Source organism: Marmota monax, unplaced genomic scaffold (genome assembly GCF_021218885.2).
Source record: "Marmota monax isolate L192 unplaced genomic scaffold, Marmota_monax_Labrador192_F-V1.1 WCK01_AAM20220418_F8-fsc00023, whole genome shotgun sequence".
NCBI classification, from domain to species: Eukaryota; Metazoa; Chordata; class Mammalia; order Rodentia; family Sciuridae; genus Marmota; species Marmota monax.
In genome coordinates, this window is record NW_026692907.1 from 17,479,947 (window position 1) to 18,633,379 (window position 1,153,433).

At 35.5% G+C, this 1,153,433-nt stretch overlaps 7 protein-coding genes and 2 pseudogenes across 20 annotated transcripts; 6 read left to right on the forward strand and 3 right to left on the reverse strand.

The window, feature by feature from the left end:
• The first annotated feature begins 77,384 nt into the window (after positions 1 to 77,384).
• Positions 77,385 to 629,661, forward strand: Lrrc7 (leucine rich repeat containing 7). Of its 7 annotated transcripts, XM_058581585.1 has the most exons (29): positions 77,385 to 78,531; positions 191,720 to 191,817; positions 235,690 to 235,765; positions 291,044 to 291,246; positions 321,473 to 321,590; positions 367,142 to 367,220; positions 379,770 to 379,859; positions 383,111 to 383,167; positions 444,769 to 444,832; positions 481,575 to 481,649; positions 487,321 to 487,465; positions 493,734 to 493,806; positions 515,451 to 515,580; positions 516,580 to 516,695; positions 528,108 to 528,177; positions 530,107 to 530,206; positions 532,047 to 532,171; positions 534,356 to 534,604; positions 539,515 to 539,715; positions 547,202 to 547,313; positions 547,530 to 547,710; positions 549,463 to 551,143; positions 554,978 to 555,118; positions 564,010 to 564,129; positions 585,291 to 585,512; positions 593,282 to 593,374; positions 610,969 to 611,043; positions 626,811 to 626,901; positions 628,983 to 629,661. In XM_058581585.1, coding segments are annotated over exons 3-29 (4,665 nt in total). In that variant the 5' UTR covers positions 77,385 to 78,531; positions 191,720 to 191,817; positions 235,690 to 235,764; the 3' UTR covers positions 629,036 to 629,661. The 7 variants fall into 7 exon arrangements, with proteins under 7 accessions (XP_058437568.1, XP_046307128.2, XP_058437570.1 ...); XM_046451172.2 differs by lacking the exon at positions 235,690 to 235,765; XM_058581587.1 differs by lacking the exons at positions 235,690 to 235,765; positions 534,356 to 534,604.
• On the reverse strand, positions 619,262 to 619,915 carry LOC124097037 (transcription factor BTF3-like; annotated as a pseudogene).
• Positions 629,662 to 646,900: 17,239 nt separating the features above from the next.
• On the reverse strand, positions 646,901 to 718,208 carry Lrrc40 (leucine rich repeat containing 40). Its single transcript, XM_046450954.2, has 15 exons — positions 718,000 to 718,208; positions 708,280 to 708,461; positions 707,141 to 707,214; positions 703,987 to 704,116; positions 692,700 to 692,823; positions 690,452 to 690,594; positions 688,644 to 688,816; positions 684,902 to 684,989; positions 684,736 to 684,781; positions 663,021 to 663,126; positions 657,901 to 658,008; positions 655,384 to 655,494; positions 653,281 to 653,358; positions 651,047 to 651,232; positions 646,901 to 649,003 (listed from the first exon to the last, which is right to left on the reverse strand). Exons 1-15 carry the CDS (start codon positions 718,148 to 718,150, stop codon positions 648,898 to 648,900), a joined length of 1,806 nt encoding a protein of 601 aa, XP_046306910.1. The 5' UTR covers positions 718,151 to 718,208; the 3' UTR covers positions 646,901 to 648,897.
• A 37-nt stretch (positions 718,209 to 718,245) lies between these two features.
• On the forward strand, positions 718,246 to 753,929 carry Srsf11 (serine and arginine rich splicing factor 11). 6 transcript variants are annotated; one of them, XM_046450960.2, is made up of 13 exons: positions 718,246 to 718,391; positions 727,903 to 728,121; positions 733,135 to 733,268; positions 737,006 to 737,115; positions 738,717 to 738,809; positions 739,614 to 739,663; positions 741,408 to 741,535; positions 743,093 to 743,174; positions 747,322 to 747,453; positions 749,090 to 749,179; positions 751,799 to 751,915; positions 752,308 to 752,446; positions 752,552 to 753,929. In XM_046450960.2, exons 2-13 carry the CDS (start codon positions 727,925 to 727,927, stop codon positions 752,747 to 752,749), a joined length of 1,470 nt encoding a protein of 489 aa, XP_046306916.1. In that variant the 5' UTR covers positions 718,246 to 718,391; positions 727,903 to 727,924; the 3' UTR covers positions 752,750 to 753,929. The 6 variants fall into 6 exon arrangements, with proteins under 6 accessions (XP_046306916.1, XP_046306918.1, XP_046306919.1 ...); XM_046450962.2 differs by having other exon boundaries at positions 718,301 to 718,391; positions 727,900 to 728,121; XM_046450963.2 differs by lacking the exon at positions 718,246 to 718,391 and having other exon boundaries at positions 727,776 to 728,121; positions 752,555 to 753,929.
• Positions 753,930 to 757,104: 3,175 nt separating this feature from the next.
• Positions 757,105 to 827,643, reverse strand: Ankrd13c (ankyrin repeat domain 13C). 3 transcript variants are annotated; one of them, XM_046450958.2, is made up of 14 exons: positions 826,659 to 827,643; positions 802,425 to 802,466; positions 793,668 to 793,772; positions 793,009 to 793,094; positions 790,795 to 790,840; positions 788,133 to 788,199; positions 786,776 to 786,920; positions 782,686 to 782,817; positions 779,482 to 779,643; positions 774,776 to 774,855; positions 772,292 to 772,390; positions 769,225 to 769,325; positions 767,774 to 767,807; positions 759,831 to 759,967 (listed from the first exon to the last, which is right to left on the reverse strand). In XM_046450958.2, the coding sequence occupies exons 1-13, from the start codon at positions 827,098 to 827,100 to the stop codon at positions 767,797 to 767,799; spliced, it is 1,518 nt and encodes a 505-aa protein (XP_046306914.1). In that variant the 5' UTR covers positions 827,101 to 827,643; the 3' UTR covers positions 759,831 to 759,967; positions 767,774 to 767,796. The 3 variants fall into 3 exon arrangements, with proteins under 3 accessions (XP_046306911.1, XP_046306913.1, XP_046306914.1); XM_046450955.2 differs by lacking the exon at positions 767,774 to 767,807 and having other exon boundaries at positions 757,105 to 759,967; positions 826,659 to 827,637; XM_046450957.2 differs by lacking the exons at positions 767,774 to 767,807; positions 802,425 to 802,466 and having other exon boundaries at positions 757,105 to 759,967; positions 826,659 to 827,640.
• A 20,691-nt stretch (positions 827,644 to 848,334) lies between these two features.
• Positions 848,335 to 849,478, forward strand: LOC124097004 (septin-7-like; annotated as a pseudogene).
• A 65,954-nt stretch (positions 849,479 to 915,432) lies between these two features.
• On the forward strand, positions 915,433 to 939,693 carry Cth (cystathionine gamma-lyase). The gene is made up of 12 exons (XM_046450998.1): positions 915,433 to 915,747; positions 919,150 to 919,231; positions 921,148 to 921,243; positions 924,065 to 924,174; positions 926,783 to 926,914; positions 930,074 to 930,131; positions 930,504 to 930,581; positions 931,874 to 932,026; positions 933,256 to 933,377; positions 935,231 to 935,283; positions 938,691 to 938,829; positions 939,117 to 939,693. Exons 1-12 carry the CDS (start codon positions 915,580 to 915,582, stop codon positions 939,141 to 939,143), a joined length of 1,218 nt encoding a protein of 405 aa, XP_046306954.1. The 5' UTR covers positions 915,433 to 915,579; the 3' UTR covers positions 939,144 to 939,693.
• A 5,536-nt stretch (positions 939,694 to 945,229) lies between these two features.
• On the forward strand, positions 945,230 to 948,574 carry LOC124097010 (ATP-binding cassette sub-family D member 3-like). Its single transcript, XM_046451143.2, is given in 2 exon segments — positions 945,230 to 946,417; positions 946,420 to 948,574. Coding segments are annotated over 2 exon segments (1,929 nt in total). The 5' UTR covers positions 945,230 to 945,297; the 3' UTR covers positions 947,229 to 948,574.
• Positions 948,575 to 1,138,878: 190,304 nt separating this feature from the next.
• Positions 1,138,879 to 1,139,729, forward strand: LOC124096832 (SS18-like protein 2). The gene has a single exon (XM_046450844.2). The coding sequence runs from the start codon at positions 1,138,941 to 1,138,943 to the stop codon at positions 1,139,163 to 1,139,165; it is 225 nt and encodes a 74-aa protein (XP_046306800.1). The 5' UTR covers positions 1,138,879 to 1,138,940; the 3' UTR covers positions 1,139,166 to 1,139,729.
• Positions 1,139,730 to 1,153,433: the final 13,704 nt, after the last annotated feature.

The window sequence follows — 1,153,433 nt, forward strand, 5'->3', positions numbered from 1 at the left end:
GTTTGTGACTCACTTTCTTTACCAGGAGACCAACTGTTTCTGTCGCCGCTGGTATCGATGAAGTTCTCTCCTCCGCCGCTTTCTGATGACATCATTTCTCTGCCATGTTGGTATCCCATGCGAATGGCAGCATTTCGTTTCCTTTGCCGGGTGACCAAAGCAACGGGTGAGTCCTGACCAGCCCTCACAAGCTCCGTCTCAGTCCTGTTGCCACTGCCTATGAAGGCTCGCTTGGTATTTACCTCCACAGTATTCAGCAAGACCCGGACCGAGAAGCAGTTTCCGCGGGTTCTTTAGCCCTGGGCCAGAGCAGTTCCCAGAGCCGGAATTCGGCCGCTCCGTGCTCGGTGTATGTTCTGATAGGAGGAGGCTCCAAGAAGCAGTTTCTGCGGGTTAATTAGCACTGAGCCTGAGTAATTTGTCTGCGAGCCGCAGGCGAATGGCAGCCTGAAATTACCTGTTCTATGGCTGAATGAGCTGCGATCAGTCGAAAACAGAGATGGTGACGTCAGCTCTCCAAGATGGTGGCTGCTGGCTTCCTCTGTGGTCTGACCAGTGTGGAGAACCGAATTGGACCGCTTCCTTCCCCCGTCTCAAACCCAGAATTCAGCACTTAGTACGGGTGATTGCACAGCTGGAAGAAGCCCGCGGAAACTGCAGCGCTGTATCTTTGCGTTGCTATCTCCTCATTTCCCAGCGCACGCCGCAGACTCTAGCCGTGAGGCGATTTGCTGAATAAGCAGCATGACCCTCCATGCAGACAAATCTCTCGCGTTTGAACCCCCGTAGCTGATCCTCGTGCGATGGAAATCGTTTCTCTAGGTTTTGGAGCACCCCAATTTTGCTGGAAATTCCTAACAAGATAGCTTTTAGCCTTTCTAACTCGTCATTCTCCCGCACAGTGACGAGGTACACGGGGGCAATGCACTCCCTTCGCCGCCATCTTCTGTTTAGATGATACTTTTTTAAACCATTTCTGTTGACCCTACATTCCAGAAATGGTATGTTCAGGTATGCCAGAATAACACAAATAAATATATCTAAAAACTAACCAATGAAGAATATGAGAGGAAAACTTTTCTTCAAAAAAAGAAATTGACAGCAACAGTAAGGCTAAAAGCAATGAAAAATTTAAAACATGTAGATCCCTTCAGAGAAGGTTTAAGACTTTGAATTTGTCATTATTTTTTTACCTCTCATAGCATCACATAAAGATCAAACTGAGATTCAAGCACTAGTTCTAGCAAGTCCACTTGTCTCTGCCCCATACTGATTGATATCAAAGGAATTTACCAAGATTCTACCTTTAAGAAAGGTATGTGAAAACAGTTCAGTATTTTCTCCTAGGAGAAACGCTGGTCATCATTTTTTACCACATGTGCTTATGTAATGATATTCGATGGGAAGACAAAATGCCAGTTTTAGGAGATCATATCAGACAAAACTTCTTTAGGTAAACTGAAAATAATGCCTCAGAAATAAAGACCCTTGAAATGTGTGTTTTTAACTTAAACAGCTCATTTATTCAATCTACATGTTATATGAATGAAATGAAGATTTATTAGTAGAAAGTGCATTTAAATCTATATTAGTCAGTGTTCTCCAGAGAAGCATAATCAATAGGCTTTATGTAAATTTTAAAAGCAATTTATTTTAAGGACTATCCATGTGATTCTAGAGGCTGGCAAGTCCAGGGTGGATGTGAAGGACAGGGATCCAGAAAGAGCAGATGATGCATTTAAGTCCAAAGACTTTCAAGCTGAAAAACAACAACAAAATGTCCACTGATTTAAACATTGATTTTATCCAAAAACACTCTCACAAATAATGTAACCAGCTACGTTGACACACAAAATTTACCATTGAAGTATCAATAAGATATTTATTTTAAAAGTTTTTACCCTTTTCCCCCAAATCATCAACAGGATTGTCATAGAAAAATTCCTACCTATGAAGCATTTCATTGACTGCTTATAATTATGTAATGAACAAGAAAACTTTCATGTCTCCTATTAATACTTCAGACATAGACATCACTAGCATTTTCCCAGTGGTCAGTACATTAGATCAAAATTTACGACAGAAATATGTCTCTGCTTAACAATCATAAGAAGGAAATAGAGAGGCCAAGTTTCCCAGAAATGTGCTTCTCCTCCTCTAGTCAACTTTACGTTCAGTTCAAAGCACTTATGACGTTTACTTCACACACATATAAGAACAGTATATACTTAGCACACACTAGCCATTCAATAAATATGCATGCATTATGTGAACAGAGGTTGTCTATGAATAGTATGCACTGCTCCTTGCTTCTTGAGATAATAGGAACCAAATATATTGGAAATTCGATATCACTCATTATGAAGATTCCTTCACTGCACAATTTTATAATTCTTTTAATCTGGTTGTTTTAATCTGGACTTTGCCTCTGACAGCAGTGAAATACTCAAGCTAATTTTTGAATGTTTTTTGAAATGTACCTTTCTACACATCTGTATCCAGTTATCAACACAAATAGAAATTTCCCTTATATATTTCTAATTCATCCCTTTCTTTTACTATATATCATTTTCTTTTATGTCTGTCATTTTTGTTTTCTTCTTCACCACATTTTAGCCTTAGTAATGCCCTCCCTACTCCCTGTGGTGTTACTTTTCCTTCTGCAGGCACTTGACTCTAAGTAATTATTCAGCTTTCAGTGGTCTTAAGCTCATTCATTCTGCTATTTGCCTTGGTGTATTTAAATGTCTATCTCTTGACATACCCTCTACAAAGTTTAAAGTTAATGACAGATGTGATAAGGATGATCATAATAGATGATGATAATGGTGATCATGATAATGTTGTTGACAAATGACTTCTAAAGAAAACTACTGGCATTTCTTTTAACCTGCCCTCCCCCTCCCCCTCATGTTGATAGAACAATTGCCCTTTCACAAGAGTGGCCTTTAGATCTTCCCTTTTTTCTTTTTTTTTTCCTTAGTGAGGCAAACAAACAAACAAAATGACATCTGGCAATGATGACTAACTCCTAAGTAAATATCTGACTCAGAGAAAACCCATGTGGGTTGGCCAGTGACATTGGAATTATTGGAAAAGAGAAGTTGGAGTTGGATCAGTATAATTTTCCAACGCAAGGAATTTGGAATCCTGAAAAACTTTGTAATGAAATGTGGTACATCTGGGAAGTCATGATAAAAGTTGAAGTTGTTGACCAATATCTGAATATATATATCTATATCTATATCTATATCTATATCTATATCTATATCTATATCTATATATATATATATCTATATCTATATCTATATATATATATATATATATATATATATATATATCTGTATAAATCAATCAAGTCTAAGGTTACTGGAGGTTGATGTTAGAAATAAATATAGTCAATTTAGTAGAATCCCAGAGGACCAACAAACTAGTGCCTGACAGACTCAAAGTAATCTCATTTTCCATCTGAAATTTGCATTTCTCCTTCTTTCTTCTCCAAGTGGAGAAGATTCATAAGATTCATAAGATTCCCAAGTGGATTTTTGTTCCTTGATAGCTGAAGAGTCTTAAGAGGACTTCAGAATTCTCTATCTCAGAAGGAAGAACAACTGTTTTTTTGTTGTTGTTGTTAGCCTATTCTTAAACATATATTCTACATAACTTTTCAACAATATTTATTCACCATCTACTATATACAAAACTTCACCAGAAGTCATAATTAGAATATTGAAATATTTTATACTTTGTCATGACAGATTTAGGTGACTTCCACTGCTTTTTAATGTTTTCCTTCCTTTCTGAATACTAATAAAACTGCCAAGATTTTTACAAGCCATGTGTTCCAGCCAAGGTGTGTTCCTCTGAGTCTCCTTTGCAGCTTGGTAAGGTCATGTGATTTAGCTGTACCTGTAAAAGAAAGTAATACATGCAATTTTGGCTGGGTCTTTGCATTCACTCTTCTGTTCCTTTCCCTTTTCCCATTGGCTGAAATGCAGGCATTGTTGCCATCATTTCCGTCAGTGATATGGTAGTGAGACCATGACAATAGCCATCTGTATATTATGGACCTTCCATTTAAGATCTGAAGTCTTTATACTAGTATTATTGCACAAAATTTATGTTATTTAAGCCATTACTTTGTTAGAGCAGCCAAAGAGCTATCCTCACCAACAGCATAATGAGGAGATTCTGTTAATAGAAGGAAGGAAAAGCATTAAAGCTAATTATGCATAATAGGTTGGAGTAGTTTAGAAATTTGGTAGCAACTGCATATTTTACGAAAGTATTGAATAAGAAAGACAAACAGGGGCTGAGAATTGTGATTCAGCAGTTGAAATGCTCACCTAGTACGTGTGAGGCCCTGGGTTTGATCCTCAACACCACATAAAAATAAATAAATAAATAAAGGTCTAAATTTTTTTTTTAAAAAAAAAGAAAGATAAACAAATAAGGGGGAAACTTCACAGAGTTATAAGCTCTCAAAACCACAAAAATTACGTGAGTAAACAACACAGCAGATGTTTCACTCAATATAGTTAGAACAGAAGTTAAAGTTGAACTTCACATGTCCCCCTCCCAATTGTCCTGAAAGAAGGCCTCCTTCTCTATGGTAATGCCATTAGAGAGAACAACAGTACATGCAAATAAAGAAAATAGAAGATAAAACCAGCTTCACTTGGACTAACAGCACATCTAGAGTAGATCCAGGTGTTTGCCATCAACAAACAAGTCATGAGTGAAAAAAACTTCAGTTGCATGAGAAGTACTTAAAATCTTCCATGAATGACAAGTTTTTTTTTCTATAACTTTGCTAAAAGTATTGTATAATAAATTGATATCCACATGAGCTCGCCAATTCTAGTTACTGGCATCACTTTCTTCAAGAGCTCTCTATCTGAGAAAAGGGTAGAGCTTTTTCTCTTGGTGACATAAGTAAGCTGCTTTGGGATCAAATTGTGGTAGAAACTTGCTGCTTACACTGTTTTCCTTGCATTTATCACTGTCAACCAGGGAGATTGGAATAGCCCAGTGGAGGCAGTAGAAGAAATACAAGCATCTTTGGAAACTTTAGGAGTTTAAGAAATATTCCAAAAACAAATGTTCTGAATCCAGATCTGCGATCAACATAAAATATCATTATTGTGATGACGGTAGGATCTAATATCTTCTCCACAGCTATGGTGGTGTTTAATTTGAGACAGAATATGAGTCTCAATTTAATCAGAGATATTATGTCTCTATTCCTGTCAAATATTGGCTTCATTTGTTTTGTATGCAATAATAATGACCAATATTACAGAATTGTATTTGTGTAAACAGTTATTAGTGAATGCTTGCAGAAAGCTATACATTTGAATTTCCAAGGACAATACAGACTAAAAAGTAAATAATACTTACTTATATTAATATGCCATGTTTCCAAATGTCAGAATCAAAGTTTTTACTCTTAAATTTGTCTCCAATGGTTTTTAGTCTGGGAAGCCTTCTCAAAACTTCTACTCATGTCTAACCTGGGTGATCGTTCTCCATGTTCCAGTCACACAATTTATCACATTATCACACTTTGGTAACTTTATTTTTTGCTTTGCATACAAACTCTCTGCAAGTAGGAACATATATTACTTGATGTGTCCCATATGTCCTCATTACCACCCTTATATACCAAATTACTCCAAAACTTTTTGGTTTAAATAAACAGCAATCATTTATTTTATTCACAAGTCTACTATCTGGACAGGACTCAGCAAGGAGATATTGTCTTGCCTTTGTTCTACACAGTGACAGTGGTTAAGTCTCATCAGTGACAGTGGGATGTCTCATAAGGTGCTTTCTTCAAGTGGCTGGTATATTCATTATCTATTACTGTTTAACAACTTAATTCAAATTTATCTATTTAAAAGATGGTGTTTATTTTTCTCATGGTTTCTATGGGTCAAGTAGTTAAGAGAAAATTAATTTGATGATTCTGCTTGGGTTCTGTCTTGGTATTGTAACCAAAACATTGATTAGAGCTGCAGGTACCTGAAAGTTGGACTAAGATGGGAGAATCTGTTTCCAAGACCGGTCATTCACATTTACAGTGAGCTGGTAGTGGCTTTGGAAGAAGACCTCAGTTCCTCATCACGTGCATCTTTCACAGGAATGTTATGTTGTGACAAGGCAGTTGACTTTCCTCAGAGTGTTCTAAGAGGAAACAAAGCAAGCTGCCATGGTTTTAAATACTTAGCCTAAGAAGTCACACACTGTTACTTCTGCAATATCCTATTGATCGTACTGTTGATTCCTATTCAGTTTGTCCTTTAATACCAGAAGTCAGAAATTATTGTGGGCTGGCTAACTACCACAGCAAGCCTATTGGTATTGACTGTTATAGATCCTTCCCCATAAGGCTGCTTGGGCTTCCTCGCAGCTTGATGATTGAGTCTCAAGAGAAAAGAAGCAAGGGAGCCAAATGGCAGGAAATCAAACAGTGACTGGGCCAGTTTTTAAGATCAGAAATTATACAATACCACATTCACCTTATTCTATCAATGAAAACAGCTATTTGTCCCACACAAAATAGCTAATAGTAGGAAGGTCATTGTTAAACTTTGAAATGACTTGTTTGTTTTTGGTATGAACATATCCCACACACATTTTAGAATTTTGTGTATATATATATATATATATATATATATATATATATATATATATATTAGTATATTCACAAATCAGAGGAGTAACAGCTGCTGTTCTATTGCAGCTTAAGGGCATATTATGTTACTTAAGATTGGCCATTTAGCTGTGCTCTTCCAAAAAGAGAAAAATCAAATCATGAAAGCCGCTTTCTCAAAATGGTTTTGTAAAATTCTAATCTTGAACGCAACCTGAAAATATTTAAGGCTGTGATGGCATAATACTGTTATTATTTTGTGTTGAAAAAGGAGGCCATATATAACATAGAAAATAAAGAATGAATTCATAGAATTTTTGTCAATGAGATGAGAACCTGATGAGACAGAAATATCAGAGGAAAGTGGATAAATGCTGCACAAAATTTCTACATAAATTATAAAATATCGCTTGCTCATAATTCTGAACTATTTTTTCACTGTTTTACAAAGATCTACTGTTTTACAAAGTGGTTTGGGCAACACTCCTTTAGTTAAAAACAGCACTTGAAGTATTAATGTCCATGTTGTTTATACTCATTAACAAAGAGATAACTTTATTTTTTGAAAAGGTAGTAAAATAAAATTGCAGTCTGGCTGAGTCCAGTTTCACCTTTAGACAGTTCTTTTCAATGAAATTATAAAGCTTTTATAAAAGCAAGGCAGACGTTTAATTACTATTACCAGAGCAGCACCATTCCAATACAACCTTCGGTAACACATATTATCAATCAAATTGAATTTTTAATGCTGCTTTGTGCAGAATACACACTCGATTATGTACTCTGTGTCATGAATAGTTTTCTAAGGACTTTAATCCATATTGGCTTTAACTCTGTCCCCCAGGGTTCTTAACAGCATTCAATCTGAAGTGAGAAATTGTAATGAATAGATAAACAGCACAGTACAGTATCTAATAGTAGTATGCAAACCGTAGCACAGACTGGATTTTGTTGCTATTTCACAGCTAAGCACAAGCTGAAACTTGACTCTGACCTGAATAATCAGAAAAAGAAAACTGGCATTAATTTTCACCTTCAATAAATATGCTGAAGTTTTATCAGAGAAATTGTCCATGAAGTTTCTATTTATTAGTTCTTCTCCTGGTAAATTACTTTGAAATTAGAATGAAGTCTATAATATTTCCTTATATTAAATACTATATACCATGAAGGTAACTTGTACACCGTGAAGGCTAATAGAGATTAACAAGAAAAAAATCCTGCTAAATTTGCTAACAGCAATCAATAAACATAAAAAAAATTCCTTTTTAGAAATGACATTTAAACTTAAACCTGGAATATGAAAAACAGTCATATTTCAAGGAGGCCCAGTAAGATGACTGCAGTTACCAGGAAAGAGAAGTGCAGAGCCTAGCATAGCAGACAGCTTAATGTATACAAAGAACTATGAGAAAGAAAATGTGTAGCCAATATGTAGAGATGAAGAAAGAGAGAGTGTGATACAATATGAACTTGGTCAGATGGGCAAGCAATACATTATACAGGCAGAATATGACAAGATAAAGAAAGTGGAGTTCTTTTTTAAGAACAACTAGAGGAGACAATTTTGAATGAGAAAATATTATAATCAGATAAGTGTGTGAGCAAAATAAAACTATGGAGGTAAATTAGAAGATGATTTCAACAAGTTTGGAGGTGATCATTACTTCTCTAGGGTAGAAACAATTATGATAGTGTGAATTATACATAGTGAAATACATTATAGAACCAGTGCAATAAGGGATTGACATGGGATCTACAAGAGATGGAAATATCAGAGAGGACTACCAGGTTTCTGAATTGAGTAACTGATACAATTTTAGTGTCATTAACTGGGATGGGTGAGACTATAGGAAAAAAATCCTTTTGTGATAAAACTTCATACTTTTATTTTAGAATATGTTAAGTATGAGGTGCTTATGAAACATGTAACTGTGTAACTCAATTATTCTTTTCTTTAAAAGAAGTCACAAAAAAAGAAGATCCATTCTACAGATATAAATATAGGAGTCGATAACATAGAGATGATTTTAAAATCATCATTTCATAGGAATTGATAAGTTTGCTTAGAAGGAAAATGTAAAGACAAGGACTCATGACTGAGCTTCACTCAGAAACATAGAAAGAGGGCCTAACGTTTTGGAAGAAAACCAGTAAAGAATAGGATTATAAAAATTGAGAAAAGGGTTATTCAAAAAGGACAGTTGGAAGATGCTTCAAGGTCCAATAAGCAGAGAAAATATTCCCCTGAAATTTAGTAATCACATAGATATTTTTTGACAATTAGAGAACATAATTCTCAATGGCTAGTGGGAATTGAAGACTGATTGGAAGGTTAGCAGAATAAACAGGGTATGAAGATAAGAGATAATATATGACCCTTTTAAAATATTTTACTGTGGAAGGGGGACTAAATTAACATGTAGAAACTGAGGCATACATGTAAGAACACTGTGAAGTGGAAAACATTCTAGCATATTTTTATACTGATGGGAATAATACACAGTAGAAGAGGAGAAAACAAAGATGCAGAGAAGGAAGTTCCACACAGACAGAGCCTCTTCTTGGCATGCCTTAGCAGAGCTTTTTTTTTTTTTTTTTTTTTTTTTTTAAGTTAAGACGTGACAACAGAATTGTTGTCTTAAAAGGAGTCATATTCTTATAAAGATGAGAAGTATAGAACCTAAAAAATGAAGAAAAAAGAGGATTGCATTATCTCCCATAACCAAAGGAAGCAGGAGTAGATGGGCAAAAGAAGGACAAGGCATGAAATAATTATTTCATAGAATGAGAAATAATTTCACAGAAGAACACAGCAGAACTAATGGGCAGAACCAGAAACCTGTCTGAAGTTTGTAATTATGAATTTAAAGTGAAGCAAGTGCTCTGTGATTTTCTCTGGCAGTATTCATTTCCTCAGGTGCAGATACAGAGAAGTAAATAATTTGTTTTCTCTGTGTTTGGATATATATCAGGTGATTTTTAAAAAAAGAAGAAGAAGAAAGAGCAAGTGATCTAGGAACATTGCTAAGGTGTAATTATAATTCAATTATAATTTAAGGAGAACATTACACATCCAAAGTGTAGCATTCTTCCCCTGACCCCCAAATGCCCTTATTAAATGCATTAGTCCCCAAGTTGTTACTATTGGGAAGTGGTAGAAACTTTTAAAACATAAGGCCAATAGGGTGGTCATAGGTCATTGGGGGTGTGCCTTGAAGGGGATAATGAGCAGCCCCTTGCTTTTTTTCTTGGCTTCCTCTCTGCCAAGAGATGAGCAACTTTTCTCCACCATGCACTCCCTGCCATGATTTGCTGCCTCACCACAAAACCCAAAGCATAGACAGGCTCAGTCATGCACTGGAATCTCCAAAATCATGAGCCAAAATAAACTTTTCCTCTTTTTAATTTTTTTTATCTTGGATATTTTGTTACAACAGCACATTGTTGACTAATAGAGAAAAAATGGGGTCATTGCTGTGACTATACCTGAAATGATATGGAGGAGCCATTGGAACTGGTTTGCATAAATAATTTTGAAAAATTTGAAGTATGTTAGAGAATGCCTAAGTTCTGTTAGTGTAACCTAGGGGAAAATTGTGATCAGATCTCAGAAGACCAGAATGCTGTTAGAAATGCAGAGAGCAATGGGGTATGCTCATGAGAATTCAAATGAAAGTCACGAATGTATTTGGAATTGGACTAAAGGGTACTCTTTTTACACCATGAAAACAGATCTGGCTACATTGTATCCATTCCCTCAGACTATGGGAGGCTGAGTTTAAAGGCAATAGATTAATTCATTTACTATAGGAATTTTCAAGGCTGCACAGCATTCAGACAGTGGTATGTGTTTTACTGATGGCTTTTAGCCAAATTTATGGTTAGAATAAGAAGGGAAAAATAGTGGAAAGATTTGAAAATTTCACAGCTTTTTGAGAAAATGATCAGGTTTAAAGAGGAGCCAAGGAGGATACAGTTGCTAAGGAGATTAGTGCCATTAAAAATAAGTCAGGCACTTATGGGACAATGGGAAAGATGCCTGGGGTCAATCTCAGGGATCAGCAAGAGGCCGCTCATTGCTGGTTCGAAGATGTAAAAGTGAAAATTTGTTTCAAGGACTTTCCAGAGAAGACTGTTTTGAGAGAATAGCCACAGCGAGGTACTCAGAGGCAACTATATAACTGTGGCCGAGGTAGGTACACCCGATATGGCTCATGTCAATCTCAGATCTTGGTGTCGTCCACATAATGCTGGTCTTGCAGGCATGCAAAATCTTAGAGTTAGGCAATCATGGAGGCTTCCCCCTAAGTTTCAAAGGAAAGTCTGGGAGGCAAAGCAGTATGTTGTGAGGCTGGAGTCCCTGCTAGCAGACCCTGATAAGGCAATGTGTGGAGCTTCGAGGATAAAACTGGACTAGGGTGGATACCCTGCAGAAAACAGAAGCCAGAAATAGGACAACTGCCAAGAGAAGCTGCCTCCATGAGGCAGTGTACCCTGGGTTCAGTGTGCCCTGGGTTCTGGACACAGAGACAGAATTTAATGTTTGACCTACTAAGTTACTATATTGCTTTGATCCAATCCTTCCTTGCTATTTTCCTGTTCCTCCCTTTTGGAATGGGAATGTTTGCCTATGCCTAACCACCAATATGTCCCAGAAGTATGTCACTTGTAACTTTGTTGGTTTTAGGGCTTACAGATGAGTTTGCTGTGAGTCTCAGAGGAGACCTTGGACTTGGACTTTTGAGCAATGTTAGGATGGTTAACAACTTTGCAGAATCTTGGGGATGGATTGAATACTTTTTGCATTATAAAAAGGACATAAGCACCACTTGGGAACTAGGGGCAGAATAGTGTGGTTTATATGTAGAATGTTTCCCAAAGGCTGCTGTGTTAAAGGCTTAGTTTTTAGTTTGGTGCTATTGGAAGGAAGTAGAAAGCTTTAACAAGTGGGGCCTGGCGAGAAGTCTGGAAGTTATTGAAGGCATAACTTTGGAGGGGATTGTAGACTGTGAGTCTCTTGTTTTCTTTTGTTCCTAGCCATGAGGTGAGCAGGTCTCCTCTGTCACATACTCCCACGATGATATACCATGGCACCACAGGACCAAAACAACATGGCCATTCAGTCCTGGACAGAAACCTCCCAAAGTGTGAGCCAAAAGAAAACTTCCCTTCTTATAAGTTGATTATTTCAGGGTTTTGTTATAATAACAGAAAACTGATAGCATAGTGAGAGATGGTAGAGTCCTTCTTTTATGTCTTAATGAAATAGAAGAATTAAAGGAACTGTGGTTTAGAGCAAGTATCTTAGAAGTTTTAAAAGCCATGTTTAGACATTGGGATGTTTAAAACCTAGATCTAAGAGAAAACTCAATTTCTGATGACAACATCCAATGCGCATCCAAAAAGCAGATGGCTGAGGTAGTATGGAAAAATAGAAATTGGAGGTGGAGAGAGAAAGCACTCAGAACTCCAGTTTCTGTAGAGATCATTGATATGGTAATTATTAAGGATGTGTGAAGGAGAGGAAGACTTAGCCAGGAACAAAAGTCTTCAATGTGTACAGTATACCAGATTCCAATCAACTAAAAATGGATGACATTTAGCTCATTAAATTGGTCATTTTTGGTGCAATCAGCTTTATTTCCTATGGAACTTTTTCATGCAATTTTTAAAAATCATGTATAGTTAAAATGTATGTATTACAAACTAGCACATGCTGCTGTTTAAGAGATGCTGAATCCAGAAATGATGGAGGAGAGCTGCTGAGTTAGCACAACCAAACCAGGTAAGTTAAAGAGGAACTAGACTCCTGAGAGCCAAGGACAGAAAATTCAAGAGCATATTATGAAAGGGAGAAATAAATTTAGGTGAAAAAAGCACACAATTCTTAAAAATACATGCATTATGTACTCAAATCTTTACTATATGTGAGCCGAACAATGATCAAAACATAGTCCCGCATCTTGAACCGTAAATCACATGAAGATAAGGCCCATGACATGTGATTGTCTTAAAGATTCATTGAGGGAGAATATGTAAAATCCATCTATTATTTAAGACACAGACTAAGATATGGTAACAAAGAAACCTAAAATTCCAGTTGACTGAAGAAGAGAGACCCTTCAAAAAATAAATTTTATTTATTTGCTGCTTAATAGATCAGGGTAGGTGATCCTGCTTTACAAAGATCATTCAAGGAATTATTTTTTTTCTACCCTGCAGTTTGCTGTGGCAGGATTGTCCTTGTGGTGAAGCAGACTGAACTTCATGTCTCCATTCCTTTATTGTTGGGGGTTAAGAACGGGCAAAAGTCAGGGGCAGACAGTCTGATTGGAAGTTGACATGTGTTGTACGTTACTTCAACTTTCTTCCCATTGGTCTGAACTTAGTCACATGGTTAGTGCAGCATGCCAGTCCTGATATCAGCTTTAATATTGAGATGTGTGTGTGTAGGGGAGGGTGTCTATCACCAAGAGAAATAGGAAGAAAATGAATCCTGGAGAAGAGTTTCATATCCATAATGGGTCTGTTTACAATAAGGGTCCATGTTATTTCTAAACCATAGCTCTATTAACAACTATTTTTACAAATTATTTTATGTATTCTTTATAGACTTTTTAGGCATTGAAGTGCAAACCCGTTAGATTTTTATTCATAAATACTCAGTGAAATCAGATTCTGTAATGATCACTCAGATAACCTGTCAACATTTCAGGAACACTGTACAGGTGGTCTCCAACTTATATTTCAGCTTACTTGTTTATTTATTTTTGACTTTCTGATGGTGTGGAAGTGATGTGTATTCAATAGAAAGTGTACTTTGAATATTGAACTTTCCTTGAGTGCTATGGTTTGAATATAGTTTGACCCTTCTAAATCACATATTGAAATACGGTCCCCATTGTAACAGCATTGAGAGGTGGTGGGATCTTTAAGAGGGGATTCCATCATTAAGAGGAATTATTACCTTTCTAATGAGAATGTGGTCATACCTGCCCAGAGCAGGTGGCACAAAGTGAGGCCATGCCTTGGGTTCGCCTCTCATGCCTGCTTCTTCTCTTCCAACGGACTGCTGTCATGAATGGAGACTGCAGGAGGGCCTCATCAGAAGCTGAGCAGATGCTGGTACCATGCTCTTGGACTCCCAGCCTCTGCAACTGTAAGACACAATAACCCTCTTTCCTTTATCAATTATCCTGTCTCAAGTATTCTTCTTGAAAAAATAGAAAATGGACTCATAAATCAGGTAAGCCATGTGTGGCATGAAGCTCTTGGGCAATGCTGAATAGTGGCAGTGAGTCACAGCTCCCAGTCTTCAGGGCAAGTGAGTGAGATGCTCAGAGCATTACTATGGTCCCCAGCAATAATGCTAAGTGGTTAGATGTATTAAATGCTCTTTTGATTTACAATATTTTCAACTTATGGAGGGTTTATCAGGACACAACCTCAACATAAGCCTAGAAGCATCTTCATAAGTATATACAGTATTTATCCTATTGATTTGCTGATTCTATTTCCATAAAAAAATTTGTGGCACAGGGCATGGTTTAGGTATCTGAAGAACTTTAATACAGAATCTATACTCTGTATTATATATATCTGGTCATAGGTGGAGATTAATCTGTCACTTGACCAACTGCAACATACATACGTATTTAGACCCAATTCAATTAAAACTGTTCATAAGTAGCAAGGTAATAAAAATGAACCAAAATCAAATTCCATTCTCTTAATTTTTTAAGTCATCTCTCCTGTTCATCAATATATGATTCTCCTTTGGTTATCTCACGTTTCACTTTTCCCAAAAAGTTTTCTGTGATTATTCCTTGGCTTCCTGTGTACCATTTTTAATACTTAAATTTTTAAAAAATTTGAATAGACTTGATGATATATTGAAAAACAATATCGTTATGATTTCATTGTTTAATTCATAATCTTATAAATAAAAGGTTGGGGCTGGGGTTGTAGCTCAGTGGAAGAGGGCTTACCTAGCATGTGTGAGGCACTGGGTTCGATTCTCAGCACCACATATAAATAAATAAATAAAAATAAAGGTCCATCAACAATTTAAAAAATATATTTAAAAATAATAAATAAATATGAACAAAGGGTTAAAGAAAGAAAATGGCAAACAGCACATGATATGTGTGAGATTCATTTGTATACATATTTTCATTTAATCAGTTCAGTATTGTGTGTTGGTTGAAACTCATGTTCCAGAACCAGATAATCCTAATTTTAACTGGCTGCTTGCCAACTTTTTCTTAAATAACCATACCTGAGGTAAGCACAGGTTTCTTCATTTCGATAACTACAAAACCTATCCAGCAAAGTTGCTAAATGATAAACTGGAACACTGTGTATAAAGAAAGTACTCAGGCTATACTGATAGGTAGTAAACTGTAAATAAATATTAGCTAGTTGTATAGTTATTACCAATTCCTTCTGAAGTCATAGTTGTTCTAAGCCTAATTATATGGGTGACAAAACCAAGCTCAAAGATTTTGCATAACTTGTAAACATGTAAAGAATGGAAGATTTAAAATTCAAAACCTGGTCTAAATCCAACTGTGTTTTATATTCCTATCACTTTTGTATAATTTTGTTCTTTGTATATTTCTTTCCACCAACACTTAAGCAAAATACTGTTGTTTTTCTAAATGACTATGAGAACAGCAGCCCATGTCTACACAGGGGGCTGGTTGATTATTCTGTATCTTGGGTGAGTTGAAACAGACAGATAATAATTGTTCTCTCATACATTGTGGCTCCTGTTGCTTTTCTCATGATATTGTTAGATAGACCATTGTTTTTATTATTAAGTAGCTTTTGTTCTGAAAATCCATATGCCTCCTTCTCTATCCCTTCTTTATAAGGGAAGGGACAGGAGGGACAAAGAATCAAAATGGGTCAGACTAAAAAGCTAAATGTGTACACTGTGGACAGTGCAGAAGCTCTACATTCGGTCTGAAAACTCAATTGCTTTCTGTCAGACTCCAGAGCTAACATTTTTACTAAACCACACTCTTTTGTTTCTGCTTGAGAGAAAAACGCATTATTGTCTTAGACACTGTGTAGGAATTTACAAGCTGTAAGTGTTGGACCAAACGAGGAGTTTAAAGAAAAATTCAGATTCCAGATATCACAAAGAACATACACATACCAAGTTTAAGGGTGAATATTTGAGACACTGAACTACATTGTATTATCCACTATGTCCTTTGGAGGTAAATTGCAGTCCAGATACACACACACACACACACACACGCAATCCTGTATATGTTTATGTATATAACGTGTGTGTGTGTGCATGTGAACTTAAATTTAGGGACTAAGGTCTGGGGATTTGCTTTTTAATTGACAGGATAAATTTATAACAAACATGTTCCACTTCTACACATATCATTTTGGGAAGCCAGGCTAAAAACAGCTCTATTTGGTTATAGTGTAACTAGTGCTTGTACCCACTTTTAGAAGCAATGCTATCCAAGTTGCTTTGGTAAGGGTGCAGGATAAATGGAGGGGAAATAGGAGATAATTGCAATGTTCTGGGTGAATTAAGTGAAGATGTGGTGATAAAGAAAAGATATGTTAAATAGTCTGCAAGCATCATGCTAAAGGAATGACTAAGAGTTAAGGAAATAAAAATGAAAGAAATGATGGGCTGGGGATGTGGCTCAAGCAGTAGCGCGCTTGCCTGGCATGCTTGCGGCCCGGGTTTGATCTTCAGCACCACATACAAACAAAAGATGTTGTGTCCACCGAAAACTAAAAAATAAATATTACAAGATTCTCTCTCTCTCTCTCTCTCTCTCTCTCTCTCTCTAAAAAAAATGAAATGAGGCTCAGAAATGGGCTTTGATGACAGGTAGACAAGCTCTTAATAGAAATGTAGAAACAACTGGGAACAAACTAAGTTTCAAGACAGGAGATCATCAAGGTCACTGATGTGCTAGCAAGCCTAAAACAGGTAACTAAAAGTTTTGAGGAATTTTTTCCAAAAATTATTCAATCACTTAAAAATTTGTATCAGTAACCAACCATGTGCTTCATCATAGCTTCTCTCCAGCATCATTTCCAGATATCATTATTATTATTTGTAGACTTAACTCAGAAGAAAATGTAGTTATTTTTTAAGAAATTAATTGAAAATGCTAAAACTAGTATTTTGAATCTGTCTGATGTTTTTATCTTTATTCAAAGATTTGTTTTGCTTTAATGTAGGGTTATTTCTGAAACAGAAACTTTTGCAGACCAAAAGTTTCGTGTATTATATAACGGGTTATATTTGTTTTAGCTAAATGTTGTACAAAAAAGGACTTTTAAAAAGTTAGTTCATTGCTTTGATATCATAATCAAGCAGAATTCATTCCATTTAGACTGTGTCAGACATCCAGATTGAGGTCAAACATGTAGTTAATTTGCATGAGCCAGGGACATTATAAACACCACCTCGAGTCTGCAATTCAATTTTAGCATTTTTAAAATCAAAACAAGTGAGTCTTACCCTGATTTTTTATATTCTAGGATGCTAACTGTTCAGATATTCTAGTTCAACCAGCTGTTAATCAAAATTCAGATGGAAGATTTCAATTATGATTACAGTTTTTTGTTTGTTTTTTTACCATTGTTCCCACTTTCCATATAGAAGTCTGCAACTATAGTGTCAAGGAAGCATTCTAATAATGTAGTTTTTTTCAATGATATAATTCTATTTTTTTCTTCATGTAGAAAGTTTAAAATTGTGACACAACTGTCTACCTTCCTAGTTTACAAAGTAAATGTGAACACAAAAGTAAATAGCCTCTAATCCGGGTACCAGGACATTATTGCAAGTTCTATTTTAACAAGGCATTAAAATTCTTGTCTTCACTTCCCTCCCTTAAAAATATCAGAATAAAACAATCTAATTTCCAGAATAAGCTCAGGAAGGAGGTAATAATTGGGATATCAAGTGAAACAGTAAGTATAAAGCATGTTTGTAAAGTTGTAAAGCCCTATTAATTGCAAGGAGTAACTCAAGTATTCAGCAGACATGGGACACAAAATATGTGCCAGCCATTAGGGATATGAAGACAAATAAGGCAAAACTCCTTATAAGAATTCTCTGAGGCTAGATAGAGAACATGAACAAATACAATATGACAGGAAACACAGCAAGGTGTGCACAGGGCTTTGTCAGTACATAGAGGAGAACACATCCACATCTGCAAGGAGACTTGAAGGATGAGTAGGTGTTCTTCACTAATTTAAGTAGCTGAGCAAGGTCATCTTACCTTAGAGATGTTCAAAGGGAAAGAGGCTTAAAATGCTGACATTTCAGGTCCCATCAAGAAGTAGTAGCCTCACTTATCCCAGGTTCTCCTTCTTTCAATCAAAAATGCTTGGACTAACACAATAAATAAACAGGAAACTTTTTAAAGGAGGACAGAAGTCAGACAACCTGGGGAACTCAGAACTTCAGACTTGGTGATGAGTTCTTCCCATCTCCTTATTGCCTCTCACATACCCAGGACAAGATGCTTCAGATCCCTCTAATCTGGGAACAATAGGCATCAACAAAAAGGGTTGCAAAAAAGTCCCTTCCCTCTAGCCAAAGGACCTGGAAAGGGGCAGCCTAAAAACAGAGAAACTTTAGGGCAATTCTTGCCCTATACCAGCCAGCCACCAACTAGTAAAATCGCACCTTCTCCAATCCATGTGATTTGACTGAGAGTTCAGAGCCCACCATGAAAGGTGATGTTATCAGTCCTGCAGCACGAGGAGGTGGTCTTTTTACAAAGTGAAGCTGAATCACCCAGTGCTGCACTTTTCCAACCAGGACAGTTTCAGCAGAGTCCAAGGGTCAGATGAACCTCTACTACCATCCAGTCATCAGACTCAGCCAGGTGGAGTGAGGCAGAGCTGGTCTAGCAGGCTGGTGGGGCACAGTGCAGAGCAACAAAGTGATGTGAACAGCTCCCATTTCCCTCCTCCCTTTTATCAGCAGGGGTCAGCAGCGACTTGTTCTCACACTCCTATTGGATTCAAGGAGGCAGAGCAGGTCTGTGCCCCTCTGGCAATGGAAAGCTTCAGCAAGGGCAATGGAGGAGCTGCATCCACCTCCCTCATCTGCAGTCAAGCAGTGTTAGTCTTGAGTGTTGTCAAATCAATAATTTAAGTTCTTACCTTCAGTAAAAAGAAGAGGGAAACAAACTCAAACTTAACAGAAGAAATGAAGTAATAAAGAACAGAAAGCAGTGAAATTGGAAATGTGATAACAATAGACAAAAATCAATGAAAACTAGATCAGATAATTTAAGAATTTCAGTAATTTTATAACTGAGATAATGGGAAAAACTAAAAATATAAATAAAGCTTTCCTTAAATAAAAATGACATAAATAAAACGTGTATCTCCAAAGAACTCACAGAATCTGTCAGAAAAAAAAATTGACAATTGCAAATTCTATTGTCATGAATGACATATTTATAATTAACATTTTAATTTTGGTATTTTAATTTTTCTTAAAAATATATTTAAAAATTATATTTCAACATTTTCTTATCTAATAATCATTTAGCTAGAAGAGCTGGGTCTCTTATTAAGGGACAATAACTAACCTGACTTCAGGTTTCTTTTCAGTAACTTTAGATGCAAATAATGGAAGCGTGTCCAAAACAGAGTGACAAGAGTGCAAATCAAGAACCTTTGCCAACCCAGACTATCATTTGCAAGTGTTGGCAATAGAGACATTCTTGCATGCATCAGGTCTATGAGATCACCATGTATCAACTTCTTTAAAAATGTGTTTAAAGTCAGTCAGTCAAATGCAAGATGCATCAAAATAATGAGCTTATAAATAGCTAAATCATCATCCCAATATTGGAAGCTCCAATGTCTGTTCTGAAACTTGCAACTCATCAATTGCTTCTTTCTTATTAGAAGTATCTGCCTCCTCGCTGATCTGATGAATGGCTTGATGGGTGAAAGGCTATAGAACAAGAGAAGATATTGGAAAGCAAAGAAAGTGCTATTTACAATCTCCAAACATCTCACCTCAAATGATTTTGGGAGAAGTTTCTTGGCTCAATCTTCTAGCTTCTAATTCTCATTCTTCTAACAGCTCATTACTTGATCCCATTCTTTGGATAACTTACCTACTGATATTTGTTCAGATAGTGAACATTTTGATTTCTAACACTTTAACTTTTAAATTACATAGAGAATTCTCAGAACCACTCTGTTAGATCTTCTTAAATATTATTTATTTTTCTTTTTAAAATATTGATATTAAATTTGGTGTTTCTCTTTCATGGCACTGGTTTTTTTCTAAGTACTTCATTCTCTTCTCATATTTTACTGGGATTCTCTTTGTCTGCCTTCGCTGAGTACTTGTAAGGGACTACTGAGAGGTAAGGTAGTAGCTTGTCTTTGGAATTTGAATACCAACCATATTTGATACAATTCTTTGGTAATGTGGGCACCATCTGGTTTCCCAGATTTCTCTCTCTTTTTTTATGTGTTCAATTTAGTTATACATGACAGTAGAAGGCATTTTGACACATCATACGTAAATGAAGTATAACTTCTCAATCTTCTGGTTGTACATGATGTAGAGTTATACATGTGTGTAATAATTATGCACATAGGGTAATAATGTCTAATTCATTTTACTATCCTTTCTATTCTCATACCCCCTACCCTCCCTTAACTCCCCTCTGTCTAATCCAAAATACCTCTATTCTTCCCTAGACCTCTTCCTTATTGTGAATTAGCATCCACATAGCAGAGAAAATATTTGGCCTTTGGTTCTTTGGGATTGGATTATTTGCTTAGCATAATATTCTCCAGCTCCATCCATTTACCAGCAAGTGCCACAATTTCATTCTTCTTTAAGGCTGAGTAATATTCCATTGTGTCTATATGCCACAATTTCTTTATCCATTGATCTGTTGAAGGGCATCTAGATTGGTTCCATAGTTTAGCTATTATAAATTGAGCTGCTATAAACATTGACGTGGATGCATCACTGTAGGATGCTGATTTTAAGTCCTTTGGGTATAAACTAGGGAGTGGGACAACTGGGTCAAATGGTGGTTCCATTCAAAGTTTTCTGAGGAATCTCCGTACTGTTTTCCAGAGTGATTACACCAATTTGCATTTTTCACCAGCAATGTATGAGTGTACATTTTTCCCCACATTCTCACTAATATTTATTGTTACTTGTATTCTTGATAATTGCCATTCTTACTGGAGTGAGATGTAATCTCAATATAGTTTTGATCTACATTTCTCTAATTGCTTGAGATTTTGAACATTTCTTTATATATTTGTTGATTGATTGTATTTCTTCTTCTGTGATGTATCTGTTCCATTTCTTAGCCCATTTATTGACTGGGTTTGTTTTTGTTTTTGTTTTACTTTTAAGTGTTTTGAGTTCTTCATATACCCTAAAGATTAATGCTCTGAGTTGGAGGTCGTAAAGTGTATCTCCATCTTCATGATCTTGATTATTTCCTTTGCTGGAAAAAGGTTTTTAAGTTTATTCTATTCCATTTCTTGCTTCTTGATTTTACTTCTTACACTTTAGGAGCCTTGTTAAGCCAGATCTAGACCTACATTTTCTTCTATTTTGTGCAGGATCTCTGTTCTAGTACCTAAGTCTTTGATCTACTTTGAGCTGAGTTTTGTGAAGGGTAAGAGATAGAGGTTTGATTTCACTTTGTTGCATATGGATTTCCAGTTTTCCCAGCAACATTTGTTGAAAGGGTTATCTTTTCTCCAATGTATGTTTCAGGGGCCTTTGTCTAGTCTGACACTACTGCATTTATGTGGGGTTTTCTCTGTTTCTTCTGTTTGGTACCATAGGTGTATATGTCTATTTTGGTGCCAATACCATGCTGTTTTGTTATATCTCTGTAGGATAATTTAAGGGCTGGTATTGTGATACCTCTTGCTTCACTCTTCTTGCTGAGCATTGCTTTGGCTATTCTAGGTCTCTTATTTTTCCAAATAAGTTTTCTGATTGCTTTTCCTAGTTCTATAAAGAATGTCACTGGAATTTTAATAGGAATTGCATTAAACTTCCATCTCAGAGCATTAATCTTTAGGATATATGAAGAACTCAAGACACTTAACAGCAAAAAGAAAAATAATTCAATTCCTATTGCAAATAACACTTTTTGTAGTATGCCATTTTGACAATATTAATTCTGTCTATCCAAGAGCATGGGGATCTTTCCATCTTACAAGGTCTTCTTCAATTTCTTTCTTTAGTGTTCTGTAGTTTTCATTGTAGAGGTCTTTTGCCTCTTTTATTATATTGATTCCCAAATATATTTTTTGAGTACATTGTGAATGGCGTAGTTTTCCTAATTTCTCTTATACTGGATTCATCACTGATGCATAGGAACAACTTTATTTATGGGTGTTTATTTTATATCCTGCTACTTTGCTGAATTCATTTATTAGTTCTAAAAGTCTTCTGGTGGAATTTTATAGAATCATATTATCAGCAAATAGGGATAGTTTGAGTTATTCTTTTTCTATTTGTATTCCTTTAATTTCTTTCTTCTAATTGCTCTAGCTAGTGGTGAAAGAGAGTACCTTGTCTTGTTCCATTTCTTAGAGGGAATGCTTTCAATTTCTCTCCATTTAGAATGATGTTGGCCTTGGGTTTAGCAAATAAAGCTTTTACAATGTTGAGGTATACTATCCCTAGTTCTTTCTAGTGTTCTGAACACGAAGGGTTGCTGCATTTTGTCAAACACTTTTTTTTTAATTTTTAATCTTTTTTTTTGAAAGAGAGAGAGAATTTTTAATATTTATTTTTTAGTTTTCGGTGGACACAACATCTTTTCTTTTATTTTTATGTGGTTCTGAGGATCAAACCCAGAGCCCCGCGCATGCTAGGTGAGCTCGATACCTCTTGAGCCACATCCCCAGCCCTGTCAAACACTTTTACTGTGTCTATTGAGATAATCACGTGATTCTTATCTTCATTAGTGTGATGAATTACATTTATTGATTTCCATATGTTGAACTAAACTTGCGTCCTTGAGATGAAGGAACCCCACTTGATTGTGGTGCATTATCTTTTTAAATTTTTTTCACAATACTTTGATTCTATTTATTTTTATGTGGTGCTGATGAGCCTCACCTGTGCTAGGCAAGTACTCCACCACTGAGCCACAGCCCTTTATCATGATTCTATTTATTTATTTTTATGTGGTGCTGATGATTGAACCCAGGGCCTCACCTGTGCTAGACAAGTACTCCACCACTAAGCCACAGCCGCAGCCCTTTATCATGATTTTGTATGTGATTTTCCAGTAATTTATTGAGAATTTTTGCATCTACATTCATTAGGGATATTGGTCTGAAGTTTCCTTTCCTTGGTGTATCTTTGTTTGGTTTTGGTATCAGGGTGATACTAGCTTCATAGAATGAATTTGAAAAGGTTCTCTCCTTTATTATTTCATGGAATAATTTGAGGAATGTTGATGTTAATTCTTCTTTGAATGTCTTATAGAACTTGGCTGGGAAGCAGTCTGGTCCTGGTCTTTTCTTAATTGGTTGGCTTTTGATGGCATCTTCTATTTCATTGCTCAAAATTGCTTTGTTTAAATTGTGGACATCCTCCTGATTCAATTTGGGTAGATCATGGTTCTATACATTTGTTGATGTCTTCAAGATTTTCTATTTTATTGTAGTGTTAATTTTTAAAAAATTGTTTCAGATTATCTTCTGTATTTCAGTAGTGTCCCTTGTGATATTTCCTTTCTCATCATGAGTATTAGTAATTTGAGCTTTATCTTTATCTTCATTAGTGTGGCTAAAGTTTTATCAATTTGATTTATTTTTTCAAATAACCAACTTTCTGTTTTGTCGATTTTTAAAATAATTTCTTTTGTTTCAATTTTATTGATTTCAGCTCTGATTTTAATTATTTCCTGTCTTCTACTGTTTTTGGTGTTCATTTGTTCTTGTTTTTCTAGGGCATTGAGATGTAACTTTATTTTCAATATTGTACATTTTGTCTTCATTGCTTGAGTTTCTGTTTTCCAAGTGGTCTAGTCTGTTGGTGATGCTTTCATTTGATTTTTAATTTGGTTTATGTCTTCCTTCATTTTGAGAATTTCCACTTGATTTCTTCTCAAAATCTCTATCTCTTTGTTGAAGTGATCTGTCATCTCCTGAATTTTATCTCTGATTTTACTCTTTACATTGTCCTTTATGTCACTGATTAGTTTAACTCTGTACATTCTAACCTCCTTCTCTGGCATTTCTTCTACTATAGTATCAATGGATTCTATTATTGGAGCATCTTGGTTTGTTTGGGGTGGTTTTTTCACCTTGTTTTTTCATGTTGCTTGTGTTTCTACCCATCTAGCAGTATGAATCTGAGGCTGTATAGTTTTACCCTGTAGTGTCCCTGAAGTTTTCTAGTATCTTTTAGGGAGATAACAGCACCCAATGCAAACAATATACAACCTTAAATCAAATAGCTTTTATTAAGATGTATACAGTTTTGTCTCAATAAACAAAAATTCTGTGTTCAATTATGTTCAGTTATTATCTATAATATTGACAGTAAGTTTCCAAAAGGGTTTTAAAATTTCAAATGGTAGACAAAGCAAGAACAGAAGTAGTGTAGGATGTGATGGTTATGAGGAAGGAGGAGAGACTATAGCAGTAAAAATTATAGAAAGAGTGAAAGAGGAATTAATAGAGGTTGGTTGGTAGCAAGAAAAAAGGAGAGAAAGAGAATCCATAGAAACAGGTGAGGGAAAATATATATATATATATATATATATATATATATATATATATATATATTAAAATTTAAAAAGAAAACAAAAATAAATAAAATAGAAGAAAAAAGTAAAAAGAATACACAATAAAACTGTAATACACTATTTGGAGGTCCCAGTCCTCAATTAACTGATGCATGAAATGTACTTGGTTTCAAAAATGGTAGGAATGTGAGATAGGAAAGAAAAAATAAAATAAAAGGATCTTGATGAAATATTGAACAATTGTTTCTGCTGAAGTTTAAATGTTTCTCAGCTTCCCTTCTCAGCAGTTAGATGGGGTTGTCTGGAGTTTGATATTAGCTCCACCCTCAGGATGTTTGTGATTGATAGGATCAGAGGGTTAGGCTTACAGGCAGTACTCTTGGAATTGGAGTCTATGCAGGTTTAGGTATTTTTTGCTGGGTGACAATTAGTCTGTAGATTTTAAGGCAGCACACCTCCAAGGTCCAGAAATTGCCAGTCCACATTGAAAGACTGCACCCCAGGAATCTCCTTTGAGTTTCACTTCTGTGGTTGTGAGAGCCTGTTCTTAGCCCATTACTTTTCCTGTGAACCATTTTCAAATTCCTGGTCATGTGTTTCTCTCCCAGATGGTCCTAAAAGCAATCAGATTGGAGGGTTAGGGATAAGCCAGGTGGGTTTTCATGACCAGCGTTCTCCTGTGTAAACCTCTCTACACACTTTATTTTCTTATGGTCAGTTAGGCACTCTCTGTCATGCGGAGTGTGTTTGCCTGGCTATGGTTTTTGGGCCAGACTCAAGTCTGCCAGTAATCATCTCCCCCAGCTACTGACCCCTGCACCAAGATTGCACAATGTCTTCAGTGCATGCCCCCAAGAGCTGTTTTCCATGTGGGCTTTTCCTCCTATAAACCTGTTGGTATATACCCTAACTACTTCACTATTCTTCTAAGGAACAATAAGGAATGAAAAGAATAGCACCCCACTTGCTCCAAATGCAGCTTACCACCAGATCACCCTAATATTTTCCTCCCCTCCACTTCTTTTTTTTTAAAGAGAGAGAGATAGAGGAGAGAGAGAGAGAGAGAGAGAGAGAGAGAGAGAGAGAGAAATTTTAATATTTATGCTTTAGTTTTCAGCGGACACAACATCTTTGTTTGTATGTGGTGCTGAGGGTCGAACCCGGCCGCACGCATGCCAGGCGAGCGTGCTACCACTTGAGCCACATCCCCAGCCCTCCCCTCCACTTCTATCCATATGTTTTGATAGGATCTCAGCAATTCCTTAAAATTTTTGGTCTAGTGTCTTGCTGATTATATATAAGCAAGTAAAGAGTTAAAATGAATAAGGTAAGAACAGATTGAAGGCAGAGATGAGATTTAAACATAAACTTGAATGAAATATGTTATATCACCTCATATAATTTTATATATTATAACATATCTGGATAGCATTCCAGGTAGTGGGAGTATCAAGTACAAATGTCCTGACATAAGAATATGCTCATTTTTTTGGAGTGAAAGACTTTTATTAAGATGTATACAGTTTTGTCTCAATAAACAAAAATTCTGTGTTCAATTATGTTCAGTTATTATCTATAATATTGACAGTAAGTTTCCAAAAGGGTTTTAAAATTTCAAATGGTAGACAAAGCAAGAACAGAAGTAGTGTAGGATGTGATGGTTATGAGGAAGGAGGAGAGACTATAGCAGTAAAAATTATAGAAAGAGTGAAAGAGGAATTAATAGAGGTTGGTTGCAAATGAGGGTGAGAAATGTGTACAATATAAAATAAATCCAAAAAAAGTAAGATAAAAAAATAAGAAATGTTTTAATTATATGCCATGTAAATATATGAATGGGAGAGACTAATTCTGAGAAGTTTAATCAAGCAATATTTTGTGAAAGTCTTGGTAAATGAGCTGACTTTAATGAAAGGAATTTGTTTCTTTTTTTAAAAATTAGTTACACATGACAGTACAATGATCTTGACAATTCATATATTTGAATCAGATGGGGTATAATTTCTCATTTTTCTGAGTGTACAGGTTGCAGAATCACATTGGTCATGCAGTCACATATATACATATAGCAGTAATTAAGTCTATTTTATTCTGCTGTCCTTCCTTTACCTCTTCCCCTCCCCTCCCCTCCCATTATTTCTCTCAATCTAATTTGACACACTTCTTTTTTTTTCTTTTTCCTCACTTCGTCATACATGTATTCTGTATAATGATGAAGGTCTCCTTCCATCTTCCATGCAATTCCCCTTCTCTCTCCCTTTCCCTCCCATCTCTCTTCCCTATCTAGAGGTAATCTTCTCCTGCTCTTCCTCCCTACCTCATTTTGAGTCACCCCCTTATATCAGTGAAGACATTCGGAATTTGTTTTTTAGGGATTGGCTAATTTCAAGGAATTTGTTTCTTATTTATGTAAAAAGTATGTGTTCAATGACCTTGAAGCATGACATCATCAGGGTTCCATCATTTGCTCTTGCTTGAGTGGAATAAGATAGCATCAAAGCTATCAGAAAAGGCAAAGGGGAAGTGGTAGGTAGTGCCCCTTCCCAATGGGGACAGGACTTGAAAATTACTGTCATTTGTGTTTATATTCCATTTGTCAAAAACGTAGTCATGTGACCAGCTTTGCTGCAGGTGGAGATTTGGAAGAATAATGTTTACTAAAATTGTTCTCCACCTAGCTAATATCTTTATCACTTTGGAAGAAGGGAGAGAAATATTCAGGAAGATTGGCAGTCTATAACCACACCTCCTAAAAAGAAAATATTTGTAATTCCAATAAACCAAATATGTCAACCTTAACCCATAAAAGCTCCACTGATACATAAACTTCAATTCCATTAGCCTTTAAAGAACCACATTAACCTTGGGCTAGTGGTGAGCCCACTTGTCATTATATCTCGCTTTTGATATTGTATGGGGCACTATCTGACTTGTTGGATTACTGGACTAATAGATGATAGCATAAATTCTTTGAATTAAGTAGGTATTCTACATCCAAACAACAAACACTTCATAGGTTACCTGTCAAATTTCAAATTATATTGAATGAAATTTTTATTACTATATTCCCCATCACCTTCCTGGATTTTTATATTACCATTTATAAGGGTCATTTCTATTTCAAATTTGATGGATATGCATAGTATATGAAGCAATCTATATTTATGTTCCCAGGGAAGGCCAGAATTTGACTCAACACATCTAGAAACCGCTGCTGTCAACATGCAGTTGTACACATCATGAATACGTTATTGCTGCTGCAGCATCTGCAATGCATTTGGCACAAACTACTGCAGACCTTCAGCAGACTGCAGCAAATGGCAAATATATGCTGCTCTCTGCTCCAAAGGGAGAAGGCATATATTTTGTGAAAGTACAGACTGAATGTGTGTCCACAGCAGCAACACAAAACCGTGTTTTTTTCAACAATTGTTATTTCCTATAAAAGGAAAGTTGATTTTAATAATTCTCCATATATACTGTTTTGTAAAAATGCATTATCTTTTATTATCAATGATCTCAAATTGTAGATTCTGAATGACCTTAAATGTTTATCTGGATTTATTATAATAGTATGTTAGTGATCAAAATCCAAAAGTTGTTATCTAAAATATTACAAATGCAAATCTAAAATAATTTCCAGATTATTAAATGATGTAAATAATTGGAATTTTCTATTACATTTTCTATGTAATGACACATAGTCTAATAGTTCAAAAAAGTAATAGAATGAGTGAAGTCAGAACATGAATAATTGGATAAGTTTTATTATTTTTTAGAAACAAAAGTTTTAAAATTAAAGTTGAACATCATAAAAATTATCACAGTAGAAACACTCCCAATTTAGAGAGTTCCCTAGCCAACTTATTTTGAAAAAATAATTTAAAACTATAATTAAAGTAATCAGAGAGATAAAGCATTGCAATGATAAAAGATAATCCTATAAAAATAGATCTGAGAGGAATGAGTGCTTAAAATAAAAATGTAACAAACAAAATTAAAATATTTCAAAAAATAAGTGGAAAATACACCATCTAGGAAAAGATTAAAAAGACAAAGATTAAATAGGAAGTAAAAGGTAGAAAATTAAATAGTCAATGTAGAAGGTCATATATTTGACTAATAGAAGTTTCCTGGGGAAATTAGGGAAAAAGAAGAAATGTATTATCAAATACTGAATATTAACTCTAGAAAACATTGAGTTCCTTAATAAGAAAAAAATTGAAGAAGACCTTAGAAGATGGGAAGAGCTCCCATGCTCTTGGATAGGCAAAATTAATGTTATCAAAATAGTCATACTACCAAAATGCTGTACAGATTCAATGTGATTCCAATTAAAATCCCAATGTCATTCTTTATAGAAATAGAAAAAGCAATCATGAAATTCATTTGGAAAAATAAGAGACCTAGAATAGCCAAAGCAATCCTTAGCAAGAAGAGTGAAGCAGGAGGCTTCACAATACCAGACCACAATACCAGGAAAATTTAAACTATACTACAAAACTATAGTAACAAAAAATAGCATGGTATTGGCACCAAAATAGACATGTAGATAGATAGTACAGAATAGAAGACACAAAGACAAACCCACATAAATATAGCTATCTCATACTAAAAAAAGGCGCCAAAAACAGTGGAGAAAAGATTCCCTCTTCAACAAATGGTTCTGGTAGAATTGGCAATCCATATGCAGCAAAATGAAAATAAATCTCTCTCTCTCACCATGCACAAAACTCAAAGAGGATCAAGGACCTAGGAATTAGACCACAGACCTTTGCCTAATAGAGGAAAAGGTAGGTCCAAATCTTCATCAAGTCAGATTAGGCCCTCACTTCCTTAACAAGACTCCTAAAGTGCAAGAAATAAAATCAAGAATTAATAAATGGGATGGACTCAAATTAAAAAGCTTCTTCTCAACAAAAGAAGCAATCAATGAAGTAAACAGAGAGCCTACATTTCAGGAGCAAATTTTTGCTATATGCACGTCAGATAGAGCACTAATCTCCAGGATATATAAAGAACTCAAATAACTTAACAGCAAAAAAACCAAACAACCCAATCAATAAATGGGCTAAGGAGCTGAACAGACTCTTCTCAGAAGAAGATACACACTCAATCAACAAATGTTTGAAAAAATGTTCAACAGCTCTAGTAATTCGAGAAAAGCAAATCAAAACTAAGATTTCATCTCATGTCAGTCAAAATGGCAGCTATCAAGAATACAGACAACAATATATATTGGCAAGGATATGGGGGAGAAGGCACACTCATATATTACTAGTGGGACTGCAAATTGGTGCAACAATTCTGGAAAGCAGTATGGAGATTCCTTAGAAAATTTGAAATGAAACTACCATTTGACCTAGCTATTCCACTGCTCAATCTATACCCAAAGGACTTAAAATCAGCATACTATAGTAATGCAGCCACATCAATGTTCATAGCAGCTCAATTCACAATATCCAAACTGTGGAAGCAACTTAGATGCCCTTCAATAGATGATGGATAAAGAAACTGTGGTACATATACATAATGGAGTATTACACAGCATTAAGAGAATAAAATTTTGGCATTTGCAGGTAAATGGATAGAGTTGGAGAATATCATGCTAAGTGAAGTAAGCCAATCCCCCCAAAAAACAAAGGCCGAATGTTCTCTCTGATAAGTGGATGTTGATCCATAATAGGGAGGGGAGAGGCATGGGAAAAATGGAGGAACTTCGGGAAAAGGGGTGGGAAGGAAGGGAGGGGGCATGGGGGCAGAAAAGATGGTGGAATGAAATGGATATCATTACCCTAGGTAAATGTATGACTGCACATATGGTGTGACACTAAATTGTGTATAGCCGTAAAAATGTAAAGTTGTGCTGCAATTGTGTATAATGAATCAAAATGCATTCTGCTGTCATATACACCTAATTAAAATAAATAAATATTTTTTAAAAAGATTTTACCCAATTTTTCCAAGATGTATGTCTCCATATTGATAAAACTCACCAAAGATTGAGCATAGCAAATAAAAATGATATATACCAAGGCAGTATTATAAAATTTCAGAACATTGTGGATACCAAGAAGATTAAATAGTCTGAGAGGAAGAAAACAAAGAAATACGAGAAATTTTAAACCTTTCAAGAATAATTCCAGGGCTCGCTAACAATCATCAATGTCTTACACATACTAAGAGAGAAGGCATTCCAACTTAAAATGCTCTCAATCCACTGGGTGGTTTACACTTGCATCAGGTAAACACTGATGCATGTTATGTACCATCAACTTTCTTTGGTGAAGAATAAATGTGCTTCAGCATAAAATAATGAAGAAGAAAGAAAGAATGAAGGAAGGAAGGAACGAAGGGAGGGAGGGAGGGAGAGAAGGAGGGGAAGGAGAGAGAGAAAGAGAATCTCTCTAGACAACAATGAAAAGCAAAGTGGATTTCCAAAATGAAGATGAAAGAAGTCCTTGATGACTGCTGTTTACCATATTCTTCAAGTCATTCAAATTGGAGGGGGGAAAGTTGCATGAAGAGATAATGGGGCAGGGGATTGATAAATATAAACATGGAAATGACAGGTCATCTACTGTTTGGCAATATTTGAAAATATAAGGACAAGGTATTGGGAAGGCTTGTTTGAATGTTTAGAAAAAATAGCAACCAGTACATGTCACATTGAACAAATAAATTGAGATAATTATTAGCTCTATGTAAAATTAAGAGTTCTTTAAGAAAGGAAATATTCAGAGTACATTACTTGCATAATCCTGCTAATGTAAGTACTACTGATTTTCCCAAAATTATGATACAATTAAATGGGGAAGATGAAAAAATAGTTGTTAGTTCATTAAAACTCTTAGCTATTATAACAAAAAAGTTTAATATATTCTGTCAGAATTAATCAATCAATATTGAGCAAAATATACATACTATTGAGAAGTATGGATATGAATAACAGAAGCAGAAGAAAAAAATTGGAAAGTAGCTGCATCAGCGGCCTCGGCCTCAAAGAAACATGACTGAAACATGAAAAGCAGGTGCTGAACAGTTATCTTTCAATATTAGGGTAACTATTTTATTATATTGGCAGGATCAATCATGGGCAAGTAGGAAACAAACTAAGGCCTCTACTGGTCTGACAGATATTAACTTCAGTTGTTGAGGGCCACAGACAAGTCAAGATGGCACCTGGCACTTTGCCAGCAAGCCATTAGGATGATGGAGATTCCTTAATGACTGACTGCTGTGTCTAGATGGTGTTGATTGAGTTAAGCTGTGTGTGTAATTATTAAGATAATGAGGATTCCTTGGTGACTGATTGATGTATCTAGATGATGTTAATTGAAACAAGCTGTGTATTCAGTTATGTATATATACCCCTGCTGTCCTTCAATAAAATGGCTCCCGCTGTATCAATCTTCACAAGTTGCTTGTCACCCCCCTGCCCCCCGCCCCCGTTATTTTTCCCAGTCAGACTGCGGCATTCAGTGTTGTTGTTGATGGTGGTGCTGTTGTTGTTGTAGTTTCTTTGTCTCTTGTGGATGAGGGTGCTTTTGTAGGGTTTTCAGAAATCTTATTTGAAGACTCCCCTCATTCGATTCAGTGTACTTTGGGCAGTAATGGCTCTATACTGGCTGCCTGTCCTCTTAGAGTGATATCCTTAGTTTCAGAATCCAATGGTAACACTTTCAGTCTTTCAAACATAGTATTTGAACTTGGCTTCTGGCCATGTTGACACCTTATGGATCCACAGAAGTTATGGGAAAGTCCCACTTTGCTGACCACCAAATGGAAATGCAGCTTCCTTTCACCCTTAATTCTCCCAGACATGTCCCTTGAAAATCTAAGATATGTGCAAGTTACCAGAGTGAGCCTGGCAAGACTCATCTCCAATGTTGAGATGAGAGGGGGGCATCCTTCCTGCACTCTATGGAGATCTCATATAACAAACAACAATAATTCTCTTCCTTCTCTGCAGATTCCTGTCTTATTGCCGGATGTGGGTGATCCATAGAGTTTCATAATTGATGTGTAGTCCCTAGATAACTTCAGGATGAGGCTGGTCATCAGAAAGACCAGGTGATTAGAATGTTGATGCTTTTGAAACAGATTTTTGTCAACAAAAAACACCCAAGCCATTTTTAAAATAAACACACAGCCAGATCTATCATGGAGGCAACCTCTGAGCGTTCCTTGCACAATGGTTGTTGTGTATCAATGCTGTTAAATATAAAGGTGAATTATTTCCCATGGTGCTGTGCAACTTCTCTATGACAATTAGCCCTAGATTACAGAACCACTAAAACCAACATCAATAACCCAACATTTAATCATTTAACAGATATTTACTGAATGCTCTTGAATTTATTAAATACAAGATGCTCTACAATACAAAGAAATAAAACAATGCATGAATTTATGACTATAAATCCTTCCTTCCTTTGTATCAATATTAAGTTCAGAATCCTGAATTAAATAGCTAATGTATCAGAGATCAAACGTATCAAAAATTAAAACTTGCAGAAAATAAAATGTCTTTACAGAAATGTTACAAATAAAAATCATAGTATAATCTTGACCTAACTTTTAAAAGAAATACAACAGATTCTCATATAAAAATAATCAGTCATCTTTTTTTAAATGTCTCAGAATATTATTTTATTAGCAAGGATAAAGAATGAATTAGCAAGTAAAGGTTAGGTACGCAGATCCTCTGACAGGGAGAAAGAGGGTGGCCTAGTGCAGCCAGCTCATTGACTAGACCACCCAGGATGAGCTTCCTGGGTCACCATTGTACAATCTAGCTCCTTGCATCCCAGAACCATTGCAAAATACTGTTTTAGCAATGTCTTGGTGGAAAATGTCAGCAAGCAGTTATAATTTTACTACTAGGAATGCCCTCCTACCAATATACCTTCCCTTATCCTTCTCACATTTTCCTTGCTCCACACTTAACAATGTCTAAATGAGGTACACACAGAAATACAGTCTTCATATAATTTACTTTCTCATTTGTTCTCTTTTTTTCTTCTGTGTTGCTTGAATAAAAAGATTAATTTTAACATCAGAAAGTCATTTGTAGATATTCAACACACATCTTCTGTCTTTTCCTAGTTTATTACTTCAAATAATGTAAATAAATATAAGCATCAGCATCTCCCTACACAGAAAAGTGAGGGACAGTATGTCAGGTTGACCGCCCCCTTTCTTCCAGCTTCTCCCTTAACTGCCTCTTAACCTATGAGGCAGATGCTCAGTGCTCTGCCTGTGTTCCTTTGCACCTGTTACCTGTTTTCTATGTTCTGCTTCTGGTGTACCCACAGGTCTTTGCTCACAGGTTGGCCTCTGACTGCTGGAAATGCCATAGTCAAAGAAGGCCAGCAATGCCTCCTCCATCCACAAGTCCTAGTTCTACGGTTCAGCCCCTTGCTGTGGTGAACAGGAGGTCAAACTCCTGCTCTCCTGTCCCTGCTAGAATGGTCAACCATGATTCCTACACTTAGAGTTTTCCAGTGAGTTGAACCAAAGTTTCTTTTTGTGGTACTTTGTCCTCTTACTTAGTTTTCTTCCTTTACTGGTCCCACTTCCTAAATCCCCTAGCAGTCTCTATTAGTTTCTTAGGATTGCCATAACAAAGAACTACAAACTGGGTGGCTTAAACAACAGAAATGTCTTATAGTTCTGGAGGCCAGAAGACCAAGATGTCTACAAGGTTACTTATTTCTGTTTGCTGTGTGGGAGAGACTCTCTTCCATAATTTCTGCTAGTTTCTTGTACTTTGGTAACAGTCTTTGATATTCCTTGACTCTCACTAATATCACTTTGCTCTTGGCCTTTGTATTCTCATGGCATGTTTGCTGTGCTCATGTCTGTGTCCAAATTTTTCCTTTATTCATAAAGATACCAGACATTTTGGATCAGAATCGGATAATAAAAGGGATGTATTAGTTCATGTAAGTAAAAAAATTTAAGATTCTAATCCAATATGGCTTCATTTTCATTAATTACATCCACAATAACCTTATTTCCAAATAAGGTACTGGGATTATTTCAAAATTGAGGGGTAAGGGTGAGCACAATTCAATCCATACCAGTTTTTCCTAATAATCCTTGTCCAAAATGACATAAATCCTTGTCTGAAAGTCAGCTTCACCGAGCCCATCTGTCCACTAAATATTTAATTACTATCTCAGCTACAATGCATGCAGCTATAAAGAAATGATAGTTTAACTTAAACTGGTTTAAATAATAAGAGGAATATATTAGTTTATGTAAATAAAAATTCAAGCCAGTTGTGGTGGTACACACTTGGAATCCCAGCTGCTTGGGAAGATTAGACAGATGGAAAGTTTTAGGCCAGGTTGGGCACCTTAGCAAGACCCGGTCCCAAAATAAAATTAAAAGAGGCTAGGAGTAGCTCAGTGGTAGAACACTCATCTGGCAAGTACAAGGCCCTGGGTTCAGTTCCAAGTATTGAAAAAAAAAATTAAAAAGAGATCATATCTCCAAACATGAGTTCATTCATGGATTTATGAGTCATTCAACAAGTTTTATGGAGTGCTACGTGCAAAGAAATGTACTCTGCTTTCAAGATATAGCAGCAAGGCAAATATAAACATTCCCAAAACACTCAATTAAGACAAAAAAAAGTAAACACAATAAGTTAAATAAGTATGAATTACATGACGAAAAGGGTCATGCTATGAAGGAATCAGTATAATTTGTATGTGTATGTTTGAGGATGGGAGTAGTTGCTTATAATAATAGTTTGGTCTTCATAGACCTCACTGTAACATTTGAATAAAGACAGGGACACAATGAGGGAATGATTCATGAGAATATCTGGGGGAAGAGCATTCCAAGAAGAGGCAGTACATAGAGAGAAGAACCAGGATGTGAGTTTGTGTGGAATGCTAAAGAAGAGTAAGGGAGACAGAAGGTGAAGATAAATGGTAAAAAGAGGAAATGGTGTTCAGAACACAGAAACTCGTAGGCTATAGTAAGAGCTTTGGATTTTACTATGGGGATGGGGAGCTATTAGGTGATCAGAAAGCTCTTAGTGGAAAGATCTTACTCTTCAACAAGTTAGTCTGCTGCTGTGCTGAGAATAGACTGGATGGGAACAAAGATGTTCCCATCTTATACAGATCTTATATTTTTATATTCTTATATTTTTGCTTTGCAAGAAGCCAGGCATGAGATGATGGTGACTTGGACTAGGACACAGTAATATATGTGCACATTGGTCAGATTCTGAAAGTCTTTCAAAGACAGAGGCAGAGGACTTGCTGGGAGATCGTTATTATTATTATTTTAAGACTGGATGTCTTCAGAAGAATGCAGCTACATTTTACTTTGACTTCCTCAAGTCTAATTATTGATGCAGTATCTGCTTCATCAGACTTATTTTTTATAGTAGAAAAGCAACTATTTAATCTTACTTGATAACATCCAAGAGGCAAAGAGGGCTTTGCAACAGGAAACAGGGTTTCCCCAATTTCCCCAACACAAATGTTGCTGATGGGAACAGCCCAAATCACTGAACTTTAGCATGGTGAGTACAAAATGTGGGAAGAAGTAAAATAAATACCACTAGCAAGTCAAACATAATATCTACTGCAAATATGAGAATATAGCCTAAGAATTGTTTTCAATATATAGACCCATGGCTTCCTTAGTAAATATAATCAAGTAAGAGGAAACCATCACAATATAATCTGTTAAAATCCTTTAAAATAGAAAAAAACTATAAATATCGCAGTGAATAAGCAAGGTCTATTTACCTAGGTTCATCAATGAGATCTGTGAGTCTCTCTCCAAAGAATTTCCAAAACTCCAATTATAAATATATTTTTGCTTTGCTGGACACAGACTCACATTCTTTCATTGGAAGAATGAAAAAAGAAGACAAAAGTCTTAAGTGATCTAATAATTTGATAACAATTTTATTATTCATACTTAGATGACTAGGCAATATGTCAGAGAATGCTGATTTGGTAAGTCTTCTTTCCTAATTATGCTTTTATTGTAGTAGTAATCTTTGGTCTTACTAAACATTCAAGTTTGAGTGACCTGAAGTACTGATAGTATCTTTGCTTATGTTGTCCTCCTTTAAGATGTTGACAACCATGATTGACAAACCTAGAAAACGATAAGAGCCTTATATCATTCAGAACCACAATATCACACTTTCAATTTTGCCTATAAGAGATGTAAGGTATGATACTCTTTGTCACTGATCATGGGGTCAAGGATAACACTTTTACAAACAAAATAGGTCAATAAGAGACAAGCATAATAAAAGTTCCAATCAAAGTTTTATGTGACATGTGAGTTTTCCGAAATAAACAACCAAATACCTAGGGAAACTCTATTTTTATGCATAGGGCAGATGAAGAATAGAGATCTGTATAAGAATGCGACTGGACAGAGGGTGTGATCTATTGCAAGATTAGAGTGAGGAGTTCAGGGTTTGTTCAGATTCTTCTCTTTGTACGGCATTTCATCCTCTGGGGTATGGAGTATGACCCCTCTTCAATGAAGGTTTTGAACAGAGAACAGAGAGGACAGACAGTGATCTTTCCAGGTTGAATGGCTTGCTTTGGAGGAGAGTAGTTTTACTTTCTATGACTGTCTTCAAGGGAGAAGGGGCTAGAGACAGGCAGGCAGGGGAAAGACATTTTGCTTCTGAGGCCTCCCAGTCTCCTTTGGTTAAACATACTCAGTGTTCCGAAGTACCATATTTTGGGGCATCATTTTCTGAGCCTGAACAAGACCAAGATTTAATATCCCTCTGTGAACAGCATCATTTGGTTTGACTAAGTTCTACCTTAGTTTAATTATCTTGTACCTCTTAGAAACCTAAATAATTCAATATACATTTTTCTACTCCAATTTATCAGGTGTTTTAAGCTATCTTGAAGATTCTGTTGCCTAAGAGACTACAGTGGTAAGAAATAATAATACCCACCAGCCACAAGAATCACATTCGATGACTCATTTGCTCTCTAACTATGTATCAGGCCTGTTTTTGAGATGTTTAGGTATGCAATTCATTTTATTCTCACCATTATATTATGATCCCCATCCGATAGCTGGACCTGAGGTACAAAAAGGTTAAGAAATTACCCCAAAATTGAAGCTAAATAGTCTTAGAAAGAGTCCATAATTCTAACTGCTTTGCCAGTACGAAACTTTCTATTTTACTATTTATTTATTCAACTTGTTTATTCCAGAAGAGTTGTTATTCAAAGAAGTCAATATTGTGTTGTCTCTGATTCCAAATCAGTGTTAAAAAAAAAATTACCTAAGCAGGAATGCCAGATCTCCTTTCTAAAACATTTTAATGCCAGGGTTTTTTTTTTGTTGTTGTTGTTTTCGTTTTTGTTTTTTTGTTTAATGTTTTGTTTTTTTTCTGGGGATTGACTCCAGGGAGGCTTAATCACTGAGTCACATCCGCAGCCCTTTTTGTATTTTATCTAGAGACAGAGTTCTCTGACTGCTGGTATTACAGGAGTTTGCCACTATGCCCAGCCTTATTGTGAGCTTTGTATTGTTGACTTGATCAATTTTCCCACATAATGCAGCCACATTACAAAAATTTTTAAATAAATCAAATTTGTTGTATAAATAGATACAACTTAATATAGTCAAGTACAGAATGATTAAATCCCAGTGGTAATTAATCTTCTAAACTTCCTGGTTTAACAATAAATAAAATAAATATTTTCTTGTATTAAATTTCATTACCACTTACTTATATTTCGATATGTCGGGAAGAATCTTAGCATATTTGAAAAAGTAGCATTTTATTCTTGGCTTTGAATTTAGTGTTTATATTCATAGATAGAAGACTGATAAAATGTCTGAAAAGGTATTCCTACAGTTTAATTATGCATTTAGTTAAAACATGGTTATATTTAAAAATATAAAGGCATCTGAATTTGTACATTAAAACATTTAATATAGGACTGGGGTTCTAGCTCAGGTGTGGAGCACTTGCTTAGCACATATGAGGCACTGGGTTTGATCCTCAGCACCATATTAAAAATAAAATAAAGGTGTTCATCTACTATAAAATATTTTTAAAACAATATATATATATATATATATATATATATATATATATTCTCATTTACATATACATAAACATCTATTATATATGGTTTATGTATATATACACACATAAATACATATCCTATATACACATATAATACAATGCATTATATACACACATATGTGCATCTATACATAGATAGTATATATGTATATGTGCACGTGCACACATGCACACATACACACACTATTTCAGATAATGTGTTAATATATTATCACAACGAATAGTCTTCCCTATGTCAAATAAATTTCCACAGGCAAAGTTTGCAGTATTGGCTAAAAATATAAATTGGCTAAAAATATAAATAAAGTAGCTTCATTTATATTCTAAAAATAAATAATATAAAACAAATATATGGTTCTGCATCCCAATTATGGTTCCCTGCTTTTAGTCAAGTCAATTTAAAGCAAAAAGTAAGTTTGGCTTCTTGACACAGAGCACAAAAGCACCAGCAGTTGCTTTTCTTGTTCTCCCATGTAGCTCTTGTGAATGCAGTTGCTTGTTGCCTGTCATGTGTTCAATTTGACCCAAAGTTTCTGGTCACATTTTAGGTCTCAGAACAGGTAAAAGAGACACAGCACACAAGATGCTGACTGAAACTCTTGCTTTTATTTGACAATGGCTTTGATATTTTATAATATTCATTGAGGGTACTAAGTCAGAATTTCAATACTCAGAATAACACCCAAGTTATCTAGTAAGTCTCACTTAAGTTTAGATGCAGTGTTTTGAAGGAAAGAATCCTGCATTTGGAATTAATATCTTGAATAATCATCCTGCTAGTATCTGTGGATGGTGGGTATTTCATTTAATCTCAACTTTGGTTTTCTTTTTCTATAAAAAGAGGATAATGTTTATCAAATGGTGTTGTTATGAAGTCACCAGTAAGTTAAAAATGTATGATCTTTTTAGTAAATGAATATTGTAAATGAATATAGATTTCTCTTTTAAAAGCTAGATCTGTACCTCTTTAAACTGTCCATCAATGAAACCAAAAGTGGTGTTCATTGATCATTTATTATATCTTTAAAAAAAAGATTTCCTACATCATGGCAGACTGTATTATCAGAGAAAAGTTTCCTGCTTAAACATATAAAAATATTTGAAGATATATAGCAATTTAAAAATAGATCACCTCAAAGAGATGAAAAACCCCAATCTCATGTGACAGAAAAGAAGTAACTAAATGCCACTGCAGTAAGGATGTCAGTTGATGTTGAGGGAATTAGGGAGCATCTGTATTTCAGATCCTCAGTTCACTTAGATCCAATGCCTCATTTCCTGCTTCCTATTATTTTTTGAAATCACAAACTGTAACCCATAGGGATTATGTCTGCCCCAGTGCCTCAGAGTCCGTATTAGTGTAACTGTGGACCTCCAATCCATACCAAACCAGGTAAGACAGGAGCTTTCATTCTCATTTTAAAGCAGGAATAAGATCTTCCATGGGATCAAGCTTTGAGGTAGAAAATTTGGTCCTCAATCAATAAAATTCTTGGGGCTCCAAAATCAAAACCTTGCATTATGTAAAGTTTTACAACCTAGGAATCATGGGATATTCACAGGGAAGGAAAAAACAAACAAACAAAAAACTTTCTGGGGAGGTGGGATAGAAAAAAAAAAAACTAGAGGGGGGGAAGGAAGATGGCAGCGAGGGGAGTGCATTGCCCCCGTGTGCTGCTTCACTGTGTGGGAGTATGACGAGTCAGGACGGCTAAAGGATATCTTGTTAGGAATTTCCAGCAATAGTGGGGTGCTCCGGAACCTGGAGGAAGGATTTCCATCGCACGAGGATTGGCTACGGGGACTCAAACGCGAGAGGTTTGTCGCACGGAGGGTAACACTGCTTATTCAGCAAATCGCCCTGCGGCTAGAGTCTGCAGCGCGCGCTGGGAAACAAGGAGATAGCGACGCAGGGATACAGCGCTGCAGTTTCTGCCAGCCGTGCAAGCACCGTACTCAGGGCTGAATTCTGGGTTCGAGATGGGGGAAGGAAGCGGTCCATCTCGGTTCTCCACACTGGTCAGACCACAGAGGAGGCCAGCAGCCACCATGTTGGAAAGCTGACGTCACCATCCCTGTTTTCGACTGACCACAGCTCATTCAGCCATAGAACAGGTAATTTCAGGCTGCAATTCGCCTGCGGCTTGCAGACAGATTGCTAGGGTTCAGTGCCTGGGTGCTTCTTAGTGCCTGCTCTTATCGGAGCGAACACCGAGCGCGGGGCAGCCGAGTTCTGGCTCCCGGAACTTCCCTGGCCCGGGGCTAGGAGCCCACGGAAACTGCTTCTCGGTCCGGGTCCTGCTGAGGGCCGGTCAGGACTCACCCGCTGCTTTGGTTGCCCGGCAAGGGGAACGAAATGCTGCCATTCGCATAGGATACCAACATGGCAGAGATCTGATGTCATCAGAAAGCGGCAGAGGAGAGAACTTCATCAATACCAGCGGCGACATAAACAGTTGGTCTCCTGGTGGGGGGGTGAGGCACAGACACCCGAGTCTCCTCAATTTGTCGTCGAGCCAGAGGGGAGGAGCCGGGCCGCCGCCAGCGCCCGGAGCAGGCCCAGCGGCTCACCAGCGTGGTGACTGCGTGACCCCAATTGGAGAGGGGGCGGAGCGGAGCCACCACCCGCACCCGCAAGGTGGGCAGACCCGCGAACCAGTGGTACATGGGCGTGGCAGGAGGGGCAGGGCAGAGCCGCCGTTCGCGCTTACAAGGTAAACAGACCTGTGACAGCCTGGCAGGTCAGGCCCAGTGGCCTGCCAGTGTGGTACACACGTCACCCCAACTGGAGTAGGGGCAGAGCAGATCCTTCTCCCACGCCCGGATCAGGCCCTGCCGGTGTGGTGGCCACGTGACCACAATTGGAGTGGGGGCGGAGCGGAACCGCCACCCGTGCCCGCAGGGTGAGCAGACCTGTGACCAACCTGCAGATCAGGCCCAGGGGTCCGCAGGTATGGTAGGAGGGGCAGGGCAGATCCGCCGCCCGCGCCTCCAAGGTAGGCAGACCTGCAACAGACCGGCGGATCAGGCCCAGGAGCCTGCCGGCGTGGTACACACACCACCCTAATTGGAGTAGGAGCAGAGCAGAGTCGCCGCCCGTGCCAGGAACAGGCCCAGCGTCCTGCAGGCGGGGTAGTCACGACACCCTAATTGCAGTAGGGGCAGAGCAGAGCCTCCACCCGTGCCCGAAAGGTGGGCAGATCTGCGACCGACCAGCGGGACAGGCCCAGTGGCCTGCCGGTACGACAGACACGTCACCCCATTTGGAGTAGGGGCAGAGTAGAGCCGCCGCCCACGCCTGCAGGGTAGGCAAACCTGCAACCGACCGGCGGATCAGGCCCGGTGGCCTGCCGGCGTGGTACACTCGTCACCCCAATTGGAGTAGGGGCAGAACAGAGCCGCCGCCAGAGCCCAGAACAGGCCCAGTGACCTGCCCGCGTGGTAGCCACGACACCCCAATTGGAATAAGGAGAGAGCAGAGCCGCCGCCCGCGCCTGCAGGAAAGATACGCAAGCAGTATGAAAAGACAAGGAAAGAAAGGACCACAAGCAATGCAGGTCAACACAACTTTAGAAGAGGTAACAGCTGCAGCAGATGGAATGTCAGATAAAGAATTCAGGATATACATGCTTCAGAGGATCTGGAGTATCAAGGAAGACATTAAACAGCAAAATCAGACAATGAAAGATCACTTCGACAATGAATTACGCAAACAAATCCAGGAAGCAAAGGATCAACTATACAGGGAGATAGAGGTTATAAAAAACAAACAAACAGAAATCCTAGAAATGCAGGAAGCAATAAACCAACTTAAAAACTCAATTGAGAATACTACCAGCAGAGTAGAACACTTAGAAGATAGAACATCAGACAATGAAGACAAAGTATTTCAACTGGAAAAGAACATAGACAGCTCAGCAAGACTGTTAAGAAACCATGAGCAGAACATCCAAGAAATATGGGATAACATTAAGAGACCAAACTTAAGAGGCATTGGGATACAGGAAGGTACAGAGCTCCAAACCAAAGGAATGAGCAGTCTATTCAATGAAATAATACGAGAAAACTTCCCAGACTTGAAGAATGAGACAGAATCCCAAATCCTAGAAGCCTACAGGACGCCGAATGTGCAAAATCATAAGAGATCCACACCTAGACACATTATAATGAAGATGCCCAACATACAGATTAAGGAGAGAATTTTAAAAGCTACAAGAGAAAGGAAGCAGATTACATTTAGGGGTAAGCCAATCAGGATAACAGCTGATCTTTCAACACAGACTCTGAAAGCTAGAAGATCCTGGAATAACATATTTCAAACACTGAAAGAAAATGGGTTCCAACCAACAATTGTGTATCCAGCGAAATTAAGCTTCAGGATGGAAGATGAAATTAAAACCTTCCACGATAAACAAAAGTTTAAAGAATTCGCAGCTAGAAAACCATCTCTTCAAAATATCCTCGCCAAAGCATTACAGGAAGAGGAAATGGGAAATAACAATGAAAACCAACAGTGGGAGGTAGGACAGTAAAGGGGGGGAAAATAATCAAAGAGGAAAACAAACCATGTTTAGTAACATAAATAAACAAATATGGCTGGAAGAACAACCCATATCTCAATAATAACCCTAAATGTTAATGGCTTAAACTCACCAGTTAAGAGACACAGGCTAGTAGAATGGATCACAAAACAAGACCCAACAATATGCTGCCTACAGGAGACGCATTTGATAGGAAAAGACATACATAGGCTGAAGGTGAAAGGTTGGGAAAAATCATATCACTCATATGGACTTCGGAAACAAGCAGGAGTGTCCATACTCATATCAAATAAAATAGATTTCAAGCCAAAGTTAATCAAAAGGGATAAAGAGGGACACTACATACTGCTTAAGGGAACCATACACCAACAAGACATAACAATCATAAATATTTATGCCCCAAACAATGGTGCAGCTATGTTCCTCAAACAAACTCTTCTCAAGTTCAAGAGTCTAATAGACCACCATACCATAATCATGGGAGACTTCAACACACCTCTCTCGCCACTGGACAGATCTTCCAAACAAAAGTTGAATAAGGAAACTATAGAACTCAATAACACTATTAATAACCTAGACCTAATTGACATATATAGAGTATACCACCCAACATCAAGCAGTTACACTTTTTTCTCAGCAGCACATGGATCCTTCTCAAAAATAGATCATATATTATGTCACAGGGCAACTATTACACAATATAAAGGATTACAGATAATACCATGCATCTTATCTGATCATAATGGAATGAAACTGAAAATCAACGATAAAAGAAGGAAGGAAAAACATACATCACTTGGAGAATGAACAATAGGTTACTCAATGATCAATGGGTTATAGAAGACATCAAGGAGGAAATTAAAAAATTCTTAGAGATAAATGAAAACACAGACACAACATATCGGAATCTATGGGACACATTGAAAGCAGTTCTAAGAGGAAAATTCATTGCTTGGAGTTCACTCCTTAAAAAAAGAAAAAAACCAACAAATAAATTATCTCATACTTCATCTCAAAATCCTTGAAAAAGAACAGCAAAACAACAGCAAAAGAAGTAGAAGGCAAGAAATAATTAAAATCAGAGCTGAAATTAATGAAATCGAAACAAAAGAAACAATTGAAAAAATTGACAAAACTAAAAGTTGGTTCTTTGAAAAAATAAACAAAATCGACAGACCCTTAGCCATGCTAGCGAAGAGAAGAAGAGAGAGAACTCAAATTACTAGCATACGGGATGAAAAAGGCAATATCACAACAGACACTTCAGAAATACAGAAGATAATCAAAAACTATTTTGAATCCTTATACTCCAATAAATTAGAAGATAGTGAAGGCATAGATAAATTTCTTAAGTCATATGATCTGCCCAGATTGAGTCAGGAGGATATAGAAAACCTAAACAGACCAATATCAATTGAGGAAATAGAAGAAACCATAAAAAGACTACCAACTAAGAAAAGCCCAGGACCGGATGGGTATACAGCAGAATTTTACAAAACCTTTAAAGAGGAACTAATACCAATACTTTTCAAGCTACTTCAGGAAATAGAAAAGGAGGGAGAACTTCCAAATTCATTCTATGAGGACAACATCACCCTGATACCTAAACCAGACAAAGACACTTCAAAGAAAGAAAACTACAGACCAATATCTCTAATGAACCTAGATGCAAAAATCCTCAATAAAATTCTGGCGAATCGGATACAAAAACATATCAAAAAAATTGTACACCATGATCAAGTAGGATTCATCCCTGGGATGCGAGGCTGGTTCAATATACGGAAATCAATAAATGTTATTCACCACATCAATAGACTTAAAAATAAGAACCATATGATCATCTCGATAGATGCGGAAAAAGCATTCGACAAAGTACAGCATCCCTTTATGTTCAAAACTCTAGAAAAACTAGGGATAACAGGAACATACCTCAATATTGTAAAAGCAATCTATGCTAAGCCTCAGGCTAGCATCATTCTGAATGGAGAAAAACTGAAGGCATTCCCTCTAAAATCTGGAACAAGACAGGGATGCCTTCTCTCTCCACTTCTGTTCAACATAGTTCTCGAAACACTGGCCAGAGCAATTAGACAGACGAAAGAAATTAAAGGCATAAAAATAGGAAAAGAAGAACTTAAATTATCACTATTTGCAGATAGCATGATTCTATACCTAGCAGACCCAAAAGGGTCTACAAAGAAACTATTAGAGCTAATAAATGAATTCAGCAAAGTGGCAGGATATAAAATCAACACGCATAAATCAAAGGCATTCCTGTATATCAGCGACAAATCCTCTGAAATGGAAATGAGGACAACCACTCCATTCAAAATATCTTCAAAAAAAATAAAATACTTGGGAATCAACCTAACAAAAGAGGTGAAAGACTTATACAATGAAAACTACAGAACCCTAAAGAGAGAAATAGAAGAAGATCTTAGAAGATGGAAAAATATACCCTGTTCATGGATAGGCAGAACTAACATCATCAAAATGGCGATATTACCAAAAGTTCTCTATAGGTTTAATGCAATGCCAATCAAAATCCCAAGGCATTTCTTGTAGAAATAGAGAAAGCAATCATGAAATTCATATGGAAAAATAAAAGACCCAGAATAGCAAAAACAATGCTAAGCAGGAAGTGTGAATCAGGCGGTAAAGCGATACCAGACTTCAAACTATACTACAGAGCAATAGTAACAAAAACAGCATGGTACTGGTACCAAAACAGGCGGGTGGACCAATGGTACAGAATAGAGGACACAGAAACCAATCCACAAAACTACAACTATCTTATATTTGATAAAGGGGCTAAAAGCATGCAATGGAGGAAGGATAGCATCTTCAACAAATGGTGCTGGGAAAACTGGAAATCCATATGCAACAAAATGAAACTGAATCCCTTTCTCTCGCCATGCACAAAAGTGAATTCAAAATGGATCAAGGAGCTTGATATCAAATCAGAGACGCGCTGTCTGATAGAAGAAAAAGTTGGCTACGATCTACAGTCGGTGGGGCCGGGCTCCAAATTCCTCAATAGGACACCCATAGCACAAAAGTTAATAACTAGAATCAACAAATGGGACTTACTCAAACTAAAAAGTTTTTTCTCAGCAAAAGAAACAATAAGAGAGGTAAATAGGGAGCCTACACCCTGGGAACAAATCTTTACTCCTCACACTTCAGATAGAGCCCTAATATCCAGAGTATACAAAGAACTCAAAAAATTAGACAATAAGAGAACAAACAACCCAATCAACAAATGGGCCAAGGACCTGAACAGACACTTCTCAGAGGAGGACATACAGTCAATCAACAAGTACATGAAAAAAATGCTCACCATCTCTAGCTGTCAGAGAAATGCAAATCAAAACCACCCTAAGATACCATCTCACTCCAGTAAGATTGGCAGCCATTATGAAGTCAAACAACAACAAGTGCTGGCGAGGATGTGGGGAAAAGGGTACACTTGTACATTGCTGGTGGGACTGCAGATTGGTGCAGCCAATTTGGAAAGCAGTATGGAGATTTCTTGGAAAGCTGGGAATGGAGCCACCATTTGACCCAGCTATTCCCCTTCTTGGTCTATTCCCTAAAAACCTAAAAAGAGCATGCTACAGGGACACTGCTACATCGATGTTCATAGCAGCACAGTTCACAATAGCAAGACTGTGGAACCAACCTAGATGCCCTTCAATAGACGAATGGATAAAAAAAATGTGGCATTTATACACAATGGAGTATTACTCTGCATTAAAAAATGACAAAATCATAGAATTTACAGGGAAATGGATGGCATTAGAGCAGATTATGCTACGTGAAGCTAGCCAATCCCTAAAAAACAAATGCCAAATGTCTTCTTTGATATAAGGAGAGTAACTAAGATCAGAGTAGGGACGAAGAGCAGGAGAAGAAGATTAACATTTAACAGGGATGAGAGGTGGGAGGGAAAGGGAGAGAGAAGGGAAATTGCATGGTAATGGAAGGAGACCCTCAGGGTTATACAGTGGAGGGGGTAGAGAGAGAGGAGGGGAGGGGAGGGGAGAGGTGGGGAGGGGGGAGGGTGGAGGATGTGAAAGGCAGCGGAGCACAACAGACACTAGTATGGCAATATGTAAATCAATGGATGTGTAACTGATGTGATTCTGCAATCTGTGTATGGGGTGAAGGTGGGAGTTCATAACCCACTTGAATCAAAGTGTGGAATATGATATGTCAAGAAATTTGTAATGTTTTGAACAACCCACAATAAAAAATAAAAAAAAAGAAAAAAAACTAATAAATCACTACTAAGTAAGGAAATAACTCATCAGGAGAGAAGTTGGCAGAAAATATAAACAAAAGAATTTGCAACTCAAGAACCTGAGATAAGAAAAACCTGCCAGAGACAAAACATTCCTGTTTGTCACTAATTACAGTAACTAAGATTTATTTTGTGCATACTATATCTCCTTCTGTTCTATATGTGCATTACATTCTTTAATTTTCACAAGAAAATATACAATATAATTCAATTTAAAAGAGAAGACAGGTCTCCAATAGAGAATGATCTTTAAATGAACAGCAACAGTACCAACAGTCAGAAAAATACTGGAATATCTTTCTTAAAATGCTGCAGAACACTTGTCAATCAAAAATTCTAAATCCAAATAAATCATGGATAAGAGTAAACAAACACATTTAGACAAAACCCAAAAGAGTTTTCCATACAAAGATCCTTTTTGAAATAGCCACTGAAGTCTATGCTATGGATATATTTAAATTCAGAAGAAAAGAACTGTGATGTAAGAAATAATAATATGCCTAGTAATTGGTATTGGCGAATATAAATAAGCATTGATTGTATAAAACAATAATAATGATGATGAGTAATTTGAGGGTATAAAATCAAGTTGGAACTAAAATATTGGACATCAGTATGAAAGATATGGAGAGGAATTCAAATGTGTTAAGATCTTTGTAGTTTTTGGACTAGGCCAGAAATATGGATTAAGAATCAACTTCATTAAATCAGATATTCAACAAAGGCATAAATATGCAATACATAAACACCAGAGAGAAGAGAGGAAAATAAAATGGTTATGAACACAACTTGAGTAATTCAATAAAAAGTAAGAAAGGAGAGAGAAAAAGAAGTACAAGAATGGTAAAAAGAAAACAAAAGTCATGTATATCTAAAAAGAACAAATAAAAACAGGAAACTAAAGTAAGTGTTCAATGTAAGTCAAAACATATCAGTAATTTCAATAAATATAATTGTAACCAAGTTACTCATTAAAAGAGAATCTCAGACAGGTGCAGTGTAGCACACCTGTAATCCCAGCAGCTTGGGAGGCTGAGACAGGAGAATGGCAAGTTCAAAGCCATCCTCATCAGTACTCTTTAGGAGACTCTGTCTCAAATAAAATATAAAAAGGGCTGGACTCATAAGGCTCAGTGGCTAAGCACCCCTGGGTTCAATCCTTGGTATATCCCCTCCCAACCCAAAAAGAGCCTCAGACTGCATAAAAATATTAAAATCCAGTTCTATGCTATTTAAAATGAACATCCACTACTTTTTCAGATGTACACTAAACATGGAAAGATAGACAAAGTTTGGAAATAAAAGGAGAAAAAATTATATACCAGTAAAATACAAATAGAAAGATGTTGTGGGTTTGTTAATATCAGATCAAACTAACTTAATGGCAAAATATTATTTGGGACAAAGATGTCTAAATAATGATAACATTTCTGATGAAGATACTATAATTCTAAATGCATACACATTGAATGACACCCTCAAATACACCAAGTATAAGTTGATAAAAATTACAAAAGCTTATGATTAATTAATTAATATAGTAAATTATAAGATATGTCTCCATAATTGATGGATTGAGCAAACAAAAATTAGTGAGGAAATAGATTTATACTACATAATCATTAAATAAAATATTGAACTCATCAACTAGACAATCCATCTTTTCAAGCACATACAGAACATGCTCAAAATTTGATCACTTACTAAATTACAAAGAAAATTTTAATAAAGTTGAATAAAATTATAAATTTCACAACCTCTGGCCATTAAGTTCATAAGTCAATAAGAAAACACTTCCCAATTACTATGTGATTTAAAACAAACAAAAAATATTTCTAAAATATGTGACTGAAATATCTCAAAGCACAATGCAAATTGTATAATGTTGAGGGTATGCCAGAAAAACACTAAGAATCAAAACCTCCAAGATATCTTTGAGAAATCAATGGCATTAATTTAAAAAAAAATAAAAAATGAATGAGCTAAGAGGTTAATTCATAAAGATAGAAAAAGAACAAAGGAAATAGAAATAATGAGAGAAAGGTAATGAAGATATAAGCAAAAATAGACTTAAAAACAAGAATCGTATAATCATCTAAATAGGTGCAGAAAAAGCATTTGACAAAATGTAGCACCCCTTCAAGTTGAAAACACTGGAAAAACTAGGGATAGTAGGAACATACCTCAACATTGTAAAAGTTATATATGCTAAACCCAAAGCCAATATCATTCTAAATAGAAAAAAATTAAAGCATTCCCTCTAAGAACTGGAACAAGACAAGGATGCCCTCTTTCACCACTGTTGTTCAATATGGTCCTTGGAACTTTAGCCAGAGCACTTAGAAGAAAGAAATTAAAGGGATATGAGTAAGAAAAGAAGAACTCAAACTATCACTATTTGCCAATGACATGATTCTATATTTAGAAGATTCAAAACATTTCCATCAGAAAACTTTTAGAACTAATAAATGAATTTAGCAAAGTAGCAGGATATAAAATCAACACCCATAAATCAAATGTATACATCCATGATAAATCCACTGAAAGAGAAATTAGGAAAACTAACCCATTCACAATAGCCTCAAACAAAATAAAATACTTTGAATTCGATCTAACAAAAGAGGCCTAAAGTTGTGGCCCAGCAGTAGAGTCCTCGCCTAGCATGTGCAAGGGCCTGGGTTCAATCCTCAGCACCACATAAGAATAAATAAAATAGGGATATTGTATTCAAATACAACTAAAAAATAAATATTAAAAAAAATAGAGGTGAAAGACCTCTACAATGAAAACTACAGAACACTAAAGAAAGAAATTGAAGAAGACCTTAGAAGATGGAAAGACTTCCCATGCTCTTGGATAGGCAGAATTAATATTGTCAAACTGGCCATACTACCAAAAACATTATACAGATTAAATGCAATTCCTATTTAAATCCCAAGGCGGGGAAAGAAGGATTGAAATAGAACATAAAATAAAATTATCAATAGAAGCAAAAGCTGGATCTTTAGAAACACCACTGAAATAAGAATGTTTATTTAAAAATAAAACATGAGGGTGGTGGAGAGTAAGACAGAATTATTAATATTTGGAATCAACATGTATCTGTAAACTGAGGTCTGATACATGCTCTAATAATAATATTACTATAAAAAATAAACAATATTTTCTAGAATACACCTTCCCCAAACACATACATTGTTTGTTCCCTATCTACAATTGGCCTTTCCTCAAATATGCCTCTCAGGTGATTGATACAGTTAATTGGATGGAATTCCAATGCATGTTTCCAATATCAGCACTTGATCACCTTGTATACTTAACAAGTCCCTTGGTTACTTCCTGTATAAAACATTTCACACATTTTTTTTCAAACCCTCTGTCCTACCGTTTTAGTCAGCTTGTGAGCTACTATTACCAAAAGACCTAAGCGGAACAGTTTTAAGAAGGAAAAGTTTATTTGGGGCTTACAGTTTCAGAGGTCTCAGTCCATGGATGGTCGACTCCAATCCTCAGAGTCCAAGGTGAAGCAGAACATTATGGCAGAAGAGTGTGGTGGTGGAAAGCAGGTCTGGACATGGCCACCAAAAAAGCAGAGAGAAAGCCCTCACCACAGACAAAATATATACCTAAAGCCGACCCCCAAAGACCCACCTCCTCTAGCCGCACCCTACCTGCCTATAGTCACCACTCAGTTAATCTCCATAACTGCATTAATGCACTGATTAGGGTAAAACTCCCACAACCCAATCATTTTACCTCTAATCTTGCTTGCATTTTCTCACACATGAGATTTTGGGGAACACCACATATCTAAATCATAACACCTAGTTACTACTATATTAACAAAAATTTAAGCTAGTCTGGCATGATCCCCTCATCTCTTCTCTCCATCAGAAACATTTAGACGATTGGGCACATGCATATTTCCTTCCCACCTGCCTCAGTGGCAGAAGTGGTGATCATCCTAGGGTAGACCTTCTTTTGTAACCCTTATCTGACTCACCTTCATGGCCTTTGGGACCTGGCTCCATTCTCCTTTCTCCTATGTCTTCAACAGTTTCTCTATGTAACTCATTTCCCTCAGTGTGAACTTGTTCATGTCTCACCACTGCTATTATTTGAATGTGTCCCTCAAAGTTTATGCATTAGAACCATAATCCCCGATACAATAGTGTTGAGAGGTGTGGACTTGAAGAGGTGATTGGGTCATCAGTCCTCATGAAGGGACTGATGCTGTTATCCCATGGATGGGTTTCTGACAAAAGGATGGGAGGGTATTTTCAGCAATCTGCCCCAACTCTTGGCTCCCCTCAAGCATTTTTTCTCTCCCTCTCCCTTTCCCTCCCCCTCACCCCCCCTTCCTTTGCTTACCCTTTGACATAGGATGACACGGCAAGAAATCTCTTGTCTAATGTGGAATCTTCTACCTTAGACTTCCCAGTCTCCAGAGTTAGAAGAAATGAATGTGTCTTCTTTATAAATTACCCAGGCACTGAATTATTTCACTCATCTCTCAAAGAGCTGATCCTTAGAAATAAGTAGTGGTGCTTACGGCTTCTGTTTTCTTACCTCTCATTTATTTCTCAGACCTCTGCAATCTCCTAAAACAAAAACGTCCTAACATCTCCAGGAAATTTTCCTTTGACTATTTCGGGGTGCATCTCAAGTATTCTTCTTTTTGAACTTTTGTGTAGCTTCTTATGTATTTATTCCTTTTTGAAAGTCTCCAGTGTTTCTCCCCAATTATTTTGAAAGTCTCTTAAAATACTATTCTTGTTAAATTGTTCCTGTGAATATGTTTAAGAAGAAAATATGTATGGCAGAGCTCTTTCAGATTCTCACCTACATTATTACATTAAATGTGTAAGAGTGCATTTTTTTCATTTTTGTTTTTGTTTTTTTGGTACCAGGGATTGAACTCAGGGGCAGTCGACTACTGAGCCACATTCCCTGCCCTGTTTTATATTTTTTTATTTAAAGACAGGGTCTCACTGTATGGCTTAATGCCTCACTTTTGCTGAGTCTGGCTTTGAACTTGTGATCTTCCTGCCTCAGTCTCCACATTTTTTTTTTTTTTTTGTACCAAGGATTGAGCTCAGGGGCACTTAACCACTGACCTACATCCCCAGTCCTGCCCCACTTTTTATCAGTGAAATGTACTGAAAAGCCTATTTGTTTATGCTCTGCTCTACAAATTTGTTTTCTTGGTAGTTTATTTTCATAGCTTCTGAATTAACAAGGTTTATCCAGAAAACACAGTCAAAAGGAGATCAATAGGTACATATTGACAGATAAAGAAATGGAATTCTAGCTAGTCTAGATTTACAGTGTGAACCAGGAAACTTGACACCAAGGGGTGGCAACAATGTGGAAAAAAAAAAGTCTGAATGCAGTTTCTTCTGCTGAACTCCTTTTGCTTAAGGAGGCAGGTCTTCAAGTTCTATGCCGGATTTCAACTGATTGGATGAGCTCCACCTACAAAAATGGAGGGTAATCTATTCATGCAAAGTGGCTTGATTTAAATGTTAATAATGTCCCCAAACAGTTTCCCACCTATCTCTTTGTCTTTTCCTATTTAATGTCCTTCATAGGTTATTTTCCCCTGTCAAATCCCATTTCCCACAGGATCTGTTCTTGTTCTAGTGCTTTTTTCTCTCTGGTCTTTGAGCACTGTCCTCCAGTCTCACAAATTTTATTGTTATTTATACACTCGTGATATAAATCCATCCCACCTGTAATATCACCTTCAAGGTTCTGGTGCATACATTTAAATTCTAGCAGCACCAATTCACCTGATGTCTCATAGAGACGTTCAACAACATCTATGCTAAACTCTACAACCCTTCCTTTTCTCACATTCTCTTCCCCACAATAAATCCTATCTAAATACTCCTAAATCACCCTACTTAATTCCACCATACCACCTAGTTCACTCCTTGGTCTGGGTGGTCTAACCATTTTGAATTCTCTTTGTTGTTGTTGTGCTGGAGATTGAACCCAGGGCCTTATGCATGTGAGGCAAGCACTCTACCAATTGAGCTATATCCCCAGCTCTAGCATTTTAAATTCTTTATCACTTAGCTGAGCACTCAAAACCCTGAGTGATCCAAAATTACCCACATTTTCCTGTGCTTAACATCACCTTTTGAGACCTTGAGTTACCTACGGCTCATGTCTCCCTGTCTTATTGTCCCATCCCATGTTTATTCATTAGGCTAACCTTTTTTTTTTTTTTTCAGTTCTGGATGTTGTTGCTTAAACCTGCAGACAAAACTAGGTGCCATTCATGCTCCATATATTCCCTGTGCTACTCAATCAGAGCACTTATGACCCTGGAAGGCAGTTAATGGTTCAAAAGTCTATTCCCCAGCCTGGAATGATTCTAGAGTAATTATACAACTTTTTAGTCCTTGTACTTAATACAGAGCCAAGAAGAGAACAAGGATACAAAGTTAAAAAAAAAAGCCCTACACTTAATGTATAAATCAAAATTGGCTGACTTTACCATGTTTCTATAGAGGAATAATTCTCAGACTGGTCTGCAGATCTCTGAGAGTCCTTTATAAAAAAAAACCACAAGACAAAAGCCATTTTCATCATAATACCAAGCCATTATTTGCTTTATTTACTACTTTGAAATTTCCATTGATCATGCAAAAACAAGAATCAAGGAATTAGCACCACACTGTACTGTTATAATTCACCACATATTCTCATTCAAAAATAACAACAGAATTTCAATTTCACTGATATTAAGAATTGAAGTTTATTTTAAAAAATCTCAACCTTTTTTTTAATCACCCTGTGTGATGTCATTGGGAATGATTCCAAAACATTTCTACTGCATAGCAGCAACAACAAAAAAGTGTTTGTATCAACAAAAGCACTTGTGTTCTTGTTTGAGTCGCAATCTAAAATAACCACTTTGTTTTTTTTTCCCACAAAATATTATTTTAATGTGAAAGTCTGACAGATATGCAATGATCATTCATACTTGGATATCTGGCACACATTTCTCCAAAAATGAATAAAGTGAACCCAAAGACAATAACTGACAGTATTGTTGCCAATGATAAAATCTGAGCTTTCCAGTGAAAGATTAGAATTTTGGAAAACTTATGTCTGCTATTATTAGCTTGACAGCTTCCTAATACTTAAAGACCTCTCTAATGATAGCAGTGGCAATATTAATGAATATGATTTTATTACATAATAAAATATGCCAATATTTGGAGGATGTGCATAAATAAATAAACCAATGTATTTAGATAAACATGCAGGATGGTGCGGACTCATGATGGATAGAAGATCCTTTAAAAATACACAAGAGAGCAGTGGATTTGGTTGTAAGTAAATCTGAAAAATTCACTGTGTGGTTTGATTCTATATTGCATATGTCTTTTATAAATCTACTATTTGTCAAGATGTAGTATCAATAATATAGAAAATTATCTGAAAATATCCCTCCTTTTGATATATATATATGTTCTTCATCTATTTTAATCATAGAGAACATAGCACCAATATGGCAGATATGATAACCTAGCTATTTTCCATTACATCAAGAAATTTACAGAAATATAAAACAATGCTTCTCTTCTTACTGAATTTTTTAATTTTAAATAAATATTTTAATAAAAATATTCTATTTATTTTAACATGCAATGAGCTAATTAATGTTATTTGAAAATGAACTAATATACATTTTTAAAAAATTGTTGAGCTTTAATTCCTGGCATGGTTAATATAGGACTACATTATAGAAGCCCTTTATGGTCCTCAGCAATTTTTAAGATTGTAAAATAGCCCTGAAACCAAAATGTTTGCTAGTTACTGCTTTCATGATATTTACCTCAAGTCACAAATAATGATCATAGAATTATTTTAAAGAATACTTCTGTTTCCTGAGCTTGTGAACCAATTTAAATGTTTATTTACAAATACCCTTCAAGTAATTTATTCTGTATCCCTGCATGATCAATTAGACCAACAGTTAGAGAGGGGCATGGAATTATAAAGACCAACATCCAAATCCCAGCTCCATCTCTTAGACACATGGGGAACAAAGGAGGAGGCAGAATCTGAATGCATTTTAGGAATGACAGAGTAAATTAATGTTCCCAATTTTTAGTTGCCTACAAGAGGATGTAACTTCCCTGCATTGTTGATATCATTATTGACCATAAAATTTGCTTAATCCAGTGAAATGTAAGTAAAAGTGATACATGCCAATTCTGACAGTAGTTTTAGTTGACATCATGAAGCTTGGACATGTCCTTTTCCCTCTCCTACAAAGGAACACTCCAAACTCCCACATAGAGCTACTCCTTCAACTTGGACTCTAGACTGAAGAAGATATGGGACAAAGCTGTGTGGCAAGGTGACATGAGTAATACATAAAGCATTGTTTTGTAGGAGAAATGTAACCGAGCAATATCGGAGCAATATCCTGTCACCAACAGTGTCCACCAAAATATTCACTATTGATATAAAATGATAATCAAGTATTATAATGAATAAAAAATCTTACTATCCTATATCAATACAGTAGACTCTTGGTGAATAAGAAATGCAGTTGGCTTTTTGCTTTAGTATCTTCATTCATCTACTTCTTTGTTCCTATCAGAACTTCACTTCTATTTAGGTGTAATAGCCCTTTCCATGCAGCTCATGTGGTTTAGGAAAAAGGTCTCTTATGTCTATGACAGTCTTCATTGTTCTAAGAATCCAGTTCCTTCTTTAGAATTGGCCTGAGAATATACAATCATCTTAATTCAGGCTGCTATAAACAAGTATAATAGATTGGGTGACTTATAACCCCAAATTTATTTCTCACAGTTCAGAAGGCTGGAAGTCTGAGATTGTACCTGTACATGGTAGAAAGAAGGTGAGAGAGCTCCCTGGGGTTCCTTTTAGAGTGACCAATCTCAGTAATGAGGAGCTTACCCTCATGACCTAATTATCTTCCAAGTGCACCACCTCCTAATATCATCATTTTGAGGATTAAAATTTCAACATATGAGTGAGGGAATCAAAAACATTCAGTCTCTTTCAACAAGTCACCAGTTCTGACCCAATAAGAACCACAGAAAAGTTTGGTTGAAGCTCCTAGAAAATTGTTCCTAACATTTAAAACAGAATCAAAATGTCTTTCTGTCACATCATATGTCTATATGTGAACAAGAGAAAATATACTTGCTATTATAAACTGAGCATTAGAGGTATAGGGGTTATAGGAATGTGTAATCTAGATGAGTGGGAATATAGAAAGGACCGGGGTCTTTGACAACACTATAGACATATCGAGCTAATGAACCTTCTATCCATCTGGAGTTAATATCATTTGAGCCAATGACTTTTCTTAGTGTTAAACTAATTTGGGTCATGTTTTCTGACCTGTATAGGCAAAAATATTCTAAATACCACAAGACAGCTATTTTTAATCATCAAATTTCCCACTAAGTATAATTTTACAGATTTTTGACCCTTACCTATTGTTTTCTTGCTATAGGGAATAATTTACAGAGAAACTGATGTTAATGTTATTCCATTTGTCTAGAATGCCCTTCCCACACATTTGGCTGATTGATTCAAGCCTCAGGTAAGGACTTTTAAAACTTTGGCTTATATATTTCATGGCAATAAGAATTTATGGTGCTGCACTAACAGACAAGCTGTTTAACTACAGTTGCTAGTGCTTTAATAAATGCATCTTTATCTTTCCAACACCTATTTAGAACCATATTTGAGAGCAATATTATCCTTCACCAAGTATTACATTAATGGCTATCCAAGCCATTGGATGTTATTCTTTTATTCAAAATAAATACTGTTGATGATTTTATATCATATTCACTGTCTGATCAGAATAAAATATCAACAGGTGAAAATATAAACATAACACACAGTTCATTTATTTTGAACCAGACTCACACAAACTCTTCAGGAATCAGTGGAATGCTTCTGATATGAGATAAGAGAATGCATAACTAAAGGTGACTTAAAATAGGTTTTCTTTCCCCCCTATGGTAAGTCAATGAATAGAGATAGGTGGTCCTAGGATTGTTTAGATGGTCAGTCATTATCTTGGCTCCTTTCCATGGTCTGAGTAGTACTGTCACATTTCCAGTTTACATCCTCCATTTATAAGATTGTGTCCCTCATGTATTTCTCTTTCCTTTATATCAGAAAGCAATATATTGTACCATAAAAATCACAGCAAGGTATTGTCATCCTATGACAAAAACAAACCAAGCATTGGCCAAGTGATGTGGTATCATTCAGATAGGCTAACCATCCTTTCTTTATCATACTGACACTCAATAGCTGAACAAAATTGAAGTTTTGTCAATAAGAATTAGGTAATGCCTGAATATGGAAGCCAACATCTGCCCTTACCATCTCCTATATATTTAATCTGCTTCCTATATATTTAATCTCTTCCCTCTAAAATGCAATCTAACATTTACCACCATAGTCAGCCTTGTTTTCACCTACAGAAGACAATCATGTTGTCACAGCCAAGCAGACAGGAGGGACTGGTGTAGATATCAGTGTCTACACATCAGCCACCCATGTAGGACAGAAAAAGGTTACCTAATCCAGTATATTCAACACTTGCTGATTTAATAAATAGCACAAGTCTTAAAAGAATAAAATATTAGGGGCTAGGGATATAGCTCAGTTGGTAGAGTGCTTGCCTCAAATGCACAGGGCCCTGGGTTCAATCCCCAGCACCACACACACACAAAAGAAAGATTAATGTTTTAGCATAAAATATGGAATTCATAATTTCAAAATGAAAGGCAGTTTTAATGAAAAGTACTATAGCTATAAACACATAACATATTGACAGATAGTGGATAGACTTTTATATTTTAATACCCCACTGGACCAGCACTGGCTTCATCCCACCTGTGAGAGTTAAGTATACATTCTGAAAAAAACATTGAGTTACTAAGGAGTAAAATTTTAAAAGACATGACAAATTCACTTGAACAAGTCATCCTCCAATCATTTTAATTTTCACTTCTGGTTACCAATTAGAATCATCCAACTTTGGTCATCCTATATTTCTAACTATTATTTTTTTAGCTCCTTGTCTTATCTTGCTCTTATAAATCAATTTACTTGTACATTTGGTTTGTTGGCACTTGTGGAGTATGAATTCCATCTATCTCCCATTTCACATTACTATTACTCTGGGGTTTTTTTCTATAATTTTTAAGAATTTGTTCTAATTAGTTATTCCTCTGGTTTCCAAGCTATTAAAACATGTCCTCTTTAGAGAAAAGAGGAACTTTTATCTTAATTTTCCTATTTATTTGATTTACTTTGTGAATTTCTCTTGGTTCTAAAAATGGGAATCTTTGCCACATTTAGTAGAAGATACCTTTCTAAAAGTTTGTTGTTTTTTTTTAACTTGTAATGATAGTTTTATAATCAGGCACATCCTTTTTTATTCACTGTCATGGTGGTATCTCCTTTATAGAACACTTCATAGCACAAGAATGAATAAATCATGGCTTGATGTCTTATCTGTTTTTCCTACTTGCCTGGAACCTGCAGTGAGGCATGATCAGAACATCTCAGTTCATCATCATCTCCCTGTACAAAGAACAGTCTCTTAAAGATTATCAGAGCCCAGTCAGTTTATATTGAAGACATAAGTGAGTTAATTCATAACTCTATTAAGCTTAAATTTCATTCTCCACTAATCAGTTGTTGATTTATACTAAAGTAACAGATACCTATTCAGCAAAGATTGAATTGCGCACATGCCACATGCCAGTAGATGGAGAGAGGATAAAGCTTGTGATCCTGAGAACCTCATAAGATAGTGAAATTTATTTGATTACATTGGAAAATAAAATTCTAATTTTAAAACCTGGCAACGAGGGTACTTAGCATGGCTAATGATTCGATTGTGCCACTTCTGAAGGAGTTTTCTTTGAATATTTTAAACAAATTTAAATATAATGAAATTGCTTTAAGTCAGAGCTACATAATACTTTCCTGTGAGGATGTCAGACAGGAATAAGAAAGCTGGAGGGAAATGTTTGAAAGAAGAAAGAGTCATACAAAGGGTGATTAGGGCCATTCATGAAGTCAAGTGCTCATGGACTGGAAACTGGACCATCAAAATCACATACACATGAAAAATACATGTCAACCCTAACCCTAACCATTATAGTTACATAGGTAATATTTCTTTCTGCTCAAGTAGTGGGACCCATAAGAACTCTTAAGAGATATTTTTAACTTGGAATGTACAATTTTTTATGTTCTCCAATTATCCTACCCATGCTTCAAGTGCCATCTCTCCTAAGAAGTCTTCAGTTATTTCTCTAGCTAAAAGCAATCCTAACTCCACTGCAGAATTGTTCAGAAGAAAAAATAACAAATGAACATCAGCACACTTTCTGAACTGTAAATATTTAAACAACAATTAATTCATTTATCCCTTAATTCAAACAAATGTTTATTAATCTTCTACCATTTGCCACCTTTCATCCAGGAAGTGGACATACATTAGTTAAGCAAGAAGAGAAATCTCTTATGAGATTACTTAAAAATAGGAAAAACCTGCCTATACAGGTGGGGCACACCTGTAATCCCAGCAACTCAGGAGGCTGAGGCAGGAAAATCACAAGTTCGAGGCTTGCCTCAGCAACTTGTAGAGGGCTGAAGCAACTTGGCAAGACCCTGTCTCAAATTAAAAATTTAAAAAATCTAGAGATGTAGTTCAGTGGTAAATGTCCCTGTGCTCAATCCCCAGCAGCAAAAATAAATAAAAGAATAAATAAGGAATAAAGTAAGAATAAAACTACCACCACCACACACACACACACAAAGAAAAAGAAACATGAGATATGTGAACTATGTTCCCAGTTAAGTGCTTAGGAGAGTATATTAAACAGATGAGTACGATATGAAGTTTCTATATGTGGTTAAAATTTGGTGATATGTCAAGAGCTTTGTAATGTTTTGAACAACCAATAAAAAATAAATTAAAAAAATTGGTGACTGTAATAACTCTCATTGAAAAAGTTATCTTTCATTATCAATTTGTAAGTAAAAAGATGAGATCTGTGGAAACCTGGCAAATCACCAATTCAGTCAGCAGAAAAAGAAAATACACAATTCCCTGAAAAGAAATTGTGTTTGAACTGTTGGAGGAAGAATAAGGAGCAAGTGATTGCAGGGTCGAAAGTAGAGAATGAGGTCGAGAGACCATGGGAGAGCAGCTGTGTACATCATATACACTTGAGGACTTATTTATCAAACATATCAATCAGATATTAGCAATTAGTGGTTTTAGTAACAGTAAGTAAATATTTTCCTACTTGAACCATCAAAGCAACTTTAATGATATTTTCTTAATGGTCTTTATGCTCCTTTTCCTGTCATTAATTGCTTTGACTCTTGATAAGGATTAACTATCACTCATTATTTGTACCTTACAACAGTACACTGGATAATCTGCTGTCCCTTTCACGGAATTCATCTTTATTGGTGCTTGCTGTATTGAAAAATGGTCACCAACCTGGCTCTACGTTTACATCAGCAAAAGCAGAATTTGGTAGTTTTATGAGTTTTGCTTAGTCATAATCTGAACACCTGTTAATCAGGGTAGACGCATACTTCTTCACATTTTGTTTGGGCATATCAGTGTTCTATAGAACTTCCCCAGGTGATACACGCTCCTTCTGTAAATCAACAACAACAACAACAACAAAAATTCAATGATTACCATGTGCCATGCATTGTGGAAATGCCCTGGTTAATATGATAGACATTTTCGCTGTCCACATAATGCTCACGCTCTAGTGGGGAAGACAGACAGGATTTCCAGTTGAAATGCTTCCTATGTGAAAGTGATTCCTCTTGCTTCTAGACTAACATTTAAATATGAGGTCATGGGTTTTTTTTAAAAAACTACTATTTATATGGCAAGTCCATATGAGAATTTTTATAAGTACTACTTTATTTAATATTCATAAATCCAGAGTTGTAGGCATCATTTATATTTTAGAGATGAAGACACTAAAGCACTTAAAATTTTTAAAAAACCTAGATCTGCCTGCTGCCTTCAATACCATATTCTTTATCTCACAGACATTGTGTTCCCAACTCATTGCTTCTTTAGTTTATCACCCATAGTTTTATAGGCATTAATTAATTTCAGATAGCAAAATATGACAAGTGTGGGTAAATTTGGGGCTGGGTATACCCATTTCCTCATAATGCCTGAAGACCATAAATTCTGACTACATTCAAGGTACCAGGTGTTATTTGATGTGATACTGAAAATGAGCATGTAAGTGACCATAGTTAGGGTAATGGAGAGTATAAGCAGGACATAGGACCACGTGAAGATAAGGCATTGAGTTTTAAGGATAATACTTAATTATTCTAAGTAGCTATTATTTCCAGCTGTTTGTATATCCCTTCATAAACATTTGCTCAATTTTAGGAATGAACTAATTTTAAGAGTGCAGTCTAGGATATCATGTTATAAGTTAACAACATATCTTTTCTGAAAACTCCAACAGACTCAGTTTGCTCCTCTGTCCACTCCAGTAGAGAAACTGCCCCAAACTTCAAAGACATGAATCCATGTTGGTTTAAGAGAATATTAATGATTTCTCTAACAGGCATTTTTGTCCCCAGTACCACAATCATAATCTAGTCTCACTGATCAGTTTAAGTGTAGGGGTAGGCTATATACTTTGTTTTCTTTGGAACATATAGTCATTTTCTGATGTGAGTATTCTCCACAGGTTCATGTGTGCATATTCTTAGCAGTTTTAAGATATCTTCAGCCTTATGAGGTGCATAGGAAACTGCTGCTTGGCTTATTTGACAGAGGATGAATATAAACGTAAGTTGGCAAGAATTTAGAAATAGCCCCTTCTTTATGAAAAATTTTCTGACCACTCCTGAACATACCAAGTACTTTCTGCCTATCTATTCATTCAGGACTAGTCATATTCTGCCATAAATACCAATTTCTCATATGTATATCCCAAATGTAAATTGGTCACTCTCATAGGCTGATTTTTATCACTCAGAAGCTGGTATGCATTATTCTGAGCTTTCTTTGCTTGCAATACAAAGTCTAAACACAATCAGCGTTTTCTCAATTTAGTATCTTTTGCAGAAATTTGAGTCACAGGGAAAAATCACATTTTAAAATTTATGATTGCTGTATGTATATAGGTGACTGTATGACCAGTGTGATTCTGCAATCTGTACAATCAGAAAAATGAGAAATTACGCCCCAATTTATTCAAATGTATGAATTGCCAAGATCATTTTACTTTGATTATTTTTTTTCAAGTCAATTGTCAAGAGTACCATTGTATACGCTATTGTGCAGAATAATGTGTCCAGTATCACCCCCTACTCTCACTTCTCATACCCTTGCCCATTCCAGTGCTCTGGAAAAAAATAACAATAAATAATTCAGGTACCATAATAATCTCATTCTAGAAAATAATAAAAAAGAGTTAAAAGTACTTTTCAAGGTATATCTATTTCATTTGCCTTACTGATTTGAACATAGTTTGAGGTATTACACTATGCTCAACTATGTTATTCATAATTCTTTACACTTGATAAATACTGTAGCATGTGCTAATTGGTGGATTATGTTAGAATAGCTCATCTGTGAAAGCAAATTAGTAAAATGAAGATTACCTTTTCTCTGACACTTCAAGAAAGGATTGTATTTTATGTTTGATGGAATTTTTCAAAAACATCTATGTGAACTCACTAAACTTCAAGTTCTTGGAAGCCAGAGGCTTGGTTTAATCTCATCTGTGTTATGTTTTGGATGTGAGATTTCTCCCAGAAACTTCTTTTAATTCAGAAATAGTCACAGGTGAAATGATTAGATCATGATAGCTATATACTAATTAGATCATGATAGCTATATACTAGTTGGAATGGTCTGACTGGGTGGTGGAGCATGACTGATGGAGGTGGGTCACTTGGGGCTTGCTGTGGAAGGGTTGCTCTTCCTGAAACCCTTCCCACATTTCTCACTACCTCTCTCCGCTTCCTGATTCTACCAGGAGCTGAGGAGATTTCCTCTTCTGTATCATTCCCCTACCCCCTTGATAAGCCTCAGCTTCAGCCCAGAGCAATGGAGTTGGCCCTCTATGGACTGAGACCTCTGAAACCATAAGCCCCTAGTAAAGTTTTCCTCCTCTAAGTTGTTCTTGTCAGGTATGTTGGGCATAGTGCTGCAAAAGCTAACTAAAACAATCTGCATTGTGAAAGGTAATGGGACTTGAGAAATAAGAATTGAGGGGAAAGCCAGGCATGGTAACTCAAGCTTATAATCCCAGTGCCTCGAAAGGCTGAGACAGGAGGATTGCAAGTTCAAAGTCAGCTTCAGCAAGTAAGCAAGGCCCTAAGCAACTCAGTGAAACCCTGTCTCTAAATAAACTGAAAAAAAAGAATGAACAATAATGGATGAGGTTTATGAAAGATAAATTAAAAATAAGCAAACATATACATGTTATGTTATAAGAAAAGTAGGACAAGGATGGGAAAATGGAAATAGCAAGGGAACACACCCATGCTCTGCCCTTCTTGAAAAGTCATCTATGTTGCACTTTGATTTACTTTGCTTGAGAGAGAAGTTATTCAAGTTTGAGAGAAAAAAAAAAAAACCTTTGAGCTTTGGTGATAACATCATAGGGAGGAGGGATTGGAGGTAGAAATAATAGACACCTTCCTGGAAAAAAAGCAAATTCAAAATGAAGTCTTCCTTCTGGAGGCAAAGAATTTCCCAGCATCAGAGTGGGAGAAAGGCACCATTTATTTAAACCACTGAAATTACTGAATATTAATAGCATCATGTGGCAGGATATGTTTTACGTCCATGTTGTTCTCACATTCTCAAATGCCAAGCCAGTCACTGTCAGACAGGGTGTCATAATATTGTAATCTATATTCTTCAGTACACTTAAGTATTTTTACTTTAATAATTTTAGCATAGATAATGAATACAAAGACATATGGACATATATTGTATGTATACAAGCAGGCAATACAATCTAAAATTAAGGAGATTTTAATGTTATAACTCTGCTACTTTTATAAAGTTTTGATTCATTCCCAGGGAAGTGAAATAATCTCCTTAGATTTAATGTTAACATAAGCGTGGAAATCTTAAATTAACTAGGTGTGTACTTTCGAGAAACAGAATATATCTAGATATATTTGTATATATAATACATAAAAGGTTAAATACCAATGGTAAAATCTTCCTGATCTTTTTATACATGTACTTAATATTATAAAAATACCCTGCTACACTTTAGAAAATAATGTCTGCATCCTGATCCACTTAGAATCTATTTTATATAATGAAAATAAAATGACTTCCACTGGCTTAATACAGAAAACAAATTACATTCATAATGATTTTCATATTACCTATTCACTATCAAGACTACTAGATTCTTATTTATTTTAATATGCCTTGTTGTACACAGAGAAACTACTGTAGAGAAACAAACATTTTCATTTTTATTTGAAATCAAATATCAAGCTTAACACAGAATTACAGACAGTGAACTGTATTTAATTTTCTTATGCAGAAGCAAATACACTAATTCAAGTTCAGAGATACTGGTCTATGGCATTTTCAAGCAATGAAACTAAGGAAGAAGTGTTATTGAGTTAAAGATTACACAATGTGAACTGTCAGTGTCTGATGGGAAGAATAAGGTTATCAAAAACCCTTTGGCTATATCTATGTAATGCCAAATTTTTGTTTGAACACTGAAACATTCCTTTAACTCAACTGGGTGAAGGTTAGTTCATTGATGTGGTTTAAATCCTGGAGGATATCGGAGATTCTCAGATCTGTGACCTTTTCTTGGGAGAAATGAGGAGAAAGCTAGGTGTTGTGATAGTGGAGATATGTAATGAATTGAGAAAACTTCAACACCTTTTCCTTATACTCCTAAAGCCTCATGGGATTTAACAAAAAACTGATTTTCTATGGGGAAGATTTTGATATCTATATTGATACCTCACTTTCAGTTGTTTTTTTGCCACAGAAAACATGTTGGAACAATATAATTTTTTCATTTATAGATAAGAGGAATCCTCTGCATTTCAAACTTTCATTATGATAGACATGGAGATTAAATAAATAAATGTGTTTAGCTCTTCTATTGGGACAAGAATTCTGATAAGTAATCGGTGAGAATTTGAATTAGTTCAATATTTTGGGAAGGGAAATTACCATCTAACAAGTTTTTGTAAAAATATAGTATTCATATATATGCAAAAAATCTTAATATTTCTTTGTTTCTGCTTCTTCACTTCTTTGTCTTTGTTTTCATAATTTTGTTATGCTGGTGATTAGACAAGGGCCCCCACAAATGCTCAGCAAGTGCTCTACCACTGAGCAATATCCCAACCCCACAAATAATATTTCTAAAACATGTTATAAATGTTTTACATAAGACATTTACATGTACATATTCATGGACAAGAATATGCAAATTTGCTGAAATAATGAAAATTTTAGAATCCACTTACTAGCTGCTAGTAAGAAACAGATTACCTAAATTATGGTACATTCATCCAGTGGGATTCTCTGAAACCTATTAAAAATGGGATGTCACTATATTAGTATTAAAAGAAAAGGATATGAAAGTTATAAGGAAGTATATATAATAAGAATACATTTTGAGAAGATAAAATTAACAACATATATGTTTATTACTATATGCTGAGAAAAATTCACAAGACTACGCTGTATTAATAACTGTGGTTATTTGAAGAGAAGGAATTACATAGAGCTTTCATATTTTTACCTTATAAAATTTTGCACTGCTTTGGGTTTTAACAATAAACATCTCAAATTTCCTTTTAACCATCATCAGTCTAAAAAGAACTAAATTGTCTTGCTTTTCTACCTTTTGTTTCTCAAATTTAAACTCTTAATTGCTAGATGAATCTTGGAAACACCTTTCATGATTCAAATTGTTTGTGCATACTGCTAACACAGTCTGAAAGAAGATTTTATTTAAATAATATTATTAATAGTATTGATTAGTGTACCTCATAAGAAAAAACAACACCAATTGTGTTGATCATTTAACTGATGGAGATAATTGGTATTTTTAGAAGATTTTTGCTTTCACTGTTGGTGAAAATATATTAGGGTTGTAATGAATAATAATTAAAATATGTCTTTGTTTCACTTAGAAGCTATTAGTACAGTTACATACTTAACTTTGTAGCTACATCATGGTGACAAGGCTCATTTCTACTGCCTCCTCTTATAGTTTCATGCTCAACAGAAAGGAAATATATAAAATTTTATTAAGGGTAACATGAATATTTGAACATCAAAAAAAGAAATCATCTAAAAAATTACAATGTAAATAGATAAGTTAGTCCACTTTCAAAATATGGCAGGCTTAATATCATAAAAATACTTCTAGGATAAAACAACTAGAAATGCTGGTTAAAAATAGCAAACTACTCTTCCCATGCTCTTCCTCCCTACCCCACTATGAGTCACCCCCCCCCCCTTATATCAGAGAAAACATTCGGCATTTGTTTTTTTGCGGGGTGGGGGGGACTGGCTAACTTCACTTAGCATTAGATTAATTCTAGATAGGGAAGAGGGTTGGGAGGGAAAGGGAGAGGGAAGGGGATTAGCAAGGATGGTGGAATGTGATGGTCATCATTATACAAAGTACACGTATGAAGACTTGAATTGGGTGTCAACATACCTTATATACAACAGAGATATGAAAAATTGTGGTATATGTATGTGGTATGTGTATTAAGAATTGCAATGCAAAAAAGTACATGTATAATGGTATTAATTGGCATGAACATATTTTATATACAGAGATACAAAATATAGTGCTCTATATGTGTAATAAGAATTGTGAAGCATTTCACTGTTGTTGTGTATTAAAAAAATAACAATTTGTAAATCAATGGATGTGTAACTGATGTGAATCTGCAATCTGTGTATGGGGTGAAGGTGGGAGTTCATAACCCACTAGAATCAAAGTGTGGAATATGATATGTCAAGAAATTTGTAATGTTTTGAACAACCCACAATAAAAAATTAAAAAAAAAAATAATAATAATAATAAAATTAAAAAATAGCAAACTATGAGTGTGTCTTTTCCCCCACATTCTCACCAACACTTATTGTTGTTTGTGTGCTTAATAGCTGCCACTCTGACTGGAGTGAGATGAAATCTTAGAAAGTTTTGATTTTCATTTTTCTAATTGCTAAAGATGTTGAACATTTTTTCATATATTTGTTGATTGATTGTACATTCTTTTCTGAGAAGTGTCTCTTTAGTTCCTTGGCCCATTTATTGATTGGGTTACTTGATTTTGGGTGTTTAGCTTTTTGAGTTCTTTATATATCCTAGAGTATCTATCTGATACTATATACCTAGTGCTCTATCTGATGTGCAAGTGGTAAAGATTTGTTCCTAAGATGGAGGCTATCTATTCACCTCACTGATTGTTTCTTTTGCTGAGAAGAAGCTTTTTAGTTTGAATCCATCTTATTTATTAATTCTGGTGGGACTGAAAAATAGTGCAGTCAATATGGAAAGCAATGGAGATTCCTTAGAAATTGGGAATGGAACTACCTTTTGACCCAGCTATCCCACTCCTTGGTGTATACCCAAAGAACTTAAACAGCATACTACAGGGACACAACCACATCAATGTTTATTACAGTACAATTCACAATAGCCAAACTGTGGAATCAACCTAGATGCCCTTCAGTAGATGAATGGATAAAAACATGTGGCATATATACACAAAGGAATATTAATCAGCAATAAAAGGGAATAAAATCATGGCATTTGCAGATAAATATATGGAGTTGTAGAATATAATGCTGAGTGAAGTTAGCCAATCCCAAAAAACAAAATGCCAAATGTTTTCTCTGATATAAGGAGGCTGATTCATAGTGGGGTTGGCAGGGGGAGCATGGGAGGATCAGATAAACTCTAGATAGGGCAAAGGGGTGGGAGGAAAAGGGAAGTAGCATGGGGGTAGGAAAGACGGTTGAATGAGATGGACATTATTACCCTAAGTACATATATGAAGACATGAATGATGTGAATATACTTCAGATACAACCAGAAATATGAAAAATTGTGCTCTATATATGTAATATAACTATAATGCAGTCTGCTGTCATATATAACAAATTAGAATAAAAATAAAAATAAATAGCAAACTACCTCTGTTTTTATTGTTTCATGGACAGAAAATTGTTGAGGGAAGGACTCTTTGGAGGCCAAAATTAAGAGAAATTGGGAAACATAAGATAAAGAACATTAAACAACTCAAAGCATTTAAAATTCTCATAAAGGAATTGCCAGTTTCAGTCATCTGGAATGTATCTACTAACAGTCAGCTGAATAGTTCACTAGACCTTTAGCCTAAGAAAGGTGGGAGTTAAATAAAACCTCTACTTAAAGGTGACACCCCTGAAGGGTTTCATTTTCACAACATGGTTATTTCGAAAACACCTACCTACTGAAAAATAGGGGTTATAAGTCGCATTGTCTGCATCAACTTTGGCTCTGGGTGGGGAAGAAATTCTTTTCTATAAGGATTAATAATCATAGGCATGCCCTTTTCAGCATTTGGAGTTTATTTATGTGATCTGGGAAATAAACAGCTAAAAACTGAAATGATTTAAGTAATAGCTCCCTGGAGCTCCTGAAAGAAACAAATACAAATTATTTCTGGAGAGAAACAATCAAGGTTTCACATAATTCCCACAGGTAAAGGTCAATGGAGAATAAACTCACAATACACACACACAAAAAAGTACACCATCATGAACAAAATTCAGAAAAAAAATAAAATAGCCCCTCAAATTAGACAAGAATATCAGATATTGAAATTGTTACAGCATAGAATATGAAGTAGTGAATTAAAAATATGAACAAGAAACATGATGCTTGCAGAAACTATCAGAACATTTTAATATATAACTAAATAGAACTTCCTGAAATTATAAATGTAATTAGTGGTATTAAATACACAATGATGTGATAAATATATCATAGTTGGGAGAGAATTAGTAAACTGAATGATAAAGAACACAAATTTGCATAGATACAGAAATAGACAAAGAGAAAAAATATGGAAGAGATGGTAGTAGATATAGAAGATAAAATAAAGAGACAATATAGAGAATGAGGGGGATTGAAGACAATATATAAATAGGATGAATACATTTCAAATGAATTTTAAATTTCTAGTGCATTGGAAATAAATAAAATAAAATATTAGGAAATAAAATGAAAGGAAATACCATAACTAAACACGTATTATTCAAAGAAGGGGAAAGAAAATGGCTCATAAGTCACCAGAATGGTGGAATGATTGGCTACAAAGAAATGGCAATTATACTGAGTACAAATATTACAACTTCAACAATGGACAACAAAACTTGGGGGAAAATATCTTCAAAGCAACTATCCATGGTGAATCATACCCCACCTAACTATTAGTCACAAATAAGATTAAGAAAGATATATTCATCTAACCTAACATTTTGGACTTTGCATGTTTTTTGGGTGTATATGGTGGAGGGCAGTAACCAGGAATTGAACTTGGGGCAGTTGACCATGGAGCCATATCCCCAACACTATTTGTCATTTTATTTAGAGATAGGGTCTTATTGAGTTGCTTAGTTCCTCACCTTTGCTGAGGCTGGCTTTGAACTCCTGATCCTCCTGTCTTGGCCTCCTGAGCTGCTGGGATTCCAGATGAGTGCCACCATACCTGACTGGAATTTGTGGTTTTTATAGTTGTTTATTATATAAGTTGCAAACTATTGACACGAAAATGTAACAAAAGTAAAATATTGTCCTGAATCCAAGTAGTTTACTAGTATCATACAACCATACACTGCTTTTCTTGATGATAAAACTAAATGGTTTTCAAAAAATTGTATAATAATAAGTAGTATAACTTTATTGTTAATAATCAATAGTATCAAGTCTCCATCTTGAACCTTGAGTAGATTATATGCTAAATACTTCCATCAAAAATATACTGAGATATTCTGCTGGAATATGTATACCCAAAGGCATTTATTAGCCTCTTAATTAGGCATAATACTGAGACCTAACCAAACAATGTTGAGTCCTGACTATATATGATATTTAAATTATCCTATTCCATCCTGCTTTTATTAAAAATATATAGTTTAATGGATCATAAAATTTTTGAATTATTATATTTACCATCACTGCTGGACTATTTTCTCTCTGGCAGATAGATTGACAAGATATGTGCAGAGTGGGGGAAAAAAGAAAAAAAAATGTAAAATAGTATTATTAGAGTTATCACACCTTAGTATATTTTGTCAAAATCAAATTATGATTTAATTTACTCATATTTACCTCCATCATTTAGACTTACATAATAAGCAAAATAGGGTCTTTCTATATCTATTTCCCCATCACTAAATGGAAAGGCATTTTTCTCCTAGGAAGTCTCTTTCTGGAACAGAGAATATTCTTGCCATTGTAACTGAAGTCCCAGGAGTTGAGTTATGAGATAAAACAATTATAAGTGGGCTGATGTAACACCACAAACAAGGCACCACTCTAGCAGTGATTTCAAAAAGTAGAAATATTAGAATTTAATTGTTGCCAATGTTTTCAGTTATGCATTTGGAGGTATGGCAAGCACAAAGGAAAAAAAATAACTTAATGATCATAAAAGTAGAGATCTAACCACATTAACAGACTGACAAATTTCTACAGTAACTCTTTTGTAGACCTAAAGACAATTTTATAAATTGATCCCAATTGTAAAGATGTTTAGGTTTAAGGTCATTTACAAAATAATATTTATAATAATGTATTTGTTATTTTTCTACTATTTATGATGTTACCAATATTCAATTTTAGAAAGATCTTCCAAGAAATATCAGAAATAAAATATTTTAATGTTTTTATCATTTTGTGGGATAGATGACACTCCATTCATGAGTATTTTCTTGCCCCAACTTCTAAGGAAAAATAATTGGTACGTCCATAGTTTATTGGTTTATCACAGAAATGATTTAGTATCCATAATACACAGATTCTTGGATTAAGGGATTGTGTCATCTAAGGGAAGGTGAATGCTATATGTGCTCTGAATTGTGTGTACATGTAGTTTGAACTCTGGTTAGGTGTGCACTGTGATTCATGTATTTGTAGACCACTGGATGTTTTCAGTAATTTATAGCTATCATTTAAAAAAAGATTTCTAGAAAAAAAATCAACTATATTTCAATAATTCCTAATTCTTCAAGTTAATAATAATGAGCTGTATTGACATTTAAGAACATAAGATAATGCAATTGTGGGAGGGGGTGGGTACTGGGGATTGAACCACTAAGCCACATCCCCTCACTATTTTGTATTTGATTTAGAGACAGGGTCTCACTGAATTGCTTAGCACCTCACTTTTGCTGAGGCTGGCTTTGAACTAGTGATCCTCCTGCCTCAGCCTCTCAAGCTGCTGGGATTACAGGCTTGCCACTGTGCCCAGTGGATAATGCAATTTTAGAATTTGAAAAACTTTAGGTTAGTTTCAAAATGTTAATTTTAGAATGAAGAAATGTATTTAAAAATGTTATATGGTTATGAAAATGTCTAGAGATGGCAACAATATTCTCAGAAAATATTTACACTGAAATATGTTGATGAACTTATCTATATTGTTTTCCTTAAAAAATGTTTTATTGTTCTTGGCTGCCCTTTTGCTCAGATTTTATCTAAGATCAGATTTCTGTTAGACGACTAGCATGATAAATAAATGTCGTTTGAAGTTCTTGTGAGAGCAAAGTGCCAATTTGATATAGCACTACACAGCACACAGACTTGGGAGTTCACGATCTGTTTTAAAGAGATCTGTGGGGTGAGAAATATTAAGCAAGCAATCTGTACCACACTTAGGAATTAATAATACAAAAAGAAAGGATGGAGAAAAGGCAAAGACATTTTGAAGAACAAGATGAGAGCCCTTGCGCTCCCTACGTATCAATATTGATTATAAAGTTATAGTATTTCAGACAGTTTTCAATTTGGACAACACAGAGGAACAAATGAAAACAAATTAACAGCTCAAAAAATAGACCAACAAACTAATATATTATAGACTATTCTGTAGTACAGTAGCAGCCCTTGGGGATGGGGGGATTAAGCCATACCTCACACCATACAAAGAATCAAAGTCTGGAAGGAACAAAATATACTATTATAAAGTTTTTAGAACAAAAACACAAAAAAGGATATTTAAAACCTTCATGCAATAAAGCTTTCCTGAAAGTAGATGGCACATAATGGAAAGAATTAATAAATTTGACAATATTAAATTAAAGCTTCTTTTCATAAAAATGAGCACATATTGAGGGAAAAAAAAAAACAAAACAAAAGATGAGATGTAACTGACAAAAGAATTAGAATCCAGAATCCATGAACACATGCACACACATAGAGTGTTGGTCAATTTTGTTGTCACTGTGACCAGAACACCTGACAAGAATAACTTAAAGGAGGAAAAGTTTATCTTTGGTTCACCATTTCAAAGGCTCAATCCATTGTTAGTCAACTCTGTTGCTCTGGGCCTGTGGCAAGGCAGAACATCATGGCAGAGGAAAGATTCTTGGCAAAAGGCATCGGAGAAGGAGAAGGAGGGAGGGAAGGAGAAAAGAAGGGAGAAAAAGAGAGGAAAGAGCACTGATAAAAAGCCAGGGACAAATATAATACTCAAGTGCATGCCTCCAGTGATCTACTTCCTCCAGCCATGTGCCACCTGCCTATAGTTACCACTAGTAGCCCATTCAAAATATTAATCCAGCAAATGAATTAATCTACTGATTAGGATCCAGCTTTCTTAATGTAACCATTTCACCTTTGAACATTCCTGCATAGAATATCATGTTTCTAACACACAAGATCATATTATATAAACACACACAAACAGACACAGATCAAGAAAAAGCAATTGAAAATGAGTGAAATATACAAATAAACAATTCATATTGGAAATGTAGATGGCAAACCCCACCAAAAGGTGTTCAATCTCACAAGTAAGCAGTAAAATATGAATCTAAACTATGATAAAGCACTATTTTATATCCCATACGCTGGATAACATTAAAATGTCTGATAATACCAAGCACTGCCAGCATATGGATCAAAAAAACCCCCACACTTTTCAAGATTTAAATTTATTCTTAACTAGTATATACAAACATATGGTTATGAAAGTACATATGATGCTTCAATACATGTATTCATCATGTAATTTTCAAATCAAGGTAAATACATAATCTCCTCAAATATGTATCACTTTCTTTACAATGAAAAATTTCAAAATCTTTGCTTCTAGTTTTTTGGAACACACAGCATATTATCTTATCATTATCTAAAGCCACCTTACTGTTCAAGAGCACACCAGAACTCCTTCTGTGTATCTAACTATAACAATAACCTTTTGCCATCCACTTTCCAGCCTCTGATAATCACCATTCTACTCTCAACTTCCATGAGATCAAGCAAGAAACAAACAAACAAACAAATAAAAAACTCTCAGAGATGCTACTATGAATGCAAATTCTTGAAGAACAATTTAATATTGTAAATATTATACTTTACAACCCAGAAATCCACTCATAGGTGGTATGTAAACTCAAAAAACTCTTTTATAAATACATAGAGATATAAACAAACATGTTCATAACAACATTACTTATAATAGCAAAAATTATCATCAGAATAAAAATATCATAAATTCCCACAATCACCTATATGGCAGAGGAAAAAAAATTAGTGAACAAGAAAGTCACATCAAGATGAATCATTCTTAAACACATAATGCTGATTTTTTAAAAATTAAAAACAAGTTATAAAAGAATACATATTATATGATTTATGTGAGGGTTCAGTATGCAAAACAGTACAAAAATATTGTTAGTGGCAAAAATGCACAAAATTTATGAATGTACAATTAATAAAAAACTCAGGAATGAGGTTGTAAGGCAGAGGAGAGATAGTGGACCTAGACTGGAGGCTTCAATCATATCCATAATGCATAAAGTTCTCCTCCTTAAGGTAGATGGTGGGTACATCAGTGAACATTGTGTTTTTTGTATACCTTAATTATTCAAATTAATTTTTAAAAATAAAAAACAAAAACCTAAAGGAATTAAAATCTATAATAAAGAAGCACTCTCTTAAGCTAGAACAGATGGTTAATCAGAGATATCAGTTTTCACAGTAAAGGCCATCTAATAAATCTTAATGACCTACTACCATTTCCTATTCAAAACTTTGTCCTTGCTTTTCAAATGCTAACAACAGAACAGCACTCTGCTTGCCTTTATGGTACCCCACTGATATTGATATTATCATACTAGACTCTATCAGCTCTGAGTTCTTCAGAAATGTATCTCCATGCCTCGAAATTTACCAGTTTACTATTATCCCCATTACCAATATCTTCTGGAGCCAATCTCATTAAGACATTAATTCTTAAAGCTGAGTATTATACTCTCTGTATATAGTACTATTTTAATTAAACATTTGCCAAAGAGTACATCTTTTAAGACAAAGGACATTTCATGCATCCAAAGAAAAATATTGGGAAAATATTTGGTACCTTTTGTTTAATATCAATTACCATGTATTTTATTTTCAAATAAGCTTAGTCTTGTTTATCCTGGAAACAGATTATCATTTCAAAGATTTTAATAGCATGGGTCAAGAACTTGATTAACATATTATAAACTTTGATAGCCTTAATATCTAAACATTTATGGATACCATCTGATCAGCTAGTCTGTTAAAACTACCTTGATTTAATTTTTAAAGTTGTGGCTGTTGGACTTTTCTATGAACAACATCAGAGGACATTTAGATTCATCTTTCTCCAATACAGTCAGCTGCATTGATAATGGGCAACTTGGAATTTAAAGACAGTATCTACATTTGCATTTCAATAGTTTCATAATTCCATGAAACCACTGAAATCTCTTCAATATGCTTCATTGTTTAAATAGTGAAGGTGGCAAATTTTTCTTCAAGATCCATGAATCTTAGGGAAAACAATTGGGCCATGGCATTCAAAGCCTATTCTAAAGAGGATGTCTTCTTTTATTGTTTAATACAAAATTCATGTTTCATGTTAAAAAATCTTTTGTCCATTTGGATTTTTATGGCACAATATTGAAATCACTAAATAAGAGAGAAAGGAGGATGTGTGGCTTAAATATAGTATAGCAGCACCATCAACTTTCAATTTGGGGTTCCTCAAATACCACCTTTGTCCTCAATGGAAAGGAAAAAACTTGTTTTCACTCAGGGAAACAATTTCACTCAACACACAGAATGTCACTTCATCAGTAGGTAGGTGCCCTCTTTGCAAGGACCTGCAGTTACCCATAATTGGCTGTGATTTTATATAAAAGAACTTCTGTGAAATATTTTGGTATGAGAGAATCCTGGAGTTAAAATAAGAAATTCTGAGTTCAGGAACAGGGCAGCTGAGTACCTTTCTGAGATGAGCCTTTATGCCTTCTTTTAATTGTGGATCTACAGAAAGAAGGAATGAAATATCATGTGTGACAGTATTGTGTAAATTGCATTCAAGAGAATTGGAAGCCTATGAAGGATTGCTTTCATAGGATTCTTGTATCAAATTACTTTTCCAGTAGATTTTTCGATTGATATCTAAATTTTTTCATATAATCCCATTTGGCTGAGGCATTGAGATGTGGCAAGATGTTCACAAGGACAAAACTGTGTGAAAAATTAGAGCTCAACAAAGGTTAATTTAAAAACAGTTGTTCTTTTGACATGTTTATCCCCATTTATTTGCCATTTTCAGAAGCTGTTTCATGGTGTTTTGTAGCACTTTTTAAAAAAAATGATCAGGCTTTACAAAACATACCCTCACTACTTTTCCTTTCTACATGCAAATTATACCAAACACTGGGAAACCTTCTTTAAAAGTCAGCCCACCTTTCCAGTCAAGATAAAGTGGACAATAATCCTTCCCCTTGGTTCTCTGCAGATTAGGTTTCAGCCTCCCAAGGCTTTTCCTAGACAATCCCCAGCAGTCAGGAAAAATGATATTTAACCTTGAAGATTTTAGTATTCCAAATCTAATACAAGCAAGTGCTTTTTTCTTTTCGGTATACTGTAAGCTTACATACATCTCAACATGGCATTTAAATGCCACACACAGTCTGACTGTATTAGCGATTAGGGGAGGAAAGGGAAGAGTATTCCTCTTCTATAATGAAGAAACAACCAAACCAACCAACCCAGAGGCTATATCCCACAAAAGAATGATTCCAGGACAATAAATCTATGTTAAAAGATTACATCAGATGTGTCTAGAGAATACAAGTCTACATATAGCACTAGCTTCTATATTTTTTAACATATTGCTGCTTATGAGAGTTTAAAGGGAAGTGAGAACAAAGTGTGTGTGCCTTTATGTGAGTGTGTGTGTGTGTGTGTGTGTGTGTGTTCGTTCCTGTGTGTGTCAGGGCAGGAGGAGGGGCGGTGACTAGATGAAGGGAAAGTTGGGAAACCCTTCTGTTTTTGCGCACTCCCAGAGCAGCAATCCAGCCCCAGAATGAGAAGGGGACATGAGAGCTGGCACAAGGGTCTCTGCCATGACTGATATGAAGCGACTGGACACGGAAGCAAAGACTTTTCTCCTTGGCAGCCAACAACCTGCAGCAGGCAAGGCGGGCGGGGGAGGAAACCCCGAGGAGGCGCTCCTGGCCGCCTCTTTGCTGAGATAGCAGGAGCGGCAGCCTGCGGAGCCACGAGCGCAGCGTCACTGAGCTGGTGCGGGTGCAGGGGCGCGCAGGCAGGCGCACAGGCAGGGAGCCGCTTCTGCCACCCAGTTGCAGGCGCTGCAGGACAACCGTGCCGCCAGAGCGCCCGGGGCCGTTCCGCAAGCGCGAGAAGCCTGCGGCTGCGCTGCCCAGCGCGGTGCCTCGTGCCACCTGCCTCGCGCGCCGCGGGCGACTGGAGGAACCCAGAGAGCTCGGCCTGCTGTCCCGTTTTCGAAAAGCAGCCTGTGGCGGCGGAGCCGGGAGGAGAGCATTTCAGTTTTCTACGGGACTGAGATTTTTTTTTTCCTCCTTACAATTTGGGGGGGAGTCCTAGTAGAGGTCAGAGGGGCAAGAGAGGATCTAGAAAAGCTGCCGAGGACTGTGAACATGGGCACCCTCTCCTATCATTGGAAAATCTCCTTGACATTTTTCACACTTTGAAGCAGCTGCAGCTGGTGTCGTCGGAAAAGGGGGTGGGAAAAAAAGAGAGGGGGCGGGGAGAGCAGGGAGACACTGGCAAGAGCCAAGAGCAGCGCCTCCTCTCCTGCCAATCCTGGCACCTGTGCGCCGAGCCACTGCACCGAGGAGGACCCCACTCCCGGCGAACCCCAGGCTTGAAGCCACGGACTCCCAGCCCTTGCACGGGGGCTTCTCGTCGGCGGGACCTGCAGCCTCCCACTCTGGCCACCGCCGCCGCCTTCGTCCGCCGAAGCACATTGCACCTCTGAGTAGCCCACTGCGCCCCAGCCCCCGGGGATCCTCGCCCAGCGGAGGCGCCGCGGCGGGCAGCGGGTGTTACAGAGTTGGGTCCCTTTCCTGCTCTTCTCTTCTCCGCCCAGGATTTATTGTCTGTGGAGCTTTCTGGGGGCGGGGAGGGAGCTGCGCCTCCGCCACCACCGCCGCTGCTGCTGCTGCGGTCGCTAGCGCGGCGCGCAGGGCAGGCGGAGGCCGGGGAGTGGACGCGCTCGTGCCTCCCCCGCCGGCGCTCTGGGCTTCCCCTCAGCGGCTCCCCGCGGGAACCTCACCAGCGGTCCACCTGAAGGGCATCAGCATCATGGTCTAACGCGGCACCTGCCTGGAATCCCCTCTTTCTCCTCCTCTTCCTCCTCCTACTCCTTCTCCTCCTCCTCCGAGGACTCTCGCTCCTACTCTACTGCGGACCCTCGAACACTTTAAGGAATAACCCTTAGCAGCTGCACGGCTCACGCTCTCCAGAACCTCATGGGCAGTTTCTCCCGCCGGCGATGTGAGTAGAGCACTCTCGCATGGTAGCCGAGGGGGCTGCGGGTATGTGTGTGTGCCCGGGGTGGGGGTGGCGGATCGCTGCTTGTGGCCGCACCGACCCTGACCACGCGCGGTGTGGGACCCCAGTGACCGGCCGGGGGTGGGCACTTGAGGGCGGGAGTCTTGGGCGCTCGCTGGGAGCTGCTCCTGAGGTGGCTCCGCGGAGGCGGCAGTGCTGTGGTAGGTGCCTGGCATTTGGAAATGGGATGCTAGCTGAGCGAGTGCACGGGAACACTGTGTGGCTTGGGCTGGCGAGAGACCCTAAAGGGTTACATACTGCGAAAAGGAAAGGTAAAGAGCGAGTGTTGGGCTCTAGTGCTGGGACCGTTGGTCCAGCTGAGGTTAGGCTTTGCTCCTCTTTATTATCTTGGGTAGCTCCAGTCAGCCTTTCCCGGAGGTGTGTGAGGGATCAAGCGCGTGTTTGAAACACACACACACACACACACACACACACACACACTTGTGGCAGGTCGCACTGGTTCCTTTATCTTGGAGGGTGTTGTATTACTGACTTGATAGCTAATTGTTTGAAAAATGCTTTTAGGAGATCTTTATGTCATTGAGGATTGCAGGGGTGGGGCTTGGGGGGAGATAAAGGAGATGAAGGAGCATGAAAGACTGGAGGACTGAAAGAAGTGGGGGAGCAATGGGGTAAAAGCTTTCCTAAGGAGTCAGGGAAAATGATGCCTCCCTCTCCCTATTCCAGACAACTCCTACCCGCACATCTCCTTTGTGTTCCTGGTGAACCCGCACTATTCCTAATTCACTACTGGGCCCCTTCGCATCCTCCTCTCCCAGTCATTAAGGATGCAGGACGCGTTTCTGATCCTATGTGGAAAGAGGGAGGAAAGCCCATTAGTATTAGGGTAATCATGGCACCCTGGCTCACCGGACCGTGAGACTGGCTACCGGAGGTCTCTAGTCTGTTTTTAGAGTCAAGAACCAGGAGGTGGGTGGGGATGAGATTGTACATATTGCCTTTAAAAATAGTGTGACTTCATAATAACGGAGATGGCTGCAAAATTGCTTCATTACACTACTTCTCTACCATCAGGGCGGAATAAAAGAACCTCCTCAGTCCTCTTCCTCTTTTCCCTCGCTATCTCCTCCCCATCAAGTCACAAAGCAAGCGGGTTGGGCGAGAGGGCTCAGCACGAGGCGAGGCGGAGAAGGGAAGGGGTCACTTTCACAACTCCTGGGAATCAGCTACAGATAGGAACCATCTGCGACGACTCCCACGTTCCTTTCGAAGTTCTCCTTCAAAAGGAATTAGAAAAAGCGGGAGGGGGTGGGTGGGAATCAGTGAGACACGGGGGTCCGCCACCTGCTCTTTTCCATTACTTTCCCAATACACTTACATCGAATTTACCTGCAGTGGTAATTGGGTCAGCAGGTAAATATCTGTTACCTGTAAATGTTGAAATATGGCTTTCCTGATGGAAGACATGCAATTTGTATTTGAGCATATTTTAACCTGGGCAATATTTCTAAGCACAAAAGAGATTTTATAGCGTGGGCGAGCAGAGTGCATTCCACCGAAAGCAGGACACGTGATCCCTCCAACCGGAGAGATACAGTATTAGGAACTCGCTTTTCTTTGTTCCAGGCTGAGCCTATGAAATGCTCAGCATCTCAGTTGCTGAAGTCCTCATATAAAAGAAAAAAATAATAACAGCAACAATAATAATAAGTTGACCTTAGGCGAGAACAGAGCGGAAAGGAGTCCAAGTGGATGGTTGCCTGTGAAGGGCTTGGATCTTCTGAAATTTCATTTCTGCCCACCCTTCATCCCCACCCCTGGTCCCAGCCGGCCCCCTCTTTCAAAATGAGGCATTCCCTGTGGGAAACGCTGTGGAAAAGTTCTCCAGCCCCTGCACACGTGGGTTCTACAGCGCCTCAGAACCTGCTGCCATTCGCAACAGATTCTGCCACCTCCCCAGTCCAAGTGTCATGCCTCAATTCAGGCATCCTTAAGCTGACTTCCCGGAAGGGAACCACTGGGAGATCTTTTTGCAAAAGACTGTGGAGCAGTCATGTCCATGCTGCTTGGAAACCACTGATCAAACCAGGAAAGAATGAGAAAGTAGAGATGCTGAAAAGATTTTATTTTTTCCTTAAAAGTGAAAGAATTGAAGCACACATGCAATGGGGGGTGTGTTTAGCAACATCAGCGTTCGGGTTCCCGAGGTGTCTCTGGCTTGTGGGATGTCCTGAAAACTGAAAATTTATTAATTTAATGGAGGTAGAGCTTGTTCCCCCACCCAGCATTTAACAAGGGTTACGTGACTTAGAAATTTCTTATTTTGACTCCATGTATTATAAGCCATCTTAACGGGCTAAAGTTTTTTAAAACGTGGGATATTTCTGTCCTGTGCTGCATTGCATCATGCTAATATGTCATGGCTGAAAAAGCATAGTCAATTTCCATAACATAATGAAGTGAAAGTTCTTTATACTTTTTTTTTTTTTTTATATTTGACTGTCCAAGAAAAGATGTGTACTTACCATGGCAACGCTTGCATTCTACATCACTGGTGCCTGCACATATGCAGCTTCAGAATTAGAAACAACTTCATGAAGAAACAAACCTGGTCCAATTACAGTAGCCATGTTTTATTCAGAATTTTATCACAGCTTTGGACTGGAATTTAAATTTTTCTTAATTAAAATCTCATTCCACTTTATTTCTTAAGCCTTTAATTTTCTAATTCACTTATAAAGAACAGAACATACACTTTAAGTATCTTTGTGCATCTGTATTTTTCTTTGCTTTGGATTTTAAAATATTGTGAAGATTATTAATTAGTATTATGAAATTTTATTCCTTAAACTCTACATAGTGTTAATTCCCAGGGTATTTTTTACATTTCTCTTATTTTCTAATAAGTAATACAGGATAAAATTCTAGGTGAAAACCCACTCTTAATAATTATAACTTAAAATGTCTATTTTTAAGAATATGTCCATTTTTTAAATGTTAGATTTTAATTGATGTATCAAAATTATAACTTTTGATACTACAATTTTATTTTCTGAATGATTGTGGCCTCAGCATAACAATGAATCACACATTCTAAGAATTGTAACTTTTTTCCATGCCCATATTAACAAGTCAAAGAATAACCAACTATTCATAAATTACCATCTGGATTATTTCTGGATTCTTTTGTGTTTTCTTCTTCACATAAATTATTTCATAATTTTTTGGAAAATTATTCTTTTTGAAGATATATGGTGTTCATTGAACACAGCAATCGTAATAAGCAAGCCATCAATAAAAAACATTATATAGAGTATTTTCTTCTCTTCAGTAATGATGACAGCTTTGTAGAGTATCATCCATATTCTCTTTGGATGAGTCATATAAATTTGCAACATAACTTTGGGGAACTATTAATTTTAAACTTGTGACACAGAATAGATATTTAGTTTGTGACAAGCCTTTTGACCATTAAGTAATTCCTATCTCTTGAAAGATGTGTTGGAAATGATCTAGTGAGAGCATTGAGGTTTTTACTTTGAATATCTTCAATGTAGGGGACACATTAGTCTTCAATAGGAGATTCTAAAGTATCAATATTAAAAAGTGGTATTTTAATATTAAAATAGCAATATCAACCTATAGTGTAGTGATTGTATTCTATTTTGAGGAAGCACACAAGGAGAAGGAGATTCATGGATGGGATTCCTATATGGACTTTTATATAAATGTTTATTATAATAAATATCCATAATCAATGACCCCACATTGACACATTACCAACCAAAGTGCATTGTTTCTACTAGGGTTCACACTGTGTTGTAAATTCTGTGGATTTTGACAAATGCATGATAACATGTATCCTCCATTTTAATATCATATGTAATAGTTTTACTGCCCTAAAAATACCCATTCATTCTTTCCTCCCTGAAACTCAACAACTTTTTACTGTCTCCATAGGTTTTCCTTTTCCAAAATGTTGCATAGTTGGAATCACACAATATATCACATTTTTGGTTGGCAATATTTGCACACATCTTAAAATATTGAATTGTGAATTCTTTATGAAAACTCAAAAATGATACTACAAATCAACAAATTTGGTGACCACAAATCAATGATCTTTCTCCTTCATAAAGTTTTAACCACTTTCTGTAAATAGTTATGAATCATTGAGTATATAAACACACACACACACACACACACACACATATATGTATATTTTTTTTAAGAAACGACTGTAGGGAATTACCCTGAAACAGTCAAAGAAGGGTAAGAAAATCTTAGTTACTTCCAAAAGTAACACATAATCGCCATAACACAATCAACCTTTTAAATCTGCACAATAGAGGTTGTAATAATTGCTAGATAATTGTAGTACATATCAAATAATAAGACAGAGTGGGTTGGATACTTTAGAAGAGTACAGCATAAACTTTTAAATATAAATTAGTTTTTCTACAGTACTATTGTGTATGTGCGTGTATGTGTGCAGTTGTATGTAGTGATGGTATAGTATATATTTTTTAAAATGCCATTTATAATCAAATATATCTGTTTTCTCTCTTGAAAGTAAGTAAATATTCTCAGGAATCCCTAAACTCATTTCACATCATGCTTCTCTTAAAATAAATAGTGCCTGAACTGTACTCATAGTAACAGCTACTAGTTATTGAACATGTTCTATGCATCAAGTGCTTTCCTTCAAAATAATCCTGTACGTAATATTATTCATAACATTTCAATTATTAGAAAATATAGGCTTAATGATAGCATAGTTGGAAAGTGATGGGCCAAGACTTAAACCTGGATTTGGCTCTTCAATCTTAACCCCCATACCATGTTCTCTCCTTCATGGGCATAGATTGAAGTTTGTAAAATAACTGAAATTTCTTATAAAATAGAACATTTTACTGATGTATAAAGAACAAATAAGATTTTTATCTAGCTTTTCAAAATGATCTACGGATTTGGCAATGATTCACTGTATTACTTTTTAATATAAGAGATATTGTTACTTGTTTTCCTAGCATAATTATTTCATGACAGAAACATTTACTAGCCTATTAGAATTTGTCATAAAAGTACATTAAGAAAGTTTTTAATAAAGCACATTTTGAGTCAATAGCTGTCATCTACCCTCTGAAACTGTGATATAGTTGATAAATAAGTCTCTAGAGAAGTGTCAGATGTGATATTTAAATTATTAATCATAATAGAAAAATAATGTTTGTCACTCAAAGACACATGGAAAAATTAATAATTTTAAAAGCCCAAAGGATTTTCTATCCACATGTTCATGCATTGCTCCCTGCTTTGTTAAGCTATTTAAAGTCTCTATAAAAATTATAGTTCACTTTAATACATATGCAATATAGAGTAGTTATCAGACATGAAGTATTAAAATTTATGTTAGACATGACATGATCTCTTTAAGTATTTTAACAACGAAGTAGATGTTTACATTGCTTAAAGAATTAATTTACTGATTTCTTAAAGCTAGCATTTCTTCAGTTGTACTAGGGTGTTTCTCTACATCAAGTTCAGTAAGGTCAAAAGCATATTTAAAACTAGGAGGGTTACACTATTTCCAAGGTAGTATCATAACAATATTGTAAAATAAGGGAAACATAGAAGGCATGGGGTGTGTGTGTGTGTGTGTGTGTGTGTGCGCGCGCGCGCACATTCAGATGGAGAAAATTAGATTTTGTGGTGCTCAAGAAGTAAAGTAGTATGAGAACAAGCAAGAAGCTATAACTTATCATAGAAAACATACTGATAGTATAAGTACTCTCACTTCTTTATGAGATTTTCATAGTAAGAAAAAGAAGAACCTAGTACTGTGAAAAACAGTAAGTCCAACCTAACAAAAGAAATATGGGATAAACAGTTGGAAGACAGCTATTAGATTATTATTATTCCCTGAGAAAAAATATAGTATTTTATGCTATTATATTGGAAGAGATAGAGATACTTTTATGTAGTGGTGAAATATTTTATAGAAGTGTGGCATTACCAAGTTAGATCATGGAAGGAAAATCAAGAAATGAACCTTACTAAAATAATGCCTAAGTGTTATAAAGACATTTGTACTAAAAAGGTGAGCAATGTACATGTATATGTCAGCTGAATTTAAGAATTAATATGATATAAGTGGTGTAACAAATAATTAAAAAGTGCAAAGTAATTAGACTTTCTGAGTAGTCATGGCTTATATGTTCTGCATTCACCATTATACTTATCACCAGCAGTGGTCTCCTAAAAATCATGAAGAATGGATTACATGTTAACAAGAACCCTCATATCATTGTATATTTATTGTCTAGTGGTATTCGGAGTTAACGTAAATTAGGACATGAAAGTTTTCTTCTTTATTTCTAGTGTGATTAATTTCTTAATCACAATTGTAAAAGCTATTGTAATTAAATCAAATACCTAGTTAAACTTTGAGTGATTCTTAAATATTAGCAGTGTCCTTAGGGTAATACCATATTGTCGAACAGGTATAATGTGCATATACACATATAGCTGTAATTGTTTCTATTTCACAACACATACACACAAAGCTATAATATCATGGTTTTACGTGTTCACAACTTGGGAGCTTGAAAGTGTCTCATTTTCAATTTACCAATTGAAAATGCAGAGCTACTGGTGGGAGAAATCAGCAATGGAACCATATCTCTTAGCTCCCAAACTAGGCCAGTAAAATCACACCCTTGGAAATATTGGAGCCCTTTCTCTCTGAGCAAAGAGAAAGAGGGAAATGATCCTTAATCCAATAGATACAGTTAATGTAGCCAGCCAATATAATGACACCATCTAAAACACATTTCTTATTCACTTAATTTCAGCCTAAATTTTTCCCTGTGTTTTTGTTTGTCTTTAGTATTTTGGACAATTGCCTTATTGTTCTACTTTGATTTAACTCTTTAGGCAGACTGCAGTGTTATAAATTTAACATCCGTTAAGTATTCCATTATCAAAAAGATGCCTTTATTTAAGAAATATGGAATTCATTTTCACTGATATTGAAGTATTCTAAATTTGGATACTAAACCTTTTCTTAATGAGAATTAAAATGTTCTCTTAAATTATTAATTTCTATGCTAATTCCAGCTAAATGAATATTAGATGATGGAAAAATGTTTGATTCATTTTAAATAAATGAATTATCTTCTAAATCCACTAATTTCATTAAAGGCCAATCGATGAGTTAAATCAAAACCAGCAATGATTTAAAATGATGTTAGTCCTTTCTATGAAATATTTTATTAAATATGGATTAGGAAAATATTTTAATCAGGAAGATAAAATATGATATAGTCTCTTTTTAACAGTCCCATTTCTGTGAATTTTTTTCACTCTCTGTAAAAGGTGTTTTATGTTTGTTTTCTTGATAGCTTTGGTTCCCCTAAGCTTTGCTTTTCCAGACAAAAAAAAAAACATGTTACTGGAAGTCAAAAGTTACATTTCAAAGGGTCCTTCTAAACAAAAACTACTTCTTCCAGATATCTGTTTAATTTGTGCTATAGCTTACCTTTTCTCTGAGAAGTCAAATTTGATATAAACGTTTCTTAATGTTTTCTATAATGCTAAAATTATCACTCCACATTTTCTAGAAGCTTTGGTTACTCTGAAACTTAGGGAAAAAGTTTTTCAACCCACTGACAAAACATTAGCAACAGTTACAAAGAATTTTTGAAATTATGAAATTCAGTCTCTTAAAATAGATGCATTTTTATTATAAACAGTGAAATACAGACATATTTACAAAGGTGTTAATTAAACAAAATATACCTGTAGAGCCCCATTTAATAACCCTTTTAAGACAAATTAAAACTTCTTAGTACAAATAATGTTTAAAATTGAAGAAACGCCATGATGACTAAATTAGTGCATCACATATCAGCACATTATCCACGCTTTTCATTTGTAGAGTGGTTCTTACTCACGCTGCCTTTCACTGTTCTGTTCTAAGACTCGTGGGTGTGACGGAAAGGAACACACTTCTGCATCTGTGATATAATCCCACACACCATTTTACATGACAAAATCTGAATGTCCCAAGACCATGTGTTAACCAGTAAGACATCAACTTCTACCAGCTCAGATTTTGAATCACCCCAAAATGATACCTGTTTTATCTTTCAGAATATCTTAATTCATGCAGTAGGATGTTATTTAGATATACAACATTAGGAAAAAGGGAATTTTATGTTTGTTTGCTTGGTAGTTTTTCTGGCCCTGACATATCTGTTTGTTTCCTGCAGACAAAAAGCATTCCACAGAAACTCAAACAGTAGATTCCAAATTGGGTTGTAAGCCAAGGGGGTTGGTGCACAGGAGATAAACTTTTCTATTTCGATACAGGAAGAAACTACTAGAACTGATAGATTTTATTTTTCATATAAATCCATAAAACTGATAAGCTTTATTAAAAGTTACTATATGAATTAATAAAATTACATTCCGTATTTACATAGGGTACATGATCATTTGTGAAAATATATAAATTATTTATGAAAACATAGTATATAGGAAGAAAATAGATACTGAGAATACATTTACCTTAAAGTACAATGTGCTGATGAGTAAAAAGGTTAGAGCAAGTTTTATATATAAAGTCTTCAAAGGCTGCATTTTTTATTCAATTCCTTAGTTCCAAGAACTTTTTGCTTCTCACCTTAAACATATTCTCTGACATGGATCAAAGACCTTTGTCATCTGTAGCCATCAGCAAGGCATATATCTTCTCTATTGTTTATCGATTAGTGTAAATTTAGCCCCAAAGATATGGTGAAATAGTGACTGCTGACCTAATAATGTCAGTCTCTTCATCTGTTTCCTGTTGCTATCAAAGAATTCCAGAGATGAGATAATTTATAGAGTAAAGCTTTATTCACCTCCTGTTTCTGAAGGTTTGGAGGTCCCAGGTCCAGAGGCCATATCTGGAGAGGGCCCTCTTGCTGGTAGGGACCCTGTGGAGCCCTGAGGAGCTGCAAGTTATGACCATGAGGAGAGGGATGCATTCAAGAAATAGAGCCAAACTGGATTTTATACCAGTCCTACTCTTAAATTACCTGTGAATCTCTTAATGAATGAATAGGCTCTGTTCTCATGATCTATGACCCAGGGCCTCACACATATTTGGCCAGTACTTTACTACTGAGCTACATCCCCAGCCCTCTAATCATCTCGTAGAGGTCCCACCTGGTACCATCTCTCTACCACCTCTCAATGAGGATTAAATTTCAACTTTGAGTTTTCATTTTCATGGGGAAATGAAACCACAGCAGGCAGCATCTCTGCAATCAGTCTTAGGGATGCTCTTTTTATCTCTACTTAGAACCAAGATAGCCACAAACCTCAAGAGTACATCTCTTCTTTGCATGTGTAAGATTGTTCATAACTTGTAGAAAGCAATATGTTATTTATCCCGTTCCTCCTTTTCCTGGTAAAACTTCTTTGAATAATAATATGTGAAAAATAGATTTAAAAATACAGAAAAAAAGGAACATATATTTGGGTTCTGGGAAAATGAATGTTTTCTAATTCTAAATGTTACTTAATGGTTTTAATATAATTGTTTAATAGATTATAAAATGACATATTTTCAGTATAAAAATAGAACATTTTATTGGGAGTTAAGAATTATAGTTCCATGAGCCAGCATTATAAAAAGTCATGTAATGGCTGTTATAATTTACATTTAAAAAGGCAACAAAAAGCCCTAGATATGACTTAAAGAGTTTTGCATACTCCCCTCCTAGGTGAAAGTGAAGTGAGAAATTTATCTTTAAATTGAGTAATGATTATTGTTACCTCATGAAGTCTTTTTAGAGTGAATCATTGAATAAAAAACATATTGAGTGGGACATGGTGATGCACACTTACAATCCCAGAAACTCTGGAGGCTGAGGCAGGAGGATCCCAAGTTCAAGGTCAGCCTCAGCAATTTAGCAAGACCCTATCTCAAAATGAAAAATAAATAAATAGATGAAAGGGCTAGGGGTGTGGCTCAGTGGTTAAGAGTGCTTGGGTTCAATGTATAGTACAAAAAAAGTAATAAACAAATAAAATAAAATTTGAAACTTACGAATTGCCTGACAGCATTCTTTATCTCTTCTTAAAAATGATCACACCTTCAAATTGTGTGATTTGTGTGATCACCTAAAGATCACTTTAATTTTTTTTCCCAGGATGCTTCAATATATGGCCCATTTATTCTTAGAATTGTTATTTAAATAATTGCTTGTTTTAATGGCTGTATCCTAAGCCAACATGTACATAGGGACTCACTTGAGTTTTCATCCTTTTAAAATTAGCTCACATCCTACTGCAGAAAAAAATTATGTGTTGTGTGAATTAGTGATTGACTAAAAAAATTATGTGTTGTGTGAATTAGTGATTGACTAAATCAATGGTTTCACTTATACTTCTAAATGTCTGTGTGTGAATCTTGCACTCTTTAGTGCATTTCTCCTCAATTTCTTCTTCTTTCCCATTTTTGAGAATATTGTAGAATTTTACTTCCCAGCCCCTTGTTGAAGTTAACTAAAAATTGCCAGGTGACTCACTTTGGCTAATGCAATAGAACAAAAAATGAGGTGTGTCTCTTCTGTATGTATCCCTTGGGGGACTGTTCTCCGTTTTCCTGAGGTAGCAATTGTAGAAGCCTATCACCGTGGAGCCTCCATCCACCTGGTCTTGAATAGCTAGACGAAATCAAGTTTTCCCTGTGCCTATGCATTCAGCGCATAGTTTGAACCAGAAATGAGTGTTATCTTGTTGAGATATGGGAGTTGTTTCTTACTGGAGAATAATGTAGCCTTTCTTTCCTCTTAATTTGAGATACAAAGTGAAATCATAGTGAAGGTAGAATCCTGATGTATAGTTTATGGTGTCACGAGTACAGAAATGCTCTATGAGAATGCGTCTAATTTAGTCCTTAATGTAAATGTATTATATTTTCTGATTGATTAGAGTTATAGGAATTAACACAGTAATTATTTAAAATATATAAAGATCAGTTCCTTTGAGAAAATTTTGAGGTTCTCAGATTGTAATTTTGTGCACAAGTATATTTGATATACCAGAAGTCTAATTGTTCTACAACTGTTCTTGTACAGTTCAGTAATGGCTTCTCTGACTTGTTACAAATCAGAGAAACCAGGGTGACAAATACTTTCTTACTCTGTACACTTTAGGAAAATTTTTATAATAAATAATTGAGCTAGGATTTGGGTTGTGGAAATGGAAACAGAGATATGCTTTGTAGGCATATGGAAATGGAACTGAGATATGCTTTGTAGGATCTATTAGACTTCTTATTCGTGAATTGGTAGTAGAGAGGATTAGTGAGAAAAAGTGCGATGTCAAGGATTATTCCAAGATTTCTGGCATGAGAAACAGTATACATATAGGTACAATTTGTAAACTGAAGAATCGTGGAGAAGGAGCTAATTTATTCCAGTATATTCAGAACATTGATACTAACATGAAGAAAACGGGAAAAGCAAGAATCAGAGTATTAATCAATAAAAATACATACTTCACCTATATAAAATTACTGGAAATATAGTGAATACTTTTGTGGGGGAAATACTAAAGCCTCTTCTTAAGAAAAATGTTTTCAAATAAATTATTACTGGATTTTCAATAGAGTGACACACTTTATATTGCTATCTTGGTTTTCTTTTAATTATTTTTTGGCATGAAAGGAAAGCATGAATACATACCCATTCCCTCTGAATGATAATTCTCTCTCTCTCTCTCCCTTCCTTCCTTCCTTTCTCTGCCACCGCCCCCCACCCCAGCCTTTTCTTTTTGGTACAAGGAATTACACCAGGGGCGCCTTGCCACTAAGCTACATCCCCAGCCCTTTTTGTTTTGAGACAGAGTTTCACAAAATTGCTTAGGGCCTCCCTAAGTTGTTGAGGCTGGCTTTGAACTTAAAGATCCTCTCCCCTCAGCTTCTCATGCTGCTGGGATTACAGGCCTGGGCCACCACACCCAGCTTCCATCATTTTCTATTATACTTTATAGTTTGGAAAGAACAGTTTGCTCCTGATCTTTTTATACTTGTTTTCCTAAGATATGCACAAGACCTTCTGCTCACAGTATATTTTGTATCCATTCAAACAAAGTATATTGGCCAAAGCAAGTCACACCATCAAGTGTGGCTTAATAGTTAAATACCCATGCTTTTATAAAGGCTCAGTGATGTCATCAGGAACTGTGATTCATTTCAGATTTTCATCTATTTCTCGGGTAGTGGTTTCAGCGTTTATATGTTGATAGATAGTTTTTACGTCCTAACATAACTACCTCTGACTGGACTAGCACCAAAGGACATAGCAGTAGTGAACTATGTGTAGTAGTTGTAGAGTTCCCTAGGCCTCTTCCTTGGCTTTTTTTTTTTTTTTTTTCTTAATCCTGGCCAGTACACAGATTAGTTTAGTGCAGTTCTACTTGTGATTATGTAGGGTTTTTTTTTTTTTCCCCACAATTGAGTTGAAATGCATTTTACACATTTCTCAAATAAAATGACTTTTGCTATGTCCTACTATTTCCCTAGATTGTGGAGCATTTGGAAAATAAGACATTTGTCTTGAAATTATATTAATAGCAACTCATTTATAATTTGGGGAACAGAAATTTATATCTTTTTGAGCATAAAAGTTTAAGTATAAAATAAAATTTTATTATCAAAATCTGGAGGATTTTTAGAGTGATTTAGATTTTAAGAATGAATGTACCTTGGAATTTTTGAGATGCCTATCAATTAAAAAAAGCTTGAAATTCCTTTAAATGTTCAAAGCCTTATTTTTGTTTAGTTCTAGTCATCTAAAACTTTGGGGTTATAATTGTTATTTATTTTGTGAACTATACATTCAGAAATAAAAAAAAATTTGCTTTATTATTACATGGAATCTTTAAAGTCATCAGTATATTAATTAAATTCTTTAGAAGTACATAGATTAGACCATTCATACTTCTACTTCCTTGGAGTTCTTTTGAAACCAATAGGACTCCTACTTTGAAGGATGACACAATAACCTCTGAAATAATGGTTTTCAAATATTTTATGAATGTGTAATCAAGTGAGATACTACAAAGGACTCTAACATATAAAACAAAGATAAGTAAAACTGCTGTGTTTAAAATGACTGTGTTTTATGTTCAAGAATTATCATGGCAAAGTATAATTATTCCACAATTTCTTACTTTAACAGAAAAATAACCCCAGTTGGGGAAATTATATAAAATAAAGACATTATTGTTATTTTAACTATGGATTGCCAACAAACTCATGGTTGAGCAAAGTCATTCAAACTGTCTTGTGTGTACAAACAGGGTTACTTTGCGTTAGCGCTCTCTCTCTCTCTCTCTCTCTCTCTCTCTCTCTCTCTCTCTCTCTCTCTTTTTGATAAAGAGTGATATTATTCACATAGACACTCTCAGAAAGGGTCACTTTATCATATGAAGTATCAGTGCACATGCAAGACCTCTCCAATACAGAAAGTGTTTGTAACTGCCAACTGTCTTTTGATGAATATCTTTATTAACTAAATAAAAAATGAAGAAACCAAAACTTAATTGCTCTTTTACCCCATAAGACTAAAATATGTGAGGGTATTTTGAGGGTCTTCTGTTTTTATATGATACGAAATTATTACTTTTTGTTGTCTTATCTGTATTACCCTCTTGACATTGGCTATACTGGTTTTTGAATTTTCAAATACCTGTCAAAATTATACTTTACTGGTTCTATGGTTTAATTAAATGCAGAATTGAATTGTAGTTAGAAGTGCTAGAGAGGATGTGGGGAAAAGGGTACTCTTGTACATTGCCGGTGGGACTGCAAACTGGTGTGTCCAATTTGGAAAGCAGTATGGAGATTCCTGGGAAAGCTGGGAATGGAACCACCATTTGACCCAGCTATTGCCCTTCTCGGACTATTCCCTGAAGATCTTAAAAGAGCGTACTACAGGGATACTGCCACATCAATGTTCATAGCAGCACAATTCACAATTGCTAGACTGTGGAACCAACCCAGATGCCCTTCAATAGATGAATGGATTAAAAAAATGTGGCATTTATACACTATGGAGTATTACGCAGCACTAAAAAATGACAAAATCATGGAATTTGCAGGGAAATGGATGGCACTAGAGCAGATTATGCTTAGTGAAGCTAGCCAATCCCTAAAAAACAAATACCAAATGTCTTCTTTGATATAATGAGAGCAACTAAGAACAAAGCAGGGAGGAAGAGCAGGAAGAAAAGATTAACATTAAACAGATACATGAGGTGGGAGGGAAAGGGAGAGAAAAGGGAAATTGCATGGTAATGGAGGGAGACCCTCATTGTTATACAAAATTACATATAAGAGGTTGTGAGGGGAATGGGAAAATAAACAAGGAGAGAAATGAATTACAGTAGATGGGGTAGAGAGAGAAGATGGGAGGGGAGGGGAGGGGAGATAGTAGAGGATAGGAAAGGTTAGCAGAATACAACAGTTACTAATAGGGCATTATGTAAAAATGTGGATGTGTAACCGATGTGATGCTGCAATCTGTATTTGGGGTAAAATTGGGAGTTCATAACCAACTTGAATCTAATGTATGAAATATGATATGTCAAGAGCTTTGTAATGTTTTGAACAACCAATAAAAAATTAAAAAAAACAACAACAAAGATATGGGTTTTTAGAACAAAGACTATAGAGTAGAAGAAGGAAAACTGATGGAGGGAAGATGGGACGGAAAGAGGAAGTACTGTGGACTGAAGTGGGGCAAATTATATTCCATGCATGTATGTTTATGTCAAAAATGAACCCCACTGTTGCATTAACTGTAATGTATTAAAACAAACAAACTAAATAAATACATAAATAAATAAGTTTAATTTTTTTTCCATTTCTTTCTAGCTGGGGTTACCATAAGAAAGCTATTTTAACTTTCCACATCATAATTCACTCATATTTGAAGTGAACACAATAATGGCCATCCCACATACATGCTGTGATGATTAAATAATTTAATAAAGAAGAGCAACCTAATACCTTAGTGAATCTTTGGACATGCTGTTTGAATCACATTTCCCTTCCCATCCAAAACAATTTACTACTTTGCTATTTCTTTGGAGATAAAGATCAAAATTCGTCATTTTTCCCTGCATATCTTTACTATGAATGTAGATCAGGTTAGATGAAGTTTAAAACACTTCAAAAGATGATATATAGTAGATATCCAGCACATAGTGTAAAATATTTATAAAATGAGTCACTATTATGAAAATAGTTTCCATCACATATGAACGTAATCTATAATGCTGATAGGCATTTGTACCATAAACTCAAAAATAGAAGCTTTGAAAGAGCCGGTATGTCAAGAATAAGTTGTGGAGTATTGCAGTAAACATTTCTTGGAAGTACAATATGTGATAAAACACTTGCAGCCAGTTAAATGAGGGCCAGTGACCTTGTCAGAATGACACAGCCAGCCACCAGAGAGATCAGAAAGAACTACATAAACTATTATGAAAAAATATATCCTTCTAAGAATTTTAATTAGCAAATGTTCCATTGTTTATCTTAAACATTTTACAAGATAATGCCTTTGGTTCCTTTGTACCACAGATGAATATGAACTACTAAATATCTTTGCTTACAGAAATCATTCTTAAAATGGAAGGACTATAGATTCTCCCTCAAATCTGTAAATAATGGAGGTTTATGGTAGACTTAAATCTACTATTGTTAAATAGTGGAGGTACTAAGAACTGGTCTGACACTCAGCCAGCTCTTCTATTTCCAGTTACATTAGAGGATAAATCAAAATTCTGTAATAGAATTAATTTAAATTCCTGTCAGTTAAAAATTTTGACATGTTTAAAAGGTTTTTCTTTCTCCCTTCTCTATATGTAAGAACTTAAATATTACTATACTTGGTCTTTCTGATTTTAGTTCCCTCATCCATCTGTCAAATTAATGCTAGTGAAGTCCTAATTTTCAGAATTAATTTTTCTTTTCAGAAATCCCAAATAGTTCTCTTAATTTATTAAAAAAATATAAATTTCATATATGATGCTCACAAGCCTTCAAACTCCACTTGCGACTTCTCAAACTCTTCTCTGCTGCTTCCTTAAGCAAATGTTGCACTTCATTAAAACTGAGTTGAGTTCTCCAAGGAAACCATAGATATTCCCCCAAAGAGATGGTATGTGGTAGTGGCCAGGACCCTGAGTGTGAAGTCCCACAGATTTCTGTTCTATCTGGGAGCTGGAAGTTTTGAATCCAAAGCTTCCCCCATTCTCCTCTACTCTTTGACTTCCTCTCTCTACAAGAGGAGAGACTGCAATAATAACTACTGATTGCTTTGTTTGTTTTGGTACTGGGAAGTTAACTCAGGGGCTCTGGGTTACATCTACTCTTCTACATCCCTAATCCCTCCCCGATTGTTTGAGACAGGGTCTTGCTAAATTGCATAGGGCCTAACTGAGGTTAGTTAGCCTTAACCTTGCAATCCTCCTGCCTCAGCCTCCAGAGTTCCCTGGGATTACAGGCGTGCACTGTCACACCTGCTCTATAGGATTGTTTTGAAGTCTAAATGGGATAATAAATATATACAGAACAACAGGTAAAGAGTCTAATACTACTAGTTGACCAACTCAAACTGCTTTTTGAGTTTCTGCTACCCCTAAAAGTATCAGTAAATTCCCTAAGACCACAGTGAAATATGTGTCCTATTGATTACAAAGCCAAATGTGAAGGGAGACAGTGCGGGATTTGTGGTCAGGAGCAAGGCCCTCAGCTTTGGCTAGGACTGGAGCAGGCGCTTGCTCTGTCTGCCTCTCCCCAGCTGTGGACTGTGGACAAGTTGGTCTCTGTAAGCCTTGGGTTTGGGATCTGTAAAATACACAAAGTAATTCTGTTCTGATTGGGTATTCAGGAAGGAGGTTCACTGAGATAACGCAAACTGTTTATTTAAAATAATTCCAGTAACCCTTGATAAAAGTTATTTGTTTTTCTTGTAAGTGAAAAAAAATGATTAGTTCCATTGTTACTATATAGGCATTTTTTAATTGAACTATTAATATAAAAAGGGCATTTTTACCTAACTTTATTCTTGACATTTTGGATGTTGTTTAAGGCATAACACTTGTTCTTTATTTTACTAAAATGCAGTCTTTTGTCAATTACTAAACAACAAAATCTAAGCTTCTAAGAAATTTCCATTACTGGTAAGCCTTGGTTTTCTGTTTTCTCAAGTCTGAGGAATCAAATAGAATCCAAGTGACTCTAATAATTCCTAGTATGTTTAGACTCTTTAAATGGTGCCTTTTGTAGAAGGCATCATTTTCTTTGACATACTTACCTGAAGAAAATATACTATACATATTTGTATATCTAAATGTCTGTTGTCCCCTTGCAGTATTTTTAATTAGTGGTGATATATGGTATAAGATCATAGAGTGTTTTACTGATAGAAAAAATGTCTACATTTTAAATCTGTCCACTTTGATGATTTTTACATTACTTATTCATTCAAACTTAAATTCTCCTACTTTTTTTCCTATTTGCATGTTTTTTCTTAACCTTTTATGATTGCTAATTCTTAAATAGTTTTCAGATTCCTTTTCCTTTGTTGTATCTCTTTCGAATTCTGCAGCCATTTGTCAAAACCTATGTCCATTTCTACTAGTTTCCATACCTAATGTCCAGCTTTTAAAATTCCAAGAAAAACCTTTCTCCACAAGTGTTTGGTTTTCCAACCATTGTGTCAGATAAAGATGTTAAACACTCTATTTTGAAATTCAAGGCTGAGCAAGGACTTCTCTGTTCTCAGCTATGTGCCTCTTCTCCCTTTGCAGTGAAGGGTACTGTCTCCACAGTTGTAAGAGATACAGGGAGAATAGGAAGAAAATGTAATTAACTAGTCACAATGTGACTAATATGACCATTTGCAAGTTATGCATTCCATAGTTTCTTTAAATAATCTACTAATTATATTCCTCAAACCATAGATAACAAATTTGAATTGTTCAATGTGCTCTGTGTCCCTAACTATATTACAAATTCAAGACAAGTTTTGTGTTCAAGTTTCCTCATTTATAGACTGAAGCTAATAATATCTAACTCATGGAGTGATTGTGAATGTTAAAAAGTGCTTACATAAATAGAAAAACCAACAAATTCACAGCATTTGGTAGAGTGCTCAATAGATTCCTACTCTTTCTCTTATGTTATTATGGTATATTCCTCCAAGCACTTAAGAGAGTTATTTAGCAACCAGAAGTAGCAAAACCTAATATTATATTAACAATAAATATTCCTATTTATTGGCCAGCTGTGATAGACTTTTGTAATCTTTGCATAGCTCCGGGGTTAAGAATCTCTACTATATTCAAAAATTATCAGCAACCATGGGGATTGAAAAGCTTTTTAAGAAATCACCTTCATGACAAGAGGTATGGTAATATATAATAGACTGTAATGTCACATTGAAGATAGCTTTTCATGTCTTTGTGGCCTTTAAGAGATAGTTGTCTATGATAACTAGGAGGTATTGTCAATGCTAATTTGGTGTGTCCAACTAATCCTGACAATGCCATTCATGAACTACTTGCATGTTGATATTGAGTGGTTAAACTATTAGATTGTGAGCAGTATTGGCCTCTTCATTAGTCCAGGCTTAAAACCAAATATAAGCTCTGGACATAAAAAATACATACAGGATAAGATCTTTATAGAAATATAGGCTAAGTTATATTAATCTTACTGAGATAGAAGGCTTAAAAGAGAATAAATATGACAACATTTAAAAAATAGAAGATGCTACAACATATCAGAGAGAGCTATTACTAATGTTATTGTCATTGTCGCTATCACTGCATTGAGAAATGGAGGTTAGGAACTAAACTATTTTGCTTAAGTATAAGGAACTTAAGCCACACATAAATTGAAGTTTAATTTTCAGTAAATGATAAAATTTAAAATTTTTAAATTTTTTAAAAAAATTATCAAAGTAGTAGGATATTATGATTGTTGATTCTGGGTTACACACCAGAAGAAGATGATGTGCCCAGCCAGTGATGGTTCATTGGCTTTATCCTTCCAAACTTTCCAGGGATTTCCTCAAAATGAACAGGCATAAACAAAACCAGTGATAATCAGTGCTGAAGATGGGATGTGCAATTACTATGGTAGAGCGACCACTTTATATGCATTGTAGTTCCATTAGTTCACATCAACATCTAAGGTTATGAGAAAATCTTATATTGGCACCTCATAAAAGTGTAGAGGATAAGAAGCTATTTGGCACAAGAGTAGTTTCTTCATAGATGTCAAGAGGAAAAATCTCTCTGCCCAGCAAACGTAAATCATACATACTTTGAAGCGAGGCCATATGATCCTTAAATAATCTCCCTATGGAAAAGTGTAATGAAAACAATAGCTTCCATGATGGATTTACTCTAAGAGCATTTATAAATCTGATCTTTAGTATTTTGACAACTCCCTGTGATTTCATGGTTTTTCATAACCCATATCACCAAGATAAATATTTTTATTTTTCTATATTACTTGGAAATTCACCAGAAATCAAATTGGATTCAGGATTGATGATCAGGTGAGTAGTTACCTCCCCATTTCTTCATCCAGCTAGAATCAGATGAAGCAAGGACTGGACATTTTTCTCTCTTATTATAAAGGCATTAGCAAGTTTATCACATCCGTCTATGCAATATCTCTTTTAGGCTGTTCTACCATCTCACCTCAGTGGTACATAAACTTTCCCCCCTTCTCTCTAATCTCCTTTTTGCTTTTATTTCCTCTTTCATTTTCTTCTTGTCTTGTAAACACTTATTCAAAACTTCACTGACCTAATCATGCCCCCTATGGGAAAGTACTGTGTCTTGTGCTAGGGGTGGACTTAACTCCTCTCTTCATTTTATCATTTAGTGTCATCTGCAGGGGGAGAAAAGCAGAACTACAGGGTGTCTAGGTTAACTTCTCTACAGTATGGCTCATCTCTCCCCACCCCCACTTCACACCACAGTGTCAGCCAGGCCCCCCAGATCTCTTCAGTCTGTAAAAAGGAGCAGATGTTTCAATCTAGTGAAAGTTTTAAATGAAATTAAATCATTACATAAAATCTGCTTATTCAACGAACATAAGAATATCGCCTGAAAGGGAGCAAAAATGAAAAATTCAGAGAGATTGTATTATAATTCAAAGAGATTAGTTTATCTCAAACAAAAGAATGTAAAGAAGAGAGCAAATAATTTTTGTTTCTTTTTTTGTTCAAAAAAAGCTGACGTTTTGGAAACACTTGAGCATTTTCATAACTTGTGAGTTTCAAGTCATTACGTTATAAGTACCAAGCTAGCCAAAGACCATTGTAAATTTCCTGTCTAGATCTAGAGCAAACACTGCTTTAAGTACAAGACTAAATTTATGGCAGTTTTTTTCCTTACCAAGACTTTGGCTAAAGTGTAGTAGAGCATTTTAAGAGGCCATGAGGAAATTTAAGAATTTATCTTAGAAATAAAATTGCAAAGTATCTTACTTTTAGATTTAATAAAAGCAGCTAATATTTTCATGTATCAAGTGTACTTGGATAAATGTCTGACATGCACTGAGCTTCACAACATGGGAAGGAGAAAGGAAATTTTGTATTCCCTAATCACAAATAAGGTAAGTGTGGATGAGTGATTGGGGAAGATGAGTGATTTTCCCAAGGTCTTAAGAGGTAGTGCTAAAAACCAAGCCTGGAGGTTCTGTGATTTAAATACTATCTTTTAATGCTTCACAGTGGTTCCAGCTTTTTCTTTTTTACACAAACATTTTTTAAAAACATAAAATGCAAGTTTATTTCTCAGTAACTATAAGAGTTCAAATATAGCTGATCCTAGATATATATATATAAGTTAATTTGTTATTATTTCCATGCAGAAGTTTTTCAAAAAATCAATTTAAAAAAAACAAATTTGTTGTTTTATAGTGTGTATCATAAAAGGGTGAGTAATGAAGCATAAAAATGAGAATTTGGTAATTTGGATTATTTGGTGATTTGCGTTATTTAGGAATTTGATTATTCTTAGTATTTATTTAATGGATAAATAAAGAATCATTCTATTTTAAGAAAATTAATAAAAATGAACTAAATTCATGAAACATAATAGGATCTTAGTGGTTTTAATATATGATATTTGTAAAGCTAACACATGTTTTATATTATTTTACTTTTGGAATTGATTCACACCTGGTTAATGGAATATTTCAGATTTATCTTAAACAAATACTACATATTTAATAAAATTTTTTATTCTTCTTTTAAAATGCTCTGATAGTATGAGATGTCCACAAGAGGCTTGCGCATGTGAAATATACTCTAAAATATTTTTCTTCTGAACCATGATATTCACTTTTTAAAATGCTCTTTCTTCATACAACCAAATTGTGACAAAATCTAAGAAATATTTTAAAGCTTATAAAACAGCATTTTCACTTCTTTTGCCTCCTCCTTTTATTTATCTTTTAGGTGTACACATTCAAGGTTGAAGTCAGGGACTAGAATGACATTCATGCTTTCTGATTTAAACATTACTTGGTAAGCCCAGCATTCAGATCATAGGCTTTGTAGTCACAGGAACCTAACCTTTGAGTTTGAATCCATGTTCTGTTATTTCTCATCTGTGGAAATAGAAATTGGGAATCTCTTATAGCCAGGAACACACACAACTCACCCTAAGTCCCTTAATACAACCTATTCCCAGGCAATATATCCAGTTTCTTTGCCACTTAATAGCTTAGTGGCCTTAGCAAATTTTCTTAAGCTTTTGCAGCTTATTTTTTTCCTTCCAAATTAAGGATAACAATGCTTAATGTTGAGGATTATGATGACTAAATGAAATAAACTATAAAGCATCCAGTATAGTAAACTTAATTAGTAGGAGCTATAAAAATGTATAGTTCTTTTATCTGTATTATGTTCTGTGAAATTCCTATACTCTGTAACCATCCAGATTATAGAAACATTTCCTTAATATCATGATGATGATGATGATGATAGAAATAATAATATCTAAGCTACATAATTATGTGCATAGTTCTTTATCTCCTGGTTGAATAGCTTCCTTGAAATAATTTATTGTAAGTAAAATAAAGAAGAAGTTACATGGCTTTTTATATATACTATCAATTTATTTTCCAAAAGGATTATACTAATTGTGGGTGTTTATAGTTTTATTTGGCACATACTCCCAGAATGTAAACAATCACATGGTGTCTCATACTTTCTTCAAAGTGCCCCTCCCTGGAAGGCTCTGCTCTGATGCTAACAAGTCTGTTAAAACTCCTAACTATTCTGAAACATTTTTGGAATTACTTTTATATTGTGTTTCTTGGGGCTGCATATTGAGTTCCCCCTTCCTTCCCTACCTATATCCGCCATTGCTAAGTTCTGTCTAAACTCTATCCATACCGACCCAGGGGCTCACCCCTGCTTTTCTCATCATATCATTAGTGCCCTAGTTCAGATCCTCATCATATTTGACTTGAAATATTCCAATAGCATCTTAACTGGTCTTTCTGCCACCCATATTTTACCTCTCCAGGTTAACAATTTTCATGACAACAAGCATCTTTCTAAAACCTGGATCTGGTCAAATCCTGCATTTAATCCATGTATACGCCACTTCTCTTCTTAGTGAATACTCATTTGAATACTCATTTGCCTGGCTGAATTTTGCTCCTTGTGGACGAGGCATTAACTACCTACCTACCTTAAAGAATGGGATGGGGTATTTCATCAGTCCCTTTTATTACCAGCATACACAGAAGGTGATAATATCATACCTAAAGAGTGTTAAAAATGATCATAGTCACTTGTTTTGAATGTCCTGGAGCTACTTTAAATATTTCAGAAAGATTGACTCAATTAAACCTCACAGCTGCCCTTATAAGATAGACATGATCATCATGTCCACTTTTCAAATGAACAAAGTAAGACACAAGGTTAAGTAATTGGCCAAGGTCTATGGCTACTAACTAATAGGGCTGGGATTTTAAGCCTTGAACATCTGAACCATTACTGAGCCAACAGCTGCCTGGTGACTCGTATATTTTTCATTAGTAATCAGTCTGCTGACACCACTGACTTTCCAATGTTATTTTCCTTACCTTGACTTTCCTCTCTGACCGTGTGATGGAACACTACCAACCATGTAGAAAGTTCAACCTGTAACTTATTTCACAGCACATTAGATATGGTGCAAAGATGTATCACATCACTCATTTCAACAATCAACTCTGGCTAATGGCACTTCGATAATATTATTATGTAATATGGAATCTGAATAGATATCCCATTATTTGCCTCTTTTGAAAATATTTAACTACAATTAAAGCATATAAGTCTCCACTATATTTTTTTTAACTTAGCTTTTATACTAAAGGACATATTTTTAAAAATCTATATTAAATAAAATATGCATTAAGTAATTGCCTACTCTTAAGCTGTTAAATTGTCTCACATAGAGTAGACTGTGTGATTTGATGTGAAAATCTAATTACCTTTTACATGAATCCTTTATATAATTATCCTTAATCACACACAAATGGACAATGATACTTAAGAATCTACATCTATAGGAGAAGGACTATCTGGGTACTTTAAAGCACAAGACTTTTTTCATTTTCTGTTCTCAGGGAATCCCTCAATAGTAAGAGCACTTAATTTGTTCCAAGCATTATTCTAACGACTTTATTAAGAGTGCCTCCATTGCTCTTCACAGCAACACTAGTGTTAGTACCATTTATGGATTAAAAGTTAAAAAGGCAGAGAGGTTAGGTGGCATGTTCAAGGCCACACAGCATAGTAAGTGATGAAGCCACAATAAAAACCCTGGAAATTTGGCTCCAGAGTCCTTATTGTTAACCACCAGGCAACAGCTGTCTCATGTAATATCCTGAGCCCGAATACTTAATGTCAAATACTTAACTCTTCATAAATGATAATTGAAGCACAAACTGGTACATAACAAGATGCATTAAATTTTTCAGGGGAACAAACCAGCTGATGTAACCAATAGTATCCATTGAAGTGTCTTAGAAAGAGCAAGTGTTTTATAACTAAAAGGTAGTTATACATTTTCAGCTTTAATTGGAGCAAATGTTTTTCTTTCATCTTAAGTGAACAGGAAATCATTCATCTGGAAATGTGGTAAATTTGTCACTAGGTATAGCTAAAGACTGGACCATTTATGTACTCATTTGGAAATAAAATTTAACTCTTTAAAATTTTTATTGATGTATTATAATTATATATAATAGTGGTAGTCATTATGCCATATTCGTACATGTACATACCATAATTTGCTCAAATCTCTATTTTGAGAATAGGAGTGAATGGCAGATGATTTGAAATGAATTTCCACCAGTCTACCTGCAGATGTATTTTGCTTCATTATGGAGTGAGTGTACAGTGATAATGTGAGCAGTATTCCTTCTTTCCTCTTTTGCTGGTGTAAGGGTTGCACAGTCTGCACAGAGCTTGTTGCAGTATTCTAATGTCGGTAACTTGGTATGTTGGTGAGGCAGACAGAGAATGATTAGCTTCAGAAATTAATTTAAATTTCCATTGACTGTCTTATAAAACTGAAAGCCAATAAATATCTCTCTTCTAAATTTCCATTTTCTAATATCTTTTATTACAATAGTGTTTAGGTGAATGATAAAAATAAAAGACTGTGCTTTTAAGATAGTTCCTTCTGGATTTATTTTCCAATTTAAAAAATAGCTTCTGTGTCTATATTGATTGAGATGCAGTGCAGGGAAAAGAGTAGAAGACAGAAGTTAGGCAGGTCCAGGCATTAATCTTACCCTATCACTTATTAGGGAAGCTTGGATGGGTCATTTAATCTTGCCGAGTCTCAGGTTTTTTATCCATAGAACAGGAATATCTCCCAGAAAAAAACGTTGCCTGAATTAGAGGCAATATGTGTAAATAACATAATATATTGCCCCAAACAAAGTAAAAAAATCAATAAATCTACTGTTATTTACTATCTTTCCCACCTCTTCTAACCTTTCTTCCCTGCCACCAGATTCTATAAATAAAAATTTTTCCATTAAATGAGAGTGGTCTCACTAGCTATAATTTGAGTAATATATCTTCTAGATTTAATTTGAATTCAAGCACCAAACACAGTGTGTCCAGCATCTGGGAAAATGTTTGAGTCATAATAAATGTTCAATAAATTGCTGTTGACTGAAAATATTTATTGATTTGAAGTCTTAAAGTGGCTAGGTTTCAGAATGAGTGCAAGAGAAGGTGCGAAGTAGACATATCAAAAACAACCTAGACTGATTTACTTTTTTCTTTTAATGCCCTTTTTCCTTAATTCCAAAATAGACTACCAGGATATTAATTCAAAAAACCAACCTCATGCCATGCAATAGCAGCACTTTCTGGATATTTCTAACCTTTGCAAATACTTTTGTGACCCAATAAGCTCATTTAAATCATGGTCATAGTAAACAGGGAGAAAGAAAATAAAACAAGAAGGGTTCGACCTATCCCCTCTCCAAATTAATACATAATCAGTAGACAATTTCTAAAATAGACTGCTCCCCACTCCAAATGGAAATTTTATAAGAGACTAATTGATTCCTGAAATGTCATGACACAAGACTAAACCGGTCAGGGTCACTCCAAGTGAATTTTGGCGGACTAAATAAAGATACAGACACAGAAAGTACCTTTTCTTTGGGTTCAGTGACTACTCCTCAGTCACAGCTCCTACAAGGGGGCCAAAGCAGGTAAGAAAGAGAAGGAGCTTGCCTACAACCTGGGTTTTACTGGGGAGAAGCCATTCAAATAAGGCAAGAGGTCAAGTTTCAGGGGGTTGAGTCTAGCTTCCTGATGTCTTGCTGTCCACAGAGCAGATTGACTGACATCTTGGAAGGTCAAGCCCATCTCATGTGCTGATCAAAGGAAGAACCAGCAAAAGGGACACAAAAGGGGCACAGCCCAGACAGAGCAGCATATTCTGTCCAGTCCGCATTGTGGGCTCAAAATGCTTACAGCTCACACAGCCCATGTCTGGCTTGCCACACTGAAACAAAATTCTGTTAATGGCTAATCTGAATAAATGTAAAACTATTGTTTGGCTCAATGTGCCTGAAACTCTAGTCTCTAAAACAAAAAAGAATAAAGAAAAATAGCATAGGGTGCTCATTTTCTATATCCAACTTGTTTGCATGCATGCAAAGGTGTGTTTAGTTGGTTACATGAATTATATCTTTTCAATGAATCGTGAACTTTTTTTTTTTCTCTCCTGTAGAGTGATAGGCTACTAAGCTTCATTTCCCTGTGATCCTGAGACTAAATTTTCAGGAATATAGTCTAAGGTAAAATAACAAAGAATATGTGTTGATCTGATATAAACAAACTGAAATGTGATGGCATATTTATGGGCTGCTAATCTTTGCAAAGACCTTATGAATTGCAAGTTAGCATATGGTGAGGGCATGAAGGCAAAGTCATGATCATATTCAGCAGTTATGAGATGTTATATCCTCATATTAGAACATTTTTCCTAAGAATTTTTCAAAAGACAGGTTTACATCTTTGAGGACAGGCTATACTTCTCCAGGGAGAAGTCTTATCTCCATCAAAAAATTGATCTTTCTCCAGGAGACTCTGTGTATAATGATATTTAATGTGGTAGAAAAAATTACCAATAATATACTTCATAATTAGAAAATACCTTCCACCTATATGCATAGCTACCCTGTGAGGAGATGTGATTCCTCCTATATATTAAATGTAGAAAATAGAAGCCCAGAGGAGCAAACCAATGAATTAAGAGTCAATGAGGAAATGTACCAAGAATTAGGAAATGGCAGAGCTTGAGCTGAAATAAAGTATTTTGCCTTTATTATATGTACCTTTTAAGTATACCATGAAGTATGTATGGAAGGATTCTCAGAAAAACAGAACCAATATTATATTTTATATATATATATATATATATATATATATATATATATAGAGAGAGAGAGGAGAGAGAGAGAGAGAGAGAGATTCTCTCTCTCTATATATTTTTCCTCTGAGAAGAGAGTACATATATCTGTGTGTGTGTGTGTGTGTGTATAGGAGAGAGAGATTAATGATTTGCAGTTTTACATGATTGTGCAGCTTTGGCAAATTTTAAATCTGATGTGTTAGGATAGCAGGCTGGAGACTCAGGGAAGAGTTACAGGTTGAATCTTAAAGCATCCTGCTGGCTAAATTTCTCCTTGCTAGAAAGAAGTGAAACTTTTTCTTTTAAGGCATTCAACTGATTGGTTGAGACCCACCCACATAATGGAGGGTAATCTGCTTTACTCAAAATCTATTGATTTAAGTGTTAATCTTATCCCTCCCCCCAAAAATCCCACATTCTCATTTTAATGTTTGACTATATATATATAGTCAAATATATATATAGGCATCCTAATCCAGCCAGCTGACACATTTACCATACACATTCCACAGTGTTTCCATTCCAAAATGTACCAAGAGATATTGGATGCAATTAGTTAAATCAAGGATACCATTAGCAAAGTCTAGGATCTAACATTCTACAGATTTCATGTTCCAAGTGTTTCTGTTGAACATTATTAACTCTGTTCCCAATAGAGGTGGTTACTCAGTTTTATGTCCACATGGTTCAGACTATTTCAGGTCACCATGGAATTAATGTTCTTACCTGACCTAGCAAGGCAAATGAAGCATAATAATTAGCTCAATGTGCCTGAAACTCTAGTCTCTAAAACAAAAAAGAATAAAGAAAGATAGCACAGGGTGCTGATTTCCTACATCCAACTGTTGTATACCATATAGGGATGAAGTAGACTTATCTTAGTTTTACAAGTGAAGCATCAAAGGAGAGGTAAATAACAGGCCTAGGAACACGCAAATAGAGTTTAGTTGGGGCTTATTCCCATTTCTCTTAGATTACATGTTCTTTTCATTTTACTCATTTAATTGCATGTGGCAAAAATTCTTGGGCACTCACAAAGAAACAGACTGGCAGCTTTCATGGACATTTCTCAATTTGTAGTTCTTTTCTCTGCCCTCCCAGAAAAGTGCTGAAGAAGGATGAACCTGTTTTCAGCTCCAATGTAGGTTGTGATTGGCCTAACCCAATTCTGACCTTTCCAATCTCTTTGTCAATGATTGGTTTAGACCCAGTTTTGAGACATGATAAGGAGGTCTGTAAAAAGCAAAATTCAATGCAAAGAAAACAATCAAATGCTCCCTTTGATAGAATGGGAAGATGGAAACTCCCAAGTTTGATATAACATTTTGAGACAAACTAATTAGATTAAACCTAGAGCCACCCTGGCTTTAGACTTCATCTTAGATCAGGAAAAAAAAAAAACATTATTCTTTATTTCTTATTAAATTTTTTATTTTAAAATGTATTTAGATTCATGGAAAAATCACAAAGATAATATAGGGAATTCCAATCCCCACATCTACTTTATTATCTTGCATTGGTGTCATACCATTGTCTTAATTAAGAAACTGGTATTGCATATATTCTTCATTCAGACTTTCTTAGTTTTTACCTAAAATTGATTTCTAAGTCATTGATATCCGTTATTAATTTTATTTTATTTTATTTTTTTTATTGGTTGTTCAAAACATTATAAAGCTCTTGACATATCATATTTCATACATTAGATTCAAGTTGGTTGTGAACTCCCAATTTTACCCCAAATACAGATTGCAGAATCACATCGGTTACACATCCACATTTTTACATGATGCCCTATTAGTAACTGTTGTATTCTGCTACCTTTCCTATCCTCTACCATCCCCCCTCCCTCCCCTCCCATCTTCTCTCTCTACCCCATCCACTGTAATTCATATCTCTCCTTGTTTATTTTCCCATTCCCCTCACAACCTCTTATATGTAATTTTGTATAACAATGAGGGTCTCCCTCCATTACCATGCAATTTCCCTTTTCTCTCCCTTTCCATCCCACCTCATGTCTCTGTTTAATGTTAATCTTTTCTTCCTGCTCTTCCTCCCTGCCTGTTCTTAGTTGCTCTCATTATATCAAAGAAGACATTTGGTATTTTAGGGATTGGCTAGCTTCACTAAGCATAATCTGCTCTACTGCCATCCATTTCCCTGTAAATTCTATGATTTTGTCATTTTTTAGTGCTGCGTAATACTCCATGGTGTATAAATGCCACATTTTTTTTATCCATTCATCTATTGAAGGGCATCTGGGTTGGTTCCACAGTCTAGCAATTGTGAATTGTGCTGCTATGAACATCAATGTAGCAGTATCCCTGTAGTACGCTCTTTTAAGGTCTTCAGGGAAAAGTCCGAGAAGGGCAATAGCTGGGTCAAATGGTGGTTCCATTCCCAGCTTTCCCAGGAATCTCCATACTGCTTTCCAGATTGGCCGCACCAGTTTGCAGTCCCACCAGCAATGTACAAGAGTACCCTTTTCCCCACATCCTCTCCAGCACTTGTTGTTGTTTGACTTCATAATGGCTGCCAATCTTACTGGGGTGAGATGGTATCTTAGGGTGGTTTTGATTTGCATTTCTCTGACTGCTAGAGATGGTGAGCATTTTTTCATGTACTTGTTGATTGATTGTATGTCCTCCTCTGAGAAGTGTCTGTTCAGGTCTTTGGCCCATTTGTTGATTGGGTTATTTGTTTTCTTACTGTTTAATTTTTTGAGTTCTTTGTATACTCTGGATATTAGGGCTCTATCTGAAGTGTGAGGAGTAAAAATTTGTTCCCATGATGTAGGCTCCCTATTTACCTCTTTTATTGTTTCTCTTGCTGAGAGAAAACTTTTCAGTTTAAGTAAGTCCCATTTGTTGATTTTTGTTATCAACTTTTGTGCTATGGGTGTCCTATTAAGGAATTTGGAGCCCGACCCTACAATATGTAGATCGGAGCCAACTTTTTCTTCTATCAGACGCAGAGTCTCTGATTTGATATCTAGCTCCTTGATCCACTTTGAGTTAACTTTTGTGCATGGCGAGAGGCGGGGATTCAGTTTCATTTTGTTGCATATGGATTTCCAGTTTTCCCAGCACCATTTGTTGAAGATGCTATCCTCCCTCCATTGCATGCTTTTAGCTCCTTTATCAAATATAAGATAGTTGTAATTTTGTGGATTAGTCTCTGTGTCCTCTATTCTGTACCATTGGTCCACCCTCCTGTTTTGGTACCAGTACCATGCTGTTTTTGTTACTATTGCTCTGTAATATAGTTTTAAGTCTGGTATCGCTATACCGCCTGATTTGCACTTCCTGCTTAGAATTGCTTTTGCTATTCTGGGTCTTTTATTTTTCCATATGAATTTCATGATTGCTTTATCCATTTCTACAAGAAATGCCGTTGGGATTTTGATTGGCATTGCATTAAACCTATAGAGAACTTTTGGTAATATCGCCATTTTGATGATGTTAGTTCTGCCTATCCATGAACAGGGTATATTTTTCCATCTTCTAAGATCTTCTTCTACTTCTCTTTTTAGGGTTCTGTAGTTTTCATTATATAAATCTTTCACCTCTTTTGTTAGGTTGATTCCCAAGTATTTTATTTTTTTTGAGGATATTGTGAATGGAGTGTTTTTCCTCATTTCCGTTTCAGAAGTTTTGTCGCTGATATACAGAAATGCCTTTGATTTATGCGTGTTGATTTTATATCCTGCCACTTTGCTGAATTCATTTATTAGTTCTAGTAGTTTTTTTGTAGACCCTTTTGGGTTTTCTAGGTATAGAATCATGTCATCTGCAAATAGTGATAATTTAAGTTCTTCCTTTCCTATTTTTATGCCTTTAATTTCTTTCATCTGTCTAATTGCTCTGGCCAGTGTTTCAAGAACTATAGTGAATAGAAGTGGTGATAGAGGGCATCCCTGTCTTGTTCCAGATTTTAGGGGGAATGCCTTCAATTTTTCTCCATTGAGAATGATGCTAGCCTGAGGCTTAGCATAGATAGCTTTTACAATGTCGAGGTAAGTTCCTGTTATCCCTAGTTTTTCTAATGTTTTGAACATAAAGGGATGCTGTACTTTGTCGAATGCTTTTTCTGCGTCTATTGAGATGATCATATGGTTCTTATTTTTAAGTCTATTGATGTGGTGAATAACATTTATTGATTTCCGTATATTGAACCATCCTTGCATCCCAGGGATGAATCCTACTTGATCATGGTGCACAATTTTTTTGATATGCCTTTGTATCCGATTCGCCAGAATTTTATTGAGGATTTTTGCATCTAGGTTCATCAGAGATATTGGTCTGTAGTTTTCTTTCTTTGAGGTGTCTTTGTCTGGTTTCGGAATCAGGGTGATGTTGGCCTCATAGAATGAATTTGGCAGAGCTTCTTCTTTTTCTATTTCCTGAAATAACTTGAAAAGTATTGGTATTAATTCTTCCTTAAAGGTTTTGTAAAACTCCGCTGTATACCCATCCGGTCCTGGGCTTTTCTTGGTTGGAAGTCTTTTGATTGCTTCTTCTATTTCATCTATTGTTATTGGTCTGTTTAAGTTGTGAGTATCCTCCTGACTCAGTCTGGGCAAATCATATGACTTAAGGAATTTATCGATGTCTTCACTATCTTCTATTTTATTGGAATATAGGTTTTCAAAATAATTTCTAATTGTCTTCTGTATTTCTGTAGTGTCTGTTGTGATATTGCCTTTTTCATCCCGTATGTTAGTGATTTGAGTTCTCTCTCTTCTTCTCTTCGTTAGCATGGCAAAGGGTCTGTCGATCTTATTTATTTTTTCAAAGAACCAACTTTTAGTTTTGTTAATTTTTTCAATAGTTTCTTTTGTTTCAATTTCGTTGATTTCCGCTCTGATTTTAATTATTTCTTGCCTTCTGCTACATTTGCTGTTGTTTTGCTCTTCCTTTTCTAGGGCTTTGAGATGAAGTGTGAGTTCATTTATTTGTTGGTTTTTCCTTTTTTTTGAGGAATGACCTCCAAGCGATGAATTTCCCTCTTAAAACTGCTTTCATTGTGTCCCATAGATTCCGATATGTTGTGTCTGTATTTTCATTTATCTCTAAGAATTTTTTGATTTCCTCCTTTATGTCTTCTGTAACCCATTGATCATTCAGTAACATATTGTTCATTTTCCATGTGATGTAGGATTTTTCCTTCCTTCTTTTATCATTGATTTCCAGTTTCATTCCATTATGATCAGATAAAATGCATGGTATTATCTCCACCCCTGTATATTTACTGATGGTTGCTCTATGGCATAATATATGGTCTATTTTTGAGGAGGATCCATGTGCTGCTGAGAAAAAAGTATATCCACTTGATGATGGTTGATATATTCTATATATGTCAGTTAAGTCTAGGTTGTTGATTGTGATATTGAGTTCTATAGTTTCTTTAATCATTTTTTGTTTGGAGGATCTGTCCCATTGTGAGAGAGGTGTGTTGAAGTCACCCATAATTATTGTGCTGTGGTCTATTTGATTCTTGAACTTGAGGAGAATTTGTTTTATGAACGTCGCAGCACCATTATTTGGTGCATAAATATTGATAATTGATATGTCTTGTTGGTGAATGGTTCCTTTTAACAGTATATAATGTCCTTCCTTATCCCTTTTGATTAATTTAGTCTTGAAGTCAATTTTATTCGATATGAGGATGGCCACCCCTGCTTGCTTACGAGGACCGTGTGCATGGTATATTTTTTCCCAACCTTTCACCTTCAGCCTGTGTATGTCTTTTCCAATCAGATGTGTCTCCTGGAGGCAGCATATTGTTGGATTTGTTTTTTTAATCCATGTTACCAGCCTATGTCACTTTATTGGAGAGTTTAAGCCATTAATGTTTAGAGTGACTATTGATATATGGTTTGTACTTCCAGCCATGTTTGATTATTTATCTTCTTCTTTTTTTTTTTTTAATTTAGTTTGTTTCTCCATGGTTAGCTTTCCCCCCGCCCTCTGTCTTTATAGAGGCACTTCCCACTGATGGTTTTGGTTATTGTTTTTCATTTCTTCCTCGTGTAGTGTTTTGCTCAAGATGCTTTGCAATGCTGGTTTTCTGGCTGCAAATTCTTTTAGCTTTTGTTTATCATGAAAGATTTTTATTTCGTTATCGTACCTGAAGCTTAATTTTGCTGGATACAGAATTCTTGGTTGGCATCCATTGTCTTTCAGTGTTTGAAATACGTTGTTCCAGGATCTTCTCGCTTTCAGCGTCTGTGATGAAAAATCCGTTGTTAACCTTATTGGTTTACCCCTGAATGTAATCTGCCTCCTTTCTCTTGTAGCTTTTAATATTTTCTCTTTGTTCTGTATATTGGATATCTTCATAACAATGTGTCTTGGCGTTGGTCTACTGTGATTTTGTGTGCTCGGTGTCCTGTATGCATCTACAATTTGTATATCCGTTTCCTTTTTTATTTCTGGAAAGTTTTCTGTAATTATTTCTTTCAGCAGGTTACTCATTCCCTTGGTTTGAATCTCTGTACCTTCTTCTATCCCGATGACTCGTAGGTTTGGTTTCTTTATGTTATCCCATATCTCTTGGATGTTTTTCTCGTGGTTTTTAACCAGCCTTTCTGAGTTGGCTAGGCTCTTTTCAAGATGATATATTTTGTCTTCATTATCTGATGTTCTGGCTTCTACTTGCTCCACTCTGTTAGTGATACTCTCAATTGAGTTTTTAATTTGGTTTATAGTTTCCTTCATTTCTAGAATTATTGTTTGGTTTTTTTTTTATAATCTCAATCTCCTGATAAAGATGCTTAACTTCTTCTTTTATCTGTCTATGTAATTCATTTTCAAAGTGTTCTTTCACTGTTTGGATTTGCTGTCTCGTATCTTCTTTAAGGTTCCATTCCATCTGTCTAAGGTATTCCTTGAGTTCTTTATATGACCATTTTTCTGCTGACTCTAGGTCCTCCTGAATATTTAGGCTGTCCTTCATTGTTTGTACTCCTTTTCTTCCTTGCTTTTTTATGCTGCTCATGTTACTTCTTGTTCTGTTTGACTGCTGAGTTACTGTTTACTCTTATAGATTTATTTGATGCTTGAGAGGAAAGATATTAGAAGGGAAGGGAAGAAGTCACTAAAGAGAATGAGAGTAGGCAGGTAGAATTCAAGGAAGGGGGAATAAGAAGATTGAAAAGAAATGAAAAGACAAAAGAAACAAGAATAACAAAGATTAGATAATAAAGAAAGAAAGAAAAGACGAAAAAAAATTTTTAACAAAAATAATAGCGATAATAAAAAATGAAAATTAAAATTTAAAAAATAATAATAATAATAAAATTTAAAAAATTAAAAAAAATAGAAACATTGAAAAAAAGTTAAAGAACAGCAACAAATAAAAATTGAAAATGAAAGAAAAAGAAGAAGAAAAAAAAAGAAGAAAAAGAAAATAAAAAAATGATAATAATAATAATAATAAATGCAGTCCTAGAGTTCTATTAACTTCTCTTCCAGTAGGTGGAATTGTGCCCACTGGGCCAAGCTTCTCCTCTCAATAGGTGGGAACCATTCACTGTGCAGCAGCTCTTTCTCCTAGACTGGGCGGGTCTCCAATCCTGAGTGTCTAGGGCCTTGTCTTGTGTTTCCTCAAGCCAGGCCGTGCTCACCTGTGGCGCTCACCACAATACTGGCTACACGCCAGGTCTGCTGCTCCTGGGAGCCCTGTTTTCATGAACACCTGGGCTCACTCTCCCTGTTTGCCTCCCTCAGACCCTAAGTTTGTAGAGCTTGGGGCTGAGATCCCCCAGCGAATTTGCTTGCCCTCCTGTAGCCACGCCCCCGGTAGCTGGTGCAACGGACCTCAGTTGTCAGCACTGGTGGGAGCAGTAGCCGGGAGTTCCGCGCCGCGAGTCCCGCGCCACTCCTGATTCCCTCGGTCTGGTTATTGCGTTCACAGGAGAGCTGGGAGTGGCCCTTAAGTTTTCCCTGCTGTGTGGAGAGAGATGACTAGGGGATTACACACCTGTCGCGCTGGTTTCAATGCAGTTATCTCCTCTGCCCGTGATGCCATTTCTCTGCCATGGTGGTATCCCTTGCAAATGGTGACCATTTGTTCCCTTTGCCGGGTGACCAATGCAATGGGTGGGTCCTGACTGTCTCTCCCAATCCCCGTTTCAGTCCTGTGGCCACTGCCTATGAAGGCTCGGTTGGCTTTTACCTCTGTAAGTTCCTAAGGGCCGGCCAATTATTTCAGTGGGATCGTTAGTGCTGAGTCACACGAAGCAGGCGAACCGGAGCTTAATTGCCTCCGATTCGGGCTCTGTGTGTGTGTTCTGAGGGGCCCAGCCTGTACACCCCAGATCCACGTCAGCTCAGCATTGCCTAGTGATCCTGAGCAAACAGCATTTAGACAGTTTACGGCTCCCTATGCCCGCGCAGTTGAAGATGTCAGAGACTTGATCTCTCTGCGCCTGCCACCATGTTAGATCTCCTCAGTAATATTCATGTTGCCCTTACAGCTTCCTGGTATAAGCAAGTTCTTGGGATTATACAAACTGCTGCTTCTGTTTCCAGTCCAGATTTCTAGAAATGAAACCCTGCCGCCGTCGCCTCCATCTCTGGGCTGCACTCACGAGCGCCGCGCTTGTCTGCGACTGTAGCAGAGCCGCCCTGGCCTCCGCAGCTCTTCAGCCCGGTGCCCGGCCCCAGGGGCCCAAGCGGCTGCCGCCGCGGTTCTCCGTCCCCCTCCTCCAGAGCACGGGTCCCCTGGCAGGGGGGTGCAGAACGACCCCAGAGCAGGCTCTGCCCGAAGGTGCAGCGGCGAACAGGCCACCGAGACGCTCGAGGCTGCAGTCCAGCCTTCGGAGGACAGGGCTCGGCACGCAGCCCAGCTCCAACTTCTAGGTGCGGCTGCCGGACAGTGTATACAGAGCCATCAAGACAGCAAGCAGAAAGCAAATGGCGGCTCCCGCAGAGTGGATTTTCGGCACAGAAACCACAGCCCCGCCAACAATCCCAATCCACAAACTCTCCCTGTATAAAAAATATTCAAAAAAAAAAAAAAGGAAAAAGAAAAAAAAAGGCGGGGCGCACTGAGCTTTCTTTGCCTCGGGTACTTACAATCCACTGCTGATTACACATTCAGCTTCTCCGCCCAGAGCGAAGCGAAAGAGGAAGCAGATGGGAGCAAAGCGCCCGCGGCTCTGAGCAGCCAAGCGTCTTTTTTTCGATTTCTTTGTTCTTCCTGCTCCTTGGCAAAGTGGTCCACTACAGATTAACGGTGAAAGGAGCTTTAACAGACTGTGCGAAATCTCTATTAAAGCCGCTGCTTTGAGCACCACGCTCAGCACTTCAGCAACCCCCGTACGCAGCGGCCATCTTCTCCCGTTATTAATTTTAAAAATTTATTCTGTGATATTTTGTTAGTTTTCCAGGGCTGTCATAATTAGTTACCACAAATTGAGTTTCCTCAAATGACAGACATTTATTCTCTCAGTGTCTGGAGATTAGACATTTGGAGTCAATGTGTTAGCAGGTTGATTCATGTTGGTGGCTCTCCAACATGATAGTTCATTTGCTCCATGCCTCTCTCTTAGCTTTTGGTGGCTCAGGCAGTCCTTCACAATCTTTACCTTACTCATGCATCATTCCAGTCTGTGACTCTGTCTTCACATGCCTTTCCCCCTATATGTCTCTGTCTCTTCTCTCTTTTTCAGTTCTCTTATGTGGAAACCCATGATTAGATTCAGGACCCTTTCTAACTCCAGCATGATCTCATCTCAAGATCAAAAAATCCTATTTCCAAATAAGATCATATGCAGAGCTATTAGGTGAGGAGTTAGGCATCCTTGGTCACTGTTCAATGCAATACAGATCTATAGCTCAAGTCACAGAATTCAGAGACTGCATCAATAAAGTTTTTTGCAAAATTGGGCACATTAATAGTAGTCATACTTTATAGTGTTTTTATTGCATAAAAGATGATTTGTGCATTTGCTATAATTCATATTAATTATTTTTCATTACTAAAATAGCCTTCTGCTAGATGTTTTCCACATATTATAACTTCTGTTTGACTACATCTTAATTTTGAAGACTAATGGAAATATTAACTTTTTTTAAAAAAGTAGAAATTTCTGTTTTATTTCTTGTTTTTTAGATGCTAGGGGCTGAATGTTTGGAATTATATAGCTAAAAAATCAATTCTTTTTTTGCTAATAGCTCTTTAATAACTCTTCAAATGTCCTGCCTTCTTTTCATTTGAATTTACCATGTGTTTGTTGGAACACCGGTGTGCAGATGACAGGCAGGTGTCACAACCCATCCCCTGTAGCTGCCTTGTTTGTGCTGTTTTGTACTTCAGTTTTTAATACCTTTGTGTTACTAAAAATTAATGAAATTTTTCATTCCCAAACGTTTGGTTAGAAAATTTTCAAAGTGAGTCATATTTTAAATCCGTGAATAGTGTAAAACATTCAAATGTCAGTTTTATAAATTACTTTTTTGCCTTTTGAAGCTCTTGAATATTTTAAAAGGTTTCTCCCAGCCTATCCTCACCCCACTTTGGACTGGGGGAAATAAATTATATACTGAATTGTGTATTGGGGACTTTTTAAAAAGGCAAGTCATAACTTTCATGTTGCTGTTTCTGGGACTTTACATACATGGATATATTTTTTTAATTCAAAATCTGAACCCTCAAACTCTCAAAATTTTTTTAGTATACTCATTTAATTTTATTTGATTTTATTTGTTCTAGTCATTCTATCCCACAGAGGTAAATACCACCATTTTACATTTGGTCTTCAAAACAAAATAATTTCTCATTTTAAATAAGTGTCAATAAGAATAATATGACGTTCTGTGAAGGTCCTTTAAAATAATTTACAGTTTATAATATCCTCAACTAATACTCTCCATTGGCAAGAGACAGATGAGTTATAGAAGTCCTCTGTTAAGATTCAAAATGTGGAACTAGAAAAACATTAAGTCATTAATGCCTTAACTTGATTTAATGATTTGTTTTATTGGATTAACTCTAGCAGAGAGCAGGACCCCAAGAGAATAACATGAGTGATAGGGTTTGTTTTGAAGAAGGAGTACAATGTTTTGGCATCACTGTCTATTATTTTATGGGTTTTGCTTTCATTATTTATAAGTAGTTCTAAATATACCAACATATTTTATCAGTCCCCTGGGTTGGCTTATATTAGTTCATATCTCATAGTATGTGTCAGGGTGACTTGAAGGAACTTTCTGCCACTTTAGCACTTGTAAGATAAGAATACAAACTTAAAAGTAGAGTTTCTCTATTTACTGCTAATGATATTAGGCAAAATACAAAAAAAAATACTTCATGAACATGCAATAACATATTAAAATAAGCCATTCAGCAAATGTGTGATAACAAAACACTGAATGATATTCTCCATATGATACACCCCTGAGGACCTATGTCACTCATGCTAATTTGATTGTACTCTGTCTTTTGCCATTACTATGCAAGGTACAAATGAAAAAAAAAAAAAGAAAAGTATTTCAGTAGATCAAGATGAGGTAAAAATACGGTGTAAAATACACATGCACACACACATCAAGCTGTATTTAATTATTTAGAATGAAATCTATTTTGATGAAAATGTAGGGTTTTAATGAGAATTATGGCAGAGAAACAAATGTGCCGCATATAGGGAGTGATTCTAAAGGCCAAGAGTTAGGGAATATTCTCTAAAACATACTTTGTATACAACCAGAGATATGAAAAATTGTGCTGTATATGTGTTATAAGAATTGAAATGCATTCTGCTATCATTTTTTAAAAAAATCAATAAAAAAGAATAAAGCAATAAGATTTAAAAAGTATATATCATTCCAAAATAAAAAAAAACCTTTAAGTCAAACATAAAGTTATGTTATCTTGTTAAGAATTTTATTGCTTTTACAGTGTATAAAATATAATTTCTTTTAAAAAATTTAAAGGGTTCAAGAAGGAGGGGTGAAGGGAGAGCATGGGGAAGTACTGGGGAATGAAATCTACTAAATTATACTATGTCATATGTGAATATACCACAGTGAATTTATAAACACACACACACACACACACACGCACGCACACACATACAGAGAGAGTTATAATGAATTAATTAAAATGACAATCAGATCAGAAAGGGAAAGAGGAGAAGGAAAGGGAAGGTACTGGGGAATGAGATGGATCAAATTATATTAAGTGTATTATGAATATGGAACAACAAATGCCACTATTGTGTATAATTCTAAAGCACCAATAAAATACTACACACTCACACACACACACACACACACACACAGAGAGAGAGAGAGAGAGAGAGAGAGAGAGAGAGATATCTCAGTTTCTTATCTGAACCAATTCTCTCATTGATTGATGAAAAATTGTTTACAAAGCAAGTACTGACTTATGTAACTAATTAAACTAACAATAACTAATGTCCTTAGCATTCATATATTTAAAATCTAAGATCTTTTCTCCTGATTAAGGAGCTACCTGAAAGTCCGTGGTACTAAAATTTGTGGTTTCCTGAGGCATCACCTTGAACAATGCACTTGCACAGCTAGTTCGGAGCTAATTACTTAACTAGACCCTGAGCCTAAAAATAATCAGTTCTTTGATGATGATCTCATACACATTTTATCTCATAAACGCAACAGTGTTTTAAGAGATTCACAAGAAACTTAAGATATATCCTTCTCTAAATTTTAAGCATTTACTTTATGTAAATATGACAAATTTTTAAAATCTCCATCAATCTTCAAAAGATCATTCACTTTCCTTCTCCCAATTAAAAATAATAACAGAAGCTGATTAAAAATTAGTATTGAATTTCAATAAATTGGTATAATATACATTTTTACTGAAACAAAAGTTTTTAAACAGTGTAAGAAATTATATTATAGTGCTCAAGTCTAGCTATTTATATTCAGATCTCCTAAATTTACTAAAGGCTTTAGATAAAGCATCGTATTTTATGTGTATAAGTATAATGGAATATCCATGATCTATAGAGTCCATGGCACTTTGACCCACTGTGTACTGTCTTAAGGTTCTCTCTTGAAGCTATAATATGAGGAAGTGGAATAGGTGGAGGACTAATTTCAACAATACCTAACAAGAGTGTTACTAAGGAATAGGAAGCATTGGTTCTATTTGGAATGATTCTTTCTCCTGGAGAGCTAGCTTTCTGTAGAGGAACATATATTCACTCTTCACAAATAAGTCTTTGGGGTTGGATTTAATTTCACAGGGACATATTTCCTGGTTTTGAAGTTTCCCCTCTTTGAAATGAAATGTCAGCAAACAACTGACATGAGGGTAGTAATATTTTTTCTTAGGGGAGGAGATAGATAAGGATGAATTTCAACAACATCCAATAGAAGCATGGTATTTGATTAGTACTTTTTATGGTTTTCTTGCATTGTTTGAAAATAGGAGATTTCAAGAAACACACATTTTAAAGAAAACCCTCTTTTCAATTAAAGTGAGTTTGGTTTCCTCATTGCTCACCCTGGCTGTGCACCTACACTTAGGTTGTCAGGGTTGAGCTTTATTGAAAGATTTATCTTGGGCTTCTCCCCCTTGCAATTTTTCATTTTGCAAATCTATAACTGACATTATGTTGTTGTTCAGAAAATTTCTCAAAAGCATTCAAGTGTTGGTGATTATTTGGTACCACAAAGCTTCAAAGGACTTATTATTTACCAATTTTTACCAAGTGTTTAACTCCTTTTCCCTTCTATTCATTTCTTTTAAGTTTTCAAGACTTATCTGAAAGGATTTTGAAGACACCATCTCTTGGCCATCTTCTGCTTTTGACACCACTTCTACCATAGCCCTTTTCATATTACAAGCCTCCACAGGCTATACGCATGGCCCTGAGCCCCTAAGACTATGAAATCACCTCTGACTTTTGCAACCCCATTTGAAATTTTTCACCACACTAGCCTATTGGCTGGGGGAGACAGTCATAGTATATGATCATGCTGCCACCTTCTGCAGGCACAACCCAGCTCAGCTCATCATGGTCCCATAATAGCCTAAAATTACTTAATATCACAAGCCAGGCATCTTGGCATCCTCAATTCCTAACATCATTTTTGCAATAAATTCAGTAAATATTGGTTAAGTGCTTAAAATAAGATGAACATTCTACTGGGTGTTGGAGATAAAGAAGTGAATAAGACAACAAAGAGCTGTACCTTCAGAGATCATCTCTCTTACCAAATATTCTACCTAAGTGGTTTTAAAGTAAGAACAAATATCTCCTCTTAGTTGTCCTATATGTTTAACTTTGTGTAGCAAAATGTAATCAAATTCATGTAATATAATGTAATGTGATTTTATAAAATTGGTGTTTTTCCATAAGAAAACTGTCCACATATAATGAGAAATTTAAAGGTTGAGCAAGTGCAGACCAAAAGCACTAGACTTTGTAGTTTTGATTGGAAAGAATTAGTCCATAAAAGCAAAGAGGAAGAAGAATGGAGGGGGAACATTGACTTCACAATTTCACCTGATCTAAACTTGCCTTGTTTATTACAAAGTTTTTAGTAACATGTCATTCAACCAGATAGTATGATATTTTATCTTCTGATTATTTAAATTAACTCACTTTTATGTGTTCATAAAGGTGATTAATTAGATACAACAACAGTAGGAAATGACTAGTATGTTAATTTTTATGCTCTTCTAGTCTCCACTGGTTAAAGGTTTTGTTACATAAAATCCAAAGAATGAATAAATTTATTAGTCTGTTTTAATATTTTACATATTTACATAGAGGGAGAAAGTGAAAAAGGCTGAAACTGTAAAGAAGGGGAAAATTAACAGTGATCCTACTACCCAGAAATAAACACTGATAACACTGAAACCTAAAAAATCTTAATATTTGTGTATACTATTATAATTACCATTTTATAGATGAAGAAATTGATGCTTCAATGGATTAAATAACCTGTACAATGGAACTTAGCTTGTAAATGACAGATGTTTGAACCTGACTGCTTAACTTCATGGCCTTGATTTATCTCCTTCCTTTCCCCCTCTCTCTTTCTCCCTATTTCTGCCCCCCACCCCTGCAATGGGGACCCGTACAACAGGGGCACTTTAAACTGAGCTACAGCTCTAGTCCTTTTTATGTTTTATTGTGAGATAGCATCTCACTAGGTTGCTAAGGCTGGACTCCAATTTGTAATGCTCCTGCCTCCATCTTTCAAATTGCTGGGATTATAGGCATGTGCCATTATGCCTGGCTTGTTTTAATTGATTTAAATAATAATTTTTTATAATTACAATTTCTAATGGGAGATACAAATACACACATATATCTTCTTTTGGAAATTAAGGTGGTTATTACATATTATGCAATGAGCCAATAAACATTGGACATTCTTGTCTACTGTTTACATAGAATAGCGCCTAGAAATGAGATGACCAATGCAACTGGCAATTTATGAACTGCAATGCAGAATTATCTTTCAGTTTTTTCATGCATACAAGCAGAAAAAATTTTTAAATGGACCTAAAATATTCCCATTAGCCAGCTTCAGCAATGATCACTCTTCTACTACTCTTTTTAAATTTATGCTAATATTGTTTACTATAATACTGTTTTTAAAATTTCAATAATTTATCACTTCACCCATTAGTGTTTCAGATAAGACCTGAACTGTGTGATAATTTCTTTTTCCTTTCCTGTGATGTCTTTGTTGAAGAACTAGGATCATTTTTCCTCAAAAATTTTCCAGGGTCTAACTTTATTCCTTTGTAGTATTGTTTAACTGATTCCTTTACCCTCTTTTGGTTCTGTAAACTGACGGGCAGATCTAAAGGCATAATGAGATTCACATTCAGCTTTGTGCAGCAAGAGTATGTTATCAATGGTGCTGTGTGCTATATTAGGAGGTGTATAATTTTAGTTTGTCCCGCTTTCAGTGATAATAAGATTGGTCATTGGATTCAGGCACGTGTCCTTTAGCCTTTACCTCCCTCTACTCTCCCTTTCTCTCCCAGACTGGTTAAATTATTGCTCAAAAGTTTCAAAAATATTAATAAGAACGTTGAACTAAAAAAGGTATTAACATGTTTTGAGAATAAAGATACCATGCTATCTTATCTTTTATTTGGAAATTTAACAAATATTTATATATATTTACCATAATAAATATTTTGTTTATGCTTGTTCTTTATCTTTTCATCATAAAATTATATTCTTTTCATCATAAAATTAAATTCTTCCTAAGTGTTTTTGATAGGGACACAGTCTTTTTTCTATAAGTGACTTAATAACCAAATATAATTTTTAAATATTTTAAATTAATTTAATATTTTTTAAAAAATCAAAGACTGTTGACATTTTAGCCTGAGATACTTGACAGATAAAATTTTATTTCTTCAAGTATTTGGTGTAGAAAAGTATGTTTTTCTTTAGTTTTGTGAGATATTTTTCCTAGATTTTCTTTGCTTTTTGCCTCATTTACCTGATTTGGGATTTATGATAGTTTTTAATTATATGAGATAAAATGTGTCAGAACAGTCTATTCTTATAGTTTCGTTCTATAAAGTTGCTCCCTCAAACACTGAATTTGAGAATACTAAATCATTGCTCTAAAGGGAAATAGAAGGTTAGGTTCTTATAAGCCTCTGGTCACAAAATTCTCATTAACTGATCAATACGTAATCTTGTTTTATGTATTTTTTCTGTTTAAAGGCACTTTAGTCAATATATTTTGTTGGTTCGTTAACACCGAACACATGGCCAGCAGCCCTGTGACTCCTACCTGAACTAAGCTCACCTAACATATTTCCCCATTGGCAACTCGCAGCCTTCTTGAGCTCAGGAACACTAGACAATGCTTCAGCATTACGCATGGGGGCCACTTTACACAGCAAAATTACCAACAAAAGCACAAGTGAAAATACGGCACTGGAGACCACAGAAAGGACATTCGTTTACAGTGTGAGAGATGAAACTAGAAAACATCACCTTATCCAGCCTCAGCTGGAAGTGCACGCATGTGTCCACAATGGCCATGCAAGTGCTACAGATTTTGCTTAGGGATGCAAAAAATTTTAAGTAGGAAACTTCATAAATTTTTGATCTGTGAATAATGAGAATAGACTGTCTTTTCTTTTGTGATGTTTCCTTTATTTTTCTCTGTCAACCCCATTTGATGTCTTCAAATAATTCCTATACTGCTCTAATGTCATTAACTTATATTAATTAAAAATAAATAACTTTATTTTAGGGAACAGAATTAAATAAAATACAAAACTAGAATTTTCTGCAATCAAATAATATATTACCATTTTTTTCAGAATATAAGTGTTAAAGCTGCTCATCAAATTTAAAAAATATCACTCTTCTTCCAATCAATATAAATAGTTGTATTTCATATAATTCTATGTTTCATTTTGCTGGAATCAATAACCAAATACCTGTAAAATATTTGAATCTTGGTATATTAAGCTTTTGTGAAGTTTAGGAATTAGATGCTTGGACATTCTGCTATTATGGTTTAATTATTAGAATGTGGGCACAGCCTGGCTTGAACATAAAAACCAGTATAAAATACGCTTAACAGAAAGATGAGGTTTAATCTGCTACTCTTGTAACTGATGTAGAAACTTCATTTCTACTTAAAGCAATAACCATAATGGTGAAGAAAGCTGTCAGGAATATTTGAGTGTTGGTTTAAGGCAGCTTCCTTAAGTTAGTTTGCCTTGTATGCCATATAATGTATAATTTTCCTAAAACATTTCTCATATTTTAACTTAATTTTGTAAGTTAAACATACAAAACATAGTGTCTTTTGCAACTTTATATTGAAGATATTATTATCTCTGCCATGCAAATGAGGAGACTAAGGCTCAGATGCTTAAATAACTTACTAAATCAGGTAACTTGCCCAAGGTCATATAGCAGATAAGTACTAAAACCAAGGCTTGTCTTTCTACTCCTCACATGATAACTCTAGCTACATTAAACAATTTTTAGTTCTCCAACAGGGCATATTCTTTTTTACCTTTTCACCTTTCCATTTGCTAATTCAGTGAGCATGCTCAATCTTCACTTAATGAACTTTCACTCATGGTCTTAGCCAGCTCAGGCTGTATAGCAGATATACCATAGACTGGGTGGCTTAACCTGCAAGCATTTCTCACAGTTAAGAGAGGCTGGGAACTCTGATCAAGGTACCAGCTGATTTGGTGTCTGTTGAGGATCTATTTCCTGATTTGCAGATGGCCATCTTCTCTTTTTATCCTCATTTATCAGAGGTGAGAAGGAAAGAAAGCTCTCTCAGGGCTCATCTTATAGACACCAATTCCTTACACAAGGATTTCACACTCATGACCTAATTGCTTCCCCAAGGTCCCACATCTACCATCATATTGGTCCTTAGGATTTCTTTTTTTTTTTTTTTTTTTTTTTGTGGGTCACAATCATTAGCACTTACTAACTGTGATATCTTTTTTTTTTTTTTTTTTTTTTTAAATTTTTTTTTTATTGGTTGTTCAAAACATTATAAAGCTCTTCACATATCATATTTCATACATTAGATTCAAGTTGGTTATGAACTCCCAATTTTACCCCAAATACAGATTTCAGAATCACATCGGTTACACATCCACATTTTTACATAATGCCCTATTAGTAACTGTTGTATTCTGCTACCTTTCCTATCCTCTACCATCCCCCCTCCCTCCCCTCCCATCTTCTCTCTCTACCCCATCCACTGTAATTCATATCTCTCCTTGTTTATTTTCCCATTCCCCTCACAACCTCTTATATGTAATTTTGTATAACAATGAGGGTCTCCCTCCATTACCATGCAATTTCCCTTTTCTCTCCCTTTCCATCCCACCTCATGTATCTGTTTAATGTTAATCTTTTCTTCCTGCTCTTCCTCCCTGCTCTGTTCTTAGTTGCTCTCCTTACCCTTAGCCATGCTAACGAAGAGAAGAAGAGAGAGAACTCAAATCACTAACATACGGGATGAAAAAGGCAATATCACAACAGACACTACAGAAATACAGAAGACAATTAGAAATTATTTTGAAAACCTATATTCCAATAAAATAGAAGATAGTGAAGACATTGATAAATTCCTTAAGTCATATGATTTGCCCAGACTGAGTCAGGAGGATACTCACAACTTAAACAGACCAATAACAATAGATGAAATAGAAGAAGCAATCAAAAGACTTCCAACCAAGAAAAGCCCAGGACCGGATGGGTATACAGCGGAGTTTTACAAAACCTTTAAGGAAGAATTAATACCAATACTTTTCAAGTTATTTCAGGAAATAGAAAAAGAAGGAGCTCTGCCAAATTCATTCTATGAGGCCAACATCACCCTGATTCCGAAACCAGACAAAGACACCTCAAAGAAAGAAAACTACAGACCAATATCTCTGATGAACATAGATGCAAAAATCCTCAATAAAATTCTGGCGAACCGGATACAAAGGCACATCAAAAAAATTGTGCACCATGATCAAGTTGGATTCATCCCTGGGATGCAAGGATGGTTCAATATACGGAAATCAATAAATGTTATTCACCACATCAATAGACTTAAAAATAAGAACCATATGATCATCTCAATAGACGCAGAAAAAGCATTCGACAAAGTACAGCATCCCTTTATGTTCAAAACATTAGAAAAACTAGGGATAACAGGAACTTACCTCGACATTGTAAAAGCTATCTATGCTAAGCCTCAGGTCCTTAGGATTTCAATGAATGAATTTTAGGGGGACGCATGTTCACCATAGTACTCCACCTCCAGAGTTTACCTCATGTATCACCTTCTAGTCTGCATGAGGTAACTCTCAAATGCAATTGGTGAATACCCATTGTATCCTTCTGGTAATTTACCACAGTATGTCATTTTTTATTCTCTTTGTTGTATCTCCAATGGATAAAGTACAGGAGAGTATGCTTTATTCACTGCTGTTTTCTCAGCTCTTACTGCCTGGCATGCAGTGAAAATATTTTATTAGAAATAGTTGATGCTCAAGTGACCATGTATTTCTAAATTTTGGGCAAAACAACATGTTCGTGGATTTGTTAAATGGAAGAACTGTGACAACTTCTGTTAGATTGAATGAAACCACTATTACCAACCAATATTATTCTGAAAATATATCTTAATGTCATTTTGTTACACTTACAGCATAGATAGCAGAAAAAATATATTTACAAGAAGGAGGAATAATGAAAGGCACTTTTTATTAAAGACCTGGAAAATAGGAAGAACTAAATAAAAAAATGAGAATATTTATCTAACACATAATTGTGAGAACACAGTAATTGTCATTCATAAAATCTCCACAATTCGAAAACATTCATCTACTCATGTATCTAATAACTTTGTTCTTTACAAATATGTTCACTTTTTATTTTGTATCAATTAAAATATATACATAAATACATCATATACTTACAAAAAGTATGTATTGGAAAATTTCAACATGTGTACTTATTAATCACCTTTGTGCATGAGGTAGCACAAGACACCAATATAAAAATGAACCTGACAGACACAGATCCTCTTCTCAGACTTTATTGTAAAGACAAACACCAGGAAGCATAATAATAAACCACTCCTTATGACAATTTCCAAATCCTATGCCATTGTCAATTTATTTCAGTCAATGTTAAATACAAATGAATACAACCCTGAAATATGTGAAAACCCTGTATCTTTTCTAAGCCACCAAAATGGAATGCAAGTCAGCTGGGGAACGTGTTCATTTTTACCTATTAGCACTATAGGCAGATAAAACCCTCATTTGTCCTGGCCTCTGTGGCATGTTGATATCACTGACCAAACACCAATTTGGATTGTGTTCTTTTATGCAGGAAGGAACAGGAGCAATTTAAAAATCACCCTTAGGCGGCTTTTATTGTCTTCATTCATGTTCCCTTTCTTGGCACTGATTACTTATCTTGGCTCTCCTATTAACTTCTGTGTGACTTGAGGGAGACAGAAATTTAACAACTTGTGTGATCTTATTTGTAAAATTCAACTAATCTACCAATGCAGCAATGTGTGGAATTGCTAATAACACCAGGAAACTCTAATTACTTGACTGACTAGAAGCAATTTGCCATGAATTTGGAGGCTAGATATGGGTTATCTAAAGTCTCCCATTCTGACATGTACATATCTCTATAACCCATTCCTCTGGGCCTGGTGGAACTAGCTGAGGCATATTGAATTTTGTATTGCATTTACAAGAGCCTGGGATAATTTTCTTCTGTTTTTCCCAACTTTGAGCCAAATATGCTACATATAATAATCACAGTAAATATAAATATGCTCAATTAAACATCCGTATGATCACTCTTCCTGCCTTAAAATCATTGTTGAATTTTATGATCATCAACACCCTTATGCACACTTTGTAGCAAACCTCTTCTCCCTTGCTACTTGCCTCTGGAGGGCTGCAAATTCATTTCTAATTTTCCTTGCTTCCCTTGCAGCTGAGGTCAGCCTTGTGACAATAGTTCTAGTCTGTGACACTTTAGAGGAAGACTGCTGGGGAGTTCTTGGGTGTTTTTCACTTTCTAGTAAAATAAGTATAGACTACTGATAGGTTCCTTCCCTTTTCATATCAAGAGAAGGCTGCAGTAGCCATTATAAGCATAATAACAGGAAATATTGACATTACTGAGCTACCATCTCAGTGCCAATATCTTCCTACTTTCAGAATTCTAATAACATGAGAAATATAAATCTTCTAAAAATTAAACCTCTGCAAATAGTTTTATTTTAATCAAAACACATTATGGAAACAAGATGAAAGAGTATGTATATACATATTCATGCAATTTTATCTACAAATATATACACATATAATCATTAATGAAGTAAGAAAATTGAGGGAGGGAGGGCCCAATATTCAAGTGTATAAAAATTCAGTTTCTTTTTATTTTGAGGTTGATGAAAATCACTACTTAAACACAACTAGTATAATGGCAAAATACTTTTTTAAAGAATACCTTTATTCTGTTCATAACTAACCACACACTGATTTGAGAAAATCCCCAATGATCAGGAAGCAATCACTTCCTAACATCTTAACATGCCTTACTAAACTCCCCCCACCACAGAACAGACAAGAATCCTACCTCCCCAGGGGCTGGTCAGAGGATGACACTTAATCACCAATTATGTCTTACCTGGATTCCTATTAATGAAACTCTTAATTGACTTTAATGAAAAAAGACAAGGCAAATTTTAAATATGATTATCACAGGATTCAATAAATATTTTCAAGTTCTACAAAGACAGTGATGTGTTCACACTGACAGATATTACAAAAAATGTATAATTCTTAATGCCTGCCTTTAATAAGCTTACAATACATATTGCATTTATTTAAAAGAAACTTCTGAGTTGGATTTATACTGCAACAAATAAAATTTAACATCAATTTTAGATACATGGAAAAATTTTCATTAGTAAAATCCAGACCCTTTGGTTATTATAAACAAATATGCCCAACTTTTGTACTTACATTAAAAAATAATCAACAGGCATATTATTCTTGATTAAAATAAAAATCTGAAGTAGTATTAAACTGCATATAAACACCTAATGGTATTCTCATGATCAAACATACAATAAAACAAAAATACTCCATAAAGTGGAATATGTCTTTTTTTAAAAATTTTTTATTGTTGGCTGTTCAAAACATTACATAGTTCTTGATATATCATATTTCACACTTTGATTCAAGTGGGTTATGAGCTCCCATTTTACCCCATATACAGATTGCAGAATCACATCAGTTACACATCCATTGATTTACATATTGCCATACTAGTGTCTGTTGTGTTCTGCTGCCTTTCCTATCCTCTACTATCCCCCCTCCCCTCCCCTCCCCTCCCCTCTTCTCTCTCTGCCCCCTCTACTGACATTCATTTGTCCCTCTTGTATTATTTTTCCCTTTCCCCTCACTTCCTCTTGTATGTACTTTTGTATAACCATGAGGGTCTCCTTCCATTTCCATGCAATTTCCCTTCTCTCTCCCTTTCCCTCCCACCTCTCATCCCTGTTTAATGTTAATCTTCTTCTCATGCTCTTCGTCCCTACTCTGTTCTTAGTTACTCTCCTTATATCAAAGAAGACATTTGGCATTTGTTTTTTAGGGATTGGCTAGCTTCACTTAGCATAATCTGCTCTAATGCCATCCATTTCCCTGTAAATTCTATGATTTTGTCATTTTGTAATGCAGAGTAATACTCCATTGTGTATAAATGCCACATTTTTTTTATCCATTCATCTATTGAAGGGCATCTAGGTTGGTTCCACAGTCTTGCTATTGTGAATTGTGCTGCTATGAACATTGATGTAGCAGTGTCCCTGTAGCATGCTCTTTTTAGGTCTTTAGGGAATAGACCAAGAAGGGGAATAGCTGGGTCAAATGGTGGCTCCATTCCCAGCTTTCCAAGAAATCTCCATACTGCTTTCCAAATTGGCTGCACCAATCTGCAGTCCCACCAGCAATGTACAAGTGTACCCTTTACCCCACATCCTCGCCAGCACTTGTTGTTGTTTGACTTCATAATGGCTGCCAATCTAACTGGAGTGAGATGGTATCTTAGGGTGGTTTTGATTTGCATTTCTCTGACAGCTAGAGATGGTGAGCATTTTTTCATGTACTTGTTGATTGATTGTATGTCCTCCTCTGAGAAGTGTCTGTTCAGGTCCTTGGCCCATTTGTTGATTGGGTTGTTTGTTCTCTTATTGTCTAATTTTTGGAGTTCTTTGTATACTCTGGAAATTAGGGCTCTATCTGAAGTGTGAGGAGTAAAGATTTGTTCCCAGGATGTAGGCTCTCTATTTACCTCTCTTATTGTTTCTTTTGCTGAGAAAAAACTTTTTAGTTTGAGTAAGTCCCATTTGTTGATTCTAGTTATTAACTTTTGTGCTTTGGGTGTCCTATTGAGGAATTTGGAGCCCGACCCCACCGACTGTAGATCGTAGCCAACTTTTTCTTCTATCAGATGGCGTGTCTCTGATTTGATATCAAGCTCCTTGATCCATTTTGAATTAACTTTTGTGCATGGCGAGAGAAAGGGATTCAGTTTCATTTTGTTGCATATGGATTTCCAGTTTTCCCAGCACCATTTGTTGAAGATGCTATCCTTCCTCCATTGCATGCTTTTAGCCCCTTTATCAAATATAAGGTAGTTGTAGTTTTGTGGATTGGTTTCTGTGTCCTCTATTCTGTACCATTGGTCCACCCGCCTGTTTTGGTACCAGTACCATGCTGTTTTTGTTACTATTGCTCTGTAGTATAGTTTGAAGTCTGGTATCGCTATACTGCCTGATTCACACTTCCTGCTTAGCATTGTTTTTGCTATTCTGGGTCGTTTATTTTTCCATATGAATTTCATGATTGCTTTCTCTATTTCTACAAGAAATGCCGTTGGGATTTTGATTGGCATTGCATTAAACCTATAGAGAACTTTTGGTAATATCGCCATTTTGATGATGTTAGTTCTGCCTATCCATGAACAGGGTATATTTTTCCATCTTCTAAGATCTTCTTCTATTTCTCTCTTTAGGGTTCTGTAGTTTTCATTGTATAAGTCTTTCACCTCTTTTGTTAGGTTGATTCCCAAGTATTTTATTTTTTTTGAAGATATTGTGAATGGAGTGGTTGTCCTCATTTCCATTTCAGAGGATTTGTCGCTGATATACAGGAATGCCTTTGATATGCGTGTTGATTTTATATCCTGCCACTTTGCTGAATTCATTTATTAGCTCTAATAGTTTCTTTGTAGACCCTTTTGGGTCTGCTAGGTATAGAATCATGTCATCTGCAAATAGTGATAATTTAAGTTCTTCTTTTCCTATTTTGATGCCTTTAATTTCTTTCGTTTGTCTAATTGCTCTGGCCAGTGTTTCGAGAACTATGTTGAACAGAAGTGGTGATAGAGGGCATCCCTGTCTTGTTCCAGATTTTAGAGGGAATGCCTTCAATTTTTCTCCATGGAATATAAGTCTTATGTGAATTGGCTCCCTCAATCAGCTCAGCAATCTTTTATTTAAAGTGACCTTTATTATAATATATAAAGCTTAATGGAAAAAGTCTTTTCAAAGGCTTGATGACTTGGTAAATTATTAAACTCAATGATCAAGGAAAATAATAATCCATAACCCAGAAAGTCCAACTGAAAATAATTTTCCCTTAAAGTATACTTCATTGCTAATGAGTGACCAAGCTCATTTGGCTTCTACCTTAAAGATAACGTTGTCAAAAATGTCAGCTTTGTCAGAACTTCAGAGAAATGAGATGGCCTATATTTCAAACAAAAAAGGATACATCCAACATGGCAAGGGACAGGCCAGAGCAGTGGCGATGAGAGTAACTTAAGACTCATTCCATGATAAACTATTTCTGCACACCCAAACTTCCATGTTTAGAATATATTGTTGGAAAATAAGAGAAACATGTGTTCCTGAGGAAATTGTCCCTAATATTAAATGTCTAGACAATATTTAAATGTTGGAAGTCAAGGTTATTCATTGTCTTTTTTTTTTCCTTTTTTTTTAGTTCTGGGGATCAACCCCAGGCCCTAGACCATGAAAAGCATATGCTCTACTACTGAGCTATACCTGCAGACCTCATTGTCTTTCAAGAATAACTTAAGTTCTGTGTTGTATCGTGATTTTCATCTTAAATCTATTTTTTCCAAGAAACATGACTAAAAAAATTCAATTTCTACTCAGTAATATGACTAGAAATTAGTGGTCAGCTTATTTGTGAAAATCTCTCTTTTTAATATACATTTTACTCTCATCTATGATGACCAAATGAATGTGGTAGTTATGGTGAAATATAAATGGTAGCAGGTAAAGTTTGTTATTTTGAGGTTGATGAAAATCACTACTTAAACAAGTAGGGAATTCAGCCCAAATCAAGTCAAATGCAAATGAGTCAGCAGAAGCACTCAGATCAGTTATAGGAGGGGAGGGACCAAGTCTGATTTGCTTGCCAAGGTATCACTCTTACCTACTACTACGCCTGACACATGACAGTTTCTCAATTAATAGTTATGGAATCTCCAATTTAAAAACCAGTTCAAAATCACCTTAGGAATGTTATTTACAAGAATAACATTAATAACAAGAAGATGGAGCATGTTGCAAAAATATTTGTGAACTGAAGGTTGTTACATACTTAGCATAAAAATAATCAGAACTATTCTGAGACCTTGTGAGAGCTTAAGTCTAGTGGAAGAAATAATTTTGTCTGCAGGCCTTAGCATCATATGGTCATCAGTTAATGCAAGCATGAGCAGCATCTGTTACAGCCCAATGTAACATCATGCATCTGTTTCACTCTTCTTCCCCCATACTCCTTCTCCAGAAAGGTAATCCCAGACTTGAGTAATAACCAGTCCCCTTCATGGGTCCCGGATGTGGTTCTTCCTGCAATAGCAGCTGAGAACTAAAAGGAAATGTAATCCAGAACGTCATACATGATAATAATATTCAGTGGTGGAACATAATCCAGAAGACCCTAATGGGACTCTCTTTCAGATAAAGTATGCAAGATATTGCATGAACAATTATGAAATCTGACTAGGTACACTATGAAGATCCCTATTGTGTTGGTGGTGGTGGTTGGGAGAGTATTCCCTAACTAAACTCCACACATATCTCTGAGCTCTTCCTTTCCCATTACCTTCCATGGCCACATCTGATATGAGCAGTGTGGGGTGTCCCTTCCTTGGAGGCTGCTCTGTATTCACAGCCTGTGTCTAGCACATGCAGTTATTGGGACCAGAGGGTTGCTTGAGTACCAAACACGTTTAGGCTCCTAGTTTCTTCGGCCATACAATTTTCTTGAAAACTTAGTAAAATATTAGATTGTTTGGTTTCAGTCAGTTCTGTGTCAGTTTACTCAAAGTTCTTTCTTCCAAATGCTAGTTCTTCTCTACTTAATGGTTGCAGTATAGAGGCCATCAGACATGGTTGGAGAGGCTATGTGTGTCCTTAATCAGATCTTTTCTATAAGGGTTAAGTGTTAGTAGACTTTTGCCTCTCAGAGATATTTTGGGGGGTCTTATTGTTATTTGGAGCCTAGAAGTAGTTGTCTTTAATCTTTCTTCAAGGTTTCAAGTTTATAGACTCTCTTTTCCCTACTATTTCTGCCAGTAAACCTGCCAATTTCTGTTTGAACTTATCTCTTTCTTGTAATATTTGTCGAAAACAACAATAGAATTTGACATACATGGGCATGTTGCTTCTTTTTCATCAATTCCCCTAGAGTTATAGGCTACCTTCTATGTTATCGCTGGTGATAATTTCAAATAATTGAAAATGCAGAGTAGAGCATTCCAGCCTCTCAGCTCTGTCTTCCTATCATTTATTTGCCACACTCATTAGTAGTAACTTAGTGCCCCATATTTTAGTTTTAGTGCCCAATGTTTTTACTGTGTTGTAGTAGTTTTAAACTTCGGAGTATCCATTCACGTGTCCAGAGAGGTTTACTGCTATAATAAATAGTCTCAATAGTGAGTGGCTTAACAGTAAAAGTTTACTTTTGCTCATGTCACAATCCATTGTAGATCTGTGCTAGGTTGGAGGAGTTGGTTTGTGTGCAACTTCTGCTCTGGTTCTTCAAAGACCCATATCCCATCCATCTGTGACTCTACTTCTAGATTAGCTGTTTTCAAACTATGGTCCATGGACTTTTGGGGAGGAGGTAGCTTGCAAGGTCAAAAGTATCTTCATAATTACATTTGAACATCATGTATCTTCTTCTGTATGTGGGTATTTTTTACTAATGGTTTTACTAATGGTTTAAAAATAGTAAAACTACTGTTGTCTTTAGCAGAAATCAAAGCAGTGATATTGAAGCAAAATAGCATTCAGAACACCACCAGTTTCTCTTTAGTATATCCTTTGTGAAGGGCTAATAATTATTAATTTTAATAGATAAATTTTAATTGATAATTAAAGAGTTCAAACCTCTTTCGTGTTCTGCAAGAAAAGAAAAATGGGAGCTAGGGATAAAGTACTTCTGCTGCACACCACAGTACAATAGTCAACTCATGGACAAGCCTTTGTGCTGTTTATTTTCAAGATGAACTGTTCCTCTTACTCTCTCCCCTCCAGAACACTATTTTTGCTCAAAAGAACAGACTTTGAACTTAAGCATTTGGCATAAATGTTCCTGACAGCTAACTGAGTGAGAGCCAATTATAACAAGAACAACTTACCGTATCTGTGGCAAATCATAAAATTTGAGGTTTCAGGGAACAATTAAAATTTTGGAAAAGCTTATTTGCCACTATGAGCTTGAAAGAGTTTTCTGATGAGATTGTTATTGATATTGTATAATGAAATAGATCAATATTTGGAAAATATGTAAAACTTGGTAAACGAATAATTTCCAAATGACCACTATATCACATTACAAATAAGTACTGATAAATAGTCTACTCAAATGTAAGATGAAGGCATAGATTTTAATATATCAGAATATGAACAACTTATTGATATGGTTTCAGATTGGATATTGCAAGGAAACTTCAAGGAGAAACAATCAGCTTTTGTGTAATATGAAAAAAAAAATAGACAAAATGACCTTAAGATACTCATTCTCTTTTCTATTTATCTGTGTGAGGCTGGGTTTCCATATGCAGGACAGAAGCAAGAAACTGCATATCTTATATTAAGCCAACATCAAAGAAATTTGCAAAAATGTAGAATAGTGTTTTCACTTTTTTGAAATCATAACTAATTTGATTAAAATGTATCACTTAAGTTAACATAGAATGACTTTATTGTTATTTTTAAATGAATTAATGTTATAAATTTTCTCAGTTTTATATTTTAGTACTGTACATATCATTAGATATAATCACATTTTTAAAAAAAGCTCTTTGAACCCCTTGGATAATAAATCATTTTTAAGAGTATAAAGGGATGTTAAGACCCCAAAGTTTAACTGCTGCTCTAGAGGCCTCCTCTTTCAATTGTTAATGGGGAAGAATAAGAATTAAAGTACAGGTGATAGTAGTTTGTCCCTGAAGTAGCACATATCAGCCCCACTTTATACTCCAGTAGCTGAGTTTCACTCAGAAAAAGACGAGAATAGTATGGAGTGCTGATAGTCTTTGAAACATAACTGAATCTTAGCCATAATTCTTCTGTGACTGTAATTGGAAAGTTATAGATAGTATCCCTCCCTTATAGGAAGTTGCTCTAATCTTCTCATCTTCTCCTGTTCATTTATTTATGTTAGCCAATCTTGTAAATATGTGTCCTTCTTCTCTGAAATTATCATTTGTTGAAGTCATTTATTATCATTTGTTGAACTATGAATTGGCCTTGAAATGATGCTTTACCTGAATTATTTTAAGTAATACAAATATGAGGTAGTGTTCTTATTCCTGTTTTATAGAAGAGGAAACCTGCTAAAAAGGCAGTGAGGTAATTTACCCAACATCCTCTGGAACAAGAATTCAGATCTAAATTTATCTGATTCCAATGTTTCTGTTCTTCATATTTTGTTATACTTCTTTAAAGATAAATTATACTCAAGATCAAAATCTGATCTTTTTAAAATTATTTTTTAAATTTATATGTGACAGTGGAATGCATTACAATTCTTATTACACATACAGAGCACAATTTTTCATATCTTTGGTTGTATACAAAGTGTATTCACACCAATTCGTGTCTTCACACATGTTCTTTGGATAATAATGTTCATCACATTCCACCATCATTTCTAACCCCGTGCCCCCTCCCTTCCCTTTCCACCCCTCTGCCCTATCTAGAGTTTGTCTATTCCTCCCATGGTCCCCCTCCCTACCCCACTAAGAGTCAGCCTCCTTATATCAGGGAAAACATTCAGCATTTGTTTTTTGGGGATTGGCTGACTTCACTTAGAATTATCTTCTCCAACACCATCCATTTACCTGCAAATGCCATGATTTTATTCTCTTTTATTGCTGAGTAATAGTCCATTGTGTATAAATGCCACATTTTTTAATCCATTCATCTATTGAAGGTCATCTAGGTTGGTTCCATAGTTTAGCTATTGTGAATTGTGCTGCTATAAACATTGATTTTCTATTAGATTCTATTAGTATTCATAGATTCTTGGCTCTAACTCAAGTTTGGAAACTTTTGGAATTTAACAAATCTTTAGAATTGAATTCATGTTATGTTCTTGACTCACACATATAGAGGATTTTTTTTTTCTTGCTAGAAAATTTCCTGGTTGAAATATCTTAGCAGTTTAATAATCACACACAGTCTCTTTCCTAGAATAAGGTGTTTATTTTTCTACTCTCAAAGTGATAGCTTGTAAATTGCTTTGTTAGGTTCTAGCATCTTTATTTGTAAAGATAGGTAGCAAGGTTTCCAGCTAGTCTAGCAGCAACTATTATTTCAAATTCAGTCTCTGAAAGGGGGATATTTACTACCACCCTTCATTTAATTGCTGCCCTTCCAGGTGTTGAAGATCTTATTACTGTCCTCTGTTGAAGTTGAGATGCTGGTTAATCTGCCTGCTTTCATCTCTCAGTCCAACTCTTCTTGCACGTTGCTTACTGATGGAAACACTCCTGTAGTGCAGTCGTTCAATGCCACTCCAGTGTCCATGGAATTAAGTAACATTTCTGAGTTGGAATTGGCTTCAAGGCCACTTTGTATGCCTTTGCATTTCTTTCCTTTCTGCCAGGTGCTTCTCCTGACTCTCACTGGACTGCACCCCTCTTCTTCTATCTTGTATCACACTCCTTTGCTTGTTTTTTTTTTTCCATTAGTAACCTCCTCCTTACCACAGTCATGCCCTCCTAAATGCTTTTAGTTCTTCAGTGTCTCTGGATCAGGACCTATCCATGAAGGTTTTCCACATTATTATATATGATCTTTTCCTTCTCTGAATCTCTGGTTTTCTAATTTTGTATCTTTCTTAGAACCTCCAGTATATTTTATTTTATCTCATTTCCATTTGTGTACTTGTCTTACCCTGAAATTAGACTAGCAACATCCTTTTAACAAAAAAAATACTGCCTACTCATCTTCTGTCCCAATAACTCTATAACAGTTGTTTGTTACGTATGACCACAGGTCAATATTATTTCTTCCTTCTCCATTTACTATTTATCCTATAATAAGTAGAACATTCTATAATATTGAACACCATTTAGAAAGCAAATGGCTTTCTAAGTCATTATTCTTTTGGCATTAGTTTGGGGACAGAAACTTTCTTGTCAATGCATGGTTCACAGTTTCATTATAATTATTCTCCAGATGACCATCTCTACAGGTGGATTGTCAATTAATTCTGTACAATTTCCTACATGTTGGTCTAGTCAGAAAGTTCGTGAAAAGACAAATATTCACCTTTTTCTAAGAACCTGAAGATAATTTAATATTTCAGTCCTGGAATTTCTGATATGGATTGTAGGATGACTCAGAATTATTATTGGACTTTATACATCAGTATCTAAAACTCCTAGGAAGTACTGGTTCTTGTTGAAACCTATGACCTGAGGTAATGCTGAGAATAAAGAGATTCTAGAGAGCTGTATGGAAACTCACCTTGAAGTGCAAGTGGCAAAAAGAAAATTAATGAAATTTTAAAAGATTCAAGGTCTCAGGGGAAAGGAAACTGCTTTAATAATATGCTTTTCCAAGTTCAGGAGAGATCTTCACAATAATTCTCTATAGCACATCAGAGACTGTACTCCTATTGAATTTAGCAAGTGAAAACTAAAGAAGCTAAATATATCTAAGGATAAGAAATGTGCAGATCTATCCTAGGTAGCTTCTCACAGAGATGTCAGGCCAGTCCTGATCTCTGAGTAGCTCCTGATTCCTGCTCAGCCTCCTCTTGGCAGGAGCCAACTGTCTACTACTAAGAGTTCCTGGGGCATCTGTAAATCAGTTTCCAGGTCTGCTGCTACTTGGACCTTTGGGAAGGGAGGAAGAGTTTTTACCTTTACCTCAACTTTTGATTCTATTTGAGGATAAGTTACTTTTCTATACAATTGACGGTGGTCATAGACATTCCTTCCAGGAAACCCTAGCCCAACCACAAAGACATGTTTGTTGAAGTCCCCCAGGAGCACAGTTAAATTAAAACAAAATTCACTCAACTTAAATGAATGCCATTGGGATCATAGATTTTAAATGATACCACATGACAAAAGACATATTTTCTGCTGTCCATAATGATTTTGAGATGGAGTGATAATTGTCATATAATAATCAGAGCTGAGAAACAAACTAACATTTCTGTCTGGATTCTGAGTGTGTCAATTTGGTATAAGAAGTTACAACCAATAAAAAAAAAGAAAAAACATTAAACAGGGGTGAGAGGTGGGAGGGAAAAGGAAAGAGAAGGGAAATTGCATGGAAATGGAAGGAGACCCTCATGGTTATACAAAATTACATACAAGAGGAAGTGAGGGGAAAGGGGGAAAAAAAACAAGGGGGAGAAATGAATTACAGTAGATGGGGTAGAGAGAGAAGATGGGAGGGGAGGGGATGGGGGATAGTAGAGGATAGGAAAGGCAGCAGAATACAACAGACACTAGTATAGCAATATGTAAAACAGTGGATGTGTAACCGATGTGATGCTGCAATCTGTATACGGGGTAAAAATGGGAGTTCATAACCCACTTGAATCAAAGTGTGAAATATGATTTGTCAAGAACTATGTAATGTTTTGAACAACCAACAATAAAAATTTTAAAAAAAAGTAAAAAAAAAAAAAAGCATCAATGAACTGTGGAACAACTTCAAGAGGCAGCATAATATCAAAGTAGTTAACAAGAAATTCAACAAAACTCAGGGACAAGAAACATTAGAATATCGCCAAGGCATATCATAATTAAATTGTCCAAAACCATTGACAAAGAGCAAATCTTAAAAGCAACCAAAGACAAAAGACATATTATGTATAGAGGAAAATATAAAAGTCTTTATATATCTATTTTCAGAAATAATGCAAAGTAAAAAGCCAGTACAGCAACATTTTTAAAGTGTGAAACACACACACACACACACACACTCTCTCTCTCTCTCTCTCTCTCTCTCTCTCTCTCTCTCCTTGAATTCTATACCCAGAAAAAAAAAATCTTTCTAGATAAAGGAGGAATAAATTGGATTTACAGCAAAAGTAAAAAAAAAAAAAAAAAAAAGAAGTTACAGGTTTATATGGCTAGATAGGACATTTAATTTCTCAACTACTTGACAATATTGAAGTATGTTCCAAGAGCTAGGGCTTTATATTTGTGTAAATAAAAATCCTTAGAAGTGCTTTTTCCCCAAGAATGGGAAAATCATGTTTAAATTTAAACTTCTATTGTCCCTTAAGAATCAAGACTTAAACAATTTAAAACTTTGCATCATCATTTAAAACATACACAAAAACTACTGGTAATAATATAATGAATGTATGTTTTTTTAAAAAGTTAAAAATAAAATGAAACTTCTTGAGTTCCTCTCTCCAGTCTCATTTTCTTCTTTTTCTCTATAGAGGCTTAGAATCTACAATTACCTTATGGAAACACACACACACACAATATATATATATATATATATATATATATATATATATATATATATATAGTGTGTATATATATATATATATATATATATATATATGAAAAATTTTCATCTTCACTGGAGTAACAAAATTATCCTGTATGACTTTTTCAACTCTTGTTAATTAAATATTAGAAAGCAAGTTGTTTAAATTAATAATAGCCAAAATTTAAAAACACTTGTATATTTACCATAGAAAAACTAAATTTTAAAATAATATTTTATTCAAAATGGAATACTTTTCAAGGTAACTATTCCATGAATCTGGTGTTTCTTATCCCTATGTGTGATTTTAATTTTACTATGACTAATATATAATCATTTTTATTATTTCAAATGAGATATGTATAGTATAGTATATGTGTATAATATTTATCGTACATATCCTTCTACCACTTGCTGTTCCTGTCCAAGGTTTTACTTTTTTAGATTTATCTGTATCCATACATGGGGTTTCTGACTTTTTTTTAGCTATGAAAAGGTATTCCATTTTAAATAAAACATGATTTTAAAATCTATTTTTCTATGGTAGACATGCAAGTTGCTTTCATTTTTTGCTATCATTAATTATTCAAAATAACCTGCATTCTAATACTTAATCATTAAGCATCATCCAAAAAGTCTTAACATAAAATGTCCTATAGGCTAATTTTCTCACTCTAGTGAGGGTGAAATGTTTTTCATATATATTTTGATCTGTCTTTTCTAAAGTAGGTATTTTGATTCTTTTCCTATTTTTTTATTGAAGTTTTAGTCTTTTATTAATTTTTAAATCTCATGTAATAAAAAGAAAAAAATTCCTCAGTAGTCATAAATTTTATTTTTTTCTGTTTAACAATAGATATTTAGTTTTATTAAATATACTGTTATACAACATGCAAAAATTGTAGAGCTAAATGAATGATCAAAAAGACAATATCCATATAATTCACATGTTGGTTAAAACTAAGCACACTGTACACAGTCTGTTCACTTGTGATGTCACTTCCGCTTCTCTGTCTTTCTTCTCCCTGAAGACATTACCAATTTGAATTTTAATACCATTTTTGGGTTTTACCTGTTTTTAACATCATTGCAGAGGCTATACTTTTCTATGTCTTCCTTTTTACATTCAGTACTTTATTTATGATGTTCAGTTTATCCACAATCATTTTTCTATAGATTATATTTTACCTACCTCTATTTGTTTAGAAGACCTTGGGTTTGATAATGACTTTAAACAACACCTAAGGCATGATCTATAAAAGAGATAAATGATAATCTAATCTTCATTAAAATTAAAATATTTTTATTATATGAGAGAAACCCACTGTTAAGAGAATGAGAAGACATACCACAACAGTTTGGGAGAAAATATTTGAAAAAGACCTAATCTGATAAAGTACTGGTATCAAAAATATGCAAAGAACTTTTCAAGCTCAACAATAAGAAAATAAATGATCTAATTTAAAAATGGGCAAAAAATCCACAGATACCTCATCAAATAAGATATACATATGGTAAATAAACATCTGAAAAGATGGTTAACAGCATATGTCAATAGTGAGTTGCAAATTAAAACAACAATGAGATGCCACTACACACTTACTAGAATGGCAAAAATTGAAAACATTGACAACACCAGTGGGGACAAGGGTGTGGAGCAACAGGAATTCTTCATTCATTGTTGGTGTGACTGCAAATGATACTAGGACAGACTGTGTGGCAGGTGTTACAAAACTAACCATGCACCTATAGCATGATCCAGCAAGTACAATCCTTAGTACTTAATGTGTTGAAAACTTATGCCTGCAGAAAAACCTGCATCAGTGTTTACAGCAGCTTTATTTATAAATGCTAAAACTTGGAATGTCCTTCAGTAGGTGAATGCATAAATAAAGCATAGAACATTCAGTCAAAGGAACATTATTTCACAATGAAAGTAAATGAGATACCCAGTCATGAAAACACATGAAGAAAACTTAAATGAGTATTACTAAATGAAAGACGTCAGTGTAAAGAAGTCAGTAATTCCAACTGTCTGACATTTTGGAAAAGGTGAAACTTCAGATACAATGAAAAGATAAGTAGGTGTGAGGGGTTGGAGGGAGGTAGATAGGAAAAGAACGTTTAAAGCAGTGAAATTACTCTTCATGATGCTATAATGGCAGATCCATGTCGCTAGATATTTATTAAAACTCATATATTGTAAAACAACACAAAGAATAGACCCTAAAGTAAACTATGGAATTTTGAGTGATAATGATGTGTCAATGTATGTTCATCATTTTTAATAAATGTACAGTTCTGACAGGGGATGTGAATGGTTGAGGAAGCTGTAAGTAGGTAGAGATAGGGATAAAAGGTAATTCCATGTATTTTCCATTCTATTTTGTTCTAAACCTGTAACTAGTCTAAAAAAATGAAATTGCTTTAAAAAAATCTATTCATTCTTCTCTAAATATTGCAATAGCCAATAATTTTTTAGTTGAATAGAGATCCTGCTTGAAAGTGTAAATAAATAAATAACTGTAAATTATGGTTGATATGTTTATAGTATTTAGTAGTCAAAAAGCATATTATTCATACCTTGGATCTTGTTATCAAATGACATGATGACCTTTTGTACCTTACACCTGAGCATCTTCCTTTGCTACTTCCACATCTCTCAGCTCACTCACTCTGTTACTTCTTCTTTAAATACATGGAGACTCTAATCGTGTGGTCAGTCTATATGTTCTCCCTCTACATTCTTTGTGGCATCTGCATTTTGATTTAGTTATGACACCTTAGTATATCTCTCTGACCACTGTATCTCCAATATATCCTCAGTTCCTTTATCTTTACTCTTCTCAAACACTGACATGTGTGTTCATTCTCTCTCTCTCTCTCTCTCTCTCTCTCTCTCTCTCTCTCTGTCTCTCTTTGTCTCTCCCTCTCCCCCTCTCCCTCCCATTTCAACTGTAGATGAAATTAAAGAGCCTATAGATTGATACCATTAGTTAAGAGTTCTACATTTTACTATTAATCCCTTATTCCTATTTTATTCAGTAACAATTTCTTACCTTTTTTCTTTCAATTCCCCAATACCTTGCTTGACTCCAATGCCTCCAACTCTAAGCAGGCAAGATGGTTTTCTTCTTAAATTGTGGAGAATGTAGACATTATCAGATATGAAGTTTATCAATTTCTTGTCACCAAATTTGTACTCATTCTGGCATGTGTACGTGTCCTCCTCTCTTCCCTCCTATATCCCACTACTTATGAAGGTAACTCACATGCTTGGCACTATCCTGACTTCTGCCTCCACCCACCATTATCCATACTTGCTCCATCTCCAATATCTCTCCCTTTACTTTCTCCTTCCTTCCTCATTCTCACTTCCACAAATCGCTCCCATTAAAAAAACACCTTTCCTCCACCACTTTGGCTTCTGTGCCCTACATCTACCATCTATTTCTCTCCATCTATCCACTGAAAACCTTTAAAGAATCATCACCACTACTACTGTTGGTCTGTTTTCAGTATTTTGCCATTCCAGACATCAATGAAATTAGCACACATTTATGTAGGGTTAACCTAAAGGATTGCTATTGGTGGGTTGTGGGATTTGAGTGTTTATGAAGTTCACACAATGACAAAAGCCCCAGCTTCACACTTCTTGTTAAATGATACATGACTATACTTGCTACCCTACCGGAGATTGAACTCAGGGACATTCGATGACTGAGCCACATCCCTAGCTCTATTTTGTATTTTATTTATAGACAGGATCTCTCTCAATGGAGTTACTTAGCACCTCACTTTTGCTAAGACTGGCTTTGTAATCATGATCCTCCTGTCTCAGCCTCCCAAGCTGCTGGGATTATAGGCATGCATCACTGTGCCTAGCCTATTCTTATGTTCTTAATACCAACTAATTTTGATTAATCTAAAAGCTAAATACTGCACTGCATGGCTTCAGTATTCTTTAGTGATTACCAATATTGAATGACTTCTCAAATATTGTCTGTTCCTTCTTTTATTAGTTGATTAGTTTATGTTAGCTGATTTGTTTCTGCTGTTTGACCTGATGCCATATGCCATTCTTTTGCTCCTTGCTTTCTAATTACCTGTAAAATATTTATACTCCTTCAATATAAATTTCTTCACTGACAATGTTCCTTAGAGCTTTGCTATAGGACTTCACCTCTGGGTTTGATGTTATTGTGACGCTTTGGGGATCAGGGTGCTATTAGATATCACCATGGCCAGGGCCTCAGGATGCCGCCTTCCTGCCCTGCTAGTCATACTTCTCTCCCCAAACCTAAAACAGTTCTTCAGGAAAGATGGGGAAAGATGCCATTTTGTTATCAAAGCTGGGCTGGGTGTCAAGAAGCCCTCAATGCAGAGCCTCTTAAAATAGAAAATAGTGAGTTGTTTAGACCTCTGTTGCTACCTTCCCCTGAAGCCTCATCTCTATCTTTGGATCTTATTACGCTCTAGCTCTCTGCTTGATAGAGAAACTCAGGCTTGTAATCAGCCTGCTCAGTGTGTTCACAGTCTATTTGCGATTCAGTAGCCAGAGTGTTCATCTTAATCTTAAATCTGATCATGTCTGTCTTCTACTCAAATGACTCCAAAGACTCCTCCATTGACCCAAGGTTAAAATCCAAAACCCTTATCATGTCTTACAAGACTTTTTGATTGACCTGTTTCTAGTACAGTCTCTTTTTCTTTCTTAATATTCTTCTTCTCCCTGTACCAGCCAGTTGAACTTTTAGATTATCTAAAAAAGTGTGTTTCCTCTAACCTTAGAGACTTCGTGCATGGTTCCCTCTGGTGAGAACCCCATGTATTTTCTCCCAAGGCAAGTGGCCACTGTTAAGTGTGTCCATGACACTATTGCTCCTGTCCATCGCTCTGGCATCTATAATGTGCCTCCCTGGATACTTTTTTGTAGCTCTCATACTAGACTTGGAGTTACACAGTACTGGAACACAGTATTGCTCACGGTACCACAATATCTGCAATGAATTTTATAATCTATAAATTGTTGGATTTATAATTAACTGAGTACCAAGTATTCTTTTATACCATTTGAAATTTTTATATCACTCATTTTTTAATTTTCATACTATTGATTGTTTTGATATAGTTACATAAATCCTACCTTAATGATAGAAATATATATAAATATATAAATCCTACCTTCTTGCTTTTCAAGAAGATATTTTTACAATATTTTTTTTCCTTATATTTCAGTATTTTATGCTACTGTTTTACTTATCTTCATATTTCATTCTTTCCTCAGGGTGTTTCCCACCCCCCTTTGCTTGTTTAATAATATTACTAGCTTATTGAGTGAGTAAGTGCCTCTCTGCCTATCCCAAACACACCATAGATTTTATCCAAGCAATGACTATTTGTCTTGTTCAGCATCAGAATCTCAGTGACTAGAACAGTCACTCTGTACATGGGGGTTAATGAATAAATACATAACCCCAAAGGGTATAATTTTGCTAAACAATTCCTAATTGCTATTTTAATTTTCTAGATGCCATAAAAGTTAAATAGGGAATCTCTATAATTTCCAAATAATTCAAAGTGTTTTTCTCCTTTCTTTTTAAAAACTTTTATATAATTTTAATCCTAATTCAATAAAATCACAAATATGAAGCATTTACAATTTGTGCTTTTGAAAACTTGTTGGAGCTTTTTGTGGGACAGTCTCATATTGATGTTTTTTAATCTTTCATGATTACTTTATAAAATTTCCATAATAAAACAAGTTTGATAATTATTAAATCTATAATAATATAGTATTCAGATCTCATTTCTTATTTAATTTTTGCTTTCTAGAAAATTTTAAAAATAAATCCAATCTCCCATTACTATTATATTTGTTTTAATTTAATTGTATTACTAACATCTCTATTATATACATCATATATTAATACCCTGATATTTGTTGCATACAATTTACTTGTTATGGACTGATTATACCTTTGATCAAAATTAGACTACTGAGTCTCTCCATTTTAAATCTGTGTGCTTTAAAATATGCTAAGTCCACAATATTTTAATGTTTGACTTCCTTTTTGTTCATATTTGCTGGTATATTTTGTCTAAACTTTATTTTTAATCTTCCTTGTCATTGTTTTGAATGGTTCCCTTGTAAATAATTCATAGTTGGACTTTATTTTGTAACCCAGTCTGAGTTAGGATTTAAGTCATTTATATTAGTGATATAAAAGTGAAAATTAAGTAATAATTAACATTTTGGAGGCAATGACTGTGAGCCATGTACCATTCTAAATACTTTGAAATCTATTAAAATTAAATTCTTATAATAGTCCAATGAGGTAAATAGTATTCCTATACTCATTTTACAGATAAAGAAATCAACATATGTAAAGACTATAAGTGATTTTCTAAAGTCACAGGGTAAAAAAATGGGAGAGCCACAAAGTATATAAGTAGCCTGACTGCAGAATCTCCTTTAACCAAGTTATAGTGTCATCTAGTTTTATGTTGATTTATAAAACTTTAACTAGCAAATTACATACACATTGCATGGTCTGCAAGATCTTTGAGCTAGTAATTTAAAGACATTGCAAATATATATATATATATATATATGTATTGCAATTATATGTATGTATATAAATATATATCATTGCAAATGTATGTGTATGTATAAAATATAAACATGTATATATTTAAAAATCTGTGCTTCCATGTAGATCAATTGTTCTGTTATAGTTTCCATCTATGTTCTGAATCCTGAAAATACCTCTTAATTCTGGAAGAACCTTGCTATACATACCTAATTTGTATTTCTAGGGAAATTTGTACTTTTTTTTCTGAATGAGTAGTTAAGAGGAGGATTATTCTCATTAACAATTTTATTAGATGCTTGTTCCTTTATATCTGTAAAATCCCAATTACCCTTTCTCTGTCAGCTTTCAGCAGTACGCCCAAATTCTTGTGACTTCCCTTCTTAGGATATTTGGAAATGGTACAGTGTAGCCACTGGCATCTAAGCCCCTGAGAACAAGGCAAGTTGTGATATTTAAGTTTAAAGATGAGTAGAGGAGGCCAGTGTTTCTAACAGTATAGGCAAACTCAGATCCAGGTTGTAACAAGTATAAGAGAAAAATCTAACAAGAGGAAAATAGGAATGGAAAGCACAATGCCTGGCATTCAAGTGTTACTTTAGGGTTTGCTTTAAGCTTGGTGGATGAGATTAATCTTTAATACTAAAAGACTAAATGGAAAAGAATGATATTGAGATAATTTTAGCACTATCTATTATGGCACTAATTGTTCTGCTATCTTGAATCAAAGGGTAAAATGGTCATTCTAAGAATCTAAAATTGATAAATAAGAGATAAAATTTAAAAAGGAGAAATCAGAGTATAATAGCATAAATGTGATTGGTAAACAGGTAAGGCAAATTTGTAGTATTGATAAAAAGGTATTTTGACTTAATTTTTCATTACTTTTCTATCTAATATGCTTATTTAATGAAAACTAATTGGAATTTTTATACTAGAATTTATTTTCTGGTCATATTTTAATGTAATCTTTTTTTCATATCTCAGTCTAGATTTTTGAAAAATAATAACTAGAACAAAGAAGTAATGTTTGCTCATAGAAAATAACCAAAGGTTGATGGGTGGAGTTGTAGCTCAGTGGTAGAGTACTTGCCTAACACATGTGAGAAACTGGGTTTGATTCTCAGCACCACATAAAAATGAATAAAAAAGGCATTGTGTTTATTTTTATACATACAAAAGAAGACAACCAAGGTTGAGAGTATGTACATATAAAATAGTAATATGCATCTAGAACTGAAGAAACTAATGTAATTAAATGTAAATTGCAATAAGGTACCTATGATATGTTACCCATATTTATTTTAAAAACAATATGTCAATATTAACCAGATGAATTTTATAGTTAGAAAGCAGAAGGAAGTTGGGCTGGGATTGTGGCTCAGTGGTAGAGCACTCACCTAGCATACGCAGGGCCCTGGGTTCGATTCTCAGCACCACGTAACAATAAATGAATGAAATAAAGGTATTGTGTTCATCTATAACAATAACAACAACCTATATGTATGTATATATATATATATATATGGAAGAAAGACTGTGGTTATCTAAGGACCTTCTGCAATCTTTTATATTTGCTTTCTTCTTGTAATGTTTTGGAGTTCCAGTGGAAAGTTAAATACAAATATTGATAACAGATAGATTTATTTTGTTTTGGGCTATAAAAGGAATGCTTTTAATGTTCAACATTAAGCATGACTTTGCTGAAGACATTGGGTAAATAGATACTTTTCCTAGGTTAAATAAATTTTGGTATTCCTAGTTTGTTGACAAATGAAAACCTCAGAGTTGAAATTTATTGAAAATATTTCTGCACATATTGAAGTGGTTATATGGTTTTTCGCTTTTTATATATTCATCAAGGCAATTCCAATAATAGTCTAAAGTTAAACCAACCATGCATTCCTGGAATAAACTTATACTGCTTATAAAAGATATAAATATTTATATTTGGCTGGATTTAATTTGCTAATGTTTTATTCATGATTTGCAGCTTTGTCTGTGAATGAAATTAAACTCTCATTTTCTTCTTTCATATTGTCCTTGTCTTGCTCTTTGATGTAAAGGTTACAGAGATTTCACATTAACTGAGGAAACATTCTCCCTTCCCTTCACTCCCCTCCCCTCTCATTTTCCACTCCCCCCTCCTCTCTCACCTCCTTTCTTCCCAGTTTCTCTCCCTCTCTCACCTTTCTCTAGAATTTTTCATATCACATGGATGGTCTGAAAACTCTAGGCTTACTGAGGGGCTTTTAGTGGTGTGTATTTGATTGATTTTTTTTTTACTAGAAGTAGATTTTAAACAACTAAATATATGTCTTTATTGGTTCTAAATCATTTCAAGTTATCTAATTATTCCTGGGGTCAGATTCAATTGTTTTACATTTTCCATTAAAAAATGCCATTTTATTTACATTTTCAAACTTAAAACAATAATATTTTCCATGGTATTGGGACTATTTCTAATTAAAGAACTGAATATTATGGAGTCTGGCAGAAAAGTAGCAATATATGACTTATAAGGGATTTGATTTCTTATCACAGTTCTGTTATTAACTAAATATGGAGCCTTAAGCAACATGTTTTATCCTATTAATTTTGGAAGATTTTCTAAGTCTTTGTGAAAATTAAAAAAGACGATTTTTAAAATATCAAATATCTCTCAGTATAGTATACAATAAAGTACCTCTCAGACTGATGTTATTAAATACATGTTAGTTTTCTATTTCTTCTATTTATATGACCATTCATAGATATCTATTCTGTAAATTATCTTTAATGACTTATTTTCCTTGTAATCTATGTTCTTATAACTAACAAATATTCTGCCATATGTCTTTTTTCTCATGTGTTTTATAGTTGGGTACATAGAATAAATTTCATATTTTCCTAAATATAATTTTTTTTTAATTTTTAAATTTTTAGTATAAATGACAAACAAGGAATGTTTTTAATGATAAGCCAAAAGACTCATGGATGAAGCAAGCCTCAATTTCTTAAGTGAAGAAAAAGAAAATACCACCTTGTCAGCTGCAGGGGTACATGCCAGTAATCCCAGCTGCTTGGGAAGCAGAGGCAGGAAGGTAACAAGTTCAAGGACAGCCTCAGCAATTTAGCAGGACCCTGTCTCAAAATAAAATAAAAGGGGGTACAGATGTATCTTAGTGGTAAAACAACCCTGGGTCCAATCAGTATCATGAAAAACAAAGAAAGAAAACAAAATATCCCCTGGAGAGAATCTCAGTAGCATTTGAGTATAGGAAAGTCAAAGGAGGAGTTTTTAGAGTTTAAGAACATAATCTGAGATTTTTTTTGTTTAGGCAGATTTTGCAAGGAAAGAAATAATTGGGATTGGTAATCACAATGGAGTTAAGGCTTGAGATGCAATCTGTTAATCTCCAAACATAATTTTTATTGGTTTATAGAATTGTGTTTCTGTTTCAGAAGCAAATATTTTATAGAATGATGGCCAAAGTTTATTTTGCATGTTCTCAATATTAGCATAATGATGGGAAAGTGTGTACTATCTCCACATTGCTAAATTTAGGTACAAGAAAGTAATGTGGCTCCCATTAGTTTTTAACAAAGTATCAAGAAATTACATTCATTTTAGTTCTTAATTTCATTGATTTGAACATTTCTAATCCTAAAACTAAATATGGAGATTTATGGTTTGAGAATAATTGATCCAGATTTGAACTCCTATTTGATGTATTGTGATCATCAAATAGGATAATTTCAACGTTTATTTGATCCCAATAAGAGTTATAATCAGTTTATAATCTACTTCCAGAAACAAAAATCACTTATAGAGTTATTGGATACTGTTCTTTGTATATAGAACTCAAGCATATTTGTAAAAAGTGTATTATCTTAAACACTGATATTTTAATTTATAACTAATTAATTTAGGAGAACTAAGTATCTTTTGATTGTTCTCTCTTTTTTTAAAGAATTCTAAATTTCTTGAAAGACATAGATGTTGGGTGTGTTGTACACACCTGTAATCCCAGTGGCTCAGGAGGGTAAGGCAGGAGTATCATGAACTCAAAGCCAGCCTCAGCAACTTAATGAGGCCCTAAACAATTCAGGGAGACCCTGTCTCCAAATAAAATACAAAAAGGGGTGGTAGTGTAGCTCATTGTTTAAGTGTCCCTGAATTTAATCCCCAGTACCAAATAAACAAAGTAGCTATAATTTTTAGTTAATTAAAATTTGGGGAATGAATCACAAACCAGGTTCTACTATCCTTTCATTTCTAAATGAAGGAGCAAAGATCATGTAGGTTTAAATTAGATACTAATAGTTTTATCATTCTGTGTTGAGAATTAAATTTGGAAAAGAAAAAGCTAATAAAGATTATTAGTGAAGTAAAATACTAGCATAAGCCACAATATCTAAAAAGTAGTTGTAGGCAATATTTTGTGAGTACATAGCAATAAATAATCATTACTAGAAATTATTCTTTTTCAAAAATAAGAGGCTCATTTTGTAAATGATTCAGGATTTGAAAAAGTTTATAGAGTCAAAAATATTTTGGGTGCAAACAGAAGATTCTTTTACCTGGATAGAAAGCTTGAATTTTATTCCATTATATCTTCCCTATAATGAGTTGTGGTAAACTTTCTTTCACTAGGAATGAATCCACTGACATTGGGGTTATACTGTCAAAAGTTGTTAAAGATATCCATATATTTCTTCTAATTCATTATCCATAAAAACCAAAAACCTAGACAGGTTCTCTATCTGAAACCTATTTTGTGTAAAGTATATCTTCAAGGACATCTTTATTATCCTTTCATTAATTTTTAATTAACCTTAAAATACTTTTTTATATGTACATGTTGAAACATATGCAAGTATATATGTTGTTAATAATTTACATATTGCTCCATAAACATTTATATGCTGGAAACTTAACTCCCAAGTTCATATGTTGATAGCATTTGAAGGTAAGACCTTTGGGAGGTAATAGGATCAATGAGGTCGGGAGAGTGGGGCCTCCAATTAATGGAATTAATGGCTTTATAATTAAAGGAAAAGAGGAAAAGAGACCCAAGTTAGCATGCTGGTTACATCTCACCAGGGAATACCCTCTGGCCTATTTTGATGCAGCAAGAAGGCCCTCAGGAGATGCTGAGCAGATGTCAATACCATTCTCTCTAATGCCATAGTTGGTAGCATAATAACATTAAAAAATTTCATAACACTAAACAATTTTAAATGATTACTAATATTATTCTTCATGTAGCTGAATATAATTTTGTGGTTTTTGTAATTTTAAAGCCTCCAAATGGAAGCAATGCTAATTTATAGTGCCTGTTATGAGCAAAAGAATTTTGCAAAGTTTAAATATCAAATATTAAACCAAAATTTCATTTTAATAAAAATATTATGCTTAGACTATTTTTACATAGGAAATGAATCAAATACTAAATGTAGAGTTGCTTTACATCTTAAATTAAATCATCTTACTCATCCAAAATATACAGAATCTTATTTGAAATTGTTTTACTATGAATCAATTATTATATTTAAATACCAAAAAGTTATGATTAATTTACTTCTGAAAGTTCTCCTGGAAAAGCAAAAGATCAGGATAGGAAGGTGGGGAAAGGGAAATATAAAAGGATTTTACCTTCAGGGCTGGGGTTGGCTCAGTGGTGGAGCCCTGGCCTGGCACACGCAAGGCACTGGATTTGATCCTCAGCACCACATAAAAATAAATAAATAAAGTAAAGGTATTGTGTCCAACTACAACTAAAAAACAATGTTTTAAAAAAGAATGTTATCTTCAAACAAAATAAAGACATCTGCTACATTTTTTTTTTTAGGGAGACAAGACAGAATATCTATTCATGAAGATGTTTTCTCTTTTTATTCTTTTCATCTCTTATTTTTTTCTTCCAAAACAAGCACTTTTGTTAATGTCCAATTTCCTCAGAGTAGTCACAATAACTTCAGATTTTCACTGATGAAATTATCTAGTTTGAAGGCTATGTACATGGCTTACAACTTGTACAAAACATTTTCATGTTGAGGTTCAAGACTGAATACTCCATGAGAAATGAAAGTGGTCATTGTATTAATATGCTGGGGAGATTCAGAATCAAGTATATATAGAGAGAGTTGTAAAAGAAGATCTATTGTGGGAATTGGCTGATACTGTTATGGAGGCAAACAAGTCCTATTCAATGCCATTTGTAAACTTTAGAATCAGGAGTGTTCATGGTTGTAATCCATCCAATCTGAGTTTGAAAACCTGAGTATTGTGAGAGCTGATGTTATTCTTATTTCAAGGTCAACAACCTGAGAACCATAGAAGGAGCCACTTGGATAAGTCCCAGAGTTTAAAAGCCTGAGGCTCTGGTGTCCAAAGACAGGAGAAGATGAATGTTCACTTGAAGAAGAAAGAAAGAGAATTCTTCTCTTTGTGTTTTTTGTTCTTTCTATTCAGGTCCTCAATGGATTAGATGATGCCCACCAGCATTGGGGAGGATGGAGCTTCTTTACTTAGTCTATTGATTCAGTGCTTTTCTTTAGAAAACACATCCACAGATATAAATACTGCCTCACCAGCTATCTGGGCATCACACAGCCTATTCAAGTGAACACACAGAATTAACTATCACAATCAGTAATAAGTGTGCTTGCACATATGTATCTTTCCATAGGTTGGTCACAGACGAGCCAGCACCAACACCAGTTGGACCAATAAACTCCTAAAATCCTGGCATATAAAAACAATTAAAATAATTCTCAATAAAACAGAGTAAGAATAAGGGAAGTTTTTGTACATTTTATAAAGGTGAGCCAAATTAAAGTTTATGAAAATTGCAAGTCTGAAAAACACCTCTGAATTCATCAGATATTGGATTCTAGAAAGGATTTAGAAGGGACTCATTAAGCCTGTGCCCATTTTATCAATTGACCTTCTTTTGTAGAGTAACGTGGATATTGAAAAGGATGAATAAATAAATCAACATTTTTATTACTAGTTTTTCACTGAAGATAACTGTTTTTAAATCTGATCATATAATCAAAGGATTCCTAGACCAAATGAAACTAACCATTTAAAAGCTTATTGAAGATAAATCATAGCTCAAGCCCAGTGAAGAACCTATCTCACTATTGAAATTGGAGAGAACCCTGAATGGAAGCCCTAAGAAAATATAAGGAGGGCCACTTGTCAAAGGTCTTGAGTCTCAGCTGTGAGGATATCTTGACTAGATCTCAGACTTACAGAAAGTGTCTACTGTCAACTTCCCAAAGGAACAGCTAAGTGTATTTAGTGAAGTAACAGAGAAAACCATCTTGTCAAAGTCTTAGTAGTGTAGAATAAGGAGGGTGAGGGAATATTTTTTAGTTTTTGAGTCTGGGCTCAGTGATTATAAGGTGGGTTTTGTAAGATTAAAAAAACTAGTTGGATTAGTTCATAGTATACATTATTATAACTTTATAATTGTTGAAGACAGCAAGGCAAGTGTATTTTTCCCCCCTAAAAAGTATTTATTGAAATCTAGAAGTTATTCAGTGTATTTTACAATGTCACCAATGATACTGTATTACAAAAGCCTTCCTTCTCTTCCCCCTCTTGTCACTCTGATTTACATGTTGAAGATATATTCAAATGTCTGGTGTTCTCTGAACATTCTTTAATTTTCAAAAGTGGGACACAGAAGTTCTGTGTGCCAAGAAGCACCATCCTAAGAATGGGCTTTGTTAAAATTTATTGATCAGTGAAAGCAAGTGTCTTGAACTAGTTTTTTATAAGTAAGCAGACAAGTTTGCTCCATAAGTTATTTTCATTTACTATTAAGTTTGAGTGAAATGTTTAAATTTTATATAATTCACAGTCTCATCTTCTAAAACCAACTATTTCCTAGAGAAATAACATTGATTTTGGTATTAGTGCCCCTAGCATTGTTAATCACAGAGATAAGCACTTATATTGTTTTCCATTGTTAGTATTAGTTTTGCATAAATACCTTAGAAAACAAATCTGTAAAACAAGGATTTATTGTAGCCTTAATTTGAATCTAATGATTTTGAAATTATCTGTGCCATTTCTTCCTTCTATTAGCAAGAATTACTATCACATAAATTACATGCTTTTTAGAAGAAAAAATATGTTCTGTAAGTTCAGCATAGTGTGAAAAATTCATATTTTAAATGGTAAGTCTCAGCCTAGATCCAAGAACTGGTGTACTGGATGATGATATGGTGCCATTTGAGGTAGGTCACATTGGATTACTTTTGTTAATGGGTGTAATAAAAATGCACTGGCTATTTTTCATGCTTGGTGGTTTAGCAGTCTGCCATGAATAGTTATGCTGTACCAACCTCTTGAGTTAACCATTTATCTCTTACTCCACTTAAGAATGAGCCCTTTGAAGTTTTTAAAACTTACTTTTGGGTATTAATTCTTGAATAATTCTTAAATGGTGAGATTCCAATTCAGTTAAGGATTTGAGAATGATACTATATTAAATTAGACCTCTAGATAAAAAGGCTATATATTTTATTATAATTCCTATATGAGAAAAAGTAAATCTGATTTATAAGGAATACAATGTGTACTTTGGTTCATTATATGTATTAAAAATATCAACAAGCCAAATAACAAATAGCATTGGTAATGTATATTAACATAATTTGAGCATAACTTTCTCTGTTATGTTTAGAAATAACATATAATAACAAATGGCACAGGTTAAAATCTGCCATGGGAGGATTCAATGCCTTTTTGCCATTTCCAACTTGAGCACTAATTATTTTATTATTTCAGCTTTTGTACTTTAACTTGCTTATCCGTTAAATAATTAAAACAGGTTTGCTAAAAATTACATAGAATAGGATTATAAATTCATGTGAAATGCCTCATAAAACAATGATAATTCACCTATTTTTCCTTTCCTCAATAGATTACATAATTCTGTGTTTATAAACATATACACTATTTTCACTATTTTCTACTATATGAGAGTGAGAACTGAAATTGTCTACATATTTCTATATCAGCTTCTTACACCTTTTCATGGTTTTAATCCTAATCTTGCTTTAAAATGAATTCTATTTGTCATATCTCAATGGAATTCATACACTAATTTTATTTTTTCCATTAATTGAAGAATCACACTCTCTCTTTTCTGACCCTTAACAATATTTTAGGCAGCTTCCACAACTTTCTGGTCACTTTTTAATATTTAAAATTTCAGTCTAGTTTAATACTTCAGTCAATATCCCTCTTTCCCTTCTGCTAGGACCAGCCAGGCCAACTCAACAGGTAAGGGGAATGATCCACGTTTTGTTCCTCCTCCTATTCTTAAATGACTTCTCCTCCTATGAATTAGGTCATGGAAGAAAGATAAAAATGAGAAAGGGCCTTTTACTGATCTGGCTCCTATCAAAGTACTGAGTTGAGGGTTACTACATCTTATCTTCTTGCAGTGCCCTGTAGGGGGAGGGTGTTCATTTGCTGGCTTTCTTTGGAGGCATAGGTGTAATTACTACAGAGGAACCTGAAGGAAGGGTCTTTTACTCCTTTATTCTTTAATAACAGAAATTCCTTTTTAGCCCACTCTTCTCTAGCCTCCCTCAGTTGTTTCCCTAAAGGAATAGCCCACATCCATTTGCATTGCAGGTCCTATTTTCCCAGTGTTGAGTAATGTCTCCTATGATTGATTAGTCATAGGAAAATCTTGTTCCTTTCTAAGTCACATGGTGGATACAGCTAAACTACACCAATCCTTCTCTCTGTTTTACCATCACTCTCAAATTCTTTGCTATTGTTACTCAAGATGAGAAATTAATGTCAGATTGGTATAAGCAATTGATAGAAATCCTAAGATTGTGTAATTATTATGAGGTATCCCTTTACTTTTTTATTTGATTTGAGAGGGAGATAAAGTAACCCCTCTGCTAGACTATGGAGTGTCTTCTCTGATTATATCAAAATCAAATCAGAAATTTAAAAAATAACCCAGAAAACCCCTTAGTGTTTTAAATTAAACAACACATTTTGAAGAAAGCTCATGCAAAAATTATAGAATATTCCAAACTGAATAAAAATGAAGATATGTCAAAAATCTGTGGGATGCATCTAAAGCAATGCTTAGAATAAAATATCTTATTGTTTCATTGTTTCATATATGCCTCCCTTGGAATATATTTCATGTGTAGTTGTGCATGCATGCAGTTTGCATCATGGATAATGTTCTATCCTTTTGGTTTCAATTTTCTTGTAGTTTTAGATGAAAACTATGTCTCTTGTAAATAGAGAAAAATGGACCTTGTGTTCTTTAACCAAACAAGTTAAATACAGAAGTCTATTAAATATTAAAAGAAGAAATAATATCAATATTAAGCAGACTCTTTAAAAAATACCGAGGACAAAGTACCAACTAATCCTGATACCAAAACCTTATACTGTAAGAAAAGAAAATTAGAGACCAGTGTCTTTCTAGGGAATAGACAGATAAAAAAACTTAACAAAATATTAGCAAATTGAAGATAGCAATATAATTTATAAAGGAAAATATATTATGGATAAGTGAAGTTTATCTGAGGATCAATATTGAAAAATCAGCCAGTATAATTCACCATATCAGCAGAATAAAGGAGAAAAATCACATGATCATTATAATAGAGGCAGAAAAAGCATTTGACAAAATTTAATAAACTTTAAATAAACATCCTTAACAAATCCAGAATACAAAAGTACTTCCTTCATTTAACAAGGGTATCTGCAAACACCCACAGATAACATTATGCTTAATAAGTAATTAAATGCATTCTCCTAACATACGGAATAAGACCAGAATATCTACTTCTGTAATTTCTAAAAGTTTAATATACACAAGTTAATTGCATTTCTGTATAATAGCAACAAACATTTCCAGAGTGAATTTTTTAAAAGTTGCATTTAATATAAAATTAGATGTAAAAGGCGAACCTTGTAAAAGGTGAACCTTCACAACATAGAGTCTCAGTCTTCAGTTCTGGAAAATTGCCTTGTGTTTCCATGGTTCCTCCATTTTTTGTGTTCTTTTAGGAATTTCAGTTTGTGAAGACATTTGACCTAAATTGATAACACTAATTATTCATTTCTCTATTTTTTCAACTTTCTGAAAATTTTCTTTACATTTTTATCATTGTTCACATTTTGCATATCAGGCAAATGGGACACAGATAATATAAATAGTTGTCCAGAATCACTGAGCTAATCAGTGTTTGAACTGCTAACAGCAGGCAGTCTGATTCCAGAGCACATAATCTTAGACCCTTCACAATGCTGCCCCTTTTAGAAAACTCTTTTGTAATGAACAATTTAATGGTTAGTGAATACATGTCATAAAAAAAAGAGAAACCACTAGAAGATATTACTACACATTCAGAGTACTACAAGAAAAACAAAGATAATTTTATAGAAACGATACTATAAGAGTTCCTGATTTTGTTTTAGAACTATGATAAATCTTAATATCAAATTGATTTTTTCCAGTGAACGTTCTGAATAAAATTTAATGGAATTTTTTTCTTGTCCCAAGTTCCAAAATCTTCAAGGTCAGAAGCTATGTTAATATTAAATTTTAGCTCTCAGAGTGGACATTTTGTAATAGTTTGTTAGAAATGCCTCATCACTGACCTTCTAAAATGTTCAAAGTCATATTAGCTATATAGATGATTAAAAAGATGTACACAGTGACCAATTGGACAGCATGTATATAATTAGGCTTTTTTAAGCATAAAATATGGATAATACATATCATATGTTTTAAATTTCACTTTGGTAACTATAACAATAATGTAGAATGGCTATTAAAGTGCTAGAGCATCATATATTTATTTTACTTTATTTTTTCATCTGGTAAAAGGTGTTTGAGAAAAGATATGAAGATCTCATGAATATTTTTGCATAGATTTCCACTTATAAGCCATCACTTTACATTTTTATTCCATCTTTTAGGAGCAAAGCAATAAAAAATAAGTATAAATAAGCAAATCGGTTGATTTCAGAACATTACAATGTATGTGTTGCATACATCACACTTATAATAGCACTAATATAAAAAGGGTGCTAGGCAAAGTTAAATGTTGAGTTCCAGTTTGATTTTTTTTTGAGCATACCACAAATTAGCTATGAAGAGAAAAAGAAGATGGAAACATGAGACAGAAAACAAATGAACATATTCTGTAAACAGGTATTCTCATTGGCTGTTGATGTCATCTGTTACAAAGAGAAAAACTGCTATAGTTAAAGAAGGAAATATTGACCTTTGGGCCTTCCTATTCAATGAATCTATAATTTTGGTGCAGTCCTGGCTCCCCCTTTATCTATTCTCCAGCTCTGAAAATTCTGTATTAATTTCCCAACAGTGATGTTGAACCTCTCTACTATAGTGCTCATTAATCATGGCTGCACGAATACATTTGTGGGTGCACTTTTAAATGATTTGACACTGTCAGAGTCTTTCTTGGTAAGTCTGAACAGGATTTAGTAATCTCTAATTTTATTTTTGAGAAGAGTCTTGCTAAGTTGCCCATCCTGGCCTCAAATTTACAATCCTCCTGCCTCAGCCTCCTAAGTAGTGTGATGACAGGTATGCACCAACCCACCCAGCTAAGAATCTTTATTCAGTCATTGAAATTGAGAACTGTGGGTGTTACTTTTAGAGGAAGCCAGAATTAAAGTCCACATTTCAGAGCCTGTTTATACCAATCTAAAAATCTGAGGAAGAAGAAAGAAGGGTCATAGTAGATAACAGAATTTTAAAATATATGTACCTCCCAGTAGGCCATTATAAACATAGGTCAAAAGACACCTGTTAAAAATATCAGAAAATCTTACCTTACAAATTTTTCAGTCTTCTACCTATTCCAGGTATTAGAGGGACAGAGTCTAGGAATAAGAGAAAAATTCTACGTCACTGCAGCAGAAGTATTTTGTGGAAATGAGTCTGTACCCAGGTGAACAGCAATTGGGCCAGGAGTCAACCACACACTTTGTCTGAAATCCAGCACTAGGTAAGGGTGAAGGGGATACTTTAGAAAGTAAGAGAGAAATTGTTATCTTGAATAGTCAGTGAAGGAGAAGAACTCTAAAAATGACTTATATGAAAACTCGCAAATATTGGATGAAAAGTTATGGCTGTAAGAATAGAAGTAGAAAGCTCTCGGTTGGGATGGGGTTGAGATGAAAAGACAATAGACTGTTATTTCAGCATTTTATTTTTATTTTTTTTTAAATTTTTTATTTGTTTTAATTAGTTACACATGACAGTACAATGTCCTTGATATATCATACATTTGAATCAGATGGGATATAATTTCTCATTTTTCTGAGTGTATAGGTTGCAGAATCATATTAGTCATGCAGTCACATATATACACACAGTAATAATAATGTCGATTTCAGCATTTTAGTTCTATTACTGCCTTTACAGTCTACCCATTTAGTCTTTATTAGTTTTATATTCAGTACTTATCATCATGTTTAATCAATTTCTTTATTATCATTTTTGCATCTTATTTTCCCTTCCAGACTTAATTTTTTTCTTACAATACATTCTTTCAAGATTCTGTGAAGCAGAAGCTCAAAACTTCTTAATTAAAATCTTTTATATTTTTCTCTTGGTCTTGAGTCATGTAGATGTAAAATTTTAAGTTTTCACTTACTTTTTTCAACACTGAAGATATTTTCAATTCTGACTATCATGCCAGATGAGAAATCTACTACCATTTTGATTTTGGGTTCTCTGAAGACTTTCTGGTAGCTTTAAGTAACTTTTCTTTTGAATGTTTTACATTTTTACGACAATTTATTTATGTGAAGATTTTATTTTATTTATTTTTCCTAGAACCTATGAGATTTTTTTATTAGAAACTTACATTTTTATTTACTTCTGGAAAAATCTCTGTCAATTCTTCAAATGCTACTTCAAACCTATTATCTCCTTCTCACAATCCTATTATATGTATTCTAGGTGGTGTGATTTTTCAAGACAAATTTTCATGTTCTTTTCTCTTAAGCCATTTTTATTGAAACTTTCTACTTACGTTTTATTTCATTAACTATATACTCAACTTCTATTTGCTTCTTTTCCAAATTCACCTGACCTAGCTAGTCAGCTAGATGTAATTCAGATATGCACACATAAAATTTAGTGATTCTCTGAATAGGTTTCTATAAATACAAATGACAATTTCTTTAACTAATATGATTTAAAAAAAAAGGTTTACCACACCATCCTTGTTTCAGATTTATTTCAAGGAAATGTAATTATTCAATTAAAAAAATGTATGGGTTAGATATGTTTTCCAACATAGGGCTGGACCCCCTATGGAAGTGGCATGTCCCCAATACCAATCCTGACCTTGTCTTCATCCTGTTCAAAGGCTATCTGGAGGTGTCCCCGATGGGGCAGGAGTGCAGCAGCTGTCCACTGGGCAGGAAAGCATGATGATGTTCACTCTTTCCAGCTCCAGGTGTCTTTGATCATGAAAGAAAAACAACCTTTGTGTAAAAAGACAGTATTTAAACACACACACACACGACCTCTTATTCTGTTTCATCACTGATTATGTGATATTGTCCAAGCTACTTTACCTCTCTGTGCCTTAGTTTACTCATGTGTACAATGGAAATAATAATAGTAACTGCTGTATCTCATAAAATGCCTAAAATGGTACCTAGTATACAATGAGTCCTCCAAAATTGCTAGTGATAGTTTTTCTTTAATTTTGAAAGAAAAATTATAAGGTTTTCTCTTGGAAGTTAGGAAAAAGATGCATCTTTGCTGAACCAAGATTCTAAGCAGGACTTCAGAGTCATGGAAGAAAGGGAATGAGTGTTGGAATGGTTGATAGGTCTCAGATTTTAAAGATCTGTGTATGGCACATAAAATATGCTTAAGTAACTAGAATATGAGAGGCTATAAAGGTTCTTAAAGAGTTACTCTACATATATAGTCAGATGCATCTTTTATTATTTTTTAGAAAAAGAATGATGCTAGCTCTATATAAAGGGATTGGAAGGCATTTGTAAGGAAGAGTAGGAGGAATCTAGAAAGCTCTAATAGCCCTTCAGGATAGCTATTAACAAGGACACTACTGGTCCATTAACCATCATTGTGCTGATTGAAAAAGACCCCTTCCTTCACGCAGCTGTAGCTACCTGTAAAGGGATGTGGTTTGAAGAAGGGATTCCTAAGTCAAGCATTCTTATGCAGATAACAAACTGCCTCTGCCTTATGCAGGCAGCCTTAGACTTTGCTGAGAGCTTGACTAAGGCTAGGAAGCATGGCTTAAATAATAAGATGGCTTTCAACAGAAAATTCTTCACAGGATAATCCTTGGACTTAATGACAGTCACATGAGGATCAATCTCACTCCTCAAGGAGATTTAACAGATATGAGTAATGACATACAAGTATGAAATGAAAGATTTCAAGATGCACATTTTCTAAAATAAATATTAATTTAATATTTCTCCACCCTGTCTGCTAATGAAACTCAAGGACACAGCATAACAACATTATTTTTATTTTGTGATCTTTTTTTCTTTAAGTAAATTCATTCACTGGCACCTTAATATTAATTTTATTTCTTCCCCATGAAAAGAGCAAATTTATTTTTTAAAATGCTTTGGAGCATTCTTAAAAAGATTTCTCATATAAAAATAAGCATTTCACATTTGTTAGAAAGTGACACATTGTTTCATACATCTAGAGAATATTAGTGGATCTTCTGTGAAAGGTTTAATTTTTGATACATGTTCCATTAAGATTTTCTTATAGTCAGAAAATTTTAATTCTTTCTTTTTAAATGCACTCTGAGGGCTTCATGTTTTCAGATATTCTGGTAGAATTTGGGAGCACACTGCAGCATCATTAGTTTGGCACTGTTGATAGCTTACCTAATTTAATGGGTATATCCCAGCACATTTTTCACTTGATTATAGCTACTCTGATAGGAATGCTATCCTCATATATAAAGTTACAGCAGTAGTGACAAGCATAGATGTCAATTCCAAAATTATGGACTGAGGCCTCCAGCTAAATCATCCCCTGAGACAGCTTGGCATGCCTGGATTCATGAAAATAAGTGATGAATGTCAACTCTTTCTAATTAGGTGACAAACTAGAGGAACCATCTGAATATAACTAACTTTTGGCATAAACTTAGAGATAAAAATAATGGTAACTTTTAAATATTGTATTCATTTTATTCACATACTTTCATATGTGCATACCTATATAAAGAAGCAGAATATTTTAAAAAGTTGGCTTTTGAGGCAAGTTTAACCTAATTTTCAATTCAACTTATGATAGCTGATGGCGGGGGGGGGGGGGAGGGATCTCATTACATTTGAAAGAAAGGCTACCATAACCTAAGAGTTGAGACCAAAATTATGCATCCTTTTTGGACATTATGGAACTTTGAAAATCCAATTTCATCTTCCAATTCAAAAATATATTTTATTTGCCTTGCTTTATCTACCAATAAAGCAATTTATCTCCAAATTAGCTGAATAATTTATTTTAAAGTCAAAAGCACTGCTGGGGGAACTGATGTTAGGAAGATGGCAAAATAGGAAGCCCCAGTCCTTGTTCACCCACAGAAACACAAATTTAGTAATAATGTATGGAACAAAATACCATTATGAGAATTACAGAATTCAATTAAAAATTTAGGGCATCCCAGATGAGCACAAAGCAGAAAATACAGGCATTTAAACAGGAAAGAAGAGCCATTTCACTTCACTTGCATGAACTCATCTCCCAAGCCAACATATCTCAGCACCAGAAGATATACACTCTTGTGCATCACTTCTTTGTCAACAGAAAGAGAAAAGTAAAACTCTCATCCAAATTTGCAGTTCTTTGGAATACTGCCCAAGGGACTGCATTCTGTCTTGCTTCATTCAAAGCAGTGGTAGAGCTGGCATACTGTGGGTGCCTGGGACTCAAGGAACTGAGAACAAGGAGGTAGGGTGTGTGGCTTGCTATAGCCAGAATGTGTTGATGTGAACAGAAGAAGGTGTACAATTTGAAGCCTTTTCCTCAAGAGGGAGGGAGGGAGGGAGAGAAGTGGAGAGGAGATCCTATGTTCCAGTTCTTTGGAGGACTACTCAAGGAACTGGTATTTGGCTTTCCTGATATAAGGCACTGATTAGGAGTCAGTCTACTTTGTATGCCTACTGACCACTGATCTTTGAATCAAAGGAAAAAAGAGAAGTTTACTGGTATAGAACCAGAGAATTTTTTGTTCTGCAGGGTCACCACCTGAAGAAATTATGAGTTCCTAAAAAAATTGGCAAGCTTTTCACATTGAGAAAGCACACACCCTGGCCTAGAGAAAATGCATTCCCCCTAAAAAAAAAAAAAAAAAAAAAAAAAAAATCTCAGAAGCCCTTAGAATCTCTAGTGTATTTGTGAGGGTTAGCTTATTAGGAAGCAGTCTGTAAAGAATGATAGAGGTGACTAGTTTTTATTTATTTATTTATTTTTATTTTGGAATTTTAATTTTTTTATTTTTTTATTTTTTTTTTAATTTTTGTTATTGGTTGTTCAAAACATTATAAAGCTCTTGACATATCATATTTCATACATTAGATTCAAGTTGGTTATGAACTCCCAATTTTACCCCAAATACAGATTGCAGAATCACATCGGTTACACATCCACATTTTTACATAATGCCCTATTAGTAACTGTTGTATTCTGCTAACCTTTCCTATTCTCTACCATCCCCCCTCCCTCCCCTCCCATCTTCTCTCTCTACCCCATCCACTGTAGTTCATATCTCTCCTTGTTTATTTTCCCATTCCCCTCACAACCTCTTATATGTAATTTTGTATAACAATGAGGGTCTCCCTCCATTACCATGCAATTTCCCTTTTCTCTCCCTTTCCATCCCACCTCATGTATCTGTTTAATGTTAATCTTTTCTTCCTGCTCTTCCTCCCTGCTCTGTTCTTAGTTGCTCTCATTATATCAAAGAAGACATTTGGTATTTGTTTTTTAGGGATTGGCTAGCTTCACTAAGCATAATCTGCTCTAGTGCCATCCATTTCCCTGCAAATTCTATGATTTTGTCATTTTTTAGTGCTGCGTAATACTGCATGGTGTATAAATGCCACATTTTTTTTATCCATTCATCTATTGAAGGGTGACTAGTTTTTAAAATGCATAGATTCCAACACAAAGTTGTGAAGTACATGAAGAAATTTGTAAACAGCCCAAAGAAAATAACAAAATGGATCTCCAGATACTGATCTTTGATAAATGGAGGTATATGAATTACCTGGCAAAGACCCTAAAAGAAACATCATAAAAATGTCCTGTGCATCCAAGAAAATTTTGTATGTACAAGAACATATATAAGCCAAGAGATAGGAGATATAAAAATAACAGAGATTTGAACTGAAGAATAAAATAACTGAGAAATTCAGCAAGGAGGATCAGTAATAAACTTTATTAAACTAAAGAAGAAAATCAGAGAATTCCAAAAACAGGCCATTTCAAAATATACTATCAGTGAGACAAAAAGTAGGTGAAAATTTAGTGAAGACTAGAGGATTTATGGAACACCATCAACTGGACAATATATGCATCATGTTCTAGAAGAAAGAGAGAAAGGAGCAAAAAGTCAGTTTAAAAAAATAATGACCTAAAATCTCAGATCTGGGAAGAAAATGGAAATCAGGTTTACTAACTCAGATAATAAGCTCCATATAGGATGAATTCAAAGGGAAATCAGCATTGAGATGCATTATGATATACTTGTCAAAGTTGAAGACAAACTTTTGAAAGAAATAAGAGAATAGACACTTGTCATGTACCAGGAGGCCTCCACAAAATGATCAGTAGATTTCTTAGCAAATACTTTTTGGACCATAAGATGATGGAATGTTATATCCAAAGTGCTGCAAGGAAAAAAAAAAAAAAGCTGCTAACTAAGCATAATGTAACCAAGAAAAAAAATGCTTTAAAAATCAAGTAGAAATTGAAAAGCTACTGAACAGCATCATAAATAACATACAAGTAACTAATAAGTATAACTAAAGATATGGTAATGAACACAAAATATAGCAATCTGTAAATTGTGACATCAAAAGCAAAGTGTGGAGGAGGGATAAGTGTAAAATGTATTACTATACTGTTTAAGCTAAATTGCTATGAATTTTAAATGGATAGGTATAATTATAAAATATTGTATGTCAGCCCCATGATAACCATAAAACAATACCTATTGAAGTACACAAAAGAAAATGAGAAGGAATCAAAGCATATTCTTACAACATAAATATAAATAAAAATATAAAGAAATAAACCACAAAGAAGACAGGAAAGGAAGGAATAAAGGGACTAACATGTTATAAGACAAACATTAGACAATTTAATAAATGACAATATTAATTCCTTTCCTATCAATAATTACTTTAAATGTAAATGAATTTAAACCAAAACACCTAGTATCTGAATTGACTTTCTTCAAAAGATAGGACCCCATGACATGTATAAGAGAATCACTTTAAATTGTAGGACACACATAAGCTGAAAGTGAACGGATGGAAAAAGATATTTCATAAAATTGATGACCAAATAAGAGAGAGCATGGATGGCCATTTATAGTTTAGACAAAATAAATTTTATTTTAAATTTTTCAAAAGAGACAATAACATTATGTAATTATAAGACAGACACTTTCCTAAGAAGATATAACAATTATAAGTAAATATGCAACTAATATCAGAGGACCTAATTATGCAAACCAATCCTTAACAAAGCTCGAGAGAGAAACATACAGTAATACAATAAGTGAAGGAGATCTCAATGTCCCACTCTCAACAATCTATAAAGAAAATATATAAAGAAAAACAAAGGAGTTGAACAGTGATATAGATCCAATGGTTCTAACATATGTAGAGATCATTACACCCAATAGCAGAATACATATTCTTCTCAAGTGTACAGAGGTCATTCTTTAGGATAGATTGTATGTTTAGTCACAAAACAAGTCTTAAGAAATTTGAGAAGATTTATAAACTCTATTTATTTTCCAATCACAAGGGATTGAAATGCAATTAAGGTAGAATAAAAATTGTAAAGCTCATTGACATGTGGAAATGAACACATTCTTGAGCAACCACTAAGTCAAAAATATATTAAAAGCAGAGTTAGAAGATAGCACAAGAGAAATAAAAATGGAAACACAACAGACTAAAACTATGGAATACTGTAAAAATAGCAGAAAAAGGAAAGTGTGTAGTGATAGACACCTACAATGAAAAAGAAAGATCTATAGTCAGCAACCTAGTTTCACATTCCAAAGAACTAGAAAAATATGGTCAGTCTAAATCCAAAGTTAGCAGAAGGAAATAATTAAAATTAGAAATAAATAAAATAGAAAATAGAAATTAGGAGAAAAATCAATTAAATTAAGGGATGTACAAAGATCAACAAAAATAACAAAACTTGCTAGATTAAGAAAAAAGACAAAAGATTTCAGTACATAAATTCAGAAATATAAAAGGAAAGCATAGGGAACACTCTTCAAATCAATTATGAAAACAACATTATTCTGATACCAGAAAAATAAAAAGACTGAAGAAAACAAAAGTATAGGCCAATTCTCTGATAAATAGAGGTGGAAAATTTCCTTTTTAAATATTAGCAAACTTAACTCAACAGTATACTAAAAGAGTCACACACCAAGACTAAGTGGGATCTATCCCTGAGAATGAAGAATGTTTGAACATAAGAAAATCAATGAAGAAGATATATCACATGAGCAGAATCTTGATAGATGGAGAAAAATCATTTGGAAAAAATAACACATTTTCATCATAAAATCACTGAGCAACCTAGGAATAGAAAGAAATGAATTCAACATAATAAAGGCTCTGTATGGCAAGCCCACAGGTAACATCATATCAATGGTGACTAACTGAAAGCTTTTCCATTAAAATCAAGAGTCAAGGTAAGGATGCCCACTCTCCCTACTTCCTCAACCTAGGAGTTGAGGAACTAACTAGAGCAATTATGCAAGAAGAAGAAATAAAAAGCATCCAAATAAGAAAGAAGCAAAATTTTCTCTGTTCCAAGATGATATGATCTTGTATGTAGAAAACCCTTAGAGTTTCCACACATGCAAGAAAAACTGTTAGAATTAATAAATGAATTCAGCAAAGTTGCAAGATACAAAATCAACATATGAGTCAGTTGCAACTCTATACAATGAGCAATCAAAAAGTAAATTAAGAAAATAATCCATTTACAATAGCACCAAATAGAATAAAATACTTAGGTGTAATCTTAAGCAAAGATATGTACAATGAAAACTGCAAAACATTTCTGAAAGAATTAACAGAAAACACAAATAAATAGAAATACTCCTATGTTTATAGACTGGAAGACAATGCTGTTAAAATCTATACTAAAAATTCTGCAAATTCTGTGCAATCTCTACAAGAGTGCCAATGATATGACACTACAAAGATCCCAAAATAGCCAAAACAATCTCATGAAAAAACTGGACACCTCCTACTTTTTGATTACAAAACACAAGCTGTAGTAATAGAACATTATAGTACTGGAATAAAGATAGACATATAGATCAATGTAATAAAATATAGAACCCATAAATACAGCCTTGTACATTCATTCAAGTGATCTTTGAAGACTGAAGGTGTAGCACAGTGGTAGAGTGCTTGGCTAGCACGCATGAGACCCTAGGTTGGATCCCCAGCAATGCAACAAACAAGCACCAACAATAACAACAAAATTAATGATCTTTGACAAGGGTGCCAATACTACACAATGGAGAAAGGAGAGTAAACACATTCAAAAACACAACCTATTCAACAAATGGTATGAAAAATAGATATCCCCATACCAAAGAATGACATTGGCTTCTTATTCTACATAATACACAAAAATCAACTCAAAATTGTTTAAAGGCTTAAACATAAAAGCACATGCCACAAAAGCAAAAATAGACTACTTCAAACCTAAAGCTTCTAAACTAAAAGCAGCTATGCTACTTCAAACTAAAAGCGAGAGACTCAACAAAGTAAAAAGGCAACTATAAAATGTGTTAATATCCAAAATACCACAGAAATTCCTACATCTGAACAGCAAAAACAAATCATAAATTCAATTTTAAAATGGTGAAAGGATTTGAAAAAATATTTCTTCATAGAAGACATAAAATTGCCAACATATATATGAAAAGCCGCTCGATATTCTTAATGACCAAGGAAAAATGCAAATCAAACCTAAAAGGAGGAATCACCTCATATGTGTTAGAATGGCCATTATAGATTAAGAAAAAATATTGTTGACAGGTTATGGAGTAATGGAAAATTTTGTGTACTGTTGGTGGAAATGTAAAATGGTGCAGATACTAGTATAGAGGTTCCTCAAAAAAATAAAAATAGGATTGGGGATTATAGTTCAGTGTTAAGAGTACACACCTATGGTTCATGAAGCCCAGGATTCAATCCAAGCACTACAAAGAAACAAACATATGATTCAGCATCCTACTTTTGGGTATTTACTTAAAAGGATTGAAATTAGGATCTTAGACATCTATTCTACTGTGTGTGTGTTGCAGTATTAGTAACAAAATAGCCAGGTGGTAGAAAAATCTTGGATATCCATTAACAGATGAATGGATAAAGGAATACAATATATACATACAGTGGAATGTTATTACTCAGCTTTAAGAAGAAGGAAGTTCTGTCATATGACACAACGTGGAGAAAGTTTGAGAACATTACACTAAATGACATAAGCCAGTCACAGAAGGACAAATACTAAGTGGTTCAGTTTATATGAGGTATGTAAAGTAGTCAAGCACAAAGAAACAGAAAGTAGTGGGATTGCCAGGGCTAGGACAGGAAAAGATGGAGCATTTCTGTTCAGTAAATGTGGCATTTTAGTCATGCAAAATGAAAATGTTTTATAGAGCTGCTTGCAACAATGTGCATATAGTTCACAATACTGTATTGTATATACTTTTTAAAAAATTAGTTGCCATGATTGTGTTTTTTACACAATAAAAAAGTGTTGTGGAAAAATTATAGATATTATGCTAAGATCCTTATATTTGTGTTAGAAATGATCAAAAGATCAAAATGTAAAACAACTTCAAAAACAATAACGAAAATGTGAATATTTCAAATTCATATCATTGGTTTAATTCACTGTTTTTTTATCTTCTTTTTCATCTTCCAAAATTGGCATTGTAACAACTTATGATAGCTCTCATTGAAGTTGGCAGTCTTATCACACTGATCATGTGCCAAACAGACTTTAGAGGTATCTCCATATCAATTACCTTACGTGATAATGGTAAGGTGAAGAAGTTACCTTTCTCAATATAGACAATGTACTTTTTCAATATAAAAAAAATTATTTCTGAACGTTTGCTCAGTTTATGTATTTTGTGCATTACAGGTTCATTTTTACAAAGATGATAACTCCTCTTGGCCTATAAGGGAAGTCAAACATATTATCCTTCTACAACAAAAGTGAAGGAAAAGTTAAGACCAGTTAATAGTGAATGTGGCAACTTGCCTGACATGTATTCACCATTAATGAATGATAAATTGTTTTAATAACAAATTGGCTATCCTTCTCAGAAATAAAATGCTGAGTTACTGTTTACTCTTATAGATTTATTTGATGCTTGAGAGGAAAGATATTAGAAGGGAAGGGAAGAAGTCACTAAAGAGAATGAGAGTAGGCAGGTAGAATTCAAGGAAGGGGGAATAAGAAGATTGAAAAGAAATGAAAAGACAAAAGAAACAAGAATAACAAAGATTAGATAATAAAGAAAGAAAGAAAAGACGGAAAAAAAATTTTAACAAAAATAATAGTGATAATAAAAAATGAAAATTAAAATTAAAAAAAAAATAATAATAAAATTAAAAAAATTAAAAAAAATAGAAACATTGAAAAAAAATTAAAGAACAACAACAAATAAAAATTGAAAATGAAAGAAAAAGAAGAAAGAAAAAAAAAAGAAAAAGAAAAGAAAAAAAAATGATAATAATAATAATAATAAATGCAGTCCTAGAGTTCTATTAACTTCTCTTCCAGTAGGTGGAGCTGTGCCCACTGGGCCAAGCTTCTCCTGTCAATAGGTGGGAACCATTCACTGTGCAGCAGCTCTTTCTCCTAGACTGGGCGGGTCTCCAATCCTGAGTGTCTAGGGCCTTGTCTTGTGTTTCCTCAAGCCAGGCCGTGCTCACCTGTGGCGCTCACCACAATACTGTCTACACGCCAGGTCTGCTGCTCCTGGGAGCCCTGTTTTCATGAACACCTGGGCTCACTCTCCCTGTTTGCCTCCCTCAGACCCTAAGTTTGTAGAGCTTGGGGCTGAGATCCCCCAGCGAATTTGCTTGCCCTCCTGTAGCCACGCCCCCGGTAGCTGGTGCAAGAGACCTCAGTTGTCAGCACTGGTGGGAGCGGTAGCCGGGAGTTCCGCGCCGCGAGTCCTGCGCCACTCCTGGTTCCCTCGGTCTGGTTATTGCGTTCACAGGAGAGCTGGGAGTGGCCCTTAAGGTTTCCCCCGCTGTGTGGAGAGAGATGGCTAGGGGATTACACACCTGTCGCGCTGGTTTCACTGCAATTATCTCCTCCGCCCATGACGCCATTTCTCTGCCATGGTGATATCCCATGCAAATGGTGACCGTTTGTTCCCTTTGCCGGATGACCAATGCAACGGGTGGGTCCTGACTGTCTCTCCCAATCCCCGTTTCAGTCCTGTGGCCACTGCCTATGAAGGCTCGGTTGGCTTTTACCTCTGTAAGTTCCTAAGGGCCGGCCAATTATTTCAGCGGGATCGTTAGTGCTGAGTCACACGAAGCAGGCGAACCGGAGCTTAATTGCCTCCGATTCGGGCTCTGTGTGTGTGTTCTGAGGGGCCCAGCCTGTACACCCCAGATCCACGTCAGCTCAGCATTGCCTAGTGATCCTGAGCAAACAGCATTTAGACAGTTTACGGCTCCCTATGCCCTCACAGTTGAAGATGTCAGAGACTTGATCTCTCTGCGCCTGCCACCATGTTACATCTCCTCAGTAATATTCATGTTGCCCTTACAGCTTCCTGGTATAAGCAAGTTCTTGGGATTATACAAACTGCTGCTTCTGTTTCCAGTCCAGATTTCTAGAAATGAAACTCTGGGCCGCGCTGACAAGCGTCCGCGCTTGTCTGCGACCGTAGCAGAGCCGCCCTGGCAAGCGTCCGCGCTTGTCTGCGCCCGTAGCAGAGCCGCCCTGGCCTCCGCAGCTCTTCAGCCCGGTGCCAGGCCCCAGGGGCCCAAGCGGCTGCCGCCGCGGCTCTCCGTCCCCCTCCTCCGGAGCACGGGTCCCCTGGCAGGGGGGTGCAGAACGACCCCAGAGCAGGCTCTGCCCAAAGGTGCAGCGACGAACAGGCCACAGAGATGCTCGAGGCTGCAGTCCAGCCTTCGGAGGACAGGGCTCGGCACGCAGCCCAGCTGCAACCTCTAGGTGCGGCTGCCGGACAGTGTATACGGAGCCATCAAGACAGCAAGCAGAAAGCAAATGGCGGCTCCCGCGGAGTGGATTTTCGGCACAGAAACCACAGCCCCGCCAGCAATCCCAATCCACAAACTCTCCCTGTATAAAAAAAAAAAAAAAAAGGCGGGGCGCACTGAGCTTTCTTTGCCTCGGGTACTTACAATCCACTGCTGATTGCACATTCAGCTTCTCCGCCCGGAGCGAAGCGAAAGAGGAAGCAGATGGGAGCAAAGCGCCCGCGGCTCTGAGCAGCCAAGCGTCTCTTTTTCGATTTCTTTGTTCTTCCTGCTCCTTGGCAAAGTGGTCCACTACAGATTAACGGTGAAAGGAGCTTTAACAGACTGTGCGAAATCTCTATTAAAGCCGCTGCTTTGAGCACCACGCTCAGCACTTCAGCAACCCCCGTACGCAGCGGCCATCTTCAAAATATTTATTTATTTATCTTTTTTTTTAGTTATCGGTGGACACCACATCTTTGTTTGTATGTGGTGCTGAGGATCGAACCTGGGCCGCACGCATGCCAGGCGAGCGCGCTACCGCTTGAGCCACATCCCCAGCCCCTAAAATTAATTTTTAAAAATGCATTTTAATGATGAAATATCAAAATCACTCAAACCAGTTGTGTTAGCCAATATTTCAAATAGATTGGCTACGATTTGGGAACCCTGTTGCCATTCATCTTAATGGAGGTTTTCTTCTAAGATGGTACAGTATTCTATATCTCATAGCTAATTGGTGTCATCTAGCCAGTAAGCAAATTAATCCCTAGAGCAAGTCAGGCACTTCAAGAAAGCTGTGAATTGGTTCAGATTTCTCTGATAAATTACTACTTTACAAATATATAATGGAGTTAAATAAAGAAATTCATGGATCTTACATGTATGCTTGGATATAGTTACTATCAAGATATTTGTATAGGTAATGGATTAGATTCATGGACAAAGAGAAAATACAATAAATCACCCCAAACTGTCTCAAAAATTAGTCTGTTTTAGTTTTCTTTTCTTATCTCCACTACATTTAGTAACAGACTGTTGAGGCAACTCAGACTCCACTGCAGGCTCCAAATTCTCACAATGTTCTGCCCAGCCATTTGGCTTTTGTTGCACTATTGCTGGTCTGTTGAGTTCACCAACTTTACCACCATATCTATGTTAAATGTACACACAAAAGTAATATGCAAAATGAGGAGATACAGAGAAGCCAATAGAGACTGTCCCATGGCTTTTGCAGAAAACCCTGGTGATTTTCAGCTTACAGCCTTTTAGCATGGACTGGGTCACATTGCTACTCCTAGATTCACAAAAAGTTGTGAGATAGGTGTTTGCCATTTAAGCACGTTATTCCCTAGAACAAAGTTGAAACTTTTAGTAAAGAAAAGGAAAATGGACATAAGGCAGCTGGCATTGTCTTCAAAATCATTTTGGTGCTTGACTATACAGATTTAATGCAATTCTGATCAAAATTCCAATGACATTCCTCATAGAAATAGAAAAATCAATCATGAAATTCATCTGGAAAAATAAGAGACCCAGAATAGCTAAAGCAATCCTTATCAGGAGGAGTAAAGCAGGTGGCATCCCTTTACCAGACCTTAAACTATATTACAGAGCAATAGTAATAAAAACATCATGGTATTGACATCATAACAGTCTGGTAGACCAATGGTACAGAATAAAGGACACAGAGACTAACCCAGAAAAATACAATTATCTTGTATTTGACAAAGATGCCAAGAATATGAATTGGAGAAAAGATAGTGTCTTCAACAAATGGTGCTGGGAAAACTGGAAATCCATATGCAACAAAATGAGATTAAACCCTATCTCTCGCCATGCACAAAAATCAACTCAAAATGGATCAAGGACTTAGGAACAAAACCAGAGACCCTGCATCTAATAGAAGAAAAAGTAGGCCCTAATCTCCATCATGTGGGATTAGGCACCAACTTCCTTAATAAGACTCCTGTGGCACAAAAATTAAAATTAAGAATCAATAAATGGTATGGACTCAAAGTAAAAAGTTTCTTCTATCAAAATAAACAATCTATGCGGTGAATACAAAGCCTACATCTTGGGAGAAAATCTTTACCCCTCACAACATCAGATAGAGTACTAATATCTAGGATATATAAAGAACTCAAGAAGCTAAACACCAAAAAAAAAAAAAAAAACAAAACCAAATAACCCAATCAATAAATGGGCCAAGGACCTGAACAGACACTTCTCAGAAGATGTTATACAGTCAACAAATATATGAAAAGTTGTTTATCATCTCTAGCAATTAGAGAAATGCAAATCAAAACCACTCTAAGATTTCATCTCACTCCAGTCAGATTGGAAGCTATTATGCATACAAACAACAATAAGTGTTGGTGAGGATATCGAAAAAGAGGTACAGTCATACACTGATGGTGGGACTGCAAATTGGTGCAACCAATGTGGAAAGCAGTATGGAGATTTCTTGGAAAATTTGGAATGGAACCACCATTTGACCCAGCTATCCCTCTCTTCGATCTATATCCAAAGGACTTAAAAACAGCATACTGCAGGGACAGAGCCACATCAATGTTTATACCAGCACAATTCACAATAGCTATCTGGAACCAAACTAGATGCCCTTAAATAGATGAATGAATTTAAAAAATGTGGCATATATACACAATGGAATATTACTCAGCAATAAAAGAGAATACAATCATGGCATATACAGGTAAATGAATGGAGTTAGAGAAGATAATGCTAAGTGAAGTTAGCCAAACCAAAAAAATAAATGCCAATGTTTTCCCTGATATAAGGATGCTGATTCATAGTGGATAGGGAGAGGGATCATGGGAGGAATAGATGAACTCTAGATAGGGTAGAGGGGTTGGAGGGGAAGGGAGAGGGCATGGGATTATTAATTATGGTGGAATGTGAGGATCATTACTATCCAAAGTACAGGTATGAAGACACGAATTGGTGTGAATATACTTTGTATGCAACCAGAGATATGAAAAATTGTGTTCTATATGTGTAATAAGAATTGTAATACATTCTGCTGTCATATATAAATTAAAAAAATCATTTTGGTGCTTGAATAAAAATGTTTTGGCACTTATTTGTATATTACCGGTAATTGACAAATGAAGGATATTTTCATTCTTCATTTTATAAACTAAAGATACTTGCAATTGTAACCCACAGAGTGCAAATTATTGGAAATATAATTTGTATCTACTGTTAATGCTTTCTGTAAGTAAAATCATTAAATCATTAGTGTATGGACCAATATTATAAATAAGAATATCCTGATTTAATGTTAAAGACTTGAAAGCCCCACATGTGCTTAGATTAGAATAGATATTGAAATTCATGCTTGCAATTTACATTGTTTTCCAGATCAGGAGCCCTTTGAACAGCCTAAGTTCTCCATTATAGCTATAGATGTCTCACATGTGAATGAGAATACCTGTTAGTAAGAGAGCATGTAAACCACTATACTACCATGGAGCTTCCTACTTGTAAAAGTAATAATAAGTGATTATTTCATTTAGGTTAGATATATATAGAAAGAGGAGGCAAATGGGCCAGTGAGTGTATTTTTTTAAAGTAGAAAGAAAATCAAGAATTTGAAGCATTCAGTACAATAATAATACAAATGGAAATGTCTTTTTCTATTCTTATCAAGTTTTGAAATATAATCTATAGACATTACCCCAAGAATTGCTGAAAAATTGATTTCTTAAATTTACAAGATGTTATATTAACACTCAAGTTGACTTACTGGCTTATGTAATAACAATAAGCTAGGTAATAATATGAACAAAATTTTGATATTTCAAGAAGGGGAACAAGGTCTGATGAGTTATCCTGCAAATAGAAATTGTTATATGACATTTGCTATATGAGTTTACAGACCAAAGGCAGATGAAGGCTGTTTGAAACAACACAGTTTGTTCAGTTTGCATATGTGGGTGACAACTGTTTCTTCCTAACTAGCATTTATATTTCCAAGTAACTTTATTTCTGAAATACATACAAACTTACACTTAGAAGTTTAACAATCAAGTTTCATATTATCAAAGTTTATGTCAGCAATTGTTTATTTGACCTTCACTATTTTTTATTATTTAAATTAAATTTATTTTAACTGATACGTAAAAACTTAAGAACTGAACATATTAATGGGGTCATATGCTATTTTGATAAATTTATACATTGTATAATGCTTAAATGAGGTTAAACATATCTGTCTCCTCAAACGTTTGTCATTTCTCTATGGTGAAAGCATTCAAATTTCTTTTCTTCTTTTGAAATTTGTAGTGCATTTTTTGCTACAGTAATCCTACTGTGCAATAGCACACCAGAGTGTCTCACTACTATCTAGCTGTAACATAGTACCATTGATCAACCTTCCCCCATCTTCCCTCCCCACTCCTCTGCCCAGCCTCTGGCAACCACCATTCTGCTCTCAACTTCTATGAAATCAACTTTCTCAGATTCTACATATGAATGAGATCATGCAGTACTTGTCTTTCTTTGCCTGAATTAATTCATTTAAAGATCTCTTCTTCTATTCATGTTGCCATAAATAACAGGATTTCATCCATTTTTACAGCCAAATAGTATTCTGTTGTGTTAATGTATCACATTTGTCTTATCCATATGTTAGTTGATGGACAGGCACTCAGGTTGTTTTCATTTCTTAGCTATTGGGAAAAATACTGCAGTGAAAGTTGGGTTGCAGATTTCTCTTTGATGTATTGATTTCATTGGCTTTGCTTATATTCCCAGTAGTGGAATTGCTGGATCTTAATTTTGAGGGGAATCTTCATAGATTTTTAAATAATGGCTCTACTGTACTGATTTATATTCCCACCAACAGTATGTAAGTGCTCCCTTTTTGCCACATCCTTGCAGTACATGTTATCTTTAGTCTTTTTGATAATAGCTATTCTTACTAGGGTGAAGTATCTCATTATAGTTTTGATCTACATTTTTCTGAAGTTAGTGATGTTGAAATATTATTTATATTCCTTTTTGGCCATTTGTATGCTGAGACCTGTCTACTTAGGTCTATTGACTATTTTTTTAATCAGGTTATCATTTAAGTGACTTTGATTGACATTAAGGCTACACTGGTGATTGTGGCTCAGTTTCTACTCCCAAGGAGTTGGTAGTGGTCTGGTGAATATCAAAGATAATTCATAGTAACCAGGATCTCCAATTCCTGAGGCCAGCATTCACACTGCATTCTAAGTGAAAGATGCTTCCCGATGTTGTTATAAAGAGAAGTCTTGAGCTGGAGATGTAGCTCACTTGGCAAAGTGCTTGCCTCACATGCACAAGACCCTGGATTCAATTCTTAGCAACACACACACACACACACACACACACACACACAAAAGTCTCTGGGTTAACCAAGTTTACATTACAATATTTCCTTTTCAAACATGATTAGAAAATGAGATTTTTCTCAAGGAGAAAAATGTTACCTCATAATGTTTTTAGGACTAAAAAGATATAGGTGTTATGTAAGTAAATAAATTGTAGTTATTAAATAAGTGTTTTACAATTCAATTGATTAACAGTATGGATTTTGGAGCCAGATGGCCTGAATTCAAATTTAGTCTCTGTCACTTTCTTGGTGTGAGTGACTAGAAGGAAGGTACTTCTTCCTTTGTAAAATGCTGACCTCATTAACCTTCACAGGGTTATTGTGAGAAGTTAATGAAATATTTAATTCATGTAATCATACATTTTGAATAAATTTTGGGTAATAGCTGATTCACTAAGGCTGGATTATTGGGACTCATGCTCCATTTTATTGGGTAGTTTCTGATGGACATTTTCAAAACATTTTTATACATTTTCCTTGCTTCTTAAATAAAATAAATTAAGTATAATTTATTTTTTTTATTTTTAAGTATCCTCATTATAAACCGTGACATTATACTACAGTAAAATTAGCTCACAGTTAATTAGAGCTTACTGATCATTAACTATTCTTGTAAGCATTTTGCATGTATAAATTCATAATTCTCATAACAAAGTTTTATATTCTCAGATTTAGAGATTTTGGTTTTGTTTTCTTATTGGCTTCCTTGCATAGTCAGTGGTGATTCAGAATTAGTTTCTCAATAAATGAATAGAATATAAGCAACATTAATATATTTAGTATTTTGCAATTGACACGCCTAAGCTCACAGTACCATTTGACATTAGTATTTCTCAGTTTTTTCAAGACTTTGTTACTCTCAGTAGAAAGGGCAGTTATATTATGACCCAAAGAGTTACCTTTATCCCACCACAACTGTAGCTATTTGATTTACCTTCTAATTGAATCATTACATGTGATACTTGAAAAAAATGAGATCAGCTAATGCAATACTTTAAAAAACATCATGTCTGTCAAAAATCTTTTAAGATCAATCTAAAATTCCAATGTAATAAAGAAACTGAGAGTTAAGATATTATTTTAAAACAGGATTGTATTTAAAAAATCTTGCTATAAACCCACACCAGAGTCGGCCTGTCTCACACCTCAATCCAAAGTGACAGACGAAAGCCCAGAAAACAGTACTTCCTCTTGTCAGTAATCAGACCACAAAACCTCATTTAACAAAATAATTAACCTTTAGCACAAAAGCCTAATTGAGACACAATCTGTTTTATATTTTTGCTACAGCTGTCATTTTAAAAAGTACCATGAATTGGATAGCTTAAACAAAGAAATTTATTTTCTCCCAGTTCTGGTTGCTAGAAGTCCAAGATCAAGGTTCTGTTTGTTTGGTTTCTCCTGAAGCCTCCCTCCTTGGCTTGCATGTAGCTTCTCTTTATGGCCTCATGTGGTCTTTTCTCTGTGTATACATGCTCCCTTATCTGTGTCCAAATTTTCTCTTTATAAATATACTAATCAGATTGGATTACAGCACAGCAAAACAGCCTTTTTTATTATTTATTAAAAAATGACAGTGGAATGCATTATAATTCTTATGTAATAAGAATTGTAATGCATTCCGCTATCATTTTTCATATCTCTGTATATAAGCCTTGTTTTATCGTGTATGTAAAAGTCCTACCTCAAAATATTTCATTCCAAATTCACATTCTGAAGTGCTAGGGGTCAAGGCTCCCATATTGGAATGTAGGGAGGGCACAATTTACCTTATAGCCCAATCTAGATTGGATCACTTTTTTTTAAAACTCCTGATTACTAGATATGAGACTTTAGTTAAAATGAACCAAATAAGTAGTAAGAGGAACTATCATGTTTAGTAATAGGTAATGATTTTCTGATCAAGAACCTGCTTATTATTTTAACAAACGTAGAAAGCAACTTATTTAAGTACAAGATTTAAAAAGTCTTTGTTTAGTGATGAGAGATATTTTAGATTAGGCCACTAAACTGATATGTAATTTCTTATTTATTTGTCTATTTATGTAACTTTATACTTTACAAATGCCTATTTACATAATGATGGCAGTGTAGTAGCAGATGTGATTCTAGGCCAAAGGTTAATAAATCATACATTTCCCATTCAATGCTAGCAAAGTAAGTTCTGGTTGATTATATTTAGAGTCTTCTAAGTAAAATAATATTGCTAAAAGATGATAAAAGAAAGTATACACAAGAAATAAGGGTTGTTTTATTTGTGATCATTTTTGTCTTCTGACTTTTCTATTGGAATTGAGCAGGATTTTAAAGGGAAAATAATGTTTTCTGTTTCTCTTCTATATTTTCAGATAGACTCTTGTTGTAAGCATTCATGATATATATTGTTTTAGAAATTCGGTTATCAGTTTTCTTTGGTGCATATTGCAGTGTTCAATATTATAGTACCACTAGGCAAATATTCCTGAATTCATTTTGTGAAATATCTGATTGAGTCACAAATGTTCAATTATATGCACTTATATGTACAACTGGGCTTTTGTTCATTCAGTATCCACTCAGCTGCTATTTTCAGAAGGATTAATGTGCCAGAAATAGTGCTAAGCACCACCCCTTGTCATTTTATTATTTTTTACATAATTTCCCTAAGCAAACTCCAATTTATCTTGTCCACTTTGGACAGTAATTCCAGTTTTACAAGTAGTTTTTCCCCAAGATTATGTTAATTTCATGGTCCTCAAATATTGGAATTTCACAGACCAATGATATGGCTTTTCAACTAGGATATACTTTTATTAAAGCAGTAATGATAAATTTACTATCTATTATCAAAACCATTTTATGAGAAGGAACATCTTAATAGCAAAAAAGATGCCTCAATGAAACACATGGTAAGTTGCTTATTATTCTCATTTCCCAAGTGAAAATTTTGTAATCAAACTTTGGGAGTCACTGATCTATAAAACAGAAAAGGGAAAGAGAAACCATAAATAATGAGAATACTAATTTGAAATCCATATATAGAATAGCTCTTTTCTTCTTAACATGCCAATACTTTTGTAATTAAAACCTCAGAATAGATTGTTGTGAATATTTGAAAGAATGACATTTAGTTCATTTAATAAATATAGATAAGTAGAAAAAAATTCTTTTTAAAAATTGTCAGATCATCTACTCATGGCTTTAATATTCCAACAAGGCTCTTCAAGTCATTTAACAAAATTTATAACATAAACATTTCTCTAAACATTAAAAAGTAGACTCTCAAAAGGGTTTTTCCATTGCACAGAAACTTCAGATCCTAAAGGTTGATCAATGTTGATAAATGCCTATGATTTTCATGATAGTAGAGTTAAACAGTTATAGTGACAAGCCCCCCAAATTACTACGTGATCATTTTCTATGTCTTAATTATTTAAAAAAGTAGATGAAAGAGGGAAGGAAAAGAAGAGAGGGAAAAAGAAAGGAAAAGACAAGATGTCAATATTCAACTAGAAGCAAAATCACAATGATTCATTATGTGTAGAAACCCATAGTCAGTTATAAACCTCAAATTTGATCCTTAAGCATGTGTGTATGTGTGTGTGTGTGCATGCGCGCATGCAAACGTGCACAGGGGTGAACACACACCCATGTGTGCTTCTGGTTACTGACCTAAATTCACACTGACCTAATTTCCTCACGAGCATTTCTTTATTACTAATGGTGATAAATATTCTTGAGATATGATTACTCTATGATTAATCTGAAAGACTGAAAGCAGAATAATATTTAAAGTATAATGACTAATTCAGAATATTGTAATTATATGAGACAACAATTTACTGGAAGCTTAATAGAACTGTCTTATGAATAGATGATTTTATGTAAAGAACTACCAGTGCTTCTAGATATTTCTTATGCAAAGGGTCCTTTCAGAATGACATAAGTAATCATATAAAGACTATTAGAGGGTTATCTATGTTGTTCAATTTGAAAAGTACTATGAAGACCCCACCAAAGATCCTTTATCTAAGTGCTGTGGTTCTGACCACCACAAGTAAAATGTGTGCTATGTTTTCCCTCTGATGTATCTTGTATGTATAAAATATTGTAAGGGACAACATTGAATTAATTCACCAGGAACGTTATTATCTTACCTAAGTCTGCAGAGAATATTGACAGGATAAAGGATGTGATGAAAATTAACAGAAGGAGACTGGAGGGCTCATGTAGACAGATTTTCTTACTATTTAAAAAGTTTGTCTTGGAATAGTCATGCTGAAATAATCAGGTTTGCCATGTTATCTTTCAGACTGTTACTTTGTTTCAGGGCCTTCAACAGAGTCACAGGCTTATTTATCTCCTTGCTTGCTCATAGAACATTTGCTGCCAAGTGAAATAAATTATTTTGATATATTAATATTGGAGAATTACAGAAATCTCTTACCTTAAAATCTATATGCTTCTTTATTGATTCTTCCCAATGTGCCTCATGGCAGCTATTTTCAACTCATCACTATTATACTAATGGGATGGACACTTAATGGCTTTTACTGGAGCCTCAAGTACTAATATAAATGCTTATCAATATGATTCTAATATAATACAAAAAAGTCAGGGCTAATAGAGGTCTTATAGTGTAGATATTTTAGAATCAGTAAAATGTGAATCCTGTCTTCCCTGCTTCCTCTCTATGACATTCCAGGCAACTCATGTGTTTAGCATTTCTAAGGCTAGTTTATAATATTTTTTAAATAATGGCAGTATCTTAAATAATTTCTATTAGCTCCTGTTGCTTTCTTCCAAAATATATTATCATGAATTTGTTTAAAAATATGTGGTTTTCATTATTGTCAGCATGAAACACTAAATACTCTAAATATCCTAAATACCCTACTGTCCCATGAAAACAACTTAAAAAAATGGATAAAATATAAATTAAATTTCTTTAAATGTGTTACTGCACTGGCTAGAAAATGAAAAAGTAGCCAAAACTTAAATCAGCATAAACCCCCTAGAAGGTGGATAAGAATTGAAGATAGAATTTATCCTAAGGGTATCTGATAAATCCTTGAGACTGGTAACTCATATTTTAGTGACTGCAAGTCTTCCCTCAGTCAGGAAATGAAGATTAGATATTCTTTGGAGCAAAATACAACCCAATGAGGGCCTCAAAGAATCCTTAAAAAATAAATATCCAAGAAGATCTTATATTAAAACCACAAAATACACAAAGAAGCCAGAAATCATAAGAAACCTACTGCTGTATATCAGAGTCAGCAGAAACAAGAATCTGAAGAATCATATCACAAATTTTTCAGATACTGGAATTTTCTAAAATGCATATGTTTCAAGAAATATGGATGGAAATGTGAGAGAAAAGGACAGGATTCTATAAAACTAATGAGGTTGATTTGCCAAAAGAGGATAGACAGAATTAAAGAAGCCAACCAGGCATGATGTCACATCTGGAATTACAAGAGCAGGGCTAGGGAACTTTGACCCTGCATGTTCAAGGGAACCTAGAAAAGGAGAGTTCACAGGACACTGAGAGAGTTATCTCTGCAGCTGCAGCAAAGGAGCCATCAGTATTGGAAATAGCACATTCAACTAGCTATGGGGTAAAACCATTCACATTTAATTCTCCATCTACCAAAGGCATCTTTCAATAAGAGATGTGACATGTGGACATTTTTAGATGAACAATAATTGAGATGGTTTAAAAATTGCCTGAAATTTTAATTGCCTTTAAATTTAAAGAAAAAATTAAAGGATGATGTTCAAAATTAAGGTAAGTGATCAAAAATAGAAGATACAATAAAAAACGTTAAGCAAATATTAAATATATGGATATATCAAGACACAGAAATCATTATTTATGAAGTACAAACCATAAAAATTAGAATGAAAAAGGAAAAAATCATACTTCCAAAGAAAGAAAGAAAGGTAAAAGAGAAAAATGTATGAAAGTAGAAAGCATAAAATAAGATAGTAGACATAAATCCAAACTATTATTAATAAACCTGACAAAGGAAATTACATTCTGCTTAAATCTGAGTGTTTTATTTAAATGCTGGATTTAAAATATCCATCAATACTTTCTTTCCAAGAGACGTAGCTCAAATACGAGAAACATAGTAACCATGCCAAAGTATGGAAAATTGTATTGTAGGCAATTCTAGAGATACTGATATTGTATCATAGACATAATTTAAAGCAAACAGTAAGAAAACTTATATTTATTAAGACATTAGAACCTATATATGTTAAACTAATAAAGTATCAAATTATATAAAACAAAACATGACAGAACCATAGGAAAAATGGACAAATTCACCATTGTATTGGTGAAAGTATTCGCATTTCTTTCTCTACTTAATGGAAGCAAAACCAGCAATACTTGGACTAATATACATTGTTTTTAAAGCACATGTGGAATTTTACAGTCAATAAACAATGAATTCTACAAAAACGAAGATGAAACTAATGTGGGGATATAGCTCAGTTGATAGGGTGCTTGCCTCACATGCACAAGGCCCTGGGTTCATCCCCAGCACCACAAAAAGAAAAAAAAAAAGAAAGTTAATAATGACTGGGGTAAGAAAAACAGAGCTTGTTAAGGAAGACCAAGATGGAGTGGGATTGGGAGAGCTGCTGTTAGTGTCGGATCAATTGTAGTTGTCAGGAGAGGTGTGATTAAAAGAGAAACCCTGAATGAAGACCCCAACCTGGTGTAGGAATTCCAGAAAGAGTCCACTACCAGAGAAAAGGCCTGCATCAGGAGTACTTGTGTTTGTTCAAGTTCAGCCAATAGAACATTCACAGCGTGCGAACACATGTGACAGGTGACAGGACGATATGGGGAGAGGTTGCAGGCACACACTCAGGGCTCCATAGACCACCTTAAAGACTTTGGCCTTCTCTCTGAGTGACATGGGAAGTCCTAGGAGCAGTATATTGACACAATATGACTCACAGTGTGAAAGAACCCTCTGACTGCTGAATTGAAAATAGACATAGGGAGGACAACTGTATCAGACAGGCTGTCCATGTGCTGTAGCATTCCTTTAATGGATAATGTATTTACATACCCTCCAATTAAGCCAAAAGAAAGTAATCAAACGGAAAGGAAAGCAATCTCCTGTGGCCATGTTAGGGGAAGGAACTGGAATGAAATGCCAGGTGCAGATTTTTAAATTGGTGTGCATCTGGTGAAGTGTTATTTCCTAGTGGCCTGACAAATTTTTTAGGAAAAGCAAAAAAATGTTTTTAATGTTCCTGGAACTAGTGTACAATTATTTAATATCCTTCTGAGTAGTCCAGGTTGTTAGGATACTCATTCCATTTCAAATAGGAACTTGATTGAGTTTTTCCCAGAAACTGATCTTCTAAGTACCTGAGTCATTTTGATTCTTCTTTCTCTACTAAAAGTTTCACCTTCTCATCTTAGTATAAAATACTAAGAGTTGTGCTTTAAAAAAAATCATAGAAATTATTATTGTGATCATGGTGTCTTCTTTTTTCTCATCATTGAGTCACAGCCATCAGAGAGTATTCACTTGACTAATTCTAACAGTTCATTTATTTTTAAAAAATGCTATATATTGCTCTGAGCGGTCAGCATCATATGTAAACATTCTAGAGAATTTACGAGAACATTGTGCCAGCACTCAAAAATCTCTTAGTGTAGTCAGTGACTGAGAACCACTGCCTTGTGGGCCAAAAGACAGCTCAGAGATACTTCATGTATGGGATGTAAAAGGAGAGCAGGATGAAGGCAGAATTCCAGGGAAGCATTTGTTTGCATCTCAGAATTATGGACTATGAAGCCATCATATTCTACCTTATAATATAAATTTAGATATTTATGCATATTTTGAAAAGGTTGACATTTGTTCTTATTCACCAACTTTGCCTATTTCCCTTTGAGAAAGGAATTCATGCTTTTCTTACAAAATCATTACATTCTTTTCACATGCATTTTTTCCCTGTGTTAAATAGAGACTGTACATGATAGTAGTTCCTTCTCAGAGAAGTAAGCCCCAGGTGAAGTTGGAGTTATATGGACATGAGTATAACAGTTCCTTCATTTAGGCAGCTGTGCTTAGGTGGGAAGATCAGCAAGGATCAGAAAATCTGAGCTCAAGTCTGGCTTTGCTACTGACTTTCCAAGAGAAGAAGTGCACAGGTTTTTTTTTTTTTTTTTTGTAGTTGTAAATGGACAGAATGCCTTTATTTCATTTGTTTATTCGTTTTTCTTATATGGTGCTGAGGATCAAACCTAGTTCCTCACGTATGCTAGGCAAGCTCTCTACCACTGAGCCCCAGCCCCAGCCCCAGCATAGGGTCTTTATGAGAATAAATAATATATCTAAAGATGTTTTATAACTGTAGACACATTAGCATTCATAGGGCATACATGTATTTCTAACACCATTAATTCATTAATTTGCTCAATCATTTAAAATAAGCAAGTGATCTTCTTCAGTGTTCAAGGGACTATGTTAGGTTCTATACAATAATAGAACTTGGGCAATAATACCTCAGTCTAGTGTAAGATGTGTGTAGGTCCCTGTAATAGGATAAAGACTTACAGGGAAGTTGGGAAATTGGGATGAAATTGTAGAAGGCTTTCCAAAAGGAGCTAGGATTCATGATCTAAGGCCATAGTCTTCTCATTTCATAAGTATCAAACAATGAAAAGAATGATGACCAGATTATATTAATTTCTACATGGAAGGTGATCACATTGTGTTTCTATATCTTACCTTATTCCAATACCAATTTTTTAAATAAATGGCTTTAACGTGATTAAACTTTCAAAATGGTGAATAGTTTGTATACAGTCTTTAGAAATATTATTATAGAATAGCACTAATCTTCTTAACATAAAATACTTTATAATTTTATGAAAACATGTAATTTTCTATATTTTAATATCAGTTTTATTTTGTGTAACTAAGTTGATTCAGCACTGGGTCTTCTTCTATTTTTTAATTTTTTGGTACCAGGCATTGAATCCAGGGACATATGACTACAGAGCCACATCCCCAGCCTTATTTTGTATTTTATTTAGAGACAGAGTCTCACTAAGTTGCTTAATGCCCTGCTTTTGCTGAGGCTGGCTCTGAACTTTTGATTTTCCTGCCTCAGCCTCCTGAGCCTCTGGGATTACAGATATGCACCACTGTGCCCCGGAAGTTCTGACTACTTTTTATTTGTTTTTCCTCATTGTCAGCTCCATTCTTGTTCTTGGAAGTAAAATAAATACTTGAGTGTTTTGGATGTAATGAGTTATATCTTATTTTGCTTCATTACATTTTTGCCATTCTTTGAAAAGGTCATTCATTTTTATAGACAAATATTTCTATGAATCTATTCAGTTAATTTATATAGTTTCAAGAAATTTATTTTCCAAATATCTGAGTTTAGTGAACTAATTGGTTTGTTTTTGTTGTTGTTGTTGTTTTGTGATGTAGGTAGTGAACATATTATGGAATCTTGCAAGTAAACCAGTTATTTCTTAAGTATCTTCACTAAGGGAAGTACACTCCTCCTTTTTCTTACCAGGTCTGCTAATATGATTCCTTCATAAAGGTAGCAGATTTCTAGGGTGCTGTTACTGTGCAATAAGTAAAAACATCCCAAAATCTTTCTTTAAAAAAAATAAGAGTAAAGAAAATCAATGTAAGGTCAGATCTTGTGACTAGTGTACTCTCTGAGTTAGTGAGGAGCTTTACTTTTTCCACATTGCTATGCACATTAATTTCATAGGTTTTTCCTGAAACCATTGTTTACTACAATATCTAAAAAGGAAACTATATAGCTTTCACATTCCTGTTTTGATTTGTCATTTACAAATGGTAGAAGCAATATTTTTAAGAAGTTCATGTGATACCCATCTATTTTGAATTGTTTTTCTGAAAATAATAAAATGGACAAATGTAACATTGTGCTTGCTCTTTCCCAAAATTTGTGACATGGCAATGTAAAAACAAGTTTCTCCTCTCTAAACTACTGCTGACCCTTGTTCCATTGGTAAATGATTGTTACCTTACACCTCAGACATCCTGATTTGTTTCCAACTCTGACAGCACTTCACCTATCTCCCTGTTCTGTACGGCATTTCACTCTTTCTAAGCGGGTTAGTGTGGTGCAAGTGTGGTTTCTTTTCTCAATAATCTTGCTGTTTAACTTCAGTTTGTCCTTATTAAGGATCAACTCAACATATTTGGCTGAGATAATTGGGTATTGATTATTTTTGCTCTGTCATTTGCAGTTCAAATTGGATCCTTATGAACACTTGAGACTTTTCTCAGTGACTGTTTGTATGCTTAATATGCATGCTTTCAGCACAGCCCTGGTCTGAGGTTTGGCCCACTGTGTTTCAGGCTCAACTTTCCTTAAAGAATCCCAGCAGCTCACTGATACAATAAAGCATTTTCCGCTGCTTCTTCAACTCTTTCCTCCTTTTTCTTGAGTTCAAAGCCAAATGAGGGATTCTGGAACTCTGGGGATGTGACTTGATTTCAGCACTTTGTGAGAATGGATGGTCACAACATGCTGCCCTTTAATTTTTCTCCTTGTCTGGGCAAGACATAACAGATCACTATTATTGTTCAAACAATCATTAAGCAATCTTATGCTTCCTTTTTTTTTAATATGGATGCTTAGGTTCATTTTTAATGCCTTTTAAAATTTTATTCTAGTTTTTATTTCTGTTGAGTTTTAAGATCTACATAAGCAAAGGTTTTATATATATGTATATATATGTGTGTGTGTATATATATATATAGAAAAAAAAAAAAATATATATATATATATATATATTCTTTTTTTTCACCAGTTATGTGCTTGGTAGGGGCTTCCACACATGCTATGCTGTCTAATGCTGTAGTCATAGTGCTTGTTGAAAATTGAAATAAATTGAGATTCAGTAAAACTGTAAAATCTCTGAGGTTCAGTTTCTTAGTCATTCTAACCACATTTCACATGTCCAGTAGTTGCATATGGCTAGCACGGGTATTGAACAGCACAGATACTAAACATTTCATCATCACAGAAAACTCTGTTGCCTGTCCTACATAATAGTTAATAGCTCTAGAGTCAGATAGATTGGATTTAAATCCTGAGTTGTACACACTCCCTATATGATCCCAAGCAAATCACTTACCATCTCTGAGACTTGGATTAATTAGAGATAAAACAATGATGACATAGAAAATCATGGGCTGGGGTTGTGGCTCAGCGATAGAGTGCTTGCCTCGCATGTGTGAGGCCCTGGGTTCGATCCTTGGCACCACATAAAAATAAATAAATAAATAAAATAAAAGGCATTGTGTCCAAATACAACTAAAAAATAAATATTTGAAAAAAAAAGAAAATGTATTACATAAAGAACCTAACATGGAATGAAAGGTGTTTTGTAAAACTTCTTCCTAATAGTTTTATTCTCTTAACCCCACTCCCTCATCCTCCATTGAATTAGTCATTCCCTATTTTCCTCTTTCATCTAGTATAAATCCCTTTCAAACAGATCTTTATTCACCAGCCATGATCCCATCCCAATCCACCATTCCAGATCAATCCTAACTTGCTTTCTGATCTGTCTGAATCTGTTAATCATTTTATTATTGATATTATCAGCCTTGTAAATGAACAGTCTCCAGGTTTCTCTGGTTGACCACCAGGCAACCTGTCAAGGCTTTGATTGTATCTTTTTCATTCCTCCTTTCATTTTTTATATGCCTGTTCTAACTGCAGACCCTCTCCATGCTCTTACTCCAACTCTGTATCAGTGGAGAATTATCATCTCAGTGAATCTGTTGAACTTGCCTTCTCTACATATCTAAGTGTGTATTTTCTATTTTCAAGGTATCCTAAATGCCAGTGTCTGGACAAGTATAAGACCAGATATGTATTAAATATTAATGTGCTTAAGAATTTTATATAATGAAATATACATTACAAAGTAGAATCTAAAGAATTCAGTCTCCTAATGAAACTATAATATATACCCATGGATTCATGGAAATAATGGAATAAAAAGCAGTTAGAAAATAAAAATCAGAAAAGATAGGTTAAGTCTTAGTTGAGCTTCTCACAACCTGTGTGTGGCAATGAGTGTCACTGAGCATTTCTGAGCTTTATTTTCTCTATCTTTAAGAATACTGTTCAAAGTATTAAATGAAATAAATTGTAAATGTTAACATATTATAAATATTTTCATTTTTCTTATGAAGGTGAGATGTCACTATAAATTTTGAAATATTTTCTAAAATTTTTGAGAATGATAGGATATGTAGCACTTTAGTTAATCTATAGAAATAAAAGCCCACTTTTTGTCCAGCTAAATATTTTTATCAGTAATCCCTTAAGTCTTACAGATAAAAATGAAACACACTGTTTTAATTTTTTCATCTCTGAAAACTGGCAATTCATACACATGGATGTTTCATGTTTCTGTACAATACCTAGAACATTTGTTAGTTTTTTTTTTCTTAACACACTGGACATGTAAAATGTTACTACATGATTTCATAATTACTTTTGTTGATTCTGACTAATCACAGCTACATGAACTCTTGTATTGTGACTGCCACAATGCAAAGCATTTTACTTGTGCAAATACATCTACTCCTCACACCTACAAGGCTGATAAAGTTATCCTCAATTTACTGATGAGAAAATGAAAGCACAAAGTATGTAAGTTTTCTTAAAATCATCCTTTAAGAGGCAGAATGGGAGTTGAGCCTGGGGATTCCAGAGCTAAGCTCTTTACATTTCCTCCATGCTACATTGCTAACCTGGCATAATCTCCAGGATATCCACTCGTGGGTGTTCCCAGCAGGCCTCCTCTGGGCACTGATCCCTGGGAGTCTGAGTTGGGGATTTTGGATGTTAACAGGAACCATGTAGGTGAAAATCTCCCAGTCTTTGGGAATACTTTCTAATCTCAATCATAGCTACATGGAAATAAAATCAGTTTTGTTTTCACATATTCGATAGTCAGAGATATAAAATAAAAAATAATAGCCTTATCAAGAGAATGGTGTACATATATTTCCAAATAGATAAGTTGTCTCTCCCTATCAGAGTATAATCATGGCAAATAAATTCATATTTAAAATTACACCACAATTTTATGTAGACATTTTCATGTGCAGGTTACGTATGATATATTTTACAATCTTGAGGTTGGAAATACTAGTGAATAATTACAAGTTCGCTTAAATTGTTATTAGATCATCATGGAAATTCATGCATTTGCTGAAACATATAATCAGAATTGTTCACTGAATTAATTCAAGAGTCAGAAACTAGAAAATTTGAGATAATTTAATTGGCATAACTAATCTTCATGATGAAACTGCAGAGGAGATAAGTAGATATATCCATACTTACATACACACATATATACATATATGTGTACATATGTACATACATACATACATAAGGAATTTGTGTCTTTAAGTTCTCACTTGGTTTCCTATCATTGTATTATCCTAATCTCAAGAGAAATAACTCTTTTTCTCACTTGAAATGAGCTTCAAGGGAAACTAATATTCAAGGTATTATATATTACAGTTTCTTATACTTTACACAGTCATAGGCATATTAGCATGCACAAACACAGCAGCATCTACATATGAGTGGATTGATTTCATTTCTTTTATTTGGAAGAGTGTTTTTTAGTGCCAATTATAGCTTCCCCAAAATATAGTGTTATGCTATGATTCTAGTACAAAAGGCTATTTCATATTTCACACTATTTTAAATATCGCTTTTATATTATCATCATTTCCTAATTTCCACTCTGAACATCAGAAGCAAAGTCTTCTGTACAAGTAGCCCTAGGAGACCCTCTATCATAATATGCATAATAACCATACTGTTTGCAATGGCATACATTCTTTGAAACAGGATAGTTATCAAAAACACATGTTATCCCTGATTTAGAATAATTACATAGATATTAAGAAGCCATACTTATATTTTCACAATGTAAATAAATACCTTGAGAATTTTTTATGAATGTTCAAATCCTGAGTATAGAGGTATTTTATGTTTTAGAAATTAATAGAGGGCACATTAAAGGTGCAAAACTATAAACTTTATTGAAAACAGAAAGTGCTAACCACAAAGTGTGTGCTCTTAAAGATGCTCACCACAGTTGCATTCAATAAATTTGTCCTTTTTGATCCTAAGCACCATGCTAAGAACTGAGAAGTACAGTTTATCCATTTTTCATCTTTAAGAAGTCACAATTATTATAATTAGAAATATCTTCAGTTTCATTTATTAGCATGAAAAGAAAGCAACAATTCTTCTCTTGAAAATTGGTATTTGAAAAGTCAGTGAAATATATGTTCTTTCTAAAGGATAACTTATAAATATGTTTACTTCAACTATTTACTTGTTTGTTAATAGGTTATCTTAGGTTGGGTTGGGCTGCTATAACAAATTTTCATAGATTTTGTGGCATAAATAATAGACCTGTTTTTACTGGCAGTTTTGAGTCTGGGAATGTCATAATTAAAGAGTTTGTAGTCATAATTTCTTTGAAAGTTCTCATTTAGGCTGGCAGATGATGGCATCCTTCTTGCTGTGTCTTCCTGTGGTGGAGATAGCTTATGCCCTAGTTTTTCTCTCTTATCTTATGTGGACCTAATCCCATCATGAGCAGTCACCCTCATGACCTCCTCTAATCTGATTACCTTTCAAAAGGCACACCTCCAAATACCATCACACTGGGAGTTGGGGCTTCAATAAATCCACAAACATTCTGTCCATAACAGTCTCTAATTGGAGAACATGCATGAGTTTTGTCCACATGGTGTTTTAAATTTTTTTTTTAATTGAAATACCTGGAAAACTCAGGCACTCTCCATTAGTTCCTCTCATTTCGTACCATCATACTATTTGTCAGATACTCTTAGTGGTGTTATCAGGTTTCTGTAAGTACTTGAATTTGTGACTGTTTATACCATTTAAATTGCCAGGATTTATCTAGATTTTGCCATTAAAATACATCTTGAATTTTCTTTTACAGGATGGAGAATCTAATAAGGGGAAGAAATCCCCCACAATATCAGAGAAGTCCTTGTAAAGAGGTTCGTGCAGCACTTCGGAAGAGGCCTGAAGAGGAGTGTAAGTATGTTTAATAGGATTAACTGTGTTCTAGATAGATCTTGGTGAGTAGAACAGTGAAATTAAAGGTTTACCTTTAAATGTTTAGACAAGTAGGAGAGGTATTCAATAAATATTTGTTGAATGGAGCTGATTTTTAAAAACAAATGGCCACGTCCTACCTGAACACAAGCATTGAGATCTTTTTTTTTTTTTTTTTCCTGAATATGTCTCTGTACTTTAAGATGCTCTACTGATCTTTGGATTCCCTGTTCAGATGAAAGTGGAAAAGGCTGCACAATCTACCAAATCTTTCTTAGACACACATATCATGCATATTAATGGTTTTTAGGAACTTAGAAATAAGGAAACTCTTAGAATGTGCTTAAAATAAACATTTTCCAGTGTCCATTTGACCACAGTTTTTTAAAACTGAAAACTCTGAAAACCACTGTATTACTAAAGAATAAATATCCAAGGGTAAACATGAATCCCTCTGTCAAATGGAAACATTTGATTTAATCAAATTTAAGAAAAAATCTTTAAAAGACACTATAAAGTCATTTTTGTTCATCCTTAATTTATTAAATATTAGAATATGTAATTGTAAAGATTTTACTTAAATATGTATAGTCTGTATAGTAGATTGTTAGAGATTTTAAACATAATATTCACATTTTAAGTTTGTAAAAGATTTGCAACACTGACTTTCCTCATGATGTCTGTGTATAATTATTTTCAGGGAACTTAACCACATTCTTTTTATGACAAAAAAATTATCTGCACTTTGCCTTAATACAGGAACTTGAATTTCTTAAGGATAATGATGATTTAGTAGGTTCACTGAAGTATACAGTATAATAGACTTTTAAGATTACACTGGGATTTTAAATTAGTTTAAAGTACACTACTCTGGGCAAAGACCGAATATATTAAAGTTGAGCATACACTTCACAAGTATGTATTTTTTTGTTTGTTTTGTTTTATTAGAAAGTCAATAAATAACCTTATTGAGATTAAATCTATGTAATTCAATGTAGCATTGATCTTCTTTTAATTTGCAGATTTATATCTTTTACACTATACATGATATCCAATTAAAATTAAAATATGAAAGTGAGGTTAGAGTTTGTGGCATTTGTAACATGAAAATTCTTGCACAAAAGTATTACTTCTTTTTATTGGAGGTATTCAATAAGCAAATGCCATAATCATAGGGAAACTTTGGAGTATCTTCTTAGTCCCTGGTATAGTTCTACAAATTTCATTTTAAAAACTTAGAAGGAATTTTTGTGGATATCTCAAAAATTCTCATTGTGTTGATTCTCATAGTGTTGTTATTTAAAATGAACATAGTGATGTTTCAGGGATCTTATAGTAAGTTATGGAGGCAAATAGTTGGCCAACTGTGGGTTTTCATGAAGTCCAACATGATATCAATTTCTGTAAATAAAATTTTATTGAAACACTGCCATCATCTACTTACTTAGGCATATATAGAATATTTTCACACTAGAAAGTAAAATTTGAGTAGTTGTAACCCAGACCATTTGGTCCACAATCAAAAATGATTATCTGGTTCTTTATAAAAGATTGTTGAACCTTGGTTTTAAAAATAGTTTTTGAATTGTAGTATCCAGAATAGCAGCAGTTGCATCATCTGGGGACTCAATAGAAATGCATATTCTAGGGTTGCAACCCATAACTACTGAATGAAAAACTCTTAAGAGCAGGGCTTCATAATCTGTGGAAGAAGTCCTATGGCAGATCATGATGCAAACTCAAATTTAAAAACTACTAGCCTAAGCAAAGTGATTCTAATGTAAGGAACATACATGAAGTTACCTACTATGTAATGAAAAAGGTAAGTAGTCTGTTGCTTGTGTTATAAATTTTCAATGGAAATGAAAAATCTGTACAATTTTATTCTCTTCAGAGATATCATCATCCCTTGATAGTGTTGTTAGTATTATGAGTAGTATTTCTTGTCCTTTCATAGAGCATATTAATTCCTGAAGGAAAAAGCCACCATCTTTTTTGTAATAGAAGTAGCAAATCATGGTAGTTGAGACTATTACCTTTGCAGACACACAAAAGTATTTATTCACTAGTGTGACACTTAATATAACCATCTCTGGACCCTGAATATTATGTTTTTAAATCTAAGACTTTTAAATCAGTTCACTCATCTAAAAAAATGAGCATAAAGATGGAGACTACCTTATAGAATTGTTTTGAGAATTAATAAATTCTACCTTATAGGTTTGTTTTGAGATAGTTGTGTTAAGTACTGGATACAGAACCTGGGACATAACAAGTTTTATTTTTTTTCCTTCTCTGTCTCTCTTTGCTTGTTATTATTATCTTTCATCAAACTAATCTTTCCATTAAGGATCATAGGGCATGATTTTGATAGAGAAATATAAATCCACAAAAAATTATCACCCTATTTATTTTTTAAAAAGTATGACAAGGTACAGGCTGTAAACAAATGCCATAAATCCAGCTTTCTTGCAGCTGTGTTAGATTGTAATCAATATTTGGTGGTAATTTATCTAACACACGATGGAGTTATTGCCCTGTGATTCTACAGATTCAATGTAGGATTTTGCACAAGGCTTTTAGTTTAACTCCCAAGAAAAACCACTGCCTTGGAAAATCATAGAGTCAATCATAGAGTCAAATGGCAGTGACTTCCTTTTGCTAAGAATCTAAAGAGTTTGTGGAACTGTGATCAGTTTATAGGATTCCAGAGATTGAAGGGAGCCCTTTCTCATTTAGAGATGTTTCATGCAGGAAGGTTTTTCTAAAGAGCATAGTTCATCCTGTTTTCTTTTTATTTTGTACCCTTTCACAATATTTTTAATCTTAAAATAAATATTTTATTTCTTAAGATTAGCTATATCAACAGCAAATATAGCTCTTAGATGTTTATTTAATGTTAATTTCATCCAGTTATGGTGTATCTGGCATAGCCAAGTAAACTTCCAGTAAAAATAGATCAATTCTTGTGAAAAAAAAAAACAACCCTGAATTTTAAGCATGCTTGAGTTATTTCCTATTAAAAACAAAATAAAAAAAATTTTCCCTCAACCTTATTCAGCTAAAGTCATACATTATTGTTCTATTCCCAGGCAAATCTCCCAAAAGAGCTGTCTATACACGCTCCATTTACTTAGTTCCCACTCATTCCATCAAAAAGGTCCAATCTGGCTCCTATTCTGTCATTCTACTGAAACAGCTTTCATTCAGATCACCAATAATCTCTTTATGTTGCTGTAATTGTTTTCTATTATTATGTAACAAATTACATTAAGCTTTAGTGGATTAAAAAAAAACAACAATATTTATGATCCCACAGTTTCTGTGGGTTAGGAGTCCAAGCACAGATCTCTGCTTCAGGATCTTACTAGGTTGGAGTCTCATCAGAAGCTCAGTTGGGAAAGAATCCATTTCTAATTGCACTCAAGCTGTTAGCAGAATGTGTTTCTTGGTAGTTGGATGACTAACTCTCCCCTCCTTATGCTGTAAGGTTGCTGTAAGTTCTAGAGACCTTGCATAGTTCCTTGTTGATGGACATTTTAAATATGGCTGCTTTCTCTCTTTTCCCCTCCTCCCTCCTTTCTTCCTTCCTTCTCTCTCTCTCTCTCTCTCTCTCTCTCTCTCTCTCTCTCTGTTCTTGGGAAGAAAGTCTTGACCTTCTTTTAAGTGCTTTTACCTGATTCATCCAGAAACACTCAAGATAACCTCAATTCTGATGAATTAAAAATCAACTGATTTGGGACCACAGTTACACCATTGCCTTTACCATATCGCCATTTCTATTGGCTAGTAAAAAGTCACAGTTCCTGTCTACATACAAGGAGCAGGGATTCTACATGGCTAAACCAGGGTGGAATTATGATCATGAGGCCATCTTGGCATTCTGCTTACCATTTTCTGAATTCTTCAAGCAGGAATTATACTTTTGATATGTTCCTCCTTAAAACTGACATGGTGTGAATGTTTCTACCCCTCCAAAATACATATGTTGAGGCCTAATTACCAAAGTGATGTTATTTATTAGGAGTGGGACTTGGAGACATAAGTAGATAATTAGGGCAGCCCCTTCATGAGTAAAATTGGCATCCTTACAAAAGCAGCCCCAGAGAGCTTCCTCCTACGTTCCACCATTTGCATAAACACCTACAGGTCACCACCTATGAACCATAAATTGGCCTTTACCAAGACACCAAATCAGACACAACCTTGATCTTGGACTTTCCAGCTTTTAGAACTGTGAAAAATAAATTTTCATTGTCTGTAAGTTACTTGGTTCATAGTGTTTTGTCATAGCACCCTGAATAAACTGAGATAGAGCTCTAAGGCCTTGGCTACCATAACACAGTGCTCTCCTAGATTTCCTCTGATCTCTCTGGTGACTCTTTTCCATACTCAACCTATTCTTTTCAATTATTACATATTAGAATTTCTAAAGGCAAGCTGAAGTTTTCTTCTTTCCAAATATACTGCCTCCACGACAATCTCATAACACATGTCAGTTCTTCCTGTAATTAGAGGACTCACAGATTGATCTCTCCATCCTAGACCTCTCTCTATTCAGCCAGATGTGTACTTAACACATCCTCTTGGACATTCCAGAGTGACTCTAATTGAACAAATCCTAAAACAAATCCATAATATCATCCTTAAAACCCTAAGTTCTTCCAGTATTTTTTGTATAAATGTCAGGTGCTAGGTTTAGGTGCTAATCACCTAGGTTTAAAGTACATAAATCTAGGAATCATCTTTCATCCTCATCTTCTCATTTTTCCTCTTCACTCTAATTTCAAGGCCTCTCAGTTTTACCTTCTCAGTCCACTTTAAATCCTTTCACAAATGAACTCTGCAAAGATTCTAAGGTTCTACCAAGTATTCTCATAAGAAACATTCCTAAATACAGTTATGGTAGATTTTCATTTTAAAATGGCCCCCATGGCTTTCCATTTGTCACTCAACAAGACAAAAGCTTTTCTGCAATTCATAAGACCTCGAAGAGTCCTGCATCTACTGGCCCTGATTCAGCTTCATCTCACACTTTTTTCATTCTTCTTCTCTAATCCCACTGGCCAGATTATTTTAGACCTTGAACATAATCAGTGATTGAATAGAATTTTTCAAATGGTGTAGACTTAGAGAACAACAACAGAAAATTATCCTGGAAAAGAAGAGGATGCCTTTGGAAAAAATAAATGTAAAAAATTCAAATTCTCTAGAGAACTGAAAAATTTCAATGATCACAAAAAGATAAGTATTCTGTGAAGTAGCTTCAAAATAAACAATATGGGGAAAACAGAAACTTTTTTAAAGGAAAAGGAAAAAATAAAAGGAATGTCAATGAGGAAAGAAATTATATTTTAATTTAATTAAATTTTCATGTTTAGTGAAACATGAAAAGCAGAATTAAAATTTTCATGGGAGTCAAAAAATAAGAATTCACATTGCGATAATATCAGGAATTTGAAAAGGAAATACTGGAACTATTTCATGAATACAGAGGAAAGATGAACAACAATAATGAAAGGAATGACATGTATGGAAAAATAGAGATGGAAATCCAACCTAAGAATTTTAGGTTTTCCTAAGAAAAAGTTAAAAGAATTCAAAGAAAAATATTACTAAAGACTTTCTTAAATGTACTTTCTAAGTTATTAAAACATCTGCCTGCATCTAAAAATGTCTGAATATGTACCGTACTAAATCAGATCAATGAGATCCATACCCAGGTACAACCAAACATTTTAAAGTCACACTGCCAGCTCTTCAGGAAGTAAAAGCACTGTCATATTCACCTTAATGTAGCAGTTAATTAGTTAAGAAATTTATTTTTTTTTAATTTTTTTTATTTGTTGTTCAAAACATTACAAAGCTCTTGACATATCATATTTCATACATTAGACACAAGTGGGTTATGAACTCCCATTTTTACCCCAAATACAGATTGCAGAATCACATCGGTTACACATCCATGTTTTTACATATTGGTATACTAGTGTCTGTTGTATTCTGCTACCTTTCCTATCCTCTACTATCCCCCCTCCCTCCCCTCCCATCTTCTCTCTCTACCCCATCTACTGTAATTCATTTCTCTCCTTGTTTTTTTTTTTCCCATTCCCCTCACAACCTCTTATATGTAATTTTGTATAACAATGAGGGTCTCCTTCCATTTCCATGCAAATTCCCTTTTCTCTCCCTTTCCCTCCCACCTCATGTTTCTGTTTAATGTTAATCTTTTCCTCCTGCTCTTCCTCCCTGCTCTGTTCTTAGTTGCTCTCATTATATCAAAGAAGACATTTGGCATTTGTTTTTTAGGGATTGGCTAGCTTCACTTAGCATAATCTGCTCTAATGCCATCCATTTCCCTGCAAATTCCATGATTTTGTCGTTTTTTAGTGCAGAGTAATACTCCATTGTGTATAAATGCCACATTTTTTTATCCATTCATCTATTGAAGGACATCTAGGTTGGTTCCACAGTCTAGCTATTGTGAATTGTGCTGCTATGAACATCAATGTGGCAATATCTCTGTAGTAAGCTCTTTTAAGGTCTTCAGGGAATAGTCCGAGAAGGGCAATAGCTGGGTCAAATGGTGGTTCCATTCCCAGCTTTCCCAGGAATCTCCATACTGCTTTCCAAATTGGCCTCACCAATTTGCAGTCCCACCAGCAATGTACAAGTGTACCCTTTTCCCCACATCCTCACCAGCACTTATTGTTGCTTGACTTCATAATGGCTGCCAGTCTTACTGGAGTGAGATGGTATCTTAGGGTGGTTTTGATTTGCATTTCTCTGACTGCTAGAGATGGTGAGCATTTTTTCATGTACTTATTGATTGATTGTATGTCCTCCTCTGAGAAGTGTCTGTTCAGGTCCTTGGCCCATTTGTTGATAGGGTTGTTTGTTATCTTATTGTTTAATTTTTTGAGTTCTTTGTATATTCTGGATATTAGGGCTCTATCTGAAGTGTGAGGAGTAAAAATTTGTTCCCAGGATGTAGGTTCCCTATTTACCTCTCTTATTGTTTCTCTTGCTGAGAAAAAACTTTTTAGTTTAAGTAAGTCCCATTTGTTTATTCTTGTATTTAACTCTTGGGCTTTGGGCGTCCTATTAAGGAATTTGGAGCCCGACCCCACAATGTGTAGATCAGAGCCAACTTTTTCTTATATCAGGTGCAGAGTCTCTGATTTGATATCTAGCTCCTTGATCCATTTTGAATTAACTTTTGTGCATGGCGAGAGAAAGGGGTTCAGCTTCATTTTGTTGCATATGGATTTCCAGTTTTCCCAGCACCATTTGTTGAAGATGCTATCCTTTCTCCATTGCATGCTTTTAGCTCCTTTATCAAATATAAGATAGTTGTAACTTTGTGGATTAGTCTCTGTGTCGTCTATTCTGTACCATTGGTCCACCCTCCTGTTTTGGTACCAGTACCATGCTGTTTTTGTTACTATTGCTCTGTAGTACAGTTTGAAATCTGGTATCGCTATACCTCCCGATTCACACTTCCTGCTTAGAATTGCTTTTGCTATTCTGGGTCTTTTGTTTTTCCATATGAATTTCATGATAGCTTTATCTATTTCTACCAGAAATGCTGTTGGGATTTTGATTGGCATTGCGTTGAACCTGTAGAGAACTTTGGGTAATATCACCATTTTGATGATGTTGGTTCTGCCTATCCATGAACAGGGTACATTTTTCCATCTTCTAAGATCTTCTTCTCTCTCTCTCTTTAGGGTTCTGTAGTTTTCATTGTATAAATCTTTCACCTCTTTTGTTAGGTTGATTCCCAAGTATTTTATTTTTTTTTGAGGATATTGTGAATGGAGTGGTTTTCCTCATTTCCATTTCAGAAGTTTTGTTGCTGATATACAGGAATGCCTTTGATTTATGCGTGTTGATTTTATATCCTGCCACTTTGCTGAATTCATTTATTAGTTCTAGTAGTTTCTTTGTAGACCCTTTTGGGTCTTCTAAGTATAGGATCATATCGCCCACAAATAGTGATATTTTAAGCTCTTCTTTTCCTATTTTTATGCCTTTAATTTCTTTTGTCTGTCTAATTGCTCTGGCTAGTATTTCAAGGACTAAATTAAATAGAAGTGGTGAGAGAGGGCATCCCTGTCTTGTTCCAGATTTTAGCGGGAATGCCTTCAGTTTTTCTCCATTTAGAATGATGCTAGCCTGAGGCTTAGCATATATAGCTTTTACAATGTTGAGGTAAGTTCCTGTTATCCCCAGTTTTTCTAGTGTTTTGAACATAAAAGGATGCTGTACTTTGTCGAATGCTTTTTCTGCATCTATCGAGACGATCATATGGTTCTTATCTTTAAGTCTATTGATGTGGTGAATAACATTTATTGATTTCCGTATATTGAACCAACCTTGCATCCCAGGGAAGAATCCTACTTGATCATGGTGCACAATTTTTTTGATATGCTTTTGTATTCGATTTGCCAGGATTTTATTGAGGATTTTTGCATCTATGTTCATTAGAGATATTGGTCTGTAGTTTTCTTTCTTTGAAGTGTCTTTGTCTGGTTTCGGGATCAGGGTGATGTTGGCCTCATAGAATGAATTTGGAAGAGCTCCTTCTTTTTCTATTTCTTGAAATAGCTTGAAAAGTATTGGTATTAATTCTTCTTTAAAGGTTTTGTAAAACTCCGCTGTATACCCATCTGGTCCAGGGCTTTTCTTGGTTGGTAGTCTTTTGATGGCTTCTTCAATTTCTTCCTTTGTTATTGGTCTGTTTAAATTGTGTGTGTCTTCCTGACTCAATCTGGGCAGCTCATATGACTTAAGAAATTTATCGATGTCTTCACTGTCTTCTATTTTATTAGAATATAGGGTTTCAAAATACTTTCTAATTATCTTCTGTATTTCTGAAGTGTCTGTTGTGATATTGCCTTTTTCATCCCGTATGTTAGTGATTTGAGTTTTCTCTTGAAGTCGATTTTATTCGATATGAAGATGGCCACCCCTGCTTGCTTACGAGGACCGTGTGCGTGGTATATTTTTTCCCAACCCTTCACCTTCAGCCTGTGTATGTCTTTTCCAATCAGATTTGTCTCCTGGAGGCAGCATATTGTTGGATTTGTTTTTTTAATCCATGTTACCAGCCTGTCACTTTATTGGAGAGTTTAAGCCATTAACGTTTAGAGTTACTATTGATATATGGTTTGTACTTCCAGCCATGTTTGATTATTTATCTTTTTTTTTGTTTTGTTTTTAATTTAGTTTGTTTCTCCATGATTAGCTTTCCCCCCGCCCTCTGTCTTTACTGAGGTACTTCCTACTGTTGGTTTTGGTTATTGTTTTTCATTTCTGCCTCGTGTAGTGTTTTGCTCAAGATGCTTTGCAGTGCTGGTTTTCTGGCTGCAAATTCTTTTAACTTTTATTTATCATGAAAGATTTTTATTTCATTGTCGTACCTGAAGCTTAATTTTGCTGGATACAGAATTCTTGGTTGGCATCCATTGTCTTTCAGTGTTTGAAATACGTTGTTCCAGGATCTTCTCGCTTTCAGCGTCTGTGATGAAAAATCCGTTGTTAACCTTATTGGTTTACCCCTGAATGTAATCTGCCTCCTTTCTCTTGTAGCTTTTAATATTTTCTCTTTGTTCTGTATATTGGATATCTTCATAACAATGTGTCTTGGCGTTGGTCTACTGTGATTTTGTATGCTCGGTGTCCTGTATGCATCGACAATTTGTATATCCATTTCCTTTTTTATTTCTGGAAAGTTTTCTATAATTATTTCATTCAGCAGGATGCTCATTCCCTTGGTTTGAACCTCTGTACCTTCCTCTATCCCGATGACTCTTAAGTCTGGTTTTTTTTATGTTATCCCATATCTCTTGGATGTTTTTCTCGTGATTTTTTACCAGCCTTTCTGAGTTGGCTAGACTCTTTTCAAGATGATATATTTTGTCTTCATTATCTGACGTTCTGGCTTCTACTTGTTCCACTCTGTTAGTGATACTCTCATTTGAGTTTTTAATTTGGTTTATAGTTTCCTGCATTTCTAGTATTATTGTTTGATTTTTTTTATAATCTCTATCTCCTGATAAAGATGCTTATTTGCTTCTTTTATCTGTTTATGTAATTCATTTTCAATGTGTTCTTTCACTGTTTGAATTTGCTGTCTCATATCCTCTTTAAGATTTCATTCCATCTGTCTAAGGTATTCCTTGAGTTCTTTATTTGGCCATTTTTCTGATGCCTCTAGGTTCTCCTGAATATTTAGGCTCTCCTGCATTGTTTGTACTCCTTTTCTTCCTTGCATTTTCATGCTGCTCCTGTTACTTCTTGTTCTGTTTGACTGCTGAGTTACTGTTTACTCCTATAAATTTATTTGATGCTTGGGAGGAAAGGTATTAGAAGGGAAGGGAAGAAGTCACTAAAGAGAATGAGAGGAAGCAGGTAGAATTCAAGGAAGGGGGAATAAGGAAATTGAAAAGAAATGAAAAGACAAAAGAAAAAAATAGAAAAGAAAAAAAGAAAAAAAATTTTAAAAAAAATCAAAAAAATTAAAATTAAAAAAAATAATAAAAAATTTTAAAAAAATTAAAAAATGAAAATGAAAAAAAAAACAAAAAATTTAATAAATGCAGTCTTAGAGTTTGATTAACTTCTCTTCCAGTAGGTGAAGCTGTGCCCACCGGGCCAAGCTTCTCCTCTCAATATGCAGGAACCAATCACTGTGCAGCAGCTCCTCCTCCCAGACTGGGCGGGTCTCCAATCCTGAGTGCCTAGGGCCTTCTCTTGTGTCTAGTCACTTCCCCACTTTTCCTCAAGCCAGGCCCTGCTCACCAGTGACGCTCACCACAATACTGGCTACACGCCTGGTCTGCTGCTCCCAGGAGCCCTATTTTCTTGAATGACTGGGCACACTCTCCCCGTTTGCCATTCCCTCAGACCCTATGTTTGTGGAGCTTGGGGCTGAGAACCCTCAGCGAAATTTTGCTTGCCCTCCGGTAGCCACGCCCCCGGTAGCTGGTGCAAGAGACCTCAGTTGTCAGCACTGGTGGGAGCGGTAGCCGGGGGTTCCGCTCCCCGGGTCCCACACCACTCCTGATTCCCTCGGTCTGACTATCGCACTCATGGGAGAGCTGGGAGGGGCCCTTAAGGTTTCCCTGCTGTGTGGAGAGGAAGGGCTAGGGGGTTACGCACCTGTCGCCGCCGGTTTCAATGACGTTATCTCCTCCTCTGCATTCTGATAATGTCAGTTCTCTGCCATGGTGGTATTCCATGCAAATGGTGACAGTTCATTCCCTTTGCTCGGTGACCAATGCAACGGGTGGGTCCTGACTGGCTCTCCCAAGCCCCGTCTCAATCCTGTGGCCACTGCCTATGAAGGCTCGGTTGGTATTAACCTCTGCAGGTTCAGAATGGCAGACCAGTTGTTTCAGCGGGATCATTTAGTGCTGAGGCACAGCGGTTTGTCTGCGAGACGCAGGCGAACAGGAGCTTGAATTCAGCCGATCCGGGCTCGGTGTGTGTTCTGAGAGGTCCAGACTGTTCGCCCCAGATCCATGTCAGCTCAGCATTGCCTAGTGATCCTGAGAAAACAGCATTTAGACAGTTTACGACTCCCTATGCCCGCGCAGCTGAAGAGGTCAGAGACTTGATCTCTCCGTGCCCGCTGCCATGTTGGATCTCCCTAGTTAAGAAATTAATTACTTAATTTCAAAGATGAAAATATTCCACAAGAATCTGCTAGAAAAAGGAAGAAGGAAAGAGAAAAGGAAAGAAGAGAGGAGGAAGGGAGAAATGGAAGGTCAATCAAAGTGCAGATTCTGGAACAGATGGCAAAAACTCACCTTTCCCTGCTGCTCTACTCTAAATGGAACTAAATACCCTGGAAATTATTCAACAGATCATGGTGAAAAGGACTTTGAATGCTTGAAAGAGGAAGGCAGACTGGCCAAGACTTCTGGACTTGAAGAAAAGAATACAATGGTTTTCTTTTTTCTTTAAAATATATATTTATATATATTTCCATGGACTGGGTACCAGAGAGACCTGAAACCTGGCATTTGTTAATAGGCATAAAGAGGAGAATTTGTGTAAAGCAAGAGAAGTCTGCTGTCAAAGCCCAAAGGCATAGATCAGGAGAAGAACAGACCTCTAATGGAGAGGCCCAGCCTCTTCTCTATAATCCTGGTTGGCAGACAGTTGGATTCACCTATAGCAGCAGAGCAGCAAGTTCCAAGGACATGTCAGCCTTGTTGTCCCTGGAAGGCAGACCTAGCCAATGCTGCTGGTGGCAGCAGGGAAGCCCTGCATCTCCTGACCTACCACCCAATCAAATAAGAAGATCTAGGTCCTGTGGCTTCTGTGCCTTCCCTAAAGATTTCTCAGTAATTTCTGGGAACCAAGGAAAACACTTTCAGCCTTGGCTAATGACACCAGTAGGATTTGAGCAGAACTCACCACAGGGCTAGAAGAAAGAAGATTGGAAGGGGATTAAGAGTGTAAGGGATCACAAAACTGTCATTGGAACTAAAAGCCCCCAATGTAGTCTAGGACCAATAAGCTAAATCACAACAGGGTAAATGCCTGCTAAGATTTCAATAGAAGATTTCAGTAGGATAGATGAGCTTTCTAATATAATCACAAGAAAAACTATAATCTGAGAAAAGACAACCAACTGACCCCAGTGTGGAGATGAATTGAATGTTGGAACTATCTGACAAGGAAATTGAAGCAATCATCATAAAAATACTTCAACAGACAATTATATAATCTCTTAAATCAAGTGAAAAAAAATCTCCAAAAAAATGATACTGTAAAAAGAACTAAATGAAATCTTCAGTAGTTTTGATTTGCATTTCTCTAACTGCTAGAGATGTTGAACATTTATTCATATATTTTTTGACCATTCATATTTCTTCTATTGTGAAGCACCTATTCAGCTTCTTAGCCCATTTATTAATTGGGTTATTTGGGGGTTTTTGTTGCAATTTTTGAGTTCTTTATATATCCTGGGGATTAATGCTCTATCTGAGGAGCAGGTGGTAAAGATTTTCTCCTATTCTATGGGCTCTCTTTTCACATTATTAGTTGTTTCCTTTGTTGTGAAGAAGCTTCTTAGTTTGATTCCATCTTATTTATCGATTCTTGATTTTATTTTTTATACTCTAAGAGTCTTGTTAAGGAAGTTAATTCCTAAGTAGACATGGTGAAAATTTGGGCCTACTTTTTCTTCTTTTGGGTACAGGGTCTCTGTTCTAGTGCCTAAGTCTTTGATCCACTTTGAGTTGAATTTTCTGCAGGATGAGAGATAGTGGTTTAATTTCATTTTCCTACATATGGATTTCCAATTTTCCCATCACCATTTGTTGAAAAGGGTATCTTTTCTCAATGTATGTTTTTGGGGCCTTTGTCTAGTGTAAGATAACTGTATTTATGTGGGATTTTCTCTGTTTCTTCTATTCTGTACCATTTTTCTACATGTTTGTTTTGATGCCAATGCATGTTGTTTTTGTTATTATGGCTCTGTAATATAGTTTAAGTTCTGGTATTGTGATGCCTCCTGCTTCACTCTTCTAGCTAAGGATTGCTTTGGCTATTCTGGTTCTCTTATTTTTCCAAATGAATTTCATGATTGCTTTTTCTAGTTCCATGAAGAGTGTCATTGAAATTTTTCATAGGAATTGCATTTAATCTATACAATGTTTTTGGCAGTATGGCAATTTTAACAATATTAATACTGCATCTAATAGCATGGGAAAGCTTTCCATCTTTAAAGGTTCTCTTTAATTTCTTTATTTAGTGTTCTGTAGTTTTCATGGTAGAAATCTTTTATCTTTTGTTACATATTATCAAAAATGCAAGCAATGATAAAATGTTGGCAAGGATGTGGGGGAAAAGGTACACTCATAGATTGCCAGTGGGATTGTAAACTCTGCAACCACTACAAAAAGCAGTTTGGAGATTCCTTAGGAAACTTGGAATGGAGCCACCATTTGATCTGGCTATCTCACTCCTCAGTTTATACCCCAAGGATTTAAAATCAGCATGCTACAGTGATGCAGCCACATCAATGTTTACAGAAGTTCAACTCACAATGGCTAAACTATGGAACCAGCCTAGGTGTCCTTCAACAGATGAATGGATGTAGAAAATGTGGTATCTATACACAATGGAATATTACTCAACCTTAAAGAATAATGAAATAATGGCATTTGCCAGTAAATGAATGGAGCTGGAGAATATCATACTAAGCGAAATAGGCCAATCCCAAAAAACCAAAAGCAGAATGTTTTCTCTGATATATGAATGTTAATTCACAGTGGGGCGGGGTACTAGGGAAGCTAGGGAAGAATAGATGTACTTTGAATTTGGCAAAGGGGAATGAAGAGAGGAAAGTAGTTATGGGGATAGGAAATATAGTAGAATGAATAGGACATTATTACTCTATTACAGTGGCCCAGTGCCACTGTAATACATGACTACATGAGTGGTGTAATTCTATATCATGTACAACCAGAAGAATAAAAAGTTATACTCCATTTATGTATGATGTGTCAAAATGCTATCATGTATAACTGTCATGTATAGCTTATTAGAACAAAATTTTTAAAAAATAACCAAATGGAAATTATGTAACTGAAAAAAACAATTACAAAATAAATAGCTTGTTCAATGGACTCAATTGTAGAGTAAAAATGACAGGATGAAATATGCAAATATAAAAATAGAAATAACAGAACTCACTCCATCTGAAAAACAAAGCAAATATAGACTAAATAAAAATGAACAGAGCCTCAAGAATTTGTGGAAAAATAACAAAATATTATTATTTACATCATCAGAACTACAAGAGAAGAGAAAGAATGGGAGACTGAAAAAAACAGCATTTGAAAAAAATGGTTACAAATCTTCTCAAATTAGCAAAAGACATAAATATAGATATTCAATATGGCACATGATCTCCAAAGATGGTAACCTACCCCCCAAAAAAATTCCCACAAAGACATAATTAAACTTCTGAGAATGCTAATTTAAATAACAGCAGATTTTTTAAAAATCTGAAACACAGAGGATAAAAAAATTTAAATACCTTTAAAGTATTACAAGAAACATCAGCTCTTAATCCTATATTCAACTAACTCATCCTTCCACAATGAAAGAAAAATAAAGTCAGACTCAGAAGAAGGAAAGAAGAACAATAGAATGGATAAAAGTAGAAGATGGTAGAATGAGAGGGACATCATTACCCTAGGTACATGTAAGACTGCACATGTCGTGCAATGCTACATTGTGTAAAACCAGAGAAATGAAAAGTTGTGCTGAAATTGTGTACAATGAATCAAAATGCATTCTTCTGTCATATATAATTATAATTAATTAGTTAATTTTTAAAAAGAAATAAGTGTAACAGACTCAACCTAATTTTTCATGGTTGGAGCAAAAAATAGTATTACTATCTGATGTGGTACATGCTCTAAGTGGAGGAAATAGTTAAGACAATTATGATGAACAAGTAGGAAGGGTAATGGATCTAAAAATAAGTAAGGTTTCTCTACTTTATCTGAAGTGATAAAATACTGATACCAGGCTACTGTGATAAGTCACATATGAAAAATAGAACAATCAATAAGTAGACTAGTCAAGATAATCTACTCCAAAACATTATTCTACAACATGTATACTCAGAAAAATGAGCAATTATATTCCATCTATGTATGATATATCAAAGTGCATAAATGCATTCTACTGTCATATATAACTAATTAAAAAGTAATAATTTTTTTTAAAAAAACATTATAAATAAATCAAAATTGCACTAAAGAAATTCTAGTGACCTAAAGAGAGACAAGAAAAAAGACACAAAAGAATGAAAACTTGATGGAACAAATAGAAAATAAATAATAAAATGGCAGACTTAAGTCCTAACATATCAACAATTACATTAATGTAAATGGTTAAATATCAGTTAAAGGCTAGTCAGATTGGGTTAACAAATAAGATTCTGTTTATAAAGTTCTGTTTATAAAACATGCCCTTTTGATGCAAAGACACAGAAAGGTTTAACATAAAAGGACAGGGAAAGATATACTGTGCTAACACTATTTTAATGAAAGCTAGAGTGACTATATGAATATCAGGAAAAAGTAAGTTTAAAGACAAACAGATTATAAAGAATAAATAGTATAATTTCAGAATGACAAAGGAAATAGCTAATCGTGAGAATGTAACTATACAAAGAGTACATGCCCTCAATTTTGCAAATTTTTACTTGAGTATATTTTCTTTCATTGATTTTGCTACCATGTTTTTTTCACTTAATTATTTTTTACTCAGTTCAATTTACTTTTCAATAGACATTCTTAGTGACATAATTGTAGTTGTGGATGAATTAGAAAAAGTGTAAAACTATGCTCATATGGAAAAACTACTTGTGAAAATACAATTTTTCCTCAGAATTAATCAGTATTACAGAAACTAAAAATACACAAAGTCTGTCCATTATGTTTCTTAACATTTATTGAAGTTTTTATTTCTTATAAAATTTCAGTTCCTAATAGCATAATTCCAGCCTCATGCCAGGTTATTATACTTTTCCTTAATGTAATCTATTTAACATTGTTAAGAGATAGCAATTATTTTTTAGATAACTGAATATTGCCTTTTTAAATGTCAAAATATCCTAATATTAATCAGTTTGTTAAAGTTCATTATGATCAGTCATATGACCACCTTCAGATAAGAAGCCACTGAACATCATTTAAACTGTTCCTGATGGCTGGAGGATGGTTTTATAAGATATTATTAAGATATTTCAATATCTTAATGTGATAATAGAATTGTCTGTGTGCACTTCCCTCTAATTCTAGTTGCCTACTGCCATTGTGGCTGAGACCATTCTTGGTTTTTTTAAAATAACTTTTTCTTCTATTTATTTTTATGTGGTGCTGAGGATGGAACCCAGTGCTGCACGTGTGCCAGGCAAGCGCTCTGCCCCTGAGCCACAACTCCAGCCCCCATTCTTGCTTTTTAATAATCCCTTCTTTTGACTCTGTTTTCCATTTTAGTTTGTCCTTTGAACAGATGAGAACTTTGATACACAATCCTTATTAAGAATTACACATTAAATAAGTATCAGTGAATCAGTGATTGAAAATCAATCAATCCTCAGATGCTTTATGGAAACCAGAGTAAAATCAGGAGGAAATGTTAATGTATTGTAAGCAGGAGGTCCATTAGTCAAATGGATCCTGGAGCTACCCTTCTTCTGGTTGACTTCATCTCAGGTCTCTGCTGGATGCCCGGATTCCTGTATTACCAGGACCTTATTTTTAGTCTATGTCCCAAGGACACCTATGATGTGGATGACCTTGTGCTACTATGGTCCAAGGACTAGGCAGTGGTGGGTGGAAAAAGACCATATGCCTGCCTAGAAAATCTGATGGGTCACATAACTGGAAGTTCAGAAATAAGGTAGGCTTAGGAGTTCACTATTCTCTGTGAGCTTTATCCTCAGGCTGATAACATGGTACTCTGTAGTACCTCAAACATGAGCACCACAATGTGTAAAGGAAGAAATTCTGACTCCTCCTGGGCTTCTCTTTATGCTAAAATATCTCCCAGGAAGTGTCTGGAAAATATTCCCTTCCCCATTATTTTATTGGTTTAAATGGTTACATGCACATTCCTGTTCTAATGCTTTCACCAGTAAAATGCTATGTACTCATTAGCTTACCCAGTAGTACTGGACCACCTTCAAAAGATGGTCTTATATCAAAGGTAATATCACATTACTTATTTTCCATTTGGCTTAGCATGAATAATGGAACAGGTAAGTTTAACCAACACTGTATCCCATGCTATTGCTTGTATTATCTATTCATCTGTGCATACTCAATTATCCCCAAACATCTTAGGGTTATGCATGGGGATAAGGGAAGAAGAAGTGGTGCTGGGAGATCAGGAATCTGGGCAGTGGTATTAAGGTGACTTCTAAGCATCTATGTATCATTCCGTGCCCTCTTTTCCTCTCTAAGCCCTGCAGTTTACATTGCCATTATCTTCTGTTTTTACCTTAATTTCCTTAATCCATTCCCTTTTCCTTTTGGAATCTGACCCATTTCCCCTACATCTCTCTTCCTTGCCAGGGCCAGCTCTTCCTTCCTTCAGTCTTAAGCAGTTGCTAGTTACCTTTTACAGATGAGGCTATAGAAACTCAAACAAGTTAAGTAGTTTGTTCATGGTCACAAAGCTAGTAAGTACCAAAGCTGGGATACAATCAGAATTCAACTCCAAAAGCTACTTTATTCCTACTGTTCTGTGCTATTTGCCTATACTATTTGCTGTCCTCATTGTTACCTCTCCAGGGTTTGTCTTCTGCTGAATTATCATTTTTTAAAACATAAAATACCATACATACAAAGAAATGCATGTAACACGTATTTAGACCTAAGATTATAAATTTGTATTTATGTGCAATGATCTCAGAGATGTGAAACTGAAGATTTCTAGCCAATTTTGCTTATCTCTTTTGTCAAGTGTATCCTTTCCAGATAAGCCTATATATTATTCACAGCTTAGGTTCTTCTTTAAGATGGCATTTTCTTAAGTTCTACAGCAAAGTTAAAAGAAACTCATTAGAAACAAGCAGTCAATGATTTCTTATTTTCTCACAAAATCTTATTAAATATTATGGTTCCTATTAATATTTTAAATTATACAGTTTTATAACAACCAATTAAAAATAGAAGTTGTATTCATTTGAATTTTTATCTGCACACTCACAATTAATACATTTAATTGTCTACTTATTATATCCTAAAATAAAAATAAGATTCAAGGGAGATTAGATCAAATTAGATTCAGAGTCTGAATATTCTGGAACCTTAAGAAAATTGAAAGTAAGCTAATTGAAACTTTGCATCAAGTTGAAGTCTTTTAAGTATGTTTCAATGGTTATACCAAAGTATATCTTAAGATCTTAGCTTTGGTCCAAGTCCTTAGTTATTTTTGCTGCAAACTCCTCCTAAGATGCGACATGAGGTGCAATAGCATTTATTCTCTTGTCACTTCTGGCCCTCCTAGTCATTCATTTGTGTAGTAGGTTGAGCTCTCACGGGACTTTTAAAATCACTGGGGAGTAACTCCAGTCAAGTCATAAAACTCTTCAACATGAATATGTTTTCAGATCAGTGGCCTCAACAGCTAGAAGATATCAAAGAGCAAGAGATAGTTGGATGTCTGGAAAGAGTAGGGAAAAGCCAAAAAACTGATAGAGTTGTGAGAGATTTGAAAAGCAAATTTCATTGACTCTATATTTTTGCCAAAGGTGGAGTTTGCTATTCAATGAAAGACTTTTTCAAATAAAATTTCAGACTTTTTCACATCCTGCTTCTCATTTTAGTCTTGCCTTGTTCTTCTTTATGTCTGCTTTATGAAAGCATCCCTGATGTTCCTTCTTCTCCTTAATAGAGGATAGAATCTCCCTCCTGTCTGTTCCTGAATCACTTTGGACAGGACAGGTGGTTAATGTAGTACTTTCTGGAGTGCATTTCATCCTGTTATTTGCATGTCTATTTCCTCCTCCATCAGATTGTAAATTGCCCAAGAGGAGGCAAACACATTTTATTCATGTATCATTAGCAATAAGCATAATATTTGCTATATAATCATTATTCTTATAAAAGTTTACCCCCCCCCAAAAAAAGAAAATGAATTCTAAAAGATAAGACTTAATTCATGAAACTTTAATTATAGTTGAAAGGATAGTTGGAAATTAAAGTTACCCAAAAGATAATTTCCATATTCCAGAATAATTCTGGAACCAATTGAGATATTGGCTGAATGTCAGGCAGTTAGGGGGCAACCATTGTTTTATTATTTATAAAGATTAGATTGGAGCGCATAATTGAGATGTTTAGCAACAAAAGAGTTCTTCAAAGTATATTCCAAAAATAGTTATTTTTATCTACTAAATATAGCAGCGCAGTAAACCCATAGGTCTCTTATGAGGCATTCCCTTTGCAAAACCAACAACATTGAAGAACAAAATTATGTAGTGTGTCTTTTCTGAAGCAGCTCAATCCCCAAGAAGGATGGAGAAAAAGACTGAGATATACAGGCCTAATATTCATTCAAAAGTTATCCATCAAGAAAATCACTACACTTCCCAAACAAGAGGTATAAATGAGATAAAAAGGCTCTTATCAGAAATGTATTAGTCAACTTTCTATTATTCTAACAAATGCATGAGATAAATCAAATTATAAAGGGAAAAGAGTGGTTTGGGCTAACAGTTTTAGAAGTTTCAGTCCATGACCAATTGGCTCCATTTCTTTGGGCCTGTGGAGAAAAAAGCACAGCATAACAGAAGCATATGACAAATCAATGCTGTTCGCTTCATGGATAAGAAGAGAAAAATAGCAAGAGGAAGAGAATGAAGCCCTACAACTCTCTTTGAAGACATGTCACCAGTGACCTAGAGCCTCCCAGTGGGCCTCATCTCTTAAAATCCCCACCACCTCCCAAGGGTATCATTTTGGGAAATAAGTCTTTGATACATGGGCCTAGGGACACTTAACTTCTAAAGTCTATCCAAGTGTCAGGGAAATGAAACCCTGCACAAAAGAAATAGGTGAATGCATAAAAATATTCTATTTCCAATGTTCTCTATAAGTTTTGTGTCTTAAGCCATTGAGCGCTTAGGCAACTAGCGGGGCACTTATTAGTGTAGACCCTTCCCAAATATCAATTCCTACTTTTTGGTGGATCCTTCTGGGATCATTTGGGACAGAAAGGAACAGGGGTATAGACTTAACTTTAAGACCACTCTGAATCAAAGTCTTGACGCTTCATTTCATGTTCTGTTGTCTCAAATTAGGTCCTATGTGCCTCTCCCTGTTCTGGGTGCTTATGATATGGTGTGATGGTTAATTTTATGCATCAACGTGACTGGGCCACAGGATGTTCAGATAGCTAATTAAACATAATTTCTCTATGTGTCTATGAGGATGTTTCCAGAAGATATTAGCATTTGAATTGGTAGAAAAGCAAAGCAGATGGCCCACCCCTATGTGGGTGGGCACCATCCAATCCTTGAGGGCTTGAATAGAACAAAAATGTTCAATTCAGAAGCTTTCAGAGGAAAGCTAAATTTACTCTCTGCCACATAGCTTGAACTGGGTTATCAGTCTTCTCCTGCCCTTGGTGCTCTTGATTCTCAGACCTGAAATGTGGATGTGGATTGCAATCCTGACTCTCATGCCCTCAAACTACACCACTACCTTTCCAGAGTCTCTAGTTTGCATAGAGCAGGTCTTGGAACTTTTTAACCTCCATAATAGTGTGAAACAATTTATTTTATATATCTACTTATTTATTTATTTTTTAGTTGTAGTTGGACACAATACCTTTATTTTACTTATTTATTTTTATGTGGTGCTGGGGATTGAGCCCAGGGCCTCGCACGTGCTAAGCGAACACTCTACCACTGAGCCACAACCCCAACTCTTGTGAAATAATTTCATATAATCTCTCTCTCTCTCTCTCTCTCTCTCTCTCTCTCTCTCTCTCTCTCATTTTTGTGTGTGTATAGTATTAGTTGTTTTTTCCCAGGGAATGCTGATTGATACACTAAATGAGCAAATTAACACAAGGGTGCTGAGTCACTGAGCCACATCCCCAGCCCTTTTTCATTTTTCATTTTGAAACAGGGTCTCGCTAAGTTAGGTCTTGATAACTTGCTGAGGCTGGCTTTGAACTTGTGATCCGCCTGCCTTAGCCTCCCCAGCTACTGTGTTTACCGGACTGCACCACCACCCCAGTGAGATGAGCAAAAATTTTAAGTGCAAGAATTGTAGAAACTTCCTTGTAATGTAACTAGGTTCTAGTTGGGGAAAAGCAGACATTAAACAAAATAATTAAGTTATGATACATTCCATATTCCATTATGATCCGTGAGAAAATAATTCATGCTATAGAAAATTTGTAACAAAGTTTAAGAATTTAAAAGTTAGTGTAACAAAGCAGGGAGAAGAGGACAGGCTTGGTACGAAGAAGACACATGGACAAGGGGGTAAAGGAGCTAACTGCATCAGTCTATTAGTCATCTAGAATCCACGACATATGCATTTAAATTCAACTGAGAGAACTCTGCCATCCATCCAAAGGTTAATTCTGGCATAATGTATTTATGATGTTTGGAAGAATAGTCACTAGAAACACTGTTTCCTCTTTCACAGAAGTATTAAAACACTTTTTGTCTTTTCACAAAGTTAAGAAACTTGACATACTGCACAGGTTGTCCGAGGTTGTTTGAAGTACCATTCTTTCCCATATCGTATTTTCACATCTTTAAAATGTGAGTGTGAGTTTGCCCAGAAAGTCTGGTAAGCAGGTATCTGGCCCTGAGACCCTGCTGTGTTGCCATGGGCATGGCTGTGGAACTGCATAGGCCTCTGCAATGTCTGTCATCCTTGTCTGTTTCATCTGGAGAATTGACCTCAGCATGTCCCTGACCTAAAGCAGCTGTCCTTACTTCAGAAACATGGAGGGGCTTTATGAGAATGAGTGTCTGCTCTTGAAAGAGACCTCTCTCCTCAGTAAAGTGGAATTTCTTCCTGCTACATCTTTTGCACAGAAATGAAATAAGCATTTAGCACTTAATCTCCCTTTATTGTTCTGCTGCTTTTAGGGTAGGGTTGCCATTTAAAATACAAGACGCTTGGTTAAAATTACAATTTAGATAAGCCACAAATAATTTTAATATAATATACCCCATGAAATATTTAGTGTACATTTATGCTAAAAAAATTACTTATTGCTTATCTGAAAAACTCAAATTTTCCTGGGTGTTCATATTAGGGTTCTCAAGAGAAAAGAACCAATATGATCTGTGTATATATAAAGAAAGATTTATTTGAGGGACTTGGCTTGTGTGCAGGCTAGATTGTCAGACTGAAGATCTAGGAAGGAGCCAGTGTTGTAGTTCAAGTCCAAAGGGTGTCTGCTAGCAGAATTCCTTCTTTCTAGGGAGATCTCAGTCATTTTCTGTTAATTCCTTCTGCTGACTAAGCCCACCCACATTCATGGAGGACAATCTGTTTTATTCAAAGTTCACAAATTTAGAAGTTAATCTAATCTAAAAGCACCTCACAGAAATATCCAGAATAAAGGTTGACAAACTATCTGGGCACTGTGACCCAGCCCACATGCCACATAAAATTAATCATCACAGGTGACTTTTATTTTTATTTCCTAAATCTGACCACCCTATTTCAGGAATTAGGAACTGACTATAATTTAAATTGTTCCCAACAGTGGATCTCCTTCTTTCTTTAACAATGTTAAACTGGTATTACTTACTAGTATTTTATTTTTAGTTGTCCACTACATTTTTTAGCATCATTTTCCTAAATTTTGTCTGAGGAGGTCCAAAGTGAGAGATACAAAAATCAATATTCTTAGTCTTCTGAAAGCTCCCCCTGTTAGAACAAATCCAAACCATCACCCTTCATGGGTTGTATAATACCATTCAGAAGGAAGTTTCCCAGGCAGTCAGCATTAAGCCCAAACCTGGATTTGAGCTCTTATTGTTCTTCCTGCCTTCTCTTATTAGTTGCCTCCCCTACTATGTCTTGTCTTGGTGGATCTTCTCTAATTCCACAAATTTCTAGAATGTTCCCTTAGAGCAAGGCAATACCTGTACCCAAAAGAATAAATTTATTACTTTGAAATTCACCTAAGAATGCTTTCAATATTTTTGTTGGTATTTATTCTTCCTTTTATTATGTCCAAATTTTCTGGGAATGTAGTCTATTGTCCTTGTTTTTTAAGCCCAAGATCTGCAGTTGCTGGACTTTGTATTTTTAAAAGGCCATACTCTCATTAGGTTCCCTGATCCTAACCCTTTGGGTTCATTCCCAACACTCTGAAATTCTGTGTCTCAACCTCAGTTAGGTTTATTTTATCTCTGCATTTTCTGCTTTTCCATGTTCCTTTTAAAAACTGGTCTGATCTTCATCTATCCATTTATTTTTGTGTCTGTTTTTCCTATGTTTCAAGATACCATTCTCTATTTCATAGCTATCTAATATGCCATGAAATCTTGATGTTTCTCCCAAGGAAATCTCTTTCCCTCCAAAGTAAGCAGATAAGTTTTCTTTTCTTTTCTTTTTTTAATTTTGCACTGCTTCTGTTCCAAGAATAAAATCAAAGCATGCCTCATTTCACACCACTCCAGTTCCTTCTGGATATCCTGCAGTAGCTTCGTTCTTAAAAGTCAAGTGCTCCAAATACAGGCTTTAGTGTTCCTCTTCCTAACCCTTAGGTATGCAATTATTTTAATAAGTTATTTTTCCTTTTCAATTCAGTCTAGTAGATGGCAGATTCTTTTCTTAGTAAGGGCTCAGTATTACTTTTCATATGTTTATTAATCAAGTTCACCATTTTTCTGTGGGAAAATCCACAGCGAAAATTCTCTAAATCTTAGGCCATGAAGAATGCTGCATGATTATATAGTCCAGAGCTCAACACTGACCAGCATCTGCTAAGGCCAGCATGGGTAGTATACTGAGAATAAAACTGTAGTTTCTGCACAAAAATAATCATTTGCTGATTGAAATACTGTTATGAAACTGTTATGAAATACAAGAAACTCCAAAGTCAGAATCCTGCATGGCCTACTTTCTAAAGTTAAAAACCCACATGTCCTGGTCCCATCAAAAACTTTTCAGGTATCCACTGAGTCACCAAAATCTACTTTTTGCTACTTGTGTTTATTATTTTTTTAGAAAAATAATAAAAACCAGTGGAAAACCTGGCTTAAGTACATGGCTACAATGATCTTCCAAAGAATTAGAACATCTAGCCTTAGTCAGTGAGGTCTACTCCTGTAATATTGAGACCTTGGTGAATAAAATCAAATGTCACCAGGTAGGTTTCTCAAGGGAAGGGACAGAGCTTCATCTATGCTCACTTCTTCAGAACTTGCCACTCAGATAACTCCTCCCATATCTGTGGAAAAGAGTGAATTGGAGCAAAAGTAAATGCTTTCTCATGAAACCTTAGAAGTGAGTAGGAAAGATGTGTTCTCCAACAACATTCTCATGGCAATTATAACTACCTACAGGCTGTGGCAGAAGTTCCTGTGGACTGACTTCCATGAAGTGACTGCAGGTAATACTTGGGATACCTGTTCCACGATGAAAGGCCAACCCAGATATAAAACTCACATACACTTGATACATCATAACTCCATGAAGATTGTCCTATTCTAGCTTAATTTACTCTTTAACCCTGGGTACATTTTTATGCCAATATCAATCTTCCAGTACCTGAAAAAATGACATCTTGCCAAAATACTTGATCCAGGATGTCTTCCAAATCAAGATCCAGCAATAAAAGACTCATCCAAAGCTACAATTAACTAAATGAACAAGCCTCCTATAACTGGATAATCCCATGCAACTCTGCTTTTATTATTTCTACTTCCTACAAGCATCCAGAAAACTGAACAAAATTTCTACTACCCTTTTTTATCTCTACAACTAGACTCATTATATTTGACTTTTATTGTAAGCATCCCTTAATTGAGATGATGAACAACCATATTTCATGGCACAATAGAGATAAACCTATATTTTCATCTCCCTCTGTGGATTTAAAAGGGGGATAATTTTCCCCTGCTCTGATGTTATGGGCCCACCAGTAATAAACATCACAGTGATTGCTTTAATTCACAAAACATAGTCTTGATTTTATAATTAGACTATCTCATTTCAAATTATTCACCAATGATTCAGTTCTTTTTTTTTTTTTCAAATTTAAGACTTTCTATCCTTCACTCCCTATCCCACCTGCAACTGTCTCCTGGTCAGACTACACTAGGTGTGGTCAGCATCTTTACACTCCCACTCCCTGCACCTTCCCTCTGTCTTCCCAGCTACTGTTGCAGAGCCCCGCCTATTGAAGAAAGAGCTAAAGAAACCTAGAAGAGTCAGAGAAGCACTTAACTTGGCTGGATTTTGCCCTCTGAGAGATGATTCAAGGCAATTTTTGTTAGCTACTGTCATGGCTTTTCTTAGAACAATCCCTTCACTAGAGAAATTTTCTCTTGACCTCTGCAGATACATCTCTTTTCTGGATGCCCTTGTACCTTCTTTGGCAGTATCTAGGAATTCAGCATTTGCCTCCAGGTTCCTAAACATGAGGTTCACTTGCCCTTCAGCTGGCTTCACTGAGCAGGACCAAAGTTTACCTCCCATGAATTTTCTCTTTTGTGTGGGCTACTTCTGATAGACAAGAACACTCACACTTAGAAAAACCAGGCATGCAGACAGATTCAGATGCATGCAGGTAGCCTCCTCTAACTTGCTGAACATACTGCATTAGCCCTCTAAGCATTGAAAAGCACCAATTTTCTGTGATTTCAACAGCAGGTAATAGATTTCAAGGTCTATGAGGGATCCCATGAAGCCTCCTTCCCCAAGGATGAAGAGATAAGAGAGTGGCATCATTGATCATATCTGGATGGAAAGGGTACTCATGCTATGGTCAAGCTTCTACAAAGAAATCCCTCCATACTACTTGGCTCCCTTTGAAATTTCTCATCTTAGAAGATCCAACGGGTGCAGGATTTGAATTCAACTACATCATAAGACAGTCTGGAGTAGTTCAGAACATAGATCTTAGAGCCAAGTTGTCTGCAACTGCATGACAGCTTTACTACTTACTAGCTGTGAGACTCAAGCAAGTTGCTTAATCTCCCTGTGCCTCAGTCTCCTCATTGGATAGAATAATAGGATTAAATGAGTGAATACATGTAAATCATTCAAAACAATTCCTGGCATACAGGAAATTCTATGTTTGCAGTATTATTCCTTTGTAAATTCTTTATATATTGATCTCACTTTGGAAAATTAAATCTATGGTATCTTGCTGCCTTTTCTGAAATTTGTACTTGGATATCCTCTTATGTTGTGAGTTCATCCAGATCTTATGACCTAGCAGAACACACATATTCATGCCCATTCCCCACAGCACTGGACTGGAAGCAAGAGCAATCCAGTAAGACCATGAAACACATCCACAAGGTTGGCTTCACTACTTTACAACGTAGCAAGACAAGGATGTTAAAATTAGAACATAGGGACTTACCAACATGTCCAACTACCACACTCAAGTCAAGGGGAAGAAAGAAACAAAAGAGGAAAAGAGGGGCAGGAACCTGAGAAATTCCAGGGAACTCAGTCGAAATCCATGGTTATTCCTTCTCACATAACACCATTACTGTTACTCATCTTTAAAGATTTGAAATCAGGGTCTCTCCATTTTGAGTTTTATGTCTCAGCAAAGAGACAATTTGATCAACCTAAGAGTGGAGTCATGTTGCCCTGTGTATCAAGATGCATGTCAGACGACTCCCTAGGAGTTGTAGCTTAGGGCCCATGACTGTTGTGTCCTTTTGTGGCAGGCTCTCTGTTGTTAATCTCTGGCATCCTTGACTTGAATCTGCTGCATCCCTAGCTACAAAACCACAGTGATTTGCAGTAGGCTCAAAATGTTTTTTACTAGTTCTAGATAAAACTGTACTTTTGGTTTAAAACAATGGATAAAAAGTATGGTAAGTACCAAGCTTCAAGAAACTTCTCTAAATTGTCAAATCAGATTCTGCATACATGGAACTAAGAAGTGCATTTGAAGATTAATGTTTAGTTAGTAAATCAATGCATTTCAAATATTTCAGGTCTATCAAAGGGAGTAAATGTAACCTCACCCCTTCCCAGAGCAGAAATATTGCTAACCAAATGGTTATCTCACCAATACTAAGCCCAGAGCCTGGCACATGGAAATGCTTGGTAAATACTTGTTCATTGATTTAATTGATTAATTAACAAACAGAAGACATCTCTCTTTAAAAAAAATGCATACTTCCATTTTTTTGTTCTAGCTCCCATAGTAAATGGAAAGGAAAGCTATTAAATTGATAGCATTTTAAAGCTAATTATATATTTATGAATTCATGTCCCTTGGCATTTACTGATGGACCATTAACAATTAAAATTCTAATCCACATGAAGCTGTTTTTTAAATCTAGAATATGTAAGTGTCCTATGAATTAAAAGTCTTGAAAACAAGAAATGCATTCTGGCCTATTTAGCATTCTCTGGCTTTTATTAAATTAACTATTTAATCAGAGCATGGTGGTAGAAAGAGTGGATTTAGTTTCAAATTACTACACAGAAGATATTTGTACTTAGGGACTTCAAAATGGTATATCCAGTATTGTACAGGCCAAAACAAAGATTCCATTGTAATGTTTTACCTGTTTGAACTGATTTTTGTATCCATACAGTTTAAAGCTCAGAGAGTCTTTGCATTAATAATTTCTAAATTATATTTATAAATTCATTTACATATTTATTCCAGCTTTTCAAAAACTAGGCATTCTGTTTTGTTCTGTTGTGAGCATAAACATCTTGGAGTCAAGAACAGAGCCATATACTTCCCTTTAAATTTAAGAAGCAAAAGTGTATGTGATGTTTTGAGCCATTTGGCTTTATGCCCAAAGAGTAAATAATGTTACCTATCTGCTCAAGGGTCATGACTCTCCGTGTTTAATGAGGAACATATTTTCACCTGTTATACTTGATATGTCACATGCCTATCAGTTTACTGTCAAGCAAGAAAGAACTCATCAGAAAGTGCATCAGTTCTCACTGCTCTCTTTTGGAGCCAAGCACTGCAGATGACAGTAAACATGACAGGTTTTGTGATCAGCAACATTTTTCTGGTACCTTGTTATTAATAATATTTTGGCTAGAGAGTATTTCCAGGGATAATCCATGGTGGAACAATCATTCCTGCATCATTGGCCATAAAATAATTTTAAAGCTTTTTCTAAGGTTCTCTCTCTCTCTCTCTCTCTCTCTCTCTCTCTCTCTCTCTTTCCCTCCTTTCCTCCCTCCCTCTCTTTCTTTTTCTTTTGGCCACATTTTTAACTAAGCCTGTATAAAATTAATTGGGAAGGAGAAAGAAACATTAAAGCTGACTCTTTAATTCTTAACACAGAGGCTATTTACTAACATTTAGGAACCTCAATGTGATGAAGAATACAGTAAAGAATGAATATGCCAAAGATGTAAGCCTAAAAGAAAAATATGAAGGACAGAAAAGTGATTTTTGATTGAATATACAATAATGCTTGGGACTTTGTCACTGAGATGACATATGATATGTGAAATGCAGATGGCATCCTAGGCATAGTATAATATATACTTAATAGCCATGATCACTGTGTGTTTAAAAGAAATCAATAGCAGTCAGGACAGGGTGAGTGGTTTTATGACTAGTCATTATCCAGATGTGTTTTCCTCCCTTAGTATCAATGCAATGTTTATTACTTAGGCATAATTTATATTTTTAGTGTTACTTATCATCTGTGCCATCATTAAGCAAAGTTCATGAGGTGGCTTGTTCCCAGATTCCCTGACCCATCTGCCTAGAGTTCATTGGTTAATTAATTACTCAGTGTCTTTTAGTTCTCATAAGATCCTAAAACACTCAAGAAAAAGCAGTAAAAAAATTTATATTGATTTTACATCAAAACACATTTCACTTTTACCTTACCCTTATTTATCTTGAAAAACCTTACCAAAATAAATTTCTCCTGAAACTTTAAAAAAATTATAACTGTTTAAACACATATACTTTTCTCTAATTGTTTAATGCTTCAAGACAAAGACAAATCCTGTTTTACTTTCTTTCATAAAATATGTACTGTATTTTTATATTGAAATTAAAAAATCTTGGCATAACATATTAGATAATATGTTAGACTTTCTAGATATTATTTATTCTCTTATCAAAATTTTATTTCCTATATCTTTATTCCAAATTATAGGATTATGGAATTGAGGAAAGCTTTTTTTAAAAAAATATTTTATCCCCATACTATTATTGTTTAGTTTGTTCAAGAACAGCATAACTCTAGAGCCCTTTATGATTTACAGCTAGGTACTTGTCTACATATCTATTCTGAAACACAAATTTCTGATCTATAGGAATTCTTCAACAGATTATATAACTGTTGCTTCAAATACATAAAATTCTGCAATTATATGTTTGCGTGTGTGTATGTGTAGCGTATATATGATGTACACATTAATTTATTAACTTCATTTTGACTCTTGTTCTTTCATTAACATAAAATACCTATTAGTAAAAGACTCAAAGTAAAATTATGGGTAGATAGGAAGATGTAGATAATCACACATTAAACTTAATTTTTATTTTATGTAAGTTTGTAAGTTTTTTTACATCTTTTCAAAACTCAAGAAAAACCAGAAGGATTGGTCAATACCCTTGTTTATAGGTAGTCTAGGTTACAAGGAACAGAAACTACCAGGTTAAATACCTTTGAGAATGTTGTACTAGAATTGATGTTTCCTTATAACACATAGGAAACAAGTAATCTCTATTTTTCCCTCAAGGTTTCTCTTCAAGGAATCAAAAATATATGCTCATATATGTTAATTCATAAGAAGCATATTAATTTTATAATAAAGTCCTTTACTTTCTTTTCCTTTTTATGATTATATTTTTTATTTAAACCTAGTTTATAACTACCTTTTATTATGTTTCCTCAAAATCTTCTTTGAAGAGATAAAGAAAAGGAAATTTTATTATAAAATATAAATAAAGAAAAGGAAATGATATTCTACAATGATAATAAAATAAATTACCTATTTTTACATACATTTATATTCTTTTCATTATCTCAGTAAGCTGTTACTGAGCACTTACTATGTGCACGTTTTTTTTATTAGCATTCTATATAGACTAAATATCTATTGACCTTGAGGAAAAATTCATCCAGTTGGGGAGAAAACAAGTTTTTATTTTTTTTAAATCAAGTAGTGAATGCTTTTCTTCCAATATAGGAATATCTATAGTAGTTAAGGCTTTATTTATACTTGATTATTTTAAAAACTTTCATAAATTAAAAACTATTTACTTTTAATCGGCAAATGAGAGAGGATATGTTTTGGTAAGCCTTTGAAACCATTTTTTGATTTTTAGAATTACTAAATTAAATTACTAAATTACACCATTTGAGCCTCCATTTTCTCATTTACAAATGGGAATTATACTACTATTTACTGTAACTTCTTTTGAGAGTGGGTACTAGGGATTGATCCAAGGGATGCTTAAACACTGAGAAACATTTCCAGTCCTTTTTATTTTTTCGTTTTGAGACAAGATCTTGCAAAGTTGCTTAGAGTCTTCCTCAGTTGCTGAGGCTGACTTTGAACTTTCAATCCTCCTGCCTCAACCACCTGAGATACTGGGATGACAGGTATACACCACCATGCCCAGCTATTTACTGAAACTTTTGCCATGAGATTTTAATGTTTCAGAATAGCTGTTGTGCATAGAAAAGACCTTATGACTATTGTGAATTTTCAATTGATTTTCATTTTATGAAAATTGAAATTTTTGATCACGTACTTTTCCCTCAGTACATGAGAAATGCATGTATGGAAATACCTTATTAATTTTTGCAATTGATATGTGTTAATCATTGTAAGTAAAAAATTTAAAAAGTTAAGTCAAGTTAAGTCAAATGTGTAACATCATTCTAATTTTTAAAATATTTTTTCTTAAAATTGAACATAGAAAATTATTCAATTTATAAATCTGTTAAGTTTAATCACTTCAAACTTTATTATTTATAGTTTTGTTACATTTTAAAAATATCTTCATTTTCTTTTAAAATATAGTTTTTATTTTCTTAATTTAGTACATTAAATCCTGATGTAGCAAGAAAAAAACTCCCCAAATCTAATCAATTGTATATATGTATAAATGTAGTAAATGTCAAAATCTCTTAAACACTACACTATTATTGTTAACCAACTAAAATAAAAATTCTGCTGCACAATTTAACTAAAAATTACAATTCAATACTTTCTTTCTCATTTCATTCAGAAACTTTCCCTCATGCCCAACGTGTCGTATGTATAGATAGAGAATGATGCTGTTGTGTCCTCAGTTACTCCCAGTGTTCCATCATTCTGGCCTCAGAAACTCGCTGTCATTCACATCCAGCCCTCTGCTCCAGAAATTATATTTACATTCATGCAGGCTTTTACCTTGGGCTTTTTAGGAAAGAAATCATGCTGCTTTCTCACATAAAACTAATTGCTAACCGTAAGCAACCTGCAAGTCATTTTCCACATATGGCTTTAAGCAACATTTCATTTGTCCCTTAATGTACTTGTTCACTAATTTTTCTTAAAGATGCAAGACTAATCTCACTAGCCAGATTATAGAAGGATTTGAAAGTCAGGCAGAGGACTTTAGATTTAATGATGTAGGAAATAGGAAATAATTGAATTTTCTGAGGCAGGAAATAGGAAAACAGCATGGTGTCGTTATTGTACGAAAGAGTATAGGATTTTTTTGTCAGACCATCCTGGATTGGAATCCTGCCACCACCAGTGTGGCCTTATGATTCTCATCTGTTGATGAAGATCACACTGCCCACTTCATGGGAAATCTCATTCATTCATTGGTTCAACAAGTATCACGTTCCTGCTGTGTATTAGTTATTGCTGAACAAAACAAACTCAGTTCTGGATCTCATTGTTCTCATGGTCTAATGACAAATTCAGAAATTATGCAAGAAAAGAATCGAATTAATCAGGAACCATTGTGGTAAGGGCTCAGAAGGAAAGGAATAAGCAATAGAGAGTGATGGTGTGTAACTTAAACTGAGTGGTCAGGGAATTCACTATCTAAAATAGTGACAATTAACAAGGAATAAATGAGAGAAAGAATTTATAGTTGAGGATTCTCCCATGTTCCTTGGCCTTTAGTATTTCAATGGCCATGGCTTCCACCTATGGAATCCTAGACACTGTTTCAGCCTACATTCAGTGCAGCGTGGAAGGACTAAAGAGTCAATGCCCCCGGTACAGGCTTCAGTCATTGTCAGAGAAGAATAGGAGAATAAACAGCACACCTTCCTTGCCCCTCTGGTGGGTCAACCTGAGGCATAGTCCACACTGTTTTCTAGAGTCTCCTGAGTTCCCCAGAGTGATGTTTTTGTTTCATTATATTCCCATTGCTGGCTTCTTTTCCTTCTCTATTTCTTTACTCTTATATTGGTGTTTGTGAGTCCCTTTCACAGAAATTATATAATTTCTAAACGTGGTCTCAGAGTCTGCTTCTGGGGAAAACCAATCTGAGAAATATACCACCCTAATTACATAGGATAATGTCAAGAATAAAAATACACACTCAGAAAATGCTAGTTGTTCTTTTCCTCACACTTGTCCACCTCCCACGGCACCCGCACCTTGCTAGTCAAATATGTATGATAGAAATGTTTTAGAAAGTCCTACCTAGACTACATTATGGTCTTGGGGGGTAGATATGTTAGTCATAGAGACCTAGGGAAAAAAGAACTATTGCTGTACAACTGATGACATTCAATAAAGATCCAGACAGATCAAAGTAAGATGCTGGTGGAATTCAGTTATAATGGTCAGTTTGTGACTCTTTCGTATCCCTCACTACACATTTTAGACTCTTCTGGACCATACAGTTCTAGGAAGTGGTATAAGAGGGAACTGATGCAATAAAAAGATATCCCTGGTTAAGAGAGATTTTATACATGATTAGATCAATAAAGTAGGCAGAGATATCAACAAAATGTTCTCTGAATTTAGGAATTGTCCTCTTATCTGTCACGCCAAGTAGCAAGCAGTATGTACCAGCTGGCAATGCGGAACGGCCCCTGATCTTCACCAGCACCCTCAGAGCCACTATTTATACACATAATGCATTACATTAAATAAAAATGTGCTTTTGATGTAAGTGCAGTTTTAGGTCAAGCATTCCTGTCCTCTCTTAGAACTCATTACCCACCTCTAAGCTAGCATTTAACAGAAAATCTAGTCTCTCTTGGCTCTTGGAAATTTTAAAAATTGATCGTCTACCAGGGCCTACAAGGTCTTTCTCTCTGATCTCTTCTTGGGCCAGCCTCCTTCCTAATCATTAGGTTTAGGCATGTTGACTATCATTTAATTCCTCAAAATATGCTATACCATTTTTATTTCTTTTTTATTTGTTCTAATTAGTTATACATGACAATAGAATGCATTTTGACACATTGTACACAAATGGAGCATAAATTCTCATTCCTCTGGCTCTACATAGTGCCGAGTCACAACTAGAGCAGATTATGCTTAGTGAAGCTAGCCAATCCCTAAAAAACAAATACCAAATGTCTTCTTTGATATAAGGAGAGCAACTAAGAACAGAGCAGGGAGGAAGAGCAGGAAGAAAAGATTAACATTAAACAGATACATGAGGTGGGATGGAAAGGGAGAGAAAAGGGAAATTGCATGGTAATGGAGGGAGACCCTCATTGTTATACAAAATTACATATAAGAGGTTGTGAGGGGAATGGGAAAATAAACAAGGAGAGATATGAATTACAGTGGATGGGGTAGAGAGAGAAGATGGGAGGGGAGGGAGGGGGGATGGTAGAGGATAGGAAAGGTAGCAGAATACAACAGTTACTAATAGGGCATTATGTAAAAATGTGGATGTGTAACCGATGTGATTCTGCAATCTGTATTTGGGGTAAAATTGGGAGTTCATAACCAACTTGAATCTAATGTATGAAATATGATATGTCAAGAGCTTTATAATGTTTTGAACAACCAATAAAAAAAATTTAAAAAAAAAAAAAAAAGTAATGTAACCATACATGTATATAGGGTAATAATGTCTGTCTCATTCTACTGTCCTTCCCATCCCTACCACCCCATCCCTCTCCTCACTCCCCTCTGCACAATCCGAAGTTTCTTCATTCTTCTTACCCACCCACCCTGACTATGGATCAGCATACACTTCTCAGAGAAAACATTTGGCCCTTGGGTTTTGGAGATTGGCTTATTTCACTTAGCATTATATGCTCTAGTTCCATCTATCTACCTGATATGCCATAATTTCATACTTCTATAAGGCTGAGTAATATTCCATTGTATATATGTACTACATTTTCTTTATCCATACATCTGTTGACGGGCACCTAGGTTGATTTCATATTTTAGCTAATGTGAATTGAGCTGCTATAAACATTGATGTGGCTGCATCACTGTAGGATGATGATTTATGTTCTTTGGGTATAAAATGAGGAGTAGGATAGCTGGGTCAAATGGTGGTTCCATTCAAAGTTTTCTGAGGAATCTCCATACTACTTTCCAAAGTGGTTGCACCAATTTGCAGTCCCACCAGCAAAGTATGAGTGTACCCCCCCCGTATCCTTGCCAACACTTATTATTGCTTATATTCTTGATAATTGCCATTCTGACTAGAATGAAATGTTTTGAATGTTGCTTCTTCCTCACAAAAGAATTCTTATCAGATGGCTAGGTATCTGTTTAAATGTCACCTCCACAATGAGATTTTCCCTAATTACTGTCTCTGAAAAGATGTATGAGCTTTTGCTTCAGTAATGCTATGTAATAATAAAACAAATCCCAGTGGTATGCAATAATGCATATTTGTTTAGAACAAATTCTGTGGTTTGGTTAAGAGTCGCTGATCTAGATAGGGGACTAGACCTGGGGACTCTGGAGAATCATTTAGGCTTGTTCATGTCTGGATGTCACTTGGAAGCCAACTCACCTAAGGAGCCTCTACTGATAAGACTCTGCTTGTTCCACAGGTGAATTGCTTTCTTCTTGAGCTAGTGGGCTAACCTCGACATGTTCATTTTACACTCCTTAATATGGTAGAGGTGTAATACACACATAGGCCTTTTGAGACTCAAAATGGCCTACCATTACTTCCACCTATTTTATTTGCCAAAGTAGTAACAACATTAAGCCCAACATTGTACTATGTTCCTTGCATGGAAATATGGTGGGAGGGCAGAAATGAATATTTCTAAAAAATAATCCTATCTTACAATTTGCTTCCTCTGTAATTCCAGTGCAGAAAAAACTCAGTTTCTTTCCCTAAAAGCAATTTTGCTTCCTATAATCATTTGTTTAGAATCTGTTTGGCTCATGACAATTTTGTTAAACCAGAAGGAATAGACTATGCTACAGTAACACATTAAACCCTAAATTTAGGCCAGAAAACCTTATTTCTCCCTCATGTCACAGTTCAATTCAGATTAAAAGAACTTCTTCCACTGAAGCTATGTCATCTAGGTCTTTTCAGTCTACCAAAGAAAGAAAAGACAAAAAGATTTGAGATGAGTTTTCCAGGTTCAGCCTTAGAAAATGGTCTCTATTACATTCACCCACCATTGGCTAAACATTCAATCACTTGGCCCTAGTATAGCTGCAATGGGAGATGGGGGTGCAGAGAAATTCAGTCATATATATATATATATATATATATATATATATATATATATATATATATGTATATATATATATATATATATATACATACATACACACATACATATATATATGTATATATATATACATATATATGTATATATATATGTATATATGTATATACATATATATGTGTATATATATATGTATATATGTATATACATATGTATGTGTATATATATATATATGCAAGACTGCCAAGATTATAAGGTCTTTGTTGCAATCACCATAGTGCCCGACAAATGGAAATTCTTCATTTGTTAAAGAATGAATGAATGAATAAATGAATGACATCTGACTCCACAGCCAGTTTTCTCATCTATGAGAAGAGTCATGATGCTGATCTAACAGAATCATTATGAAGAATAGAGGAGTAATCTGTATGATAGGAAATCATTTTATAGAAAAGATATACTGTCTAGGGGCCTCTTAGTTTATTCATTTCTATTTCAAAAATGTATAAGAAATACTGTTATTGCATATGTGTTATAGTTTATAATAATGAGGAGAAATTGGTGATTTATGAAACTATGTGCATGGATTTATGAAACAAGACTTCTAAGTTTCATTTCTTAAGATAATAATAGGAACAAACTAGAAAAAGTCAAAACCAGAGACCTGAAATGGAGAAAAGCCAAGGGGTGGCCCCATCTAGCCCAGTCTTCCCTGTGGCTTCGGGGCTTCCTGCTCTTGCCCGCAGCACTCTGGCCAAGCAGCTCTGTACTGGTCTACTCCTTCCCCTTTCCTGTATAGTTTCAGGGACTTGGAAAGGGGAGTGTGTATGAAGGCAAAGATGAAAGGCTGACAGAGATCGACAGCTTTTGCCAGGTATTTTTCTCTTTTTTTTTACTGAGCTTAAGGCAAACCATATCCATGGGAGAAACTTATGAAATTTTAGTTTAATGACTAAAATTTAACTAAAACTTAATAACAAGTGTAAAATGATTGGGGCACCCATGGCATTGATGTCAGTGAATGAGAAGCTTCCCTGGACCTCCAGATTGTGCTAGATGCCCTTCTTTTGGGATCCCATAGTACAAAGTGCATACCTGCATCATGTCTTATCAGATTAATTTAAATCTGTTCTGGATCACTGCCCCTCAATGATAAACCCTTCTGTGGGGCATGTTTATATTGTATCCCAGAGCCCACATAGACTGGAACCCAGAAGGCCTTAGTCTAATATTGGGAATTCTGTTTCCCCTCTAGTTTCTGGGAAAACTTCATATCTGGCTTTAAAGATGTGCTGCTGCAAGAACCTCTGTTGCACCCAGATTTCATGAGTCCCAGGTGGAGTGCACGGGCTCCTGCTCGGAAAAGCCCTCCAACTCTGATTCTTATAGGTTGAACACCAGCAAGATATGACAAGTGCTAATGAATTTCTAAAGATACTGAAAACCTGCAAAATATAGTAGATTCTCAATTGTTGAGGATGGATGTAATATATTCTTCCTAAATTAACAAACTGACTATGGCTATTTAATTTTTTTCCAAGCCTCTAATTCAATCTAAACATTTTCTCCATCGTAATTCTTGCTTTTGATAATTCTTATCAAATTTATTTGATATGCCATGCCTGTACTTCATTAGCTCCTAGGATATCACTGGCTTCAATAGTCAGTGACTATTAGTAATCATGTCACAGAAGCACTAAGAGAATGTTAACCATGAGACTAAGTTCAAGTTCTTAGCCAATTTAGTATCTATTTCAAAGCATTCTTGACATTTTGAGTCCCCTGCATTTTTCATTTATGCAGCATTGGAAAACCTAAATCCAAAACTTCTATGTTATTAAGTATCGCCACTGTTACCCTCTCCACTTGAAAGGTTAATTTTGATGAATGTTTAAACATTTGCATTAAATAATTGTGTTTAAATATAATTGAAATGTGTAGCTAGAATCATAATGCTTGACATCCAAATCTGTCCTATTTACTGTGCAATCATAACCTTGAGTGTCGTAGTGACATGTGTTAAATATTGCAGTCTACAGAGCCACACATGGTGATTAGAAGCATAACTGAACAAGGTCCCTTGCCCCTGGGAAACCATGTTTTAAGTAGGAGCTTATACCCAACGGTCTTTTAACATATACTTTCTCAACTTCTGAGTAGCTTGTCGGGGAAGCAGGTCAAACAGGGGGCAAGTGCAGCTTGGGTTACAGAAAGATACAGAAAGTGCAGAGGGCAGAGGGCAACAATAAGGAAAGTGTGCTACTGAGATTTAGCATCTCACCAAGTGTGCAGGGGGTGGGTTTTTTCTGTCGTCATTTACATATGGCTGAGGCCAGGTTTTATTTGTAGAATATTGAGTAAAAAACTGGAAAGCAGAAATGACACAAAATGGGAGTTATAGCCTAAAGCAAGGAACCTTTTAAAAGGCTTTCAAACAATACTTCCCTAAATAAGCTCTCTCCCTAAGTCTTTTAAAATAGACTTCCACCTGGAGGCTCAGGCACTTAGCCAAGTGTGCCCTGGACCAACCTGGACAGAGAGAGAACTTTAAAAAACCACTAAAGAATCAACCAAATGAAAAACACCCCACTTTAATGTTTAACAGGCATTTTATTTGATTTAGAGGAAGGGAACCATTCAGGATGCTGTGCTGGCTTCTATCCTAACCAAAAATGTTTTCTGTTGTTGTTTTTTAACATTAACATTAATCACATTAGCATTGCCGAGCCCAATCCCAGTGATCTGCAGGACGCAAAGCAAACCTACTCATCCTTAACATAATATAATATCAGCATCTACTGTTCTAAGTTCAGACGTGTGTTCATTTCAATATATTAAATGGTGATTCTGCCTGAATGTACAGGGGCAATATTTATTTTCAACAAAATGGCAACAAGACTATAAGAAACAAGAATGTGAAAATTTATTTTAACCATATCACTTTCTTGGGTACTGGAATAATGTGTAGATTTAGTGGTACTTGTTATAATAAAACAAAGTAATAACAAATAATCTTTCTCCTAAAGAGGAAGTTTAGCTTGTAAGAACTTATTTCATGTAGCTGGTGTGGTGGTAAGTGCCTATAATCATAGCTCTTAAGGGCCTGAGACAAGAGGATGCCAATTTGAGGCTAGCCTATGCAATAGAGCAAGATCCTTTCTCTAAATGAAAAACAAAAAGCGCTTTGTATGTATTCAGTGGTACAGTGCTTTTCTAGCTTGCTTAAGGACCTAGGTTCAATCCCCTGTAATGCAAAAAAAAAAAAAAAAAAAAAACAAGCACTTAATGTTCATTATTTAAAAAAAAAAAAACTATGAAAGACTTAAATTCTACTATTAACTGGCATTTTACAGAAAAGGAAATTAAAATAGATGATTGCTATTTTTGAATTTGTAGAACTAAGCTCTATTAAATGGTATGTAATCAAACTGTAGAGTGACCGTTTCATTAATTTCAGCTATGTTCCTGATCATTATGGCTAACTCTTTGTTATTTAAATTGTACACAGTTAGACTCTGCATGGGATCTGACATGAAACTGATCAAAAGGCTTTTGAATTCTGGGGAATAAACCCAAAGAAGGATCACCAGCACAAGTAATAATAATAGCTGACTGCTTATTGTGTCTCAGATATTGTTATTAGAGTTTGCTTGTACAATCTCCCCAGTTGTGTTGCTAATTTCTGGAACTTTTCCTGGCTCTTATTATCAGCTCCAATGCTAAGCTCAGGCAACAAACATCCTCAAACCAAATATTTCTTTTTAGAATTTACAAAAAGAAGAATATGCAAAGTGATGTTACATGGAAGGGCCACAGCCTTCCACCAGTTCCCCTTGTTTCTTGACTCTATTAGACTCTGTCACTGTGACCAAATACCTCAGATAATCAATTGTTAGGGAGGAAAGGTTTATTTTGGCTCATAATTTCAGAAGTTTCAGTCCACAGTTGCTTTCTCTGTTGTCCTTGGGCTTATGGCAAGGCAGAGTAGGTCATGATGAGCTCATGTGTGTGGTGGAAAGCTACTCACCCTCATGGCTCCTAGAAAGCAAAGAGGGAGAGAGAGAGAGAGAAGGTGGGACTCCAATATCCCCTTCAGGTGCACACCCCCCAATAACCCAACTTCTTTCCTGCAGGCCCCCCTGCCTAACGGTTCCACTACCTCCCAATAGTGCCCTGGGCTGGACACCAAGCCTTTAACACACTTAACCTTTGGAGGACATTTCAGATCCAAACTGTAACACTGACCCACCTGTCCCCATGAGAAGATTTTCCTTCTGGCTGCTCTGGACACACTCAGCTGTGTTGAATCTCTGCTGCTACACCAACAGAACAGACACACTGAGGAACTGTCCCAGTAAAACTTCTCCCTCTAAAAGGAATTCTCTTAACAATAGAATTTTCTCTATCTTAATACACAAGTGAATTAATGCAAAAAAAACCAGTCTGCAATAGATTATGCTGAATTTTGTAGACATACAAAGATAAATCATGGAGAAAAGCAATCTGTAAGCTACAGTTTAGTTGTTTGATGTGAAGAAACACAAGTAACTATTATCTGTGATCAAGTGTTATGAGAGAGAAAGCGTAATGGAAATTCAAAAGAGAGAGCTTACATGCATTTGAGAAGAATCGAGAAAGGTTTCCTGGAAAAGGAAGTTTTTATCTGGACTTTGAAGGAGTGGTAAGGCAAGACTTGCGGATGTCAGTTGAAGGGCAGTCCCAGTGGACCGAGTGGTGTGAGCCACAAAGATTAAGTGGGTGGGGTGGAGAAGAACACAACCAGGGTGTTAGCCTGCTGGCCCACAGTGTATAGAAAAACTGCCCAGTGTAAAGACAGAGCCAGAGAATTAGTTTGTAATTTGAGTGACATGATAAATAATCTAGATTTTTTTTTTCTTTCTTGTGTAAACAGCATCAAGACTACAAGGACTTTAAGTCCCATTAAAACCTTAATTTCTCTCTCTTTTTTTGTGGTTGTTAGTTTCTTAAATTCATTTTTTAACTGATACGTTCTCTCTCCCTTTAATAATGTATTTGTAATAAGAAAATTACTTCAGACTAAGCACAGCATTTGCCAAGCTTTATTTATTCTAAGACTGTGCATTTCAAATAAATAAATAATTGCATCAATTAAATAACATAACCTTCTGCATTTTAACTGCAATTTATATGTTGCCACTATAGTTTTTATTTTCTAAAATGTCCTTTGGGATTTTCCTTTCAAGAAGGGCCTTTTATTATCACAGTTCTGCTGGATGCAAATGGCTTTATTAAAGCAGATCTTGAATATTTTGTCTTTTTACTCCCCTTTATAGTGTTTTTATTTCTTATATTTGAAGTGCTGAGGTTTGAACCCAGGAACTTGTACGTGCTAGGCAAGTACTCTACCAATGAACTGAACACCTAACCCAGTTTTAAATTTTTTCTGATTGAAACATTGCACTAAATAATGAGCATAATAAATCGTCCTTGATAACTCCTGAAGCGCCCTAGGCCCAGCCTGACTCTATACATGAACTAGGTACCTCTATGCTCTTCTATAGGTTCCCCACACTTCCAACTTACACATTTAATAATCATATAGTGTTTTGGGTTTATAGAGATGTAAAGACTTTACATTGAGTATTTAAATGCATATTTTTAAGGTGTATTTTTTTCTTTATTTCCCATATCAACCATGGGGTAGTAAATATGTAGAGTACAATTTCAATATAAAATTAATGTGTCTAGGGGCTGGGGTAGTGGCTCAGTGGTAGAGCACTCACCTAACCCGTGTGAGGCCCAGGGTTCTATCCTCAGCACCACATAAAAAATAAATAAATAGATAGATAGGTAGGTAAATAAATAAATAAATAAAGGTATTGTGTCCAAATACAACTAAAAACAAAAAAATGTGTCTATCTATATTAATCTCATGGAAATCACTTTTATAAAATAAATGTGATTATCACCAATGCCTATGGATATTTTGGGTTCAGGGTTTTGTTTGTTTGCTTAACATTTTTATTGAGACATAATTGTTATTGTCTTCTTAGGGTACATTATGGCAACTCAATACCATGTGTAGTAATAAAATTAGGGTAATAAGCATTTTCATCTCCAAACATTGTTTTTATGTTCTGGAGATGTCATATGCAAGTCGTTTTTAACTATATCAGAGATGATTTAATAGTTACCCTACTATGCTATGGAAAACAGAACCAATTCCTCCTGTGTTTTGGTGCCCTTTATTGAACTTCCCTTCATTCACCCACCCCCTTGCCCTTCCTAGTCTGTAGTGGCCTCTATCCCATTCCATTATTTTATGAGATTAACTTCTTAGTTTCCACAAATTGGTAAGAATGTGTGGTGTTTATCTTTCTGGGTCTGGCTTATTTTTCTTAACATAATGTCCTTCAGTTCCATCCATGTTGCTGCAAGTGACAGGACTTCATTCTTTATGGCTGATTAATATTCCATTGTGCATATATACCACATTTTCCTTATCATTCACCCACTGATGGGCATCTAGATCGATTCATTATTTTAGCTCACACTCTGAGTGGTGCTGCAATAAACATGGGAGGGCAAGTGTCTTTTTGGTATAAGGATTTCATCTCTTTGGGACAGATACTCTGTAATCACTGCATCGTACATTTATCCTATTTTTAGTTTTTGAGGACTCCCTATACTTTTTTCCCATAAAGGCTATGCTAGTTTGCATTCCCACTGACAGAGAAAGAGTTTGTCTTCTTCTGAATCCTTGCCAGCATTTATTTTTTTTCCTTTTAATGATATCCATACTAGCTGAGGTGACATATCTCATTGTGGTTATGATTTGCAGTTCCCTGCTGATTAGTGAGATTAGCACTATTTTCATATGCTTGTTGGTCACTTGTATGTCTTTTTTTGAGAAATGTCTATTCAGTTATTTCAATTAGAATACATCAAACACATTGAACTATGACTACGTGCTTAAGTAATAACTGACAGTGTCAGAGCAGTTTGCTTTAATAATCTTGGGGAATTACCAAATCGGCATGCAAGGTACTATAGTGAGAATACAAAACGATTCAAGTGGGATCATTAAAGGAGAAAGTAACGCTGACTTGTAAGAATCTAAACTATGAAATAATTTCGAAGAAATTATGTTACAATTTTCAAAATGAGGAAAGTTTGTTTCACATATAATATTTAGTTTTTGGGAATGAAACTGGCAAGAAGGCATATCACCAGCCTAAGCATTTTCCTTGTGAGTATTCAAGTGTTGCTTTAAGAAAGAAAGTTAGACAACAGTATCATTCTCTTCTTACACACTGGAGTTATACACCCACAACTCAAATGTTTAAAGTGGTAGTGTTTGTGGAATTACTCTGATAGGTTGTATAACCTGCTAAACTAGAAAAACACATCATTAAGCTTTTCACATTCCATTCTGCTTATTATGTTCATTTAGATGCATTTGCTAATAATTTATAAGTGCAGTTTATTAAAATTTTTAAAATTTTCTTTTTTTTTTAAAGGAGCCCGCTACATGAAAAAAATGCAAGTCAAAGTGGTCACAACCTAGAAGTCTGCAGAGACAGGAATAACTAGCAAGTAGATACTATGTTATTTTATTATGTTAAGTATATATAGAATTTAGTAGTATTCTGGGGATTTTACTCTATAATGACCAGTCTTATAATTTAAAATTTATACTTAGCAGTATTTGTGTTAATTTATATTACATCACAAAAATAATTAGGAAAAATGCTGGTAATTCTGGATTTTAGGAAACTCATTTTCTGTCAGTAATATTGAAATGATTTTTTGGTCAGAAATATAAGTTTAAATATTGTATCCTCTCTCAGGTTTTATTTTTAGAGTCCTGGTTCAACACTTTTTCTTTCTTAAAAAGAGTAAATGAATCTACCCATTTCTTATGACATATTTAACCACCATGTAAATGTGTTAATTCCTCTCACAAACCATTAATAAAAATTATTTTATAATCATTCTTTGAAGAAACAGAGTGAAACTACATTAGCTTCTGAAGGTTACGTTTCAATATTTTGAGGTGATATTAAATGAAATCCATTCACAAAGGAGATTTCCGTTTATCAACACACCCTGACATTTTCAAAAAATAAAATTGGAGTTTAATAATAAAACCATGCAAGATTCCAATGAATGGATTAAAAATGGACTTAAGAATGTGGGAATGGTGGATAAGATTGTTTGACTGGCAAGAAGAATCTTTGAAAACCTCATTGCTCCATATTAAAGGGATCTGAGTTGATTCTTTCTCCTCAACTGTATCAGGAAGATTGTAATCAAACAAGAAAATGTTCAAGATAAAAGTACTTTAGAAAGTATTTACATAAAACATTTCAAATATTTCACCAAAGAAACTAAGTTTGCAATTAGAAACTGATTTTGCATGCTAAAATTATATTCACATACCTATATTCAAACATACAAATATATTTGCACTTTCTTCAGAATAAAACTTAATGCAATTAGTTCTTAATTTAACAAGTCTCTTCCCAGTAGTAATCATGATTATATTTGCAAACAAAAGTGTATGAGTTCATATCAGTATTCACAACAAAAATAATTTGGAAATTGTTCATAAATATTTTTATATTTAAAATCTTTTGGTCATAGATATTTCTGCTATAGCAATCGGAAAATATTTAAAATTGTATTTCAGTTGCTTAAAAGTACTGCTTTCTAAACAATTATATCAGCCAACAGAACTTTCTTTCTTTTTAATGTTCTTTGAAGGCTTTATGAATGATAAGTCATGGTTGATAAATACATCATATATAAACTGTATCAAATATTTATACAACTGGAAGCACACATTTTATATACACAATAGTATGAAATAACTAACTCAGTAGATATGAAAAATACTTTTATAATGTAAAATATTAGTCTTAGTGCATTTGGCTTATAAATGTAGACTTTAACCTTGGATTATAGTAAGGCAATACCTGGTTACACTATGAGGGAGTGGAAAGAAAGTACATCCAAAATTCAAAGACTTTTCAGACAGTTTAGTTGGGCTATTTTTATATTGAAGGAGAGAAAATTGTGAAAACATGTTTAGAGATACCTTGGTTATCGTTGACGTCAGTTTTACCCAGGAGGAAATCAAGATGTCCATTATTTAAAGGGAATTTAGGAAGTTTCCAGCAGAATTGTAAAAAAGGAAAAATATATCTCCTAGCAGTATGAGATTAGACTGTTGGGAGGGAATATGGTAGTGAAAGAATAGGATTTTCATACTTGCTGTAATTCAGGTGGGAAATTTTAGAAGTTCAAATTAAAATGGTGGCAGTAGAGATAGAGAAGACCTTGATTTGAAAGAAATATCTTCTTTACCAGATTCCTTTGGGACTTAATTTGGATGGGTAAATAGTGATTCCAATATTTTAGATCTGAGACCTTAAAATAAGAGCACTTAGCTTCCAGTAGAGGTTGTTAAAATGGTAACTTAGGAAGGTTAAATGCACATGCCTTTAGCTTAGCAAAAGAAGGATGATTATGGGATGGTACAGAAAAAACAAAACTGGAGCTCTAGTAGTGGGAGACATAGGGCTAATGTATCTGGATGCAAATGATGATTGAAGCTACCAGGATTTAATCAAGGAAATCACCTAAATAAAGTGAATGGTGACTATTACCTCAGGTAGAATTCTGAGGTTCATCAATATTCAATCATCAAAGGTTGAAGGAAGAGGAATCAACCATAGAAACTGAGCAGTAGTCCAGAATAACAGGAAAATTGGCTTCCAGTCTTTCTCTAGTTGTTACAAGAAATCAAAGAAGCAGTAAGATTCTAGAGGTCGTGTTAGTGCTGAAAATTTCAGCAGGGGTTGGGAAGGAAGATATTTTCTGAGAAAGAAAATATCTTTTGAACATTGCAGTTGGTAACTGGGACCCCAATGGAGTCACCCAACTTTGAAGGCTAGATGATTTTATAAGTCCTTTTCAATATAGTGCCTTCATTCGTTATCTCCTTTCTACATCAATTCTAATGATAGAGTTGTATTTTTCAGATTTATCTATGGATAGTTTTATTTTTAATCATATTTACTTATCCTCAGAATATCCTTATTTTAAATACTATAAGATTTTCCATAATTTGGACAGCTAATTCAGTCTGATATTTGAATTAAGGAAATCTAATTGTTGGCTATTCTTTGCAAATATACATGACCTATTATTCCATTTATTAATCTCATAAGTGATTTCCCATATGAGATTGACAAATATACTAGTGCCTCACAAACAATAATTTCAAGCATTGCTTGGCACATAATAGGGATACTTGTAAGAAATGATTAGGTGAAAGAATGAGTCAGTATACTCTTCCACTTGGATTATCCCTACACTTTTTAAGCACTATTACATTGTCTTTGCTGGAAGTACAGAATTATTTGACTGTTTTTGAATCCTTACATAAATATCTCTAAGAGGAAAATGAGATTATTAAACACTTTTATGTGAGACATTGCATGTGATTCTCATTAGCCCTATTTTTGTCTTTCCCTAGCACTGTAGACTTAATTTTCATGGTTTTAATCAGGGCATAATTGACACCAAATCATTTTAGACTTTTACCAAGGGATTACTCTTAAATATTTGCATTGCTTTTTTTATTTTTTTCTCCACAATAAAAATAAATTCATTATTTTATTTTAGGTTACATAAACTGTGCTCACTGTAAAAATACCAAACATTACAGAGATATATGATAAATAACATAAAAATCAATTGAAAAACCACCCAAATGATAACCACAATTAATATTTACATTACTTAGGGACTGTCATTATGAAATGTCCCTTTGTATCTATAATAATGCTTTTTTGCATTAAAATCGCCTCTCTGGTTTTAGGACAAATATTACCTGCTTTCTTTCCACTGATATTTTCATAATTTTTCTTTCTTACATCCTCCTTTAACTTTTTTCTTCTTATAATTAGTCTCTTAAAATATCACATAGTAGACTTTAAAATAATTTAGCCTGATAATATTGTTCTTTACTTGAAATATATAGTCCATTTTCATTTATAGTTAATTGCTGATATAGTTGGGTTTATATCTACCATGTGACTAATTATTTTTTCTTTAACCCGTCTGCCTATATTCCTTTTTGAATCTTTTATGCTTCCTGATGGATTTGGATTAATTAGGTACTTCTTGTTTTCTTTTTTCCTCTGTTAACTTACTAGATACATACTCTTTTACTGTTCTTGGAGTGCCTTAGAAATTTTAACATTCATCCTTGACTTATTAGAATCTGACCTAAACAGTTACTTTTAGTAATTCTCCGATATTGCTAGAACCTTGGGAAACTTTAGATCTTTCTATTGCTATTATTATTGTGATATATTTTTTCTAGAGATATCTTAAGCCTTGCTCAATACATTTCTGTGATGATTTTTATAGTCTATATTCGTTTAAATTTACCTGCATATTTACCTTTTCCATTATCCTTTGTTTCTTCCTGCATATCTGTTAATTGTGTTTATTTCTGAGACTATTTTCTTTTCTAAAAATTTTTTATTTGTTCTTTTTAGTTATACGTATAAATGGCAGTAAAAATATTTTGACATAATATGCATATATGGAATATAACTTCCTATTCTTGTGATTGTGCATAATGTGGAGTTACATGAGTCGTGGATTCATATATGAGCATAGGAAAGTTATGTCCAGTTCATTCTGCTGTCTTTACTATTCCCATCCCCCACCCTTCCCTTCAGTTCCCTTTGCCTAATCCAATGAACTTCTATTCTTCCCTCACCTACCCCTTATTGTGTGTTAGCATCTGCATATTGGAGAAAACATTCATTCAGGCCTTGGGTTTTGAAATTGGCTTATTTCACTTAGTGTGATAGTCTCCAGTTCCATCCATTTACTAGCAAATGCCATAATTTCATTTTTCTTCAGGACTGAGTAATATTCTGTTGTGTATATATACCACATGTTCTTTATCCATTCATCTGTGAGAATATTTTTTTTTGGTCTAAAGAAAATGTCTTTAGTATTTCTTTTGGTGCCCGTGTGCCAAATGTAAATTTTCTGTTTTCTCTCCAAAAATGTTTTATCTTCTTTTGTAAACTTCATTTTTACTTTTTATAGAATTTCAGCACTTTTTTTTCTGTGCTAAGGATCAAACACAAAGCCTTGCTCAGCTAGCAAGCATCCTACCACTGAGCCACACTCCAGCCCCCAGAATGTCACTTTTTTGGGGGGAGGAATATACTCAGAAGTGGAAATGCTGACATTCAATAATCCTATTTTTAGTTTTTGGTAACCTCCATACTGTTTTTTTTCTTTCTTTTGTAACTATGTTTATTATCTTGATTATGGAAATTGTTTTTCAGGTGCATTTATTTATATGTCAGATGACTGCATTTGCACCATTTTACATTGCCACCAATGGTACACAGGACTTCCAGTTTTTCCAGTGTTCTCACCAACACTTGTAATTTTCTGGTTTGGGGATTATATTTTTGTTGTTATTATTGTTTTTTAGTAGTAGCCATCCCAATAAATACAATACACTATTATTGAATGACACACATTGTATAAAATTTTATTGCCCCCAGGTGATAATGTCTAGGCAAATGAAGTAGAAAAGGTATTCACTAAACCTTTCAAGTACTGAAATTTTATAGAACTTGGGCACCCAAGCTAGCCTCTGGCTGTTTGCTGCTGCTGAACTGTAGCATTCTAGGACTTTCAGTGAAAATTCAAAAAGAATCCCCTGTGATTCTCTGTTCATAAGGCAGAGCATTCTGCACTGCTTTCCAGATACTTTAGCAAAAATTCTAGTTTTCTGTGTCATGAAGCAGCAGAATACAGCCAATGGCTCAAAGTGAGACCAGCTATGGGTGGAGGTTCCTTGGTTCTCCAGTTTTCTCCCCAGGCTCATGAGACTACCTAAAGCTCCTCTTATTTATCTTTTTTCTCACTGTGGCCTTCCAGAAGACTGAACTAAATTCCTTCCGATTCTATTTTCTTATATAGAATTAGCAAATGTCTCCAGAAAAGGAAGGTATCTTTCTAGCTCACCTCTTTAGCTCTCCCCACTCCAGAAACTTGACGCAACTAGCCCTGTAACTTCCTTGATTCTCTGATGCATTAAAGTAGAACAATGTTTAAATTTATCCAGTTTTTCAGTGGCCCTGTGAAGAAGCATGAGTGCTACAGAAACTACTTTTTCATGCTTTGTTTTTGTAATTACATAATGGCAAAATTTCTGAGTATGTTTACAAGAATACATGTGTCTTATTACACATACTGTTTTTATTGAGACTATTTTTGCTTTTCTTTCTTTTATCCATTCTTCTACTCCTTCCCTGCCAATTGTCACTCTAATTTATATGTGTAAATTTATTTAAATTATTGTCTTTATTTTTCTACTTCATAAATCATAAAAATCAACTTTGGAAAATATTTGGGCAATAAGTTATGAAGTTAAACACATACTTAACTGTACAACTCTGCAATCCCATTCCTAGATAATTTACCCAAAGCAGATGAGAGCATAGGTCTACCACAAAGACCTGGATACAAATATTAGAGTAGCTTTATTCCTAATCACCAAAACCTGGAAATAACCAATATATATTAACAAGTGAATGGATAAACAAACTAAGTGCATCCATACTTAGAACACTGTTCAGTAATAAAAAGAACTAACTTCTGGCACATATAAAAAAAGGATAAATAGATAAATCTTGAAAGCGTTACATCAAGTAAAAGAATCCAGATTCAAAAAGCCATATACTGGACTGGGGATGTGGCTCAAGTGGTAACGTGCTCCCCTGGAATGCACGGGGAGCTGGGTTCGATCCTCAGCACCACATAAAAAATAAAAATAAATATTAAAAAATCCCTCTCTCTCTCTCTCTCTCTCTCTCTCTCTCTCTCTCTCTAAAAAAAAACAAACCCATATACTGTATTTACATGATATTCTGTAAAATACAAAACACAGGTACTAGCTGGGCATAATGGTACATGCTATAATCCCAGCAGCTCAGGAGGCTGAGGCAGGAGGATTACAAGTTCAAAGCCAACCTCAGCAACAGCAAGGTGCTAAGTAACTCAGTGAGACCCTGTCTTTAAAATAAAAATATGGAAAATAGGGCTGGGAATGTGGCTCATTGGTTGAGTGTGCCTGAGTTTAATCCCTGGTACCTGCTCCCCCTAAAAAACCTTAGTTACTGAAATCAGATTAGAAGTTAACACGGGCTGTCTTAGAGGAAAATGACCACAAAAAAGTATAAGGAGTCTTTTTAAAATAATCATAATATTCTGTATCTTGAATGAGGTAGTCAATATCCAATTATATAAGTTTCTAAAAAAATCATCTAACTATAAACCTAAAAAAACACTCATTAAAAATATTAAAAAAATACCAGTATAAAAACTGATCAAGAACTCAGGGAATCCTTTTTCTTTCAGCTAGTACAAACCGATGTGTTCTTTCTTTACTTGTTTTGTTTTTATCTAAGAATTTACATTCATGGCAAAAACTGGGCAGAAAATAGAGAATGACTACCTGATGACACATGTGAGCTTCCTAACTATGAACAACCCACACAACAGTATTACACTTGTGGCAATGATGAACCCTCCTTGACACATGATGAACCCCCCTTGACACATGATTATCACCCACAGTCCATAGTTTACATTGGAATTTGCTCTTGCTGTTGTATATTCCATGGGTCTTGATAGTATGTGATGATATGCAGTTATACGCAGTTATACTACTGCAGTTATACACAGAATAGTTTCACTGATGCTGCATAAGTAACCACTTATCTCTCCCTGTCTTCATAGTTTTGCCTTTTCCAAAATGTCATGTAGTTGATACTTCACAGTACATAGCCTCTTTGGATTGGCTTCTTTCATTTAGTAATAATTTCATGCTATGTATTTATTACTCGTTTGATTTTTAGAACTAAATAATATGCCATTGCATGAATGTGCCATAGTCTAATTAGTCATTTTTAATTTTTTTTCTAGTTGTAGATGGACACAATATCTTTGTTTATTTTTATGTGGTGCTGAGGATTGAACCCAGTGCCTCACACATGCAAGGCAGGCGCTCTACCACTAGCTGCAGCCCCAGCCCCAGCCCCTAATTAGTCATTCTTAATGTAATCTTTTTAATGGCTACATTAGACTCTATATCTGGATAACCTTTATTAAAGAATCCACTACTTAAGGACAATTTACTGTTACTATATTTTGCTATATAAAATAATGTTATATGAGCTAAGTTGAATATATGTCTTTATTTTCTGTTGTTTTCAAAAGGATATAAACCCAGATGGAGACAGGTGCATTTTTTTAAAAAAATGTTTTATTGTGCTAAAATATACACAAAATAAAATACAACATTTTAAACGTTTTTAAGTGTTTAGTTCGGTGACATTAAGTATATTTGCATTGTTGCTAAAAGATCATTTTAATGTTAATGTATAGTAGCTTGTGTAGTTTAAAAATCTAAATCTTCTAAATGATATCAACTGACAAGAGAGTGTTCCAGCCCTATCCTCAACAGTCTCCCTCTCTGGAGGAGATGTGTTATATTATGAGTTCCTGATAAAGCTTTATAGAAATAATTTTCACATGTGTAATAATATATACACATACATATACTTTTCTCCTTTTCCATAGAAATCATAGCATATTTAGACATTGTTTAACTCCTAACTTTTCTACTTAATAGAATACATTGAACCTTCCTTCATAACTATTCATAAAGTACTACTTATTTTATAAAATTCTGCAGCTCCTTGGTAATATATTGTGTGGATTTATATTGCTTCCAGCCTTTGGCTAACACAAATGGCACTGCTCTAAATGACCATATACAAGATTGTTTTGCATCTATGCATGTGTACCACAGGAGAAATGGAATTGCCATGTACAATGATAAACCATTTTGTAATTTGGGTAAATTTTACAAAATTGCCCTGTGTAGAGCTTTTTCTGTTTTTACCATTATCCATAATGTGGTAAAAGTGACTTTCTAAACTTAATGCATGCATGTTGCACTTAAAAGTGTTGTTTCATTTTTCCACAGTATTGTGTATTACTATCCTTTCCCCACACTGCAACCCTGAAGTAGTTTTTCTCATTTTTCTCACTTGCTGGACATAAAATAGTAGTACATGATTACTTCAAGTTACATTTTCCCAACTATGAGAGAAATGCAGCGTTGTTTCTTTCATTCAAATAAGCACGTGTGTGTGTGTGTGTATACACACACACATATATATATGATATGTTCTTTTGCAAGTTTTGTATTTGTATCTTTTGCCTGTTGTTTTGACTTTTCTTATTACTTTGTAACTACTCTTTGGATATGATATAGACCAGCTTATTTCTTTCAAAAGGATTACAAATGTTTTCTTCAACTAAAATTTGATATTGTTTATGTTAGTTTTTGCCAGTTTATATGAGGCAAAATAAATCTTTTATTTTCATAGCAGAATTAACTCTTTCATTTTTGCTCTAATCCTCCCATGTGTAATTTAAATACATATTTAATTACCTGAATGTACTTGGGTTAGTTTTATGAATTATAATGAAAACAGGTTCTATCATCCTAAATTACTTAATTATTTTCATCTTAATTCACCTATGATTGTAGAAAAGTAGCTTTTTAAATTAAGGAACATTTTATCTTTAATATGGAATGCAAAGATGACTTCATACTTTTATACAATTATTCTGAAAATGTTATTTCTTACGTGGGAGATGTCAATAAACACAGTACAACTTAATTTGCTATTTAGCAGATTAAATATGAAAGTAACTGTAAATGCCAAAAATAACAGAGGAATGCAGTTAATTTTTATCTTCCTGAAACTAATTAGTTGTTGGAAATCCTCTGAGTTATTTCTTACTTTCATCCATGTATTACTGAAAAGTTTCCACAAATTATTGGGAGGAATATTTAGAAATTAAACCTTCAGCTTTTATTATTATTAAACTCATTATTTTTATTATTTTTTTGCCTTTATACATGTACTTTGTTGTCCTTTTCTTGCATTACAATTCTTAATACACATATATACCACAATTTTTGTATCTCTGTTTGTATATAAAGTATGTTGACACCCAATTCAAGTCTTCATACATGTACTTTGAATAATGATGTCCATCACATTCCACCATCCTTGCTAATCCCCTACCCCCTCCCTTCCCCTCCCACCCCTCTTCCCTGTCTAGAATTCATCTATTCCTCCCATGCTCTCCCTCCTTACCCAACTATGAGTCAACCTCCTTAAAGAGAAAACATTCAGCATTTGTTTTGGGGGGATTGGCTGACTTCACTTAGCATTATCTTTGAACTCATATTATTTTTAGAGAACCTTATTCTTTACAAGCTACAGCATTAGAAAATACCTTCGGTTATTCAGGCTTCTATAACATAATGGCTTTAAGTAATAAAGGTGACTAAGTAATAGAGGTTTATTTCTTATAGCTCTGGAGGTTGAGAGGTCTAAGAGCATGATAAACCAGCAGATTTACCATCTACTGAGGACCCCCTTCTTGGTAGTGGATATTTTCTCACTGTAATTTCACATGATGTAGAGGTGAGGGCATCTCTGAGGTCCCTTTAATAAGGGCACAAATTCCATTTGTGAGGGCTCTGCCAAGATACCACCTCCTGATACCTCACCTTGAGATTAGGATTTTGACATGTAAATTTGGAGGGAAATTTGTCCTTTGCAGATAGACATTAAGAGTAGAAAGATATGTGACATGGAAGCCATAGGGCCTAGTGATTTGAAATGCCTGTTCTGAAGTTGAATTATCTAGTTTAAAATACAATGCCACTTATGACTATATCAAATTAAACATGTTACTCAACCTTTCATTGCTTCTGTTTCCTCATCTGTAAAGATGAGGATAACACAGGTTGAATATCACATCTGAAATGAGTACCCCACATCTAAAATGAATACCACACATGTGAAATTTTTGAAGCCAAATATGTTTCTTTGAAATGTTGGGGTTTTTTTCATATTTCGAAATATTTGCTTATACCAAGTGAGATACCTTGTGTGTGGGACATACATTTATATACAGAATATATAATATGAATATGACAATATTCATAATAATATAAATGAATATGAAATTAATCATATTAATTTATGATTCCTTTATGTCTTATACACATACCTTGAAGTTAATTTAAAACAATAATTTTAGTGTACCTTGTGTTTTGACTGCAACATAACCCATGAGGTCATTTGGAATTTTCCACTTTGGCGCCATGTCCATACTCAAAAACTCTTGAATTTTAGGGTGGTTTTTTTTTCAGATTATGGATGCTTACCCTGTAATTTTATTTATTTCATAAAACTGTCTAACTTGTGGCAATAATGCATCAAACAAAAATGACAAAACCAAAGTCTTCATAGATGAGGTATTTTGAGCAATATGAAATTTGAAAGTCATAGCAGTCTCTGAAATGGATTGAAATAAGCAGAAACACATATAGGACCAACTAGGACACAATAAACAATGTTTATAAAACTATAAATGCTCCTCAACTTATCATATAAACCAATAAACCCAAAGTAACTTGAAAATATATGTTGAAAAGCATTTAGTACACCTAATCTACCAAACATCAGAGTTTAGCAACAGAGCACATGGTTGGAGAATTGGTTGTTTATCCTGTGGTCCTATGACTAACTGGAAAGTACAGTTGGCTCCTGCTGCCTAGCATCACAAACTGTATCATACTGCATATCTCAAGTCCAGGGAATGATAAAAATTCAAAATTTAAAGAATGGTTTCCACTAATTGTGTATCACTTTTTACACCATCACAAAGTTGAAAAATGGTGAGTCAAACCACTGTAAGTTAGGGATCATCAATGTTTGGGAATCACGAAACATAAATTAAAATGGTCAAATATATTTTTAAAAAAGTATATTGAGAACATAAATTATAAACCTATTCTAAACATTTTTTGAAAAATGTTCTCATGCATAGTTTGTAAAGGAAAATAAGGAATTGTAAAATTATACAAAAGGCTAATTAATGCTTTTTAATTCTAGTATTTCTATTTTTCAACCCATGTTCATTGAGCATTTACCATATGCCAGACACCTTTCTGAGTTCTGGGGAGGTAACAGAAAATAAAAGAGATGAAATCCAAATCGTTATGAAAACTTGCTTGTTGTATAAGGGAATGACAGTTTAGGGCTGTAATTTTGAAAGACATTCTAAAAACCATGTAAGAAATAGTTTGAAATAGAGAAAAATGGGAAATAGAAAAATCATTCAGGTAGCTGGTCTTCTTTTAGGATGATAAGCCACAGGTACTTATACTTAAGGTGGCAGAGAAATCCACAAGAATTATAGAGTTTTGTGATTACTAAATTTTTGTGAAAAAAAATCATATCTCTGTATTATGGCAACTTTCTGCTTTAAAATAAATCCTCTTGAACTGTTAATACAAATCATTATCCATGTATTTCTTTAGTAAATGTGTTTAGTTTTCTTAAAAAGTAATAAACTTATACTGTATTAAAAACATAAGTACTTGTGTTTGACAGAGAAAAATTTAAAATAATATAATTCATTAGCAATGATTTAAAATTGAATACCAGTTCTGATAAGACTGGAGGTGTCATTATATGGGCATAAATTCAAAGTCCAAAGAATTAAACTGATGACAAGATTGTCAAGATTCTTCAGATTCTTTGGAGGTACCAAAATGCTAGTGTACAACTTAGGTGCTTAAATGTTACGAATGCTGTGAGAGAGGAAAGAAAGGTGTAGAAATCAGAAGTGAGCTACAAAGCAGCCAATGCAGAAAAGGAAAGCAGGGAGACTGACTCTCAAGGCCTCCGTGAGCAAAGAGTGTGACCACCAGCAGCTGTACACTATAGGATCCTGGCCAGACCTACTTTGCTGTAGGGAAGTCTTCAGGAGCCAGCAATCTGACTCCTGCTCCCTGAGATACTCCTATGCCAAGCAAACAAGTTCCTCATGCTACTATATCTTTATGACTGTACTTCTAAGTTATCTGTGCTGGACAAAGAACCTGACTCTATGCTATGATCCAGAGGGCACTTTTCTTAGCTGAAATTCAGAAACTGCATTTTGTTTAACTATAGCAGGAACCACAAAACTAGAGAGGGAAGGAAGGGCTGAGGACAGGAGAATTGACATTTACTTAATTAATTCTATGTTGTCCAAGTCCATTTATTTATATGCATGTTTTCTTACTACACTCTTATGATATCTCTATAAGAAAGACAAGAAACTAAGTTGCAGAGAGGTTACCTGGGGGCTTTTCCATAGTGACCACAGTTTCCAGGGGGGGAAATCAGTGTTACAATCCATTTCTATATGACTGGAGAAACCACTTTGTTTCTACTGTATTGCCAGGGGGAAAAAGTTTGCTTGAGAGAAATTGAATGGAGAGAACATCATCAAATTTTATCACTGTAATAAAATCCTACAGAGTCATAAGTTTATGAGATAGGAATAAAAAACTTAGTACACCAACAATGAAATGATGACAATAGCAGCATTGATGCCCTTGAACATGGCACATCTGGCTATTGTGTTAGGGATATGTTGGTGCGGACCACAGTGGCAAGTAGGAAGAATCACTAGCGGTGTATCCAGGGTGCAACTCCAGTGGGTTCTTGAATGTAGTACAGAGATCTATGGTGAAGATGTGGATTCATGAATTTTATTATGAAAATGGGAACTAAAGCCAAGGGTATAAGTGAAATTACCTAAGAAGAAGTACAAATACAAGGTAAGAAGAGAATTGATAGTAAAACTTAGGTTAAAATTTTAAAAAAGTGTTTAGAGAAGTAGTTAGAGGACAAGGCAAAACTGAGTCCACAGAAACAAAAAGCAAAACGAGTACTAATCATTTATGGAATCTAGTAATTATCATATTTGGGGAAACCATGGAAGAATGTCATTACCTTGTAGGTTAAGGAAGCAAGTGAGTTTTGTGCTAGGTTCTTTGGAAACAGTCTCTGAAGTGAAGATTTGTATGTAGGAGGATCATTGAGCAGCACTGGGTAGAGAGAAAAACTGAATAAGGCAGCAGAGAAGACTCAGTAGAGCTTGGGCATAACACTGGAGCTGGGGAAGCCCTTGAGAATGTGCCAAGACGAGGCAGGGCAACTGGGCCTCTTCATCAGCATGTCAGTCACTGTAGGGTATGTCCTGAGTCAGGTAAGTCCTTCCTTAGAGGGCAGTACCCAGAGAGGGGTGCAGCAGGGAGCCATTAGTGGGTAGCCTGCCAACAGCTGCAGGGAAAATGAATTATTCCATTCTGCAAGGGGATCCAGCCAGGCTGGTGAGTATCACACAGTATCCTGAGAGCATGGGAAAAATGAATGTGAAAGCCAGGCTACTATTTTATATACTTTGCTGGAAGGGAGTTTTATTTAGCATTGCAGTCACTCATCCACTCTTCCAATCTCTTCCCCACCACCATCTTGCCAGTCCAACTGCTTGACTGACATTTTCTTTTTAGATACTTCATTACTTATTTATCCTTCCGTTTAGTAGCTGTCTTTTCTTTCACTGCTCTCCCTAAATTGTCACTCTTAGTTTATGTGTACCTAAGGAACAGTGTAAAGTCGAGGTGGGTTCCTCAGTCCAGCTCTGTTAACAAGCGTTATCAGAAGGAAGCCTTCCTGTGAAAACTTGAAATTTAAGAGCCTAGAAATTACAAGCCAAGATTTGCTGCATCACTTCAAGGTTCTGAAAGCATTGAAGAATCTTTTTTTTTTTTTACATATTTTATGCAGGGTTTTATAATTCCTTAGAAGATGTTATTAAGTGAACAGGCTGTAATTAGAAATATGAAATCTTAACCATGATCTCACATTCAAGAATATAGAAAAAGGTTAAATAAAAGCTATTGATCATTTTGGCAATTATTAATTTATGGCAGCTGTGAGTGTGGGATGCTTTAAAAAAATAGTTCCCAGGAGAGGTTCCACTTACATCATCTTGTCAACCATTTCTGTCACCCTGCACTTTTATGTTCCCTATAGTTTCTTAATATAATACCACCTATCTCTGTCAGTCACCTGGGATGTATATTAACTGGCAGTTTTATTACCTTTTTCATAACATATAGGACCATGGCTTTATTTCTCTTTTAAAATTATCAATACAATAGTTTAATATTAAGGATATATTAGTGATAGGCTCTTTCAAAACCATGAAATTCTATAATAAATCCACATTTAATCAAAAACCAACCCTAGCCCCCCCAAAAAAAAATCCAAAAGCATGTAACAGCTTTATTGAAATCTAAGTAGAAATTGTTTGAAAAAGGCAGATTTGTTCTTGTGTTCTTGCTTTGAAAATACCATATAAACACCAAAAAAAAAAAAAAAAAAAGTCATTCCCATCTGTCAGATTGCCTGGAGAATGCATTTAACAAGGAATGAAGTTACATTAAAGGCCATAAAATATGCAACAAGGGAAGAAAGAATAAAGCCATCCTGCAGTTCATTGGCTTCACCTACTGTGCTGGAATTCCTTGTGAACAAGACAGATTGGGTAGTTATTGCTACATCAAAATATCTGCCACCATAGAGAGTAAGAATTGGGAACAAAATACTGGACTACATATTCCAGCTCCTTCCATGATCATTAACCAAGGAAATGTGAAAATTAATCACATTTCCTTTCATTTTAAAGGAGCATGTCAACTTTTCCCAACAGGAAAAAAAAAACAAAAACTTTTTTTAAGTCAAGGGACCTGCAAGTCCATTAATATTATTAACAATTTGGCAGTGAAAGAAGTGAACCTTGACTTAAAATTTTGCAGCATTGCTCAAAGGAAAAGGAACAAATTACTTAAGGGAGTGTTTATACACTGGATAATGGCAATTGTATAAACTCACTATTGTTTTATCAAAATGTCAAATCCACACAAAAAAATAAAGCTCATTTAAAGGACACTAACGGAAAATAAGCTGCTCTTAGCTCTTGGTAAAAAAAAAAAAAAAAAAAAAAAAAAAAAGACATATTTAGACACTCCTTTCAAAGGCAGCTGGCAGCTTTTTGCTTGAATTGTACTTTTGAAAGGTGTTCACTTTGCTATCAAATAACAAATTGGAAAAACATTATCTGGCACAAAATGTTCAATGTTAAACTTATTCAAAGTGGTCTCCATCTGTGAATGTTAGCAAATCTATCCAAGAATTCTCTCTTGATGCATTTTGAAGACAGGAGAATAACATCAGATGTTTTGAGCAGTTCATAAGCACTTAGGGACTAGGAACAACACTACTAAATGATCTTGCTTATTAGTGGTAAAAGGTAATTTGGTATTTCTAAGTATAACACGAAAATGTCCTCTCTACTAACCTTAAGTTTTCTGAGGTTAAAGGAGAAAAATAGCATATTTATTGCCAACTATTAGAAACACTAGACAAATTATTTGCTTGATTTCTTTTATCCCAACTGTGGAATGATTGTTTGAACCATTTAATGCCTAGAAAATATAATAAACTAGAAAAATAATCTTTCAATTAAAAATGTGTTATGAGTTGCAAAACTAATTTCAATTTAATGATAATAACAATCAGATAATTTTTAAAATACTTACATTCTTTTGAAAGGTCTAGAGCATAACTACCAAACAAACAAACAAACAAAACAATCAAGTACTTTTTTTAAAGAAACCAAACATTTAACACTATAGTAAATAAACAGATTTTTAATTATTTTTTTACATTTTTAAAAAGTTGGGCCAACAAATGTAGATAGCTAATTATCCTAAGGAAGATAGATGCATATAAGTATGTCTAAAATATGACTCACTGAGAAATCCTGAAAGGTTTGACAATTTAGTAAAAAGTACTTCTGAAAGCATAGAAATAAAGAATGTAGATATCTTGCCCAAATTTAGGAACAGCAACAATTTTAAGGTCTATATGTGAATATTTTGTTGGGAAGGAATTAAATGAACAGTTTCATATCAATAAACAGAGACCATAATCTAGAAAAAAAATTAGATTTAAGTGAATATATTAATGGAACTACTTCCTGAATAAAAAATAGAGAAATTTCAGTGCCAAATAACATTTAATATATATTTACAATATTTTAATATATATTTACAATATTTTACAATATATATTTATAATATTTTAGCTATAACTTCTGAAAAATGAAGAGTTGGCCCATCTCCTTTTTATAAACAAAAACATTTTAGTTTTCTTGATCTAAAATTTAGATGTGAGTGAAGACTGAATTGTAATCAGCATGCTCCTTTGAGATGTATGTTTGCTAAAATATACTTCTACAGAATAAACCACTTTAAGAGCTTAGATATAAAACATTTTTTATGGTTAATGGACATCCCACACATTCCTGAAAAAGTGGAAATTAGTGGCTGAGGAATGGATTCAGAGCTCTGCACCAGTCAAATGTGAAAGGGATAACTAACTCCTAGGAGATTCCTGGGTATGAAGAAATCCAGGTTTGTTTTATAGAAAAGATAATTTAAGGAATGAAACGTGGAACCTGTGTTTTCTTATCTATTTAAGATGGTATACTATTAGATAATCATAAAAGTGTGTACTGATGTGTTCTATTTTGGGGATGTTTTTTTAAAAAGTGATTTGACTTGGGTCATGTGGTTACTTAAAGGAAGATGGGGGCTAGAATTCAGGTCTTCTGACTCTTAATCCAAAACACTTTAATAGAATTCTGGCAGGATTCCTGATGATACTTGATGTTCCCTGTTAGACATGCAATTAAGCTTATAATTGGTCCTTGTTCCACTTCTCTGTGAACATAACTTTCTTCAGATTCTATGAAATGGCACATTATTCACTCAGGGACAGAGAGTGTAAAATTAAGTCAGCGAAGTAATTTTATTTAAGTTGTCCAGAAAACAAGAATAATAACATGACTTGATTATTTCTTATTTTCAGCTCACGTTTTCTTGTTTGCATTAATTGAGTACCTGATTCATCTTTGTTAGGTATAAGTGACTCCCAATTTATTTTTTATGTTATTCCTGAAGAATCAGAAAATTTGCTGTAAATTGGCACCTCCAATGACTGAAATGCCATCATACAGTGTGTGTCCATGGTCAAAGAAAATGTTAATGTATCTATAAGCCATTAAGAAAAACTCCTATTAAAATTTTAGGTACCTCTATCTAACTTATGCACATGTACACAAATGAGAAGAGATGATTCTAAATATACAATTTATTCAGCTTTTTAGATTTTAATAATGTATGGCAATAAATTTCTCTCATTAAATATAATCAGTTTTGAATTTAAAAATAGTAATGTGAGTTTGACTTAAATATTATCTCTGATGAATGAGAGCCAAATGAACCAGAGTAGAATTAATATAATCAATATAACCAATGTGAATATTTTTAAAGCTTTACTTTATAATTTACTTTTTAAATTTTAATTTTAAACATTTTTATTCTGTATATTTAAGGTACATAATATAATGCTATAATATATATTGTATATAATATGATATATATGTGTGTGTATATATACATTTATGTGTGTGTGTGTGTGTGTGTGTATATATATATATATATATATATATATATATATATATATAATGGAATTGTTACTAAGTAAAACAAATTAACATATTCATCATCTCACATAGCTACCCATTATTCTTCCCTGTGGAAAAAAAGCTGTAATATCTTCATCTAACAAAATTTCTAAAAACAATGTATTGTTATTAACTATAATACTCATAGGTTAGATTTTTAAATTTGTTTATTCTACGTATCTGCTTTCCAGTGTCCTTTGACCTACCGCCTTCCATTTCCCACCCTTTCACCCCTGGTTTTAACCAGTTTTCTTTACTATCTCCATGTATTTGAGTTCTTACATTCCATATATAAATGAGATTATGTGATACTCTTCCTTCTTTGTCTGGTTTATTTCAGTTATCATATGTCTTCCAGGTCCACCCATGTCGTGGCAAAGGGCAGAATCTCATTCTTTTATAGGGCTAGATAATATCTGTGTGAAAACTCAATATGTATAGATTAAAACAATATGTATGAATTGGAATATATGAATGAACACAATATGCATGAATTGAAAACACAATAACATATAGATTTTACTTACAGATAATCTCTGTAAATATAAAAGCCAAATGAACCAGAGTAGGATTAATATAACTAATATAAATATATTTTTTAAAAGTTTGCTTTATAATGAATTTATATATATATATATAAACATATATATATATATATGTGTGTGTGTGTATATATATATATATATATATAAAATCTATGTAAAATGCATCTTTATATACCCATAGATATACTATGCAATGCATATCTACATACATATGTCACAATTTATTTATCTGTCAGTGGACACTTGTGGTGTTTCCATATATTGACTAACATAGTGCTACAGTGAACATAGGGGTGTAGACATCTCTTCAACATACAGATTTCAATTTCTTTGGACATAGACCCAGAAGAGGGATTATTAGGACATATCATATTTTCAATTTCTTTCACAACCTTTGTACTGTTTTCCATTATGATTGTGCCAATCCACATTCTAACCAACATTGTATTAGGGCTCCCCTTTTCTCCATTCCCTTGCCAACATTTGTCATACTTTGTGGTTTTGAAGGTAGCCATCCAATAGACATTTGATATGATATCTCACAGTGGTTTTGATTGGCATTTACCAGATGATTACTGATGTCAAGCACCTTTTCATCTACCTGTTGGCCATTTTTAATCTTCTTTCAAGAAATGCTCATTCAGGTCCTTTGCCCATTTTTAGTGATATTATCTGTTTTTTCTGTTCTTTAGTTGTAAAAGTTTTTATAAATTTTTAGTTAGCTCATTATCACATACTCAGTTTGCAATTAGTTTGTTCCACATCATAGGCTGCCTTTTCATTCTGATGATTATTTCCTTATCTGTATGAAAGTTTTCCTTGTGATATAGAATTATTTATTTATTTTTGTTTTTATAACCAGAGTTTTTGATGTGATATCCAAAAAATCATTACCACAGCCAGTGTGAGGTAGGCTTTCCCCTACATTCTCTTCTAGGCAGTTCATGATTTTATGTCTTACATTTAGCTATTTTATCCATTTTGAACTGATCTTTGTTCATGGTATAAGAAAAGGGTCCAATTTCATTGTTTTGCATGTGGAAACCCAGTTTTTCAGATTTTATTTATTGAAGAGACCTGTAGGGTCTACTTGGTATCCTTGTTGAAGACTCTTTGACCATACATGATTTAATTTGCTTCTAGACTCTTCTTTTTTTTAATTTATTTTTTACATACATGACAATAGTGGAATGCATTACACTCATTATTACCCATTTACAGCACAAGTTTTCATAACTCTGTATTTAAGTATGTTCACGTCAAATTATGCCATTACACATGTATTCTTTTTGTATTACAATTCTTAATACACATATATACCTCAATTTTTCATATCTCTGTTTGTATGTAAGGGGTGTTGACACCAACTTCAAATCTTCATACATATATTTTGTATAGTGATGACCATCATGTTCCCCCATCCTTGCTATTCCCCTTTCCCTCCCACCCCTCTTCCCTATCTAGAAATAATCTTCCTCCCATGCTCTCCCTCCCTACCCCACTCTGAGTAACCCACCTTATATCAGAGAAAACATTCAGCATTTGTTTTTGGGGGGATTGTTAACTTCACTTAGAATAATCTTCTTCCATTGGTCTCTGTGTCTGTTTTCATTCAAGAACCACATTGTTTTAGCACTTTGTGATATGATTTAAAATTAGTAATTGTGATGTTTATAATTTTGTTTTAATTTTCAGTATTGTTTTGAGAATTTGGTTTTTATTTGGTTCCTTATTTGGTTTTTGGTTTTTTGCTTATTTTATATGAATTTTATTATTATTTTTTATTTCTGTAAAGAATGTCACTGGCATTTGATAGAGATTGTTTTAAATCTGTATGTTGCTTTGGATAGTATGGACATCTTAACAATATTCTTCCTGTCTATTAACATAGAATACCTTGTATATATCTTCAATTTCTTTCATCAGTGTTTTATTCAGTGTACAAATCTTCTACCGCTTTGAGTTTATTCATAGTTGTATTCTTTCTTTTGATGATATTGTGAGATTATTTCCTTGGTTTCTTTTTTAGCTAAGTTATTAATTTTGTATAGAAATGCTACTACTGATTTTTGTATGTTGCTTTTATATCCTGTGATGTAATTGAATTTTTAAATTATTTCTAAGAGTTCTTTTGTGGAATCATTGGGGTTTCTACATATAGAATCATATCATTTGTAAATTCAGTTAGTTTTAGTTATTCCTTTCTGATTTGCAAATATCATATTTCTTTTTCTTGTCTGATGACTCTATCTGGTACTTCCAATATGATGATACTAGAAGTAGCATCCTTGTACCAGATCTTTACAGGAAAGACTTTGATTATGGCATTTGTTGGGGTTACCTTTACTAGGTTGAGGAACTTTTCTTCTATACATAAATTGTGAAGAGTTTTTATAAGGAAACAATACTGAAATTGGTCAAATTCTTTTTTTTTAAATTAATTGGAGTGGGTTTTTGTATGATTTTCATTTTTCATTCTGTTAATGGGATGGATCACATTGATTGATTTGCATATGTTAAAACAGTCTTGCACATCAAAGATAATTTTCACTTGATCATTGTATAGGATCAGTTTCATGGGTTATTGAATTTGGTGTACTAATATTTTATAGAGGATTTTTTTGCATCAGTGTTCTTCAGAGACACTAGCCTGTAGTTTCCTTTTCTATAATCTTCAGCTTAGATATCAAGGTGATATACTTTGGAAGTATTCCTTCCAGCTTTGTTTTTTGGAAGAGTTTAAGAAGTACTGATAATAATTCTTCTTTGAGTATTTGGTTGAATTCATCTGTGAAGTTTTCTGATGAAGTTCTCTTTGCTAGGATCTATTCAAGCTTTCTTTTTCTTCCCAATTCAATCTTAATAGGTAATTTTTTCTAACAATGTATCCACTTCCCCTAGGTTATCTAATTTGTTGGCATGTAATAGTTCATAATAGCCCTTCATGATCATTTCTATTTCTGAGGTATCTGTTGTAATTTAGTCACTTTATCTTTGATTTTATATGAGTCTAGCTGGGGTCAATTTTGTTTATTTTTCCACAGAATCAACTCTTGGTTTTTTGATTTTTTTCCTAAGGTTTTTCTGTTCTCTATTTGATTTATTTCTGTTCTGATCTTTATTATTTCCTTAGTCCTGCTAACTTTGATTTTAGTCTGTTCTTTTTCTAACTCCTTGGCTCTTTGGGATCATTATTCTTTTTTTAGCATTGGCATTTATTGCTATAAATTTTCATCTTAGAACTTTTTGCCTATGTTTAGTAAGTTTTGATTTATTGCATTTACGTTGTCATTTATTTCAAGATCTTTTTAAATTTAGCTTTTGATTTCTTCTTTTATCCTTTGGTTGTTCAGGAACATTGTTTAGTTTCTACATATGTGTGAATTTTCCAACATTCCTCCTCTTTTAGATTTTTCGTTTTAAACTTCAGTAGTAAGAAACAGTGCTAGATATGATTTTATTATTCTTGAATTTGTTGAGACTTGTTCCATGACCCATGGAGAATGTTTGACATGCACTAATAAATGTGTATATTCTCTGCTATTGGATATAAAGTTCTGTATATGTCTGTTAGGTTCGTTTGGTCTAAAATGCTGTTCAAGTGAAGTATTTAATTACTGATATTCTGTCTTGTTGTATTGTCAATTGTTGCAAGTAGGGTAGGTACTGAAGTCTGCTGGTATTACTGGATGCTATCTATGCTTTCTTCATGTCAACTAATGTTTGCTTTATGCATTTAGGAACTATCATGTTGGTTATAAGTATATAACTGTTATATCTTCTTGATGGGGTGACCTCTTCATCACTGAATAATGACTATCTTTGTCTCATGCAACAGTTTATGACTTGACGTCTATTCCATCTGATATGAACATAGCCACCCCAGCCACCCTTTGGATTCTTTGCATGGAACAACTTCTTCCATTCCTTTACTTTCAGCCCATGTGCATCCATAAAGCTACAGTGAAGTTCTTATACTCAACATATAGTCAGATTTTGTTATTATCATTTCAATTTCTTTTTACTGTAAAGTCTAATCCATTCATATTGGGGCTATTATTGATGACAAGGAACTTACTGCTACCCTTTGTTAATTGTTTTCTCATTGATGGGTTGTTCATTTGTTCCTTTCTTCCTATTTTATTGTTTATCTCTGTGGCTTGATGGGTTTTCTATAGTACTAAGCTGCAATTTCTTTATTTTTCTCATTTGTGTATCTACTATAAAATTTTTAACTTTATGGTAACTGTGTAAAATAAGAATTATTAGAGTTATCATAGTTATTTTAATTATTATAGTTATTTTAGACTATAACAACTTAACTTTGGTCACATAAAAGTGCTTGTAGCACTTTTTCTGAGTCTATTGAGATGATCATATGATTCTTTAAGTCTGTCGATGTGATGAATTGATTTTCGTACATTGAACCAAACTTGCATCCCTGGGATGAATCCCACTTGATCGTGGTGATCTTTTTGATATGTTTTTACATTTGATTTGTCAGAATTTTATTGAGAAATTTTACATCTATGTTCATTAGAGATATTGGTCTGAGTTTTCTTTTCTTTCTTTCTTTTTTTTTTTTTTTTTTTTGATGTGTCTTTGCCTGGTTTTGGAATCAGGCTGATATTTGCCTTATAGAATGAGTTTGAAAGTGCTGCCTCTTTTTCTATTTCCTGAAATAAATTGAAGAGTATTGGTATTAGTTCTTCTTTAAAGGTCTTGTAGAACTCGGCTGAGTAACCATCCAGTCCTGAGCTTTTATTGTTGGAGGACTTCTGATGGAGTCTTCTAGTTTGTCGCTTGAAATTGATCTGTTTAAATTATGTATATCATCCTGATTCAATTTGGGCAAATTATGTGACTCTAGAAATTTGTTGATGCCTTTGATATTTTCTATTTTATTGGAGTACAAGTTTTCAAAATAATTTCTAATTATCTTCTATATTTTTGTAGTGTCTGTTGTGATATTTCCTTTTTAATCCCGTATGTTAGTAATTTGAGTTTTCTCTCTTTTTCTCTGTTAGCCTAGAAGCCCTTTAATATATAAATGGATAAAAAAATGGCATATATTCACAATGGAATATTACTCAGCAATAAAAGAGAATAAAATCATGGCATTTGCAGATAAATGGATAGAGTTAGAGAAGATAATGCTAAGTGAAGTTAGCCAATCCCCCAAAACCAAATTCCAATTGTTTTCCCTGATATAAGGAGGCTGATTCATAGTGGGGTATGGAGGTGGAGCATAGGAGGAATAGATGAACTCTAGATAGGGATGAGGGGTGGGAGGGGAAAGGAGGGGAGCATGGGATTAGAAATGATGGTGAAATGTGGTGGACATTATTATCCAAAGTACAAGTATGAAGTCACAAATTGGTATGAATATACTTTATATACAGTCAGAGATATGAAATTTTGTGCTCTGTATGTGTAATAAGAATTGTAATGCATTCTGCTATCATATATAAATTTAAAAATAATTTGAAAAACGTGCTTATAGCACTTAACCTCCTCTCTGAAATTTTCACTTTTGTTACCACACTTCACATCTTTTTTTATTATATTTTCCTTAAAAATTTGTAGCTATAATTATAATTACTTTTGAACATTTTATTTTAAATCTTTGTACTAGAAATTTGAAAGATTTACATACCACCTGTACAACAATGGAATATTTAAAATTCAACTGTGAATTTTCCTCTATGAGTGAATTTTGGATTTTTATATTTTCATGTTGTCATTATAGTAATAATAATTCTTTCATTCTCTATTGAAGTACCCCCTAAGAATTTCCTCTAAAGCTTATCTAGTGGTTATCAATCTCCTCAGTTTTACTTGTCTATAAAAGACCAGTTCTTCTAAATTTCTGAAGGATTGCTGGATATAGTATTCTTAACTTGAAGGGTTTTTTTCTTTCAGGATTTTGAACATGTTGTCCCATTTTTTTCCTATACTGAGAAATTTGCTAATAGTCTAGTGGAGATTCCCTCATATGTGACTTGACAGTTTTCTTTTGATACTTCTAGAATTCTTTCTTTGACTTTTGACAGTTTGATTATAATGTACCTCAGAGAAGACCTCTTTGGTTGAATCAATTTGATAGAATTTGATCTTCCCAGATCTGGATATCCCTCTCTCTCCCAGAACTTGGGACATTTCAGCAATGATTTTTGTTAAATAAGCTTTCTATAGCTTTTCTTTATCTCTTCTCCCTCTGAAACTTCCATAATGTGAAAAAGTTCACTTTTTGATGTATCACATCCTATAGACTTTCTTCACTCATTTTCATTCTCTTTTTCTCCCCCCTCCTCCATCATGTTATCTCAAAAGTTTTCAAGTTCAGAAATCCTTTCTTCTGGTTAAGAGTGGTGTTTTGTTTTTTTGGTGGTGTGGTGGTGGTGGTAGTGGTACCAGGGATTGAATCCAGGGGCACTCTACTGCCAAACTACATTTTCTTCATTTCTTTTTTAAATTTTTATTTATTTATTTATTTTGGTTTTTTTGAGACAGGCTCTCACTAAGTTGCCAAGGCAGGCATCAAACTTGTGATACTCCTGCCTCAGCCTAGCAAGTCACTGGAAATACAGAGACATGTGTCACCATTCTTGGTTCTTGCTGAATTTTCTTAAGATCATTATTTTGAATTGGTATTATTTGGGTAATTAATAGAGAATTTACTGTATTCCTTGTATGTGGTCATACTTTTTTTCTGTTCCTGTGTTGATATTTGCATATCTGGTACAATTGAGTTGCCTTTTTCAAGTTTATACAGTGGTTTTTATAGGGAAATATTTTAATCTTCAGATGAGTCTGAGGGCATCACTTGGATAGGGTACATTGGCTTAGGGACAAGTGGGTATGAAAATGTGGTCTCCATGCAACTTCCTTGGCTTGAATTCTTATCAGCAATGCCTATATTTGCTTTAATGGCTTAGACTATAGTAATTTTTGGAGGTGCAGGTGGCAAGGTAGATTGTTTGAGTTTTAATGAAAAGACTCCACCAGTTCTCATTTTTCCTACAGTGATGAGATTTAGCTGGGAGGATCTATACTGGTGTTAGATCTGACTCAAGTTATAGGCAGCTACAAAAGTATTGTATTCTAGTTGTTTAAGTCAGTCTTTTCACTGACCTGACCGAAAGACCTGACAAGAACAATTTTGGAGGAGGAGAAGTTTATTTGGTGGCTCACAGGAGTTTATTTGGTGGTTCACAGAAGGCTAACTCCTTTGCTCTAGGCTCAAGATGTAGCAAAACATCATGGTTGAAGAGTGTGGCAAAGGAAAACAGCTCAGGAAATAGTACCAGGAAGCAGAGAAAGAGCTCCACTCACCAAGAAAAATATATATATACCCCAAAGGCATGTCCCAATGACCCATCTTCTCCAGCCACAGCCCATCTGCCTGTAGTTACCACCCAGTTAATCCCTATCAGGGAATTAATGCACTGTTTAAGATTCTCAGAACTTAATCATTTCATCTTAAACTTTCCTTCCTTCCTTCCTTCCTTCCTTCCTTCCTTCCTTCCTTCCTTCCTTTCTTTCTGCTGAGGATTGAATCCAAGGCCTTGTGCATGCAAACCAAGCACTCTACCAACTGAGCTGTATCCCCAACCCACCTCCAACTTTTCTTGCATTGTCTCACACATGAGTTTTGAGGGGACACCTAATATCTAAACCATAGCAGTAGGGTACAGGTGCTTAGAGTGTCTTTGAATTACCCTGGGTCCTATGGTGTGAGTGTGGGTTTACCCACTTAGTTATGGGTAAATGCAACTCTCCCAGTAAGCTGAGAACTGTGACTCTGAAGTATGTCCTTATAGCTTTGGCCGAGGGAGTACATGTAATTTTGAACCTGGGACTCAGGATGCAGCACTGATGTGGTTCTAGGGGTGAAGGGATGTTTCAGAGCCTCAGGCTCTGAGAATCAGGACAAAACTACAATTTCAGTTTCAGAGCCAAGAAGACACAGTGGTAATTTGGGTACCAAATTACAATGTAGTAGTAGCTCTGAACCCTATAGCAATAGGAATCAACAATCAACAGGGTCTATGAGACTGGAAGCACTGACAACCAGGACCCAGCGAATGGGAGTACAGCTGTGGCTTGAGCTCTAGGGTGCAAGAAATAGTGCAACATTGGCTTCACTAACAGGGAGATAATACCTTGCAACCGCTCTGGCTCCATGGAGAGCTGATCCAGATACAGGGAGGGAAAGGCTGTTTCCCCAGTGTGCCAGGCACTATGTGTGCTTGAGCATCTGGATCACGGCAGAACCTAGGCACCAAAAATTTTTCCCTGGAGTTGTGTTACTGGATTGGTTGATGCCAAGAGGGTGTGGTTGTTTCACCTCAGGTTTGGATTTCCTACTGGGCAATACTTCTTGCTCCTTGGGGACAGTGTATCCACTTGGTCTTAGACACCAGAGTCATGGCCATTCCACTGATCTTTAGACTCCAAGTAGCTGGGAGTAGGGCACAGCAGCAGCCTTACCAGGGTGGGGAAGAGGAAGTGCATCCAAGGCAGTTTGTTCCAAGAGCATAGGAAACTGTAGTGGCTCAGTCAGGGAATGGTGCACTATTATGTGTGAGATATGACACAATCATGGTGGTACATCTTAGGGACAGAGAGATACAGTGGCTATTGACCCTTGGAGAAGGATCCACTTTAATTGTGGCTCCAACTTCAAGATGTCACAGTGTAGTAGCAGCTTGAATCCTTAGGGAGGGACACAATGTGGACTCTTTTTCTAGAATAATGCAATCACGTGAACTCTAGGCTACTTTCTAACTTAGGTTCAGGGCCTGTGGGATTGTCTAGTAGTAAAGACTACAGGTGTCCATGGTAAGAAGTACTGGTTCTGAGCTGGTCCCAACTGGGTATATGGGTGGTGCAGGCAGAGTACTCCTTCCCTTCTCAGGTAGCCAGCCTGAAAGTCTGTGTTACACAGTGTTTCCACAGCTCCCTTGCTTACTCCCAGGTTCTCCTTTAAATATTATAGTAGAAATTTTCTTAGTTTTGGTTCCTTTGGCTTTATATCTTGATGACAAAAGTGTTAGGCACATCTAGCAGGATATCTTTGCTGACATTCTGAACATTATACAATTGTTCATCTACAGCATAAATTTTTAATGCCAATCCTGCATAACTTTTTTTTTAAATTTTTTATTGTTGGCTGTTCAAAACATTACATAGTTATTGATATATCATATTTCACACTTTGATTCAAGTGGGTTATGAGCTCCCATTTTTACCCCATATACAGATTGCAGAATCACATCAGTTACACATCCATTGATTTACATATTGCCATACTAGTGTCTGTTGTGTTCTGCTGCCTTTCCTATCCTCTACTATCCCCCCTCCCCTCCCCTCTTCTCTCTCTGCCCCCTCTACTGACATTCATTTCTCCCCCTTGTATTATTTTTCCCTTTCCCCTCACTTCCTCTTGTATGTGCTTTTGTATAACTCTGAGGGTCTCCTTCCATTTCCATGCAATTTCCCTTCTCTCTCCCTTTCCCTCCCACCTCTCATCCCTGTTTAATGTTAATCTTCTTCTCATGCTCTTCGACTCTACTCTGTTCTTAGTTACTCTCCTTATATCAAAGAAGACATTTGGCATTTGTTTTTTAGGGATTGGCTAGCTTCACTTAGCATAATCTGCTCTAATGCCATCCATTTCCCTGTAAATTCTATGATTTTGTCATTTTTTAATGCAGAGTAATACTCCATTGTGTATAAATGCCACATTTTTTTTATCCATTCATCTATTGAAGGGCATCTAGGTTGGTTCCACAATCTTGCTATTGTGAATTGTGCTGCTATGAACATCGATGTAGCAGTGTCCCTGTAGCATGCTCTTTTTAGGTCTTTAGGGAATAGACAGAGAAGGGGAATAGCTAGGTCAAATGGTGGCTCCATTCCCAGCTTTCCAAGAAATCTCCAAACTGCTTTCCAAATTGGCTGCACCAATTTGCAGTCCCACCAGCAATGTACAAGTGTACCCTTTTCCCCACATCCTCGCCAGCACTTGTTGTTGTTTGACTTCATAATGGCTGCCAATCTAACTGAAGTGAGATGGTATGCATAACTTTTTTATACCCATTTAATTCTGGATAAATTTTCAACGTAGAAATAAATGTTCAAGTAATATTTATAAATAACAGTTTTGAACTCTTCCTCTTTCTTTGCATCTTATTCCTATTAGTAATTTGATATGCTTGAAAGTTTTATTCCAATATGAATATACTGTGGACAAAATTATAATTTTGTGGATAAACCGTCGCATTTATCTAATGGCAACATATAAAGAAACATCATGACAGCAATAAATTTTTTTCTAAATTTTCAGAAATTTCCATATCTATAAGAAATTTTAAAAATAGAGAAGGGAGTGGTCACGTATCTCTTCCCTAAGATTCATCTGTTGTGAACAGTTATCACGTTAGCTTTCTCTCACTAAACCGTAGGCAGTAAATCCTGAAATATTTAAAGTATTTCACTCTATACCCCCTAAAATAAGAACAGTACTGTTTGTCTGTAACCATACCACCAAATTAGCCCTAAGAAAGAAAATTTATATTACTTCCATATCATTCAATAGGTAGTCCATGATTAAGTTTCCCCAATGGCCACCAAATGCATTTTATTTCTTTCTTATTTTTTGAAAAGCTGATTTTCACAAATACTTCATCACTGTGAATTCCCCCTCAAAGGAACAAAACATGTGAGATATGGAAATTTTTATCTGGAGAGTTCCAGAAATTTTGGATTATTTTAATACAAATTTCTATTCTTGTGATAAGAAAGGAACGTGTGCAGTGCATAAAGACAAATTTTGTAGCGAAACTGACATCTGGATCTGGATTCATTTATAGCCTTGGTACCTAGTTTTCTCATCTCTATTTAAGGTACAAAGGTATTGCTCTTTTTCTTGTAAATTTCACAGTAGGCCCTCATCTTATTAATAAAGCCCTTGTAATTTTTATCGCTGTCATTGTTATCTTTACTTTGCCTTTGATAGTATCAGTCTTTGAATTTAAGGCAATAAAGAGATATATAAAGGTTCCTAAAAAAATATGCATTTTTGTTTGATAGGGAAGTTAAAGGTGACCTCTTGTATATTGGCCCCTACATTGTTCTTCACAGCAGACTGGGTCTTCTAGCTCGAAGCTTATGAGTGCCAGACTCAAATTCTTACACATCCAGTTGCTTTAAATTTAATACTTATACATATATTTTAGCCTCGTGCAGCCTTCTTACTTCACATGCTCCACAGAACTTTACCCAACATCTGATAGCCAGCCATAAGCCATAAGACTACAAACAAACAAAAACCCAAAGGGCTGTTACTCTTGGGAACTTTTTAATCCTGGAGACCCCACCACCACCACCACCACACACACACACACACACACACACACACACACACACCTTGCTGAGGGGTCTGAGTAACATCACCTGGACATATAAGCCTTCTCTCCAATTGCCCTCACCCAGATTTCCTTTCCCTAGTCCCTTCCAGGGTGAGTGATATAGTCCCATGCCTCTCTCCCTAGAAGGTTCCCAGAACTGTTGCAAACCTGTCCAAGTGCCACCTCATACACCATATCAGGCAACACTGCCACCTTGTGGTCATGGCTTTTCCTTAGTTAGCCCCCAAATTCTGAACTCACTATAGAATTATATGGAAATTTTGAGTTAAAGATTTAAGAAGTTGAAAATGTTTTAATAAATATTAAGCCTAGAATTTTACTCTTTTGCTTTTTTTAAAAGAAGAGAGAAGGGGAAGGGGGACTTTGGTCTATATTTACTTCACAACCTCACAGTAGGGGATTTGATTGTTAGCTTTAGTTTTTTACATGCCCAATAGAACGTCTCTTTGGTAAAAACTGCCTTATTTCATTTCAGAGGGTGACATATCATGTTTGGGATCACTGGGAACTATTTCAGAAACATATGAGAACCAAACTGTTTAAGGAGGGCCATCCATATCTCAATGAGACCACAGAAAAAAAGAAAAAAAATGTAATGAATTTGAATAAAGAATGATTCATGATTAAGTGCTGTTTAGAAGGAAAGATTACTATTTTATTAGCAGCTAACCAGGATGATAGTGCTAGTAAATGAACCCTGATTTTCTTTTTTTTTGTAATGGGGGTTAAATACCCCAGCAGCACTCCCCCCACCCTTTTTTTATTTGTTCTAATCAGTTATACATGACAGCAGAATTCTCTTCAATTCACTGTACATAAATGGAACACAATTTTCCACTTCTCTGGTTATACATGAAGTAGGATCACACCATTCATACAATCATACATGTACCTAGGGTAATGATATCTGTCTCATTCCACCATCTTTCCTACCCCATGTCCCCTCAGCTCCGCTCTCTGCCCTTTGCCCAATCTGAAGTTCCTCCACTGATCCCATGCCCCATCCACTGATTATGGATTAGCAACTACTTATCAGAGAAAACATTTGGGCTTTGGTTTTTTGGAATTGTTTTATTTGCTTAACATGATATTCTCCAACTCCATCCATTTACCTGAGCATGCCATCATTTTATTTTCTTTTAATGCTGAGTAATATTCCATTGTGTATATATACCACAGTGTCTTTATCCATTCATCTACTGAAGGGCATCTAGGTGGTTCCACAGTTTGGATATTGTGAATTGTGCTGCTATAAGTATTGATGTGGCTACATCACTGTACTCTGCTATTTTTAAGTCCTTTGGGTATAGACCCAGGAGTGGTATATCTGGGTCAAATGGTGGTTCCGTTCCAAGCTTTTTAAGGAATCTCCATACTTCTTCCCAGATTGGTTGCACCAATTTGTAGTCCCACCAGCAATGCATGAGTGTGCCTTCCCCCGCATCCTCACCAACACTTATTGTTGTTTGTATTCTTGATAACTGCCATTCTGACTGGAGTGAAATGAAATCTTAGAATAGTTTTGATTTGCATTTCTCTATTTACTAGAGATGTTGAACATTTTTTCATATATTTGTTGATGGCTTGTATATCTTCTTCTGAGAAGTGATTGTTTAGTTCCTTAGCCCATTTATTGATTGGGTTGTTTGATTTTTTTTTTTTTGTGTGTGTGTGTGTGTGTGAGTGTGTGTGTGTTTTGTTTTTGGAGTTCTTCATATATCCTGGAGATTAGTGCTCTATGTGATGTGGGTGTGGTAAAAATTTACTCCCCTTCTGTAGTCTCTCTCTTGACCTCACTGATTTCTTTGCTGAGAAGAAGCTTTTAGTTTGAATCCATACCATTTATTGATTCTTGATTTTATTTCTGTGCTTTAGGAAATTTGTTAAGGAATTCAGGGTCTAATCTGACATGATGAAGATTTTGGCCTATATTTTCTTCTATTAGGTGTAGGGAGCACTCCCCACCACTGTTTTTGAGATAAGGTTTCATTAAGTTGCCAAGGCTGGCCTTGAACTTGTAATCCTCCTGCCTTAGCTCCTAAAATTTATGAGATTACAAGCATAATCCACTACTAATCTAATTTCTTAAACTATGAGTTTGCCTCTCATTTTTTCTGCTTTACGTTCTAGACCTGGTACTAATCTGCATTTGAGTATTTTATAAGATCTCTGATAATGATAAAAAGCCATTTAATTTTTTTCTGTAAGTTTTTTCTTATATTGTTTTTAAGTGAATTGATTGTCTTATAAAATTGAAACCAGGAACTCGTTTTCAAAATTGTGTATATGTGTCCTTCTTATTACACAAAATGTTGCTTGGGATGATTAAATATTACTGCTCTGAGACAGAGATGGGGAAGCTACTTTTATTCAAAAAGCAAAACAAAACAGAAAACGCTGATGGGTTTGTTAGTTGTAAAGGCAAGTTCCCTAGGGGGTAATTTATGTGAGAGAAATAAGATACAGAAGGAGCTAAACTGCTTTATGTAATAAACTATCAGGAATTACAAATTTGAGTCTTGGCAGCTTGAGAAGACAAAGACATAAGTGGACCCTGGAGACTCAGAAAAATGTAGATAGGCAGGAAGAAGTTCTCAAAGGACCTTAATAGCTTGGAAACAAAGAGAGCCTAGAAAAAGATGGCCAGGTGAGAAATCCCTTAGAGAGGAAAATCAGACTGTAATTATGCCCAAAATAGCAGTTTTTAGGTTACTGGGTACAATACAAAATTCCTATATTGAACAATAAAAAGGGTTTTGGAGACTTGACTAAAAGCATGATAGCAGTAGCTGGTCACCATGGTAACCAGAGGTGAAATGATGCTGATGGGAAAGAACACAGTTAAGATTAGGTTGGGCTTATGTATAAAGGCCATACAGAAAGAAAATCAAGTTGCTCTTTCCGTATATTCTTTTCTGACTTGGAAAGATAGAGAGATAGACACTAGGGCTAGGGAATATTGCAATATAGCTTTTGCTGGTCTTGTTGAGGGCTGGCAGAAGGCAGACTAAGATAAGAGTAAACAAAATAAATAAGTCAGTATTAGTCATAGAAGGGGACAGCCATGGGGCTTTCAGCAGGTCTACTGTAAACCCAGGAATATAGAAGAAATGCTTTCCACCACCAAGGATTAGAATGGCTGGGGGCCATTTTTCTACTACCAAGCCTGTTTAGCAGCCATGGGATGATTTAAACTATACAGTTTCAGAATGGAGTACAAATCATAATGGAATTGGGGAGCACATTTTTAGAAAGTTAATTGATTTTGACTTTATGTTCACTTTTTTTGATTGTTCCAAATAGTATTTATATTTATATTATCAAAGAAGAAATGGGCTATCCACTGCTTAAGTAGGCGACTTACTGGTTAATTGTGCTATGTCGTTTACATCTCATTTAATGAAAAGCTAGCTACTGAAGGCACAAAATTATATTTTGCCAAAAACAAGTTTAAATCATGTCTAACAATAACTATAAATCTGAATTTTCAAGATGTCAACCCCTAGAGAAGACACTGGCTGCTGATTTCTGCTATTAAACAAAGAGTTATCATTAGGCAAACTGAATTTACATGACAAGTTTATAGAAAAAGAAATACCCTTAACATATGTGAGTCAGAATGTGGTTTTATAACTACCCAGTGTTTACAGATTTAAGCAGCATCAGAAAGAGACCTCTGATTCAAAGAACAACCAAATGAGGAAAATAAACAGGAGATGAGAGGTAAGAAGATCTTTGGTATGGCTAATCCATCTATGGTGCCTACACAGATCAAGGATCCTTACATCAGTCAGCTAAGGATCCTGCTATGGCTTGAGTATGGTTTGTGACAGTACTGAGTGATGGTGGGGTCATTAAGAGATGAATTAGATCCTTAAGAAGAATTAATGCCTTTCTCTCTTGGGAGGGAACATTGACCATAGCAGTACTAGATTAGTTACTTGAAAGAGTAGATTGTTTTCAAGAGAATTCATCTTTTTCAACTCACCCTCTTACTTCCTCTTTTACCATGTGACCTCTCTTTCACACATGGTTGCTTGCTGTTTGGCTTTTCCTCCACATATGGAGCAGCATGAGGTTCTCACCAGAAACCAAACAGATGCCAGGGTAGGCTCTTGGATTTCTAGAATCATGTGCTAAAATAAGCTTCTTTTTTATGAATTATTCAATCTCAGGTATTCTGTTATAGTAACAGAAAACAGACTAAAAGAGCTGTTGTTACAAAAGACCATAGACTGGGTGGCTTAATCAACAGAAATTTATTTTCTAATCATTCTGGAGGCTAATAGTTCAATATCAAAGTACCTTGGTTTCTCCTTAGGGCTCTTTCTATAACTTGTAGATAACTTCTTTCTCACCATGTTCTTTTCTGTATGTGTACACACCTGGTGTCCTTTCTCCTTCTTATAAGGACACCAATCCTCTCTAATTGGGGCCCCACACTTGTGGCCTCATTACTCTGAATCACCTCTATAAAGTCCCTATATTCAAACATGATCACATTGGGTGGACATGACTCAGTCCAAAACAGTGGCCAATACCCAAATCAGGGCAGATTAGTTGTATTCATTAATAAATTTACACAAGAAATATATATTAAATATCTACTATGTGCCAGACATTGCAGTAGGCACTGGAGAAGCTTCAGTGACAAAAGGCAGACCTAGATGTCCTTCTACAGGTTAATGAGGAAAGAAGTCACTTAAATAATACTACATTAGAAAGTGCTGAGTTCACTGAGCTATGGAGAAACACGTAGCAGAGGCTCTCAATCTAGTCTTTCCAGATAAAATACCAAATTCCCAGGGATGTTTGAATTTCAAATAATCAACAGATAATTATTTAATAGAGATTTATTCCCACTCTTGCATGAGGACCTATTTTGACTACTCATTGTCTATCTGAAATTTAAAATTTGCTGGGCATTCTGGGGTTTTGTGTGAGTTTTTGTGGTGTTTGGTTGGTTTCAGAATCTGGTTACTCTAAATCAAATCCACAAGAATGAGGAAAGCCTCACAGAGGAGTTAATGTGTAACCTAAGGCCTGAAGGAGTAAGGGCAGGAAACATATAGGAAATCAAAAGAAAATTTAAAAAGAATCATGAACAAAGAGAGGCTAGAGACTTCCATGAAGGTAGGGACCACCAAATGCAGGGTAGATGGGAACCAGTGGTGAGAAGCAGACATTTGACAATGGATGGCCATGGACATGCAGAGCCCCAACATGCATGAGGACGAGATGGAAGAAATCACCAGCTCCTATTCTTAAATCTCCTATACCTGCAAGGGATCAGTATGGGGGCAAGCTAACAGAGATTTATCAACCCTACCCACGTCTCACACACTGTAACCCTAATTTAGACATTTGTTTACTTGAGTTTTTATCAAGATCAACTTTCTCTACCTCCTTTCTGTTCAAACTTCTTTAGGAGCATCCTCATTGATTTCCCAAACTTCTTTAAACTGTTCTCCACAAAGCAGGAAGGTACAAATGCAAATCTGATCATATCCTCCCCCCGCCCCCACTTAAACTCCTCAGGAAATTTCATGATGAACTTTCATCTAGTTTAAGCCAATATAAATTATTCAGAAAACAGTACTAATAATAAAAAAGCCAATGGAGTTTTGAACATAATTTTCAAAGAGCAAGAAATTTAAAAGCTATACATGTTTATGCAAATTATACAACATAAAACTCAGAAAACTGCCTAAAATCCTTACAAATTTTAAATTGAATAAAGCAGAGCTATGTATATGAAACAATTTGAATCCTAAGTATTACTTTTGGTAAAGATCTGAACAATTACAGTAAAATAAAAATTATCTATAAAAAAACTAATCATCAAATAATTAAGGCATTGATTTGCATCAAAATTAGGATTAGAATGAAGGTTTCCTAATGTCTTAATATAGTATGCTTATAACCATATTGCTTTATAAAGTTATATATAGCTAACATAGAATATTTTCAGTGAAGATTTCCAAACCAGTTTAGTTTTAATTTTAGAGGCAGAATTTTTTGTATGAACCAAAATAATTTTATATAATCTTATATAATTTATTTTGAATTTGTTAAATGTCTTCATGGTCATCAGAAGATATTTATATATGTGTGTGCATGTGTATAAATATTGTGAGATATCTCAGCAACCAATTTTGAATAATTTGGGGAAATTAAACTAATTTATTTAATAATGTTTAACAAATTCTGTACTAGCATGGTCAACCATTGTCAGATTAAAGCAAGAAAAATAGAATGACTGTTATTTCACATAGATATAGCATAGGTTTTCATTCTTTTAAGACTTCCTGACTCAATAAATACTCTGTCAAGTATTTTGTTAATTATACTGTACAAATAACAAAGAATGTTTTAAATGTTTCTGTTCATTTTTCTGAAACAGGAAAGCATTTGAGAGCCATAGATTTACTAAGAATAAGAAGGCATTTTATTGCTAAAGAAAGTTAGTGACTGGTCATACTTTTTATAACTTGCCAAGATGTTGTTTAGAACATAAATGTTACCATGGAAGACATTTTCTGGAAAAGATGATTCATCATTTAGATGTCACCCATATGTAATGCCTAGTAGTGCATGAAATATTTGGACTTTTCTTTCTGATGAAACATTTCAAAAATAATAGAATCATTGACTTGCTGGAGAAGGGTACTGTCAAAGTAAGGAATTCTGGAACTTTCTGTTTTGGTAAGGCATGAACAGATTGGCTCCAATTAATCCTTAGAACTTTGACAATTTACCACCATGAATGCTAGAAAGTGCTCTGACAGTGAAAGAAGAGAGTAACTTACATCCTGAGGAAGTTGGAAAAGATTTGCAGAGGGAGTGACGTGTGAGCTGTCTTGAAGATGGATGATTAAGATGTCTCCAATTTCAGAAACAAGTGAAGATCATTCCTGGCAGAGAAGGACATTTGCAAAAGTGTGGAAGGATATGAAGACATTGTGGCCGTATGTTAGTGGGAAGAAGTTGACAGCATTTATGGGGTAGGCTATGAGGAAAACAATTAGAAAGTTATTTAAGAAACCAAGCAAGAGGCAACATTTCAGCACTGTTAAAAGGAGGAGGAGCCACTTTTAAAAACCTGAAATGCTTAATGTAAGAAGGTATAGAGATTAAATTAAATAGTGTATTTACTTATTTCAAAATATCCTTTCTTTCCCCTGCCTGCTTCGATATTACATGCTCTTAACTTGAACACACACATTACACACACGCTTGCACACAAACACATGCATGTATAATGCATATAAACTGATGTAATGATTTCTACTATTCTTAAACACTAAGCAGATGGTTCAGGAGAATGATAAAATTATTTTGCTTTTCTCCTTCAGATTAGAATTGGCTCTCGGTTCAGAGCCAGTCTAGGAAGATAGTTGTTGTCCCTAATGAGAAACCAGGTGCATTTTGTCTCCACTGATGTTCATTTTTGTACCTCATTTGTTTTCCATATATCTAGAAAATGAGAAATAGAAAGAAGATTTGTTCTGACAGCATTCATATGTTAATCTCACTGTAATTGCTAGAGGTGGTTTGAGTTTTAACCAGGTTCATGCTAGAAAGTAAAATGTTGAATTTATATTGCTAAAAGAATGATTTGTCTGTCACATCCTATGTCAATAAGAAACATAAATATTCTTGAGACAAGGCTTAGTACAAAATTTCAAGGTCACTCAAGGAAAATGCTACCAAAAGACATTTTCACTTGAAAAGAGTACTTTAGAGACAATGGAGAACAAAATCTTACAGATTTTTTTCTCCCCATTTATTCATGCTATGATAAATACACTTCCCTGAAAACATACAACCAAATGAGAAGTTACATAACAAATGTACATCCTCCTCATACAAAGATGTAACAGTTACTTAATTATTTCATGGTTCTCTTATAATAAATCCATTAACTACAAAACCATGGCCAATAGTGAACTTGCAAAAACATTGTCTGATTTTTCATATACTATACTGAAATAATACCCAGAAATAAGCTTAATTACCAACATGAGATTGTTATAACTGAGAAATGAAACACTATGAGACTGGCAGAGCTCATCTAGGAAGGGATAAGGGAATTCCCAGAAATATGTTTCATGGTAGTGACTGGTAAAAATTAAAGTGCTTATTATTTGTAATCCACTGAGCTTAAACAATTCAATAAACTGATATTATAAGTATAAATTGAAGAAGGAACTAATAAAGATTTAAAACAGTTTAATTACACTTTGCTTCATCAAACTGACAAAGATTAAAAACGATAATACCTGCTGACAATGTTATGGAGAAATGGGTTTTCATATATAACACCTTGGGGACTATCAGTTGGGAAAAATAATTGGGTAATTCTGCAATATTTATCCAGAGTAAAATGTTCAATTCCTTTTTACTTCATAAATGCACAAAGATTTTGTATTTGAGATTGTTTATCAAGGAATTAATTAAAGTTTGGAGGAAATTATAAATTATATAAACTCCCAGGATAGGATGATTGGTCAAAGACATGTCAAAGCAGAAATATGTTTCAAGGAGTGTTTAATGATATGAGAGAATGTTAATAGGATAATACTAAATGAAAAAGCATGACACAAAACAATTCTCAATAATACATGTGGGGTGTGTGTGTGTGTGTGTGTGTGTGTGTGTGTGTGTGGTGTTTAGACTGCAACCTCAAGTGAAAGATAAGAAATATTCTATGAAGTGCTTTATTTATGGATGTTTAGGAGTATAATGAATTTTATTTCTTATTTATGCTTTTCTGTATTTTCCAAATTCTTAATAGTAAGTATATATTACTTATCTATTCTGAACAAAATAGCAAATGGATTTTTAAATAGAAAAATTATGATTAAGCAGAATTATGTGTCCAAAATGTCTTAATAGTTCTTTTCCCATTACTTCTATTTCTTGTCTCTGTGAGAGTGACAATGTTCATTTGTAAATCTTACCAGATACAGTTCATATAATCTGGTGGTTAATAGTGCAGTTTCTAAGGTGATATAATTTCCTATTTTTATCCTTTCTCAAAAGTTCTTCATTCTGTTTATTTCTACTGTCAGTTTAGGATATCCATACTAACTCTCTTTTTCCTTCTTCTAAACCAGATATTCCCATTCATTTCCATATGATCAGGTTTATTATATCAGATTTCAAGACAATCGTGAAATTTTTATATAACATTTTAATTAAAATTTTTTACATTCAAGTAGTTTATTATAGTCACTACGTGGCTGCTTAAGGGCACTGGGATTTATTTCTTTTCCTGAATGTGTATTTCTAAGAATGAGTGGACAGTCTATCAGTTTTCTTCTTTGTTGTACATGTTATTCAAAGTATCTGGTTTACATTCTTGCTGGGCATTTTTATTTACATTAGAAATGTTTCTAAACCATCTTCAGCAGCTTGGTAAATTTAAGGCCAAACAACATTTCTGTTGTTCATATATTTATTTATTAATTAATCAGTACAAATAGTAATGTCACTGAGAACATCTCATATGGCTGCCATGCAATCTTGTTAGGAGCTCAAATAAATGACAGTGTCCATAGTCTAATGAGGAGCTCATGTTACCTTAAGAAATGGACAAGGAAATATCTGCAATAAGCTGGTGCCAGAACTGGGCTCTAGGTTCTATGATGTCAGAGACAAGCCTTCTCATCTTCCGTTGGAAGCTGAACAAGAGGGTTCTGTTGGTTTTCTAGGGCTGCCTTAATAAAATGTCACAATCGAGGTGCCTTAAGCAACAGAAATTCTTTATCTCAGTTCTGGAGCTCTGAGGTCTAAAATCTAAGTGTTATCTCTTGGTTCTTTTGAAGGCTGTGAGGGAAGGGTCTGCTTCAGACCTAAGTAGCTTGTAGACAGCTGCCTTCTCCCTGTATCTTCCCACACCATCCTCTCTGGGTGTGCATCTGTTTGTTTGTTTGTTTGTTTTTATACCTGGCCTTCTTTTTATAAGGATACTAGTGTTATTGGAGTAGCATCTTACCCTACGTCAGCATGATCTCCATCTTAACTAATTACATCTACAATAACCCTGTAACAGAGGTTGGAACTTCAACACATGAATTTTGGAAGCACTCTCCCATCCATGACATGGATAGGCAGGAGGACATTTTTGTCTAAGGCTAATCCTTGATAAGGAAGAGAAATCCAGGAGAAATGAGCAGTCAGGAAAGTTCAGGAGAAGAAACAGGAAATATAAAAATGCAAAGGCAAGAAAAGTGGAGTGCTTGAGTGTGCATGGTCCAGGAGAGACTGAAGGCTCAGCAGAGGCCTGTATTCCTTCTCAGAAGTGCTGGGTGGATAGAGAAGGCAGCAGAAGGCTAGCAAAGAATTTTATACAGATTCAGATTTGAATTCTAGAAATGCTTCCTCTGATGACAGGGTGATTTTCGTGAAGCACGTTTTCTTCTACCAGCAGGATCCTGTTACTTGAGCATGCTCTTTTCATTCTAAGAGCTCACCTACCTTTTTTTTTTTTTTGAGTCTTTTCCAATGCTTTTTGCAAAACTTGTGTCCCCAATTTTATTCTCCTAATTATCTTAAATTGTGTTGTTTTTATTGTCTTCCAAATAATTTAATTCAGTGACAAGTTCATTTCAGTAAAAAATGAACAAACTCCAATAGTGGCATTTGTTACTTACAAAATAAACTGGGATATGTATTTAAATATTCATAATATTGTAAATTACTGTTTGAAATTATATTTTTGATCCCATATCATAGCGTTAACAACGAAAAAAGAACTCTGAATCCTAACAAAATCATTTAGTTTTAAAATGCACCTGGGATTCTGGCATTTAAGCTTTTGTGAACCTAGCCTTTAACAATTGTTAAATCTGTACGTGTATTCTCACATGCCTTAACTTCTTTTGCAGAAAGCTTCTTAAATTAATTCTTACTTTAACTCTTCTTTCAGCCTGAGGGTGACTTCAAGCAGACTTGTATGTTTCATGACTCTTAAAATCTTTCCAATTATAAAGTAACTGCCTGGATTTATACCCAAAGCAACTTAGTTGATTAAAAGATTATCACTACAAACCCTGTTTATTTTGTTGAATCTCAAATTGGCACATTTGCTCTATCCTGAAGGCACAAGTGCAACTGTCATCAGCATTAATTAAAATATTAATAAACACAGACAATATCAGAAGTTTCCTGTAGTTATGATTGAAGAATGCGCGTATAACAGCACGAGATGATATTTAAAATGCTTTTTTAAAGTTGTTTACATCAGATTGAAAAAATTAGGCCTTTCATCTTGTCTAGTGAAGGATACCATATTGACATTGTGTCACAGCACTAAAGACAAGGAATTGCTGAGATGAGATGGCTCATCATGTGGAAAATGCTCTCTTACTCATGCCTAATAAAGCTCCTTCTCAAATCTTTCATAAAAATTACTATTAACCTTCCGTATACCCAAATTTTCATTAAAGTATTTAATTAAAATGTATTTAAATATAACTGTACACATTTCTGACTTCTCAATAGATCCTACTGAATTATTGGTCTTTTCTTGATAATGCACTCATATTAAGAACATAAGTCAACATTTGTACTACAGTATAAAAATTACTCAAGAGATATTAAGGCATAAGAGCATCCTCTGAGAAATTTATTCAAGGATCAAACAAGTGATTAGACTGAGGTTTCTCTCAAACATTTTATCAATTAAACAGCCTCTACCTGACCATTCTGCTTCATTCTTTTATTCTGTGTCTCTAGAAAAGTAAGTGTTCAAATATTATTCCAGAAATATTACTTTGGATTATCACCTTAGAAAATGAGATCTTTGAATCTATCCTTAATGCTTAGAAATTTGTTTCTTCATATTGCTTTTGGCTGAGGTTTACAACTTGCTTGGAAGCCAAATCTTCCAAGAATTGCAAACAAGCAATTTATTATTGAATTAAAACTTTTCTTTGAACATTGGCTAGTTTTAATCTCATATTGAAATTTGCTTTGTACTGTCCTTACAGCCCTATTTGCACATTTAAACAAATAAGTAGACAAACAGCTCCAAGATAGTAATTCCATGACTTTGTGGAGAGATGACAAAAGTACTCAAATTCAGGATAAGCATCCCTAATCCAAAAATCTGAAATCTGAAATGCTCTGAAATTCAAAACGTTTTGAATACAGTTATGATGTGACAAGTGGAGAATTCCACACCTGACCTCACATGATGGGTTGCAGTAAAAAGCAAAGATTGTAACTGTGCACTAGAAATAAGGTATGAAATTAGCTACAGGCTTTGTGTATAAGGTGTATATAAAATAAAAGAGTTTCATATTTAGACTTTGGTCCCATCCCCAAGATATCTCATGATACATATGGAAATACCTCCCCCCGAAAAAAAAATCCCAAATTCAAAACACTTTTTGTTTCAATCATTTGGGATATGGAACACATGACCTATAGTATTATTTACCTATATGGTGCAAGAAGAGATTTTCAGTAAACTTTTGTATACCACAACTTCATACAAATCTCCTCTCAAGGGATTGTTTTCAGATTGATAGGTTAAAGTTCTTTAGAATAGTTACTTTTAAGATGACAATAGCAATAGTGAAGCAGAAAAGAACAAGGAAAGCAATATTATTTATTTATAGTCTGGAACAATTAGAGAAGATTTTCTTTAAAAGAATTTAAATTACAATAAATGCTACAAACTCAATCTGTGGATTTTGTTTGAAAGCCCATTCTAAGAGTAGAAGGCAATGACCAAATAAATTAAAGAATAAACCAGAATATTCTGTTTATCATGTAGGAAGTTCTTATTTACAGATTTCTGTAACATCAGCTACTGTGTTGTTTTAGAACATATCATCAAATTATAGTACCCAGCAAATAAAATCATGCAGCATGGTTTAAAAGGACATAATGGTTTTTACTATACCCCAGTAGGACTGGTAGAGATGAGCAAAATGGCTAAAGGCTATTCAATGTTGGGAGTGCAGGGAAACCAGAGCATAGAATTGGAAAAGTACATCTGTGGAAGTACTGGGTAAAAAAAAACTGAAAAGTTAAATTGAAGGGAACCTGATTCTTAAAGAATCTTTAGGCTTCCCTAAAATGTGTGGTTTGGAATACCACTTCCTAAATTCAGTGATAAACTTCAAATTTTTTTAATTAATTTTTTTTTCTTTTGGTTGGTGGTAGTGGTGCTGGGGATGGAACCCAGGGCCTCATGTATGCCAGGCATATGCTTTAGCACTGAGCTACATCCCCCCAGCCCAAATATTCTTAATTTTTAAAAATGTGTTTAGGATATGCTAAAAGATAAGCATAGTATTTTTTTAACAAAAAGACCTCTGCCTTTGCTCATTTGTACAACTATAACAAAATGCCATAGACTGTGTAATTTATAAACAATAGAAGCAATAGAAAGCTTTTAGACCTGAAGAATAGACCTGTATTTTAGGAGGTTAATCAATATGTTAATTAATATATAAAACCAAATATATTAATCTTTAAATATATTTGATTTTTACTTTATTTAAGTATTGTAAATGTATGTGTCAATATATAAAATGTTAAAATACTAATATTTTATAAAAAATCATCATAATTTACATAACATTATATTCAGTATTTATTTTCCTTACCCTGCTATAAATTCACAAAAGTGAGGTACTTTTTTGCTCATTGGTAAGCTCTTTTTCTCTTTGGTGTCTCCAGCATATATGCCAGAATCTAGCACATAGTAAACATTTAATAAGTAATTGATGAATAGATAACTCTTAGATACAAAATTAACAGAATTAAAGCACAATTAACCAAAATAAGAAGGAAAGATTGTGCCTGGTACAGAGTAGAAACTAAGTAAATATTTCCAGCTTCTTCTTTAGATAAGTTGGAAATATTTAAATTTGTCAACATAAAAATGAAATCAGAAATAACAGTTTAGGGGTTGGGGTTGTGGCTCAGCGGTAGAGAGCTCACCTAGTGTGTGTGAGGCCCTGGGTTCTATCTTCAGCATCACATAAATAAATAAATAAATAAATAAATTAAAGGTTATTGTGTCCAACTACACCTAAAAAATAAAATTTTTAAAAATAATAGTTTATATTAGAAATTACTTATGGAAAAAGACTCTTTGAGAGCAAATAGATGAAAATTCCTGAGAAGACTATGTAAGAGAGTCCAGGATTGATGTTCTCAACATCAAGAAACTCCTTTAAAGGAGCACTTAAAAATAAATATTCAGTAGGCTCCCTCTGGATACCAAGCACACAGCTTTCCTTCTTGATTTCTTGTTTTGATTGCTGATATGATAATATCAGCATTACAGACCACAAGGAGGTTTGCCCCATAACAGTCCCTGGATTCTGAGGAAGACAAGCTGGTTTGCTTTTATTGATAGGCAAATCAGATCACATCCAGCAAGTATAGGCTCTCGGGTGTAATGATGATAAGATGAAAACAAACCCATGAAATCTGACTAGTTTTGAGATGGCATCATTTCAATAGTCAGACAAACAAAACAAAACTCAAAAAGCAAGCAAGCCTCCAATGTTCCACTGGGGGTCCAGAACCCATCATGTGTGTTGTCTTGATAAGGGGCTTTCAGAGATATACTTGAAGTTAGGTAATGTTTTTAATGAGGTGTCTTAAAGTAGGACATGTAGAGAGAGCTTGGCAGATTTCCATATCCCCGTGGCACACTTAGTGAGGCAAAAGGCTTCTCAATGAATAAATTAGAAACATTTGTCTTTTGAAAAATGCAAGGCTGCACCAGCTAATGAGGACAGCTAAAATATTTGTCACAAGGAATCTTGGAAAGACTGAACTTTCCCTTGCTCCTTTATCTTTCCAGGTATGGAATATTAGGCAAAGATAACAGACAGACTTTGGTTTCAAATTTTAGAGAATGAAAATGTATTGAAAGTCAGATGTTTTGATACGTACATTTTTATTGTTTTGAGTCAGCTCCCGACTCAAATTCTCAAGTGACTGAAATTCTCTTTGGTTTAAATTATCAACAGGGAAGGATTTGAAGAATATAGCAAGAGGAGTCTTCTTGCTACTTCGCTTAGATTAGCCCCCCCCCCCCGCAAGCCCTGCTATTCAAATGCATTTGACTCCATGAAGGAGTATTGAAAGGGAACTGTTTATTATAGACTGTGGTTGTGAATAAAGAAAATCCCCTTTAGGAATTCAATTGGGATTGAAAAACAATATGATTCAAGATAAAAGGGAATCCATACAGTGTCATGAGAATTCAGAAAAAGATGCTGTTACCTTTGATTTCAGGGAAGATACTAGAATGGCCTCAACAAAAAGAAATGAATACCAATTTTCCTCATTTTTTCTTATTTATTTATTTGTTTGTTTGTTTATCTATTTATATCCAGGGATTGAACCCAGGGGTGCATAACCACTGAGTCTTAACCCTAACCTTTTTTATATGTATATATTTTAGTTGTAGATGGGCACAATACCTTTATTTTATTTATTTATTTTTATGTGGTGCTGAGGATTGAACCCAGTGCCTCACACATGCCAGGCAAGCGCTCTACCACTGAGCCCCAGCCCCAGCCCACCCTAGCCCTTTTATTTATTTATTTATCTATCTATTTATTCATTTATTTTGAGACACTGTTTCACTAAATTGGTAAGGGCCTTACTAAATTGCTGAGACTTCCCTTGAACTTGCAATCCTCCTGCCTCAGCCTCCAAAGTCACTGGGTTCAGAGGCCTGTGCAACTGCAACCAGCTCACTGTTTTCAATCTCTTTAAACACTGAGAATCTAAGAATCTTCTTTTAGTTGTGTGCAGACACACAGTAACACTGGAAATCAGATTGCTCCTGAGACAAAGTCTGAACACTGTATGAAACTGTCTATGATGTACACCGGGCAATGGAGAAAACAAACCTGTGTTCCTGTGTGTCATATATAAGCATATCTGTGCTTTCCTCTGCATTGTACTAGAGTCAGTTCCTAAATCATTTTCTCCATTCTACCTCACTGTATTGTTACCTCTGTATACCCCCCAAAATTCTTTAACTGATTGCTGAATAAAAGAACAATTTATTTCCCTTCCTGCTACCTCCTCATTCTGCTTTGCACCTTTATTCTTTGTATAAGTCACCTGTCAAATGTGTGCTTGTGAGTGCACTTCTGGGTGAGATAGAACTGCTGATAAATTCACATCTTCTTAAGTGCTCAAATGCTGAGCTATACACACTGCTCTCAGGATAATGTAGAGTCTGCTAGTGAAAAAACACAGTGATTTGGGGGGTAAGAAGATGCGAGATTCAAGCCTGATTCTACTAATTTTTCTGTAGAGCCTTATGCACATCACAAAGTCACTAATTCTTGGTTATCATTAAAATGTGAAAAATAATACATGAACTGATTATTTCTCATGAAATAAAAACTAAGATAATAGATTATAAATTTGTTTGGAATTTTGCAACGACTGTATGAATAAAAGTAATTAGAATGTTCTTGAGTTCTCATATCCATTTACTTGTATAACTAATATTTTCAAGTGTCTTGAAATACTAGACAAGTCACCAAAAATGAACATGTTGAATAAGCTATATATGAAATATGCTCCCCATCTTCACAGAGTTCTTCACCTAGTGAATAATAGTGGTTTTAAGTAAACAATTAAAATCAAATGAACCACATATATAGTTGTATAACATGTTGACAAGAATTATAACCTACCTTGGGTAGGAGGTAGGGAGAAGCTGTTAATCCTACTTAATATAAATTAAAATATAAAAGCAAATGGAAATGTACCCTTATGTCCTCTGCAGAGGTAGGCATAATTCTGAAGGGCCTGTTAGAAGATAGATTATATAATTTAGGAATGCAAAAGAAGACAGAGATGCAAAGAATATGAAAATAGAAGTTCAGAGGATTAGATAAAAAGGGAATAAAGGGAAGGGAGGGTGGATAGGAAAGACAGTGGAAAGAATCTGACATAACTTTCCTGTGTGCATACATGAATACGCAACAGTGAAACCCACCATCATGTACATCCACAAGACTGGGGCCCTAATTAGAATAAGATATATTCCATGCATTTATAATTTTATCAAAATGGACTCTACTGTCCTGTATAACTAAAAAGAACCAATAATTTAAAAATTCAAACAAACAAATAAAAAGGGAGAAGAGTGGTACCTGACCAGGGGCAGGGCAAGGCGCTGGGTAAGAGTGTGGAAGGCAGGAGTCAGACAATAGAGCCATCACACCCTTGGTAGGCCATAATAAATAATTTGGACTTTGCCTTGAGATCAGAGAGGAGTTATTGAAGTGTTTGGAGCAAGAGGGTTACACAATTATATTTGTGTTTTTGAAAGATCTCTGCACCATAGAAAGAGGACAATAGAAAGGTAGTCACAGATATATTCACAAAATATGTTCAGTTTGAACTAGGTTCATGGGCATTTGAGATGAGGAAAAACAGACTTGATTCATGAAATGTTCAAGTTGGTTAATAATCAGGACTTTGTGATTGTTAAATGCCAGAAGTGAGGAAACTGGAAAAGTCAAATATAATGCCCCATTTTCTGTCTTGAGAAACTAGGTGAATATACAGCCATTTGCTGAGGTTGGAAGCACAGCAGGAGGAAGTTTGGGTAGAACAGTAATTGCTAACACTTAGTCAGTGCTTGAACCTTAAGCTATAATTCTGAATTCTTTGTATCTAATCTATTATTTTGCCAATGAAGAAGCTGATACAAGTAAAATGATGTGCCCAGGTTCCCTCTGCCAAGGAGTTTGCTGCAGAATCCAAGCTCTTGACACTAATGGTGTGCTAGCCACCCCGTAGGAGCATCACTTCAAATTTGAGCATGTTACGTTTGCAATGTTCTTAAAACATAAAGCTGAAATGATGAGGGAAATAAATCTTGAATGAGAGACAAAATTTTATAGCCGTCCACTTACCACTTGACTTATGTTATATTAAATGAAGGGAGAGTTGGGAAAGGTGAAGAAGATTGTAAAAGAAAAGAAGGTACAATTAGAAGGGCAATGGGCAGAAGGGAAGCCAACACTATAAATCTCTGACTTGAGAAAGTGACACCTCCTAAAGATTGGAACGGAGGATCCAAAGTGGGAATATTGACTCTGGAAGGGTATGATGTTGCAGGAGACCAAGGAATAGAGGAGTTTCCAAAAGAAAGTTGTAGGTCTCTGCCCAGAACAGAACACTTACTAATAGGTCAACCAAGATGGGGGTAAAAGAATGAAAGGAAAACTTGCCTTTAAACATGGAGGTTGCTCTCCTACTTTCCTGATTTATCTATTCTTACAATCAAGGCCCCACTTGCCACAGTCCAGCTGCAGCAAAATAACCGGGGGGTGACGAGCAACTGTGTACATTGATACAGCAGGAGTGGGAGCCGTTTATTGTAGGACAGGAGAGGTATATATACATTCCACACAGCTTATCTTAATTAACATAAACTAGATACAGCAGTCAACCCATAAGGAATCTCCACACTTAATGGCTCACTGGTGTTACTTCACAAACCACTCCCTCTGGCAAAATGCCAGGCGCCATCTTGACTTGTTTACAGACTCTAACATTGCACCCACTAAACTAAAAGGAATTTAAAATGCACATATATACACTCTCAAAGATAGAAATAGAAAGCACCAGCAGAAGATAGACTTCAACCTATTTTTGGAAGATGGGGAAAGATGTATTTTATGTACATCCACAATGCAAAGTACATGATTAACCACATTATGAAGTATCCACAAAGGGACAGGGATTGATTTGCCTCACCCACCTCCTTAGAATACTGGAGACACCAGATAGCAGGCAAGAAACTGAAGAGACTTTGTGTTGAAAATTGGAAATTCACTAAAAATCTCCATATAAAGTAACATGGCTCCACACAGAAAACCAAACTATTCTTCTCCAGAATATTCTTTGGCTTGCTGCCTTATCATCTTGCAGTGCAACCCATCAGGCATATAAAGCTTCCAATTAACTTTATAGAGCATCACAGTTTAATACTGGAGGAGAGCAGGGGGAATCATCAGATACTTGTGGAAGATCTCTGTGATGAGAGATGAGACCCAAAGAAACAACCAGAAACTGGAACTCAGAGCAATTCAGAGAGAAGAAGGGAAAGAAAAAAAAAGAAGAAGAAAGTCCATAGTTAGTGTCTTCTGGAAGAAATGAAGAAGATGTGGCCCCTAAAACACAAATAGACAACTAAGAAAAAAAGGAACATTCAAGAAAGGAGGGGGCATGGGGTTAGAAATGATGGTGGAATGTGGTGGACATTATTATTCAAAGTACATGAATGAAGACACAAACTGATGTGAATATATTTTATATACAACCAGAGATATGAAAAATTGTGCTCTACATGTATAATAAGAATTGTAATGCATTCCTCTGTCCTATATAACTAAAAGAATAATAAAAAAAGAAAAACAACAACATATGACTCTTGCCAAGTAAAATATGCTTTTGGATAAAACGTAAATCAGTGTATATGAATTTAGAAGATACACTTGAGAAAATTTCCCAGAAAGTACAATAAAAAGACAAAGACATGGAAATTATGAGAAAAACAAATTTTAGGCTGAGTCTAATAGTTCTCTCATTTAACTAATAGCAATTATAGAAGAGAATTTTTAATAAACAGTAAGAAATTATGAATTAAATAATAACAGAATAAATATGAATTAAATAATTATTAATTAAATAATGACACAATTGCAGTAAGTGCTTTGGGTGTGAAAGAGCCTTTTAAGTAATGAGAACAATAGATTTAAAAAACAAAAATAAGAAAACCACGCCAAACCCCATTGTCAGAAATTCTCAACACTGAGGATGGAATAAAATTCCAAAAATTCCTGGTAGAAGGGAAATTGGGTGTGAAACAGGATTTTGAATCAAAATGGAACTGGGTTTTCTTAGAAGCTAGAAAACATAATAAAAATTGCCTTCAAATTAGTGAAGAAGTATTTCTGACCTAAAAGTCTATATCCAGGCTAAACTTTCAATCATTCTCTGATAAAATAAAGATATTTCCAATGGAACAAGTCCTCAAAAATGTGCCTACTATAAATCCTTTCTCAGCAAGTAAATGAATGTTATAGTCTGCCAAACTGAAGGAATAAATCTGAGAAGAAAAAGATACGAATCCAGAAAATAGAAGGCATAACACAGGGAATAAGTGCAAGATTCAAGGAATGATAGTGAAGAGAACGTTTGGGTGACAGCTGTATATAAAGTCTGGAAAAGCAACCACTCCGGACTGGAGTAGGGAGACTCGGGGTTCCCAAGGGATTGGTAGGAGTTGGGGGTGGTTATTACATGTGTTTGGCTGTATCACGGGGAGAGAGTCAGGAAACTGAATTAGAAAAATATACATAGAATAACCAAGCAAGAAAACAATAAAGCACTTTTTTAAACTCTAAGGAATGAAAAAGATACCCAAGAAATATAATGTGGTCTATTACACTGGTATATAACCAAGTAGGTACTATTAATTTAAAACATAATTGTTATACATGTATTTTGCTTGGGTAGAAGTATGTCAGAATTTACTTGAAGAAAGGTAGAATCTCCCTACCTTGTGATATGAGAAACCTGTAATTTAAAAATCAAGAATTAGCATTTACAGTCAAGTTATTTAGAAATTTATAGGGAGTTGGAGCTCCCAAACATTGAAAGTTATTTTGTGTGGGTAGAGAACATAAATTGGGAATGAATGGAATTTTAATGGAGACATATTTTGTGCATGAGATGACAAAGTCATCAATGAATGAAAAGGAGTGTTCAAGAAATTGATAAATAAATGGTATATGAAAGAGTAGACTGATGTTACTCTAAGGAAGCTGTCAAAGGAACGGGTTTTATAGGATGAGAGAAGACCAATAGATTTTAGAGGGCAAGGTGGAGAGTAATCCATCCTTCTAACTCAGAAGTGGGTTAGTAGGTGGTGTGATAAAATCATCATGCTCTACTTTTAAAGGCTGTAAGATTGTATGTTGACCCTAGGAAAAATCCAGTTATAGTTAAGTCAACGAGGAGAGAGAGGGGAAGTATTCCTTGAGAGGGTTGAGGCTCAGTGAAGATATTGATGATGATGTAAAGGAAACTCTGAGTTCAGAGGAAAGAGACAGAGGAGTTGGGATAGGGGGAATAATTCAGCACATTGTGGGGAGAGAAGATGACTATAAGGGCTTACATTCTGGGACAAAAGTGAAAGTATGCTAAGTGAATTAAGTTTCAAAAGGTTTGATGGACCCTGGACATTGACCCAATGGTTCAGGGGCAGGTCTAGGTACTCTTTATTCCACTTGGTTTATGTTTTAAAAAATATGCAGTGACAGCAACAAATAAATCTCGAGAAAAGTTTGTTATTTTGCATGTACAAATATGCCAAAATGAAACCCATTATTCTGTATGATTAAAAGACATTAAAGAAAAAAATAGCCAATGGTCCCGAACAAAAGATGGAATGAGGCTTTGAACAACAAAAAGCATGAACGGTTGATTTGTCAGTCAGCTTTAAGTCCCATAAGTAGACAAGGTGTGCTTCCTGGGTCTCTTCTAGGGCATCACTGCTGGGGACAGAGAGAATGGCTAGCACTCACTCAAATTAAAAAAATTAAAAACCTGGGAATCTTCTAAAATAGATTTCTCTGCTCCACTTCCCCCCCTTCTACCACCCTTCTATTCCACCATAAGTCTGTGGATTTGACTTCTTAATTACCTTCCCAAAAATCACTTCTCCTCATTCTCATAACTAAAAGAATCTAAGCTATCATCACTTACCTTTACAATATAAAAACTCCAAAATACATCTACTAGGTATCTAACAGATGTCACATAATTATTAAGGCACCATTAGGATGTCTTTTTTTAATTGGTTGTTCAAAACATTACAAAGCTCTTGACATATCATATTTCATACATTAGATTCAAGTGGGTTATGAACTCCCATTTTTACCCCAAATACAGATTGCAGAATCACATCAGTTACACATCCACATTTTTACATATTGCCATATTAGTAACTGTTGTATTTGTTACCTTTCCTATCCTCTACTATCCCCCCTCCTCTCCCCTCCCATCTTCTCTCTCTACCCCATCTACTGTAATTCATTTCTCTCCTTGTTTTTTTCCCATTCCCCTCACAACCTCTTATATGTAATTTTGTATAACAATGAGGGTCTCCTTCCATTTCCATGCAATTTCCCTTTTCTCTCCCTTTCCCTCCCACCTCATGTCTCTGTTTAATGTTAATCTTTTCCTCCTGCTCTTCCTCCCTGCTCTGTTCTTAGTTGCTCTCATTATACATTAGGATGTCTTATATGTGCTAGACTCCAAGTAGGGACATGAAGGCATCAAACAAGGCCAGGTAAAATAATAATTACAAAATCTTGTGATTTAGACTCTTAAAAAATAGAAAGTATACATTAATATTACTGTATATATAAACGTGACTATATGACCAATATGATTCTGCAACCTGTACACTCAGAAAAATGAGCAGTTATACGCCATCTGATTCAAATGTATGATATGTCAAGATCATTGTACTGTCATGTGTAACTACTTAAAACAAATTAAAAAAATAGAAAGTATATTTTCATGGGATTCCCCCCAACTGCCCACTGCTTTTCTTTTTTTTTCTTTTTCCTTATTTTGGTCTAACTTTCATTGTATGAAAGAAAACATTTGACCCTTGACTTCTTGGGTCTGGCTTATTTCATTTAGCATGTCCTATATAAACTGCAAAGTATTATACAATTATAAGCTCCATCCATGTATCAATAAATGCCATAATTGTATTCTTCTTTGTGGATAAGTAAAACTCCATTGCGTGTATATATCACATTTTCATAATTCTTTCATCTGTTCACAGGTACTTGGGCTGGTCCTATAACTTGGCTATTGTGAATTTCCCCGATATAACCATCAATGTGGCTGTACCCCTATCATGTGTTGATTTTAGATCTTTTGAATATATACCAAGAAGTGGGACAACTGGGTAGAATGGTGGTTTCAATCCTAGTTTTTTGAGGAATCTCCATAATGCTTTCCAGAGTGGTGGTACAACTTTACAGTGCCATTAACACTGTATGAGTAGACCTTTTTCTCCCATGTCCTTGCCAACGTTTATTATTTGTATTCCTGATATTTGCAATTTTCACTGGTGTGAGATGAAAGTTCAATATAGTGTTGATTTGGATTTCCCTGATAGCTAGGGATGTGGAACATTTTTTAATATATTTACTTGGTCATTCATATGTCTTCTTTTGAAAACTGTTTGCTTAGTTGTTTTGTCCATTTATTAATTGGGTTATTTGGTTTTTGGTGCTATGTTTTTTGATATATTCTGGATAACTAGTCCCGTATCTGAGCAGTGGTTAGCAAAGATCTTCCAGTCTGTAGTCTCTCTCTTCATGCTCTTAATGGTTCTTTGCTGTGCAGAAACTTTTATATTTGCTACTGTCCCACTTATTGATTCCTATGCTTTAGGAGAAATCAGTGGAGCAGAGAAAGGGGATTGAGAAAGAGGGAGGAGGCATAGGGAAAGGGAGGAGTGATGGAATCAACCTGACCAAAGTTTTCTACGCACATATATGAATATACCATAGTAAATTTCACCTTTATGTATATCCATAATGAACTAATTTTTAAAAAAATATATAAATAAATAAAAGATCAGTAGAGCAGAGGAAAGGGAAGGGGTGAGGGGGAAAAGGAGGGAAAGAGGAAATACTGGGGAGTAAAACAGCAAATTATATTCCGTGTTTATATGATTATGTCAAAATGAACCCCAGTATTATATATAACTATTACAAACTAATTTAAAAAATAAAAATGTAAAGTACATATAAAATTAACAATAAAAATATAAAACATTAAAAGTGTAAAAACTGGGAAGTGTAGGAGTTTCAGGCAAATTAATGAAAAATTCATGTTTTATATGTTTTTAGTAAACTTTCTATAATCACCATGTGGAAACAGCCATCTATAAGTGCTCACCCATAAACCTGCCTCCAGATTATCTTTTCATTAATGTCAGAAGTTAAAGAGGAATAAGGATGACTTTGAACTGAATCTTCTATAGTTTTTAAGTATATTCTACCTGGTTGCCTCAAAATTTGACTTTAGCTAAGCAATTTCAAAAGCAAAATGCTATATAGTTTTTATTTCATTTTTATAAAATGTCACTAATTTCTATTTCAGCATTAAATTTATTTTCTAATTAAAAATAAATTTATATTCTAATTAAAAATAAATTTACAAATTGAATGCAAGTTTCAAATTAATGTTCATTCAATGCTGATTCTATAGTTGGCCAAGTGCTTATACTGTGAATTGAAAAATAAGTAAGACAAGATCTCCTTAAAGGCACCACCTACTCTATGGAGAAACGGCATGCACAGTCAGGAGTTATATACCTATTCTTCCTGGGGACATAATCACAGAGATCACGATCTTTGAGTTAGAATGAGAAGTCTCAAGAAAATTATCGGTAGCTGATGTGATCCTGAGAGTCCCAGATACATTAATTTATTCACCAGCACATTCATTTGTTTATTCTACAGTCGTTAGTGAATGTCAATTATATGTCAGGCACTGTGTCAAACACAAAGATGAACCAAACAGTCCCAGCCCTTAAGAGCTTAAAGTCTAGAAGAAAATGACCTGAAAAGCAATAGAGTAAATATTGAAGGATCCATGACACAAGTCTGTGCCAATTTCATGGCATTTGGCATTTCCTAGAGGAATAGGAAAAGGACATGCCCAAGATGTCACATGAATATGTACCACGATTGCAGTCTCTTTTCTCCCATCCAAATCACAGAATTCCTAAAGACAGACTAAAATTCTGAAGTAAATAAGGAGTTCCATGTCTAATCTGTAGTCCAATTGATCACACGCTGCACAAAAACAAACTGTTCAACTCATCATGTATTTCCGAAGTCTAGTTTATTCTGTAAAAACCTGTTCGCTGATGGAATAAATCTATGAATCAAAAAAGAAGACACTGGGTGAAACTTGAATGTTTTTGCAGAAATAAGAGAAGTGTCTTTTCCAATTCCAGAGGTTTCTTTCCTCCACTTTTTTTTTTTTTTGGAGTAAATTGCATGTGCATGTCCTATATAAACTGTAAAGTATGATAAAATTATAAAATACGTGCCAAAATTAGCTCTAAATAAGCTCTAAGAAAGCCCTTGAAAAGCAGTTGATTAAGCAGTTTGTTTATTTTTTCTGTTTCTTTCTAGTGCAGTGCCTGGAGATGACCACCAAACGGAAAATCATCGGCCGTCTGGTGCCGTGCCGATGTTTCCGAGGTGAAGAAGAAATCATCTCAGTTTTAGATTACTCCCACTGCAGCCTTCAGCAGGTGCCAAAGGAGGTCTTTAACTTTGAGCGGACATTAGAGGAGCTTTATCTAGATGCCAATCAAATTGAAGAGCTACCCAAGGTAATTTTTGACAACATAAAACATAGAGTGTAAATGAGAATTTCATAATTTTGAAGGACTTAGCATAATGACAATGTTAACTATAGCGTTATGTCTGGGTAATTAGCAAATGATGGGGACTGATTTAATTTACCCCCGTATTCTTGTTACATTTTAATACCGCTCTGTGTAATTTCAGGTGATGAATTAATAATAAACTGAACCACACAAAAGTCATCATTTTATGGGTCACACCTTCTTATTTCAAAGTGCTCTTTAAAACACAGATCAAAGGGTTGAGATCATCGGCTTGTTTAGAAAAGAAAAGAAAAAAAAACTACATATTCTATTCTAGAACTGAAAATTGGTATGTTTACGTTAAAGCAATGTTGTTTTAAAACCTTGAACTATATTTTTAAGTCTGAGGAAGCTTTCTCTTTCTCTTTCTCTCTCTTCCCCACCACCCCTCATACACACACAGAGAGCACTGTCATGAAAAAAATGTGTTTTTGTTTCTGGATTTTAAATATTTGATTTTTAAAAATAACACTGAATTTATGTAGCATATAGCTGGTAAAAATAGTTGCTAAAAATTTTGACTGTCAAACTTTGCCTACATACACACCTCCATTATGACACAGTGCTATGTAAAGAAAACCAGGCCTCCCATTACCCTGTTCTCTCCATAATGGAGAATAAGAAATTAACTAAGATCAACCAAAGTCACAGCAGAGAGGTAGAATGGGTGGATCCTAACAACTGCCTAAATAAATCACTTAGATTAAGTAGCCAACATGGCATTTACCTATGAAGGACTTATGCAGCAGACAGGGCAAAAAATGCCGTGTTAAATTTGCTTATGCTTTTTTTAAAAAAAAAACACATGAAGTAATTTAATAATCAGATTTTTTTTCACCTGAGAAACCCGAATTTCATTATCAAAATCTGAGAATTCGAAGCTGGGGCTGGGGCTGGGGCTGGGGCTCAGTAGTAGAGCGTTTGCCCAGCACGAATGAGGCACTGGATTCAATCCTCAGCACCACATTTGAAAAAAAAAAAAAAGTGAACTAATAAAATAAAGTTTAAAAAAAAACCTGAAAATTCAATGTGCTGATCAAGACAAATGATGAGTAATTGTTTTCAATTATAATTATGAATCATGCTGTTTACATAATGCTTAAAAATTAGGTATTATTTAATGTGTACTTCAAAAATAATCTCTCTCATTTTTGACAACCTAAGTTTATAGTGTTATCTTCGATCTTTTCTCAGGAGGGCTGTGTCAAGCCTAAAAGAGTTGTCAGCCACACAGATTAATAAACCAGGATTGCATGTCAAGTAGAGGTTGGTCTGAAATGGGCTGTCTCTTCCAGTAGAATAGGGAGTCCTCAGGGTGGGGAAAAGCAACTCACTAAACCTCATCTCCCTGTGCACACTCACACATGGTAACCTTCACACAATGGATACACAATCAGTGTATTTTCACTGAATGGTGGAACAATGCAGAGGGCTTTCTTTATAGAGAACTGTAGGGCTTGATTAGCAAAATCATATAAGGTTTAACAAATCACACATGTAGTATTTTGTTCTAATTTAGAAAAATAAGAACACATATCTTTTTTAGGTCAGACCAATCTAGGATTGCCCAATAAAGCAGATATTACCCAGTTATATTTGAATTTTGGATTAAAAATAGGTAATTTTATACCTTACTTATGTCTCATATATTGCATGGGATAAATTTATACAAAAAATAGTTTATTTATATGAAATTCAGATTTAAGGAGGTATCCTGTATTTTTATTTGCTAAATCTGTCAACCCTAGGGCAATCTTGATTTATCTTAAAATCTTTGGCTAGATCCATGAAACAGGATTTGTAAGGTAAATAATAAAGCATGGTTAATTAATCAAGCAATTATTCGCTTAATATCTACTCTGTTACATATACTTGAAGCATTGGGGAGTGGCGATTCTAAATTTCAATCCCTGCTCTTGAGGATTAAAAAACATAATTACAGAGAAGAACTGAAGCATTAAAGTCATGTGCTCAGTAATGTATAATCAAAGCAAAAGAGCTAAATACTGAGGTAGAGCTTATGTAGGGAAGAGTTCCATTTTTGGAGAGGTAAGGGAAGGACTTGACCAAAACCACAGATACAAAAATTAAGATGGTATACCTGGGGGAGAGGAGTAGAATTATGAGGAGTCTGGAGCTGCAGGTGTATGTTGATGAGTGATGAGCATTTGGAGAGAGAAGAGGGAGGACCCAGACAGCCAAAGGTCTTCAGAGGCACATAGCATTGTTTTTCTTAATGCATTAATAAAATAATGCCATTGGAGAGTCTTGTACATCATGTAGCTCACTAGGAATAAGTAGGCTTGGAAGATAAATCTTAAGATATTTTGTCTGTTTGGTTGGTTAAAACAATGAAATAGCAATAAATAAAAATAATGTAGCTACAAGAATAGTTATATATATTTCCCAAAATATTAGAATTAAGGAGAAATTATCAATTCTCCTATAATTGGTGTGCTTTTTATACTTCTCACATAATCTCTTAAGGTTTCGGTTAGATCTTAAATTCATCTTTGTTACTTTCATAAAAAGTCCTATAAATTAGATTCTTCTACAGCATATGATATATTGAGGTATAATCATAATTATACATGGATATATTTATGCATTATTAGAAATATATGAAATTAAGGAACAAAAATAAAAGAAGTGTTGCATCAGTTAAACCTCTTTAAATGTTCCAAGTAATAGAAAACCCAATCCAAACTGACTTTGGAAAGAAATAGTTTTGATTAGCTCACATAAGTAGAAGGTCCATCTTAGGACAGGATCCAGAATTGATTCATTTCTGTTCGCCCTCCTATGAGATTACCTTTCCTCTGAAGTTGGCTTCTCTCTTGGCAGAATAGTTGCACCAGTTCTTGAGTTCCCTCTTTCAGGGCCCAGAAAGAGAAATATCTGGTTCTGAAATTCTCTGAGAAGGACAAGAAAGTATCTCCCCCCAAATTCCTCAACTAACTTGCCCTTGGATTTCATTGGCCCCAGTGGTGTTACAAGTTTACTGATGGTCAGTTCCTTTGCCATTTGATGACAGAATGCACTGGGATGTCAAGAAAAGTGGCATTGCCCACATTGGATTGGATAAGGATGGCTACCTCTGTGGAGGAGTGTGACTCCAGGCAGCAACACAATAGGGAGGATTGCTGGGGAGAGTGCTGAAGTGCACACCACCAACAAACCAGTAGAATGATGGTTTTAGGAGGAAAAGGTACTCTTGCTCAGTGGCTATACAGAGAGCATTAAAGACTCTTGGCAGAGTGTTCAGCTCTTTGAGAATTTAAGTCCTCAAATTTGGATGAACTTTGTATTTCTGTGTGCCATCTTCTTTTATTGCATTCTTTTTATTCCTCTAATCTTTTTACCATTGTGATTTCATGTTTGTTGAGTAATAAAGTTGTGATAATATAGTATGGTAAAGGTTGCCTTTTATAAATGTTTTTATCCTTTACTTTCGGATACTTTATAGAGAAAATATTCTATCTAGTCACGTATCTGTAATATAGGCTGTTATACAACAGAGAGAGAGAACAAAAAGTCAAGGTTAAAGGCATTAGCAAAGATATATCAAGAGTATGTCAGAATAGATGCAAAAATAGATTTGAAAGAACAGGAAGTATTTTGATTAGGAATAGTTCTATCTGTTGCTTAATTTTATCTAATAAAAAGTAAAAACGCAAAATTGCATGCCTTTCCCTCAGAGGCAGACACCTACACACTTTATAATTTAATATTGCTTTGCTTGTTATTTTGAATCAGGAGCTTAAAATTATAGACAGTGCAAGAGACTGCAACTCATGTGTATTACATTGGAAGTGGTGTGGACAACAAATATGAGAAAAGAAATATGAAGAAATTTTTTGAAATTGACAAACTTTTTAAAAGAGAATATGAATAATATTGGAAAATATACACACATATAACCAAAATTATATTATGTGGGGAGAGAACTTGGTAGATGAAGTCAATTTCACCATATCTAAAATAAAATGGACCTAAATTTGAAGCACCATATTTCCTAAGTTTTCTCCACTTAAGCATTTACAATTGATCCCAGAAATATTTTAGAGATTGAGAGTTTTGAACCCAGATAAACCTGGGATTGGATCTTATTATTGATATTGGTTGGAAAGGTTTTTATTTTCTATAAGCCTCAGTTTCTTCCTTAGAAAAATTGGAAAAATAGGATAATCTCTTGTGGAATGACAGATGAAAGAAGGAAGGAGGAAAGGAGAGAAGGGATGGGATGAAAAGAAAGAAAAAGGTAAAAGACAGACAAAAAGAAAGGAATAAAGATTGGTGAACAGTAGATATGTGCATAGATGAAGAAATAAGGCAGGATGAGCAGAAAATAAAAAGGAAGGAAAGAAGGTGGGAAGGAAAGAAGGAGGGAAGGAAGGACTGGAATCTCTCTCCGGGGATGAGATAATACATGTGGAGTACCAGGAAATAGAAAGTTTTTCAATAACTGGTATTTATTATTCTCCTATCACAGAAAAAATAAGATCTCATGATAATTACCCTCAGTCAAGCAAAAGTTATATTTTGTAACATCTCAGGATAGTTCTAGGTATTGACTATCCAACAAAACATGTGGTGTGACCTCATCTCTCTACAAAAACTCCAAAGACACTTCTAGGGAAACAGTCCCCCAGGTGATGGTTTTGTCTTTGTTTTGTAACCCAAAATAACTATGTAGCACATCTGTGATAACACTACAGCTTCCTCATAGGATTTCCCTGACTCACAGTATCACGATATTGCATCATGATTGAGTAACTACAACCTCAGAGATTATCTAATTCAGTCCTCAATTATTACTAATAGGTAAATCAAGACTGTAAAAGTTAAATGACTCCCCTTGGCATATCAAAGAGCCATCAAAAATTCTCACCAAAAGTCTTTGGGTTAGGAGAGGAGAGGTTATGTCATAGTAACAACAAATCAAAATTTTGGTGGATAACTTAACAGTCGTGCTTTGTGTTGGCAGGGGCCACTGCTCTTTAGGATCCCATAGTTAAAAACTAGTCGAATTTTCCACCCAGTGCAAAAATGTTGACTTATTATTTGCAAGTCATGGAACCTCTTCAAAAATATTTATTTGAATGGAAGAAATCATTAATTTAAGGGTAGACAATTGTATCATTGGGAAGTTCTTGTGTTTAGAAAGTTCTGCAGTATATCTGTAATGTTTTCTTCTCTCCATCCATTTATCCATCCATCCAACACTTAGCTAGTAGCTCAGGTAGATGCAAAGATTATTTAAGGCATGCCTTCCCTGGACAAGGAAATATGTGTCCAGAAGCAGTGCCTTGATTCTTCAAGGGCATCAAAGGAATTCCTGACTTTGCCCTGGGTTTCTTGTTTCCAAGACAGATTTTCAAGTTTCTTGGACCATTTTTCAAGACCATGCTTTACAGACTCTTAATCATCTTGATTTTTTCCCCTCTGGACATAATTCTAGTTATGCCTGTTTTTAGATACTGATTTATTGAATAAAAACATTTATCCGCTGAAACAATGTACCCAAATCTCAATGAACAAAATGTGGTATAATTCAGAAGAAAGGTCAGAGTTAGACCCAGATGTTTAAGGTTCATTCTCCTAGACTTCACAGTTAAAACCAGAGGACAAAACACAATCAAGATAAAGGAAGAGACATTTTCAGAGAAACAAATATTAAACATTAAAAGCAAAGGGGTAGTACAAACAAACCACTGGCCCTTGCCTAAGAATTACTTGTAGTTCCCTTGAAGTCATAGCAACTCTGTAAAGTTTGGAAATGTTATTATGCTGATGCAGTCAAAAGAATCCATAGGTAAGAGGAATGTAGCATCTAAATTGATTTGGATCTATGTTTCTATGGCTTATAGAAACCTGTTTGCTCAATGAACATAAGAAAAGGAGATAGCAAATTACTATGTTGTGCTTTCAAAATTAATTCTGCATACTTCCTACCTTCCCAGATATTTGAGATTTAAGGTCTTGACCATTGCACATTTAAGCTTCAGATCAACTGTTTTCTATATCAGAGGGGGTAAGGTTTCACTTCTGTCAGAGTGCTATGAAAACCTTCACAGTGCACACATAACTAGTGAGACATAGGGAAGTCACACAGATATTTTAAAATAATTTGCAGGAGAATCAAACAAATATTAACTTGAATATTAAGCTCTGTATCTCTTAAAAACTGGTAATTTTCTCTCCAGGCACATTGATGGTATCTTTAAAATGCTTTGCCCAGCATTATCGAAATCAGTTAATCCCAAGTGTCTGAATTTCAAAATCCAGAAAAATGTGGAAGGTGTCACTTTCCTTCTTTTACTAAGCAAATATTTTTCAGTTCTCCTGTGATTTTTATTATTTTATTTTAAAAACAATGCTTCAACTGTCCAGTATGGAAGACACTCATAAAACAAGCACAAAATAAATTATATCCTTTCACAAGAAAAGAGGCAGTAAACTTACTGTTTTTTTTAAACAGGAGTTTTAATGAGATATAATTTACATACCATCAAATACATCTTTAAAAAGTTCAGTGGTTCTATTATATTCATTGAACTACACAATCATCATCACTGTCTAATTCTAGAATATTTTTATCATCCCCTCAAAAACCCCAATTACCTCTTAGCAGTCACTTCATGCTCTTACTTCTGTTAGCCTTTGCCAACTTCTTCCCCCAGGAATCTGCATATTTCTAGGCATTTCATATAAATAGAATCATAAAGTCTGGGGCTTTTTGTGAGTGTTTCTTCACTGATTATCTTTTCAAAGTTCTATATTGAATCAGGACTTTATTAATTTTGATTGTCAAATAATAATCATTTATGTGGACATAACATATATCCACTTTTTAAAATAAAATATATACTTTTTGAAATGCATAAAGATTACAAAATTTTACTTCTTTCATAACACACATGTGCAACTTTTTTCATAATACTGCCCATCATTTTAGGACTACGTAGCTATAATACACAAAGTTGAGCTCCAGAATCCAATTTACTGCAACTTTTTGCTTTAATTAAGGAATTGTTGAAATTCAATTTCATAAGTATATAGGAAAAATGAAAGTAAAATTTTAACACCATTAGCAATATTGAATTAACATTCAATATTGTCAGTAAGGTGAGATGCAAGAAAAAAAAATAAGCCTTCATATCTACACTTGCTTTTGTTAAGAAGAGACGAGACTCTGGGAAACCAGGTCCATGGATTCGCTTCCAACAAAGTTTCAGACTTGAGTGTCCCTAGGAGATGTCTAGTATAATTGGACTGTGTTAACCTGTATTAAGATACTGCCAAAACACTTTACATTACTATAAAACATTAGCATAAGAAGTTTCCTCTCATGTGCTATTATTTTACCAAGAATCAGATCTTTGACAGGGATGAGAAGTGAGGAAGTAAAGGAAAAGTTGGACTATATCTACATTCACATAAAACACAGAAAAGATAACTTTTATTGAAAACAATTTTTCTAAAAAAATTTGCTGCCTATCCTGAGTGATGGGAAAAGAAAGGATAGCTTTTGTGGCTCTTTCATAGTCCAGGACTTTATATCATACACTCTTCCCATTTTCTTCTTCCTCTCAGATTCCATGTACCGTACCTTATTCATATAAAAAGAAAGAACATTCTAGGCAAATGTGCCACATGATATTTTCTCAAATACAGAAATGTGCTCTCTGATACTAGAGGCAATCAAAGGAAGAGTGCCATGAAATGTATTGGAGTGGAGGGGGAAATAGTCTCCTAAAATTCTTCCACATTGAATGTTCTATGATTCCTTGGTTTTAGCTTCTTTTAAAATCCAAGAGAAAAAAAAAGATGAACAATAGAAGGAGATGCTGTGACAAGCACCACAGTGACAATAATTACTGGTTACAGAAGTACTATAGTACTATGTAAAGAATTCTGTAAGAAAGGACCTCAGCTTAACAAAACAGTCTGCCACTATTAGTCATGTGGCTCCGGACAGGTCTGCTCCTTGAAGCCTTAGCTCTATCATCAGCAGTAGATGTTAACAAATTTGTTCCTGCCTCTCCTTGGATTGTAGTGGGAGCTAAATGATATACTATAGATGGGAACGCTTTAAAAGTCCTAGACTGCTACTCAGAATTTGCAGCACGGTGGCAATTTGAACCCTACACTGTGGCTGTTGGGAGGATGGCAAGCTCCATAGTCCCCCACTTACCTGTGACATATGTTCAGATGCAAATTCCATCTGTAGCCACAAATAATACTCAATGAGAGAGGCCCTAAGAGGAAGATCAAGGTTTTCATGGGATTAGGGGAATAGTTTTTAGAGAAGCAAACAAAGAAACAAACAAAAGAAGAGGAGTCCACCAATATTCTACATATCACATATATTCCCTTTTTTTGTTTGTTTTGGTTCTTCTTTTCATTTAGTTAAGTTATTTGTCTAAGTCCATCTTTTTATTATATCTTTAAATAAGCTTATTTGAAATTAAAGACACTGGCTTATTTTGTGAGAGGCTAATGAGATCAAAGGATTCACGGAAGAAAGTTTGGGGATGACTAATTTTGAGATGCTAATTCATAGTTATGATTTTAGTTCATCAAAACTTGAATGATCATTGATCATTTTATTTTTTCCTACCACTGAAAGGAAATCTTGTTGAAGTGAAAAAAGCTATTCATATCCCTATAGTTGCTGATTAAACAATTGTCATGATTGAGACATACAAAATAGATTGCTCTATTAAATATGACCTAAATTTACAAATGTAGAGCATAAAAAACTGCTATTTGATCAATAAAGTTGCCTCATTGTATAATTTCATGTTGACAATCATTCTTTTAAGTGTCTGGCTTCCATTAACATGGAATGGTTCACAACTTTGGCATTTAGCTCCAATTTAGCTCCACATATGATCTCTGGAGGCCTCTTCTTAGATCCTGGGTTTAAATAAAAGTGAAAAATGACCTTTTTGAATTCTTTCAATCCCTCACAGATATCTAGGGGACATTATTCTGTCTTCCAGTGCTCAAAGTGTAGAATTCATCTGATTATGTGCAACCACATCCAGAGTAAAACTGTTTCAGATATATGTGTAAGTGATACATTAATAATCAAAAATTGACTTTGTTTTTAATTCCTTGCCTGGAGCATCATTTTCCAGTATGTTCTTTTAAGGTAATTATTTTGGCTTTTAAATGAACAGGAATTTTTTTCAATAAATATATATTGTTGAAGGACTCTCTTGAGTACTATGGAAGAATGACATGAAGGACAGATTTGCAAAAACATTGTTTTATGTGGAAAGTTTTGGGTTTTTAAAATTCATATTTCTGAATTTAAAAATCTCATTGAAATCTGATTAACACAACATACTTGCTGATCTTTATTACCTTTTTTTAATGGTAGAAAAGTCCCCAGACATTGGATACAATATATCAGTTGATTTGTTCATTCATTCAGCAAACATTTCTTGGATTCTGGTTATATGTAAACAGCACTCTAGGTGCCAGCAACACATTATTGAGCAAGACCAGCAAGTTCCTATTCTTACAGAATCTACTTTACTGCCAAAGAAGAATGCAAATAAATAATTTCAAAGGAAAATTTTAGGTAATATCAAATGGTATTTGATGAAAATAAAGTAGAGGAATTGCTGGGAGGCTTCTTTAGGCTGAAAGAACAGTAAATGTGTCTCTAGGGAGAGACTTTATGCTGTGTCCTGAATTATAGGATGGGGTAACCCATGAAAGAACTAAGAAAGACCATTCTAGGCAGAGAGGACTGTCTATATAGGAATGAGTGTGGCTCACACAAAGAAATGAAAGGAAGCAAGCATGTATAGAGTAAGGGGTGGGTGGTATTAGACAGCAGCAGAGGTCGATGGGAGAGGTGGTGGGCCATCATATAAGTTCAGCTGAGCTACAGAAAGTCTTAAAATGTTCTTCTAAGTGGCATTGAAGAACTTAGGCAAAACAATAATATGAAATTATTTTTTTAATTTATTTTTATTCTACTTTGTTATATATGACAGAAGAATGCATTACAATTCATATTACACATATAGAGTACACTTTTTCATATCTCTGGTTGTATACAAAGTATATTCACACCATTTGTGTCTTCCTACATATACTTAAGGTAATGATGTCCATCTCATTCCACTGTCTTTTCTACACCCCTACCCCCTCCTTTTCCCTCCAACCCCTCTGCCCTATTAGAGTTTATCTAATCCTCCCATGCTCCCCCTCCTAACCCCACTATGAATTAGCCTCATTATATCAGAGTAAACATTTGGCATTTGGTTTTTTGGGATTGCCTAACTTCACTTAGCATTATATTCTCCAACTCCATCCATTTACCTGCAAATGCCATGATCTTATTCTCTTTTATTTAATATTCCATTGTGTATATATGCCACATTTTCTTTATTCATTCCTCTATGGAAAGGCATCTATGTTGGTTCCACAGTTTAGCTATTGTGAATTGTGCTGCTATAAATATTGATGTGGCTCTGTCCCAACAGTATGCTATTTTAAAGTCCTTTGGGTATAAACCAAGGAGTAGGATAGCTGGGTCAAATGATGATGCCATCCCCAGTTTTCCAAGAACTCTTTCACAATGGCTGCACCAAGTTGCAGTCCCACCAGCAATGTGAGTATGACTTTTCCCCACATATTTGCCAAAACTTTTTGCTGTTTGTATTCTTAATAGCTGCCATTCTGACTGGAGTGACATGAAATCTTAGCGTAGTTTTGACTTGCATTTCTCTAAGTGCTAGAGATCAATAATTGTTTCACATATTTGTTGATTGATTGTATATTCTCTTCTGAGAAGTGTCTGTTCAGGTCTGTGGCCCATTTATTAATTGGGTTATTGGAGTTTTTTGGGTTTTTGTTTGTTTGTTTGTTTGGTGTTTAGCCTTTTGAGTACTTAGAAATAGAAAATGCAGTCATGAAATTCATCTGGAAAAATAAGAGGCCCAGAATAGCTAAAGTAATCCTTAGCAAGAGGAGTAAAACAGGTGGCATCCCTATACCAGACCTTAAACTATACTACAGAGCAATAGTAACAAAATCAGCATGTTGTTGGCACCAAAACAGACTGCTAGACCAATGGTACAGAATAGAGGACACAGAGGCTAACCCACAAAATTACAATTATCTTATATTAGACAAAGGTGCCAAAATGTACATTGGGGAAAAGGTAGCCTCTTCAGCAAATGGTGTTATGGAAACTGGAAATCTATATGCAACAAAATGAAATTAAACCCCTCTCTCACCATGCACAAAACTCAACTCAAAGTGGATCAAGTACCCAGGAATTAAACCAGAGACCCTGTGTGTAATAGAAGAAAAAGAAGACCCAAATCTTCATCATGTCAGATTAGCCCCGACTTCCTTAATAAGACTCCTATTGTGCAAGAAATAAAATCAAGAATCAATAAATGGCATAGATTCAAACTAAAAAGCTTCTTCTCAGCAAAAGAAACAGCGAGGTGAATAAAGAGCCTACATCTTGGGAGTCAATTTTTACCCCTCACACATCAGATAGAGCACAAATCTCTAGGGTATATGAGATTATGTTTTTAAATATATTCTCTGGCTGCAGTAGGAATGCTTTATAACAAGTGAGGAGCAGAGGCAACGAGATCAGAGACATCACAGATATTCAGCTGAGAGACTTTGGCCAAACTGAAAGTAGTGAAGAAAAAGAGAAGTGCTTCAGACTTTGCTACTGGAATGGATGTGGGAGTTGGGGAATTAGAATCTGAAAGCAATTTAGAAAAAATTGCTATTGATAGAGGAGGAAGACAAGGAGAAAGGGTAGTTGAGAAGGAGAAAAGCTTGTGTTGTCAAGGAAGCCAAAAAGCAACAGAAAATATTTGAGGAAGGAATTGGACCAAGATACTAAGATAACAGAGGAGGAAATATTGCACTTAATAGTGTAGAAGTGAGTGGTGATCTTGATATGAATAACAATGTGAGAACACTACTGAGGTGGATTGAAGGACAACAGAGAGTTTGGATGCCTCTATTACCAGGTTTTGCTATGAGGAAAGCAGAGAAATTAAACAAGCTGAAGAAGAGTTTGAGGTCAAGATACTTTTTGCTGTCATTATTTTAAGATCAGTGACATTTAAGCACATCTGTGTACATCCTTAAGAATAAATGAGAAGACAGCAGGAGAAACTAAATGCAAGCAATTGATGGAATAATTGTAGTAGCCATGATCTGAATACAAAAGGATGTGAAATTTACCAAATACATGAAGAGGATTTATCTGAGAAATATAGATGCAATCCATTCATTAATGAGAGAGAAAAGAGAAAATATGGGTACAGATAGCAATGGTTGGTAGGACTTGAGGGAAATGATAAAGATCTCAGATGGTTGGTAGGACTTGAGGGAAATGATAAAGATCTCAATATGTAAAAGAAATACTAAAATCAGTGAATGGAAAGGATGGTAAGTAGTAGTCTTTCTGTGAGCTGAAATGATGAGAGGAGGTGCATGAAATTTAGGGTTATAGTGGAAGATCATTTTTTAAAAGGCATTGAGGGTCTTAGATGTATATGATAGTTATATTTTGTATTTTCTCCTTTAAGTGTTGGGTAGTAGTGACTAATCTCCTAAAGTAACCTTGGCTTATGAGCCTGAACAGGTCCTACTGTCTTAGCACACTGGACAGTTTTCTACTGCTAAGACAGTAGCAACTGAAAAGAAGACTGGTAATAGGGCTTAGTAAAGAAGAGAAGGCATCAAACAAAACAAAACAACAACAACAACAACAACAAAAGGTAAGGCAGGGGATGAAATAATCCTGTAAAGATCATGTACTGTGTTAGACAATTCAACAGCTCTTTTGTTCTGTAAACAATCCTGTCACTTGGCTTTGTCATCCTCATTTTAAATTTAAGTACATTGGAACTCAACAAGTTAATGAATCACCAAAATTTATACAATTAGAAAATGGCACAGTTCTTCCAGTATGAATGTAAGTTTGCATTATACAAAATTCCATGTTTTTACTTTACCTTCTGGAAAGTAACATTTGACTAGACTTGTGGAAGAACATGAAAACAGAATCAAGGATAAGATTTTCATCCTTGAGAACTGGGAGAATTATACTATTAAATATTGAAAGGGGCTGTTGTGTAAAGAAATATAACAAATTCTATTTTAGATGCAAAATATGAGATAACCAGTCCAACATTTTCATGAAGTTTGCAAACCACAGTGAGAAATCTAGGTCTGAACATCACTGTGAGGAGAATAGCAATACGAATCTGATCCATTCAGAGATCAGAAACATGTAGCCAGTCCTTGGTTTGTTACAGGTCATGCACCTTCCGTGAAACAGGTAGTGCAGAGATCCTGCTCTTCCAGTTCTTGTGATCAGGCCAGAAAGGTTTCAGATATGTAACTCAGGGAAACAGGCATGACTTTGTTAAAAGGGATAGGAAAAGGGAAAGGGGGATACTCTCAAGGGAGAGAGTGGGTCCTCTGAGAGAGAAAGACATCACGTCCTTCCTGCCCTCCTGTTTTATTGGGAGTCCCAGGGAAGTTTCCAGAGAGTCCCATCCAGGGCTAACTCTTGACTTTGACTAACAGTAAAGGAACTGCATGAGCCACCTCTGAGAAAGGATGGTGCGCTGCTCACAGAATTGGAGATTTTAAAGAAATTGAGTCCCCTCTGCGTTTGCCTTAGTTTCTTGTCCCCTTAATTTATTATCCTTTGAATAGCCTCTGCCAAGTTTCCTTTGTGAGGATCTTGATGTTTGGGCTGTCAGGATGATGGGGGTTGTGACATGGTTTTCAGTGAAAAGGGAGGGTTCTGGAGACTTGGTTACAAGAGATAAAATTTTAAGGCTAGGGAAGATTTTGACACAGACGCCCACATCAGCCAGTGCTTGTCTGTCAGATAAGGCTCCCTGTGGTTTTAATAGCTCTTCATTGTCTTTTCTCTCACTCATTTATTAACAGTTTGACCATACAATATCTTTTGAAATGAGTTAGTACCCAATTTATAACGTTTTAGCTTTCGCAGATTTCATGATTTCTCTTATAAAAACTTAAAAGATCTAGTGAGAAACGTATTTCCAATTGTTAACAATGTTAGCTATAACAGCAATGCTGGGCTTTTAGATGGAGCAAATCCAGTTTGCCACTTGTCTGACCTAGGCCAGCTCCCATGTTGAAATTGCCTGCTTAGATCCTGTAGAAAATTGAATTTTACAATCTAATATGGATACATGTTAATTTTTCATTAAAAATTGAGCATCTTCTATGTGCAGGGTAGTTTGCTAGTCAATGGGGAAAATAGCAATTGAACAGATGGAAGTACTCTTTAGCATGAAGAAACAGATGGTTGCAATCAAGTATGTTGTCTGTTATGATGGATGGAGAAACAATGGTGTTTTGGAAACACTCAATGGAGCATCCTTCTTGAGGAATGTCATTGAAACTAAAACTTAACAAGGATTAAGAGTTCACCACAAGAGGAAGGAGCAGAATTTCTAGGGTATGAGTGAACCATATTTAAGGAACTGAAAAATCTTCATTATTACTTAAATATATAATGCAAGCAAGAGAATGGGAGAAATGAGGCTGGAGAAGTTATGAGGAGTTTGCTAAACTAGGGAGTTTGAACTTTATCCCCAATCTTTGCTAAAAGGGAGTTTGAATTTTATCCCCAAATCTGTAGAAATCCATTTAAAGCTTTATCTGAGTAACAGTAATATCAGATATGTATTTTAAAAAGATAGTTCTAGTTGCACTCAGAATAGATTGTGAACAGGGAAACCCAAAGGCAGAGAGACCAGGTACAGTGGGCTTGAGGGAATCTGTGAGAGCTAATGACAACCTGGCCCAGAGAAATGACCTTGAAGATGAAACAAGGATACAGATTGGAAAGGTGTTTGGGAGACAAAATTTATTGAATTTTGTTATCTGTTTGATGTCTTGATGTCAGGCTAAGGAACAAAATAGGGCCCAGATGACTCCCAAGTTTCTTCAAGAGGATGTGAAAGTAAGTTAAAAGGAGGAAGACATAAATCCAGGTGTGCATCACATTGAGGGAGCAATCTCCCCAGAAAGGAGTTGGCTATACAGGACACAAGAGTAAGTTTCTCTAGAATAAACTGTATTCTTAGCAATTTATTTGATATGCTTTTGATTTGGAAATCGAATTGACAGGCATTTGACAGAGCTATTTGAGCACTTGGAGGAAATTAAATATATAGAAAACTACATTAAAAATGAAAGTAGCTCAATGGCAGAGTGCTTGCCTGGCATGTGTGAGGCCTTGGGTTTGACCCCAGAATCACACACACACAAAAAAAGAGAAACCTCAGGGAGGAAAAAAAAACTTTCATGAATGAAAACAAGATCCACATTATACATTATTAGTGATTGACTGCAGTTTAACCAAAAAATTTGTAAGTATATGGGGAAGATGAGGATAAAGAGTGATGATGGTTAGATGGTGTTCCAATTTTTCAGCTTTCATGATATGAAATGGGAAATGGATGGCACTAGAGCAGATTATGCTAAGTGAAGCTAGCCAATCCCTAAAAAACAAATGCCAAATGTCATCTTTGATATAAGGAGGGCAACTAAGAACAGAGCAGGGAGGAAAAGCATGAGAAGAAGATCACCATTAAACAGGGACGAGAGGGGGGAGGGAAACGGAGAGAGAAGGGAAATTGCATGGTAATGGAAGGAGACCCTCATTGTTATACAAAATTACATATAAGAGGAAGTGAGGGGAAAGGGGAAAAAAAACAAGAGAGAGAAATGAATTACAGTAGATGGGGTAGAGAGAAGATGGGAGGGGAGGGGAAGGGAGGGGAGAGGGATAGTAGAGGATAGGAAGGGCAGCAGAATACAACATACACTAGTATGGCAGTATGTAAAATAGTGGATGTGTAACCGATGTGATTCTGCTATCTGTATACGGGGTAAAAATGGGAGTTCATAATCCGCTTGAATCAAATGTATGAAATATGATATGTCAAGAGCTTTGTAATGTTTTGAACCACTAGTAATAAAAAAATAAAATAAAATAAAATTGATTTAAAAAACTATAAATTCACATACATTCTTTGGAAATAAGGAAGAAATTATAAGAAGTGACAACTAAAATAGTTGAAAAAAAAGTATTGCTGGGAGAGGGATTATATGAGATAAATGTGAAGATAAAATATTGAGATAATGTTTTATAAAAATAAACAAAAATTAATATATAAATGAAAATAAAAAAGACAATTGGACTAGAAAAGAAAAATACCTATGATTAACCCTTTGGTAGATCTGAACAAATCTGACCATATTATGACACTTCCTTGGAAAATGACCCATGAGATACTGATCAAAGTAAATTTTCAATGCTCAAGAAAAACATAAACGATCATTTAAGCAAATTAAATGACATAAAAAGTCAAAATGTATCTTCATCAAGGTGTGTCAATTTCTGCTACATATTTTTTTTACTGTTTCTTAGACTAGTTTTCTGATACATGTTCTAATGTTGTTCATTTTGGGACTCAGTTCTTTGTATGTGACTTGTCAGCTTGTTAGACTCTAGTGAAATGATTCTGTATCAATTCCCTAAAGGCTGATTTCATTCTAGAAGTAATTCCAAATTGCTGCCTTAAGTAGGTCCCAATCTTGATCAAAGAGTCAGGCCATTCTCTGCTTTTTTACGGAAACATAACATCATTTCACAATACTTATGAGTCTGACCTTGCGTAGAACTCGTCATTTGTCCTAGGTAAAATTCATCATGTGAACATTTGCTTCCAAAATTTAGTAGAGCTGTAAGAGGCCATGAGTCAGGATCTACCAGGAGAAATATGTGCTATATGTTTTTAAAATGTCCATTAACTACAAAATTTCTCAAAAAGAAACATGAATATGTTGTGGAATCAAATGCAAAATTTATCTGAATTGTGAAGATGCAAAAAATGGTCAGTGTATTCCACTTTTAGAGGTACTGTGGTAGAAATTTTTACAAGAGCTTGGACTAGACTTCAGAGGTAATAGTTCCTCAGGTGTGAAGAAATTATGGAAAGAAGAGAAGCAAAAGATATGAATATATAAACTGACATTTCTTGCTTACAAGCTAGTATTATTTAATTCAAAAGGTCAGCTCCAAATTTCCAAAAAAAGCCTTTAATTATAGAGACAGAGAGCTGCTAGAAGCTAAATGTTTGGTGTCTAGAAAGTGCTGAGGCCTTGGATTCGGGCAGTCTTGAACTTAAAGTCCATCTTGGAAAAGGTTCCAGCATCAGGCTCTGCCCTGGGTAAAATGGAGAAGACAGCTTGTACCTTGCAGTGTTGTTTCACCCACCTATACTTTTTGTCTACTGACCTTGTGGCAGTTCTTACTGTTTGAAATTAAATAACATGATGTTTGTGAGGATGGGGCAAAATGTAAACCTTCAACAAATGGCAGTGATTATCATGAGCTGCCACATCACAAAGAACACCGAAAAGTTGTCCTTTTTTTCTATAAATTGAGAAGTGAGAGTCCCAAATTCCAGAAAGTTAGTTATCTTTATTTCTACATTAACAGTGCTACCTAATGAGAGAAAGTCTTTTGCAGGTACTTATTCTTCCAAAATTTATGTGCAAATTAAATTTTAATAAATTCCTAGAGATATTTATCCTTTCTATGCAAAGAGGCAATTTCATGTTTCCATAATGAAACTCAAAACAGCACTGAGTCAAGTCTTGACCAGTCAGATATTAGAGGAAACACCAATATTGTCCCTTTAGAATGATTGTTCTGCTTCTTGTGTTTCTGGTAACAAAGTGACTTTGTATTTGAGTTTTCATTTTGGGGTATGTGCATGATATTTGTGGCTCAGGGCATGAAGTTTTCTGTTTTCCTCAAATTTTTAAATAATTGAACTGAAGATTTTTTTCTCCCTTCTTTTGAGATGGCAGTACAGGTTAGTTACGTTGAATTTCATTCCCCTGCTTTCAATGGAGTCTTTTGTGTGTTTCAGTGGTCTCTAACAGGAACAAAGCTTCTTTTTTTGTTGTTGTAATTAAACTCATCAACATTAATAATGGCTGCTTCTGTCATCACCAGTGAAGCACTGCTTATAGAGAAATTCTGTCTCTGAGATATGGGGCAGGGCCAAGGCCAACAGGGCCCAAGCCTGGAGGACCGTGATAGACAGAAGTCAGAACTCTGTTTAGAAAAAATTATTCATAGAAATGGAGAGAGGGGAGGTCTTAGGAGGGAGTGATGGCATTGTCAAATGGAATAGGAAGGTCAAGTAAGACAAGAACTGGATAATCCATTAGGTCAGGCACTAAAGTTTCATGGGAAGACAGTAGAAAGCTCTTGATCTTCTAGTTTTTCTCTGGGTCAACCCATTCAGCCATTCTCATGCCCTCAGCAGTACACCGAAGACTCAAATCTCACGTGCCAGCTCCACTCTCTCTCTCAATCTTCAAACTTCTCCATGCTCTGAATATACTTGAATTTTCAGTCAAGTCTAATGTCCCCTTTGACTCCTGTCTCCAATTCTATTTTCCTGGACTCAGTTGGTAACTATCTATTCAATCCTACGACCAGGACCCTCATCTTTTACTCTTCCTGCTTGTTCACTTTTCACGGCAACTTCTTACTCTGACCTCTCCACTCTCCCTTGAGATTTCATCAGTTTTCCTCATTATCTCTTGGAAGATCAATGGAACAGTCTCATTGACAGTTTTTAAAGCAGACTTTCTCCTCGTTTTATTCTTCACATAGCCAACAATGATACATTGCCAGTGTAAATATGACCAGGCAACTGTCTAAGCCCGAAATGTTGCTGAAACATAGACCTCCTTCTTGCCTCTGGGCTCCTGCTGTTTCCTCTGCTGTATGCCATTCTGTAATTCATCTCAACTGTCCCTTCCTCCCTTAACCTTCATACTTCACTCCTCAGCACAGTTATTTAACTCTCCTTGTGCCTCTATATGACTATCTGTACAATGCGCAATTGTATTTACCAAACCTATGGTAATTTTTCACTTAATACATATTTATTGGGTGCTTCTTCTATTCCAGGGAAACAAAGATGAAGGAGAAAAACGTCTATACTATTCCTCCCCTAGTAGAACATGGGAGTGGGTCTATTTATACTTTGTTTCATCAGGAACTAACACAGACTTTAGTCCAAAGTTATGTTATCACTACATATTTGTTGCTTAAATATTAGAATATGATTTTGTCAAAGTGGATTATTAGACATATATACACTAGAATATATGAAAACACAGTGAGGTACAACTAACCCTGCTTTGCAGGGAAGTCTGTCTAGCAGAAGCGCATTGCCAGAGAGAAAACTAGAACACAAACTAATTGGGTTTTTAAGTAAGAAATCGACCCTTAGAAAAAAAAATGGAATTTTCTTGATAACATAGTTAAGGATGGAGTCAAATTTCAAATCTAAATTTGTGTGATTCCAAAGCTTACAATCTATCCCTTATTTCCATCAATGGAGAAGAGACTGGTTACAACACCAGCATCTTCTCCCTGCTTCATGAACATTCACAGGGCTAGTCAGCAAAGTTGGACCTTTAGTTACTAACAACTGATTAGGTCCCAGAAAGATATTTTTTAAAAGCAAAGTCAGCTTGCACTAAAATGAAAGTCGAGAGTAAATGCCATTCAGCCCAGTTGTTCACACACCAAGCACACTGATAGATTTTAAAGCCAATATTTTATTAAATGTCAAATAACCACAAATTTTGCCAATTAGTAGTTAGTAAAAAAGTAACCAAAAGAAAAATCCCTAAGTCATACCTGTACATGCACATGTACACATCTCTCTTAAACTTAATAGATATATCAGAAATCCACCCAAATTGCCTAGAAACAATGAAGGTGGATCAAAATTTAGAACAACTAAAGGTGTGCATTTTCATTTAGCTTTTCCTTTTTTCTGTTTCTTTCTGAATGTAATTATTAGCTTGCTACTATCAAATAATTAAAAATATGGAAAATAAACAATATTTTCATTTTAAATTTTTAAATGCAAATGATTTCTGAATAGCAAACGAATGACAATGTATTATATGCTATATTTTCAAATTAATGTCTTTTATTCCAATAAATCAGATATAATCCTTTTCTTCTAAGACAATGAGGAATGTTTAAAAAACAACTTGTTTTTCCAAAAGGGAAAAATGATTCAACTACATCTTTGTACTAATTGTTATTGAAAAGATCTATATTTTTAAAACAGTAACAGGGATATTTATTGTGTTCTATGATAAAATGCCCATGTATTTATCATACTTGCCATCTTTCTATAAGAAATCAAAGAATTCTTCTCTGCATCACATTCAGTATTGCTAAAAGGCACTAAGAAGAACCATAATTTTTCCCTTTTCCTATAGCTGAGCCTTATTTGATGCTACCAGCACTCGTCCAGCCCCACACCTGCCACACCAGCCTTACACCACCACTCTTACTAAGACTCTAAGGTCTTGTCTGACCACAAAATCCTAACTTCTCTGACTGTCCATATACTATTGGCACCCAGTCTTAATTTGTCCTAACTGTATCTCTCTCATCACACCTACTGTTAATGTCTTACCTAACACATTTATTATTTTTCATCTCTTTTTCTCCCCCAGTCTCCCACCTACCTATTTTGGTCACAGGTGCCAATTGTTTCTCAAAAACAAAAATATGAACAAGTTCCTTCCTTACATTTGAGTATTTAAGGGATGGATGTTAATGTGAAAGACTGGTGTAAAATAGCTTGGGAAGGCACACAAATCCATACATTGGAATTTTCTAGATTAAGGGCAAAGTCTAGGGATGTTCCTTTTGGTATAAAATGTACTTTTTAAATTCCTTTCTCTGTTATAGTATGTATTCTATTTACAATCTATATACAGCTGTTATTTTTTTTTCTGCATTTATAACCACTAGTTGACTATACACTCCAGGAATGGAATTTTTAAAATTTCATCTTTAAGTCCTGTCATTGTGCTTTCCCCTAAGGATATGTGTTCAAGAGTTGCTGAGCAGAAGCAGTTTAAGAGAAAGGGAAATGGGAAGGAAAGAATAGAGTAAGAAAGAAAAGAGAGAAGGAGGAAGGAGATAGGCTGAAAGAGAAGGAGAGAGGAAAGAAAGATGGCAATACATTATACACTATATTTTCAATCCAATAGCTGTTATTCCAATAAATCAGATATAGTCTTTTCCTTCTAAGACAATGAGAAATGCTTTAAAAAAAAGAAAGAAGAAAATAAAGAAATTAGAAGTTCACAATTTCAACAAGTACATGTATAAAACCATTTTTTACTTCAATATTTCTAAGAGTTGGCTCTTTTTTTAAAGAGAGCTATTAAGATTTGTTAACTAAAGAATTTTAAAGTATTTTATTGTAATGTGCACAAAAAAATCTTTTTCTTTGAGATAGCTTTCCATGAACTTGGAAATGCTATCGCCTGAACATTTTAAAAGAGAACTGCTCAGAAAACCAGCCATTCAGTGATGCCAACTCATTAGACAATTAGTCCTTTTCCCTGGTAAAATCCACATGAGCCAACATATGGCATCAACAATTATTGAATATTTATGATTTTATGTGAAACATTTCAGGAAAAGATTTTATCTTTTGAAAATTCACAGACAGGGCTGAGGATGTAGCTCAGGGGTACAGAGCTTGCCTAGCATGCTGGAGGCCCTAGATTTCATTCCCAGCACCACAGAATGATAATGATGATGATAATGATGATAAAAGTTTACAAATAAATTGTATGTTTGTACTTGAAATTGAAAAATAAACAGTTTATTCACCATCACCCCCCGGAACTGCACTTTACCATAGAGCCACTCATATTCATAACATTTATAGTGTCCTTAATTTCCCAAGCCTGAGTATAAAGATAATAATAAAATGCTAAACCAAACTATAGTAGTTTGCATTTGTATAGCCTTGTGGGTTTAGCAAAGTGCTCTAACATATACTCACGTTTACTCTCTTTTTAAGTCCTAGCTGTCAGTAGTCACTGACTTGGAATCTTCTTCCCTAACCCTCCTAAGATGCTATGATGGCTTGCTGCTTCTCCCTGTCTTGGCCACTGTCTCCTCCCAACTGTTATCACTTATCTCTTTTCTTTACCAAAAAACAGATCTGATACTGAAGAAATGTGAAAATATGGAAGTGGCTTTGTACCCAGACAGATTTGAATTTAAATGTTGGCTCTGGCCCTTGCTGGCTCTATGACCTTATAAATGCTGAGTTTTCAAAATAGGAATAATAATGCTTTCTTCGAAATGTTGTAAGAATTACAGATAGAATATTGTACAGTGTAGTTTAGTGACCTGCCCTATGTAATAGACACTCAAGAAATTGTTGCTACCTTGCTATTATGGCATTCTCCTGCACAGCAACATCCATGGAAGAGCATCTATTTACTAAGAAGGTACAAGATGTTGAAGGTCTAAGCTTGGAGAAGAGGAAGACAGAGTGTGGGATAAGATGGGGAGGAAAAGAGCCAGAGCTGGAGACCTGACACTGGCAAAGGCACAGCAGAGCAGAGCAGGTGTGGAAACCTTACAGATGTGGTCTTGCAGGATGGCGGGGGGTTGGGGAGGATGTTTGAGGAACAGTTGCAAGAAGAAATGCAATGAAGAAACTGGAAAGGTAAAGGGCCTTGAAAGCCAAACTAAGGATTTTTTTTCTGAAGAGAACAGAGAGCTGTTGAATAATTATGAGCAGAGAATGGACCTAATTACATTTTCTTTTCTAGAAGTTTATGTCGTGACCTCTGATCTCAAGAATTGTTAACCTAGTCCACAGATCCCCAAGTCTGAGTTGCATTGAGGTGATTTACAATCTCCCTAGAATTACATGCAAATGTGTATATTTGTGTGTGCTTTGTGTGTGTACACATGTGTGTGTGTGTCCTCATACACATTTTTCTGGAGAGAGTATTTGTAAGATTTACTAAAAAAATTATTTTAAATGACCACCAAATATTTCCTTCAGGATAAACCTGGTCGATTGTCACTTTTCACATTCTGAATAACATCTTTTCATTCTCATCACAAGTTTAGAATATAGCTACTTGCATGTTTTTGTCATTTCTAATAGAAAGGTCTCTGTGCTTTTCCTCCTCCAGCAACTTCCCCTCCTCCCCTTCCAGCTTTCTGCTCAGGGAACTACCCCTCTCTCAGAAGCTGGTTGAACTCTTCCTTCTTGAACATTTTCTCATATTTCTTCCCTATTCTTCTCCAGCACAAACACAGGCCACAGTCACAGCATTCTGGTGATCCAGCTAGAATAGGAGAGAATAGACGAACAGACCAGTGGACTAGAAATAGAAGATCCAGAAACTGACCCATATTTATGTGGAAATCAGATATACAAAAAAACTTGCTTTGCAAATCAGTGGGAAAATGATGGATTGTTTTAAAAGGATGCTGGAACAACTGGTCATCTATAAGGGGGGAAAGAATGGATTACTTCAAATCATTCACAAAAATGAATTCCAGATGGGTCAAATTAAAGCAATGAAGCTTTTAGAAGAAAAGAAGTTGGATATCTGAGCAAATTAAAACTGAAAGGTGAAATTGACTATCATAAAAGTCACCATCAAAAGATACCATTAAAAAAATTGAAAAACTAGCCATATATTGAAAGAACTGTCAAAGAATTAGTATCCAGAATATGTGATGAACTCTTTCAAATTAATGAAACAAGGAAGGGTGATCAACTTTATTAGTAATTAGGCAAAATGTGTTACATTTTAAACACCACAGAGAGATTAGAAAAAATTGAAATAATATTTAAATACCAAATTTTAAAAATGGTATGGAGAGATTGAATTCTCATCCTTACGGGTGAAAATTTAAACAATTATGGCCACTTGAGAAAACAATTTCCATTACTTGATGAATTTGAACATGTATCTAACTACTCAGGGAAGCTTTTGGATGTGTGCACTAGCAACTGTATGTAAAACTATTCCAGGCAGCAGGTCAGAGAAAAAACTGGAAACAACCCCCCAAAATACCTGTGAATACTACAGTGTGTAAAGAAGTTGTGTTATAAGATGAATAAAGTAGTAAAAAGTGAATGAATGTTATTTACATCAATGTGGAATAATGTTAATCACATACAATTGAATTAAAAAGAAAAGTTGTAGAAGACAGCATACATCATTATCCCATCCATACAAATGTAAATCTAAACAAATCTAGGAAGTCTATATTTTGGGGATTACCAGACCTCTGATAAAAGTATGGAGAAAAGTAAGGGGATATGTAAAATAAAATTCAAAATATTCAAAATTGGGTTGCCTCTCCATGGGATGACAAAAAGGAGACAGAGAAGTATTAATAGGAGAATCATATGAATGGATAAATAGGAGTCTTTATTACCAGGATTTTAAAAGAACATTCTTGTTATATGCACTCTTGTGTAAGCACATTTCACTAGAAAAATGTAAAAAGGACAAAACAATCATAAGATATAAACAATGACCCAAAAGGACTTCATTCCTGTCCTTGGACCAGGAATGTCCTTGGCTTTCTTCCGTATTTCTGCAGCTGTTTCAGTCCCCCTGCCCCTCCTCTTCACAAACTGTTATGATGGGCTCTTTTCTTTATGACCTCCTCCTTTCTAATTCTTTAGCTTTATTCTGTTGCCTATTTTCTGCCTTCTTCAGCTGAATGCTTACTTCATTCATTTTCAGCTTCTTATCTTTTCTAATATAAGTATTGAAGGCTGCAAATTTGTCATCAGTTGTTCTTCCTATATTCTGTCATTTTTAATATTAATATTCGCTATTTATTTGTACTTTGTAATTTTCTTTGTCATTTCTTCTTTGGTGTATGAATTGTTAAATTTTAGTTTTAAAATATTTGTCAATATCTTAAATGTTTAAAAGTTGTCTTCTGCATAAAAAATATATGATTCAGTTGCATTTTTACCAATATATGTTCTTTTTTTTAAAATAGTTTTATTCGTTTTTGAGGGACCTTTATTTATTTATATGTTTATATGTGGTACTGAGAATCGAAATCAGGGCCTCACACATGCTAGGCAAGCCCTTTACCACTGAGCCACAGCCTCAGCCCCCAATATGTGTTCTTTTTGATATTAAGCCTGTGAAGTTTATTGAGACTTCTTTACATCTAGTACACAGTCAACTGCAAATTTTCCATTTTTAAAAAAGTATTCTATAGCAGCTTAGTCACTGTTCTATATGAGTCTATTAGAATAATCTCATTAAGTTTTAATGTACCACTGAAAATAGCATATAGCTTGATTATTTTTAGTTTTAATCCACTTTGCTGAAATCCTATTAATTAACTGGAGAGATTAACCCATACTTATTGATGGCAATTATTGATATATTTGTATTAATTTATCTCACTATTATTTTTCATTTTTATCCATCTCATTCTAAGTCTTATATTTTTCTATTATATTTATTAAAGATCATTTTTTCTCCTTATCTCTTCTAATAAGGAAATCATAACTTTATTTCTATTTTTTTAGTTGTCATTCTACAAATTTTAAAATACTCTTTTTTTGTTGTTGTTGTTGTTGTTTTGTTTTGTTTTGGTACTAGGGATTGAACTCAGGGGCACTTGGCCAAGAGCCATGTCCCCAGCTCTATTTTTAGTATTTTATTTAAAGATAGGATCTCACTGAGTTGCTTAATGCTGAAGCGAGCTTTGAACTCTCAATCCTCCTGCTCACTTTCAGAGCCTTTGGGATTACAGGCATGCACTACTGTGCAGGCTTAAACACACTTCTTTAACTTGACTCACATATTTGAGTGAATACATACCCTCCTCTCCCAAAATGGGAAAAATCAGAGAAATGTTTTTAATCTAATTATCTTTCTCCTGATAAATGTACATTTGTTTTTCAGAATTTTAGTTCTACATTGATTTTTTTAATCCAATAATTAGCTATTTTATTGTTGTCTTATATAGCTAGCATTTGTTTAGATTTAACCACACATTTTCCTTTTTTCGTGTTTTTAAATTTTATTGACATTTCTTCTGTCAGACCTCTCATTTGGGATCATTTCCTTCTCAATAAAAGGCATCTTTTGACAGCTGTAGTACAAGTCGCATGGTGGTAAACTCAGTTTGTCTTTCTGAAATGTTGATTTTTGCTCTTTTTATTAAAAAAAAAGATACCTGTAAATATAAGATTCTTTACTCTCGGTAATTTAGGGATAGCATCTAATGAATTTCTGCTTTAATTGGTGTTGAAAAATCAGCTCTAAGTTTTTAAAATTTTTCTAAATTTATTTTTTTTAGTTGACACATAATATTTGTACATATGTATGGGGTATTGTAAGATTATTCAATTAGAATATATAATGATCAAATCAGGGTAATTAGCATTTTCATCTCCTTTAACATTTATCATTTTTATGTGTTGGGAAGCTTTGAATTCTTCTTTTCTACTTATTTTGAAATATGTCACTAATTGACTATAATTACCTATTGTGCTATAGAACACTGAATTTTTCATTTTATGCTCTGTAATTTTAATATCTGTTTTGTTTATAGGCCTGATTCTTTGTTTTCCTGTAACATCTCACTCAATGCAATTATTTCATTATACATTTAACAATTTTTTAATGATCCTATGTTTATTGGAACTTTGGGAAATAAAGGCTTAAATTGAAAATTCATACCTTCAGAGGAGATTTATGTTTGTTTCTATATGGCATGAGGAGGCATACTGATATATAACAGATATTCAGTAAATATATTTTAAATGCATGTAGATGTTGTAGGCTAGCGCGCATTCATCCCAAGATCTAAGTCTCCTCATGCTATTTAGTAAATATCTGAAACAAGTTTGTGTTACATATTCTTTGAATTGGGATTGTCTTCAGATACACCAAGTGTAAAATTGTCTCCTCTTTATCCTTCACCTGGCTAACTTAATATTGACTTGGGAGATCTCTGTTTTTTATTGCTTTTCGGGGAATACTTCCGAAAGTCAGCTCAAGCACCATCATTACACAAATTGTGCTGATATCCTACCTGTGTGATTCCATTTACTCCAATGTAGTTTTTCACAGTGTATTTAGATTTATGTCTAAATGTGAAAGCAGAAAGAACCTGGGCTCAGCTGCTTAGTCTTAATTACTTTTGTTCCTTGCACTTTGCCTAATTTCTAAATGTTTTTTTTATGAATCAATGAATGAATAAATAAATGAGTGAATTAATGAATGAAATAATACCTTTTAGAATATACATTTTTAGCCCCCAATATTTTTATTTTCAAGTTTGGGGATTTTCTCTTTTGTCTTGGTTATCACACACATAAACACACACACACACACACACACACACACACACAAATCTGTTTGTGCCTCAGGTCTAAATGTCTAACTCAGAATCAGCAATTTAAACTGATAGCTTCTCAAACTAATTTCTTCGATTAAATTGTTTCCTTTAGTCAAAGAGAAAGAGCACGTTAACATTTAAATGTTTTAAGACTCAAAATACTTTTATTTTGTGAGATATCACTAGCAAAGGAAAACCATAATCATTAGTTGCTCAATTAGCTATTAATTATATTTGTTATATTCTACTATACTGAAGAATTGCAGCTATTTCAGAATCATTCTTCATTTGCATTCAAAGCTTGAATATTGAAAAAGCCATTAAATTATCATCTTAATTTCTTTACCAGTTTGTTGACACCATGACTCATATTAAGAATTTCACTCATATTAAGAAGCTTTATGAAACGTGGACTCTGCTGAGATTGTTTACCTTTCTGAAGCTTCCCATCCAAGGAAACTGTGTCAGCTAGAATTTAGCACTTTTCTCATTTTCCCTTCAGTTATCTGTGCATGCTCTCAAAAACATTTATTCAGCACATACTTTGTATAAGAAACTGGGCTAGTCATCTTGGTATACAGAAGGGAAGTAGGTGTATACCAAGATGAATCAGGCATGACCCTCCTGCCTCAAAAACTTCCTTATCAAGTAAGAAGTAGAAGTAGATTACTATAAAGGTGTCCCACTGTATCTGTGGATATAAATGTCATTAATTTCTAACAATTATCAAGTTTTACTATGGGCCAACCACAGTATTACATTTTACATTTCATCATATCTAAGTCTATTGATTATAGGATGCATCATTTTTATAGTAATATAAAGAAAGAAAAAGGTACTCCTTAAGAATAACTTACTTTTAATCATAAAAAGCATTCCAAATATCAGAGATGTTAGGATGGGGAAATGCAGGACTTAGAATTTATTAAAATATATTAATTCATTTAATCTTCTCAATAACTCTTCATGTTAAGTAATTTATTATTCCCATTGTATAGGCAAGGAAAATGGTGGTTTCAGAAATGTTATGTAACTTGCACAGGATTGCCCAGGTAATAAACAGATAAGCAAAGACTGAAAACATACTGATTAGATGCCAGATGTGATCCTCTTTAACTTCTATACCAAATAGGTCTTGGATTCTTTCTGTTATAACATGTTCAGGAATTTCCACATCTTTTGTTCCTGATGTGACTCGTCATTTAAAATTGAAGATCCCTGGGACTTCTGCTAATCCTTAAGAGCATTTGAGAATTTAGTTGTGATAATGGAACAATTTTAAAAACAAGCTATGTTTTGGAAAGCATTAAACTAAAGAAAAGACTAAACATTGCTTAAAATGGTTAGCATACTCAAACTAAAGAATGATTAGTACATCTCACTAAATCAGTGATGAGGTAATTAATTTTTTAAGTGCATGAATATATAACTAACCATATTGCAGGTAGGTGAAGATGTAACAGTTCTAACAAAATGGTAAAGACTGTAAATAAATTTGAATTAACTTTTACTATGTATGTAGACGTCTCTTTTCCTGTTTCTTTAGAAGGAAAATTAGTATTTAGTGGAAACTGTCCATCAAAGTACCCATTAAAATTTTCTTTTTGAGATTTTATAAAAAGAATCAACAACATTTCTTTCTTTACAAGATATTGAAAATTAATCCTAACATTACATGAAATGTTGCAGATAATCTCTGTAAAGAGCCAAAAATGACTAACCCAAAGTAAGAAACTTCATATTTCATCTTATGTAACAAGTACAATCTACTTTTTAAAAACTAATGAGTTAAAAAATAGCAACCATGTGCTACATTATTTTTCCCCATAAATAATGAATTACTTGTAGGAGCAAGTGGTAGTTAAATATACTGTGGGCCAATTGTATAGTCATGGATACCAAAGACGTCATCTGTGAAAACGCAGCAAAACAGAAGTGTCGAACAAAAAAGATCTCCTTAAGATAATTCTTCCAGAAATGAATAAAAATTCTGTCCCAGCTGTTCATATCTTGTAGTCATCAAGATGAGTTGGACAAAGCTAAAAAACTGAATTTATTATTTTCAAAAATATAGTACCAGAAATACCTACATTAAAATACTCAGATCACCAGTATACTTGATAAAATTGCCAACATTTTTCTACCTCCTTCCCAGACCTGCTGTATTAGTACCTATTTGAGTAGAGCCTGAGAATCCACATTTTAAACAAGCACTTCCATCCACTAGTGATTATAGCATGCTGAATTTGAAAACCATTTCTTTAGCACCTGGCTCTTCCCCACCTACTACTTTGGTCTGATACAAAAAAATGAACTAACCACCAGTGATATTTTTTTCACCGAATATCAGAAGTTAAATGTTTCGTTCACTAGGTATTTATGAAGCAGTGTAGGGGGATACCAAAGACATATAAATAACTGTTCAACCTGATGAAATGGAAGTAATGCTTTATGAAATGTAACATGATTGCACAAAAAGAGAATTGAGGTAATCCTCGTAGCTGCAGGAATAGAAATAGATGCCAGAAGTTATTTCCAAAGAAAAGAAATAAGTAGGATTCAGCAGCAAATTGAATGTAAAGGGCAAACAGAAGGGAAAAGAATGGAATACTTGGGGTTTTGCATCTGGATAGCAGAAAATAATGAGGCATGAACACGGACACAGAACGTGAAACCACTGTGAAAACAAGAACACGGGTATGAGAGAAAGTCAAGTTTTTATAGCTGGCTTTTTTACTACTGCGTTGATAAAAATCGTGCCTTGAATTTTGTTACTAAGTTTATGTATGATGGACTTGACCAAATTGTGATCTAATAAATGATTATTTTCTATTTCAGCAATTGTTCAACTGTCAAGCTCTACGAAAACTAAGTATTCCTGATAATGACCTTTCAAGTCTGCCAACCTCAATTGCTAGTTTAGTTAATCTTAAAGAACTCGACATCAGTAAAAATGGTAAGATTCTCATCTACAAATATCTTGATTTTATTGAAAATGTGATTTTTTTGTTGTAAATGACATAAAATAACTTTTTCTTTGATTTTGTTAAAACTATAAGTTAATTTTTTTGAAAAATTAAATTTTAAATTATAATGCAAAGACAGAGAGCCTCTCTCTTGTTTTACCAATGTGTCTGAAATACTCAGGCCTTTTCTCTCTGAATTCAGACATGTGATGTCTCATTGAGAATATTCTTCTGCCACTTCATTACTTCTTCCCTTCATTCTCAGAATATTTCTAACAGTTTTCAAATATTACCTACTTAACAAAGCCTACTTTCTACCCTACATGAATTCATACTCTCAATTTCTCTTACTGGGCTCCACACTTTCCCCTATCTTTAATCTCCTCACAATATTGTATAATTGACTCATTTACTATGCTAATTGTCTATCACCTTCTGACCCCCACTGTAAACTTCATCATGTGGTGGGAGGGACTTTTCTCTTTTGTTTTACAAGATGTAGCACAAACAGAGATGTTCCCAGTAAATAACCAGGGCTTAATAGTATTTGTTGTATATTTGACCAAACTTGTATACCTGGTGTTTTTGATGATAATGATGCTCATGTTGATATTCATGTTAATGATATTTACTGTATTCATGGAAGGGAAGTTTCGTCTTCAGAAAGCCTTCTGCAACTTTATTAATTTATCATTTATCTCCAAATGATTTCAGCTCTCCTTTTTATGAGAATAAAGCAATGATCAGTCACAGGGGTTATATCTAGGCATTATGAAGATATGAAACATGACCTGTTCAGCGTTAACTTTGCCAGTTAAACTTTGTGCTTGTGTGCACTTGAGCAAGTAGTGCTGAGGGTATTTCAGTCAGTATGCTTGGTGCCAAGGGCTAGGCATGAACAAAACAGGTCGCTGCCCTCAGGAAGCTTATGTTCTAGTAAGTGACTTAGACATTGAACAAGTGATTATAGATTATTAAATAAGCAGGTGTGTGTAAAGATATTTTTAATGTAAGGACATGAATATAAAAAGGATGTAATATATTCCATGTGGTTAAGGATGGTTCCATATCACTATAACCAAGCTCAGACAGCATCAACAGAAGTTAGGAAAAACTGGCTTGATAGTCTAGGTAAATTAGAAACTGTTTTGTTAAAAAGACCACCAGAAAAAAAAAATTCCCTAGTCACATGAAATATGATATCCCTGAGGAATCTGATGCTACACAGAGCTCCATGATAGTATCCCAGTGGCCTTGTCCCTCTTTATTCTGCCAGGAGCACTCCTGCAAAGATATTGGCATTGCACATTCCTCTAACATTGTCAGGCCTTTGCTTAAAGGGTCAAGCCTTCCCTGACCATCCTGTTTAAAGTAAGATGCAGCTGTTATTATCCACTAAAAGCACACCCATCCCCCTTCCTTGGTTATATTTCTTTTTCCCACCTGAGAAATTGATGTCCCATGTATTTAAAATACTTACATATCATGTGGACTCACCTTAGTAAAATTAAAATTCAGTGATGATCCAAGTTTTTGTTATTTTTGCTATGTATTCCACTGTATTCCCAGTGCCTAAAAGAGTATGTAACACATTTAGGAGCTCAATAAATTTGTATTGAATGAATTAATGAATAAATGGTTGAGAATCATCAAGAAGTTTTCACTGTCATAGGTGAGGGGGAAGAGATCAGATTGACACACGTAAGTAATCAGTGATATCATACAATGCTATCCAATGAAGTACTTAATTACATAGCACAAATTGCAATTATACATTCTTAGGGAATGAAAGATTAATTAAAACTGCTAGAAAAGAATTCAAGTATAAGATATAGCCTGTAGATTTCCCGGAAACAGGGTTGCATCTAAATAGAAAATATCATTTTGTTTTAAAGTGGTAATAAGAGTATAAACAAAGGATACAAATATATTTCTACACCAACTTAACTCACCACTTAGAGATTTTTTTCAGGAAGATAATCATAGGACTATATGCATGTATATAGAGAGAACAGCAATTAGACTTTCACCAATTGAAAGATGACCTCACATCTACTATTATTCTTTGTGTGTGTGTGTGTGTGTGTGTGTGTGTGTGTTGCTGAGGATCAAACCCAGTGCCTCACATGTAAGAGGCAAGCACTCTGCTGCTGAGCTATAACCCTAGACCCTACTATTATTCTTTTAAGAATAGATATATTTGTCTCTTCTTTTAAGAATAGATTTACTTTTAGATTTAAGAGTAGTCCACATATGTGTATGGACTGGTATTTCTGCACTTTCATGACAATTGCTACTACCTATGTATTTATATATATTCATACATAAAGTCCACTTTAAGATTATGATTTCTAAAAAATGTCATATGGCCAAATATCACAGCCCTTGATCTTAATGCAGAATCAGCCAGATTATTCAAGCAAATAAAAAGTTATCTGATTTTTAAAAAGAATGAGAAAAACGTGTCACCAAAGATAATACTCTTGAGAAATTGGCATTTTTTTATTTTTAATTTTTTAAATTTGTTTTAATTAGTTATACATGGCAGTAGAATGCATTTTGACATATCATACATAAATGGAATATAACTTCTTATTTTGGGGTTGTACATGATGTAGTTACACATGTAATCATTATATGCACATAGGGTGATGATTTCCAATATATTCTACTATCATTCCTACATCCATACCTCCTCCCCTTCTTTTCCCTCCTCTGTATAACCAAAGGACTTCTATTTGTCCCTCTTATCTTAGTGTTAATTAGCGTCCACATATCAGAGAAAACATTTGGCCTTTGGTTCTTTGGAATTGGCTTATTTCACTCAGCACAATATTCTCCATTTCTATCCATTTACTAGCAAATGCCATAATTTCATTCTTCTTTAAGGCCAAGTCATATTCCATTATGTTTATATACCACATTTTCTTAAACCATTCATCTCTTGAAGGGTACCTAGGTTGGTTCCAAAACCTGACTATTGTGAATTGAGCTGCTATAAATATTGGTGTAGCTGTGTCACTATGCTGATTTCTAGTCCTTTGGGTATAAATCAAGGAATGGAATGACTGAGTCAAACAGAGGTTCAATTCCAAGTTTTCTGAGGAAATCTTCGTACTGCTTCACATAGTGGTTGCACCAATTTGTAGTCCCAAGAGCAATGTATGAGTGTACTTTTTCCCCCAAAGCCTTACCAACATTTATTTTTGCTTATATTTATGGTTGCCATTCTGACTGCAGTAAGATAAAATCTCAGTGCAGTTTTGATTTGCATTTCTTTAATTGTTAGAGATTGAATTTTTTTTCTTATATTTGTTGATTTTGATTACATTTTTCTTTTGTGAGGTGTTTGTTCAGTTACTTGGCCTATTTCTTGATTGTGTTATTTGTTGTTTTGGTATTAATTTTTTTCAGTCCTTATATATCCTGGGGATTAATCCTCTATCTGAGGTGTATGTGGTAAAGATATTTTTCATTCTGTAGACTCTCTCTTCTCATTATTGGTTGTTTCTATCCCATTGATTCTTTTTTTTTTTTTTTTTTCGTAGTGCTGGGGATTGAACCCAGTGGTTTGTGCATTTGAGGCAAGCACTCTACCAACTGAGCTATATCCCCAACCCCCATTTATTGATTCTTGATTTTTCATCTTGCACTTTAGAAGTCTTATTAAGGAGGGGCTGGGGATGTGGCTCAAGTGGTAGCGCACTCGCCTGGCGTGCATGTGGCCCGGGTTCGATCCTCAGCACCACATACAAACAAAGATGTTGTGTCCGCCAATAACTAAAAAATAAATATTAAAAAATTCTCTCTTTCTCTCTCTCTCTCCCCCCCCCCCATCTATCTCTCTCTTTAAAAAAAAAAAAGTCTTATTAAGGAAGTCAATTCCTAAGCTAGACATGGTGGAAATTTGGGCCTCCTTTTTTCTCTATTAGGAGTAGGTTCTCTGTTCTAGTGTCTAAGTCCTTGATTCACTTTGAGTTGATTTTTATGTAGTGTGAGAGAGAGGGGTTTAATTTCATTTTGCTACATATGAATTTTCAGTTTTCCTAGCACCATTTCTTAAAGAGGCTATGTTTTCTCCAATGGATGTTTTGGGGATCTTTGTCCAGTATGAGAAAACTTATTTATGTGGGTTTGTCTCTGTGTCTTCAATTCTGTACCACTGGTCTACATATCTGTTTTGGTACCAATACCATGCCATTTTTTGTTATTATTGCTGTTTACTATAGTTTAAGTTCTGGTATTGTGATGCCTCCCGCTTCAATTTTCTTGCTAAAAATTGGTTTGAATATTCTGGGTCTCTTATTTTTCCAAATGAATTTCATGATTGCTTCTATTTCTATGAAGAATGTCATTGGAATTTTAATAGGAATTGCATTAAATCTATATAATGCTTTTGGTAGTATGGCCATTTTGAGAATGTTAATCCTGCCTATCCAGGAGCATTGGAGATCTTTCCATCTTTAAAAGTCTTCTTTAATTTCTTTCTTTAGTGTTCTGTAGTTTTTATTGTAGAGGGTTTTTGTTAAATTTGATTCCCCCAATTTTTTTTTGAGGCTATTGTGAACGGGGTAGTTTTTCTAATTTCTCTTTCAGTAGAATCATCATTGATGTATAGGAACACATGTGATTTATGGGTGTTAATTTTATAGCCTGCTACTTTGCTGAATTCATTTATTAGTTCTAGAAGTTTTCTAATGGAATTTTTTTGATCTTCTAAATATAGAATCATGTCCTCTGCCAATAGTGATAGTTTGAGTTATTCTTTTCCTATTTGTATCTCTTTAATTTCTTTCTTCTGTCTAATTACGCTGGCTAGAGTTTCAAGGAAATTATTGAATAAAATTGGTGAAAGAAGGCAGCCTTTTGTTGTTCCAGGTTTTAGAGGAAATGATTTAAATTTTCCTCCATTTAGAATGATGTTGCCCTTGGGTTTAGCATAGATAGCCTTTACAATGTTGAGGGATGTTCCTACTATCCCTAGTTTTACTAGTTTCTGAACATAAAGGGGTACTGTGTTTTGTCAAATGCTTTCTCTGCATCTATTAAGATGATCATATGATTCTTGTCTTTGAACCTACTGATGTGATGCATTTTGTTTATTGATTTCTATAAATTCAACCCACCTTGCATCCTGGGAAGAACCCCACTTGATCATGGTACATAATCTTTTTCATATGTTTCTGCATGTGATTTTCCATAATTTTATCCAGAATTCTTACATCTGTGTTCATCAGGGATATTGGTCTGAAGTTGTATTTCCTTGATGTTTCTTTGTTTGGTTTTGGTATCAGGGTGATACTAGCTTCATAGAAGGAGTTTGGAAAGGTTCCCTCCTTTCCATTTCATGGTAAAATTTGAGAATTACTATTGTTAATTCTTCTTTGAAGTTCTTGTAGAACTTGGCTGAAAATTCATCTGGTCCTGGGCTTTTCTTTGTTGGTAGGTTTTTGATGGTATCCTCTATTTCATTGTTTGAGATTGATCTGTTTAAATTGATTATGTCCTCCTGATTTCGTTTAGATAGTTCATATGTCTCTAGAAATTTGTCAGTGTCTTCAATATTTTCTGTTTTATTGGAGTATAAATTTTCTAAATAATTTTCGATTATCTTCTTATTTCAGTAGTATCTATCTTGATATTTCTGTTTTTATCACAAATTTTAGTAATTTGAGTTTTTTATCTCCTTTTCTTTGTTAACATGGATAAGGGTTTATCAATTTTAATGTATTTTTTCAAAGAACCAACTTTTTGTTTGGTTATTTTTTTAAATTTCTTTGTTTCAATTTCATTGATTTTAGCTCTGATTTTAATTATTACCTCTCTTCTACTGCTTTTGGTTGTTGATTTTTTTCTAGGACTTTTGTTTGTCTTTTTCCAGGACTTTGAGGTATAATTTTAGGTCATTATTTGTTGACTTTCTATTCTTTTAATTAATGAGCTCAATGCAGTGAACTTTCCTCTTAGCACTACCTTCATAGTGTCCCAGAGATCTTGATATATTGTGTCCCTATTCTCATTTACCTCTAAGTATTTTTTTTATTTTATCCCTGATTTCTTGTACTATCCATTCATCATTCAATAGTGTATTACTTAGTCTCCAGGTGTTAGAGTAGCTTCTACTTTTTATTCTATCATTGATTTCTAATTTCATTCCTTTATGATCTGATAGAGTACAGCATATTATCTATAATTTTTTGTATTTGCTAAGAGTTGCTTTGTGGCATAATATATGGTCTATTTTAGAGAAGGATCCATGTGCTGTTGAGAAGAAAGACCATTCATTCATTGATGGATGAAATATTTTATATACGTCTGTTAAGTCTAAATTATTGATTGTATTATTTAGTTCTATAGTTTCTTTGTTTAGTTTTTGTTTACAGGATCTATACAGTAGTGAGAGAGGTGTGTTAAAATCACCCAGTATTATTGTGTTGTGGTCTATTTGAGTCTTGAAATTGAGAAGGGTTTGTTTGATGTATATAGGTGTTTCATTTTGGGGGCATAAATATTTATGATTGTTACATCTTGCTGATATATAATTCCCTTAAGCAGTATGAAATGTCCTTCGTTGACCCTTCTGATTAACTTAGGCTTGAAGGCCACTTTATCTGTTATGAGGATAGAATCCCCTTCTTGTTTACATGATCCATGTGAGTCATATGCTTTTTCCCATCCTTTTGTCTTAAGTCAGTGGATGTCTTTGCCTATGAGGTGAGTCTCTTGGAGACAGCATATTGCTGGGTATTGTTTTTTTAATCCAGTCTGCCAGTCTATGTCTTTGGATTGATGAGTTTAGGCCATTAACATACAAGGTTATTATTAAGATATGATTTGTATTCCCAGTCATTTTGGTTTATTTCTAGTTTTTAATTTGTATTACTTTCTCCTTTGATTGACTATTCCTTTAGTAGTTCCTCCCTTTTCTGGTTTCTACTTTTTTTTTTCATTTCATCTTCATGGAGTATTTTGTTCAGAATATTCTGTAATACAGGCTTTCTAGTTGCAAATTATTTTTATTTTTGTCTAGCATATAAGGTTTGTTTTTCATCTTCAAATCTGATGCTTCATTTTTCTGGATATAGAATTCTTGGTTGGCATCCACTTTCTTTAAAAGCTTGGTATATATCATACCAGAATCTCTTAGCTTTGAAGGTCTAGGTTGAGAAATCACCAAAGATCCATATTGGTTTCCCCCTATATGTAATCTGATATTTTTCTCTTGAATCCTTTAAAATTCTATCTTTATGCTAGGCATTTTCATTATAGTATGACTTGATATGAGTCTGTTGTAATTTTGTGCACTTGGGGTCCTATAAGCCTCTTGTATTTGATTTTCCATTTCATTTTTTTAGATTAGGGAAATTTTGATATTATTTCATTGAAAAGTTTATGCATTTGTTTGGTTTGTATCTCCATACCTTCATCTATCCTGATAAATATTAAATTTGATCTTTTCATGTTATCTCATAATTCCTGGAAGTTCTGTTCATGGTTTCTTAACGTCTTCTCTCTGTGGCCAACTGTATTTTCAAGATTATATATTTTGTCTTCGTTGCCTGAGGTTCTGTCTTCCAAGTGGTCTAGTTTGTTAGTGATGCTTTTCATTGAATTTTTAATTTGGTTTATTGTTTTCTTCATTTTGAGGATTTCTGTTTGATTTTTATTTTAGAATCTTTATCTCTTTATTGAATTCATCTTTTGCTACCTATATTTGCTCTCTTACATTATCCTTTTTTTTTAGTTGTAGAAGGATACAATACCTTTGTTTTATTTTTGTGTGGTGCTGAGCTGAGGATCTAATCCAGTGCCTTCCACCTGCGAGGCAAGCACTCCACCACTAAGCTACAACTCCAGCCCCATCATCCTTTACTTTGTAGATCAGTTTAACTATATACATTCTAAACTCCTTATCTGTCATTTCTTCCACTGTGATGTGCTTAGATTCTATTATTAGAGTATATTGATTTGCTTAGGGTTATTTGTTCCCTTGATTTTTCATGTTGTTTGTATGTCTACCCATCTAATAATATGGATCTGAGGCAGTAGAGTTTCTATACCCTTGGACTCATAGTGTTCCTGAAGGTTTCCAGTACCTCACTGTTTAGTGGGAGACAAATAATAACAACAATCAATGCAAACGATTTATAACATTAAACCAAATAGTTTCTACTGTGACACTTACAATGTTAATTATCACAATAAACAGAAATGGTATGATCAGTTACTCTAATAAAAACAGCAAGTTTGCCAAATGGCTTACAATTTCAAATGGTGGATAGGGTGAGAACAAAAGTGATATAGGAGAGAAGACTGAAGTAAAATATTAAAGGAAGAGTGAAAGAAAGAACCGTAGAGGTTGATTGTTAGCAGAAGAAAAGAGAGAATCAAGGGAAACAGGTAGGAGAAAAATATACACAAAGTAAAATTTTTTAAAAAAAATTAAAAATAAAATACAAAGCAAAACTAAAATATACCAATTAAACATCCTAGTTCACACAAAAAAACTAATCCACATAAAATAACTGGCTTCAAAAATGCTAGATGAGAAAGAAAAATATGAAACTGTATAAATGTCCATGTGCCATCAAAATCACAATTCAACAGAGAAAAAGAATTTTAAAAAGAAAAGAAAAAAATTCTTGATGAAAAGTTAAAGAATTCTTTCTGTTGGAGTTCAAAAGATTCAGCTTCTCTTCTCAGCAGTTGTAGTTGGAGTCTTCTGGAGTGTGATGTTCCACTCTCTGGCTTACTGGAGTGAGAAAGGTAATCTGATTAAAGATTTAGGCTTAGGTGAGCTCTAGGCTCTTCTCTGAATGCCAGTTGGTCTGGAGATTTTAAATCAGTGCATCTCCAGGGCCCAGTAATTGTTGGTCCACACTGGAAGGCTTTACCCCAGGGATCTCCCCTGGGTTCCACTTGTATAGTAGGGGAGCCAATTCTTAGTCTCCTATGTCACCTGTAGAACTCACATTTCCTGGTCTCTAGTTCAGTCTCCAAACAATCTCTCCCACCCCTGTCCTTCTGAGTTCCCAAGCAGATGTGTCTCTCCCAGCAGGTCCTTCAAGCAGTCAGATTAGAGGGGGAGAAGTCAAGCTAAGTGAGTTTCCTCAACCAGTTGTCCCCTATGTAAACCTCTCTCCACGTTTGATTTTCTTCTGGTCACTTAAGCACACTCTGTGTTGTACAGAGTGTGTTTCCTGGGCCTGTATTTCGAGCCATACTCAGGTCTGCCAGGAATCGGCTTTCTCAGCTGCAGACCCCTGCACTTCCGCTGCTAAATGTTTCCTTCCTTTGTCCTTGGAACACCACCTGGAGAGATGGTGGCTTCTTCCCTGCACACAGATATTGTGTAGCCTGTCTCAGGTTTGGGGGCAATGTCCTTGGACTCTAAATGCTCTGGACCCAGACACATCTCCCAAAAGTGCAGGTTTCTTTAATTCCCTTTTCCCTCCATTATGCTCATGGAGGGACCTCTCTGGCTGGAGATTCAGGCCCGGCTGTGGCAGTGGCTGTGCCACTGGTGATTTTTTCCTTATTTTATTGTATCCAACCTCCTGTGTCCCCAGGCTGCTTAGAACGTCCAGTTTTAAGCTCCAGTAAAGTCCCTTCCTTTTTTGTTTTGTTCACTCATCTTGAGGAGAAGCTGCCTGTCTACTCTCTTGGTTTTATGCGGTGGAGCAGCCTCTATTCCACCATCTTGGATCTCCTGAAATGTGGCATTTTTTGAGAGTATATAATATTTCCTGATGGCCCTTTTATAGCAAATTTTTTTTTATTTCCAGCAAGCGAACTGAACGTTATACTTCTCTACCTACAAAGTAGTCTATGAGCATCCTTAGAAGTCCTTGAAACTATCATTTAGTGGCTTTTAGCTTTGCTTATAGTTAACTATGTGCTGGGAATCAAAAACTCAGGCCAGAGATGGTGAACCACTCTGCAGCACTAATACCATACTGAAGGCTTGATGAGTATGATGATTCATCAAGCATTGCTAGAAATTACACATATGGCACAAAACTTTTCATATCAGCCCTTTCAGAAAATTATAACTAAAAAAGCTGTTGCTGAATTCTGTGGGAGACCCAGGCAGTTACTTAAGGAGCATTATATCTCCTTTGGAAGTCTGTCAAGTGAAGGAAGAACAGAGCAGGAAATAAAGGCAGCATCAGCATCACCACTGACAAGGTTGCAAAACCCCTGGTGGGAAAGAGGCAGTGCTAAGAGAAATCAGCAGTACTGGTATTTAATGGAAGAACATAGCATGTTTGAGAAGGAGGCTCATGCATGTACTATCAAACCAAGTACAAAATTTGCCTGAAATGTGCTTGAATTAGATGAGTGGCCCCTTAATAAATTAATTCACTTAGAGGCTGAGGTTAAATCTGATCTTGGTTTTCCACTTGGTTTCCAATCTTTACTTTTCACATCCAATTCTTCTGCCTGTCATCCTGATTCACCATTTTTCTCTCAAAAATACTGTTTTGTATTAAAACCTTTATATAAGTGGGCAATTGTGTGCAGAAAGCTATCTGCACAATTTTTATGAATAGCTCCTATTGACCTTTGTAACCATATCTCCAACTTGCCCTTTCCTTTCCATTTCAGCTTCAGGCAACCCAAATGGTCATTCCCAAAGACCTCAGTTCACTCCTGTGACACAGGATCTGTACTCTTTCCTCTGCCCAGAATACTCCTTCCTCCCCAGTGCTATATCCCATCATTCAGAGTCCTCTCTGCCTTTAAAAAAACACTTTAGATGTCAATTATTCTGAGAAACTTTCCTGACACCATACATAGAGTAATACATCATTCTTTCCCCCTGTGATATCTTTTTACTTTCTGTGTGCTTTTGTTTTAAACTTATTTCACTTCTTAATTTAGTTTCTATGCATCTTATGAATACACAACCAGTATAACTCCACATCATGCACAACCATAAAAATGGGAAGTTATACTGCATGTATGTATGATATGTCAAAATACATTCTACTGTCATGTATAACTAGAAATAAAAACCATAAAAAGTCAAAATCAGAAACACTCTTATTCATTTCTCCATTTAGAGCAGTATCACAATATACAGTGCACGAGATAGGTGCACAATAACTGTTTGGGAGGTAAGTAGCATTGTATGGAAGCATTCTTTTAAAAAATTATAGTTTTATGTTATATTACATTAGAGACCCCCACATAACATAGGGTCCCATCTAGAACACTGGGAATCTATACTGAGTTGTAGAAAAGACAGAAATAAAACTACAGTAAGTAATGAGTCATCACTAAAATCTGCTCTACCTGCCATGCTGTAATATGTTAAATATCCTTGTTCTTTGGCATAATGACTACTTCATGTCTAGCTTTGGCTTGATCCACTAAGCTTTGGACTATATGGCCTAGTACATGCTGGGAATAGCTATAATATATTCCACAAACACATTGAACATAGTGTATTTTAAACCAAACTTACCACCCACTCCAATTCTCTTTTTCTACATTTTCCAGTTCACTTTTAATGTGACTGTGGCCCACACAGGCATTCAATGCAAAAATCCATTCTCCTCTCCAACTTCTATATCCATTCTGTCACCAACTCCTGCCAAATTGGCCACCTAAATATATAGCACATGGCAAGTCCGCTCTCCTCTTACTATCCCTATTGCTACAGTCTTAATTTAGTTACCATTGGGTTTCCAAGACTAATTAAATTGACTCCTAATTGATTGCCCTATCTCCAGCATTGCCACCACCATCTTCAAACTGATCCTCCACAAGAAAGCTTTAGTACTCTTTGTAAGTTGCTAAGACATTACTTTCCAATTTAGATACTTCAGAAGATCTAGGGCAGAATATAGACTCCCTAACACATAATCGAGAATCCCCACACTACCAGGGCTTTCATTCCAAATGTCCACCCCACCAAGGATGAGCTGTTCTTTTGAAATTCATTGTCTGGACACAGAAAAGCTTCTTCAAATATTTCACTGTTTCAGTGCTTCTTTTACTATATTTGTATTATTTCCTCTGCCTAATTCACCTTTCACACCTCTTTTACTCTGTTTCAATCTTAGTCTATTCAATATTCAATTCAAGGGTCATTATTCCTATGAGGTCTCTGAACTCCTAAATTAAGCCAAGGGTCCAGCCTCTTTACTTTGTATATTCATTCTCACATATATTTTATTAAAAACACTTGATACTTAGATATATTAAAATATTTATATGGTTATAATTTTTAAACACTCAAATATTTTAACCATGAAGAAAACAAGAGAGACACCAATGTTAATGTGACTGTGGCCCACATGTGCCTAACATGGAGATTAAAAATGTAAACATTTATTATAGATATCATACCCCTTTCTAAAATAGAAAAAAAATTACAGAGACATATAAATGCTTATCCTCATCCCTTCCCACTTTCTTTCTCTCAGAATTAATGTACTTAAAGTTTGAGTGAAGTGCTAACATATTGTGTAGATTATCTACAAATTTTTTATTCCATATTGTGTTTCTGAAATTCATCTTTGGTAATTGATGTGATCTAATCTACTTGCACCCACAAAAGTACCACAGTTCCCATGCTCCATATGCTTGCTCACACTCAGGTATTAGATATGTTGCATGATGACCCATAAGATGGACCTACAAGGTAACTTGATAATTTAGATTTCCCTAGTTACTAAGTTGGCATTTTAAGCTTTTTTTTTTTAATTGGCCAGTCTAGTGATCTCTACAGGTTATCTTTTTTGTTTCATATTTTTATTTTGGATTGTTTGTTTTTTAGGTTCTTGGTGATTTGAAAGATTTATATACTGTTAAGTTCCTTGTTGGTTATATGGGCTACAAATATCATCTCCCAATTTTTTTGAGATGTCATTTGTCATAAAATAATTCCAAATTCAATGTAATAAAATGTATCATTCGAACCTTTATAGTCTATATAACACATTGAAGTAATTCTTCGTTGCTTTACTATCACAAGATACTTTTCTATAGTTTCTTCTCAAACTAATGGATTGTTTTTTACATTTAGACGTTTAATTCATTTGCACTTCATTTTGTGAATTACAGTAGAGGGGGTAGAGAGAGAAGATGGGAGGGGAGGGGAGGGGAGGGGGGATAGTAGAGGATAGGAAAGGCAACAGAATACAACAGACACTAGTATGGCAGTATGTATAAACGTGGATGTGTAACCAATGTGATCCTGCAATCTGTACACGTGGTAAAAATGGGAGTTCATAACCCACTTGAATCAAGTGTATGAAATATGATATTTCAAGAGCATTGTAATGTTTTGAGCAACCAATAAAAAAAGAAATTTCCCAATAATGTAGAATTAGAACAATATTATTGCTAGTAGCAGAAAAATGAAAACTTAAGGTTATGGGAGGAGCAATAATTATTCGAGAGCTGACAATATAGTAATTAAAGAGTAATGAATTTATTTCCAGAAAGTAAAATAATCAAGTAAACACATTTTCAGAAGAGTAAGAAGTACAAGATTAGAGATGTATATGTTTTACTTTGAAATAGTAAATGCTAAAATAAAAAGAATCCTGTTAAAATATTTTTAAAAATTCTTTTTTCTCTTCTCCTTTTGTATTAATAGATGATTACTTGTGCCAGCAACATTTACAGAGTCCCTTGTTTGCTTACTGATTTAGAGTTTGTTTCATTTTTATACCCAATTTAGGTATAAAAAGTCTTTCCCAGAATCTCTTTTGTTCCTTTAACATATTCGCCTATTCCCATGCTATTGCCACATTGTTCCAATCACTATAACTTAATATTAAGTTATAATATCTGAACTTACAAGTTCTCTTTTTACTCTTTTTTAAATTTTCAAATGTGTCTTTGTTATTCTTAGGTCTGAATTCTCCGCTAGGAATTTTAGTTTCAACTTTTTGAGCTATGCAAACAATCTAGTGGGAATTTTATAAAATTGTCTTAGATTTAAAGATTAATTGGAATGAGATTATAGCTTTCTGATGGTGAATATTATAATCCATGAACATGCTATTTCTCTTTATATAGGTCTTATTTTTGTTTCAATGGAGTATTGTGATTTTTTTCAAGAAGATATTACATGCATTTTGTTAATATTTATTTCCAAATATTTTAGGTTATTACTTTTATAAGTTGTATCCCTTTTTAAAAAAATACTTTTTTCTAATTTTGGTTGATACTCTGTAGAAACTACTAATTTTGACATCTTTATCTTACATTCAACTAGCTGTTGAATATAGTTTTAATATAGAACTAGCAGATTTTTACACTTTTTATATGTAAATCATGTCATCTATATGTAAAAATTGTATTTCACTATAAGTTGTTATTTCTTTATATCTTCTTGTGTCACTTTTTCATAAATTATAATTTAACTAGGAGATAATCCATTTTATCACCCAGATTTTCTCTTATACTTTTTATAAATCTACACCATATCTGTGACTGTTCTCCTTCTTTGCCTTCCTATTTTAGTCAGCTTCTTCATCACTGTGACCAAAAGACCTGACAAGAACACTGTAGAGGAGAAAAAAAAATTCTTTGGGGTTTCAATCAATAAATGTCCTGAAACTCCATTGCTATAGGTCCAAGGTGAGGCAGAACATCATGGTGGAAAGGTGTGGCAGAGACATGTGACATATGGCAGAGACAGCTCAGAACATGTGATCAGGGAGTAGAGAGAGCTTCCCTCATCAGAAGCAAAATATATACCTCAATGGCATGTCCTCAGTGACCTACCCCTCCGATCACACCCGATTTGCCTACAGTTATCACCCAGTTAATTCATATCAGTAGACGAATGCACTGATTAGTTTCATAACCCAATTATTCCAGCTGTAAATTTCTTGCATTTTCTCACACATGAGCTTTAGGGGGACACCTCATATCTAAACCATTACACTAACATTGTTTGTTTCATATTTTATTCTATTAACTTTGCCAGAATTTTTTTTAAATCTTTCAAATAATACTCTTTGGCTCATTAGTCTTTTATTTTCCGAGTTTATCAATTTTTACTTCCAACAGCAGTTATTTTTGCTATTCCCCTTCATCTACTGTCTTACTACTTGTTCAATTGCTTTTAGTTTTCTAACACAGTTGGGGATTCTTTAAAACAATAATCATATTTTTATTGAAATATACTGCCAACTATATGGCCCAGGAAATATTGATTTAGTATTTTTCTTCACCTTTCACATTATGACAAATTGTTGGTTTTTAAAAATTTTTTACTTATAATAAAAATACATGTTTTCTATCATTGGGTATAGATAGGATAGAGACCTACTAATATTATATCTTATTTTCCATTTTAAGTTTCTCAAGATAAATACCATATGCTCATAATTTTTACATACTTATAATTTGAAAGGATGGGGAGAAGGTGATCAGTGGATACTAATTACAGTTAGATTGGCACAAGAAGATCTAGTGTGCACAGTAGAATGACCATTGATGACAAAGTGCTGTATATTTAAAAAGTTAGAAAAAAAGATTTTAAATGTTTTTATCATGAAGAAATAATAAATGTTTAAGATTGGTATGTTGAACCTAATATAAACATTATACAATGTATAGGTATATTGAAGATTATGTTTATGTTACCCCAGAAATATGTACCATCTTTCTCTTAATTTAAAATTTTTAATTTTTTTCATCATTCTGGACACAAATTATAGCAAAATATGTCATATACCAGTATCTTTTTTAAATGAATAGAATCAATACAATTTAAATTTTCCATATTTATTTGGGTTCATTGTAAGTTGTGATATTAACCTTTTTTTTTGTATCTCTCATGTTTTTTTTAGTTTTTGGTAACCAGAACAACTAAAATCTATTTATTTTATGAAAATCCAAAATACCATAAATTTTTTTTTATTGTTGGTTGTTCAAAACATTACATAGTTCTTGATATATCATCTTTCACACTTTGCTTCAAGTGGGTTATGAACTCCCATTTTTAGCCCATATACAGATTGCAGAATCACATCAATTACACATCCATTGATTTACATATTGCCATACTAGTGACTGTCGTGTTCTGCTACCTTTCCTATCCTCTACTATCCCCCCTCCCCTCCCCTCCCCTCCCCTCTTCTCTCTCTACCCCCTCTACTGACCTTCATTTCTGCCCCTTGTATTATTTTTCCCTTTCCCCTCATTTCTTCTTGTATGTTCTTTTGTATAACCCTGAGGCTCTCCTTCCATTTCCATGCAATTTCCCTTTTCTCTCCCTTTCCCTCCCACCTCTCATCTCTGTTTAATGTTAATCTTCTTCTCCTGCTCTTCGTCCCTACTCTCTTCTTAGTTACTCTCCTTATATCAAAGAAGACATTTGGCATTTGTTTTTTAGGGATTGGCTAGCTTCACTTAGCATAATCTGCTCTAGTGCCATCCATTTCGCTGCAAATTCTATGATTTTGTCATTTTTTAATGCAGAGTAATACGCCATTGTGTATAAATGCCACATTTTTTTAATCCATTCGTCTATTGAAGGGCATCTGGGTTGGTTCCACAGTCTTGCTATTGTGAATTGAGCTGCTATGAACATGGATGTAGCAGTGTCCCTGTAGCATGCTCTTTTTAGGTCTTTAGGGAATAGACCAAGAAGGGGAATAGCTGGGTCAAATGGTGGCTCCATTCCCAGCTTTCCAAGAAATCTCCATACTGCTTTCCAAATTGGCTGCACCAATTTGCAGTCCCACCAGCAATGTACAAGTGTACCCTTTTCCCCACATCCTCGCCAGCACTTGTTGTTGTTTGACTTCATAATGGCTGCCAATCTTACTGGAGTGAGATGGTATCTTAGGGTGGTTTTGATTTGCATTTCTCTGACTGCTAGAGATGGTGAGCATTTTTTCATGTACTTGTTGATTGATTGTATGTCCTCCTCTGAGAAGTGTCTGTTCAGGTCCTTGGCCCATTCGTTGATAGGGTTGTTTGTTATCTTATTGTCTAATTTTTGGAGTTCTTTGTATACTCTGGATATTAGGGCTCTATCTGAAGTGTGAGGAGTAAAGATTTGTTCCCAGGATGTAGGCTCCCTATTTACCTCTCTTACTGTTTCTTTTGCTGAGAAAAAACTTTTTAGTTTGAGTAAGTCCCATTTGTTGATTCTAGTTATTAACTTTTGTGCTATGGGTGTCCTATTGAGGAATTTGGAGCCCGACCCCACAGTATGTAGATCGTAGCCAACTTTTTCTTCTATCAGATGGGGTGTCTCTGATTTGATAACAAGCTCCTTGATCCATTTTGAATTCACTTTTGTGCATGGCAAGAGAAAGGGATTCAGTTTCATTTTGTTGCATATGGATTTCCAGTTTTCCCAGCACCATTTGTTGAAGATGCTATCCTTCCTCCATTGCATGCTTTTAGCCCCTTTATCAAATATAAGATAGTTGTAGTTTTGTGGATTGGTTTCTGTGTCCTCTATTCTGTACCATTGGTCCACCCGCCTGTTTTGGTACCAGTACCATGCTGTTTTTGTTACTATTGCTCTGTAGTATAGTTTGAAGTCTGGTATCGCTATACCGCCTGATTCACACTTCCTGCTTAGCATTGTTTTTGCTATTCTGGGTCTTTTATTTTTCCATATGAATTTCATGATTGCTTTCTCTATTTCTACAAGAAATGCCTTTGGGATTTTGATTGGCATTGCATTAAACCTATAGAGAACTTTTGGTAATATCGCCATTTTGATGATGTTAGTTCTGCCTATCCATGAACAGGGTATATTTTTCCATCTTCTAAGATCTTCTTCTATTTCTCTCTTTTTTTTTTATTTTTAATTTTTTATTGTGGGTTGTTCAAAACATTACAAATTTCTTGACATATCATATTCCACACTTTGATTCAAGTGGGTTATGAACTCCCACCTTCACCCCATACACAGATTGCAGAATCACATCAGTTACACATCCATTGATTTACATATTGCCATACTAGTGTCTGTTGTGCTCCGCTGCCTTTCCCATCCTCCACCCTCCCCCCTCCCCACCTCTCCCCTCCCCTCCCCTCCTCTCTCTCTACCCCCTCCACTGTATAACCCTGAGGGTCTCCTTCCATTACCATGCAATTTCCCTTCTCTCTCCCTTTCCCTCCCACCTCTCATCCCTGTTAAATGTTAATCTTCTTCTCCTGCTCTTCATCCCTACTCTGATCTTAGTTACTCTCCTTATATCAAAGAAGACATTTGGCATTTGTTTTTTAGGGATTGGCTAGCTTCACTTAGCATAATCTGCTCTAATGCCATCCATTTCCCTGTAAATTCTATGATTTTGTCATTTTTTAATGCAGAGTAATACTCCATTGTGTATAAATGCCACATTTTTTTTATCCATTCGTCTATTGAAGGGCATCTAGGTTGGTTCCACAGTCTTGCTATTGTGAACTGTGCTGCTATGAACATGGATGTAGCAGTGTCCCTGTAGCATGCTCTTTTTAGGTCTTTAGGGAATAGACCAAGAAGGGGAATACCTGGGTCAAATGGTGGCTCCATTCCCAGCTTTCCAAGAAATCTCCATACTGCTTTCCAAATTGGCTGCACCAATCTGCAATCCCACCAGCAATGTACAAGTGTACCCTTTTCCCCACATCCTCGCCAGCACTTGTTGTTGTTTGACTTCCTAATGGCTGCCAATCTTACTGGAGTGAGATGGTATCTTAGGGTGGTTTTGATTTGCATTTCTCTGACAGCTAGAGATGTTGAGCATTTTTTCATGTACTTGTTGATTGACTGTATGTCCTCCTCTGAGAAGTGTCTGTTCAGGTCCTTGGCCCATTTGTTGATAGGGTTATTTGTTATCTTATTGTCTAATTTTTGGAGTTCTTTGTATACTCTGGATATTAGGGCTCTATCTGAAGTGTGAGGAGTAAAGATTTGTTCCCAGGGTGTAGGCTCCCTATTTACCTCTCTTATTGTTTCTTTTGCTGAGAAAAACTTTTTAGTTTGAGTAAGTCCCATTTGTTGATTCTAGTTATTAACTTTTGTGCTATGGGTGTCCTATTGAGGAATTTGGAGCCCGACCCCACAGTATGTAGATCGTAGCCAACTTTTTCTTCTATCAGACGGCGCGTCTCTGATTTGATATCAAGCTCCTTGATCCATTTTGAATTCACTTTTGTGCATGGCAAGAGAAAGGGATTCAGTTTCATTTTGTTGCATATGGATTTCCAGTTTTCCCAGCACCATTTGTTGAAGATGCTATCCTTCCTCCATTGCATGCTTTTAGCCCCTTTATCAAATATAAGATAGTTGTAGTTTTGTGGATTGGTTTCTGTGTCCTCTATTCTGTACCATTGGTCCACCCGCCTGTTTTGGTACCAGTACCATGCTGTTTTTGTTACTATTGCTCTGTAGTATAGTTTGAAGTCTGGTATCGCTATACCGCCTGATTCACACTTCCTGCTTAGCATTGTTTTTGCTATTCTGGGTCTTTTATTTTTCCATATGAATTTCATGATTGCTTTCTCTATTTCTACAAGAAATGCCTTTGGGATTTTGATTGGCATTGCATTAAACCTATAGAGAACTTTTGGTAATATCGCCATTTTGATGATGTTAGTTCTGCCTATCCATGAACAGGGTATTTTTCCATCTTCTAAGATCTTCTTCTATTTCTCTCTTTAGGGTTCTGTAGTTTTCATTGTATAAGTCTTTCACCTCTTTTGTTAGGTTGATTCCCAAGTATTTTTTTTTTTGAAGATATTTTGAATGGAGTGGTTGTCCTCATTTCCATTTCAGAGGATTTGTCGCTGATATACAGGAATGCCTTTGATTTATGCGTGTTGATTTTATATCCTGCCACTTTGCTGAATTCATTTATTAGCTCTAATAGTTTCTTTGTAGAGCCTTTTGGGTCTGCTAGGTATAGAATCATATCATCTGCAAATAGTGATAATTTAAGTTCTTCTTTTCCTATTTTGATGCCTCTAATTTCTTTCGTCTGTCTAATTGCTCTGGCCAGTGTTTCAAGAACTATGTTGAACAGAAGTGGAGAGAGAGGGCATCCCTGTCTTGTTCCAGATTTTAGAGGGAATGCCTTCAGTTTTTCTCCATTCAGAATGATGCTAGCCTGAGGCTTAGCATAGATTGCTTTTACAATATTGAGGTATGTTCCTGTTATCCCTAGTTTTTCTAGAGTTTTGAACATAAAGGGATGCTGTACTTTGTCGAATGCTTTTTCCGCATCTATCGAGATGATCATATGGTTCTTATTTTTAAGTCTATTGATGTGGTGAATAACATTTATTGATTTCCATATATTGAACCAGCCTTGCATCCCAGGGATGAATCCTACTTGATCATGGTGTACAATTTTTTTGATATGTTTTTGTATCCGATTTGCCAGAATTTTATTGAGGATTTTTGCATCTAGGTTCATTAGAGATATTGGTCTGTAGTTTTCTTTCTTTGAAGTGTCTTTGTCTGGTTTAGGTATCAGGGTGATGTTGGCCTCCTAGAATGAATTTGGAAGTTCTCCCACCTTTTCTATTTCCTGAAGTAGCTTGAAAAGTATTGGTATTAGTTCTTCTTTAAAAGTTTTGTAAAATTCTGCTGTATACCCATCCGGTCCTGGGCTTTTCTTAGTTGGTAGTCTTTTTATGGTTTCTTCTATTTCCTCAATTGATTTTGGTCTGTTTAGGTTGTGTATATCCTCCTGACTCAATCTGGGCAGATCATATGACTTAAGAAATTTATCTATGCCTTCACTATCTTCTAATTTATTGGAGTATGAGGATTCAAAATAGTTTTTGATTATCTTCTGTATTTCTGAAGTGTCTGTTGTGATATTGCCTTTTTCATCCTGTATGCTAGTAATTTGAGTTCTGTCTCTTCTTCTCTTCGCTAGCATGGCTAAGGGTCTGTCGATTTTGTTTATTTTTTCAAAGAACCAACTTTTAGTTTTGTCAATTTTTTCAATTGTTTCTTTTGTTTCGATTTCATTAATTTCAGCTCTGATTTTAATTATTTCTTGCCTTCTACTTCTTTTGCTGTTGTTTTGCTCTTCTTTTTCAAGGATTTTGAGATGAAGTATGAGATCCTTTATTTGTTGGTTTTTTCTTTTTTTAAGGAATGAACTCCAAGCAATGAATTTTCCTCTTAGAACTGCTTTCAATGTGTCCCATAGATTCCGATATATTGTGTCTGTGTTTTCATTTATCTCTAAGAATTTTTTAATTTCCTCCTTGATGTCTTCTATAACCCATTGATCATTGAGTAACCTATTGTTCATTCTCCAAGTGATGTATGCTTTTTCCTTCCTTCTTTTATCGTTGATTTTCAGTTTCATTCCATTATGATCAGATAAGATGCATGGTATTATCTCTACTCCTTTATATTGTCTAAGAGTTGCCCTGTGACATAATATATGATCTATTTTTGAGAAGGATCCATGTGCTGCTGAGAAAAAAGTGTAACTGCTTGATGTTGGGAGGTATACTGTATATATGTCAATTAGGTCTAGGTTATTAATAGTGTTATTGAGTTCTATAGTTTCCTTATTCAACTTTTGTGTGGAAGATCTGTCCAGTGGCGAGAGAGGTGTGTTGAAGTCTCCCATGATTATGGTATGGTGGTCTATTAGACTCTTGAACTTGAGAAGAGTTTGTTTGAGGAACATAGCTGCACCATTGTTTGGGGCATAAATATTTATGATTGTTATGTCTTGTTGGTGTATGGCTCCCTTAAGCAGTATGTAGTGTCCCTCTTTATCCCTTTTGATTAACTTTGGCTTGAAATCTATTTTATTTGATATGAGTATGGACACGCCTGCTTGTTTCCGAAGTCCATATGAGTGATATGATTTTTCCCAACCTTTCACCTTCAGCCTATGTATGTCTTTTCCTATCAAATGCGTCTCCTGTAGGCAGCATATTGTTGGGTCTTGTTTTGTGATCCATTCTACTAGCCTGTGTCTCTTAATTGGTGAGTTTAAGCCATTAACATTTAGGGTTATTATTGAGATATGGGTTGTTCTTCCAGCCATATTTGTTTATTTCTGTTACTAAACATGGTTTGTTTTCCTCTTTGATTATTCCCCCCCCCTTTACTGTCCTACCTCCCACTGTTGGTTTTCATTGTTATTTTCCATTTCCTCTTCCTGGAATGCTTTGGCGAGGATGTTTTGAAGAGATGGTTTTCTAGCTGCGAATTCTTTAAACTTTTGTTTATCGTGGAAGGTTTTAATTTCATCTTCCATCCTGAAGCTTAATTTCGCTGGATACACAATTCTTGGTTGGAACCCATTTTCTTTCAGTGTTTGAAATATGTTATTCCAGGATCTTCTAGCTTTCAGAGTCTGTGTTGAAAGATCAGCTGTTATCCTGATTGGCTTACCCCTAAATGTAATCTGCTTCCTTTCTCTTGTAGCTTTTAAAATTCTCTCCTTATTCTGTATGTTGGGCATCTTCATTATAATGTGTCTAGGTGTGGATCTCTTATGATTTTGCACATTCGGCGTCCTGTAGGCTTCTAGGATTTGGGATTCTGTCTCATTCTTCAAGTCTGGGAAGTTGTCTCGTATTATTTCATTGAATAGACTGCTCATTCCTTTGGATTGGAGCTCTGTACCTTCCTGTATCCCAATGACTCTTAAGTTTGGTCTCTTAATGTTATCCCATATTTCTTGGATGTTCTGCTCATGGTTTCTTAACAGTCTTGCTGAGCTGTCTATGTTCTTTTCCAGTTGAAATACTTTGTCTTCATTGTCTGATGTTCTATCTTCTAAGTGTTCTACTCTGCTGGTAGTATTCTCCATTGAGTTTTTAAGTTGGTTTATTGCTTCCTGCATTTCTAGGATTTCTGTTTGTTTGTTTTTTATAACCTCTATCTCCCTGTATAGTTGATCCTTTGCTTCCTGGATTTGTTTGGTAATTCATTGTCGAAGTGATCTTTCATTGTCTGATTTTGCTGTTTAATGTCTTCCTTGATACTCCAGATCATCTGAATTTTGTATATCCTGAATTCTTTATCTGACATTCCATCTGCTGCAGCTGTTACCTCTTCTAAAGTTGCGTTGACCTGCATTGCTTGTGGTCCTTTCTTTCCTTGTCTTTTCATACTGCTTGCGTATCTTTCCTGCAGGCGCGGTCGGCGGCTCTGCTCTCTCCTTATTCCAATTGGGGTGTCGTGGCTACCACGCGGGCAGGTCACTGGGCCTGTTCTGGGCGCTGGCGGCGGCTCTGTTCTGCCCCTACTCCAATTGGGGTGACGAGTGTACCACGCCGGCAGGCCACCGGGCCTGATCCGCCGGTCGGTTGCAGGTTTGCCTACCCTGCAGGCATGGGCGGCAGCTCTACTCTGCCCCTACTCCAAATGGGGTGACGTGTCTGTCGTATCGGCAGGCCACTGGGCCTGTCCCGCTGGCGGGTCGCAGATCTGCCCACCTTTCGGGCACGGGTGGAGGCTCTGCTCTGCCCCTACTCCAATTGGGGTGTCGTGACTACCCCGCCTGCAGGACGCTGGGCCTGTTCCTGGCACGGGCGGCGACTCTGCTCTGCCCCTACTCCAATTAGGGTGGTGTGTGTACCATGCCGGCAGGCTCCTGGGCCTGATCCGCCGGTCTGTTGCAGGTCTGCCTACCTTGGAGGCGCGGGCGGCGGATCTGCCCTGCCCCTCCTACCACGCCTGCGGACCCCTGGGCCTGATCTGCAGGTTGGTCACAGGTCTGCTCACCCTGCGGGCACGGGGTGGCGGTTCTGCTCCGCCCCCACTCCAATTGGGGTCACATGACCACCACACCGGCAGGGCCTGATCCGGGCGTGGGAGAAGGATCTGCTCTGCCCCTACTCCAGTTGGGGTGACGTGTGTACCACACTGGCAGGCCACTGGGACTGACCCGCCAGGCTGTCACAGGTCTGTTTACCTTGCAAGCGCGAACGGCGGCTCTGCCCTGCCCCTCCTACCACGCCCATGTACCACTGGGTCGCGGGTCTGCCCACCTTGCGGGTACGGGTGGCGGCTCCGCTCCGCGCCCTCTCCAATTGGGGTCACGCGGTCACCACGCTGGCAAGCCGCTGGGCCTGCTCCGGGCGCTGGCTGCGGCCCGGCTCCTCCCCTCTGACTCGATGACAAATTGAGGAGACTCGGGTGACTGTGCCTCACCCCCCCTACCAGGAGACCAACTGTTTATGTCACCGCTGGTGTTGATGAAGTTCTCTCCTCCGCCGCTTTCTACTGACATCAGATCTCTGCCATGTTGGTATCCTATGCGAATGGCAGCATTTCGTTCCCCTTGCCGGGCAACCAAAGCAACGGGTGAGTCCTGACCAACCCTCAGCAGGACCCGGACCAAGAAGCAGTTTCCGCAGGCTCCTAGCCCCGGGCCAGGGAAGTTCCGGGAGCCGGAACTCGGCCGCTCCGTGCTCGGTGTAAGCTCCTATAAGTGTAGGCTCCAAGAAGCAGTCCCCGCAGGCTCAGTTCCGGGAGCCGGAATTCGGCTGCTTAGTGCTTGGTGTATGCTCTGATAGGAGCAGGGTCCAAGAAGCAGCCTCCGCAGGGTCCGCAGCCCTAGGCCAGGGCGGTTCCGGGACGGTTCCGGGAGCCAGAACTCGGCCGCCCGCGCTCGGTGTTCGCTCCGATAAGATCAGGTTCTAAGAAGCACCCAGGCACTGAACCCTAGCAATCTGTCTGCAAGCCGCAGGCGAATTGCAGCCTGAAATTACCTGTTCTATGGCTGAATGAGCTGCGGTCAGTCAAAAACAGGGATGGTGACGTCACCTTTCCAACATGGTGGCTGCTGGCCTCCTCTGTGGTCTGACCGGTGTGGAGAACCGAGATGGACCGCTTCCTTCCCCCGTCTGGAACCCAGAATTCAGCCCTGAGTACGGTGCTTGCACGGCTGGCAGAAACTGCAGCGCTGTATCCCTGCGTCGCTATCTCCTCGTTTCCCAGCGCGCGCTGCAGACTCTAGCCGCGGGGCGATTTGCTGAATAAGCAGTGTTACCCTCCGTGCGACAAACCTCTCGCGTTTGAGTCCCCATAGCCGATCCTCGTGCGATGGAAATCCTTCCTCCAGGTTCCGGAGCACCCCACTATTGCTGGAAATTCCTAACAAGATAGCCTTTAGCCGTCCTGACTTGTCATACTCCCACACAGTGAAGCAGCACACAGGGGGAATGCACTCCCCTCACCGCCATCTTCCACGATCTTCTATTTCTCTCTTTAGGGTTCTGTAGTTTTCATTGTATAAGTCTTTCACCTCTTTTGTTAGGTTGATTCCCAAGTATTTTATTTTTTTTGAAGATATTGTGAATGGAGTGGTTGTCCTCATTTCCATTTCAGAGGATTTGTCTCTGATATACAGGAATGCCTTTGATTTATGCGTGTTGATTTTATATCCTGCCACTTTGCTGAATTCATTTATTAGCTCTAATAGTTTCTTTGTAGAGCCTTTTGGGTCTGCTAGGTATAGAATCATATCATCTGCAAATAGTGATAATTTAAGTTCTTCTTTTCCTATTTTTATGCCTTTAATTTCTTTCGTCTGTCTAATTGCTCTGGCCAGCGTTTCGAGAACTATGTTGAACAGAAGTGGTGAAAGAGGGCATCCCTGTCTTGTTTCAGATTTTAGAGGGAATGCCTTCAATTTTTCTCCATTCAGAATGATGCTAGCCTGAGGCTTAGCATAGATTGCTTTTACAATATTGAGGTATGTTCCTGTTATCCCTAGTTTTTCCAGAGTTTTGAACATAAAGGGATGCCGTACTTTGTCGAATGCTTTTTCCGCATCTATCGAGATGATCATATGGTTCTTATTTTTAAGTCTATTGATGTGGTGAATAACATTTATTGATTTCCATATATTGAACCAGCCTTGCATCCCAGGGATGAATCCTACTTGATCATGGTGCACAATTTTTTGATATGTTTTTGTATCCGATTTGCCAGAATTTTATTGAGGATTTTTGCATCTAGGTTCATTAGAGATATTGGTCTGTAGTTTTCTTTCTTTGAAGTGTCTTTGTCTGGTTTAGGTATCAGGGTGATGTTGGCCTCCTAGAATGAATTTGGAAGTTCTCCCTCTTTTTCTATTTCCTGAAGTAGCTTGAAAAGTATTGGTATTAGTTCCTCTTTAAAGGTTTTGTAAAATTCTGCTGTATACCCATCCGGTCCTGGGCTTTTCTTAGTTGGTAGTCTTTTGATGGTTTCTTCTATTTCCTCGATTGATATTGGTCTGTTTAGGTTGTCTATATCATCCTGACTCAATCTGGGCAGATCATATGACTTAAGAAATTTATCTATGCCTTCACTATCTTCTAATTTATTGGAGTATAAGGATTCAAAATAATTTTTGATTATCTTCTGTATTTCTGAAGTGTCTGTTGTGATATTGCCTTTTTCATCCCGTATGCTAGTAATTTGAGTTCTCTCTTTTCTTCTCTTCGCTAGCATGGCTAAGGGTCTGTCGATTTTGTTTATTTTTTCAAAGAACCAACTTTTAGTTTTGTCAATTTTTTCAATTGTTTCTTTTGTTTCGATTTCATTAATTTCAGCTCTGATTTTAATTATTTCTTGTCTTCTACTTCTTTTGCTGTTGTTTTGCTCTTCTTTTTCAAGGATTTTGAGATGAAGTATGAGATCATTTATTTGTTGGTTTTTTCTTTTTTTAAGGAATGAACTCCAAGCAATAAATTTTCCTCTTAGAACTGCTTTCAATGTGTCCCATAGATTCCAATATGTTGTGTCTGTGTTTTCATTAATCTCTAAGAATTTTTTAATTTCCTCCTTGATGTCTTCTATAACCCATTGATCATTCAGTAACCTATTGTTCATTCTCCAAGTGATGTATGCTTTTTCCTTCCTTCTTTTATCGTTGATTTTCAGTTCCATTCCATTATGATCAGATAGGATGCATGGTATTATCTCTACTCCTTTATATTTTCTAAGAGTTGCCCTGTGACATAATATATGATCTATTTTTGAGAAGGATCCATGTGCTGCTGAGAAAAAAGTGTAACTGCTTGATGTTGGGTGGTATATTCTATATATGTCAATTCAGTCTAGGTTATTAATTGTGTTATTGAGTTCTATAGTTTCCTTATTCAACTTTTGTGTGGAAGATCTGTCCAGTGGCGAGAGAGGTGTGTTGAAGTCTCCCATGATTATGGTATGGTGGTCTATTAGACTCTTGAACTTTAGTAGAGTTTGTTTGACGAACATAGCTGCACCATTGTTTGGGGCATATATATTTATGATTGTTACGTCTTGTTGGTGTATGGTTCCCTTAAGCAGTATGTAGTGTCCCTCTTTATCCCTTTTGATTAACTTTGGCTTGAAATCTATTTTATTTGATATGAGTATGGACACTCCTGCTTGTTTCCGAAGTCCATATGAGTGATATGATTTTTCCCAACCTTTCACCTTCAGCCTATGTATGTCTTTTCCTATCAAATGCGTCTCCTGTAGGCAGCATATTGTTAGGTCTTGTTTTGTGATCCATTCTACTAGCCTGTGTCTCTTAATTGGCGAGTTTAAGCCATTAACATTTAGGGTTATTATTGAGATATGGGTTGTTCTTCCAGCCATATTTGTTTATTTCTGTTACGAAACATGATTTGTTTTCCTCTTTGATTATTCCCCCCCCTTTACTGTCCTACCTCCCACTGTTGGTTTTCATTGTTATTTTCCATTTCCTCTTCCTGTAATGTTTTGGCGAGGATGTTTTGAAGAGATGGTTTTCTAGCTGCGAATTCTTTAAACTTTTGTTTATCGTGGAAGGTTTTAATTTCATCTTCCATCCTGAAGCTTAATTTCGCTGGATACACAATTCTTGGTTGGAACCCATTTTCTTTCAGTGTTTGAAATATGTTATTCCAGGATCTTCTAGCTTTCAGAGTCTGTGTTGAAAGATCAGCTGTTATCCTGATTGGCTTACCCCTAAATGTAATCTGCTTCCTTTCTCTTGTAGCTTTTAAAATTCTCTCCTTATTCTGTATGTTGGGCATCTTCATTATAATGTGTCTAGGTGTGGATCTCTTATAATTTTGCACATTCGGCATCCTGTAGGCTTCTAGAATTTGGGATTCTGTCTCATTCTTCAAGTCTGGGAAGTTTTCTCGTATTATTTCATTGAATAAATTGCTCATTCCTTTGGTATGGAGTTCTATACCTTCCTGTATCCCAATGACTCTTAAGTTTGGTCTCTTAATGTTATCCCATATTTCTTGGATGTTCTGCTCATGGTTTCTTAACAGTCTTGCTGAGCTGTCTATGTTCTTTTCCAGTTGAAATACTTTGTCTTCATTGTCTGATGTTCTATCTTCTAAGTGTTCTACTCTGCTGGTAGTATTCTCCATTGAGTTTTTAAGTTGGTTTATTGCTTCCTGCATTTCAAGGATTTCTGTTTGTTTGTTTTTTATAACCTCTATCTCCCTGTATAGTTGATCCTTTGCTTCCTGGATTTTTTTGTGTAATTCATTGTCGAAGTGATCTTTCATTGTCTGATTTTGCTGTTTAATGTCTTCCTTGATACTCCAGATCATCTGAAGCATATATATCCTGAATTCTTTATCTGACATTCCATCTGCTGCAGCTGTTACCTCTTCTAAAGTTGAGTTGACCTGCATTGCTTTTAGTCCTTTCTTTCCTTGTCTTTTCATACTGCTTGCGTTTCTTTCTTCTTGGTGAAACTGTTGTGTTTTTGAAAATTTTCCCCCCCTATATATTTATATTGCTCTTGTATAGTTGAAAAGTCTCCCTTGCAGGTGTGGGCGGGGGCTCTGCTCTGCCCCTCCTCCAATTGGTGTGAGGTGTCTACCACGCCCGCGGACCCCTGGGCCTGATCCGCCGTTCTTTCGCAGGTCTGCCTACCTTGCAGGTGGGGGCGAAGGCTCTGCCCTGCCCCTCCTACCACGCCCGGAGACCGCTGGGCCTGATCTGCAGGTTGGTCGCCGGTCTGCCCACCTTGCTGGCACGGGTGGCAGTTCTGCTCCGCCCCCACTCCAATTGGGGTCACTTGACCACCACACAGTCGGGCCGCTGGGCCTGATCTGGGTGCGGGCGAAGGCTCTGCTCTGCCCCTACTCCAGTTGGGGTGAAGTGTGTACCACGCTGGCAGGCCGCTGGGCCTGATCCGCCGGTCTGTCGCAGGTCTGCTTACCTTGCCGGCGCAGGCGGCGGCTCTGCCCTGCCCCTCCTACCACGCCCGCAGACCGCTGGGCCTGATCTGCAGGTTGGTCGCAGGTCTGCCTACCTTGCGGGCACGGGCGGCGGCCCGGCTCCTCCCCTCTGGCTCCACGACAAAGCGAGTGAGACTCGGGTATCTCTGACTCACCCTCCCTACCAGGACACCAACTGTTTCCGTTGCCGCTGGCACCGATGAAGTTTTCTCCTCGGCCGCTCTCCGATGACATCAGATCTCTGCCATGCTGGCATCCCCTGTTCTATGGCTGAATCCCATTTTCTTCTCTTCCAGTAGGCGGAGCTGTGCCCTCTGAGCCGAGCTTCTGCCCTCTATGTGCTGACAGAAATCCCTATAAGGTGGCTCCTGGGAGTCTCCCAATCCTGTTAGTCCAGAGCCCTTTCACTTATCCGGCCCCTCCCCCTGTTCCTCCTCCCAGCCAGCCAGCCAGGTCCTGTTCACCAGAGGCAGTTCCCCAAGTATCTGATTACACTTGCAGCCCCACCGCGTGTCCTATATCCCGAACGATGAACACCCTCTCTGTCATTCATCTAAGCCCCAGTGCTGTGGTGGGGTGATCTGGAACCAACAGTTTAATTTTTCCGGACCCCTTTGGTGGGCATGCCCCCAGAAACTGGCGGCTAAGATCTTGGGTGTCGCTGCTGGTGTTAAGGGGAGGTGGGGATCTGGAATCCCCTCTGCTTCCCTACAGACACACCCCTGGAGAGATTCCCGAGGTTTCCTGGCTGCTTGTATCTGGAGGGGGTGGGAGTCACACACCTGCTAATGTGGATTCCACTGGGAAGGAATTCTGTCGGCGGAACTCTGGTGATGTCACCTCTCTGCTATGGCGGGCCCCAGGCTCCTTGCTGGAGTGTCCGAAGGGAGGGGTGGGACTGGTCTGTCTCTGGTTGGTTTCAGCTCCCGGTTCGCTATTTCATGAAGGCTTGGCGAGAGACCTCTTCCTAGAGTCCCTGCACCGCTCCTGCTGCGCTGCGCCTCGGAGACTATCCGCCCTGACGCGGGGGCCGCGTGCAGGCAGCCGACAGTTGCCGAGTCGCGCAGGCAGCGACTGCCGGGTCTGGACCTCTGCGCTGCGTGGCGGAGATTCACTCGTCTAGGGCAAACTGTCACCTCCAAAAATCCTTCCAATTCCTGGCCGGTCTCTCTTTAGTGGAATTTTGCTAGGAGTTTCTCAGCAGGTCGAATCTAAGCGTATCCATGCGTCTCTCTGACCCCGTTGTTGAGGAGGTACTGAAAGCGCTGCCTCCCCACTCGCCACCATGTTGGATCCCCCTTAACCTTTTTTTTTTTTATGTGCAAGGGCTTGCCTCTACACAAAATAGAAGTGGTAAATTTACAGTTAAATTTTAAGTTTTATTTTTTTATTTTTTTTATTTGTTGTTCAAAACATTACAAAGCTCTTGACATATCATATTTCATACATTAGATTCAAGTTGGTTATGAACTCCCAATTTTACCGCAAATACAGATTGCAGAATCACATCGGTTACACATCCACATTTTTACATAATCCATATTAGTAACTGTTGTATTCTGCTACCTTTCCTATCCTCTACAATCCCCCCTCCCCTCCCCTCCCATCTTCTCTCTCTACCCCATCTACTGTAATTCATATCTCTCCTTGTTTATTTTCCCATTCCCCTCACAACCTCTTATATGTAATTTTGTATAACAATGAGGGTCTCCCTCCATTACCATGCAATTTCCCTTTTCTCTCCCTTTCCCTCCCACCTCATGTCTCTGTTTAATGTTAATCTTTTCTTCCTGCTCTTCCTCCCTGCTCTGTTCTTAGTTGCTCTCATTATATCAAAGAAGACATTTGGTATTTGTTTTTTAGGGATTGGCTAGCTTCACTAAGCATAATCTGCTCTAGTGCCATCCATTTCCCTGCAAATTCCATGATTTTGTCATTTTTTAGTGCTGCTTAATACTCCATGGTGTATAAATGCCACATTTTTTTAATCCATTCATCTATTGAAGGGCATCTGGGTTGGTTCCACAGTCTAGCAATTGTGAATTGTGCTGCTATGAACATCGATGTGGCAGTATCCCTGTAGTACGCACTTTTAAGGTCTTCAGGGGATAGTCCGAGAAGGGCAATAGCTGGGTCAAATGGTGGTTCCATTCCCAGCTTTCCCAGGAATCTCCATACTGCTTTCCAAATTGGCCGCACCAGTTTGCAGTCCCACCGGCAATGTACAAGAGTACCCTTTTCCCCACATCCTCTCCAGCACTTGTTGTTGTTTGACTTCATAATAGCTGCCAATCTTACTGGAGTGAGATGGTATCTTAGGGTGGTTTTGATTTGCATTTCTCTGACTGCTAGAGATGGTGAGCATTTTTTCATGTACTTGTTGTTGATTGTATGTCCTCCTCTGAGAAGTGTCTGTTCAGGTGATAAAGCAATCATGAAATTCATATGGAAAAATAAAAGACCCAGAATAGCAAAAGCAATTCTAAGCAGGAAGTGTGAATCAGGCGGTATAGTGATACCAGACTTCAATCTATACTACAGAGCAATAGTAACAAAAACAGCATGGTACTGGTACCAAAACAGGCGGGTGGACCAATGGTACAGAATAGAGGACAGAGAGACTAATCCACAAAGCTACAACTATCTTATATTTGATAAAGGAGCTAAAAGCATGCAATGGAGAAAGGATAGCATCTTCAACAAATGGTGTTGGGAAAACTGGAAATCCATATGCAACAAAATGAAACTGAATCCCCTCCTCTCGCCATGCACAAAAGTTAACTCAAAGTGGATCAAGGAGCTAGATATCAAATCAGAGACTCTGCGTCTGATAGAAGAAAAAATTGGCTCCGATCTACATATTGTGGGGTCGGGCTCCAAATTCCTTAATAGGACACCCATAGCACAAGAGTTAATAACAAGAATCAACAAATGGGACTTACTTAAACTGAAAAGTTTTTTCTCAGCAAGAGAAACAATAAGAGAGGTAAATAGGGAACCTACATCATGGGAACAAATTTTTACTCCTCACACTTCAGATAGAGCCCTAATATCCAGAGTATACAAAGAACTCCAAAAATTAGACAATAAGATAACAAATAACCCTATCAACAAATGGGTTAAGTTTTAAGTTTTAAAAAAATAACCCAATACTTGGAACATTTACCTTCTTGGAATATGTAAAATACTAAATTAGTGGAAAGAAAATGAATTAAAAAGTGAGGTTCAACTTTTTGTGCTCAATAATGATCCTATTCTTTTCTCTTAAAAATAAGTATACTAATCTGAACTTCCCTAAAGACGTTCAGTCAATTTTACTGAGATTTGGTTCTATGTTTATCTAACTAGAGATAAATAAATATCCATGCTGCATATAAATCACTCTTCCCTTCTTAATTCTTTTTGTTCCCTTATAATATGCAGTAATGCAAGGGTAATAGCATGACTTTCCATTCCAATGAATTTTTTATATCTGTTATGCAATAGAAAAATTGAAATCTTATGTGCATCAAAGATGAATACATTTCATGATATTGTGATCTCTGAATAAAAAGTTTATGCCTGTTTGTAGAGCTGATACATGGTCATAATGGAATAAATTGTTTTATATGGTAAAGCAAGATAATGAATGATAAGGCTTAATTAGGCAATGATTCCATTTCAAGTTTGATTGTTGATTTATCATAGCTTCATAGAGACTTTGACACTATAACTTAAGTACTTTAATGAAAATGAATCAATTTGAAAGCTCTTCCTAATTCTGCAGCAATTACTTGATTTTTCTCTCATCTTCTAAAACTTATTTCGATACATGAATGGATTTGAACAGCATCACAGTGGGCAAAAGCATTATTGTTAGTTTTAATGAAAAGCAATTAGAGTTGAAGACATTATTATGTTTTATTGCCTTGGTAATTATTCTATCCCTTTCCCCAAATGCTCACAAAAACTGAAGATAAGTCATATCCTCTATTTGCAAGGAAGAGGGGGGCTTTTTCTCTTTCAAATACATTTGAGAAATCAGAAATGTGCCACAAGTTAAATGATAAACATCTTTAAACATCTGAGTATATTAAGAGAAGAATAGAGATTCTGCTATTGTATATGTTTATATTGTTAGGGGAGTCTATTTTAGGATGCCTCGTATGGGTTGCTGGGGAAATGTTTACCATGCATTTGTTTTCATATGCCATGGATGTGCTCTTTGGTGTTTGACAAAACATTAGACCATTTACTTAGAGTAAAGCTTATTATTTTGCCCCACTAAATGCCTCACTTTCAACACACTGTCAGTGTGTTATTTATCCGGAAATCACTACCGTTTCCTTCACTTTAGGAATACGTTCCCTTTCAACAGAATCTACTTCTGCCCATGATTATAGTATTAAAATAAACTGGGGATTGACTCTCTGTTTCAATTAAAGAACTTCTTGACAACAAAAACCAGGTCTCTCTCCTGCTACCTTATCAGCCTGATGCCAGGACCTTTTAACTCCATCTAATAACCTTCATCAGGAAATGAAACCAAAGAATAATGTTTTACATGTGTTGCCAGCACTTACTCCATGGGAGACAAGTTGCAGTCTGATCCTGTGATTAAATAAAGGAAGAAAGGAACTGCCTTGTCCTCTCCCACCTCTGAAGTCTACCTCAGGCTCTTTGTCACAGCAGACTCCTTTCTGAACTAAGGGATTTCTGTGTTTTCTGTGTCCCAGTACAGTCTAAAACTATTATAAGAGAACAAAATTGAATTGGTAATGAGCCATTGGTCGTCCCTGTATCATTCCTTGCTTCTTCCCATCTTAAACACCTTACAAAGAAGAACTGAACCTTACCTTCTACATTCTCAGTAGCCTCTATCAGAATGCAGGTGTAGTGAATGCTCAATAAAGTAGTCAATTGGTAATGAAGGAAAGAATTCATTGGTCAAATGTGAAGCGATGTTAAATCGTCCATTTCACATAATAAAATTTTTGTTGTTGAAGCAGACAGAGAAGGAGAAAGAGGGAATAAAGTGTCACTTTAATTAACTCATGTAGACTAAGTCAAATTCACTCCTGTGTGAACTCACTGTTGGTCAAGATCATAAACACTTCTCAAATTTTTCCCCAGATATGTTCCTAAGGCAGAGTCAGTTATGTGGATGTCTCTAAAAAAATTATTGATGATTTGCCAGCAGTTGATTTTTTGATATATAATGCCACTAAAATAAGCAGAGTCTAGCAGGAAATCTTTCTCTTCTTGCTGAGACTGCTACTGAGTTCCTGGCTCCCTTCCCTTGAGTGGACAGAAGTAAATCAAACCACTTTTCTTGTTTTCTCTATTTTTTCTCCTTCAGAGCTGAATGACATAGTTTCTCTCCCAAATTCATGTACGTAATAATTATATGATTTTTTTCATTCCTACTATATAGTAAATTGCCTCTCTGAAGTCTCCTTCCTGTGAGTACATCTTAGCTAACTTACTATTGCATCATTTACAAAGTATCCCCTTTGGTAAAGGAGAGTTTGTAAACAAAGTAATTTAAAAATAAAATCACATTTTATCCTTTTATATTCAAATTTTTAATTTTGTTTTAATTTTGAACAGAAATTATAGCAAAATATTTTATATAGCATTATCTTTTTTAAATGAATGTAATCAGTACAAGTTAACATTTCCATATTTATTTGGGTTCATCATAGTTCATGATATTGACCTTTTTTGTTGTTCTTTTTGTATGTGCAAGAGCTTGCCTCTGCACAAAAAAGGAATGGTAGATGTGAAGAGTTCTGGTATCAACTTTGTTGTTTTTCCTATCATCTCCTCTATGAGACCATCTGTTTTAATTTCTTCATGTTGACATCTTATTTTTAGTAGACTCTTTATTTGCTCCTTCTAATAACTAACGGTTGAATTGTATATAAAGAACACAAAAACTATGTCTAAAACTTCAAGTGCTTCTTGTCATTATAGCAGATTCAGAAATAAATATGTTTATTTCCTGAACATAACACTCAAAGTTCCGGGAAGTTGATGCTATATTAAATTTGACCAAGAAAATTAGAGAACAAATGCAGCTTATAAGGTCTCTTTAAAGATGCTACATGGTCAGTCCTGAAATGCATTAAACTCTTGAGTTCCAGAAAATTGGGGTTATTTTAATTTGACCTAAGAGTAAGTATGGAACAAATGTAATATAGATTGTTCTGCTTTAGTGCTGCATTTCCAGCTTTGAGTAGCTAAAAAATTATATTCCACAGTGATTTATTTTAAATCTTAGATTTGATGGACATAGCTTAGCATAGGCAACAATATGAAAGTATTTCAAACGAATTTGTTCTGATTTCAAATCCTTTCTAGCCTCTGAGCCTCAGTTTATTTATTATTTCAATGAGGATAATAAACCACCCTACAAAATTCTTGTAAGAATGAAATACACTACTTACAACATTTTCTCAGTAAACTTCATTTTTTCTGGCTTCTCAATCTAATCCAATTCATTAGATATACAAATAACCTGCCTGCCTTCTCAAATTGAAAAACACCTTTACAAAAGTTGATATCACAATTAAAATATCAAATGAAAAATTTCCAATCCTATAAATGTTTTCCTTACTTCATTTTATATAAGATATATAACATTGGGGGGGGGGGGTTGTTTTGTTTTGTTTGTACCAGGGATTGAACCCAGGGGCCCTCAACCACTGACCCCCACATCCCCATTCCTTTTTATTCTTTATTTTGACAAAGGGTCTTGCAGGTTACTTACAGCCTCACTAAGTTCCTGAGGCTGGCTTCAAATCTAGGATACTCTTGCCTCAGTTTCCTGAGAGTTTTTGTGTCGTATCAACATATGTCTATATATCTCAGAGTAAATCAGTTGAACTGATGATATTTGTGAAATTCAGATCACATAAGCATTCAATATGCACTCTCTATAACTATTTTCATATATTTTGATTTGTATAAAACTTTATAAGACACAATTTTATATGCATTTGAAGGAATACTAAATCACTCATAATTTGTTAAATAAATCTGCTATATTATGTTTGGGCAGAAAAGGATAGTTACCCTTTTCTTCTTCAAATATAATTACAATCTATAGCCTCTATACTAAAATCATGTTTCTTCCTATGTTTATGAATTCTCTATTTCAAGCAATTAATGTGAAATATAACATAATTAGATGCAATTTAACAAGTACTTGCTGAGTTTCCATTGAGTTCCTAGGCTTTACTTAGGTAGTCTTGGAAACATCATGAAATTCATTGTCAACTAATAAGTCGCAGTCTCTGACCCTATCCTACTGTCCTTCCTTGGCTACAACTATCTTTGACTCCATCAAAACCTCAATCCATTTAATTCCACTCTTTTCTCATTTATTACCACCTCCAGTCCTTGTTATTTTCTCTGTCCTATTTACATGGTTCAAATTTGGTTGTTAATCATCAGATTAATTCCTTGTGGACCTCCTTGACATCTTTGCTGCTCTTTCATGTCAACAGATACTGCTCTAAGTAACATTGACTCTATACCTGTTGCCAAGTGGAGCTGAAGAGTCAACTACAGTAATTGGTATTTCACTTAATTCATGATTATAAATCTGAGGTGCAGCCTTAATGACACCCAATAATCATTTTGTATTCTTTCTCCCTCATGACTTCTCTGTCTCAGACTTCCATACCTCCTCTCTCATCTTTATGGCTACTTCCATAGCCTCTCACTATCGTATCTACTCAACTACCAGCATCTGTACCCATCTTCCTGATTTCTGCCTGTTGGTGCAGGTGAATTATTCCTGTTTCCCTTTAAAGCCAATCTCTACAAATAACAATGTTTTATGCCTGCCTAAGTATATAACTCCAGTGATTCTCCCCAACCTTGTTTTACATTATCTATATTTTTCTCCCTACTTGATTTTTCTGATCAGCATACATGTATGCTGCTATTTCTTTCACCTTAAGAAAGCAAAAACAGCAAACAAACAACCAAAAACACTCTTGGCTCTTCTTGCCCTTACAGTCTCCCATGCCCTTGTAGCAAAGGCAATAGGGTTTTCTGTATACTCTATTTGCAATTCTTCTCCTCCCATCCTCTCAAACTTAGAATTACTCCATATTTAAAGCCTAATTACTCCATCAAAAACCATCTCAGTCAAAGTCACAATGACCTGATTACTATGTCCAGTGGTAACTCTGGAGTATCCTCTCATGTGACTTGTCAGCATCATTTGAAATTGTTGATTAGTTCTCCCCACTTCAATCATTTTCTTTATTTGAATTCTATTACTCAATATTCTCTTATTTTACCTTGCATCTCATGGATTGCTCTTGTCCAGTCTTTTTTGTTTATCCCTCCTCTTGTTCGCATCCTCATTGTGCAACACCTCATGGTTCAATGCTTGGTTTTCCTCTCTTCACCTTGTACATTCACATCATGCTGCTGATAATTTGTCTCATGGTTTAAATACTAGGAATCTCCAAAGTCTTAATTTATAGCCTACACCTCTCTCTTAAATGCTAAGTTTATATCCAAATATCTACCTAAATTATCTTATTAGAAGTCTCATAGAAAAACTGAATTCTCTCTTCTCTCCAAAATCTAGTCCACATATCATTTTTCCCATTTAAGTTAAAGGCAAAACTCCATCATGTAAGTTGCTCAGGACAAAAAAATTTGGAGTCATCCTTGATTCCTGTTTTTCTTATATCTCATGTTCATTTCATCAGAAAAACCTATTGGTCTTGTACTCAAACTATATCCAGATTCCAGGCAGCAGTCCGTGGCTCAGCACAGAGCACTTGCCTAGCATGTGTGAGGCACTGGGTACTATCCTTAGCACCACATAAAAATAAATAAAGGCATTGTGTCGCTGTCCAACCAAAATAATATTCATTAAAAAACTATATCCATATTCCATTCCATTTTTACTCTCTTCTCTTCTGCAACTTAGATAAAAACCACCATCAACTCTAATGTCAAGTCTAACGATTTTAATAGGAGTAGAGTAATGGAGTAAAAGGAATTAAAGATATGGTGGTAAAATGGGTTAAATTCTACCTAAGCTCATTTTCATCTATAAACACCAATTTGATATTTAAATAATTACAGAATTTAAATAGAAATTTAAATGATTAATTGTTCTGAACATTTGGTTCAACTGTTGTAGAATTAAAATGTTATTTCCTAATATGTCTTCTTTACACAATTATTTGAAGAATTAGATGATTTTGTCCAGTGGCATAGGAAAGTATAAATAATCTTACCTATTATTTATTGAGCATTTACCAGATAGGATACTAAATGCTTTACATTCATATCATCAGATCCTCAGAGCAACTTTTTGAATTAAATGAGAAGTAAGTGAATGATACTAAGATACTGTAGTGTCTTCTCAAGAAAGTATGGATAGTAAGTAACAAGCCCGGGACTCAGTCATCCCTTTCCAACCTGTGTTTTTAACTAGTAGCTATAATACTTTTCCATGTTTGGGCTAAACGATAAGGTAAAGACATGCTCTAGATATTTCTTGAACTTCAGGAGCCATGTAGTACAAATGGTCAACTGCCCCTGGAAACTTGTTTTTCCAAATGTGTTTCCACTTTCATAAGCAAATTCAGACAGTGATGAAAACCTCAGCAAAAAATACTTCCAGGCATAAACTCCATCTGCTCCACAGATAAAGCTCATAGCCTACTCTTTCTCTCTTGCCGCATCATTTTATCTGAATTTAATAATTATCTTGTTTATTGCTTAGCTTTTTGTCTCTATTTCATCAGTTCACTGTAGGACTCTCCCCACACTGGGTACATTTCCTGCTGATATATCTAAATGCGTTGGTAGCTCTACACTTACATATTACTGGGGAAGTCTCCAGGAGTTTTCTGGCCTGACCCCATCTGGACTGCTAGCTCTCCAGGCCTGCTGCAGTCAGTTTCCTTAAGCTATTTCACTGTCATTCTGGGGATTCCCTTTATCTTACTTGTCAGTGGAACACTGGATTCCTAGTTACCATGTTTCTTGCTTTACAACATCATTTTGGTGTCAAAAAACTCTACGAAACTTCTTTAAAAATGGTGTATACAAAAAAAAAATATTGAGAATGTGGACATCTAACATTTGACAAAAGGTAAAGATACTGTATTTTTAAATCTAGAAATTTATTACTTTTCACCAGACAGCTTACTTTCAGCTTTATTAAGTTTAAAGATTTGTTGGCTTTTCTATCTAGTATATCTGAGTGGTTTAGTGGTGTGTGTGTGTGTGTGTGCGCGTGCGTGCGCGCGCTTTAAATACCCTCTAACCCACATGTTTAGGAAGAGCAACGCCACTTCTTGAAGTTTTACCATGTTCTCGGGGATTGTCATTCATTTGGCAGGGCTCCCAACTTGTAGCACTCCCTCAGAGACCCCAAAATAGCCAGGGTTGGCACCCAGAAGATTTTTCAATGGTAGCTATTCATTTATATGAACTTATTCTGAAAGTACAGAAAAAAATCGTTCATGTGTGTGCTTATTTTTAATGTACTCTGGAGATTCTATAACAAAATATTACAAACCATGTGACATGTAAACAAGATCAAGGCTCTGGCAGAATCTGTCGTCTGAGAGCTCATTCTTGTGGGCAACATGTGGTGTGAATCACCAGTGCCCTTAAAAAGAAGGCAGAAAGTTCCTTGTCCTTCTCACTGTGTTCTTACATGGTAGAAGGGTCAGAGCTCTCTGGAGCCTTTTCTCTGAGACACTAATCCCGTTCATCAGAGCTCAACCTCTGTGACTCAAAAACCCCACCTTTAGCACCATGGGTCACAATTTCAACACATGAATTTTGGGGGAGCAGAAGTATCCAGACCATAGTGGACACAATCTGATATCTTTCCAACCAGTGAATATATATTCTTTAAAATTTATTTTATGCCAAGAATGTGGTGGCACATGCCTGTAATCCCAGCAGCTCCAGAAGCTAACATAGGAGGATCATGAGTTCAAAGCCAGCCTCAGCAAAAATGAGGTGCTAAGCAATTCAGTGAGTCCTTGTCGCTAAATAAAATACAAAGTAGGCCTGGGGATGATGCTCAGTGGTCAAGTGCCACTGAGTTAAATCCCTGGTACACCCCCAAATTTGTTTTATGCGGTGCATGATTTTACAGGAATTTATTATCTTTATAATTTAGTAGGAAGCCTGATATGTCCCCCTAAAAAGAGTTTAAAACATTTTGGCAATGTCCTTCTTTTAAAGTTGGCATTTGACTTTGTTTAATCAGAGCTTAAAACTTACTCTTATTAGTTACTTTTTTAAACTAATTAATATTTTATTTTTATTCTAATTTGTTATATGTGACAACAGAATGCATTACAATTCATATTACACATATAGAGCACAATTTTTCATATCTCTGGTTGAATATAAAATATATTCACACTATGCATGTCTTCATACATGTACTTAGAGAAATGATATCCATCTCATTCCATCATCTTTTTTACCCCATGCCTCCTCCCTTCCCTTCCCACCCTTTTGCCCTATTAGTTACTTTTAAAAAAATTTTAAACTCTGATTTTTTTTTAGTTTACAATACAGTCTAAATAACTGTAGTCAGCACAGTACACATTAGATGTCTTGAAGTTACTCATAACTGAAAGCTTTTATCCTTTGACCAATATCTTTTCATCCCCCTCACCCAGAGCCTGATAACCACCATTCTACTTTTCTATTTCTATGAGTTCAATTTTTCAAGATTTCCCCTATATAAGATATGGTGTAATGATTGTCTTTCTCTGTCCAAGTTATTTCTCTTAGAATAATGTCCTCCACCTTGCTGCAAATGGCAAGATTTCTTTTTTTTTAAGATCAAATAGTGTTTTCTTGCATATGTATATATCAATATCACAATTTATTTATCCATTCATCCAATGAGCACCTATGTTATTTCCATACCTTGGGGTCTTGTGAATAATGCTGAAATGAATAGAAGAGTGCAGAAGTAGCCAAGAGTCCAGATGCCTCTTCAAGGTCATGGTTTTATTTCCTTTGGATACATACTGCAAATCCAGTAGCTTTACAGGTGTGGCACAAAGATGACACATGTTTTATAATGATATATTTTAATACACACACAAATAATTTTTTCCACATTTTTACATAATGGTGGGATTTATTGTTACATATTCATACATACATGCAATATTAACAATATAATTTGGTCAGTATTCCTCCTCAGTATTTTCCTTTTACTTCCCCTCCTTCCTCGCTCTGGTCCCTTTCTCCTGTTCTTCTTCTCGGTCTTCTATCTTCTATTTTCATGAAATCCCCCACACTTTTCGGTTTTCCTCTCTAGCTCTCAAATATAAGAGAAAACATACAACCTTTGACCTACTAAATTTGACTTATTTTGCTTAACATAATATTTGCAATTTCCATTCATTATCCTGAAAATGAAACAATTTTATTTTTCTTTATGCCTGGGTAAAACTCCATTGTATACACATGCACTTTTGATACATAACACACACATTTGTACACACTAGAAGTCTGCTTTTAAAGTAAAGCAGGAGGCATCACAATACCAGACCTTAAATTATACAACAGAGCCATAGTAACAAAAATGGCATAGTATTGGTACCAAAACAGATACATAGACCAATGGTACAGAATAGAAGACGCAGAGACAAACCCACATAAATACAGTTATCTCATACTAGACAAAGGCCCCAAAAACATACATTGGAGAAAAGATAGCCTCTTCAACAAATGGTGCTGAGAAAATTGGAAATCCCTATGTAGGGAAATGAAATTAAACCACTATCTCTCACCCTGCACAAAAATCAACTCAAAGTAGGTCAATGACTTAGGCACTAGAATCCTGAACCTAATAGAAGAAAAAGTAGGCCTGAATCTCTACCATGTTATCTTAGGAACTTTCTTAATAAGACTTCTAAAGCACAAGAAGTAAAATCAAGAATCAATAAGGGAGATGGAATTAAACTGAAAAGCTGCTTCACAGCAAAGGAAACAAACAGTAATATAAAGAGAGAGCCCACAGATGGGAGAAAATTTTTACCACATGCACCTCAGATAGACCATTACTCCCCAGGACATATAAAAAACTCAAAAGAAACTAAGACATTGAGATTTTAAATGACTTATCTATGGTTACCTGAGCAGTAGTGGTGAAACTGGGATTACATTTAACCCCCTCCCCCCAAAAATAAGCCTGTCAATAAATGGGATAAGGAACTGAACAGACATTTCACAGAAGAAGAAATCCAATCAATCAACAAATATATGAAAAAATGTTCAACATCTCTAGCAATTTAAGAAATGCAAATCAAAACTACACTGAGATTCCGTCTCCTTTTAGTCACAATGGCAATTATCATTAATACAAGCTACAATAAATGTTTGTGAGACTGGCGGGGAGGAGGTACACTCATTTATTGCTGGAAATTTGTGCAACCATTATAGAAAGCAGTATGGAGATTCCTCAGAAAACTTGGAATGGAAACAACCATGGTTTGACCCATTATCCCACTCCTAGGTTTATACATTACAGATTTAAAATTAGCATACTACAGTAACACAGCCACTCTGTTGATAGCAGCTCAATTCACAAACCGCTAACCTATGGAACCAACCTAGGTGCCCTTTAACAGATGAATGGATAAAGAAATCCATGGAATATTGCTCAGCCTTAAAGAAGAATGAAATTATGGCATTTTCCAGTAAATGAATGGAGCAGGAGAATATCATGCTAAGCTACATAAGCCAATCCCAAAGAACCAAAGGCCAAATGTTTTCTGTGATATGTAAACAATAATTCACAAATAAGGTCGATAGAGGAGAATAGAGGTACTTTGGACTAAACAGAGGGGAGTGAAGGGAGAGGAGGCGTTTGCAGGTAGGAGTGATAGTAGAATGAATTGGATATTATTACCCTTTGTGAATATATGATTCCAGAACTTTGTGCATATATGATTCCAGGTGTAGCTCTACATCATGTACAACCAGAAGAATGAGAAGTTATACTCCATCTATGTATGATGTGTCAAAATACATTGTACTGTCATGTAAAATTAATTAGAACAAATTTTTAAAAATTGCCAAAAACCGTCTGCTTTAAAAGAATGCGTATGTACATATGTATACACACACACACACACACACACACACACACCATACTTTAATTCTTCAGTCTTTTAGCACACTAATTTCTACCTCTTTCCTGTGTTCTTTAAGGTAGATAAATTTCATAAATTCATAATTCTTGTTATCCTATTTTGATATAATTGTTGATTCTTTTACTGACACCTTTACTTCTTTTTTAATTCTAATAATTATAACATTACTATGACACTTATCTCTTTCAGACCTCACTGCATTTCTATGATGAAATTGTTTCTCCAATCACCAGTTTTCAAAGTAGGAAACTAAAACGTTGAGATGTTAAATGACTTGCCTCTGGTTACCTGAGCAGTAGTGATAAACCCGCAGATTCTGCTCAGAATGATCTTACATTTAAACTGTAAATAATGTCAGAAAAGTTTGTATACAAATAATGTAATATCACTTCTGTCACAATCAGAAACTCTGTTTTCATTAGAAGATAAAGAGATACTTCTGTTTCTATGTCTTGGTTTACACATAATCTAAGGAAATACCATCTTTAGGCAGGACCTGTGTAGGTATGGCATGAAGAACAACAGCATGAAATGAGCCCATCTTGGAGGCTTAACAGAACCTGCTAAAGAGAGAAAGGAATCCTGCACCCCTGTTGATCACAGATGTGCAAAGCAAACATGAATGCTAAGGGGAAATCTTTCCTTACTGACTTGGATGTCATTTTTATATGAAATTCAAATATCTATAATTATTATTAGAACATTTGTTTACATATTTTCTGTGTCTATTTCTGCACTACATCAGAAGAGTTTACAACAGAGACCACAAAGCCCCAAATCCTTCTCTCTGAACTCTGAACCGAAAAAGTTTGCCAACCCATGACCTAGAGCTCCCAAAGGGCCATAATAATACTCGGTTGTCATTTTAATGTCCACTTCATGAAGGAAGCTTTAAGGGTTGTAGCATTCCGCAAAAAAAGAGAATCAAATTTTCTTATTAAATCATACATACTGGAGTTCCCAAATCTTCTTGAGTTCTTAATTGGAAGCCAATATATTTCAGCAATAATTTAAGGCCAGCATAATTTCTTATGAAATTTCACATAACAAGAAACGGGTCAAGAACATCCCATCTCCTTCTTTGAACCCTTTCTTTACAATGAATAAATTACCTGTCTTAGATTTGGCTTTCCTCCTGCTGCTTTGCTGGGCCTCACGGTTATGTGGACATGGTGATCTAGATTCACAAAATCTAGACTGGTGGAATCTTTTCTTTCTTGTGTATCCATTATCAAAATGTTCTACTATATACTGCCACATAATGTTCCTTATCCTTCTGCAAAACACGAAGTACTGAGCAAGGCCAATTCTTAATGGAAACTTTTACGTCCTTAAAGATAATTCCAAAAACTGAGAGAAAGTAAGTGATGCAGGCATATAGGAACAATTTCATAGAGTTGTTTTTCCTCCTAACTTTTGCAGGAACTGCTACATTTGATTCATTTGTATCAATGGATGGAAATGTCCCTGCATCTTTTTAGTCCTTTGATTCTCACACTGTGGAATACATTTGACTTACTGATTTTCAGTTTTGTAGGAGAAACTGTGTTTTTCTATCACATATCTAGTGGCCCAACTGTGACAGCAAATGAGCATTTCTCCAAGGGTAGCTACCTCAAATATTACAGGGAAGACCCAAGGAAGCACAGCTGTCTTTTCACACTTTGAGGCAGAGCCAGAGCAATGCTCTATGCAACAAACACACACACACACACAATTTTATGCAATTTATTAGAGCCCCATATTAGTTTGGGAATGTGTATTATTTTTGTGATGTGTCTTTAACTACTCTTCACATGTATGTGTCCATTCTTCCCAATTTATAAAATGATTCCTGGAAAGAAAGATTTTATCTTCAATTTTCTTTATATTTATTGATTTTTCTCTTTCCCTATTAAGGCATTGTACTAGCTAAATAATTTAAAGTATTTTTATTTTATTTCTTTAGGTTAATAAAGAGCCAAGATCTATCTCTTGTCAAAAATAATCATCCTCACTTTTATATACAATTACCAACTATTGCTATAACAAAGTATTATTTGAGATTCAACCTTTGTTACAAAAATATAAGTTTACATGTGCATGCCACATGACATTATCAGGCTATCATTTCTACTAAATGTTTATCCAAAATGGCATTTAGACTGTATGTTGACTTGTAGTTTTAATTAGTTAACATTAGGACTATACTTTGCTGGAACACTCTCATGTACTTTTGGGTTTGTTTGTTTGTTTTCACCTTTCAGGTGTACAAGAATTCCCAGAAAATATAAAGTGCTGTAAGTGTTTAACAATTATTGAAGCCAGTGTCAATCCCATTTCTAAGTGAGTATAAATTATTTCATTTCATTTGCATTTATGTTCCTCTTGGATGATAATATACTAAAATAATGAAATTTATAATAATAACTGAATAATTGAATCTTAAATGTAGCTTTGATATAGCCTTTAATAAAATGATGGGAAACACATAACCAAATCAGAATACTTCTACAAAAGATGATTTAAAACATTGCTGAATAGGAATGGTGCCAACTGGCACAGGATATCATTGTTTTGAAGCAAACTATGTCATCATTTTTCTGGAGTTCTCAGACTACATTCCATGGATGATCGTCAAAACTAAGAAAACACTTATTAGTTCTTTTCATAGTAGGAAATTAGTATCAAGGATCTTATGGAAATTCAAGAGAGTTCAAGACTTTAAGATATTGATAAATAGATTAAGAAATCTGTTTGTATAGATCAAAAAATTAAATATGGCTATCAATTGGAAGTATTTGTATATGAGGGATTACAGAAATGGCAGAGATCATCCTATGAAGATAGTACAATAGAAGGTACAAATGCTAAGGAGGTTAGGATCAGAGAAGAAGGGTTTTGTGACTTAAGATCTACTAAGGAATTCTATGGAAAAATAAGATTTTGAGATGACCATGACTTGAGGGTGTGATGTAGTGATAGAAGTCTATGGGATCCAGTAAAGAAATTGTGATGGGAATGGCTTGGATGAGTCATGATACTGAATGGAAAAGCATGAAGTGGAAATAGAACCTAGGAGGCTATTCGCAGTTGTAGTATTATTTGGGATAGATTAAAACAAATCTGTGGTATTGGGATGCAGGTAATAAACTTTCCAAGAAAGAAGGTGTTAATTATATCAAACTGACATTGGGATTTGAGCAAAATCTCTCAGCTCTTTGTCCTCATAAAGCTGGGGAGGTTGGGGAAAAGCCCACTGGGAAGGCATTTAATGAATGGAGTATTGTCTATAAGAAGGCAAAGAAGATAATCAAAGAGAAACTGAAGACAAATTTCATACGAGCGAAGTTGAGGAGAGGGACCTGTTGTTTCCTATGGATCATAGATAAGATTGCACATAAGACCAGGGATGAGGCAGAAGTTTAAAAGGAGGTCTTTATACAAGTTGTTTATGAAATAATTTGAGTCCCTTTATAGAAAGTGTGGAACATCAAACAATAAAATGTGTTTGAACGTTACAATGTTTCTGCCTCAAAAATAGAATATGGAGAGAGAAAACCAAAATAGAATACAGAGAGAGAAATCCCAAAATTCTTTGAGCAAATATGATTATTCCAACATTTCCACAAAATAGATGTTACTACAAACATCTCCTTAACCTTAGTCACATGATCCAGCAGAGATAATAAATTGTTTTGTTTTGGTTTTTCCTAATTCTTTAGTTCTGATAGTTTCTATAATTTAGGAACCATGGTAGTTCTTTGGTGGTAGAAGCCAGGTGATAAATTATATCTTTTTTAAAAAAAATACTCTTTTTTTTAAGATGTTGATGGACCTTTATTTTATTTTTTATTTATATGTGGTGCTGAGAATTGAACCCAGTGGCTCGCACATGCTAGGCAAGTGCTCTGTCACTGAGCCACAGCTCCAGACCCTAAATTATATCTTTACAAAGTTTAAAGTCAGTAGTTTTATGGAATGTTTCTGAATTGCATTCACATATTCGACTTTTAAAAGATGAAAGATACAAACTGTTTCATTTTTAAAAAGAAGTCTAACTCTGTAAACATTAAGCAATTTGGGAATTCATAAAATATGACTCAAGAGAAAAGTAAACTGAAGTAGTATATTAATTCTCAAAGTCAGGTTTTTAAAGATATAAGATGCATAAGTAGGTTCATCCGCTTTTGGAGTATGAGTCAATGAATTTTAATAAATGTACATAGTCATGTAACTGTCACCAGAACTAGATACAGATGATTTTCGACATCCCCAAAAGTTCCCTAAACCCAAACATACACTGTAACCTGATTAATATCCCCATGGTTTTACCCTTTCCAAAATGTCATATAAATGCTGTGTGTCATATAAATGATATATATCAGATACTTTTGTGTCTGATTTCTTTTATTTAATATATGATTGTGAGATTTAGCCATAGTGTTTCAATAGTCAATTCTTCATTCCTCTTTATTGGTAGGTAGTATTTCATTGTATGGCTAGAACATGATTTGTGTATCTATCTGTTGACAGCCATCTAGGTTGTTTCCACTTTTGGACTACTATGAATACTGCTTATATAAATTAAGTACAGGTGTATGTCTGAGTGTGTTTTCTTTTGTACATAAATACCTGGGTAATATAGTACCTGTATGTTTAACCTTATGAGAAACTTAAAAATTGCTTCCAAAAGAGCTATTAAATTGAGCATTCCCAACAGCAATGTATTAGAGTTTCAGTTATTGTTTGTCTGTGTCCCTATTTGGTGCTATAAGTTTTTATTTTTTTAATTTTATCCAAACTAGTAGATGTGTTATCTCATTATGTTTTTAATTTACATTTTAAGGCATAATTAGTACCTTGCCTTGTACTTATTTTAAAAATATATTGCTTCTTTTTTAATGATTCCAAATTTTTGTTGACACATTTTTATTATTGAATCAAAGAATTGATAGCATATTTTAGATACAAGTCCTTTAATTGATAAGATATCTGTTAGTGAATATTTGCTCCAATTCTTTGGCTTATCTCTTTGTGTTCTGAATAGTGTCCTTTAAAGAGAAGTTTTGATTTTGGTGAAATCCTACTTAATAATATTTTATAACCTGTGCTCTGTTTTCCTAAGAGCTCTTTGCTAAATTCATAGTTATAACAATTTTGCCTACCCTTTATTCTGGAACTTTTTATAGCTTAGGTTTTAGATTTTACATTTAAGTCTGTGTTCATTTAAAGTTGACTTTTGCAGATGTGTCAGGTTTAAGCTCTGTGGTTCACTTCTTTGCACATAGACACCTAGTTGTTCAATACCATTTGTTGGAAACATTATCTTTTCATTATAGAATTACCCTAAGTACCTTTATTGAAAATCAGTTGATACATGTTTGGATCCATAGCTGGATTTTCTACTATGTTACATTAGTCTATATGCTTGTTCTTATCCTATTTCCATGCTGTCTTAGCTTTATAGTAAATCCCGAAATCAGGGAGTAAGAATCCTTCTTTCACCTTTGTTCTTCTTCATCAAAATTGTTTGGACTATTTTATGACCACCATTCTATATAAATTTTATAATGAGCTTGCCAATTCTTCAGAGATATAAAATCCTGCTGGCATTTTTATAGTCATTGCCTTGAACCTATAGCTCAATTTGACTCACATTGGTGTCTTTAAAATATTTAGTATTGTCTCTGAGCATAGTATAACTACATACTTTTTTGGGGGTAATTCTTTTATCAAGGCTTTATGGGTTTCAATATATAAATATTGCACCTTTTATTTGTTTTCCTGAACATTTCATGTCATTTGTGCTATTGTAGATTTTTTATTTATAATTCCAATTTGTTTATTACTATTATGTATAAATAATTGATTTATATATATCCACCTCATATCCTTCAACTTTAGTCCTGGATTGTTTCTGCAGATTTGAGGGAGATTTTCTATGTAAGCAATAATGTCATCTGTGAATAAAATAGTTTTATTTTATTATTTTTCATCTGTATGCCATTTATTTTTCTTGCCTTATTATCTTGGCTAGGTCCTCCTTTACACATCGAATACAAGAAGTGAGAATAGAAATCACTGACTTGCTTTCAGTCTTAGTGAGGTAGACTTTCTCTGTTATGTATTGTTATTACTTTTTGGCATTTACCAGTCTGTGACTACTACTTGGTTTTAAAGCCACTCCACATTATTAGGAATTAGTTACAGCAGAACCCCATTCCGAGTAGCAAAATCGGTGTTCATTTCCTAATGCTATGTAAGAAATCACCACAAATTTAGCAGCTTAAAACAATACATACTCATTATCTCTCAATTTCAGTGGTTCAGAGTGGTTCAGGAATCTAGGCATGGGTTCCCTGCTTCATGGTTTCACCAGACTGTAATCAAGGTATGAGTTGAACTGTATTCTTATCAGGAGACTTACTGGAGAACAATACAAGTCAGAATCCAACTTACTTTGTTGACAAGTTCATTTCCTCATTGTTATAAAGCTGTATATCCTAGCTTTACCCTAGCTGTCAGCTAGAGGCTACTCTTGGGACCTAAAGGCTGTATATAGTTCCCTGCCACATAATCCTTTCCACAGGCAGCTCACAGCAGGAAGTTTGCTTCTTTAAGGACAACAACTGAGTAAGAGTGAGTGTTCTGGTAAGATGGAGTCTTCTAATATAACATAGTTATGGTAGTGTACAATTTGCCACATTCTGTTGATTAGTAGCAAATCATAGGTCCTACCAACAATCAAATGGGGATGCTTCAAAGGCATGAACATCAGGAGGTGAGGATCAAGGGGGCCACCAGAGAAAGTATTCATCACACCTTTTATATCTGTTTTGCTGACAGTTTTTTTTTTTAATCATCAATGGTTGTTGAATATTTTCAGTTACCTTTTCGACATCTATTGACATAATTATCTGTTTTTTCTCCACTTGTCTGATCATATGGTGACTGGCATTGATTTTTTTTTTACATCAACCCGACTTTACATTGCAGGGATACACTCCACTTGGTCAAGAAGTATTATTCATTTTTCTGTATCAATTGCTGTAATATTTGTTGATGGTTTTTCCGTCTATATTCATGAGGCATATTCTTCTGAAGTTCCTTTTCTTGTAATTTCTTTGCCTGGTTTTGCCTATCAGGGTAAAACTTCATAAAATGAATTGGAAAATGTTCTGTTCTATTTTCCATAAGAAATTGTATAGAATTTGGTATTATTTTCTTATTAAATATTGGCAGATTTTGTCAGTGCAGCCATTCAGGCCTGCAGTTTTCATTATAAGAATGTTTTTTACTGCAAATTGAATTTTCATAATAACTGTATGGTACTTCAAACTACCTGTTTCTTTTTAAGTGACCTTTACTACTTTGTGTTTTGAGAGAAATTGCATACTTCATGTAAGTTTTAAAAAATTATTGTCATATTATTTTTCTCCCTGAAGAAGAATTTTATTTATTTTTTATTTATATATGATAGTGGAATGCATTACAATTCTTATTACACATATAGAGCACAATTTTTCATATCTCTGATTATATACAAAGTATATTCACATCAATTTGTCTCTTCATACCTGTACTTTGGATAATAATGATCATCATGTTCCACTATCATTTCTAACCCCATGCCCTCTACCTTCCCCTCCAACCTCTTTGCCCTGTCTAGAGTTCTTCATTGTCATTATTTTTCATAAAATTTTTTTATTGGGCCTTTGATATCTGTGAATTATTTAGTGATTCCCTTTCATTCCTGGTAGTATGTCTTCTTTCAAGTTTTGTTTGATCACACTGACTAGAGATTTATCAATTGTACTGATCTATTTTAAAAAGTATATTTGGTTCCATTGATTTTTATGTATTGTTTTTCTGTTATTTCCTTTGCCCTAAAATATTTATGAAGTAGCAAGTCATGAAAATTATGGAATATAAAAACTATAGGTCTGAGTGTAACTATTTTAGTTTTAATTTTAGATGTAAACCTCTTAAGTCACTGGAGAATATCATCACAATTAAAATTTAAAGTAACTATTAAATAAGAAAAGCAAAGGCTGTTGTTAATGAGAACCTACAGTATCTCAGGTTCTTATACACAATAATTTCTTTTAATTTTTGCAATAGCTACATTATATAGATAAATATTATTACTAACTTTTTACTGAAAGGAATGCATGAAGCTAGTATTTAAATTCCTAGTTTCTCCTTAATATATTCTACCATATCTGAACATTTTTATTTGGTATAAATTTAAAGGTGTACTTAGAAATTTTGAAATATTCATGATGTTCAACAAGGAGGAAATTATTATAAATTTTGGTACATCTGCTGGGTGAATATCAAGGTTACATGTAGGAGAGCATTTTTCTCTGCTCACATCAACCCCCTTCACTCTTCATGAACAACTATAATACTAACTTCTTCTTAGCTTTCAACAACATCCTAGTTTGAGTTATGAATTATGTAGTCACTGTTTAGGCAATGAAATTAAAAGATGAATTATAAATTAAAATAATGATATAAGTTTGCATTAATGTTAAAACACTTATTAAGAAATTGGAAATACATGAAATGGTAATCATGGTCATGAGAAGGTGGTAGATACGAGAAATATTTGGTTTTCTGAATGTTCTATTCATTTTATAATTTTAAGCCTGGAATGAAAATATTTAGAGTAAAATGACTTTCTATTTAGAGTAGAAACTTTAACATTGGTTTCTTAATCCCAATATATTAAAAAAATTAATTTCATGTAGCTTAACTATTGTATTAGAGGTCAGACACCTGAAATGTTTTCATTTAACTTCTAAAGAAAATGCAACAGGAAGATATAAATGTTGAAACAAGGGTGTCTGCAGCCAATATTAATGTGCTTATTTCAGTAGTGAAAATAAGCACTTATAAACGTTTTTAAAATAGCTGGGTCAGGTGATGCTCACCTGTAATCCCAGCTACTCTACTCTGGAGGCTGAGGCAGGAGGATGGCAAGTTGGAGACAAGGCTGGACAACTTAATGAGAGCCTGACTCAAAATTGAAAGAACTGGGCATGTAGCGCACAGGTAGAGCACTTACCTAACATGAAAAAGGCTCTGGATTCCATTTCCAGTACCACTGAAAAGGAAAAAAAGGTGGGGGAATTAAAAGAGTATTCTAGTTAATATGAAAAGATTAGAATAAAAACAATGCTAAGGAAAAGTAGTGCAATTCTCTTATTTCCTGATTCTTACTGTGGGACAGGTAACCATTTAATTATTGGAGCAAATCTGAAGAATGGATATTATCATTTCATAAGTACAGAAACTGAGCTTTACAAAGTTAAGTAACATGCAAAAGTCACATATATAATAATTGAAAGAACTATAATTCAAACCAGGTCTTGGAGCATCAGTGCCCACTTGCTTAACTACTAAACTGTGTGGGTATCTATTTCTCCTTTCTTTTTTGTAGATTGAATATATTATTTTAAATTTAGGGAATTAATAACAAGAAAGTGTTTATTTAGTAGAGAAAATTATCAATTTATGAAATACATTCTTTGGAATTTTTAACAAATCAGTCAAATGTTGAAAACCATTAAGTCATTTGGGGGTAGTAAAATCATTTCATTTTTGAAAGCTCCTTACTTAGTACAAAATATTGTATTTCATTTATAGTCTGGAAGAGAATAAAGGGGATAAAGGGAACCATGACTGCCATCTTTATAAAGTGTACCTAGCTTGCTAAGAAATACCTTCTTCCTCATAATTCCCCAGACATTCCTCTGAAAAAGATGATACTGTTAAGTGGGGCCCCTGTCCCAATTAGACACTACAGAATTGTAGCATAAAGTTAATAAAGAAAGTTGAATATCTGCTTAAGCAAACTTATTAACTCTATTTATCAATAATATCTAATCTATTTTTTATTGCCAATTATTTTCCAAATACAACATTAGATGTTTAGAACATTCTTTATCTTTAAATAATTTATCCTTCCTAAAAATGGAAAATTCCCAATACTAGCATAAAGCATCATTGGTATAAGCCCTGTACTACATCTGTAAACAGAATTATCCTATAAGTAAAAAAGCATTAATTTTGAATCTCAGCACAGAGTAACCATCAAAATGAATTAAATCAAAAAATACAGATGCTACTAAATAAGGCAATATGTGTGTACGTATATCCTTAAGTTTACATTTTTAAAGAAGGAAAGTTCAATATAGAATATCAGCACATATGTATCATAACCAGGCTGAAAAAAAATTATTTTATTTTGTATTCTGGTATTTCATGTAATTTATTTTTGGTAGTCTAATTTTGCAGTTTTAACATGAAAAACTTGTGGTCAATTTTTAAGCTCTAAAAGAATGTTTTGTATAAAAATCCAGATTTTTCTGAGGCATTGTCAGAGTAACAGCATTAAAGAAATAGATTTTGGTCAAATAAATGATACAATACCATTTTGTGCATATATAGAAAGAATAGTGGACTGAGAAAAGCCAGGTGGTTCTGTCTCTATAACTATAAAATTAGTATTTTTAAATCATTTTTACTAATTAGTAGTGACATTTTTAAAGTCAATTTTCAGATTAATATTTTTCACTTTCTACTTTTATATATATTGCATTGAACTGTTTTTTAAAAGTTATAAGTAAGTCCTTTCTATGAATGATCCTAGGAAATAAGATAATAGGATAGTAAATGTCAATTAAAAACTGTGTTAGTTGTCTCAGCGACTCAGGAGACTGAAACAGGAGGATTAAGACTAACCTCAGCTAGTTGGCAGAGCTCTAAGCAATTTAATGAGACCCTGTCTCAAAATAAAAAATAAAAAGGGCTGGGGATGTGGTTTAGTGGTTAATCACCCATGGGTTCAATCCCCAGTACCAAAAAAAAAAAAAAGATCTGTGCCATTATCATGAAAACTATCATACTATCAGAGCTCTGATATTATTGCAACGAAGGAAAACACAGAGAAAAACAATTATTTCCACAGGTTTTTTTTTTCCGTGTCATGGGATCAAATTCAAAACTTTGAGTTGAGAATTCAAGGTCCTCTAAATCCTATCCCCTATCCATGATCTCAAATCTTAACCCCCACCCCCAATACTCATGAACAAAGTATTCAATTTATAACTCATCTTTCTGTCATCCATCTCAAATATCTTCTTACCTCTACATTATAATCCGCCCCACTTTTCCTCTGCTTCCTGTTTCTTTCTCTTATGCTTTCATGAATCCTTTCTCTCTCGAAGAGCAAATTTCTGGAAAAATTCTCTATGAAGCCATATTCAAATAAGACAACTTCAGTATACAAAACAGAATAAGATGTTTGCAGCAAAAATAACCAATATAACATTGGTGTCCTGAAAATGTATTAGTAATTGTTAAAAGAGAGGATAAGAATATTAGTTATGTTTAATGTGTATTCCCTGAAGCAGATGTATAGAAATGAATGCAGGCTATATAAACAGGAGGCAGTATATTCAGGAGGTGACCTTTGGAATTGCCTGTTGAGGGTGTCATTAGTCTGTTTGCTAGTATAGGTCTCTGGGCTTTGATCTCTTGGAACAGTGCAAACTCCCATGGAGTTGTCAAACATAGTGAGTGGGGGAGCCCAGTTATTATTGCTGTAATCAGTAGCTGCTATCTGCTTCTGAGGGGTTTTGATTCTCTGGGATTGTGAATGAGCATAGCAGATTCCAACAGCTGAAGACCAGCAGGGGATAAGGGGCTAGTACTCAGTGTGTGCTACAGTGAAAAGCCTGGGAGAGTGGGTGGGGCACCAGTAGAAAAAAAATGGACAAAACAAATAAACATGTTTTTCACAGAAAACATAAATTGCTCGTAAAATTATGAGATAAGATGTTGTGAATTAATCAGGGAAATAGTTATTATTATTGTTTTACATTTACAAAATTGACAAAGGCAAAGGTTAAGAAGGACATGGGGAGGAGAAGTTCTTGTTCAATAATGGTTGTGTTATAAATAGATGAAACTGCTTTGAATAAAATCTTGCTATATATAATGAGTTTAAATATTTTCTGTGACCCAGTGATGTCACTCTTAGGGATGTAACTTGGGTAAACCTCTTCTAAAGGTACACTAGAATATATGTTCAACAGTATTCACAGAAGTTAGTGTTTGTAATCACAAAGCAAAATTAGAAACAAGTGTAATGTTCATTAGAAGGAAAATAGTAAATAAATTGTGCCATCATAGCATAGTATGCTATGATGGCCATTTATATTAAAATGGATGAATTTGAAAAAAATCTAATGCTGATTTTAAATGTTTCTAGAAATGTACACAGTATGACTTGATTTATGTAATGTGAAGAAAAAAACATGCAAAACCACACAATGTTTCTTTTTTACATAATAAAATAGTTGTATAGTAAAGTTCTTAAAAAGCAAAATAATTAACATCATTTGGGAATTTGTGGAGCAAATCAGAAGATGTAATCAAGGAGTAGTACTCAGAGGGTATCTCCTCCCCTACACACTTCTTTTATTGGTGCATTATAATTGCACATACAGATGTGATTTGTTGTTACGTATTAATACATACACAAAATATAGCAATATAATTTGGACCATATCACCCCTAGAGCTGTCCCCATCCCTCTGCACCTCTCACCCTGGATTTCTTTTCTCTACTGATCTCTCTGATTTTCATGAGATTCACCTTTCTTTTCCTTTTCCTCTCTAGCTTTCACATGTGAGAGAAAACATACAACTCTTGACCTTCTGAGTTTGACATATTTCATTTAACATGATGATCTCTAGTTTCATCCATTTTCTTGCAAATGACATTTTTTTATGGCTGAATAAAATTTCATTCTGTATATATACCACATTTTCATTAACCATTCATCTGCTGATGGACACCGAGGCTAGTTCCGTAGTTTGGCTGTTGTGAAATATGCTGCTATAAACATGGGTGTGCATGTATCACTGTAGTATGATATCTTTACTTCTTCAGAATAAATGGCAGGGAGTGGTATAGCTGGGTCATATGGTGGTACCATGCCTAGCCTGTTGAGGAGCCTCTATACTGATTTCCATAGTGGTTGTACTAATTTACAGTCCCATCTACAGTGTAAAAGTATTCTTTTTCTCCACATCCTCTCCAGCATTTATGGTTATTTGTATTCTTGATGACTGACATTCTGACTTGAGATGAATCTCAGGGTAGTTTTGATTTGCATTTCCCTAATTGCTAATGATGTTGAACATTTTTTCATATATTTGTTGGCCATTTTTAGTTCTTCTTTAAGAAGTGCCTGTTTAATTCATTTGCCCACTCATTAATTTGGTTATTTGATTTTGGGGTGTTAAGTTTTTTGAGGGTTTTTTTTGTTTGTTTTGTTTTTTTTTTTTTGTATTTGGGATATTAATCCTCTGTCAGAAGAGTAGCTAGCAAAGATTTTCTCCCATTCTGTAGGTTCTCTCTTCACATTCCTAATTGTCACCTTTTCTTGCAGAAGCTTTTTAATTTGATGCCATCCCATTTACTCACTCTTTGTATTATTTTCTGAGCTTTCAGGGTCTTATTGAGGAAGTCATTGCCTGCTCCTTTTGTGCTGCAGTGTTGAAACCCAGAGTATCTCTATTTTTCATTCTAATATATACATGCATATGTTCAGTTATGTATAGAAAATGTTTCATAACAAAGATTGAGCAGAAGAAGGGAAATCATGAAATGAAACTCAGATACAATGTCCCAGGAGTAGGAGAATCAGGAAAACTGTTGTGCTAGGAAGCAAATAAGGCGAGAGCAGTCAACGATGGCAACTGTTGCTAGGCTGTGTGGGGTACAGAACAAAATGAAGCTAATGGAATTGGGACTTAAGAGGTCATCGGAGCCTTTGATGAGGGACAGGTTTAGTAATAGAGTTGGGGTACATGCCAATAAATAATGGTTTGAGGAGTAGTGAAAAGCAATGAACACCAGCAGCTCTTTAAACAATTTTGGCAGAAAATCTAAGGAAGGAGATAGGTAATAATTTGAGCAGAAGGCAAATTTGAATGCTATTTAGATGTATTTTATGAAAGAACATACTCTGGACTAAACTGCAGATATGTAATAAAATTGCTTAAATAGAAATTTACTTACAGGAAACAATTCAATATTGTTCCAAAAAAACAAATTCTCCTGGAAAATCTTTAATCTTTTCTAGTGAAGAAGATATAATGTTTTAAATAATTACCTCATTTTGTTTCTAAAATTTCCCCCAAAAAATATTTTATTAATTTTGAATGCCTCTTATACCCTCTGTGGTTCTTGTTTAATTGCCTTTCAATATTCTTTCTCATTTTTAACAAACATGAATTAGATTAAACTGAATCATAATATGTAAGCACGTTGGGCCTACATTAAAGAAATTGTTAGTGAAGCTGTCGGCATATTCCTTCTTTTTTCAGACTGGGTAACTTTCTTCATCTTGGTAACAAATTATAGACAAATTTTAATGATTAAATGAAATCATCAAATATATTCCATATTCTTGCCTGACTATATACATGAATGTTCTATTGAGAAAGTAATGCTAATCTTAAAATTGAAAAGAAAACATGACATACAATTTGAGAGTTCCATTAAAAAAAAATATGTCTTGACTGGTGTGCATGAAGTTAGGCCAGCTGTAGGAGATGCTGTCACTAACTTTAGCAGTGACATAAATCTCAGTATAGGAGAGCAGCATGGAAGTGGGTGAATGCCATTTATTTTAATAACAGACAAAATTTTCAAACTGTAACAACATGCTCAATAAATTCTTCCATTACTGTGATACCAAAGGAGAGTTGGAAAATGTATTACATATCTATTTTTTCTTTTCAGAGATATATATTTTTGTTCTGTTTCTATAGCAACACTGATGCAGTGACTAAAACTTTAACTCCCTTTTAGACTCCCTGATGGCTTCACTCAGCTTCTAAACCTGACCCAGCTCTACCTGAATGACGCCTTTCTTGAGTTTCTTCCAGCCAATTTTGGAAGGTAAGACTAAGAAATATGAATTATGCAATTTTATTTCATATTCACTAAGTGCTTTCTGAGCTCCAGCAGATGAGATTTCAAAAGTGACAGTTGTGATTAAAGATAGAGCTCATTATTATACAATAAATAAGACTTAATTAATGAAACTTTCTGAAAAAATAAAATTAGGTCTTCACATAGCATTAATAATCAAATAAATTCTAGATAAATTAGGGAGTTAAAAATAAAGTCAAAGAGAATCTAGAAAAACAATGCAGATGAATATTTATCACTCTTGGGTTATGAAATACCTTTACAGGTACAGAAGTAAAAGAAAATATCATAAGTGGGATAGATAGATTTGACCAATTACTTTTAAAATAAAATAAACCAGAAAGCCAAAATTTAAGGAAAATAATGAAGTAGGAAAGTATTTTCATATTTTTAAAATTATTTATTCCTTAATATATAAATAATTCTTACAAATGAATATGAAGAGAAAGTTCTTGAGGGAAAATGGGTAATTGCCAGGCACAAGCCATTCATAATAAACATACAAATGACAATTGAACATATGAAAAATGCATATTTTCACAATTAATAAATATAATACAAATTAAAATGTCCTAGTATATTGCAAAAACTTTCTTGAGTATGAGGAGAGAGATAACCTCACGCTTTGCTCATGGAACTGGGAGACTGTTATACTTCATGTGGGGCAGCAGGCTTTAAAAGCTTTGAAAATATTTACAACAATTGCCTTTGTAATTCATTTCTAGAAGTCTCTTATACCACCATCAGATATCACACTAGGATTTACGGACAAGTATATTTATCATTACTGACAAAATGAAAACAGGGGATCACACATCTGTCTGAGATTGGCTAGATATATTATGGTTTATCCCAATGATAATACTATGTAGCAATTAGTAATCTCACTTTAGGAAAACATTTTTCAAAAGTCCCTACAATAGATCTAGGAGTGTATTATAACAAAAATATATAAACTAATTTTCCACTGTGAATATGCATGAAATAAGGGGCTGGTTACTCTGAAGTGAAATTTTTGGTAACTTCAATTTTCATTTACATATTTTTAAAAATATTTTCCAGGTGCTCTGCAATGAATTTTTATGTAAAAGATATATCTTAAGAGTCAAAACATTTTCATTGTCAACTGCATTTTTCCAAATAATTACCTTTGAAATTGTTCAAACAATAGGTCAAGCATAATTGAATACCTATATGTTGACAGAAGCAGGTTGTTGACCTTAAGATCTCAGTGTAATGATGAAGTCACTCAACCTGCAGAATCCTCCATTCACATACAGAGAGCACAGAAGCGATTCCCAGACTCCTTCACTTTTGTGAATCACAATATTACAACAGCTGCAAGCACCATGTACTTGGGCAGGGTTTAAAACTCACAGATTTTTTAAAAATCGTTTGCTTGGCTTCTAAGTGTGAATTGGAACATCACCATCTATCCATATAAACTAGAATTGCCCTTCTGGTACTGATTACAACACTACAATATGCTTTTGAATTACCAAATCATAAAATATTTAATTATCACCCTAAGACAATTTTTCTCTCGAATATTTGTCAGTTCTCTTTTGTCCTAAAGTGAGGACAAGATACAGGCGAATAGAAAATACAATACTAATACCAAAACTAGAATTAGGATTTAAGTTTTGTGTAAATTCTGTGTCAAAATATACTATTTCATTATTATAATTTAAAGTTTTTAAAAATCATCTGAGTATGGGGCTGGAGTTATGGCTCAGTGGTAGAGCACTTGTCTAGCATATATAAGGCACTGGGTTCAAGCCTCAGCACCACAAGTAAATAAATGAATAAAATAAAGGTCCATCAACATTTAAAAAAATTAAAAATAAATAAAATTATCTGAGTAGTTTAACAAAAGGAAGCTTAAGTTCCCTTTTAAAACCTAATATTCTGCACTCCTAAAAGCCAAAATCAGTCCCATAATATCATCATACTAGTGGAATTGTCTAAAAGATTTGAAGTACATAAATGTGTAAGAAACATTTTTATTGGTGATATACCCATTATCTGACAAACTGCATTACTATATTCCATTTTGAGATTGATTTGTGCAACTAAAATTAAATTAGAAACTTAATAGGAGGCAAGACAAACAGGGAAAGGAAAAGAGACCTAAAAAAGAGTACCTAAAAGTATAATAAATACAGGTTGATATCTGTGAAATAGTTCAAATAGTGAAATATTCCTAGAGTAGAAAGAATTAAGAGAATTCAATTAATACCTGTTTCAAAGTAACCCCATCGAGTACCCTTTAAGCTCAGTATGAACATGAATAGTAATAGTGTGTTCCAGACTGCAGACCTTAACAAGCAAGATGCATTCCTAATCACAACCATCACCCCAGCAACAGGAGCTATGAACACCTCTCAGCCTCTTCACATGATTTCTCCAACCCCAGCATTGTCTTAGGGGTTGACAACACAGATTTTGAAATGAATGCCCCTCTGGAAATGTTAAAATGTGTACCTTAGCATCAGTAAAATATGGTATGCTATAGCATTTTCTCATCTTTCCATTGTGTAATTAATGAAATAAGCAATTATTAATATTTTTAAAACCTCTACTAGGAATTATGCTTCGCATGTATTATATCATTTAATGTTTTAAACCCCATGAATTTGATACTATTATCACACACTTGTAGATGAAGAAACTGAACTCAGAAGGCATTAATTAATTTGCAATGTCACAGAGGCGGAATATGAAAAACTGTAACTTTGCTCAGATCTGTTTTACTGCAAAACCCAAGTTGTTGGTTTGTTTATTTGTTTTGTTTTGTTTTGTTTTTGCTTATTATTTTTGATCTATGTCATTTTCTTTTCAAGTCCATTTATGGTCTCGTGGGGAAATGAATTGCTATATTCCAGTGAATACAGCACCTAGTATTTAGTATGTATTCAAATCTCTCTTCAATTCATGAGATTAAATATAACACTCAGTATGTTTTTATAAAACATTAGAAATTTAGAACACTGGGATTCAAAGATATCTTTGGAATATCTTTACTTTTAGAAAAGTGATTTGCCATTGATCAATGTTGATGTGATCTTATTCATCATCAATTTACATATCTCTTCAAAATCTGGAACCATAGTAAAAAATATTTCAACATAGCTATTTGCATAATAATAATAATAACTGATGTTCCATTATAGTAACTTTTTATTCTGAAAGAGTAAAAACAATTTTTTTTTCTATAGGCTTGTCAAATTGCGAATCTTGGAGCTAAGAGAAAATCACTTGAAAACTCTACCAAAGTAAGTTACTGTGTATTTTCTAAATTTTGAATTGTGATTTTGGGCTACAAGGGAAAATAGCTACTTGTTTTTATTTAGGTTGTTTTACCATTATTCTACAAATTCTTCCTTGTCTGCTTTTTTCTTCCTTTCCTTGGTAAGAAGGAGAAAGTATGAATATTTTTATTCTTCCTGTACAGTACTACTGTATGAGATTTATATTAAATAAGAATGTATAGTGTCTTATAAAATGTTATCATTACAAGTAAAGATGGGAAGAGTCCATTTAAGGTTCTCATGGCAAAAAAAAAAAAAAAAAAAAAACCACTAGCCAAAAAATTATTGCACTAAAACCTATGAAACTGTCATTTTTATATCTGAAAAATGACAGTTTCACAAGGTTTAATTTAAAAGAATGCTTACTTCTGCAAGTTAATTTATGAGTTGTGATATTTTTCAGTTTTTAAATCAAGACTATGCCAGAAATTTTTAGAAAAAAGTTGAAAATTTCTTAAGAAATCTAAAGTGTTTTAGCAAAAATGAAAAAGTTATATATTCTTGAAATTTTTTCCTTTTTACTAGTGTATTTAAAATTTGTTTTATGTAACTATACAGGATATTAAAGTGAGAACTAGTATCCAGTATCTAACACAGTGTTTAATTTAATAAAATGCATTGTTTCACCTTGCTTTCCTTTATTCATGTCTAACAATAGAATTTTGTGTTGTATAGTCATAATTATTTTTGAAAATCAAAAATTATTTATGATAAATAAATATGACATACGTTATGATTAGAATAGGTACTATATTGCTATTATTACCTTCTTTTAGAATTACAGAAAAATCTTAAGAATAGTGATTGATTTTCTTTTCAACGGGACTTAGACACATTCCTCTGCTGAACCAAAACCATCTTATTTTTTCCCCTAAGCAAACTATACTGAATTTCATTGTTTCTAAAAATCAATATTTCAATAACGCATCTTCAAGTTCAGAGCGTGATATGATTTATGAAAATTTAGTTCTTGCAAAATAGTCACTTAATTATGAAAACTTTTGAAAATGATATGGAATTCATTTAAATATATATGTAGAGGATGCATCTGTGCATTCCTCCATAAGAAGAAGGTACAGAGAGGAGGAAACTGCTCTGTATCTCAATACCTGGCACTTTTGAGTAATGCAATTTTCTAAGGCAGAGCATCATGCCTGGGTCTAATTCAAGACACTTTACCCGGGTTGGAAGATATGTTAGTTTTGCATTATTGTGAAAAATGCCAAAGATAAACAACCTAAAAGGAGGAAATTTAAAGTGGAAACATGGCTAAGTGGAAGCTAAACCAAAATGAAGGAACATTTGTTCTTTTCAACTAAATATATACATTTAGTTGAAGGATAAAATACTGAGTATGGAGGAGAGTCTACACTGCTCTCAAGAAAAGGCCTTGATTTCAAATATAAAATAAACCTGGCATAAGTTGTCAGATATTTTTAATAAATATTTTTTAAAATATCCTTCATTGGTCTTTGTGTAAGAATATCTCAGGGTCAAGGAATCTGGGAGAGGCTGGATGTAGATAATACTGTCTCACAATCTTACAGTCCAGCTGTGATTCTGTCATCTAATTTGCTTCGAATCTCACTCAAGCATTGTTTGGCACATGTGTTTTTCAGTTATCATAGGGTAGAGGCTTTAGTTCTGGGCTTTGCCCATGGACTTTTCTATAGGGCTATTCTCAGTTTGGGATCTTGTTTCTCCCAGAGCAGATGACAACAGAAAGAGAATCCAAGACAGAGCCTTGGTCCTTTTACAGTCTGATCTCAGAAGTGACACACCATGACTTCTGCCATATGTTGTTTGTCCAGAGATTAGATCTGGCATAGTGTGCAGAATTGCATGAATGTGAATTCCTGGAGGCGGGGTTGGTTGGGGCCATTGTAGAAGTTCCTACCATGTCTGGTGCTTATGTCTCTGGTCTGGAAATTCAATTTGGGCAGTACACCAGATATATCAGATATACAAAGAGGACTCATAAGTCAAGTTCATGATGAATTTTCATCTTAGCACAGTATTTCCTCTTTACCAGAACTCTTCAGTTGTGCTGATGTTCCTCCTGAAAAAAACAAACAAACAAAAAACGAATTTGTTCCCATTATAAAGCCTTTACAATGGTTGCTTCTCTATCTAGAGTTCTCTTCATGGTAGTTCTTCCTTAGGATTCATGTTTTTCTTTAGAGGTTGCCTCCTCAGAGGCCTTCCCCAATCATGTCATATAAAATTGTGTCCTCAGTCTTTATACCATTTCACTATTCCTTTTGATTTTCTTCACAATATTTATTATTCTCTGAATTATGCTGACTCTTTGTTTATTTGGAGATTACCTCCTCAGAAAAATATCAGCTCCATTAAAAAGAGACTTATTTTCTGTGTTGTCACTGCTGAATCTGCAGTGCTGGGAACATTGTAGGCACTCAGTAAACTGAGCAAAGTGCTGATGAATTGATTCACAGTGAAAGTGTTCCTGTGACCTGGATAGTTTGTGTCACTTAATTATTTTACTCCTTGGAAAAGTGTATGGGAAATGGAATATATCAAATGAGTCTTTGGTGAATATAATGAAATCAAATAAGGACAAGTAATTGGAGGGTCTCAATGGTCCATACTGACATTTGAATTTTAAACAACCTCCTCCTTCTCCTCCTCTCCCTCCCCCTCCTCCTCCTCCTCCCCCTCCTCCTCCTCTTCCTCCTCATCCTCTCTTCCTCCTTCTCCTCCTCTTTCTCCTCCTTCTTCCCCCCCCCCTCTCTCTCTCTCTCTCTTCCAATTTAGACAGTATTTAATTCATGATAAGGGAAGAAAATAACTTGAAATTAATAAAACAATATTTATAATGTTAAAGGAAATCCAAAAGCATTGTAACATATTTACTTGCTTATTTATTAGAATGAGACACATTAAGTTGAGACAAGAGTGAAGAACTAAGAATGATTTTTAAAAATAAAATCTAGGAACAATTTCCACAAAATTAACAAAAAATCATATAAATGGTTAGTAATGGTGGTAGATTTATCTTTCAATAAAACCATTCCACATTTGTGAGAAGAATTTTTCTATTATCTTGAAGTTAAAATAGGGCTATAACTATTTATTAAGGCTATAACTAACTTTGTTTCAACTCGAACTAACATGTATTATGTAAATGCACAAGTTAGAGTTGTGAAAATATGAAGTAATATGAAGAAAGAGATACAAAGATTAGGTTAATATTAATGTTCATATTTTCCCACCTGTAATGTACCAAGGAGTGAAGCATATTTCAGTCTGCTATTATAAAACACTAAGAGGAATGTTTAAAATATGCTCCAGCAAGGTTACTTGGCCCATATCAGTAAATGGAGTAAAGCCCGATGAACATATCTAAAATGGAAAAAAAAATCCAATGACTTTGATAGATAAGAAACATTTGGGGTTATAGAAAAGACAATACAAAGTGGAGCGAGAAGTCAGAGGCAGTGGCAACCTCTTTGGGGTCAAGGACCATTATGAGAATCTAAAATAAAGCTATAGACTCTGAAAAAATGTTAATTTTGAAATTCCATTCTCTTTCCAATATTTTCATGGTCCATTGTTAACTTTCATATTTATATTTTCACGTAGAAGTAAAATATTTGCCTTTTTTGTAAAAGGGATCATTTTAACATTCTGTTACTAATATAGTCACTCAAGAAGAGAAGATTTTGTTGAGCAAATTTTCCTTTGGGTTGTTAATAGGATTATATTTTATTATTGTCTAATGAAATCTTGAACTTTCCTTAGTAATAAATAATTTAAAGAAAATTTGAAGAAATTGTCTTTTGAGTTGTTAATAGGACTACATTTTATTATCAATGAAGTTCTGGAGTTTCCTTAGTAAAAAATCACTATGGAATAATTTAAGGGACATTTTCCCAAGTACAATCATAAATGATAATTTGAAACTACTAAACAATGTAGATACCTACTAAATGATGTGTTTATTATTTATACGATTTTATTTCTTAGGCATCATTTCTCTTATTAAGTGACATTCCCCCTGAAAATAGATTCAGAAACTTTCCAATTTGTGAACACCTAGGAATCCTTGGCCAGCTGACAGAACTTTGGTGGGTCTGAGGATTAGACGGAGGCAATGTCTTACTGTTAACTTCCTGATTTGGATGGTTGTATTTTGGATGCATAGGAGAATGTGTTTATTTTTAGGAAACACACATTGCAATATTGGAAAATGATGTGGTACCCTTAAAAATTTATTCTCAAAGTCATTCTTCAAAGAATAACTTCTATAATATTTTGAACTTTTGTGTAATTTTATAATTTCTAACAAAATTTTTTATCTATTTTATTATTAGTTATCATTATCAATATAATTAAGTAAAGTTCATAAATTAATATGGATTATTAACTGGACAGATATGACTCATTTTCTGCTCTCACTTCAGTGTCCTAGGAATGAATTTATCTTATTTGGCATTATAGTACTATTTCTAGTTATTTCAATGAAATATATCAATAGGTTCCTTACTGCTATTGTAACAAAAATTTCATTATCAGGCACAGCTCACTGAATGACTTTTCAATGTTGCTATTCACTCTGATTTTGTAATTCTGTATTGTAACTGTAATACATAATATGTGTTTTTACAATTATATTACCTTGTGCTTTGACCAATGTGTATCAAGTTACAAGTCATGGTATTTTTGCTGAACTAATAGCACTATCCCATTCTGGGTTGTGTTTATCAAACTGACAATACAACAACCTAACTAATCAAGGGTGACCATATTAGTGCTCTCTGGGTTTATAGAATTGTGCATGGAATTAGTTATTTTCACCATACCTTCTAACTTGATGCTTTATTTTTCACTTCAAGTAAATGAGCAATATTATGACATCTACATTTAAAAGTATAATGCTTTATAATGATGTAATTATTAGAATCTCTTCTAAACTATCAAATTATGCTTTCCATAGAGTCACAAAAGGAAAGATTATGAGCTGTCTGTCCTGTGAGCTAATTATACTTCTTTTTAACCTTCTACTTTCATCATAAAATTGAGAACATTATGGTTAGCTCAGATACAAGTCCAGTGAGGGGAGGAGGGGCGGAGGGCACAAAAGCCAAATAACACTGTGATAACAAATCGCTCTTTTCAGAGTCTTTAATCAATAGCTTCTTTGATCCCGGATGATTACATTTACCAAAAGATGAAAACTGCTGCCTGTTGTAATAGTGAGGTTGAAAGCTACGGCTTCCATTTCATGAGATATCAAGGCTTCGGCTCTCAAAGAACAATTAGCCTGTACTCTTGGTCCTTTCTCATCAGAGAAGAGCCATAATGTCCTTGAGCCGGTGTATGATTTCGTGCCAAACCTGGATTTGTACTCCGGCCCTTGTGACTGACTTTTTGAGCTATTTACTTTCTATGAACCTCCGTGATCTTATTTTAAGTGTACTTTGTGTCATTAACTGTTTGAAGTTGCAAAATATATTTTGGGTAATAGTTGATGAAAATATCTTGTTATCATTTAGAGCCAGGAAAAAAATTAAACAAAATAGCTATATACTGTCACTTTGAAAATTTGTGTGTGTTCAAAAACTGGCATGAATTGTATATTTTTATTTTACTTCTTAAAAGTCTCTTTATCAAAAGGGGGGTGGTATTTTTTAGGGTTTTTTCCTAATAAAAATCTTAATAGTATATGACACTAACTGTTTTCTTATTTTTCTAGCAGTATTTAATGAGAACTCACACAGATAATTGTCTCTAATCCTCAATAAAGTATATAAAAAGTTTAACTATATTTAATAATTAAGTCTTAAAGATTTATGTTTTCATTTTACAATTGGTAATTCCTTTGGGTAAGTTGAACCTAGATAGTACAGACATTGTAAAACTGAACAGCAACATTCAAGTAGTATCAGGAAGGGCCCATAACCAATATTTGTGTCTTCATGTACTTTTACAAACTTATTCATTACAGATTTACACATTCAAAAAACCTAAGGTGAATAATTGCCCCTTTATAACCTCTGTATAAACTCACCATCTTTACTAAAGGCTCATTTTGAACATCATACGAATACTGACTTTTGTCTCGTTGTCTCAGGCCAGAAAAATATACAAAATATACTAGTTCACAGATCTGCTCCTGAAGTCTCAGGTGCTGCCTCTGTGCTGATGAATTGCCAACACTTACATCCAGCCTGAGCTTTCAACCCCAATTCCATTTCCACATTCCAATAGCCAAGTCTCAATTGGAATATGCACCATATGTCAAAACCTAAATCCTCCTTGTCCCTGTCTTCTGCCCACCACTCCACTACAAAACAAAGCCAAACCTCTGGGACTCTTCCTACGTATATCCCAATGACAGCACCAATCAGCTTACCACAGAAATAAGAGATATCAATCCATTTTTTCTTTCCTACTACCAGCTAGTCTCTGACCCTTAAGTCACGTCTGAGCGCTCTTTCCTTCTCACTGGTATCACCCTACTTGAGTTTCCTATGAATACTTGCCTTTGCCTTGGACAATTCTTCCCCCCTCTGGCCTCTCATTAGAATCCATCCTCCTTTTTGCTGTCAGAGCTCACTTACTAAAACATACCATGAAACAGGTCGATTTAAAAATTCACAATGACTGCTCACAGTATTCAAAAAACTGACACATGAAGACCCATCTTTGGTTCACAGTCAACAATTCTTGCTTTCTTATCTCCCAATATTTTCACCATCCCACAGGATCTCTGCCACAACCAGTACACAATGCAGCTTTGTATCTCTCAGCATCTTTCTCGGGAACTTCCCTTTATTGTCTGAAAAACCCTAAAATCATCCTATGATTTTCCCATCACTTTTGTCATGAAATTAACCACAAGTTCTATATTTTGGTTGGTAGCTTGGAAATTATGCTAGAATTTGTTCAGGGAAAAGTTTCCACTGAAATTTTTATCTGATTATAGTCTTATTCAGAAATCTAATAAGCTTAATTCTGTGAATTTTTTTTGTCTTGAATATATTATCTAAGGCTCTAATTCCATCATCCAACTGCCAAATAAGCAATTGCTGCACAATGTACCCTCCCTTCCGAGTTACAGATTTTGAGTCTCCCATCTGAGTTACAGGCTCAGCAACAGTGGACACTCCCCAGGTATCAGTGCATTGATTTTCACTTGGGCTCTTCTGTAATTAGAAGGAAAAAAAACTGAATTTAACAAACATATGTTATTATAGCATTTTTTTTGAGATTTCCCTACCACCCAAGCTTTGATTTTCATTTTTAAAAAGAACTCTTCATGAATATACAACAAACAACTACCTATCATTGGTATTTGGTTCAATAAGAAATGCTGAAAGAGGTGAAATGTATCCAACTCTGCATAGATTTTCCACTTCTTTTCTCCGTTTTCCTCTCTACTCAAGTCAGGGTTATTTCAGGTCCTTCGGTATGCAAAACACATCTTTAAAAAGCTTGATTTTCTGCTGAACAGATGCAAGGGGAATATTTCTAAATTGCTATAGTTCTTCACAGTTTCTGTGACATTTAAGATCCAATGCCTGAGCAATATTTAAAATAAAAATTCACCTAAGATATTAATTTCATGATTTTAATTTCTTTGTATGCATATTTTATATTTCCTTTTGTTAACATGAGATTTTAACTTATTCTTTTATGGCTTTTCAACACTATGATTTCTTACCTGTCAAATCACTTCTCCACTATGTTTAGTTTTACATCATTTATACTCAAAAGGACCCAGAACCTTCACCTAACTACATTGTAATTCTATTACTTTCTCTTTAAATTTAAACTTTATTCATAAATTTAATAGGACTTCTCTTCATATTTACTACATAATAGTGATATTTCCTAGTTATAAAATGAATGCTCTATAATTTTATGAGCAAAATTAGAAATAAAATTAATCAGATTTAAAGGCTATGACAGTTATCAAGCATTAGCTGTTTAATGTTCAATCTGAAAAGATGGCATAGAATATATTATGCTATGTGGGTTGGTTAAAAAGTAAGAATTGCACTCTCAATTGAGGAAATGTTCATGGGGATTTTAGATAAATGAATTATTTTGTGTTTTACTTACATTAAAATGTTATTGAGGCTATTTATTGACTCCTCCAGCTATAATGAAACATTTCTAAGTTAAACATATCTCTAAAAGCAAAAATTGCATTTTGCTTAAATGTTTCATGCAATTTCCAAAAGAAAACCAAATAGCATTTCTCATATTACATATAATCATAAAAGGACATCTCTTACATTATTACATTCATTTAAGTGGATAAAGATTTTAAAATATATTTATACAAAATCATTTTTTAAAATGTCTGATACCTAAAAGGTCTATTTAAGAGAGAACATAAAATGAAAAATCTCTAATTTCCTATTGCTCATACAATAACATCTAAAACTGTAAACCCGGCATTCAAGACCCTTATAATTTGACTCTCTGCCTTCCCTCCTGCCGTTTTCCACTGAATTTTCTGAAAATGTTTTTTTTAATTTTTGTACCTCTTTACACACCCTAAAAATATCTTTCTTCATAAAATGAACAGTTCAATTAAAAATAGGCTTAATTGATCATGTGTGTTAGACACTATTTTAAGTGTTAGAGAATATAGCAGTGGACCATGTAGATATACTCTCTATTCTTCAATGACTTCCAAATGCAACGGAAGGAGACAGACAATATAACATAGACAGATAAGCAAGTGATTTAAGTAACTGCTATAAAGTGAACAGGATAATATACAGAGTTTTGGTTTTTGAGGGCTGAGAAGGAGATTGGTGGATGTTTTTGTTTCTGATATGACTAGGCTGGTCAGGAAAGACATTTGTGAAGAGATAGAGCTTGAATCTAGACTTAAAAATGGTAATGATGAAGTTCTAGAGAAAGAACAAAATCAACAACCAAAAAGAATTTCTAGAGTCAAGCACTTACGATGCTTTAGATGACACGAGCTTGATTTATCTACAGAAAAACTAAAGTAGTTGGAATATGGTGAGCATGGGATGAAAGAGTATAAGATGCAGTAGGAGAGGCAAGAGGAGCAATTATAAAGTACCTGGTGAGCCATATCTGGAAATGGGGATTACATTCTGACTGCAATGGGAAGCCACTGAGGCTTCAGCAAGGAAGAACTATGATTTGATCTAAACAGTACAAAAAATCAGGATAGCTGCTCTCAGGAAAAGGGATTTTTAGGTGAGCAAAATTGAAAGAGGGACACCAATTAGGAGATGATTGCAACTGAAGATTAAAACTATGGTCACTTTGTCTAGTGTTGGAGTTGTGGAGATGGTACGAGAGAAGATTTGAGAGTGAGCCATTTTGGAGTTGGAGCCTTGCCAATGGACATCATTCTGATGGAAGAAAAAAGAATAATAGGAATCTGGGAGCATTCCCAAATATTGAGTTTGACTAATTAGATGGATGATGACACAATTTCCTAATGTAGAGAAAATTTGAAGAGGAGCAGATGGAGGGGAATCAGAAATTTGAGATGAGATTGGCAATGGAAAGTTTGAGATGCCTATTAAACAATCAAGTGTAGGCAGTTGAACACATAAATTATCTGCTCAGTAAGATGGGAAAATGAATGTAAAACTCATCATGATATAGATGATATTTAAAATTATGATACACACACTGAAGTTACCGAGAGAGAGAATACAAATAGAAAAAAGATGAGGACCCAGAATTAAGCCTAGACCACTTTAATACTTACAGTTTAAGTATAGAAGATGATTCTATAAAGGATCTTGAGAGTGAGCAATCAGAGACTTAACAAAAAAAAAAGACAAATGGAAGTAGTGCCACACAGGTCTAGAAAAAAAAGCAAGATAAAGGAGTCAATTGTACCAAATTTACTGAAAAGTCAAGTAAGATGAGCAAAGAAAAGTGAGTTTTGATGCTAGCAAGATATAGATCATCGATCAGAGCTTGATAAGAGCTATTTCAGTAGTGCATTATGTGTAGACTCATTTCGCTGGCTGGGGAGAGAATATGGATTAGCAAAAGGAGACAAGCACAGACAATTTCCTCAAGTTTAGCTGCAGAATGCAATGGTGAAAAGGTGTCAGCAACTGGACAGAGACATAATGTTGTAGAAATAATTTTCAAAGATGGATTATAGTAAAGCATACTTTGCATACTAGTAGGTATGATCCAATAGAAAGAGGAATTAATGATTCAGGAGAGAAGGGAAATAATTACAAGAATAAATGCTTGATGAGGTGAGGGAATGGAATATAGAGCGCAAATGGAGGAAGAGGCCAAGGATCCTCAAACAGAAATATCGGCATCCTGGGACTGGAAAGATAAGGATATTCTCAACTAATTGCTCGGATTTTTCTATGAAGCCTGAAAAAGAGTCATTGCCTGCCAGTAAATAGAAATATTAGACATTTAAAGACTGTGAGAGAAAGTAAGAAGCAAGCCCTCTTCTAAGTGGGGAATGTGAAGCTACTAGGATGGTATCACAAAACCATCAGGCAGTGTTGACTATCCACTTGAGATTGAAGGTTACTGAAGGAAGTCCGGTCAGGAGAGTTTGGCAGTCTTCAAGAAAGTCAGATGGGGCTGGGGATGTGGCTCAAGTGGTAGCGCGCTCGCCTGGCATGCGTGCCACCCGGGTTCGATCCTCAGCACCACATACAAACAAAGATGTTGTGTCCGCCGAAAACTAAAAAAATAAATATTAAAAATTCTCTCTCTCTTAAAAAAAAAAGAAAGAAAGTCAGACGTTTTACAAATGTAGGAGCAGCCTGCTGTGTTTTGCCAGGTGAGCCAGAGATGGGAGCAAGGAATAATCAAACAGGTTGTTTGCAGGACAGTGACTGGGATTCAGGACTACAAAAAATAAGATGGGAGACAGAGGAACCTGAGGATATGGAAGCATCAAAAAGAAATGCTTTGTTTGCCCTTCTCTCCCTTTTGATCTACCCTGAATCTTTAAAGTGCAATTCAAATGTCACTCTCTATATAATATGAAGTGTTTTCCTGACACTTCAGGCACAGTTAATTATTATTTACTCTTTGTTCCATAACATCTTGCACATTTTTCTATGAAAGCATTTATCACCCTGTGAATTTGTGGTCTATGCGTGTATCCCCAAGAAGACAGTAAACTTTTAAAGGGAAAAACTCTTATTCATTTATCTTCATATTGGTAGCAAAGTGAGGCCCAAGGAGGGTGCTCTAAGAACACTTGCTAAATGAAGTTAGGCAGTGTACTGTGAAAGAAATACTTCAGTGCCTAGAACAATGCCACACACTTGATAGACACCTGGTAAATACTTGCTAGATTTTTAAGGACCTCAAATCAACAGGAAGTTAAGTTCTGTGATACTGTTTCACTAAATAATCTGTCCACTATGGCTGGCTATTGATTATTAACAAATTAACAACTCAAGCTTAGTGTACGTGGTTTATCTGTTTTCCCATTTCACTAGTAGACCTTCAGCCATCCACCAGCCTTGGAGAGACTACACTACACATTCAAATTGTTACTGGTATCTTTTGTTTATAAAAGATGTTGGCAATGCAATAGTGTGGCTTAAACTAGCCTTCTACGTGGGCTTTGCTTATTAAAATTAGTTAATTGAATATATAATCAATTTTAATTTAAAAAATGAATATCAACCCTGGATATGTTCTTAGATTATGTTTCCTTATAAAAAAATCTATTATAGTTTATTTTAGATAGAATGAATTTCCATAACATTACGTAAAATGAAAATGTGTTCTAAAGAAGGAAATGATAAAGAAGGCACACTGCATTGTGAAGCAATATGGCCTCTTCTAAATTGCCAAATGTTATTGCTTGGGAAGCAAACCATTTAAAGCACTCTGTATCAGAATATCCATAATGCAACTGCAACTTGCTATTGACATCTTTTGCCAAAGTTTCTAAAACAGTTTAAATGCATAGTTCTTGGAAATTTTTACAAAATCTTCAAGTTATCCCTAATACCCAAATGCAACTATCCCCCTGAAAAGACAGATATGGTGGAAAGGAACAAATAACTAATAATGATAAACACTTTACTCCACTGTTGTATATAAGAAGCCATTATTTGATTTATAATTGTAAAATAAGCCATAATTTAATGAAATTTCACTACGTTTCTAGTAAGAAATTAAACACCTTTAGTTTCTTTACTTTTTGGATATAATTCCTTCCAGAAAAAAAAATTGCATTTTAAAAAAGTTGGGGGCGGGGGGCTGGGGTAGTGGCTCAGTGGTAGAGTGCTTGCCTAGGATGTGTGAGGCACTAGGTTCAATTCTCAGCACTGCATATAAATAAATAAAATAAAGGTCCATTGACAACTAAAAATATCTATATATTTAAAAAATGTTTGGGGGCTGTCATAGAAGAAACATAGTTTTTATTAATTTTTGATTGGTACTTTTTAGTCATATCCCCCATTCTTTTCCCTCTGTTCTAGTGATTTGGGGCACTGATTGCTTATATATTTTGTAACTGGTGTCTTGTGCTTATACATAATGGTGAGATTCACTGAGGTACATTAATATGTGTCCACGGGGAAAATTAGGTCAGATTCATTCCACTCTTCTTCCCTTTTCCTGGGCCTAATCTCTCACCCTTAACCCCCTTCCTTTTATTCCACTGATATTGAAGAAACATGGTAAAAAAGGATAATCTAAGATAAAGGTGGAACTGAAATCATGCAAACTCTGGGAAAACATGAATGGAAAATATGAACTCAATTGTTTATAGTAGTGCATAGCTATTTACTTGTATAATAGCAATGAGAAACCCAAAATTCTTCCTAGTAGTAGTAAAAATTTAGTAATGTTATAGTATTTTTAATTTTTAATCAAACATGATGAGTAACATTCAAGATGCAAAATTTACCTCCTAAAATCTAGTAGACATTCCATTTATAAGATTTTGGATAGGTGATATAAAATTCCATTAAATTCAGAATATGGCCCAGTGCAGTGGCACACTCTTAAAATTCTAGCAGCTCAGGAGGCTGAGACAGGAGGATGGTGAGTTCAAAGCCAGCCTCAGCAAAAGCGAGGCACTAAGCAACTCAGTGAGACATTGTTTCTAAATAAAATACAAAATAGGGCTCGAGTTGTGGCTCAGTGGTTGAATGCCCCTGAGTTCAATCCCCAGTCTAAAAAAAAAATGCAGATTATGTTTATTATTCCCATTCTTACCCAAAAAACAAATACTAAATATTAAATCAGCGTAGTTCTGCCTTAAATTTGGTCTATTTTTAAGTTGAGATGCTTGTATATGATTGAAATAAGGATAACTAGCCTCCCTAAATTTTCTCCTATTGTTTTCTGTTACATTTTTCCTTTTGTAGCTTCAAACAGAAATGCACACTGATTTTTCCCTCTGGGATTACTGAACAGGATGATGAAACAGGAATATGAATTTTTTGGTGTACCACAAACTATTTTTAAACCAATTTTCTAGAAGTTACTTGATGCAATAGGAATCTAGATATCTTTATAATTTCATACAAAATGAAGTTATTACTTGAAAGCTATATAATAAAAAATAAGTGTTGCTTTGGGGAAAAAAAAAAACAGCTGTTAGATGCACTGCTCCAACAGCTTAATAGCAAAATAAAAAAAGTAGTCTACTAAGATCTAATAAAAATTTCCAAAATATACTAGCATTTTAGAAAATCACAAATTGTACCATTAACAAAATAAAATCTAGATTCTTTTTCCTCAGTTCAACATGCAGTTCCTTGCCGATAGCAGAAGCATCATGGCTCAGTGGAGGGGGTGTGGGTTTTCATTGGAGTGAACATGATTTTAAGTCTCCTTCATCTCTTATTACACTCATGCCTCAGAGCAAGTCATTAGTCTTGCTAAACTTCATTTAATGTAATATTTATATATTACACCCAATAGTGCCTTGTGCATGGTTGATGCGTGATAGATGGGATTGTTATGTTTGTCCCAAAAGGGGAAGAAAAGATGATAAGAGAAGCTTTTCAGAGAGAGTCAAATACTATAGTAGTTCTCATTCAATACAAACAAGTTCAAAGAGAAGTGCCACCCAGGTTTACCACTATAATCATGCTAGTTGTCTCTGTTGATGTTCTCTTCTCTCTTTTCTCTCTCATCCTTTCAGTTGGAAGTTTTGGTAGGGCCTCAGGGTTCAAAGTTTACCAATTCTGTCCTGCTTTGCCTGCCTTACTTCAAATGGCAATTACAAATTAGAATCCACATAACAACTGCCTCAGAGGCCAGAGCACTGCTGGTAGAATCACCCTTCTTGCCCACAACCACGAGTTATAGACATTTGCACTAAATGTCCATAGCACAAGTATCATTTTGAATTTATAAGTTATCTGACCTCTAGTTCTCAAGGAATTGTTTGTTAAGTCCTAATTATCTTAGTAACCTACTCAATGCCTAACATATCTCTAGAAACAGCAAAGTTCATTACATGATAGCATGAGTCAATTTAAAGGTAGATATAACTATCATAAACACACACATCCTATATGGGTAAGTATATAAAACAAATATTGACAGATTTGAAAAGAGAAATTGACAGCAATAGAATAAAGTATAATGTTTACTCAGTCCCAGGTAACTATTGAAAAAAATGAGTTCCACTCTTTAAAAACAGAAGTAAGCTCCATTGCTCACCCAACATCCAAAATATTTGCCTGGTGATCCAAAACCAAATCCACTACTTCATATACAACCCATATACTAAAAAAAAATGTATTTGAATGGAAGGTTTTAAATATTTCCAGCAGCTAAAATGAAAACACATGTAAAGACTTGTTAGTTTGTGACAACATATGCACTCTGTGATTTCTAATGTTTATTCAATAGTGCATCACCTACCTGTATAGTAGATTATCATATATGCAATGTCAAAACTGTAATTATATTCAGTTATGATCCTTAACTCCAATATGCTATTGATAAACAGCTAATTTGAATATTTTGTCTTCCCTTGTCAATTAGTAAAGGCCTTTATTACAAGTTGAGCCAATAATTTTTATTCTCTTTTATTTTGTTCTTGTGGCAATTAGGGTTAATAGGCTCTGATGTTTCTTAAGTTTCTTTCTTTGGACAAGTTTAAATTAATCACTTTTGGGGAAGTTTTCTTAGCTAAATGATAAAAATTTAAAAGCCAACCTTTCTCTAAATGCAATGCTTTCGTTAAGAGATAACAAAGTGATGCCAGGCGTGGTAGCACACATCTATAATCCCAGAGGCTCAGGAGGCTGAGCAGGAGGATGGCGAGTTCAAAGCCAGCCTCAGCAAAAATGAGGCACTAAGCAACTCAGCGATACCCTGTCTCTAATAAAAAATAGGGAAGGGCATGTGGCTCAGTGGCTAAATGCCCCTGAGGTTAATTCCCAGAACACCGCCATCAAAAAAAAAAAAAAAAAAAAGGACCTAAAAGAGCTAACAAAGTTGAGAATGGATTTAGGAATTCAAAATAGTAGAACAAAGTTTCTTTAAACTGACAAATAAAAATAGTTTATTTAGACCCATTTTAAAACCAACAAAACACTTTTCTGGAGAACCAACTCAATTTATATTTCAGCAATATCTGTAAATATTTTGAGAAATTATATTAATCTTCCTTTATTAATAAGTTAAATTGAACTAATTTATACTGATTATATTCATTTCTAGTACAGCCAACCAGTGAGCTCAATTCTGTATTTTCCAATAGTTCCCACAAGCAACAAAATTTAATTGACCATTCTATTTCTCTTTTATTTTTCTTTCTTTATGCATATAGAGATTTAAGGTTTTTCTTTTTTCTCCTTTTTTAATTGTTTTTTAAACTTTAGAAAATACACTAGGTGAAATACATTATTATTATTTGTTGTTGGATTTTAATTGGCAAAAGTCAGCTTTCATATTGTTGTGTGGGTTATTTTTATGTCATCATTTTATAGTTTTCTACTTGTCAGACATTGAAATAAAGTACTTTGTATTTTTTAAATCAACCTTTAATTCACATGTTATCACTATATTGTAGGTACCATTATCAGTTCCCATTTTATAAGGATGGAAATAGGACTTCAGCAGGTTGGGAAACTTCACCAGTATCTCTTTTTATTTGCAGTGCTGAGCATTGAACCCAAGCCTTCACACAACTAGGCAAGCACTGTACCCCTGAGCTGCATCCCCAGCCCCAATATTACACATTTCTTAAAGCTAGATTAGGGATTTAAAGACAGATCTGTCTGACTTATAATCTGAGTATTAATAACTGACAATAATATTTATATTCTTTGTTAACCATATAATCATACTATGCCCGCTTAGCAAATCTGAGCCCTGGTATACAACTAAAATTAATAAGGATTAATTTGTAAGACGGTTGAAGATAAAATAAATAGATGAATATCAATAGTTTTTTCCACTCTAGAAAAATAATCACTGATAAAAGAACCTAATATAAATATTTTATTCCACTAGAGTGACAAACACTAATATTTAGGAATATATTTAAGAAGGAGAACACGATGCTTATTAACAACTATTAATTCTTGATGAAGGATATAAAATAAAGTCTGGAAAAAATGAAAAGACATCATCTTATATAAAATTTAGTGTTCTAAAAGTGTTTTCTTTTTCCTTTTTACTCATTAAGGAAGTTCATTTAACTTATTCATTTAACTCAACTCCCCTTAGGATTCCAAAGGCTTTTCATTGGGTAAAATAATCTTAATTATAATATGGCAGAAAAAAATGAATGTTCAATAACAGACAAGAATTTGTAACTGAAACTATTAATGACAGAAGACTTGCCTTGTCAATTATCAGAACATATAAGTCTGTGTTCTTATTAAATAAATATTGCCATAAAATAAAAACTGAGTGAAACAAAATTAAAATTCAAATATGGATCTTAGCATTCAGAAGAATTTAAAATGAGATTGGCATTTTAAATCAGTGACAAAAGGTGAATTATTTAACAAATGAATTTGTACAATTGGTGATCCATTTAAATGAGATGGGCTGGGCGTATGCCATATACAAAAGCAATTATCAAGTGTATAACTTAACTTATAACAAGGTTTACTATAGTATTGTTTGGAGTGACTGGTGGGGAAAGACTTACAAAAATGCATTAATAGAATGAAGGCTGTATAAATAATGGTACAGAGATACAAGAAAACTATAAATATAATCATTTCTACAAGTTATTTTCAAAGGAGAGAAAACAGACTCAAAAGGGTGTGTATTATAATTTATTTTTGTAAAACAAATAATTCCACAACTTCCTGTATTTGTGTGTATTTGTATGTGATTATAAAGCCATCCAAAAATATGGTACGATATGTACTCGGTATGTATTGGAGTCACATGGGGCTGAGGTCAGGGAGAGAAACATGTTACTGATTAGAGAGAAAGGAGGAAGAGACACCCAAAAATACCTAAAATTTTTAAAAATTGTAAAAATACTATAAAGGTATATATGACAAGTCACATTTATAAATTTATAAAAGCTATATGTTAATGTTATATATACACAGAGCTTTTTTTGTGGGGGAGGGAGGGCTACCAGGGATTGGACTCAGGGGCACTTAACCAATGAACCACATCCCTAGCCCTATTTTGTATTTTATTAGAGACAGGGTCTCACTGAGTTGCTTATTGACTCGATAAATTGCTGAGGCTGGCCTTGAACTCAGGATCCTCTTGCCTCAGCCTCCTAAACCACTTGGATTACAGGCATGAGCCACCATGCCTGGACTCTACACAGAGCATTTTTAAATAGAAAAGTTAAAAAGAACTTCCATTTAATTATTTCAATTGCCATCAACATTTTATGAATTTTTGCATTATAATCCACTGTTGAATACTCATCTTCAAATAGTGTTGACATTTTTCTGGATAATATTCATAGATGATGCCTTTAGATAAATTCAGTAAATGGCATTCTTAATGTTCACTGGGCACAACTTACTATGACCTTGTGTCAACATGTCAATTTAGAAAATTGAGAGTGTCGGTTAGCATCTGTCTGTGGTAACTGGAGAACTGCAGAAACTTTTTAATGGACTTTGACTCCTAAAATGTAACAGGTTCAATCTACATTTTGAATTCTGCTGGACATGACAAGCAATTCAACAGGTTCAATTTGTGGAAATCACATGAAAAAGGAGGAACATCGCAAACAGTTCTGATAGAAGTTGACTAGATTATATCCAAAGAGAGCATTAAGAAAAAGATATCTGCTAGGGAATGAAATATTAAACTAGTGCCATAGAACTAAAAGCAGGCTGGATGCAGCTGTCAATAGAAACTTCTAGTAAGTACAGCTATGACAGAAGAGCTAATGCAGAGGCTAAATTCTAGGCCAGAGGCCCTTGGCTTTATTTGTGTGGTAGAACGAAAAAACACGGTGCTCTTGCAGCCAGAGACAAGTGCATATGTCATACCTAACCTTGATAAAATTGTTTGCTACAGTCTACCTTTCTGGTACTTTTTGAAAGTTTTCTGATAAGCATGGCAGTTTTATCAGGTCAAATTCCTTGTAGTTGAACCTTCTCTGGTGAAATAATATTTCACTGTGAAATAGGTGTGTATGTCCATGGCAGGGCAGTCTTCCGTATGTCTGTACACAAAGGACACTTTCTACTTTGGTTATTCATTATTCAGCATGATGCCTTTCAGAATTAACCACAAAAGTATACTTGGTAAAGAAGTGTGATTATAATCCTTCTCATCTATGACATAGGGAACCAAAGCAGTACTGGAAAAAAAATTGTGACAAACTACATCTCTCTTCACCAGACACTCAAGTCTAGATTGGACATGGAAAAATAATATTATGTTCTTATTTATCTGGAGAAAATCAATGGGTGAGATTCCAAAAGAATCAAACTTCTTTCACTAGAAGTGAAATTATTATCCAGGTATGGTGGCACACACCTGTAATCCCAGCCACTCAGGAGGCTGAAACAGGAGGACTGTAAGCTCAAAGCCAGCCTCGGGAATTTAGTGAAGCCATAAGCAGCTCAGAGAGACCTTGTCTCTAAATAAAATACAAAAAAAGAGCTGGTAATGTTGCTCAATGGTTCTCTGAGTTCAATCCCAGGTAATAAAAGTGAAATTTTTATACAAGAAAATTAGAAATTGATCAGTATTTTTTGAGAGGATTATATTTTGAGGGGTGTAGTAGTATTCAGATTTTCTGATTTCTGCCTGGAAATAATTAGAAGTGCTACAGCCTACTGATAGGTAACTAATTTGTCATGTCACCTTTAATGACTGATAAACAATAGAAATGTCCAAATTAGCAGAAAATCTGAATCATAAGAATTGAGTCTACCTGCCCTGAGTAGCAGCAGATGTTTAGAAGACCCAGAAAATGTCAACTGAAGATATTAGCAGTTGAAAAATTTCACATGGAGAATAGTGTTGTAACAATCCTTTAGAGTTGTGGTCCAGACCTTGTCTGTTCTTAGAAAGAGTCCATCTCAGAGGCGAAGTATCCTCTCTGTATTTCAATGCACCACAGGTACCTTAAAGTCAACAGTTCCAGCGCTGAACTCATCGTTTACGTCACTATCTGTACTTTTTCCAGTTTTCCCAAGCTCAGCTAATAGAAACAGCATTTTCTAGATCCTGTGAATCATCTTAGGCCTATTTCTTCCTCCCACATCCAATCAGTCAACAAGTTCTGTCAAATCTGTCTAATTTGCTTATTCATTTCCTTCTGTCTGGAACTCTCTGCCCCCGGAGGCTGGCTCCTTTTTTTTTAATCATCCAAATCTCAAATCAAATGTCACCACAAAAGGTCTCTGATGGCCCTCCAATCTAAGTAGCAACTCCTACCCCAGAAACATCCCAAAGACCCTATTTTAATGTCTGTGTAGCACTGATTACTATTACAAATTCTCTCATTTATTCTTGCCTCTCTCCCCTTTCTAAATGTCTCTTTGAGAAAAGGAATCTTGCCCAGCTTGTTCATCACTATATCCTCACTGCCTAATACACAGCCCAATGCATAGCATACATTAATATGAATGTACCTTTTAAATTCATTGTTATACCATTCACTCAACAAATGCTTATTAGCCACCTCAGTGCCATGAGTTGTAATGATGTGAAAAAAAAAAAATCCTCTCTTTGTCTTCATTAAGCTGATATTTAATCAGAGAGACAGCCATTCATCTAATAATTACATAAATAAATGTCAAATTACAACTATGAGTAATCTCTCTCACATCTGTTTTTTCTTCTATCTCCATTATAATTGCTTTAGTTCAGATTATCACTATCTCATGCCTCAGCTATTAAAATCACCGATTTCTCTGTCTCCACACTTGCCACCCTCATTTTGTTTTTCCAAAGGTAAAATATAAATCCTATGTCACTTTCTACCATATAGTCCTTAGTAATTTCAATAACACTCAAGAAAAAATCTCTACACCCCTTAACATAATGGCTATTCATGACCTGCCTCTTATCTGTCTCTCCTTGCTCTTGTTACCCTCTATGCTCCAGTCCTCTTAAATTATACTCACAGGTCTGGGCTTGTGTATGTATATTTCCTTCTGCCTGTTACATCTTTCCCTGATTCTTGATTAACTTATTTGCTTACCCCTTATTGACTCAGAGGAGATAAGCTCCTGAGAAGGCCTCCTGTGAGCCCAGACGGGATCTGCCATCCCTCTTCCATACTCTTAACAAACAAAAAAAGCTATCTCATTGTACTATAGAGTTAGTCACATGATCATTTCCCTTGCAGACCTATGAGTTCCTTCATGGAAGAATATCTTTCACATTTCCATCTACATTGACTAGAGTCGTAGGAAGTTTATGGAGAAAAAATGGAATAAGAGTTGGATAAATAAATGGCTGAATTTTCTTGACAAAATTAAAATAAAAGTTCACAATGATATTCATCAATACAGTTTCAAACATATACTACTGAAAATGTGTATAAAAAGCATACGATGGGGCTGCGGTTGTAGCTCAGTGGTAGAGTGCTTTCCTAGCATGTGTGAGGTCCTGGGTTCAATTCTTAGCACCGCATAAAAATAAATAAATAAAATAAAGGTATTGTGTCCATCTACAACCAAAAAAAAAAATTTTTTTAAAGAAAAAAAGCCTATTAGCCAGGTCATAATAAGGCTAGTGAAGCACATTTGGAATCTTCTAAACACTGCAGTAGTCAATGCTCAGAAATCGGATCACTAAATGTATTGTTTGTTGATGTTAAGAAAAGAACAAGAAATATCCATAGTCCTGTGTTTGGAGTGTCAAAAATGAAGCAAAATAGCAATTACATCATCAGACAACAAAACAATCTGAAATATTCCTACCACTGATAAAATGCTGCTTAACACAGAGGATGTATTCACATCCTCTGGACTTTAGTGAGCAACTTTGAAACTGAAGAAGAAAAATTGTGGTTATGATCTTTTTGTCACTGGATGTAAGAAATTACTGGTAGCTAGAGGCAATATCACATTGAAGATTAAAGAAACTTGAATATCTATACTAATAAATTAACCGATTGTACAGGCTAGGTCTTACTATGGTAACTAGGAATATATGGCAACCATTGCCATCCTAGCAAAGTTGACAGTTATTTCTAAGGAAGAGGAGTGTAAGGGCAGAAAAATAAGTTGGCTCTCAAAAAATCTCAACATCCCATTCCAATCAGAAAGTTTTTTCCTGCCATTAGCCATCAGGAACAGATTGAGTATATTCAAAAGTATGAAAATAAGGTGGCTGTAGTTACTTCACCTGAGCACCCCCTTATAGAAGGAAACTACTTCCACCCCACTCTCCACAAACTACAGGAAACCCCTTCCCTCTGAAAGGGGTAACTGAGCACCATTGCTGGTACTTACCAATCAGTTATGATCCCTATGGCACCTTCAGCTGAAAATTTGCATCCATGCATTCAATATTCAGCAAGTATTCATTAAATATCTACTAGTTTCAGACACTAGGCAATACAAGACACAATTGTTGGGGCAAATAACTGAGAGTATTCAATAGAAAGGAGCCAAAGGCAACTTTTAGGAGTCAATATCAATAGACATCAGATCCCTACAGTCACAGAACGGAAGCCCTTAAGAACACTAAAGTAAGTGAACCACTGAAGAAAATTCCTTATAGAGAGATGACAAAGCAGGACAGAGCGACTTAACAAAATACCAGTTGCCTCAGGAGTAAGTGGGCAGTCAGCCTGTGATCAGGATGACTTCAGATTCACCTATAGTAATGGGTGACTATAGAACTTCTAGATGTTACCACCAAATGGAAAAGAGCATTCTGTGGTAGAAGGAAAGTTTGAAATCCAAGAGCTGTGTCAGAAGGTACCCCATCTAATTTTCAATAGTGGATCGATTTGCATTTAGCAAGATGGCACATTGTCAGATGCCAAAAGAATGAAACTGAAGATACATTCAACAAGATGTTTTAGCGTTAGGTGCATTATTATTTTTAATTCCAAAATGTTGTAATGAAAGGTCCAAGATGAAAAGTTAGCTAATGACAAAGAGTGGTTGTGTTTGTTTAATTTTTAGTCACTAGGTCTGAAAAGAAGAAGAGAATAGATGGCAGGAGAAGAGAAAAAGTGGAATCATCTCCCTGCTTTCTGTGTTCCAAGGCTAATGGGTTCTTTGTGGGAGCTGTAGTTTTACAAGGAGACAAGGCTGCTATGACAGAGATGAGAAAGCTATAAGGTCTGCAAGTGGAACATAAAACTGGAGAGTAAGTGACAACCCCAAAATGGGCGACCTACAACAGCAGGTTTAAATATAGAAAACTATATCCTTCTATTTTGCCAGAATGAACATACAAAATTTTCAGAATTTAGGGTCTGATGGCACCTAGACTAAGACATGGACTTTATGATTCCAAGGGTTTGTATCTTTTTCTATTTGTAGAGCTTCTTACTATAATCATGCCCTAAGAAAATACATGTATAACCACATGCCCTAAGAGAATACATGTATAACCACATGCCCTAAGAGAATACATGTATAACCACATGTCCCAGAAAATGAAAACATCAGAAAATTCTATAAAATCATACCAGTAACTAGGGCTCATAATGGTGTTGTTCAAAACAAAGTTTCTTTTCAATTAGTTTCAAAATTAAGTTGTTAGCATGGAGCATCAATTCTATATTAGTGTTCCTTTGGTAATTATTGCTTACCATCAAGTTTCCATTAAGTTCCCCTGTTTGAAATAATGAATGTGTACCGCTATTGATTATGGCTTGTGATTTCATGAGTTATTCTTAGAGTAATATATTTAGCATTGTATTTTTTTGTTTTCCCAACATTTCTTAATCAACTAAACTTCAAAAAGTTTATATATATAAAGTTCATAATAGGAACAGTATGTTACATTTTTCAGACTCCTTGAAACACTGATATAAATAACCAAAGACTTGAGTACAGAGAACTTTACAACAAAATATTTCTTTTAGTTCTGGTTAGGTTTTTATTGCAAGTTCCTTACACTTTAGTCTCCTCTCTCTTTTATTATTCTTTCTACCTTGAACATACAGTGAAACTTCTACCAACATAGATGTTTAGGCACTTTATCATTTTTAGCTTTTATAGCTTGTTCTTCTAAGTTTTCACTCTGGGGATGGAATCAGAAACATAGACACATAAGTCACAATCACAATATAGTTTTCTGAGAAGAACGGATATAAAATCAGAAAATCAAACTGATTCCCTCAGAGGGTAACAAGAAAGACCAAATGACATAGTACACATGAAATACCTAGCACAGAGCCATGCCAAAGGAATTTGGCTTTGAAGGATCCAAAAACATTAAGCTACAGAATGAAAAAAAAATCAGATATAGGAATAATTATGAAGCACATCTGATGAAGATGGGATCTAGAAGTCTAAAGACAGAGTAATGGATTTATAACCATTTCAATCACCATGAAATCATGAGAATCACTTTAAACCAGTGGCAGTTGAATGAAGAAGACACAAGATATACTTACGAGATAGAGTCAAATACTTCAGTGAATGACTGAATTGGAACCGGAAAAGACTGCAGAAAAAGGAAAATCAAGGATGACTCATGGATTGCTGGGTTGCAAGACTTGGCACTTGGTGCTTGAGTGAATTACTATGCTATAAAGAGATACAGAGAAAGGTGTGAGAAAAGTGGGAAGGACAGGAAGATGCTTAGGAGAAATAATGTGGTTAGATGCCAACTAGTTAAGTCTGAGTGAAATACCTCAATGAAAAGGTCTAAGAGATATACAGGTCCAGAGACCAGAGAGAGGTCTAGAATTAGGTGCATTATTAAGCCCAGAGCAATCGATGACAAATTCAGAATTTCTAGTTCTAAAAGAATAATTAGATTTATTGAAGTTAGCCCAACGTGGTACAATTTATTATGAGTCCATTAAAATGATTTTTAGTAATAGAAAAATACTCAAAGAATCAAATCAAATCAAATAAACAGAATGCAAAATTGTTTGTACAATAAAATCTCAATTGCATAAACAAAATAGGTCTCAAAATCTGGAAAGAAAATTATTAAACTGTTAAACACTCGTGTTAGAGTTTAAAATTTATGGTGATTTCCCCCTCTTTTTATTTGTCTTTACTTTACAGGCTTTCTATGTGCATTACTCAAAAAGAAATCAGTTTAGTAAGGATGGTTTCCTGGAAATGAAATGATTTTAATTGAATGGAAGGAACTAGGTAGAAAGCAGTCAGGTGAGGACAGTGGTATTAGAGGCACACAGGTAAGGAATGTAGTGTGTGCAAGGAACTGTAACTAGTTAAGAATTGTTGTCATATATAGCATGAGGCAGAGAATGGTCAGAGAGGTAGCTGGTGCAGAAAACATGGTTGCACCATAGAAGCCTGTTGTATTAAGATTGTCCCTCATACTCTGGGAAGCTAGTGAAGAAATACACAATAGGTGTCCTCTAACAAATGAATGGATAAAGAAAGTGAAAAAAAATGTGGCGTATATATACAATGAAGTATTACTCAGTCATAAAGAAGAATGATTTGTGGTGTTTTCTGGTAAATGGATGGAACTGGAGACTATGATGCTAACTGAAATGAGCCAGTCTCAAAAAACCAAAAGTTGAATGTTTCCTCTGTCATGAAGAAGATAATCCAAAATAAGAGGGGTTGGAGAAAGAGAAAGAGGGAAAAGGGGAGAGGGAAATTCATCAAAATAGAGGAAATGTCAGTAGCATAGACAAAAAGGATTGAAGAGTGGGGACAGAAAAGGGGAAGAACAGTGGAATGAATCTGACTGAAGTTTCAAATGCACATATATGGATATAGCACAGTGAATCCCAACATAAAGTACATCCACAAGACACTAATTTCAAAAGAAAACTATGAATTGCAGAAATATCAGTAGAGTAGTTGAAGGGGAGTAGGAGAAGGGAGTAAGCTTGGGGACTGAATTAAAACAAATGATATTCCATCTCTTGTGATTATGTCAAAATGTATCCTAATAACTAAAAAGAATCAATAAAAAATAAAGAAACACACAAGCAATGTTTTCTTTTGTTGGGGTTGCTATAATGAAGTGCCATAGACTGGTTTCCTTAAACAATAGAATTTTGTTTTCTTATAATGCTGAAGTCTAAAAATCCAAGATCAAGGTACCAGCAGAGCGGGTTTCTTCTGAAGCCCTCTTCTGGGTGTGTAGGTGGCTGTCTTTTCCCTGTGTCTTTACATGACCTTCTCTTTGTGCATCTGTATTCTAATTTCCCCTTTTGATAAGTATACAAAGCGTATTGCATTAAGGTCTGCCCTGGTGACCTTATTTCAAGACAATAACTTCTTTGAAAATGAAATATTCAAATACAGTCACATTTTGAGCTACTGGAGATTAAGGCTTCAATGTATCAATTTTGAAGGGACACAACTCAGTTAACAATTGGGAATTATGTGGTTACATTTCCTTTGGTAATCCTATAGAGTATGGATTTGAGGAACAAGAGACAGATTAACAGGTTATTATAACAATACAGGTAAAAATCGGGTTATTGTATAAAACAATGTTACCAGAAATTGAAACAAAGGAACCAATTACTGACACATTTAGCAAATGAAATTGGCATAAGCATAAGGCTACTTAGATGTTAGAAAGGAAAGTGAGGTGTCTAAGTCTCCAGATTTCTAGTTTGGATGACACAGTGGATGGTGAGACCATAAATGAATATTTAAAAAATAATAACTTGAAATAAGGAACTGGTTTGGAGGCAAAATGATGAATTCAATTTGAGGAAATCCAATTAAAGTTACCTAGAATGCAGTTAGATACAGGAATCTAAACTTCAAAGAGAGATGATAGTCATGGAAGTTTAGGTTCAGCCTTTGTTAGTATGTATGCCTTTTGAAACTATAGGGTAGATGCTCCTGTACTGAGTGATGAGAGTAAAGGACTTGGAAGAAAACACCATTTGGAGGCTGGGCAAAGAAGAAACCTATGAAGGAGTCAATATTGTATGAAGCAAAGCAAGAGAGTAACTTGTCCCAGAATCTAAAGAGAGTAAAAGATGTAGGGAAAGATCAATAATGAAAGAGAACCAAGAGATCACAAAGATAATGATTGAGAATTGTTGGTTGGATTTGGAATTTGAAGAAATTTTTAGACATTAATACTCATCCTTAAGCTTTTATGTGCTTGGCAATGTGTGAAGTGTGTCATGTATTTATTTCATTGTGAGCATCAGTAAAATAGACTGAGGAAAGTATCATTGTTTCATTTTGCCCATTAGGAAGACTATTGTTCAAGATAGTCAAATACCTGGTCCAAGGTCAGATGGAGAACATCAGACGTGGAAATCAGTCCTAGAATTCTTTCTGTGTCACCAAAGAAACTGAGATATGAGAAGGGGGTTGTACATCAGAAAGTAGTGGGCTGATCAGTAAATGGTTAGTGAGTAAGTAAGAGTGCCCTTTTCAGAAGAAGAGAAAGGAAGACAGAGACCAGCTCATCTAGTTCCCTTTCATTTCCCCATTGTTTTGTACATATACATAGTAAATGCTAAAAAATTTTTAGTTCAATGAACAATATATAAATGTTAACCTGTGCTCACTATTAGGTATGTATGTAAGAAGTGGAAGAGGAGGTAGCAGAGGTGTAGATTCCCTTTAGCCACAGATAGAGAAGATGAGGCTGAAGGAAGAAGCTAGGTCCTTCCTAGAAGAGGTTGATAGAGCCTGGGATCAGGTGCACAAGTAGGAATGACCTTGAATGAAGGAAGAAACACTTCTTTTAGGTTGGAAAAAAAAAGAATGAGGTATAGAAATAAATGTGTATAGACGCTTAGTGAGTTATTGCATTACCCAACAATCCCTCCCATATTAAAGTCCTTCAGGAAGGAACATTTTACCATCCCCAGATAGTTATTTACTTTAAAGTTTTATTAAATTTATACATGAAATTCCCTATACTTAGATTACCCTCTTTTCATTATATAGTAATTTCTTATAAAAAAATATCTAAATGACGGGTTACCTTGGAATAATTTCTTGAATTCACCAGGTTCTATTATTCCCATCTCTTTACACCTCTTATTTGCACTCACTCCCTGTTTTGAAAAGAATTGGAGGTCATCAATAAACATACCCCCACTTATTTATTAGACTCCTTTGAAATTTCTTAACACATCAACAAAATATTTCTAAATGTTATAATATTTTAGAGAAAAAGGCATTTCCAACGTTTGTTAGCTTGCACACAATTGTATTTGCTTAGTTCAGCTTTTTATATCTAAAATATTTAAGTTTTCTTCCTGGTTAGCTAAGACTACTCTGGTGTTTGATTGCATTTTTAATAAAAGGATATTGTTAATTCATTGAGTGTCAATAATCTCATACTTCAAGTAATGCATAAATTGGAAATTTATTTTTATACAATATATTTAAAGAACAAAACGTTGCTTGCCTATGAAGATTTACCTAATGATCACCTTGATGTTTAAAGAAAATGATTTTTACTTGTGCCCTATCTTCAAAGTCAAATTATTCTGTAATACTTTAAAGCTTTCAGCTGGTGTTGAATTTTTGCTGGTTCAATAGTGGGATGAGAATATTGACTGCTATATTACTGTTCTGTCAGATAATTTTGTTCTTGAATAATCTATATGACCTATGAGAAGGGCAAATGATAAGGCAGAGAGATGTGAGACAAAACACTAAAATGTTATTGTTTTGAGTTTGGCAGCTATCTAATTGAATATTTCAAAATTATCCAAGGAAAATGCACAAAATACATAATTATGTGCAATTTGAGCTTGGGCTTGAGCTATGTAGTTTTAGTCTGTCTCACTTATAAAAAGTAGTCAGGTTATTTAAAATATAAAAAGTTAATATTCTTAGTAATATTTTGTACATATTATTATTTTTCATAAATCATCAAAATAAGAATGTTAACTTAATAAGCATACATTGGGAGATTTAAAATAATCATGTGAAATAGTTATGTCATTTAAAAGACTTTTAAGTGTTTATTTAATATTATGTCCAAAAATAAATAAATCAAACTTTGATCAAAGTCTAAGATACAGAGTATCTTTACAAAGATTCTGTTTATGTATTGCCTCAATTAAACAATCAGATAGGTAATTTTGTTCAGTCTATATGCAATCCCAGTGTATTTATTGTATATGTAGAGTTGTTCAACTTCTAAAGCATTGACCCAGTTTTTATAATGTAATTATTTACCGTGTGGTTTGGAAGACTATACTTCTTGCCTTTTAATGTGAAAATGATTTAAGATTAATGTACACTAATCTCAGCTGTATGAAAAAATACTGTAATGAAATATTATATTTTTACTTTTTAATCGAAAATATGAAAATCATCTTAAATGGAACAAAGAGAAATTTCTAAAGCAACCAAGGTATTCAATCATCATTTACTATTATATATAGCCATAATTGCATTTATCTGAGTAATCATAATTTGCTTTGTATTTTGGTATTTGAGCATATTCACTTTTTAAATTATTATTCATCAGTAAAACTGTGGCATTTAATTTGAATAAAATGTACATCAAAAATTGTGAACAAAATATGTATGTCATTCATTGAAACATATGATTGGTGGCTTTTCTGGGAGTAAAATGGAGAGAAAATTAGAGATTAGAGGAATAACATGATTAATTGATTCAGAGTGACTCCTGCTGAAAAAATTATGTTCAATAAGAATCTGTCATAATTTGTGATCGTTTGTCACAATACAGTACATCAAATATAATGGATTCAGGAGCACAAGCAGTAAAAGTGACTGTACAAAATGTGAGGCTTTTTAAATGAAAAAGATGGTTTCCAAACTGATTGGGTTCTAAATAGCCATGGTATATTAATCTGAAGTATCATGAGTATTTCCAGGGATGGTAAATGTTAGTAAAATATTTTTTCTAATATATATACTTATTATTTGCTCTCAAACCTTTTTTTTTTTTTGATACCTGGAATTGAACCCAGGGGTACTTAACCACTGAGCCACATCCCCAACCCTTTTTATTTTTATTTTTTGAGACAAGGTCTTACAAAGTGGCTTTATGCCTTACTAAGTTTCTGAGGCTGACTTTGAACTTACAATCCTACTACCTCAACCTCCTGAACCACTAGGATCACAGGTATATAGCACCACAGTGGGCCTAAAAATTTTTAAAGATCAAATCATAGTGGCTGGTGTTGTGGCTCAAGTGGTAGAGTGCTCATCTTGCACATGCGAGGCATGGGGTTCAATCCTCAGCACCACATAAAAATAAAATAAAGATATTGTATCCACCTAAAAATAAAAAGAAAAATCAGATTATACGCATTTTTATTAAAGCATGAAGAAACCCAGCAAAAGTTGCTGCTTAAATGTTCAATGGGAAATAAATGGGAAGCATGTTTCTTTTTACAACCCAAAACATTTTTCCAGTCAAAATTCATTTCAGGTGGTAAAATGTATCCTTCTATATTATTTTCACTTACATATATTTTCCTCACTGGTATCTTTCAGTGATGTTTTCTTACATAAGAGTTTTTTTTTTTTTTTTTAACACTGTAAGAGATTAAACTCTTGATAGGAATATCACAGAATTTTCCAAGAAAACTATAGGGGAAATTCATACATTTTGTCACTTCCAGAGAGCAAAAGTTTACCATTGAAATCCACGGTAAAATATCAGTGAATCAGGTCTATTCCAATTCTCCATTAAACATTATGCATCAATAATGCTTGTAATTATAGAATGGAGTTCATTTAAATGAGTAGAACTAATTTTGGAAGATTAAGCAAGTTATTTTCAGGAGAATGGCTGATAAATTTGATGAACATCAATGAAAGTTTTGCTTGCTCCTTTATGGAAGTACGCATGTTTTATTGTCATCTGGCCCAATTCTACTCTGAGTTTGATTTTCCATTTCTATTTTATCTCATATTTTTCCTAATCCTAGAACTGTACCACTTTACAAAAATCTTATTTAAAACCTATTTGTGTGGAATTACATTAAAGCCAAGTAAACTTTCTACCTCCCTATACTGTAAACCAATTGGTAATTATTTTTAGTCACCTACTGCGTTAGGAGTTCCATCTTTTGGGCATTGAAATTGATTTTTCTCATCTTAGCATCTGAAGATCCAGAGTGTGCCCCTTGCCCAATCGCCTGAGACTATACAGTGACACCTACAACAGAGGATGTGGAGGCAGCAGCTTTTCGGGCACCAGAAATGGCAGCATCAGGAGCATCAGCACGAATAGACTTTGTAGAGGTAGTTCTCCCAAACTACACGGTGAAACCAAACATTTTTGGTGCGCCACCTGCTGGTGGGGCTGCCATTTAACTGCCCGGTGTATACAAAATGTTTGGTCTTTGTTAAAAATTTAACAATGACATTCCTGACTAGGATAGAGAGATCTGATTTTTTTTTCCCACATGTGTTCAGTTGCCATAACTTTCAATGAACATGAACTTTTATTAGGCTCAGGAAAACATTAAGACCCATGTTTTATCAAACTTATTTTACTATTTGTTATGCAAAATTGCTATTGAATATAATTTTGTATAAATATTTTTAAACTTAGATTAAAATAAGCCATCCTTATTCAATAACAAAAGATAATTTCTCTAGTCCATGAAATTCTTTAGATACTGAATATGTTTGTCCAGTTTTTGTCCCTGAGGAAGTTCCACTGTGAACTTATTCTGCAAAATGAAAGATTATTCCCAGATGGCCCCAAGTCAAAATATGAAATGCTGGTGATTTATTTATTTTTATATAATCTTTTATATAATTTAATGTGAAATGGTTATTTTACCACTGTAAAAATATTTTTTGTTAATTAACCACATTGGCTTTATTTGTACAGTTCATTGACTTTCAATTGCATGCAAAATGAGTCTGAAAAGATGCTTTTGCAAAATGAATAACAATCAACATAATGGGTGCGTTTACTTTGAATATTTTAAACATATGACTAAGAAGCAGGATAATATTTCTTACAAACGTTAAGCAGTTCAATGCCTTGAACATCATCGTCTTGCCTAATGCAGTGCAGCATAACCCTCTTTCACCCTGTTCTATTCTGGAACCAAGCAAAATATTTTTTAAAATTATGATAATTTTATTGGAGATATTTCTTGATTCAATACAATTTGAGGGATCTTCTTATAAAACCAGTATGAACAGAATACCATTGAGAGTAATAGCTTGTCCTGTATTTTTAAAATATTTCAAAAAATATTTTACAGTTATTTCTTTCACTTTCTAGGAAAAAATAAAGTATGACATTTTATACAAAACCTATGCTATGGAACCAATGTGTATTGTGCTGATTATTTCTATTCCGCCTTATATATTTTAATTATGTGAAACATATAAAATATGAGGTAATTTCCTATAATGCAAATAGCACTTCGCATGAAACATGTATGCATATGAAAGTCCATGTTGATATTTTTGTTAAAATTATGTAAATGCTGATTTTTCCAGAATTACTTGTGAAGATCTGTGTAAAAATATATAAATCTACTTAATTGTGTTTGGATAACACTGTTTTAGCCATGTTTAGCACATGCTGACTTCTATCATCTTTATACATATTGCGTATCTCTCAAACAGTATTCTGAAAGATATATTGCTATTCTAAGAACACAAAATATAAGTCTCTGGTATTCCTTTAAAATAAGTTTTATTATCATAGTACAGTTAGTTTATTATCATAGTGCAGTTAAAAAAATAAAACAATATTTAAACAATGTGTTCTTAAGAAATCTCAGTGTCCTTCAAATACCACCAATACCTAACTTTCAAAAATTTAGTTTGGATAGTATTGAAACATTTGACCTGAATGTAGCTTTAAAGATGAAAGAAATATTGCTGTTCTGCCTCTAAGATGTTCCAAGTAAGAAACTGAACTTTTCATTGTTAAAGCTTAAAAAATCTTATAAAGTTGCAATTAAAGTTTGCAGTAATGTATAGACTGTTGGATAATTATTTTGTTGGCATAACCTCAGTGCAGTAAGCCACGTTGCCTTCTGGTCTTATGAGAATGTATGATAATCAAAAGTTTGAAAGCATGTAAGTGTAGGATAAAGGAAACTTTTCTTAATGAAAATAAATTAACAAGTAATTCGAATAACTGTTATCAAAGCTGAAATGGTTTAAAATTGCATCCACAGAAGTGATTATGCAAAGAAATTGTTAAACTAAATGTCACCAAACATAATACTTGATTCATATTTGCCTACTGTTCATACCATATGTCACTGTTAATGTTCCAAAAAGCATAAATGATTTTAAATTCATTTGTTTACATTAATCTAATCTTTCATTCACAGAGAAGTTTCATGTGCTAACAACAAATTATTAAATGTGTTTATTTTATAAAGTTACATTTTTAACTTCTAGATTAGTTTTTAATCAACTAGGTAAAACGGTAAGAGGATGAAAGATATTTATATGCATTTATTGTTATTGAACTAGTAATTTTTACTGAACTAGCTTTTAGAAATATATTCTATTAATTCATGAGTATTGGGATAGCCATATTAAACCAGAATTTGGCTAAATGTACTTAATAAGGAAAAATAACTACAAAAAAATACCCCTTAAGAGGAAGGCAATAAAATATGCGGTTATCTATTCTCTAGGATACCAAGTACAAAAAGCCCTTTCCCCTCTCATAAAATCAGACCAACTCCTGGGCACTTGGGACATGATGTGAACAACACACGGAATTGCCCTTCAACACCTTATTGACATATTGTGAACAGAAGTCCATTTTTATGTCTCTTAGGAGTGCCTCAAAGAATAGAATAGAAGACAGATTCCCTTGTTTCTCAACAACTACGGTTCCTAGAAGTTTGTTAAGAATTTCTTACTTATGAGGCTGGGGTTGGTAGAGCACTTGCCTAGCACATATGAGGCACTGAGTTCAATCCTTAGCACCACATAAAATATAAAATATATACATAGAGTTGTACATAGAGTTGCAGAAACATTTTTGGCAGTGAAATGCAAAGGGCTTTCATCAGAGCATAGTTCATCTTGGCATTTATAGGGCAAAGGTTGGTAAAATCAAACTTCTTCCAGGTTATTCCTTAAATCAGTGCGCATTCTGCACTTTTATGATTTGATTTGAAAAGGATTTCCTGGACAATAGACATAGCCATGTTCAAATGTAACTAATAACAAATTGTGAAGCCAAATCAAAGCATCTTGCATTAATATCTGTTTGTAATTGACCATAAATCTGCTTCCCTTTATTAGTTTGACTAAGGTCCAATCCAAATGTCAGTCTACCAAGGCTTCTCTGGTTCTCCAACCCTAGTCACTCTACTACATATGGATGTGGGACTTTGGATATAATCTTACTAAAAGGAAACCATGTCAAGGATCTGCTTCCTTGAGTTCTTTGAAGGCAGAACTGTCTTACTCATCATCCTACAATGGCTAGAAAAGTGCCTGGTCCAAAAGTTAAATTTGTTGGATGGATAGAGCAGATACAACAATCAGAGGAAATACTATACCTGCTGAGTATTCTAGTACTATTACATGTAATAAAAAAACAACAAAACTGAAATGTCTAAAGTTATTCTCTGTACCTATTCATAAAATTGCAAAACTGTCACAAGACTCATTTTCCTCAAAACTCACAGGGAGCATGGCATGGAGGTATGCATCTGTAATCTCAGCACTCTGGGAGGCTGAGGCAGGAGTAGCTTGAGCCCAGCAGTTCCAGACCAGCCTGTGTAACACATAAAGACCCCAGCTACAAAACAAAACAAAAAAACTGCCAATGAGACCAACACATTTATGTGCTAGTTTCAATTGTGCCACTACAGTTTAAGTAGCCTTTATTTGAAAAGCTTAGGAGAAGTGTTTAAGATTTTAAAGTTTTGTGGACTTTGGAGTATTTTTAAATTCATAATGAGATATCTTGGGGGATGGAACTGAAGATAATTTCAATCAGTATTTTTATTGGCCCTAAGTTTTGACCAAGACCTGCACATGAGGTCAGATGTGGAAATTTTCACTTGTATATAATATAAGTGTTCAAAAAATTTTGAATTTTAGAGCAATTTGGATTTGGAATTTGGGGTTTTGGGAATAGGAATCTTCAACCTGAAAAAGATTTCTGAATTTGAAACTGTTAGCATCATCATATAATACACACACACACACACACACACACATATATGTATATATATGCTTGCATGTGTGTGTGTATACATTTGAATTACTATGACACCAAAAACTTAGGCAAAAAAAAAGCAAAAATAAACAGATGGGACATATCTAAGTGAAAAGATTCCATATAGCAAAGAAAACGTTAACAAAATGAAAAGACAATTTTTATATTGTGAGAAAATATTTGCCATCTCTTAAGTCTGAGAAGGGTCAATATGCAAAACACATAAAGAAATTAAAAAACTCAATAGTGAATCAACCCAATGTGAAAGATAAGCAAAAGACTTTATAGGCATTTTTCCAAGGAGTACATATAATAGTCAATAGGTATATGAAAGTTTTCAATATCTCTAATCATTAAGCGAATACAGATCGAAACCACAATGAGATAGCATCTCATACCTGTTAGGACACAATTATCAGAACAAAAACAGATAAAAAGTATTGAGGATGGTATTTAGAAAATATAAATTTGTGACAATGTGAATGGATAAAGCCATTAGGGAAGATAATATGGAGATTTCCCAAAACATTAATAATAAAACTACTGGGGCTAGGGTTGTAGCTCAGTCGTAAAGTACTTGCCTTGCATGTGAGAGGCATTGGGTTCGATCCTTAGCACCATGTAAAAATAAATAAATAAAGATATTGTGTTCCTCTACAACTAAAAAACAATTTTAAAAAATAAATAAATAATGAAACTACTATTGATCCAGTAGTTCCTTTTCTGAGTATATACAGTAACCAAAATATAAAAGCAAACTTGTAGTCAACTGATAAATAAAGAAATTATGAGATATATATACATACACACACATGCATACACATATATATGCACATATACATGCATATATCTCACTTACATATAATGGAATAATATTTGAACTTAAAGAAGGAGTCCTGTCATTTGTGACAGCTTGAAATGCATGGATTATATTTTGTTAAGTGAATTAAGTCAGACACAAAAAGAAAAATGCTGCATGATCTCAAAGAAGGTCAATTATATAGAAACAGAGAGTAAGGTGGCATTAGCAGGGGGTAGGGGATGGTGCATAAGGAATAATGTAGGTCAGAGTGTACAAACTCATGTTTATAAGATGGATATTTTCTAAAAACCTAAAGCACAGGATGGTGACTATATTAATAATGTATGGTATTCTAAAATATTCTAAGAAAGTCAACCTGAATTATTATCACCATAAGAATAAAAGAACGTATCTGTATGAGGTGATGGATAAGTTAATTAGCTTCATTATGGTAACCTTTGCACAATGTGTGCATGTATCAAAACACCAAGTTGTACATATTGAGTATATACAACTTTTTCTTGTCAAATATACCTCAATAAAGTTGAAAATTTTTTAATGTAAAAGTAAAGTAAAAGAGGACATGAATAACAAGGACAGGGTGTTCAAGGCAAGAGTTAAAAACTCAAATGACAGAATTTAAATGTTGGTGCAACATCTCACAAATAAAGCAAACCATGCATTTAAGCTCTTCAAATCCCTCTTGTACTGTGGTAGGCCTGAAGGTGTACAAAGTTGTATGCATTGCAACTCGAACTTGGCTTTGACCTCTCACTAAACAATGACTGAAACAAAACTTACTTGGACTTTAAATAGTCTCTTATTCTTTAACAATGAAGGGAACTAATGTTTATTTGGTGGATGCCAGGCTCTGTACCCACATGCATCATTTCATAAAACCTTGTAGCTACTGTGTAAAGTACGTATTGTCACATTTGAGAAAAACTGAGTCTCGGAGAAATTAAATGATTTACCCAAGATCGCTCTGGTAGAAAGTAGCAGAAACTGTGCTCAACCCACTTTTCTCTCCAATACTGCATAATATATCAACTCAATTGCTTTTTCTATCAATTATAGTTTTGCCTAAGTTCCGATTAAGAAATTTCTAATTACTTCTAATCAGTCATTTGATTTACCTTGAAGTCACTTGATTAGAAATAAGACTGTATTAATGATCCTGAAAGATTATAGATATTTATCACTCATGACAAGATTTGCTTATTCTCTTAAGGTGTTTTTAATACTTAAAGTACTGGAGATTGAAGTGGAGCAAACTATGTTATGTGCATTTATAGATATATCAAAAATTAACCCCATTATATATAACTATAGTGCCCTACTAAATATTTATAAAATACATCATGGTACATATTGGGTTTTGGAATCACAGATTAACCAGTCAATCCTCATAATGAAAATTGAGAAGGTCAGTGAGTTTCATAATTATGAGCATCAATTATTTGCAATAATATAATGCTGCCTTGATTTACGATTCACTGTCTTTCCAGTTTTATTTTCCAACCTCTTAAAATCAAGGTGATTTCCTTGTATTTTTTAAGATTTGAACTTGAAAAAATAACAAGACTTCATTCAGCTAATATGCATTAAACACTTTGAAGCCCAACAAAGAATGCTTTCAACAGTGTTTTGGAGTTTTTTGATCTTCATATTAACCTGATAAGGAAGCTATAAACATATTTCCTATTAAGCAAATAAGAACTTTAATATTATTCATTAAAATATAAATCATATCCTTAGTGTATGGGCAGTGCATTTATTTTTACATAAGCTTATGCTATTATTTATGTATATTAATCCTATATTTTTTTCTTGAGGACATGTTTCAAATTGTAATTCTCAATATAAGTAGATGCTTTGCAGAAGGATTTCATACCAACTAGTAAAATTTTTAAATATAAATTATTTTACTTAGTAATTTACATAAATATTGTTAAGCAGATTAGGATACTTCTATACAGTAACTATTAAAGTACTTTCAGTATTCATTGAGATAAGTAGATAAGCTACATAGCTTCTAATATCAAGGCATTTGGTATTCTAAGAGATTTTTAAATTTAGTTTTTAATACAAAATTCTCATTCTTGAAGTACAAACATTCTTTTCAGTCCTTTCAATGAGCTCTTGCTTTCATAGAAGAGAGAGTCTAGGCCAAGGGAAGTCATGTGCAAAAGCAGGGAGATGAATGAGAAACTGATGAATTATGCAAAATACCAAGAGGATCATTTGTGTGGGATGTACTGGCTAGTGAATGTCAAGAAATGAAGTTTGGGAAGTATAATAGAACCTATTCAAGTATGATTTTATATGCCAGTAGAATAGGTCTATAAGCAGAAATAAAACCTTGTACAGTGGTGGGTGCACACCTGTAGTCCCAGCTACTCTGGAGGATCACTTGAGAACAGAAGTGTAAGTCCAGCTTGGGTAACATAATTTTTTTAAAAATTAAAAATAAACAGAAATAAGCTTCATTAAGTTGATTTTGCAAAAGTTATTCCCTGGTCAGTCTTACTTCTAATAGGTAATAGAGTTGCTGTTATTGAGTTCTGAATTCTTTATATACATTAACTCATGTAGTCCTCACAGTAACTCTTTAAAGTAGATATCTATACTATTATCCCTATTTTATAAATGAAGAAACTAAAACAAGAAATAACTTGGCCAAGGTCAGAAAGCTGTTAAGATTTGAACCCAAACAACCTCACTCTGAAACCTTATTCTTGATTGCAGTAGTGCAGCTAAAGAGAGCCCACCCCAGCTAAATTAAAGTTTTGAGAATACATGATGATATTGTTAGAGGTTTGCATGTAAAATTTAATAAATCAGCCACAGGACAAATATGCCATGGTTCCTCTTAGGTAAGGCACCTGGAATAGGCAGGTGGAAGTAAACAACATATGGAAGTAAACAACAGAACTCTGGTTACCAGGGAAAGATGCAGAGTTCTTGTTCAAAGGGTATAAAGTTAGTTATGTAAAGTAATTAAGTTCCAAAGTCTGCCGTACACCATTTTATATATATATATATTATATTTTTTGTAGTTGTATATGAACAGCATGCCTTTAATTAATTAATTTATTTTTTTATGTAGTGTTAAGGATTGAACCCAGTGCCTCACACATGCTAGGCAAACATTGCATTGAGCTACAGCCCCAACCCCATAATTTATATAATTTATAATAAGACATAGCATATTTAAGTTAATAGGATAGCTGTCATGTTGAGTATTCTTACAATAAATAAATACACAAAAACACCACCAAAGAAACACAAGAAAATTTTGGAGCTGATAGGTGTTTTCTTTTAACATGTTTTTTTAAATTTGTTCTTTTTAAATATACAGGAAAGTAGAGTATATTTTGACATACATACATGGAGTATAAGTTACTCTAATTAGGATCTCAGTCTTGTAGATGTACATGATGTGGAGTTTCACTACTGGTGTATTCATATATGAACATAGGAAATTTGTTTTCAATTCATTCTACCATTTTCCCTGTTCCCGTTCCCCCTCCCTTCCCTTCATTCTCCTTTGTCTAGTCCAATAAACTTCTATTCTTCCCTCCCACCAATGTTTATTGTATGTTAGCATCCACATATCAGAACGTTCTGCCTTTCGTTTGGGGGGATTAGCTTATTTCACTTAGCATAATAGTCAACAGTTCCGTCCATTTACTAGCAAATGCTACAATTTCATTCTTTTGTATGGCTAAGAAATATTCCACTGTATATATGTACCACATTTTCTTAATCCATTTATCTTCTAAGGGCATCTAGCTTCCATAAATTAGCTATTGTGAATTGAGCTGCTATAAACATTGATGTGGCTGCATCATTGTAGTATGCTGATTTCAAATTCTTGGGGTATATACCAAGGATTAGAATAACTGGGTCAAATGGTAGTTATACTCGTTTCTTGAGGAGTCTCCACACTGCTTTCCACAGTGGTTGCACCAATTTGCAGTCCCACCAGCAATGTGTGAGTGAACCTTTTCCCCCACATCCTCACCAACATTATTGTTACTTGTATTCTTGATAATTGCCATTCTGACTAGAGTGAGGTGAAATCTCGGTGTGGTTTTAATTTGTTTTTCCCTAATTGCTAGAGTTGTTGAACATTTATATATATATATATATATATATATATATATATATATATATATATATATATATATATATATATTGACCATTTATATTTCTTCTTCTGTGAAGTGCCTGTTCATTTCCTTTGCCCACTTATTGAATGGGTTATTTGTTTTTGTTTTGTTTTGTTTTGTTGAGTTCTTTGTATATCCTGGAGATTAATGCTCTGAGGTTTAGGTGGTAAAGATTTTCTCCCATTATGTGGGCTCTCTCTTCACCTTCTTGTTTCCTTTGCTGTGAAGAAGCTTTTAAGTTTGATACCATCCCACTTATTGATTCTTAATTTTACTTCTTACGCTTCAGGAGTCTTATTGAGGAAGTTGGTTCCTTAGCCACCATGATGGAAAGTTAGGCCTACACTTTAGGCACAGGGTTTCTGGTCTAATGCCTATGTCATTGATCCACTTTGCCTTGAGTTTTGTGCAGGGTGAGAAATAGGGGATCAATTTCATTCTGCTACATATGAATTTCCAGTTTTACCAGCACTCTTTATTGAAGAGGCTATCTTTTCTACAATGTATGTCTGTGGTGCTTTTGTCTAGTATAAGATAAGTGTATTGACGTGGGTTTGTCTCTGTGTCTTCTATTCTGTTCCACTAATCTTCATGTAGTAGATCATGCCATTTTTGTTACTATTGCTGTCTAGTATAATTTAAGGTCTGGTATTGTGATGCCTCCTGCTTCACATTTCTTACTAAGGATTGCCTTGGCTATTCTGGGTCTCTTGTTTTTCCAGATGAATTTCATGGCTACTTTTTTTTATTTCTATGAAGAACATTGTTGGAATTTTAATGGGAATTACATTAAATCTGTAGAGTGCTTTTGGTAGTATGGCCATTTTGACAATTAATTTTGCCTATCCAAAAACATGGGAGATATTTCTATCTTCTAATATTTTCTTCAAATTTTTCTCTAGTGTTCTGTAGTTTTCATTGTGGAGGTCTTTTGCCTCTTTTTTTAGATTGATTCCCAAGTATTTTTTGAGGCCATTGAGTATGGGATGGCAGATATGTTTACTACATAAGTGTATACATATGAGCAATCTCAGCAAATTATATGCAGTATTTTATACAGTTTTGGATACACTAATTAATCCTAAATAAATCTGGAAAAGTATATAATTTATTAAGTTTTGAAATATATGCACATAGTGAAAGCACCACAATCAAAATAATGAACTAATCCATCATCCCCAAAGTGTCCTCCTAACATTGGTCACCACATTACTCTCCAGACACATCCATTCTATTTTCTGTGACTATAGGTCAGTTTGAATTTGCTAGAATTTAATGTAAGTATAATCATACATTGTATATTCTTTTATGCTTGACTTCATTCATTAAGCAAAATTATTTTGAGCTTTATCCATTCTATAATGTTTACTGATTTTTATTGTTGAATATTATTCCATTGTATAAATATACCAGGGTTGTTTACTCTTTCACCTTTTGATGGATATTTGGGTTACATTCTTCCAGGGTTAAGCTTTTATAAATTGACTGCTATAAAAAATTGTACTTCTAGTTCTTTGTGTGAATGTTGAGGGAAAGATATCAGGCATAAGCAACATTTATGTTTTCATTTGTGTAGAGTCCAACATGAGGGAAAATTATCCTATGCTACCAGAATTTATAACAACTATCCTCTGGGATGTAGTGTAGTGACTAGAAAGTGCCTAAGGGGCTGCTTTGGAACTCTGACAATATTTTGTTTCTCTATCTTGATGTTGAGTACATAGATAACCATAGATAGATAATATATGAAAATTCAATAAGCATTATTTTTCTGATTTATATTCTCTTTTTGGTATCTTATACACTGATTAAAAATTAAAAGAGAGGCTAATGAACGGGTTGGGGTTCATCTAGATGGTTTCCTATACATGGTTTGCCTGGCATGTAGGCTTCCTGTTTTATGGCCCTACTACCTTTCAGTTACCTCTTTCCATAGTTGCCTCACTCTTTTTATACTGTTGCCTTTCTACTCTTTACTGCAATTGCCTGTTTTATGTAGTTCTTATTACCATGACAATATAAACATTCTGAAAAAAATATATATTATCTAACTTTTACATCTCTGTGCCCACTCTGTGACGGTACTTGGGACATAGTACATATTCAATTAATTCCTGTTTGATATGAAACCTTCTTGATGGTTGCTTACACATGGTTACCCACAGGATCTTTCATAATTTTATTTCAATTAAAGCCTTTTGTTCTTCGGTTGTCTATAAATTGTTGATTAGGTTGTGTGATATTTGAATTTTTTCTTCCTATAATTTTTTAGCTTTATTTTAGCATCCACTTTTCAAAAATAATAATAGTATATTATTGAGTATTTGCTATGTGCTCTATTTAAGATGCACAGCCCAAAAATACCCTCATTCTTTTTACAAACAGGGAAGTTTAAGTACAGAGATGTTGAGTATCTTGCCCAAGATCCTGTGGCTAGTAAGTGACAGAACTCAAGTGTGATCCCAGGCAGTGTGACTCCAGAACACATGCTTTTATCCAGTAGGCTTCTGTGTTTGTACATATTATATTTATTGTCCTGTTTTCTCCCTTCCTTTGGAACTGTGATAAACTGTTAGCTTTACAGAGTGGCTTTCTTTGAACATTTTATATAAAATAGCAGCCCTCTCCATAGTCTCTATCATTCTCATCCTTTATTTTCTAGTAGCTACCACCATTTTATATATTGAATTTACGGAGTTTTCTCCTTCTTATACATCCTTCCCCACTAGAATGGTGGCAGAAACTATCTATTTTACTTTTGTCTGTCTTCCTTTCTCTTATAAGAAGACCTGGTATGTAGTCAATGTTTAATAAATATTTGTTAAACAATGAATGAATGCTTCACAGAATCAACACATACACTGTGGCATGTGATACCACAACGATGGCAAAGGACATAAAATCTTTAAATCCCTTTTAGTGGAATCACTTTCTACATAAAATAGAGGCCAAAAAGAGCCAGGCCTGGTGGCTTATGCCTATAATCCCAGTTACTTGTGAGGCTAAGGTGGGAGGATCACAATTTTGGACAGCCTCAGCAAATTAGTGAGGCCCTCAGCAACTGAGTGAGCCCCTGTCTCAAAATAAAAATATAAAAAGTACTGGGGATGTAGCTCAGTGGTAAAACAACCCTAGGTTCAACCCCCTAGTACCAAAAATAAATAAATAAACAATAGAGACCAAAAAGAATGTCTATTAGGCAGAAGCATGAATACCAATGCACATTCCATGTACCACAATGAACATGCCCTGATCATTTTAACTCAAGAGCATTTCTGAACATTCCTTGAAGGTTCAGTATCATGTGGATTTTCATTCTGGAGGAAATTTCCTCTGACAAAGGGGAGCCTAAAGAGGATTTTTTATATTACTGGCATTCTATAACTTTCCTTTTAGAAACCTCTGAATGGCTGCTTCATGGAGAGTAGATATAAAGGGCACAATGGAATATAAGGTAACCCATTAGCAAAGCCATGGTAGTCATGCGTGGGAGCAATAACTGAAGTTCTGAAGTAGAGCTGTGAAGATGGCTATGGAGATAAGACATGAGTTTCAGGGAGAGAAGAATTCATAGGGCTTCATCATGGAGAAAGGAATAACTCACAGGTTTCTGTTTTAAGCAATATCAGCAACAGAGGAAGGAAATAGAGAAGGTCAGGGAAGATGACTAATTTTGTTTTCAACGTGATAAATTGGAAGTACATGTGGTGGATTTAAGGAGAGCTATTTTATAAATAATAAGAAATTTAGACCTGAAACTTGAAAGACCATCTGTGGCTGCAGAGTCATCCAATACATGAAGTTGCATAGGATGTTTATGTCAAAAACATTGTTCCAGTATCAGTGAGTTCAAGATAATCACCCAGTGTCTAATTCTGTATGATTTAAGCTGAGAAATACTAATGAGAGGACACTGATGAATAAAAGAATTGACTGCAAGACAACCAGTAACAGAAACCAAGCAAAAGCAGCTTAAAAAGCATAGTGTTGTGGAACACCGTTGTTGCCTCCACCAAACACCAATGCCACAGTTAGCACTGGAACCCTACCAGCACTGGTCATCTGTGAAAAAAGACCTGTTCTTGGACCAGACACCAGCAGTCTCTTGCTGTCACCACTGCTGCTACTACTGCTTGAGCCATGATCAATTCCACATGGACAATAGCTGCTGGGCAGGGCATCCTTAAAGAGTAAGGAGCATCTTTCTGCTGGTATAACGGGGTACCAATTCAAAGACTCCAGAGAGGCTTGAAAGTCAAGTATCTGCTTTTTAAAAGGTAGAAGTTAATACTCACCAGGGAAAGGCCACTAGATACACCTATTCACTCACATCAGGTATATTAATCACTGTTGCCAGAGGGATTGCGTGCCATGGAGAACTATGGAACATCTCAGTAAGAGGTGGTTAGGAAATATTTTCATAAATGATTTGGAAAAAGAGTTCAGAAAAGGAATTATCTATTTACGATTGGGATTCTCTGAAATTACTGCATTTTTTTCTATTGGATATATCCGTATTTTTTATCTATATGATAAAAGGAATAGAAAGGAACTGAAGCATCATTAGAGATGAAGCAGTATCTCTCATATTCCTAGAGGCATAAACTCTGTTTTTATGTCTGTTCAGGTATATTTTATGCAGTTGTCTTATTTTTTTGTTTATTTGTTTTGTTTTGTTTTTGTTTTCATTGTGGTCACAAAGAATCCTCAACCAGAGTTCTGTTTCATGGAATTGCTTGTGACCAGCAGAGAAACACCGTAGTCTAGGTAGTAGCACCTAGCTGTCAGCTATCAGGGCTGCTTTTACCTTTCATGGGAGGAAAGCTGTGCCTCCTACCAAGGTTCAAAAGTCACTGGGTCCTCATGGGGCTCTCCTGCCTTCACCAGAGAAAAGACCCTTACCAGATGCTGGAACTTTGATAAACTTCCTGGTTCCAGAAATGTGGGATATAAATTTCTTTTTTGTTTATGCTACCCAATCCCTGGTAGTCTGTTATAGAAGAACAGACTAAGACAGTTATGTTCCAATAAAATGTTATTTATGAACACTTAACTTAAATCTGATATCATTTTCATATATCATAAAATGGTACTCTTCTTTTGATATATCCCTCACTATTTAAAAATGTCAAAACCATTCCTAACTTGAAGGCTGAGTGAAAAAGGACAGTGGGCCAGATTCAGCCTATGAGCTATCAGATACAGACCCCTGCTTTAATAAGAAACATTATTGATATGAATCTGTCACCCACATGACTGGGATGGACAAAGAAGAACTGATGGTTTGGGTTGATGCAGAACATATCATGTGGCCTTAAAAATTATCATAATAGTGCTTCCCTTTAGTTTAGAGTCCTGTATTAAAACTCAGAGTCTATGTCTATTTTAACAGCTTTTAAATTAGGAAATAGTGACAGACTTCACCTACTACTTCATTTTTCTGCATTGATGTTCTAGGGCAAGATATATATATATTTTTTTCTTTTCTTTCTTTCTTTTTTTTTTTTTTCTGTTGTTGTTGGTGCTGGGGATTAAACCCAGGGCCTCACCCATAATAGGGAAGTGCTTTACCACTGAACTACATCCGCATTACATAGATTTTTTTTTTCAGGTGAAACTAAACTTTTATTTTTCTTTGCTAATACAAATTCTATTTTGCATTTAAATATAATAACTGATTACATATTATTTTGTTTATGACATGGATAAATACATATAAATGTGCACACATAGACATAAGCATGTTTTGCTTGTTGAATATATTCTTTTTGTCCACATATGCATATATATATGTATTGATTTTTGCCATATAACTTAGATTTTATATATATTAAAAAGTAAATCTTGCTGGGTACAATGACACATGCCTGTAATCCCAGCAGTTCAGGAGGCTGAGACAGGAGGATCATGAGTTCAAAGCCAGCCTCAGCAAAAAGTGAGGTGCTAAGCAACTCTGAGACCCTGACTCCAAATAAAATACAAAAAAAAATAGGACTGGGGATGTGGCTTCAGTGATCAAGTGCCCCTGAGTTCAATCCCCCAGTGTCAAAAAAAAAAAAAAGTAAATCTTTATGAGTATATATCCTTCCTAAGCTATATCTTTATTTTTTATTTTATTTTTGATGTTTTTATTAATGCATTATAGTTATGTATAATATTGGGGGTCATCCTGACATAATCACACATAAATGGAATATAATTTGCTGTACTTACATCCCCATTATTTCCTCTCTCCTTCTCCTCTCCTCTTTCCCTGTTCCCATTTCTCTACTGCTTTTCCTTTTATTTATTTGTACTTTTTAAAATTAGTGATATATATATCACTAATATATATATATATATATATATGAAGTCTCTGTGGTATACTCATATATGTACCTAGCATAATTTAATCAATTCGATCTCACTATTTCTTCCTTTTCCCTTTCCTCTTTCCTCCCTACTGTCCCCTTCCTGTATTCCACAGATCTCCCTTCTATTTTCATGGAATCATACCCCCCCTCATTTTTTCCCCTCATTTTGGTCTAGCTTCCATATATGAGAGAAAATATTTAACCCTGGATCTTCTGAGTCTGGCTTATTTCACATAGCATTATGTTCCCCAGTTCCATCTGTTTATCAGCATATCCCATAGTTTCATTCATCATGGTTGAAATAAATTCCATTGTATATATGTACCTCATTGTCTTAATCTGTTTATCTGTTGATAGGTACCTGTGCAGGTTCCAGAACTTGGTCATTGTGAATTGCACTGCTATAAACATTGATGTGCCTGTATCATTATATTATTCTTCTTTTAGTTCTTTGGGATAAAAACCAAAGAGTGGTATAGCCAGGTTATATGGTGGTTCCATTTCTAGCTTTTTGGGGAATCACCATACTGACTTCCAAAGTGTTTGTACTAACTTGCAGTCCCACGCATAATGTACAAGTGTACTTTTCCCCCCATGTCCTGGCCAGTATTTTTCATTATTTGTATTCTTGATGATTGTCATTCTAACTAGAATGAGATGAAATCTCATTGCTAGGATAGCTGAACTTTTTTGGGGAGTGGTGAGTGTCAGGGATTGAACTCAGTGGCACTCGACCACTGACCTATATCGCCAGCCCTTTTTGTACTTAGAGACAGAGTCTCACTGAATTGCTTAGCGCCTTACTTTTTGCTAAGGCTGGCTTTGAACTCCTGATTCTCCTGTATTAGCCTTCTGAGCCACTGGGATTACAGGCATGTGCCACCACGCCCAGCTGAACTTTCTTTTTTTATATATTTGTTGGTCATTTGTAAAGAACCATTTAGGTATTTTAATATTTCTTTCTTTTCTTTTTTTTTTCCCTCTTTGGTCCCTTTATTAATTGGGTTACTTGGATTTTTGCTGTTAAGTCTTTTGAGTTCATATATATATTCTGGATATTATTCCCCTTTCAAAAGGAGCAGCTGGCAAAGATATTCTCCCTATATGTAAGCTCTGTCTTCACAATTACTTCCTTTGCTTTGCAGAAGCTTTTTAATTTCATACCATCCCCGTTTTTGATTCTTGATTTTATTTCTTGCACTTTTCTTGTTAAGGAAGTTTGTGTCTGAGTACATATGATGGAGTATTGAGCCTATGTTATTTTTTCTAGAAGTTGCAAAGTTTCTGTCTAATTTCTAGGTGTTTGATCCACTTTGAGTTAACTTTTGTGCAGGGTGAGATATAGGGATATAGTTTCATTCCTCTATATATGGATAACCAGTTTTACTGGCAGAACCTGTTAAAAAGACTATCCTTTTTCCTGTCAAGTATCAGATAACCATATCTATGTGATTTTGTCTCTGTGTCTTCTATTCTATTGGTCTTCATATCTGTTTTGATGCCAAGACCATGCTATTTTTGTTTGTAAATGTCATTATCTATTGGTCAACTTCACATGAGAACCTTCATTGGTTGCATACAAACCAAGAGCCTTGGTTTTATTTTCTTTATTTTCTGGAGGGAGGGGGGTGCTCCAGGAATTGAACTTGGGGTCTTGACCACTGAGCCACATCCCAGCCCTATTTTATATTTTATTTAGAGACAGGGTCTGAATGAGTTGCTTAGTGACTTACCATTGCTGAGGCTGACATTGAACTTGTCTGTCTCAGCCTCCTGAGCTGCTGGGATTACAGGCGTGTGCCACTGTACCCAGCTTCTTTTGGTTTTGAAATATAAAAATTGACTTTTTTGATAATATATAATATTCTTCCAAGAAACCAACTCATAATCAATATTTTCTTCAACAAATCCTCATAAAAATGCAATTATTCTCCATTTTTATTTTTCAATCTAAGAAGATCTCTGAAATGTATTTAATAGAGCTATATTTAATTTCTGGACCTCCAAAACTAAATTTACCAGAGAATGGCCCCCATAGGAGAGAAGCTCATTTAGGATAGTGTAAGTGGCTCAATAAGGCTGTAGATCTTACTATGTATAGGGGTTTTATAGACAATAAAACCAGAAAAGTAAGTGTCCTCAAATTATAAGGTACTTTGGAGGCAGTGTTGAGAAACTTGGACCTTTTCCTGAAAAAACTTGATGTCTGAGCCCAGAAATGACATGATCAAATGATTTGGAGGATTACATGATAAAAATGATATACAGATTGCAAAGAGCTGAAAGCAGAGGCAGAAACATGAGTGATGAGACTACTAAAAATGCCTGGGTTATCACAGTCCAAGAGGTAAGAAAGGTTAAACAGATGGAATTTAAAGTGAGCACACATTCAAGAGATACAAGGAAGGTAGGATAAATAGCAGTTCATAACTGACTTATTGGGAGTATGATAGAGCAAACAAATGTTTAGAATTGCTTCTAGGTTTTCTATTATTTGAGGTGTTAGGAGAATTTTGTCAATGTTCATCAAAATAGAGACAGAGAAGAGGAAAGGTTTTTTCCTACCATTGCTGCAGTTTGATACTCAGCCCTTCTTTGCTGAGAAGGGAATTGGGCTTTGTCTTCTAATTTGGCCCCATAGGTGGTCTCCATCCCCCCAGAGCAAGACTCTGCTCACAGTGTGGAGGTTCAGTTTGGTTTGACCCTGGAAACATGACCTATTGTAGCCTGACAGGGGAATAATTTTCAAAACCATCTTTCTCCAAGAGTGAATTGCTCTTGAGAAAGAATGCTTTATCTCTTTCATGGCATTATTGTTAAGAAAACAGAATTTCTCTAATACTCTCCATGTTGCATAGAATTTTACTGAAAAAATATTCTGCTACTTCTAGAATGTACCAGATATTTTAACATTGAGGGGAGATGCTAATGTTAACATCATTTTCTTTGCTTGCAATTTCCTTTCTTCTTTCTGCATCTGATAAACTCTTTATGTCTTAAACCCTAATTCTAATATCTTCTACAAAGTCTTTTCTAGGTCAGGCCCTGAATTACAAATTCTCATAGATCTCTGGCTTCTAGAGGGTTGGATAAATCCCAATCCAACAAATTAATATATTAATTGCATAACTTTTTAATTTCTAAATTCCCTAACAGAATTCAAGCTCCATCAAGGCAAAGGCTATGCCCTTTTGTTAATCCTTGAGTTGCCATCCCACTCAAAATAAATCCTCATAGTAATCATTGTTTTTATTAATGGGAAGCTTTTATAAAGATTCTGCTAGATTGTGAGGTACCAGCAGACCATGACCATATCTTAGTACCGATCCTTAGCCTAGTTCCTAGCATCTAATGTATGCTCAAATGATGTTTGTTAGATAAATGAAAAACTAGTTATTTGGCCAATGAATTTAAAAGGCTTAATTTATGAGAATTTATGAAGTAAAATATCTGTGTAATGAAAAATAAAACAGTCCAGATGATCGACTTGTTTTGTCCATGGTGATAATGATTTCAGGACTCGGACCTTTCTTCCACCTTGGGCAATTAGCCAAGCGTTTTGTCATATTGAAAAAGTTAATTTTTCCTTAATTAAATTCTGTTTTGCAGGAATATAATTTTTCTTAAAAAGCCATGGCTGATCTTATGACTATCGTAAAGCAAGATTTACTTTTCATAAATATAATTACCTATAAGAAATAATGCAATTGACTTCATTGTCTTTTCCAGTTGTATGACTAAAATGAGTTTTCATTATAAGCACATTTCATAATGGTCTCATTTCAAGTGGCTTTCTAACCCATTGTTATTTTTATTGTACAGACCATTATTTCTAATGGCTACCCTATTACACTCTATTTCACAACTTCTAAGTTCTGATTGTTATAATCATTTTAGTGTGATAATCTTTATGCTACATTATATTCATAGGAAAAAATTAGTCCTGATTAAGGAAATTTGAAAGTTTTTCTAAGTAAAATTTGTATAAATTGTCTAAAATTTGTATAATTGTCTAAAATTTGTGTAATTGTCTAAAATTTGTGTCAGTTTGCATAAATTGCTATTATAAATGATCTTATGCTGCTTAAAGCACACATCATTACAATTATTAGATAAAATCTAATTCCAATGTATCAATAGATACTATAAAACAAGCATACCAGTAATAAAAGTTTTAACACTCAAAGGGCAAAGGAATAATCTAAGGAATACCTACCTTGACATACGACTAATGGTGTTGAGCCGAAAATACTAATTGCATCTGACACAAATTTCATTTTAAGGAAAAACAACTTACAGAAAAAGAATTGAAATAATTTTCTTTGAAGATATAACAAATAAAAAACAGTATGGATCAAAAATATTAACATCATTATTTCTGAAACTATGAAGTAATAAAAAGCAAAAGAAACCAGCCATGTGTACAAACATGACTTCTGAAAAGCAGAAAGATACAATATTAGAAAAAAAACACAAAAATCCACAGAATACTTTGTGAAAGTGAGATTATCAAAATAAGAAACTAGGAAAGTCAAATGTGGGAAAGAAAAGCAAACATCACTCTGAATCCTAAATTATTTGTAGAAAAGCTTCAATAAAATAGTTGATGTTTTAATTTGTCACATATCTTCTGGGAGGATACCAGAAGCTTGTATGACCTTTTTTTGTTTTTCTCAGGGGGAAGTTGAATTAATGACGAATATATAAAAATCATAATTGTGACATTTCTTCAAGATATAGTAATAATCAGGAGAAAAAATTTACATAAAACATTTGATTAAGAAAATTACATTTTATTCACTATCTAAAACTAAATTTAGGGGCTGGGGTTGTAGTTCAGTGGTAGAGTACTTACCTAGAACATTTGAGTCCCTGGGTTCAATCCTCAGCACCACATAAAGATAAATAAATAAGATAAAGGTATTGTGTCCATCTACAACTAAAAAAAATTTTTTTAAACTAAATTTATTTTTATTCCTGGTTTGTTATACTATATTACATGTCTTCATAATAAGGTATGCCAATAGTTGAAGTATGTCAATTCCTGAGCTTTCTACTCATTAGCACCTATGCTATTAAAAATAATACTTAAAATATGGGGTTTATTTAAAGAGACAAATTATTAACAAGGGGAGAAAATTATACTGTAAAATTGGCAGGCCTAAATTACAAAATACAGATGTCCACTACACATGGTACACAGACTAAGCAAAGTTAAAAAAAAAAACAAAAAATCTTTCTCTAGGTTTCACTAAAAGAGAAATTTAAAAAAAGAGTTTTCCTGTCCTTGTGCCATGAACATCCCTTAATTGGGGAAAGTGTCTGAGCATATTTGAAAGACAAGTTAAAAGCAGAAATGCATAAGCCCATGCCAAAAATTTACAGAATCCTGCAAGTCAGCAAACCCAAGTTACTGCACTGGGAATTTAATAGTCCTGCCGACTGTATGTGGCTTCAGAGGTAATTGTACATTTGAATAGATAAAACCTCTGAATCTGATAAAAAGAAAATCATAGATTGCACAATTTTATGAAAGTGACAGATGCATCAAGATATACTGCATTATTTTCCATCACTCAGAATGTTTGCAATTGGATAAATGCTATAAATAAATAACATGATAAATACTTAATTTTAATAAATACAACCAGAATGACTGCATTGAAAGCAAATATCTCTGGATGTTAGTAACATGTACTCTAAGAAATGGAAGACTTAACACAATAATAATAAATACTCTTAGTCCTTAATTTATTTGGCATATATTTGTTCATGGGTTTGAAAACTTCAATATTCTTAGTGGCTGGGCTTATAGCCTACACCTATATGTCATCCAGATATAAGATTTCAAGAACTGGTGTAGATTAGGGATTGGGAAACTATAGCTTCTCATCCAGATCTGGATGCCCATTTTTATAAATTAAGCTTTATTGGAATGCAGTCATGTCATTTATTAACATATCATCTTTTGCACTAGTATGGCACAATTGAGCAGCTTCAATGGACCGTAGAGTCTGAACCATTTCCTACCTGGCCTTTTACAGAAAATGTTTCCTAACCTCTAACATAGACAATAGTGTATCATAGAACACATACTTCTCATTAAAATATTTGTTTAAACAACAGCCAACATAATCAAAGCAGGTCAAATTCAGGTGCCTACTCATTGATGGAAAAGAGATAAAGATCCTGGGTTAGCCCTGTCACTGATTTTTTTATGTGACATTGAGCAAGTCACCAGTTCTCCAGTAAGAAGTGATTATTTCCCTTTACTAAGGTTGTAGTGCATAAACCAAATGACAAAACCACATGGCCTTACGGGGAACCAAAGCCCAAACCAATCATGAATGCAAGAACCTGAAGTGAACACTGGGAGCTCAGGTGCAGAGCTGAACAAGTCAGAATGTTGAGCAGACAAACCAGGATAACCTAATCAAAGTTGACTCTCCAAAATAGCACACTTACATATACTTGGGCCTGCATTTTCATGAAGCATATAGGTCTCTGATCTCCTGGACTGAGATGGACAAGAATGCAGTTTCATCATGTGACCCAAATACCTACAAAAACTTCTAGAAAAGCATGTTCCTACTCTAAGAAATATCCTGCAGGAAAGAAAACAAAATGTTCCTTCATCACAGAAACACCAAATAGCCTAAGCTCTGTTAGAGAATCACAATAAACATTTTGTAGATTTTATTTGAAAAGTCCTGCCAATAAGATATCTAACTTTATTTTTACAACAAGGTTTGCTGAAATGTACTAGCCATCTGAGATCTTTTAAAACTCATGCAACACCTATGAATCCTTGGGAAAACTTTAGGAAACAGTAACCTAGACAATTTCTGAATTAGATCTCTGACAGATTTCCCCAAATATTTTAACCACGAACTTTTATAGAGCACTTACCATGTGCTCACTTACCTCAAATTTTCATCATTGTAATAACTCTGTGACATAGGGATTCTTATTATCATACTCATTACAGCTGGGAAAACCAGGGCAAAGATATTATTTAGATTATTCAAAGTCAAATAGGTGGTAAATTGTGGAATTAGGATTTTGGACCCAGATTCTTGATTGGATTCAGGAATATCAGATTCTGGATAGTCTGAATCCAGAATACATGGTCTTAGCTACTTTTCACATACGATTTTGTTGCTATGTTTCAGATATCCAGAGAAGTGAAAAAATTTTGCTTAATGATTTCACTCAATATATCTGTTGAGCTGAAATTTTTCAAACCTATTATTGGAAATAAATACAAGTTTTATGTATCCAGGGACTGGTGAACTTTTTTTATCTGCCATTGCCTATCATTCATTTTCTACTATAAGTTCACTGATGTATGTTCATTACAGTACTTGTTAAAACAAGCTATCAGGACATCTCTTTGACAACTGTTGATTAATTTTAGATGCTCAATAGAAATTGAGTAGTTCATTTTTGTAAATATTTCTGGAATTTAAACTTCTCATTGGTAAAGCATCACTGATTTGTACCTGTTTGAATACCTTCATTTAGCAGACTTGATTTAGGAGGTATTTGTGCTGTGGGAAAAAAAATGGCAAGTTTCTTGCTCTTGTGGAGTTTAAATCTAGCAGGTGGAGGAAAACAATTAGTGAACAAGTAAATAAAAAAATTAAAAAAAAACAATTTCCAGTGGTAAGTGTTAAGAGAAAATAAAACCAGGTAACATATAAAGTGAATGAAGGAAGGATGCATCATTTAGAATGGTGGGGAAATGATTAATCTGAGGAGGAAACACATGAACTAAGATAAGGAAAGAAACTGGCTATGAGATTTACAGGAATAACATCTCAGGCCAGAGAAACAGTAATTATTAAAGCAACAATCAGTAATTTTACACATTTCCAAAATCTTTACATGTACAACTACATATTATTAAATATTATATATTATTACATATAGTCATATAATTACATATATTCATTCTACATCATTCAGTACTATCACATGGTTGGTAAATATCATTTAACACAATATGTGTCACTAGAACTTCTTAAGGCTTCTCAGAAGACTAGAAATGGAACCAGCATATGGTCCTGGAATACCACTTCTTGGTATTTGTCCTAAATAACTAAAATTAGCATACTTTAGTCACACATGCATACCATACCCGTGTTTATTCACAACAATCATCTTATGGGATGAGCCTACATATCAATGAATGAATGTCCAAAGAAAATATAGTGTATATGCATGATAGAGTTTTATTCAGCTGTAAAGAAGAATAAAATGATGTCATTTTTTGGGAAAATGGGTGGAACTTGAGGACCTTATGTTAAGTAAAATAAGCCAGACTTAGAGAGTCAAGGTTCATATGTTTTTTCTCAGAAATGGAAGCTAGAGAGGGAAAAGGAAAAGAAAGATTATCAGCTCATAGAAATTGAAGGGATGTCAGTAAAATAGAGAAAAGGGCCCAGGGGGGCCCTGATATTCCTGAATCCAATCAAGAAAAGGGTCAGTAAAATAGAGAAAGAGGAAATATGGGGAGATGATTCTATTATATCATGTGCATGAACAAATATGTAGCCAAAAAATCCTACCATTATATATTAATATAATACACCAATTAAAATTTCCTATGGAAATATATACATACTCTTATCCTAACACTTATCACCCCATGAAGTAATTGTTCATTTAAAGGTAATGCCCATTTAGAAAATAAGCCCTTTACAGTAGAGGCTGTGTATGATGTGATGAACATCCTACAGCATATGTGGTACCCCCTATAGCGAAGAATTAGCTAGCTCAAAATGTCAATAATGCCAATATTGAAAAACTCTGCATCTCAGAAATCTTTGTTACTCCAGTGCCCACACACTGCCTGCTGTAAAGAAACACAAACTAAGTAAATGAATGAATACTAACAAAGAACAGTACTAACATAAAATACCATGGATTCTATTTTATTCTTCCTGACAGTCTCACTTGTTTGTATTCTTATAAAATTATACACTTATTGCCTAAGTCCATCTAAAAGGAAAATTCAGGGGACAATTTGACAGGATGATTATAGTTAGTAACTAGCACATGAACAAGAGAACCAATAGGCTATGGACTATCTAAGATCTAAAAATCTTGTGTATAAGTGAAAACAGTTTTAAAAGTGCAAAATATAGAAATATTATTGAATGGAATACTTTTTAAAACAAATAATAATCTAATAATCTTAAAGATATAAGTAATGGTTTGGGAAAGACAACTTCAGAAATGAGAGAATATAGTATTGGAGATTTAGCTTAGTAAGAGGATGCTTGCCTAGCATGGGGCGAGGTCCTGGGTTTAATTCTCAGCACCAGGGGGGAAAAAAAAGAGTGGAGAATATAATGATAGAATTAAACTTGTAATAGTTATAAAAACTTGATGGAAATGAGGATCATACAAGCAAAATGAAATAAATATAAAATAGAATAAAAGACATTTTAACAAAATAATTTAAGCTTCAAGAAACAATTGAGAAAACTTCATGGGAAATCTGCCACTAACCTCTCCTACTGCCCTGGGGCCCCAGAACAAGCAAATTGTAAAGAATGGTAAGAATCTGTGTCATAGACTTAAAATATAGTTTCCATGGATGAAGTTATGAACCAAATTTTTCAAAGGCAGTAGCACAACACAAGGATAAGAAAATAAAAAGGCTTACAGATGGCATAGAGGCTACCTCTTCTCCATGTAGAAGGAATCAAATTTAAACTATACCAATAGAAGCCTAATAAATAATTATTTCGTTACACACTGTCTTCATCAGACCACATTTAGAGAGGAATTTTCAATTTGAGTGACACCTGGCCCTCAGAGATAGGAAATGTATCAGGCTTTTGGTTCACACGGTCTCTCTCAACCAATTCTCTTATTATAGAACAAAAGCAGCCATAGATTCTATGTTAACAAATAGAGATGGCTATGTTCCAATAAAGCTTTATTTATAAAAACAGAAGTGATGTCTTTGGATCTGGCCCTGTTTTGGAAAATAAATATTGACAAATTTTAGTTGGGGTCTGGAAATTTCTATCATACAAGAGATAATTTAAGACATCAATAATATTTATACTAGGAAAAAAACAAATTCTATAACTATAAAATTTGCTTCAAGACACTCAGGTACAAGATACCACTTTTTTTTTATTTGTTCTAATTAGTTGTACATGACAGTAGAGTGCATTTTGACACCTTGTACACAAATAGAGCACAATTTCTCATTCCTCTGGCTGCACATGGTACAGAGGCACTCCAGTAGTGTAATCATACATGTGTATAGGGTAATAATGTCTGCTTCATTCTACCATCCTTCCCATCCCCACAGCCCCACCCCTTCCCTCATTCCTCTCTAAACAATCGAAAGTTCCTTCATTCTTCCCTAACCCCCACCCCCCACTATGGATCAGCATCTACTTATCAGAGAAAACATTCAGCCTTTGGTTTTTTTGGATTGACTTATTTTACTTAGCATGATGTTCTCTAGTTCCATCCATTTACCTGCAAATGCCATAATTTCATTTTTATTTAAGGCTGACTAATATTCTATTGTGTATATATACCACATTTTCTTTAACCATTCATCTGTTGTAGGGCATCTAGATTGGTTCCATAGTTTAGCTATTGTAAATTGAGCTGCTCTAAACATTGATGTGGCTATGTCACTGTAGTATGCTGATTATACCTTTGGGTATAAACTGAGGAACCATTCCTCCTTAACTTAATGAGATTAATTTTGTCTTGGTCTTCAATCACAAAGGCTGGCAACAAAAATCTGTTCTCAACTTGATATTATGTTCTCTTTGGACAACAAGATTAAATTCAGAAAATTGTGGAAGGGCTTGTCTTTAGATCATTGGGGTTCTCAGTAGAATAGTTGTTGCCTAAGACTACTTGAGTAAGCCAAACACAGTGACTTTGCTGCTGCTATGACTATTCGACACTTACATGCCAATGTGACCCCTTGAACACCGTGGCTCCCAAGATTTTGGTGCCCATTGTTTTTGTTTGTTGCACATATATTTCCAGAGAAAAGTTTGAGAGAATCTGCCACTCCACAATATTCCCAGAATCAGAAAAAAATCTAAGGTCTCTTCATGAGACTCGGGTATCACATACTCCCATTAATCAGAAGTACCTGTTCACAACATTTGACCCAGTTATCACCCTTCTCAGATTATTCCCTGAGGACCTTAAAAGAGCGTATTATAGGGATACTGTCACATCAATGATCATAGCAGCACAATTCACAATAGCTAGACTGTGGAACCAACCTAGATGCCCTTCAATAGATGAATGGATTAAAAAAATGTGGCATTTATACACAATGGAGTATTACGCAGCACTAAAAAATGACAAAATCATGGAATTTGCAGGGAAATGGATGGCGTTAGAGCAGATTATGCTAAGTGAAGCTAGCCGATCCTTAAAAAAACAAATGCCAAATGTCTTCTTTGATATAAGGAGAGCAACTAAGAACAGAGCAGGGAGGAAGAGCATGAGGAAAAGATTAACGTTAAACAGAGACGAGTGGTGGGAGGGAAAGGGAGAGAGAAGGGAAATTGTATGGAAATGGAAGGAGACCCTCAATGTTACACAAAATTACATATAAGAGATTGTGAGGGGAAAGGGGGGGAAAAACAAGGGAGAGAATTGAACAACAGCAGATAAACTAGAGAGAGAAGACGGGAGGGGAGGGGAGGGGAGGGGGGATAGTAGAGGATAGGAAAGGCAGCAGAACACAACAGACACTAGTATGGCAATATGTAAATCAATGGATGTGTAACCGATGTGATTCTGCAATTTGTATGTGGGGTAAAAATGGGAGTTCATAACCTACTTGAATCAAATGTATGAAAGATGATATGTCATGAGCTTTGTAATGTTTTGAACAACCAATAAAAAAAAAGAAGTACCTGTTCATTGGTCTAGATTTGGTGAGAGGTGAAGCAGATGTTTAACTTACAAAGTAGGGCAAGATTTCACAACCTTCTTTGTATTGCTGGTGGTCCCACCAAGCCCTTCTAGGCATCCTGAAACATATTTTAAGGTCTGGATGGAGAAAAGAGGCATGTATTTATGAAAAACCAACATTTCAAGAAAATGTGTGGTGAATTCCAAGTAAATCATGGAAAAGAAAGAAAATTGTGAGTTAAAAAAGACCACAGATAAGAAGGGTCACCTTTTTACTTCTCAAAACTTTATTTTCATTCAAGAATTTTACCCTTCCCCCTTCACTGGTCCCTAATAAGTGTTTCATATGCTAATATAATATTTAAAATATAATTCATTGCATCCAACCAGTCTCCACATTAAATGTATTCCATTCCAATATTCCCATACTGCTACTCAATCTAGAAACTATCTTTAATTTCTTCCTCTTTTTTTGTACCAGAGATTGAATGCAAGGGTACTCAATCACTGAACCACATCCCCAGCCCATTTTTTAATTTTATTTATTTTAAGACAGGGTCTCGCTGAGTTGCTGAGGCTGACTGAACTTGCAATCCTCCTTCCTCAGCAACCCAAGTCTCTGGAATTACAGGCATGTGCCACTGCACCTGGCTCTTCCTCTTTTTAATGTCCCATATTTGGTCATCATAATGACTCAAGTCATGTCTTTCTCCAAAGTATCTCTCATATCTGTTAGCATGTTATCCATTTTTCCATTGTCTATTTCCTGTTCCAGTTTTCTCCCACATGCCTTCAGAACAGTCTCTTATATGGCCTCATTGCTCATACATACTCTGACATTTCCCACATCATTTCAGGATGCCAAAGTTAGCTTTCTGAAACACAAATATGATACCTCTTCCCTACTTGAATATTAAAGGCTTTTATTTCCTTCAAAGTAAAACTCAAACTCTTTGGCTTGACATATAAAATGACCTCATGATCTGGCCTTTGCTGACATCGCTTTTTTAATTTCTTATTATTTCTTACTACTTTACTGACTATTTCTTACTGATTTTTATTTCTTACTATACTTACCAGCCCATAGTTTTTTGGATGGGCCATCATCTCTTTCGACTCCCCTCCATCATATTTAACCCCGAAATGACCATGTCTCCTGACTCTCGCAGAACTTGATCAACTACTCCAAAATGAAGCCTCATTAAAGCCTACTATTTCCTTCTCCCACCCCCATAAAGCAGAAAATGTACCTCTCCTAGTGTTCTCTAGCAACCTATGAGCCTTATGAGCCTCTTTATAATAGGAACAATGCCTTAGACTTGGAAGATAATTTAAAAATCATCATATTTATACTATCAAATATGTAATAGAGAGATTAATAGGTAAAGGCATGTTTAATAGAAAAAAATTAGTAAAGGATTTACACTTGGAAAACTGATCTCAAAATCTATACTAATCTCCATGTTCAGTCAGGTGGTCAGTTCTCTCATCCATCAGCAACTTGTCGTTTTTTGTTACTTCATCCTCTTCAAAGTGCTTTCATTATTTGGCTTCAAGGACTTCACACTCTTCGATACTTATTCTATGACCCCAGTTCCTTCTCAATCTTCTTTGTTGACAAATCCCCGTGTCCTCTTAAACCTATCATCTTCCCTTCTACACTCATTACCTTGGTGATCTCATATTTTCAAGGCTTTATATTGCCATCCATCTGCTACCAAGATCAAATTACCTATCTCTTCTGGACTCCTCCCTGAACTGCAGACTTGTTTGACTGCACAACAGAAATTTCTAATTTAAATTTTTAAAACTGAACCTCCAACCTCAAGTAGCCACAACCTGAGTTCACCTGATCTTCTCCATCAGTCAATTGCATCTCCATCCTTCCAGTTGTTCAAACCATGACATGCTTTTAATCACCTTGACCCTTCTTTATGTCACTTCATATGGTCAATCATCAGCAACATGGCTCCAATCTTACTTACCTATATCCAGAATCCAACCACTTCTCAGCATTTCCACTGTGACCACCCTGGCTCAAGTCACCATCACCTTTCAGTTGGCTTACTACATTAACCTCCTATTTGATCCTGTTTCTACCTTGGTTCTCCTCAGTCTATTTACAAGCCTGCAATTACAAATATCCTTTTAAAACAAATCACTTCTTTCATCCAAACCTTTGAGTGACCCTCCATCTTACTCAGAATCAAAGTCAAATCTCAGGAATGAACTTTAAAACTGCATGATCTAATCAGAAGTGTTACATGCTAATGATTTTTCAAAAAGATTTCATGTTTAAAATGTGATTAATTTTCTCAATTATAAATATGTCTGCAGTAGCAAAAATAAAAACAAGTTATTTCAAGTTTTAAAAAATCTGCATAATCTAACTTCCCAGTACATCATCTCCTTATTCTCCCTTGCCCACTCTTGTTCAGTCAAACTGGTCTCCTAGGATGTCTTCTAGAAAGCAGCATGTCTCTGCTTTACAATCTTCCTATTAGCGTGCTTCTTCATTTCCTTTAAGCCTTGACTCAAATTTTATCCTCTTGATAAAGCCTTACCTGATCACCCTATTAAAAATAAAATCCCATATGAATTTTCCCTATTCATCTCCTCCACTTGTTTTTTTTTCATAGTACTTATGACCATCTAATGTATTATTCTAGTTTCCTTAATTATTTTGTTTACTGACATTCTTCTCCTACCAGATGTAAAGTGCTTGGGGCAGGAATTTTTACCCATTTGTTCAGTGCTATACCCCAAATTGGACATAATCTCCAAATAAGAGTTTCCAAGTGAAGAAACAATTCAACACATATTTATCACTTCTGAGTGCCTGACAGTGATTGGATTGCAGTAGTATTTCACTTAATGTTCATCCACTTTAAAGACTAAGAAATTAAAATTTCAAGTATTTGATTCTATGATGCTTCATGTGTTTCTGTATAGGTAGGACTTATGACAGCTTTCTGGGTGCTTGGGGAGATAAAACCTTTCAGGAAAATGCCCTCTTTTGTTATGTTGTATTTTTACTTGAAATTGGTTTGAGAAATGATGAATGAATATGGGGGAGTATGCCAAGGATCCCAACCTTTGACACAAACTCTTGCCCAATGTATTATAATTATTTAGAGCTGTTGCAGCATTAAGTCAGTATTTTTAGGAGCCAACACATACAATTTGTCTGCAATGGAAACTCACTTAAAAGAATTGAAAGTGACAAGACTGATAATAAAATTGTGTCACATTGTAGAGTTTGTTTTATAATGCTTTGCTAAGATTGAGATCATCCATTAGTTCTTCAAATTTTGGTGATTCTTAAAAAAGCATAGACATTGGGTCCCCACCATATACTTCCTACTGGCATAGATATTTAACAAACTTCCCAGGCTTTTATTAAGTGTCATCCCTGCACTTAAATCATACAGTGGCATTTGGGAACTAATGCTGTAGATCGTGATAAACTGCTGAAAGTTTTCAGCTGTAATTTTGCATACATTCTGTATATTTGCAACTTATGTCTGGTTGAAGAACACTACATTTTTATGTACTATACAACTGGGTAAATCTGACAAAGGAATAGCTGGAATGTTTTTCAGAATAATGTATCATATGCTGCCTCACAACAGTATTTTTCTCTATCTGTTATAGGTCAATGCACAAACTGGCCCAGTTGGAAAGACTTGACTTAGGCAATAATGAATTCAGTGAGCTGGTAAGCAAATGCATTTTCTAAACTTGATAAAAACACTCCAGGAGATTATTTCTTTTTCACTGTCTTTGTAACCCCAGGTATTAAAACATTGAGTGCACATTTGCATTTGCTAAATATATAAAATAAAATCTGAGAGTTAAAGTGATTGTATAGTAAGCCACAAGTAACTATATATTAGGTTACACCAAAAAATTATTGGGGTTGAAACAGAAGCATATTATTAATTTTGAGCAACAACTGGGTGGCAGGCACCAGGTTAAGTGTTTTACATATATTACCCCATTTAATCCTGATTTGACATGTCAAGATGGTCACTGATATATATATATATATATATATATATATATAGCTATTATATGGCTGAACAGAGATTAAATTGAGACTTGATCATCTCTGAAGTTCAAACCTGAAACATTTTTCCCTTAGAGGTTGCTTGGTAGCATGACATGAGGGATGGGAGTCACCAAGGACATGGTATTTCCAATAGCACTGAAATGTCTTAAAACTCACCGCCAGCAAGATTGCTTACTCCTTTCAAGCTTCATTTTCTTTAAAATATGTGTGGAGTTCAATATCTCAAGTACAAATTAGAAGAAAGCACAAATATTTCTTTGTAAGTCTTCCTCTTAAATATTTTCAAATATCAAAAATTAAAATTATCTAAAGTGTATTTTAACTATTCTTTTTTTTAAAACATTTTATTTTTTCTTTTTTTAAAGATAGAGTGAGAGGGGGGGAGAGAGAGAGAGAGAGAGAGAATTTTTTTAATATTTATTTTTTAGTTCTCGGCAGACACAACATCTTTGTTTGTATGTGGTGCTGAGGCTCGAACCCGGGCCGCACGCATGCCAGGCGAGCGCGCTACCGCTTGAGCCACATCCCCAGCCCTATTTTAACTATTCTTATTTGTTGTTTTTAGACATACATGATAATTGGGTGTATTTTGAATATTATACATACATGGGGTACAACCCATTAAAATTTTGATCTTAACGTTAAACATGATGTGGAGTTACACTGGTTGTGTATTCATATATGTGCATAGGAAAGTTATATCCAATTCATTCTACTGTCTTTCCTATACACATTGCCCCTCCCTTCCCTTCCATCTCCCTAATCCAATGAACTTCTATTCTTACCCTTCCTACCCTCCCTTGTTATGGGTTAGCATCTGCATATCAGAGAGAACATTTGACCCTTGATTTTGGGAGGACCGACTTATTTCACTTAGCATGATAGTCTCCGGTTCCATCCATTTACTGGCAAATGCCACAATTTCATCCTTCTTTATAGCTGAGTAATATACCAGTGTGTATATATACCACATTTGCTTTATCCATTCATCTGTTGGAGGCTACCTACATTGATTCCAAAGCTTGGCTACTGTGAATAGAGCTGCTATAAACATTTATGTGGCTGCATCACTGTGTTATGCTGATTTAAGTCCTTTGGGTATAAGCCGAGGAGTAGGATAACTGGATCAAATGGTGGTTCCATTCCAAGTTTTCTGAGGCATCTCCATACTGCTTTCCACAGTGGTTGAAAACAATTTGCAGTCTCACTAGCAGTGTATGAATGAACCTCTTTCCCCACATTCTCACCAACATTTATTATTAAATAATAATTGCCATTAATAATTATTAAGTAATAATTATTATTGATAATTGCCATTCTGACTCTAATTGCTAGTGATGTTGAACATTTTTTCACATATTTGTTGACCCATCATATTTTTTCTTCTGTGAAATGCCTGTTCAGTTCCTTTGCCCATTGGTTGATTGGGTTATTTGATGTGTTTTTGTTTTTTGGTTTTTTGGTGTTAAGCTTTTTGAGTGGAACTTCACATTTCTAATATAACTCACTCTATTAATTATCATATATGTGGAACTGGCCATTGTTTCTCTGATGATAACAACTTGTAATGAGAAAATAAGAGATTTTTTTCTGGCAAGAAACAGTGTCATGCAAAGAAGGGCTCAGATTCCATTCTAAAGCTAGATGTGAACAACTCAAGAGACTATCAACAGGTGATTCATTGAATATGACCTGGAAAAGAGACAATGTAGAGAAAAGATGACTACAACTTAAAAACTTTGAGAGCCATTGAGAATGGAAGTTAATTGAGAAAGAATATAAATATTCTAAGGAAGGTTTAAAGTAAAAATATCTACTTATGGATACCTTTGTTATAACAAAAACTTATAATAACAGGAATTATCTTATGTTTCTAACAACAATGATTACCACAAGATAGTAGATAAAGTTCTAGGAACATAAGAGCTACTTAGAGTTATTTTTTGATTAATTCTTTATTGGATTGTTTTACTCAATATGAAATTAATAAATGTCCATTTAAGAAAATTTAGAAAGTTAAAATCGTAAAAACAATAGTAAAAGTCAGCCATGATCCCATACCCATATATAACCATTATAAATATTTTTTTGGTATATTTTCTCCCTGCCCCTATTTCTTATCATGAAGTCAAATGAGTATTATTTGGAGTCAGGTCAAATGTAGGACTCTTTATTGGCTGTCAGGGGCCAAAAGCCTTGTGGTAGGTATAGTTTCCAATAGATGTATGCAATGAATTAAAAGTCCACTATTGGTCCTGAACTGGTAGAGGAAATAATGGAGACTTCACAAGCAAATCGCTATGAGTGAAAAACATACAAGAAAATGGAACAAATTGAGAGCAGAGCATGGGAGACAAAGGGATCAGTGTTACCCAGAGATGAAGCAAGGCCACTCTGACCATCCTTCTAATACAGCTCCAGCCCCCAGCTCCCATCTCCCAGTCTCCTAACCTGCTTCTCCCCTCCCTCCCTGCACTGTAAAGGCAAGGGTTAATATGTAAAAAAAAAAAATGTCATTTGGAGCCATCAACAACTCTGCTAAGGGAATCTTCATCAAGAGTCAGTCGTAAGAAGCAAAGTGAGCTTCTCTGCAAGCCAGAAAGACAGAAGAGGAGACTAATAGCAGATTGGGATATAACCTGCACATGTTTTAGAGTCATTCGAGCAGTCAAGTGGGCAAGAGCAGAGTGGGCAATGGGCCACAAAAAAGGGAGAGAGGGATTATAGTGATCACTAGAGAAGCATCTCCCCTTATTTGGGAATGTTCCTTGTCTCCACTCCTCTACCCCTTACAAAGGGACTCCTGAAACAGAATTGATTTGAGAAGGATCCTAGGAAAGTCCTGATCTCCTGATCCTGTGCTATTCAAGCAGGAAGAAGGTCAGACGAATATGATTTGAAATTTCACTATAAATATGGCATAACTTATACTGGTTATCTATAGATATTTCTGAATACCAAATTGCAATCATAGTGTGCATTGTTATTGAACTCAGATAGATTCCCTACAGGCACTATAATTCACAAGCTTTCTTTGTAGCTAAATTAGGAAGACTGTCAAACAATAGCTACAAAATAGTGAATTAAAAATCTGAATTTAAGAGAAAAAAATCAGAATCTTGATATTTTATTATATCACATTTTATGCATACAAAATAATATGCATAACAAATGTTTAAGTTACAGAGCATAATAAAATGAACCCTGTGAAGCCACCTCCCTGTTCATATGAATCAGCACTGCCTATCCTGTGCAGCCAACTCTATGCTTTTCCCCAGGCCCATCATTCTGTTTTATCCCAAGAGGTAATTACAATTTCGAATTTCTAAAAATATTCTCTTGCTTTATCTCCAGTGGTAACTATAGTCCTGAATTTTGTGTAACATTCTCTTGCTACATTTACCCCTTTGTTTGTATTCCTAAGTGTTATACTATTGTACTTTTGTTTTTCCTGTTTCTAGAAATGTGACCATACCACAACAATTTACCCTGCCTTGTCTTCCTGGAAAGTCCCTTTGTCCACTTGTTATTACAGTGTTGATATGTGTACTGTCATGAGAATTGATCTAAAGCACAGGTTTAGAAGTGGCATTTCTTCATTATTAGTTACCAATATATTCATCTTTAAAAATAATGCTTTTGTGGGTTTTTTTTCAAAATAGTTGTACTCATTTACCAGGAACATGGAAGAATTACCATACATCATCTCTTCATCAGCACTTGATATTGTTGGGCTCTTTATTTTTGTCAATATAACAGCTGCAAAATGGCATCTCCTTTTGGGCTTCATTTGCATATCCCCAATTTCTAATGAGACATGATTTTTCTGTCTATTATTGGCAGTTTGTGTAGCCTCTTCCATCAAATGCCTGTATATGTATTTTTGCCCACTTTTCTTTTTTTAATATTTTATTAGTTATTGATGGACTTTATTAATTTATTTGTTTGTATGTGGTGCTGAGAATCGAACCCAGGGCCTCACACATGCTAGGCAAGCGCTCTACCACTGAGCCCCAGCCCCAGCCCCTTTGCCCATTTTTCTATTGGTTATCTTTCTTTCTTTTTTTTTTTTTTGGCCGATAGAGACTTTATACTCTCATAAAAGAGTATGTATTCCACCCATATTATAGATACTAATCCTTTATTGGTTAAAAGTACCATAGATATCTCCTCTCAGCCTCTGGAGGGTCTTTTTGATTTCTACATCCTCTGTTTTCATGAACAGAAGTCATTAATTATAACACAATGAAGTGTACAATTTGTGTGTGTCTATCACATTTTGTGTCTTGCTTAAGAAATGATTTTTCCCTGAAATCAGAAATATTTTTGTGTTTTTTGTAATAAAAATTTTGAAGATTTCATTTTTTACAGTCAAGTATTTTTCCATGTGGGTTTAAATTTTACATTCTGCCTCCTATTTTTGCTAAACAAATTCTGTTTTCCAAGTGACATTTATTAAATAGTTCTTTCTTTCCACATAAATATAGCTGTCACCTCTTAATAAAATATGACTTCTTTTTGTCTTCATTAGTCAGTTTACTGTCTGAGTACCAAAACCATAAATTAGTACAAAAAAATCCATTTTGTTATCTGATAATACAAGTTTTAGAAGTAGCATTTCTAAATGAACCTTCATATGAGTTTTAGAATTAGTCTTAAGTCTCTCAAAAAGAAAGATAAAATGTTAGCATTTGACTATAAGTGCATCGACTTTGTAATGCAAATTTTTATTGGATTGACAATAGAAAACTGAAATTTTATGGTGCTGAATCTTTTCATGCATCAACATGATATATATCAATTTATTGGTCCATTGTTATATCTTTTTGCTAAGTTTTATGACTTTCTTCAAAAAGATGTCTTGTATATTTTTAGTTTATTGCTTACCTTTTGTTGTAGTTATAAATGTACTTTTTCAAAAACTAGCTTCCAACTATTTGTTGCAGTACACAGCAATCCATTTGATTTTTGGTTTTTGACATAAATCTAGGCTTTGGTAAAACTCACTTAATAATATGAATAATTTGCCTGCAGATTCTTAGGAATTTCTATGTAGCTAATCCAATAGTCTATGAAAAATCACCATTTGCTTTCTTGCTCCTCAATTTTTAAACACATTCTCTGTATTTTATTAAGGTAACACTTTCTCTTATTTTTATTTATTTTTTTAAGAACACTTTTTCTATTGTAATCAGTTAGCATAATTTTAACTCACTTTCAAGACAGTGTGACAGGCAGTCTTTAAAAACATTTTATAAATTCAGTCATCCATGGATATTTTAGAAGATATTCATAGAAAGGATTTCTGATATTAAACCACTTTTCCATTTCTAAAATAAATACAAAATGATCTTTATAGGACTATAATCATGACCTTCTATCTAAACTTTCATCTGAGCTGGTAATAAATTTTCTGAGACTTGATAATTTATAAGCCATGAAAATCTGTTTCTTCAACTCTGGGGTCTGGAAGCCCAAGGTGCAGATGTGGCATCTGAGAGGTTCATCTCCCTCCTTCTTTGTTTCTGTGTCCTGACTGATGGAAGGCAGAGGGGCAAGGGAGGAAACTCCCTCCCCAGCCTTTTTTATAAGGTTATTCATCTACCCAGAAGAGCAGAGTCCTCGTGGCTTAATCATTTCCCCAAGAGCACACTTTAATACCACCACAATGAAAATTAAATTTTAACATGAATTTTGGAGAAGACACTTAGTAAAACCTAAATTGTCTCATAAATTGTTCAGTTCAACCCTGCTTTGGATTTTTTTTAAAGATTTGTGCCCATGAATGAGATTCGTATACATTATTCTTGCACACTTTATCTCTAGCTTCTTCTTCGTCACCAATTTTGGGAAATTATCAGATTTTATCTGTTCAAATAATTGCCTTTTATGTTTGTTCTCACCACTGCTGGAATTCAAATTAACTATGAGTATGGTGTCATAAGCATTTAAGAAACATTAGCTACCTTTGTTCATTATTTTATACATTTTTCATGAAAGCATGATCAGCTAATGAGTGATTTTTAAATATTTATTTCATTTCCTTAAAGAGAGTCTTTCTGCCTCTCTGCATAAAATTATCCAGTAGTCATTATCCAGAACTTGAGAACACACAGGTAAGATCATTGTGAGAGTAATTTCAACATTTCTGAACTATTCATTATGCCACTTACTAATACATCTAAATTATAGGTCACTGAAGTTCAGATTAAAGAACAAAGCATGATTTTTAAAAACAAAGTGCCTAAGTGATAGCAGCAAAAATATGTCAAGAAAGTGAAAAATATTCTATGTGTAAAAAGGAAAACAGCATTCAATTTTTTAAAACACAATGCAGAGATCGACTAGATTTATAAATGCAGAGAATTCATCACTAAATGAATAGCATAATTTTAACTCACTTTCAAGACAGTGTGACAGGCAGTCTTTAAAAACATTTTATAAATTCAGTCATCCATGGATATTTTAGAAGATTTGTATTTTATACAACTTCTTTATAAAAAAACTTTAAAATATTCTAGAATCAATCACCATTTAAATATTTAATAAGGCTACAGATTACAATAGGAAGAATTTTTAATCTCAATATTCAGATAGGATTTGGTTTCTTTTTTTAATATTTATTCTTCAGTTGTAGTTGGAAACAATATCTTTACTTAATTATTTTAATGTGGTGTTGGGGATCGAACCCAGGGCCTCACCTGTACTAGGTGAGCGCTCTACAACTAAGCCACAACCCCAGCCCAGGGTTTGGTTTCCAAAATGTTTTTTCTCACTTGGTTTTATAAAGTCAAGTGAAAATTTCAAAGAAATAAATTAAACAGTAATTATTTTTTTTAATTTTTATTATTAGTTGTTCAAAATATTACATAGCTCTTGACATATCATATTTCATACATTTGATTCAAGTGGGTTATGAACTCCCATTTTTACCCTGTATACAGATTGCAGAATCACATCGGTTACACATCCACGTTTTTACATACTGTCGTACTAGTGTCTGTTGTATTCTATTGCCTTTCCTATCCTCTACTATCCCCCCTCCCCTCCCCTCCCATCTTCTCTCTCTACCCCATCTACTGTAATTCATTTCTCTCCCTTGTTTTTTTTCCCTTTCCCCTCACTTCCTCTTATATGTAATTTTGTATAACAATCTTGAAATGGAGATACTCCAAATGATCTAACTGAAAAGAAATGACAGTGGTTATATAGATAATCCGTTCAGGCTCCATAGGAAAAGAAATGTGTTTTCATAGAAATTTGACATACTTGACTACTTATGCTAGAGTTTTAGCTTGTAATTGAAATTGATTAGCATTAAATTAACCTAACTTTATTAAAAGCATAGCAGTGAATTATCTCACCTACCAAGTTTGCCCCAGGGGTGCTCATCTTAACTAAGATGCAAATATGGATGAGGCAAGCATTATTTGCATATCCAGTAGTTTCCTTTATTAGTAACTAGAACATAGTTTTGGAAAACCTGCTCCCCCAATTTTTTCAATTATTCTTCAAGTAAAGTTTATTTAAAAAAAAAAAAAACATAAAATTGAATTTGCTATTATATAACTGGTTACTCTGTTTTCAAGGAAAATATTTGAAACAACCTAATTACTAACTCCTTTATTTTCCTGAATTTGTAAAACAACTAAGGCCACAGATTATATATATGTCTCAGACATTTTCAGAAATTTTTACTTCAGTGAACTTTTCCATCACCACGATCAAAATGCACAACAAGAACAACTTAAAAGAGGAAAAGTTTATTTGGAACTCATAGTGTCAGAGGTCTCAGTCCATAGACAACTGACTCCATTGCTCTGGGCCCAAATGAGACAACATAACATAAGGAGAGGACCCAGGGAAGGAAAGCTGCTCCACTCTGCTCATTGAAGGGTCAGAAAGCAGAAAGAGAGGAAGGAGGAAAAGCCACAGGGGAGATTCACTCTTCCAGGGCATGCCCCCAGTGACCTACTTCCTTCAACCACATCCCACATGCCTGCAGTTACTCTCCAGATATTCCATTTGAACTCAGATGGACTGATTAGGTTACAACTCTCATAATCTAATCATTTTACTTCTTACTACTCCTGCATTAATGTGAGCTTTGAAGGGATACTTCATGTTCAAACCATACCAGTTATTAATATATCAAGAGAAACTTGAGAACTGAAACTTATTTCTAAAGCTATTGCAGATGCACCGATTTCTGGATCAGTCAGGGGTCTGTCAAAGGATAGAAACTATATGAATTGTTTCCCAAAGAAATTTTTATTTTAAAGAATGGTTAATGGTGTACTAGAGAACTGAAAGGGCAAAAAAAAAGAGATAACAAAATATCACACAGGTAATAGCTCTGTGAAGCAGCTAATGCCCCTAGGGTGGGAAGAAGGTGATTAAAGAATTATGAGAACATGAAACTGGGGCTGTCACGAGGAGCATCCACCAGCTGTGCTCGTATCCCAGAGAGGGCATGAGAAGGCTGATTCTAGCTGTGTAGAAAACTATGGACTGGAAACAACTGCTGTTGCTGATGTTCAGTGTCACTACAGGGTGAAGACGTGTGGCCTGTGAGATGCTAAGAGGATCAGAAAGTGAACAGAAAGAGAAAGTCCTTCCTCTCTCCAGTCTCCAGTCTCTGTCTAATATGTCCTATTGTCAGAGCCCAACATGGAGACACCTGTTAAAAAAGAAATGTGTTTCACCCCAGAATTACAACATACAGTGTTGAAGAGTGAACTGACATCTGAAAGGCAACAGTTTAATGACCAGAAAATGAGTATTGTATCCTAGAAATAATAGATAAATGTTTATTTTCCTGACTCAATTTTGGCATTATTTTCTCCATAAAAATTTCCATGCACCTCCTGATAGGCTCTTGGTAAATGTTTTTGAGAAAATAAATGAATGAATCATTTTATTTTAAAAGGGAACAGTTCAGTCAGTTTTAATCATCAGAATCATGTCATTATAAGTAGAATTTTTTAAATTCAAACTAAATGGTACTAGAGTAGAGGAAAATATTTTATCTGAAAAGCAATCATTCCACAATAAGTTGTCTTTTGAGGAATCAATCTCATTTCACTTTGAGATATACTTCCAAATTGGTTTCTTGATGAATCTTTGAAATGCAAAAATTGGAATTGTGACCAATACAATCATCATACATACATACATAAATTTATATCCCCATAACTCTGGAATTTGAAAAGAATCCTTGAGGAATCATTCAATTAAAACACATTTTCTGACTGAAAATAATTGCAGAGATATTTCTTTCAGAGGAGGACCAAATGGAGGTCACCACTTGCTCCAAAGCAGCACCTGTTGACCTAGGAATTTAACAAGTCCCTGCTGTCACACAAGGAAAAAACTGCATTTTCTTGTTTTCCAACTTTCCCTTTCCTACCAATAAAATAAATTATCTTTACATCTGTTTTCCAAAGAAGTCATTTTTCCCTCGTTGCAATACCATACCTTATTTCAATACCATGACTGATCACTATGAATGAAATTAATTAGCTCCATTTATGTTTCTGCAAATGAATTTTTCTGAGAATGATATATTATCTCTATATATTCGAGGTCTCTAGTGTGCCCATCAACAGTTTCTACTAGAGAAATTAAAGGAAAAAACATGTTTCCTAATGGAACAAATAAGAGTTCAAATTTATAATCAAATCTTACAAAGAAAACAGGAGTATTATGAAATCGTGAAATAAACCCAAAAGAACATTCTTCTACTATGAATAACAGCTGTGAATTACTAAAAAAAAAAACTAATAACAAAATTGTATTTAAAGTAAATCAGATTCAAACTTAAATCTCCCTCATTTATATGCTGAAATGTAGTATGGATGTGTTATCTAAAATTAAATTAATAGCAAAAGCTACTTGATTTCAGATTTCACGATAAACTAAAACTAAAAGAAAGCAAAACTGCTAAAGAGAAATAGCAAAACAAAAGGTAATGGGGAGTGGGTTTAATTAGTTAGGATGGGCAGGGACGCCTCCTTCAAAAGTGACATTTTAGTAAAAACCTAGAGTAAATGAGGGAGTGACATGTAGATGTGCAGGTAGAAGATTGTTCCTGCAGAAGGAAAAGCAAGCACATCTCCAGAGAGGGAGCAGCAGGAAGACTGGAAGGCACAGTAGACTAAGGGGACAGTAAATGAGTTCATTTGTGGACAAGGGAGTCTCTAAGATATTTTATGGATTTAGACTTTTTGAGTAAAAAAGGGAAGCGCTTTGGAAGGTTTTAAATAAGTAGATCCTTGATCTGACTTTCATTACGTATGTCATATTATGACATATAGGTGAGGTCATGTCACATTCAATAATTACATTATATTACCAGGATCACTTCAACTGCTGTGTTGAAAGTAAATAGAAAAAGGTTTCATGGAAGAAGGGTGTCCAGGTGGAGTCAGGGAAGCCAGTAGGAAGGTATTGCAATACTCTAGGCAAAAACAGTAGTGTCTTGGGTTGGGGTAGGAATCATAGAGAGAATAAGGAGTTGATTTCTTGGTAAATTTTAAAGATATAGCCAGAAGATCCAGTGAGATCTGAACTTTATAAATATAAAGTATACCCTCTTTCAGAAAGTAATCAGAATTATTATTTGGGAATACATAATTAGGAATAAAAGTGGGTGTTTATTCAGAATGAAAAAAGAAACTCAAAAAAAAAGAACAAAAACAAAATATAATTTCAAAAGATGACAAGTGACACAACCATCACAAAATCCAGGCGCTTAACATTATAGTACACGTATAATGCTTTCTCCTACATTTTGGTTTCATATTCTTTGACAACCTTTGCACATGACAAATATTTTGTAATATAATTTTCTGTAGAGATAAAAACAATCCAGTCTGTCCTCCAGCATCATCTTCATTATTCATAGTTTGGAAATTCAGCTGTATGATTTTTCACTGATACACCTTGTAAAAATTTAGGATTGCTGTCAGATTTGGGGTAACCTCCATATGTTTCATGCCTTGTTTCTCCTCCATCTATATACATCTGGTGTCAGGAACCAGACTTGAACATGTCCTCTGTCCCCACACTTTCATGCAATAGTCAGCTAGGCTCACTACTGTAGCTATAGGAGTCTTTCCTGAAACCACTTCTAAGTCAAATAACTAGCACCAAGTTAAATATGTGCAGAAATTATTTACAAACCACATAAATATATTCCACCAAATCTGTTTTAAAGGTCTTTCCATGCAACTTCCTTTCAGCCAGTACCCCAAAGTGCCTGTGGCCATTTTATCACATGCGACATTAGAGAAATTGCAACAAGTGGGAGTCAGGATGGAAATTATAATTAAACTTCTTACTTTTATGCAGCATTTCAGGCCTAAACATATTCCTGTTACTTTCCAATTACTGAATTGTAACAAATCACCATGAATTTAGTGAATTAAAAGCAATACAGAATTACTATCTTAGAGTTCTAGAAGTCCTAAAATCAAGGTGTCATTAGGGCTTTACTCCTTCCACAGGACGTGGGGGAAAACCCATTTCCTCTCTTTGCCCAGCTTCTGGGGCAACCTGTGTTCCTTAGCTCGTGGTCCCTCCTTGCATCACTTTTTCTCTGCCTCTGTCATCACATCTTTCCTACCTTTGCAGACCCTCCTGTCTCTAATAAGCACCCTTGTGATTAAATTGGGCCCCTTCGTATAATACAAGATAATTTCTCCATCTCGATATCCTTAAAATAATTGCAACCTGTCATACTTATTTTCTGTGTAAGATAATATATTCATATGTTCTGGGGATTAAAATATGGGCATCTTTGGTAAGCCATTATTCAGTCTTCAATAATGCCTGAGAGAATTGAAACCCTAAGTCCATACAAAACCTTTCCCACAACTGTATATAACAACATTATTGAAAACAGGCAAACAGTGGAAACAATCCAAATGTCCACAGATGGATAAGTGGATGAACATAATGTGATGTGACATCAGTAAAATGGGATAGTGTTCAGCAACAAAAATGAAGGACTGAACTGCAACATGCACAAACCCTGAAAGCATTATCCTAACTGAAAGAAGCCAGAAATAGAACGCCATGTATTATGTGATACAGAAGGCCATTTATCCAAAATCCAGAGGTGGACAAATCCACAGTGACAGGACAAAGATTGGTGCTTGCTGGGGGATGAAGAGAGAAGAGGATAGGGAGAAGGAGTATGGATTTTGTGGGAAATGAAAGTATATGGAATTAGATACTGGTGATGATTGATAACTATGTGAATAGCTAAAAACAGAGTTATGCTATGTAAGGATGAAGTTTATGGTATGTGAATTATATTTTAATTTTTTAAATCTTAAAATCTTACAGGAGTGTGCCAAGTAACATGTTGGTCAACAACAGACAATATCTACGTTAGTGTTCCCATAAGATTATAATAGAGCTAAAAAATTTCCACTACCTAGTATTTTTACTGTACCTTTTCTGTGTTTGGATACAGAGATACTTACTGTTGTGTCACAACTGCCTACTGTGTTCAATATAATGACACACTGCACAGATTCATATCTTAGGTGCGATGAATCATATCATATAACCTAGATGTGTACTCAGCATCCCATTTATGTTAGTGTAAGTACATGCTATGATATTCACACGATCACCAATAACTTGCCTCAAAACATACCTCTTTTGTTAAGAAATGCGTGATCACACTTACTTTTGTAAATTTTACAAAAACATATGGCCATTTGAATGCTTGGCCAGGCTACCTCACAGAGTTTGCAAAGCTGTTCATGTAAATAAGGAGCCTTAAATCTTAAGCTTCAGGAATTTCAAGGTAAACCTGCTTCTAGGTAGAAGCAACAGGATTTGTGGGCAGATGGGGTATCAGAAATGAAAAGGAGAGTAGTTAAGGATGACTTCAAGAATTGACACCCATGCAATCAAAAGATAAAATTTCTAGTTCTAATGAACTGTAACAGATTAATTTTGTTCCATTTTTATGTTTGTTATCATGATAAAAGAAAAACACACACATAGCATGAGATCTACCCTATTTCTATATGTACATTACAGTATTGTTACGAAGAAGCACAACATTTTTCAGTAGATCTCTAGAATTTTTCATCTTGAATTATTGAAACTTAATACCCATTGAACAGCAACTCCCCCACTTTCCTTTCCCCCAGACCCTGGGATCAACACTCCATTTTCTCCTACTATAGATTTCACTACTTTAGATACATCCTATAAATGGAAACGTGCAGTATTTACTTTTCCATGAATGATTTTCGTCACTTACTAAAATGTCCCTGGGGATCACTCATTTTTTTTGCATATGATAATATTTCCTTCCTTCTTAAGGACAATTAATATTCACTATAGGTATAAACCACTCATTTGTTGATCCATTCGTCTGTCAATGAACATGTAGGATGTTTATCCTTTCATCCAAAAATTCACATTTAGGTTGCTTCCACGTCTTAGCTATTGTGAATAATGCTACAGCCAACATGGAAGGACAAATATATTTTTGAGATCCTAATTTCAATTATTTTGGAAAAATACCCAAAGTACAATGCATGACTCATGTGACAGTTTTATTTTTAGTTTCTGTGAAATTTTCATACTGTTTTCTATAGAAGCTGTACTATTTTACACTCACCAACAATGCACAGTAGTTCTGATTTCTCCTCATCCTCATCAAAACTTGTTTTGTTTGATAATGGCTGTTCTACGAGTTGAGAGAATACAGCTCATTGTGATTTTGATTTGAATTTCCCTGATTATTAATGATGTTAAGCATCTTTTCATATATTTGTTGGCCACTTCTATGTTTTCTTTGGAAAATTGTTCAAGTCCTTTACCTAATTTTTTAAATAAGAAAAAAGTTTTGAATAATATTAATAGCTAAATAAAGTTTAACACAAAAGTTGAAAAAATGAAAGATGAATCATTCACCTTCACAGAAGAATTTTAAATGTATCTAAAGTTCTAAAAAAGATAATAACACATTAATATTTGTTACATCCAATTATGTTTGTAATAGTAGGTTTTTGTTTGAAACATTTTTATTTATTCATTTTAATAACAAATAATAATGGTATATATCTACAGGCTACAATGTGTTATTTTCCTATAGTATAAATTGTAGAGTGATTAAATCAAACCAATTTACATACCCATAACTTCACATGCTTATTCTTTGTTTTGGTGAGAACATTTAAAATTATACTCTTAGCAGTTTTCAAAAATACAATGCATTATTATTAACTTTGTTACCAGGCTACACAAGAAATCACCAGAACTTATTCCTCCCATCTAATTGAAATGTTGTACTCATGAGCCAGCCTCTCCCCATTCCTATGCCTTGCCACCTGCAGTGCCTAATAATTACCATTCTAATCTCTATGTCTGTGTTGGACTTTTTAAGATTCCTCATGTAAGTGTAAGTGCCTTTGAGATATTTTTTAGTGTCTTTTTTGTTTCAACTTAAAGCACTCCCTTCAGCATTTCTTGTAAAGCCCATCTAATAGGGTTAACTCCCCCAGCTGAGCCACTCAAGCAGTTCCATTTCCTTTAGTGGATTTTCCCCTACCCTGAACATACACACAGGGTGCTATCTATTGGCTGTGGTTAATGAGGAGGTGTCTATATAAAAAAGCACATGTCTGGGGCTGGGATCATGGCTCAGTGGTAGAGTGCTTGCCTGGCATGTGTGAAGCCCTGGGTTCGAATCTCAGCACCACGTATAAATAAAATAAAGGCCCATCAACAACTAAAATATATTTAAAAAAAAAAAAAGCACATGTCATTTGAAGTCTTCAGGAAAGTGAGTGACAATACAGGGCCCTTCTTTAAATAACAGATCTGTAATTCACAGTTGTCTATCCATGATTGGATAATCAATGCTGTGACTGATGTGCCGCACTGTATTATGAATCCCTCTGGTTGAGTTTCATAGTCTACACAGATCTCCTCAACCCACCATTCCCTTGATCCAATGGGCCTAAAGTTACACTGGCCAAAACAAGTTGTGGATGAAGAATTCCTGATGAAGTCAAGTATGTCTGTATTGATTGTGCTGACCTGAAGTTAACTGGAACACCACCTTCTTCCCTATCTGACCCTACCATTCATGTTAGAAGCTAGTGAGAGCAGATCTTTAATGAGCAGTCTCATTTAGTGAAAGATCTCTATGTACTTAGCCCTGGATATCTAGTAATCCTTCAGTTGCTCTTTCTGGACAAACCATAGTCTATTTGCTCCCAGTCTCTGCTGTTCCAAGTGTGGAAATTCTCTTTGTTTAAATTTTCAAATTGATTATATTGCTCTTTAGTTACAAAGTAGTTGTGACACAGAAAAATAAACAGGAAACAGATCATGTGCATGTACAAATACATAATATTTAATCCCACCATTATGTATAATGCTCCAATAAAAAATGTGGAAAAAATGTTACAAGAGAAAATTTCTCCTACTAGTCTCCCAGAACCAGTCCCCAGAGGTAAGCACAGTTTAATGTCTATCATGTCACTTATTTTTCTATGCATTACAAATGTGCACATGCATTGCATTTTTTGCACATAAGGATATATATAAACAATGTATATTTTTTATACTTTAAAAAATGTATGTATTGTTTCCTACTGTAGCCATTCCCTTGTTTATTTGGTCTATAACCTATTGGTGGACATTTATGTTGTTCCCAATATTTTGGTGTTTTAATAATGCAGTGATCAACCTATTTTTAACATATACGTGCAAATGTTTGCAGCTAATGGACTCAGAGTAGACTTAGTTGATTATTGGATATGACATATACATATTTTATTTTAGTAGATACTGTGAATTTTTCCTCCCCAAAATAGTACTAATCTACACAAACTTTTGGAGCTCATTAGAGAAACCAAGCAATTCTGATTTCCCAGAGGGACCCCTCTTGGTTTGCTCTAAGTCACAGGTGACTAACACTGAACTTTTTTAAAAATCTAATTAAATGTACTTTGTTTCTTCTGCAAAATTCTCAAAGTTTATGACTTCTTTTGATTTTATCCTTTCCTGTTCACTAGAAGCAACAATTTTCCCTTTCATTAATTTTGTTCTGGTTTTGTTTTGTCATTTCAGTAGAATTTTGGGAGAGATGGAAAATAAACTCCTTTGACATCTGAGTTAATTTGCTGTTTATTCATTCACTGTACATTCACCCTATGTTTATGCAGAATTGAGGATACAAAGATTAATTAAACACCAATTTGGCTTTTAGAAATTTCTAATAAGAGTAATTAATGCAAATGAGATTGCCACAATTACCAGACAGGTAGGTAGGCAGGTAGATAATAGAATAGGAGAACTGAAGTATGGTATTTGAGGGGAAACAGGTTCAGCCTAAAGAAAAATAAATAGGAGAGAGAGATAAGCTCATGCAGCTTACAAAAAACGAAATAGAAGAATAGGCGTGGAGAACCTGAGGTGACTAAATAGGCTACAGAACAGATCATTTTATAGAATAAAGGCAGGCAAAATTAGAAAAAGAAAGTTAGGGTACCAGAGCCTTTGAACACCATGCTAAGGATTTAGTATCCACCCCATGTATGACTGATAGTCTCAAAAGTCACAAATAATCTATTGAATTTTAAATTTTGAGGATAAATGAGTCACTTGATAATTTTTTTTTTGTTTTTTAAATTCAATATCTTTATTGATAATTTGTTAAGTGTCTGAAACTGTGATAGGAGACAAACTAAAAAGAGTGATAATTGAAAATTTTTTATACTAATTAAGGAAAATACAGCTAGAACTAAGGTAGAAATGGAGAAAAGGAAGTAGAAAAGTATAAATAAGGGGAATTAGATAAAAGGGAGAGAATTGGATATGTTGGGTTTTTTTGTTTCTAATTCAGGTTATTTGGTTTTGTTATAATTGAAATATTATATATTTATATATAGCAATACCAAAATGATTTTATATATAATTTTATGTGTGTATATGTATGTGTGTGTATGTGTGTGTATATATATATATATATATATATATATATATATATATATATACTGAATAATTGAACCAAAATACTGTTATTATGTAAGTTCCACAAGATCAGGGAATCTGTTCCCCTTGTTCTACAGTGTATCCCAGAACTCAGAACATTGCTAAACGTATGGTAGATTTTCAGGAAATATTTCTTTCTTCTCTGGATATATTTATTACATGTATTAAACCTATGAATTTATAATAAGAGTGGATTAGGTATCATGATTTTTCTTCATGTAAACTCTAGAAGCCCTCTTCAATAGCCACATTGTTGAATTTGTATAACCACTTCTTCAACTCTAAAAAATAAAAAACTTCTTCCTAAGATTTATAGCTCACAGAAGATTACAGCAATCAGTCATCGTATCTTAAATGTTCAGTTGATTTTGCAGGGTGGTTGCAATTTTTTTCCATTCCAGGTGCACATTTTTATATTATGTTAATAAGATAGAAACCCAAATTTAAGAAAATATTTACAGTTAATGTAGAGACAACAAAAAAGAAGCATGCATTTGCAGTAAGGTTCCCAAGGGACTAGAATAGCATTACTCATGTTCAGACACCTCCAACATCTTCACAGCATGGCTTCTGATTGTCAATAGTGACAATTTTCTCATATGATTAAATGATGTCAACAGAGCAGAGAAAACCCCAGTGGTGCATAGTCCTCCTGCATGTTACCGGAGGCCTCTTTTTGTGAACAAAAACAGTCTGGATCATTCAACAGAAAATTTTTGAAATCTTGCCATTTGCCAGGAATTGTCTGCAATATAAATGACTTATAAAGAAGTATGAAGTATGCCCCTGCCTTCAAGAAATGTATGTTTGTTAAAGAGACAAGCTATAAAATGTAGTATGAAGTGTCAAATGAGTTGTTTAAGGAATAAATGCTATGTTGAAGTGTAGTACCCATCTGCCCCATTTACCTACCTAAACGTTTCCCTGAACCCATGACCATAAGGAAAATCATCTTTCTCATTCTCTCCAATGAGCAGAATTAAATTGCCTGCTGTCCTCCACATGTGCAGAATATCTTCCTGCTTCTATAACCCCCTCTTATACTAATTCTTCCTTCCAGTAAGCTCCTGTTTTCACTCACCCTCAACTTTGTACCATAATTTGTACATCTTTCCCTTTCCTCAAGACCCAGCACAAATGCAGCACTTTCTCAAAAATTCTTGATTTTATTAACTAGAAACAATCTCTCCCCGTACTCTAAACTCCTCTATTTAGAGATCTTAGCATATGCATTACTTTTTTGCTTTATGTCATAGTTGTCCTAGTAGGGGCATGATCACAGCACACGCCCTTCCCTCTCCTTCCACTACTGATAAGGTGAATATTTTATCTACAGGGATCCTAAGCCCTAGGAACCCAGTGAGGCTAATTTGTGATTTTAGTTCATCTAGTAGTATTGACTCGTTCCTTCTAGTTCCATCCCTGAAACCATTTCACCAACCTATTCCATTTTTTAACATGAAATAATTATAACATATTTAATTTGTATTGTATCAACTAAGATGTGAGCTCCTTGAGGTCAGGAAATCTGTGCATTAAGTAATCCTATGACCAAGCAATGTCTGTTAAAGAGATATCCTCAGATTACCATCAATACTTGTATTTATTTTCTGGACTACCGTTTTTGAAATCCTGATTCAGTAGGTTATGTATGGAGCCTGGGAACCTGCATTTAGCCAAACTCCCCAGGTGATTTTTATCCATGGTAAATTGAAAAATGCTAGCCAGTTAATAAATATTTATCAAATAAATGCTTTATTTGTTCTCTTAAACTATAAGCACCATATGGGAAGGCATAGGACAACATACTCTTCGTGTTTTCTCCTTTGTGTATATGGCCTAGTCATATGAATATAGTAGTTTCTCAAACACTGTAGAATTGGTGCATGTTAATGGCATAATTTATGACCAAGGTAATAAGGAAAGCTTTTTCCAAGGCACAGAATTTTCTGGACCTTGAAAAATGAGCTGGAGTTGGATGGAAGTGGGGCATTATAGTCAGAGAGTGACATTATCAAAGAAAAAGAGTTGAGGAAATACAAGCATGCTCAGGGTTGATGGTTTGATTAGTTTAATAAGAGCCAAAAGTTCTGTGGCAGAGGAATGAGAGATGAGGCTTCCTCCCCATTGTATAAAATAAATGTTTGCTAGCAGAACTCTAATTTTAATTTTAATTTAATAAGAGGAAAAATAAGTGGTTTTGATATGACTAATGATCAACAAGGGATTCGTGGTACTACCTTGGCTAGCATCCACCTCCATGGCACATGTAGAAAGACAAGATTTAGTACAGAATTAACCTGCCCAAGCATCTGTTCAGAACTCCATATGAAAAAGAAAAAAATAGACCAAAGCATATGCTACAAATTGAAGTCTGGACAATTTTTTTTCATATCATGTTGGTAAGAATTCACATTTTTAGCCAAAACTCTTATTGGCTTGCTCATGTGAACTTGAATATGAAATAAGTACAATAATATTTTTTTTAAAGTTAATTTTTAAAAGCTTTCTGTTTACACTTAAATAAAAGATTAAATTCTTTCGAAAATAATAATAAGTTATATTCATAATAAAGTATATTCCTTTGGTCTCATGACAAAGCCAGCATCAGCTTATATATCTCTAATTAATTCATACATACACTTACTCATTCACCAGCCAGATAAATAGTTATTGGCAAAATGTTTATGGCAAATCTCCACATACATGATACAAACTAAAGAAACATTCTTACATGGAAAGGGGTTGATATGAAAATTAACATGAACAAGTTATCACTCATTCTGTCATTTCATAGCCCTTGGAATGAAAATAGTTACATGACCATGCTTGCTCTCTTGTGTCGCCCACACTAAGCATAGTGCTTCATATATAATGAGTGCTCAATAGGTATTTGTTGAATAAATATATTTGTTGATCACTATTTCAGGTTCTCAGGATGCAAAAGTAAAGTGGAAGCAGAAATAACTCTTCCTTCACTGACTCACCATCTTGTGAGGGAGACAAAAAATTAACCAGTGCACTCAGAAATGTAGAATTTCAGTCATGACAGGTGTTAAAAAGCTTCTGGTGGAGTCTGGCATAGCATCCAAGATTCTCCTGAAGAAGTGATGTTGCAATCTAAAGGATGAAGAGACATTAACCAGGCAGAGAGAAGGAGGAAGAGCTCAGCAGGCAGGAGAGGAGGCAGGAGGAGCGTCAGGAGTACACAGTGGCTGCAAATATGAATGGAGAACTATGTAGGCAGGGTGAGCGTCTGGGAAATCAGTTTTAGAGTTCCAGGGCTAAAATATTAGTCGATGTTGTTTAGTTAAGGAATATCTCATTTGTAATTGATGAAAAAGAAATTGGTTTGATATAACTGGTATGTTTGCAATTGACATTTTGGTTTCGGTTACAACTTTAAAACTCATTGCTCATCTGTAATATGAGAAAAATTTGCCTGATAAAATGTCAGATTTTTTTCAGTGACAAGCAAAACAATTGAGCATGTAATTTCAAATTATCTAACCTTGATCCCTGTGCCAATAAATATTATAATTTTACTAACTTACACAGCATCAATTAGCCCTCAAATGGAGGTTAATAAAAGAATCAACACAGTATCATACGAATAATTTGGGTGTGCTGATGTAGAACTATATTGACAAATTAATATACCCTGGCAAACAGTTCATTCAATTATTATGGAAAACTAATAAATATATAAATGTATATAATTGGTGTAGATCACATGATAAAATTCATACAGTGAAAAAGAAAGGTGAGGCTTTTAAAGAGCAATTATGAAATGTGGAAACAATAGCATGTTTAAAACATAACCAAAGAAACAATTGGCTTTTACAGAGTACTGGGTCAGGTACACTAATATTATTGTCCTTAATGCTTTTACTTTTTCCTTTGGCATGTGTACTATTCTAATTTTTACAATATTTAGCTCTGGCATATGTATATATACACACTAACTACTAATCTATATATACACATTGTCTGATATCATATTATAATGATCTTTAGTTTTTCTGTTCCCATGTGCATATATTACCCACAAGAAAGTGCTGGGAATGAGGTTGGTGCTTGCCATATATTTGTTAAATTTTCAGAAGTGACTAATTAGAATATTTCCAATAAACATTATAAATTTAAATACTAATAATGAGAAGTATCATAAGTTCTTAGGTTTAGTTTATTATTATTATTTGAATAATCAGGTTTAAGGATAGATGGTACAGAATGCTATAAATTTTCTCTTACCAGCTTATTTTGTTTATGTATGATATGAAAAGCAAAACAATAAATATTCAGCAATACTCACACTAGTTGTATTCTAATTTGCTCTTTGACAATAATTGTATATAATGACGGTAACAATTACAATACACAGTGAAAATAGAAGATGTTTTCAAAAGTAATAAAACTCACTGTAATATACTCAGGAATAACAGAATACAACAAATACAAAAACTTAATAACTTAAGTTCCACTTCACCCATAAAACTCTGCATTTAAAAATATTTACATTCCTCAAAATACAGTTTGGAGCCCATTATGTATAACGTGCCCCATCTTATTGATGTACCTTGCATTGCTAGGCAGGGAGGTTAAGGAGGGGAAGGAGAAATATTTCTCTTCCTCTAATGGGGAAAATAAAGCACAATTGATGACACTAATCTTTTTATTTTTCATTAAATAAATATATGAAGCATTCACTGTGTATCTACTAGGCTAAATAGAGAGCTAGTCTTGACTCAGTTTTAACGTTTCCTATCTACCAAAAATTGAAGACAGGATTTCTTTGGAACCCAAATATGAATAGGTTTTTATCATGACTTTGTTCTTGCCTGCCTCTGATGGTTATTTCTGCCATGAAACACATAGCCAAATGGCTTTTACCTGGAAAAATTAACAATTTTAACATAGGTTCATACTTTCATTCAATAAGTTTAAGATACTGACAGTAGATTTTTTTTGCCTTCTCAGTTACTGACTTTCAGGCAGAAAAGATAATGTATGCATACTGGACAGTCTGGTTTCTCATTGGATGAAATGCTTACTAATTAGCAGATTGACAACATAATTTCTCTGTTATTTTTCTGTTTAGGTAATTGGGCATTATACAGTTTAATAGAGAATAATTACCTTATATACCACATATTGACTACTGACTTTAAAATAATTCAAATTTTGAATACAGTTGAACTCACTCAGAGCAGCAGCAGTCTTTTATGATTCAGAAGGTATGCCAGTTTTGCAGTACATCTTTATGACCTTCAAGGACCATTGCCAATATTTTTTGCAGCAGGCACACTGCTAAATGCCAGGGATTCAGAGAAGCAGGCTTTTCTCCAGAAGCTCACAATAGTAAGTGTACAACTAACAGCTAAAAGAGATTCAAGGTTATTGGTTTGCCAATAAAAATAATAACTTTGATTTGTTTTTCTCTCCGTGAAATCTCTAAATTGGAAAAGATATTTATCTGCTCAAGAAGAAACAAAACAGTTTCAGATGTTTGCAGAGGTTAACTCATGGGAATGTGTAACAAAATGTGGTGCAATAAAAGTTTATATATTTTTAACATTGCAAATGTTAAGAGAGAGGAAATAGGTAACCCATAGAAACTATATCATTTACCTTAATTATAGTTTACATAAATGAACAAGCAGTATATCATTTAAGACTCTAGAATAAAAAGTTCCATTGGCAACTACAAATTTTCTATCTTGAAGATACTTTCAATCATAACATTTTTTAATCAATTGGGTTTTAGTGTGCATTTTGCATTTACACATTTAAAATTGGGGTTTTTTTCAACCTTATTGCTCTTGACTCTTTATTGTCTGACTTCGATAACTAAGTACTAAATATTTAGCTGTATTTTAGGAATCCCAGCTACAATATGGAGGTCATAAAGATTTAACAAGAGCAGTTGTCAGTGCCGCATCAGAGCCAGTTGAAAAGTGAATGGGAGATGAGCAAACAGAGGCAAATTATTTCTGCAGTGTTTCTGTGAAGAAGAACATTTAATACATGGGGAAATAGTTGTAAGGGGCTGTAGTGTAGAGTCAACGAAAATATTATTTCCTTTTACGATGGGACAAGCTGAGGCAATTTGTATGCTGCTGGAGATGAACAGTGGTGACAGAGATTGAAAGTGTGTGAAAAGGAAGTAACTCCAAGCCTTGAGACCCTCTAAACAGAGATCTAGAGCTCAAATGGACAGGAAAGGAACATAAAATTGAGGAGGGCCAGAGATTGTGAAAGATAAGCACAATAGTGTTTGGAAAACTCATAAATATCTCATACTAACTGGCACTGGGGAACATGCCTATAACACAGCAGTAGTCCCATGGCAGAGGCAGGAGGATTGCAAGTTCAAAGCCAGCCTCAGCAAAATAGAAAAGCCCCGAGCAATTTAGAGAAACCCTATCTCAAATTTTTTAAAAAATTAAAAATGGACTGGGAATTTGGATCAGAGATCAAGTGCCCCTGGGTTCAATCCCTGATACAACTATGTGTGTGTGTGTGTGTGTGTGTGTGTGATGTTATATATAAGTTGGGGACATATCACAATGCCCCCAACTTAACTTGAACTAAGCCACATTTCCAATGTGCCACATTATACCTGAGGAAGTATGATTAAGGGAAAGTCTATGGAGCAAAGGACAACAATCTTTAAAATAAATTCCTTTACAATTTTTTCTAACCATGTATGTGGGGAGTCTGGAGCTCAAGCTTCATTACCTTTGGAGTAAATCCACTTTTGACTGTCTATTTCAGCAAATGACAGGGTAGGTTATGGGCCAGAGTAAAAGGAGGATACTCTTGACAAGGCTGAAGAACTATGAAGTAATCTCTAGAGAGTAAAAAGGCAATTTCTTGAGGAAAAAAATAAAGTTGCATGCAGTATTCAGTTCTCACTTAAGGCATTTGTCATGAATTTGAAGTGAGACCAGTCAGCCAACTTGCAATTTTCTTCAACAAATCTTGGGGCACTTGCAGAAAAGACAGCAAGTTGCCTTCAACCAATGTTAAGTTCAGCTAACTGACAGTGATAAAAGAAAGAGTCTGTTAAATTGTGTGTGTGTGTGTGCGTGTCCGTGTGCGTGTGCGTGTGCAAGAAACTGTTCATAATGCTAGACTCTTTATAATGAATCTCAGTTTAGGAAGCAAGCAAAGATAGGTGAATAGAGACATGCTAGGTTCAGCATATCAGTGATGTGTCATCTCTTATAATTCTTGTAAGAGTCCTAGGATACTGGAATAAGTCAATCAAAAGTATAGGAGGTGGTGATCAGTCAGGGGCATATTTTTTTATTTTTTAATTTGTTCTAATTAGTTATACATGACAGTAAAATGAATTTCGACACATTGTACACAAATGGAGCACAACTTCTCCCTCCTTTGGCTGAATATGGTACAGAGTCACACAGGTAGTGAAATCATATACATATATAGGGTAATAAAGTCATCTCATTCCACCATCCTTCTCAACCCTCCACCCCCTCCACTCCCTTCACTCCCCTCTGCACAATCCAAAGTTCCTTTATTCTCTCCCCGACATTATGGATTAGTATCTGCTTATCAGAGAAAACATTTGGCCTTTGGTTTTTTGGGTTTGGCTTATTTTGCTTAGCATGATATTCTCCAGTTCCATCCATTTACCTGCAAATTCCATATTTTTATTCTTCTTTAAGGCTGAATAATATTCTACTGTGAATTGAGCTGCTATAAACATTGATATCATACAGGGGCATATTTGAAAATGAGGTTTCAAAAGTGATATTGATCATTTTGACTACAAAGTTCAAGTGATATCTTTGGAGTAAGTTGCTGAAAATATTGATTAGAAACATAGATTGTTTATTTTGTTCAATCTAGATGGAAGTTCTGGAACATTAGCAAGCATGAGTTACTGTGGAAGGAATTGGAGACACAGAGTTCCAGAAGTTTAGTCTAATGGGCAGTTTGCTACAGTAGGGACACCAACACAGAAAGAAGGTACCTAACTGGATCAGGGCTTAGATAAATGGGCTTAGAGAATAACATCTGGGAAAACTGGATTTTAAGATGTAGCACGTGAAGCCTTGAAGAACTACAAAGGGTTGAGTTTTCCTTGGGCTAATGAGTATAGTGAAGAAAGAGGCTAAAAAGTAAGCAAGAGTCACAGGAGAGTCATTTTATATAAGTAAAGGGAATTTGGATTTTGCATTCTCTGGGTAATTGAAAGACAACTTTTCAAGCAAGAGTGATGTTACTGGTCCTCTGGCTGCAGTGTAGATAGAGGATGGAGAAAGGAAATGGCTGCAATTCCCTCCCCCGCCCTCTATTTTTTTTTTTTTTTTTTTTTTTTTGAGAAAGAAAATAAGACCAGGGCTGGGGTTGTGGCTCAGTGGTAGAACACACACCTACCATGTGTGAGGCACTGGGTTCGATCCTCAGCACCACATAAATAAATAAATAAACAAAATAAAGGTATCATGTCCATCTACAACTAAAAAAAAAAAATTTTAAAGAAGAAAATAAGACCAGTTAGAATTACAAGATGGGAATGCATTTGTTACACAGTTATCATTCTTAAAATTTAGATTCAGACAAGTTCACCCAAAGTTTGAAATCTAAGTCAAGGGCAGTACATTCATTCAAGTGGCAATCACGAAACCAGAATTACTGCCTTTGTCCCATTATCAACATTTTATAGGACCCAGCCCAACAAACATGGATGACCAGACGTCACTCCCAGAGGATTTATCTATTTTGTTTACAACTGTTCCTCCAGTCTAGTGCCTGATAGGCACTCAATATAAACACTACTTGAACAAATGCTGAAGGAATTTAATTCAATCTTCAGAATCTGATCACTTGCTATGAAGGCCTGTCATTCTATGGCCCCTTGCCTAAGAAAAATCATACTATGTGTGGATCACTTACCATTTTTCTCCCAGAATATCCCTATTCTTTGTGCTTTACTCATCATGTCTGACAAAACTTTAATATCAGGCTCTTGCTTTTCTCATGTATTTAGCTGTATGACTATGGGCACATTTTTTTGAGCCTAAATCTCCTCTGTGACATGGGGATAAAGCAAACACTCATGGAGCACTGAGCAGTGTTATGGTTTAGATATGATTTGAATGTGTCCCCCAAAGGTTCATAGGTTGGAAGCTTGGTCCCCAGTGTGGCAGTGTTGAGAGATGGTGGAACCTGTGAGAGGTGGGGCCTCGTGGGAGATAATGATGTCATTAGAGATATCACCTTTGGAAGAGAATGAGGGAATTCTCAGGACCAAAGTAGTTTCTGCAAGAATGCATTGTTATAAGGGAAGAGACCCTGGTTCCTTCCTTCAATCCCCTTTTTTTCTGCAGCTGGTTTCCTTTCTGCTTCTCTGCCATACTGTGACACAGCCAGAGAGACCCTGCCAGGATGCCAGCAACATGCTGCTTAAACCCTCCAGCCACCAGAATCATGGGCCAAATAAACCTATTTACTTTACAAAGTACCTAGCCTCAGGTATTTTTTTTAAAACAGAAATGGACTAGTACAAGCAATAATACTTGGAACCAGGCACTGTTATAAGAACTTTAAATATTTTAACAGAGTTAATTCTCATCATCCCACCACGTGGGTAATACTCCTGTCATCCACCTATGACAGAGGATGAACCTGAGCCAAGATTTTACCACAAGTAAGTAACAAAGCCTGGATCTGAACCCAGTCTCTGAAACCATGTTCTTAAACATTAGGCCTACTGCCAGTCCAATGATGGCACCTCCCGCATTGGCTAGTTATAAAGAGTCAGTGACAATAATCTACATAAAACTAGATAGAAAAGTGCCTTACTTGTGGTAAGTGCTTGATAGAAGTTAGCTCTTGTCATTGCTATTATTTTATCATAGGAAATTAGATTATTTCATTTGGAACATATCTAATGGAGAAAAAGTCCTTGTTCATAGGGGTGCTTATTTGTATCTACCTTCCTGTGACTTCCATGATTATTTCCAGTTCTGAACTTGGGATGAAGACAGGAAAAAACCAATGCCTCTTTCTTACAACCGTAAGATGTCCAGAGACAAGTGTCTTTGGCATCTACTCTTCCATCCTCCAATCTAGACATTCTGGGTCACTTCAGCATTTCTCCAGTGACATGATGTCCAGGTCATCTGAGTAGATCTGCTTTGTTGAGGACACCTGTACACTTGGAAACAAGACACTATATACCATACATGGGCTGATGGCCACCTACCAGAACAGGACACTGAGATTAAAAAAAAAAAAAAAAAAAGTTTGGGATAGCTATCTCTCACTCTGAACGCTATTCCCAGAGACCATTATAGTGTCTACCTTGTATAGAGGAAGTGGTATTCCCGGAGCAAATGAATTCACTTAGGAACAAATGAATTAATTAATAGTGAGCTTACTCTTTACTTAAATTCCCAATTTTGTTCATGTGTACTTTATTTATGTATTTATTTATTTATTCCTTAATTTATTTATTTGGGGGTACTATGGATTGAACCCAGGGCCACTATACCACTGAACTATATCCCCAGCCCTTTCTATTTTTTATTTTGCAATTAGTTCTTACAAAGTTGCTGAGGCTGGCCTTGAACTTGCCATCCTCTTATCTTAGCCTCTCAAGTCACTGGGATAACAGGGATATGTCACCATGCCTGACTTACATACTTCTCTTTCTGATTTTGTTCTTCTGTGGTTCATTTGGGGATATATGGCAGGTCTAACATTAGCCTTTATTAAACTTCATTTTTTAAGAGCTAACCAGTCTTTTTGGATAATTTTGTGTATTAATTTTGTCATTGTATATATTGTCTCTCCTTTTCCGCATCATATCATCAAATCATGGATTTTTTTTTCCTTCTATTTCATCAATATACTCATCTGAGTATTTAAGTGGAATATATTATGCCCAAATTTATATTAAAATATTCATAAGAGCTTATGACTGAAAGTGTTTTAATTATAAGTCAATTGCATTTTCTCAGCAGTGAATTTCATTATTAATTGTCACTATGAATATCTATTTATCTGTTCAACAATGACTAAAATATAAAGCATCTTTTTCCAAAATATTGCCTAAAAGGGACAAATTTTTTTAAAAAAATTAAATTTTTATGAACATTTAGTAAGATCAACTTCTGAATAAAACTGAGAAACATAAAACTAATGTGAGCTGGAAATAGGCCCAGACCCTGAGGAACTAACCTTTTCATCTCCAAAGATATTAACTAAAGAAGTTAAACAATCTCAAGGTTTGTAATACATTACAATTGAGAGAATGATAAGTAGGCTTTTCATCAAGAGCTGAAATTTTTAGTCATCCTGTTTTGTGTATTAGAAAGAGAATCAACCATGGACTCTGAAATTCATGAATAAAAGATTTCCCAGTTGTGAGAGCTAAAGGGCTAGTAATAAACCCAGGGTATTATTAAATAAGAGACTTAAATAAGAAGGGAAGAAAGTTTCTTAAGTTTCACTGAGGTCATGCTTCCTCAGTAACTTGCAAACCCTAAATTTTATTCAACAAAATTGGAAAAAAGTAAAAAGAAATTTAAAATAATTCCTTTTGGGTATCAATGATATCAATACTTAGAAAAAATGAAATAACTGGACTATCTTAATGAAATATCATAATTAAGTCACTTCACTAAAAATATATTTGTTAAATTTGCTCTGGCTATTTCACATATGTTGATTTGAGAAAATGCTTTCAAATTCATTTATCTGAATTTCAAATCAGGTTTCTTTCTTCCAAAATTCTGTTTCCTTTGCATAGTCTCTGAAATAACAAGTTTTTGTTATTACAGTATCTACCACATAATCTCGTATAATTTTAAGATACCAAGAGTTCCCTTCTTATTTCACTGATTTTACTTTGAAAAACTTACATTAATAGCAGATGTTATGTTTTTCTTAGTTTCAATTTATTTTAACCTCATTAGGAGAAATGATATTATAGGATATAAACACTTGTGATCAAGCTATATTATCCAAATTAGTGGAATAAAAGTAATACATATAGTCAAATTAGCAGAAAATCCTAAAATTGCATATCTGTAGCCATGCTTATTGTAATTTGGTACAATCATGAAAAATATTTTATATTTGTGTTAATATTAATGAAACCATTTTATTAATTCATTTTGACTGATCATAGTAAAATCACTTTTCTCTTATACTATAGTTTAGATTGTGGCCAACTTTTTAATTATTATTCTTCAGTGAACATTTTTTCTATATTAAGATTTTTTCAATATTTCAGAACTTTCTGGTAGCAAAAAGTTGGTAGTTGCTTAGAAGCAGATATGAAAGTTTTCCAGGCATGAGATTCACATTTGAAAACATTCTCCAAGAAAACTACAGCAATTTATAACTCCCAAAACAGTTTATGATAATCTTTATCTGATCTCACCTTATCCAGCATTGAATATACCAAGTCACTCTTGGGTTAAATCACTCATTTTTAATGGAAATGATTGACTTTGTGATGAGATTAAGTAGCAAGAAAAAGGGTAATTTATGTGTTATGTTGGCCCTAAGCCATTTAGTTTAGTTCCAAGATCCACTTTAAAATTGTCTATTGATCATGAAATGCTATTATATCCTACTCATGTTGTAGTATTTGTTTTCTTTTTAGCAAGACTGTCTATTGATCTGCTAACTATGTTTTGTCTCTTATTATTAGGAAGTTTCTGTAATTTCCTCTGTAGTACATTTTATTATAATATCTGGTAATACAAATATCTTTTATTTAGAAATCCAGCCTATGCCTTACTCTCTTTATTGGGCATTTGTGATCACTGGCTCCCTTCATTAATTTGGAGTTTCAGTTTTAAGCTCCAGTGTGATGTCATCTGTAGAACCAGAAGACCTGAGTAACAATCCCAGCTGCGGTTATGCAACCATCATCAAGTCGTTCTCATTTTCCTCAGGAAATGATTATCAGATTCTTCATGTAAAAAGTAGAGCTATTGCTCCCTTATGGAATGAGATATTTTGAAATAAAGGAGAAATGTAGGTTAACGTCAATTATTCCTTTCCAGCTAGTCATAGATACTTTGGTTCTCCAGTAGAAGCCAGTGTTAAAATTTTCAGAAGTATGATTGGGCAGCTGTGTCTACCACTTTGCCCCACGCATGCGAAAGAGTAAGTTATGCAGTGTATAAAGGGTTGTTCAAATCCTTGGAGGCACCTCTCCTGCCCTCATACCAAGACTTCATACTTGGGACCTAGCCCACACTCCTCAGGGTTACAACTTGGATGTTGCAGTTTCCTGGAATTACCATAGAAATCCTAAACCCCTAAATTCTGACCATTTATTCTAATTTCTTTTCAATTTTCTTTTTCATTCCTCTCTGACCTAAAGGAAACCTGAAGTCTTTTGTTTATTTTCTCTAAACTCTAAGTCTCCTTATGCCCCATGAAGAAAGTCCTAATAACTATCATTGATAGAATTCTTTTGATTGCCCATGTTTCCCCTCAAACCATTCCAATATATACCTTTTTCCCCCACTATTCTATTACACAAACCTTTTCTCCCCTCTTGATCAACAGGTTACCTTGATCCCTACTGCAGCACTAAAATTTAAGAACGTCAGATATGCTTTCCCTCAACTTCTAACCCTCCCTCCGCCACACATGCCAACCTACAGCCATGTCACTTCTGTGTTCTGTGCTATTGCTTCTATTTAAAGTCGTCCCCTTCTTGAACTATCAAACCTTTTCCCCTCTTGGAATTTACTTCATTACTTTCATTCTCTTTTATCTGTCATTCATAGGTGCCCTCTCTCCCTATCTATCTCTATCTCTATCTCTCTCCTTTCTTTCTACCAGCCTTCTTTACCCTTGATCTCTCAGTTTCTTTGTAGCCCCTCAACTTTTCTTTTCTTTTCTCATCCAAACTTTAAAAAGGAGAAAAATTTAAAAGTCAATAAATGGGCTGGCATCTAACTAAAAAGCTTCTTCACAGCAAAGGAAATACTCAAGAGCGTGAAGAGAGATCCTACAGAATGGGTGAAAATTTTTGCCACCTGCACCTCAGATATGGCATTATTTTTCAGGATATACAAAGAAGTCAAATAACTTAACACCCATAAAACAAATAACCTAATCAATTAATGGGCAAAGGAAGTAAACAGACACTTTTCAAAAAAAGAAATACAAATGATCAACAAATGTATGGAAAAAAAAGTTTGACATATTTTGCAATTAGAGAAATGCAAATTAAAACTACACTAAGACTCCATTTCACTCCAGTCAGAATGGCAATTAACAAGAATACAAGTAACATAAATATTGATAAGGATGTGAAGAAAAGGAAATATTCATACATTGCTATTGGGACTATAAATTGGTGCAACTGTGGAAAACAATATTGAGATTTCTCAAAAATTCAGGAATGGAATCACCATTTGACCCAGTTACCCACTTTTTGGTATATATCCAAAGAAATCAGCACACTACAGTGATGCAGCCACATCAGTGTTTATACAGCACAATTCACAATAGCTAAACTATGGAGCCAACATAGGTGCCCTTAGATAAAGAAATAGATAAAGAAAGTGTGGTATATACATAGACAATGGAGCATTACTCTGGCATAAAGAATGATTTTATGAGATTTGTTGCTAAATGGATAGATCTGGAAACTATCATGCTAAATGAAATAAGCCAATCCCCAAAAACCAAAGGTTAAATATTCTCTCTAGTAAGTGGATGCACACAACAAACAGAGGGGAGGATAACAATAGATATTCATTGGATTAAACAGAGGGGAAGGAAGGGGGAATAGGAAAAGGAAAGATAGTAGAATGAACCAGACATAACTTTCTTATGCTCATATATGAATACACCACAGTGAATCTCACCATTGTGCACATCCAAAAAACTGGGGTCCTAATTAGAATAAGATGTACCCCCATACTTATATAATTATATCAAAATGGATCCTACTGCCATGTAAAACTAAAAAGAACTACAATTTTTTTTAAAAAAATCACACAGCTAGTAGTAAAAAAATAGAATATTCTACCTGTATTGTTCCTGTTTATTTTCATCTTATTTATCTTAAACACTCCTTAATATAGTTAGCACTTGAAATGACTATTACCAAGACTACCAATGGCCGCCTGCTGTTTCCAAAACTGAGTGAATATCTTCAATCTTTTATTTGACCTTACACCTATCCCACGTATGATACTTTTGTTCAATTTCTTATTCCTCATGTAGCTCTAGTCAGTGGACTCAAGTAACCCCATACTCTCCTGAACTCCATTTCTTCTTGGCTTCTCCAATAGGTCATTCCTTTTTTTAGCGTTCAGGGCTTAGTGTTACCCAAAGCACCTTCCTCTGTTAAGTGTACTTCTGCCTCCCTTCACATTCCCCATCTGCATGGCTTTAGACTTCCACAATATACCTAGTCTTATCTCCAACCAACCCAATTCCCTAAGCTTCAGATTTAATAACCAGCTGAGTCCTGGACATCTCCACCTATGTATCATGATCAAGGGCTGGGATTGTGGCTCAGTGATAGAACACTTGCCTAGCACATGTGAGGCTCTGGGTTCAATCCTCAGCACCACATAAAAATAAATAAATAAAATAAAGGTATTGTGTCCAACTACGACTAAAAAATAAATATTAAAAAAAGTTAATCTGATCAAAACTGAGTTCAGTCTCTGTCATGTATCTGCTTTTGCCTGGATGTTCTGAAGAGACATGCATGACTCCCTCACCTCACCCTGTATCCAGTCACCAAGTTCTACCATTTTTATATTCTAAATGATTCCTTAATCCAACTTCTCTCTATTCCTTATTATCTCTTTCATTACCAATCCTAATCTGTTTTCATGTCTTAATTTTTTTTCTTTTTTGTATCAATTTAGAGTTTTATTTATATTAGATATCTATAAATAAAAATACCACTCTATCAAAATCACTTCCTATTAAAATTTTTCTAGTGATTCTCCTTCCCCCATGCAATAAACTCCTATCTTCTTTAAAAAAAATGATATCTTTGTAAATCCTTGTTTCCCTTTGCTGCCTCACTTCATGCTACTCACTCTGACTCAAAGTTACGTAAATCAAACTGCCTATCCTTCTATTCACACATCATGTTATTTCTCACCACTGTGCTTCTGACTAAAATGTACTTCCTTTCCTCCCTTCTTTACTGGCCAACTCCTCATCTCAGCTCTGTGAATTCTCCCTCAGAGAATTCCTGAAGCCGATAGATTCCCTTCCTTTATGTTCCCATAATATGATATATTTACTCTTTGAGTGTTTGCTTCATAACTAGAGTGTGGGTTTCTTAAAGTCAGAGGCTACTCTATACATAAGATTCTAGTGTAATGCCTAGCACTTAGAAGATGTTTAATAAGTACCTAGTTAAGGGATGGATCAATTATAAAAATGCTACACATATCATTCCCTTTTTTGTATAGTATCATTGTGTGGCAGAGATAGTAGTGTTCTCCAAACATTCCATAAACTCTTCCTATACTCTTTAACCTTCCTTGCCCTTAGACTGGGACCATGTAAGTATTTCTAGACAATGGGCTATAAGCATACATGATCTATGGCAAACCCAGTCCAATATCTTTAAAAGCAGTGATGAGTTTTCTTCACTCTCTCTCTCCCTACTTTGGCTCTTTTGGAAGTCTTGAGATGGTGGTTGGTGGTATCACAAGTATGTGAGGAATAAACCCATGCTGGACATGTAGTAGAAGTGGAAAGTAAGCCTGTTGTATTAAGTCACTGAGATTTCAGGATGTATTTATTCAGGATTTATTCAGCATTATCTTGTCTACCCCAAATAATGCTTATTATTACAAATTTTTGCATTAACCTCTGTCCTATTGTTGAACCTTACCCAGTAAGAACTTTCTCTTCATCTTAAATCTGCATAATGCCTAGACTTAGGAAAAACTGAGACACATAACTCATGTTTTCTAAGTGGCCTATCTGTTGGTAGCCAGCCCTCTGCCTCAAAGCCTTTGCATGTCAAGAGCCCCTAAAGTGACTTAGGTGTTCCATCCTTGCCCAGCCTAACATATAGGTGGGGTAGTTCATTGGCTGCTCCTGGTAAGTGAAAGTAGGAATATCTTCTTACACAAAAAATGTTCACTATACTTACTGATGTAAATCTGATTCTACAGTAGAATACCATGTCTCTAAATTTATATTTTTATCCTTATTATAAAGGAAACTTTTCCCAGGAATCTACCATATTCCATTGTAATCCCAAACTAAAGGGATCACAGACTACCTCCAAAATGGATCTGAAGCCCTCCTAGTAGTCAAGGGTGTGTGTGTAACCTTCACTGAACTACAATTTCCAATTGATAAAATTCTATGCTTTTCCATGAATATTCCATAAAATGCACTGATTTCCTACTTAGGTTCCAAATTGTATTGAACCATATTTATATTATATCCTTTCAATAAGCAATAATTATTTCAGATAAAAGAAACAGAAAACCTAGTTTCAAGTTTGACTTATTTCAAAGATAATATGGTGTCATCAAGGATCCATCTTTTAGCTCTAATGTCTTTGAAAAGACTCCATCCTTAGATAGGTTCTCCCATTACCTCGTAGCTACCACTGCACCTTTCCAGTTAAAATCCAGCAGCGAAGAGAGTCTTTCCTTGAGAAGTCCCAAAGGTTCACTGCTTTCTGTAATTTTGAATGGGTCAAATTCCATCTCTGAATCAGTCCTTATGGTCAGGGAAATATAGTGCACTACTTAGTTCAGTCCTTCGTCATCCCATAGAGTAGTAAAAAATAATCTACTTCAAAGGAGCTGCATAGCCCAAGAGTGGAAAAGGTGATGATTTCTGAGAAAAAGTTAAGTAAAGGCCACCCCAGAGGGGAAGTGATGCTGGCAATAATAGCAGCCGCTATCCTTCTGTATAGTTTGCTGCCCAGGAGGCAGAATTTAGAGAGAGCTTCTCATTAGGGAATGTGTGTCTATGCACTGTGTGTTACAGCTTGATTGTATTCTCATTCCTTATCTGCACTTCTCTAAGCTGTTCTTTCACCTGCTACCTTGAATTTTAGTTATCTAGAATCATTTGTCTAAATATGCTCCATTTAGACAAAGAGATCTAGATGGAGTCAGAATGGCAGTTATCAAGAATACAGACAACAATATTGTGTTGGTGAGAATGTGGGGGGGAAGGCACACTCATACATTGCTGATGGGTCTGAAAATTGGTGCAGCCAATCTGGAAAGCAGTATAGAGATTCCTAAGAAAATGTGGAATGGAACCACCATTTGACCCAGCTATCCCACTCCTTGGTCTATACCCGAAGGACTTGATATCAGCATACCACAGCCATGCAGACACATCAATGTTTATAGGAGCTCAATTCACAATAGCTAAACTGTGGAAGCAACCTAGATGTGCTTCAATAGATGAATGGATAAAGAAACTGTGGTGTATATACACAATGGAATATTACTCAGCATTAAAAGAGAATAAAATTATGGTATCTACAGGTAAATGGATGGAGTTGGAGAATGTCATGCTAAGTGAAGTAAGCCAATCCCCAAAAACCAAAGACTGAATGTTCTCTCTGATAAGTGGCTGCTGATCCATAATGGGGGGGACATGGGAAAAATGGAGGAACTTTGATGGGGCAAAGTGGAGGGGGATGGGGAGGGGCATGGGGGCAGAAAGATGGTGGAATGAGATGGACATCATTACCCTAGGTACTTGTATGACAGCACATATGGTGCAACGCTACATCATGTACAACCATAGAAATGCAAAGTTGTGCTGCAATTATGTGCAATGAATCAAAATGCATTCTGCTGTCATATATACCTAATTAAAATAAAATTTAAAAAGAAACTTATCGATAGGAAAGGCAGCAGAACACAACAGACACTAGTATGGCAATATGTAAATCAATGGATGTGTAACTGATGTGATTCTGCAATCTGTATATGGGGTAAAAATGGGAGTTCATAACCCACTTGAATCGAAGTGTGAAATATGATATATCAAGAACTATGTAATGTTTTGAACAACCAACAATAAAAAATTTTAAAAAAAAAGAAACTTATCAAGTGATTAGAGTATAATTAATGACAAAGCAATAATGGGAAGATATTAAGGAAATAGACTAATGTGTCGGAATAATAGATCTTAATTTTCATTAGTGTTATTCTTACCTCAAGAACTGTCAGTTATGTTAGAGATCTATTAAACTTAGAGATTATGAGAGGATTAACACAGATTCCTAACTAAAAACTCAAGATCCAAGGAACAGTATTTAATATATATGATAAGAAAAGACTCATTTTGTTTTCTTCCTTTCTCTCTGCCTCTCTCCCAGCCTGAAGTTCTGGATCAAATACAAAATTTAAGGGAGTTGTGGATGGATAATAATGCATTACAAGTACTACCTGGGGTATGTAAGTTTTATTATGCCATGTTGTTTAACATTTATGTTACACATTGGTTGCATTTGATAGTAACCAATCCTAAATGTTAAGTCTCAGTGTTTGCATTTCAAAATAAAATAACACTTGCTAGAAGTATTCAGTCACCAAGTGTTTTCACTGATTTGTCCTCCAGTGTTTCAAATGTCTCTGTGAGTGTTACAGGTATGCAAAATGTATGAAAAATTTTTTCTTGTTCTCATAGGAGGATATTTTTCATCTCTTTTCATAGTCACTGTTTTTTAAAAGCTGAGCATTCATCGTTATTTTTGAAAAGAGAAATACTATATATAATACCACATTTTATTTTACAAAATTAGCCTATTCTTACAGGTAATTAGAGAATGGTTTCTGTTCGTATTGTTAGAGCTTTTCACAAGATGAAAATCTCTTTCTTAATTCAGGCAACGTCCAAGAGATCCCACTTAAACTTTTGAAAATGGCAACAATCATATGGCATTAAAAACAAAAGTTGAACAGTCATTTTTTTCCCTTGACTAAAGGGCAGTCCCATGGGACTTCCTAAGTATTAGGCTTACCTCTCAACTCGTGGAGTGTGACTCTTCTTGCTTTCTCAATTTAGTGAAAGAGTAGCTTCCCAAAGAACACTTCCCCTCACCACCCACGGCACGTGCGCTTGAATAAGTATATGCACACATGCACACACGAGCAGAGCAAGCACAAGTCCCCTGTGGTTGACCAACCTTGAACGCCTAGCATTGGACTGAGAACCAGAGCAGCTGGGTGTGTAATAATTCTTCAGTCAACACAAAATAGATGTGTGTTCCAAAAGCCAATTTTGCTCCTTTATTTGTGTGTAGATTGACAAAAATTTTTAAATTAATTTTACATGCAACAAGAACAAGAAGCTTATTCTCTGTTAAAATAAGCATGAGACCACAGAAAGAGAAACATTTGGAAAGAGGAGAGAAAATGTTTTCTTCCCTTAGCAAAAGGACATACTTCTATCAACATGGCCACAAAACAGAAAATCCACAGTTTTTTCTTTCCATAGTTTTAGTTACCCACAGTCAACTGCAGTTCAAAAAAATAAAACCAGAAATAAGCAATACATAAGTTTTAACTAACTTTTATTATAATATATTGTTTTAATTGTTCTATTTTATCATTAGTTGTCATCAATTACTTTACTGTTTATTATTTATTATTTATTCATCATCATTATCATTATTGTTTATCTGTTTATTCATTTGTTATATACTTGTTATTTATTTATTCATTGTTTAATCTCTTACTGTTCCCAATTGATAAACTAAATTTTACCATAGTATTTTACATGAATTTTACCATGTATTCATGGACAAAACAGTATATATAGGTTTCAATCACAGAATATCTTGGAATTTATCCCCCACAAATAAGAGGGTACTGCTATGTATGTGCAAATTCTGGAGAAATATGGGTAAGACGAACTAATTTCTTGTGCAGAGATTGAGGAAACAATGCATGTCTAGTTAGAAGTTCACACCCACTTCTCCAACATGTTTATTTAAAAACACATAGTATGTGCCATGAGCTAGGCACTTTCACAATATTTTACAAATATGGACTCATTGAATCCTCCTAACAACCTGGTAATGTAGATTGTTACCATCGTCATTTTATAAATAAGGAAACTGAAATACAGGAAGGGCAATAATAACTAGCCCAAGATCATGCGGCCAGTAAATGATGGACCTGTGACTCAACCCAGTTCAAGAGGTTTCTGCTCTATATGGAATCAATAGAAGTTACAAATGAGAATTAAACTCATCATACTTATCATGATGAATATGTTTCCAAAACCCAGCTGTGCAAATCAACTCGCACCCCAAATTCCCTAATGTATTATTTAAATGGAAAGGCAGTGATGAGATCTATAAAACATAGAATACTACCTAACATGTCTTTTTTCAATTTTTCATATGGTCTGCTAGCTTTAAGTAGATTCCTTATTTTATTTATTATGCTTGAATTTGACCTTTTGCTTTACCCTCTATGGGAATATCCCATACCTCCCTACCATAAATAGCCAGCGCTTTCCAAATGTTGGTACTAGAAAAAGACTGTTTCTCAATTACCTGGCAGCACTTGACTTTGAAAGGCAGGACGCAGCCTGCAACTTATATGTATATCACAGAATGATTAATTCTAAATATTTAGTATCATGGATGGGAAAAAGTAAATTCACTTTTTGCTTAATTCATAATGCCTTAAGTTAATACATATTTGGAAGTGTGGACTTATTTATTTATCATCATTGTTATTTATCTTACTGTTTATAATTGATTGATTGATTGATTGATTGTTTAATTATTCACTTTTAATCTATTACTGTTTATAATTGATAAACTAAATTTTACCATAGCTATGTATTTATGGACAAAACAGTATATGTAGGTTTCGATCATAATTCTGGTCTCAGGCATCCACAGTTTGGATTTTCTACTCAGTTTTTCATAAATCAAAGAGGCAACTAGATAATAGTCAATTTTTTTTCTTCTATGTGGCTCTATCTTAAGACCATCATTTTAAGGTTAATGAACTGAAATATGACTAAACAATGTATTGAATCTATATTTATTTTCAAACTCCAGTATCTTCTTCAACCTGTGATTTCCACTCTTTTCCTTTGCTGTCCAGTGCTTGCCTACAAACCCTTCTACACCCAAAGACGTACGATCAACACCCTCAAGGACTCTGAGACATTATTCTCAAAGCCCTTTTCACCAGGCTTTAAATGCCTTTGTAAGGTCTTTGAAAGTGCAGGTTGAGAAAGACTCAGAAGTAAACACCAAAGCATTCCTTTTCTTCCAAAAAGAATGTTCAGAAACTACACTGAAAAAAAAATATTGACTTGTGCTTGAGATAATGAGATGGCAATGAAAGAAACTTCAAGGATGAAAGAAATGTTCTTATGATAAAGGAACAAAAAAGGAAAAACACACGTACACATACAACATCCTTTTAATGCTCAATAAAAGGGAAGAGTGGGTTAAGGGAACATAATGATTTCTTGGGGTGCAAAATCATTTGTGACAGTTTTTTTCCAAGTGACATATTTCTAAGTCTGGAAAAAACTCAGCCCTGTTGTCTGACTCTCCAAGTACTCTCTTTCTATGGCCACTTAGGGAGATGAGGGAGGGGACTGGAGATATGTACTGCGTTAATTAGGGACATGGTAGTCAAGAACTGCTGGTGTAATCAAGTGGTCTTTGTAGTCTGTAAGCTGATAAAGTGACAAAAGTAGGCTGATTGTGATTCAGTAGGTATGGAGCGGGCACAAGATTCTACTTTTTTGACAAGATCCCAAGTGCGGTCAGTGCTGCTGGTCTGCAATACACAATCTGATTCACAAGAATATGAATTAGTAAGACAACAAAAAATGCATATAATATCTATATCTATATCTATATCTATATCTATATATATATGTAAAATACTTAGTACAGTGTCAAACGTGTGCTTTTGTGTACATATAGTCTGTCAAATAAGTAGAGACGACATAGTAAAGTATATGTGGGTAGATCACATAGATGAACTATTATGCTTCTGAAATGTATAGGACACTTATTTGCAAAACATACCCTAAAGTAAAGAAAAATAAAGACTTTCATCCTGCTCTCACTCCTATAGTCCATGTGTGAGCTAAGTGATTATGCTTTGTTCATTGTCCATGGTATGGGTGATTTCTTCCATCCCCAGCAATCAGTTAGCAACCCAGTCATTCCACTTCTAAATTTTACTTGAGCCCATCCTTCTTCATCCTCACTCCTATTTCCTTAAGTACTAAACTACTAAACAACTAAGCTGCTTCTATACAATAGTCTTTCCATATCTGCTGGAGATTGGTTCCAGGATAGCCCTTACTCTGGCATACCTAAATCCACAAATATTCAAATCCCTTATATAAAATAGTATAATATTTTCATATTACCTATGCACATCCTTTCATATAGTTTAAACCATCTAAATTATTTTTAATGCCTGATGCAATGCAAATGCTAGGTAAATAGTTGTTATACTGTATTGTTTAAAGAATAATGACAAGGAAAAACCCAGTACATCTGTAGTACAGATGCAATTTTTCTGAATATTTTGACTCATGGCTGCTTGTGGGTGCTGCAGGCCAACAGCATAGTACTTCCAATGGCCCCTGACTACAGTCACAAATGTGCCTTTGTGAAGGTTTCCTGAAGTTATTTTTTTCAAGCATTAATCCAATGATGTAGTTCCTCATCTCACAAGCTTTTGAATAGCTTTCCTGCCTGTAAGACAGAGTTCTCATCCCAACACATGACATGCAATGCCTTTTACCAGCTGGCTCGCTCTATAAGCCCAACTTTATCACAAATTCCAGTCACTTTGAATTTCTCACTCTTTCTCAAGCAGGCAATGCTTTCTCACACTTCTCTGTGCATGTACATGCTGTTCTCTCTCCTAGGATTCTTCTTTCTTGACAAGCAGTGTCTGCCAGGCAATTTGCAACCCTTCCCCTGTTCTTTTGTGGCATTCTCTACATGCTTTTTATTGTATCTATCACAGGGTATTATATTTATTAATTTATTCAAATGTTTCTTTCACTACTATGAACTCCTCAAGGATGGAGAATTTGTCTTCATCCTGACAAGTTTGTCCCCATACTTAACTGTCAGACTCATGATTTTCTCCAGTGTAAAGCATAGGTACATAGTAGATCCTCAAAAGCAACTGCCAAATCAACAAAATGTTGAATCTGATTAGTATAATAAAGTCAAAAAGCACAATTTTAAATCTTCCTCATGCATTTTTAAATTTTAAGGATCAGTATGTCAACATCATTTCAGTGACAACATTAGTTATATTGTTCAGAAATAAGTTTGAGATTATTGCTGTTTTAACCGTTGCATTGATGTATATTATGTGTTTTAACTGTTTCATTGAGATATAATTCCATATTATACACAATTGAGTTGTTTTTAGCATGCTCACATGATAAGCAAACATCAGCACATTGAATTTTAGAATATTTTCATCACTCCTGAAAGAAACTGATTCCATCAGAAGTCATTCCCATACCACCTCCACCCAATCCCTAGCAACCTTACTCTTCTTTCTGTCCCTTGTTTGTTCTAATTGTTTAATATAAATGGAATCGTTACAATATGTGTTCTCTGTGATAGGCATCTTTTGAGGTTCAACCACTCTGCAGCGTGTATCAATACTTCACTTATTGTTAGTGCCAAAATAATCCATTTTATGGATAAACCACATTTTGTTTACCCATTCATCATTTGATGTACAATTTGATTGTCACTCCTTTAGGCTATTATGTATAATGTATCCATGAGCATTTGTGTAAGGTTTTGTATGTACATACATGTTTTTATTCTCGGGTATATATGTAGAGATTGTGAGTTACATGAAAATTCAATGTTTAACATTTTGAGAAACTGTCAAACTGTTTTTCCAAGTGGATACAACATTTTCCATTCCTATTAAAAATGTATGGGGGTTGATTACAATTTCTGTATCTTTGCCAACACCTATTATTATTGTGGTTGATTTTAAAATTAGTTTTGCCAGAGTATGGTTTTGACAATTTTAAAATGTTTTGTGAAAGTTTCTCAACTAACCCTGAGTTTATGCAATGTCATCAAGTCTATAGGGAAGTTAAAGATGTTGGTATACCTGGATATGTCAAAAAACAGAATAGAAACCGTTGACATGGATATTTCTGGATGTGAAGCCCTTGAGGACCTCTTATTATCATCGAATATGTTGCAACAGTTACCTGACTCAATAGGTGAGAATATAATATTTTCTCATGAATATTGATGTCAAATGTACACTTTTCTTTTTTGACAGTACAGTTTGTTTATTGATGTAGGCAATATACTGTTAGCCTGATATTAATAAATAAACAAATTCACCATACAGGAGTATAAAATAGCATTTTACAAATATCTTAGAATGTGAATTTTAGTTGTCCAATTCTAGGAGTCTTTCCTATTTAAAAATGAACCTACAGAATTGGCATGCTTCAAAACTTGGAAAATCTCCTAAGCTGTAAAATGTTATTATAAGAAGTAAATATTTTAAATTTATAGTAATTTGATAATTATGGGTAATTATCCTTATATCACCATAGTTTTACAGTAGCTTCTATACACAAGATGTGGCTATGTTATACTTTTAATGCCTTTGGAATATTGTTGTAATATAGGAATAGCAAAAATATATAGATATAAAATGTTCTCTTGGTTCTATTGTTCTAAAAAGGGTACGGTGTCTTTAATATGTTGTTAAAGTTATTAGGGGCAGACGATTTGTCCATAAGAATATAGAAACACTCAATCCTTTTTTGTTTATAAATTTTTGTGTGGGTAGAGTTATGAAAGACTAATTTGGATAATGAGTAAACCTTTTGTATAGATATCTGGCAATTGTTATTTATGAGAATGAGGGAGGTAACCATCAAATTACTTAATTCTGGATCTAACTTCTTTGGAATAGATGTGTCCTATGTGCTGGAATTTAATAATGCTTCTAAAAGTAGTCCCAGCTTAAGTAGGGACTTGAAGGCATTTCCCCACATTTTTCTTCAGCATCTTATTACTAATTTCATTCGCACCTTTCTTTCAGGCTGATGGAAACATTTGTTACAGCACAATTCTCGTCTAGCTTTTCCTTTTATTCTTTCTATATTTGCTGACTTTTTGATTTACATATCACATATTTTAAAACAGTGTTTCTCCAACTTGTTTGATCATTAAAAAGTTAACTGAGGGGTTCATTAAACCCTTTCCCATTTCCAGTATCTCCAGCTTTGAAATTCTGGTTCAGAAAGTCTGTCATGGGCCCTGTGATCTATATTTTTATTAAAGATCCTAGATGAAACTTGTGATCAGATATGTCTAGGAAATACTGGTTTTGTTGTTACAGTTAGGAGGTATAATGGTTGAGAAGAGCAACCTTTGGTCAAGATGACAGAATGACATGGAGTATCACTTTAAACCCCTGCTAGATCACCATTCTGTCCCACTTCAAATGCATAGGAACTTATTTTTGCTCCTTACTGCCTCTTAAGTGCTAAGAATTGTGCTGCTATATGGTATGTCCTTCTTTACTTTTCTTAGTAAAGAAAAGAACTGATCCATGCTAAAGAAGAACAAATGCCTGCCCAAGCCTGAGATTAAAAAAAAAAAAAAAAAAAATAATGCAGGGCTGGGGATGTGGCTCAAGTGGTAGCGCGCTCGCCTGGCATGCATGCGGCCCCGGTTCGATCCCCAGCACCACGTACAAACAAAGATGTTGTTTCCACCGATAACTAAAAAATAAATATTAAAAAAAAATTCTCTCTCTCTCTCTCTCTCTCTCTCTCTCTCTCTCTCTCTCTCTCTCTCTCTCTCTCTCCTCTCTTAAAAAAAATGCAGTGATGACCCAAGGAAATAGATGGGTTAATCTCAATGTATCTACTTAAATAGAAATGGAATCTATAACTTCTTAACCAGCAGAGGAGGGACAAAGGGAGAAAAGAAACATTCACACAGAAAAAGAAAGAAGAATAACTTTTTTAAAAATCATGGAAAACATAAAATTGAAATCAGATTTTTTTATCTTAAACCCCAACAAATATAATGAATTAAGCTTGTTTTACAAATCAATATTTCATACAATATGTATTTCAGTTCAACTATATTCTGATTATGAGAACCATCTAAAACAAAACACACAAAATTTGATTTTAAGACAGTGGTAAAAAATGAAACATTATTAACATGATATAATTATTTGCTCCCTTTAAGAAAGCAGACTAGGAATCTGGCTTTCTGAGCTGAGAAAAGCAGCTTGTATGAGTAATGAAGAATATTTGGCTAGACACTGGGCTGGAATAAAGCAGATGAAGGCAGGCACGTGGTATGACAGTCGACGCCTTCAGTTCATATCTGAATGGGTCTTGTGATTCCATTACAGAAACTTGCCCCTCAAACTGTCTTTGGACCCTATTGAAACTGCAGGGGAAGTTGTACTTGAACATCTGCAGCATTGCCACAGTACCTGATTGTAGATGTAGAAAGGCTGATTTTCCTCAGAGAATTCCCTTCTTAGCCAAGAGAAATATCTGGACGGGACACTGAACGTTCTGTTCTGTGGCTCTAGAATAATTCACAAATGCAAATTGCATCTTGTCTTGCTTATTTGGGTAGAAATCATCTATTGAACTACCAACATTTAAAAGAATAAAAGATAAGAATTTTCATAATATAAAGAAATAACACAGAAAATAAAATCTTTCCTTCTAGCAGGCCTGTGTCCTTCTGCAGCTGTGGGATGTTTGAATAGAATGACAGACAACAAGCCCAGTATGCTTAATCCCCTTTCTTGTGCTGGTTCCAGGGAAAATGAAGAGTACTTTTTTCCCTCTTCTAGGTAGAGAGTTTCAATAATCAACTTCTTTGGATAACAGAGAAACTGAATAAAGAACATAATTTTTCACTTTTCAAAATGATTTATCTTAGTCACTTAGCAATTAAGGCTTTGTAAGTCAGATTACCTGGTTCAAATTCTAGTATTTCTTCCTCACTAGTTGTACGACCTTAGACAAGTTACATAATTTCTCTGTGTGTCAGTTTCATAATCTATTAAGTGAGAGTAGTGGTACAACTTGAATAATGAAATTATTTTGAGGAAAGAATTAATTAATATATGTAAGTTTGCTCAGAACAAACTTACTTTTCATAGTAAGTACTCTATCAATTTCAGCTATTATAATAACATAATAATTATTATCATCTTAGATATTAAGAGTACATAGATATTTGCTTTCAACTTTCTATAACGTGTATAAATGCCAAGTGAACATAAACTGTTTTAATAACAAATCATATAAAGGTTGAATACATCAATACTTATATTTTTACTTTTTTTACTTATATATTTTTTACTTATACTTTTTTTACTTATATATTTATATATAAGAGTAGCTAAAATTGCAGTGATAGTCCACCTTTTCATCCAGAAGTTCATAACTGGAATATAAGATAAAGAGATAATTGAGGGAGGTTTCAAGTAGAGAGAGGAATAGGATAAAATAACTTTAATTCGCATGGAGTAGAAGGAAGTACAAGAAGATATAATATGAAAGTGAAATACAATACACTGACAAGTTATATGGCACCTATGTATGATAAATCAAAGTGCATAAATGCATTGTACTGTCATGTATAATTAATTAAAACAAATTTTTAAAATTAAAAAAAAATGAAAAATGAAATACAGGAATAATCTGGCAGAAAAAAACATGAGCAATGAGTGAGACTGGTGCCCATGATCAGATTTCCAGGGAAGTTCTGGAATCAGTCCAACACTGTATCCCTGTGGATGGCCCAGGAGTGTTAAAGTCACATCACAAATAAGAGAGGTTCCTATTAAATCTAGAGAGGTGGAGCTAAGCAGGGAGGCCCAACTTGGTTCAAATTATAAATCTGCAGAAGCTTCTGGACAGAGCCCTTACTCCAATCTTCAGAAAAATCGGTTGTATCAACATTTGGCCTTAGTCCCTGACCTGCCTCAAAGTTTCTCACCATGACTCTAGATCGGTTGACCGCGGGATCTTCTTAAAGAGCTTAGTGACCTAGTTATGTGGCATTTGTTTGGCCTTATATAACCCATCCCATAGCCTCTGATGACCCAATCTAGTGATGTCAAGACTGTGGCTCCTCCTCTAGCATCACTCATAGGCAGGAGCAATAATCTGTCTGATCAGGGCTACCAACTCATAAAAATTTAACTGTAATTCATAGTCCCATGTTTACTTTCCACAACTGATAAAAAAGCTCAGGTGTTCTTTTATATTTACAAAGTTGGTATTTTATCATATGCACTAGGAGAAGCTGAATGATTCAATCACCTTTTGAACATAAATGAATACAGCAGTGGGTGTTCAAACTTCAGAGATAAATTACCACCATATGAATTGTCCTCTTTCCCAGGTGCAGTTGCTTTCGAGTTGACGTTATTAAGCTCCAAATTCTGTAGATATTTTCTCACAGTAGACTGATAGTGGTAACATTTCTCTCCCTCCAGGGAGAGAAAGTCTCTGCTTCTGAAGAAAATGTAATTTAGTATACTGAAATTTAAAGTGAAACACAGCTTTATTTCAGTTATATGACTTACTCTTGCCTTTAAAAAATCCTCAAAAAACTTGAGAGGGGATAGATATGACCTAAAAGCAAGTTCACAAACTATAGTTCTTCAAGATATTCTATATGTGGGCTGGAGAAATAGCTCAGTTGGTAGAGTACTTGCCTTGCATGTACAAAGGCTCTGGGTTCAATCCCCAGCAACACCAAATATATATATATATATTTTTTCTAACCACACACACACACACACACACTCTCTCTCTCTACAATAACTTTGAAAAGTCATGTTGTTGAATGAGCATATCAAGAGCTCTTTTCCTCCTTAAACAAAGCCATATGATTTTGTTTAATTTGGCATTTCTCAAAATATATTTGACCATGGAACTTAATGTAGTTCAGAACAAAGTGTCTTCCGGACACAGTAATCTATTGTATATAGGTGTAGCTCCAATTTAAAACAAAACCTGGGGCTGGGGATGTGGCTCAAGTGGTAGCGCGCTCGCCTGGCATGTATGCAACCCGGGTTCGATCCTCAGCACCACATACAAACAAAGATGTTGTGTCTGCCGAAAACTAAAAAAAAATAAATAAATATTTTTAAAATTCTCTCTCTCTCTCTCTCCCTCTCTCTCCCTCTCTCTCCCTCTCTCTCTCTCTCCCTCTCCCTCTCTCTCTCTCTCTCTCTTTAAAAAAATAAAACAGACTTGGAGAATAGAATATCATGCTAAGCAAAATAAGCCAATCCCAAAACCCAGGGCCGAATGTTTTCTCTGATAAGTGGATGCTAATCCATAATGCAGGGGAGGGGCATGGGATGAACAGAGGAACTTTTGATGGGGCAAAGGGGAAGGAGGGGGAGGAGGCATGAAGGTAGGAAAGATGGTGGAGACATGGACATCATTACCCTCGATACATGTATGATTACACAAATGGTGTGACTTTATTTCATGTATAACCAGAGAAGTGAAAAATTCTGCTGCATTTATGTACAATGAATCAAAGAGCTTTCTGCTGTCATGTATAACTGATTAGAACTAATTTTAAAAAGCACTTATAAAAGTATATTTAAAATTGTTGCTGAAATTGAGATGTGTGTAAAATTATAAATTAGGATATAATATTTTAAATATTAAACCAAAAATTAAAATGATATTAAATAGATTTCTAGTTGTTTTATTATTATTATGTAACTTAATTTAACAAAACAGGATTATAAATGTGGCATTATTATCTATGTTTATTCTTGTTTTGTGGATGATTATATGTAGACTAAGACATTATTAAACTCAGCAAGTCTGGAGACCTTAAATCAGAGAGTGAAAGATAAATAGTTGTAACTTCAGTTCCTGGCTGGTTCTATTGGCATATTAAAATAATGAGATTTGAGTTTAAAGATGCTCCAAGACCAGGATTTATGATATCAAGCAGAATATGAAGTCATATGGTATCATTTTCCAAGTCCTTCATTGTGAGCACTGCATTGCAGTGCCTTAGTATGCATTCATGGGTTATTAGGCTTTATTCAGATGTGTGTTCAATCTGCATCATAACATGGATGTTAGTTATTAGTATTTATTAGTAAATTAAATATTAAATAATAGCAGGCTTGAAACATTTCAACTTATCCATTTGATGAAGAATAGGATAGGGAAATGTAGTAGTGGTATCTGTATCAATACAATGTATATAGAGCTTTCGGTTTTGTTTACTGCATCAATGTTCTTGAACTCCTGTAAGTGAATTTTTCACAAGACATTCAAAAGTATACAACACACAAATACTGTATCAATTTATGGTTTTATAGAAGCAGAATGCAGCCAGTTAGCATGCCAATCATTTATCACAAGTGATTCCTTTGATTTCTTTTATGTGACATTTCCTGTCATAAATACGCTGATGTATTAAAAACCTTATTCTCTGTTTTAGGACTGTTGAAAAAACTGACTACTCTTAAAGTAGATGACAATCAACTTACAATGCTGCCTAATACAATCGGAAAGTAAGTGCCAATGTTTCATACCAGTCAGCCTGTCTAAAGCCAGAAATGAAAGGATATATTGACTTTTCTGCAACAAAACATTTTCTACTATAGATACCAATAATCTTGTTCCTAATTCAATTTCTTCTGGATTAATTTTATATATATATATATATATATATATATATATATATATATATATCTTAATTTAATTTTATATTTGAACTTTGCATTGGCATTCATCTATGTAATATCATGAGAAATGTTCAGCCATAAATCTTTCACAGCAAAACAATTAACCAGACCTTCAATTATACTCTTAATGGTATTTTCCAGCTAGAATTTATTTGATATTTTCAAATGACTAGCAGTTGTAAGCTCACTTGGGTATTTCTTGCAAAATTAAATCAATTTTTCTAAGGTGCTACAGTATGTATATGTTGCCATTATACTGTTTTTAATATTTGATATGTATCAAAGCATATAGTGTTTTTAGAAGCAAAAAGAGAAGCATCTGCTTAGCTAGCAATTTTTAAAACTTAAAGATGAAAACCCAACATTGTCTTTTAAGGATAAAATGTGCTCCATTTATTTCATAGAAATTCATTTCTAACTTTCTATTGCTGTTAACATTTGGTTCACAATTCTTTAAGAAATATTTATTCTCAATGCTTCACTGAAATGCTTTTGTTTAAAATATCTGTGAAATGAGGAATCTCAGGATAAGATGCTTTTATCCTGAGATTACTAAGGCAATGTTATCAGTATCTTGTCGCATATCTCATTGTGAAGAATTATATAAATTCTTTATTCAACAAATTTGAGTATACTAGGCAAGAGAAAGCCTCACTTTTTAAAAACAGCTTTTTTGTATATGATTGATAGACAGCCAACTGTAAATATTAAATTCTTTAATTTGACAAGTTTTGACATAGTTATAAAAATCTTAGATCCATCCCTACCACAATCAAAGATAGCAAGAATGTCCCTCACCGCTCCCCTCCCCTGTTCCTAGCAAGGGCACTGGAAACCATGGATCTGGAAAACTTAACTTTTAAAAAGTAGAATAGTTTAGCAAAATTCAAATTCAAATGTTCAGACTTTGGAAAGTAGAAAAAGTCTCAACCATTCCTGATATTGTAATACCACACCATACGATATGATTCTGTCTATAGTTTTCTTTCATTTTTTCTAGTGCAAAGAAAACATTATTTATGGGGGAGGGGAGGTACTCAAAGGTAATTATCCTTATAAGACTGATGTTTTTCAAAAATTCTTCCTAATTATACTCTCTTAGATACTACTCTTTCATCATTGAGTCAATGCTCAGTGGAAACTGAATTTAACCTCATCTATTCTTGCTAAGGTCATGATAGATATTTTGCCATTTGTGTTCACATTTCTTACAAAGACTAATTACCACGATGACGAGGTTTATAACCTAAAAATCAGCAAAGAAAAGTTGGGTTTTTTCGGTAGGAAGTGGAACCCTGACTTGGTCTTCCTAAGAACTAGCTTTTGTCAAGAGATGTTCAGCCAGACTCTGGCCCTCTTTACAACCTCCCAGAGACAAACAGCTTTTTCTGGAGTCCCGCAGGTCTTAGCCCATGACTGACATTGTAGATATGTGTTTTGAGCTCCTGTCACACATGAGTATGAATTCCTGCCTCTGCCCTTCACCAGCTACACCTCATGCCAGACTAGTTTTGGGAACAGGCAGTCTCCAGCTCTGTCTCCTTCCTGCAGCCACATAGGTTGCCATAGCCTGGCTCTGCACACACTCTAAGCCAGTCTTATGTCACCACTAATATCTTGTCTTGACCCTTGCAGTCCTCTTGGTAGTTGACTTACAAACCTGGAGAAAGCCGAATTGTTCAACTAGTCATTTGATATAAGCTTTAATACCACTAAGTTCAAAAGGAACAGATTCAGAGACCTCACTTGACTGTCAGCAGCTTTCAATTACTTGAACACAAGGCAATTCAGAAAATCAGGGTGAGTGGCTGGGAATTAGAGCATCTATCTGTGCTGAGAAGGCAGAACAGTGAGCCTTCATATTGAAAGCAACTCGTTTTAATTAAACTCTCAAATGTCACAAAGCCAAAAAAAAAAAAAGAAACATACTTATGTTGGATAAAAGAAGCAATATTTAAAAGAGCTGGAATTTGGCCAGCATTGAAAGACCAAAAGAACTTAATGGAGTTTCTTAGGGGTTGAGGGAGGCATAGTGCTTTGCTAGACCTAATCAATATTAGACAGCCTCTTAATGGAACTTTCCTGAAAGCCACTGAAACACTGGTTGCATAGACATAAGGATCCACTTGAAGTCCATGGATGCTAGTGGTTGAGTAATCCCTGCCCTTCTGACTGCCAGTTTCAGGCATCACCCATAACAGGATTGACAATAGGGAAACTAACATAATGAGAGATGTGGAAATCTAATTCACAGTAGAAAAGGGGGAGGATACCTATGGTGTACATCTTAAAGAAATAGTTTCTGAAAAGCACCCAAAGTGGGGATGTAACTAGAATATCGAGAAATCCAAGCCCATGGGCCCTGGCCTTATAAGATGCAGCCCAAAACCAGTTCTAGAACTTGCTGATACAGTATGCTCTCCTTACTGGAGGCCCCAGGAACCCAGAAAGTCACCACCATCTGCCACCACCCATTGAAGTGTTCTTATTCTTTACCCCTATGGTAGTTTCAGAATATGGTAATACTTCAGTTCCTATACTATTTGCCTTCACAGAACACAAACATATAGGTTCTGTTGCTTAGGTCTTTAACGATGATTACCGAAGAAACATAACTAGACTATAACCAAAAATAGTAATGTTTTGAAATTAAGAATTTTTATTATAAAATATATAAGCACCATTTGCATAGACCGGGTAATAGTAGTAGCATGACATCTACCATTCACTAATCCCATCCCTCCCATTCACTAGGGTTCAGCCACACTGGCCCTTCTGCACTTTCAAGAAGCCAGACTCCTTCCTGCCTCATGGCTTTCTTTTTGTCATTACCTCTATCTGAATATTTTTTCCCTGCTCTTCATAAAGCTGACCGCTTCACATCTTCTACTCTAAACTTCAGTGTACATTGGCTGTCTTCTTTGAAAGGCAGATTCTAGTCCAGTAGGTCTGAGACCAGAGAGCTTGAGGTTCTGTATATGTCGAAGATGTCTCAGTAATGTTGATGCTTCAGGTTCAGGGACAACACCGTGACTAGGAAGATTCTAGTTTCCCGTAATGTCCACTACCACATTTTCTCTGTCCCTGTGCCTGTTTTGTTTACTTTGGGCACTTTTCCCAATTTATAACTGCTTATTTTAAAGATCATGTTATTCTGCCTGACAAATGCAATTAAGATAGCTTATGTATCCCAGATCCAAAATTGTGTAGGTTTCTAAAAATATGAACATTAGACCCCAGTTCACTTTGGGTTTCAATTTCTATATTGTTCTGTGTTAATCAGTGTTGTTTGGTAATACTCTAAGAATATCAAGCAGTAAGGATGACTTTAATGGACAAGATTTTTATTTAGAACTCTTATGCTTCTACCTTTCACTAAATGCCTTGTTCAGAATGGAAATGGGAAAATTATGCAAATAAATATGGATGCTGTTATTCCCATATTTAGTTTTATTTTCCTAAAGATTGACAATTCTTTTTAAAGTATAGAAGTGAGTCCATTACAGTGACACAAGCCTGTAATTCTAGCTGCTTAGGAGGCTGAGGTAGGAAGATTGCAAGTTCAAGGCCAGCCTTGGCAACTTAGTGAGACCTGTTCAAAATAAAAGGGAACAGGAATGTAGCTCAGTGGTGAAGTGCCCTTGGGTTCAAGTCCTAATACCAATAAATAAATAACAAAATTAGGAAAAGACTTATCAAAGATAACTGGTACTATTTAATTCAAACATTGATTACTAGTTTAGAGGAATAAACAATCCCATCATAAAAGTTTATTTTTAAAGAGATTTTTGGTACCATTATATGGGGGAATTTGCAGAAGAATGGAGTAATAAAAAAACAGTATTAAATCAAAGCAGTGGTGGGTATAAGGAGAATAAAATAATGTCACTCTTCTCACTAAATTTTTTGTTTGTGAAAATACAGTCACTTTGCATTCTGTTATTTACATTAACATGTAATGGATTTATTATTTAAGAAGAAATTAATACATAACTATTTTTAATTCCTATTTGAATTTAGAATATAAGAAACTCAATAGATACAACCTATAAAAACAAAAATTCCTTGGGGTTATCTATGATTATTTTTAAGACTGTGAAAGGGTCATAAAACCAAAAGTTTGAGTATTTTCATTCTATACACGACACAGTTTGGATAGTAAAGTGGTAATGGTCACTGTCTAACTTATGTTCTCACTTGAGTAGTCTTCTACACACAAATGTTTTAGATTTGCATGTATGGGAAAAAATATACTATTTTTCTAAAGTTTTATGATGTGCCTTAATAAACAATCTGTACTTTCTTTAAAAGTGGTAATACAGTGACTTTGTTTACCTTAGGAAATTCAGACTTGCTAGATCAGAGGTTTAATTCAAAGGTTAGAGATGAAATTTGATTATTTACATAAATATTCTGTAAATGGTCAAGTAATCTATATTTTATTATGAAACATTTCACCTACAACTCTGGGCACTGAAACCCTAGAAACAATATGACCAGCTGCAGTGACCAAAAATATTCATCTTCTGTACATGGAGTAGTTCAATATTTTAGACTTATATTTAATCATTTTTAATAGTACAACTATAAGCTGCCAGATTTCATTTTTCAACATTTTTCATGGTTGAAATTGATCCTATGACTTTTGTGCCAAATGATTTATAAAAACCAGTTATTTTTGTTGTTGAACCTTAGTATATGCCTAGAAATTTCAACAGCCCTGAGAATTGAATGTCAAATAAGAATAATAATGAACAACGTTTTATGCTCACAATGCTCCAGATGCCATGTTTGGTGATTTACAGGTACTGTTTTTAATTCAGGACCCCCATTAACACAATTGGTATCAACAGATACAGACACTGAGGCTGATGGAAGTTACCAGATTTCAGTGTTGTGTCTCTCAAGTGTATGTGATAGCCAAGTCACACCTTCTGTAAATGACTCTCCATGTTTGGTAAATTTATGGGCTCTGGGGATGCTCCAGACAAAAAGGGTTTGTCACACTCAAAGAAACACACACAGAGTCTGTTCTTTCTTAGTTATATAGTCTTGGATAAAAGCAATAAAAACTCAGAACTCAAAATGAGTATTTTATAAAGTAACTCTTTCACAGAGTTTGGCCACAGAGGCTGCTAGACTAGGAATCAGGACATTAAGGACCTATGCAAAACAGAAAAAAGTTCTGTCTTCAGTTTGGGCTCTCAGGTGTGAAGCAATTTAGATCATTAATAGCCATTACATTAGAATAAGTTTCATAGACAAATAACCTTGGGATATTCTGTATCCAAGTTAGAGCAACTTGGGATTTTCTTTTCCAGTCGTTGTTTCACTCTCTGGTTTACCCTTGTATCATCATCTAACTTTTTGATTATTTTGCATGTCATGCCAACTACAGCACAGGCTCCCCGAGGGCTGGTAGCATTCCTTGAACAGTTCTCATCTCCTGCATGGCCCCTGGGCATCTTGGCACAGAGGAATGTTTATAAGCCCTGAAACTTGACTCAGGTTTCAGTCCTGGCTTATCCACCCATTAGACAATTCACTGTTGGCAAGTCACCCCACATCAAAGAGCCACAGTTTCCTTATTTATAAAATGGAAATAATAATGTTTCTCAGAGGTTACTGTGAGACTTAGTGCTAGAGAGCCTTCAATAAATTTTAACAATTGTTATTGATAGTAATAACCAAACAGATATGTATATATTCATTGTAGCTCACATTCATCATGGGAGGGTTGTTAATAAAGTGTGAGTGAAATGTCTAGTTCTTTAAAAGAAAAACATTCTGTACTTATTTGCAAATGTGATAATGATAGTGTCCTAGTCTGGGATATTATAACAAAATACAGTAGATTGGATAACTTGAACAACAGAAACGTATTTCTCAGTATAGGGGAGCCCAAGGTACCAGCAAAGTGAGTGGCAGTCTGAGCCCCTCTGGACTTGTATTAGCTGCTATGCTCCTGTATGCTCACATGACCTCTTTGTACATGGGGAAAAAGAAGGAGAACAAGCTCTCTGGTGTCTCTTCCCATCATGAGGCCCCTACTCTCATGATTTTAATACCAATTACTTCTCAAAGGGTCCATTTGCAAATACCATAAAATTGGGGATCAGAACTTCAATATATGAATTTTGGAAGGAAACATTCAGTCCATAACATTCATATTTTAAACCTATAAAATCTACTCTCAGGAAATTAGGTGTTTGAAATTGCTTCCTGCTTTTTGGCAGAATCCTCAAGAATAAACTGTTAGATGCATGAAACAGTCATGCATCATTTTTTGTTGGGGATACTTTCTGAGAAATGCATCATTAGGCAATTTTGTCATTGTGCAAACTTTATAGCATGTACTTATACAAACAGAAGATGTATGAGGCTGCTGCTGACATAATATGCCACACTATTTTATAGTAAACTTATTTTATATAAAGAGAAGTACTCTAAAACAATGAGAAAAATCATAATATAGTAAATACATAAATCAGTAACATAGTTTATTATCATTACTAAATATCATATACTTTGCATAATTGTATTGCTATACTTTCTTGTGTGTTTGGGGGATGGGGGGGCGGCGGCGGATACTAGAGATTGAACCCAGAGGTGCTTTACCACTGAAGTACATCCCCAGTTCTTTTTATTTTTATTTTTTTATTTTAAAGCAGGGTCTCACCAACTTACTCAGGGCCTCACTAAGTTGCTGAGGCTAGCTGGAACTTGCGATCCTCCTGTCTCAGCCTCGTGAGCCTCTGGGATTACAGGTGTGCACCACTGAACCTGGCTATGTGCTATATTTTTACACTACTGGCAGCCTGGTAGCGTTGTTTACACCAGCATCCCATAAACACTGGAGTTACGTATTGAGCTACCACATTACAATGTTGTTAGGCAACAGGAACTTTTTGGTTTCGTTATACTCTTATGGAAACACTGTCCTATATACCCTCCATTATTACCAAACTGTAGTTATGTGGTGTGCTTGACTTTGTGAAGTCAGAGGACTTAGTGAGAGAAATTTAAAACACAAGCAATAAATTTTAATGTATTTCCCAAACTGAATAGAAGTATCCTCACTTACAAAGTCACTGAGAAAAGCCCCCCCGCCTTCGACAAAATGAACAAATAGAACTTCATTGATAATTGTAAGATTTCAGCTGAAGTACAAAACCAGTAATGACAAAAGAAAATGTTCTCCACTGACCACTCCCTCACTCCTTGCCCCAACATTTTAGAGTTATGGCTATTTATGAGTGATGTCCAAACTACAATTATGGCTACTTATGAGAAACATATATGAATGTTTCTACAGTTTGGGTTGATTAAGAAATTTTTTAATGTACTAACTTGAAACAAAGAATTTTTTAAAAAATCATCTGGCAATGAGCAAAGCTATTTTCTACTCATAGGTAAAGTTTTATCCACTAAAAATCTGTTTTAAATAGTATTCTGATTTCACGGGCACTTTGCTCCTATAATCTAAAATACATTTTTGCAAATTTTCTTTTCAAACAATCCAGTTAACTTTCTAAGAATTGCAAATGAAAGCGGAGTTTTCTAGTAGTTCAGGATGGATGAGAAAATTGGGTCTAATGAAAAGTATATTGCTTATATATACTTTTTATGAGAATAACTGCTCAAAATCAGCCAACATATTTCAGAGGTTGAATGTCTACATTATTATATTTTTTTACATATTCTGATTTTACAGAATTCAACTTAGACTGGGAGTTTGTACTAAAACTGAGTGAGTTTTGCTGAATGGACAGTATGGAAAAGAATTAGTCTGATTAAAATCCATTAATTTCCTCTCATTGTTTAGAAGCAGCCCAAGCAACTCATCTAATGTTAATAAGAAAAATTAGGATGGACTCTAGCTCTTAATTCTGAGTCTAAACTAAATGAAATTGATTTATGACCCCTGAAAGTAAGAATACTGGCAAAAGTTAGCTAGCATTCACTCTGTGCTCATCCTAAGTGATTTACATATATTAATTCCTTCATATATTTTTAGGTCTTTTAACACAAGGTTAAGTGCTGTTTTCACTCTCTTTATCCAGGGATACAACTGAGGTGTAGAGTAATTAATTAACTTAACTAGAATCTTCCCAATAGGACGTTTTAGAATCTAAACTCTTAACCTAGCCTCCAGTGTATGTGGTGCCTTTGTCAAAGATAGATGACTGTATCTGCCTATCTTTATCTGTATCTCTCTTTGCCTTACATTCTATTTCACTGTTCTGGTTGTCATTGTCTGTTTTTACACCAGTACCATGATGTTTTTGTTACTTCATGATTTAAAATCAGGTATTGTGATGCCTCTAGAATTGCTCTGTTTGCTAAAATTGTTTTGGGTATTCTGGTTCCCTACAAATTTGGGGACTGTTTTTCTAGTTCAGGGACGAATGTCCTTGAAATCTTGATGGGGAATGCACTGAATCTGTAGAACACTGAAGAAAAAAACTGAAGATGATGCTAGAAGTATGGAAAGACCTCCCATGTTCCTGTAGAGGCAAAATATTAATCTTACTTCAATTTTCTACAATTTTGATTGTAAGAGGTCTTTCTTCTCCTTGGTTAGATTTATTCACTGGTGTTTGTTGTTGTTATTGTTGAGGCTATTGTAAATGGAACTGTTTTCCTGATTTTCTTCTTTAGAAGATTGGTGCATAGAAAAGTTATTGATTTTTCTATGTTAACACTTTTCTGAATTTGCTTATTAGCCATTGAAAACTTCTGGGTGGTTTTTTTGGATCTTCTAAGTATAAAATAATATCTACAAACAAAGATAATTTGACTTCTTCCTTTATTATTTGTATCTGTTTTATTTCCTTTTCTTGCCTGATTTTTCTGGTTAAAATTTCAAGTACTATATTGAATCATAGTGATGAGAGTGGACATCCTTGTCTTGTTCCTAATTTTACAGGGGATGCTTCCAGTTTCTCCCCTTTCACTATGGTGTTGGATTTATATTTGTCAATATGTAGCCTTTATGATGTTGAGATAATTTCCTTGTTTTCATTAATGGGTGCTGGATTTTTTAAAGTTTTTTTCTCTATGATAATATGATTTTTGTTTTAAATTCTAGTTACATGATGAATTACACTTGTTGAATTGCATATGTTGAATCATCTCTGACCCTAAAACTAACTTCATTATGATGTACAATCTTTTTTTTTTTATTTTTTATTGTTGGTTGTTCAAAACATTACAAATTTCTTGACATATCATATTCCACACTTTGATTCAAGTGGGTTATGAACTCCCACCTTCACCCCATACACAGATTGCAGAATCACATCAGTTATACATCCATTGATTTACATATTGCCATACTAGTGTCTGTTGTGCTCCGCTGCCTTTCCCATCCTCCACCATCCCCCCTCCCCACCTCTCCCGTCCCCTCCCCTCCTCTCTCTCTACCCCCTCCACTGTATAACCCTGAGGGTCTCCTTCCATTTCCATGCAATTTCCCTTCTCTCTCCCTTTCCCTCCCACCTCTCATCCCTGTTAAATGTTAATCTTCTTCTCCTGCTCTTCGTCCCTACTCTGATCTTAGTTACTCTCCTTATATCAAAGAAGACATTTGGCATTTGTTTTTTAGGGATTGGCTAGCTTCACTTAGCATAATCTGCTCTAATGCCATCCATTTCCCTGTAAATTCTATGATTTTGTCATTTTTTAATGCAGAGTAATACTCCATTGTGTATAAATGCCACATTTTTTTTATCCATTCGTCTATTGAAGGGTATCTAGGTTGGTTCCACAGTCTTGCTATTGTGAACTGTGCTGCTATGAACATCGATGTAGCAGTGTCCCTGTAGCATGCTCTTTTTAGGTCTTTAGGGAATAGACCAAGAAGGGGAATAGCTAGGTCAAATGGTGGCTCCATTCCCAGCTTTCCAAGAAATCTCCATACTGCTTTCCAAATTGGCTGCACCAATCTGCAGTCCCACCAGCAATGTACAAGAGTACCCTTTTCCCCACATCCTCGCCAGCACTTGTTGTTGTTTGACTTCCTAATGGCTGCCAATCTTACTGGAGTGAGATGGTATCTTAGGGTGGTTTGGATTTGCATTTCTCTGACAGCTAGAGATGTTGAGCATTTTTTCATGTACTTGTTGATTGACTGTATGTCCTCCTCTGAGAAGTGTCTGTTCAGGTCCTTGGCCCATTTGTTGATAGGGTTGTTTGCTCTCTTATTGTCTAATTTTTTGAGTTCTTTGTATACTCTGGATATTAGGGCTCTATCTGAAGTGTGAGGAGTAAAGATTTGTTCCCAGGGTGTAGGCTCCCTATTTACCTCTCTTATTGTTTCTTTTGCTGAGAAAAAACTTTTTAGTTTGAGTAAGTCCCATTTGTTGATTCTAGTTATTAACTTTTGTGCTATGGGTGTCCTATTGAGGAATTTGGAGCCCGACCCCACCGACTGTAGATCGTAGCCAACTTTTTCTTCTATCAGACGGCGTGTCTCTGATTTGATATCAAGCTCCTTGATCCATTTTGAATTCACTTTTGTGCATGGCGAGAGAAAGGGATTCAGTTTCATTTTGTTGCATATGGATTTCCAGTTTTCCCAGCACCATTTGTTGAAGATGCTATCCTTCCTCCATTGCATGCTTTTAGCCCCTTTATCAAATATAAGATAGTTGTAGTTTTCTGGATTGGTTTCTGTGTCCTCTATTCTGTACCATTGGTCCACCCGCCTGTTTTGGTACCAGTACCAAGCTGTTTTTGTTACTATTGCTCTGTAGTATAGTTTGAAGTCTGGTATCGCTATACCGCCTGATTCACACTTCCTGCTTAGCATTGTTTTTGCTATTCTGGGTCGTTTATTTTTCCATATGAATTTCATGATTGCTTTCTCTATTTGTACAAGAAATGCCGTTGGGATTTTGATTGGCATTGCATTAAACCTATAGAGAACTTTTGGTAATATCACCATTTTGATGATGTTAGTTCTGCCTATCCATGAACAGGGTATATTTTTCCATCTTCTAAGATCTTCTTCTATTTGTCTCTTTAGGGTTCTGTAGTTTTCATTGTATAAGTCTTTCACCTCTTTTGTTAGGTTGATTCCCAAGTATTTTATTTTTTTTGAAGATATTTTGAATGGAGTGGTTGTCCTCATTTCCATTTCAGAGGATTTGTTGCTGATATACAGGAATGCCTTTGATTTATGCGTGTTGATTTTATATCCTGCCACTTTGCTGAATTCATTTATTAGCTCTAATAGTTTCTTTGTAGAGCCTTTGGGGTCTGCTAGGTATAGAATCATATCATCTGCAAATAGTGATAATTTAAGTTCTTCTTTTCCTATTTTTATGCCTTTAATTTCTTTCGTCTCTCTAATTGCTCTGGCCAGTGTTTCGAGAACTATGTTGAAGAGAAGTGGAGAGAGAGGGCATCCCTGTCTTGTTCCAGATTTTAGAGGGAATGCCTTCAGTTTTTCTCCATTCAGAATGATGCTAGCCTGAGGCTTAGCATAGATTGCTTTTACAATATTGAGGTATGTTCCTGTTATCCCTAGTTTTTCTAGAGTTTTGAACATAAAGGGATGCTGTACTTTGTCGAATGCTTTTTCCGCATCTATCGAGATGATCATATGGTTCTTATTTTTAAGTCTATTGATGTGGTGAATAACATTTATTGATTTCCGTATATTGAACCAGCCTTGCATCCCAGGGATGAATCCTACTTGATCATGGTATACATTTTTTTTGAAATGTTTTTGTATCCGATTCGCCAGAATTTTATTGAGGATTTTTGCATCTAGGTTCATTAGAGATATTGGTCTGTAGTTTTCTTTCTTTGAAGTGTCTTTGTCTGGTTTAGGTATCAGGGTGATGTTGGCCTCATAGAATGAATTTGGAAGTTCTCCCTCTTTTTCTATTTCCCGAAGTAGCTTGAAAAGTATTGGTATTAGTTCTTCTTTAAAGGTTTTGTAAAATTCTGCTGTATACCCATCCGGTCCTGGGCTTTTCTTAGTTGGTAGTCTTTTTATGGTTTCTTCTATTTCCTCAATTGATATTGGTCTGTTTAGGTTGTCTGTATCCTCCTGACTCAATCTGGGCAGATCATATGACTTAAGAAATTTATCTATGCCTTCACTATCTTCTAATTTATTGGAGTATAAGGATTCAAAATAGTTTTTGATTATCTTCTGTATTTCTGAAGTGTCTGTTGTCATGTTGCCTTTTTCATCCCGTATGCTAGTAATTTGAGTTCTCTCTCTTCTTCTCTTCGCTAGCATCGCTAAGGGTCTGTGGATTTTGTTTATTTTTTCAAAGAACCAACTTTTAGTTTTGTCAATTTTTTCAATTGTTTCTTTTGTTTCAATTTCATTAATTTCAGCTCTGATTTTAATTATTTCTTGCCTTCTACTTCTTTTGCTGTTGTTTTGCTCTTCTTTTTCAAGGATTTTGAGATGAAGTATGAGATCATTTATTGGTTGGTTTTTTCTTTTTTTAAGGAATGAACTCCAAGCAATGAATTTTCCTCTTAGAACTGCTTTCAATGTGTCCCATAGATTCCGATATGTTGTGTCTGTGTTTTCATTTATCTCTAAGAATTTTTTAATTTCCTCCTTGATGTCTTCTATAACCCATTGATCATTCAGTAACCTATTGTTCATTCTCCAAGTGATGTATGCTTTTTCCTTCCTTCTTTTATCGTTGATTTTCAGTTTCATTCCATTATGATCAGATAAGATGCATGGTATTATCTCTACTCCTTTATATTGTCTAAGAGTTGCCCTGTGACATAATATATGATCTATTTTTGAGAAGGATCCATGTGCTGCTGAGAAAAAAAGTGTAACTGCTTGATGTTGGGTGGTATACTCTATATATGTCAATTAGGTCTAGGTTATTAATAGTGTTGTTGAGTTCTATAGTTTCCTTATTCAACTTTTGTTTGGAAGATCTGTCCAGTGGCGAGAGAGGTGTGTTGAAGTCTCCCATGATTATGGTATGGTGGTCTATTAGACTCTTGAACTTGAGAAGAGTTTGTTTGACGAACATAGCTGCACCATTGTTTGGGGCATAAATATTTATGATTGTTATATCTTGTTGGTGTATGGTTCCCTTAAGCAGTATGTAGTGTCCCTCTTTATCCCTTTTGATTAACTTTGGCTTGAAATCTATTTTATTTGATACGAGTATGGACACTCCTGCTTGTTTCCGAAGTCCATATGAGTGATATGATTTTTCCCAACCTTTCACCTTCAGCCTATGTATGTCTTTTCCTATCAAATGCGTCTCCTGTAGGCAGCATATTGTTGGGTCTTGTTTTGTGATCCATTCTACTAGCCTGTGTCTCTTAATTGGTGAGTTTAAGCCATTAACATTTAGGGTTATTATTGAGATATGGGTTGTTCTTCCAGCCATATTTGTTTATTTCTGTTACCAAACATGGTTTGTTTTCCTCTTTGATTATTTTCCCCCCCTTTACTGTCCTACCTCCCACTGTTGGTTTTCATTGTTATTTTCCATTTCCTCTTCCTGTAATGTTTTGGCGAGGATGTTTTGAAGAGATGGTTGTCTAGCTGCGAATTCTTTAAACTTTTGTTTATCGTGGAAGGTTTTAATTTCATCTTCCATCCTGAAGCTTAATTTCGCTGGATACACAATTCTTGGTTGGAACCCATTTTCTTTCAGTGTTTCAAATATGTTATTCCAGGATCTTCTAGCTTTCAGAGTCTGTGTTGAAAGATCAGCTGTTATCCTGATTGGCTTACCCCTAAATGTAATCTGCTTCCTTTCTCTTGTAGCTTTTAAAATTCTCTCCTTATTCTGTATGTTGGGCATCTTCATTATAATGTGTCTAGGTGTGGATCTCTTATGATTTTGCACATTCGGCGTCCTGTAGGCTTCTAGGATTTGGGATTCTGTCTCATTCTTCAAGTCTGGGAAGTTTTCTCGTATTATTTCATTGAATAGACTGCTCATTCCTTTGGTTTGGAGCTCTGTACCTTCCTGTATCCCAATGACTCTTAAGTTTGGTCTCTTAATGTTATCCCATATTTCTTGGATGTTCTGCTCATGGTTTGTTAACAGTCTTGCTGAGCTGTCTATGTTCTTTTCCAGTTGAAATACTTTGTCTTCATTGTCTGATGTTCTATCTTCTAAGTGTTCTACTCTGCTGGTAGTATTCTCCATTGAGTTTTTAAGTTGGTTTATTGCTTCCTGCATTTCTAGGATTTCTGTTTGTTTGTTTTTTATAACCTCTATCTCCCTGTATAGTTGATCCTTTGCTTCCTGGATTTGTTTGGTAATTCATTGTCTAAGTGATCTTTCATTGTCTGATTTTGCTGTTTAATGTCTTCCTTGATACTCCAGATCATCTGAAGCATGTATATCCTGAATTCTTTATCTGACATTCCATCTGCTGCAGCTGTTACCTCTTCTAAAGTTGCGTTGACCTGCATTGCTTGTGGTCCTTTCTTTCCTTGTCTTTTCATACTGCTTGCGTATCTTTCCTGCAGGCACGGGCGGCCTCTCTGCTCTCTCCTTATTCCAATTGGGTGTCGTGACTACCACCCAGCAGGTCACTGGGCCTGTTCTGGGCGCTGGCGGCGGCTCTGTTCTGCCCCTACTCCAATTGGGGTGACGAGTGTACCACGCCGGCAGGCCACTGGGCCTGATCCGCCGGTCGGTTGCAGGTTTGCCTACCCTGCAGGCACGGGCGGCGGCTCTACTCTGCCCCTACTCCAAATGGGGTGACGTGTCTGTCATACCGGCAGGCCACTGGGCCTGTCCCGCTGGCGGGTCGCAGATCTGCCCACCTTTCGGGCACGGGTGGTGGCTCTGCTCTGCTCCTACTCCAATTGGGGTGTCGTAACTACCCCGCCTGCAGGTCGCTGAGCCTGTTCCTGGCACGGGCGGCGACTCTGCTCTGCCCCTACTCCAATTAGGGTGGTGTGTGTACCACGCCGGCAGGCTCCTGGGCCTGATCCGCCGGTCTGTCGCAGGTCTGCCTACCTTGCAGGTGCGGGCGGCGGATCTGCCCTGCCCCTCCTACCACGCCTGCGGACCTCTGGGCCTGATCTGCAGGTTGGTCACAGGTCTGCTCACCCTGCGGGCACGGGTGGCGGTTCCGCTCTGCCCCCACTCCAATTGGGTTCACGTGACCACCACACCGGCAGGGCCTGATCCGGGCATGGGCGAAGGATCTGCTCTGCCCCTACTCCAGTTGGGGTGACATGTGTACCACGCTGGCAGGCCACTGGGCCTGACCCGCCAGTCTGTCACAGGTCTGTTTACCTTGCAAGCGCGGGCGGCGGCTCTGCCCTGCCCCTCCTACCACGCCCGTGTACCACTGGGTCGCGGGTCTGCCCACCTTGCGGGCGCGGGTGGCGGCTTCGCTCCGCCCCCTCTCCAATTGGGGTCACGCGGTCACCACGCTGGTGAGCCGCTGGGCCTGCTCCAGGCGCTGGCGGCAGCCCGGCTCCTCCCCTCTGGCTCGACGACAAATCGAGGAGACTCGGGTGTCTGTGCCTCACCCCCCTTACCAGGTTACCAACTCGATGTACAATCTTATTAATGTGTTCTTGAATACAGTTTGTTAATATTTTTAAGGATTTTTGCATCTATGTTCATTAAGGATATCCGTCTGTTAGGAAGCACCACTTTAAAGTGCTTTATACTTCCTTTGGACTTATTTTTATTTTCAATGTGTACTAGTCAAGATATAAAGCTTCTAAAATAATCTTTGGTTTCTTTTTTACTTTATTATTATAAATGACAGTATTAATCTGCATAAATGTGTTAGCTGTTTTCATACAAGATCCTGTATTAAAACACCTTTAATTATTTTTAGGAAGATAGCTATCAATGAAGTCAGCTGAAATCATAGGTCATGAGTATGAATCTTTGGTATTTGAGAGATCATTGATAAATGTGTATTTTGCACATACTAGTTCTTCTTTGTAACCCAATGTTTTAGGCTCTAAAGCTCATTGTATGATAAATGTGTTGTCTTTTTAATACAGAAAGTCCTTTCTTTGTATACTAGTATGAAACTATGTTGGAATAAAAACTTTTTCCTACAGTACTGTCAACACACATCACAGAACACTTCTGGTCACTGAACTATGTGGGGTTTTCCTTACATCAAGTAATTTCCCAGTTTCCTATGGACAACAACTGAATGTCTATAGTTTAACTCAATTCTGATACACATGTCTGAAGTTAGAATCAGAACCCACAGGGTAAAGTTTAGGTTCTTCAAGACTGCCTCCCACTTAGACATCAGTCACAAGTCCAGATCTGGGGGATTTCTGATTGATCATCTATAAATTGGGGGTTCCTATGACTCCCTCTTCAAGTCCAGTCTTTAGGTTGAATGGCTCACAGAAATCAGGGAAACAAGTTAACCAGTGTATGATAAAGGATAATGCAAAGAGTAGAGATAAGAAAACACATGAAAAGGTACATGGGGAAGGAACATGGAACTTCTGTGTGCTCTTCGAGAGCACCACCTTCCTGGAACCCCCTACCTCATGCAATCAGCAACTCACAAGTTCTCTGAACCTCCATCTTTTGGGGCCCTTATAGAAGCTTTATATGTGAGTGTGGTGATTATACATCACTGACCTTTCGTGATCAGCTCAACCTCAGCCTCTCTCCTCTTCCCAGTTGTCAGGGTGTGGGACTGACACTTCAAACTTCTAATGACATGGTTGGTTTCCTTGGCAAGCAGCTCCCATCCTGAAGCTCTGTAAGAGCCCCTAATCTCAAGTCTTCTCATTAGTACACAGTAAAGCACTTATTACTTTGAAGATTCCAAGGATTTTAAGAGGTCTGTACCAAGAACATATTGAATATCAAATACATATTCCTTATAAATAAATAAATCACAATAAATTGAAGTGATCATAAAAATTATTGTGTAATCTGCTGTGCAAAATGGTTTTAACCAATGTGAAAAATTATGATCATTTTCACAAAAAGTCTTTAAACCTTTTATCATACCCTTAAACGCTCATACTGTCCATTATAAATATAGGGGATTCGAGAAATAATAAAACTAATATTTGTTCAGTATACTGTATTTTTAAATACTAGGAACACTGAGATGTAATATTTGTTTTGTTTTATAAAACACCAAATTTAGCTTGAGCATTACCTGCCTTCTTTCCATAATATAAGTTATGATACAAGGTGAACATCAGTGGATTGTTATAGTCCTTTTCAAGTTTGGATAAGTTTTTGTTTGTTTGTTTTTGGTACTGGGGATTGAACCCAGTAACTTAACTACTGAGCCATATTGTCAGCTTTTTTTTTTGTATTTTATTTAGAGACACAGTCTCACTGAGTTGCTTAGGGCTTTGCTAAATTGTTGAGACTGGCTTTGAACTTATGATCCTCCTGCGTCAGCCTCTCTAGTCTTTGGGATTATAAGCCTGTGTCACCTCACCTGGCAGCTTCCAGATTTTTATCCTTTGTGCTTCCAGTGTTGTGAAATGTCTGTGAGAGTCCCTTCTGCATGATATGTACTGCTAGGTCACTTACTCTGAAACCTCTTCTTCTTTCAACCACTTTACTCACTCATGTGGGTAAGCGTGCCTTCACTAAGTTCCCCTGGCAGCGTATCTGGGATTCTCTAACAGGAGCAGTGTCAACAGCCCCACAGTCACCTGTGTCTTCTCTAACTCCGTTTATACTCTGTTGAAATCCTGCTAAGTTTATTTGCACAGTGTGCTGAAAATTTCTGCCGTGCCACACACATATTACTTGCTGTTACTTCCTACCACGAGGCTCAAATATTTTCATTTTTATGTTTCATATCATATTTCATCCAGAACTCAGGCAATGAAACTGTATAATCGCCAGTTGTGGCATGAATAGCCTATACCAAAGTCTGTGTAAGATAATGGGCTTTAAAAGTTAAAATAACTGCATGGTCCATTGGCTGGATTAGTGAAGTTGTCTTTTGTGATAAGTAGAAAATTTTCATATTTTCACATAAATCTCCAAGAGAATTAGGACAACCAAGAGCTGTATCCAACAGTAACAGTGTTTTAACAGTTAAATTATTTTGCCTATACTATCTGTCTACTGCTGGAAGACAGACAACACAATTTGCTGTTGATATGTGAGCATAATAGCAGATACATGATTTGCTGTCTGTGAACACAGTAACAGATATGCACGGCCCATCACAACTTTGAAGACAGTGATGTAACTGTTCATTGATCATGATGTTCATCTATTATTCACATTTACATTGTGATTTGTGGACCGAAGAAAGCTTGATACTTTATAGAGTCACTACAGTTAAAATACCAAGTAACTGAAATTTAAACCATGTCATTGGGGAACAAGTGTTTTTTAATGAACTATGACAACTGAAACTCCTGCATACTGTCACTGAGCAAAACTGAGGACTGCCTAACTGTGGCTTAAGACCAATTTCAAAATATGTTTGTATAAAAGAAAGAAAAAACAAGAATCCTCATTTTTTTTATTTTTAAAATATCTTGTTTGAATTCACCCTTTGAATGTACAATTGAAATTTTTATTATAAAAATGCCCCATCACTTTCATCACCACTTGCTGAATACAGGAGTCCAAGCTATTTGTAGAAACCCCTTCTATGCAATTTTACAAAAATTATTAATGCATTTGATGTATAAGACATGATGTTAGGGTTTTTAATAAATAGATATTTACTGAGTTTTCCACATATGTTGATTCTTGCCCCCACAAATACACATATGCACAGAGTCAAACAGCATGCCCACCTGGCACCTCAGGAGCATGACCGCCCCCTATGGGGTGGGGTGTCTGAGTGGATCTAAAAACAAGTTTGATTGGGTTCACTAATAATAAAAGAAAAAAATTACTTTGTTTTTTTGACTAATTCTATGCTATGTACTTTATTGATAATATTTCATGAACTATTCAAAGCAACTACATGAGGCAGGAATTATTGGTATCCACATTGCAAATATGAAGAGAAACTGAGACTTAAAAGTTATATGACTTGTCTATGTACGAGGAAAAAATTTCACTTGAGCTATTAGTCAAAGTTGAATGCCACCTTTTGCCATAGCTGGTTCTAACCAGTTGAATTTCAAATGATCATGAACTTTGGGTGACCCTGGACAGAGTCAGACTGAACCTAAATGTATTGGATGTTTTCTTGACCCACAGACAGTAGGTCTCTATTTGCCTAACATACACAGTCCTATGAGTCCATTTCATACTTGTCATAATGCAAGTTCTCCATCCTTGGTGAACATAATCATGGTGTTACCCAATCAGACTCTCGCAAACCCCTACTTTTTTACTGACTTTCCTCCTCAGAGCACCACTTACTGGATTTTCTTCCCTATGTGTACCTTTACCTGGCAGGTAAATAAAAGCAGCTTTGTTTTCTGAGCTATAGTGGTCTTTCTTTTATTTGTTGACACCCAAGATTATATATCCAGTAAGTGACAGGGCTAGGGCCTAAATCCACCAAACTGACTTCAGCTCCTATGCTTGATTTTCAAGTTCATTTCTTAAATAAATGATGAGAGCAAACTGTATTCAAGTTAGCTATTTCCAATATATAAAAAAGAAAGCTGATTCTATAACCTTACTCAAATTGACTTCATTTTTCCCTTTACTATGGCAGGCTCCTCCCCCTGGAAATTCCTTCCTGCTACAATAATGGCAAAAGTATGAATGCTAATACCAATGTAATAATATTAAAACACCAATGGCAATTTAAATATAGCTAGTGATTTTTCTCTTCCAAGATCTCTTTGTTTCCCACATGTTGCTAAAAGACAGTGAAGTTTTTTTTTGTTTCCTTGTAATAATATCACTCCTATGATTCCATTTATTTATTTATTTATTTATTCTAATCAGTTATTCATGACAGCAGAATGCTCTTTGATTCATTGTACACAAACAGAGCACAATTTTTCACTTCTCTGGTTGTACACAAAGTAGGGTCACATCATTCATGCAATCATATATGTACCTAGGGTAATGATGTCCATCTCATCTTTCCTATTCTCATGCCCCCTCTCCTCCTCTCCCTTCCCTTTGACCAATCAAAAGTTTCTCCACTCATCCCATGCCCCCACCCCAGTATGGATTAGCATCCACTTATCAGAGAGAACATTCAGCCTTTAGTTTTTTGGGATTGACTTACTTTGCTTAGCATGATATTCTCTAACTCCATCCATTTATCAGCAAATACCATAATTTTATTCTCTTTTATTGCTGAGTAATATTCCATTGTGTATATATATGCCACAGTTTCTTTCTTTGCCTAACATACACAGTCTTGTGAATCCATTCATCTATTGAAAGGCATCTAGGTTGCTTCCACAGTTTGGCTACTGTGAATTGTGCTGCTATAAACATTGATGTAGCTGCATCACTGTAGTATGCTATTTATAAGTCCTTTGGGTTATAGACCAAGGAGTTGGATAGCTGGGTCAGATGTTGGTTTTGTTCCAAGTTTTCCAAGGAATCTCCACATTGCTTTCCAGATTGGTTGCACCAGTTTGCAGTCCCACCAGCAATGTATGAGTGTGCCTTTTCCCCCACATCCTAATCAAAACTACTCTAAGATTTTATTTCACTCCTATGATTCCTTTCTGTGGCTCTAGGATACAGCATTTAAGTATAGAGTGGTAGGGATTGTGACAAACAGGAGACCCACAAAAGGACTGTGCCCATTTGAAGACAGTAGTTATAACTCTGTATCCATTGCTTCTCAGGGAAGAATATAGGCCTAGTATTACCAAATTTGCAAGGGGCACCAAAAATCTGGATCAATAGTGTATATTTACTACTTTTTAATAATTCTAGGTAAAGCAAACAAAGCATGTCTACAGGCAGGGTAATGTAGCAGAGCCATGTTATCTGATTTCAGTTCCAGATTTGCCAATTTGTATGGCTTTTGGAAAGTTTCTTAGCCTATTTAAGCCTCAATTTTCTTATTTATAAAATGAGTTTCAAAATAGAGGGTTTTTTTTTAAAAAAAAAAAAGAGAGAGAGAGATTAATAGGTCTTTCTATCTCTAAAATACTTAATAAAATACCATCACATTAGTGTTTTTGTTTTTACTGCTTTTCCCCATGCATCCTCTCTTTATTGAACCTTCCACCACCCTTCTACCTACTCAGTGCCATTTTAGGGACTCATCCCAAGATACACATTCTGAACTTCTGGGTAAAAATGACACCTGAGTTATAAACAAACACAAAAACAAAAATTCTTTCATAATTTCCAATGGCTCGGCTGAATGACAAATTCAGAAATGGAAAAAATTAACCTTATTTATTTTACCAAATCAAACCACTCATTTAATGATATAGGACCATTCAACTGAACTGATAAAATTAATGAATTGATGTAATATTTTTGTAAACCTTGATGAACCACTTTTGTTTGGTGATTGGATATGTGGTTTTGCAAAAAATTTTTGCCGGAATAACTAAACTACTGTGTTTAACTTTTCAGTTTATCTTTACTAGAAGAATTCGACTGTAGCTGTAATGAACTGGAATCACTACCATCTACTATTGGCTACCTTCACAGTCTCCGAACATTAGCAGTTGATGAAAATTTCCTTCCAGAATTACCCAGAGAAGTGGGTTTTCCATCAATTAACTTTTAATTAATGTGTTTTGAAATGAAATATTAACAGATGAAATAGCAGAGTAGGTTCATGAGTTGAGCAAATGTGTATAGGAATTATCTATATAATCATTCTGTTTTAAATGACAAATATTCTTACATTTAAACCAGAAAAAATGCAAATATTGCTTACAAAGAATAAAATAATTATAATAAACATTATATGATAATTATAATAAATATTAAAATAAGTATAATAAATATAAGTTAATGCTAAGGAATACAATTTTAAATAATTTATGTATTTTGCTTTTAAGAACAATAGAAGTAACGCTTTTGGATATGACATTTCCATTTCTGAAGTAAAAGGGTTTTTATTGCTATAAATATTTGTAAGGTTTCCAATTACATACTAATTTCATGTTAACTTTCAGATTCACAAAGAGATTCTGTTAATTATTAACCTCTAAACAGACTTTCATTTACTAATGTCAAAAAAGAATGTGAAGCATATTTTCAATTTAACATTTTATACTAAATAGTTCCATATGATGGAAAATAATCACTGCATCATTATTTTAAAGCCAAAAGTTATGAATAAAAGTGATAAATAACATTGTAATGTGAAATAAAATTAGCTTTGCCAAAGAACTGTCAATAATATTTCATTTTTTGAATATGTATGCTCTGCTATTAAAAACATAGAGATTATTACTTACTTAGAAAAAACAATCTGATTCAAAAAACAATAGTGTTGACAGATATTTTAATAGTAAGATTTTTAATAAAATACTTCCTTGTTAATATTTAAAATAATGAGGTATATATTGCCTTAATATCTAAATATGTATATAAATATTTTTAAAAGATTATAAAAAGGATAGTACACATATTAAAAGAAAGTTTAAAGTGAGAGAAATCAATGAGTTAATTGGTTTAGTAAATTAGAAAAATTAATATAACAACAGCTCTACATTGTTACTCTTCACCTATTTTCTTTTGTTACCAATAGATTGGAAGCTGTAAGAATGTCACAGTTATGTCTCTACGCTCCAATAAGCTGGAATTTCTTCCTGAAGAAATTGGACAGATGCAGAAACTGAGAGTTTTAAATTTGAGTGATAACAGGTATTTTTGCAACATTTCACCATTGCATGCTAGTTATTTACTAAAAGCAAATGATAGTTTTTTTGCCTATAATTTGGAAAGAATTTCTGTATCTTGTGAGGCATATGGAATGCAAATATGTGTGCTTTGTGTAGTCAATAGCAGAACTAAATTATTTTTAAACCAACTACTTCTAAGTTTTGTTATATGATTATATCAGAATCGTATATTATATGTTAAAATTATATAAAACCTATATACCAAATGTAACCAAAAGCAGAAAGCATAGTAATACAAAAAACATGGAAAAATAATTGTAATAAGTAACTGCAAATTCATTTTTTAAATATATGCATATAGCTGGCTGCAGTAGTGCAGGCCTGTAATCCCAGTGGCTTGAGAGAGTGAGGCAGGAGAATCATGAGTTCAAAGCCAGACTCAGCAAAAGCCACAGGTTAAGCAACTCAGTGAGACTCTGTCTCTAAATAAAATACAAAATAGGGCTGGGGATGTGGCTCAGTGTACAAGTGCCCCTGAGTTCAATCATCCCTGGTTCCAAAAATAAAAAATAAAATACATGCATATATTTGTTTTTATGCACATATATGTATCCAACACATTAGGCAATGTGTATATTTCACCTCCACCAAAGTGCTGGTAAAAACATTGCTAGTAAACTCATACTCCAAAGGCATAAGGTCTGTACATTATAGTTAGGAAAACCAAATGGCTACTCAGTCATGTTCAAAACAGAATGAACAACAACAAGAACAAAAAAGGGGTAAGCCTCTTCTTGTGACAAAAATGTTATATTGGTAGATGTGTAAAAGGAAAAACTGAAGCTACAGTTCCTCTTTTTTTTTTAATTTTTTATTGTTGGTTCTTCAAAACATTACATAGTTTGTTCCCACTTTCTCTGTGAAAACTATTACATTCCAATAGGAAAGGATAAAGGTTAACCAGAAACAACTATTAAATTGATAAAGTGATTAGTAATAGGATAAATACTCTATATTCTCAGTAAATTCAATCAGACAATGATGGTACAAGGAACTAAGAGAGTGAAACTGTCCAAGGTGAGCCTTTGTGAAATCATGAGGAAAATTTATGAAAGTTTCAGGATAAGCATTAAAGTTATTTTTTTTCTTCTTACTTTGCTTAAGAAAAAAGTAATGTGAATTTTCAAAATTTATTCTCTTAATAACTAAGTAATATTCCCAACTAAGAGAATAAAACATTTTACTAAAAGGTTTGGAATTTTATTCACAAATGAAGGTAAGAAGAGGCACCAAAGCTTTGTACATCAAAAGGAAGTAATGTCCTTACAATGCTATTTCCTCTCTGAGTTACCAGACTGGAAATGAAGAGAATGCTTTAAATGTTGTGTCTGAATTTCTTCAAGACACTTATTGAAATCTCTAATTGCATTCTAATGAATTAGATTAGGAAATGTGGTCATGAAAATATCATAGGAAGGTAGATTCCTATTAGATTCAATTATAGTCCTCACCAGAAGCATTAGTGTCAATCGGGAGACAGGGTTATTGTGCTGAGTTTTAGAAGTCTCTCCTAAATTTTTGCTCTGCTCAATTTTTTTCATTAATAGTCTGTATGATTATATAACAAATCTGCTTACCAAATATCACAAATGCCCCACAACCAGAAGGATTATTAATGGATATAGCAGACTCAAGTGCCTAGTATGAACCAGACATGCTACTAGTTACTAGGGCAAAACAGGAATAGACTGAGGAGCTTACAACATCAGGAATTAAAATACTTCATCAAGCCAAAAATAGTTGATTAATGTATCCCCTAGTACAAAAACTGGAACATAAAATGGAGCCAATTAATACTTTCAATTAATGAGTCAGAGGAAAAATCAATATTCAGTCAAAGCTGAAGCCAAAGTTCAACATCACCATCAGAGAATGAACTGCTTGGAAAGAAGCTTAAGTAAGAAATGTTATCCAAAAGTAATGATGACTGCAGTTCTGTATTTACAATATAACAGATTTTTTAAAGCTTGACATTTTAATTAGGAACAATGATTCTTCCACCCTGTCAGCTGCAAACTTGCTCCTTGGTCAAAGTACTGCATATTTGTTATAAATTAGAGGCTCACCTTCTACAGAAGCCTCTGAAATAGCAAGGAAAAATGAGGTTCCCTTGTTCATCTCTAACAGTTTTTTTTTTCATATTCTACATTTATCACTGGATTCAGGATGATTTATCATGTATATTGTTGTACAGGATGTACGTGTTGGACATGTTTTCCCCTCACGTAATTTGGATGCAGCAGAATTGACATCCACTTTAAATTTATCCCCATATTATGTGAAAAAACATTCTCTATAAAAGTTACTTCACAATTTCTGCTGTGAGTGAACTTAAATAACTACAAATTAGAAACAGCTTTCATGGGTAATTTGGTTGAAAGTTAAAGTTGTAATTCTATGAGAAAAAAAATGTGATACAATTTAATATCTACTATCTCTTCAAATTTATTAAATTATTTGAAAGTACTTAATTGCTTTTGCACTACAATTAACTCTTTAATTACTGTAAATTTTCCTCTTCCCTTATTAAAATACGTTTATCAATTAGTTGATAGAATTTCAATGTCAAAGACTTAAGGAAATTTTCTTTCCAAGTTAAGCATTTTCTAACATGTTCCTCTATGGTCCAAAGTGATAACACAGTAAATCTCATTGGCATGCTACTTAGTACCACTCACTTTGCTGACTAGCAATGACAGTAACCTTTGTAATCACATTGTGTTGACCATGTACATGCACAATTTCAAGGATTTAAGGTAGTATATTGAAGTAGGCATTTAGCCTTCCGAAGGCTGAAGCCAAAGTTAAATATGTAGCATTGACTGAATATCAAAGCTGAAACTGAACTTCACACAAAGTTAAATATATAATTTTGATTTAATATCAAGGCTGAGGCCAAACTTCACGAGTCTCAAAAAATGTGATTTTTAAAGATCCCTTCTTTGTTTTTATGAGTGCATTATAGTTATAGACAATATTGGGGTTCATTTTGACATAATCATATAAGCATGGAATACAATTTGCTCCACTTCAGATTCCTTTTTTGAATATCTTCTATACAATACACCAGGAGTAGAAGAACAACAGGACACTTTCCCTGGAGGTCAGCATAACTTTGGGAACTGTAAACTTATTTAGTAGTAAGACGGACAGGTCCCCTGGCCCTCACAGAATCTATGGTTTTGTGGGAAAACCATAAACAATAAATAAATAATTACAAAAATCAAATTTAAGTAAATACTTCAGTGTGTTCTATGAAAGAAAATGCCAAGTGCTGGGAAACTGGATTAAGAAAAGTAGTTTAAATGAGGAGTCAAGGAAAAAACTCTTTGAAAAAATGGCATTTAAACTGAGAACTAGAGTTCTTTTAAGTAAGGTGCAAAGGAGAGGGAAGATGGCGGCGAGGGGAGTGCATTGCCCCCGTGTGCTGCTTCACTGTGTGGGAGTATGACAAGTCAGGATGGCTAAAGGCTATCTTGTTAGGAATTTCCAGCAATAGTGGGGTGCTCCGGAACCTGGAGGAAGGATTTCCATCGCACGAGGATCGGCTACGGGGACTCAAACGCGAGAGGTTTGTCGCACGGAGGGTAACACTGCTTATTCAGCAAATCGCCCCGCGGCTAGAGTCTGCAGCGCGCGCTGGGAAACGAGGAGATAGCGATGCAGGGATACAGCGCTGCAGTTTCTGCCAGCCGTGCAAGCACCGTACTCAGGGCTGAATTCTGGGTTCGAGACGGGGGAAGGAAGCGGTCCACCTCGGTTCTCCACACTGGTCAGACCACAGAGGAGGCCAGCGGACACCATGTTGGAAAGCTGACTTCACCATCCCTGTTTTCGACTGACCGCAGCTCATTCAGCCATAGAAAAGGTAATTTCAGGCTGCCATTCGCCTGCGGCTTGCAGACAGATTGCTAGGGTTCAGTGCCTGGGGGCTTCTTAGAACCTGATCTTATCGGAGCGAACACCGAGCTCGGGGCGGCCGAGTTCCGGCTCCCGGAACCGCCCTGGCCCAGGGCTGCGGAGCCTGCGGAGGCTGCTTCTTGGACCCTGCTCCTATCACAGCATACACCAAGCACTAAGCGGCCGAATTCCGGCTCCCGGAACTGAGCCCGCGGGGACTGCTTCTTGGAGCCTACCCTTATAGGAGCTTACACCGAGCACGGAGCAGCCGAGTTCCGGCTCCCAGAACTTCCCTGGCCCGGGGCTAGGAGCCCGCGGAAACTGCTTCTCGGTCCGGGTCCTGCTGAGGGCCGGTCAGGACTCACCCGTTGCTTTGGTTGCCCGGCAAGGGGAACGAAATGCTGCCATTCGCATAGGATACCAACATGGCAGAGATCTGATGTCATCAGAAAGCAGCGGAGGAGAGAACTTCATCAATACCAGCGGCGACATAAACAGTTGGTCTCCTGGTAGGGGGGGTGAGGCACAGACACACGAGTCTCCTCAATTTCTCTTCAAGCCAGAGGGGAGGAGCCGGGCCGCCGCCAGCGCCTAGAGCAGGCCCAGCAGCTCGCCAGCGTGGTGACCGCGTGACCCCAATTGGAGAGGGGGCGGAGCGGAGCCGCCACCCGCACCCGCAAGGTGGGCAGACCCGCGACCCAGTGGTACATGGGCGTGGTAGGAGGGGCAGGGTAGAGCCGCCGTTCGCGCTTGCAAGGTAAACAGACCTGTGACAGACTGGCGGGTCAGGCCCAGTGGCCTGCAAGTGTGGTACACACGTCACCCCAACTGGAGTAGGGGCAGAGCAGATCCTTCTCCCACGCCCGGATCAGGCCCTGCCGGTGTGGTGGCCACGTGACCCCAATTGGAGTGGGGGCGGAGCCGAACCGCCACCCATGCCCGCAGGGTGAGCAGACCTGTGACCAACCTGCAGATCAGGCCCAGGGGTCCGCAGGAGTGGTAGGAGGGGCAGGGCAGATCCGCCGCCCGCGCCTCCAAGGTAGGCAGACCTGCAACAGACCGGCGGATCAGGCCCAGGAGCCTGCCGGCATGGTACACACACCACCCTAATTGGAGTAGGGGCAGAGCAGAGTCGCCGCCCGTGCCAGGAACAGGCCCAGCGTCCTGCAGGCAGGGTAGTCACGACACCCCAATTGGAGTAGGGGCAGAGCAGAGCCTCCACCCGTGCCCGAAAGGTGGGCAGATCTGCGACCCGCCAGCGGGACAGGCCCAGTGGCCTGCCGGTACGACAGACACGTCACCCCATATGGAGTAGGGGCAGAGTAGAGCCACCGCCCGTGCCTGCAGGGTAGGCAAACCTGCAACCGACCGGTGGATCAGGCCTGGTGGCCTGCCGGCGTGGTACACTCGTCACCCCAATTGGAGTAGGGGCAGAACAGAGCCGCCGCCAGCGCCCAGAACAGGCCCAGTGACCTGCCAGCGTGGTAGCCACGATACCCCAATTGGAATAAGGAGAGAGCAGAGCCGCCGCCCGCGCCTGCAGGAAAGATACGCAAGCAGTATGAAAAGACAAGGAAAGAAAGGACCACAAGCAATGCAGGTCAACACAACTTTAGAAGAGGTAACAGCTGCAGCAGATGGAATGTCAGATAAAGAATTCAGGATATACATGCTTCAGAAGATCTGGAGTATCAAGGAAGATATTAAACAGCAAAATCAGACAATGAAAGATCACTTCGACAATGAATTACGCAAACAAATCCAGGAAGCAAAGGATCAACTATACAGGGAGATAGAGGTTATAAAAAACAAACAAACAGAAATCCTAGAAATGCAGGAAGCAATAAACCAACTTAAAAACTCAATGGAGAATACAGAGTAGAACACTTAGAAGATAGAACATCAGACAATGAAGACAAAGTATTTCAACTGGAAAAGAACATAGACAGCTCAGCAAGACTGTTAACAAACCATGAGCAGAACATCCAAGAAATATGGGATAACATTAAGAGACCAAACTTAAGAGTCATTGGGATACAGGAAGGTACAGAGCTCCAAACCAAAGGAATGAGCAGTCTATTCAATGAAATAATACGAGAAAACTTCCCAGACTTGAAGAATGAGACAGAATCCCAAATCCTAGAAGCCTACAGGACGCCGAATGTGCAAAATCATAAGAGATCCACACCTAGACACATTATAATGAAGATGCCCAACATACAGAATAAGGAGAGAATTTTAAAAGCTACAAGAGAAAGGAAGCAGATTACATTTAGGGGTAAGCCAATCAGGATAACAGCTGATCTTTCAACACAGACTCTGAAAGCTAGAAGATCCTGGAATAACATATTTGAAACACTGAAAGAAAATGGGTTCCAACCAAGAATTGTGTATCCAGCGAAATTAAGCTTCAGGATGGAAGATGAAATTAAAACCTTCCACGATAAACAAAAGTTTAAAGAATTCGCAGCTAGAAAACCATCTCTTCAAAACATCCTTGGTAAAACATTACAGGAAGAGGAAATGGAAAATAACAATGAAAACCAACAGTGGGAGGTAGGACAGTAAAGGGGGGGAAAATAATCAAAGAGGAAAACAAACCATGTTTGGTAACAGAAATAAACAAATATGGCTGGAAGAACAACCCATATCTCAATAATAACCCTAAATGTTAATGGCTTAAACTCACCAATTAAGAGACACAGGCTAGTAGAATGGATCACAAAACAAGACCCAACAATATGCTGCCTACAGGAGACGCATTTGATAGGAAAAGACATACATAGGCTGAAGGTGAAAGGTTGGGAAAAATCATATCACTCATATGGACTTCGGAAACAAGCAGGAGTGTCCATACTCGTATCAAATAAAATAGATTTCAAGCCAAAGTTAATCAAAAGGGATAAAGAGGGACACTACATACTGCTTAAGGGAACCATACACCAACAAGACATAACAATCATAAATATTTATGCCCCAAACAATGGTGCAGCTATGTTCGTCAAACAAACTCTTCTCAAGTTCAAGAGTCTAATAGACCACCATACCATAATCATGGGAGACTTCAACACACCTCTCTCGCCACTGGACAGATCTTCCAAACAAAAGTTGAATAAGGAAACTATAGAACTCAACAACACTATTAATAACCTAGACCTAATTGACATATATAGAGTATACCACCCAACATCAAGCAGTTACACTTTTTTCTCAGCAGCACATGGATCCTTCTCAAAAATAGATCATATATTATGTCACAGGGCAACTCTTAGACAATATAAAGGAGTAGAGATAATACCATGCATCTTATCTGATCATAATGGAATGAAACTGAAAATCAACGATAAAAGAAGGAAGGAAAAAGCATACATCACTTGGAGAATGAACAATAGGTTACTGAATGATCAATGGGTTATAGAAGACATCAAGGAGGAAATTAAAAAATTCTTAGAGATAAATGAAAACACAGACACAACATATCGGAATCTATGGGACACATTGAAAGCAGTTCTAAGAGGAAAATTCATTGCTTGGAGTTCATTCCTTAAAAAAAGAAAAAACCAACCAATAAATGATCTCATACTTCATCTCAAAATCCTTGAAAACGAAGAGCAAAACAACAGCAAAAGAAGTAGAAGGCAAGAAATAATTAAAATCAGAGCTGAAATTAATGAAATTGAAACAAAAGAAACAATTGAAAAAATTGACAAAACTAAAAGTTGGTTCTTTGAAAAAATAAACAAAATCCACAGACCCTTAGCGATGCTAGCGAAGAGAAGAAGAGAAAGAACTCAAATTACTAGCATACGGGATGAAAAAGGCAACATGACAACAGACACTTCAGAAATACAGAAGATAATCAAAAACTATTTTGAATCCTTATACTCCAATAAATTAGAAGATAGTGAAGGCATAGATAAATTTCTTAAGTCATATGATCTGCCCAGATTGAGTCAGGAGGATACAGACAACCTAAACAGACCAATATCAATTGAGGAAATAGAAGAAACCATAAAAAGACTACCAACTAAGAAAAGCCCAGGACCGGATGGGTATACAGCAGAATTTTACAAAACCTTTAAAGAAGAACTAATACCAATACTTTTCAAGCTACTTCGGGAAATAGAAAAAGAGGGAGAACTTCCAAATTCATTCTATGAGGCCAACATCACCCTGATACCTAAACCAGACAAAGACACTTCAAAGAAAGAAAACTACAGACCAATATCTCTAATGAACCTAGATGCAAAAATCCTCAATAAAATTCTGGCGAATCGGATACAAAAACATTTCAAAAAAAATGTATACCATGATCAAGTAGGATTCATCCCTGGGATGCAAGGCTGGTTCAATATACGGAAATCAATAAATGTTATTCACCACATCAATAGACTTAAAAATAAGAACCATATGATCATCTCGATAGATGCGGAAAAAGCATTCGACAAAGTACAGCATCCCTTTATGTTCAAAACTCTAGAAAAACTAGGGATAACAGGAACATACCTCAATATTGTAAAAGCAATCTATGCTAAGCCTCAGGCTAGCATCATTCTGAATGGAGAAAAACTGAAGGCATTCCCTCTAAAATCTGGAACAAGACAGGGATGCCCTCTCTCTCCACTTCTCTTCAACATAGTTCTCGAAACACTGGCCAGAGCAATTAGAGAGACGAAAGAAATTAAAGGCATAAAAATAGGAAAAGAAGAACTTAAATTATCACTATTTGCAGATGATATGATTCTATACCTAGCAGACCCCAAAGGCTCTACAAAGAAACTATTAGAGCTAATAAATGAATTCAGCAAAGTGGCAGGATATAAAATCAACACGCATAAATCAAAGGCATTCCTGTATATCAGCAACAAATCCTCTGAAATGGAAATGAGGACAACCACTCCATTCAAAATATCTTCAAAAAAAATAAAATACTTGGGAATCAACCTAACAAAAGAGGTGAAAGACTTATACAATGAAAACTACAGAACCCTAAAGAGACAAATAGAAGAAGATCTTAGAAGATGGAAAAATATACCCTGTTCATGGATAGGCAGAACTAACATCATCAAAATGGTGATATTACCAAAAGTTCTCTATAGGTTTAATGCAATGCCAATCAAAATCCCAACGGCATTTCTTGTACAAATAGAGAAAGCAATCATGAAATTCATATGGAAAAATAAACGACCCAGAATAGCAAAAACAATGCTAAGCAGGAAGTGTGAATCAGGCGGTATAGCGATACCAGACTTCAAACTATACTACAGAGCAATAGTAACAAAAACAGCTTGGTACTGGTACCAAAACAGGCGGGTGGACCAATGGTACAGAATAGAGGACACAGAAACCAATCCAGAAAACTACAACTATCTTATATTTGATAAAGGGGCTAAAAGCATGCAATGGAGGAAGGATAGCATCTTCAACAAATGGTGCTGGGAAAACTGGAAATCCATATGCAACAAAATGAAACTGAATCCCTTTCTCTCGCCATGCACAAAAGTGAATTCAAAATGGATCAAGGAGCTTGATATCAAATCAGAGACACGCCGTCTGATAGAAGAAAAAGTTGGCTACGATCTACAGTCGGTGGGGTCGGGCTCCAAATTCCTCAATAGGACACCCATAGCACAAAAGTTAATAACTAGAATCAACAAATGGGACTTACTCAAACTAAAAAGTTTTTTCTCAGCAAAAGAAACAATAAGAGAGGTAAATAGGGAGCCTACACCCGGGAACAAATCTTTACTCCTCACACTTCAGATAGAGCCCTAATATCCAGAGTATACAAAGAACTCAAAAAATTAGACAATAAGAGAGCAAACAACCCAATCAACAAATGGGCCAAGGACCTGAACAGACACTTCTCAGAGGAGGACATACAGTCAATCAACAAGTACATGAAAAAATGCTCAACATCTCTAGCAGTCAGAGAAATTCAAATCAAAACCACCCTAAGATACCATCTCACTCCAGTAAGATTGGCAGCCATTAGGAAGTCAAACAACAACAAGTGCTGGCGAGGATGTGGGGAAAAGTGTACACTTGTACATTGCTGGTGGGACTGCAGATTGGTGCAGCCAATTTGGAAAGCAGTATGGAGATTTCTTGGAAAGCTGGGAATGGAGCCACCATTTGACCCAGGTATTCCCCTTCTTGGTCTATTCCCTAAAGACCTAAAAAGAGCATGCTACAGGGACACTGCTACATCGATGTTCATAGCAGCACAGTTCACAATAGCAAGACTGTGGAACCAACCTAGATGCCCTTCAATAGACGAATGGATAAAAAAATGTGGCATTTATACACAATGGAGTATTACTCTGCATTAAAAAATGACGAAATCATAGAATTTACAGGGAAATGGATGGCATTAGAGCAGATTATGCTAAGTGAAGCTAGCCAATCCCTAAAAAACAAATGCCAAATGTCTTCTTTGATATAAGGAGAGTAACTAAGATCAGAGTAGGGACGAAGAGCAGGAGAAGAAGATTAACATTTAACAGTGATGAGAGGTGGGAGGGAAAGGGAGAGAGAAGGGAAATTGCATGGTAATGGAAGGAGACCCTCAGGGTTATACAGTGGAGGGGGTAGAGAGAGAGGAGGGGAGGGGAGGGGAGAGGTGGGGAGGGGGGAGGGTGGAGGATGGGAAAGGCAGCGGAGAACAACAGACACTAGTATGGCAATATGTAAATCAATGGATGTGTAACTGATGTGATTCTGCAATCTGTGTATGGGGTGAAGGTGAGAGTTCATAACCCACTTGAATCAAAGTGTGGAATATGATATGTCAAGAAATTTGTAATGTTTTGAACAACCCACAATAAAAAATTTAAAAAAAAATAAATAAACTGAGAACTAGAAGACTTGTGGGATTTAATCATATGAAGTATGGTAGAATTGTATTGTAGATGAAGAATTGGTTGAATCTTATATTTCTTTTTTTGGTTGAACCTTATAATAGGCTGATAGAGGGCCAGTGTGCTGATGGAACTATCAGGAAATGAGCATCTGGAACAACTGCTGGAGGGATTATGGATCCCAGATTGTTTAAGTCTGACCGTGCATGTCAACATTTTTTTTATTTTATCTTGATACAATGGGAAGCTTTTGCAGGCTTATAAATAAATTTACTTTTAGAGGATTATTGAGGCTGCTCAGTGGAGTGGTGAAAGGATTGAAGGAAAAAAATGGAATCAACCACATTATAGTATTTTATTTATTTATTTGTTCATTCTTTTTAGACATACATGACAATGGAGTATGTTTTGACAGTAGAGTGTATTACACATACATGGAGTATAACTTATTCTATCTAGGATCCCATTCTTGTGTTTGAACATGATATGGAGTTACACATAGGAAAATTATGTCTAATTCATTCTACTGTCACAATATAGTATGTGAAAAAATTCTTCTTAGATATGACTCCTCCATCTTCACCTATGCTATTAGAATTTTCTTATTTTTACAGATTGAAGAATTTACCATTCTCATTTACCAAACTTAAAGAGCTTGCAGCTTTGTGGCTTTCTGACAATCAGGTAAAAACTTTTATTACATGATTTATTTTATTTGTGAACATGAATTACAATTGAAACTTTGAATTACTCTTTCCCACTGATATCTTTGACAGTTAATACAAAATAAAGATTCTTTATCCCCTGAAAAGATTTTTCTAAAGGTAGCAGTACAAATATGCCATAGACAGAACAGTACTATACTACCATCTCTATGTTTTAAATACTTATGTTTAATAATCTACTTCATTGTCAGAGATCTAAACATAAAAAAGATCATTTTTATAGCTTCTTAACTCCTGGTGGTACACATATGTCCTTAGAGAATGTATTTTAATTATATCTCTGAGCATAAATAATAAGAAATCATTACCACAATCCCCACAAGAGGGATTTCTTATCCTCTATGTTCCCTTTGCTTCTTATGCTCTGTGTTCCCTTTTCTTCTTATGCTTTTAATTATAATCAATTTAATTTTAAAACTTTATTCAAGAAACTTGCTAGTATCTTTCAGCAACTATTGTCAGTATTTTCTGTGAAAATGTTTTATTATTAATTTTTATGTTCATGAAATAGATTATAATTGAATCAGTAATTGAGTATTATGAATAATTTTATTAATTGGAAAACACCAAGAAACAATTGGAGACAACTGATTTGCCAACAAAAGAAATAATATTGACATAGTTTATCCCTCTTTATCTTTGTGTTTCTAAAATTTTGAAACAGTCATGCCCAATACAAATGATTAAATGAAAGCAAGCCATCTTGTATTTAATTTATCAATTTTTTCCTGAGCATAAAAGAATATCTACTGACAAATAGATTGTTCATATTCCTAGCTATTACATGAAAAATTTAAAATATCTTCTACAAAATGTAAAATGTAAATGTAAGAATAATGTTTGTATTTCTCCAGTCACTACAGCACTTGTTTTCATCGATTGAGTAAAAAATTAGATTGTCTTTCAAATTCAGGTCTTATCAATAAACTATAGATTTTTTACAGCATCAATATAACATAAATAAATCCTCTCTGGAGTCAATATGAACTATGCTAATGAAACAGTCTATTTTGCAGTCTCGTATTGCAAATAAACATCACTTAATATCATGATTTATTATTGTTGTGCGAGAAGGAACAGAACAGTGACTGCATCATTTAACTTTTATTTTGAACACTGATTTAATGTATTGCCGACTGTTTCATGAGAAAAGCTGGTATGTAGATCCCTTTTATGCTTTGCTCCTATTAATAATTATCACAGAATAAGCAGATTTTCAATACATTAATAATATGAACATTTTCAATATATTTCTGATACATAATATGTGAGATCTGAAAGCCATTCATAAATAGTTATTTTTAAAATAAAATTAATGGTAGAAAACAAACTGTGACCATAAATATATCTTGATACATCAGACACATGTATAGTTGCTTATTTATGTGTGGACCTTTTCTTTTTAGTTGCAAAAGTATTTCTTAATGCTTAATAAATGAATGTTTATGTTTTAATCTAACTAAATGAATAGATGATCTTGCATAGGATGAACTTTATAGCAAATTCCATTTCTTTCCAGGGCAACTGTCTATGAAAATGAATAGGCATGTAGGACTACACTAAAAACTTACTAAAGTTGAAACAGTTTAACACATTTTGGTCTCATCAGCATTAAAACTGACATTTCTTAGCTGAATAGGTTTTGGTAAGTTTTATAAAAATGTATACTAATGAAGAAGAAAACTTCATTACAAAAATGTTAGAATTTGAAAATATTTCTTGGCAATAGTCTTATTTATGGTATACTTTATTTCCATTTTTCACTCACTTTTCTTTCAATTTTCATTCATCTTAGTGAGGTCAGACTATTGACCATTATCTTATATAAAATAAATATTATTCAGATTTTCAACGTTTTTCATCTAATTTATGTGTTTTCTGCTTCCAGTCCAAAGCTCTTATCCCTTTACAAACGGAAGCCCATCCAGAAACAAAGCAAAGAGTATTGACTAACTATATGTTTCCCCAGCAACCTCGTGGTGATGAAGGTAAAAATTGTCCATAAAAATGTGTTCTGTATTTATAATGATGCATTAAAATGGCTATTTTCATTCTGCTCTCTGGCCAGGAGTATTGGCATATGAGCAAGCTAATAAAGATAATTATAAAAGACAAATATATCATCTGGAAGTTTAAGCATGAGTCTCTACACTATAGTATTTTAAGATTCCAAATACTAAACTCTTCCTCTTTATATCTTACATGAAAATAATGTTGTCATGTAGACACCACTTCTCTTGGCAACAAGACACAGGGCTAGTTAACCAAAGTGGTATCCAACAATTGCAATGAGCTGAGAGCTATCAGAACCTAAGGAAGGTTCAAAGGGCTAATTCATTTCCAGTGTTCACTTACTGCATGAACACAGTTTAAACATTTACTTCAGTGATCTTAGGCACCCAAAATGTCGTGTTATTAGTTAACCATGGAGGGAAAACTTAAAAATAATGATCATTATTTTTCTTTTTCCAGTTTAGTTTCCCCCCCAAAAAAAGTCAGCAACTATGAAAAAACATTTTTTAAAAACTTTAACCTTTCTCAATAATTAAATTTCACATTTTTCATAAAAATTTTTAAATTTTTACTATTTGAAATCTAGCACATGCTGGTATGAACATTTTCTATAGTCATAGAGTAACAGTGATTCCTGTAGGAGTAAACCCTCTTTACTTTAGCTATGGATTCAATCCACCCAATCCACCTGAATGAGAACAACATGTACAATAAACCATTTGCTCATGTATTTCTTATTTTGAGAGAAAAGTATCACAAATGGCTTTAGTGTTTTGACTTTCAAATCTAAGTGAATCATTTGCCTCCTTGGTTTCTTATTTTGGGTTCTATTATTTTGTTTCTTTTGAGGAAAGAAAGTTGCTAATTGTAAAGTTTTCTTGAAATTCAATCAAGTGTCCTTTTGGTTTGTCAGACAGCAGTATAATAAATGAATCTTTAGAATCTCTTACAACAAAGAAATACAAGATAAAAGCTATCCTTTGGTAAAGAATGTAGCCTAAGCTGAGTAATTTAATTGAATTTTCTTGTGAAGAAATATTACTATTAGCCAATATTCTGATGTGAATTAAAGATTTATAAACCATGTTTCCTGTAAATTTGAGACATATTTAAACTAACTGAAACCTTAGTGTTAAAGACTAAATTTTCTACTTGTTCTCTACCTCAAAAACATTGCCTCTTCCCAAACACACCAAAGAACAAAGTTGCAATCATGGGCACTGTATTGCAAAATCGTTCTTATGTTGAATCTTTCATTGAAAAATAACATCCTGATGAGCGTTTAGTGGTTGTGGATAGGACCACATTTATATGGAATAAAATCCTGAGTTCATCACAGAGAAGCTGCATGACTTAAAGCAAGCATCTTAAAACTCAACTGTAGTTTCATCATTAAGAAAATAAGAATGTATTAGTACTACTGTTATACTCCTGTGAGGATAAAAGAGATTGTGTAGAGTGTTTTATCCAGCTCTCTGTCTTATTACTGTTGTCCTCTGGGGAGCCCATTCCCTACATTAGACAACTTCCCAATGTCCTTGAGTAATTAATGTATACTTAAGTAATCAATATATACTTGAGTAAAATGTTAAAAGACCATGTGACAAATATCAAGGAAATTTTACTCCTTTTTTCTCTTTCTTTCCTCCTGTCTTTTCCCTTCCTCAAATTCCTTCTCTCTCTAGCTTTCTTCTTTCCTGTAATTATTTTTGCATTCATTTGTAGTAGTCACCCTTTTTTTTTGCATAGTAATTAAACTCTATTAATAACACTCTGTTTTGAAAAAAGCAATAATACTTTGGAATCTAACTGTAGATTTCCAGTCAGACAGTGACAGCTTTAACCCTACACTGTGGGAAGAGCAGAGACAACAACGCATGACCGTTGCCTTTGAATTTGAGGAAAAAAAAGAAGACGATGAAAACGCTGGGAAAGTTAAGGTGAACCTTTTAGCTTTTGTTTCTCTCTTCTCCATCTTTCAGTTTTTCCACTGTGATTATTCAGATAGACTGTAGGATAAATTGAGTGACCTCTGCTGGAAGGTCAGTTGCATCTTCAAGTCCCACGGCGGTACCTTTCATTACAGCAGCCTGATAGTTTGGAAGCACTAATGTGCTTCAGAAGAAGACTGATATCCCAGTTCTGACTGAGGAAGTTTGATATGCCACCCAAGCCATCTTACAGAACAGTAAGGCGGGAGAGATTCAAGCTGAAAGTTTTTTTAAAAAAGAAGTCCAAGTGATGGACTTCCACTAAGCACTCTTATTTCTTCTGACACATTGCAATGATTTTCTTTTCATCACTTCGCAAGGCATTGTGCAGACTGTATGAGCATAAAATACACATTTATGAAAGGACTAACTGATTAGCATGCTACAGGGACATTAAATCTGCTAAAGTTTCTGTCCCAGGTATGTTTGAGAAAAATTTGTCAATTTTATTAAAGTTTTAAATTAACATTTTAATTTAACATTTTAAATTAAATGTTAAATTAATTAAATTTAATATTTTAAAGGAGATGATGTTTCTATGGAAAATAACTTCAAAAATTTTTTCCTACTTCAAAGCATATTTTTAAAAAAATCCATATTGGGACTAATCTAAATCATGTAATGTGGTCGAATTTTAAAATCTGTGTTTTTCCATTATTTAGAATTTTAACCAGAGCTGTGAAGATATTGGTGTTATGCTTTTGGATCTCCAAAATGATGAGCTAAATAAATATCTTTTCTTTACCAAGTAAAATAAATAAATAAGACTTTAAATGTCATCAGAATTTATTTATATTTTATTAACACCTGATTTTCATGTTATTCTCATGGCAACATCTTGAATCTCTCATTAATTTTTAAATATTATTTGTGCACTTTTTCCATCATGAATACTAACAGCTCTCATTCTTAGTGTCTAATTACCTAAGTAATTGTATATGCATCCTATTAATAAATCCAGATTGTGTGACATGTTTTCTGTCCCCTCCTTCCCATATTTTCTAAGCATTATTTATTTAGCTATTATTTATAGAACCTTATAAGAATTACTAAGGTAACTAAGTGTTTACCAACAAGGCATACCTATAGTATTATGGAGAAACCAAGATGGATTTCCAATCCAAAATGATATTTTTTGTTAAAGATTTGTGTTTTAAAAAATGTTTCTTTCTGGGTGGTTGGTTAGTACCATCTAACAACCAATGAAACATTTTTTTTAACTTGTAAATTCCTAGAAAAAAATATGCTAACATAAAAAGAAAGAAACCAACCAAACTCTGGAACATTTAGTTCCTCTTTTAAGGATTTCATGTTAAATCTAGAACTAATGGATGATGCATTCTATATTGGACCCCTTATTCATGTTTGTATTTCATTGAATTGTCAAAAACTACATGCTTCTTCTTAAAACTCTATATCCAGAGGATTCAAAAAAAAAAGGAGTGCATTTAATATACTCTGGTATATGTGTCAATGAAAACATAAAATATAGTAAATGCAAGCAATTATTTAGAAGCCCTGTTTGTGTGTTACCTGATTAGATTTGTTTATAATCAGAGTAGGTTCATTATACTTTAGAATGGTTTGTCCTTATGTTTATTTACATATGATTGATTCATATTTTGGTAAAACAATGTTTTCCCAAAATCTCTAACTACTTGACTTTGACTAATTTGAATATTTCCAATGCCACTGGCTATTGGACAAATTAGAGCACAAACAAACTTCTAAATAAATCATCATGGAAATATGATGAATGGATATATTTAAATCTCACACTAAATTAATTACACTTCTCTGGTTCATTACATGTATACTAAATTTAGCACAATTTTACCTTTAATTTTCTTGAAATGTGAAAAGGAACCATTGACCTATGCCATCAACTTAAAAATGAGAGTGTATATAGTGTAGTATGAATGCTTTATTGTGTGAAGAAACGGTGACCATTTAGCTTCATATGAGACTGGTACTGTTTTATTTCATGAATTTAAAACTCATTTTAATGATAGTCATTTTAAATGCATTACCCAGAGTTAAATTAAAAAAAATCAAAAGTAGAAAATGATAAAGTAAAAGTATTGCTACAGTGCTCCTCTTTCTCCCAGAAAATGGAGATTCCTTCTCCCACAGGATCTCTCCTGCCAAGCCCCCTGGGAAAGGGGCCAGCGTGGGATTACTCTCCAACCTGCCAGACTGTCTGGCGATTGCTGCACACCATGGGCCAGGTGTGATCAGCAGATCCAAGATATGCCCGTCCCCCAGAATGACCCACAGCTGGCATGGGGTTGTATAAGTGGCCTCCAGCAGGAAAGGAGCATGTGTACTCCATTGCCAGTTGCAGCACAATCTACCACTCTTCCCTCTCTAAGTGGCAGACAGGTAGGCCTAGGTTTTTGGGATAGGAGAATTCCCCCATGTAGAGGCAACCTTGGAACAGTGGTTTATGGGGTATGTTCTGCATGATTTGGGAAAAGAAATGTTGATCACATAGGACTTTCAAATTGCCAGTGTTTGATCCCTATTTAAGTGTTTGCTTATTGACATTGGCATTGGGGTGGGAAGAGGACTGAGTCAGAGGGGAGGGAACACCAACATGAGGTGCCTATTGGTGGGGTATCTGGCATGGTTTTGAGTTGGGTGCTTCATTTTTATTTACATTTTTTTATTTTTAAAGACTCTTTAAAGTGTGGGAATACCAATAGTTGGGCAGAATGTTGATGACACTATCAATGCAATATAAATTGTCCTCCCTACATATGCGCATTTTTATAATGTCAATTCTAGGGAAAGTTAAATAGCCAAAACTTGATTCCTAAAATAGCAGGAGTGTAAAATGAGATTTGCTGAGAGTGGACTTTAAGCACAAAGATAGACATTTTTGAAAAGCATCAATTTTCTATAATTTTGAAGACTCAGATGATATGAATTCCTGTAAGAGAAGACTGGGTGATGGGATGTGGCATATATTAGTGGGATGGGTATATAAGAGATTAATGGGCAGAAAACATGTCTTAATGAGATATGAAAGAACATTGCATTTCCCATCCACATGTAATGGACTAGATTCTTATTCTGTGTCTTATATTCTTTCTACAATATAAGACAAGCTAAGAATGCATTTTCCTGACTAAAACGGTATGTTTCCTTTCTTTGTAAAATATTCTGATTAATTCCTAGAATAAGATGATATTTATATTAGTGATCAAAGCACTATTGTTTCTCTTACTGGAATTTACAATCTCAAATCAAATTATAATTTGATCATTATATGAAATATATTATATTATCTAAGTATAATATAATATATGAGAAACAGTTCTTTATAAATTCAGTGTCCAAGTTATTAATTATTTCTTCATTGCTAAATTTTTGAGGTCTCCAACATCTTGCAGCTGCTATTTGCATTTACTGCACTTTGTTTAGATTTGAGAAGCACAGAATGCTGTGAAACATTTCTATTTTCCAAAATGAAAATAAAATAGTATTTTAGTAAAAATATTGCATTTAATAAAATGTATATTTTACATGAGCAAATACTTTATAGTGAGTGATAAATTTAATATTTTATAAGATACAATTAATAGATTTTCCCACCTATCTGTATAAGAAATGAAAATATTTCTTTTTCATGCTATATTAGAATAAGGAAATATTTCTAGCCTATATATTTAGAAATATACAGAAACTGCTTTTTTGGTGGGGGAGGAGTACCAGGGATTGAACTCAAGGGCACTTGACCACTGAGCCACATCCCCAGCCCTATTTTGTATTTTACTTAAAGACAGTGTCTCACTGAGTTGCTTAGCGACTTGCTAAATTGCTGAGACTGGCTTTGAACTCACAATCCTCCTGCCTCTACCTCCCAAGCCTCTGGGATTACAGGTGTGCGCCACCACACTCAGCCCAGAAATTGCTTTTATATTTGAGAATTACTGAACTACTAATATGGCCATGTTCATTCATTTCTGAAGTACCGCATGCAGTTGGAAAGTGAAAAAGCAAAGCAGTCCATAACAAAGCATAAATAAGTTTGTAGAACTTGAAAATGGAATAGAATTATAAAATATAGATTCATTTTTTAAAAAATTAGGAAGTAGTTACTTAGCCTCCATTTAAAAAATTATCTTGTTATTTAATTCAGTAAAATTCACTGTTTAGACTTATAGTATTTCTTATACAAGGTTATACAATTATATGCTGCATCTATTCTCATGAATATCTCTACATAGCACTGGTCAGCATAAAGAGTGCATTAGAAAAACCTGAGTTTGACTATAACCTTTGACAGGTTATTTATATTGTCCAAGCCCCAGCTTTCTTCCTATATAGTGGGAACAGCTACACTAATGAATTTTAAAATTTAAATGAGATAAAATTATTAATAATTCATTCTATAACTAATAAATAAGAATTTATTATTTAGGATATAAATAATTCAGAATTATACCTATAGAATTAATTATAAATACTATTTTGTATTATATCAATAATTAATTAGAAATTAAATATCCCTCTAAAACATTTAGCCTAGTGACAGACACATGACAGATTCTGAATAAATGGTAACTGTTGCTACATGCAATATAAAAAAAGAGATTGAGACATTTACATTTATTATGGTTATATATGTAGTATCTAGATTACCAGAGGAATCATATTTTTAAAATACTTAGTAGTATCTGTTATTAGAAATAATGTTTAATCTCTGCAAAACTATACATTTCCAAGGAATTGCCATATTTATCTCATTTTAGCTCTAAGTTAATCCAAATATGTGGAAAAGCTATTATCATCCCCAATTCACATGATTTGAGAAACAAAATGATTAGCAGCTGATAGCTAGTTGGTATTAAATGTGTGGCTTAAGTTATGCCTCCTGACTCCAGGTCCAGTAAGTTCTGCTAGTAAACAGGCAAGAAATTTATTTTATAGGAAAAACAAATCCAAGTTTTATGAGACTTCATCCATAACTTGAGAACAGGCTTCTTTAAGGAAAAAAAAGTATTTAAAATGACCATGCAAATACATAAATAGGGCCACTTACAAAGTTTCAGAAGAGACATCTAAGAGTAATTGGCCCCAGAGCTTAGGCTTCATTAACTTCATGGTAAATCTGTTTTTATATTCAAATATTTTCATGGAAATAAAATGCCCATCCATATTCAGGTGATCTGACCAAACTATCACATTAACTTGCTTATAAATTAACCAAAAATTATTAGCAGCATGGCCCTTAGTACACAGTCATCTAATTGTGTCATGTGGGACATAGCATGTATAAAAACTAAATTACATTATTCAATGAAGTATTTAATTCAATTAAGGAAGAACATCCCACATTTCTTTTACCTTTGATTCAATTTATGTGTAATTTTAGTGTTGAGAATTTTTTAAGTTGCATAGAATTTTAATTTAATGCCCTACTTTAGAATATTTTTCATTCATATACCACTGGTTATTAAAAATAAAAAGATATTCTTAATTGGCATGATAGTCATACCATTCTACAATTTACTTTTCTTTTAGAAAATGTAGTTTTTTGACTTTTAGCCCTTTGATGTCTAGTACTTTTAAACAAGTTCAACAATATAATTTAAAAATTAGATTTAATTCATAATTCACATTCCTTATACTAATCCAAACAGCAGATCCATGAATGCATGCATCCCAATGCACTTTGTCTAGCATGAATATCATTGTTTTTGTGTTTTTTTAAGAATGCATTACAAATTAATTACCCCGGGGTGTATTAATATTATATTCTAACAACTTACAGTTTTTTTCTCTAAAGTTTAACTTTGTCTTGGGTTATTATGACTGTATTTCTATGTATTATTAATTTCATTCTTATTTATTTGGGAGTGTACAAGATTAAACTACACTTAAACACTCCAGCAAAATTAACTGGTTTTTCATCTGCTTTCCTAATATGTATTGGACAAGTAATTTCATATTTTTAACATTGAAAGGCATGTCAGCAATCATCTAATGAATTCCAATCCCAGCATTTGATTAGGAAAATGAGCCACAAGGAAGACAAAATACTATGAAGAATAACACAGTTGGTGGATTCGCTAAAACTGCAGATGAGCAAAAGCGTTTGAATTCCTATTCATAATCCTCAGATCTGTGCCACCATCATAGCTCCTACATTCCATGAGTGACTTGGGTGAGGGGGCTCTCCCTCCTTCTCCTTTTCCTTCTATGTCCCATTCTGTCCTCTGCCTTCAGCTTCTCTTCCACCTTCTCTCCTCCCACCCCAACCCTCACATAGGCACTTTGCACAGACACATAACTCACCACGCTCACATAAACCATTTCATTTTGCAAAGTTGATTCTACTCAGATTCTAAAGGCATGATTGTTGAACAAGCCAGGCCAAGTAAATCTCCCTGGTGTTTCTTCTCCACTCCCTCTTAATGAAAAATAGAAAACTTCCATTTATTCTATTTTTAAATACCTTATAATAAGTACTCTTATTGTAGGATATCTCTATGAAATAATTTATCATTAAGAATAGTCATTAATTTGTGTTCCTGAAGGTCAGATTGATACCCAAAATGTATTAAAATGGAAATAAATATACAGATAAACATAAGTCAGAATTCACATACTTACTTAAAATAATTTAGAAAATAGTCTTAAGTTTTTAATTTCTCTTCATTGTTAAGAAGCATGTTAAATTTTTTGTTGTTGTTAAAAACTAAACTGGAAAGCCAAAGCATGTTTTCCTTAAGGATTAACAAGAATTACTATCCTACCTTTTGATGTAACATGCTAATTATATATTTAGGCTAATGCATATTTGGGCAGAAGATATTGTCAGCTCCCCATTTTTGGACACACAACTCTACTTGTAAATCTTTTGGGGTCTCTTTCCACTGCCTGCATTGATACTCCAAAGATGTCACTTAATATAATTATTATTATTTATAGATAATTAATATAGAGAACAGTCTCTAAAGTATGATAGTAGCTGGTAATAACTTGATTAAATTTTTTTCAGAGATTACCAATCACTTAACTGCTATCCCAGTCATCTAGGTAGGTCTAAAGATAGGATATAATCCAAAAACTGTTTATCATCTAGAAGGGTAGGAAGGAGTGGGGAAGTCCCATGAGATTGAATGTGAGAAGAATGCTATATGTTCTATGCTGGAGCATTTTCTCAAGCAGCTCAACACTCACTGTATTGCATTTGGTTGTACTACTGCACATAAAATGGAGTAGCTTTGTGAGCATGCTTGCTGAAATTATTTTTTGTTAAATTTCTTTTTATAAACTTCTAGGTTGAAATAAACCTAAAACGATATCCAACTCCTTACCCAGAGGATTTAAAGAATATGGTAAAATCTGTTCAAAATCTGGTGGGTAAGCCAAGCCATGGAGTACGTGTTGAGAATTCAAATCCAACTGCTAACACGGAGCAAACTGTGAAAGAAAAATTTGAACACAAGTGGCCGGTAGCCCCAAAGGAGATTACAGTGGAGGTATTTGAAGGTTATTGGTAATTGCCAGTGTGGTTTGGAATTTTTTGAATTCTAAGTAATTTGGTTTCTTTTTTAAACTGAATAGATCTGCCTTGATAAGTGCAATAAGCGCATTTTTTTTCCAAAAATACAATGTTTATTCTTTTAAATTATGAGGGTTGCAATTAATAAATCACAGATAAATGATGCCCTCATGCCCTAAAATCATGACTACAACTCCAAAAGTTCCAATACACAGAACGAACAGTTTGCCACCCAGTATGGCCTAGCCAAGGAATGCATTATGTCATTGATGTTATTTTGGCTACCCCAAACTTATATAGTCATTAGGACAAACTAACTGAAGATTTTTCATTCAGTAAATCTTATAAAAATTCCTAATACATTTTAGAGCAAATATTTTAAAATATTTTTGGTTTGGGTTACAACCTTTTCAGAAAACATTACTATTAACAACATAAAGGAGAGATAAGTGAAACCTAGGCTTATGAAATCTGGCCATGTGAAGCTTAATTCCTGTATTTTAGAATGAGTTAGAAATTCATCCTTATTGATCTTTGTGGTCTGAAAAGAATTCAACTACATTTATACCACCTCTACTATCTCATCAGCTCTTCAGCTAATTTAGTTATCATCTTTTTATCTTCATTAGACACATAATTAGAATGATAAGTCTGGAAATTCATATTCTCAAAAATCTAGATTGATGAAACTCTTTTACAAATCTGCATTTCAAAGCATCAATTTATTGCATTTATTAAACACCAACTGCATATGTAGCACTGTGCTAATCACTGAGAGAAAAAAAAGAAATGTAAAATGTGCCCATAGTTCCCAAATAATTAAGTCCAGCTAGATAAACTTAACACACATAAATGATAAGAGAACATATTATATAAAGTATGATCACATGATTGGTTGTGTGGTGGAGAATATAATGCTCTAAGTTAGGGCTGAATGCATATTAAAGATTGGATTTTACAGTGAAAAAGAGAGGTAAAAAAAAGATATTGAACAAAAATAACCATAATATGCACACCTGACAGCAGAGGTAACAGTCTGCCTTCAAAGAGGGGAATATAGCTGGAAATCTAAAGAAGAAAATGTCTTAAGTATTTGTTTGCATTGCTTTTTTCTTATAAGTATCATTGTATTTTCTTTTTTCCAAAATATTACACGTTATAGCAAAGCAAGAGATTTTTCTTTCATCTCTAAGATATTACAACAATATACAAAGTGAAGAAGTCAATATTTAGCAAGTGCACACTAAATATGCACATATACGTTGTGTATTTAAATTTTATGTAGTCACAGCCTAATATCAAAGTAACTATGTAGTCATGAAACCTGTAAACTGAGTAAATTTACAACAACAATAAGAAGCTCCTAAAATTGCTTGATTTGGGATTAATGTGATACAGAGAAGAGATGGCTTTGGTCATGAACTTAATAATAATCCCACAGAGTAGTAGAGATAATAAATCTTAAAATTGTTCCACAGCACTAAAAGGTAAACAATTCTAAAAAATTAAATGTTTCCTTTCCAAACTCGCTTCCATTCCTGTATTCTCAATCTTTATCTCAGCTGGCACCATTTTCTATGAGTTCTTTGAAGTTAGAAATTTGAGAAGAGTCCTGATTTCTTTTTCCTTCTTTCTCTCCACTCCTTGTCCCAAATAATTTGCCAAAGCCTGTACATTTCACCTGAATAGATCGCTTTAAGTCCTCACCTCTGTTCTGCAGTCTGATAATTTATAACCTATTTACAAAACCGTCAGTTTCTTAGATTACCTTGTTCCCACCTCCTCGTTGCCTTGCCAGTGGTCTTTCAAAAGAAAAAAGAATAAAGAGTAGAGGTAGGCAGAACCAGAAGCAAACACAGAAAGAAATAGACAAGGTATATTGATAACAAATGCAGTTGAGTGGAGGGACAAATAAATCAATATTTTTTCCTCTTTTTTTATTTGGCAACTCTATGCCAAGAGTTTTAACATGTGTTATGCTAGACAAAGAGCCAAGAGAGCCTAAAGAATAAGGAGAGCAGGTAGACATATAGGTTCCCTGTCCTCCCATTTATTCTTTACAAAATGCCTCTGGAGATTGCATTTAGATTCTCCCCAGCTCTTTATATGGCTAGCCCTCCTCTACTTTCAAGTTTCAGCTTAAAGTTCCCCTGAACAGGAAGCCTTCCCTGATAACCCTGGTCAGTTAGACTCTCTGATTTTTCTCTATCACATTACCCTATTTATTTGCATTATACAGAATGAAATGTTTATGATTATTTTGCTTATTGAATTCAGACTGAATTTCATGAGGACAGGGACCATGTCTGTCTTGTGCATCACTATACAGAAGATCCTTGACTTGTGATGGTTCAAGTTAGGATCTTTCAACTGTATGATGGTACAAAAGCAATATGCATTCAGCAGAAACCACACTTTGAATTTTTACTTTTCATTTTTACCTGTGCTAGCATTGTGTGCTATGATATTCTCTTGTAACACTGAGAAGCAGCAACAAGACACAGCTTTCAGTCAGCCACAAGATTGTAAATGTAAAAACTTACACTCTACAGGGTACTGTGTTGTTAAGCTATGATGTTTGGCAGGTCAGTTTTAAATGCACTGTGACTTAATGATATTTTCAACTTATTGGGATACAAACCCAGCATTAGTTGAGGAGTATCTAAATTTCCAGTATCTAGCACAGTAGTGCCTAGTACAGTATAGGAGCACAATAAATTAATGATTGGTATAGTCATATACTATCACAAATTTGTTAACATGTCTGTCTGTCCAACCACTTTGAGTTAGTTACTAATGTCAAAGACAGTTTCTGATGGTTTTCCTGAATTATTTATTTGTTGATGGCTGCCTTACCTATTCATGCTTTATCACCTGTGTGTTAAGTACACTGTTGGTATATGGATGCCCATAGCATTTCAGTAATCTTGTTACAGAAACCCTAAACCAAAAAAAAAAAAAAAAAAACATAGTGGCTGGGGTTGTGGCTTAGTGGTGGAGTGCTTGCCTAGCATGTGGGAGGCACTGGGTTCAATCCTCAGCCAAAAATAAATAAATAAACACATAATGGTTCCACTTAAGTAGTTATACAAATTAATGGATACTTATGCCTTCCTTAGTAGTGGAAAATTGAAAAATAATGTACATAAACTGAGTAAAAAGATATTTTTATCTCACTCTTAGGTAGGCAAAACCAAAATATTATTGAAATGCATGCACCCTTTAGACATTACCTACTTTCTCAAACATGGGAAATATAGTGGACACCATGACTAATTTCTGTTTCACAATGATTTGCAAGCGGCTCTTACATTTTGATCACTGCACCCATCCAAAATCCATCTTCACAACGACTGTCATCAAAGAGACTGTGCAGTCTCATGTTGAAACTGAGAGCTGCTTAAGCTGGCAGTTTGCACTGTGTGACTGATGTCAAATATTGCTTTGTTTCCCTCAGACATCTAATATAATCCACGATATCCCAGTTAATTAGCAGTGGCACCCTTGGATGCCTCAGAACACAGTTTGGGTACCAAAGAGTAGGGACTTTTAAGTCTAGCAGACATCAATTGAAATCCTGGCTTGACCTTGCTACTGATTATATGACCTTGACAAGTCAAATCATTAAAACCTTCCTGAGCCTTGGTTTCTTCATCTTTAAAAATACAAATAATAAAATCACCCTTTTAGAGATTTTGCAGAGATGAAATCAGATGATACTATGCATTTATACACAACTCCAAGCATAGTTCTTGACACAGAGAAAGGCTACAGTAAATGATAATTCCCATTCCTCAAGAGAATAATGTGCCAATCCTTGCCCCATATGTTGTTAATCCTCTGCAGGTCCCTACCTGACACCTGTTCACCAAGTCTACCACAATCAAATATGTTCTGAAATTTTCCCTTTATTAGGACACACAGTCCAATTTCCTTCTATAGAGCAACCTTATCTTTCTCCCAAAAGTAGAAAATAGTCAGCTACCCTTGAAATTTTTCTTAAATTGCCTTTATTAATACTATGCCTGGACTCTCAAAAGCTCAGAAAGGAACTTTTTTCCCTTTGATATCTGCCTTCAACCATTTTCTGTATGGCAGTAATAGACAAAATTTGAACAGTGGATAGGCAGTGCAATAAAAAAATGAAATTTTACCTTTTCATTCCTCTCCATTTCTATCTCCTCACCAGAAGGAAATATGGTTCAATGTCCTTATAATGAAAATCCTGGTAAATCTGACTGCTTACCAATAACTTCCAAGTAGCCCCAAAACATCATTCAGCTTCTCCAAAAAGCACTTGATTTCCCTAGCCTCTATAAAAGAATTTCAAGAGGCAAATGCAAAGACTCATTCACTTTATTGGACAGTTAACTTTGGTCTCTAAAACCCATTTGATAAATGAGCTTTTCTTAGGATAGACAATATGGTGAACACAATATCTTATAGAACACCATGAAGTTGGACAGATCCAGCTCATATCCTGGCTCTATCACTTCTTAATGTTGCAACTTGGAATTATAACTCTACCTTTCTGTGCCTCCATTTGCTTTTCTGTAAAACAAAGATAATGATAAATATTTTTAAATAACACATAATTAAAAACAAGGTTGTCTTTTAAATAAATTGAGAGACAAATTTTATACTTATATAATTATATCTATAATACAAATATAAAAGCACAGTTGCAGATATATAATCTATGCTCCATCACTAATGGAACATCACTGTCATCATCATCATCATCATCATCATCACCCCCACCACCACCACACCCACTTTGCTCATACAAATAAGAACATTTTCCTGGATTAGCAACATTTATCAATCTTGCTTCAGCAGTGTCATCCTCTCACATGGAGAGTCAGAAAACTCTAAAGAAGAGATGCAAGTTCACCACTAGTTGATAATCATACTATTTTCCTGGCCACTAAGGCTCTTCTTGCTTCACAACAGACATTCTTGAGCAGGGTCAGAAAAGTATACCTGAGTCAGACCATACCTACCATGCAGAATTCTGGTCATGATTTTGGGATACAAGTTTGAAAGTTTATCTGTACAAACAAGATGAGTTGAGTATTGAATGTATAGGACATACGAATGAGAAAGTTAAACCCTTAGTTATGCTAATGTTCTGTGCTTGTACAACTATTTGGTATGCTTTTTGTGCCTTTATTTTATTTATTTACATATTTTTGATTGAAACAAAATTCCTATGCTTGTATTAGGTATTATAAAACTATTTACTTTTTAAGTTATTATTTCACTCAAATAAGTTATCTTTACATTCATAATCTTGTTATTTCTAGATAGAAATTAGCACCAGTTCCTAATATCTAGTACCTTCATATTACTGATGAATTGAATAAGGCCCAGAGAAGTACACTAAACTTGCCCTAGATAACCTGATTAATAAATGGTAAAATAGGAATAAGATGGAAATATGACACCTTGTACCTGAAATTTTTTGACAAATCAACATATTTTATGCCTTTCATGGTGCTGTTTCTCAGGCTTATACCTTCTTCTTATAAATTGTTCTGTAGGTATATAAAGGTGTTTATTCTTTATTGTGACACCTTTAAACTTTATCAAAAAGACTGGACTGACTCTAGGAAATGTTAGTTGTTTTGTTTACATGTCAGTAAAATCCCTGTAATAGGGTACTTCCCTCTGTGGTTTAATTAGTCTAATAAAAGCAGAGTATTAAAAAACAAAAAAAAGATTTTATGCTGATTTTATGAGATTATTTTCAAAATCCATAAAAATGTAGGTTTTTCTCTTAAGCCCCAGTATTTTCATCAACCCCACTTTATTTCCTGTCTCTCTTCTAATTTGACTCTTCTTTTTAAGTCCTTAATGTTCCCACCCGCGGGGAGGTAACACACTATAGGGGAAGATCTCTGGCCTGGAAGCCAGAGGAATCATGCTCCAATGCTGGATCTTTGTCTATTGTATATGTAGGCCTGAGTTTGTTCTCAGAATCTGCCGCAATACAATGAAAGGGTAACTAAATGGTCTTTCTGTCTTCTATTGCAATATTCCTTTTTAAAAATTAACACGTTAGATATACCCTGTTTTTTTACAGGCAAATATTCTCATACAAACAAACAAAATTTAAATGACAGAACTTAAGCATTAGTTAAAGAAATGGATTTGTATTGCTGCAAAACCCAAAGACCTAAGCCTGTCTCTGTGGAGTCCTTGGCAATAGATGAAAGTCATAATAAGAGTCTCTGGCTGTTCATTAAAACAACCAATTATTTATTGGACAGATTTTTTTTAAATTTCTAATATTTTTGTCCTCAAATATATTCTTTCTCTGATGAAATAAAATGTTTCTAAGTTGTCAATGTTCCAAAATAATAAGATATTAAGAATATGAAACAACTGAAAAATTTTGAACTTGAATTAACATTAATTTTAGGCAAAGGATACATAAAGATAGCTGCCATGCATAGATATTTATCGGTACTTACTTATGGTATTTTCACATCTAGAAGAAAGTAAGCATTTGTCATTTTGCCTTGCCTAATGCTTCCACTATCTGGTTAAGTGGGAATAAAAATTTCAATTACTGGCTGGGGTTGTGGCTCAGTGGTAGAGCGCTTGCCTCACATGTGTGAAGCACTCAGTTCAATCCACAGCACCACATAAAAATAAATAAATTAAATAAAGGTATTGTGTCCATCTTTCCATCTACAGCTAAAAAAAAAAAATTTTAAGTCTGAATTACTGAAGTTTAAGATTCGTGGGTTTTTTTACGTGTTCATTTGTCGTTACAAAATTATGTTCTTGTCCATTGAACTGCATTACACTCAATTAATGGATATAGAATGAAGAGTTAGCAGGCCACATTGGTCATCAGAAAACTAGAAAACTTAGAAAGAAGGCATAGCAGGACAAGAGCAGTGGAGGAGATACTCACCCAAGAAACAGCAGCAATTAAGAGGGAGAGTGGCAGAAAAAGCAGGTTAGGACCCTAGGGCACATTCATATGGCAAGGGATGACCAAAAAAAAAAAAAATCCTGTTGGTCAATGATATCCTTTTCCATTAGAACTCTTAGAGCATTCATCTGTTAGATGTCTTACATGTGTATATATCATATATATGTAGAGATCCTACTCATGTAGACCTTAAAATTCAGTACTGTGTTAAAATGAGTTGTATCTCATCTCCCCCGGTAGATTGCAAACTCTCAGAGGGCCACATTTTGTCTTTCTTTGGAAACTCTACAGTTCTTTGCACAGTGCCAGCCATAAAAACAGCAGTCAAACTTATGCCTGATGAATAAAAGAGTGCTCAACTCAAAGATACATAATGGTTCATTTTTTCCCAATGCCCCATACTCAATTAAATTCTAGAGTCACATTTTTTTATCTGAGCCAAATAAAGCTATTGCCATCTTGGTTAACCATTGTTTAAATGTTTACTTTCCTTGTCCTGTATTATTATATCTCTCAGGATTCTTTTGTTCATCCAGCTAATGAAATGAGGATTGGGGAACTTCACCCTTCATTAGCTGAGACCCCTCTGTACCCACCCAAACTTGTTCTGCTAGGGAAGGACAAAAAAGGTAACATCATGAAGCTGATGTGGAAAATATGCTACAAATGCATGTGCATGATGAATCACCAGTTGTACATTATGATATGTCATAGTCTATTAAAATTATTTTATAAATACATGTTCTAACATTAATCAGTATAGAATTTGTTTTTCCTACTTACTTTTCTGTGTTTGTATTTGTCAATGTTCGTAGCATTATAACATGTTTCCCTTTAAATTTCAGAATCAACTGATGAGTCTGAAGTTGACAAAACTCACTGTCTGAATAACAGTGTTTCCTCAGGCACTTACTCAGACTACTCGCCTTCCCAGGCTTCCTCAGGATCCTCTAACACCCGGGTTAAAGTGGGGTCCTTGCAGACAACAGCTAAAGATGCAGTTCACAATTCTTTGTGGGGTAACAGGTGTGTTTAGAATTCCCACTTTTCTGTTCCCAATCGCTTATTTCCAGCAACTTTTTTTTTAATGGAATCTTCATAATTTTGGGATTGTATTCAACACATGAGTGGTATAGAAGACAGAAGGGGCAGGTAAGCAAATGTAGTTCACCTGGGACTTCCAAGAGCAAATGAATCCATCTTACAGGGTGAGACGCTGATTAAGTGGGTCATGGTAGGAGATTAACATGATGACATGGTAGAACTAGAAAACTTAAAAGTCAAAAATTGTGTTTGGCCAACACATGTTTATGAAGCATGTGGACAATTCACCATCCAAAATGATGTTATGAGCTAAAATAAGATGCATGTGAAGCACTATGTGCCTGGCACAAAGTAAATATTTCATCAGTTTCCATCGTTGACATCATCATCACCTGAAGTTAGGATGTGTGTAAAAGTACTTATGGTCTGCAAAATGACTCCCACTCTTTATTACTCCCATTTTACAGATGAAAGAAACAAAAGCCACACTGCATAATAAAATGACTCAGTGAAGTAGCATTTGTCTTCTAATTGCTCAGTTTTATAATTTATGGCTACAGTTTTATACTAAAAGTAACAAAAGTTGTCATATGATCTAGGTAGTCAAAACCTTTACTCCTATTTTACTGCTAATGTGCTCCCTCTTGGCAATGCCTTCTTTAGTAATTCATCAATGATTATTTCTCTTCATCAATGACCATGATTAAAAAATCTTAACTCTAAGTTTTTATGTGAGCTTATATTAATCAAAGTAGTTTTAAAACATGCTTTCTAAATGCACATTTTTTTCCAGTTAAGAGAAACCCACAAAAGTTTTTCCTTTATGAATAAAATATGCATTATTTAGCCAAGCCCAGCAACAGCAAGGTGCTAAGCAACTCAGTGAGACTCTAAATAAAATACAAAATAGGGCAGGGGATGTGGCTCAGTGTTCAAGAAGTCAAGTGCCCCTGAGATCAATCCCCAGTAAAATATTGATTTTATATATATAATTTGATATTATTGGTGTGCAAATGGTTTTAAATAAAGTCAGAAAGAGGAACATATACTAAAGATATACTAGAGACACTCACTGTTATAAATTTGCCAGTGACACAAAGTCATTCTTCACATTCTAAAAAAAGATACCTGAATGTGCTTGATATTTCAACAATAGTATTAGCATCTTCAAGACCTGGTCTTATTTGAAGACATTTTGAATCCATCAGTTATATCAAGAATTGTTAAGAAAAGTATTCTCAACCAATATATTGGAAATGGACTGAATCAGAATCTCCAGGAATAAATACTAGGAATCAGATGATTGTATTTACCAATCAGGTTTGAGGGCCTTCACTGAAGACTTACATGTCATCCATTCATTCCTTCAACAAATACATGTTTAACACCTACTATGTGCCAAGCCCTTTTCTTAGCCTGAAGAGAAAAAGATCTCTGCCCTCATGAGTCTGCATTCTAGCAGAGGACACGAGATGCTATACAATAAATTTCAAAGGTAAGTAAATTTTAAAATGTAGTGGAAGGTGATTATTACTAGAAAGAAGTGAAAGAAGAGGGTAAAGGAGTGGATTTCGGAGACACAAAGGACATGAAATAATACTGTCTTAATCCTAAGTCAGGTAGGGATGAATGATCAGCTCAACAGACATGGTGGCCCACTTTCAGTGCTTGTTCATCTTAACAGAAACCAACTCTTCCTCATTTTCATATGTCTTCTTCCCTTTGTGTTTACAGGATTGCACAATCTTTCCCACAGCCTCTCGATGCAAAGCCATTGCTCAGCCAGCGAGAGGCTGTTCCCCCAGGGAACCTACCACAGAGACCCGACCGCCTGCCAATGAGCGATGCTTTCACTGACAACTGGACTGACGGATCCCATTACGACAACACAGGGTTTGTTTCTGAGGAAACCGCAGCTGAGAATGCCAACAATAATCCTCTCTTGAGTTCGAAGTCTAGAAGCACATCTTCTCACGGACGCAGGCCTTTAATCAGGCAGGATAGGATTGTTGGTGTTCCCCTGGAACTTGAGCAGTCTACACACAGACACACGCCAGAAACAGAAGTGCCTCCTACCAATCCTTGGCAGAATTGGACCAGAACCCCTAGTCCGTTTGAAGACAGGACCGCTTTTCCTTCCAAATTAGAGACAACCCCCACTACCAGCCCTTTGCCTGAAAGGAAAGACCATCTGAAAGAATCTACTGAAATACCCAGTCCTTTTTCTCCAGGAGTACCATGGGAGTATCATGATTCCAACCCCAACAGGAGTCTTGGTAATGTCTTTTCTCAAATCCACTGCCGCCCAGATTCTTCTAAAGGTGTTATTTCAATTAGCAAAAGCACAGAGAGGCTTTCCCCACTAATGAAAGATATAAAGTCCAATAAATTCAAAAAGTCACAGAGTATCGATGAGATTGACATTGGCACATACAAGGTTTATAACATACCATTAGAAAACTATGCTTCTGGAAGTGATCACTTAGGAAGCCACGAACGACCAGATAAACTGTTGGGACCAGAGCATGGCATGTCCAGTATGTCTCGAAGCCAGTCGGTCCCAATGCTGGATGACGAGATGCTCACTTATGGAAGCAGTAAAGGGCCACAACAGCAGAAAGCTTCTATGACAAAAAAAGTCTACCAGTTTGACCAAAGCTTCAATCCTCAAGGAGCAGTGGAAGTTAAAGCGGACAAGAGGATACCGCCCCCTTTTCAACACAATTCAGAGTATGTGCAACCGTCCAGCAAAAACATGGCCAAGGATTTGGTTAGTCCTAGAGCTTACAGAGGATACCCACCAACGGAGCAAATGTTCTCGTTTTCTCAGCCATCTGTTAATGAGGATGCTGTGGTGAATGCCCAGTTTGCAAGCCAAGGAGCCAGGGCAGGCTTCTTGAGGAGAGCTGACTCCCTGGCAAGCTCCACAGAAATGGCCATGTTTAGAAGGGTCAGTGAACCTCACGAGCTGCCACCAAGTGATAGGTACGGCAGACCTCCATACAGGGGAGGGCTAGATCGCCAAAGCAGCGTGACAGTGACTGAGTCCCAGTTCCTGAAGAGGAATGGCAGGTATGAAGACGAACATCCTTCATATCAAGAAGTGAAAGCCCAGGCGGGAAGTTTTCCAGTTAAAAACCTAACCCAGAGGAGGCCATTGTCTGCGAGAAGCTACAGTACAGAGAGTTACGGTGCCTCCCAAACCAGGCCAGTTTCAGCTAGGCCAACTATGGCAGCTCTTTTGGAAAAAATACCGTCTGACTATAACTTGGGTAACTATGGTGACAAGCCATCAGATAACAGTGATATAAAGCCGAGGCCCACCCCTGTGAAGGGAGAGGAGAGCTGTGGTAAAATGCCTGCAGACTGGAGACAACAGCTGCTTAGACATATAGAAGCTAGAAGGTTAGACAGGGTATGTTTGGCATTTCTCTGTAAGAATATCCCCCCTGCCTTTAGTTTTACTTTTTTTTTTTTTTTTTTGTAATTTCTAAGCACATGTAGTGAAGCATGAAGTACATGAATGGAGAGATGATCAGCATTTATTTGTCTTTCTATTGTGGGGGGAAATGATCCTAATAGTTTTTCATGGGTATTGCTTAATGCTTTCTGAGAGTCCATAACCTGCAAGTGAATTATTTATCAAATCTAGCGTAACTATTGTTAGTAAGAAAGAATTTGACTCTATCATATGGGATGGTGTTTCCAATTGTTTTCTAGCCATTAAGGCAAGGCAAAAAATGCCTCTCCTAGGACACAAAACTGCTCTCTGGTGACCTAAAGAGTATGGTTTTTATTGAATCTATAAAAAGTGAGTATTTCACCCTTTTCTTCATGGACTCACTTATGTTAATCTCGGGCAATCTGTTTATAAAATTTGCACATAGTTACTGCTATGGGACTACTAAACTTATTACTTCTAATGAGCAATAATCTTCCCAGCAAGAAAAAGAAAAAGAAAATAAGCAGAGATTAAATGCCCTCCTACACACTATTTTATTTAATAAAAATCCTGCCATTTAGAATATTGGTTTTTATACAGAAGAAAATATATAAATTCCAATTTTACTACAGACAACAAAAACAGATGATGTCTTTATATAAAGACTATAGACATACAAATTAGGATGTATATTGCAAAAAAAGAAAGAAAATCAATGCTAACTCAGTTAAAAATTGAGTCAGAATAGTATGGAATGCACAGCCCAGTGATTGGGAGAGTTAAAAAAAAATTATAAAGCCTTTAATTGCTTTTTTGTTGTTGTTGCCTGTTCAAATCTAAGAGAAATCTGGTACTTCACTTTCTAAAACTATTATCAACCTACTGTCATCATTCAGTAGACCTCGTGGCTTTGGTGTAGAAGGCTTTGTGTGCTCTGCAGTGACACTAGAACATTGAGGATTTGTGTATGTGTGAAATTGGGGCCTTTTGTTCTCATTTTCTAAGTTCAAATGTTCTATGTAAACTGGGGATCTGGGTAACAAGATGCTATTGGAATGTTTCACTTAGTAGTTTTATTATTTTATTTTGTGTCCTGCAAAAACCACAGGTCACTGCATTTATTATGTATTTCTTTAGTAATGAATTTTATGTTTTCAGGCTTATTCCTTTTAAATAATTATACTATTGTAGGTCGTGTCTACATGACAAGAAAACAATTTTTTTAGGGGAAAAGTGAACTAATAAATGTGGGCGTGGGTGTTAGTTTCTCAGTGTGGAAATTGGTTCTGCCTTACAAAGTATTTCATCAGAATGTCTGTTTCAAATAGGTTGCTCAGTCCCATTGAAGGGAGCCTCATCAAAGCCGCATGACTGGCTGTCAGTGGGAGACACCTGGTCGGTTGTCACCATGCCTTACCTCAAGTTATGCCCTCCATGTAGACAGATAACTTGGAGGGCGAAAATATTGGGGGCCAAATAATACAGTACAGTTTGGGAACTCTGGCCTCGTGTAGACACGACCATACGTAACAGGGTAAGATGAACTAGTCAAGAAAGGTTATTAGAAGATTTGTGGAGCATATGTACAATGACTAGTAATTTGAGGCAGCAGAAGAGTGAGTGGAAAGAAAGCATGAAAAGATAAATTTCTAAGCATTTGGTACCATCAGGGGTTTTTTACTGTTATCCCAGATACATGGTTTCTCTCCTTTGATTCAACAACCAAAAACTAGATGGCTCCTCTAGATGGAGCAAGAACATGGGGGGACCCTGGGTGTATAGGAATGGGGAGGGGGATCGAATCAGGTAACTAAAAGTGTATCCATGTGTATTTTCTCTATTTTCTCTTATCACAGTGACACCTCCCTTTTTAATTAGTCTCCATATACCCTCTGTTTGTTTGTAATTCCTTGGACCTATCTTTTCCAGAGCAACTTCAACATATATTCAATAGTTTCTCATTTAATTCCAAGAAGTTAAATTTCCTTAGAGTATTGCTTTAAGTCTTCAGATCCTAGAAGCTCTTCCTTTTGTTTTCTCCAAGTAGCGTTTCTTTCCCCCTTTCAATTGAACTTCTGAGCAGTTCAGGTTATGAATAACTTAAAACTCCCTAGCTACTCAACAAGATGAACTCAGGCACCAAAGCACGGACTTACTGCATAAAACTGGTTTTGACACAGCTGTGCTGCTTAATATTCTGCCCAGAGTCTGACTGCACCAGACATGATGTGCTTCTTTCCCAGTGAAACTTAGTTGAAACATTTGAATCCCTGAAACTAAATAGCTACACTAGAAACTATAAGATATTTGTGAGTCCGCATACATGACAACTGCCTAGAGGCTGGGTATGGAATAAGGTTAATAGTCCAAATAATGTTGGCAAAAGATCTCAGTGCTGACCTTAGAGAGGCAGCTCCAAGTGCTACCCTAGATAAAAGATGTTTACGTTCCCCTTCACTTTAACCACAAAGCTCGCACTTCTACTGCAGATCTCCACTGTGACAGAAAATTTAAAGCATGAACCCATATGTCCTACTCTTCTATAGGAGCTGAAAGAGCCCTAGACTGGAGTGATCTAAACCCTAAGGAATCATCCAAGTGCCAGATCAAAATGTTTAGTGTCTTTTTCACTTTGAGTGTGGTGACTGTGAAAAATCTCTGTATGAAATAATCATGAATTCATAACAAGTATGATGTGTAGACAACTACCTCATCAGGAGTATAAGAATCTTTCAGTATAGCTCAATGAAATGTTGATGCTAATAATCATTACTTTGCAAATAATGTTCTCGGAATAGAATAGCTACCTGCTCGTAATGCTCAATAATTTTAAGCTAAGAAAAATTGTACTCAGTTAACTTCTATGGATAATGTTTTTCAAAATAAGAAAGTTAAAGAAACCAAATGCTGTCAATTATTAGATTTCTGTTTTAGGCTATAGATTAGATAACAAGGCATCTAAAATGTTTTAATTTTCCGAGGAAGTTCTATAGAAAAAAATTATTAATTATTTAGAATAATTTTAGATGCATCTGTTGAAGAGTAGCTAAGATGTAAATAAGTATTTAAATTCATTTGACAAGTAACATTAATAGTTCACACATTATAATTACTTCAATATAATTATGCAATTATCTTGTTTAAAAGGTAATTATTTAGAAAAATACAATATATGGTTCTACATCCAACTTATTTGATTGGTATAAATGAATTAATAAGTGGATTCAATCAAATCAATAGTCAGAATTAATGATTTTTTTGGACCAGATGTTTTTTCTGAGTTGCTATATTTTGTCTATAGACTTGAACAATAATGAAGAAAGATCTTGGCTTCAACATTGCAATGCTTTAGTTTAAGGCAGATTTAGGAGATAATATTTGTCTTTCATATGTGATGATCTCACAATGTGAAAGAGACCATGAGATTTGTAGCCAATAAAATGTGGTTACTATCTGTTTGAATTTTCAAAATTAATGCACTACCACAGGATGGACAATATTTATCCAAAGTCACTACTATCATGGTATCTAAGAGACAGATTTTATGCCTTTGAGTTAGCAGCAAGTGCAAAGCAGAATGTATCTTCTTTGCTTTTTGTCCTTTCTGTAGTTTTGGATGGTACTCATTATGTGCATAACTAACACTGTTGACTGTATGCTTTTTGTCTGATCAAGTGCATGTTTTTAAAAGAAAGTTACTGTTTGCCCGCTTAAAGTTAAATGTTATAAATTTAAACATGTTCATGTAATAATCAGTTTGTTGAGCATGTGTTCACATCCTGTCACATGATTATTTCCTCTACTCAGAATGCTGCTTACAAACACAACACAGTTAACCTTGGCATGCTGCCCTATGGAGGTATTTCAGCAATGCATGCAGGCAGAAGCATGACTTTAAACTTGCAGACTAAGTCTAAATTTGATCATCAAGAACTACCTCTTCAGAAAGTAAGTATGGACTGCCCTACATGTGTCAGCATACCAAAGCCAATTAATATTGTTTGTTCACTTAATGTATTTAGGCTGTACATACAACCCTGTTTATTAGACTCTTGTGAGTCCAAAAAGCACAAGGGTAAATAATGTAGAGCCTAAATTCTCAACTGCTAAATGTATATTTGTAGCTAGACTGATTATTGGGTTCCTGCTTTTGGGATTGAGCTTTGCTTTTTGGATTGAGCAGGTACATGGCTTTTTGTGTTGCTTTAAGGCTCATTTTTTCCTTATTCCTCATTTTTTTCTATTCTTCTTTTTCTTTTTTTTTGTATTTATATATTTATTTTTAATTTTTTAAATATATCCTTACCTTCTCTTAGTGATGCATTCTGAGAACAGAACTGGAAATTATTATTGGATTTCAGGTGATTTCTTTGAAAAAGTTGTATACCCCTAAATTAGAATGGAAATTAAGTGCTTGGTGCTTCTAAATACTTTTTCAGCCCACATTTTGGGAAATACAACACAGAAGTAAAAGAAGAAAAGCAAGTTTGGGGCTAAGTTAGCAATCAGTGCCCTTCCTAGGTTAATGGAAAAGTAGCATGTTCACCCCTTTTTAAATGGAAAGGCAAGCACATTTGAAAGGGAATGTGCTATTAAGAGAAAACATTTTCATTGCCAAAGAAACATTTCTGCTTGTTTTATTTAGGCAAAATTGAGAATGCCCATTTCACCTATTTAAATTGATTAATGTTTTATCTCTTACATTTCAGTGCAACTGAGTCATTTTCATAAAATACATCATTATAGCTATATATTAATATAGTAATTAACCTAGTAAGTTTTTGTGGGAAAAAATAAGTACAAAATAGGGAAAACAGAGTGATAGCAGATTCCAAACATATTTCTTTCCTAATACAATTAATGAAAATGTGGAATAAATTTTCTTCTCAGAAAAATGAGGGTCATAAGTTCTCAAATTCATGTTTCAATGTCAAATTAGTCTTTAATAAAATTCCCTAACTCTCGACGGTTTGATTCCCACTGTGAATGGAGTAACAAAATCAAAAGGACACTTATATTCATAGCTTTTTCATCGCTCAACATCTTTTGGAGAAAAACACCCTAACTACATTGAGAGCTTTTGAATATTGTTTTTCCAGTCCTCAGTCTCCTGTAGCACCAGTGGTGTGCCAATAACTTTCTCTTGAGGGAGCAGTGTTCTGATTTGTGGTGTTTGCTAATGTCCACAATATAAATACTCCTAATATGACCAATTTCAAAGTACCATCTTAATGTCACTGAACCCAAAAATCGGGTACATATGGCTGGCTCTCACAAACCAGCACAAGTTGGCTCCAGCACACCATCAGCATGGCCATCTACAGTTGAGTTCCCACTTTAATGAACCCTGTTCCTCATATCCTCTCAGATATCCACGGCACCCATCATCTTTCTAACCAAATCAATTTCAAAAAGGCCTTCAAACTTTTCTGCACTAAGGAATAGATAAGATATCACAACTTACATGGCCAACTTTCCTACAGGGACTGGGGATTAAATAGAAAGCAAATCTTTAAACTAAAATAATGAAATTTCAAAATCCATTGAGCTTATTAAAGAGATCTCACTATGAAGAAAGCTATTATCTAAACCATCTGAAATTATGTTAAATGGAAGCTCCTTAATTTTGCCTAATTTGGAGCCCTATTTACTTTCCAGATATGAACTAGTTACATATATGTTGCTGTATTAATTTTATGATATGGCTTGGGGTACCCTAGAGAATGGGTTCATTATCACTATAGCTCTAAAATATTCTATAATAGAAATAATACAGAATGCATTTAGGGACTTTTTAAAATCATCCTCACATGGGTATAGAGATAACCTACAAGAATTCTCTATGTAAACCACATTAAATTGCAATTCAGAACAATTCAAATATTGAAACACTTTAGAATAAATTACCATTTAATACTTTATTTCCTGAACACACAAAAAAATTAATGAGAAAGAAGAAGAGGAAGAGGAAGTAGGGGATGAAAAAGGAAAGAAGGGAAAGTACTTCATTACCCCCAAAAGATTTTATGATTCAAAAATTATCAGTGAAAGGCCTATAAGCTTTAAGCACTTAGGCATCTTCTCACTCCATCACCAATGTAGGAACCTTATGAGGCCTGGGTGTTTATGAGTGTCTCGAATTGCTCCCAGACTCTGTTTCCTCCCATGAATTCCCATCTAAGTATCTGTCCGTTCACCTCTGCCCAGTTATTTCTTCTTTGCAGAGCTTTCATTTGAAATTTGTTTGGTTTGTTTTCGCAAACCTTTAGTGTTAACCTTCCTTAAAAATACATTCTCTCAGATTCTCCATCCCTGACTGTGCTGGCCATTGCTAACTGGTCCCATGATGGATGCACCATTTCCCTGAATCCTTCTTGGCAGGAGAGGAGGCTGACAAGAATAATTTTCCTTTGATTTATAAATGCATAAAAAGTTATTATAACAAAATTTTGTCTTGCTACATAATATAATAAAAATTAGTGTCTTGGGCATTTAAGATTGTTTTTCAGCCCCTATATGCTCATTAGCCATAAGAATTGCACTAACATGTAGTGCAACATCTATTTATAAATATGTCTGGTAAATAAAATTGACAAAACTGTTCATTCCTTGGTTGGGAAATTCTGGACCAGTCTCTATTATTCATAAAATTTCTGAATGATAACCCTGGCTGACTTCAGTTAGATATTGTAGCAAATTACTCCAGTATGTCCTAGAAAGAATGAATGAAGTTTCCTAACTAAGCTAAGTTCACATTTGCCCCTATTAAAAGTTAGTATAGGAAATGGAGGTGCAATGTACACTAATATGGGTGGTGCCCTGCTAAGGGAACACACAGGGCTGTCTCTTGCAACCAGGAGGAAAGAGCACCTGTCTGAATTTCTTCTACTGCACAGACATTGTCCTTAAATTATACTAAACTAATTAAGGATAGAACTATTTCCGAATGAAGATCAAATAATTCTGACACTTGATGAAGCACTTACATAGTAAATATTTATGTGATGGAAAGGAAAGACACTCCCAGATTTTGCTATGTATTTTGACTATTTCTAAATTTTTCATACTTATTACTTGCCAGGTCAAGTATTGTACATTTTTCGTGGATTGCAAACAAAATATAGGCCTCCTATACTATAAGCAGTAAATTATATCTTCTGTAACATTTTCATGGAATCATTTAAAATATTTTTAGAATGTCAACAAATATAGCAAAATCAATTTACTGGATTAATTTCCTTTAATATTTTCAGTTGTTGATATATATGACCATTCTCAAGAATATTTAATAGTACTTATGAACATTTGACAAATAAATCAGCTACTTTAAATTATAAAATAATCAATATTTTTTATTTGTTCATTCATTCATTCATTTCTTTCTTCATTTATCATTTATTTACTGCCTTTCCAAAAAGCACTTAAGGCAACTTTCTATGATGTGATTAATGTTTCCATGTGCTTCTTTGGATGTGTTCTATTGTAATTGAGCTCAGTTACTGTCTTGAAATTTTATGTCATCAGAGACAAAGACAACATTGTAACAAAAATGTCAGTTCAATCTACCATTTTTATTATCTAGATTCATGCTAGAATAAATAAATATTTCCATTGGGAGAAAACTAAAGATTATGAATTACTGGGCATCTGCTGCTTATCAAGTGGCATGAAGTATTTTAAATATGTTATTTTTTTCTCATGACTCATTAAAAACCCTCACAGGACATAAATATCTCCATACATGAGGAAACTGAGGATCTTATCACAAAATATCTCAGCTGCATTTTTATTGTTTCACTGTTGAAGTCTTTGTACCTAGCATCATAGTAGACAGAATTTAAATCTGGTCCTGACTGGTACCCAGATTCAAGCTCTTTCTACAATACGATGATTCTTTCTCAAATGTTTGTAAAACCTGACATTTTCATAGAACATGAGTCATAATAGTTGATAAGCCTCCTTTGTATGCATTATTATCTCACATCATCTTCAATAAAATCTAGAGAAGTAAATATTATAGAATGTAAAAAGAATATACAAGTAGAATATTTTAACTAGTGACCCTAGTCATTACCCATGTGCCATAAGTATATGCTGTCTTAGTTGACTGCGCCTAATGAATGCTAGTAAGTTACCTATGCTTTTCAGACCCGCTTGCATTTCCTGAGCATTCAGTGTCACCAAGAAATATTCTTGGTAGCAGTGAAAGGCTAAAGATTATGGACTCAAGAAAATCACACGTAAATCATGTAGGTTACTGTAGCCCCAGAGACAATCAGCTGGGGAAGAAATCATTGGCCTTTCCTAATTCCCTGTTTGCTAGGTATCTGGCCGCCAATGTAAACAGTATGATCTCTTCTCTATCAAAGAAATAGATAATTTTATCTTATTTTTAATTCCTATTATCAGAACAGACCATAGAATCTACTACTTCTTGACTTATAGAATGAGACACTAATATAAATGAATTATAATTTCAGGGAAGGGGAGGCTGAAGTCATGGAAATGTATGTATTAAATATTTCTTTTATGGAATTTTGCCTGGGAGAAAATGGCCCCATCTGTTTTATTAATTGATAAATTAATTGATACTTCTCTTGCCAGCTTTTGCGTTAGAGAAATCTAGAGAGCAATGTTTGCACCTAAACTATTTTTAAATTCTAGTGTCCTTTCTTACTGGATCTATGCAAATGACTTAGGATCAGATAGTACCAACTTTGGTATGCATTTATTCACCCTAATGCCAAGGGTTACTTACCTAATGCCATTTTTTTCCCAGTGCTGAAAGCAAAGCAAGATTTATGCTGCACCTGGGGCAACTCAGCCCTATATTCTCGATTGATTGTGTTGCATTTATTATTGGCTACCTATCCCTCAAGAAAGATTCGCTTAGCTTTCTAATTATGAAAAAAGCCTTCAGCCTGTAAATCCACATAAATCCTCATAGACAGCAGCTAAAATTAACAAAATAATGTTAGTACTTATACAGATGCTTCATTGCCATTATAATGAAGTGCTGGTTTAAAAATCACTTGGGCATTGCATTACCACCTTCAGATTAAACCCTATAAAATCATAATCATTTAGAAACTAGTTCAGCATATATTTGCCTTTGTAAGACCTATTTTGTCAAAAGGCATGCTGAAGAAAAAATATATGTGTGTGTGTATACACACACACACACACATACATAATTTCACTTGAAGTACTTTGGAGCAAATTGTTTTTAACACATTTTTTTTGAATCTGTGATAATGCCTTTATGAACCGTGTGCCAATTCCTAAACAAAATAGATCCTTGGGACATATCCTCTGGATATGTCCTTTGCAAAGTGCCAAATTCTAACATAACTCTCATAAAATTTTTAGCAAAATGCCAATAAGTATAATTTCACAAGAATATTGTGTACCCATCTATTAGCAGATAAGAGCAAAGGCGCTGGATCAGCTAAGCTGACCTACTCACAGATGTAAATGCTATTCATATATATCCTTATACACCTATACCTACAGACAGACATGCATTTGTCCGACATATACATGCTTTAAATATACTCAGATATGTACATATAAACACATATTCATGCATATTTGTTTTTCAGCAAAATTAGAAATCACTTCTTTCAATAGATACTTGTGGTCATTTATAATAATCAAAGTCATAAAAGTTAAATCTAGAAATGTCCACACTAAACTTGGGGCTAATATCTGTTCAGCAAGACTTCCATAGAACATTACTGCACTTCTTACTACAAACAAAATTTTTGCTTTTTCACTAAATCATACTAGCCTATTATTTATCGCTATTTTTTTAATTTCTTTTAGTTGAAGATGGATATAATATCCCTTTATTTTATTCATTTTTTATAAAGTGGTGCTGGGGATCGAACCCAGTGCCTCACACATGCTAGGCAAGCACTCTACCACTGAGCCACAACCACAGCCCCTTCTCTATTTTGAAATATTAAAAACATACAGAATTTAGAAACTAATGAAATTGTGCATTGTGATGAGTTTCCATGTCTTTTATCTCTAGTTGGTTATATATGATGAGAGAAATAAGAGTCATCTTCACTCTTTAAAGTATTTAAAGAAAATATCAAGAATGTCGTATGAGAAATGAATAGCTAAACCTCAGTCTGATTATTTTTCTTTGGAATAATAAATTTCAACAGTGATAGCATCTGTTTTTTTCTACATTTCAGTTGTTCCTTTTCATTTTTATAGAATTTTAACAGTTCAGTAACTAAATGTATATACAATAGGTGTTCCTTTAGAAAAGAATGTGAATGTGCTATATAATTCACTTTTCAGTCCCTACCGCCACCACCCAACATCAATAAATTATTTTTATGATCTTTGTATTTCACAACTAGGATATCTCATTTTGTAATCACAACTAGGATATCTCATTTAAGAAAACCAAAATGGCAGATAATTCTTGAAATTAATCATGGAAATTGCTTTCAGGAGATTCTTTTAATTTTGCTATCTAATCAAAGGATCATTTTATGTGTCTGCATGTTTATGTTCCTTCTGTCCCCTGTAATATAGGAGAATTGGTGTGATTGTTAATTGTCCTTTTTAAAAAGAGAGACTAATTTTTCCTCTAGTGAGAAGCCTAGACCATGATGATGTTAGGATTTTGGTAAAATGGATTTAGTCATTTTATTCAATGCCAAAAAGAATGTTGTGATTCTCAATTGCTCTCTGACAGTGACTAAGTGTCATGCCTGGGCCAGTGAATCAAATGTAGTAGAGGAAACAGATGAAGATGGGAATGATACAGAGAGCAAAAAAGGAAACCTGTATTGAATTCTGGCCTTTTCTCAAAAACCTGTACTGCAAAGATCTGGTCCAGAGGAACATGCTTATTATGCCCTGTCACTAGCAAAGAACGCAACCCAGAAAAGACATGGGACCTAAAGAATAATAAATAAAATACTAGTCAGTACTGCTTAACCTGCATAACCATGTTTGCCTAATTTAGTATTTTGATTTTCCATATTTAATATTCAGAAAATATGTGTATGGGCATATGTAAACAAATTTACCTAGAGAAGATCAATATTAGAAAACTCATGCTTGAAAAAGACAGGCAAGCACTGGATAGCTGTCTGGTTATTTTCAGGTAATGTATTCTTTGAATGTGTTATGTACATTTTATTCTTCAAACACAAATAAATTTATCCCTAACTAACAATTCAAGACCTTAAATTCAGAAACATTTTTCTTTCTTCATACTTTCTAATTAAGCTTGTGAAAAAAAAAAAGAGTTTACATGGCCAAAGCAAAAGAAGAAAATTGAGTTGTCTCCTTACTTTTCATTATATTCAATAGAGTCTCACAATAAAATCCCATTTAAAATATTTCCAAGCAATGCTTTCTAAAAAGTGCATGTGGTCAGAATACAGATAGGTTAGTTACATAATTGTGTTCTAAAGGAGGACAAATAAAGACCATTCTGTATAAACAAATGAAGCCTGGCAAGCAGTCCATGGTGGCATATTATAAAGAAAATGACCCAGTCTCCCTTCAGGGTGTTGGAGGACAAGTCCTCACACAAAATACACTGTACATACAATTATTATTTTTTTTTTGGACTAGGAATTGAACGCAGGGACACTTTACCACTGAGTTATATCTCTAGCCCTTTTTATTTATTTTTTTTATTTTGAGACAGGGTCTTACTAAGTTGCTCAGGTTCATCACGAAGTTGCTGAGGTTGGCCTTGAACTCGCAACCCTCCTGCCTCAGCTTGCCAAGTGACTGGGATTATATGTGTGCACCATAGCCCTGGTCCATACATACATTCTTTAACCAGGCTTTATTAGTAGGGATCCTTCAGCACATGTACAAAGAATGACATGCCATGTCAGTCTCATAAGTATTCCCCAGGCAACCAAACAGTTCTTTTGTATCCTAAAGGTTAGGGGAGGAAAAGACCTTGTCCCTCCCCCCAAAAATATTATACACATACACATACAAACTTTGTATATGTCACCATGTATCTTTCTAATAGAGGCTATCTTCCTTGTGGTATGTGATGACTGGCTATTACTCAGACTAGAATATTTAGTTCTCTCAAAATTTCTAGTATTAGTAACAATAAAGATAGATATATTATTATTTGTTAAAAATAATAAGCCAGAAATCAGTTTAAAAAGTAAAAATGTTATGAAGCTTAAATTATAACATGATTAATCTAAATAAATAAATTTGGTATCATAAACAATCAGGATATATTTATACTGTGATTCTAATAACATAATATTTTTGATGTTGTTTTAGTCTTTCCCTCAATCTACCTGCTGATAATGGCCTAGTACCATAAATCTTGTGCTATGCCAGTGTTAATACTATTTTGCATTAGTAAACGGCATATTCTCCCAGAATTATTATAGCTTTATAAAATTTATTTTAGATTATGGCTTGGAATATTGGAAGTTCCATACTACGGATTATATGGTTTCTATTTATATTCTAAATGGTAAGATCATATTAAAGAGACAAATTCAGCAAGCTTTAAAGGTTGTGGTTTTTAACAATGGATTAATTTTATTCTGATTATTTTTTATTTAGGTACTGTAAATAATCTAAACTTTTCTTTAAAATTCAGTAAATAGCTCTAAGATTGTTATTTTACTTGTATTTCCAAAAAGCTGTTGGTTTAGAATTCTTACTCAGTAAATAGTATATAATAATATTTCCAGTTAGGATATATGTTTTTCTACAATCAAACAAAATTAATTTTACCATAATTATTAGGGACTCTTTTCAGAAAACTATGGTAAACTTCTATTACATCACTAAAGAATGCCATACCATTTTCGCAATAGACCCCGTCCCAGCAAAGCAACATTTTAGACAATGGACAAGAGGATGTATCTCCTAGTGGCCAATGGAATCCTTATCCACTTGGGAGGCGGGATGTACCTCCGGACACCATTACTAAAAAGGTAACCAATTTCAAATTGATGACACAAACCATGAACCTTGCACATCCATTGTAATCTGTAATCCATATCTTGTGTCTTAACATCATTTCTAACTTCGTGATAACTTTAGGCTAAATATTATTCTACAACAGGGAGTCTGGTTAATCATAAGTGCATTGAAATAAAATAATGAACACTGCCAAGTGTTCAGAGTTGGTAATGAATGTTTATAAAAATCCTGTCACTACTCGGCAGATACTACCACTCCTAAGAGTAGGCTGACACTCTTTTAGTGCAAGTACAGAAAGATGTGTAACGTAGACTTCTATCTCTTAGCTTCAGCAGTGTGTTGTAGCCAATTTGCATAGAATGAAATTTGATCAGAAAAAAAATCGATTCATTTCTAAAGTCATAAAAATTCACTCAACAAACGTTTGTTGAGCAAGAATAGGACCACTAACATATGCTGAGCACTTGCTGGATGCTAGAGAAACAAAAATGAATAGGATATAGTTTCTTACCTCAAGAAACTTAATCTAATGAAGTACATCAAGTGATAAGTAGGTACTTATAATACCACATAATAGGTCATCATAACAGGAGTGGAGAAAAAGCTAAAACCCAGCGGGAGATATTTTCAATGTATGTGAGAGACAAGGGATTTGCATTCCATAATGTATTTTTTTCAAACTCTTATTGAGCAATAAAAAGACATATAACACATTTTATTTGGTAAAATACAAGGCAAACCAATAAACATTGAAACAAAACTGATCCCTTTTATCAATCCAGGAAATGCCCAAGAGATGCCATTTCGTATTAACTAGGCTTGCAATAACTAAGAAATCTGAAAAACACTTGTTGTTTGCAAACATATGAGTAAAGAAAACTCTTACATTTCTTGTGGAAATATAAAGTACAATCACTTTGGTAACAAATTACGTTGTGAAGCTGAACATGCACATACCCTGCATTTAAGCAATTCTCAAAATGTATTGAACTAGAAAAAACTCTCATACATGTCATTCAAGGGCAAACTCAAATGTGTATCAGCAGTAGAGTATGCAAATAAATTGTGTTATTCACACAAAGAAATATTTCACAGCAATAAAAAGTAGTAAACTATTATTACAATAATGTATATAAACTTTACAAGCTAATTCTAATGGAAAAAAATGTTTTTGAAGATGTCAGACACCAAGAATATCATATTTATAAGTCTCAGAAACAAATAAAACTAAAACGCACTGTTTAGTCATAAGTGCATGAGTCATCAAATTATTTTTATAAGAATGTGGTAAATATAAAATTTAGAATTATGCTTAACTCTAAAGGAAAGTAAGGGATAAGTTCAGGGAAGGTGCTGATACTGTTGTTGGTACTCTCCTGCTTCTTCAGTCCAATAGTGGTTCTAATTTTTAAGCTCAGGAGTGTTCATTTTATAAATGTATTTCATAACTGACATACCCATTACATAATTGAATATAAGATTTGTAACATAGGTGATTTTTTTTTCTGGAGGACTATTTCAATAACTTTTAAAGATATATTAAGTATCAAATTACTGTATCCAAAGTAGTTGGTAATGCCATTGATTAGAAGGCATTATGCATGTTATTCATTTGCCTTCTGGATAATAAGCAGCACTGCAGGTAAATACAGTAGGATGTGATAAGTGCTGTGAAGATAGGATACAGGAAAAGGCACCTGCTTAGGGAGGGCACAAAAGGAAAGTGAGAACAGAGGAGTGATGTTAAGTAAGTCTGGAAAAAGCAAAAGCCAGATTATACTGGGCTTTCTCCTGTAGATAATGGCAAGGGGAATATCAAAGTGTTCTTAACAGGAAAAGAATGTGATCAAATTTTCATTTAAAGAACATTTTGATAGCTCTTCAGAGACTGACGTGGAGAGGAAGAAAACTGGAAGGAATAGAATCAACAAAGAAGTTTCTCTAGAAATCCAGAGGAGAATAGATGGAAACAATGGGTCAATGGAGAAAATGAATGGATCCAGTACAGTCTTAAAGGATGGTGCCAAAAGCATCTGGTGATTGACTGGACACAGGGAACAGAGAGAGATAAAATCTCTGAAGCTGATATTCAGGTTTCTAATTTGGTCAAGTTAGTGATGATGTTCCATTCACTAAGGTGGGAGATACAGAAAGAGTATAGGTGGAAGTATGATCAAGGGAGGGGAACTTAGATTGAAATATGTTGATCTGAACTATCTTTAGGGCATTCAACTGGGAATGCAATGTGGATATGTGACTATATTTATCTAAATTTCAACAATCTTAGCTGAAGATTCACATTTAAGAATCATCAAAATATGTCATAATTCAGCCATGAGTGAGACAGAAGGATGATGTATAATTTCACAGGACACAAGCACTTAAGAGATGAATAATAGAGAGAAGGAAGAATCAACCATTTTATCAGTATAATGATTTCTACTACAAGTTATAGAACATTCAAGGAAAATGGCCTTGAACTTGAAGGAAATATTTAGTTACATACAAAGTGGTGAAGATCCAAGATAAGCCTCAAATTAAGTCTTCCATTCTGTATTATTAAAGACTTAGGGTGTTTTCCCTGGTTTCCACTTGGCCATTTACACTCTTTACTTTATTCTAAAACTGGTTCCTCTTTTCATGGTAAGGTGATTTCCAATGATAATTGGTCATAGAAGCTGCTTCTTTCAAATCCATCTAGAGAGAAACAAGCTTTCAGTTGCTCTCTCTTATAAACAAAACCGTTCTTCTTCAGATCTCTCCTCTTCACACTTCTCACTGATCCAAAATAGTCAAGGCCTTCCCATACAAGCAAGAGGAATGGAACTCTGTATTTGGCGTTGATTAACCAGTTGGAGTAGAATAGATGGGACTCTCAGCTCCAATGACCACTAAAAAAGTACACAAGGAAGAATAAGGAAAAGTGGAGCCTTGGAAGCCTAATGGGGGAAACATGTTTTAAGGAGAGGGTGGTCAATAGTGCCAAGAAACATGGAGCAAGATAAATATGCCTAAAGGCTCCTTGAATTTAGAAATGTAGAAAACTCAAGAAAGGAGTTTCCATTTGAAAGGAAGGAGTGTGTCGCAGTGGGATTTAGAAGGGCTAATAAGGAACTCAGAATGAATGTTTATGATGGCAGACATATGAACGTATTTAAAGACTGACAATAAGAAGCTAGTCTTGAAGGGGAAGTTGGAAAAATCAGACAGGAAAGGAAGGAAATCAGCTTTTTTATGAGGCAAGAAGGGAAAAGGTACATGGCCAGATAATGAGGGGGTATTCATCAGAGTCAACATTCTGTTGCCTGAACAAAGGAAGGAGTCATATTCACTTACATCTCTGCAGAGGATAGCTGTCCTTTTGCTGTACAAGGAAAAGTGTTATTCATTTGTCACTCTGAATGGAACTAACAGGTATTTGCCTTATCCATCCATCCATCCATTTTTATATGAAGTCTGCTTTCAAAGTCCATACTAATGTTTAATCATATCATCATTGCAAGTCATCATGATCATTTGTTTGCCTCAGTACTTGCTTTAAAAACCCTTTGTAATCCTGTGATTGATTAAACATCTGTGAGCTCATCAACCTTATTAATGGATGATATAATTGTTTATCTGGAAACTGTACTATACTTTATAATTCTTGCCAAATGTTAAATAATATAATATGTCTTTAAAATTTTTATCACATCTTTAATGCACAAAGTTATTTGTATCTTCCTGTTCATGATAAATGCTTCTGATTACCCCATATTATTGCAATTCTGCCAAAAATAGGAGGTCTTAGAATTCTTAAATAGATAGGTCTACCAATTACCTTACCTTATTTAAAATTCTTTAGGTATTCAATTTTACCTTTGGGATATGTATTAGTTAAATATGTTAATAGTCATGAGTCTTAACCTAAAGAAATGAAGATGGTAACATTAGCCTAGGTTGTCATATTTACTCAAATAAGTGTAATGTTGCATTAGTATTCATTGGGTTTATATTTTACTATAATATAATTAATATATATAGGAAATGTTTTTAAAAGTTAAATATTACTTTTGCAGTTGTCAAGAAGTGAGTAGTCATTGGACCAGACTACTCACTTGAGAATAAAAAGCTAGAAATTGAACTGTAAGTAAATGGGGAATCAAAGGAGAATACATGATGAAAGTTCTTAGGCATTCCAGTCTATTTCTCAAATCCTCTGCACAGATTTAAAACAAAAATCTCATCTTTGTGTGTAAGCCATCAGAAATTTGATAGAAAATCAATTTTATAAAAAGACCCTGATTGAACTATAGCTCTCTGCTGTGGCTATCATAACTCTTTGGTAACTAATGTTGATAGCACTCATGGCCATTCCTAGCGGTACTCCAAACACTCTAAAGGAAAAAATGAGGGCACCCTCCACAATGTAGATCCCAAGATTCAGACACATAAAATAACTAGGCAAAAACGCTCATCTCTCAGCAAAAATTTCACTCCTGTATTTATTCTCACTGACTTGTGTGCCTGAGAGTAACTGAGCAATGTACAAAAGGTTTTAAGTCATGTCTTGTGTTTTTAATGGTGTGATAGCAAGTGACCATTTGTAAATTCCCTCCTGTATGTCAATTGCCAAAAATCTCAACTTCTGATGTCCATCAACTTAAAAAGAAGAATATGTCAGCCTTATGTAACACTCCCCCCAACCCACCAAATTCCAGTAAGTACTACTACAGGAGCACTTTAAGAAATGCTATGAAAAACTTTTGCAATGGCTGCAAGTAACCACAGTTTCAGGAGAAGCACTTGAATTTTAGAATCCTGTCACTTCTGTCCTTCCTCCAGTATGTTGGATTATGCTGCAGTCACTATGGTAATATTAGGTACCACATATTAAATTTTTGTATCAAGCATTGTGCTAAACACTTTAATGTATTTCCTAATCTAATCCTCTCAACAACCCTATGAGGTAAGCATTACTGTTTTATATATTTTATAAATTAAGTCACATAAACTCTATGACTACATATTACTCTTGTATATTAACAGAAAATAATATGATGGCCACAGAGTAAAAGATCAATACAAAATATATGTTATTTTAAAATCAAATATTATACTCAAATTTGATTGAATTCTCCATAGGCATGACAAAACTTTTTGCCCTAATTCTAAATGACACATTATTTTAAAGTATTAGGAGTCTTAAACAGGTTGAATACCTCTGCAGAGATTTAAAGTTGAAGGATACTACCTATAATGATATAATAAAATGTTGAGGCAGGAAAACTCAGCAGTAAAAAGGTTAAAATGACATATTAAAACAAATGAAACTTCAAACACTTCCCTTCTGAAACAGGTAGCCATGACACTTTGAAGCCTAGTGATGTGGAATCTAAAAATTCTTCAATATGTAAGACAAGACTACTCAAAGGTCTCTTTTAGTGTTGGTGAGTCTTCTCTCCTTGATTGTCCTTTCCCAAGTGTTCTAGGTTAAGTGCATAACAGCTTGACAGTTGGAGAAGTACAAATGAATGCCAAGGGTATCAGAATGCACACAGAGGAAGAGAAAGACATAAAAATTTTGCTAGTTTAGTCTGAACTCACAAACTTACCCCTCATGATGAAGTTGCTGTGATTTTCTCATAACCACAATATCAGTTCAGCCTATTAAGGGCTTTGGGATATACCTAGGGTAGTCATCTTTGAGATATGCCCAGGAATTTAAAGAATTTATCAGGAGAAACTAGAAGAAATGATATGGGTTGTATGTGTGTATGTGTGTGTGTGTGTGTATGTTCATGTTTTTAATATACTTCCCTTCCACCACCCAACCTCCAAGCTATTAATTTTGTTCCTTTTTTGAAGCTATAAAAAGTGTTTTGAAAAGATTTTTCATTAAATTTTATTAATAATATTCATTCTCTATTTTAATTTTGGCATTTGTCAGAGTTTTAAATATAATACATTTAAATGTTTCTATATAAATGTAGAAAGGTAAGATCTAAAATATCTTTTGAAAATCATAAACTGCTTTGCTATTGTACATCTGGCCAAACTATCATTTGTGTTTTAAAACAATTGGATCAGCTAGGCACAGTGGCACACACCTGTAATTTCAGCAATTTGGGAGGCTGAGGCAGAAGAATCACAAGTTTGGGGCCAGCCTGGGCAACTTAGTAAAACCCTGTCTCAAAATAAAAATAAAAAGGGGATGAGGGTATAGTTCAGTGGTAGGACACCCTGGGTTGAAAGCTCAGTACCACAAAAAAATAAAAATAAATAAAGCAACTGGATCAAAACTCTACTGAGATTGGTTTTTCATTGATTTTTTTTTCAATGTAATAGAAGTCAGTCTACTGTAGAACTTTTCAGAGGATCAAAAAAAACTGATGTCATTTTTAAATAAGTAGATATTTAAAAGTATAACATAAGAAAAATTACATTAACCTATAAATTTAGGAATTTAACAACATTTTATTATTTCATAAATATCTAACATTATAATCATTAAATTAGAGTTATTAAAGAATAACTTTCTCAAAACTTTTTCCACCAAAAAGAAACACTATTATCAGTTAATTGTATATGTGGAACTGGAATAAAAATAACTATAATTCTTGGTTTTTACAATTTAACTGAGACTCAGCACAGAGCTCTGGAGATCACTTATGCTAAAGAGTGGGGAGGAGCTTAGCTCATTCACAGAGAAATAGAGGAAAATCTGGTATAGATAAAAAAACAGATGAGAACTTAAGTATTGGAGACAGTAGGAATAGTATAAAGTAGAGTAGATCTTAAGGTTCTCAGAGAGCAAGTAAAGATATGGAAGAAGCCAATATGAAAATCAACCAGGTCAACCTTGTATGTAAAAGACAAGAGAAATGGACATATTTCTTATTTCCATCAACATCAAAATAAAAAATATCTGTTCATAGATAGAGCAAAATTGAAATTGAAAAATGATTCTAAAACCTGACTGTCCATGCTATAACTAAACATTTCTTTTATAGAAGCAAATATGTCAGATAGAGTAGGTGTTTGCTCATGTTTTGTATTTTTCCCCTCCCCCCAAAAAATACATTGTTAACAGTGAAGAACTTCCCAGGAGTAAATCTTTATTCTTTTTCATCAGTCCACAAACAAATGAAAAGGATCTTCTCTGTCACTATGAATAATGCCAGCCTCAATCCTGGCTTTCTCGTTTTCTTTCTCAAATCTCATTTTTCTCCAGCAAATATTTCACTGATCATAATAAATTCTTGGTTACTATGCAGTACAGCAAAACAGATCCGAATTCCTTAAACCTTAAACCAAATTGGAATTCCTTACTTAGAGTCATTTTTAACTCTAAGCATTTTTCTAAGCTTTAGGAAAAGAGATCTTTGAGTTGGTAGGTTGGGATTATCCTTGCTTCCCCCATACTCTGCCCCTCATTCTACTTGCAAGGTGTCACCTAGAATTTGGTCCTGAGCACTATAAAGACTGAATTGATACCCGTGATTATAACATTCTATTGTAGGACTGTTGAGGAAAGGTGGCTTCAACAAGATACAGTGATCAGATGTTTTTGTTGTCAGTAAGCTCTACAAAACAAGAAATGAGTCAGTAAAAGGGAAAGTTGATGAAATCATACAATTGCAGATTTTTTTTTAATTAAGAATATTCAGCCCAATCATTGAGCCACCGAAAAAATATTCTTATACAAATATGTGCAGTTTTTCCTCTTGACCAAAACCTGCTTTTGTACGGGGACATAGAAGAAAAGTGGAACACTGTGAATGTGTCAAATGTATCCAAATACAAAGGAACTTTCTCATCCCTAAGAGACTCTGAATGTTTTTCTCTTACTTTCCTTGGAGTTTTGGTCTCTAGAAATAACCTAGAACTGACTGTACTACTAGTAAGTACTCCATTTCACCCTCTTATTGGAAAGAACCTTTTAAAGGATATTTCCAGTAATACCAGTTGCTTGGCAGACTTTCAGATCCACTCTCAACAAACCCTTCAGATTAGGAGAGTTAAGAGTAGCAGCGATTGGTAAGTGCAAATTATCTTATGTGACTTTTGTGATTAGAGATCAGTTATTGTTAGGTATATGAAACAATTAAAACATTGTTAGAGGAATCTCAAAGAGGAAATTCTTTGGGATTTCTTTTTTTTGTTTTTTTTATTTTTATGTGGTGCTGAGGATCCAACTCAGAGCTAGGCGAGTGCTCTACCACTGAGCCACAATCACAGCCCCTCTCAAAGATTTCTGATACTTTTATTAGCAATAAATTATTGACATATTAAGAGACCCACTAATTTCCCCACCTAATAAATCCGTGTCTCTATACCTACCAAACTTGCCTCAGCATGATTTTTATGGTAGTATTATTAATTACTCCTCTGGAACTGTATAAAAGACCTTGTTGAGGTTTTACAAATTTTAATATGCAAAACAACCCAAAGAACAATTACAAAAACATCCAAAGTCTCAAATCAAGTTACACTCATTTTACGTAATCAGTAAGGGAACTCTTAATCAGATAAACTAAATAGACTCTTTTAAACTATAACTTAATTGATTGGATAATCATGTTATCTTTTCAGAAAATCAGCACAGTCATGCATTTTGCTGTATTAGAGGAAGAAAAATGAATATATCCAATTAAATTCACTTTTCTCCATAACTGCAAATAATTAATAAAAGATAGAGGGAGCTTATATAGAGAGACTTGCTTGTTAAACAAGAATTATTTGCCAAAGCAAGATTAGATGGCTTTCCCAGAACCAGGAAGAAAAAAAAAAAAAAAAGATAGAGAGAACATGGCCTGGAGGAAGTCAAAAATTCTATGAATATAAGACCCTTGTGAGCAGCTCCATAACTTATTAATAGCTGAATCAGGAAGGAGGGTTTGAAGAAATCAATGAAATAATTTTCTCTATTTAATGATCCATTTCAAATATATATTTTGTTAATCTGAAAAGTTAAGCTGATGTATTTCTAATCAATTCATTTTAGTATTATCTAATTCATAGCTATATGAAGACTTTCTGTTATGTAATTAGATTTATTCTCAAAAGTAATATGGATAGGAGGTTGTGGAAATGTGAATGGAAAATTCTCTTAAAACAAAAGTGACAGCTAAGTAAAACATTGCTTAGTTTCACAGTCACTGCTGTATTCGATTTTTCTTACTTGATGCAGCTTTATTCTTTAACTCACAAAGTGCATCCCTTTATCTCCTAATACCAGAGAAACAATGCAGCTGTCTCTAGTGTTGAAGGACATCACTGTCACAAAATCAGGGACTGTTCTCACCCAGACTGACTCTAAATTATTCCTTTAATAAAAGTGAAAGCCAAAAAAATGTCTATCAAATAGCTATTAAGTCCAAGGTAGAAAATAAACTTGTCACAGATTAAAGCAGTAGAAAGAGTGGTAGTTACTTAGTCCATCAGTATTTGACATAGGTGTTCCTTAAAATAAATGACTATTCTTCTTCAGAAAATTGAGATAACTCAATAACATTTATATTGTCTTTGTTTTGAAAGAAATTTAAAAGAAAAAAACAAACTTAATCCAAAGCACTAAAAATATCCATGGCTGAATACGTAATTTGAAGACCTAGATAATATGGATGATCAAGAATTGTTGCCAAGCTAATATCCTCAAGTAGCTAAGATTACAATTCTTACCACTTAGTCTTTTTCTGGTTTGCTCCACTAAATGGAGATTTATAAGGTTTCTATGGTTCTTAGAAATCTTAAGAGTGAAAGAAATTACTTGCAAATATTTCTTTACTGTTAAAATCTTCCTCTTCCTCTTACTGTATTTTGGGAGTGTTTGCCACTGTCCTCAAAGCACTGCAGGTTGAAATGTGTAGGCTTAGATCTAAAGCCATTATCCTGCAGTCATGGATGCTTCATTGTTTCTTCATTTCAGTTAATATCTTCTACTTCCATAACTGCTTTGTAGATTGGGATTTAATCATAGAAGAGATTCAGTAAGTTAGAGAAGACTGCTGTTACGGCAGTCAGCTGCCATCCTAAGGCACACATCCTGATGAGAAAAGTATTTAGTATCTAACTCTAAGAGGTCAAGATCAGCAAATATTTCAAATGCACCAAAAGAGTGCAGTGCAGAGCTGCAGAGTTCCCTTCAGTGTATTTATTCAATTTTGCCTTCTAACACCTAAATGGAAGGACGTGGATTTTGGCATCAAACTGGCCTAGCTAAACACAAATTTAAAAAGAAGAAAAAAAATTCTCCTTAATACTACAATTGTCATAATAATAATTTATAAAACTCTACAGTACATTCTAGATGGTTCACTAAGGTGCTTAACATAGAAATTCTCATGTCATCTTCACAATCTCAAGGGGCATAGAATTGAGGAACACAGAATCAGAACCCAGCGTGTCTGAGTTAACAGCCTGCTCTTAAACACTATATTTTACTAATAGTATATTGTATCCACTCGCTCCACCCAACAAAAATAACAAAAAAAAAATAGAATTATTGTACATGATAGCATAGCTTTGTTGTGATATTAAATAACCTTCAATGACCCATGTAGGCACAACTTGCTATTGTTTCTTCTCTTCCAAGTTCAGAAGAGAGAAAAAAAAACCCTTGTACCAGTCATATATTTAGAAAGAATTTGAGTCTTCTTCCTCTTGCCTTACACAAATCAGAACATTTAGAGATTCTGAAATACATCAATTTCCCAAATGTGAATTTTTTTAATCTTTATAAGTTCTTTAACTACCTTTATGACTCTCAAAATGAATAGAATCAGATGCACTAAGCATGGTAAACAGTACCCAGAGATCTTTCCATCATATTGAATTTAGTTCAATTTGTTAGTTTGCACTCTGAATAAATTTGCACATCAAAGTTCTTCATTATATCATCTATGATTCCTTTCACTCCTCCTGTTTGAAAATCTCTTCAAAAATTACCTGAGGGCCTGGTGCTGGAACTCAGTGGTAGTGCGCTTGCCTGGCATGTGTAAGGCACTGGGTTCAGTTCTTACCACCACATATAAATAAATAAAGGTCTGTCAACAACTAAAAAAAAAAAAAATTTAATTACCTGAGAAATTTTGAGTCTTGTCACCCAAATCACTTGTGGAATTGATAAAACTGCACCGAGTATTAAGACAAATCCAGAAACATGATAATTAGACTAATATGTAAAAACTAAAGTATGCACTAAATTGCAATAAAAAATTATGTCACCTTTTTCTTACCAAGATCTTGCCCTTTTTTTGCCTTTTAAGCAAAGTTCAGGAGGAAATGTCAACTTTAACTTTTGTTTAACTAGCAAACATATTAAACTTTTTCCCATCTAGGAGGAAAGGATGATAATCCTTGCATACCTTGTAGGGTAGTTCTGCAAATTAACTAAGACCATGATGTAATAACACAGTGCCTATCATATACATGTTAAATTAATGGTAACTATTTACAATATTTATTATTTTGGATAAAATTTGTGTTAATTGGGAAAAAGCTAACTTTCTTTTTTAATTTAAATTAAATATATTTTAACTGATTAATGAAAACAAAAAATTTTACATATCAATAGAGTACCATGTGATGTTTCAATATATGTATACGTTGTGTAATGTTTAAATCTGGTTGAATATATCTGCCTCCTCAAACATATTTCACTTCTTTAAAATCCTTTCTTCTAGCTTTTGAAATGTGCAATTCATTATTATTATCTATAGTCATGCAATTGTGCACTAGTACACTGAAATGTTTATTCCTACCTCACTGTAACTTAGCACTTTTTGGTTAGCTGCCCCTCCCCTCTAATTTACATTTAGCTTTGTCCTTTGAAAAGGTTGTTAGTGAGACCAAAGTCATGATTTAGCATCTTTTGAATTAGTTATTCTGGATGCAGAATAGTTTCTTCATCTGGAGAGTTATCATGAAAACTTATAGGGAAAACCATGAAGATGAATCACAGCAACCTAGAATATCAGCCATAATCCTAGTGAAGAGTAAGTAAGTTCAAGGATTGGTGGATTTTCAGAAGTTAGAACGTGCAGAAGTTTGTTGACAAATCTTTAACTGCAGAAACATGGATACTTGCATGAGATTTGCTGATTGGCTGATTCTCAGGAGCAGTTTCTAAAGCAAATTGTAAGTGATTGATTATATTAGGTTTAAAACTGATTTTTTTTCTGCTAGTTGTTTGTTTCTATGCTCAAAGAAAAATCATACCTTTACTCAGCAGATAACTTTTTATTCTCATTGCATTATTATTTGCTACATGCCAAGCAATACACTAATAGGCTCAATATATCATAGTATCTGTAATCCTCACAATATTCTATTAGGCCTTTATTATTATTATCTACAGTTTTCATGTGATAAGCTTAATAACTTTGCGTAGGATTGCATAACTAAAAAATAACTGAGCAAGGAATGAATCACAGGTTCATCCAACTCCAAATATTGTGGCTATCTATACTGCCTGTATTATTCTTTTAAAACTAACTCCTGGCATTTCTATAACTACCTTCATTTCTATAATTTTGCTATTTCAAGAATGCTATTTAAATGAAATCGCATAATACATAACTTTTAGGTTATATTGAAAGTTTTTATGTGAATTTAAATTCCTAGAACTTCTTAAGTTCCTGGGGGGAAAAAATGCCCTGGAATACAGTTAGTGGATCATATGGTACTTGTATGTTCAGTTTGGGGGGAATTATTAAACACTTTTACAGAGTGACTCCACCATTCAACATTTCCACTAGCAAATGTGTAAGTGATCCAGTTTCTCCCCAACATCTCCAGCATTTGGTGTTATCACAGTTTTGCTTCAGTCTTTCTAATAAATGTGTAGTAACATCTCACCACTATTTTAAATTAAATTTCCATTATAGCTAATGATTTTGAGCATCTTTTAATATGCTAATTTGTCTCTGTCTATATATTCTCTTTAATGAAATAGCTCTTTATATGTTCTACCCGTGTTCTAAGTGTATTGTTTACCTTTTTATTGTTGGGTTTAAGAGTTTGTTATATATTCTAAATACTATTCTTTGTCATATGTGTTGTTTGCAAATATTTTCAGCACTTCCGTGGCTTGTCTTTTCAATTTCTTAACATTTAAGTCTGTGTTTTATTTGAGTTAATTTTTATATATGGTATGAGATATGGGCTCATTTATTTTGACTATGGATGTCCAACTGGGCCAGCATCCTTTGTTGTAAATAGTCTTTCCTCCTTTCCTCTGTTTGAATTGCTTTTGCAACTTTAAAATCATTTGGACACATTGTTTGGGTCTATTTGTGGATTTTCTATTTGATTCCATTGGTTTATTCTTATGCAAATACCACAGTTTTGATTATTATTGGAACTACAATAAACTTGAAATCACATTGATTCTTCCCACTTTACACTTCTTTTTCAAAATTGTTTGATCATTCTCCTTTCATGTCTTTCTAAATGTCAGAATAAAATGTGTTTCATAGGAATTCACTAAACCAGTATATCAATTTGGAGAAAAACTTTCCAAGTCTTTGAATCTGTAAATATGGTATACTCTCCATTTATTAAAAGCTTCTTGATTGTCTTCATCAGCATTGTATATTTTCAGCATGTAAGTCCTATACAAGTTTTGCTTAATATTTATTCCTAAGTACTTTACATTTTTGAGTGATTGTACATGGTATTACATTTTAAATTTCAGTCTCCATTTATTCATTGCTAACATGCATTAATCCACTTGACTTTTGAATGTTTATCTGTGTCCTGCAACCTTGCTAAACTCACTTGTAAAATTCTAGATTTTTTGTTAATTCTTTTAAATTTTTTTCCGTAAAAAAGCATGTCATCTACAAATAAGGATGGTTTATTTCTTCTTTTTCAAACTGTATTGCCTTTTTTTTTCTTTTGCCTTATTTCAGACAAACTTCTAGCATTAAATAGGAACTTGTGCATTGAATAAGAATGGTGAGAGTGGACATTTATACCTTCTTCCTGATCTCAGTTCTAAAGTGCTTAGTTTTTCACCATTAAGTATGTTAGCTGCAAGTTTTTGTAGATGTATTTGTTAAATACAGGAAGCTCCCCTTGACTTAGGAGTAGTTTCTAATCCAGTCTGCCAACATCTATCTTTTGCTTTATATATCTGACCCTTTAAATTTAAAGGAAGAATTGATACATTAAGATTTAGTTCCTCTTTCTCTGAGTGTTTTTAACCATAAATGAATGTTGAATCTTTCCAACATTTTTTTTTCTGTTTCCATTTATGTGATTTTTCTTTTATAACCCATTAGTATAGTGCATTACATTGATAATCTTCAAGCCCTCTATCACTGGAATAATCATTACTTGGTCATAATGTATAATTCTTTTTATATATTGCTGAATTCTGTTTACCAATATTTTGTTAACATTTTCTTGAATCTATATTTAAAAGTAATACTGGTCTCTGATTTTCTCTTTTTTTCCCTCCCTTCCTTCTGCTTTTCCTTCACCTCCTCCTTCTCCCTCTTTTGTTCTTCTGGGTTATATTACTTTCATAAAAATAAAATTGGAATAGATTCTCTCCTCTTCTGTTTTCTTGAAGAGAGTGTGTAGAATTGGTATTTTTAGTTAAATGTTTGATAGAATTCTCCAGTGAAATGATCTAGTCCCAGAGACTTCTTTCCTGGGAATTTTTAAATTACAAATTTCATTTCTTGGTAATTTTAGGATTATTTATTTTATATTGGGTGAGTTGTAGTAGTTTGTGTTTTTCAAGGAAGTAGCTCATTTCATATGAATTGTCAAGTGTATGTGCATACAGTTGTTTGTAGTAGTATCTTATTATAATGTCTTCATTGGCTACAGTAATGTTCCCTGCTCCATTTTTTATTTTGGTACTTGGTCTTTTTGTGTATGTGTGTATGTTGTACTTTCATATGTATAGCACTCAGTGTATTACTTTATTTCTCTAAAGATTTCCTCCTGGAACCATGGATTATTTACAAGTATGTTGTTTAGTTTCCAAGTGCTTGGAGAGTTTTCTTTTATCTTTCTGTTACTGATTTATAGCTTTATTTCATTGTGCTTGGAGAACACATTTTGTATGATTTCTGAATTATATTAAATTTGTTGTGATTCAGGATATGGTCTAACTTTAAAAACATGTATGGAAACTTGAGGAAAATATGTTCTATAAGTAAAATTGGATATGATTGGCTGATGGTATTGTTGAATTCTTATATGTTATTATATTCTTGATAAATTTTAGTTTAGCTTTCAATCACTTATTCAGAGAAGGGTGTTGAATTTTCAACTCTATTTGGATTCATTTTTCCACTTAGTAAATTTTGTTCCATGTATTTATAGCTTTATTGTTTGGTGGATACGATTTAGAATTACTCTGCCTTCTTGATGAACTGACCCTTTATTCATGACATAAAATTCTTCTCTGTCTCTGGTGATATATTTTTGTTCCGAAATCTACTTTATATGGTACCACTATAGTAACTTCTTTTTTCCATTTATTAATATTTGCATAACATAATCTCTTGGATCCTTTTTACTTTCTGCCTATCTCATTATATGTGAACTGACTCCTTGAAGTCCACAAATGGATGCAATGTTTAATCCAGTCTGCCCACATCTATCTTTTAGTTTGTATATCTGACCCTTTAAATTTAAAGGAAGAATTGATTCCTTAAGATTGAAGTCTCAATTTAATTTTTTGTTTCTGGTTCTGCTTGTTTGGGTTTTCTGTTTCTTTTTCCTACAACCTGTGGGTTATTTGAACATTTTTAAAATTCCATTTTTATTTATCTATAGTATCCTTAGTATATCTCTTTATATAGCTTTTGTAGTGGTTGCTTCTGGTGAAATATACATATATAAAAATTTCAAAAATCTACTGGTGTCATTCACCAGTTCAAGTGAAATACAGAAATCCAGGCTTCCTCTATGTCTTTTCATCCTGTTCACCGTATAATAGAATTATCTTAAATATTTCTTCTATATACATACAGAGCTACATCAGGCAGTGCCAGAATTAGTGCCATATTTTTTACTTCAATTATGAAGCATAATGTTGAACATTCAAGAAGGGAAGGAAAGCTCAATGTGTCTGCCCATATATTTGCTTACCATGTTCTTCCTTCCTAATGTCACTAAATTTCTCCTCTTACTATTTCCTCTCTAGAGAACTTCATTTGGACATTATATTAGGAGAGTTCTGGTAGCAATAAATTGTCCTTGTTTTCCTTCATCAGTGAAAGTCTTGATTTCTCTTCCACTGTTGAAGAATATTACCACAGTTACAGGATCTGGGGCTGACAGATCTTTCCTTCTAACACTTGAAAATCATTATGCCACTTTCTTCTGTCATCCATGTTTTTGATGAGATTATCCACTGTTGTTCATATCGCTTTTCCTCTCTAGCTAAGTTGTCATTTTTCCCTGGTTGCTTTAAGTATATTTTTACTTGTATTTAGTTTTTAGAATTTAATTATGATTCATGTATGCTTGGATTCTTTGGGTTTATCCTATGGGGTTGCTGCTTCTTGAAATTTCCATTTGTTTCTATTTTAAGTCTTCTATTTCTTTGCTGAGACTTACATTTCTTTCCTGATGAATTCTACTTTTCCATTTGTTTCATATGTAAGTGTATCTAGACATTGAAACCTTTTCTTGATGACTTCCTTAAAATCAGATACTTGCAACATCTTTATCCTCTCCATGTTGGCATCGACTCTGATTGTCTTTTTTTTTTTTTTTCCATTTGGTTTGAGATCTTCCTGACTCTTGGTGTGTTCAGTCATTTTCAACTGAAACCTGGACATTTTCACATTATGTTATTTCAGCCTCCTGTTTTAGCTGGTTTTCTCTGATACTATTTCAGCTGAGGAAGGGTAGGGCGCTGACTTGTTATTGAGTGGAGATGGAAGTCTGGTTTTCCCACTCACTCAGCCTTCATTGACACCTGAGGCAAAAGCTCCTCAGTATTGCTAAGTGGGGATGGGTTTCAATTGCCCACATAATTTCCACTGATACATTATCACTGGGTAATGTTGAATGTCCTGACTTATTATTAGGCCTTTTCTCACACTACTCATTGAGAATTCACGAGCTGCCTTATTGCTTTAGGGTGACCATGGAAGTCCAAGTACCTCTTGTGTCTCCACTGACACCATTGGAGGAGAGGCTTTTACTAGTCACTGGAGATGAATGCTGTGGCACCTTGTTCGGATTTCCCTAATACCACTTTGGTGGGGATTTTGGTTTGCTTTGTTGCACTCTAATGAGGGTTGAATTTCAGGCTACCTACTTGGCCTTTGCTGACATTGTTGAAGTTGGGCTGTAGTTTTTTCTATGGTGTTGAGCAACAATATAGAAGGCAGTATCTAAAGCATCTGTTAGGCTACATCTTTCCTAATCCTTTGGCTAGAGAGAGCAGGTTTGTGCTTGTTTGGTTGATTGATTGGTTACCCAATTCTTCTGTATATATAACCCAAGGAGACACCATCATATTGTACTTGGTCCCTAGGTCCCTTGCTGGCTTCCTTCTTCCATTTTTCAGTCTTTTTATATGTGTCCATATATAATGTTCAAGTATCTTTGTTAGATATAACATAGCAAACAGGGAGGAAATGCATCTATTCTATCCACATGAAAGCAGAAGTCCTACTGACTTAGCCTGCATTTTAAAAATAAAAGGGAAGGTATACTGTAGAATACTTGGTATAAATAAAGAGTGATGACTGGGTCTTTGTTTGTTTGTTTGTTTGTTTGGTTGGTTGGTTGGTTTGGTTTGTTTTTGTTTTTGCTTTACAAAATTACTTATACTGATTTGTTTAAATGAGTCTGATTCCTTGAAATTAGTTACTTAGTTATCCTTTGGAGATGATTCTAGTTTGTTGACCTTGCTTCTAAATATTCCTGGGACTCTTTTGGAGTTAATTTTGGAAACTGAATCATGTTCTTTTGAACATTCTCAGTGACATATATTGTCACCGTTGGAGGCTGTTTAATTTTCGGAAGCAAGCTCTCGTGGTTCAGGAGCCAAGATGGGTAGTAAAACAAATGACCAAATTGGGTAATATGATACACTTCTTCGTCTAACACTCTTCCAAAAGAACAGTGTGAACCAAGGCATTTTTATGGTGACAGAGCCAATGCTTTCATATCATGAAAAACCTCCCAAACACTTAACTTATTTTCCATAATAAGCCTTATTAACTTATATCGGATGAATTTCACATGAAGTTGATTGAATTTGATACCACTTGGTATCAAATCAACATTTCTTCAGTTTTGAAATAAATCTTTCCTTGGGTCTAATGGATATTGGAGTTTTTCCCTGTAAACTTTGATAGTTTGTTTTGAGGACAACTTGAAAATACCTTACTGTATCACTGTTCTCCTCAAATACATGTTGTCTTGTCCAACCTACCCTGGAAAATCCTAAACAAATGCAAAATCTTCTCTTTTCCCTGTTATAATTCAAAATGTATAGCACAGTCTTTACAGAAACCCTTGTGTTCCAATTCCTCTTTGGGGTGAGTCAGTATTCATATAACTCACCCTCTGCTTGAACAAATCCAGCCTCTGACATTTTCTGTGTTCGTTAGTTCCTTGTACTTCATTGTAAATGTCCATTTTACCTTTCTTAAGTCTTTATGCAAAAAAAAAAAAATCCTCTTCTTTGCAACCTCTCTGTTCCCTAATTGATCCCCCTAGATATCTTATGTCCTTTATGTTTGTTCGACTATACAAATTTTAGTACTAATTCTTTGCTTGGTAGAGCAATAATTCCTCATCCCCATTTTTATAGCCTATAGCCCAGAAGAGTGAAAGAAATTCTGTTGCAAAAAAAAAAAATCACTTAACAGTATGTTCCTTCCATACTTTTTGTTTTGCCAAGCCATCTGAGAACATTTGCTTTGTTACTTCATAGGACCAGAAAGATCACTAAATACAGAAGCACAATCCTATCTGCTGAACTGTACAGTTTGAAATCACATGCACAGCATCCAAAAAGAGCTAATAGACCTAATTCACCTCCTTTGGCAAATTCAAGAGCTGCTGAAAAAGTTGTATATATTCTCCCTCCACAACTAGAACTTGTTTCCTTTCATGGTTCCTTTTCAGTTCACAGTTCAACTATGAGGTGAGGGTGCCAACTTGGAGGGAAAGGGTTGCAGTATGATACAGTGTTTAAGAGTATAACCCTCATAGTCATACAGCCTTCACATGCTGGTCCTTCCAGTTTACCAGTTGTACAATTACTTGGATAAGTTTTTTAACCTCTCCTAACCTTGGTTTCCTTCTCAGTATAAATGAATAATAATAATTCCTTTGTAATGCTGTTGTGAAGATTACAAGAGGTAATATATTTAAGATATTTTAGCGCACTGTTTGGTACCAAGTGTTTGGATGGAAGCTATTATTTATTAAATGCAGTTACTGTGCCAGTGATTAAAAACACTAAATATGATATGATATTTTCCCTTCATTCAAAATTTGCATAGTCCTGAGTTCACATCAGAAGAAAAACAAACAGAATAATAGTGTGTATTGCAGTTGTATAATATAAAAAATTAGATTTTCATCCTTGAATAGACCATTACCAGATTAATCAGAAAAGTAGTAGTTAAGTAGTCCTTATTGATTTTCTTGTTTAGATTATTTGTCAAGGAACCAAAGCTATGTTCTTGTTTCCTGCTAAGTTTGTCATGGTGCAAAAATCTTTGCTTATCAATGTGATCACTTTCAGTCACATTTCTAGTCCTCCTTCCATCCAGTGATTCAAGTACTGACTGAGACCCATGAATTATACCAGTGGGGGTGAGAAGTAGATGTCAATCACAGACTGCTCAGTACCCAGTCAGCCTCAGTGAACAGCCTCCACTCCCAACTCCTCTAACTGCAGATTATTTTTTTAACTATATAACTGTGAGTTCATTCAGAACAAAGCAGATCAAAATCTGATACTGGGTTTGACATGGGTACTTGTCCTACCGAACAAGAGAACATTGTAATAAGGAGAAACTTGACCAGAAAACTATTTGCCCTGAAAAGTTTGCGACATATCCTTTCATGAAAGTTTCTGAGAATTGAGAAATAGACATTTGTCTTTTATGAGGTTATCTGAATTGTATTTATATGGTTATTGTGCTTTAATCACTGCATAAGTGTGTCAGACCATGTTGGACTGAAAATTGTTTTCACATTGTTCTCGCATAGACCAAAATTTTTTTTTGCAACTTTTCCTCCAGTTTCTCATGACTGAAATATCTTAATGTCTCTGCATGTAGAAATCATAATACAAAGACAGCTATTGTACATCTAAACTATAACCAACTATGTGTTTATTTTGCTCTATGTACTGCCAAATAATGATTTTGAATATTCTTTTGAAATGACTTCTTGAACTTCCTTCTTTAAACAATTTTCCATTCTCACTGTAATGTCTTCACTTTTTTATGTTACTCGTTAAGAACTTAAAAATAGTAAAAGAAATGTACAGAGTTCATTTTGAAGACTGTTCCAGATCTTGTGCCTCCACAGTCTACAAACACAGGAATTTAGCACATGATTAATTTTAATGTAGCATAGAGATTCCAAAAACTAAACTCTTCATTTAACAATGTAAAAAATTAATGCCATTGGTTATACTTACCTAAACAAGCTCATTATGCACCTGTGTCATAAAACTTAACAATTCAATTCTTTTGCATCGGATTCAGGAAACAGGAAAAGGATGAAATTTGTAAACATAATGATACAAATGGAATCGTTTGTATGATCAATCATTTGATACAAATGGAATTTGTATCATTTTCCTCCTGATGTCATGTGTTAGACATTTCTGTTATTTTTTAAGTCAAATAGCCAACTTAGAGCTCTGCTTTATGTTTAGTGACTTCTTTTACTACTTGAGATTTTCCAGACTGAATTTTGTTCCCTTACAAAAGGGGTTAAAATGATCTTTGGCAAACTACCAGATGACTACAAATACATTTAACTCGACCTTGCTCCAATATTAACATTTTCACAAACCACAGTAGACAGACCCTTGCTGTTTCTTCATTATCCTTTCCAGCTGTGGCTGAAAGCCCAAATGATTCCACTTTACCCGAGAGGTATTCTGAACGTGTTTCCTACTTTAATCACATCCTTTCAGCACCAGGAGGCTTCGCCTGACAGATTATCTTCTCCACAGGCAGGCAGCCACATCCAGACTTTGATGGGGTCCCAAAGCCTGCAGCATCGCAGCCGGGAGCAGCAGCCATATGAAGGAAATATAAACAAAGTGACCATCCAGCAATTTCAGTCACCATTGCCTATTCAGATCCCCTCTTCACAGGCCACGCGGGGACCTCAGCCTGGACGGTGCTTAATTCAAACTAAAGGGCAAAGGAGTATGGATGGCTATCCAGAGCAGGTGAGAAGAATTGTTTTTTTTTTTTCTTTCCTTTTTAAATTATTGTTGAATTTTCAGGGAAATATGAAAAGTCCATGGTTTGCTTGCCCTTATTAATGTGGTTCAGGACACATAATGTCATCATCTTGAATGGGATGGAATACTCTTTGTAGGCATTTTATTGATTTTCAGTGGTTAAGTACTGTAACACACAGGAATTTATGGTTAGTAAAATGCCCTTTCAACATCACATAGGAAAAAGGATGGGTCAAAATTGTTTTATCTTGTCTCACACCCAACTCCAGTTTAGCTCTACAGCTTTGGAATAATATAGAGAACCTTAGTGGGTGAGGTGTGTAGACCAAGGCCTCTGAGGTAATAGTGTAAAAAGTTAGCTATTGTTAGTTATTCGTTAGTTATTAATCCTCCTCCTTTGTAGGTAAACACTTTCTAGAAGTTCAGATTGTTGAACAGCATAGATATAAAGCTTTGCTATAAGAACATTATAAAGAATATCTAGAAGAGAAATACTGCTGAAATGCTCCAAAAACTACTGATCAATGCCATGGAGCAAAAACTTTGCGGCTCTTCTGACCTATCTAAACTTGGGATATGCTTTTCCATAGTAGAATCTGCTTTTCTTCCTTAGGACCAGAAAACATAATCTTATCTATTGAATTATATTAAGCTTAGGAAGAAAGATATTAAGACCTTAAGAATCTCATAAAATTAATTTCTCTTATTTCATTTTTCACATAATTAGGCAAAGCTCCCATTGACTGTACTAACTCCTTAATATGGTTTTAAAAGGTTTATTCCTCACTCAAACTTTACATTTCACTCCACCTTCTTTTCTAAACCTATCAGTCAAGATTACCTTCATTTCCAGTTTTTTCTTTATATTAAAGCGCTACTTATCATTTGGATCCCACTTTCTTTAAACATTGCCTGTATTTCTTAATACCGATCTTAAAACTGAAACATGTATTATCATTCTCAGAATCACAGATTTTTTTTTCCAAGATAATTCTCTTCCTCTCCTTCCTTGAGCTAAGTCAAGAGCTGGACTTCACGTATAATAACCAGATAGATGTTTATCATCAGCTAATGATGTGAGGTTTTTAATTCTCCAGAGATTCTAAAAATTTAATTTTTAGAATCTATGCTTTACCAAAGGCATCCTTTGGAACCATGCTTTACCAAAGGCATCCTAGGAAGTTTAAAAAAAATTCATATCTATTATCCCATAAATATTATAATCTCAACCCAGTTCTCTGATTTAGTTTTTATTTATTTATTTATTTTTGGTAGTTGTATATGGACACATGCCTTAATTTTGTTTATTTTTTTATACCTTTGTTTTATTTGTATGTGGTGCTGAGGATTGAACCCAGTGCCCTGCACGTGCTAGGCAAACACTCTACTGCTGAGCCCCAGCCCCAGCCCCTATTTTGTTTATTTTTATATGGTGCATTGCCTCACACATTGCCTCCTGCTCTGTGTGACCTGTAATTGTGTACATGCAACTGTGTACAACTTAGAAAGTCCATTTATAGAATTTATGGTGTTGAGGTGCAAATTCTTTGTGTCAAACTGAATTATGAATCCAGAGCTGCAATGTGTTTTGTTTTCTTTTGTGTGTGTCTGGTATTACTGTGATAACTGGAGAATAAAAATCTATGGGAAATCTTTACAAATAGCAATACTTTACAATGGGCAATATGAGGTATGAGATTCATTTGAAGTTATTTGAGTAAATAACATATATTGAAATCATTTAATACATATTTTCTAACAATCTTAATTAAGTTAATATATTTCATTTAAAATCTATATTTTATTAGTGTGTATTAATTGTGAATATTAATGGAGTTCCATGTAATGTTTCAAGGCATGCATAGAGTGCTGATCAAGCACAGCCTCTCTTTGTTTCCTCACCCCACTCCAGCTTCTCAACTCCTAGTAATCAATTTCTACATTCAAATCAGCTTTTTTTTTTTAACTTCCACATATTAGTGCATGCAGTACTTGTTTTTCTGTGGCTGGCTTATTTTACTTAACACAGTGTCCTCCATTTCCATTCATTTTGCTGCAAATGACAGGGTTTCATTTTTCTTTAGGACTGAATAATATTCCATGTGTATACAAACCACTTCTCTTTACCCATTTATCTGCTGATGGGCACCTAGGTTGATTCCTTAACTATTGTGAGTAGTTCTGCAATAAACATGGGAGGGCAGGTTTCTCTTCGATATGCTCATTTCATTTCCTTTGAATTTATACCCCAAAGTGGGACAGCTGTATTACATGGTAGATCTATTTTAGTTTTTTGAGGAACCTCCATACTGTTCTCCATATATTATACTAAAAGACATACCCACCCTACATTATAGGACAGTTCTTTTCCCTCCACATCCTAACATTTGTTATTATTTTTTTTAATAACAGTCATTCTAACCAGGGTGAAATGACAACTCACTGTAGTTTTGAAAAAAAAAACTGTAATTTAATAAAAGAAATCTTTCCAAGTTTTTCCTTTTACATCACTTAGCATGATGTGAACTATCAAATTCCTGTCCCTGCCCTTGTTCCTACCAGACCCACTTCTCTCCAGAGTTCTCCATAACATTAATGATTCTTCTATTGACCATTTTGCTATGACCAAAAATCCTTGATTCCCCTTTCTTATGGCCCACATCCAATTCAAAGCAATTCCATGCAAATATATCCTGAATCCACCCTTCTCATCACCTGTACCACCACCTTAGTTGGCCATAACCTAACCTCTAACTACTGCCAAAACCTCCTAATTGCTTTCTTTTCTTCCAGTTTACTCCTCTTTTATTTATTCTCCACTGTCAGTTATTTTTTCAAAATATGAGTCATATCATATCACTCTTCTGCTTAAAACCCTACACTGGATTCCCAAATTTCTGAATAAATTCCAAATCCTTATATTACAGTGTCCCTACAGATCTGATCTCTGCCTACCCCTTCCTTGGGTCTTTCCTTAGCTGTTCTCTGTCCTACTGATTTTATTTTTAACAGCTTTATTGATAGAATTTACATACCATAAAGTTCACCTGTTCAATATATACCAGTAATTTAATTTTTGTCTTATTTATGCAGTTGGGCAACCATCATTGCAAACTAATTTTATAATATTTTCAACATTCTAAAAAGGACCCTTGCACTCACTAGCACTTTCAATATTCCTTCCCTCTAGCCTAGCCATCCACTCATCTACTTTGTCTCTGAATAGAATTGTCCTATTCTGGACAATTAATATAAATGAGATCATGCAATATGTGTTCTTTGTGTGTGTGTGTGTGTGTGTGTGTGTGTGTGACTTGTTTGTTTCTCTCACTGCACATGATGTACTCAGTGTAGCTTGTATCAGTCCTTCATTGCTTACCATGGCCAAATAATATTCCATTGTATAGATATACCATATTTTGCTTATATATTTATCAGTTGATGGACATTTGGGTTGTTTCTATTTTTCACTTTTTATGAATAATGCTGCTATGATCATTCATGTACAGATTTGTATGTTCTCATGTTTCTTGGGTAGATAAATATGAGTGAAATTTCCAGGTCATATGGAAATTATATTTATCATTCTGAGGAACAGCTAAATTTCTAAAGTAGCTACAACATACATTGCCAGTAGCAATAAATGACTGTTCTAGTTTCTCTACATGCCTACCAATACTGAGACTTTCATTATAGTCATCCTATGAAATAGTATCTCATTGTGATTTTGATTTACATTTCCATGATGACTAGAATTTCACACAGTGTAAAATATTTAGGTTCAAGTTGTTTTACTTCCCAAGAGGATTTTAAAACAAGTGTATTGTTTCTTTAAAAAAAAAAAAAGTAATAGGAAAGAAAGTCTTCTTTGATATTTGCAACTAAGCAAGGCTCTCCTATAAATTTTTTAACCACCTGAGACATTTGATTGCAAGGACTCAACTCAATAAGACTTATGCCAAAAGAGAATGTTTTGACTCATGTAAACTGAAACTGCAAGGATAGGCAGGTCTCAGAGAAGATAATGCAGGCTCCCTGGAAGTCTGGACTTCTGTTTCCATGGGTTGGTTCCTGTGTCAAAAAGACTTTCTCCTCATACTTGAAAGATAGCTGTAAGAGTTTCAGATCTCTTACAAAAACTAGCAAGTTTCAAAACTAGCAAGAAATAGCAAGATTTCTTTCCTGGAAATCTTAATAGGCTTCTCATTCCTCCTTTGTGATTGGGTTACTTGCCCATCCTGTAAACAATCACATTTTTTACTTTGTTTTAGGTCTAGATAACGTGACTCATCCAAAGCATACAGGCTGAGAATATGGGAGTGAATGGTTCTTCAAACAGATTAAGGTAGACCAATGAATGGATCTTAGTTAGCAAAAACAAGTACACAGTAAAAGTTTATAATACATACAGCTGAGAAAGAGAATGGCCACTAGGAAATCAATTTATCATAGTATCACCAGATATTTTTTCTGTAATGATATTTCCCTAATCCTGAATTATACCTCCCAAAACATATGCATGTATTTGTGCGTGCGCGCATGCGCGCGCGCGCACACACACACACACACACACACACACACACACACACATTTCCTTTATTCTTGCTGTGAGGTTTTAGATCATTGTGGGACCAAGTCAGAGCACTGGCTTCTACATAGATTATGACCTCACCAGGCCTTACTATGACACAACAATCCATTTTATCATGAAGGCCTCCATAAAATAAGACCCAGTATTTTAATTAAAGTAAGATTAACACAGACCAGAAGTTTCAAGTCAAAGGAAGTAATAGAAAGAGATGCTGAAGGAAGAAAATGCACCCTTGATTGCTTAACCAAAAATTTCATTCTCTGTTGTCAGAAGAAAATTGAAATATTGATTGGCACTAAATAAGCTATTTATTAGACTCCTAGACTTGACCTTTTGCTAGAATGCTCCTGTCCTCTTTGCTAATCCTCTTTGATTTCAGACTGCTTCTTGGCTGGGAGTTATTCTCTCTCTTAACATTTTATGGCCTCTCTGGGCCTTGGCAGACAGGTGGAACTCCTTATATGTGAGATGAATACTCTTCCTGACATGCTTTATGAGACCCAGTAGTCACAGCACAACCTATTAGCCATACCTTAGCATGCCCAAGAGTAGTCTAGCTTCAGATAAGAATTTATGTTTGTTTGTCATATTTATAAAACCACAGTGTCATCTTTATTATTTCTATTATTAAAAAATATATTGAGACAGTTCTTCAAATACTTGGCACATATGAAATTTGTTTTCCTTAGATTTTTAGTGCCTTCAAGATTTACAATAATATAAAATAGATATAGTCACTACCTTGAAAAAAATGACTGGAAAAAACTCTCAGCAATTTCTGTGTAAATGAAATCTGTTGCATTTGTTTCTTTTCGGGTTTTAGAGCGGCCTGGGGAAAGCAAGGAGTACATATACCTTCCCGTGTTGTGCAACATGAGATTTTCACATGAGAAAGATATAACCCAAATTTTAAATAATTTAATTAGAAATACATAGGTGGGCAGACACAAAAGAAAAATGTTTTAAGCATATTGGTTGCTTTCTTCTCATTTTCCAATTAAAAAATAATAAGAAGAAAGGTAAACTAATATATTGAATAAAGCTAAAATATGTCAGCTAAATCAAGCTATTATATGTTCATAAGCATAGACTCTGAGCCATATAAACATAACCTATTATAAATTGTAGTTGCTACTATTCTATGATTACTAGTTTTAACAAATCTAGTGCAATTGAAAGAAAAGTTGTAATTAACTGTATCTTTACAAAGAAAAGATGAGCCATTGAGAGGCTGAGGCAGCATCATTGCAAGTTCAAGGACAGCCTGGGCAAATTAAGGAGACAATGTTTCAAAATTTAAAAAAAAAAAATGTACTCAGGATGTAGCTCAGTAGTACAGCACTTCTGGATTCAATCCTCAGTGCTGTAAAAAAAAAAAAAGATATGAAAGATTACTTTTAATAATCGCTTTTACCCATGCTTTAGAAATTTCATTAATGACTATGACTCTACCATAAAAAATCACACTGGTATAAATGACTTTTTGCTTTTGTGTTGCAAGTGAACTATGTAATAAACATTATATTTACTATTATGAACTATGACAATGAATTACAGATGGTCACATTAAGGAGACAAGCCAAATGAATCTAGTTTCCAGTGATTCACGATATGTGCTAATTAAGTCAGGAACAGGGTTTATGTTTACCTTGAACTGCCTAAGAGGTAGGGATTAAAAGATACCTTGAAAATAAAAACACAGAACGTTTTGGGCATTTGCATTAAACTAATTACTAGGCTAAGCAAGAATGTCAGGAGAAAACATTAAGCTTCTTAAGAAAGCAAATATTTCCAATCATCTTTAAGAATGTTTCCAGTATATGTTTATATAAATACAAAATATATGCTAATGTGTTTCTTTTTATTTTTTCTTAATTATTAATCTTTTGCCTGCAAACCTCTGGTAACACTTGATTCACCTTATTCCAGTACTTATTCTGTACTTAAAATGTATAAAAGTTTTTTTTTCTTTATGTAACCAAGCCTCTTGGTCCCAAGGCTTTCAATCATCTGGGGTCATTCTGTCCCACTTTATATGCAGAGCTAGCATTTTTACCAAGGCCCACATATGTTCCCAGTTCAGGATCACCAGGAATTCTCTAGGTTGTCCCTGGCGCTGATTGCCTTTCTACTGAATTCTTGATCTGGTCTGTATTGACTTTAATGATTGATAACATTTTTACTGTAGTGTTACTCCAAGGCAATTCTACTCCTAATGCCATTATTCCCCTTGGTACTATAAAACACAAGGCTCCAGTGTTTAACAGACTTGTACTGATGATTTGGGGTGTGGGGGCAGGGGAATAACATAACACAGAATGTTAGAATACTTGCCCTCAGAGTCCTAAACACCTATTTTGACATTCCCTGTCATAATCAATATCTCCATATTCTTTCTCAAAAAGATATTTATTTTTTAGTTTTAGGTGGACACAACATCTTTATTTTATTTTTTATGTGGTGCTAAGGATCAAACCCAGTGCCCCACGCATGCTAGACAAGCACTGTACCACTTCAGCCACAACCCCAGCCCAATATCTCCGTATTCTTGACCTCTTTCTTTGATTTCTTCACAATGTCTACTTTCTTCCAAGGCACCTAACTCCTCCTCCAGAAGCTGCTGCTGGTCTGAAACTATTCACTGAGCACCTCATTCCTCCCATTTCACCTTCACTCCAGCTATGGCCTGTTTCTCTAAAACCCTAATATTCCTGAATAATATAATAATCTATTAAGGAGAAGAACTATCCTACCTTACTAGAAAGCAGAGTACCTTATCCTCACTCTGCATTTGAGAGCTTTCTTCCAATTATCCCTGCCATTCATTCTAACTAAATACATGTGCATTTATGATAGGTTGCTAAAATAATGCATGATCTCTTAAATGTTTATAAGACTTTTGATTTTTAGAACCTACTAATCAAAATTCATTTCTTCATATGGTAATAAAGTGCATAAAAATGTCTACTTACCTAGGTAATTTCAAGCTATTTTAATCATAACTGTTATATAAACACCCAACATTTTGTCAGTTTACACAGGTCAATATAGATAATCCTAAGAACTTAGTGCAATATGAGTCTTTTCTACTTGGATGAAGTTATTTGAAAATGTTTAGCTTTGATAACTATTTGATTACTCTTTTTTAATCTTTTTTACATAGTTTTGTGTGAGAATAGAAAAGAATCCTGGCCTTGGATTTAGTATCAGTGGTGGAATTAGTGGACAAGGAAATCCATTCAAACCTTCTGACAAGGTAAGAATGAATTTTAAAAAAAAATACAAGTATATACTTATTAAGTTTAGAAAAATTATATAATTATAAGTTTATAAAATTATTGTACAAAATATGTTCTTCTGATTCTATGATAAATGAAACTGCTCTATAGATGAGAAGGCAAATTGCTTTTCATGTATAAAGAAAGAAGTTCATATTAAGAAAATTAAATTTCTTATTGACAATTTTAATTTAAGAATACTGTCCTCTACTGTGATAAAGAAGGTTAGAAAAAGATTTTAAGTGTTTTTACTGTGCTTTCATAAGCTAGCTGCGAAGTCAGAAAGTTTTTCAGTACATGGAAAAAAAGAATCCATTCTAATACTTGACAAATAAAAAGAATAAGAAAAAATACATACTTAAGCTTTCTATTTGAAAGGGAAAGGATTTTGGTGTTTGCTGGCTTTTCCTTCAAATTGTATTATTTATGGAAATAAAAGCTATGTAGGTAATTCCTAAACATTTGTTTCCAAATGTTTGCTTGTAAATCACTTTATTATTTAGGAAAATGCTTTCTCACAGTAACAGGATGATTACATAATGATTCAGTGCCAGGCCAAGCTGACTGACATCTCTTCAGCTCTTCAGGCTTGTAAAGAATTTCATTAGTAAAATTGTAGAACTGAAAAACACGGAAAATAACATTTTAAATGAGAAAACTAGAATTAGCATTCACAGAAGCGCTGGGTACTCCACTCATGCTTAACCCTGCTTGTCACCCATGGGAGAAAGGCACACTCCCATCCAGCTCTAACCTCAACCATTGCCTAGACATCCAACATGCTCCCCACACCCACTGTGGCCTGTGTAATCCCAGTGTAGACTTTCTGACTCCTAAATTGAAAGTGTTTACCCTGAGCTATATAACCTGCCATCAGTGTTTAGTACTATCAGCTCTGAATCGATTAGTGATTATAATTTGATGATAATTAAGATGATCTACTTTTGACCCCATCAAATTTAACCACATTAAGTGACATCATAAAACTTTAAGATGATAAAGAAAGATAGAAATTACATTTGAACAAATTTCCACAGGTTCTTAACTTACCAGTGAGTTACCTGGTCCAGACTCTTTCAACTCACCATTACTATAAAAGCAATTCACAGATCAATTTCTGATCATGAAACCTGATTCTAAAAACGAAAATAAAAACAAAGAAAACCTCTTAGATGCCTCAATTCCAGAGATATCTGAAGCCTGAAACAGGACCATATTTTCCCAGACATCTTATTTCTTATACTCTTCCTGTCTTTCTTCCTTCCCTTCCCGGAGAGGAAGGACAGAAGAACTTAGACCAAAAGGAGGATTTGATTCCACTATTATATGTATTAGGAGGAAGGGACTAGAAAAAAATTTCCAGTGACCTTTGGAGATGGACGTGCCTTTGGTCACCAATTGGAGCAACAATTCACATTTAAGGATGTGTATGAGGCAGCCCTATGTAATTAGGAGAACATCTACTGCATCTACTACACATTTATGTCCATTTTGAATTATGTGGAGGATAACCATTGGTTTAGTATAATTAAAATATTCAATGGTTTAGTTGTACAATTTAATTGTAGTAAGTTATTAGTAAATCTTAAGACAAAAAGCATAAGTTTGAAATTGTCAGAAACATATGATGATATGCTTAGAAACCCCAAATCATTATGTTTTATTCATCTTGATTTTTCTTTTCATCTCTGGTTTTACATCCCTTCCATAAATTCTTTCAATGAAAAGTTAACAAACTGATAATTCTTAAGATAGTTAAAATTAAAGGACATACTTTTCTCTTCTTTCTCACCAGCAATAACTCTTTTCACTGTATGTTTAGAAATACAGAATAATATTTTAAAGTTAAGAATGAACATATTACTTAATAATAAAATGTCAGAATACTGTTGCAATTCTTCTGTTTTCAACAGAGGGGGACTAGATCTGAGATGTTCAAATCATTGCCTATAATTCTTCCATTGTGAAGAATACAAACGCTTTATAACTATTCATTTGATTTCTCATTTCTAACTTTTTTTTTTTTTTTGTACTGGAGATTGAACGCAGGGGTGCTCAACCATTGAACTGCATAGCCAGTCCTTTTTCTTTTTTATGTCTTATTTTCTTTTTTATTTTGAGTCCTTTTTTTTGCTAAGTTTCTCAGGCTGGTCTGGAATTTGTAGTCCTTCTTCCTCAGTCTCCCTATTCCCTGAGATTACAGGCACTTGTCACTGGGCCTAGCTGTCATTGGTAACTTGTATGATTCTAGTGAGACTGAACTATGTCTGTGATCTTATAATTTGCTCTTCTGTTTAAATATAACAGAGAGCTTGAATTGTATGATGCTTCCATTGAAAGATTTCCACTCAAAAGCACTTTTATTTGGCTGGCTGATTACACTCTAAAACACTTTACAATCTGAAAAGTGAATCTCTATTGTTGCAAAATTGAGAGTCTAGAATTTCCAAAACTACACAAATCTCATTACTGCTCAATTCATTGGCCAAACATATGGTAGATAGCTGGTTAACAAAGTCCAGAGGCTCTAAAGACATTGGCTCTGAAAATGTATGCAAGAATTTAGTTTATTCATAACGAAATGGATTAATCTCTTGGAAAATCCAGTTGCATTTCTTTAGTTCCAGTGCCCCATTCTTATTGTGGTTACATAAAATTTAGAGTTAAATCCAGAGCCTATATCTACCCCAAAATACCAACCATTAAAAAATAAATAAATTAGCTAAAACATTCCTCTGTCCAATATTGAAAACAGATTTTTTTTCATGAGTTGTCCATTTTACAGCACAAGGTGAGAAGAAACAAATTATACAGATGTCTAACTTCAGTAGCTACTACCTGAGTCTGAGTAGAAGTTCTATAGGAGCCTAGTTACCCAAAAGTTTAAGCTGGAATATGGCACATACTCTTCCAATAAACAAATAGTGGATTAGCAATTCTCAGAAGCTCAGAAGTATTATTTTACTTACTGTTCATGAGTGTTTAAATGCTTTACCTCTCAAAATTTTAAATATCGAAGAACATCTGAATATCTTAGAGGCATTGAGGGCTTTCTATAATAAAGTTATCAATAAAAAATTTCTTTTGTTCTCTTCGTTATTCCTGATGGGAACCACTGTTTCATCCACATACCAAGGATCAGTGTGAAACAGCATCCAGACTGATCATATCCACACAGGAAAAACTTGAATGGTCATCCCACGAGGTTGAAAGGAGACTAGGTCAAAAGTGAGCTTTGTCTGGGCTAAGTGGTGCATGCCTATAATCCAAGTGGCTCAGGAGGCTGAGGCAGATTTCAAGTTCAAAGCCACCCTCAGCAACTTAGCAAAACCCTGTCTCAAATAAAACATAAAAAGGGCTGGGGATGCGGTTAAGCACCCCTAGGTTCAATCCCTAATACCAAAAAAACAAAAACAGTGAGCTCTTTTGTTCATTCTGGAAGAAGTTCTGATCTAAATTCTGGGTTACTATAAGATTAATGCAAAACAAAAACAAACAAACGAACCAAAAAATCCACTTGAGATAGCCAAAAAATTAACTGAGGCTTTAGGAAGGATTCAGGATTAAACCACATATGCCACACTATTTTTTACCAGACTTCAAGAATAGAGAACAGCATCTGGTAGCAAACTTAACTCCCTTCTAAGACCAAAGGCAGTCCTAACCAAATATGGTCTCCCTGGGTTCAAAGAATAGAGTACAATTAGCCCTCCCATTGATACAGTCAGAACAATATTTAGTAGTTGAAAAAAAACCACTTTACTCACCATGGAGTTCATTATTTTGGAGTCCATCTACCATTGTAAACTGCTTTTACATACTAGGAAGAGGAAGCAGTAGAAATGGCCATGGGTGATGCATCCCTTCCTCTCTCCATGACATGGGTGGAAGCCAAAGTCTGGTTTATTACAGTACAGAAACATTGCTATTAGGGTGGCAAGATGTGACTGAGAGATGAAAGAGTTTGATTCAACAAATCTGATAACAAAGCAATAAAAATAATAGCCTTTTATTACCTATAATGTGCTGGACACTGTATTAGGCTCCTTATATGCATAAACTTATGTAATCTTCATAACAACTTCTGTTAGTTGAGTAGTAGTATTATTCTGTATTTTACTCAGTTCCCAGAGGGGTTAATTAACTTGTCCAAGGTCATTTAGCTGCTCTGCGGCAGACAAGATTTGAAACCAAATTGATCTGACTCCAAATCCTTTTCTCTTAATAAGCACTATAAAACATGCCTCTATCTGCAAATGCCACTTAGCAGAGGAGCCACACGACAAATTTATACCCTGTAGAGTTGAAACTAATATGATATTCTAATATTGAAAGTATTACAGAGCCCTCTAATTAGTCATAGTCTACATATTTGCTTCAACAAGTCCTTGGAAGTCAGCATGTATTCTCTATTGAACCTAGATAATTAGGAGCATACTGTACAGGGTGGATTGCTAAGCAATTATATAACTTGTAGACTAAGGTATCCTTGCAGTGGTGATTCTGCCAGTAGAGAAAGCTGCAATATTCTTTATATTTAAACATTCATAACATAATAATTCATGGCTATAAAATTCAAGGGATTTACCAGTATAATTTCCACAGGATGTTATTAGAAAGAAGAAACTAGATTAATAGTTGACTGGTACCATGCTTTTGGTAGTATTTCATAAAGTAACCCAGGCCTCTATGAATGGAAGGACTTGTAATGATGTATCAAGATTCATTGTTCAGGGACTAATATCCTTCCTTGCTCCATTTGAGCAAAGAAGGAGTAAGTACCTGAATTTTAAAGTCATTAAAGAAGATTCACAGCCCCTTTTCCTTATGTACTATAACAGTATTTCACTAAATACCCCCATAAATAATTATCTAGACATAGGATCACAGTGAACATTGTATTATGAGTCTGGCCTGCCCTTAAAGGACTGGAAAACAGGACATAAACATGCCAGAGCTTTGGAGCAAAAGAATTACTTCTTCTCCTCAGCCTATCATAAACACCTAAGCTCAGGAGGTTCCAGAGAACTCACCCATGTTTCTACCAGCTTGGGCAATCTGAATGTAGTCATAGAGGTGATAGGAGAAATAAATTCATGTTCTTAAAATGCTTTAATTTGATACAGGCAAAATTTTAATCCATAGGAAGAATACTGGAAGCATGAAAATATAAAATGTAATGACCAATAGATTCCAAATAAATGGTCTAGAATTTTATAATTCTTATAACTTAATTACATCAATTTTAAATTATCACCTCCAGATCTCCAAGCATCTGCATCAAGATTTTAACTTCTTTAACTCCACCCTTGGGGGGGAAAAATGAACTTTCCTTTGGTATGGATATGAGTATTGCATCAAATAGAATTTTTTATATGATTAATATTAAGAAGAGAAGAATAATCTGACATGCAGAATAAAAGCATTTATTTGAAACCTTTACTCAAAGATCTCAATACTCAGAGGTATATATGGCATTGGCAAGTTCAGAAATGTACATGAATAGCTTTCCAGTTTTGCTCAGCCTCATGACATTGAGTGATTCATAAACAAAGGGCTACAAAAGCCCTTGACTTAGGAAAAAGGTACATGCTATATGTCTATCCGTCAGGTTTCCTTCACAGACATTAAAAAACAAAGAAAGCAACACATTTGTCCAGAACTCTTCATTGCCTGTGATTTTATTTACCAAATAGATATTAAACTATAAAAAGCACATTTCCTTCGTTTTATACAACTGGTAGGCAAATATGATTTGTTTTCTATATTTCTAAATTTGTGTTATAAGTAATATAATTTATAAATTTTCCATCCTTATTTCTGCTTTGAGTTATTATGCAATGCAATGTAATTTGTAAAACCTTTGAATTATGTGAAAATAACACTTAGGAATAAGAGCATATTGTTGATAGACTATATTTTGGACTAAGTTTGAGAAGCAGTTGAAATAGATCTGATGTAATAAATAAACCTGGACTTATTAAGAGTCAATTTTAAGTATAAATTATGTTCTGGTACAACAGATTACTTCAGCTGCCTCTTAGTCATACTGCAGTTTGAGGTTTAGAGTGCCACTTGGTTATTTAAGAACATTATAAGTGAGATAGCAAGGCTTTTTAAATAAAAATATTGGAAGAAAGATCCTAAATCTAATCATAAATGTAGTCTTTATGATGTTCTACTAGTATAAATGTAGTCTATAATCTTCTATTAATAGATTCCCTCAGCCATAACAATTATAGACTTTTTTGAAAAGCACGGTAGACCAGCTGCAATGGTACACACCTATAATCCCAGAAGCTCAGGAGGCTGAGGCAGGAAGATCACAAGCTCAAAGCCAGCCTCAGCAATTTAGCAAGGTCCTAAGTAACTTAGCCAAACCTTGTCTCCTAATCAAAATAAAAATGGCTTTGGATGTGGCTCAGTGGTTAATCTCCCCTGGGTTCAATCCCAAGTACCAAAAAAATTTTAAAAAATAAAGGCATAGTAAAATGCTTTAGCCAATTTGAAAATGTCAGTGACTAGATATTATAATATAAAAAAGACATGGATTTCAGCTTTAAAAATCAAATAATCAAATATCTTTCTACATAGACATAGCTCTTTAGGAAAATATCACCAAAGCATACATGTGAAAAAATAAGGTAATTAAAAAGTACCCATTTAAATAAGAACTTTGGTTGTGACTTTTAAATTCAACAATACACTTAGAAAATCATAAAAATTGAGAATTTCATCACTGTGTGATATAGCCTAACAACCAGTAAAATATCTCTTTTTGTTTTCAATAAAATTAAAGCCCAAATCACACAGTTAGCTATAGTAGTTGCTAGAGTTATGTATTATTTATGTTCTGTCTGCTGCTTCACATTAGCTATTTAGCATGGAACCTGATAAGCAAAGGCAAAAATGGAACAGGAAAGGATTTAGAGACTTTATTTTTAAATTTGTTTCTATTCTTTGGAAAATGTCAAGCATTTCCAATCAAAATATGAAAGCTCTTAACGTTAGTGCAAAAATAATATGTAATTACTGAAAAGAATTGACAAGTCCACCAATGGAAATTAATTACTGAGAGTCAATTAGGTTATTGAAACATGTGTGTCAAATCTTTCACATTCCTTTTACAAAGTTACTACACGTTTAAAAGTGGTATTCCAAGAACTTTTGTCTACTTTCTTATTTGAATAGGTTAGAACCAACTAGAATTCCTGGAAATATTATAAAGCCAAAATTGCTAGAAATAAAAGCAAATAAATAAAAAGCAGTATATGTCAGGTCTCTGTCTATAGTATCATCATTTAACATGTTTTTTTCAAAAAACATTTAGACACATATATATGTATATATATAAGCAAAGCAAATTATATATATAATATCATAAAATTTTCTGAAAATCTACCCCCATAATTGTTCTAGGCTGGAAGTGGAGGGCATTTCATCTCCTGATCCCAGCTTCCAAATAATCACTAACAAGCAAAATAAACAAACAAGAAGATATTAATGGAACTTTAATCGTGATAGTTTGTATTTATCTTAAGTCACTTTTCCTAGATGATGAGCCTGACATGGGGATTATGTGCAAGTTTTTTTTTTTTTAATTGAAGAATTATTTTCAGATGAAAGCTATAAGAGCAGGGTTAGAGACTAAGCAAATACATATATTAAAGGAAGCCTGATTCCACATCAATGGCACCCACAGGGTTGTCTTACCCTAAGAGGAGAAATCGTCTTTAATACTCTAGTATCAGCCAGTCCTTGACTGTAGGCCTCCCCAAAGAGGAGGCGGTAACTTGCCAAGTATTTCCCAGGAAAGGAGGCTGCAGGCTGAGGGGATTTCAAGGAAAATGTCCAATCCTGAGCAGCACCTGCAGCTTGTGGACACAGGTCTGATACAGGAAATCTGGCAGATCACCAAGAGTGTCCATTACTGCATTATGAAAATGGGTTTCTTTCATGTTTCAAACTAAAAGTGTTTTAGTACCAGAGATTCTGATGTACTCCCATCCATAAGCATTACTGTTCCAAAGTGCAGTGCTTTCAACCATGGCATCAGAAGAATTTCCAGCAGCTGAAACTTGAGTACAGATTCTGAAATTGGCTATGTCAGATTTTTTGCAGTGAGACTCATTTAAATATGTTTTAAAACCCTATGATTATTCTAATTCAATGTTTTCCTTAGGAAAAAAAAACTGCATTCTACAAATAAAGCACTAGTTCATTTAAGAGTAAGTAATTATAATTGAATCAAATCTGTATTTCTTTGTAGCTAAAGAAAGTGATTTGTAAAACTAGGTATTGATCAAAAAGATCAAGGAAATTTGGAGTGAATGTCTTAAGATGTAAAAATAGACAGAGTCAGACAACAAGAGACAGATATTAAGGAAAGGGAATCTATGACAAATAAAAAAAGAAACCCAGGTAACTACGCATCACTTTTATTGTGCCATTTTTCCTCTTTGGGTGTGTGAAGAAATTGTGAGAACTCAATGAATTTATTCTTATATCCTATAAATTCAAAATTACACTGTCCCTAAAGATCCTTTGGATGAGTTGGGGAAAGCCACAAACAGATGAGAATAGATATCCAGGAAAGGCTGACAATGAGTTAGCCTAAAGTCCCAGAACTATGCTAGAAAGTTAGATTAATAGGTCACAATTTAGAGTGAGTTATTTTTAAATTTCATATACATATAAAAATTTTATATTTATGTATATAATAAGATAAATTCAAAATTAAATAAAGCAGTTATAATGGTTTAGGATTACTACATAAGGTATCAAACTATATATGTGCATATATTTAGTTGCCTATTATATTTACAATGTAACTAATATAGTTATACATAGTCTTTTTTAAATTTATCTATTTATTCTAATTTGTTATACATTACATCAGAATGCATTTCAATTCATAGTGCACATACAGAGCACAATTTTTCATGTCTCTGGTTGTGAACAAAGTAGAGTCTCACTATTCGTGAACTAGTTCTATTTTCTTAAGCATAATAGACTATAAATTGCTTCCTATATTTGAAACCTTGTTGATTAAACCTCATCATCCTGCACAAATCATATTCCCATAATAAGAGATTATATTTTAACACCCAGGGACATTCTTTAGTAGGAAATAAGCAACCTTTTTTTAGTACTGAACTAAACATCAAAGTGATTAAAGAAAATTCATATCCTACTTTTTGTTTATTTGCCTCTTTGTTTACTGAAGTGTCTGTTTATGTATAGGGGGAAATCATATGTTCCCTCTGTTCCCTACTTCAAGAATGTTTCCACCTTGACTTAGAATGACTAATTTAGAGGAATACCTAGACTTGGGAAATTTTACTTGTTCCTTTATGTAAGAAAGACTGATATGTTTGGTTTTGTATGAATTGCACAACCAGCAGGGGTGGATTCAGTTCCCTGAAGGTGTCCACCTCTGAACCATAAAAAGTAGTCAAAGAACAAAGAGTGAATCAAGAACTAATCGTACTTAAGATCCTTCTGCTGGTCCTTCCTTCTGGTGTGAGCTGCTTCCCTTTCGTTCATCATCATAGGCAGCCTCAAGTCTTTTACCCTGCACAACACAATTATTCTCCATAAATATATTCTCAGTCCCAGATGCATAAACTACAATAACCTTTTTTATTTAACCTATACATTTCAAAAATTTATACAAGTAACAAGTGAAAATATTGTACTATAACATTTCAAATAATATAGAAATATAAAGACTAAAAGTGGAAAATGAACTTACTTTTTCACTCTACTCCACACTGCCAATGTATAGCCACTTTCAGTCAACATGTCAGGAATTCATGGCTCTACTGTCTTCTGGTCATTTGCTCCAGACGTTTTGGCCTTCTGATTTCACTGCCACATCTAAGAAATACCTCTAGCACGCACAGTCTGACTATACAACAAAGTGTTAGTTATTAAGAAAAACATTATTAAACCTTTAAGAATCATAGTTTGATTGAATATAGCTTACAACAAGACACTCTCTCACTTCAAAAACCTTATTTGAGCTTACGTGACAAAAAAAAAGTTTGACTGAATTCATCAATTTGCAATTAATGATTTTGAAATACAAAGACAGTGTCAAAAAAATTACACAATTGAAAGGACTTTGAGGGAGCCTGCAGGGATGATAATCAGAAACCTGAATACCAATACTATTTTAGGAATAGCTACGAAGGAGAATACAGAACCACCTAGAGTAACCTCCTCCTGTTTTTAATAGTTTCTACTATTTTATGCTTTTTGCAATGCTGAGAAAGAAAGCCATTAGGGGATCTGGAAGAATGGGTAAACTGTATGAAGCTCAGCAATCCAAATATCTACCACCAGTTGGGGTCTCATATTTAAAAACAAGCTTTAAAAGACTTATAAAATAAATGAAAAAAAAGTCTTTTCTTTTTCTTTATAAATTCAGAAATCTGGAATGATAATAAGTGGGGGAATATGATCATTGACTTTTAAAAGAAAATATGACAAGTAAAAGAAAATTATTTTTAAGCTCAAAATTTTCATCAAGAAATAAGCAGGATGAAAATGTCCTTTGAATCATAATAGATAGACATCCAGAGATGTTTAATTGCTAGAGAATCATGAGAATACTGGAGCAATTAATGAAATGTAAAATATAATTATAAAATAACCAAAACCAAACACAATTTTAGTTCTTACATTCCAGTTTCCAGAAGAGAACTGTCCATAATGACCAGTATCAAACTATAAAAAAATATTATAATGATCGATCTATCATTTCTAAAAGGAATCTCATAGAAAAGGCAATGAGTTGCTTATGTTTTAGATACTTTAAATAAGTCAAAAGAACTATATTTTATGTACATATAAAATACTAAACAAATTTTAGAATGATCTAAAAAATCAAACAATATGTGTTTCTTCTGCTAGGATATTATGTTTTATCATATTGCCACTAAAATATTTGTAATCTTATAGTCAATTTCTCTGGGTTTCACTAGTCTCCTGATTGCTCCAATGCATTATTAATAATTTTTAACAAGTACAAGCAAGTGGTTTCTATTTTATTGTTTACTCTATTAAAAAGTAGTGAAATTGATTTTGAAATTCCTTTAAACATCTGTACAAGATTTTTGCAAAACCTCTACATGGCTTTAATCAGTTATAGAGTTTTAATTTACATCTAACTCTAATTTCCTAGGTTTCTAAAGCAATTCTCCTTTTTGTCCTTCTCATGGGTTTTCCATTTCATTGTTTTGTGAGCTAAAGCTCAGTCATTCCTCGAAGCACCATGTTCAGCTGTTAGTGACTCTCTTTCTTTCTCTTTTCTTCCTTTCCTAACTTTCCCCAATGACCATGGGATAAATCTCATCTCTTGTTGCATAGAAATTTCTCAGTTACTAAGGTAGCAAATTGTTCAAAGCCTAAAATGTACACATAGCAATTAACTTTAAAATATTTCATCATCATACTTCTGATTCATAAAGAAAAACACTATTGATAATACCTTGTCTTTGATAATATTGATAATACCTTGTCATCTTCGAATAATTATAGAGACTAAGTAAACACAGTCTATTATGTATGTTTAATGTTGCTTCTTCAAGACACAATAGAGCTACATATTAATGTTGCCCACTTAAGGAAAAGAAAACTAATATTTGCTACTATGGGAGAAAAACAGTAGCCCCTTAAAAGCTGTTAAATCTATGGCTCTGTTTGCTATTTTCATGAGTTAGTTTTTCCTCTAGAAACTCTCGTTGAACTTTCCATAATTACAAGACATCATGAAATTCTATATTCTAATATATTTAATGTGTTCTGAATTATAATTGTAATAGTGTATAATTTTTACTTGAGGTATGGCCTTCCTAGAAGCCAATTTCTTAGCATCAGCTAGAGCTAAGATTTTTTTTTTCTAGAATTTTAAAGAAAATCATATTTCACAAATTGAAGTTGCAGTTCCCTTAAGACAAGTTCTATTTTGGAGTCTACACTTATAAGAGCTGAGACTGTCATAGTCACTCACCTTCATCATTAAAAAAAAAAAAAACACACACACACACAAAAAGCTCTTTTCTCCTCTAAAGTTAGAATGTTAAGTACCGGTCTTGTAGTCTAACTTTCTGAATCCTTGGTTTATGTCTGGAGGTGTAGAAGGTAGGTAACTAGTAAGAAAAGGTCAGATCTGAACACTGTGAGAAATCTCCTAAATTCATCCTTTCTCAAAAGTACTTGTGAAAAGCAAAACTTTCTATACAGCCATGAGGGGTACTTTTGGAAGACTCATCTATGACATACGTAAAGACTGGTTTTTAAGTGGGGCAGAATATGAGATGGCAACAGGTCATGCCCATATGGAGCATCAAGGTCTGTGTCTCACACACATCCAGATGTTGATGTCTGAGGAAAGCAAAGATGTCTCTTCTTTTGAAAGGACTTTAAAGCATCTATGATGTTGCTCTGTCATGAGATAATCTCCAGAGGTGGTACTTAGGGAAGCTACTGGGCTGAAGCCATTAAGAAACCTGAAAGTTATTAATGAGAGGAGAGAAAAACACTCAGAGATTAGCCATAAACTACGAACTAGGGTACATACTAGCACCCGCTACTATAAGGAGCTGATGCTTCTCTGTTGGAGTTAATGATTATTAAGAACTACTAGCAAATCCTGCAGATAGGACCCATAGACACTGCTGAGTGAATGATAATTGGAACCATTATCCCTGTGAGCCACCACAAGAAATACTACAAATGAGGAGAGAGAGGCTTTCCAGCCCTCTTCCTGTCTCTTTCCAAAATAAGAGATGTTAATCCCCTTACCTACTGGGAACTCTAGGGAAATATGACAAATGACAAGTGTTGGTCTTTCAATATATTCCAGAAGTGTAATTTTCTGGTTGCATAAAAGACCTGGGATTATAGTTCAGCTTTCATACTTTTAATAATTATAGTAACATTTGAACCCTATACTGAATACCATCTACTGTTCTAAGTAGACTGCATGTATTCACTCACTTAATGCAACTATTATGTACCATTATTTTATCCGTTTTACTAATGAAAAGTTATGTATACAAACTTTAACTTGCTCAAGCTCATCTATTTGTAAATGTTAAACTCAGTTAACTCTGGAGCTTAACTACTAATTACTTGCACAATATAGTAGACAGAAAAAAAAATGAACCTGTGTGTATGTTATATTACATAGAAGGAGTGATATGAGGAGACTATCCTGGATTATCCAGATGCCTCCAGTATAATCACATGGGTCCTTAAAAGGAGACTCTTTTCCAGATGCAGTTGGAAAGAGATGTGACAACGGAAAAATGGTCAGAGAGATACACAATTGCTGCCTTAGAAAATAGAAGAAGGGGACTATGAGCCAAGGAATGTGAACATTCCCAGAAGATAGGGAAGGCTGGGAAATGGATTTTTACCCTGGAGATTTCAGAAAAGAAGGCAGCCTTGCCAACATCTTTGTTGAGACCCAAAAGAACTCTAAAATGATAAATTTTTGATGTTTTAAGCCACTAAGTTCATGATAATTTGTTCCAGCAGCACTAGAAAACTAATACTTATTGCCTCATTGAAAAAATATACTTACTGAGGTTTTACTTTTACTGAGGTTTTTCTCTGCCTTGGGCAAGATGATTTTACTATAATTTTAGATAATAGATTATTTCAGTAGTTTTGAATATATTACTTGATAGTTTGACCTACATTTAGCACTCTACCAAAGTTTACAAGAAGCTGAACATATTCTAGATGTTGCTAACAGAAAGTTGATACGATGCAACTCTTTGGATCTTTGATGCATATAAGATGCTTCCTATTGTTTAGAAAATTAGGAGACTGATTTTCACCAAACAGTAGAAAGTTATTGTTCTAATTTTCAGAATACAGAGTCTGATGAGTCCCCACAAAATTCTGTCACTGATGCCAAAGTTTTCTTTGAAGTCTCAGAATGAAATGAGTTGTTGAAAGGGTGACACATTACCACAATGAGCTTTTTCAAAGCAATGTCAAAGTTTTCATATTTCTCATCAATATTCATCATACCAGAGACTGCAAAATGGGCCCAGATTAATTGGTCTCTTTCATTTATATACCTGAATACAATGAAACATTAGTGCACTGGCCTTTGGATGCAGTCTTTTGGGAAACATTCCACCTCCACAATAAGGAACGCCACAGACCATTATCAAATGTAGCACTCAGTGCTGTTTCCTCTAACACGGCAATATGCTGGCAGAAAGGATATATAGAGAGAAAAAGCTATACCAATGGGCAGAAGCAGTTTCCTAGTTGATGAAATTTATTGATCGAAAAGAAATAATAAAGCTTTAGAAAAAAGTACAGGCTTTTGGAAGACTCAGGCTATCATAAAAATAAACTTCAAGGCCAGTCATCAGAACAGCAGTTGAATATCACAAAACCATGTGATGGGTGAAATTAAACCTGCTGCAGACACCACATTCGTAACCTCTAAGCATTCAGCTTGTAGAGTGTTGTTAGTTGCTCTCAGCATTGCAAATGTGATGGCCATAATTCAGCTCCTATGGTCAGGATTCATACAAACCTTATTAAACTGTTCCTGTGCACTGAGCTGAAGAAAAGCCATCAGAATTAATCAAGTAGCAGAGACTTTGACTGCAAGCATCAAATAAGGTCAAAACAGCATCACTCCAAGTACCAAGAGATGTGGTGTCTCATTTTTGGCAATAGTATCATTCTGCTTATGGTACAGAGACCCCAACAGTAAAAAATGGAATCTCTGGGGAACTGATTATATCTACAGTCTCCTGGATTAATGGAGTGTGGCAGCTGTGTGCCCAATGTGGCAAAAGACCCAGTAGGGTTTTATTTGTTGTCACAACCAGTGCCATGCAGTGGTGGCTTAATCATTGTTCTTTATTAGCTATCCTTTTTCAAACAACTGGTTTTCTCTTTTCTTCTAAATTGACCATTTTACAACTAAATTGGCCAAAGATCACTCTTAATAATGCCACCATTAACCTAAAATTTCATCTGTTTTTACGGTGTCCTTAACATACTATAAGTAATACATAATCATTGTAGAAACATAAGAAAACACTGATTGAAAAAATAAAATTGATGTCCTATTACCAGTATAATCACTGTTAATGCTTAGGAATTATCTTTCCAGATATTTTCCTACACAAATATTAACAGATTTCATATTAACAGATTTCAGCAAAAATGGTGTCATAGCACACAGCCTTTTATAAGCTACCTGTTCACCAAGCATTCACCTATTTCTCTGTCAGCCTTGTGGACTTCATTCTGTTTTACAGATTTACCATAATTGCTTTAATCAATTCCCTGTTTTTAGACATTTAGCTATAGTTTATAATTTTGTTATTACAATGATACTATAGTGAACATATTAGTACAGGTATGTTGCATATTTTTTCAGTTATTTTCTTAAGATGAGTTCTAGAAATCTAATTACTTGATTAAAATTTATGAATTTTTTAGTGATTTGGGTGCCTGTAATTTCCTCCTTAAAGAAGAAGGAAAATTTTAAATTAGAAAGCAAAAAATCATTCAAAGACTTTAAGCTAATTAGTTTTTAAAGATCTGAAATGCTATATTAAAACATGAGTAATAGTGGTTTAATTTGGGTTTGTTAAATCATTTACACACACACGTGAATGCATACATAACATGCAAACACACATGCATACACACAGTTTTGTGTTTCAGTGAGGTCATTAAATTTATAAACCAGCAAATGACATGATTTTCTAAATAAAAGGCAACGATGTAGAAATTTTATCTTCTGTTTTTGTTAATAACTCTTAGGAATTTTTAAAAATTAATAATAATTGGATTGAGATCTTATTCACATACCATAAAATTCACCCTTTTAAAGTATGTGGTTAAGTAGTTTTGTATATTTGAAGAGTTGTACAACCTTCACCACTAATTTCAGATTATTTTTATGACCTTCAAAAAGAAACTCTGGGTTGGGGTTTAGTTTAGTTGTAGAACATTTGCCTAGCCTGCATGAGTAGGACCTGGGTAGGATCCCCAACACTGCAAAGGAAGGAAAAAAGAAAACTCTATGTATTAACAATTGCTCCCCACCAACTGCTCCCCAGCCCCGGGCAAACACTAATCTACTTTGTTTCTATGCATTTGCCTGTTATTTTTGTTGTTCTTCTTCTTCATTTTAAGCTACATATGACAGTAGAGTGCATTTTGATACACTATACATACATGAAGTGTAACTTACTCTAATTAGGATTATATTCTTGTGGTTGTACATATTGTGGAGTTTCTGGTGATGTATTCATATATGAACATAGGAATGCCCAATTCATTCTACTGTCTTTCATTAGCCTATTCTTGCCATTTTATTTAGCATAATTTTTTTTGCATGGATTAGTACTTCATTCCATTTTATCACCAAACAATATCCCCGTGTATGGATATACCACTTTATGTATTTATCAGTTTATTCTTTGATTGTCAGTTAAAATCTTGTCATCATCATGCTTATAACCCTTTGGTAACTCCTGTAACTGATAAAAATGACTATGTAAGGTCATTTTGATCTGGTCCTGACCTATCTTTGGGCCTGATTTTCTGCCACATTTCTAACCCCATCCACCCCACTCCTCCACCATGAATCTAGGCATCACTACTCACTTCTGTGTGTGCTATGGCCTCTATCTGCCATATCCTTCCCATCTTCATCTGTGTGGCTGCCTTCTACTTCTCCTTCATGATCTAGCTGTCAGATATCTATCTCCTTTTCTGGGAAGCCCCTACACACCATGTACAAGCTGGGTACAACATCTCTTATACCTCCATCCTAACAGTTGTCACACTATTTAGTAATTGTTTGTTTTCTTGACTTCTCTTCCACTAGATTGTGAGCGCATTGAAACACAGAAATTATATTCTATATATCTCCGTATCATTAGCAATCAAAGCTCATAAGTGTTTGCTTTATGTCCATGATAAATAAAATTAACTTGACTTTTTATAAACTGATCAATTTGAGGATTTTATAACTATGTAGACAAAAAATGTATTTAGAATGTATGTTGGATTCTTTTATGCTTAATTCTTGTGTATATTCTATGTGAAAATTCTCAGTAAAACACACAGTAATTAACTCATTAAAATAAACCAATATGTATCTACAGTTCTAGTAGGGCCTTTAAAGTAAATGTTGAATTTAAAACCTATCAAGTGGGTAACATTTTTAATATAGAATGACTTAACACAGATTCAGAATTTATTTAAAAACTGTTCAATACCATTTCAAATGATTTAAGAAAGAATTTTTATGAATATATCATGAGATAAATTTATATATTATAATTGTACTTTGAAAACAAGATGAGTTTTTTCTGGTTTTGTTTTTGCAAGTTGACATGTCACTTTTCTTAAAATTGGTTTGAAGAGTTACTTAAAGTAATATAATAATCTTTAAAGCTTGCGTGTGTAAACTGTTTTTTAAATCTGTTTTATCTGTTTTCTATGAAAATGTGTTTCAATGGGCCTAGTTGGTAATGGAATCCTAACCTATGTTACTTCTGACTTATAGGGTATCTTTGTTACTAGGGTTCAGCCTGATGGGCCAGCCTCCAACCTTCTACAGCCTGGTGATAAGATTCTTCAGGTAAGACAGATAAAAGCAATGCATGCAAATGCTGACACTGAAACAAACATGAACCATGTTATTAAGTTAAATGACTTGAATTAAATGATTGAAAATAAATCCTCACTTTTTTAAATTTTCCTTTATTATTTTGAATTTGAGAAACAAGTCAAAAACAATTTGATCTGATAGAATCCTATGTCCCTAGCATCTAACATATTACCTGGCACATAGTAGTGTTTTTTCCTATTTTAATTGAGTTGAATGGAATTACATGATAATATAAGAAGAATTTATATGTGTGTGCATGCAGGTACACACATATGAACCTATGCATAGTTATTAAGTATAAGTGAGAGTGATTGAGTGCCCATTTAGGGTATCCATGTGACTTTAGATAAGGGAGAAAGGCAGGTCCATATTTAATTTCTCAACAGGATGCTTATTACTCGTTGAATACTGTGGAACACATGATTGTGTTTGTCTATTCCCCTGCACAGATGAACATGAGATTAGCTAGAGATAAGGTGACTTTTTAAAATATACTGTCCAATGGAAGGACTTTGTTTAACTTAAATTGCTGCATTTTAGTTAAGGGTCACTCCAGTAATCAGTTAATAAATGCTCAACATAACACTATCCATTTTGCTTTCATTGTCCTCCTCTCTGAATTCATATACCATGTAAGAGGTGCTTAATCATTTCCTATGTTAAAGGGAAAGGCTGTTAAGTATTGTCAGTGTATTTATGATTCGTATTTTGAGTCCCAAAATTTCCCACTATATAAACGGATGCAACTACCTGAAATTGCTGTTTAGCAATTTTTTAAAAATTGAAATGATTCAACATAATATATTAGAAGGTTTAGATAAACTGAGAAGACAGGCCATGTAGGAAAGGAATTTTCATCAGTTCAAAACAACTCTAAAGAGATTTTCTTTCTCCTATTTAAGAAAATCTTAGAAAAGTAGAAATCATATGTAGCCCAATACATATATAACAAGATTTCTTTAAAATTTTATCCTCAAAAATATTTTTTCATTTATTTATTTAAATAATTTAAATATTTATTTAAATATTTAAACACAGTAAAATGTGTTTTGACATATTATACATACATTAAGTATAATTTATTCTCATTTGGATCCCATTCTTTTGGTTGTACATGATATGAAGTTTCACTGGTCATGTATGAACATAGGAAAGTTACATCGGATTCATTCTGCTGTCTTTCATATTCCCATCCCTCCTCCCTTCCCTTCATTCCTCTTTGTCTAATCCAATAAACTTCTATTCTCCCCACACACAACCCTGACTTAATGTGTATTAGCATCCACATATCAGAGACAACATCGGTCTTTAGTTTTTTGGGACTGCTTATTTCACTTAGCGTGATAGTCTCTAGTTCCATCCATTTACCAGCAAATATCATAAAGTCATTCTTCTTTATGGCTGAGTAATATTCCATTGTGTATACACGCCACATTTTCTTTATCCATTCATCTGTTGAAGGGCACCTAGTTTGATTCCATTGCTTTGCTATTGTGAATTGAGCTGCTCTAAACTTTGATGTTGTTGTGTCACTGTAGTATGCTGATTTGAACACTTTGGGGTATATACAGAAGAGTAGGATAACTGGTCTAATCGTGGTTCCATTCCAAGTTTTCTGAGGTGCTTTCCAGAGTAGTTGCACCAATTTGCAGTCTCACCAGCAATGCATGAGTGTACCTTTCATCCATATCCTCTCTAACATTTATTGTTACTTGTATTCTTCATAATTGCCATTCTGACTGGAGTGAGATGGAATCTCAGTGTAGTCTTAATTTGCATTTCTCTAATTGCTAGTGATGTTGAATATTTTTTCATACACACATATAAATTCTTCATATATTACCATATAATTCCATTTCATATTGACCAATGAACTAATAAGATCATGACCAGCTACTCAAACTTTCAAAACTGATAGTTCTCTGAAAAGACAAAGGGCTGTCCCAAGCTGAGGCAATATTGCTATGAAGCACTGATCAGCCTGGCTGGGTCCAATCCAGGCAGACAGAAGATGGCAGTTTATCTTTTGATAATTGAAACAAAGGGCTAGGGCTGTAGCTCAGTGGTAGAGCACTTGCCTTGCACATGGGAAGCCCTGGGTTTGATTCCCAGCACCACATAAAAACAAATAAAAGTAAAGATATTGTGTCCATCTACTTGAAACAAAAAAAAGACATAAAATAATCTAAAGCTTTTCTTCACCACTTTAACATAAAGATCTCTGGTTTTGATAGCCTAACTAGTCTTGCAATCCTAATTATTTTACATTCTATCTATGGGCCTCAGATTTGTTATGTGAAAAATAAACTATAGTTTGTAATATATCTGAGGTCCCTCTCAGTTCAGAAACTCACTCGTTTGATAATTTTATAAATTGTTGTGAAAGGCAGCCAAGAGTGACCTAACAACATGACTCCCTAACACTTCGTAAATGTTCATTAGCAAAGGAAATGGCAAGGGGTCTTCTCTACTGAATTTCAAAGCAACTCAGATCTCTGACCTGTCAGAATGAGGATGTTGGACTGAGAAGCATCCTACATACAACCTAAGACAGGTTATGGAGTTTTCTTCATCCATGACAGACACAGCAAAAGATTTTTCTCTTATACTTAGGTTCAGAAAAGAAATATAAACATAAGCATCATAACAAAATTATATTCTGCAAATGGGAAAATAAATGTCTACTTGGAGAGTATTAGAATACTCTTCTCTGGCCGTAAAATTCTAGAAGGCTTGCTTCTACATGGGGACAAGAGGGTTCAGTATTTCTAATCCCTCAGAGGCACAGAGAAACAGCAAAGTGCACCAAGGAATGGATTCCTAAAGCAAGAAGCAGAAAGGAATGATCAGCTCAATTAATTAAAAGCCAAGAACACCGTGAAACAGCTGCACCCGGATGCCTCCTTTCTCCAGAATGACAATCGATGATGTAACATTTAAATCTTGCTATAAAACTCATTTGTATCTGGTAGAATAAAATCAAAGTCTGTTTTCAAGAAAAGGAAAAAAAATCCACATAGACCTTAATCAAATAACTTACTGTATTTACAGTTTCATTCATACTATTTTAACACCAAAAGTAGCCAATTATGCTCTATGAAAGAAATAAGAACAACTAATTCTGAACTGGAATTGTTGCCTGTATCAGAGCCCAGGGGACAAGATAAATTTTTGACTCCATAATACTATTGGCTCTTAGTTTGAAGAATGATGGGGAGGGCTGAGGCTGGGACTCAGTGGTAGTACACTTGCCTGGCTCGTGTGAAGCACTGGGTTCGATTCTCAGCACCGCATAAAAATAAAGGTCTATCAACAACTAAAAAAATATCTTTAAAAAAAGAATAATGGGAGAAAATGGGTTATGAGTTAAAAAAGTTATCTGTTACTTACAAGATTAGTATTATGTGTTGTCACTACAGCCAATTTATTTACAAAGCTGAGTGACAATGAAAACCCTGGAAAAGCAAGATGAAAGGAAGCAAAACAAAGATGGAGAGCCCAAAGGGATGACAGTTACTGTGTTTGGTATAACCCAATAGCAAAGAACAAAAGAGACATAAGATAATAAAAGAGGTACCTTTCCCAAATCCCAAACCCCAAATTTATTAAATAATATTTTTTTCACTCTTTTTACTCACCCCTCTTACTCTGCTATGGTATTATTAGCATGTTATTTGAATTATATGATGTGTTCATTAAGTGATGATGTTAATTAAAACATATTCACATGATTTTCCTGTCGTTTTATGATTCATTTTCCCAGCAAAGACACCCTATAATTAATGAGCTTATTCAAGTGATTTACAGTGCTACTTGGCTTTAAGACAATGTGGCATGTGGGAAGAATACAGAGATAGGAGAACTGACCCTTCACAACCTCCCCTTCTGTAAAGCTGAGTTGTATGACTGAGAGAAAGAAAGGAAAAAGAAAAGCACATGGATCACAAAAGAATGTTATTCGATTGAACCATGTGAATTTGCCAATATGCAAACATTATTGAAATGGCCATTTTGTTACTTTAACATCATAGTCTCTTCTAATGTTTTTTTCCAGTTAAAAATTTCAGTCCGTTTCATTAAAATTAAAATTATATCTTAAAATACACCTCAATATAGGAGATTTATTAATTATAATTACTCTGTGGAAATAATTAATATATTATACTTGATTGTCAATAATGTGATTCATAGTGATAAACCTAAAGATCACTTGTAAGTATGTCATGTTCTATTATTAAAGGTAGCTGCCCCCTATCCCTTTTAATGACCAGCTCTCTTCCCCCAAACACATGCCTAACTTTGGTAGGAGAAGAGAAATGAAATAATTTATAGAGAATTAGTTAATGGCATCTATATTTTACCCATTACAAAAACAGATTTTTTCCAATATGAGACATAAAAATATGCTCCCAATTGAAAATAATTTTATAGTCTCTTCTACATTATCATTTTAAGGGTTTTGGAATCAGTAAGCAAAATATCTGCCTGATCTGTGACTATATTTCTAACATACCAAAAATGAAATAATCAATGTGTTAACAATTCAGACAAACCAGGTATCCCTCCCCCACCCCCACCTGCCCTGTCTTAAACACCTAGGCCTTACAATTCTTAAAGACAATTCATCTGGGCATGGTGGCACGTGCCTGTAATGCCAGCAGCTCAGGAGGCTGAGGCAGGAGGATCACAAGTTCAAAGCCAGCTTCTGAAATTTAGCAAGGTCCTAAGCAACTTGGCAAGACCATGTCTCAAAGTAAAAATAAACAAATAAATAAAAAGTGCTGGGGATGTGGCACAGTGGTTAAGCCCCTCTGGGTTCAATTTCTGGTACAAAAAATAATTAAAAAAAAAATCAACAAATAAACTTATGAACAAATACTTAGACTTTTGACTTTTAGAGTTATAATTATTGTGCTTTTTACTGGTTTTTAAAATTATTTGTTAGTGTTTTTTTTCAACTCAGAGCGCCATATCTTGATCAAAATCTTGGAGCTTGATGCCCAAGAGGCTGATTGTATCACTGCTCTCTTCCATAATCTCAGAGAATCCCACTGTATATCCTGATAAGTGTTTTATAAAGGAATACCATTAGAGGACTTATAATAGATAAGAGGGAAGTCATGTACCCTCAAAGGAGCTCCTCACTAGGGGCACAAGACATATGTATGCAGATCTGTTAGAAAACCAGTGAAGTATTTGATTTTGTGATATAACTAATAAATGTGAAGTATTAAGAAAATGAAATGATTAATATAGGAAGGTATTTCTTGGGATACAAAGGGTGGCCACTGAAAACCAAAATAAAAGCCAAGATGGTTGGCCTGCTCAACCCACCTCACCCATTGAGCCAGTTGGTGAGTGGGAGACGGAACACAAATCACAGAGCTCCCTGGTATGGAGGGAACAGAGGAAAACAAGTTTCTGCCTCTGGATTTAACAAAGGACAAAGGAATGAGCTGGAGGAAGCCTGAAGGCCAGACTGGCCCTGGGCACTCAGGAGAGGGTAAAAGGCTTACTCCAGAAAGAGTATGGAGCACAGAAGAGAGAATACCAGGCAGAAAGACCCTACGGTCACAGGTTAGAGGTTAGAGTCGTGAAGAAAGGAAGCCTTGGAACTTAAGAATGTTTCCCATGGAGTTGGAGAATTCAAACACGGAGGAGTTGGAGTGAGGGCAATGATGGGGTAGAGGAGATGGCAAGATACAGCTTCCAGCCTCAGAATATGAGAAGTAAGTTCAGACTGAAGTCTAAGTGAAATGTCTGTGGATGGCCATGTCTGTTGCACACAGTTACATCTGAATATAGCCACTGAATCAAACAAACTTTCCTTGTCTGAATGAAAGGTCTATGGATCTGTGTCTGTTAATAAGCAGAAGGTGTGATCAGGCACTGACAGCATTCTTTTAGGCAAAGTTCATTTATTCAATAGCCCCATCTGTCAAAAACAAACATGTAAACTGAACATCAAATTGCTTCTGAGGACCCCTAGTTATTGTAACTCAGCCCGTGGCTTTCTCCCATAGTGTCAGTGTTCATAGTTATCACCATGACTCTCTAAGAAAGGGTTAGAGTACATCCATTTTTCTGAATTTTAAAAAATTACTCCAAAAAAAACCCTGCAAGAATAGTAAGTGAGAAATATTTTTTATGGTTAAAATGTTGTGCCCTTAAAGAAATAAACTGAGAGTATTTAAGAATCCCCCTAAAGGTTTTCCAACAATACTAAATAAGTTAGGCATTTCTATAGTTTATTTGGTGGTTGAAAATCAAAATTCCAGTGTTCTTGGGGAAAAGGGATAATAGTCATGTAACTCGTAGTGTTCAGAAAAATTATTGTATATGATGATATAATACTTGGGAGAATAAGAGTTCTTTTTAAAAATTATAGTTTGAAGCCGGGTGCCGTGATACATACCTATAATCCCAGTGGCTGGGGAGGCTGAGGCACAAGTTCAAAGACAGCCTCAACAGACTCAAGGTGCTAAGCAACTTATGAGATCCTGTCTCTAAATAAAATACAAAATAGGGCTGGGGATGTGGCACAGTGGCCAAGTGTCCCTGAGTTCAATCCCCAGTACCCCTAAAAAGTTAAAATTAAAATTGAAAAATACAGGTTGGTTATAAGACAACTAAAAATAGGTGGCACATGCCAGTAATCCCAGTGGCTCCAGAGACTGAGTCAGGAGATCATGAGTTCAAAGCCAGCCTCAGCAAAAGCAAGGTGATAAGCAATTCAGTGAGATCCTATCTCTAAATAAAATACAAAATAGGGCTTGGGATGTGGCTTCGTGGTCAAGTGCCCCTGAGTTCAATCCCCTGTACTCAAAAAAGAAAAAAAAAAAACAGGTTTTAAAAAAAATATGTGATAAACTCTGTATATACATACCAAAGTTTCACTATATATTATTATTATTTGTTTAGTTTTGTTCATAATATTTAAAGTTGTACCACAGATATCTATTTCAAAAATTGAGAAAATACTTTTTGAAAATTAAAAAAAATAGTATTTTAAGTATTAAGTAAAATTTGAAAACAAATAAAGACAAGTCAAGCCCATTAGGCTGTTCTATCCTCCATAGCTGGCTAATGTGAAATATAATGATAATTAAGAATCTTTACTCTGTCATCTAACTCAAACAACCTTGCAAGGTGTCTGTTGTTGACAGATGTTAAATAACTTATTGAGCTCATTCCATTATACCATACTGATTCTCTAGAGCAAATTTTACTGATTGATTTGTTTATTTGCTTATTTAGAAAATATCCATCAAATGCCCACTCTGTAAAAAATATTGTGCCAAGTGGTATAAACAATACAACAGAGAAGGTAACTATATTGCTGCTTTTACACAGTCTAATCTAGGAAGCAGATGCACCCAAATTATACAGAGCAGAAAATGGAGGAAGACAAGAAAGAGTCAAATATCAAACATTTAATAAAATGAACCCAGTCCAATTGGTCCTGTTTTATTTTATTTTACTTTTTTGCACTGCTGGGGGTTAAACCCAGAGTCTCACATATGCTAGGCAGATGCTATAACATTGAGCTATATCACAGATTCCTAGTTGCCTTTTTTATTTTAATTTTTATTGTTGGTTGTTCAAAACATTACATAGTTCCTCGTTGCCTTTTAAGAGCAAGCTATCCAGCAAAACAGAAACTAGCCTGACTCCAAAGAGCACCCTGAAAGTGAGGGGTTGATTTTCAGGTTATTCTTTTCATGGTAAAAGGAATAGAGTGTAGCTGCTTGGAAATTGCCTTGTAAATCAAAGTAGGAAATTAATTTTCCAGAGACACATGTGACTTCTTTGACAAGAAAACAGGCATTCTCAGATCAGAGCAGATAAGTAAGTTTCTTCAGAAACACTATTAGCAGTTCTTCACCCAAGTTTCTACACAAATAATTCCTAGAGCCTTCTGTTAAGTCTACTCCACTTTTTTTTCCTGAACTTTATTAACCTTTGTTTCAAACTTTATTCCCAATCTTCTTCAGCTTAATTAGCTTCAAAAAATAAATTGTGTACAAGCAAAAATTGAAAAGAGCTTCAGTGTCCAAGGGGCTTGGTCTTAAAAACAGTAGAGATCTAGATTTTTATCAGATGCATAAACAAAACAATTTTAAAAAGCAGTCATAATATAAAATAGCAGTAACTTCTTCAAGTTTATTGTCTTCAGAAGTTGATCAGTTCAGTTTGCCTCATTCTTAGAAGGCTCATCACAATTCTCCATAAGATCTGGAACTTTGCCAGGCACCCTGGCACACGCCTATAATCCCAGCGGCTGGGGAGGGTGAGGCAGGAGGATCAAGAGTTCAAAGCCAGCCTCAGCACAAGTGAGGTGCTAAGCAATTCAGTGAGACCCTGTCCTCTAACTGAAATGCCAAATATGGCTTGGGATGTGGCCCAATGGCTGAATGCTCCTGAATGCAATCCCTGGTATATCCCCACCCCCCCCACACCCCCCAAAATTCCCAAGTCCCTAAAAAAACATTTCCAAAAAAAAAAAAAAATCTGGAACTTCATCATCATCATCTTCTCCAGTAACAAGTGGTGCTTTTCCATCCACAGATTCTTGGGCAGAGCTTCAGCCAATCTCCTTAAACTAGCCAGACTGTCTGTACCAAGCTGGTTTAAGATGCTGGTAGCATTTCTGTCAGTTGCTTTGTCTCAGCATGTCCTGTAATAGTGAAAGTTTTTGCTCCCAGAAATGCCTTGACTTGAAGATTGCTTAAGTGGATCACTGTTCCTTGGTTTGTAAACATATTCACCTCTTCAACACCAGAGATATTGTTTACCCCTAACTTCTTTAAGGAGAACTAAAGTTTTTTATCATCTGCTGTAGCTGTTCCATGACCCATCACATTCTTTCTGTGAGAAGTTTCTTTCCCACCAATATGCACTTGTGCCTGCAGTTTGGCAAGTTTTTCTTGGTTTATGATAGTTTCTTTCATCTTGTCAGAGCAGAAATGGACTGCGCCAGGGACTAGGATTGGTGCTCAAGGGGTCTCAAGCAGACCAGCTTGGTGTATACCAAGTCCATTCTCTCTTGCCCATGTCTCTTTTGAGCCTGAATTCAGATATTCAAGCTGTAGTACATGTGTCCACTTAAGATAGTAGAGAATTTATTGTTATGTTTTGTAAAAATTTGTTTTTCTACTAAAAAAAAATCAAGACTTCAAATTTTCTCATATTTACAAAGAGTAATGTAAATTTTTTATGAGAACTATCTGAGAAGTAAAGGTCTATACTTCAGATTTTTGATAGAAAGTTTTATAAATGACTTGGCACAGAGTCAATGTGTATTGATTATGCAGTATGTTCTATCTTAAATATATTCCAATATTTAATGAGAGTATTCATTCTATCACCTGAAAATTCTAAAATGGGAATTAACTCCAGGTTGTCATGAGAAGCACAGTTATAAATATCTAAGATTCCTACTGTGTCTCATAATAGCTGGCTGTCAAGATTGAATAGCATGAAGTCTTACCCTTATAGCTATAGTTCAATTGCTATATTTTTTAGTTTTCCCTCATCCCAAGAACTGCAGGCTTTCAAAGTATATATGTAATATACAAAATATATGTGTACTGGTCCTTTAAATGTCTGTCCCTTGAGGATGAGTTTAAATCAATCAAAAATCACGTGCCCCAGTCTCTAATCTGATTTTCCTTTTGTAGTCTAAAATGATTTGTCTTGTCCTTGCTCTTGGATAATCCCATCAGAACGGGGGCGAGCCTTTTCCAAGCCTAGTTTTTAAATTTAGATCTTTGGCTAAGAATACAACAGAATTCCTATGAGAATTACAGCCTCATCTGGAAAGTTTCTGCAGTATAACCATCCATAATGTATCCATTTAACAAAACATTTACCAGAAGGAAATTGGAGATAAATCCAGAAAGGAACAAGAGGAAGAAATCCAGAAACTAAGTGTGTTTTACAGTAAATTGACAAGCTATAATTGTGAAGCTGGAATTGCAAATAATGTTTTCCATTAATCCTCAGATTTTTTACATCTAAATCATGAAAAAGGGAGAGTAAAAATATTTTCTGGCACAAAAGATGTCAAATAGATGTGAAATAGGAGGGATATCTTTTGAAAGCAAAATAAAGATTACAATAAAATGTTCCTTCATACTTTCAAATCATCTAAGGCTAGAAAACCCATTAATTACACATTCTTGAAACATAACATTTTCAGAATATCTTTTCATTTCCTAGATTGTTTTCTCATTAACTTCATTGAAACTTAATAAGCCAGTCATTTGTTTCTCGTTTCTCACGAGAATGCAATTTCCTCAAGATTGCACACATTTTATTTGAATCTGATAGTGTGCTTATATAAAGCATATATGTATCCAAAAGAGGCAACATTTTAAATTTTCATTAAGCTAGAATTTATTCTTCATATTATCTTTTGCATTTATATTGTGCATATATTCAAAATGTTATATGTGTAAATGTATCATATGCATTTATTTTTCAAAGCATCATTGAATTTATACTCTACAATTGATATTGTACAGTACCAGCCTTTATTTCCTCAGCCTCTTCTATTCATACACACAAACCAGCCACAAAATTCCTCTAGTTAAAAGATTGAGATTCATGCCAGTTCCATGACATCTATCTAAAATTCCAGCTACTCAGGAGGCTAAAGCAAGAGGATTCATGCCAGTTCCATGACATATATCTAAAATTCCAGCTACTCAGGAGGCTAAAGCAAGAGGATCTCAAGTTCAAGATCAACCTGAGCAACTTAGTGAGACGTAGTGTCAAAATAAAATAATTTTAAAAACTGGGATGTACCTCAATGGTAGGTCATCCCGGGTTCAATCCACAGTAATGAAAAAAATATTTTTTTTCTTAATTTTATTTGGAAAAGCCCTACAAATACAGTGACATGATCCTTTGATTCCTGTCTGAACTATTCAAGACATAAACCAGATAGCCATTTTCATAGAAACAAATATAAGTTCTTTTTGCTTTTTTGTCCTACAGATGAAAGAAGTAGATTCTCTAGAGCTAAGGTTCTGTCATCTCTTCCACTCAAACCCTTTTTCCAGGCTCTTCTGTCATTGCTGTCCCTGGAAACAGGCATAACACAATGCTGCTTATCAAGAAATAGTTAAATTACTACTAAAAAGTGAATTTATTGGGCTGGGGTTGGTATTGGCTTAGTGGTAGAGCGTTTGCCTAGCATGTGCAGTGGGTTTGATCCTCAGCATCGCGTGTAAATAAATGAATAAAATAAAGGTCCATCAACAACTAAAAAAAAAAGCATTAAAAAACAGTGAATTTATTTAACAAACCTACAATAAGAATTGCAACCTTGCAACATCCAAAGAAACAAATTGTACCAAGATCCAGAGAGTTGACAACTGTGTCATAAATTCCCACCTAGCCACCTGCTGTTATCTTGGATGTTTCCTGTGATCATTCTGATCCTAACATTTGCATCTATCAAAAACTTAGGGTTTTTATCTAAGCAAAAAAAAAAAAAAAGAAAGAAAAATATAGTTCTTCTGATATTTTCAACTTCTGTTCTTATGGCTTAATAAAAGTCTTATTTTTTTAAACTCTAGGTAGTGGTAGTGTAGTAACTTTAATAGTATTAGCTTTTCTTGATTGTTTATATGTGCCAGGCCCCATCCTAAGCACTTGACATATATTAACTCATTTGATCTTTTGTAAACTTTCTAAACTAACTAGAGTCTTCTGGTATTTTGGAGCCATTCCCAGACAGTCCCTGGTTATATTCTTTTAAACAGGCCTCTTGAGGTTCACCAACCCTCTAATTTTAAATCAAAACATGTCTGGGGACTGGAATTACAGAGAGCACCCTAGTGTTCATTTGACTGGGGATCTAATTCACCAACGTGCTTCTTGCCTTCTGGGTGGTCGGCTCTATTTATGTGTTTTCGGGGCTCTGACTCTAGTTTGTATGTAGTAAGTGCAAAAGCCAAAAGCTGGTGCTTTCAAGCTGTTCTCAGAGCTAAGTTATGAAGGGGTCTGTTGTCCCCGAGTCAGCCTGGATTGTGGTTCTCAACATCATGAAGTTTGGTTTATCAGAACCAGAACGGAGTTGAGCCCAGAATTAATTCAGCTTTTCTCTGCTTATTTGTCTGTGCTGTGGAAAATTGTGCTAACTGGTGGCACTAGAAAATGTTTGGTTCTCTTGGATTTTCTATTCCTCTATGAGCATCCTACTTGGTCCCTCTTCAGGATGACCCTTCCCAGGTCTCCTCATGCTTGGGTCTCTTAGGAACTCAGGGTTTCCTGGCCTCTGGGCTCAGTGTGTGGATATCATGAGGGTTTTCTCTGCTCTTTAATTTGGTTCTCAGGCTAAAGCCAGCTTCTGCCACCCTCTGATAGAAAGTAACAGGCCCTGTCCCCTTTTCTACCTCACTTCAAGCAGATTTACATAGATATCCCCATTAGCAGCAAACACTGTCATCTATTTCTGTTCTACATTTCCAAAACTTGAACTCCATCCTGTTCCTGCAGTTGGATTTTTCTGGTAAATCTCAGTGTTTTACGTGGGATCATCCTGCTATAAAACCTCACCTCTGGTGTTACTGGGACCACTCTGACCTGCTTCCTGGACTCCACTCTCCTGTTTCCAAATGGATGATCAGTAGTTCCCTTGTCTCTATTGCCAGAAAACTCCACTTGTCCTCTTATCCTCGTTTCTCCAAGGTTTCTATTTTCAGTTACTAGCATCACAGTTTGATTCTTATTTGTTTCTTATACCCTTGTCTAATCAGGAGCAAAACTGTACATTCTTCTTATTAGAAGTTTTCTTCCTTCTAATCTGTTCTCTCACAAGTTTTTTGGCATTGCCCCAGCAGACATTCAGACTTGGTTCTTGACATTCAGAAAAGAAAGCTCCCATATGGCCACCACAACCCAATTAAGCCAGAGATGAAACTACAAGAAGGAGAGATTCAGCATTTCTGTAGCTTTCAATTCAGGACTAAAGGTTATCTCTATCAGTCTTTTTGGAATAAGTGAAATTACACCTGATAAGAATCAGAATGAGAATAGTAGCTTTGCAACCACAATAAAGCACAGAATTCCAGGAGAAGATGGAGCCACAATGCTGAAGGAGGAAATATTGAACATTTTATCATGGCAAGTGAATTGTCAGTTCAGATCATATGAAATGACCATGTTCTTATTATTTTGGTGAATTATTGGGAGAAATAATAAGAAGGAATAAAAATTAGAGCATAAAAATATGAATTCCTAAACCACTCTCTGAGCTATGTGGCTTCAGACAAGTGGCTTAGTGTCTAGGGTAGGCCTTTCATTTAAAAAGGCATCTTGTATAATATTTTCAGTTGTGCCTATGGCTTGCTTCCCCTGCTGGACAGCCTCCCTTTACCTAGGAACCTCCATGTTCATCTGTTCCTGAGTTTCTGCCCAGAGTCTACTGTAATATCTTGGACAGTCAGCACACAGCAGACACTTTTTGTTGAAAAAATAATCATACTCAAAGTGGACCAAATTTCTTTGAAGATCTTTCAATAAAGGAATAGTTCAAAGTTAGATGATGGCACACGCCTGTAATCCCAGGGGCTTGGGAGGTTGAGACAGGAGAATCACGAGTTCAAGGCCAGCCTAAGCAATGGTGAGGTGCTAAGCAACTCAGTGAGACCCTGTCTCTAAATTAAAAAAATAAAAATAAAAATAGGGCTGGGATATGACTCAGTGGTCAAGTGCCTGTGGGTTCACTCCCCGGTACTAAAAAAAGAATAGTTCACAATTAATAACTATGATTAATTGGCTAAGTTTTGCACCACTCATGCCCTTAATGCTAATACTATTGTCTATTTTTAGCATTGATATTATATCAGGTCTAAGGCTGAGGCAAATACCATGCTTCCAAATCCTAGCAAATTTCTCATCTCTGAAACTCTGAGATATTTAAATTTCAAGCAATTCTCTGAAAACTCTCAGTGGGTTTTTAATTCATTGTTGTTCTAGGTTTGGGGCTGCAGGTAGAGGAATCAGAGCCTTCACAAGTGTATTATTAAGTTTTAACATACAAGAACTTCATTAGTAAAGTTAAATTTTAATTTCACAATTAAGTATACATTTGGGGAAATTTAAAGACACTAAGTTAGTGTACCCGTTACAGCTATACTTTAGTCTGATTTTTTTTCAAAATGAACCAAACTATATTATATATAACTATAATGCTTTAATAAAAATTAGTTTAATATATATGTGTATATATTTCATGCAAGTTTGCTATTTTTCTGATGTCAGAAACAGGATAAGAGCAGAAAGAAGAATGTACCATTAGCTCTGTTTTCTATTCGCTGTTACCATCTAACCACAAATAATATGAAATGAAACTTCATTCTGATTTTTATATAATTTAAATCAAGAAATTTGAACTGTGTAACATACCCCAAATTCTACTCAGTTACTGTCTTGTGCCACTGGAAACAGCTAATGCCCACTTCATTAACATTTTCATTAAATTATTAAACAATGCCTAGGGTTTTGCTAATGCAAAACAAATTTATGCTATATGGATTTCCAAGGGTTTACATTTTGTTTCCTAGTATTTTCCTTACTGTTTAGACATAATGTAGTTTAAAACATGCAACATTTTAGAACTTTCTTTATCACATCATTGTCTAGTCAATTTTAAAAACTACTGAAAAAGTATTATGTATCAGATGACTTTCCTCTAAATTATGAAGACTATACAGTTTGCTGGAGATGTAATGCTGTTTGAAATTTTAAAAACTAAAGGCAGGGGCTGGGGATGTGGCTCAAGCAGTAGTGTGTTCGCCTGGCATTCGCGGGGCACTGGGTTCGATCCTCAGCACCATATAAAAATTTAAAAAAATAAAGATGTTGTGTCCACCGAAAACTAAAAAATAAATATTAAAAAACTCTCTCTCTCTCTCTCTCTCTCTCTCTCTCTCTCTCTCTCTCTCAAAAAAAAAAAAAAACTAAAGGCAGTGAAACATTTAAGTGATTGGTTATTTGTAATATTAATCATGTTTTTAAAAAGCATAAAAAGAGTAAGTAAAATAACAAAGGCACTGTATGCCAAAAATAAGTGTCAGTCCACTGAATATTGAAAAAGTCAACCAATAGGCAATGGCCATGTGCATACTCCCAATCCATCTCAACTAGGCTACTCTGTAAACAATTCTAGAACAACAGCCAGACTGAACTACTATACCACAAACCTGTTTTTCACTAATGTATCTTCCTTCCTTCCTTGCTTCCTTCCTTGCTTCCTTCCTTTCTTCCTTCCTTTCTTACCAGGGATTGAACTCAGGGGCATTTAACCACTGAGCCACATCCCATGCCCATTTTTTTGTATTTTACTTAGAGACAGGGTTTCACTGAGTTGCTTAGCACCTCACTTTTGCTGAGGCTAGCTTTGAACTCGTGATCCTACTATCTCAGCCTCCTGAACCACTGGGATTACAGATGGGCACCATCGCACTGGACAGCAGTGTATCTTTATGATCAACACAGTGGCAAAGACATACTAGAGATTGGATAAATACTAGTGGAATTAATAAATTGGATTAAGTCTGGATAAATTGGATAAAGTTACTTCCATAGATGCTATTTCACTGTGAATTTTAAAACTGGTATCTTTTTGTTGCTCAGTGTTCCCTTGGATCATATGATTAGAAACAATGATACAATGATAAGCAAATATTTTGCATTGATTGTCTTGTTTTATTTTGCATTTGCAGGCAAATGGACACAGTTTTGTACATATGGAACATGAAAAAGCTGTATTACTACTGAAGAGTTTCCAGAACACAGTAGACCTAGTTATTCAACGTGAGCTTACTGTCTAAATATTTTCTATAAATAGTGAAGATATGTCTAGCCAGACCTAATGTTCAAAAAGAAATTTATACATAGAAACAAATTTTGCCAATTGCTGGACCAATGGCAAACATTAGTGCCAAATGTATAATACTATATGTTAGCACTGATCATCCTTAAAAATGTTAACTCTACAAATATGATGTTCATGTGGTTATGTATTAGTTCTAACTGTCAGCCTCTGGCTGTGCATTGGTGCAGTTTTGTTTTTCTTTTTGTTTTTTTAATCAAATAAGTTTCTTCTCAAAGTGGATTTCATATAATTTCGGAGCACGGAAGCACACACAGCTCTTTATGAATTCTGCTCTCCATCAGAAACACTGCCTCAAAGTTGTATATGCCTTTATATAGAAAATACGAACATAAAGAATTATAATTCCCATAAAATATTTCTAGCACAAGGTATATGTTGGCATATATACAAAAAGAATATAGAGAAAAACAATATTTTCATAAACTAAACATCTCGGATTGAGAAAGAAATATATCTTAAAATAAGACTTTACTATATTGAATCTTTTTCAATAAAAATTCATGATAATGCCTTATGAAAGTAACTGTACATATGGTATAAAGTGTTTATATTTGGTTCCATATTCATTTACTAAATTCTCATAACACAGAGTGAAATATTTCATAAATTCTCCATTTATCACTGGGACCTGAATAAAAATAGGAAAAACTAATTTGTTCAATGCCTTTAGCTAACTACAATACGTGCAGAGTTAAAAAACAGACTAAAGGTCATTATAGATAAGTCTTTTTCACCACAAATTTAAGCAGTGAATGATGGGTGGCAGGAAATGTATTGATTTCTTTCTTTCCAGTTTATGTTGATTATAAACTGTAGCCCCTGTGATTTCTTTACTTGTAAATGTGGAATTTATTTGTGTGCTGCTTTATTTTAATTTGCTACTTTTAAATCATTTAAAATGAGTTTGGGGAATTGATAAAATTTATCATTAAGAAAGACTTGTTAGAAAGTTAATGTTGGGTGATTTTAAAACTTTGGCATTAAATATGAAACTTCAAATATAATTTCTCAGAGCTGTGGTCTACCTGTATTAATTTTAATGCTGTTTGTGGACAGAAATAGATAAAATACTTTTTTCCCCAAAGAATGTATCAAGGTATATTAAATTATGAATATGCTCTCTCTAGAGAGTAATATAAGAATAGTTAATGTAGAATTATTTACTTTTACATTGGAACTGTTTTCCTCTATAAGATCAAAAGTCATCTTATAATCCTTTATAATATTTATTTTTGTTAATTATTAATTTGATTAAAATATGAATTTTAAAATTTAGAATAATTTCCAAGAATTGGTTATATGTGTTCTCTCTCATATTTCTACATAGCTCTTTATAGATATATAATGAATTTACTTCACATGCTATGGATTCAAGTATATTCTATTGGGATTTTACAATAGAATTACATATTGATGTCATGAGAGCTCTGAGAATAATATTTGTAAGTTAACTGTTTTATGGGGACACTGAAAATATTGTATTTTTGTAGGGTCTATTAAAATGAGTGTCACTTATTAGAAGTGCAGTGGTATTTTTTGGCGTAGAACTTGTCACTTGATGGCAAATGACAGTTAATTTTATAGATGGTGCACTAATTTTGATGTTGCTTCATGTCAGGTGACATAATTCCAAAATTTTATAGGGTTTGACAATTAGCTGATTCAATGATTGACTTATTTGGTATATTTCCCAGAAGTAACTTTAAATGCATTTTAAAATATTGAGTTTTCAATGAGAAAATTCTTTCAGAGCCTAATTCTATTTGTTAAAACTCATGCCACACCACTGTATCCAAATACCGTAGGATGATCATCATTCGTCAAGATCAAGATCCCCCTCTGGCCACCCCAGGATCACTTACAGGAAAACAAACTCAGGAGTGTAGTTTTGTGTCAAGGAAACATCTCAAATTGTTCCAACAGTGTTGTTTAATCTTTAGTGGGAGAGGCAGGAGGAGAGCCCAGTGTGGGACTTCCCCAAGTCTTTTTCTTACATTAGGTTTCAACATCAATCCCAAGGCATCAGGATATGCTTCTGAGACACTCAGCTGAGAGGATCAAGATCCTAGTAAACATCTGTGCCACTCCTGATGTGACAACATTGTCTTGGGCCAATGCTTTAATACTTCCTGTTCCACAGTTCAGAAATGAGGAAAAGAGAAAAGGGACCCTCTGACCAACTGGAAAAGAAATCTGATACCAGAACACCTCATTGTCAGTTGTACTACCATGCTGCATGCAGAGAACAGGCAGGTAATAATTAAAAGGGGATATTTTTTTTTTAGTTGATTGAATAGAATAATCACATGAGGGAGAAAACATCCAATTCATCAATTGATAGGGAACCAAAACCAATAAGTCATTGATTTTAAAGTATCAACTTCTTTTTAATAACTGGCTTACTGCCTGAAACTTAGAATCTAATTTGGGTTAACAACAATAAAAGTCAAGGGTGTGCCTTTAAAAAAAGAAAAATCAACAACAAAAAGGAGTGGAATTCATAATGGCCCTTCTTGATTTTTTTTACTGATGTTTTTCTGCTGAGGAAGCTGTTTCTATGTGACAGATCAGTAAGATGTAATGGAGGGAACTGAAAAAGATTAGAGGTGGAAAGAACAAATGGTGAAAATTATTAGCAGAATTGTCACAGAGTTTGCAAGACAAAAGGCATTGGTAGATGATTTTTAAAATAGTACGTTATCATAAAAGCTTTCTTAGGATAATTCCAGCCCTCTAGATAACACAAGTTGCCTAAACACACAATAATTTCAAAATGGTTAGTATATTTTGACAAAGAATACCCAAAGTCAGTATGACACACAAGTATTTGCATTGTGCTAATTTGTTGCTATTTGAAGCCCATGGAAAATATATATCCCAGTGACTTGGAAATGTAATATATAGAGATCAAACTATCTGTATTGTTTCTGCACCTTACCTTGGATTACCACCATCAAGATGGAAAACAGCTTTGAAGAGGGGGTGACAAGCTAATATTAATCTGTTTTTAATCTTAAAGGTGATTGTACACATATTACTACTATAATTGTTTATTTTAAGATAGGACTAAAATACCTTTTACTGTGTGAGGTAAAGTAAGAAAAGATTCAGAGGCAAGAAAATGTTGAATTTAGGTTTATGTATTCAAATATTACATGAAAAATATCTGAATTTGCCATAATGATTGGATATAAAAAAACAGAAAAACTTTACTTTTAATCATAAACTTTATTTAATATCTCTACCACGATTTAAATCTTTGAAAAATGCAGTGTACTTACCAATTTGTCTTTCCAGTGACTTTTAATGATATCCTTGATCAATTTCTGCTCCTGGTTGGCACACAAATCAAGAATACCTATTCTGATAAATATACTCTTATCAAGAGACAAGGATACAATATTACCAGATAAAAATCCACATTGGTATAAAAAGTTGTCAGTTCAGTCAGACAACACATTTGACCAAATAGCAGGTTAATTGAAATGCTAAATGAGCAAAAAGTAAAAAGTTATGCAGATAATGAAATCCAATAAGTTAAAAGGGTGGGTCTTTATCTAGCATAGGAAAAGCAGGGCTGAGTTCCCAGTAGAGTGTCTCTCACAGAAATGCTGACTTTCTGAGCTTAATAAAATGTTCAAAAACTTGAGTTAGTGATGTGCCCTCTCTTATGATTGTAGCTACCTGATCAACTGGGAACTGGGGAGAAAGTTCCAGACTCAAGATCACATACATAAACTATTTTCCATTAGTAACACAAGTGCTTCCGATGAATAAAAGCATCTCGCTTTGGCTCAGAAGTTTTCCCCATCACCCAACAAGACTATAACCCAAAAATACATTATAGAAAGAAAATAGAATGTGGAACCAGGCATGGTAGCATAGGCCTATAATCCCAGTGATTCAGGAGGCTGAAGCAGGAGAATTGCAAATTCAAGTTCAGCCTAAGAAACTTAGCAAAACCCTGTCTCAAAATAAAAAATAAAAAGGTCTGGAGATGTAGCTCAGTGGTAGAATGCCCCTGGGTTCAATCCCTAGTACCATAAAGAAAAAGAAAAGTAGAATGTGGCTGTGGAAAAATGGATGTATACTATGGAAATCATGTGGGTTAATATTATAGGAGACCCAGCTCTCCCATGCATCCTTTTAACTCCATTTTGACCTGAACTACTCAGAGTGGGTATTTTCCAAGACACCCCACTGTACAAAACTAAGGCAGGTGCAATCGAGTTTTCCAGTTATATCCTGAAACATCTAGGGGCATTTCTGTTTTAGATGCAAAACTGACCTCTCTTCATTGCTGCTGTTGCCACTGTAGATCCATCCCTCCAACCCCATGCTGCTCAAAGGAAGTGGTGTGCTCTTCTCTTGCTGAAGCAAGCATAAGTGGCCCCTGTAGAGCTCCAGCTGTTCAGAGACCCTTGAGCATCAGCTGACAGCTTCAGCTCTCAATTTGGAAGGAATTGTCTTAGGTGATCATGGAACCTGGAGAAGTGACAGTAACCAAGGCCCAAAGGTGGGGCACTTACTGAGTCACTGACAACCACATGAAAAGCTTACAGGCAAGGGTGAGGGTGGGCACTGCCTTAATAGAACTGTTCCCATTTTTATTATTTAGTTTTTCATTTATCTTTTTTTTAATGTTGGAGTTTGCCATATTAAGAGACTTTCTCTGAGCTTTCTAAAATAAAATTCATAAACTTATTTTATGTTGAGTGCCCCAAAAGGTCTGTCCTGTGACCACTGCCTTCTGCAGGCACTCAGGGAGCAAGAGTCCAGACTGAATTACTCAGAAACAGTAAGTGAACAACATTCATTTAGCTGGCGGCCTGTCATTGCCCCAGGCCTCTCTCCTCATCTTTCACTCTATCTGCAGAGAATGGTTTGGAAAGTTTCCTGTAAGGGTGAGAGTACAAGAAATTCTACTCAGAAAATTCAGAAAGTTCTGATACAATGAGGGGCAGAGGTTCACTCCAAGTTTTTATTAAACATCCTGCAGTGAAAACAGAGGACTATTGAATTCCCTCCGCTTTTAACAGTGTGATTGTCTTAAACTGCCCTGGTAGAAGCAAAAATAAGGAGAAATAACCTGAGAGAAGGAAAATCACTTACTTGTTCCAACTTGAGAGGTGTTTCTTCAGTTGGCCAGGTTTCCTGGGTTACATTCTGTGCAGGACTCCAGCTTGCGGTCTGTGTAACAACATAGTGACAAGCAAGGTAAGAAATTGGCCTGGATAGCAGGCATGCACAGGGGTCAAGGGTGTCTGCAGCTGCATCGATTTCTCCCCAAGCTGTCTGCAAAATGTTCCCTTTTCTGGCCTAATTTTGTTCACAGCAGCAACCGAAAGTCTAGGAGGTTGTAAACCTGAACAGCATTTATATAGAAAGTATTAAAATCCCTTGATTCCTATTAGTATAGCATTAGAACCAGGCCTGACCCAAAGAAAAGTCATGAGTCAAGTTTTCAAAAGTGAATTTATTTTTTTAATTCAAAAGTGAGATTTTTTAAAGCAGGCACAATTTCCTTTTCTCCTGAAAAGAAGAAGAAGAAGGCTGCTGTTTTTATTCTTTAAGGTTAATCTTATTTTTGATGGGTGTTGGGATTGGTGCTAAGAAGAAAACTTAAGTGACTCTTCCAAAATTTCCCTAGCTTTAAAAGTATTTTTCATTAGTGTTGTACAAGAGTGTTGTTTGTGATGATTTTTTTTTCTTTCCTTAAAGTTAAAAGATGAGTTAGCCTAACAGATAGCCAGGCATCTCTACACCTAGAGTTAAGTATCTGGTACAGGGACTTTTATTTTCATCAGCAACTTGTGTATTTTCTCCACGGGAAAACATTTTATTGGAGACTTCATAGACGCAGATAACAAAAACATTAAATGCAATGATTATAAATATTATAAGTATCTGTTGAGCATCAACTGCCTATCAGGCACCACAAGGAAGATCATGTAGTCTCCTCATCCCAGGAACCTCACAAAATTCCAGACAGTATGTGACAATGCAGTGAGATCCTTTGTCCTTTGCCCTTAATTCATCTGTTGGCAAAGGAATTGGCATCTGTATCTAGCCAAATCTGAACGCAGTTGCTCCATGTGTAGCTGTCAGTAGGGCTCCCTACTGTGTCCTACTGCCTCTGGGAAGCAGGACTTAGGGAAACTGCATAAATGGGATGTGGCCAGTGTGAATACCTTGTTGGACAAGGTAAATAGAAACCAGAATCCCTTTAGCATCTTGAAGAGAGGCCATAATTTTGTCAGTTTGTAAGCCCTAAAGAGGAAAGGGAACATAATGAGGAATGGTGCTCCTCAACCTGGCCCAGCGCCAATTGGGTCTGTGTGCCCTTTACATGATGGGAGGAGATGCGAGTCAATGCTTGGATAGACTGAGGTGTTGACTGAAAACATTCTTATATGTGCAATGCCTCTTGTGACCACTGCTTCCTGTAGGCAGACTCTCAACACAGTGGTCTAATGTTAGCCTGAGCGGCTCAAGAATGCAGTGGGTTGAACCTTCATTCAGCTGGCTGCCTTTGAACTTAGGAGTTCACTTGAAGTTGTGAAAGAAAAATAAGGAGTAGTTTGGAAGAAGGAATCCCCATTCCCTTTTAGCTCTGAAATTTAACTGCTGCCTCATGCTGCCTGATATAGAAAAGAAAATTCTCATTGCAAGATTTCCACCCAATCCCATGAAAATGCTATTTGTATAAGATTGGATCACACCTATCCATGTATCATAGACACCTATTCTTCCAAGAAAAGTTTGATCCTAGAGTCTGAGTTATTTTCCCCTCATGCTATGTGTACTTAGTGTTTTAGACACAGAGATCCTTCCCTTTCCCTGTGCTTTTGCAGCTTCTGTCCCCACAAGTTTCTCTAAGGGAAAGCCTTCCTGTCCTTGTTCCCTTTCTAATTTATCAAAGTCATATGCAGACTTCAGATCCAGTTTCAACAGCACTCCAAACATTAAGCCTTCCCTAGTCTTACTGGAAAGAATTATGCATTATGATACTTTGTTTATTTTGCAGTATCTTCACATTCTGCCTGTAATGACAGCTATTTTGGTATTTGTTTTTTCTCTCCTATCAACTGTAACCTCCTTGAGAGAGGATCAGACAATGCTTAACAGAGGCCTTCTGGAGAGAACTTTAGGAGGACACCTTTGCTTCTGCTAACCCTACATCCTGATGCCTGTCTTAGTGTCAGAAGCATAGTAGATGCTCAATAGATATTTGTGCACTGTTTAAATGGATGACAGGCCTCACACATAAATGCATTTAATAAATATTGAATTAAACAGGAAATTGATGTTCAATTTTCATCACCTTAAACCATGAACCTTGTATCTTCTCAGTTCATTCACCATTCCTAGTTTTGAGAAAAAAAGAAAAAAAAAAAAACTCTTTTAACCTCATCTTCCTTCTCTCCTTGGCATTTCTTCTAAAAACTCTTAGGTCTTTTGTGATATTTCAGAAATTATTTTTAATTTCCCTCTTATGTGTTCTAAGCACCTAACCCTGTCTAAAACATTTAAGAAGTGGCTTGTGTTCACTTAATTGGAGCACATCATATCTATTCTTTGAATTTGTTTCATTTCTCTTCTGGGAAGAACTCATGCATATAGTTGTCAGAATTATCTTAGAGGAATGAATGCATGAGGCTGAACTCAGAAGGCCATGATTTTGGCATTTTAGAGATAATCAAACCCAGTTCCCTCATTTTACCAAGAGTCCCCAAGGCCCTGAAGACTATTAAACTAAGGAAGGGACAGTACATAGTTAAGTCTGGTTTTGCACCCTTTTTAATCATTCTTTGTACATTGCCACTTGGTATATTACTTTGCCTAAGCTATTTTCACAAGTTGGATGTGGGGAGAAGAGTATATGGAGTTGTGAAAGAAAAATAGGGGTAGGGTAGTTTGGAAGAAGGAATCCCCATTCCCTTTTAGCTCTGAAATTTAACTGTTTCCTCATGCTGCCTGTTACAGAGTAAAGAAGAGTAAAAAATTGTCTCTGCATAGGCCTTTGGCCACAGCTGAGCATGACAGTGTCTACACCCTGCATTTTAGCATCATTTCGTGGATGGATCCCACCTCCTGTATCCCTATAGTGAAAATGTGATAAGTTCCAGGCAAATTTCTCAGGCGACTGCAAAAACTACAGAATTGCTATGATTAGACCTGGGGATTGCAGACTGGGTGGATCCATCCTAGTGGTAGAGCATTGCTTAGCATGCCTGAGGCCCTGGGTTGAATCCCCAGCACCATCCCACCTTCCCCTCAAATTGGTATGATTGACTATTCAGATAGACCATACACACACACACACACACACCAAAAAAAAAAAAAACAAGATCATATTGATTAAACCATCCCCCCCCCAATTTTTATAAGGATCATAATTTGGCCTGTTGATCTCAAAGGAGAATGAGAACATGTTTAAGTTGTCATGAACAGTCGCTTTGTTAGATTTTTTCCTTGACAGGACAAAAAGTGGAATTCAGCCCTTTAAAAGAAAAATTGTGTCTTAGTACGATGAACCCCAAGTTGGTGAGTTCCTAACTCCTAACCATGGTCACTTTATTGCTCATGAAAACCTGATTTCCTTGCAAACAAAACATTGCTGTCTTAGCTTCTTTCAAAAATATGTCCCATGTTTTTCTCTTTGTGCTTCATAGTAATTGATTCCAGAACTGAGTATTCCCATACATCAAATCTTTGTTGTCTATTATTTTGCTTATAGAACTAATACTAATTACTGTCATCCTGCCTCTGCTTTTCAAGTGCCTTTTTATAAGGAGAACTTGATAGCTGTCTTTTGGCTAATTATCTTCTTTTCATGAAATTTTTGGGTTTAGAAAGATCTAGAGGTCATGAGTCTCTCTTAGAGGAAACTTCCATCATTGTCTTCTTTGACATTCTGCTGCCTCAGACTATCCAAGGTCTTACTGTTTGGTCTGATAGACCAGCGTCTGTATATTTGCATGAGAAAGGAATGCCAAGTCTGCTTGAACAAAAATGATATGAAAAATGAAATGGAAAAATGAAATATTAATTGAAAGAGTGATGCCATCTTAGGATAGTAAAGGGGAAAGAGTACTGGAGAAGAGTAAGAGTACTTTAGTATTTTAAGTAAAAGAATTTTTGAATAGTAACTAAGAATAATAACAGATGAGGACTGGGTAGGGGAAATTAAATTATTACAGGAGCAAGAATGAGCAAAAGAAAAGAGAGGTAGAAGATTGGTAAAGAGGAATGGAAAGAAACAGAATGAAAGAAATCAGATTCCAGCATCTCCTTTGGTCTCTTGACATTGGTACCCCTACTTCATACATCCCTGGATTCCCTTCCTCTCCCTCACCCTCTCCTTTCTTCTGGCTGAGTGATGCTTCAGCTCTTCTTGGTTTCTGGCTTGCCTCCAGCTCTTCCAGGTGTCAATTCAACACAAAAAAATAATGCATCTATTATAAATATATTTAGTTTAATTGCTATGCATTTCTAGGAGCTGTTTTTGCAATGTATTGGTAATTTTTCTAGTCATGCATCTTCTCAGAACAAGTAAAATCACTACAAGTTATCTCATAAAAAGTTGTCAGAGTTGAGCTAGGGATATAAGCTCAGTTGGTAGAGTTCCTGCCTCACATGCACAAGGCCCTGGGTTCAATCCCCAGCACCACAAAAAAAAAAAAAAAAAAAAAAAAAAAATCGGAAACAAAGTCTAACATCAGACAATATTGATATATGTAAAATTTCTTTGGCGAAATGAAATTTATTATTGTCTTGTCCTAAGACTGACTGAAAAGGATCTTGAGAGGATCTGACTCTTTTGTCTCCCTCCCTTCAGGAAAGAGTTAATGCTATTTATATAAATTCTTCCAGGGACTAACAAGTCTCTCTGATAAAACTGATAAAGCAACAAATCATGGGTTTCAATCCAATAAAACCTTCCGTTTAAATTACTGAGTTCAAATCTTCATATACTACACCCACATACATATAATCACACACATCCACATACTTTTTAAGGAACTTGTCTCTGCAGTAAAAAAGATGCACCACTAGATGGCGGCATTATATGTTGATTTTATTACCTGCGCCTTGGCATTTCTCTGGCTTAAGTATTCATAGGCTCAACACAACTCCCTTGTAGACGGTTGGACTAATGCAAACACCCCTTTCCATACTCTTTTGAGAGAATTAATTTGAAACTATATTCTAAACATGAGAAAAATAAAAGAGCTTTGAGTTTATTTTAAGTGATATTTGACTAAACCGCTATAGTGGCATCAAACACCCAGGACATCAACTCTGCTCTCTCTCTAAGCTTTAGATGAGTGTGTGTTTTAAGGTTTCATATTTCTTAATGGTTCAGTTTAATTATCACATTCGTCCATTTAATAGGTATACAACTTGCTTTTGCTTGTCCAAGTCTTTGCGTTGATTGCCCATTATTATTATTGCCCACACTTCCTACAGGTATGCTAAGTCCAAATATGTGGGAATATATTTGCTATAAATTGCTTAAAATTTAAATGATCCCTACAAAACCTAAATATCAAGAACTAAGCTTGCCTAAAATAACCTTTATATAATTCTAAAACTAATCCATCTGAATATATGTGTATCTGTATAGCTTTTTTTTTTCAGCAGGCATCTGGTGGTAACGAGGCATCTGCTATAAACTGATAATTTTTCATTGTATCTATCTGCACAAGGAATGAGAATAATATTATAATCAGATTTTAAAATTATGAACTGAATAAGCAATGTATTTCAAAAAGAATCTCAAGGCGAAAACCATATTCCAGGGGTAGCTTACAGTATCCCCAGGCCTCTCTTCTTTTGGCTAGATTGTCTGGATGTCAAAGGCACAGAGCCTTGGCAGCCTGGGTGACACATGTCCTCAGGCTATTTTGGTTCTTAGGTATTTGGAATTTCAGGGCCTCTGATGGCTGGATCATTGTTAAAGAAGCTAAATGCTTCTGTTTACTTCTTCTAAGCTAATTATATCTTCACTCTTCCAGTTCACTAGCACCGGTGGCTGGGCTTCTTCTCTGCTAATCCCATCAAAACCCTACTTATTTGTGCATATATAGTATTTTTCTGCCAACCACTTAATATTTTTTTTCTTCCAACTGAAAACAAAATCAGAAGGAATACAAGATGTTCCTCCCTGAAGTTTTATGTAAAATTCAATACCAGGACATTTTCCTCCAAAGGAAATTATTTCTTCTAGCCACATGATCACCAGCTCAGCTACTAGGCTCTTTCTTAGCAAATTGGACTCAACTTTCTCAGGTGAGTGGTGTTTATAACTTTGTTACCTTGAATCAACCACCTTGGGATATGCTTCCTCTCTTTTCAGAATCTCCTGAACAAACTTAACTTATACACAATATTGCTGCAGATCTTAAAGCAATTATAGCAGGTGTCTGTCATGGGTCTGTTCTTTTGAACACAGCATTTGGCATTTTTTATTTGTCTTGTTTTCTATTTCATTGTCAGGCTTCCATAAGCTTTTGATAGATTTAGTCAGAGAACTAAATATGAAAATGAAAATTAGGAAGAATTTTACTGAGAATGATGAGAAAACTCCTTATAAGTTTCTAGGTACTCCAATAGTTCTTTGTGCTTTTCTGCTTGTATTACACTACCTCTATATTTTTGGTATCAGATATTACCTACAGTATTTTTTCTCCTTGGTCATATATGGTTAATTTTTTGTGCCTGGGAGCAGTGCTTCCTACCCAATGGCTTGCATAGTTCCCTCTTGTGCTGATAATGATCCCCTTGGAGCCTGAGAGCTTATGACTTATTGCTTTCACTTTCCTACACATCTGTGCCCCATAATGCTGCACAAACATTGTCATTTTCTCTCTGTTCCATGATGTGAAGAGGTCGGAAGCTTTGCTTTTAGGCAGAACAAACAGGAACATCACTGAGGTTGGGTTAGGTAGGGCCTTCAGCAGCTGTGGTGAAGCTATCGAATGCATTAAACCCTTTAAAACCTTTCCTGCCCCAAGGTGCTGACTGTCCAGTTGTGTCACTTCCCTTAGGGATAAGTGAATGATCGCCATAAGCAAGACTTAACTTTATTGGTGTTCAGTAAGCCAGAATTCCCTAAAAGAAAGATTGTTAGGTTATGGGCAAGTCTCATTCTCCAAATTGGATTTCTCCTGTGTTATCATTATGTAAACTGTTTCTAACTTGTAACACATTTCTTTACTGGCTGATCTTTTGTTTGTTTCAAACCAGCTATCTTTGATAGCAAATTTGGAACATAATTCTTCAGCCAAACTTTTGGGATCATTTGCCTTGGCAATATTTTTGTACTTGATAGGATTTCAAGGTCTCCTTATGATCAAGGCATATTTAAGCACTCTGGTATGTTCTCTATAAACCCACAGACACAGCTAATGACATTGCAGATCTATGTGGTCATTTCCCAGAGGAGTTCAAACTTGAGAAAATCTCTCTCTCTCCTCCCCCTGCTTCTCTTTGTACACACACACACACACACACACACACACAAACACCTCTCTCTCTCTCTCTCTCTCTCTCTCTCTCTCTCTCTCAATATCAAATCTCTCCCCTTTTCTCATTTCTGCATATTTCCTAAAAATCATAGTTGCTATCTCTGTAACCTAGGGCTCTAGATCATAATAAACTACTCAAAGGTAAGGGACTATTTCTTTTTTCCCTTTTTTACTTTCCATGAATATTCCCAACATGCTCACCTACACCTTATATTATTTGTGTTTTGAAAATTCCCCAGACCTGCTGGTGTGAACAGATGTAGCTTAGGGAGGTGGCATTTCTGGGGATTGAACCCAGGGCCTTGGGCATGCTTAGCACGCAGGTGCTCTGCCACTGAGCACCCACAGGTCCTAGAGAGGTGTTTAAATGGTTCTCAGCTAAGTCAGACTCTGGACCATCTTAGGTTTGTCTTTAGTATTTATTCTCCTTAAAAAAAAAAATCAGTGATTTTAAAAGCATATATTTTTCTTGCTGTCCAGTTTAATCAACAAATGTTAATGAGAAAAGGATTATGTTCAAAGTCAACTATGAGAACAATGAACTATAAATACCAACAAACCATTATCTCTTCTTCAAGATACACAGTCTAGTAGTAAGACAGACATATGAAAAGTCTAATAAATATAAGAACAAAATAGGGGAGCACAGAACAATGTATTGCCACTTTCTCTCACAGTCTGGCAAATGCTTCTGTTTGGCTTTACTGTGGATAAGAAACATTTTTCTGTTCCCTTAGGAAGACAGGCTCTGTCTATGTGTACACACACACACACAATTTTTTTCCTCAAACAGGACAAGTCTCAGATGAAAGTGGAGACATAAAGAACTGCAGTCTCATCTGGAATAAATCCTATAGGGGAGGAGTAGTCACAGACCAGCAAAGCTTTAGCTTTCCACTTGCCTTTGACTTTGTCCTTCCAGTGGGATGCCCTGTAGGGGTCAAAGTCAGAGGACATGCAGGAATCACGGGCAGCTCCTCTTCCCTGGAGTAAGGACACTGAAGACTCAGCATGTAACTCAAGGTTTGATAACAAAGGCTAATGTTCAGATTGCAGGGATTAATTTGAGGAAAGGAAAGAAAAGAAGTTAACCTTTGGTGTCTCTTGATATCTTTGCTTTAAAAGAATCTTTTGTGTGTTAAACACCAAATTAAAATTGTATGGACTTTTGATAGACTTGCATATCATAAACACTTATCATGTACCTAAATATAAAAAAAAATGACACTTCTTACTGTTAGCAAACACCTCACTATGAGGTGGAGACTTTGTATTAAAATACAGAATGGGAACTATAGAAACCTGAACAACACCTATAAAATTTTCTAGTGAATAAAGTAGAGAGCACCTGGAACAAGGTAGACACAGATCACGTCTGATGCATGCCACTTAGGTGAATGGCTGAAATGGCCACATGGCCCGCCCCACCAGACCTTCTCTGTAACTCTGTGTATGTGATATAGCAGAGAATCACTTCAATGACCTCAGAGAAAAAGCATAATTCAAATTGTTTTAAAAAATTGAAGCAGCAGAATTTTAATTCTTAGTAACTTATGGGGTTTGTTATAAGTTTTTACTGAAGAATGAATAGATGTGGCAAAATCATTAAATACTTTCCCTGGAGAAGTTCAAGTTTGTCCAAGGTATTATCTGTCAGTGAGAGGATCAGTGGACAGCCACAACAAAAACTGCTCAGTCTTTAATTCAGTCCTGACCGGCTAGGCTTCCTCCAGGTATCAGCTGCCTGATTTTAGACCATAGGGAGTTGAGCAGTGGTGCATCCCAGCAACTAGGGAGGCTAAGGCAGGAGGATCACAAGTTTAAGGCCAGCCTGAGCAACGTAATAAGGCCCTAAGCAATGTAGCGAGACCCTGTCTTGAAGTAAAAAAGGATTGGGGGTCAGCTCAGTGGTAGAACACCCCTGGGTTCAATCCCCTGTAATACAAAAATAAAGAGACCATATAGAAATGAAAAGCAGACATCTCTCTATCCTATCACAAATTCAAAAGCATAGCCGCTTATGAAGACCCCCTTGTGTTTCACTATCCTATCTCAGGAAGAGATCTGTTTACCTGTCCCTGATAAAAAAAAACAAGGCTTCATGTAGCAATCAAGATTGGTCTTGCATCAGGTTATTTCTACCTGCAAAAAAAAAAAAAAAAAAGTTTGGAAGTCTCCAATCCTGAAAATTATTGGAATATTGATATAAGAAATTTGCTTAGCATAAGCAAGACCACTATACTATACCATCTGTTTAGAGTCCTACACATATTATCAAGTTTGCCTCCAAACTATAAGTGTTAGAAAATTCAGGCACTTTATTGGATTTCAGAATTCTGTTAAGTACTCTTGGAAGGAAAGAAACTAATGGGCTTTTGACATTTCAAGAAGTCACTGTTGAGATTATTAAAGGCTTCAGTAAGGAACTCTAACAAATAGATCAGGAAGTCATTAGTAAGAAAACATTTCTAGTGAAATCTGTGCCCAGTGTATTTCTTGCAGAAAAGCCTACTTTACTCAAACCATTTGCCATTAGATGTACCCTAAAGATAATTACCCAATACTGGTTTGTCTCCTGCTTCCTGGACTCCTGAGCACCGTAGTAAGGCCCTAAGCAATGTAGCCCTATCCATTGTCCAGGTGAGTGTTATAATCTAGTTTTTTTTTTTTTTTTTCCTCCATGTTTGAGGGAAGAGGAAGACTTCAGGTAAAGGGTGTCACTAATACTAGCTCTCCAGGAAGGGTCAAGTCATCGACAGTGTGACCTTTCCTTGTCTCCTCAGAAAAACTACATTTCAATGTAGGCTATGTCTAAAGCAATAGGAATAAGGCATTAAATAAAGAATTTTAGCAGATAGCCTTTTGGGAAGTTTGGTGGACAGGAAGGGTGCAGTCTCCTTGGAGCCTCAGCAAATACAACATGAAAGTAGTTCTCAGATAAGGCTAAAACTCTAAATCCCTGTAAAGATTTTCCTGGACAGTCTGGTTTGATCAGTTTACTATGAGGTCCAGAATGACAAAGAGGGAACATAGGGAGGACTCCTATCAAGTGAAATAATCATTCCTTAATAAGAAATTAAGTTCTCAGATACTTGTAACAGTTGCCTTGTTGGGGAGGGGAGCTATATATTTGTAAATTATATATTTTTGTTGTTGTTCTTTGTTTCTGAGTACTTGGAATTATGCTTCAGCAATAAAATATTAGGTGTGCAATAATCTTGTCAGCTAGTGTGTGCTAGGATTAGAGTTGTTACAGAAGGCTGCTTTTGTTTATCAAGTCTTCCCAAAGGACATATATGATCATACACTTAATTTAACATTTGGGCTTAAGAGCTTAACCTTATCAGGGATGGAACTGGATTTTACAAAGTTCCCTTTATAGGCAACATGAATATTCCTTTCTCCCGGCATTCTGTACATCTGCCTCCTAGGACCAGCAACCAGCCAAGTCATTTTGTCCATTTTTGTTGAACTGGATACATGAGGAACACCCTGTTTCTTTAAATCCCAAATGCTCAATTGTAGAAACCAACTCCCTATCATTTTTTTCCACATTTAATCCTTCGTGTCCCGTCATATATTCATTTTCCTGCATTGGTTCCCATGGCAACAAGTCTGTTGGCAAAGAAAGTGTGACTCTGCTTTTAGCCTTCTGCACAATGCAAAATCCTTCTCAGGCAACTGTCGTTAATCAGGCAGGAGACTACAGTTCCCTTGCTAATGCCAAAAATCTCCTCCCCTCCTGTGTGCATTTCACATCCTATCCCTAAACCAGGCTCACTGGCCCAGGAGAAAAGATAGCATACACAAGCACTGCCCAGAATTCCTTCAACTACTGATACAAGTATTCAGATCTCCCATTGAACCACAGATGTGAGGATTAAACCTTTTTATTCCGATGGCTTTCTTCTCCAAAAGTGTCAGTGATTAATGCATAAATAATGACAAACCACTGGGGTCAACATGGAAAAGCAAGTTTCACTCATTTTTCTATAAGAATATCCTCAATATGCATCTGACATATAGCACAGGGAATAAGTTATGTCCTGAATTGAGCCTTGAATCAGTATCAAATGACAGGACAGTGGGGACAACATTTAAGCATTTTCTCCTAGGATTAGTTAAATGGCACCAGATGGGAGATCAAGAAATTATTCCAGAGTCTTGAGGTACTGGAGAGAGAAATAAGAAAGAGGACACTGTAACTGGTGGCTTCATGTGAGCAAGGGAGCTTCAGTTGGGATAATTCAGTGTTCAAGTATGAAAAAGGTAAGAAACTTCAGGAAATGGAGGATGGAGATAGAGAAGAGAACGGGAGCCTGAAAAGAAGAATAACTTCATTCAGACTTTGGCTCAACTCCATCTATAAAATATTTTTGCTAGTAATGTTTCTCTTAATAGATTATGTTTTAAACTTTAGAATTTCATCATTGCTTGGCACTAGTAACCCCAAACTCCTATGTCCTCAACATTTAGAAAAAATCAGGAAGTTTGTCAGAAATTGAGTAAGATTTATTTAAATGTGTGTATAGATTTTTTTCCCTAAAGTTGTTGAATTCAGGGGAATGAAAATATATATTAGAAATAAAAAAATGTAGTTATCTCAGTTATAGTTATGAAAATTAGCAATGTAAATGATCCCCTTTTGCCGAGTCTTATAAAATGCGATACTTAAGCACAGTGAGTTTTAAAGTTAGCTGCATATATTGTACAAAGCTATTTTTGGCTCTTTATAGGTTATTTTCCTACATTAAGAAAAGTTTTCTTATAATAAAAACTTGTTGTGACTCAGGTTTTGTGTCTATGTATAGACACGTATACATAGGAGGGTTTTTCTTTGCTCATTTGTTTTGCACAGCTGAAGTAATGAGGTTAAATAATGCCTAAGTATGCAGGTCAGTTGACCTTTAAGAGAGCCGGATTAAGGAAAGCATTTGACAAATGGACAAAAAAAAAATCACACTGTATTTCCTGTATCTCTCTATCCCTCTTGCACTGTCCTAGCTCTCTACTGAAAGAATCTCTCATTTAGTCAGGAAATCCAAGATGAAACTCTCAGGCAGAAAGAATATAAAGCAGTTCCCATACTTGCTAGAAAAATTAATTTATAATTTATTTTCAGAATGTACTATTTATTGAAATAAGTTATTTTCAATACTGGTCTTTCCACCCAAGAGGACTCTTACTGGTCTTGAATGTGGGAAAGGCATCTGATTCAGGTCAGAAACAATATTTTATGTTGTTTAGCTCTTAAGAATTTAGTTTTAGCTTTGATGACACCTAGTGTCAATGGAATGCAATAAATCTTTAATACTTCTGCTCGATGATGATTAGGCATTTCTCTTTAACAGTTTTCCTCCTGTAAAATGCAAAGCCTTATTATTTTGTTTGGAATGAAGAGAAAGATAATTGAGAGATCAACCACATATATTTTGATTGAGGAACCAATCAAGTTTCTCTTTGTGCACATTGTATAGAAGGGACTAAAGGAAGCTTAGGGATGATAACATTGTCTACATGAGGAGGAGGAATTTTTTCCAAAGTTTAATATGGAAAATCAGAGGTAAATCTACAGAATTCTGCTCAAAGACTATCACAAATGACCTTGTAAAAGTTTACTGCAAGATTACTGTAGATTATTGCATATATAGAGTTATTTTTTCCATTTTACCACCACCCAAGGGCACCCCTCACCAAGCTGGATATATGTAAATCATAATATGAACCATGGTCTCATTCTATTCAGAGAAGAAATATTAAATTAACAGAAGTGATTCTAAAGGATAACAGTGGTAAGTTTTCAAATGATTTGTTAATAAGTAAAAAAGGTACTCTATATATTGTTTTGAGGTTAAGTATAAAATTTTCTTTATTTTTGAACTATAATTAATTACTTTTGACCTCTGTTATTTTGGGGCATAATGCTTTTATTATTCTATAAAGTTCTAATTTCACTTATATAAATTAATATTTTCATATGTGCCAAATACAAACACAAATTTTTCATCTGAGGTCATATTAATCAGTTAGTGAAATATTTCACTCTCTTGTTAGTTTAAGAAAAATTCCTAGGCAGTGATGCAACTTTGAGTCATTATTTTAGTAAAATGAAGACAGTCTCTAGAGTCATATTCTTTTATAATATCTGACTTCACTACCATATGTGCAGCACAACAGTGACATCTTAAGGCCAAGTAACCAGAGTTCCTTTAGTCAGAGAAAGAACTTGAATTGGGATCTGATTTCAAAGAAATTCCATTATGTTAACAAGTAGTTTTCAAGTTTACAATATGCAATTGGTAGATAAAGTGCTTCTTTATTTATGACTTCTTTTGCAGTCTCTGTGAACATTTTAATGTGCATTAGTAAATGCTGACATTTTACATAGACATACTGTATATTAATGCATGCATTTCACTGCATCATTTACTGATACTCCCCTTGTAAAGCTTTTATGGAAGAACCAACAGGCCACAGCAGTATAGCAAAAGAGGCTTAATCTTTATAAATTGGGGCCTTTTCTGTCTCTTTGCTAGCCTAGGTGGCTGTATACAAATTCGGGTGGGAGGGGCAGGAAACACCTCTTAACATTTAAGATTTTCTACTTGGGTATATGCTAGTCAACTCCAAACAAATTGCTTACTTTAATAAAGAAAGTTTTAACATTTTATAAAAAAAATCAAATCATGACATGTTTAATTGAAATGGCTGTATTGTAATTAATATTTTGAGATAATTGTGATTTTGAGCTTAAAATTATATATAAAAATTGTCATTTTTGTATGTGTTAAAAGGACTATTGTATCATGATTAACAGTACTTTTTAGTTGAACAACATTGATGTAAATAAAACTGAATGAGAACATATTTACTACTTTATTAACATAGATTGTGAATGTACTTAATGGTTTTTTTTTGCAGTATGAGACCATAACAACCTTGAAAACCGCTTCATTTTCCGTGCAAAGAAGTCCTATGAATCTATATTTTAAATTTACTGAATCAGTGAAATGACTTTGTAGGTTAATTTGCAAATGCAAGCTGTATTCTCCAGTTTTATTTTATGTATTGACACTAATTGGTAAAGGTGTACAATGTGATTAGAATGCATTTTGAAGATGCTTTCTGTACAGATATAAAATACAGGGACTAAAATAATGCTGTGCAGTGTATAGCAGAGCCATTTTTCGGCTTTGGTGTACTCAACTTTTTCAGTATTTAAAAAAAGTGTTTTGAATAACATAAAAGTCTCTTTATTGTATAAATAATAAAATGTCACCTTATTGTAAAGTGTCTTTTGTTTACTATCAAAGCAGACTTCTTAGCAACAGAGTTGTGACATGAAAAGGGCATGTTTTAAAAGAAACAAAAACAAACACTGTAATCAATATTTGAAAAATGTAATTTTTATTATGAACATGTATTTATCTTTATTAGCAATGATTTTTCATTATGTAAGCATGCCTCAATCATCTAAAAGTTACCTATCTACATATCTATAGATAAACATGCTATTGAATTGGATACTTAATAGAATTATATGGTGTCACAATGACTGATCAACTTAATTCTGATAATTTTGGTGTAAACAAAAATGTTTATATTTAATTTCTATTAAATTGAGTTTATCTATATAAAATTCCCTTTTAGAAAATGACTGTATGACTGTAAATTTAATCTTATCAAGACAAAGTAAATTTTAAAATTAAAGTGCTGAAAATAAAAAGATGCACAAGTCAGATTAAAACATACCCAAGTATATTAAGTATTCAAATACCTGCTGAATAAGTGTTTAAAACAAAGTTCATTTTAAGATTCATTCCTTTTTTCTTCCCTCCTGCCCTTCTTTTTTTTTGTGTGTGTATGTCTGGTACTGTGGCTTGATCCCAGGACCTCACACATGCTAGACAAGCACTGAGCTACATCCTCAGCGCCCTTTATTACATTTTGGAGACAGGGTCTCACTACGTTGCTGAGGCTGGCCTTGAACTGGTGATCCTCTTGTCTCAGACTCCTGCATAGCTGAGTGCCGCAGTCCGGCTGGCTGCAGCAAAATAACCGGGGGGTGACGAATAACTTGTGTACGTTGATACAGCAGGAGTGGGAGCCGTTTATTGTAGGACAGGAGCAGTATTTATACATTCCACACAGCTTATCTAATTAGCATAAACTAGATACATCAGTCAACCAATAAGGAATCTCCACACTTAATGGCTTGTTTTTGTTACTTCTCAAACCACTCCCTCTGGCATTTTGCCAGGCACCATCCAGACTTGTTTACGAACTCTAACATTCCCCTGGCAAAATGCCAGGTGTTATTTTTGACTTGTTTACAGACTCTAATAGCTGAGATTACAGGCATGTGCTACTATATCACATTAGCTTTAAGATTTCTATATGGTATATGTTGTTTTCTGTTGCTGCTACCAATAGAATTAATAAGGTCTTCATTTTTTCCCCCCTTAAGGGACAAAAGGTGATTAAATGTTTACACTCCCCAGGGGGAAAATATACAGATCCAATCTTTAATTCTCCTAAATCTAAAAGTACTAGATTATCATACGAAAACAATACTAAGGCATCACTTTTAAAAATGCCAAATTTTAAAGTCAAAATCGTGAAAGCAGTTATAATACGCTTTCATTATTTTCTCCAATAATCATGTCTTGAGTGTTATTTTTGAGAAATTAGCAAATCTGATAAAATGATTTCATAAAATAGGAGGAAAAGACTTATTCAATCATTAGAAAAGAAACATTCCAACTGGTTTAAAGCCAAAATAAGACAGTAAATGTTAATTTAAAACTTGACCAACCATATCACAAAAGTCCTATCACAGGTAATGAAGTCTTTTTTTTTAACCCACAAAAAAGTATTAAATAAATTTCATTTTGGTTTTACATCTAATAAAAAAGTAGAAATTAAATACTCATATTCAAGTCAACTGGTTATATTGTATGGATTACAAAAAGAAATGAGGAAAAAAGAAACCCAATTCTACAAAAATGCTTTGTTATTATAAAAATATTAAATCATCTTACATAAAAATTCACTTTCAAAGAAAGTGCTTACAAATTTTAAGGGAATGAATGTGGGATAAATGTAGGATAAATCCTGTGGAAAACATTCAGACAAAATGTATGAACACTCCATAAGTGTATGTAGTTAATATCGTTATAAATGTACACAACACTTTAGAAAAAATGTTGAATAGTTATCAATGGAAAATATTTATTGGCAGTGATAATAGCCCAGGCCAATTATACCAATGGCTGGGTGATAACTGAGAAACTAGAAGATCAGTTATAGCAATCACCTTTAGGATGATACTAAAACAAAATGTAATATTCTTCTAAGATTTAACATGATGACTGGGATCATTTAAGTAGGAATCCGGTCCCTCAAATACTCCAATATAGCAGCTGTTCCTTTCATTAATATAGTGGCTCGAGGAACACGGAATGGATTTCCATCTAGTAGTAAAGTTCTAAAAAAAAGAGAGAGATTGAGAATTTCAACATTTTCTATTATTGAGATGTTTTAATGGAAATAAATTTTTATTTGCAATTCTATAAATAAAATGTGTATTTTTCATATTTGTCCCTTTTCAAAACTGAACATTTAAATAGTTGGAATTACAACTAAAATAATAACCCAAACAATACAAGTTGAACAACTATTATATAAAAGATAATATACATTCCTTGTATATAAAATCAATATTTTTAGGATATGAACATTCATTTTACAGATGAGGAAACACAAATATACAGAGGCAAGAGAGACTTGAGACTGAATTAGAGTTAGACGAGTATTAGAATGAGCAAACTGTCAAGTACCCTTGCCAAGGACTATAATGTAATCAATGTATTAGGTCCTCCTCGCCCTGTAAAATATTAACATATATCTGACCTCTCCCACCCTTGAGCAGGCATACATTTATGTGTGGAAATAAGGCTCAATATAGATTTAAGGGCTTGTTCTTCCATTTCTTTACATAATTAATGAAATATCCTCAATTAGAAGAGATGTAATTTGTAATATCTTTAGAATTTATGTAAATAAAAGTCAAGACAGTTTATCTAAATTATATCTCCAAATATTTATGTTTTTTTAAAAGATATATTTGAATTTATAGAAAAAGGAGTTGATTATAGTTGAACCTCATTACTCACAGATTTCATATTTGCAAATCTGCCTACTCATTAAAATTTGTTTTTAACCCCCAAATCAATATGTGTGACACTTCCAAGATTATTCATGGAGCAGGAGAAAATTTGAGTCACCAGACTGGTATGACCCCATTAAAGTCATACAAGGTGAAGTTCTGCCTTCTTGTTTCAGCTCTTAAACTGTAAACAAATGTCATTTCTGTGGTCCATTTGGTGCCACATTTTTCAAATTTTTGTACTTTTTGTTGGTGATTCCACTGTTAAAAATGGCCCCCAAGTATAGTGCTGAAGTGCTATCTGATTTTCTTTAAGCACAAATGTGCCTTCGGAGAAAACACAATTGTGGAGTAAGCTGTAGTCAGGCATAATGTATAATGCTGTGGGCCATGAATTCAAAGCTAATGAATCAATAATGACATGTCTTTATACACTGAAACACACACAAACTAAGGTTATGTACTGATGGATGTATGAAAATATTATGACCAGACTTTTGCAAAAGTCTTACACTGTATTTCCCCTAGAAACAATAGTTCAATATTCACTAATTCAGTTCATAGTAACTTTATAGAACACGACTACAGCAAATAATGAGAATCAACAATACTCATCTTCTATAACTTACTATTATGAGGTACCAGAGCAGATGCCAGTGCTGCCCCAGTGAAGTGAAATATACCAATTACCATGCAGTTTTTACTAATTAAAATATTTCTAACATATTCTGCTTAACTAATTGGCTTTTTATTAACATCTCAAATTCTTTTTATATACATGTAACCAGCGATATGTTCTAAGTTTGGGAATATCTCTTTTCTAAAGAAAGATAAATCAGAATAGAGAGTAATTCTGCTTGGAGAATATGGATAGTTTTCAAAAGAAATAGATGAGAACTGGCATGGTAGTGCATGCCTGTAATCCCAGCATCTCAGAATTTTGAGGCTGGAGGATCCTGAGTTCAAAGTTAGCCTCTGCAACTTAGCAAGGCTCTAAGTAACTTAGCCAGACCCTGTCTCAAAATAAAATATACAAAGGGTTGGGGATGTGGCAGAGGTTAGGCACCCCAGGTTTAATTTCTGGTACCCTCCCCCCCCCCAAAAAACTCCCAAAGAAATAGATGAGAAAAATACTACTAGATACAAATAGCATGTTTATACATATATAAGAAAACATATATATAAAAACAAGAAAAATATTTGATAAATTTCAAAAACAGAATTGGAATTCTGAGTTTTGTTAATTATTATTTTTAACAGGATATTATTTGTTACTTCACTTCCTAAAACATTATCTGAACAACAACAAATCACTTCAACAAATAAATTGAATAAGTGGAAAACTTCAATAGAACAGTGTACCTTAAGTTCACACAATTACCAAGCTCTGGTGGAATTTGCAGGAGGTCATTATTCTGAAGGTCCAATGTGCTAAGATTTTCCATCATCTTCATTTTCAGAGCATCCAAAGATCCAACCTGATTGTTACTAATCAGAATTGTTTCAAGCGTTGAGATATGATAGAGAACTTCAGGTAGCATTTTGAATCTATTAATAAACATGAACAGAACACCTAAATATACTAGAATCAGAGGCCAAAATCCTTAAAATAGATGATCTTAAGTTTTATACCAGGAAATAACATTTCCATTAGTGTATTTTACAATATATTTGGTTGTGTCCTAAATTCAAACTTTCCAGAAAATAAAGAAAATGGACTAACTCCGGAAACCTTGAAATACATATTAATTGGACAGACTATATTGATTGTATAAAATCAAACAAAACTTCAGAATAAATTCTTCTATGTTTTTCTGTTCATTCAGGGGGAAAAGAAATCTTCCTCAGATTTTCTATTTAATATATTCATGCAGGTATTTGTCCTTAGTTCATATTAACTTATGAGTTGCTGCCAATATATTATGAAAAATTTGAGATTTATATTTTGCTTTGACTGAAGCTTCCACAATGAGTACATTACAGATTCTTAAAAAAGATGACAAATTAGCATAGATACTGACATCCTTATCCATGCCAATCCTGAGAATGCCACAAAAACAGAAAGGCTAATAGTTCTCAGAGTAATTACTCACAATTAACAAGATCATGGAGGTCCCCTTTAGGGATACAGGCAGTCCCAGTTTCAGTATGAGGTAAACTGTAACCTGAACTAGCTAAGAAAAGGAAGGGCTAATAGAGAACTTTTTATCTGTGGCTTTTTCATTTCACCATACTGTCCTTCCCTCCTTCCTTCGTTGTTTGGATACAAAGAAGTGATAGTGATGGGGAAACTCAAGACAACTCTGAAGTCCCACTATCACTAAGAGTCAATAACCAAGACTACAATTCAACTGAGAGCTCAAGAGACAGCTCAACAGATACCTGATAGCTCAATCTATAAGTAATAATTAGGAGAGATCTGAACTGTGCATATATTTTTAAATAATGACAATAATGGTATACACTATATGTGACAAAACACAAATAGTGAAGGAATAAAAATTAAAATAAGTATATAGTTTAACATTACTATGCATTAGCTTCTTCATCTATACATAAGGAAAAATAATAGTACTAAAATATGTAAATTTGTTCTAAGGATGAAATAAATATATTTGAAAACCTTAGATTATCTGGGTTACAATAAATATTAGCTTTTAGTAGTTTTATTAAATTGCGGTTAGAATCAATTTTTATCATATTAAACAACATGCCACAGGTGCTAACAGCCCCACTTTTGGAGCAAAACCACCCAGACTCAAATCCCAGCTTTATAACTTACTTTTTTGTACACCTTAAGTAAGTTATTTAACTTTGAATCTTTGCTTTTTTAAATACAAATACTAACAGAATCTACAACATAGGATTTTTGTACAGAGGGTTAATTCATGTATTTAGCACAGCACCAGCAGATAAATTGTTCCTAATAAATATTAGTTATTCCGAATTATCTGCAGAATCATGATAGTATTTGTAGAAAAACAATCTGTTTCACTTAGCTTAAAAAGCTCTTACGGGGCTAGTTATTGTTCAAATGCCCAACCTTGTCTGTCTGTGCTATACCACTAGCTCCTCAATTTATAGAGCAAGGCATATTGAATTTTTTGAAGTTTCTCAAACATACCATGTTTATATATGTTTGGGCCTAGCACATGCTATTTGCTTTAACTAGGATCTTCTCCCCAAGTGCCTAGCAAATGTCTATTTAAGCCTCGGTTTCAATGCTACCTCCTCTACCTTCAGTTAATCTCAGTGGACCTTTTCCTATGCACTATGTTTCCATTATAGCAATTACGATTATTCACCATAAATTATTTATTACAATTATTTATTTGTATATTTGTCTTTCTACTAAGCTACAGGTTTCTACAAATTGTAAAATGGAACAAAAAATCTGCTAGACATCAATTGTGAGAATTCTAAGAAAGCAACATTGCTCTCAATTCTAAATAAAACAAAATGAAATAAAACCTGGATATTGAAATAAAGTAAAAATATGGGTTATTTTTGTTATTTCATTTTTAAATTGTTTTCTCTAGTAAGAAAGATCAATATATTTTCCATAGAATGGCTGTTAGAATTATCTGTTCTCTTACCTATTAAAGGAAAGATTGATCGTTTGTAGTCTTATCAACAATTTCATTTCTTCAGGCAAAGAACTTAAAAAATTGTTCCTAAATTAGAAATCAAAATAGATTAAAATAAAAATTTTTATGAGTTTAATTTATAATTAAAATTTTGAGCAGAAAACAGTACACATATCAGTTTGTCAGTCCTAATCTGATCTCATTAATGCTGAATTCTGAGAATTCTGAGTCAACTGGGTCAAGCATTTGGTTAGTGTATCCAATCTAAATAACACCAATATGCAACCTAATGATAATGAAAACAACTTTTTAATAATACTCAACAAGATAAACATTGTAAACTAATCTCTTAACTCTATCAAATTGTGTTCAGCAATACTTGTCATGGTCTAGTCATGTTTATAATTCCGCACAAAACAAATATTCTCTCAGTGTTAATATGTATATCTTGTAAACAGACATGACATTTTACTCCAAGAAGAACTGAAACATTACAAGAAAAAATAAAACATGTTAAAGAGATTTTATAGGTTTGGAAACCTGGATCTTTCTACTCGAGGTATTAAGCAAGTTCATTTCTATTCTAAGTATAAAATTTCAATTTGTACAGTGAATATATTGATTTTTAGGTGTTATAATGAAACATGGCAATAAACAGAATCTTATTCATTATTAGAAGGATCTGAGAACAATGCTAGAAGATTAATAAGAAGGCAGAGACAGAATAACTACTAATAGAAAACATTTGTTAGAGAATATTTCCCAACTAGGTGCCTATTAAAACCAAGTAATTTTCTCTAACCTACTTCTTTAGGTTTAATAGTGAAGACTTTATATTCTATAAATGTATAATTATGTTAAAATGAACCCCTAATATTATATATAACTAAAAGAAACTAATAAAAAGTCAAGCCAAATGTGTAATAAGAATCTTACTTTCTGTGGTACAACATATGTCCTTTTTTTCTTTATATCTTTCTCCAACTATTATCTATATTAAGTTGTGTTGAATAACCCATCGCTGTTTACTATTCTTTTCCTAGACAATGTTATAGTTATTGCTATCAGACATGAAAGTCAAATTTGGTCGCTTAATTAGAAATTCCAGGTACAGATACAGACAGGCCCATTTATACAAACAGAAGATTGAGCCAAAAATAGATAGCAGCAATGGAGAGATGGATTCATTTCCTCAGCTGCATTATTACTGAACTAAAATATGATTTTTATAGTTTTCCTATTATAATTGCAATCCCCATATAGAAGCAGTTCCACATCTAATTGGAACAGAATGTTAGTACATTTACTTGAATTACGTAAGTAAAAATACATCTGTACAAGAACAAAGCCTAAAAAAGATATAACTTGTTATTTGAAAACTGAGCAAAGCAGGAACAGTTAGTCTTTAAATAAATGATAGCACATCTAGAAATAATATAAAGGCATGGAAAAGTCCAAGCAAAAATATATAGTTTACCAAAAAAAAAAAAAAAAAATTAGATTCTAAGTAAGTAACTAACTCTTGAGACATCTAATGGTATCCTTAAAGAACTGTCATACTTTTAATCTCCATCACTTCAAGTTGGACACACTTAAACGTCCTATTACTTCCATAAAGCCTAAAGCAGTTTCTTTTTGTTGTCAGGTGTTTTCTTTTTCTTTTATTTTTTTTTATGGCCTTGTGTATTTAACAAACTATTGTGAAACCAAGTAGTTTCCTTAAAGAGAAGCTTTGCAAACTGCTGTGCCAGCACAGGGTTGTGCCAATTTTATGCTATCTACTTGCAGGAAATAAACAATACAAAGGAAATATTTTCCATATTACAAATATTTTGTGTTATTTGTAATTTTGCTTAGGTAGGAATCTAAAGAATGTGCTATTATTTTTAACATTTTAAATAATTTTGTCTTATCACAACTTATAAAGTGCTTACGAATGCTAACTGATTAAAATGTTTCTTTAATACTTAATTTTAGATTTCCATTAGAGTATTGTTAATAAAGACCAGTTTCCATACTTACCTATGAAAACATGACATAAAAGGCAAGTTAGGCAAAACTTAGAGACAAGTTATAATTTTGAAAAAGTCAAACAACAATAGCAATAAATACCTTAGATCTAAAAACGTCAATTTCTGAAGCATACATAACTCCAAGGATATAAAGGAAAGCTTATTAAAACTGAGATTGACATCAGAAACCATTTCCTTCAGTTCTATAATCCTGAAACAAAAATAGTTGTTAAAAAATGTTAGCATTGAATTCACTCTTAGAACTTCAAAACAAAGCAGAACATAACAGAAAAAAATCCTATATTATTTCTAATTATGACTTTCTATGTTTTATTTTTTCACAAAAAATTAGTTATGTAGCTAATAAAAATTTTAAAAATTAGATAGCTATTACTATCCTTTGTCTAAGATTTCTATTTGATCCTAAGTCTATGTTGAAGTTTAATTTTAAAATATACTCACTGCAGCATTTAAAAGAAGTGTGGTACAAATGGGAAAAAGCAGGTCTAGGAAATTTTTATGCTTATTCTGTTAATGACCTGAATCCATGAAATAAATTGTTGAACATATATATTTTATTTTTTGAGGTTCTTGGAGTTAAAATTCAAGGTCTCTTACCTGCTGAGTGACTTCTCTACTACTGGGCTATTTTCTCAGTCTACCTCAAAATATTTTAAAAATATGATATTAACTTTTTTATAGTATCCATTATCTAAATTGTCATTAATTTAATGACGATTATAAGAAAATGAAATGAATTTGTAGGTTTGGCAAGTGACACCACTAAGCAGCTTAGGTTAAAGACTTAAAGAGGAAATATTAATCATTTCTAAGTAAGTATAAGCAAGCTTAATAGTTTTAATTACAACCATGATTGCTAAGAAACAAAAGTTAAACTGTAACAAATCATTTTTAGTCTATCACATTAGCAAAGAAGAAGAATAAATGTGAAATGCTATGCAGATGATGGAATATAAGAGTTTTGATGTATAACTGACAAAACATTTTCAAAAAAGTTATTAGACATACACATTATAAGTCAAATTCTTTGACTTGGTATTTTTTCTGGAAATTTGGCCTAAAGAAAAAATGATTTATCGCTGTAATTAACCATATGCTATATAGGTAAATTAGATTTTTAAAGGGTTGTTTACAACATAGGTAAACAAATATGTATGTATAATTACAGATGGGAACTGCATGAAATAAAGTATCTTTAAGTCAACAGAACATATCAGTGATAGGACTATAACTGATAGGTCCCTTCATTTGGTCCAAAAATCTTATGAATATAAATTGTTTTTATAGTCAGAAAATATGGTAAAAATGTATGAATTATAAATTAAAAATGTAAGAAAGAGAGGAATTGGTTTAGAAATTCTCTAAAACAAAGTATGTTTTTATTATCTTTCTTCTTTGACTTTCTAAGTTGCTAAAAAAAAGTGGCACAATAACTGTGGGAACACAATAACATGTTTTGCACAAGAACCAGATTTGTGGAATAAAATGAGAAGGTAATAAGTTAATATCTTAAATTTATCTTTATTCCCAATTTACTTGTTTGATCCTAGTCCCCCCAAAACAAACTTATCCTATCTGCAAACAAATCTAAATGTTCAACTATCCTATCAAATATCATCTCGGGCCTTTAAACAAGGAAAAACCAGAAGATGGGCCAGATCTCCCTTTGCAATGAATGTTCTTAAAGTTGTCATCCTTGAGGACCTATATTTCTTGAACTATGTATTGTAAACAGAATGAATTTTATGCTTTGACTACCTTTTTAAAAATTTCAAACATGAAAAAATTTGGGGACAGTCAGACGAAAGCCATTCTATTTTCTCAATATATTGTCCTCATCATTTTTTTTCCCTTTTAATATGTAAGTGCTTTCTAGGCCAGGTTAAACATGATATCTGGATTTTGTTCTTTAATTTAATTCTTATAAACAGATATTATTATTATTCCTACTTCATAGGTGAGAAAACTAAGAGCAGCTATGTGACTTGATCGAAACCACACTTAGAAGATCTAGGATACAGAATAAGCAACTGACTCTGTTGCTCAAGTTCCTTATTACTATATTCAGTCTCACAGTTGTATTAATCACTAGATTATTTGTCAAGTTTGTCTGGGTATATAGTTTCCTGCTAGGTAACAAACATTTTAAAAAATTCAACAATATACTAATTTCCTTTCATAACCCAAGATGTACTAAATAGTACAAACTATAAGGCAACTGAGTTCTAATAATTGTAAGTGAAGAACTCTTTCAGAGAAGAAATTATTAACAAGGTTCAATTTTGCTTTTTTTAATCACTAGGAAATTTCAGTGGCTTGGCAATTCATTAAGGTCCAAAATGAAATTTTTATAAATCCACACAAACCTGGCATTCTGTGGTCTCTTAACAATTTTCCTTTAATATTTCATTATATAGGAAAATTAATTTAATATTTTAATAACTTTAATACCTACTTTCCAAGTTTACAATGTAAAGGAAAGAGAAAGTTTTAAGAATCCTCTTACCTCCCTAAAATTATCATAGACGTTTTGCAATTTTCCTCTAATATTAATGAGTCATGACTTAATAGAAACTGCATCATGAATAGTTCTTACCTTTTTGGAATTTCACATAGTTGATTCTTACTGAAGTTAACAGAAGTGATGATGTTGTTTTTTACTGCATCAAACACTTCATCAGGAATGAAAGGTGCTTGCTTATCACTAAATGAAAAATGGTATAAAAATGAAATATTCTTAGCAAGTCAGAAATATATAATTGTTATTCTTCATTTTTAAAGGTTTTCAAATATTTTATAAAAATTTCCAAGGTAAGCTGAGTGTGGCTGCACACACCTATAATCCTAGTGGCTCAGGAGGCTTAGGCAGGAGGACTGCAAGTTCAAAGCCAGCCTCAGCAACAGTGGCATTAAAGCAACTCAATGAGACCCTGTCTCTAAATAAAATACAAAAAATAAGGCTGGGGATATGACTCAGTGGTCGAAATCCCCTGAGTTCAATCCCTAGTACCCCCCACCCCTGGCAAAAAAAATTTCCAAGGTAGTGATTATGAAGTTTTGTTAAGAATGGCACAAAAATTTACCAGCTCACTGTTTAGAATTGAGACAGTGAACTGTGTTACAACACATTGTGCCACGCTTTCTGCACACTCGCATACTAAAATATGAACAAAAACAGAAAAATACTTTCAGAGTCTAGGAAAACTAGAAATCATATAGCAAATGGACATGTTTACCTCTGACTAAGAAATCCATAATTTTAAAAGTTAGTTGTTGCCCCTTTTCTTAAAAAATGTGTAAGAGGGGGTTATCTGCCAACTTTCTTTGGGTACGACAAAATATCACTTTTAAAAGTTCAACATTATACTAAATTAGTTTCAGGTCAATCACCTAGACAAATTTCTCTCTCCTGGTATGTGACTAGGTAGACAGAATACTGGACTGAGACAAACTATTCCTGGTTCTACCATTAATGAGTTTGCAATTTACCTTCCCTGAAGCTTAGTACTTTAAAATCAGAATCTGAAGAGCTAGATATTATTATTTTTTTTAACCACTATTAATGCTTAACACAATGTCATTCACTTCAAGGAAACTTACATGGAATGACAAATGACTGACTATAAGGACTATAAGGACAAGAGAACGTATTACATGGAACTGAGTAAGAAAGCCATCATAATACAGATAGGAAAAAAGGACAAAATTCCAGTTATTATGCCTCCCACTTCTGCTTTAGTGCTCCATTTTCTGTTGTACAGATATAGCATTTTCATCTTTTTAATTATAAATGCTCGAATCATAGATAAATGATTTATGCCAATCAAAGTTGAAAGAGTCAGACTATTTTTAGAATTTAGTTGAATGCATTTACACTTGCTTGGATATTTTTTAGTTGTCAATGGATCTTTCACTTTATTTATTTATTTACTTATTTGCAGTGCTGAGGATCAAACCCAGGGCCTCACACATGCCAGGCAAGTGCTCTACCATAGAGCCACAACTCCAGCCCCCCATTATTTTATATTTTAAAAAGAATACTTGATTCAAATTAAAGTATTGAGAAAAACAAGTTACAATAAAAAGTTATAATCCAAGCAACCTAAGACATACCCTTTTTTTCATGCTTTTGTAGTATCTATGCCCTTAAAAAGTAGAAAAGGTTATCCTACTTATCCTAAATACTACCTTATAAATCATAAAGTACCCAGCATAGAATTTGGTACTTAATAGATTTCAAGAACATGTACTGAACAGATTACATTATGTGGAAGATATGCTAAGGTACAATGCTATATAAAAGGAATACAAATGTAGATATAGAGGAATACTGCCTATGTTAGTGTGACAAAAGAAACTTGGCTTAGAGCAGTTAATTTCTACATACATCAAAGAGTGGCAAACAAGACATGAGAACAATGTGAACGAAAAACAATGGGAAATGGAGACTGTATCCCGAATACCGAGAACATGCTTTTACTGACATGTTAAGGATAAGTGGCCAGACGCTGATGATGGTTGTATTGATTCTTTTTTTTTTTATGGTACTGGGGATTAAGTAAGAGGCACTCAACCACTGAGTCACATCCCCAGCCCTATTTTGTATTTTTTATTTAGAGACAGGGTCTCACTGAGTTGATCGGAGCCTCACTTTCGCTGAAGCTGGCTTTGATCTTGGCAATCCTCCTGCCTCAGCCCCTTGAGCCGCTGGGATTACCTGCATGAGCCACTGTGCCCAGCTCAGTTGTGTTGATTCTTGAATAAATCTAGTTACCTATCTGACTTGAGTCTGTATTCTTTGTTTTCCTTGCAGTACCCATACCTGAACCAATCACCAGAAACTCTTGACTATCTCTTATTTTTATAAGGTATCATCTTTCCCCAAATTAATATACTTCCATTAAATTTTTAGGTTTTTAAACTCAATTTATATACTAACATTGTAATGGCTTCAGTTTTAATATATCTGCTATAAGAGCACCTTGTAACTATGTCATGTTATTAACTAATATTTGGTTAAATTAGCCTCTCAAGCTTTGCCTGTTTTTCAGGTTCTTCATTAACTAAATGAAAAGTATCTCTTATTTAACTAACACAGATTTACCCTCCAATACCCTCTGGATCAATACTCTCTGATACTGATTCAAAGCACTTTATTACCAATAATAAGTCTCTTTTATATCATTTTACATTTAATATTATTTTTATAATTATATCTTAATTATTTTATATTCAATATTAAAATATTATTAATACAGCTTAAGTATAATAAACACAAATCACTTAAAGGATGGGCAGTTAAGTTCATTATACTTTCAATGTGCATTTATTTCATCACTCTTTTTGCAATTGCTATTATTCTGGGTACTCTGATTAATTTTTATTCACCAATTGTTCCTTTTCTGAAGATTCTTTCTTGAAAGATTTCTATGTGTTTTGTAATGTCTTTTAAAAATGAATTACACCAAAAACTCCACCAAATGACTGCTAGAGCTAATAAACAAATTTGGTAAAGTAGCATATTACAAAGTAAATATACCAAAATCAATAGCTTTCCTATAATACCAACAATGAATCTGCCGAGAAAGAAATCAGAAAAACAATTCACTCATAATAGCCTCAAAATAATAAATAAAGAAAGAAAACATCTAGAAATAAATCTAACCAAGAAGGCAAAAGAGCTCTACAATGGAAACTATAGAACACTGAAGAAAGAAATTGAAGAAGACCCCAGAAGATGGAAAGACCTCCCATGTAGCAGAATTAATGTTCTTAAAATGTACATATTACCAAAAGATGTATATAGATTCAATGCAATCCCCATCGAAATATCAAAAACATTCTTCACAAAACTAGAAAAAAGTCCTAAAATTCATTTGGAAGAATAAAACACCAACCAAAGCAATTTTAAGCCAAAAAAGCAATGCTGTAAGCATCACAACATCTGACTTCAAATTATATTAGAGAGTCATAATAATAAAAACTGCATGGAACTGGCATAAAAACAAGACACATAGACCAGTGATACAGAATAGAATATACAGAGACAAACTCACATGTCTGCAAACATCTGATCCTTGACAAAGGTGCCAAAAACATATATTGGAGAAAAGACAGCCTTTTTAACAAATGGTGCTGGGAAAACTGGTTTTACACACGTAGAAGAATGAAACTATACCCTTATTTCTCATCCTGCACAAAGATAAACTCAAAATGAATCAAAGAGCTAGGAATTAAACCAGAAACTATGCAACTCCTAGAAGAAAATGTAGGGTCAACACTACAGCACATAGGCACAAGTAACGACTTTCTTAATAGGACCTCTAAAGCTCAGGAAATAATGCCAAGAGTTAATAAATGTGATGGCACCAAATTAAAAAGCTTCTGAACAACAAAGAAGAATATTAGGAATATGAAGAGGGAACTTACAGAATAGGAGAAAATCTTTGCTACTACTTCTATTGTTGTTTCGGTAGTAGGGATTGAACTTGGGGGCACTTGACCACTGAGCCACATCCCCTCCCCTATTTTGTATTTACAGACAGGGTCTTACTGAGCTGCTTAGTGCCTCGAATTTGTTGAGGCTGGCTTTGAACCTACAATCCTCCTGCTTCAGCCTCCCCAGCCACTGAGATTACAGGTGTGCGCCACTGCACCTGTTAGCTACTCTTCTGACAAGGAATTAATATCTAGAATATATAGAGAACTCAAAAAACTTAACACCAAAATCAAATAACCCAATTAATAAATAGGCAAATTAATTAAATACGCATACAAATGGCCAACAGAGAGATGGAAAAAATGTCTAACATCATTAGCAATTAGGGAAATGCAAATCAAAACTACAGTGAGATTTCATCTCACAACAGCCAGAATGGTAGTCATCAAGAATACAAATAATAGGGGCTGGGGCTGCAGCTCAGTGGTAGAGAGCTTGCCTTGCACTGGGAGGCACTGGGAGGCACCACATAAAAATAAACAAAGATATTGTGTCCATATACAACTAAAAAAATATTTTTTAAAAAGAATACAAATAAATACTAGACAGAATGTGAAGAAAAAGCGACATTTCTACACTGTTTGTGGCATTGTAAATTAATGCAACTACTATGGAAATCAGTATGGAAGCTCCTTAAAAGACTAGGCATGGAAGCATCATAAGATTCAGCTATACCACTCCTTGATTTTTATCTTAAAGAATTAAAGTACTATTGTGACACATGAATGCCCATGTTTATAACAGCACAATTCATAATAGCCAAATTATGGAAAAAGCCTAGGTGTCCATCAATGAATGAATGGATAAAGAAGATGTGGTTTATTTACACAATGGAATTTTTTTCAGCCATAAAGAAAAATAAAAGTTATGTCATTTGTAGGAAAATATATGGAACTAGAGACCATTATGTTAAGTGAAATAAGCCAAACTCAGCTGGTCAAGGGTCATGTTTTCTCTTGTATATAAAAGCTAGAGAGGACAAAGGAAAAGAAAGAGAGGGTGGGAATTTCATGAAAATCAAAGGGAGATCAGTAAAGGAAAGGAGGTGGGGAGGGAGTGAGGGAGGAAGGGAGAAGTGTTGAGGAGCGACACTGGCCAAATAATTCTGATATATTATGTGCATGTATGAATATGCAACAAGGAATCCCTCTGTTATATACAGTTATAATGCATGAATTAAAAAAAAATTAGAAAAGGGGAAGAAATGAATTACATACCTATAGTCTAATATTTTTAATGCGACGATAGCATGCATATTCACTCTGGATTCACTTGGCAATGTCATGGCAGTCTCAGTAACAGAGTCTTGACTAGGCCCATCATCTGGCAAAAGAAAAGGCATATAAAACCAATATTTATATTACAGTCATTTTCAAAAATCTTAATAATATATAAAAATAGTATGCATGACTTCTAGATATTATTAGAGTGCATTTAGTCACATGCTTCATTCCCATTAACTCAAATCTCCATCAAGAACATACTAGTTAAAATACATAAAAGTACATAAAATACATAAAAATATACCTAGCTTCAGTTTAGAATACAATAAAGCTAATTATTCTTAATCACTTAAAATCCAACAAATTCCGTAGTCAAACTCTTAGATATTTTATCAGTTAAAATCTTAAAATATAATACTTTATTTGCAATACATATTTTCCTAACATATATGTCTGATCACATATTCACACATCATCAACCACTTCACTAAATTCCAGAGACTATTTTAACACTGTCATCATATGGTGTTTAAAAAAAAAAAAAAACCAATATACATTTAAAAGAAATGACTTTGTGGGTTTTTTGATTGTTTGGGATTCTTTTGTTTTGCAAAGAACAATCTAGAATGAAGTGAATTAAAGTACTTATTTTTAACAATGTGAAAAAAAAATGAAGTAGTCCCAGAATTCATTAATGTTAAGCATAAGACAATCCAAAGGAAAACTTGAGAATTATTAATCTCACTGATATTGCTTTAGCCCAGTAGGCATTCAATAAATATTTGTTGAATATTACTAAGTGTGTTTCTCTCACACTGAGTTTATCAGTTATTCATTAATAAAAAACAATTAAAATACATGTACACTTTTTGTGAATTAAAAAAAATCCAGGTATAGTAATGCACACCTTTTATACCAATGACTTTGGGAGGCTGAGGCAAGAAGATTACAAGTTCAAAGCTAGCCTTAGAAACTTAGCTTCAGCCCTAATCAACTTAGTGAGACTGTCTCAAAATAATAAAAGACATGAACATAAATATAAGTATCAAGTAAGTACTTTCGTATTTAGAAATTTCCCAGAAGTTTGGTTATATTACTATATAATACTTTTCCAAAATTACATAAGCAGAGAGGCAATGATAAAGTAGTGGCAAAACTCAGCATTATTTTTTAAAAAATATTTTTTTAGTTGTCTATGGACATGATACTTTTATTTATTTATTTTTATGTGGTGCTGGGGATCGAACCCAGTGCCTCACGTATGCTAGGCAAGTACATACATATTTTAAAAATAGGGACTGCGGTTCTGGCTCTGGTAAAGCAAGCACTTCAGGCAAGTGTTTTACCAGAGCCAGAACCCCAGTGCCTATTTTTAAAATATGTATGTACATTACCATGATTATATATTATGATATTCTTGATTTCTAAAGAGGTGCTTTTAATAATCACCATCATAAAGAACTAAAGAGAATGGGCTATTGTATATGGAAAGGGGATTGGTGAAAAGGTAAATTTACTTTCTTTATATATGCTCATATATTGGTTAATTTTTTTTTCACATGTACATTTACTACCTTTAAAAAAATTTTTTTTAGTTGTTGATGGACCTTTATTTCATTTATTTGTTTTTACATGTGGTACTGAGAATTGAACCCAGTACCTCACACATGCTAGGCAAGCACTCTACCACTGAGCCACAAGCCCAGTCCATTTACTGCCTTTAATTTTAAAAACCCTAAATAATAATTTTTAAAAACTTCAAATTTAAAAAGCCCACTAAATGCCAAATAGAATGAATAAAAATACAATCACATTGAAGTATATGATCATAAAATTTCAGAACAATGGCAACAAAGAAAAGATCCTACAAGTTTCCAGGGAGAAAAAAACAAAAACAAAAAACAATTGTTCAACTGACTGATAGGAACACAGCCAAATAAGAAGATAATCACATACAGAAAAAAAGAGAGAAATTATTTTAAGAAATTCTTAAATTTATTTATTTGGTGAATTAGGAGGGCATGGTGGGTGACTTAGCTGAATGAGTGTCACCCAATCAGGACATCTTCAGAGCTTCAATTTACCCCTTAAAAGCAAACATTCTTCAGCCTTGCCAGTAGCTTTGAAAGGGATCAGAAAACCTGACAGATCCCACCATCTCTGGGTAATAGAAGCAAAGGGTTGTACTTCACTTGCGTGGAAGTAGTGTGTTGTGGAGTGATTGATAGAAAGTCTTATATAATCTAAGATGCCAGGTAAACCCTCCAGGAGGATAGTCATCTCAGTAGGGAATCAAAATCTCAGATTCTTTTCAATAATAGGATTTAAAGAATTTGTTAACTTTTTTAATGTCTCCATTTCAATTTTAGATTGTTTTAAAGTTTAGCTTTATTATTCTCTATTCAAATGAAAAGAACTAAATGAATGTTTATTTTCTGAGGCAGGAAGGCTAGGGGTTGGGAAGGAGGAACAAACCTCAGGGAAACTAGTAATTGTACTAGGCAAGCCTGTAGACTATAACCTCCATGGACAGATTGGATGGCTACAGAAGAGAAAAACAGGCCGAATTCTCAGGGAACATGTGCAGCTAGCTTGCCCAGAGTGCATCCAAGAGGGGCTGAGGAATGAAATGTCATAAGAGTGAGCACCAGAATAGCAATATCAGCCTGCAAATTTTCAGGCTCCACCCAAAGGTACTGAATTAAAAAATGTAAGCCTGAGGGTTTGAAATCTGTGTTTTACCAGACCCACCAAGTGATTCCAATGGACACTTAAGTTTGAAAACCCATCTTAACCTATTTCTTTAGTCAACTTTAGAAACTATATTCACTTAACAACTTACTTTTACCACACAAAAGAACATAAATTGAACATTATTGAACATAAATCAATAATGCATACCTACCAATAATCCTGATTTTAACTCTAATTAGAACATATATTTATTTACCCCACAAACTGTTACTATGCTCTCTGCTTTGGCAGTCATTGTATTAGGGGTTGGGAATGTAAAAATAAAGACATTGCATGGCAGACTATGGCCAGATCTGCTGTATGTAGTCTACCACCCTAAGCCTAATAGCTGGATGGTAATTGCTCACACTTTAGTACTATAGAATTGCAAAGAAATTGAAAATGATGCCAAATTATAATTTTTATCAAAGTTATGGAATGTTTTCTATGGCTTTATTAATAAATTGCTACAAACTTACTGGTTTTTGTTTGGTTTTGCTGTACTAGTTATCAAACCCAGGGACTCACGCATTCTAGGCAAGGATTTATTACTTATCAATATTCTCAGCCCAATGTAGTGGTTTAAAACACACAAACTTATGATCTTGTAGTTTTCTAGTTCAGAAACATAATGGGTTTCAAGGGGCTAAAATCAAGGTTTTGGTAGGTCTGCATTACTTTTCCTCAGGAAGAATTTGTTTCCATTCCTTTCCAACTTCTAGAAGCCACATATATTCCTTTCTTCCTCTCTCTTTAAAACCAAGAACAGTGTATTCTTCTTGTATCCTATAGCTGAACTTGTCCTCTACATTCCACACCAATTTTTAAGAATCCTTATGACTATACTGGGTCAACCCCTTTCATTCATGAAAATATTCTTATTTTAAAGTTAACCAATTAGGAATCTTAACTGCTCTCTTCCATGTATGATAACACATTCCCAGGTTGCAGGGATTAGAATAGATAAGATTGAGAGGTTAACATTCTATCTACCACCTGTAGCATAGAAAGATGATCCAGGTAACATAGTAAGAAATTAAACTCAGAACACAGAATCAGATGATGGAGCTTGAGCAAAGGCAGTTTTTATAATCAAATAATGTAATTAAGCTTGTGTATTAGGATAACATAATTGGAGTAACCATCTGTCTTAGTCCACTTATAATACTATAATAAAATATTATACACTGGGTAATTTACAACAGTAAGGATTTATTTCTGACAGTTCTGAAGGCTGATAAGTCCAAGATTAAGATGCTGGCATTTAGTGTCTGGTGAAGGCTTTGTCTCATCTCTTCACAAGGCAGAGGGATGAGAGAATGCTCCCTTCAACCTTGAACTCCTTTATAACAGTGCCGATCCCATGAGGGTAGGGCCATGATGGCTCAATCACCTCCTAAGGCCCACAACTTTTAATACTGTAGTATTGGGGATTAAGTTAACCACAGCAGCACCCGTTTGGGACCTTTAGCAACTTGGTAGAATCTCACACTAGACAGACAGTATCACAGCCACAAATAGAACACATCTCTCACATAAACTGGACAAACTTTAGAAACTACACTCACTTAAGAACTCTAGCTTAAAATTACTTCATAAGGTTCTTTGTTTAAAAATATACCCTATGAGCGTTTAACTAACTAGCACGAGATCTGAATATGAGATTGCTAAATTTTTGCAAACCTCAAACTCAGTCCCTAGGAAGATATTTTATAAACAATGAAAACAAAATTTTATAGCCCATTGATATTTACCCAGGCTATTGATTTTTACCTGGAGAACAATTAACAAGTAAACAGAGGTCAGATTTATCTGAAATTCTGTTTTTTAAAAAAGCCACCTCAAAGTAAAAATTTCACACATGCCACCTCATGAAATTCTGATCCTTAAAAACCAATCATTCAAGAAGGTATTATATTCATTTTATAGATAGAGATCTGTGGGTTAAATTAACAAAACATCAGTTAAAATCTACACATAATAATAAAGATGGCCTTCTGTGAAGAATGGCTTAAGTTCTTTGGATTTAGCAAAAGATTAATTTTTTTTAAAGGGGGGGGAGAGAGAGAATTTTAATATTTATTATTATCATTATTATTTTTTAGTTTTCGGCGGACATAACATCTTTGTTTGTATGTGGTGCTGAGGGTCGAACCTGGGCCGCACGCATGCCAGGCGAGCACGTTACTGCTTGAGCCACATCCCCAGCCCAGCAAAAGATTAATTTTTAAGAGTATAATTCAATTTTAGAGTTATATTTGTAGGGAAACAAGGACTTGAAATTAACTCTTTGCTGAGAAGGATAAAAATAGTCATTGCAAAAAGTATATGTACATCCTACATGAATTACTGGGCTTCTGCTAGACACTGAGGAGAATATAAATTAATTACCAACAAAACCAAATATATTTTCAGAGAATAAAATTTCTCTTTCATATAATGAAGTCTGAGGAATCTGTAGAATGCTACTATACTTGAAGCTTCACAGACAAGTACCTTTTAGTAACTTCCAAAATTCTAAGATTACTTTAAATGGAACATAACTGATGAACCCAGCCTAATTCCACCTTAAGATTGGGAACCATCTTGTCACAAAGTCATGAAAAGTCAATTTCTGTTTTTACTATAAATTACTGTGATTTCTAAACTTGTTTGAAATTCCTGCCCATGCCTTGAACTTCACCTATGCCTGGTTTTCCCTGACCAAATGACAACCCTCTCTAAAACCTTAGTGGTGCCTCATAAATTCTGGCTCCCCTTGACCAGATAACAACCCTCTCTAAAACCTCAGTGGCACTTCATAAATTCTGATGTTGAGATCTAAATTTATTCCCTACCTTGAAATGTTAAGCCATGTAGATCATTAACCTACTATCTACCTTTGTATTATGCTTGTCAAAATCCTGTTATCTGTAAATTCTCAAGACAACCCCTTTGCAACTTTTTGTGCTATAAAACTGCTCCTAGAGAGCTGGGGTACTGTTCTCTAGCCCAGGGTTTTGGGAGAGACAGTCCTGGCCAGAATTACAAGCTTGCTTTAATTTGATTTAAAATTGGAGTTGGTGGTCTTTTGAGTCGTGGTTTAACAATAACTTCATAATTCTGGATTGTTCTGTATCCTCAAAGTAAAGAATTTCCACTATCAAGCCCCTCATTTCAGCCCAAAGTTTCTACCTCATTCAACCCAAATCCCTCGAATGGAATTACTAATACTGTCTTCAATTTTTACCAATTCAATTTCTACTTCTAAAACTGAGAATAATTAAGGAGCAAAGGAGAAAGCTAAGCTAAAAGATGGGGGTGTGGGAGTAAAAATGAAGAGGTTCAGCCTTTTTCTCAAAGAACTCCAGGAAATTTAGATGCAATTAAATCTAATTTTACTTTGTTATTTAAAAGGTTTAGAACCTATTATCCCCAAATTCTGAATCAATTGGGCTAACATCTGGCCTGGGCTCTATATTTTTTATAATTTCCATAGGTGATTCATATGTGCCTCTAGAGAGATGTAAATTTCCTGTCACTGCAACTAAATACCTGAGACCAATAACTTGTAAGGAGGAAAGGTATATTTTGGCTCAGGGTTTAAGTCCACAATTGCTTGACCCTCTTTGGGTCTGTGGTGATATAGGACATTACTGCAAGAGTCTGTGTCAGAGAAAGCCTAGTCATCTCACGAAGGCGAGGAAGTAAAGAGAGAGAAGAGGGGGGATTGAGATCCCAATATCCTCTTCTAATGCATTCCTCAAAAGGCATAATTTCTTCCAGCCAATGTCTACCTCTTGAAGTTTTCACCACCTTCCAATAGCACCAGAGGCTGGTGACTGCCTTTAACATACAGTTGATGGGAAATATTTCAGATCCAAACTAAATATCTTTTTACTAAGAAAATGATTATTGATTTTAAAAAATAAAGTTATGTTTTGATAAGAAATCAATCTTGGCACTTGTATATATACAAAGTTAAAGTCTAATTTAAAAATAAACATTTCAACTCTATTTGACATTCTCTTTAATTCATACATAAACATTTGTTCTTCATATATTTTTTATATATATATATATATATATATATATATATATATATATATATATATATATATAATTAAAAAATCCTACTGAACATATCTTTTCAAAAATTCAAGTTAACTATCCTGAAGTCCAAAATAATAATGCCATGTTTTAAGTATGTATTCCTATACAAACACAAAGAAAAATCAAAGAGATTAGAATGGAGCCCTGGAAACTACAAATGGATTCCCAGGAGTTATTAAGATGTGATTGGACAACTAGGGAAAGAAGAAGAGTGGTAAAATGTCAATAAAATGGCCAGTCAGAGGCAATAAGAGCAAAAACCTGAAAGGTTATAAAGTAAATAACTTTCAGGCTTTGAATATTTGTACATTTTTTTCCTATTTTTTAAAGCAGTTATACTAGTTTTTTTTTTCCTACTTCTGAATGTCTTAAGGAAATAATGTTATACTTTCCATGATTTGAAATTTGGTTGGTTTTACTTTCATGTATTGCCTTTTTAAAATAAAATTTTCCCTATACCAAATTAAAAAAAAAATTACAGAGGAGAAAGTAAAAGGAACAAACAAAATAACACAAAGGACTAAAAGATGAAAAGGCCATGAAAAACTGAAGTGAACACAAAGAAAAAGTCCTGTAAAAGATTCTACTGTGCTATGGTTTGGACCTGGAATAACCCCCTAAAACCTCACGTTAGAGATTCAGTATCCAATGCAATAATATCCAGAGGTAGGGCTTCGGGTGGCTTCAGGGTAGTGATTGGATCATGAGGACTCTAAACACATCAGTGGATTAATCCATTTAATAAACTGATAATCTGAGTGTACTCTAGAGAGAAACTGTAGGCAGGTGAGGTATGATTAGAGGACCATACCCCTGGGGACTATATCTTTTTCCTGACCCATTCTCCCCATCTTCCTAGCTGCCATAACCCCAGCTGTTTTCCTCTGCCACATTCTTCTGAAGCCAGAATTAGACAGGCAGTCAATATAGATAGATAAATCAAGTCAGGGCAGATCAAGGAGGCCACTTTTGAGTGAGACCTGGGAAGTTGGAGACTGTCAAATGAGGGATTGAAGTGTTAATTCCTTCAGAGCCCTTCCTCCACTATTATCAAGAAGCTCCCCCTGCTCCAACCTGTTGCTATGGTCACCTGTCCCAGGAATTGCCCTTCCCTACAGGGAGCTATAAGCCAATTACAGTGTTGTTAATTAATGTGTCCTGGGCAGCTCCATCGTGTCCTTCCCCCCTTCAACCCACCTGTTTCCCACCTTATGGGCATCCCACTGAGCATTTCCTAGGCCTAGTCAGGTAGGTGGGAAGGAGAAAGATAAGGGGAAAGAGAGTAGGAAAACAAAGGAAGCCTAGGACATATAAAAAGGGCAGAATACCTTGCTTTTGGAGATACTGGAATACCAGCTATGGCCCCTTCTCCCTCCAGGGAGAAGTCTATGTTACCCCTTTTTAAATAAACCCTGTTTTATATGCTTGCCTCAGCGTGCTTCTCTAATGTTCAAACTTCAACAACAGTAGCACTTCTGCCATGTTTCTGCCTTGGAGCCAGCCAATTACAGTGTGTTATTAGTTTTCCAAAATACCTGATAAGAACAACTTATCAGGGGTTGGGGATATAGCTCAGTTGGTAGAGTGTTTGCCTTGCATGTACCAGAGCCCTGGGTTCAATCCCAAGCAAAACACACACACACACACACACACACACACACACACACAACAACCACCACCTAGAATAGAAAAACTTCGCTTTCACTCATGGTTTCAGAGGATTCAGTCCATTGTAGGCAGGCTCCATTGCTGGGCCTGAGGTAAAGAAGAATATCATGGCCAAAGGCACAGTGGAGGAGGTCAGGAGGTAGAAAGAGAAGGGCAGAAAGGATCATAGGGAAGATGAAGCCTTCTAGGGCTTGCCCCAATAACCCACCTTCCCCAGCCACACCCCAGCCGCTCAGTTACCACCTGGTTAGCCCATTCTATCTAGGATAGACTGATTAGATTATAGCTCTTACAATCCAATCATTTCTGAATATTGTAGGAGCTTTTGGGGAACACCTCATACTCAAGCCCTAACATGTGGACAGAAAACTCTGAAACCATAAGCCAAAATAAATCTTTCCTTCTCTAAGTCATGTTTCTCAGGTATTTGTCATAGCAACGTAAAACAGACTAACACATACTGACACTTGACCAATAGGCTTTAAATTATTGCTGACTGTGGAAGATTGCTAGTTTCCTCCAATTTTTGTTGTTCTGTATAGAATCCAGATAGAAAATGCATTTCCCAGGGATCAACTTATGTCAAGACAACATAAGGAGTTCTGCTAACCTGCTCCCCATAAAAACTGGTGTAAATATAAAATAGCAACAAAAATAACCACATAAAGCCTCTGGAAATGATCCTAAGAGTAAACATCAAAAAAACAAAAACAAAAAAACCTCTGTTCAATAAAGTCTATTAAGATTCAGTGAGATAAATTTATGTGATATTTGAACCAAGAATGTTTTCTACCTCCCCTCTCTCAGTCTAAAGAGGCAGAAACGAAGTGCCAGATGGCAGTAGCTAAGAACAAAAGACTCCCTTTACCCCTAGCTTCCAGCCAGAGAGGTTTCTATCTGTAAACAACATTAAGATTTCTTATCCTGCCCACCGCTGCCTGCAGCCAAGGTTAAAATCATGTTGAGAAGGGTCCAAAAAGTGAGGGCTCCCTTCTTCCACTCAACTCCTACTCATTGATATGAAGGCTCTAACTTAGGTTTGGTACATTAAAAATAATGGGGCACCAACTGTCCTTCCTCTGGCATGGGAGCTGATAGTTCAAAGCAGAGAGAAGCAAATCAACCATAGGCAAACGGAGATGATATCTGGTTACAGCCACTCACTCTACTGAGTGCTCAGCTCCTAGAGATATCTTTCACAGAAATATTGCACTGGTCCCCCTACCCAGTTCGAGGGAATTTGCCTGGGGGAGAAAGGGCCATAATGCAGATAGTTCCTAATCTCTTCCCCAGGGTACTGACTTCTGGAACAAGCATGAGGGCTCTCAAAAACAATAGAGTATGCAGGTACACTGGCACAAGCCTATCCCAAACACTTGGGAGGCTGGGGCAGGATGATCAAAGTTCAAGACCAGGCTGGGGATGTAGCTCAATGGTAGAGAACCCCTGGATTCAATCCCCAGTACCACAAAACAAACAAACAATGGAAGTTTTCTGTTTTTTTTTTTTTTTAAAGAAGGAAAAAAGATGTATGCACCTACTAAAGCTACAACCTAGACTGTGGGTGAATTAGCTCATAACAGAGAACCAAGTAATAAGGTAACTATAGGAAAATGGAGTGGCTATGCCATATTGTATTGCTAAACTATGATGTTTGGTAGATGTATGAAATTAATTTTCAACTTATACTATTTTTAGTATACAATGGCTTTATCAAGAAGTAAACCCATCATAAATTCTTGAGTATCTGTACAAGATTTATACAAAATAGACTTTAACAAAACACATTATAACAAAAATTAAACAAAAAACTATCAATAAACAAAGTCAGAAAGACATTAAAAGAGAATTTAATGAGTCAGAAAGACATTAAAAGAGAATTCAGAAAAGCTGACAAATAGAAATAACACAATATATTAAAACTTAAGAGCTTCAACTAAAGCCATGCTTAGAGGGAAATTTATAGCTGTAAATGCCTAGATTAAGAATGAAGAAAAATTTCAAATTAATAACCTAACTTTCTAGTTGAAGAAACTGGAAAAAGAAGAGCATATTAAATAATTAGAGTAGACATTAAAGAAACAAAGAACAAAAAAATAATAGGAGAAATCAATGAAATTGATATCTGGTTCTTTTGAAAAATTTAACAAAATTGACACTGTTGCTTTACAAAAAAGGATAAATTATGAATAAATGTAAGCAACAAATCAGGTGACCTAGATAAAATGGATAAACTTCTGGATAAATTAGAACTGCCTCAATAAGAAATAATCTGTATATAACAAGCAGAGATTGAATTAGTACTCAAAAAAACTACCTACAAAGAAAATTCTAGGCTTAGTGGTTTCACTACTAAATTCTACCAAATATACAAACAAATATTTAAAGAATTAATACCAACACTTTTCTAATAACAAAAGAAGAGGGAATATGTCCTATTTTATAAGGACAATATTACCTTGATACCTAAACCAGACAAAAATTTCTCAAGAAAAGATTAAAAACTCTTCATGCACACGGACATAAAAATCCTTAACAATATTTTAGCACACTAAATCCAGCAACATATATAAAGGATTATGCACCACAACCAAGTGGGATTTATTCTATGAATGCAAAATTCATTTACCATTCCAAAATCAATTAATACTGACAGAATTCCAAAAAACTCTCATGATCATCTCAATAGATGCAATAAAACATTTGACAAAACCCTTTATTTCATGAAGAAAATACTCAAAAAATGAGAACTAGCAGGGAACTTCCTCAACATGATAAAGGGCATCTACAAAAAGCTTAGACTTAACAAGATACTTCATTAAGGTACATGGAATACATCATCTATGAAGAACTGGTCTTCAACATTTTGACACTGAATTTGCTGGCACCTTTATCTTTTTTACTGCATTCAAACAGTAAATAATATATTTTTATTATTTGTAAATTACCCAGTCTAAGAAACTTTATTATTGTAGCTTGAACCAAGTAAGATGACTTATATCCAGGCTGGGGATGTGAGAGGATGTGGCTCAGAAGTAGAGTGCTTGCCTAGCATACACAAGGCCCTGAGTTTGTAAGAGTGGTCCATTTTACCTCTTGAATATAGCCCTCTTTGTTCTGAGGTTTATTTTTTTTTTATTTACTTTTTAAAAAATTTGAAATCTTTCAGACTGTGTTTCCTGCATGATTTATTACATTAGAACTCAATCACCTTGGGCTGGGGATGTGGCTCAAGTGGTAGCACGCTCACCTAGTATGCGTGAGGCACTGGGTTCAATTCTCAGCACCACATAAAAATGAAATAAAGATATTGTGTCCACCTAAAACTAAAAAATATTTTTAAAAAAGAACTCAATCACCTTAAGATATATAGAACCGCCCCCCACGTCAACTATTTCAAAACTAAATGATGCACTCATAAGTATCTCTGACGTGAAGGAAGAAAGCACAAGAAAAGTAAATAAAAAGTGCTTTGAACTAAGTGATAATAAAAGCTTAAAATAGAAGACCAAGCCCAGATGGCCCACACTAGCCCACGTCGGACCCAGGCTCATAGTAGGCCCGGGTCCACTGCGCCAATGCGGGGCAGACCCCCACTAGAGACTAACTCTGGCACAGGACCACAGCCTTCCGATCAGTGGACTACTGCGGGAGTCACGACCCAGCCCAGACTGCCCACACCACCTGGCAAAGGACCCAGACTGTGAGCCTCCTCCGACCAGCATACTTCCCCAAGAGTCAGGCCCCACCCAGATCTGTCCACACCAACTTGCGCAGGACCCAGGTCCAGGGTAGATCTGAGTTTGCATACCCCCACTAGTTGGGAGCCTAAGCCTAACCCACTTCTATCTTGGGACACTGCAGTCATTGCCATAGCCTTCCCCACACAGTAGCCCCTAACTTTTTGATGACAGGGCCTAGAAGCAGCTGTATCTCAGGGCAGACATCCCAAAGGGAGTATAAGGCCCACTCTTACAGCTCCATCTCTGAAAGACATTGCTTCCACCTTGGGGCACCTTAACTATTATCTCGAATTACCTCTGCTATTGCCGCCCACCAACCTTAGATATAGTAGCATACACTGAGAGACACTGGCAGGGTCTGAAAGCCCAATATCAAGGTGAGGTACAGACAATCTTCACAGATACTACAAGAATACAGGGAAGAAACTGTAATATCTCAGATCTACATTGCAAGAAAGGAAGATACATAAACAACATGAAAAACAAGGGAGGAAAGTACCCCAAACAAACCAGGATACTGTAACAACAGAACCTGTGGGAGACCAACCTCGCACTTGACTGAGTTAATTCCCCTGCCAGGCGATGTGGCATCAGGCACCCATGCTGCTAGACTGCCCCGCTCTTCTAGGGTTTGAGTGACTGTGTCTTCGTGCCCAGGCATGTCTTGTCCCATGAGTGAAGCTATGCTCACTTGTTCCTTTGTAATATAATCCCTTGTCCTGTTTAGGATAGAATGTTCCATGGAAGTGCCTTGTGTGTGTCCCCTTCTCTTACTGTGCCCTTGGGTGTGGTCTACCTAGATGTCAATCAACCTGCTGACAGTGGACATCATAAAGATAGACTCAATCCCCTGAAACCTGACCCCTTGACTCATCTGAATAGCTTCTCCTCAATAAAAGGGGTCAGCGCGTGCTCTCTCTTCTCTCTTCCTGTGGACCCTTAAGGTCAGAGGGCTCTCTCTTCGTGTGGACCCTTAAGGTCAGAGGAGCCATCACAGCGACAGAGAAAAAGGTATTTGTGTCTCTTCCGTGGTTATTTTGTGCAGCCCAGTTAGCCCAGTTTACCTAGAGTGACCCCTGAGCCTTTTAGTTGTGAGAACAGAAACCTGGCAAGAACCCATGGACAACAAAGTTGATGAAATGTCAGAGATGGAGTTCATAAGGTTCATAATTACAATGATCTGTGAATTAAAGAATGATCTAAATGAGCAAATACAGGCAAAAATTGATCACGCCAACAAAGAGATAAGAGAGCAAATATAGATAGCAAAAGATTACTTCAATAGAGAGTTACAGACTCTGAAAAAAAAAAGTCAGAAATCGTTGAAATGAAGGATACAATAAATCAAATAAAAAAACTCATTAGAAAGCATAACCAACAGACTAGATCACCTGGAAGAAAGAATGTCAGATAATGAAGACAAAGTATACAATCCGGAAAATAAAGTTGATCACACAGTGAAGATAGTAAGAAACCATGAACAGAACATTCGAGAGTTATGGAACAGCATCAAAAGACCAAATCTAGAGTTATTGGAATAGAGGAAGGCACAGAGTTTCAAACCAAAGGAATGTACAATCTCTTCAATGAGACAGTATCAGAAAATTTCCCAAGCATGAAGAATAAATTGGAAAACACGAGGCTTACAGGACACCAAATGTAAAAAATTACAACAGATCTACACCAAGGCACATTATAATGAAAATGCCTAGCGTACAGAATAAGGATAGAATCTTAAAAGCTGAAAGAGAGGAATCAGATCACATATAGGGGGAGACTAATTCACATCTCAGCAGATTTTTCAACCCAGACCCTCAAAGCTAGGAGATGATGGAACAACATATACCAAGCTCTGAAAGAAAATGGATGCCAACCAAGAATCTTATATCCAGCAAAACTAAGTTTTAGATTTATGATGAAATAAAAACCTTCCATGATAAACAAAAGTTAAAAGAATTTACAACTAGAAAACCTGCACTACAGAACATCCTCAGCAAAATATTCCAAAAAGAGGAAATGAAAAACAATGATGAAAATCAGCAGAGAGGTATTACACTAAAGGAAAATCTAATCAGAGGAGAAACCAAGTCAGTCACAATTAAATACCAAAAACAAACAAAAATGGTTGGGAATACAAATTATCTCTCAATAATAACCCTGAATGTTAACGGCCTAAACTTACCAATCAACAGGCATAGACTAGCAGATCAGATGAAAAAAAAAAAGAAAGAAAAAAGAACCGAACAACATACTTCCTCCAAGAGATTCATCTCATAGAAAAAAAACATCCACAGACAGAAGGTGAAGGGTTGGGAAAAACCATACCACTCACATGGACCGTTGGAACAAGCCAGGAATTTCTATCCTCATATCAAATAAAGCAGACTTTAAACTAAAGTCAATCAAAAAGGACAAAGAAGGACACTACATACTGCTCAAGGGAACTATACACCTACAAGACTTAACAATTATAAATATATATGCCCCAAACAATGGAGCATCTACGTTCAAACAAACTAACTCTTCTCAAATTCAAGAGTTAAACAGATGACAACACAATAATTTTTGGTGACTTTAACACCCCTCTTTCATCACTAAATAGATCTTCCATACAAAAGCTGAACAAAGAAACTATAGAACTCAATAATACAATCAATAACTTAGACTTAACTGACATATATAGAATTTTTCATCCTTCAACAAGAGAATACACTTTCTTCTCAGTAGCACAAGGATCCTTCTCTAAAACAGACCATATACTATGCCACAAAGCAACTCTTAGCATATATAAAAAAGTAGAGATACTACCCTGCATTCTTTCAAATCATAACGGAATGAAATTAGAAATCAATGATAAAATAAGAAATAAAATCCACTCCAACACCTGGAGACTAAATAATATGCTACTGCATGAACAATGGGTTACAAAAGACATCAAGGAGGAGATTAAAAAGTTTTTAGAGATGAATGAGAACACAGATACAACATATCAAAATCTCTGGGACACTATGAAAGCAGTTCTAAGAGGAAAGTTCATTGCATGGAGTTCATTCCTTAAAAGAATAAAAGGTCAACAATAAATGACTCAACATTACATCTCAAAGCCCCAGAAAAAGACAAACAAATCAACACCAAAAGCAGAAGACAGGAAATAATTAAAATCAGAGCAGAAATCAATGAAATTGAAACAACAACAAAAAAAAATTGAAAAAATTGACAGAAAAAAAAGTTGGTTCTTTGGAAAAATAAATGAAATTGACAGACCCTTAGCCATGCTAACGAAGAGAAGGCGAGAAAACTCAAATTACTAACATAAATGATGAAAAGGAAATGTCATGACAGACACTACAGAAGATAAGTAGAAATTATTTTGAAAACTTGTACTCTAATAAAATAGAAAATATCAAAGGCATCGTCAAATTTCTAGAGTCATAATTTGCTCAGATTGAATCAGGAGATACACAATTTAAACAGATCAATTTCAAGTGACGAAATAAAAGACGCCATCAAAAGTCTACCAACCAAGAAAAACCCAGGAACAGATGGATATATAGCCGAGTTCTACAACACATTTAAAGAACTAATACCAATACTCTTCAAATTAACTATGTAATGTTTTGAACAACCAACAATAAAAAAAAATAAAATTAAAAAAAAAAAAATACTCTTCAAATTATTTCAGGAAATAGAAAAAGAGGGAGCACTTCCAAACTCATTCTTTGAGCTCAGTATCACCCTGATTCCAAAACCAGGCAAAGACACATCAAAAAAAAAAAAAAACTTCAGACCAATTTCTCTAATGCATATAGATGCAAAAATTCTCAATAAAATTCTGGCAAATCGAATACAAAAACATATCAAAAAGACCATGCATCACAATCAAGTGGGATTCATCCCAGGGATGCAAGTTTGGTTCAACACACAGAAATCAATAAACGTAATAAATCACATCAATAGACTTAAAGATAAGAATCATATGATCATCTCAATAGACGCAGAAAAAGCATTTGACAAAATACAGCACCCCTTTATGTTCAAAACACTAGAAAAATCAGGGATAAGAGGAACATATCTCAACATCATAAAGGCTACCTATGCCCCAGGCCAACATCATTCTAAATCGAGAAAAATTGAATTGGTACAAGACAGGGATGCCCTCTTTCACCATTTCTATTTAACATAGTTCTTGAAACTCTGACCAGAGCAATTAGACAGATGAAAGAAATTATGAATATAGATGAAAAATTCTCAATAAAATTCTGACAAGAACATAGGAAAAGAAGAATGAAAATTGGCACTATTTGCTGATGATATAATTCTATACCTAGTAGACCCTAAAAGTTCCACCAGGAAAATTTTAGAAATAGTAAATGAATTCAGCAAAGTAGGAGGATATAAAATCAACACCCACAAATCAAAGGCATTTCTGTAGATCAGTGACAAATTCTCATGGAAATAAGGAAAACTACCCTATTTACAATAGCCTCAAAAAAAAAAAAAATGGGAATCAATGAAAGAGGTGAAAGATCTATATAATGAAATTACAGAACCCTAAAGAAAGAAATAAAAGAAGATCTTAGAAGATGGAAAGATCTACCTTGCTCTTGGATAGGCAGAATTAATATTAGCAAAATGACCATAATGGGCTGGGGTTGTGACTCAGCAGTAGAGCACTCACCTAGCATGTGCGAGGCCCTGGGTTCAAACCTCAGAACCACATAAAAATAAATAAAGATAAAGGTATTGTGTTCAACTACAACTAAAAACTAAATATTAAAAAAAAAATGACCATACTTCCAAAAGTACAATACAGATTCAATGCAATTTTAATCAAAATCCCAATGACATTCCTCATTGAAATAGAAAAAGCAATCATGAAATTCATCTGGAAAAATAAGAGATCTAGAATAGCTTAAGAAATACAAATCCTTAGGAAGAAGAGTGGAGCAAGTGGCATCACTGTATGCAGAGCTTAAACTATATACTACAGAGCAATAGTAACAAAAACAGCATGGTATTGGCACCAAAACAGACTCGTAGACTAATGGTACAGAATAGAGGACACAGAGACTAACCCACAAAATTACAATTATCTTATATTAGACAAAGATGCCAAAAACATACATTGGAGAAAAGATAGCCTCTTCAATCAATGGTGCTGGGAAAACTGGAAATCCATATGCAACAAAATGAAATTAAACCCCCTATTTCTCACTATGTACAAAACTCAACTCAAAATGGATCAAGGACTTAGGAATAAAACCAGAGACCCTGCATCTAATAGAAGAAAAAGTAGGCCCTAATCTCCATCATGTGGGATTAGGCCCCAATGTCCTTAATAAGACTCCTTTGGCGTAAGAATTAAAACCAAGAATCAATAAATGGGATGGATTCAAACTAAAAAGTTTCTTCTTAGCAAAAGAAACAATCTGTGAGGTGAATAGAGAGTCTACATCTTGGGAGAAAACTTTTACTCCTCAACATCAGATAGAGCACTAATCTCTATGGTATATAAAGAACTCAAAAAGTTAAACACCAAAAAAAAAAAAAAAAACAACCCAATCAATAAATGGGCCGAGGACATGAACAGATACTCCTCAAATAATGATATATAATCAATCAACAAATATATGAAAAAATGTTCATCACTGCTAGCAATCAGAGAAATACAAATCAAAACCACTCTTAAGATTTCACCTCACTCCAGTCATAATGGCAGCTATTATAAAGACAAACAACAATAAGCTTTGGCAAGGATGTGGGGAAAAAGGTACACTCATACACTGCTGGTGGGACTGCAAACTGGTGCAGCCAATATGGAAAGCAGTATGGAGATTTCTTAAAAAATTGGGAATGGAACCACCATATGACCCAGCTATCCCACTCCTTGGTGTATACCCAAAGGACTTAAAAACAGCATACCATAGGGACACTGTCACATCAATGTTTATAGCAGCACAATTCACAATAGCTAAACTGTGGAACCTAGATGCCCTTCAGTAGATAAAAGGATTTTAAAAAAGTGGCACATATACACAATAGAATATTGCTCAGCAATAAAAGAGCAAAAAATCATGGCATTTGCAGGTAAATGGATGGAGTTAGAGAAGATAATAATAAGTAAAGTTAGCCAATCCCAAATAACTAAATGCCAAATGTTTTCTTTGATATGAAGCTGATTCATAGTGGGATAAGAAGAAGGAGCATGGGAGGAAAAGGTGAACTCTAGATAGGGCAGAGGGATTAGAGGTAAATGGAGTGGGCATGGGGTTAGAAATGATGGTGGAACATGATGATCATTATTATCCAAAGTACACATATGAAGACATGAATTGGTATGAATATACTTTGTATACAACCACAGGTATGAAAAATTGTGCTCTATATGTGTAATAAGAATTGTAATGCATTCCACTGTCATATATCAATAATAAAAAATTATAGAAAAAAAGCTTAAAATATCAGGATCTCTGGGATGAAACAGTACTCAGATAAACATTTATAACTTAAAGTACTTGTATCATAAAGAAGCTAGAATAGGGCTGGGGTTGTGGCTCAGCAGTAGAGTGCTCCCCTAGCACATGTGAGGCCCTGGGTTTGACCCTGAGCACCACATAAAAATAAATAAATAAAATAAAGGTATTGTGTCCAGCTACAACTGAAAAAAAAATTTTTTTAAAGAAGCTAGAATAACAATCAAATTATTTTCAAATAAAGTAGGAGTAAGGAAAAAGTAAGAGTAGGAAAAGAAATATATATATAATAGAAAAGAGATAATACAGCTAAAATTTAATAAAATCAAAGAAGTCTAATCAAAAAAAAAAAAAGTAAGAACACAAATGGAAATGGAAAGGAAGCTATCAAAATAACCCTAAAGATGCTAAAAATATATTAAGGTAATATTACAATTATATGCCAACATGTGAGAGCTTATATAATATAGTCTGTATTAGAGAAAGATAAGTGTGTTGCTAAGAAGAAAGTGTATTCAGTCATTGATAGATGAAACATTCTACATGTCTGTTAAGTCTAAATTATTGATTGTATTATTTCATTCTAACGTTTCTTCATTTAGGTTTTTTGGTTTTTTTTTGTGGTGCTGGGGACTGAACCCAGGGCCTTGTGTTCATGAGGCAAGCACTCTACCAACTGAGCTATATCCCTAACTCTCTGTTTAGTTTTTGTCTCGAGGATCCATTCAGCAGTGAGAGAGGTGTGTTAAAGTAAAGTCACCCAGTATTATTGTGTTGGGTCTATTTGATTCTTGAAGTTGAGGAGGGTTTGTCTGATGTATGTAGATGTTCCATTGCTTGGGGAATAGATATTTATGATTGTTATGTCATGTTGATGTATAATTCTCTTAAGCAATATGCAATGTTGTTCTGAGGCTTCTTTTTTTTTTTTTTTTTTTTTTGGTAGGGCTGAGGATTGAACCCAGGGCTTTAAGCATGCCAGGTAAGCACACTATATCCCCAGCCCTATTATTAAAAGGACAAGTTCTTCTCTCCCCTCTTCTCCCCTTCTCTAACAAGATTAAGGAGATAGTGTTATCTTTTCTTCCCCAACATACCCACCACAGGAAGGAGATATCTGCCAGAGGATCTAAGAAGTGAATTTCAACATACCTACAGGGCACACCTGGGATCATAGGATTTGAATAGCTTCTTTAAAAGCCTTGTTTTCCCTGATGGACAGAATCACAGCCTCAGGGACAGGAGTCCCCTGTGTTTCTCCTTTGCTAGCAAAGCAATAAAACTTTTTTCCTTTTTTACAAAACTGTGTCATCTATATTAAATTGACATTAATTAGCATTGGGGAAACAGGATAAGCTTTTGGTTACAGGTTTAATCCCCAGCACCACAAAAAAAAAAAAAAAAAAAAAAGGAAAGAGAATTTATTTCCAACTTCAAAATTTTTGTTGCCATTTTCTTTTTTCCCAGTTCTTCCTACCTTTCAGATACATACATTAACAAAATTTTCCATCACCAATTTCTTTTGTGATGTTTCTGGAGAAAATAAAATTGCATGCATGGATTTCCTTACTTACCTTTGGATAAAGGTTACTGAACAGAAAGGTTGGTACACAAATGTAATCTACATTAGATTCACCCAGACTTTTTGTATCCATAAAAATTTGGTTATTTTGACATGACCTCTAACTGATCATATGTCAGAATAATCCATATTTTCTGGAGGAAAAAGCCTATCTAGAGAAGAAAGGAAATGGTTTCATTGATAGGCAATAAGATTTTTAGAAAATTATTTTAATACTTTATCTGACAATGAAGGTAGAAAATAGAAATCATTGTCAGGTGTGGTGGCACAAACCTGTAATCCAAGTAGCTCAGAGGCTGAGTCAGGAGGATTAGAAGTTTAAAAGCCAGCCGCAACAATTTACCAAGGCCCTAAGCAATTTAGTAAGACCCTGTCTCAAAATAAATCAATTAATAAAGGGCTGGGGATGTGGCTCAGTGGCTAAGCACTCCTGGGTTCAATCCCTGGTACAGAAAAAAAAAAAATTTGCTGAAGAATGAACTTACTCATTTAACATAGGTTAACTGAGAACACAGAACCATGCAAGACTGCATAAAAAACAGAGCTGTAAACTAAATTAATAGCTATTTCACTTGGCCATTAAGTTTTAGAGCAACTGTTGTTACACAGCAATACACTAGTACAACTAATTATGTTCTTTTTTGGGGAGTGGGTGGGTACCAGGGATTGAATTTAGGGGCACTCGATCATTGAGTCATATCCGCAGCCCTATTTTGTATTTTTTTAAGAGACAGGGTCTGACTGAGTTGCTTAGCACCTCGCTAAATTGCTGAGGCTGGCTTAGAACTCTTGATCCTCCTGCCTCAGCCTCCCAAGCCACTGGGATTACAGACATGTGCCACTATGCCCAACCCCTAATTTTGTTCTTTTTGCTAAGATGACAGATATGAAATAAAAACTGGGATATATCACATTTTTAGTGAAATACTAAAAATTTAATAGATTACTAAAAATAAATTTACAGTACTATTTTAATTTTTGATGCATGTTCATATGACATCATACCTAATAATATTTTTTCTTCATTTTGGTCAGAATTTAACAAAACTCATGGATAGTAGGTACTCAACTACCTATTAAAGTATTTACAAGTTAGTGGAACCTATGTGTTATATCCTAAAAGTAAAGTCATACTCATTTTTCAAAGTTAAAGCACTAGGTACTTACTGAAGATTTGTTATGATATATTATAATTGATAGATTTTAAGTTAAAGAGATTAAAGATTGAACATTACTGTTACGAGTTTCAGTTTTTATAATCTTAGCATTATTATGGCTATGTGGATACAGAACAGAGCCACAACTTCCAGGAACTATTCCTTCTAAATACTCATATTGAGTACATTGAAATTTATGTACCAATACTTTACCACCTTTCATATAATTCTTTAAAGTATAGAAGAAAATAGAAAAAGTACCTTTGATCTTACTCCGTAGATATTTTAGAACTTCTTGAGTTCCTTTCTGAAAGGGCAGAGGAAAAAAAAACATGCATTCACCAAGAATACCTTGCAGTTTTACAGATCAACATATATACATTTACAATTCAATTGAAAGATAAAGAGCTGAATTTTAAATAGTTACATTTATAATTTCTCTCCGAATGGTTCTCAAAGGATTTCCTTCTAGTGCCAGGAATTTCAAATGTAGGTTTCCCAATGAACAGGGCAGACTACAAAAGATTAAATTGATTTCAGAGAAAATGTTAAATATAAATCTAGACCAACCAAATAGTTAACTATAAATTAACAGCATATGATAAACAATATAATATAATAGTCTCAAAAAAGGCCTACATAGGCCTAAAATTTTTTCCCTCAGATAATGCTAAACATATAAAAGAAAAACCAGACATATCTTCAAAGTTGTCATGATAAAATTGCTAAAAAAGAATGTTAGATATAAAATATTTGCTAAATTATATCTAGTGCTAAAAAGAAAATGTTAAAAAAATATAAATTTTAATGACTCAGCAATTCAACCAGTCTCATTAATAATGTTTTAATTTTGTACTTCAAGGAAGCAAATAAAATTATTTCTAAATGAAAAAAAATGACAAATAAAAACAACAAAATACATACCCAATTAGGTTTTCATTCAATAAGAACAGTCATTTTTATCTTTGGCACATAAAAAAGATAACCCATTTATACACATATACACTCTCAATAAAATTTATTGTTTCTACAAAATACTACAAATTGGCATAGTGTCAAACTTCTTGCTCTGAAGTTCTCAATTGAACAAAGGGAAAAAACACATATAAAAGTGCACAAAATATAACAAATAATACGTATGTTATATTGCTGGTGAGAATACACGTAATACAACTACTTTAAAAATGGTGTCTTTTAAAATTGAAGATATATCCACCATACAAGTAAGCAATTCTACTCCCTATATTTACCAAGCCCCCCAAATAAAAACAATAATGTCCATACAAAATCTTACACACGAATGTTCACAATAGCAAAAAAATTGAAGAACACCCAAATGTTCATCAACTAACTAGTAGAGATGACTAAATTGTGATATATCTACATAAGAGAATATTCAGCAAAAATGAATGAACTTTATGAACACAACTACATGAGTGAATTACAAAAACTTTATGCTACATGAAAGAAGCCAAACACAAAAACTGTATACTGCATAAAGCCATTTATATGATTTTCTACAAAAGGCAAAGAGAGTACATAGTAGTTACTAGTTAGCAATATGGAAACAGAATTGATGGCAAAGGCGGAAAATTCTTGGGAAGACAGAAGTTTTCTAACATGACTGTGACAATGTTTACACAACTGTACACATTTGCCAAAAGTCATCAAAGTATATGCTTTTATTATATGTAAGTCACACATCAAAAAATAACATTATATAAAAATATATATAATAAGAAAAACCCTAAATAAGTAAAGCTGCTGTGAAAATAGAAACAAGGATAAAGGAATAGAAGTGAGTAGCAACACCTGGATTTGGGCTTAAAATGAATGGGATTCCCTTAGGCATTAAGGCAGGAAAAGGGCATTTTAGGATAAAGAAACAAAAGGAAGGGGTGGCGTATTTATAGTTTGATGTAGTCAGAAAGCAGGATACCTAGAACAGCGAAAGAAAGAAGCAACCAAAAGTCGTTTCAGCTTCAGACACCCTTGACTGTTTTACCAGAAATTTTGGACTTTATCTTTCAATTACTGGTTTGAAGACAAGATGTACCAAAATCTTCCCAGGAATTATTTTTTAAACAAAATAAAACAAAACAAACTATAAGGTGTCATTGTAAGAGATTCTAATTCATTGGTACCTCAAAATCTGTATTATTTTTCCCCTTATTTAATGCCTTTTAAATGATTCTAATACTCAGCCGTATTTGAGAAAACAGTGCTATGGCAATGGAAAACTATCAAAGCTTCTCAAGTAGATGAATGATTAGATATTTTTATTTTATAGAAACTATTCTAGTAACAGTATTAGGAACCAGTATTTTAGTTAGAAGAAAATTTGAAGGGGTGGAAAATGACAAGAATTATTAGTATCTCAGAACTATATGCTTTGAGGGAAGGAAAAAAACTCCTAAAAATATACTAAAATATGATTATGTTGTAGGCCCTTTATCTCCAGAGCTCTGGAGAAAGAGGAAAATATATGTGAATATATTTTCTGATATCAGAAAAACTGAAATACATTTTCTGACATTAAAAATATTTGTACCAACCATTTAGTTTTTGTTAAACATCTGCTTCCTACTGCTCTTATGCAGTAGACTAAATAAAACCACCAAGGAGAAAATTTTACATGTTAATATTTGTAAGAAGCAATAGATTATTTTATTCATTACTGGAAAGATAAACACTTTTATAGATATTCAGGTCACTGCTTAATTCTATCATATATGTATGAAAAGGTGATCATTATCCAAGTATTGAAATCAATGGTCTAAATATGCCATAAGTACATTGTGGAAACAAATGTTACTTTGAAAAATATTTATTAAAATATACACATAAAAGAAAATCTGCCTTGCCTAATTTTTTCTTCTTTTGTGAATAGTACTCCATATTTCTGGCATTCAAACTTAAAACCTCAGACATCCAGTTGATATATGATCTGAGTCTGTATATATAATTCCATTTCTAAATATGATGTTTTATGACATTTTATGATTCTTTGCTCACTGCTCTGCTTCTCTCCATGTCCAACATAATCAGTCAGCTGCTAAATACAATTTATTCTAATTCACCACACATATGCCTTTTTCTTTTCATTCCCATTGCTTTCAAAATTTAGTTCCTCATTACATAAATCTATACAACTGTCAATACAAGCCATTGACTAAAATGTGTTCCTTAGTGATAACTACTAAACTAACAGCTTTTAGATTTCCTACTTATAAAACCACTCCTATTCAACGTATTATTGTTATTGTTTTAATATTACACTCAAATTAGCCTTGTACATAGTCTTTCTTTAGCACTTAAAATGAAAACTGTTTCTTCAAGGGTCTCTTCCATGTGGCTCAACTTAGTTTTCAAGCTCAAAATTTTTACAAGCTCCCTCTGTGCACCTTATTTAGAATTCCCAAAGTTTTGTTTGTGCTGTTTCCTCCTGCCAAATGTATCATCCTCACTACCTTACACATGAACCTGAAACTTCTATTGTATAAAGATCCAGTATAACTAAGATGAGGTGTAATTCTGAAAGTGAGTATGTTCTTACATTTTGTGTTCTAGGCAATTAACTTACTTTACCCTAATCCCAGTCTTGAAGAACATCTGAAAAAGTTACTGCTATGAAGTGTGCCCTGATTCCTCTTAGTGAACTGTAAATCCTTTAAGCCCCCAAAGTGCTTTATATTCCTCTAATGGCTTTACATTCATTTAACAGATCCAAGAAACATTTATAAAGCACCTTCTATATGCCAAAGGCACTGATCTAAGAGTTGGACATAGTACAGTGAAAAAACACATAAAACTCCAGCCTGCTGGGAGCTGTGTTGGCCAAATAATATTGCTATATTGTGTGCTTGTATGAATACATAACAAGTCCCGCCATTATGTACAACAAAAAAATGTGGACCAAAAATCCAGTTTCCCTAGATTTTAGTTCTAGTGAATTACAGTAACTTGTTTCTACTTCTATAAACATTATCAAGCCAGCTGCCAAGGACGAAATCTAGTTAATCTTTCTTTGTAGATAATATCTGCTCAATAAATATTTAGTGAATTCAAGATTTACAAAAGGATCTCATGTATTGTTTTACAAATATTTTAATTAATAAATTATGACTAAATACAAATATAACTTCTATTAATTTGATCTATTAACTTACCTACTAATGTCATTGTTGCTTAAGTCAAGCCTTTCCAAAGACTGTAGTACTGTAATTTCATCTGGAACAGATTTTAACTTGTTATCCCTCAGGTCTAGCACGAGAATGGAATTCAGATGCTTAAGATGTTCTGCTCCTAACATTTCAATTTGGTTTTCACCTACATGCAATTCCTAAAAAAACAAAGATCAGCCATACGCATTTCTTATTCAATTTTATATTAGATAACGAAAATAAAATTGTGGGTACTCTTAACTTCAAATCATGGAAATATACATTAGAAAAAATACAACTTTCTTATTACTAAGGTACATTTTTAATTACATTTAAGCTATTTTACATATAAAGAAAAAAGGCAAAGAAGAATATCTTCAAAAATGTTCTGGCAATAGAAAAATAATTAAAGATGAATCTTGCAGAAACATCAAGTTTACAAAACCAAAGTAGAGAAATGATTTACTAGCTACATTTATAATATTAATAAAAGCATAAGTCTAAAAAGTACAATGATGAAAAATTAGTTTCAAAACAAATCAGTACCAATCAAAAAATTTATATTTTAGTGAGTTCATGTAATGTTACCATTAATGATAATTATACACATTGGTATCCCATTAACAGAATTTATAATTATCAGTTGGAAAATTAGCTAATTAAATGAAAACTTTTCCATTACCATTTTTTTAGATCACTGTTATCTTTCTATTTAGAAACTCTTTTAACACTAAAAGTAGATATAAAGAAAAGTAAAGCATGACAAACTTTAAACATAATTATAATGCTATATTCTTTCTTTTTTTTTTTTTTTTGGTACTGGAGATTGAACTCAGGAGCACTCAACCACTGAGCCGCACCCCCAGTCTTAGTTTGCATTCTATTTAGAGACAGGGTCCTCACTGAGTTGCTCAGAGTCTCACTTCTCCTGAGCCTGGCTTTGAACTTGCAATCTTCCTGCTGAGCTGCCGGATTACAGGCATATGCCACTGTGCCTGGCTATAATGCTATATTCTTTTTTTTTGGTTGTAGATGGACACAATATATTTTTATATTTATTTTTATGTGGTGCTGAGGATCGAACCCTTGCTTCATGCATGCAAGGCAAGTGCTCTACCACTGAGCCACAACCCCAGCCCAATGCATTATTCTTTTTTTTTTTTTCGTGGTGCTGGGAATTGAAATCAGGGCCTTGTGCATGCGAGGCTAGCACTCTACCAACTGAGCTATATGTATCCCCAGCCCTCTAATGCTATACTTTTTTTTTTTTAATATTTAATTTTTAGTTGTGGTTGGACACAATACCTTTATTTATTTATTTTTATGTGGTGCTGAGGATTAACCAGGGCCTTGCACATACTAGGCAAGCACTCTACCACTGAGCCACAAACCCAGCCCTCAGTGTTATATTCTTAAAGCCAAAATAAAGTAATTTTAAACAGATCGCATAAATGTGAGAGAAGCCAACTTATAGCATTAACTAAATATTTCTTACTAGTATTTCAGGTCTCCCATAGGATAGTCCCAACATACCATGTTACCCTCATTATATAGTATTTCTCCAGTTATGAACTACTAATCAGGTGAAGGGACCAAATACCTATTTTTAAAAATTATTTCTTTTTAAAAATCTGTTACTAACAATATCATTAAAGTCAGTAGTCACATTAAAATTCTAAAAAATACACACACACACACACACACACACTACTTATAACACACATGACCAAAAGATTAGGTCCTTTAAAAAAAATTCATTTTCATAAGCAACTTTTAGAAAATATACCGTTACTTAGTAATATACTAAATAGTACCTTCAATAGTCTACATGAAGGAAATTCTGGTAGAAAACGCAATTTATTCCTCCGCAAATAAAGCAATTCTAGCGATTCCATGCCAGCCAATTCAGGAGGTATAGTTTCCAAGAGATTTGAATTACAATCCAAATGCTTTAATCCTGCAATATATATTCAGTGAAAATAAAATGTACTTTAAAAAGAAAAAAAATTGGTGTATGATTATATAGAATTTCAAAGAATGAGTAATAAATCTCTGCAAGTACTTATGAACATATGATAATGTATACTGGGGCAATAATCAAGAATACTTAAATATTCTTGAACTAAATAAATGTAAACTAAGTTTCTCTTTACATTTAATTAAAATTAAGACCTAATGATGTTAAAATTAGTATCTTTGTAATGCAGTTAAAAAACAAAGTTCTCTAGTACTCTATTGATTTAAAATATATAAATCATATACAATTATTATTGCATATATTATGTACCCTTAAAAAGAAAAGGCTATAATTAAAGACATTTAACATATATGCACATTGACTGAATGAATGGACATCAAGTAACTCTAGCTAATAGTGTCTTAGGTAAGTAAATTTTCTGCTAAAAAGACTTGGATTTTTATGTACTCCCTTCCATTCTTCCATTCATCCATACTGCTTGCTACTCCTTCCCACTCCCATCTTCTTTTCTATTTTTTTTTAATTATATGCTTCTCCTAACACCTCTGCTAACATTCTTGACAAGAGTATTTACTACAGTTTAAAAGAATATCTTTTTTAAAAAAATATTTTTCTTTAGTTGTACATGGACAAAATTACTTTATTTTACTTATTTATTTTTATCTGCTGAAGATGGAACCCAGTGCCATACACATGCTAGGGGAGCACTCTACCACTGAGTCACAACCACAGTCCATCAAAAGAATATCTTTACTTGCAGGATCTCTCTTTCAGCTCCTGGATCCTCCTTTCTTAAAGGCAATCAGAAAAACAAAATTGAAAAAGAAGTAAAGGTTTTAATAAGATTCAATAGGCATGGGCTGGAGTTGTAGCTCAGTGGTAGAGCGTTTGCTAGCATGCATGAGGCACTGGATTCAATCCTCACTACCACATAAAAAATAAATAAAAGATATTGTGTTCATCTATAACTAAAAAAATTAAAAAAAGAAAAAAGATTCAATAGGCTTACTCCATATTAGATTCTTCCACTTACCAGGGCCAACATCTATTCTCCTACCTCTCTAACAGACTGATTATGCAGTATGCATTCACAACTTATTTTCCTGCAGTTTGAGCCTGTTGATTTTTAAATAATTCAAGGCTATATCGATATGTTGCCTTAGATTGCATATTTTCAAGTATATGAAGATGCTAACTGGTTTCAAAGCAAATGAAACAGTACTACTTTCAACTAATAAAATTTATATATTATTTTACTAGAATACTGAGAAAAGAATGTTGCTGTCTGATCCACTCAAATACAATAAATTTTTAAAGTAAAAAATTTGTTTTAAAGAATAATTTTTAGAAATGTTTGCATCTAGGAGCACTAATTGAAAGAATACAAGCAGTAGGGATAAAGCAAGAGGATTTCAGACCTGCTTCTAAAATTTACAACATAATTTCTTCATCAAGGGTTATCAATCTTTAAACTGTAAAAAAAAAAAAAAAAAAATTACCTGATTTAACTTACAGAACTGTAAACTAAATGATGTGATGTCAAAATAATTTGAACAAAAGCATTGTAAAATTTCATGACACCATACATATGAAGAAATTATTCTTAGAATCCATTTATTTATAGTTAAATAACAATTAAATGTCCTAAAACTATACAGGGTATATATTTATATAACTATATAGCTATATTAACTAACTATATATTTATATCTAGTTATAACTACATATTATTTATGTCGTTATACATATATAGTTATAACTATAAACTGCATAAAGACTATAACTATAGTTAAAACTATATGAAGAGATAGCATAGCTGAACAAATGAAGAGATAGCATAGCTGAAAACCTTAATCAATTTCTCAATTACTTTTTAATATGCCTAAATATCTTTTGATGTTAATTCTTTAGAAATTTGTCAGATAATAATGGTCTGGAGAAAATGTGACTAAGTATTGCTTGCATTTACTATCATAAAATTATTATTTACTTCTCTATAATTATGTTACAAATTATTTTTCCAAAGGCAAGTTACATCAACTTCAAACTTATGTAGTTTTTTAAATATTTTAAAAATGATTTACTTTTCATTTTGCTTATTTCCGCTGGCAAACTCTTCAGTTGGTTACTGGAAAGATTGAGTCGTATCAGACTAGACAGAGAAGAAAAACTAACAGGAACAGTTGAAAGACGATTGCTTGAAAGATCCTTTAAAAAGAAAGAATGAATGAATAAGTGAGGTAACAGGAAAGTACATAAATAGCCCTAAATGGAGTTTCAGAAACTGGGGGAAATGCAAGAAAAAAGACTACTTTAGAGGTGACTGATTTTGTAACCTTAACACAATTTCCCAGATTATCATTCACTTCAATGTTTTCAAATATCTATAGACCCACAATGTATTCATCAAGATAGCAGATAGAAATTAGAATGAATTCTTTTTTCTTTCTTCTTTCCACATATTTTTATTGGTGCATTATAGTTGTACATAATTATGGAATTTGTTGTTATATATTTACACGTGCACAAAATAAAACAATGTAATTTGGTGACTATCAATCCCTAGCAGTTTTCCCTAGAATAAATTCTTACTTTAAAAATATTTAACATAGGAGATAGGAAGATGGCAGTGAGGGGAGTGCATTGCCCCCGTGTGCTGCTTCACTGTGTGGGAGTATGACCAGTCAGGACGGCTAAAGGCTATCTTGTTAGGAATTTCCAGCAATAGTGGGGTGCTCCGGAACCTGGAGGAAGGATTTCCATCTCACGAGGATCGGCTACGGGGACTCAAACGCGAGAGATTTGTCACACGGAGGGTAACACTGCTTATTCAGCAAATCGCCCCGCGGCCAGAGTCTGCAGCGCACACTGGGAAACGAGGAGGAGATAGTGGTGCAGGGATACAGCGCTGCAGTTTCTGCCAGCCGTGCAAGCACCGTACTCAGTGCTGAATTCTGGGTTCGAGATGGGGGAAGGAAGCAGTCCATTTCGGTTCTCCACACCGGTCAGACCAGAGAGGAGGCCAGCGGCCACCATCTTGGAGAGCTGACGTCACCATCCCTGTTTTCGACTGACCGCAGCTCATTCAGCCATAGAACAGGTAATTTCAGGCTGCCATTCGCCTGCGGCTTGCAGACAGATTACTCAGGCTCAGTGCCTGAGTGCTTCTTGGAGCCTGCTCTTATCAGAGCATACACCGAGCACGGAGCGGCCGAGTTCCGGCTCCCAGAACTGCTCTGGCCCAGGGCTAAGGAGCCCGCGGAAACTGCTTCTCGGTCCGGATCCTGATGAGGGCCGGTCAGGACTCACCCGTTGCTTTGGTTACCCAGCAAAGGGAACGAAATGCTGCCATTCGCATAGGATACCAACATGGCAGAGATCTGATGTCATCAGAAAGCGGCGGAGGAGAGAACTTCATCAATACCAGCGGCGACAGAAACAGTTGGTCTCCTGGTAGGGAGGGTGAGGCACAGACACCCGAGTCTCTCTCGATTTGTCTTTGAGCCAGAGGAGAGGAGCCGGGCCGCCGCCCGCGCCCGGAGCAGGCCCAGGGGCTCACCGGCGTGGTGATCGTGGTGATCGCGTGACCACATTTGGAGAGGGGGCGGAGCGGGGCCACCACCCCCGCCAGCAAGGTGAGCAGACCCGCGACCCAGTGGTACACGGGCGTGGTAGGAGGGGCAGGGCAGAGCCACAGCCCGAGCCTGCAAGGTAAGCAGACCTGCGACAGACCTGCGGGTCAGGCCCAGCGGCCTGCCAGCGTGGTACACACGTCACCCCAACTGGAGTAGGGGCACAGCAGAGCCTTCACCCGCACCCGGATCAGGCCCCGCCGGTGTGGTGGTCACGTGACCCCAATTGGAGTGGGGGCAGGGCAGAGCCGCCGCCCGCGCCTGCAAGATAGGCAGACCTGCGACAGACCGGCGGATCAGGCCCAGGAGCCTGCCAGCGTGGTACACACATCACCCCAATTGGAGTAGGGGCAGAGCAGAATCGCCGCCCGTGCCAGGAACAGGCCCAGCGACCTGCCGGAGTGGTAGTCACGACACCCCAATTGGAGTAGGGGCAGAGCAGAGCCGCCACCTGTGCCTGAAAGGTGGGCAGACCTGCGATCGACCAGCGGGACAGGCCCAGTGGTCTGCCGGTGCAACAGACATGTCACCCCATTTGGAGTAGGGGCAGACCAGAGCCGCCGCCCATGCCTGCAGGGTAGGCAGACCTGCAACCGACCGGCGGATCAGGCCCGGTGGCCTGCCGGCGTGGTACACTCGTCACCCCAATTGGAGTAGGGGCAGAGCAGATCCTTCTCCCACGGCCGGATCAGGCCCTGCCGGTGTGGTGGCAACGTGACCCTAATTGGAGTGAGGGCGGAGCGGAACCGCCACCCGTGCCCGCAGGGTGAGCAGACCTGTGACCAACCTGCAGATCAGGCCCAGGGGTCCGCAGGCGTGGTAGGAGGGGCAGGGCAGATCCGCCGCCCGCGCCTCCAAGGTAGGCAGACCTGCAACAGACCGGCGGATCAGGCCCAGGAGCCTGCCGTTGTGGTACACACACCACCCTAATTGGAGTAGGGGCAGAGCAGAGTCGCCGCCCGTGCCAGGAACAGGCCCAGCGTCCTGCAGGCGGGGTAGTCACGACACCCCAATTGGAGTAGGGGCAGAGCAGAGCCTCCACCCGTGCCCGAAAGGTGGGCAGATCTGCGACCGACCAGCGGGACAGGCCCAGTGGCCTGCCGGTACGACAGACACGTCACCCCATTTGGAGTAGGGGCAGAGTAGAGCCGCCACCCGCGCCTGCAGGGTAGGCAAACCTGCAACCGACCGGCGGATCAGGCCCGGTGGCCTGCCGGCGTGGTACACTAGTCACCCCAATTGGAGTAGGGGCAGAACAGAGCCGCCGCCAGCGCCCAGAACAGGCCCAGTGACCTGCCGGCGTGGTAGCCACGACACCCCAATTGGAATAAGGAGAGAGCAGAGCCGCTGCCCGCGCCTGCAGGAAAGATACGCAAGCAGTATGAAAAGACAAGGAAAGAAAGGACCACAAGCAATGCAGGTCAACGCAACTTTAGAAGAGGTAACAGCTGCAGCAGATGGAATGTCAGATAAAGAATTCAGGATATACATGCTTCAGACGATCTGGAGTATCAAGGAAGACATTAAACAGCAAAATAAGACAATGAAAGATCACTTTGACAATGAATTACGCAAACAAATCCAGGAAGCAAAGGATCAACTATACAGGGAGATAGAGGTTATAAAAAACAAACAAACAGAAATCCTAGAAATGCAGGAAGCAATAAACCAACTTAAAAACTCAATGGAGAATACTACCAGCAGAGTAGAACACTTAGAAGATAGAACATCAGACAATGAAGACAAAGTATTTCAACTGGAAAAGAACATAGACAGCTCAGCAAGACTGTTAAGAAACCATGAGCAGAACATCCAAGAAATATGGGATAACATTAAGAGACCAAACTTAAGAGTCATTGGGATACAGGAAGGTACAGAACTCCAAACCAAAGGAATGAGCAATCTATTCAATGAAATAATACGAGAAAACTTCCCAGACTTGAAAAATGAGACAGAATCCCAAATCCTAGAAGCCTACAGGACGCTGAATGTGCAAAATCATAAGAGATCCACACATAGACACATTATAATGAAGATGCCCAACATACAGAATAAGGAGAGAATTTTAAAAGCTACAAGAGAAAGGAAGCAGATTACATTTAGGGGTAAGCCAATCAGGATAACAGCTGATCTTTCAACACAGACTCTGAAAGCTAGAAGATCCTGGAATAACTTATTTGAAACACTGAAAGAAAACGGGTTCCAACCAAGAATTGTGTATCCAGCAAAATTAAGCTTCAGGATGGAAGATGAAATTAAAACCTTCCACGATAAACAAAAGTTTAAAGAATTTGCAGCTAGACAACCATCTCTTCAAAACATCCTCGCCAAAACATTACAGGAAGAGGAAATGGAAAATAACAATGAAAACCAACAGTGGGAGGTAGGACAGTAAAGGGGGGGGGAAGATAATCAAAGAGGAAAACAAACCATGTTTAGTAACAGAAATAAACAAATATGGCTGGAAGAACAACCCATATCTCAATAATAACCCTAAATGTTAATGGCTTAAACTCACCAATTAAGAGACATAGGCTAGTAGAATGGATCACAAAACAAGACCCAACAATATGCTGCCTACAGGAGACGCATTTGATAGGAAAAGACATACATAGGCTGAAGGTGAAAGGTTGGGAAAAATCATATCACTCATATGGACTTCGGAAACAAGCAGGAGTGTCCATACTCATATCAAATAAAATAGATTTCAAGCCAAAGTTAATCAAAAGGGATAAAGAGGGACACTACATACTGCTTAAGGGAACCATACACCAACAAGACATAACAATCATAAATATTTATGCCCCAAACAATGGTGCAGCTATGTTTGTCAAACAAACTCTTCTCAAGTTCAAGAGTCTAATAGACCACCATACCATAATCATGGGAGACTTCAACACACCTCTCTCGCCACTGGACAGATCTTCCAAACAAAAGTTGAATAAGGAAACTATAGAACTCAACAACACTATTAATAACCTAGACCTAATTGACATATATAGAGTATACCACCCAACATCAAGCAGTTACACTTTTTTCTCAGCAGCACATGGATCCTTCTCAAAAACAGATCATATATTATGTCACAGGGCAACTCTTACACAATATGAAGGAGTAGAGATAATACCATGCATCTTATCTGATCATAATGGAATGAAACTGAAAATCAACGATAAAAGAAGGAAGGAAAAAGCATACATCACTTGGAGAATGAACAATAGGTTACTCAATGATCAATGGGTTATAGAAGACATCAAGGAGGAAATTAAAAAATTCTTACAGATAAATGAAAACACAGACACAACATATCGGAATCTATGGGACACATTGAAAGCAGTTGTAAGAGGAAAATTCATTGCTTGGAGTTCATTCCTTAAAAAAAGAAAAAACCAAAAAATAAATGATCTCATACTTCATCTCAAAATCCTTGAAAAAGAAGAGCAAAACAGCAGCAAAAGAAGTAGAAGGCAAGAAATAATTAAAATCAGAGCTGAAATTAATGATATCGAAACAAAAGAAACAATTGAAAAAGTTGACAAAACTAAAAGTTGGTTCTTTGAAAAAATAAACAAAATCAACAGACCCTTAGCGATGCTAGCGAAGAGAAGAAGAGAGAGAACTCAAATTACTAGCATACGGGATGAAAAACGCAATATCACAACAGACACTTCAGAAATACAGAAGATAATCAAAAACTATTTTGAATCCTTATACTCCAATAAATTAGAAGATAGTGAAGGCATAGATAAATTTCTTAAGTCATATGATCTGCCCAGATTGAGTCAGGAGGATATAGAAAACCTAAACAGACCAATATCAATTGAGGAAATAGAAGAAACCATGAAAAGACTACCAACTAAGAAAAGCCCAGGACCGGATGGGTATACAGCAGAGTTTTACAAAACCTTTAAAGAGGAACTAATACCAATAGTTTTCAAGCTACTTCAGGAAATAGAAAAACAGGGAGAACTTCCAAATTCATTCTATGAGGCCAACATCACCCTGATACCTAAACCAGACAAAGACACTTCAAAGAAAGAAAACTACAGACCAATATCTCTAATGAACCTAGATGCAAAAATCCTCAATAAAATTCTGGCGAATCGGATACAAAAACATATCAAAAAAATTGTGCACCATGATCAAGTGGGATTCATCCCTGGGATGCAAGGCTGGTTCAATATACGGAAATCAATAAATGTTATTCACCACATCAATAGACTTAAAAATAAGAACCATATGATCATCTCGATAGATGAGGAAAAAGCATTCGACAAAGTACAGCATCCCTTTATGTTCAAAACTCTAGAAAAACTAGGGACAACAGGAACATACCTCAATATTGTAAAAGCAATCTATGCTAAGCCTCAGGCTAGCATCATTCTGAATGGAGAAAAACTGAAGGCATTCCCTCTAAAATCTGGAACAAGACAGGGATGCCCTCTCTCTCCACTTCTGTTCAACATAGTTCTCGAAACACTGGCCAGAGCAATTAGACAGATGAAAGAAATTAAAGGCATAAAAATAGGAAAAGAAGAACTTAAATTATCACTATTTGCAGATGATATGATTCTATACCTAGCAGACCCAAAAGGCTCTACAAAGAAACTATTAGAGCTAATAAATGAATTCAGCAAACTGGCAGGATATAAAATCAACACACATAAATCAAAGGCATTCCTGTATATCAGCGACAAATCCTCTGAAATGGAAATGAGGACAACCACTCCATTCAAAATATCTTCAAAAAAAATAAAATACTTGGGAATCAACCTAACAAAAGAGGTGAAAGATTTATACAATGAAAACTACAGAACCCTAAAGAGAGAAATAGAAGATCTTAGAAGATGGAAAAATATACCCTGTTCATGGATAGGCAGAACTAACATCATCAAAATGGCGATATTACCAAAAGTTCTCTATAGGTTTAATGCAATGCCAATCAAAATCCCAACAGCATTTCTTGTAGAAATAGAGAAAGCAATCATGAAATTCATATGGAAAAATAAAAGACACAGAATAGCAAAAACAATGCTAAGCAGGAAGTGTGAATCAGGCGGTATAGCGATACCAGACTTCAAACTATACTACAGAGCAATAGTAACAAAAACAGCATGGTACTGGTACCAAAACAGGCGGGTGGACCAATGGTACAGAATAGAGGACACTGAAACCAATCCACAAAACTACAACTACCTTATATTTGATAAAGGGGCTAAAAGCATGCAATGGAGGAAGGATAGCATCTTCAACAAATGTGCTGGGAAAACTGGAAATCCATATGCAACAAAATGAAACTGAATCCCTTTCTCTCGCCATGCACAAAAGTGAATTCAAAATGGATCAAGGAGCTTGATATCAAATCAGAGACACGCCGTCTGATAGAAGAAAAAGTTGGCTACGATCTACATTCGGTGGGGTCGGGCTCCAAATTCCTCAATAGGACACCCATAGCACAAAAGTTAATAACTAGAATCAACAAATGGGACTTACTCAAACTAAAAAGTTTTTTCTCAGCAAAAGAAACAATAAGAGAGGTAAATAGGGAGCCTGCACCCTGGGAACAAATCTTTACTCCTCACACTTCAGATAGAGCCCAAATATCCAGAGTATACAAAGAACTCAAAAAATTAGACAATAAGAAAACAAACAACCCAATCAACAAATGGGCCAAGGACCTGAACAGACACTTCTCAGAGGAGGACATACAGTCAATCAACAAGTACATGAAAAAATGCTCACCATCTCTAGCTCTCAGAGAAATGCAAATCAAAACCACCCTATGATAACATCTCACTCCAGTAAGATTGGCAGCCATTATGAAGTCAAACAACAACAAGTGCTGGCGAGGATGTGGGGAAAAGGGTACACTTGTACATTGTTGGTGGGACTGCAAATTGGTGCAGCCAATTTGGAAAGCAGTATGGAGATTTCTTGGAAAGCTGGGAATGGAGCCACCATTTGACCCAGCTATTCCCCTTCTCGGTCTATTCCCTAAAGACCTAAAAAGAGCATGCTACAGGGACACTGCTACATCGATGTTCATAGCAGCACAATTCACAATAGCAAGACTGTGGAACCAACCTAGATGCCCTTCAATAGACGAATGGATAAAAAAAATGTGGCATTTATACACAATGGAGTATTACTCTGCATTAAAAAATGACAAAATCATAGAATTTGCAGGGAAATGGATGGCATTAGAGCAGATTATGCTAAGTGAAGCTAGCCAATCCCTAAAAAACAAATGCCAAATGTCTTCTTTGATATAAGGAGAGTAACTAAGATCAGAGTAGGGACGAAGAGCAGGAGAAGAAGATTAACATTAAACAGGGATGAGAGGTGGGAGGGAAAGGGAGAGAGAAGGGAAATTGCATGGAAATGGAAGGAGACCCTCAGGGTTATACAAAAGTACGTACAAGAGGAAGTGAGGCGAAAGGGAAAAATAATGCAAGGAGTAGAAATGAATGACAGTAGAGGGGGTAGAGAGAGAAGAGGGGAGGGGAGGGGAGGGGAGGGGAGGGGGGATAGTAGAGGATAGGAAAGGCAGCAGAACACAACAGACACTAGTATGGCAATATGTAAATCAATGGATGTGTAACTGATGTGATTCTGCAATCTGTATATGGGGTAAAAATGGGAGTTCATAACCCACTTGAATCAAAGTGTGAAATATGATGTATCAAGAAATTTGTAATGTTTTGAACAACCAACAATAAAAAATTAAAAAAAAATATTTAACATAAAGGTTACTATTAAAACTAAGGCACAATATATCATGTTATGTTTGCAATGCATAAATGTCTTTTGTCCTTCTATTGAATGAATTAGGTACATTATTGGTAACCCATAATAACAAATGAAAGACATCTTTGCAAGATAGAAAAGTTCCTGAAAGAAAGAAAAACAAAGTGGAAAAAGTGGTCATTTCAATTTCTGACAAAAAATATATTCTCTTGGTTCTGCTGACTTCGGAAGTTTACATTGCCAAGATAGAAGTCTTTACTTTTGATGCATTCGAGCTAGCTTAATTTATCTCTATACTTCAATGTTTCTTTAAATTTTGAAGTTTCTCTTTTTTCTTTAAATGAGAGAACTATTTTTAAAACATCCTTTAAAAAACAATGTTATAAATCAGGTAGTTCTTATAACACTTGAATTAAGTGTAAAATGTTCCATTTTCTATCAGCAAAATGTTAGGTAGGGTCAATGGTAAGAATGAATAAGAAAAAAATGACTTAAAATAGCTATGAAGATTTTCAATAAGTCAAATATTAAACAACTGTATTCTGTAACTGAATAAATTGAGAGATAGAAAACAGTAAAAAGCTGAATCAGCTCATTTTTACAAAAATTTACTAATATAACACTATAATAATCTACAACATATAACAATATAATCTACAACTCTAATTCTCAAATAAAAATCAAGGAATTGCTTGCTAATAATATTATATTTTATTGAAAGTTTCAGAAATTAAATAGAATGGGATTAGGATTAGAACCTGGAATAAAAAGAGTAGTTTAAAAAAAAAAAAACTAGGGAAATAATGAATTAAAATCTATAGTTAGAATTATGCCAATATGAATTTTTGAGTTTTTACAAATGTTTCATAACTATACAAATGTTAACATTAGGACAAGCTGGTTAAAGGGCATATATTTACAACTATAATAAATCTAACAGTTTTCTAAAATGAAAAACTTAAAAAATAATTGCTGACAAATTAATTCAAAAATTCTCAAAACATTTTTTTGGGGGGGGAGTACCAGGGATTGAAATCAGGGGCAGTTGACCACTGAGCCACATCCCCAGCCCTATTTTGTATTTTATTTAGAGACAAGGTCTCACGAGTTGCTTAGCACCTTGATACTGCTGATGCTGGCTTTGAACTCACAATCCTCCTGCCTCAGCCTCCCTAGCCAATGGGATTACAGGTGTGTGTCACCAAGCCCAGCGATTCTGAAAGCATTTTAAAAAACCCCAATCATTCTAATAAAAATCCCTTCTAAATTCTAAATGGAATTACTAATAAAATTAAGTATTTAATTACTGTAGCAAGATATAAAACATAAGTATGGCCATATATAAACTAATCCATATTTATGCCAAGTTATTCCGTTCCTTCTAAATTCTACAACGTATTACTGATAAAATAAAACATTAAATTATTGTAGTTGGTAAAGGCATAAAACATAAGTATACTATTTATACACTAATCCATATTTATGCCAGTATTATTTCAACAAATATTTATTTAGTGCCATTGGGCTAAGCAGTTTTTATAATGTTAATATTAGTAATTTAAATGGTCACAGGTATTTCTCATTTTAATCTGTTTTAATATGTTGTTTTCCATATTCATGATTTATTTGACACTAAGTCCTTAAGAACACAATTATCAAAGGAAAATTTTATTATGCAAATGACTGAGAACCCATAAAGCAGAACTAGGAAACTTCATTTATTATAAAGTTTCTTGCCAGCTTTTAACTCTAATGTATGCTTTTTAAATATCAACTACTTTTAATATTTATAAAATTTTAAAAAATTTATAAGAAAATCTGATAGTCCCCTTCTCTCATTCATTTTATCTACATATGCCTTTTTATTCTGTAATCTAATTTCCAATCTGACCAGACTGAACAACAACAAAATGTTGAAAGAATAGCTTGGACATGTATATTTTTGTTTTCAAACACTAGAGCAATTGAGGAGAGTATCAAGGAGGTTGTACTTACAGAATAAATAGAAGTAAAAGGATTAATTTCTACTTTAGTGAGAAAGTTTAAGGTTAACATGACACAAATGAACTGTTGGAAACATGTAAAAGGGAAAAGAACCAAAATGCAATAGGAAATAACTATTTAGAATACATAACATATATGAGAACCTCTCATTTGATGTGACTAAATTCTTTAAGATGGAATACTTTACAGTAGAGTCTTATTCCTTTGGTGGTAAACTGCAGAAAAAGGGATGCACTTTCTCAGTTTCTTAATATATTAAGGGATAGAACTATTTAGCTTGCCATATGTAAAACACGAAGCAAAGTTCTTATTGTTTTTATTATTAATAATATGATTAAAATACTATTTCTTTTGCTTTATCATTATCTCTATTAAGGATAAGTAAAACGTAAAATAAAAGTTTTAGTAGGAAATATGGCCATTTTGGAAAATAGAGAGGAAAAGGCATGTTTTGAAGGGATTATCTAGATACTCACAGGGCTGGGCCATAGGTAACATAAAGAACAAAAACAGTATTGGGGGCGGTTTGAGGTTGTGGCTTAGTGGTAGAGCACTAGCCTAATACGTGTGAGGCACTGGTTTCGATCCTCAGCACCACATAAAAGTAAATAAATAAAGGTATTGTGTCCATCTACAATAAAAAATACATTAAAGCAACAACAACAACAAAAAAAGCAGTATAGGGATAGAAGAAAATTGATATATGCTAAAGACAACTTCCTTCTAAGATATAAGTCTCTGAATAGTCACCTTCTTTGCTTTTTTCCAAACTCTAGTCCTGAGTTATAACTTGAAGTTGATTTAATAACATAGGAAAAACAAGTTCACAATTATTGATTTAGCAATTTAATTGAAATACACAATTTCTGATAACCTAATCATAAAATCAGCCATCCAGGTCCCACAATTTCAATCATATCACATTTCTCAGTCTGATGAAAAAATCCCACCAGCCACAATAGTACAAAATCAGAAAATCACAACTTACTAAATCTTCTAAATTGGAAAGTTGTTCAAATCCCTCTGGTATGCAAGTTAGTTCATTATGCTGGAGGTACAGGCCTTTCAGGTTTTTTAGATTTGTAATTTCTTCAGGGAGCATTTTCAGTTTGTTATGGCTATTGATTGATAAAATAAATGCTGAATAATTTAGTAAACAACACAATAGATATTTATCAAAGACATTCTTGCTAATCAACTATGTGAACCTGTTAGAAAAATAAGACATGGTTATTAATTTTAAGTACTTATCAAAATTCACTTTCCAAAAATATATACTCATTAAAATAACAGTAATCTAAAGTAACCAAATTAGAATCTTAAAGAAATAAAGTTTCTAAATAAACATATAATCAGTGAACTTCTAATTTCTTGCTTATAGTCAACTTAATTTTACATGTATCATGAAAGGACTTATTGTACTCTTAATTGCCTAGCATGTGTGAGGCACTGGGTTATTGTACTCTTACTTTTTGTACTTATTGTAACTTTTTATACTGTATCTGACTTGTGTACATTTACCCACACCCTACAGAAGAGTTATATTTTATATGGAGGTAAGGTTGTAAACATAGCATTCAAGACAAAAATATCTAGTTCTGTTTGAGGGCCTGACATGTCAATTCCACTCTGAACTTTTCAGTTGTACCCTTCTCTAGAGATACTCAGTTTACTGATTTAGGAGAAGTCCCACATCACTGAGGATGATATGTTCCCTGGTTATTAAGAGAGAAATGAAGAGATTCCCAAATTTATCACAACTTCATTATTCACTTATGAATTCTACTCTACTATCATGACACAGTTACTTCATGCACTAACAGGGGGAAATAGAAATATGAGGGGCTGTATAATAACCTTAAATTACATTAAAAAAAAAAAAAACTAGCTACAACAAAAAAGCCAAAACGAGCCATTCGTTCTTGTTTTCTAAAATAAGAACGAGTAAGACTATTAAAAGTTGGTTATTATTCTAGGTTATGTAGCTGAAGTCTGGGTATATTTGATAAAGATTGAGATGGGAAAAGATGTAATTCTAGCTATATATTTCCTCCATCTTGAAATTCATATACTTAACATTTTCGAATCTAAAGCTGACCGCCCCCCAAGCTTAATACTCCTCACTCTTGTCCTTGCAAGCTCTGTCTATACTTTTGACTTATAAGAGGAAGATCCTCTGATGCATATCTAAACAATTAGCACCTTTTCAAGTGTAGATAGTTGTTTTTTTATTTTTTAGTTGCTGATAGACCTTTATTTGTTTATATGTGGTGCTGAGAATCGAACCCAGTGCCTCACACATGCCAGGCAAGTGCGTTACCACTGATCCACAGCCCATCAGGTGTAGATAGTTTTTCTGATTTATGGTAATTTCAAGTTTTTCACCAAATGAGGACTGTTATTTTAGGGACTGTTTCCCTCAAACCAGTTAACTTACCACTAGAAAACAGAACTGACTATACTGTGTTAAATAGATCTATAACCATATCTGTTTTATAACCAGTTTTTCAAACTACGTTTTAAAGAACCTTTTGTTTCTTTTCCTAAATGAAATCTCCCCTAACTTCTTTCTCTTAATCTATGTCTATATAACAGACAGGGCAAAGATATTCTTTCTTATAAATCTGGGTGTTAATTGGGAGGAAGCATTTAGAGCCTCAGCCACCTAGCATCCTATCTGCCAATGACAGTACCAGAAACATGCATGGAACACAAGGGGTCCTTGGAAAAGTTTAAAAACTGCTAATATTAAAAACCCTGAGGGCTGGAGATTTAGCTTAGTGGTAGAGAACTTGCCTAGCATGTGTGAGGCATGTGTGAGTTTGATCTCAGGCACCACACACACACACACAAAACAACCAGAAAATTCTTCAGCATTAATAAAGGAATTGATTAATAAATAACTCTTCTTTATTGTCTAGATACTTTCTAGAATATAGAGGTAATTTGTTGGAGCCCGTGTATGAATTATGGGCTTGTTTGAGCCATAACAAGGCAGGGAGGTTGCTTTCCTTGGAGCTCCTAAGTGAAATTCCCTGTTAGATAACGCCAGATTATGCTGATGCCCTGCCTTAGCTAACAGCCCTAGGTTCAAAAGCAGCTGCCCCTGAGGTACAGGAGGTGGGCCTAACCTGCTAACATCCAGAGGAATTGTTTCTACTATCTTCTTCCTGTTTCTTCAGGAAGTTCTTTACTCGGAATCCCAGTGGTGTTCCCATTCATTTAAATGACTTCATTTTGGGGAGTTAGACCCAGTCTCCATCAAAGTTGGTCCTAATTGAATTCTGCTCTTTTACTTATTTTCATGTTTGGTCTTATTTCTTAAATTTCTCATACTTTTAATATTTCTAATTTGACTCACTGCCCTAACTTGGGGAAAGTGAGTAAACTTCATATGGGTCGTGATAGTAATTTAAAACTTGATATGACCTGAATCTTTTTATATTATCTCATAAACATAAAACACTTTCTTTTTTTGGTAATGGGGACTGAATCCAGGGCTTTGCACATGCTAGGTAAGAAGTCAAAAACATTTATTTTAAATCAACTGGCCTTAAATTCATAAAACCAGAAAACATGTAGGGAATTCTAAAACCAAACACAAAGACAAATGCTCTGCTGAGAGCAGAGGGGCTAATCTATAGTCCTAGCTACATGGGGCTAAGTCAGGATAATTGCTTGAGCACAGCTGTTCTGGGACCACCTGGAGAATATAGCAAAACCCATCTTTTTAAAAAGGACAACTAATTAAGAATTAAAAGTAAAGGGCTGGGTCTGTGGCTCAGAGGCAGAGCGCTTGACTAGCATGCGTGAGGCACTTGGTTCGATCCTCAGCACCACAAAATAAAATAAAGGCATTGTGTCCACCTATAACTAAAAAATAAATATTAAAAAAAGAAATTAAAATTCTTATTCAACTACTTTCTAAGATAACACAAAGGTTTTTTTGTTTGTTTGTTTTTTGTTTTTTTTTTTGGTGCTGGGTACTGAACCCAGGGCCTCATGGATGTTACGCACAGGTTCTACCTCAGAGCTATGCCCCAGCCTCATGATATTTTCTAATGTTAGAAAATAATTTTAAAGAATACTAAATCTATACCATTATAATTGCAACATTAGAAATAAATAAGCTTAAATTTTACCTGACATTAAGCTTCTGAAGATTTTCAAGTTCTCTTAGAGCAGAAGGAAGTGATGTTAGCTGATTATCATGTATCTAAAATCATTAAAAGGAAGTCAGTATTCTTATTCTTATAATTAACAACACATGAGCTTGGAATTATACAAAATTATTCACTAATAATCCCTGTTCTTCTAATTCAATGACATGACACCTATTTGTAATTTGTTCTGAGTGTAGAAGAGGAAAAGGGGTTTAAAACTGACCCAACTACTGCTCAGAAATCATGAAGTAATAAGTTATTGATTTTAAATATTACCAAAATAAAACAAAAAAGCTTCACCTCATGGATTGGAGTTTTAATGTCATGTACAGGTGAAGAAATTATTTACGTCAACATATACAAAAATTACATAAGGGAGAGAAGAACTTCTCTCATGTTCTCACAGAAACATACTGTTTTTAAGGGAGAAAGTATCTTGGAGTAGGCCAATTCAATCATTTCACAAATAAACACACACAAAAAAAAAAAACTTCTCTAGAAATTTCACTATTTACATTCAATCTTTTTCACACATGAATTACAGGACTTTTGATGTTGCTATGTAAACCAGAAGTTTATATACTTTAAAGTAACTATTAATGCTCCAATTTACCATGACATAGTGACTAGAGACTAAAAACTGAATACCTTAATAAAAATCATAAAAATTTGAGTTTAATAGTTTAAGTCAGTGAGATTGAAAGTGAATTACAAAAAAAAAAAAAACCCTTAAGTACTACACTTGTTTTAATGTCTAGAGTCATAGTGATGATAAAATATAACAATAAGAAAAAAAGATGAGTAGAAGCAACAATACTGATTGTACGTGTTAACACAGAGAATTCTAATAATTAAAAACAGTAGTATCTTTCCTCATTGATAGATATGGAAACTAAAGCACAAATAGGCAACTTTCCCAAAGTCACTGGCTGTTAAGTGGGAAAGTCAGAATTAAAACCTTATGTTTTATACCCTTAACCATTATGCAATGCATGACATAATAATGTTATTTTTCCTTTGACTGTATCAACTTAACATGAAGAGTTTTCTGCTTATCAAAGCCTAAATTTAGCTTTGGAGTTTCTTCAACCAACAACACATAATTATATTCAACTTACATCAAGAACAGTCAATGCAGGTAAGAGTCTAAGGTCATCTGTCAGTGACTGAAGTTTATTGTTTGATATGATTAGTTTGGTCAAATCTGTCTGTTCCCACCATCGTTCAGCAGAACTGAAGGAAAGATTCTGATTAGCTTCTTCAGGGATATCCACATTTATTCTCCAAACACACTGAGGCACTATTTCCACCACCACCATAAAGAAAAAAAAAAAGATATTAGATATTAAATGATATACTTTGGTAATAACCACTCAATTTATCTACTAAGAAACAATTTCAGAAACAAAAATTTTCCAATAAGTCAAATAGCAATAAATTACAGCTACAGCAAAAGCTGATTTCATTCAAAAACAGACTAGATACATTAGATCTCACTTTTAATTTTATTCACTTACACACTAGGTGTACTCTGTATAACACTTTTTGATAAATATATAAAATATAGTCTACTATCATGCTAACAAAGTTACAGAAAAGGCTTGGAAATCAGCATTTGTATTTACAAATTATTAATTATATTTATAATATCAAAACTTTTGTAATAGAAGTGTATACCGAGTCTCAGAAAGGTCTAACAGTACTTGTAGTGATAATAATAGCTAACGAAAATATCAGGCAATCTTCTAACAAACCAATGCATTTAAACCTTGTAACACGTTTGGGGGTGTAGCTTACTGGTAAGGCATTACCTGTCATCACATGAGGCCCTGGGTTTGACCCCAGCACCACAAAACAACCAAAATACCCAGTCACAACTCTGTGAGATAGGTGCTATTACCATTCCTATTTTATAGATGAGAAAAATGGGGCAAAGAGGAAAATGTACAATTCACTCAGGGTTCCACAGCTGGTATTAGATGTGATTTTAACCTTGGTAGGACTGTTGTATCTTTTCTAATCGTACTTAGGAGAAATACTGGACTCTGCTAGCAACTCTGTTTTGCTAGATATAAAATTATGTTTCTTTTTCCAGCATATAAAACTTGTGTCATTCTACAGCAACAAGTGATAATTCCTATAACACAGCAAATGAGACTATATAAGTTAAACAGGGCCATACTATCACTTGAAGTTCCAGATAGTAGCTTATGGTAATGAAGTAGCAAAACTAATGTTATAATAATATAGCCAAATTACTTTAAAGAGAGTTCTTCATTCCTTAACAAAAGTAGGACTACATACATGTTGATGTAGATCTTTGAACTAATATTAATCAAGGCATTCACTGGTTATGCCCTGATTTAACTGATGATCAAAATCATTAGAGATTTAAAAGAAAGGTGCAATCACAGTTTCAAGTTTAAAACCATGAAGTATAATTCAGAGGGTTAATCTGATACAATGGTGTTATGAGGCATCTACATGTACACTAGAATAAATAATAACATCCCTCTCTTACTCCTTCTCTTGGATTAGGTACTCTCTGCTTCTATATTCTTCTTAAGCAAATGTGAGTGATGTAGAATATAAATCCACTTCTGTTTCTGTTTTGTGGGTGGATGATTATTTTAAAAGCAAAGTAAAATAAAAAAACCTTTACTATTCCCAATAGCATTGAGAACAAAAGCGTCATAAAATTTGTGAAAACTATTATTTTGATACATAAATTTAGATGATTCTATGGGAATGAGAAACAGATCAACCAGCAAAAAGCACATAGACTAATAGACATTATCCTATTGCCCATTAGTGGGTACAATTTCTTTCTCTGGTGCTGTCTTTTTTTTTTTTTTGGTACCAGAGATTGAACCCAGGGTTCAACCACTGAGCAATATCCAGAGCCCTTTTTATTTCTTATTTTGAGACAATCTCACTAAGTTGCAGAGGACCTCGCTAAACTGCTGAGGCTGGCTCTGAACTTGTGATCCTCCTGCCTAAGCCTCCCAAGTATCAGGGATTATGGGTGTGCACCACCACATCTGGCTAGTATGTACTGTTTCTAATTTTTTGTGTAATAATTAAAAATAAATTCAATTTAAAAAAGAAAAAATGGAGACAACAAATTAGACTTTATCAAAATTAAAAGCTTATTTTTCTAAAGATACTATTAAGAAAATTAGGCTTGCCATAAACAGAAAATATTACATAGATGTTGGTATAGATAGATATCTATGGACTTGGACTTGTATTCCAAATATATAGTCTTGTAAGTCAAAAAAAAAGAAAATTTGAACAAACTTAACCAAAGATACACAAATGACTATGAAGCAGTAGAAATGATGATCATCATTACTTAAGAAAATACAAATTAAAATTGCAAGAAGATACTCTAACATAGACAAAAGAATGCATAATATTAACAAGACTGACAATACAAATTACTAGTAATGATGTGGAGCAACTGGATCTCTCATATGTCTAGTACAAAACTGTTTGGTGAGCTTTTATAAGGTTAAATGTTTACTTATTATTATTGTCCAGCAATTCCATTCTCAGGCATACAGTCCACAGAAATAATATAGGTCTACTGAAAGACTTATAAATGAAAGCTTATGGAAGTATTATTAATAGCCCAAACCAGAAAAAAATGCAATGTCTATAAACAGGTAAATAAACAAATTGAATTATATGCACACAATGGACTCTTATTCAACAATAAAAAGAAACTACTGATATAAACAACATTGAAGAAGCTTAGAAACAATTATCCTAAGTAAAAGAAGCCTTAAACAAAAAAATTTGCAATTTTATGATTCCATTTACAAGAAATTTGAAGAGGCAAAATTAATTTACATTGACAAAAAGCACATCAACAGTTTTATGGAGCAAACAATGGGGATGGACTGACAAAGGGACATAGGAAACTTTTCAAGAAGTGAGAAATGCTCATATCTTTATAAAAATTTATTAGTGCATTATAGTAATACATAATTGGAATTTATTTTGATATAACTGTACAAGTATAGAATATAATTTACTCCAACTCAGTCCCTAGTACTTTCCCTTTAGCCCCCTCACTCCCACTGTTCTTTCCTCTACTCTACCTGTCTTTCTTCTACTTCAGTTTGTTTTTGAAAGGGCATTATACACATACATAAAGGTTCAACTCACTGTGGTCTACTCATATATGTACAAAGGATAGTTCAGTCAGTTTCATTCCACTATTCCTCCCCTTTTCTGTCCCTCCTCCTGACCAAACAATCTCCTTCCTCTACTTCACTGATCCTTCTTTTATTCTCATGAGAGCCCTCCTTTTATTCTTTATTTTTGTCTAGCTTCCACGTGTGAGAAAAAACATTTGACCCTGACTTCGTTATATGCGTTATTGCACTTAGCATGTTGTTGTCCATTTCCATCCACTTATCAGCAAATGCCATTATTTCATTCCTCTTTATGACTCTTCTATCCTTCGATGTGCAGAAGTTTTTTAATTTTATGCCATCCAAATTATTGATTCTTGATTATATTTCTGGTGCTTTAGAAGTCTTGTTAAAAAAAGTCGGTGCCTGTGCCTATATGTTGGAATGTCAGGCCTATGTTTTCTTCTAGCAATAGCAGATTTTCTGGTCTAATTCATATCTACTTTGAGTTGATGATTGTGCAGGGTGAAAGACATATGTAGACAAATGGCTATCCAGTTTTCCCAGGACCATTTGAGGTCTGGTATTGCTCTTCTTTCTCAGGATTGCTTTGGCTATTCTGGGTCTCTTATTCTTCCAAAGGAATTTTAGAATGCAATTTTAAAACTAAAATTTTCTAGTTCTGTGAAGAATGCCATTGCTATTTTAATGGGGATTGCACTGAATCTGTAAAATGCTTTTATACAGTCATTTTGATATTTAATCTACCTAACCAAGAACATGGTAGATCTTCCCATCTTCTAAAGTTTTCTTCAACTTCTTTCTTCAGTGTTCTACAGTTTTAATTGTAGAGACTTTTCACATCCTTGGTTAGATATATTTTCAATTATTCTCTTTTATTTGTATTTCTTTTTGAGAGTATTATCAATGGTATAGTTTCCTTAGGTTCCTTCTCAGCAGTGATTATTTATATATACTGATCTTGTATCATTCTACTTTGTTGAAATTTTTAACGACTCTAAAGTCTTCTGGTGGAATTTTTTTAAGTCTTTTAGATATAGGATCATATCAACTAACAGATAATTTGACTTCCTTTCCTATGTTTCCCTTTAATTTCATTCTCTTGCCTGGTTGCTCTGGCTAGATTTTAAAGGACTGTGTGAAATAGCAGTGGTGGGAACGGACATTCCTGTCTTGTTCCTGTTTTCAGAGGAAAAACTTTCAGTTTTTCTCCATTCAGTATGATGGCAGCTTTGGGTTTGTTGTACAGAGAGAGAGCCTTTACAACACTGAGGTAAATTCCTTCTATCCCTAGTTTCTTTAGCATTTTAAACATGAATGAGTGCTGAGGTTTGTTTTTTCTGCACCTAATGAGATAATCATGTGATTCTTGTCCTTAACTCTACGTATATGGTGAGTTACATTTATTGATTTGTGTATGCTAAATCAACCCTACATTGATATCTATTTTTTGAATGTAGTAAGTCAATGCTATAAATGTTCCTCCTAGAACTGCCTCTATTTGATTTTGTTATGTTGTACCTGTATTCTCATTTGTTTCTAAGGATTTTTTATTTCTCCCTGATTTTGCTGTGATCCATTCCTCTTTCAAAAGTGTATTACTAACCAGTTGCTGTTGTGCATGCCTGTAATCCCAGTGGCTTGGGAAGCTGAGGCAAAAGGATAGCAAGTTTAAAGCCAGCCTCAGCAATTCATTTGTTATCTAACTCCATGTGTTTCCCATCTACTCAAAATAACATTAAAATGCAAGTGAGTAAGTCTAACAAAAGAAAGATACGTTTAAGTTTGGACTAATTTATTACACAGTGTTTGGCACTGAAAACTGGAGATAAACGACTTAAGAGGTGAGTCAATCAAGTTTAGAACAACTGTGTTAAGGAATTAAGAAACAGAAATGGGACCTTTTTAATTAACTATCTAGTTCCTTGTCTCATAATTCAAACTCCCTTGGATTTCAGTAAAAAAATTAAATGTTCTCTTTCAACTTCTGAACATATAGGCATTTTTTCTTGTTTTCATTAAGAAATGTATAGGATTTGCTTTTTTTTTTTTTTTTGACAACATACTCACCTGGAAGTAGTTTTTTTTTTTTTTCCTGAAATGAAAATGATCAGTTTTTATTAGTTATTTAGAATATCACAATGGGTTCCATTAAGCAAGCAATAGCTAAAACTCAGATTCAGTCTAAATAGTAATGCAGAGCATGGTTTATAAAAATTTAAGATGGTTACTGAAAGCCTAAAGAAATGGTTTATTTTATACTTTTTATCTGTTCTAACTGTATACTGAATAAAATAAATCATTATTACCCTAAAACAGTATGTTTTTTGAAGCTTAGGATCACTAGACCTAGTTACTTAATTGTACAAGTGAAAACTAATCCTCTGTTCTCTTCAAGGTAAGGAAGAAAAGCCTTACAACAATATTTCCCTTTCAAATAATATGGTTTCCAAAGTAAATTACTTTGTTTAATAAATTATCTGCCTACCAATTTTCCTTTCAGTTCAAGTAGTTTCCATTAGAATTTGCACATTCTTTTTTCTCAAACTGTGGCACATTTTCATTTTCCTTAGTGTTAGATGAAACACTTAAAAACATTTCTACACTATTGTTCTGCCATGATTATGCAACCAGAAAGCAACAATCCATATTTTCTTTATCACTTGGTCCTCATTTTATCTAGCTCAGTGAAAAAAAGAGCTGCACTATTTACACTGAAACAAAGAGATGATATATTCTGCTGCTGTTCATAAAAACAGCTGTCACCACGGATATTTTTACTGTTTCTGTAGTTCACCCTTTGTAGAATGTCTCATAATTTAAGTCATATCTGTATCTAGCCTTTTTAGATTGCCTTTTCTCCTCTTATATTTCCCCCTAAGAAATATGCTTCTCCAGATCCTCTGATAACTTGATAGCTCATTTCTTTTTATTGCCAAATAATATTCCATCATATGGATGTACCATTTTGTTTATACACTCACCTTCTGAAAGATATTTCAGTTGCTTCAATTTGGAGCAATTAAGAATAAATGAGCTATAAGTATTCATGTTCAGATTTTTGTGAGGATGTAAGTGTTCAACTCAATTTACATAAAAACTTAGAAGCATGATCACTGGATCATATAAGACTATGTTTAGCCTTATAAGAAATTGTCGAACTGTCTTCCAAAGTGACACTACCATTTATCTTTCCACAAGCAAATGAATGAAAGCTCCTTTTGCTCCATACCAGCATTTGGTATTATCAGGTTTTTGGATTTTAGTCATGTTACTAGATTCATTATGTTATATGCTGTTTCCCAGTGATGAATAAAGTTGAATATAGATGTGCTATTTATAAGCACATCTGCCATATATATCTTCTTTGGTTAGGGGTCTTTTCAGAACTTTGGCCCATTTTTAAATTGGGTTGTTACTTTTCTTCATGTGGAGCATATTTGTCTTTTTATGTCACTTGTTTCTGCTACCTAATTGATGGTTCCATGAGTAAGTAATATAGAAGTAGCCAGTAGCCTGTTGGTTATGGTTCTTAAAAGTGTTCTGGAAAGAAGTTTCGGTAATGTTTTTTGATATAACTAAAACAATTGTAGATGGTGGTTTTTTTCCAATAAATTTTTCCCTTGAACCAGTCTGCACACTGCTATACTTTTAATAAATATTTTTAAAAGTCTTCTCATGCTGGACCTGGTGGCACACACCTGTAATCCCAGCAGCTGCAGAGGCTGAGGCAGGAGGATTGCAAGTTTGAAGCCAGCCTCAGCAATTTATCTAGTGTCTCAAAATAAAAAATACAGAGGCTGCGGCTCACCGGTAGCATACTTGCCTGGTATGTGTGAAGTATTGGGTTCAATTCTCAGCACCACATAAATAAAATAAAGGTCTATCAACAACTAAAAAAAAAAGGAGGAGGGGCTTAGCGGTTAAGCACCCCTAAATTCTCGCTGGCAGTACAAAAAAAAGTCTTCTTATTATCTTTATTTGTGCCTCCAAATATTATTACTTTGAATTATGAATTATATTCAAAAGATATTTTGAAACATGTCTTCTTTCAGATTGCTTTCCACAAATATACAAGATATTTCATGTGAAATATAACATGTGAAAATGTTATGTATGATATGTGAAGGGATACAATTATGCATTTAAATAGTATGTTATTTATCAACTATTTATGTTTCTTCCAGATATTGTGCTAGGTACTAAATAAATAAAATAAAAATTAATGATACCTTCACATAATTCCTTTTCTCATAAGCCTTTTAACATAAGATTCATTATTATTTATTGGGGGAAGGTAGGTAAGGAATAAATGTGTACAGCACAAGGGATTTTTGTGGCAGTGAAACTATTCTGCATGACAGTATAATGGTAAATACATGATATGAACTTGTCAAAACCCATAAAATGATACAACACTAACAGCGAATCCTAATGTAAATTATAAACTTCAGTTAATAATAATAATGGCTCATTAATTATTAAAAATGTACCTGATGTAATGCAAGATGTTATTAAAAGAAAAAATGTAAGCGGTGAGGGGGAGGAGGTAAAAGAGAACACAATGTACAACATGCTCAATTTTCTATAAACCTAAAATAGTTATCAAAGAATGTACAAGTATAACTGTTTGGGGAAAAGGCAACACTTTGTTATTATTGTTGTTAAAGAATAAGATGCTGAAAAGAGATGGGAACCACAAAGTAGACGGTTGGGGGCAAGATTCTGAAAATCTTTTGAGTGTTATGCTGAGAATATTATATTGCACCTTGTGAGCTATGAAATGTTATTAAAATGTTTTGTGAGATATGGTAAAATCTGTGTTGGGAAGGTAACTCTTGTAATGACATTAAGAGAGTGAGGTTTAAAGTGAGAAACCCAGGATATCAGGCCATACCATAACAGAAATGCTCAATTTTATTTTATGTAGCAGGCATTTTAACTATGTTACTTATATAAACCTTAGTTAAGTCTTATTATTTCATTATAAGTGAAAAACTAAGGAACATCTCCAAGTTATATGAGCTAAGAAATGGAGATAACGAGGGTTATCCCCAAAAGGAATACAAATAGTACAGAATTATAGTGATTTGAATATCAAAGTTTAGAGTGATAAGACATGAAACTGAAATCTAAAACCAGTTAGGGAAAGATCTTCCTTATTATGGTAACAGGAAACCCTTTTTCATATATAAGCTACAAATACCACAAGCCTTTCCTATGAAATATTATATATTCACTCACTGAACACAACAGTTACTGTGTCAAGTTCAGTTTATACAACAGTCCTGATCCATATCAGCATGAACCTAAGAGTCAAAATTTTCTACCTAAAAGTTCAACACACTAAATCACATGGATCTAGTCAATAAACACATTCCAAAACATCACTTAGTTCTGGAGAATATTCACTCATTTACTTATAGTGGCCACAAATAGATCCTACAATACAGCAAACACTATTTTGGGAGCTAGGGACACAACAATGAACAAAGGGAAGGTACCTGACGGTGTGGAATTAGCAGTCTAAACTAATGGGCAAGGTAGGCAATAATTAAATGATATAAGTCCTTATAGTGATTCTATTTAAAAAATTAAACAGGGGAGACAACAGTGTGTTACCAGTGGTAATTATGGTGGTTTGGAAGGGCCTCTTGGAAGTGAGCTCTGAGCAAAAATCCTAAAGGAAGCAAGAGAGTCAAAAAAGAAAATGTTCGACTTTGGAAAAAACAAATATATATGGGAAAAGGAGGCAAGGGAGGGAGAGGGAGAGTGACTGGGTTGGGTGGGGAGAAAAAAGCTTATCTGTAGTTTCAAAGTGTTTATGCCCCATCTATAAAAATTCTTATAAATAAAGCAGGGATTTTATGCCATATACCCTTTCACTTATTCATCAAAGTATCTGTTTGCCTGGTTTACATTATTCACGGAACAATAAGTTAATATTCATTAGAAGGAAAATGGAAGGTTTTAATTGCAGTGTAAAAAGCTGAATGTAAGTAGAGGAAAATATTACAGGAAGAATGCTTTATTTCTCCACTTCTCCCTCATTGCTCCCTTACCCCCACGCACAGGCCACTCCAAGAGCATCTGGCCTTTCATTGTTATACCCAGGTTACCGTTTCTTTGTCTTTATCAGGTTTTTCAGAGTGGCCTCAAATTCATGGACTTTGTGTGGCGTTTATTCCAATCCTCAATTTAGAAAACCTGCTCATCATTCCTGGTCATTAGGACTCTACCCAAGTTCATAAAGAAGAGGTATCGCATTCACTCAAGGCTCACAAAGGAGTAGATAAAATACAGAATTTTAGCGTCGGTAATTTTCCTTAGAGAACAAATTGAGAAAAAGAAAGTAAGAATCAAAGAAAATATTTTCCCAATATCTGATAGGTAGTTTACTCTACCATTACGTTGCCTATTCCTTCTTATGCGGGAGTCCCTGAAAGCGTCCGGTTTAAATTTTGTCCATAGTCCCAGAAGGGTGCCTGCAGTGGAGATGCTGGAGCCAGAGAAGTAAGGAAACTGGGAGGCCATGTCAGTCGAAATGTAAGACTGCCTGGATTACCGCACAGGGATCCTGGCTAAAAGGCAAAGCCAAGCTCGAGGAAAGGAGGCTGCCTTGAGCTAGGGCTTTCTGCCCGCACGGCACAAACTGGTAGCACCTTTGAGTCTTACCTTCACTGAGGTTCCTACCCGACAAGTTTAACTGTCCGCTCCTCCTCGCCGCCTTTAACAGCCCCTGGGGCACAGAAGTAGTGCAGTCTCTCCTCTCAGCTCTGAAACCCGCTCGCGGATCCCGCCCGGCTACCCGTTGCAGGCGCGACATGTTCAAATCCTGGGTCTGCAAGCGGCAGCCCCACCCATGACGCTTAAATGTGGCGCCGCCAGACTACCCCGCCCCTTCCGCAAACGCGCGCTCTGTGCGCGTAGTTCGTGGCTTCGCGCTGGGCCTTTCGCTCCGTGTGGCGCGGCGCAGATGTCGTCACCGCCAGCTCCCGGGGCTGGAGGACAGAGCAGCCCGTTCAGTTGCCGGTGCCGGCCTAGCGTCCTGGAATTACTTCGCTCTAGTAAGTGCGTTCAACGGGCTTAAGAGGGGCTTTCGGGTTTATTGTTTGCTCCGGTTACTGCGACTCCAGCCTTCTGTATGCTTCCACCGTGGCGAGGGGGTTGGGAAAGGATAACCCTCTCTTCTCCCCTCTTCTAGTCTGAACGTGGGCCTTAACTAAAACTTGAGACCTGGGCGCGGTCTGCAGCCTCTCTGGAACCCAGCCTGTCTGTCGCTGGGGGTAGTGGCACCAGACCTCCGTCGTAAGGTGTAAAAGAGATTTCCTGGTCTTGGAGCCTGTACTCTTGACTCCTAACGTGCATCACTCCCGTTGTTGTGTTGAAACAGCCCAACGTTGGAGGGAATGTGAAATCAAAGGATTGGCAACCTAGAAAAAGAGAGGAAAAAAAGTTTAAAATGTAAAAAATGTCCTGCCTACCGGACAATTGTAGGAGACAAGTGGACGGTAAAGGAGACAAGTGTGGTACAAGCTTTAGTGAATCACAGCCCGGACTTTGAAGCCCCGGAAGTGCAAGTTCAAATCCCACCTGCTTACTGTTGCTGGCCAGCGAGCCTAGGATCCCTCTGGCTGGCCAGATGTGTCCCCCACATAAGAAATAGACAAAAGATGGAAAAGGGAAGAATGAACGTTAGGCAGTTTTATCAAACCTGGGAGAAGCAGCAAGATTGCTTCTCTCCCTTCATCCCATAAAAGCAGTTATAATTTATAGGAACAAATGCAGCTGATACCTAGATGTAGAATTAATTGGCCGGAAGAGGAGGCAAAAGGGGACAAGAGGCAGCAAGTAAACAAGCAGATTTAGTGTAGACCTGAGTGAGCAATCTTCTTTCCTGCTCGCCATCATCTTTAGAGCCTGTATGTGGGACTGGTGTGTGTGTGTTGGGGGAGAGGGCGGGGATATCTCAGCCCTTTAGCTTCCTTTCTCAGTAGGAAGGATTTTGTTCCCAGCAATGTCAAGTTAAGTCAGTTTCATTTCATACTGTGTAACTAAAGCAGTTTTACTCGACAGCTTTTGAAAGTCATTCTTTTCATTACTTTAGGAATAACAATTTCTAACTTATAAGCTTTTGGAAATAATTTGATGAAAGCAATAGTTTAAATCCCTTGGTTGAGGGAAGGGACTTGGGATCAGAATAAAATATGGAAAGTTTGTCCAGTAAGTCCGTGTTTCCTGGAAAGTTACAGTTTATGTCTGAAAGGTACAGTTCATTAAGTCATTCAACAAGTGTTTATTAAGAACTCACCCTGTATAGTACTCTTCTGGGTGCTAGACTTTTTCTTCTCCAGAGTGATTTTGTCTTAAAAGCAGATATTCTCCTAACCTCCAGGGAATCTACTGTGGATCTGAAGTGTTAATTGCACAGTAAAATGACGTCTCTTGACAAAATATGCATTATGCAATTTTACCTGAATCCAGGTTCATGTCCTGTTGCATGTAAGATTTGGTTTTTAAACACCCTATTTATTTTTTTCTTCCTATTCAATATAGTGACCAGTTTTGCAGATGAAGAAATAGAGGCTAAATGAAGTTAGGAATCTTGCCTAAGATCACAAATTTCTATAAGGAGCATGGCCAGGCAATTAAACCTGGATCTTTCTCCAACCATGAGTTGCCTAGTGGCTTTTCATAATTTCCAATTTGCTTTTATTATGGAATCATTTTAAGGAATACTTCAATTGTATTTTGTTGTTGTTTTTGCAGTGTTGGGGATTGAAACCAGGGCCTTGTGCGTGCTGGGCAAGTGCTATACCACTGAGCTATATCCGTACTAACCAATTTCAATTGCTTTAAAACAAATTTGAGAACAAACTTTTTCTGTTTTCTAGGAGGTAACACTCTACCTTAAGATAATAAATTGCTGCAAAATTTTGTAGTAACTATTCCTCTATCTACAACAGATTCTTGCTTAGTTTTGCTCTTAAATATAGCTAGGTGTACTTGTTTGATTCATTGTGATTCTGCTGGAATCTGCTGAATGCTAATCATTATTGATGTTTAATGACATCATGTTGAAACATTGTTTCATTTTGAATAAAAGAGGCATATCCTATTTAATGACAAAATAATTCTGAGAAACTCAAGTGACCATATACTTGTAAACGTCAACAGATGTAACGGACATAAAAATTTTACTAGCATATAGCTGTAATAAAAATGGAGATTGAGGAAGTAAAAATTATTACCTCATGCAATTGGGAAAATTATATGTCTATCTCAAATTGGTGGATACTGAAAGCTAATCCACTTGGATTAAATTTCTTCTTCTTTTTTTTTTTTAAGTCTTTATTTATTTTTATGTGGTGCTAAGGATTGAACCCAGCGCCTCGCACATGCTAGGCAAGCACTCTACCACTGAGCCACAACCCCAGCCCCTGGATTAAACTTCTTTATGAAAGTAGTTACAATATTATATGGTTATATTAGTGGGAATTAGGTCTTTATATTAGTTGTATTACTTAAAAGTGCATTAAAAACAAAAGTTCTAACCGTTTTCAACACAGGTATGAAAGTGAAATTGTTAGCTTTTTAAAAAATGGACTTTATGTACATTATTAAAATAATATGAAAAGGTTATCTCCTGAGTCAGGCTGGCTACTGTTGTACACCTACTTTAGTAGCAGAATTATCTAGTTACAATTTATTACGTTCATTTTATTTAAGTACTGAAAGTTTTACTTTTTAAGCTTCTTTGCTAACTGAAAACAGAAACTAAAAAACAAAAATGTTAAGCACAACAATCATATGGCCCAAAGAACTCTATTCTGTTTGGTAATGAAAAATAAGACTTTATCAAATTAAGATACAGCAGCTATCTTACATTAAAATTTAATAAGATATTTTCAGATGTGGTTGTATTTGGGAAAATTATATGTCTATCTCAAATTGATGTAAAACATTGCTATGTATTAGATTTATTTTTTCAAAGTTGAAAGGTACAATTGATAAGATGGATTTACTGAAACAAATCTAAAATTTCTACTAAGGGAAGATGAGGTTAAATTATGTAGGTTTTCTAAGCACATTTGTTTAAAAACTATAATCAAGAGCAAAGCAAGTCTGCTTTGCAAACATTTCTCTGAAGTTTCTTTTCATGTAAAATAACAGATTTTGCCTGTTTGAAGCAGTATTACATTTATCTTTCAAAATATTGTCTTATCTATGAGAACTTGTTATCCTATGTAAAAGTTATTGAGACAACATTTTAGTTCATGTTACAAATACCAATTTGTAATTTCATATTTGTTTTCCCTTTAGGTGTTTAAGTACCAACTTTGGAAAATAGTAAAAAAAAAAAATTTCTTTGAAGGCAATACGTATTTTTCATTTTTATTAGTAGTTTTTCAAATGCAACTTTGAATTGAATTCTATTATTATTAAGAGGTGAGTGAGATAATTATTTTTCTTAGTGGAGAAAGTGCATTTTCTTTATGATTGTACAATTATGTATTCTTTGTGTTTTCCCACTGCTTTTCTTCATGCTTTTGAATCATGAAGCAAGTTTCCTGCTCTAAGAGGTTTAATATTTGATTCTAATATTTGATCTTAGATTCCTCTCTATTTTTGATATAAAAGAATTCTAGTTTACTGCTTTTATTACATGTCAGTGTTTTGGAGACACTAGTAAAATAGATGTATCCTAAATACTTTTAGTTTTTGTTATTGTTGTTTATTTTCTTTCTACTGAAGAAAAATGAAAAAGATGGTGGATAAACCATTCTTGCAAATACCAGTTAAGATAAGTGCTATGGTGTTGATTTGTTTACTAGTTATTCTAAAAATCATCTGAAAATGGTTCTTATTATTCCTTGTAATTATTATTTTTAACCTTTGATAGCTATTACAGTATTCCTACTCTTTTTTTTAAGATTAATATGTTCCACAACTTTAAATATTGGTTTTAATATTATGATGGGTATTACAAATGAGGGAGCTTTGAGTTAGTAAAGTAATTCAGAGGTAAAATTTGGACACCACAACCTTATAGATCATCCTCACAGTACTGTTCTATTTTTGTCTTAGCATATACAAAATCTATTTTATTTTTTTTCCTGAGGTGCTAAGGATCAAACAGAGGGCCTCACACTTGCTAAACAAGCACTCTACTACCACTTAGCTATATCGCTAGTCTGAAATCTACTATTTTAAAGTTTAGCTATCACTCCCTGGAAACAATTTTATTCAGTTCAATTCAGTTTGCCACTTATGTACTTTTAAAAGAGAGTAAATATTTATAAGTGGCAAATATTGTTCCACATGAGCAAAGCCCCCCTATACTTCTAATAAGACTTAATAATATGATCTTTGAGGCTTCATCCTTATTCTTATCTTGCTATGGTTTGAATATGAACTGTTCCCCTAAAGCTCCTATATTAACACAAGCATATTCACAAGTGAAATATTAGAATGTGCAATTTGTGAACCAGTGTTTCTTCACCACACCCTTCAGCCATGCTCTTCTGCCTCTTTTGGGGCCCAGAGAAATGGACTTGGCCAACCACAGACTAACCCTATGGAACTTTGAGTCAAAAGAAACTTTCCTTCCTCTAAGTTGTTCTTGCCGGGTATTTTGGTCACAGTGATGAAAAAGCTAATACATACTTAATGTCTACTATGCAGATATATGAGCCCAGCCTTGCTCTTTATCATTCTAGAAGTACTTATTTTTTGCTTAACACAAAGCATATTTATCATTAGTATAGTTACGTCTATATTCCTGTCTTAAGGTGCTGACCTTTTTGCTTTTCTTTTTAAACTCATTGCCTAGAAATGTTACCTCTCCACCATCTCTTCTCAAAATAATTGCATAACAAATGTCTCCAAGTGGTTTAGACTTCAACATGAGCTAACTGTGGCTTGAAATTAACAGCACTTCATAGTTTCAAGGGAATGGGATGGCTACTGGGTGAAAAGCCTAATTGCCTTTAAAAATTACTTATGCTTGGTCATTTATTTTTTAGTTCAGATTATTTCAGGTACTTAGTAATATTTTGCTTTGTTGGTAGTTTTTAATTTGTACTTTGGTCATTTGCATGTCTGTTCTGATCCATGCCACAGTACATTTAATATTATTCAAGGAAATGTGCAGGTGTTTGTGTTGTTCGGAAGTATGAATAGTACTGTTACTCAAAAAATGTGGAAAAGTTAAGTGAAGCCTTCCTAAAAGAATTTTCTATAGAAACGTTTGCGATTTATTAAGAAAGGGAAGATTTTGTTTAGCCATCATCTGCCTATGCATGCAATTGGTAATGTGCTGCTTTGGAGTCAAAATGATTATGAAAATGTGAAACCTATTTACATTGTTGTCATGTTTGTATTTCAACAGCCTCTTAAGGGAGAGAGTGCATCATTACAGTTCACATCTTTGCTATCACTTAGCATCTTATATAGTATTTTCATATCAATTTCATTTTGATAGTAATGCTGTTTAATAAGTGTTGCTGTTCGGTATTACTGTTGTATTTATCCACTGAAAAGTTGAAGAAATTGTAGAGTTTGAAATTGACTTTCCTGTAAGTTTATGTTAGATGCCTGTGTGCTGGGCACTCTGCTTTATCCCTATAGCATTTATAATCTTAAAGCTAAACTTAAAGTTATATGTATCATTGTCTCTATTTTTTATATAAAGGTAAGGGAGATCACGTGGTTAATTAGTAGTAGTACTTATTATGATAGTTCAGAACATGGATAGGGAGTGGAATGGGAATTGGGTAGGTAAAATAGAGGACTGCTTTTTTTTAACCTTCATATAGTTTACATTTTTAATATTTGACACATTACTTTACAATTTTTAACATGTTTTGTTAAAATATGAAATCTAAAGTAAGAAACTACGCTTTGTAAATTGGTTCTTCCTATTCATATTTTCCATGTGAATTATGAAGTTAGAATAGCCCAAGGTACTAGCTTAAAAAAAGAATGATAGTATAAAATGGAGCCCATTTGAAGACAGCCATTCATTTTTCAAAATAAGAGGTTTGAGTCAGATAATTGAGAACTCAAAACTAATCTTTATTCCTTCCCATTTCACAAGTTTAATTTTTTTCTAGAGTTACTATGATAAGCAGTAGTAGGAAACAACACAGAATAGTGGAAATAATAGGCTTTGAAGTGAGATACCTGGTTGGTTGGTTGGTTTTTTAATACCTGTCTGCCCCTTTGTTACTTGTTTTATATATTAAGCCAGTTGCTATTCCCCATAACTCAGATAAGGAAATGGAAGTACAAAGTAATGAGCCAGAAGTCACAGTTATTTTAATTGGTAATGGAAACCCATTAGTTTGACCCTGGGACCTGTGTTAGTAATCACTCTGGCACCTTTTAAGTGTTATAAGGATTAAAGGCCATTTTAAAAGCATTCAGTCTTATTACTAAGTTGAGTATACTTTCATTTTTTTCAGTTTTGTAAATGTTTAAAATTAATTTTCTAAAAAAAAAAATAAAATAAAATTAATTTTCTTTCATGAAGAGAACGTTAATTTTACAGCATAGAAAAAAGAAGTTAAAGGTCAAATGATGCAAATGTCTAATTCCTTGATTAAGAAAAGCTAATATGAAAAAGCTAGAAACTATTTAACAATACATATAATTCTATTGAATGCCCCCCAGTGGATTTTTTTTTAATTGTGAAATATTCCCTCAAATGGCCTTTGCTCAATTGAAATTCCAAAAGAATCTTATATAACTTAAAAATTGTACCGAGTAATCAGTGTTCCCCAGCTAAATGTTTCTGTTGACCCTACTCAATCCAAAAAGGAAAACTAATCTGTACAGATAAATCAACTGTGATTTTTTCCCCCAAGCTCTAATTATAGCTGAGAATACTGTGCATAAGAATGTTGGAAATGGTGTCTTTTTAAAAGAAAAAAAATTTTTTTCAGTTGTAGATGGACTCCATACATTTATCTCATTTATTTATTTATTTATTTATTTTTTTTATGCAATTCTGAGAATGGAACCCAGTGCCTCACACATACTAGGCAAGCCCTCCACCACTGAGCCTCAACCCCAGCCCCTGGAAGCAGTATCTGAATGGTTAGACTACTACTACTTTTTTCCTCTGTTAATCATGAAAACAAGGCTGTGACAAATTACCACATACAGATTTTTGCTTATAATTTCAAGGTGTTCTATCATTTTTTAAACATATAGACAGAATCACTGCTATTGGAAGACAGTATAAACAATGCAAAAGATGTATTTGGAAATAAACTTAGGTAGGCTTTTTGTTGTGTTCTGGTGTGTGTGTATTTGTCCATGTCCATCTGCCCACCTGTTAGTCCCCTGGTACTAACTTATTAGCTTCTCCATTTAGATGGAGAAAGAAGAAAAAGAAGCATGGAATTTACAATTTTTATTTTAAAACAGGTAATGTTTATAGAATTACCTAAATTTATAGAATTAGAACTAGAACAGAAATATAATTGTGTAATTTATAAGTTAGGGATAGAAAATAAAGTAGATCTACAGATGAGTTTTTCAGATTCACAAATTTATAGAAGTAGTAATTTATTTCCAGGGTTTTCCTTATTGATCTGAATAGTTATAGGGGAAAACAAATTTATATCCCTCACTTTGAGATTTTTTACCTCAACTAAATTTCCCCTTAAAGCTCACAGTTAACATTACTGTCTTCATTCACCCAGCCTTTTCTGCATGCACATCCTGTATATATACCTTAGTAATGAGCTACCTGCCTGACAAGACTGAGCACATTGTTTGAAGCACTTGTAAAGTTTTTAGCACATGATTGTATTCAGTAAGTTTTTTATCACATGCTGTCTTTGGTCCAGTATAATGTTGTTGGTCGCTAGGCACCAAGGTGCACGCCTGTAGTTCCAATTACTTGGAAGGCGGAGGCAGAAGGATCAGTTGAGCCCAGGGGTTTGGTGCCAGCCTAGGCAACATATCAAGACCTGTCACTTTGATAAGAAGGATGATGAACAGGGAGATCAGGAACACTAAAGTTAATATTTGCCTTCCCTGTTCTCAAAAAGTATTTGTTAAGGGTAAGACAACTAATTTTGATAAAAAGGCCTTTTGCTTGTGCAAGATTTGCAGAATTGTGTGGATAGGCACGATATCACCATCTTTTCCATTAGTGTAAACAAAAGTTGGTAACAAAAAAACAAGTGACCTGCATTATGTAACTGGGAAAATGGTATCCATCAAGTAGAGTGATTGTATATAGATGTATTACATGAAGAACTTAGATCTAAATGCACAAGATCTTTCACAAGCTTGAGACTGGAAAGAACTAAAGCTATTCTTTATAGTATTATAGTATTGGTACCATAAGAGGATTGGTATTATTTTGAAGATTTGCCTAAGCATTATTCTCTGGTATTCGTAGGCATCTTTTTGGCATTCTATCAATCAGTTTAAATTTTCTTATCAATGTAGTAGTGTAGTGGTGGTTCCCTACCTACAAGCAGGAGGACGTTTTGGGTCTTCAAAGTATTATGGAGAACTTTTAAGTCATATTTTAAAAGCCTATCAGAAAACACGTACTTTTCCATAGTATGACTTGGGGGGGGGGGGCATTTTGATTAGAAATAGCATTAACTGTTAATAAAAATTATAACATTTGACATTCAAATGTAACTAGACGTTTTCCCTAATTTACTCCCAAAGATGAGTTAAGTGATCCTGCCTTGTGCATACTTATTTCACTATGACAAGATCTTTTTGTAATTCTCCCTTTGAAATATAAAGTGGAAAGCAGTGGTCGACGGAGCAATGATATTTGAAAGCTTCAAACTTGTAATTTATTTCGTCTTATCTGGAATACTCTTCCCCAGAAATTCAAATGGCTGTGGATACAAATACCAGTGATTCAAAGTAGTTGTTTACTAAATCCTACAAGGATCTTTAAAATTATTATTCAGTTGATCATAAGTTTAATATTACGGAAATTTGTAGTAAATATTCCAGGAAACTTGAAAGTGGTGAGAGGAAAAACTTGGTTGCTAGGATGGAAATATTAGTAACTCAAAAAATTTGTAGATGATAGCTTATAAAAAAAGAAATATCGTGGGCGCTGTTGAATAACAATAGTTGCTAAAACGCAATTTTTTGTAAGGAAGTGAATGCTTTCGAAGAAGCAGAAGGGAAAAAAAGCCTTCTGAAAAACAAGGAGCTAAAGGGGGAATACGCTCTCCGTCAGACGGCGCTCCCTCTTGCGTTTCTCCAGCGGCGGGCAGGGCCTGCTGCGCCTGCGCGGGGAGGAGCTGACGGTGACGCACCCGTGCGCCGCACAGCATTGTGGGGAGCTGGGGTCCGCGAGGGTGGTGGTTGGAGGCGAGGTGGGGGCGGTCGTTTGTTTTCCCGTGGTCTCGAACTCGCGCGCTCTCTTCCCCTCCTCCCGGCGTGCAGCGGGGAGGAGAAACGGCGGCGGCGGCGGCAGCAACAGCAGTGGCTGTAGCATCGGATACCCCTCTTTCCTTTCTCGTGAACCGGTTCCTCTTCCCTTTCCCTCTCACTGTTTGTTGTGTGTTTGATGTGTTAAAGCAGGAGCGAGAACTCGAGCAGCGCCATGAGCAACACTACCGTCGTCCCCAGCACTGCGGGCCCGGGCCCCAGCGGCGGGCCGGGTGGCGGAGGTGGCGGCGGAGGCGGTGGCACCGAGGTAATCCAGGTGACTAATGTCTCCCCGAGCGCTAGCTCTGAGCAGATGCGGACTCTCTTCGGTTTCCTAGGCAAGATCGACGAACTGCGCCTCTTCCCGCCGGAGTGAGTATCGTCCACCATCACCGTTTTTGCTAACGCCGCCCCATCCTGGGCCTAAGCAACACCATTTCCGTAGGCCCTGTGGCTGTTTTCCCTACCAGGCTATGTTAGTTGGTCGCGGTGGTTGCATTTATAGACGAAAAGATGCGTTTTAGGCCTACAAAAAAATGTAGAGAGCAGAGAAGACTTTTAGTGATTAGGAGACACTGGCTCTTAAATTGGGGATTTTTTTTTTTTCTTTTCTCTTAAATTGTGCCAACGTGGTCGTTTGCTTTGGGATAAAGCCAGACAATCTGTCTTTTGTCATTTCGCGTATAGGTTAAATTCATTTTTTAAAAAAGGCAAGGTGTGTTTTTTCTCTGCGGTCTTTGGAAGAAAAGTAACAAAACTATTCAGGCCAGCGTTAATTTTGTGTTAAAATTTGTAGGCCGCTATTTATTGCTAAGTATTGCTTTTAAGTGATTCTGACCCAGGGAATATGACAGGACAGATGATTAATTCAGTGAGCCTGAATACTTGATTTATATATGTATCTATACATATGCACACACACATAATGGATTATGAAGAGTCCTAGTGTTTTTCTTTTTTTAATGTACAGATTTAAGATATTTCTCATTTGTTCTTAAGAACGAATTTTATAGAATGTCGACATTTTGATTTAGAGTGTAATGACTTTTTTGTCCTTCTTTTAAAAAGTTATGAAGAAAAAGTATTGTAGCAAACACTTGAAAAACAATTGTGTGCTCTTTGTAAATGCTTATTAGATGAAAGTGAAAAATGTTATTGGGAGTTTTATGATGTCACTTAAATTCTAAACCCGAAATTGAGATCCTCAAGAAATCTGTTGTGGTTGGTGTAATAAATCATTGATTTTTGTACACTTCTGCTCAATAGAATAATAAAATCAAATCATAATGAAGTATTTAAGTATTATCACATTTCATGACTTTCTGTTTTCCAAAGACTTCAAATTGCTGTGTTCTTGATTTTTAAGTAAAATGTACATGTGGAGAAAGGATTCAGTTATAGCCTCAGATGTGCTGTGGAGTTTTGGACACACGTTATTTTGAACAGAAACTTCTTTTATAATGGACAAATTCATAGCATGAGCTATAGAAAGGGATGTTTTGCTGATACTCAGCTTTTTCATAATGTATCATTAAGTTGTTTGTAACATTAATAGTAAAATGATAAGAAATAAGTGATATGTTTGAATATTTTATTACTGGGGTAATAAAATAATTTGAGATGCTCAGTTTGCTACATAATTCCTTCCACTTCCACAAGTTCCTAAGAATTTCATATAGTTGCTGACTTTAAAGTGCTTTTTTGTTTTCTGAGGATACTCCCTTATGGTGCATTTATAAAAAGTAAAAGAAGTTTTGGGCATTTTACTGGTTCGTTTTTTTTTTTTTTTTTTACTTAATGAGTGGGCAGTATCTTAGAGGAAGCCATGATGGACAAGAATCTGCCTTTTTCCTTTGTAATCAGGTGAATGGGTATGTCCATCATAACCCTGATAGCTGCTGGGCAGTTGTTCATCCAGTCATGTGACCTGGGGTGCTGTCCATTTGGAGGATTCCTTTCCCTGTATTAGAAGATAAATATTGATACAATAATGCTCTTTGGCTCTCTACTTTATGTTCCCACATACAATCATTTTCTTCTGAAAATATAGTGACTGGTATATAACTTAGTGGGCCTCTAGATTTGAGCAGTACTATTGATGGTTAATTTTTATCTGTTTAATGTTGAGTTTTATTTGTTCCTTTATTACTTTTTCTCAATAGCTAGTCTTATCTGAAAAGTTGATAATACTTGATGATTTCTATAAATTCACTAGAGTTATCAGTAGTTTGCCAGGATTAATGTGCTTTGGGCTCCCAGTGGTACAGATTGGCTCATCACTCCATAAATATTTTCTTAACACGGAATAAGATTGAATGGCTCTATTGTGAATACGTCTTCACCTGATTTTGTGTGTTTGTTTGTGTGTGTCATTTGGATATATTTGTATGTTTTTAATTTCCCCCAAGAAGGCATTCATATCTGCCAAGAATTCTTTTCTCCCAGAATGTTCTTGACATACGCGCTTCCATTTGTTTCTCAATAGTCACTTTAATCAGAGAATCTTTCCTTGACCACTGTATCTAAAAATATGGATGCTCTGTATCTTCTCTATACTACTTAGCACTGCTTGGGTTTTTTTCTGTTGCCCCTGTCACCAATTGACAGGTAAGTTCAGCCTTCTCCCTGTCATTAGAATGAGGTTCTTGAGTTCATCAACATTATCTGCAAGGCATTTTTTAAGTACATATATGTACCATATACACCTAGTGAAATGCTTCAGTTTTAAATGTCTATTTTGGGGAAATTTTTCTGGGATTATATCATATATTTGATAGATTACTGGAGAAGGTGTCCAGCTTGGTTTTGCTATTGGACTTGTCTGTTATTTCAATTCCTTAAAGCCAAAAACTACTGGCCTGTGATTTTACATAGAGAAATGTTGTCTATCTTCACAGGACAGGAAAACAGCCCTGCAACTATTTGAAAGCATCTATCATTGTCTCCTACATTTGTTTTCTTAAACTGTGATGTTGACTAGTTATTGAAACATATTGGAAATTCAGCATTGTTTGTCTACTGTAAGATGCTTTCAGAATTTTTCTTACCTTATTCATTACAAACCCAGAAGGTGTATTTGACCTTATTTTCAAATAGTGAACTGAAATTCTCATAGGTTGTTTTGTCTGCCCAAGCTAAGCTATCGGTGTCAAAACTAGCATTTGAACTCTTTTAATATGTGACTTTTCCCCTACCATTGGATCAGGGGTTTGTTGGTTTAGTGAAGCAATTTGTGAGTTGTGGTATTATTTAAGTAGATACTAAATGTTTAGTTTTAGTGGGATTTCACAGTGGAGAATACAATTGGAGTGCTTATTAGTTAATGATCCTAGTGAAGCATGTCAGTTATACAGTAACATCTACTGTAGCACTGAATATATTTTAAAAGAATTTAATTCGAATTTGAAGAAATGTTTGTTTTAATGCAACATTTTGCTGTGCATTTCTTTATATATTATAGGTCAGTAGGATTAAGTTTTAGGTGAATGTCATCTTTCTTACATATGCTTCTTTGGGGGGGCTTTGGAGATACTTTGCTCTATAAGCTCAAAATTCTACAATCAGAAGTGGTTGGCACAGTGTTAAGGTAAGAGTTTAAAGCCTGGGATTGGTGGCCTAAACCAGAGGTTCTCCAACTTAAGTGGCTGTGAATATGTACTTGGGATTTGTTAAGAATTAGGACTCTTATAAAAGGAATTCACTGATTCAGTGAGCTTTAGATGAATATCAGGATTTTGAATTATATGTATGCATCCTAGAAGATTATGAAACGGCCCTCAGAGGACACTTTAGAATAACTTGAGGGCTGAGAATGTAGCTCAATGGGAGAGTACCTTGCCTGGTACTCATGAAGCCCTGGGCTGGATCCCGAGCACCCAAAATCAATACTATCAGCTTTTAAGGTGGAAGACAAAAACATCATACAGGATTTTTCCTAACAGTCTTCTCATTTGTCCCTGTGTCATCTAGACTTGCACAAAATTCCAGAGTACAAAAGATTGCCCAGTAAATGGAAATAAACTGAACATATAGGCAGTTCTGAAGAAACTATTCATTACATGTTCTTTAACAGTGTTATTTTTTATCATTGTATTTGTTTTTTCTTTTAATCAGATAACAATAGTGGTAAAGAATTGGTAGAGAGTGCTTGCTGTGTGCATGTGCACATATGCTAGACAAGCACTCTACTGCTGTCTACTGCTTATACATCCAGCCCTTTTTTTTTTTTTTTTTTTTTTTTTTGACTTTGGGACAGAGTCTCATTAAGTTGCCCAAGCTGGCCTCAAACTCATGATCCTCCTGCCTCAGCCTCCTGAGTCCATGGGATTACAGGTGTGTGCCAGCCACCTCACCAAGCTGTTTGATTTTTTTTGTTGAGGTTTAAGGAAATGACTGCTGGGTAAGAAAAACCTTATTTCAGACATCAAGTAAGAGTTCAGTGCTTTTTCCTCTAGAAATCTTCATTTAATTAAAGGAGAATTGAGAACCTGGATTTCTTTTTCCCTCACAGATGCTTTTAATGTGTTACCAAGGACAATTTGATTGTTACTGCCTTTGGGCATTGGTTTTCAAATAACTTGATGTAGGATTGAAAACCCTGCCTTTTTTTTAATCTTTTCCTTTCACAGGGAGTGTTATGACGGAAATTGGAACCCTTTTTTTTTTTTTTTAAGCCTACTTTTTTTTCTTTTATCTGAGGAAGCAGCTTGCTGAGGAAAGAAGCTTTTCACCTGGTGAAGTAATACAGGGGTGAACAGGTGCCTAAAACTTTAAGCACCCCTTGTGTGCTTAAAATTTTTCTTTGAAAGTGCTCCAACCTAAAAAAGACCCAATTGTTGAAAGTGCCTAGGAGTCATAGCTATCGGTTAAAAACATCAATGTATGGAACCAGTTCATTATGCAGGTCAAGAAAACTCAGATATACCTCTTAATGATAGTCTTTATTTTTGAAGTGGAAAATTCTTAAGTTTTTTTACCCTGAGAAATTAGCAGAAAGAAAGGTTACTAAACAAATAGTTTGTATGAGAGCTGGTATGTGGACCATTGTAGAGCATTTGCCTAGTCCTTGGTTCAGTCCTCAGCACCACAACATTGATATTATGAAAAGCATGTTGATATTTTTGTGATCTCACTTTGAGATTAAGAAAACTCTTTCTAACCTGATACATTGTAGATTTAAATAGGGATTAATGAGTATTTATCTACAGTGCAACTGTCTACATTAGTGTACAATACATTATTTTTCTTTTGGATTGGTTAAAAGAAATGTATGTGCAATTACATGTTTTTTTCTGATTATTTTACTTGGGGTATAAGCATTGGTTTGCAAACAACCTTTGTGTCTATGCTGATAATCTTTTTGTTTGTTTTTTGTTTATTTTTTAGTGATTCACCTTTGCCAGTCTCATCTCGTGTCTGCTTTGTTAAGTTCCATGATCCGGACTCAGCAGTTGTGGCACAGCATCTGACAAATACTGTATTCGTTGACAGAGCTTTGATAGTCGTACCATATGCAGAAGGTTTGTGCTTTGTTTTAACTACCTGTGTGGGCATCCTAAGATGACCATCTACTTCAGTATAGTTGTAGAATGAGCACTAGTAGCATGTTACAATCTAAGCAATTAACATTTTGAAACCCTTGTTATACTGCAGTACATAATTCTTACTTGCAGTTTTTTTTTTAATTCTAATAATTAGAAATCAGATATTTTTAAAAGAATCTTATCTTTTGCTTTCACATTCATTGAAACCACTCCTAATTGTAACTCTGAGATACATCTACTTGGTTAATGTTAGATTTTATGAAAAAGTCCCAAAGGTAAATGGCTAACTAAAAAAAAAAAAAAGAAAAAGTTCTTCAAGTGCATGTTGTTTTTGTTTTAAATAAGTGACTAGGTTAGTCTTATTTCCTTGAACTGATAACTTGTGCAAAAACAAACCAAAAAAAAAAATCCCACGTTGAATTCCAGTATACCAAGGGTTGCAATGATACTGGTTTTTGTGAAAGTTCAAGAATTCCTATAGCTTAGGTGCCAGATGGGCACTGGGTATTTTGTTTTTATGCCAGATTTTCTTGTTCATTCTTGTTATATTTTCTAGAATATCTCTAAATAATAAATTCTTCTCTCTGTTATTTGTGTGTGTGATTTTTGTAGTGGAGAAGGCAAATGCAAAACCCTTCCAGATGACTGAAAAACAGTGGGTCCTCTGCAGCTACAGGGGATTCTAGACATTAACTAAAGGCCAGCAAGCACTCAAGTCCCCCAAGTGTTTTCCTGGTGTAATCATTTGTTAACTACATTTTCTCTCTTTTTACATTTTAGGCTGTTAATTTGACAGAAAAATATGAGCAGGTTTTTTGGATCTAAAAAAGCCACTGTGACAAGACAACACTATTTTAATGCCATTTTGTAAAAATTTCTAAGGCATATTTTATAATTAGTTTGTTCCCAGTGTACTGCTACTTGATTTGCTTTTTGGTAACTATAAATTTTGATCAAAGAAATCACATGATAAAATTAATGGATTTGAAGTTAATAATTTAATTTACTGACCAGGATTTACTTGCTTTCCCCTTTGTTTAATAAACTGGTCAGTGGAAGCAGAATCTTGTTATTGTTGATTTTAGATACTATTGGATCTTTGAATACAAATGTGAACATTTACACCATATACCTTGTAAAAGTTGTGAAATGTCTAAACTTGGAGAAATTGCCTCTGGTTTTCTAAAGAAATTAAGTTATATTCAGAGATGGGTTAAGGCATGCTATTTAATGAGTACATTTATCTCCATAATATTAAATTGTATGGGCTCAATTTTAAGGTTCTTAAAAATAGATAATTTTTGAGTTAGTATGTTTTGGTTAAGCATTTCTTTTATGTCACTTGTGCCTATTATAGGATAAGACTAAATCACCAACAGAAAATTGTTACAGAGTTTACAATTCAGGATGAGTAAAATATATATAGGTCTTGAAACAAGGGTCAAACCATGTGAGTAATATGCAAAATGTTTGAGTTAGCCATTAAATTTAAAGAATGCTTATTGGCAAAGTGTTACAGTTCCCAACCCTGGAACATAATACAGTATATCATATAACTGACTTTCATAAATATTTTTAGGTCCCAGTAATTTTTCAGATCTGGTTTTGAAAGTGAGGTTGGGGAATACATAAGAGAATTACAGAAGTATTTTGTTCTGAAATCTATTTTTGCTATATTTAATTATGGTATGATATGCTGTATTCATGTTATCTCCACTAAGTAATTTGATGTATTCAATTCCTTTGTCACCATTCACTCTGGTTTTAGCTCTTACACTTTGGTGTTGGCTCTTGGTCAGTTGTTTTAGAACAATAGACAAAAAAGTCTACGGTAAGGAACAGTCTTAATTGATAAAACATATAGCCAGTTTGGAAGGAACTCTTTAAAGTAATGGATATGGGGGTTATTTAGGTTCCTTTGGTTAATGTTTGTTTCTTTTGTCTGTTTCTTTTTCTTTCATTTCTACACATTCATGCAGTATTTCATGGTTCTATCAAAGCAGCAGTAAAAAAAATACTCTTGACGCATGAAAATTAACTGGTGAGGGGCCTCATTGCTATTTTTAAATTGTAGTTTTATTTTTAAATAGTTTTTTTTTTCTTAATCAGAGGATCAGATGCATGACTTTTTTTTTTTTTTAATGGATGCAGATCTTCTATCAGGTGTCTCACAATAAATTCAAGAGGATTTTAGTTGGCCAGAAATGTTGCAAATGCACTAATTTGACTAAGATGTTGATACTTAATATATCCTCTTGAGACATAATTTTGCATGCAAAATTATCCCTTAATCTTTGTAGGTTTGTTAATATTGATGCATAAATGCCCTATATCTAAATGATCTTCTCCCCCTTCCCCTCCATAACTCTTGGTATCTAAATTGATGACAGCTCTGACACAAGCAAGATAACAGTGCTGTGTAGTATACATTTGTTTATATTATCGGCACTTCTCAGTATAGGTGGAAGGAACCATTACCTTTATTTAACAGTGGTTTTTCTTTTTTGTTGTTGTGTTTTACAGTTCTTTTCCCTGGTTCAGCCTGAACTATATACCAGGCCCTGCTGAAAATACCACCCAACAGTTTTCTTCTGCAGCTTATCCAGTTTCTCTTAAGTGCCCTGTACATATTGTATGTTTTATGATGAGATGCAGTTTCTTAATATGTATTACAGAAATACTACTGGTATTTGCAAATATGTAGTTTAATTGTATTATTGAACTCTCATTTTGGGGGCTTGGGCACATTAACAGATTAATCCATCTGTATAGGGCTTTTGCTGTTGGATAGAATTTAAATTGTCTACATAAATATTTGTCTTAGGACCCTTAGATTTCATCTGAATACACAGATTAGGCTTTAAAAACAGACACACATGTCATTTGGGGCATAAGAAGTTTGGCTCAGTTAGCTTTTGAACTGACACTCAGTAGCATTTTTTTGGTATGGTTAGCATGGCACATGTTGGAACATAAAGCATTTTACTGTACAGGTAAGGAATGTGCCATGTTGTTTTACCTATTCTCTCTCACTCACTACCACCCCCCCCCCCCACACACACACACACATACACATTCCGTGTGTATTCAGAAACATTCATATTCATTTTCATGAGTCAGCAAAAGCCCTACGCTTGATTCCAACAGAATATTTCCTTTACATACTTTTCTTCTCTTAATTTTTACAAAATTTGTATGGTAGGTGTAAAAAAAAATCATAGTAACTGTACCATATTATTAACCCCTAAATCAAACTTTTTTTGTCTTGTGTATCTTGATTTTTCTGTGTGCTTTATAGTGAAGCAGCCGACACGAGTCGTTGTTCATAAAACAGCTTTTGAAAGTTGAGAGCACACCCCTGGAGAACCGACTGTGCTTGCTTACGTTTGGTTCATGACTTAAAAATCGAGTACAGGTGATGAAATCTTGGCAGTGTTAACAAAAAAGTAGTGTGTATTGTGCTATTTTTTTTTTACTCTAGAAACTTAACCATTTGTAGACAAAAAGGAAACAAATTTTCACACATTGAAGTTTCATTCTGACATAAAAATTAATGATAAATAATCATATAGAGATCAAGCTTTATATTTTAGCGAACAATAAGTACTTTCAACAAACTCAGGTGGTGTATCAGGGAGACATTTTCTGGGTGTTTTTGTGTGTTTTCTGTTTTACAAAAAAATGTGTTCTCATGCAAGGATATTTCTCTGCAGGAGTTATTCCTGATGAGACTAAGGCTTTGTCTCTGTTGGCACCAGCAAATGCAGTGGCAGGTCTTCTGCCTGGTGGTGGACTCCTGCCTACACCTAACCCACTTACCCAGGTACTTGTTCTCTTGAATTCTGAAAAGATGGAAAGAAACCCAGAACTGTGGATAAAATATATTTTACTTTTTAAGTGCTCTCAATATTCTAGCACATAGAGCAATATCATTTAAAGGACTGTAGTATAATCAAATACTACAGAGACATTCTCCAAAAGTTTGTACTTTAAGAAGATCCTAAAAATTATAAAATATCTTTTATACATATCTCAAAACAACCTATTAGTAATTGTGGCAGGGGTGGGTGATCTTCCTCAGTGTTAACACTTGAGAACATGCCATTACAAATTTGTTCATTTGATCCAGGAAGGAAAATAAAGCTGAAGTTCAAACTGCTTAAATGAAGCTTTCAATTGCCCTTTGATTTTTTTGCTGTTATTGTGGGGTTGGGATTAAGAAAGTGGCTTGAAAATGAAATTGAAATCTGGATTGGGATGTTTGCTTTCAGGAAAGTAAAGTTGATTAGAATAATGATTCTAACTGGTAATGCTTTAAGAAGCACCCTGAATTTTACTTTTGTAGTGCTGGAATTGAATTCAGAACTTCATGCATGATGGGGAAATGCTCTACCACTGAGCTGCATCCCCAGCCAGAAAGGCATTGAAATGTCTATATTTTAACTACTCCAAGAGATTATACAGGGCTTTTAAAAATAATAGCGAATGATGTGCCTCAACTAGAAATTTATAAAAATATCCTATCATGTCATCTTTCCTGTATAAATAATTGGTTCTGTTAACTGTAGAATATGGAATCATGGAAAAGATCAGTATCTCCTGGATTTTAGATATAAATTTGATTAGTACTTAGCTTCTTGGCTTTGGTTTTGTAGTTTTGTTTGTTTGTCTTGCCTATGGGACAATAAAGGGGTAATTTCTGTGTCTTTTGATGTATAAAATTTTATATAATAATTATTAGTATTAACAAAGCATTTCACTTGTACTTAGTAAATACTTAAATTACAGAGTTGGATGATTTGTATTGACCAGATAGTATATGAAACTAGATGAACTTTCAGCACAGTTCTTGTGGAGAAAGACTGCTTCTGAAGTTTCAGAATTTTACAAGATTTCTGTCTGTTTAAATTACGGGCTAATCGGAATTAGGCAGGAAATAGAACCACATAGTAATTTGAACAGGGAAAATTTAATATAAAATAATAATAACTATTAGGGAAGCAGTAGGGGAAATCTAATGAATACAGGAATCATAGTATGAGAAACACTGCTGAGGCAGAAAGAATACAAGGAAGAAGCATATTTAGACCACAGGACTTAGACTCCTGAACAGATTTAGATTCTGAAAGGGTAGTGATTTTCCTGGATTCCCGTAGAACAAACCAGGAAACTATTCAAGGAGACGGCACTAAACTATATGGGAGGTAAAGGCCAATGAGTATCCCACGTGACACTGTACGAATAATCAAGAGACACAGAATTACTTCCTCAGTATCCTTCCAGCATTCTTAATAGGGCAGTCAGTCAGTCAAGGAGAAATGAGTGATGTCTCAAGTAGCACAAAACACAGCACTTAAAGTAAGTGCTAACCATTGGTATAAGGAACAAAAAAAGTCTTAAGGAACAAAACTTGAATATTTACAGATTGGCGCTGTTCCATTGGCTGCTTTGGGAGCTCCTACTCTTGATCCTGCCCTTGCTGCACTTGGGCTTCCTGGAGCAAACTTGAACTCTCAGGTACAACTTCTAATTCTATTTTTTGGCCTACTTTTCTAGAAAGTTTGTTTTATTAACTGTTCATTTGCATTTCACAAGCAGGGGTTTAAAGTAGAAAATAGGTGTGTAGGTAGTTAACACAAAAATCAGTATGTCATGCAGTCAGTAACTGGGACATGCTTTTTTTTGGTACCAGGATTTGAATTAAGGGACACTCAACCATTGAGCCACAACCCCAGCTCTATTTTGTATTTGAACTCATGATCCTCCTCTCAGCCTCCCAAGCCTCTGGGATTACAGGTGTGCGCCACCATGCCCAGCTGATTGGGACATGCTTTCATAAGTTATTTTCCTCTTGCAAATTTTTGGGTTTTGTTTCGGTTTGATGTGTTTTATTTTTTTCATTGAAATTTAGCTCTTTTTTTTTAATCCTTGTTTTGTAGCAATCTTTTAATACTAAGAAGTTGGAGTTTTATTACATGTGTATTTAAAATGTTCATTTCCCTCTAAAAACAATCAAGAAGTAGTTCTGTAAAATCTAAATTGTTAGCTCTCACTCTTCATATAACTTGTTAAAGCCGTTCTATTCAGTACAGTAGCCACTAAAAAATACACTGCCACCTGTCTTTATTTTTTTAATGTGGATTGTAAAAAAATTAATAATGTGTAGCTTGTGTTTTATTCTGTTTGTTAGCATCATGCATAGAGCATGTTACTTTTTATAGGTTTGACAAAATTGCCTCAGTGCATTTCAGTGTACTGAGAAAATAAATAGCATCATTATTTGTTGCATGTATTCTTTACTAATTTTTTGGTTTTTTGCAGTCTCTTGCCGCAGATCAGTTGCTGAAGCTTATGAGCACTGTTGATCCCAAGTAAGGGTTTTGTTTGTTTTCATTCATGATAGTGTGTGTGAATGTCTAGTGTATCATTATTTTTGATAGAAGTACATGTTCTCAAGGCATATGTTACATAATGTTTTCTAGAAATGAGGGAAATCTAGAAGGAAACCCACGTATATTAAGGGTTTTATTTTAGTGTAATGTGGGTCTTTCATAATAAATGTAAATGGCTTATACCAGAATAGTAACATAAAAAAATATCCTAAAGTCAAACACAGTGGTGCACATCTGTAATCCCAGCAACTCAGGAAGATAAGGCAGAAGGCACGTTTGAGGCCAGCCTCAGCAACTTAACCAGACCCTGCCTCAAAAAGGATCAGGGCCGTAGCTCAGTGGTAAAGTGCTGCTAAGTTTAATCCCCAGTAATCCTTCCACCTCCCCCTACTTAAAATATGTGAGTCCTTCATGGCGCTTATGCTGTAGTCAGGAGGAAGGACATTGATATTTTATTATAATAAAGAATGTGCATTCAACTAGGGAAAGGACAGAGATGTTTAGTTTAGGGAACTTACTATAAAGGGAAAACTTAGTTTGAAGATCAAAGGCTATCCCTGTGGATAGTAGGACTTAAAGAAGCAAAGCTGAAGGGAAAACTATCCCAAACCAAAGTCATGCAAGTTGCATAATCAATAGCTCACACATTCTTTGGGGATTTTTCTTATAGTTAAAATTCAAACGGGGCCAGATGCAGTGGCAAACTCATGTATCTCAGCAGCTTAGGAGGCTGAGGCAGGAGGAACATGAGTTCAAAGCCAACCTCAGCAACATAGCAAGGCCCTAAGTAACTCAGTGAGACCCTTACTGTAAATAAACTGTGGAAAAGGGCTGAGGATGTGGCTCAGTGGTTAAGTGCCCCGGGCTCAATCCCCCGTACTACTGCCCCCCTCCCAATTCAATCATGTACCCACCATCCAACTTAAAATGTCACCAATAGAGTGAAGTTCTTTCTGTATCTATTTTATATGACATTTCCCACCATTTCCTCAAATCTACTGTACTAAATTGGTGTCTGTAATTTTTTTTTTAACATGTATGAACCACTAAGGGCCATCTTTAGATCTTTAGCCTTCCCTTGATATTTTTTTTTTTTTTTTTTTGGGGGGGGTGTGTGTGTGTGTGTGTAACTGGAAATTGAACCCAGGGGCTATCAGTAACTGAGCCACATAACCAGCCCTTGTTATATTTCATTTTGAGACAGGCTCTCACTGAGTTACAGAGGCTGGATTTGAATTTGTGATGTGTCTTACCCTCCTAAGCCACTGGGATTATAGGCATGCACCACTGCACTTGGCTCCAGTCAGAATGTCATGTGTAACTTTGGGCCATTGTCCATTGCCTCAGTTTCTCCCCATTTGTAAACTTAAAAGTTAAAGCCCAACAAAGATATTGTAGAATTCTTTTTTAAAAAAGTTTTTGGTTTTCAGCATTTCCATATTCAAAATTATTTATGGAAAGTTAATGTTCAGCAAAAATAAAAAAGTATTTTACTATTCCAGAATTCCAGATCTGTGTGAATCATTAAAATAGAGATGTCTATTATAAATATTCAAAACCATGCTACTATATATCATTTATTGAGGTTATGGAATCCCCCACCCTTTTTTTCAAGGAATAGTTTACTGAAATTATGTTACATGAAACTAAAGTATACTACTTATTTTAAGTGTAGGGTTGAATTTTAAAATATTTCTATCCTCAGTTCTTCTTTGTGTTTTAGGTTGAATCATGTAGCTGCTGGTCTGGTTTCACCAAATCTGAAATCAGATACCTCTAGTAAAGAAATAGAGGAAGCTATGAAAAGAGTACGTGAAGCACAGTCCTTGATTTCTGCTGCTATTGAACCAGGTAAAATATTTTTATGCAATTTTTTTGGAAATTAAACTAATATTCTTGACAAATGATGATGGCCTGCATGTAAAAATGTGTTGAATAATACTCTAGTTTTTTTTGTTTTTGTTTTTGTTTTTTTGATGTTTGCAAATTCTGATAAATAAAAGATCATGTAATGGAGTGCCACCCAGGCATATTTGGAAATAGCTGGAGAAATTTCTGGTTGTCACACTGGTACCAACTGCATTTAGTAAGTAGAGATTGAAATGTCGCTAGACCTATTACAGTGAACAGGAGTCCCACATACAATACTGAACCATTCCAAAATGTCAGCAGTGCCTAGGATTAAGTAATACCTGGTATGATATTTTGGTTGTTATTGATCATTTTTATTTGTCTAGGTTGGTATAGCCTAATCAGAAGAGCCTATGAAATGCTCCTATCTTTTGTTTGAAAAAAAATCATTTGTCTTATTCTTTATATATATATATATATATTTTTTTTTTAGTTGTAAATGGACCTCTATTTTATTTATTTATATGTAGTACTGAGAATCGAACACAGTGCCTCACACATGCTAGGCAAATGCTCTGCCATTGAGCCACAGCCCAAGCGCCTAGATTATCTTTTAATCAATTAAATTTTCAGTAAGTAGCCAAGGCCACAAGGAAAGCAGTAGAAGCTTTGGATACACAGATGGTTCTTTGTAACTCAGAACTCTTGGGCACTTGTCCTCTAAACTGCTTTTAGTTGAAAACTCATGAGTTAAATGGTTTATAAATTATTTTTTTCTGAGATTTTTGGGAATTTATTGATTGGATCCTGTTAATTGAGGGTCCTAAATGTGAAAGATAGAGGAACTTATTGTCACTTTAATGATAATCCACATATGAAAACTGCAGTGCTTTTATTTTGCTCTTTAAAGTAAGCTAGGCACAATGGCATACACCTTTAATCTGGTGACTCAGAAGGATCACAATTTCAAGGCCAGCTTAGCAAGACCGTGTTTCAGAGTTTAAAGAATAAAAGGACTGGGGATGTGGCTCACTGGTAGAGTGCTCCTGGGTTCCATACTCAGTTTTGCCCCCCAAAAAAGAAAAACACATGAAAATCAAAGCAAACATTAATCTGACTGATTATAGCTGTATTTATGAAGAAATCCCAAAAAAGGAAAAAAGGACTCAAACCTTCTAAAGAACAAATCAGAAATCACCTATGTGAAAGATAACCCTTTTTATTGATTTGTAGAAAATACCTTCACAGCCTTCTAATTGTGGCAAGTAAGATAGTAAAGGGAACTGTTAGCTGAGAATCAGAAATCTAATAATAAAGATCCATCAAAAGCCTAAATTATTTGTGTCATTTCCACAAGCTTCAGCAGTGGATTATGAAATGATCACTTGTGACATAAGTGTATACGTAAAAGCTGAAAATTAAAGTAATAAGTAAATAAAATAAAATTAAAGTAATAAGAAATTCTTTGAATAACTCTTGAATGGGAGTAATTTTTCTGTTAGATGATTTCTAAATATTGGTTCATTTTTTTTTTTTTAATTTAAAAAAAACATCCAGATAAGAAAGAAGAAAAAAGAAGGCATTCAAGATCAAGATCACGTTCTAGGAGGAGGCGGACTCCCTCATCTTCTAGACACAGGTTAGATTGCTTTTTGAAGTCAGTTATATCTTTTACAGAGGTAGTTTCTGTATTTCTGAATTTGATGTTTGCAGACTAGTTCCTGGTTAAAGTATATTTTGGTAACCATTGCTATTAACAGTATATGAATGAGTTCTCACACACATATAAAGTGAGGAAAGATATGAATTAAATCTATGATACTGTTAAACTCAAAAATCTGTGGGTGGTCAGAAGGCCTTGGGACTTGAATATCGAAATGACTTAGTACTGTTTAAAGATCACTGGACTTGAAACTTTGGAATTGAACTCTAGTTATAACTTGTTTCTGAAACTTAAATTGGAAGGTGACTTGAGGAACCTGCGTATATCTAATGTATGAATATTTGCAAGTGATAACTTGCTATTTTTTATATTTTATGAATTACTGGATAAACCAGTTGATAGTATCATTCTCTCACTTATCTAGAGTAATACTAAATTTGTTCTTTTTTCCATATAACTTCCCTCTATAAATATATTAGGTCTCTACAGTCCAGTTTTCAAAATCCTTTACACTTATAAACAACTGGAGACAGTGGTTTTGTTTTTACTGCTTTGCAAATCTGTAATGTTTAGCTTAAAAGAAGACAATTTATTAATAAGTGCCAAAATTTGACAGGTGATAGTTAGGTAATTGCCATATGGAACTGAAACCATAATAATGAACTTTTTATAAAATTCTTTTAACTTAATAAAGTCAGTTATCTCTCAGACTTTGAATAGAACTTTTCCCCAAGCTTAATCTTTACAAGAAGGCAAAGGCAGCTAATTCAACTCAGTCATACAAGTCCTTCTTGATACACCATTGTACTTTAATCAGCATCAGTAGTGATTATGCATACTTTAAATATTACTCAAGAATTAATACTACTTATTCAAAGAACTAGATGTAATAAAATTAATAATTTTCACTGTTTCATCAAATCATCCTTATTAGAAGCAGCATTATCTTTCTTTTACAAGTTTATACAGAAGTGCCAATGATTGGTACAGTACATTTGCCATTACCTTGATTTGTGACAAGAAAATGCCAGTACCTTTCCTTATGCTGTTGCGTCATTAGTGCAAATATCAAGACAATGAAAAAGGCATATAATCACTACTATTTTGAAAATAATTTTGACCATGTGGACCCCAAAAAACGGTTTCATAAGTTATACTTTCTGAAACATTGCATTTGATAACTTACCACCAACCATTTCAGCCATTCTTTATTTTACCTAAACTCCCTGTTCAAGTTACCTTAATTATATTCTAGTCTAAGCCCTGGCAGGGTAGTACTTAAAATTGTGATATTCCAAAAATTAAATAAATAAATAATAATAAGATTGTGATATCCCAGTTGTCAATTATTTCAGCTAATTTTCAGATTTAGTACCACTTGGTTCTTATATCCTTGTGTTTTTTTCTTCTGAAACCTAGTTCATACCATGTCTATATTTAGTATCTTCATGGATTATTTTAGAAGTGTTCTGTGTGATGTCTTCTATTCCCTGTCACCCAACTTCTCCCTGACCATCTCATTCTTAGAGATGGTAATGAGAAACTTCCACTGCATTAATGATAAAGAAGACCACAGAATAGCTTTCAGTTTATTTGCTAGTCAGTGTGACATATCTTTCCACACATTGTCATTTTCCACTTCAGAACAGTTATGAAACTTCTTGCCTTACCAATGTTTTCTTTATGCCTTCATGTGTTGGCTCATCATGTTCCCTCTTCTCTAATAATACTGTTTCTTATATCTTCACTTCCCCTTGAGGAACTTCTTCTTTCTGAAAGATATGGCTTAAATTCTACTGTTTATGTGAAGTGTTGGTACTACTCAACTATCTTAATCTTCCAAGACAGTGCTCTCTCATAGTCTGATCTCTAATACAATATATCTTTTACTGGGATTACCATAATTTGTTTTCTAAATCATATTCTTAAAATTGAGAGTCTATATCTTTTCCTTCTCCTTTCTCACTCTTTTTCAGTTAAGAACTCTAGCAGCTTTATTCCTATTACTAAATTCTGTGACTCTCAAATTTTAATAATGATGTACTTTTGCTACTGAAAAACAGTATTCAAACATTTCTCTGAATTCAGCTGCTTATAATATAACATAATTATTGTGAGTAGAGTATCTTAGGCTTTTTTGTTTTTGTTTTGTTTCATTTTGTTTCTTGAGACAGAGTATTACTTGTGCCCAAGCTGGCTTCAGACTCCGGGGATCAAGTGATCCTCCTGATGCCAGGACTCTAGGTGTGAGCCACCATGCCTAATTTATCTTAAGCATTTTAATTATCGTGACTTTCAGCAAGCCTCTTTATTTGTTTACACATTTGATATACTTATCTCTAAATTTCCTGATACTTAAATAAGTACAGTAGAAGTGTCTCTTGCAATATGTTGGCCTTGAAAAGTAATTGTTTTAGGCTCTAGTGATTTGATATTGTTGCAGTACCTCCGTTTCTTAGATTTTTCAAAATTTATTAAATCTGTGTGTTTAGAAAGTTGTAAAAATGCTCTTGTAGTATTCAGTATTGCTTTCTGTGTATATTATAGGTAGGAAAAAAGGCTTAACTTGGTTATTGAAAATGTTTTACACATTTTCTTAAAGCTAGCATGTTAAGATGAGATGTACTTAATTCTAACAACATTAATTTTTTTTAGTTTTCCAGAATTTTTAAATCTTTTTAGAATAAAATGGTAATTCTGATGTTTCATAGGCTAATTATTTCCCTTACAATTGTTCTTAGTACCTTAAGTCAGTTACTGTAGTAATTGACTAGGGCTACGCTAGTGAATAAATGTAACATATTTCCCCTGTCCTTCTGGAGGTTACAGAAAAGTAAACATTTAAAAATTTCTTGGGATATGGAGGTATTATTATAAGAGATTCAAGGATGGCTGCAAATAAGTGTTACAAATAGAAGTTAATCGTGAGTTTAATAAGGTGGTACTAATGTTTTTTCCTTAATATTTTGTTTTAGTTGTAGTTAGACAAAATACCTTTATTTTACTTTTATGTGGTGCTGAAGATTGAACCCAGTTCCCTGCATGTGCTAGGCAAGCGCTCTACCACTAAATCACAACCCCAGTTCCTCCTAATGGGTTTTAAGGCAGTTTGTTCAAGGAATTAATTAAAATCAAAGCTATATTAATACATCAGTAAGGGAAAATCAACTATTCTCTGAAATAGCTGCTATTTTATTTCTTTGACTCCTGAAGAACCAGTTATCGAGGAGGATAATACTCTTGAGCTGTGGCAAAGATTTGAATATGACCTTTTGTATTTCTAAAATATGTTTCACAGAAAGTTTGATGGCTAAATGTTAAATGATCAAGACTAAACAAAGGACTACAACTTCTTTTTAATTATTCTTAAAATAGAGGTATTAAGATAGTAGTAAAGAATTGGTGACAACATCTGAAGATTAAATAAGCTTAAAGAGAATGTGCTGGAAGAAAAGCCAAGGGGCATACAGAAACATTGGTTAAATGATAGCAAAGAGAGGATCATGTGGAGACCATGATATTTTGAGGGGGAAAAAAAGAGCAAAAGAGATAGTTTATACTGAGTTGAATATGTAAGGCCTAGATTGCTTAGAGTTTCTTAAATTGTGAATTAAAGAATTGAAATATATTTCAGAAATGACTGCAACCCACTAAGCAGTCTTCATTTATAAAAAGGGATTATAATGGTACATACTTTATACAGTTACTATGAAGCCTATTTCTAAATCATATAGAAAGCCTAATATAAATATTTGATAATTGATAAATATTGTTTAATCTGGAATGTTGGGGGGAAATTACAATGCCATGTACTTGTTTAAAGTAATGTCAGAGAATTTATTTTTCCTTCATTCTCTAGTAGTGCTTTTAACCTTCGAGTTGTAGGTTCAGTGGGAATAGGAAGACTGGTCTGAAATGTTGAGCAGAACATTGAAAGATGGGGAATTCAAGTGTTAAAAGGTATCCAAGATGTTTATAGGTTGAATAATGACAGCAACTGATAAGGGAAGATTATCCCCACTTAATTCACAGTCCATATGTTTGAGGCTGATTGAAGTATTCACAATTAAGTATTCACTAGTCTTTTTACAATATACATGTATTGCTTCTGTTACATTATTAGGCGATCAAGAAGCAGGTCAAGGAGGCGATCACATTCTAAGTCAAGGAGTAGACGACGATCCAAAAGTCCAAGACGGAGAAGATCTCATTCCAGAGAAAGAGGTAGAAGGTCAAGAAGCACATCAAAAACCAGGTATTACTGATTATTAACATTGGGTAAAAATTCATGTTTTTGCGTTCCTAGGACTCCAAATACTGTGCTACTTGGAACAAAAAGAGGCAAGGGTACAGGCAGATAGAGCTACATAGGGGAAGAATATACTGGAGACTTGAGGAGGCTAACATTTATTTTCTTGTCTCCCATAAACTAAAACTTCAGCCCATAGGTGTGAATGCCTCAGTAAAATTTCTTTTTTCTCTCTTTTTTTTCCTAAGTAAAATTTCTTAGTAGTAAAAATTCTTAGCTGTCCCTTTTACTTCATTTTTTTCTTTCCACTACTGCAAAAGATTTAGTGTTGCCTGCCATTCCTTGTGGTATGCCAAAGATTAAGATAGACAGTTATGTTTCATTTCTCTTTATATGTCTCATTATTCAGTGACTTAGAAACATGCATTATGGATCAATATGTGCCAGACATGGAACTGTACTACAAAAAGTCTCTTATCCCATGATTTGAGACCAGTACAGAGTTAAACTAAAGATTCATAAGGAAAAGAAACACCATCTTAATGTTCATTTCCATTTACTATACTTTCAAGAACTAAGCTTTCATAAAGATCTGAACCTTTTTAAAAAATTAGCGTGTCTAGTTTTGAGTTACACATAACCATATCATTGATTTTCATTCTATAGTGGCATGAGAGCTTTATCATTTGAAAAGTATATAGATTTTCATTGTTTTTCCCTTGGTTATTTATCTTTGGTAAGCATATAACTTGACAGTAGGAATAGAGGAGATAGGAATACTGGGTATTCAACTCATAATGGGATTGTGTCGCTAAATGGATTATATGTTAATCTAGTCAAACAAGACTGCATATTGGAACAATCATCTTACACAGAATTGGGCATTCTTTTCTCAATTTTCTGTGTATTAGGAGAGTAATAATTGGAGAAAGACTGTGATGGTTGCCATGTACATTGGAAGAAGATTGAGAAGTGACTAGAATATTACATTCTGAAACATTGAACTTGACTTTGTTAGGACACGTGGTATCAGATTGAAAATGACATTTACAAAGTTAGCAATGAGCCAGGCATGGTGGCTCACACCTACAATCCTAACAACTCAGGAGTCTGAGACAGAAGAAACTCAAGTTTGAAGCCAGCTTTAGCAATTTATTGAACAACTTAATGAGACCCTGTCTTAAGAAGGGATAGGGCTGGGGTTATAGCTCTGTGGTAAAGCCCCCCTTGGGTTCAATACCTAGTTGACCACCTCACCCATACACAAAAGGTACTAACCATGCAACACATGACTGTAATTTGAAATATCTCCAATAGAGGTACATGATCAATTTATGGAAAGCATACCTGAAACATTTTAGGAAATTGATAATTGTCACTTAAGAATTAGGTGATAGCCAGTTGGATGAAAAGAAGATCAATGCTAGAGCAAGATAACCATAGAAGGAATGGGATGAAATAGAGAATATATAGTGAAAAGATTATCATACAACAGCAAAGGGGGGATACTTTGATCCCTAATAGTTGAGGATAGGATGTTTTTAAGAATGTGGTTAGATTTGATTGTACTTTTGTTTTCATTTGTAATACTCTATATATTGGAGTCTTAATTATACATTCTTACATTATGTTTATTTATTAGAGATAAAAAGAAGGAAGACAAAGAAAAGAAACGTTCCAAAACACCACCAAAAAGTTACAGCACAGCCAGACGTTCGAGAAGTGCAAGCAGGTAAGGTGGCATCCTGAATTCTTTGCATATTTTTACTTTAAGGTTATCAGAAGGCTGTGAATGTAAAATATGCTTCAGAACATTAATACTCCAGTATTACAAAAGGAAGACTTTACCAAAATTCAATGTTTTTAAAGGCAATTTGTGAAGAACAATCTGGAGTTTATCTTTGTATCATCTTGTAGCATAGAGTGTATATAAAAATAATGTGGAATTTAGCCATGTCAGTGCCTCTCTTTTTTTTTAAGTTCTAGATGAACACAATACTTTTGTTTAATTCATTTTTATACAGTACTGAGGATCGAACCCAGTGCCTCACACATACCAGGCAAGCGCTTCACCACTGAGCTACAACCCCAGCCCCAGTGTTTCTATTTTAATGAGAAATTTTAATCCCTAAAGCATATCAAATTGTTATATTAAATTAGTTTTATTAAGAGTTACATTTGCTGTATCCACATATTAGTACTCAAGAATATTTCATTTTTATATTGTGGCATTGATAAATTAAGGGAAGACAGTGGAAGTTCTGATTTGTATCATTTTTAGATTTTAAAAGTCTATTTTTTAAATTGTCATAATGAAAATTAAAAGTGTCACAAACTTTTCCCCACATAAAATGTATTTCATGCTTAACTTGGATTTTTGTGATTTTAATAAGGACTGGCCATCCTTAATATTGTTTCTTTCAGATATTATTTATGCTTTACTTCAGTGTTTGATACCTTATGTCATATTTTTAAAAACTCAAAAGTGGATGAAAGACTTAAAGAGCCAGAGCCAAAACTGTAAAACTTAAAACAGAAGTAAATTTCAGTGACCTTGATTGGCAGTGGTTTTCTACATAAAGACACCAAGGGAACAGGCACAACAGAAGAAAAACTACAAAGGAAAAGCACCAGAATCGCAAATTTTTAACTCTCAAGGAAGTTAAAGTCTGCTCATGGAGTGCAAGAAAATATTTTTAATATATAGACCTGATAAGGAATTTACATCTAGAACATATAAAAAATTCTTAGAGCTTAGCAATAGAAAGGCAGATAACCCAAGTAAAAACTAGTCAAAGGATCTATGTAGGCGCTTCTCCAAAGAAGTATGCAAATATAGTTCATAAGTACATCAATAATCTTCAATATTTTAGCCACCAAGGAAAGGAAGTCAGTCACAATGAAATACCACTTCACACCCACAAGGATTGTTGTGATCAAAAAGATAAATCAATGTTAGTGAGGAATTAGAAAAAATTGGCAATAGCTCTGGGGAAAACAGGCTGACACTTACTTTCTTAAAAAGTTAGAACAGAGGTTTTTAACCCTGCAGTTTTACTACTACAGATTTAAAAAAAAAAAAAATGCACTCATGTAAATGCTTGTTAAAAAAAAATTATAGCATTATTCATGATAGCCAAAAAGTTAGTGCAGGTGTCCACTAACAAACAAGTGGATAAACAGATGTTCTAATACAGTAGATTATTTGGCATTAAATAAAGTGATATGGATGAACATTGAAAACAGGCCAGAAGCCAGTCATGGAAGTCATGTGAATGGTTCTATTTATATGAAAAGTCTAAACTAGGCAGATATTAGAGATCAAAACTTGGTAAAGGGAATGGGATTTCTGTGGATCTGAATGAGAATGTTCTTGCAAAGTACGCTTACAGAAGAAAGAAAAGGAAACCAGGTTTAAGTACCAAAAGGAATGCAATATCAAGTCTGGGGGACAGGTGGCAAAAAGCTGTAGGAGATGGGAAGTATAGCATGTTTTCTTGCCTTAAAAAACAAAGAGGGACTGGAGCTGTAGCTCAGAGGCAGAACTTGTACTTAGCATACACAAGGCCCTGGGTTCAGTCCTCAGCACCAAAAACAATAGAAAATTAATTAAAAAAAAAAAAAAAAAGACTTTTACCTATTGGTTATATACCTTACCTCTTGAGTAGACCATTCTAAGTTAAAATATTTTTTGTTTTTATTAAATACTTTCTTTGCAGCGATACCTCAATATATTGAGGGGCACAGAAATACAAAACATTTCTTCCACATAAAGAATTTGTAGTATCAGTTACACAGAACAGTAGCAAGAAGTGTAACATTCATATTCTTGACAAACTTAGTAAATATTCGATGAATAAATGTTGATTGCTTTGCACATGGTCATCTTTCACGTCCAATAACTTAAGAATTCAGGAGCTTTTTTTTAAAGCCACAATAAAAAGTAGGTGAAAACCGTCTTAAAAATAATTGTTTAAAGCAGAGTTGGTGGGGCGGATTTTGCTGGGGTGTAGGGAGTCTATATAACTGGACTTGGCAACTCTACTTTTCTGGATTTCATCTAATGATTTAGAAGCTTAATTTTTGTATATTAATGATTGCCTTCCCAAAACGTTATTGAATTATCCTAAATCTGTTCTAGCCACCAAAGATTTGAATCTAAAACTGAATTTCCTCCATAATAGGTTGAATTTTTCTTGCTTGCATTAGAACTTTTGTTAATCAGTTCTTTCTCAAACCTAAGAGTGTTTCTGCTCAAAACAGTTTTGTGAAACAGGTCTTACATTATTAGAATCATGTTATAGAAGTTCCCAGTGGAGCTAATTAGATCGCACTGTATTTTAAAGTCTAGTTTGCACGTTTGTGTTTCTAGAGAGAGACGACGAAGAAGAAGCAGGAGTGGAACAAGATCTCCTAAAAAGCCTAGGTCTCCTAAAAGAAAATTATCTCGCTCACCATCCCCTAGGAGGTAAAAATGTTAATTGTTTTGATCTGGCCTTTATGATTTTCAGAAGTTCTAAAGATTTTTAAATTGTCTTTGTTTTTTATAACCTATATATTTTTTTCCTTTTGGAGTATTGAAAGTGCTTGAGAAGGTATCTTATATTCTCTTTATATTCTTGAGACTTAAACACTTCTTAGAATTGATCATTTTAGACCTCTAAATCAGATCTCCCAGTCTTCTTGCCTGTGGTACCTGTGCACAAATTGATGCCTTTATTGTCCAGTTTTGAAATTGGATCTTCGCTGTCCTCTTTTTATCTTGTGGAATTAAAACTTATTGCTCATATTCAAGGGTGAAACTTCTTGTGAGGTTCCTTTAAAGGACCTTTTTTGAGCACATTTTAACTGTCATTCTAGACATAAAAAGGAGAAGAAGAAAGATAAAGACAAAGAAAGAAGCAGAGATGAACGGGAACGATCAACAAGCAAAAAGAAAAAGAGTAAAGATAAGGAGAAGGACCGGGAAAGAAAATCAGAGAGTGATAAAGATGTAAAAGTATGTATACAAACTGATTTAGTTTGGAATTTGGGGTGGTGTTTGTGCTTTGAAGAAATTCTTTTTCTTTGAAGAAACTTACTTTTATTATTATCCTTGGCAAAGCAGGTTACACGGGATTACGATGAAGAGGAACAGGGGTATGACAGCGAGAAAGAGAAAAAAGAGGAGAAGAAACCAACAGAAACAGGTTCCCCTAAAACAAAGGAATGTTCTGTAGAAAAGGGAACCGGTGATTCACTAAGAGAATCCAAAGTGAATGGGGACGATCATCATGAAGAAGACATGGATATGAGTGACTGAGTACTGCCTCTGTGGGAGTCCAACTGTATACATGCATCAGTGTCATTCCTTTGTGTGATTTATTAATGCTGTATTTGTTCATCTCAATCCTAGATGTATACAGCTGAGTTATAAATGGTTATAAAGCTCCTGATATTGATATTAGTTATTTACATCAAAAAGCTTTTAGAAAATGGTACATGGGTAACCAGCTCTTGTCGTGGTGAAATCTGATTGAGTAACCAAGCAGTTTTACTATTCTGGTGCTGCTTCATAACAAAAGTGAAAAGCTGCATGCATCTACAGCAGGCATGGATTGTTTATGTTGTATGATCTCCTTTATTACGTAAGTTCACTTATAGTATTTCTAGAATTTGATTCATTGCCGTAATAGAGCCATGTAGGGAATGCACTGATTGCATGTTATTGTGGCAAGAATATCCTAAATGTCATTAAAATCCTCCAACATGATGGATCTACTTATGGTCTTGTTTGTTGACATGACAAATTAACATTCTTAGAGTTACATCTGGAAATGAGCATCTGAAATAGATAATCCTATAAGCCTTGTGGCTCAATTTTTGTGGCTTTTGTTTAACTTTTGAAAGGTTATATATGCACTAACCTTTTTTGATGGCTAATTAGGCTTTAATTACAGAAACAACATTTCAAATAAAACTGTCTTTGACGGTGAGTAAATAGCAACATTTTGAAGTAGAGTTGTGTACTTTTTCATGGGTGTTTGGGAATTTTTTTCCTAACGTAATTTATTCCATATCTACATCAGTGAAAGTTATCCGCCTATCCTGAGTCCACCTGTAAAAGAAAGTTGTATCTTGTCCTGATTTTCAATTTTTCTTTTTGTTTTAAGCTCACTTATGGAAAAAGGGGTAGTGCATTTTAAATTGACCTTCGATGCTTTTAAAATAAGATAGGTCTACTTGATAATGTACTTTTATTTGATCTCAAGTTGTACAAAACCAAGAAATTTTGTGTTACTATTACTATAGTAGTAATCTTAATGCACACAGTGATTCCATGTTATATGCAAAGTAGTTAGGCAACTGTTTTTCTTAGTTACAGGAGTTTCGGGCTTCACTTTTGTGCAGTAAAAACAAAAGTAGGCTACAGTCTGTGCCATGTTGATGTACAGTTTCTGAAATTGTTTTACAAGACTTTGATAATAAAACCCTTAAACTTATGTTCATGTTCCTGTAAAACTGTATTTGTATTTATTTACATTATTGAATGTAAGACATTTACCTCATTCATTTTACCAATTCTTTCTCTTTCTATCCACGTTTAAATACAGTAACAAGATGAAATCCATCACCTTATGCTGGTATTTGCCATCAGAATTGTCAAATAATTGAATTTCTATCTAAAACAGTCTTGATATAACTTTCTCATATTTTGGATATGGGAATGGGGTTGGATTACACCATGAACTTTAGGATAAACAAATGATCCACTTATAATCTAGTAAATTTATATTTTCAGTGAAATAATGTTTGCCTTTTCTGAAATAATATAGAAACTGTCAATGATATGTATGCTGTACAGTACTAAATAGTATATTTATTCGTTTATGAAATTAGGAGTGTTTGGCTAGGATTAAAGAAAGTTGAGACTTGGAGTTGTAGTTTTATCCAAGTTTTTCAGTAAAATTTGATTTTTTTAAAAAAACTGTTCTAAAAGTTGAAATGCCATATAGAAAAGCAGCATTTTTATAGTTTGTAGTAACTTTTTAAGACTTTATCAGAAATTTGTTTATGGCAAGTATAAGAAATTCTAGAAATGGTCCAAATAATCACTGATTTTTTTTTTCTGAGTGCAAATGACATTTTAAATTTAGAAAAAAATGTTTAGTAAAGGTTGACCCATGTGATGTGGCCATTTTTTATAAGTCAAAAAACAATACTGGCAGTTTTATGGGGTAAAAAATAAAAATCTGTCTCCCCCAATTGTACCCTCTGGATGCAAATATATTATTTTCTAAAGGGATTTAAAAATGGGGATTTTAAAATAGTGCCACTTACTTAAGATGCTGCAATGAAGGAAGTTATATTTAGGATATTTTTCAGTAAACATATTCTGCACAAAGGTAGTGTTATACTGGGACACAATCCTTTTAACAGATGAGGTAACCAGTTGAAATCAAGTGAACACTGCCTCCACACCAAGTTTTGTTCTGTATTTGGTAGTAAAATGATCTAAAAATAAAAGTGGTTTTGTTAGAAAAAAATGTTTGTTCTTATTTATTTGCTTAAATTCTGTAGGTAATTAGATTAGTGTCTGTAGGAGGAGACTTGAATTAACAGTCTAGTCAAGGGTTTGCTTTATGTGGCCAGCCTGGAGAGAACTGTTGACCTGTGCACATTAGTTGGTTGGGGGGAATTGTATCGATATATCAATTAACAGTAGATGCTGTTTATGGTTTTTGAAAAACTGTGTAGTAATTTAGGCCAGGCACAGTGTAATCTCAGCTACTCAGGAGGACCACAGATTCAAGGCAAATTAGACCCTATCTTAAGTCTATTAAAAATAAAGGGGACTCAGGATGTAGCTCAGGGTAGTTCATTCCCCAGTACTAAAAATGTTATTTAGGTGGTAATGTTAAAGCAAAAACACTAACATAGGGCACATATATTTCCATTATGATGTTAACCATTAAAGATAGAAATGTAAACAGTAAAGGAAAAAGCCAGTACTGTAACAGTAAAAACTAATTTTTAACCTTGGAGCTGCGTCTTACAACTCAGGTTCGCACAGTATTATCAGTAAATCTAGTACTGAATTGGGTAACAGATAAAGATCCATACTGTTTGAAGATTAATGCTCTGGGTTTTTAAACTGGAATTGAGGTTTCTGTCTTTGGTCTCAAAAACTTAAGCGTCTCATCCTTGGTTCTAAATCAAGTCCATATTTTGTGTTATAGTTGAATGTGGGTGTAATGGAATTGCTATTGCTACTGGAACCTTGTTTTATAAACATCCAGAATTCATTCATTCATTACTAAGAGTGTTAGCATAGCAGAAGTAACATTTCCCTAAATGTTTTCTACATACTGATTAATTTTGTATCTGATAAGTGGATTTAGACATTATTAGCAAAGTAATTTAGGCCCTGTGGGAATATTATTAATATTCTCATATTGTATAGTATTAGATATTTAGCATTTACAAAAATGTTGATATGACATTTTTTTTTAAGAACTGATAATTTGTAAAGGACTTCTTTTGGTTTGTGTTTTGCAGTACTGAGGATCAAACCCAACCCAAGACCTCCGGCATGTTAGGCAAGTACTATATCACTAACTACATCCCCTGCAACTGACAGAACATTTTTCAATGACTATTTAATAAAGTCCTTATTAAAAAAAATACATATCATTTTCAAAATTTGAAGCTCATTTTTGTAGTGCACTATCACTAAAATTGGTATGATGCTTCTTATAAAAGCTAGCTAGAAGCTGGAGCATATACCTGTAATCCCAGCAACTAAGGAGGCTGAGGCAAGAGAATGCAGTTTGAGGCCAGTCTCAGCAACAGCAAGATACTGTCTCAGAGGACAGAGGATGTACATCAATGGTAACATGCCCCTGGGTTCAGTCCCCAGTACCTAATCCTTTCTACTCTGCAAAAAAAAAAAAACTAAAGTGATTGGTACATAAGAAATTGAAGGTCTAGGATGACGGAATGTTTCAAATGTTTACTTTTAAGTTATTCTAAACTATACTCGATTAGAATTTAATGTTCAGTTATTTAAAACTGTACTCAAAGAAGCAAAACTCCTAGTTTTTTGTTATTTTGTGTTTTAACAGGGATGGACCTTGGTTGTCTGAGACGGTTAAGCAGTCTCAGTAAGGCTTTTGTCTTTGCACCTGATGCTGCATGCAGTTTAAAGTCCACAAGCAGCTGGAAAGTGAAGATTTGTGACTGTAAGAATAAGCTGGAGCTAACCACAAGCACAAACTAAAACCTACAAGGATGGACTGAAACTGGTTAAGTCTTGTTACTTTTGTTCTTGGTGGCAAGGTTGTCCTGCAGAAGGCTAGAACTCTTCACCTCTTGAAGAGCTGAAGTAGAATCCAGGGGAAGGTAGCCATCTTGCCTCATCCCAAGAAGGAGCAGATCAACCACAATATGTATGAAAGTATAGCAACTTTGGTAAGGATGTATTTTGTTAATTTTAGAAAACAGCAAAGGCATACTGTATCCACTATTAATCTTGAGATATTTCACCCTAAGCATAGGCTATTTTAAAGGCTAGCATACAAGCAAGCCTTTGAATTTACCTGAAAATTCTTACTCCCAAGTTTTTACAAGCACATTGCTTGCCCAAAAAAAACATAAATGAGGAAAAGGAAGCATCCCTTAATTGTTTACAGACAATATTTATTCCAGCCCTTTCATAGCCTCAAAAATGAAACAGTATAATCAGGATATTCATCTGATCTGTATACTTAATGAAAACTGGAGAGAAGCTTGCTAAACGTCATTATTCACCTTCCGCCAAGATGTGAATAATGAGCTGTATGTGCATAACAGTGTGAAAACCCACTAATAAGTATAAATGAAGCTTAATACCAATCTGAGCAGAAGGAAACTAGTTTTTCAGCTTCTATCAGCTGAGAGACGTGTCAATTTCCAAAACATCATTATGTACTTAAAACCCACAACAATCAGGGAAATCAGCTTTATGTTTCCCTTTTATGAATTTTGAGAATTCTACAAAGGGCAAATTGTCTCATTAGAATAATTTCTTGAGGACAGAAATTCTAAATACCACTTAGTGGCAGCAGTATCAGCCATGTCTAAATGTTTATTTGACTGTTTTATGTCCCCAACTCAGTTTATAAGTTTCTAAAATCACAAGCAGAAGACAATTTTATAAACCCACATTACAAAATCTTGATTTTTGTGTGAAATTATCAAAATATATGGCTGCTGTGATCTATTCATTTTAAACTTAACTGCATTAAGGAGCACATTTTGAAAATCTAATATTGTGAAAAGTTTATTTGCATTATTTTTTCCACCATCATAATAGATATTGACATTTGTTTGTTCTTCACGATCAGAAGACATTTTGGAATGGACAATTTGTTTCTACTATTTCTTAAAGAAAAAGTATTAAATACAAAATCCAAGTGCAAAAGTTTTCAGTAGTCTTCCCACCTCCAGTGTACCCCAGCATAACTGTCACAGCTGTTAGGAAATTGATAAATCCCAAGCTGCAATTCACCATGTCTTTTTTCCTCTCCAATTAGTCTGCACTTATGCAAAAAATCTGCAGTATATTCCTGAAAGTATACCAGATTCCTACAAAGTGAGGGAGCCTAAGAGCAACAGTAGTCACTGCCATTTAGAGTCTTAAACCCCATAATAACCAAAGACGGGATATTTCAATCACTTGATGTACAGCCATTCCCTAAATATGAGTGATCAACTTCTTTTCAGCAAAGCTAGCTCTCCGTTTACCAATTCTTTCCTCAAAATTCAACAGACCCACATACGATAGTGATTAGGTCTTTGAATTTTTAACTATGAATATTTTTCTGCATTATAAATGTATTTATTAAAAGGTCAATTGGTATGTATGGAAGATGCAGTTTTAAAGATATTTATCATAAAAAATTTTCTTATGGTTGATAACTTTGGATTGTTAAATAAATCATCTCTTCAATAAAGGTCTCTAAACTCATTTCAAATTACCTAAAATTCTGGTACAAGTTTAAACTACTGGACACTAAAAAACTTGACAGATGCATTCTTGACAAATTCATCAGGACAAACTTTTTTTAAAAAATTAGCTAAGCTCTTTAATACAACATGATACTTTATCACTGTTATACATTAGTCTCCCTAATTTATTTTCATTTTTGGACCTTCAAACCGTCTTGGAATAAATACAAGAAATTTTAAGTCAAAAAATGAGTAATGCATGATTTTAACATTTTGGAGACAATTAAAATCAAATATTTTCCTGTGACCAAAAAAAATTAACAATAGGTATTGTCAATCTTCCATATGCTTCTGGACTTTAGCTTGTAACAAATATATTCTGTTAGCATATAAAATGTTTTTACCTTACTTTGAAAGCATTATATATGTAGGGCTGTCCAAAATATGTGGGTCGTCTTAAAATTGACACCAATGATCCATATTCCACTAAAAACAAACAAAATCATCAGACTTATATGTACTTATTAGGAAGCAAGTTTAAAAATTTGGAATTTGTTTAAAGTGCTGAGATTTAGAAGAGGACTATCTATAAGCATGCTAACCGTACCTTATCATGAACATAACAAGGACTCTTAAACTTAAGTTTAGGGGGAAAAAAATAGAAGTTCTATGAAAAGAAGATTAGTAACAAACATTTTCCATTGAAGAAAGAATTCAGGTAAAAACAAATAGCACCACAATGAATTGCACTAAGGTGCTAAAGGAGGTACCATATTCCCTGCAGAGTGAACGCTCCCTCTGAAATGTATTGCAACATATAAATGCAATTGTTTTGTTTAATGGTTACCATTTGGTTCATTCATCTACAGAAAATTGCATTCCTTCTAGTTCATTATACTGAACAAACATTCAATTTACTGAACTATACATAATGTTACATAGTTTACATTTTATGAAAACAAAGCTTGAAGGAATATTTATAAATGTCACCTTGAATATAAGATGACAAGTTTTAAAGGGCTTCAACATCTCTTAAGACATTTAATTTATGTTAATGGTCCAGGAGTGTTTTAGATATAGATATATAGATATATTTATATGCATATATACTTCAAGAAGTGTAAAAAGTTTTAAAAACAAATCACAGCACTCATAGCTGCTTTACATACGAAGGTCTTAGGGTTATTAAGGTGTCAAACTACTACACTTATAATAAGTATATTTTTAAAAAGACTGAAAATGGCACATCAGGAAACTTGCTAAAATTCATATTAGAGGCCCATTTCTTTATCATTACTGATGTGTCAATTCAATGTGTAATTCCCTTTTCTTTACTGAAAGCATTTGTCCCTTCTATTTGGGTTGACCTCCAGGGTATCTCATTGTTTTTCCTTGGTTAGATGGCATATTTTCCATGTCAGTTAAAGGTCAGGAAAGCGGCTTGGATCTTCCTTGTAGTCATCAGGTATAGTAAAGATGGAGCCATCAAATTCATCATATCGAAACTCTTGAAAAGTCACAGTGGCTGTGATCGTGGGAAACACAGGTATATCTGTGGAGAGAATAATCAATGATGACAAGTCTATACTTTATAAATATATGTCTAATTCTGAGCATGTGTGTTTTGGGGAATGGTTGGGGTAATAATGATGAAGAGAACGACACTGAGATTGAGAATTTTAAGATCCCATTTATTCCCAATCTTAAGAACATAATGCCAGACTACAAATCTTTTCTTGAGGCAGAGAAATACCTTTCTACTTTGTGCATCCTGACATCTTTTCTTCAGATTTAGCACATTTGTTATGTTCACTTCTTGAGCTTATTTATTTTCATTCTTACTAACCTAAGTGAAATACATTATTCATTTTTTGTTTTAACACACTGAGAACAAACATTCTATCACTTAAATATGTGAGCAAAATGTTTCATCAAAGTTGGAGTAATAACATACCACACAGCTTGACTTCTAAACACAATATATTTCTGGCTGAAATTAATAGTGAAATCTAACATTAATAATGGGCAAATACAAGCTTACTTATGGAGACCCTATCTATCCCAAAATTTACAAAGGGTTGGAGTTATAGCTCAATAGTAGAGCACCAATGAATTCAATCCCTTGTAGCAAAAATAGTAATTTAAAATTTTAAAAATATGGACAAGTACATTAATTGTTAACGCCTATAATCCCAGTTACTGGGAAGGTTGAAGCAGGAGGATTACAAGTTTGAGGTCAGCGTTGGCAATTAGGGAGACTGTATCCCAAAATTTACAAAGGGTTGGAGTTATAGCTCAATGGTAGAACACCAATGAATTCAATCCCTGGTAGCAAAAATAATAATTTAAAATTTTTAAAATATGGACAAATACACTAATTGACTTCTTAGTTTTATTCCTAATTACTAGAAACAGTAAAAATCATTAAAAAAATGGGTTTTGATTCTGACAAATCATTAACATAGTAAAATGTTATTATGAACCTCAAGAGATTTCATCTGTAATACCTGAAACCCTTAAAATTCTGAAATAAGTCGATACATGCTAATTCAAGCATCTGGTTAAAGACACAAGAGTTAAAAAAAAAAAAAAAAGTTTTCCTCTGGTACTTGGATTGGTACCAATGAGCTACATCTTCAACCCTTTTTATTTTTTATTTTGAGACAGGTCTCACTAAGCTACCCAGGTTGGCCTCAAATTTGTATTCTCCTGCCTCAACTCACTCGGATTACAGGTGTGCACCACAACACCTGGCAAAAGACATAATAAATTAACTTATACTGATATAAACCTAGTATTTTTTCTTTGCAGAAATATTCTCATGTTTAAAAAAAAAAAAAAAACTTGGACAAATAAAAATCAGTATGAGAAGAACTATGAATTTCCAGTTATTTCTGGGGAAAATAATTACTTGTGCCTACCATGTACAGATGCTGTTCTAATACATGGATCAGCAAACTGAAGCTCAATGCCTAGGTTATTTTTGTAAGGCTTGTGAGCTTAATAGGATTCACATTGTTAAATTATGGGGGGGCGGGGGGAATATTCCTTGAACTGAAAATTACATGAAAGTCAAATTCAATGTTCACGAATACTGGGACACAATAGACACATTCATTTACATATTGTCTCCAGCTGCTTTCTTTCTCTTTAACAAAAGACTTAAGTATGTGACAGAAGCCATATGGGCATCAAAGCCAAAGTATTTATCATCTTTCAACCAAAGTATTGCTGACCACTTCTCCCCCTGCCCTCCCTGGTTCCAGGCATTGGATATAAATCAGTAAACAAGAAACAAAAGTCATGCATTATGGAAATTATACTCTGGTTGGAATAATCAAATAGGTAAAAATTAAGTGTGATAATTATCTAGAAAAATATTAAGCCTGGTGGGAGAACAGTGTCCCAGTGTAAGAATGGTTGTATAGGGTGATCAAAGGAAAACCTCAGTGAAAGGATCTTTCAGCAAAAAACAGATCAGAACAAACCATGCAGTTGCCAAGAGGATGAAAATTCCAAACAGAAGGAACAATAAGTTTTTTAAAAGCCCTAAAAGAAAAGTGTGTGGTTCTGGGAACAGCAGAGGTGGCTGGTGTAGTTGCAGCCAAGTGAATGAGGGTAGGGGAGAAATAAGTAGTCAAATTAGATGGGGTTTGCCAGACCAAGTTAAAGCCTTTGCTTTTACTCTGGATGAAATAAAAAGCCAATGGAGATTATGACCAGACTAGTAGTGTACAGTACGTTTTAGCAGATATGGTGAGAATATAATATAAGGTGACAGGAGTAAAAGGAGAGACAGCCAGAGAGACAGGAAGAAATCCAAGATAGTACTCTACCCAAGAAGTAAGAGGAAATTTGAATCACTATCTCAGTCATTTACTGAGACACAAATTCCAAAAAAGTCAAATCTAAGAACAGATTTAGATTAAAAACTAAACAATGTGAATATCAATAATAAACATAGAGTAGAAGAGAGAAATCTGCAATGAAGTGAGGAAGTGACCTTCTTTTTAAGATCATTACAGGTTTTACATGCAACTGTAACTAATAATACAGAAAGACCCCGAGTACCTTTTATCCAAAGGTAACATCTAACAAAAATACATTATGATAAACTGGACACCGACAGATAATACAGTAAAAGATGTTTAATATTTCCATCACCACATATTGGTCTCAAGTTAAATGTTTTTATGTTTCCTTTTTATAGCCACATTCACTTTCCTCATGCCCCATGCTTTCCTTAATCCCTGACAACCACTAAACTAATTTCTTCTTTTTTGGTACCTAGGATTGAACGCAGGGGCGCTCAACAACTGGGGCCCATCCCCAGTCCTTTTTAATATTTTACTTAGAGACAGGGTCTCACTGAGTTGCTTAGCGCCTCGCCATTGCTGAGGCTGGCTTTGAACTCGTGATCCTTCCTGCCTCAGCCTCCCAAGAAACTGGGATTACAGGCGTGGGCTACTGCACAGTTTAAATTCCTCATTTCTATAAGATTTTTCACTTCAAACACTCTTTAAATAAATGGAATCATACAGTATAAGACCTATTGAGTTGTTTCATGTATTAACAGTACATTCTTTTTCTTTCTGAATAGTATTCCTTGGTATAATGAGCCATAGACATTTATAATTTTAATTTTTGGCTATTACAGATACAGCTGACATGAAATGAACATTTATGTACAGGTTTTTGTGTGAACATAATCACTTTTCTGGTAAATGTGTAAGAGTAAAACTGCTTGATTGTATACAGTAGTTGCAAGAGAGTTTTTAAGAAACAGACAAAACATTTTTCAGAGTGGCTATACGTACCATTTTTACATTATCATCAGTAATGTAAGAGTGACCCTGTTTCTCCACAACCTGACTCACAAATGTCTGGTGTTGTCATAGTATCTTATTTTAGCCATTCTGTTGGCTGTAAGTGATATATCACCCCAGTTTTAAAATGCATATCCCAAAGACTAATGATAACCAACATTTTTCATGTGCTTATCCTCTATGTATCTTCTTTGGTAAACTGTTTCTTCTCTTCATGTCTTTTGCCCTTTTCTAATTGGCTTGTTTTGTTACTGATGAGTTTTCAGAGTTCTTGACATATTCTAGATATTAATGTTTTAAAAATATTTTCTCCCACTCTGTAACCTGTTTTCTTACTCCTACCCTTTTCTGGAGAAAAAATTAACTTTTGGTAAAGTCTGATTCATTGATTATTCCTTTTATGGATCATGCTTTTAAAAAAATTAATAACTCTTTGCCTAAAAACAGATTCCTAATAATGTGTTGTTTATTTCCTAGAAGTTTTACATTTTTTATAGTTACAATTATTTTAGGTCCAATTATCCATTTCAACTTTTGCCTAAAACAAAAGACTTAGTCACAGGTTCTTTTTTTTTTTGGGGGGGGGGGGGGACGGTTGGATATCCAGTTACTCCAGCATTATTTGTAGGAAAGACTAGCTTTCTTCCTTTGAACTGCTTTTCAAAATCAGTTGGCTACATTTTATAAGGATTCCCTATTCTGCTATGTTGATCTGTATGTATATCCCTCAGCTGATTTCATATGTATTGATCACCATAGTAATATAATAAATGACCAAAACAATGTGATTTCTTTTTCAAAAGTTTTAGGTATAGTTAATGGTTTTGAACTATCCTCTCAGAAAAGATACTGAGTCACAGCTCTCAGTAACTCCTTAAGACTCATCAGGATGGCTTCTTACCCTTACAAAAAAGGGAAATTAGAAAACATGCAGAGAACACTAAGTGAACATGAAGGCAGAAATTGGAATGCTTCCAAAGGACAGGGAAAACCATCATAAGATAGGGAAGAGGAGGTATGGAATAGAAACTTCATCATAGCCTTCAGAACGGACCAACCTTGCTGACACCATGATCTTAGATTTTTAGCATCCAGAAAACTGTACAACACCAAAATTTTTGTTGTTGAAGGCAGTTTGTGCTGGTTTGTTATGGCAATCCTAGTAAAATTAATACAGCTATTCTAGTTCAAAGCTTTGACTTTCCATGTAAACTTCAGAAATAATCTTGTTTATATTATTTCCTGTTTTTAAGTGATTATAATTGGTATTTAACTTATAACTTTGAGGTCTGTATGTTTGTTAATATGTAGAAATATGACTGACATTTTATGTTCAACCTGTATCCTATAACCCCAATAAACTTACTGCTGCTGGGTTTTTTATAGAATCTTTATAAGTTGTTCTACCTATAGAATCATGTAATTTGTTATTAGGGAAGGTTTTCTTGTTTTCTACTGTAAATGCCTTTTATTTACTTTCTTTCCCTAATACAATTACTTGCTTTTTATTTCTTTAAGGTCTGTAGTGCTATACCATTTCATTCCTTTTGTGAAGAATTTGGTTTTTCTTTTTTTTGAGAGAGAGAGAGAATTTTAATATTTATTATTTTAATATTTATTTTTCAGTTATCGGCGGACACAACATCTTTGTTTTGTATGTGGTGCTAAGGATCGAACCCCGAGCCGCACGCATGCTAGGCAGACGCACTACCACTTGAGCCACATCCCCAGCTCAGGAATTTGGTTTTTCTTATCAGTCTTTCTATAAGTCTATCAATTATTTGTTTTCAAAGAATGAGCACTTTGCTTCACTGTTTTCTCTGATTTCTACTCTTTATTATTTCCTTCCTAACCCTAACCCTCTGCTTGCTTTGGATTTATTTTGCTCTTTTCTTTTAAGTTATTGAAATAGACAAATAATTTTCAGTCTTCCTTTCCCCCCACCCCCCCCTTTTGGGTACTGGGATTGAACCCAGGGACGCTCTACCACTGAGCTACATTCCCAGCCCTTTTTATTTTTTATTTTGAGACAGGGTCTCACTAAGTTCTTTAGGGTCTCCCTATGTTGCTGACGCTGGCTTTGAACATAAGATCCTCCTAACTCAGCCTCCCAAACTGCTGGGATTACAAGTGCATGCCACTGCACCTGCCTCCTCTTTCTTCTTCTTCTTCTTTTTTTTTTTTTTTTTTTTTGCTTGTTTTAAATTTTCTTTGCTTGAGCCTCCTCTTTCTTAATATGTGGATTTAGTGCTCTAACATTTCCCCCTCAGCACTGCTTTATCTATGTTCCACAATTTTACTACATTGTAATTTCATTTTCATTCAAGCTCAATGCATTGTTATATTTCCCCTGAAACTTTTCCTTTAACATATAGATTACTTAAAAGACCATTTTTGAGTTTCCAACTGTTTGGAGATTCTCCTTTTTTCTGTTATTAGTTTCAAGGTCAATTCCATTATGTTCAGAATGGACTATGTATGACTCTTCTTTCATATTTTTTACTCAGGTTTCCTTTATGCATCACATAGCCTACCCTAGTATATGCTCCATGAGCACTTGAAACTAATATGAATTCTGGTGATGTTAACTGGAATGTTCCATAAATGTCTTCCTCCTGGGATGATCCTTTTATCATTATATAATGTCCTTCTCTGTGTCTGATAATTTCCTTTGCTTTGAAATCTACTCTATTTAATTTTAATATAACCAGCTCTGATTTCCTTTGAATAGTGTTTGCATGATATATCTTTTCCCATCCTTTCACTTTTAAGCTTCCTTTAACATTACATTTTAAGTCTCTTGAAGATAGTCTATAGGTCTTAATTTTTGTTTTGTTTTTAGAGACAGAGTCTCACTTCATTGCCCAGGTGGGCCTTAAACTCCTGGGCTCAAGTGATCCTTCTCCTTCAGCTTCCTAAGAAGCTGGGATTATAAGCACAATGCCACTGTCCATTGCTCTGGATTCTTTGATTCTTTTATTCCCTTATTTTTTCTAGTGGTGCAAATGAAATCCAGAGATTTATGCATGTTAGGCAAGCACTCTATCACTTAACTATACCCCCAAGTCCCTGGGTCATGTTTTTTGGGGGGTGGTACTAGGAATTGAACTCATGGGCACTCAATCACTGAGCCACATCCCCAGCCCTATTTTGTATTTTATTTATAGACAAGGTCCCACTGAGTTGCTAGGCGCCTAGTCACTGCTGAGGCTGGCTTTGAACTTGCAATCTTCCGGTCTTGGCCTCCTGAGCTGCTGGGCCTAGGTCACGTCCTACTTTAATGTGCATTCTTTTTTTTTTTTTAATAGTTTCACTGATTTTTTTTTATACACTTATTTTATTTATTTGTATGTGGTGCTGAGGATCGAACCCAGGGCCTTGCACATGCAAGGCGAGCGCTCTACCACTGAGCCACAACCTCAGCCCCATCACGTCCTACTTTAGCAATCACTGTCTTTTAAATTCTCCTCTTAGACCACTTATTTTTAATAGTATATTAATATGTTCAGACTTAAGTTTGTCATTTTATTTTGTTTTCTGTTTATTCTGGTTTGTTTGTTTGTTTCTTTTTCTTTCCTTCCTTAAGGTACTTGACAATTATCTATAGTGTTTTTCGGTTTCTCTCTTCATAAACCATCTTTAGTGATTGCTCTCGATATGTATTACACACATTTAATTTATCATAGTTTCCTAGTGTCATCATTTTACCCCTTTCAAGTGAAGTAGAGAATCCTTGCCTCATTTATGTCCCTTTACCTTCTTCCATTTAGAATTTAATTGTAAATAGGAAGAAATAATACAGAGATAAAAGTAGACATTCAAACAGCTTAGCTATGGAAAGTAAGAATTAAAGCAAGAGCTGAATAAAGTGAAGTTACAAAAAACTTTTTTTAAGTTGGGTGGTTGAACTTTATAAGGTTGAAAGAATTGACAGGAAAAAAGTAGTAAAAAAACTAACAGGAAAAAGATGGTAGAAAACGGGCTGTGAGGTAAAGCAGATATATGAACAACAGCACACTAAAAAAACTGGAAGAACAGATACATAGCACAAATGAAAAGATTATTTAAACTATGAAGAAGAACATCATTTCCACTGAGATAGATAGGAAAGATGGAGGAAAAGACAGGGGGACTGAGAACAGTAAGGAGAGGTCTCTTCTTATAGTCTTTTTTTCTAAAAAAGGAAATAAAAGTCTTCTGTTTGGAATTATAAAAAGTAGGAGGGGGAAAATGAAGATTTGATTAAAAAAAAAAGTTCAAATTTAGCCCTAAAGCAAAACAAGACAAACAGCAAATATAAGAAAAGATCACTCATAACCAATATATAAAGTTTTGACTAATTTTGAAAACAACAATTGTGACTTGTTAAAATTTTCTCACAATTGTAGTTTTTATCCTAAAAATAGAACCAGAAATGGAGTTAAACAAGGAATGGGGTTAAACAAGGCTGGTTCAAGAGAAGGTCAAACAAACAAAATAAATAAATCCCTATAACTTTTTAAAAGTATAACAGCAAAAGATTATATATATACCTTGTTAAGACTGTGGATCTATGTCAGAGAATGCCTGCAAAAAAGTATTGCAAAGTTTTTTCCTTCTCATACAATCAAAGTCATTATTTTGCATAAAAATCTACATTGCATTATCAAGTTTGATTTAGATTTCGAACTTATAATTAAATGTGAATGCAGGAATAGCTTCTTGGAATTTCCTTTTATTTAACCTCTGTCCTTTGTCCTAGTTTGTCACTGTAATTAGAGAGGAATCCTTTGTGACCATGGAAAAGAGAAACAGAGTTTCAAGCTTCTGTAGAAATGCTCAGCCATCCCTTATTCAAAACTAGAAAATACAGCCTTTAGCTTTAGCTTTCAAAATCTTATCACTGATTCCTCCAAATCAGATACTGGGTTACCAATGCTTTTTTAATGCAAAGGACAACTGGCATAGCGAAAATCATTTTAAATTTAATTTTAATCCAAAAATATGGCTTATGTCTAAGTCTGGAAAGTTGAAATGGATAGATTTAATTTTTAGCAATGAAAACATTATCTCTGAGAGTAAAGCATTTTGAGTAATTATTATGGGATTTTTAAAAACATGGAATGAATGGGGTTGTGGCTCAGTGGTAGAGTGCCTAGCGCATATGTGAGGCACTGGGCTCAATCCTCAGCACCACATAAAAAAATAAATACGATAAAGGTATTGTGTCTATTTACAATCAAAATTTTTTTTAAAAAAAACATGGAATGAAACAAGATCAAATATATATGAGAAATTAAATAAAGACCCCATTTACTATCTAATTTTTCTCTCCCACTACAAGATATGCAAGGACAAGAACTTTTGCTTTCTCCTATCCCTGAAAGAGTATCTGTCACATAGCAAAGATTCATTAAATATTGGGTGGCTGGCTAGATGACTGGATGGCATTAAAGGCTCTACCTGAAGCTTAATGTTACTTCTAGGCTTAAATCCCTAAAATGATTTAAAATGGTCTTTGTTCCATTTTCTAAGTTAGAAAAATAAAAAGTGTTTAAAAAAAATGTTTCCTTTTTCTAAAGATCATTGCTTAAGATACAATTAAGTTTAAACATTAGGATTGAAAATAAAATGTGTGATTCCTTCTTTTTTGAATGACTGCTCTCTCCAAAAACATTTGTTAATAAGCAAAACCTTAAGAAGTATGATGAAAATTTGGACTAACCGTCAGTCTCTCTATTTCACATTACTCTATATCATTAGTTATTCACTTCTTGTATGAAACATCCCTTATATTTCATTTGAATCACATAGAATTAGAACTCCCATAAGGCACTTTATATGCATGATTAATAGATCAATGTATCTAAGTAAAGAAAAACTTTATAAAAATGTAAGCAACTAATAAATGTGCTTTCTTTTAAAACATACTTCTTATTAAATTTAAATAAACAACTCCATATTTCAAATAGACACTAAAATTACATCCAAATTTTTTTCTTACCTAATTTTACAGGAAAGCCTGGAGGAAGCTTCATCTGAACAAATTCTCTAAGCTTGTTAAAGTGCTTGAAGGGAGCTATTACTTCTAAAACATTCAATAATCTGAAAAATAGAAGAAGAAAAAAATATTTCATTGTTCAAAATATTATTTCTGTTGCTCTTTTGTTGCATTTAACTACATGCTTCAAACTAAGTAATACTGACTTTCAGATCTTAGGAATGAGGAAATCACACACTTTCTGCATCCTGGATTTTTAATTTTCTTTTTACTGTGCAAATTTTATGACTTTTGTTTCTCCAGCCATAGTTTTCATAGTTGTTTGATATTAGGTCCTTATTTAAATGGATTACAGACTTATTGTTTCCTTGCTGAAGTCTACAAATTACTGAGTTCTTTAATAAGTATCTATCAATTATGTGTGAATGGCTCTTGTGTGCTTAATATTCCTTCAATTCTTGCCTATTTGATAAATAGTATTTTTGTCTTTAAAGGGAAATTTCACTCATATGTTTCAGATTATCTATCTTTTCCCTCTGACTTACAATTTCACACCTCTTAGAATTCTGTATCTCACTACTCACTATATTACAATTTCTCCTTTCATTTTCTGGTTAAATGGATTTCTTTCTGGTATTTTGGGGGATGGGGCAGGGCAGTACTGGGGATAAAACTCATTCTACTTTTGAGTACATGCCCAATCCTTTCTTTCTTCCTTTTTTTTTTTTTTTTTCCTTTTGTTGTTGTTGTTGCTGGAGATTGAATCCAGGGCCTTGTGCATGTGAGGCAAGCACTCTACCAACTGAATCATCTCCCCAGCCCGCTTTTTTTCATTTTATTTTGAGATAGGGTCTCACTGGCCTTGAACTTGTGATCCTCCTGCCTCAGACTCCCAAGTCACTGGGATTATAGACATGTGCCACTCTGCCCATCTTGGGATTTCATTTTCAAGTAGTAGTATTTTTCTTTCAACAAAGGCCTATAGCTACTATACTCCTTAAATTTTTTTGTGTCTGAGAATATCTTCAGTTGCATTGCATATAAGTGACAGCTAGAAATACTATCAGATTACACTTTGCTTTTTTTCATAAATGTCAAAAATTTGGGGGTGGGGAGATGTAAGACCAGGCTGACTTTACCCATTTTCTGTCTTGATGCCTCTCAATTACTTTATTAACAACTGAAGTTCAATAGTTTAATCGGATAATTTTTGTTACTGATGATTCATTTTTCTTATAACTTAATGTTTATCTTACAGATTCAGTTCTTTGTTACAGAGAAATATTCTTCTATAATATTTTGAATATTGTTTCAGCTACATTTTGAAGATTTTTTATTTAAAGGGAACACCAATGATTCTTATGTTGAATCATCTTTGTCCTCCAAATCTACTGTTTTCTTTAACTCCTTTTATGTGTTCTTACATTCATTGTAACCTGTCAAAATTTCAGTCACCTCTACTCTTTTATTGTTGTTTCTAATATGTTTATTTGTAATAGTGTTGTTTTATGCTCAATCAATTTCTCTTTAGCTTTACAATCTCCTTTTCATTTCATTCTATTCTTTCACCTCATCTTAGAGTGGTCTAGTATGTTGATTTCATGTCTTTTATGTTTTTCCATAGTATTTACAGAAAATTTTCTTTGGTCCCTTTACCTGTGTTTAATTTTGGAATGATTTCGTTGTATGGCTTTTGAAAGTAGTATTCCTTATTTTACTTTTTTTCAGGAATAGTGGTTACAACTGACACATCTTATCTCAGTAAGAAACCCAATTTCTTCACAAAACATTTCTGAAATTTGGATAATTCCTAAAATTGATGTCATCAGAAAATTAGCTACATTTTCTTCTTCAATCGTTCATAGACTATAAAACTGATACATCATGGAGTCACTGGGTCCTAGATAAAATGTATTATGACCGACTTGTACATGTGGTTAATTCCTTCTCACATTTTTCTAAAGTTTACATATAGGACAAAAATCAGGGAGTATGCTCTATGTACAGACTGTTGAAAAATATGGGTCCTACTAAGTTCTCCAAGAAAAAATTTTTTCATGTATTAAGCCAGGTTTTTTGTTTTGTTTTGTTTGCTTTTTGGTGTATTGGATCAGACTGGAAGGGCAAGAAACGAGGAAGAAAAATAGCCATTCCACTTACTAAAGCTTAAAGTAACAATTCCATCAAGAGTGGGCTGTAGGGCTTGGGGTTATGGCTCAGTGGTAGCACACTTTCCTGGTATGTGTGAGGCACTGGGTTCGATTCTCAGCACCACATATAAATAAATAAAGGTCTATCAACAACTTTAAAATAATTTTTTTAAAAAAGTGGACCTGTAGCTACCCACATCCCATTTCTCCCATGTATCCAAATTAGATTTTTTTTTTTAAGAAGCATCTGGTGAGTGCAGATTTAAGGATATATTCAAACAAAATGAAATATTTATAATAGTGACAAACTAAAGGATATATTCAAACAAAATGAAATATTTATAATAGTGACAAACTAAAAACAAAATGTCTACAAATAGGAGAATGATAAAAATAAATGGCAGTAAAATAGGAGAATGATAAAAATAAATGGCAGTAAAACAATACTATGAAAATACCAAGAAAGAAGGAAAAAAAATAAGATGACAAAAATGCGATTAAGAACTCAATGCACTCACTTTAAAAGAGATAAAGGAACTCATAGAACAAAATGTGGACAATTTCCCATTTTAATAAAAAAACGCAAAACAAAAGTCTGAACAAAAATACATTAGTTATTAACTATAAATATGGTAAAAGAATTACCATTTTTTGGTCTATAAACTTCCATCCTTTTAAACTTATTCATGTATTACTTCAATAACTTTTTTAAAATATTGAATAATTTATCTGGAGAAAATAATAAAAATATTAATACTTTGTCACCAAGAAATTTCTAAAGGTTTACACAGATCAAGGCAATGGCTATTTGCTTTTACATTTCAAAGTCCTCAAACTCAACAATCAAATGCAAATATTATTACAGCCTTTAGGGTTTAATAGCTCTCTTTATAAACATGTATAATTAATAACAAACTTACGACTCAATCCCTAAGGGAAATTCCTGGCTCATGGCTATGGTGGCTTTAAAGGTTTTCTTACTCTCTTTGCACACCAGCTCTCTACCCAGATGCGGAGCTCTAAAATGGGAGGTTACAGGGAGAGAAAAAGAAAATATTAGGAAACTTATTCCAAATGACATTCACTATTAATTCAATTTTTCTTACTGTCTACAGAAATAATATAATGCTAAAAGAGAATAAGATGTATAAGAAATGGGATAAGGGTAACAAAAAGAAAACAGCAAAGACTAAAAGTTCAGAAAAAATTACTAGACCTCAATTAATTGCAAATTGAATATAACTGAATTTTAATAATCACTATTTTATGGAAGACAACCGCTAGAAAAACAATTTTTAAAAGTATTATTGCATAACTTTAAAATCCCTTACTCAATTCAGTTTCCTTTACTGTCTACTACAGTGTCTCAGCCTTTATGAATAAGAGGTCTTAAGAAGAATAAAGAATTCTATAGTAAACACTGTCAAAAGACAAAAGTATACCAACTTTAGTTTAAAGATCTAATTTGCCTCCCTGGACCCCACATGCAAGCATGAGCACTCCGATGAGCCTAAAATAGAATTTGGAAGACCACTCCCCACCCACTCCAATCCCAAGAAGATACAGATGCTGGCTGCTGGCCCCAGTATATATGGACTCTTTTTGATGTGATAAGGAGGCTCCAGGAACTCCAAAGGAGGCAAAATCTGTGAAACTCCTTTTAGCCGCAGACTCAGAAACTACTGCCTTTTGTCCTAATGCACCCCTTCCTGTGGAACACAGACTAACTAAATCTATGTAGGTATATTTCACACCTTTTGTCTCACTAAACTATAGTTGCCTCCTCAAATTCTGCTAATTTTTAGGAATTTCAAAATTGGAACTTTTGAAACAAGTTTCTTCCATCTCCCTTCAAAACTGGCTTTGAATAAAATTATTTTCCCACCAACTGGACCAAATATTCATGGAACAGAGAGTATTTCGCCTAACATCTTCCTCCACTGGTGGAATCTTGTGCAGTTTGGTAACAAGCTGAGCAGAGTTTGGTTTTATAGACACAAATGTGCAAAAGAAAGCAAGACAAAAGGTAGATTGATAGTTTCAAAGCTATTTTCCTTACAGGGTTTAAACAGCGGGGACTTTCCTATTTTACATTAACTCAGGTTGCCTGGAATTTCCTCAGTTATTTTTTCAAAGTTCAATTTGATTAGGTGGCATATAGCACAAGTAACTATACTCTTGAGTTTGTGTGATCTTCTGGAGCCTACTGTGAGAGGCTAGTTCAAACTAATGGCTTCTCATAAAATATGTTAAACACTATAGACTATTCAGACAGAAACATTATGGAGCAGACAGAAAAGGTACAAAGAAGCCTTTTAATAAGAATGTCAAAATGATGATGGCTTCTAAGCATGGAGGTAGGTGACACTTTCTTTATCCATTCATCACTCTTTTAATATATAAATACATACTGAATACAAGTTAGGTTAATTACTGTACTAAGTACTGGTAATATAATAGAAAACAAAGATTTTTTTTCTTTTTTTTTTTTTTGCAGTACTGGGGAGTTAATCCAGGGGTGCTCTATCTACCACGGTGCTACATACTCAGTCCTTTTTATTTTCATTTTTATTTATTTATTTTAGGGGAAATATATATACACATACATACATACATACATATATATATTTTTAAGGGATTAAATCCAGGGTGCTTAACCACTGAAACACATGCTCAGCCCTTTTTATTTATTTTTAATTTTGAGACAAGATCTCACTAGGTTGCTTACAGTCTCGCTAAATTGCTGAGGCTGGCTTCGAACCTTCCATCCTCATGCCTCAGCTTCCCTGGCCATTGGGATTAAAGCAGTGCATCATCACGCCCCACTTTCTGTTTTCATTTCGAGACAGGGTCTTACTAAGTTGCCCAGGTGGGTCTTGAATTTGCAATCCTCTTGCCTCAACCTATGAATTGCTGGGATTGCAGGCATGCACTACAACACCCAGCAGCAAAGGTCTAGTATAAGTTGAAGCAAAAAGGTAATAATAGAAGATAAGTTTGGAAAGGCAAACAGGACACAAATAATGAATTATACACCATGCTAAAGAATCAGGGCAATGACTAAACACAAAAGTTCATCATACAAAGGAAAATTTCAAATAAGAAACAACATTGTGCAGTTCCCTACATATATTTCCTTAAAACAAATACTACAGTTTTTTGGGGGGTGGGTGGGCAGTGGGGGATGGATAAATTGGCAGGAGGAATGTAGAAAGAAGGCTCTACAATCTAGAGTATACATGATTCAGTATATTCTTCCTCATGATTTTCTAAGTTAAAAAACACTGCTTCAAACAATATATTAATAATTATCTCTCTAAAATAAATTTTTATACCTAGTCACACATTCTGTTTTTACAAATTATTCTTTCTAAAAACCAAAGAAAACATAAAAATCCACCTACTTTCCATTTTCAGCAGATATATATTCTTCCCATGTAATAGTGTTCTGAGGAGGAGGGGTAAGGGACTGTCTTCGAACAGGCTGCCAAAATATAAAAGAGAAATAAAGAGAAGGGGAGGAGGCTGGGTGAAAAAAGAAAAATGTTAAATGTTTAAAATATAAAATTAAAACATATAGTAAACTGGGTGCTAGGGTTAGAGAGCACCTGTTAGCATACCAGAGGCCCTGAATTCTATCCCAGCACTGGAATAACACACACACACACACACACACACACACATTGTATTATTTAAAATCATCAATCTCCTTAATTTCTTCAATATAATACTTAAAGAGGTTCCTTCCAGGACCAAGTCAGTACCCTGGTGATTCAAGCTCTAATAGAAATATTACTAATTTTTTTCTAATGAATACTAGTATCAAAGTAATAATACCATTCACTCAACGTTTCAATCATCTAAAATGTTTCTGTGGCTCAGTGGTAGAACACAAGTTTAATTTCTTTAAACATTAATTTCCCTTCAGGGCACAGTGGCACATGCCTGTAAAATCTCAGCAACTCAGGAGGCTGAGACAGGAAGATAATGCCTAGCCTCAGCAACTAAGAAAGATCTTGCATCTTTGGGAATGTACTTCTGTGGTAAAGTGTGCTAGGTTCAATAACCAATACAAAAAAAAAAAAAAAATCAACAGAAAAATAAATAATCCAATTAGAAAATGGGCAAAAGAAAGGAACACTTATCACTGAAAAACAAATACAAGTGGAAAATAAGCACATCAAAAGAAGAATATTCAATATCCCTAGGCATTAGGAAAATACAATTAGAATCACAATGAGGTAGCACTGTACACTGTCAGAATGGGTGATACCAAAAAAAAAAAAAAATACACACACACACAAACAAGCAAGGATCTGAAAAACTGGATAATTCATAAACTGCTGATGAAAACAGAAGCCAGAAAACATTTTGGCAGTTTTCTTATAAAACTAAATTACCATATGACACAGCAACTTCACTCTTAGGCATGTACCCCAAAGAAATAGAGAATTATGTTCACACAAAAACCTACATGTAAAATCAGCATACTACAGTAATGCAGCCACATCAATATTTACGGCAGCTCAATTCACAGTAGCTATGGAACCAACTTAAGTGCTGTTCAACAGATGAATGGATAAAGAAAATATGGTATATACACCATGGACTATTAGTCAAAAAGAAGAATGAAATTATGGTATTTGCCATAAAGGATAAATCTGGAGACAATAATGCTAAGTGAAAAAAAGTTAATCCCAAAGAACCAAAGGCTGACTGTTCTCTCTGATAAGTGGATGCTAACATACAATAAGGGTGGGAGAAGGGAAGAATGGAAGTTCACTGGATTAGACAAAGGGAATGAAGGGAAGGGAGGAGGGATGGAAATAGGAAAGACAGTAGAATGAATTGGACATAACTTTCCTATGTTCATATATAAATACACAACTTGTTTATTTATATCATGTACAACCACAAGAATGGGAAATTACACTTCACATATGCACAGTTATGTCAAAATACATCTACTGTCATGTATAACTAAAAAAAAAAAAACAACAAATGAAAAATGAAAAAAAAAAAAAAACTACATGTGAATATTTACAGCAGCTTAATTTATAATAGCCAAAAAATTGAAAACAGCCCAGATCTTCAACAGCTGAATGGTTAAATAAACTGTGATACTCATTGCTGAGTACCATCCTAGTCAAAAGCTCACCAAATGTTTCATCTTTTGTAGAAATTGACAGATTGAATTTAAAAACGCATAAAGAACTACAACTGGACACTGGTAGCACAGGCCTATAATCTCAGTGACTTTGGAAGGCTGAGACAGAAATTTCCAGGTTAGCACCCGCAACTCAGTGAAACCATGTCTCAAAATAAAGTTTAAGAAGGGCTGGGTATGTAGCTCTAAAGTAGAACAATTCTACTTCAGTAGTACCATGCTACTCAGCAATGAAAGCAACAAACTATTGATACAACTTGGATAAATTACCAGGGAATTATATTAAGTGGAAGGCAAAGGCAATTTCAAAGGGTTACCTATTAGGATATGATTCCATTTACAGAACATCCTTAAATTAACAACCTTAAAAAAAGGAGGAACAGATTAGTGGTTGACAGGAGTAAGGGACAGTGAGAGGAAAAGTGAGCAGGAGGTATCACTATAAAAAGAGGAATATGAGGGATCCTGTAGTAATAGAAATAGTCTATGTCTTGACTATGAATTCCAACATCCTGGTTGAAATCTTTTACTACTGTTTTGCTAGATGTTACCATTAGAGGAAACTGGGTGGAGCATACACAAATCTCTATATTACTTCTTATACCTATATGTACAATTATCTTAAAATACAAAGCTTGGTTACTAGGCCACAAAACTGACCAAATTTTATTGCTCTATTATGTATATGTACAAATATGTAAGGATTTCCACTTTCATGAATAATTATAACACACCAATAAAAACAAAAAATAATGTAATCTAAACAAAAACCAAACACAAAGCAAAAGCTTGGGACTGGGCATGTAATGGCACAGACTTGCCTGGCATGCATAAGGCCCTAGGTTAGCACTAGGACCACCAAAAACAACAACAACAACAACAAAAGTACAATGTTTAATTTTTTAAAAATTCAAAAAATCCAAACAAGCTTTTTTATAGCAATTGATTTATCTATAGATTCAACACTAACCTAGTCAAAAGCTCACCAAATGTTTCATCTTTTGTAGAAATTGACAGACTGAATTTAAATACGCATAAAGAACTACAGCTGGGCACTAGTAGCACAGGCCTTTAATCTCAGTGACTTTGGAAGGCTGAGACACAAATTTCCAGGTTAGCACCTGCAACTCAGTGAGACTGTGTCTCAAAATAAAATTTAAAAAGGGCTGGGGATGTAGCTCTGAAGTAGAACAATTCTGTGTTTAATCTCTGTACTACACAAGCACACACCAAAAAAAAAAAAAAAAGAACCCAAAAAGTTCATGGTGCTATGGAACTGTTTAATTTCTGATTAGCAGTTTGAAATTTAGTTGATATAAATCATAATAAGGGCTGGGCATGTAGGGGTAAAGGTAAAGCATTTAGGCTTAGGCACAGCGCACTTTCCTAACATGTGCCCAGTGATTCAATCCACAGCACTGCTACACAAATAAATAAATAAGCATAAATGAGACCATCAGAAACAACTGGTAAATGACCTATTAATTGCGCTTCCATAATAATCTTGTTCCATATAATCATCCCAAAATGGTTTGTTGCCAATATTAAACAAAAGTAGCAATAATTACAACAAATTTATTTATTAGAAGAACTCCTCATGAAATTTAAACTACAACACAAATTTGAAGAGTCATGGTCTTTTTTGTCTGGTCAACAATGGGAGAGGGTGGTAGCTTTGTCAAAGACTACTCCCTCTATTTATCTTTATTTTTATCTCCTGAGCATATATGCATTGCCTACTAATCAAGAGATCAATAAATGAATGAAAAGAGGCTCTAATTCAAGGCAAGAAGAAAAATGAGGAGCAAAAGCAGGATCTGGCAGGAAGGAGTCAGATTCACACTAAACTGGCATCATCACAACTTTAACTTAAACACTTTATATATTGAACTCAAACTATGGTTGACTCACTCACCACATGAACCTTCTAAACATTAAAATATTTTCCTGGCATATACATACACTATTAGCTGGAACTTGGCATACTATTCTGGAAAATTTGTCCATCTGGAACAATACCATAGGAGAAGAACTAAATATTCAAGGAATTCAAGTCTTCTTGTAATACCTTTTAATCCTCTTATGAGTGTGACTCCATTTACACTACAACCTAACATTCATGCATAGAAATGTTAACACAACACATACAACCTTGAAACTATTGTTTCATAAAGTAATAATGTCTTATCATGTATGGTAAGGTATGACTTTTTTCTATCACTTCTTAGTCACTGATTTTAAAAAAAAGTCAGAATGGCCCACTAAATAAATATTGTAACATTAGTAAAGGAGTCCCTTATCCTGCAGTTTTAAGAACAGTACTATTTAAATGTAACTAAATATTAATACTTGGGGAATCTTAATGAAATGTATCCAAGAATTTTTTTGTAGTATTCTATAATTACTTGTAAATCTTAATATTTTCAAAATTAAAAAAATTCATCCAATTCTTCTTATTAGGATATAAGATGATCAGTTACTATATTTCATGTATCTTTTTATTTCCTAATTTCCCCTCCCCTTTCTTTACTGTCACATGACTGTATATACATGCTTTCAATAAACAGATGCTGAATAAAATTTGTGGGATAGTATAGGCTACTGATGACTTCATAAAATGGATGGCAGATATGGGTGAATCAGAAGACTATATGTAAGGGAAAATGGAATAAAATTTAACACTGAGTTTAATGCTTACAAAATGATTTTATCTTCTTATTAAAGAAGAATCAAGGACCAAGTACAGACTCAGGAAAACACCAAAGGTCACCTTCTTTCCTTTTCTTTTTCATGCTAATAACATAAAAAAATTAAGACTCACAAAAAAATAAAAGGTAATACATAATGAACAAAACCTGTGAATATATTTATATAAATGCAAGGAATGAAGTCTATCCCCTCTCTCCTTAGAAAACTATAAATTAGAAGTAGTAAAAATTATACCTCAAAATTCTGTTCCATTATGTTTCCACCTTTGCTCAAACTCTCCATGATGGCCTTATTTCGAAGGATATCCTCTTCACTGAGATGTTCTCTTCTTTTCCTTGATTCTAAAACAAGTCCATTCACCAGATAAAAGTCTGCCAAAAAGTTTCCTACTCTTTCCTAAAATAAAATCAAATATTCCAAAATAATAAAACTTAAAATAAATTTGTCTTATATTCAAAGTTTCATATATTATACATATTTTTCCACATATGTGCAATATGTAGGTGAAAATGAATATTCCTTTAGTATAAATTATACTATTAAATTAAAAATGTTTTAAATTATGCATTTCTATTTTATAAAGGAAAATTTTAAATGTACAAAGATACGTGGTACTTAATCTGCAAATGAGTTAAATCTAAACAAAAATATCACATAATATTTCTTTATAATCGACTCCCAAGTAGCACAAAGCTATCTGAAAAACTTTATCAAGCCAACAATTAAATATCATAAGTAACAAGGAGGGGTCAGGGATAATACTGTTCCCATTTTATAGATAGAAAAAAAAAGTGGAATTAAAATAAACAGTTTAATTCACATAGGAATCTAGTACAATTAGAATTAATGATCTATTCAAATTTTCTATTATCTAACAGAATCAAACGTCATGTTATAGCAGCTGGCTGCTTTCAAAAAATAACAGAATAGCTTTGGTTACAAATATAATTGTTTAAATTATAACTGGGGATAGGAAAACTCAAGTGACATTAAAGACAAGTAAGGAAGGGTTATTTCAATGAAGCCTTCCTAATCCTTTTAATATTAACCTTCACCTTTTTTATTTACCTTTAATATTAACCTTTTTTCAAACCAGAGTTGGTTAGAGCTTGAAATACCTTATTTTGGGAAGAAAAAAAAAAAAACAATAACTTATTGAAAACAAGCTTCCCATTTCTACCTACATGCAAATCAAATAATCTCCACCTTGCTGCTGTTTTCTGATTTCCAAAGCTAGGAGCTTAAGTGTTGTTTCCAGGTCTACCTTGCTTCAGTGGCTCCTTACTTACATTATAAAGCAAAGCACTTTTCACCAGTTTCTACCTACAAAATGGGAACCATAAGGATTACTGACTCCCTCCTTACCTGTCAAAGATTAAAGAAGATCACCTAGACGCTGTTCAAGAGCTTTGAGCTGCTTAGCAGTAATACTAGATGAATAGCAGTTTCAATTTTTATCTTCTCTTGAAGTGATCCATCTAATTCTGTCCAGAAGAACAGAGTATAAATAAGACTTCAAACCAACAAATGGATTGCAATGTAGGATCTCACAGCATGGAATCCTATATTGCCATTTGTTGCCAAACAGAAAGGAAACTGATGAGCCTAAAGCTCAGTTAGAATTTTATCTGTGATTGGGTATTAATTACCTAGTTTTTTTTTTTTTTTAATATATTTTTAGTTGTAGATATACACAATACCTTTATTTTATTTGTTTATTTTTATGTGGTACTGGGAATCAAACACAGTGCCTCATGCATGCTAGGCAAGTGCTCTACCACTGAGCCACAACCCCAGCCCTAATTACCCGTTTTTGAAGCCATACAAAAGTATTTATTTATTAAATGTAAATTATATCAATAAAAATTTTAATGTAGCCATTTCATATCTTGTTGCCTATAACTGACAATGCAAAGTTCATGTAAAAGAATAGTGACACATCATTCATAACAGTAGAAAACTGGATGGAAATACATGTCCAAAAATACAACTGGATAAACAAGTCACATTATATCCATATTATAAATACTATGCAGTTGCTAAAAAGAATGAAGTAGTACTACCTGTAAAAATAAGGCTTTTTTCGCATTCTAAAGAGTGAAAAAATCCAGTTGCAAAACAATAAATATTAATGACACTTTATATGAAACCAAACATCTAAATAAAAAGCTACAAACTACTATGGGTACATATCAATGTGTGAAAACAAAAAAAGGGTAGGGTATATACAGATAACCTTCAGTAAGGGGTTTAGGGATTATGGGGAGTCGTCAAGGGAGAATTTTCAACTATATACCAAGTTGTATGGTGGTTAATTTTATGATAATTTGGCTAGGGTAAGGTGCCCAGGTGCCAGCCATTCAAAATATTATGAAAGTATTTTATAGGTGTAATTAATACTAAATAACTGAAGGTCTTAAGGGCAATGACAGAGGTTTCCAGAAGAAAATGCAATTCTGCTATAAAATTGAAACTTAAAAACTTTGTCTGAGTTTTCAGTCTTAGATTTTTGACTCAACTACAACATCAACTCTTACCTTAATTTCTAGCCTGCTGGACTGCTGCTGTACACATTTCAGACTGGCTGCCAGCTTCCACAATCAAATGATCCAATTCCTTAAAATAAATCAATTTTTTCCTCTCTTTCTCTCTTCCTTCTCCCTCTCTTTCTGTTCCTCCTCTCTATTCCTGTCTTCTACCCTTTCTATCTACTGCTAATTTTGCTTCTCAAAAAATCCTAACTAATACACATTATTTTTCTGTTTCTCCAATGTAAACACATTCATTTCTACTATAATAATAAAAATATAATTTTTAGAAAACAATTAATCTTGGTCTTCTCCTGTTGTAGTTATTATCCTTGAATAAAAATTTATAAATATATTTCATAATATATGTTGAACAGTTTTATATAACCTCTTGCTGACATATGCAATGAAAATTATGGAAAGAAATTTACAATTCACTGATGTAAAAACTTCCACTAAGATTTAATTTAGTGGCAGTGTTGTAGAAACATAATTTACTTTTGAGTTTAGAAAGAATATTGAAAAACAGATACTGAATAAATGATTCAGAAGTCTAAAAGTGCGGGCCAAAACAGATTCAGAAAAATGAACTCTAGTGTATCCCTACTGTGGTCTCTCTATGGAATAAAAATTTGAAATAAAATGGAATCTTGTAAAAACTTAGCAGTTATTGACAAGAATTCTCCTTAACATAGAATTCAAATGAGTTAAACTTTCTCTCTTGGCTTCTCCAAGAATACATTCCAACTCCCAAAACCCAACATTTTAATTACCTGTCTGAATTCAAAGAAGAGAGAATAAAATACTTGAAAACAATTCAGTAAGCTACTTCTTTCTGCATTGTGGTCACATTATTTTGGCAACATCAAATACCAACTTTTAAAGTTTAAAAATCTAGATTTGCACATACTGTTTTATCTTCCCGAAAAAGCCATCCAGTTTGGGCACGAGTGAAAGAAATTGATTTGGTTGATAAAGTTGCAGAGTAAATATCGCTGCTCATTAAAATGTCAACCTCTTCTTCTGTTTCCATCTCTGATTCCTAGGGTATTGGTAAAAATTAAATATAAGAATCTAAGTTTATCTAAAGGTTATTAGTGGTACATATGAAAATATCAACACTTACAATGTTACAGATGATAAGGATAGCTTCTAAAAAATATAAAGTTCCTGTTATTCTAAAAACAATTAGATGTTCAAATTTCATATATCTCTTATCTAAGACAAATTATGAATCTTTAAAAGAAATTCTCATGAAATACATATTCTTATACTGTTAGAGATATGAAATAGAAACAGTACAATATTACCCATTTCAGAACTATCTAGATCTGTAGGACAATTTTAAAAGATTACCTTAAGAATTAAAAGACATGAGATAAAATAAAATGCACATATAAAAGATTTCCTTGAAATATAGATGAACGTGGCTTTGATCAAATATTGGTAATTTGAAAAGTTATCACTGTTATCTGAGTCTTTTTAAAAGTTCTAAGAGAAAGGAGAAGAAAACAAATTCTTTTTTCTACTTCTCTCTTTTTGGGCCGCAATATTAGGAATTAAACCCAGGGTTGCTCTGCCACTGAGCTACACCCCCAGCCTTTAACTTATCTTTTCAGAATTAAATCCATATATAATAACATAGCAGTATGTTTTAGACAGCTTTTTTATTACTGTGACCTATTTATTTCTTTTATTTTGAGACAGGGTCTCACTAAGTTACTAAAGCTGGTCTCAAACTTAAGATCTTCCTGACTCAGGCTCCAAAGTCTTTAGGATTACAGGTATATTCCACCGTACCCAGCTTTTTCTGTATTTCTTACAGAAAAGAAAGGAATCCATTAATATCAGTCCATGATTTCTAAACTTAAAAAGCAGCCCTTCTTCAGGTTTTATCCTCCATATATTCTCTAGTGCTGGTATTATTAATTAAGCAACAATTATATTTTAGATTAAAAAAGAAATGAAAGAAAGCTTTGTGCCTTTATACTTGCTTCAGGGACAGAAGAATAAGTGATCAGGTACAGAAGAGTAAGTGTGGGTATAAGATGAGGTTCTACTTCCTAACAGGCCAAGAGACACTTTTAACATTAGGTAAAAACTAGAGTGGCATTTAGGGAATGAGAACTGTCCACAGGGTTAACAATGGTTCTTAGAAGTTCTATTTCTCAACCACCTAATTTTCACCTAGATAAGATCCCTTTCTGAATTTTTGAGTCTACAGAAAACAATAGCAATGGCTTAGAACTAAGACAATATCATTTTCTCCACCCTTACAGATAATGGAGCAAAATCTTGATATCACTACTAAGTATAACAGCTAAAAACATATTGCTGGGTAACACAAACTATTTCTGAACAGTTTTCTAAAGAAAAGCTTTGGATAAAATACATTGAAAAGAACTGTCAAAACATTATACTTCAAATAGATTACTAATTAACTAGAATTTTATATATCAGCTTGGCAACTAACACTACAAAGCACATTGTTATATACAAATTTTACTGTATTTTTCAAGTAAACTTTTGGAACAGAATTCTTCTATAAATCAGAGCTATCCTAACTACATCATTGAAAAATACCTGTTTTATGGGGCTGGGGTTGTGGTTCAGTGGTAGAGTGCCTGCCTAGCATGTGTGAGGCACTGGGTTCGATTCTCAGCACCCCATATAAACAAATAAAGTAAAAGTCCATTGACAACTTAAAAAAAAAATTAAAAAAAGAAAAATACCTGCTTTTAACTACATTCCTTCAAAATTAATGACGAATTATTATTTATGCATGCACATTAGCATAAACAGAGAGTACAGTACTCCCTCAGCAGCTACAAGGAATTCAATACAGGACCCAGTTTGTATAAAAACAGCATATTTGCATATAATCTATGCATATCCTCCCATCTTTATGTGTTAATACCTGATACAAATGCAATGTAAATATTTGTTTTGCCATATTGTTTAGGGAATAATGACAAGAAAATAAAGTCTGTACATCAATATCTAAAAGGTAAGCAGAGAAAAAGAAGTAGGTAAAGGAAAAATTGGAAAATAGCAACAAGTGGCCAAGGTCAAATCCAAAGAAAACAAAAATTCCAAAAACCAAAAGCAAATACTTCCAAGAAATTTAATAAAGAGAAAGTTCTAACAAGTACAATGGTTTTAGCAACAGGCTCAAGATGCAAATTCTTTAAAATCCCAAGCCTATTTCCTTTTCCAAATGTTCCAGTCCTATCAATGATTCTGCTATCATCCATTCTTCAAGCCAGCTTCACTACACACAGCCATGTTTCCTCTTCTTAATTTACTACACTTAAGTTATTAGAAATTTCTATAATGGCCATATTAAAAATAGATGTCATAATTTAACTATTCACTATACTACACTAGTATCTCATCACCTCTCCAATGAATAACTCTAAAATATTCACAAATAATTTCCCTGCCTTCAATTTCTCCCTTTTCCAATTCATCTTGCATGTTAGTTGTGTAATCTTTTGAGCTCTCATTTAAATGCTATAAGTAATTTTCTGACCTGTAAAATGGAGATACTAACTTATTTGGCAGGTTATGTAAGAAGTTTATGAGGAAAACTGTAAAGCACTTGTAATCCTTGAACACTGTCAATTAGCACTTAATATATGGTAGTAACTGATATACACTATTAATATGATAATACTATTCATAGCACCTAGCAATGTCTAGCCTTTTATTAGGTCCTTGATAAATATTTGTGGAAGATGAAAAGTAAAATACCCAAGAACAATGCACATGAATTACTTTTTGATTAAAATACCTTAAGAATCTGTGACATTCTCTTGCCAATTGCAGCAGACCTTAAATTATCTTATCTGTCTTTTTTAAGGCCTTTCTCATTTCATAGGAGAAACCTTCCCTGAAAACAATGATCTTTCTGTTTCTCTGACTTTACTCATTCTATTTCTCCTATAAGAAATACCCTTTTTTCTTCTCCTTTCATTCTAAATCTTGATTGCATAATGTCAGTTAGGAACCTATTTATTTCAGTAGTACACATACCCCAAAGTAAATAAGGTCTTATAAGTAGATACAGCAATATGAAGGTCTAAACTATGAGATACTGAAGAATGAGCCACAGATGAAAAAATAAGACAAAATAAAAACACCAGTGATCCCCTCCCAGCCACCCCTCAAAAAAACAATGTTGACTTAAAATCAATGACCTAGATCCTGGAAAAGCTTTTTTAGAAGATAGAAGGAAAAGGGAACAAAAAATAAAAATGATGCATATCGTTTGTAAACGTTGGTTGTGAAGCAATACCAACATAAAAAGATGATATACCAGAGGGTACGATAATGCTGAGGGGGAATAGAGAAAGAAAAGGTTAGCCAAAGAGAGTAAAAGAATGCAGAAACAAAAGAGACGGGTCCATACTAAGGAGATAAAGAAAGTCAGAAACATTAGAAGAAATCAAAGTGATAAATAGTAAAACAGCAAAAAGCCAGGCATGGTAGCACATGCCTATAATCCCAGCAGCTTGACAGGCTGAGGCAGGAGGATCGACAGTTCAAGCCAAGCTCTGCAAAAGTGAGGCACTAAGCAACTCAGTGAGTCCCTGTCTCTATAAAATACAAAATGGGGTTGGGGGATGTGGCTCAGTGTCAAGGACCCCTGAGATCAATACCCTATACCCCTATACCACAAAAAAAAAAAAAAAAAAAAAGAAGGAAAAAAAAAACAGCAGAGGTTCAACAAATGAAAACTACAAATAAGAACTAAAAGAAATCAAAATTCATTGATTGAGGAGATAATCAGTGAATTCTGAGCAAAGAGACTTAATGGATTGGTCAAAATGTAGACCAGATCATGGGGAGGAAAAAAGAGGCTAGTTGTAAGGAAATGGAACCTTTGAGAATAAATCAACTCAATTATATCTTATACTTTTAAAGCAATTACAATGGACACTTGGCTAAATACATTTTTTTTAACCATTTAGAAAAATATTGATAAGACAACAGCTCACCTCATGGTGTATTCGCTGATAAACTTTCTGTTCATTGTCTAATACTACAAAAGATTCAGAGGGTGCCGCATCCCCATTGAAAATGAAGCTTAAATCCCCTCGTTGGCACTTCATGTCAGTGAAATCTATGAGAGTTGTATCAAGCCTGTGAAAGATACAGGTAGGTGAGAAACTGATAAACAAAACTTCATTAATAATTACACAAGTTTTATGTCTTCTAAACTCAAACTAAGATTCTAATATATTTCAATCTAAACCTATAAGCAAGTTAAATTTAAAATATTTTAGTTTTAAAAACCATTTAAATACATATTCCATTTTATCTACATTTTACTTTTCTGAATACATACTTCATTAACTCATCAAGAAAAAAAAGTGTTTCCCTACTGCTGAAATATTTCCCTTTGTTTTCTACCATTTCCTTTGTTACAGCTCCTCAATAAGTTACTTCCACAGGGAAAAACAGAAAAGGAAAAGAGACCTAACATTCTTTGATCCCTTTAAAACGTTACTATCTCAGCGGAGTATTAAGATGGGTAGAGCAAAATATATGGACTACATTCCTAGATTTAGAACGACCCTTTTGATCTACATCCATTTTATGCTTAATCATCTGATACTAAACCTTACTTCATCCTTCAACTTTGATCAATCCTTTAACCTACTACAAATCTCTTAACCTACTACCAGATTCAGACTATCAATCTCTTTCCCAGACCACATCTCCACAGCCTGAAAAATATACGGATTGGGCTGGGGATGTAGCTCAAGTGGTAGCGCGCTCGCTTGGCATGCACAGGGCGCTGGGTTCAATCCTCAGCACCACATAAAAAATAAAATAAAGATGTTGTGTTCACCAAAAACTAAAAAATAAATATTAAAAAATTCTCTCTCTCTCTCTTTAAAAAGAAAAGTATACGGATCAACAAAACAAAAACTTTTGATATCTCTGAGCTTTCTCATCTAGAAAGAAGTTTATATGAAATGATCCCTTCAAAGTATTTAGTCTAGGTAGAGACCCCTAAAACACCCAAATTAATAATCTGGAGATCTGTAGAGATGTAGATAAACAAAATTTTATTTTATATATATATATATATATATATATCATGGTCTTCATGTTTGTCTGCTGGATAGTTTGTTGTTGAATAAAACTAGTTGCTAAAGCAACTATCTTGATTAAAGTCAAGATTTTTGTCTGTAATAGGTCTCAAATGAATAAAATTAATTAAACATATTATAGTATCTTATTTATTTTTAAGTTATTAAGCACATGTAAGCTAGGATTACAGGAGGAAAAGTTTCCTCCAAATCTCAATTTTCTTTTACTCAAGGAAAAAAAATCATATCACCTTACCTGATATTAATACCTTGTTTGTATATTTTACATGCGTCAGAAGGCAGAATTCGGGAAAGTAAAGGCACTATATTTAAAAAAACAAAAGGAAAAAAGTAAATTCTGAGACATTTATAAACTTTACAATTAAAAGAGCACTAATATAAACATTTCACCAATTCACCAAATTATAATCATTTCCTTTAAAATGGCATTTTCCGATTAATAATGAATGTAATACACACATCCAGTGGCTAATACTTAACTGTAATTTCTGTATTATTTACTGTGTCCTTACCTCTCCCACAAACATACAAGAGTAGCAGAGTCCATATAAGGTAACTCTTAAATACATACTGCATGGTATTATAGATGAGTAAACAATACACTATGGTAACTAAATCACCCAAATAGTTAAAACAAAGGGATCTGGGTCCTAAATGATCTTTTAAATATAACTTGTAAATATAGCAGAAAAGTGATGTGTATAGACACATCATGGAAGCAAGATAGCTGAATATAAGTTTGAATCCCAAACATGTGCCTTGGTTATTTATTCACTGTACAAAGATTTCAAAATCTATAAAATGGAATTCATAGTATTTACCTATAGCTTTCTATACTACAATGTTGTTTTCTATAACTCATATTTTATCACAAGCTATTCTGACTTTTTTTTATTATTTACTGGCTATTTTGGGGGAAATAAAAGCTATTATTCTACTTAAATCTGCATCACGGGCTATAAAAAACTACTATGTCAAAATGATGAAAGAAAATGGGAAGCACAAAATTCTTAAAATTCAAACAATAACACATGTATAGCACATATAAGTTTGTGTATACTTGTGTTTATAAGCAATAGGTAGTTACTATTATCTACATGTTTAAAAAAAGAAGAAATTGAAGCTCAGGAAACACATATGATATCATGCCAAGCCAAATACTTAGAAAACAGTACTGACTCCAGTTCAAAGGTTTTCTATATCTCAAACCTCAGGCTGGAATAGTTCATTTGTCTTCAAACTTGAGATTAAATCCTGGACTAGTTTCTCCAAAAAGTGAATGTAAATAACAAGAGAAAAAGTAAGTATGCTCTACTATCTCAAAATTAAATTTACCCAGATCTCAATATTTCTTAGCTCTCCCTATTTCTGGTTTCCCTTATATATACATACACACATACATACATACACACACACACACACACACACACAATAGGTTTTGATAAAGGGAAGAAACATTCTCAAAGTCTAAAAAAGGCTTAAACATCAAATCTAATAACAGATTACCTCCTGGTTTTTTTAATGTAAACTGTCTAAGCTAAATAGATACCAATGGGTTAAGTTTTTAGAATTACATATGATATCTTAATTATCAGATACAGTTTTGACATTCAACAACTAAAATCTTTTTTCTTTACTGTTGTCTTCTTTTTTTGTTGGTACTGAGAATTGAACACAGGGTGGCCTACCACTGACATACACCCCCAGGTCTTGCTGGTTGCTTAAGGCCTCACTAAATTATTGAGGCTGGTTACAAACTTGCAATCCTCCTGTCTTAGTCACCTGAGGAGCTGAGCCACTACACCCAACTTAAAATCCTTTTCAGCAATGAAACAGATGTGCTGACTTTCATATGTCAAAATCAAGTTCTCAAAGATGATATACTTTTTATAAGTACCTCAGTGGTTATGTCATAAATTTGACTATGCAAAATTTATAATGTATTTGAATAACTAAATAAAAATATAAAGCAGGGGTGATTACATGTATTTATATTTCAATTTTTAACAATTTTGTTCAGCAACTGACAATTTTAGAATTCACACAACTAACATCATGAAGATAATCAGTCAAGGAGCCAACATATTCAAGAGACAACCCAGTTTAGGATCACTGGCAAGACTTGAATCTCTACAGATGAGAAAATTCAGGCATTAGATCAGTCTAACTTGGAGATCTTCAAATTTATGGCTGTATTTACTTTTTCATGAACAGGACACAGTAGCATACACTATAAACCCAGATACTCTTGGCAGGAGGATCCCAAGTTTGAGACTAACTTTGGCAACTTAACAAGATTCTATCTCAAATAAAAAGTAATAAATGGGCTGAAGTGTAGCTCTGTAATAAAGTGTCACCCCAGTATTGTAAAAATAATAATAAAAATAAATATACATATACACAGACATTACATAACATACAAAATTATATAAAATGGAATATACCTCATATATTTGTCACTATATGGTTTATTTCTATGATTATTTGGGAGATAAGTATCACTGAGCATTCAAATAATTTTACAATATAAAAGTTAATTCAGATGCTTTTAAAAACATAATAAGCTTATTAAATCCAAATATTCATGGACTATATTTTTTAAAATTCCTTGCATTAAATTAAAATTCTTTACATTAAATTACTCAAATTTTTAACCCTATCTTTTATTTAAAAAAAAAAATTAAGTAAAATTTCAACCTTAAAAACAATTATGAAAGCTGCTGATCACATTGGTTTAATTATTGCCACAGAGCTTTTAATTATTATTTTCAATGTCATGAAAAATAATTTCCATCAGAACAAGTATCAAAATTGTTGTGATAACATTTCTATAATATTTTTTTTCACTTGTATCTCTGCACAAATAAATATTGTACAATAAAACAGCATACTCTTACCCCAGCTTTGAAAATCCCAGTGAAGTTCTAGATAAAAGTCACCTAGCTGCAAAATGAAATATGAATAATTAACAAATGCACTGTAGTTAACAGTTCTTAATCTTGCTTAATATTTTGCTTTAATCTATGACCATTATAAATCTATGAGAATAGAAAATAATAAAAAATCAATTTAAAAAGTTTAAGAACAAAAAAATCAAAACATGATTATTACTTAAAGCATAATAGCATGCATTACTCAATTACAAAGGAAAATATATACTACTATACATATCATAAGAATATGTTATCACATTTAAATTTGTATGATTACATATTATACTTGTCAGCACAACCAAAATGATAATAATAGGCATTATTGTTAAAATAACTAACTTTAAAAATAACTATCAAAATGATTATGTGTACTGTCTCATGATGGTTTAAAATAATACAACTGAAAAGATTTTTATATGAAGTGATAGATTTAGTAAATATGAAAATGTTAATCATATGAGACCTGTGGAGAAAACTTTTATTTTTCAAACTAAAAGCTAGACGGCAAAGAGACTATAATTATTAAGGAAACTATTAAAATCAAATATTCTCTAAAAATTTAAACAGTATGAATATAAGTAAAGTAGTGCAAATATAGCAACACTGGCAAGTTAGACCTCTGTATTTCAAACAATGAAAGAAGTTTATCTAATACTAGATATTATTGCAACCTAAATACATTTTTTCTGACTCTTTCTATAACTCTTCAGATCTCAAAAAAAAAAGAAAAAAAAATTAGCATCGCCTAAGAGAAGACAAGCCATTATCACATCATCATCAAAACATGATTATTATTTAAAGCATAATAGCACACATTATCTTTCACCCACAGTTCTGTCAGACATCAAAAATACAAAGGAACTTCTCGGACTATACCCAAAAGACCTAAAAACAGCATTCTACAGGGACATAGCCACATCAATGTTTATAGCAGCACAATTCACAATAGCTAGACTGTGGAACCGACTTATATGCCCTTCAATGGATGAATGGATAAAAAAAAAAAATGTGGCATTTATACACAATGGAATATTACTCAGCACTAAAAAATAACAAGATCATGGCATCTGCAGGGCAATGGATGGCATTAGAGCAGATTATGCTAAGTGAAGTTAGCCAATCCCTAAAAAACAAATGCCGAATGTCTTCTCTGATATAAGGGGGGGGGGGGGACTCAAAATGGAGTAGGGAGGAAGAGCATGAGAAAATTACCACCAAATAGGGAAGAGAGATGGGAAGGAAAGGGAGGGAGAAGGGGAATTGTATGGAAGATGGAAGGAGACTCTCATCGTTATACAGAATACATGTATGATGATGTGAGGGGGGAAAAAAAAAAGAAGTGTGTCACATTAGATTGGGTAGAGAGAAGTGATGGGAGGGGAGGGGAGGGGAAAGGGGAAAGGGAAGGACAGCAGAATAAAACAGACATTACTATTGCTGTATATATATATGAGACTGTATGACCAATATGATTCTGCAACCTGTACACTCAGAAAAATGAGAAATTATACCCCATATGATTCAAATGTATGCTATGTCAAGATCACTGTACTTTCATGTGTAACTAATTAAAACAAGTTAAAAAAAATACAAAGGAAGAAGGGCTGGGGTTGTAACTTAGAGGTGGAGCACTTGCCTCATATGCGTGAGGCACTGGGTTTGATCCTCAACACTACATAAAATAAATAAATAAAACAAAGATATTTAAAAAAATACAAAGGAAGAGAACAAAAACAGAAAACAAATCTCTCTCTTCTGTGCCAGCACAATCAACTCTAACCACTCTGAGACAGCATGGACAAAACTTTATTGTTACATAAATAAAACACAAATTGCTCCTTTTAGCAGCATCATATTCAGCTATTATAGAATCTTCTAATCCAAAGCACAAAGGAAAATTATTGCCATTAATTATGATGCACCTCCTTTTTGCTTACTTATCTAATTTACTAAAAAGTAATAAATCTTTATTTTCTTAATTCAAAGAAAGTAGGTGCTTCTTAGATTACACTTATAATCACAATATTTTGTTATTTCAATTACTGCTTAATTTGAACATGCTTCTTACCCTTTATTAATCCTTAACCAGCAGTAAAAATTTAGAATTTATTAAAAATGCTTAAAATCACACTTTCAATTACTCTTTAGGTGCAAAATCCGCAAAGAAATATAGCTTACCTCTTTCAGGGCTTTTAATAATCGAGGTCGTTTTTCTTCAACACTTTCCCTGGATTGCTGCTTAAGCTTTCTTAAAAGAGCTGTAACTAAAGTTGAAATGGGGAAAAAAAAAATTAAAGTAATTTTTGCCAGGCTAGAAAACACAACTGGCTTATTTTACATACTGATTTTTCTAACCAGTTTAGAGTGAAGAGAAACTCTATGGGCTCCTGGGTTTCTTACCCACTGTGAGATTTTTGTGACTTTCAAGGATTCTTTTATTCAGAATAACAACACTGGGGATTGAACCAACAGGCACTCTAACACTGAAATAGATGCCCAGATGTTTTTATTTTATTTTTGAGACAGGGTCTCACTAAGTTGCCTAGGTTGGCCTCGAACTTGTGACCCTCCAGTCTCAGTCTCCCAAACTCCTGGTATTACAGGTGGGTGCCACCATGCCCATCTATAAACAATATACTTTTAAACATGGTTCCTCAATTCTTTTTGTATAGTTTTCAATGTTCAAGTTCCTAAGTCATGAATAATTCACATATAATTTTACAGATTTAACTTCAAGGTTTGTAGTATGGAAAAATAACACTAAATGAAAAATATCTCAAATACTTCACTTTGTATTTTTGGAATATTTATCAACAACAGTAATTCATATTGCTTACTCATCTGTCTGTCTCCATAGCTGATGGCTTCTGCCAGAGGGCTCCATCCCTGAGCATTTTTCACCTTTACTGGAGCATTGTGAGCCAAAAGTAAATGGGCACATTCTGCAATAAAAGAATAGTAATAATCAAACATCATGTAATTTTAAAGATAAATTTTAAAGATAAATAAAAAACCATGTTGAAGTTTAATAAGTCAAATTAATACCAATAAATCTGTAAAATACTATACTTTATAAAATTAAATAATTTTTAAATATCCTATGTATCTAAACCAAATAATTTCAAATCTCCAGATTCAAAAGCACCATTCTACTACCTAAAAATAAATTGGATTGCTCTACAAAGCAAGTATTATGTTTCCTAGTAATTTTTTTCCCGGAGTATTTTGAGAATGTTTCCATCCTCTAAAATATAAACTACAAACCTCAAGAATAAAGTACAAAAGTACAACCAAGTATCTACTACTGAATAAGACCAAAGAGAGGATTTGTACATCTATAATGTCAAATGTAAAGCTCGTTATTTCAAGGGGGGAAAAAAAGTGCTTTTGAAAAAATATAATCAGTAACATTTCCATAAAGCCTTATTTTTCAAGTTTTATAAATATTTTAGTTTGGGAAAAAACACCCAAAAAAGGGCAAAATGTTACATGATCATAAGGACAAATGTGGAAAGTTCTCTAAGTAATCAAAAGAAGTCTAAGCATAGATCTTTACAAAAGCTGAAAAAAAATTAAAAATTAAAGTGTATTAACAGGAAAAAAAAAAACATTTAAAACTGAGACTCATAGTAAATTTAGGTAGTATAGCCATACTCATTCATTCAATCAAGTGCCTACTATATGGCCATCTTTAATTACAAGGTTCTAGATATAAACAATGAAGAAGGAAAACAAAGTTTTGCTATCAGAAAGCTTATATCCTATGTCAGAAAATAAGTAAATTAAAAAAGAAAAAGAAAAAGAATATGATAAAAAATGCTTTAAAGGAAATAAAAACATTATGATAGTGTGGTATAGGAGGGCAAAAGGTGAATTTCAGAAGAATGGCACTCCATTAGCACTATTCCTAGTAATAGAAATAATACCTATACTAACAAGAAACTTCATTAGAATAAAATAAAATAAAATAAATACAGAACTTTCAGAGGTGTTTTTTAAGTAAAATATACATATAAAAATGTTTATTTGTTTATTTTAATATTTGTAGTAGTAAATATACTGAAAACAAAAATGTCCATTGTGGGATAATAATAAACCTATGTTGCAGTTATATTACTGGAGTAATATGCAGTAATTTTTAAAGAATCAAGTCATACCAAAAGAACAGAGGAGACCGCTTGAATGTTGAGTTACTGGTCAGATTTGAGAAACTGAGAACCAAAAACAATACTAACTACTAACTATTTAGAGTACATTGAAAGAAAAATAAACTGACAATAAAAATTAAAAGGTGATGAATTTTTCTTTACAGAATAATGTAATGCCAGCTTAATAAATGGTAAAAGTGGAAAATTAATATATTAGAGCACCCAGTATAATAACTAATTTAGGAAAGAATCTCAATGAATTCTAAAGCAACTAAGTAAGAAATTATGTGCTGCAAAATAAGATATTCACATGGTATTAAAGTATCACCAAGACTTTTTATTAATTACAATAAGAAAAAAGCTCTTTTCTAGTGGATGTATCTAGAGATCCCTATGAAACAAGTGGGCAAATTTAGTAGCATTAATAGTGGAATAATCTAACACTATGTGTGTCCTAATGTGACACAATATAAAGTGGATCACATACCTGTGAAGTATTCTTTGCAGAAACATTTAATCTACACATGCCCCCAAAAGCTAATTTTCAATTTATACAAAAGGCAGACACAAGTTAAATAACACTACAAGATAATCAGGCAAATTCAAGATTAAGAACACTCTACAAGTCTACTGTATAAGACTTTTCAAAATGTTAGGCACAAAAGGGAGAAACACAATGAATGATAGCAATGAATGAGCCTCAGTGGGTCTTATTTTAATATAAAACATCTATAAAAGTCATTCTGGGAACAACTGGAGAAATTTGAATACATATTGGCTATGAGATATTATAACAATATTATTAATTTTCTTCCATGTAATAGTAATAACATGATTATGAAAGAGAATGTCCTTATTCCATATGCTAACATATGTAGGGATAAAATGAGATGATATCCACACTTAATTTTCAAAAAGTACTGCAAAAATAATATATGAAACACAAAGAAAGATACATCGAATATGATATAATATTGATGATTACTGAGACAATTAAAGAGTGTTTCACTATTCATTGTGATAATCTTTCAATTTTTTGCATTTAAGATTTTTCATAATAAAATGTTGAAAGAGAAAAACGACATAAAGATGTTTTTTAAAAAATCAAAAAGAAATGAATTAAAACTATCCCAACAGAATTAAAGGATTTTTACAATGTATTACTAAATGATACAACTTACCTACTAAATACAAGGGCATTTTATAATCCCATTTTACTAAAATAAACAAAAATTACACACCTTGTGTGTTCAGACACATATGCATTAACCACATACAACAGTAAGCATGGCCAACAACAACAAAAAAAAGTGAAAGAATATATAACAAGTTTTAACATGGGTTATCATTTTAATTGGGAGAAGAATGATGAAGAGTCAAACTAAAAAGAATTTTAAAAAATAAAAACTAAAAAGGCCCTCCCCACAACAGAACTACTACTGGGTTTTATTTAGTCATGCGTATATGTATTAGAGAAAAAAGATAAGGTTCATGTATGTATGATATATCAAAATACAATCTATTGTCATATATATCTAAAAATATCAAAAAAAGACAAGGGACTGCAAACATGGAAGATATCCATGGATTTGTAGGGACAGCTCATAACAGAACTGAGTGAAAAAAAATTACAATAAGTTTCTAATGTAGTGATTCTTTCTCAGTGAATGCAAACTAAACCCCTTTGTTATAAATAAGGAGTGTAGGGTGTGAAGGATACCCTCAGGCCATAAATGTTAATTACCTTGGAAAAAGAAGATGCTCTTATATAATTCTGTACTGTATTATTTCAATTATTTCAATATGTGTGTGTTAATAACCAAACAATTATTAGCAAAATATTTTTAATTTTAAAATATTAAAAAGCAGGATACACAACAATAATTAAAGCAACATCCCAGTTGTATAAACTAAGGTATAGGATTAGTGTAAGATTTATATATTATGCTAGACATGTTTAATATGCCACAAAACCTGTAGAAGCGGTGCTCTCCACTCACCAGCCATAAACCAATTGAGGAGCAACTAATGAAATCAGATAGTCATAGATATGCCAATTACCTATAAAATATTCTTACACAGTTTTTAAAAAAAGAACTGGATAAAACAGGTAGTTAGCAACTAACTGGGCTTAAGAAATGCATACTGCCAGAAAGAATCCAGGATTTGAGGAATATAGACAAACTGAAATTACTAATGATAGAAATCACACAGAAACAAGCAAGAGCTATAAGGATGATAAAATATACAAAGAATAGATAGGTGGAATAGAATAGTTGGAAACATAACAGAAGATCTAGAGAGATCCTCATGAAAGTGAGAAGCTATTCTAATTCTAGACATTTAAAAAAATTAAAACTATACAAAAGTCTGATAATGAATTAAAAGTTGAAGCAATGGATTTAAAGAAACATTTTCTGATGTTTCTAACCCAATGGATGAAAATTTAAGATTTGTTTTTGATTTCATCTCCTAAAGATTTCTGAAATCTTCCCTAATAAAGTGTGATGTTGGGGCTAGGGTTGTGGCTCAGGGAGTGCTTGCCTCGAACATGTGAGGCACCACATGAAAATAAACAAACAATAAAGATACTGTGTCCATCTACAACTAAAAAAAAAAAAAAAAATAATGTGTGATTTTTTCATTTCCGCCCAAATCCATAGCTCAAAAACCTCCCAGGCAATATAGCCAACTTTAGTCAATGGACCTAGAAATTTGATTCTAACCAAAAGGATAAGAATTAAAGATTAGTTTTCAATTTTTATCTCCTAAAGATTTCTGAAATCTTCCTTAATTAAATATGTTCTTTATTTCCACTCAAATTCATAATTTAGAAACCTCCCAGACAACACAACCAACTTTAAAGACCCAGAAATTTTAAAAAATCAGACTTCCATGGTGAAAAAATAAGGTTATTCAGTATATCAAAGTGAACGAGAGAAGGGGAGTAAATAAAAATGTAAAAACCTTAATGTATCTCTCTCTCCTTTCCTCAATCAACAAATAATTATCTGAATGGTTGGGGGGCTATGTTTACAAATAAGTATATAAACAAAAAGTGATATCTCAAAAGGAGAAGATAAAAGAATAAGAGTGTTAAAAAAAAGAGTGTCATAAACTAAAAATGGTATAAAAGAACTAAGAAATAAGAGTGTTAAAAAAATAAGTGTCATAAACTAAAAATGGTATAATATAAAAGAACTAAGAAAGTAGATGTTTTATCCTCTATTACACATTCCAATGTAGAACCCAATATCCAAAACATAAAAAGGCAATAAAGATAAAGACACAAAGGGAAGTGGGAGTGGCTGGGGGGGCAAGGAGGGGTTGGGGCTCAGTGGTAGCGCACTTTCCTGGCATGTGTGAGGTACTGGGTTCGGTTCTCAGTACCGCATATAAATAAATGAAATAAAAGTCTATCAACAAGTAAAAAAAAAAGCACAAAGGGGCACACAACTGAAAAAATGTAAATGGATCTGTATATTATTTGTGGTGCCTACCCTACATGAAAAAGACTCAGAAAGAATAAATACCAACATTATTTGTACAACCTGAATCATCTAACCAAGTGCTTCCTAAAATACATCCCATAGAACGTTAGTCTTCTCCAGATGCTGAAAAAGAACAAACATGAAATAACTAGGAAACAATGACTAGTATAACTAACACTTGCTACAACTTGGAACTTCATAATGACTATTAGCATATCAAAATTATAACAAGTTCTACCATAAAGAAAACTTAAACTTTTTCTTTCTTTTTTTTTTTTTTTTGGTAGTAGAGATTGAACCCAGAGGCACTTAACCACTGAGCCACATCTCCAACCCTTTTTATTATCATTTTTTTTTTATAAGAGTCTTGATCCTCCTGCCTCAGCCTCCCAACCCACTGGATTTATAGACATGTGCCCCCATATCCAGCAAAAAATGCTAAACTTTTATTAGCCTGATATTTTTCAAATCAAGCTGACCTGGAAACTCTTTTCCTCTAATTGCCTAGTAATATCCCAAGAAACTAATGTTTAATGAAATGCATTTTAGAGAAGGTTAACATGTGTAGATTAAATGCATAACAATACATACATCTAAAATTAGAATAACTATACCAGAGATAGTAGATAAGTTTCATTTCACATTCTAAAATAGCATCTGAACTGGCAAGCTGCATGCGAGCCTACCCAAAACTAAATTCTAATATTGACATAGACTATATACTTTTTTTAAAAGAGAGAGAGAGAGAGAGAGAGAGAGAGAGAGAGAGAGAGAGAGAATTTTTTAATGTTTATTTTTTAGTTTTCGGTGGACACAACATCTTTATTTTATTTTTATGTGGTGCTGAGGATCGAACCCAGCGCCTGGCGCATGCCAGGCGAGCACATTACCACTTGAGCCACATCCCTAGCCCAACTATACACTTTTTCAGCAGTTCTGAGTGAAACGAGGGCAATGCAGTATACCATCCAGTATACCATAAATAAAGGTTCAACATTCCAAGCTGAAATCAAAATTCTGCTACTTTATTCTATACAAGTTGCTTAATTTCTTAGGGCTAATATTTGTCCCCTGGAAAATAAGGCAACATGGGATATGGTTGTGTAAGGGTTGTTAATATGTACAAAGTACTAGAAAAAAGTATCTGGCATATTATAAATAACAAATATACTTTAGTTATTTTCTAAAGTTTTGATCCAATGTTCTTTCCAAAAAAAGTGTAAGTTTTCTTTTTTTAGAATTTAACCTTTTTTTTTTTCCTTAAATGTGGTGCTGAGGATCAAACCCAGTGTGAGGCAAGTTCTCTACTATTGAGCTACAACCCCAGCCTACCATAAGTTTTTTTTTTTTTTTAATTTTTTTAATATTTATTTTTTAGTTATCGGCGGACACAACATCTCTATTTTGTATGTGGTGCTGAGGATCGAACCCAGGCCGCACGCATGCCAGGCGAGCGCGCTACCGCTTGAGCCACATCCCCAGCCCTACCATAAGTTTTTAATTGATCAAATTTAGTCAACTACATCTGATGTATTTTCAGCAAAGTAGCTATATTAGAGATGTCTATCATGGCCTGCTTTGCCCATTTTCCTATTAAACACACTATCCTGATTTCCTCTCCTACCCCATCTCTCACTCCAAGTGAGCCTAACCAAAGCGAAATTCACAGAATATCTATCTCAAAGCCAGATAATTCATGAGTTTGCCAGCACCCATTTCTTAATAGCTTGGCTTGAGATGAACTAGACCAGCAAACTCTTTGCTCAAAAATTTGGAAACCTAAGAAACCTAACAAGTTGGTGGTAAATACTGAACCTAAAAAGTCATTAAAACTTAGGATCCAGGGGCTGGGGATGTGGTTCAAGCAGTAGTGCGCTTGCCTGGCATGCTTGCAGCACGGGTTCGATCCTCAGCACCACATACAAACAAAGATGTTGTGTTCGCCGAAAACTAAAAAATAAATAAATAAATATTAAAATTCTTTCTCTCTCTTAAAAAAAAAAAAACTTAGGATCCAAGGAAAGAAAGATATAAGATATGTAAAGACAGCAGATATACCATAAGAGACAGATGATAAATAGGGAAATGAGCAGATAGGAGAATGGATGATCCCCAAAACATCTTGGTTCTTTATCTTGCTGAGACCTGGCTGGTCCCCATTTCTTGAGTTTCTATAATATATAGCATCTTATTATTATCTCTTTACTGAGAAGTTATAACTGAATCTGTAACTCATATAAGAAAAGTCATATTGAAGTTAAATATTTAAATCACCAATTAATATAGAATTAAAATCAAAATTAAATAATCCTACAGATCTTATGATTCACTTAAACATGTGATGAACTTAAAAACGAAACTAACAAAAAAAAAAAAACTAACCGACTGAGGATATAGCTAGTGGTAAAGCACTTGCCAAGAATCATGCATAAGATGGCCCTGGGGGCTGGGGATGTGGCTCAAGCAATAGGGTGCTCACCTGGCATGCGTGAGGCCCGGGTTCGATCCTCAGCACCACATACAAACAAAGATGTTATGTCCGCCGACAACTAAAAAAATATTAAAAATTCTCTCTCTCTCTCTAAAAAAAAAAAAAAAAAAAAAAAAAAGATGGCCCTGGGTTCAATCCCCTGTGTGTGTGTGTGTGTGTCTCTCTCTCTCTCACACACACACACACACACAAACTAACAAAAGAACTTTAATTTTCAATTAAAAAAAAAAACAGGTTCTAATAACAACCCTTAGGTCAGTAGGCATTGGTCAAATGTTTATACAGTTACATTACACCATATGACAATAAGAGATATTCATAATGATACTTCTAAATAATTAAAAGGAAAAATGTTAAAAGAAATTCATTAGTCTGTTTAAAAATACAGAAAAAAATTTCCCCCAGTATTGGGGATTGAACCCAGGAGTACTCTACCAATAAGCTACACCCTAGTCCCTGTTTAAAAATTTGAGATAGGGTCTTGCTAAGCTGCCTAGGCGAGCCTGAAACTAAAGATCCTCATGCCTCAGACTCACAAATTGCTGGGGTTATACCATGTGCCACCATGCCCAGATGCAAGAGTATATTTTTAATAATATTTTCATCAAATATTTAAAGTTTTTAAATCTAGCATTCAGAAAATTGCCAATCGGCTATTTAGAATCCTCACTTTCCAAAATAACTGGGAATCCAGGTAATGGAAATGGTATTGCGTATAGGAATAATATACAGAAGTAGATTTTTTAAATCACCTGCCTACAAAGTATTTTTTTAACTAAAAAACAAACATGTCTCAAGTTTTTACAATTATCTATCATAAAGAAGAATCAACTTCTGGAGTTCAGATATATAAAATATTTCATATTAATGTTTTATAATATATTAATTTTTATGATCTTAAATATGAATTTTCAAAATATTTATTATTACATTTAATATTTCATATTATATAAATTAATACTTATACTAATTATAAATTACTATTAGTTTTTACTAATTATAAATACTTAGTACTTTTATTAGGTATTTTAAGACATTAAAAGTTTTACAATATTTAATAAACCTTAATATTTGGAAATAGGAGTCTTCTAAAATTATAAACACCTGCTTGATAAAGTAACTCAGGGAAAGAAAGTTTTATTTGTTTTTTTGTTTGTTTGTTTGTTTTCAGAGTTGAGGATTTAACCTGGGGTCTTGCACATGCTAGGCAAGCACTCTGTCACTGAGCCACATCCCCAGCTGAAAGAAAGATTTAAGTGACATGAAGGTTAGTACAAGACTTCTCTTTTTAAAAAGGACTATAAAAAGTGGAAAAAAAAATATTAACTTTAATATGTTAAATCCTAAGCTCAAATACAAGAAAAGCAAGTTAATTTTTTAAAAACTCAAGTGACAAAACTGAAAATTTTAAACTGCCTTCACAAGTGAAGAAAGTTAAACATAAAAAGAAAAATATTTACTAACCTTTATTTCCTAACATCACAGCAAGATGTAAAGGAGTGTTTCCTAAAATTAAAAAATAAATAAATAAATTAGAAGGTGTAACAACATAAGAAATTTCAATTAAAGTGATTTCAGCATCTTCAGAACAAAAACAAACCATCTGCAAAATACTGCTTAAATGGCACATTCAAAGTCAGAGAATGCCAAGGTTTCTAAGCACCCTGCTCTACCCAGCCAAAAGGGGTAACTTTGAAATCTTTCAATCTTTCCAAATAGATGTCAGATTCTTTTTGCTGCTAATTTATCATGCTTTCTTTATTCTTTGGAAACAATTTAAATATCTACTCATTCTTGGGGATAGAAATCTTCAGACACAAACCCAGTCCTCAAATTGTTCAGAACACTGCTATTAAGAAACTAATATGGTAATAAATAATAGCTATTATTTACCAGAATAGATGGAGGTATAGCATGACAAAGGAACGTAGGACAGAGCTCCTAACTTTGCCTATGCAGAACACTAAATACAGAAGGATGGACCACACTAAAATAAGCCTTAAAGAATGAATTAGGGGGCTGGGGATGTGGCTCAAGCGGTAGCGCGTTCGCCTGGCATGCGTGCGGCCCGGGTTCGATCCTCAGCACCACATAATAAACAAAAATGTTGTGTCCGCCAAAAAATAAATAATAAATAGTTTTTTAAAAAAAAAAAAGAATGAATTAGAATGTGTAGGTGAGCAAAAGTAACATTAACTAGCATTACAGTCTAAAACAAAATAATAATCTCCAAATCACAAACAAATGCAAGAACAGTTTGAAGAACAGTAAACAATGAAATTAGATGAGCAAAAGACAAAGCCTTGAAAGCTATGCTATACCCTATAGTTGGTATTATAAAATGGCTGATTTAATTTTAAAATGATATGCCAAACAACACAGCATAAAAAGCTCTTGATTTTATAAAAGAAAACAAACCAATAGTAATAACTGAAAATAAATTATTGAATTAAATTTATGTATATGAATTTTCACGTATTAGCAATTTTATAGAAGTCATATCATCAAGAATTCTGCCCAATAAAATAAGCTAAACATTTAAAGGGACCATACACAGGATGAAATAGACAACTACTTTTTCTAGGTAACACGCATGTGATTAACACCAATATCTTAGCTTGATTAAACTTACCAAAATGATTAACACACACACCTTAGCTCCATAAAGGTAGAATGAAATGGGAACTGTTGGCAGAGTCAACAAGATACCATTTCAAGTGAAATTTAGAAAACAACACAAATGAATTCACTAAATTTAAATTCTAAGGTTTTTTTTATATAAACAAAACATGGAAATTGAATTACACTAAATCTCTTAATCTTAATTCTTAGGAATAAACAAATTAAAATTAGATTCAGGAATATAATTCACTTCATGTTTTTTAGATATAAGTTTAGATGTCCATTAGTGACTAGGCAAAAGATAACTTCTGCTTCTTCAGGATTTGACTCCCAAGCTAAGTATTCACACCTCAGAATTCTTCCTAGCCGAGATATGAAAACCACCATAATACATACTGTTAATAATCATACATTGAAAAATGTTTCCAGAAAGGAAGTTTTGTTCATAATTTTACTTACACAATGAGTCTTAATAGTTGCTTAATTATTCGTGTAAGCTGCATTTAAAAAAAAAAATGGTCCTCACAAATTTTAAGCGCTTTGGGTATCTCCTCAAAATAACATGTCATAATGTTAACAAAATTTACATGAGTAAGAGTAAATGTTCAGAACATTGAGTAAGAGTAAAAAGGACAAGGCAAATAAAAAAGTATTCCTGGCTTTATAAAAGTACTGTTGATTACTAGCTTAATATAGAATATTCAATAAAGAAAAGACTCATTGCAGATACTTTTTTTTTAAAGAGAGAGAGAGAGAGAGAAAGAGAATTTTTTAATATTTATTTTTTAGTTTTCAGCGGACACAACATCTTTGTTTGTATGTTGCGCTGAGGATCGAACCTGGGCACCACGCATGCCAGGCAAGCGCGCTACCACTTGAGCCACCATCCCCAGCCCAAATTGCAGATACTTTTAAAAACAAAGTTAGCAAAACTGATTTCCTTGTCTTCCCATGTTGATACCAAATATGTATCTCCTCAAGAAACTAAAGAAACTCCATGTCTATAATTTTTTAAATCTCCTCCCCAAGAAAACTATAAGGTTAGGAATTTTGATGGGAATTTTTTGTATCAGGAACTCAGTAAAGCACAATTTTTCTACTACTAACATGTTCCATTCAATGAAAATGCTTATGAACAATTTTAAATATAGTCATCCATTCATAATAGATCGGAGTTCATCTGTGGGTCAGCTTAATAACTATTATTTGCCTTCAGGGCCTTCAGCATAATGCACAATAAGAAAAATAATCAACATGAGTATCAATTTCCCATGTGAGTGATCTTGAATAAGTTCCTCTTCCTCCTTTTCAAAATATTGAACCTCCTAAATTTGCATTTACATCTGTGACTATCTACCAAGAATAAAAAATAATCATAAAAAATAAACAACACTGTCGATTTAGTGCCAGAAACAAAAGCTTGCCAACTATGCCAAAAAATCAAAGCCTTTACATCTTCATTCATTATTTCTATTGCCTCTTTTCTAGTTTAGGCTCTCATCATTTTATCTGCCTATCTATAACAACAACCTTGTAACCAGTTTCCCTGCCTCCAGTCTTACATCATTTCAATCTCTCTAAAGAAAAACTGGAATAATAATTATAAAATAAAAATTTGACCATGTTATATTTCCACTTATAAGACTAGAAATACTCCATTTATCTTTAACATAATATACAAGCTTCTTAATGATAAGTCCTTACCTTCTTTTCTTATTTTCCATACTGTCATCTAAACTACACATATATTCCTCAATAAGCAAGGTTCTCATGGCTTTTATACATCTGTTAAACTCTCCTAAATGTAACATCTCCCTCTGCCTGATATATTAACACCTTCCACTCAAGGCTCACTCAAATATCACCTGTCTTTAGAAGAGCCTTTCTTGGCCTGTCCTAAGCAATTTGATGACCTTCTGTTTTCTCAAACACCTCTACTTCTATTTACTATAATACTTTTCATACTAAACTGAACAATTTTTGTGTAAACATCTGTCTCCTTCATTAGGTGTAAACCTCAGGATGACCAGATATATATTTTCTTGATCTGTGTATAGCAAAAGTTTCACATACAGCATCTAACATTCAAAAGATTGTCCAGAATTTGTGAATGAAGGAATGAGAAAAAAACACTACAGAAATTAATTTTAGTAACATCATGTTACAGAACCAGATAATTAAAATGTGTCAGACATTAACTTAGGTAAGAGTTGCAAACTCAAATATTTCCATAATTAAGTAATTATGCAAAGGTTTGGGTGGGGTTTTTTTCATTAATGTTTAGAAAGACTCTGAGAAAACTATCTGAGTCCAAAGTTTCCTTTTAGAGAACACTTTTATTATGAAATCATTCCTTAATAATTACAGCACATTTGGTGTTTCCTAATTCCTTTTCCCCCCAGTGGTGAAGAGGAATTAGGAAACTAAAGGCCCTGTACATGCTAGGCATGCACTTCTATCATTAAGCTATATCCCACCCTCTAATTTAATTTGGTTCATTTATCAGAAAAAAAGGATCATTTATTAAAATTTTCATTTATTGGCATATTTTATACACAGTATCCTTTCATGATTTTTTAATGACATTAAAAGTTATACTGATAAGGTTCCTCTTTTCATTCCTGAAGTTATTTGAGCCTTCTTTTTATCTTAAAAGTTTATTAATTTTATTCATGTTTTCAAAGTACAATATTTTGGCTTTGTTGTGCTGTACCTTGTTTTTCTAATTTAATAATTTCTGCTCTATTATTACTTACTTTCTTCTATTTCATTTGGGCTAAATGAACTAAAAGTGAAAAATTAAGTTGTTCTTTTTCTTTTTTCGGCAGTACTGAGGATTGAACCCAGGGTTGCTCTACCACCAAACGACATTCCCAACCCTTGTATTTTTTAAGAAAGGGTCTTGCTAAATTGCCAGGCTACTGGGATTACAGGGTGTGTGTGCTTCTTTTTCTAGTTTCTCATAATGGATTTGATAATTGGTTTTTTAGCCTTTTTCCTAATATCTTTATTTTTTAATTAATAATTTCTGACTTATTTGGCTTTGTAATCAGAAAACAGACTCACTATAATTTCAATCCTTTGAAACATGCTAAGATTTGCTTTATAAACAAATCTGACCCTTTTGTATATGCTTCATCCTTGAAAAAAACATGTATATTGTAGTTACTGGGTACAACATTTCATATAAATCTACTAGATCCAATTTAATTGTGTTGCTCTTATATTTTACATAATTGATTCTTTTGTGTATGTTAATATCTTTTTCTCTTACAAAGAGAAATATTAAAATTCCCCAACTATTCATTGGGGGTTTCTATGACTTCTAACTCTACAGATTTTGATTTGATTTATTTTCAGGCCGTGTTACTGAAAACTTAAAATCTTTGAATTTTCTTGACTAACTGAACCATTTTTCATTATAAGGCATCCACCATTTTCTCAGATATGTTTTTTGCGTTAAAACCTATTCAGATATTAATACAGTTACATCAATTTTTTTAGATTGACATTTGCATTGGATAGACTTTTCAATCCTTTTTCTTTCAACTTCTCTGTATTGTTGTTTTAGCTGTGTCTTCAGCTGCAAGTAATTGGGTATTATTTCAAGTAAAATGATATTTGTCTTTATTACTATACTTACTGGTATATTGGGGTTTAAAAATCTACCAACATGCTTGCGTTCGCTATTTATTTCACTTGTTCTACATTCCTTTTTCTCTTCCTGTCTTCCAGAATGATTATTTTTGTTATTCCATTTTATTTTTGCATGTGCTGGATGGAATGTACACATTTTATTTTACTATTTGTCTATTAGTGATCCTACAATTGCACTGCCCAAGGTAGGTATATATGGTTACCAAGCATTTGAAATACAGCTATTCCAACCTGAGATGTGACACAAATGGAATTTTAAAGACTTAGTATAAAAAACAAGAATGCAAAATATCTCAAATAATGTTACACTGATTTTTACACTGACATTTGGATATATTTGGTTAAATATTAAAATCAATTTCATTTCTTTTAATGTTCAATGTGGCTAATAGAAAAATTTACACACATAGCTCACATTGTATTTCTACTGCCCTAGGGTTTACAATATATATCACTGATCTATCAAAGTCTAATGTCCACTGGTATTTTACCCCTATTTAAAATCTATGTAATGGCTGGAATGGATGAAATAAAGTTAATGTTCTGAGGTCTATGCAATGACCACAGAACACTAACTTTATTCACCTTGACTTATATGCTACTGTTGTTATCTAGTCCTATAAATTTCTGGCTTTACCTTAATTCATTTAGTTTTTCTTTTTTTTTTTTCCTTTTTTGTTGCCATCATTCCTTTCTACATGGCAATCATTTTCCTTCTACTTGAGGTAGATCTTTCAGGGTTTCTTTTAGTGAATAAATTGGGGTTTCAGTAAATGTCTATTCACCTTCACTCTTTTTTTGTACTGGGTGTACAATTCTTGCTTGATAAGATTTTTTTTTCAACATTCTGTGTGGTCCTATAGTTTCCTTTTTGATGCTGAAAAGTCAGACAGAGATCTTTCACTCCTTTGAAAGTAATGTGGGGGGCTGGGGATATGTCTAAGTTAAAGTGCTTGCCTTGCATGCACAAGGCCCTGGGTTCAATCCCCAGCACCAGGAAAAAAAAAAAATTACTTTTCAAGTTTCAGCCAAATCACTCTAATTCTTATTCCCTGAAGACCTTAAAAGAGCGTACTACAGGGATACTGCTACGTCGATGTTCATAGCAGCACAATTCACAATTGCTAGACTGTGGAACCAACCCAGGTGCCCTTCAATAGATGAATGGATAAAAAAAAATGTGGCATTTATACACAATGGAGTATTATACAGCACTAAAAAATGACAAAATCATGGAATTTGCAGGGAAATGGATGGCACTAGAGCAGATTATGCTTAGTGAAGCTAGCCAATCCCTAAAAAACAAATACCAAATGTCTTCTTTGATATAATGAGAGCAACTAAGAACAAAGCAGGGAGGAAGAGCAGGAAGAAAAGATTAACATTAAACAGATACATGAGGTGGGAGGGAAAGGGAGAGAAAAGGGAAATTGCATGGTAATGGAGGGAGACCCGCATGGTTATACAAAATTACATATAAGAGGTTGTGAGGGGAATGGGAAAATAAACAAGGAGAGAAATGAATTACAGTAGATGAGGTAGAGAGAGAAGATGGGAGGGGAGATAGTAGAGGATAGGAAAGGTAGCAGAATACAACAGTTACTAATAGGGCATTATGTAAAAATGTGGATGTGTACCCGACGTGATTCTGCAATCTGTATTTGGGGTAAAATTGGGAGTTCAAAACCCACTTGAATCAAATGTATGAAATATGATATGTCAAGAGCTTTGTAATGTTTTGAACAACCAATAAAAAAAAGAAGGAAAAAGTAAATAAATAAATACTCTTCGAATTGAAAAAAAAACTTTATTTTATTTATTTATTTTTAATTTATTATGTGGTACTGAGGATCAAATCCAGTGCTTCACACACGCAAAGCAAACGTTCTACCACTGAGTTACAACCCCAGACTCTTGATTCCTTTCTTCGTTCGTTGTACTTAGATTGGACTTCTTGAATTTCTGTATTTGTGACTTTCATTTATTTCGGAAAATTCTGAGCAATTTTCTTTTCAGATTATCAGTGAGTCCCTTTCTCTTTCTTCTCTCCTGGAGGTTTAATTAGCACAGAACTTCTCTTCCCCCTACTGCTTGTTTTTCTTTTTTAAAATGTCTTTTCTCTCCCTTTTTCATCACACAGTAGATATTTTCTTCTGCCCAACTTCCAATCTATTTTCTGCAGGTCTAAACTACCCCTAAGACCATTAATTTAGACTTTCAGTTATTACATTTTTTCATTTGATAATTTCTTTTTGGTTCTTTTTCAAATCTGTGGTTTTAATCCCTATAGTTTTCAATTCTCCACTAAATTATTCAATCTATTATTCCTCAACAACATATTAGGCATTGTTATTCACAGTTCAATTAATGGAGTCCTTCTGGGGCTGTTTCTTTTATTGTTTCTACCTGATTCTCTTGCATATTGTCCAGTTTCTTCATAATGCTGGTCATCTTTAATTATATGCTGTATATGGTACTGAATTAACTCTGTTAAAAATCTTGAAGCCTAAGAAACAAATCCTTCAGAGAATTTCATTTGCTTCTGACATGTGTCTAAGTGTACTGGAATTTAGGATCACCTAGTCCAGGAACTGACATTTTTTTCTGGGCCTCAGAAATGACTCAAGGCCATAATTTAGTCTGCACTAGAACTTATATATTTTCAGTTCACATTTATTCCTAAGGTGCAGTTCTTTAAATTCCATATGCTCTTTAAATTCTCAATCCAAAGAACAGTATCTTTATGAGATATCCCTTATCTGGTAAGCCCTAACCTCCATTTTTGTGTCCTCTTAACTTGGAAAGGCTGTCAAAAGTGCAGTTCAGCCTCTTAACCACATCTTTTGGATTTGCAAAGGACACTAAAGCAAAATAACCTAAAATGCTAGGCTCACATTCTTGGATTCTCATCTTCTGCCAGCTGTTGGCCCAGTTTCTACCTTGTCAGCTCTCCATGAACTTCAAGTACAATATTTAATTCCTACTTGCTTCTAAAGAGGACTGGTACTAATTATCTAGCCTAACATTACTAGAAACAGAAATCTGTTTTGGCTTTGTTTGTAATATTTTTGCTTCTGGTCTTTAATACTATTAAAAGATAATAATTTATAAGTATTAATGATTATGCCTTCTATCAAATTATAATTACTCTCTTAGCAACTTTTTAAGTCATTTTTGTCTCAAATTCAATGTTATCAGAAATTAATACTTTTCTTTACCAGAATAAAATTTTCATTTTTTTATCAATCCCCTTCAGGTAAGTCTGTGAAAGTTCTTTACCTCCCTTTTCCCAATAGTGTTGTACTTATTATTTTCTGGTCCCATGCATTTTATTTCTGTACTTCTCTCTGTTAGTGTCAAATCGCATACTCAAATACATGAACCAGAGAGGGTATATGAATCAAACCAAAATAGTCCAGTAACTGGCCAGAAAATTGTTTCAGGGAATGGCACAACACCCACTTGGATTAAGATGACTTTCTGCATCTCCCCCGCCTCCTTTTGCAGGTAAAAACTGGGAGGGCACTTAAGCTAGAGGGAAAAACTCTCTTGTCATTACAATCAGGGTATACTAATATTTGGGTATGGGGCTGCATATACTCTACCCCACAGGATCAGTGTATTTTAAACAGGAGCAAGGAATTATTTTCTAAATCTTTCTCCTATTTCTGCCAGCATTCTCAGTAGTATCTTCAGAAATAATGTCTTTTCTTCTATAATGAATTTTTTTGTTTAATATTTATTTTTTAGTTGTAGTTGGACACAATACCTTGATTTTATTGATTTATATGTGGTGCTGAGGATCGAACCCAGGGCCCCGCATGTGCCAAGCAAGGAATATACCACTGAGCCACAACTCCAGCCCTAATGAATATTTTTTTCTGAGTGGTTCCTGAGTGGACATTTATTTATTTATTTTCTGTTCATCCATCCTGGAATGCAGATTCATCCTAGTCTAGTAAGGGAAAAAGACAAGTAGATTTCCCCCAGTTTCCTCTCAATTGATTCAAGAAAATGAACAGCAGAAACACCCTCTGTACTCTGAATTTGATATCAATAGTACTTTCCTGTGAGGCTTTAGTACTCTTTACAAAACATACAGCTGAGACAACAAGAACTTGCTGCACAGAAATCAAAGAAAAGAGAATGATACAAAACTTATATTCTAAAAACAATACACTGTTGAAAGAAATTAAAAAATACCTAAACATAAGGAAAGACATCCCAAATTCAGAATGAGATTAAATATCGTTAATGACAACACTATCCAAAGAGGTCTAGAAAGTTAAAGGAATCTCTGTAAAAATCCCCAATACCTTTATTTGTAGAAATTGACATAATGATCCTAAATTTGTATGATAATTCAAGGAACCCAGAATATCCAAAATGATCTTGAAAAAGAACAAAGCTGGAAGATTTGCCTTTTACATTTCAAAACTTGTACAGGGGCCAGGGATGTGGCTCAAGCGGTACCGCGCTCGCCTGGCATGCGTGCAGCCCGGGTTGGATCCTCAGCACCACATACAAAGATGTTGTGTCCCCTGAAAACTAAAAAATAAATAAATAAATAAAAATTCTCTCTCTCTCAAAAAAGAATGAAAGCATGTCATTTGTAGGAAAACACATGAAACTGGAGGTCATCATGTTAAGCAAACCAACCAGACACAAAAAGACAAGTATAGCATGTTTTATCTCATCCGTGTAAACTAAAATAAATAAATAAATAGCCTAAAGTAGAAGGACTGACTATAAGGGAAGGGAGAGGGGATCAGAGGGAGAATGTAGGAGGAAGAATGGATATGATTAAAGCATGTTGTATGTATGAATGGAATATCACAATGAAACCCATTAATCTGTACAATGAGTTAATATTTAGATTTTTTTTTTAAGAAAGAGAGAGAGAGAATTTTAATATTTATTTTTTAGTTTTCGGTGGACGCAACATCTTTGTTTGTATGTGGTGCTGAGGATCGAACCCGGGCAGCACGCAGGCCAGGCGAGCACGCTACCACTTGAGCCACATCCGCAGCCCCTAATATTTAGAATTTTAAAAAACCATAAGACACTACCTTTTTACTATGACAGCTATAATCAATCAAAAGGCTGGTAAAGGGAAGAAATTGGATCTCATACATTACTGCGGGGAAAGTAAAAAAGGACAGCCACTTCGGAAGACAGTTTTACAGTTCCTCAAAAGGTCAAACATGGATTTACCATGTGACCCAGCAGTATGTATATGTCCAAGAGAACAAAAATATGTATGCACAAAATCTTGGGTACAGGTGTTTATAGCAGCATTATTCTTAATAGCCAAAGGGTAGGAAAAAATGTCCCTTTACTGATAGATATATAAATAAAATGGAGTATATCCATTCCAAGGAATATTATGTAGCAATAAAAAGTACTGACACATGCTCTATGGATAAACCTTGACAATACCATGCTTAAGTAAAAGATGCCAGTTAACAAAGTCTGTATATCATGGAATTCTATTTATATGACATGTCCAGAATAGGCAAATCTATAAAGCAGTTTAGTGGCTATATAGGGCTGAAAAATGTGCATAATTGGGGATTGCTAGCTAAAGGTTAGAGTTTCTTTAGGGGATGATGAAAATATTTCCAAATCAATTATGGTTACAGTTACAAAACTATGAATATACTAAAAACAACTGAATACTTTAAATGGGTCAATTTTATGGTATATGAATTATATCTCAATAAAGTTGCTTAAAAATAAGGAAAGTAGAGGGTAAGTGAGGTTGTTAGAACTACATGCAGTAAAAATTTAGGGTCCTGACAATTTGAAAAGCAACCATTCTTTAGAAAGGCTTTTTATTTTTTTTTTTGGTACTAGGGGTTGATCTCAGAGGTACTCAGTCACTGAGTCACATCCCCAGCCCTATTTTGTATTTTATTTAGAAACAGGATCTCACTGCTTAGCACCTCACCATTCCTGAGGCTGGCTTTGAACTCGTGATCCTCCTGTCTAACTTTCGTAGTCGCTGGGATTACAAGCGTGCGCCACTGCACCCAGCTAGAAAGGCCTTTTAACTAGCCCTCTTATTTTGCCTTAATGGTCATCACCCAGGTTAGTGCAGCTTTGGACTCAAGTAAGCTTTTCTGGCCACTTGTTTCTTTGGTATGTTAGTTTCTCTATTTGAAAATAAGGTACCAGAGATAGCTTTAGTGGGTAATAAGGATACCAATAAATAAAAGCAAAAAGAAGTAGCTTGTATTCAGGCAAATATTTGTTCCTGTCATCTATTTTCCATCTTAGGAACTTTCTCATCCTCTCAAGGTCAGCAATAATATACATAAAGCTTTATTGGAACATATCCACGTTCTAATCACTTATGAATTGTTCATGGCTGCTCACATGAAACTATATGACCTAAAAATATTTACTGTTTTGTCCTTTAGTTAAATGTTTGCAGACCCTGTTCTAATAAGGAGGATTTCACTTCTTAGTGTCTTGCTTCCATGACACAACACCTATCACTCATCAGTTTGTTTGTTTGTATAGTTTGTATATATAACCACATTACATTGCTATTAAGAAAAAGTTATCTCATAATCTAGTACCTGATTCTACAGTCATTATTTTATAATGCAGGATCAGGACAGGGGTTCTTAAAGGGTCCTGTTATTTCTCTTCCATCTTACCCAGAAGTAACATCCATTCATTGTCACTCAATAAATATTGCCTGAGCATTACATGTACTAAGCATAGTGTCAGACACTAGAGATTCAACCATTAAACTCATACTCAAAAAGGAGAAAAATTATGAGACAAAATAGAGTATAATAAGCATTAAGAAAACTAACAAAAGGTTAAAGCTAAACATTAAAGGCAGACATGCTTTTTGATATTTTAGTCCGGAAAAAAAATCTTTCTCAAGAGATGCTTTAAATAAAATCTCAAGAGATGCTTTGAATAAAAGATGAAGAAAAGCTAAGAGCCAGGCATGGGGGCACATGCTGCAATCCCAGCTACTCAGGAGGATGAGGGGGGAGAATATCAAGTTTGAGGCCTGCCTGGACAACAAGCTTCTTTTGGTTTTTTGGTTTTTATTTTTTGTTCGGTGATGGTGCTGGGGTTGAACCCAGGGCCTTGTGCACGCAAGGCAAGCACTCTACCAACTGAGCTATATCCCCAGCAGACATTTATCATAAAACCTATCACAAAATAAAATAAAATAAAAAGGCTGAGTAGAATGCTTGCCTAGTAGGTGTGAGATCCTAGGTGTGATCCCTAACTCAGGGAGGAAAGCAACAGCAGCTAAGAAATCACAGAATGAGAAGCACTGCAGACAGGCCAGAAATAACCTTGCATTCAAAGAAATCAAAGAAAGAGAGTATGGTCAGAACACAGAAAAAAGGAAGAAATTTGTACAAAATCAAATTGTAGAAGCAAGGTCCTCATAATGTAAGTTCTTTATAGCAAGAAACATAAACTTAACTCTTTAAGTGAATATAGTATTAAGAAACCTTGGGCAGGGAAGTGGCATGATGCAAATTTTACATTTTACGATTACTCCTGTAGGGCTGGGGATACATAGCTAATTCAGTTGGTAGAGTGCATGCACAAGATCCTGAGTTCAATCCCCAGCACCACAAAAAAAAAAAAAAAAAAAAAAAAAAAAAAAAAAAAAGATTACTCCTGTAACCACAGAGAATGGATTGGAGAGACATAAGGCATAAGTCTAATGCATTCCTGGAAAAAGATAATAAAAATTGGTTGGTCCCAAAGTGGTAGCAGTTAAGACACAGGCATACTGATTCAAAATTATGTGCTAATTAGATGTGTATGAAGACAAGAAATTAGAATGAATACCAATGACTGAGGCTTGAATAATGGATAGCTATTGATATAATTTAGAAGACAGGGTGGCCATGTAGAAGGGAAGAGACAGGATAACTCCATTTTGGACAAGTTAATTTTAAACATCTCAAGTAGATAGATATGAATATAAAATCTGGAACTCAAAGGAAAAGTCTAGGCTGGAGATATAAATTTGGCAGTAAATGAAGAGAAGTATTTAAAGTCAAATATAAACTTTTGAATATCTCTTTTTGCCCTAAAAGTATAAGAGGTAATAATAGTTATCTTTCTTCACTTCTCTACCTTCAGAGGAAAAATGAAATATCATGCTTTATATGGTAAATGAATAGAAGGAACTGTAATAATTGCTCCAGCCAAGAAGAGAAAGTGAATGGACATACAGGGATGAAAGAGAAAAAAGCATCCATTGGAAGTCTTAGAACATACCTTCCCCAAGCACCATTCCTTTGCCCATATGGGAAACTACTGTATCCTTTTTAGAGGTCTATAGCATGTGAGTGTAATCTGTAATTCAAAAAATTAAATTAAAGGACAGCCTACCAGAATCTAGAAAGAGCACCAAGAAATTAAGATGTTCATTCTCCTAGATTATTACTTAGTTTTCTTAAACCCTCTAGAAAAATATGCGGGGGGGGGGGGGGGGGGAGTAAAAGCAACAGTATCAATTGAAGTTGTGAATGAAACTTTTTACAGGTCCAAATTATGAATCACATTATCAAGAGTTAAAAACCAGAAATGACTTTAGAGTCCAACAATACAATACTTCTCACTTTACAAATAAGATTATCAGCAGAAATATCTACTATATAGATGACAAATACCATGCTGTCAATATTTTAAATGATAAAATAATAATCATTATTAACATTTTCATCACCTAAACTGAATTTATTATCAAACATGTCAGGAAACAGCTCATATGTCTTAGTTATGCCACACATGGTGGCACATGCCTGTTAACTCCAGTGACTTGGGAAACTAATGCAAGAGGATCTCAAGTTCAAGGCTGGCCTAGGCAATTCAGCAAGACCTTGTCTCAAAATTTTAAAAAAAGGTGGTGGTGGTCAGGGGCGGGGGCCCCCGTGTGAGTCAATGGTAGAGCACTTCGAGGTTCAACCTACAATACTACAAAAAAAGAAAAAGAAAAATCAAAGTCATTAACCTCTATCTGGTATCCTCCTTGGCTTTCTGTCCTCAACCTAAGGCTAAAGCTAATTTTCAGTTTTCTACATCTTTGGCCTGCTGTTTTAGCTAATTTTTATAAAAGAGATACTAAAAACATTTACAATTAACTTTTCATAATTTTTAAATCTGAAAGAGAATGGTTTATTTCTAACTTGGTAAATAAATTAAATTTTATTTTATCAAATAAGTGAAAAGAATTTCAGTAACATTAAAACCACTTTATTGGGCTGGGGATGTGGCTCAAGCGGTAGCGCGCTCGCCTGGCATGCGTGCGGCCCGGGTTCAATCCTCAGCACCACATACAGCAAAGATGTTGTGTCTGCCGAAAACTAAAAAATAAATATTAAAAATTCTCAAAAAAAATTAAAAATAAATAAATAAATAAAACCACTTTATTTTTTAAATATGCAAATAACCAACTGAATAACTAGAATTTAACGGCATATATTAAATGTGCCAGGCCCTATGCTATATACTTCAAACATCTTCATCTCATTTAATTCATTCAAAAACCCTCTGAGAAAAATATTATTCGTATTTCACAGGTAAGAATAATAGAGTTAATGCATTATTTCCCGAAATTGCCTATCTAAAAACTGAAGAGGTCATGACTTTAAAAATCTATATACTTTTTAATATACTAACAGTTTTCAAGCTTTGGCCTCAGGACTCCTTTATAATTCCTAAGAATTATTAAAGATCCCAAAAACTTATCTATGAATATATCTATTTATATTTATCATAATAGAAATTAAAATTTTAAACTTTTACTTAAATGCTACAATAAAACCTTATGGATTAATATAAAATTGTTTTCTCACCATAGTTAGAATAGCTATTATCAAAAAGACAAAAAAAAATGCTGGCAAAATGCAGAAAGGGGATTTCTTCTACACTGTTGCTAGAAATGTACATCACTACAGCCATTATAGAAAACAGTATGAAGTTTCCTCAAAAAAATCAAAAACAGAAATACCATATAACCCAGCAATATCACTACCTGGTACATATCCAAAGGCAATGAAATCATTTATCCAAGTGATATCTGCATACCCATGCTTATTACAGAGCTCTTTATAACAGTGAAGATATGAATTCAAATAAGATGTTCATTGACAGATGGATTTCTAAAAACTGGTATATATTCACAGTGTAGTATTATTCGGCCATTTAAAAGGATGAAATCCTGTCATTTGCTATAAAATGGACAGAACTAGAGGACATTATGTTAAAGGAAATAAGACAACAGGAAGACAAATGCTACATGCTTTCATTCATTTGTGGGAGTTAAAAAAGTTGTTCATGTAGAAACAGAGACCATTAGAGAGGCCACCAGAATCTAGAAGAGGAAAAGGAAGGTTAGAGAATGGATAATGGGTACCAAAACATAGCTGGGTACCAGAGAAGTAGTTTTGATGGTGTATGCCACAATAATGCAATTTCAGTCCATGAAATTAGTTACACATTTCAAAGTAACTAAAAGGAAGAGTTTGAGATTTCCCAATATGTGACACTGACAATATTTAATTAGTTACACATTTCAAAGTAACTAAAGGGGAAGAGTTTGAGGGTTCCCAGTATGTGACAATGACCATATTTGAGAATATAGACATTCTTGCCCTGATTTAATCATTATACATGGTACACATATATCAAATTTTACAATAATGTACCCTCCAAATATAGACAAATACTATATGTCAAAGGAAAAGAAAAAACTATTTCTAAACAGGAATAGGGCCTCAAAAAATTAACTGCAGGGGCTGGGTTGTGGCTCAGTGGTACAGCGCTCACCTAGCACATGAGGCACTGGGTTCAATCCTCAGTACCCCATAAAAATAAAGTTATTTTAAAAATAAAATTAACTGTATTGTTCAAAACAAATGTCTGACAAAAACAGTACTATTTTAAATTCTTTAAAAATATAAATATATTTCTTTAATGTCTGACTTAATGGAAACTAACTAGATTTTTTAAAAATCTAATTCTGCATTTATTCAAGTATTAAATGTTTTTTTCCATAGCATGAGCAAGATCCTGAGTTTGATCCCTAGCACCATCAAAAACAGAACAGAACAGAACAGAACAGACCAAAACAACGCTATTTTGTTTAGAAGTATAAGAGACTCACAGTTGAAAAAACTAACAGTATTTTAATAGCCTTTTCAAAGTTCAGGGTATTCTTTCACACTATACAAAACTTATTAAGTAGTCACTTCTTAAGGTAGTTGCAATATGAAATCTAAAATCATATCAATTAGTTGTCTGTACTATATTAACACTGAAATACTCTGGTCTCTTGCACTTTGAGGGGATCTTTTATGACAAATGATTTTGTAACATCATGCACTGATGTTACATTGGAGAAATATTGATGAAGTTATGCAGATGTTCTAAATGTTGACACATTTTGCTATATTGTATTTTAAAAATTATATTTAATATTACTTTCAATCTGACAAAAACAGTCTTTTTAAATATTGGGAACCTGTCAAGCTTACAGGGACAGAGATAACTTCTCCAAATTCTAATTTTCATTTGAAAATTTCACTTTTTTCCCTTAAAGTCATAAGCTTACTTCATTCATTTCCAAGATAACACCTGCCAAATCTCAATTGCAATAATCAGTTTGTCTGTAAGTCATTTTTCAAGTAAAAATGGCATTTCATGAAAAAATGGCTAATTCAGCTTACAACTCAGTTTTACAAGCGTTTTTCCCTTACTTGCCCTTCAGTATACAGAAAACATCCTTCACAATCCCTATTATGTTACCAAGAATGCTAAAAAGGATGTACTCAATGATACTTTTGCTTTTGTACCATCAGTGAATATATCAACACAAAGAGACGAGCAATAACTTGGCATCATTATAAAAAGTTTTGATTTTGTACAGTCCCTAATACAGAGCAGGAAATTACAAGTAACCAACCTAGCTCCAGGTTTTACAGACATGTTCAAATCTCACCCAAACAAACATAACAGAGAATTTCTGTATTAATTCTTAAAAATGGCATACTAAAACTAAAACTAACACATAATATTATATCCAATCTGTCATTAACTCCTACCAGCTCTAATTTCTTATCACTTCCACAATTACCCCCACTTAACTACAATAATTTGTTACTAATCCTTGCTCTTCCCACCCCCTCATTCTTCTTCATAAAGCAGATAGTGAGCCTTTGAGCCTTTTAAAATGAGATTGTTAACTCCGTACCTCAAAACATCTAACTGCATCCAATGTTGCCAGAATAAAAGCAAATCCTTAATAATTGTCTACAAAAAGTCTACATGCTTACACCCCCAGCAACCTAACTCCTATTCATCCCCTTTTGCTCACTTTGTTCCAGACACACTGGCTGACTTATTCCTTGAAACTGACCTTTACAATCACTATTTTCTACTTGAAACTGCTATGCCAGATAATGTTTCCTAATTTTCTTTAGGTAACTGCTTAAAATTCTTATTGGTATCTTCCCTAAACGTAACCTCAATGAAATAATTAGTACCTCCCTTTTCCCTGTATTGCCAGCATTCTCTGCTCTCCTCACTCTAATTTTACTCTGTAATACCTCTTATTAACAGTCATACCATATGTGTACTGGTTTGTTCATTCTCCAGCTCTCCCATTAGAATGAAGGTCTATAGAAGCAGCTGACAAACACTATTTATCACATACTAGGAGCCCACTATATATCTGCTGAATGAATGAATGAACGAATGAATGAACCAAGAAAGAAAAACAATTCAAAACAAAAAGGGGAGTGTCAGAAACTGTTTTCACTCTACAAAACACACTTTGCCCTAGGACAACACAGGTCTCCTCCTGATTATGAAAACAACCAAAGGATATATATGCATAAAAGGAAAACACAGTACAGATAGCTTTATAGAATAATTCAGTACTAAGAAAAATAAAGCCTGCTTTAACTGCTTGCCAGATATCTGCAGCCATGAAACCAAATGTACTAAACTGAGCTACACCAATAGTAGACTAAAGGTGACGTATAAGTGAGTCAGACAATGGTAACCCTTTAACAGACAGACAGGCAGTATGAATTCAAGCATCAGATTAAAACTTCAATTGAAAGCCTATCTAAACCTTAAAAACAAAAGTTCCTTGTGCTGTAGGGTAATTATAACCAAAGGTAAAAGGAAGACACTAATATCAGTTCTCATTACTATCGTATGAGTCTTCAGATTTAAAATATTTTCAAGTCCATTCTTCCACTGGAGATTATAATGCCCTTAGAGGGAGATGATATTATACTTACTTTTTTTCAGAGGTTAACTAATAAATAAATAGCACAAAGTTGTAAAAACCAGTTTGTAGAGAAACAGGGTCTCAAACTAGGATCTGATTCCAAATGGAAATGGCACTCTAGTTTTGCAGATAATCTTTAGGATTTCAACAAGAATAACAGGCTCTAGAACAGGTAGAATTCAGTTAAATCACAGAGTAAAACCTCATATAGCCTGATAACTAATACCATCTATAATCTTCAAACAATTAGAAAAAAAAGACATTTTCCTTTTTTTTTTTAGCCCCCATTTTACATATTTCAATTTTGTTCTAAAATGGGTTTCTCATTTCTCCCTCAAGGAAATAAATGTTTGCCAAGCCCCCACCCAATTCTCTAGGAATTGTATTTGTTTTCTAGACTCCAAGCATCCTAACAATCAGTAAACTCAAAGTAGAGTTCTGTGACTTAAGATGGCATTGACTTGGGGGCAGCCATACTACCTAGAACTCAATTCTCCAATGAGTTCCCCAAAATTCTCTTGTGTCATTGAGTATGCCCAAGACCTAACACTGCCAGTAAATGCCGATTTCCACTGAATATTTTTGCCAAAACTGGAAGGTTACAACTCTTATTAGGACAAGAAAGGGGAGAAAAGGATCATCTCTCCCTTTGTGGAGATAGCTCTGCAGATGTGTTCACACCACAATATTGGTAAGTGGTGGGTCAAGTTTACAGCATCAATGGTAATGCCATCAGGAAACAGAACCACTTAAGACAAGGATAGTCCTATTTTGTTGGAGATGCACATGAGATAAAGGAGAAAGGTCATGTTCATCTAGTTATGAAGAACAACTAAATCAAATTTTACAACCAAGTCACCCTTAAACCCAGTGAAGATAAGTAATACAACTGAATGGATTTTCTTGGGATTTAAACATCACATTTTTATAAAGAAAAACAAGGTCTGTATTTAAAAAAATAAAGTTTTGAAAGACTACAAAACATGAAGAGAACAAATATAGAACTACTAATATTCTTTTAAATATATGCCATCACTTTAACCCTTTCCTGGCTAAAACCGTTTACCAGTAACTTAGTTCAGGATTTGTCATGTTTATTTACAGATGCCACTTCTCAAGAGACCTTTTATGATTATGCATTATTCTTTTCACCCATCATGAAGATTTTATTGGCAAAAACAATGCAGAAAATATAATATCAAAAGGAAGATAAGGAATGTATACAGAATAAATCAAAATAAACATTTCACAGGGTCACCAGGTTCTTCCTCAATTCTCAAATGCACATTTTTAATCTTTCAGAAATTAAAATTTTCAAATCCCTGTCTAAAGAAATCTGCCTGCTGCCAGGCAAAGATGTTTTTAACCATTTCACCGTCACTTCACTGAGTAAGGAACAGAAATTCAAGTGAAATTTGAAATTCCTAATCATCGAGTTTTTTTAATAGCTTCAAGATATTACAACTAAGTAAAAATGAAAATTAACTATTTAGAGAAGATAGCTTGTTATATGCCACATAATGTAATTAAAGGCAGGCAAGATTGCCAAACTCTCAAAATAGATCAGAAATGGTTTGCTTCTTAGAAAGGCTGATTTGAGCAGTTCATATACCCAGGACTTTCTCATCACTGGCAACTGAATGATTCTGAAGCTTCTGACTAGAATCCAACAGAATCCGCTTAACTTCTTAAGGATATTTAACTCAGAGGAAAAAATCAAAATTAAAAGTTCAACAAACAGGGAGTCTTCTGTATGCTTCATATCATTCTCAATTTAAAGGTAGTGAATAAGTAAAATCATTATTGTTTAAAATAAACGGCCTGTTCCTATAATACTGTGCCAAACTACCAAGGGCAAAGGTGATTCAGAAAAATCCTAACACTCAATGTGAAAAAAGGCTTAGTTGTAATCTTTAATTTTATACTAAAGAAAAATGTGGCATATAACTAAAGATATAATAAAGATACAACATTTAAATTTTATGTATTTTTAATGTAGTATCTTTTCCCCACTCCCCCCTCAAAAAAAATCAAATAAATCATAAGTCACAATCTTTTGGCATATCTAAACACAATATATACATGATGCTACAGCTGTCACGGTATTTAACTTATATTTCAAAACACATGTTTGAGCCCCGAATATAGTATTTCTGAAAATAACTGATGGTTCAGAAAATACAACTCCTATTCAACCAACACTTTATCACAGATGAAAAAAACAACATACAAAAAAAGTTTATCTGATCAGAGGTCAGTAAAACTGAAAATGGCTAAAAAATAGAATTCAACAAGCTCTCTATCTAATAAAGGAACCGACTAAAACTAACAACACATAATTTAATAAATGTAAAGTCCTGTGTTGAGGGTAAAAAAAAATAATAAATTCAAGAAGCAATATTACAACAAAAAAAGAATAGCTCACTTGAGAAAAAGCAATATTAAAAATCATCATACTCGAGGGCTGGGGCTGTGGCTCAGCAGTAGCATACTTGCCTGGCATGTGTGAGGCACTGGGTTCGATTCTCAGCACCACATAAAAATAAATAAAGGTCTATCAACAACTAAAAAAAAAATATTTAAAAAAATTATCATACTCTAGCCAGGTGCAGTGGCGCACACCTGTAATCTTAGCAGCTCTGGAGGCTGAGGCAGGAGGATCGTGAGTTCAAAGCCAGCTTCAGCAATGGCAAGGTGCTAAACAGCAGCTCAGTGAGACCCTGTCTCTAAATAAGATACAAAATAGGGCTGGGGATGTAGCTCAGTGATGGAATGCCCCTGAGTTCAATCCCCGTTACCAGAAAAAAAAAAAAAAATCATACTCTTAAACTGCATAAATAAGTGTGTCTTGCTTTGGAACAATAAATATAGTCTCCTTGTTCCCTTTGGTTAGGGGCCTACTGTAGCTCTAGCACTAAGGTTTCTTCCAGGCACCATCTAGAAAGGGAAGAATTAATAAATTTGAGTTTTACTAAAGGAGAATGAGTAAGACTTTCTTTTACTTAGCAAACATATACTATATACTGTGCTTCAGGGACCATTTTAAAGACTTTATAGATTAAGTCACATGAGGAATGAATGCACAAATTAGGAATGTTTAACCTGAAGGAAGGGATATATGATAGAACAAGAAATAACAAGAGATTTGAGTTCTACAGAAAAACTCAGAGCAAAACCTGTCTGTGAAGTTTAATTTTAAGTGCTAAGTGGGAAAACATGTATTAAAGAACTTTGTCTGCTATGAAACAAAACGTACACATTATTAGAATTAACTTCCTTGTAAAAGAGTAGATCTCAATCAAGAGAAATATTTACAAAGAAACTAATCATGGGCTTAGGAGTATCAATTATTGCTAATTTTAAACTGCAATTCATACTAAGTATGTGACTTTATTAAGTCTCCTTGTCTCTCTGGCTTCACTTTTCTCACCTTTAAAATGAGGAGAAAAGTATCCCCTTCTCAAGGCTGTTGTGAGGATTAAATGTGACAATGTATGTAAACATTTAGCATGATGCTGACACAATAAATTGCATATGTAATAATGATCATCATCATCGTCATCATGAATATCTTCAGAGAATATAAACTATATGATACATGGTATAATTGGATGGCTCTGCTATGCACCTGCCTGAGTATATCTTTCTGCAATGTACCTATCATGTTACAGCAATCCAAATATAATATGGAACTTGATTGGGTAATTTAAAAGGCATTTTTCTCTTAAAATTTGAAAGGAAAAAATACCCTTAAAATCTAAATAAAGTATTCTGATTAGTAAAATATCAAGAATACAAGTAATAATGCAATAATATAACAGTGAAATTACAAGAAAAATTTAAAAAGACTAAAGCAGCAGCACATTAAACAGAAGCTACTCTTCCCAGGAAATAAAAGAAATATATACGGGCGAGGAGGCCCAATTACACTTTTCACAAGTACTTGAACAACTAGTTACATTCATCAGAAATATCAAAATAAAGGCAGTTTCATTTAAAAAGTGAATTTCAGTAGAGTAAGAACAAGAGTTTAAGGATACACAGAATACTAATTACTTTGAATGGAATTTGAGCTTTAACAAATGTACTTCTAAATGTTGGATTAAACAATACGAGAGCCCAACTACCTAGCAATTAGGTAAATTCAGAACCTTCTAATATTCATAATCCATGTCTTCTTGTAAATGGAGTTAACTCAATAGGAACCTCTAATCTGCTTTCAGAGATATTTCAAGATAGTAAAATTTTAAAGGCAGTGGCCCAAATCTGAAAAACTTCCTAATGAATGACTAATAAATTAAAAGTACAACTCTTTCCCAAAATGTTAGAATATAATTCTTTCCAGCAAACATTATGCTTATTATAGTACTAACATGATGAAATAAATAAAATGTAGAAATAAAAAACTAGGGTAGCTTTAAGGTACTTTTAGGGGGGAATCTGACTTCTCATAAATGATAGATAGTGAAATTACAACAATTACAATGCAAGTTCCAAAAACAAGTGTTGTTAGAGAGCTGTAAAATCAATAGGAAACTTATTTCCTTTTTTAATTTGAATTTTTGTCTTAATTTTAAGTAAGGAGCCCAGAATCCAGTGGAATTAAGGGAGCTTATTTCACAGGCAGATAATCCATTAATGTAATTTTGTGTCATTTTTAGCACAGAGCTGAGTGTATTCTAACAAAATGTATACAATAATTGTCATGTTAAAAGCAGAACCATCGACAATATTTACTAACTGCTCAATTTAAAATGACATTTATTAAAAATTAAAACAGTATCAGTATTCACATTAGTTTTCATTAACAAATTTGCTTTTGCTGATGCACAAGGCCCTGGGTTCAAATCCTGTACCAAGAAAATAAACAAATTTACTGATGCTCAAATATCAATTCAATCACGTTACTCTTTAGAGAAACAAAAAATTTCATCTGACAAAATAAGGCAAAAGGTAGAAAGACAGTTCTTCAATAACAGATATAGTATTCCTGCCGGCACAGTGGCACACGCCTGTAATCCCAAAGGCTCCAGAGGCTGAGGCAGGAGGATCACGAGTTCAAATCCAGTCTCAGTAAAAGCAAGGTGCTAAGCAATTTAGTGAGACCCTGTCTCTAAATAAAATACAAAATGGAGCTGGAGATGTGGCTCAATGGTCGAGTGCCCCTGAGTTCAATCCCCAGAAACCACTCCTTCCCCACGGAAAAAAAAAAAAAAAAAAAACATACACACACACACACACACAATTACTTTCTCATATAAGCTATGATGAAATTACTATGAATATTATTCCCAGTCACAGTCAAATGAGACGTTGCTAATAGCAATTATATACATAAAACTGACAATAAAAAACTACTGAGAAATCACTTTAATTGTTCTAGGGGAAAAAAAGGCAACAAATTTCTAATGTGTGACGTTCAAAAAAAATCGTCCTAAGTTTCTTGAGAGCAAACCAAAACCAAAACCAAAACTAAAAAAAAGAAAACACCAGACTGCCCAATGACAGTTGAAATTACAAAATCACAACCAGATACAGTCAATTTGGGATCTGAACTGAGTATGAAAGAAGGTGGGCAATTTATATGTCCAAAATTAAACCTTGGGGGGGGGGGGGCTGGAGTTGTAGCTCAGGGGTAGAGTGCTTGCCTCATACGTGTGAGGCACTGAGTTCGACTCCCAGCACCACATCTAAATAAGCAAGTAAAATACAGGTCCATCAACAAACTAAAAAAAAAAAAAAATTAAAATTAAATTAAACCTTGGGATGGGAAGGACAGAAAGCAAAAAATAAATAAATAAATAATTTCATAAACAAAGAAAGGAGGCCAGGTTAGATAAGGAGAAACCTAAGGATCAGTTTATGCCTGTCTCAAAGATATACAAAACAACTTCTCACAGTAAACTCCAAAGTGGGCAAGGAAACATTCTTTTTGCACCCACAGGAACCAACCTCCTTACCACTAGTAAGCTAAATCATGAATCCGACATGATTTACTGGTATTTGGTCCCTGCACGATAGGTACAGGAAAGGAGGGTCGGCTGGAAGGGAGCCTAGAATTCCAGAGACCTGGGGGTACACACCCAACGCGGAAGGAAAGGTGGAGAGGGGCTAGCACTCCTCACCGTGATTATCTTTCTGCCCGATATTGTGTGTTCGGATGAGAGAGGAAAGTCTCCTCACATCCCCCTTGAAGACGCACTCGTGCACCGGATAGTGTGCGGGGCAGTTGCTTCCATCCGCGACGACTGCAATAGGATTGGTGCCGGCTAGGAGAGCCGGGGACTGAGAAGTGGTAGTCACGGAATTGTGCAGCGGCAGGACCGGGGCACCAGGGGGATTGGAGGAGGCCGGAGCTGCCTTCAACTGCAGCCGGTGGTGATGGTTACTGAAGATCTTATGACAGGCTTTGCCGCCCTTGCCGCTGCTGCCAGTGCCAATCCTGCCTCCGGTAAAGGTGCCGCCGAGAGCAGCTGCCGCTTCCTCATCTCCAGGCTCCAGCAGGTCCCCCTCTTCTTTGCTGGGCTTGTGGTCCCTCCGCAATGAACGGATCTTCTCCCCGGTCATCACCGCCGCCAGGGGCAGGGAGTAGATGCGGCAGGCTCACCGCGGGCGACGGAGCTGGCGCTGCGGCGGCACGAGGTGATTAGAGCGGCGGCCAGGAGCCTCCAGCGCAGCATGAACTCCCAGAGCACCTCCGAGCCCGGGACAAACGCATCTCCTGGAAGAAAAGCCGGCTCTCGCCTAGGCACCAAGAGACGCAAGCTCGCTGAAGGGAGCCACAACTCTGGTACCCACGACACCAGGATTCCAGTCCCCGCCGCCGCAGCTGCAGCAGCCACCGCAGCCGCCGCCACTGCCTCACACCAAAAACCAGGGCACCGCCATCTTCCCTTTGCTTGTCTCGCGAGAACTCCCTCGGGAACGAAAGGGAGGAAACACCGCGATAAGTGTGCTGCCCCCGCTCTCTCTCTCTCTCTCTCGCACCTCCGGAGTCCCAGTCTCTCTTGCCCACAGCGTGTCGCCGCCCTCAGCTGGAGTCTGGAGCTGGAAGACACAAACTTAGCCGTCCTACTGGCCGCGCTTCTTGTGGGCGGTCTGAAACCTTAGCCAGCATTGGAGGTGTTTGCTGCACGTTATACACAGTGATTAAACCCTCAGACCTCCGAGCCTCCCTCAGAGTGCAGAATGACGCCATTGCACACAGGATGTGATGTCACTGAGATGCCACAGGACATTCATTCAATAAACATGTACTAAGCACCTACATGATGCCATGCGCCGAGCTAATAGATTTATAAAACGCCTCTCCAAACTACAAAAAGCGCTTAGAGGAGGAAAGACAGTTAAATATAATGTTTAATAGTGCAAGGAATGAAGCAGATGTGGGGAACTGGGTTACACCAAAAAGGAGAGGACAGATTTTAGTATTGGGATGTCACAAAAGTCATCTTAGATGAACTTAAGGACTGACCTTAAGGAGAGGCCTCTTAAATATTTGTTAGATGAATTAATTTGGGGCAGATACCGGAGTTACTGTAGTGGATGCTCATAAATGTCAAATAATTGTGCAAGTAGAATATCATAGGATTAGTTCATGTCCAATCTCAATATTGTCAAATTCTAAAGAAAGGTAAATCTAACAACCATAAATCTTTGACAAAGTCACCCAAACTGGTGGAGGGGTGGGGTTTACAGAAACATTCTAAAGATCTTTACCCATTTCTCTTTCCAAAGTCCTATTTACTTTTTGACAGCTGTGTCTCTCAAATCTCTTCTTTCTTTATTCCTACCCCTATCATCTCCTTCTCCGGGAAAACAAACAGGGCTGCTGAGTGTGGCTCAGTAGCACAGCAGTGCTTTGCTAGCATTCCGAAGGGGAGAGGGTTGCAAAAACTTGTGGGTCTCTCTTCATCCTTCCCTGTAACTCAGGTTTTCACCTTTAGTCTGTTTCTGCTTCCAAATATTTTCAAATCAATCTTTCTCCCTTTCTTTCTGTCTCTCCCACACACTTTTTTTTTTTTTTTGGTGTGTATGTTGTGGGGGAGCCACTTTCGTTCAAATATTACCCATTCAGACCTCAAAGGAGCCTCCTTAGAGAGCAAGAGAGACTGATAATATACATACAATAATATTTTGTGCTTTCACAATAGCCATTATTTATTTTTAACTCTAAGCCAGGCAATACACTTGACATTTATATACTGTTATGTCCTTGTGATAAGCATGATCATCTTCTCTTGGAAAAAACATGCTCAATACCTCAATGCTAGAATGTGGCACAATTTTAGGACTAAAGAGATAAGAAAGGCTACACCATGTAGGCCTTTGTATGTTGCCTTGAAAGTTTAGATTTTAAGCTGAGCATAGTGGCTCTCATACTTGTAATCCAATAGGCCCAGGACCCTGAGGTAGGAAGATCACAAGTTCAAAGCCAGCCTCAGCAATTTAGCAAGACTGTAAGCAACCTTGCCAGATCCTGTCTCAAATTTAAAAAATAAAAAGGGCTCAGTAGCTTAGTGTTTAAATGCCCTTGGGTTCAATTCCTGGTACAAAAAAAAATTAGATTTTATCCTTTAAAAAAAAATGGATAGTCTTTTAGAAATTTTAAACAGAGAAAGAGCAAGAGGAGATTTGTTTTTAGAAAAGTCACTCATACTTAAGAAAAGTATATATAAAGAACAGATTGCAAGCTGGGGATATAGCTCAGTTGGTAGAGCACTTGCCTCACTTGCACAAGGCCATGGGTTCAATCCCCAGCACCCCCCCCCAAAAAAAAAAATTACAAGGGGCTACACTAAAGACAAGGAAACTAAGAAGCTATGCATGAACCAAACAGTAGTAATAATAAGTGTTAATATATGCATGCAGAAGTTTGGTAGAATATTATATATCACATGTAGTGAACAATGGTTATCTCCTAGAGATGGGACTGCTAAATCATATTCCATGGACTGCTTGAATTCCTTTGTACAAAGGAAAAGTATTACTTTATATTAATAGGAAAAATAAATTAATTTTTAAAAGAAGTGTGCAGTTGCTGAGTGTGGTGGCTCATGCCAGTAATCCCAGTGACTCGGAAGGCTGAGGCAGGAGGATCTCAAGTTCAAAGACCGCCTCAGCAATTTAGTGAGGCCCTAAGCAACTCAGTGAGACCCTGTCTCTAAATAAAATGCAAAACAGGGCTGGGAATATGGCTCAGTGGTTGAGTGCCCCTGAGTTTAATCCCAGTACCCCCCCCAAAAAAAATAGTGTTCAATAATTCAGGTGAGAGATGATGAGTGCATGAAACAAAATAATAAGAATGAGGCTGCAGAAGTTTTAAGAGTTAAAATTTTTTTTTTCAATCTTGGCATACTGAGTCAAAAATTCTTACTGCTTATCCAAAGGAAATTAGATGGTATACATCTTGAAAATTTCAGCAATGAATCTTAGGAGATAGAGAACTGAGTTCAGACCAAATACAGGAGTTATCATTATACAGTAATTGATGCCCCAGGGTGGCTGAGTTCCCTGAGGGAGAGAGTGTATAGTGAAAAATTAAGAGGAACCAATATAGGGCAAAAAAAAAAAAAAAAAAAAACCTTGAAAATACAAACACTTAAAGGATCTGCATACAAACAGTGCTGCCTCTTGTTATCAAAACCTACTATTATTAAAAAAAAAAGCAGAATATTCTACCATTTATCTGTGAAGCATCTTATCACTGGATTCAGAATTTAAAAGTACTTTATTAATGGCTGCCAGCCCTGGATGAATGTGAAAACTCCTAATTATCCATCCAGTAAAACCAAACACTTTAGACATAAAAAATGTTCAGCTCTTACATTTAAGGGCTCATTATATAATAGTGAAAAAGTGACATAGAAATATAAAATTACATTATGAAAAATATATTATTGAGATTATATGAAATCCCAATAGAAACCGGGTACAGTGGTCCATGCCTATAAACCCAGCAGTTTGGAAGGCTGAGACAGGAAGATCATGAGTTCAAAGACAGCCTCAGCAAAATCAAGGTGCTAGGCAACTCAGCGAGACCCTGTCTCTAAATAAAATACAAAATAGGGCTGGGGATGTGCCTCAGTGGTCAAGTACCCCTGAGTTCAATCCCCAGAAATCCCTCCCCAAAAAATCTCCAATAGGATATGGAATAGTTATTAATTCTATCTGGAAGCAATATAAATCAGATGATCAGGAAATCTTTCTGAAGGCAGCAATGTCTGAATTGGGTTTTAAACAATATATATGAATTGGGCAAAGCAAAAAAAAAAAAACTATTTGATTTAATCCTTGCTATGAGTACCCACTAACCCTATATTACAGAGTAGGAAAATAAGGTACAAGAAGGGATCACTCAGCTAATGAGTATAGTTAAAGAGAATGGAATGTATAAATGTAGCATGATATTTGAGAATCACTGGAGAAAAGTAGATGACAGTGGTAAATGAGAATAGAAAGGAAAGTTGGGGTAAGATCACAAAGAGCAATGTAGGAAACTTCAGCTATCTATACTAAGTAAATGGAGAGTTTATAAAGATTTTCAAACACAGTAAAGACAGTATCACATTTAATCGCCATAATGTGCAATCAACACTTCTTGTACCCATATTCCATAGGTTTTGCCAAACTTTCTAGTTTCACCTCCTACTACACTTTCAAATTCACTCTTCAATCAACCAAAGTAATCTTCTAACTTCCTTAACCTCTCACGTCTCCATACTTCTACATGTTATTCTATATGTCCAGAATTCAGTTCCATTTTACACACCTAGGTAACTCCTTCAGTCTGTCAAAAATTAGTTCAAATGTTCTCTTCTTCTCTGGAGGGTTTTTGTTTTGTGTTTTTACCCAACATAGAAATCAGGACCAGGAATTTACATTGAACTAAACTACTAAATAAAATTTAGCATGTCCTTTTATTTTGAACGTAGGCCACAAACCTCAACAGTATAAGCACTAGCAATATCTGTGTCTTTGTAACCAAAAGAAACCACAGAGATCTTCATACTCCATTATAGTTGAAATATCAAAATATCTCTTATACTTATTAATTCCTAAAATTATGTTATTACCCTGTTAGATCTTCTTTTTTAATGAAGTAATAAAGATGTAAATATATTGAATCAAAAGTTTAATACTTGATAGCAATTTCAATACACTAAATTTCCTTGGTAATCCCAAGATTATGCATTCAGAAATACTATTCTGCAAATAGATTGCTAGAGTTCACCACACCACCAAAGAGGTCCATGACACAAAACCAAAAGTTGGAAGCCCTTCTTTGAGGTCTTTCTGCCCTTCCTTCCTTTTCTTCTATCCAATAATCCAAAATTCTAAATTAGGTATTCCCTCCTTTTTCCTTCTTCTTTTTTTTTTAAATTTTTGATTTCCCATTATAATTTCTGTATGCGTCCTTGGTTCTTTTGACTGCCTCCTCAACTAGTCCTTTGAGGTCTCTGGGTACTGAAGGATTTATCACTGCAATATGCATAGTGTCTTACAGATACTGAATGCTTGCTATTAGCAATAAACAGTTGTTGAATTAACCAATCAATTAAAACATAAATGCGAAAGTATCTACAACCTACCAAGACATCTATAAACTCAGTGATGAGATACCAAATAAATAATCCCAATCTTAAATTGACAATTGCTTTCCTGGATTCTTACGCAAAGCTCAAGAGTGGATATAATACTTAGGATAAATTATAAATTTTTCATTCATAATTAAAAGTAAATTCAACTGAAACTGGCTTAAAGGCATGTATTCACATAATAGAGAAGTGCGGACACGAGTCAGCCACCTCCAAATCCCACATCAGTTTCTTGATCACTCAGGCACTCTGTGTTTGGAGCGCCCTCCTCAGGCCAGTTTCCCTCGAGGACCCAAGATGGCAGCCAGCGGTGACAAGGACCCGTCCTCCTGCAGGGTCCTGAGGTCCGCGACCACAGAAATTTTACCTTCACGACAACCTTGTCCACTTGGGAGATCCTACAGAACGCTGATTGGCTCAGGTTTAGGATACGTAAACAAATCCCTGAGGAGGAGGTGATGACCCTGATTCGGTTTGGCCAATCAGGACTCACCTCTGAGAAAGAGGTGGGGCCAAACCCTAACCAACAGCTGAACTATTTCATTACAGTGTTTTCAGTGGGATGGATGCTAGGAAGACAAAGGCAAGAACAGTCTGTATACAAAAGTATTGCTGTTGTGGCCCTTTAGAAATAAGTCACCGGATCAGTCTTGAAGCAGGACATGGGTCTTTATTCCCCATGTGACAGAAGGGCACCAAGCAAGTTGCCTCTGCAACCTTCCACCGGGATTGAGGATAACGACAGGCTTATAAAGCTAACTGCCCCGCACCCCACCCCAAAAAGAAGGAGGAGGAGGAGGAGGGGGGGAGGGGAGGAGGGGGGAGGGGGGGAGGAGGGGGGAGGGGAGGAGGAGGGGGGAGGAGAGGAAGAGGACGAGGGGGGAGGGCAGGAGGAAGGGAGGGAGGAGGGGGGAGGGGAGGGAGGAGGGGGGAGGGGAGGGAGGGGGGAGGGGAGAACTAGGAGGAGGAGGGGGAGGAAAGAAGGAGGAGGAGGGGGAGGAAAGAAGGAGGAGGAGGGGGAGGAACTGATACCTCCATTACCTTTGATGAGTTCTGCTTCCTCAAATGTTGAAGTATAACATCAGAGAAGCACCAAGGCAAGCTTAGAAAGCAAGAAATTTTTATTCAAAGAATAGTAAAATACAGACTTCTCCTGGGAGAAAGAAGGGAACCCAAAGTCACATTCATGGGATGAGAAAGTCCTGTCCCTTCTCCTGCACCCTTCTCCCTTATCTTGTTCCTTTCCCCCCATCCTGCATGCATGATTAGGAGATGCCCTTGAGGTGACTACAAGGTGAGCAGGTGGGCTGGAAGGGCCAAGGTGGAGTGCTGGGCAGGAAGGGAGCTGCAGCCCAGGAGGCATTAATTATCAGCTTCCTGTCTGCTCAGGAGTTGCTTCATTAACAACCTTTTGGGAGGGTTAGTATAGGCAGGTAATCTTGGTCTTCAAAGGGCCTGGAGACATGACCATTCCAGTCTCCCAGTGGTGGTCTCCAACTTCCTGGACCAGAATCTGCCTTCATTTTCTCAATCCAATCTGATCACCTATCTATACTAACTGCCTGTCTTTAATTCTTGCTTCATCAACCCCACCTCCTTCTAATTTTAGGGACTCCTTTCCACTGTAAGAAAATGGGACAACATGCTCTGGCTGCTTCAAACTGAAAGAAGTGGTGGGGCAAGCAGTTTGAAGTTCCCTTATAGAAATCAGTTTGGTAGAAGGGTTTGCAGTAAAAGTCCGGTGGAGAAGCAATAGGCTGGAGATCACATGAGAGATGGGCAGTCTATAAGAGAAACAAGAAATTATGAGTACTGAAATAAGATTAATGCAACAATAAATGCTGAAGCATATGAACACACTGATGAGTATGATGATGACCACAGATGTTAACAATGTTTTCCAACAGGAAGTCACCAAAGAACCAAAAACTAAGAATTTGTCCCCATGACAAGTTTGTCGAGGACATAGCCTCTATCTTGGAATGCAAATCTTTAAGGATGTTAGTCACATTGCCACAGTTGTCAGGGATATAAACACAGCATTCAGTTCTAATAATGGCACAGTGCCACCTTGGGCTGCAATGAGGACATCTAAAGGCATCCTGATTTGTAAGATGCCTTTCCTCATGAGTGTTACTTCTGTGTTAAGGAGAAATACTTTCCTCAATGTCATGGAGGGCAGTTTGAGTACAATTGTTTAGGGTCTTCATGCACCACATTACATCTTCTAAACCAATTTGTGGAATAAAAAACAAGCTAGATGATGATACCAACAAAAAATAGATTGTCCCCATCTATGTCTGAGATTGGGGAGATTTGCTGGCTGTTCTATACTTGGGGTCCATCTGCCTTGCATCCAGGTGTACTCAATAGTACATCTTCCTATCCAACCTGGGGGAAGCCAGAGCCATAAGTTAATTTCACACAACCATTGAGTCCCATTGGGCCAGCTAATTTCAGGTGTAGAGACCCAATTAGTCCCTAACCAATCACTGGCCTATAAAATCACAATTGTTGGCATAGTGAGTCTTGGATCCATCCTAATTTTCGAGTAACATTAGGCCATTTGTTATAGGTATGGTTATGTTGTTCCTAATAGATTGGGGGTTTTTGATTTAGATGCCCAGTGGTGGGTATAAGCAACAAATATTCATCCCAAATCTGATAGTAACCTTATACCTTTGACATGTTGGTGGTGATAGTGGAAAGCAAGAAGTGAATGGGCCTATATGTGACTTAACAGTTGTAGAGGTCTGAAAGTTGGTCTGCTTTAAAGTGAAAATTTTCCTATGACCTGGTTGTGATAAAGTTTCAGTTATAGGCCATAATTTAACACCGTAATGAATAGCAGTCTGAAAAGAGCGTTTCTCCTCTTTTTGTTCTAACATTAAGAATTGTAAATTTATCCAGTCACTTCCCTGTAAGGGGAATACCCACCAAGGTAGCCCAGAAGTGCTGGAAAGGGGTAATAGTACACATATGCAACAGTTATCTTTTTGTAACCTAGTGGCATACTGTTGGCTCAATTTCAGTGGATCTGTCTACAATAATAAAGAAAGAGAGGAAAAAATCTTTATATATCACCATTGTCTCTGTGGAAGAGATATTTCAGGTCTTCTATTGGAGTGCAGGAATATTGTTCCTCAGTTCCTTGGGAAGGAGAAATTTCTTTGGAATTGATTCAGGATGGCAGGTTTTAACCTGAGAGTGCTGGATCCAGTTTTCCTGTCCCAGCACTTTCACTGCAGAGGGGGTAGATAAGATTACAGGAAAATGTCCTTTACAAATATGGTATAAATTTGGGGGATTTGAAGGTATGTTCTTGATCATAACTAGGTCCCCAGGCTCATAAAAAGGTGGAGCAGTAATTGGCTCAGATATGGGATATCTACAGATTTCAGCTTGAAACTTGGCCAGCTTTGTGAATATGAGCCACTAGATCTGCAGTTTCCTGACCTTTAAGAATATAATTCTTTGGGAATGGTCTCCCATATAAGAGCTCAAATGGGCTAAGCCCTAGTGTTTTGGGGTTGTTCTTGACTCTGAGTAGCGTCAGGAGAAGCACCTTAGGCCATGGGTAGTGGACTTCTTGAGTGAGTTTTCTCAATGCCTCTTTACGATATCATAAGATTTTTATACCCTTCCTGAAGACTGGAGTCCGTGGTGGTATTTTGTGCCTAGGACTTTGGATATTCCCTAGTGACAGCTGCCTTGAAAACTGCTCCATTGTCACTCTGGAGGATGTGAGACATTCCAAATAGGGGAATTATTTCCTGTAATAAGTCTTTGACTACTTCTGATTGGGAGGGATAGGTCTCAGTCCACTCAATAAAGGTTTCTACCATAACCAATAAATATCAGAACCTACCACTCTTATGCATATGAATTAAATCAAATTGCCAGTCCTCCCCAGGAAACTGACTTATTTTGTAAACCTGGGGGCTTCTTGGCAGAGTTAAGCAAGTTATTTCTCTGACATGTCTTACAAGCTTTGAAGATTTGGTGGATTGTGTTAGATATGGAAAATGACAAACCCCAAAATAATGTGGCCTGGGAAGAGGGATTGAGGAAGGATACACTGATAACATTGATCCATTCCCAATACATTCTTCCCCATTGATGAAACAAACCCTGGGGAGGAGATATCTATCAAGAATGACAGTCTCTGCGAGGAGGCCAAAACATTGATTCTTTCCCCAAAATAAACCCTTCCCAGATACTGATTGCTGACTCCAGATTCTCCATCTGGTCTAGTAAAAACAAATCTCAAATTCCTTTTTCTCAAATTCAACCCAGGGCCTGTGCATGTGAGGCAAGCACTCTACCAACTGAGCTATACCCTCAGCCCCAAATCCCAAATTCCTGAGTGCCCAAACTGACACACTCTGTAATTAAGTCACCTCTTAGTGTAACCTATATAAGCACAGACTCCTGCTATGGCCAGTGGTTCATTTTCCACCAGGAAAATTGGGTCCATCGAGGTGTAATTCTATTGCTGAATAAAGGCTCTGAGGACGTGTGAAGTTTGTACCCTGCTCTGTCCTTTTGTGCTAACAGATTGTCTTTGAAATGTTTCTTCCCCTCAAATATCTCTTGAGTTAATTTTAGAGTGTTTTTCCTCCTAAATGGAAAGATTGGTGTGGGGTGTGTAATATCTTCCATTGCAAGAGTTAGCAGGTAAGTAGAGTTTGTTATCTTCATCTGAATCCACCCAGAATGTAAGAGAATACCTCCTCTAGATAAGGCCTGGTGTGTCTCCTTCTGGGTGTATTTAGGTCTTATCTCTGGGGGGGGGCCTGTCCATACTCACAGGGTTAATGTTGTTGTTTGCTGCAAAGGCCACTTAGAAGCCTCTTTGGCATGTTAATCTGATCCTCTATTGCCTTCTGCTATGTCATCTATTCCCTTTTGATGTCCCTGACAGTAGATTACTGCTACCTCTTTGGGGAAATGAACAGCTTCTAACAGTTTTTTAAGATTTGCTCATAGATATTTATGGACATTCCCCCTGTAGTTTGAAATCCTCTCTCTTTCCAAATCCCTGTATGTGCATGCAGGAGTAGGTAAGAATTTAGAGTCAGTGTAAACGTTAATTCTCTATTTCCTAGCTCCAGTGCTCTCATTAGGGCTATCAATTCTACAAGCTGTGTGCTTGCAACAGAGGACAAAGATTGTCCCTCTAAGGTATCATGTAAAGTGACCACAGCTTATCCAGCCTTGTGTTCTCCTTGTTCCATAAAGAAACCCCCTTCTGTGAAGATGGTGAGGTCTGGATTAGACATTGGACGGCTCTGAAGTTCTCCTCAAACTAAGCAATTTACAGCTAGGACTTGTGGGCAGTTACGTTCAGGATTCCCCTCCAACATTTCTAGGAGGAAAAGTAGCTGTGTTTAAATTAGAGCAAGTCCTTGAGTTACAGGTCCTTCTAGAAGTAAAGTCTGGTATTTTAGAAGGTGACTGTCAGAGAGTCATAGTCCCCCTTTTGTATTTAAAATCCCCTAGAGATCATTGGGGGTGTAGACAATGAGATCTCTTCCCAGGGTGATTTTGACTGTCTCAGGGACCAGCAGGGACTACTGCTTCAACCTCCTGCAAACAGTGGGGCCAGCCTTGAGACACTGTCAAGCTCCTTACTGAGAGTGGGTCCACTCTTTTGTGTGATCACTCCCAGGACTATTCCCTGTCAAGCTCCTATTGGCTGTTGAGTGGGTCCACTCTTTTGTGTGATCACTCCCAGGGCTATTCCTGGTTAAATTTTTGTTCAATAGGTTAACTGAGGGTTAACCTACTGTACAACAGGTTAAATTTTTGTTCAATAGGTTAACTGAGGGTTAACCTATTGTACAACAGGTTAAATTTTTGTTCAATAGATTAACTGAGGGCAGGGGCTTGAAGTAAGTTCCGTTTTAATGCCTTAAAGGCTTTAATATTTTCTGGTTCCCATATCAGGGCAGTTGTTTCTTGGTATAGAGTTTATTGAATGAGGCTCTAAAGAGGCTTAACTAATTCCCCATACCCAGGAATTCAAAGCCTGCAGTTTCCAGTTATCCCTAAGAAGCCTCTAAGTTGCCTTACTGTCAGCGGTAGAGGATATAATCTTTCCTGTCCTAGCTTGTGGATTCCTTGAGACAGCTGTAATCCTAAATATTGAAACTGTTGTTGGCATAACTGAGCTTTCTTCTTTGAGACGTTATAACCAGTAACAAAGAAGTTTAGGAGTTCTGTAGTGGCCTTTCGACATTCTTCCTGGGTGGTGGCACATGAAAGAATGTCATATATTGGAGAATAATTACAGATGTTTTATCTCCGAATTCTGCTAAGTCCTTAGCTAAGATTTGTCTGAACAAGTGAGGGCTATCTCTAAATCCTTGAGGCAACACTCTCCAGGTTAATTGAAATCCACTATCTGGTTCCTCAAAGGCAAATAGATATTGTGATTGGGAGTCTAGAGGTGTACAGAAAAAGACATATTTTAAATCTAACATGGTAAACCAAGCAGCAGCAGCTGGAATCGCAGATAACAGAGTAAATGGATTTGGAACTACAGGATGGAAGTGAATGGTTACTTCATTAATTATTATAAGGTTCTGGACTAGGTGCCATTCCCCATTTGGCTTTTGAACTCCTAAAATGGGTGTATTGCCTGGGCTGTTACAGGACACTAAAAGTTTCTGCTGTTTGAGGTTCTGAATGAATTTTTAAAAAATATTTTTAGTTGTAGATGGACACAATACCGTTATTTTTATTTTTATTTTTTTTAGTGTTTGTTTGTTTGTTTGTTTGTTTTATGTGGTGCTGGGGATTGAACCCAGGGCCTCATGCATGCTAAGCAAGCACTCTACCACTGAGTCACAACCCTACCCCCTACCCCCAAATGATCTTTAATAAGCCCTTTATTGCCTCTGGACATAGGGGTATTATCTCTTATGTGAAAAGAGAGAGGGATTCTTTAAGATTGTTTAAATTGGGACTGCACTTTTCACCCATCCAATTTTCCCTTGAGTGGCTCATACTTTAGGGTTTATATCACATTCTAATAGAGGTCGACATAATGGTCCTAGTGGTCCCAACTTCCCCGTGATGGAAGCCTGAAGTTTTGAAAGTAAATTTCGCCCCATAAAAGGGGTAGGGCACTCTGGGGTCATCAGAAATTTATGAGAAAACATCATCCCATCCCACCCACAACTCAGTGGGGGAGTAAACTTTCCAGTAATAGGCCATCCAGATACCCCTTGCACCATTATAGTATCAGAGGAAAGAGGTCCAAGATAAGAGGTAAGTACAGAAAAACTGGTGCCAGTGACTAAGAGAAAACTGACCTCTGTCTCCCTATGGAGAAGCATATCCTGGACTCATGCATGGTGACAGGAGTTTTGTGAGCCATTAGAATCAACCCTGGGCCCCATGAGGCCTGTGTGGAGGAATCTGGCCTCGAGGACTATGCACTTGAGGACAGTCACTACACCAATGATTGCCTTGACTTTTAGGGAAGGGCTCCAGAGGTGGCTATTTGGCTTGTGGGCATTCCTGGTTTGAAAAGTCTCTCTCTTCTCCACAATGGAAACAAGTCCCTTTGTGGCTCGAGGCACATTTCATTTTCCTCTTTTCTCACCTAGGAAGATTACTCCTTTTCGGGCCAAAACCAGCACTTCAGTCTTTTTTCTGTCTTTATTCTTTCTTTCCTTCTTTTCTTCTTGGTCTCTATTATAAAAAATGGAAGTTGAAAGCCAGAGGATATAATCTAAGGATTGATCAGGGCCATATGCCAATGTTTGTAATTTCCAATGACTATTGGGTGCTAACTGAATGATAAATTTCTTCTTTAAAATAGGAAGCCCTCTGTGGATTCAGGATCCACGGTGGTGTGTTTTCTGATTGCCTCCCTGAGTTTCTCCTTGAAAATAGTAGGACATTCCCAAAGGCCTTGTATAATCTGAGATACCTTGGAATAGTTAATGGGCTTTTGCTTGATTCTCTTGAAGGCCTCAAGGATTAACATCTGGAAATGTCTAATTTTCCAGGCATCTTGCTCATCGTTCAGATCCCAATCAAGAGTGTTTCTGAGAACTGCCTGTCCTCCAGACAGATAATCAGGTTTGCTTCTAGTTTGTGCTGCTGAGGCATGTGCAAATTGTTCAGCTGCTTTTAGGGTAGCCTCTTTCTCATTAAAGGTTAAAGTTTGTTTAAGTAATAGCATGATATCTTTCCAGGTGAGGTCAAACACCTGGCATGAGTTCTGAAATACCTCAATATATTTATCTGGATCCTCCAAAAATCTCCTCAAATCCATCTTGATCTATTTTAAGTCTTGGAGGGAGAAAGAGTTATGTACTTTAACTGTCCAAATTCTCCCCATGGCATCTCCTAGAGGGATAGTATATTTGATCTCTCTTTGGGGACAGATGAAGGAGGGCCGAGGTATGAAGAACAGGAGGGCTGCTGATGAATATTAGCAGGGGATGGAGGTTTGGGGGGGCCTTGATTCCTTTATCTCAGTAGGCGATTCCTTAAGGTCTTCACCTTTCTAGGTAGTGACTACAGTTGATTCTAATTTATATTGTTGGCATATTTTGGGTTTCTCTATAGGCAAAGAAAGCCTGAACATAAGAAACTTCTGTCCATTTTCTTTCCCTTTTGCAAAATCTATCAAGCTGTAAAATGTATACATATTACTTCACTCTGGTGGCCAGGATTGTCCATCAGGAAGTTTGTATTGAGGTCAGGCCTGGCAGCAGAAAAACATTAGGCACTTTTTCTTGAGTGTCTGTGGGCTAAACTTATTCGAATTTTTCAGTATTCAGGCTACTGGTGAACCAAGCAATACTGTAGAGAGTGAAGCTCCCATCTGAATGACGACAAACATAAACAAAAACAGAACTCAGGTGCACACACCAGAGTAAACTGTTCATGTTACCAGGGATGTCACCTAATTTTAAGCTTCAATGTGGTCCAGAAAACCTGCATCTCTCCATCCAATTTTGTCAAATTTATTTCTGGTTTCCATTGGCAAAGTGCTAGGAGTCCCAGTTTGCCCTGTGTTAGAAACCCAGGAGAATTCAGATTTAAGGGTGTTACTCATCTTCTCCCATCACTATAAACTCCTAATTATGAAAAACCCACGATGAAAGAAAAAAAAAATGCATGTTTTTTGCTTATATCACTGCCCTGTGGACTAAAGATATCTCTGGAGGGTAAGGGGACATCTAGTGGTTGTAAGGCACATAATGCTCTTTTCCCAAAGGGGTTCATGAAAGGGATTCACAAAAAAAAAAAAAAAAAACAACAACAACAAAAAAAAACCCTCCCTCTGTGATAGGAAAGCAGGGAGTTGAAATTCCAAACCTCAGTTCTTGTGTTTTGACAAAAGAATATTTAAAGTCACACACCAAAACTCATGCAAGCAAACTTATTAGAAGTAAAAATTAACTTAAAAGAAAAGTGAGGCTTAAGAAAAAAACACTCTGAAGAAAGAGTGTGGGTCCTCTTCAGGCAAAGACTGAAAAAGAAGACAATGCTGCCCCTCCCCAACTTTATTACTGTTTGATGTTTAACAGGAGAACTGGAGACCACCTCTGTACTCTTTGCCAATCAGGTGTTCAACTCCTCCTTCATGTCAGGCAGTGGAGGTTTTCACCTTAGTTGGTCCTCTCCAGAATTGTCACGGTGGCCATCATATTTAGGGGGCTTCATCTACAAGTCAGTCCCATGTTAATGTGGGCACTGCAGTCAGTAGCTGGTCAGAAGTTACCTTAGTACACCTAATCTATGAAAGGAATCTTCCTTCCCACATAAAGGAGACACCTTTATCCATAATTCTTAGCTTCATGTCAACATCAATGGACCTTATCAAGGTTATCCATTGATTCTTTATTCTTCACATATTTCCCAATTAGCTCCTTTTTCTTCTGTTTATTTTCTACAAATTAACTACCAAACTTTGCTTTCTTGTTTACTATAGAAGACATTTAAAGAAGAACCATAAAGTAGTTTAAAGAACACTTGGACCTTGCCTGCATTTCACTGCTACTAACATTCCCCAGCCCTCAAAAACTGGAGACCCTTAATCATCCAAAGAATAAAGGGTGAAGTCAAATCAATAGCTATTTCCTGCTGATGAGGGGCATAGGACTATAGAGGAGGTATCTCCAATGTTTGCTCCAATTTGTCAGTGAAATGCTTCAGATTATGAGTAAGATCTATCCAAGGGGCCATAGTAATTCTCTGGCTTAGTAGAAACAGATTGTAAAGCCATCTGGGAGGCAGATGTCATATGAACAAACCAAGAAGACATAAGTATTGGAGAAAGACTGATACAACAATAAACATAGCAACATCAAAATTCACCAATGATATGATAATGACTATAGATATCAGCAGTTTCTTCCACCAGAAAATGTCAGAAAACCATGATCTCCAAAGAGGACCCCATGGGGTTGGGGCTGTAGCTCAGTGGTAAAGTGCTTGCCTTTGCTTCATGAGGCACTGGGTTCAATACTCAGCACCACATAAAAATAAATAAAGATAGTGTGGGTTCATCTGCAATTAAAAATATATAATATAAAAAAAATTTTAAAAGAAAAGTGGACCCCATGATGAAACAGGCAAAACTATAGCATCTACTTGAAAATTACATCTTTAAGGATTTTAGTTACATTGTCAGACTGGTCAGGAATGTAAACACACCATTTAGTCTAGAAAATGGCACAAATGCCACCCTGAGCTATAGTGAAAACAACCAAAGGCATCAGTTTTCTAATGGGTAATATGAATTGTAATGCATTCTGCTGTCATATAGAACAAATTAGAATAAAAAATTAAAAAGGAAGAAGGAGGAAAAATACCACTTTCAGCATCATAAAGAGTTTGGGGTATAATTCGTTAGTGCTTCCATGTGTCAAATTCTGTTCTATAGACTAATCGGAGGAATAAATATCAGAGTTATACAATCAAACCAGTGAAAAATCGATTTAGGAAAATTCTTAGGTCTCAAATTGACTCAGAACAAACTTGTGACTCTGACAGTGTCTTTTGTTATTAGACATTAATGCATAAGAACAATTTTTTAATCACCTTACAGTTTTACTTACTTTTGGGAGACTAAAACAAATTTACATATTAAGTTACATTTTTTAAAAGTCTCTCTTTTTTTTCTTCTCTTTTCCGTTTTTTTTTTTTTTTGATGTCCAATTGTGGGTGTGTTTTGGTTATATTTTCCTGTCAGGTGTTTAAGACCAATTTGGTCAAAAATTGATTTTTCTGATTTGCTGTTAAGTGTCAGCTGAGATGTGTCAGGAATTATTCTTAGGAACTTGTGAGAAGCCTTCTAGCTCCTTAAGCTTTCCTCTACCAGTTGTGCCTTCTGCCAGGATGGTCAGGGCCTTGCCAACCATATGTGGCTTCCCTTGGAAGCATCAGGGACATATCCTTTTCCAATGACCCTCCTTTTTGCAGAATGTGAACAGGTTGACCTCCTGCTTTCCAGGGTCTCCATGATACCCCTGATTGAGAGGTCAGGGAACTCCCCAGACTTGCAGGACATTTAGAGAAGTTCCATTATTCCCCGAGTTCCAGCTGACCTTAGAGGGCAACAGCCAAAATATTGGCTGAGTTTTCCTCAGCCCTTTTACTTCCTTCACTTTGCTCTCCAAGTTTGGATTTTAAGCATCCAGCAGGCCAGTTCCACCATTCTTGAAATGGGAGTGATATGCTAGTATCAGTACTAGAAGTCAGCTTGTTATTCTATCTTTCCTGTAGGAGATAACTAATTGTCTTAAATTAACTCAGGTTGTTCTGTTAAAAGTAGTACTTGTGTGAAATACTAACAGGCAACAGTTGTAAATTTTTACAAGGAAAAGACAAAATGAAGTCAACAAGAGTAATAACATATTCAGTTTGTATAATAACTTTGTACCAAGAAACATAATCTCTCTAATAGTACTAAGGTATATGTGATATCTAATTAGCCCCTAAAAGACCCATTAATTTGTGAACTCAATTAATTGTAAAATTCTTTACAGGTTTTGTTTTTTTGAAAACTCTCTTATAATCTTAAATACCTTTTATAATTTACCAAAATCATCATGTAATTTTGTATTATGACCCTTTTTTATTTTGGGATTACAATTAACTTTACAACAAAAATTTATCCTTTGAACACAACTTTAAGTGATCTTAAGTCTCTCTACTTTGAAATTATCTTAACATGAAATAAGGTGAGAGGGAGAGTCCTAATTCCCATGAGGCAGGGCTCTTGGCAAATCTTTGGTGAATTGTTCTATTTCTGAAGCTGATCCCTGCCTCTTTCTTAAATATCATTTTACAAAGTTTACACATATTGTTTCCTGAGGCTATATGAGTGTTAGCTAGCATAATATAGCATTACATCTGAAAATGAATCAAACAAAAGTTAAGAGAGCTTTTAACACTCTTTGTGGAAAAAGTGGCAAATTGCTTTCATGTTTTACAGTATTATATTAACCTTTAAACAGATCAGGCTCTCATTATCTTTTAAAAATACGTTTAACTTTTTATTTTATTTTATTTTTTTCTTTCTTTTTTAAATTTTTTTATTAGTTGTTCAAAACATTACAAAGCTCTTGACATATCATATTTCATACATTTGATTCAAACGGATTTAACTTTTTAAACCACAGGGTAAAAAGCAACATGAAATTTTACGTATCTCTTATTGATAACAGGTCCAGTAACAGAAGATTCAATGATATAAATTAATCCCCAATTAAATTCGTTATTTTTAAACGTCTAAAATTACCATTACTGACAACTCTAGTTTGGAGAACACTCGCTTGATAAAATGCTCTTTTAAACCTCATACTTTAAAGACTTCTGTACCTGGAAGATAAAAATATATTTAGTATTTAAATAAGTCAGTAATTGCATCATAATTACATTGACGTTTATATTAACTGAGTTTAGCATTTAAAGGAAAATTTGGATGCTGTAATGTAGTGCAATACTCTAAAATAATAATTGTTGTTCAACCAGAGTTGTACACACCCTAATTTCTTAAGACCAGTTACAAAAAGAAAAAAAATGTAACAGACACAAGAGATTATCTTTGATAGATAAGAGCAAGTGTGTATCTTAAGAAATCCTTATTATGTTAACACATTACATTAAAATATGGGTTATACCATTACATTAACATTTGACCTTGGGGGAAAAGCTTGAATAGCTTTAACTGATTGTGCTACTTACATAGAACCAAATTAGGTACACACAAACTTTTTGAAATTTACCCTTCACTTACATATACGCTCTTGATCATTTACTCAGACCCTCTTATTCTCTTACCTAGATGTATTACAACTTTACCGCTCAAAGACTTTTTTACCCAGATATATTTTCTTTACCCTTTTACTAAATATATTTTCATACCTAAAACCTTCTCATGTCTCTTTCCTAGCTGTTGATCTCTCTCTCTTTTTTTTTTAATTTACTCAAAATCCACCCATATAAAATTTCTCAATTTAGGCAAATTTTTCCAATTTAAGAAGATGAAATACTTGGTTTTCTTTAGTTTTTTTTTTTTAACTGAAACTAGCTTGTTTTTTTTTCTTGCATGTAGAATAATACATGAAAGTAGAATTTCAACCCTTAATCATCTTGCTTTTAGTGAAGACCAGAAATAAAGTAATCTCAAACTGTCTTCCCAGTGATTGACAATTTAATGAAACACATTTATCAATGTTTATTCTATTTATATTAAATCCAATTTACACATTTTAAACTTAGGTTACCCATGGTTAACATTTTAAGCCATCTTTTCTATTGAAGAAAAATCCTTTAAGAAGCAGAGGACATTACAAGTAAAACATTGGCTGGTCACCTAAGTGAGGGAAAAACATATGGATTAGTGATTTTTTTTTAATTTTTATATTGGTTGTTCAAAACATTACATAGTTCTTGACATGGATTAGTGATTTTAAAAACATCTTTTTTTATATCTAATCATTTTGGAAGTGAACTGAAACTCATTTGGATCCAATTGTTTAAAATTTATTTATGAGCACTCGTTTATATGTCAATTTTGCAACCATGTAAATGATAGATAGACGTAAGTACACATGTAGACACAGCACAAAAATAAAACATGTGCACACATGGACATAAAAATCAATAGAAAACAAAGATTTTAGTCTTTTTTTTCAGGTATGACTTCCACAGGTAGGATACAAAAGAGCTATGAAGGTTTATTATACAGCCTTTAGAAATTAAAATATAGCCTGTGAAGTTAGGAACATTGATAGAGTCTGTCTGCCAATGCTGAAATTAAAGGTTCACCTGGCCACTCATCCTTCATGAAGGCAGATTTATTCCAACCATTACCACTGTTTATTTTCCTGCTTAGGACTCTATAAAGGAGAATGCCTTTGCTTTATGAGGCACTGGGTTCAATACTCAGCACCACATAAAAATAAATAAAGATAGTGTGGGTTCATCTGCAATTAAAAATATACAATATAAAAAAAATTTTAAAAGAAAAGTGGACCCCATGATGAAACAGGCAAAACTATAGCATCTACTTGAAAATTACATCTTTAAGGATTTTAGTTACATTGTCAGACTGGTCAGGAATGTAAACACACCATTTAGTCTAGAAAATGGCACAAGTGCCACCCTGAGCTATAGTGAAAACAACCAAAGGCATCAGTTTTCTAATGGGTAATATGAATTGTAATGCATTCTGCTGTCTTATAGAACAAATTAGAATAAAAAATTTAAAAAGGAAGAAGAAGGAAAAATACCTCTTTCAGCATCATAGAGAGTTTTGGGGTATAATTCGTTAGTGCTTCTATGTGTCAAATTCTGTTCTATAGACTAATCGGAGGAATAAATATCAGAGTTAGATAATCAAACCAGTGAAAAACAGATTTAGGAAAATTCTTAGGTCTCAAATTGACTCAGAACAAACTTGTGACTCTGACAGTGTCTTTTGTTATACTTATTAGACATAAGAACATTTTTAAATCACCTTCCAGTTTTACTAACTTTTGGGAGACTAAAACAAGTTTACATGATAAGTTATTTTTTTAAAAGTTTTTTTTTTAATTCTTTTTTCTTTTCTCTCTCTCTCTCTCTCTCTCTCTCTCTCTCTTTTTATGTCCAATTGTGGCTGTGTTTTGGTTATATTTTCCTGTCAGGTGTTTAAGACCAATTTGGTCAAAAATTGATTTTTCTGATTTGCTGTTAAGATTCATCAGGAATTATTTTTAGGAACTTGTGAGAAGCTTCCTGAGTCTTTAAGCTTTCCTCTACCAGTTGTGCCATCTGCCAGGATGGTCAGGGCCTTGCCAACCATATGTGGCTTCCCTTGGAAGCATCAGGGACATATCCTTTTCCAATGACCCTCCTTTTTGCAGAATGTGAATAGGTTGACCTCCTGCTTTCCAGGGTCTCCATGATACCCCTGATTGAGTGGTCAGGGAACTCCCCAGACTTTTAGGACATTTAGAGAAGTTCCATTATTCCCCGAGTTCCAGCTGACCTTAGAGGGCAACAGTCAAAATATTGGCTGAGTTTTCCTCGGCCCTTTTACTTCCTTCATCTTGGTCTCCAGGTTTGGATTTTAAGCATCTAGCAGGCCAGTTCCACCATTCTTGAAATGGGAGTGATGTGCTTGTATCAGTACTAGAAGTCAGCTTGTTATTCTATCTTTCCTGTAGGAGATAACTAATTGTCTTAAATTAACTCAGGTTGTTCTGTTAAAAGTAGTACTTGTGTGAAATACTAACAGGCAACAGTTGTAAATTTTTACAAGGAAAAGACAAAATGAAGTCAACAAGAGTTTTTACATATTCAATTTGTATAATAATTTTGAACCAAGAAACATAATCTCTAATAGCACTAAGGTATATGTGATATCTAATTAGCCCCTAAAAGACCCATTAATTTGTGAACTCAATTAATTGTGAAATTCTTTATAAGTTTTATTTTTTTAAAAAAACTCTCTTACAGAATCTGAGCAAGACCCCACCCTTGTACCCCACTGACCACTCCTTAATGTCTCCAGGATTTTCACAGAAAAACGTAATGCAGTAAGCCTTAGAGGCACTGATGAGGAAGCAAATAAAGAAGCCCGACTATCTACATCCATGGAGGAGCTCAACCAAAAAACCATGAAGGCTACGTGGGATTTGCCAATCTCCCAAATCAAGTTTATAGAAAATCAGTGAAGAGAGGATTTGAATTCACACTTATGGTGGTAGGTGAATATGGACTGGGAAAATCAACATGAATCAACTCATTATTCCTCACAGAGTATTCTCCAGAGTATCCAGGTCCTTACCATAGAATAAAAAAGACTGTGCAGGTGGAACAAACCAATCAAAGAAGGTGGTGTTCAGTTGCTGTTCACAATAGTTGATACCCCAGGATTTGGAGATTCAGTGGATAATAGTAATTGCTGGCAGCCCGTTATTGACTACATTGATAGTAAATTTGAGGATTACCTAAACACAGAATCTCGAGTGAACAGACATCAGATGCCTGATAACAGAGTGCAGTGTTGTTTATACTTCCTTGCTCCTTCAGGACATGGACTTAAACCATTGGACATTGAGTTTATGAAGCATTTGCATGAAAAGTGAATATCATCCCACTTATTGCCAACACAGACACACTCACACCGGAGGAATGCCAACAGTTTAAAAAACAGATAATGAAAGTAATTCAAGAACATAAAATTAAAATATATGAATTTCCAGAAACAGAAAATGAAGAAGAAAATAAGCTGGTTAAAAAGATAAAGGACCATTTACCTCTTGCTGTGGTAGGTAGTAATACTATCATTGAAGTTAATGGCAAGGGTCAGGGTGTGGCTGAACTTACAAATGGTGAACATTGTGATTTTACAATTCTAAGAAATATGTTGATAAGAACACACATGCAGGACTTGAAAGATTTTACTAATAATGTACACTATGAGAACTACAGAAGCAGAAAGCTGGCAGCTGTGACTTATAATGGAGTTCATAACAATAAGAATAAAGGGCAGCTTACAAAGAGCCCTCTGGCACAAATGGAAGAAGAAAGGAGAGCGCATGTGGCCAAGATAAAGAAGATGGAAATGAAGATGGAGCAGGTGTTTGAAATGAAGGTCAAAGAAAAAGTTAAAAAAATTGAAGGACTCTGAAGCTGAGCTGCAGCGATGCCATGAGCAAATGAAAAAGAATTTAGAAGCCCAGCATAAGGAATTAGAAGAAAAATGTCATCAGTTTCAGGAGGACAAAGCAAACTGGGAAGCTCAACAACGTATTTTAGGACAACAGAACTCTTCGAAGACCTTGGGGAAAAAAAAAAACAAGAGGAAAGGGAAGATCTTTTAAATTCTCTATTGACCACCAGCTACATATTAGTTGCCAATATGCCAGCTTGGACATCAGTGTTTGTTGGATCTGTTTAACCAATTTGCACCAGTGTTATCCATAATGATGGATTTAACAGCATGATAAAAATTATTTTTGTTTTTGTTCTTGATGGAGATTAAGATATCTTGAATTGTCTAGGATGTTGTATACTTAGAAAGTAACAGCTCTAAGTATCTTTCTACATTTTTTAAAAAATTTTTATTAAAAAGATGTCTTCAATTTAACGCAAGAGAACATTTTACTGTTGTACAATCATATTCTGATAGTTTGATTGTTTACAGGATATTCCAAAATAAAAGGACTCTGGAAGGTTTTCATCAAGGATAAATTGATATAATATGATGCAAACTATGCTTCTCTATGATAATTATAATATAAAGGTTCCAGTCAGTGCAGCCTATACAATAATGTAATTTATTTATTTATTTATTTAGAAAGAGAGAGAGACAGAGAGAGAATTTTAATATTTATTTTTTAGTTTTCGGCGGACACAACATATTTGTTTGTATGTGGTGCTGAGGATCGAACCCGGGCCACACACATGCCAGGTGAGCATGCTACCACTTGAGCCACATCCCCAACCTGTCAATAATGTAATTTAGTCTAACACAGTTGACCCTATTTTTTGACACTTTCATTGTTTAAAAATATACATGGGAAAAAAAAAACCTATATGCTTACAGTGCACCTAGAGCTTTTTTATAACACCCTCTTTTTTGTTTGTTCTGGATTCTTTAAGTATGAATTATTCTCATTTAGTGCCTTCTTTAGCCAGAATCTCATTACTGCTTCATTTTTGTAATAACATTTAATTTAGTTATTTTCCATATATTTGCCCTGCTAAAATAGAATATAGCATCTTTCATATGGTAGGAGCCAACAAGGAAACTTTCCTTTAACTCCCTTTTAACATTTTATGGTAAGTAGCAGGGGGGAAATGCATTTATAGATCATTTCTAGGCAAATTGTGAAGCTAATGACCAACCTGTTTCTACCTATATTCAGTCTCTTTATTTTATTAGAAATGGGCATCATGGCCTCTTAAAGAAAAAAAAAAGTCACCATTCTGCATCTAGCTGTATCCATATATTGCATTTCTGTATTTTTTTGTTGTATTGTAAAAAATTCACATAATAAACAATATTGTCATGTAAAAAAAACAAACAACAACAACAAAAAACTCTCTTACAATCTTAAATACCTTCTATAATTTACCAAAATCGTATGTAATTTTGTATTACGTCCCTTGTTTATTTTGTGATCACAGTTAACTTTACAATAAAAATTTATTCTTTGAACACAACTTTAAATGAGCTTAAGCCTATCTACTTTGAAATTATCTTAATATGTAATAAGGTGAGAGGCAGAGTCCTAATTCCCATGAGGCAGGGCTCTTGGCAAATCTTTGGTAAATTGTTCTATTTCTGAAGCTGATCCCTGCCTCTTTCTTTTACAAAGTTTACATATATTGTTTCCTGAGGCTATATGAGTATTAGCTAGCATAATATAGCATTACATCTGAAACATGAATCAAACAAAAGTTAAGAGACCTTTTAAGCTCTCTTTGTGGAAAAAGTGGCAAATTGCTTTCATGTTTCACAATATTAACCTTTAAACAGATCAGGCTGTCATTATCTTTTAAAAATATGGTTAACTTTTTTAACCACAGTATAAAAAGTAACATGAAATTTTACATATCTCTTATTGATAACAGGTCCAGTAACAGAAGATTCAATGATATAAATTAATCCCCAATTAAATTCGTTATTTTTAAACGTCTAAAATTACCATTACTGGCAACTCTAGTTGGAGAATACCCGCTTGATAAAATGCTCTTTTAAACCTCATGCTTTAAAGACTGTGTACCTGGAAGAAAAAAAATATATTTAGTATTAAAATAAGTCAGTAATTGCATCATAATTACATTGATGTTTTTATATTAACCAAGTTTAGCATTTAAAGAAAAATTTGGATGCTGTAATGTAGTGCAATATTCTAAAATAATAGTTGTTGTTGTTTAAACCAGAGTTGTACACACCCTAATTTCTTAAGACGAGTTATTACAAAGAAAAAATGTAAAAGATACAAGAGATTATCTTTGATAGATAAGAGCAAGTGTGTATCTTAAGAAATCCTTGTTATATTAACACATTACATTAAAATATGGCTTATAGCAGTACATTAATATTTGACCTTAGGGGGAAAAGCTTGAATGGCTTTAAATGATTGTGCTACTAGAACCAAATTAGTTACACACAAACTTTTTGAAATTTAACCTTCACTTATATATATGCTCTTGATCATTTACTCAGACCCTCTTATCTCTTAACTAGATGTATTACAACTTTACCACCCAAAGACTTTTTACCCAGAAATATTTTCTTTATCCTTTTACTAAATATATTTTCATACCTAAAACCTTCTCATGTCTCTTTCCTAGCTGTTGACCTCTTTTTTATTTAATTTACACAAGTAGGGGCTGGGGATGTGGCTCAAGCAGTAGCGCGTTCGCCTGGCATGCCTGCGGCCCAGGTTCGATCCTCAGCACCACATACAAACAAAGATGTTGTGTCTGCCGAAAACTAAAAAATAAATGTTAAAATTCTCTCTTTCTCTCTCTTTAAAAAAAAATTTACACAAATAACACCCATATGAAATTTCTCAATTTAGGCAAATTTTTCCAATTTAAGAAGATGAAATACTTGGTTTTCTTTAGTTTTTTCTTTTAACTGAAACTAGCTTGTTTTTTTTTTCCTTGCATGTAGAACAATACATGAAAGTAGAATTTCAACCCTTAATCATCTTGCTTTTAGTGAAGACCAGAAATAAAATAATCTCAAACTGTCTTCCCAGTGACTGACAATTTATTGAAACACATTTATCAATGTTTATCCCATTTATATTAAATCCGACTTACACATTTTAAACTTAGGTTACCCATGAAAACCAAGTCTGGTTAACATTTTAAGCCATCTTTTCTGTTGAAGAAAAATCCTATAAGAAGCAGAGGACATTACATGTAAAACATTGGCTGATCACCTAAGGGGGAGAAATATACGGGTTAGTGATTTTAAAGACATCTTCATATACTACAGGAACACGGCCACATCAATGTTTATAGAAGCACAATTCACAATAGCTGAACTGTGGAGCCAACCTAGAGGTCCTTCAGTAGATGAATGAATTTTTAAAAAATGTGGCATATATACACAATGAAATTTTACTCAGCAATAAAAGAGAATAAAATCATGGCATTTGCAGGTAAATGGATGGCGTTGGAGAAGATAGTAAGTGAAGTTAGCCAATCCCAAAAGAACAAATGCCAAATGTTTTCTCTGATATAAGGAGGCTGATTCATAGTGGGGTAGGGAGGAGGAGCCTGGGAGGAACAGACGTACTCTAGATAGGGGTGGGAAGGAAAGAGAGGGGACGGGGGTTAGCAAGGACGGTGGAATGTGTTAGATATCATTATCCAAAGTACATGTATGAAGACACGAATTGGTGTCAACATACTTTATATACAACTATAAAAATGAAAAATCGTGCTGTATATGTATAATAAGAATTGAAATGCATTCTCCTGTCATTTATTTTTTAAAAAGTCAATCAATAAAAAGACATCTTTATTTTTTATCTCTAATCATTTTGTGTCAAGTGATCTAATGTTTAAAAATTTATTTATGAGCACTCATTTATATCAATTTTACAACCATGTAAATGATAGACACAAGTACACATGTAGACACAGCACACAAATAAAACATGTGTGCACACATGGACATAAAAATCAATGGAAAACTTGGAAGGTACTTGAAATCATTGTGTTAAGTTAAATAAACCAGACTCTGAATGTTAAGGATCATATATTTTCTCTCATATATGAAAGCTTGAGAGGAAAAAGGTAAAGAAAGTTGGGGGGTGGGGGATCTCATGAAAATCAAAGGGAAGGGCTGGAGGTGTAGCTCAGTGGTAGAGTGTTTGCCTAATATGCAGCATGAAGGAAGATCAGTAGAGTAGAAGAAAAGTATCAGAGAGAGGGAGAAGAGATGGAAAACGGGGGAAATATATGTTATTAGCCAAATTATATTGTAACACTGTGTACATTTACAAATATGTAACAACCACCATTATGTACAACTATAATGCACCAATTCAAAAAAAGGAAATAACCCCAAATTTTAGAAAATAAAAAAAAGACAGTTACTTATCAGAAGGTAGTTGTGCTTTCCAATACAAGTTGAGTATAATTTGGATTTAAACAACACCAGGAGGAAATTTAAGGAATGGTAATCTGTACAGCCACAGGATCTTATCTAGTAAATTCATGAGTTGAGTTGTATACTTAAGTTGTTGGATTGAATTCTATGTTGTTAACATATAAATCAGAACTAAATGCTTACCCATTTAGTTATTCACTCATTACATATTGAAGTAATCGATAATCATATTTTTTATTGTCTTTACCCCAAACACTGCAATAACTAGCAAGTTCTTTTTGTGTTTCTGAGTAAAATCCCACTATAAGTGCCTGGGTATAATGTTACGGGGTGATTTTAAACCTCCTGACCAGACTGACCCCATTTTTGTTCAGATACTTGACCTTATGTGAAGTTGGTCCCCACTCCTATATGGTGCCCACATTAACCTCCTTGCCTCCTGACCACAAGTTCCTGGTTTGACAGTGTCCACATATAAAAACATATCTCTTCTTCCTTTTTACTGAGAATATGATTGTTTTAATGCAACCTGGTAAATTTCCACTTTTATGAAATGTATCTTATGATTATGGTTCTGAAGCAAGAATTAAAGACAGGCAGTCAGTGTAGCTAGGTGAACAGACCCGACTGAGAAAATGAAGGCTGATTTGGGTCCAGGAAGTTGGAGACCACCCCTGGGAGATTGGAATGGTCATGTCTCCAGTGCCCTTTGATGACCAAAATTACCTGCCTATACTACCCCTGGCCAAAAGGATGTTAATGGAGCAACTCCTGCCCAGCACTCCACCTTGGCCCTTCCAGCCCACTTGCTTACCTTGTGGTCACCTCAAGGGCATCTCCTAATCATGCATGCAGGATGGGGGGAAAGGAACAAGATAAGGAAGAAGGGTGCAGGAGAGCAAAGGAAATTTAGGCGTATAAAAGGGACAGGACTTTCTCATTTCATGGATGTGACTTTGGGTCCCCTTCTTTCTCCCAGGAGAAGTCTGTATTACTATTCTTTGAATAAAATTTCTTGTTTTCTAAGCTTGCCTTGGTGCTTCTCTGATGTTACACTTCAATATTCGAGGAAGTAGAACTTGTCAAAGTTAACCCCTGGTATCATATTTGGAGGTTCCACAAGGTCTACAATGAGGTAAGCTCTACTATACCTTTACACACACTTTGAGGTGCACCTTTCTGTTTCTTTCACTCTGGAGGGCAATAATGGGTACCCACCGGCTACATAAATTTGGTTAATGCAGCGGCCATTCTGTAAGACACAGGTGAAAGGGTTTTCAGCCTAGGCAATTCCCAATCATCTGTTCTATGCAGAAAGACATATTGGGTCCTGTAGAAGCTGCTTCCTACTTTTCTGTCCAGACCTGAAGAGCAACTGGGGTAAGTATACAGCGTTCCTAGTCTCAGTCTACCTTGGATGTGTGGAGGTGGATAAATGAGTTGGAAAAACTAGGAGTTCTTGCCTGGGCTACTCTAAGGTGAGCCCCAACTTTTCCTTCTCTGGATCCTGCTACTAACCTCCGTAAGGGGTTCTAGGGTAATTATTCAATAAGCGGAACTGAGGGAAAAAGCCAATGACACCTCCATGTGGGCTGTGCAACACTCCCCCACATCCATTCCCTTGTGGATGCTCCCCATCCCTCACCAACTAGACACTAGTGGTTCAGACTCTAGGGCATAGAGAAGAACATGGGATGATAAGTAAGAAAATGTCTAGGTTCCCTTTGTTCACATAGTAGGGCTTTGCTAGTCTGTTTAGACTTTCCCCATTACTGTTTCTGTGCTTAGATGTGCTTAATATGTTTTCTTTAAGCTACAAGAGGTGTTAGATAGTAGCTAGCAATGAACAGTAAAATGCAGGCAAGGTCACCAGTGTTCTTTAAATTACTTTAGGGTCCTTCTTTAAACTACTTCCAAAGTAGACAAGAAAGCAAAGGGTGGTAGTTAATTTGTAGAAAATAAACAGAAACAAAAGGAGCGAACTGAGAAATATGTCAAGTGAAAATGATTAATGGGACTAACTCTTCATAGGGTTCATTGATATTGACATGAAGCTAGGAATTATGGCTAAAGGTTTCTCCATTTATCTGGAAAGGAAGATTCCTTTAGTTGCTCAAGGGCACTAAGGTAACTTCTGAGCAGCTGTTGACCCCAGTGCCCACATTAACATGGGACTGACTTGTAGATGAAGCCCTCCTAAGTAGGATGGCCACCATGACAGTTCTGGAGAGGACCAACTAAGTTAAAAAACTCCACTGCCTGACATGAAGAAGGAGTTGAACACTTGATTGGCAAAGAGTACAGAAGGAGGTCCTCAATTCTGGTAAACAACAAACAGTAATAAAAGTGTGGGACATGGCTGGGGATGTGGCTCAAGCGGTAGCGCGCTCGCCTGGCATGCGTGCGGCCCGGGTTCGATCCTCAGCACCACATACCAACAAAGATGTTGTGTCCGCCAAAAACTAAAATAAATATTAAAAAAAAAAAAAAAAAAAAAGTGTGGGACAGCATTGTCTCCTTTGTTGTTCTCTGCTTGGAGTCAGCCCATTCACTTCCTTGAAAGTACTTTTTTCTTTCTTTCTTTTTTTTTTTTAAAGAGAGAGAGAGAGACAATTTTAATATTTATTTATTTATTTTTAGTTTCGGCGGACACAACATCTTTGTTTGTATGTGGTGCTGAGGATCGAACCCGGGCCGCACGCATGCCAGGCAAGTGCGCTACCGCTTGAGCCACATCCCCAGCCCAAAAGTACTTTTTTCTTAAGACTCATTTTTCTTTTCACCTCACTTTCACTTCTAATAAAGTTCTCTTGCATGACTTTTGGTGTCTGACTTTAAATCTTCTTTTGTCAAAACATAAGAACCTAGGATTGGAATTTCAACTCCTTGCTTTCCTGTAACATATTATTTGGTGCTGTGATTCAGATGAAGAACCAACTACAGGACAGGTATTTACACTTGTTCACCTCCCAGCTTTGGTTGAGATGATGTCTAACAGTCTGTGATATCTTGCCTTTTGCCTTGGACTTCTCTGTGTACATTTTCCTCTGCTAAAAACTCCTCAGTGTATATATATATATGTCATGCCCTTGTGCTCTTTTTGTCTTATATCATCCTTTTGCATTTTCTCAGCTTTTTATGCAGTCAGCTACTCTAGTAACACTTTTTCTCTTTGGGGTGGCATGCAGACTTATACTCTATCTTGGTTTTTGCAGCATCTTTTTGATTTTGAGCAGGGACACTACAGAGGCAAAGAGATTATCTTCACTGTTGTGGCTGTTGTCTTATGGCATATACCTGACTCACTTTAGGAATGGGCATTATATAATCTATGTTAGTCTATCACCAGAATCCAGAGGGTACTTAAGTCACCATCTTTGTCTACTATGATCATTGTTCTTTTTGTGGCATTTATCCTGTGTCTATTTGCTATGTTTCCAACCTGGTGACACAAAACCTCTACTCCCCCCTCCACTTTTCAACATCCAGTTTAAGCTACTCTTAAAATGCTATGCAAAAGGATTAAGGGTTACTTCCCCAAGTTATTAAAGATGTTTCTTAAATTAGATTACAAGTTTGAGTGACAGTGGGTTCAGCACATAAGCCACGAGTTGCGGAATTTGGAGAGGCATGCCACACCAAGTTCTCAGGAACCATGGCAGGGATGCCTCCTGGTTCTGGGTTTAGAATGGCTTGTCTGAGAGAGATGTCTTCATACAGCCATCTCTTTTTTGGATATCAAGTGCTGATGGACGCCTGGGGTATTTACAGAGTCTGACTTTATCTTACAGAAGGGAAGTATTCCCTCACACGGTTTTAAGCCACACTGGTAGGAGTGGATAGTCCGGCAGGCTTCAGCCTTTCCAGGGTCACTCATGGAAGAGGAAACAAAATATATATATATTTCCAGGGGACTAGGAAAATAATGGTCAAAATTGCTCTATACATAGCTTTTTGACTCTTATGATCAAAATGGCAGCTTTTCTTTCTCCTTAGCTGCCTGTTTGATATCCTGATCTGGAATGGAAGCTACATAAACAAGTGGCCAAACTGATTTGAGACTGGAGAAAAGAAGTGTTGCTTTAAATCCAAGCTGTTATGGAATATTCAAGACTGTTTTCTCTGTTCTCGTAATTTGGGATTCTGCTCTTTCAATAATTCCTCCCTAAATGCTTTTCTCTTCTCTCCAGAAATGCACAGGAAAGAAAAATGGATCTGGGCTGACTGTAATCTGATCCAAAAGTGCATGCTGGCCTGATAAAGTTGCTCTATGTGTAATTAAGGCTGTGTCATTTTAAAATTTTTTATCTTTTTCTGATCTCAAGTTGTTTTTTATAAAATGATGAATTCATCTCTCCTGAATCAGTCTTGTTTTGTCTAATTGAAGTTTATTGCCCTCTGTTTTCCTTTCTGCTGTTTTTATTCAGTGGCCAGCTATTTAAGGGTTAACTCAAAAATATATAACTAATTTAATAAATATATGATTTAATTTAATAAATATATAATTTGTTAACTCAAAAATATAGAAAAAGAAAGAGGCATTCTCCTTTATAGAGTCCTAAGCAGGAAAATAAACAGTGGTAATGGTTGGAATAAATCTGCCTTCATGAAGGATGAGTGGCCAGGTGAACCTTTAATTTCAGCATTGGCAGACAGACTCTATCAATGTTCCTAACTTCACAGGCTATATTTTAATTTCTAAAGGCTGTATAATAAACCTTCATAGCTCTTTTGTATCCTACCTGTGGAAGTCATACCTGAAAAAAAAGACTAAAATCTTTGTTTTCTATTGATTTTTATGTCCATGTGTGCACATGTTTTATTTTTGTGCTGTGTCTACATGTGTACTTACGTCTATCTATCATTTACATGGTTGCAAAATTGACATATAAACGAGTGCTCATAAATAAATTTTAAACAATTGGATCCAAATGAGTTTCAGTTCACTTCCAAAATGATTAGATATAAAAAAAGATGTTTTTAAAATCACTAATCCATGTCAAGAACTATGTAATGTTTTGAACAACCAATATAAAAATTAAAAAAAAATCACTAATCCATATGTTTTTCCCTCACTTAGGTGACCAGCCAATGTTTTACTTGTAATGTCCTCTGCTTCTTAAAGGATTTTTCTTCAATAGAAAAGATGGCTTAAAATGTTAACCATGGGTAACCTAAGTTTAAAATGTGTAAATTGGATTTAATATAAATAGAATAAACATTGATAAATGTGTTTCATTAAATTGTCAATCACTGGGAAGACAGTTTGAGATTACTTTATTTCTGGTCTTCACTAAAAGCAAGATGATTAAGGGTTGAAATTCTACTTTCATGTATTATTCTACATGCAAGAAAAAAAAACAAGCTAGTTTCAGTTAAAAAAAAAAAAACTAAAGAAAACCAAGTATTTCATCTTCTTAAATTGGAAAAATTTGCCTAAATTGAGAAATTTTATATGGGTGGATTTTGAGTAAATTAAAAAAAAAAGAGAGAGAGATCAACAGCTAGGAAAGAGACATGAGAAGGTTTTAGGTATGAAAATATATTTAGTAAAAGGGTAAAGAAAATATATCTGGGTAAAAAAGTCTTTGAGCGGTAAAGTTGTAATACATCTAGGTAAGAGAATAAGAGGGTCTGAGTAAATGATCAAGAGCGTATATGTAAGTGAAGGGTAAATTTCAAAAAGTTTGTGTGTACCTAATTTGGTTCTATGTAAGTAGCACAATCAGTTAAAGCTATTCAAGCTTTTCCCCCAAGGTCAAATGTTAATGTAATGGTATAACCCATATTTTAATGTAATGTGTTAACATAATAAGGATTTCTTAAGATACACACTTGCTCTTATCTATCAAAGATAATCTCTTGTGTCTGTTACATTTTTTTTCTTTTTGTAACTGGTCTTAAGAAATTAGGGTGTGTACAACTCTGGTTGAACAACAATTATTATTTTAGAGTATTGCACTACATTACAGCATCCAAATTTTCCTTTAAATGCTAAACTCAGTTAATATAAACGTCAATGTAATTATGATGCAATTACTGACTTATTTAAATACTAAATATATTTTTATCTTCCAGGTACAGAAGTCTTTAAAGTATGAGGTTTAAAAGAGCATTTTATCAAGCGAGTGTTCTCCAAACTAGAGTTGTCAGTAATGGTAATTTTAGACGTTTAAAAATAACGAATTTAATTGGGGATTAATTTATATCATTGAATCTTCTGTTACTGGACCTGTAATCAATAAGAGATACGTAAAATTTCATGTTGCTTTTTACCCTGTGGTTTAAAAAGTTAAATCCGTTTGAATCAAATGTATGAAATATGATATGTCAAGAGCTTTGTAATGTTTTGAACAACTAATAAAAAAATTTAAAAAAGAAAGAAAAAAATAAAATAAAATAAAAAGTTAAACGTATTTTTAAAAGATAATGAGAGCCTGATCTGTTTAAAGGTTAATATAATACTGTAAAACATGAAAGCAATTTGCCACTTTTTCCACAAAGAGTGTTAAAAGCTCTCTTAACTTTTGTTTGATTCATTTTCAGATGTAATGCTATATTATGCTAGCTAACACTCATATAGCCTCAGGAAACAATATGTGTAAACTTTGTAAAATGGTATTTAAGAAAGAGGCAGGGATCAGCTTCAGAAATAGAACAATTCACCAAAGATTTGCCAAGAGCCCTGCCTCATGGGAATTAGGACTCTCCCTCTCACCTTATTTCATGTTAAGATAATTTCAAAGTAGAGAGACTTAAGATCACTTAAAGTTGTGTTCAAAGGATAAATTTTTGTTGTAAAGTTAATTGTAATCCCAAAATAAAAAAGGGTCATAATACAAAATTACATGATGATTTTGGTAAATTATAAAAGGTATTTAAGATTATAAGAGAGTTTTCAAAAAAACAAAACCTGTAAAGAATTTTACAATTAATTGAGTTCACAAATTAATGGGTCTTTTAGGGGCTAATTAGATATCACATATACCTTAGTACTATTAGAGAGATTATGTTTCTTGGTACAAAGTTATTATACAAACTGAATATGTTATTACTCTTGTTGACTTCATTTTGTCTTTTCCTTGTAAAAATTTACAACTGTTGCCTGTTAGTATTTCACACAAGTACTACTTTTAACAGAACAACCTGAGTTAATTTAAGACAATTAGTTATCTCCTACAGGAAAGATAGAATAACAAGCTGACTTCTAGTACTGATACTAGCATATCACTCCCATTTCAAGAATGGTGGAACTGGCCTGCTGGATGCTTAAAATCCAAACTTGGAGAGCAAAGTGAAGGAAGTAAAAGGGCTGAGGAAAACTCAGCCAATATTTTGGCTGTTGCCCTCTAAGGTCAGCTGGAACTCGGGGAATAATGGAACTTCTCTAAATGTCCTGCAAGTCTGGGGAGTTCCCTGACCTCTCAATCAGGGGTATCATGGAGACCCTGGAAAGCAGGAGGTCAACCTGTTCACATTCTGCAAAAAGGAGGGTCATTGGAAAAGGATATGTCCCTGATGCTTCCAAGGGAAGCCACATATGGTTGGCAAGGCCCTGACCATCCTGGCAGAAGGCACAACTGGTAGAGGAAAGCTTAAGGAGCTAGAAGGCTTCTCACAAGTTCCTAAGAATAATTCCTGACACATCTCAGCTGACACTTAACAGCAAATCAGAAAAATCAATTTTTGACCAAATTGGTCTTAAACACCTGACAGGAAAATATAACCAAAACACACCCACAATTGGACATTAAAAAAAAAAAAAAACGGAAAAGAGAAGAAAAAAAAGAGAGACTTTTAAAAAATGTAACTTAATATGTAAATTTGTTTTAGTCTCCCAAAAGTAAGTAAAACTGTAAGGTGATTAAAAAATTGTTCTTATGCATTAATGTCTAATAACAAAAGACACTGTCAGAGTCACAAGTTTGTTCTGAGTCAATTTGAGACCTAAGAATTTTCCTAAATCGATTTTTCACTGGTTTGATTGTATAACTCTGATATTTATTCCTCCGATTAGTCTATAGAACAGAATTTGACACATGGAAGCACTAACGAATTATACCCCAAACTCTTTATGATGCTGAAAGTGGTATTTTTCCTCCTTCTTCCTTTTTAATTTTTTATTCTAATTTGTTCTATATGACAGCAGAATGCATTACAATTCATATTACCCATTAGAAAACTGATGCCTTTGGTTGTTTTCACTATAGCTCAGGGTGGCATTTGTGCCATTTTCTAGACTAAATGGTGTGTTTACATTCCTGACCAGTCTGACAATGTAACTAAAATCCTTAAAGATGTAATTTTCAAGTAGATGCTATAGTTTTGCCTGTTTCATCATGGGGTCCACTTTTCTTTTAAAATTTTTTTTATATTATATATTTTTAATTGCAGATGAACCCACACTATCTTTATTTATTTTTATGTGGTGCTGAGTATTGAACCCAGTGCCTCATGAAGCAAAGGCAAGCACTTTACCACTGAGCTACAGCCCCAACCCCATGGGGTCCTCTTTGGAGATCATGGTTTTCTGACATTTTCTGGTGGAAGAAACTGCTGATATCTATAGTCATTATCATATCATTGGTGAATTTTGATGTTGCTATGTTTATTGTTGTATCAGTCTTTCTCCAATACTTATGTCTTCTTGGTTTGTTCATATGACATCTGCCTCCCAGATGGCTTTACAATCTGTTTCTACTAAGCCAGAGAATTACTATGGCCCCTTGGATAGATCTTACTCATAATCTGAAGCATTTCACTGACAAATTGGAGCAAACATTGGAGATACCTCCTCTATAGTCCTATGCCCCTCATCAGCAGGAAATGGCTATTGATTTGACTTCACCCTTTATTCTTTGGATGATTAAGGGTCTCCAGTTTTTGAGGGCTGGGGAATGTTAGTAGCAGTGAAATGCAGGCAAGGTCCAAGTGTTCTTTAAACTACTTTATGGTTCTTCTTTAAATGTCTTCTATAGTAAACAAGAAAGCAAAGTTTGGTAGTTAATTTGTAGAAAATAAACAGAAGAAAAAGGAGCTAATTGGGAAATATGTGAAGAATAAAGAATCAATGGATAACCTTGATAAGGTCCATTGATGTTGACATGAAGCTAAGAATTATGGATAAAGGTGTCTCCTTTATGTGGGAAGGAAGATTCCTTTAGTAGCTTAGGTGCACTAAGGTAACTTCTGACCAGCTATTGACCGCAGTGCCCACATTAACATGGGACTGACTTGTAGATGAAATCCCCTAAATATGATGGCCACCATGACAGTTCTGGAGAGGACCAACTAAGGTAAAAAAAAAAACTCCACTGCCTGACATGAAGGAGGAGTTGAACACCTGATTGGCAAAGAGTACAGAGGTGGTCTCCAGTTCTCCTGTTAAACATCAAACAGTAATAAAGTTGGGGAGGGGCAGCATTGTCTTCTTTTTCAGTCTTTGCCTAAAGATGACCCACACTGTTTCCTCAGAGTGCTTTTTTCTTAAGCCTCACTTTTCATTAATTTAATTTTCACTTCTAATAAACTTCTCTTGCATGACTTTTTGTGAGTGACTTTAAATCTTGTTTTGTTAAAACACAAGAACTGAGGTTTGGAGTTTCAGCTTCCTGCCTTTCTGTGATAGCAGTATTGCACAAAACAATAAAATCTTACTGGTTTTATTTCATAAATGCATCAGAACTGTAATTAAGTTTTGTGGTTACTAATTTGACTCAATTCTCTTTGTAGCACATACTGTCTGTCTTTAATATGACTATAAGTGCAAGTTTAGTCTACACTCTTCTTTCTCCTTCTCTTAAGGTTTACATTTGTACTTTGACAATCATCTAGACCAAGAATATGATTTTGTACACTCTATGAGCCAGGCCTAGGGTAATTGTTTGGTTAGATAGGTAAAACAGATTCCTAATGAGGTAATCCTCTTAAAAATCTCCTGACAACCCTCACAACAATTCCCAGATATATGAGTTGACAAACCACATAAAGCAACACTTCACAGGTTTTACTTCCATCTCTCTACATCTCATTTTTTTTCTCTTTCCTCTAAATCTGTATACATATTTTTTTTTTCAGAGGCAATGCTGGGCTCTTGCCTTTTACTATTTCTGTCCACTGTTATCAGTGATTTAGTCTTATTTCTCTTAAGGAATCAGAAAAAAAAAATCTGAGAAGCAGGAGTTGTCAAGGAAACCAAAGCCAATAGCTCTGGAAGTTCCTGAAGGAAGCAATTCCTCTGAAACAGATAAAACACACAGTCTGATTTGAGAGGATAGGAAGAAAATATGCCATAAGATTCCAGGTCAATGAAATGAAAAGGAAAAGATAAAATGCAGCATTTATAAGTGAAACTATTTTTAGATCACTAACAAAGGCTTGGAGCAAGAGAATTAAAACAAGAATAAATTTTTTTTTTCCAGAAAATAAACAGATAAGGAACAACAATTTGGTATATAAAGAATTACAAGGTATAAATAAATAAGGGTCAGGACATGTGCTTATTGGCTCTTTGGATCTGTTTTTCTTTTTCTTTTTTTTAGAGAGAGAGAGAGAGAGAGAGAGAGAGAGAGAGAGAGAGAGAATTTTTTAAATATTTATTTATTTTTTTTTTAGTTTTCGGCAGACACAACATCTTTGTTTGTATGTGGTGCTGAGGATGGAACCCGGGCCGCATGCATGCCAGGTGAGCGCCACATCCCCAGCCCCTGGATCTGTTTTTCAAAATTTATTTTTAATTTTAATTTGTTATATATGACAGCAGAATGCATTATAATTCATACAACACACATAGAGCATAATTTTTCATATCTGTGGTTGTACACAAAGTAGAGTCACACCATTCATGTCTTCATACATGTACTTAGGGTAATGATGTCCACCTCATTCCAGTGTCTTTCCTACCCCCATTCCCCTTCCCTTTCCCTCTCTCCCCTTTGCCCTATCTAGAGTTCATCAAATCCTCCCACTCACCCCCCCAACCCCATTATGAATCAGCATTCTTAAATCATAGAAAAAAATTCAGCATTTGGTTTTTGGGGATTGGTTAACTTCATTTAGTATTATATTCTCTTATATTATATTCTCTTATATTATATTGCTAGAGATGTTAAACAGTTTTTCATATATTTGTTGATTGATTATATATCATCTTCTGAGAATTGTCTGTTGAGTTCCTTGGCCCATTTATTGATTGAGTTATTTGGGGTTTTTTGGCATTAATATTTTTTAATTCTTTATATATCCTAGAGATTAGTGCTCTATCTGATGTGTGTGTGGTAAATATTTGCTCCCTAAATGTAAGCTCTCTATTCACCTCACTGATTGTTTCTTTTGCTGAGAAGAATCTAAACTAGGGATAACAGGAATCTATCTCAACATTGTAAAAGCTATCTATGCTAAGCTCCAGGCCAACATCATTCTAAATGGAGAAAAGTTGAAAGCATTCCCTCTAAAATTCGAACAAGAGAGGGACACCCTCTTTCTCCACTTTTATTTAACATAGTTCTTGAAATACTGGCCAGAGCAATTAGACAGATGAAAGAAATTAAAGGGATACTGATAGGGAAAAAAGAACTCAAGTTAGCGCTATTTGCTGATGATAGGATTCTATACCTAGAAGACCCAAAAAAACTCCACCAGAAAACTTCTAGAGCTAGTAAATGAATTCAGCAAAGTAGCAGGATATAAAATCACCATCCATAAATCAAAGGCATTTCTGTATATCAGTGACAAATCCTCTGAAAGGGAAATGAGGAAAACTACCCCATTTACAGTAGCCTCAAAAAAAAAAAATACTTGGGAATCAACAAAAGAGGTGAAAGATCTCTACAACAAAAACTAAAGAATGCTAAAGAAAAAAATTAAAGAAGACCTTAGAAGATGTTCTTGGAGAGGCAGAATTAATATTGTCAAAATGACCATACTACTAAAAGTACTATACAGATTTAATGCAATTCCAATCAAAATCCCAATGACATTCCTCATAGAAATAGAAAAAGCAGTCATGAAATTCATCTGGAAAAATAAAAGACCCAGCATATCTAAAGCAATCCTTAGCAAGAAGAGTGAACAGATGGCATCACTAGACCAGACCTTAAACTATACTAAAGAGCAATAGTAACAAAAATAGCATGGTATTAGCACCAAATAGACTTATAGACCAATGGAACAGAACAGAGGACACAGAGACTAACTCACACAATTACCGTTATCTTACATTAAATAATGGTGCCAAAAACATACACTGGAGAAAAGATAGCTTCTTAAGAAATGGTGCTGGGAAAACTAGAAACCCATATGCAACAAAATGAAATTAAAACCCTATCTCTCACCATCCATAAAACTCAAAGTGGATCAAGGACCTTGGAATTAAATCAGAGACACTGAGCCTAATAGAAGAAAAAGTAGGCCCAAATCTTCATCATGGCCAATTAGCCCCTGACTTCCTTAATAAGACTTCTATAGATCAAGAATTAAAACCAAGAATCAATAAATGGGATGGATTCAAACTAAAAATCTTCTTCTCAGCAAAAGAAACAATCAGTGAGGTGAATAGAGAGCCTACATTTTGGATCTGTTTTATTAAATTAGTTTATTGCCCAGAATCTATCCAATTAAATTCTGCTATTGAGTAGGTTAAATATTCCTCAAGAATATCCAACTCATCATGTCCAAAATGAAACTCATCTTCATTAGCAATTCCACTGACCAAACCTGTACTTCATTTTCACTGTCCCAAACTCCTTCCTTTCTCTCAACCCCACATTCAACCAGATACCAAATCCTGACCTTTCTACCTCCCATACAGCTCTAAAATGGAATAATTTTTCTGTTTTTTCCATTGATCATTCTTGGGCTCAGGCTACTATTGTTTGAAACTGCTTGCAAAGTGTCTCTGGCTTTTATTCCTAACCTGAGCCTATATACACAGAACCATGTATCTACTCACTCCTGGCTTTGCCAGAGTTTGTCAAACAAAAGTACAGGACACCCAGTTAAAACTGAATTTCAGATAATCAATAAAAATTTTTTATTATAAGTACATCTCAAATATTGCATGGATTTTTGCTATGTTTGCAAGTTACATGACCTCAACATTTCCTATTTTTCTAAGCTTCTTCAAAGAAACATTTTATAACACATATGTTTTCTGAGTGACCATTTTGCAATTAAGATTTTTTTATTGGGGACATTTCAGTTATACAATTTAGCATTCATTCTAAAGGGTTTTTTTGTTGTGTATCTGAAGTTAAAATTTAATTGTTATCTTATATTTAATCTAATAAGCTTCCTCACCTCTCAACCATTTGTTTTTGTCATTTAGAGTTACATATGTAAAGTACTAAGCCAAACATGTAGAAATAAATATACTAAACTCAAGATACTGGTTTCAATAAAACATGAAGTAGAAAAATACTATCATTTAGGGATACATAAAATAATTCAATCATATGCATGTTTGTATAGTATATAGATTTATTTATTATTTTGTCTGGGTTTTTTTCCTTTTTTCAAAGAGTTCTTACAGTTTATTTCTTAAGCTCAGTATTACGTATACAGACTATTTTGATATTACTATATATACTTTTTGTATGTTGAAATATTTATAATAAATATTTTTAAAAAATTAAATAGCTTTCTAAGTAAAACCCAAAGAACCTAACATGAATTACAAGCACCTTCAAGGTTTCACTGACCCTGCTTACCTCTCTAATCTTGCCATTTTGAGTTGATACATTATGGTCTGGTCATACTGAGTGAGCATTTTTCCTCAAAAAGCTTCTTAAGACTTTGCCCATGTTACTTCCTCTCTCCCGAACTCAGTTCTGCCCTCTTCTTCTTGTCATTGAGAAGTTTTAGAAAACCTCTCTGGAATCTTATTGATGTCTAGATTAAATTCCTTTGTGTTCTTCCAGAACATTCATCACTTTCACCATCATTTTAAACTCATTTGCATATTGTAATCCTAACTTACTTCTCTGTATCTTGCATTACAAGATAAACTCCCAAGCTTAGAGACTGTGCCTTATTTACTTTAATAAACTCGGACCCTGCCCAATGTCTTGCACTAATGAGCCCTAATAAATATATACTGTAGAGATTAATTAACTAATGATGGGCTGGCTTATTTGACATTCTTGAGGCAGGCTGCAAATTACTTCTAATGTGAACCCTGTTTTATAATCAGTATTTAGATAAAACTATAAAGTCTTACCATCTCGTAGTGTGTAGATTAGAAATCATAACCTGGAATACAGTTCTTATCTGTCATTCATATTACAAGTTTATTTTCAACATCATCTGTTACCTAAACCATGTCTTCCTTTTGTTATTTCTCATTAGCACATCATAAATATTTCATCATATTATATAAACATTCTGAAGATATATGGTAAATTTCTAAAAATTTCTTTTTATACTCATATATTCAAACATGATGAATACATAGGTATTATATATTGATACTACTTGCATTTGTGAAATCTAATAAAAATTTCATTAATATCTATATATTCTCCTTAGCTTTTTCCCTTCATTTCCCTTGGAGTCCATATGCTGCTAACTGATGATTATAATTTACTAACACTTCTAACCCTGTATGTAAAATCCAACAATTCATTTTACTTTAATAAAACAATACAACTTTCTTTTATTATGGGTTTACTGTCTCCTACTTATCAGTTTTCTGAAAATCATTATTAAATTAACCAATGCTCTTCCTTCAAGAATAACTAATTTTAAGATGTTCTTTGAGTCCTTGCCTTTCAGCATTTCCTCATTCTCCTTTGTATAAAAGAAGGTGGCAACTGGGAAAGAGTTGAGACTAGAGCAATTGGCATAGGGAAAACATGTTAATGAAACAGAGATTTGCTCCTTTGCTCTAACTGCACTCTTTGTTCACTTTCACTCCTCAAATTTACTAATTGCAGCTCTCAATTGATTCTAATTCTCACATTTTACATTTACAGCTTCCAAATAATATCATCTGGGTAATTTTGAGGTAATATCAAGAAAAGAAAAATAATCAAGTGATTATTTAAATATTGAGGACCCCCTATTGCTAAAACCTAAACCTAATGTGGTCCCTTGACTGCTATGAAATGTGGCACAAGGAATACAAAAAGTTATTGTCTGGCAAATACTGGTTGACAGTCAAGATCCTCATATGATGGCAATTATTACAATGGATTCTTCATGGTCCATGAGCTGGTCCTCAGTGTAACAAGTAAATAAATCTAATTTGGTCAGCACACTGACAATGGGTATATTTTTCAGGGTAGACTTGAGATAGGCAAGGATAAAAGACTAATATATCAGAATTCCAACCTAAAATTAATGGTTGAGTGGACTAGAATTACTCATCAGTACATCCCTGTAGACCAACTAAATACAAAGCCAAGCTAGCAGAAGGCAGCTTAGTGAGCATGCAGTGAGAATAAGAAGAGTCAGTTATTTGATTCTAATATTTAATGACATGGTGCCTTGAGAGTCTGACATGCCCTGTTCCATAGGAGCAAAATTTCTGTCTGTGAGGCAGATGGAGATTCTGAGACTAGGGGAGCACCAGACCCCTCCTCACCAACATCCTGTGGGGATGGTTAGCGCTAACTCAGACCTCTGCGACTTCTTTTTCTTTGCATTCCTGGATGAACAACATATTTATCTGCTCTCCACTTTGTTCTTCAGATATATTAGGCATTGAGCATGATTGCTGCCATGTTTGCCCAAGCAAGCCATTACATGTCCTGAGATGAGTTTGTACATCTCTGCTCTATGTGATCATTTCAAATTTGATTTTTCAAGGAACTCTGTTCATTTTTGTTATATTTTGGAAAGGCATCTTACTGTGGTACCTAAAAACTGAAAACACATAAAACTAAAAGCAAAATATTTTTAATATTTTATGTCAGGAAATAGGAATTGGGAATGATGTTAACCGTTGTAACCTATGAATTCAAGTATTTATTATTCATTTCAAAACTACTCTTTCTGAATACACATGTCTACACACACCCCCCCCCCACACACACACACAATTTCTGACAATTACTCTTAGTTCTTAGAGAATTGTTAAATAACCATAGTAGCAGAAAGAGAAAGTAAAGAAAGGGAAGGAATAGGAAAGGAGAAGAAACTTGATCATGTTGATTAATTTTAAACAAAACATATTACAGCATGCAGCCAGGTGTGTTTTGTTGAATCAGTCTCCAATTTTTAAATCTCATCAATTTTTTTTTTTTTTTTTTTTTTTTAATTTTTTATTGTGGGTTGTTCAAAACATTACAAATTTCTTGACATATCATATTCCACACTTTGATTCTAGTGGGTTATGAACTCCCACCTTCACCCCATACACAGATTGCAGATTCACATCAGTTACACATCCATTGATTTACAAATTGCCATACTAGTGTCTGTTGTGCTCCGCTGCCTTTCCCATCATCCACCCTCCCCCCTCCCCACCTCTCCCCTCCCCTCCCCTCCTCTCTCTCTACCCCCTCCACTGTATAACCCTGAGGGTCTCCTTCCATTACCGTGCAATTTACCTTCTCTCTCCCTTTCCCTCCCACCTCTCATCCCTGTTAAATGTTAATCTTCTTCTCCTGTTCTTCGTCCCTACTCTGTTCTTAGTTACTTTCCTTATATCAAAGAAGACATTTGGCATTTGTTTTTTAGGGATTGGCTAGCTTCACTTAGCATAATCTGCTCTAATGCCATCCATTTCCCTGTAAATTCTATGATTTTGTCATTTTTTAATGCAGAGTAATACTCCATTGTGTATAAATGCCACATTTTTTTTATCCATTCGTCTATTGAAGGGCATCTAGGTTGGTTCCACAGTCTTGCTATTGTGAACTGTGCTGCTATGAACATCGATGTAGCAGTGTCCCTGTAGCATGCTCTTTTTAGGTCTTTAGGGAATAGACCAAGAAGGGGAATAGCTGGGTCAAATGGTGGCTCCATTCCCAGCTTTCCAAGAAATCTCCATACTGCTTTCCAAATTGGCTGCACCAATCTGCAGTCCCACCAGCAATGTACAAGTGTACCCTTTTCCCCACATCCTCGCCAGCACTTGTTGTTGTTTGACTTCCTAATGGCTGCCAATCTTACTGGAGTGAGATGGTATCTTAGGGTGGTTTTGATTTGCATTTCTCTGACAGCTAGAGATGTTGAGCATTTTTTCATGTACTTGTTGATTGACTGTATGTCCTCCTCTGTGAAGTGTCTGTTCAGGTCCTTGGCCCATTTGTTGATTGGGTTGTTTGTTCTCTTATTGTCTAATTTTTTGAGTTCTTTGTATACTCTGGATATTAGGGCTCTATCTGAAGTGTGAGGAGTAAAGATTTGTTCCCAGGATGTAGGCTCCCTATTTACCTCTCTTATTGTTTCTTTTGCTGAGAAAAAACTTCTTAGTTTGAGTAAGTCCCATTTGTTGATTCTAGTTATTAACTTTTGTGCTATGGGTGTCCTATTGAGGAATTTGGAGCCCGACCCCACCGACTGTAGATCGTAGCCAACTTTTTCTTCTATCAGACGGCGCGTCTCTGATTTGATAGCAAGTTCCTTGATCCATTTTGAATTCACTTTTGTGCATGGCGAGAGAAAGGGATTCAGTTTCATTTTGTTGCATATGGATTTCCAGTTTTCCCAGCACCATTTGTTGAAGATGCTATCCTTCCTCCATTGCATGCTTTTAGCCCCTTTATCAAATATAAGATAGTTGTAGTTTTGTGGATTGGTTTCTGTGTCCTCTATTCTGTACCATTGGTCCACACACCTGTTTTGGTACCAGTACCATGCTGTTTTTGTTACTATTGCTCTGTAGTATAGTTTGAAGTCTGGTATCGCTATACCGCCTGATTCACACTTCTTGCTTAGCATTATTTTTGCTATTCTGGGTCTTTTATTTTTCCATATGAATTTCATGATTGCTTTCTCTATTTCTACAAGAAATGCCATTGGGATTTTGATTGGCATTGCATTAAACCTATAGAGAACTTTTGGTAATATCGCCATTTTGATGATGTTAGTTCTGCCTATCCATGAACAGGGTATATTTTTCCATCTTCTAAGATCTTCTTCTATTTCTCTCTTTAGGGTTCTGTAGTTTTCATTGTATAAGTCTTTCACCTCTTTTGTTAGGTTGATTCCCAAGTATTTTATTTTTTTTGAAGATATTTTGAATGGAGTGGTTGTCCTCATTTCCATTTCAGAGGATTTGTCGCTGATATACAGGAATGCCTTTGATTTATGCGTGTTGATTTTAAATCCTGCCACTTTGCTGAATTCATTTATTAGCTCTAATAGTTTCTTTGTAGAGCCTTTTGGGTCTGCTAGATATAGAATCATATCATCTGCAAATAGTGATAATTTAATTTCTTCTTTTCCTATTTTTATGCCTTTAATTTCTTTCGTCTGTCTAATTGCTGTGGCCAGTGTTTCGAGAACTATGTTGAAGAGAAGTGGAGAGAGAGGGCATCCCTGTCTTGTTCCAGATTTTAGAGGGAATGCCTTCAGTTTTTCTCCATTCAGAATAATGCTAGCCTGAGGCTTAGCATAGATTGCTTTTACAATATTGAGGTATGTTCCTGTTATCCCTAGTTTTTCTAGAGTTTTGAACATAAAGGGATGCTGTACTTTGTCAAATGCTTTTTCCGCATCTATCGAGATGATCATATGGTTCTTATTTTTAAGTCTATTGATGTGGTGAATAACATTTATTGATTTCCGTATATTGAACCAGCCTTGCATCCCAGGGATGAATCCTACTTGATCATGGTGTACAATTTTTTTTATATGTTTTTGTATCCGATTCGCCAGAATTTTATTGAGGATTTTTGCATCTAGGTTCATTAGAGATATTGGTCTGTAGTTTTCTTTCTTTGAAGTGTCTTTGTCTGGTTTAGGTATCAGGGTGATGTTGGCCTCATAGAATGAATTTGGAAGTTCTCCCTCCTTTTCTATTTCCTGAAGTAGCTTGAAAAGTATTGGTATTAGTTCTTCTTTAAAGGTTTTGTAAAATTCTGCTGTATACCCATCGGGACCTGGGCTTTTCTTAGTTGGTAGTCTTTTGATGGTTTCTTCTATCTCCTCAATTGATATTGGTCTGTTTAGGTTTTCTATATCCTCCTGACTCAATCTGGGCAGATCATATGACTTAAGAAATTTATCTATGCCTTCACTATCTTCTAATTTATTGGAGTATAAGGATTCAAAATAGTTTTTGATTATCTTCTGTATTTCTGAAGTGTCTGTTGTGATATTGCCTTTTTCATCCCGTATGCTAGTAATTTGAGTTCTCTCTCTTCTTCTCTTCACTAGCATCGCTAAGGGTCTGTCGATTTTGTTTATTTTTTCAAAGAACCAACTTTTAGTTTTGTCAATTTTTTCAATTGTTTCTTTTGTTTCGATTTCATTAATTTCAGCTCTGATTTTAATTATTTCTTGCCTTCTACTTCTTTTGCTGTTGTTTTGCTCTTCTTTTTCAAGGATTTTGAGATGAAGTATGAGATCATTTATTTGTTGGTTTTTTCTTTTTTTAAGGAATGAACTCCAAGCAATGAATTTTCCTCTTAGAACTGCTTTCAATGTGTCCCATAGATTCCGATATGTTGTGTCTGTGTTTTCATTTATCTCTAAGAATTTTTTAATTTCCTCCTTGATGTCTTCTATAACCCATTGATCATTGAGTAACCTATTGTTCATTCTCCAAGTGATGTATGCTTTTTCCTTCCTTCTTTTATCGTTGATTTTCAGTTTCATTCCATTATGATCAGATAAGATGCATGGTAATATCTCTACTCCTTTATATTGTCTAAGAGTTGCCCTGTGACATAATATATGATCTATTTTTGAGAAGGATCCATGTGCTGCTGAGAAAAAAGTGTAACTGCTTGATGTTGGGTGGTATACTCTATATATGTCAATTAGGTCTAGGTTATTAATAGTGTTATTGAGTTCTATAGTTTCCTTATTCAACTTTTGTTTGGAAGATCTGTCCAGTGGCGAGAGAGGTGTGTTGAAGTCTCCCATGATTATGGTGTGGTGGTCTATTAGACTCTTGAACTTGAGAAGAGTTTGTTTGACGAACATAGCTGCACCATTGTTTGGGGCATAAATATTTATGATTGTTATGTCTTGTTGGTGTATGGTTCCCTTAAGCAGTATGTAGTGTCCCTCTTTATCTCTTTTGATTAACTTTGGCTTGAAATCTATTTTATTTGATATGAGTATGGACACGCCTGCTTGTTTCCGAAGTCCATATGAGTGATATGATTTTTCCCAACCTTTCACCTTCAGCCTATGTATGTCTTTTCCTATCAAATGCGTCTCCTGTAGGCAGCATATTGTTGGGTCTTGTTTTGTGATCCATTCTACTAGCCTGTGTCTCTTAATTGGTGAGTTTAAGCCATTAACATTTAGGGTTATTATTGAGATATGGGTTGTTCTTCCAGCCATATTTGTTTATTTCTGTTACTAAACATTGTTTGTTTTCCTCTTTGATTGTTTCCCCCCCCCCTTTACTGTCCTACCTCCCACTGTTGGTTTTCATTGTTATTTTCCATTTCCTCTTCCTGTAATACTTTGGCTAGGATGTTTTGAAGAGATGGTTTTCTAGCTGCGAATTCTTTAAACTTTTGTTTATCGTGGAAGGTTTTAATTTCATTCTCCATCCTGAAGCTTAATTTCGCTGGATACACAATTCTTGGTTGGAACCCATTATCTTTCAGTGTTTGAAATATGTTATTCCAGGATCTTCTAGCTTTCAGAGTCTGTGTTGAAAGATCAGCTGTTATCCTGATTGGCTTGCCCCTAAATGTAATCTGCTTCCTTTCTCTTGTAGCTTTTAAAATTCTCTCCTTATTCTGTATGTTGGGCATCTTCATTATAATGTGTCTAGGTGTGGATCTCTTATGATTTTGCACATTCGGCGTCCTGTAGGCTTCTAGGATTTGGGATTCTGTCTCATTCTTCAAGTCTGGGAAGTTTTCTTGTATTATTTCATTGAATAGACTGCTCATTCCTTTGGTTTGGAGCTCTGTACCTTCCTGTATCCCAATGACTCTTAAGTTTGGTCTCTTAATGTTATCCCATATTTCTTGGATGTTCTGCTCATGGTTTCTTAACAGTCTTGCTGAGCTGTCTATGTTCTTTTCCAGTTGAAATACTTTGTCTTCATTGTCTGATGTTCTATCTTCTAAGTGTTCTACTCTGTTGGTAGTATTCTCCATTGAGTTTTTAAGTTGGTTTATTGCTTCCTGCATTTCTAGGATTTCTGATTGCTTGTTTTTTATAACCTCTATCTCCCTGTATAGTTGATCCTTTGCTTCCTGGATTTGTTTGCGTAATTCGTTGTCGAAGTGATCTTTCATTGTCTGATTTTGCTGTTTAATGTCTTCCTTGATACTCCAGATCATCTGAAGCATGTATATCCTGAATTCTTTATCTGACATTCCATCTGCTGCAGCTGTTACCTCTTCTAAAGTTGCGTTGACCTGCATTGCTTGTGGTCCTTTCTTTCCTTGTCTTTTCATACTGCTTGCGTATCTTTCCTGCAGGTGCGGGCGGCGGCTCTGCTCTCTCCTTATTCCAATTGGGGTGTCGTGGCTACCACGCCGGCAGGTCACTGGGCCTGTTCTGGGAGCTGGTGGCGGCTCTGTTCTGCCCCTACTCCAATTGGGGTGACGTGTCTGTCGTACCAGCAGGCCACTGGGCCTGTCCTGCTGGTCGGTCGCAGATCTGCCCACCTTTCGGGCACGAGTGGAGGCTCTGCTTTGCCCCTACTCCAATTGGGGTGTCGTGACTACCCCGCCTGCAGGATGCTGGGTCTGTTCCTGGCAAGGGAGGCGACTCTGCTCTGTCACTACTCCAATTAGGGTGGTGTTTGTACCCCGCCGGCAGGCTCCTGGGCCTGATCCGCCGGTCTGTTGTAGGTCTGCCTACCTTGAAGGCGCGGGCGGCGGATCTGCCCTGCCCCTCCTACCACGCCTGCGGACCCCTGGGCCTGATCTGCAGGTTGGTCACTGGTCTGCTCACCCTGCGGGCACGGGTGGCGGTTCCGCTCCACCCCCACTCCAATTGGGGTCACGTGACCACCACACCGGCAGGGCCTGATCCGGGCGTGGGATAAGGATCTGCTCTGCCCCTACTCGAGTTGGGGTGACGTGTGTACCACACTGGCAGGCCACTGGGCCTGACCCGCCAGGCTGTCACAGGTCTGTTTACCTTGCAAGCGCGAAGGGCGGCTCTGCCCTGCCCCTCCTACCACGCCCATGTACTACTGGGTCGTGGGTCTGCCCACCTGGCGGGTGTGGGTGGCGGCTCCGCTCCGCCCCCTCTCCAATTGGGGTCACGCGGTCACCACGCTGGCGAGCCGCTGGGCCTGCTCCGGGGGCTGGCGGCGGCCCGGCTCCTTCCCTCTGGCTCGAGGACAAATTGAGGAGACTCGGGTGACTGAGCCTCACCCCCCTTACCAGGAGACCAACTGCTTATGTCACCGCTGGTATTGATGAAGATCTCTCCTCCACCGCTTTCTGCTGACATCAGATCTCTGCCATGTTGGTATCCTATGCGAATGGCAGCATTTCGTTCCCCTTGCCAGGCAACCCAAGCAATGGGTGAGTCCTGACCTGCCCTCAGCAGGACCCGGACCGAGACACAGTTTCCGCGGGCTCCTAGCCCCGGTCCAGGGAAGTTCCGGGAGCCGGAACTCGGCCGCTCCGTGCTCGGTGTAAGCTCCTATAAGTGTAGGCTCCAAGAAGCAGCCCCCGCGGGCTCAGTTCCGGGAGCCGGAATTCGGCCGCTTAGTGTTTGGTGTATGCTCTGATAGTAGCAGGGTCCAAGAAGCAGCCTCCGCGGGCTCCGCAGCCCTGAGCCAGGGCGGTTCCGGGACGGTTCCGGGAGCCGGAACTCGGCCGCTCTGTGCTCGGTGTAAGCTCCTATAAGTGTAAGCTCCAAGAAGCAGTCCCCGCGGGCTCAGTTCCGGGAGCTGGAATTCGGCTTCTTGGTGTTTCGTGTTTGCTCTGATATTAGCAGGGTCCAAGAACTAAATCTCATCAATTTTTTAAGCTTCATACTGTAGGCACTTTCTACTCTTTTGTGTTCCTAAATTTTTATAAAGCCCTAGATACTGTATATTTTTTTTGGTAGTCTATAATTTATTGTACAAAGATTTTTTTCATTTTGAATATAGTTTGAATTTAATGCTATGACTATCAATCATGTGTTGTTTTTGCTGTACGTATAAATCCTCTTTATTTTTATTTTTTTGTGGTGCTGGGGATTGAACCTAGGGCCTTGTGCATGTGAGGCAAGCACTCTACTAACTGAGCTATATCCCCAGCTCCCTATATATTTTTAAATGTCTAACTGACATTATTTCAGTAACTCCTTATTTTCTAAGATTCTTCACAGAAGCATTTTTTTTAAATTTTTTATTGTGGGTTGTTCAAAACATTACAAATTTCTTGACATATCATATTCCACACTTTGATTCAAGTGGGTTATGAACTCCCACCTTCACCCCATACACAGATTGCAGAATCACATCAGTTACACATCCATTGATTTACATATTGCCATACTAGTGTCTGTTGTGCTCCGCTGCCTTTCCCATCCTCCAGCCTCCCCCCTCCCCACCTCTCCCCTCCCCTCCCCTCCTCTCTCTCTACCCCCTCCACTGTATAACCCTGAGGGTCTCCTTCCATTACCATGCAATTTCCCTTCTCTCTCCCTTTCCCTCCCACCTCTCATCCCTGTTAAATGTTAATCTTCTTCTCCTGCTCTTCGTCCCTGCTCTGATCTTAGTTACTCTCCTTATATCAAAGAAGACATTTGGCATTTGTTTTTTAGGGATTGGCTAGCTTCACTTAGCATAATCTGCTCTAATGCCATCCATTTCCCTGCAAATTCTATGATTTTGTCATTTTTTAATGCAGAGTAATACTCCATTGTGTATAAATGCCACATTTTTTTTATCCATTCGTCTATTGAAGGGCATCTAGGTTGGTTCCACAGTCTTGCTATTGTGAACTGTGCTGCTATGAACATCGATGTAACAGTGTCCCTGTAGCATGCTCTTTTTAGGTCTTTAGGGAATAGACGGAGAAGGGGAATAGCTGGGTCAAATGGTGGTTCCATTCCCAGCTTTCCAAGAAATCTCCATACTGCTTTCCAAATTGGCTGCACCAATTTGCAGTCCCACCAACAATGTACAAGTGTACCCTTTTCCCCACATCCTCGCCAGCACTTGTTGTTGGTTGACTTCATAATAGCTGCCAATCTTACTGGAGTGAGATGGTATCTTAGGGTGGTTTTGATTTGCATTTCTCTGACTGCTAGAGATGGTGAGCATTTTTTCATGTACTTGTTGATTGACTGTATGTCCTCCTCTGAGAAGTGTCTGTTCAGGTCCTTGGCCCATTTGTTGATTGGGTTATTTGTTCTCTTATTGTCTAATTTTTTGAGTTCTTTGTATACTCTGGATATTAGGGCTCTATCTGAAGTGTGAGGAGTAAAGATTTGTTCCCAGGGTGTAGGCTCCCTATTTACCTCTCTTATTGTTTCTTTTGCTGAGAAAAAACTTTTTAGTTTGAGTAAGTCCCATTTGTTGATTCTAGTTATTAACTTTTGTGCTATGGGTGTCCTATTGAGGAATTTGGAGCCCGACCCCACCGAATGTAGATCGTAGCCAACTTTTTCTTCTATCAGACGGCGTGTCTCTGATTTGATATCAAGCTCCTTGATCCATTTTGAATTCACTTTTGTGCATGGCGAGAGAAAGGGATTCAGTTTCATTTTGTTGCATATGGATTTCCAGTTTTCCCAGCACCATTTGTTGAAGATGCTATCCCTTCCTCCATTGCATGCTTTTAGCCCCTTTATCAAATATAAGATAGTTGTAGTTTTGTGGATTGGTTTCTGTGTCCTCTGTTCTGTACCATTGGTCCACCCACCTGTTTTGGTACCAGTACCATGCTGTTTTTGTTACTATTGCTCTGTAGTATAGTTTGAAGTCTCGTATCGCTATACCGCCTGATTCACACTTCCTGCTTAGCATTGTTTTTGCTATCCTGGGTCTTTTATTTTTCCATATGAATTTCATGATTGCTTTCTCTATTTCTACAAGAAATGCTGTTGGGATTTTGATTGGCATTGCATTAAACCTATAGAGAACTTTTGGTAATATCGCCATTTTGATGATGTTAGTTCTGCCTATCCATGAACAGGGTATATTTTTCCATCTTCTAAGATCTTCTTCTATTTCTCTCTTTAGGGTTCTGTAGTTTTCACTGTATAAGTCTTTCACCTCTTTTGTTAGGTTGATTCCCAAGTATTTTATTTTTTTTGAAGATATTTTGAATGGAGTGGTTGTCCTCATTTCCATTTCAGAGGATTTGTCGCTGATATACAGGAATGCCTTTGATTTATGCGTGTTGATTTTATATCCTGCCACTTTGCTGAATTCATTTATTAGCTCTAATAGTTTCTTTGTAGAGCCTTTTGGGTCTGCTAGATATAGAATCATATCATCTGCAAATAGTGATAATTTAAGTTCTTCTTTTCCTATTTTGATGCCTTTAATTTCTTTCGTCTGTCTAATTGCTCTGGCCAGTGTTTCGAGAACTATGTTGAACAGAAGTGGAGAGAGAGGGCATCCCTGTCTTGTTCCAGATTTTAGAGGGAATGCCTTCAGTTTTTCTCCATTCAGAATGATGCTAGCCTGAGGTTTAGCATAGACTGCTTTTACAATATTGAGGTATGTTCCTGTTATCCCTAGTTTTTCTAGAGTTTTGAACATAAAGGGATGCTGTACTTTGTCGAATGCTTTTTCCGCATCTATCGAGATGATCATATGGTTCTTATTTTTAAGTCTATTGATGTGGTGAATAACATTTATTGATTTCCGTATATTGAACCAGCCTTGCATCCCAGGGATGAATCCTACTTGATCATGGTGTACAATTTTTTTGATATGTTTTTGTATCCGATTCGCCAGAATTTTGTTGAGGATTTTTGCACCTAGGTTCATTAGAGATATTGGTCTGTAGTTTTCTTTCTTTGAAGTGTCTTTGTCTGGTTTAGGTATCAGGGTGATGTTGGCCTCATAGAATGAATTTGGAAGTTCTCCCTCCTTTTCTATTTCCTGAAGTAGCTTGAAAAGTATTGGTATTAGTTCTTCTTTAAAGGTTTTGTAAAATTCTGCTGTATACCCATCCGGTCCTGGGCTTTTCTTAGTTGGTAGTCTTTTTATGGTTTCTTCTATTTCCTCAATTGATATTGGTCTGTTTAGGTTTTCTATATCCTCCTGACTCAATCTGGGCAGATCATATGACTTAAGAAATTTATCTATGCCTTCACTGTCTTCTAATTTATTGGAGTATAAGGATTCAAAATAGTTTTTGATTATCTTCTGTATTTCTGAAGTGTCTGTTGTGATATTGCCTTTTTCATCCCGTATGCTAGTAATTTGAGTTCTCTCTCTTCTTCTCTTCGCTAGCATGGCTAAGGGTCTGTCGATTTTGTTTATTTTTTCAAAGAACCAACTTTTAGTTTTGTCAATTTTTTCAATTGTTTCTTTTGTTTCGATTTCATTAATTTCAGCTCTGATTTTAATTATTTCTTGCCTTCTACTTCTTTTGCTGTTGTTTTGCTCTTCTTTTTCAAGGATTTTGAGATGGAGTGTGAGATCATTTATTGGTTGGTTTTTTCTTTTTTTAAGGAATGAACTCCAAGCAATGAATTTTCCTCTTAGAACTGCTTTCAATGTGTCCCATAGATTCCGATATGTTGTGTCTGTGTTTTCATTTATCTCTAAGAATTTTTTAATTTCCTCCTTGATGTCTTCTATAACCCATTGATCATTGAGTAACCTATTGTTCATTCTCCAAGTGATGTATGCTTTTTCCTTCCTTCTTTTATCGTTGATTTTCAGTTTCATTCCATTATGATCAGATAAGATGCATGGTATTATCTCTACTCCTTTATATTGTGTAAGAGTTGCCCTGTGATGTAATATATGATCTATTTTTGAGAAGGATCCATGTGCTGCTGAGAAAAAAGTGTAACTGCTTGATGTTGGGTGGTATACTCTATATATGTCAATTAGGTCTAGGTTATTAATTGTGTTATTGAGTTCTATAGTTTCCTTATCCAACTTTTGTTTGGAAGATCTGTCCAGTGGCGAGAGAGGTGTGTTGAAGTCTCCCATGATTATGGTATGGTGGTCTATTAGACTCTTGAACTTGAGAAGAGTTTGTTTGATGAACATAGCTGTACCATTGTTTGGGGCATAAATATTTATGATTGTTATGTCTTGTTGGTGTATGGTTCCCTTAAGCAGTATGTAGTGTCCCTCTTTATCCCTTTTGATTAACTTTGGCTTGAAATCTATTTTATTTGATATGAGTATGGACACTCCTGCTTGTTTCCGAAGTCCATATGAGTGATATGATTTTTCCCAACCTTTCACCTTCAGCCTATGTATGTCTTTTCCTATCAAATGCGTCTCCTGTAGGCAGCATATTGTCAGGTCTTGTTTTGTGATCCATTCTACTAGCCTGTGTCTCTTAATTGGTGAGTTTAAGCCATTAACACTTAGGGTTATTATTGAGATATGGGTTGTTCTTCCAGCCATATTTGTTTATTTCTGTTACTAAACATGGTTTGTTTTCCTCTTTGATTATTTTCCCCCCTTTACTGTCCTACCTCCCACTGTTGGGTTTCATTGTTATTTTCCATTTCCTCTTCCTGTAATGTTTTGCCGAGGATGTTTTGAAGAGATGTTTTCTAGCTGCGAATTCTTTAAACTTTTGTTTATCGTGGAAGGTTTTAATTTCATCTTCCATCCTGAAGCTTAATTTTGCTGGATACACAATTCTTGGTTGGAACCCGTTTTCTTTCAGTGTTTGAAATATGTTATTCCAGTATCTTCTAGCTTTCAGAGTCTGTGTTGAAAGATCAGCTGTTATCCTGATTGGCTTACCCCTAAATGTAATCTGCTTCCTTTCTCTTGTAGCTTTTAAAATTCTCTCCTTATTCTGTATGTTGGGCATCTTCATTATAATGTGTCTAGGTGTGGATCTCTTATGATTTTGCACATTCGGCATCCTGTAGGCTTCTAGGATTTGGGATTCTGTCTCATTCTTCAAGTCTGGGAAGTTTTCTCGTATTATTTCATTGAATAGACTGCTCATTCCTTTGGTTTGGAGCTCTGTACCTTCCTGTATCCCAATGACTCTTAAGTTTGGTCTCTTAATGTTATCCCATATTTCTTGGATGTTCTGCTCATGGTTTCTTAACAGTCTTGCTGAGCTGTCTATGTTCTTTTCCAGTTGAAATACTTTATCTTCATTGTCTGATGTTCTATCTTCTAAGTGTTCTACTCTGCTGGTAGTATTCTCCATTGAGTTTTTAAGTTGGTTTATTGCTTCCTGCATTTCTAGGATTTCTGTTTGTTTGTTTTTTATAACCTCTATCTCCCTGTATAGTTGATCCTTTGCTTCCTGGATTTGTTTGCGTAATTCATTGTCGAAGTGATCTTTCATTGTCTGATTTTGCTGTTTAATGTCTTCCTTGATACTCCAGATCGTCTGAAGCATGTATATCCTGAATTCTTTATCTGACATTCCATCTGCTGCAGCTGTTACCTCTTCTAAATTTGCATTGACCTGCATTGCTTGTGGTCCTTTCTTTCCTTGTCTTTTCATACTGCTTGCGTATCTTTCCTGCAGGCGCGGGCAGCGGCTCTGCTCTCTCCTTATTCCAATTGGGGTGTCGTGGCTACCACACCGGCAGGTCACTGGGCCTGTTCTGGGCGCTGGCGGCGGCTCTGTTCTGCCCCTACTCCAATTGGGGTGACGAGTGTACCACGCCGGCAGGCCACCGGGCCTGATCCACCGGTCGGTTGCAGGTTTGCCTACCCTGCAGGCGCGGGTGGCGGCTCTACTCTGCCCCTACTCCAAATGGGGTGACGTGTCTGTCGTACCGGCAGGCCACTGGGCCTGTCCTGCTGGTCGGTCGCAGATCTGCCCACCTTTCGGGCACGGGTGGAGGCTCTGCTCTGCCCCTACTCCAATTGGGGTGTCGTGACTACCCCGCCTGCAGGACGCTGGGCCTGTTCCTGGCACGGGCGGCGACTCTGCTCTGCCCCTACTCCAATTAGGGTGGTGTGTGTACCACGCCGGCAGGCTCCTGGGCCTGATCCGCCAGTCTGTTGCAGGTCTGCCTACCTTGGAGGCGCGGGCGGCGGATCTGCCCTGCCACTCCTACCACGCCTGCGGACCCCTGGGCCTGATCTGCAGGTTGGTCACAGGTCTGCTCACCCTGCGGGCATGGGTGGCGGTTCCGCTCCGCCCCCACTCCAATTGGGGTCACGTGGCCACCACACCTGCAGGGCCTGATCCGGGCGTGGGTGAAGGCTCTGCTCTGCCCCTACTCCAGTTGGGGTGACGTGTGTACCACACTGGCAGGCCACTGGGCCTGACCTGCCAGGCTGTCACAGGTCTGTTTACCTTGCAAGCGCGAAGGGCGGCTCTGCCCTGCCCCTCCTACCACGCCCATGTACCACTGGGTCGCGGGTCTGCCCACCTTGCGGGTGCGGGTGGCAGCTCCGCTCCGCCCCCTCTCCAATTGGGGTCATGCGGTCACCACGCTGGCGAGCCGCTGGGCCTGCTCCGGGCGTTGGTGGCGGCCCGGCTCCTCCCCTCTGGCTCGACGACTCACAGAAGCATTTTTAACAAGAACATAGGCTTTCTGAATGACCATTTTGGATTGAGACTTTTGCTTGGAAATATTTCAAATACATTTACAATAGTTTTTTTAATCACTTGAATATATATTATTCCTTAAGCACTTGGAATAACAAATTATGTTTCTTACATTATTAACAAGACATTTAAAAATGTACAGCAATCATTAGAGTGAAATAATTTGCCATTAACTTATAGTGATTCTAATTTATTATGCCTTGTGGCTATTCAAAGAAACAAAGATTTATAGGCATGAACATGGTTAGCCAGTCCGAAAATCAATCAATGGCACTATGTTTGGAGCACTTCAAAGGAGGAACTGATTTTATTATTTTAGATATGGAAAAATTGCGAGATTAACATTTAGAATAACAGCCATACATAAATTACATGCTATATAACAACTATTATTCCATTCTCTTCACCTATAATGAATCTCTGATAGAATTTCTCAAACCATCTGTGGTAAAAGACCAATTTTGTTCTATTTTCAATCTGTTGCAAATTGCTGGGAAAATGAAAATTTTGTGTGTCATATAAAATTGTATAGGTTGAATAACATTATTCTGTTGAATTTCTATGAAAGCTTCTAAGTGCTTATCCTTTATTTCTGACCAGAAATAAATAAGCACTAATAAGTACTCATAAGTACTGATATACAGACCACACTTTGAGTAGCACTGTCCTAAAAATGAGAATACTATTTCCACTTTTTGTTGGGAAAAAACAAACAAACAAACAACAAAATTTAGACTTGGATCAATAAAGTAACTTGATTGGATTCATTCAGATAATCAATAATAAGACCAAATTTCTATGCAGGATTAATTCCAAATTGTGAAATTTTAAATAAGTATGATACAATATTCATTTTGATTTAAATAATATTCTAAAATTGTTCTGTCCAATATAGAACTGACTAGCAACATTTTGCTACTTAAATTTACATTGATTTAAATCGTATAAGATTAATTTTATTTAGTCAGCTTTTTAGTTGTACAGTGACATCTCAAGTTTTGAAAGTCGCATGTGGCTAGTAGCTACCGTATTGAGGAGGACAGATAAAGAACATGTGCATCCTCACAGAAAGTGCCACTGAACTGTGCTGCTCTAAAATATCAATAATTCCTCTTAGAGGTCATTTATAAGTTAGTATTAGACACTTTCAGGTCAACTGCCTAGCACTCAATGACACTCCTCCTTAAGAAACTGCCCTCTTGTCTCAGTGCCACAAAACAAGGCAAATTTTTCTTCTCTGACTGCTCCCACCTTATGAGTTATTGCTGATTGGACCAGCTGTGAACAACTCACTAAAGCCAAGCCAGATAAAGGTTCACACTAATCTTAAAGTGACTTATATGGGTGAAAAAAAATCAATACTCACAGTTTGCTAATCCAAATTATTTTCCAAGAGAAAAAGAAATACTAATTAAGGCCTGTAAAGAAAAATTTGATCTAGACTCCAACTAAATACCCAGCTCCATTTTAAACAACTATAGTCAAGAGGCAAGTCTGAGTTATAACAATGTGGCAGCTAGTAGCACTCTGTGGGCTGGAGAAGGATTTTTGCCAAGGAAGAAGGCACAGTTGTAAATTTTATATCTCTAGCTTACATTGGGTGTGCACTTACTAGCTACTAAAATGTTTAAAGGTATTTGGCATGCATGATTCCATCCAAAGGTCCAAATAACCTTTTGAATGTATCAATTTTACAAATGAGGTAATTAAGGCAAATGAGACCTACATAGTGTTAGGACATAGTTAAGAGCCTTGGTGGTTGCTCGAACATTCTGCTACAGGAATAGTAGTCTATAACACAATAAAGTATTGAGTGGAAAAAAACCAACAGGAATTTATAGCCTCACAAACAACTACTATTTTTCCATTTTTGTATTAAAAGTGACCCAGCAGTAATGACAGTATTAGCACTTTTGCCAACGCTCAAAAGTCATGTTTATACCTAGCTGCCCAGATTTTTTTCCCTAATGTTATTTTAAGGAAAAAAAAAAATCATAGATGGTGACTGATTCTAAGTCTCAGACAAGAAAAAAAATCTATATGTTTACCTATTTATCTATTTGTTATTATCAGAAAGGACAGATCATTTTAAGAATGTATATAACAGTATTTAAGGAACAAAGGAAACATCTTAAAGGAATTTCCAAAACATTAAGTTGTTTCAATTTCATTATTATTGTTAATATATAAAACCCACAAATTCTGTAACAACACCGAAACAAAAAAAAGAAGTTCAATATACTATGTGTGAAAAGTTACTTTGAATATAAAAGGATGAATATGACAGAAAATATTTGATTATTTTAATATACATTGAAGACATTAATATACAGGTATATTCTCTTTATTCTATTAATGTATATCTGTTTATAAAATACAGATGATACTTTGTTTCTATATGTATAAGCAATTGTTATGATTCGGATATGAGGTGTTACCCCAAAGCTCCTGTGTTAATGCAGGAACATTCAGAGGTAAACTGATTAGATAATGAGAGCTGTAACCTACTCAGTCCATCTTATTTTAAATGGATTGACTTGACTGGTAACTCTAGGCAGGTGTTGGGGTAAGGGGCTGGAGGAGATGTGTTATTGGGGGTGTGTACTAGAAGGGTTCACCTTCCCTGTGGTCCCTTCTTCCTTTCACTCTGCTTCCTGACCCTGTCATGACTTGAGCAGTTTTCCACCACAGGGCTCTTTCCCATGATGTCCTGCCTCACCTTGAGCTCAGAGCAATGGAGTTGGCCATCTGTGGACTAAGACCTCCAAAACTGTGAACCCCAAATAAATTTTTCCTTAAATTTTTCTTGTCAGGTATCTTGCTCACAGCAATGAAAAGCTAACCAAAACAGCAATATGTTGCATACATAGAGTACTATAAATGAGCCAAATGCTCCCAGGAAAAGTTGACACTAAATCTGAATCAAATGGGCTGATTGGCTGGACATGCACATCTGTAATCCCAGCAGCTCAGGAGGCTGAGACAAGGATTTCAAAGCCAGCCTCAGCAGAATCGAGGTGCTAAGCAACTCAATGAGACCCTGACTCTAAATAAAATATGAAACAGGACTGGGATGTGGTTGAGTGTCCCTGAGTTCAATTCCCAGTACCCCCACCTCCCACCACTAAAATGGACTGATCAACCCCAGGTGTAATATATGATAACCAAGCACAAAGTAGATCCAGGAATTGATTAGCACTAGCGGCCATAAATAAAACAGACAATTTAAAGAAGATTTATCTATGTGTTCTAAAATAGTAAAATAATGGACTGTTTCAAATGTAAGAATTTACTAAAAATTGATCTCTCATCTTCTCATAGATAAAAACATTTAGAACACCTTTAAATGGCCCTCATCAGTTAATTATGAATGAGATTCTGATATGACTTAAAAGATTTCCAAAATCCATGTCAGATCAGATTCAATATATCACAACGGCTTCATCTCAAAGAACAAGGTGGTTTAATGGTTATGAACAGGGACATGGGCGACAGTATGTTCAGGACCAGAATAATTTGCTTCTAGCAAGTTATTTGATCTTTCTGCAACTCAGTTTCCTTACCTATAAAATGAGAGTTATGATAGTTTCCATCACATGGTTATTGTTTTGGTTTGGGTTTAAAACAAAAGCAACATCTTTTTTTTTTTTTAAAGAGAGAGTGAGGGAGAGAGAGAGAATTTTAATATTTATTTTTTAGTTATCGGCGGACACAACATCTTTGTTTTGTATGTGATGCTGAGGATCGAACCCGGGCCACACGCATGCCAGGCAAGCGCGCTACCGCTTGAGCCACATCCCCAGCCCCAAAAGCAACATCTTACATACTGTTGCCAGAATGTAATCATTGGATGACAAACCACCAGTCCTAAAATAGTGCCAAGTATAAACTGGAGGGTAAATATATTTTTTAAGCTGTTGATATGCCCTTCAGTGGATTATCCTTTCAGGGAGGTCTTTCTCCATCTTGCATTATCTTTCTCAGGATTCAGCTCTTCGTACCCTCCTAACCCTCCCTATTTTCCATCTTCTTTTCCTCCAAAATAAAAGCATACTGAGGGTCCTCTTGAGTACTTAACAGTAATTCTTTATTGTACTTTACAATAATTCTTTCTATCTGGGCAAATATTGCTGTTAACCTTATCCTAAATCCAGTGGTATATAATTGCAGAAAACAAAATGACAGTAACTACTGAAAGAAATGAAACAGAAAGACTGGATAATAGCAACCCTTGGCATACATCATAGAACCCTAAAAAATAGATATGGAACCTTCCTTAATAAGATAATCTTTTTGTTCTTTTTAAAATGTGTATTACTTATTTAGTTCTTGACAAATTTGTGCCCACTGGACTTGAATTGTGGATTCTGTGCTAACCACACATACAAGTTTTAACTAGGAGTAAAATCTCCTGTCATTGTTCATTGCCTGCCAATGATTTGTCTTTTATCCCACTGATACCTTTGGGAATGTTGGATGTTGCCAGGATCTGCCTCCTAAAATACTTGCTCCCAAGATGTAGGCTCTCTATTCACCTCACTGATTGTTTCTTTTGCTGAGAAGAAACTTTTTAGTTTGAGTCCATCCCATTTATATATTCTTGGTTTTAATTCTTGTGCTGTAGGAGTTTTATTAAGGAACTTGGGGCCTAATCCCACATGATGGAGATTAGGGCCTAATCTCTAGGGTATATAAAGAACTCAAAAAGTTAAGCACCAAAAAAACAAATAACCCAATCAATAAATGGGCCAAGGACCTGAACAGACACTTCTCAGAAGAGGATATACACTCAATCAACAAATATATGAAAAAAATGATCATCATCTCTAGCAATTAGAAAAATGCAAATCAAAACTACTCTAAGATATCATCTCACTCCCATCAGAATGGCAGCTATTATGTAGACAAACAACAATAAGTGTTGGCAAGGATGTGGGGGGAAAGGTGCACTCATACACTGCTGGTGGGACCGCAAATTGGTGCAGCCAATATGGAAAGCAGTATGGAGATTCTTTGGAAAACTGGGAATGGAACCACCATTTGACCCAGCTATCCCTCTCCTGGGTCTATATCCAAAGGACTTAAAAACAGCATACTACAGGGACACAGCCACATCAATGTTTATAGCAGCATAATTCCCAATAGCTAAACTGTGGAGCCAACCTAGATGCTTTCAGTAGATGAATGGATAAAAAAATGTGGCATATATACACAATGGAATATTACTCAGCAATAAAAGAGAATAAAATCATGGCATTTGCAGGTAAATGAATGAAGTTAGAGAAGATAATGTAAGTGAAGTCAGCCAATCCCAAAAAGAACAAATGTCGAATGTTTTCTCTGATATAAGATGACTGACTCATAGTGTGGAAGGCAGGGGGAGCATGGGAGGAATAGATGAACTCTAGATAGAGCAGAGGGGTGGGAGGGGAAGAGAGGGGGGCAGGGGGTTAGCAATGATGGAGGAATGTGATGGACATTATTATCCAAAGTACATGTATGAAGAGATGAATTGGTGTGAACATACTTTATATACAGAGATATGAAAAGTTGTGCTCTATATGTGTAATAAGAATTGTAATGCATTCTGCTGTCATGTATTTAAAAAATAAAATCAATTTAAAAAATACTTATTCCCATCAGCTAGGTTTTTTAAGGTAGAACTTTCATGTTAGATCAAAATCTCATTTTCCTTTTGTTTCTGCAGCCTGCCTTCATCCAGGTCTTAGTTATGAACATTTTTATTCCTATGTCTTTCATAGGTCTTGTAAGTTATTCCTGTTTTTTTTTTTAAAGAGAGAGTGAGAGGGAGAGAGAGAGAATTTTTAATATTTATTTTTTAGTTTTTGGCCGACACAACATCTTTGTTTGTATGTGGTGCTGAGGATCGAACCCAGGCCGCACGCATTCCAGGAGAGCGCGCTACCGCTTGAGCCACATCCCCAGCCCTATTCCTGTTTTCTAGTAGCATATATTGAGGTCTCACCATGGACTTTGCATATATTAACACATTTCTTCCTTACAACTCTATGAGTTAGACAACACGATTAGCTGCATTTCCAGTTTAGTTTGGCTCTATAACATTAAGAAATCATTTAAAGGTCAAAATGATATAAATAGTAGAACCAGAGTTGGAACCAGATAGTCTGGGTTCAGAGCATGTGCTTATCATTGTTTCCACACCACAAGATACAGTGTGCTCTGCTATAGCATGTGTTTATCTAACACTAGTTAGTGAATACACATTGGCATAGGAATCCTATAAGTATAATTTGAATGTTGGGTTAGTTTGTAGGGAATTCTTCATAGACAGGGGAAGTGGATGCAGTGAAAGAAATAAACTACAAAAGGAAAACAAAACATATCCCCAGCTTGGATGCTACACTGGCAGGAACTCTTTCAGTTCTGTTTGGAGAAATGTAAAAATGAGCATGGGCGTGGTTCCATAGCTCCTTCCCAGAGATATGCATGCCCAGCCTTGCTCGGCTCTCAGCTAGCAGAGCTCAATATCTTCTCTGTCCACATTTACAGAAGCCCTATAGCTCAGAGCTCTTCCATCTACATTATTGTCACATCTGCATGCCAGCATTTCACTCTGCTTTTTTGCATTTTTACTATCTTCTAAATCAGTATTCAGACACATTAAGTTACCTGTCTGGACTTTCTAAAATTCCTCTAGAGGTATCAATTATTATTTTTTATAGTACTTTGACCATAAATTCACCTGGGTTTCAGTGGTCTGAACCATCCCCCACTTTTTTTCAGTAAACTAGGGATTGAACCCAGAGTCCTCTGCATGCTAGGCAAGCACTCTACCATTCAGCTATGCCCTAGTCTATTTTCTTATTCTGCGATTTGCAAATAGTGAGGGTTTTCACAGGCATATGTTATGCATGAGGTTATAGTATCAAACAAAACATCTTGAATTAATCATCAATACAAAGTTATTATTATCCTAACCTTAGCATTTTCATCATTATAGACAAACTTTTTTTATGGCCAAGGCATTAGACTAATTAGAATAAAAACTAATACAAAAGTTAATGCCCCCCCAAAGTTTTTTTTTTTTTTGCCAATAAGATGTTTAAAATTTCCTAAGAAAGAAAAAATATGTACATTGAAAAGACAAATACCATTGTTCATTAAAGATAGTCAAAGTGAAAGCTATGAAAATTTCATGGTACCTTTATGATACTGTAGAAAGGATGCTAATCATATAATTAGACTACTTGCATTTGAATAGACTCTATCCCTTGCTTTATGACCCTGAGGAAATGCCTATACTTCACGAATTCTAGTTTTATTGGTTTTAAAATAGAAAGAACTATACCCATCTTACAAGATTGTATAAGAATCAAATGAAAACTGTCAAAGTGGCAGACACTGAATTTATTAACTTCTTTCTTTCCTTTAAGTAGTGCATAAACATCATTCAGGTGTCTCAGCATTTGTTTCTAATAGCTAGAAATAAATCAAGTGGTCCCTTATTTTGTAGTAATTAAAAAAATATTTTTAAAACCTCTCCCTCCAAAGGTCAACAATGAAGTCACTCGAGTTAAGGTAGAGTTTCTCATCACTGAGAAGTCAAAATTGTGTCCTCCAGATTTAGTTCCATTCTTTTTTTTTTTTTGAATAACAACTTTATAAAGATATAATTCACATACTGTATAATTCATCAAATTTCACTGTATATCCAACCTCCTTTTTTACATTCACAGAATGGTGAAACACCACAATGAATCAGAACATTTTTTTTGCGATACCCCAAAAGAAACTGTGCCCATTTCCCTCCTAAAAAAGAAGCTAGAAAACTGGGAAGAACCCCTGAAAGTCTCACCATTCCTTCAACTTCTTCAAGAAAGAAGTTAATAAATTCAGCAGTCCAAGGTTCTGCTACTTTTTGAAAGTGTGGCTCTGTTGTTTCAGAATGATTTGGATAGCTAGGTAGAGAACAGATGGAAACAAATCGATGGTCTTGTACCAGCCACCAATGTGCTGGAGGTGACGAGAAGGGCAAATATGGAGCAGATTCTGGAGCTCTGTTTCTATTGCAGAGAGAGGCCAATGATCAATTGACTCAATGTGCAACCAGAAAGGAATGTGGTGAATAGCTACCCCAATGAAAAATGAAATTGGCTGACTCCTAACCCAAACAAGTAGGAACAAACACTAAGCAACTAGCCCCTCATCACATAGCTTTGGGCTCCCACCCTGGACACTCTGATTTTCTATACTCTCTTTAGTGCTCTAATTTATATGTTCCTCTTTTTTATGCTAAGGTCCCTGCATTAGTTGTCTGTTGTGGTGTTGTAAAATAATAAATATGCATATCTCACAGTTTCTGTGGGTCAGGAATTTGGGAGCAGTTTAGCTGGGTGATTGTGGTTCAGGGTTTTCCTGTCCTAACAGTCAAGTTGTTGGCTGGGGCTGCAGCCATCTGAATGCTTGACTGGGCTGAAGGATTTTTTTTACCAGAGTGGCCATTCCATGTCTGGGAAATTAGTGCTAATTGTTGGCTATAGGCTTCAGTTCCTTATAGACTTCTACAAAGGACTCAGGAGTATCCTCACAATGTGGCAGCTGGCTTCTCCGGGAGTGACAGAATCAAGAAAGAGAACAAGGAAAAAAGGGGGCTTCCTCTTTGATAATGAAATAGGTCATATCTCTGGTGGCCCAGTCTCCAAAGTCACACACCCTCATCCTATTCATTAGAAAGCACTAAATCTTCTGGATTCAGGGGTACAAGCCTGTAATCTCAACTACCTGGGAATCTGAGGCAGGAGAATCACAAGTTTGAGGCTAGCCTGGACAATTTAGCCAGACTCTGTCTCAAAATAAAGGGCAGGGGATATATCTCAGTGATAGAGCTCTACCTCAGTGATAGCTTCTCCACTGAGCTACATCCCAGTACACAAAGACAGAAAGAAAAAAAAAGGGGGGGGCACTGATCCATTCCACACTAAAAGAGATGGGAATTAGGCTACGAATCTTGAAGAGAGAAATATGAAATAATTTTTAGACATATTTTCAACTATTGTTCTCTTGCTTCTTCTCATCTACTTTCTTTTGATGTCTTCATTGAAAACAGAAAGAAGATGGAAAATGTTTACTTTCTACATATATACTTCAGGTAAGAATGTTTTCCTTCAGGTTTTTAATTTTTTTCTATAGATTTTGGAGGCAAATCAAGTATTGTGGGTCTGGACACACTTATTTACTTATTGGTCGTATAAATTCAAGCAAGCTATTTAGCTGCCCTGAACCTCAGCTACCCTGTCTATACAATGGGATAATGATAATATGAGAGGGTTAGTGAAAGCATAATATAATGCAATATACATAAAAAGTGTTCAAAAATTGAAAGTATTACACAAGGACTAGGGATGTAGCTCAGTGGATAAAGAGTGCTTGCCTAGCATATGCAAGGGTCTAGGATCAATCCCCAGCACTGCAAAGGAGAGAGAGAGGAGGAGGGAGGGACATGAGGAGGAGCAGAGGGAGAGAGAGAGAAAGTACTACATAAATGGCTAGGTTGTAAAAATTGTTAGTGCTACTATCAGCACCTGAAAGTATCATATACATTTATTAGTATAGAACATCAGGCCATTTTTTCCAAATCGACATTAATTTTTTCAAGTAGGGCCAGGGTTATGGCTCAGAGGTAGAACGCTCACCTTGCACATGTGAAACCCTGGGTTCGATCCTCAGAACCACATAAAAATAAATAAGCAAAATAAAGATATTGTGTCCATGTACAACTAAAAAAAATTTAAAAAATTGTTTTCAAGTAAATTAGCATTCGTTTATACTAATTCATTTGAAAGGAATGAGTTCTGCAATGAACTAAATTATTCCTCCACTAAAAAATGTGAAATGCACATTGTATTTTCACTCTAGTAAGTGTTGAGAAAAAAAAGTTTAACTTTTTGTCATTCACACATAGTATCTTTCATTTGAAGTGAATGAACCAGAAACAGCCAGTTTGAATAAATGGATGATTTTGAATAAATGGATGATTTTGAATAAATTTCCCTCTAACTGGTGACTTTGTCTTTAGACTAAAATTAATGAACATTTGGAATTGTTTATGAAACTCAAAACTTAGTATGCTCTAATTTTTGTAGCTTGAGAGGAAAAAAATTCTTTTTCTTTCTTTCTTTTTTTTTTTTTTTTTTGATACTGGGGATTGAACCCAAGGGCACTTTACCACTGTGCTACATTCCCCAGTCTTTTTTTTTTATTTTATATTTTTCAGATTGAGACAGGATTGCTAAGCGTGCTTCTAAGACTGAGGCTTAGAACCTGAGGCTGACCTGGAACTTGCAATCCTCCTGCCTCAGCTTTCCAAGTCACTGGGATTAAAGGCTCGTGTTGCCATGGCTTGTGAGAGACAAAATTCTTAACAGATAGACTTAAAGATGACATCATCCTTGAAAATTATTACATCAGTTAATACAATCACTTTGGAAAGCAGTTAGGGGATTGTTCAAAAGACCAGGAATGAAACCACCATAAGACTCACAACTATTCTATTCCTTGGTATTTATTCAAAAGAACTAAAATCAGCAAACTATGGTGACACAGCCTCATCAGTGTTTGCAGCAGTGCAATTTACAGTAGCCGAATTATGGAACCAGCCTGGTGCCCATCAACAGATGCATGGATGCCCATATACACAATGGAGTTTTACTCAGACACAAAGAAGAATGAAATGATGGCATTTACTGGTAAATGGATAGAAATAGAGAACATCATGTGAAGTTAAATAAGCCAGACTCAGAAAGTCAAGGATTGAAGGTTTTCTCTCATACGCAGAAGCTAGAACAAAATAAAGAAAAATTTGGAGGGAATTCCATGAAAATAATAGGGAGATCAGCAGAGTAGAGGAAGGGAATAGAGGGGGAGGGATGAGGGACAGGAGAAAAGGAGGAACTATGGAGTGAAATTGGCCAAGTTATGCTATGTACATATATAAATGTACCAGTGAATTTCACCCTTATATATATGTACAATGAATAATTCAAAATTTTTACAATTTAAAAAAAGGATAAATAGTAGGAAGACCAGTAGAGTAAAGGGAACAGGGGAAGGGAGGTGGGAAGGGAAAGAGGAAGCCCTGGGGAATGAAATGGAGCAAATTATGTTTCATGCATGCATGATTATGTCAAAGTGAACTCCACTAGTGTGTGTAACTATAATGCACTAATGAAAACATCAAAAAAGAAAAACATTCATAAAAATATTTTAAAATATACAATATGATATTGTATAAATGCAATTGTGTGAAAATATTTGACTTTTTTTTTTTTTTTTGGTACTAGGGATTGAACACTTTACCACTGAGCCACATGGACAACCCTTTATATTTAGAGATAGTGCCTCACTAAGTTGCTTAGGGCCTTGATAAATTGGTGAGGCTGGCCTAAGCATTATGATCCTCCTATCTCAGCCTGGGATTACAGGTGTGTGATGCCATGCCCAGCCTGGTCAGCCTTTTTAAAAAATTCACTTTTGGTTGACTTCTCCCCTTTTTATCCTCTCTCTTTTTTTGTGATGCTGGGGATTGAACCCAGGATCTTGGGCATGGGGAGCAAACACCCTATCAGCTGAGTTATATCCCCAGCTACTCCCCTTTCTCTTAATGTATATCAGCAGTAGTTGTCTTTCCTACCAATCTATTATAATAGTAGTAATAATATTAATAACAACAACAAATTAATAAATAACCTATATTGAGACTCATATGTGTTGACACCATTTACTTTATGGATATTAACTCCTTCATTCATCCCAACAATCCCATGAAGTCCATCCACATCCCCATTTTGCAGATAAGAAAATTAAGATACAAGTTAAGTAACTTACCTAAAGTGACCTAGTAGATCATATTTGGACCTATTAAGTTTGACTCTAAATTAAGATCCTCTTATTTTATTATAACTATCTTGATTTTTCTCCAGAATGCTATGATTCTATTTATCAGCTACACATATACATACAAAGATTTTATGTCTATTTTTATGAATATGGGATATTACTTTTATTATGCATACATGTACCTTTATGTTGCTTTTCTCATACAATACTTTCAAGAAATTTTAAAAGTCCATTGTTACACCTCTAATCCATTCATTTTCTTGATCACAATATTCCATCCTTTAGACATTTTTCTTTCTGTTTTTAAATTTCTATATTTTTTATTTTTTTAATTGACAATAGAATATATTTTTGACATATTGTGCATAAATGGAGCACAAGTTCTCATTCCTCTGGCTGTACATGGTACAGAGTCACTCCGGTAGTGCAATCATATATGTATATAGGGTAATGATGAATGTTTCATTCTACCATCTTTCACATCCCCATAGCCCCACTCACTCCCCTCTACACAAACCAAAGATCCTTCATTCTTCCCTAACCCCTGCCCCACTGTGGATCAGCATTCACTTATTGGAGAAAACATTTGGCTTTTGTTTTTTGGGGGGATTGGCTTATTTCACTTAGCATGATATTCTCTAGTTTCATCCATTTACCTGCAAATGCCTTAATTTCATTCTTCTTTAAGGCTGAGTAGTATTCCGTTGTGTATATATACCATATTTTCTTTATTCATTCATCTGTTGAAGGGCATCTAGGTTGGTTTCATAGTTTAGCTATTGTGAATTGAGCTGCTATAAACATTGATGTGGCTATGTCTCTAGTAATATGCTGATTTTAAGTCCTTTGAGTTAAACCAAACCTGACCCAGGGATAGCTGGTTCAAATTGTGGTTTCATTCCAAGTTTTCTGAGGACTCTCCATAGTGCTTTCCAGAGTGGTTGCACCAATTTGCAGTCCCACAAGCAATGTCTGAGTGTGCCTTTTTCTCCACATCCTCACCAACACTTATTATTGCTTGTATACTTAATAATTGCCATTCTGACTAGAGTGAGATAAAATCTTAGAGTAGTTTTGATTAACATTTCTCTAATTGCTAGAGATGATGAACATTTTTTTTATGTTTGTTTATCGATTGTACTTCTTCTGCAAAGTGTCTGTTCAGAATCTTAGCCCATTTTATGGATTGCTTTATTTGTTTTTATGGAGTTAAGTTTTTTGCTTTGTATATCCTGAAGATTAGTACTCTATCTGAGGTGTGTGTGGTAAAGATTTTTTTTCCCATTCTGTAGGCTCTCTTATCATGTTATTGATTGTTTCCTTTTCTGAGAAGAAGCTTTTCCCATTTATTGATGCTTGATTTTACTTCTTGCGCTTTAGGAGTCTTGTTAAGGAAGACAGGTCCTAAGCCAACATGATGAAGATTTGGGCCTACTTTTTCTTCTATTAGGCACAGGATCTCTGCTCCAGTATCCGCTTTGAGTTGATTTTTGTGCAGGGTGAGAGATAAAGATTTAATTTCATTTTGCTACATTTAGATTTCCAGTTTTCCCAGAACCATTTGTTGAATAGGCTATCTTTTCTCTAATGTATGTTTTTGGTACCTTTGTCTAGTATGAGATAACTGTATTTATATGAGTTTGTCTCTGTGTCTTCTAATTTGTACCATTGGTCTACATAGCCCACCCAGCAGTTGTTCTTTATTCTGGCCTATGGCATCTCAAATGGGCATGTAAATCTTAGTTTTCAGTCCTTTGGCTCACAAAGGAATGACTAATGCAGAATTCTAGAGTTCTTCCTCTGGATAACGTCTTTGTTCCTACAACTCTGATTCAGTTTTCTGATCACTGTCTTCTCAGCTAAATTATACCAACTTCTTTGCTTAGAATTCCCCTTCTTGCACTCTTCTCTGGAAGGCTCCTCCAGAGAGCCAAGATAACAGTAAAGGGTTACTTCTGCCCCCCCCCGCCCTTCTCCCTTCTTTCTCTAAGTTCTGTTTTGTCTGTTGTCTGAAAATAGTTCTGTCCAGTTTTCTACTTGTTTATGTAGGAGAGAAAGTAAGGTACCATTTACTCTGTTACTACTAGAAGTGAAAATCCAGTTCTCTTCTTTGAAAATGTATTTCCGATTTAATAGCATAAACTTTTTTCAAGTCCTTTTGGAAGTATGTGGAAGCATGTTAGAAAAAAAATGATGTCAGTCCTTAGTGGGTCTCCTCTGTGTATTTCCTCCTGAGGAGCAGAGTTACTTCCTCTAGAACAAAGCTTTCAAGAGAATGTTCTTTGATGATGGAAATACTAATTCTCTGGGTTGTCTGAAACAGCAGCCATTGCCCACATGTGGCTCTTGAGCTGTGAAATATAGCTAATGCAGCTGAGGAATTGGATTTTAAATTTTACTCCATAATAATTAATTTAAATGTAAACAACCCATATATCAATAGTGTCTATTCAGCACAGGGATAGAGAATTATTTTAATGTTTCATAATGGCAACAATCAAAAATACAAGTAACAATGAATCTTGGTGAGGATGGGTGGGAAAAGCTACAGGCATACATTGCTGGTGGGACTACAAATTGGTGCAAACACTCTGGAAAGCACTATGGAGATTCCTCAGAAAACTTGGAGTGGAAACAGTGTTTGACCCAGCTATCCCACTGCATGGTATGTATCCAAAGGACGGGAAATCAACATAGCTACAGTGACACAACCACATCAATGTTCATAGCAGCTCAATTCACAGTAGCTAAGCTATGGAACTAACCTAGGTGCCCTTCAACAAATGAATGGATCAAGAAAATGTGGTATATAAACAATATTACTCATCCAGAAAAAAAGAATGAAATTATGGCATTTGCCGGAAAATGGATGGATCTAGAGACTATTATGCAAAGCTAAATAAGCCAATTCCAAAAACCCAAATGTCAAATGTTCTTTCTGATATGTGGGTACTATGACACAATAAGGATGGGCGGGGGGACATTAGAAGTTCAGTTGATTAGACAAAGGGGAATGAAGGCAAGGGAGGGGGACAGGAACAGGAAAGACCGCGGAATGATTCTGACATAACTTTCCTATGTACATATATGAATATGGCACAGTGAATCTCCACATCATCTACAACCACAAGACTGGGATCCTAATTAAAATAAGATGTACTACATATTTGTATAAATAAGCTAAATTATACTCTACTGTCATGTATAACTTTAGAGAACAAAAAAGAAAAAAGAAAAAAATTATTTTTATGTTTCAGAGCCAGGTTGTTACCCCAGGCTCTCTGTCCTCTGCTGTAGATTAATATGTCATTTGGTTTTCTAATTCTGAACTTTTCTCCAATCCGTTTAAATAGAATACTGTCCCTTCTCTTCAATATCTATTAAAATACTAACTAATCCTGAAATCAAGGATTTGTGACTTTCTTTTCTTTTTTTAATGGTACTGGGAATTAAAGCTAAGGTTATTTTACCACTGAGTTAACCCCAGATCTTTTTAGGTTTTTTTGAAGACAGGGTATTGCTAAGTTGCTGTGGCTGGCTTGGAACTTGTGATCCTCCTGCCTCAGATTCCAGAGTCACTGGGATTATAAGTGTGCATCACTGCACACCTCTCAGGATTTGACTCATATATTGAAATGACTGCTCAGTTCGATGAATTGAGGATGGACTGACTGTAGGGGGTGGGGGTGAAGGGAGGCCTGTTGGCTGTTCCAGTAATGAACTGGGAGAAACAGTGGTTATACTTTTCTCTCTGCAGGTTTAAATGAAGGCACCAAGCACATCAATTAGGTAATCAGACAATGAATAAGAATTCTTTTTAAAAGGTCTCTCTGTGGTAAAGTTTTCTAATTTTCCACTCTTCTATAAGCTCCTTGAGTTTGGAAACTAGGTTTGTCTTTTTTTTTTTTTTTCTGAGATGTTGTTCATGCTGGCCTTGAATTCTTGGACTCAAAAGAACCTCCTGCCTCAGCTTCCTGAGTAGCCAGGAGTACAGATATGCCACCCTGCCTCCAACTGTCTTGTCTTATTTATAGATTTGTATGTATAGATATACCCAGCACCTAGAACAGTATCTGGAATATAATTAGTATTCAATAAATATACTTGCAATGAATGATTAAATAATTTTATCCACCTAATGCTAGTGACTCAAAAATTTGATTAAGGTTTTGTTCATAAGTGAATGTTTGGTAAAAGACAAGGAAATGGACATAGAATTTCTGCTTATGAATGAAATATCTCAAGGAATGTATCTAGTCAAAAAATGATCTGCAAAGGTTAAAGAGGTTTTTTACTAAATAAGTAGTTATAAGTGGGGGAATGTGATTTCAGACCTGGTTATAATAAAAAATTATTCTACTAAGAACTGAACAACGTTCAGATATAATTATATAAAGTGATTCAATGATCTTTAAAATTGAACAATTAGTTTTATTGATAATTAAATAAGGTATTCATATGTTATATTCAATTCATTCTACTGTCTTTCCTATTCCCAACCCCCCCTCTTCCCTTCATTTTCCCTTTGTCTAATCCAATTAATCCAATGCACTTCTATTCTTCCATTTCACACCCCCCACCCCACCTTATTGTGTGTTAGCATACACATATCAGAGAGAACATTTGGCCTTTGGTTTGAGGGATTGTCTTATTTCACTTAAGCATGACAGTCTCCAGATCCATCAGTTTACATTTACATTATAACATTTTCTTGAAGGGCACCTAGGTTAGTACCATAGCTTAGCTACTGTGAATTGAGCTTCTATGAACACTGATGTGGTTGTGTCACTGTAGTGTGCCGATTTCAAGTCTTTTGGATATATACCAAGAAGTGAGAGAGCTGGGTCAAACACTATTTCCATTCCAAGTTTTCTGAGGAATCTCCATAGTGCTTTCCAGAGCTTTACACCAATTTGCAGTCCCACCAGAAATGTATGAGTGTACCTTTTTTCCCATATCCCCACCAACATTACTTATTACTTGTATTCTTGATAATTGCCATTCTGACTGGAGTGAGATGAAATTTCAGTGTAGTTTAATTTGCCTTTCTCTAATTGCTAGAGAAGTTGAATATTTTTTCAGATATTTGTTGACCATTCATATTTCTTCTGCTATGAAGTGCCTGTTCATTTTCTTTGCCCATTTATTGATTGGATTATTGATGCTTTTGTGTGTGTGTGTGTGTGTGTGTATTAAGTTTTTTTGAGCTCTTTAAATATTCTGGACATTACATTAATGCTCTATCAGGTGTAAGTGGCAAAGATTTTTTTTCCCTTCTGAAAGATATATCTTCAAGCTCCGTATTGTTTCTTTTGCTGTGAAGAAGCTTTTTAGTTTGAATCCATTCCATTCATTGATTCTTGATTTTAGGAGTCTTGTTGAGGAAGTCAGTCACTAAGCTGACATGATGGAAAGTTGGGCCTACATTTTCTTCTAGTAGGTGCAGAGTCTCTGATCTAATGCCCAGGTCCTTGATCCAACTTTGAGTTGGAGTTTGAGGAGGGTGAGAGATAACATATGGATTTCCAGTTTTCCCAGCACTCTTTGTTGAAGAGGCTATCTTTTCTCCAAAGTATGTTTATGTGCCTTTGTCTAGTATGAAATAACTGTATTTATATGGGTTTGCGTCCATGTCTTCTATTCTGTTCCATTGCTCTTCATGTCTGTTTTGGTGCCAATACCATGCTGTTTTTGCAAAACAAAACTATAGTTACACTATAGCTCTGTAGTATAGTTTAAGGTCTGGTATTGTGATATCTATTGCTTTGCTTTTCTCTTAGCTTGCCTTTTCTACTTTCCTACTTTCCCCTGCTTCTCAACAAGTATTCCTATATTTTCACATTCATTTCTTCCTGTGGTCAGATTTATGGTTAAGAAAAATAACAACCAGAGGCTTCAAAGGATCTACAGATATATTAAGAGATTTGCTATAATCGTATCATTTATAATTCATTGAAGAATAAGATTTTCTTATTTTAAAAATGTTAGTTTTATTTAAAGGCAGAAATTCAGTTAATGATATGGCAATACTGATGTGTTTCTATTTATTTGTCAGAGTTTTTGAGGAAAAAGACTAAGTCTTGATACTGTTTTGATTTCATAACATTTGTTCAGTCATTTAGCAAATAATTATTGAGTATTTTCTATATGTCAGATTAAAAACAAGGTGCTAATAACACTAAGATAAAATTTTGCTTCCTTCTTCCAGGAACACATAACTTAGGAAAAGACATTTAAAAAAGGAATTTAACACAGTAATAGTGATGAAGCCCATATCTGTGGGAGGGAAACCAGCTCTGGGGATAGTTGTTTTAGATCAATTTTGCTAGAAAAGTAGGACTTGAGTTGAAATGTAGAGACCCAGATAAATGGCTCATCCAGAGGAAGGGAGAAAGGGATTCCAAGATGACAATATGTATGAAGAATAATCATCGTGAAAAGGTATTGATATAGTCACATGCCAATGAACAGAGCATGGTGTGACTGGAGAAGGGTAGAGAAGGGCAAGATCATGGAGGGTTTTGGGTTTTAGGCAAAAGAATTGTGAACTTCACTTTAGGCAAATTCCTGAAGAGTTTTAAACCAGAATGAATCACAATTAGTTTGTACTTTATTCAAAGTGATTTCTGGTAGCAGAATCATGGCAATGAAGAACTAGAGAAGACTAAAGAACTTGAGCCAAGGCAAACCATTAGGCTTGCAAAAAAAAATTGAAATGGAGGAATTATTTGTGGATGAATAAATGCTGAAGAATTATGCTTAATGATGTTGGTAATCTTTTTTTTTTTTTAAACTGGGGAATAAACCAAGGGTTTGTTAATCTCTGAGCCACATCCCCAGTACTTTTTATTTTGAGACAGGGTCTTGCTAAGTTGCTTAGGGTTTCACTAAGTTGTTGAGGATGGCTTTGAACTTGTGATCTTCTTGCCTCAGCCTCCTGAGTCTCTGAGGGCAGCTCCCTTCATTCCTTCTGTCATGCTTCTCAACTAGGGCTGACTCTACAGTTGGAAATACGTGGAGATGTGTCACTAGCCACTAGGGAGGCCAGATAGTTCCAAAGCATGGGACATCACACCTCAAAAATATTTTCTTTATGATGTAAGAGTGTTGGCCAGACAAGAACTTTTCAATGCCTGCATTACTTACTCATTAGTAGTTGAGCAAGGTTTCTGCACATCTGGTTAGTTAAATCAAACATCATCTCATGTCTTATCTCTGTGCCAGTTTATGAGTATAAAAAACTCAGTTTATGAGTAGTCCAAAAATGTTGCCTATTTTCTCCATTAAATTTCATTGCCTCTGTGTAGTGTAATGTTCAGATACTGAAAATATCAGCATCTTGAGGCAAAATATCAAAAGTGGACCTCTGCCCTAAGTGCTTCCCACTAAGTCTATTGACTCCATACCCTTTACCTGGCCTGCTATAAACTTTCTAAAGACTATTTTTGAGAACTGACAAGTATGATTGTTTTGCACAATTTCTAGGAGAGTAAACTGAAACTTACAGAGGTCAGGTAAATTACCCTCCCAAGGTTACAGATAGCAGATGCTATAGATGAATTTCAAACCCAAACATTCTGACTCCAAAACTCAGCTGCTTAACTGTTACACAAAAAATTCCTAAGTCAGTACTTTGTTGTTTTCAACTTATATTTGGCTTCTTTTACATCATTGTGGAATACATTCCAATTATTTGGGGATTACTTTTTTTGGGGGGGGGCAGGTATCAGAGGCGCTTAACCACTGAGTCACATCTCCAGCCCTATTTTGTATTTTATTTAGAGACAGAGTCTCGCTGAGTTGCTTAGCTTTTACTGAGGCTGGCTTTGAATTCATGGTCCTCCTGCCTCAGCCTCCTGAGCCATTGGGATTATAGGTGTGCACCACTGCACCTGGCCTTGGGAATTACTTTTTTATCCCAAATGTCTGAAAGTCTATGTTCAATCCTAACCTAGGTATTCTACTCTATATGTTATAATGAACATTGTTGCTGAAAGCTCTGTCTTTGTCCCTGATGCCAACTCAATAATGAGAACATGGAAAAAGGAAAAAGAAGGTTTATTGCTTTGCTAGCAAAAGAGAAACACAGGAGACTCCTGTCCCAAAGGCTGTAATTCTGCCCTTCAGCAGGAACAGGGGGCTTTTAAAGGGGTGATTCAAAAGCTACATTCCACATGTTCTCTGTTGGAGTTGTAACTTACTTGTTAGTTTGGGAGACAATTATTTCTGAGATCTTCTGGTACCATCTTCAAAAGTCTGGATTACTTCATTCCTATAGTGGGTTGGTGAAGGCATTCTTGCACCCACTGTCTGACAGGGTCACAGAGCGGGGGATGCTGTGGCAGGGCCACATCATCTGGAAACTGAAACCATGGGGAATGTTAAAGTGTTTTGTTTATGATACTCATGATATGAATAATAGGGCATATGTCAATCAATAATAAAAGTACATATTGCCTGAGATTGCAAGAGAATTCCTAGAATAAGACTAGTATACAATTAAGACATGCCCCAAGATGAAGAATAATCATCATGAAAGGGTATGGATACAAACAATAGTGCTCAAGATACAATAGTGCTATTTCTCAAGAAATTCTTGCGAAAAAGATTGCAAATCGAGGTTCCTGAGAAAAGTTTAACAATTTACACTAAGCTCCCCCTCCCTGTTCTAAAGCCACAACCTGTGCTGCTAAGAGCCAAGTATATGATGCATGGCATTTTTGGTCTAAAGGTGACGCCAGCTAGCCATTGAGATGATATGATTATGTTAAGATTTGCATTCATATGGATATTGGACTCCTGCTGTTCACCTAGGCCGGCTACGGGACTCCTGGAGAGTTCCCATTGGTTGGGGAAGTACAGTAGGAGGGAGTTCCGGGGGAGGAGCTCTCTCTGCGGGTCCGGGAGAAGGCCGCGTGGGTGGAAAAAATCTTCCCGGGCGGTAGCGGACATTGGCGGCAGTTTCAAAAAATAAACTTTGTTCCTGCTTGAGTGGCTCGTGATTTTGTGCCCAGCCAGACTGCGGCAACTGGCGGCCCGCACGGGGAACACCTGAAGCTTGGAGGTGAGTAAAATTGCTCGCCCCTGAGGGAAGGCAACAAAATGGGTGACCATTTCAAAAAACAATGTGTTCTCGTTTTGATTTATCTTGTTTTTGTTTCAAGCTGCCTATCCCTAGAATTTTCTCAGTCAAACTGGGAAAAATGGTTGGCTCAAGGTTTGAAGTTGTTCGGCTCTGAGAAAGAGAAAATTGATACAGCTATTCTTTGTTCGGTTTTTGTTTCATTCTGTTTCGGTTTTGTTTTATGCTATCTTATTGGGTTGCGTTACCTTTATAGTAGATTAGAAACTAGTAAAAAACAAACCGAAAGACTGTTAAGTAAATTGTTAGAGGTCCAGACTATGGTAGAAAACATGTTAGGTTAAGCGAAAGAGAAGGTCTCTCAAGCTAGTCAGACAGAGGAAGATTTGAAGAAAGAAAGCTTAGAGGAAAAACAACCATCAGGCGGGGAATTACAACAGGAGGCTGCTACTAACCCCGTTCTATCACCAGAGGGCATAATTCAACAAACAGCTCCATCTACAGCTGAGCGGCCCTCAACTCCCATAGTTGATGGACGGAATCCTGAGGCAGGACCCCAAAGATTAGCATGCCCTGTACTTGAGCAGGCAGGAGGGCAACAAATTCACCGTGCTTTAGATTTCAAAACAGTGAAGCAATTAAAGGAGGCTGTAACAACCTACGGGCCGCAAGCACCCTTCACTGTGAGCATGGTCGAATCCATTACCAACTTAGACATGACGCCAGCAGATTGGGCTAACATGTGTCGATCTGTGCTAAATGGAGGACAATATTTGTTATGGAAGGTTGCCAATGAGGAATTTTGCATGGAGACAGCTGGGCGAAATGCAGCAGCCGGTTACCCTCAAAGAAATCTAGATATGTTATTAGGAAAAGGACCTTATGAGGGTCAACGGCAACAAATTGAATATGATCCTGGCATATATGCACAAATTGCTGTAGATGCAATTAAGGCATGGAAAACTTTACAGGGGCATGGAGATTTACAAGGACAATTATCTAAGGTAATACAAGGAGCTAATGAACCTTACGCTGAATTTGTAGATAGGCTTATTCAGACAGCATCTAGAGTATTTGGAGATACAGAACAGGCAATGCCATTTATAAAACAACTGGCTTATGACCAAGCAAATCGTTGCTGCAGAGAGGTCATCAGACCATGGAAACATGAAGATTTAAACACATATATTAAATTATGTAGAGACATTAATGAACAAGGGCAAGTCTTAGCAGCAGTACAACAGGCTTTAGATGCCAGGCCAAAAACATGCTATAATTGTGATCAAACAGGACATTTTAAAAGGAGTTGCCCCACAGGAGGAGGGTTTAACAAGGCTAGGTATCAAAGGAATAAAATACCGGGTATTTGCCCACAATGCCGTAGAGGGAAACATTGGGCTAATGAATGCCGTTCTCAAACCACCATAGAGGGTATTCCGTTATCAAAAAACAGACAAGGACCAAGTGTTTACCCACGATATCATGGAGAAAGACATCAGGCTCCATTGCCAAAAAACGGACTGGAGGGCCCAATGCTCCGGGGCCTAAAACCACAAATATACGGGGCAGTGGAAGAACCCAGCAACACCATCAAGGTAGTGCCCAGGACACATTATCCATTAAATCCCTCATCAGACAAACCAGAGGGAGTGCAGGGTTGGACATCTGCGCCTCTGCCAGAGAAGTACTAACTCCAGAGATGGGAGTTCAAATCATTCCCACAGGAGTAAAAGGACCTCTTCCCCAAGTAACAGTAGGCTTATTATTGGGACGCAGTTCTTCAACACTAAAAGGACTTATGATAAGTCCTGGGGTAATTGATCCCGATTATGAAGGTGAAATAAAAATTATAGCTAGTTCTCCAAGAGGTATATCAGTAATTTCACCAGGAGATAGAATAGCGCAGTTATTAATAATACCCAGCCTACATGATAAATTTTCCAGTCGTACTGTAGAAAGAGGTTCCAAGGGATTAGGCTCCACAGGTGTAGATTGGGCTATGCTGTCTTTAAATCTAGATTCTCGCCCAATGCTAAAACTAAATATTCAAGGACATGACTTAATGGGCTACTTGATACAGGTGCAGACCTTAGCATCATATCTCATCAAGAATGGCCGAAACATTGGACATTACAACAAGCCACTCAAACGCTTCGAGGCCTAGGAGTGGCAACTAATCCCCATAGAAGTGCAATGGTATTAGATTGGAAGGATCCTGAAGGATGTGAAGGAACTATACAGCCCTATGTATTGGATCATCTTCCTATAAATTTATGGGGACGAGATGTCCTAGATCAATTATGTTTGACATTAACAAATAACATCAATCCTAATGCGCCCACTACTAGGGCTAGACAAGGCTTTAGGAAAGAAGAAAGATTAAGAGAACAAGAACAAGGTATGACAGCACCAATTCAAAAAGATCAAGAAACAAATAGACATGGATTGGGTTTTCAGAAAGGGCCACTGAGACGATCAAAATTACTTGGAAATCAGAAAGACCAGTGTGGGTTCCTCAGTGGCCCCTGACTAAAGAAAAGATACAAATAGCCCATGACCTGGTCAAACAACAATTAGTGGAGGGACATATACAACCTTCCGTATCTCCCCATAATACTCCCATTTTTGTCATTAAAAAGAAATCTGGTAAATGGAGATTATTGCAAGATTTAAGAGCCATTAATAATGAGATGGTTATTATGGGACCTGCTCAATCAGGGATTCCCCAATTGTCTGCTTTACCAAAAACCTGGTATGTTTTAGCTATAGATATTAAAGATTGTTTTTTTTCAATTCCAATTCATCCTGAGGATAGTCCACATTTTGCATTTACTATCCCTGCACTAAATCATGAAGGTCCTGATCAGAGATACGAATGGAAAGTACTCCCTCAAGGGATGGCTAATAGTCCAACTATGTGTCAAATTTATGTTAACAAAGCAATCCAGCCACTTAGAAATCAAAATCCTGAACTACAAATATTTCACTATATGGATGATGTGTTATTGGCACATAAAGATAAAAACACATTGCTAGAATGTTATGCCACACTTACAAATTTATTAAAAAATTATAATCTAGAGATAGCAATAGATAAAGTACAATTAAATCTTCCAATTAATTATTTAGGGGTTTTATTATCCTCAACCATGGTCCATCCACCCAAAATTCAAATACTAGTAGATCAACTCAAATCACTTAACGACTTTCAAAAGTTATTAGGAGACATAAATTGGATAAGGCCTTATCTAGGCATACCAACAGGAGAGTTGGGACCTTTATTTGATATTCTAAAAGGTCCATCAGATCCAAATTCACCCCGCATGTTGACGCCTGAAGCAAGAAAGGCATTAAAAATCATTGAAACATATATGGAAAATATGCATTTGGATAGAATTGATATAAGTTTGCCTTTATTATTTATTGTACTGCCAACAAAAAATATTCCTACAGGAGTATTCTGGCAAGAAGGTCCATTATTATGGATACATTTATCTTATTCTCCTAACACTATTCTTACTAGGTATCCTGAGGCTGTAGGACAATTAATACTCAAAGGAATAAAAGCAGCCAAGGGAGTGTTTGGGATTTCTCCCAATAAAATTATTACTCCATATACTATAGATCAAATTGATGAGTTAGCTAATGAGTTAAATACTTGGGCAATAATCATGTGCAAATCTAATGTTTCATTTGATAATCACTTACCGTCTAATCCTTTGTTGTCTTTTTGGTCTAAACATCCTGTAGTTTTTCCAAAGATGACAAAAAAAACCCCTATCATGAATGCTCCAAATATATTCACTGATGGGTCAAATAATGGTACAGCAGCAGTAGTTACCCCTGATCAAACTTTTGCATTTTTAGTACCCAAACAATCAGCTCAAAAGGTAGAGCTTAATGCAGTATTACAAGCTTTTATGATGTTTAAAGATTCTGTATTTAATTTATTTTCTGATAGTCAGTATGTAGTTAATGCTATAGTATCCCTTGAAGATGCTGGTAGGATTTCCCCTTCTTCTACTGTTTTCTCTTTGTTTTCCACTATACAAAGTCTAATCTGGGACATAAAAGATCCATTCTTTATAGGACATATCAGGGCACATACAGGATTGCCTGGAGCCCTTAGTTTGGGCAATGAGTTAGCAGATAAATCTACACATGACATACATATTTTCTCCACAATAGAAGAAGCTATAATTTTTCATAAAAGGTTCCATGTCAATGCTAATACTTTACAAAAACGTTTTAAAATAACTAAAGAACAAGCCCGACATATAATAAAACAATGTCAAAATTGTGTGACATTTTTACCACAAGTTAATCTTGGAGTCAATCCTAGAGGACTGATACCTAACCATATTTGGCAGATGGACGTCACACACTTGCCAGAATTTGGAAAATTAAAATATTTACATGTTACAGTTGATACTTCTTCCGGATTTCTGATGGGCTCCCTGCATGCCGGAGAAAAAACTAAAGATGTTATAGCTCATTGCTTACAAAATTTTGCCACTGCGGGCGTTCCAAAACAGTTAAAAACCGATAATGGTCCTGGTTATGCGTCCACCTCTTTTAAACAATTTTGCTCATCATTTGGCATTACTCACATAACAGGAATTCCATACAATCCACAAGGACAAGACATAGTTGAAAGAGCTCATCAAACTGTTAAAATGTACTTATTAAAACAAAAGGAGGGAATTGGAAAGGGGTATATATCCCCCAAAGATAAACTTAAAATAACCCTTTTTACTCTAAACTTTTTAAATTTGGATTCATCAGGGCTTAGTGCTGCGGAAAGACATTTGTATCCAAAAAATGTACATAAGCCTAAGGTACTTTGGAAAGATATTCTAACAGGAAAATGGAAAGGTCCTGACCCAGTGATAGTCTGGAGTCAGGGCTCTGATTGTGTTTTTCCACAGGGAGAACAGCAGCCGATTTGGATTCCAGAGAGATTAACTAAAACAATTTCTACAGACCAAAAGGAAAATGATTCGACTCAAATCCATAACAGCTGATATCCAGATCTCCAGCTTGGCTATTCTTACATCTGCGACAGTGATTAACCAGGATGCTTTTTTCAATATCTATTTTATTATTGCTTTTTCCCGCATCATAAAGTTCTATTTTATTTTTGAGCTCATACAGACCTAGGTTAATGTTTTTTCTGATCAGTTTTATTTTTTGACTGTGGAGTTTTTAAACATTGCAATGGAGATTTCACCTAGGTAAAGCTACAAGGCCTTTACTATTGTCTTATGTGTTATATGTTACGTGTGCACACTTCTGTTTTGTGTTGTATGTCTGTATGTGCGTATGTCCATATATCACATATGAGGAGCGCTCATGCACATGGATCCAAAAATTTTTTTTTATTATTCACGTGATTTTAATAGTTTAATTTAATTTGGGTAAACAGCTGTTGAGGATTGTTTTAATATATGAACAAATAGAAGGTTAACAGATCTGTTTGTTTACTTTCACCTTTCCTTTTCATTATATTTAATAACTCTGTTCAGGATAATGTAAATTGTTCTAAATATTGTTTTCTTAGTACCTGTTGAAATGTTACATGTTTTTTTTTAGCATCATTGTCAAAATTCCTATTTTCATCCCAGTGCCGGTGAAGACAAAGATAAAACCAAACTACAACTTCTTCGAGAGTTATCACAACAAACCGTGTAAACTGATACATCAATGATTTATAACTCAACAAGTAATGCTCAATCAATGAGTCGATTTATTTTGGAAGGATATGGACATATTGATAGATTCCTCTGCTTTGAACTGCTTACAGAACTTGCCTGGACTATGTATCACTTGTATGCTTTGTGATCTATTTGTTGATGCAGCGAATTATGGTAGTGCTAGCGTATCTTTGCTGATGTGTCACCAGTGATGTAATTTTTCCTAGGAGCCGTTAATTGATTTGGTGTCATGACATTTCTGTATCCTCCTCCCTTCTACTAGTGATGGTCTAATTTTGGGGGCCAACAGAGGTGAGACAAAGAACCTCACCTCCCCACTGGTACATACGCCTATCCACAAGTATGGCTATATGCTGGACCGGTAGTCAGTGACAGGTATGATCCAATTGCAGTGGTATCAACCTAAGACAGGAGGCTGACGCCTAAAAGTCAGTTTTCCGATGACGGGTAAGAACCATATGTTGAATTGGACAAACCTAACAGGCACGGTCCCTAGCCAGATTGCTTGTTACTTAAACAGAAGGGGGGAGATGCTAAGAGCCAAGTATATGATGCATGGCATTTTTGGTCTAAAGGTGACGCCAGCTAGCCATTGAGATGATATGATTATGTTAAGATTTGCATTCATATGGATATTGGACTCCTGGAGAGTTCCCATTGGTTGGGGAAGTACAGTAGGAGGGAGTTCCGGGGGAGGAGCTCTCTCTGCGGGTCCGGGAGGAGGCCACGTGGGTGGAAAAAATCTTCCCGGCAGTTTCAAAAAATAAACTTTGTTCCTGCTTGAGTGGCTCGTGATTTTGTGCCCAGCCAGACTGCAGCACTGTGCAACATACATTCCCGGCCACTAACAGACCCTCCTTTGCCTTACACAGGAATTCATGATGAGAATGGGAAACACATAGTTAATGACAAATGGGTAGAGGTGAAAAGTCTGCTCTTTGGTTAAAGATTACAAAGACATAAGAATTGGTGTGCTTTGATCAAGGATAAAGGAAACTCTTCAAAAAAGCAGTTAAATAGGTCATGTGAAAAAAAGGAAATGACCTTGGAAATTAAAAACAGAATAATGCAAATTAATATAGATATATTTTAGAGGCACTTCAGAGTAGTAGGCTTTTAAGTAATCGACTTTCACTACTTTAAGTGTGTTTTACTGGGATTTTAGTTTAGTAGTAAAAAATCTTACCAATAATCATATGCATGCTTTATTTATTTATTTTTTTTTCATATGCATGCTTTAAAGTTAAAGGTTAATGAAATAGGTCAGGAGACATGTAGTTAGACTTACGTAGCCTAGCACCTAGTGATTCAGGTAAAAACGTAACAGCTTAATCATGATTGGCAAAGGTTACAGGAAAATATTCTAAACAATGTAGTCAAATCTTAGGTAATCAATACGTGTCAGAAAAGACTGTAACTCTTGAAAATTATGTAAATCAAAGAAGTTTTGGGCTTTGAGGCTATTCATTAACTACCGAGGAAAAAAACACCTGTAAAAAAGGTATTAAAAATAAAGGCCCCTCTAAGGGCAGCAGATTTTTCTGGAAGCTGCTCTTAACTTGCAACCTGTCTTCTAATCTCTTCTTCTTTTGCTGAAGCCACTCCTCCTCCAGGACCCCTGGATCCCAGCTAGGGCGGGACCCTGGCAGTGGGTATGTGTATTCAGGTATAGATAAATTTGCTTAAATGGGGAAGAAAGGTAATCTTGTTTCCCCTGAGATTAGGCAGGAGCAAGGATAGAGGAAGAGAAAGAAACATGTCCATTTAAAAAATAAATTGTAGTGGCAGAGAAGCAAGGGCTATATTTAAGCATAAAGTGGACCAATTTTTCAACATCACTTATCTTTTTTGCATCTATTATTAAAATAAAGCAAGTGTGCTAGTTTGCTTTCTGGTCTTTCAAAATGAAATTTAATAGTTTGATTAAAATAATTCTTGGGGCTGGAGTTGTGGCTCAGTGGCAGAGCACTCCCCTAGCACAGGCAAGGCACTGGGTTCAATCCTCAACACCACATAAAAATAAATAAATAAATAAAATGAAGGTATTGTGTCCAACTACAACTAAAAAATTTTTTTTTTAATTATTAAACTTTTATTCTCAATGGATACCATTTACAATTATGTTCTATCAAAATCATATTCAGTTTCTTTTTGTTGTCATTTTAAAAAACGGTTTACACTGGTGGGAGGGAAAGGGAGGGGGCAGGGGATTATCAAGGATGGTGGAATATGATAGACATCGTTATACAAAGTACATGTATGAAGACTTGAATTGGGTGTCAACATACTTTATATACAAACAGAGATATGAAAAATTGTGGTATATATGTGTGTTAAGAATTGTAATGCAAAACAAAAAGTACATGTATAAAGGCATAAATTGGTGTGAACATACTTTATATACAGAGATATGAAAAATTGTGCTCTATATGTGTAATACGAATTATAGTGCATTCCACTGCTGTCGTGTATTTAAAAAAAATAAAATCAATAAAAGACAAAAAAAATAGTGTTGTGATATATCTAAGATCAGCTGTAGTATGGAATGTGTTTATCCATCTAAATAACTATTCTGGCAACCCTTTAGTTTAAAGTAGCTTCTTAAATATGTGGTATGAATCATGTTGCGTCATCCTTGCCCTTTTAGCATATTAATGTCTAATTCAAATAAAACATGATGCAATCTCCAAAAAAAGAAAAATGTTTTACACCGACAACTAAAGGTGAAAGTGATAAGAGTTCTTTGGATGTCTCAGCCCATGTAGCAATCTACAAATCCCCAAATGAAGAACTTGTATTGCAATGTCATCTTCTTCTTCCCCCTTCCCAAAATTCTCTTCATCATTCTCATCAATTTCATTGGCAAAAGCCTAAGGAAGAGCAAAATATTTGTCCTTTGAGCTAAAGCAAAACAGATCAAATGGCTATATTTATGTTTGACAACACTAATGATAAGCCGGGTGCAGTGTGCACACCTGAATCCCAGAAGCTCAGGAGGCTGAGGCAGGGGGATTACAAGTTTGAGGCCAACCTCAGCAACTTAGCAAGGCCCTAAGCAACTTAGTAAAAACTTGTCTGAAAATAAAAATTAAAATGAGCTGAGGATGTGGCTCAGTGGCTAAGCACCTCTGGGTTCAATCCCCGGTACCAAAAAAACAAAATAATCCAATAATAATAATGATGATGACAATAATATTATATGAACATCTCTCCCAGGCCCATACTTTGCCATTGTTGCCATTCAGTACCTTTATCCATAGCCTGATTTTAATGGGAGCAATAGAAATCTCTGTGCACGTACACAAGAAGTATGATGCTATTTTCATAGAGCTTAAGATGATTTTATTATAAAGGTAATAATGTGCTCTTTTTATAAAAGGATTACACAGTAAAGAAATTCTGTTTAAAAAATGAGAAGTCCTCCATTTAATGTGAAATATCTGCCCTTGAGAGGAATTAATTCTCAAGAGGAATTAATAGTTTTTCAGTGTTATGATAATATTGTTATGTGTTTTTCAAGCTAAGTTTACATGAAAAAGCAGTACACAGCCCAAACTATATAACATTTGCTGTATTTAAAGGGGCTATCATTTGAAAAGTTTTTCCTAAATAAATTGCTTAATTGCTTAAACTTTTTTACAAAACATTTTTACAATTTTATTTTTTTAAATAAAGTTACAATAGAGAAAAAGTACTCTCTAAAGAAAAATAAATAAATAAAAAGAGGTTTCAGTGTGACTCCATTTAAAAACAAACCAAAAACCAAAAAAACCAAAACACAAATACAACAACAACAAAAGGAACCGTTTATTGCAGTTACACTAAATAAAATGTCCACATTTGTGCAACTTAGGGAGGTAAAACTGGGATTGTTTTAGACCCTCCCGTAACATATCCTATCATATAAAATATATCCAAAAATAGTTATATATAACTTTTGAGATACATTGCAGTTGATAACATTATATTTTTAAAAGAAAAATATTAATGAAATATGTATCACTATCCATTAGTATTTTGGAGTCCATTTAATTTTCCCCCTATCTTAAAAATTGAGGTAGTCCTCAAAAGTCATACACCCTTAGTTCTGCCCCTCTAATGATTAATGGGTAATTGTCCCTGAAGCTAATTTGAAAAGCAAGTTGACTCATTCCTGCTCTTCACATCTTTCTTTCAAACTGTAAATTTTTAATAGTTGTTTATTCTTTATTCTTTTCTTTCTTAATTAGTCTGATAAAGTTTCAGTTCTTTAGCTAATAATTTGCGGGAACATAAATATTCCTAAATTCACTAGTCGCAGAAAAAAAGTTGCAATAGAAGTAGATCGAGACTGTATTGTTTGGGGAAATAAGGAAATTTTTGTATGTTTTTAAGGACTGATCTTGGTGAGAGTCTGGCTCTGGATGCAGGTGAGCAGTAAATTCTGACACCAGATTGCTTCCTTTTTTTCCTACTAGGGTGTGGCTGTTACTTGTGTAACAAGGAAAGCATTTTGTGTAAAGATTTGAGGTTTCAATGCGTTTCTCAGAAAGCTATATTATCTTTCTCATCAGTGGGAGTTTCTCTGAGCCTTTCAACAGAAGATAATGATGTTTGAAAAGCTCAAGGTTGAGTAAATTTGAGAGGGCTGTCAGAGTTCCACTTAATCACCCTCATTACAGTAATTTCCCTACTACCTAAATATTTGACCCTCCTGTTTTAGTCACGGTAAGCAGGGGGTCTTAAAGGACAGCCAGTCTACAAAGAATGAGAATCCAAGTTGCAAATGTGACCACCTGGGTCATTGTTTTCTTAACTAATCTTCACGTTATCACTTGGGTCTTTCGACACTATCCTCAGGACAAAGGGTGGGGGTGTCAGGGGCACAGGGTTTAGCAAGAGTAGGCTATTTGTGTGACCTGTTTACAAGTTACTAGGTTTCAACACCAAGTTAGTCTTTCTTTGTGTCTTGGGCAAAACTCCGGCCCGAGGTCACACAAACTCCGGGTGGCTCCCAGGAGACAGTATGGCAGCTTCCCCAGCGCCGGCATTCAGGAATGTCACCTGCAGCCTGCAGGACCCAACACCGTGTGGTCCCACAGACTCGCTACACCTCACTTTTTGCAGCCAGAGGGCGGTGGAGGAGACGCTCTAGGCAACGCCTCTGCTTCCAGCCAATGAGGAGCAGGGATTGCGTCGGGGCTTACGCTCATTAGTCGGTGCTGGCTCCGCCCTTAGGTGATCGCGTACGAATAAAGTCTCCCGTCCAGCCAGAGCTCGCTATTGTGCACCGGGGTTTGGCTCAGCCAGTGTGCTTTAGCTCTCGCTCGCTTTACTAATTCTGTTTCTCTTCCGTCCCAACGTTGGGTTTTCTAGTTAGATATTTCTCACTGCCCCCACACTTTCTCCTTTGCAGTTCAGCATGCAGGAAAAAGACGCCTCTCCACACGGTTTCCTACCTAGCTTCCAGCATTTCGCCACGCAGGCCATCCATGCCGGACAGGAACCCGAGCAATGGAATTTCCAGGATGTGGTGCCTCCCATTTCACTCTCCACTACGTTCAAGCAGAAGGCGCCCGGCCAGCACTTGGTGAGCTGGGCTTGTCTGGGGGCTGTACAGGCAGAGCTGGGCGGCAAAAAAAAAAAAAAAAGAGAGAGATGGATTATAAATTAAAAGTGTTTCTATTCTGCAATCCTTGCAGTAAGCTTTGTGTTAGTTGGTCCGGTGATCATAATTCTTTTGATAAGCAGGACTGGAAGGAGCAGTTTGTCCAACTTGCCATGTAGATTTGAATAGAAATTCGTGTAATTTTGGCAAATTTTCATTTCGAATATGAGGTTTGAGTAAACTTCAGCAGCAAAAATTTTAAAGACACGGTAAGAAGTCAGCTTTAAAAATTTAAGGATCTGGCCAGACCCGGTGGTGCGCGCCTGTAATCTCTGCTACCCAGGAGGCAGAGGCAGGAGGATGGCAAGTTAGAGGCTAGCTCCATCAAGTTAGCAAGACTCTGTCTCAAAAGAAACAATATAAAGGGCTGGGGATGTAGCTCAGTGGCAGAGCACCTCTGGGGTCAATTCCCAGTTCTGCCAAAAAAAAAAAAAAAAAAAAAAAAAATTAAGGGGGTCTAAGAAATCATGTAGAATTAAGAATACTCCTAGAAGCTGTATTCAGCTAATAGTTATTATGTACTGTGTGCCAAATTAAACTTATATTATGTGTATTACATATAGTGAATTTTCTAATCCTAACAACAACCCCAGTCCAAATTAATTCCCATTTTTCCGAGATTTAGGGATGATGAGCAATGAGCATAGGCTCATAAGTGGTAGAGCTGGGATTCTGAGTTGCTCTGGAATCCCTCTTAGGAGCTGGGCTACCTTGTGCTATTCTTTAACAATACTAGTAATAATTTACTTAATTGCATCATTTAAACAGTATGGCTTAGTGATTAAGAGCACAAGTCATATAGTCAAAGGACATAGGTTTGTATTCTGACATCACCTCTTCTGAGCTGGGTAACCTTGATCAAGGAAGTTATTTAACCTATTCACTCAGACTGATCCTGTATAAATGGAGATAATAATAGTACCTACACATAAATTGTTAATGTTTGTGAAGCTGTGTACTACACAATAATTACTCAGTAGTAGTATTTTGGTTCACATATTTGCATTTACATTTTTTTTTTCAATCACAACAACCAGGTCAGAGGGCTGGATGGACATTGTATACATTTTATAGGAAAGGAACTGACACAGACTCGTACATAAATGGCTTATAAACCTGTTAGAGAGCACTCTTTCCTAATTGCATAGCTTATTTACTTTTAGTGACATACTAGATGTGTCTTGTGGTATTTACAAGTTACTGAAGTTCAGAAGAAAATAGTTAAATACACTTTGAAGGTCCCAAGCCTGGAATATACTTTGAAAACCATTTTCATGTATTACATTAGTCAAGAAAAGGTCTTACAGAGTTGCTTTGTGAGATAGAGTTCTAAAGGCACTTATAATGGTTTAGGATACTAAAAACAATTATTGTATATTGATCAAAATGTGTATACAACTTCTCTTCCAAGATGTGGTTTGTTCCTTGTATAGGTTTACCAAATGAGTGACTGCTCAAGCTTTGGAACCTAGTATAAAAGTTAATTATTCAGATATATTAATAATTAAATGTTCTTAGAAAACAAAGAGGGATGGTTAAATCCATAAGATTGCTTCATATCTTTAAAACAGGTAAGAGCACTAAAGGGAATTTGAAGAGCAGAATGAGAAGCATCTGATTCTTTAGTTACATTTGAAAAGCCATTGAATAGGTGAGGCAGTTTGCCCCTAGAATATGCCTCTTTCCCCTTACAAAGGTAAATATTTGAAAATTAATGAAAGTGTGGGGATTTTTTTTTTTTTTTTCCTGTCTGATAGGTACAGCTTCAGGTAATGGTAGAGATGTGATGACATCTTGGAGCCCTACAAAATATATATCTGTTTGGTTTATCAAAAACAAGAAAACAGGGGCTGGGGATATAGCTCAGTTGGTAGAGTGCTTGCCTTGCAGGCACAAGGCCCTGGGTTCAATCCCCAGCACCATATACAAACAAACTAAAAGAAAAAAACACAAGAAAAAAAAACACAATAAAACTTTAAAAAATGATTATTGCTAATACGAGAACTCCAAAATCAGAAACAAAGGTGTGAAGAGTGGTAGTTTTTTTGTTATGTTTTATCTGAACTGGGTGAAAAAAGAAAAAAAACATAGGTTTCTTAATTAAATTCTATGTTCAAATTTTAGGTTTGAATTCTGGTTTTGATGCTCCTGAGTTCCTATAATATTTGATTTCACTTTCCTCAAAGTAAGTCCTGAGGATTAAATAAAATGACTGGATGAAGATGAACTCTGTGGTGCCATATGTGTAAAAGGAGTATTATGCAAATTTTTAACAATGTATTATGTGGAGGTGCTTTGCTAACTCCTATTTTTGGAGTTATTCTTGTAGAGCTGAGATCTGAACTCTGAGCACTTATAGGATCTGTTTATACCTTCTTGTTTAATGATAACTAGAACTTGTTTCACATTTATCTATCTATCTATCTATCTATCTTGTTATTTATTGTCATACTAGGGATTAAACCCAGGGGCCCTCACATGCTAGGCAAATGCTCTACCACTGAGCTACATCCCGAGCTCTTTTTATTTTATTTTGAGACAGGGACTTGCTAAGTTCTTCAGGCTGGCCTCAAAATTGTGATCCTCCTGCCTCAGCCTCCTTAGTAGCTGGGATTATAGGCATGTACCACTGTGCCTGGTTCATTGCTTATTTCTTAGGTAATGTAATACAGTTTAGAATTAGGTTTACTTTATTAACTCATGGAATTCTTTTTCTTCATGTCTTCAGATTAATGCATAAGCTGAGTCAAACATAATAATATTAGTAATATTACAAACTGCCCCCCCCCCATTTCCACTTACCATGGTTAATATGTGCGAGGAAATATGCAGTGGACACATATTTCATTTTAGTCTCTTAGCAATTTTATGAACTAAGTATCCCATCCCCTTCCCCCATTTAGACTGAATCTTGGAAATGTTATTTACTTATTGACAGACACCCAGCTAATGAGTGGCAGATGCCTAATTCTAACCTAGTCTGATCATCTTTAGATCTTCATACCCATCATGCCATGACACTGTCATACTTCTGTCCAATGTCAAGACATATCATAACTAAATAATAGAAAGTCATGATGGTAGGGTGAACCCATGGTTGGGGAGCTATCTCCATTAGACCCCAATAATAAACTTTTTTTTAAAAAATTTTTTAAATATTTATTTTTTAGTTTTCGGCGGATACAACATCTTTGTTTGTATGTGGTGCTGAGGATCGAACCCGGACCGCACGCATGCCAGGCGAGCGCGCTTGAGCCACATCCCCCCCATCCCCCCATAATAAACTTAAAGCTCTTTGAATGAATTCTTATTTCTTTTCTTCAGGGTTTTGAATACAGCCGTTCTGGAAATCCTACAAGGAATTGCTTGGAAAAAGCAGTGGCAGCCCTGGATGGGGCCAAGTACAGTAAGTGATTTGCATTTCACAGCAGTCTAGAATCCTTTAAAAATGTGTCAGAAAAATCACAGAGACACAGAATGTAGAACTGGAAGGAAACAAAGATTTGCATGTTCAAAACTCTTGTCAGAGACATCGAATTTTTTGTCTTCGTGTCTCAGTTGATCTAATGTGCATATGTGTAACCATTGGGTAGTAATAAATATGTAAAGAGGCAAAATGCCAGCAGTTATTGGTTAGTATTCATGTGAACAACATTCTTCATCTGAAGAGTCAGTATACATAGATAAAAATTAAATATAACTCTACCTATGAAAAGAGAAACTTTCTTATATTCTGGTTCATTCATCTGACAACTTGTGTCTGAGAATAGCACCAAGGTTCATTTGCAATGGTCAATAACTTTTGATAATATGCTCTCAGAGACTTGGAATTCCCTCCCTGAGATTTTTTTTTTCCCCATGAGGGGAGTGGATTACTGTTAAATTATCTTTGTATTTTTTCATATAAATTATAATAAAAAAAGAACAGAATAGCAAATAGAAAATATGTGTCTTATGTATCTCTCATCATTAAATTTATCATACACAGTTATGTGAGTTTTATTAAAATATTTTCTGAATTGCATATTCATAAATTAATGAATGAACTGGGCTTGGTGGGGTGCATATGTGTAATCCCAGTGGCTCGAGAGGCTGAGGCAGGAGGATCATGAGTTCAAAACCAGCCTCAGCAAAACTAAGGTGCTAAGCAACAAAAAAGGGCTGGGGATATGGTTCAGTGGTTGAGTACCCCTGAGTTCAAACCCTAGAACCCCCCCCCCAAAAAAAAAAAATCTAAAACACTATTTAATTGACTATAGGCCTTCTTTTCTTTTTCTTTTTGGTACCAGGGATTGAACCCAGAGGCTGTTAACCACTGAGCAACATCCCCAGCACTTTTTAAAATATTATATTTGGAGACAGGGTCTTGCCAACTTGCTGAGGTTGGCTTTGAACTCGAGATCCTCCTGCCTCAATCCTCTTGCCTCAGCCTCCTGAGCTGCTGGGATTATACTCATGTATCACTGCACTCGGCCATCTCAGATTTCTGTAAGAAATTATTTCCTTCAAGGCTGGGCACAGTAGCACACCCCTGTAATCCCAGCGGCTCAGGAAGCTGGGGCAGGAGGATTGCAAGTTCAAAGGGTCTCTACAAAAGCAAGGTTCTAAGCAACTCAGTGAGACCCTGCCTCAAAATAGGGCTGGGGATATGGCTCTGTGGTCGAGTGCCCCTGAGTTCAATCCCTGGTACAAAAAAAAAAAAAAAGAATTATTTTCTTCAAATGCTTCTTAGAAATGTTTTAATTAATATAGAATTGATGTAAGACAAAAGTATCTCGCCATATATATTTTATATATATATATATACACAATATATAATTGATATATTATTATAAATATATGATATAAATTCCAAGTGCTTCTAAATATTTGAATGTGACTCCTACAATATTATTACCATATTACCTATAATATATCTATATATAATTTATGTATAAGTTGAATATAATTTATCCATTTGTATATAGATATGTGTAATTTAAATTTTATTATTTTTATTTTTTGCAGTTGTAGATAGACAGAATGCCTTTATTTTATTTATTTTTATGTGGTGCTGAGGATTGAACCCATGCTAGACAAGAACTCTGCACCTGAACTACAGCCCCAGCCCAATATATATGTAATTTAAAAGATATTTTGTTCTTGAAATAGGAAGGGGGATTTGTTATGGCATTAATCAGGGGACCTCTGGTGATTCAACAATGGTGGCTGGCCTTCTATCAGAAGAAAAAGGGACATAGAATAATGCAAGTAAATACTGTAGATTTTTTTTTAACCTGTAGTCTGCGTTGTCAGCTTACACAAACTTGATTTTTATTTAAGGTTTGGCCTTTGCTTCGGGTTTAGCAGCCACTATGACTATTACTCATCTTTTAAAAGCAGGAGACCAAATTATTTGCATGGATGATGTGTATGGAGGTAGGTAATCCATCTCATATAGTGTCAGCTAATAATGACATTATTTATTAATATAACAATATAATTTGTTAAAATATGTGATATAATAATATAAGAGAGATTGTCTAATAAAACTTATACTGAAGCTGCTAGAATGAGGATGTATGATTTCATCAACATTCAGACATATTCTGTTTTAGATATAATAGGTTTTTTTCTCACTTTTTTATTGGTGCATTATAGTGATACATATTGATATGACTTGTTGTTACATTTTTACATTGTTGTAAAAATGCTGTTATATTGTTATAATACACAATATAACAATAAAATTTGGCCAGTATCACACCCCCAGCATTTCTCCCTTCCTTCCCCACCTCCTACCCCCTCATCCCTTTTCTCTAATGATCTATCTCCCTTTGATTTTTAGGAGGTCCACCTCCACCTTCCTTTTCACTTTTTCTCTTTCATTTTTGCACATGAGAGAAAACATATAACCCTTGGCTTCTGAGTTTGACTTGTTTCGCTTAACATGATGACCTGTAGTTCCATCCATATTCCTGCAAATGCCATAATTTCATTTTTTATTGATGGTTTAATAAAACTCATTGTGTATGTATATATATTTTCTTTATCTATTCATTTGTTGATAACACCAAGCTGGCTCCATAACTTGGCTACTGTGAGTTGCACTGTTATAAACATTGATGTGGCTGTATCACGTTAATATGCTGATTTTAGTTCTTTTGGGTAAATACCAAGGAGTGGGATCACTGGGTCATATGGTGGTTACATGTCTTGAGGAACTTCCATACTGATTTCTATAGTGGTTATTCTAATTTATAGTCCCACCAACAGCATGAAAGTGTTCCTTTTTGTTCACATCCTCTCCAGCATTTTTTATTATTTACATTCTTGATGACTGCCATCCTGACTGGTGTGAGATGAAATCTTAGTGTAGTTTTGATTTGCATTTCCTTAATTGCTAATGATGTCGAAGATTTTTTCATGTATTTGTTGGCCATTTGTATTTCTTCTTTTGAAGTGTCTTTTTAATTATTTGTACATTTATTAATCAGGTTATTTGATTTTTTTGTTGTAAAGTTTTTTAATTTTTTATATATTCTAGATATTAATCCTCTTGCAGAAAAATAGCTAGCAGAGATTTTCTCTCATTCTGTGTGTTCTCTCTTCATATTCCTAATTGTTTCCTTTGCTGTGCAGAAGATAAAGTTTCTAGAGAGAATGTTCTAGCATTATTTAATTTTTTTTTACCTGCAATGAAAGTGAACTATAACCTAGGTCATTTCAAAGAGTTCAACTCTACCCACCCTCTTCCCCTTTTATTTTCTTCTGGCTTTAGGGAATCTTTTGAAAAATTTGTTGAAAGATAGGGATCTCTCTCTTTTTTTAAAAAATGTCTTTAAAACCACACCTAGTGTTTAGCATTTTACCTTTGCAGGGGGTGAGGTGGGGGTGTCTCACAGATTGGGACACCTTGAAGCCCATGCTTAGAATGGGCCAATTCCCAAGGGCTTACATGTTGACTATTCAAGTGGTGCTGGGTGGGAGGAGAAGACAGTTTTGTTCTTACATTTAAGCAAGACTGATTTTCCTTCTCTCTCTCTTTCCTTCCTTCCTTCCTTCCTTCTTTCCTTCCTTCCTTCCTTCCTTCCTTCCTTCCTTCCTTCCTTCCTTCCTTCTTTCTTTCGATTGAACGCAGGGTCTTGTACATGTGAGTCAAGCACTCTACCAACTGAGCTATATACTCAGCCCTCAAGACTGATTTCTGTGTTAAAAACAGCAAAGAATTTTGTAAATGTGCAAACAATTCCAAATGCTTCTAAATATTTGAAGATGTCTTCTGGAATATTATTATCATTATCTCTACCTCCTAGCTGAGCAAAAAATTAAGTTTTTTAATTCTTTGAAGTAAGGGACTTGCCCTGAGTAATCATTTTATCTTTCAGAAATTTGCATAGTGCTTTGTATTTTAATTTGGGTCCTTATAATAGTATGTTGAACTGATACTGTAGAGATTTCTTTGGTTACTATTATAGTGCATTACAAACAGGTAATAAAGTATAGTGCATGGCAAACAGGTACAAAATCCTTAAATTTTTAATAATTTTTTATATTCTCTTTCAGATTTCTAGGGTCATAACACAAAAATGCAGTTTATCATTGATCTTTTTTTTTTTTGGTTGACTATCAATAATAGCAATTTTTCTTTAAATTTTGCATATGTAAAAAATCAAGCCTAGAACAGTGTTTATAAAATACATTATTGTAAGCTGAATGATTTTTCTTGTTGTACTACAAAAAGCTAGTAGTTTGTCTTAAATTTTTTAAAAATTTATCCGTTAAAGCTTTTAGAATCACATAACAAAAACACTGGGAAAGTATAAAGAATAGTAACTAGTTACTTCCTTTTACTAAAGTGTAACCAGATTGAAAATGTATTTTGAACATTTTATTGACCTTGGTTCATTTCTTTTAGATTTGAGTACTAAGAAGAAATTGTACAAAATATATTGATGGTTCAGGGGTAAAATCACTTAATGTTTGAAGAGTAGAGATTGGATATTTTGAGGAACGTTTTCTGCTTCATGCCCTTTGTTATAGGTATCAAGTATATTTTATCTGACTCCTGAACCTCCAAAGTCCAAACTTAATATTCTGTGCTATATTGGATAGCCAAAATGCTTACCTAACATATATTTTAGTTGCATTTTTGTTGGTGATTAAAGGATCTTTAAATTTTTCAAGTGCTTATACCTGTAAGAAATGAAATTCCTTTATATAATGCTCTTTCAATTTTTCTGATTCTCTCCTGCCTCAGGTACAAACAGGTACTTTAGGCAGGTGGCTCCTAAATTTGGATTAAAGCTTTCTTTTGTTGATTGTTCCAAAACCAAATTGCTAGAGGAAGCAATTACACCAGAAACCAAGGTAATTTAACTAGTTTTCAGTTTTTTTAATTTTTTTTTTTTTAATTGTCAATGGACCTTTATTTTGCTTATTTATATGTGGTACTGAGAATGGAACCCAGTGCTTCACACATGCTAGGCAGTGCTTCACACATGCTAGGCAAGTGCTCTACCACTGAGCTACAACCTCAGCCCATAGTTTTCAGTTTTGTCTGCTTTATCTGTGATGTCCTGTTTTCATCATTTCAGTTTATTAGAGAATATAATTTAAATCTGAATTAAAAGTTTTTTCAAACTAGGTCCTTTATTTCAAAAATTTTTCTTTGAAAGTAAAACTAGTGTATTTATATGGTGAATTAAAATTATTAGAAGGGGGCTGGGGATATAACTCAACTGGTAGAGTGCTTGGTGCTTTCCTCACATGTACAAGGCCCTGGGTTCATTCCCCAGGACTCCCCCCCCCAAAAAAAAAAAAAAAAAAAAAAATATATATATATATATATATATATATGAAAAATTGACAAAATTAGCATAGACTGGCATCTCCCAGGCACTATAGCATAATGATTAGGAATTCATACACAAATTCTAGAGTGGAATTCTAATTCTGATTCTCTATCATAATTGGTATGTTATTTAGGAAGATTATTTATCAAAATTTCTTTCTTCATTTGTAAAATGAAGATAATTGTATCTGCTTTATAGCAAGGTAGTTGTGAAAATTAAATGAGATAATGCAATGCTTGGTATAGTACCTGGATATGTGGTAATTACTAAAATTATTCTTTGTATGAGCTGGGGAAGTAACACAGTGATAGAATAGTTGCCTAGCATGTGTGAGGCCCTGAGTTCCGTTTTCAGCACTGCAAGAATTAAAAAAATAAAAATGCAAACGCATGCAGTTCTTAACTGAATTACCAAGCTAGTATTGGTAACAAGTATTCAGAGAGCTTGGATTGTAAGAAACACAAACCCTTAAGCACAGTGATTTTTCAGGGCTCTAAAGGATACTTTCTGCAAATAATAGAAGTAGAGAATGGGTCACAAGCAATCTTTAGCTTCCATCCTGGGAAGCTTGTGTGCTACCGGAAGGTGTTTTGTGCCTGAATGAATGGCAGATGTGATATTCTTTCTTGGGACCTCATTTATATTCTGTGTGAATAAAAGAAGGACCAATGTCCTTTATTTATAAGTCAGTCTTTTCCAGCATTCTACTAAGGATTAAAAGGTTAGAATTGGACCCAAGATTATGTGGCAGTTGATGATAAAAAATGAAAATCTTTTTCATACAAATAATTTCTTTATCATTTAGCTTAGGAGTTTAGCTTTTGGTAATCAAGGCTTGCTTTTTTTTTTTTTTTTTTTTAAAGGAACTTGTTTTTTTTTATCTTGTTGGAGAGAAAAGACACTTATTTAAATAGCTGGTTGAGTCTAAGAGAGGAAAGCAAATTATGAGTTATTCAGTTTCGTTCACAACTATATATATATGGGTTTTTTACTGACTTGAATTAATACGTTTTCCCTTCTGAAATATCAGACTTGTCATTTGAAGTAGAATTTTAAAGTCCATGTAAAACCTACTTTATATATTTATTTACTTAGTTTTCATGTTTTAGTTTTGTTTTTTAATTATCTGTAGGAATAAAAAATTCTTACCCAGAAACCATTTTTATAGATATTTAAATAAATGAAGATTTTTTTTTATAGAATATGCATTAATTTACCTTACATTTTCTGTAGTGGAGTTTCAGAGTAGAAAATCTATTTAACCAGACCTCTACCCCATTTAACTATCAAGTGTCTATAATGTGCCTGAATTATGGTAGGTTTTAGGATACCCAGATAAATGTATTGCCTCCTTCTTAAGTGAGCTGTGACCAGATTGTCTGTTGTGCCTGTCACTTTTGTCCTTTAGTCTAAAGCCCATGCTGTTCCTCCAGTTTTAGTCACTTATTTTGTATAGTTTCTAGTGTGTATGGCATTATTTAAGTATTAGGGATATTTTTGGCATCGTAGGCATAATTCTTGGTAATGAAAATTCTAGTATATATATATATATTTTTTCTTACTTTTGCAGTAGTAGGAATTGAACCCATGGCCTTGAGCATGTTAGGCAAGCACTGAGCTATATCCCCAGCCTTTTTTAAATTTTATTTTGAGATAAGGTCTTGCTATGTTGGCCAGGTTGGTCTCAAACTTGAGATCTTCCTGCCTCAGTCTCCTAAGTAGTTGGGATTACAGGCTACTATGCTTGGCTCTAGAATGTATTCTTACTGAATCTGTTATTTGTCACTGAGAACAAAATTTCTAGACACTCAACTATGTCTTTGGAATAATCCTACTTCTTATGGAAAATTATTATAATAATTAACTTTAGTGCTTTTTTTCTGCTTAGATATATATTGTCTCATTTGATCTTTTCACAAATTCTATATAAGATTAAGGTACAGGGTAAGTTACTTAGGTCTGGCCTTTCAAGAATTGTAGGAGAAGCTGATTCAGATTGGAGCCTTCCAACTTCATTGTCCATGTGTTTCCATTATCTAATATAGACTCCTCAATTGTTATATGAGATGTATGTTTGGGTAGTATATTTTTACAAACTATTGTTATGTACCAAATTATTTTAGATGGTTTGGATTGAAACCCCCACAAACCCTAACTTGAAGCTGATTGACATTGAAGTCTGTGCACATACTGTCCATAAGCATGGAAACATTATTTTGGTTGTGGATAACACTTTCATGTCGGCATATTTCCAGGTAAATGAAAATCAGTGTTTTGGGCCTGATGAGTAGATCACACTGATATCTATAGTTAGCAAAGGAAGGAAGAGTTGACATTAAAATCATTATTAAATTCATGAAATCTAATTGCAATTATTAATTAGGCAAAGAATTAAATTTGGATCTTTTCTACCATTAGTTAATATCATTTCAAACTTTGTATTATACCTGTGTTTTTAAAGAATTATCTCAATTAGAGCTTTCTGAGTCTCTTAGGATGGGTGAACTCTTTTTTTGTTGTTGTTTTTTTTTTTTTGCAATGTTGGGGAATGAACCAGGGCTTCCTACATGGTAGGCAATAGCTCTAACACTGAGCTATGTTCCCAACTCAGGATGTGTAAATAAAAAGAAAAGCTATACTCAATGACTTCTCAGTATGTCACATTTCTCCCTCTTCTTTCTTTCTTGTGTTTCTTCCCTCAGCATCATATAAACTATGCCTAGACCTGGGTATCTTTAACTTACTTGTATTAGAAATTTCTACTTCATCTGTTTTACATTTTACATTTTATAGTGTTCCTGTCTTAGTCTGTTTGGGCTGTTATAACAAAATACTGTATTGGATGACCTATAAACAGAAATTTATTTCTTGTAGTTCTGGAGGCCAGGAAGTCCACGAGCAAGGCACCAGCACATTCAGTGGGTGGTGAGGGCCCACTTTCTTCTGTATCCCCACAGGGTAAAAGAACCCAGGCAGCTCTCTAGGGCCTACCTCATGAAGACACTAATTCCGTTCATAAATGGTGTGGCTTTAGAACGAATCACCTTCCAAAGCCCCCTTCCCCATCACATTGGTGATTAGGTTTCAACATCATACTTTTGTGGGGTCACAAACATTCAGGCCATAGCAGCTCCTTTTAAATTATCTTTTTTTCCCTGCTTATCCCTTTTCATTTATCTTTCTCTCAGCACAATCCTTCATACATCCTCCATTCCTTTCCCTTTTTTCTGTCCTCCTTCTGCCCAGGCTCTTTCTTTTCTATTTTGTTATTTTTGATGGATCATCTTGGGGTGTCTCTGCTGACAACTTGCCTGCCTTCTCCCCATGTGTTCTCCTTCCCTTTCCTCTGAGTACCTATTTTCTGTCCTTGTAAAGAGTGACTTTTTCCTTGTTCTTCTCTTCCTGATTGTACCTTATTGTACTTAGGCAGCTGTTTGTAAGTTTCCACTGTTAATGACATTTCCCACTGATTGTTTTGGTCCCCACAGTTGACTTGGACTGCTACTTCCATGTGACTGGCTAGCTGCCTAAGCAGTTTGCATAAACCTGTTCTTCATTGTATTTTATATATATATAATTTTTTTTAGTTGTAGTTGGACACACTATCTTTATTTTATTTATGTATTTTTATGTGGTGCTGAGGATTGAACCCAGCACCTTGCACGTGCTAGGAGAGCACTCTTCTGCTGAGCCAGAACTCCAGCCCCAATTCATTGTTTTATTTGAAGTTGCTACCATGTTTTATTTTTCTTTCCTGAAACATATCTGGCTGCATTGCATTCAGATAGATTCATGGGTCTTCTACCTTTGGTTCCTGATAAATCTCTTGGCATCATCTGTCACAAGTGATTTTCAGTCTTGCATTAGTTTATCCCAACACATGTGCCTTCTACATTAGACAAGTTAATACACTCTGGGATCATTTTAGCTAAGTCACAGCATGTCCTGTGTATTCTCAAAGAAATTGCATGAATTTTTTAGCCTGACCCTGCCCAAGTTACTCATGAGACCTAGCCCTCTTTCTCCTATGACTAATCACCAAAATAAGTCCAATTTTTCCACTTTTCTGAAGGCCACATCACGTTCTTCATGCTAAGGATTGGCCTTTGCTTCATTGCACTTTGGATTCATTGTAGAATTTTTCAGAAATTGCACCATCCTGAGGTAGCCACACACACTGGTTCCATAAAGCAAATCTCTTTTTGAAAAGGTCCTCTTACTGTCTTACCTTCAAAAAAACTGAATATGTTCCTTTCTTCTTTGCTTTTTGTCTTTTGGATATTCTGTAAGTTTCAAATAAAGCAAAATGAACATATCAGTATGAAGTTTCAGAATAGCACCTCTGGAGTGAGTCCTGGCTCTATTATCTTATCTGAATGATCAATCTTTTTTTCTTAGTCCCTTTTCCTCATAAGTTCAATGAAAACCATAAAGATACTGATTTTATTAAGTTAGGTAAAGTATTTTGTACAATATTTCACTGGGTTATATAAAGTGTTTATCATGGTTCTTGTGACATTGATGTTAGGCATTTGTTTTTATTTTTTTCTTCTTTGTTGGCCGTAATGATGATAGAATGTTAGAACTGGAAGACAACTTAACATCATCTCTGATCTCTTCGCTCTACAGATGAGCAAACTCAAGTACAGAATGCTTTGAATGATACCTTGCATTCTTTTTTTTGAATCACTTTAAATGAAAACATCTCACATCTACCCATAATGATACCTCCCAAACATCAAACAACTCTAATGAGGTCAAAACACATTCATACACTTTTATGTTAAAGAAAATGTACATGGAAAGATGTTGATAATGTATTATTTATTAGTAAGTCAAAAATAATTTTAATGATAAAAAAATGCATTTTAAGATTACCTGATTAATTTGCATCTGGATTAGCCAGAAGAAAATTCAAACAAATTTCTTTATAAAGTGACTTTCTCTTTGGTAAAACTGCTATAATAAAAGAAAAATTAGGAGTCAAGATCATGACAAAGCAAGTGTCAGTAACCTCAGCATATCTCATAAGGTTATAATGGTTAAAAATCTAACTAGGTTAGTTTATATTTACTTGACATAAACACATATTTTATGTGTTTGTCAATGTCTCTACTATAAGTGATAAATTTAAGGGTCAGTCAGCAACTGCTATGAAGAAACAGGCTGACCTGGGTCTATCTGCTATTAGCAGGAAACTTGTGCCTTCAGGTTCCATTTTATGTGCATTTGGTGTGAACGAGTCAAAGGCAAAATAATAGCGTAGATCCTGGAAATTTTAAGGTATACATATTTTTGCAAAGTTAGTATTGATTAGAATGAGACTGGGATTAAAAATTATAAATAGACAATATATTCAAATGGTTTCTCATTTAAAATAAAAATTTAAAAACCCAAACTTCTGTTTCTTTCAGCGGCCTTTGGCTCTGGGAGCTGATATTTGTATGTATTCTGCAACAAAATACATGAATGGTAAGATAAGCAGTTCACATTTGCTTGTTTATTTTCATTAGCAGATGAAAATAGCATAGGGCTGTTGGTCTTTGTTTTTTTCCACTCTATGTAGGCTTTATCTGTGACTTCTGTAGAAAGAAAAAAAAAAGTGTTGCTTGGATATAGGATTTATACAGACAAAATTATGTTTGTGATTCATGAGGAAAGGATTAAGATTTACTATATAAGATTATGCTTTTATCCTGTTTGCAGGAAAAAAAGAAAAGAAATACTTTGTTTTTATTTTATAGGACAAAACCTTGAGAGTTTTTTCGAGGGAAAGTTACATTTTGGAAATTATAAAAAAAAATAGACATAAATTTTTATATAAAAGTTTTGGTTTTGTTTTAGGCCACAGTGATGTTGTAATGGGCATAGTGTCTGTTAATTCTGAAGACATCCATGATAGACTTCGTTTCTTGCAAAATGGTAAGTGTTAAAAAGCCTGAGCTGGGTGCAGTGGTGTATGCCTGTAATCCCAGAGACTTGGGAGGCTGAGGCAGGAGGATCATGAGTTCAAACCCAGCCTCAGCAACTTAACAAGGCCGGAAGCAACTCAGTGAGACCCTGTCTCTAATAAAGTACAAAAAAGGATTGGGGATATGGCTTGGGGTTGAGCATCCCTGGGTTTTTTTTTTTTGATACCAAAAAAAAAAAAAAAAAAAAAGAACCTGGATTTCCTTGTAAGCTATCAGTGACTACATTTTATGTATGTTTGCATTTCCATGAAATATTGTGAAACATTTAGAAAGAAAAATTCTGATTGTTACAGGAAAGAAGAAAAAAATGGGTTTATAAAAATACTATAATTATAGCATACTATGTATAGTATGTATAACATAATACAGAAAATGAATTTTGTTATTTTCATATCCATGTTAATTTTAATCATAATTTGTTAAAGCCCAAGTAAATTTTAGTTTCAAGAGTTAATGGATTTTATTTTCTTAAACAAAGCAAAACGAAATATTTGAAATGTTGGCTTTTATGTTCTATGCCTTTTATATATATGGAATGGATGGTTAATTTTAAATAGTATTCATGTATACGCTCACATTTTTCAATAGATAGGTCTGAACCCCAATTCCAGTTGAATAGTATTTTAGTTATCTCAAGTATGAATGAAGATTTAACCATGTTAGTTTGAGAGATACAGACATAATTAAGAATAAAAATGCCCTTTTAGGAAATAGGCAAAAGGGGCATTGAAGAGAAAAGCCAAGATATTACTTGATAAATGGCCATTTATTTGTAAAATGTAGGAATGAGGTGTGTAATCTGTAGGCATGTGATATTATAGGCTGTTTTACATGAAGCCTAAAGAGGATATTGGTAGAATGTTCAGTAAAAATTACAATTGAACTATTTTTTCTATATGTTGTAATAATCTTTCAAAGCAATATTAGGGTAAACAATGTACAGTATGTCATGTCATTAAAATCACAGGAATTTTTCTTTATATTTTCAAAAGTTTATATTATTGTGGTTTTATTTAATTTATAGGACATTTATTTCCCCTCTCATTATAAAGCACCTTTCCCTAAGTATATTTTATGTTTCATTGTCATGATTCTGAATTTAACATTGTAGTTTTCTGCCTAAAAACGCAAACATTGAGCTTCATAGCTAACTTCTCAGATTCACTATAATGAAAAGTAGGGAAAGAGAATTTTCTAGGCCCTACCCTACTTTCATGCTAATCCAAGATGTGTTCATTTTAGCTCTTGGAGCTGTTCCATCTCCTATGGACTGTTACCTCTGCATTCGAGGCTTGAAGACACTACAAATCCGAATGGAGAAGCATTTCAAAAATGGAATGGCTGTTGCCCAATTCCTAGAATCTAATCCCCGAGTAGAAAAAGTTATTTATCCTGGTATGTGAATCTGGTTCCTAAGCAGATATGTTTATGCCAGAACTAGTATCCTGTTTATGTAATAGTTGTTTGTAAGTTAGGTGCATGTGTATATTTTTGTGTTGTTTGTTTATTATTGAATGCTGCTGTGTCAGGCTCTTTGGTGGGTCTAATAGGGAATAAACAGACTTGACCTCTGGCCATGAGTTACCTATACTCTAGTGATGCTTGGGCGTTAAGAAATTAGTCTTACAGACTAGATGGTTCTGCTATGGTCTTCAGCTTTTAGGGCTTGTGTGTAACTATTCCAAGATCACAATATTGTACTTTTTTCATTGATTTATTCATAAACTTGACAGTATAGTCTTTAGCACTAGCTCAGCTTAGCTTTAATCTGATAGAGGTTTGTCCCACTCAGTCTTGATGCTTATGCACCACAATTCCCCTGAGATTTTCTTACTTCTTTTTCTGAATTCCTTCACCCTTTTCAGAATCTAGAAAAGCTCATGTAGAATTGACACAATGTCATCTTTGAATTTATTTTACCAGATTTTAAACAGTGGTATTGTTAAATAAATAGTTTTTGTAAGATATTTTGAGGCATCTAGTAATGTAGTCATGGGTATACAGGACAATTCAGATTTTGTCCCCAAGGACAGATAATCCAAGGTAGAAATATATATGTGAGATTAAGTGTCCCCTCTGTACTTTTGTAAAGAGCTGTTGACAGTGTTCATCTTGAATTCAGAGAGGAAGAAGAATTTTGCCCTGAAAAATGGGTAGCATTTATTAAAAGGGCTTGAACAAGGTATTTCAGATTCAGTTGACAAATTATTTTAAATTACCAACCATGATCCACAATTTGCTAAGAAATGGGATCCAATTATTAAAAAAGAAATGGATTTGCCTTCATGGAGCTAATCTGGTGGATAAGACAGATATTCATCAAGAAATTACAGAAGGATGTAATTAAATAGGGAAGTCCAGTTTAAAGTGACAGGATGTACAAAGGTCTGGAGATTAAAGGGAGTGCTGGCTTAGAGAGGGCTGGTGTGACTAGAGCATGGATAGGACAGAAAGATGTATGTCAGTGCAAAGCTGGAAAGGTGGATGTGGGCCAGAACAGTAGTCAGATATGAAGATGGCATTAACACTTATTTGCAGATTACTAAATTGTCAGTGAAAAATTTTTCCCTTTGAAATTATGTTTGACTCTAAAATAAGACTTTTATCATACTTTGTGATTACAGGTTTGCCCTCCCACCCACAGCATGAGTTGGCAAAGCGCCAATGCGCAGGTTGCTCAGGGATGATCACCTTTTTTATTAAGGGCACTCTTCAACATGCTGAGACTTTCCTTAAGAACCTAAAGGTACAAGAAATTTGTAATGTTTTGAACAACCAACAATAAAAAATTAAAAAAAAAAAAAAAGAACCTAAAGGTAAAGTTTCAAAGCAGGTTTTTAAATGGGGAGGTAAGACCTCCTTACAGTAGGTCCTTCTCTTTTACTTTAGGTTTTGAAGCTGTAGGTCACACCCCCAAGCCTCTTTATCACGAAATGCGTAGGGTTGAAAATGATGTAGACAAGAGTCCATAGCATCTGGATATATTCATTTCCTTAACTCTGCACACACTATCATTAATTCTAGAGGGATAGAATATTCCCATGCATTGGTTTACAAATGTATTTAAAGGTGAACCCTTCTTCAAATGAAATACTCTGTGACAATTGCACAAAGGCTGTTGTGAAGTCCCCCTTACAAATGGCTTGCACCTCCCAGGCTGGAGGTAAGAGGATGCCTAAGGTGAGGGAAGAAAAGGACTTTGTCTAACTTTCACAAAGGCAGGAGTCTCTCAGGAGCCATGAATGCACTGTGCTTACCTTGACCTCATGGAATAATGGACTTTGATGGTTTAATGCCACAGAGTTATTGAGCAGATTGTAGCCAGATTAATCAAAGCTCTGCAGATGTCTCAAATCTGTCCATCTCTAAAATTAGAAGATATTTTGAATTTAATAGTTATGAATGTAAAAATATTTGTAAAATTAAGCCAGGTTTGTTGATTCTCACTTTGGTACCAGTTGTTCAGGAGGCTGAAGTGGGAGAATCATTGGAGCTCACAAGTTTGAGACCATCCTGGGCAATGTACCAAAAACTCCATCTCCAAAAAAGGAAAAAAAATTGTAAAACTCTATGAAACTTTGACACTTTGTCCATTTTGTGTTGCTAAAACAAAATACTCGAAGCTGGATATAAAGAAAAGAGGTTGATTTAGTTAATAGTTACAAAGGCTCAAAGTACAAATCAGATGGCCCCATGGATTTGGCCTTGGGTGAGGGCTTAGTGGCAGATAGTATTGTGCGTGGGAGTGAGAGATCACATTGCCAGGTGGGAAGCAAAAAGCCATTCGGGGATCAGGCTTGCTCCTTTTTAAAAAAAAAAAAATTTTTTTTTAAATATCTTTATTTATTTATTTTTTATGTGGTGCTGAGGATCAAACCCAGGGTCTTATGCGTGCTAGGCAAGCTCTCTACCACGGAGCCACACCCCAGCCCTCAGGCTTGCTCTTAAAGTAATTTGCTCTTACAAGAACCAACTCAAAAAGAACTACCTGATTTAGCAGTGCCCTCAGTGACCTAACACCCTCCCCCTGGGCCCAACCTCTTAAAGGTCCCACTGACACACTGAGGACCATGCTTCCAATGAGTTAACCTTTGGGGGAAAAACCACACCAGGGACCAAGCATCCAGTATATAAACCTTTGGGAACAAACCATGCACAAACCTAAATCTGAGTTTTCCCTCTACTCCAATAGGGAGATAAATGAATGTATTCATTTAATAAGTGATACATATTAACAAGTGTGTCTACCTTGGCAGGGTTTTAGAGATTTTTATTTAAAGGGTAGTCTCAGAGCTGGATCCAAATGTAATCATTCTGAAGTTTTAGAGCTCATGTTAAATTAATATAATATAGGAAATTCACTTTAGTCAGCTTTTAATGTCTTAGAATTTAAACATAATATATCTAATCCATGATGTCATTGTTAATAGACTTTATTTTCATTTATTTCTCTAAGTTTCTTACCCAATATGTATTTTATTCATAATCACCGCCATTCCCCATCCTCCTTATACAAGGTCCAGTTCATTAAAAACGTTAACTATTAGATTTCAGTATTTTTATTTTGAAAGATCTAAATTTATATTTGTTTTTTTAAAGTTATTTACTCTTGCTGAAAGCTTGGGAGGATACGAAAGTCTTGTTGAGCTTCCGTAAGTATATTTTTTATTTTTCTCAGTGATTAATTTAATTTTAGTGTTTGACACTTGGTTTACCTATGTTGCCCAGGCTGATCTTAAACTTCTGAACTCAAGTGATCCTCCCATCTCAGTCTGGGATTATAGGCATGTGCCACTGAGATCAGCTCTCAGTATTTAAAATTTAAATCAGTTTTCATGGTTGTCTGGAAATGGAGTTTGACAAAATCAGGAATAAAATTAAAGATATTTAATAGTAAGAATTGTATAGCACTCACCAATCAGAATGAACTGTACCTTGGTCAGGATGGAGGCCCTGACAAAATCTCATGATAGGCAACTTACCAGTGAGCTATGTCCTCCCAAATGATGCTTCCTTCACTGTGTTGCCTGAAGGAGATTCCAGCAGTCATTTTATCCAAGGATTGTTGATCTCTAAGGGAGGGCCACCTGTTTTAACCCCACCTGCCTTGGAAGGGAGTTTGGGAACTTTGTCCTGGAAAAGCTGTTATCAAGGCTCCTTGGGAGATAGAATGTGTTTCTGTTGAAACTCCTCCACACCCTTGTTTGTCAGAGAAGAGCCCTGCTAGATACTGCCAAATCTGTTTCTTTTCTTCCCTCTGTAGGGTAAACCTTTAATGGTTCCATGTAGTCTGTAGGATATATATAAACTCTGACCTTATACTCCAGGTCTGTCACCATCCGAGCAAATTAAAAAAAATTCATCTATTTTATCAAAGTACCTGAGGATATTAGAGTAGGAAGTAGATTAAGATATTGCAGTGCAACAGCTTAGGAAACAAAGACCCACTAAGTTTAGCTAATTTACTCAAATGTCACATAGGAATATGTTGACGACTTCACTCTTGAGGCTTTGCATCAAAAATAGTGAAGGGAGATAGAAGGAGTCTGCATCTGGATTTAAGATTTGTTTTCACCAGATACTTAACCATTAAGCATCTTCTTTTTTTTTTTTCAATCCGTGAAATAATTAAAGTACTTAAGTAAGGGGTTAATGATTAAAGCATTGATTCTTATTTATTGATTACCTGTCCCACCAAGCATTTCTAAGCTATATTTTACCTTTATTATATATTGCTGTGACCTTATGTTGTAATTATTACAAGGGTAAGTCAACATCATTACCTAGCAATTTTCAGCTGTTCTCAATGCATGTGGTTGGTTTTTGTGTTTTAATATTTATACACATTTGTGGGATAACTGTGCCTGGAAGCATTATGTACTTATATATATTGAGAAATGTCAGGGATTACCAACATTTAGACATATTTCCTGCCTTCTTGTGGTAGTTCACTGTTGGAGAAATAGTTAAAAAAAAAATCTCAATTAAAAAATGAAAATGCTCAGATAACGATTTGAAATAATTCAGTTAACCCAACTTTATTAGTAGTCTTTTAAGAAGATGCCTGCTAGAAAGTCTGGATGCACAAGAGGGCACAGTCCACACATAAAATTAGTGTATTTTTCACAGTAATAAAATGTGTATTACTTTAAGGCTCCCTTCTTAAAAATAGATGTTTCCTGATTTATTTAGGGATTCGGTTTAAAGTTGCTTGGCCCACAGACACTGCAGCTTAGGCCACAACTGCATGCCAGTGGACAAGTGAATTTAGGTCAGGGCTTGTCTGTTCTACCAACCCATTCTGTGCCTCCCCACACTGCGGAGACTAGAGCAGCATTGCAATCAGGAATTCAGGAAGAGGAGCCACAGTGTGCTGGGTTGGTCTCCCAGCCTAGCAACACTTTTTTTTTTTTTTTTTAATTGATCCTAGCAACACTATTAACTGTGGGGCCTTAGAAAAGTTATGCTTCCTCTCTAAATCTCAATTTCCTAGTTCCTAGGGTTGCTATGAGAACATGGGGGAAAAAAAATCCCTAAGCTAGTCGTCTTAGTTCATATTAAGTACCCAATAAACATTAATGATTACTATGAGTTCTTTTTATTAGGCATCTACTACATTCCAGGTACTTATAGATATTCTGTCACTTATTGTCTGAGATAGAGCTTTAAGATAGGTATTATAATCAGGTTTTGTCCATTTTTTTTTTTTAAACAAAAAATGACTTACCATGCAAACCCGCCTCATGGTAAACACACAGTAGGTGCTATCTATTATTATTTCAGATAAAGAAATAAGTGGTGAGTACAGGTAACTTTTACAGGGTCAAGCCAGTGTATGGAGAGGATAATATTCATACCCATGTTTACTGGTCTCTGAGACCTAAGTTCTTATTTCCATACCTGCATTTCCTTTTAAGGAATTAAGAACCTGCCAGGGCAGAACATTTTAAGGATGATGCTTGTGTGTACAAAGCTTGTTAGAGTGAACTTCATTTACTCCCAAGTATTTGTTTCCATGGGTCTGAACTGAGATAGGAGAAAGCAACTTAGACACAGATTTTGCTGGTGGTGTTTAGGCAAGGGAAGAGTATCAGTGGCAACATTTGTACTGGGGCCAAATAAGACTCTAAGTCTCTCCTCCATGGTACCTAATCCACAAAGATTTCTCCCTCCTGAACTCCAGCAGTCCTTTTGTCTATACTTGTTTGGTATTCTTGGTAGGTTATTTTGTTTTGTGAATTATCATAGTCTTTATCTCTTGCTTTATTATCTCAGATAAAGAAAATAACTCATTGTTCTTGGTTTTCAATTCTTCCTACAGTGCTTGACACATAGTAGATGCTTTATTGTACCCATATTGATAATGATGATGAGTTTCTAGTTAGTTTGAAATATTCTTCAGGTCCTCTATGTCCTGGGTTACCTGTTGGAATTCCTGATGCTCAATGATTGCCTTTCCCTGATCTGCCTCAGAAGGGCCAGTTCTAGATTGATCCATTGATTGATCTGGAGGAAATTAATTCTTGTAGGCTCTTGGTCCAAGTGGCCTCTTAAAAGTAGCAGGTTGGATATGGGGTATGGGACTAGTGGTCAAAACCTCCTTCAGGCAGTGTTCAAATCTGCATGCTGTAGGCTAGCATCTCCCTCCTGTATGGGTGTGCTTAACTAGTACTTCTTTCAGCGTCTATTTTGCCTGTGTCTTGCCAATGGTATAAATAGGATTTAGAAATCTCGATTTTCACTTGATAATTTTTCTTCTTTTCCTCCTCCTTTTCCTCCCTCTCCTTTTCTTTGCCTGTGGAAAGTTATGAGGGTATAAAAAATTTGATGTTTAGAGCAGAAAAAAAATGAAAGGTTAATTGTAATATATAAGACAGAAACATGGGTACTCTCACTTCTCCCAGGTACACTATGCCAGGAGTTCTGAGTCTTTTTTTCCACCTTCCTTTTTAAATAAAATTCTAGCTTGCTTGAGAAAGAAAAAAAAAAAAAAAAGACAGAAATGTGCTTCCACTGATATAATATAGTGATCAAAAATTTTTCTCATGTCTTCTTCCAGGGCAATCATGACCCATGCATCAGTGCCTAAGAATGACAGGGATATCCTTGGAATTAGTGACACACTGATTCGACTCTCTGTGGGCTTAGAGGATGAAAAAGACCTGCTAGAAGATCTAGATCAAGCTTTGAAGGCAGCAGTAAGTTTTACTAGAAAGAGAGAGAGAGAGAGAGACTGTGTGTGTGTGTGTGTGTGTGTGTGTGTGTGTGTGTGTGTTTAATCTTGGAGCAGTGGTCACTGTCTTTACCAAGAGTGGGTTCACAGAATTCGAAATATTTTCTCTTCCTATAATACACAGGGTGGATAAATGTGGGGAAAACTCAAAGTGCCGATTTAAAGGGTGATAGTATTCAGAAGAGATTTCTCACGGAGAAGTCTTTGCTATAGGTTTAATAATGTATTTTTCTTGTGCACTGTTTAATATAGCACCCTTCAAGTGAAAATTGCGACTAACATTCCAGAACTGCATTTAGAAGCTGCTTGCTGAGAAGATTAAATCCTTTGAGTAATTGAACAGACCATTAATGTGCCTTTGCAGAATGTTTAAATGAAATTTTAAGGTACTGGATGATCTTTCACTGTAACCTTTTAGGGAATCTTCCTTGTTAAAAGCAGTTTTCTGTACATCTTATTGTAACTAACAGGTCAATTCTGTTCATATTTTGTTAATATTGCTATACATATGCCTCTGAAGGAAGTGAGATTTGTGGGGCTTTTGGGGATCACGTTCTTCTTTTCAGAGCCTAAGATTTATTTTGATCATGTTTACAATATAATGGTAATTCACTTTTGATGTTTTATGAAGAAGTTATTAAATAAATGTTCTTAAATCAAGCAAGATATTTTTGCATATTGTTGAAAAGAGCATTCTAAGCAATGGTTTACATTTAATTGCCATAGCCAAAAATTAAATACTTGAAAAGTCTACTGTGAAATCTATTGATTTAAGGTTGTACTTATTACTCTTTATTTTTTAAAAAATAAATCTAATTATCAAATCCCATTGTGATATTCCTGTGTTGTGTGATATCAATCTGTATTCCAGGGTCCTTTTAATCCCTAATGACTGCTCTTAAAGGTTCTCTTACATTAATTTTTATAAACTTAATAGAATAAATATCATTTATTCTGTAATAATTAAATTCTGTACATAAAAGTGGAAGGTTAAAGGCCACTGTTATACTTTTTTATATTTTAATGTGAAATAGCAAATTTATTGAACCAAAGAAACGTATGTTTTAAAACAATATCTTACAGATTAAGTGCAGAGTCAACAAGTTATTGTCAATAGGCCACAAGTCAAACAATTAGATTAAATTTTTAAAAATTGTTTTTATGCTGAAGGCTTTCATTCCTCTCACCATTTGTTTCAGTTGGAGAAAGGATATCATAGAACCTGATGAATAGTAATAATGCTGGGTAGGAGGAGAATACATAAGAACACACATTCTCCCGTATTGTCGGCATTCTGAATTACTGTGTTTATACAGCTTGGAAATTCTGTCTTTACAGGCAGCAGGAATTTGAGGCAGATTATATCTCACTGTGGTTTCTGGCACATCTGATTCCTGCCACCTTAGGAGTGAGGGCTATGGAAATAAACAAAGACCACCCAATGAGAAAAACCAAAGGCATTTTTCTTCAGAGCTTTTAATAAACAGGAAGTCTGTCGATGTCACTTGTGTTTTGGTAGAAACTCAAAGGCAGGCAGAAGTGTGAAGGTGCAACAGAGGAAAGCTTGGCAGTGCAAAAGAGGCAGTGCTTCAGGTGTGTGCTGCTAGGAGTGGAAGCTGGAGGGGGCTAACTAGAAGCAAGCATCACTGTGATTAGCTAGGGGTGCATTTTTTACTTTCTCTGGTTGATCTGGACGTAGGGACAACCATTAGAGAAACTATCAATTATCAGTTAAGTCCTGGACATTTGGGTCTGTTAATTCAATTATTGCTTAGCCTACTGGATTGTAGCTAGAGATAGCAATCCGGTTTACCCCAGGCTGACTTTTTGGATTGTTTATTGTAGATAATGTGTTTGATTCCCTGGGCAGGTGGGCCACAGTTCCATTTGACACATATGGTTTGGCCATTGTCTGCATATTCGGTGTCTCAGGGGTTCTGGGAGTACTGAGTGACTACTACTGTGTTAGGGGTTTTCCAGGGTAACAGAACCCACAGGGAGGTGGGGTGTGTCTCATGGGATCCTGAGGGCTGGAAAATCTGGATCCCATGAGTGAGAGAGTGAGATTAATACCACACCAAGCCTGTGGGTACTATCAAAAGTAGGCACACAGCATCATGTGAAGTAAAACAAGCTTATTTATTTTTCTTGTATCTGAGAGCTTATTCATAACTGACTTCCAGCTACTTTCAATTTACACGATAAAAGAAACAATTTACAATGTACAATGCCCCTGGGTTCAATCATTTTTATTAACCAAGTAATATGGCACAATCACAGAAGCACACAGAACCTTTTCTCTGGAGAAGATAAATTATACTTATCCTTTCTTATTCAGTGGTATAAACTTAATTGAATAAATATCACAGTGTCCTTCGACAGTGCCTTCAACATTTTTTTTTCAGTGAATTCTGTTATGGGTAGGGTGGATAAAATGACCCATTATTTTAGAATTTTGTGCTAAAGACTACTTGCAGATGTTAGGGGTAAATAAGAAAGTAACAATGAGATCTGAGTTTTTTTTTAATTAGGACATCCCTTTTAAAAATATTTTTTTAGTTGTCAATGGACCTTTATTTTACTTAGTTATATGTGGTGCTGAGAATCAAACCCAGTGCTTCACACATGCTAGGCAAGCACTCTACCACTGAGCTACACCCCCAGCCCACAGGACATAGTCTTAAATGACCTGATTCATCTGAGTAGACAGGAAACAGCATAAAACTACAAATTTATTTTGCACAAAGGTGAAATCTCCAATATTTTTTTGAAGTGAAAATGATGTCATCACTTAATTACTCAGGGGCACCTGAAGACATTTTCAGAGAAAAAAATAAAGTTTACAATACATTTTAGAAAAACACAGAAGAGCCAGTGTGGTGGTGCATACCTGTAATTCCAGCAATTTGGGAGACTGGGGTAGAAGGATCACAAGTTCAAAGCCAGCCAAGGCAATTCAGGGAGACTGTCTCGAAATAAAAAACAAAATAAAAAGGGCTGGGATATAGCTCAGAGGTAAAGTGCTTCCAGGTTCAATTCTTAGTACCAAAATAAAATAAGAAAGAAAGAAAAACACAGAAGAAAATACAAATAATAAATCTCTCAGGATGACAATACGGAAAGAAATAGCAAAAGGTGGTTAATATGATTAAACTGAAAGTCATAAAGTACAAACAAAAAATTATTATTTAACACAAGGAAAGTTCTCCTAGGAATTATTCACAGGCAAGTAATAAAACAAATAAATTTCCACAAAAAGGGAACCCTGGTTTCATTTGCTTTATGATGCAGCTACAAACTTACTAAGAAAGATAGATATTAAAAATAAATTGCTTTTGAGAAATTGAGGATTATTTGAAGAAAAGTTTGTTGTGTTTTTTTTTCTTCTTAAATAAACAAAATAAAATCAAATTCGATGTCGAGTTATTTCTCACTAAATTTTATATTTGTTCCAGTGAGCACTATCACATTCTGTGGACATTCCTGGTCTTTTGACCTCTAACAACATTTGTAGTGTCTGTCTGGGGATTAGAGACTTAAATATTTTTATATTACTTTTTGTCTCAGCTTTTTCAATTAGAAAAATAAATCAGACCTGATTTTTTTTTTTTTTGCATTTATTAGCTCAGTTGTTTTCACGCCTACCACTGAATAAGAAGGGATAAGTATAATTAATCTTCTTCAGAGAAAAGGTTCAGTGTGCTTCTGTGATTGTGCCATATCACTTGGTTAATAAAAATGATTGAACCCAGGGGCATTGTACCACTGAGCTACATCCCTGCCCTTTATATATATATATTTTACATGTTTTTGAAATAGGGTCTCTCTAAATTGCTGAGGCTAGCCACAATCTTGCATCTTCCTGCTTCAGCCTCCAGATTGATTACAGGCATAGGATTCAGCTGGGATCACAGGCATACACCATTACACAGGGCCAATCATGTATTTTATTCAAATGCTTTATTTTATTTTGAGTAGAAGAGTACAGCAAAGTATTAGCCTTGGCCTACTCCTCCTCCAGGCACTCTCTGAAATAAATGCCCTGCAGATTTGGGAACAAGAGGGCTGCCTTTATAGTTCTGTATTATTCAGTCATTAGTTATGGACTGAAGATGGGAAGGGACAGGGAAGTCGAGATGGGAGGGATGGGTAACTTCTGTGAAGTAGCTCCAGTCAGCTGAGGGCAAATCTTTGGGGAAAGGGAAGCAGGTCCCCTGATCTGGCAAAGAGGTCCCAATTAGCATGCTACGAGCCTCGTCCATTTATATCCAGCAATTGCCAAGCTAGCCTAAAAAAATAATGATGGCTGTAATGTTGTAGTTATTGATCTGTAATGAAATTCCCTTCCCTCCTTCCTCTCTCTTTTCTTTCCTTAGTACTATTTTTCTTTATTGCAAAAGTGATTTTTTTCCCCCTAGAGAATTTAGGGAGTTAGAGGGAAAAGAAGGTGTTTTACAGGCTTCCATTATATAGAAGTAGAAATCAGATGGAGTTCAAAGCCCTGCTCAGGAGCTTAGCAGCCTTTGACATTGGTTTCAGTAGCTTAAACTACCTAAGCTTCAATATCCTGCCTCAGGTAAAATGAGGGTGCTAATAATATTTGCTTCATAAAGTTGGTGCTCAGTAGTGTTATCTGTCCCTATGGCTTAGCAATAACCATTGTCAACATTTGTTCATGTGCCTTCTAGTCCTTTCTCTAAATTATGTAGATGAATATTGAAATCATGGCAAATAAAGCTGTTCATCCCACTCTTGTGGTTTAGATTTAGAACACTGCTGTTGTTGGTAATAGACTGGTTATTGATTAATTATCCTGATGGGAGAGAAGGTGGTTCTCCTTTTAGCTTAGCTGTAACCAACTGGTATGAGGGTTTTTTTGTTTATTTGTTTCTGGTTTTTTTTTTTTTTTCAATTTGAATTTTGGATTAAAAAAATCAATAAAGGAAGTGCCCAGTCCATATGTGTAGTATCACAAGCAATAATAAAGCATTTTAAAAAGGTAAGGCTACTTCGAAAGTTTAATTCCTCCAAATAGCAATAATGATCGTTATAACATTAATGTTGGGAAAACATATAATGGCAGCAGCACCCCAGAGAAAAACCCCAACATGGCGTTTAACAACCCTTTTTCTCCTCTTTGTTTCTTTCACTGGGGCAAAACGTTCCCGCTGGCGCCAATGTTCAAATCCTGCTGGTGGGAAGCCTTAGCCCCAATAAGAATTAACTTCTTGGGCTCCGGAACTGACATATGGAAGAGCTTGCCAATAAACGGGCGACCTGTTATCTACCTCAGCCCTTGGACCTCTCCTTAGACCTGTATAAACACACAGCCTTTGGTAATAAAGTGGAACCTCTTTGGTGATCTGTGTCGTGTGGTGCAGTCTTCCAGTCTTACAATTATGAAAAGATTTGAAATTGTTGTTAACAAAGGGGAATTGCTGTTCAGACTTTTTTTTTTCCACGGGTGCTTAACAACTGAGCCATATCTCCAGCCCCCCCCCCTTTTTTTTTTAAAGAGAGAGAGAAAGAGAGAATTTTAATATTTATTTTTTAGTTTTCAGTGGACACAACATCTTTGTTTGTATGTGGTGCTGAGGATCGAACCCGGGCCGCACACATGCCAGGTGAGCGCGCTACCGCTTGAGCCACATCCCCAGCCCCCCAGCCATTTTTTAAAAAAATATTTTATTTTAGAGACAGGGTCTTGTTGAGTTGCTAAGTGCCTTGCTAAGTTTCTGAAGCTGATTTTGAACTCTGGATCCTCCTACCTCAACCTGCTGAGCTGCTGGGATTACAGGTGTGTGCCACCATGCCCTGCTAGCCTGGAATATTTTTCAAAAAACAAAATTATTTCCAGGTATTCTCTTGTGTTTTTGATTCTCAAAAATTAAATAGCCTTTGTGAAAGGCAAAACAACCGAAGTTGAGAAGAGTATTTTTTTTTAAGTTTTTAAAGTGAGGTTTAATATATATATAGTGAGGTTCTTCAGGGTACAGCTTAAAGGATGTTGATACCTGTGTATACGTGGACTCACCACCCTGATATACAACACCTCGGTGCCCAGAAGACACAGCCCCTCAGGTACATCCCGACTGCCTGTTACCAACAACAGCAGTGTTCTAAATCTAAACCACAAGAGTGAGATGTTTTGCTGACAAATTCTGAGGGCTGTTCTCAGCTTCCAGAAGCCTCCATGTTCCTTGGCTCCTGCCTCCTTCATCCTCTTTAAGCCCAATGACTTGAGTTTTTCTCAAAATTTGTATCTCTCTTCCTCCTTTGTCTTTCAGACCCCAACGGGAAACATTTTCCAGTTTTAAGGATTCATATGCCCACTTGGATAATCAAAAATTACTTTCAAGTCTCCCCAGCGCTTCCTGCACTAAGGTAGTTGCCGCCGAGTCCCCTTCGCCGGCTCGCTCGCCCTGGTGGTGCCATGGCGGCCTTTAGCAAGTACTTGACGGCGCGGAACTCCTCGCTGGCGGGGGCCGCTTTCCTGCTGCTCTGCCTGCTCCACAAGCGGCGCCGCGCCCTCGGCCTGCACGGAAAGAAGGGAAAAAAAGAGCGAGCTGTGGTGGACAGGGTGTTTTTATCAAGGCTCACACAGATCCTGAAAATCATGGTCCCTAGGACATTTTGTAAAGAGACAGGATACTTGATACTTATTGCTGTTATGCTGGTGTCTCGAACATATTGTGATGTTTGGATGATTCAAAATGGGACACTCATTGAAAGTGGTATCATTGGTCGTAGCAGAAAAGATTTCAAGAGGTACTTATTCAACTTCATCGCTGCCATGCCTCTCATCTCTCTGGTTAATAACTTCTTAAAATATGGGTTAAATGAGCTTAAACTGTGCTTCCGAGTAAGGCTCACCAGATACCTCTATGAGGAGTATCTCCAAGCTTTCACATATTATAAAATGGGAAATCTGGACAACAGAATAGCTAATCCAGACCAGCTACTTACACAGGATGTAGAAAAATTTTGTAACAGTGTAGTTGATCTGTATTCAAATCTTATTAAGCCATTTTTAGATATAGTTTTATATATTTTCAAGTTAACAAGTGCAATTGGAGCTGAGGGCCCAGCAAGCATGATGGCCTACTTGGTTGTGTCTGGGCTATTCCTAACTAGACTGAGAAGGCCCATTGGTAAGATGACAATTACTGAACAAAAATATGAAGGTGAATATAGATATGTTAATTCCCGGCTCATTACAAACAGTGAAGAAATTGCATTTTACGACGGGAATAAAAGAGAAAAGCAGACAATCTACTCAGTCTTCCGGAAACTGGTGGAACACCTACATAATTTCATTTTGTTTCGGTTTTCAATGGGCTTCATTGATAGCATAATTGCCAAATACTTTGCCACTGTAGTTGGTTACCTGGTTGTGAGTCGTCCTTTCCTAGATTTGTCTCATCCTCGTCATCTCAAGAGTACCCATTCAGAGCTTTTGGAGGATTACTACCAAAGTGGAAGAATGCTTTTGCGAATGTCTCAAGCTCTGGGTCGAATAGTTTTGGCTGGGCGAGAAATGACTAGATTGGCTGGATTACAGAATTAATGCAAGTACTGAAGGATTTAAATCATGGCAAATATGAACGCACAATGGTCTTGCAGCAGGAAAAGGGTACTGAAGGAGTACAAGTCAGTACCTTGATACCTGGTGCTGGAGAAATCATCAATGCAGATAACATTATAAAGTTTGATCATGTTCCTTTAGCAACACCAAATGGAGATATCTTAATCCGAGATCTTAATTTTGAAGTTCGATCTGGGGCCAATGTTCTAATTTGTGGTCCAAATGGCTGTGGAAAGAGTTCACTCTTTCGTGTTCTTGGTGAATTATGGCCTCTTTTTGGAGGACGTCTAACTAAGCCAGAGAGAGGAAAGTTATTTTATGTTCCTCAGAGACCTTGTATGACTCTTGGAACACTTCGAGACCAAGTGATATATCCAGATGGAAGAGAAGATCAGAAAAAGAAGGGGATATCTGATCTTGTACTGAAGGAGTACCTGGACAATGTACAGTTGGGTCATATCCTTGAACGGGAAGGAGGCTGGGACAGCATTCAGGATTGGATGGATGTGCTTAGTGGAGGAGAAAAACAGAGAATGGCAATGGCAAGATTATTTTATCATAAACCCCAGTTTGCCATTTTGGATGAATGCACAAGTGCAGTCAGTGTGGATGTGGAAGGCTACATTTACAGTCATTGTCGGAAGGTTGGCATTACGCTCTTCACTGTGTCACACAGAAAATCTCTTTGGAAACACCATGAGTACTACCTACATATGGATGGCAGAGGCAATTATGAATTCAAACAGATCACAGAAGATACAGTTGAGTTTGGCTCTTAGAGAAATCTGGAGTAACTGTACCTGCTTCAATGAAATCAAATTATTACAGAATACTCTTAGAAATACAAAGTGCATTGTAAAATAAAGTTGAGCTTGTTTTTTTTTTTTTTTGAAAAAAAAAAACAAAACAACGAATTAACTAGGTAAAGTGTAATTGAGGACATATTAAAACATTTAATATTATATAGGATATTGCTAATTGTGTATATGTTGGTTTAATTATTAATATGTACTAAGAATGTCCTTATTCTTGTGGTTAAAAACCTGCCTAAATTAAATTGGGCTTAAATCAGTGTAATCTGATTCATCCTGGGATGTAAACCATTTGAAGTCAGCTAATCTGACTTTTATGGCTCTGTCTTTTCCTTCAATGAAGAGCCCTGTTTAAAACTGGGGTCATCTCTTGTCCAGTTCAAACAAAGTAGTCTTGAGTTTCATTTTCTTGTGCCCCATGGTAATGGGAACCAAACGAATCACAGTATATTCTTAAAATGTATGACATCTCTTTGCTTAATGGCATTTATCACACAGTGGCAGATTTCTTTTGCTGCCAATTATACTCATTCCTTATATATGCCTTGGGGTGTACTTGACCCCAAGAGAGCCATTTGGACTTTATTAAGCTAAATAATAAATGTGCCCTTCTCAATCTGCAGGATTGAGTTGTTTTGAGGGTTCTTTGTGGTGATGTAATGAAAGTGTATGTATAGTCTTGCCTAGAAGGGATGGTTACTACATGTCACACCTAGTCTTCCCAATGTTTGGGATATTAAAATGCAAAGTTCTTACATGTCAAGCTCAAGGTCTTACAAGCAGTTTAGATCTTGAAGAAAATTGGACAGATTTGTGTGTTAGGAGCCTACTCTTTAGAAGCGTGGTGGTCATATGGTCTTAGACTCCAGGTGAGCCATAGGTAATGCACCACGTGAAGCAATGCACTGAGTATGCAGGGCCATCACAGTCTCTGACTGTGATTTTATTTTGAAGAATATGTTAAAAATTATCACACACATGGGTGAATTATGTTTCCTAGGTACTGGTTTATCTCTGAATCTTGAATAACTTTTTCACATTTGGGTTATTATATTAAAACTATCCTAAGTGAATTTCAGTTCACCAAACCAACATTAATGACTACATGTATTATTTGCACAAGGAGAACTGAATCTGAGTGTAATTAATAAGCTAGACATGAATCAGTTTTATCAACGTGGGTTTGGAAAGGGGCATTTTATAATCTTGTTTCTGCAACTGGTTTTATTTTTTGCAAAATTAACTAAAATCACTGGCTATCGAAGTAAACTTGATGTACTGATTACATAATACATAACATTCAGTTTTTACCACTTCTGTTTAGCAAACTTGTATACTTATTTTCTGTTCAGATTAAAAAAAAATCAGATACCCTAAAAAAAAAAAAAAAAAAAAAAAAATTACTTTCAGTCTCAAGATCCTTCACCTTAATTACATCTGCAAAGTGCCTTTTGCCATGTAATATAATGTATTCATAGGTTCTGAGGATTAGGCTGTGGATGTATTTGGGTGGGGTCACTATTCAGCCTTGTTGGACCTGTTTTAGTCAGTTTTATCATCAATGTGACTAAAAAATCTGACAAGAACAATTTTAGAGGAAAACAAGTTTATTTGAGGCTCCTGTTTTCAGAGGTCTCAGTTCACAGAAGGCCAACTCCATAGCTCTAGGAGAGTGAGGCAGAACATCATAACGAAAGGGCATGGCAGAGGAAGACAGCTCAGGTCATGACAATCAGGAAGCAGAGAGGGAGTTCTGCCTACCAGGGGCAAAAAAGAAACCCCAAAGCCATGCTCCCAATGTCCTACTTCCTCCAGCCACACCCTAGCTGCTTATGGTTCCATTCAATTAATCTATATCCCTGAATTAATCCACTGATTAGGTTTGGGTTCTTATAATCTAGTCATTTCACCTCTGAAAATTTTTGCATTGTTTCACAGATGAGGTTTTGGGGGACACATAATACCTTGAAAGGATAAAAGAAATTGTTTACAGGGAAATGGATGGCATTAGAGCAGATTATGCTAAGTGAAGCTAGCCAATCCCTAAAAAACAAATGCCAAATGTCTTCTTTGATATAAGGAGAGTAACTAGGAACAGAGTAGGGTCGAAGAGCATGAGAAGAAGATTAACATTAAACAGGGATGAGAGGTGGGAGGGAAAGGGAGAGAGAAGGGAAAATGCATGGAAATGGAAGGAGACCCTCAGAGTTATACAAAAGTACATACAAGAGGAAGTGAGGGGAAGGGGAAAATAATATAAGGGGGACAAACGAATGTCAGTAGAGGGAGCAGAGAGAGAAGAGGGGAGGGGAGGGGAGGGGAGGGGAGGGGGGATAGTAGAGGATAGGAAAGGCAGCAGAATACAACAGACACTAGTATGGCAATATGTAAATCAATGGATGTGTAACTGATGTGATTCTGCAATCTGTATATGGGGTAAAAATGGGAGCTCATAACCCACTTGAATCAAATTGTGAAATATGATATATCAAGAACTATGTAATGTTTTGAACAGCTAACAATAAAAAATTAAAAAAAAAATGTAAAGGACCAGGTTTTGTAAAGTTTCTAAGCTGCACTCAGAACCTGAAATTCCTGTGGCAGTTAATTCCCGGAACTGCCCATTAGATGTGTGTCGAAATCTCCCCTGACCACCTAGTTGCTTAACCACCCCCTCCCCGAGACCATGCAGTTCAGCATGTATACACCTTAGGGCTTAAACCAATCAGTTTGAATGTATACCCCTCCTTAGGACTGACCTATCACCCCCACCCGACCTGTTCCCGCCAGTGAATGTACTAATCATGTTTAAGAGTTGTTATTTGATTTTCCCGCGGTGTACAGTGATTTGCTAAGGGAGGCTATGATGTATGTAGAGTCCCTGCCCTCTCCAAAGAATGTATATAAACTCTGCTTAAGTTGTTCTCGGGGCTCTTTGTTCTCTGCTCTTCTGAAGTGAGCTCTGAGCCCCAGCATGCTGGACCCCCAATAAACCCTTTGCTGTTGCATGAGACGGTCTCTTGGTGGTCTTTTCCTCCAACGTTCGCCCGACCTTTTCAATCTAAACCATAAAGTTACTTCCCAGTTTTAGCATTTTATTATTTTATGAGAATTAATATTGAACAAAAGTAAGGCAGTGGAAATTTAGAGAGGCATTGACTTGCTTTCTATGCTTGGAAACAAGTTTTAAGTTAGCCCATGCCTATAGGAAAAAATTCTTTGAGCAAAATGTGGGTCATGATGTAAAACAGTCCCCACTGTTTCTACATACTTGAAGATCTCCCTCTCTCTGGAAGTATTCTACAAATCTAGATATAGCTGGGAGAGGGTAGGGGTATGCTGGTTCAGTGCTAGATCTGCAGGTTCTTCTGGAGGGGTTCACAACCTGTCTGGTCTTTTCTCCAAATTGCAGAATCAAGCTGATTATGTTTTAGATGGATTACCCCTCACCAAAGTTGGGGTAATGACCTACAACGGTTTCCTCTAGGGAACTGGAATAATGTGTTTTCCTATTTCTATGTTTTCCAAAAGTCTTATTGTATCCATCTTACTAATTTATTTATTGGTAAATCTTTCAGCATATCTGCTCTATTCCCCAGAGCAGAAAGTCACAATGCAAAGGATACAGATGTTGTTAGGAGGTTGATCACTAGGGACTTTTGGCAATTAATATATCACAGTAGCAAAGGATGTTGTCTTGGGTGTTCCCTGCACCATGCACACCTTCCATTTGAATCTTTCAGGTGCTGTCTCTGGCCAAGGTAGAGCCCCCTCCCCCAAGGTAGAGTTTCTTCAGATACACTGAAGAGCAGTAATGAATAAACCTTTCCAACAGAGACAGACTTAGAAGATAATTTACCAACAGGAGACTAGTATATGATTAATATGTAATTTACATTTGGTTAGTGAAAATATTTGTATTAAGAATCATCAAAATGACTCAAGTACAAGTCTTCCTACCTTCACTTCATCAGTGGAGAAAACCACACTATGAAAAAAGACCACTAAGTATGTCTTGTTTTATAAACTTCAATCAATTGTGAATCCATTTTGCATTACTTTAAGTAAACATTTAAGCTAACAAAACATAGATGATTAGTAAGTTCGTCACTTCTGCTTTCAAATGATGCCCTGGTTACTTTCAGATGGAACTAGCAGCTTTCAGTTTTTATTTCTTCTCCCCAAGGAAAACTCATACAGTATATTTTTCAGTGCTTTGTTTGTGTCATTGTTGGCCTCTCTTCCTTCCAGTTCCTTTGACAGCTTCTTGCCTTATGTTTTTCAGCCTGTGCTCTTCTAAGCTCTATAGGAATATAGAAATTTTGCTGTTTGATTTACTTGACTTCATTCACCAACATCATCTAAAATGCTATGATTAATGCTGAGACCACATCCACATTGAAAAAAAAAAGTCAAAGGGGCGAATTTTGTGTCAAATGCAGTAAATAAAACAGAAGAGATTTATAATATGTAGAATTGTGAATTTATGAGCTAGTGAGTTGGGGCACCTATGCTGATGTTTATTAATATTTCTGTTATTGAAGATGAGCTTTCCTCCCTCAGAGTACAAATTCTTCTTTCGTTGATTAGACTCCGAGGGAAGAGATCATCTGCTGTTTATGACATGAATGTCTGCTGCCACTCCAAGGAAAGTCACATGTGCCTTCATATTATTTCCATTTGCTTTTAACAGGATGCACTTTATAATCAAGATCCTTACATAACAGATGGCACATTATAATCAAAAGGGATTCTTGAAATTTATATTTTAACATTTGTTCTTTCAAGACACTTCACACTGAAGAAATGTACTATTGCCTTAAATAAAATGTGGATTATATTTTGTTTCACAGCCAAAAATTAATGATATGAGAACCAAGTGGTGGTTTGTTACACAATAGTATGGTTGTAGCATAGAGTTGAGTTTGCATAGATCAGTATTTTTTTTGGGGGGGGGGGTACCAGGGATTGAACTCAGGGGCACTCAATCACTGAGCCACATCCCCAGCCTTATTTTGCATTTTATTTAGAGACATGGTCTGAGTTGCTTAGTGCCTCATCATTGCTGAGGCTGGCTTTGAACTCACAATCCTCCTGCCTTAGCCTCCCAGGCCGCTGGGATTACAGGCTTGTGCCACCCTACCTGGCACAGATCAGTATTTTATGAGTTCATTTATGCTATGTGATAAAACATCAGGATTGAGTTGCTCCTATGAGTTCCTTATATGAGAGTCTCCTATTTTAGTGATCTGAGAATGAGGGCTGCCTTTTAATTTAAGTTATATTTACGTGAGCTCTTAGGTCACCATGCGTATGTGCTTACACCAAAGATGTAGCTCTTTGGAAAGCCTTCAATTGAAAATATTCCTCTTCCTGCCTCATAGGCTGAATCAAGAAGTTGTTTCTGGTACTAGAAATGATTTTTCTCTCTGGTCCATACCCAGCCGACTCAAGGGCTGAAGGGGATTGTAAGATCTGTGAAAAGTTTGTGTGTGATATTCTGTAATTTGGAGAGAATTACTTTTAATAGAGAAGTGCTTTGAAGCTGTGGAGTGAAATATACAGCATCATGAAGCACCCATATGAAAGGGTTCTTTTCTTCAAGATGTCTGTGCCCACAGAGGCGATGTTCACCTCTGATCATTGGTCTCTATTCTCCTTGGAAACAGATTGTGAGATTCTGTGACATATTCAACACACATCTCTTTCCTAGGCTGCCAGAGTTCATGGAATTATAAACATCTGCTTTTACCTACACCTAACTGCTCTTTTGTGTCTTCATTCAGACATAAGATCTGCAAAAATGAAAAACTTTTTAGAAAACCAGCACAGTTCTATCCCCTGAGAGCACTGAGGAGCAAATTGAATTTAGGATACTGACATGAAGCATGTGATTGCTGAAAAACGAGGAGAATGAGCAGAAAGCAGGGGGTAGATGCTCTCCTCGACTTGGTAAGAATCAGCAAATGAAGGAGCCTTACAATTTTGGGTTTTTTGGATGCAAAATTTGACCCTTGGAAGTTAAAGGTTCTTGGGGGGAGGGGAACATAAGTAAAAGTCTTAAAGAGACAGAAAAAAGTCCTGGCTTAAATTTGGGCTATATCTTATTTGAAAACAATACCTGATCTTCTGATCTGAAGAAATTGGTTTAAAAAATTACACCTCCATTAAGGAACATAGTCTTAACTACCTTGCTGCCAGAGAGGCAATCTGAATGTCACAGGCTTGGAATCAGTCATGTCTATAACATGCTCGGATCCAGTCACTGATATGGTAATTGAAGTTTGGGTTCTGGGCACCAGTTTAACGTTTTATCAGTCTACTTTTCCCAGTTCCTCTGGTCCATTCTGCCATCTCTCCTTTCTACTTTCTTCTGCAAATTATTTGTTATGCCAGATATTGACCTTCAACTAGAAAGCATTTTATTGTTTTCAGATTGTTTCAGAGCTATTATTCTTTTTTTAAAAAAAATTTACAATCAAATATTTATTATTATACAATTATTTTTTAAATCTAAAAATACCCCCTCTTTTAGAATTTTTCCTTAGGCAAATGATATTATTTTATCTTTAAAATGTTGAGATTGACATTCTTTCTTCTGTCATTCCCTCAAAATGTTTCTACTATCCCTTTCTCAATCTCCTCCTGTTTTTGGTTTTCTCTGGTTTCCAATTAACATTTAAAAGTACATTTAAATGAACACTAACCAAAGGGTCCAAGGCTAAGGAACACATGAGAAAAGAAGGAGGAGAGTGAAGACAAGAAGGGAAAGGAGAACAGGGGGCATTGCAGTTTTAATCTCATTTCTGCAGGTGTCTGTCACTTTGGGAGCTCAACTTAAATTACATGGCATTTACTAAGGGGACTAAATCATGGAAAAACAAGGATTCTAAAGTCTTTGAATCACAGAACATTGCTGTAATCTGTACATTAAAAAGACATATTATTCTTGCCTCTATAATGAGACAATATACTTTTCTTTTTAATTTTCTGTTATTGATTAGTATTCTGGTACCTGCTTGGTGCTCAATATATAGTGTGTGTGTCCCAATATAACATTACCCAAATCAAGACAGTTTTGAAACTAAAATGAATGCTATTGGTAACTATGCAGAGACAATAGGTGCAAATTGAAACATTGAGTCCTTTTATTTATATTTGCTAAATGGAAATATTAAACAGCATTTCTTAACTTTTATACCTTTTTTAATCTCAGAAATCTTCCTACTGATGCATGAACTCATTTTCTTTTTAAAATATTTTTTTTTGATACTGAGATTGTGTTTTCTAAAACCACATTAAATGTCTCATAATTTATTCTCTTCCAATTCCTCTAATTAGTTTAATAATAGATTTAGGCAATGTTTCTACCTGCCCAAACTCTTGATGATGGACTTTTTCAAAAAGATATTTTAGCCAAGATATTTCTAATTAGACTCAAATTCCTGATATTGGCTTCTAAGTCATCAGTCTGTGTTATCAATAGGTTCAAAAATTGAGCTAGGAGAAAATAGTTCCTGATTATTGATGTCTGTTTGTATTCTGGGTACCTTCCTCCACATCTCTATCACAAAGTAGTGCACTCTTTTTCAAAATCTGTTTTGTGAAATATTAGGTCTTTGGGTGTATTATTTAATATTATGTGAAAAAAAGCTTTTCTGGATGAAGTTCATTTGATAAACTATGTTAAACATCTGTTAAACTATGGTCTCTTTACTGTAGCAATTCTCCATCTTTAATAAAGAAGTGTACACAATTGCCATGAGAAGTTTATGGTAAGCATTTTCAAACCATGGAACTTATTCCCTATCTTTTTTTTTAACCTCCTTTATCATAAAGCCAAAAGAGTAACAACCATTCTTAATTTTGTTTTTATCCCAATTGACTAAATAATACACTGTGAAAAAATATGAATTAGTGTTATATATTTCCTTTCAGGATGGATTGGCTTCATTACATGAGAATTCTACAAAACAAGCTGAATACCCAGATTGCACCCACGTAGCAGGTGGCTTTCAAGACTTTGGTGTCTCCAACTAAAGACTTAATAAAGATAATACAATTAGTTGTTGAAAGTAAATAAGCCGGGCTGGGGATGTGGCTCAAGCGGTAGCGCGCTCGCCTGGCATGCGTGCAGCCCAGGTTCGATCCTCAAGACCACATACAAACAAAGATGTTGTGTCTGCCAATAACTAAAAAATAAATATTGAAAAAAAAAAGAAAGTAAATAAGCCCAGATTTTGTAATAAGAATTATTTAGCTCACATACTTACATGTAACAGATGCCAGTCATTTGAAAAGATTCATAGTGATTTCAGAAATAACTCCCAATTTTCCTAAGTCTCATAACACCATACCTATTGTAGCACTGAATTATTTTCCAATTTGCTCCTATCTTTATTTAGTTCTGTATATCCCACAGAATATTATCTACCACCTTCCTCTTTTAGGGCTCAAGACCAATATTAAATTCTGCAGTAATTCAAAAGTACCAACCTTAAATATCAAACCCTTCTTAAATACTCTTTTAGAAGGGGTATGCTTCCTTCTAACATGGCTGCTTACTTATTTGCATTAATATATGAAAATGTCTCACTGATGCACTGTGTTAATGAAGGTATGTTTTTAATATGCTTTGGTAGAATTCTGCTTGGACTCTGAATTGAATATAGACCCTCCTGCCCCTACACAGATATCTGAGATTTTAAAAATCCCTTGTTAGGATGGGATTCTTTAGTGCTATCATTAAATTGATTTAATAAATCTGTAATAAAATATTCAGAAATGCTGTGCCTGTATTAAGCACAGAAAGACTAAAGATAAATAACACATTTTGGGTCTAATGTTGTGAAACTATATGTATGCGTTGCCTTTGTTTTACAGATAGAGTTGCCAGATCACTTAAGAAAAAAGAAAAAAGGTCAAGTTTATATACTAAATTAGAAAGTACATGGTGGAGACTTTAATCTTACAACTCTATGTTATAGTTTAAATTTTACATTAGATAATTTCTCATAGTGTTAAAATTATATCAATAGAAAATAGTATACTAAGAAGGGATAGCCATAGAATTGAGGAGGAAGGTGCGGGAGAAAGGTGAGAGACTGGGGAACAACAATGAAAAACAATATATTAAGAAAAAGCACATTTATCTGAGCAGCACTTATTCCCAGTGTACATCAATTTTAAGTGCTAAATTAAGCACTTAAAAACTGTGAACTGGAGGGCTGGGGATATAGTTCAGTTGGTAGTGTGCTTGCCTTGAATGCACAAGGCCCTGGGTTCAATCCCCAGCACCACACACATACACACAAAATAATAATAATAAAAACTGGGAATTGGGCAATCCCCTTGACAGATATGGAAGCCTGCTCTTTGAAGATTAGATAAGTTGCCCAAGGCCATATGCCTTGTAAGTGGAAAGGCCTCCAGGACTGGCTCTATGGCAACCTTGTGCCATCTTGACTTGTTTACAGACCCTAACACATACTCCCCCCAGGCCATTGTCTTTAGTTATTTGTGAAGATATTGTTTCACAGAACATGTGTAACCATGTGACACAAGAAAGTCCAAGCAGAAGGACTTCTAGGGTCCATCAGAAGTACACTTGAAGGACTTAAACACATCTGGGAGTAGAGGAAGGATGACAGGGAGAAAGACTCACTGAGGTGAGAATTGAATGGTGAGATTTCCCAGTGAACCCAGTGATGCGTGCAGAGCTGGGGAACATGCAAAGACAGCTCACTAGGCGAGGCTTAATGTTCTGTAATCTCTGTATTACTCAGAGTTTGGTTGGCAAAGTTGGAGCTCAGAGTATGTGTGGGAACAAGAGAAAAAAGTAAACTGGTACATCTAAGCTGCCTGAATCCTGACACGCTGATCTTGAGGAAATATCATATCAGGTAGAAATTTATGTGTTTAGAACTGCATGTCTTCCTAGGCTCTCTTGGAAAATCTGTTGACAGATTTTATTAATTTGTCACATTTTTAGAGATTTGTAAACAAACCTTTTTGTATCTCACTTTTAAAATTGTTAGCTGAAGCATCTTGAGTATAATTATCAGTAATATTTTGAAACATGATTTTTCTTTGGGTTGGACATATTTCTTTTAAATTAAATTTACTCGTTGAATAAGCAGTATGTGCACACGGTAGAACATTCATCAGGTAACAATGAAAATGCTACTGAAAGTAATTCTTCCTAGCTACACAGTTTCCCAAACAAGGCCATAGCCATTATTAACAAATTCCTGAGTATCTTTCAGAGATGATGTTATTGTACCCATTAAATGTGTGTGTGTGTGTGTGTGTGTGTCTGAGAGAGAGAGAGAGAGAGAGAGAGAGAGAGAGAGAGAGAGAGATATCTTTATTTTTAAAAACTGAATTATAGGGAGGCTGAGGCAGGAGGATCTTAAGTTCAAAGCCAGCCTCAGCAACTTAGCAAGGCTCTAAGCAACTTAGCAAGACCCTGTCTCTAAATAAAAAATTTAAAAAGGGCTAAGGATGTGGTTCAGTGGTAAGCACCTCTGGGTTCAATCCCTGACACCAACAAAACAAAACAAAAAACTAAATTATAACTCAAAGTCCTAGGTAACAAAGATGGCTGGTGGTCTCTTAAATTTCTTTTTCCCCATTTCTTCTGTGTTAGCTAGAATCCTGATTTTTGATAGCTACACGATTGCCTATATAATAGACAATATTTCCAGCTTCCCTTAAAGCTCGATGTGATCAAGGGATGAAGTTCTGGTCAATGAATATGAGTGACAGTGATGTGCAGCCTCTAGTTCCTACCCTAGTAAGGCAGATGCTCTCTCCCTCTTTGCCTTCCCTTTCCAGTCCTTTTGACTGAAAGGAGTGAGCCTTCCTAGTTGATATTGTTGCAAAGAAAGAGTCAGAGGCTGGGTATTTCATACTCGAAGTCCCTGTAATAACTCTAGGTTACTTATTTCTGGGCTACTATGTGAGGAAAACAAATTAATATTAACCTTGTTAAGGTTTTGCTATATAACAGAACTGGTAGCCTAACAGTAATATAACAATCTCTATGCACTGCTTTTTTCCACTTAGTATAAAGTAGAGATTTCATTACATACAAAATTGTCAAGTGCTTTATAGAATTTAATTTTATGGTATATCATAATTGTTTGTCTAGTTGGAGAACTTTTAGGTTATTGCTAAACTTTATTTAGAGTGTTGTAATTTATATCTTGTTCCAAACATTTTGCATAAGTGTAGAAATATTTGTAGCATATATTTTTAGAGGTAGAATTTATGGGATATTTTTAAGTTTGAGAGATAGTGTTTAATTATCTTCTCTGAATGTTGTTAATTTGTACTCCCACCAGCAAGAAATGAAAGAGATTTTTTTCCTCAACGCTTGCCAACACAGTGAATTATTAAGTTTTTTGATCTTTGCCTGGTAGGTGAAAAAATATATGTATATTATGCTCTTCATTTGCATTTAGTACAAATATATATTTCAGGGTCTTTTATATTTCCCTTTCTACCAACTTTCTGCCTTTTCTTGACCAATTTGCTAATGGCTACAAAATGGCTTGGCAAAAGTTTTCTATTCTTCTTCTATATTTAGACTTGACAATAAAAAGAAGTATAGATTTATAGATTCAGATAATTTTTTCCAGTATTGGGGATTGAACCAACGGAGACTCTTCCACTGAGCTATATCCCTAGTCCTTTTTATTTTGAGATAGGGGCTCATTAAGTTGGCCAGGCTGGCCTTGAACTTGTTATCCTCCTCCCTAGTAGCCAGAATTACAGGTGTGCAATTAAGCTCAGGTAGAAAGAGGTAATTTTTTTTTTTGGTGGGGGTGGGAGGAGTACCAGGGATTGAACCCAGGGTGCTTAATCACTAAGCCACATCTCCAGCCCTTTTTTAAAATTTTATTTATTTTTTTATTTTGAGACAGGGTCTCACTGTTGTGCTGTTGAGGTTTTTAGCCCAGAGATAAATATCTCAACATGATGAAAATTTGGAATTTAATTATGGAAGTTATAGATATTTGTCTTCTTAAAAGGTAGATCTGGCGATTTCCCCCTGAGTATCTATTTGAGCTACTGACTCTTAAGCCAGATGAAGAAGGAATGAATAGGATTCATTAGTCTTCCATTTCATTGCCCAAAGCTCATTGACAAGAAATACACACATAACATCTCTAGGGCAGAGTAAATTAAACTCAGTTTTTGAGCCAAGGATAAGGCAGAGAATATAATTCACATCTCAGTAAACTGAATTAACCAGCTGGACCTACCTGCCACATGCTTCCTTAATCAGATCTGCATAATGTATCTAGTTATCCTGAGGGAAGGAGCAAGAATTCTGTTCAATGATTCACCATTTGCACCAACTTTAGTATACCCAGATACACCCTTTGGATTGGGTAACCAAGGGCACTGATTACATTGGAAGTTTTTGCATGAAACAAAGTTCCTTGTCAGTTACTGGTAAGGTTTTTCAAAAGGCAGAAAATAATACATTTTCTTCTTTCCTTCCTTTCTTCCTTCTTTCCTTTTTTGAGGTACTCGGGATTGAACCAAGGATGATCCACAACTACTACTGACCTACATCCCCAGCCTGTTTTCTTTTTAAATTTTGAGATAATGTCCAAGTTTCCCAGACTGGATTTGAACTTGTGATCCTCCTGCCTCTGTCTCATGAGTTACTGGGATTATAGGCATATACCACTGTGCCAGGCTTAGTATATCCTTCTCAGAGGAATGCTTCTTTATTTGAACACAAACAATGGCTGCTTACATAAATGCTAAATTTATTGAAATAGCTTGTGAAAGAAAACAGGCAAATATTAAAAATAATGATATAGTTAACATTTTACCTGTGTAGGGCTAAGGCCTTTTTTTAAAAAAATTTATTCACTCAATAAATATTTATTAGATTCTTACTGTATATAAGGCATTATTCCAGTTGCTATAAATAAAGCAGAAAGTAAAACAAACAAAATTCCTTATCTGTATAAACTTAGCAGGAGTAGAATGGGGCCATGTGGAAACCATGGGATGCTCTCTCAGCCTTCCTGCTAAGAGAGCATAATAGAGCCCCTGCTTCTTGTTCCTGTCGTCCTTCCCTTTCTCTTTTTCCTCAAATATTTGTACAATCCTTACTATTGTAAGAGTAAAAGAAATTGAAGTTAAAGTGTAAAAGACCGGGTGTTGTAAAGTTTCTAAGCTGCAAAGCCTGAGTTAAAATGTAAAGGACCAGGTATTGTTAAGTTCCTATGCTACACCCAAAACCTGAAATTCCTGTAGCCCTTAAAACAATTCCCGGGACTGTCCAGTAGATAAATAACCTGGACCCTGTGCAGTTTGGCACGTAGGCATTCAGGGCCCAAACCAATGAGTTTGAATGTACCCCCCCCTTCCCACCCGACCTGTTCCCGCCAATGAATGTACTAATCATGTTTGAGAATTGTTGTTTAATTTTCCCGCGGTGTATGGTGATTTGTTAAAGGAGACTGTGATGTATGTAAAGTCCCCGCCCTCCCCAAAAAGCGTACTTAAGCACTGCTTAACCTCTGCTCGGGGCTCTGGGCCGCTCTCCCTTGTTGAGTGAGCCTGGAGCCCCAGCGTGCTGGATTGGATCCTCAATAAATCCCCTTTTGCTGTTGCATGAGCCGGTCTCTTCCTCCGACGTTCGCCGGACCCTTACACTATCACCAGGATCTCTGAGAGTAAGGCTACTGTAATATGCAAGTAATTCCTGCATTATAGAAATGCCTTAATTTGAGGATGAAGACAGTTAAATGAATAAATATAGTACCCAATATTTAGATCCACATCACAGATGGGAATGATATATTACAAAAGCCCTCAAGAGGAAGTGATTAATTATGTTTGAGAGATTTAAGGAATAATACTAAACAGAATTTTGAATAGTTTGGAAAATTTGTAGGGCGAAAAGGAAAGATTGAATGTTACTTTCTCAAAAAGAAAACCTTTTTTTTTGGTACTGGGGATTGAACCCAGGAGCACTCAACACCTGAGCCACATCCCCAGCCCTATTTTGTATTTTATTTAGAGACAGGGTCTCGCTGAGTTGCTTAGCACCTCACTGTTGCTGAAGCTGACTTTGAACTCTTGATTCTCCCGCCTCAGCCTCCTGAGTCACTGGTGTTATAGGCATGTGCCACCACACCCAGCTTCAAAAAGAAAACTTCAAGCTCAGAAGTTTAAGACACAGTGATTGGACATCTCCATGTGCCAGAATCTACGTTAAAGTAGAGACTTAAAAACAAATTATGATTTAATGAAGAATTTATTTTTTTCCATACCAAGGATTGAACCCAGAAGCATTTAACCACTGAGCCACATCCCCAGCCCTTTTTAAAATTTTATTTTGAGACAGGGTCTTGCTAAGTTTCTTAGGGTGTTGCTAAGTTTCTGAGGCTGGCTTTGAACTTAAGATCCTCCTGCCTTAGCCTTCCAAGCTGCTGGGATTATAAGCATGTGACACTGCACTTGGCTAAATGAAGAAAAAAATTTTTTTTGTGTATGATAGTGCTATTATGATGTTTCTAAAAAGTGAGTCCTGAGAGATCCATTGTGTGTGTGTGTGTGTTTGTGTGTGTGTGTGTGTGTGTGTGTGTGTAGTGCTGGGGTCTATCTAATCCAGGACTTTGCACATGCTAGGCAAGTACTCTACCACTGAGATATATCCACAGACCCTAAATATATGAAGATAAATTTGTATGAGAGTTAAGATTTAAAAGAAAATATAGGTGGATGGAAGAAGGCAGTGAGAAGTAGATGGCCAAATTGGCCATAAGCTGATGCTTGTTGAAGTTGGGTGGAGTACCAGGGACTCTTTTCCATAATAAACAGTAAAAACAATATCAAACTTGTTTCCTGTGTTTGAGAACCTCATAGTCTCTTGGGAAATATTTTTAGCACTTTACACCCAGTTCATAATTTACTATGAAAGGATGCATAACATTACAGAATCAAAGAATACTTCTTCAAAATAAATATTAACCCTAGCTGCTTCTACTATATAGGGGGTGTGAGGTAATCCACATCAGTGAGAAAATTGTTTCTATACAGCTCTCTTACTCTGGGGAGGAGAGGAGAGAATTTACATTCAGATAAGTTGACTCCTGTTTATCAGAATATGTTGATAAGTCTTTGGATATATAAAGGGAATACCAGAGGCATACTTTGGAATGCCAGTATTCTGAGGGAGGAAGGGAGGGAGAAATGGCATTAAAGAGACAGACAAGCATTGAGTGATTGTTGAGAGCCACAGTTTAGTCAGAATGACGCCTGGCATTTTTGCCAGAGGGAATGGTTGAAAGGTGACCCTGCTCCAGAATTAGGGCGGCTCCGGAATTAGGGTGGATCCTGCTGGGAATAGGGCAGATCCTGCTGGGATTAGGGCGGATCCTGCTGCCTGGGGCGCCAGCTACTTTGGAGTTCCTGTTGAGTTCTCAGGGATTCTGAGAGAATTGGCACGTGGAGCCCAGTGGAGGCAGTGTGTTCCTGGGAAGTGTGTGTAGAGGGCCGGTGAGAGTTCAGGAATAAAAGTTGCTGTTTGAACCTACAAGGCTTTGTGGCGGCTCGGTTATTTTGTGCCCAGACAGACTGTGGCAAGTGATATTATGGATGCTTCTATAAAGTTGGTGACAATAATATTGAAATGTTTGCGTGTGTTACTATTATGTACCCTCATCCATTGCCTCCAAACATGCACAAACCGCTGCCACATAAATTGGCTTCTTTGCTTTTTCTTTTCCTTTTTTCCTTTTTGCAGAAAACAAAGAAATAAGCTTGAGGCTCACATGATAAAACAACACAGTCATAGGAGGTAAGATTGAAGGACTTTTGGAGCAAGAACTCAGGAGCACTAGTGAGATGAGAGAATTAACCCAAGAAATGCACAGAAATCCTGGAAGGAAGAGGTCCAGGCTGGATATGCAGATGTGTGGTTAAAATTGGAATTGGCTGAGTCAGAAAAGGATAATGAAGCTAATATATTTAAGTCACCAATGCTTCATTGGAAATTGTTTATCTTGTGCTTTATTCTGTAAAGTGATGAGTAAAGATCTGGGGCAAATCCAGGTCCCAAATGACCATATGAAGAAGAACTTCAGAAAGGGGTATGGATATTTCTGACAGGAAGATAGAAAATGCTTAAGAGTAGATGATGAAAGAGGGAACTTCTTGAAAGTAGGATACACCCTGCAGCCTTGGCCTTCATTTTATCTTATTAGAAAAACACAAACTATTGACTCTGAGTGCCTAGTAAGGACCTCTGCAGAAAATTGCAGTTACTATCTAGTCAAGATATTTACTTTCAATGCCTGTTTGCTTTGAAGTGTGCCTTAGGTAAAATGAAATCAATATGAAATCCCTCCAGGAATTTTGACCCTTATCCAACTACTTCAATGTTTAAAATTGTGTAATTTAGCTTTGTGCATCTGTGTATATTGAACTGGTTCTTAGGCCAAAATTGTGGAGGTCGATAAAATTTCTGAATATATTCAACTCAACAATCTTATCACTAAAGAAAAAAATAATTTTATAGACCCAAATTTGGCAGCCACATGAGGGTTTGAATGAAATTAGTACATCATAGTGTTACCGCTGTTGGTGGGTGACAAGTCCTTGCTTCCCCAATGTTGAAGAATAACACCAGAGAGCACGCCGAGGCAAGGTCAGAGTAGAAAATAGAAGTTTATTAAAGGACAGCAGAAAAGACTTCTCCCGGAGCAAGAAGGGGACCCAAGAGGTGGAATCTGTGGAAGTGTGGTTGTCTCCCCTTTTTATAGTTTTGGTGATGGAATGTAAGGAGGAAGGGTTGGGACACAGGTGGGCCAAACAAGTAATCTGGGCTGGAAGGACTTCATTATCACTTGTTTGGGATGGGCTATCTCTAAATCTGTGGGGGGCTGTTTCCTGGGTTCCATTAACATTTCTTTGGGGTGGACTTTGGCCTAGGGCCTTTCCAGGACTTCATTAACATTCCATGAGTTGTCCTGTGTTTCCCGGAATCATTGTCAGCATGGCCTCCATTTTAGATTTCTCTGATATTAGACCCAATTTACCTAACTACACTGACTACCTAATTTTAAATCTGGCTTCAGTAGTAAATAGGCCTGAGCTATTGAGTGAGGTTAAAAAGTCAGCTTCTATCTAAGTGATTTATATCAGATCTGGTGTACCCAAGAGCTACCACCTGACCCCCTAACATATATCATATCCAAGTATTAAACTTTGTTTCTCTGAAAGTAATGTCAAGAATACAGATTCTAAAAATTAGAGCTGTCTCCTATCTTGTGACATTTACTGTTCTGAATAATAGTGAAGCCAGATTTAAAGTTAGGTAGTCAGTGTAGTTAGGTAAATCGGGTCTAATACCGAGTGAAATCTAAAATGGAGGCCATGCTGGCAATGATTCCGGGAAACGCAGGACAACTCAAGGAATGTTAATGAAGTCCGAAAAGGCCCTAGGCCAAAGTCCACCTCAAAGAAATGTTAATGAACAGCCCCCAGCAAAAAGGTGCTGACTCAGTCCTTCCTGACCAGATTACTTCTTTGGCCCACCTGTGTCCCACCCCTCGGTCCTTCCCACCTACATTCCATTACTGAAAGAACTATAAAAAGGGGAGACAACATCCCTTCCATGGATTCCACCTCTTGGGTCCCCTTCTTCCTCCGGGAGAAGTCTTTTCTGCTGTCCTTTAATAAACTTCTAATTTCTACTCTGACCTTGCCTCGGCGTGCTTCTTTGGTGTTATTCTTCAACATTGGGGAAGCAAGAACTCGTCACCGGTCAACAGCGGTAACAATAGCAGCAAGTACTCAGGAAAAAGGTCATGTCAGCAGAGGCCACATGGGGACTTGGGTGAGGCTGAATGGTATTTGCAGCACACTTTTAAATGTAGCAATGATTTAGGGTGACTTTGATATGTTTAAATTGTATTTAATCCATGTTGGACTATCTCTTTCAGTTTATGTTTGAATAAAATTGGTTGTCGCAAAGGATCAGAGCACTATAACCCCTGGTCCACAGTCTTTGTGAATATGTTTTTTTTTTTTTTTTGAGAATTTTAATATTTATTTTTTAGTTTTCGGTGGACACAACATCTTTGTATGTGGTGCTGAGGATCGAACCCGGGCCACACACATGCCAGGCGAGCGCGCTACCACTTGAGCCACATCCCCAGCCCCTGGTTATATTTTTAAAAGCATGTTTTTAATGTTTTAGAAATCCATACTAAGATTTTTAATGATAAATTTATGTAGCATATGTGATTTTATCAGAACATAGCTGTGTACTGTACTTTGGATCTTATATATCCCTCACCAAAGGCCCATGTTTTAAAAGCTTGACCCCAGGGTGGTGCTATTGGGAGGGGGTGGAACCTTTAAGAGGTGGGGCCTAGTGGGAGATGCCTAGGTCATGTAGCCATGCCCTTGAATGGGATTGTGGGACTCTGGTTCCTTTCTCTCCCTCTTTTTGCTTCTTGACCATGAGGTAAGTAGTTTTGCTTCTCCACACATTCCTGCCTTGATGTGCTGCCTTACCATAGGCCAAAGCAATGGTCCAACTGATCATAGAGTGAAACCTCCAAAACTGTGAGCCAAAATAAAAGTTTTGTCTTTCTAAGTTGATTGTCTCAGATATTTTGTCACAATAACAAAAACTAACACCATACTTGGTTGTTTATGTTTTATCTAGAGCAAGTTTTATGTTATAATAACAGAATTCAGTAATCATGACAGATTCCAAATTGCCTGTACCTGGAAGCCCTAAAATATTTAGTATTTTGTTGTTGGTAAGTTTGCCCATATGTGAGTAAGGTCCTGACTGGATTCACTTACATGTTCAAGGAATAAATTTCATATATGTTCTAGAAAATATTGTAAGGGTCCGGCGAACGTCGGAGGAAGAGACCACCAAGAGACCGACTCATGCAACCGCAGAAGGGGGTTTATTGAGAATCCAGCGCGCTGGGGCTCCGTGCTCACTCAACAAGGGAGAGCGGTCCAGAGCCCCAAGCAGAGGTTAAGCAGTGCTTAAGTACACTTTTTGGGGAGGGCGGGGACTTTACATACATCACAGTCTCCTTTAACAAATCACCATACACCGTGGGAAAATCAAACAACAATTCTTAGACGTGATTAGTACATTCATTGGCGGGAACAGGTGGGCGGGAAGGGGGGGTACATTCAAACTGATTGGTGCGGGAACAGGTGGGCGGGAAGGGGGGGTACATTCAAACTGATTGGTTTGGGCCCTGAATGCCTACGTGCCAAACTGCACAGGGTCCAGGTTATTTATCCACTGGACAGTCCCGGGAATTGTTTTAATGGCTACAGGAATTTCAGGTTTTGGGTGTAGCATAGGAACTTAACAATACCTGGTCCTTTACATTTTAACTCAGGCTTTGCAGCTTATAAACTTTATAATACCCGGTCTTTTATACTTTAACTTCAATTTCTTTTACTCTTACAATATGAGATTTTCTTTGGTGTCATCCTAATGTTACATTGTCACTCTGATTCACAACAATACGTATATTGCTACGTACTGATTTCCAACACTTACTCAGTTCTCTGATCTGTCCAACACGTATCATAATAGCAGAATGCATGTTCAGGGTAGAGTATAAAAGTATATTATAATTTAAAAAAATTGCTAGATAGCTGGGAAGCCTTCATAATATGCCAATATATTGTCATAGCTACAAATTACTTGGCTAGACTGCATTTGACTATTTTATATATAGAGAGAGTATCTTGCTTATTTGACTTTTCCTTCTTGCCGCGTCCGGCCAAGGGAGCCGAGTCCGGCGAGGGACGGCGAGGTTAAAAGACACACAGGACACCAAGGTTCTTCATCCAGGAGTCAATACTCTTTATTGCTAACACACCTTTTTTTATACCCCAAGCAGCAGAAGTGGAAAACTACCCAAAAGCAGGAGGGAGGGGGGAGAAATTTAGTTTCAACATCTATTATTGTCAGGTACCGAAACCTCCCTTAACAATAAGTCCATCAGACCAGAAAAGGTCAAGGCATTCCCGTGGGATACATATGTCTCAGACGGATAAGCAGGAACAGAAAACCCGCAAGTTCGCCATGGCCTTGTGAGCTGGCCACACTGGCATGCAGAACAAACTAGTGGAGGTAGGGCTCCAGGGGCCAAGGTGGACCTGTTGCCAACACCTTCTCATTCATTCTCTCTTTCTCTGGTAATAGTGCCTTGATTTACTTTGGGAAACATTTTTGTAAATGCATATTGATGCACATGAAATAGTTGGATTTTGTCATGTTTTCAGACTAGAACTAAGGATTTGCTGATGAATTAGATAGGGTAGGAGGAAAAGAGAGGGTGAAGAAAGACTCTGAAGAGTTTGGTTTAATCAGTTGAAAAAAGTTTCTAACATCATTTAACATAATACATATTTGTTTGTTATTCATTGTCTTCTGGAATTGTGACCTGTGTTTTGAGATCCAGAGCTTTCTCTTTATTCCTAGCAACTATAAACATACCTGGAGTATAAGATACTTTCAATAGGTAATCTGTTTAATGAATAAATGTGTGAGTATTTCTGTGGCAAAGATTTCACTGATTTAGAATTAAATATAATTAAAGAAAATGTATTATATAAAGTCAATTTTAATATGTTTTCAACTACCCTCAAAAACCAATTTGCCAACTTCAATTCCACTAACCATATTAGAATGCCAGGACCGCAAATGAACAAAGAGTGTGTTAGGCTTAATATTGACCTCCTCCCAAATATATACATATTCTAATGCCTGAAAAAATCTGACTAAGGAAAACAAATTTGAGGGGCTGGGGATATAGCTCAGTTGGTAGAGTGCTTCCTCACATGTACAAGGCCGTGGTTTCAATCCCCAGCACCACAAAAACAAACAAACAAACAAATAAAAAATTTGAAGTTGTGATTAGGGTTATGGACCTTGAGATAGAGAGATGTTGTGTTCAGAGAGGGAGGTGACAACAGAAGACCAAAGGTAAAAAAGATAAGATTTGCTGGCTTTGAAGATAGAAAATGTGGTCCATAAGCCAAGGAACGCAGGAGGCATCTAGACAGCAAATGAGGCAAGGAAACAGATTCTCCTCTAGAGTGTCCACAGTGATTGCAATACCTTCATTTTAGTCTAGTGAGACCATATTAGATTTCTATAGTACTAAAAGATAATGTCTTGATCAGTTTTGTCATAAGAAAATACCTAAACCTGGTAACTTATAAAGTATAGAAGTTTCTGTGGCTCATGATTCTGATGGCTGGAGGGTCCAAACTGCATGGTACTGACATCCTAGCTGTTGCGAGCCACAGCCGGTCGGAATGGCCCCTGGCATTTTGCCAGAAGCAATGGTTGAGAGGCGAGCCATTAAGATGATGCTGGATTGATTCAATTGTATATAGACCTGTAGAGAATCAGATGTGACTACGTTACTATTCCTGTCCTTGATGGAGTTTGCCTGCAAACAGGATATTCTGTCAAGGTATAGATAGGTAACAGCGGACATGCTTGAAAATGAGGTGTCTGCTGTCCTTGGGAGGGCCTACTTGCAAACCAGAGGCTCCTTCAAGGTTTAGATAAGGTAACTGCGGACATGCTTGAAAACAAGGTGTCTGCTCTCCTTGGGAGGACTTGCCTACAAACGGGATGTTCTGCCAAGTGGGCTAGGAGGGCGCTGAGAAAAATTTTATTATCTGTTCTTAACAAAGAGCAGAGCTCAGCATACTCCAGGCCGAGAGTAGATTAGCCATGAGAAGCGGGTCACTTCTGATTAGAAAGTAAAACTTCTATGTACTATGTTTAATTAGCTGTAAGACCTGATTTATTGATGTTGGAAGGCTGCCTTCTTTGTTCACAATACTATAAAAAGATTGCTTGTACACAATAAAGGACTTTTTTTCTGCTGCTACTTTGCTTGCTCTGCTTCTTCTTTCTTTTCCCATGCTGACCTGCAAGTGAATTACTGCAACATAGACCCTTGCTGTCCGCCTTGGGCGCCTGCTACTTTGGAGTTCTCGTGGGGATTTCCTGGGGAGTTCGTGTTGGTTGGGGAAGTTCCGGTGAAGGGAGTTCCAGTTGGTGTGGTGTGAGGAGCCGCTTGGGTGGCCTTTGGGAGAGTTCTCAGGGAGTGTGCGTGGAGTGCTGTTGGAGTTCAGGCAATAAAGTTTCCTGTTTGAACATACAAGTGCTTTGTGGCGGCTCGTGGCGGCTCAGTGATTTGTGCCCAGCCAGACTGCGGCACCTAGCTAGGCCCCTTGTCTGCAAGATGGAACAGAAGCAGAAAAGTGAATGACCTTATACAGAAGGGGTTAGCATGTAAAGTGACCTTTCTTTATAACAACCTGCTCTTGTGAGAATTCACTCCTGCAAGGCCAGCATTAATCCATTCATGAGGGTGGTGCCGCTGTGACTTAATTACCTTCCAGTAGATCTCACACCTTAAAGGTTTCACCTCTTCAGTATTGCCCAATGGGCACCAAGCTTCCAGAACATGAACTTTTGGGGGAACAAACCATATCCAAACCATAGCAGATAATAAATTTGTGTTGTTTTAAGTTTTTTAAACTAAAGCACTAAAGCCCTAATAGTTTTTTCAGCAGTGATGCAAAAGGGATATGTGCAACACTTTGACAGGCAGATGAAGGTTTGTGGGAATGGTGATATATCTGATAAAAAGGTAAGTGTTATGAGACAATGCAAGAATTTTCAGAGGTGAAACAATTTGATTTTTATCAGTTGTAACACAATCAGTGAATCAATCCACTGATAAAGATTAATGGGTGGTAATTGTATGCAGGTAGGTGTGGCAGGAAGAGGTGGGTCACTGGGGCATTCCTTTGGGGTTTATATTTTGTCCTTGTTGCCTTGTCCTGAGCTGCTTTTATCCCTTCTGTCACGATGTAGACTCACAGCAATGGAATTGGCCACCTATGACTGTTACGCTAGATTCGTGGGACCCGAATAGACCTCCAGGAGCCGAATCCGATGCAATCACACAAGAGTCTTTATTGCAAGCTCGAGCCTGGACTCACAACCGTTTTTGATATTTTGATATTAAAAATATAAAAAAAAAATGGAGTCACATTAGTTTCTCATGACTGAGACCCCTGAAACCCTGAGCATCAAATAAACTTTTCCTCCTCTAAAATTTCTCTTATCAGGGCTTTGGGTCACAGTGGTGAAATTTTTGACTGAAACAATAAGAGTGAGCAAAAATGGAGACAGACAGTCCAGTCATGGTGGTGCATGCCTGTAATCCCAGCAGCTAGGGAGGCTGAGGCAGGGGGATCACGAGTCCAAAGCAAGCCTCAGTAACAGTGAGATGCTAAGCAACTCAGTGAGACCCTGTCTCTAAACAAAGTACAAAATAGGGCTGGGGATGTGGCTTAGTGGTTGAGTGCCCCTGGGTTCAATCCCTGGTACACCCCACCCCCCAAAATAATGGAGACAGACAGAAATTAAGGGCAAATAGGTAAGGGCCACACATAGAGCACATAGAGTATTAGAAACAACTGTGGAAATGTAAGGATAAAATAAATTGAAGTTAAAGCGTAAAAGTTAAAGGGTAAAAGACCGGGTGTTGTAAAGTTTCTAAGCTGCAAGGTCTGAGTTAAAATGTAAAGGATTAGGTATTGTTAGGTTTCTATGCTATCTGCAAAACCTGAAATTTCTGTAGCTGTTAAGACAATGCTTGGAACTGCCCAGTAAATATTTCCCCTGACTATTTGGTTGTTTAATAAAGGCTCTGTGTGGTCGCACGTAGGCATTGCAGGGCCTGGACCAATCAGTTTAAATGTAACCCCCTCCTTAGGAATGACCTATCACTCCAGCCTGACCTGTTCCCGCCAATGAATGAACTAATCATGTTTAGGAGTTGTTGTTCAATTTTCCCGCGCCTCATGATGATTTGTTCTGATGTATACAAAGCCCTCCGCCCTCCCCAAAAAGTGTACTTAAGCAGTGCTCAGCCCCTGCTCGGGGCTCTGGGCTGCTTTCCCTTCTTGAGTGGGCACGGAGCCCCAGCATGCTGGTTCAATAAATCCCCCTTCTGCCAATTGCATGAGTGGTCACTTGGTGGTCTCTTTCTCCGACGTTTCGCGGGACCCTTACAGAATGGCAGTTGAAGGCCTCAGAGTGAAGATCTTGAATGCCAGGCTAAGTGTTACAGTTTATGCAATGAAGAAGTTTTACTCATTAAAGATTTTAGAGTTGGAGAACAATAATAAGACTGGAGGAAAATTTTAATATTAACTAGAAAATGGTGTTTAAGAGGACTGGAATGGCCCTGAGTTCAAGAGCTTCTGACCTTGTGGAGCTGGGCATGCTAACTTCTTGGTACATGATTTAGTCAGCTTTTTCACTACTATGAAAAAAGACCTGACAAAAGCAAGGCAACCAGGAAGCAGAGAGAGCTTTGCTCACCAAAGACAAAATAAAAACTCCAAAGGCCAGCGACCAATCTCTTCCAGCCACTCTCCACATGACTAAAGTTACTGACCAGTGCATCCGTATCAGTGGATTAATACAGGATTGGGTTACAGCTCTCATAACCCATTCATTTCACATCTAACCTTTCTTGCATTTTCTCACACATGAGCTTTTGGGGGACACCTAATATCTAAACCATAAGAGGATGTACATGAGTTTTTGCTCACCTTCCTGTAAGCTTCTGGGGGTTCCGTTGTCCAGAAGCTCTCCTAATTCTATCCTTTTAGTCTCTTTATAGAGACTTCATTGCATAACTTCTTTTTTTTTTTAAGAGAGAGAATTTTTTAATATTTATTTTTTGGTTATTGGTGGACACAACATCTTTGTTTGTATGTGGTGCTGAGGATTGAACCCGGGCCTCATGCATGCCTGGTGAGCGTGCTACTGCTTGAGCCACATCCCCAGCCCTTCATTGCATAACTTCAATGCTTGACTGAAGCATGGACAACCATGTAGGAATGTGAGTGGACAAGAAGAGTATGCTCTAATGATAGTCGCCAGACTGAGCAGGGAAAATCCAGCAAAGCCAGTTTGTTCAGATTCTTCTTGGCTTCTCTGTGTAGCATTCTTTCTTCTGGGTATAGGGCAGGATTCCTTCTGAAATGAGGGTCTTATTATCAGACAAGGTAGCTGAAGAATTTCTTTATGGCCGATTCTAAGACAGAAAGGTAGGGGAAAATTAGAGGTTCTATCCCCTACCTTAATTAAGGAAGAGCAATTCTTGTTTCTATAGACTGCCCTGGGGAAGGTTTTCATATATATATGAATTTCATATATATATAAAATTCACTGGAAAAAATCATGTATATATTCACCGGGAAAAATCATATATATATATATATATATATATACATACACATATATAATGGGGGGGATGCAGCTGTGATAATATATATATAGCTGCTTTTCCCCAAACTCTCCCAGCTCAAATGTTATCTGGAAGTACTAATATTACACCTTCTCAATACTTTTCTCCCCCTCTCCCATCCTTCCTTCTTCCTTTCCTTCTCTCTCTCCTTCTCTCCCTTACTTCCTCTATGTTCCTTTTTCTTTTATCAACATTTATTGACTGCTTTTATGACTTGTTACCTAAAACTGAAGTAGGCTCTAGCAGAGGGGTAACATACTTTATATCAGCAAGGAAGTCATCTCCACTCTGGTCCCTTTGCCTTACAGACAGACGTAGGTGGAGAACAGATGGTGGCCCACTGGTAAGAAGAGCATAATGTATGAATGAGCGTTGGGACATGAAAGAGGAGGACTTAGGGGAGAACCTCGGAGGCCCTGAAACAGAGGACTGACTTACAACCACTGAGCAGGGGTGCTAGAGAGAGAAAGCCAACAGGAGGTTATAGCCCAAGTTGGTAATTACAAGCTGAGGGAATATTTTTAAAAACAAATAAGACTAATATTCAATTTTAAATAATTAATGTTGCATTGATATAAACCCTATGCCCTCCCAACAACCTCCAGTAAATCTGCTATATAAGAAATGCCTTCTTCTTCTTTTTTTTTTTTTCCTGGTACTGGGATTGAACCCAGGGTCATTCTAACACTGACTCTATTCCCAGCCCTTTTAATTTTTCATTTTGAAATAGGGTCCCTTTAAGTATCTGAGGCTAATCTTGAACTTGCCATCCTCCTACCTCTAGAGTCACTGGGAATATAGGTGTGTACCACAGCATCAGGCTTAGAAATGCCTTCAAGAAGAAATCAAGGACAAGTGGCTGAATTCCACCTGTGGGTTAGTGTGGGAGCAGAAAGAAAGGAAGAATCTTAGAAGGTAGATTGAGATTCTCTTGGCATTAGAAACTGGACTGTAAAGTGACTGTGAGAATGGTAAGTCTTGGGAAACACAGAGATCCTAGGAAAGACATGGCAAAGAGATTGAATTGTCAGTGTTGGAATTAAAAAAAAAATAGGGGTACCAGCGGAAAGAATATAGTTGTCTTAGTACTACCTTAAGGCGGATTACTTTATCTGTTGATTTACTTCATGTTCTGGGAAGTATCAAGTGTCACAATCCAGACACCTGGGAAAAGGACCTCTCTAGAGAGGGGTGGGCAGTGTGAGATTACAGGATAAAGGAAGAAACAGTGCAGAGGTTTTATAGGCAGGATAGGAGTCCACGGGCCATAGGTTACTCCTTGTGTCACACTGACATATGCCAAGGAATTGAGTGTAGCATCTAATTTCCTGCAGGAAATTTAACATTTCTACTTATAAAATTCTTTGTTTTATATGCTAATTTGCTTTTAAATAAAATGAAACTGATATGATATACCTTCAAGGACTTTTATTATTATTATTATTATATTTATTTTTTTGTGGTGCTGGGGATTGAACCCAGGTCTTTGTAAATGCTAAGCACTATACCACTGAGCCAGATCCTCAGCCCAGGACTTTAATTCTTTTTTTTTTTTTTTAAAGAGAGAGAGAGAGAGAGAGAGAGAGAGAGAATTTTTTTTTTAATATTTATTTTTTAGTTTTTGGCGGACACACATCCTTGTTTGTATGAGGTGCTGAGGATCGAACCTGGGCCGCATGCATACCAGGCGAGCACACTACCACTGGAGCCACATCCCCAGCCCCAAGACTTTAATTTTGAAGAACTACTTTAATATATAAACTAGGTAATTTATCTCTGTGTACCTGGGTTTAAGCTAGTTCTTGAATTTAAACTGTAGAAGGTGAATAAAATTGTGTGGAAATTCTGAACCCATTCCCTGGGTGATCTTGCCAATAAGAAATAGAGTTCACCGACCATCAAGTAAGATTCTAGTTATCAGTAGGTTGCAGTTAATTGACAAGTACATTTTGACAAAGGAATAGTATGGGGAGTTAGTGTCTATCAAAATAATTTTCATGTGGTCATTCTCTAATCCCTATGCTCTTCTGGTATTAAATCCCAGAATTCTAAAAATCAATATCAAGGGTCCAGATGTATTTATAATAATTTATATTTCAAATAAGCACGAACAGTGCACTAGGAACATGGCTCCTAATGATATTAGACAAATTGATTGAGATACTAATGGAGGAACACTAGAGGTAATTGACTATAAAGCTTCAGTTGTCTAATCTTTGGAGCTAGATCAGTACACCTGGTTTGAATGTAGACCACAGATTGGTGCCTTCTTCTGCTTCAGAATATTTGTTGATTTGAATCATAGTATAAGAGCTCAGGGAAAATGGCCCTATTAGTAGAGCCTCCATACAGAATTAGGTTATGTCTCTATTTAGAACAATAGTTCTAAATATCTTTTAAGTTTATAGAACATTGCTGAATGCTGGAGTTTTTGTGACATATGTTATGGAATTAATTTTCCTCTCTTTGCAATTTATTATTCTTCCCTTTTATTTGTTTTAATTCTGCATCACTATTTGATGAAAAATGTTTATTTCTCTTATCTGGCTAGGAATATTCAAGAGGCAAAGTACTTTGTGTCTCAACAAATAACTGATGATGTTTTGGTTTCAGTTTGGGATTAACCTGTGCCTTCTTTACTCTTGTGAATTGGATATTGCCTACGTCATTTTCATGACATAATAGGTCTATTTAGTCCAAAGTTTTGGCAGATAAATATTGTTGTAATACAGAGATTTTTTTTTCAGTTGTAGTTAAAGTGGGGCTTAAATATTAAACAAAACAACATAGCTTTATGCTCCTTTGGTGTGTACTGGCACTTTTTTTGGGGGGGGAGGGTACTGGGGATTGAACCTAGGGGCACTTAACCACTGAGCCACATCCTCAGCCTTTTCTTTAATATTTTATTTAGAGACAGGGTCTCACCGAGTTACTTAAGGCCTGCTAAATTGCTGAGGCTGACTTTGAACTCATGATCCTTCTGCCTCAGCTCCTCAAGCAGCTGGGATTACAGGCGTGTGCCACCACGCTGGGCTGTACTGGCACGTTTATAAACACTTACTTACTGGGTATTCATTGGCCAAATCATATGAATTAATTCTAGACACTTGGAATGATAATAAAATGCTATTCCTCATCTTCAAAAGATTTCATTATATCATAAAAGAGAAAAGAAAGTTAGCCAATTAATGTGCTATAAAGGATGGTAAATAAGTCACAGGGGTTCATGGGAGAGTAAGTTCCTTCTTGGCTGGAGTCAGGAAGGTTGTGAGGTCCATATCAGAATTGGAGAGCTTGAGCGCCTCACCTCCATAGTGGGACCCCACTCATTCAGTTGGCCAGATGCTCTCTTCTAGGGCAGGGCCTGCTCAATTGTACTCTGCAGTTTTGGCTTGGGATGAAGTAACTGTGGCTTTATAAAAACAGCAGTTTTGAGCTGAGAAAATGGACTAATAAAAATTATCCTCTCATTTAGTGGTATATTTATGATATGGGAGATTACAACTTCAAGTACAGAAGAAAGGTTATTTAAATGTTGGAAATTTTGAAAATGCTTTAAAAACAGAAAGTTTGTTGAGTAAGGAAAAATTATTTTTTTATTTTGTAAAAAAAAAAATAAGAGACCCGTTGCAGGGAGGTAGAATTAGCTACATCTGGTTTATAGAAACAGCACTGAAGTAAAATTTCCAGTTGAAATACATCACTGCCTCCAGTGCAAAAAGGGATCTGTTCTAGCATTTATATGAGAGACTTTAAGAGGTTTTCTGATTAAATTAGCAAATTTCTAGGGCCCACATGTTAATTAGGACTCTCTTAAATTGTAAAATTCAGAAATCTTAGATGAATTAAATTAGCACAAAGAGGAATTTGTTATAATGAAAATAAAATGTGTAATAGAATCCATGAATAGAAATGCAGGTGCTTTTCAGGAATAAGTCAAAGGAGGGGCTTAAATATTACTAAATTATCTTGTCATTTCTCATCTTTGCTCATCTCCATATATCTATCTTATTTTTCTTTCTCTCTTTCTAGGTCCCTTGTTTTTGGTTCTCTAATCTAAATAGCAATAAATATTTCCCCCTTTTTTCCCAACATCTCCTAAGATTTTCTTATTACTGCTTCAGCCACTGGAGAGAAATTGGTTTTTATTCTCAGCTTCTGTTCCTCAAATTACAGGAAAAGGATGAATTGGTTCAGCTGGAGTCAGATACCCACCTTTGTGTAAATGACCAGAGCTAAAGGGACAGTGACACCCTAGGAAATGCAGTGGTGGGCCAGTAATGTTCAATTGACTATTGGGTAGGAGGGGGAGAAGGATGCGGATCTCTTGTACTGGTGGAGCTCTGTGGTGTAAATACTCTCACCATGACTAATTTGCAGCTTAGAAGGTGATACCCCCGCTTGTGGTATTGGAAGAGGCACTAACAATCAGCTTTCATCAGATAATATAAAGCAGCTCCCAGAATGGCTGTTCCCATAGCAACCATGTGGATGAGAGAACATTTCTTATGAAAACAGGTGACGATGGTCAAACAAATCAGTGCATCTGACACACCTAAATTATACAATAAATACTGCCTTTTTTTTTTAACCAAACACATGAGCCTTTATACTCAATTTTTTAAAGGTAAAGTATTAGCAAAATGAAGTAAAATCAGAGAGTTTATGGCAAGACAGTCATATCTGCATAAAATGTGGGAAAATTTCCTGTTTTCTTAGATATAAAATTCAAAGCAAACACGTCAAACTGAAACAAAAACTTAGATATGTTGGTATAAATATTTTAACCATTTTTAAAAACTTTGTATTTTGAAATAATTAAAGACTCATGGGAAGTTGCAAAATAATTTAGTTTCACAAAACTTTCTTCTCCCAGCTTTCACAATTCTATGCTTTGAATGCTCCTGTCTGCTCCAAAACTAATATTGAAACTTGATCCCCAACGCAATAGTATTAAGGAGAATGGCCTTTAGGAGGTGATTGAATCATGAGGGCATAGCCCCTAATGAATGGGATTAGGTGCCCTTGTAAAAGGGCTCAAGGTTGAAGGGAGAATTCTCTTGCCTTTCTGTCTTCTGCCATGTGAGGACAGTAAGATGACGCCATCTTGGAAGTAGAGAGAGCAGCCATTACCAGACACCAAACCTATTGATGCCTTTTGGACTTCCCAGTCTTCAGAGCTGTGAAAAATAAATTTTTGTTCTTTATAAATTATCCAGTTTATAGTATTTTGTTACCCATAGGACTATAATATGTGTTAACATCTTATCAGGTAGCACAGTATTAAAACCAGAAAATTGACATTGTAGTATATTATTGTTAATTAGATTACAACTTTATTTAGCAATAACCAATTTTAAAATTCATTTATTTCTGTGTGCATATGTGCACCTGTGTGTGTGAGCTCTGTGCAATTTATTCCCATGTACAGATTCATGTAACCAGTACCACAAACAAGATACAGAAACATTCCATCACTGTAGAAGAACTCCACCATGCTGCTTCCTTGTGTTCACTCATCTCATCTATATTTGTGTCCCCTTAGCAACCGCTAATCTGTTTCTCATCATTATAGTTTTGTTTTGTTTAGAATATTGTGTAAATGGAGTCATAAAGATTTATTTTTTCCATTCAGAATAATACCCTTGAGGATTTTTTAGATTGCTATATGAGTCAGTAGTTCATTCTTTCTAATTGTTGAGAAGTACTCCATTATATGGGTGTGTCAGTTTGTTTAACCATTCACCCTTTGAAGGGTATTTAGGTTGCCAGCATTTTCTATTACAGATAAAGGTTTTTGAACATTCATACATTTTTTTTTTATGTAAACATAAATTTTCAACTCTAACTTTAGTTTTAAGATCCAGATTATTGGGTTGGGGTTGTGGCTCAGCAGTAAAGTGCTCGCCTAGCAAGTACGGGGCCCTGGGTTCAATCCTCAGCACCACATAAAAAACTAATTAACTAACTAACTAAATAAATAAAGGTGTTGTGTACAACTACAACTAAAAAATAAATATTAAAAAAAAAGATCCAGATTATTATAAATTCATTCCTTTCAAAATTTTCTTACAAAACTTCTAACACCAAGTGTGTGTGTGTGTGTGTGTGTGTGTTTATTCATAACAACCAATTCTCCAACTCTCTGGACACCTGTTTGGTATCTAACAATTCAATTTGACACAATCTACATGGAATTAGCATCAAATCCCACAAATTTAAGGCTCAGTCCCACCATATTGGCCCCACACAAGAGGCCAAACACAAGTCCAGAGCTACTCATACTCTTGATTGATGTTGGAGCTTCCAATGATTCCCTCCTAAAGTTTGCTAATTTTCTATAATGGATCACAAAATTCAAAAGGCATCTTATATAACTATTATTGGTTTATTATAAAGGATTCGGCTTAGGAATAGCCAAATGGAAGAGGTGCATAGGGCAGGTAGGGTTGAAGCATGGAGAGGACGAGTGGAGATTCTGTGCCCTCTCTGGGCAACATCCTCCCAGAACCTTGATGTGTTCATCAGTCTGGAAGCTCTCTGAACTGCCCCTCCCACCCCCATTTTTTGGTACTGGGGATTGAACTCAGGGGAACTTAACCACTGAGCCACATCCCCAGTCCTTTTTTATTTTAAGGCAGAGTCTTGCTAAGTTACTTAAGGCCTTACTAAGTTGTTGAGGCTGGCTTTGAACTTTGGGTCCTCCTGTCTCAGCTGCCTGAGCTCATGGAATTACAGGCAAGTGCCATTGTGCCTGGCCTTTGTTAGTTTTTCTAGAGGTCTTTTTACACAGGTGCTCCTCAACTTAATGGTTTTGCATCCTAATAAATTCATTGTACCTTGAAAATATTATAAATTAACACTGAATATACCTAACCTACTGAATATTATATTCCAGCCTAGCCCACATTAAACACACTCAGGATCCTTACATTAGCCTACAGTTGGGCAGAATCATCTAACATCAAACCTATTTTATAATCAAGTGTTGAATGTCTCATGTAATTCGTTAAACATTGTTTTTGAGGATGAAAAACTGAATGATCATATGGGTGTGCTTTTAGAACACTGTAATATCAAAGAATCATCTACCATCATAAGTCAGGCCCATCTGCATAGGCACAATTGATTAAAACAATGACTTTTGGCAATGAGCTCAATCTCCTGTCTTTCTCCCCTCTATGCATGAGGAGAGAAGTGGATGAATTTTCCAAGCTTCTAATCAAGGTTTTATCTTTCTGTCAACCAGCTCCCATCCTGAAGCTATTTAGGGCCTGCCAAGAGTTGCCTCATTAGAACACAAGATGCTCCTGTCATCCTTACCACTCATGAAATTCTAGGGTTTTAGGAGCTCTGAGCCAGAAATCAGGACAAAGCCCAATTATGTTTCTATGGTACCACAGTACTGCCTAGATTCTATTTTTTGAAGTGTCAAATACTTTTGACAGAATTGCAGTTGGTACCTTGAATCATTGCATCTATATAATCTACTAAAGAATATATATTACTGGATGTGTGAGGCACTGTTCTGTATGATTTAGGCTGTTTTAGTCAATACTGTGTACTTTATGCCTCATCTTTATCAATGATAAAAGTGATAAAAAAGAGGCTCCTGGTGACATTTCAGTTTCCTTAAAATCTATGAGAAGTAAATTGAAATAGTGCCTGCACAAGGTCTTTCATAAGCGGATAACTGATTTTCAAATTCCTGTAGGGATGCTGGTATAAACCTGCAGCATTTGAAGGTGATAGGAGTTATTGATATATTTCATGTAGACAGTATCACATCCTTAGGTTACACTGATATGGGAAACTCTCCAAGCCCAAGGAGTTCTTTACCTTATTCTAAACCAATCCTCACACAGGTAACAGTAGGAATAAATGGCTCACTTCTGAAGATTGCAAGAGAGTAAATAAACTGAATAGAGGAGGGGCAGTTTTCAGAGGTTAACCAGTTAATTCTCAGATTTTCATACCAATAAAACACATTATCTGAATTTATTATATTGGTTGCACTGAAGTTGGCTTTAGTGTCATTTGATCACTGACCTCGGAATGTGAGATGGTTTGAGGGAAGAAAATGGATTTATCTATCCCTCTGTTTCATTGGCTGAGTTTCAAATCAGAGAGGTCATGACCGGGAGGGTTCCCGCTATTGTCAAATTAGGAATGGATGAAAAATTCTTCATACATACATTTCCAAAATAAAATATTTTTACAATTACCAAATAAAAACTTTATAAATAAGAAAACTGGGCTGGGGAGGTGGCTCAAGCGGTAGCGCGCTCGCCTGGCCTGCATGCGGCCTGGGTTCGATCCTCAGCACCACATACAAACAAAGATGTTGTGTTCGCTGAAAACTAAAAAATAAACATTAAAAATTCTCTCTCTCTCTCTTAAAAAAAGAGAAAACTACCTTCAATCCTATTACAGAACACTTATTAATGCATTGCAGTTTGAAGTAATGTTTCACAAGGAGGCAAACCTAGCGTAAATCTCAGCCATGCCACTTATGAGCTGTTTGACTTTAGCCAAGGGGCTTTTCTTCTTTGTGTCTTTGATTTTTTTGGCTTTAGTAAATGGTGATTATCATATTTACTATGTAAACTTGTGGAAAATAAAGTATGAAAGTTTGTGTAAAACGCTTGGCAACATCTGAAATAAACACTCCCAAACAGAACTTATTATTCAAAAAATATGTCCCCCATTGTGACTCATGTAGTGTCCAATTTAACCACCTCTGGAATAGTACAGAAATTACCCAGAAAGAATGTCAGTTGAGTTGATAGAGAATCCTGGATTTAGTTTGGTAAGTTTACTTCAGGTTATTTCAAACAACAAAAAAGACAGAAGTTTTGGTTAAACTGTTGGGAACAGGAGGAGAAAGTTAAGAAGCGAAATAAAAGACGTTGGTTCATCCAGATCCACTTAGGTATAAACCAGTTAAGTAGAGAGAGAGGCAGAAACAGCACCTGTACTGTCCATCTCTTCAGGTAAACATTCATACAGTATTGGCTGTGTCCTCTTAAGTAAGATCTTGGTTTTCTTCTTGCACATTTAGCCATCTTTGGTTGGCTAAAGATTCTGAAGCTCTCAGTGTTCTATTTTTTACACCTTATCCAAAGTAAAGTATTAGTCTTTACTTTGAGTGTTAAATGTCATTAGAGGATGTGGCCTATGACTTTTTTGAAGAAAATTTAAAAGCCAGGTCTCAGGAATGTATATCCATTGGTATATACATTTTGAACAAGAAGACCAAATCTGCAGTTTATCTGGTTCCTCCCTGACAGAACATTGGCTTTTTGTGACAGCTGTTTTCAGGCTGTGGCTATGTCTGCTTTTTTGCATGTGGCCCAGTCCAAACAAGTTTTTTTTTTTCTTCTCTCCTTTTATCCCCCCTGAGCTCCAAAAGGAATATTTGTTGTTGAAGAGTTCTTTTGACCTGATCGATGAGAGCAGTCCATAATTCCAACTCTCAATGAATAATTTACTCTTTGGATATTTACTCCAAGATTTTGGCTGTTTTGATATTAGCTTTTCTGACCCACGTAGAAGTTCCATGAAGCTGTTCTTCCCATTATCTCTGCTTTTGAGATAGCAACGCTTACCCAACTCTAGGGCCTGGTCAATTGTGGGGTGTCATGTAAGCAAAAGACAGTTTTCCCTGTCATTCAGGGACCAAAGTCCCCCCCCCCCACCCCATGGGAACAGTGCCTTAGTTCCCTCCCAGCAGCAGGATTCAGGGAAATGAAATGATATTTAAATCTGCCTGTTTAAGCCTCTTAGCAAGACATGATTGAAACCAAATAAGGAGTTTTATTTTATACAGTTTTACTCTTTGTGGGTTCATACCAGACAAACTGTTGGGAAGAACTTGATAAAGGGACGCTTTACATAAATAGAAGCAGAGTCCCAATCACTCACATTCGTCATTCTCTTCTTTCCCCAGCTCAGTTCTGGTTCTTCTCTCACGTTGTCAGGCTGCCTGGAAGACAGCACGAACTGCAGAACTCTGGGCTATGTTCCAGCGCAAGGGACTTTTACTGGGTCATTTTCACACATTTTTATACACTGAAAGCAGGGATTTTTTTTTTTTTTTTTTGCTAAGCAAGAAGACGGTAACTGTCTTATCTTTTTTTATTGTCTCTTCCTACAGCCTCAGAATTTTTCATCTGACAAAACATTGATAGAGTCATTGATAATATATTCTCTTCAAAGTTAGACATCTGGTCAGTTTTTTTTTTATGATGTATCCTTTAAGATGCCAAAAATTATTCCTTGCAAAATTCCTCATTTCTCTATACATTTTCCTAAAAACAGCTAGATTCCACAAGTCCAATATTGAATAACTTGTTGAAGTCCAAAGGAAGCACATTTGTATTTTACCATATGAATCTGCCAGCAAGTGATGATTAATACATTTGGAATGATAATTAGTATGCCTGACCTTTCAGTGCTATTGAATTTTTGAAGAACTGTAGCAACTCTATGAGTGTTTTACACTGTTTCGTATTATAAAAATACATGTCACTTAAGATACAAATTAGAAATATAAGGTATTAAGGATAAAAACTTCAGATAACACTCATATATTTTTAAAGAGCCTTTTATCACATTTTAGAAAATAGGAAGCAATCAAATAACCTGTCGCTTGTGCAAGATCTGAGTGTTTCTGGTTATTTTATCATTCCAGTAAGCTTGTCTGCTTTTACCCAGTTCCACCCTATATTAACCTAGTATTGTTTTGTAATATACTTCAACAAGTAACCAGATTACATTGCTCCTAAGAAAAAAGAATGAACATTGAAGGATGAAATGGTTAAGGACCTCTACTGCCTTTCCAATGGAAATCTAACTTGTTTGGGATTACTGAGGTGAAGCTAATCCACTTTATCCTTTCTTGGGTCAGATATAAATTCTGGATTGGTGAGGAAGTACAAACTTAAGCAAAGACAGCAAGCCATTCTCCAGCTAGAGGACTGTGGAAGGTGGAACTTAGGGTGAATATAACCAGATAACACAACATGGGGTTAGTTGTCCTGGGCAGAAGTGAAGGCCAGAGCAGCAGACAAAGCAAACTTGGGGCGAATGGAAGGCAAGGTTATAGAAAGGGGCTACTTATATGAAATGCAGTCCGAAAGACAGTGAAGACCATAGGTGCAAGTTCTGGCAGAAATGTGCTCTAAGTACAGATAGTCTAGGGAATGACCAACATGGCGATGATGGATGAGGAAGGACATAAATGGATATAGTTTGACCTGACAGAATGAAGAACTCAACTGTCCTTTGACTTCCTTTCTTCTTTTTACTCCCCATATCCAGTTCCTCAGTAAAAACCTTCAAAACATATCCTTAGTCTATTTACATCTCTCCATTGCTGCAGCTGTCACACTGGTCACACTAGTCCTTTCTCCTCCTAACAGCTGGTAGGGTCTTAGAAATGTCAGATAACGTCATTCATCTGCTTAAAACTCTCTGAAGTTTTCTCATGGTACTTAAGAATAAAATCCAAACTCACAACTTTGGCTTCATGGCCTTAATGATTTGTTTTCGCTCGGCACTTCTCCAACTCCTTCCCCTCTCACTCACTGCGATCTAGCTGAGATGGAATTGTTTTTTTTCAATATACATGCCAAACTCATTCCTGCCTTGGGCAGTTTCTCTTTGCTGTGCTTTTCCCAGAACCTCTTCTCCGGTTCCCCCATGGTTGGTTCCTTCTTGGCATTAGATTTGGGCAACTCCTCAGTGTTCCGGAACATAGTGCCTTCTCTGTTGGCTGCTTCTGAGGAGCTGAGGAGCGTATCCAAGTAAAAGATAGGATCATCTCCTGAAATTGATGTACTAATAATAGCCTTTGTTGTGTGCTGGGAATCACTCTTCAGGGTTTTCATTTCTGGCTTTAATTGCTCTACTCACGTCTCCTTTTATCACTGGAAGCCCTTTATTTTGACCCCAATATTTGCCCCAATAGCCAATGTGAGAAATACATAGAAATAATGTTGGACTCCCATAAATGCCAATCACAATGCCTGAGTCTATGAGAATTTATGTAGTATTTGATTATTCATGATTTTCTATTTTATAAGCACTGTACTAAGCCCATTGTCTCTACTGTCTTGATTCTCACACCCCTATGAGAATAAAGTATTATTATTATCCTCATTTTACAAAAGAGAAAACACTAAGCTCACACACTAGAAATTCGAACTCTAGAACAGTGCTGTCCAAAAGAAACTTCGAGACTATTTTAAGGTCTTTTACAAATCAAACCCAGGACAAACTTGTCCCATCTATGAAGAGTGTTTGAATTTCTGAAGTTAGCAATTCCATCCATGTCTCTGAATGGATATGGTTTTCCCAAGTCAGGATCAGTTGCATACTGCCTTTTAGCTACAAACACCTATGGTTGGGGCTGGGGATGTGGCTCAAGTGGTAGCGCCCTCACCTGGCATGGGTGGGGCGCTGGGTTTGATCCTCAGCACCACATAAAAATAAAATAAAGATGTTGTGTCCACCAAAAACTAAAAAATAAATATTAAAAAATTCTCTCTCTCTCTCTAAAACAAACAAACAAACAAACAAAAACCCTATGGTTGTAGGTAGAAAACCCTTTCTATTAATAACTTGATTTGAAGAAATTCTCATGATAGGTCAGACTGCCCCAGCATCCCTATCAGGCTATGGGAATCAAGTGCATCTTTATCCATAAGATAGAAGACCATTCAGACTGGTTGGTACATACAAAAATGATGATAAAATAATTTTTGGTAAATAGTGATTAACTAGCTAAACAAGGCAAACTGGCTTGGTGTATGTTGCTTTGTGTTCTGTAACTGAATACCACAGATTGGGTAATTTTATGTGGCTCATATTTTTGAAGGTTGGGAAGCCCAAGGGCATAGCACTGGCATCTGGTGAGGGCTTTCTTCCTGCATCACAGCACGGCTGATAGCATCTCATGGTGAGTCAGAGCAAGCCTGCTAGCTTTCTAGATTCTTCCTTTTCTTATAAAATCACTAACACAAGCGTGGGGGTCCCACCCTCATGATCTCATCTAATCCTTTTTCCTCTCAAAGGCCCCAACTCCAAACATCATTAACAAATGAACTTGGGAAGTAAATTTCCAACACATGAATTCTGGGTGGCACACCAAACGGTAGTAGTCTATACACTCAGCCCAGATTAACACACTATCAGTTTCATTAGTTAAACCTCACTAAGTAGGTCCCTACAGCTTTTCATGAATAAGTGGAACTTAGTTAAAAGTGTGACATAAATATATTCTCCTTTGACATTGTGGCTTCTCCCTTTTTCCTAATATCTAATTTACTACTCTTTGCATTCTCACTTAAATATACAGTATTTCCTTCTTCTAACCTTTACTAAAATTTTATTTTATATTAAGGTCAAATAACTGAAAACACCTTGAAGATCCTGCTTTCTCAGCACTTTTATCTAAGTGGAAATTAATAAATTACACTAATGATATGGAATTATAAAAATATGAAAAAAGAAAATGAGTCCCAGTATCTTCCTATCACTTTAATTAGACAGTCATGTATTCTTCCCATCTTGCCATGCTCATGATCCACATGGAAGATACAAGGCAATGGGAGAATATTTTGTCGCTAGAATTTGTGGTACTCTTTTTCCTGGAACCTGAATCTGCTACCCAGAATTGTCTTTCCAAAATTGCTTGAAAAGAAGCATAGTCTTCTCATACATCCATGGGCCATAGTGGTTTCTTGAGTCTGCGTTAGTTGGGCAATCAGAAACCATGGAGTCCAGAATTTGGAATAAATAAAGTGCATTATTTTTTTATGCCTTGGTTTCTCCTTACTTAAAGTGATAAAAATAACCCTAATTCTTTCATTCAGTATATACTGTATACCTATTTCTACATGCCATATATTTCACTGTGTGCTATTGAAATTATGTGCCTCAGCTCTTTTCTTTAAAAAGGGTACAATTAATCTAAAATAGTGTGGTAAGTGCCATGAGAAAGGTATGCAGAGCACGAGGAAAGGTCCTTGATTCAGTTAGGGATAGAGGGACCTTTGGTAAGGCTTTGTTGAGGTGATAAAAAGTGAACTGATTCTTCAAGGATGAGTAAAAGTTAGACACATAGGAAATTTTTGAAGACAAATCTGTGGGAAATCTCTGCAAAGAAGAATAAAAATCCCCGATTTTCAATGAAATATCAATTTTAATAATTGTTGGTAATAAAGTTTCCTTAAAACTCAAAGAATCATTATCATTACTCTCTGTTGGACACTTGAAATATTGATTTTCAGGAACCAAGCTTAATTTTTTACTTCATTTTATCAGGTCTGTTGCAAGGGGGGGAAATATCATTAAAGCAATAGGGTTGGTTACTTTTATTAGACACTAGACTAAAACAATTGTGTTGGATTCTTGTTGGATTTTGAAGTTAGTATCAGACTTCCCACTGGGCAAAGTAAAAATAGATGCAACTTATGACAGAGTGGTGAATAATCACAAGCTATTATTCAACTCTTTACTAATAAAGCCATACAAATTGAATGAGTCATGAAAATATAATCATCTGTCTTGCAGTGTCTTGAGGAGGTTCCACAGGAAGCCAAGGCACTTGCTCTATTAATGGTCTATCCCAAAGGAAAGAGATGAGTAGTGATTATAAACAGAGCAGAAAGTGCCACCTAGTGGTCTTTAAGGGAAAATTCAAAGTGTCTTTGGTAAAGTGAAGAGCTGGAATATTTTGTTGTTTTCTAAGGTTTTATGCCACACTTAATTTTTTGAGTTGCAAAGTATTCACATAGTGACTATCACAACACAGTGTAATTTCAGACTGTACTTTTCAGGTTCATGCAGGCGGAGACACAAATGACTTGAGATGATGAGAACTTGTGGAAAGGATTCATATCTAAGAAAGGAGGTACGAGAAATTGAAGTATGGCCAAAGAACCAGGTCTTGTAGATAACTGGAAAAATTTCTTCTTGTTCAAAATTCTGGTGTGTCTAGTGATCTAAGGTCATTTTGTTCGTTGTATTAGAGGCCTGGATCCCTGTGTCCAGCTGTCCACCATTATCACAGCATTAGCAGTTGGCTATCTACACTCAGGGCAAGAGGCCTAAGATTTATTCCCTGGAGAAATTAAACAGTTCTGTAAAAAAGATCTCCCTGTGTAATATGCTCACTACCATCAAGGCAACCTAAAGGCAAAAACTGCCAGGTTTTGCCCTACCTATATGTTTTCAAGCTTTTGGAGAGGTTTATTAAAACTGATTTTTCCATCTCACACTCAGTGTTTGTGATGCATTAAACCTGGGCAAATGAGGGCAGAAAGTTTGCATTTCTAAAAAGTTGCCGAATAATACTGGAGATGCTAGTTGGGGAAGTCAATACTTGAGAAACTCAATCAGCCTTTAAGAGTTTCTTTCTTAAACAGGAATAGGCAAGAAAGGATTACTATATGCTTGAGGATCTGAGTCCTTCAAAAGAGGAAAGAAAATAAAGGTAAAGATATATTGCAGAAAAGAGAAGGGAGTTAAAAAGAGGTTTTAAAATATTTCATTCATTCATTCATACATTTAACACATATGTATCAAGAGAAAAATATGTGCAAGAAGTTCTTCTAGGAGGCACTAGAATATAGTGGTGATGAGTCTTCAGAAGTTTAAGGGAAAATGACTTTCCACTAATTATTCTACACTCAGTTTGCCCGAGAAGGAAAGGGGTAGGTCAAATACATTTTTAGGTGGCAAAAGTGTTTCTTTCCCTCATGACTCTAGTTTTTAATGAAGATTCATGAGAATTTATACCAGAGAAATGAAGAGGAAGATGAATAGACGAACGGATCCAGAAGGACAGTCTGAGAAAGTCCTTAGGGCACTTCTCACACAGTAAGTCTGAGAAACAGCCTGGCTTAGAGCAGGAAGACAGATGACTCCAGGAAAAACAGGCTTCTCTGAGCATCTGGTCCTAGTATTCTGTGAAGAAAGTATTATAAAAAAATACACTGTATGAAGAAAAGAAAAACAATGATGAACTCCAGGAAATCTGGGCAGGAAAGGAAATATAATCATTGTAAAGTTTTTGGCTCCACAAATTCCTGAAAATGTAAACAGAAATTAAAGATTTTAACAAAACCTTATTAGAACAGTGTTGGGAGGAAAATGGAAAATAGGTGAAAAATGGTGAAAGATATCTAAATATCCATGCACTATACTAGAAAATAAATAAAATTAAAAATAGCTCTATAAAAAATAGCAGTCTAGAAATATCACTTCAAGGGTTGATGAGAACTACAAAGATACATAAGGAAATCAATAAGTGTTTCCCTGTAGAGAGTGAGACAGACAGTTGGGGAGAGATTAGACAGAAGACGATTGCTTTCCTTTATGAGCCTTTGATGCCATTTTATTTTAACACCGTATTTATATATTACTTTGGCAAAAACAATTTGTTTTAGAAAAAAAAGCATTTGTAGGTGGAATTAATAAATTTTATTTTAGGATTTTTTTGTATTAAGAAAACATCTTTCTTTTTATCTTTGTTAATGGAAAGTGGAGAGTTGTTCAGAAAAGAGATCGACATTTATGAATTTAGTGTAATTATCTTTTCTTTAATCAGAGTGGACTTAAGAAAAATAAGGTCAGGAAAAAAAAATACTGAGGCCCATTATAATCTTGCTATAATATGCCTGCCTCCCCATAGTCTAGAATTTGATGCTATATGGCCTCGCTAAGGCTTTGCCTAACTTTTTAAAATTCAACAAATACTTATTATGGGTGCACTGTTTACTTGCTATTATATAGCTAATCAAATTTATTATTAAAATGTTATTCTAGGGCCTGGGGTTGTGGCTTAACGGTAGAGTGCTCACCTAGCATGTGCAAGGCACTGGGTTCGATCCTCAGCACCACATAAAAATAAATAAAATAAGGTATTATGTCCAACTACAACTAAAAAATTATTTTTAAAAAAGTGTTATTCTATCTATGTTCTCAGTCGGGACATGGGATCCCGAGGAACTGATGTCCTCGGGATGGAATCATTTCAGTGTCTTTGAGCAAGAGCAGGCTGGTTTCTTAGGAGGGAATTGCTGTATTCCTGGCAAGGAAAGAACAGAGGTGTGGGCATTTAAGTTCTTAGATTCAGCTGAATCCACTCACATTTTTCACTCCAATTCTGAAAGGCAGTGGTTTCAACTTAGATTTCAGTTTTGCAACTCAGAGGATGTCTATGGAACTAAACATCCCAAATGTGTACCTACCTAGTGAACTGCTTGGAAAAAGGCATATTGACTAGGTCCTCGAGGAAAGCAGCATACTGAGCCACAGAATGAGAACATTTTCAAATACAACATTTGCTTTTCCCTGTAGAATTGTTCTTTGAGAAGCAGTTGGCAGTCAGTGTTATGTCCCTTATAACTGTAAAGACCACCTGTTCCTTGGTCTGCTTAGATTTGGCCCAAATTAGGCATCTCTTCCTCTGGGAGATCATTATCATTTCTTCCTTCTTGTCCTAATTTTATCTAGTATCTGCCTCTATTATTTCAGGTAATACCAATTGCAGGCATAAATTCATTTACAACATAAAACGAGATGAGCTCAGGATCGAATCCAGTGCCACACATGTCCCAGGCAAGTGCACTACTATCAAGCTAAAACCCTAGCCCAAGCTTTGCATTCTAGAATGCATATATTTCCTTCTATGCTGAAGAAGTTTTTTTAATGATATAGGGAACGGCATAGCATTATGGCTAAGCATGAGACCTCTAGACACAGATGCTTGGTTTTTTATTGCCTGGCTCTTCTACTTGCTAGCCGTGCAAACTGAGGGCAAGTAGTACTGTTGTGAGCCTATATTTCTTTATCTGTAAATAATGAAAATAAGGCTAGCTCCCTATAACGTTTGTTGTGAGGATTAAATGTATGAATAGATGTACAATACTTAATAAATGTTAGCCATTATTATTTGCATAAGTCTACAATCAAATAATTTAAATGTTGTATATTTGAAAAGTCAATCTCACTGTGGAATATTTTGGAGGTAACAATTTTAGGGTTGGTTTGCATTTATAATACCACTGATGCAAACAGTGGTATTTAATTTTCTGAAAATCCTGGAATATCTGGTAAAATGAGTTGCAAGTCACTTTTAAAGTTCTTCACATCTGGATAATATCTCTTTTATTATAAACAACCAAGCAGTTATACATAGTAAAATACTTTTCCTGGCATCAAAATTAGCAACTATTTTTTATCTATTTCTTAAGAATAGCTGAGTTGAGAATTTTAACTTCATTAACCAATTTATTGAAATGATGATTTTGCCCTGCTTTCCTCCATTTTATTCCTTAGTTGTTTGAACTGATTTTTTTTTTTTTTTGGTCTGTTTATTGTTAGATGTTTTGCTTTTTAAAATTTATGTAGGCAGTCATCATTTCATAGGGTTTGGTTCTAACTATCCAATCAGTATGCATCTTGCCAGGCTCTAGAGATGCTAATATAAATAAGACTCTGTCACCAAGATGCTCTTAGCATATGTATTAGAAATATTTCATATTGGGTATAAGCCCAATAGTGTAAGGCATAAGAACATTTATCAAAGCCAAAGATTGCTGTAAAGTCTTTGTGCCTTTGTAAAATAAGAAAAACAAGAGTACCAAAATCAATAGAATTGCTTTAAGGTGGTGTTTACCAATCTTGGTTGACAATGAAAACCACGCAAAGCACGTAAGAAATGCAGATTCCTATGTACCTCCCTGGCACAGTGCATCAGGACACTGATTCAGTAGATTAGGGGAAAGGCCTGAGATTCTATGTTTTCAATGAGTACTGTGGGGGATTTTAAAATCCATCCAATGTTTTGGAAACCTTGTTCTAAGGCAGTAGTTCTCCAAGTCATTTCTTGGGTTTCATTCTAACAACTGAATCAAAAACTCAGGGTATAGTAATCTGTAATTTAAAAAACTTTCCAGATGATTTCGATGTGCATTATTGCTTAAGAACCATGGCTAGACGTCTTAAATTAGATAAGCTAAGTTTGGTTTAAGATAGGTAAGTTTAGTTGGTACGTATCCAAAGTAATTCTATGATTATTAATAACACAGAGAAGGATCAAGTCAGCCTATCACCTTCTAAAATGATGAGTACATACAAGTGCACTAGGGAAAAAAATTGGCTAAAATTAACTAAGAGCTTAGGTTTGAGATTTCCATAAAAATTCCTTGTAGACAAGGTCTATGACAGATAATTTGGCAGATTTATTTATTCTTTTTTGATTAGTCAAACACATACTTAATGGGCACCAAAGTATACATGAGCACATTTGAGAAGTAGTTTCTCTTATGATGAGGTGAGAAACATGTATGTGATGTCTGACCTGGGCTAAGTAGCTTAGTTTTCTTTTCCTGCCCCACAACAAAAAATAGGCATCAAACTCTGTTGGTTCTACCTCAGTAACATTTTCCTTTCATTTCTCTCCACCTCCATCAGGCCCTTGTCTCTCAGCCTCTTCAGACTTTCCTGCTGTAAGTTTTTTCCTTCCTTCACAGCTGTTACGATGTTTATAACAGAAAGATACTGTCCAGCTGTCTTAGCGCTGCGCTCAGGACCGATCTTCTAAAAGGTAAATCTTACCATGTCACTTCCCTTTATATAGTCCTCAAGGGCTTCTCATTATGATAAAGTATAAACTTCATTATTTTCTCTGTATAATCTCACTCCTTTGTCACAGTCTCTTGTCAGGCTGTAGGCCTGGTCTCACTTGGGCTGGTCGGCCAGTTAAATATGTAGTGGCCAAAGGCCATCTATAACAAGGGATGTATAATCTGGAGGGTAGTGTATGACAAAGAGAATATAGAAACCAGGGACAGCTTGAATAAGCACTGCTGGGAAATATATTTTGATAAGAGGTGATTATTACATTTCTAACATGGTTTTTACTGGGATAGTGAGAGCAGGAAGCAGGAGTAACCCCAATGGTTTTGGGGATGAAGACTGGCAGGAAATAGTGACAGATTTGAGGCAAGGAGAAGGTTGGGTTCAGGGCAGGATGACAGGTTTAGGACATCTGGGTTCATGTGCAAGGAAACTGGGCCCTGAACCAGAAGGAAAATCTGCTCCTTGGTTAAGCAAGTTAGGAGGGGCTCAGCCATCTGTGCAAACTATAGAATGCAAAAGTAATTCCAGAGCAGAGACTATTGGATTGCACCTTATGGTTCTCCTGCTTTGACCCCAAAGGAAGAATGTTATGCTCGAATTCGGGACCCCCCCAAAACCACCAGAGACCAAGATCAATGTAAACAGCAAAGAGGTGTTTATTGCGAGCTAGCTCGGTCCTCTGGGTGCACACACAGCAACTGGTGATGCTGAGAGGCTCCGAGCCCAGGGTTTGCAGCAGTTTTATACATTGTTTGGAGAAGGCAGGGACCCCCACATAAATCATAGCATCTCTTAGCAAATCATCACACACGGCAGGAAAATCAAATAACAACTCTAAAACATGATTAGCACATTCACTGGTGGGAACAAGTTGGGTAAGGGTGATTGGTCAGTACAAAAGGGGTATTCATTTGAACTGATTGGTTTAAGCCAAGAGGGGTGTACGTGCTGAACTACTTGGTTTCCCAACACGTTATCAACCACCATAAACTACATCTGCCATCTTAGGTATTTCCCTGTCTCATTGGTGGCTGCTGATTGGTGGCTGCTAGGGGGTTGCTATGGATCCCCACCTAGCCTGACTGAGTCAGGGACACCTGGTGCAGCAGATCTCTCCTGTTATTTATAGATAAACAACTCAGCAGGGTGGGAATGTGCCTAGGAGTGCTGTGGGTCTTTGCAAGGACAAAGGTCATATCCCTTCCTTGGACAGGCTTTGCTCTGAGGTAGAGGCTGGTTTTTCAAGAACACATGGAAAAGCTAGGCTGTGTGTTATAAGATGGAATGTAATTATATTTTTCAAGTAAGTAATACAGATAATGTCATTAAATAAGAAGGGATCATCAAGTGTAGATTGCTAAAGACTATCTTACATGGGTGATGGTTTTGTTGAAAAAGCTATGTAAGAATGTAAGAGACTTGAGAAACAAATAGTATTTATATAATATAATGCATAATAGATTTATAGCTAAAACATATTGAATACTTATTATATGAAAGGCATTAGTGAAACATGATGTTGAAGCCAGAATTAGACAGGCAGTCAGTATAGATAGGTAAATCAAGTCAGGTGGGATCAAGGAGGTCAATTTTGAGTAAGTCTGGAAGTTGGAGACTGTCCCCTGAGGGATTGAAATGTTAACTCCTTCAGAGCCCTTCCTCCACCCTTATCAAGAACTTGCTCCAGCTCCAACCTGTTGCTAAGGTCACCTGTCCCAGGAATTGCCCTTCTCTACAGGGAGCTATAGAGTTGTTAATCAATGTGTCCAGGGCTGCAACATCCTGCTCTCCCCCCTTCAGCCCACCTGTTTCCCAGCTTTTGGCCATCTCATCAAACATCCTGGGCCTAGTCACTTACACAAGAAAGAGATAAGGGGAAAAGGCAGGAGAACAAAGGAAGCCTAGGACACATAAAAAGGGCAGAACACTTCACTTCTTGGGGTACCAGGATACCAGCTATGGCCTCCTTATCCCTTGTGGGAGAAGTCTATGTTACCCCTTTTTAAATAAACCCTGCTTTATATGCTTGCCTCGGCGTGCTTCTTTAACGGTTCAAACTTCAACATGGTAACTGGCGGTATCAGTGTTTCTTAATTTTCACAATGGCCTGTATTTTACAGGAATTTTGAGGAAACTGAGGGTCAGGAAGATTAAGTTACTTGCTAAAGCTCACAAACCTTCTGAGTAGTAAAATAGGGTTCAATCTAATATTAGAGTGGCAATAGAAACAGCTTTCATGAAAGTAACAAGGTGCTTGATCTCTTTCATGAATTGCATATAATCTCACAATTTTAGATGGAAAAACGATTGAAAGAAAAATAGCAGTTGTTTAATGCTTCCTACTTAAAAGGAATGCCTTTGAGTGGCACATTAGGGATTGAAGCACAGCCTGGTTAGATGCTCATTCCCTTAATCCTTCCTAGAAATTTGGAGGATGTCCTTAAAGCCAGAATTAGACAGGCAGTCAGTGTAGATAGGTAAATCCAGTCAGGTTGGACCTAGGAGGCCAATTTTGAGTGAGTCTGGGAAGTTGGAGACAAGTTCCCTGAGGGAACTTGTCAAGAACCCGCTCCCTCCCCCAACCTGTTGCCAAGATAAACTGTGTCAGGAATTTCCCCTCCCTACAGGGAGCTATAAAGTTGTTAAGGTGTCCTTGGCTACTCCATCCTGCCCTTCCCCCTTCAGCCCACCTGTTTCCCACCTTTTGGCCCTCCCATGGGCTTAGTCACATAAGGTGAGATACGCAGGAAGGAGAAACATAATGGGGGAAAGGCAGGAGAAGAAAGCCTGGGACATATAAAAAAGTCAGAATGCCTCCTTTCTTGGGATACCAGGATACCAGCTAAGGCCCCCTTCTCCCTCCAGGTAGAAGTCTATGTTACCCCCTTTTAAATAAACCCTGCTTCATATGCTTGCCTCTGCGTGCTTCTCTAATTTTCAAACTTCAACATGTGGGGAAGCAGGACTCATCACATCATCCAGAACACTTTATTAAAGGATTGCATATTAACTCATTAGGAAATGGAATGTGGAAAATGGGCTTTCTCTGGTATTTTGAAGACTGGGAATGAAGAAATATCTGTCACTCCAAATTGAACACCATTTTCTTTTTTACCTTTTTTTTTCCCCATTACTAATATTAGTATAATTAATGTATATATTATGAGTTAATTAATCTGATTAAAATCCTTGCTACATTGTGTACATTAATCATAGGAATCATTTAGTTAGGGGAATAGTGAAGATTTATTTCTAATTCAAGCACAGACCTTTCTGTTTTTTCCATAACCCAGTAACCTTTTTGGAACTCCACAACGATACTGGATCTTTGAAAATTTTATTTATCTGTACGAAACAGATGGAAAGATTTTGGGATGGAACAGAATAATTAAACAATATTTAAAAACAGAGAAGTGCATACATCTTGAGTACCAGGATGAGCCTCCTATAGAAATAATCTATTTTTTTTTCAGTATTTAGTAATGAAAGCTATTAATGCATTAATGGTAAGACATTTCTGGTTTAATATAAATTTGAGGATGTTTTCTAGTTGTGCACGAATGTTGGCAACTTAGTAAAGTTTTGACAGTTGTTTAAATATGTAATGTTAAACTTACATTTAAAAAAGCTGGTATACTGGGTGTTTATCATTTGCTTAAAAAAAAGAAAATAATTGTGAATATGTTTGGTGCACTTTTTTATCTGAAAAAAAACCAAAAACGGAGATAAGTATCTAAAGTTCACCGTAGTTTGATTTTTCTCTTATCACCACATCTTCTTTTGTGACCCCAATTACTACAGTGATTGACTTTCATTCTGTTAGAGTACACTTGACGCTTACAGCTTGTCCTCCTCTATGACTTACCCATTTGTGTGTATTTGAATAATGTTGTGGTGGCACCCCCTATTCCACAGAAAATCTTGACTGAGCTTCTCTGGAAATCTACACCATAATTGATTCTAGGAAAAGAGTCTCTACAAAAGAGTTCAATGTAGTAAACTTACTATTTTTCTGTTGCCCTATTTTTTACTTGGCCACTGGCCTGGAAGAAATCAGCACTCCTTTTTACTTGAACGCCTTTTTACTTGTTTTTCACAAACATTTATTCAGAATAGTAGTTTGTAAAGGTGTGTTTGCAAGTGCAAAATGTGGTAACAGAAAGACAAATTCTTTAACAAGTCTTCTGCCCTTGAATTGGAGCTTCACAGAGATGTCTACATTTCTAAGGTAAGAGAAGTTACCAATTGGGCTCCATGGTAACAGCTGGCAGGGGAAGGAAAGAAAGGGGAGAAGAGGCTCTCCCCTTCTCAGGTGTTGCCCTTTGCTGAGAGCCATAGCCAAGTAGGAATGACGCATGGCATTTTGGGTTGAAAGGTGACCCAGCAAGCCATTGAGATGATAATGATTATGTTAAGATGTGCATTCAGTTGGAGATTAGACCCCTGCTGTCCGCCTTGGCCTGCTACTTTGGAGCTCTCCCGGGACTCCGGGAGAGTTCCCATTGGTTGGGGAAGTGCGGTAGGAGGGAATTCCGGAGGAGGGATTTCCTGTTGGTGTAGGTGTCCCGGGAGAAGGCCACGTGCGTGGGATTCGCCAGAGTTTTGGAAATAAAGTTTGTTCCTGCTTGAGTGGCTTGTGATTTTGTGCCCAGCCAGACTGCGGCAGCCCTTGAAGCGTTAATTTGCCCAAAGCAGTGAAAGAAAAAGCTGCTCTTATGTGATCTTCTGCAGATTGTGAACTTCTGAGCCCCTCCCCTTACATGCTCTATATAAAGTGCTGAGAGCCATAGCTAAGTAGGAATGACGCATGGCAATTTCCTTGTCAGCCTACCCCATGTTGCTTAGAGGAAGGACTCTCCATTGTGGAAATGGGCTTGCCTTGGACCCAGGTCATTTGCGGTGACATTGCATGAATGTTTGAGAAAGGTGACCCTGCTCAAGGACCAGGGTGGATCCGGGTTTAGGGGGATCCTGCTGCATTAGGGTGGGTCCAGGTTTAGGGTGTATCCTACTGGGAATAGGGAGTATCCCGTTCCTTGGGTTTAGGGCGATTCCAGGTTTAAGGTGGACCCTGCTGGGAATAGGGCGTATCCTGCTGCCTCAGGCGCCTGCCTGCTCCTTGAGTTCCCGTTGAGTTCTCGAGGGATTCAGAGAGTATTTTGGGATGCAGAGCCCAGTGGAAGTGTGGATTTTCCCCAGAACGTGCGTGTAGAGTGCCGGTGACAGTTCGGGAATAAAGAATTGCTGTTTGAATCTACAAGGCTGTGAGTGGCTCGTGATTTTGTGCCCAGCCAGACTGTGGCAATAAAGTTCTGAAATTACCTGAACTCCTGTTCAGGGGATAAATTGATTACAGTGAAAGCTGTGCCCTCTGAACCTGGCTGCAGCCAAATAAAACTATTTCTTGCTATCTTCGGTGCCCTGCCTTGTCTGTCTCCTACAGCAATGTTTTTTTTGGGGGGAGAGGGTTGACACTATTGTTTTTCAAAATAGAATTTTCAGAAAGGTTCTATGGGTAAAAGCGTGCCTCAAGCTGATTTGAATTCTTCCTCTTGCTGTGCTTGTTGCTCTGAACTTTGGATTATGGCTGACTTCTAGGACACTATTCACTATGTCCATCCACTAGGACTTAGTAACTCTACAGGTTTTACTCTAGAATCCAGCACTCAATGTTTATATTTCTAATAATGGCCTTGTTCTCCCAGGAATCAAGATTCAAAATTTTTGGACCTATAACTCTTTTTCTCCTACATGTAATCCTTAGAACTCCCCAAATTTATCTCTGTAATGTTTTGTACATTTTCTTTTTCCACTGCCATGGTCCCATTTCTGACTTTATTAGTCATTTCTATTACATTTTCAATTAGTTTCTTCATCTACTCTTCTCTTGATCCTATCCTTTCCTGTTGGGTTAATTTTCCTAAGTAAAGGCATGTTTCCTGTTTGCTCGAAAGCCCTGTGCTGGATATTTTCCTGTTTCCCTTTCAGGTCTGCTCTCTGGCTTTCTCTGGTCTGTTCTGTGCCTGGGGAGGAGACTCTGATTGAATTTCATCCTTCACTTTCTTACTTTCTGACTCCTGGCCTTTTGGCTTCCAGTTGGCTACAGCCAGTAGAGGGCGCTATCGGGACATTGGAAGGGGTAAGTAGAGAGGAGTTGAGTACCCATTCCCTTGGCTCTCTCCAGGCTTAGCTATGGGCTGGCTGTGCTCCTCTACAAAAGGCGTTACTTCAGTTCAGGTTCCACTTTCTTGCAGCTCTAGCTTCCCTCTGAAGGTTCCAATGGTGTCTCCTCCCCTCTCCTACTTCAGGACTTGAGGTGGTATCCCTACCTAGTGTTGCAGGGGCAGGTCATGGCTCATCACCCCTGGCTGGTGTCTTTCACTCTGCCCATGCTTTGTAAGTAGTCTTTTTACCAGTCTATTCATTCCATTTGAATATGCTCTTTGCTTAGACCCTGATTGGCACAAACCTTCAATGCCTTTCCATTACCTACTAAAATGAGTATTGACTCCGCAGCCCCCAGCTGAACACTACATTTCAAGCTATTTTTCGATTTCATACTTACATTGACCCTTTTGCTCCAGTCAAATTGCTCTATTCATAATTCTTTGAATAGAAATGAAAGTATACATTGTGCTTTCCTTGCTTTGGAATATCCTATCGCTCTAATGTCATCTGTCAAAGTCTTGACATCTTTTTTTCACATTTAATTTCAGATGGTGCCCCTCTTTCATGACACTTGTTGAGCTCCCAGTCAAATATGATATCCTCCTTTAAAGATTCATCTTTCAGTTAACAATTATACATTCCCTTGTCTTATTAATGTACTTGCTGTGTCTTCTATATTTTAAGGTCTTTGGAGTCAGGAGCTGTCTGTTACATTCGAAGTACTTACTGTACGGTCAGTGTTGAATAAGCATGTAGTAGGTCTGAGCAAATCACAGTGGCTAAAATAAAAGATTCAGATTATCTTAACATAGTGTTAATGGTTGAAATCATATTATTTAAAAATTTCAGGCATTATATTATAATCGATTGACATGGAGGTAAATGATAAAGAAAAACCAGAAGTATCTTATACATCATTCATTTCTTTAAACAATATTTGTGAAATGTCTACTGTATATCATGTACTTTCCTATGCATTTCAAAGTACCTCCATTGATGTTCAGCAACATAGTATTAGTTAATTTTTATTTTTTTTTATTTTATTTTATTTTTTTTTATTGTTGGTTGTTCAAAACATTACATAGTTCTTGATATATCATCTTTCACACTTTGCTTCAAGTGAGTTATGAACTCCCATTTTTAGCCCATATACAGATTGCAGAATCACATCAATTACACATCCATTGATTTACATATTGCCATACTTGTGACTGTCATGTTCTGCTACCTTTCCTATCCTCTACTATCCCCCCTCCCCTCCCCTCCCCACCCTTCTTCTCTCTCTACCCCCCCTATTGACCTTCATTTCTCCCCCTTGTATTATTTTTCCCTTTCCCCTCATTTCCTCTTGTATGTTCTTTTGTATAACCCTGAGGGTCTCCTTCCATTTCCATGCAATTTCCCTTTTCTCTTCCTTTCCCTCCCACCTCTCATCTCTGTTTAATGTTAATCTTCTTCTCATGCTCTTCGTCCCTACTCTGTTCTTAGTTACTCTCCTTATATCAAAGGAGACATTTGGCATTTGCTTTTTAGGGATTGGCTAGCTTCACTTAGCATAATCTGCTCTAGTGCCATCCATTTCCCTGCAAATTCTATGATTTTGTCATTTTTTAATGCAGAGTAATACTCCATTGTGTATAAATGCCACATTTTTTTAATCCATTCGTCTATTGAAGGGCATCTGGGTTGGTTCCAAAGTCTTGCTATTGTGAATTGAGCTGCTATGAACATCGATGTAGCAGTGTCCCTGTAGCATGCTCTTTTTAGGTCTTTAGGGAATAGACCAAGAAGGGGAATAGCTGGGTCAAATGGTGGCTCCATTCCCAGCTTTCCAAGAAATCTCCATACTGCTTTCCAAATTGGCTGCACCAATTTGCAGTCCCACCAGCAATGTACAAGTGTACCCTTTTCCCCACATCCTCGCCAGCACTTGTTGTTGTTTGACTTCATGATGGCTGCCAATCTTACTGGAGTGAGATGGTATCTTAGGGTGGTTTTGATTTGCATTTCTCTGACTGCTAGAGATGGTGAGCATTTTTTCATGTACTTGTTGATTGATTGTATGTCCTCCTCTGAGAAGTGTCTGTTCAGGTCCTTGGCCCATTTGTTGATTGGGTTGTTAGTTATCTTATTGTCTAATTTTTGGAGTTCTTTGTATACTCTGGATATTAGGGCTCTGTCTGAAGTGTGAGGAGTAAAGATTTGTTCCCAGGATGTAGGCTCTCTATTTACCTCTCTTATTGTTTCTTTATTTTTTTTTTTTTTTTTTTTTTTTTTTTAAATTTTTAATATTTATTTACTTTTTAGTTATCGGCGGACATAACATCTTTGTTTGTATGTGGTGCTGAGAATTGAACCCGGGCCTCACACATGCCAGGCGAGCGCGCTACCGCTTGAGCCACATCCTCAGCCCCTCTTATTGTTTCTTTAGCTGAGAAAAAACTTTTTAGTTTGAGTAAGTCCCATTTGTTGATTCTAGTTATTAACTTTTGTGCTATGGGTGTCCTATTGAGGAATTTGGAGCCCGACCCCACAGTATGTAGATCGTAGCCAACTTTTTCTTCTATCAGACGGCGTGTCTCTGATTTGATATCAAGCTCCTTGATCCATTTTGAATTCACTTTGGTGCATGGCGAGAGAAAGGGATTCAGTTTCATTTTGTTGCATATGGATTTCCAGTTTTCCCAGCACCATTTGTTGAAGATGCTATCCTTCCTCCATTGCATGCTTTTAGCCCCTTTATCAAATATAAGATAGTTGTAGTTTTGTGGATTGGTTTCTGTGTCCTCTATTCTGTACCATTGGTCCACCCGCCTGTTTTGGTACCAGTACCATGCTGTTTTTGTTACTATTGCTCTGTAGTATAGTTTGAAGTCTGGTATCGCTATACCGCCTGATTCACACTTCCTGCTTAGCATTGTTTTTGCTATTCTAGGTCTTTTATTTTTCCATATGAATTTCATGATTGCTTTCTCTATTTCTACAAGAAATGCCTTTGGGATTTTGATTGGCATTGCATTAAACCTATAGAGAACTTTTGGTAATATCGCCATTTTGATGATGTTAGTTCTGCCTATCCATGAACAGGGTATATTTTTCCATCTTCTAAGATCTTCTTCTATTTCTCTCTTTAGGGTTCTGTAGTTTTCATTGTATAAGTCTTTCACCTCTTTTGTTAGGTTGATTCCCAAGTATTTTATTTTTTTTGAAGATATTGTGAATGGAGTGGTTGTCCTCATTTCCATTTCAGAGGATTTGTCGCTGATATACAGGAATGCCTTTGATTTATGCGTGTTGATTTTATATCCTGCCAGTTTGCTGAATTCATTTATTAGCTCTAATAGTTTCTTTGTAGAGCCTTTTGGGTCTGCTAGGTATAGAATCATATCATCTGCAAATAGTGATAATTTAAGTTCTTCTTTTCCTATTTTTATGCCTTTAATTTCTTTCGTCTGTCTAATTGCTGTGGCCAGTGTTTCGAGAACTATGTTGAACAGAAGTGGTGAGAGAGGGCATCCCTGTCTTGTTCCAGATTTTAGAGGGAATGCCTTCAATTTTTCTCCATTCAGAATGATGCTAGCCTGAGGCTTAGCATAGATTGCTTTTACAATATTGAGGTATGTTCCTGTTATCCCTAGTTTTTCTAGAGTTTTGAACATAAAGGGATGCTGTACTTTGTCGAATGCTTTTTCCGCATCTATCGAGATGATCATATGGTTCTTATTTTTAAGTCTATTGATGTGGTGAATAACATTTATTGATTTCCGTATATTGAACCAGCCTTGCATCCCAGGGATGAATCCTACTTGATCATGGTGCACAATTTTTTTGATATGTTTTTGTATCCGATTCGCCAGAATTTTATTGAGGATTTTTGCATCTAGGTTCATTAGAGATATTGGTCTGAAGTTTTTTTCTTTGAAGTGTCTTTGTCTGGTTTAGGTATCAGGGTGATGTTGGCCTCGTAGAATGAATTTGGAAGTTCTCCCTCTTTTTCTATTTCCTGAAGTAGCTTGAAAAGTATTGGTATTAGTTCCTCTTTAAAGGTTTTGTAAAATTCTGCTGTATACCCATCCGGTCCTGGGCTTTTCTTAGTTGGTAGTCTTTTGATGGTTTCTTCTATTTCCTCAATTGATATTGGTCTGTTTAGGTTGTCTATATCCTCCTGACTCAATCTGGGCAGATCATATGACTTCAGAAATTTATCGATGCCTTCACTATCTTCTAATTTATTGGAGTATAAGGATTCAAAATAATTTTTGATTATCTTCTGTATTTCTGAAGTGTCTGTTGTGATATTGCCTTTTTCATCCCGTATGCTAGTAATTTGAGTTCTCTCTCTTCTTCTCTTCGCTAGCATCGCTAAGGGTCTGTCGATTTTGTTTATTTTTTCAAAGAACCAACTTTTAGTTTTGTCAATTTTTTCAATTGTTTCTTTTGTTTCGATTTCATTAATTTCAGCTCTGATTTTAATTATTTCTTGCCTTCTACTTCTTTTGCTGTTGTTTTGCTCTTCTTTTTCTAGGATTTTGAGATGAAGCATGAGATCATTTATTTGTTGGTTTTTTCTTTTTTTAAGGAATGAACTCCAAGCAATGAATTTTCCTCTTAGAACTGCTTTCAATGTGTCCCACAGATTCCGATATGTTGTGTCTGTGTTTTCATTAATCTCTAAGAATTTTTTAATTTCCTCCTTGATGTCTTCTATAACCCATTGATCATTCAGTAACCTATTGTTCATTCTCCAAGTGATGTATGCTTTTTCCTTCCTTCTTTTATCGTTGATTTTCAGTTTCATTCCATTATGGTCAGATAAGATGCATGGTATTATCTCTACTCCTTTATATTGTCTAAGCGTTGCCCTGTGACATAATATATGATCTATTTTTGAGAAGGATCCATGTGCTGCTGAGAAAAAAGTGTAACTGCTTGATGTTGGGTGGTATATTCTATATATGTCAATTAAGTCTAGGTTATTAATAGTGTTATTGAGTTCTGTAGTTTCCTTATTCAACTTTTGTTTGGAAGATCTGTCCAGTGGCGAGAGAGGTGTGTTGAAGTCTCCCATGATTATTGTATGGTGGTCTATTAAACTCTTGAACTTGAGAAGAGTTTGTTTGATGAACATAGCTGCGCCATTGTTTGGGGCATATATATTTATGATTGTTATGTCTTGTTGGTGTATGGTTCCCTTAAGCAGTATGTAGTGTCCCTCTTTATCCCTTTTGATTAACTTTGGCTTGAAATCTATTTTATTTGATATGAGTATGGACACTCCTGCTTTTTTCCGAAGTCCATATGAGTGATATGATTTTTCCCAACCTTTCACCTTCAGCCTATGTATGTCTTTTCCTATCAAATGCGTCTCCTGTAGGCAGCATATTGTTGGGTCTTATTTTGAGATCCATTCTACTAGCCTGTGTCTCTTAATTGGTGAGTTTAAGCCATTAACATTTAGGGTTATTATTGAGATATGGGTTGTTGTTCCAGCCATATTTGTTTATTTATGTTACTAAACATGGTTTGTTTTCCTCTTTGATTATTCCCCCCCCCTTTACTGTCCTACCTCCCACTGTTGGTTTTCATTGTTATTTTCCATTTCCTCTTCCTGTAATGTTTTGCTGAGGATGTTTTGAAGAGATGGTTTTCTAGCTGCATATTCTTTTAACTTTTGTTTGTCGTGGAAGGTTTTAATTTCATCTTCCATCCTGAAGCTTAATTTCGCTGGATACACAATTCTTGGTTGGAACCCATTTTCTTTCAGTGTTTGAAATATGTTATTCCAGGATCTTCTAGCTTTCAGAGTCTGTGTTGAAAGATCAGCTGTTATCCTGATTGGCTTGCCCCTAAATGTAATCTGCTTCCTTTCTCTTGTAGCTTTTAAAATTCTCTCCTTATTCTGTATGTTGGGCATCTTCATTATAATGTGTCTAGGTGTGGATCTCTTATAATTTTGCACATTCGGCGTCCTGTAGGCTTCTAGAATTTGGGATTCTGTCTCATTCTTCAAGTCTGGGAAGTTTTCTCGTATTATTTCATTAAATAAATTGCTCATTCCTTTGGTATGGAGTTCTATACCTTCCTGTATCCCAATGACTCTTAAGTTTGGTCTCTTAATGTTATCCCATATTTCTTGGATGTTCTGCTCATGGTTTCTTAACAGTCTTGCTGAGCTGTCTATGTTCTTTTCAAGTTGAAATACTTTGTCTTCATTGTCTGATGTTCTATCTTCTAAGTGTTCTACTCTGCTGGTAGTACTCTCAATTGAGTTTTTTTTTTTTTTTTTTTTTTTTTTTAACACGAATGTCTTTTTATTTTTTTATTTTTTAGTTTTCGGTGGACACAACATCTTTGTTTGTATGTGGTGCTGAGGATCGAACCCGGGCCGCACGCATGCCAGGCAAGCGCGCTACCGCTTGAGCCACATCCTCAGCCCTCTCAATTGAGTTTTTAAGTTGGTTTATTGCTTCCTGCATTTCTAGGATTTCTGTTTGTTTGTTTTTTATAACCTCTATCTCCCTGTATAGTTGATCCTTTGCTTCCTGGATTTGTTTGTGTAATTCCTTGTCGAAGTGATCTTTCATTGTCTGATTTTGCTGTCCAATTTCTTCCTTGATACTCCAGATCATCTGAAGCATATATATCCTGAATTCTTTATCTGACATTCCATCTGCTGCAGCTGTTACCTCTTCTAAAGTTGAGCTGACCTGCATTGCTTGTAGTCCTTTCTTTCCTTGTCTTTTCATACTGCTTGCGTTTCTTTCTTCTTGGTGAAACTGTTGTGTTTTTGAAATTTTTCCCCCCCCTATATATTTATGTTGCTCTTGTATAGTTGAAAATTCTCCCTTGCAGGTGTGGGCAGGGGCTCTGCTCTGCCCCTCCTCCAATTGGTGTGAGGTGTCTACCACGCCCGCGGACCCCTGGGCCTGATCCGCTGTTCTGTCGCAGGTCTGCCTACCTTGCAGGTGGGGGCGAAGGCTCTGCCCTGCCCCTCCTACCACGCCCGGGGACCGCTAGGCCTGATCTGCAGGTTGGTCGCAGGTCTGCCCACCTTGTGGGCAAGGGTGTCAGTTCCGCTCCGCCCCCACTCCAATTGGGGTCACTTGACCACCACACAGGCGAGCCGCTGGGCCTGATCTGGGCGCGGGCTAAGGCTCTGCTCTGCCCCTACTCCAGTTGGGGTGAAGTGTGTACCACGCTGGCAGGCCGCTGGGCCTGATCCACAGGTCTGTCGCAGGTCTGCTTACCTTGCCAGCGCGGGCGGTGGCTCTGCCCTGCCCCTCTTACCATGCCTGCAGACCGCTGGGCCTGATCTGCAGGTTGGCCGCAGGTCTTCCTACCTTGCGGGCGTGGGCGGCGGCCCCTCTCCTCGCCTCTGGCTCGACGACAAAGCGAGAGAGACTCGGGTATCTGTGACTCACCCTCCCTACCAGGGGACCAACTGTTTCCGTCGCCGCTGGCACCGATGAAGTTTTCTCCTCGGCCGCTCTCCAATGACATCAGATCTCTGCCATGCTGGCATCCCCTGTTCTATGGCTGAATCCCATTTTCTTCTCTTCCAATAGGCGGAGCTGTGCCCTCTGAGCTGAGCTTCTGCCCTCTATGTGCTGACAGAAATCCCTGTACGGTGGCTCCTGGGAGTCTCTCAATCCTGTTAGTCCAGAGCCCTTTCACTTATCCGGCCCCTCCCCCTGTTCCTCCTCCCAGCCAGCCAGCCAGGTCCTGTTCACCAGAGGCGGTTCCCCAAGGATCTGATTACACTTGCAGCCCCACCTTGTGTCCTATATCCCGAATGATGAACACCCTCTCTGTCATTCAATTAAGCCCCAGTGCTGTGGTGGGGTGATCTGGGAACCAACAGTTAAATTTTTCAGGACCCCTTTGGTGGGCACGCCCCCAGAAACTGGCGGCTAAGATCTTGGGTGTCGCCGCTGGTGTTAAGGGGAGGTGGGGATCTGGAGTCCCCTCTGCTTCCCTACAGACACGCCCCCGGTGGTTTCCTGGCTGCTTGTATCTGGAGGGGGTGGGAGTCACACACCTGCTAATGTGGATTCCGCTGGGAAGGAATTCTGTCAGTGGAACTCTGGTGATGTCACCACTCTGCTATGGCAGGCCCCAGGCTCCTTGCCAGAGTGTCCGAAGGGAGGGGTGGGACTGGTCTGTCTCTGGTTGGTTTCAGCTCCCGGTTTGCTATTTCATGAAGGCTTGGCGAGAGACCTCTTCCTAGAGTCCCTACACCGCTCCTGCTGCGCTGCGCCTCGGAGGCTATCCGCCCTGACGCGTGCCGCGTGCAGGCAGCCGACAGTCGCCGAGTCGCGCGGGCAGCGGCTGGCGGGTCTGGACCTCTGCGCTGGCGGAGATTCACTCGTCTAGCGCAGACTGTCACCTCCAAAAATCCTTCCAATTCCAATTCCCGGCCGGTCTCTCTTTAGTGGAATTTTGCTAGGAGTGTCTCAGCAGGTCATATCTAAGCGTATCCATGCGTCTCTCTGACCCCTTTGTTGAGGAGGTACTGAAAGCGCTGCCTCCCCTCTCGCCGCCATGTTGGACAAATCAGTTAATTTTTAAAATTAGTAGAATAATAGAGAAAGTTAGAATTTATGATCAATTATTCAACTGGAAAAGTTTTAGATTTTTGGGGGATGATTTTCAAATAAGTGTGACTTAATTCTAACAGTTACAGGATTTAATAGTTTTCTCATTATGCATAGTATGCCACCAATTCCAACATAGCTGAGGACTTTCCTTTGTCCTTAGACATATGTCATAATTTATAAGAAGACCATTTAGACTTAATTTTGCTTGGAAACTTAATAAAGGCAGACGACTCAACTATTAGATAAAAAATGCCACAGGGAATATAAATGATGGCATTTTAATTTGCTATCATTCGTACATTATAAATTGTGAATTCTTTTGTTTATCTGCTTGTTAAACAAAAACTTATCTATGGGACATGGAGGTTCTTTTCCAGTGAACAAGAGGATAAAATTAGTTGATTAAAACTTTCTTTTTAGAGAATTTTTCTTCTGTTATATAATTTTTCAATAGTGTTTTTTCAGTGTTTTCCTTCTGTGAAAATGCCCTTCCCTTACCCCCTTTCAAAACAAAAAAAGGCAAATTAGAAAAGTTTGGGCTGAATAGAACTGCTGTAAAAAAAAAAAAAAAAAAAAAAAAAAAACTTTATTACAGAGGAAGTTAATTTCATGATCTGTGGCAGATTTCTCTATTGAATGTTAGTTTATGGAATGATAAACACTATTATTATTATCATTATTTTAAATGATTATACAACATGGAAGTAATCAAGGAGTAAAAAGTTGAAGGGGATATAAAGTATTACAGATGAATATTCCAGATCAATCTCTAAGATTCTTAATCTTTCCACCAGGACTTAGAAAATTCAGGACAAATAAAACTTGAAATCAAAAAACAACAAACAAAAAAATCAGTTAGAGAAGCTTCTTCAAGGAGAACAGAAATTCAGTACTTGCTTTTGTTCCCTCTGGTCTCCCATAAAGGATGTTGCTAGGAGCTCCTGCCTTGTGAGTCCTGGGGAGGAAGAAGGACCCTGAGTTCCAGAGGACAGAGAAGTGGTGGATCTTAGCCTTGGATGTTGGGTGCCTCAATCAATTACTTAGCTCAAAACCTTGAAGTTACTTCTTTCTTTAGTTAAGTAAGTCTGCCTGCTTCTGTTGGAATCTTTCTTCATGGGATTCCTTCTGTGTTTGTGTTTAGAGTATGTGTTTTAATTTGAGAAGTAGGTTTAAATATTGATGAATTTGATAAGTAAAATTAAGAGTAGAACTTGCTACTATAATTAAATCAGAATGTTTTGTTGCATTTTAAATTTTTATTTCTTATTCAACTGGAAAAGTTTTAGATAATATAATTTACCCCCATTGTTTGTATGTCTGATAGTGAGAATGAACTGGGACTTAGTTATATGACAATTAAGGGAGCTTAATTATACAGTCAGATTTTTTTTTTTTCTTTTGGACAGACAAGCTCAAGTTGATTGTTCTCACAAAACTATCACTCTTTTTACTTGAAAGAAAACAGTGTCTACATGTAAATTTACCATATTGTGCTGTGCATAGAGTATTGAATAGAGTATTGAAGTGTTGTTATAGAGGAAGAATTTGGAGTTTTTTTTTTTTTTCTTCTTTTTTTTTTTTTGGTACCAGGGATTAAACCCAGGGTCGCTTAATCACTGAGCCATATCCCCAGCTCCCCCATCTTTTTTTCAATATATTTTATTTAGAGACAGGGTCTTGCTGAGTTGCTTACGGTCTCACTAAGTTGCTGAGGCTGACTTTGAACTTGCTATCCTCCTGCCTCAGCCTTCCAAGCCACTGGGATTACAAGTGTGTGTCATTGCACCTGGAAAATTTGGAGCTTTTGATATTCAATTAAAACTATTTGATTTCTAGGGGGCACTTTTTTGAAATCAGGTGTCTCACTGCTACTGCTGGTAGAAAGAAGGTGGTGGAAACCTACCTACAACATGGAATGATTTGACAATGTACCTAAATACCGTGTGAGAAAATTCATAAAATTTGGAGGAGGGGACATCCAATAGGGATGTTATCTGGCTTTCAGGTTTGATTCTTTAATTCCTCCTTTATGTCATGGATCCCCAGTCTCCTCATATTGCATTCCTCATGGTGCTAGTCATCTTTTCAGTGTGAGCAACCTGAATAATGAAAGCTGAAATAATGAACCCTGATGCTGAAATCTCTATTGTGTCCTTACAAAAAGATAGAAGGAATTAAATTCCAAGAGCAAAAAATGGTCCATACTAGTCCCTAGAGTCCCAGATTAGGAAGGAAAGTTCTCATAAATTCTAATTCCCTTAAACTGCCTCAAAGATTTGTCTCAGTGGTTTGTTTTAATATCCTTTAAAACCAAAATAAAATAGTCACAGAGAGAAGGGAGAGAGGCTCTCCAAGGAGCAATGGAGAAATATTTAACTGTTGAATCAATTTTAAAACCTTTTGAAATCTTCACAATAGTTGCTAAAGTATTGAGTCACTCATTCACAATGAAATTCCTTTGCCATAAATCTTTTGAGATAAAGCAAAAAGACTAAAATGAATTTTAAAGCTGGTTATACAGGATGAAAGTGGTGTCTATTTTGGCACTGAAGGGGCTCAGGTTTGAACAGGTGTGAAGGAAAATATTGGCAGTAACGAGAAACAAGCCTGGAATGACTGGAGGGGTCAGAGCATAGAGACTTTTGGACAGACGGACATGGGACTTTAGGTCCTGTGGCAGGTTGATCCTGTGACACATAGACACCTATGTCCCCCTTATCCTACAAATATGTCCCATTTACCCATGATGTTCTCTGTGTGCTACCAAATGTCATGCCTCCGGACTCCATTCTCCCCTGAAGACAGAACACACGTACACATGAAGATTATTGCCTTTTTTTTCTTTCCTTTTTTTTAAAAATTTATTTCTTACATACATGACAATAGTGGAGTGCATTACATTCATAGTTATCCATTCACAGCACAATTTTATGTAACTCTGTATACAAAGTATATTCATACCAAATTATGCCATTATACATGAGCTCTCTTATTTTCATGCAATTCTTAATACACCTTTATACCTTTTTTTTTTTTTCTTAAGGAGAGAGAGAGACGCCATGCACAAAAGTTAATTCAAAATGGATCAAGGAGCTTGATATCAAATCAGATCCACGCCGTCTGATAGAAGAAAAAGTTGGCTACCATCTACATACTGTGGGGTCGGGCTCCAAATTCCTCAATAGGACACCCATAGCACAAGAGTTAATAACTAGAATCAACAAATGGGACTTACTCAAACTAAAAAGTTTTTTCTTAGCAAAAGAAACAATAAGAGAGGTAAATAGAGAGCCTACATCGTGGGAACAAATCTTTACTCCTCACACTTCAGATAGAGCCCTAATATCCAGAGTATACAAAGAACTCAAAAAATTAGACAATAAGAGAACAAACAACCCAATCAACAAATGGGCCAAGGACCTGAACAGACACTTCTCAGAGGAGGACATACAATGAATCAACAAGTACATGAAAAAATGCTCACCATCTCTAGCAGTCAGAGAAATGCCAATCAAAACCACCCTAAGATACCATCTCACTCCAGTTAGATTGGCAGCCATTATGAAGTCAAACAACAACAAGTGCTGGCGAGGATGTGGGGAAAAGGGTACACTTGTACATTGCTGGTGGGACTGCAAATTGGTGCAGCCAATTTGGAAAGCAGTATGGAGATTTCTTGGAAAGCTGGGAATGGAACCACCATTTGACCCAGCTATTCCCCTTCTTGGTCTATTCCCTAAAGACCTAAAAAGAGCATGCTACAGGGACACTGCTACATCCATGTTCGTAGCAGCACAATTCACAATAGCAAGACTGTGGAACCAACCTAGATGCCCTTCAATAGATGAATGGATAAAAAAATGTGGCATTTATACACAATGGAGTATTACTCTGCACTAAAAAATGACAAAATCATGGAATTTGCAGGGAAATGGATGGCATTAGAGCAGATTATGCTAAGTGAAGCTAGCCAATCCCTAAAAAACAAATGCCAAATGTCTTCTTTGATATAAGGAGAGTAACTAAGAACAGAGTAGGGACGAAGAGCATGAGAAGAAGATTAACATTAAACAGGGATGAGAGGTGGGAGGGAAAGGGAGAGAGAGGGAAATTGCATGGAAATGGAAGGAGACCCTCAGAGTTATACAAAAGTACATACAAGAGGAAGTGAGGGGAAAGGGAAAAATAATACAAGGGGGACAAATGAATGTCAGTAGAGGGGGCAGAGAGAGGGGAGGGGAGGGGAGGGGAGGGGGGATAGTAGAGGATAGGAAAGGCAGCAGAACACAACAGACACTAGTATGGCAATATGTAAATCAATGGATGTGTAACTGATGTGATTCTGCAATCTGTATATTGGGTAAAAATGGAGTTCATAACCCACTTGAATCAAAGTGTGAAATATGATATATCAAGAACTATGTAATGTTTTGAACAGCCAACAATAAAAAATTAAAAAAAAGAAAAAGGAGAGAGAGAGAGAGAGAGAGAGAGAGAGAGAGAGAGAGAGAGAGAAAATCTTTTTTTTTTTTTTTTTTTTGTAGATAGACTCAACACAATGCCTTCTTATTTTTTTATGTGGTGCTGAGGATTGGAACCGGGTCCTGCCCGTGTTAGGCAAGCACTCTGCCGCTGAGTCACAATCCCAGCCCACCTTTATAACTTTTTAATGAATGAAAGTCCCTATCCTGGGTATAAAGGACAGGATTTGGAAGTCAACTAAGCTGGGAGATGATTTAAGTCTCCTTTTTTTGGCACAGGAAGTGATATTGTTGGAGACTAAGGCCAGAGAGTGAGAGAAGCCACTGCTGTTGCTCTGTCTAGGAGTTGAGGCACACCCTGATGAAAGGAATTCAGATGGTCGACTCACATGTTACTTAGAAACCAATAAAAGTCCAAATTACCACAAAAGTGCTGACGTATCTGTAGATGCAGTAAACTTGAACTTTGGTATCTTTACAGGAATGACTTAAATAATCTATTAGATTCCTTTAGCTACATTAAAATTTTATCTAAGCAATAAAAAGAAGGTTTGATCCACTGAAATAACTTCAGGTGAACATGCTTATTTGGAAGCCAGTTCTGTGAAGAAATTCATAGGAAATAAAGAATGAGGTATTATTCAAATCTTTCCTTGACATGGAAAGGAAATATCTGATAAATTGAGTCTTTCAGAAGCTGCATCAGAATAGCACAGTGAAGAGAAAGTAGGACATCAATTGGTTAAGCCAGAGCAGGAAAAGGGGAGTCAGATCCCAATTCAAATCCAAGGTTCTTGTTCCTCTTCTGTAGGAGAGCCCCCAGCCTCTCAATGGGTAAGGGGATTAGATCAGAGCTATGATAACCTGTCTCGAAAAACCTGCAAAATATTAAAGTAGAACTTTCAGATTCTGGACAGTCTAGGGCTTTTGTTTTGGATTTCTATGTTGAGCTTTACCGATGGATTGCTTTACCGATAAAGTTCTGATAAAATTACTACAAGATGAAATCAGCCTGAGAGGGCAGACCACTTTTGCCTGGAAGGTCCTAAAATAGTTGATTGTGATGAGCATGGTATTGATTGGAAGAAAGGAAAAAAGTTACAGGTGAACTGTAACGAGAACGATTACTAAATAAGTATAAGAGTGGCTCATTTTTGTTGTTTATAACTTTAATCTACCGATAGCATCTGGGAATGAAGAGTTACTGTATGAAGGTTCAGAATTCACATTAACATTAGATTTTTGTCTTCTTTTTCATTGCAATGTAATAATTGTAGATATTTGTAGGGTACAGTGTGATAATTTGATACTTGTGTACAACGTGTAAAGATCAAATCAGGGAAAAACATTTCCATCTTGTAAAAAATTTACCATTACATTTTTGTGTTGGGAAGTTTCCAATTTGGCATCAGATTTTGATTTTTTCTACTGGGCACTTGTAGAAAACAGTTTTATGTATTGTGCATTACTTTCTTTACTGGAGAAACTATGGATGTGATATTAATTATTTTTTTTTTAAATTTTTTCAGTACTGGTGCTTGAACCCAGGTCCTCATGCCTATGAGGCAAGACCACTGAGCTACATCCCCAGCCACTGTGATGATAATTTTAAAGAAAGTGAAGGAAGGAGAAAAGTAGAAAAAGGAAAAAGTTGGACAATGTTGAAGTTGAACCCAATTGTAATTTTTTGTCTTATCTTTCATACATTTCTAGAAAGAAGCTGACTGACCTGCTGAATGCATGCAGCAATTAAGAAGCAAAATTTTCTAATGAATTTGAACACATTGTAATGGATGTGTCAGGGCCCCAGGCCCACTGGGTAGGAGATTCAGTAATTATTCTAGAAAGTTCTTACTGACAATGTTTATAAATAACTAGTTTTCAAGTGACTTTCATTTTTCCTTTTAAATATTTGCTTAGCTTATAACTTAAAGAATACAATAAATAATAATAAAGTTATTATAGCACTTTCCACATGTTTGGGTTCTAAGCATCTCAGTGATCTTTCCAGGTCCTGCATTAGAGAGGGCCTAACAAAGGCCACAAGGGGTCGAGGAAGGGGGTTGGTGGGGCATATATGGGACAATAGAGAAGACAATAAAGTGATATAATGATGTGGTTTAAAGGCACTTGGGAAATTTTGCAATACTTATACAAAAGGATTTATTTTTCCCTTTCTTTGGAAGGAGAACATATATATATTGTTTCTAGCCACTGAAGTCTGCTTTATGTGAAAACAGCTTCAGATCTGAGAAGGGCCAAGGAGAGTAAGCTTATTTTTTCCTTACATTTTTGCATTCTACATTTTATTCTTTTTATTTCTCCTGTGAGTGGAGTGGAGGGGAATGGATGCACTAGCTTGCATGTTAACTTGAGGGCTCATCTTCACATGTATTTAAATCTTATTTGTATGTACTTTGGCTTATATTGTTGACTTCTTAAATGTCTGAAGCTATATTTGTGATTAAGGTCTGGTAACAGTCCAGAGAGAAGTGATATCTATTAGTCATTGCTAGGGACCTTGGTAAAAGAACCTGCATTTTCTTGCCTATAGTTGTGGAAGATAAGGAATTGTTTTATAGTTGCAGGCTGAATTTTTCAGTAAAAGATTCAATGGATTGTAGCAAAAAAAGATAGGTAGGTTTTGTTAATTTTTAAAAATTTCTCAACTAGTGCTGGCAAGTTTGGAGTGGAAAGCATAAATTTTCAATTTTATACTATAAAGTCTTGTATTTATCATTAACATTCTCTTTTCTTGGCTCCACTCTTTACTTTGTATTAACAGCCCTGGCTCTGAGATAGTTCATTTCTTGATTGACATTTAGGATGTCAAAGTTTATCATACCAGGTCTCTATCAGCAGCATACCAGCAACTACATCAGTTCAGTATAGCCCTTTAATAGACATTTGCAACATAATGCAGTCTTATCAATTTGACCAGAAGAGTTAGAATATTCTATCAAAGTTGTGAAACATGAATCTGGCAAAAACAAACCGTATATTTTCTGAGGGCTAGAGAAAGATCTGGGAAGAGAGTTAGTTAGACGAAGGTCTCTGAGGAGGACCCCTGGGTGCTCTCTATAGGAGTAGGGATGGAATTTCATAAAAGTATGAACATCATCCTTCACCTGTCTAGAACCACACAAAGCAGCCTTATCAGAGTATCTGGAGTCCCCATATCAAGGGCAGAGGGTCTAATGGAGCTCTGATGACCCTGGAGTGACATAGAAGAGCTTCTAATTTTTCCCGTGTTTTTGATGATGGCACAGCTTTTATGAGGTGGTGGGGGAGAGAGATGGAGAATGTCTCCTGAGATCCTATCTTCACTAGATGGCAGCAGAGCATCAGGCCCAAGATTGAAAGGAGGAATAACTAACTGCCTGCCTTTCACTCCCAAGTTCACACTTCTCACCAGTGCTCCTTTCCATGACCCTTCTTCAGGAACTTAAATGCTATCCTGAGAGAAAGGCAGCAAATGACAATCTTAAGTCTTATTTCTGTTACTATAAGAGAATGCCCAAGACTGGGTAATTTATAAAGAAAAGAGGTTTATTTTGGCTCACTCTTCTGGAGACTGGGAAGTCCAAGATTAGATGGCCACTTTGATGAAGACTTCATGTTGTTTCAACTCATGGCAGAAAGAGAAAGGGCAAGTGGGAGCCTGTGAAAGAGGCAATATGTGAGAGGCAGCCTTGCTGTATTACAACCCTCTCTTGAAGTAACTAATCGAGTCCTGTGAGAAAGGCTTTAGTCTACTTATGAGGCTCCTGCCCACAAGGACCCAAATACCTCCCCCTCAGCTCTAACTTCCAACCCTGTCTCCTTGAAAAATTAAGTTCATGTGAACTTTTGGGGGACATACTTGAACAATTGCATTGACAGTTTAATCTGGGACGAATGAGTTTACTCTTTAAGTAGTAAAATAAATACAGCCTGCAGTACCATCTACTCTTAGAATTGTGAAAGGCCTAATCTCTTAATAAGTTTGGTCCACATCACTCATGACAGTTATATAATTTCTGTTCTTAAAAAACTATTTTAGAAATTGATTTTAGTCATGGTTATAACCTTGGATGGATATTCTGAAATGGCTCTGAATTTTCTAGGATTTTCCATTGAACATGATTAGATTGATGGGCAGCAGTATCCTCATTAACATTTGTAAGGAGGATACTTGTTGTCTATGGCATGCAGTGGTAAAATGGTTACCTAATTGGTCACTGTGGACACCTGATATTTACTGCCTAAGTATACAAGTCAAAGTTTCCTTTTTGAGTAGATATTGGCAGATTCAGGTCCTTTTTATTTATTTTTATTTATTTATTCATTACATATATGACAATAGTGGAATGTATTACACTTATCATTACCCATTTACAGCACAAGTTTTCGTAACCCTGTATATAAAGTGTGTTCACACCAAATTATGCCATTATACATGTACTCTTTTTTTTGCATTACAATTCTTTTTTTCCTTTTTTTAATATTTATTTTTTAGTTTTAGGTGGACACAATATCTTTATTTATTTATTTATTTTATGTGGTGCTGAGGATCGAACCCAGTGCCTCACGCATGCCAGGCGAGCATGCTACCACTTGAGCCACATCCCGAGCCCTGCATTACAATTCTTAATATATATATATATATATATATACCACAATTTTTCATATCTCTGTATGTATATAAGATTCAGGTCATTTATTCAGAATTTAGGTGGGATATATAAAATCCTGATCTCAAAATAAATAAATAAATAAAAATCCTGAGATCCTGGTTTTCTTATTCTCTAAGTTCTCCAGCTCATTTAGAAGCAACCAACTCACCACTTTATTATCCTTATATTAGGGTGAGCTTTAGCTTGTTCATGATTAAGGGGGTTCCTTAAATGTTGAAACCATGGAAGTTCTATGTGGACTGGGGTGATTTGGTCACAACTTATATTCACTGAAGTGTTCCATGACTACATTTACTTAATTACTGAAATAGTGCCTTCAAGAACTTGGAAAATACAGGGATTGTGATTTCCAACACACCTATACTTAGTTCACCTCTTTGGCCTGTTCAGAAAACAGCCAGAGCTTGAAGAATAAAAACAGATTACTGCAAATTTAATGTGATAGCAACTCCAGTTATAGCCATTTTTCCTGGTGAGAGTTTGTTGCTAGAGAGAGAATATCTTCTGGTCCTTGTCATGCAATGACTGATCTAGTGAATACTTTTTCTCTAAACTTATTAATAAAGACAATCAAAACCAATTTGCTTTGAGTTAGCATGTTTAATATCTTATCTCAACTACTTTAATCAATTCCCTAGTTTTTTAATTTTAATCAATATTGGAATCAAAAACTGTTTCTGTGAAGAGATAGATGGTAAAATTTTAACCTCTATAGACCTCATACAGGTCTCCTTGTTATCTTCCTCTTCCTCTCACCTCCTTTTTTTCTTCTTCTGAATCTATTTAGCTCTGTAAAACCCATTCTTTGCTCCAAGGTTATTCAAAAACAGGTTTCCAGCCAGATTTTATCAACCTTTCTAGCTGACAAGTAAGGGAAGCAGCTAACATAATATATAATTTAAGGATAACTGTGATCTTATAGAGGGTTAGCTTCCCTGAGGTCACACAGATAGTCGATATATTACCTTAGGTTTTTAAAATTCCTGTAAGACTCCTCCAAACCTTTCACGCTTTCCATTACTCTGATTCTGTCTCCAACTTTCTCCTTTATGCTGATGGTTTTATGTTATTTTCACAAGTGAGGAGTGATCCTAGATAACAATATAACTTGTTGGCCAATTACTACTAGAATATATCACCATCGATTTCACTAAAATTGAAATCATTGCACCTGACTAACATTTCCCATTATTTTATTAATGAATTTAATAAAATTTTATTGAAAATCTACCAGGTCTCAGCACTGTATTAGGATCTGGAGTTGTTTATAGAGCAGATTTGTTCCTGGAGCTACAGAGATTACTATCCTGCAGAGAAAATAGACTTTAAACAAATAATTGAATGATGGAAGGCAGAAAAGTTGTGATAATTGCTTCAAAGGAGAAGTTAGGTTGCTGTGGATTATGAATGTTACTCCTAAGGTACCAGTCAATTTACACAGTCAGTGGTGGGTAGGTAGGTGGAGGGTATAAACATGGAGATGAGAAGAGAGGTTGAATTAAGGAAGAGTTTTGGCCATGTGATTTACTGAATTATCTTCCCAATATCTATTCCACCCAGAAGTTCTCAGGTTTTTATTAGTCAAGGCTCATAAATTTAAAAAGGATAATTTTAATATAATGATTGAAGCCTTTGCTAGGTGATTTTCTAACATTCATGAAAGAGCTCATTAGAGGACAAATTTTACCAAATGTGCCAGTTTCCAGAGCTCCTCCCAGAGAGTTTGGTTAAGAAAGGGCCCAGGAAGATGTGTTTCTGTTGAGTTTTTCATATGTTTTTGAGTAGGCAGTCATTGATCTACATTTATATAAATAACTGCTCAAGAAGGCAAAGTTGTCTTTGTTTCTCAGTCTCCCGAGAAGGAATGCAATAGCTATCCTGTTCTTAAGGATGCTAGACCCACTTCCTTAACAAGGAATCTTGGTCTTCATTCTTATATTATCACCTATTATGCACCATGTGCCTCCTCTCCCCTATTCTGACCTTCCAAAGTATGCCTGGGTTTTCTTGTTGTATTTTCTTGCCTTGATTTGTGTTGTTTTTCCTTTCTAGTCATGAGTCCTGTTGAATGCTGGTTCCATCAGGATTATTATCAGAGCAGTGATAGGACAAAGCTGAATTTATTCTTATAAATCACTGCCTTGATGATGTCCTAACATCTCAAAGGGAATAACACAAAGTCAGGATATGTTTGGGCATTTCGAAGTCCAAGTTAAACCTACTCTTTCAATAGGAGGGCTTGATTAGAATTGGGCTAAGATATGGTATAATAGTTTAATGTTGGTAGATTTTTGAAGTGATGGGTTCAAAGATGTATTTACTTATTTTTATTGAAGAGTTGATGGTCTTGCATGAAATTCTTGGAATGAACAAAAAAGTCATTTTGAACTTCTATCTTCCTGGGCAAGAATTTTCAGGAACAGTAAAGTTATATTAATGTCAGCAGTGGAATAGTGAAGTCATGTGAAGGTAGATGATAAGTTGTGTGGGTGAAGATGGTTTTGGCTCTTACTTTTTTGACTAAATATGATTTAACTTGATAGACTCTGTAATTTAACTAGACTATATTAGTTATTCTGTGTCCATTTTCACTTAAACCATTTAATCTACAGTCTTAAGAAACTGTTAATATTTTCTCCATCTCTACTTCATGAGAATCATTATATATATAGTGGCGATGTCACTCAGTGGTGGGGGGTTCACCTAGCAAAATTAGGCACAAAGACCTGGGTTTGATCCTATACACACACACACACACACACACACACATTTTAGCATTTAAAAATATTTACATATTGCATACATTTTAACATATTTTAAAATTCTTTTTTCTTAATATGAGAATCATACTAATATCCATTGGAATGAGAAATTTGCAAAATGTAGCCCACATTCCATAACTGATTCCTTCATTTAACAAATAGTGGCTACTGGGCATTTGCTAGATTTTATTCTATGTTAACTAGGCAGATATAGTTCCTGCTATCATTCGCATCTGAATTTATTGCATTGTCCACAGTTAACTGTGCACATTTTCTATATCATGGTGTTATATCTTATATAGGTAAGCAAAGTGCTCTGATTTATTCATGGGCATCATTATTTTTTCACATATTGGAGGCATTCATATACTATGTTTTATCCCTAATGGAGGAGGCTGACTCCTGGAAATTCCTGTATCTACCACACAGGCCTGTGACATAGATGTCACTAATCATATGTAACAGGTGAGACTTTAATGTGAAAATGAGAGAGGTGGATAGGGGTTTAGCTCAGAGATTGTCTTATTTTCGGTGTTATTGACATTTTGACTTTCTTTGCTGGCCAGCAACAGAGAACCACAGAATGTGTGGTTTAAATGACATAAATCTCTTGTCTCATAGAGGTTGGGTATTGTTTTCTCTGAGGGTTGTAGGAGAAAGATCAAGCCAAAAAGATGGCCATCTTCCCTCTAGTTATTTAAATCGTCTCATCTAAATGTGCATCTCTTTGTTCAAATTTCTCCTGTGGATACCAGTTATATTACATTAGAGCCCAGTTCCTCCTCACAACCTTGCTTTAATTTTATCACCTCTGTCAAGATTCTATATCTAAAGAATTCTGAGATACAGGGGAATTTAATATATGAATTTGGTGGAACACAAGTCAAGCCATAACAAGCTCCTTCTGGCCTTCCACATGTCAGAAGAGGAATAATCAACTCTAGCTCCCTCTAGCATTCTCCTCTCACCTACAGTGGGCACTGAGAAGTTCACATGAAAGTTGTTGCCTAGGGCTACAGTGTCACTCAAAGACAGACCTAATCATAGGACTGGAGAATGCTCCCCCTCCACCCAAACCATATCACCATATCAGGAGAACTCCTATGCAATAACAGTGACTGAAAGAACCACACATCTCAGACCTCATCTAAGAAGTCTCTAGAGGAACCCAAAGACAAAGGAGGAAACAAAAAAAAAAGTATAATAGAAAAAATTTTAGCTTTTGGCACCTATAGCTACAGCAAGTAGTCAACACAGTATAATCTTTAGCTAGACAAACATAACTCTAAAGGTGTATTTATGTTGGTTCCTTTCACCTAGTACATTATGTCCATCTTTCAACAAAAACTGCAAGTCATATTAAAAAATGTGGTTTGAAGAGACAGAGCAAGCATCAGAACCAGACTTACATGTCGCAATGGTTTGAGAATTATCAGAGCAGGAATTTAAAATGACCATGATTCATATGTTAAGGATGCTAATGGAAAAACTGGACAAAATGCAAGAACAGATGGGTAATACAAGCAGAGAAATAGACACTCAAGAAAAAAATCAAAAGGAGATGCTGAAAATGAAAAACCATTGTAATAAAAAGGAAGAACATCTTCAATGGGCTCATGGATAGATGAGACATGGCCAAAGAATTAGTGACTCTGAAGAAATGTCAATAGTAACGTCCAAAACTGAAGTGCAAAGAGAAAAAAATGAATGAAAGATAGAAAATATTCAAGCATGAGGAACAATTACATAAAGTATAAAATACCCATAATGAAAACAAGAAGCATATTTTGGAGACATTGCATGTTCTGTTCCAGACCTTTATAGTAAATGAATATTACAATAAAGTAAGTCACGCAAAGTTTTTGGTTTCTCAGTGCATATGGCTATATTACCCTATGGTCTAGTAAGTGTGCAATAGCATTATGTCTAAAAAAGCAACATGCATATCTTAATCAAAAATACTTCATTGCCAAAAAAAATTACTAACAATCATCTGAGACATTAGTGAATTGTAATCCTTTTGCTGGTAGAGGGTCTGGCCTCGATGTTGATGGCTGCTGATGGATCATGGTGGTGGTTTCTGAAAGTTGGAATGACTGTGGCAACTTATCAAAATAAGACAACAGTGAAGTTTGCCACATCAACTCACTCTTCCTTTCATGAAAGATTTCTTTGTAGCATGTGGTGCCATTTGATAGCATTTTGGAAGAAGTAGAACTTCTGCCAAAATTAGAGTGAATCCTCTCAAACCCTGCTGCTTAATCTTCCAATATAGAATGGGTTCATTCTATATGGCATTCATGATCCATGTGAGGAGGTCAAAATATTAAACACCATCAAAAATTTGGAAGAAGTTGATTCAGTCCCTCAAGGATGATTTTGGTAACTTTAGGACTTCATCAGAGGAAGTAACTACAGGTGTGGTGGCAATATATATATATATCTATATCTATCTATCTATCTCACGTATCATACATACATGGAATATAACTTCCTGTTCTTATGGTTTTACATGATGTGAAGTTATGCTGGTCATGTTCATGTATGAACATAGGAAAGTTATATCCAATTCATTCCACTGTCTTTCCCACTTCCACCCCCTTCTCTTCCCCCCACTTACTCCTGTCCAATCTGGTGAACCTCCACTCCTTCCTCTACCCATCCCTGTCTATTGTGAGTCAGCATCCACATATCAGAGAGAACATTTGGCCTTTTTTTTGGGGGGGGTTGGCTTATTTCACTTAGCATGTTAGCCTCCAGTTCCATCCATTTTCCAACAAATGCTATAATTTCTTTATAGCTGAGTAATATTCCACTGTGTATATGTACCACATTTTCTTTATCCATTCATCTATTGAAGGTCACCCAGGTTGGTTCCATAGTTTAGCCATTATAAATTGAGCTGCTTTGCTTTGTCTTTCTCACTATAGTATCCTTTGCGTATAAATCAAGAATGGGATGAGTGGGTCAAATGGTGGTTCCATTCCAAGTTTTCCTAGGAATCTCCATACTGCTTGCCATAGTAGTTGCACCAATTTGCAGTCCCACGGGCAATTTATAAGTGCACCCTTTCCCCACATCCTCTCCAATGTTTATTGTTACTTGTATTCTTGATAATTGCCAGGCTGACTAGAGTGAGATGAAATCTCAGTGTAGTTTTAATTTGTGTTTCTCTGCTAGTGATATTGGACATTTTTTTAATGTATTTGTTGACCATTCATATTTCTTCTTCTGTGAAGTCTGTTCAGTTCCTTAGCCCATTTATAGATTGGGTTATTTGTTTTTCTGGTATTGAGTTTTTGGAAATTAATGCTCCATCTGAGGTGCAGATGGCAAAGATTTTCTTCCATTCTGTAGGCTTCCTCTTCATGTTATTGATTGTTTCCTTTACTGTAAAGAAGCTTTTAAATTTGATCCCATTTAATGATTCTTGATTTTACTTCATATGCTTTCAAATCTTGTTGAGGAAATTGGTTCCTGAACTGATAGGAGGGAGAGTTGGGTCTCCTTTTTCTTCTGGTAGGTGCAGGGTCTGTGGTCTAATGTCTAGGACTGATCCACTTGGAGTTGAGTTTTATGCAGGGTGAGAGATAAGGATCTAATTTCATTTTGCTTTTCTTTTAAAAAATTTTTAAAGAATATTTATTTTTTAGTTGTAGTTGTCAATACCTTTATTTTTATGAGGTGCTGAGGATTGAACCAGGGCCTCACACGCTCTAGGTGAGCACTTTACCACTGAGCCACAAACCCAGCCAGAAGGTTTTCAATTTATTTTGTTTTATATATTCATCAGGGGAATCACTACCTCTGTTAGCTAAAGCCTTACAAAATATATTTCTTGAATAATAAGATTTGAAAGTCAAGATTATTCCTTGATTCATGGGCTGAAGAATGGATGCTTTGTTAGCAGGTATGAAAACAACATTAATATTGATCAGAGCACTTGAGGGGCCAGGTATATTTTCAATGAGCAGTAACATTTTGAAGGATTTTTTTTTCTTCTGAGCAATAGCTATCAAGAGTGGGATTAAAATATTTAGTAAATTATGTTGTTAGCAGGTATACTGTCATCCAGACTTTGTTCTTCCATTTATAGAGCACAGGCAGAGTAGATTTAGTATTATTTTTAAGGCCCTAGAATTTTTGAAATGTTAAAAGAGCATTGGCTTCAACTTAAAGTCGCCAGTTGCATTAGTCTCTCAAGAGAATTAGTCATGTTCTTTGAAGAATATCCCAGATTGATGTGAAATCTCGAGCTATGAAAGTCCTAGATGAGACTTCTAATATAAGACTATTTTATCTGCAGTGAAAATCCATTATTTAGAGTAGCCACCTTGTTTGATTATCTTAGCTAGATCTTCTGGGTAACTTGCTGCATCTTCTATGTTAGCATTTGCTGCTTTACCTTGTACTTTTATGTTATAGTGATGGTTTCTTTCCTTAATCCTCATGAACCGACATTTGCTTTTTACTTTCCTTCTGCATTTTATCACCTCTCTCAGATTTCCTAGAGTTTGATTGAGGGCCCTGCTCTGGATTAGGTTTTGGTTTAAAGGAACGCTTTGGCTGGTCTGACACATCCAGACTTTTGAAGCTTTCTCCATATCACCAATAAGGCTTTCTTATTATTTGTATGTCCACTGGAGTAGCACTTATAACTTCCTTTAAGAACTTTTCCTTTGCATTTACAACTTGATGTTTGATGCAAGAGGCCTAGATTGCAGCCTACCCCAGGTTTCAGCATGCTTTCCCCACAAACTCGTTCATTTCCAGTTTTTGTTTCAAAGTGAGAGATACGTGATTCTCCTTTTCACTTGCACATTTTGGGGTCATTAAGTGGTTATTCATTGCCTAATTTCCATATTGTTGTTTCTCAGGGAATAGGAGACCAAAGAGAGGGATAAAGATCAGATAATGGCAGGACAGTGGAGGAGTCAGAATGCACACAATATTTATTGATTCAGTTTGTCATCCTCTATGAGAATGGTGGTGCCCCCCAAATTATGACAAACAATTACAATAAATAAATTGAAAAATCACTGTTCAAAGATCACCATAACAGACAGAAAAATAATGAAATAGTTGAAATATTGTAATAATTGCCAATATGTGACACAAATACAATAAGTGAGCACCTGCTAGTAGAAAAATGGCACTGATAGACTCATTCAATGCATGGTTGCTCCAAACCTTTAATTTGTTAAAAGCATATTGACTGCAAAGTGCAATAAGACAAAGTGCAAAGAGAATGAGGCATATCTGTATCAGAAGAGGGAAGAAAGATGCAGAAGAAATATTTGAAACAATAATGACTGGGAATTTTCCAAAATTAGTGATAGACATCTAACCTTAGATCCAGGAAGCTCAGAGAACACAAAACGGAATAAATCCCTAAAACTATGCACTGAGGCATGTAAAATTCAAACTGCAAAAAGTCAAATACAGAAAAAAGTCTTGCAATAAATCAGGGGAAAAATTCCTATCTTATCTCTAGACGAACAAGGATAAGGATTACTTTGGACTGTTCTTCAGATAATGTGCAAACAAGAAGACAGCTAAGCGAAATATTTAAAGTGTTGTAAGAACAAAATAAAACCCAAACCCACCAACTTAGGATGTTGTACACAATGAAACTATCCTTCAAAAGTGATGAAGAAATAAAAGACAGACAAATTGAGGAAATTTGCTGCCAGTAGATCTGTTTTGTAAAAAAGGCTAAAAGACATTTTTTTTTTCAGAAAGGAGAAAAATTATATAGATAAGAAACTTTGATCTAATAAAGAAAGAAGAGGCATTAAAGAAGAAATAAATGAAGGTGAAATAAAAATTTTATTTATATTATTCTGATTTGATCTAATGGATAACATTTTGTTTAAAATGGCAATAACAATGTGTTCAGTGATTATAGCTTATGAATAAGTAAGATGAATGACAACAATGTAAAGAACAGCAAGAAAGAATTAGGAATAATGTTAAAAGTTATTTATGTTATTTGGAAAAGGATTTGTTTTAGTCATAAATGTATATTGTGAACTTAATATATATAGTTATACATATTTATATATATTAACTTAATATATATTAAAAATAAAAACCATATAGTCGGTGTGCTAAGGGGAAAGATGGAACCACATAAAATGCTCAGTTAAAACCAGACAAGACAGTAAGAGTTGAAGACAAAAACGAATAAAACAAAGAAAACAACAATAACAACAACCACACAAAAAACAAAACCACTCAGGAGCATGATAGAAAATAGTGTGACATTTTGTCTACAAGACAGCCCAGCTATAAGTTGTATACAAGAAACCTACATTAAATATAAAGGCACAGATAGATTAAAAGTAAAGGGGTGGAGAAAAATAAACTCTACTAACATGAATCAAAATGTTATCTGTAGGTAGAGCAGCCCCCTTGTGGTCCTGAGGATGACGGCCACTTTCTAAGGTTGGTAGGAGTTGGAGTCCTGGGTGACTTCTTTATGACTATAGCTCTGGGTTTTAGGTCTACAGATTTCTTATTATGTTATAAAAATAATCCTTTATGTGGGTAAACCATATGACCATAAGCAATGTCTAGTGGAAAGTATAATAAACATTATAAACAATTCTCTTGTAGAAATTTTACATATTTTATTTAGTTCTCATAATGATATTTTTAACCTAAGGAAATCCAGAATCAGAAATAAGTAATTAACCTAAAGTTTTGCAGCTAGTATGCTGTATAGAGGGATTTAGTTATGAAACCTGGCCTTTGACCCCCTCCCCCCCACTCCCCCAATATATTCATCACTATTATAATGGGGTTAGCATTATTTTTTTGTTTCATCAACATGTTTTCACTAGAAGTGCTTCACCAATTGAGAATAATCTTTTTCTTTAAAATATATTGTTTTAGTTGTAGTTGGACACAATATCTTTATTTTATATTTATGTGGTGCTGAGGATTGAACCCAGGGCCTTGCACATACTAGGCAAGCATTCTACTGCTGAACCACAACTCCAGCCCCAAGAATAATCTTAACATAATATTCAGCAAACGATAATATTTTCCCAGCAGCTTGGGAGACTGAGGCAGGAGGGTTGAAAGTTCAAATTCAGCTTTAGCAACTTGACAAGGCCCTGAGTAACCTAATGAGATCCTGTCTCAAAATAAAATATAAAGAAAGGCAGTGGATGTGGCTTTGTAGGTAAGTGCCCTTAGGTTCAAACCCTGGCACCAAAACTAAAAAAATCCAAGAATATTTGTTTTTACTTATAATTGGTATTTTTTTTTAAAGTAAGAGAACACACAATTGTTTTCCCCAAAAGCTGGAGTCAAGAATTAGGCAAGGTATATTGACTTGACCTTTTTACATAGTTTTCTGTGTAGAACTTTAGTTCAAATCAAATTATAAAGCAAGGAAAATAAAATTCTGGCTTAAATTTTTTTTAATTTCTTTCCTTTGTAAAACTGGTTACCAAGATGTTATGATGCTAAACATAAGAAATGCACAATTGGGAAAGAGTTGGGGAGATTAGATTAGACAGGAGGGATGTGCACTTACTCAAGGAGAAACATCTTGAAGGCTAATAAAGAAGAAAGATATCAAGGCTATATTTATGCACTCTGTTGGGGAGGATAAATCTAAAGGGTTTTGAACTATGAAGCTATCTTGTACAAGTTTCTGGAAAGTTTTATACACAGCATAATGCTCTTTTGCCAACCACCTCAGTTTTAAACTCTGAAAATCATGTTGGAGTTGAGGGAAATACCTGTTTCTGCTTCATTTCCACTTTACTTGTCAGCTTACTCTGTTATTTGCAGCACTATCTCTGAAATAAAAGGCTTTAAGAGAAGCTAAACTCAGTTTTCTTTTACCTCTCCAAATAGAAAATGTTGGCAATCAGAATTCAAAAGCCCCAAACAAAATGTTATAATTGGTCTATGTGAATATTGTTTCGAGAGAGCTCCTTTATAAAGTTGATGCCCATAGTAAAGAACTTAAAACTGCAGTCATTCTTCTGATGAATTCTTCTCACTGGAATACTGTAACACAATTTCTTGTCAGTCAGCACCACATAAAAAAATAAAAGGCATTGTGTTGTGTCCATCTACACCTAAAATATATATTAAAAAAAAGGATAATCAGAGTGCGTCAATTCAACAAGCAATTGATTGAGTATAAATAAGGGCCTGGCCTCTATGAGACTAAGAAAATATTATTAGTCACAGTTCCAAACCTCAAAGAGCATCAAGGTCCATTGGAAAGGTCAGAGAGAGGTGACAGATTAGAGAATAAAAAAGGTGTTATTGGTTTGGTGGTGAGAGCTGTAGAGGTCTTTTGGGTTTATCAGTGGGGAGGTATCAATTAATGTTGAGGGCCCTGAGACCTGTGTGTGCAATCCGGGATAAATCTTAAGGTAATAAATATTGAAGCAGAGTTTTGTATACAAGCCTGGTGTTGATAAAAATTTGTGTTGGGCAATTTTCTTCTTTGTCTTCCAACATAACCTGTGCCTGGAATTGATGACTAATTTCTATTGGGTGCCCTTGATATCATGTAACTTTCTCCACTGTCACTCTTTTGGATAGCTAAATAAGCAAGCTTTTTAGCATGCCTTAATTTTAGTAGAATCTTTTTTTTTTAGTAGATTTTAGTAGAATCTTTTTTTTTTTTAAATCTAACTTTTGGAATTTCTGCTTTTGATTATTATAAAAACCGCTTAAACTTTTCTGGAAGAAAAAGCTGTATGTAAGATTGTAGACTTATCTAGCTTTCAATTTCATCCAACATTCTTGCTTTGAAAATACTTGGGGACAAAAATTGACCCCTTAAAGTAAAATTTTGAAAAGAATGCAGAGAGATTCAGAAAATACACATTATCTTAAAGTTCTCCAGGATCTGCATAATATGATACAGGTTTTAATTTTACATGTGAAATTTGGACTCTTTAAAGTCAAATCTCTTTAATTTTCTTGCTTATATAGGAGAAATTCATATCAAGTTGAAATTCTAATTCCCTGTGTCTTCAAGGTAATGATGGTCAGAGGAGGGTAGGATAGAGTGGAAAGTTTCCATTATTTATATGATTTCCAGTTGTTTAGCTAGAGGTGGTTAAAAAAATCCCTTTGCTGTGGAAATAATGTCAGGTGGACTGCATCATGATTGCAAATCTTCCTGTAGTTCTGTGAGCCCATAAATAACAAGAGTGGATTATTCAGGAGACTCTAGCCAAGAGTATAAAAGAAGACTTGGTTTTTCCTTCTTAAAAATGATAAATCACAGTAAACACATTCTTAAAATTATATTGATTTAGGAATGTACTTCTGGTGAGAACCTATTTTAGGTCACAAACAGTGCACAAAGAGAAACAAGAAAGCTTGCCTTGCTTTTCATAAAAAAGTTTATTTTATATCCCCACTTTTTTTTCTCCTGGCGAAGATTAAATCTTAGTCATTGCAGTCATTTCGTGAGTATTTACCTTTCTGTATGTTTTCCTCAGTTGTGTCTAAGTTCCAGAGAGCTTATGGGGCATATAACAAGGAGCAGCCCATATCTTTCTTGCAAGACATACTGAAATGCAAAAGATCATGTATGATTTCTCCAATGATCATTGGCTCTTAGAGAAGTTTGCCTGGTAGCAAAATCCCTTGAATCACCAAGAAAGAGTTTGAAATCTACTGGTTTGTTCCTTTCCACTTCAAGTATAGTTTTAACTTTTAAGTGCTAGGGATATGGTAAATCACAATATTGATAATGCAATGACTAGTATGTGGACATTTATGTGACAAGTATAGCTGGAGTAGTAGGTGATGTTGATTTAACAAGCCATTCCTGTCCAGGACTTGCCCCTGCCCAGGCTCACCCCTCAGCACTGTTTTCATACTTGCTACATTCTATGGATATTGCCTAATGGCCATCCTTATTAATTAAGAATAGGTTTAAGAATATTTATTAGGATGAATATTATCTGTTTTGAAATACTTTAATGTTAATTATTGAGACCAAATAACAGAAAGGGTGGTTGTATTACATTTTCATTGTACTAAAGTGGATTTCTTTGTTTAACTTCAATTTTCACATATATGGAGGACTGTTTCTAGAATAAACACATGAGCCAAATAAATGAAAAGCAGAGGAAAAAAATGTAGTCAATTTTATATGGAAAAATTAGCTGAACTTTTTTTATTTCTGTGGGGATGCTTCACCTCATGCAGATAAATTCAGACTAATAAATCTGGGGAAAATTCTTCTTCATAAAAGGAAATTTTTCTAATTCTTCTTTGATTCTTGTTAAAAAAGAATGGTCTTTGATATCTGTAGTCTTATTGCTGAAGATGGAACAAATTCAAGCATGCTGGTTATAATTTTAATAATAAAACTAATAGCCATTCCATTTAAACTACTTATCATCTGAGTGATAAAGACTGTATTTTAAAAATAATTAAATTAAAAGACTGTGGGGTTCTTTCGTCTATTACTATAAATGGCATCTCTAGGGAACTTCACTAATAGATATACTTTATAGCTTTGTTCCCAGCCTAGCAGGACATAGGCGGTGTGTTCAATGGTACCTGATAAATCATAAGTCCCATTTGCTTCAGCAATACTAAAAAGGAAGACCTGAGACAAGCCATCCTGGCCCCTACAACATGAATTGCTGGTGGTATAGCCTTTCATAGACTCTAGTAGCATATATAGAATGGATTTTCTTTGCTGCACATAGTTTTGCAAAGTATGCTCCAAATTGACTGAAGATGTCATGTGGCTTCTGTGCAAGGATTTATGTAGTCTTCGGAGTGCTTTTATCTTTATTACAAAAGTGCTGGATACTTTGGCTTCAATTGAGCAATACTGTGGTCATAAGTCTGGAGGCCTCTTGGGAAAGCAGCCTGTACCCATCCTATTATAACTCCTCTAAGGAACCAGCCTGAGTGATTTCATCTGCTTATATCACTCCATATGCCTCTGAGGAGATCCTTTAGGATCCTTGCCAAAGGACCAGTAGTTTATTGAGTTTCACTGTAATAACAGCAATCAATTTACTCTATTGATTCAGAGACAGGATAATTTTTGCAGTTACTCATTTATGGCCTTTTATTTCTCAATTTTGAGCCTTTCCCTTTCTCCCTTTTAAGCAAATGCCAGATTTTCCTGCTTTGTTGTCTTAGATCAAAGTACATGGAGAAGGCGAAGTGGGGAGCATAAATAACCTTTCGCTTTTGTTCAAAGGTTTTAATTTATTGAGAAGAATTGGTTTGAGGGTAGAAGCAAGTGGGTATGAGGGGATCAGGGAGCAAAGAATTTTCCTCCAGACCAGGAGTTTATCTGGGCTTGTGGGAGAAGAGCCCTAGACCCCTGAGCAGCATCCAGAGGGAAATGATTGCAAAGTGTAAGTAGGGAAATGGTTCAGCGTCAGCCAAGATTCCTATGCTCACAGTGAGTGATGAATGTAGCAAGCTGACAGACTTCAAGAGATGGCTCTGAGCTTGAACCATGAGGAAGGCCGTGGCTATTATGATGATCTGGGACCTGACAACCTGAATCTGCTTTCAGTTCACAAAATAAGTCTTCTGAATAGTAGTGTGTGATGCTGGATGGGAAACAGAGTCCTGTCAATAACTAGGATGGTATTTCTTATAGCCCAGTAGCTAGGAAGTTCAGAAGTGAAATTAATTTTGGAGAAATTAAGTACACTTGATTGTGAACAAAAAAAATTCTACTTGCTAAAATTGCTTTTTGATTGATGAGAGAATTCTACCAAAATTATTAGGATGATTGTCAGTTAGCAGGTATTTTAATTCATTCACTCATTCATGTATTGATTCAACAAACATTAACTGAGTTTCTGTTATGTGACAAACTGTGCAAGGATCTAGCAATTTAGCAGTGAACAGGACTTTTCCTTGGTAAAGAATAGAGATATTATAACGCATAAATAATTTTAAGTGTGAGAGACTTAAAAATTACAGTCACAACTCAAGAATAAAGAAATGGAACTTTACTTTCTTATATGTAAACTTAACTTTGTGTCTGGAATCTCCTTTTCTGCAGATGGAGGGAAATTTTCAATCTTGTCACTTGCAAGTAACTCAATCCTTCCTAGTATAAAATAGAGAATTTTGGCTGATTATTTAATTAGTAGAAGAATTTATATCAGATTAAAGTTTACATTTATGTCAAGATGGTTTTCTTCTTATAAGAACTTTTCTCTTTATTTCCCAAGGACGGCACCTGCTTTCATCAGAAACTTTCATGCAAGTGACATCATAGCACCAATGAAAGATGCCTGGTCCACATGCTGTCCCTTGTCCTGGAAGACCTCCCCTGAGATGTCTTCCTTGGTCTCAGCTTTTCAGCCCACTGCAATTTCTGATGATGTAATGTGTTCCAGCTACTAGTGGTGTATAACATGTCACCTTAAATTTAGTAAAATGACATTTTATTATACACATTGATTTCATGGATTAAGAATTTGGACAGGGTACAACAGGGATGATATCACTATTTCATGATGTATAGGATCTCTGAGAAGACACTTTGTCAGGTAGTAACTTGAAAGCCAGGGTCTGAAGTCACAGAAAGTCTTTCTCATTCTCTTTCATTGTGAAATGGTTCACCTCAATGAAGTGATTTATCTTAGCTGAACACTTATGTTTCTTCTGTGGGACTACTTGATTCTCATCACAGCATGGTGACTAGTGCACACATTTTGCTTTCTACATAATTGTAGGTGACAATATTTTATGACTCTACCTAATAAGGACTCTCCTAGAACTAATAAGTGAGTTTAACAAGATAGCATGATGGCAAGATAAACATAGAAATCAATTATATTTCTATATACTAACACTGAGCACATGGATACCAAAATTACCATCTATAATAATACCAAAAATTAAATAATAATGAGTAAATCTAACAGACATGTACAGGAATTGTATGCTAAAAGTTATACAATGCTAATGAAAGAAATAAAAGTGTACCTAAAATATGGAGACACATATTATGTTCATGGATTGGAAGACTCAACATAGTAAGGATGTCATTTTTTTTCCCAAATTGATATAGATGTTTAACACAATTCCTGTCAACATACCAGCAAAAATTTTTAGATATAGACAATGTTATTTTAAGATTTATGTGAAAGGCGAATGAATAGCTAAACAGAATTTTGATAAAGAATACAGTCAGAGGAATTGGTTCATCAAATTTCAAGACCATATAGGTAGGGTAATCGAGAATGTGTGATATTGGGAGAGGGACAGACATGTATATCAATGCAACAGAAAAGGAACCCAGAAATATATATAATTAATTTTTGGCAAAGGTTATGGCTAGAAGACAGTAACTTAATAAAGGCTGTGGTGATGGCAATGTAGATGGGATCTGTATTATATAGACTATATTGATGCCAATATGCTGATTATGATACTGAACTATAGTTGTGCAAGTTATTATGATTGAAGAAACTAGGTAGAGGCACCCTTCTGTATTATTTCTTACAATTGCATGTAAATGTGTATTTATGTAAAAATAAAAAAGTTTAATTAAAAAATCAACTTCAATTTCTTATCATCAAAGTTCTATTTCCCTGGAACCACAGCCTACACAAAAAATAGTATTGGTTGGGGTTCAATAAAAGAAGTAAAGTCACCATCTATAAATGTCATAGTATAAAGGGTTTGTTATAGGAATCCTATAATGTACAAGGTTATTTAATATATATAATATTGCATAAAACATTTTAGAAGATCCTTACACAATTATGGGAGGTGTTGGGGAAATAAAATTCCAGAATGTGGAGTTAGTGGGTCAGAAAACAAGCTACTAATCAATCTTTCAGAAGCAGTGCTGATTATACACAAGTTGTAATTTGCAGGGGAATCTGAGAAACCAAGTAGAACAAGCTGATGAAGAAGAACTATCAAGAGGGAATTCTTGGAGAAGTCTATGAAAAGCTCCTTCCTCCTTGTAGCTACCTCCATGTTTCAATTGGATATTAAGTGTCTGGAGTAAGCCTTGCAGCTGCTAGTGGTCATCATGTTTAGTTGGGGAAAAGAGCTGGACGTGGAATAAAGGACAGAAAGGACATACTGGTATCCACTGGGCACCTCCATGTCTCCCCATCTGATTTTCAAAAGACTTCTCAAGTATAATAGTCACTGCTTCATTTTCAACTCTCAAATCTCATGCAAGTTCCTCTTTTGGTCAATTCTGACTCAGAACCCTGTAGAACAGGGGATTCTGGGAAACACAATTTCTGACTTCAAGTATTAATAATAACAGCTAAGATTTGTTTACAGATTTCTTACATTGTGCTAGGCCCTGTTTCATGTGTGCTAATTGCATTATTATATTTATCTTTAAAATTCCTGGTAGGCACTATATTTCTTCCTATTTTTCATATAAGAAAATAGAATGAAATATAGAATGGTTAAATAAGGAAAGGCACAGGGCTTATGTGCAGTCAGGTGCAAAACCCAAATTGTCTAGAACCAGAGTTTGTTTTTATCTCCTTCTGATAATGCTTACCTAACAATTTCTGAGGCCTGACATAATTCTCTGTCCATTTTGTTGAGAAGTTGTTTAAAATCGATTTCAATTACATGAAAAAACTTTGAATCTTTCCAGCAAGCTTCCCCCAGCCCAGTCACCCTTTCAGCCAATCTTATTTGAGGTGTCTGGGTTTCTGTTAATTGAAATCTGGAAAGCATTAAGTATTAGCAAACAGGCCTTCTTATGCTTTGTTTTATCAAGCAAAGGAAAAGCTGTGTCCTTGGGCTGAGGAAATCTCAATGGTGGCAACTAGCATTGGATATTCAGTTTTGTATACAATTTTATGAAAATGATTACATTCTATAGTGCCCCTATGTTGTTGGGAGGAAAGGCAATTTGGAAAGTAGTCTCCAGTTAGATATGGAAGGATTGTTGGTAGGGAGGGAGAAGGCTAACGGATAAATAGATAACAAGGTCTGACATCCCAGTTTTCTGGTTTGAATAGAATTTGTGTGTCTGAGTTGGTGGGAAGTGGTGGGAAAAAACACAGCTGCTTTTGTACCTACTTCCTAGTTAGGAGAGCTCTGTTTCAGAGATCAAAATGCTCGTGGTTTAATAGATTAATTTTTTAATGCAATGTTACTTAAATCAAAATTTCTCCTTGACTTTTGTCCACCCTTTCTGTCTTCAAAGGTCTTTCAATTTTCGTTCAGTTAATTTCTTAATGAGATTTTAAAATATTTTTTATTGGAAAATAATTTACATGCATAAAATTGCATATATCAATTGTAAATTACTATAACCATTATGTAATTCTACATGGAAGTTCCTCAAAAGACTAGGCATGAAACCATCGTATGACCTAGCTCTACCACTCCTTAGTAGTTATCCTAAAGAATTAAAGTAAGCGTACTATAGCAATATAGGCATATCTGTGTTTATAGCAGCACAATTCACACAATAGCCAAACTATGGAACCAGCCTACGTGTCCATCAACAGATGCATGGATTAAGAAAATGTGGTATATACACCCAAATGAATTTTATTCCACCATGAAGAAGAAGGAAATTATGAGTGGAACTTGAGAACACTATTAAGTGAAACAAACTGAGAAATTCAAGGGTAATATGTCTTTTCTCATATGCAGAAGTTACAGAGGAAAAAGGAAAAGAAAGGTGTGTGTGTGGAAATCCTGTGAAAATTAAAGAGAAATCAGTAGAGTAGAGGAAAGGGATGGGGGGAGGGAGAAGGAAAGAGGAAGGGGAAATACTGGTGAATGATATTGATCAAGTTATGTAGTTATATTGTGTACTTATATGAATATGTAACAATGAATCCTACTAAATGTAATTATAATGTACCAATAAAAATATGGAAACAAACAAATTGCACATATCATAAGTGAAGCACAAATAATCAGTGAGTTTTCAGAGATTAAACACACTTATAAATTACCATTTAGATCAAGGAATAGACTTCTAGTATGTATAAAGTCTTTTTTGTTTCTTCTTAGTCATTATCCAAGAAGTCTACATTAGATTTTATCAATATCAATTAGTTCTCATTTTTTCTGCTTTATCTGAAAGTAATCTTATATTATGTTCTTTGAGTTTGAATTCTCTTGCTCAATACTGTATTTGTAACTTTTATCATATTGTTGTGTATGATTGTGGATTGTTATTCTTCTTTTATGTAAATATATCACAGTTTATTCATTCTCCCATTCTTTTTTTTTAAAAAAAATTATTTTTTAGTGGTAGTTGGACACAATACCTTTATTTTACTTATTTATTTTTATGTGGTGCTGAGGATTGAACCCAGGATCTTGCATGTGCTAGGCGAGTGTTCTACCGCTGAGCCACAACCCCAGCCCCCCATTCTCCCATTCTTGATAGGCATTTGAATTGTTTCCAATGTTTGGCTATCATGAACAATGCTACTATGAACATCTCTTTGTAAATAAAGCTTGATTTTATTTTTGCTATATAATCAGAATTGTAATTGTTGAGTCATAAGACTTGCATATGCTTAACTTTTTAAGTGCCACCAAACATTTTTCCAATGTGGTTGTACCACTTATATGACTGTTAAGAGTGTGTGAGAGCTCCAATCACTCCACATCCTTTCCAATACTTGACATTTTAGCTCAAGGGGATCTTGAAGGAAAGCCAGGAAATGAATTATGAACAAATATTATCCAGTTGCTGTATAAACCAGAGGCTTTACCCAGCAGTTTTGGCCAAGGTTTGTTCCACTCTTGCTCTTTCATCTGTTCTTTTGTGTGTGTGTGTGTGTGTGTTTTTTTTTTTTTTTTTTTTGATGAATAGTTTTTGTCTGCCTTTGAAGAAATGGCAAAAAAGTTTGGGTCTGCATTGTGTTCAGAAAAATTTTAAACAAAAGACAAGATGTGTAAATTTCAACCATTGTATGTGTAAGAGTCACCTGGACCTTTTCTTAATATATATGGCCAACTTTTAATTAAAGTGTCCTGAATCAGGATGTCTGAGGAAGGAATCCAGCCATCTGTATTTTCAAATCAATTGTAGGGTGATTCTAATGCACACCAAAGTTTGACAACCAATGAATGAGGCCACTGACTACTCAACAAAAATTGGGCTAAATGCCTTTGTTTTATTTAGATAAATAATTTAGTCTGCTTATTTAGACTTGGATTTTCCCAAGGAAATAACAGTGCTGGTAATGTTGAGAATAGAAAAACATCATAAAGCACCCTTGTCATTGTTTGGATATGAGGTGTTCCCCATGAATGGAGCAGTGCTCTTCCACCATGTCCATCATGTCTTTCTGCCATGATGTTCTGTCTCACTTTGGGCCTAGAGCAAATTATAAATTAAATCATAAATTAAGCCTCTGAAACTGTGAGCTAAAATAAACTTTTCCTCTTCTAAGTTGTTCTTTTCATATATTTTAGTCACAGTGATGAAAAGCTAATACACATGTGATTAGTCTACATTGAATAGAAATGATCAATTTCAAGTCACTCATCAAACATTCATTGAGCCGTTACTGTGTGCCAAGTGTTGGATCCAGTACTGGATATAAAATGATGTAAAAAAAAAAGTGCATCTGTCAGAATAGACTAGATTCCACTAATACGAACCATCTCCAAAATCTCAGTGGTTTAAAGCAAGCTTTACTTCTTGCTCACATTACATAAACACTATAGTTTGTCTTGGAACTTTTGCTCCATATAGTCCTTTTTCTTGGATCTAGGCTGGAGCTGCCACTCTGGAGTGTTATTAGTCACCGTGGAAGAAAAAGCATATGGAAAATTGCACACCACTTCTGAAAGCACCTGTTTGGAAACAATGCAGATTAATTTCACCCATATTTTTTTGCCTAAAGCAAGTTACATGATCACATCTACCTTTTAGCTTAGGGGGAAATACAATTTCACCAAATATTCCAAAAAAGGAAAGCCAAAATATTTGAGGACCAAAAAGAGTGACTTCAGCAATGACTATGCCCTTGAGGATTTCACTTTATAGCATGAGAATTAGGACATATAGAAATAGCTGCAATAGAAATTGCTATATGCTGTGATAGAGCTCTACATAAAGTTGTTAATAATCAAGAGCAAAAATCTGTTATTTATTCCCATGGTGGTAGACTAAAATGATTACAATGACAAGTTGATATTTGAGTTTCATCTTGAAAAATATACATGTGGAAGGGAGCATGGAGTAAGGAAAAAGTATCCTAGGCTGCCGCAGTCCAGCTGCAGCGAAATAACCGGGGGTGACGAACAACTTGTGTACATCGATACAGCAGGAGTAGGAGCCATTTATTGTAGGACAGGAGGGGTATATATACATTATACACAGCTTATCTTAATTAACATAAACTCGATACAGCAGTCAACCAATAAGGAATCTCTATACTTAATGGCTCGCTGGCGTTACTTCACAAACCACTCCCTCTGGCAAAATGCCAGGCGCCATCCAGACTTGTTTATAGACCCTAACACTAGGCAGAGAAGATATCTTGAAAAATCATGTCCAAGTCTTAGGAACTTGGATATGAATATTGCAGAAGACATAGTAGATATTAGGGATTGATAATGAACAAGATAGATATAGTTCTTCTACTGTGGAATATATATTCCAGGAGACTATATAGACACTAGGCAGATATAGAGGATTACAATTTAATAAGTAATTTTGATAAGTGCTTTGAAAAAGAAGCACTGTGTGGTTGGAGAAGTAAACTATAAGAATTTCACCCAGTCTGAGAGATTAGGGAAGATAGCTCACAGGCCAAGAATGTGTGCTTATGTCAGGGGACATATTCCAGAACAAAATATCAACATGTGCAAAAGTTTTGAGAATGGGAGGAATATGGCATTTAGTGCCAGAACATCAGACATATGTGGGCATGGCATAGGCACTTTGTAAAACTCACTTTGCTCTCAGTGTAAAAAATAGATGAAAGTGGTTCAAGAATGGATACAAGACCAGTCAGGAGTTAGTTGTTTATTTAAGGGTCTCTAGGAAGAAAGTAAGAACCTGATGAAGGGGTACACCATCCCAGAAACTTCACAAAGTGTTGATCACTAAGTTGTGTTAAAACATACATGTGAATGCATCAACATGGAGAATACTGTAATTAAATCTCTCCTTGGGGAGAATGCTCATATGGTTTGATAATCTACTGGAGGTAAGAGCGAATCCCTCTCAGCCATCTACCAATAAGGAACCTGTTGCAGTGTTAATTGATAGTTGTCATATAAGAAGGAGAATAATGAGCCCTTTTGCTTTGCTGGGTGGGGCTAGAATTGAATTGCATTTGAAAAAAGAAAAGAAGTAATGTTGTTTTCCACTTCCCCTGTAGGCCTCTGCCATCTTCTCAACAAATATTTGACAAATACTTAAAGAATGTCTAAGGATAGGATGTTACTCAATGGGTAGAACCCTTGTCTAACAGGTGTGAGGCCCTGGGTTTAATACCCAGCAATAAAAGAAAATTATTTTGATGAGTATCAAATTATAAGCTATTAAGAAATGCATATAGTGATTGATCTCACTTTGGGATAGAATGGTGACCATGGAGAAGATGAGAAGTGGGCATAACTGTCACACATGTTGAATATGATCTAACTTAGTGATAAATTAAAGAGGGACACAAGAAGGAGTGGGAGGTATGACTCCTATATGTCTGTATGAAAATGAGAGGCATATAAAAATTTCCTCCAGTCCTGGGGATCAAAACCAGGGCCCCGTACATGGTAGGCAAGTGCTCTACCACTGAACTACAATTCTAGCACTAAAAGTAATTAAAAAAAACCAATTTGATATATGTATTAGTTATTATTATTATTATCACTGTGATCAAAATGCCTGAAACAAACAACTTGGAGGAGAAAAGGTTTATTTTGGCTCATAGTTTCAGAAGTTTCACTTCATGGTTTGCTGGCTCCATTGCTGTGGGCCTGAGGTTAGGCAGATCATTATAGTGAAAGAGGGTGGCAGAGGAACACTGCTTATCTCTTAACTGCTTATCTGCTTAACTGCAGCTGGGAAGAGGGGAGGGAGGGAGAGAAGAGTGAAATAGAGAGAGTGGGAGGAGAAAGGAACCAGTGACAAGATACAGGATGTGACCTACTGACCTTCTTCCTTCAACCATGCCCTACTTGCCTACAGTTTTCACCACCTCACAGTAGTCTATTCAATTATGGATGAGTTAATTCACTGATGAGTTCATAGCCCTCATGATCCAATCATTTCCTAAAGTCTCTACCTCTGAACATTTCTGCATTGGGAACGGAAGCCTTCAACATGTAAGTCTTTGGAGGACACTTTATGTCCAGGTCATAACAATAGATAATATACATCAAAGGAATTTTAATTTTTAGAGGTCTTGATGGAATATCAGTAGAGAAAAGGTGGAGTTTTGAATTAATTTTGAGAGAGAGAGAGAGAGAGAGAGAGAGAAAAGAAGAAAAGAGAAGAAAGGTAGAGAAACAAAATAGAGATTGAGACATACTTTTAAGAGCCCATAAGGGATGTTATTGTGTTTGTTGTGAAAGACTTTTTTTTTTTTATTCAGTCCTATTATTTTCTAGTACTTTTATACTAATTTGATTTATTTTGCTATGAATTATGTTCACTTGATTTAGGGTCAAGGTTGGTGGTTCTCATTTTGTCTTAATTTAATCTCTTTTCTATTTATTTATCTTTTTGATTGACTTGAATTTGTCTAATCCATTTTTTTTTTACTTATGCTTTTGGATTGATTGGAATTTATCTACCTGATTTGAACTTGATCCCTAGTTAATGTTATCTGAATGGATTATTTTTTAAGACACTGGTGACTAGGAGATTTGTTCTCTTCTATTTTACCAGGACGAAGCACATAGGAGGAAATAAAAAAAATACTTATTGAATGACTAATGAACAACAGATTGTGACTATGCTTCGTTAATTTCAATTTTGTTTGTTGAAACTGCAATGTTTGTATAGTAAGTCTTTGCACTTGGTTTTAGGTGTTTTACTTTTGTTGTTTGAACTCAATTCCTACTTCTAACCTTGCAATTCTAAGTAAATGAATTTCCTTCTTCTAGTCCTCTCAAAGCAATAATCCAAACCATGAGATACTTAGTCCTTTCTAATCTAACCGTTGGTAATAGCTAATATCACCTTTTTTTTTTTAAATACAAATCATCTTGAATTGTTTGAAACTTCAGATTGCTAAGGAGAGCCGGTTGTTTTAAGCTTGATCATGATTGATTAGGGTTTTTTTTGATTGTTTTTTCTGGGGAACTATGGGATTAATAATTCTAACACATTAACCTGATTAAGTACCCAAAGAATTTTCACTCAACACAGACAGGGAAAATGTTAGATTTAATTATTTTGGGAAAGAACGGCTACTCCTTTGAATCCATGGGTCTTGTCCAATTCTGGTGATTTGGTGTTTAATATATACAAGGTCAGATGAGGCTTTGACTAGTCTGCTATCTTTCTTTTCTCATTCCAAGAATAATTCATTTATTGACAAAGTGGAAGCAGTTCTCTGATAGTGTCAGCCTATGGTTACTGGAATCTGTGTTGTTTCCTGTCACATTTGCATGGAGCAGCCAGAGCATACTGAGACATGTGCTACCTCATTTTCTGGCCTTACCTCATTGAGCCAGCAGAGAATTGATTTCTCTGGTCTTCTTTAATGGTCTCTTGGCAGAGAGTTAATTTTTTTAACTCTATTCAACAAATATTTATTTAATTATTTTTTTACTTATTTATTTATTTATTTTTTTTTAGATATATGTGTCAGTAGAGTGTATTTTGATATATCATACATGCATTGAGTGTAACTTATTATAATCAGAATCCCATTCTTGTGGTTGAACATGATGTGGAGTTACACTGGTTATATATTCATATATGACCATAGGAAAGTTATATCTGATTCATTCTGTCTTTCCTATTCCCCTCCCCACTCCTCCTTTATTGTCCTTTGTCTAATCTAATGAACTTCTATTCTATTCCAGCCCCTCCTCCCCCATTGTGTGTTAGCATCTGCATATCAGAGAGAACATCTGGCCTTTAGTTTTCCGGGATTGGCTTTCAGCAAATATTTATTAAGCACCTACTATGTGATAGACATTATTCTGGGTTCTGCAGATACAATTTGCATTCTAGGGAAATGACACAGATGACAAATAAATAAAATTTGTAGTGTGTTCTTAGAGTGTGGTAAATGTCATGGAGAAAGTAAATCAGAAAAGAGGTTGTGTGTGCTGGGGCATTTAATTTTTACATCGTATTGTTGGTGGGGAGAAACTCACTGAGAATTGTGACATTTGCACAAAGATCTCAAATAGGTGAGGGAGTGAGTAATTGAATTATTTTTTAGTAATTTTCTTAATTAAGTGGCTATTGATTTGGAAAAAATCATTTGGATTTTATTCAATTTAGAAGAATGTGCAACATTTTTTATAGTAACATTTTTTTTTCTTTTGGTACTGCAGATTGAACCCAGAGATGCTTTACCACTGAGCTATATCCATTTTATTTCTTATTTTTATTTTAAGACAGGCTCTTTGCTTAGGGCCTTCCTAAATTGCTGAGCCTGGTCTCGAACTTAAAATCCTCCTGTTACAGCCTTCTGAGTCACTAGGAATATAGGCATGTGCCACAGTGCCTAGCTAGTGACAGACATCTTTAAGGACATTTGTTAGATGCTGCTTTTTAGTTATATGGATATTAAAATTATAAAAGAGCCTTTTAAGAAATGTCATTAGAGTTAATACCTCATTGAGAAGAAATATCTCACTGGCCACACAAGGGAGGAAAATGTGGAATGTTTTAGAGATCAGTTAGGGGCAATAATTTTTGTCCCTCAAGATTTTCATTAAAGACACAATTTACAGACTAGGGAAGTCATTGGTTTCAAGGAGGATTATTTTATGAATTATTCTGATTTTAAGATTTTAACTCAAAAAGTCAAATAGTCTCAAATATTTAATGTCAAGGGGGTAAATAAGTTTTCTGACATTATATAGATGATGGCTTTTTATAAGAATAGGAAAGGTTTTTGATTTATAGATATAAGACACTGTTCATGGAGTACTGATATATCTACACTATACAGGTGATTTAATAAAAACGAATTAATTGTCAGTAGTTATCTTCAAATTGATTGCTGTCTGTTTTAGTTAGCTATTTTGCTGCTGCGACTAAAAAACCTAACCAAAACAAATGTATAGGAGGAAAAGTTTATTTGGGGACTTATGGTTTTAGAGGTCTCAATCCATAGACAGTCCTCTCCATTACTTAGGGCTCCAGGTGAGGCAGAAATAACATGGTAGAAGAGTGTGACAGAGGAAAGCAGCTCATGTGGTGATCAGAAAGCAGAGAGAGACTTCTCCACATACAAAATGTATACCCCATAATCACGCCCCCAGTGAACTACTTCCTCTAGTCACACCCCACCTGCCTCCATTTACCACTCAGTTAATCTCATCAGGGATTAATCCACTAAACTTTCTCCTCTAAACCTTCTTGCATTGTCTCACATGTGAGCTTTTGGGGGCCACCACATCTAAACCATAACAAAGTCTGCAAATACTATGTATGAGAAATATCCTTGAAAAAGGAATTTGAAGACTTTCTCATCAATTTCATAGTTGAGAAGAGCCTTGGAGATAATCTGGGTCAATCTTCTATTCTATGTGTCATGAAATTTGCATCCTGTTATTTCCTTGAGGTACCACAGCCATGACTATTCACATATAATAAAATGCATGTAGTCCCCTTCTAAGACTTGAAAGGTAAAACAAAGATAAAAACAAAGTTTATGAATTCCTGCTCCCACAGCTTCAAAGAAGTACTGCCTGTGGCTATCCAAGAAAATGAATTATCTTCTGACCACGTATATTAGTTAGGAAAGGTCAAACTGTGCTGTGGTAACAAGCAAGACTCCAATTCTCAATTTCAATGCAACATGGGGTTTTGTTTTACTTCTGGGAAGAATTTCTGGTGAATAGTTTTCCTCCATGTGTTAACTCAGAGATTTAAGCTACTTGGAACCCCTCTATGTAAGTCTTGTCATACAGACTACAAAATCATGCATAGGATTTTCACTACCCCAGGCTGGAACTGATATATCCCACTGATTAAAACTATAGTCAACTGCAAGGGACTGAGAGGTATGTTCTTCTTATAACAATAAGTAAGGACATTGTGATGGTTAATTTTATGTGTCAACTTGACCAGGCTAAGGGATGACCAGACAGCTGGTGAAACATCCTATCTGGGTGTGTTGGTGAGGTGTTTTTGGAAAATATTAGGAATTGAGTTAGTTGACTGAGTAATGATGCACCAATGTGGTTGGTCTTCATTCCATCTTTGAAGGCATGAATGGAACAAAAAGGTGGAGGAAGGGTGAATTATTTCTCTCTGCTGTGGGCCTTTGGACTTGGACCAAATCACACCATTTGCTTTTCTGGTTCTCCAACTAGTAGATGGCAGATTGTGGAACTTCTTGACTTCCATGGTCCTCTTAGCCATTTCCTAAAATAAATTTCAAACTTGTACGGATGTCTGTATCACCTATATCTGTATTATATCACCTATATATATATATATATTCTTTCTATCTATCTGTCTATCTATCTATCTATCTATCTATCTATCTATCTATCTATCTATCTATCTCCTGGTAGTTCTGTTTCCCTGACAAATTCAGGGAAAAATACTAGATATTACAGAGACACTAGTAATGTCTATTGTACCTTGAATCTTCTCTTGGATATTTCAATAATTTAATGTTTGATGTTGCAGTAAGAGCAATTATGAAATATTTTAGCAACTGTTCTCACTCTTTTACATTAATTACTGCATATAATCCTCAGAACAGTTCTGTGAAGGACGACAAATAAAAGGGTAATAGGAAAGAGACCCCAAAACAAAAATAGTATAAGCCTTTGTAGGATCTGTATTAGGATGTCCTAGAGCATCTTTATGTGTGCACTGGGGACTATCAGTGCCATATCAGTTTGGCCAATTTTAATCAGTACTTATGGAATATGTGTTATTAATCAAGTACAGGGTTAGCGTCTTAGGTTTCATGGTTTCCGAGAAGCTGGTTAGAGTCTTGGTCAAGCAGAAGCTGAGTTAGTGGTCTGGGCTTACTTGTCTGAAGAATCTGCTTAACTGAAGGACTGTTTTTGGCTCTTTATTTGGAGTGAGAATTTACATTCTGATCTACTGAGCTTAGAAATCTCTCCTAGCTCATAGTTCTGTTTGATCCCGTATCTTTCTTGGGAACTTCTTAGTTGACTGGTACACCTTTTTTGAACCCTTCATATTTTATGCTCCACTCAATCTGTCCATCTTCTTTTTCTTGGTATAATTTTATATAGAACAACTTGGAACTTAAGTAATTTCTTCAAGAAACTTAAAGTCTCCCTGACTGGCTCCTCTAAGAACTCTCTCTTCCCATCACCTCTGTCCCTCCTTCCTCCTTTTTCACCATTATCTTTCTTCAGCTCCTGTGACATTTCTGCCTTCATGTTCCACCTCCCTCACCAGCCTGTGCGTCCTTGACAGATTTCTTGCTTCATACTCTTTATTACTTGAACTTTCGGCTCCTGACTCCTTCCAAGCTCTTAACAGACTCAGGGACCACCCCCCACCCCCACCCCCCACCCCCCCGCCGCCAAAGCAACATGAGGCTGAAAAGAAAAGAAGAAAAAAAAAAAGTGAGAGAAAAAATATACTTGGAAATAGACTGAATATTATATCCACTCAGATGGGCTTTGGGGACATCCAAATTGCTTCCTGAAGCCTCCTCAATGATTCACTTAAAGTGTGTTCATAACCTTCATAATATTACAAGATTAAAGCAAACAGGAGAATCTTAAAAACTTCTCCCCACCTATTGGTCAAAAGCCTTGGCACTTAATAAATAGGTAACCTCAACTTTTCTATTTTTGTCTGAAGCACAACTCAGATAAAATATGAAGTAATGATAAATGAGTGTTTTATATTATGGTGTTGCCTGAGTCATGACAGATGGAAGCTGTAAGGGCTTTGCTCTTGTCTGTCTACAGGCTTATGTGTGTATGTTGTATATGTTTGATCTGTACGGTATCACCAAATTAACTTATAGAATTCTTTGAAGGAGTTTTATCCAAGTTGGCTTAGAGATAATGAATGCTATATGTAGTTTGCATAAGTTAAATATTCTTACAATTCCCAGAAATGTAGAAACTAACCCAGATGCTTTTAAAGTTTATGTGACTTGGGTGAATATTTGATAAATGACATTATAATGTTATTAGTTGTTAGTTTAGTAAAAAACACCTTCTTCTACATTATCAACATTAAGTATGAGCATACAGTTTTATTCTACTTGGATTTATTAGTTGGAAAAAATAATATTTTATATATTGGATTTTTAAGAGTATAAATTCAATCTAAAAACAAATGTGTAAGTAAAAATGAAATGTTTGCTATCCACTATTTCATGTTGAGCACAGCAGTAAAACAAAAAACCCATATAGTTAACTTTTTGCACATGCTGTGAAAATAGCTAAGAGGGAAATAACTTGAGAGAATGGGTAGCTTTGCTTTATGCCAAAGTATGCCTGTCTGAAAACAAAAAACTTGTAAAATCTTACAGTTATGCTAAGTTAAATTAATTAATAAATATTCATTAAATATCTGAATTTTCCTAAATAAGATAAACCACTGTTTCACTTCACTAGTTTCCCAGGTTCCACTGACTTTTTCACTTCTTTACTTGATCTGGCTGTCTGCTGAACAAAAGAATCACTTAATTCTGCAAGCTCCATTCACGGAAATGAAGGTCAGTGTGTACCATTTCTTACTTTTTTTGGGGGGGAGGCGGGGGACGGCTGGTACTGGGAATTGAACTCAGATGCACTTGACCACTGAGCCACATCTCCAGCCCTATTTTGTATTTCATTTAGAGACAGGGTCTCACTGAGTTGCTTAGCACTTTGCTTTTACTGAGGCTGGCTTTGAACTCCCAATCCTCCTGCCTAAGCCTCCCAAGACACTGGGATTACAGGTGTGCACCACCACGCCTGGCTCATTTCTTACTTTTTTTAACCTTATTTTTATCATAAGTTTTCTGTTTAGAGTATTTTTAGTTATACAAGTACCACTGTGTTACAATTGCCAATAGTGTTCAGTACAATAACATGCTATGCAGTTTTGTAGCCTCAGAGCAATAGACTCTACCATATAGCCTTACATGTGCAGTAGGCTGGACCATCTAGGTTTATGTAAGTACACTCTGATGTTTGCCCAATGACAGAATTGCCTGGATGCATTTTCTCAGAATGTATTCCCATTAAGCAACATGAGTGTATGACATTCCATTCAAAGCCTTGGTAATATGACCAGTGTTTCTAATTATGTCCTGTGAAAAGTAGAAGAGATTCTTCTCAAATTTATGCAAATAATTCTATTGCCATGAAAATAAGAGTATGCTGTAAGAGTTTCTGAATTCTGAAGGAATCTGGGAGAAAACACAAAAGTTTTTGGTTCTGGTAAAAGTTTAAACATTCAAGTTTTTTGAGTTACAGATAGCTTAAGGGAAAAGGATTCTTGAAATTCAGAAAAGAGAAAAATAATCAGCAGTGTTCCAAAACAGAACCCACAATCATCAAAAAGAACTGTTACTTGACTGATCCCTATGTCTTCTATCATAACAAAGTGAATGAAGCTGAAGACCTCTAGACCAAGATCTTTGATCTTGATTCCTTCCACCTTTCTTTGGGCTGTATGTTCAGCTATCTGAAGAACTGCTTGAAGATGATGGTATACCATGTTCCTTTTTTCTCTTGCTTCTGCTTTCATCTTCAGTATCTGAAGACCAGCATTCCATTTCTACCAGCTGGGTCCAGACCTTTGGGCTCACATTTCCTGCTGATCTTGAAGAACCTGTAGTCGTTCTTGGAAGTTGTTCTGGGTGAGTTACTGAGTGAGTGAAGTAAAGGTGAAGGCCTAGGATGTGACTGTGCACTACTTTAAGACTTTATAAACACTATACACTGAGGCTGCACTAACAATTTTTATTCCTTCAATAATAAATTAAATTTAGCTTACTATACTTTTGTACTTTATAAACTTTTGACTCTTTTATAATAACACAGCTTAAAGCATAAACATATTGTACAGCTGTACAAAAATATTTTCTTTCTTTTTGTTCATATGCTAAAAGCTCTTTTCTATTTTTAAACTATTATTTTTGTTTTACTTTTTAAAAATCTTTTTTTTTTTTTGCTAAAAATCAAGACCCAAATCCACTCACTAGCCTACACCTATGCAAGATCAAGATCAACAATTTCTGTGTTGTACATCTCCATGTCTTGTCCCACTAGAAGGTATTTAGGTGCAATAATAGGCATGGTGTTGTCATCTCTGTGACAACAATGTCTTCTTCTGGAATAGCTCCTGAGAGAACTTCCTGGGGCTGTTTATCAGTTAACTTTTTTTTTCTTTTTAAATAAGTAGGAGTAAGTCTCAAATAAAAGGAAAAAAAGAGAGAAAGGGAGAGAGAGATAAATATACAAATCAGTAATGTAGTCATTTACTCTAGTGTTATGTACTATAGATAACTCTATGTGCTATACTTTTATACAACTGGCAGGACAGTAGATTCATTTACAACAGCATCACCTGGATGTGTGATGATGTTAAAACAGCCAACATGTCTCTAAGGGTTAGAACTTTTCCAACTCCTTTATGATGTGGGACCTCAATTGTATATGGGGTCCACTGTTAAATGAATGTAGTTATGTGGCACATGACTATGTTTGAGAATGTGCATAGAATCTGATTTAAGGAGCTATGGTTGACTTTGTAGATCCAATGTTTACAAAGCATGGCTTGATACTTGGCTTATAAACTTCTCTGCTTTACAGGTAAATAAGGAAGCTGATTTCCTGGCAGGTCCAGGAACCTCAGGATATCTTGTAAATCTTGAGAGAATTCACCCAAATCTATAGGTACTAAGGGTGAAGTGCAGTAGTGAGTTCTTGTCTTAGCTCAGTGGCCTTGAAAGGCTCTTAAGAGTCTAATCTGAGATTTTTTTTTTAAAGGTTTAGCAAAGCAAACTTAAAAAGGCTTATATGGCCAATTAACATTATTACTGCACTTAGGTAAAGGCTGAATGTAATGAACTCAGATTATTTGGTTAAGGATAACTATAACCTTGCATTCATTATTTTTGATTACAAAAGGATTGGTGAGATCTCTAGCAGTCAGAGAAATGCAAATCAAAACCACCCTAAGATACCATCTCACTCCAGTAAGATTGGCAGCCATTATGAAGTCAAACAACAACAAGTGCTGGTGAGGATGTGGGGAAAAGGGTACACTTGTACATTGCTGGTGGGACTGCAAATTGGTGCAGCCAATTTGGAAAGCAGTATGGAGATTTCTTGGAAAGCTGGGAATGGAGCCACCATTTGACCCAGCTATTCCCCTTTTTGGTCTATCCCCTAAAGACCTAAAAAGAGCATGCTACAGGGACACTGCTACATCCATGTTCATAGCAGCTCAATTCACAATAGCAAGACTGTGGAACCAACCCAGATGCCCTTCAATAGACGAATGGATTAAAAAAATGTGGCATTTATACACAATGGAGTATTACTCTGCATTAAAAAATGACAAAATCATAGAATTTGCAGGGAAATGGATGGCATTAGAGCAGATTATGCTAAGTGAAGCTAGCCAATCCCTAAAAAACAAATGCCAAATGTCTTCTTTGATATAAGGAGAGTAACTAAGAACAGAGTAGGGACGAAGAACAGGAGAAGAAGATTAACATTAAACAGGGATGAGAGGTGGGAGGGAAAGGGAGAGAGAAGGGAAATTGCATGGAAATGGAAGGAGACCCTCAGAGTTATACAAAAGTACATACAAGAGGAAGTGAGGGGAAAGGGAAAAATAATACAAGGGGGACAAATGAATGTCAGTAGAGGGGGCAGAGAGAGAAGAGGGGAGGGGAGGGGAGGGGAGGGGGGATAGTAGAGGATAGGAAAGGCAGCAGAACACAACAGACACTAGTATGGCAATATGTAAATCAATGGATGTGTAACTGATGTGATTCTGCAATCTGTATATGGGAGTTCATAACCCACTTGAATCAAAGTGTGAAATATTATATATCAAGAAATTTGTAATGTTTTGAACAACCAACAATAAAAAAATTAAAAAAAAAGGATTAGTGAGATTGTAGATAGAAAGTTTGCTTCAGTGGAAAACAATAATGTACTCTTGTGTGTTCTGAGTTCTGGTTTCTTCCAATACCTGGGTTAGCTCTCCAAACTTTTTATACTCCCAATTTTTCTCTCATCCTCTGATCTGGCATCATTAAGAATAAGAGTTATACTTTCCCAAAACTTTGTATTCTGAAGCTGGGCCATTTGATATGAGCTTCAAAGAAATCAGTATGACAGATCATGTATGGGCAGATTTTGTGTCGGGTGCTGTGTAGGCTACTTAGCAAACTCATGGAAATAGTGCATCACCAAAAACATTCAAGCTGCAAACCAGGAAATCGGCCAGATTGCCACTTCCATGCTCAAGGCCACCACCTACAAATCTCAACTTGCTGCCCTCTGGATCCAGAAACTGGGTTTCCAACCACTAATCTTTTCTTTTCATAAACATTGCCTTCATGAAATGCTTGCCTGCCTGTGGTTCAGCAAATATTCCCTATTGACAAGTTTCAACATGCTTCAGCTGATATGTAATAAGCAACAGGCAACCAAACAAAAAAATGAACACATATTATTCAGAGAAAAGAAGAATGTCTCTTCTTTCTTTGAGCAAGAGTGGGGACTTACAAAGATTCTCTTTTTCATCAAACTGTCATCAGGCTCCACAGTACTGGCTTTTCAAGTAGGTCCTGACTTTTGGGCTTCCATGTTTGTCTTGACATTGTCCAATTTAATTGTCTGTTTAGCCAGAATCTTCCATCTTTGATATGGGAACACCTGCATATATGATTGGTTTCCTCATCCACCACCATCCTCCAGGTGATGTCTGACTGCCATTGCCTATCTTCAAAAGAGTCTTGATAGATAAATTTAGCCCGAGTTACCCCATTGCTCCTAATGTTTTCTCTGTAGTAATCTTCCATCAACTGACTCCCTCACCCAAGTTGTTCCTTGACTATAATTTCCTTGTTGATTTTGTAGTTGAGCCCAATCTTCCCAATCTTTCTCATATACTGCAAAACCTTGTTGCAGTGGCCCCTACACTTACTGTGATGGTCCCAAGTAAAGTCTACCTTACCACGGTTTAATAAGTGTCAAGAATAATTTTTTATTTAACAGTACTATTTTGGTTTCTAAGGGTACAATGAGACAGGATCTCTTTCATCAGGGGGCTTATACTCTCATGGGTAAAACAATTTATGGGTAAATGATAAGACAGGCATGTACAAAATGGTGGAGAGATTCTGGGGCATTAGTGTTCAGAAGACTCCTAAGGGAGAGGTGCACACAGGAGGAGTCTAGAAGGATGAATAGGGTGAGTCAACTGAGGATAGATGGTAAATGAAACTGCATCGACAAAACATCAAGGTGTAAAACTGATGGTATTTGACCTTCTTCCCCAAATTTGGCTTATTTCCTTTTCCCAACCTCTTACCTCAAAGCCAAAGGAGACCATAATAGGAATGGTGAACTGTTCCCTTTCCTAAGATCCCAGGAGGAGCAAGCATATATACACAGTTTCCAAGTCAATGTCCTTCTAGGATGAGGTTTCAATACAGGGAATCTATTAAAGCTAAGAAGTCAGTGACTCCGCCTCATGTTTCTCTGATCTGCTTTCTTTCTGATTAGAAACTTTTCTTACATAGCCTCAATTCCAGGCAGTATCGGAACTACTGTGAAGCTTTAGACCTTTGGATCATCTCAATGATATTTAAAAACTGTCAGGGACTAGAAGGAAATTCTCCTTCAAAGATTAGCCTGACAGCCCCCTGGGAGATATCCTGCCTGGGAGGCATCCTGTAGCTACCTATCTCCCTGAGATATCCTGCGGCCACCTATCTTCCTGAAACCTATCTTCCTGAAACATCCGGTTGTCTCACCTTGTGCAGACATCCAGCAACTGCCGATAAGAGAGCTTCCCCATCCCCAGCATATAAATACCCCTGTGTGAACAATAAAAGTTTGCAGCTTGATCAGAACTTTTGTCTTGCTGTCATCCTTCTGTGTCTCTTGTCCCTTCATTCCTCCCCATCTAGGTTCGCTGCCCACGTTGATGTGTCCTGCCGGACGGGACAAAAAACAAAGCTCCTTTTCTTGGAGTCTTAGGAGGTAGAAAATTTGAAGAATTTTTTAAAATAGTTTCTAATGGAGAAAATTACTATAGTTCTTTCTTGAATTCCAAGGAGATGTCCTTTCAAAGAAATACTAATATTATCTCTATTAAGTACTAATATTAAGGACTGCAGTCATCCATGAACACTACATTTTTTCTTTTTTCTTTTGGAAACAGGTAGCCATTCTTTGAATAATATCTAATGCAGTGAGCTGATTGAGTGGCAACCTAGAAAGTTGGTCTCTTTTGCTGTGCATCTTTACTTTGTTAAGCATTAAAGATACAAAAATAAGTTGTAGGCTTTGTCAGGTCTCTGCTGAAGGCAAGATGCCCGTGTAATAGTTGTCCCCTTTCAAATTCTTGGTGGAGAGTGGACAGTGGGCTGGAGGATTTATATGATATCATTGCACCTGGTGGATTCTCAACAAATGTTTATTAAATGATAAAAATGAAAGAAACTCTTTCAAGTAGGTGTGTGTGTGTGTGTGTGTGTGTGTGTATCTGATAATTTTTTAACTGGTCTTTCTGTTTTTGCCTTTGTCCTCCTACAATTTATTCTTAACAAGCAGCCAGAGTGATCCTGTTAAGACAGAATTCAGATCATCTGAACATGTCTTTCCTTGGTTTAAATCCTTCTTGGCTTCCCATCTCACTCAAAGACAAACTCCTTCAACTACAAGGTGCTGCACCATATAGCCTTTGTGACTTCTCTGATTTTATATCACATGTCCTTTGCTTAAGTCACTCCTTTCCTTTTGCATAATCTTTCTTGTTGTTTTTAATAAATGCCTGACAGAGTTCTTCTCCTGGGCCCTTGCTGGTCCATCTGTTTGGCATGTCCATCCCTTTCAATATATGAAGATTCCCTCTTTCTGTCCAGTCTTTGTTGAAAGCTGGCCTCCTCAGTGAGGCCTTTCCTGACCATCCTATTTAAAGCCACAGCTGCCTCTCTCCCAGCCCTACCCATTCCCTATTCCTCTTACCAGCATGTGGCCTATTCATTTGGGTTAATCCTATTAATTGTCAGCTCTTCCCTAACACCTGTACCACTGCAAAAGAAGACAAATTACATAAACACAGTGGCATATTTTATTCACCATTTTTTTCTCCTTTGCTGGGAACATGCTTAGTATATAGTAGGACCTCAAGGGACCTGGACATGGACAAACCAGGAGTCTAGGGACCCTGATTCCGTTGGAAGGATATAAAATTAAAGAAGACAAATTGAATTATGAACCTATGGGTTCTTAAAAAGACACAATCAATTTTAATTTCTGAAATGTGGTATATATGCCAACAAACTGTGGCGCTGTGTTGAAAGAGAGAGCTCACTACTTCTGAGAAGGATGGGTTTGATATTGTAATTAAGGCTAGCAAAAAGTCAGAAAAGGGAGTGAAAGGCACATGTTCATCTTAACTATGGAAAGTGAAATTTGTTCATAAAAGTTTTACTTGCTTTGAAATAAATGAAAACCTACACATGTTTTAATTTAAGGTCTCATAAGTATGGTATGTGTTGGCAGTACTATGGGCTGATTTGAAGATTAAGTCAAGCTGACCTAATTCTGTTCAGACATCTCACCCTGCACTCCTGCCCCACCCTCCTTTCTGCAAGAGCCACTCATGTAGAAGCTGACATCACTACCTATGTGTGCCCTGACCACAATGCTTGCAGATGCTAGCCTATTAGTCTTTACAGCAGGTGCCAGTCCTAAGAACTTGGTGACAGTGTGCTTGTCCCTCCTGCCCCTCTTTTTCCCTGTGTGGTTTTTGGGGTCTTGAAACGTGCTCTCCACCTGCAATAGCAAGGGATAAGCCCGCCTCTAATGCACAGCCTAGATTCTGACTTATAATGAGCAATACTCAATGGGAAGTGCTGCTTTTCTCTCTGTGCAAAGATAGCCATCAGGTTTCAGAGAATAAATCTGCTTTTGGCTTTGTCCTTGTTGTGTCTGAGTGGTTAGTCCTGTGATCAGTTTCCTTTTAGTATGCATAATATATCATACTGAAAGGATCAAGTTTGACAACCAAAGATGTGGATCAAATTTAAATTGAGTGTTTCTCAGCATAAAGGTTTTAAATATAGCAAAAAGTTTTTCATAAGTTGGATGTAGTCAAAAGAGTGGACTACTGTATCAAAGGATCTTAGTTTAAATTCTGACTTTACCTGTCTGCCCATAAGCAAGTTATTTTATCTCTCTGAGCCTCAGCTTTTTCACGTCAATAAGATGATGACAATAAGGATTTTAATGATTATGAGGATTATGCACATAGTGGGTACTCAACAAAAAATAGCTATTACTAATATTGTTTTCTAATCTCCATGAGTTCTTTCCACACTGAAATTCTATATGTTTATCCCTCTTAGATTATTTTTACCTCCTTCTCTCTTAAATTCTCTCTCATATAGACCATGTTTTATTATTACAAAAGAAGAAGAGCTCTAAGTAGAAGTTAGATGTATGACTAGTTATGGCAGCAACAAATGCTTGGCATTGATTCTACTCAAACTAACATTTGAAATACATTCTCTAGGATTTACATAGGCAAGCATAAGAGATTTCTCTAAAAAAACCAACTCGATTAAACAACAACTCATTCTGTGAGCTTGAAAAATGCATTTCTTCTCCAGTCATCATATTCTTATGACGGAATACATATAATATTGAGGCAAGTACACACTGAATCTACAAACAAACAAACAAACAAACAAAAAACCAATCAAACATTCCCAAGGCCTCAGTAAAATTCCTTTGCAGTTTAAATGCATGGATATCTAGTCTCAAAATTTGTTAATTTCATCATTTTATAATTCAGATATCTGGACAATGTTTGTTCAAAAGATTAAAACACTTAAACTCTTTCGTATGTTTCTTTTTCTACCTTTACCAGTTTTCACTGATCTTGGTCTATTAGGCTGCCTGTGTTGATCTGTAGATATATAATGGAGTAAAACACTTAAGAATATTAATAACTTTTTATATCATAGATTTTATTTTATTTTTTAAGTTTTTAATTTTAAAAAAAGATTTGAATTTTTCATTTGTTCTTTTTAGTTATACATGACAGTAGTATACCATGGATTTTAGCTCAACCTACTCTGGGAATTTGAAAAAATTTTCATAATATATTAATCACAATATATTAACAACATGAATAAAAATGTTCACAAGATATTAATGGTAGGTTCTACACAATAAACACACATTTGATGCCTTTATTCCTTCAAGAAATAGTAATGGAAAATTTACTACGTGTTGAGCACTGCTGAAATTCACTGTAAATAAAACTAAGTTCTATATTACATGCTTAAATCTACAAGTTTGAAGTTTTACATCTGTAAGGAGATGTAGAAGATATAATGAAATGCACCAATTTTGTAACCAAATACATGTAGGCCAGAGAAAGCTTCAGTAACTTCCCTCAAGGTCGTCTGATTAATGTAAGAACACAAACTAGGATTTGTTTGCTAGTTCCTACTATAGTCATCAGTCCTTACTATAAATATTGAAGAAGATTACTCAACATCTTTGTCTGTGTATCCTGGGATCTTCTGCCTTTCCTAGGGCATAACAAAAGGGCAAATTTCAGATGTTTATGTGTAGGGCAGCTTCACAAATTATCATTAGTTTTGTTACACTTTTTATCCATCTGTCCTTAAATCTGTTTACTCAGTGCAGGCCAATTATCACAATAAAAAACACTTTGTTGATGAAGCCTGTGATGTGAAGAGCCATGCTGAGTCATACTGACTGGCTGCTAACAGGTCTTTAACGCTGAGCTTAACTTATTACAGGATTCAGCCAGCCACCTCTTGTGAAATTGGTTACTTGTGAGACTTAGTAATTTATGTCACCATTAAACTCCCAGACTGTGAGATAGGCCTTTAGCCTGCAGAATGAGGCCATTTCAAGGTTAAGTTGGTAAGGAGGTGGCTTTTAAGTCAAGGGAACTGGACTATCCTCCTGGAAAATGAATGTGAAAGAGAACTCTGGGAAACTTAATTTTAAATAATCTAACACATTAGTAATTAGATCTGGTACTTTTTTTTTTTCAGTCCTGCAAAAAACTGAGAAATGGATTTGGAAGAAGGAAGAAAACTGAATGAAATGGTGCTTTAGCACTCCATTATAGAAAACAAGTGAAAGCTAAGAACATGGATATTTCACCATTTAATATAAGTTCATTGGTAAATATAAGGGGCTATAAAACTGATGTTTATGGACCTAAAGGTAGCCAATGTTTGTCTTGATTTATTTAAGTTCATTTTTGGGCATATTTTATAATAAGAAACTTGAGACATGCACTTACCCTTATTAATATAAAATGGAACATGTAGCACTTCCTTTGTAAGACTCTGTTTCAACAACATTAGTGCATATTACCCAAAAGACTTGTTTTTGTGAATAGCTTGTGACTCCAAATGAAGACCTCAGAAGTGTCTTTTGCAAAAGATTAGTTGTTGTTATAAACTGAATCAAATGAAAGAAAGTTTTGCCTAGCACTGATCCCCAGATTTTCATTTTTTTTCCTGACCCGGACCACTCTTTGTTGTACCCAAAGACCATATGCCGATGAAACTTTAGTGTAATGAGAGAACAAATCTAACCCCTGGAAGTTGCTTTTCAATGCTATGTTAGAGAATGGACTTCCCTGGACTCTATTATCTTTTGCTTTAGGAGTAGGCACAGAAATCTCTTTCTGTGACTTTCTGGTTCAAAGCAGCTAACGGAGTGTATCAGTCAAAAGGCAAGTGTTTAGCCCTTGACCTTTAATGATGCAGAAAAGTACATTGGGGTTATTTGATATTGATTTTTAAGAATTTATTTTTCTTTCCTTACATAATTTAGTTTAGGAACAGTAAAATAAGAATGACTAGCACATAGCTATTTGGAAAACAGTTTACCCTTAACTGACCTCTCTCTTCAGGGCCACATTTCAGAGACTGATGCTTGCTCATGCTAGTACTCCAGAGACATCATGTTTATTTCCTTGTAGAGATTAAGAAGCAAAAAGATAATCACTAATGGAATGATGCCAAGTAACACAGAAGCCTTCTTAGAATGAGTTAGCATTTCTAAATGGTTTAATGTATCTTCATGAGGTTCCTTTTTTTTAAATTGGATGAGTTTTCTTTTGTGTGAATTTATCTAGTAATTTTTTTTGTTGTTATCTTTCCATGTCTCTTTCTGTAAGCACTTGGAGTGGGAAAGGCTGGCTGTGGGACAGTAGATCATCCCATACAGACCCAAGTGGAGAAGCAGTCTATGACTGTGAGCAGGGTTTCAAATTTGGTTTCATTCGTTGTATATATTTGGGCAAGTTACTTAACTTTTCTAAGCCTCATTTTTCTTCAGTTGTCTAATGGAAATGATAGTAAGTACTTTCCAGGGTTGTTCTGAGAATAACTTGTGATGGTAAATATAAAGTGCTCAGAATAATTCCTGGCAATAGCAAATCATAAATTAGCTAGATTTGTCCTTAAGGAAATTAAGTTTTGTCATAGTATTCCAGTTACTTTTGGTGACTAGTATGGGTCAAGCACTGTAGGTGGCTTCAGGATATGGCAGTGAAAAATATGGAAATAGAGCTCTTGGACTAGATGACCACAATGTGGAAGAATGAAGGAAGGGAGCTATGAGTGGGGCTCTGAGTTTGAAAATTCCTGGGTGACTCACTCTCTTCTTATTCCAAGAAGAGCCCAGTGAATATGACTTTTATTTATCTCTTGGATGATGTATTTATGTATGTTCAGGCTAAGATTGGTCTTGACCCATCCATTCAATAGAATTATTATTGGACTTCCATGATACTTTGCAATCTAACTCATTGCCTTAGAATTTATATTTCAGCTTGCATAAATGATATATCCATGCTTATTTGCCATTTCTAGGAAATCATTTTGTGGAAAGCTGTCACTGTTGTGATAATTTTCTTTGATGCCTAATGGAAACTTGAAATACAGAATAAAACTCATTTACAGAATGATGTTCACAAATTTAAATGATAATTGACAACACTGTGGTATTTATGTATACAACTAGACAAATCCATGACACCAAATTCTTTTCTTGAAGGTTTGACCTCATAGCTGAACCTGTGGTGGTGTGTTTTCTACTTTGATTTCCTTTTGATTCTACTGGCTACATTCCTGAGTCTCACATAGCTATTCTCTTGGGTTATTTTACCTATATATCTATTGCTATTCATAGGTTGCCAGCAACTGAGGTTATCTTACTTGCTTACTTGCTTCATTTATTTTCAACTGCTCCTCAAATTTTCCAGGAAAATGGAAGATCATTTTCTACTCCTTCTTAAATGCCTCTCCAATAAATGCAAAGACTACTTACTGTTGCCTAGGATTTTTCAAAATGTCAATGGATATTCCATAGGCATAGTACTTATTACAACAATTGTGTTATATTTGTACTATAGTTGCTTGGAACTTTTTTCTTTATTTTATTTTTTTATCTTATCACTTGACTTTGAGCTTTCTAAGGTCAGGGATTGTATTTAGTTCATTTTTATATCTCCTGTAATACCTGGCTCAGTGGCTGGATAATCAAGAGAACTTCAAAAACCCCTGCAGAATTGGCAAATACTAACTTGACAGGCAGGGACCACAAGAGGAACTGGGATGTCATTGTTTGGCTGAAATACTAAACTAATAATTGTGAGATAAGTCAATCTAAAATGAATTTCATAGGACATGTACAAATTATTCAATAGTACTCAAGTTTGTCAAATACCACGTTGGGTTCCTTTAACCTAATAGAGTTTGATGTATGGCAAGGCCTCATCTGTTCAATGGGCTGCTCATCTAGGGACGATGTGAAGCAGAGTAGGTAGAGTCCAACTGGGTAAAGCCAGGAGGACTGACACAGGTGGCACACTTGGTGGGGCAAATTTTACAGTAGATGGTAGTGTTTATCAAGAGTACTAATAGCAGGGGCTGGGGATGTGGCTCAAGTGATAGCACGCTTGCCTGGCATGCACAGGGCGCTGGGTTCAATCCTCAGCACCACATAAAAATAAAAAATAAAGATGTTGTGTCCACTGAAAACTAAAAAATAAGTATTAAAAAATTCTCTCTCTCTTAAAAAAAAAAGAAGAGTACTAATAGCAAAGAAGTCATGTCCAGCACAAGCAGAGGCAATAAAGTTAACAGTTTCCTTCTGGAGCTAAGACCTATGCAGACACCAGAGACCAAAGGTTTGATGACTCTGTCTTAAACATCCTTTACCATCTTCAGTCTATTTGTTTGGCTTTTGCTTATTCTCTGGCTTTGTTTTAGTTGATAAAGCAATCTTGACTTGGATTCTGTGTTGGACAGCAAGTCCTGACTTCTTTCTCTCTCTCTCTCTCTCTTAATTTGTTCTAATTAGTTACACATTATAGTAGATTGAATTTTGATATATTATACATATATAAAGTATAACTTTTCATTCTTCTGGTTGTACATGATGTAGAATTTCATTGGTCATGTAATCATATATGTGCACAGGATAGTAATGTCTGATTTATTCTACTATCTTCCTATTCCCTTTCCCCATTCCCTTCCCTTCCCTTCATTCCCCTTTGTTTAATCCAAAGTACTTCTATTCTTCCCTAATGCCCACTCCCTTATTGTGAATTTCCATACACATATTAGAAAAAAAAATTTAGCCTTTTTTTTTTTTTGTATTGGCTTATTTTACTTAGCACGATATTCTCCAGTTCCATCCATTTATTGGCAAATGCCATAATTTTGTTCTTCTTTATAGATGAGTAATATTCATACACACACACACACACATCACATTTTCTTTATCCATTCATTTATTGAAGGGCATCTAGATTGGTTCCATAGTTCAGCTCTTGTGAATTGAGCAGCTATACACATTGATGAGGCTATATCACTGTAGTATGCTGATTTTAAGTCCTTTGAGTATAAATCAGGGAGTGGGATGATTGGGTCAAATGGTGATTCCATTCTATTTTCCGAGGAAATGCCCTCCTGCTTTCTGTAGTATATCATGAATAGAATTAATATTTCACTTTATTTGTTTTTTAAGTTAACCACTTCTAAACTTTAAAAGTTAGCATACACACATAGTGAGGCAATCTTATCCTAGATTCACATCCTCATCTGCTCTCTTTTCTCCTATTCTTCCCATCTCTACCATCTTCCTTGTTCCTCCTCTATAGGTAATCCTTCTACCTTCCTTCCGCTCCCTCCTCCCCCCCTTCCTACCTTCCTTCCCCCCTTCCTTCCTTCCTTCCTTCCTTCCTTCCTTCCTTCCTTCCTTCTTTCCTTCCTTTCTTTCTTTTTTTTGGAGTCTCTTTCTAGGAACCTCACAGCCTGGCCTCATGGATGGATGATGCTCCAGCTGAGACATGTGAGGGAAGCTGCCTCTAATTCTAGCCTCACTTTCAAATCACCCCCTGTTAAGAATTCCCTACCCTCTGTGCCCTGACCGAATGCCTCACCCACAGATTTCACAAACATAGAGAAATTAGTATCTTACACTTCTGGTATGAGAGGGGTTTGTTTTATTGCAATAGTAATTGAATGGTAAGTTTTAATAACTAATACAGATATATCTTGATCATTCTTTTTTTCCAAGAAAATTTCTGACTTCTACAACATTTTCATATATATTTTGAAAACATATTATAGTCCCCAAATCCCTTTTACCAACACAACACAACCACCAATACCCTACACACACATACATCACAAGAACATATATATGTATACATATATGTCACACATATATGTGTGTGTATATATATGTGCACATATATATGCATAAAATGCACATACATACATATCTTGTTTTTGAACAGAAAAATCTCAACATCAAAATCTTTAATTTTTAAGTCATCTTAATGAAATTACACACACAGATACACATATGGGTAGGGGTATTCATATATATATTTATAATTTCTTAGGTTGGCTTAAAATTATAGAATATTATGATGAGATTTGCTGTTCAAAAATGGGATATATATTCCTGTCTATTAAATATTTAAAAATATCCCTTAGTACTAGGGGTATAGTTCAGTAATAAAAACATGGTCTCAGCATACATGAGGCCCTGGAGTGGATCCCTGGGACCAAATCCAACCAAACAACCAATCAAACAAACTGAAGAAGACTTAGTTACAAATGCAAGTCAAAATGACTACTATTGAGAATAATATGGACGTAACTCAAAAGAAAAAGAACCCACACAAATAAAAAACACTAAGAATAGATTTGCCATATGATCTAGTTATTCTACTTCTGTGTAAATATCCCAAGGACATTAAATCAGCATACTGAAGAGATTTCTGCACACCAATGTTTATTGTAGCATTATTCACAATACCTAAGATATGAAAACAGCCTAGGTACCCATCAACAGGGGAATGAATAAAGAAAATGCGGTGTATGTATACACACAATGTGGTACTATTCAGCCACAAAGAAGAATGAAATCCTGTCATTTGCAATGTAACTGAAGGATATTATATTATATTATATGGAATAAACTGGACACAGAAAGACAAAAAGCATGTATTCTTTATCAAACATTGAAGCTAAAAAAAGAAAAAAAAAAGAGAAAATGACCTGAATGTAGAATAATGATTAATAGAGATTGAAAAAGAGGGTGTTTATGAGAGGGAACAACGGATTGGATCAGTACACTTTGTAAATATGTTGAAATACACACTGAGCCCAGTTAAAATTTAATTTATATATGTTAATAAAAATAAAATAATTATTAGAAAGTTTGCTTAGCAAAAATTTAAATTTTTCTTTTTCTTTGGTATGGGGGATTGAACACAGAGGCATTTAATGTCTAAACTACATCCCCATCCCTTTTTATATTTTATTTTGAGACAGGGTCTCTTTAAGTTGCTCAGGCTGGGTTTGAACTTGCAATCCTCCTGTGTCAGTCTCCTGAACCACTGGGATTTCAATCATGTGCCACTGTGCCTGGCTAAATTTTTTAAGTATGCAAACCCTCCAAAATATCTATTAAAGACATTCTTAAGCATTTAATCTTTTTTTTTAAAGACTTCTATTTTTTTCAAAGCAGTTTTAGATTCACAGCATAATTGAGTGGAAGGTACAGAACTTTCACATCATCCCTTGACTCTGCACATGCTTTGTCTCCCCCATATTAACCTTTCCCCAAGAGTGGTATGCTGGTTACACTTGATGAATTTACACTGACACATCCTTATCACTCAGAGTCCCTAGTTGATTTTCAAGTTCACTTGGGTGTTGTATGATACTTCTGTGGCTTGAACAAATGTATGATGGTGGTATTTTCATTTCATTTTTTTCATCATTATTGTGAATTGAATATTTACTTATATTGTATTTAGAATTAGTGGTCTCTTACATATTATATAATATTGATCATTATGCTACCATTGTAGCATCTTCGTGAGTTTTCTCACTAATTTTAATATTTTTTAGTTGAGTTTTTTAAGGTTTTCAGGAATAAAATTATACTCTGAAGAAAACAGCAGTTTAGTTAATTCTTTTCCCACTTTTACAGCTGTTATTTCTCCTTATACATTGTCTAGTGAATCTAGATTCAATATTTAATTATAGATACAGTAGGGAATATTCTTATTTTATTCATTACTTTAATATGAAATCATTAAAGCTTCATCTTTAACTGTGATACTGACTTGATTTAAACTAAATATAATATGTGTGTGCTTGTTGGTCTCTTTCAATCTATCTAAGATAATGTTAAGAAAATATGCTATTTTCTTTTTTAATACTCAAAAATATGCTGATATTTTCAAAGATTTTTTGAAATCTACATAAATGGTTACATAATTTTTCTCATTATATCTATTAATATAGTAAATTATATTAAAGGCTTTTATATTCCTCCATTTATTCATCAATTTAATGCATATTTACTTAAACTGCAAGGCATTGCTACTGTTGAAGGTATCGGGAATACTGAAGCATTTAAGAGTACAGGTATTTAATTTATTGTGGCATAAATTTCACTTGGTTGTGGCAAATTATTCTTGAATACATTGTTGCATTTTTATTTGCCAATATTTCATTGAGGGTTTCTTGCACAATTTCCCAAGTGAGACTAGTCCACAGTGTTCTGTTTGTGCTCTTTATTGCATTTTGGTATCAATGTTATTCTGGATTTGGAAAACTAATTTGAAAAAAATGCTCTCATTTCTTCCAAGTTTCTTTCCTGGAAATTTAGTTGAAAGTTAATTGCATGTGTATTCAAAGATGAATGTTCAAGTATGTTCTGTGGAATCAACCTGTTTTTCAGTAGCTGAGTATAGTATATAGCAAGAGTCATAAAAATGAATGAGATATTCCGATAGTTCATGCAAATGTATATTGACATGGAAAAATCTTTAAGATGCATTGTTATATGGAAAAAAAATCCAGACTATAAAATGCATGTTTTTACTTGTATCAAGGAAATAGTTATTAAATGAATGAATGGATAGATAAATAATGATCTGTGTGTATGTATGTATCAGTACACTTATTTTTCTATTTTTCCAACCTCCAGGTAAATTACTGAGAAACAGTTTTCCCAATCCTTTCACCTTAAAACATAATTATATATGTCATGCTTGTGATTCTGAATTCGATGTCTGCTTCCTGAGGATGAAGTGTGTGGCATGACAATGCCAGGTAATTTTCTTTATGCACACAGGGTGGCTCTATTAGCCAGTCTCCCTTACCATTAGGTTGGAACTTTGGAATATGGGCAGCAGCGATACAAGCTACTTCTTAGGCCTGACTTTGAGGAATGACATTGACTCCAGCTTTCTCCATCCTTTTATGGAACCTGCTGAGATCCTGTTGTCTTAAAGGACAACCTAATGACAATCCCATATCATTCTTTGGAGAAGAGCTGATCAGCATGTACTGAGAAAAACTTCTTCAAAAGTGGAGGCTTCCTAGGTCAATTTATATGCTAGGAGAAGGGCTTTGATTAAGAAGGCTGTATGCTAGCCAGGTGTAATGACGTTCTCCTATAATTCCAGGGTTTTGGGAGGCTGAGGCAGGAGGATTGTAAGTTCAAAACTAGCCTCAGCAATTTAGCAAGGTCCTAAGCAACTTAGAGAGATCCTGTCTCAAAAAAAAAAAAAAGTATGTTAAAGAAGGCAATAACAGAGAACTTCCAAGAAGAGCTTGGAAAAAGTTAATATGCTTTAGAAATTCCAAGAATTTGGGATTGATGCTATGATTTCTTAGGAAAGAAATTTTACCTGGAATACATCTGAATTTCAGGAGTTGATACAAAAATATACTTTAATCATGAAACATTAGTTTTCCCTAGGGGGCTTTTCTTTATGCCATCTAAGACCAGACTTGGAGATGCTTTGAAGTATTATATGTGACTGAGGAGTTAACTTGGAAGAAAGAAGGCATTTACTATTTGTTATTTGATACATGAACAGGTCATTAATTTTTCCCTTTATTACGGCAATTCCTGGTTACAAATTTATATAAACTACTTAGAAAAGATGAGACAAAATGTTTTTAAATGCACATACAATGATAGAAACAATCAGTTACAATAAAATAACAAATAGTGAACAAGGCTCTTAATCTGATAAAATAAGTCCAAAAGTCATAATTGAATCAATGATCTGAGCTTTATATGTCAGAATGTCACCGAGAACAAGGAAGAAAGCATGATAATAAGCAGGAGGCAAAGGGGGAGAGAGATGGAAGAAGGCTTGAGGTATCTTTGATAATCATATGCTTTTAATAGTAACAATAAAAATGTTCATTTACATAGTGAGCTTCTTTTTCCCTTTCAGAGGTCAAGGCTTTCTAACTAATGATAAGCAGGATGGCTTACCTTTCTTTTCTTCCTTGTGACTTCTATTGCATACTCCTCTAGCACATGGACCTAGCCTATCATTCCTGACTTTGATCTGGGTTTTGCAATTGCACCACCACTGATTTGCACTCCATTTGGTATATATGTGCTTCATGTCAATGAGAAACCAGAGGTGAGCAGAGAAATATAATTACTCCTTATGCATCTGCGAGTCAAGCAAATTGATTTGTGCAGATACTTATCTATTCTCTTCTGAGGGATTAGTGAAGTTCCAAGAAGAAACTATACTATAGAAGCAAAATTGCTAAATTCCTGGACAATTGGAGTTATTTCTGGAGTATTAAAAGGCACCTAAAATCTTAGACCCTTCAAAAGGAGATCGTATAAGCAGTTTCCTATTTGTAATTAGATTTCTTTCTTTTGTCCAGGTGGGGTGAGGGGAGAGGAGCTAGTTCAATTTGATCTAAAATTCACACATTCTCTTGAGAATACTGTATTTTAATGGGAATGTCATGCTCAGTTCCCCATGTGGCATTCCTATGTATACTACACTATCTTGAATAAGAATATGCATCTTCAGTGCGATTCTTCTGCTCTCAGACTTCTGTGAGTGAGAGATGGTGGGAAGGAGTAGGAAGAATGGCCATGGAACCTCCTGTTTGGAGCATACTTTTCAATATTCTCACCAGGGAAGACTTTGAACAACTTCTGGGGTGTTTAATTAGAAATTTATTAGAAAAAGTACATCTTCAAAGCACAGAATACTAAAATTTCCAGGATCAGATCAGAAAAATCAATACTGAGAAAGGAATTACATTGCCGTTTGGTAAGGACCTTGCCATGCTCTGGCAGTAGGTAAGCCTTATTTTTGTAAAGGTGCCCGGAACTTCTTCCTGCCTCTGCCTGAAAAGCCAACCAGAATCTTGAATGATTCTGAACTTTCATGTCAGTTACTTAGGCAACAATAACAACAGAACACCCCGCCTCTCGCCCATAGCAGAATAAAGAAATATTCAGGGCCCCCCAGTAATTTCTTTGATAATAACCAGGGGCACCACTAATTTACTGTTTCTTGTCAATGGATAGTCATCTAACTTTATCTCAGACTACCATAAGTGGTTCATGTTTTTCCAAAGAAATGTTTTGGTAAGAAATTATAATTAAGCAAAATACATCAGAAGAAGAACAGAGTTATAAAGCTTGGTGCTTCACATTATCTTGATCATAAATCAATAAATTCCCTCCCAAAGTAGAGTTGGAATGAAATGGAAGAAAACACACCAATAATTTGATCTAACAATATAATTTTATTTATGAGGAAATTTGAAGGTAAGAAGGATAAAAGACTTAAGAGTTTTTTCTCTTTTTCTTAGCACAAATGTATCTATAGGTTTTTGTGTTTTTTAGCACCACTTTAAAAATCAAAGTATAGTAACTCTTAAGAGATCATTCAAACAAGGTGATGCCAAAACAGAGTTAAGAAAGAGTAAATCTGAAAGAGAAGCATTTAGCACAAACACATATACCAAACATACAATTTCTTCTCTGATTCTGGAAATTTTGACCCATGAGTGGTTATGTTTTTTTTTTTTTTTTTAAATAAAAAAATATTTTTAGTTGTAGATGGACACAATACCTTTACTTTATTTAGTTTTTTCATATAGTGCTGGGGATGGAACCCAGTGCCTCATGCAAGCTAGGCAAGCACTCTACCGCTGAGCCACAACCTCAGCCCAGTGTTTACATTTTAATGGTCCTTCCTTAGAGGGTGATGAGGAGTGTTGTATAGGGTGGTGATACTGTGGGTGTGATAGCCTGTAAACCAAACTAGTCTTTCCCACAGGAGTTCTCTCTTTGCACAGGGACAGGTTTTTTTATTTGCTTTTGAATTCTGAATACTTACTGAAGTTGGAGGACAGTTGTAAACCTGAGAAATTCTGTTAGAGCCAGAGTGATAAAGATCCTGATACTAAGCCAAGTACTTGGTAATCAGGATCCATTGCCCTCCACATTCAAGTTTATTTGCATTCTACTAATTTACTTTTGATATTTGAAATACACTTTAGATAGGATTTAAACATGTAACTATGAGGCAAGCAAAGTGTAGAAGACCTACCTTTTGAAGGGGCCCTTTCTTGAGGGTGTTAACCTCAGGTTTCCCTCCTGTAGCTCCTGAATCCTGTTTTCTGTAACTTTGATGACCTTTGACATTCCAGGCAGTACTAGTCAGGATTCGTGTTCTGAAAAATCTTCTCATAGCTTAAACTGTAGGACTCCATGCAGAAAACTGAATTATGACCAGTAAGCTGTTGTATTTGCTGGTAGCCCTTGCTTCAGGTGGTAACATTGAAGAAGAGGCACCACATAGGCCAGAGAATCTGTGAGCTTGGCAGTGATTACTGCCCACCTCTCAAGGGATATGGATGGTAAAATTGACATATTAAGGCAGCAAACATAACCTAACTGCTGGATCATCTTCCAATCTCCAGCTCCCCAAACAGTACACCTGATTATATTAGATTTGTTCTGGAATATTGTGTTCTTGTTTTAAACCAAAGAACTCATCAGCTAATTATTGTATTCAAAACTTACGTTCTCTATGTGCCACAAAGTATGCTAAACATTGCTGACTGTAATGGAACAAAAATTAAAATAAAATCAAAAACTTAATTTTCAGGATATGTAGCCACTGTCTTACAAATGAGGATGAATTAATTAAGCATAAATGGTAACATTCTTGCTATGTGCCAGACACTGTTCTACATTGTGGGAGATGTATCTGCGGACAAGACAAATCTCTTAGCAGGAACATAACAATTGAGAGACGAGGTAGACATGAACAAGAAAATCATGAAACAGCATCATGAAGGCTATCAGAGGAAAAAGCAAAGGGAGTCTTGAAGGCTCATAGAAAGAATACCCAGTGCCAATGTTGGGGGTGAGGGCAGAGTTTTTGGAGCAAGTAATGCAAGGTAAATTTTGAATAGGTTATTATCTATGACTTGAAAGTGGAGAGTTTTCCTTGCAACTAAATTTGAGCAGATGATCATAGGCAGCATTTATTTTTCAATTTGAAGTGGCTCTCCCTACCTCCTGAAGTAATTTGCTAAACATCTCTTCAGAAATATGTAATAACTCCAGTACTCCAATACTTCGCTACTTTTGTCTATCAAAATAGTCCAAAATATGAAACAATTTACAGTTTTGAACATCTTTATGAAAGAGTTAATTATAATGAATAAGGGAAACAGCAAATATTTAGCAGTAGGAGACACATTAATTAAGTTTTATTATTTCTATGCTGTTACTAGACATGTTGGTTATGAAAACTTCATGAAGAAGTTTTTCCTGCATATCATCAGAAGTAGAAATGGAGAAAAGGAAACCACAAAAAGGTGGAAAAGGAAAGACAAAGAGACTTAGGGAAGAACAAATTCTCTAAGCCACAATCAAACTGGGATTGCTCTGAACATTGAAGCTTTCTGTTTAATATTAAATAGTAGTTTTCAAAAATTATTTTTGGAAGAGGAAATCTATTTAATGAAAATAAGATATTACTTGGGCTCCCAATATATAAATCTTACAAATTATACTATATACAAAAAGTATTTTATTAATAAGAATTAATTTTACAAAAATCAAAATATTGACTCTTGGAATAAGCCAGTTAATGAGAACAACTAGAGAGCATTGATGGACTCAAATAACTTGAAACTGAGTTTTATGGGTGATAGTTGCCATCTACTCTTATCCTTATCATCTGTTGATTTTTCAGTTTGTTTTGACTGAGTACTATGAAGGAAACTTTTTTTTTTCTTTCCTAAATTAGAACTTTATGGCTATACAAAGTAGTTGAGTTCATCTGGACATCCTCAAACATGCATAGAAATAGATTTTGGTTCATGATCCCCCTTATCCTCCTCTCCCTTTTCCTTCCACCCCCCCTTCTTCCTCTACTAGACTTCCTTTTACTCATCTATTAATTTGCATCTGATTGGTTCCTTATGTAATCTGATCTTTTCTTCTCCTTTCCTTTATTTTACTCTAGCTTCTGCCTATGGGAGAAAACATTCGTAGTTTGACTAATTTTACTTAGCATGATATTCTCCATTTCCATACATTTATCGACAATTACCATAATTTCATTCTTTTTTATGGCTGAGTAGAGCTCCATTGCATAATTTTTTAAATCCATAATCTAATGATGGGCATCTGGGCTGTGAAGCAACTCTATTATACTATTGAATAGTAGTGACAGGTTTGTAGAGCTTTCTAAGAGAAAACATACGCAATTCATAAAAAGAACAGTATGAAAGTTAATCAAGAACAAATTTCAAAGAAGGATAAATAGTCCATAAAGTTGGTAAGACTATCTGTATTATCACTATTACACAAAGGCAGGTTAGCTTGGCAGTTCTTATAAAATTGCATTTGCCAATATATTTGAAATTTGCTGAATCACACATTTGAGTAGGCCTTTAAAACATGCATATATTGTCCATATAATTGTATATGTATATATATATATATATATATATATATATATATATACACACACACACACACTTCTTAAAAGTAAAAATAGTTATATATAATACCTGATTCAAACTTTATTTCTATAAGAATATCGGATGTGTTTGGCTTTGTCAGGAGTGATATTTATTATTTTGAAAGATGTGGATGAGTGTTAGAGGTTGAATTTGGAATATCACCAAATGGCTCAATGTATTGAAGGCTTGTTCCTCAATACAACAGTGTTCAGAGGTGGGGCCTTCAGGAGGTGATTGGGCTATAGACTCTAATCTCATGAGTGGATCAATCCATTGATTGATTCATGATTTGCTGGTATTACTGGGAGGTGGTGGAAGCTGTAGAAGGTGGGGTCTAGTTGGCAGAAGTAGATGTTTTAGTTAGCTTTTAATCACTGTGAAAAACCATACCTGACAAGAAAAATTTAGAGGAGAAAAAGTTTATTTTGGGTTCACAGGATTAGAAGTTTCAGTCCATGGTTGGCTGGTTCCAATTACTCTGGGCCCGAGATGAGGCAGAGCATCATGGCCTAAAGTCACAGTGGAGGAGGGCTAATCAGCTCATGGCAGCTAGGAAACAGATAGAGATGGGAAGAGGCTGCAGGGAAGATGAACCCTTTTAGGGCATGCCACCAGTGATCCACCGCCTCCAGCCACACCCCAATGGCCTACAGTTACCACCCAGCTAGTCTGTTCAAACTAGGACAGATTGATCAGGTTGTAGCTCTCATATCCAATCATTTCACCTCTGAACATACCTGCATTAACACAGGGGGTACCCCGTATCCAGACTATAATAGTATGTTACTGTGTATGTGCCCTGGCAGAGTATACCTTGTTCCTGGACCCAGACTCTTATATTCTCACCCCTGACCTTTCCCTACTACTGTGAGGTGTGCAGCTCTGTCCCATGCACTGAGTCCTCCATGATGCTCTGCCTTGCCACAGGCCACAGCAATGGGCCAGCCTGTCATGGGCCAAAACCTGGGAAACTGTGAGTCAAATAAATCTTTTTTTCCTTTAAATTGTTTTGCCAGACATTTTGCCATGGAGGTAAAAAGCTGACTAACACAATTAGTTATTCTGGATTCTGTAACTTTGAGGGAAAGTTTGAAAGAAGGGTATTCTAAAAAAAAAATGCAGTATTATTAGCCATTATGCTTGTTCCATGGATTTCTGTCCATGAAACTTATAATAAATGTCAAATGAGAAAACAAATGCTTATATCAGAGAAAACATTCGGCATTTGTTTTTTTTGGGATTGGCTAACTTCACTTAGCATTATCTTCGCTAACTCCATCCATTTTACCTGCAAATTCCATGATTTTATTCTCTTTTATTGCTAAGTAATGTGATGGACAGTATTATCCAAAGCACATGTATGAAGACACAAATTGGTGTGAATATACTTTGTATACAACCAGAGATATGAAAAATTGTGTTCTCTGTGTGTAATAAGATTTGTAATGCATTCTGCTGTCTTATATAAATAAAAAAGTAATAATAATAAGAAAGAAAACAAATGCTATAGGTATTCAGGGAGACAGCAAAGTGATCTTGGGGAGAAGGGACACATATATTTCAAAGAGTAGAAAGTACTAGAGTTGGGCTATAAAGATGAAGAAGAAAGGATTGTGAAGTGACCCTACACTGGAGGATGGTATATGAAAAGAGGGTCTAGGGTGGAGCAATTGAATAGGACTTACCTTCCCATAATAAACAACTACAGAACTGGACAGAATATATATATATATAGCAATTGTTTTTAGGCATGGAGCAACCTGCAGAGCAGGGTAGGCATCCTTGAAAGTGGGAAAGCATATGAAGGGGATCTTGACATTTATCCAGGTTTTCTGCCTTTCTAAATTGTGGCAAAAAGAAATGGATCCTAAAAACAATAATCTTACTGGGCAGAGAAAACAGAAATCAGAGTTTTGAAATGCTGATGTGATTGAAATTTGTGGAGAATCCTAGAGGAAGGTCCTCTGTGTGGAGAACAGCTCTAGGAATCTTCTCAGGGGTCCCTTGACATTGGTCTGAATGCTAAGTTGCCCTCTCATAGAGTGGCTCCATGAAGGTCTACAAAGAGAAACTACAGGTTTTTGTCTTGTTTTTATTGTAGGTCACAATTTCCTGTTCTTTGCATTTTAATGATATTTTGGTGGTGCTGGATGTTGAAAATGTTATTGCTATGGTCTGAATGAGCAACCTCTAGATTCTGGAGATTGAACAGTTCTGAAAGACATTGGTTTTCTAGCTAACCAGAACACCCCAAACATTTCAGTTGAAACTCCAGAAGTTCACACTTTGGAAGTATATTTATTCCAATACTATAAAAAGGGCTACTTTAGATCTGATATAAATGTAGCTCAAAACAAAGCTTCAACATGTTCAATTTGACTTGTCAGTAAATTAACTGCTTCCCAAAACCAGTCCAACACCCCATTAAAGTAAGAAAATATGACCTAGTTGCTCAGCAACATAACAGTTGTAGTCTGTTTAGGCTGCCATAATACAATATTGCAAACTGGGTGGTTTATAATAACAGAAGCTTGTTTCTCACAGTTTTGAAGGCTGAGAAGTCCAAGATCAAGGCACCAGTAGATCTGATGTCTAGTAAGGGGCTTGTTCCTGGTTCATAGAATAGTTTCTTCTATCTGTGCCCTCACGTGGTACAAAGGACTAGCTAGTTCTATGTGGTCTTTTCTCTAAGGGCACTGATCTTAATCATGAGCACTTCACTTTTATGGTCTAATTACCTACCAATAGATCCACCTCCTACTACCATCCCCTTGGAAGCTATGAATTTTGGTGGTGGGGGGAAACAAACATTCAGACCATAGCAATAACATTTGCAATGTTCAGCATTCATCAAAAGATCATTAATATTGCAACAAAGCAAGAAAACATGACCTACAATAAATAGAAAAATCAGTCAATAAAAACATATAAAAAAGAGATGATGGAATTATTAGATTAGGATTTAAAAACAGTTTGTATATGCATATATGTTTAGAAACTGCTTGTATATATGATTAAAGTTTCATAGTTATACATGAACATGACTAGAGGAGAAAGATGCAAAAAAGAACAAAATGATACTCATAGAACTAAAAATATAAAACCCCAAATGAAAAATTCTCTGGATGAACTTGACAGCTGCATAAACACTACAGAAGAAATGATAAATGATCTTAAAATTATAACAATGGAAACTATCAAAGATGAAGGATGAAATGAACAAACAAAAACACTGAAATAATATGGAAAAAAAAAGCCTTAGTGACCTGTGCACAGGGCAATCTTGACACATGTGCAACTTTGTCTGCCATATCAGCTTACCCTCAGCAAGGTCCTTACTTGGCTCAGTGTTCTGCTGTTTTTGAGTAAGGGTTTCTCCTTTTTGTTTTGCACTGGGCTCTGCAAATTATATCTGGTTCTGACTAGAGGAGAAAATATTAACAGTCTAACACTCACGTTGTTGGAATCATAGGAATGACAGGGTCCTAACACAAAAAATGTCTGGAGAAATAGTTGTACTAATTTCAAATTTCACAATATAGCCTGCTGGTCTGAGAAGCCTATTGGAACTAAATCATTAAAAAAACTGAAGAAATCCATACTAAATATAATAACATTCAAATTGCTGAAAATCAGTGATAAAGAGAAAATTTAAAGCAGTCAGAGAAAATTAACATGGGGGAACAAAGGTAAGACTCACCACAGATTTCTTATCAGAAATTATGCAAGTCAGAGAAATATTAAAGAAATATCTTTAGTGTTGGGAAAAAAACATAAAACTATCAACTCAACATTTATATCCAGCAAAAACTTTTTTTCAAAAATAAACTAAAAAAAAAAAAAACCATTCAGACATAAGTTCTTAGTAAGTTTGCCCACAATTTAGACCTAAACTACAAGATATACTAATATATGTATTAAACATGTATGTGTGTATTAAACATATAACATTTTCTATCTATTTACCTACCTACCTACCTACCTACCTATCTATCTTTCGAGACCTGAGCCCAGGGCATCCAATTCTTCTCTTCCCCTGCTTCACTCTTCTTAGACACTCCTATGGTGTCATCCCTTATGGCAGGAAAATTAATATGTTGAGCTTTGTTTGATCTACATGTATTTTTGGTAGACTTTTGGGAAACTGACTGATCATCCATTAGTCCTGTTTCTCCAGAGAATCTTGATCAATACAGATGATATTTTCAGAAATCTATTACTTGTTTCAGAAAAGTGGTTCTGTGATCAATAAAACTGATGTGAAGAGGCATGGAAAGAGTTTGTAAAAATGAGTTCATTAAATTTGAAAGTGAAAAAAGTAATATTTTAAATGCAACCATATTAATTTACATGTTATATTATTAAAATAACATTTAAAAAATTATGTAACTAAATCAAATACTTGTATTTGGATTTAATATTTATATTCTTAGTATGCAGATACTCAGTCACACTCTTATTCCATTCCATATATTTATTGTGTATGCATTCTCATTTGAATATTGAAAGTTCACCTTATATATCTGAGTTGTCTTATGTTTATCACTGAGACTGACTTCGAAACTAGTCCACTAATATTATGGCATAAACTCAGCCCATTCTCACCTACAGCTGATCTTGGGAGTCCCTCCTTAAAGCCACTAAGCCCAGCTCTCCAAATTCTCTCCTTTTCCTTCTTTCACTCCTTAGACACTGTTAAGGCTTTGTCAAAGTGGTGTTATCCCTTAAGTTAGGAAGTCTAATGTTTGGCTTTGCTCAACCTACATGTGTTTCTGTGGACCCTTAGGAAGCCAACAGTTGACAGCACATGTTTACCTTTCATAATACTTAGCTGAAGCATCCTTCATGACCCCGAAATGTCCCTTCAATTCCTTGTCCATGTACAGTGTAAGCTTCTCCCCTGGGCCCCCATACCTCCCTGTACATACCTCCCACACTCTACCAGGAGGCCTCCCTGCTGTTCATACTGTTTGTCTTTCCTCTTTGACAGGGAGACCCTACTGCCCAAAGCTTGGTCCTTGTCCCCATGCCGATCCAATAATGAGGACACAATTTTGAGAAGAAGGAAAAAGAAGGTTTATTGTTTTGCTAGCAAAGGAGAAACACAGGGGACTTCTGTCCCAAAGGTAGGGGACTTCTGCCCATCAGCAGGAACAGGAGACTTCCACTTGCCACCTGATGTATCCTTCATAAGTTTCCCACACTGGCCCTTCATATCTAGGCCTCTGAATCACAAACAGATTGTAATATTCCAGCTGAGACCAGTATCATGATTTTTGTTTGTTTGTTTTATTTCTCCATGTCTTGCCTTGTATAAGAGAGCAAGAGGATTGAGGAACTTGGGAAGGCACAGGGTGCTGCTGGATGGGCATTACAGTATGTTGCCTGGAGAAGCTGGGGGTAACCCAATGTCTCTCTGTGCCTATAGAGGGTCCATAAGGAGAAAGACAGACAGTAAAGGATGTGGGGGGATGAGAATGTCTTTCTACTTCTCAAATGTTCTGAGAATCAATGCTGCATCTACATTATGATCATAGAGCTTACTTTCCTAATAAAAGTATCTAGTGTTTGTGGGAAAGTATAACAAGATGCTTCTCCTTGTCCCTATAGCCCCTATTGTCTTTTAAAAACGGGATCTGTACTTTCATTCCTTCCCACAGTTATTATCCCAATGTAGAAGGCAGAAAGAGGTGAAAGGTCTTTTCTCACTGGGACCTTTTAGCACTCATTTGTAGAGTTTATGGGAAAGAAGGTCCTCTTTTCAGTCTCTTCTGATGCATGTATTTCCATTTCCTGACCTTTCCAAAAAATGACTTTTCAAAAGCAATAGTTGTTGGGAATGGGAAATAATATGGACAACTCAAAAACTTTTTTTTTTTTAACCAAATTCTGTTTCAAAATTGACCTCCTGCTCATCCTTCAAAAATACTCTTTTTTTTTTTTTTGACAGGTTCCTCCGCCTAGGGAATTATGGCTGCCAGAATTTCTTGCAAAGTGGTGCATAGAAAAGTCTGCTTTCTATCTCATTTCCTCCAAGATGTGTAAATATTTTAGTTCATATTTTTAAAAAATTAAAGTGCTTTCTCATCTGTCTACTTTTCATTCTCATTCTGAAAGTGACTGTGAATCAGATAGAAAGGATAACTGTGGCTTAGATTAAGCGAAGTCAACAGAATAAGTTTGAGCAACTTTCTAATTACAGAGAAACCTGGTGATGGAACCCAAATCTTGGAAAGTCTAGTTCTGATTATTCTTTTTTTTGGGGGGGCGGGGTGAGGGTTGTACTGGGGATTGAACTCAGGGGCTTGTGACCACTGAGCCACATCCCCAGCCCTATTTTGTATTTTATTTAGAGACAGGGTTTCACTGAGTTGCTTAGTGCCTCGCTTTTGCTGAGGCAGGCTTTGAACTCGTGATCTTCCTGCCTCAGTCTTCTGAGCTGCTGGGATTACAGGAGTGCCACCACCACACCTGGCTTGATTATTCTTTATTGCATGATTACATTACTGTATTGTGCAGGGATCCATTAACGTTCATCTTCCATTTTTAAAAGAAATTATTTATTAAGTGATACATGGAAACAAAAAATACATATTAATGAGGTTCCCTGCAATGTTTCAATGCATGTGAACAGTACATAATGTTTAAATTATATTAAACATATCTATCTCTTCAAACATTATCATTTCTTTATGGTGAAAACATTCAAAATGCTCTCTTCTAGCTTTTTGAAATGTACAGTACACACTTGTTATACGTAGTCACCCTAATGTGCAATAGCCACCAGACTTCCCTGCTTCTATGTAACTGTAACTTACTACCTATTGACAGACCTTTCTCTACCCTGCTCTCCCCATCCTCTGATAGTCACCATTTACTCATTTCTATGAGATCAGCTCATCAATGTTTATCTACTGTCTTAAAAAAACACAAAACTTTATCCCATATATTTGACTTACCTAGGGAACCAAAAATACTGATATGTATTTTTAAGTTTTCATATAATTTTGATTCATAACAAGTTTGGCCACTATTTCTGGAATAGTCAACTGTCCATTTTCCCATGATGGATGCACAATTTACAGATTGTTCTAAATGCCCATATACTCTTCTCACTGTCATAATCTTGAATTTTTTTTCTTTCTTTTCATTGAAAAGCCACTGTAACATGCTTCTTTTTTGGCTAATAGTAACAGAAGCCATTGGGTTTCAATGATTGACTCAGCACTACCAGTATAAAAGATTTTTCTCTATTAATATTATTTAGAGGTGATAGGTAACATAGAATAGTGTTCTATGAAGGAAAATGCTATATTGATACTACATATTGTGTGTAGAATATTCAGGACATATTTAACCTGTCTGTTTTAGAACTGTCCAAAGGGTTTATGGAATAGAATCATAGAGTAGAAGGCACCTGAGACACGAGTCCAGATGCTAGCTCCTCTGAAATACTGTCCTTCCTTTTTCTGGAACCCTTAGTTTCCCTTCCTTTCTGGGTTTAGAGCACTTTTTTCACACCTTCCTTATAGAACTTACCATTTGTCTTGCAACCTGTTCACATCTCTAACACCTCCACAGAACTGTGAGCACCTACCAGGCAGGTAACACATGTTTTTCTTTTTATATTGTCTCTAGATCCAAGCTCAGTTCATTCTAACATTTATTTAACACATGCTAAATAATCCTTTTAGCAGGCCTCATGGTTGACTACCTAATATCTACTTCACTGCAAATGATCAGTATAAATCAGTCATAGTAACTCCATCCTCCCTTGACAGAGTCACAAACTGGCCTAAGTGTATGTGGGCCAATATGGAGAAGAAGCTTCCTTGTGGTTTCTGGAAAAGAACTAGACTGGATATAAACAAGGAAGCATGTTGATTCAGCTTTTGTGGTCAAACTTTTTATGACTTTAAGAAAAAAGTGTGTGTGTTTAGACAGATAAGGCCAACTGGAGGAGTGAGGAGGGAGAGGGAGCAGGAGCATTCCCTAATGACAGGCCAGAGTGAGTAAAAGCTGGGAAGCAAGGGGAATCTTGAGCTTGAAGGTAATGAGGGAGCTAAAACAGGTTCTGCAGGGTGGGGAGTGAAGAGAGAGAAGCTGAGAACATGAGACATGGCTCAGAGTGGGAGAAGAGGTCTGATAAGGCAGGTTAAGGTGTGTGCCTGATGTTTATTGAAAAAGAAAACATTTGTTGAATGATGTAGTCTTCTTCTCTCACACCAATTTTGAGTATACTAAGAATGGAAAATGTTAGGTAACTTACTAAAAGATCACATATTGAATTCTTAGTGGAGGTGGGACTAGATTATGCAGTGGGTATGCAATCAAGTGTTGATTTCTTTATGCTAGTTGGTCTAATTTAGAGGTTGTCTATGTCAGAATTACAGGGGAGTTTTTTTTTTTTTGAAAACTATAGAGACCTCAGTTCATCCCCCCAAATTTTATTAAATTGGATTGGTATGAGGCCTGAGTATGAGTGTATTTTAAAAACTTCCTGGGGATTCTAATAGGAAGCTGGGTTGAAAGATTTATTATTCAAATGTTTCTCCCTCCAAAACTTGTGTTGAAACTTAATTGCTGTTGTGACAGCTAAGAGGTAGGGCTCTTAAGGGGTGATTAGGCCATGAGGGTTCTGCTCTCATGAACAGATAAGTGCCAGTATCATTGCAGAGCTTTTCTTATAAAAAGATAAGTTCAGCCACCTTTTCCTTTCTTAGTCACCTTGTCTTTGTCCTTCTGCCACTGAATGACACAGTAAGACGACTGATGCTGAACTCTCCAGAACTGTAAGTTAATAAATTAATGTTCATTATAAATTACCTAATATCAGTCATTCTGCTAGAGCAGCACAAAATGAACTAGGACAGATTCTTTGACTAAATTATAGGGCTTTCTTTCCTGTAATATCCAATATAGCTAATGCATATCCTTTGCTTTTATATTTTTGAAACTGAGAGAATTGTTGCTATGAATCTTGTGTTTTGCATTTTCCTGCAGTGCACTCTGCCTTAATGCAGTCATTAAAATGGAAGAGCCTTGATCTCTTGGAGTTAGGGAGCTAGAAGCCATTTCTCAACTGTAGGTCATGGTGATAATGTATAATTCTATACAGCTCTCCAGGTAATTCTTCCAGATGTGTCTCCCCTGTGTCATCCCAAGTTGGGAACTACTGCTCTAGTGTACATAAGGAAGAAGAATTTGTTCTGAAATGGTGGCTGACTCAACATTTCTCTAAACCTGCCTCGTCAATCACTACTTCATTATGGAAGAAAGCCACTAGTTTAATACCAGTGCGGGAGGCTAAAGGGTCAAATGCCTATGAAGATCATTTATCTTCACACAGAGTCACTAACCATGATTACAGAATGCATTTCTGACCTCCATCAGTCATCTTGCATTTGTGTCTCATCACAAGAAGAACTCAAAGATAATGGAATGCACATTGCCACCAGCTCCACACCCTCACTGTTATGTACCAAACTAGAATTCAAGATTGCTATTTTATTTAACATAACAACCCAGGAAACATTGGTGCACATATAAAATCTACTTGTCACTTTGGGAATAAACAAAACTGTTGTCTAGAAAACAAGGTCAGAGTTTTTACCTACTTATCAATATAGGAACACTGGTTTTACATGAGAAGCCCTGAAAATAGGAAAGCTTTTGATCCAAATACATGCTTAGTGTTATTTGAAAGTATTGTTTCTTTATACATCTTCCTTCCTCCTTTGATTTTCTCCCTCCCTCCTCTTCTTCCTTCCTTTGCTTTTTCCTATTTTAATTTTTTCTTTTCACTTTACAAAATAATGTTTTCATTTATACCATCCTTTTTTGTCATGTTCCTATCTAGTTTTCAGAACTTTTCATCTTAAATATAAAATTTTCCCTTTTCTGATACATAATTGTCCTGAGATTGTTCCTGTGCCATATTCAAAAGTCTTATTAGCTATACAAGAACTGAAAACAGTATTACATTATTCCAGTCCTTATTTCAGATTTCCTTGATTATTTTGTTTATTTGCTTGTCTTAATTTTGTCTTCACATTCATTAATCATATTGCTACCACATCTCTTTTCTTGTAAGAAGGCTACCTTAGGATCCCATGGCCCTGAATTGACATAGAAGTACCCTATTCCTGAGAAAAAGAACATAGTGAGGTTTTGTTCCCCTCCTGCTTATGGGATTCTACCTGTACTCCACCCATAAACATGGATGGCTCCCAGAGGTTGAAAAATAAAGAAAATAAGAAGAGTCAAAGTTATAAAAAATTATAGTTTATTTGAAAAATAACATGTCTAAAACATATATGGGAATAAAATATCTGTTTCATGCACAGTTCTGTTTGGAGAAAATTTCAGAAGTCTAAATGTCAGGTCTCTGAGAGAATAGATGGAAGAGAAAGAGAAAAAGCTATGATTAAAACACATTTGTGATTAAAACACATTTGTGCTTGGAATTTGTTAACCCAATGTGATAAATGATGGATTTTCCCTTCTGACACCTTCCAGGTCAACCAATCCTTCTTTCAAAGACTCTAAAACTCTGGCCTTTGCTCAAATATTCTCATTGATGACAACATTTATGGACCTTTAGTTTTCTAAAATTCTTTTAAAGGTGATAAGAATCAATTTTTTTTGTTATAACTACATAGGATAAAAACAATATGATGTTGTAAATTTGTCTCTGAGATAAACACACAAATCCTTTAACAAATTTTAAACAAACTTCCTGCTAATATAGAATTACAAGATATTTCCCCATCTTCAACATTCTTCAAACACAATACTGTGGCTACTTATACTTTTTGACAGTGTCTTATAGCATTTAACAAGGGAGAAGGTAAATCAACTTGCCCTTTGTCCTGGCTTGGGGGCTCCCTCCTGCTTATAGGATACTACCTATACTCCACCCATAAAAATGGATGGCTCCCAGAGGTTAAAAAATAAAAAAAATAAGAAGAGTCAAAGTTATAAAAATTATAGTTTATCTGAAAAATAAACATATCTAAAACACATATAGGAATAAAATATCTATATGCACAGTTCTGTTTGGTGAAAATTTCAAAAGTCTAAAGTTAAGTCCTCTAATACATGCGAGACTCAGAACACTGATCCTCTTGTAGCCATTCCCATAACAGATTCCTTCCTGAGGCAATGAAGGATCAGGGCGTTACTTCACACATTGGCACTTGGCTCTCTCACTCATGCTCTCTTACATCCTAAAGTGATATATTTTGTATGTCACATAACCAAAAGATGAGAACCATTCTCGGTCAATAGATGTGGAGGGAGCTACACTTGACATGAAGGCAAGTGTAAACTGTACAGGTGTAATCATCTTAACCTTGGGATATCCATGAATCTAGAAGGCTGTTGCTTAAGTGGAAGCCTAATAAGCCATGAATTAGAATTAAAAAATTCCAATTCTATGACATAGATAGTAATAGTGCTTTGTCCTTTTTTATTTGCCTTTTCTAAAATACTCAAAATTTTATTAGGTTGTTGTTACTATTTGATTTTTAGATATCATTATAATTTGGGTATGGAAGATTCTCTAAAAGCTCATATATTGAAGAGTTGGTCCCCAGTGCAGCAAAATAAAAAAAAAGAAAATAAGAAGAGAATTCTGAACATAGGTGGGGCTTTGGGGAAGTGATTGGATCATGAGGGCTCTGGTCTTATCAATGGGTTGATCCCTTGACTGATTTATAATCCAGTGGACTATTGGAAAGTCATGGAAACTGTTGGAGGTGGGGATTAGATGGTGGAAATTAGTCATTGGGGGCCTGACTTGAAGGGTTTTCCCAATCCCTCCCTGTTTCCTGGCTGCCAAGAGGTGAGCAGGTTTGCTCAGCCACACCCTCCCTGCTGTGATGCTCTGCCTGACCACAGACCTAGAAACAATGGAACCAAAGGAATATGAACCGAAATTTTGGAAACTGTAAGCAAAATAAGTCTTTCCTCCTCCAAGTTAATTTTCTCAGGTATTTTGTCGCCCAGATGTAAAGATGACTATTGTTAAAATATTTGATAAAGGCATAATTAGAACTTTGTCAAAACATGACATGTTTTTCTTTTCTTAGCTTGCCCTAAAATAGATTTGAAGGGAAAAAAGGCAAGAAAAGGTTTTTTTTTTTTTTTTTACTGTCTTCTTTGTACTATCCAATAAAATATGAGAGGATCTTAATATTTGAAAATTTCTCGACCCTCTGTACTAAACTTTCTATATTGAATGCCTAAAAATTCTTGGAATATCCAAAATGATGAAGCAGATAAGTGTGAATTGGTCTGCAACTCATTATTGGTTTTACTGGATTCAAAGGGACTAGGGGAGCATTTTAATCTATTTTATAACTTTCTTGACATTTGAAATATGTAACCATTATTATATCTGTGGCAGGCACCAAATGTTAATTTCCTTTGTCTGTATGTCCTCCTTTCTCCTTTTGGTTATGATCCTCCTTTGTCAAGTTGGCACTGCTAAATACTGTATTTCTATATATGGCCATGTGGCCATGTGTGATTGGTATGACATGTGAGTGGAACTGCTCTATAATAATCGTTTTCTTTTTTAAAAGAGAGAGAGAGAGAGAGAGAGAGAGAATTTTTTTTAATATTTATTTTTTAGTTCTCAGCAAACACAACATCTTTGTTTGTATGTGGTGCTGAGGACCGAACCCGGGCTGCACGCATGCCAGGTGAGCGCACTACCGCTTCAGCCACATCCCCAGCCCTTAACAATAATCGTAAAGGAAGCACTTTCTTTTATTTCTCTTTCCCCATTTACATGGGCTGGAACACAGACAGGATGGTGAAGAACCAACTGTGGCCATTCAAGTGAAAGAAAAACCCTACAAGGACATATAATAGTAAGAGAGAAGGAACCTGAATCATGAATGGCTTTGGAAGCAGAAGTCTCCATCTTAGATAAAAAGATGGATACTGCTGCTGCTACTGATATATCTTGGATTATCTATCAGTCTTCAGATTATTATGAGATAGAAGCACTTCAATTTTTTTTGCGTTTCTGTATTTTTTTTCTCTTGTTGTACTTAGTAGTAACAAAACTTACGAATGTCATTACCAATTTCTTTACTTCAATTGAGATCCAAGGGAGAAGATTTCTTCTCATGTACCTTCCTTACTCTAATAGAAACATTAAGATGGTGAGAAAGCACTGTTTGGGACATGGAATTTTTGTGAAATTTTTAGTATTATTTATTCCCATACTTTCCTTTACTTTGTTGGAATGAAAAAAATATATATTTTCATATATATATATCATACAAAAATGGAACTCTGACCCAGCGCTTGTAGAAATGTGCCCATGAAACCAACTTCCTCTGTGCTATGAACACCCCAGTAAAACATGGAAGCCAGTCTACTATAAATGAAACTTCTAGGAAGCTGGTATTGATCCAGGAAGAAAATATGTCTGTGACAAGGGATCCAAGTCCCCAAGACTGTATTAATACATGAAAATGTCTCTAATTTTCATTCTCACTTTTAACTTAGGACAAAGCAGAGAACATCAAATATGCATGCCATTAGCCAGTCATGCCTGCATCTAGTTATCCTGCCTTCAGTTTCTCTACACAACAGTTTCTAATTAGGGCACCCCTGGCTCTTTTTTCTTCTGTACAGCTTTTCCATTCCTCTGCTTATCTTTAAGTCTTTGCCACAACACAAGTGACAGTGGTTTAGTCTTTTACAACAGTAAACTGAGTACATGGCCTTTTTGTGTTCTCATTAAGTTGGTCTTTGTTTATTTCCAGAAAAGACTTACTAAATCATGTTCTAAAAACAATTTAAAAAAATTTAATCCAATTTCTTTCCCAGAGAGAGAAAATTTTGGAGGTCAAACTTACAACAGCTCCCTGAAGAGATATTTTCTGAGGGTTTTCTGTGTGTTCTTGAAATGACTCCTGGAACTGTGGGATTCTTCTGATTTCTGATTTGATCACAGTTTAGTTTCCAAGTCATTATCAGCAATAATGAGAGTGAACTCTCTGGAATTATAATGGGAACCTTTGGCTTCCAAGTCATTTCTCCAGTGCTGCTGGCCAGGTCAATTTTCACTAAAAAATACCCTTAGGTGCTTCAAAGCTATGTCTCTGTATTCACTGACTATGTGTAACTACCATTAGGATAAGTGGAGATCTGGCGTGGGTATAGCTAATTTGATTACTATAGACAGAAAATAGGAATTCAAGCCAAAATCAAAATATGCTTTGGCAGTCTGATCTGTTGGATTGGGCTTTCTAAATTATATAACTAGTGGCAGATCCACTTGAGATTTTTTTTTGCTAGATTTATAGTATTAGCATATGAAATTCTGTTATAATTAGATTGCATTCATCTTAATTTTGATAGAATTAATTTTTGTTGTAAAAAACATCATCACCATTACCACCACCACCATTACCACTATTCACGTTTTACGGATTTATATATAAGCCCCAAATAAGAAACTAATATGGATAGATATTTTAGTACATTTATATTGAGATTAAAAAAATGTTAATCCATAAACTAAGATTTATCTGGAAGGTTCCATTACATTTACTTGCTTTTTCTGATTTTAAAGGAAAATTATATACTTTATTCTCCTAAAGTCATTCAGACTAATTTTATAGATAGGATGAATTTCAAACAAAGTAAAGAAAATATTTGAGAGAGATGTCTAGAATCTCTAGTACAGGAAAAACATCTCAAATGCATTTGTTTCATTAATGAATCAAATTAAATTAAAAATTATGCAGAAATGGGGAGCATAAGGGAACTTTAATTTTCTGTTTAAATTTTGCTGTGAACCAAAAACTGCTTTAGAAAACAAAATTTGTTAATAAAAAACCGCAGAAATGGAAGGGCGCACAACATTATTTATAAAGGAAAGACCCATCAATTAATATTTTCTATGGAAGGAGAAATTTTATATTTCTCATGCACAAGAGAAGGGATGATTATAATTGAGCTTGAGATAATTTTAAACCCTAAGAAATCCTTTTTTGTTGTAACTCAGGAAAGGAGAAAGCAGGCTCGGGGGATCCAGATCAAGTGTGTTTTTATTGGGGGGACAGGAGCTCTGTTGTAGTAGCCCCTGGGCCATCACGTGGCAGCAACAGGTGCTTAGATAAGTGCAAAAGCCAACAGTGTTCAGAGGGAAAGGTGTTCAACAGTGTTCAAAGGTGTATTGTGTCTACTGCACAAATGGGAGGAGGATGCATTCTACTTTCACTCTTTATTGCCTGAGGTTTCCATAGGTGACTTCCTGACACTCTGTGGGCAATAGCTTGGATTTAGAGACAACACACCATTGCCCTATTCCATTCACTCATTTATATTTATGTATGAGTTGTAGTTTGGAAAGAGGTTCTCAAACCAAAGCTTACTTTCCTTTTCATTTATTAAATTTCTTCCTTAAGTATCATTGTGAGATGCAAAGGATTTTATATTTTCAATTACTTGATGGTGTCCATGTCTTTCTGAAGACATTCAAATAAACACTGTAAACACTGAAGACTCAGGAAGAGCCACGCTTGGTATGTATCTCTCCGGTTTCTCAGACTGGCAGAGCTGTAATGATGGCTGACCTCTAGAAATGTCCTCTTACTGTTAATTGGAGATGGTCATTTGTTTTCCTTAGAAGTTGCAAATAATCCTTGAAGGGTTGATTTCCCATCTGTACTGTCTCCAAGTTAGTGGAGACTGCCATTGCAAATAAATATTCTTCAGCTCTGATTCCTGTTCACTAACCTTGATTCATTGCTATGCAACTGATGGCCCCTATCATTTTTTTAAACCCCTGATAGAGTTCTCCAGTTCATCAAATTCCTGATAGCTTAAAGGGTTTTTGTTATAGCCAGAGGCCAGGCAGGCCATTTCAAACTGCACCCACCCCTCAGCCAGATATTAAATTGCCTTACTTAAGATCATTGTAGGTGGATGGAGGTAAATATTGCATGGATTTTTTGTGTCCTAAGAAAAGGTGATAAAGATGCTAATTAGGCATATATTAGAAGTGATTCTTGGAAGTTATTGTAGGGAATTAGATTATATGCACTAAAGTACTATGATTTTTTTTTCTGATAGTAAGGCAGAGTAGGAGTGCAACATTGAATAATGGAATTTCAATTTCATAGCAATTCAATGTTTATAAGTCATTATTATTAGTGGAGGCTATTTGCTGTCCCTTCATGCTGTGGGAAGGTAAAACCAAAGCTACTCCAGGAGAAAGTAATAATAGTACTCAGAGATTGTCAACATTAGGGTAGAAGCAACACTTTCCTTGGAGACAAACTGCTGAATAGATGTGTAACATAGCAGTATAAAGTGCAATGCAAGTTCTATTTATATCTAAGCTGTTTAACTTGCAATATGCACATTTTGAATTTTTGAAAAATATTTGTGGTAACATTTAATATTCTATTTGGCATGGTGGCACATGCCTGCAATTCTACCAATGACCTGGGAGGCTGAGGTGCGAGGATCGCAAGATCGAGGCCTGTCTCAACAACTTAGTTGAGATTCCATCTCAAAATAAAAAGGACAGGGAATGTAGCTCAGTGGTAGAGCACCCCTGGTTTCATTTTTCAATACTTAAAAGAAATATACATCTACTATCAAGAAAATCAGCAAATATCTTTATGTGGCCACACTTAAAAGGTATAGGATGGCAGGTCTAACACATGCAGTAATTTGACATCAGGGCATTCCACATTAGGGTAGTTAATTGTGTTGGATGAAAAAAAAAAACTTCCTGGTAAAACAACTTAATGTTCTAGTAAATCAGCTTTCTATTAAGTCTATTTCTACAGACTTAAAATCAGCATGCTACAATGATGCAGCCACATCATTTATACACAGCTGTTCATAATAGCTGAATTCACAATAGCTGAACTATGGAACCAATCTAGGTGCTATTCAACAGATGAATGGCTAAAGAAACTGTGGTATATATACACAATGAAATATAACTCAGCCTTAAAGAAGAATGAAATTAAGGCATTTGCCAGTAAATGAAAGGAACTAGAGGATATTATACTAAGTGCAATAAACCAATCTCAAAGAACCAAAGGTCAAATGTTTTCGCTAATTCACAATGGGGAGGGGAAAAAATAGAGGTAATTTGGACTAGACAGAAAAAAAGTGAAGGGAGGGGAGGTGGCATGGGTGTAGGAATGATAGTAGAATGAATTGGACATTATTACTCTGTTTACATATATAATTACATGACCTTTGTAACTCTGCATCATGTATAACCAGACAAATGAGAAGTTACACTCCATTTATGTATGTTGTGTCAAAATGCATTCTACTGTCATGTAGAGAACAAATAAAAAAATATTAAAAAAAGACTTTTGTCAGGTCCTCCCTGTTACTTGGCATATGTGCGCCATTATTACCAAAGCAGCTGATAAAGACTTAGGGAAGAAGGAAAATTCTCATATGGTTCTTTAAGGATTCAGGTGGTGATTGAAAAGAAGAAAGAGGAAGTAAAAACTAAGGCTGGGATTAAAACAGAAAAATGCCTTCTATGAATGGTCTGAGGAACTGCCTCACAGATTCTCTCCATTAAACAACAAGGCTTCTAAGAATCTTAAAGGTGACATTTTATAGAATTTCACAGAGAACCCAAGGAATAATATCAATAATGTTGGGGATATGATTTTTGTGTAATGAAGTATATTTATTAATCAGGAATCTCTGAAGAAACAGAACCAATGTGATATACGCACCTATACCAATATTTCAGCTCAAACAGAGTGAATTCAACCTTCCTTCCTTTACTGTTTTCTGTTCTATCTAGGCCTTCAGTGAACTGGATGAGACCCACCACATCAGTTAGAATAATCTTCTATCAGTTCAAATGCTAAACGTTTCCAGAAACACTTACACAGACACATCCAGAAATAAGATTTAACCAGCTAGCTGGGCATTCTATATGGCTCAGTCAAATTGCCACATAAATTTAATTATTCCAGTAGATTATAAATCAATACACAATGAAACCACAAAAACTTTAATGGAATTGTATCAGCTTAGACTAAAGGAACAGAAGCATTACAAAATGAAAAGCACCTTGTCATTCTTGAGTTTCTATATATAGGAACTTCTGTAGGCTGAAAAAAACATCCATTTAGCTGAAGATAAAGGCAACTTATTAATGTGGGGGGAGTGGGGAACCAAGTTGGGTGCAGTGGTATAGGTATATTATTTTACTTGAAAGATAAAATGGAAGGATCACTTGAGCACATGTGGTCAAGACCAGCCTAGGCAACATAGTGAGATTCCCATCTCAAAAACAAAATAAAACATAAAAAAAAAATCAACTAATGAACCTACCAATTAATTAACCAACAATACCATCACGACTTGTAGGGAAGAACTAAGACTTGTGGGGGAAGCCCAGAGATCCAGAAAATCAGTTTCAGAAAGCAGCACTAGATACTGATCAGGAAAATGACAACATGTGTCTGGAGGGCTTTCAAAGCTGGTGTATACCAACAGCTACTGTGGACCTCTCATCCTCTCCCCCCACTTTTTTTTTGTATGAGTAATTTACAATGGTTATTTTATTATGGCCCCATCTGTGTATGTCAGGAATGTGGGGGAGGGAGCAGACAACTTTTCTCTTTAAATCATAGGTCTTCAGATAGAGTGGAAGACTCCTAAACAAACAGGACCTGAAAAACTACAGCAAGTAGCTTTACTTGTACCTGGATCTGGATTAGATGGTAAGAGTCTTGGTCATGGGGGCTGGGGCTATAGCACAGTTGATAGAATGCTTGCCTCGCATGTACAAGGCCCTGGGTTCAATTCCCAGCACCACACACACACACACACACAAACACAAATCCTTGATCCTGAGTCTGACCCCATAAGTGGGACTAAACTTTTGAGAGTTTTTTTGAGAAGGTAAGTTTGTGTTTCTTGAGTGTGTGTGAGAGAGGGGGGTAAGGCATAAATTGTGGCCAGAGAGTTAGCTATGGCATGTTTTATCTCTCCAAAAATCACAAAAATAAGATTTCTGGTCACAAATGTTCTTCTAGATATGTGCTACTCCTCCACCAATAAAAGGAGTATAATCCTTTCCCTTTAACTGCAGGAAGGCTTGTGAGTCACCTGTAAACAACATCATGTGGAAAATAAGGCTGCCAGACTTCCATGGCTAAGCCATAGAAGGCCATGCTTGGTTCATGAAAATGCTTTGTTTAGAGGCAGTAAGCTCTCCCATGATACAACTGTTCTGAGGGCAGTGTGTTATAAGGAAGTTAAGGTTAGCCTATGCTAGAGACCATGTGGGGAAGCCCTGAGACCACATAAGAGAGAAGGGAGTCTGACCAGCCCTCTACTCTTTTAGACCTCTTCATTGTCTCAGCATTAGTCTCTTTTAGACTGCAGCTTCATGAGAGATCCAAAGTCAGAAACTTCAATCTGAATCCTTGCTGTGCTGCAGAATGTGGGTGATTTACCATGTGGCAACAGATAACTGGAACCTGGACTATAATCTTTGGGGAAATATATACTAGCAAAATACAAGCACCAATGTCAAAGAAAGAATGAAAAAAGAAAGCTTATAATAAAGTCATGTGTGGTTCACACGATGGTTGTTTGGGTATCAGTTCTTATTATTCAGCCTCTTTGCCATACCAGCTATTAAATTTGGGGGGATATAATTTCTTTGCATTATGTGCAGTATGTTTATGGCAATGTTGTTTGTAATAATGACTCCTTTCCTACTAAGAAATGAGAAAAATCAAATATCTATAAATAGAGGAAGAATTGAATATACATTTAATTCATATTATAGAATATTAGATTACTACTAAAAATAACCTTAGACCTACATGTTTTATCCTTCAGGGATATCTATCACTAATAGTTAAGAGACAAGAGAAAGCAATGAAAGTATAATGCATGTTTTATTAAATAAAAAAATGTATTCTGTGGTTTGAGCATGGAGTAGTGTGTAAGACTTTAACCACTGTTCACATAGCTAATTCTAGGAGGTAGGTTTGGAAGGAGGATATGGAAAAGATTATTATATTTTACATCTTTGTATTGTCTTACTATGTATGTGTGTGTGTGTATGTATGTATGTATGTATGTATATATATCTCAGAGCCCAGCTCATGTGAGACATGTAATTAATATTTGCTGATTTGGTTAGTGAAGGAATATATTTATATCTTAACTATAGATGTATTTTTCATATATGTTTTATACATATATTTATTTCACATTAAAACATTAATGAATATCCAATAGCTTTGTGTTCTTGGTGACTAAATGTCTGGGAATCAAATATATATATTTGATTCCCGGTGTGTATATATATATTCTCTCTCTCTCTCTCTCTCTCTCTCTCTATATATATATATATATATATATATATATATATATATATATAATGAAAAGTGTCAGTTGAGAGGCTGGAATGAATCCTCTGAATCCTCTGAATTAACTACTGACACAAAACTAAAACTAAAACCTCAGTGGCTGAACACAATAAAGGTTTATATTGTGCTCACGTCATAGTCCAGTGTGGAGAAACTTTGCTACAAGTTCAGGAGCACAGTTTGCTTCCATCTCATGATGCTGCCATGTACAATGTCTTAGATCACTGCTGGATGAGAAGAGTAAGAGTACAGTTTTGAGTGAGGCAGATTTTCATGGCCAGGTTTGAAAGCAGCTTAGATCACTTTTGTCCATATCAGTTTTCTCAGAATTAGTTACATGGTGCCAAATTATCAGCAAGGAGGCCAAGGAGGGTTAGCAGAGTCAGGCCACAGAAGGCCACTTCGGGGAGGACTCCCAACCTGGAACTCCACTGTGTGACTAGGACCTACAGAGAGAATACATGCACAAATGTACCCTCCAAAGAAACTACATTAACTTCATGTTCATTTAAAAATGCTTAACTTGTAGGAAAGGAAAAGAGATGTCATTTTGGAAAGTGAGAATCTTGTAAACTAAAAATGTGATGATTTCTAGTTCATTACAGATCTCCAAGCATAACTTCAATGCCTGGCCTTGCATCAACCACCTGCAGTTCCACAAAAACATCTCTCACTTGCTGTATCCTCTGATTGGGATGTCCCCTTTTATTTTTTATTTTTATTTTTTTCTGATTTCTTTCTACTTGCCTTTTCAAGACTCAACTCAAGGATTACATTCTTTAGAGATTTTCCTAACTCAGTCTGGGAAGGATGATCCTTTCTTGTGCCCCACATTACTTTCCCTCTTTCATTGTACACTGCCCTGGATTATAGCCTGCACTCTAAGACTCTGTACACAGTGAGGGCAGGGGGTGTGAATTTCACAGAATATCTCAGAGCCCAGCTCATGTGAGACATGTAATTAATATTTGCTGATTTGGTTAATGAAGGAATATATTTATATATTAACTATACTTGTATTTTTCATGTATGTTTCATATATATTTATTTCACATTAAAACATTAATTAATATCCAGTAGCTTTGTGTTCTTGATGACTAAATGTCTGGGAATCAAATATTCTAAGCTTAAAAATAAATATGCTTCCTTGATGACTTTGTTCACGTTTTTAGAATGTGCTTATGAGAAAAAAGGAGTGAGACGGTTGGGTAAAAACTAGTGGGAAGGGAGAAAGCTGGGAAAGGAGGGGCGCAATGGAAAATGAAGAGGAATATGTCCTTGTTTGTGTGCTTTTTGTAAAAAAGTATTTTCTAAATGAACTAGATAATTTTTTTATTTGAAATGTTAGATGGGCATAGTTTGAAAAACTTATTAAAACCATATAAAAGTTGGTATTACAGAAAGACAGTTTCTGGGTACAGAAACATATGTGAATGAGATTTAGCTACCATATCTGACTTTGATTAGTTTGTTGTAAAAATGGAATCAGACAGTTTTATTTGGGAATGACTCATTAGTCCTTCCTCCTTCTCTGTTAATGTACTCTTAATTTAATAGTGGTGTTGTATAATTGATCATATGGGTGTTATCCAGCAAATTTGAAGATGATACCTCGTGATGTGCCCTGGATACACAGACAACTATTTCCTGCCATTTGGGTGCTAAAAGGGTTTTCTAATTATCTTGGGTGGTATTGTGACTCATGTAGCTGCATGAGAACAGGAAAAAATATCAGTTTCAAGAGCCTGTCTAACTGCTTTACACTTTGAGGTGTATGGGCTATAGATGACTATAATTTTAGATGAAATATCTCACCCCTCCTTCAGGACACAGCAACATTTGCCTTTCCCTTTTTCTCCTACAAGTCTTTCCCACTGGTATCAACTCTGAAGTCCGTCTGGATTTCGTAATTTTCTTTCCTGGATTGTCATTTATCTTTAGTCACAAGACAACCTACCCACAGCAAATCTGTAAACTCCTTGCAGGTAGAGACGATTATTATTTTGTTTTTACAATTAAAAATATTATTGGCCATTAATATTGATCATTCAGTTTTTAACTTATTAAGGGAAGTTTAAATCTGAGAACTTTTTATGTACCCTTGCATGTTCCTCCATAACGAGCAAAAGCATTCAAAGTAACTTTTGAAAGTTGGAATCATTAAAACAACAACCCTGCCCCTGTCAGTAACTGGTCTGAGTATTTTAAGGCTTCACAATTAATTTTAATTTGGAAGGTATCTTTTTATACCTCGTACTTTCCAAATTTTAACTAGGTGCCAAAAGCTTTAGGTACTTTATCTTGGATATGGTTTTACCTAAGCCTGTGTTCTTCAAACTTGGGTACCAATATTTCTTGGGAGAAATTTTCACCAGGTACTTAAAAACTACAGAATAATTATGACATAAAATTTATTAACCAAAGTGTTGATTAATTCAAGAGGGGAGGGGGAAGAAAAAAGGCTGGATGCAGTGGTGTATACCGATAATCCCAGCAGCTTGGGAGACTGAGGCAAGAAGATTTTGAGTTCAAAGCCAGCCTCAGCAACTTAGTGAGGCCCTAAGCAATTTAGCAAGAACATATCTCTAAATAAAAAATATTAAAAAAAGGGTTGGGAATGTGGTTCAGTGATTATGCCTTCCTGGGTTCAGTCTCTGGTACCAAAAAAAAAAAAAGTTTAGTTTACACAAAAACCCATACTAAAAAGTGCAAGCAACTGAACAATGGATCAATGGAAAATCAAACTATGGTAACTGCTCACCATGAAACACTACTCAAAAAGAAAAAGAAAGAAAAAAAAAACCCAAAACAATTGATTCCTTCAACAATATAGAAAAATTTCAAATGCTTTATGTTAAGTGAAATAAGCCAGACTCCAAAGGTTTCATGGTGTAGATGCCCAATTATATGTCTTTATGGAAAAAGCAGATTATAAGTACAGAGAACAGATCAGTGGTTCCCAGGAGTTGGGGTGGGAAAGGGGTTAATAATGAAGGGACACCTTGGGGGTGATGGACCTGTTCTGTGAATGGTCACTTTATAGTACTCAGAGAACATGCACCAAGAAGGGTGAATTTTACTTTATATTAAGTTAAAACAATTAATTGACAAGAAATTAATGCTAGTAGAATGCTATATCATTTGTGTTTTTGATACTTGTCACATATAATATTTTAACTAAGCATTTCATAAGCTTTTCATTCAATTATCTCATGCTGAAGAATTTATCCTAATGAAATCTGAAAATCATTAAAAAAATATGGAAAACCTATGGGCATGCAATGGAGATGTTTTTCAGTTTTTTGTTTTTGTACTTGGATTGGACCCAAGAGTGCTTAACCACAGAACCACATCCTGAGCCCTTTTTATATCTTATTTAGAGACAATGCCTTACTAAGTTGCTAAGGCTGGCTTTGAAGTTGTGATCTTCCTGCCTCAGTCTCCTGAACTGCCGGATTATAGGCATGCATCGGAATGGCCAGCTGTTTTTTAGCTTCTTTATAGGTGAAATGATGATTTGTTGCTTTTATTTGCATTTCTCTTCTTGCTAGCAAAATTAAATATTTTTACTCCATTAATCAATTTTATGAGAAAGGATCAGATTAATATCCTCAATTGCTTGAAGAGTAGTGGATCTTCTGATTTTCTCTTCTCATTAAACATACAAAGCCATCCATTTCTGTTATGTGATTAGAAACAGCTTAGGATTTAGAAAAAAAAAGTTTCTACTGTTGTTGCTTAGGAAAACATCTGAAATTTAAAAAATGTGGTTGCTAGGCAGGCCATTTAGTGTGATTTTGGTTTAAAAGTCTTTCAATACATGTCACAGTTGGGTTTGTCTCCAAATTTTTGTTCCTTTGATCCAGATTGGACCCTTAAATTTCATGTTTAATATCCAAATACAAGAAATAAAACCTTTTCTTCCTTGGGAACTCAGAAGTTTTGAACTCAACCCAAACTTTTCATTCTTTTGAGCTCATTTAATTTTGGCAAAATGTGTCTTTTAGTTCATGAAGCTTTTAAACTCTCCATTAGATACGGCAAAACAATGTTTTGACAAATTAAAAATAGATGAATGCAAACCACAAATTGCTGTCTTAAATGGCTACATATTTTTAAAAAAATCAATTGGGAAAAGTGCTCCTAAAAATGTGCTGAGGTGAGAAGATTGCATATTTGTGGGTGAGAAGACTATTCGTAACAAGAAAAGGGTAAAGATACAGTGGCTCCTTCGTCAGTGAGTATTTCTTGAGCATACCCCATGTATAGACAATGTTCTAAGCACCATGATTTACTTGAGAGCACAGTAGACAATACTCTATTCCCTCATGAACCTTATTCCTAACTTATTCAGAACTGAGAGCAGGTAGAGTTTACTTCATGGAGAAAGTAGAAGTGATCAAGCACTGCCTATACCAAATCCACTAGCCAGCATGCTTTGCAATGCATATCCTACTCTCTCCCTTTCTATTATTTTTCAGGAGCTGTTGATGTGCCTATTTGAGATCAAGCTGACCCCTTAGGCACTGGACCCAATCCCCTCTTGTGTATTATGATGTTTACTTCTATAATTATCTACTGTCATTCCTACATAGTCACTTTTTTTCATTAACATCAAAACATAGTACAACATTTCTAATCTTAAATTAAAAAAGCATTCCATGATGCCACATCTCCCTCTAGCTAAGATTCCATAGTTCCTCCTTTTATAGAAAGCTCCCTGAAGAGGTTATTTATAGATGCTATCTTGATTTCCTTGCCTCACAATCTTGCTTGGAGTTATTCTGCTGAAACAACTCTTATTAAGTCTACCAAAGACCTCCAAAGTTGATGTTCACATTGTGTCCTCATCTCAAGAGCACATCATAGAGTTTCTTTTTCCTTTTTGAAGTCCTAGCTTCACCTGGCCTTGGAGTTATCCTATAGAAATCCTTCATGGACCACTATCACTCAGCTCCTTTGCTGTATTATCTTCCTCTTCTAGACTTTAATAGGTTGGAGGACTCAGGACTTAGACATAAGTCTTTTGTCTGCCTACCATTCACTCAGTTACCTCATCTCAAGATTTTTATAGCATCTATATGCTGATTATAGAAAATTATTTCTCCAGTCCAGAATTTCCCCTGGACTATGGATATATCACAGATATCTTAGATTTAAAATTTTTAAAAGTTAACTTTTGATTTCTCACTCTCTTCCCTCCTATAATGTTTCCCATCCTACTAAATGGCATTTAATTTCTAATGTTGCTCAAAGATCTTGGAATCATCTCTTACTCATTTCTTTCTTTGATGCCCTAGTCTCAATCAATTAGCAAATGATGTCCCAAAGCTAACCACATCTCATGTCCAAACTACTTTCATCTCATGATTGAACACTTGCATTGACTGGTTTCCATGTTAACCATTGTCTTGTTCTCCGGTGCTAACCACTCAGTAGTTCCCCACAGTGTTTAGACTAAAAGCTAAGAGCTTTACTGTGACCTATAAATATCTTCACTATCTGTCTTCTTATTACCCCTCCAGCCTCATTTCCTCTCAATTATTTGCCTACATCCAGATTCCCAAGATTATACACACTCTTCCATCTGAATGGATCACTCTTTCTCAGCTATTTTCCTGTAGGGTTCCATGTCCCATGGAAGGAATGAGTGTGATGTCTCCTACTTTATGATAAACATCTGTCCTGATTACACATCTTACTTCCTCATTTTCTTCATTTTACTCATCCCTACCTGATGCATTATTCGCCAGTAATAAAGCTCTCCATGTAGAAAACAAGTCTATGAGGGAAGGTGCTGGTTTTATTGGATTAATGCAAATTTTAAGGTCTTGGTACTTATAATATAAAATAATATTTATGAAACAATAGTGTTGCCAGATTAAGCAATAAAGTATATAGGATGTCTAATTAAATTTAAATTTCAGATCAATAGCAAATAAAATCTTAGTAAAAATATGACCCTAATTTTGCTTAAATTTTGACAATCCTATGAATGAATGCAATATTAGTCTGAAATAACAGTAAACAATCAAATATGTGTTAAATCTTATTAGATATCACTTTGGAAAAAACCCAGTTTTCTACAGAGTAGAAATGGTTGACATCTAACTAAACTTGAAAATAAACATCTCTGCCTTCATGACTATATCACCAGCTGCTAGAAAATAAGTCTATTTGGGGTTTAGATTTTTGATGTGTGCTACTGGTTTAACAGGAAGAAAGAGGAGATATTTGTGGCTCTGCATGACTAACGTTTAAAAATATAATACTGGAGGGATTTAACCTAGGCAGAGCATATTTGTTTTGCAATTATCAGGGCTGAAGTATTTTTAGGTGGAGATAATTAGCTAGCAATACACATATTGTTTAAAAAGAATGATGTGGAAGAGAGACTAGACTGAGAGTTTGGAGATGTGGGTTGTGGCTCTAAATCATCCATTGAGTTATGTGAATGATTTTGTACTTTGACCATCTTGGGCCTTCATTTCCTCATCAGTAAAGTAATGATGTTTGACTCTTTAATTTCAAAAATACTTCAAGGTCTCTTTGCCTTATATTGAAAATATAAATATCTTAGATAATAAAGAATCTGCTAAAATTAAGTATATTTTGCCATGGTTGGAAAACTGTGTGGGCCAGATTCCTGGCAAGTATAAACTTAAACATCAATTTGGCTATTTATGCTTAAAATTTTTCATGTTTTTTTATAGAAAAATGAGATATTAATTCCCACACTCAACCAACATTTATTAAGATACTGCTCCAGATAATGATGATGTTGGCATTAAATTTTGGAGAATCTAAGAGACTATCAGGTTATCTCTGCCCTTCAAGGAGCTCATAGTCTGGTCCTGGGAAACAGACAGGCCAGGTACATACCTAGTCAGAGTTGTCATAAAAGTAAGTACCAGGCAGCATGAAGCAGGAAAGAGAAAGAGACAACTGTCTTCCTTTTAGAGGAGGGGAAAGTGAGCAAAGAGGTGGATTTTGTTGAGAAAGTGTGTCTTGAAAGGAGGGTGCAGAAGTGGTATTGTAGAACATCCAGGGGACATGTCGCTGTCTGTGTGTGCCTTTGTATAATTGTTCTATTCATTTAGTGGTGTTTTCAAACTACATGATAGAATTGGTACTTGCCTACTTTAGATACCTCATGTAATTGGAATGAAGTAGTATTTGTCTTTTTCTGTCTGATTTCTAGTATGTTCAAAGTTCACCATTGTTGTAGCATACAATAGGATTTCTTTTAAAAAGCTGAATGATATTCCACTGTATAAATATACCATATTACATTTATCCATACATCTGACTATAGACACTTAGGTTGAATATATTTCTCATAGATGAAAGGAACTCCAATAAACTTCATTTTTTATTACTTGACACGTTAAGGGAGATAGCTAGTGCTCTTAACTGGATTGTTTGTTGTTACTTCTCAGCAGGGTGCTTTATGACTGTACCGAGTGTCTACCATGCTGTTACTATGGTTACCTAAGGACTCTGAGCAATAAGCTATAATACATATGAAGTCACAATTTGCAACAGTGACTTAATGATCTTGAAAAAGAAGAATATAATGTGTTTTATTATTTCATTTTATGGTCTTTGCTTTCAGTTTATATGTTAAAGCAAAACATTTTTTTTCAGAAAATTCAATAAATATTTACTATGTTTACTATGGACCAGGTTGTCATTCAAAGTTCTGAGTTTTAATTGGCAAATAGGGTATATCTACCTTTATAACTTGGAAGACACAAATGACATGTTTTATTTGAAATGTAATCCTTCCTTAAAAAATTCTAGAATTAAAAGTCATAAAATTATACTTAGAATCTTAAAGAATCAGCATCAAGCAGATGTCAAAGAAAAAGTTGGAGTTTTTAAACCAGATAGGTCTGGGTTCAAATCCCAATTCTATTATTTATTTGCTGTGTAAATGATCTATCTGAACCTCGTATGCCTCATTGGTTAAATGAGATTGGATGAAATAATGTAGATAAGACACCTGTTATTCAGTAGAGATCAGGAGGATTTATTTTTTTCTGTGCATTTTCTTATTGGCACAAAGATAAAATGAGGGCATTTTAAAAAGTAGATGTGGACCTACTTGATTTTTATATATTCACTTATTTATTTTTTCAACAAATAATTTTGTTGAGCAACCCATTGAGACAGTTGAATGACCACACTACACAGAGACCTATTCAGACAATGTGACTTGCATTAGGGCTGGCAAGCTCCTCAGAGTTGGGAAATTAATGCCATTGAATTCAGGCAAACAGGACTGAGTAGTCCCCTCCCACCAAACAGTGGGGAAATTAGGGCAACTGACAAGACTGATCAAGAAACTTTATACATTATTAGAGGCTATGTTAAAGGGATAGTCTGAGTATGATCTTTTAACATTTAAAAAATGTGTTGTGGTTTGGATATGAGGTGTCCCCCAAAGACTCTTGTGTTACTGCAAGAGGTGAAATGCTTAGAATTCCAGAACTGTGACCTAATCAGTGAATTAATCCCTTTGATGGATTAACAATTTCAGTGGAATCTTGGGTGGTAATTATGGGCAGGTAGGGTCTGGTTGGAGGAAGTGGGTCACTGGGGCTTGGCTTTGGGCATTACATCATGTCCCCTGGCTCCTCCTAGTCTCTCTCTGTTTCCTTGTTGCCTTGAGGTAAGCAGTTCTTCTTCTGAATGCCCTTCTGTCATTTTGCTAAGATTCACCTTAGGCCCAGAGCAATGGAGTCGGCCAACCATGGATTGATCCTCTGAAATCATGCACCCCAAATTCAACTTTTTTCTCCTCCAAGTTGTTTTTGGCAGGTATTTTGGGCATAAAGATAAAAAGCTGGCAACAACAAAATGCTAAAACAGCTGAGGGTGTAGCTTAGTGATTGAACATATGTGAATTTCTGGGTTTGATCCTTAGCATTGGAAAAAATACAAAAACTCCCTATAATAGTATTTTTTTTTGGGGGTAAAACATTCATGTTTTAAATTTTACTGCTGTAGAAAGGCAATAAATTGACATCTAGGGTGGTAGACCTGAGTGACATAAAGGTCTGACTGCTGTGAACTGTGGACGTGTTTGTACATTTGTATGTGTATGGAAGCGGGGAGATTCCCCAGCTACTGCAAAGGATGGAGGTTTACCTTTTCCTTTTGCTACTGAGTAGAAGACAGGACCAACACTGGGAAGAAGAGTCTCTGGGTATGAGGAAGTTTTGAAAATCAACACTTGTGTCACCTGTGGGAGTGGGCAATTTCTTGTCATCTACTCATTCAGCATCTCAAAGAAGATATCTTTGAGCTGATTTACAGTTACAGTTTATTATCTTGATAATTATTGTTTATGATGTTAAAATAAAATGTTTCTTTTTAGTCCTGTTATTCTGTGGATCATGATAGACTTTGGGGAGAGAAACACTTCAAGAGCACTGACTCCTAGAGTGTGCTGGTGGAGGGTGAGATGAAGTAAATAGAATCCTTAATAAATAAATATGGTGAACTTGTGTAAGCTCCCAAATCAATGTCTATACATGCTAACATGTGGTCATAAAAATGGCAATGGTCACTTCTTGAGTTTATCAAAGCTCAATCAGTATAGTTTAAGGTCCGGTATTGTGATGCCTCCTGCTTCACTCTTCTCGGTAATGATTGCTTTAGCTATTCTAAGTTAATTTCATGATTGCTTTTTCTAGATCTGTGAAGAATGTCACTTGGATTTCGATAGGAATTGCATTAAATCTGTATTATGCTTTTGGCAGTATGGCCATTTTGACAATTTTAATTCTGCCTATCCAGGAGCATGGGGCATCTTTCCATCTTCTAAGATTTTCTTTCTTTAGTGTTCTGTAGTTTTCATTGTAGAGATATTTCACTTCTTTTATTAGGTCGGTTCCCAAGTATACTATAGAGCCACAGTAACAGACATAAAGACCAATGGTACAGAATAGAAGACACAAAGACAAACCCACGTAAATACAGCTATTTCATACTAGACAAAGGCACCAAAAACATTCACTGGAGAAAGTATAGACTATTCAATAAATGTTGCTGGGAAAATTGGAAAGTCAGATGTACAAAATGAAATTGAATTCCTATCTTTCACCCTGCAGGAAACTCAAAGTGGATCAAAAACTTAGGCACTAGAACAGAGAACCTATGCCTAATAGAAGAAAATGTAGGCCCAGATGTTCACCATGTCTGCCTAGGATCTGACTTCCTTAATAAAACTCCTGAAGCATAAGCAGTAAAACAAAAAAATCAATAAATGGAATGGATTAAAACTAAAAAGTGTTTTCTCAGCAAAAGAAACTTTCAATAATATGAAGAAAGAGCCTACAGAATGGAAGAAGTTCTTTATCACATACACACCAGAGAGGGCATTAATCTCCAGGATATATAAAGAACTCAAAAAACTTAACACCAAAAAGAAGAAATAACCCAATAAATGAGTGTGCTAAAAAACTGAACAGACACTTCACAGAAGAATAAATAAAATCCATTGACAAATATATGAAAAAATGTTCAACATCTTTAGTAATTAGAGAAATTCAAATCAAAACTACTCTAAGATTTCATCTTACCCCAGTCAGAATGGCAATTTTCAAGAATACAAACAACAATAAATGTTGTCGAGGATGGGGAGGGGGAGGTATACTCATACATTGCTTGTGGGAATACAAATTGGGGCCATCATTATGAAAAGTGGTATGGAGATTCCTCAGAAAACTTGAAATAGAACCACTATTTGAACCAATTAGTCCATTCCTCAGTATACACCCAAAGGAATTAAAATTAGCATACTACCGTGATGCAGTCATATCAATGTTTATAGCAGCTCAACTCACAATAGCTAAACTATGGAACCAACCTAGGTGCCCTTCAACACATGAATGAATAAAGAAAATGTAATATATATATATATATATATATATATATATATATATATACAGATATATAGAGATATATTATATATTTTTATATACATATATTTAATATATATATATATATATGATTTTCAGCCTTAAAAACAAGAATAAAATTGTGGCATTTGCTGGTAAATTGATGGAACTGAAGAATATCATGCTAAGTGAAATAAGACAATCCCTAAAAACCAAAGGCCAAATGTTTTATCTGATATGTGGATGCTAATTTACAATAAGGGGCGGGGGAGCTAGGAAAGAATAAATTTACTTTAGGTAGAGGGGAGTGAAGGGAGAGGAAGGAGGGTGTATGGGGGTAGGAAAGATAGTGGAATGAATCAGACATTATTACCCTATATACATATATAACTATGGGATTTTACATCATGTAAAACCAGAAGAATGAGAAGTTATACTCCATCTATGTATGATGTATCAAGCGCATTCTACTGTCAGGTATAACTGATTAGAACAAATAAAAAAAGATTTTTAAAAAGTTCAGTAAGATAAACAAAAGTTACTCCATGTGTTCCACTCTTTAGAAAAACATGAAAGTAGAGGCTTTATACCTTGGAAATACCAGGGCACTGTCATTTATTAAAGCAACTACTAATGTTCTCAGTCTGAGACACAGAGTGTGTATGTAAATATATATATAGACATATATATATATATATATATATATATATATATATATATATGTCTATATATATATATATATATATATATATATGTCTATATATATATATATATATATATAGACATAATTTTCTGGGGAACCCCTATTAACTGCCCATCTACAGCAGTGAAAGAGTTGGCTCTCAAGAGTAGGAAATTGAGGTAGGAAATTTCTGTCAGTCTTAGATGTACTAACATCTGGTTGCACTCGCCTTCAAAGAACGTGGCTTTCATTTTTGATTCTATCTTCAAAATTTTGTGCAATGGCTTTCCATTGACAGATTCCAAGTAGGGGATTCTGAGAACTGAGGTTCTAGAATGAACTAGAACAGTGAAAATACAATCATGTAGTTGAGGAAACAATAACAGACCATCAACAATTACTAGGTATATATAAAAAACAAATATAAAATACTTTCTAGAATCAAAAAGTACAATTTTGAACTCATTAGATGAATTAAATCAGATTAGATACAGTGGAAGAGAGAAGAAACTACTCAGATTGTGGCACAGAAAGATTAGGAGATGGAAAGTAATGATGAGAATATACATGGAGGGTAGAATAAGAACATTTTAGAGAATACAGATACATATACTCAAAATGGATACTTTAGAAAAAGAATTGCTTTGAAAGCCAGGTATAGTAAAATCAGAAGATGAGAGAAGATGGGAGAATGTGTAGTAAGATATTATTAGAGTTAAGGATAAGCAGAATCTTAAGGTTCAGTTGGGTAGATAATCCATGTAAATGTTGAAGTTGCTGAGAATCAAGGATGGGAAAAAGGCTTTGAGAGGAAGAACAGGAAACACAGACACGGACTGAGTAAGAGCACAGTGGTCTGGAATGTGGGCTTTAACCCAAGGCCTGAAGGTGACACAGAGAAAGGATATCATTTGATGGTCTGTTTCTGGTTCAACCGGCCTAAGGAGGCCAAGATCCAAAACAGTGCCAGTTTGTTTGGTGTTCAAATGACACATTTCTGAATGGCTGACGCAGTCTTGAAGGTCCAAGCCTTAGGGGACTAAATTGTGAGCATATCTATCCCCCATGCCAAGGATACTCACAGGGACCTAAGATTTTAAGAAGTCAAGGACCCTTATGAAATCACAGAAGACATAGGGAGGATTTGGGAAGGAGTGGGAAGGAGTGGCCCTTGGCAGAGTTGTTCCCTGTGAGCCTGAGGGTGGGCTAGATCCTTGTTGCCTAGCTTCCAGTGCTGTCTGGCAGTGTGTGGTGCAGAGAAATCCTGGTGTTCTAAGCAGCAAATGTGGCAAGGAATGCAAAAGGGGATTTTCTGAGAGTAGCTTACTGGATAGAATTAAAAACCCACTGCCACAAACTGTCCACTGTGGGGATGTTTGGTTGCCAACTATTTCCTCCAATTGAAGAGGGAAAACAGGGCCAAATATATTCTTTAATTTGAAAACACTTCAAGCTCTAAAGGACTATTTCTCAGTATAAGGTAGCTTAAAGGCTATTTGGCTTTGGTTTGTTTTTCTCTGTCACATATATAAGCCAAATCTTTAGACATGGGAAAAATGACTTTTACCCACAAAGAATGTCAGTGTTAACTGCTGCAAGAAAAATCTCAAAAAAACGAATTAATCCTGGGCTGGGTGTGAAATATCTTCTGGGAGTGGTGCCTTTATATAATGGTCAACAAGAACCACTGTTCATGGAGGTTTCACATTTCTACATAGTTGTGAATAGATTTGGGATCTCAATAATATTGTTTTGAGAAAGAAGCAGAACATCTGAGATTGTCTACAGGATATTAATAACCCATCTGTACTGCAGGCTTTGGTGTTACACAAACCTCTTCTTCCCTCAAAGAGGTCCAAATTATACTGTTAAGAGCACAAAACAATTTTCCTAACTTCTTTTTTAAAAATATTTTTTACAGTAGAGGGACACAATACCTTTATTTTATTTTTATGTGGTGCTGAGGATCAAACCCAGTGCCTCACACTTGCTAAACAAGTGCTGTACCTACTGAGCTACAACCCTAGCCCAATTCTCCTGACTTCTATCATTTAGACATGACTCTAAAATAACCTGTAGAGTGTCTGATGAACATCGTCACCTCTTTGCCTTCTCTCTTCCTCATTCAATAAAAACAACTTTTTGCAAGTAGGACTGACTGTCCACAGATCTCATTTTAGAGTAACAAGCTGGTCCTTTTTGCTACTCTTTGTTGGCTAGATTTTCCATTTCCTGCACCAGGTTTCTGTGATGTCTTCTGTTGCAATAATGTCAAAAGAGGTGGCTCTAACATGATGTGTTAGACATGATCACTGCTCATGGTTACTGACAATGTCTCTTCCTAAAGCACACATCTTCAGTCTCCCCTGGGGTCATTCTGTCCTTGATCACCTACACAAGTTGCTGGGCCCAGTGAGCTGCCATCTTATTCCCATATAGATCATTGAGCATTTCACTATTTTTATTATACTTGTTTGCTTTAGGGTGTCTGTGAGTCCTGGGTTGATCAATCTAAGGAGAATCTATGTGTCAGACATAATGGTTTAAATCAAACCTTCCCTCCCATCTTGCTCATTTTTCTCTGAATCTAACTAGTGTGCTTGATACTCTCCTTTTTTTCCTTAGGATAAATTCTTCCCCTGGAAACTTCTTGGTATTTTGTCTCAATTTAGCCAGTTTTTAAATTCAAGCACAGGCCTGTGATGCGGAAGAAGAATGGGGGGGAAAAAAAGCCCAGGGAGGAGAGTAATCCTCAAAGAAAAGGTAGGAACAGATGAACAGATTAATATAGACAATGCATAAGCACGCTTACTTTAGGCTGGGGATGGAGTGGAAGAAGGACAAACTCCTATAAGCCACCAGTACTAAGCCTAATTCCAGAAATAATTTATTTTCCCTGCCCCCCAATTTAGAATTTATTAATCTGTATTAAACAAATAGAAGGATTGGGAAACTAGTTTTATATGTCCCCTTTGTTAGTCATCAAGGCCCAAGATGCCCCCATTCGCTCTCCCATTTTATGTTCTCCCTCTAGCCACCCTATCACTCTGCTCCAGGCACACTGGCCTATTTTATTTTCCTCAGGCCAAATGTGCTGTTTCTTCAAGACCTTTTCTCCTTTGTTCCTCAAGGTCTCTGTTTAAACCATGTCTCCTGAGGGAAATCTTTCCTGACCCACACTATCTAAACTAACGCAGCCTTATTCTCCAGCTCCCCCCCTCCCCCCCTCCCCATTCAATATAGTGGATGTCTGTCACTCACAATTTTCCCAAATACTTTGCACATCCTCTCCCCATTTTATTAGTTTTCCATACTGTGAATCCAATGTAAACACTACTTTCTCTAATGAAGATTTTAAAAAAAAAAGTCTAGTATCTTCAACCTCTCTTGACAGTGAGGACAGATGCTACCGATTACATGGAAGGCTGTGATTTAGAGGACCGCTGAAGGACAAACAGACTGAACATTGCATCCATTGTCTTAATGCAAGAGTCAGCAGGAGCAAGAGCAGGAGCTTCCAGGCTGAGAGGAGCAAGGCAGCACTGTCATAGGCAGCATGGTGGTTGGCAAAGGTCAATGGTAGCAACTGCAACAGGTGCACCTTCTTATTGGGCCAGTTTAAAAGGTAGTTCTGGAATTCATTTTTTTTTTCCTGTGAGCTTTCTGATAGCCCTTAAATCCCCTCCTACAGAGACAACCAGTGGATTCAATTGTGGATTCCACTGTGTGCACTTAGGACTCTGACTGGTACAACATGCATTTATCTTTCCTCATGGCTCCCCACGTAATAGATTATTTGCTTATTTTGTACTAGAATACATCCCCGATATCTAGAACTATACTTGGTCCATAGTAAGTGCTCAATAAATGTTTGATGACTGGAAAAATGGCTAAATGTGATAGGATCCCTTTTGTCCTGTAGATTAAAGTAATTGATATTTATTATTTCTGGATATATAATATCCTAAATCTTCATAGCTTAAAACTTTTTTTTTTTTTTTAGGCACTGGGGACTGAACCCAAGGTTGATTTACCACTGAACTATATCCCCAGATTTTTAAATTTTTTTATCTTATGACAGGATCTCACTAAGTGGCTGAGGGCTTGAGAGTGGCCTCAAACTTGTGATCCTCCTTCCTCAGCCTACTGAGTTGCTGGGATTATACATTAATTGTACCAGGCTCAAATTTTCATGGCTTAGAATAGCAAATATTAATAATTTCACATAGTTAACTATAAATCCAGCATGTGGGGGCAGTTTAGTTGGATGGATTTGGCTCAAGGTTTCTTATGAGGTTGCTGTCAGAATATGGACAGGAACTATGGTCATCTGAAGGTTGGCCTGGGGCTGGAAGTTCTGATTCCAAGATGGTGCACTCACATGTCCATTTGGAAGGGGATCTCAGTTCCTTGCTATGTGATCCTCTTTAAAGGTAGTTTCAGTGTCTTGTGGCATGGCTGCTGGCTTCTTCTGAGCAAGTGATGAGAGACAGAAACAGCAGAGGCAGTCAAGAAAGATACATATAGAAACACAGACAGAAAATTACATGTACAGAGATGGGGGAAAGAGAGACAGAGACAGAGGGGCAGAGAGAGAATCAGAGAGAGTCAGCGAATACTAAATGTCTTTCATAACCTAGTCTCAGTCACATTCTACTCATTAGAACCACAAAGTACTTCCCATACCTAAGGGGAGGGAGGGCATCAGTCTCCATCTTTTGAAGAGATAAAAGTCAAATAATTTTTAGAAATATTTTATTTATTAATTTTCTAAAAAATTATGGTGCTGGGAGATGGAATTCAGGGCCTCATTTGTGCTAGATAAGTACTCTACCACTGAGCCACATCCTCAGCCCTGGACATATTTTAAAACCTCCAGGAGTCTAAAGCACGTAGTATAAAAAGCTACACCTATTTCTCCTTTCTTTCTTTGGGCTACTATCAAAGGCCTTTTCACCCATTTTTCTTGATAATTGTACTTCAATATTATTTGGAGGTGCAATATGCCTAGTTGATATATCACATTTTCTGTCTAAATTTGGTGGACCATGTAATAAAGTTCTGGGAGGCTGTAACTCTATAAGATGTGTACATCTACCATACTCCGCTTTTCCCTTCTTCCTTCTCTTTTGTATGTGAAAATGATGAGTGGCTCCCCAGTGGGCCTCCTGGACCACAGACAGTCTTGGGAATGAAATATGCAAAGAACAGAAATAGAATGAATGATGATGAAGGAGCAACCAAACAAGCCCCCAAACGACCTCTTCTTTCTTGCTTTTTCTAATATTACTTTGGTCCAAACTCATTCTGGTACATATGTCCTTGGGCAAGTGATTCCAATTGTCTTTTGTTTACTCTCTTCTTGGGAAATTGTCTGTTCTACTCCATAGTAACCCACTGGCAAAGTTTATACTAAAGTCATTGGTCTTTAATTCTAGTCCAGATCTGCTGTAGATAATGTATACGCAGAAGGAAGTTCTTTCTCTAACCAATGAGGGAAAGGCAAGAATTACTGAAATCTTCTTTAGCTCATTTGATACCAAGGATTTTGGGTTGCAACATAGTTGCGAGAGACTCATGGATGCTTTGCTGATTTTTGATTTTAAGTTAGATGAACATCTGTGATCAGGAGAGAGATTGCTTATTTCATTTTCATTTGTTGGCTCTTTCCACTGAGCTCATCCACCCATTCTGTAGTTCAACTTCTTGTTCTTTATAACTTACTGAGACTTTCTGATATCCCTTATACTCAAACATATCTCTTAGAGTCCCTTCCAAACTTTAGACAAAACTACCTGCAATCACAACAGTATATTGTCAAAACATCTATGTTTTATGCACCAGATATCTCATAGTTATTTTTTTTTTAGCCCATGCAACCATCTGGAACAGTTGTACTATTATAATCTTTTTTATTTTTTCGAAAAAAGGAAATCAAGCCCTGGAACCTTACTCAGGGTTAGTCGGTTCAAGGGAGTCTGAGCTTGGATCCAAACCAACCTTAGAATGGGGCTAGGGCCAGTGTTCTTTCCACTTTTCCTGTTCTTTATCCTCCACTGACATTTTGGTGGACACATTTAGTTATGGTAGGAAGTATAAATAGGGAATGAAAATTACAATGTAATTGCCAAATTGGCTGACTCCATCATGCACAGTCCTGGGAATACATTTGTCTACAACATTTTTTCTTAATAAATTTCTTGAAACCAGATCAGCAAATTATTGCTAGTATGGGCCTTTGGCCAGGATATGGGAATCACTTTACTAAATGGAATCTTATGTCAAAATGGGATTTTCCCAAAGGGTTATGTATTTAGTGGAAACACTAAATAGATATTTAGACCTTGTCTATCTCCCTATCCATCTTTTCCTAAGGTCCTTTCCAAAGGGCAGTAGCATTATTGGAAGCCAGAGGAGTACAACATATAGTGAACACCAAAAAGTGCAGGAATTGGGAGTTTGGAAGAGAAAGATGTTAGGAACATTTATATTTCCACTTAGAAAAATATAGTTGTTTCACTTAATTATAATTTAATTTAACCCTCACATACTGAATGGATTGGGTCTCATTAATCATATTGTATAAACGAGAAGCCATTGGTCAGAGAACTAAAGATCTACAGTCATAGATGTAGTACACAATCAAATTAGAATTTGAATTCTGGATGGTTTGATTCCCAAACTCATGTGCCTGGTAGAATTATCATTTATCTCTTCATAAATAGTAATGCTAATAGTATCCCATGTTTTATTTTTTCATGTGTCTTTCATTTACTCTCAAAATAATCCCATAAGGCAGATGTTAAGGTGAATTTTGTTTCACAGGAACCATGGTACCTCCATATTTAGCTAGATTATTGTACCCTCATATTTGGTCAAACATTATTCTAGATGTTTCTATGAAAGCATGTTTTCAATGATATTAGCAATTAAATTTGTGGACTTTGAATAAACCAGATTAACCTTTGTAATGTGAGTAAACTTTATCCAATCAGTTGAAGGCCTTAATAGAAGACTGATCTCCCTGAAAGAAGGGAGGATTCTGACACAGGCTACCTTTGAGCTTGAACTACAATATTAGCTCTTTTCTGAGCCTCCAGCCTTTTAGTCTAACCTGCAGATTTTAGACAGGACAAGACTTTATAATTGCATGAGCCAGTTTCTTAAAATAAATCTATATACATCCTGTTGGTTCTGTTCCTCTGAAGAATGGTGATGAATACAGCAATTATCATTACCCTTTTTATAGATGAGTGAGCAGGTTCAGAAAGATTTAATAATTTTCCTTCTAAACTTGCAAAATGCTCAAGATCACACAGCTAATTGGAGGACCTGATAGTTAAAAACAGTTTCCTTTGTCTTCAAATCTATGTTTATGCCTTTTTAGAAACTATTCTTTAAAAATTATACATAGTCAGTCAGGTGTGGTAGTGCATGCCACTTCCCAGTTACTCAGGAGAACTGAAGCAAGAAGATTGCAAATTCAAGGCCAGCCTCAGCTATTTAGTGAGACCCTGTCTGAAAATAAAAAATAAAAAGGACTAGGGATGTAGCTCAATGGCAAAGCATCTCTGGGTTCAATCCCCAGCATTAAAAAAAAATTCAGACATAGTAAACTTGTCTATTAGTTGCCTATGACTGCTGTAATAAATTACAAATCTGGTGGCTTAAAACAACACAGATTTAGTCTCTCACAGTTCTAGAGGTCAGAAATCCAGAAGTTTTACTCATTAAAAGTCAAGGCATCTTCAGAATTTCTTGAGACTCTGCAGGGAGAATTCAGTTCATTGCCCTTTTTAGCTTTTAGTAGCTGCTGTTCCTGGGCTTGTGACTCCTGTCTCCACCTTTAAAGCATGTCACCCCAATCTCTGCTTCCATTGTCCACCTACCTTTCCCTCTTTTGTAGTCGAGGCTCCTTCTGCTCTCCTCTTCTGAGGACACTTGTGATTACATTTTAGGGCTCACTTGGATAATCCAGGATTTGTCTACCAACTCAAGATCCTTAAATTAATCATGTGTTCACATTGCATTATATATGGTGTATTAGTCAGCTTTTTTTGTCACTGTGATTAAATGACCTGACAAGAACAATTAAGAAGGAAAAATTTATTTGGGGGTTCAGCATTTCAGAAATCTCAGTCCACTGACAGCTGGCTCCATTCCTCAGGGTTGGAGGTGAGGCAGATCATGGGGGTGGAAGAGTATGGCAGAAGGAAGGAGAGAGAGAGAGAGAGAGAGAGAGAGAGAGAGAGAGAGAGAGAGAGAGATATTCCACTTGCCAAATACAAAATATATATACCCAAAGGCACGCCTCCAATGACCCACCTCCTCCAGTCACACCCTACCTGTCTTCAGCTACCACTCAGTTAATTTCTATCAAAGGATTAATTCACTGATTGGTTAACCCAATCATTTCATCTCTACACCTTCTTGCATTGCTTTACACATGAGCTTTTGGGGGACACATCATATCCAAACCATAACATCTGGTAACATTCACGGTTTCAGGGATGAAGACGTGAGCATTGATTCAGTCCACTATGCTCATTTTTGTCTTTTTTGTTTTGTTTTGTTTTTTGAATACATCATTTAGCCTCACTACACAAATGTTTTTAATTTTTCCTTACTTTCTTCTTTATCTTTCTAATTCTATTGTGAAATAGATTCAAGCTTTAAGAAGGAGAGTTTTAAGAAGGAGTGATTTGGAACAAATATGGAACCAAAGACCTGGAATTGTTGAGCTAGAATTATATCTGCTTTCCAAAAGCTATGTCTGACACCACAGACATCCTGAAAGCCTCTAAGGTAAACCTTCCTCCTCATGGAAGTTTTCTCAGATCTCTTTTATCAACTATGCTGATTTATGTAGAATATTTTTATTTGCTTCCCTTCTGTTTAGGAGAATGACCAAAATGTAGGTCTCAGGCGGGAGAGGAAGGAGAGGGGAACTCTAATCCTCAGGCTGTTTAATTAGTTCCCTGATGACTGAGAGCTGGCTGTAGATCCCAGACTCATCTGTTGGAAAACTCAATTTACTCCTGTGGGGCCTTATTTTCCTTCAGTCAAAGGCCCCTAGAGTCTCATTTGGTTAGGTCTCATGCTCCTAGAGCAAGATTCCTACTGTCAGCAGCTTTTTCTCTCAGTGTCAGCCTCCTCCAATGACTTTGAGACTCATGCCTCAGCCAGGCTGAATTGTATAGTGAAAGGAGAACTTGACACATCTGCATTTGAATTCCCCAATTCACCACTTAATATGTGTGTTCTCCTACTTAATATGGTGCTTTAAGGATCTGTCAGCAGAATGCAGATGATGCTAATATCTTTTGCATGCAGAATTTGACCAGATTAAATGCAAGCAGAGCATACATACTGCTATCAGTTACCTTCCTTTACATCTTTCTGTCAACCATGAACCTTTTGACTTTTTATCACATCAACTAGAGTGGCAAGCGGTATGTTCAGAAGGAGGCTTGACAGTGCTGCTCTACTTTGCACAGACCATCCTAGGAATGCTAAAGATGGAGTGACAGGGCTTCAACAAAGTGTATGTGACACCTCCCCAGAGCCATTCACCTCTCCTTTCCTAACAGAGTCTCATTTTGTGCTGACATCAGGTAGCACTGTGACCTTGCAGAGGAGGATGCCTGACTAGTCTAAGCCAGTGTGAGTGTTACTGTCCTCTTTGTCTATAGTTAGTTCAAGGGTGACTGTGTGATTTATTTCTGGGGGATAAGACATAGGGAATAAAAGGAAAGTTTTCTGAGGAAATTTGGGGAAGATTTTCCTTTCCTGATTAGTTTGTCTTTAATTCATCCTGTTGGCAAGGGAGTGAGGCAGTCCCTATCTAGGCATAGAAGGATGGTTACATGACCCCTGCCACTGGACAGATGTGATTGATAGCACTTTATCAGTCATGGATACTTTCAGCCCAAGCGGAGGACAGCACATGCCACAGAAGGGCACATGGGAACTGTTTTTAGAAGAGAATGTGCCGCAGTCCGGCTGCAGCAAAATAACCGGGAGGTGACGAACAACTTGTGTATATTGATGCAGCAGAAGTGGGAGCGTTTATTGTAGGACAGGAGGGGTATATATACATTACACACAGCTTATCTTAATTAACATAAACTAGATACAGCAGTCAACCAATAAGGAATCTCCACACTTAATGGCTCGCTGCTGTTACTTCACAAACCACTCCCTCTGCATAATGCCAGGCACCATCTTGACTTGTTTACAGACTCTAACAAGAATGAACAGTCAGGAGCTGTGGGAGGCAGGCTTTGTAGTATGAGGGTATGGCTTCTGTGAGAGGATGGGATGGGTTTGTTTGAATAATTCTACAGGTCAGGGAACAGAAACCAGCTTTTCAATGATATTTGGTCATCTTGATAAAGGAAGTCATTTGACTTGGGGACCTTATCTGTGATAACAGAGTTGGAAGGAAACTTTTATACCTTAGGATGCTTTCTCAGTTTTAGCAGATATCAAGCCAGCACACACTATTTGGCCTTTATTTTAGACTTTACACTATATTGGTAAGAGAGGGAGAAAGAAAAAGAGAGACATAGAGAAAAAGAGGGAACAAATATTGGAAAATAGCCATAATTCTCTTTGAATATGTTGACCATTATCATGTATTAGTATGTGATTATAGTTAAAAGCATAACTTCACCTTTCAACCATGAAGGGAAATAGTTCAGACAGTCCAAGAACAGTGAAGAAAAAAAGAGACCAGCTTAGGTCTCTGATAGCTTCTTTGAAGCTGCTGAACTACCGCTGAAACTTTTTACCACTGTACTTCTGTATAATATCACAAACCCCTACGGCTGAGCCACTTCTGGCCTGTTATTCTGCCAACTTGTAGCTGAAACATCCTGGTGTGGAAGGCTCCAGGCTTCCTCTATTGCCAGTGGAAGAACCTCCCACTGTCGCAGTCTGGCTGGGCACAAAATCACCCACTCAAGCAGGAACAAACTTTATTTCTGAAACTCCCGCCGATGCCACGCACTCTCCCGGGAAATATGCCGAACTACACACGCGGCGTTCTCCCGGGCCACACTACACCAACAGACAAATCCCTCCTCCGTAAATCCCTCCTACCGCACTTCCCCAACCAATGGGAACTCTCCGGGAATCCCGCTAGAGCTCCAAAGTAGCAGGCCGAGGTGGACAGCAGGGGTCTAATATCCATTTGAATTCAGATCTTAACATAATCATATCATCTCAATGGCTTGCTGGCGTCACCTTTCAACCAAAAATGCCATGCATCATTCCTACTTGGCTATGGCTCTCAGCATCCCACAATTTGATATGCTTGATGTCTTTTCTGGCTGATACAGTCATTTTTGTGTGTTAAGCTATCTTTGTACTATAAAGGAGGTGCTGGAGTGAGGAATGGAGAGATCTACAGAGAAAACACCAATGTGAAGTTATTGAGCTCCTTAGCCTGCTGACCTGCCTCATGAGGAGGACCTTTCATTTTACTCTGAAGTAGAATTTCCATAAAATTCAAGCCACTTCTAATCCCTTTCTCAACCTTTAAAGTGTAAATTTACCCCTAGGCTGCCTTTTGTGACCTGCAGGACGATAGAGTTGCCATGTATCTTCCTTTATCACTTATTTTTCAGTCTATGAAATGTCTACAGTCAATATTAAGAATCTGTCTTAGAATTATGACAAAATGAGTAAAAAATCAAATACAGAGCATATTTTAGAATAGAGTATTTAGAATATCATTTTCTGATTCCTGAATTCCTTGTACCTATACTTTTTGCAAAAATAAACAATTAAAAGGGAATGATATTATGTTTTTTCTTTTGGAGAAAAATAGAACAATTTGACTAACAAGATGCCAAAAAGTGATATTACTTGCTTAAACATTAACTTGAATTGATACTAAGCTTTTAAATGTTTCATACTGTCATTTTGAAAATTGTTTATACTAAAACTTATGTAATAAAGTGTTTAAAGTCATTCTAATAAATTCTCAATAATACCTTAAGAAAATTAATAATATAACAGTGTAAAACATTGGAATACAATTTTCAGAATAATTCTATCTTTTTTTAACTAAAGCAATGAAAATCATTAGATTTTGGAGACTGAAAAAATTTCATGAATTTACTTAATAGAAAAATGCTTGTACTTCGAAATGATAAAAATATTCAAACTTTGAGAAAAAAATATATTTATATATGCTTAAAATTGAGTGTTCTCTGTTTCCTTCAAAGTATTTCACTCACCTGGTAAAACAACCCCTCCCTGAATGTATAAGATTTCATTTTCTTTTCTTTTCTTTTTTTTTTTTTTTTTAATTTTTTATTGTGGGTTGTTCAAAACATTACAAATTTCTTGACATATCATATTCCACACTTTGATTCTAGCGGGTTATGAACTCCCACCTTCACCCCATACACAGATTGCAGATTCACATCAGTTACACATCCATTGATTTACAAATTGCCATACTAGTGTCTGTTGTGCTCCGCTGCCTTTCCCATCATCCACCCTCCCCCCTCCCCACCTCTCCCCTCCCCTCCCCTCCTCTCTCTCTACCCCCTCCACTGTATAACCCTGAGGGTCTCCTTCCATTACCGTGCAATTTACCTTCTCTCTCCCTTTCCCTCCCACCTCTCATCCCTGTTAAATGTTAATCTTCTTCTCCTGTTCTTCGTCCCTACTCTGTTCTTAGTTACTTTCCTTATATCAAAGAAGACATTTGGCATTTGTTTTTTAGGGATTGGCTAGCTTCACTTAGCATAATCTGCTCTAATGCCATCCATTTCCCTGTAAATTCTATGATTTTGTCATTTTTTAATGCAGAGTAATACTCCATTGTGTATAAATGCCACATTTTTTTTATCCATTCGTCTATTGAAGGGCATCTAGGTTGGTTCCACAGTCTTGCTATTGTGAACTGTGCTGCTATGAACATCGATGTAGCAGTGTCCCTGTAGCATGCTCTTTTTAGGTCTTTAGGGAATAGACCAAGAAGGGGAATAGCTGGGTCAAATGGTGGCTCCATTCCCAGCTTTCCAAGAAATCTCCATACTGCTTTCCAAATTGGCTGCACCAATCTGCAGTCCCACCAGCAATGTACAAGTGTACCCTTTTCCCCACATCCTCGCCAGCACTTGTTGTTGTTTGACTTCCTAATGGCTGCCAATCTTACTGGAGTGAGATGGTATCTTAGGGTGGTTTTGATTTGCATTTCTCTGACAGCTAGAGATGTTGAGCATTTTTTCATGTACTTGTTGATTGACTGTATGTCCTCCTCTGTGAAGTGTCTGTTCAGGTCCTTGGCCCATTTGTTGATTGGGTTGTTTGTTCTCTTATTGTCTAATTTTTTGAGTTCTTTGTATACTCTGGATATTAGGGCTCTATCTGAAGTGTGAGGAGTAAAGATTTGTTCCCAGGATGTAGGCTCCCTATTTACCTCTCTTATTGTTTCTTTTGCTGAGAAAAAACTTCTTAGTTTGAGTAAGTCCCATTTGTTGATTCTAGTTATTAACTTTTGTGCTATGGGTGTCCTATTGAGGAATTTGGAGCCCGACCCCACCGACTGTAGATCGTAGCCAACTTTTTCTTCTATCAGACGGCGCGTCTCTGATTTGATATCAAGTTCCTTGATCCATTTTGAATTCACTTTTGTGCATGGCGAGAGAAAGGGATTCAGTTTCATTTTGTTGCATATGGATTTCCAGTTTTCCCAGCACCATTTGTTGAAGATGCTATCCTTCCTCCATTGCATGCTTTTAGCCCCTTTATCAAATATAAGATAGTTGTAGTTTTGTGGATTGGTTTCTGTGTCCTCTATTCTGTACCATTGGTCCACACGCCTGTTTTGGTACCAGTACCATGCTGTTTTTGTTACTATTGCTCTGTAGTATAGTTTGAAGTCTGGTATCGCTATACCGCCTGATTCACACTTCTTGCTTAGCATTGTTTTTGCTATTCTGGGTCTTTTATTTTTCCATATGAATTTCATGATTGCTTTCTCTATTTCTACAAGAAATGCCATTGGGATTTTGATTGGCATTGCATTAAACCTATAGAGAACTTTTGGTAATATCGCCATTTTGATGATGTTAGTTCTGCCTATCCATGAACAGGGTATATTTTTCCATCTTCTAAGATCTTCTTCTATTTCTCTCTTTAGGGTTCTGTAGTTTTCATTGTATAAGTCTTTCACCTCTTTTGTTAGGTTGATTCCCAAGTATTTTATTTTTTTTGAAGATATTTTGAATGGAGTGGTTGTCCTCATTTCCATTTCAGAGGATTTGTCGCTGATATACAGGAATGCCTTTGATTTATGCGTGTTGATTTTAAATCCTGCCACTTTGCTGAATTCATTTATTAGCTCTAATAGTTTCTTTGTAGAGCCTTTTGGGTCTGCTAGATATAGAATCATATCATCTGCAAATAGTGATAATTTAATTTCTTCTTTTCCTATTTTTATGCCTTTAATTTCTTTCGTCTGTCTAATTGCTCTGGCCAGTGTTTCGAGAACTATGTTGAAGAGAAGTGGAGAGAGAGGGCATCCCTGTCTTGTTCCAGATTTTAGAGGGAATGCCTTCAGTTTTTCTCCATTCAGAATAATGCTAGCCTGAGGCTTAGCATAGATTGCTTTTACAATATTGAGGTATGTTCCTGTTATCCCTAGTTTTTCTAGAGTTTTGAACATAAAGGGATGCTGTACTTTGTCAAATGCTTTTTCCGCATCTATCGAGATGATCATATGGTTCTTATTTTTAAGTCTATTGATGTGGTGAATAACATTTATTGATTTCCGTATATTGAACCAGCCTTGCATCCCAGGGATGAATCCTACTTGATCATGGTGTACAATTTTTTTGATATGTTTTTGTATCCGATTCGCCAGAATTTTATTGAGGATTTTTGCATCTAGGTTCATTAGAGATATTGGTCTGTAGTTTTCTTTCTTTGAAGTGTCTTTGTCTGGTTTAGGTATCAGGGTGATGTTGGCCTCATAGAATGAATTTGGAAGTTCTCCCTCCTTTTCTATTTCCTGAAGTAGCTTGAAAAGTATTGGTATTAGTTCTTCTTTAAAGGTTTTGTAAAATTCTGCTGTATACCCATCGGGACCTGGGCTTTTCTTAGTTGGTAGTCTTTTGATGGTTTCTTCTATCTCCTCAATTGATATTGGTCTGTTTAGGTTTTCTATATCCTCCTGACTCAATCTGGGCAGATCATATGACTTAAGAAATTTATCTATGCCTTCACTATCTTCTAATTTATTGGAGTATAAGGATTCAAAATAGTTTTTGATTATCTTCTGTATTTCTGAAGTGTCTGTTGTGATATTGCCTTTTTCATCCCGTATGCTAGTAATTTGAGTTCTCTCTCTTCTTCTCTTCACTAGCATGGCTAAGGGTCTGTCGATTTTGTTTATTTTTTCAAAGAACCAACTTTTAGTTTTGTCAATTTTTTCAATTGTTTCTTTTGTTTCGATTTCATTAATTTCAGCTCTGATTTTAATTATTTCTTGCCTTCTACTTCTTTTGCTGTTGTTTTGCTCTTCTTTTTCAAGGATTTTGAGATGAAGTATGAGATCATTTATTTGTTGGTTTTTTCTTTTTTTAAGGAATGAACTCCAAGCAATGAATTTTCCTCTTAGAACTGCTTTCAATGTGTCCCATAGATTCCGATATGTTGTGTCTGTGTTTTCATTTATCTCTAAGAATTTTTTAATTTCCTCCTTGATGTCTTCTATAACCCATTGATCATTCAGCAACCTATTGTTCATTCTCCAAGTGATGTATGCTTTTTCCTTCCTTCTTTTATCGTTGATTTTCAGTTTCATTCCATTATGATCAGATAAGATGCATGGTAATATCTCTACTCCTTTATATTGTCTAAGAGTTGCCCTGTGACATAATATATGATCTATTTTTGAGAAGGATCCATGTGCTGCTGAGAAAAAAGTGTAACTGCTTGATGTTGGGTGGTATACTCTATATATGTCAATTAGGTCTAGGTTATTAATAGTGTTATTGAGTTCTATAGTTTCCTTATTCAACTTTTGTTTGGAAGATCTGTCCAGTGGCGAGAGAGGTGTGTTGAAGTCTCCCATGATTATGGTGTGGTGGTCTATTAGACTCTTGAACTTGAGAAGAGTTTGTTTGACGAACATAGCTGCACCATTGTTTGGGGCATAAATATTTATGATTGTTATGTCTTGTTGGTGTATGGTTCCCTTAAGCAGTATGTAGTGTCCCTCTTTATCTCTTTTGATTAACTTTGGCTTGAAATCTATTTTATTTGATATGAGTATGGACACGCCTGCTTGTTTCCGAAGTCCATATGAGTGATATGATTTTTCCCAACCTTTCACCTTCAGCCTATGTATGTCTTTTCCTATCAAATGCGTCTCCTGTAGGCAGCATATTGTTGGGTCTTGTTTTGTGATCCATTCTACTAGCCTGTGTCTCTTAATTGGTGAGTTTAAGCCATTAACATTTAGGGTTATTATTGAGATATGGGTTGTTCTTCCAGCCATATTTGTTTATTTCTGTTACTAAACATTGTTTGTTTTCCTCTTTGATTGTTTCCCCCCCCCCTTTACTATCCTACCTCCCACTGTTGGTTTTCATTGTTATTTTCCATTTCCTCTTCCTGTAATCCTTTGGCTAGGATGTTTTGAAGAGATGGTTTTCTAGCTGCGAATTCTTTAAACTTTTGTTTATCGTGGAAGGTTTTAATTTCATTCTCCATCCTGAAGCTTAATTTCGCTGGATACACAATTCTTGGTTGGAACCCATTATCTTTCAGTGTTTGAAATATGTTATTCCAGGATCTTCTAGCTTTCAGAGTCTGTGTTGAAAGATCAGCTGTTATCCTGATTGGCTTGCCCCTAAATGTAATCTGCTTCCTTTCTCTTGTAGCTTTTAAAATTCTCTCCTTATTCTGTATGTTGGGCATCTTCATTATAATGTGTCTAGGTGTGGATCTCTTATGATTTTGCACATTCGGCGTCCTGTAGGCTTCTAGGATTTGGGATTCTGTCTCATTCTTCAAGTCTGGGAAGTTTTCTTGTATTATTTCATGGAATAGACAGCTCATTCCTTTGGTTTGGAGCTCTGTACCTTCCTGTATCCCAATGACTCTTAAGTTTGGTCTCTTAATGTTATCCCATATTTCTTGGATGTTCTGCTCATGGTTTCTTAACAGTCTTGCTGAGCTGTCTATGTTCTTTTCCAGTTGAAATACTTTGTCTTCATTGTCTGATGTTCTATCTTCTAAGTGTTCTACTCTGTTGGTAGTATTCTCCATTGAGTTTTTAAGTTGGTTTATTGCTTCCTGCATTTCTAGGATTTCTGATTGCTTGTTTTTTATAACCTCTATCTCCCTGTATAGTTGATCCTTTGCTTCCTGGATTTGTTTGCGTAATTCGTTGTCGAAGTGATCTTTCATTGTCTGATTTTGCTGTTTAATGTCTTCCTTGATACTCCAGATCATCTGAAGCATGTATATCCTGAATTCTTTATCTGACATTCCATCTGCTGCAGCTGTTACCTCTTCTAAAGTTGCGTTGACCTGCATTGCTTGTGGTCCTTTCTTTCCTTGTCTTTTCATACTGCTTGCGTATCTTTCCTGCAGGTGCGGGCGGCGGCTCTGCTCTTTCCTTATTCCAATTGGGGTGTCGTGGCTACCACGCCGGCAGGTCACTGGGCCTGTTCTGGGAGCTGGTGGCGGCTCTGTTCTGCCCCTACTCCAATTGGGGTGTCGTGTCTGTCGTACCAGCAGGCCACTGGGCCTGTCCTGCTGGTCGGTCGCAGATCTGCCCACCTTTCGGGCACGAGTGGAGGCTCTGCTTTGCCCCTACTCCAATTGGGGTGTCGTGACTACCCCGCCTGCAGGATGCTGGGTCTGTTCCTGGCAAGGGAGGCGACTCTGCTCTGTCACTACTCCAATTAGGGTGGTGTTTGTACCCCGCCGGCAGGCTCCTGGGCCTGATCCGCCGGTCTGTTGTAGGTCTGCCTACCTTGAAGGCGCGGGCGGCGGATCTGCCCTGCCCCTCCTACCACGCCTGCGGACCCCTGGGCCTGATCTGCAGGTTGATCACTGGTCTGCTCACCCTGCGGGCACGGGTGGCGGTTCCGCTCCACCCCCACTCCAATTGGGGTCACGTGACCACCACACCGGCAGGGCCTGATCCGGGCGTGGGATAAGGATCTGCTCTGCCCCTACTCGAGTTGGGGTGACGTGTGTACCACACTGGCAGGCCACTGGGCCTGACCCGCCAGGCTGTCACAGGTCTGTTTACCTTGCAAGCGCGAAGGGCGGCTCTGTCCTGCCCCTCCTACCACGCCCATGTACTACTGGGTCGTGGGTCTGCCCACCTGGCGGGTGTGGGTGGCGGCTCCGCTCCGCCCCCTCTCCAATTGGGGTCACGCGGTCACCACGCTGGCGAGCCGCTGGGCCTGCTCCGGGGGCTGGCGGCGGCCCGGCTCCTTCCCTCTGGCTCGAGGACAAATTGAGGAGACTCGGGTGACTGAGCCTCACCCCCCTTACCAGGAGACCAACTGCTTATGTCACCGCTGGTATTGATGAAGATCTCTCCTCCACCGCTTTCTGCTGACATCAGATCTCTGCCATGTTGGTGTCCTATGCGAATGGCAGCATTTCGTTCCCCTTGCCAGGCAACCCAAGCAATGGGTGAGTCCTGACCTGCCCTCAGCAGGACCCGGACCGAGACACAGTTTCCGCGGGCTCCTAGCCCCGGTCCAGGGAAGTTCCGGGAGCCGGAACTCGGCCGCTCCGTGCTCGGTGTAAGCTCCTATAAGTGTAGGCTCCAAGAAGCAGCCCCCGCGGGCTCAGTTCCGGGAGCCGGAATTTGGCCGCTTAGTGTTTGGTGTATGCTCTGATAGTAGCAGGGTCCAAGAAGCAGCCTCCGCGGGCTCCGCAGCCCTGAGCCAGGGCGGTTCCGGGACGGTTCCGGGAGCCGGAACTCGGCCGCTCTGTGCTCGGTGTAAGCTCCTATAAGTGTAAGCTCCAAGAAGCAGTCCCCGCGGGCTCAGTTCCGGGAGCTGGAATTCGGCTTCTTGGTGTTTCGTGTTTGCTCTGATATTAGCAGGGTCCAAGAAGCAGCCTCCGCAGGCTCCGCAGCCCGGAGCCAGGGCGGTTCCGGGACGGTTCCGGGAGCCGGGACTCGGCCGCCCCGCGCTCCGTGTTCACTCCGATAAGATCAGATTTTAAGAAGCCCCCAGGCGCTGAACCCTAGCAATCTGTCTGCAAGCCGCAGGCGAATTGCAGCCTGAAATTACCTGTTCTATGGCTGAATGAGCTGCGGTCAGTCAAAAACAGGTGTGGTGACGTCAGTTTACCAACATGGTGGCTGCTGGCCTCCTCTGTGGTCTGACCGGTGTGGAGAACCGAGATGGACCGCTTCCTTCCCCGTCTCGAACCCAGAATTCAGCCCTGAGTGCGGTGCTTGCGCGTCTGGCAGAAACTGCAGCGCTGTAACCCTGCGTCTCTATCCCAGCGCGCTGCAGACTCTAGCCGCGGGGCGATTTGCTGAATAAGCAGTGTTACCCTCCGTGCGACAAACCTCTCGCGTTTGAGTCCTCATTTTCTTTTCTATGCATGAAAGAATTCATAATGTAGAATGGCCTGTGAATGTGAGGAATGTGGGAAAGCTTGCATTTCCCCAGTCCCTTTGAAAGACACAAAAAAGATTTAGAAAGGTAAAAAACCCTTTGCAAGTAATAAATATTATAAAGGCTTCCGGTATTCCAGTCTCCCTGTGTTACTCAGCCTTCCATTGCTGTGTTAGAATACATGAGAAATTCAACGTAGGGGAGGAAAGATGATCATGGGTTTCTGTCCATAATTGGGTGGCTCTGTTGGGTTGGTCTGAGGTGACTTACAACATCATGGTGGATGAACAGAGCAGAGCGGCCCACATCATGGCAGCAGGAAAAGGATAAAGAGGGAGAGGAATGGGCTAGCAACCAGATACCTGATAGCTATTTTTGTTTAAGCTCACTATTTTCATGTTGTTCAAGTACAGTAGGTAACAATAAATTAGGTAGATGTAAAAAAAGATATTCAACTTTTGATAGTAGGAGTCTCTTAGGCCAAAGAAGAACAACTTTCTCTAATTTTGCTAACTTTTTACCTTCTCAGAGTTCTGAAAAGACCAGACCTTGAGGGATCTCTGAAGGCTACTTGCCACATTGGATGTCTGTAGAAAGCCAGTGGTCATCTCCTCTCGACAATACTTGTGGAGAAAACCTAAGCGTGGTTCTGAGCACCGTGAGTTCCTCTTCCTCACTATGTTTCTAGGTAGCAGGGTACAGTGAATGGGTGCTTCCTCATATGACATGCAAAGGAGCTCTTATGCAATTCTTGGGTAACTGGAACTCTAGTCATGATTTTGAGCTACAGAGTGATTATGATTCCAATAGCTTCATAGCAGGACTTCCTTGGTAAAGGAGAGTTGTTGGAGAGGAGATAGACCAGAGCCACTGAAGAGGTAGTTGCATGGGCAGAGGGAAGAGAAAGAGAACTGAACTTAGCAGACACATGGCAGATGCAAATATATACAGGAATGTAACACCGAAAGACTCTTTAAGTATATACACCAGAGGAGAGGGAAGTGGGATGGTGAAGGAACTAGAAGAAGCTAGTTATCAATTTGTATTGTTAAATGAATTGGCTCTAAGGTGCTAGCATCTATGATTATAGAACACAGACCTAGAGCATGATCCAGAGTCTTATAGCATCTACTTTGGCTTCTCAAAAAAATATCATATGCTAAGCTTTTCTTTTTTTAGATTTCAGTTTTGATTTTTTTGTTTTTGGTTTTCAGCTCTGTTTCAGACACTTGTGGTGTTGAGATAAATGATGTCCTAATTGTGTATTTCAGTGATGTATATACAATGAATAAAAAGTGAGTGGTATTGCTTTCTGTTGTAAACTCTCAAAGGTCAGGGATCAGGGTGGATTTTCTAGAGCTCATGTTGGGCGTTAAACAAATCTAAAAACGAACACTTTCCCACAGGAAAAATGTGACTGGTGAAGCATCCAACATAATATAAGGGACTGTTACTTTCAGAAAAAACACCTTAAAAAACCCCTATACAGCCTATAAGGAAGCATGTTACAGCCTGAAAAACTAAAATATGAAAAAACATACTGTTCTTTTTTTCTCAAAAAATAGTTATGAATATTGATTACTTATGAATACATTCTGCATCACAAAAACACATCATAAATAAAAAAAATTACTATCTGGATTAGCTAAAGACATTACTATATGAGACACAAGGGAAATATTGAGGGGGGATAAAACTATTTTGTTAAGTCAAAAAGTATATGCACTCCAAATACTAATTTCTGAAGTGGAAAATATTTAATTTTCATTAATTTGTTTTTATATTTCAGTGGTACTGGAATTGAACCAAGGCATTCCATTGAATTATATCCCAGTCCTTTTATTTTTTATTTTGAGGCAGGGACTTGCTAAACTCCCAAGCTGGCCTCCAACTTGCAATCCTTCTCCCTCAGTTTCCTAAGTAACTGAGGTTATGTGCATGTACCACTGTGCCTAGTATAAAGAGACTTAATTTTTTGAAAACACTAATATCTTTACATCAGTAATTATAGTTATTATAAAAATGGAAAAGTGTCTTCAATTTCCTAGTGAAATTCTTGATACTATAAAAAATAAATTCATATAGATTGGTAATTATGCCAGATGACATTTGGAGGTAAATGGGAAGAAAAAGATGCTGCTGCAAAATAGAATATTGACTGTACTTGTAAATTTCAGAGGCATTTACTTTGGCACATCTTTAAGATGAGATTTGACTAAAGAACATTATGTATGTGTGTGTGTGTGTGTGTGTGTGTGTGTGTGTGTGTATATATATATATATATATATATATATATATATATATATATATAATTCTCTAAGCCTCAATTTCTTTACTTGTAAAAACATGATGTAATTTATACTTACATTTGAGGTCAGCTAGCATTTGTACATAAAAAAACTGCTAGTGTGTGTGGACATGAGTTCAGTGGTAGTCCTTATGTTGCAATTACTGTTTAAAGACCAAGTGTAAGAATTAGAAACATCACTTTGATAATTGTATAGATATTTGTTTTACCTGAATCACTTAAGTCTAAAGTGTTTCTCAAGGATATCAAACATTGCAAAGGAACAAAATGTTTTAAAAATTAGTTCACTCCAAAGAATTCATGTAAGAGAACATTAGAATGCTACACTTGTCACTTGATTTCAATTATTAATAACAATTCCCATGTTGCTTCAAATATCCATACAAGCATGTAAATCTGAGCAGTTCACCATGATCAGTATTAGATTATTTTATTTGTTAGGGTAAAATGAGACAAATGCCAATGTTTTAAGCTTGACTTAATGCATTTTTTTTTCATGGAATTTCATGTGCAAAAGTACAGTTGCCATGTATACAGGAAACAGAGTTAAAGCAAATGAATCATTAGAAACAAGAATGAGGAGGAAAATATTCAGAACATTTTGCACTTATGGTCTAGCCACATTGAGGTACATTCTCTAAATGGAATAAAGGTCTAATTGCCCAAGGGATTGCTTTTCTGCCTGGGAAAATCTATTGATTGGTTCATAAACTTCTAAGATTTACATTTCTGATGGAAATGCTTTTTCACAAGGATTAGCTTTCTCTGACACCTATTTAAATTTATTGTATATTCTTATGTTGGTTCATGTCCAGTTACTTACTTAATAGTTTGTGGCTCTCAGAATCATACATATGGATGTGCATATTGTAATGAATTTTACTCAGTCCTTAACACCATATATGATTAGGGAAATAAATTAGTGCTGAGGCTTTGTAAACACTATGAACTATAAATAACAAATAACAAAAAATCCTTTTTATTAAAATGAAAACCAATACATCTTAAAAAGGCAATAAACAGAAATGAACAAATTCAGATGATGCAGAGAGTTTAGAGAAACTGTTAAAATAGACCATAGGAGCATTCATTGGCAGTAAATGAGCTACTGTTCAGCAATCCAATATGCACAAGAAATCTCAGTATATTTCTCTAAATGTTTAAAGTTGGAGAATAATTATTTTCAAGTCTCTGAGAATTTTTGATGTGGAATATTGCTTTCTAATCTAGGCAAGATGTTGTGAGATAATTCACAGCAATTCAGAAGAAAACAAGAACTATTTAGGTAGTCAAAGTAGATTTGCTTAAATGAAAGATTAGGAAAATGTTCAGCAAGGAAAAAGTGCTTCTATTGAAATTATCAGTGTAGGGTTGGATTCTTGTACACAACCTGTGATAATAGGTAAACATTATACGTCTAAGTTAGAAAACTGTTTCCCCTTCGAATGAAAGAAATTTATCTTTGTTTATTATTGAAGTTTTATCTCATGTACATCATTTTACCCTCAATATGTAAAATCTGTGGTATTTTCATTTATGCTCAAAAAGACTTTCCTTTGTATGCATTCCTTTAAAATATTATGTACTTTGGAAATTAGAACATGGCCTTTGTTTCACATCTCTTGAGAAATAAAAAGGCTCATAATTGCATGCAAGCAACCCAGAATATACAACAACTTGGATCAACTCTCTTACGTCAAGTTGTATAAATAAAAAGAGATTGTGTTTCTTCTAGAAACCAGGAAATAGAAAAAACAGGAAAATTGCTTTATTGTCCAAAGCTGAAATTTGTTATGAGCCCGTGACTGGCAGGGACTGATTTCCAAAAGGGATTGCAAACAGGAGGAAGTTCCTCATTAGCAAAGGTATCCTATGTGTTTGTTTTTTATCACTGAACTTTCATCTGTAGTTTTTCCTTCACTTTCTCCTCCACAGAACTGTCATCTTTGTAAACCACAATATGATTTGTATACTTTCTTTTTTCTTTTCTTTTCTTTTTAAGGCTTAGAATACTTTTGCTTAGTTCAAGAATCATTCCTGTACTGTTTGATTTTAAATAAGTGTTAAAAGACTTTGGGATTCTCCTGTATTCTTAAAGGTTTAAATCCAGAGACATGAGGTGAGGAACAAATAACATTTCTTTTCTTTTCTTTGGAAAGTAAATCCAGAGATTAATTTTGTTCCTTGGGTGGTGTCATATTTCCATGACTCTTCATGTTTCTTGTATGTTTGCTGAGCTCTTTCTGCATCTGAAGAAGCATCTACTTCTCTGTCTTTGTTTCAACATTTTTCCTTCACTCATCAGCCTGACTAGAAGTTCTGAGAGCCTGTCAAACATTTTCTGTGGTTGTGCACATGCCAGTCTTCTTTCTCCCTCATGAGGCAGAAGTGTCCAGATTGTGCATCTTCTCCTCATTTCATAGAGCCATTTGGACTATGATGAACCTCATCTTTTCCCTCTTGTGCAGTAGGCTCAGGTACTGAGAGAATGAGCACAAGGCCCATTTCTCTTCTTTCTTACTGAAGGAGATGCCCCAGGGTTGTGTACCTTCTCTTAATCCTGCAGACTGAATGCTGTCCATCTCTTTTTCTTGGGGAGTTCACCAGAATGCCAGGAGAATGGGTGCAAAATTAAAGCAATTCTCCCATTTAAAAAATCTTTTAATTTAAAGACATCTTTAGTTAAAATTAAGTATACATATATTTTTAGAAAAAAACAGGAGAATAGTATAAAGGTCTTAGAGAAACAAATGCATCAATACACATCTATACATGAACATATTAAGTTGAATTAATATTTTTTAAAAAATTGACTTCAATTCTTTCTAAATAAGTCACACAGACATTTTGGAGCTTTCTAGGCCTAATTTCTTTGTCTTGATAGTAGTTAAGATTCTAATATTCACATAACTATTTTTCTCTTGTTAAATTGAATTTTGTTTAGGAATATCTGAGGAAACTCTTGCTTGTATACTGAATGATAAGTCAATTATCAGGAAGTTTTGGCCCAGAGGTTGAAATCTCAAGGGTACAGAAAGCAAGTACTAAGGAATTAAATATGAATAACATTATGTCTGAGGCACCTTTTCCTGGAAGGGTGATAGTGCAGAATCTTTGTTATGAAATTAATAAACCTTTGGGTTCTTATAGCTTAAGGGCCAAAATTCATTTTCTATCTGACATGCTCTATTTCTTAAGTGAAAATGTATTATATGCTATCTAAATTTGCACAAATGAAGCTAGCCAATACCTAAAAAACAAATGCCAAATGTCTTCTTTGATATAAGGAGAGTAACTAAGAACAGAGTAGGGAGGAAGAGCATGAGAAGAAGATTAATATTAAACAGGGACGAGAGGTGGGAGGGAAAGGGAGAGAGAAGGGAAATTGCATGGAATTGGAAGGAGACCCTCATGGTTATACAAAATTGCATACAAGAGGAAGTGAGGGGAAAGGGAAAAAAAACAAGGGGGAGAAATGAATTACAGTAGATGGGGTAGAGAGAGAAGACGGGAGGGGAGGGGAGGGGAGGGGGGATAGTAGAGAATAGGAAAGGCAGCAGAATACAACAGACACTAGTATGGCAATATGTAAATCAGTGGATATGTAAGCGATGTGATTCTGCAATCTGTTTACGGGGTAAAAATGGGAGTTCATAACCCACTTGAATCAAAGTGTGAAATATGATATGTCAAGAACTATGTAATGTTTTGAACAACCAACAATAAAAATTTAAAAAAAAAGAAAAAAAATAAATTTGCACAACCGGATTGACAGGAGTCAAATTAGTTATTTTGTTACTTAGAAGTTCTGAAAATTCAACTTTACTAAGTTTGATTTATAAACCAATATTTATAGAACATATACCATGCAGACAAGTACGGGCATAGATATTGCAGTTAACAAAGCACAAAAAAAATTCCGGCCCTTATGAATTTCTACTGTGAGGAGGGAGAGACAGATAATAATCAATGTAAATAGGTAAAATATAAGGCATGTTAAAGTAAAGAAAGGCATGAGTGGAGGTAGCGGTCAGAGTGTGGTGGGTGCTGGATTGCAGATACACTGGGGGATGGTAAACGTGGCCAAGCTAGCACGGGTAAGCAGATTTCCCAAAGGTGATACTTGAGTAAAGATTTGAAGAGGGTAATGGAATGAGTCAGGTGACTATTTGGAAGAAGAGCCTTTCAGGTAGAGGAGTGAGAGAAAGGTAGGAATGCATATGGTGGGAACAGTCTGGCTAGGGAAGCAGGAGGAATGGGGGTGAATGAAAGGAATCAGAGGATCCAGTGGACTGGATCACATGAGATCTCTAGAAATGACATTGTAAGGAGTTCTGTCTCCACCCAAGAAATCATAGGAGAATTTTGAGCCAAGAAACTACAGGATGTACCTTTTAAAAAAGATTACTCTGGCTGCAATCTTTAGCTGAAGTCTCCTCTTCTAAAGTGCACATTGTTATTACTGTTGGTAGGTTTCAGGGAAGCTGGCAGTGAGGAGTGGGACAGGGAGGATACAAATTCATCATCTCATGAACCACTATGGATTCTTTTGAGTTCATGGATATGAAAGTTAAGGTTCTGTTTCAGGTCATTGAAGAGTTAATCTGTACTAACTGAAGATATTGTCTCCATAAATCTTATGGGAAAATACCACACCAAGAAAAGGTAACAAGTCTTAGCTTTAAACTTGCCTGTAATCTTTTTTTTTTTTTTGCACTTTACTAGCTATGCTACCTTGGTCAAATGATCTCACCTGTGGAAACAGAGATAATATTGTCCATCTCATTCTAAGGACATTGTAAGGACACACACACACACATACGCACACATACAAACACGTGTACTCACACATACACAATTTGCATAGTCACTATAGTGATTGACACAAAATAAGAAGGCAGTAGATATTAATATTGGTCCTTCTTTGTTGGTCTTTTGACAATAATCACCTTTATACCATTTGGCTGAGTTAGTAATTCTTGGATCTGTAATTACTAAACTATACAATTTCACTTATTGTTGATTTGGGTTATAAAGACAATTACCCTATGTGGTAGGCCCCTGTGGAAGGACAGCTTAAGCAAAAAAGCAAAAGCTGAGCAAATTTATTCTGAGTCATAAGTAGCATATAATAATAGCATATTATTATGTTCGTAATAATAATATATAATAATGAGTGCAGGAACCCAAGGTTTGCTTTGGGCAGCGCAGTCAGGTCTTTCTGAGATGGCAACATTGTGCAAAGACTTTCTGGAGCTGAGTGAGGGAGGTGAATACCTAAGGGGAAGAGCAGTCTGGGAAGGGACACAAGTGGAGAGTCCTGAGCAGGGAGCTGGAAAAACAGGAGGGTGTCTGTGTGGCCTGAGTTGAAAGAACAATGTGAGGAGTTGAGGAAATGAAGTCAGGAATAGGTGCATGTGGAGGAGGGAATAATCATGCTGTGTCTCATAACTCATCATAGGGAGATAGGAAGCAAAGGATGGGTTTGTTCTTTTTAGATATACATGAAAGCAGAGTGCATTTTGACATATTATACATACATGGAGTATAACTTATTCTATTTAAGCTCCCATTCTTGAGGTTGGACATGATTTGTAGTTTCACTGGTGGTGTATTCACATTTAAACATAGGGAAGTTATGTTCAATTCAATCCACTGTCTTTCCTATTCCACTCCTCCCTCCCCCTTTATTGATTTTTTCCTAATCCACTGAACTTCTATTTTCACCCCACCTCATTGTGTGTTAGCATCTGCGCATCAGATAGAATATTTGGCCCTGAGGGCATGAAGGCAACATCTGTCTGTTGGTTGAATGCACCTAGGTTGGTTCCATAGTTAGCAATTGTGAATTCAGCTGCTATAAACATTGATGTGAATGAATCACTATAGTATGCAGTCCCTTAGGACTTAAAATCAGGAGGAGTGGGCTAATTGATTCAAATAGTGATTCCATTTCAAGTTTTCTAAGGAATCCCCATACTGCTTTTTAGAGTGGTTGCACCAATTACTTGTATTGTCTTTGTCTATCTATATCCACATAATTTGTCATGAAGAATTGGCTCACATGGTTTTGGAGGATGAAGAATTTTATGGTCTTCCATTTGTCAGCTGGACATTGAGGAGAGACAGTAGGTTGGAAGGCCACTGAACCAGGAGAATTGATGATATAAGTACCAGTTTAAATGCAGGAGAAGATCTATGTTCCAACCTGAAAATGGTCATACAGAGAGTGAATGTTCCCTACTCCATCTTTTGCTTTCTTTAGACCTTTAATGGATTTGGTGAAGCTCATTCACATTGGTGTGGGCCACCTGCTTTACTCAGCGTATGGATCCAAATGTTGGTATCATCCAGAAACACCTTCACAGACACATTGTAGAATGATGTCTAACCAAATATCTGGGCATCTCATGAACCAGTCAAGATGACATGTAAAATGACCCACCATAGGAGCCTACATGGAAATCATACCTGTATCAACCTGGGACCCCAAAGGACTTTGCCCTAAATAACATGATGAAATAGAAATAACTAGGTGGTGGCAAAGCTAATCAATGTTCTCAAAATAGTTTTGAACTGAGAAGGAAACAGAACTGCTGAGAAACTTGAACTATGAGTTAGCCCTATGTGAATTTGTAATACTAAATCAAAATACCCTATTTTACTTCTAGAAAACTTCAAGCCAAAAACTAAATTATAAATTTGTAGTGTTCCAGCAGCTTGGCATAAATAAATGCCAATTTGCTTAGAAGGAACTACTCTTATCCCAGCTCTCAAAAAAATCTCACAAATAAATTCCAAAGAAAATGAGCAATTCAAAATAAAGAATAAATAAGCATAAAATAAAGTGCAGCTAACCCCAAGAAAAAAATAACAGGCCTTGGGAACAGGGAATAAAGAGACTTCCGATAAGGAAATTATTAGAAAAATACTTAAAATGATTATGTTTTAAAGAAAAAAGCATGAAAATACATAATGCAACCAAAAAATTATAATTACCATAGATACTAAGTAAAATCTCAAGAAATGCTTACATTACACATATTCTCTCTCTTACACACACAATTGAAATTATAAAACTCATAATTTAACCCAGCATATTAGATACAGATAAAGAATTTGTGAATTACATAGTAGCCTTGAACTAGAAAAATGCAGCAGAATGAAACAGACCTCTGAAAAAAGTCAGTCAAGAGACATAGGAGGGAGTCACTTATTAACATGTAATATTAACACTTTTTCTAGCAGCTAAAACCACACATTTCTGAGGACAGAAGCCCTGGCACTCCTCTGTAGGGTTCTCCTCTTAAGGTGTCCTAAGTCAAGGTGTTGGTCAGGATGCATTCCCATCTGAGACTTGATTTGGGAATGGTCCATTTCCAAATTCACTCAGATTATCTGCATTATTCAGTTCCTTGTGAGTGCAGATTGGGGGCTCAGGTTTCTTGTGAGGTGTTCATTTGAGGCTGCCCTGATTCCTCATATAGTTCCTGGCCACATTGTGGTTACCCAACATGGTAATAGCCTTCCTCTGAAAGAAACAGAGGGAGGGAAGAAGAGAAAGTAGGAGAGAGACAGAGACTGAAGAATCTTATATAACAAAAATATTAGAAGAAAAAAGGGTGTACAAATATGAATGTAATCAATTTTGAAAGGATAGTAAATACATGTTAAGAAAACACGAAAAAAAAAAGAAAACACTAAAACACTTTAGTATGTAATTGTGAAATACATAAATTACACCTGTCCACAATAACAGATAGATCTTAGAAACAGGATGTTTAAAAAAAATGGCAGCAGTATTACATTATTTCTAGTATGCTAATATTTTTTCACCTAAAAAACAAGCAAAATGAGATAACATATTATTTAGAGATATATACGCAAACATTAAAGTATTGAAAAATAAAGCAAAGAAAATGATAAATGAAAAATCTCAGATCCTGTTTACTTCTGGGGAAAGAGGGTAAAGCTCATAGATAAGAGGCTGCATCACTGCACATGTTCTGTTTCTATTCTCAGTGGTGAAGTAATAGGTGTTCATTTACTTTTACACATCACAGCTTAAATTAGACATTTTATGCTTCATGACCAAATATTTTCTTTTATAAACAACAAATATATTTACATTTATAAAAATTATTTATTTATTTATTTTTAGGTATCAGTGGGCACGGCATCTTTTTTGTTTTTTATTTGTATGTGGTGCTGAGGATTCAACCCAGCGCCCTGCGCATGCCAGGTGAGCTCCCTACTGCTTGAGCCACATCCCTAGCCCCTATACTTACTTTTTATAAAAATATTTTTAATGAAATCAGAGACAGGGATTTCTGCATCTAAATAGGTCTCATCTTCTCTTGCTTAAAGCTTTTTAATTTCAATTCAAACAGTCACCTCATCTCATTAACAATTACCAACTACCAAAATGCCTACGATATAACAACAGTATTCAGAAAGTCAACTAAACTTGAGAAAAGCAAGGGGATATCTGGCTAAAGAAACACACTGAGTCTGGCGAGAATATTGTACACATGATGGGAAAGGGCAAGTGCCAGGTGACCCATGAGTGGTCTAAACTCAGACCAGTCCTCTATGTTCTGAATCCAGCAGCATCCGTAGATAACCTTTAATAGTACACATACCATTTTTTTTCCTACATCATATTTCTTCTTTCCATCTTTAGTGAAGACTTGCCTTTAATTGCACCAGTGACTAACGCTCCTGTTCCAAGAAGAAAGATGACTGAGGCTTCATTTAAAATGTGATTTTGACCTGTAAATGGGTTTGTCATAATAGTACCAAGAAATAAAAATTGGATCCAGCTCCTTATCAGTTATAGGAGCTGCTAGTTTTGACAGGGAAGAAATAAATCACTGCAAGGCCCACATCTTCTAATTATACCAGCACTGAACCAAATAACGTTGTTTTTCATTTTGGATGCACTTGGTTGTCAAGAACTAATCACAGTATACAATATCATGAGATGAAATGCCACTAGACTTAAATTATCTGATCTTATTTCAATCATAAAAAAATGAATTTAAGAAAACATAGGCATTTTTTAAAAAAGTAATCTGTCAAGCAAAATACACTCAGAAAAACAATCATTTATATTTTCATAAATTGAACATTAATGGGGACCCAATTCAAGAAACAGAAAATTTAAAACTTCAGATGCCTCCTTACATTCCTACATTTTCCCCCCATAGAATTATTTATTGTAAAAGGATTGGAAAAAATATAGGAAGTCATCAAAAGAAAGGAAAAGAAAATCTTTAGTCCCACCATCCAGAGATAACTACTAATAACACTAGAGTTTAATCTTTTCATCTTTCTTCAGATTTGAAATTTATTTTCTGTCTTGTATAGCTTTTCTAAATCACAGATGCTTAGTGAGGTTTTTCTCCCCTGTTCTATTTCAGTTTCAACATTTCATCTTTAACATTGTGTTAATTGATTTTAATGTTTTAGGGGAATAGGAAAATTAGGAATCCCAATGTCTGTTGACAAGTAATATTGATATGAGTTCTTAGCAACATACTCTGCTCATACATGCCTGAAACTTCTGCTTAGAAAACTGGTTCTTATTTTAGCATTGTCTCTTCTCTTTGAAATGCTAGTATTATTTTGCATTAATACTCAGACAAGTGTTCCCTGATGAGTGGTCTGTAGGTAGCAAAGATGTATCAATCTGAAGGCACCCAGTGAAGAGATGGGTTAAGTGACAGGACAAGAGAGAGAAATGAGTACAGCATCAAGGGCATAGCTGGGGGTGTCAGCTGTTGAGAGCCACAGCTGAAGGGGCCCCAGCAAACTTCCAGCTGCCGGCTGATGATTGGCTCACAGCGGCCCCAGCAACATCTAGCTGATTGGCTCCTCTGCGGTGATGCTCATTGGGCTGTTTCCCTGCCCTTTCAGACCACGGATCTGCTCATTGGGGGACTTTTTTGGCTCCGCCCACGTGACCCAGCCAATCGGCTTCAAGAGCAGGAGGATTGTGGGAGGTGGGGAGAAGCTTGTGTGGGAGAGAGAGGCTTGTGGAAAGCCGGTGGTGGCAGTTGAGGCTCTGAGGGTTTTTCCTGAGAGGCTGTTTTGTTTGGCGTGTGTGGTTCTAAAAATAAAGTTAGTTTCTTTTGACAAGTGGCTCCTGATTGTGCCCAGCCAGACTGCGGCAGTCAGCAACAACTCCACCTACTTTTCTGTTTTCTGCTAGGACCAGGTTAGAGTATTTTCTTTTTCTTTTTTTTTTCCCTCCAGTATCTTTCTTCTCCTTTGGTTGAATTATTCCTCTGTGTCCTGCATCCTATATTCCTTCTGTTCTCCTTCCATCTAGTTTGAATGGTTCTTGGTAAAGCAGTTTGATGGACAGTGAAGAGGAAATTAGTTCAATGTGGGATAGAAACAGATAAAGTATTTTTACACATACAATACAGATACAAAGATCAGAAATGTTGGTTGTATGCTTTAAAGGAATTACAGTTTGTTATGGGCCAGTGATAATGGGACCTAAGATGTACAATTTATGCAAAGAAGAAACAGAATGACTTGAACTCTATCCAGTGAGCTAATAGACAACAAATCTCTTTGTCACCCATTATTTTTTTTTTTTTTTTTTTTTTTTTACTTTGTTGTATTACTTTTAATTTTTTTTTTTTTTTTATTTATTTAATTATTATTTTTTTTTTTTAATTTTTTATTGTGGGTTGTTCAAAACATTACAAATTTCTTGACATATCATATTCCACACTTTGATTCTAGTGGGTTATGAACTCCCACCTTCACCCCATACACAGATTGCAGATTCACATCAGTTACACATCCATTGATTTACAAATTGCCATACTAGTGTCTGTTGTGCTCCGCTGCCTTTCCCATCATCCACCCTCCCCCCTCCCCACCTCTCCCCTCCCCTCCCCTCCTCTCTCTCTACCCCCTCCACTGTATAACCCTGAGGGTCTCCTTCCATTACCGTGCAATTTACCTTCTCTCTCCCTTTCCCTCCCACCTCTCATCCCTGTTAAATGTTAATCTTCTTCTCCTGTTCTTCGTCCCTACTCTGTTCTTAGTTACTTTCCTTATATCAAAGAAGACATTTGGCATTTGTTTTTTAGGGATTGGCTAGCTTCACTTAGCATAATCTGCTCTAATGCCATCCATTTCCCTGTAAATTCTATGATTTTGTCATTTTTTAATGCAGAGTAATACTCCATTGTGTATAAATGCCACATTTTTTTTATCCATTCGTCTATTGAAGGGCATCTAGGTTGGTTCCACAGTCTTGCTATTGTGAACTGTGCTGCTATGAACATCGATGTAGCAGTGTCCCTGTAGCATGCTCTTTTTAGGTCTTTAGGGAATAGACCGAGAAGGGGAATAGCTGGGTCAAATGGTGGCTCCATTCCCAGCTTTCCAAGAAATCTCCATACTGCTTTCCAAATTGGCTGCACCAATCTGCAGTCCCACCAGCAATGTACAAGTGTACCCTTTTCCCCACATCCTCGCCAGCACTTGTTGTTGTTTGACTTCCTAATGGCTGCCAATCTTACTGGAGTGAGATGGTATCTTAGGGTGGTTTTGATTTGCATTTCTCTGACAGCTAGAGATGTTGAGCATTTTTTCATGTACTTGTTGATTGACTGTATGTCCTCCTCTGTGAAGTGTCTGTTCAGGTCCTTGGCCCATTTGTTGATTGGGTTGTTTGTTCTCTTATTGTCTAATTTTTTGAGTTCTTTGTATACTCTGGATATTAGGGCTCTATCTGAAGTGTGAGGAGTAAAGATTTGTTCCCAGGATGTAGGCTCCCTATTTACCTCTCTTATTGTTTCTTTTGCTGAGAAAAAACTTCTTAGTTTGAGTAAGTCCCATTTGTTGATTCTAGTTATTAACTTTTGTGCTATGGGTGTCCTATTGAGGAATTTGGAGCCCGACCCCACCGACTGTAGATCGTAGCCAACTTTTTCTTCTATCAGACGGCGCGTCTCTGATTTGATATCAAGTTCCTTGATCCATTTTGAATTCACTTTTGTGCATGGCGAGAGAAAGGGATTCAGTTTCATTTTGTTGCATATGGATTTCCAGTTTTCCCAGCACCATTTGTTGAAGATGCTATCCTTCCTCCATTGCATGCTTTTAGCCCCTTTATCAAATATAAGATAGTTGTAGTTTTGTGGATTGGTTTCTGTGTCCTCTATTCTGTACCATTGGTCCACACGCCTGTTTTGGTACCAGTACCATGCTGTTTTTGTTACTATTGCTCTGTAGTATAGTTTGAAGTCTGGTATCGCTATACCGCCTGATTCACACTTCTTGCTTAGCATTGTTTTTGCTATTCTGGGTCTTTTATTTTTCCATATGAATTTCATGATTGCTTTCTCTATTTCTACAAGAAATGCCATTGGGATTTTGATTGGCATTGCATTAAACCTATAGAGAACTTTTGGTAATATCGCCATTTTGATGATGTTAGTTCTGCCTATCCATGAACAGGGTATATTTTTCCATCTTCTAAGATCTTCTTCTATTTCTCTCTTTAGGGTTCTGTAGTTTTCATTGTATAAGTCTTTCACCTCTTTTGTTAGGTTGATTCCCAAGTATTTTATTTTTTTTGAAGATATTTTGAATGGAGTGGTTGTCCTCATTTCCATTTCAGAGGATTTGTCGCTGATATACAGGAATGCCTTTGATTTATGCGTGTTGATTTTAAATCCTGCCACTTTGCTGAATTCATTTATTAGCTCTAATAGTTTCTTTGTAGAGCCTTTTGGGTCTGCTAGATATAGAATCATATCATCTGCAAATAGTGATAATTTAATTTCTTCTTTTCCTATTTTTATGCCTTTAATTTCTTTCGTCTGTCTAATTGCTCTGGCCAGTGTTTCGAGAACTATGTTGAAGAGAAGTGGAGAGAGAGGGCATCCCTGTCTTGTTCCAGATTTTAGAGGGAATGCCTTCAGTTTTTCTCCATTCAGAATAATGCTAGCCTGAGGCTTAGCATAGATTGCTTTTACAATATTGAGGTATGTTCCTGTTATCCCTAGTTTTTCTAGAGTTTTGAACATAAAGGGATGCTGTACTTTGTCAAATGCTTTTTCCGCATCTATCGAGATGATCATATGGTTCTTATTTTTAAGTCTATTGATGTGGTGAATAACATTTATTGATTTCCGTATATTGAACCAGCCTTGCATCCCAGGGATGAATCCTACTTGATCATGGTGTACAATTTTTTTGATATGTTTTTGTATCCGATTCGCCAGAATTTTATTGAGGATTTTTGCATCTAGGTTCATTAGAGATATTGGTCTGTAGTTTTCTTTCTTTGAAGTGTCTTTGTCTGGTTTAGGTATCAGGGTGATGTTGGCCTCATAGAATGAATTTGGAAGTTCTCCCTCCTTTTCTATTTCCTGAAGTAGCTTGAAAAGTATTGGTATTAGTTCTTCTTTAAAGGTTTTGTAAAATTCTGCTGTATACCCATCGGGACCTGGGCTTTTCTTAGTTGGTAGTCTTTTGATGGTTTCTTCTATCTCCTCAATTGATATTGGTCTGTTTAGGTTGTCTATATCCTCCTGACTCAATCTGGGCAGATCATATGACTTAAGAAATTTATCTATGCCTTCACTATCTTCTAATTTATTGGAGTATAAGGATTCAAAATAGTTTTTGATTATCTTCTGTATTTCTGAAGTGTCTGTTGTGATATTGCCTTTTTCATCCCGTATGCTAGTAATTTGAGTTCTCTCTCTTCTTCTCTTCACTAGCATCGCTAAGGGTCTGTCGATTTTGTTTATTTTTTCAAAGAACCAACTTTTAGTTTTGTCAATTTTTTCAATTGTTTCTTTTGTTTCGATTTCATTAATTTCAGCTCTGATTTTAATTATTTCTTGCCTTCTACTTCTTTTGCTGTTGTTTTGCTCTTCTTTTTCAAGGATTTTGAGATGAAGTATGAGATCATTTATTTGTTGGTTTTTTCTTTTTTTAAGGAATGAACTCCAAGCAATGAATTTTCCTCTTAGAACTGCTTTCAATGTGTCCCATAGATTCCGATATGTTGTGTCTGTGTTTTCATTTATCTCTAAGAATTTTTTAATTTCCTCCTTGATGTCTTCTATAACCCATTGATCATTCAGTAACCTATTGTTCATTCTCCAATTGATGTATGCTTTTTCCTTCCTTCTTTTATCGTTGATTTTCAGTTTCATTCCATTATGATCAGATAAGATGCATGGTAATATCTCTACTCCTTTATATTGTCTAAGAGTTGCCCTGTGACATAATATATGATCTATTTTTGAGAAGGATCCATGTGCTGCTGAGAAAAAAGTGTAACTGCTTGATGTTGGGTGGTATACTCTATATATGTCAATTAGGTCTAGGTTATTAATAGTGTTATTGAGTTCTATAGTTTCCTTATTCAACTTTTGTTTGGAAGATCTGTCCAGTGGCGAGAGAGGTGTGTTGAAGTCTCCCATGATTATGGTGTGGTGGTCTATTAGACTCTTGAACTTGAGAAGAGTTTGTTTGACGAACATAGCTGCACCATTGTTTGGGGCATAAATATTTATGATTGTTATGTCTTGTTGGTGTATGGTTCCCTTAAGCAGTATGTAGTGTCCCTCTTTATCTCTTTTGATTAACTTTGGCTTGAAATCTATTTTATTTGATATGAGTATGGACACGCCTGCTTGTTTCCGAAGTCCATATGAGTGATATGATTTTTCCCAACCTTTCACCTTCAGCCTATGTATGTCTTTTCCTATCAAATGCGTCTCCTGTAGGCAGCATATTGTTGGGTCTTGTTTTGTGATCCATTCTACTAGCCTGTGTCTCTTAATTGGTGAGTTTAAGCCATTAACATTTAGGGTTATTATTGAGATATGGGTTGTTCTTCCAGCCATATTTGTTTATTTCTGTTACTAAACATTGTTTGTTTTCCTCTTTGATTGTTTCCCCCCCCCTTTACTGTCCTACCTCCCACTGTTGGTTTTCATTGTTATTTTCCATTTCCTCTTCCTGTAATACTTTGGCTAGGATGTTTTGAAGAGATGGTTTTCTAGCTGCGAATTCTTTAAACTTTTGTTTATCGTGGAAGGTTTTAATTTCATTCTCCATCCTGAAGCTTAATTTCGCTGGATACACAATTCTTGGTTGGAACCCATTATCTTTCAGTGTTTGAAATATGTTATTCCAGGATCTTCTAGCTTTCAGAGTCTGTGTTGAAAGATCAGCTGTTATCCTGATTGGCTTGCCCCTAAATGTAATCTGCTTCCTTTCTCTTGTAGCTTTTAAAATTCTCTCCTTATTCTGTATGTTGGGCATCTTCATTATAATGTGTCTAGGTGTGGATCTCTTATGATTTTGCACATTCGGCGTCCTGTAGGCTTCTAGGATTTGGGATTCTGTCTCATTCTTCAAGTCTGGGAAGTTTTCTTGTATTATTTCATGGAATAGACAGCTCATTCCTTTGGTTTGGAGCTCTGTACCTTCCTGTATCCCAATGACTCTTAAGTTTGGTCTCTTAATGTTATCCCATATTTCTTGGATGTTCTGCTCATGGTTTCTTAACAGTCTTGCTGAGCTGTCTATGTTCTTTTCCAGTTGAAATACTTTGTCTTCATTGTCTGATGTTCTATCTTCTAAGTGTTCTACTCTGTTGGTAGTATTCTCCATTGAGTTTTTAAGTTGGTTTATTGCTTCCTGCATTTCTAGGATTTCTGATTGCTTGTTTTTTATAACCTCTATCTCCCTGTATAGTTGATCCTTTGCTTCCTGGATTTGTTTGCGTAATTCGTTGTCGAAGTGATCTTTCATTGTCTGATTTTGCTGTTTAATGTCTTCCTTGATACTCCAGATCATCTGAAGCATGTATATCCTGAATTCTTTATCTGACATTCCATCTGCTGCAGCTGTTACCTCTTCTAAAGTTGCGTTGACCTGCATTGCTTGTGGTCCTTTCTTTCCTTGTCTTTTCATACTGCTTGCGTATCTTTCCTGCAGGTGCGGGCGGCGGCTCTGCTCTCTCCTTATTCCAATTGGGGTGTCGTGGCTACCACGCCGGCAGGTCACTGGGCCTGTTCTGGGAGCTGGTGGCGGCTCTGTTCTGCCCCTACTCCAATTGGGGTGACGTGTCTGTCGTATGTCACCCATTATTAATTTGACACAAACAATACAAGTTTTCTTATATATGGAAGACTTTTAAACATTATCAGAAATAGATGCAATGTTATAAATGCCATTTTAAAATTTATTTTGTGCCTTCAGCGCAGAGATAGCATCTGTCTGGCTGCATGGTGGGCGTCTTTTTCCGAGGTGGGGTGCCGACCCGGGCCCCCAGCGATGTCAGTGGCCTTTGTACCTGACTGGATGAGGGGCAAGACAGAAGTTAATCTCCAGCAGCTCCTGGAGGAGAATGACCAGCTGATCTGTTGTATCGTGGAGCATCAGAACAAGGGTGGGGCAAAGGAGTGTGTCCAGTACCAGCACGTGTTACATAGAAATCTCATTTATTTAGCTACCATTGCAGATTCGAGCCCATCCAGTACTTCGAAAGCAATGGAATGATCTTTCAGTTGTAAGGAGTAATTGAATGTAATCCATCTCCTATAAAATGGAGACAGGATCTTTACCAACTCAACTGCTTAAAACATAAAACCTCTGGTTCTTTATAAAATGTGAAAATGTGAAGAAAGCTACTAGTTTAACTATATCCTCAATGTAAATACTTATTTTAATAATTAATCAGATCCCCCAGAAAGTAGACCCCAGGTGTCCTCTTTCCTGAAATGGGAGTGTGTTTGGATAACAAAGACATCATTGGCATCTTCAAGACTACTCTTTAGTTTCAGCCTGAAGAGGAAACTGAGTAGGTGTTGGAGGATCAGCAGGAATTGCTGAGACTGACTGAGCCTTTGCCAAATGATACAGTATCTGTGTGCTCCCATCCAGTTTGTAAATGTGTTCCCCCGACCCCTCTTCTCTTCTTGGGTTAATTTGAAATAAAGCTTGCTTTTCCACAAAAGAACAATATGAAGGTATAGATATTTCCATGTAAAGTGTTATATTGGTTCCCTCAAAAATTGTAAGGTCTTAATAACCATAAGGTATGTAACAATACTACTGTTATATGTTGCCAACAAAATTAATGGTGATTTTTTAGTATTATCTAGTATCATCTGATAATAAAAGATGTGTAAGATGTGTAATTTTCTTTAAAAAATAAATAAAATAAAACTTATTTTGTATTTATGAATTTCATGAATCTTCTCATATCATAAAGCAAAAGACATTTCTCTCAAACACACTTTGGGAAAGATATAATGGGACCATCTTGTGACTGGCATTTGTTTAGCCCCCTTGATAATATTTTAAAGTGAGTCATGTTTAAAACATAATCTAAAATTATATTCATCAAAATTATCTTACCCTCCTGCCTAGTATAGGCTTCTTAAGGGGAAGAGTTTTGCTTTTCTCAACTATAAGTCTGAGCAAAATGCCTTGAAAGTGGGAAATACTAAAAAATATGTATGTTAAATTTTCATAGATATAACATAAGAGACAAGAACTGTCATCTTTCCAAAGAAGCTTATGAATACCTTCTAACATTAATACATATCAAAAGAATCATAAGCAACTAAAATATTATTATTCTGGATCCTCTGTTTGAAGTACTTCTTCAGTAAGATTTATTATACTTGAGATCCAACATGGCGGCGGGCGCGGAGAGATCAAGTCTCTGACGTCTTCAGCTGCTCGGGCATAGGGAGTCGTAAACCGTCTAAATGCTGTTTGCTCAGGATCACTAGGCAATGCTGAGCTGATGTGGATCTGGGGCGAATAGTCTGGGCCTCTCAGAACACACACCGAGTCCGGATCGGCTGAATTCAAGCTCCCGTTCGCCTGCGTCTCGCAGACAAACCGCTGTGACTCAGCACTAAACGATCCCGCTGAAACAACTGGTCTGCCCTTCTGAACCTGCGGAGGTTAATACCAACCGAGCCTTCATAGACAGTGGCCACAGGATTGAGACGGGGCTTGGGAGAGCCAGTCAGGACCCACCCGTTGCATTGGCCACCCAGCAAAGGGAACGAACTGTCGCCATTTGCATGGGATACCACCATGGCAGAGAACTGACGTCACCAGAATGCGTCGGAGAAGATAACTTCATTGAAACCGGAGGCGGTGACAGGTGTGTAACCCCCTAGCCCTTCCTCTCCACACAGCGGGGAACCTTAAGGGCCTCTCCCAGCTCTCCTGTGAGCGTGATATTCAGATCGAGGGAATCAGGAGTGGCGTGGGACCTGCGGCGCGGAATCCCCAGCTACCGCTCCCACCAGTGCTGACAACTGAGGTCTCTTGCACCAGCTACCGGAGGCGTGGCTACTGGAGGGCAAGCAAAATTCGCTGAGGGTTCTCAGCCCCAAGCTCCACAAACTTAGGGTCTGAGGGAATGGCAAACAGGGAGAGTGTGCCCAGGCGTTCATGAAAACAGGGCTCCTGGGAGCAGCAGACCTGGCGTGTAGCCAGTATTGTGGTGAGTGTCACCGGTGAGCAGGGCCTGGCTTGAGGAAAAGTGGGGAAGTGACTAGACACAAGAGAAGGCCCTAGGCACTCAGGATTGGAGACCCGCCCAGTCTGGGAGGAGCTGCTGCACAGTGATTGGTTCCCGCGTATTGAAAGGAGAAGGTTGGCCTGGTGGGCACAGCTCCACCTACTGGAAGAGAAGTTAATCAAACTCTAAAACTGCATTTATTAATTTTTTTTGGGGGGGTTCATTTTCATTTTTAAAATTTTTTTAAAATTTTTTTAAAATTTTTTTTATTATTTTTTTAATTTTAATTTTAATATTTTTGATTATTTTAAAATTTTTTTTTCTTTTTTCTTTTCTATTTTTTTTGTCTTTTCATTTCTTTTAAATTTCCTTATTCCCCCTTCCTTGAATTCTACCTGCTTACTCTCATTCTCTTTAGTGACTTCTTCCCTTCCCTTCTAATACCTTTCCTCCCAAGCATCAAATAAATTTATAGGAGTAAACAGTAACTCAGCAGTCACACAGAACAAGAAGTAACATGAGCAGCATGAAAAAGCAAGGAAGAAAAGGAGTACAAACAAAGCAGGACAGCCTAAATATTCAGGAGGACCTAGAGGCATCAGAAAAATGGCCAAATAAAGAACTCAAGGAATACCTTAGACAGATGGAATGGAATGTTAAAGAGGATATGAGACAGCAAATTCAAACAGTGAAAGAACACATTGAAAATGAATTACATAAACAAATAAAAGAAGAAAATAAGCATCTTTATCAGGAGATAGAGATTATAAAAAAAATCAAACAATAATTCTAGAAATGAAGGAAACTATAAACCAAATTAAGAACTCAAATGAGAGTATCACTAACAGAGTGGAGCAAGTAGAAGCCAGAACATCAGATAATGAAGACAAAATATATCATCTTGAAAAAAGTCTAGCCAACTCAGAAAGGCTGGTAAAAAATCACGAGAAAAACATCCAAGAGATATGGGATAACATAAAAAAACGAAACTTAAGAGTCATCGGGATAGAGGAAGGTATAGAGGTTCAAACCAAGGGAATGAGCAACCTGCTGAATGAAATAATTATAGAAAACTTTCCAGATATAAAAAAGGAAACGGATATACAAATTGTCGATGCATACAGGACACCGAGCATACAAAATCACAGTAGACCAATGCCAAGACACATTGTTATGAAGATATCCAAAATACAGAACAAAGAGAAAATATTAAAAGCTACAAGAGAAAGGAGGCAGATTACATTCAGGGGTAAACCAATAAGGTTAGCAACGGATTTTTCATCACAGACGCTGAAAGCGAGAAGATCCTGGAACAATGTATTTCAAACACTGAAAGACAATGGATGCCAACCAAGAATTTTGTATCCAGCAAAATTAAGCTTCAGGTACGACAACGAAATAAAAATCTTTCATGATAAACAAAAGTTAAAAGAATTTTCAGCCAGAAAACCAGCACTGCAAAGCATCTTGAGCAAAACACTACACGAGGAAGAAATGAAAAACAATAACCAAAACCAACAGTGGGAAGTACCTCAGTAAAGACAGAGGGCGGGGGGAAAGCTAATCATGGATAAACAGACTAAATTAAAAAAAAAGATAAATAATCAAACATGGCTGGAAGTACAAACCATATATCAATAGTAACTCTAAATGTTAATGGCTTAAACTCTCCAATAAAGCGACATAGGCTGGTAACATGGATTAAAAAAACAAATCCAACAATATGCTGCCCCCAGGAGACACATCTGATTGGAAAAGACATACATAGGCTGAAGGTGAATGGTTGGGAAAAAATATACCATGCACACGGTCCTCGTAAGCAAGCAGGGGTGGCCATCCTCATATCGAGTAAAATCGACTTCAAGACTAAGTTAATCAAAAGGGATAAGGAAGGACATTATATACTGTTAAAAAGAACCATTCACCAACAAGAAATAACAATTATCAATATTTATGCACCAAATAATGGTGCTGCGACGTTCATAAAACAAACTCTCCTCAAGTTCAATAATCAAATAGACCACAACACAATAATTATGGGTGACTTCAACACATCTCTCACTATTGGACAGATCCTCCAAACAAAAGTTGAATAAAAAACTATAGAACTCAATATTACAATCAATAACCTAGACTTAACTGACATATATAGAATATATCAACCATCATCAAGTGGATATACTTTTTTCTCAGTAGCACATGGATCCTTCTCAAAAATAGACCATATATTATACCATAGGGCAACCCTCAGTAAATATAAAGGGGTGGAGATAATACCATGCATTTTATCTGATCATAATGGAATGAAACTGGAAATCAATGATAAAAGAAGGAAGGAAAAATCCTACATCACATGGAAAATGAACAATATGTTACTGAATGATCAATGGGTTACAGAAGACATAAAGGAGGAAATCAAAAAATTCTTAGAGATAAATGAAAATACAGACACAACATATCAGAATCTATGGGACACAATGAAAGCAGTTTTAATTCATCGCCTTGAGGTCATTCCTCAAAAAAAGAAAAAAACAACAAATAAATGAGCTCACACTTCATCTCAAAGCCCTAGAAAAGGAAGAGCAAAACAACAGCAAATGTAGCAGAAGGCAAGAAATAATTAAAATCAGAGTGGAAATCAACGAAATTGAAACAAAAGAAACTATTGAAAAAATTGACAAAACTAAAAGTTGGTTCTTTGAAAAAATAAATAAGATCGACAGACCCTTAGCCATGCTAATGAAGAGAAGAAGAGAGAGAACTCAAATTACTAACATATGGGATGAAAAAGGCAACATCACAACAGATGCTACAGAAATACGGAAGACAATTAGAGATTATTTTGAAACCCTATATTCCAATAAAATAGAAGATAGTGAAGATATCGATAAATTTCTTAAGTCATATGATTTGCCCAGACTGGGTCAGGAGGATACACACAATTTGAACAGACCAATATCAATGGATGAAATAGAAGAAGCCATCAAAAGACTACCAACCAAGAAAAGCCCAGGACCGGATGGGTATACAGCGGAGTTTTACAAAACCTTTAAAGAAGAATTAATACCAATACTTTTCAAGTTATTTCAGGAAATAGAAAAATAGGGGCTCTTCCAAATTCATTCTATGAGGCCAACATCACCCCGATTCCAAAACCAGACAAAGACACCTCAAAGAAAGAAAACTACAGATCAATCTCTAATGAACCTAGATGCAAAAATCCTCAATAAAATTCTGGCGAATCGGATACAAAAACACCTCAAAAAAATTGTGCACCATGATCAAATAGGATTCATCCATGGGATGCAAGGATCGTTCAATATACGGAAATCAATAAATGTTATTCACCACATCAATAGACTCAAAGATAAGAACCATATGATCATCTCGATAGACGCAGAAAAAGCATTCGACAAAGTACAGCATCCCTTTATGTTCAAAACACTAGAAAAACTAGGGGTAACAGGAATTTACCTCAACATTGTAAAAGCTAACTATGCTAAGCCTGAGGCTAGCATCATTCTGAATGGAGAAAAATTGAAGGCATTCCCTCTAAAATCTGGAACAAGACAAGGATAACCTCTATCACCACTTCTATTCAATATAGTTCTCGAAACACTGGCCAGAGCAATTAGACAGATGAAAGAAATTAAAGGCATAAAAATAGGAAAAGAAGAACTTAAATTATCACTATTTGCGGAAGACATGATTCTATACCTAGAAGACCCCAAAGGGTCTACAAAGAAAATACTAGAACTAATAAATGAATTCAGCAAAGTGGCAGGATATGAAATCAACATGCATAAATCAAAGGCATTTCTGTATATCAGCGACAAAACTTCTGAAACAGAAATGAGGAAAAACACCCCAATCACAATATCCTCAAAAAAAATAAAATACTTGGGAATCAACCTAACAAAAGAGGTGAAAGATTTATACAACGAAAACTACAGAACTCTAAAGAGAGAAATAGAAGAAGATCTTAGAAGATGGAAAAATATACCCTGTTCATGGATAGGCAGAACTAACATCTTCACAATGGCGATATTACGAAAAGTTCTCTATAGGTTTAATGCAATGCCAATCAAAATCCCAATGGCATTTCTTGTAGAAATACATAAAGCAATCATGAAATTCATATGGAAAAATAAAAGACTCAGAATAGCAAAAGCAACTCTAAACAGGAAGTGTGAATCAGGCGGCACAGCGATACCAGATTTCAAACTATACTACAGAGTAATAGTAACAAAAACAGCATGGTACTGGTACCAAAACAGGCGGGTGGACCAATGGTACAGAATAGAGGACACAGAGACTAATCCATAAAGTTACAACTATCTTATATTTGATAAAGGGGCTAAAAGCATGCAATGGAGGAAGGATAGCATCTTCAACAAATGGTGCTGGGAAAACTGGAAATCCATATGCAACAAAATGAAGCTGAATTCCCTTCTCTCGCCATGCACAAAAGTTAACTCAAAATGGATCAAGGAGTTTGATATCAAATCAGAGACTCTGCATCTGATAGAAGAAAAAGTTGGCTCCAATGTACATATTGTGGGGTCGGGCTCCAAATTCCTTAATAGGACACCCATAGCACAAGAGTTAATAACAAGAATCAACAAATGGGACTTACTTAAACTAAAAAGTTTTTTCTCAGCAAGTGAAACAATAAGAGAGGTAAATAGGGAGCCTACATCCTGGGAACAAATTTTTACTCCTCACACTTCAGATAGAGCCCTAATATCCAGAGTATACAAAGAACTCAAAAAATTAAACAATAAGATAACAAATAACCCAATCAACAAATGGGCCAAGGACCTGAACAGAACTTCTCAGAGGAGGACATACAATCAATCAATAAGTACATTAAAAAATGCTCACCATCTCTAGCAGTCAGAGAAATGCAAATCAAAACCACCCTAAGATACCATCTCACTCCAGTAAGATTGGCAGCCATTATGAAGTCAAACAACAACAAGTGCTGGCGAGGATGTGGGGAAAAGGGTACTCTTGTACATTGCTGGTGGGACTGCAAATTGGTGCAGCCAATTTGGAAAGCAGAATGGAGATTCCTGGGAAAGCTGGGAATGGAACCACCATTTGACCCAGTTATTGCCCTTCTCGGACTATTCCCTGAAGACCTTAAAAGAGCGTACTACAGGGATACTGCCACATCGATGTTCATAGCAGCACAATTCACAATAGCTAGACTGTGGAACCAACCCAGATGCCCTTCAATAGATGAATGGATTAAAAATGTGGCATTTATACACAATGGAGTATTACTCTGCACTAAAAAATGACAAAATCATGGAATTTGCAGGGAAATGGATGGTATTAGAGCAGATTATGCTAAGTGAAGCTAGCCAATCCCTAAAAAAACAAATGCCAAATGTCTTCTTTGATATAATGAGAGCAACTAAGAACAGAGCAGGGAGGAAGAGCAGGAGGAAAAGATTAACATTAAACATAGACATGAGGTGGGAGGGAAAGGGAGAGAAAAGGGAAATTGCATGGAAATGGAAGGAGACCCTCATTGTTATACAAAATTACATGTAAGAGGTTGTGAGGGGAATGGGAAAAAAACAAGGAGAGAAATGAATTACAGTGGATGGGGTAGAGAGAGAAGATGGGAGGGGAGGGGAGGGGGGATAGTAGGGGATAGGAAAGGTAGCAGAATACAACAGTTACTAATATGGCATTGTGTAAAAATGTGGATGTTTAACCGATGTGATTCTGCAATCTGTATTTGGGGTAAAAATGGGAGTTCATAACCCACTTGAATCTAATGTATGAAATATGATATGTCAAGAGCTTTGTAATGTTTTGAACAACCAATAAAAAAAAGATTTACTATACTTTATGTATATGATGGGACAAGGAGAGGGCAATATTTTCTCACATAGAGTTTATATTTTAACTTCCTCATGGAATTCAGAATTAAACATCCAAAGCAGAATACCCCTCAAACAGAAGGTGGATCATTTTGCAGAAAAGTCCAAGAATCAGTTTCTCTGGGGAACCCTGGTGTTTTACTTTTGTTCTTATTTCTGCACAATTGCCAACAGTCTCTGATAAGAGTGACTTTATAGACAGCATAATGAGATTTTGTATTTTTCGGTCTGGTAATGATGAAATGATTGAAGCCCAGCTTCAACTAACTCTTCACAAGAAAAGAAAAAAAAATGACTTTTATAAGTAATAATGGTTGAAATACAGACCTCTTAGAAAATATGGGATGAAGAAACCTAAGGCAATACAAAGAGATGTTTAGTATCTTCTGCCATGACAGAGACCCATAGGTCCTCTGGTTCAGACTTTGAAAACAGGGAGAAAGCACATTCATTTGGTAGCACTGAGGAGCTAGTATATGAGATTTGGTGGTTTGATGGAATTTTGGTGGTAGAGATGAGGGATAGAGGTTTTTTCTAGGCTGCAAGAGAAGCAGAGAGAGAAAGCAAAGAGTGGGTTTAGAGGGTTGAAGCATAGGGAATGCAAAAGTTTCAAGTGAACAAGATCAAAAGAAAGAGAAATTTGATGGGGAAGGCTTTGGAAACCAGGTTCAAGAATCATCCAGAATTTACTTCGTGAGCGTAGGGGATCACTAAAGGCATTGAGTTAAGTTGTGTTACAATCAAAGTGATATTTTAGGAAGACGAATCTGGCAGTATTTTTCAAGGGTGAACTGGAGGATGGAAGTCCAGGCAGAAAACCACTGTGAAATACACACTGTATTTCACATTACTAATACACATTGTTACATTCAAAGAGTGTAGATAAGCTAGGATACAATGGGTTAATGATGAGCCAGTGGTGAGAAAATCAGAAGCAATTGGGAAAGTAATGGATTTAATTTTTTTTTTTAGTTGTAGGTGGACACAATATCTTTATTTTATTTATTTATTATTATGTGGTGATGAGGATCAAACCCAGTGCCTCACATGTGCCAGGCAAGCAATTTACCACTGTGCTACAACCTCAGCCCAAAATAATGGATTTTTAAGAGAATAATGTACCAAGTATTTACCCTGAGGGGTTTGATTACTTTGTATCTAGTTTCTTCAAAATGACTTTTAGAGTTTTTCCTCTTTTATTATGTTTTAATTCATTTTTATAACAAATGAATTTACAAATGCACCTTGGGTATATGGATAAACTACTCTACCTGTCCTTGGTTGTTATAGCAGAATCTATCTTGTGACCACAGGGTGAATGAAGGTATTTAATTTTATGGTGATATTATCAGTAGTTTCAAACTTGGAAATGTCATGTTTTTCCTGGAGTCAGGAAGGAATGGAAGGATTTCTATTTTGGGAGTTTTTGGCTAGAGGGAGGAGTGAAGAGACATGAAACCACTGTGGGGAGGCTTTGTTTCCTTCTAAGATACTATCTTTATTTAGAATCCCACTTTTAAATTGAAGAAGTAAGGCCACTTGCAGACACTTTGTACAAAGACTTAAAAATATTTAAGACTTTAGGTTTTACCAGAGACAACTACTTAACTTGATTCCATACCATCCTGCAAAATCAAGCTTTCCTCACTTATGGCAGGCATATTTTTTCCCTGGGCTTGCCTGAAGCTTCATCGTCATCATAATGATTTGGTCATGTTGTACCTATAACCAGAATGACATCCCCTCACTACTCCAGATAAATTCTACTTGCTTCTCAGTTCTATTCATCTTTTCAGATGTGAGTCCTTCCTCCCTGAATGAAGTTTTCACTGTGTACTTTCATCAAAGGAGTCTGTTTCTCATAATTGTGAAATGTTCCCTTAGCATATTTCATTCTACCAGAATAGAATAAAAGCCATTAGCTTTGAACTTGAATAGACCTGGATTCTAATTTCAAATCTTTGATTTGATAGGCATTCAGGTTTGGGAATATTGGTTAATTTTTATGAGCCTTCATTATTTCCTTTGAAAAGGAAATTGGTAATAAGATTGAGTTAATGATTACATAAGATGATGTATTTGAGGTGCCTAGGAAAGAGTTGATTTTCAGGAATATGTGCTCTCTTGGTTAGAAGAAAAAGAAATGTGCTCACATTAATTTATGCAAAAAAAGAGGTTATCAGAAAAACACAAGGATGTCTTAGAAGAATCTAAGAAAGACTGAACAACCAGGCTGCAGAGTCAGTGAGAACTGAGATAGTTTCAGAGCTGCTACTTTCCCACCTTGCCTCTCTATCCATGGCTTCACCTTTCTTCTTGGTACAGCTGCTCTGATAGTTCTCTCCTAGTCAACCTTCTGTGAGTCTAAGTCCACATATCCAGTTAATGATAGAGACAAACTTATATTTGGGCCTGTTTAACTCCAGAGCTCATGTTCTATATATAAATTATATATTATTTGTAAATAAAATACTGGTTTAGGGAAATAGCATGGGTCTGCACTGGCCAATGTCTCACTATAATATTGTTTGTCTGATGACAGTATAGTTTGAAGCAGATTTTTGATTGAAGAAGAATCTAAGTGGTTTGCTGGGCTAAAACACTATTGGTTCCATATCTGTCTCTGCCCTTCTCAGAATTTTTGGAAAAGAACACGGAAATGCACCTAAGATTGTATTTTTAATTAAATATTGGTCTAGGAAGTTTGTAATGAACAAGAATACTTATCTTTCAAATAAGATAACAAAGCATGTAATAAAATCAACTTGCTTTGAGTACAATCTGAAGAAAGCAGTAGGTCTGCAGATTGTGCCCCCAAACTGATGTCATGGCTCTCAGGAGCAGTCTATGCTGCACTGAGATTCCAAAGAGCCTCTTGTTCCTATTCTAAAGACAAGACATGCAGTTCATTATAAGCCAATTAAAACTTAAATGCTTTAAATCAAAGGTGTTAACACTCCTAAAATAGAGAATAAGTTTAAAATAAACTAAAATATAAAAGACCAAAGATAGAAGAATGTGGTTATTTAAATAAAACGTAAAAATATTGGAATGGTAAATTCATACAAGCAAGTATTACTCTAGGATATGCAGGGGTAACCCTAGAGTGCATCTGAAATGATATTCTCTTGACAGAACAGAGAAAAGCACTGCAAATTACAAAATGCCTAGGCCAAGTCATTGAATATACTTGATTAGTACATTTGAGAAACCAAATAATTACAGAAAGAGTATCTTCCAGTCTTATATTTATAGTTTCTTCTTTCTTCCTCTTAATTTTGAATCCAGGAATGCAGCTATATACAAAAGTTCCCCCCCCCATGGAATTTCAAATCAGATCCCTTAGGATTATATGGAAATTCCAGATATTTTCTAGATGGTGCAGCAAAAATGGTAGGATTTTGCTGAAAGGATTTTTGCAAAAATGTCTCACTCTGCTCTATTCTTCAGGGTAAGGAGGGGAGATAAAAGGGCCAGTCACTCAAAAACTCCTGTTTCTAGCGTAGGAGAAAGAAGGCACATCCTCTCAGGCCTGGGTGGAGACAAAACAGTACCTGGTAGATGTATTTTGAATGGGAGGAAAAGTGATGTTCAGGAACAGTGGAAGTTGCATGAACAAACAAAAATCAATAAATGTAATTCACCACATAAATAGACTTGAGGGCAAGAATCGCATGATTATCTCAAAAGATGCAGAAAAAGCATTTGACAAAATACAGCACCCATATGTGTTTAAAACACTTGAAAAATGAAGGATAGAAGAAGCTTACCTCAATATTGTAAAGGCTGTATATAACAAACCCAAGGCAAACATTACACTGAATGGAGAAAAACTGAAAACATTTTCTCTGAAAACAGGAACAAGACAAGGATGCCCACTCTCACCACTCCTATTTAATATAGTCCTTGAAACTCTAGCCAGAACAATTAGGTAAGAGAGGAAAATTAAAGGGATAGGAATAGGAAAAGAAGAGCTCAAATTATTTCATTTTACTGATGACATGATCCTGTATTTAGGAGACTCAAAAAACTCCACCAGAAGACTCCTGGAACTCATAAGTGAATTCAGCAAAGTAGCAGGATTCAAGATCAACACTCATAAATCAATTGAGTTCCTATACTCCAATGATGAATCTGCTGAAAGAGATATTAAGAAATCTATCCCATTCACAATAGCCACACACACACACACACACACACATACACACACACATACACACACACATAAGACAACAATGACAACAACAAAGACCAAAAAAACCCTTGGTAATCAATTTTACAAAAGAGGCGTAGGACCTCTATAGTAAAAACTATAGAACACTAAAGGAAGAAATTGAAGAAGACCTTAAACGATAGAAAGACCTTCCATACTCTTGGAAGGCCAGAATTAATATTGTCAAAATGGTTATACTACCAAAAGTGTTATGCAGATTCAACACAAACCCCCATCAAAATTCCAATGATGTTCTTCACAGAACTAGAAAAGCAGTTAGGAAATTCATTTGGAAAAATAAAAGCCCCAGAATAACCAAAGCAACTCTTAGCAAGAAAAGTAAAGCAGGAGGCATCACAATACCAAATCTTAAATTATACTACAGAGTTTTAGTAACAAAGACAATATGGTACTGGCACCAAAACGTGCATGAAGACCAACGGAAATGAATAAAAGACACAGAGATAAAATGACATAAATACAGTTATTTCATACTAGACAAAGGCATCATAAACATACAATGGAGAAAAGATAGCCTCCTCAAAAAATGGTGCTTGGAAAACTGGAAATCAATAAGTAGTAGAATGAGATTGAATCCCTGTCTCTCACCCTGCACAAAATTCACCTCAAAGTGGATCAAAGACCTGGAAATTAGTTCAAGTACTATAGTAATTTAGAATTTTTTACATATTTTATTATTTACAATGGTATGAATTGATGCTATGATTTTTTTTTTTAGATGAGAAAATCAATGCACAAAAAAATGAAGTATCTTGCCCAAGTGTGTGCAGTTAGTGAGTAGCAGAGTGGGTATCCAAACCTGGGCAGCTTGCTCAGCACTACACATTCTGCTTTCATGCACTCTCATTTATCAAATTACCCTACTGGAAAACCAAAGGGATAATGTGTTTAATATTCTAAAATTTGAATTTTTACTTATTTAAAAATTAGAAAAATAATGCTTAGCTAACTACAGGGAATTATATAATATTAAAAGTAAGACAATTTATTTTAAAATACTATTCTATAACTATTAACAGATTGCTATTAATAGTTATAGGAGATTTTTGGAGATTTTTTAATTCTCATGATACAGGTGTTTTCTAAAACAAAAGTGGAATAGGAGGTAAATATTGTTTCACACCTTGCTTTCTATAAAACAATTCATGATATCAGTACATAAAAATTTATGTATAGCTTATATATATTTTAAAATGTACAGATTGTTTACATATTAAAAGCAACTGCCTAATGTTCTATTTTATGTACATATAGTGATTTATTTAACTATGCTTCACTGATGGTCATTTATTTTATCCCCCAATTTTTATGACTTCAACAACATGGTAATGAACTTCCTTGAATATGTGTCTTAATGTACATGTGCATGGCTTTCTATAGAACATATCAGTAGAAGTGACATACATGTACCTTGGGTAATGATGTTCATCTCATTTTACCATCTTTCCTGCCCCCATGTACCCTTCTCACCTGCCCTCCCTTTTGCCCCACCAAAGTTTCTCCATTTTTCTCATTCCCCCTCTCATTATGAATCAGCAACCACTTATCAGAGAGAACATTCAGCCTTTGTTTTGGGGGATTGGCTTACTTCGCTTAGCATGATATTCTCCAACTCTATCCGTTTACCTGCAAATGCCATAATTTTATTCTCTTTTAATGCTGAGTAATATTTCATTGTGTATATATACTACAGTTTCTTTATCCATTCACCTATTGAAGGGTATCTAGGTTGCTTCCACAGTTTAGCTATTGTGAATTGAGCTGATATGAACGTTGATGTGGCTGCGTTACTATGCTATGGTGATGTTAAGTCCTTTGGGTACAGACAGAGAAGTGGGATAGCTGGGTCAAATGATGGTTTCCTTCCAGGTTTTTCTAAGGAATCTCCATACTGCTTTACAGAGTGGTTACACCAATTTTCAGTCCTACCAGCAATGTATGAGTGCGTCTTTTCCCCCACATTCTCTCCAACATTTATTGTTGTCTGTATTCTTAATAACTGCTATTCTTACTGGCAGATGAAATCTTAGAGTATTTTTGATTTGCATTTCTCTAGAGATGTTGAACATTTTTCATATATTTGTTGATTGAATGTATATCTTCTGAGAAGTGTCTGTTCAGCTCCTTAGCCCATTTACTGATTGGGTTAT

Coding starts and splice junctions, on each gene's coding strand:
- Cth (XM_046450998.1), top strand. CDS start 915,580: ATGCAGGAAAAAGACGCCTCTCCACACGGTTTCCTACCTAGCTTCCAG. Junction 919,232..921,147: donor CCTGGATGGGGCCAAGTACA/GTAAGTGATTTG, acceptor TTTTTATTTAAG/GTTTGGCCTTTGCTTCGGGT. Junction 932,027..933,255: donor AGAAAAAGTTATTTATCCTG/GTATGTGAATCT, acceptor TTGTGATTACAG/GTTTGCCCTCCCACCCACAG.
- Lrrc40 (XM_046450954.2), bottom strand. CDS start 718,150: ATGTCGCGCCTGCAACGGGTAGCCGGGCGGGATCCGCGAGCGGGTTTC. Junction 658,009..663,020: donor TTAAAAATATTAGACTATAG/GTATGTAATTCA, acceptor TTTTTCATTTAG/TGATAAGCAAGCACCTTTCA. Junction 651,233..653,280: donor ATCAATCTTTCCTTTAATAG/GTAAGAGAACAG, acceptor GTTTATTAATAG/ATTCAAAATGCTACCTGAAG.
- Ankrd13c (XM_046450955.2), bottom strand. CDS start 827,100: ATGACCGGGGAGAAGATCCGTTCATTGCGGAGGGACCACAAGCCCAGC. Junction 793,773..802,424: donor TGTGATGTTAGGAAATAAAG/GTTAGTAAATAT, acceptor CTTTTATTGCAG/AATGTGCCCATTTACTTTTG. Junction 769,326..772,291: donor TTTCCCTTAGGGATTGAGTC/GTAAGTTTGTTA, acceptor TCTATTTTTCAG/ATTATTGAATGTTTTAGAAG.
- Lrrc7 (XM_046451172.2), top strand. Junction 516,696..528,107: donor TTAAATTTGAGTGATAACAG/GTATTTTTGCAA, acceptor TTATTTTTACAG/ATTGAAGAATTTACCATTCT. Junction 611,044..626,810: donor CTGGTGATAAGATTCTTCAG/GTAAGACAGATA, acceptor TTGCATTTGCAG/GCAAATGGACACAGTTTTGT.
- Srsf11 (XM_046450960.2), top strand. CDS start 727,925: ATGAGCAACACTACCGTCGTCCCCAGCACTGCGGGCCCGGGCCCCAGC. Junction 738,810..739,613: donor GAGCAAACTTGAACTCTCAG/GTACAACTTCTA, acceptor GGTTTTTTGCAG/TCTCTTGCCGCAGATCAGTT. Junction 741,536..743,092: donor TTCTGCTGCTATTGAACCAG/GTAAAATATTTT, acceptor AAAAACATCCAG/ATAAGAAAGAAGAAAAAAGA.
- LOC124096832 (XM_046450844.2), top strand. CDS start 1,138,941: ATGTCAGTGGCCTTTGTACCTGACTGGATGAGGGGCAAGACAGAAGTT.